Source organism: Manis pentadactyla, chromosome 7, assembly GCF_030020395.1.
Source record: "Manis pentadactyla isolate mManPen7 chromosome 7, mManPen7.hap1, whole genome shotgun sequence".
Taxonomy (NCBI): Eukaryota; Metazoa; Chordata; class Mammalia; order Pholidota; family Manidae; genus Manis; species Manis pentadactyla.
This window is the reverse complement of record NC_080025.1, coordinates 58,736,306-59,576,020: the sequence shown is the minus strand read 5'-3', so window position 1 is coordinate 59,576,020 and position 839,715 is coordinate 58,736,306. Positions and strand designations below refer to the sequence as shown.

Here is an 839,715-nt window from a genome sequence, read left to right as displayed (position 1 = left end):
TTAAAAAGCCTTAACTTAGCCAAATTCTCTATCATTTATACAGGTAGTGTTAAATATCACGTTTTCTAGTAAAATGTGAGGCAAGGTATTTGTAACAAGAGCAATGCTGTAGCTTTAGTGCTAAGATATGTAAATGCATTTGGATCCATAAATAAAAGTACTCAAATCCTGTTGGTCTTGTAAATGATGCAAATGTTGTAACTGTAGCATTGGATTTGGGGATTATAACCAGCTATCTCTATCACTTTGCATGAAGTGATGCAAATGGTGTAACTGTAGCACTGGATTTCGGGATTGTAACCAGCTATCTCTAACAAAACCCCAGTCCTTTCCCATGCCCTGCTAGCCCTCTGTGGTTGTGATTATTTCAGAGGGCTTTGTTTTGTGAGAACCCACAGTCCCAATTCAATAAATCTACTAACTGTAAATTATAGGCTTACTTTTAAGAAATGGTAGTTATGATTATTTTTTAAATGTTATTTTAGTACTTTATGAATTATATATGATAGTTTGGCCAAACTGAAGCCTTTAAAATTATTACATTATTATTATTTTGCATTAGTATGTGAAGCATGAACAGCAAATGTGTGCAACCACATCTTAACAGTGACAAGTTTTATAACTTCAGAATTGGATTTCTTGATTATAATACAGATTTTGTTATTGGCTTTTCTCTTATTAAACTCTTTTTAACAAAAATCACAAAATTATTTATGACATTGCTCCTCCTTTCCAGTAAAACTCCTAGTTTAGTTCACCAAACTACTGCCAGTGAGGTGGGTTAGCAATTTTTTAAATCTACTTAGCTATTATCTGAAGAGTTCTTGAAATATGGATGATCAAAAAATCTCCTTCTGTTTTCTTACAGTTTGTAACTTAATTTAAGGTACACAAATAATATAAATACTAGTTGTTTGCCTTTTCAGTAAGGGTAGAATTTAAGTCAAATGTATTAAGCAATTTATGATTGTGTTCTCTGGTATGATTAATTTTATATCTTCGGGACATCATAGGCTTAGAAAGCTAGCAAAAAAGATTACCTTTCATCTTCTTATAACTCATGGCTCTCAGAAAATGCACTGAAATACTTCCAGAGTTAAAATATCCATTTGATTGGGATTGACAATCAAATGTGTTACATATAACATAAGGGATGATTTCCTCACTTTCCTATACTTTCATGAGAATGCAATCTAGCCACCCTGCTTTATTTTGCAGAAGCCCCTCTAGTGGGTGAGCCTTGGTTCTTCCAAGAATCAGTTAAAGTGCCTGAGAGAGGAGTCTCTCCAATAATGAGCAGTTCAGAGGCTCCATATGAGAGGAGGTCAGAAATGCTTCCCCATCAGAGGGCCCAGGGCCCAGGTGCCCCACGGTGAGGATGACGTGCCCGTTTCCAAGGGCCCTCTGGTCCATACACAGGGAACGAGAGCCAGTGATTTATTGGGATCAGGCAGCTTTGCTTGCTGATACTAAGCCCTAAACTTTGCATGTCAACAAGCAGTGCTTTCTGGGCACTCAGTACTGGTCTTCCCGTACAAACCTTCTCCCTGCTTCTGTTAATCATTGAGCTCCCTTTTACTGAATTTGAGAATGAGTCATGGCCTTAACTCTAGGGCAGCCTGAGAAAGGTCCAGTATCAATGGCCTGCCCTGGGATTTCCAGGTCAAAGGAAAAGAAAAAAAGGGGAAAATGAAACAACTGTCAAGTTAAGAGAGGCCTGTGACAAGTATCATGTTGAAAAATAATGTTAACCTCAAAATGACCCTCACTACAACAGCTCTCCCTGCTCGCGGATAAACTGAGCCTAGACTAAGACATGACATCTAAAAGTGGGATGGAGCTTTTATCTATCACATTTTGAGTTTTGCTAATATTTGGTGTAAATGGCTAATCTTGACTGGGACAACTATGGTCTTGATTGAAATATAAAGCAACTGGTTCACTGAGGTTTAAAGTGAGCACGTATGACTGATTGTTTAAAAGAAAATCATATGTAAACCCACAAAGATTTTGAAGGTCCTAGCTTAGTGACTGCATCACCCAATAATTACTGTTGATGAAACTGGGCATGATTTTGTTATCTTGGAGGCATTAATTTTTGTCACAGTCATTTTAGGCATCCAATTGCTAGTATTCTTTGGATATCTTGAAGCCAAAATGATGGGAGCTTTTACTCAGTCAAATTAAATACAAACAAGGAAATGTGAGCTCAGGGAAGAAGGAAATCACATTTCAAAGATTCAATATTCAGGATAATTTTCTAATTATCCTGCCAGATGAAATTTTAAGAGCTCAAATGAGGGCAGTTTATGTTAAATTAGGCCAAGGTGTGGTTTTATGATCAAATATACTGTTTGATCTAATTACTAAATTTAAGAAATATATACAAGAAGAAGTTCAGGGATTGAGGAAACCCTGAGGTCACATCTTAATGTATGCCAGGCAAACCCTATATGTTGCCCCAAATTCCAATGAGCAGTCTATTGCTGGTGGAATTTATTTTCCAAATTGCTTATTATTGAACTATAAACTATTACACAAGGCTCAGGGGAATAAAGTTACAATAAGTGTTCCACAGTGACTTAGTCATGCAAGAGTCTAATTTTGGTAGAGTTTCAGACTAAATTTTATATTTTCATAGTATTCTATAATTGAGAAAACACTTGCATGCACAAGCACGCATTTTATGTAATCCTCAAAATAAACCCATGAAGTTAGTATTACCATTCCATTCTATAGATGCAAATGGTGAGGCTCAGTGAGTCTAAGAGCCCTCGGTAGAGATTCATTCATCCAAACAATTATTGGCTGAGTGCCTACAATGTGCCGAGCACAGCTAACATATAAACTTGGACCCAAATCAAATAACTAAAGCTATTGTCAAAAACATGGTTTTAGTATCTTCCTTAGCACAGAGAAGCAGGCAGCAGCTTCCCATCTATTCAAGTTGCCACACCGGTTGAAATCTCTTTGCCATCCCAGCACTATGCCAAGCTACCTCTGAAAAATCTGCTAGCTCAAAAGCAATGGCTTTATCTAACCCCTGCAGTACTACTTACAGGCAAAATTGTGAGACAGAGCTGAGAGCCAGCTATCCCCTTCATCACAGGGCCTTCCTCTGGGCCTGCCCTCCACTCTGCCTCTGTTCTATCTTTTTCATTTAATTAACTCTTATTTGAAAAGCAATCTGAAAAAAAGTGGGTTCTTTAAGGAAAAAAAAGAGAGAGGCCTGATTAAGAAAAAAGAAAGAAAGCAAAACATGTATGGTTTAAAAAGAAAGATTTAACCACAGATATGGAAGAGATTATACAAATTGTTGGAAAAATATGTACAACTCTATAGCAATAAAACTGAAAATCTAGGGGGAAGTGGTTATATTCCAGCAAAATACAAATTACCAAAATTAGCCTAAGAATGAAAACTTAAACAGATCAATAATCAATAAGATAACTAAAGATATGCCTTCAAGAAAATCTACAAGCCCAGGTAGTTTTACAGTTATATTTAGTTTAAAAAAAAAATGATGATTCATGTCATTTAATGTACTCTACTTCACAGAAAAATGCGTTAACCTCCATTTTATGCAGCTAGCAACACCTTATTAACAAACCCAATGGGTAGTACAAACAAGAAACTTTTAAATCAGTTTTGCTTATGAACATATATGCAAAATTCTAAGTATTGTCGATCTAAATTATCAGTAAGTGAAGAGCAACAATTTGAGTTTATTCTAGATATGCAAGGACAATTCACTATTAAACAATCTTTTAAGATACTTTGTTATGCTAGCAAATTGAGTGTGAAAATGAATATTGTTATGAATATAAACAATAGCATACTAAAACAAGATTTATCAAAATTAATCACCTATTCCTAATTTTTAAAACCTCCAAATAAAAAAAGAAGAGACAAAATATTAAAGGGACTGCTTGCCACAAACCAAGAGCCAACATCAAACTAAACAGTAAAATGCTAAAGCCATTTCTATTAAAATCAGGAACAATGTGGAATGTCCACATCAACATTACATTTAATATCGTTTTAGAGCTAGTACACCAGACAAGAAAAAGCCTATATAAATATTAGAAAATAAAAAACTGTTCTTTTTCCCAGGTGTGAGTATAGACAAAGAAACTCTAAGAAACTAGTTTAATGAGTTAATAGCATAAAAAAGGAATGAATTTGAGCTAATATACAAAAATATTTAGTTTCTCTTTACACTAGCAATAACTAATAGAATAGCTGACCATATTAATAACAGATAAAAATAGAAATACCATTATGACAGCATTAATTATAATAAAATATACATAAGAAAAATATAAAATTGTATTAGAGAACATAAATCAAGACCCATAATCAACAAATTGAATGATATACCCTGGCCCTGAGAAAGGAGCTTTAACATCACAAAATGTTACCTTTCCAAAATTAATATGTAAATTTAATTTAATTGAAATATACATATTTTGAGGCTGAGTAACATTTTAAAGGTCAAATGAAGGTACCTAAGAATAGCCAAGAAGACTCTGAAAAAAAGAATTTTGATATGGGACTTGCTTTGTCAGATATTACATGTAATATAATGCTGCCATAATAAAAATAGTAGAGATAAGCAATAAAATATAGAGTGAAGGAAAAACCACCAAGTATACATGAATGATATATGGCAAAGGTAGCATTCCATTCATAGGAGAAAACAGAATTTATTTAATATATGGTACAAATGTAGTAGGCTAGTCATCTAGAAAAAAAGCCAAAAGTCATTCCCTATCTCACTACATATGGAAATAACTTATAAGATGGATTTAGGTTTAAATTAAGACAAATAAAGCTATTAATTTGCATAATTGTGGGGCAGAGGAAATCTTTATAAGCAAAACCAGAAAGTCAGGAACCATTAAGCAAACTAATAAACACAGAACCTATGGAACATTTAAAAAGCTCTCAGGGCAAAACATATTATAAAAATAATACTAGCAAACAAAAAATTTTGGCACACTGTACATCAGGTGCTATTGTATACATATTATATTTATTAATTCATTTCATCCTCATCCCATCCTATGAATTGGGTGTTATTATCTTTCCCATACTTCAGATACTGACTTGATAGCCCCAGATCATATAAACAATAAATAATAAACCTAGAATTTGAATTCACACAGTCTGGCTTCAGAAACCAGGCACTACACTAAATTGTCTCTCATACCATTGATGAAGAAAATATATTTGCAACACTTATTACCACCAATATTAAATTAAAATAATAAAAATAGACAAGAAACTCAATAGAAACATTGCCAAAGGATATGAATCATTAGTTCACACAAAAAAAGTACATTCAATTGGCTGATAATCATAAAAAATGTTCACCATACTAGGTAAATACAAGTAAAAGCAGTATGCAAATTACAAAAAATGATAAAATCCAGTGCTGTCAAGGGTGTGGGAAAAGTCACACTCAGTTATTGCTGGTGGGTGTTTGAGGATAAATTGCCACACTTTTGAAATCTGGCCATATAACTAAATATATAATACATATATACAAATATCCTTTTACCCATAGACTTCACTTTTGGGAATCTATCTTACTAAAGTAAAAACATGAGAAGACCACTATATAATGAAATTTATTATAACATTTTTACAGTGCAATTAGTTATGCTATATCCATTCTATGGACTATTTTGTAGCTATCAAAAAGAAAAAAGTAAGATTTATATCTTCTACTCTTTAGGGATGCCCATATATTGTTAAGTGAGAAACCAATCCAAATAATGTGTAGTATTTTGTCCCATTTAAAAAAAATCATACATTATAAGATATTATTTGCTTTTATATGAGAAAGGCTGTTAATACTAATTTCCCATGGAAGTCAAATAAAATAGGTGGGTATAAGACTACTATCTTTTAAATATATGGATTGTCCCACCTGAAAAAATTTAATCTGAAACTAAATACCTGCATATGAAGAGAAAATTTCTAGCAGATATCCAAGAATGGAGTGGAATTTGAGTACAGGGTAAAGAAACTTTTTCTCTTTATACCCTTGGCACTGTTTGAATTTGTTTTTTGAACAAGGAATGTGCTCATTTAAAAAATTTGATAAATTCCAGTGATTGAGAGTAGCTTAATGTTACCTTTTAAGGAATATTTAATTTTTAATGGGTGACTCAGAACTTTTTATATGGGAAGAATAAGTCTATTTCAAATAGATCATCAGGGCCGACAGGACAGAAATTCCTCAAAACATACCATAGAGACCCATTAACTTGGTCTACTTACTCAGAACTCTTCAAATTATCTCCTTTCCGACGTATAGAACCTTAGTTCCTGAACTTAAAAGCTTTGCTGTCAGCATTTCAAAGAACTGGGAGAGGCACATTAACCATTGGGATAACAATCCATGAAACGCTTGAGAGGAAGGGGTTGGTAAACATATCATATACATCTGTTAACACTTTGATTTCACCCCACCGCATGTTTTTCTATCAAGCTGATTCAGAGATCAGAAAAAAACAGAAACCTGTATGTATCAAAGTTATTTTCTCTTTACATGTCTCAAGGAAGCCAAAAGTCGGTGATTGCATTTCACAAGGACGTCGTGAAAAGCCATTCATACCCATCCAACTTCATGTTACCAGCAGAGAGTAGACACTGATCACATAAAGAACAGATGGCAATACTGAGAGAATAATTAATCTGCTGTTATTCCCGGGCAAGTCCAGCAGACAGAAATCACAATCATTAATAAAAGAAGAAATCAATTTTTACCTAAGTCATACTGTAATATATGAATTGATTGATGTGGGAAAGCATAAAAAAACACTTAACTGTTATTTATTATTTGGAAGTCCTGGAGTACAGTTTTTCTCTTTACATTATCTTAATAAATCACACATCTAATAAATAGTGTTGAAGGAAAAAAATTAAATGAAATGAGAGTTGAATGGCAGGTGAGTAGGAAATTTTAATTGGAGAATAATGGCCTTTGTAGATATGGATGACACTTTTAAGTGAAGTTATCACTTCCTTTCTCTCTCCCATCTCAGCCCCTAACACAAAGTGATAATTGCTTTAAAAGCAAAATTATTCTGGATACACTGATAGGTATTTTTTTCCCAAGGACTATAAGGAGCAAATTTCAACACCTGATGAATCATGTTATTTCTCATCTCACTTAACAAATTCTAATAGGCAGCTAAAAAATCTCTTACAGAGTAGTCATTTATCTCAGTGCAAAATGTTTGAGGTTGAAATTGGCCCAGAAAATGGAGCAGAAAGATCAGGAAAAGGAAATTTTATAACTGTCATCACAAATAATATTCTGTTCTTCTGGACTGAGCCACAGCATTTTTACCATGAATACCTATATTTCCTTCTCAAGAAAAATATCAAAATTTCAAAATCTAAATAAAATATGGACAAACTTCAAGCCTCCTAAATGAACTCATTGTGGAAGAGTTAAAAGAAAATTTTAAGAAATACAGTACATAAGGGTTTTTATAGAAGTGGAATAAACACTACAACATTCATAGAACAGACAGAAGATAATTGTGGTCAATTATATTATAGTCCTACTCCTGAGAAAATATCTCACAGTCTAGGAAATGAGTTCTGAGATCCTTCCTGTATTTGGTAATATGTCCCAGTGAGCCTTATTGTCTGTCTATTAAATACCCTACTTTCACACAGTCTAAGAGTAGATATGCCTTTCTATTCATTTTTATGTACCATATGGTCTGTTCCAAAACAGACTTAAGGTAGTTTAGAAAGACATATAAAGTGCAAGAAGATATCATAAATTATGGGCAAAGAAGAGAAGAAAATGTGGGTGGTAGCATAAATAGAGCCCAAAAAAGACCAAAGAAGACATATTATAGTAACCTCACTCCTGCCATGGGAGGACCACAGGTTTGGTGCTAAGCTCTCCAGCAGTGACTGAGAAAAGGAAGACATCACACTCTGGTATATCCTTATAAAAGAAAAAATATCCTGATGAACCTTCAGCATTTTTATTTTTAATGGTAGTAAAAATATAGTAGTAGTTAAAAGTAGAGCTAACTCATAGAGTGCTTACTATAATTTCAGGTACTCCTCTGAATACATTACATTTATTTATTAAATCATTTAATCCTTGCAGAATCTAATAAAGTAAAAAGTATCATGACTGCTTTTTTTATAGATCAGGAAACCAAAGAACAAAAAAGTTATGTATCTTGCTTGAGATCATGTGCCTAGGAAGTAATAAAGTGAGGAGCTACTCAATGTGTCCCTACATAAACCAGGTATACACTGTGTGCTTATGACTTTTACATATTCACTTATATGAAACAAATTTGATTAAATATAAACAAAGTCACAAAAACAAGCCAGTTGACAACTTTAATTCTACATGATAAATGGGGTTGTTTGAAACTGAATCCTGCTTGCAGCACTGACATGGAATTGAGTGCTGAGAGGAAAGCTCATTTTAGGCTGGCATGCTACCATCTGACGACTCTGTTCTCCCTCTGAGTTTGTCTAATGAGACTCCTGAGAAACCTAGCTGCTGCAGCCTGTTGTGGGGCTGGTTGGCCTTCCCTGGGTGAGGCTTTCCTTTGGACATCAATGAATTAAGCAAACCAGTGTTCTTTTCTCATTAGCTGACAGCAATTCAAGAAGTACTGCTCGGCATCAATTCTATTGGAAGCACAAACAGGAACCCAGGAGGGTGAAACTGTGGAGTAGTTTTCAATTATAAGATACAAATGATCTGAAATAATGCTTATATTAATTTGTTTTCTAGAATGTCATTTAAATAAAAATACAAAGTTTAAGTATTCTTGTGACTAAGCCTCAAGTCCCCTCTGTTGGGAAACACTTTTTTGGAGAAACATACTTGACTTTTAAAAATAAATAGATTGCTCAGGTATCACTAATCTTCATACTAAAAGACAGTTATTTCTCATGGGAGGGGGACAATATAAAGAGGACAGAGTAGAATCAAATTAATAATGGTTTTGGCACTTCTGCAATAAAAAAGGATCTTGAAAATACAGTGGTGACATCACACCAATGAGCAACTCAGTAACTATGAGGATCTGGTGTGATTTGAGGGTTTATTTTTAAGTAGTGGGAAGCCAAACTTTGGGGAAACAAGTTTGCAGCAAAGAACTCAGAGGCGTCAAGTACCTGAATTCAACAATCATGTCTTGCTGGTTGTTCTTGTACAGAAAGCTAAAGGGTCCAATAAGGGCCCAGTAAGAAACTGAACCTCAATAGACACTTTCCACTTTTATTCACAGAAGAGAATATTCTCAGAATATTCCTTGAAAGTCTGCCATCCAAACATATATATATTTATATAATGTCCTTAAGCTTGGAAATAAACAAGACCTTAAAAATTCATTATTATTTCATTTGTTTCCATTTTCAGTACTGTCAAGAGTTAGGATGCTTTCAAACTGACTTAAAGAATAATAAAATGTATGCTCTCATATAATAAAAAGTCCAGGGTAGGAGAGGCTTCAGGGAGACTGATTTAGCAGCTCAAAGAAGTCCAGGCCCCGTGTTCTCTCCATCTCACTGCTTTGCCTTCCACAGTGTGGACTTCTTTCTACAACAGTAATCGGAGCATGGTTACCCATAGTAAAAGGGTACACAACTCCTCATGTATATCTAACAGAGAGCAAATGAGCAGTTCCCCATCAACGACACAATAAAATCCCTTCCTTTCAGTCTAATTGGCCCAACATAGGTCCCATGGCCAAGAGAATGCCAGGAACTGACTGCTTAAACCAGGTTACTTAACCAACCCATGTAAGAGACATGAGATAACTACGATTGCTTTAGACTAATCAGAGTCCATTCAGGGGCTGGGGCTGGAATCATCTTTCCCTGAGTCACACGGGCTGCATTTTGTAGATGCCTGCATAAAATCAGAGTTCCTCTCTGAAAGGGAAAGTGAATGCTGGGTGGACAATCAACAAATCTTTTGGCAATAAAATCTTTTCCTGAGTATATCAAGGCAAAAAATTTTGTACCGAACCCTGACTTATCTTGGATAGGCTCTAGGGGGCAATAGTAGCTCAGTACTCAGTGAATTTCTGCAGTGCTGTAGTGAGGGACACTTCTCGTTTGCTTTAAGGTCAAACATCAGTTGCTATCACTAAATCACAAGTGGTATTTTCACCAATTAAATCACAGCTGCTTAGAGTTGAACCCATAGAAACAATAATGACTTGTTCCTTTTATCAGTATCTCTAATTATAGGGCCTTTATGAACCTTTAACTCAGAATGATTTGAGTTAGCAAGAACAGATTATGCATTTGATTAACCTATTTTCCCTACCAACCATGTATTTGCCTGCTATGTGCTATAGAATGGGTGCTATACAGAATGAGTGAACAGGCAAAAGACACTTCTATGTATTTATTCTTTACAAAGCAGTATGGTTAACACGAAACTCAAATGTTAAAAATGTTCAGAAGACAAGATAGAAGCCATGCTAACTTTTGATTAGGAAGACCTCCTGGACAAGTTAGACTCTGAGCTGAGATGAGTGAGAAGGCAAGACAGAGGGAAGGTATTCCAGACAAATAAATCCAAGGGACAAAGAAAGAAGGCTAGGGAGGGTGGTAACTGTCTGGAAAGACAGTAGTGGATGGAGGATGGAAGAAAGGGTCACAGCACTAGGTCACTCAGATCGGATTTGAATGGGTAATGAGAAACCTAATGAAGGAGACAGGAATAAAGCTAACCTTCGTTGGTCATCTAAAATGTGCCAGACACTGTGTTGGGTGCTTAACATGTTTATTTTATTTGATCCTCAGAAGAAATAAACAAAGGAAGCTTTATCATTATCACCTTCTTTCTTTGGATGAGAAAAGAGAATCAAAGATGTTAAGTAAATTGTCCAAAATCACAGCTAGTGAATTTCTGGAGAATGTTAATCCAAAATTGTTTACTCCAAATCCTGAGCTTTTCCTGCTGTCTAAAATCTTCTCCAGTTGGAGGAGAGAATGATGTAACAATAATCTTAGCACTCAGAACTGACCATGGCTACTGGAGGAAGACCTGAGAGAGGGCACTCCAATAATCGAAAAAGGGGGTAGGGGGCTTGCAGACAGGGCTTGTGTGAAATGTTTGATTATGGAGATTTAGATGACATAATATGATATGTAAGGTAATGACAAATAGATACGTAAGGTAAAAGATTCTAAATTAATACCAGGTTCTATTCTTGGTTAATTGGCCAAATGACTCTGCTTCCAACCAAAATACAGAAAACGAAATATCAGACATTGACTGTCATTGCTATCAAGGATAGTAATTGGGCCAAGTAACACGTGGAAGATATTTTTATATGTAGCCCCATGGGTAATATCCCACATACCTCTCAGGAACAGAGCTAGGTTTCAAATTTTCTTAAAAGGTACTTAGTACCCAACCCAGTTGGAATTTTTTCTAATTTAGAAAAGGATTAAGTTAGATTTCTCTTTTTTTTTATACATTAATGATATAAGAAATATATTATAAAATCTAAATTTTTAGGGCTTAGAGTCTAATCAAACTGAGTATTGTTTAAGGTCAATTGACAAAGAAAACAAACTAGAGATTGAATATTCACATTACAGTATAATTCATGGTAGTACTCCATGAAACAGCAAGTTCTATTTGAAGTTTTCTATGACAAAGTTCTCTTCGTCAACTGTAGATACTCAGCTCACACTCTATAAAGTCCCATCTTCTTTTGATTGCATATATTACAACTGAGGTTGGCTTACAGGTCTGTTCTCCTCAGTAGGAAATTTTAGGGCAGAGATCACAATTTAAGAAAACTTCTTCAGAGATTTAAGAGGTGTATGGTAGATGTTGTTGAATGACAGCATGTTCATTAAATGCAAATTCAACATTTTATATTAATACTGTTGGAAAGGGAAGAGTTCCTGGCTCCTCTGACTTTTTGCTGCATGATTTCAAAGAAAATCTTTAACATTCTGAGTGCTACCAGTGTTGCCTTCTGAACAGCACTGCTGTGAAGACAAACATAGCAAAGTACACAAAGACACCATATAGATATCATTTATTTTATTAAGTAAATTGTCACAACTGTGCAAATATTTTAGACAGCATGCTGTTGAGCACCTCAGCCATCTACAAGGAAAACCTTGATAATTTACTCTGAGGACTTGACAGTAAATGAAAGACCTTCTAACATAGTCTATAATCCAACTGTCTTATAAATTCAGCCTCAAAAGATTCCTCCTTTCCAGTGAAATGAAGTTTAATAATAATAAAAGATGAAAAAAAAGACCCAAGAAACTAATACATGCTTCCTAGAATATGAGTTGTTTTTTCCCCCTTCCCCTTCTCTGTGGACATTCCCTTGAGCAAAGAAGCTATTTCTTTAGATTTTTGCAGTACATCTACTCTGTACAACTCAAGTCAATGATGATATAACTCCCAAATGACTCAAGTAAGTTTTGAACTAAAAACAAATGTCAATGCTAAGAGTATAAGATATAAAAAAGGACTCCTTTGGGGGAAGAACAGGAAGACAGAGAAATAGAATGATGGGCGTAGCTAAAAACTATGGTTTCAGTCTTGGCTTCGAGGTTAAAGGAAGGGAAAAGGAAAATCAGAAAGGCCATAATTCTAGAGCAGCCAGCAACAATCCCTATGATGAATTCTAAAAAGTTGATCCCCTCAGGCACAGATGCTTCTTCCAACCTCCATTCCTTTAAGGTGCAGTACAAGCAAGTATTTTTTAGACATTGCCTACAAGAGCCACTGTGGTGCTGGGGAACAAAGAATAAATATAGATTTAGCTCAAAGGTCGACACTGTTTGCATATAGGTCTAGGCCATACTACAAAATCCATACCCGTAACTTTACCCTTAATCCTGACCTGGGCGACAGAAAATAGGAGGGAGGGGGAAGCAGAATCATCTGGCCGCCATGGTGCTGAAACGGGCAGCTTTTTCTCCATTCACAAATGAAGTGGGTGACAAATTAAGCTAGAAATTAAAACAATCACATTTAATGCAGGTGAGATTTTTAAATAAAATCTAAAAATGTTATTAAAAAATTAGAATAGTTCCTGAAGACTTAGGCTTTTTTACTGAGAGGCTCCCTTCCCTCTCTCTCCACTGCCCTGAGGGTGGTTGTTCTGTCCTCGGGTTTTTGGGTAAGAAAAGATACTGGGCAAGCTATGCAGAGGTCAAGCCCTGGAGTCTTAATAATCATAGGATTGAACTGATGCAATTACTAGCTGGCTGGGTGGTGGTCAGGGAGTTATTCAGCCTCTCCAAGCCTCATTTTCCTCGTATATAAGTAGATACTATAATAACAGTACCTGCCTCATAGAATTGTTAGAGTGTTGCCAAGCTCAGTACCTGACATGCAAAGATTCAATAAATGTGACCCATTCATATTAAACATAGGCCCTGTTAACATAGAGCAGGAAATCAGCGGCTGCTCGTTTAGGAAAGGATGCCTTGCCTTGAAATGAAGCAGCAGCATGTAGAGCACCGAGGAAAGCTCCCTCACCGCCCCCAGCTACTGGGTGGCCTGGACCTGCTACAGGAAGCGGACGCAGGAAGAGGCAGCTCAGCCAGTCCCCAGGAAGGGCAGAGAGGACGCAGTCTGCCTTTAGCTGCACCTCCTTCAATGGAGATTTGTGTGAGCAACAGATTAAGTTAAAGTTTTTGCTTTTAACTTTTAAAGCTCTTGAGGACTGCTTCCAAGTGAGCTTTATGAACTCTGGGCCAACCCTTGCCTTGAGGGGGTTTGAAGGAATGGAGCTTTGGACTTTGGGGCTTAGAAGAACATTAAAGGGATTGTACATCTTTCCTTATGCAGCCCCTGGGCAGAGAGGATCATCTCTCATTTTAAAAAGCTTTCACTTTTCAGGGCCTCTAGGCACCTCAGGTTCATTTTATATCTGAGTTTTTTAGCTGTTATTTATTTATTTATTGGTAGCCTACATTTATCTTTTTTATGCTTTCCTCATGCTCTCTCTTTTTGGATATCGTTTTTGGGAATGCACTTTGGATTAGAACACAGCTAATGGGCGCTAATGACAAGAATATCCAAGGTGAGTTTTTGAAAGATGGATAATCAGCAGAGTATTTTTAAAAGCCTTGTAAAAGACTACTTTAAAAGCTCTTTTTAAAAGTCAAGGATACTGCTTTGTAATATAAATAAATATATATATATGTGTGTGTGTGTGTGTGTATACGTTAGTCATTTATTTTAACACATGTCATTTAAGAAATGACAACATGTGGGATGTTTTTAAAGCCTTTTATCTGAGTCTCTCTGAATAAGCTTTTATTGTGGTGGGCCCATGGGTCCAACTTAATATGTCACACACAGTTTCCAAAAAGCTAAAAAGAATTACCCAAGATCATTAAATAAATTGTAACCAATCCAAACATGTAGTCCAGGGCCCTTGACCAGTGCTGGGTCCTGTATGTGCATCAGAACAACTGAAAAGCTTTTCAGACATGAAGGTTTTCCCACCTCCATGATGAGAGTCCATGTCAGGGATGTGGGAAAGGGCCCAGGAATATTCATTTTTATACATATTACTTTTAATGATCTTAAGGTTGATGGACGGCTTTTGAAAACCACATCTTTAAATCCAGTTCAGAGCTCTGACAGTGAGTCTCAACTTTTGGTTTCAGGAACCATTTAAACTTTTATAAAGCACTGAGAATCCCAAAAGGCTTTTGTTTTTATAAGTTATATCTATTAATATGTATTATATGTATATGTATATAATATGTATATGTATTAAATAATGATTTAAAATTCTTATAGATTCATTTAAAAATAACAAATCCATTACATGTTAATGTAAACATTTTAGTTATGAAAAATATATTTTCCAAGACAAAAAAATATTAGGAGTAAGAGTAGTAAAATACTTTCACATTTTTGAAAACCTCTTAATGGCTAATTTAATAAAGACAGCTGGATTCTCCTTATCTGCTTCTACATTCACACTAATACAATATGTTGCTTTGGGTTGAAGTATATGAAGAAAATCTGGCCTCACATGATGCTTAGTTGGAAAAGGGGTCTATTTTAATAACCTTTTTGTGTAATTGTGGACATTCTTTTTTGATACAACTGTGAAACTCAACAGGTGGAAATTTCCTAAGGGTTGGTTGCAGTGAGGAAACTAAGACTGTATCGATGAACTTTTCACACCCTGTCACATTAAAATCCACTGGCCTCGCCTGTACTTTGAATATTCTTTTTACCTATTGCTGATTTTGTAACCCCACGTATTAGTCATTTGGAAAATATTGTTTCAGTGAGTTTACTCAGATCTTCTAAATTTTGACTTACTTCACTATACAATATAAAACAAACAGATCTATTAACATCCCCACTAATATTGTCAGAAAAGTCATAAAGCTTTGACATGCTATCAAGCTCCTGGCAGCAGATATGAACTTTCCAAATCCTGATTTTCACTTGAAAGTTCACTTTTCACTGTTAGCAATAAATATCAAAGGTAGAAGCAGGGTTTACTTGGTTTATGTTTGCAAAGTCTAAAAAGCCATATTTTATATGTCAGTTGTCCTTTTGAATTAAAATAGTGTTCCATGAAAAAAGTGGCTTAGGAGTCAGATGCCTGCCTTGTTGCCTTCCCTTGGGGTAACCGCTGGACCCTGCTGCTCTGTGAGCGCTTCCCATTTTGCCACACAAAGTAAAGAGACATGTTCTCCAAGATCAAGACTTCATAAAATTAATGATTTTATTGCTTCATCAGGGACCTTCTTAACTGAAACTAGGGTTTGTTTGTTTAACTGCAAGTGCAAAATGGGGAAGAATAACTACTAGTTCAGTTTGGTATCATTGCCTTGATTTGGGCTGAGGTGCCACCAGCTTGCACTAGCAAGGCCGTCAACACTGCAAAAAAGGCAAGTAACTTAGCGTTTTTACGAAGCTAGTTCTGACTTTGCAGACCCTCTGAAAAGCTCTCCAGGCCTCCCAGCATCTGTGGACCACACTTTGAGAACCACTGCTCTAAAAAAAACCCAGTGTACTATTATTTTAACATAATCCATCCTGGAAGATAAAAACACAAATTGAGCAGGATGGCCTCATTTTTATTGGTTCCTCTTCCCCGCAGAAGTGACACATTGAGTACAATTAACCCATCATTTCCTTTAAACCAACTAAAAACATGTGATCTTGAAAAGCTAGCAATCTGGGAAGAATGCAACATGAGATAAAAACTCATCATCATTGACAGAATGGATGATAACCCAAGTGTCAAATGATTGTTACAATCTATGGAGTGTCCAAGTTCTATTGTTTTACTCTTGACCCAATACAAATTGAGGGATTGGAAAGAGTTTGGGGAAGTTTGGCTCTGGAGGCTATTTCATCACAAAGTAAAACATATTCCTTAGCTATGCATTGTATACTATACATATTCCTTAGCTATGCATTGTATACTATAAGCAATACAGAAAAAAACTTTACCCACAGGCATAAGTGTTCTGAATGCTGGGGGTTGAAGAAATTGCTACTGAAAAGATGATAACGTGATAGGAGAGATACAAATAAATTTGTCATTGCCCCATAGGTGTTCATCTGGCAAAGACTGGATGTTACCCTTGTATGCCTTTCTTTTTCAGGCACAAAGATGGAAAGGTGCTTCAAACTCAGAGAAAAAAAAGGCTAGACATCTGCCTTTAGCTATAACTTTCTACAACACAGTTAAAATCGCTAACCACGGTGGAGTTCCTTCCATCTGATACAATTTACCATAACCAGGGAACTGGAAGGTGCATTTTAGAAACTGAGAGATGTTTAATGACTCTAAAATTAGTTTTCAGTGTCAGGCATACCTCAGAGATATTGCAAGTTCAGCTGTAGACCACTGCAATAAAGTGAGTATCATGATAAAGTGGTCAGATGAATTTTTTGGTTGCTGAGTGCATATAAAAGTTTTGCTTACACCATGCTATAGTCTATTTAGTGTGCAATAGCATTATGTCTAAAAAATGTATGTGCCTTACTTTAAAAATGCTTCATTGCTAAAAAATGCTACCCATCATCTGAGCTTTCACCAAGTCATTATCACTTATCACAACAAATATAATAATGAAAAAGTTTGAAACATTGAGAGAATTACCAAAAAGTGACATAGAGACACAAAGTGAGCAAATTCTTTTGGAAAAATGGCGCAATGAACTTGCTTGATGCAGGGTTGCCACAAGCCAATTTGAGAGAAATGCAATATCTACAAAGAGCAATGAAGCAAAGTACAGTAAAACGAGGTGTGCCTATATTGCCTGTGATGTCTGTGGATCACTGGTTTGGAGAGAAAGTAAGAGCCTTGGATACCAATGCTTTCTCATCTCCTTGTTAACTAGTAGTTATGACCTTGAGCAGGCCTCAAATTTCCTATCTTACATGTGTAATGAGTGCTAGAACGCACAAAACCCTGCAGTTGGAGGGTCTTCGGAGAATATTAGCCATTTCAATCATCTTTCTATCAGAGCAAAAATAGCCACTGCTAACTGACCACTTACCACAGCCATGTGGCATGTAAAGTCTTTTGTACATATTAAGCCTCTTAATTGTTAGCCTTGTGAAGGAGATGGTTATTGATACTATCGGCAGTTCTGCTATAACATGATTTATACATTCCTAAAAATCACCACTCTATACAAAATCCTGCAATAAAACACAGGTCTTATGGGAAAGTGAGTTTGGGGCATAATACTCAAACACTTGCCAGCAGCACACTTTTAAAAAGATAGAAACCTTACAAAAATGGTAGCGCAGTTTCATAGGTGTGAAATAGGCAAGTAATACATAATTACTACAATAAATTCAGCACTTGAAGAAAGACTCACACCTAGTTTGTGTCTGCTCGCCATGGCCCCCCACCTGCTCCCATCCATGTGTGCAAATAAATACAGGAAATGAGTGAGAGGGAAGAAAAAGAGAGAGAAAGAACAGAATGGAAAGGAAAAATACAAAATAGGCTGGGAAGAATGAAGGAAAGTTAATGAGAGAGGAACCAGTCCCGCGCATGCAGCGCTGCAGGAAGGGAGCTCAGAGCGGGCGGGAAGGTGCGTGGGCGTGGCTCCTGGTTCCAGCCAGGTGTGTGTATACTCCCCGGGGCCTCAGCTCAGCTGCCTGCGGTTTCTGTGTTCATGATGTGTTTCTTGCTATCAGACACAGACAGCACTGTGCTCAACTTCTTTGAACAAATTCACATTTTCGTAAAAGGCATTACAGCAGAACTGAATATATCTCTCTCTTACAAATGAGGAATCAAATCAGCAGAAATGAGGACTCAAAAAAGCAGAAAGGCAGCTAAAAAGAAATAAAAATAATACTTGAACTTGGGCAATCCACAACAAAGGCCATGATTTTTCTCACTGTGCTACAACACCCTCCTGAACTTAGGTTGGAAATGACTGCACCTAAAGCCTATGCAATTCAGTCCCCAAACCTAGAGATCTAAAAGCAGGAAAGGAAACAAAATAAAACAAAAAGGTGGCAGCTGATAAGTGGTTCAGAGAAAGAGAGTGACCACATAACCTTGGTAGCTATTCATCTACTATACGGTAACTATATTTATTCCCACTATTCTACTCAGAAACCAACCCGCAATGCTAAGGTCTCCATGTTTCACATTCCCAAAGGCATTTTCCAAGACATTCTGGTTGTCCTTTATTCCACAACTACAAAATTATACTGCTGTGTTCCTTAAAATCTTGGAAGAACATAAGGACAAACATTTTCTGTATCAGTACAGAGTATTTTCCTAACATGGATGAGGGAGAGGCACAGACATTTCTCCATGAGCTGGGGCCTTGATGTACTGAGGAGTTGTGGATAGCCCTGATTTGTGGCATCTGACCATTTTGTGGAGTAAATTTTCCCATTGTGGCCAATTTCAAGCTATTAAGGTTTACAAACAACTTGCAAAAGTTCTGAATATTTAGCATTCAACTCCTCCAAGTTAGAAAGAGCTGCCTCCAGCAGTAAGAGCCTGGAAACTCACTGACTCCTAATGTTAACGAACACTAAAAACAAGGATGGACTTCAAAACAATCACTAGACCAACAGCTACAGTTATAGTTAAGCCATAAAAACAAGAGGATGGATCCCAACTCTACTTTACAGATGAGTACACTGAGGCCCAGTGAAGTTACTTGACTTCCTGTGACCACAGAGTCTGATGATAAGATTTCTGGTGTTTGCACTCCTATTTCATTTAATAGTCTAAAGTGGTAGTTCTCAAATGTTCACCTACAGTAATATCACCTGAGGACTTTTTAAACCACTCCTACACCAAAATGCAACTCCCTCTATACCTATTGTTCTTGAATGTTTTTATTTCCCAGATTCCCCTGAACCTTCATACTTTCTGTCCTTTGTTCAATATATTCTCTCTGCCCTGTGAGCCCTTTGTTAGAGACTTCCCTCACCTTGAAGGCCCAGACCAAATTTCTCCTCCAGGAAAACCTCCCAGTTCTCCTTGGAGAAAGACATTTCCCTTCTTTCCAGTCCTCTGTCTTCTGATGGGCTCACTGATTAAGATCAAGCCCACCCAGAATTTCTTTTTATTAACTCAAAGTCAACTGATTAGGGCATTTAATTACATCAGCAATATTCCTTCATTTTTGCCTTGCAACATAATTACAGGAGTGAAATACCATTATGTAGTTAGTTCCAGCCATACTTAGAGGGAGATTATACAAAGTGTGCACCTACTCAGCAGTAGAGAGATGAATATCAGAGAGAGCTCTGCAGAACCCATAGTTGAGATGACTAAGTAAGAGAAGAAAAGAGCCAGAGAAGAACCTAGAAGAACCACATTAAAAGCCCAAAGCAGTTTTTTCTTAGATGTAGATAAAAAATAGCATCAAACCAACAATTAATGAATCACTACAAAAACAGTATAAATTGCATACTGATTTATTGAAAGGAAAGAAAAACGTAGGCATATCTCCTAACTATGGTGGGCTTTTTCCATTTCTAAATATTCAATGTATTAAAAATTAAACTGGAGTGTTTATAAGGTTGTATTATAACAGTGATCCCTGGACAAGGAGCATGAGTATCACCTGGAAAATCTTAGAAGTGAAAGTTCTTGGGCTCCACTCTAGACCTAAAGCTTGCCAGTAATCTGTTTTAACAAACCCTCCAGGAAATTCTGTATCACCCTAAAGCTTGAGGAAGAGGGTGGTCATAATCACTAGGCAGAGACTCTCAGTACTGATTGCAAAGGGTAAAAGAAAGATTGTCTGATCTAGGGAATGTTGGCTATCAGAGTATCAGAAAAAAATCTGTTCAGATATAAGACGGAACACAGATCATCCTGATAAAATGTCCTCAGAACAGAGCCAGATTACTTGCCTAAAAATGTATTGGTTACATTTGATGGTTATATATACCACCAAAGTCCATCTTTATATTAACATTAGAAAACAACTGATGAAAAAAAACTAAGAGGGTGATTGAAAACCCTTAGTTGATCATTACTCTGTAGAGTTCTGTAAGTAAACAATCCCTTTATTGTAAAATGGCAAGATTAGACATAAGCCACATCTCATAATATTTTCCCACTCATATTCCAGTACATCCAGCTGAAATACAAAGCTCAAGGAATTCTGAAAACCAAAGCTAATAATATGGCACCTTAAATTGGTGATAATGACTGGTTTGTCACCATTGTGAACTGGATTAAATAATTCATTTGCAAAACTTCTGTGAAAGTTTATTATAGAGAAATATAAAGCCTCATCAGTCTTTCTCATATGTTGCTGCTGATGATTATTATTATCAATATTTGTTATCAGAGAGTGTTTTTGCTGTGAGAGAAAACCTCAACCCAGAATGGCTTAAGCAGTAAGAAAACGTTAACTGGGAGCTCAGAGGCAGGACCACTCCATGCTCAGCACTCAGGGTTCTACCTCCCAAACCTGCCCTCCTCTGAGTATTGGCTTCACCCACAGGCTGACAGCAACTTGGCTCCAGCTGTTCCCATTATCACACGCAGGCATGACAATCTCCGAAGAAGAAGAGGGGCCAGCTCTTTTATGCAGCATTTTTTTTAACAGCAAGAAAACCTTTCCCAGAAACTCCCCAGCAGACTTTCCCTCCTGTCTTATTGTCTAGAATTGAGTGACATGCCAACCGTGGGGCTTACTGACACAATACCCATTAGATGACCACAGCAAATCACTGGAGATCGATCCTGTTAAGGGGAGTGGACCAGGCCAGACTCACAAACCCCTGGCTCTCTAGGTTCTCTGGGGATGTTCATTAAGAGAGTTGGCATTTAGGCATTTTTATAAAATTATAGAACATTTATCCTTTTTCTGTTGGTAAAGATACAGTCCCAGTAAGTGTATAACCATGACTAGCTCAGACTAACACTATGGGGTGGAATAGATGCTGGAAAGTAATCACTATGATCACCGCTAGTACTGCCGTCCACTGACATTCTCTCTGGGTACTGCCTATTGTGCTGGGGACTACGCTAAACCCTTCACATGCAGCATGTCATTTAAAAATAAATACAGAAGAAACATAATTTTATTAATTTCATGTTATATGTGAGGCAACTTAGGCTGAGATGGGTGAGTCACTTCAAATTACACATGCAGTAAATGCTGAGCCAGAGCACAAGCCTACAGATGACTCCAAAGATACTCTGCTATATGGAAAGAGCACATGTAAAATTGCTGTTCAAATATCAGGACTTCTATCAAGGTAAGCATGGCATGAACGTCAGCAAGACAGGAATGGAAAGACTGGAGAGAGAAGAGATACCAATTAAGAATGTATTTTGTGGCTCTGAAGGCATCCAACCTTTCAAGCTCTAAAACTTTTATACTAAAACATGGAAAGAATCTGACTTTTGTGATGTCATGAAGAAGGAAAAAACAAACATGAAAAAACTGAAGAAAGGCAAATGCCTGAATTTTCAAGGAGTGAAAAAGAGTAACTTGTTAACTGAATAATAATGGCTAACATTTAGAGTGTTTCCTCTGTGCTTGGGATTGTTCCAACAATTTTGTGATTTAGAGTTATTATTCTCGGCATGTTATAGATGATATACTGAACTCATGGGGTTTCTGAAAGGATTAAATAAGTCATTAAATAAGTAAAGTATTTAGAATAATTCCTGGCACAATAGTAAAACCCTCCATAAATATCGGCTATTATTGTTATGGAGAAACCAAAGTTCTCCTCTTTGTGCCTGCAGTGTGCCATCTTTATTTATTTCATTTATATTTATTTAATTTATAGCTGCAATTTGCTTTTCTAATTATTTTTATTAGCAATACTTTATAGCAATATTATGTATCAAAGGACAGCATAATGTTAGTAGATTCATTTTGCAGGTAAAGAAACAGGCAAGCAAATGAAGTGATTAAGATGAGAGTCTGTGACTGGGTTAGTATTGAAGCAGGGTTAGTACGCTAACGGCCAGACTCAGAGCAGGTAGGTCCTCTCTGACTCGCCAATGTCCACTGCTCCTGAATCCAGCCTCTTCAGCAATCTGGAGCCTGGGAGCGGATTCCTCTGCTGTGCTTAAATTGCTGATCTGTTATTTACTGAGCTACTCTCTTTTCCTTCCTTTTGTGTTTCTGGCCTTTGTCTGCAAATAGTCATAAAAGTTTCATATAATGACAGGTAAGGGACTTGGAAAAGATACAGGCATAGGAAATCTGACACTTGAAAGATACATTTGTCCTTCAACATGCTTCAAACAAAGCGTTTTTCTGGGCATTAAAACAATAACAATGGAAGAACCCGAGCCCCTGTCGAAGCTGAATTATTTTGGCACGAGAGCCATTTTGCCTCACCTCGTAAAAATAAGTGTGTTTGGTTCTTAGACAGACTTGAATCGTTGGAATGTCTAAGCAGTTCAAGACTGAAAATTTTTGCAAATTCTGTTTTTGAGAGCAATGGTTCTGTCTAATTATTTATTTGGGACAGGAATTTAGACCTCTACCATTGTGGGTCTTATTAGCACATGATTCCCACTAGATAGCTGGAGACTTATTCTATTAGGAGGAGTGGACCATGCCAGATTCACGAACCCCTAGCTTTTGTAGGTTTTCCTGTTATGTTTGCCAAGTAGAGGCATTTTTATAAAATTACTGAGTACTTTTCTTTTTCCTAGCAGTTAAAATATTAATTCTGAGATCAATTCCTTTCTTGTCCCCTAATTTGACATTGCTCTGTCACCCCAAGTGTATTTACTGCTGTGATCAAGGATCACCTAGTGAAGTAACCACGCAGTGATTCCCCAATACATGGAAACTGTTGGTGTGACCACGATCCAGATAACAAAACTGAAAGAAGAGGGTTCGACTTTCAGTCCTGATGTGAATTTACATTACTGAAACCAAAAAAGCAGGCCCTTGGTCAGGGAAATGAAGGCTGGTTGGTCCCACTAGTGGCTCTCTCCACCTCTCCACCCTCAGACTAGAGGAATCAGAGAGCTTGCTGGCCATCTGGGAGTGCTGGTAAGGGTGTCCTAGCCACTCTATCAACCGATCAGATACAGGACAGAATCCCACCACATGTACTGTGACATGACAGCTAAATTATACAGTATCCCAGCCCACTCAATGCCCTTGGGGTGGCAAAGATCTGTGACTGATTTTCTAGACCTATTTGGGTCAGCTTTGATCTCCACGTTTAGACATAGGACTTTATTCCTAGACTCTTGGGTGGGCCTGCTGACCCCAATTATCAGAGAGTATTCCTTTGGGTCCTTTCTCTGTATCTTCTCATATTTCTCTTAGAAATACCTCAGGCTCTATAACCACCTTTCTACCCATCCCCAAGGGTCAGACCCCATCTTGTGTCCTGTTTCTGCGGATGGTTGCAGTCACTCTGCACCATTCAGTTCATATAACACACCAGGGGAGAAAGGGTGCTTCAGATCCCATAAGAGAATAGGAAAAAGGAAGAGATATCCCATAAGAGAATAGGAAAAAGGAAGACATATCAAAGAGAACTAGCCTAAGAGTGGAAAAGTCTAGCAACCATTCAGATGGGTCACATCACAAGGTAGGTCCCTTAGGATCCCCACTGCATCCAGCCTGATATTTCAGTGTCTGTCTCCTTCCCTTCAGTTACATTAGAAACAGCTCCCCCTCTTCCCTGTCCTAACGTTGGGAAGGACCAGGTTCCATGATGGGTGCAGGACGGATAGAGGAATGGAGAAAGGGGAGAGATAGATAATTCTTCCCATAATATTGTTATCACTTTAGGGATCTCTACCTGAACACGCATCATTGACTATAAAACAAGAGTGCTTTATTACAACATTAAATGTATGTGATACCATAGTTCTGCATATACACAGATGGGACAGAGGTGTTGTGTGGGGGTGTGTGCAGATTTCCAACTTCCCCCAGTATACAGAAATATCCTGCAACTTCCAGTCTATTCCCTGTCCCCTTCAGTCTTGTGAAGAGGGAGAGTTCTTGCCTTGCTCTGAGAGATGCTGTTTACTTACACAATGAAGGGATTAGAGAGAAGTGAAGTGGTATGGGAAAGGAAGAACAAATAATTGTTGCAAAGTTCAAAGAAAAAGATGGCAGGATGGAAGTGGAGAGAAAGGGCAATGGATAGAGCAATATATTTGGATTCCTTTCAGCTTTCTTTGGAAGAGGCAGGTAAGGAATGGAATTCCTTTTAAAATATTTTCGGCTATTAAAATGTGCTTCTTTGTTCACATTTTTAAAAACAGCTCTTTTGAAATGTAATTCACACATCATTCATTTTGCCATATTAAAGTATACAGTTCAGTGGTTTTTAGTGTATTCACAAAGTTCTGCAATTGCCATTATTTAATTTCTGAATATTTTCATCACCCAACAGGAACCCAATACCCACTAACAGTAACTCCCCATTATTCCCTCCCCCAGCCCTGGCAGCCATAATATGCTTTCTATTTCTATGGATTTGTCTATTCTGGACATTTTATATAATGGAATCATACAGTATGTGTCCTTTTTTACTGGCTTTTTCCCTTTAGCAAAATTATTTCAAAATTCATCCATGTGGTAGCATGGATCAGTATTTCACTCCTTTTTATGAATGAATACTATTTCATTGTATGGATATACCACATTGTTTATCCATTCACCCACCAACAGGTATTTGTTTCTGCTTTTTGGTTGTTGAAATACTGCTGCAATGAACATCTGCACACAGGACATACATTTTCATTTCTGTTGGATACATACCTAGAAGCAGAAATGATGGGTCATGTGTTAATGTTATGATTAACATTTTGAGAAATTGTCAAACTGCTGTACTACTTTACAATCTCACAAGTAATATGTGAGGGTTTCAATTTTATCACATCTTTGCTAAAACTTGTTATTGTCCACCATTTAGACTACAGACATCCTAGCCAGTTTGATGTGTTATCTTACTGTAGTTTCAATATACATTTCCCTATTGTTTAATGATGTTGAGCATCATTTCATTGTATATTTTCTTAGGAAAAATGTCTATTTCCATCTTTTGGCCATTTCTAAATTAAGGTATTTGTCTTCATATATTCTGGATTCAAATCCCTTATCAGATATATGCTTTGTTTATATTGCCTCTCATTCTATGAATTGTGGAAAGCTGTCAGTTTTTCAGCATTAAGTATGATATTAGCTGTGGGCTTCTTTTGTAGATGCCCTTTATCAAGTTGAAGGCCCTCTTCTGTTCTGTGTATGTGTATGTATGTTTATCATGAAAGGGTGCTGGAACTTGTCAAACGTTTTTTCTGCATCTATTGAGATGATTGTGTGGTTTTTGTCCTTTATTTTATAGCATGGTTTCTTATATTAATTGATTTTTGTATATTAAACTAGCTTGCATTCCTGTGATAAATATCACTTGGTCATGTTATGTAATCTTTTTATATTCAGTTTGCTAGTATTTGTTGAGGATTTTTTACATATATATTCGTAAGAGATATTGGTCTGTAGTTTTCTTCTGATGTTTGTTTGGTTTAGCTATCAGAATAATACTGGCCTCATAGATTCAGTTTAGAAGTGTACTCCCTCTTATATTTGTTGGAAGTTTGTGAAGGATTGGTGTTAATTCTTCTTTAAACATTTGGTAGAATTGACTAGTGAAGCCATCTAGACCTCAGATTTTTCTGGTGGGAAGTTTAAAAATTACTAATTCAATTTCTTCACTTGTTATATGTCTCTTCAGATTTTCTATTTCTTCTCGAGTCAGTTGCAATAGTTTCTGTCTGTCTAGGAATTTTTCCATTTCATTTAGGTTATCTAATTTGTTGGCATGTCCTCTACATGCCATGTACATGTTCCAGGCTCCAGGAAAAAGGGGTGAGCAAAAGAGATAATAACTAACCCCTGTGGAGCATACGTTTTCTTATAAGAAATGTGAACAAGAAGTAAATGATAATAGTTATAAAATGTCAGGAAGAGTTTCAATTACTGAGTACAGTTTAATAAATGATACCTTATCAATGCATTGAACATTATAGTCCAATCATAATAAGTTAATAAATGAACATAACATACTGGTAAGATGCCTATCAGGTTAAACAGATTCTCAACAAATTTCATAGATCAAACTCATTGATTGAATAGATTTGCATATGCATTTTGAAGAAAGGGACAAATTAAAACACCTGTCTTCTTTAATGATTAGTTGTTTTGGTGGCACTTAATCCTCCTATCACATAGCTTATGTGAAGCAGTTTGTCAGTGGTCCCACTTGAATTTAGTCAAAATGATGGCCCTACATAGATATAGCCTGACACCATCTACTTGATAAACTGTACATACTGTACAGCTCTGGGCAATCCAATTGTGTTGTTCATACTGTGTCATAGTGGTCTATGATTCAGAGTTCACCTCAGTACCTTGGACAGCACCTGCTTAAGAGCTCTTCTATTAGCACATGCAAAAATATTAATTTTAATTACTAGATTATGCTAGATTCTTTATGAACACAATCTCATTAACCATAATGACACGGAAAGGTATATAATATTATTTTCCTTCCTTTAGAGATGAAGAAACTGAGGATCTGACACATAAAGTGACAGAGCTAACAGATAAATGAGATGGAATTTGAACCCAGGATATTTGATTTCAAGCTGATATGTTTTACCACTGTATGATCCTGCCTCCCTTATAAAAGATTATGTATATATATAAAGTCCTATGTCAGTTACATGTGGCTAACCTCATCTCTCTCAAGTTATATTCATTAATGGAGAAATCTGCATATGTGATTTATTTAAAAATTAAGTTGGTGTCCACAAAGCTATTAATTGGTCAAGTGTATTGTGCTTCCATTGTATGTATAATTCACAATTACCATAATAGAAGCACTCAGTTCTCTAGCTGCATGATGATGAACACATCAGGTGAGTTTGTGGGAGAATGGTGATGAGCACAATCAGTCATTGTCCAGAGATCTATGATTCACACATAAGATCAACAGTCTGGTGTGCACTGATTATTTTACTGTTGATCTGGAGCATCTTTCTCCACCCAGTAACCTTAAAGATTTCTTAGATAATATTGCAGGATCATCATTTAAGAGACATTACCAATGGCTCTCCAATCCCTTTTGACTAAAGCAAAATTGATATAAGACCACTTGTCAATGAGTCTCAGAAATTTAAGACTTATTACAAATAAATATCCTATCCATGAAATTAGGCTTTACTAACAAGTTTAGCAAAGGGAAAAAATGCTCCATAATATCTGAAGATCATATTAGACATGCCAATACCTACTCTGCTTGAGTATTTAAGGATATAAAATGTAAGTTTTGAACACAGTAGGTCTGTCTTGCTAAAACAAACCACTACTGATTTAACACATGGCCTAATGACTGTGTTTAGACATAGGGACAGAAACCATGCTTACTAAAGATCCAGGTGCTCTCTCTATGGCAGTGCCTTTTAAAATGATGCAAGATACAGCATTCTGTGAATATTTTTTTCTAAAGATCAGCCTATACTTTCACTATGTGCTTCCCAAACCCCTGAGGCCATATGACTAAATTGACCAGTGGGCTCTGAAATGTGTCCCTTCCAGGTTGGGGCATGTAGGTGGCTTCTTCATTATTCTCTCTCCCAGTGGAGGCAAACTTGGAGAGCATACACATACTTCATGGAAGATGGAGGCTTGTCTGGCCAACACTGGGCTGTGATGAGAGTGAGAAATAAACTTTTATTGTGTTAAACCCTTGAGATTCAAAGTTGTTTCTTGCAATTAATTAGTCTCAGTAATACAGCCACAAATATCAGAAGACATTGAAATTTCTCACCACTAAGAACAAATCTTACTTTCACAACCAAACTGGGTATAAATCAGGAAAGAAGTTTTTCTCTTATCAAAAGAGTTAAGAGCTCTGCTGCTAGTCTAATTCTAAGGAGTGCCTCTAAAAAGCATGCTGATCACAAGGTCCTTTGGGTCTAAAAATCAGCCTACGCCTTAGTTGAGAGGTATGCAAAAAAAATATCTCTGTCCAGTTACTGCTATTCCAATCTTAGAAACAGGCTGGAAGAACAACATGTAATTCCAGTACCCTGGGCTTCCTGTCCCGGTGGCCTCCAGACTGTGATAAGCCATGTTTCCTTCAAGAGCTTTAATGTCAAATACTTCCTTGATCCATCTTTTCAGGCTGATTACATCATAATAATTGGCTGGACTCAAATGCAGTATGGACGGGATAGCCAGAAAAGAAAAGGAGAGGGACCCAAGATCTTAACAAGCTGACATCAGGAGCTATCTGTCCACAAAGAATGGCTTTTATGGAGAAATCTCATTGTTATTCCAGAAGGCATCTGTCACATTATCTTAGCCACAATAGGTGAAACACAACGAAGCAATTGTTTGTGGGAAGTCCTTTGCCATAAGCTACATTTGGTGCCTTGGAACTGATTACAGTATTGTAAGGGCTATAAAAAACCCTGTGGTGTATGTGACAATACTGCCTGTAACTCATCATAGGAAGTTGTCTTCTGTGAGATGTGACTAAGAAGTCTTGTTCAGAAATATATGTCAACTTCCTGTACCGGCATTACATGGAGAAATCTCTATTTTAGAAGATATCTCAAAATGTTTTCCCATTATTCACTGAATTTTGTGTGTCTATTTTTTTCCACAATGGCAGCCTGACTACTTCCTTAGGAGATACTAAAAAGAATCCCTTCCTTTGTGTGCATGGAGAACACAACAAATAGGAAATCAGCAATTTTACAAGGCTCCAGTTGGACTACAAGGGACTAAGTTCTCTCGCCTGCCACAGGTTTCTGTCCTTGTGGAGGGATATCCATTGCCTAACACTCCTGGACTCTCTCACCCCTTCTCCATCCTCAGCAAAGGAGGGATTTCTTAACTGCCTTGTGACTTCAGAAGCAGGGACTGTGACTATGTAGCTCAGTCCTCTCTCCACTTCTTTTCTCTTTGGAATTTGCCTGGCAACAGGGAAAATGTGCCACAGGTAAGCTCTGTGGCAAAGGCTCTGTCTCTGCAGAGGGTAGCCACAGTTTTCTTGTGCTCCCCGAGATGAGTGGGTAGGTTGGTCAAATTCTGGTATTTGGCACTAGGAAATTCTCTTGTCGCACACACCTAAATTACATCCTCCAGTTCAACATTAATCAGCCTAAACTTAATACTTTTATCTTCATTTGCCTGACTCCTCTTTCTTGTGGTTCAGAACTTGGTATGAGGGAAACAGCATGCCAACTCGGGCCAGAAATCCCCCATCCCAACTAGGGAAATTTGTCTATAAGACAGTTTGAAAAGCTCCAAATGAGCCAAAAAGTGTTCAGATTCTCTGTATTAGACAACTGAAACAAACTCAAGTGGGTGGGGGAGGGAATGTAGTTTCATATGAAGTTATAGTGATGGTTCATTGATCCTGGGGCAAAAAGCTCTTGGACCTCAGGAGGGAACTGGAACCAGGCAATGTGAGCCCAGCTGGGTTCTCTTACCACTTGTCTTGACACCCCTGTGTACTTGCTTCATTTTTCTCTTTCTCTGCAGACAGGCTTTCTCTGCTTCTCCAGACCACGTGGGGTTTTATGTGTGTGTGTGAGGTTGTGGTGGGGAGCTGTCCACACTGATCACATCAGTTGTTGTCATAACAAGAATCATATAGAACAATGTGTCTACTGTATCAATAAATCAATAATGTAGATTCCCAGCTAAGAGATGGGAATGGAGAAGAACTATATGAGGTTTGGGGACTAAGAAGATACTGTAAAATAGTTGGATGGGAAAAAAGAACTGGAAATCAGGCATCGTAGCATTGGTGGTCTGTGCTGAGGGCACCTGGGAGGTTTGTGGTCCGGTATTTAAAGACCAGTCCTCCCAGAAGCAATTGTTTCACAGACATGAGCAGCTGCTGCTATGAAGACACAGGATAGGCAGAGAGGTGAGTTTGACCTGCATTGCCTTTCCATCAGATGAGAATATCAGAGAAGAGAGATGTTGAAAGTATTTGGTGTGGTCTAGGTAAAGCTACTCTGTTCCCTTTTGGTTTCCACTTAAATACATTCTTATAGGAGCCTCCTGACTTGCTCTTCTAATTTGGGCTAATTGCTTTCCAGGCCTGCTGCAGAATCTTCTCCTGGAATTTCTTTTTAGTGTGCACCTGAGTTAGTGTCACCATATTTTGCATCCTACAATTTCTTTCGTATTACTTATTACCTTATTTTGTCGGTAGAAAATTCTTTAGAAAGAGTATGTTACTTGTAACTTTTCTGAGACTTTGCATATCTAAAAATTGTCTTTATGATACCATTACTGTTGCCTGATAATTTGGGTGTAGAATTCTATCTTGAAAATTATTTTCCTCGGAATTTTGAAGGCATTGCTTCATGACTGTCTGATTCTTAGTCCTTTATGTGGTGACTTCTTTTTCTTCCATGGAAGGATTTGGGATCTTTCCTCTATCCTTGGAGTCCTGAAATTTCATAATAATATGCCTATTTGTCTTTTTCATTTACCCTTCTCATAATTTGGTAAATTCAATCTTAATTTAAAATAATCTAGGTCAGATTAACACTAATATAATTTCAATATTACACAGAAACTTTTCCCCAATATACAATTTCCCTTCCTTCCTCCCTCCTAGGGTCATTACTGTCATACAAATTATATCTTCACATGTTGGAAGTCCATCAGCATAGTTTTATAATTACAGTTGTATGCAGTTACCTTTTAAAGAATTATGAAAAAGGTAATTTCAGTCAATTACATGTGTCTGTAGCTCTGAGAAATTATCTTCTATTATTTCTTTGATAATATTTCTTTTTTCACTTGTTTTCTTTTTTTTGAAGCTCATACTAGTAATATTTGCTGTCTCTTTATTTATTTGCTCTGTTATCCCAACTCTTCTATTATTTTGTCAATAGAGTTTATACTTTCCAAGATCTACTTCTTGTTCTCTCATTGTTCCTTTTCTATAGTTCTTGACTTATGGATATATTTTATAGATTTATTGATTGTAATACTTATACATGCTCCTGGGACAAAACTCAATAGGTTAAAAAAATTACAGTGACAAGTAAGCTCTCTCTCACCCAGTTTCCAGTTCTAGAGACAATCTTGTTATTAATTTCTTAGGAATCCTCCAGAGACATTTCATGATTTTTTAAAACATACATACACTTCAAAATATATTCTTGAATCTCTGAAAATATAATTTCAGTTTTGCTTTTGTTTTTCTACTCATCTCTTTTTCCTAAATTATCTTGTATTATTGGGGGACAGATTTTCTCTTTATCTTGGACTTTTGATTTCATGATTCTGGTTCTCTTCACATAATTCATTGTCCATTCACATGTAAACATGGACTAGATTATTCTCTCTAGGTAGCAGATATGGATTTTCTCCTGTTGCAAATGTTAGTCTGTTTTCTTGATCATTCTTACCCCTGAGTAGAAAAGCTGCCTAGGGGTTATGTACGTGTGTAGTATGGTAGAGAGGGTGGAGAGAGTCAGTATAAAGGATTCATTTTGGAATAAGTGGCTGAAAGTTGGTCTATACGCTGGTCAAATGAATGAATAGAGAGGCCAGAACCCACCCTGCAGCCTTCTCTCTGGTAGTTTGTTCTATGTGTTTACACACACTTCCAATTAATGCCATGTTTTACATCTCCATTCTCACCCCCACATTCCAACCCTGCCAACTCCAAGTGCAGAATCCCTCTGGGTTTTGCTTGGCAGCTCGGCTCTCTCCACGCTATTGTCCTTTTATTGAAAAAAAAAAAAAAAAGGCAGAACTTTTCAGGGCTATTAGCTTCCACTATTTTGTAGTAGTCAATATCTTCCACCAGATGAAGAATCTCATCTGCTGGTGGTTCCTTCCAGGATGCTGTCCTTGGAAAAAGTTCTGAGCATTGGTAAATAGTGAAGTTAAAATACTCCAGACTAGCCTGTTAGGACATTTGTTTAGTAACTTAAAAGGATAGCCCATGTGAGGGTGGGTACTTCTCTACAGGATATTTTTTAATGTGAAAAGGCTGTCAATCTGTTCTTGGAGACACATTTTTGGAGAGCCCTCCAAGAGGAGGGAAAAGATATGCTATTTTTATTAATTTGTTCATACGTCTTCCCCCGCTCCCCATCTGGAATACTGGTATTTTCCTAAGAGACATCTGGCAGCCCTTTCTGTTTTAGGGTTTCTCATTAGTTTAAACAATACAGAAAATGTGGGGTAGTTATTATTTCTTCCTTACAAATGCCACATCGTGCAATGGGTGCAGCACTTTTGATATTATCATGGCTTCATCTCCCTAATATTTCTCATTTCCTATTTTGAGGTACATTGTTCTTTCTGATAGAAGGAACTTCACTCATCTAGGCTTCTAGCAACACTATAAAATTAGAAGAAAAAACTTCAGAAGTTGCAAAACAGATGATTAACAGTAATGCTGTGGCCTTATTAAGTTAAGGATCTCATGCTGTTTACCCATTCACACATGCTTTTTGACTTAATGTTTTGTAAATTTAGCTCTCTTCAGTCTCAGCTGATGTGTGGGTGCATATACCAACCAGACTGATATGTGTGCCATAAGTGAGAAATAACTTGATAATTTATGAGTGGTGAAACCCAAAGTCAAACAGGTTTTCCCTCAGGAAAGGAAAAAACACTCGCAGCACATTTCAGACAGCACTTGTCTTTGGCTCTTTCATTTTAAGAAGGTCTGCTCTTTCTGGTGGGGTGGTCGGGGGAGAACTATGCAATCCAGCCAGCCCACATTTCCTTCTTTGAATTGTCTCTGGAAGAAATATGCCTGACTGATGGATGTTTTTCCTTCTTTTTCTCTTTGTCTGTGCGGAGGCTGGGCCTGCCCTAATGAGGACATCCTGGAGTTTAGGGGACACATTTGGGATGTCCAGGGGTCAACGCTAAGTGATTGGCCCATGGAGATGCCATGCTGAGGGAATAACTAGTAAAGTAAGTCTTATGCAATGTCTGATATGAGCACCTCTCTTTCTTATATGCCCTGTGTTAGACAAAAGAGCGCTCTGGGTTTTTTTTTTTTCTTTTAAACCAGGGAAAAGGATTTGGTTACAAAGGGGCAAAGGAAGCTCTTCCATTAGAAGGGTACTTACCAGTTTTGGGAGGAGAGATTAGGGGAGAGTTGCTTCAAGTCCTTTTAGAAAGACATCCAGATACACACACACACACACACATGCACACATGAGCACACACGCACATGCATGCATACACACATGCTTGCACACATGTTCATGCTTACCAGCATACTTAGTGGTAACAAGGATGCGGAATGCTGAAGGCAAACCAGGAGAGCCAGCCGGTCAGGTCCTTCCCTCACAACCTTGCTCTCCTTTCATTTGGAGAAGTCTATGGCAGCCCAGGGACACCTGAGCTGGGAAACTGATCTAAAGTACAAAAGCTTTCACCAAAAATCTCTTCCCTCTCAGCTGCATAGCTCTCTCAGAGACCACGGATTTCAGTGCAAGACATAAGCTGCTTCAGCTTAGTTTTTGCCCCTGGCCTGATTCAAAGGGTGATTCAAGGGGGAGGATGGAAATGGGGGGAACACAAGGGGAGGAACGCAGCAGTCAACAGTCTGTCATAGTTCTGGAAAACAGGCGTATGTTGTAGATTTCTTGAAGAAAGCCCAGTACTGCTCCACAGCTCTTGATTTCCAGTTCAAGCTCACAGTACCTCCGCAAGCACAGTTCTCTGAATTACTTTGAGGGTTCTCCATGAACCATATCAGGTTTCAGTCCTTTAAGAAAGTCACAACCTCAAATCTCTTCAAGATCAGCTCTCTTCTACCTTGGAGTCCTTATGCAGCTGCTGTGTGGCAGTCCCTTGAGCCTAAGAGGCTTCATTGTTTAGCAGAGGGTATGTGAGGGACACCTTAAGATCTTTAGAAGGACTTTTGTCTACTTGAAAGGTTCTCTGAGGTAGCATCTTAAATTATTCTGAGGTTTTAAAAAAGGATCTTACAGGTTCATTTTAGATTTGATCTTTCCTTGGAAGCCATTTCTTAATTTGAGGATCATATGTCATCTTAAATGGTTGAGAAAAAACATACTTCTGTTTTCAAGTCTAAAAAGTCCTGGCTCTATATTTCTTCAAATTTTTTCTTGAAAATCAAACAACTGCCATATTAGTTTTTTATTCCTGTGTGACAAATTATCACAAATTTAGTAGCGTAAAGCAACACCAATAAATTATTTCACAATTTCTGTGGATCAGGAGTCTGGCATTCTTTAACTGGGTCCTCTGCCCAGGGTCTCACAGGCTGCAGTTAAGGTGTCAGCCAGCTTTTCTCATCTGGTGGACTGACTGCTGAAGGGCCTGCTTCCAGGTTCTCAGTTGATGGCGGAGTTCACTTCCTTGGGCTGTACAGCCGAAGCCCCCATGTCTTCCTGCTCTCGGCTCTTAGAGGGCGCCCAGGCCCTTGCCGTGTGGCCCTCCCATGGCCCCTCACCCTTCAAATCTCTTCACAGAAAGGGACCAGTCCCTTTTAAGGGCTCAACCTGATTAGGTCAAACCCACCTAAAATCATCTTCTTTTGGGTAACTCTAAGTTAGCTGATCAGGGACTTCAGTTACATTTGTGAAATTCCTTCTGCCACATGTAGCCTTGTCGCGGTGTAATACCAGGGGGAGGAGGCCGTAGGAGTCATCCCTGAATTCTGCCTGCCACTGTTCCTTCTGGTTCATCTCGTTTCTCCCATTTTATTATAGGTAGCCAAAAACACAAGCAGAATCAGAGATGTTCTTCATGGAAAACTTCCGTAGCTACATCATCAAGTTTATTATTATATTGTCTATTCTTCACATTCTGCTACTTATATAACAAGAGCCTCCATTTCTCCAGCTTCAAATAATATTTTCCTCTCTTTTCTTTAGGCCCCTCCTGGCAGTTTCGTAGGGACCTTTTAAACTTCTTCTATCACCTTTCTCAAGGCCATCTGGGTTTTCACTAACATTCTCCTTGTATTCCTAAGTTCCACTAATGTGGTGTCAAAACCAATGACATATTTTAGGCTTTTCTTATAATAGCTGTACAAAATTAGGCACTATTAGCAAAAATTGCATCATCTATCCATGGCAGTATAGCAAGTCATTCTAAAACTTAGTGGCTTAGAACAATAGCAACCAATTTTTAGCTCATGAATCTGCCAGAATTCCAGATGTAGGTCCATGTTTACTGAAGCAATTAACATGTAAGATGAGATGAGATTGCTCTGTTAGATTAAAATTTTCTGGCCTAGGAGTTCTACCTTTTAGCCACTGAAAATTAGTTGTTTGGACTAAACTCCCTACTGAGAACTAGAAAAGCTGAAAGACACACATGCACACACACACACACACACACACACACGCACACATACACCAAGACAGTTAAGATGTGTAGGAAAATATATTAGGGAGAGAAAGGAAACCTAAAGAGTTGAGTTTGGAATTGGTGCCATGTCCTTTCAAGAGAAATGGCATTCTTACAAGCAGTAGATGAGAAGCTGGGCAGAACTTTGAGCAGACAGAAGTCTAGGGGACAAAAACTGAAGTTCAAGGCTTCAGTTTTTGAACATATGCTAGTTCCTAAGTAAAGGAATCTATCTCTAGAGGTGAACTGGGACCCCAAAATGATATACACTAGGAGTAAGAGCAAACTAGAAGTAGACGAGCCCTTCCAGACACTGACATGGAACTTCAGTCATTTAAATTTCTTATTATAAGGTGATCTGGGGTCCCTAGCTCAAGGTCAACTTTCAGAAGTAAAAGAAAATTCTCTCTGAAGGAAGATAAGGTTATCCAGAGCCTCAATTTCCTCTCCAACTTTTATATAAAATGTTTGTTACCCAATTAAAAACATTGGGTATTTAAGAATATGGTCCTTAACTGAAAGCCAAGATAATAAAACATATGATATATGTTTGTTATTTTTTTCTGATGGAGTTAACAGACATGAACTTCAAAATAATATGTTCAGGGAGCTAAAAGAATGAAACAGAGAATTTCAGCAGAGAAGTTGAACTAAAGGAACAAAATAGAAAACTCCAGCTGAGAAATAAAACAGAAGAATGAAAAGCATGGTAAATCCTAATATTAATAATAATTGATATTAAGAACTTTACAATTAATACACTTGACCCTTTATATGTAGAACAGTGCACCCAACAAGTACAGAACCATTTATCAAAACTGAACATATGCTAGTTCATCACTACTCTAACAAATTTCATAAGATTAAAATTATAGAGTATTTTCTCTAGTGCAAATAAGTTAGATATCAATAAAACACAACTGTTGAAAAAAACCACAAAATCCCTGTATGTTTGGAACTTAAACAATATACTTCTAAATAACTCATATGATCCAAAAGAAATAATAATGAAAATTAGAAAATACTTTACCTGAATAATAATGAAAATCAGGTATTATAAAGTTTGTGTGATGAAACTAAAGCAGTGCTTAGGAGGAAGCATGCATATAAGAAAAGCAAAGGGTCTTAAAGTCAGTGACTTAAGTATCTATTTCAGGAAGTTGCAAAAATGAAATGAAATGAAATCCAAAGTAAGTAGAAGCAGGGAAATTATAATTACAAGAGCAGAAATTATTTAAGAAGAAAAACATGAAATAAAGATTAACAAAGCCAAAGATGTATTCTTTGGATAGCCTGAAAATTGATAACACCTTGGCATGACTGCTCAATTCAAAAAAGATAGAAGGCACAAATAACCAACAATATAAATGAAAAAGGAATATTACTACTGGTCCTTCTGGCAATACAATGCAATAACATGAGGCTATTAGGATTATGATGAGAGATTAGACAGTTTAGGTAAAATGGAAAATTTCCCAGAACACACTACAACTGACAACAAAAGGTAGAAATTGATCAACTGACTCTAAAATTTATAAGGAAATAGAAAGGGCTTATAATTGCTGAGATAATGTTGAAAAAAAAAAGAACAAGAGTTGGAGGAGCCAAGCTACTGAATATCAAGATTTGTTATAAAGCTACTACAATTGAGGCTATAATATTGCACAAAGATAACCTAATAGAGACATGGAACACAGTAAAATCCACCAAAAGACCTGGCCACAAACAGATATGTGATTGATGTGAAAGGTGGCACAGCAGAGAAGAAGGGAGACAATGGTCTTACAGTAAATGTTTCTGGGTTAATTGAATATTTATATGAAAAAGAAAACTGAAAATAAAATTCAGCTATTATTTGACTGCTCCCACAGTCATGGTAGGAAGAAAATTCTAGAAAAAATTATGAAGTGAGGTTAGCCAAGGTTTCTTACCTGGAAGACAAAAAGCACTAACCATAAAGGAAAATATTAATAAACAGGAATAAATTTAGGAATTCCTGTTCCTAGGAAAAGACTCCAATAAAAGATTGAAAGGCAAACCACAGTATTTTTAAATATTTGAAATTTGAAAAATATAAAACAAAGGGCTTGTATCCAGAATATGTAAAAATAATTTCTATAACTCTGTAAGAAAAATACATATGATTCTATAGAAAGATATTCAAATGGCTAATAAACAGACAAAAGGATGCTCAATATTATTACTAATCAGGGAAATAAATGAAAACTAGAATGGCTAAAATTAAAAAGACTGATAATATCAAGTGCTGATAAGAACTTCCATGCACTGCTGGTGGGAGTACAAGAATTACATGTACATCTGCCTTATGACCCAACTAGTCCTCTTCTAAGTTTATACTGAAGAAAAATGCTTACATATATGAACCCAAGACATGTATAAAAATATTCATAGCACCATTATTTGTAATAGCTTACAATTTTTTAAATGATAAAAACCAAAGTTCCATTGACCACCAAATGATACTGTGTGATTTAATCATATAATAAAACATGTGGCAATGATGATAAATGTGTCCATGCCACACAACATGGATCAACTTCACAAACATAGTGTTCACCAAGATAAGTCAACTCCTCCCAAATACATATGATTTCATTTATATAAAGTTCAAAAATAGCCAAAAATAATCTTGCATGGTTATCTTTGGGGAGGATGGAGGAAGCAGAGATTAGAGGATGGGTCTTTCTCCAGCTCAAGGAGGTTCAGTTCACACCCGCACAGGCCAGTATGCAGCCAGAGTCTCAGGGAGCCCTCTGCTAAACTCCAGCTTTCTCTGTGCACCTTCCTCCTCTCTCATACTCAGCACCACAAATTCTAGCCACTCTAGCCTCCCAGAAACCCACAGAAACACCCTCAGGCTCTGTTTGGATTCCCCTCTAGCTGAGTCCCAGAAACAGCCTCCAGACAAGATGCTGTAGCAACTGAAGGGCTCACCTCATAGTTTGCCTCCTACCATAGATCACAGTCTTGCACAGCCTGTTATCTGTTATCTGTTATTCAGGGTCTAACAACCATACTTTCATATATTTTCACCAATTTTCTAGTTGTTTATGGCAGGATCACAGTATTAAAAGTGCATATATTTGGATCCCATTCCTGGAAATTCTGATGAAGTCCAAGGTGAGACCCAGGCATCTGCATTTTGAAGAAGTATGTATAAGTGATTCTGTAATGCAGTTCCCCAGTTGTCCAAGAAGAAAAAGAAGCTATTGGCACTAAATGATGGACTATGGTTCCCTGTTTGAAATACTGATGGTCACATTTGCACACACACACATAAACACACACATGCAGACAATGTGTACATTCAATTAGCATATATTATCATTTCAATTAGTATGTGTTTATATACATGTTATTTTAATTATCCTGGGCATTATGGACCTATGAATTTGAATTCTAAAGTGAAAATATATTCACCATTTTAAAATAAAAAGTCAAGTCGGCTTGACATACATGCCTAATGTTTAAAAACCAGGTTAGATATCCCTATACAAATGGCATCTCTGTTCAAAGATTTAAGATTTATTGATCTTTTAACAAAATTGCTGGGCCCACTTACATCTGGATTCTGTAATCTGTGGCAGTTTTTAGATTATGAAAAAACACACACCATAATTTACATACATGTATATGTTTTAAAATCATATAATAGCATTAATAGCTAATATTTATTGAGCATTTATATGTCAGGCATTGAACTAACTTCTTTATATTGATTATATCTTTTGAAGCTCAAAACCACCATAAAATGTAGGTCTTGCTATTATCTCCTTTTGTAGATGTTGAAATCTTGCCCAATTTAGGCAATGAGAAGGTGGAACACAGCAAATCAGCTCAGATTTGTGACTCCAAACTCTGTACTTATAGTAACAGTGCTGCAAAATCCATATAGAGTCAGAATAATTCCTCCAAATATTTTGAAATAAGATAGGGAAACAATACAGAAAACTTGACCAAAGTCCCCTTTCTCAGATTAATAAGATTTTTAAATAAGCCTCTTTTATGGATCGAAGTAGAGTAAAAAATTTGCAAATGCGAATTTTCTAATGATAACCCTTTTACCTCAAGTAAGCAATGACTGTTCAAGTCAATATTTACTGTTATTGATTGAAATCTAAACATATAGTAAGTTCAATTGAAAAAGAAAGTCTTGCCATATCAAGAACTTTGATACAGATAAAGAAGAAAATGATTAATCCTGGGGGACTCAGAACTTTGATCCCTTGTTTACCCTCCGGTGAATGGCAGCAGACACTTTACCAAAGCAGAGTCATTAAAATGAATCAGTGACTTCCGGATTCCCTTGGATCAATATGTAGCCCTTCCTCTGTTTGTAGAGGCCCATCTGCCTCTGTGGAGACTGGATAGGTCTGTTCAGACATCTCACAGTACCACACATTCTCTGTTCATTAAAGCCGTAAAGGCTGAACTCAGGATAGTTCAGCCATCAGGTAAGGTATTGCCCCATTTCCAAAATAAAGGTCTTAGTAACTTTCACTAAAAAGACTAAGGCTGTCTGTGCCTATGTGCTTCAGAGACTACCATAAAAGGGAAGAGAAGGGGCTATTTTCCTATTTCTTCTGTTTTTGCTTTTTTTAAAGATACACCACCTTCCTCTCCTTCATGCTTCCACATCCAGAAGCATTTGGTTGTTTCATAAAACTCAGTTTAAAGAAATTTGGGTTAATGAACTCCACATGAATAGAAATAATGTCCAGGTTTCTGTGGTGAACATTTAGGGTTACTCATCTTCTCTACCTCTTACAGCAATTGCTCAGTGAGAGTTATACCAGCCTGGATGTCTAATGAGCACCTGCTTCATTTACTCCTGATATAACTCAAGCTGCTGCAAAAATTGCTTTTGCAGAAAAGATGAGAATTATAAACAAGCTCCTCTTCCCAGAGGCATAGTAGCTTATCCATAACTGTCACTTCATAAACAGATTCGATCCAGTTCTCATCTTTTGGTGTCTCATTGGAAACAGAGCAGGAGAACATACACTCTGGCTCAAATTCTTGGATTTGGATCCCAGCACAACCACATGTTAGCTGTGTAATCTTAGGCAAGTCACTCAACTATCCTGTGCCTCCCTTGCTTATCTGGAAGATGGAAAGAATAATAGCACCTATCTCACAGCATTAGTAGGCATTTTTTCTTTTTCTTTCTTTTTTTCAGGGGGGATGCTAAAATTCAGCTTTATTTGATTGCTCCCATGGTTACTACAGGAATTTTCCCAAATATATATCAATCTTATTTGAAATTAGACAATAACTGATAGTTAAGAAATCTTTAAACCAACCTTATTTGCAGTATACTCTAGCTAATTTCATCCAGCCTCAAGACCCTTTACAAATGCCTCCTACACAGATAATCTGTGACCAGCCTTGATCAAAGGCCATCATGAATATTCCGGCAAGTTTCCAAATCGCTAAATGCTGCCCGGCTCACCCTTGTGGTCTATCACATACTGTCCTGTATTATCAATTATACTTCTTTTTATTTATGAATTTTCTTCCTACAAGACTCTGAGCTACTCGAAGGTGGGAATCGCAGTATTTCTTTGATTCCACCCCGACACTCAGCGGCGGCATCATCACCATGCTACCTCCTCTTCTCCCTTGAGCTGAGGCAGTCTCCAGAAGGGGCCCAGCTGCTGGGGTCATGAATCCTTCATTCCTGAGGAGAAGCCTGGAGGGCACATCAGAATGCCTGCTATAATACTCAAGACATGAGTATGTGTAATAACCATAGGACATAGAACCACACCTTCCCACACTTGGGCAGAGATTTCCTATCACTCCCTTTGTGATAGTTTTGGGTGCAGGTTTTCCAGGGAGGTAGACAGGACGACCTCTGAAGGTTGACCCTTGTCTATTATCAGCCCATGAGTCAATAGCAGGTGAGAGGCTTCCTGGGACAAACAATTATTGCCCTAGTGAATCGGAATGTGAATTCTAACAAAACATAGGTATCTGTTGGAGTAAGCACATTCAATCACAGGCCCAAGGAATTCCACTGATGATTCCCTTTCCCAAGGTGAATGGAAGAGAAGCTGAAGAAGAGGTCAGAGCAGGCTCCACAACTTATAGAAAACAAAACAAAAATAATGAGAAGCTCTTTGAAAAAATAGAAGGTCATTGGTTCTGAGGTAGGTAGATGCTCTAAAGGCCCAAATGGGGGTAGGCTCCAAGGAATTTTCTAGTTGAGTTCTTTTCTATCCCCAGTATTTCCCTGAGCAGATCATTGCCTTCTGTGCTACCACAGGGCCAGTAAGATAATGCTTTGGAAGCTCTGAAAGTGCAGAGGTAAAGAATAGACACCATAAGTGCAGAAGAACTGGCAAGCACCTAAGCAACTGCTTCTCCTAAAACCACCCTACAGATTAAGCAGTTACAACATCCTTACATAAAAGCAGTTCCTGGGAAGAAGACTGAGCCCATGGGAAGGAGAGAATGACATAGGGATGGCTTAGTCCTGTATTTCAACACCAGGGTCTGTGCATCACAGGCACTCCCCCAGAATCATGTGGCATATTGCTCCCTATCTCCTAATTCATTTGGAAAAATAATAGCCAGGGTCTATTAAGTTTTTTCCCTGAAAATCAAAACCACAGTGAGGTATCACCTCACACTAGTTAGTGTGGATAATATCAACAAGACAAAAACAACAAGTGTTGACAAGGATGTGGAGAAAAATGAACCCTGGTACACAGCTGGTGTGTTTGTAAATTGATGCAGCCACTATAGAAATCAGTATGGAGGTTTCTTTAAAAACTAAAAATAGAAATACCATCTGACCCAAAATTAAAGTCGTGGGAATTTACCCAAAGAAAACAAAATCATTAATTTGAAAAATATATGCACTTCTATATTTATTTCAGCATTATTTACAATAGACAAAATATGGATATCCTATATTTTGCCCATTGATAGACAAATGGTTACAGATATACATATATACAATGGACTATTAATCTGCTATAAAAAAGAATGAAATCTTGCCATTTGTGACAACATGGATAGACCTAGAGGGTATCATGCTAAGTGAAGTAAATCAGAAAAAGAAATATTATATGATTTCATTTATATGTGGAATCTAAAAAACAAACAAGCAAACAAAACAAATAGATTCATAGACACAGAGAATAGACTAGTGGTTGCCATGTGGCGGGGAATGGAGGGATGGGTGAATTAGGTGAGGGGGAACAATTAGTGAGACTGTTATCTTGATCTGTGCAATGGTTACATGAGTGTAACACACATGTCAAAATCCATCAAACTTACACTAAGACTAGTGCATTTTATTGTATGTATCTCAGTAAAAATAAAATAAACTTAAAAAAATAATAAAGTTTTGCCCCTCTCTTTAGGTGGATATCACTAGCTAAATATACTAGTCAGGTTCCCAGCAGGAAATGGTGGCATACTCAAACTGGTAATTTGAAAAGAGTTCAGTTGTAAGAATGTTCACAGTTATGTGGGCAGCATATAGCAGTCCTCAGGTGCAGTGACAGAGCTGCCTGAGAGGGAGAGGAGAGGTAGGAGTTCCCAGACTCACAGGGCGGAAGTCATTTGGAGAGTGTCTGGATGGAAGTTCTGATCTTCAGTCAAGGACACAACCGTCACCGTAGGGCATAAAGTGAGAACATAAATCCTCCTGACGGCACTCTCTTCCCTCCCACCATTCTCTTGCTGGGTCTCCCTGGTAGCTGAACCCGCTGGGAAGCCAGAGGACAAAGGGGCCTGTCAATGTCATTTGTAAAGGTCAGCCTTCAGGAACAGCAGGCAGGGCAGGGGGAAAGTGAACCTGGAGAGGCGCACAAAGACTTTCAGAACACCAATCTCAAGGGACAAATAATGAAATATAGGCACAAACACTGTAAAATGAAAACAAATAATGAAAACCTTGTGCCCAAAAGAGAATTAATGTAAGACAAAATCTTTCTAATAAATAAATAAAATTCAGAGACATTGAGATATTAAGGAGGAATATGAAAATATGAAACAGAGGAAAGCAATTATAAAGAATAGACAGTGTGACATATAGTGATAGTGATGGAGACTAATACAGCAAATGGGTTTATAGCAGAAACAGCTAGTGTCAAAGAACAAATTAGTGAGCTGGAAGAGCAGGTCAAAGAGCTCTTTATTTTATTAAGAATGGTCAAAGAGATGAAGAGAATGAAAGAGAAGTTAAAAGACATGAAAGAAAGGCCAGCATCTGTCTGGTAGTAGCCCCAGACACAGATAAGGATTAAATGAAAACAAGAACATTTTTTAGGAAATAATGACCAAGAATCTGCCATAATTAAAGAACCATCCAAGACTCCAGAATGACAGGATAATTCTGAATAGGACCCAGAAGAAAATACCTTTTCCAAACACATTATAGCGAAATTTTAAAACATTAAAGAAAATTTTTTTCCACATTTCTCAACAGAAAAACAGGATAGAAGAGAGATACATAATCTCTTTGAAGGGAGGTGAATAGTGAAAGGAAAGTAGCTTTCAACCTTGAGCTTTACAATGAACTTATATATGATTTAAATGGAATAATGGATGAATATACTCAGATATACATGTTCCAGAAAGTTTACCGCACCAATACTCTTATTGAAGGACTTTTTTTGGAGTATGTAGTTTGCAAGAAAAAAAATTAATATAGAAGGACAAGATATGAGGAAAAAAAGGATGAATAAAGAATAGAGTAAAGTCTTTTTTATTTATTCAAGCTTTGGCCAGAACAAAGTACAAAAACTATATCCATAATAATCCAGAACTAAAATTTTGGCTACTACCTATTTGGTAGGAAAGGGGCTGGGGGTGGGGGTGTTGGGTTGAGGAGAAGGAAATGATAGTATGCTAAAGTTCCTGTCTTCTTTGCTGGCACACATAGTTTCTGATTATCTTTAGGTACAGAAGAAGAAACAAATAAGCAAAAGCAAGGATTTAATAAATTAGGATTAACTAACATGAGAATAGGAAGAGATGTTCAACTTTCCAATACCAGAAGAAAATTTCAATCTATCGAATTGAAGAAGACAGGAAATAAGTAACAGAAAAGAAGCATTTATGTAAATCAGAGAAATCAGTGTAAATGGAACAAACTAACTGAATAATCTGCCAACATATAGATTGAACATGGGGGTAATAGCAAATAAATAAATTGTTTGCAACAGATACTGAAATTGACCTCACATAGTTAAATGAGAATTATATGATCATTTTAATAAATGGAGAAAAAGCATTTGATAAAGTTTACATTTATTTTCTATTACAGGAGCAGACAAATAAAATAGAATAGTGTTAGGTTCCTAGCAATAGATAGATCATGAATATATAACAACTTGATACATGATGGGGTATTATCACAACCAGTAGAAAAAAGATTAATCAGCTGGCAGATGGGGAAAAACAGGCTCACTATATAGAGAAAAATAAGGTTGGCTCTCTCTACTGTGACAGACAGAATCAAGGGAAGAAGAGGAAAGACTTGCCTCCTCATTTTAAAGAATGTTCTCAGGAGTCTCTCATATACTTTTTTTTATATGTAACTACTGAGAACTAAGTCATATAGTCTCACTTAATTTTAAGTAAGTCTGGGAAATGTAGTCTTCATTATGGGTAGCAGTGTGTCCATCTAAAATCTGATGCTATATGCCTAAGGAACAAGAGGAGAATTAAGAAGTAACTATCTAAAATTGACTGCAATAAAAAGCTCCAAATTCGTTAAAAACCAATGAGAGATATAGAGCCAATTAAATAATATAAAGTTAACAAGATAAAATGTGGAAAAATATCTGTGATATTGGAAATGAGAGGGAGAGTGTGAGTTTCAGAAATCAAATCATATGAGGAAAATGGGTGGATTGTACTATAGCAAAAGTAAATATTCCTGCTTAATGAAGGTCACTAAGATCAAGTTTCCTATAGACAGGGTGATGGAGTGGAAAAAGATATTTGCAAGAAAACAACCAGAATTAATATCTAATATGCTCCTCAAATTACTAAGAAAAAAAATAGGAAAATAGGCATTCATGGATGGGAAAGCCTAAATGGCTATTAAACATATAGGAAGATCCTCAACTTTACAGTAGTCAGAAATATGCTAAATAAAACAGTGGGATCATTTTTTGCCCATGAAGGTGGAAAATACTCGCAAGTGGCATTTGGGGCTGACAGTTATGTTGGGAGGGAAGAATCCTCATCCACAACTTGTCAGATGATTCTGGAAAGCAATCTGGAGGTACTTACTTATATTTAGTTTACTTACTGACTCCGCATTCTAGCAAGCCTCCTTCTGCAAAATAATCCAGAGAATTTCTTGCACAGGCCCACAAGAAGCTATGTGTAAGTATGCTATTTGCATCATTGTTCGTGGTAGTAAAGGATTTCAGGCAAACCATGGGATCCATCTCTTGGAGAATAGATAAGTAAAAGACGGCATATATTCCATATAATGGAACTACCTGTCATAAGTCACAGACTAGATTGCATATGTATCACAAACAGAATGTTGAGAGAAAGAAGAAATAATAAGATATAGAATGTTATGACTGTACTCTGTCCTCCTCAAATTCATTGTTTAAATTCCAATTTCCAACACCTCAGAATGTAACTGTGTTTGAAGATAAGGTCTTTAAGAGGTGATTGAATTAAAACAAGGCCTTTAAGATGGGGATGTAATCCAATCTGACTGATGCCCTTATAAGAAAAGGAAATCACAACATACATGCAAAGAGAGGTCAGGAATGTCCACGCACAGAGGAAAGGCCACGTGAGGACCACAGAAGACGGCCATCTGAGAGCCAAGGGAGAGGCTCAGAGAAACCAAACCAGCTTCCACCTTGATCTTGGACTGTAGCCTCAAACTGTGCAAAAATACACTTCTGTTGTTTAAGCCAACCATTCTGTAGCATTTTTTTATGGCAACCATAGCAAATTAAAACAGAGTACAATGCCACTTACCGCCTTTAAAAACACATGTAGCAACGCTATATATATATCTTTTTTCAATGAAGTACATGTATATAAATGAATTAGGACTAGCTTGGAAGAGTATACATATATACACCCATTAAGGGTGTTAAAAAGAAAGAATGGGAGTGAGGAGAATGGAGGCAGAAAAATGATCAAGCAAAAGAAAGCAAAAAATGGCCTTACGCAGACTGAGGATGCTCGAACACCATGAACTGAGGGGTATAATCAGCTCAGTTCCATACATCTGAGTCTATCCCACTCACCACACCACCAGAGGAGGAAGTAAATTCCACACTGAAAATAGTGAGGAGGAGGAGGGGGAAAATCAGACTGAGCTATAATGAAGCACAAAAGAAGTGGGATGTCAGATTGTCAATCAACTCCATTTATAATACAGGTAACCAGAGCCACAGCCTTAGCCAGGGGTCTTCTATGGATGGTAGAGAGGAGATACTCCTGGGTCAGGAATGAGGTATTACCCAGAAGGAGACCCTGAGAGACTAATTTCTTCATTCACACACATGATGGGACATGTCAGTAAGCCAGGCAGGGGTCATTCCCTGAGACTAGTAATGATGTACAGAGATTGTATTATTAGGCTGGGACTCTGGCTGATGAAAGACTGTGTTACAAGCAGGGACAGAACCAGACCCGAGTAACTCTACCTTGAAAACCACAGTCATGGGCATCTTCTGTATGTTTCCTTTTGTCTCTTTATCCTGAAACACCATAGCACCCACTATCCCAGTTCTCACCAACTCTATCCCAAGTATGGGAGGCCAAAATTATTACCCAAAAACCTACAAAGGAAAGAAAAAGACAAGTCTTTTAGTGGCTAAAAAGCCTAGCAATAATAACCTGAATGCAGAATAACACATAGGTGATAAATCACAACCCTCAACCTGCTTATGAGCTGTTATGTGGAACAAAATTTGAAGTCAGAAACTTGGCTCCAACCACTGAAGAAGATAGATTGTTAGAGCACAAAGGCACCTTACATATTACCTGATTTATAAATCCATTCAGTCACCCATTGATTCAACAACTATTTCCTGAACACCTACAATGTTCGAGTCATAGCGTTAGGCTCTGGGGAGTCACTAATGAGGCAAAACAGATTGGTCTCTTGCCTTCACTACATTTAAGTCTAATGGCAGAGATAGTCAAACTCCTTCCTACCTTTGAGGCTTCACAAATGTCTGTTTCTTCTGTCTAGAAAGAATTTTAAATGAAAGTCTTCTTCTCAAATGTTAGTTTGGAGCTGAAATGTTAGAGGCCTGTCCTAACAACTCTGTCTGAAGTGGACACCCACAACACACACACACACTGGTATGATTCTTCTATCATTGCACCCTGTTCAAATCCCTCAGAGTGCTTACCACTGTTGGCAGTTATATGTTTATTGACTTGCTTTGTTTGAGGCCTAACATCTATAGATGGTAAACTGAGGTCCAGGGAAATAAGTGGACATAGAGCAGATCATTATCAGACTAAGGATTAAATCCAAGCTGCCTATGTACAAGGAAACTTTAAGAAGCAATGTAACTTTCCTGAATCTCAGTTTTCTCATCTGTATAATTGGTCAGTAATGCATCCTACCATTGAAAACAGGAAAGAAAAAAGATATAAAAGGCATCCAGATTGGAAAGGAAGAAGTAAAACTATATTTCACATCATATAGATGACATGATCTTGTATATAGAATATCCTAAGAACTTCACACAAACACAAAAATATATGTATTAGAGCTCATGAATATAAGTTCAGCAAGCTTGCAGATGCAAGATCCATACACAAAAATCAGTTGATTTCCATATACCAGAAATCAATAACCTGAGAAAAGAATTAAGAAAATTCCATTTATAATACCATCATAAGGAATAAATTACTTAGGAATAAGTTTTATCAAGAATCAAGAAGGGACTTGTACACTATAAGCTATAAAATATTATTGACAGAAATTAAACAAGACCTAAGTAAAGAGAAAGGCATCCCATGTTCATGGACTGGAACACTTAATATTGTTAAGTGTTCTACAGATTCAACTGGCCCAGAGATTCAATGCAATTCTTACTTAAATCTCAGCTAGCTTCCAAAACAGTTTTGAAAAAGAAGAGCAAAGTTAGATGACACAAACTTCCCATTTCAAACATTACTACAGAACTACGGTAATAATCAAGACTGTGGTATGACATATATATAGACATACAAATCAACAGAACAGAATTGACAATCCAGAAATAAACCTGTACATTTATGGTCATTTGATTTTATCAGGGATATCAAGGCAGTTCAATGGGGAAGAGAATAATTTTTTCAACAAATAGTTCTGTGACAACTGGGTATTCATATACAAAAGAATGAAATTCAACTCCAACCTCCTACCACATACAAAAATTAACTCAAAATTGATCATGGATCTAAAGGTAGGAGCTGGAACTATGAAACTCCTAAAAGAAAATAGAAGGGTAAATCTTTACATTCTTGGACTAGACAGTTGTTTCTTAGATATGATATGAAAAGAAACAATTGATTCAATGTCCTCAAGTTAAAAAATGTTATACTTTAAAGAACACTATCAAGAAAGTGAAAGACAGTCCACAGACAGAAAATATTGCAAATCATATATTTAATAAAGGCCTAGTATCGAGAGTATATAAAGAACTCTTACAACTCAATAAAAAGACAACTAACCCAATTAAAACATGAACAAAGAATTTAAATAGACAATTCTCCAAAAAATATGTACAAATGGCAATTAAGTACATGAAAAGATGGTCATCATCATTAGTAATTAGGGAAACGGACATTAAAACCACAATGAAAGACTACCTCGCACATTAGGATGGCTATAATAAAAAAAGATGGACAATCTGAAGTGTTAAAGACATGGAGAAACTGAAATCCTACATATTGCTGGTGGGAATGTAATGTGGTTCAGCTGCTTTAGAAAACAGCTTGAAGTTCTTCAAAATATTAAACATAGAGATAGCATATGTCCCAGTAATTAAACTCCTAGTTATAGACTCAAGAGAGTTGAAAACATATAGTCCACAAAATAATTTGTACATTAATGTTCATAGCAACATTATTAATAATATCTCCAAAGTAGAATCAACCCAAATGTTCATCAACTGATGAATGGGTCAACAAAATATAGTATGTCCATTTAAGGGAATATTATTGAGCTACAAAGAGGAATAAAGTACTGCTCTACAACATGGATGAACCTTGAAAACACTATGCTAAGTGAAAGAAGCCTGTCACAGAGGGCTACATGTTTTATGATTCAACTTATATGAACTATTCAGAATAAGCAAATCCATAGAGATATAAAATTGATTAGTGATTGGTAGGGGCTGGAAAAAGGGAGAATGAGGAATGACTGCTAATGGGTAAGGGGTTTCTTTGGGTGTTAAGAAGATGTTCTAGAATTAGATAGCTGTGATGATTGTACAACCTTGTGAATAAACAGAAAACCCCCAATGAATTGTGCACCTAAAAAGAGTGAATTTATGGTATGTGAATTATAACAACATAAATATTTTTTTAATCTTTCCTAGTATAGTGCATATCAACTACTCACTCTCCCCCACCCTAGTGTTCTTGAACTTGCTTCACTCTCCACCTCCCATTCTCCACAATCATCATGAGACATCTAATAGGACAGTCGTGTGTTTATAGAAACATATACTTCCTGGCCTCCATCTACTGCTCCCTATAAATCTCTATAAATCAACATCCTTCTCCAGAATTTCAAACTTGGGAACAGATAAAGAAGCAGTCAATTCTTCATCAGTGTTGGAAGCTGTTAAGAGTTAAATCTAAGTTGAAATCAGAAGCTGTTACATACTATGGAAAGAAAGCCAGTCTGCAGTGAGAGGCAAATTAAGATTATCTTAGAAGGAGGTAGGAATGAAATACAAAGAACATGTTCTGAGGGGCATCCAAGTCCCAGTTCCAGGGACCCTGGACACCAGATACATCTAGGACTTTCCCACAGTTGGGGGTGTCCAATTTCCTTGAGTTCTGTGAATCAGTATGTTGCCTTTCTGTCTAAGCTAGTTCTTTCACTGACTACCACACAGATATACTTTAACACCACAAAGCAAAGTTTATTATGAATAAAAAATGAACATAGGTTATGAAAAAGAAAATAATTCTAAGAGCTTATATTTATGGAGGTCTAGGTCTGTGTCAGACATCTTTTTAACTTCTTTAAGTGTCTTAACACACTTGCTTCTAACAACAATTTTAGGAGGTAGATACTATTCTTATCCCCACTTACAAATGAAGAAGATGAGGCATAGAAAAGCTAAGAAGCTTATCCAAGATCACACAGGTAGTAATTAGCAATGTCAGTATTCTTAATCATTGCACTATGTTGCCTTATATAGAGTAAAACACTATATGTATGTAAAGCATTATTATTATTTGGAATAAATTAAAATAGGAAGTTTCCGTGTTACTGTGATTAAATAACTATACTGAGATGTGGATTTCTTTTAGAAGCAGTATCTCATACAGAAACTTTTAAGAATTATTCATGATATTTGGTACTTCTGACCAATGACTACAGTTCTCTGACTTTAAATACTCATACCTATTACCTGAATTCAAATTAACCTTTATAGTGGCCCTGATTTTTAATGGATGATTGATAATGGTGTTTTGGCTTATATAGCCACAGAGCTACATAGTGTTTACCTCTCTGTTATGCTCCAAAAGAAAGGAATGTTCATATTCTGATGTTTTTGTTATCAGGAGAGTCAGTAAATGTTCTACCCAGAGTTCACACTAGAGCTGCAGTCTTTGATAGAATGTGATCACATCATGTAAAATGCATGCAAGGTCAGCCACTGCAGCTGTAAATCAAAAAGACAACACTTGTTCTGCCTAGTTCTCCTTGCAAGAACATCCCTATATTAATGTTAAATTCATAAACTGCTTTCTCGAGATGATTAGAAAATTGGATTCTGGTGAATCCCAATGCTTTCCCATATTATCCAAAGCAGAGATAAGAAACTTGTATGTTGAACTTTTCCTTTCTTTCCCCCCATCCTGCCTTGCTGAAGATGTGCCAACTTTTTGTTAAAGGAAGCACTCAAGGGAGAGAGGCTTTTTCTTCAGGGCTTTTCAGTCTCATGTGTCTTATTTCCTACAGAGTGATAATTATGGGTAGAAATCTGTTAGATGGAGTTTGTGCTTTGGGCATCTTTGTACAAGGAACCTGAAATGAAATTACCACTTGATTTCACATAAATATCAAGTTGTCACCAAGAAGGTAACAATCAGTGCCAACTTGAGATATGAACTGGTGACCCCCAGGGAGCATGCTGGCTTTAGATGTAAGTTAAGAAGGGTGTTGAAATTGGTGAGGAAACTAAGCTGGCCAGAAGTCATTTCTCCTATTGCAAGATAACACCTGCAAGAGGTTTGAGTTTCACAACTTAGTTTAAGACTTACTAGATTATTGAATTGCAATTAATCAAAGAGAAAGGAGATATTTTCAAACTTATCAATTATTTGTATCTTATTGTGAATGAGTTTCTGATCTAATCCTGTGACTATGTTTTAGGAATGGAAAGGAAGAAAAATAAGAACATGGGCCAGGAGGGAGCGATGAGGAACAGGAGCTTATAAAAACCCAGTGTCTTGTAGTGCCATCTCTAAGTCTCGCTGAGTCAGTTAGTCATTGAAACAAAGGAAAATCGGAGGGTCCTGTACACTGCACAGGAGGAACTGAGAATTCTTTCATAAAGAGGAAATTATGGTAGGCATCAAGAGAAAGGGAGATCCTAAGTGACATTGTGTTGTGGTTGCTAACAACCAGTAAAGTCACAAACCAACATGTTTTATCAGCCATAATGGACTAATTGTTTTAGGTGAAGTTCTGCTTGAAGGTGGTGAAGGAAGAAGAATGAAATTCAGTAGAAATGGAAGAACTACTTGCCCTCATCCTTTGAAAATCCAATGAGAAAATTCATATAGACACACAAAACAAGTAAGAGCAATTCAACACACTAGTACAAATGAGTAAAACAAAGGCAGAGTATGTAAGTGAAAGTTGAATCTGAGCAAAACTGATTAGAGAACACTTACTGCAGAAAAGATCCAACCCCACTAAAAAGTAATGTCAATTTTACTTCTTCATTACAAATTTGGATGCCTTTTCTTTCTTTTGCTGTCTAACTGCTTTGGCTAGGGCTATGTTGAATAAAAGTGGTGAGAGTAAGCATCCTTGTCTAGTTCTTTATCTTGCAGAAAAAGTTTTCAGCTTCTCACACACCGAGTATAATATTAACTGTGGGTTTGTCATACATGACAAATTTTCATTTTTTATGTTGAAGTATGTTCCCTCTATACACACTTTTGTTGAGAGTTTTTATCATAAATGGATGTTGAATTTTTTCCAATGCTTTTTCAGCATCTATTGAGATGATCATGTGGTTTTTATCCTTCCTTTTTTTAATGTGGTGTATCATGTTGATTAATTTGCAGATATTGAACCATCCTTGCATCCCAGGAATAAATCCCACTTGGTTGTGCTGAATGATCCTTCTAATGTATTTTTGAACTTGGTTTTCTAATATTATGTTGAGGTTTTTTTGCATCTATGTTCATGAGGGACATGGCTCTGTAATTTTCTTTCTTTCTTTCTTTTTTCTTTTTTTTGGTACTATCTTTGTTTGGTTTTTACCATCAGGGTGATGCTGGCCTTGTAGATGAATTTGGAACTTTCCTTTCTCTTCAGTTTTTTTTTGGAACAGTTTGAGAAGACTAGGAATTAACTCTTCTTTAAATGTTTGGTGGAATGCTCCTATGTAGCCATTCTAGTATTGGATTTTTGTTTGTTAGAAGTTTTTTGATTACTGATTCATTTTTGTTACTAGTAATTGGTCTGTTCAGATTTTCTATTTCTTCTTGGTACAGTCTTATAAGACTGCATGTTTCTAGAAATTTATCCATTACTTCTATGTTGTCAAATTTGTTAGAATAAAATTTTTCGTAGTAATCTCATAATTGTTTGTATTTCTGTGGTGCTGGTTGTAACTTCTCTTTTGTTTCTGATTTTATTTATTTGGGTCCTCTCTCTTTTTTTTCTTAATGAGTCTAGCTAAAGGTTTATCCATTTTTTAATCTTTTAAAAAGAACCAACTCTTAGTTTTATTGATCTCTATTTGAAGATGACATGATACTATATATAGAAAACCCTAAAGACCCTACCAAAAACCTATTAGAACTAATAAGTGAATTCAGTAAAGTCACAGGATACAAAATCAATATACACAAATCTATTGCGTTTCTTTATACTAATAATGAACTAACAGAAATAGAAATTAAGAAAACAATCCTATTTACAATTGTATCAAAAAGAATAAAGCATCTAGGAATAAATCTAACCAAGGATGTAAAATACCTATACTCTGAAAACTATAAGACATTGATAAAAGAAATTGATAATAACACAAATAATGGGAAGATATTCCATGTTAATGGACAGGAAAAATTAATTATTAAAATGGTCTTACTATTCAAAGCAATCTACAGATTCAGTGCAATCCCTATCAAAATATCAATAGCATTTTTCACAGAACTAGTGCAAATAATCCTAAAATTTGTATGGAACCCCAAAGACCCTGAATAGCCAAAGCAATCTTGGGAAAGGACAAAACTGGAGGTTTCATGCTCTATGAATTCAAATTGTATCACAAAGCTCCCCTAATCAAAATGGTATGGCACTACCACAAAAATACACACATAGCTTAATGGAGCAGAAAAGAGCCCAGAAATAAATCCTGCTTATATGGTCAATCAATATATGACAAAGGAGGCAAGAATATGTAATGGGGAAGACAGCCTCTTCAATAAATGATGCTGGGAAAACTGGACAGCTATATCAAAACACTGAAACTGAATTACTATTTAATGCCATACACAAAAATAAACTTGAAATGGATTAAAGACCTAGACCTAAATATAAGACCTGAAAACTTAAAGTCCTAGACAAAAACAACAAAACCGTTTAACATCAGCATTAGTCATTTTTTTCTAGATATGTCTTTCCAGGCAAGGGAAACAAAGCAAAAAGAAACAATGGGACTGCATCAAACTAAAAAGCTTCTGCACAATGATAAAGGAAACCATCAACAAAATGAAAAGACAATCTAATGAATAGGAAAAGATATTTGTAAATGATATATCTGATAAGGGGTCAATATGCAAAATACATAAAGAACTCATACAACTAACACCAAAATACACATAATCCAACTTAAAAATGGGCAGAGAACCTAAATAGACATTTTTCCAAAAAAGACATACAAATAGTCAACAGACACATTAAAAAATGCTTGACATCATTAATCATCAGGAAAATGCAAACCAAAATCACAGTGAGATAACACCTCACACCAATCAAAATAGCTATTATCAAAAAAAAAACAAAAACAAAAACAAGTGGTGGTAAGGATGTGGAGAAAAGGGAACCCTTGTACACTGTTGGTGGGAATGTACATTGGTACAGCCACCATGGAAAACAGTATGGAAATTTCTCAAAAAAGCTAAAATACAAATACCATATGATACAGTAATTCCACTTCCGAGAATTTACCCAAAGAAAACAAAATCACTAAATTGAAAGGATATATACACTCCTATGTTTATTGCAGCATTTATAATAGACAAGATATTGAAGCAAACTAAGCATCCACTCATAAATAAATGGATAAAGAAGATGTGGTACATATACACAATGGAATATATTCAGTCAAAAAAAGAATGAAATCTTGTCATTTGCAATAACATGGATGGACCTAGAGGGTATTATGCTAAGAAAAAGTCAGACAGAGAAAGACAGATACCATATACTTTCACTTATATGTGGAATTTAAAAATAAAACAAATGAACAAACGAACAAAATACAAATAGGCTCATAGACACAAAGAACAGACTGATGGTTGCCATAAGGGAGAGGGATAGGGGGATGGGTGAAATAGGTGAAACTTAGAGTTATAAAATAAATTAGTCTCAGGATGAAAGTACAGCATAAAAAATATAGTCAATGTAATATCTTTGCATGTTGACAGGGAGTAACTACACTTATTGTGGTGAGCATTTAGTAATGTATGTAATTGTCAAATCACTATGTTGTACACCAGAAATGAATACTGTATATCAACTATACTTTAATTTTTAAAAAAGGCAAGGCCAGACATAAGTGTCAGATATACAGTGACCATCAGGGAAGAGGTCATTCTGTTTTTGGTTTTGTTTTAGTTTTTTAATAACTGCCCAACATACACAAATGAGTGTGGACAATGGTTACATGAGCCTTTATATTTCAATTACACTATGAGAACAAAGGCAATTCTTCAGTAAAACAAGTCACCCCTGCTGTCACTTAAAGTACTAATATAACTATGGACTGCAGCTATGAAAGCTTTCCAAAGTCTACCCACCCTCTGTAACCTCTTAAAACCCAATGTCCATCCCTTCCACTGTACTTGCAATATTATAATAATCTACTTACAGCTGCTTTTCCCAAGAGTTTGAAAGTTCCTCATGTGCTGGGATCATGTCTTACTTATCCTAGTAACCTCAATACCTGACCTAGGATATAGTACACAGTTGACACTTAATATTCATTTATTCAATCAATATTAATTGAGCATCTACTATATGCCAGGTGGCATAGATAGGTGAACAAGATCGAGGGGACTCTTGCTGTCATGGTGCTTACATGCAAAGCCTGTCAGTGAGTGGGTAAATGGAAGGAGTGAATGGATGGATGTTTGCATATTCAGCTGCTGTAGATGTTGCCAGGACATTAGAAGGTCTATAAGGCCCTTCTTATTTCTTGAAAGGGATAAAGAAGTTTGTTTGAAAACTGGTGCTTGTCTTACCCATAAGGGTGTCCACAGATGTCCAAAGTTTCCCCCTGTAGCAGAAAGCTTTGAGGTTGGATGGGTCAGAGGGGGGCTGTCAGGAGCAGACGGCCTGGCAGGGCAACAGGGACCAGGATACCCAGGCCCTGGGCCTGAGCACCAAAAGGGCTGCTTCATTAGCCTTAAATGAAGTTTGTCACACAGTATTTTGCTGAAGTTCTCTCTCTTCTTACTATTTCCTGTTTAGTCAGCTTGTCAATCCTATTTACAAGATACCTAAACTTAATTTATGTGCTGTTCCTCTCAAGAATCTCATGATAAGAGTTTCTAGTTAAATCTAATGTTTCTGTTTTTACTCTCTGAAGAATGGCCTGATACACTCTTTTCCCTAGTAGACTGGAAAATATAGTTAGGCATCAAACTAATTGGTCCTAACTATTCATCACCTAACACTAAGTGGCCCTGAAATTTTTCTAAAAACAATTTGAATAGGAAAGTAAAGCATGTCTTAAATTCATAAAGTTAAGAGAATGGGGGCAGAAAATTGACTCATCACAAAATAATGGTTTTGAATTTGTCATAATTCATTGGTGACAGACACTCCAATCTCTAAAAATGCACTTTTAGAACAAAACCATTAAAATTTGTGCTGTCTTTTATGAATTCTCTCTTAATTCTCCCAACCAACCCATAAAGGAGATAGTAATGGTACTTACTATGTGACAATTGTTGAAACTTTAATTTAAAGGACTTACTTTCTGTTCTCTTTTCACCAACTTTATTTTATGAAGACTTTCAAAAAAAAACTTGAAAGAGTACAATACACACTTAGTTGCCCACTACCCAGATTGAACCATTGTTAATATTTTGCTAACTTTGCTTTATTTATACACATATGAAAATATTCCTCTTTTGCAGAATCATTTGAGGATAAGCTGCCAACATCATAAACTTTATCCCTAAATATTTCAGAATTCATTAAACTAACATCATGTTTAATAGCATTATCATATTCACCTTAAGAAATTAGAAATTATTTCCTAATATTGTCTAATACTTACACTATGTCTACATTTTCTCAGTTGCCCCAAAAAAAGTTCTTTTGCTTTTGTTTTCTATTGAGACATAATTTATATACCATAAAATTAATCTTTGCAACAGGTACAACTTAGTGTTATTTGTATATACGATCATGTTGATCTAATACCAGAATATGTTCATTCCTCAAGGAAATCTCTTACTCAGTAGTAGTCACTCCTCATTCCCTCCTCTTTCAGCCCCTGCCAACTGTTAATTTACTTTCTGTCTCTCTGGATTTGCTTATTTGGGACACTTCATATACATGAAATAATACATGTAGCCTTTATGTCTGGTTTCTTTCAGTTAGCACAATAGTTTCAAGGTTGATCCATGTTGTAGAATGTATCAACACCATTTCTTTTCATAGCTGAATAATACTCATTGTGTGGATATACAACATCTCATTTATCCATTCATCAATTGATGGGCACTTGGATTAATTCTACATTTTGGCTTTTATGAATTATGTTGCTATGAACATTAATATGAAAATTTTTGTGTGGACTGTGTTTTTAATTTATTGAGTCTAAACCTGGTAGTGTAATTGCTGGGACTCTATGTTTAATATTTTGAGGAAATTCCAAACTGTTTTGCAAGGCAGCTGAACCATTTCACACTCTTACGAGCTATATGTGAGGGTTCCAGTTTCTCCACATCTTTACCAACACTTGTGAATGTCCCTTTTTATCATAACCATCATAACATATGTGAAGTGGTATCTCATTGTGATTTAGTATGCATTTGCCTAATGACAATGATGCTGAGAATCTTCTCATGTACTTATTGACCATTTATACATCTTCTTTGGAGAACTGTCTATTCAAATCCTTTGCTCATCTTAAAATTAGGCTATTTGTCTCTTATTGTTGAGTTGTAAGTGTTCTTTATATATTCTGTATATCAAACCTTATCAGATATATGATCTGCAAATATTTTCTCCCATTCTGTGAGTTGCATTTTCACTTTCCTGATGTCATCCTTTGAAACACAGTTTTCAATTTTGATGACATTCAATCTATATTTTCTTTTTTTATTGTTCTTTTGGTGTCATATCTAAGAAACAATCATCTAGTCCAAGGTCACAAAGATTTACCTCTATATTTTCTTCTAAGAGTTTCATAGTTTTTGCTCTTACATTTAGGTCTATGATTAACTTTACATTTTTATATATGGCATAAAGTAGGGAGCCCGACCTTTTGTTGTTGTTGTTAACAGATGGATATCCAGTTGTTCCAGCATCATTTGATGAAAAGACTATTTTTTTCCCATTGAATTATCTTCACACCTTTGTCAAAACTAGGTCGACCATAAATGTATGGGTTTATTCCTAAACTCTCAGTTCCATTCCTTGAGCTATATGTCTAAACTATGCTAATTTTATGCTAGTCTTATTTGTTGTAGCTTTGCAGTAAGTTTTGAAATTGTTAAGTGTGTGTTCTCCAACTTTGCTCTTCTTTTTCCAAGAGTGTTTGGTTATTCTGGAACCCTTGCATTTCCATACGAATTTTAGTATCAGCTTGTCAATTTATGCAAAATGGACAACGAGGGTTTTGATGGAGATTGTGTTTAGTATTTTTTAAATTTACAAGGAGTGATTATTAGGTGATAGCCAAGAAGCTTTTCTAAGCAAAGAGGTTTTTCAAGGACAATCACTTTTAACTATTTTAATTGTTTCAAAGGACTAAATGTGGGATATTCATTCTCATTTTCAAATAACTTCATTCATTTTGAAGAAAAATACATTAAATACATGCAAAACTGAATTTCAAAGGGTGTTCATGAATAAAGATGTGTGCTGCCAAGTAATCTACTGCACTCTTACCAAGAACTAGTGCTCTTTAATCAGCAACTTTTTTAGAAAAGATAATATTGCGAAGGATTTTTTTTCCTTCTGAAGAAATCTGATTGCTAATTATTACAGAAAGTATACATAGCTCCAACAACTAAGTGAGAAACAGCTTGAAACATGAATTCTCAGCAAATGAAAATTCAAAAAGCAACAACCATACTTCAATCTGTTGGTATAAGCTCTTAAAATGCTGTTTTATAGAAGTCTGATTGCCAGGATCTCAGTTAGCAATACTGCCGAAGGAAAAGATTTAAAAATGCTTCCCTGATGGGTTTGGTGCCAAGTCCTTGCAATCGATTTTTTTCACTGCTCTTTCTCTTCCTCAGCTCCAGCTCATCATTCATCCAACCCCCAACTCCTCTTCACTGAGCCCTTTGCTTTTAGGTGGGAATTTCACATATAGATTTTTTTTAAGTATCTTAACATAAAGTGAAATACATTATTACTTAAATAATCAATGTTTTTACATCCAGGCCACTGTTGACCCATTCTATACAAGACTCTTGGGTTACATCCTGAGAAAGTGGTGGGGAAATGTACAGATCAAGTCAGGTGAGAGTGCACATGGATATCAGCATATGATGCTATCCACCATCTCCTAACTCTGACTCTACAATAAGACAAACTTAGGTATAAAACTTCCTAACAAAATTTTTTTGGTACTTCTAAGACAAATTCATCTTCAATAAGACTCAAGATTGATTAGATAAATTATATTTTTCTCTATGACAAATATGATGTAATAGAGGAAATAATAATACTCAAATATATATACACATATATCATAAATGTGAATTTTGCGAGCTACAAAATTTCTTATAAAATTTTGCAAGCAACAAAATTTCTTGTAAAAAACTTTATGAATTATATGAAGCAAATTTTGTGAGCTACACAATTTCTCATAAAAAACTTTATGAATTATATGAAGCAAATTTTAATCCCTAAGTGACAACTTTCAGTCATTCAGTTTGCTCCTCAGTCACCCAACTTCCTCCACTGTCAGAGAGTCTATGTTCAGAAAAGAAAACTGATTTTAGTACAACTATACAGGAAACGTCAACAGTGAGCAAATTTAGTGAGAAAACTCAAGTAGCATATTCCAGAACAAATATGAATTGTGTTTTTCTTAACCAGTTTTGAATTCTCTGATATACCTAGCTTCCCATATATTACCCTAAATTACCAAAAGTTGAAGACATGTAGATTTAACATGTTTGGGCTTCACCAAGTAATGTGTAAGTCACAGATCCACTCACACACAGGTCCACTTGCCCTTCCACATTTTACTGAAAAGTTTAACCTGTTAGGTGCAGTTTCTGAGAACACCCTTGTTCAGTCTGATTTGAAACAACTCAAGCCTGGGCTCTCCTCACTACAAAATCCTGGTGGAAATTTATTATAATAAAATATACTTTTCAAAGAATTGGGATATTTTGGTATTTTTTAACTTGTAATTTAGTACCACTAAAGAATGTTCCCTATGACAGTAGCTTGGAAGCTTTTCACTCTGACCCGTATAACAAATCTATGTACATGCAAGTCAGCACCTACACACTGGAGTGTCTACATGGGTATGTGTGAAACAATGAAAATTCTATAAAACAATATTTACCCTTACAACACACATTGCATTCTGATATTTTCTATTCTATCTCTTTACTTTTTCAAAATGCTGAGTAATCCACCCAACTCATTTCACAACTCAGTAATGGTTCCCCGCAGTTTGATAAACACTGTTCAGAGAGACAGTCTTATCACATCAGAGTAATCCAAGAATCAGACCTCAGTTTGTTACCTGATAACCCCAGCTTTGACTCAGCTGCTACTCCATTTTGAGTGATAGAGAAGGCTTATATTCTTTCCTGTTCTCTTTCTTCTGTAATAATCTCAGATGCCACAGACTGCAGGTAAATACAAACATGCAAAGAGATAAGAGTGAGCAATCCCACAGCATCAGTCACAAGCTTTTTTAAAATCCCTCATCTTGAACATAATAATCTATAAAATTGGTGATTATGTAATCAGCAATCAAGAGAAGGGCAAATATTGATGGAGAAATAGTCCCACAAAAGTAAAATACAGTCTTAATGTTCTGCAATCTGCCTCTCTCTAGACTCATTTTTTATCCACTGTTCTGCCTAATGACAAATTTTCTGCTCACTAGGTAGAATACGGTTGCCTTCTTTGCCCTAATGTCCGCTTTCTTTCCCAGAAAGTTGCTTTTCTCTCAGACTCATGGCAGCCTTCCATGCGCCCTCTCCACATCTTTCTCTAGCACTCTCTGAATAATGGCAGCTCTTTTATTCAATCCAGGGCACTAGCTCTCACTTGACTCCTTACCCACTAATCAATCACTCGTAGCCCAAGGATTCCCAATAAACTCTGGCTCCCCTTCCTCCCCTGCCAGAATGTCTTTTCAGCTTTAATCAAAGGCACATGATTATACAACCAACCTAGATAAGAATAACCAAAACCAAAAGAGGGGTTTAAAAAATGTTTTTATTTCATTCAGACAACATTGCAGTCTATTGGGTAGATATTATCTGCCCCGCATAAGATAAAGATTTTATTTGATTTACCCAGGGATGAGGTGAAATTAATTCAGCCATAGGGAATTCCCTGCCTGGCGCTGGCTAGGGGAAAATTCCCTTTAGTAATCTTGGCCTTTCTGTTTAACTGCACATATCACCTTGCTAGTGAGGCTGTGTCACTTTTTAATCTTCCATCTCATCATCTGTGGTTTTTGTTAATTACTTTTACTTTTCCTATGTCTCCTCCTTTTCTTGTTACTCATATGGCCAAAGTAAATACAAATTAAACTTGTAACCCAGAGAGGAGCAGAACTAGACCCTCAGCTTTCTGCTTAAAAAAAGTATTTCAGTATCTCCCATATCATCTCTTTGGAAATCTTATTTTATTATATCATTCAATCTAGAAAAGATGAGCTAGGTAACATTTCATGTCAGGTGACAAAGCTTAACAGAGAAATAACTGCTTGACTCTACTTGACTGCTTTTCCCTGATTTTTAACTAAAAGCTATCCACATACAACTGTTTCCAATGTTATATAAAGGTGTAAAGATAAAGCTGAAAATCAACCATCACTCCACCACCTAGAAATAATCACTGACAACACTTAGGTACATATCTGTGGAGATATTTTTCTCATACATATGTATTACCCACCCACCAATACACAACACACTCTTTCATACAATATTTTAGACAATTTCAAAAGCAGTTGCTTTTGTTTGATTGAACTAGAGATAATTTTTCTCCTACTTCTTAATAGTTTTCTCTGCTTTCCATATTCTTTATATTGTCCAGGCATTGGTTGCAAGTCACAATGAAAGAAAGTCAAAATCAAAAAAGACTAACCGAGGAGCCAGGGTGAGGAGTGAGGTCACACGTCAGGCAGGCGGAAGGCCCGGCGCAAGCACTGCGCAGCCGTGGAGAGGAGCGCAGGTGGGCCTGGCGCGGGGCGGGAGGGCTGCCTAATCCTGCCTAATTCTCAGCTGCCGTTGTTCACTCAGAACTTTCAGACCTGGGCACTTTCACCGTTATTTTCACATATGTTTATGTTTCCTAAGACTTAGCTAAAAGCTGATAAAAAGAAAATTACCTAGATCTTTTACCAATATCAAGAGAGGATAATTTACACATATTTCCTTAACTTCTGCTTCTTGGGTCACTATGAAAAATCCTGCTCATTGATAGGATGTAGCTGGAAGGAAAGATGTGATTATTATCCGTGTTCTCTACATCGGGCTCAGATAGGAAGAAGGCACACATCTCTGCAGGGCTAGCACTGACTCCCCATACGCCACTATTTCAATCCAACTCTGTTAAATTACATTCCTCCGCCAATCCCAGGAAACTCCCCTTTCCCTAATGAAGCATTTATCACCCTTTCCACCCTGAATCTATAGCTTGTTCCCTTTCCTGCATCTTCATATCTTAGCCCCATCCATCTCTTCCCTTTGTTTTACTTTGGGAGGGAGGTTTGTTATATGCTGCTTGTACAATGCTTTAATCATGGATTATGGGTTGTTTTACAGCTCCCTGAATGCCTTGGCAAGGTCTCTATATAAATAAAATTATTATTATTAAAGTCAATTAATCAGAGACACAATTCACTTTTCAGCGTCTGACATCCTAAAAGCTTACTGATGCAGAAAAGTGTTTTTGTTCTCTACTATAATATTTTAGGGAATCAATAATATAGAACATGGTACTATAGAAATCCTTAATTAGATTGTAATTTCTACATCCATATGGATGCATTTCTTGTTAACCTGTTAAGGATCAGTGATTGGTCAGGAGTGAAATAAGATAGGCTACAGCGTAATTATGTTTAGGACGTGCTAGTGAGGCTTGTCATATAATCTGCAAGCTATTTTAATTCACACTCAGCAAAATAAAGAAAGAAGAACTGCCTTATATAATTAGAATCTCTCATCCACCTCAATTTCTTTCTCTGTCTGGAGTAGCTAATTATTTTTCTTTTATTCTTTTAGTAAGCTTTTTATTGAAGCATACATTATAAATATACAGAGAACTACACAAATCAGAAATGTACAGCTCAATAATTTTCACAAAGGAAACACTAAAAGCACTGCCCAGATCAAGCAATAGAACATCACCACGCCACAGCGGCCCCCTCACACCACCTCCTATTTACTACCCTATTCAAAAGTCTTCCTGACTCCTCCCCCAGATTAGTTTTGCTTGTTTTGGAACTTTCTATACAAGCAGTGACGCAGGATGTGTTCCTTTGTGTCTGCCCAGTGATTCAGTTTTCATGGTATTTAGGTTTTTTATTTATCGAGCACCTGTCATAAGGCAGGAATCACACTAAGGGCAAGGACTATACAGACCATCGAAGACAGTCCCCACCTTTAATAGTCCTTTACTTGGTGGGGGTGGGGGACAGGCATGCACACAGATAGTGTGAGGCAGCTGTTAGTGGCTCTGAAGGAAGGCAGTGGGACTCCCAGCAGACGGGTTCGCTCCCGCCGGGCTCTGTACGTAGGTTAAAAAGACTCCAGACATCTATCTTGATACTTACAACAAATTGTAAAATTCTCTAAGGACTCGAAGAGTAGGAAGGCATAATAGTGTGTTTGGACAAATGATTTTGGAGGCCTTTCTTCCCTTTCCGCTCATTCCATCCCTCCTCCCCTTGCTAGCTCTCCCAGCCTGTCCTCCTCTAAGTTCCCTTCTTCTCCCTTCTTCCTCCCCGTCTCCCTTCTTGTTGTCCCCCACCCACCAGGGCCCCGGCTGCTCTGGAGTCCTCTCTCCTGGCTGGCCCCTGCTCCCAGCGAGAGGAGACAACGCCTCTGCGCTCTCCATGGCCACGTGCCTGCCCCTTCACCTTCCCACGGGGGCTTCCTTAGGGTGAGTGGGCTCACAGCGCTCCTGGCGGCTGAGGACGAGGTGGAAAGCGTAGAGAGAAGGACAGACGTGGGTGGAGGATGAACAGAGGGATGAGCACAACCATTTCAATCAAATCTTTGTGGTTTCTCACTTTGAGTCCTACGGAAAATCGAATTAAGTTTGGCTTATTTGGTATTCACTGTGCTCCTTGTATCATCGCCAAGCACTGTTCAATGGCAGGTGTTGAGGTGGAATGGATAGAGTTTCGTTTTGTTTTTGCTCCAGCAAATCCACCCTTCTCTCCGAAAACCCAAAAGATGGTTTGTGGTGATTGCTCCCCCACTGAGGGGAGGCTGCTCTTATGTCTCCGGCCGGGGGACGCTCCCTGCTCAGTGCCAGTGTGAGACCACTTAATACACCAGCAAGGGACCTGGACCTCCTGCTTCATCATTATGCCAAGAATCCCCAGCCTGTATTTCTTTTTTATCTGATTCCGACAGGGTGGTTTTTGTATTTTACCCACTGGCTGCCTAAATTGGAGACTTGGCTGAAAATGAACTGGCTGAAGTTCAGTCCAGAAAGATGAATGCCCAAGGTTGGTAAACCATAGAAACTGGAAGAGATAGCCTGGTACCTCTTTACATGGGATTTTTCACAAGGAGATGTTAGAGTTTTAGAGGACAGAATGTGACTGTCATTTGGCAAGTGTTAGGTGATGTTAAGAGGCAGAGTATTGAGGTGGTAAACATTAAACGGTTTTGAATCAAACCATTTGAGTTTAAATCCTGGCTGAATCAACTAGTTGGGTGACCTTACGCAAGTTGCTTAAACTCAAAGCCTGTTCACCCACCACCGGGGATGGTAACACAGACCTCAGAAGTGGGGGGCTGGAGTCAGGGAGATTGTGCTGACGGCTTTATCTCTTCTGGATGGATTGTTTGTACTTTCTTCTTAATCTTTTTTCATATTACTTTTTTATCAAAGTATAATTGATTTACAACACTTTATTAGTTTCAGGTGTACAACATGACTCAGTATTTGTATATATTGGGAGATGATCACTATAGTAAGTCTAGTTAACATCAGTCACCGTACAGAATTACAGATTTTTTTCTTATGATGAGAGCTTTTAAGATGTATTCTCTCAGTAACTATCAATATGCAATATAGTATTTATCAACAATAGGTGCCATGCTGTACTTTACATCCCCATGACTTATTTTATAACTGGAAGTCTGTATCTTGATTCCCTTCTCTGATTTTTCCTATGTCCCATTCCCTGTTCTCTGTAACTATTTGTTTTTCTTCCTTTTTTTAAGATTCTACTTATAAGTGAGATCATGTAGTATTTGTCTTTGTTGTATTTTACTTAACATAATACACTCAAGCTCCATCAAGTTGTCACAAATGGCAAGAGTTCATTCCTTTTCATGGCTGAATAACAGTCCATTGAATATATTTCACATTTTTTTAATCCATTTATCCATCAATGGACACTTAAGTTGTTTCCATATCTTGCTTTTGTAAGTAATGCTACAATGAACATGGGCTGTGCATATCTTTTTGAGTTATTGGTTTTGTTTTCTTTGGATAAATACCCAGAAGTGGGATTGCTGGATGATAATGGTAGTTCTTTTTTTAATTTTGTGAGGAACCTCCATACTGTTTTCCATAGTGGTTGCACCAATTGCATACCCACCAACAGTGCACAAGTGTTTTTTTCTCCACATCCTTACCAGAATTTGCTATCTCTTATCTTTTTGGTTGTGAGATGATGCTTCCTTGTGGTCTTGATTTGCATTTCCCTGATAATAGTGATAATGAGCATCTTTTCATGTGGCTATTGGCCATCTGTATGTCTTCTTTGGAAAAATGTCTATTTAGATCCTCTGATCATTTTTTAATTGGACTGTTTATTGTTTTGCTATTGAGTTGTGTGAGTTCCTTGTGCATGTTAGATATTTACCCCTTATCAGATATATGAATTGCAAATATTCCCTCCCATTCAGTGGATTGCCTTTTCATTTTGTTGCTGATCTATTTCACTGTGCCGAAGCTCTTTTTAAATTTTTTTATGTAGCCCACTCATTCACTTATTTTTGCCTTTGCTTTTGGTGTCAAATCCAAAAAATCATCACCAAGACCAATGTCAGGGAGCACACCGCTTATGTTTTCTTCTGTATTTTATGGTTTCAGGTCTTACATTCAAGTCTGTAGTCCATTTTGAGTTAATTTTTGTGAATGGCAATAAGATAGTAATCTACTTTCATTCTTTTGCATGGAGCTGCCCAGTTTTCCCAACACCATTTATGAAGAGACTACACTTTACTCATTGTATAGAATTCTGTTTTTAAAACTAAAGGCTGCTCTGAGGCTAAATGCATAAGCTTGCTGATGTCAGGGCCCTATGATAAAAGGCAGATTTTACAAGGGGTGAGATTTCAGGTGTGACTGGAGGTTAGATTTCAGAAGAGATATGGCTGAAACAAAAATGTAGCTCTCTGATTGCATGTCTCATGAACAGATCTTATAGAATGCCAAAAGCCTACCGGGCCCATCATCTCTACAACAGACAGCATGTGGGTGAAGATCTGGTCTCACTGTGCCGCCACCAAGGTCCAGTCCTCAAATGACAGAGAAGTGTTTCTAAAAAGGTAAGTCCTTGTGCTTCTTTGAGCTGGGAATTCCAATAAAAATCAGAAAATATAATTTACCAATATAGAGGCTTAAACGGCCTAAACTCCCACTGGGAGGTAAAACCCATTTGAGTAAGAATCAATATAATATAGATACCAATATAGATATTTAATAGAAGATAAGTGATAATAGGGTGCTGGGGTTATTTACTGTTTATTGTCTCAAAGGATGTGTGCGATAATCACATGCAGGTTATCTTGTGTGTAAGTGAAAGTATATTAGCCTTTTAATGCTATAAAACATTTATTTAGAGCCTGTACTGTGCCTGGCATTGTGTTTTATGCTGGAGGTAGAGATGGCCTCTGTTTCAAAGGAGGCCACAATCCAGTGTTTGAGTTCAGGGATGTTTCTCTGAGGAAGCAAAGCTCTGAAGTCATAATGGTAGAAAAAACGATGTGAGACCAAAACAATTTATTTCTTTTTCTCTTATGTGCGACATCCCCATTGATCAGGAAATCCTGTTAGCTCTACCATAGAAACATACCTAGAATCTACCCACTTCTCACCACCTGAACCAAGCCCTCATCATCTCTCACTTGGAATAACCTAACCAGTCTCCCATCATATTCTATTCTAAACACAGCAGCCTGAGAGACCCTTTTAAAATGTGCCACCCCTGTACTGTGGTTTTCTATTTCACTCAGAGTACAAGCCAAAGTCCTTACAGTGACCTGGACCCCCATCCCCTCTCTGATCTCTCCTACCACCTCCCTGGGACTCCCTGCTCTACTGCACTAGTTCCTTGCTGCTCCCCGACCCACCCTCCCAGCTGCCTGACCCACGGTCTTTGCAGTGACTCTTCCCTCGGCCTGGATCACCCTTCCACCATTAAGCCACATGTCTAATCCCTCATGATCTTCAAACTTCTATTCAAGCATCACCTCTTTGAGGAGGCTTACCACAGTATTTTAAAACTTCACACACACACACACTCATGCACACACACACACCTCAACGTTGGCATTCTGGACACCAAACTTTTGCATTTCTATCATTAACTTATTGTTCTAAATTTGTGTAATTTACCTGCTTATTATAGTTCCTGTTTATTCTTTATCTCTTTCCACTAGCATGTAAACTCCATTTTTGCTATTTTATTCACTGGTGTATTCTAAGCATCACCTGGAACACTCAAAAATATGTATTTACTTATATTTTTTATATTTTATTTATATCATCAAAAAGGTGATACTGGGTTAAAAGCTTGAAATGAATGAATTAATTACACAAGTAGGGTAAGAAGATACCCTAGAAAAAACCTGACCACCCACCTGATACCTCAGACTTCTCAGGATGCATTTAATATACAAACAGAGAACAATCTGTATACTTGTACACTCTAAATTCAGTTCTGCTAAGAGTAAACTCCTTGGCAGTAGAATTGTTTACATAGTTCAATTTGATTTTGACCAATGCTTCTAAAATTATCTGCAGTGAAGAAACTTCTTTTTAAAAATATGCCATCTATGGTGAGCCAATACTTTTAAAGATTACAGTAAAAATTACTAAAAATAAAATTTAAAAATAGACATATAATAATAAAATTAATGATAAAACATAACATATTCTTATTAGATTCAATGAAATATAATTTATCAAATCGCTATAAAAATTCTGAGTAATATCTACCCCTCTGTCTTGAAGGGCAATGACAGTTGGAGAAACCAGCTTTGAGGAGCACCCATCCGGACTCGGCCTCAGCGTTCACCCCGCTTCCCTGCCCTTCCCGGAATCTCAGCAGGCCCTCCCCCCCATGTGCTCAGGGGAATAGGTCAGCCTATGTGTTCTGCTAACTCTGTCCACAATTTCCTTCTGGGGAAGGCCTCCTATGGATTTCTTGCAAATTCTAGTTTAACAGAAGTGCAGTGGGTTGACCTTTGGAACATGGGGATAAAAACTTATCTTTTCAAAGCTTTTTATTCTTCACCTGGGGAACAGCATAGCCACTGTTTTTTTTTTAGTTTATTTTATATTCCATTATGCTCACTGTTATTAAAAAACATATTTCTTAAAATGCAACATGCTCAGTACACTTTGTATGTATAGTACCTGGGAACATCTAGAAATAAATCTAACATTTTATCCATATGTATGAATGTAGTGGACCATATATTTCTCTTTTTTCGTAGCAGTTAATAGTCTATTGCCTGGATACAGTAAGAATAAGGATTGTATCCATAAAAAAAGATGTGACTATTTTTAAATTTCTCAATGATTTTGGCGAGGAAGTTGAAATGTAATTTGGAAAATAGAAAAGGTAGTAAACTCATATTTCTCTAGATGTTTATAAAATATAATACATGCAACAAACAGAGTTCAAATTTCAGTGTGCTGCAAATTTGTCCTTTAACAATACCCTGAATTGAGCTACTGTAAAGTTACCAGGCATTTGTTTTCAGTTTATGTACAGGATTTCTCCATGGAGATACGTTCATAACATGAAGGCATCCAATATAGAAAATGACATGCAATGCCTTTATTCTTCCAGTTTAATTAATGCTGTGACAACCACTTGGCAGAGACTGCAGTGGAAAGGAGGCCTCTGTAGGGAACTGCAGGTTATAAGCAGTAAGGAAACTGTCAAACTGTTCCTGGGATCCAACCTATCAAAACCTGAAGCTTTCTTTGCAGCATCACTGGAGAGCAATTCCAAGGAGATCAAGTGACTTGAAAAATTGGGTTGTTAAGTCTAACAAAGAAGAATGTCGGTAAAGGTAGAAGTCAAAATCTTTCATGCACCTCAAATTTCTAGAAAATGGCTTCCCACCTTTAAAAACATAATCCTAATACCTGTCCAAACTAGAAAAGCTTTCAATGTCCTGAGTATTTTAAGGAATTTAAGTTTCCTTCCTTCAATGGTGATTTATTGGGCCCCAACATCATGCTGGGGTCAGTGGCGAATGAGGCACAGTTCGCGCTGCCCTGCGCCGTCCAGCGGGTGAGCAGCTCGTCAGACACCGGGCTGGTGGGTGCGGGAAGCGGGTGCCAGAACAGGCGGGGCGGCAGGGAAGGCCTCTCTGATGTCCGAGCGGGGACCCTCGTGAAGGGAGTGACCGAGACCACCGAGTAAGAGGGCTCCAGCCAAGGCCTGCAGCAGGAGCCCGTTTGCAGGGCTTGAGAAAGAGCCAGAAGCCAGTGCGATGCAAGCAGAGAGTGCAGGCTGGAGTGGCTGGAGGTGAAGGGAGAGTCGGTTGGGGGCTGTCACATGGCACCTCAGGAAGGCTCTCAAGTCTAAGAAACCAAGGCCCCTTTTATTTAACGAATGCTTTTCATGGTCCCTTTACTCTCCTGTAATAACGTTGGTGCATAACATAACCTTCACTCATGATTTTTAAAAATTAATATAATGCCCTAACTCCAGGAAGAAGTAGAAGGCCTAAGTAAAATAAGTATTTCCCAGCCATACCAGAAACCTAATGAATCAGTAAGATCCTTGCACCTGTATTAACATCACTGCGAATGTGATGGCAGACTGATACCAGCGTGCTGGCCACTCAACAGCATGTGCCGCTGTCTGTATCAAGATTTTCTGGAATGGTGACTAGCTCTTGAAAAGTTCTAAACAAAATGAAGTACAGGGGTCCCTGAGGTATGCATATGTATATATGCATACTTTTGCATTCTTGGATAATTTGGTGTGTGGTAAAACCCAGAAAAAATTAGTTTGTATTTATTTATAAAATGGAGTTAAGATCTAGGCTCAGGTCATAATGAATAGGTTTTAGGAGGACTTTCAGAAGTCCTGCTGGCCACAGGACAATTCTGCATTGTGTGAAACTATTCTGCACGTTGCAGGTCTGGCATTCCTGGTCCTCATCAGTAGCACTCCACATAGCTTCCCATATGCCTCCCCGCAGACAGTACCATCTCCTTGGAGACCTCCGTGATAGGCCATGACAGAGACTTTGGGTTTTATGAGTTGTTGGCGGTTTTGAGCATTGCTACAGACCAGTGCTGTCCCACAGAACTTTACATGAGGAGGAAGATGTTCTGGGTTTGCCCTGTCCAATAATGTAGCCACTAGTCACAGGGAGCTACTGAGCACTTGTAACATGGCTAATGCAACTGCAGAACTGAATTTTTTATTTTATTTAACTTTATTTAAATTTAAATAGGCACATGTGGCTAATGACTACCATGTTGGACAGAACAGCTATGGACCATAAAAACAGAATTCTAACACCCAGTTTCTTCTTCTGTAGTTGCCCCTCCCCCACCTTATTTTCATGATCATTTCTTTTTTATTTTATGGATTTATCCCCATTTGAAAAACTAATTGGGAAAGTTAGCCTTGGACTACTGCACCATTACTTACTTAAGGGCCAACCACGTGAAGGACGGCACCCCCCCTGCATTCCCGGGGTCGGGCTAGAGCTGTGAGGGAGCCCCTCTCCCGCCCTGGTACCCAGGGCCTCTTATTAAATAGGGACGGGAGGAATGCAGGAGTGCATCTCCCTGTTAGCAGGATCACCCGAGGGACCAAAGTGTTCCAGGAATTTGAGGTTTAGAAGACAAAGTTGTAGCACAGTGAGGACTGAGAATGGGAGGAGAAATAATAGGGGAAATGAAGACAGAGTTTAAAGGACCGAGGGAGCAAGGACACAAGAGAACAGCCTAACCTGGGGCAGAGTGGGGCAGCCTTTAAGAAATGGCCCAGTGTGGTCACACCAGGGGACAAAGGTGTCCCGCCACGGCTGCCGGGAACCAAAGAGGCCATCCCTGTTGGGCAAGACCCCTGCCCACCAGACCCTCCCTCACCCTTCCTCCTGAAGACGAAAGCATTCCTTGCCTCCAGGCTTTGCTCACCCAGGTTCCTCCACTTTGAAACCTTGGCAGTTCATCCATGCCCAGGCCACTGCCACTGTCTCCCCCAGAAGCTGTCCCCACACAGCGAACGGTCTCTATTTCATCCAGTTGAATGAAGCATCTTCCCACTCCTCTGCCCTGTGTGCCTCTATCACAGCACATAGTCAACCAGGGAAAAGGAGGCCTCCCCTGACCCCCAAGTGGACGTGACCTTGCCCTCTCCTGAGCCCCTTGGCACTGTCCTTGGTCACAGTGTAAAGTGGTGTGTGATCCTGGCCCCATTGCCCTTACAGATGGCGCTCCATGCAGGCAAGGATGGCTTCTTGCTCACCTGTGTATCCCCTGCATAGTTCCTAGCCGAGGTGGGTGCTTGATAAACATCAGTGTATGGTAATCCAGCTATATTTTTCCTTTACAAAGATGAGAATCCTCTGTGTTAGGCATAGTAACAGCTCCCCCAAAAGGTCCATATCCTAGTCACCAGAACCTGTGAATATGCTGCTTTACATGGCAAAAGGGACTTTGCAGATATGACTGAGTTCAGAATCGTGAAATGGGGAGATTATCCTGGATTATCTGCGTGGGCCCAATGAAAGCACAAAGCTCTCATAGGGAAAGAGGTGTCAGGAGAGGCAAAGGAGACAGATGACAGAAGAGTGGGTCAGAGTCAGAGAGGGATCTCAACATGCTTGGCTGCCGTCTCTGGATATGAAGAAGGTGCCAAAGCAAAGTGAGGCAGGCAGGTGTGGCTTCTGGAACCTGGAAAAGGCAAAGGAGACTTTCCTCCAGGGTCTCCAGGAGCTCAGGGCCGCCAGCAGGTGGTTTTTAGTCCAGTGAAAACCATTTGAGACTTCTTACCTCCAGGACTACAAGATAATAGACTTGCATTGGTTAAGGCCATAAAATTTGTGGTTGTTACAGAAGCAATGGGAAAATAATACACCCTATCTGCTCTTCAGCTGTCAGGGGCCTCTCCCTCCATGGCAGGTGAAACTCCAGGCAGCCTGAAAGAATTCTACTCTGACCTCCTTTAATGCCTTTCCAGCAACAAGGTGTGTCTACCGTTTGCACAGCCTTCCAGGTCTTTTAAAATGTCTCCACTGGGGCAGAGACCACATCCCACCCTAAAACCACTGAGACTGGGATTTGCTCAGGCAGAAAGGCCCTGCTTAAGGAAAGCGTATACTTGAAAGTGAAAGATTTTCTCTAATATGTTGATAAACCCAGAAATGTTTCCACCCTGTGCATCCTGAGTCTGGGCAGAGACGAGATCTCCCAAGCTAGCCTGTGGAGGTGCCAGGGAGCAGGCAGCTTCCTGCAGAGGAAATGGGACCCCCTCAACATTGCCTGCAGGCCAAGAAGGCTCTCACAGACTTGATATGCTCCCGACATTCCCTGAGCACCCCCATCAGCTTACCGGTATTTCCTCTGCAGCAGCCCTCTTTACTGCTGGAGGGCATAGGTGTGGGCACAGAGTCTGAGTCTCTTACTTGCTGTTGCATGTCCAGGCCCAGCACAACGCCTGACCCACAGTGGGCAGCGTACACCTGTGTGGGATGAATGAAGCCATTACCAGATGTATTGCCTAAAAAGAAAGCTATCCAGAAGCAGCATTCCTGGGCAGCTCAGGAAGGCACATCAGTGGGGTTCCTTATCTGGGATGCACCCTTTGAGTCACTGCAATCTGCCTTTTACCCCTCTTCAATCTTTGTGGTTTGACAGTTTATACTCTTTGCAGCTGACATTCTCTTCACTGGCGTCCATGACCCAAATTTCTCTGGTGTCTACCTTGGCGCTCCTTTCTTTTCACTGTTCCTTTCTACAGGATTTGATCCACAGTCAGCACTTCAGCTGCTACCCATGAACTAATGATTCCTGAATCTACCTCTAGTCTGGAGTTTTTCTAGAGATGCTCACTATCTTAAAGATGCCTTACTGTAGGGACAAGCTAACATAGACAGAATAATCTTGAACAATATAAAGTAATAGATGATGAGGCCCTAAATAATTTGAAAATGCCAAATGGTTTTCTGGCTTCATCACCTAAAGAGGACAAAGATACCCTGATTTATCAAACTCATTCTTACTTAAAAGTGGTTGCTTCAAGGAGGAGAAAGACAAGTACCAAATGATATCACTCACTTGTGGAGTATAATAATAAAGCAAAATTGAAATGAATAAAACAGCAGCAGACTCAGACTCCAAGACGGGACAAGCAGTTACTGTCGGGGAGGGTGGGTGGGGAGAGAGGGAGAAGGGGATAAAGGGGCATTATGATTATGTAGGTATATAATTATATAGTAGGTCATGGGGAAGGCAGTACAGAACAGAGAAGACAAATAGTGACTCTGTGGCATCTTACTCTGCTAATGGACAGTGACTGCAATGGGGTGTGGGGGGGACTTGATAATATGGGTGAATGTTAGAGCCACAATGTTGTTCATGTGAAACCTGAACAGAGTGTATATCAATGATACCTTAATTTTTTTTTAAGTGGTTGCTTTAATTTTATACCTCATTTAGACTTCCACGGATATAAAAACTATCTGTGGGGAGGCGGAGCCAACATGGCGGGGTGAGTAGGACAGTGGGAATCTCCTCCCAAAAACATATATACTTTTGAAAATACAACAAACACAACTAGCCCTAAAAGAGAGACCAGAAGACGCAGGACAGTGGCCAGACTGCAGCTACACCAGCGAGAACCCAGCGACTGGTGAAAGGGGTAAGATACAAGCCCCGGCCCGGCGGGACCCGAGCGCCCCTCCCCCCAGCTCCCGGCGGGAGAACAATAGGCAGAGCGGGAGGGAGACGGAGCCCAGGACTGCTGAACACCCAGCCCCAGCCATCCGGGCCAGAGCGCAGACACAGTGCGTGCCCAGGGGGCCCTGGATACTGGGGGAACAGGGAGTAAGACCTCTGAGCGGGTGCCGAAGCTGATGCCCCTGTGACAAAGAAAAGCGGGGGCTTTTTGAAAGTCTTAAAGGGACAGGGACTTAACAGCTTGACGGAAACAACCCAGGTCACAGTACAGCAGCTGGAAATTACAGGGAAAACCGGGTGCACTAACCCCCTGGGCAACAGCTCTGAGACCCCTCACGGAGGCAAACAGTCAAGCAGCCCCCCCATCCATTACCCCACCGGGCGCTGCGAAAGCAGAGAAGCAGCCTGAGTCAAATTCCGCCCACAGAAAGGGAAATTTCTCCCTTCCGGCCGGGCAAGACACAAAGACCCACTCTACACGCAATTACCCAACACAAGCCACTAGGGGTCGCAGTTGTCCCAGTAAAGAAAGGCCAGTAGCAAGTGAAAATTTTGGCCCTCCCAGCTGACAGTCAATAGCACCTGTCAACATGAAAAGGCAAAAAAATATGATCCAGACAAGACTAACCCAGACAGCTTCGGCATCTGCTACATCTTCCCCTGAGAAGGAACCTGGGGAGATAGATTTAGCCAGTCTTCCTGAAAAAGAATTCAAAACAAAAGTCATAACCATGCTGATGGACTTGCAGAGAAATATGCAAGAACTAAGGAAGGAGAATTCAGAAATAAAACAAGCTCTAGAAGGACTTCAAAACAGAATGGACGAGATGCAAGAGACCATTAATGGGCTAGAAAACAGAGAACAGGAACGCAGAGAAGCTGATGCAGAGAGAGATAAAATGATCTCCAGGAACGAAAGAATTTTAAGAGAGCTGAGTGACCAAATGAAAAGGAACAATATAAGAATTATAGGTATTCCAGAAGAAGTAGAGAGAGAAAAGGGGATAGAAAATGTCTTTGAAGAAATAATTGCTGAAAACTTCCCCAAACTAGGGGAAGAAATGGCCCCTCAGACCACAGAGGTACACAGAACTCCCATGACAAGGGATCCAAGGAGGGCAACACCAAGACACATAATAATTAAAATGGCAGAGATCAAAGACAAGGACAAAGTATTACAGGCAGCCAGAGAGAAAAAAAAGGTTACCTACAAAGGAAAACCCATCAGGCTATCATCAGACTTCTCAACAGAAACGCTACAGGCCAGAAGAGAATGGCATGATATACTTAATGCAATGAAACAGAAGGGCCTCGAACCAAGACTACTGTATCCAGCACGAATATCATTTAAATATGAAGGAGGGATTAAACAATTCCCAGACAAGCAAAAGTTGAGGGAATTTGCCTCCCACAAACCACCTCTACAGGGCATCCTACAGGGACTGCTCTAGATGGGAGCACTCCTAAAAAGAGCACAGAAAAAAACACCCAACATATGAAGAAGGGAGGAGGAGGAATAAGAAGGGAGAGAAATAAAGAATCATCAGACTGTGTTTATAATAGCTCAACAAGTGAGTTAAGTTAGACAGTAAGACAGTAAAGAAGCTAACCCTAAACCTTTGGTAACCACAAACTTAAAGCCTGCAATGGCAATAAATTCATACCTTTCAATAATCACCCTAAATGTAAATGGACTGAATGCACCAATCAAAAGACACAGAGTAATAGAATGGATAAAAAAGCAAGATCCATCCATATGCTGCTTACAAGAGACTCACCTCAAACCCAAAGATGCGCACAGACTTAAAGTCAAGGGATGGAAAAAGATATTTCAAGCAAACAACAGAGAGAAGAAAGCAGGTGTTGCAATTCTGGTATCAGAAAAAACAGACTTCAAAATAAAGAAAGTAACAAAAGACAAAGAAGGACATTACATAATGATAAAGGGCTCAGTCCATCAAGAGGATATAACCATTATAAATATATATGCACCCAATACAGGAGCACCAACATACCTGAAACAAATATTAATAGAACTAAAGGAGGAAATAGAATGCAATGCATTCATTCTAGGAGACTTCAACACACCATTCACTCCAAAGGACAGATCCACCAGACAGAAAATAAGTAAGGACACAGAGGCACTGAACAACACACTAGAACAGATGGACCTAATAGACATCTACAGAACTCTACATCCAAAAGCAACAGGATACACATTCTTCTCAAGTGCACATGGAACATTCTCCAGAATAGACCATATACTAGGACACAAAAAGAGCCTCAGTAAATTCCAAAAGATTGAAACCCTACCAACCAACTTTTCAGACCACAAAGGCATAAAACTAGAAATAAACTGTTCAAAGAAAGCAAAAAGGCTCACAAACACATGGAGGCTAAACAACACACTCCTAAATAATCAATGGATCAATGACCAAATCAAAATGGAGATCCAGCAATATATGGAAACAAATGACAACAACAACACTAAGCCCCAACTTCTGTGGGACACAGCAAAAGCAGTCTTAAGAGGAAAGTATATAGCAATCCAAGCATATTTAAAAAAGGAAGAGCAATCCCAAATGAATGGTCTAATGTCACAACTATCGAAATTGGAAAAAGAAGAACAAATGAGGCCTAAGGTCAGCAGAAGGAGGGACATAATAAAGATCAGAGAAGAAATAAATAAAATTGAGAAGAATAAAACAATAGCAAAAATCAATGAAACCAAGAGCTGGTTCTTCGAGAAAATAAACAAAATAGATAAGCCTCTAGCCAGACTTATTAAGAGGAAAAGAGAGTCAACACACATCAACAGAATCAGAAACGAGAAAGGAAAAATCACAACAGACCCCACAGAAATACAAAGAATTATTAGAGACTACTATGAAAACCTATATGCTAACAAGCTGGGAAACCTAGGAGAAATGGACAACTTCCTAGAAAAATACAACCTTCCAAGACTGACCCAAAAAGAAACAGAAAATCTAAACAGACCAATTACCAGCAACGAAATTGAAGCGGTAATCAAAAAACTACCAAAGAACAAAACCCCCGGGCCAGATGGATTTACCTCGGAATTTTATCAGACATACAGGGAAGACATAATACCCATTCTCCTTAAAGTTTTCCAAGAAATAGAAGAGGAGGGGATACTCCCAAACTCATTCTATGAAGCGAACATCACCCTAATACCAAAACCAGGCAAAGACACCACCAAAAAAGAAAACTACAGACCAATATCCCTGATGAACGTAGACGCAAAAATACTCAACAAAATTTTAGCAAACCGAATTCAAAAATACATCAAAACCATCGTACACCATGACCAAGTGGGATTCATCCCAGGGATGCAAGGATGGCACAACATTCGAAAGTCCATCAATATCATCCACCACATCAACAAAAAGAAAGACAAAAACCACATGATCATCTCCATAGATGCTGAAAAAGCATTTGACAAAGTTCAACATCCATTCATGATAAAAACTCTCAGCAAAATGGGAATAGAGGGCAAGTACCTCAACATAATAAAGGCCATCTATGAAAAACCCACAGCCAACATTATATTGAATAGCGAGAAGCTGAAAGCATTTCCACTGAGATCGGGAACTAGACAGGGATGCCCACTCTCCCCACTGTTATTTAACATAGTACTGGAGGTCCTAGCCACGGCAATCAGACAAAACAAAAAAATACAAGGAATCCAGATTGGCAAAGAAGAAGTTAAACTGTCACTATTTGCAGATGACATGATACTGTACATAAAAAACCCTGAAGACTCCACCCCAGAACTACTAGAACTGATATCGGAATACAGCAAAGTTGCAGGATACAAAATCAACACACAGAAATCTGTGGCTTTCCTATATACCAACAATGAACCAACAGAAAGAGAAATCAGGAAAACAACTCCATTCACAATTGCATCAAAAAAAATAAAATACCTAGGAATAAACCTAACCAAAGAAGTGAAAGACTTATATTCTGAAAACTACAAGTCACTCTTAAAAGAAATTAAAGGGGACACTAACAGATGGAAACGCATCCCATGCTCATGGCTAGGAAGAATTAATATCGTCAAAATGGCCATCCTGCCCAAAGCAATATACAGATTTGATGCAATCCCTATGAAACTACCAGCAACATTCTTCAATGAACTGGAACAAATAATTCAAAAATTCATATGGAAACACCAAAGACCCTGAATAGCCAAAGCAATCCTGAGAAAGAAGAATAAAGTAGGGGGGATCTCACTCCCCAACTTCAAGCTCTATTATAAAGCCATAGTAATCAAGACAATTTGGTACTGGCACAAGAACAGAGCCACAGACCAATGGAACAGACTAGACAATCCAGACATTAACCCAGACATATATGGTCAATTAATATTTGATAAAGGAGCCATGGACATACAATGGCGAAATGACAGTCTCTTCAACAGATGGTGCTGGCAAAAACTGGACAGCTACATGTAGGAGAATGAAACTGGACCATTGTCTAACCCCATATACAAAAGTAAACTCAAAATGGATCAAAGACCTGAATGTAAGTCACGAAACCATTAAACTCTTGGAAGAAAACATAGGCAAAAACCTCTTAGACATAAACATGAGTGACCTCTTCTTGAACATATCTCCCCGGGCAATGAAAACAACAGCAAAAATGAACAAGTGGGACTATATTAAACTGAAAAGCTTCTGTACAGCAAAAGACACCATCAATAGAACAAAAAGGAACCCTACAGTATGGGAGAATATATTTGAAAATGACACATCCAATAAAGGCTTGACGTCCAGAATATATAAAGAGCTCACACACCTCAACAAACAAAAAACAAATAACCCAATTAAAAAATGGGCAAAGGAACTGAACAGACGGTTCTCCAAAAAAGAAATACAGATGGCCAACAGACACATGAAAAGATGCTCCACATCGCTAATTATCAGAGAAATGCAAATTAAAACTACAATGAGGTATCACCTCACACCAGTAAGGATGGCTGCCATCCAAAAGACAAACAACAACAAATGTTGGCGAGGCTGTGGAGAAAGGGGAACCCTCCTACACTGCTGGTGGGAATGTAAACTTGTTCAACCATTGTGGAAAGCAGTATGGAGGTACATCAAAATGCTCAAAACAGACATACCATTTGACCCAGGAATTGCACTCCTAGGAATTTACCCTAAGAATGCAGCAATCAAGTATGAGAAAGACCAATGTACCCCTATGTTTATCGCAGCACTATTTACAATAGCCAAGAATTGGAAGCAACCTAAATGTCCATTGATAGATGAATGGATAAAGATGTGGTACATATACACAATGGAATACTACTCAGCCATAAGAAAAGGGCAAATCCAACCATTTGCAGCAACATGGATGGAGCTGGAGGGTATTATGCTCAGTGAAACAAGCCAAGCAGAGAAAGAGAAATACCAAATGATTTCACTCATCTGTGGAATATAAGAACAAAGGAAAAACTGAAGGAACAAAATAGCAACAGAGTCACAGAACTCAAGAATGGACTAACAGGTTCCAAAGGGAAAGGGACTGGGGAGGATGGGTGGGTAGGGAGGGATAAGTGGGGGCAGAAAAAGAGGGGTATTAAGATTAGCATCCATAGCGGGGTGGGAGAAAGGGGAGGGCTGTACAACACAGAGAAGACAAGTAGTGATTCTACAACAGTTTGCTATGCTGATGGACAGTGACTGTAAAGGAGTATATAGGGGGGACCTGGTATAGGGGAGAGCCTAGTAAAGTATTCGTCATGTAAGTGTAGATTAATGATAAAAAAAAAAAAAAAAAAGCAGTTCCTGTGTGGTGACCTCCAATGAGTTCTACACAATGATATAAAGGGCATATAAAAGTGTAGGCAAAGGGTCTGTTTGTGTTTATACAGAGGATCAAAGCCTAATTGGGCTACCCCGAAAATGAACTAAGATACGATATGAAAAAGAACTTCCAACATCAGCACTCGCGGGAAGACTCATGACAGAAGATGATCAGCAAAAAAAAAACTCCAACAAAGATCCACGCACTGCCACAGGTGTAGATGCACTCATCCCACCAGTTCCTGGACTTGCCATGGGAATGATGAAGGAGATATCTAAGCTGGCCTGTGCATACAGTAAAACAAAAAATTGGACTGGATCTATACTGTTGGAACTCAACCAAGAATTAGGAGAAGTGCAAATTGTAGCGCTCCAAAATCTTACAACCACAGACTATTTATTGTTAAAAGAACATATGGGATATGAACAGTCCCCAGGAATGGGTTGTTCTAGTTTATCTGAATTCTCTCAGACTGTTTAAGTTCAGTCGGACAATATCCACCATATCATAGATAAGTTTTCACAAATGCCTAAGGTGCCTAACTGGTTTTCTTGGTTTCACTGGAGATGGCTGGTAATTACAGGTATGCTTTGGTTAGGTAACTATATTCCTATTATGTTAATGTGTGTGCACAATTTAATTAGTCGTTTAAAACCTATCCATGCTGAAGTTACTCTACAAGAAGATATGTCAAAGAAATAATCAATCTTCCCAGGTTTTCTTCTGCCTGCTACTTCTATAGCTTTTCTTCTTCCTACCTAATCACAACCTTTAAATAGAACTCGTGCCACATGTCGAATTTGCCAAGTGTCATAATTCTTCCAAGTGGTAAAGACGCCTCAAGACAAATGCTGAGCATAGAAGCCACAGGGCATAAATATGCAAAGAAGTAAAAAGCTAACCTTTTCAAACAATAAGGTTTCTCTCTCACTTACCAACTTAACATTTCCCTGTATGGCCCCGGAAGATGACTGGTTAGCCAGAGACGGGTAAGATTCCTCAAGGGAGGAACAACCTAAGACAGGCACAGTCGCAGGGGGCCATCTGGTGAGAAAATGGGGAGCAGCAGAGGTGAGTCTTAGAACCTCCCCCCTCATGTTCTGAGAGAAATCTTCTGCATACATGGATGTTTATTGCCCTCGTCTAGCTCGGATTAACACATAGTCTACAGGCACACACCTGATCATCTACATTTGCTCTTACAACACTAAACTCTGTTTTCTACCTTTATCTCGTATCTTCCTACCACTTCAGCATTTTATTAAAAATAATAATAATAGAGAAATGTGGTATCCACATATAAATCAAGTTTAAAAATCAAATGAATATTCATATTTGAACTGTGTATAGTTCATAATGCATGAACAAAACCGAAAGCTTCTGTGATGACTGCCCTTGCACTGTTCACCATGTAACTTGATGAAAATTAGGCTTGGGGTGGATTAATGATTGTGCATTGAGTATTGACCCCCCTATACAGAAATTTATTGTTGTTAACAACTATATGATCAATAAATATGAGAGATGCCCTCACAATATATAAACACACTTCCAATTGTAAAATAAATAAGTAACCGGGATGTAATGTATAGCATAAGGAATATAGTCAAAATATTGTAACAACTTGGTATGGTGATAGCTGGTTCCTAGAATTATCATGTATATAAATGTTGAATCACTGTGTTGTACACCTGAAACTAATGTAATGTAATACTGTTGTCAACTACCCTTCAATAAAAAAAACAAAAAAACAAAAACAAAAAAACAAAAACAAAAAAAAAGAAGAAAAACTATCTGTAAGTAAGCATCCTATTTCAAATATCCTCCACCAAACAATAAGTCAGAAATACAGTGATCTCTTCAGTGGATATGAAACCAGGTAAAGGAAAATTCTGAAGGAATGGAATCAATAGGAATAATTACATGTCCTCCATAAAGTCCATACCCTTGCCTAAGCTACCTTCTTGGCAGGCTACTGTGCCACTGTAAGATGATAAGACCAATTACCTGCGCCCTGTCACCCACCATCTATTTTGGCAATACAGTTTCCTGGAGCTTCTTGCATTCAACAAATACATATTCAGTAGAACTTTTGTTATAAAGATACTGTCTACTAGGGACATCCCTGAATTCACCAAGGACATGGCTGGATGATCCTTAGAGTGAGTGACTGTCAGAGAAACACTCTGTGATTGGTGGCCCCCCTCTTTTTTTTAATGCTCATCATGTTGGCTGTTATTTATTTATATTGGATATTTTCCTTTTATATATATTCTTCTCTCTTGTCCATTTATAATTTTATGGCTGCTGACACTGACTGATTCACAACCAGAACAATTATGAAGCATTACCAATGCATGGTGTATCCCACAAAGCACCTATACAAACTTAGTTCACACACAGGTTCTAACCTAAGCCCCGGCCCTAACTGAGGACCCCTCACCTTTCAGTATGTTGCTACTGAATTGTCTTTTTATGGGCTTAACATTTTAATCAATACACTTTTAGATGTATTAATTTACAAGAACTAGTTTGGGGAAGGCTTTTTTCAGATGATTTTATTTTAGTATAGACAGATTAAATTTGTGAATCTACAGATATAAGGCTAGGATGTTCAGAAAATAATTTTCAAACCCTTGCTGTTTTCCTAATAAGTCCATCACATTGACTCAGTATCACAAGTCAGATTTTTAATGTAGCATGTTATGCTTGATGCATTTTCTTCCTCTCACTGTCAGCATTTAAAACAGTCGAATTCCCATGACAACTGAACCCCATGGGGTCCCCACTGGCTGCTGCTCATGACTTAGTGGAAGACTGAAAACCTGGCCAAGATTGATGGCAGGGTCACAGGCTTCAGTGGCAGCCCCTCACCATTACCCCAGAGCATTTCTAGTGAGGAAGGAGACACGCCTGGCTTAAACCTGTCAGCAACATGCACCCTTCCCCATATACGAACTTCTTGATCGTACGCCCTCTCTGAGCTAATCAAGGGCAAGGCTTCAAATGAGGAATGGAAGCCTCACCACAAACATTCTGGGTCCCCTTGGAATTCAGTATCATGCAAATATGCTGACTCTGTATTTGGCAAAGGTAAACTAAGAGATACCAACATCCATATTTGTGGTGTCTACATTCCTGTTAACTAGGATTCCAAGGTTTATCTCAAGTACTCAACCTGTGAAGTATGCAGTTTCTAGAGAATAGTTTTGAAAATACACTGATCAACGCAGCCTCACCAAAATTATAGCCGTGATGTAATGCGGCACAGCATAGCTTTGGTTTGAAACCTGGCTCTGCCTTACTCAGCTGTGCCTTGGAAATAACCTAACCCCTCCAAAGCTTTGGTTTAAGCTTGTGCTTTCTTCATGATAAAAAAGAAGAATGGTATTTCCCTTGCATGGTTGTTGAAAGAATAGGAGAATTTTTTTTAATGGAAAATTTGAGCCTATAGTTCTTTTCCCCTTGTTTGTTTTTGCCCTTTGTTTTGCTGGTATGATTAAAATCACTACAAATATTCAAGTACAGTTGTGTTTTTGTTTTGGTGGGTAGAAGCTTTCATTTCTCTTGAACTAGACACTAAGAGTACAATTGCTGGGATGTGCAGCAAGCGTTTTAACGTTTTAAGAAACTGGCACACTGTTCTCCTAAGTGGCTGTACCATCTGGCATTCCCACCAGTGTCAGACATAAAAGCTCTGCTTGCACTGCATCCTTGCCAGCACTTGATATCTTCAGTTTGTTGTTTGTTTGCCACGTTTAGCTAATATAATAGGTGTGCCATGGTATCTCACTGTGGTTTTAATTTGAATTCTCCTACTGATTAATGATGTCATCTTTTTTCCAATGATTTCGAGTTTTCAGCCATCTTTACATGTTTTTTTATAAGGTGTTTGTTGAAATCTTGTCAAATTTTAAATGGGTTAGATTATTGAATTTTGAGTGGGTTCTTTATATATTCTGGATACCAGCCCTGTGTGTTTTGCCAATAGATCTCCCAGTTTGCAGCATGCCTTTTCTTTTTGGTTTTTTTTTTTGGTATCATTAATCTACAATTACATGAGCAACATTATGGTTGCCTTTTCATTTTAATAGTGTCTTTTTAAAAAGAAAATTTTTAATTTTGATGAAGAATCATTTATCATTTTGTCCTTTTATGGTTTGTGATTTTGTGTCCTAATAAATCTGTCTAATCCAAGATCACAAAGATTCTCGTTTCCTTTGGAAGTTTTATAGTTTTAGGTTTTGAATAAAGATTTATAAGACATTTTGAGTTATTTTTTACATATGATCCAAGTTATGTGGTTGAGGTTTTTTGTTTTATATATGGATGTCCAATTGTTCCAGCATCATTAGTTGAAAAAACTATCTTTTCTCCAGTGAATTACCTTGGCACTTCCGTACAACATCAGTTGATACTGTCATCAATTAAAAATATATGTATAAATATTTATATTTGTTTCTGAGGTCTTTATTATGTTTCATTCATCTATGTGTATATACTATGTGTATACTAAGTTTCACTGATATATGTGTATATATATCTACTATAATATACTTTGAATAATACCTCACTATTCAAATGTGGACATGGTACATTGGAGATTTCTATTAGGTATCTAAGTGAAGATGTCAAAGAGGCAGCTACATAAATTTGGGGAGAAGTGACATTTTAACAATGTTGAGTCTTTTAATTCATGAACACAGTATATATCTCCATTTATTTGGTCTTTTTTTTCTTTCTTGTTTTGTAGTTTTTGACATACAAACCTTGTACAAATTTTATCTAAATATTTCATGTTTTTTGGTACTACTGCACTTTTTAAATTTCAATTGCTAATTGTTCATTTCCAATATAAAAAAAATACAGTTGGTTTTTGCAAAATGACCTTGTATTGTGAAGCCTTGTTAAGTTCACTTACAAGATCTAGAATCTTTTTAGTAGATGCTTTCACTTCCTACATAGTAAATCAGGTCTCTGCAAATAGTGAATTTTATTTTTCGTTTTCTAATCTGCATGATTTTTACTTCCTTTTCCTGTTACTTCATGGCCTCCCGTATATTTGATTTAATATATTTATCAGGAGTATACTTCATAGGAGCGGTAAGAGCAGACATTGTTGCTTTATTCCTGATCTTAGGAGGGAAACAGATCTTTCAACATGAAGTTTGATGTTAGCTGTAGCTTTTTCACAGATGCCCTTTATCAAGTAAAAAAAGTTCTCTTTAATTCATTTCCATGGATTTTTAAAAAGATATGAATGGCTGTTGGATTTTGTCAAATGATTTTCTACATCTATTAAGTAATTGTTTGGTTTTTGTTCTTCAGTGTATTGGCAGGATGAGTTATACTGACTGATTTTTAAGTACTAAATCAGCCTTGCATTCCTAGGAAAACTCCACTTGGTCATGATGTATTATTTTTTTTATATATTCCCTGGCTTTGATTCATTAATATTTGCTGAGGATGTTTGTGTCTTTCTTAATGAGGGATATTGGTCTGCAAGTTTTCTTAGTTTTGGTTTTAGTATCAGGGTAAAAAAAAAAAAAGCTGGCCTTAAAAAAATGAGTTGAAAAATGTTCCCATCTCCTCTTTTTCTGGAGGAGTTTGTACAGAATAGGTATGATTTATCCCTTAAATGATTATTAGAATTCTCCAGTGAAGGATATGGCTATACAAGTTATTTATTTCTTCTTGCATAAGTTTTGGTAATCTCTGTATTACAAGGAATTGTAAATAATCTAATTTATGGGCATAGATTTACACTCTTTATGTTCATAACACTCTTATCCTTTCAATGTCTGTGGTTATATCCTTTCTTCCAGTAAATTGTGTCTTCTCTTTTTTCTTGGTTAGTTTGATTAGAAGTTTATCCATTTTGCTGATCACTCCCAGAGGTAGACAGATTTGTTGTTCCATTCCCCTTGCTACAGTGTGCCCCCCAAATCACTGGAGTTTCAGTTTCTGCCTTTCCCCAATGTTTATGGCTTTTTTCGTAGGGAGACAGGAGAGACATGTGGGGGCTTCATGCCTTTCCACAGCAGCTCTACCCCCCAGTCTACATAATAAAGGAGGATATCTTTAGTCTCTTGCCTGCCACCAATCTCTCTTGTGAACACCTGGAAAAGAGCCTGTGAACACATGCAAATTCTCCTTGTGTCTGCATCTCCCAGGAATTCTATATTCTCCTGCCAGCCCATACTCAGTATTTAGCAGTTTGTTAAAAATTTTAGCTGAATTCTTACCAGCTTATATGACACCCAGCATCTGACCCAGGTAAGCAAATCCTCATGTCCTACTTTTTTTCTGATGTCAAGTTATCTATTTTTCCTTAGATTTTAAGCTAGTTGGTTGCCCTGCCTCCACAGCTTTCTGATGGACTCAAGAAAAGTCATGATTATCTTTTTCTTGTTGTAAGGTTGGAGATGCACTTTCTGACTTTCAACATTCTAAAGAGAAGCTACAAGTCCCAATACACAGTCTTGATCTAGCAAATGCATTTTTGCAATACCCATCAGGAGGGAGAATCCCATGCATTTATCATGCCCATACGATGGAGAACTCTAACTCTATATAATCATGGTCTTACCGCAAGCTTATGCAATTCTCTTGCTCTCTGTTACAATATAGTCAAAGGCCTGATTGGATATCCTATTGGATATCATATAACACATTGATCCACTGTGTTGATGACATGGTATTAATATAGACTCTTGAGTAAGAACCTGTAAGGACTCTGGATGCTATGTTGTGACAGCACATGTCCTCCATGTGCTGGGTGGGAAATAAGCCTCATGCAACTTCAGAAGGCTTCTACAGTGGTGAAGTTTTAGGGGTCTGGTGGTCTAGGATACAATATAACATCTCTTTCAAAGTAAAGGTAAAGTTATTGCCCTTGCATCTCCTATTGCTAACAAAGAAACACAATGCTTCATAGGCTTCTTTAGACAACATATACTGTTCCTACCCACTTATCCATGATATGGAGGGCTGCTATTTTTGAGTGGGGAACAGAGCAGGACAGAAGTCTATAGCAGATCTAGCCACCCTACCTTTTGGGCTATACAACCCAGCAGATCCCATGGTAATATAGACCTGTGGCAGAGAAGGATGCCGTGTGTAACCTCTGGCAAGTTCCAATAGCAGATACATCGCAGTTCCCTTCAGGGCCAAAGTAAATAGCTCTTGGCATGCTATAATTCCTTGGTAGAAGCTGAAAATCTTCAGGGATATCAAGTGTCACAAAGCCAAAATGACCCATAATGATGATGAACTGGGCACTCTCAGACCCACCAATTCACGAGCAGCTGTCCATCTTAAAATGGAAGTGATACATCAAGGATCAATCTCCAATAGGTTCAGAGAGCGTAAGTAAGCCACAGGAACAGGTGGCCCAGATCCACCAACGCCTCTCCCTCAGCTCACACCTATGGCTGCCCCGTGATCAACTGATGGAGGAGGGGAATAGGCTGGTTTTGTTTCACAGGTGGGTAAGTTCTCTATGTTGATGCAAGTTGAAAACAGACTGTCGCTGCACTAGAGCCCTTCTCACTGGGAGTGAAAGACAGTGGTGAGTGGCAATCCTCCCACAGAGGTTTGGTGGGTCACCCACTTCACATGGAGAGAGAAGTAGCCAGAGTTGAGGTTACAGTCAGACTCAGGGCCAGTGGTGAATGGCTTGGCTAGTCAGAGCCTACAAAGAACAAAACTGGAAAATCAGGGACAAGATGGTCTGTGGAAGAGGCATGTGTATTAAATCCGCGGGAGCGGCACAGATTCTGAGGAACTTCTGCACCCACCGTAGAGGCTGCACTAAATCACCAAGGGGAAAGAAAACCAGGGTCTGAAGATGTCAGCCAGCTTCAGTCCTCAGCTCTTCCAACGCTTGCACAACAGGCTCAGGAGCAGCAGAGATTCAGGCTACACAGGGGCCTGGCAATATGAGTGGAGGGGGAGGAAAAAAATCTTAGGAAGTCCAGTTTAAACTAGAACAGGGTGAGTTACTCTTGAATTGCCTACTCAGCTGTTACCATCAACAGAAGTGGGGCTTAAAAGCTAAGTAGATTTCAGTCATAAAAAATGAAGCACAAAGATGGTGCTGTGAGAGGTGGGACAGAGGCTTCCTCTTAAAACTGCATATAATATGAAAATATAATTCATACAACTAATCCTGAGAGAGCAACAGGAAAGACTGCGTCAGACTGCACACACCTGGAGAAAAGAGCAGAACTCAGAACTCATGGAATAGGGTAAGTACCAGAGCTGTGGCTCCGCAGGACCCGAGCCCCTCCCCCACCCCAGCTCACCTGCTGGAGGAAGAGAAACTGAGTGGGAAGGGAGTGGAAGGCTTAGGACTGCTGATTACCTAACTCCCGAGATCTGCTCTGGGAGCACAACCCACATTTCATGGTGCTTTCATGATACTCTCATGTTTACGGGGTTGGAAAGCTAAGACAGACAGAATTCCTGGAGAGACTGAGATTCCAGCCACTTCTGAAAAGCAAGGATCCATATCCGGCTGCTCTGAGACAAAAGCTTATACCTGTGTGCTCGGCCCACTGGTTCAGGCAGTGGAGACAGGCAGAGCAGCTGGGAAGCAGGAAACAGCTCTTTCCTCCCCCCAGGCACCAATCCCACTCCCCTGCAACCCCCGACATTGCTTCAGGGGCTGAGCAGCACCAGAGAGTAGAGCTTCTGGACACCAGAGGGCGCCATACACAAATATGAAACGCCAAAGAAACCTGGTCCAGAGTAAAATTAATATAATCCCTGAGAAAGATGATATGGACCTCATGACTCTTCTTGAGAGGGAGTTCAAAATAAAAATCATTGAAATACTCATGGAGGTAAGGAAAGATATTCAAGAACTCAGGAATTAATTCTGGTAGGAGATCCAATCATTGAAGAGCACAATGGAGGGTATTAAAAGCAGTTTGGATATGGGGGAGGGGACGATAAATGAAATAGAAACCAGAAAAGAGGAATACGAAGAAGCTGAGGCACAGAGAGAAAAAAGGATCTCTAAGAATGAAAGAATATTGAGTGAACTGTGTGACCAATCCAAACGAAACAATATTGGCATTATAGGGGTACCAGAAGAAGAAGAAGAGGGAGAGAAAGGGATAGAAAGTGTCTTTGAGGAGGTAATTGCTGAAAACTTCCTCAATCTGGGGAAGGAGATAGTCTCTCAGGCCATGGAGGTGTACAGATCTCTGAACACAAGGGACCCAAGGAAGACAACACCAAGACATATAGTAACTAAAATGGCAAAGATCAAAGATAAGGACAGATGGTTAAAAGCAGCCAGAGAGAGAAATAAGATCACATGCAAAGGAAAGCCCATCAGGCTAACATCAGACTTCTCAGCAGAAATCTTACAGGCCAGAAGGGATTGCCATGATGTATTTAATGCAATGAAGCAGAAGGGCCTCGAACCAAGATTACTGTATCCAGCAAGATTATCATTTAAGTTTGAAGGAGAGATTAAACAATTTCCAGATAAGCAAAAGTTCAGAGAATTTACCTCCCACAAATCATCTCTACAGTCTATTTTAGAGGGACTTCTATAGATGGAAGTTTCTTAAGGTTTAACAGCTGTCACCAGAGGCAATAAAACCACAGTAAAGAAAGTAGAACAGCTAATTACTAATCTAATGCAAAATTAAATTAACTATCCCCAAAGTCAATTAAGGGATAGACAAACAGTACAGAATATGATACATAATATATAAGGAATGGAGGAGGAAGAAAAAGGAAGAGAAAAAGAAAAGAACCTTTAGATTGTGCTTACAATAGCATATTAAGTGAGTTAAGTTAGACTCTTAGATAGTAAGGAAGTTAACCTTGAACCTTTGGTAACCATGAATCTAAAGTCTGCAATGGCAGTAAGTACATACCTATTGATAATCACCCTAAATGTAAATGGACTGAATGCACCAATCAAAAGACATAGAGTCACTGAATGGATAAAAAACAAGACCCGTCTATATGCTGCCTACAAGAGACTCACTTTAAACCCAAAGACATACACACACTAAAAGTAAAGGGATGGAAAAATATATTTCATGCAACTAATAGAGAGAAAAAAGCAGGAGTTGCAGTACTTGTATCAGACAAAATAGACTTCAAAACAAAGAAAGTCACAAGAGACAAAGAAGGACATTATATAATGATAAAGGAGTCAATCCAACAAGAAGAGATAACCTTTATAAATATCTATGCTTCCAACACAGGGAGTACCTACATATGTGAAACAAATACTAACTGAATTAAAAGGGGAAATAGAGTGCAATGCATTCATTCTAGGAGACTTCAACACTCCACTCACTCTGAAGAACAGATCAACCAGACAGAAGATAAGTAAGGAGACAGAGGCACTGAACAACACAATAGAACAGATGGACCTAACAGACATCTACAGAACTCTACACACAAAAGCAGCAGAATACACATTCTTCTCAAGTGCACATGGAACATTTTCAAGAATAGATCATATACCAGGCCACAAAAAGAGCCTCCATAAATTAAAAATGATAAAAATTGTACCAACCAGTTTCTCAGACCACAAAGATATGAAACTAGAAATAAATTATGCAAAGAAAATGAAAAATCCCCAAAACACATGGAGGCTTCACAACATGCTCCTAAATAACCAATGGATCAATGACCAAATAAAAACAGAGATCAAGCAATATATGGAGACAGATGACAACAATAATTCAACACCACAAAATTTGTGGGATGGAGCAAAGGCTGTTCTAAGAGGAAAGTATACTGCAATACAGGCCTAACTCAGGAAAGAACAATCCCATATAAGCAGTCTAAACTTACAATTAATGAAACTAGAAAAAGAAGAACAAATGAGGCCCAAAGTCAGTAGAAGGAGGGACATAATAAAGATTAGAGCAGAAATAAATAAAATTGAGAAGAATAAAATAATAGAAAGAATCAATGAAAGCAAGAGCTGGTTCTTCGAGAAAATAAACAAAATAGATAAACCCCTAGCCAGATTTATCAAGAAAAAAAGAGAGTCTACACATAGAAACAGAATCAGAAATGAGAAAGGAAAAATCACTACGGACACCACAGAAATACAAAGAATTATTAGAGAATACTATGAAAAAATTATATGCTAACAAACTGGATAACCTAGAAGAAATGGACAATTTTCTAGAAAAATACAACCTTCCAAGGCTGACCAAGGAAGAAACAGAAAATCTGAACAGACCAATTACCAGCAATGAAATTGAACTGGTAATAAAAAAAACTACCTAAGAGCAAAATGGCTGTACCAGATGGTTTCACCACTGAATTTTATCAAACATTTAGTGAAGATCTAATACCCATTCTTAAAGTCTTCCAAAGAGTAGAAGAAGAGGGAATACTTCCAAACTCATTCTATGAGGCCAGCATCACTCTAATACAAAAACCAGGCAAAGACACCACAAAAAAAGAAAATTACAGACCAGTATCCCTGATGAACATAGATGCAAAAATACTCAACAAAATATTAGCAAACCAAATTAAAAAATACATCAAAAAGATCATCCATCATCATCAAGTAGGATTTATTCTGAGGATGCAAGGATGGTACAACATTCGAAAATCATCAACATCATCCACCACGTCAACAAAATGACAAAAACCACATGATCATCTCCATAGATGCTGAAAAAGCATTTGACAAAATTCAACATCCAATCATGATAAAAACTCTCAATAAAATGGGTATAGAGGGCAAGTACCTCAACATAATAAAGGCCATATATGACAAACCTACAGACAACATCATACTTAAAGCGAGAAGCTGAAAGCTTTTCCTTTAAGAGTGGGAACAAGACAAGGATGCTCACTCTCCCCACTTCTATTCAACATAGTACTGGAGGTCCTAGCGATGGCAATTAGACAACACTAAGAAATAAAAGGCATCCAGACTGGCAAGGAAAAAGTTAAACAGCCCCTGTTTGCAGATACCATGATATTGTACATAAAAAGCCCTAAAGAATCCACTCCAAAACTACTAGATCTAATATCTGAATTCAGCAAAGTTGCAGGATACAAAATTAATACACAGAAATCTGTGGCATTCCTATACACACTAACAATGCACTAGCAGAGAGAGAAATCAGGAAAACAATTCCATTTGCAGTTGCATCAAAAAGAATAAAATACCTAGGAATAAACCTAACCAAGGAAGTGACAGACCTATACCCTGAAAACTACAAGACACTCATGAGAGAAATTAAAGAAGATACCAATAAATGGAAACACATCCCATGCTCATGGATAGGAAGAATTAATATTGTCAAAATGGCATCCTGCCTACAGATTCAATGCAATTCCTATCAAAATACCAACAGCATTCTTCAAAGAACTAGAGCAAATCATTCTAAAATTCATATGGAACCACAGAAGACCTCGAATAGCCAAAACAATTCTGAGAAGAAAGCTGGAAGCATTACACTCCCCAACTTCAAGCTCTACTACAAAGCCACAGTAATCAAGACAATTTGGTACTGGCACAAGAACTGACACATAGACAAATGGAACAGACTAGAGAGCCCTGATATAAACCCAACTATATATGGTCAATTAATATATGATAAAGGAGCCATGGATATACAATGGGGAAATGACAGCCTCTTCAACAGCTGGTGTTGGCAAAACTGGACAGCTACATGCAAGAGAATGAAACTGTATTATTGTTTAAACCCCACACATAAAAGTATTTAAGACTTGAATGTAAGTCATGAAACCATAAAACTCTTAGAAGACAACATAGGCAAAATCTCCTGACTATAAGCATGAGTAACTTCTTCCTGAGCACATCTCTTCAAACAAGGGAAACAAAAGCTAAAATGAACTCATGGGACTACATCAAACTAAAAAGTTTCTGTACGGCAAAGGACACCATCAACAGAACAAAAAGGCATCTTACAGTATGGGAGAATATATTTGTAAATGACATATCCAACAAGGGGTTAATATCCAAAAATATATAAAGAAGTTATATGCCTCAACACCCAAAAAGCAAATAACCCGATTAAAAAATGGGCAGAGGATATGAAGAGACAGCTCTCCAAAGAAGAAATTCAGATGGCCAACAGACACATGAAAAGATGCTCCACATCACTAATCATCAGGGAAATGCAAATTAAAACCACAATGAGATATCACCTCACACCAGTAAGGATGGCCAGCATCGAAAAGACTAAAAACAACAAATGCTGCCGAGGATGTGGAGAAAGGGGAACCCTCCTACACTGCTGGTGGGAATGTAAGCTAGTTCAACCATTGTGGAAAGCAATATGGAGGTTCCTCAAAAAACTCAAAATAGAAATACCATTTGACCCCGGAATCCCACTCTTTGGAATTTACTCAAAGAATACAACTTCTCAGATTCAAAAAGATATATGCACCCCTATGTTTATCGCAGCACTTTTTACAATAGCCAAAATGTGGAAGCAACCTGAGTGTCTTTCAGTAAATGAATGGATAAAGATGACGTGGTACATATACACAATGGAATACTATTCAGCCATAAGAAAGAAACAAATCCTACCATTTGCAACAACATGGATGGAGCTGGAGGACATTATGCTCAGTGAAATAAGCCAGGTGGGGAAAGACAAATGTCAAATGATTTTCCTTATTTGTGGAGTATAACAATGAAGCAAAACTGAAGGAACAAAACAGCAGCAGACTTAAGAGACTCCAAGAAGGGACTAGTGGTTACCAAAGGGGAAGGGTGTGGGAGGGTGGGTGGGGAGGAAGGAAGAAGGGGATTGAGGGGTATTCTTAGTACACATGGTGTGGGGTATAACGGGGAGAACAGTGTAGCTCAGAGAAAGCACATAGTGGATCTGTGGCATCTTACTACACTGATGGACAGTGACTGCACTGGGGTATGGGTGGGGACTTCATAATATGGGTAAATGTTGTAACCACATTGTTTTTTCATGTGAAACCTTCATAAGAGTGTATATCAATCATACATTAATATAAATAAATAAAATGAAACACACGATACTTTTTGCTTGAGTCACAACCAAACATGTCTGAACTCCTTGTTTGGAGGGATGGGGTTTGAATCTTACATTCTCATGGTGACATCTAACCAACTTCTCACTTATGCTAACTTCTCACTTAAGGTTTCTACCTGGTATGTTGTAGACTTTAAAATAAATTCACTGTAGTACAAACCCACACATAGGAAATAGCCTCTTCCTGATGATGTTTCACAAAACATGGCTGTTGCATGTAGCAGACTGTTACAGAAAATTTAAGGGTTCCAAAAAATGGTCAAATCGTAGAGCAAGAACTTAAGATTTCTCTGGCTGCCTCACCCTTACAGGGGCCCAGCCTACCAACTTTTTTTGTGCTCTTCTTCTGATCCTCAGGAGCACAAACTATTTTTTTTATGAAGAAGTTAGAATTTAAGAATCTATCTTTCGGATGCCTTAGCCTCTTCCAAGGAACTCTCAGGGTCTCATCTCCTGCCCTTTCTGTATCTCCTTTCTCATCTGCTCCTAGTCACTCACTGAGGTATTTTCTTCCCTAAGGGGCATGCTGATGTCTGCTGCGGAGTGAATACATTTTCTCATCCAAACTATAAAAGCATTAGAAATACTGAATGTGAATTTTCTATTACAGTGCCAGGCACATATACATCCAATTGGTAGTTATCATTATTACAATCACATCATTTTAACAGTGAAAAGTGAAAGACGAAGAGAAAAATCGATTTCTATCTCAAGGGACAATGTGTCGAGTAATCCCCTTAACTTTGTCCTCATCTTCCTTGTTCGTAGCTCTTACTTATTGTATGATAATGATAGAACCATATTTACAACCATTACACAGTGCTGTCAGTTTTGCTCTGTTCGGTCTTCAACTGTCTTGCTAATGAGTGCCACAGGTCACGATGGAGATCAAGAAAGTATCTGTGCAAACCAGGCCAACACCTGGAGCCTCTACTGAATGTGACCCAATAGTGGATTTATTATTAGGATGAAAAAAATAACAAAAGATAGTTGGACATTTCCAGGAAAACAAAAAGTTAGGTACTAATAAAAATATTCTACACTTAGATCCATTTAGAAGGAACTTTTATACCTAATGGAGAAATTCAGCATATAATCTTACTTATTTCTGAAATGGAAAGTAAATGCATAGTAATAGGAATAGCTTTCAAACAATGGGCTTTTGGAATTTAGCATACTTGATCTGTGAGCTCAGTATTTAGAGGACACTTTGACTGGATTGAGCATTTAACATTGCTTTATCTAAAACTATGTCCCACTAACCCCTTTCCTGTCATTTTTCTTTTTAATATTGCAAGGATCATTTGGTACTAAATATTATTATTTGGAATTTCAGTATTTAAACAAAAGCTACTGCAATTGTATCATGAATCCTATCTTCCCCTAGAAGAGATTAGCCAAAGTTTCCTTACAAGATAGCAGCAACTAAGGGTTGGGAGGGTCACCTTCTATTGGGGCTCTGAATGCTCCTGGGCAGCTAAGCCAGTGAATAGGAGGAGAACCAGAAGAACTGACCCCGTTTCCTTTACAGACACATTTCCCTTACCTATTTCCATTTGGGTACTGACTACACCCACATTTGTATCTCCAGCCTGGGCTTCTACCCTGAACTCCAGACTGGTCTATGTATCTGCCTCCTTGACATCTCCATGTGGATACCTCATAGAAATCTCCAATTCACTGGTCCACACACAAACCCCTGATCTTTTTTCTCTTCTCTACCCTTTCAGGTGTTCAGGTCAAAAACCCTGGAGCCATCCTTGGCTCTTCACAATTGGTATCTAATCAGTTATCAATACCAGTAGACATTTCTTTCTAATTATTTCCTGAATCACAACTTCTCACCACCTCCACTGGTAACACCCTTATCTGAGCCACCATTCTCTCTCACTTGTATTATTTTAATAGCCTTCTAACTGCTCTTCCTGCTTCCACCCTCATCTCCCTACAGACTATTATCAATGTAGCACCCAGTGATTCTTTTAAGAAATCTAAGTGACATCATGCGACTCCCTTGCTCAGAACTTTCCCTTTCTCACACAGAGTAAGAACTAAGTCCTTCAATGGCCTGCACGGTCATACACGACCTGGCCCCCATCAGCTCTCTGATCCCATCTCCTACCAGTTGCCTTTGCTTCCTATGCGCCATCCACACTGGCTTTCTTGCATCCAGGGCTCCTGTGCTTTGGCAGAAGGGAGAAAAGATACTGGTAGGGATGGGGGAACAGCCACCAGTCTTGGCTATACCAATTCAAATTTTGAAATGACTTAAAATATACTCCATCTGCACATCACTGATATTATTTTCAGCCTATTATGTTCTGTGTGGTGACTTAAAGCATGTTTGCGAATTCTTTGACACCCCTTTTAATAGTTGGATCTAATTTCCTTTCCTTTAAATATAAACAGGCCTTAATTATGCCTTAATCACAATGCTGCAAAAGTGATGCTATGTAATTTCTGAGGCTAGACTAGAAAAGCCTGGGCAGTATCTGCTGGTTTCTCTTGGATGCTGGCTTTCGGAACCTCATTTCCGTGTCAGGGGCAAGTGGGGAGCACCTGGAGACACCACACGGAGGCGCTGCAGGTGAGAGTCACCGGCCAGCACCAGCCTGCAGACAGGAGTGAGGCCAGGCTCCTGTGATCCCAGCTCGGGTCCAGTTGCCTGCCTCAGCGGACACCGCATGCAGCCGAGCCCAAACTGCAGATGCAAGATCAAAACAGATGACTTCTGTTTTTAAGCCATTAAGCATGGGGTGGTTTGTTATCCAGCAAAAGGTAATTGCAACATCCTGTTTCCGTGCTTTTTATTCATATTTCTACAAGTGGGTATCTATTTCACTGCCCTCCTCCTTCCATAGCTCAATTTTTTTTTTTTTGGCTTTCTCCCCTCACTTTTTGCTTTTGTTATTTCTCCTTGTTCGTTGTCATGATAAGCATTTTTAAGCAATTCTACTGAAAGAAACATACAAGTCACACATATTTGAGAGTTAGTTTTTTATGTTGTCTTTGAGATACTGCTTTTCCTGATGATAATGTGGTTCTACATTTCAACTACCTCTATATAAATGAAAAGACTTGTCACTCTAAACATTTTTGGTGAAACTCCAATCTTAATCCTAACAATCATATTTCCCACGCCATTAAAAGCACCGTTAGTCTCCATCTGACCTGTCCTTTTCTTTCTCAATATGAAAGGCACAATCACACTTTTTTCTTTAGATTACAAGAACACTATAGTTACTAGAAGTAAATATACCAAGACTTTCACTTACAGGGGTTATCTCTTACTAACTGGTGATTTTTCTTTCTTCTTCATGACTGTACCATTTCTACAGTAAACATGTATCCATTTTATAATAAATAATTAAAGACAGCCCTTTTCATTATGTGAAATAGCACTAGGAAAAACAAAGTATTCTTTCTTTGGGGTGGGAGTCTTTTCACATTCTCTCCTTTTCAGTTTAACCCAGATTATCATAACAAGCCCATGCTGCAGGGAGCAGTGAACATGTAATAAAACAGTTCAATTCAACAGTTCCAAAGTTTTATTCCATTCAACAGTTCCAAAGTTTTATTCCTACTAAACTGGGAGTTGTCATAGCCCTCCTAATCCAGCAATCTAAGAAAATTTGTTTTAGTGGTACATGTTTTATTTATCCTACTTTTAGATATAATATCACAATTTTTAAAAAACCAATTACTTATACCTATTTAATTCCTTTCTCTGAGGGTCACTTCAGCCTAATTTGTGTTTTTACACTCAGAGGCATTTGTAGCAGCCGCTGGTTTTATCCCCCTTTGAGTCGTTCCTTCTCATGTCTTTCCATCCACTCAATGAACTACCAGGCTCTGGTCAGTCAACAGTTTTCAATGAACAAAGGAAAGGCGGATGCAGAAAACCACAGGGTGCCGGGTGCAGCGCCCTTCCTCCTGGATGTCGACAGGGTTAGGGCACCTCAGTTTCTCTGAGGCTCTCTCCTCACTGCCAGCTGTATGAGTCCCACGAACTAGAGATGGCTGAACGTTCCTCCCAAGAGGAACTGAACCTAAAAAGGGTTCAGAAATTCCAGGGCACACCTGCGCCAGAGCAGCACCTCTTATTATTAGGAGGGTCGGCCCGAAGTGACAAAGTACGTGTTTGCATCTAACACTGGGAACTCAGTGGGCTTGACTTTTTCCTCTGGGGACCAGATACTAAATGAGACTTAGCTCATGTTTCTTACTAGTGGCTGCCTCATATACTGATGGGTACAGGGTTTATATGAATAGTGGAGAACTGTTACTTCAAAAAAATAAAATTAACTTGCAGTAGGTGAGTTGAAGAGCAACAGTTAGGACCACCTTCTCTATACATTAACTCATTTCAAGATGCTTCTCCCTCCCCATAAGCACTAAGACCTCTAACTCACTAAATAAACACCTCTATTCTGATGATCCCTACATTTATACTTGGCAGCAACTCTGACCTTTAACCTATATCCAACTACCTATTTCACATGGCCACCTGGATAAGCACTTTAATGGCAACATGTTCAAAACTGAACTCATGATCTTCTTCACACCATAGACCTAATCCTTCCTCCAGGATTTCCTGTCTCAAGGACTAGCTTGCCAATGCTGAAAGCAACTGCTGTCCAGGCCAGAAATCTGTCTCCTTTGTCCACGGCCATTCTCCTACACCTAACACAGTTCCTGGCACATAGCAGGTACTGAGTATTTTTTGGATGAATACTGAATACTTTTATGGAAACTGCCATTAAGCCAGACTCTGAATCCTTCAAAGACCAATGGAATGGATTATGTATATCCCAAACTCAAGCAAATCTTTACTGCCTCTAAAATCCAGCCTCTTTCCTCATGCCAAAGTTAGCACTATTTACTCAAACAGTTGAATGCCTTCTAAAATTCCCATCATTACTGTGCATCAACATGCAGTTAAATGAATGAATTGATTATAATTTTCTCTGCTCTACCAAATTTCTACTTCTCATACTGTGCTTCATGAATGTGTCACTGCTGGAAAATGAACACTAACTGTGTATTCAGGGCATTTAACAGCAAATTTGAGTGAAATGTTGATATCTTGATAGGAAAGATTTCCTTGAGCTCTACTACTAAGCATTTTTAAGAGCAAATTGTGTCAGCAGTCTGAAATTACATGCAAAATTATCTAAACTATTTACATGATAGACAGGCACACTTTGAAACAGATAAAGCTTTCAAACTGTAGGAGATGAAGCTGAATAATTACCTCCAATCCAAGTTTTGTTTCCGGCTAAAGGCGTAAAAAGCAAACAGTTATGGTACACAATAGTGTGAGACTTCAGGTAGCAACAGATACAATTATAGCCCTGATGCACACATGGGGCAGCTGCTGCATTTCATCTACTATTTTAGAGACTTACTGAACACGTAATGCAATAAGAGATGAATTACTCCTGGACTTGGTCCATTACTTTACTTTTTTTTGCATTGTACAAGCAGAGTGGTGCATACCTTGGAGGGACTAAGGAGGCTTCTTCTTATGTCTAAGCTTTCTAGGCTCTAGACCATCTTAATTACATTAAACAGTTGTTGGTTAACTAAAACTGTTGGAGGTATACCACTAATTGTTCAGCCATCACATCTTGAGGGAAAATGATGTAAGTCCCCTGCTCTCTGATTTGATCTTTCTCAGCTCATGCTTTTGACTATTCAACAAGATCCTGAAAAACAAGTGTGAAATCTGTGGATTAGAAGCCAGTAGATAACCTTCAATCTTAAAAATCAAAATTCAAGATATTATGTCCACTTGAATCATTCCAAGATTTTAAAGAAGAAATAATCTTCTCTTTTTAGTTGGAATGTTTCCATATTCTTTCTTATCTCCTTTCTAGGCCACAAATACTTCAGGGTAACAAGTTAATATTTAACTGAGCACTTAGTATGTCCAAGTACCTTACTTAGAAAACGATTTCTCAACCTTGGTACTTTTGACATTTTTGGACCAGATAATTCTGTTTTGGGATATTGAGCAGCATCCTATGCCTGTACCCTCCCCACCCCACACCTAGCTGTGACAATCAAAATGTCTCCAGAAATTGCTAAATATTCCCTGGTGTACACAATTGCCCCTAGTTGAGTACTGCCTTATCTATCAGTTAACTTGACCCTCTGAACAATTTCATGAGGTTACGTTCTATTCTCCACTGTAACGGTGAGAAACAGGCACAGATTCAATAACCGGCCTGTGGTCACCCAGCTCTTGGTGATATGGCCGGTATTCGAGCCAAGGTAGTCTGACTCCAGATCCCCACTCTTAACTGCTGCCCTAAAGACTTAACTCCTTTCTAACTATAGGGCTTAATGAGAAGAGGCTCATTGGATCAGAATCCCTTCCAGTTATTGAAAAGGAATCGCTGACCCAGCAATGACGACTGATTCTGAAATCGACTTAAAAGTAAAAGGGAAGGCGGAGTAAAATCTCCATCTAACTATGTATATCTGAGACAGAGTAATTGAAAAACATTTCTTAAACAGAGGGTCTAAAAACCCACAGCATGGTATCTTCTTCTATCACCTAAATCATTTTTATATTTAAGTAGAAAAGATACTAAGGATAATTTAGGCACTTTTGTTTTTTTACAAATGGTACAGTAGAACATATTTTTAATTACATAAATTATTTGCTGATAAGTTTCAACATATTTTATATATTTCATCATGTTTGGTGTTAGAAATTGAAATTATATTAAAATTTGGGTTGAAACAAGTTATTTTTTTTTCTTGTGAACTTTTAAGATATACTCTCCTAGCAACGTTCAAATATGCAGTATTATTCACTATATTCACCATGCTCTACATTGCATTCCACGACGTTTATTTTGTAACTGGAAGTTTGTAGCTCTTAATCCCCTCTACCCATTTTATTACCCCCTGCCCCTGTTTCCTCTGGCAACCATCAGTCTGCTCTCTGTATGAATTTTATTTTTTTTTAGATTCCACAAATAACTGAAATTACACAGTATTTATCTGAGTTATTTCACTCAGCATAATGCCCTCAGTCCTCCATGTTGTCATACATGACAAGATTTCTATGGCAAACTAGTATTTCTTTGTATACATATATATATATATATATATATATATAAATGCACCACATCTTCTTTATCTATCCATTCATCTATTGACAGACATTTAGGTTATTTCCATATTTTGCTATTGTAAATACTGCTGCAATGAACATGGGGCTGCATATATCTTTTTGACTTCATTTTCTCCGGATAACTACCCAGAAGTGGAATTGTTGGATCACGTGGTATTTTAGTTTTTTGAGAAACCACCATACTGTTTTTCCATAGTGGCTGCATTCTTAAAGCACCTCCTCTCTTAACAGAAATATTGACTCACCAGCTAGTATAATTCTCATCATTAGATACTATTCAGTGATATCTTCCACTTACAGAATTCATTTGCAGATGACCCTTGTTAAAATGCTAATATTCATATTAAGTCCTGTTAGTCTTCATTTAAATAAATTAATTAAATTAGTGAGTCATTTAGCAAGCTATTAGAAAGTGTATTATAAAACGAAAGTTCTGATAACCCAGTCAGGAGTAGGGAAAATCTGGTTACAAAGTATTGTGCAGGAAAGCCACACACGGAGCCGGTTGCAGAGTGTGGGGCAGTGTAGGACAGGCAAGGAGCCGTGCAGGGGACAGGTGGCCAGAAGTGAGGAGGAGGCATGGAGAGTCACTTACAGGAAACTTTTGCTTCCTTTCCATCCTTCTCCCAGCTCCTTATTTGACAATCTCTTCCTGTGGTGATATTCTGGAGTTCTTCTCTCAAAATGAAGATCGGCCCCAGCCTGTCCAAGAAGGCTACACAGCACACCTGCCACTTTATGGCAAATTACTTGGGGCTGAAAACTCCCCCAAGTGTCATTGCTCTTCTATGAATCAGCTATCCAAGCTGCTTTTTACGTTAATGAACATGGATTTCTACATGTAGGAAGCCTAAGCCTGGATTCACTATGCACATGGCTTTTCCTTGGTCCTGGCTTCTCCAAACACCTTGTGGAACACAAAATTTCACCATCTTCTATAGAACAAGAGATATAGGGGGAGGGAACTCTATCATTCCTTGTGGATATCATCCTGTTGGCAGGAGTCTTCTTTTACTGTCTTATGTAGGGAGGAAAAAGGATTCCATTCCTTCTCCCCCTATTCATTACTTCTAGATAAATGTTAATAGACAACTACTTGTTTTCTTTAATCCAGAGAGTGTCAGTCACTATGTTAAGGGGTTTCCTATCTGGGAGTGCCTATTGTGAGAATCTCTTTTCAAAAAAGGAAGGAAATAATAAAATGCCACTGAAATTCAAACTAGGTTCTGTAACTAAGCACTTTAAATATGTTCAAAGCAATTTTCAAATATTCAAATGCTATCAGAAAGCTTCTCTAAAAATATGGACAAGAAAATCAGACTCAAAGTCCACAGGTGATATAACAGGCAAAAATTTTATTGTGGAACTCTTAGAGGCCAATGATGAAGAGAAGAAAACCATCACATGGATTGAAAAGCTAGTTTGGGTGGTTAATTGCAAGAGTGAGCAGATAAAGCCTCACATAGAGTAGCTATCAAGTAGGCTTCAAGATGTAAAGTTGGCCTATATCTAAACTGTCTTTTGAGAAAACCAGGGAGAAGGATTAGCATATAGAAGCTTGAATTTTTTTAAAAAATCCTCTATTTATTATATTTTGCAACTATGGTCTTTTAAAACAGGGGCCTTAGGAAAATCTGCCTTGGCAACCAACTGCAGAGGCTCCTGTGGAGAGGAAGTGAAAAGGTGAGGCCTATATACAAGGGCTGCTGGCACGTCCAAAGCGCAGGGGATAGTTCACAGAGCAAAATGTAGTCCTAAGTAAATGGGTTTCAGGCAATTTCAGTGTTAAGATAACATCATTAAGAGTAGAACAGATTGTGCTCAAACCCTGCTGTTTATAATTAACACGTTGCTTCCAAATACTCCAGGGTCCCTGATAAATAGTCTTCTGCTCACATCCACCCAGGCCAATCAGAGTATTTTCATCAGATTCCATGCTGAGCCAGCACCTGTCTGGACAAATCCAATAGAGCCGAAGAACTCCTCTCCTTGGCCAGCTAAGGAGCTAGATGAACACAGCTTGGCTTAGTCATTGTCACAGTGTCCATATGGCTTTGACGCTTGTTCTCACAAGAAATCATACAAGTATTTTATTATGTCAAAGTTCACCGTCCTATAAACAAAAACAGATAATATGTTAGCATGCTTACCTCCTAGACTGCTCAGCTTTGTATATATGCTTCTGGAAAGCACATGCAAAATAACTCACAACTAAGGCTAACCAAACCTTACAGCACTACCAAAAACTCCATGATGAGATGAACATGAACTTCTGAAAAGGTCATTAGGAACAGTTTCTTTTAACAGTTTCTTCCTCCCACCTCCCACCCCACCCCATGCAGAAAGTTTGCTTTTCTAAAAAAAGGAAACAAAGTTAGAACTACTCAACATTCTGTATTTCAATTATGCTACAGAAAGTTTAGATTTCATTTGAAAGCAATTTGCTTTTTGTCTAACAGAATAAAGTAATTAGCAATGCAAAAGTATTTAAATCTTTGCTTCTGAACATTGTTTATCTTTCAAAGCCCCTGTTTTGTCATTACATAATGCACAGCTCATCTGTCCTCATTTGTAGTTTTCCTTCTTTCAGTCTTTTAACACTGGCTGACCTGTATGTGTATTGTAACTAAATCTGTATGATCAAAGAATACGATACAACAGACATGTGAATGTATATTTTTGTACTCTGATGGCAGGCAGAATAAAATAGCTGGGAGACAGAGACATATAATTATTTTCCTTTCTCCAAACTCATTCTTCACTATAAATATTCAGACTTGGAGGTTTATTATTTGAATAAATGGTCAAAATAATTAGATATAATGATCAAGCAATAAGTATAAAATTAAAGCCTTAAAATATTCAATTCTGCAAAAATAATCATCCATGTGAGAATAGCCTTTTTAAAGATTCACTAATTGCATGCTCTTATTTATTAAACCATATCAATTAATGTTTTTGCCTACCATTTTGTAATACACTTTCTAAAAAAGTTTCTAAGCAAATAACTGACATAAAACATTTTTAACAATTTGGGATGGGGAGCTATAGATACTGCTTATGAAAACACATTTAAAAATAACTCAAATGAGATGCTCCAGCTTTTGTGATACCTAATGTTGGACTGAAGAATACCTTAACTGTCTCATTACAACAGTGCCTCTCTAAAGAATACTAAGCCTTTCCAAATCGTATAAAAACACTGCCAAAACAATCCTGTTATCATTAGCAGTAATAAAAAAAATAGTTACTGAAATTTAAAAAACATCCTATCTTACGCATAAAGACACAAAAGGTATAGTTATATCATGTTATATTATGTTCAACTTAGAACCCCACTCCCCACCCCCAAATTTACTTACTGGTAACAAGGTGTACCACTAACAAATCAATTTTTTTAAAAATCATGATATTAGGTGAAAAGATACTTTTAGAGGATCTTAGAAGAAAACAGATACAAATAGGCTATTTTTAACAACAGGCAAAATGGGAAGTGGTCTTTGTACATCTATCCAGGCACATTTCCCCCCTATGACTTTGGGTCTTAGATTATAAGCCTAAACTGACCAGGTAAAGTGGACTTAATGTTGTTTTATTGTTTTTTGGTGGTTTTTTTTTTTGACATTGGGTAAAAAACTTCAGAAGAAGCTAAGGTTAAAACAATTTAAATTCCTACACTATCGGATTAAAAGGCATTATTTGATAGAATAGCCATAAAAAATGACTGATGGAGACATACCTACAATATTAAAAGGTAAAAGAGAACGGAGAATTGTGACTACATTGTGATAGTTTAGGAGGTATGTTTGTATAATGGCCTAACACTGTAGGAAAATACAAACAAGTGGAAACGGTGTGATTTCTTAGCAGTAGGACTCCTTTATTTTATTCAGCGATCTGTTTGTGTAACTAAGTGTTGTTAAGGGAATAACATTTTATTTAATAGAATAAATTGACTTAAAAACACTAAGCAATTTAAATGTACTCATTAACAAAAGCTTAACTACATTCCATTTCTCTGATTTGCCTTTGGGAAGTACTCAAACAAGTTGAATCATAGTTAAGATCTTAGGACTTCTCAAAAAACTGATCAGGAATTGAGTATGTAAGATTATTCCTTTAAGGAACATTTACTGCCCAAGATGTATGACTGTATCTTTCCACCATCCCTCCATTGCCCAATATAAACATGTGACTGCCAACTAATGCCCACATATATATCCTAAGACGTGGAAGAATTTGATAGAATCACCACAAGGGCAACATCAAAATTGTGTCAAACATCCCAAAGATAACTTTATGCTTTAAAGGACTTGGAGACAAAACAATTCACTTTACAGAAAGTTTTAACTTACAAAGAGAGTTATATTCTTTGCATGTATTTTCTCTGGCTTTTCATGGCTTCAGATGCATTCTAGACTCGTATAAATACAACTTTTAAGATTTTGGATAGTTTAGTACAGAAGATTCTCTCTCTCAGAGAACCCAAGTGAATTATTTCCTAAAGAAGCATCTAGAAAGAAAGAGGACAAACACAAAAAAATACTGGTGGCAATCTGCCTAGGAATATTCTTAACTCAGAATCTAGAATACTGTAATGCAAGTTAATTACATAGCATGTTCCTAAGGATTTAACTCTGCCTTTATCCTTTGATTTCACTTTGTTGATGTTTTTTACTACACCAAAATACTTTTTTCTCATAGGATGCTATTTTCTTTTCTTTTACTTTTGTCGGTAAGTTTGAGGTCCTTTTTAGTTTTGTTCTTCTGATGACTTGCAACCATACAACTTTATGTTGCAAGCTTAAGTTATCTTATAGGTCTTCTCACTGACAATGGAAGGAAAAAATTGGAAACTTATAACCACCACTTACATCAGGAACAACACAAGGACATTATTTAATAAGCTTCTCATCATCTATCATCTCTCTTTGTCCATACTCTACCTCTATATCGTGTGCTCCCTTTCCAGAACCAGCCTCTCACTGCTTCTCTGTCCAAACCTTCACAAGGTTCCTTGGTCAATAAAATTCTCTACATCCCTACCTCTTCCATGAAAGGTTTTTCCTTTTCTGGGCTTAACTAAAGTTGGCTCCCCTGAAGAGCCTAGCCTCCTCGTCAGCTCTTTCCAACGAGGCTGGATTCTCACTGCACCCAGGCAGTCCTGTTGTCCTGTCAGGAGTTAATGTCTCTGTGTGAGAAGCTCTGCTCCTTTGAGACTCAGACCATTCCACTGACAACCCTTTATCCCCATCACCGTTCTCGGTCACTGAATAATGCAGCACCCAGTTCAATCATCCTCTCCATCCCAAATTCTGCATAAGCCTTAGTGACTACACTTGTCTTCCTTAACTCCAATGGCTTTATTTCCTACAATCAAGATCATATTCAGAAATGTACTGCCTCTGAAAACATAATCAGACATTCTACCTCAGATACCCAATCTCTTCCCATAAGCTCTCTGGAACACCTTGAGACAAATAGTTGACAAACCCCTTCATTTTCTCCTGATCTACACACACTGAGTATTATGTGCCAAACACTAATATTAGCCCTCTCCTGGCTTTACTGCGTTCCTTCCTTTCTAGCTTAAACTCCATGGTTCACCACCTCAAGCGCTTGTTTGCTAGCATCCATTGAACTCATCTGGCAAAACCCCAATCCTATGTGACTCCAATTATATCTATCCCTTTGCTATCCCAGTACCTAGCATATGGAATGCTGTTGGAGAAGATCAGAAGTTTCACAGATTGGTGCCACTGTAAACTCAAGGTCAGAAGCCTCAACTGGGCCCTGCAACACTCCCAGCAAGTTGCTTTCTTTGTCAGCACTTTCCTGCTTCCGCATGGCACTATTTCAAATATCCATATCACTCTCAAACTGCTATGATTTCTGCCCTTACTCACTTCTGCCTCCTCGTTGAAAAGGAAAAAGACATCAGAACTCCCTCAACTTCTTGTCACCAAACCTTAAACTCAGCCTTACCTGAATTCATCTTTTCTTCTTGTTATAATGCAAACAGATTCCTTCTCTCATCAGAGCTATTTTTTTCAACTAGTGTTTCTAAATCTCACATTTATATACCATTTCTAGGACTTCACTGCTTTCAATTTAGTATCTCTCTCCCTTGTATCATTAACTCTTCTTCTCTATCAGCCTTTCATATTAGCATTTAAATATTTTCAAATCTTTAAAAAATATTACCCCTTTCACCCCTTTAGGTAATAATCTTCTCTTCCTCTTTATGACAAAAAAATTCCAGAATATAGGCTCATGAAGAGATGATATATATCTGTTATGCTTGTTGGTATATCCCAATATATATCCCCACTCAATATAACACAGTGATTATAATGGTAACACAATAAATGATTAATGAATTAATAAAAAGCATTCTCTTCAACTGCTACATCTTCTTATAAATACTATTTACATGCACTATAATGTGATTTCTACCCCACTGTATCCCTAAAGTGTTCCTAATAATGTTGTAAGTAACTTTTTCATCATTATATCAATGGACTCTACTTGATTTCCTGGCAACTGACAATTTTGATCACTACTCCCTTCTCTTAGGTTTTCCTACTTAAATATACAATCACTGTATATAGAAAACCACTTCATCTGCTTAGGCTCATACCATGGGTATTTTCCCTTTTCCAGCCTTCAAAAGTATAATTTTTAATAACTTCATAGTGGCTTTATAAGAATATACAATAAATTACTTCTCCATTCCTTTATTAAAATATCATTTCCCTTATTTAGGTTGTGTACTGTGACCTAATAGTTCATTCTCTGCTACAGGTGTCTGGAACTAAGCCTATCTCCCTCTTCCTTGGTAAATGCTCCTGGGATCACCTATCTCCACCAAGCGTCAATCTGGAAAATGAAACTGTCTCCTTAGCTTCCTTCTTGTTGCTGCCCCAAAAGACAAGCCCACATTGTTTCATGTGAAGCTTTACTGCTCATCACTACAGGAAAACATGTATTTTTTAAATATATACATATATATAAATATATATGTATATATTTAGCATATACTAAGTTTAAAGCATAATGAAGTGACTGACAGAATCATAGTCTCTGCTTTCAGCTTCATCGACTTTCAGTGTAAAAAAAAGATGAGAACTCTAATTAATTGAAAGTATGACAAGTATCAGAAGATAATCTGTATAATTGTGTCTGTGAGTTGGGGGAAGGTAATGATGGTATATTTGAGAAGGTTTCCTCAAGAAACAAACATTTAAATTGAAATCCAAAGGTGCTGCAGCAGTCAGCTAGATAAAGGAGAGGAGTAATTGGTAAGTGCTGCCTATGTAAAGGTGAGAAGCAGAATTGTGAATATGAGGAACTGAAAAGAGCCAGAGTGGTTAAAGCGCAGGTACCTGGGGGGGCTACTTAGCGGGGAAGCTGTGTGTACCTGATGTGGCTGGACACAAAAGTAGGGGCCGATCACTGGGGTCTTGTAGGCTATTTTGAAGATTCTGTTTTCTATCCCAAGGTATGGAAACTATTAAAGACTTTTCAGTAAGAGAGTGACATTACATTTTTATAAGATCATTGCAGCTATAGTATGGGCAACAAATTATAAGGGGTCAGAGTAGATAAAAGACCAATTAGGAGGCTACTAGAGAAGAGAGATAGTGGCTTGGTCCAGAAGGGTAACAGTACAAAGGATAAAAGTGAGTGAATTCTAGATACATAGGAGGGATTTAGTAGGGTCAGTAGCACCACTACTTGGCCACTGGGAGTGTGAAGAAAGCAGTGACAAGAGTGATTCCCAGGTTTCAGGCCTGTGTAACCACAATGGACTACAGTGCAAATTGCTGACACAGGGAACACTGGAGGAGGGCTGGATCTTTCCTTTTTTGTTGGCAGGCAAAAGCGGAGATCAGAAATCCTGAGTTCAGTTTTGGAAATGTATTGATGTTGCTGGGAAACATCCAATAAAGGTTAAGAATATCAGAAAAAATACCTGGCCTTTAAAAATTGGGAAATTATTAATATAGAGATGGTTGCTTAAGTCATGGGTTTAACTAAAACTGTCTAGGAAAAAAGCATATGTAAAGAGAAAAGAACCAGGTCTCAAGGACCAGCTATATTTAAAGGTCAGATGGAAAGGATAAGCTGGCAAATGAGCCTTAGGAAAAAAACAGCCAAAGAATAAAGAGAAAAACCAGAGGACTGGAATCATGGGGTATAAGCAAAAGAGCTTTAAGAAAGAGCACAGTCAACAGTGTCAAGAGTCATTCAGAAGGCAAATAGCCTGAGGACTAAACAGGTTCTGGGAAACTGAATTCAGAGCACAGATGGGAGAAGCCACCTCAGACAGGGAGAGGGGCCTGATGCTACTGAAAAAGACAGGAGATGAGCACGAAAGTAGGTAGTTGACAGTGTCCCAACTGCTGATTTCAATTTCATTTAGTGAAACACAGTAAGTACTCAACAGTGAATATAGATGTTAGGATTTGTGGTTTGAATAAAGTCAAGAATCTAGGTTGAAAACAAGCCTGTGAAAGATGTGCTCTGTTCTTCAATAGATGATGTGCAATTGCTGGGAGGATGGGAGAAGATAATCCATCATAAGGACAACAGGAGAAAAAGAGCCAGATTGCATGAGTCTCAAAGAAAGCCACAAGAAGCTGGGGACAGTAACAATCTGAAAGCAGCAGCAAGAAGAAAGGATGGCACTTAAAAAGAGCATTTAACCCTGAGAGACTGGGATCTAGGAAAACAAGTAGCTACCAAGAGCACAACTCCAGGGGTAGTAGCATGCCCAGGTAAGAATCAGGTTTTGATTAGGCAATGAGGAAGGATACCAGGAAAAGATGGAAGGATGTGGGAAGGAAGGAAGGAAAGAATGGAAAGGTAAATAAGCAGAAAGGAAGTACAAGTCATCATGGGGATGAGAGAGTGGAAGAGGGCAGATGAGGGAAGAAGGAGGTGGTTATCCTCTGGATACTGCCCAGGGAAGGCAAGGAAGAGAGAAAACAAATTAATGAAGCAGGTTACAGAGTTCCAAGTTCTATAGCCAACTTCCAGGTCTATAATTCCTGTTCCTTTCGGACATGGGAAATGGAAGTGTAGTTCTCTGGGTGTGTTTAATACCACTGATGCTGAGGATTAAGTAACACCCAGTTCTGTTGGGTTCACTGTATATTCATCATATTGGGCATTCAAAAACCTTTGTCCCATGTAGATTATGTGGGGGCGCAACCCAACACATTCCAAGTGATGACAAAATCCTTGAAATGAATGTTTCATTCAAAAAGTTACGTCTTTGATAGACAGAGGCTCCTAGATATAAAGCAAAAATACAACTGTTTAGAAAAAGAAGTTATTTCCTTATGGTCATACTGAATACATTAAAAAAAAGTTTCTGCTCAGTTTCCTCTATGTAAAAGATTCTCCAGTTGTAGCAAAACAACACATTTCAAAATCGTCATTTAATGTTTTAGAGTCTACACACAATCAAAATGTCTCAAATACCTGCCTCATATTATCACAGAACTTTAATTCAGAAGAGACTTCAGGGCAGAGGATGCCTACCTATGGACTTTGGAATTTCAAGAAGCTGTAAGATTTGTTAGAGGAGATCTGTAAACCCATCCCCACGTCAAGCACTGTTTTAGGCTAAATAATGTCTCATGCCTATATGCTATTAATTTTGAAATATATGTAAATACTTTTGTGATTAATTTTAAAAGGATATTAAAATGAAATCTTCATATCAAAAAGGCTGGAAAAGCATTGTCCTATGGATTGTCGTCTTCCACCTACCAGTCTTCACATACATTACCTCTTCAACAAGTCCTGACAGACTGTTATCCAGCTGCACACATGAGATTAAGACATCTTTTCGTATAAATGACTGGAACATTTTTCATAACAATTAAGTACACCTCTTTGTAGGAAACTGGTAACATTTTTAGACAGCTCTTATTCTGACAGACATTATTTTTTTCTGTAGAATTTCTAACACTCTAGAATTACTCAGAATTAGTCTCATCCATTTTGCACATGACAACCCCTGAAATATACTGAGACAGTGACCTTATCTTTCCTAAGGCTTTTCTCCCACACCCTGTCCCTCAGTCAGGGATGTGACATGGTCTCTCAATCTACCACTCTCCTCCTGTCCTTTCAGCATGTATCCATTTGTCAACGCCCTTATTAAAATTCCAAGCACAGCACAACACACCAGATTTGATCTGCCTATGGCAACATACAGTAGACCTATTATATTCCTTGAATCAGACACCTGGATTTTTTAAAACCATGTACTCAGCTAAAATACTTAGGACTTAAGCCAGGTCCCTCCCATTTTGTTTTAGGACACAGGAGTGTTTGATGGTCAAGTGTCCATTAGATCCTACCTTGCTACTATGGGACCATTACTGCAGTCTGTTAAGGTCTTCCAGAATCTACATTTTTGCCATCTAACATATAAGCTAATTCTCCCAATTTTATGTCATTTGTAAATTTGATGAAAGGGTTCATTCTACAGTGAAAGTTATTCATTCTTGGCACTTAAATCATCTTTTCTTGCTTAAATGACTAATGACATTACATTAGGAAGAACATTACTTTTTATATTTAGTATATCATTTACATAATTCAAGACATTTTACATTAACAATTATTCTATGCTTACCTAGCAACAGCTCTGATGAAGTCAAGAGATACTGTGCATTTGTATTTTGGTCCATCAAGCTGATCATCATGGCCAACCAGGGTTAATAGCTGAAGGGTCACTAGAGAGGTGATCTAAAAATAAGAAAGCATTTTTATGAGAAGTTGGTTTAATGAGATTACATGATACCCTTATTTATGAAACATTGTATAGTTCCTTTAATAAAAATATGTAAGTGAATTCACAAGAATATCTGCAAAAAATGACTTTGAAATTTGTACACACAAATTTGTACATATGCTTAAAGTCCTAGTAAATCAAACTAACAATTAGTCTTTAAGGATACACAGAGACAGCTTTGTTTCATTAATGACACACACATGACTGTTAACTTTTTAGACACTACAAATAAAGAATGTAAGAACTCTCTACATCAGAATTTTCTTCTACACTTCCTTGAAAATTGGGCAGTTAAACTGAGAATGTGGGTCTTTTTCAGTAGATGGTTAGACAAAAGATAAATACATCCTTCACACCTGGACTTAGAATTGCTTTAAAACTGTTCACCAACTAGGTAGTCAGGAAAACATCAGAAGAATTAATCTTGGCAAAATTGTATTCTGACAGGTCAAAGTCAAAATACAAAATAACTTCATATTCGTAAGACTAAAAAAAGTATTAAGTGATCTGAAATCTGAGAAATAAAGCTGATCAGAGATGAAATTATTTGAGCACTTCTCTTCTCCCAATTTCTCATCCTCATCTCCATGAGACTGACAGAAAAAGAGGCCAGCAATGGGAAGAAGGAATGATTTGGAGACTTGGTGATCTGTAACTGCTCTGTGACAACAGAAGCAACAAGTTATAATATCTGTAATAACTAAACATATGTGTTAGGAATCAAAAGTGCTCACTTAATTTGAGTCTATACTTGGCAGATGCTCAGAGCCTTGGGGATAGGAAGTAACTGCAGATCCAGGTGGTGTGCCAAGAATTCACAGCTACAGTCCACGCTCATCCTACTACACTACCCAGACTCCCATTACAACTCTTAAGGGGAAACTTCAGGTAATGTTCAGTCAACTGTGATGACTCTATTTACAAATTAAAATATGAACAGATGGTAGATATCACAGGACTTTGTATACAGAAAATAGTGTATTTAGCAAATATGAAGCATTTTTTTCAATTAGAAAAACATTCTGTATTAATACATCAAAATATGAAGCTCAAAAGGCTAAGACTAATTCAAAAGGCTAATTCAATTACAAATTACAAATTAGGTTATGCCTTGAAACATTTTTTACAGATATTCTGTATGTTGAAAAGAGCATTCTGCAGCTGTTGTATGTTCTCTTCTATATACATCTATTAGATCAAGCATATTTGTGTTGCCAAAATCTTACATACACCATTTTTTATGTACCTACCAGTATATAAAATGGACTTTATCCACTTGACCTACCAAAACTAAGCAGTACTGAAATTCCCACATTATGTCAAGGAGTTTGTCCTTTTTCTAATTGTAGTTTCTGTTTTCGACCCTATGTTATATTTTCGACCCTATGTTAAGAGCATACACTTAAAATTACTGTGTTTTGCTGGCAAATTAAACATTTCATTATCTAATGGTCCTTTCCTTCACTAAGGCTTTTTTGCCCCGCAGTATATTTTTTCTAATGTTAATATACGTATGTCAGCATTCTTTCAGGTGCTAATCGTTTCCCTTATGTTACTTTGCATCATTTTACTTTCAAGTTTTATATTTTCTTAATTTCAGACAGTTCTCATGTAAACATGTAGTGGGGTTTTCTTTTTATAGGCAGTCTGACAACTTTTACCTTTCAGTTGGACTATATACTCCATTTGCTTTTATTGTAGTTATATTCTGAAATTTTATTTCTACCATTAACTTTTCTATTTGTCCTTCTATGCATCTTTTTCCTTTCTTACCTCTTATCAAACTGAATTATAATATTTTCTATTCTCTTACTCTACCTTGGAAGTAGCTGTATACTCCAATTTAATTCTCATTTCCATTTTTATTTCTTCTTTGGCCCCAAGCTATTTTAGAATTCTTTAATTTCCAACTTACGGCATTTTTCTAGTATTTTTTGTTTTGTTTTGGTGGAGGCAGGGGTGGGTGGGAATCACAGAATGCGATCTATGTACCAGCAATCCTTTGAAATGTGTTGGGACAGCTGGCTTCTCCAGAATGAAAGCAGAGTATACAGGGGCCTGAATGTCACTGTGATGAAGAGTGAAATATACTGTGATGGCTGCCCTCCCTGTCCTGCATGCCAGGGCCCTTCATCTCTGTCCCAAGAATGTCTCCAGCCAATCTGCAGCTGAGTGCAAAACAGGCCCACAGAACGGAATGATCCATGCCAGGCAAACAAGGTGGAATGAGATGAGTTTTCTCTCTTACTTATATAAGTACCTACATAATATCCTCCATTTTGCCTCCTGCCTGCAAAACCTAAACTATTTACTAGGTGTCCCTTTAGTGAAAAAGTTTACCAACCCCTGCATTAGAGAATTACTAGATACAGATATTAATTCAACCAATGTGGAAATTAAGATGTTCAGTGACTTGCTCTGAGTGATGACTGTATGGTTGCAGAAACTCACTTGACTAGGATTGGGGTCTCATAACTATAACTCTAAAATTTTTGAAAAGCATGATGAAACTGTCATCAGAGCTGAGAGAGTTAACATCTAATAAGCTGTATCATACTCTTGCCTGAAAAAAGAATGTGTTAAAGAAAAATAGGGATAATCTGTAAAAAGTGGAATGTTCAAGAGAATACACCTGGTAGTATGCCTCTAGCATATTGGGGCTCCTCGCCCATTAACCTGGAAATCTGGTACATGCTACAAGTATGTATGTGCTCACCACAGAGGTGTTTGTCTAGCTGTCACTCAGGGTATTAAGATCATCTAATTATCTCCTTCCCACAACCCAGAGCCCCGGGTCCATTCTGATTCCACACTTAATCTTCTGATTTCAGAAAAGAGAAAGAACATTCAAAGTTAAGAAGACCTCCTTCAGGCTTACCAGCAAAACTCAGATGTCACTTAAACAATCTATATCTCAGTTTTCAAAACTAAAAACCAGAATAATAAGACATTAACCATATAGGTATGTTTTGAGTACTTGTGAGAAAACTATAAAAATGCATATAAGTCAAGGTCTTTAATGCCTGGCACAGAGCAATTGCTCAATAAACTATACCTATTATGGTTAACAGGTATAAATTTATACCTGCTTAAGAAATCAAGATTTTGAGCTTATTGAACTCATCAGCAAATTTAAATATCCCATTTGCTTAATAATTTTTTCAATATCTAGTCTGCTTAACAATATTATCAGTAAACTAGCATTCTGGCTTAAACATCTGTGTCTTGAGATTTGACTGGTATCATTAATTCTAACCATATGCCTAAGATACTGGCCACCTCCAGGAAAACCTACAAAAGCCTGAAGAGCTAAGGGCCAGTTCCTGAGCTAAAGCTGCCCACCCAAACAAGTGCTTTAGAGAATTCTGACTCTCCAAGCGATACAATCCTACCTCACCAGTGGTGCCCTCTAGTCTCTCTATTAACTGCCTCTAACTTTCAATTTTCCAAACTGTAACATGAAAATTTTTCAACTTATATTTAGTACCTGCAAATAAGAAAATACAAGATGTGACACTGGTATGTTTGAGTCCATGAGGTTAGACTCTATCTAAAGTGAAATCAAGTCCTTTATCCAAATAATTACACAAATGATTGTAGGTGATCGGAAAGATTTGAAAAATAGCGAAAATAAATAAACTGGTAACACTTGCTACCTATCTGGAAATTCAGTCATTAGACATAAGTGTTCTGTGGGGATAAAAATCCTTAAAAAGCAATTTTATGTTTGTCAACAGATTTGTTTATATCTTACAAAGCCTTTGTTAAAGGACAGAAGAAAAGACCAAACTTAAAGGTATCTTCTATGATTACTAAAAGAATAAACCATCAAAGAATGAAGTGAAATAAATGAAAGCTCCTTATAATAAGCAGTACAGAATTAAATGCTTCTTTATACTACCATCATTTTTAAAACCTTTGCAAGATTCACTGACCTCAACCACAGAAGCATTTTATTACTTACCTAGTTTCCTATGCCATACTTCAGAAAAGAGATTTCCATTTAGGCATCAAAGGGCCCTGCTACTGTTCATATGATGAAAGTAACTAGACTTTTACTAGAAACTAATCCTGTATTTCCAAAAATGAGTAATTATTAAATAATCTACTATATATAACACTTTTCAATTCATTAGGCAAATATTTACTGAATTTACTATGGCTCCACCATTTTGGTATACATATGTGTTATTCCATTCCATAAAATTAGAAAAGATGCACTCACTTCTTTGGTAGGGCTTACCCCCACATAATATGTGTCCACAAATATCAAACTGATATATATTACAATAGAGATGAAAAAGATATGTTTAGTCATTACCTTTAACTTTTATTTTACCTGACAAGTTTAAAAATAACTACTAATAGCTGAAAAGTGAAAGGTCTTTTTTTTAAAATTTTGAATTAGGGATTAAAATGATAAGAGCTGGTCAAAGAGGTGATTAAACTATTTCAATCCTGTAAGATCTCTTCACACTTTAATTGGAAGTGTGAAGAGGGTAACAAAGTGATAGGGAGGGAAATCCAGGTGAAATAAAGTCAAGGAGAATCCAGAGTAACCTACACCTGGCACAGATTACTGTATTTTCTAAGTGAAATTATTTCTATTGCTAGTATTTACATCTAATGAAGATATAAGGAAAAGTAAAACTGGTTCAAGGCAAAAATGATTTCGTAAGCTAGTAAATGCTTTTCTTAGTAACATTTTATATGCACATATGAGTAAAGTTAATGAAAAGGTTAAAAAAAGTCAGGTTACTCAACATTTTTATAAAAATTAAGAGTTTCCATTTACTAAGGAGTTAAGTTAAATGAAACACAATTGTTAAAAGTTGGTTGTTAAGAATGTGTGAAACAGGGATGAACCCATTAAATTAGGCGATCTGTAGAGCACTTAGCACAGTGCCTGGAACACAGTATTCACTAGGATGAGATATTGTTTATATTATTACCACCTGTTAGCATTATTTTTTATTTTCAAGTTTAATGAGTAGGTTTCTTTTCTAAAAGCTCTTAGTTTACTTAAAACTATTATTTTATTGGAAAGCATTGTTGAATTTTGTGTAGCTTTCTGAATATACCATGCTTAATCTGCTTAAGTAATGTAAGAGAAAACTACAGATTAAAAATATCTGTATAAAAATAAGCAAAAATTACATGGCAGATTGGATACAGACATAGCAAAAATTAAGGACTATGAGACTAGTCTGAAGAATGCAGACTAAAAAGATAAAAAGAAGGCAAATGTAAGAGGCTGAAAACAGAAAAAACAAAATGAGATCTAACATACTTCTATTCAAAGATTTAGGAAGAAAACAGAAATGGAAAGAAAGGGGCAAAAGCAGTATTTGAAGATATAATGAATGAAAATTCATTTGAGGAGATGAAAAACACCAACCCACAGAATTAGAGCCAAACAACTCAAAAGAAGGAAAAAAAGAAATCCACACCTAGACACTTCATAATGAAAGTGCAGAATACCAAAGATAAAGAGAAGCTCTTAAAAGTACCTAAAGAACAAAAAAAATTACCTTCAAAGAGTGACAATTAGACTGAATGATAAAAGCCATAAAATAGTGGAAAGATAGTTTCAATATATCAAAGAAAATAACTGTTAACTCAGAACTGTAAACCCAGAAAAAACAATCCTTTTAGATTGAGGATGAAATAAACACATTTCCAAACTAAGAACTACCAAAAAAGTGCTACCACAAGATCCCTACTCAGGGCAATTCCTAAAATGTACCTGCAGGTCAAAGTAATGTGATCTATTAGAAGGTCTGAAATACAAGAAGGAGTAAAGAACGAAGAAAGTGGGAAATAGGGTGGTAAATCTAAGGGAATTTGCCTGTAAAGATGATAATAACATATTACAGGTTTAAAAACAGGATTAAGGTACACAAGTAATATATAAATTAGGGGTGGAGAAAATGAACTTAAAATGTTCTAAGGTATGTGAGAGAAAAGTGAAAGCACTCATTAAATTCTTAATTTGATAATTATGAAAGTATGAATATTATAATTTTTAAAGTAACAACTTTAAGAGAACAGAAATAATGAGTATGTACTTCTCAATTAGTAGAGGGTAAAAACTGAATTATAAAAACAATCAATCCAAAAGAAAATAAGAAAAAGAAACAAACACAGGTAAGCCCAATAGAAAGTATAAAACATAATAATATAAACAAAATTATATTGGTAATTATACTAAAGGTAAATTAAATGCTGCAAATAAAAGAAAATAATTGACTAAAAAAAAATCTACATACTGTTGACAAAAAACACCTCTAAAACAGAAGAATATGGGAAGGTTAAAAGTCAAAGGACAGAATGAGATATATCATTTGCTAACTAAAAAGAAAAATGAAGATATATTAACAGACAAAACAGATTTTAAGAGATTTAAAGATAGGTTCACTTAATAATGATAACTTGCAGTCCTGAGCTCCTCTCTCTTACAAGATGAATTAATTGCTTGAGGCCTTTAATATGAAGGAAGGAGACACAGAACAGGGTGGGCAGCCAAGGAATAATGGGGCCTTTGGGGAAATGTAAGTATTGCTTAAAGTCAAGACAAAGTTGTTATCCTTCCCAGTTTGGAAACAGCTAGCAATCAGGATGAGAAAGTAGGCCTGAAATTTTAATGAAGGGGAGGATATATATATAAGAGTTAACATAATCTCCTATGGCAACATATATTTACTAACTTCAATCTTTTCTATTTTTCTGCAAAGGATTCATTGCTTAAGTAGGTTAGTAATAGTCATTTGAAACTCATATATTAATCTTCCTTTATTACTAAAGGTAGGTTTCTTCAGTAGTTCTTTTGCTTTTGATATAGAAGAAAACATTAATTACCTTTTACCTTGCCAGTGGCATTGCCATATAATAGTTCTTATAACTTTACTTTCTTGTGATTCAAATACTCTCATATATTTAATTCTGTGACTCAAACTATATGTCAAACTACTCTTTCATATTTTTCAGAGAAACACAAGAATCTGTCTTCCATAGAATTTAGAATTTCAAGTTTTATTGCTTTATCACATTAATTACAACAAATTTCCACAGGCTTCCCTGGATAAATTAACCATGTAAATTGTACAAAGAATATAGTATCACTTCAAGATGTAACATTCAAAAAGTCTTTCTAAAATATAAGATGTTGCTCAATAATTTTTTTGGGGGGTGGGGTTCTGATTTAGGAAAAGCTAATCCACAAAAAATCTAAACCAAAATGAAGCAATTAAATTAGGATGTGGTCTTTCACATTAAAAAAATACTAATTTTAGAGATCATTTACTCCTTGACCTTACCATATGAACAAAAACAAGATACAGAGTTTAGGAGAACATTACATAGAGCAGTGAACAAATGTACCAAGTATATATAATTACTTTGCCAGTTTATTATACGATTGCTAGAGTATAATAGGAAAAAAAATCAAGTACAAGGATTAATTTATAGGGTCAACATTCAGAGTCTCAAACACATTGATTTATAACTTAATGAGAACTTCTGGGAAAAAATATGAAACACCTGGAAAATTACTTCTAAACATGCCTAAGTACAAGAATATTCTTCTGCCTCTCTAGTATCCAATCCTTAAAATTACCTAATTTCTATTTCCAAGTGTTTATCCATGAAACTCCTGAGACTTCCCTTAGGTACTGTGCATTCAAAGATGAACGGGATCATGGAAAATACTGACTTACTTCCTTGCCCAACTTTAAATGTTCATGACAATATTGATGAAGTCACATTTTCAGGCTGGCATTAAAACATCAAATTCCAGGCTGGCATTTGATACAGTGGGAATATGGCATAAGTCTCTAAGACAATGAAGGTGCTCTGGACCAGATTCGTAATGGTGTCTCAGCTTCATATGCATGCATGTGCACGCTAAAGCAGAGGCGGGACCAGTCTTCCCCTCTGCTACAGCAGCCATTCCATTCCTGCTGTTAAGACCCCCAATGCAGGAAGTGATTTAGAGTAAGGCTCTAGTTCCAACAAAGAAAAATAAACTGGACTATTTTACAGCAATAAATTTTGCAATAAAATTAATGTCTTAGAAGGGTTTAATCATTGTTGGGGAAAAGCTCTCTAAATAATGGTAAAATATACTTGAATATTCTGAAATCTTTTTTCTCATTGTCTAATTTACAGAAGGCTTCTCATGCACTTGATAACATATGGAACAAATTTCATAAACAAATACTGACAATGAGGCTAGACAGAAGGGTTAAAGAGGAAAAAAATACAGGTGTTCTCCTGGTTCAGATAAGATGGCATAGACTTATATTTACTGTTCTCCCTGTCAAGTACAACTACAAACCCTGGAAATAACATAAAAGGCAACCAAAGGAGGACTCTGAAAGTTGGGAAAAGGTAGATTTCTTAGGGACCCAAGACTGGAGGAACAATACAGAAACAGAGCCTGTGAGTCCTCACCCAACAGCACAAGGTGACCCACACCTGTATCCCCCAATCTTCAATCCAGAGCAAAAAGCTCCCCACATAGGCTTATTCCTCCCCTGGACTGAACAGGAATCCTGCCAAAAAGAACCAGCAATTGTGAATTCATATCTCAAAGAGCTATCCTTTGTGAATGAAGTGGAAATCTTAAATTCTTCACTATTTGTCACTAGCAGACCTACCTGTTAACACCTGGTTAGAGGAAGTTTCTCAAAAAAAAAAAAAAAAAAAGGAAATGATAAGAGAAGGAACCCTGAGCACCAAGAAAGAATGATGGAAAGAACAGAAATATGGACCAATCAAGTAGACTATCTCCTCATGAGTTTTCTAAATCATATTTGATTAAAAATTATACCTGCTTTTCCACATGATACTCAAGACAAGGATATTTAAAAAGTGGGAAGGCAAAGGGACCTAAACAGAAGTAAGGTTACCATACTTCACTGGAAATAGAACATTGATACCATTTATAAAACTAAACATGTAATTACCATATTACCCAGCAACTGCACCTTCGGGCATTTATTCCAGAGAACTGCATGTTCACACAAAAATCTATTCATGAATGTTCATAGAAGCTTTAATAGTAACAGCCAAAAAACTGGGAAGAACCCAGATGTCCTTCAATGGGTGAATGGTTAAAAAAACTGGAATGTCCTTATCATGTAGAAAATATTCAGCAATAAAAAAATGAAGGAACTATTGATACATGCAACAATTGGAATGAATCTCAGAGGAATTAATTAGCTGAGTGAAAAAATAAGAAATCTCAAAATGTTACATACTGGATGATTATGCTTATATAAATCCTTGAAAGGACAGAATTTTGGAGGTAAAGATCAGTGGGTTGCCAGGGACTGAGAGGGGGCAGGAGATGGGTGGGTGCAGTTATAAAGGAGGAAGTTCTTATGATAATGCATGGGTCTGTATCTGGACTATGGCGGTGGGTGCACAAACCTACACATGGGAAAAAAGTTCACACACACAAAAGCGAATGTATGTACAGGTAGGAAACTTGAGTAAGACCAGTGGTTTACATCAATGTTGATTTCCTGGTTGTGAGACTTTTTTTGGTTGCAGGATGTTTCCTTTGGGGGAAAAATGAGAAAAGGGCACACAGTGAGAACCCCCATACCATTTCTTAGAATTTTTGATATGTGAATCTACAAATACCTCCCCCACAAAACTCTAAGCAACACATGAAAAAAAAATTTTGTAACTATGTATGATGACCGATGTTACCTTACCTAGACTTAATGGTGATCATTTTACAATACATACAAACATCAAATTATTATGTTGTGCATTTGAAACAATGTTATTTATCAATTATACCTCAACAAAAATATAAATAGACTGACAGAATACCCAAAATATAGAAGACTTTGAGAAAACCCTTATAAGCCACTAGTATAAATTTTATCTCAATGTGTTTAAGAATCTATGAAGTTACAAAGATCTACTTGTAGAAATGAAAACATTTTTGGCCCTTATTTATGGGGATTTTAAAGAAACTACCTGATAAAATATTGCTTAAAGCTGGCAAATGAGAGAATGTTAATAATTTCACTATTGATATTACTGGGGTGAGGCTATATGGGTTTTGAAAAGTTTACAGATTGCAGTTTCTTATTGAAGGCTATACGATCAGTAATGACTGTGGTTCCGCTACTGGCTTCATGCTGTGAGCCCATGAAGGTCTCACAAAGTTACCACAAACCTGTGGCTTGACAACTTATTATCTCCTCTACAGCATAGGAGGATTATAGCAAAACTGTCATGATAAAAATACCAACCTGAGTGGTTCTATATTTCACCAAATTCTATTTTTTAATTTTGTTTTTGAAACTGGTGAAATTTTTGTTTTTGTTTGGGGGTGGGGGAGGCTATAAAAACCAAATGCACTTAAAAATTACTAAAAACTAAAATGTTCCAATGTAAAAATTATTACAAAATAAAATTCTCAGCTAGCCCATCAGGACTGAAAGCCTTGGGAATCAATGCCTCATTTTACGGATGAGAAAACAGACATCATAAAAGGATGAATGGCATTATCACCTAGTCAGTCACCCTAAACAAATACGTTAAGGCACTGTAGCAGATGTTTCAAAATTATTTAATCCAAAAGTCCCAATGAAAAAGGATGCAGTATATATATAGACCATGCTGAGGCTTACTAAAAAACATGCTAGAATTTTGACAACATATTTTAAATAAGGCACTATTTTAAGGATAATTAACATACTAAAAATGTTTAGCCAAAATAATGCCTTGGTTTGGGTGTTGATATGAGAAGGTGGTTTGCCAAGACTACTAACTACTATAGTAAAGGCCCCAGTCAGTGCTTTTATGTTCTCTTCTGGCCTTCAAAATTCCTGAGAATGACACATATGAAGCCTGACATTCCCTCCTTCCCTCAGGATGATATGAACAAAGAAAGGTAGAAACTGGTTAATATTAGTGATTGTGGGTAATTAGTGGTGTAGGGATTGGAACTTACTACTGAGTAGAGGCTCTGAAGATCAGACATTGATAGATCTATACCTATAGATTATACAGATATAGTTGAATAAGTTAGGATAAATACTAAAATTTTTAAAAGCAAAGGGAATAAAAAGGTCTCTTTGGATCAGTGGAATCATTTTCAAGAAATGTCATTTTAATTATTTAATTTAAATATTTGTGGGAAAATCATTACTCCCTTTCTTGGTTTCTATTACCTATGTGGACACATTCTTTTGCTAACAATTTTTAGATTTTAGAGAGGCATATACTGTTTTCCACAGCTTTTCTTTTCTATTGTGTCAAGCTCAAGTTCAAATGAATGAAATTCAAATGAATAAATAGGTAGCCTAGGCAGTGGATTTTCTTTTCAAAGTCAGGATTTAGATTTTGTTCTAGGAAATACAAAATAAAGTGTTGTTTTTTTTTTAATGTTGTACTAAAAGTCAGTGATTTAACCTCTAAGTTTTAGTCATATGTTTCCATCAACATTTTTCCTCAAAGTAAAAATTCTGGTTTTTTAGTTCTTTAAAAGTAAACACACAAAACTAAAAATCTAAAGCAAGTTGCTGTCAAAGAGAATGGCACTTCCCTTGTTTTCATGTATTAGCAGCACACTGACACTAAAGGATTTTATTTTATCTTAAAATAATCAATCTACCTAATTCAAAAGCCAAAGTATATATTTTTTCCCCTCTGAATAGCTCCTGTGTCATGAATGAGGCATTCACAAAAAACAAAACACTCCTTATACATAGGATATTCTCAAATTTACATCTTAAATGGGGTCATGCAATATTTGCTTAATCTTTGCTCTGTGTACTATTCTTTGTTCTTACCCACATAGGGCATGAGCTGATTACTTAAGTCTTAACAATAGGAGTTCATGTACCACAGTGAGGATTTTTTTTTTTCTTAATCTGAGAGGCAGTCACTAACAAGCTTCAGCTGGAAGTGCTTGATGTTAAAACAGTGTGAACCTGTTCCTGGGCTAATAAACTACATTCTTTCTGCCAACAAAAGAAAATCAATTTACAACTGTAATTAACTGTTAACATGTTCATTATTTTTATATTTTTCATAAAAGGTGGTATATATATATGTCAATTGATTTGTGAAATAACCTATCTTGCTTGTCCTAGAGAAGCTTTACAATCTGAAACATTAAATTTAAGAACTTAACATGTGACATGTCAGTGTATCAGGTTGACACAATTCAACAAGCACCACAATTGGTCTGATTTTAGAGCACCACAATTGGTCTGATTTTAGGTTATGTGATAGTTCATAAGCATGTGGCATACACAAAGAGAGTTCAACTGACAGTTTTACACACACAAGGTAGAGATGATGAGTACAGCAATGGAAATGATAGGCAAATACTTTCAAAGCTGTTCAACTTAAAATTATCACCTTTGGAAATTCATCTTTGGAATTTTTATTCCCAAAAAAGAAAAAAAGGGCGTGGATTGTTGGTCTTCAAATGTGTTCAGATAAACAAAAAGTGGCATGTATATTTATATAAAGAGGAACTAAAGATAGCAACTCTAATCTCTGGGATTTACTAGCACACAAATGACTGCAAATCTTTACTATCCAGGAATACCATAAATGCATGCTCGGAGAGTGGGAGGTCATTCATTCAATGAGTGAACCCAATGTTCAAGATGAGACAGAGTGAAAAAGCTTGGCATCTCTGCTTTTCTATTCTATCTGTCTCTTTTGCTGCCTTAACCTTGAGTCAAAAAGGTTCTGCTCAGTCCTGCAGCCCTGCACATAGGCTTGTAAATCATCAAAAGGAATTTTGCTAGTGACTTAAGATTGATGCAACCAGCCCCTTACCCAAAACTCACCTCCCCCAAGGAGACAAAGAAGTATGAACAGAAATGATGACCGTATTGTCAAGGACTTATAGGAACATCATGGCCAGACCCATGTCAACAAAATGACTGGAGTCAACTAATGAAGGACAAGGATTTCACCGCCCTCCTCAGACCCTTGGTAATGTCCAGATGTGTGCACCTACTGACCTCAGCCTCATCCTGGCTCCCCTCTTCCCTAATATAAAACAAGCTTGAAATCAACCCTAAGTTAAGATGGTTCTTTAAGACATCAGCCTACAATCTTCTCAGTCTGTAGGTTTTCTGAATAAAGTCACTTTCCTTGCCCCAATGCCTTATCTCTCAAATGGCATGTTGTGTGGCAAGTGTCACGAGCTTGGACTTGTTAACAAAGATACTTTGCAGAGTCACAAAAATGAAAAGACAAAGGTTTTTTCCCTCAAAGAGTTCTAGATATCAGGGGAGACAAACATAATAAAATGGTAATGATACAATATGAGAGCTATGCTAGTGATATGTATAAAGGCAATTATCTAAGAGTACAGAGAAGGGAAAGAGGAGGGAGGCATTTGAAGGATGGACCACGAAACACAGAAAGAGCTCCAAGGCAGCAGGCAGACGGCACATGTACCAATGAGAGAAAACTGCTGTGCTTTCAGAGAGCAGTAGCTTATTTTGAACAGTGTAGAGGGTGAATGAAGGAAGTGGCAGAAAATGGGGCCAGGCAGAAGGGCCTCAGAAGAAATGCTACAGAAAGTAGACTTGGGTTCTGTAGACTCCTTAACTCATGAAAAAAGTGCAAGCAGAAAAACAAGATCAAATTTACTTTTTATAAACCGTCCTACACTGCTGGTGGGAATGTAAACTAGTTCAACCATTGTGGAAAGCAGTATGGAGGTTCCTCAAAAAGCTCAAAATAGAAATACCATTTGACCCAGGAATTCCACTCCTAGGAATTTACCCTAAGAACGCAGCAGCCCAGTTTGAAAAAGACAGATGCACCCCTATGTTTATCACAGCACTCTTTACAATAGCCAAGAAATGGGAGCAACCTAAGTGTCCATCAGTAGATGAATGGGTAAAGAAGATGTGGTACATATACACAATGGAATATTATTCAGCCATAAGAAGAAAACAAATCCTACCATTTGCAACAACATGGATGGAACTAGAGGGTATTATGCTCAGTGAAATAAGCCAGGCAGAGAAAGACAAGTACCAAATGATTTCACTCATCTGTGGAGTATAAGTACAAAGAAAAAACTGAAGGAGCAAAATAGCAGCAGAATCACAGAACCCAAGAATGGACTAAGTTACCAAAGGGAAAGGGACTGGGGACGATGGGTGGGAAGGGAGGGATAAGGGGGTGGAAAAAGAAAGGGGGCCTTACGATTAGCATGTATAATGTTGGGGGGAGGGCATGGGGAAGGCTGTACAGCAAGGAGAGGACAGGTAGTGATTCTACACCATCTTACTACGCTGATGGACAGTGACTGCAATGGAGTATGTGGGTGGAACTTGGTGATGGGGGGAGTCTAGTAAACATAATGTTCCTCATGTAATTGTAAATTGATACCAAAATAAAAAAATTAAAAATAAATTAAAAATTTACTTTTTATAATTTATGCTGGTGACTGTATGGAAGATGAATTTTAAAGTATCGTGACAAGGGGACTGGTTAAGACACTGGGGCAATAGTCTAAGAAATAATGAAACTGATTTTAAGGCAGAGGCAGAGGGGTGGGAAGGGAGGAATAAGTTCAAGAGACATTTGTATTTAGGAGGAAAAAAATATTGGATCAGTAACCAACTAAATGGAGTAGAGATGAAAGAGGATTCAGAAGACAACTTCTCCATTTAACTAAAAACTGGACACTGTATATTATCTGTCTGTGTTTTTCTAGCATCTAACATTGTGCATGCCACTAAGTATGTGCTTTATAAAGAATAAATGAATAAATGACTAGTTTTGAAACCTTGATAAGGCTGAAAAAACACAGGAAAAGATGTAGGGAATAATTTGGTTTTAGATAGATCAGTGGGTGATGGGTATGGCGCATCCAAGTATGACTGCTCAGTTGACAATCTGGGTCCTGAGCTAGAAATCAGAGAATTCAAAAGATATCACATACACATAGCATTGGAAGCCAGGGGAATAGGTAAGACAGTTCTGGCAAACCTAGCTTCCTATTTTCATTCCTAACTACAAGGGCATGATGACTTTCTATCCTAAGAATTCAACTGAGTGTCCAAGGTGAGGGAGAAATTAAGTTCTACAGGTGACTTGGGACAAAGGACCCTAATTTCTCATCTACAGGAAAGGACAAGGACTTTTGTATAACATCAGCTAAACCTGAAATATGTCTATGTATAGGCAGGTGAGGTCAATCTCCTCCAAAGGACTCCAGTTAGTTGTGAGCTGATAGAGAATCAAGACAATTTCTCATTGAAACCCCCATTAAGCATCAACTCTTCTTTTAAGCTTTTTATAGACATATTTTTAAATGTAGCACACATTTTCATAATGTAGATTTTTCCAAATCATTTCTCTCCTGACCTGTTCTTATTAAAATTACTTTTTTCATTAAAACAATATAGTCACAAAGCTTTACCTAAGGGATGCATATGCCTATATGGTTACTATATTAATAGTATACTTTTCTTAAATAGGAAGCACATATCCACACAAGCTTTGAGTGCTTTCATTGAAAATCTGTCCAGCCAAATAAAATATACTGGCATTGAATACATTTCCCCAAAAAAATGTGAACAAAAGGTATAAAATTGGTATATTTATTAGAAGCAATATGAAGTTTCAAGAAAGGTAGTTATAAAATGCTGCCTACAAAAATAAGGTACCAATGTGTTAGTCTACTCAAAAGTTAAAAGCATAATTTATGCAATTTTTTTATCCCTTAGGCAGTATTTTACATGTCACCCTTAAGCAATGGTTCCATTTTTTTAGAATGCAGGAAAAATGCCTTCTACTGGGCTGATATATTCACAAAAGCAAAGTGGTTACACTAAAGAAATTTATCACCAGGTTTAAGGAAGACAAGGGAAAAGTGGGGGTAAACAGTGATCTTTCACAAATGGAAACAAAAAAACCCCTTACCCCTGGGCAAATAGAGTAAAATATACTGTGCCTTTTATTACCCTTGGTAATGATTAGTATTAGTATTCCTTACAACAAAAGAGCAGTTAGTGAAAATCATAGACCAACTTTACTTTTCTCAGATATGGAGCATCCCAAACAGTTTTTAAAAATCTCCTGGAAAAGGCTCTACTGTAGAGTGGTCTGGTGGCAGAACAGTAATACATCCACCCCAGGGATGGGAGATTGGAGAATCTAATTCACTGCACTAGCAGAGGCTGAGTATCAAGGCAGTAGGGCTCTGGTGCTGCTAGAGAGGGCCTGCCTCTGCCAAACAGCACTCCTGCTGACGAATTCATCAGCAAAGTAGGCATTAAGTAAGGCTCCTTTACCATCTTTGGAACCAACTGCGTCACAATCTCAGTTGTGGTTAAGAAAAAAATGGTAAAATTGGGAGAAAATGTCAGCATTTAAGATATTTTCTATTATTTACATAATTTACCTTAATAGCATCAGGTTTTTAAGTTGGATATTTTAGAGACACTGGAATGCTGGTAGAAGTCAAATGAAGCCCAGAGAAATTGCAGAATACCTTTTCACATTTCCTAATACTCTAGTAGCCAGGGAATTTCTTTTTAGGAAAACTGTCCCTTTTGTTCACCAACTTTAATATCTACAGAAATTATTCTCATACTTAAATAACTTTATATGAATACCCTATAGCTAGATTTTAGGATGTTACACTTTTTGTTTACGAGGTTCAAAGTCTTATCTAATCAGTATTGGATAGTGTTTCATCAACTACGGCTTCCAATGTAATGACTAGCATTTGATAGATTTTATTACTTTTTTGTAGAAATATAACTCAAACAACCATAATATGCAAGATAAAAACTGATTAAAGTAAAGAGGTTTTATAATTAGAAGTCTATATAATCAGTTTATTTGGTTAAAGTACTTTTGGTTAAAAAAATCTATAAAAGTAGTTTGAAATAATATATATAAAATGGTAACTTAATGGAGCTTTTAATCATAAAGTATTAGAAATATAGCTATGTAATTTTTTAACAGCCACTTATAATAGGCCACATACAATACACTACTGATTTGTCCATGACTTAACCAGTTTCAACTCTTAACTGACATTGTTTGATACAAATAAACATAACTAAATCTAATAATTTAGTCAGTTGTAACTAAAGGTAATGTGTGTAAGCAAAATTTAGTTATGAAAGGGGTAACAAATGATCATGCTGCACCACACTAAGTTCAAGGCATGTCAGAAGGAAACATTCAACAGGTTTGTTATTTCAGTTGAAATAAAACACGTTAAATACCTGTCACCAAGTAACAGGTGCTACTGAAGTGAAAAATCCTATTTTTATTCATTCACTTTAAATATTAGCTTTCACTTTAAGTATTTAAGCATTAGTTCCTTCAACATGTATGCCCTCCCAGTATATACATACACATATCAACTCCAGTACAAGCTAGAATCCGGGAACTGCACCAAGTACAAATGAAGGGCAATGGAAGCCACAGACTAGACTAAGTTCCTTGAGGGCAGGAACTGCATTTTCTCCACTTTTTTATTCTCTTTATCCAACATAGTGTCTGAAACATAGCAGACCTTCACTAAGGAACTGTTAAATGAAATTTTAAGTGGAGAAAGAAAAATGTAATTCCAATGAGGGAAAAAAGATAGATACTAACTTTAAAGCTTCAATTAGATTGAAATAGTTCAATTTTTAAATGCTTTTGAATTAAATAAGATTAATAAATCCCTTAATTTAAAAGACATAAAAGTATATAAATTTACTATACATCTACCTATATATATTTGAGAAAAACTCCAAAAATTCTGTTTTGGGGTCAATAAAGTGTTAGCCTCCCTAACAAGTATAGCAAAAACATCTTCCTACAGCAATAGTAAACTAGAGATGAAGCATCTGCTTCAAAAAAATCCCACAGATAAAATAACTAAACTATCATTGTTTTTTAATGATAAATTCATTTGGAAAACATCAAAATAATCAGTTTATACCCTGTATAGTTCATAAAACATCTAAATAAGTAGAAGGCATAAGGTCATCTAAATGCTACTACAATTAATTCAAGTTTTATGAGAAAAGATCAAGTTGATTTAGGACTAAAAAATTAAACTGATGTAACAAATACAGTCTAAATATATTCCATATATAGATAGCATCATGATGAGACTTCAAGGTTCGAGAAAGGAGAAATAGAAATGTGTAATTTTGAAAAAATATACTTTATACTTTGTTCCAAACTGGGTATTTTAATGTTTTCCTTATTAAGTTATATATCACAAAATATGAAGCCATTCAGAAATTAGTTATTAATGAAAAAATAGTTTTTAATGAAAAAATTGCAACGTATCAGTATGGCATATATAACTATTTTTTAAAGAAACTATGCTACTTTATCTTTCAACTATTTCTTGATACTAATTCACTGTAGTTTCTTATAGTAATATAGTTATATTATTTTAAACCTTCTAAATTGTAGAATTACAGTAAACTACCTTCAGAAATTTTTCAAGATACTAACTGATCAAATAAGATCAATGACAATATATGATAGGAAAACAGTCATTTTAGAAAGTTGAATCAATATTTTAGAAATAAACTCCTAAGCAATTTTATCATCTAGGAAAAGAAAAAGCAATATGGCTTAAATTGTTCAAATAAGTTTTATACCTGAGAACAGTATTAAAGTACTGTTCTCTTACTGCTTTCAGCTAACTACAAGACCATGGAGGGACTGGGAGGGATGAGTAAGAGAAGATACGGAAATATCAAAAGGATGAAATAGATCATTCAAAAATTCCCAAATCACCTTTTTTTTCTTCAGGAAAGGAACAAAAAACAAAATAAGAAAGTACAACCTGGTTTTAATATACTTCTGAAAAAAAGACAATTCAATAGTATTTCTTTTAAAGATGATAAATGGTTTTCAATAACACATATGATCAAATTAAATTTTGAAAGTAAAACCTATGAACTTTTAACATTTCTTGCATAAAAATGGTAGTTTATTCATTCTATTGATGCTGAGGGGAAGAAAGAATGAAAACACCAGAATCAATGCTTTGTCATTCACAAGGTTCAGATATATAATTTAAGAACCACATTTATTTTATTTGAATGGAAATTTTAAAATGATCCATGATCATGACTGCAAAATTGTACTAACTTTGGACAAGGCTAAAATTATGTTAACAGCTTAAGAATAATTTAAAAGCCATATTTCAATTCAATAAATCTGAACATTAATTTAATTCAGGTTAAATGTGCTAATATTCTTTTACTTCTTTGAGACTAAAAAGTTAAAGAGAATTTTTATTTAAAATTTAATAAAGAACAAAGAAATTCAGAAGAATACCAGCTAGAGAATACTACTACTACAACTACAAATTTAATTATTCTCAATTATAATTTTATTAACTTTAAAGATTCTTTAAGTTACTATTTTTATAACTATATTACAGAAGATATTTAAATAGATTTAAATGAAATGTGATGGAAATAAACTTTTGCTTGAAGAGAAATTTTAACATATATACCACATTTTATCAATTTATCACATGTAAAAAATAATAAATAACTATGTAACTGGTATATCAAACTATAAAAACAGCACATTACTATAAAATAAATCCTTAAAACAGTTGCATGTAGAATTAGTGAATAGAAAAATAACAGATTAATAATCTCATATAATTCATTACATTACAGTCAATGAAAAGTAATTTATTTCCAGGTGGAAATACTCAAGCAACACAACTTTTTTTTACCAGTCATATTTATATTTTCATGGAAGTGTATACATGCATATGCAGACACATAAATCATTAGACATCTTCAGGCAATTTTACCTTTATTCAAATAAACCAATATTTTTAATTAACAGCTCTCTTCAAATATCAAGGACAATATTAAAAAAGATGTTTTCCGAGTTCATCTTAAAGCTAGAATGCAACAATATTGCCATCTAGTGTTCCTATCATTAAACACTTCCAATCCAAGTGTTGTCATACTTTTATTTTTCACTTGAAAAATTAAGTGAGAGTAGGTTAAACACGTAGTCATTCCTATGCACAAGGGCGTAATTTTGATGGATGAATACAAGGAGAAAAACTGAAAAGGTCACTTGGGAATCAATAGGAAGAAAAAAAAACAAGGCATGTGAGAGAATATCCTCCTTCTGGATGTGATTTTTGCCACATTTTGTTCTTAAAGTAGATATGGTACTTGATTTTCTTGGCTACTTTATTGACCAAGCAAAAGTAAAGGTCAACTCTCTGATTGGCTGCATCTATCCCTTTCTACCTGCCTCATACTCTTTGTGTCTTAAATGGGAATCGCTGAGATCAAGTCCTAATTGATCTGTCATCAATTGAACATAAATTCACTTAAAGCCATGCAATATTTATCATTTTGATTACTACTAATTAAAGAGATAAAAAATAAAATATTGTTCTGGGTTGTTAAGGTTGAAAAAAATTTAGCTTCATTAAAAAATAAAGATACATTTTAGGCCACAATGTTTTTAATTATGATATTACAGGCATTGCTGAAAGCATAAAAAGACTGGTAACATTATTCATCCATAGTGAAAAACCTCAGAGCAGCTAATAAATCTCTAAATAAGCAACATCTCATTGGTTCTGATCATCTATCCTTATAAACCTAGTCCTGCAGTCAGGAAAGTCTTCATTCAAGTCTAGAGACTACCAGTGATTTACTGTGTAGCTTTGGACAGATGTCTTAGGCTTTCTGAGCTTCAGTTCCCTCCCTTTAAAGATTAACTTAGTATGTTACTAGACAAGACTATAAAATGCGAAGAGGTCTACCAATGTAAGGCACAATATACATAAAGTCCCAACAGCAGGTATGCTGTGTCAATGGTGCTTACCACTACAATACAACCCCATCCGCTTTTGACTAATTTGCAAATGGGTCCTGCTTGTTCCTAGTCCCATACCTTTGCTCATATTATTCCCCAATTCTTAAATCTCTAGTCTAACTAAACTCTATCCATTGGAAATAAGACATCAGCTAATTTTATGAATTATTTTTCCTTTCTTTTTACTTACCCACTTTCTCATTTTTGTACAATAAACATATATAACTTAAGTAAATTACAAATACTTGAAAAAAAAAACCTACTCATTCTCCATAGCGCAGCTCCACTTTTTACCTTTTCTGTAAAGTCAACTTTCATTCATATCCTGTCCAACCCAGAAGTCCTCTCTCTGCTCTACACACAGTAGCACTATCTAGAATTCATTTACAGCCTTCTATTATTTAAAGTACATGCTTTATCCCCCCAAAATAAATTATGAGCACTCTGAAAGAAAAAAATATTTACCCTGGTGTCCTCCATAAAGGTAATGTTGGGGTACCTGAGGAGTACAATCATATGTGGTATCAACACTGTACTTTTCTGTTTGGAAGCCCTACCCACCTCACTTCCCCAAGCTTTAATTCTCAAAGACTTACTCGTTGTGTCATATCAGGGATATCACTTCACCTGAGGTTACTGTATTTCTTACAATAAAAAAACCCATTAATATCTGCTATCTATTTCATAGCTACCCCAATAACAAAAACAAAAATCATGTATTGTATGTAGAAAGCTACTAATAAAACATAGTTTGATTAAAAACTACTTTAAATTTCAGACAAAGCATTTTTTGAAAATGTATGGAAAAAAAAATCTTGTAATACAGATTAAAACTGAATTAGATTTTTTAAATTATCAGTATTAGGGCTACCAATCTACCTATGTACCTGTTATTTACATAGACTAATATCTGACTAGACTACCTTTCTTCAAGAACACAATAAATGTGGATAGAATTTTCTATAATGCTGACTTACACAAAAATTATCTCACTTCAATAATGAGAACATATCTGTTTTTAGTTATCAAAGATTTCTTTAAATGAAGAATTAAAAGTTAACACCACACATTAGATTATAAAATCTAACATTAGGGATCCAATTTATCTGCAGTAAATTAAAATATAAATGCCTATTAATGATGCATTTCTCAACCTAAAAACATATTCATAAAACAAAATGTTCACTGCAACTTCTGGGGTGACTTTGCTTTTCAACAAATACTTGTCACATCATTTGCTTTTTGTGTATCTATCCATACCATGTCCTAAGTGTTGTTTTTCTGAATCATTTAAGAAATCTACTGGGGCCATATTTTTAAGAAATCGTTTTTTCTTAAAATGTCAAAAACAGAAAACAAAACCTTAACTATTTTACTTAAAAAAAAAAAAAAGATTTACAATTTTTATGCTACTGCTGCCATCTAGTGAAATTTTGAGAACTTAATCATTCTGGAAAATAAGATGTTTTTTTTTAAAATGCATACTGCCAACCTGCAAGGTATATAAATATGAGGAATAAAGATAAAATACTTTTTCTTACAAATATATTCTTTAAAATTTTGCTTTTTTCATTAAATTATATTATATATTGTAATTCACCACTTGATCATGAAGCCACTTGTTTATTTAATCAGCAGGATAAGTATGATCATTTAAAAATCCCTTTACAGGGTAAAGTAAAAAACCCAGTAACATCAAGCCATTTTTGTCATCAAGTTATACCTGTAAATACATACAAAGTCAGTGACACCTTCAAAGATTCTATATTTGGAATTTTCAATTACTTACCAAAAATACTGTTCATTGTATAGTTAAAATAGTAACATATGATGACCAAAAATCTAAATGCCTGGAACTCTACCAACTAAATAAAATAAGAATCTAATCTACCTGCACAATTCCATAAAGATAAAAATGGTAGTTAATAACCTATCATCAAGCTTACCTGGGAAAAGATATTTGCTGTTGGAGCAACTCTGCTGTCCACAATACTATACAGTATTGCTAATAATCTGTCTAGCGGAAATGGTTTTGGTCCAAGGAGATGATTGCTTGTCTGTAAGAAAAAACAACATGGATTTTCTCCTTATAACACGGCACTAACTTTCTGTACTATGAATTCCAATAATGTATTTATACTATATATAGTTCCCAAAAGATGCTAACAAATCTAGTTTGCAGTCTGTTAAAACTTTACTTAATACAATCATGATTTATCCCTTAACATTTTCTTCACTATTTTCTTAGCATCAACAAAGTCACTTTTTAAAGAAAACATTTTTAGAGGAAAAAACTCACAAGTCCTTCATTCTAGTCCTGAACATCGCTCCTATTTTGCTGTCATAACCACACGTTAAGTGAGTTAGCCAAGTCACTGCTCAAGACAGCACTAGTCAAAAGCAGGGTTCAAGTCCCAACTCCTAGACTAAAACTTACTTTCTCACCATTCCTCTTTTTGCCACCACCTGGAAAATGTACTTATTCAACATTAGTTCTAAAAAGAACAGTTATAGTAAATACTAGCTTAAAAAAGTAATGTTTTATAATTTGTGAATAAACTGTCAGCCTGAAACAATGTAAAATTAAAAGTTTTAGAGAATGTAAAAACGTTTATGCTTGTATACAAAGTCATATGGTACAATTACTTGTCATTAGCAAACTAGTGCTCAACATCCACCCTATTGAATAATTTTAGTAGCAATATAAGAATATAAGTACTCTGTAATAGCAAAGGCATATAAAATAAGAATCTAAATTTACATGCATAGGAATAACTACTTCTTTAAAGAAGAGTGACTATAAAGAAAAATACCTACTCAGAATTATAAAATGAAGTATTTACCTCAGCTATTTATATCTAAAAGCTAGTTCAGAAATCATTTTCCAGGTCTTAAATTTTATATGCTTTTCTCATTAAATACTTCAAACATTTAGGAAAGTACAGAGTTTAAGATAATCAACACCAATGTATCCACCTCCCAATTTTATCTAACTTTATCACTACAAAATAAGTACAAAGAAATAAAATATTAGATCACATTACAGATAGGATGAAGCTCTCTTGGACACCTCTCTCATCCCTTTCCCTCCCTAGAAGGAACCACCATCCAGAATTTGGTGTTTTTAATCCCTTTCAGGCAGTTTTTAACACTACTACTACATACGTATCCATAAACAATATACAGCATTGTTTGCATGATTTAATCTCACAGAAATAATACACTTTTGGACATATCATTCTACCAAGTTACTTTTTTCCTTCAACATTGTTTTTGAGATTTAACCATGTCAATTCATGTAGCTCTACTCCATTTTTAAACTATGCTACAGAATTCCATTTTATGACAAATCACTGTCTTAAAAATTCATCACTATAATGCATCACATAGAAGACAGTAATGGACAATCCTGGACATTTTTCCTTGTGCACATGTGCGAGGCTAAGTGGAATTGCTAAATTAAAGTACAGGGTAGAGACAATGCTGTATGCTTACCAAGTCTATTCTTGGGCACACAGGAAGACTACATTTCTCAGTCTCTACTGCAGTTAGATGGAGGCCACCTATTTTGAGTTCTAGCCAATGGAATATGGATGAAAGTGACATAAGCTACTTCCAGGCCCGGCCTTCCAAACCACTGGCTCCCTTAGTTTTCTTCCCATTGGTGGCAACTCTGGAGGCCACTGTTTCCCCTGACATCACTATAAGATGAAAGAGGGCCCCCAACTCACATTCAATTGTGTTGTAAGCAATATATAAACCTTTGGTATGTTAAGGCACTGAGAGTTCAGGGTTTTAGTTTTTACCACAACACAGCTCAGCCTATCTTGACCAACATAACATTTTACATATTAACTTTGTTAGATATCACCAACCTACAGAATATGCAAGCTCTTATTCCTCTACATTATCACCAACACTAGGAATCATCAGACTTTTTTTGGTTTTGCCCATCTGAGAGAATGAAATAAAATGTTTTTTAAAGTTGCATTTCTCTCATTAGAGAATGAGGTCGATAGTCAGGTCATGTTTGTTAGACATTTAAGTTCCTTTCTGTATCATTTACCCACTTATCTACTGGATTTTTGCCTTTTTCTTATTGTTTTGTATAGTCTTTAAAAATTCTAGATACTAGTGATTTGTCAGTTATATGAACTCAAGAACAGTGGTTCCCATTGTGGTGTGCTTTGGAGTCAGAAAGACTTGGAACTGGATGTTGGTTCTACCACATGAACTATGTAACTTTGGGCAAGTTACTCAATTTCCACTCAGTTTCCTATCTAGAAAACAAGGATATTGATAATCACCACATTCATGATGTTATTGTGAGAATTAAGTAAGATCACACACAGAGCTTAACAGTGTTTGGCTCATAGGTGAGGTGCTCAATACTATTATCTTCATGATACACTTTTATGTTTATTTTTTCTTTTCTAGACAAATGCCTTGAAAACAGGAAATGCTTTATTCACTTTTTTACCCCCAGCACAGGATTATTAGATAAATGAATAGATGAATGGATAATGAATGAATGAATGGTGTTAGAGAAAAGAAAGAAAAAAATAAATGTTGAGCTATCTAAATGGAATTGGTGTCCCTGTTCTCATTAACACTTAGAAGAGACTTGAGGTTAGTAAAAATTACCTAAATCCCTGAAGTGTTGGGAATAATGTGGGAGGCAATTCAACTTGAGAATCACATTGTGAAAGCTGCTGATACTTTTTCTGATTTTCACTTTTTAAAATTTTGTGAATAAAGAACACATTTCCAATTTAAAATTAGAATGTAGGACATAGGAAATTTATCTTCTTCACTGAACTGATTTTGTGTGCTACACATGCAAACTGGCTTCCCATCTAGAAAGGAAGGCAAAGTCTGTATTAGCAATGGCAAATAAAAGAAGAATCTATATTTACATGCATGGGAATAAGCTCACTTGAATGCACCTTCAATCACTGTATTCAACATAACAAAATATTACTATAATGTAATTATGATGCATATCAATACAACTTCTCATGTCCAAGTGACTAATAATAAAGCATGCTATGTCCACTTCCAACAGTATACTAAATTCCTGAGATTTTCCCATTAGAGAAATTAAAATGTAAATACCTTCTCATGTTTCTTTAGAAAGTTGGTTTTCTTGATTTTCCCATGATGCTGCAATTAAAGAAAATAGTTTCCAAGATTAAAAAAAAGTATTCTACAAAAACAGAAAATATAATTTGTTTAAAACATGGCACACATGATGCTAATTTATGTATTTTAGGGCTGTTTATTTTATTTGCCTTAGAACCTAAAATATCACCTTAAAATACCAATATATTTTAGGGTAATTTCACTTAGATTTTCAACATATACAAGATTACCTGTCCACGATAATAAAGAGGTTTTTAAGTAAAAGTGATACTTCATTAAAAAAAACTTATCTTGATTTACTACAGCTTTATTTCTTTAAAAACAAAAATTACTAAGATAAATGAGCTTTTAATCATCCCTTAAGCAGGATGTCAATTCACATAAAAAACATTGATTGAGAGCATTTAGCTGAGCACTTGGGATTCAACACGGGCGAAAATAGATATGGTCCTTGCCCTCATGAAACTAAAGACTAGTGGTAGAGAGAAGCAAAAAAAAAATTGATTACAAATACATTTAATAATAAAGCAAACTGCATATTATGTTTCAGAAAGAAAATAATTCTAAAATAGGACTTCTTCAACTAATGTACATGCAGAAGCTCCTGAATGTTCTGGATAATGATGTATAGAGTACATGACATTACTTTAAGAGCTTTAGAATAAAGGAGTTAGCACCCTTAAAATTATCCCCATCTCTCATACAAGTGAAAAGATGTAATTATTACCTTAAGGAAGAACCTCTTATCAGTTCTTGCTGGATTGTATGAAGCAAGGTATGCAGCAATTAGAATAAACTTAGAATAATATGGAAGTTCCACATGAGTATGTGCTGAGAGACCTACATGGCAAAAAACTTTTATGAAGGTTTTTAATAAGTTACCATTAGATTTTAAGTATCTCTTATCTTTCCTCACTTATCTTTTGACTTCCATTATGGTATTTTTTAGTCAAAAAGACCTACACCCTGAGTTTAAAGTGCCAGAAAGAGGTCGGTGGTGGTGGACACTACTGATATGCTTTGCTTATTCTATTCTTATTGACTTCTCCAATTCTGAAGTCTAAATCCTATTGAACCAGCCCTTCAAAGCCACACTATACATTAAACCTTCCCTGTCCCAAAATTTAAAAATCTGCTTTTACTATGAATTCCTTTGTGTATTTCACTATGGCCCACATTACTTTATACCTTACATTAACAGTTAATTATCCATAAATTATATTTCTTACCAAGCTATACTGTTCACTGAAGAAGCATCTGATTTTTTTTATCTCTACACTGCCTTGCACAAAGGAAATAATTGAATGGATAAATAAAACAATAGAGCCAATCAAGCAGCACTGGTACTTATGGGAAGGGAGGAAGGAATCTGCTATTTATTGGATATCTAATATGTGTCAGACACTGTGCTTTACTTAAGCATTTCTGATTCTTTGCAGTAACTTACAGCTAGATTATTTTTCCCATTTTAAATGAAGACACTGAGTTGGTTTAAGTTCACACCATTAGGGAGTAGCACAGACCAATTATTGCAAATTTTCTAACTTTAGCATCTATTTCTTTCCATTATAACACAAAACTGAAAATCACTTGTATAGCATCTTAAGCATTTAGAAACCAAAACAAAATGTCAACCACTTCATTTTACATCATGTCCCCTAACTGCTAGCTACTGATTTTTTTAAATAAGAATATTTTAGATACTCATTTTTTTTAAGTAAAAATTGTTCTAGCAGAATAAATCCAAAGTAACAGTTTCTTTAAAGAAAGCAAAAAGTACAAAGCTTTTAAAACATAACCAGCTGAAATGCATCCCCCAAACTGGGTTAATATAAATGGGATTTTATTCCATGTAACTCAAGAAACACACATACTGAGATAAAATTGTGTCATATACTTGATTGTTTTGATTGTTTTAACTAAAGCATTTAAAGAACTACAAATTGTTTTATTCTCACATGATAAATCCAACATTAGGAAGTAGAAAACTGAGCTTCGCTTAGTAAATTGTCTTTTGTAACACATTTATAGACTAATCCTACCCTACCTTAAGTATTAACTTTATAGCATCTTGATTATTAGTAATCAGTTAAAGAAGTGTCTCTGGCAACTGTCTCAGTACTTCTTTGTTACCTTTCAGCTGTCCTGGATCTGTGTCATCTTTCTGTAGCTTTTCCCACTGTGAACTGAAAGAAAAGAGAAGAGCAATAATTAACTAAAAATACATGAAATCAGTATACTGTACTTAAAACAGTCCTAGAGAAACTAAAATTTTGATTTAATGATAAAATAGTCAATAATACAAGTATTATATACATGAAGTATACATGTTTGTACATCTACAAAATCAGTGTATACTAGAACATAAATTTATATATCAATAACCAATGGTAATTTAAAAAAATCTTTTTCTGATCGTAATTGTAACACTTTCAAAAAGTAGTATTATCTACCATAATAAAACTCCCAATGTTCCAGTTACCATATTAAGATACCATCATCACACACTATTTCTAAACTCTATAACAACCTCTTAAAATAAGTATTACTAAATCGGAAAACTGAGGCCCACAGGTGTAGTTGCCTAAAAACACCCAATCAGTAGTGCAGCTCAGAGCTGAATTTCTGTAGAATGCCTACTGAGTTCATACTATTTACACTACCCCACTCTGATCTTACCTGCAATTAAAACTATTAAAGAGCCTCAAATATTATTATGAATATGATATGACAAATCAAATTCATAAGGAAAAACACTATAGTCCAGTACAAAGACTGCCCTGGGAGACAGATGTCTTAGCTATACGATCTTGAATAAATCAACCTTCTCATAAAAAAATAAGGCAGTTTGATGCTGAAACTCTCTTAATACAGATCTTAAAATACTAATTTAAAAATAAACGCCAGAGTAAAACAATTAACCACCCAAAATAAAATGGTATATGTATTTTATATCTATAAGCAAAGCTGAAAATTCTCGAAATACAAGCATACCTTGTTTACTGTGCTTCACAGATACTGCCATTTTTTTTTTTCTAATGAAAGGTCTATGGCAACCCCACACTCAGCAAGTCTCTATCAGTACCATTTTTCCAACAGCATTTGATTACTTCATTTTGTTAATTCTTACAACGCTTTAAACTTTTTATTATTGTATTTCTTATGGTGATCTGTGATCAGTTATCTTCAATGTTTCTACTGTAATTGTTTTGGGGTGCCATGAACTGGGCCCATGTGAAGTGTTGAACTTAAATGTGTGTTATGACTGTTCCTCCATCTCTCTCTGTCTCCTCAGGCCTCCCTATTCCCTGAGGCACAACAATATTCAAATTAGGTCAATTAAAAACCCCACATTGGTCTCTAAGTGTTCAAGTAAAAGGAAGCCACACATCTCTCAATTTAAATCAAACACTAGAAATGATTAAGGTTAGTGAGGAAGGCATGCCAAAAGCCGAGAGAGGCCAAAAGATAGGCCCCTTGCACGAATTAGCCAAGCTGAAAATGCAAGGAAAAAGTTATTTAAAGAAATTAAAAGTGCTACTCCAGGGAAGAAGTGGACAGTAAGAAATCAAAACAGCCTTATTACTGATGTGGAGTAAGTTTTAGTGGTCTGGATAGAAGATCAAACCAGCCACAACATTCCCTTAAGCAAAGCCTAATCCAGAGCAAGACCCTAACTCTTCAATTCTATGAAGGCTGAGAGAAGTGGGGAAGCTGCAGAAGAAAACCTAAAGGCTGGCAGAAGTTGGCTCATGAGTTGAAGGATAAAAGCTGTCTCCAGAACATAAAAATGCAAGGTGAACCAGCAAGTGCTGATGTAGAAGCTGCAGCAAATTATACAAGTTAATTAAACAAGGTGGCTACATACAGAACAGATTTTCAATGTAGATGAAACAGCCTTCTAGTGGAAGCAGCAGCTATCTAGGACTTTCATAGCTAGAGATGAGAAGTCAATGCCTGGCTTCAAAGCTTCAAAAGACAGACCGATTTTCTTGTTAGGCGCTAATGTAGCAGCTGACTTTAAGTTGAAGCCAATGCTCACTTACCATTCTGAATATCTGAGGGCCCTTAAGAATTATGCTAAATGTATTCTGTCTGGCTCTATAAATGGGACAACAAAGCCTGGATAACAGCACATCTGTTTACAACATGGTTGTAATTTTTAAGCCCACTGAATACAGTTTAAGCTCACTGTTGAGACCTACTTATAAGGAAAAAAAGTTCCTTTCAAAATATGATTGCTAAACAATGCACCTGGTCAATCAAGAACTCTTACAGAGATGTACAATGAGATGAATGCTGTTTTCATGTTTCCTAACACAACCATTTTGCAGCCCATATATCTAGGAGTCACTTTGACTTTCAAGTTTTATTATTTAAGAAATACATTTTGTAAGGCTATAGCTGCTATAAATAGTGATTCCTTTGATGGATCTGGGCAAAGGAAATTGAAAACCTTCTGGAAAGGATTCACCAATCTAGATGCTATTAGGAATATGCGTGATTCACAGGAAGAGGTCAAATATAAACAGTAGCAGGAATTCGTAGGAAATTGATTCCAGCCTACATGGATGACTTGGAGGGGTTCAAGACTTCAGTGAAGTACCTACAGAAGTGATGAAAACAGGAAGAGAACTAGAAGTGGAGTCTGAAGATGTGACTGAATTGCTGCAATCTCACAGTAAAAACTTCACGGAGGAGTTGCTTCTCATGGATGAGTAAAGAAAGAAGTTTCTTGAGATAGAATCTATTCCTGGTGAAGATGCTGTGAAGATTGCTGAAATGATGTCAACTAAGTGAAGTAAATGAAAGCAACCAAGTTTATGTTAATAAAGTGGTGGCATAGTTTGAGAACACTGACTCCAATTTTGAAAAAAGTTTTACTGCAGGTAAAATGCTATTGAACAGCATCACATGCTACAGAGAAATTATTCATGAAAGGAAGAGAGTCAAATGATGTGGCAAACTTTGTTGTCTTATTTTAAGAAATTGCCAGTTACCCCGCCTTCAGTCACCAGTACTCTGATCAGTTAGTAGCTTTCAACATCAAGGCAAGACCCTACACTGGTTAAAAGATCACTTGCTGAAAGCTGAGATGATGCTTAATATTTTTAACAATAAAGTATTTTTAAATTAAAGTATATACATTGATTTTTAGACATAATGCTATTGCATACTTAACAGACCACAATAAAATATAAACATACTTTTATACACACTGGCAAATCAAAAATTCATTTGATTTGCTTTGTTGAGAGATTCACTTAATTGACGTGGTCTGGAACTAAACCTTTAGTTTCAGGCAGGTATGCTTAAAAACAGTAATATGGGAAATTGTGATAGGCTACTGGCAGCCTAAGCGGAGAGCAGACCTAGTCCAATAAGATGACTTTCAAAATAGATAATTTCCTCCATCTTATAGTTGAATAGTGGTTCTCAGATTATAAGGTATTTTTACATTCATTATTTCTTATGAAAGCAAATAAAAATTTTATCAGTTACAATGTTATTACTACACTTCATGAGTTTAAATTGGTAAAATTTTCTTATACAGCAATTACCTATTTAATATTGTTAAATTCGCAAAGGATAACAAAGGGAAAATTGACCGTCTTTAAAGGGAAGAGAGGAAACTAACACTTATTAATGTTTTGTAAACCCAGCCCTTAACATATCCCATTCAATCCTCATGAATTTATAGATAGCATCATTTTTCTTTTTTTACAAAAGACAAAACTGAGAGTCAGAGAATTTAACTAATTTGACTAAGGCTGCAAATATCCTAAATGGTGGAACCAGAGTTTCAACTGAGAACTGACTAAAAAGTCTGTCCATGTTCTAAATAAATATATATAAACTAACAAGGCCCAGAGGTGATTCAGAGTCATAATAGTTATATTAATTGATGTTGAATAGGCTAGAATTTTAAGATAAATCAGGGAGCAGGTTGGAGTCTTTTTCATAATTCGTCCAAACTGCTCATTAAAGCTATAAAAACAACATGTATTCCAAACAGCTTGCTGAGTCAGGATCCAGCCATCTAGGACTTCTATTTTCTTTCTTCTGCTTATCTCAATTATTAAATCTCAGGAAATAAGAAATATATGACTATTATTTTCTGACTTAGTAAATTTTATTATATGTGGGTGAATGGGATTCAGGGGGACTGTGGAAACAAAACAGATGAGTCATTTACTTTGATGTGATTTGAACACTTTCAAATGGACTGGATTATCACCAGGCTTACAATGTCATTTCTCCATTACACTATTGTAAAGTCTCACTAATCCTTCATGAGACATTGCAAGAAAAAATGCATCTATGGGCATTATAAATTTCATGACTATAAAGGTAACTAACTAGTTGGGACAAAAATGTAAACTGCCTTAACTATCAAAAATTTTTATTCAAAAAAGAAAATAAACACATACAGAAATTTAGCAATTCACTCATTAGAAACAAAGGTTTTCAGAATGCCTCAGCAACGCATCAGATTAGCAATGTTCATTTCTTTGTTCTATACCTTTTATGAAATAAACATGTTACAGATTATATATTAATTGCAAAAGGAAGATATCTTCACATATACAAAAATATATGAAAAATTTTTTTAAAAGATACAAGAGGACAAGCCAAAAATTATATAATTTTAGGGAGGTGAAAGGGCTAAGAAAGGATATGAGACATATACTTAAAAAAAAAGTTTTAGCTTCTAAATTATTGACACCCATCTTTTAACTGTATAATCACTGAGTTTGTTCTACTTTCCTCTCTCCTCTTAAAATGTATTAACAACTGTGTTATTCCTACCATGTCTGAACATGCAATATTTACACAATATTTTTCTACCCTTTTCCCATTTTCATTTTTGTTCTGAGCTCAAATTAATTAAATTCAGTGCTTATCATCAATCCTTTTGCCAAAATTTCCCTAGTCATCTCTATTGCACCAACGTTGTCACTAGAAGACTCTTCGGAAATGTTCTGTGAATGTAGTGTTCCCTGAGTTCTCACATGTTTAAAGCTGTTCCTAGAGACCTGATACTTGATATAAAATCTTTTGCTTTACACTTCCTTTCTCCTTGAGTTTCTTGAAAGCGGTATCCACTCGTCTTTTTTATTACAGATTCACTTTTCCTTTGTAAGTGATTTATCTTTTTGCCTGGAAACTCAGAGATTTTTTAAAATTTAATTTTTAAAGCTAAAGTACAAGAAACTCTGCAGTAAACTGAGTGACAGTCCCCTAAAGATACCTATGCCTGAAGCACTGGAAGCTATGACTGTAACTTAATGTGGCATGAGACTTTGCAGATGTGACTGAATTAAGGATCTTGAGATGGGGAGCTTATTCTGGATAATGTGGGTAGGATCAATCTAATCAGAAGGATTCTTCTAAGAACAAGACAGGTGGTCAGAGAAAAGAGAAAATGATACATTGTTGGCTTTAAAGGTGGAGGAAGAAACACAAAGCCAAGGAATGCAGGTAGCCTCTAGATGTCAGAAAAGGCAAAGAAACAGATCCTCCCCAAAAGCCTCCAGATGGAATCCAGCCCTGTGCACCCATATTAGATTTCTGACATCTGTAAATGTAAGATAAGTGTGTATTGTGTTAACTACTAATTTGTTACAAAGCATAGACTAGGAGAGTCTCAGAATCAACCATTCTGGGTCAAAGAAAAGATGAACCCTTTAACAGGTAAAGCCAGATCTTTTACTTCTGGGAAGTTTTTCTTGGTTTATAGTTTTAGATCTTGATTCAAACCCAGTTTTCTATTTGTTCTTTGGGAACTCCAATTATACATATATTCAATCTTCTTTGCCTGTCACATTTATTACATTCTTCTAGATTATTTTTATCTATTTAGTTTGGACCTCTTACTTGTTTTAGTCTTCTTCTTGATATCCTTTACTATATTCTGTTGAATTTACTCCCCCTTGGCTATTTTTAAATTTCATTGTCATTATTGAGATGATTACTTTTGCCTAAATTCCGCTCCTAAGTTTGGTCAATTTTTGTTTCACGTCCTCCTGCTCTTTGTCCATTTATTCTGAGTTGGATTTCTTTTTAAAGGTATTTTTCATATCTGAAAATGTTTGTTTAAAATGTAAATCAGGTTGGAGAACTGTGTTAATCTTCGTCTTCTTTATTTTGGGTGGGAAGGAGTAATTTTCTTTAGCTAAAGTGCTTTTATTCACATTTTCTGTTTCTCCTTAGAATACCTTTTTATGGCTTTTCTATATTGTTTTGTCTTCATTTTGAAATGCCCAATGTTCACCTGGATCAAAAAATAAATATGATTCTGTGAATGCAGGAATAAAGGTTTGGGTCAACTTGTTAGACTTAATACTAAAATGCTTTCTTCTGTAATAATCAAGTGCAGTTCCTTTAATATATACTGCCATTGTGATGGGGAGGGATTGGCTGATTTTCTGCTTTTGCCATTCTCTTTTTGTTTGATGGTGGTGGGATATTATTTTTAATTTCCACCCCTTGCTTCTGTCTTCACTACAACCTCCAGGAGATGCCATGTCCTTCCAAATTCCCTCCCTATATCCAGTCAGGAATTGTACTTTCCCAAGACTACCATGCTAAATCTTGTCCTATATATTCTTACAACATTTACTTTGGATTCTCCAGTATCCAGAGCTCTAATCCTTCAGTTCTCTTTTTTTCTCAATATTTTCCCACTCAGGGTTGGACTTTCTCTTTCTGGAGATGATTTCAGATGTATATTACCCCTACTAGTCAACCCTACCTCCTGCCCTCACTGTCGTCTTGTTTCCTTGCAGTCTTTGCTTAACTTTTCATTTCAGCATGAGCTCCAGAGCTGGCTCTGCTGGCTTTGGTTGTTTACTTCACTATTTACATATAACTTGAAGTGTGTAGTCAACTTTATAGACTTTATCTGTATGGCATGCAAGGGTTATGAGTGATTTTATTTGCTCTCATTGTTCTTGTGGAGAGAAGATTTAGCTGGTCATCATTATCTTACGGGGAACTATAAGTCCTTTATTTTTGAAGAGTCATATTAACAAGCATCCAAATTTATCTTTAAAAGGACAGATTACAAGTTTTTCTATTCTGTGATGTCCAAAAATCCTCTTCAAATGCCTTTTATGACTGGAAAGAGGAATAATAGTACCTTTGCAATGTTTCTACTTATTCAGAACCTATTAAATTTTTACCTGAATTAATAGTTTCATGAGCTAATGAAACTAAAAGCAAAGTTAGTAAAGAACAGTAACTACTTAAAGTATTTATGAGAGAAAAATAACAAAAGTGATTACAAAGTGAGAAAAGCAGATAGCACTGATGTTCTGATTTCCTGTATTACTTTGTAAAATAGGCTTAACCACTTTATAATTCAAAATCATTTTCACATATATTATTTAAATCTTCTAAGGTTTGTTAGGAGGAGGAAGCCAAGGGCTAGAAGTTTTAGGTGACTTGCTAAGACTACAGAGTGAAGAAAATGGCAGAGCTAGAAATAAAAACCCTGTTCTTCCCACTACACTTTGTGCCACTATGTCTCCAGAGAAGTTTCATTACTATGAAATTCTAGTAATAGACAAATGTAGGTAATGACTTAGTTTATACATTTAATAATCAAATTTTCATTATATCATTCAAATACCTATCATAAATATAAAATCAAAGCTGTAACTGATTTTTAAAAATTAGCAATTGTTAAATATATGCCGTGTTTCAAATTGTGTAAAACACTAGTTAAAAATTATTTGTCCTCCCCCAAAATAATAAATGATTCAACTTCAAAAGTTTTTCCATGTGAAGGTATACATGTATCCTTTCATAAATATCCCAAGTAAAGATAAAAACACACATACTAAACAGAAAATTACCTTGATATTTCCCTTAGATAAACAGTCTGCATGGCTTTCTTCAAATGAGGTTCAATATTTCTCCAGAGTTTGCGAGTATCACGTTCACTGGCTACCCCAACGGGGAGAAAATACCAGTAATTTAGATTTTACAGAAATTTTTTCAAAAGAAGTATTAATAAGTAAAATAACATAGTTACCTTCTCCTTTTACCACAGGTTCACAATACTTAGGAAAATTAAGTACTGCCTGTAAATAAATGGGGGAAGAGGAGAGAAAAAATTTACCACAATTAGGAATTATTTTTCAAATAAAATTTTTGTTAGAATTCAGGCCATTTTATTTCAATAGAACTACTCAAGCAAAATATTATTAGAGTTTATTATTATAATAATAAAACAGCAAATATGAATAATGACAGTAAGGCAATATATAAAATATTTCTTAATTTGCCAAATCCTGCCTTATGTATTAACCTCTGGATATAAAGTAATTTAACAAAGTATAATTTGTAATTTTAGGTCACTAATTAGGTCATAAAGGACAATAAAACATTCAGTTAAATAACCTGCTATTTGCCAAGGTTTGAATGTTCTCACACATAATCTAGTTCTCTACACTCAAATGTGATTGACAGCACTAGCTGAGACTGTAATTCCAATATCTTGGCACTATCACAGGCAAACTAGATCAGCTCTGAGGATGAGGTCCAGGAATCTGTCTTAACAATCTCCCTAGGAATTCTATGCATGCTAATGTCTGAGAAGCACTAACTAATCATAATTACTTTATAGTTGTCCATGATTCAACACTGGATTCTACTGAAAGAAAGTTTAAGCAAATTCTTAAAAACATGCTGCTGTCATTTATTCATCTGGTCTCAAGTGTTTCATATTGAATAATGTACAACTATACAGAGAACTTATGAACCAAAACCTTAAAAATTTTTCCTATTAAATTTCATAAAAAGCAACTGTTTAGAGCAGAAAAATCTTGGAAACTCTGCTAATGTTAAGTAGAGAGAAGCCAAGTTTCTTAACTGTTTCAGATTTTCAGATCTAAGCATTAGTTAATAACGCTAAGGTGTCATAATGTTAGTAGTGACTAGTAAACAACTTGATAAATAAAAGTATACTTTTTTTTTTGGTTCAAACATTAACATATATCATTGATTATTTACAAAATAGTAAAAAGGCAGTGAGATAATATTAGGAGACAATTTTTCCAGCTTAATAAATTAGTGTTTTCCCCATGTCATCCACAAGAACTTACTGAGTGTATAAAAACTACACGATTATGAGTATTTTAATTGTTCAAATACAATCTCTATATTAAAGTAAATCTATAAAACCTAGTCTTACTAACAAATAGAATTTTACAAACAGAACCTCTGTCTTAATACAAAAAATTTTTCACAAGTTTGGTTATTAACATCGAAATATGCTCTCCAATACTATGCCCATTTCACCTATACTACTCCCCAAACATAAGCAAATTCTCACTTTTGTGTATTGTGTTTATTTATAGCAAAATCCAAATTTAAGCCCACTGGTATTTTAAATTGTCCTGCCAACTACCCAGAGGATGAACATAAAAAGGGCGCTAACAAAATTACAAGAATAATTCCAAGGCCCAACAAATAATTTTAGATGATTTTCTTTTATGAACTTTCTCTACCACTATACAGTCCTTCATTTATCTCCCCATTACTCCTTAATTTTCAAGCATACCGTTTACTCATCACTAGTTGTATTAACGAAACGGGAAGAAGGGAAAAGAGGCATAACTTCATTAAGAAACTACTATGCACACAGGAAATATTCATGCTCATAATAGTAACAGAAGCATAATTATCAAGAGGTAATTATGGCCACCTGTTATGGCTTTTTTTCCTGACAACTTCACTTTTATTATATGCCCATTTGTAAGCTGAGGGAACAGAAGCAAAATATAATTGTCTACAGACACACAGAGATACCACTGCTTGAATTTACAACCATGGATTTGTGATATATTCTGAGCATTCACTTCTAAACCAATAGGGACACCATGTTATCAAAACCTGATTCTGGTGAAACAGAGAGACTTCCTTTACATTGCAAAGAAAAATTTGGATTACTTTAAGAGGACAACAATCTATTATGAATAGCAACTAGCTCGCCACAAGATAGGACAGGCAATTTTGGAAGCTTTTCTAACTCTTCCTCACTGAGATTTTCAGCAAGGCTTCCTTACTGTATTTGAAATTATTTGTTAGAAAACTACCTGATACATATATATTATAGTAGGGAGAATTCTGAGATAGGCCTCAAGATTCCCAGTCCATGGTATACACATACCTCCTCCAAATTATTCAACCAAAAAGTAATTCAGGTACTACTCTGAAAGGATTTTATAGATGCAATTAGCACCCCAATGATTATACTATTTATGCGAAAATAAAAGTAAAGAGATAATTAGACATGTCTGACCTGATCAAAAGAGCACTTTAAAAGCAGAAAGTGTTCTCTGGCTGGTCACAGAAGTCAGAGAGAGGCGTTTCAGAAGGATTTCACATGACTGTGCTGGCTTGCAGATGGAGAAGACCACGTGGCAAAGACTGTCAGTGGTGTCCAGCAGGCCTGAGGCTCTCAGCTGAACACCAGTAAGACAGCTTCAGACCTCATTCTTATAACCACAAGGAACTGAATTTTGCCAGCAATCTGAATGAAGTTGGAAGCGGTTTTCCCCAGAACCTCAAGATGAGAATATAGTTCAGCCAAAACTTTTAATTTTAACCTACGATATCCCAAAGAGAAGTCATCGACACAGTGCCTAGAATTCTGACCTACAGAACTGTGAGCTGATAAATGAGTGTTGTTTTAAGCAATTAAACTTATGCTAATTTGTTATGGAGCAATAGAAAGCTAACACACATTTTGAAGTATAAATATAAAAACATATTCCAAGGTCAAGTAGAAATAATTTCTGAACTGTTCTTCCTTTTTAAGAATACAAATATTTATTTCTGAAATATTAGAGGAACAAAAATCAGAACTGAGAACATTTGCATTAATGTTAATTTACAAGAATTTCACCAAGTAGTGAGGCCTTCCTGTGTGCCAGGTCTTAACTATTCTAAGTGCTCTATATGTATTAACTCATTTGACCCTCTAAATAATCCTACGAGATAGACATTATCATCCCTATTTTACAGAAAAGTTAAATTATGCTTCAAATCCCTGGCTTCTTTGATCAGTCACAAAAAAACTCTCCACTTTTAAAGGGCACATGTGAGTAGGTAAGACTCACCCTGGTAATCACCCTATCTTAAAACAGGTTATCTGAACCAGACATATATGAAAAAATGACTCTGGGATTCTAATGAGGAGGAAAATATTTACAAGGTTTCACACTACCTCCTACAAATACATATTACAAAGGGAAAAAAATACCACCTTAATCAAATGAATAAAGTGGACATTATCAGCAGTGGGATAAAATGAAATCCTATAGCTAGAGACAAAAGATGGCAGTGTGAGAGGTGAGACAGAGGCTTCCTCCTAAAACCGCATATAATACGAAAATATAATTAATACAACTAATCCTGAAAGAGCAACAGGAAAGAGGGCTGTGCCACACTGCATACACCTGGAGGAAAGAATAAACCTCATGGGAACAGGGTAATGTAACAAAGCCATGACTCGGTAACACCCAAGCCCTTCCCGCACCCCAGCTCACCGGCAAGAGGAAGAGAAATGGAGCAGGGAAGGACTGGGGGCCTGGGACTGCTGAACACCTAGCTCTGGAGATGTGCTCTGGGAGCACAAAACTGTATTTCATGGTGCTTTCATGGTGCTCTCCTGATTAGGGGGGTTGGAAAGCTAAGACAGGCAGAATACCTGGAGAGAATGAGATTCCAGCCACTTGTGGAAAGCAGGGATCAATATCTGGCTGCTCTGGGACAAAAGAAAGGCAGGGAGTCTGAGAGACGTCCTAACAGCGAGAGGGCTGCTAAACAGGCAAGGATTGCACAGAACTTACTGCTCAGGAGAAAGGATGGGTAGACAAAATTGTCTGGGTCCCCTCTGCCCAACAGGTTGGGAACTTTCACAATCTTCAGGCACTCCACCCCCTGGCTGGCTATGGAGTTCCAAGAACCCCCTCTGTGATACACAGCCGGCTGTGCCTTCCTCCCGGACAGCCTGCACCTGGCAAACCCTGCCCTGGCATTAGGCCAGCTAGAGGGAAACCCCGCCTACAGCAGCTACAAACACAAAGCATAGAGGCTTATACCTGTGTGCTCGGCCCACTGGTTCTGTCAGTGGAAACAGGCATAGCAGCTGGAAAGCAGCAAACAGCTCTTTCCTCCCCCAAGGCACCAAAACCGCTACCCTGCGAACCCTGCCATTGCTCCAGGGGCTGAGGAGCTCCAAAGAGTAGAGCTTCTGGGCACTAGAGGGTGCCACATACAAATATGAAAAGTCAAAGGAACCTGGTTCAAAGCAAAATTATAAATACACCAGAGAAAGAGTCAAATGAAATCAACCTCATGAATCTTCCTGAAAAATATTTCAAAATAAAAATCATAAACATACTCTGGGAGGTATAGAAAAATATTCAAGAACTCAGAAATAAATTCTGGTCAGAGATCCAATCACTACAGAACACAGTATCAGAAATGAAACATACAATGGAAGGTATTAAAAGCAGATTAGAGACAGTGGAGGAGACGATAAATGAAACAGAAATTAGAGAAGACTAGTACAAAGAAGCTGAGGCACAGAGAGAAAAAAGGATCTCTAAGAATGAAAGAATATTGAGAGAACTGTGTGACCAATCCAAACGGAACAATACTCATATTATAGGGATACCAGAAGAAGAGAGAGAAAAAGGGACAGAAAATGCCTTTGAGGAGGTAATTGCTGAAAACTTCCCCAATCTGGGGAAGGAGATACTCTCTCAGGCCATGGAGGTGCACATTATCTCCCAACACAAGAGACCCAAAGAAGACAATATCAAGACATATAATAATTAAAATGGCAAAGATCAAGGATAAGGACAGACTATTGAAAGCAGTCAGAGAGAGATAATAACACATACAAAGAAAAACCCATCAAGCTATCATCAGATTTCTCAGCAGAAACCTTACATGCCAGAAGGGAGTGGCATGATACATTTAATGAAATGAAGCAGAAGGGCCTCAAACCAAGCACACTTCATCCAGCAAAATAATCATTTAAATTTGAAGGAGGGATTAAACAATTTCCAGATAAGCAAAAGCTGAGAAAATTTACCTCCTACAAACCATCTCTACAGTGTCTTTAGGAGGAACTGCTATATAAATGGAAGTGTTCCTAAGGTTTAATAGCTGTCACCAGAGGTAATAAAACCACAGTAAAGAAAGTAGAACAGTTAATTACTCAAATGCAAAATTAAATCAACTGCCCCAAAATCAATCAAGGGATAGACAAAGAGCACAGAATATGATACCTAATATATAAAAAATAGAGGAAGAAGAAAAAGGAAGAGAAAAAAAGAAACTTTAGATTGTGTTAGTAATAGCATGCTAAGTGAAGTAAGTTAGACTCTTAGACAGTAAGGAAGTTAACCTTGAACCTTTGGTAACAACGAATCTAAAGCCTACAATGGCAATAAGTACATACCTATTGATAATCATCCTAAATGTAAATGCACCAATCAAAACACACAGAGTCAATGAATAGATAAAAAACGAGACCCATCCATTTGCTGCTTACAAGAGACTCACTTTAAACCCAAAGACATACACACACTAAAAGTGAAGGGATGAAAAAAGATATTTCATGCAACTAATAGGGAGAAAAAGGCAGGATATGCAGTATTTGTATCAGACAAAATAGACTTCAAAACAATGAAAGTCACAAGAGACAAAGAAGGACATAACATAATGATAAAGGGGTCAGTCCAACAAGAAGATATAACCATTATAAATATCTATGTACCCAACACAGGAGCACCTACATATGTGAACCAAATACTAACAGAATTATAAGGGGAAATAGAATGCAATGCATTCATTCTAGGAGACTCCAACACTCCATGCACTCCAAAGGACAGATCAATCAGACATAATAAAGAGACAGAGGCGCTGAACAACACATTAGAACAGATGCACCTAACAGACATCTACAGAACTCTACACCCAAAAGCAGCAGAATACACATTCTTCTCAAGTGCACATGGAACATTTTCAAGAATAGATCATATACTAGGCCACAAAAAGAGCCATGGTAAGTTCAAAAAGATTGAAATTGTACCAACCAGTTTCTCACACCACAAAGGTATGAAACTAGAAATAAATTTCGCAAAGAAAATGAAAAAGCCCACAAACACATGGATGCTTCACAACATGCTCTTAAATAACCAATGGATCAATGACAAATAAAAACAGAGATCAAGCAATTTACGGAGACAAACGACAACAATAATTCAACACTGCAAAATCTGTGGGATGCAGTGAAGGCAATGCTAAGAGGAAAGTACATTGCAATACAGGCCTACCTCAGGAAAGAATAATAATCCTATATGAACAGTCTAAACTCACAATTAACGAAACTAGAAAAAGAAGAACAAATGATGCCCAAAGTCAGTAGAAGGAAGGACATAATAAAGATTTGACAGAAATAAATAAATTCGAGAAGAATAAAACAATAGAAAGAATCAATGAAAGCAAGAGTTGGTTCTTCGAGAAAATAAACAAAATAGATAAACCCCTAGCCAGACTTACCAAGAAAAAGAGAGTCTATGCACATAAACAGAATCAGAAATGAGAAAGTAAAAATCACTACAGACACCACAGAAATACAAAGAATTATTAGAGAATACTATGAAAAAATTATATGCTAACAAACTGGATAACCTAGAAGAAATGGACAACTTTCTAGAAAAATACAACCTTCCAAGGCTGACCCAGAAACAGAATATCTGAACAGATCAATTACCAGCAATGAAATTGAATTGGTAATCAAGAAACTACCTAAGAACAAAAGCCCTGCACCAGATGGTTCCACCACTGAATTTTATCAAACATAATATAGTGAAGACAGAATGCCCATTCTCCTTAAAGTTAGCCAAAACATAGAAGAGGAAGGAATACTTCCAAACTCAGTCTAAGAGGTCAGCATCACTCTAATACCAAAACCAGGCAAAGACAACACAAAAAAAGAAAATTACAGACCAATATCCCTGATGAACATAGATGCAAAAATACTCAACAAAATATTAGCAAACCGAATTCAAAAATATATTAAAAAAATCATCCACCATGATCAAGTAGGATTTATTCCAGGGATGCAAAGATGGTACAATATTAGAAAATCCATCAACATCATCCACCACATCAACAAAAGGAAGGACAAAAACCACTTGATGATCATATCCATAGATGCTGAAAAAGCATTTGACAAAATTCAACATCCATTCATGATAAAAACTCTCAATAAAATGGGTATAGAGAGCAAGTACCTCAACATAATAAAGGCCATATATGATAAACCCACAGCCTTCATCATACTTAACAGTGAGAAGCTGAGAGCATTTCCTTTAAGATCGGGAACAAGACAGGGATGCCCACTCTCCCCACTGTTATTTAACATAGTTCTGTAGGTCCTCCCCACAGCAATTAGCAACACAAAGAAATAAAGTGAATCCAGATTGGTAAGCAAGAAGTTAAACTGTCACTCTTTGCATATGACATGATACTGTACATAAATAACCCTAAAGAATCCACTCCAAAACTGCTAGATCTAATATCTGAATTCAGCAGTTGTAGGATACAAAATTAATACACAGAAATCTGTTTCATTCCTATACACTTACAATGAACTGGCAGAAGGAAAAATGAGAAAAACAATCCCATTCACAATTGCATCAAAAAGAATAAAATACCTAGGAATAAACCTAACCAAGGAAGTGAAAGACCTATACCCTGAAAACTACAAGACACCCATGAGAGAAATTAAAGAAGATATCAATAAATGGAAACACATCCTGTGCTCATGGATAGGAAGAATTAATATTGTTAAAATGGCCATCCTGACTAAAGCAATCTACAGATTCAATGCAATTACTATCAAATCATCAACAGCATTCTTCAATGAACTAGAGCAAATCATTAAAAATTCATATGGAACCACAAAAGACGCCAAATAGCCAAAGCAATCCTGAGAAGGAAGAATAAAGCTGGGGGGATTACACTCCCCAGCTTCAAGCTCTACTACAAAGCCTCAATAATCAAGACAATTTGGTACTGGCACAAGAACAGAGACCAATGGAACAGACTAGAGAGCCCGGATATATATGGTCAATTAATATACAATAAAGGAGCCATAGACATATAATGGGGAAATGACAGCCTCTTCAACAACTGATGTTGGCAAAACTGCACAGCTACATGCAAGAGAATGAAACTGGATTATTGTTTAACCCCATACACAAAAGTAAACTCGAACTGCATCAAAGACCTGAATGTAAGTCATGAAACCATAAAACTCTTAGAAGATAACATAGGCAAAAATCTCCTGAATATAGGCATGAGCAACTTCTTCCTGAACGGATCTCTTCAAGCAAGGAAAACAAAAGCAAAAATTAACACATGGGACTACATCAAACTAAAAAGCTCTGTACGGCAAAGGACACCATCAACAGAATAAAAAGGCATCCTACAGTATGGAAGAATACATTTGTAAATGACATATCCGACAAGGGATAAATCCGAAGTATATAAAGGGTTGACATCCAAAGTATATAAAGAACTCACATGCCTCAACATCCAAAAAGCAAATAAACCAATTAAAAAATGGGAAGTGGATATGAAGAGATAATTCTCCAAAGAAGAAATTCAGATGGCCAACAGGCACATGAAGAGATGCTCCACATCACTAATCATCAGGGAAATGCAAATTAAAACCACAATGAGATATCACCTCACATCAGTAAGGATGGCCAACATTGAAAAGACTAAGAAGAACAAATGCTGGTGAGGATGCAGAGAGAGGGGAACCCTCCTACACTGCTGGTGGGAATGTAAGCTAGTTCAACCATTGTGAAAAGCAGTATGGAGGGTCTTCAAAAAACTAAAAATAGAAATACCATTTGACCTGGGAATCCCACTCCTTGGAATTTACCCAAAGAATACAACTCTCAAATTCAAAAAGACATATGCACCCCTATGTTTATTGCAGCACTATTTACAATAGCCAAACTATGGAAGCAACCTGTGTCCATCAGTAGATGAATGGATAAAGAAGGTGTGGTACATATACACAATGGAATACTATTCAGCCATAAGAAAGAAACAAATCCTACCATTTGCAGCAATATGGATGGAGCTGGAGGATATTATGCTCAGTGAAATAAGCCAGGCAGAGAAAGACAAGTGCCAAATGATTTCCCTCATTTGTGGAGTGTAACAATGAAGCAAAACTGAAGGAACAAAACAGCAGCAGACTCACAGATTCCAAGAAGGGACTAACTGTTACCAAAGGGGAGGGGTCTGGGAGGGCGGGTGGGGAGGGAGGAACAGAGAAGGGGATTGAGGGGTATTATGCTTAGTACACATGGTGTGGGGGGTCATGGGGAAGACAGTATAGCACAGAGAAGGCAAATAGAGAATCTGTGGCATCTTACTACACTGAATGACAGTGACTGCATTGGGGTATGGGTAGGGACTTGATAATATGGGTGAATGTAGTAACCACATTGTTTTTCATATGAAACATTCATAAGAGTGTGTATCAATAATACCTTAATTAAAAAATTAAAATTTAAATAAAATTAAAAAAAAAAAGAATTGGGTTAATACTGATGAAAGGTTTAGAACAGGGCCCAGCATACAATAAGTACTCAGTGAAGTTGGCTATTATTTAAGAGGCAGTGTAGTACAGTGCTTATGAGCATATGCTCTGGAACCAGACCCCAAGATTCTTTATTCACAAAATTTTATAATCTAATCATTTAAGTTCTCAAGGACCATTTTTCCCTAGCATACAATCATTTTGTAAATAAGGAAAAATAACTAACATGTGTAGAAACACATTAGTGTATACTGTTTTCGTGAGTCCACTGACAGCTAAAAAACAGATCTGCAAACATTTCAGAATTCTGACAATCTCTTCCTCATCAAAACAAAAATTGTTTAAAAAATACATCACAAAATTGAGATGTGAGAACATCATGACCCTTTGAAATAAAAATTACCTTGGGCATGCGAGACAGCTGAATTATGTGGGGGACAGCAGGAGAATACCTGTACTTTAGCAGCATCTCTGTGCCGCCCCCTTCACTATCCTGCTGCCCAGTACCTACTCCTCCCTCTCCTCAAATATACATAGCCCCATTCTCAGAAATAAGTGCAAAAATTCTATTCCCGAGGAGTTGCTGGGTCCTGGCCAAAGGAAAAACAGCAATATTATTTAAGTAAAATAACTCAGAAAAAGTAAATGATACTCCCAGGAATTATCTGTATTTTAAAGGGAAGATATTTATTCAAATGACAATGTTATCAGTAACATCACCTAACATCTTTTAGATATTTATTATTTGTGAGCCTTTAATACAGTATTTCATTTTATACTCATAAAAATAATCTGAGTTATGTATTCTTGGAAATCTTGGTCTCCCTGTAGAAATGAGGAAACTGAAGTACAGAAAATTAAGTATCATACTCCACATGACACACATGGTAAGTAATAGAGCTAAGGTCTTTTAATATTAAGCCCTTTGCTCATTCTACCATATGTACTTCAATTATTTGACAACCTTTTCTTAGTCATTATGTCACTAGCCACAAAGCCAAATAAAACAAAACAACAGAAATAGGCATCAGAAACTTAGAATTGCACTCTAAAAGATTAATAAGCTCTGGTTAAGCAATTCATTTACCTGAGTAATTTCTAAGATAATTATGATATCGAGAGGGAAAGGGTTTGAAATGCAATAAATTTGATGTGTGCACATACAGAGAAACATGCCTGAATGAATCTTCTGTGGGTGATTTATTAAACTTTAAAGAAATATGCAACTTACGAACTTTGAAACAGATAACAGTATCCATTTGAAGAAAAAAGGGAAATTATCTTTATTATCCTATGTTCTAAATACAGAGAAAAATAACAATATGCTGTTTTCTTCTCCAGTGCTTAAAGATCATTTCTTATACTGATTAGTATTACTGGTAGCAGTAAATGCTTAAACCATACTTCAAGCTTCAAGTTTATGAACATGACGCAATAATAAAAAAAAAAAAACCTGCAACCCCATCCCTAAATAAAACTATTTCTCATTTAAACTCAAAGGACTTTGTAAAATACCATATTTAAATATATTATTTCTCCTTTTACATTTCTTTCCTAGAAACAGTTTCCCTAAATAGTTCTTCCTTCTTGTACTTTATTAATCTACTTTGAAATGGCTGTCAGTAAAGATTCTCACAAGATTCAAGGACATTAGCGCTAAGGAGTGGTAACTGCAGGTCATTTCCTAGGAAAGAGAGTTTGTTCCCGACAAACAAAGATGAGTATTTGTTCCCAACTCTATTTCACCCAAGGACGGTCACTGACCACCCCTCTCTCTCTCCCTGCTTTGTAAGCCCGTCTATTGTCATTTCCCTTTGGTGCCAGGAACCCAAGGCAGTTGACTTCTGGAGAGATGTTAGTGATGAACTTGAACTAGAACAGCTTGTCCTCTGGGTTCTTTCTCCTACTCAGAAGATACTTGAAATCTATATTGAAATCAGAAGAGGCCTAAAATCTAAAGCCTCTAAAAACATACTAAATAGAACACAATTTTAAATGACATTCAAACACAGTGAATCCCTCTAAGTAACACTTCTCAAAGCAAAGAAAATGTGTTAGAATCTCTTCCTTTGAAAATAACTGCTTTGCAGCCTTTAATATATTACTTTTTTCTGTTACATTGAGATAAGATCTTAAGTATTAACTGAGGTCTTCTAAAAGAGAAACCAGATATTTTTGCCTCCTCCTCTCACATCCCCACAATTAAGGTAGAAAGATCAAAGAAAAATTAAAGTAAATATGATCATTTTCCAAACTACCTGTGAAATATTAAAAAAGCTCTTCTATTGTTATAAAAGAAATTTTTAAGTGATCTTTTATATAAATATTAGAAGTGATGCTTTAGATAAAGATTACTAACTCAAGGTCAGTGGCTAGGAAAAAACCTGTAATTAGGACTTCTGACAATATTCAAGTTCATCAAGTTCATCTAATGCCAGAACACTATTAGTACATACATAAAACCTGAAAAAAAAATGTTATAAGAAAATTAACAGAGATGCAAAATTGCTCAAGTTCTTACACCTCCTTTCTATTACTCTTTATTTTGATTTTAATGGAGTTCTACATTTTCTTCAATTAGAGAAAACAGCAAAATCACTCCTAAGGAAGAGTAAAAGGAAGTAACTAAAATGAATGAAAGTTTTCTGATCAAATTTATACTTACCCACAGGCTCTACCTTCTTACTGTATACTAGCCTCTAAAGGCCATATCCAAGTTTCCAGAATAAATGTTCAGCTTCTACCTATCTCACACCATTTCTACATGGAAAAATATTACGAGATGTACATTTTTTTAAAGCAGAATGCTTACTCACCAGATGTCTGAGCTCATTCAAATCCCGGCAGACGGTATAGAAAACTCCCAGGAGAATATTAATGTAGGCAGCATAGAAATCGGCAGAATACTCTGGAGGATGATCATGCGACAGGATCTTTTGAAGGTTCCCTGTTCACAAGACACAAATGAACTTACAATGATTAACATGGCATAGTATTTTATAACAAACATTTAAAACAGTAAACACACAGGCCTAGCAATTAAGGAATATAACTATTATGAAATTAGAATAGAAAAGTAATGCAAATTTTTAACCTGAGGTGTAAGAATTATGCATCTAATGTTCTCAAAGTTACTAAATGTTGCTTAAGACAATATTAAACAATGACATTTAAATAAAATTTCAAGAAACTACGGGCAAAAATCAACAAAAAGGGTGAAAAATAATACATATTCTAGTTTATCTTTCTGCCTCTTAAAATTAATGAGAAAAAAACAAAGGGGTATTATGTAAACTACCACCAAACTGGAAAATGCTCATTTTTTGTAAAATGAAAAGAGTTCATGAATTTTTAAAAATGAAAATCTTTACTTTGTCATTACCCTTTTATAAAACATGTTTTCTTCCTAGAATTTCTCTTCTTTTATCTTAAACCCTTTATACAGTACCATACATTCAGAGTACTAAACTTGTATTTCACCCTGCTAGAAATATACCATAGAGGCACAGTTAAAATTAAAGAGAAACAACTACTTATTATTCAAAATCTCCCAGTTACAGTACATGAATCAATTAGTCATTCACTTCTTATTGCAATTCCCTCTGACTTCTTGAGGCAATGGTCTCTTTAGGCTCCTCAGTTAAGAGCTCTTTGAATATGACTAGTAATTTAAACCTAGTTCAACAAGGTTGAGGACTTTTACAATACTTTCAAGTAAAAACTCTTATAAGATGTTCTGATCATGTCAATTTCCTTTTGTTTAAGGACCTCACTAAGTTAGCATTTTTACCATGGATACTACACCATTTACCACCATCCCTGACTTTAACTACTCTCTTCTTCCTCACAACCAGTTAGATGTAGGTGCAAGATCAGACAAGATATATGACCTATCATGAATATTCATAAACAGAAATTTAGAAATAGCTACCTTAAAGAGATCTTTTAAACATGGCAGTTGAACAAAAACAAACAAAAAATTTTTTAAAAATTTCAAAGCCCAGTTTCATGCTTAGAATATTATCCTGAAGGAATTCCAGATGGGAGACTATCTGCATTTTTATATCACAACCACTGAAACAAATACACAAAGTCCAAAACTTGACTTGAGTCTATTTATTTTTACATTCTAATAACATATGTAAATTTAATGTTACTAAGCTTTTTAAAACTATGCCTAAGTATTAGATAAACTGAAAACTTCTAAAAGATGGCTTAAAACTTTTTTATAAAGATTTGTGTATATAAAAGCTGTCAAATAACTAGATAGATGGGAGAAAGGAATGAGGAAGGAAAATAGGAAAGGAATGGATGCTCACACAGATGTACATAACACAGGCAAAAAAAGTTCATCTATAAATGCACAGATGAGGAAATACGGAAGACAGTTAAGTCTCCAGTTCCGGCTGTACTGCTAAGCTGCTCCTGAATCTCTCTCTAGATATCCCTTCCAGGTGACCCTCAGTGCCTTCAACTGACCTGAAAGTTGATCAGATGTTACCACCAGCCCATTTCAGTTCTGGTGAAAGTCTTAGAAGAATTAGGACATTCATTATGTTGCTATATAAATAAACCAGCTGCTTAGTTACAGAGTACAGACAAAATCTCAGGGTATAACTCCACATTAAGAAAGCCACTCCAATAGTCTAGGACTATTCAAATTTACAAAATATCCCGTTGCTAACAGAAAGCTGAAGACACTGCACCAACAGAGTAGTAAATGAAAGGAAGGAGCAACCACTTGTTGATCTCCTGTTGTCTTAAAATTTTGCTATCCAAGTATGGTCTAACATAGAAAGAACAACCATTTCTAACTTGGAGACGGACTTCTGCTTCTAGTCATGAGGAAGGAGCAAGAGGTTCCAAAAATGCTCTCCTGTAATAAACTAAAAAATGGACAATATATTAGAAAATTATTTTCAGACATCAAATAATAGGCAACAAAAGACTGTGATACCTCAAAAAGGGGTAACAAATGAGGTAAGTCCTACCACCAGCCAGGTTTTCTAACTAGTGGTAGTTTTAGAACTGTAGAACAGCAGAGTTGCAAAAAGAGCCCAGTAATCTCAATGAATTGAGGAAACTGAGATCAGAGTAGAGGGAGCTAAGTCAACCAGAATTTGCAGGGCAGCATACATGAGAGAAGGGAGCTATGGAAAGAAAGACTCCAGAAATCTGCACAGGGGTTCCCCTTGAATCTTGTCTGAATACCTATCTGTGTATGAACAGAATAAAATCTCACAGGCCATACAAGAACAGCTTCTGGGGAAAAATAATTAGCGGAGAGCTGTAAGTCAAACAATTACTAGGGCTTTGAATTGTTCATTTTGCCACCAGTTGTCATGAAGAAACTATGCTGAATACATGGGGTATTCAGCAGAGATCCAAGAAGGGCTATACCTTAGAGATGAAACTAAAATTAGCCCTGGCTACTCAAGATCCTCTCTCTAGAAAAGTTTAAAAATAGCCTTAAAGGGGTGAGCTATACCTTCAAGTACCTTACATGCTTAGCAAAAAAAGTCCAACATTAACAACAAAAAAATACTATCACTTGACAAAAATTACTAAACACATGAAGAAGCATAATGAATACCCACAGTAGAGAAAAACTGTCCAGAAACAAACCCAAAATGAAATAGGGAGCAGAATTAGTAGACAAGGCCATTAAAACAACTATTATAAATATGCTCATATACTCACAGAGACAAAGAAAACAGCATGAGATTTGCAATGAAATGTTCCACTGGATGAGATTAACTGCAGATTAGGCTCTTGTAAAAAAAGGTCAGTGAACTTTTAAGACACAGAAATACAAATTATCCCAAATAAAACACAGAAAAAAATTAAATATTTAAGATTTAAATAAGTGAACAGAAATTCGGTGGGGCAATATTAAGTGGTCTAACACATACTCAGTCCTCCAAGTTCAACAGATCTCAAGCAGAATAAACAATAAAAAAGACTTTCTTTCTTGTCTTTTTCTTTTAAGCCCAAACAATAATAATGTATTATGAAGTTTATAATAACTGTATAAGGCAAATTGTAGGCCAACAGTAACACAAAGGTTGTGAGGTATGAAACTCCAAGTCAGTGAGATTTTCAGACTATTTATTAGAGCATAACTTATCCTGACTAATTCACTAACTAAACCAAAACATTATAATGTCATGCATATCAACTTATGATTGGATGACAGCCACTAATATTACCTCTTCACTCTGGTTCCATGCTTACTTCTCTGACTATAATTTGGCTTATCAATTGTTTCTTTTTTGAATGCCTTTTATGTGATTATAGTGTTTTGCTTTAAAGAAAAAAGAAGTCTGATATGTAAAAGGCCCTAAAATTTAATAATTAGATTAAACTTGGCTCCATTATTACATACTTTTTAAAAATCTACTAGCTTACACTCTCTAAAATTGTCAAGGTCACTTTAATTATTTATGTCTTCAAATTCTCTCCATCTATGCTGCTTTGTATCTTTACTTTTAAAATTTAATCAAATTCTACAATTCGTTATACCATACTTTAATCCAACTTCACTAAGATGTAGAAAATCAGCATTTTCTATTAATTTTCTTAAATTATTAATTTTTCAGTACTTAAGCCTAAAATAGGTCATGAGAAACATTTCAAATAGTGATGACATAGGTACAAAGTTACATGGGAAAAACATCAAACAGTAATGACGTAGGTACAAATGAATTTTTTTAATGAAATACTTTGAATTATTCCTTTTCTTTCTACCCTTTTCTCCTTACTTTATCATATCCATGGAAGAGATGCTACTGAAAAGAAGGGCTCCCTTCACCTATTTTGGTTAATTTTTCCTATCTCAGTTAATTAGCAAAAGCCGATAGTGTTACTTGATTGCTGTTCTTGTGAAAACAGACAAAAATGTGTTGATCTTAACAATAAATGTTACAGTTGATTAGTTCATAAGAATAGTGTTAATGAGGCCAAGGTCAAGGAATGCTATTTTTTCATAGCCTGCTAACCACCTTATGATTCAGTTATAAATTTTGCATCAGAAGTTTCACACTTGTACAGTGACAATACAGTATTAATCTACAAAGCTATTCAGCAACACAAAAGCTACTGTTCTTCCAAAGATAAAAATAATCAAGATTTAAGAAATTTAAGATTAAATACAAACCAAAAAGAAATAAATACAAGGGTTAGCAGCTGGTACTACAATAAGTGCAGTAATGAAAAATAAGATTTACAAAATCAAAAAATACTTTCCTCTTTGTACTTAACCCAACCACATGGTAAATAAAGATTTCCATACAATTTAAATGTGCTCTGTCAACCTAGTCTTGATTCTTACCTGTATGAATGTTATAATCTCAATATATACATCTTAATTTACCAACCAAAAAGTGTGAAAATATACCATGAGCACATGTCAGACTGCTCTTTCAAAAAATTTTAGTAATTATGTGAGAATAATTCTCATAGTTCAAAAATCAAACCTCTGAAAGCAAAGACACATTTGCAACATTTTGAGATTGAAAGCAAACCTGAACAGAGTAAGACACCAAAGTATTCCCGTTTGAACATACTAATTATTCAAACACCAAAAACAACTGTATGAATATCATTTCTCAAAACAATGTTTTAAAATTTACCTATGCTATAATCAGGAAAATACAAGACAAATGGCTCAAAGCACCCAGTATTTGGACGGAACTTTTCCCAGACAATTTCACTGAGAAAGATGACAGTCACATTTCTGTCGGTCTGTAAAAGAAATAAAAGTAACTCTGCATTTAAAAAATCTTAATCAGAGCGGTAATTCCATTTGAATTTTCTTTCAAATAAATCCAGCAAACTTCCAATACATAACAAATTATTTGCATATTAATAAGCCATATTTAGAAAACTTAATCACAGAGCTCATCCACTTACAAATATTCATACATAATTACTTGGTATTTCCATAAAACGTATAGGTTAATCGACACTTCAGTTACCCCATGAATGCTAGTCACACAAGGACTTATTTTATCGAAATTTTAAAAAACACACATTTGCTTGAATAATTAACACATGAACTTTTTATGGGAATTTTTAAAGAAATCATATGCTTTCAATCAAAAAACAAAAATAGACAAAAGTTAACATCTCTCATTAAAATAGGTATAGCAACCCAGAGAAAAGGAAATATGAGTTCAAAAAAATCATATATGCTATACTATATAACCACATAAGGAAAATGTAAGGTTTTTCTTTAAAAAAGGTTACTTTTACACAAATTATTGAGTAAAATTGATGCTGAATATATACTAAAAATACAAACAAGTTTACAATGTTAAGTAAACAGACATCTTCTGAAGAGTATTTAGAAATAATAATTATATACCAAAAAAGAGTATTAAGAAAACAGGCTCAACATACATGTTATCCTTCTACAGAGTGGCCACAAATTTCCCATGCATGCTAATTAGAGTTTATATGTAGACACCTCCACGTTCTCAACATAAATTTCAATTTTTCCCATATTCTTTTTACTATCTCCTAACTTGACAATGCAGACAATAGCTGTTTTATTCTCTAACTATTCTTACATCCATAAATGACATCTATATCACAACCATAAATGAAACTATACTTTGATGATTATTTACTATGTATTGATTACTAACATGTGTAATCTTATATTCTAATTCCCATTATTTAGAAAAATGTTCTTAAGGTATTTAGGAAAAAAACAGCTGAGTTCAATAAATTAATTCCACAAAAATCTAGCACCTTTATGAAAGAGAGGAAAAGGCTTTAATTTTCAAATGCCCTTTTGTCTTAAAAACTCATTAATTTTTAAGAATCCTTGAATTTATTTCTATAGAGATAAAAAAGCATGCTCTAAATACAATTTTGATTACAAACATTGGGTTGTTTTGCTTTAAAATGTGATTATCTAAAAACATCTTATAAAGTCATTTCATAAAAAAAATTGGTAAGTCTAAAAAACTGAAGATATTAATCAGTCTGAAAGGATTTTAAGTTGGTAATGTTCTCATCTGTTCATCTGAAAGTACTTCTAATATGCAATGTATCACAATTTAAACTTTTAATATAAAAAATGATAAATGTTTTTGCTATATTTCTCTTAAATGAAACACACTTTTTAAATAAACACAAGCATGTTTTCAGAAATGTGAATACAATTTTCTGGTAGAATCAAGATTACTATGAATCTTCTAATTTTCTTCAGTTTCCATAATTAAAACTAAAAAAAAGTGAAAGCCTAACTACTTCAAAGGGACTCAGCGGTACCATTACGGGGCATGAGGGAAAAAAGTAGGGTAAGCTATACTGAAAAGGCTAAATGCCAGCGAATGCACTCTGGATACCAAAGAGGGAGTCCTAGAGCAAAGGAGTGGGAAAGAACAGATGAAGGTATGAAAAAAAACCACAAACACAACACAACAATAAAAAGAAAGAGGAGGAGACACCTACTCAAAGATAATGGGTCCCTGGTCTCAGTAGTAAAATGCCAAAAGTTAATTGAAACATGGAAAAGCTGGACCATGAGAGGAAACTTCCATGAAAGGCTACCAAGAGCCGCTCCTGTCCAATCCATAACTTCCCCCACAAGACTATTACTAAAAGTAAATTTCAGGAGTTGGCAATAGGCACACAATGATTTCAGTGGCATTTGGAAAGCCTCTCTGAACTTCCAGCGGTTTCTCAAATTTGAGAATGGTGTTAATTTCCACTGGTGGAAATTGAGCAGTTTCAATAATTTCCAAATGGTGTAGATCCCTATATTCCCAAATATTTACTTAATTTTTATTATAATATTACTTAATACTTAAAAACAGACATAAAACTATTTATGTCTAAAGCACTTATAAAGTCTTAAGTCCAAGATAAACTTGTAAGTTAAAAATAAAACTACAAAACCAATAAAATTTAAATTAACATTAACTGAATATGATGTATAGTACTGTTTAACTCAAACTAAATCTTTGCTTCCTTTGTGAGTATAGTACCAATAAGAAAAAGCCACAGTTCTTCTGAGTTTAACATTCCTGTACCAACTGGTATTAGTGAACACTGAATTTTCTCATTCTCTCACCAATTTCCTTTTATTTAAATTTAAACTACTGCAAAACCGTTTTTGCCATTTTATTATTTGGCTTTCACCTGACACATGTGTATTAAGTCCACCCCTGTTCTCATGAGACCACGGCAATTAGAGTAGTATTACTACCATTTGGTGCCAACACAGCTGTAAATTGAAATACAATGCTGGTTCTGATGCTGAGTGGCCATGAAATAGAACTCAGATGATGCAGAACAGACATACCACTCTTTATTTAAAATTACTGAAATAAAAAGAAAATTTTAAATACTTGCAGAAAGTTCAAAGTCTAGCCCCCCACCACTTAACCTAGCAAACACCTAAAATCTTTTAATAAAAAAGCAGTGTTAATCACCTCACAATGAAAAATAAAAACCTAAAATAATTGAGGAATAAATGTTATCAAGTCACAAATTGCTTTAACTTTTAAAAAAAGCTAAACTTCACTCAGACTAGAGATACACAAATTGGAATTATATTAAAATATCATTTCTCACCTAGCAGATTGGCAAAATGAAAAAAATTTGACCAGACCACAGGGGGAAAAAGACTACCATGTATTACTTACCAATTCTTGTAACCTAAGAAACCCAGGCAAAAGATTTGCTTCCATATCTCGTAGATACTCTGCTTTATCTAGAACCTTATAAAAAAATGAAGTGTCAAAATCAATTTACAAAGCCCTTTACAAAACATTTAATAATATGCTACATAATTGAAGACTTAGAACTTTACATGTTAAAAAGTTGCAACCTATGAATTAATTTTTAAGTGCTATTTACATTGTAGAAGACATCTCAAGGAGGTCCAAATAAGTTAAAAAATGAACTACTTATAACATATTTTAACCCACATTTCTAAATAAAGAATGAGTCATAGCTACATTAAAAAGGTTTATTTTATAGGTATACTACCAAAAAGACGATATAAGATGCTCTAAGGACACACAAGAAATACAACTGTATTTTTATTCCATTTGATAAAAGATAAATGTCCACTGTGAACCAAAAATTAGAGATCTTTCTGACTGGAGAGAAGAAAATTCTGAATTTCATCATATAAAACTATTCTTGAACTTTGTAACTGCATGTTAAACCTTATTTTAACTGGATAACATGTTAAGAATGGTTAAATTTTTGTTCAGTATTATAATGCTCTGCGATTATGTTACTTTAAAAGGTACTTATCTTTTAGAAATATATAGTGTACATATATACCATGTATAAAATATATAGTGTGTGTATATATATATATATTTATGGATAACATGATATACAGGGAATGATGAATGGAGTGTAAATGATACAAGTCTGGCCAATTGTTAATAATTATTGAAGCTGAGTGATGGGCTCATTAAGATACATCACACTATTCACTTTAAATGTTTGAAACGTCTATAAAAATGTTAAAGTAAAAAAACCTCTGCTTCAAGAGATCACCCATTCATGAAAAATCAAGGTACTAAAAGCATTGTCTAAACTATCTAGTCTGATACTTTTTGTTACACAGGTTTTAAAATACATACAAAAGAAGAGAGATTAATACCATGAACTTCCGTATATATTTTGCTAGAGTAGGAAGTCAGACAGGAGCAGAAGGGGAGAAAGGAGGGTGGCAGGCCACCCAGTCTCTCCCCAGAAACCCTGACTCCCTTAGACCAACCCCTTTTGCAGTTCAACACAAACTGATAAACAAAAGATAAGGACACTAGGACCTTCCCGATTTTAGAACACTTAAAGATTTTTGTCACTAATGACCCTCAGGCCATCATATTATTATCACGTCATTTACATTACATTTTGGCCCCACCAGGGGTTTCCCTAGATACTCGAGAAAATCACAACACAAACTTGTGCTAAGAGGCTAAAAGGAAGGAAGCAAGACAAATCCAAAGGATGATGTAAGAATGACAAAATGGGAAGAGGAAACCAAACAAGACCCCATTAAAAGATACAATGTAAAACCCAGTGAGCAGCTACCCACCCTCAGGTCAGCCTTTCCTCTATTGCTGGAGCTTACTTTCCTTTTGCTTTGATCCCCTGCAAGTCTCTCAATTGAATTTTTTCCTTCAAGAAGACAAGAACAAGGAATTCCACAATCCACCATCCTGCAGCAATTTCACCTAACCCAGCAAACATAACATATGGCCAGTATTTTTCTTCTAACCACCCTCCACTTCTCCCCTCCATCATTTAGCTGGACTATTTAAAAGCAAATCCCTGATACATCATTCCAACCACAAAATATGTCAGTATGTAATTCTAAAAGGTGAGGACTATTTTTTTTTAAACATAACCACAGTATTACTATCATGCCTTAAAAACTTTTCAATATTCCACAATATCACCTAATAACCAGTATTCAAATATCTCTACTTGTCCTACAAATATCCCCTTAGAGAGTTTGCTTATTTCATTTAGGATCCAAAAGGTCCATAAATTGCAGCTTACTAGATTTGGTTACTTGTCTTCTAAGCCCATTTTAAATTATACAGTTCCCCTGACCTTTCTTTTTTTTTCCCTGTTATTTATTTGTTAAAGAAACCAAGTCATCTGTCATGCAGAATTTTCCATTACGGATTGACTGATTGTATCTCTATAGTGTGATTTAACATGTTCCTATAGCCCCTATATTTCCTGTAACAGTCAGTAGATCCAGAAGTTTGGTCAGATTCAAGTTCAAGTTTTAGACAGGAGTACTTCACAAGTAGTACAGTAGATTTCTTATTACTGAATTACATCAGCAGGCATACAATACCTGGCTGTCTCTTTTTTGTGATGTTACACTGATTGACAGGTTCAGGTGTTGTCAGCCTGACCCATTCATTATAAAATTCCCCAGCAGCCTTTCACTTAGTGACTTCAGCATCCATTGACGATCATTGCCTATATCCATTATTTCACCAGGGTTTGCAAAACTATGATCTTCTATGATTCTGTCTGCATTTATAGACATTTTTCTGGAAAGAACCTTCATTCATCTACCATTTGGCTATTCAGAAATAAAGTTCACACAGGATAAGAAGGATAAATACTTGATTGCTTCTCTTTATTACCAATTTTCAGAGTGAGATTGTGCTTGTATTAGATTTCAGTGGTTGTTATAATACATTACAAAATTGGTGGCTTAAAGCAGACTAAAAATTTATTCTTTCACAGTTCTGGAAGTCAGAGGTCTGAAATCAGTTTTGCCTGGCCAAAATCAACATATCAGCAGGGCCACAATCCCTCCAGCAGCTCTAGGGTAGAATCCATCCCTCCAGTATTCCAGTGTTGGTGGCTGCATTGCTCTAATCTACATCTTCTCACTTACGCTGCTTGCCCTGCTTCTGTTACCTGGTGTGTGGTGTAGTCAAACCTCATTCTGCCTCTCTCCTATAGATAGTTGTGATTGCATTTTGGGCCTACCCAGATAATCCTGGTAAATCTCAAAATCCTTAACCACACCTGCAAAAACCCTTTTCCCAAATGAGGTAACATTTACAGATTCAAGGATTAGGACCTGATACATGCAGGGGGCATTACTAAGCCTACTGCAATGCCCTAAGTAAATTACACTCCCATGGTAACCAATGAGTTGACGTTTTGTGTTTTTATGTATTTGTTCAGTATCATTATAAATGCATAGATTTTAACATATATAATGTGCTTCTATCCATTGAATTCATTATTCTTAGGAAGGTCAACTGTCCCATCTTTGGCCCGTGCAGGCCTCTTCAAATTGACTTTTATGTTTTCCCCACCCCCTCACTCCGCCACCAGCTTTATTGAGCCATAACTGACATATAACACTGGGCAAATTTAAGGTATACATAGTACATATACATTTACATATAATACATAATTATACTAGCATGTATGTTTCGGGTATATTACATATAGTATATGTGCAAGCATGTATATGTGTATATATACATTTATACTATCTGTAATATACACTTAAGTATTACAATTATTACCATCATACCACCAGCTAACACCTCCATCACTTCACATAATTATCAGTTCCTTTTTGTGGTGAGAATACTTAAGAGCTACTCTGTACACTTACAACTTTCAAGTATATTAATACAGTACAGCATTATTAACTATAATTTCAGTACCTTAGATTCCCTAGAACTTACTCACAACTGGAAGCTTGTATTCTTTTGACCAACATCTCCCTATTGCCCCTACTCCCCAGCCCCTAGTAACCACTAGTGGACTCTGTTTCTATGAGTTTGGCTTTTTTAGATTCCACATAAAAGTGAAATCATATAGCTTTTGACTTTCTGTATCTCACTTATTTCACTTAGCATAATGCCCTCAAGGTCTATCTATGTTGTCACAAACAGGATTTCCTTATTTTCTCATGGCTTAGTAATATTCCATTGTGTATGTGTGTAGTTGACCTTATTACACAAGGGTTTATTCTGTTCCATTCATCTATGTGTCTATTTTAATGCCAACAGCATATTGTTTTGATTACTACAGCTTTGTAGTATAGTTTGAAATCAGAAAGTATGATGCTTCCAGCTTTGTTCTTTCTCAGGATTGCTTTGGCTATTCAGACTTTTGTGATTCCATGCAAATTCTGAATTGTTTTTTCTACTTCTGTGAAAAATAGCATTGGAGTTTTAATAGGAACTGCACTGATAGGGACTATGCCCTTGGGTAGTAAGGATACTTTAACATTAATAGCTCTGATACATGAGCTTCTGTGTCATTTTTAAATGACCCTAGTAGTAGTTGCTAGTTTCCTAGCTTGCCTTTATGGGAAGATGTTCTAGGTTCATTTAGTACATTTTCTTCCCAGAATTGAAGAAAGCTGGCTTGTTTTCTTAAACATTTACACTTTATTAATGAATCTTCTTATAAATTATAATCATTTAAATTGGGAACAGAATTAAAATGCAAGGAATGCAATATTATTTCCCTGAGTCTAAATTGTTTTGTATCTGTTTTATTAATTGACAGCTTGAAACAATCTATGAGAGTAATCAACTTTAGATATTTCACTCCTAATTAGTTTGGACAAAATAAAGCTAAAATTTACTGCTAAAAAGATAAAAATTAGTTTCTCTATGCATTCTCATTATGCAATCTTCCCATCAATCTCCATTTAAATAACTCTCTCATCCAGGACACAGATTAATTCAAATACATTGGTCCATTTGTAGGCCCATTTTAATGCAGAATACAAAGCTAAGCTATGAAGTAACAGTTTATTCTTATGATTTGATATAGCTAACCCATTGTAATTAATGATTTGATGGTATTCTAGTAAATGATCCTTCTTCAAAAGCAATTACCAGATAACTAACTATAAAAAATAAAAAATTTAATTCACATCCAAATGTTTTTCTTAATAATATACACAAAGGCATTCCAAAAGACTCTTGATTTGAAAGCTTAGTTTGTGGACTAGAAGGCACTCTCAGTCATCTTTCTGGAATACCTCCTAAATTTGAAGCTTACTAATTCATATCCTAGATAGCTGAATAATCTATAGATTTGCTCCAAAAAAAGTTCTACATTAAATACCTGCACGCTTTCCCACCCTTAACATTAAGTTAACTAACAAGCTCTTACTGAAATCCTGCTTTGGTCCACTGAAAAATGAGTAGGGCCCTACTTACTCCTCATGGCTGTTTCCAGAATACTCATTTCCCCTCCTCCCTAAAGATATTCAGCACTAAAGCGCTACTTACTGCAGTCATCAACATGTCCTAGGGCCACTCCTCCTCATTCTTTAAATATCAGAGTTTCTGACTATGGCTTCTCTAATATAACTCATATTTTTTGGATATTTCAATGCCCACATCTTCTGATATGGCCGACTGTGAGTTCCTTAAATTCATTTCCACCAGTGATCTTGTCTCCTACATCACCTCAGGGAAAAGCTGACTTATGTCTTATGGTTTTTTAAGTGTGGCCTGTGGAGAGGTTGGGAGGAAGTGGTCCTCCTTTCAGGAGGTCGGTATGGTCAAAACAATTTTCGTAATGAAACTAAAATATGATTTGCCTTTTTCACCATGTTGACTTTTGGACTGATGGTGCAAAACCAACAACAGGTTAAAGTGAAATCACCTTAGCACAAATCAAAATAATGGTGTGAAACTGTACTAGTAGCAATTGCATTCTTCACTAGGTACTTGCATTAAAAAAAAACTGGACTTCCACTTCTGAGAAGATGGAGTAGATGTACTTTTTCCTATTCCCTCTGAGTAAAACTAAGAATCTTGAATATTATATATAAAACAAACAGGGCTCAGAAAGGTGGAAAGGAGAAAAGAAGAAAGCAGACCAGGTAGGGACCTCAGGGCCAGAACAACTCACCTCAGAGGGTGAATTACCAGAGTTGTCTTTTTGCCTCACGTATCCCATAGTGGCGCTGAAGAAGCCAACAACACAGAAAGGCTAACAAGCACAGACCAAACAAGCCCCCCAAAAGCCTGTTCTCCTTAGCCAAAGGACCACAAACAGGCCACCTAACAGGACTTCCAGAACACTTCCAGTACTCTCCAAGTTTTCTTTGTACATAATTGATTTCTTCTCTCTCCTCATCTCTTCTTCCTCACCCCATAAACACTGGACTGCCACAGGACTCAGCACTGGAGTCATCATTTTTCTAACTCACTTACTCTCTTGGTGACCTAATCCAGTCTCACAGCTCTAAGCTCACAACTCCAAAACAGTGTCTCCACGTCGGACCTCTCTGACCTCAGACTTTAGTCCAAGTGCCAACTCATCATCTCTACTTGAACTTCTCATGTCCCAAACCAAACTCCTGATCACTCCTTCCCCAGCAGCAGGACCCCACCTGCTGAGTTTTCTCCATCAGATAATAACAACTCCACCCTCTCAACTGCACAAAAACTTCTGAGTCATCCCTGACTTCTTTCTTTCTTTCCTTTTCCATTACCAATCTATCAGAAAATTCTGTCAGCCCTAACTTCAAATATAGCCAGACCAGTTAGTTCTTAACACATCCACTGCTACCCAGGTTAAGCCAATATGATGTTTTGTGTAAATGATTACAAATGCCTCATAAATAGTTGTATTAGTTTCCTAAGGCTGCCATGCCAAAGCACCACAAATGGGTGGCTTAAACAACAGAAATGCATGTCTCACAGTTCTGGAAGCTAGAAATCCAAGATCAAGGTGTTGCCAGGCCCATGCTTCCTCCAAAGGTACTAGAGAAGACTGTATTTTGCTCCCTGTTCTATGTCCAGTATTTAGAACAGTGCCTGGCATATAGAAAGTGCTCAACTAATATCTGCTGAACAAATGAATGCATGAAACTAAAATATGCTTTTAAAAACCACTACTGTAAAGCACACTACATATCTTCGTTTGTCCGCCAGTCATTTTCACACTGATCTAAAAACTACCAAACTTAGCCAACCAAAAATCAAATGATTCATCTTTCCCCACAAACCTACCCATATACAACTGAAGAATCTGATCTTTGCTTTCTCTTCCATTTATTCCTTCCTGCATCTTCTGCCTGAAGTCTAGCCCAGGACCAAATTTCCTCTAACGCAGCTATAAGAGCCTCAAAATCATTCTTTTGCTTTCAGTCTTTACCCCTCTCCAATCCTCCTATTCAACATGCCTTCAGAATAACCTTCCTTAAGCATATTTTTTGCTCTACAATCTTCAGTATCTCCTCACTGCCTAGTACCTGAAATAAAGTACTTTAGTACACTTCTCAAGACACTCCATCATCTGCCCCAACTATCTCTCTAATCTTCTTTTTCTCCCTTTATATTTTATTTCCCACTAGACTTTTTGGCATCCATGGCCTTCAATCGCCTCTGCATGCCTCTGCTTACACAATTCTTACCATCCGAAATTCCTCGTCTTCAGTTTCTTCCTATAATAGCCTAATTATTCTTTTAGGCCTCTCTCAATGCTATCATCCCATGAAGCTGTACCAGATGTGCCTAAAATCACTATTTGGCATCTCACAGTCATCACTTACCACATTCTGCAGGCAGTCATACACAGTATGTACAAAAACTTGCCTATGAAGTTGAAGCTCCCTTTGTATAAGTGATACATCTAAAACACTTTTTCTATTGCTAAAACACTTTGGACAGTGCACTGTATATAATTAGACTCAAAACAAATGGGAATTGAGCTGACAAACAGATCAGTTTTCAAATAAGAGATATAATGAAATTAAATTACTTACAATATATACAGTTTGATCCTTGAGATTTTCAGTTTCAGTTACTTGTTTAAACAAGCGAACAAAGTCATTAAATGTTTCACAGGTTATTTGAGTAGAGCGTCCATCCTCTAAAGAACTAAGAGGATTCAACTTGTTTAAAATTGGTTCCAAAAGCAGACTCAAGGTAAAGCATTCAACACAATTCACAAAGACATGTGGGAGCTGAAAACAAAAACCAAAAAAATATATAAATAGAATAGAAAACACACATATACAATAATTCCACATTGTCCTACTTAAACCTATACCTGACTTATGTGCTCTGTGCCCCAGAAGTCTGACCACCACAGACTACATCGCCCAGACTCTATTTTCTGGCCCTGGTTTGAGTCAACCAATGAGAAAAACCAGGAGCCTGAAGGAGACTGAAAAGAGAGAGATGATGAATATTTATTCCTGTAACTCCCACCCCATCCCTCAGTGACCCGCAGTTCCACTGTGGCTATAGTCTTCTACCAAAGGCCACAGCTCCAGCTGGGCAGCCCCTCGTCTAAGGTTACAGCTCTTGCTAGAAACTGGTAACAGCTCCTTCCTGTGGCCTATTTAGGTCTAAGGGAGGAAAAGGCTCTCGGTGTTTCACCATCTCAGTAGTTCCCTTAACATTTCTTCAACCTGTGTGCAATGGCTCTTTCATTAAACTCACTTCAGTTATTTCAGTTTGCCATTTCTTTCCTCCAGGAATTCAAAGTAAACTTGTATTTTCCTCTAAAGAATTCTATAAAGAAACCCAAGTACATTTGAATGTTAAAATTTTTACTGGGCATTTTATACTTATAATGTTAAGATAATACTCTCAATGATGAACAAACGTAGATCAAAGAAAGAATTTTAAGGGTTAGACACCACAGTTTTCCTCCTGGGAGGATTAAAAATTACCTCTTCATTTAGAGAACAAAATGGAGGTAATTCCAGAATAATTACAGTAATAAGGAAATGAAAGACTTGCTCACAAATACAGTCTGTTCTCAAAATTATCCCAAAAGCAGTACTTCAGAGGAAGATAACTTACAGCATCTGCCACAGATAATGGAACCTTCTATTAATCGCACACAGAAGGCGGCTTTTTTTTCTTAGAGTAACAGTGTACTTAAGGCTACATTATACTTACTTGGCACAGTTTTACGAGTGTTTGCTGACCTCCTTTACCCCCATTCCTTTATAACTAGAGTCCACAATACTACTAAGAATAAATGTCCTGCCTGCTGCTATCCATGATCTTTAACGGCAGCACATTCTAAGTGTCTCTGGGTACCTCTACGAAAAGCAGTGATACTCATCATCTATTACATGATTAAGTAACAGCAAAAATTATGTTATAAAAAGTGAAATATTATCCCTTAAGTATGGAACTTCTTTATTCAGTTTTTCATGCTTTTATTCAATACAGATATTTTTGGACACTTCATACAGGGAATTCTCAAATACAAGTACCTGAGCCAAGACCTTATACATTCACATTCTGGAGTCTGGTAAGATGCCCAGGCACCTGTATTTTTAAAAACACATAGGTAATCATCAGGATCAAAGGCTAAAATCTTCAAGTCAGTATGTGCTGGGGATAATCTCAAGAAACTCATAGTCTTGAGCCAGGGAAACATATCACAGCTGAAAAGTTAAATATTACGACAGATTTAAGCAGAGGAGTACTGAGGTAGCACAAAGGGGCATCTAACAGCCCAGGGAGTCAAGACAGAGTGTTAAGTAGAAGAAAACATCACAAAATAAGCAGGCATTGCCAAGGAATAGATAGGAAAGGTAGAGCAAGTGAGACAGGTAAACCATTCTAAGCAGAGGGAGCAGTATGTGCCAAGCTTGAAAGTAAGAGAGAGCAGGAACTCTAAGTAGTTCAGTATGCATGTAACATAAAGTTGTATTAGAACACAGCCACGCCCATTCAGATTGATACTGTCAATGGCTACTTTCACAGTAGAGTTGAGTGAACAAGAGAAACTTTATGGCGTGCAAGCCTAAAATATTTACTGTCTGGCCCTTGAGAAAAAGCTTGTCCATTCCTAGCTAAGGATATGAAAGAGGGTATGGCAATAATGATTAATAATAGCAGCTAACTTTTACTGAGTGCTTACTATGTACTAAGCACTATAGAAAGCACTTTTCAATTATTCACTCATTTTATTATCACACAATCCCAAATGTTATCACTATTATCCCAACTTTTCTAATGGGGAAAACACTAAGTGGTGGATGAAGAACATGTGTCTACCAGACTCCACAGCTCAAACTCTTAGCCACTATATTATGGAAGATAAACTGAACTCAGCTCATGAAGGGTTTTATATATCAAGCAAAGCACTTGAATGTTTTCCTGAAGATCTTAAATAAGATTTTCATGGACTAGCTGATGGATTGCACTTAGGCAGAAATAGATGGAAACATCCGAAACTGAGATCGCAGCAGTGGCAATCAATAAAGGTAGATGGAATCAAGATTTTCAATGATGTAGGCTCAACAGAACATGTTTACTAGTTTAATTTACTGAACAAGTGAGAATGAGGAAGGAGAAAATAGCAAGTTTAGACAACTGTGTGAACTATACGACCATTCACTGTGATAGGCAATGTGGAAAGAAAGGCCAGGCAAAGGTGGAGATTACAGTAACAGGAAAGAAACAGATTTTAATATTTTTTAAAGAATTTATCATGATGTGTGTTTTCCCCTAAATAGTATCAGCCAATGAAAGAGAAAGGAAAAGTGGCTCAACTTAAAAAATAACTTTCTCAAATCAAGGCTCAAGTTACTTAACAATGTTTTCTGAAGTTTATAGTCTTTGGATTATTCAAACAAAAGGTAGTCAGAGATGTTTTATGTGGAAGACACTCCTTCAGAGAAATGTAAACTGGACTAAATAATCTCCCAGTTTCCTTCCATTTCTAGGAGTCTATGTGTAAAAAAAAATCAACTAGCAATGACTTACAGGTTATTCTTACCTCTAAAGTTTTCAACAAAGTTTGTGTTACATAGGTCTTTCCACTGGCAGTATGTCCATAAATAAAAATCGATGGAAAGCTGAAATGATGTCTCTAGGGGAGAAAAGACAAGTATCAGTATGTACATACAAAACAGAAAAAAAACAATGAACAACTCATGAGATAGTTTTATGGGATAAAATAAAATACTCAAACCAAATTATTTCAACAAATTATGATTAATAATAGCAGCTAACTTTTACTGAGTGCTTACTATGTACTAAGCACTATAGAAAGCACTTTTCATTTATTGACTCATTTTATTATCACACAATCCCAAATGTTACCACTATTATCCCAACTTTTCTGATGGGGAAAACACTAAGTGGTGGATGAAGAAGAACATGTGTCTACCAGACTCCACAGCATACAGTGGATTCATCATCACGCACTGAAGTTACCTGAATTCAACTCTAAGCACTTTCTCTGTTAAGAAATTTAAATTTCTGAAAAATTCTATTTGGCATTTTTATTATACATTAAATATAGTGTATATATGTATTTATACTTTTCATTATTGCACAGGTTTATATATACATACTGTGTTTTCAAATTTATAGGGGATTTCAGAGATTCTTCAAGGACAGTTTGACCATTCTGTATTTTTAACTCTTCTTTAAAGAATCTAATCCCACAGACTCAATGTCACTGTACATTCTAAAGCTTTGAAACTAAGCATAATCACAGGGTTAGGAGGAATTTCAAGAGTCCTCTGTTCTTAGGAAAACTTACAGAATACTTTTGAATTATATATACTGCATTTACCCAGGTCTACATGTATACATCTCATCCAACAAAACAATGATAAAATCTACATAGCTTATATTTCAAAGTACATATTCCCAAGATCCTCCTAAGAGTATATTAATAGTCTGCTGCCCAGCAAAAAGTAAAAATCATCAAATACCCCTATCTTGATCTAATCAATACTACAAATATGTTTCATTCATTCAATGAACATTTCTTAGACACCTACCAAACACTGAAAACCATGATGTACTGAAGAGTACAAATATCAGTTAAGGACAAAATCTGCTTTGGAGAAGTTCACAGTCTAGTGAGAAGACATACACTTTAAAAACAATTACAAGAAAATTGGATGATGCAATAATTTCCATGGGAAAGTAGAGTCTCTGATCATCAACGAGTACTACAATATTAGCCACAAACATTTATTCCATTCAAGCCACTAAGTTACACCTTTCCTTTCGCAAGACAAATAGGAACTGAACTTGGACTTACATAGGAAAAAACTTTCTAATGGTATATGCCTATTGCAAAAGTAGTCCAAATGCTACAAATAGACTAAAAATGAATGTTTTGACACATGTACCTTTTTTTTAAGTTTATATGTAACAATTCTGTAAGTTAACTGGCTGAAAAATTTTGTCCCCAAAATTAAACACATGCTGTCTGAACATCTCTGCTATGCAAATACTGTATTTCACCTTTAAGGAGAAACTCAAGACATCCTTAGGAAATTTTTCCAAGCCACACTGAAACTCCTCTTCTGGAATCCAGCCACATTTGTCTGCATCCACTACTTGGTGCTTAGTAATAATATTCCACCTTATAACATCTTTTCTATTGTCACCTAGAATCAGAATTGTATTGAACTCTAGCACTGTTATTTAACCTTTCACCTCCATAAACCTCCATCATGTAAACTGCATAAGCCAGGATCTGGCACAGTGCCTGACAAAGAGAAGGTGCTCAGTTAGTATTTGTTTAACAAATAAATGAATCTGCTTAGAAATATGAACAAGTTTTTTACAGTTTTTTGCATCTCCTACATGCACAGCACTTTGTAGAAAAGTGTTATCATTAAACATGGTTTGCTGTAAGAGCAAAGGTCAAACCCCTTCTGTGATCCACACCAAGTCAATACTAAATATCTCTATTTGCCAATATTCTTTTTCAGGAGCACCGCATCTGCTTGAAATGATCTAGGTTTGCCAACTCCAGAGAAGGAATACATAAAGCACAACCAAGAGAATGTTTCAGTCATAACAGGATAACTCTAATTAAAAGCATTATTATATCTAGAATACTAGATTGCAGACATGGACCTCTTATTTCCCTTACTAATGTGCCTCTTTAGAAGGCTGGTACTTTCCCACTAATACTTCAGGCTGACATCCAGTATTTTTCATTAGATAGAAATACTTCAAGCACTTAAGAAAGCAAACAAGACGATGGTGGGGGGGGATGCACACACAGATAATAAGTATGACCTTAAACTCTCATTTACTCTCCTGACAGATTCAAGTCTGATAATTCCATGTCTAACTAATTAATCTTAAGCAAAGGGCTCGCCAAAGGCCACCAGAATAAAAAAAACAGATGGAAGTTTTGAACTGGTGAATGCTCCCTCCTGCCTATGGAAAGGACGGCCTAGTGGTGTTCATCCACTTAAACCTCTCCTCTTAGGCATCACCTGAACAGCCCAGTCAAGAAGTCTAGACAAGCCCTCTTCGGGGTTTTTACAATTCTAGAAAAGACGCTTAAGTTTTAAACCTGAAGCCTGCTTTGACCCTCACTGGTCTTGAAAATCACCACCTGTAACCTCACTTGACTTACACCAACTACCTCACTGAAACATGCTAAATTACATTTGACTAAATAACACTGTGCAAGTGATGCCGGGATTCTTGTTTGCACAGTTGGAGAATGAATTTAGCAAACTGTCAAGGTAGAAGAGCCAGGGAGAGGTCTTTTATTTAGAGATACAGTGAGAGGATTGAGCTCCTGGCTCATGCCAGGAGAGGACAAGAGAGCCCCCAGTAGAGCATTGTCTAGAGGTTTTATAGGCAGTTGAGGATTTTTGGGAATGTGAAAAAAGACTTAGGGGTGTGGACTTGTTAAGTGGTCTCTGAATATTTAGAATTAACTTAACATAAGGAATTTCCTGCTTTGATTTCTCCTTGGGATACTGGCATCTCCGTCTGGGAGCATATCAAAAGGCCACCTGCCCAGCCCCCAAGGTGAGCTGAGGTTATTGTCTGTTTGCTAAAGTGTAAGTTAAGAATCTTACATTTTTAACTTCCAGGATATTTAAAATACAATCTTAATAAAGATGGAATCCTTCCTGCCTTTCACTATGTTGTTTACAGCTGGGTCTGCATGCTAAATTAGTTGCCCAGTTGGCAAATCACTTCATCAGATCTGAAGGAGAAAAGACAACACATAGGCCTGGGCCTTTTAGCATGCTAAAGTGAATCTTACACATGATTACAAATGATTAGCATAATAAGTGCAACTCCTCTTTATCCGGGGAATATTAACTGATCTCACTGAAGAATGACTTTAGAGCTTAATGTTTAACACGGAGTTTTGGTAGGGGGTTTCCTTGCACGTAGTTACATTGCTCTGACTGCAAATATCCTGCCTTGCTTTCTCCGGAGACCCTCACTCTACTCTGACGACACCCACGGTCCCTGTCTCACAAGCACACCTGCTATATAAAATCCTGTTCAGCTGGGGTCGGGTAATAAGCAACTCCCAGTGACCACTGGGCCAGCAACACCTCAGAAGTGTGGCCTGTGTAAGACATGTACTGGGTCAACATCTTGCAGAGCTGGCCGGTCCTTCCTGGGAAGTTTTCTTTTAAAGGGACTACTCAGAAGTTACTTTGGCGTAAGAGTCGGGGAGACCTACGACATTCCCTTCTCAAAGCAAAAGACGGTTTAGTGGCCCTCAAATCAAACACGAGAAAAATACTGGAACCCGTTGCAAGACCTCGGAAATGTTTGCCTCCAGGATTTCGAAGAGAAAATAATTTAACCACAAACCTCTCCAAATAGGGACTGCAAAGTAGACACTTGAGACTCGCGACAAAGCACCACGTTTTCCATGTGAGGCATTCTGGCGGATACCGGAGGACAGCGCAGGTTCCCAGGCCGGCGGTCAGTGCTCCCGCCGGAAACCGGACTCGCGCGGGTGTGGGCAGGGCCGGCGTGGTCGTGCGCCGGCGTGACGTCAGCGCGCGCGCGGCGCGACGCCCCGCCCCAGACTCCCGGGCCTGGGGCCGCCGGCTCAGTTCTACCCCGGGGTACCTTTGCCATCGAAAGGCCGAGGGGACGATGCGGGAAGGGCGAAAAGGCTGGAAGAAGCTAAGGGGAACCTGCGAGCCTGTGGCCTTTGGTGTTCCCGCCTGCGGGCCCCAAATGTAGAAACCTTGAGTAACAGGGAGCTTTCGGCCTGCTACTCCGCCGGGGTCCGCCCCCGTTCAGGAACGTGGGGACGGAGGACTCAAATGAGCGGCAGTCACAAAAAGTGGGGGGTTTTCCCTGACAAGAGTGTGGGAAATTAGCGGTATCTGGTGCAAAAAAATGAGTGTGATGGGAATGAACAGATAACTTGGAGTTACTAGGCTTTGTGCAAATCTGAAGCCAGATCTGGAAATGCCATTTCCTCTTAAAGGGAGGAAATCCTAGTGTACGTTGTTGAAGGTGACAGGTATAAAAGTAATGCTGCCTTTAACATAAGGCTTTCACGTGTACTTACTCATGCAACACCTACTAGGAGCCAGATGCTAGAAGATACTGGAAATGAAAAAATAAAGAAGTAGACAAATGTGTGGTAAAAGAAACCCCTGAGTTGGGGCCAACTCAACTATTTCCAAACAGATTTTGGAAGAATCATTGACCATTTTAAACCTCCATTCCTCATCTATAAATTGAGGATAATAATAGCTGGGTTATTGCTAGGAGTAAAAGATTATGTACTTAGTGCCTGGTGCACAGATTTAAATTGTGGACATCATGACCAGAATCTTGTATTTGTGATGGCTAAAAGGATCTATTAATAATCATGATCCCCTATAACTTCTAGCTGATCAAAATCATATTTAAACAATTCAAATGCAGTTGACTGTGTACTTTAAAAGGGAATTAAGAAGGGTACAATGAAACTATCAAATCATTCAATGTCTCTTCCTAAGGGAAGTTAGCTCTTACCACCCTTCCAAGATTGGGCTATTCATCCTCATGACAGTACATCTTTATAGCATTCAACAAAATTATAACTGAATAATTATCTAAATGTGAGTCTCCATCTCTAGATGCTTTAGAAGGACAGAAAACCTGTCTTCCTCACAACTCCATTTTCAGCATATACTATAGTGTCTGGTACATACATAATAAGGAGTCAATAAATTTTAAAAAGTTGTCGACCTGAGAGGAAGTGCCTTACTGCTGGGACAGATTTAGGAAAGGTTTTCAGAGTTGGAAACCAGGAAGCTGAGTCTTCAGAATAAATGATCACCTCTGAGACCAACAAAGAAATTCTAAGCAAAAGAACAAGGACAAAGACAAAAAACGGGCAAATAGGTGATCCTATGCCAGAAACTAAGTCAGCGTTTTTTAAGAATAAACCTAGAGTGTGGCAGGAAGGTCAGGCTGGGGATGAGTGTATGTTATGCTAACAGTATTGGACCTTATGTAGAGCACAGGGAGCTAATGAAGAATTTTAGGCCAAGAAGCAAATGATGAGACTTAACATTTAGGATGTTCCCTTTGGCTATGGCATGGAAAATAGATTCAATTGGACTTATTAAAAAGACTATTGCAATGTTCCAAATAATAAATGATAATGGCCTAAACTAAAGCAATGGGAATAAAGTTGAGAGGGAATGGCAGTTAAGGTTTATTAAAAATAAAGTGGCAGACACTGGGATAAATACATTATCTTATTTAAACTTTAACAATGTAATAGAGAATTATTTTTGTTCTGTAAATGGAAAAACTAGCTGAGGTTAATTAATTTATCTCATAATTAGTATATGCTTGATCCTAGATGGGGTTGACTCCAACATCATTAATCTTTCCACTACACCATACGGAAGGGGCTGAATCTGAGAGAGATTTAGAAGTACATTTCATAGAACTCAGTGGCCATTTTAAAGAGACGGAGGGTTAGCCTTTGAGAAAATCATTTAGGTTTCTGACTCAGGTGATTTTAGGTTTTGCCAGTAATGAACTAAAAAAGAAACAGCAGGTTTATTGATTTCACTTTATCTTTATGGGATAATTTTAGTTTTATCTTTTATGAAAAAGTGAGTTTGTCATATTAAATTTGAAGTATCTGCAGAATGACCAGGTAAAGAAGCCCAGTAGAAACAGGATCTGCAGCTCCGGTAAGAGTGGCCCAGAGAGAGAAGAAGTTACCACCATGTAGGCAGTTGGGCCAGTCCTCTGGATGAGATCACCCATGGAGAATATGTCTGTTACACATTAAGCCTGAAAAAAATCTTTTTTAAAAAAATGTAATAGGAGTAGATGAAAGTTTTGATGCTCAAGTACTGTAAATTGTTTTCCCACAGAAAGAATGTGTCTTCAAGAAACATCCCAATAGTAAGACCCTCACTGAAATCCTCTACAGCATATTTGATAGCATATTAATTGGCCAAGACGGCCTGCTGTATTAAAACAAATTTTAGTGAAAAGAAGAGTCAGGAGGACTTAGGGTCACAAGCAGAGAAGCAGAGATCTGAAAATTGCCAAATCTATCCATATAAACATAAGGAGCAAATAAGTACATTATTTATGGGTTAAAACGTTTGTTAACCATTTTAATCTTTTAAAGCTAAAACACTGAAACAACAGGAAAATTTTTTTGAAACAAAGCTCAAATTTCTTATAATACTGTTTCGGAGTCAATAAAGGAAATAAGGAGAACAAATGTTACTATCTTCAATAAAGAATTCACCTTCCTAAGCACACGCAAGCACATTTAAGTTGACCACCATGCACCAGGGCATAAAGCAGATCTGTCACGCTGGAGTGCCAGGGATGCAGTGTGACCAAGAGAGATATCGTACCCATCCTCTTGAAATGTACAATCTAGCGGGGAAGACGGACAATGAAGATGTAATTAGAAGCTTATTGAGTGTTAAAAATGCCAAGTTTCAGGAAGTAGTAATAATTAATATATAAACAGAATGAACGAGGGGTTGAATAAATCTGTGAATAGTAATCCCTTTTCCACAATTTTTTCCCTCTTATTTATATTACATTTAGCCTAAAATAAAATGTTTCTTATGGTCACTATCACATTATTTGAGAATTTCACTGTATATAGCCCCAGAAAATATTTTTCACAAAACCTTTCCTATGACAAATGATCCAAAAGTAGCTCTTTGTAAGCATTGGGTTTTCATTACAGGACCATAATTTTCAGTGCTTCATATGCTCTGAGAGCTGGAACGTCTATTAGAAGGCTTTTTAATATTTCATTAAATAGGACAAATAGTTTGAAGTTCCCCTCAACTCAAATTTATTTCAATGAGATAATCTTAACAGTTATAGCACAAAAGAAAAAGAGTAATAAAGATATGTAATGAAACTATTTTCCAAGTAATTTATGTGCTGAAATATAAGAAAATCCAATAGCAGAATGATATTAAATCAATATTAAGTTGAAAAAGCAGTTAACTTTGCTGCTGCAACAGCCAGACCTATTATTTTTAGGTTACTTCTTTTTAAACTTTCAGTCTTGCATTTCTAAGGAAAATTTATGGACGGGCTAATTTAATGCTTCTTAAAAGACATTATATTGAATATTCATGATACATTCTTATTCAAAAGATAAATAATAAAGCGTAGGCTCTAGATTAAACAGACTTGAGTCAGAATCTTGGCTCCAACACTCGTTAAATGTGACCTCAGGCATATTATTTATGCAAGTCTTTGTTTCCTCATCTTTAAAGTGGGGAGAAATAAAAATAAAACCTACCTCACAAGGTTGAAATCTCCTTTCAAGGAGATGACTCCCCACCCCCTCACACTGAACTTCCTCAGCAGCCTGACCATCCCTCATTAGAGCACAAGCCGCACAATGAAGACCAGCTCCTAGAAGAGTGACTAGCATGTATAAGGTGCTCAGGGAGTATTTGCCGAGTATGTATGTGGTGGGCTTATCACCATGCTCAGCACATAGCAAAAACCCAATAAATGTCATTATGTTGTAATCATTCTGCTGATTAATTAGTCTGACCAAAACCAAACTTCTAAATCTTGCCTGGCTGCTCTCACAGTGGTTCCATCTCAGCAAACTGACACTGCATTTTTCCAGTTACAATTTTGAAGTCATTTATTTCCCTTTTTTCTTAATACCTCACAAATCAATCATCAATCCTGGCCCTGTCTTCAAAATCTTGTTGTGAGACACTTCTCCCTGAGTCTCTCACATTTCTGCATGTCTTGTGAGCAAGACACACTACCCTTTTTTCAGGACCATTTCTTCCAGGAGGTTTATCTAGCAGACAGCTTTAGAAGAGATAGCGTGTCTCTTGGAGCAAGCAGGCAGGCAAACTCTCTGTCCACTATAATAAAGATAGTATCTCCCTCAGAAGCAAAGAGCAGACATGTTTACCGTCTATTATAAAAGACTTAGGTTTCCCCAAGCTCAGGGTTCCCTCTCAGCAACAAACCCACTGCATGCACAGTTGTTATCTGGTCTTTCTTGTGCTGCCGTGTCAGAATTGGGGATTGAGCAACTCACACAAAAATGATGATCCTGGACATAAAATAAAAAGCGCACATGGTAGACTTTCTGAAGAAAATTATGTCTGATTTGACTACTGAAATATAAGTAGGAGTTAGCCAGGTGAATAAGAAGAATGTGTTAAGGTCCAATGCTAGAAAGAGCATGAAAACATTTTCTGTTTTCTAAGCTGCAGATGTTTCAGCAGAGCCAGAGTGATGGGTATAAGGTTGAGAGAAGGAAATGGAGGAAGAAAGTTGAGGGAGAATGTCAAAAAAATTTGGAGAGGTAAGAGTGCACTGGGCATTAAAGGTCATATATACCATAACATGGCATTTAGAGATGATCTTAGAGATTATGGGGAGCCCTTGAAGGATTGTAAGCATGGATATTTGCATCTTAGAAAGGACACAGCGGCAGCACGATTGAGAATGTTGAAACACGCAGGATTGGAAACAGAGACCTTTCAAATCTCTGATTCAGTAAACCCATTTTGAATTTTTAAGGAATTCAAATAGCAAATGGCAAAGGGAGGATCAGATTAAGGACTCAAATCTTGCAAAGATTATGTTTTCAAGTCTCCCCCAACCATGTATATTTCTAATAAAAACTATATTTAGGTATAAAATATTTATAAGGAAACTCAACGGTTCTGAATTATGTTGAATATAATTTTTTGATATATCAAATATTCCTTCCATTTTTTTTCTTCTTTTTATTTATTTTTGATTTTGTTCTTGTTTTTGATTCTTAGGTTTTCATAAAAATCACTGGTCAAAGATAGGGGACTTCCTCCTACCTGTTAGGGTATAAGCTAATTACCTACTTTGAAAGACTTAGAACATAAACAACAAAAATCAGTCAAACAGTTTTTAAACCAAGTCTTTTCCATTTGCTTTTATTAAGCAATAATCAGATATCATCTAGACCCTGGTTTCTCAGTTCTCAAGTGGTGAGGTTTCTTTCTCAAACCTGTCCCATAATTCTAATAATGAATGCCTCTCCTGTCACAGGGATAACTGATAAAATGATGTCTATTTATAGTTAAACTCTGTGGACATGATCTGGTCCCTGCTGCTGCGGGGGAGGAGGTGTGCAAATTAAGTGCCTCTCTCTTTTATATGAGATGAGTGACAATGAGAATGTCTAAGTACAACTTTTCCTTTCTATTTGGGGTACTTAGAGTTGGGCTTTCTATACTGTTTCTTAAAAATACTGCAAAATAACAAGTATGTAAAAATTCCTATGACCCAGCAAGATAAGATTTTGAAGAACATCTAATATTTTAATGTCTTCCCACTGCAATAGTGTCAATTATTTCTTGAACAGGACGGAGCAGATCTTAGTGTTCTGGTGCCCATTTATCAAGTTCATCTTTTTTTTATCAGATGAGGGTAGAATTCTTACATGATAAATAGCCATGAGTCTTGGTCAGTAAAGGGGGCGTTTCTGAGGGCTCCCTGTGACCCCATATTCTGCTAGTGTCCTAATCATGCAATGAAGCTATCTATTAGATAACTCAAAGCAGGAAAAGGGAATAAAGAAAAATAAACAGGTTTGAGAGCTCTTCAGATGGTAGAATTGACAGAGCTGTTCGGTTACAGAGAGGGAGACGACAATGATACTGAGTGAGATAATGGCCATCACGGAGGTAAGGATTCGTGGGCAGAGTGGTTTTGGGAGGAGGGGAAGATGAGTTTTGTTTTGGGCAGGTGGAGTTTGAGGAGCCTGGAAGACAACCAAATGGTGATGCCTAGTTAGCTAAATGACTCCGGGGTTTAGGAAAACCATTTGAGCTAACCACTCAGATTTGAGAGTCATTAATATTTAAATAGTTAAATTCATGGTATAAGTGAAGTCACTAAAGAATGGATAGAATGAGATGATAAAAGAAGGGGAATACAGAAATCTGAAAAAAACATCAACATTCAGAAGTGGGCAAGAGAATAGTTGAACAGATTTTAACAGATTGAGAAGACAGCCAGACAGAGTGCAGCAAAATTAAGAGTGAGCAAAGAGGTGTCGTTTAACTGAGAAAGGTTCAAGAAAGAGGGAATGGTCAGCAGTGTCAATTGCTGCAGAGGTCAAGTGTACCATATATTGGGATTATATTATAAATGCTGTTCTCTAGACTGCTTTTTTTCTTACAGGATATTGCAAACATTTTTTTTTCAATAATTATAGATTTGCCTTGTAATCTTAATAGCTACAGTGTACCTGCTTATAACTCCAGGGGAAAAATGTGTTCCCACCTTGGGAAAATAACCTTTGAAGCCAAAATCAAAGGGAGAAATAAAGTGAGAGAAACCCATTTCTTGCTTACAAGCAGTCTTCTATTTCTGCTCACCGGTGCCTCTCATACCCGGCTGCAAAAAGGGACCCCACCAAACCTCTCCAGTTAGATAGGTCCTTGTTCCCCTCACCTTGTAATCACCTATTGATATAGACATGGGCTACTTCTCTCCACACCTTGGAAACACCTATTAATATGGAGTTGTACTAAGGCCAGACAAGAGATTCTGAAAATATTGCAGTTTTACCCACACTGCTACATAGAATTTAATTGTATGGATGCATTATAATTTATTCAACTAATCACCAACTAAACTTTAACATTATTCTCAATTTTTGCTTTTACAAAAATTTCTATGACTATCTTTGTATATAGACCTTGACATGTATTCAAATATTTCCTTAGGTAAAAATACTAGAATTAGAGTTATTAGGTAAAAATGTCTACAGATTTTTGAGGACTTTTGGTATATTTACCAAAATGCCTTCCAGTAATTTGCTTTGATTAGCTAACCCTAGTGTTACTGGCAGAGATGTTGTTTTTCCCAGGATCATGTCTTGCAGGCAACAAAGAATAAAGCCAACAGACAAGAGTATGGAGCAACCAGTAAAGTTTTTAAAAAGGGAAAGAATAGAAGACTCCCTCTAAATGGGAGGGGCTCCAAGAGTGGAGCTATTAGAGCTTCAGTTTATAAGCCAAAAAAGAAGGAAGTCCACAGGATTAACACGGGCTAGTTGCTAGGAAGACCCCTTTGTTTTTCAGGCTGAAGTCTCCAGATGTTCAGGATGTGGCCCCTTGTTTCTCATGCTGAATTCTCTAGATGCCCAGGATATGGCCCCTTATTTACTGCAAGGCCTTGATCCTACTTCCCTCCTGCCTTCTCCTTACCAGGGCCACGAATTCTATGGCTGCCTCTGTCTCACTAATTCCTGCCTCGCTAGAACTTCTGGATTAAACCAGGGAGACTGGATGAAAGGTGGGTGGTCACAAGCCAGTAATGCCACCAGATTCTGGACATCCTCTATTGAGAAAAGCATTTGTGGAGAGGCTCTCCATAGATTAAGATCTACCAATCCCAGTGTCTGCTACTGCAAAATAAATTGCTGGACTGACCGAAGAGGAGGGGTCAGGCATGTCCTCCGCATTCTTGAACAGTATGGGCAGAAGCAGAGAAGCGTTTTTTGAGCCCTAGGCTGCACCATCTGGAAAGAGCATGCCAAATTAGGAAAAACCCTCAATTGAGCGGCAGGATTTGTCAAATAGAATGATATGTTTCTGACTCTGGGCCAGATTCTTTGGGTTTTGCTGGCAGCTGCAGCTCTAGTGTAGAGAAAGAGAAAGCCAGAGGACTTGTAGGAAAACCCTAACTGGATCCACTAAAGTTGCAGAGACTGGGTAGATGGGAAAGAGAAAGCTAGAGCGGTATTTAGAGAAAGAAAACCTGGTCAGCAAGAAGGGAAGAAAGAGGAAGACAATAGGGGAGGAGGCTCTGGGAAATTCAGTTCCCTTTAGGGATCACAGCCTTTGGCCTTGCCCTCCATACCCACAGCCTCCCAGTCCCAGAAGATGGGGGTGACCCTCTCATGCCCCTCCCCACCAACCCAGGCTGGTGCCTTCTTGCAAACCTGGCCATTGGGGAGCCACACAACTGCTACCCTTGTTGGCTCTGCTGAGACTACAGAGGCCGAGGGTGGGCTTGGTCTTGCATGCTCTCCCGCCCAACCCCTGCGATGGCTGATAATTGCAGCAGGAAAATTCCACCTACCCATTTAGTTTTGGACCTAATCTTTGAGAGCTGGAGCTCACATATCTCCCTGCTGATGGCTTTCAAAATGGAGACTCAAGTCTAACTGGAATTCAGTCCAAACTGGGCAGCATTCTGAGCTCTCCGCCGCTCTATCCTGGCCGGAGCCCTTGTCCCTGGGGAAAGAGGGCCTCAGGTAGAGAGAGGGCTTGGAAAGAAGAGTAAGATAGTTTCAGTTAACTCTGCAGCTACTTCTCTCTGCCTCTAGATGTCGCCCTTGGAGTCAGAATAACCACTCCTAGCTCCCTGCGCACACAACGCTCCAAGAAAAGGATTCAGAAGGAACGACAAATCCAAACTGGTTGAACTTAGACACGTCCGAGCCCAAAACTGAAGGGCTTCGGGAGTGGAAGTCGGGGCAAATAACAGCTCTATATTTCCCTATTGCCTGATATCTGAGGCTGGAATTATGGTATAATAATTGAATTGTCTGAAAGAGACTCAGTCTGTTGCCTGGGCGATCACCTAGTTTGGGCTGGTAGCTACCCATGACTTCTTACTGGCCCCAAGATCTCCAAGGTGCTGGTCAGTTGGGTTTCCCAGAAAGCTCCTTGTAAATAGCTGACATTGGAATCAACATGGCCTGGAAACCAAGTGATCTGTTGTCCCACTGAGAACATTATTCTTATGCTTGCCTACTAAAAAAAGGGGAGGGGAGGAGGTGTTTCTTCACTGCAGTGGGGTTGTATGGCCCCCAAAGGCATTGAACTCTATGGGGTAGAGGAAGAATTGGGACGCCCGGGTCCTTGCTTAGTGCCTTTGGCTTGTGAGTGTCCCCCAGTAAAGCCCATGCCTCCCCCATGCCATGTGCTACTGCAGTAGAATCTGCCTTCTCCACCTCACCACACTGCACAGAAGCAAAAAGAAACGAGATCACAAAAACAACCCAAAATGTTCGATGTTTAGCAAGAAATCACAAATAGACTGATAGGCTTCCTATTCAACAGCAAAGACCAGGAGAGGAATAATATCTATAAAGAGCCTAGAGGAAATATCTATCTCAAATTGTGTGGCCACAGAATCTTTTCAAGAATGACAGCCAAGTAAATACATACATTTATTTTAATAGAAACTTAGAGAGCTTGTCACCAACTGACCTGTACTTCAGTTATGTGTGAATGTTATACTTCAAAATGAAGGAAAACTATACCAAAAGGAAGGTCTGAGAGTGCAAGAAGCAATGGTGAGGGGGAAAAAGTGGTAAACATAGACGAATCTAAAACATTGCAATACAATGATACTGATAATAATAATAATAATAATAATAATAATAATAATGTCTAATTTAGGGAGCTTGAGAAAGGACAGAACTAAAACCTGGAGCAACAATGGCAAGCAAAGTGGCAGGGAGTAAGTAGGAGTCTAAGTGTCCCAAAGCATTTTTTAGATGGGAGTAAAGTTAAGATATTAATTTTAGGCTTTGATATACATTTTTCTTTACATATCTTGCTTTGTATAAATAATGACTTAACAAAACTTCTTTGAAAGGGGAAAAATAAAATGTACATCTGGAAATTTCAGAAGTGTATAAAGTGAAAATCTCTCCTTAATTCTGTCATTTATACTCTCAGATAGAATTTTTTTGTTTACTCCTGCACATAAACACATGCACACAAGTGTAATCAATTTTTTTAGAACTCTTCAATCTGCTTTCTCACTTGGAAATAATCATGGATATTGTTGCAATTCAGTATATATGTAACTATCTCATTCTGTTTAGTAACTGCAAAATATTTTATTGTCTGAAGTACCACATTTTTAGAAAATTCCTTTGATTTATAGTTAGGTGGTTTTGGGTTACTACTACTATTTCAAACAATGTTGCAATAGATATTCTTATACACATCTCTGATAGTGTTTTTTTATAGTGTTTTCAATTAGATTATTTCTATGGGATAGATTCCTAGAAATGGATTAAAGGCTACATGGAACATTAATTTTGATAGAGTCAAATTACCCGCCAATCCATAGCCCAACAATGTATGAGAATGTATGTTTCCTTGCACCTTCCTCAACACTGGAAATTAATCCGTTTTTTATTTCTCCAATCTGATAAGCAAAAATTATTTTTAAAATGTATTGTTTAAATTGCATTACTTTGATTTTTAATGAAAGTATTTTCTTAACACATTCTTGGCTATTTGCTTCTTTTGTGAATTAGCTATATATTTCCTGTTTCTACTAACTTTTAGTCTTGTTCAAGTTGATTTGTAGCTTAGGGGGTGCGTATAATCAACATACAATAAACTGCATATATTAAGGTGATTTAAACATACATTTTGATAAACTTCAGCATAATATGTATTTGTAAAACCATCACCACCATCAAAATAATAATAAATAAGAGATTTCCAACACCCCAAAAAGTTTTATTTTTTAAAAATAATTCTGCTCTCCTGATCTTCCACCCCACAGCAGCCCCAGGCAATCAATCATCTACTTTCTGTCACTATAGATTCATTTTCTAGAATTTTATATAAATGGAATCATACAGTATGTCGTCTCTATTTTGTCTGGCTTTTTTCATTTAGCGTAAGTATTTTGAGATTTATACAAACTGGTGCTTATAAGGGCTCTTTCAATATTATAAATACTAGTCCTTTTTATATGTAATGCAAAAGATGTTCTAAAGTTCTGTCTAAACTTTATTGTGGATTTCATAGTCTTTTCTCATTGTAAAAATTAAAAAATATTTTACAGTAATCTCTATTAGCACTCTGCTTATGACCTGATTCTTAGGTTTGGATTCAAAATTAAAAGGCCCTCCCCATTCCAAAATTACAAAAACATTTTAGAATTTTCTAGTATTTTTTAAATTAAAGTTACATTAAATTTATAGATGAACTTAGGAAATAACTCTTATTATCCAGGAACATATGTTTCTCCATTTATCCATATCGTCTTTTACATCTTTCAATTAGGTTTTAAAGTTTTTAAATATAAATTTGCCCATTCCTTTTTGACTGTATTCATAAGGATTATAATTTGAGAGTAGTTATAGTGAATATTTTTCTTTTTATTTCTTACCAGCTCCCCTATCAGATTAAAATATATATTCTGATTGTTGCTTTGAATTTTATAGGATTAAGTGATTTTATATTGATACAATATAGTCTCGCTTGTGTGGTTATAATATGCATAAGTTTCAGTTACCATGATTTCCTTAAATAGGGTCAGTCTTCAAACAACATGATTGAAGTCTCAGTTACCATAGTATATTAGCTGTGAGTAATTGCATAAAGAACACAGTCTACAAATCAGTGCAGACAGAACAGATGAGCAGCATGACCAGTGACCAGTCACATCACTTCTTTCAAAGTCTGTCTGTGATTGGTCGCTGTGCATTTGCTAATAAGTTCAAACACAGACTACAAAGCATGTAGTTTTGCTGCCTCCTTGTGTCCCAGTGATAAACTTATATGAGGACTCAAAAGAGGGAATTGGTCACCAAAGATGAAAGTGCAGCAAAGAAATGAAAAGTGATAGCACTGGAAGAGAAATTTGAACCACTCAAGAATGGAGTTATAGAAGCAATAGCAGATGTGAGTGTGTTGACAATGGCACCATTCAAGAAACTTTAGACAAACAGTCAGAGGAACTTTGTGAAGGTGAATTTATCAACATAAATAAGGAAAGTGGTTGCAATGAAAAGGATGAAGATGTCCCAGAGGAATGACATAGCAAAAATCTTCTCCTTAAAGGAATGCCCAGAAATATTTCACAACACTGATGAAAGTCAATAACATTTATATATACCAGTAATAAACACTATAAAAATGTAATTTAAAAAGTATTTGCCAAAACAACAATAAAATAAATTCCTAACAATAAATCTAAAAAATAAGCAAGGCTTTTAAGAAATCATGAATTTATCACTCTAAAAATGTATACATATATATAAACTTTGAGCTATTTGGTCTCACCTGCACTCACTTGGGAGCAACATCTGGAAAACCCTCAGGGCCCTTGCAGGAACACTCTTGAGGGATGGAGAGGCAGGCTGAGAGGGCCTAATACCAAACTACTTACAGTCTTTATTTGCCTCACTTGGTGTGAGTCATCATACATTTTTCTGGAGAGATATTAATGTGCTTGATTATAGAGTGTTATCTCAGACTTGCTGAGAATGTTAAAAAATATATGGCCCATGTACCATGTTTTCTTCATAAAATCAGAAAATGTCTGAAATTCAAAAGATTAAACCACAAGGGTTTTAGAAAAAAAGAAAACGTACTTTGACCTTATGGGCTCATAGTCAGAACTGTTCCAAGACAGACCCGTCAAGTTGGTTCTGACCACAGGAAATATTACATCTGAGCAGATAGGCAGGGTAATCACTCTTGAGGTTGATTAACCTGAAGGCCTGGTCTCTCCCGAGGGCAGGCAGGGAACGATAAACAGTGAGGAGAGGTAACGTGTGGCCAGGGCTCCCTGTCCCTCTCTGTGGTGTGTGAGTTGGCCAGCCAAGGAAGCAATAAATCCAGGATAGTAGTAACTCTCTCCTGTTGGCTGGGCTTTATTTGCACCTTGGGAGCTAACAAGGAAGCGGAGGCTATGTTCAGTGTCCTTGAGATGGAGGTGAAGGGTGGGAGGAGACGGGAGTGGGCAGTTGCTGTTACCCAGCCTGAAGCTTATTAAGAGAAAGGGATCTTTTGGGGAACATAAATTCAGGTCTTGCAACTTACCAAGGGTTCTTGCCAGATAGGGACCCCATGCTTATTAGATCTGAGTTTTCTGTGAAAAAGAAGATGCAGTTGGGGAAAACAAAGCAGTAAGGAAAATGAAATACGAAGGCACTTCAATAGGAAATGGTTTATTTCTTTATATGAGAAGACCAGAGCTAATACACAAAGAGGAAATTAAGAGGTAAGGATGCAGACAAGAATTCAAGAAAATCAGGAGGAAAGGTTCTAACATACGTGGGCCTCTTTGCTGCTATTTCACAGCCTGAAAAGACATCTGGGGGTTATTTTCACAGGTTGAGGAAGCATCCATAATGTGAAAATTTTATTATATAAGAAGGCATAAACATGAGCTGGTTTAAATGCTTCTACAATCAAGAGAGGTGTGAATAAGTAAATAAACAAGTATGATTTTCTACCACGCATATAAGAAATATACGCATCCTGGAGCTGTGCAGTTTGTTCCTTACACAATACCGTTACTGTGAGCTCTAAGGAGCTCAACATAGGATTCGACTGGCTTAAACTCTTTCCGTCCCCATTAAAACTTGGCAATCTACTTGTCCTGGAGATATCCTTGTTAACCATATGTGTTAGAGTAATGTTTGCTCAGTAATGCACATTTTCATGAAGGAGCTGAGGCGGGGGTGTAATTCTCACAGGTCGATTTGATCAACAGATCAGGGTTAGATTTAAGCAATGGTCCCATTTTCCTATGTAGGCTGTGGGTGTGGCGGGGGGGTCTTCTGACCCTCTGGCTCCCTAGGGGTCCACTGGCACAAGCTGTAGAAAAGGCCTTTGACCTACTTTTACACGCTGTCGGTTCTCTTCTGACGTTATCTCCAGCACCTTTCTAATTGCCTGTACTCTTAGTTTCTGACTGTTTTCTCACCTTTTTCTGGGCTGCCTCCTGAGATTACCTTCTCTTCACCCTTGGTTTGTGTCTTGTTTCCTGGCTTTGGAATGTCATCTGTCCTGCTTGCTCGCCTGGTTCTCATCAGTTTTCTGGCTAAATTCAGTATCCCCCATCCCCTCAGCCCTCTTCCTGAGAGATGCTGCATTATCTTTCCCTTTGATTAGCCTCCTCCTTCCCTGCCACACTCCTAATCAGCGTTCCCCTGATTATTTACACATTTAGAGACCAGAGACTGCCATGTATGTCAATTAAATGCTGCATGATGCCTATCAGTATTGCTGGACAGTATTAATTGCTCACTGAATATTTGTCAAACTGAGTATCAATCATACTAGTTTTCAAACTACTCACAATCAATCACAAGCATGAAAACATTTTGGTAAATCAGGACTAGGATTTTTTTTTTGTAATGAAGTAGGGTGTGATAGAATGGAAAACATCTGAGTGCCTTGCAAAACAGAGTATTCTTTTGTGAAATTTGTGTTTTCCAGAAGTTGGGAATCTTAGACTCATGTTAATTTTTCATCACAATAGGTCATGGTTTTAGAAGTTTGAAAGTTGTGAATTAGATTGTAGAATGGGTTGGATAAAAGAACTAGAATTTGTGAGTTTTGTCTGTCTCACATCCTCTCTGGCCATATTCAGTCAACAGAACCTCTCCCATTCCATGCTTCCTGGTCAGGGCTTATCCACCCACGCAGCCTTGTCCTTAGAGAATTCCATCCCCTGGCCATGGTGATGGCTGAGGAAGAAGCAAGTGACACAAGCCAGTCTAATCAGAATGCCCCCTGGGATCTTATTTTTCTCTGGAGCTATCAGGAAAATCTTCTTTCCACTGGAGTTGTCAAATTAGTAGAATACGATTTTAAGGCCAGCAGTGGACATGTAGGAGAGACCTGGAGAGAAGGACACTGCCCCTGGTCCCAGTGTTATTCCTGGTCTTTCCCAATACATAATAAACCAGTGCACTTCCTTTTTGGCTTAAGGTAGTTTTAATTGGATTTTTACCATTTGCAACTGAAAGAATCCTGGGCAATATAAAAAAGCATGTAACACTGTCACATACTAGGCATGTGACCTTTGGAAAGGCTCAAAAGCTGGATAGGTCAGATGCCTGCCCTCCTTACAGATTTAGGTTTTGTGAATCAAAATCTATCAAGTGTGGCCCAGGCAGGCATTTGTAATTCCAAAATGACCTCATGTATTCTGATGCCCAGCCAATGTGGGTAAGTACTAAACTAGGTAATCTCTAAGGGATTTTCTACACTCGTACTCAGCACTCTTGTGATTCCTCTGAAAACCCAGTCTGAATTTTCAGCAGTTGACATAGTGGCAAATGCAGAATCTGGATTCACACTATTTTTGTTGATCAGCCTGAGATGAATGATGCAAAGTGAATGGTAATAATGTCTAATAAAGATGTCCTATTGTTATTCTTAATTTGCCTTATAGAGAAGTAACATTCACCAACGCATCAGATTTTCTTAGTAGAGGTGCCAACAGTGCTCTGCCATCAGAATAAATTCCTTATTTTCCCTGAGAAGTACAGGAATTTGCTTTGTGTCATTACAAATATTCCTGGTGTCCGGAAGTGTCACATTTCAGTTCTTTCCTGTGTCAGAGCACAAATGTAAATTAGAGATGTTAGACAAGTGATAATGTAATGGCCCTGGTGATCTTTCTAAAGCAATTTTTTCTTGTCTAAAGATTGCATTCTGTGAAGAAAGACATATTTCTCTCATTAACAAAAAATCCACAGAGATAAGTCTCATTACCCCTACAGCTTTGTGTCTATTTTCCTCTTTAGTATGCTTCAAGATAATTCATTAGTCTGTTCATTGTTTTTCACAGCAACACTAACAAGACTAGCAGACTTGAAGTCCTTTGTCTAGGAGACTGATGTCTTGGTAAATTATGCTCCTCTCCCACCCACTGTTTGGTGGAAAATGCCATGAGTGAGGGGCTAGCTGCAGAGATGTATACCAGGCCTTCAAATGCACATACTCAATTCAGTGTTCTGGGCCTCCAGGAGGTAGTCACAGAGGAGAGAGAGATGTGCCGGATCTGCTCATGAGTGAAGACCTTTGCGGAGGAAGAATGGCGATGCGTGGGAACAACCAACCAGGCAGGATGGGGGAGGCAAAATAGACAATTTTGAACCTAAGGAAATAACTATTTTTGAAATGTTAGAGTAGCGTGTCAGCCTTGACAATTTTTTTTTTTCCAGATTCTGAGGAAACCAGGGTGAGTAATTATAGGCAGTGACTGTCATTGTCAAGATAGTTTTGTAATTAGAGAAACACAAAATATGTCTCATTTAGAAGTACCTCAAATAGAACCATGGGGCAGCCATCACTTAGAAAAGGTTAATACAGTCAGAACAGTCAGATGATGGTGCCGAAGCTGACGACTACAGCAATGTGCAGGACAGGACAGGACAGGACATGCTGCCATCCTTAACACTCGGACTTTGCTTTAAAGCAAATCTGGACAGAGCAGTCTGGAAGGGGAAATGGCTCCTGAAATTGCAATAAAACTGAAGGGAGGACACAGAGAAAAAGTCTACTAAATTCCTGTGCATTAACCAGCAGATTTTTAAAAGGTCTATTTGCTCTCTCAGGTTTAATGGAATGAAAAATACTTTGGAAGGAGGAGGAAGCTTCTTTCTTTAGACTGGTACAATTGGAATACATTTTTGTTCATGCGTAAATCCAATGAAATGGTTTAAGTGAGTCAGCTCACTGTCTCAGCCATCAGTGTTTTAGTAAGCATCAAGTTGCAATCTTAACCACCTCACAATTTGGGAAAACAAGGAACCTTCACCCAAGAAAGCATGCAGGAAGCAAATATGTATAAATTAAGGAGGCAGTTGAAAGAACATAATCTCCATTATTTATTTCATAAACAGTAGAAGCAGTTGAATGCAGCTGCCTTTGGACATCTGGTCAGATTTATGGGTGCCCCGACAGACATCCTGAATTCTAATAAAGGCATGTGGTCAGAATAACTAATTGCACACACAATCTTGTTATGTGGGGTTTTTGTTTCATTTTTTAATTCAGAACTGTCTCTCTTATTATTACCACACCAGTAAAAAGAGCTTAAGAGAAAAACATACCTTTAGTTTTTATGTAAACACATGCTTAAAATGATTTCAAAATATAAGAAAAGCCCAAGAAAGTTTGTTTCCTCTAAAGTCAAGTAACATAGTCTCTCTTCCTCCTTCTCCTCATCCTTTTCTCCTCTCTCCTTTACTTTGCATTTTATATTTAGGATATGAAATCTCTGTAAGCAAAATGTGAGAACTATGTGAAAATTAGGCTAAAATGGAGATCTTTATTTATTTTGTTTAGGAAAGCTTTATTCATCAGCCACAAATAGATATGATCTTTAAATACTAACACCATATCTTAGTCTGGATGTAAGAATAATTTTAAAAGTCATGTTTAAAAAGGAAAACAAAAGTATTTCAATTTCAATTGACTACACCAGACTGAAAATATTTGCCCACATATGTAAATTTTTTCCTTCTCATTTAATATTCTATGTAATGGAGTCCGGTTTTAATCTTGTGTTTGAGTCAATGATATCATAATCAGTACTGAGTTCTGCCAAGGATAGTGTTACCTGCTGGTAGGTCCAGGGGAAGCAGTTGGACACTACTGACGGTAGGCCAGTTATAGTTACAGTTTTAAAAAAGAAGTAGTTAGAGTTTAAACTGTTGTGGCCTCATGAGTTGATTAAAAATTTAACATTGCTGGTTCAAATAGAAATGTTAATTACTTGTAAAGAAGAGAAATGAAAAAATGGTGTTCTGTATAATCCCAATCTTCTACCTGAGAGGCTCATAGCACAAAGTCTTCAATACTTCCATTTCTGTTGAACTGATCTTCTGTCCAGAAGCTGGGACATCATCTCCCTAGATAGCTCCATATCATTAATTGCAAGGCTCTCCCACCTGCAAATGTGTTGGAACTATTCTTTCACTCCTCAAATATTGATTAAGACTGGGTAGAGATGCTGAGGAAATAAAGATGACAGGGGAGAGAGATGGTTTCACCACCAAGAAACCCAAAATTTAGTCAAGAGAAAGACATTTACAAATACATGTTGTATTAAGTTCAGACATGGGAGCATGTCTGAATGCTAGGAGAGTCTAACACTGCCAGGGAGAGTCAAGAGAAAGCTTCAGAGAGTGATGTCTGAGTTGGGTTGTGAGGGATGATTAGAAGTCTCATAGACAGACATGAGTGTTCCAGAAAAGTGAAGCACATGTGCGAAGGCATGGAGTCATATATGAATAGTTGAAAGCAGCAATTAGTTTAACTGGGTTAAACAGAGATTGAAAATTTGGAGGTTAACTGAAGATAAGGAGACAAAAAAGATAAGTCTGAGGCCAGATGGAGTTTGTCCAATTGGCCAGTGATTCTTGGCCTAAGGAAATGCACACATACCATGCTGCAAAAAAAATTCAACCCAACTCATAGACTTCCTTTTCCCATTTCCTGCCTTCTACCAAAGTCTTCAGGTTATGAACCCCTGCTAAGGGCAGTAGGGACCACTGAATGACATAATAAAATTTATGGTTTAGAAAGAGTACTTTACAGCAGTGTGGAAAATGTTACTTAATCACTTCTCATATGCCAGGTTTGAAGAAGGACAGACTAGAGGACAAGAGATCCATTAGCATCTCACTCAGCAAAATTTCTTCAAAACCTGGCTCTCATTTCTATATGTAATGAAAACACACTCAAGGAGAACATTTCAGGGTACAAATGGTATGTGTATCTCTGGTTTCCTGTGTAGTCTCTCTCACCTGTCACACTGGTTGACTTGCTTCTTGGCTCATGGTTTTTTGACCTGCTGTCTGGATTCTGATTGAGATCTCTCATTTTGCAGGACATCTCACAGAATAATAACTGGTTACAAACCCCCTTTTGGAACACCCTCAAGGCTTCCCACATCAATGTATGTTTCTCAAAAGCTGCTCATACCAGATTTCCTTTAGTCCCATGAGCTGGCCCCAGACAATAAGGAGGCTAATGTCACGTCTAGGTGAAAAGGGACACAAGACTAAACAACGATAGGGGTCTTGGGAATGAAGATGTGTCACAGAAAGAATTTTAGGACTTAGCCACCAGTTGGATGCAGAAGATGAGGGTAAGGGTGAACCATTCATGACTTTCAGGTCTCCAGCCTGAGGGAATGGGATGCCTGATGAAAGGATATACAAAGAAAAGGAAAAAATATGAAATGCTTTTGAGCCTTCTTCAATTCATCCAGGTTCAGTAGGTCATGTTCTGCTTGACTGCTACACGCTGATGAATCCTAAGATTCGATTCTTGCTTCCCTCGTCTTACCCCTGCACACAGACTGTGCATGATCTCATCCATCTTCATGGCTTCAACTACCAACTGTCTGAATGCTGTTCTCTCTGTTTCCAATTTCTCCCTTTTCTAAGTGGCTACTGGGAACTCAATAAATATTCATTGAATAAATGAATGTATGGTTGACTGAACCCATCTTCCGTAATGCCTCAGGAGTTCTCTTTCTAAAACATAAATATGAGTCTAAAGTTAAGGATCGTGGTCACTCCAGAGCCAAGATCCATTAGTGTAGAATCAATTAGTGAAAGCTTGGCAATGGATGAGTTCACCCAGGGATAATTTGTGACAAGAGAAGAAAAGATAATAGAGGAGAGAGCTTGGGGTGTCAACAGTATTTAAGAGTTAAGCAGAGGAAAACAGATCAGGGGAAGTGACTAAGAAGGGGTGAACAGGGAGGTGGCAGAAAGACAAGGAGATTTTTTGTATCTTAGAAGTTAAGCAAGAAAAATTTTGTGGACAGGAGGGCACACAAGTGAAGCAGCCCTCGTGGCAGGAATGGAGGATACAAATGGGCCCAGAGTATGGACTCCCACTTACCAAGACTTACCTAGTTATTGCCAGTGTCAAACATCCACCCTGTTATCAGTAGAAACCAGCGCACAGCTCCCATCACGTTGCTGTCTGTCAAGGAGTTCACCAGCCACTCGGTGGCTCTTCTACTCTGGAGGAGCCAGCAATTCAAGCTGACAAGCAGAGACATGTATTCTGGCATGGGCTTTCCTTTTCTGCTTGTGAGGCCTCGGCCAGCACCATTATTCAAGGGCTTAAAGAATTTTTGATTCACAGACATAGAATCCCACATAACATCATTTCAGATCAGGGCACTTTCTTATAGGAGAGGAGGAGAGGGATAGGCCTTTGAACTTGGGATCTGTCGTTTTTATCATACCGCATTACCCAGAACCCAGTGGCCTCAGAGCATTGGAGCATCCTGTTAAGGGAATAGCTGACAGGTAAGCTTGGAGACAATACTTTACAGGGATAGAATGGTGTGATATACACTCTGAATCAAAGAACTTAATAGGTGCTGTGTCCCCAGGAGGGAGATAGATGGGTCCAGCAATCAAGAGGTGAAAGAACTAGAGGCCCTGCTTGCCATCACACCCGAGTAACTGCCATTGCTTTCCATGGGGGGCAGTGGTCCTTCCCATCCCTGCAGCTCTGACCTCTGAAGTTTTAGAGGTTCAAAAGAGGGAATACTTTCACCAAGGGACAAAGCAGAAACCCCACTGAGTTATAAACGATCACTGCTGTAGCACTTCATGGTCCTTGAGCCAAGGGACCAGCAGGGAAGAGGGGGAGTCACCATCCTGGCAGTAGTAACTGACCCTGATCATCAAGAAGAGGCAGAGCTACATGATGGAAGCTGGGAAGAATATGTGTGATACTTAGGTGACCCACAGGGGCATCAGTCGGTACTTCCATGCCTAATTGTTACAGTAGATGGAAAAGTGCAGCCACCTTGTCCTGAGAAAATCACGGTGACCAGGGTCTGACCCCTCAGAGATATGTCACACCACAAGTGTGACTCTGAGACCAGCAGAGGTGTTAGCTGAGGATAAGGAGAATCTAGAATGGACAGTGGGGGAGGGAGATGATGAGTATCAGTTGTAGCCTTGAGACCACTTAGAGGGTCAGGGGAATAATTCACCCCACTAACCTCTGCTAGGAGGAACCTAGCAATCAGCTAGAATCCCAGAAGAGCTGCTTCCAGAATGTATATAAAGAACTGGATCCAAGTGGCACAGATCATTCACTGTGGCAGACACTATGGTGCATGACCCAGGTCCCTCTTCAGGGAAGAACTGGTTACCCAAGTTGTTGGGAGTGCTATCTAGACAGCCTTCAGCAGTCAGCCCTTTCAGGGATTCCTGCAACTGAAGAAAGTGGCTTTGCCCAAGGTCTCACCCCTTCTCAGGGTGACTCACATCTGATGACTGATTAATGTGGGAGTATAACAGGCTGGCCATCTTGGCCCAACTTGGGCTAACTTGAAGTTCCAGTCTAAGGCTGCCGTTGGGCTGTGCTGTGGTCCCACTTCCCCCTCCTCCCAATCCTGCGTCATTCCTCTACCTTCCACAGGCACCGATCTCAAGACTTCCAGTCCCCATCTGCACGCTGGACCCAGATTCTGCTCCCCAGGGAGCCCAGCTTGTGACACTCCCCTGATGACAATCGCGTCCTTAGTCCTGGATGAGGGTTCTCTTCACAGCACTGTTTCATCTGGGATCGGTCCTCCTCAGGGATCTCGAGGCTTTGGTTTCAGCTCCTGGGGTCCTTTGGTCATGGGCTCTCTTCCAGGTGGAAGTCCATCTGGCCTGGCATCTTCTTCCAGCCATTTTCTTTATTTTTATTATTAAGGTATTATTGATATACACTCCTATGAAGGTTTCACATGAAAAACATTGTGGTTACTACATTCACCCATATTATTAAGTCCCCCCTACCCCACTGTAGTCACTGTCCATCAGTGTAGTAAGATGCCACAGAGTCACTATTTGTCTTCTCTGTGCTACACTGTCTTCCCCATGATCCCCCCCTCACCATGTGCACCAATCATAATACCCCTCAATCCCCTTCTCCCTCCCTCCCCACCCACCCTCCCCACCCCTCCGTTTGGTACCCGCTAGTCCCTTTTTGGAGTCTGTGTGTCTGCTGCTGTTTCATTCCTTCAGTTTTGCTTCATTGTTATATTCCACAAATGAGGGAAATCATTTGGTACTTGTCTTTCTCCGCCTGGCTTATTTCACTGAGCATAATACCCTCCAGCTCCATCCATGTTGTTGCAAATGGAAGGATTTATTTTCTCCTTAAGGCTGAATAGTATTCCATTGTGTATATGTACCACATCTTCTTTATCCATTCAGCAACACTTAGGTTGCTTCCATATCCTGGCTATTGTAAATGGTACTTGAAGCCCTTTACAATCACCCACACTTTCCCTGGCATGACTGCTATTAGGATGTGGAGCCTTGGAATACCGTGCTATTATGGCCAGAACTTACAGCTTTTCAGTAGATCACACATTAAAGGAAATCTAATCCAACTAATGTTTATTGAACACGTACTGCAGCAGAAATACCAGCTGCCACATGGGAGTTTTATAGAGATGTATTAAGTCTTTTTCTCAAAGAACTTACTTGTGCCGGACTCACAATTTCGTCCTTTGGAGATTAACCCAGGAGCAGCAAAACTTTTAGTTTTTCACACATTGCATACTTCATTTCAAGTGCAGCTATTGGCACAAGCTTCAAAAACAATGTTCAGAAAACTTTCAAAAGCAACATTCAACATACAGGCTGAACTCATCCTAGCCTATTTGCCCTTCCATTTCCCCAACCACAGGATCAGGCATCCAGTTCTTTCTGATGTGCTTCATACCTGAGTCCCACACCACAAATGAGGGTCTCCTGCCTTATCTTTACCGGGTGGTGGATGAGAATGATTATTTCAAGTAGTGTACTCAGGGAAAAGCACGTCATGGATGTCATTCTGCACACCAAGTAATTCATTAAGGATGGGTGGACCTAAGAGGCTGTTTCCAGTGACCTATATTTAAGTGTAGTAATTAAGGAGGTCAGGGCTCAGAATCCTGGCTCTAGACAAACAAGGTCACATTCAGCATTGTACACTGTTACACACATGCTGTTCTAAAAGGCCAGATTCCACAGGGAGTTTCCTCAGAGACCAGTTGCTATCCTAATAATATCTTAGATTATTTTATTAGAATATAGGTTCAACTTCTCCCACACACATAGGAAGGGGCTATAACCTCAGTTTCCTTGTTTATAAAATAAGCATAATAATGCCTATCCAGCCTGTCTTACAGTTTGTCATGCTGATCAAGTGAAAATATAGGAGTTCATGTCCCAAAAACTAAAACACTGAACCAATGATCTCAATTGCATAGCCCAGAGACATGCTTGGTTTTGATAGAATAATATTTGTTTTTAATTTTGGGTACCTTCCCATGAATGGCAGTCCCCAACAGGTTTAACACCTGGTAGGCTTCATTAATTTATATAAACTGCCTGGCCCTGAAGGCTTGTGAGCTTGTAATTCTGCTTATGCAAATATAAGATATTATCAATGCATTGAAAGAAATTCCTTCCATTACAGTGGTGCATACAACATTAACACTCTAATAAATTATAGATAAATCTCTATATTAACTGCAAATACACCCCATTTGACTGTGAGCTCATAGTCTCATGCATTATGATATCACCAAAGCCTAAGATGGTTCCTGGGCCTTGCAAATGTCCAGTATAACTTGTTGGTCCTAATTGAACCAGATGGTGGGGAAAGTGAGTCATTGTAATAGGATAGATGTTAATGAGAGCAGGACACAGAAATAAACAAAAAAAACCTAGAAGCATACAAAGTGTGCAAATAAGTGGTCTAGTAGATATTGGGCTTCACTCTTTAAAGAGAAAAGAAAAATACAAAAACAAATATTGAGCACCAGGTGTACACGGGGACACATCAAGGACAGTTTAGACTCCAAGGGATAAGGTTCAGTGAAGGGGAAATGGAGTGGGTCTTTTAAAGGTAAAACACTGGGGACGGTGTCTGTGCTGGTTAGGAGAGCAGAGCTTCTGTGCCGCTGACTGGCAGGCAGTGTCTGGGCCTGCTGGACTGACACACCCTGGGCTGGCAGGAGGTGGTCTGCTGCACGTGTGCTGGTGCCCGTTTAGGATTATGACACCAGCTGCCTCTGCTGCTTACCTAAGATGTCTGCCTAAGCTTATGGCATCAGCTCACCTCTGTTCTGTCTGTGAAGTACCCAAATCGGGGTCATGTCACCCAGCCCCATCCGCACAGGTGCCAGGTCATGGCTTATTGGCCTCCAGTCTTCCTCTTTCTGTAACTTGACGTCGCCATTCACCAAGGCCTTTCTCCCTCAGTAGGAAGTGAGCCCCAGCCTGGGTTGGAGAGCAGACTTTATGCACTTTGTGCCACATCTAGACACCTTTTGGCTTCCAGATGCCAACCTCTTGCTCAACTCTTAATACATCGGATTTGTAGCTCCCTTACATGGCCCCCACTTGTGTTTCAAGTTGAATTTAAAGTCCAGTTGCAGGGATTCATCCTTATGCTCCCATGAAAACCTCCAGCTGCATCCATTCCTGCCAGCGACACCCTTTCTTCCCTCAGGCCCTTCCTCTTACCCTCACACTCTCCTAAGTCTGGGTGTACTCCATTTACTCGTTTGCAGTGGTCTCCCTACTTTTCTTCACCAATCATTCATCATTCTAATTTCAATTTAATATTTTAGTTTTGAAATACAGACTTTTTGAAAGTTCTAGCAAAGGAATGCATTGACTCAAGAAGTCCTAAGCATGGCTTATCTATCTGGGTAAATGGCCTTGTCATTTTGGGAAGGACACACACACCATGGTGACGAAGGAAGGGGATTCCCAACCACACCACCACACTGCACACCCACAGAAGAGTAAAGAGAGCAAAACTACCTCGACCTGAAGCAGGAATCAGCAACTAGGGTCTATTGGTCAAATCCAGCCAGCTGCCTATTTTCTTGTAAATGAGACATTATTTGAACCACTGTCTTGCCAGTGGATTTCAGCCCCGAGCAAGTTCACTCTTGATTTGGTGAGACCAAAAAATGACAATGGAATGTTCTTGGGGTGAAAGGGTTTATACCCAACTTTATTCTCACGGTGGCAGGTCAAGCGCTAAAATCCCATCCGCCTCAGAGTGAGTCTGCATGCCACAAACCGATCTCCACCTCTGGGCCCTCTGCCCCTGCAGCCGTCTCAGTCTCTGTCCTGGGCACTGCCACCACTCCAGTCTCTGCTCTCCTGCAGTGTTGCAGCCATGCAGCCCAGAGCACTGGGCGGAGCTCTTTATATAGAATCAATAACAACATATTGCCCACACATGTGCAGTGAGCAAGCCAACCAGGGTCAGGTAAGAATCCTGGCCTAAGGAACTGTCCTGTTCTCCGCACACACCCACACTCGTTCATTGACACATTGTTTACGTTTCTTGCAGGTCACAGTGGCTGAGTTTAGCAGTTGCAATAGAAACCCTATGGCCTGAAAAACCAAAAATTAAAATTCAGCATCTAGCTCTTTATAGAATGTTTGCTGACACCTGACCTACAGTTTTCTTGTTTATTTTAGCCTGTTTGGTCTCCTCCATTAGACCAAAGCCTACTTAAGAACATGTGTATTATTTCCCCCATTGCCACTGTAATATACTCCAAACAATGAAAAAGTTGGATCTGTGATTGAATGACAGGTATTTATCCAAGAAACGTTTTTAAGTGCACCAGATAGCAGAAAAATCTAAGATTATTTATAAGTTTTATGTGGTGGAAGAGCTATTTCCTTGCCTTGTCTCCTCAATACATTGAATTTTTAAAATTTTACTCCACAGGGGCATCATAATAAAAACATCTCAAAGTTTGTTGCAGAGGTTTTCAGGAGACACAATCTCTCTGAGGAAGGGAACTAACTGCTTTACCGCTGCAGCCCCTGTCCTGTTACAGTGCTTGGCCACAGAGGGGCTGCTGGACAGATACTAGTCAAATGAATGATGAATAAATGAGCTGCTTCTTCAAGTTGCAAATAACTTTATTTAAAATACGTTGTTTGAAAACATATGCAAACTTGAATTTCACAATGTTCATAACTCCACGGTTAATTAAATAACACCCAGGCATATGTTTGTTTGGAGAATGCCAACATATTTGCAGAGAGATCATTTAAAAAACAAGCACTGCTCTAAGCCCATCAGGCCAATTCTTACTTTTATGAAGAATGTTTTCCCCACCCCAGAACAATAACAGCATTGAGATCAACATGAATATCCATTTAAAACACAGATTGTGCTTCAGAATGTTACTGTAAGTCAAGATGTTGACCTACATTTCCTCATAGAAACAGTCATATAAGGAATGGCTAGATTCCAGTCCAAAGAAACCACGGTGGTGAGGAGGGCTTTGTTCAGAGGAAAACAAATCTGGGTTCAATCAGTCCTGACTATGCCACTAATCAGCTGATTTGGGCAAGTCTATTCTCTATTGCTGAGCTGTTTTTCAATCTGTAAAATGTGGAAAAATTACACAAGAACTGTTGAGAGAATTAAATGTGATGATATACATGAATTGACTTTCACAATTCCTGGCACATATTAGATATTTTAAAAATTGTTTTCCTTTTCCTAGGCAATGGTGAAGTTTATATTCGAAACCTCTCTTTCCTTCCTGCACACCTCCCGCTCCTCTAGCACACTGACCTCCCTGGAGAGCCCTGATCCAAATCTTTTTCCAGGTCTGTCTCATTTCTCAGAGTACTGCATGCACCAGAAAATGGAAACTCTCATTCCTCCAACACATCTATTCTTGCCCGGGTGTTAGAACGAAAGCAGGGCGATTGAATTTCTTTACGTTGCCATGTTAATATCTCATCACCGCTTTACTCTCCCAAAATCCATAACTTTTTTAGAATAGAGCTACTAGATCACCCAAATGAATCTCTAGCAGGCAAATTAAAGTGCAGGTAGAGGACAAGAAGTACCATTTCATTTCCCCTCCTGAAATGATCTCCCCCATCTTTACCCCAGAGGTGAGGTGGTCCTGTCTGGGTGGCTGCTACTGGGGTCACTTCTGGGCCTGTGGATAAAGGGGTCTGGAAATACTCTGAAATCATACATGACTAAATGAGGGTGAGTTTTTCTGGGGAGAGGTCTTCAGCTTTCATTAGATCCTAGAAGTGATATCTCATGACTCTAGAATGATTAAGAACTTCTGCTGTAAGCTGTACCTGATTCCCCAGCTTCTTGTACTTCATAAAAAACTACCTGCCTGTACCTCATAAAATCTCAAGATACCCTTCACTACTCTAGGTGCCCAAGTTCTGACTGTCTTCACTCCAGGCACCTGAGTACTCTTAGTAGGTGAGAGAAAGGGGAAGGCAGACAGTGAAGGAAGAGTACCAGTTAATTTTTCTACAGGACTTTTGCAAACATAATTTTTCCTTTTAAAAGTGAATTCTCACTAAAGGCAATTTAAAATGAAGGAAAAATAGAAAGAGGGGGCAGGAGAAAAGAACTCTTGTAAGTATGTGTGGATAAAATGAAAGTTCCTGTGGCCAGAATTCTCACCTGGCCCTAGTTGGCTAGCTCACTACACATGTGGGGGCTATATGTTGCTACTGACTCTATATAAAGAGCTCTGCCCAGTGCTCTGGGCTGCATGGCTGCAGGAGAGCAGAGCAAAGCAGAGGCTGGAGTGGTGGTTGCCCTGAGGACAGAGGCCCAGAGGTAGAGACCAGCTTGCTGCATGCAGACTCACTCTGAGTGAATGAGATTTTAGTGATTGACCTGCCACCATGGAAATAAAGTTGGGTATAACCCTTTCACCCTAAGAACATTCTAATGTCATCTGTTTGGTCATATTGAATCCATAGTGAACTTGCCCGGGGCTGAAACCCATTGGCAAGACAGCATGTGTGCCAGTTTAGTAGCTGTATGATCATTGTTCCTTAGTTTCTTCACTTTTTAAGTTATTTTTAATCTTTAAAAATTTTTTTCAGAATTCATACAGCATTTATTCACTGAACTCAGAAGAATGGCACATTAGTAAAACATGGCGTAGTGAAGATTTCACACCCTAATCAGAATTAAAGTGTATTTTTTCCTATACCTCCTTATTGAGGTATAATTGACAAAATGTGTATGTTTAAGGTGTGGATTAGTTGTCAAATTCTAGTAAACATGTATAGCAATCTCTGAATTGTTAATCTGTTCTCTGTGACAAACAACCTTATAGACTACAGCACATTACTTATGTGCAGTTCCTTTTGCCTTTCACCTTCCTTGCATTTCCAAGGTTCTTTAGGTCAGTATCTTTCCCCTTACCGCCCTCAGTGAGGCTGGTTCAGACATGTGTAACACAATTAGATTCTCTTATCCCAGTCTGCATTTTTCCTAGGATCTTCCAACCTCCTAAGTGATTTTTTAAAAATTTATCTACATCAAATGCTACTCTTTGTGTTGTAGAATTCTATGGGTTTTGACACAGGCATAATATCATACATCTATCATTACAGTACAATATAAAATAGTTCTAGCACTCTAAGAATCCCTTCTGCTTCACCTCCCCATTCCTTCTGATGTTCCCTGAACCTCTGGTCACCACTGATCTTTCTCATTGTCTTTATATTTTACCTTACCCAGAATATCATTTGGTTGGCATATAACTCCAGAATCTCACATCATTGGAATCACAGTCTACTCAACTGATATCTTTCATTAACGATATGCATTTAAGGTTCCTCCATGTCCTTCTGTGGCTTGATAGTGCATTTCTTTTTATTGCTGAATAGTAATATTCCATTGACTGGATATACCAACCTTTGTTTATTCATTACCTGTTGAAAAACATGATTGCTTCCAGGCTTTGACGATTATGAATAAAGCTGCTATAAACATTCCTATGCAGGTTTTTGTGTGGACATACATTTTCCTCTCAATTGGGTAAACACCTAGGAGCAAAACTGCTGAATTATATACTAAGACTATGTTCAGCTTTGTAAGAAACTGCCATATTGTATCAATTTGCATTCCTACCAATGATGAATAACTATTCATATTGCTTCACATCTTTGCCAGGTTAGTGTTGCTTAGTGTTGTCAGGGTTTTTTGTTTTTGTTTTTGAATTTTAGATGTGCAGAAGTATGTCATTATTGTTTTAATGTGCAATTTCCTAGTGACAAATGATGTTGATCATCTTTCCCTATATTTATGTGCCATGTGTATATATTCTTAGTTGAAGTGTCTGTTCATCTCTTTTGCCCAATTTTTATTGGGGTTTTAGTTTTTTATCATTGAGTTTTAAGAGTTCTTAGTGTATTTTTTGGCAAAAGTTTTGCCATAAAGGGTACAAAGTTGGGATGTATTCTTCTTATATACAGTAGTACTGGATGGAATTGTCACTAGGTACTGTTGAGTAGGTCTTATTCAAGTAGACAATACACAGTTATTGACTTTACATAATTATTTTATTCTGAAATTTATCTAATTAGCTAGACTCTTCAGACTCATTTTGTCCACTACATGTCTTTTGGTTTTTGTTTTCTGCTCTACTCTTTATTATGTCCCTCCTTCTACTGACTTTGGGCCTGATTTGTTCTTCTTTTTCTAGTTTCGTTAATTGTGAGTTTAGACTGTTCATATGGGATTGTTCGTCTTTCCTGAGGTAGGCCTGTCCACTAAGTTTTAAAAATAATTTTTCTTCCTTTAGAAGAACTAGAAAATAATACATTTTATATGTATGGGTAAAGACTGGCTGAAAAATTGTATGAATAATAGGAGGGTAAAATCAAACTGCCAACTCTAAAATAACTTATTTCTTCAATATTCATTCATTAAAAATAGGAAGATAGAGTAATCCAAAAGATTAAGAAAAGGCATTTAAAAAAATTGCTTTGCACAGATAATAATAAGTAGATTTCACAGTATAGAGCCTTCATTGTAAAGCCAAAGAAATAGAGAATAAATGGTGGCAGTCCAAGAACAGTTGATAGTGGCAATTAATATTCATAACAACCATCATATAGCTATAAAATATTACTGATTGTTATAGCTAGTATATAAAATCCAATTGACTTCCTCAGGATTAGCACAGTAATGTCATTATAGTCTGAAATTATGTTATAAAACTGTAATCATGCTGCCCTAAATAAAATGAGAATTTGTACCAGAAAAAATTAATCCATTTACTTATATTTTGCATTTGACTTAACCCAAACGCCTCCTATCTACATTGTACATCACATAGTCCTATCAGAATTTTACAACCTTGGTAGAAAATGGAAGTACCAACTAAGGTGCCATGTATGGGGTATTATAGAAAATGCAAAGGTTATCTACTGTAGGAATATCTCATTAATAAGAAACAAACCTATACACTACCTTCAGGGATGGAGGACAGGCAGGAGCAAGGTCTCAAAAGGCAAAGCAAAGTACAGGACCAAACAATTCTTTAACTACTATAAACTACTATTTTGAGTTGATTGGATAGAGAAACCTCATAGTTTAAGTAATGAGCTACCATCCTCATTTGTATATGATTTCATAATTTCTATGCACCAAATAGATGACAAAAAATTTTTGCAATATCTCCTTCTGAATGTTTAAATTATCTAGGAGGCATTTTGAAGAAAAAGAATCTCAAAAAAAAGAGTTGAGAGATCTAGGTTCAAATCCAACTGCCATTTACTAGTTGTATAATCTTAGATTACAATGTTTAAAAAGTGTGGGTCCTGGAGGTTGGTTCCCAGACTTGAATATTCTTCCTTTCTTCTTCCCTCAGTTCTTTTCCCTTCCTTCAAGATCTCCTCCCTTCCTTCTAGCTTCTTTCCTACGAACATATCCTCTAATGTCTTTCCTCTCCTTCCTACTTCTGTCTTCTTTTGCTGGCCTCTGTTCCTTTCTTTCCCCTCATCGCTATTCTCCTAATTCATGGATTTCTGAAAGACATTCACAAAACTTGTTCTTTTTAACCATCCACCATATGTTAATAAAATAGCTAAGCATATTGTTCTTTCACTGATGTTTTATTTTCATTATTGTGAATTGTCATGTTTTCTGATTGCCCAATGTATTTTTTTAACACTCTTGCTATATTTGAGGAATTTGCAGCTTTGACTCCACTGCCTCCTCCACAGCCTTCTTTGCAGCCAAAGCACAGACATATGACCTGGTTAAATTCCATGTATAGGACTCAACCACATGAGACCCAAGATTTGGAAGAAGGTAATTCAGAGCACGACACTCTGCATGCTGGCCAAAGTGACAAACGTGTGGCAACCATGAGGATCCATGTGAGACCTCCAACTATGGGGAACGTAGTTGACCACAGGCCCTGGCGTCTGCCCCCTGAGAGCTATGGCAACATTTGTACTGAGGTCATCCTTCCCACACAGCTGCTTAATGAGTGACACAGCAATATTCAGGCAGGCCCATTCCTGACTTCTGATGTCTAGCTTCAGTTGGAGGAACCCTGAAGCACCTTCCAGAAACTTCTTAGACTGCAGCAGTCTAGCACACCTCTATTCATTTTCTCTCCCTTGCCTTTTACTCAGGGTCAGACTTGGTTGGAGGTCTGATACCACTCCCTATTACAGCACCTTCCCATTTTCTCCCACATGGTTATTTCCCCTAATAAAATCCTTGAATGTTTTATTCTTTCTTGGTGTCTGCTTCTGGGAGGACCCAGAGTAACATGAGAGGCACTCAGCTTTGAGGGAAAGAAGAGCCTGCAAGTCTGAGTCCCTAGCACTGAAGTAGCAATGGTTGCAGAAAAGTTGAAGTCCTGGTGTCACCGCTTGGTAAGGGCTGTGGTGGTTGCTTCCTTATCAGGGCAGTTCTATAGTATGTTTTGGGCAATTTTCCCTAGCAGATTAGCCTCGAACCTCATTATCTGTCTATATCTACAATTTCACAAGCTTCTTGATAGCCAAATATAAAGGATAATTTATGCTTACTCAGCCAAAGTAACTTTTTCTTCCTTACAACTAAGAACTCATGATACAGAAATCATTTACAGAAGTGGCTACAGAAAATAGAACCTCAGAGAAATGGAAAAAATCTGGAATGCATTATCTGATGTAGTTGGGGCTGGTGGTTCCTAGAATTCAGTTAACAATAAGAGATAGATTCTGGCATTACATGGTGCATGCACACATTGGCATAAGAGCTCTTTAAATTTAGTAATACGATTAACATCTACAGCCACATGAAATAAAGTGTCCACTGAAGGCAAGATTTTGAATGACCAAGTGGCTGCTATCATAGAAAAAATGGGAAGGTTGTGAAGAATGTAAAGGCTGTAAGATAAGCTGGTTGCTTCCAATTGTACAGGGAAGCTTAAAGAAAGAGGATGCAAGTCTCAACCTATTAAATTCTCAGCTCATAGAAAACCATGGGGTATCTATGATTAAGATATAAGAATCTTTTATCAAAAGTAGTTGCCAGGTAACATGCCAGAAAATAAAACTCAAAATTTCATTCTCTGGATTGCCTCGTTAGGTCACCTGAATTCAAGACCAACCCTGTTCACGTATAAGAAAGTTAAGGGAAAGAATGAGACTCCAAGAATTGGATGGGAACTTGTGGGAAGATTTGACTGACTCAGAGCACTCCAAATCCATAAATGCCTCTGAGCCTCTCTCCAGGAGAAGCATCACCTGCCCCTTTGTCTGAAGAGGCTCCTGCCTTGGGTAAAGACCCTGTGACTATCTTGCCTCAGTTTCCTCTGCCAATCCAAGGCTTACTTAAAGGGCCCATGGAAGACATAACTAACTCAGTCAGAGTCAGATTCTGTTACTTGAAACTGAAGACTCTAATGTAACATGTATCTGTAATTTCAAAAATTAAACACAGGTATATTAGGATTCTCCAGGAAAACAGAACCATTAGGATATTATATACATAGAAAGATATTTATTTTAAGAAATTGGTTAATACTATTATGGAGGATGACAAGCCCCAAATCAACAGAATGGGCTGAGAGGCTGGAGACCCGGGAACACTGATGTTACAGTTCCAGTTGGAGAGCTATCCCTGCCGAATTTCCTCATGCTGTGGGGAGGTCAGTTTTTGTTCTATTCAGCCCTTCAACTGACTGGATGAGCCCTATCCCATGGAGGCCATTCTGCTTTACTCAAAGTCTACCTACTTAAATGTTAATCTCACTCAAAGCATTTTTACAAAAACATCCAGAATAACGTTTAACCACATACCTGGGCACCATGGCCCAGCTAAACTGTCACATAAAATCAACTACCACACTAGATAAATAAAGCTCTTTATCAGAAGAATAAAGAGGATCTGCATTATAAATTGAGAATTATTTCCATAGATAGCTGTATTCCATCTTTTTTTGTAAATAATCCAAAAAATGAATGACTAGGACAATGGAACTTGAGCCCAGTTTAAAATGTTGTATTTAAATGCTACAGACCCTACTCTACACTTTTAAAAATTGTTTGTTCTCATCATTAATGGTTAGACTAGGAAGGAAGCAGTCTATCATGCTCGCTCTCAATTCTTTCTTCGCAGTCAATACACTTTATTCAGAGATCCCAAGCAGATAAGCTTGGTATTCATGGCACAGAGCTAAACAGAAGCCTGTGAAAGATAATGGGTAAACATTAAGACTCCAAAGTTCTGATCTATGGGGTCATCAGACTATTGATCTTGCTTGTTTATATTTGTCCTGCCAATGGAAATCCTAAGATATGTCACCTTACTGTGTATTACTGGACAATAACAGCAAAATCACAGAATAGATCATACACTTCAGTGACAGACAAACATATAAAAGTGATTGAGCTTTAGAGACATTTTTCCCCCTGGACAAATGGAGACTTAACAATGAAAGCATAGTTTTTTAATGAATTCAGTCAAGGTTACTTTTTCATGATGTTAGGGTGATAGAGGCCCTGCAGATAATATTCTTATAAAAATTTATCTGCCAAATATATACACTTAAAAGAGATATAAAAAGAATCAGTGAATTATTCTGTTGAAGGCAACTTTTTTTGTAATAAAATATGCAGAAAAAGATGAATTAACTTTGTGCATTATGATATAATTATTTGACCTCCCTTGAACTGAGAATTTCAAGGACTCTGAGAGCCAGACAAAAGCTATGTCATTTCACTGAAGCCTTTATAAGCTTCCCCTTTAAACCAAGCTTGATTTCAGTGTTCAAAGTAATTGTTACTTAGTGATTTACAGCAGGAGTTTCTTGGTCACTAAAAGAAATAGTTTACTAAACACACTAGTTTCACACCATGTCAGAACCCACAAGTGTTCCCCAAACCAAACTGCCTTTGAATAAGCCTGACTCTTCTAGGAAGTGTCACAGGAGTGCATATATAAGTTTACCTTTCTCAATATGACATTTAAGAAGAACAGTAACTTAATTATTATTTCAAATCATCTTCAACAGTATAATGATACAGCTAGCTGTGGCATGGTAAAATATTCTCTCTTCTGTCCACTTTCAGTTCACAAAATGCTTATGCAATCTGTGGCTGTTGCAGTAGATGGCAGTGTTTTAAAACTTCCTCCATTTGCAAATCAGGAGGATTGGACGATCATCTTTAATCAGGCTATTTATATTATATAGAGATGAGTCTATACAAAACACTCATGCTTTGATTCTCACATTTATACTTCCTGGGCAAATGCGAAAAGGCAGTGAAACTTGAATTAACAAACATTATCCATGTACTTAGAGGTGCCAGGTGTTTCCTAGGGAGTACACAGAATTCCCTGAACCAAGGGAACAGGAAAAGTCAGGGTTAAATTGGGCTAATAACGGTCATCAGCAGAGACTAATAAAAACCAGAGAACATTAAGTGTATTTTTAAAAGAACCCAGTACTGAAAAGAGGATTTTAACCCCAGGAGAGGTAGAATATTTTCTCCATTGAAAAATACTCTGACACTCAAATTTGCATTGGAAATCTTTAGAAAATGCTTTTGACTGGGTATTGTGCAGCATCAGTAATATGTTATTTGTTTTCACTGACTAGTATAAACATATATGTCCCTGACTTCTACCAACTCCACTGAGAAGCAGTTACTTAAGCTTTGCTTTTTTTTTTTCTTCTTAGTCATTGTCTTTTCACCGTTTATCTACAGTGAAAATAAAATCTTCTCTATTATCCCTGACAACAGGTGGAGGTTCTCATACTGGGAGGAAAATAATTTCTGAAAGGCCTGTGGTAAACCAATATAGCTCCTGATTAAGCATTTTGTGGCATCCATTCTTCTCCATCCTGGCACTTTATTTTCCTCTGACACTTCCTGAAAGCAGAATATTAAACACTTCAGCAACCAATTATGAGTAATGATCCTGGAAACTCTGCTTCCTACACACTCAGTATGTGTTTTTCCTATTTTAGATCAGTCCCTGTGTCATGATGCTCTTGGTCCTGCTTCCTTCTGCTTCTTTGGGAGCTTCACGCCACTAATTATCCACTCTGCATTTTGTTTCCTAAACTTTTCCTTTTTCGTGAGCTTCCTCCTCTTACTCTAGAAATATGCTCAATCTTGTCCATCCAAAAAAAAATTAGATTAAACATCTTCCCCTTGATCCAGAACCTTATTCTGGTTATTGCCTTTCTTAGCTCAGGCTGCCAAAACAAAATGCCATAGCACGAGTGGCTTAAGCAACAGAAATTAATTTTCGTGCAGTTTTAGAGGCTGGCAGTCTAAGATCAGGGTGCCAGCAGGGTCCTGTTTTGGTGCGAGCTCTCTTTCTGATGCGTGGATGGCCGGCCGCCTTCTCACTGTGTCCTCACAGGACAGACAGAGAGAGAGAGGGCGCTCTTTCTCTTCTTATGAGGCAACTAATTGCGTTTGAGGGCTTACTCTTGTGACCTAATCTAACCCTAATTACCTCCCAGAGACTCCGTCTCCAAATATCATCACATTTGAGGTTAGAGCTTCTACCTATGAATTTGGATAGGGGAGGGTGGGTCAGAGCACACCAACATTCAATCCGAAACATTGCCCCATTTTCCTTCCTCTAGAACTTTTCAGATAACATTTTGGAGAGAATAACCTTCACTCCCTGTGCCTTTCCGTACTTCTCATTTTCCCACACCTCCACAATTTGGCTCCTGGTCTCCTAATGTGATTGCAATCACTAAGATGACCATTGGCCTTATGTTTGTTAAGTTCAAAGACTGCTTTTCAGTTCTTGCTTCACTTGATCTCTCTTAGGTGCCCAATGCTGTTGACCATTTTATTTTCTTGGCTTCCTCACTTGGCTGCCACTAAATGATACTGTTTTCTGCTTCCTAACTCCTTCTCCTCCTCAGTCTCCTTTGGACTGTAGTCCTCAGGGACTCCAATGTCTGGGGTCCACCTTGGTGCTCTTCTCTTTGTAATCTGTATCCTCACCTTCTACTTGTGCCCAAGTCTTAATTACCGCCTCTGTGTGGTGGTAGATCGTTCATGGACCTCTGTCCATAGGTAAGGGCTGCTAATCTGTATCACCGTATCACTGTCCTAGTTATTTAAATAAGTATTTCTCAGACGCAATTGAGAAATTTTACTGATACTGTATTTTTCCTTTGTGGCAATATAAAACAAATGTATCTTCTCACTTCTCTAGGAAAACTCTTAAGATATATATTTTAAAATATTTATTATTGACTTCTTTTGTTGCCTTTTTGGTTTTCTGTTTTCTCTTATCAACACTAAGTAGCATGTTATCTTCCATTGCTCCTTGATAGGGATGGTCTGTAGGCTGCTCCAATCACTCTAGGGTATTTCACTATTTGTCAATGTTTTTCTTAAAATGTGCCACTAAGAAAATCAAATACAATACTCCAGAAGTGAAAAATATATTAGTCTCATGATCTGGACACTATTCTTTTTTTTTGGACACTATTCTTTTTAAGAGAATGATGTTGTAGGAGATGTTTCCATGAAAAACAATCTGTTTCCAAACCATGCTTTGAAAATACATGGGGTTTTTCTAATGAAAAAATGCATAAGTTAATCATTTATTTGTATTACATTTCACTTCACAGATATTTAATCTGGTATTCTAGCTCAGAGAAATAATAAATTATAATTATGTAATATATTGTGCAGTTTCTTTCTATTGAATAAATCAGCATTCCTAATTTACCTTCTGAAATTTGGATAAACTTGCTCTCTAGGACTTTATCCACATCACTGGTATTATTGAACAGGATGAAGCCAAGGAAGAGCCTCAGACACCTTATTGAAGATGCTGCCTCATTGGCAGTGTTGTGCTTTACCGAGGATTTGCTCTGGATGTGGGCTGACCCAAAGTGTCATTCATAAGCATCAGCTGTGGTTATGCAAGCTGCTGTAACTCACCAGCGATGCTGTCAACAATCCATTCTTGAGGCTATCATGGAAATTTTCATCTGAATATTTATTAAAAATAAAAAATGTAAAATGTCTATGATGTTTCCATGTTCCACCAAACATAAGTCTTGCCCCAAAAGGAAAAGATTAGCTGATACAATCTTAGCAACCTTGTTTTTGTAGCCGGTGAGTACTACACTTTCCATTAAATGCTCTGCTTTATCACAAGTCCAAGACTTGTCACTTTACCTTGATTTTTATTTCAACTTTCAACTTGTAATTTGTCTTTCTCTCTCCTTTCTCATTTGCTTTTCTCAAGGCAAAATAGTTAGGGCAGGTCACTGGTCAGAGAGAATTCCTTTGTTAGGAACTGTTTCATTGTTCTAGGGTATTTTGCTGACATGTATTTGCATCACGATTTGTTATGGTGACTAGAAACTCTTCATAACCTGAAATATATGGATTTCTCTTCTTGAGTAAGTCTTACCACAGTGTCACACAGGAGTCACTCAAAATATAAAACTATGCTTTTATTGTCCCTTGCATATCACAGTCTCCCAAGTACGTTAGTGAGATTAAGAGTGCTATTTTCCTTCAGTATTTTAACCCCAGACACATGAATGTAAACATATTTCAGTAAACTCTGGTCGGCGATATCATGGGTTTGTTTCACACTCCTTTATAAACATTCCAGACACCTTGGAGTATAAATGCTTAGCTTCAAGATTCTTCCACATCCTAAAATATTGACGCAAAATCGACAATTGATGATCCTTTCTTCCCAATTTTTTCAGCTTTCCAGAAACATTTCAGCCAAGTAAATACACACATATAAATTCTACGACCTTTCGTGCTAAAAACTAGCAGTTTTGCCTCTGCTAGACTTTCTCTGACCTACTTGCCGGTAGGGTGTTACCCAAAGGACAAAACCTCTCTAGCACCTCTCTCAGCCTTCTGACCACCTACCTCCAGGCCACATTTCCCCTGGAACTGTTCTTGTATTGTCTCTTGCTCATCACTGTCAGCCTTCATCCTCACTCTTGCTGGTCCATCTTTAATCTTTCCAATCTACACAATGAACCCCCACAAGCAGCATTTGCAGTTAGTTTGAATCTCATCTACACTGAAGTTTAAATCTTCTAGGTATTTGCCTTTGATTTCTAGCTGTGCAATAAGACACTTTGATTCCTAAGAAAAGAATTTCAGGCCCTAATCAGCAGATAGAATGAAGTTTTGCTTTTGGTTGGGGATTTATTTTCTTCTTGCTCCTGAACCAAGTTATGCCTAAAGCTGGCCCTGAAAGTGAGGTACAGCAGCTTGCATAACCACAGCTGATGCTTATGAATGACACTGTGGGTCAGCCCACATCCAGTTATTTAGGGTGCCTGAGATAAAGAGGAGCTTTCTCAGAGTGGGCAGTGGAGAGTCCAAGCCAGTTCCTTAAGACAAGAAAATTATTTCAAGAAAATTCAGGACAGCATTTGGGAAAGAAAAATGTTTTCTTTCCTGCCCCCCTCCCAAAATTTGGTCATGTGTAGCAATTAATTTGACCAATTATGGAATTCTTTGATAGTTACTTTAATCTACATATGTTCAACACAAGGAATCATAAAAAATCTTAGAGCAGAGTAAAAACCAAAGTAACCGTTCAAGCTCTAGAATAACCAAAAGGGAATTGAATAACAGACACCTCTTCCTTGATTTTCAGGACTGGAACTAAGACCTTTAAGGACTCTAGAACTGCACCGAAATGTATTTTTGTTTCACAAACCTCGTGGGTTATAATAAATTGTTGAATAGCGTGGTGAGCAGCACTTGGCTAAAGTTGATTCTATTTGCTTGATACCAGAAATTATAATTTCTGATAAAAATGATTAAGTCATGGCTGTCAGTGAGACTGACTGAAACAAAAACATATTGGGCCCTCTAACAAGTAGTGTAGCCACACTAGAGAGCAAAAGATGACCCTTCCGACCCAAAGCTAGCATTTTACTATAGCAGTCTGCATAATGACAAACCATGGGCAGTTCTCCATACATAACCAATCTTGCTCAGGAAAAAAAAAAAGTCAGAGAAAGTAATCTTTATTTTATTAAAAAAAAACAGTCTACTCCACAAGTTGATTCAAGTCATGAAAAATGTAGTATTTCCCCTGGAAAAATCAAATTTGAACTTTCCGCATTCAATATTTTGAAGAGGTGGCATATCAGTAAGGGTGATATTACTGGAAGCAGAATTAGTTGGTTGCTCAGATGTAAAACCAAAGGAAAGAAAGCCATATAAAATACTAGTATAGATTTTCGCAGGCACAGTTGAGGATCCATGGTTATTATATATAATGTAGGAAGATGGCTAGTAATTGGAAGTATACTATAATTTTATGATATGGGGCTGTGAACTTCATATTTGGTTGATTCACGTTTGGAAAATGAAATAAAACCTAGATTGATGGAATTTCTGTGTATCTCACAAAATATTTCTGCTCAGACATTTTGAGAACATCTTTTTAGAAATAGTCTTCCTTAGAATGATATGGAGGAGCTGTATACATTGATATATTTATGTTCATTCATTTACATTGGCATATTTCCAAGACCATTGCAGCTGGAAGAGGATGTGAAATCCATTGTATAAACACACAAGTCCAGTGTCAGTGAAGTTGGTATTCTGTCAAAAGTTAGGAAATTGCTTAGTGACCAAACGCAAATGAATGAATGACTTGTTGGCATATACAATTCCACTGACATAAACAGAAGGCCTTCTCAGACCCCTTACCTCAGTCATCCTTCTCCCTAACTAGGATTAACATTAATAGATTTAAAAAGATGGTGGCCTTCTTAAACTGTATCTGTTGATATGGTATTAACTTTTGCACTCCCTTTTTCTCTTTTTTTATGTATCTCATAGAAACCAGTCAGAAATCAGACTTCAGGAATGGGTTATCTATTCCCATACAGGTAAACAGGCCCAGCTAAATAGAGATTCACATGTGTCTTATCCAACATTAAGGAACTCTATACCAGCAAAAGCAAGTGGTCAAAGAGTTGGAATCGGGAAGTTCTTTAGTTCTAAATAAACCTCATGGGAACTTCTGGGTGACTAGCTTCATGTCTGTTACCTCTCACACACTGGTCAGACACTGCCAGCCTTGCTTACAAATTTGCATTGCACTGCCTTCACACCAAAGCTTTGGCTTGCTGGGAAATAGCTGCAGCAGGGACCACAAATTGATTGGCCATCAGAAGACTGCTGACTGTTTTTAGTAAAGGTAGACCACGAGGCAAGGAGCAAAGATTTTATAAGATTTGACTCAAGAAATAGCAGGCTTCCCTACGGAGCACCTGTGTCCTGTGGGGAAAGAAGAGCTAATCACCAAAGGACATTTTTCAGCCTCAGATGGGCTAATGCACTGCACTCAGGAAGTAGCAGTGGCCACAGCAATCATATGAATGTGTAGATTTGTATGCTGCTGCATATGTGGTATGTTACTTAAACTTACCGAAGAGAGCCATCTCAAATTGTGTGTGAAGCTTATTCATTTAAGAAAGTGGCATTGCAGAAATATTTTATCATTCAATAATCTGTGATCTCCTCTGATTTAAAAATCATCTAGTGTTCCCAGTGAAGACTTATACTTGCATGGGAAAAAGCCAAATTTACATGGCGAGAGTATTAAAGCATGGACTAGCATGGCAGGGGATCTGCAGAAGAATAGACTGGATTGATCAGTAACTCCCAAAGGCATGGAAATCAACATTTTCACCTCCTGAAAGGATAAAAGGAAAAAGAAAAATATATATTCAGCAATGTCCTGGCATTTGCCATTAATTGTAACTTAACCCAGTTTCATATTGAAGAGCAGTTACAGTCCTTCAAGATTTATGTAACACTTACAGCTGTATGATTTATTTACAAAGAGCTCCTTTGATGTGCTCTTTGAACTGCCTGGTAGTCATATCTCTCCCATCCAAATAACTTTTGATTTGAATTCCAAATTCAGTCCTGGAAAGGAATGCAGGCAGTCAAGTGCATATGCTTTGGACATGAGCCATGTGAGGATCCCAGGCCTCTCAGAACTGATGTCAGCTGTTCTGTCCCCGCTGGGCTCAGAAAGGCCTCCTGAGGAGGCCTTCTTTACCAGCACAGCGCCCTGAAGGCAGAGGTGGTGGGCACCGTGGTTTCCCCCTGTCCAGTGTCCCATTTGTTGCCCAGTTGCGCTCTGAAGAATTAACACTCCCTCTTTCACTGGATACAGACTTGATGGGCATAGCAATCAAAATGTTCTGCCATCCCCTCATTGAGGGGTAGGACTGTGACCCACATTAGGTCATTAGAGACTTTCTTCTGGGAATCTGACTCTTGAACTGAGACTGATACAAGAAGCTGGCCCATCCAGGTGATGGTGCTTTAAGAGACTGACCACTGGTTCTTGTTATTGAGGTCCCCAGACTAGTCTGCATGTGTCCTTACTGCGTATTTTGCTGATTTGAATTTGCAAGTCACCTCATCTTTCTTTCTTTCTTTTTTTGCTTAAATTAGCTATTTATTGCTTGCAAACAAAGAAGCCTAACCACTGAACTATGCCTCTCAGCCTGCAAACATTTCTCTCTGGAATATCTATCCCTGAGTCCAGTCTCCTCCATTACTCCAGTCTCCTCATAATCTCTAGTTCACTCTTGCTGAGTGGCCTGAGGACTGCTAAGGGGAGATTCTTCAGAGAAGAACATGAAATGAAGTGAATAAGGACAGGAAAAGAGGAGAATAAGGGTTTTAGTAGCAAATATTTAGTATTTTAGATATCAAATCTCTTTTTGCCTAGGATTGGAGGTACTTCCTTACACATCTAAACCCTTGATATACCAAATTTGGATCCTTCTTCATCAGCAATTCAAATAAAGATGTTCATCATCGACCATTAGCCATTCAAATGAGCACCTGGCACGCTGCCAGAGACCTCTGCATATCCTACTATTCAAGAATGCCCCTGCTTATTTCTCTCTAGCAAATTGTGTACCAGACAGGCTTAGAGGGGAGATTCCCCCACACACACCCTGGGATTTCCTGGAAATCACCTTGTTGAGAACCAACTGTGCCCTCATGGCTTTCTCTTTTCTCACTTTTTCTGCTATACCTTCTTGTCCTTCAAAGCCTTCCAGCTCCAATTCCATATTCACTTCTCTTAACATCCAGATTTCTGGTTTGGGGTACAGAGGGCTGGTATGATCACTGAATGCCCACGAATGTGCCAGGTATTGTGTTATCCAATTCCTCTTCCAGTACTCCTAGAAATTAGCTGTTTTTTTTCCATTTTGAAAATGAGAAAAAAAGAAAATCCTTAGAAAAATATTAAAACCTTGCTCAAATTCACAGAATGATTATGGGCTAGGACCAGGATCCAAACTCTAGTCTTCTTGATTCCAAAGCACCAGCTCTTTTCAGTAAATCGGGCTGTGCTCTGGAACTCATCCTCTCCTTGTCCTTCAAGACCCCGTCTACAGTACTTCCTCCTCCGTGAGGATGTCTCTGACCTCCAAGGCAGAGTCAGTCAGTCTCTCCTCCTGGTGCTGGTGCCACGGTGTACACAGTGAACTACCGCGGTATGCTCGTCACATTATGTTGTAGTTGTGTACGTGTCTGCCTTCCCCTCAGCCTGGGGGACAAGGGCCACAGCCAGCTCATCAACAAAGAGGCTAGCTGGGAGGTGGAAAGAGCGACAACTTGTCAAGAGTTGAATCCCATTTCTAGTATTTATTAACTGCTCAACCTTGACCAATTTACTCTGCCTCACAGTATTTCTTCACCAACCCAATAGTGATGATAATGCTGTAGGCAAGACTTCTAGTACTTAGAAGGCTCTCAGTAAATGCTGAAAAGAAAACTTGTAAGAATATATGACAGTTTGGTAGTCCTTTCAAGAGAAACTAGCATTTCAGGGATAACTCTAATCATGGGACTTTTGGTATTTGTGGGAGGCTGGAGGGAGAGGTGGTTCAGGAAAGGCAAGGCATCCAGTATTCCCCTAATGCCCCAGATTTTGGTACCCCCGATGCTTGCCCTACTGGGATGGCCCAACCTCTAGTGGAAACAACTTATTCTTAGATCTGTTTAGCACCAGAGCCCAGCCCTGTGCTAAGCAGGTGTTGAGAATGTACTCACTGATTGATTGTTTTGCTAATTGAAACTCTTAGCTTTATAAGGAAAAAATAATGTGCATTTTATTGTACATTCATGAAAACCACTCAGTAATAGACTTTGTTTCACAAAATATCTTTAAAGAAAAATGTATTCCCAAAAGATCTTTCATAAAGCTAATTATTCCATTTTAATATTTATGTGAATCTTTCTATCTAAATAGACATGAAAGCATTTTGCAAACAGATTTATTACCCATGTAGTGTTCAAGTCAATTAAAGTAAAATTCAATTAAAATGCAACCACCTCTAAAGTAGGGCACAGCAGATGTTTAACAGCTCACAGCGACACCTCACAGTAGTGCAACTTAAGCAGCGGTTGACGAATGAAAATAAAGAAGTCCATTTTCTATTTAAGCTACGGGAGCAACAGAGAGAAGCAGAATGTAATTATTCAAATTAGAAATTTTCTGTGACACTGAGGTCACCGTGTCTGCTGTTCACAGAAGGGCCAAGAACACTGCTTTATGTCCACGCTCATAGGCAGCCCCCTCGGGCACGTGGCCAAGTTCTCCAGTGAGGAACACTCATGACCAAGCTAGGGGTGCTCTTCAGGGCTTCCAAAAGGCATTCCTTATTTTCCTATGGCTGGGGTCAAAACTGGGCTTGACCGTGAGACTGCCTACTGAGTGACACAGTAGAATATGACGTAGGACATACAGCCAGACTGTATCATTTCATCCAGGGCAGAAGGAATATTACTGATATCCAGCTTGATCCTGGATGGAGCAGAAACCATTCTGACCACTTCATTCTGTGATTTTTACATTCACTGCTTCTGAAGACTAAGAGACAGTAAGGTGGGTCAGGGTTTCTTCCACAGATACAATTTGAAGATAGTGACTACCTGATATCAAAGCAACCATACAGAGTAAAAAATCCACTGTACTGAAAAATGCCTGGGTGGAGAGCTGAGTATGTCTCCCTTTCTTCTAGACATGACCTTGTTCTGCAGCCACAAAATAGCTTGGTCACTTTGTATGTACCAATCTTATGCCTATTATAATGCATTGAACTTAAATGCTGGATAGAATAAGTTCTCAGTTAGAAATTAAAAAGAATAACCTATCGTTTTCAGTTTGACTGGATGATAATTTGACTCAGTTTTGCCTTAATCTGATAGAATTCTAAAATTAGAAACAAAAACATGTTAATAGATTTGTCTCTGGGTCAGATTTCTATATCAACTGGCCATCATAATGCTAGTATTTAATTCATTCATTTTGGTAATGGCCCCTTAAAAACAACGTACTGATACATACAATTAACGTACTGTTATATATAATTAACAATTACTCTGTCCCTATGTGCTGAGGAAAATACACCTGCCTCTGAAGGACAGGGGAGCCAGCAGTTCTGGTAGAAGCACTGTTTATCTTTAAATCACAGTGTGTTTAGATGTTATAGCAGTCTAACCTAGTAAGAAATACTACAAATGCTGCTTGGATATTATTGCGTGACCTCACTTCTAGACTATGGATTGCAGGAATTAAATACTGAGATAGTTCCCTGTATGGCCCCGGAAGATGACTGGTTAGCCAGAGACGGGTAAGATTCCTCAAGGGAGGAACAACCTAAGACAGGCACAGTCGCAGGGGGGCCATCAGGTGAGAAATTGGGGATCAACAGAGGTGAGGCTTAGAACCTCACCCCCCCGTTCTGAGAGAAATCTTCTGCATACGTGGATGTTTTATTGCCCTGGTCTAGCTTGGATTAACACATAGTCTACAGGCACACACCTGATCATCTACATGTGCTCTCTTACAACACTAAACTATGTTTTCTACCTTTATCTTGTATCTACCTACCACTTCAGCATTTTATTAAAAATAATAATAATAAAGAGAGAAATGTGGTATCCACATATAAATCAAGTATAAAAACCAAATGAGTATTCATATTTGAACTGACTGTTTATAGTTCATAATGCATGAGCAAAACCGAAAGTTTCTGTGATGACTGCCCTTGTACTGTTCACTATGTAACTTATTCATTATGTAAGAATTTGTTCTACATGTAAAAACTTGTTTGTTATGCCTCAGAAGATTGGAGACTGACAAAAATTAGGCTTGGGGTGGAATAATGATTGTGCATTGAGCATTGACTCCCCTATACAGAATTTTATTGTCGTTAACAACCATTTGATCAATAAATATGAGAGATGCCCTCACAAAAAAAAAAAAAAAGGACAGACTTCCAATGGTAAAATAAATTAGTAACCGGGATGTAAGGTATAGCATAAGGAATATAGTCAAGATATTGTAACAGCCTGGTAGGGTGATAGCTGGAACCTAGAATTATGTATATAAATGTTCTACCACTGTGTTGTACACTTGAAACTCATGTAATGTAATACTGTGTGTCAACTACCCTTCAATAAAAAATAATTATTAAAAAAAAAAAAAATACTGAGATAGGTATTTTCCTCCTGTGTAAGAAAAATGGAAGTCTTCTTTAGATTCATATAGACTTGATTTTCTCTGGATCAGGCAGATTCCAATCAACCCATTTAATACACACCACTATGTACACAAAACTATGCTGAGCACTAGGCAGATATAAAGATGAACACAATAATCTCTTGAATCCTTACAGTATTTCAGGGATCTAAGAAGCTAACATGGAGCAAAAACTAAGAAACAGGGTCACATAGAACGCTTATGGTAGGGCCAGAAATCACATTAGAACTTCTTTTCGTAGTCTGGTGCCACTCTTTAAAAGCAGGGTTTGGAATTCACCTTGGAGATTGCAAATTATTCTCAAGAACATACATAAAGAGTAATGGAGCCAAGTAGGTCACCTTGAAGACAGCAGAGGAAGAATTGTTCCTAGACACATGGAAAGGAGACTAAATTTGAAGACCGATGTGGAGGCTGTCATCTTTCTCCAGATTAAGATTTCTCCTGTCACCTGACAAACTTCAGTCCATCATTAATCTCCCTCTCCCGTATCTACCAAGCCTCTCCCTGACCGCTGGGTCCTTCTCAGCACAGAATTTGATCACAGAATCAGACCTTTAAGTCTAAACTGATCATATACACAAGCACGATCTTACCTGAAGCCTGGTACGCTCTGCATTACCCCTCAGTCTTTCTCCTCTTTCCAGCCAGACTTGGATCAGGAGTAGCCTGCACTTACTGCCCCTGCTTATTTATCTAAGCCTTTCCCAAGGCACCAGCAATCTGGCACCATGCCATAGAGATTGCTCTCCTAAGATCACCAGTGACCATTTTACTGTGGCTTGCCTCAGTACAGCAATGATCCCTCACGATGGGTTCCCTCCTCTCAGAAGCTCTCTCCTTACTGCTGCCTCTGTGACACCAGGCCTTCCCATCTTTCCCTCCTCGCAGACCACCCATTCATGGTCTGACCCACAGACTCCTCTTCCTCCACTCGCCTTGTTAATTCTTGGTCCTCTCACTTTGCCAGCTTCCCAGAGCACCATGGAGAGTGGAAATAACATGAGCTTCTGATAGTAGTGCTTGGAATGTCGATTCTTCCACCTAAGCTATGTGATCTTGAACAAGTTATTTGATCTCTCTTGACCTCAGTTTCCTTGTCCTCAGTAAGATGGGGTGAATTACACATAACCCACCAAGTCCTTGTAGAGAAATAAATGCAAAAATAAGAGATGATCTCAGATCTTCCATATGGTACATGCTCATTAAATGTTCATTCTTCTTCCCCTACCACCTCTGCACTGATAATGCCTTGATTTTTCTCTCCAGTGCACACCTTATCCTCTCTTAGTAAAGGCATAACATCTCACCAGGGCCACCATATGTCCTGTCCTCCACCTCACTCCCACATGGAATCCCATTGCCTTTAAAGATTTTGAATCAATTACCCTCTCATTTTTCTACTATGACCCCAATCTCACTTTGGGTACCTTCATCCTTTATCTGGACTATTACAGTAGTATTTTAGTTGGTCTCCCTCTCTCATTCCCACTACCCTCCCCACTCCTCCTCCTTCCATAGCTCCCATCTAATGTAGGTTCCCTACTGGAAAGCCTGCACTGGCTCCCTATGTCTAGAGAGCATAGTTCACATCCTTGGCAGCATACACAAAACCTCTCAGAATGTTCCTCTTACTGTATCTTTCCACCTTTATCTCCAGCTCCTTCCCATAAACTTCTTACAAACCTTACTAATAAGTTTCCTAACTCACATATCCTTATGTTCTCTCTGCCTTTTATATTCTTATTTCTCTGTGGGGTATATGCCATCCCCTCTTGTTCATCCTTACACCCTGATCTCAGGTATCACCTTCTCTATGGAGCCTTCCTTAGTGTTTCCCTTTCTTTCATCTTTATGCACTTTTAAATTCAACAAATGTTTATTTCTTCATTCATATATATATATGTATATATTTTGGACATTGAAGTATCTATCACTCCATAACAAATGACCCCCAAATTTAGTGGCCTAAACAACACTTACTAGATAATAGTTCCGGTGGGTCCGGAATTTGTGCACAGCTTAGCTGGGTTCCCTGGCTCAGGCAGTCTCTCACAAGGCTCCGATTAAGGTGTTGTCTAGTGCTGCAGGCATCTGCACATTTGCCTGGTGAAGGGTTAGCCTTCCAGCTCACTCACGAGAGCAGCATTCAGTTCCTGGAGAGCTCCTACACTGAGGCCCTGAGCTTTTTGCTGGCTGTTGGTCGCCGTTACCCTTACTTCCTTGCCTCTCCACAAGTAATGTCACAACATGGAAGCCTACTCCAGAGAAAGGATTTTTGAGATGCAAAGACTGTGCTGGAGTATCAGTAGACCCAATGGAAAAAAAGGGACCCTATAACTAAGAAAGGGAAGCTGAAGAGGCAGAGGAGAAGATGGGAAGGAGATGGGAAGACAGAAGCAAATGTTCTGACCTTCAGAACTAATAAATTTGTGTTGTTTTAAGCCACAAGGTTTGTGGTCATTTGCTACAGCAACCATAGGAAACTAATCCAGGACAGCAAGGTGGAAACTGGGCACTGCCCCTTTCTCTTTTCCACTTGAATCCTGGCTCACTTTCATCACAGCACTATCACATTCCTCTCATGGACCACAGAGTCTTTGAGAGCAAGAATGGTCTTATTTCCTTTTGTGTCCTCAAGGCCAAACACATTTTGTGACACATAGTAACAGACACTACATTGTTTTCCAACAAATAAATGGATGAATTATTAAAGAAGTCTCTTATCCAGTAACAGTTAAGTATTTCAACAAAGGAGGTAAATGAAAATCAATTTCTAAACATTCAGTGAAAATAACTGGATCCATAACAATACAGAATTTATGGGACAGGATTTTAGGAAGTCAAAAAGGGAATTATGGAGTGTCCTAACACTCTACAGTGTGGAGTGTGAGTTTTTTTAAGTGTAAACTATCGTGGTATAAAATAACCAGAGAAGAGAAAGTGAGAGAGAGACAGCACAAAAGGTAAGAAGGAGAGGGAAAATAGACTCATAGGATCCTGAATAATGTTTATCTTGACAATGGGTTTCAGCCCCAGGAGAGTTCGATATGGATTCGGTGTGACCAAAGAAATTAACAGCAAAACGTTCTTTGGGGTGAAAGGGTTTATTACCCAGCTTGTTCTCCCAGTGGTAGGTCGAGCACCAGCGTCTCTGCTTCCACACCTCTCTGTCTGCACAGCCGTCCTGCGGGCCTCTGTCCTCGGCTCTGCTCTACTGCAGCCTTGCAGCCCTGCCACCGTGTCATGCCCAGAGCACTGGGCGGAGCTCTTTATATAGAGTCAACAGCCATGTATTGCCCACAGGTGTGCAGTGAGCTAGTCAACCAGGGCCAGGTGAGAATCCTGGCCATGGGAACTCTCATTTCATCCACAATGTTTTACCAGAATAATTAATTTCCAGTCTAGATCAAGTAGGTAAGTTTCCCCAAATGGAACTCACATGTGAGAATTTAAGCTATTAGATGTTGGAAGTATTGCTACGGGGTTAAAATACAGGTGGTTTTTATGAGTTGCTCTCTTAGTATTTTAATGGCTCCCAATTTTAAAGGCCATTTCTTTTCTGGAAATCACAAAAATAGGAAGTTTATTCACTTCAATCACCAGGCTGCCTAAAAACTACTGGTTTTCTTAAGGTGTTATTGATGATAATTTTAGGCAAGAACTGCAACACTTTCAGTTACCAAACCTGGAATATCAAAGTAACTTCCCATCTGTTGTGCATTTAATTTATTTATTTAACACAAGCCACTTTTAATGCAGTGGAAAAGCAGGAATAATGACACTTAGTTAAAGGAAAAAAAATACCTCTAATTATTTATAAAGGATATGATCATAGGCTCATATTCCTTCTTGCACTTTTCTTTCTCTGATTTTTTTTGCTCAAGTGAGGAAGCATTTGATAAACAATTTAAACAGTTGGTGATGGTATTGGGGAGAAGATTTTATGAAAGCTAGAAAACCTTACTATTTATGACAAAACTAAATTGGTCTCTGAGCACACTGGAGGAATCAGCTTGGTAATTTTCCTACTTTCCTATTGGAATGCATCCCAACTCTGGGTACAGATTACAGGCTTATCACCCTAAAGGAAGATTCCTTCTCATTTCACAAGGAAATGCTTTCTGTAGGAGGTGAGATTTCTGAATAATGGGAAGAAGAATAGTCAGTACATTTAAATCACAAGATGTAAAGTCTGGGAATGAAACCTGACTGCCTGGCTGCAAGTCTAGATTCATCATTTACTAACTGATTATCCACACTGCATCTCAGTTTCCTTCTCTGTAAAGCTGTGGTAATGATAATAGAACATGTGTCATAGGTCACTGAGGATTTTAAACTCACTGATTAATGTAAAGTGCTTAGAACAGGCCCTGACTTGCAGTAGGCTTGTAATAAATGCTAGCCTTTTTTATAATCTCTGGCTGTTCTGAATGACCTAGTGATTGCTAACTTCAAATCATGGAATTTTTATAATAGAAAAAGTAATCTTAAGAATCACCTGGTCCAATCCTTTCAAGAGCCCTCTCTCCATCCAATTTCTTCATACAGTGGTCAGAGTGATCTTTCTAAAATGCAGATGTAATCAATAACTGCCTGTCCCCAAGATAAAGACCAAACTGTTTCATCTGGTTTAACACCTGAGCCCCTCCCCTCCCCCATCATGTATCAACAGTTAATCTATTTTGCCGAGATGTCCCCTACTTTGGTTCTTCTCAGGAGCTGTTGCTTCTGTCTCAAACACCCTACTGGACATTCTTACCATCCTAACTCCTGTCTTGCCAATGGGTTTCAGCCCTGGGCAAGTTCGCTATGGATTCAATGTGACCAAAGAAATTGACAGCAGAACGTTCTTGGGGTGAAAGGGTTATACTGAACTTTATTTCCACGATGGCCGGTCAGTTACTAGAATCCCATTCACTCAGAGCAAGTCTGCATGCAGCAAGCCAGTCTCTGCCTCTGGGCCCCTCTGTCTGCACAGCCGTCCTCTGGGCCTCTGTCCTTGGCGCTGCCACCACTGCAGCCTCTGCTCTGCTCTCCTGCAGCCTTGCAGCCGTGCCACAGTGCCACGCCCAGAGCACTGGGTGGAGCTCTTTATATACAGTCAACAGCCATGTAGTGCCCACAGGTGTGCAGTGAGTTAGTCAACCAGGGCCAGGTAAGAATCCTGGCCACAGGAACTCTCATTTTATCCACACTCCTCCTTACCTTAAGGTAGGTCCCCTCCTCTGAGTGTCCAGAGTACTCCCGTACTTTCTCCACCAGCACTTAGCACACTGTACTGCAGTCACTCTGTGAGGGGAAGGCTAGTCTCCATCTTCTCCATAGCTTTATCTTTAAGACTAAGTTCAGTGCCTGGATCATAGTTGGTATGAAACAAATAGTTGTTTCATGAATGTATCAATCAATCAGTTATTCTCACCCCCATCCCCAGGTTACTCAGGGCAAAGATGGGCTTAGAATTAAGGTCTTTCCTCCCTAGGTATTCAATCAGTTCTTTGGACAAAATGGAAAGGCTTTGTTCACAGCACTGAAGTTATCAGAAGAAATGTTTTCCAAGTACCAAACATAGATACTCTTATAGAAAAAAGCACCAGGATTATATTTTAAATTCACTTCTTATTTTTTTCCTATGTCTATTCCTCATTTCAGCTTCTTATAAACATGAACATATTTTTATTTCTAGATGATTTTATTCTTTTAACTTGGCAGATAATCATTTTCTTTTGCTTTATGTGTGTATGTTTAATGCAACTGAGATCAACATGGATATTTTTGCTTGACAACTTCAATTTCTGAAGCTTCTTATTATAACCAAACATCTTTAATTTGATGCTATATCAGCAATTAGAAAGGGAAAATTTTTATGATAGGGAGTGTACATCTCATAGTTACTGATTATTATGATTGTGAGAAAGAAAATGAAATCATTCACCTGATCACATAAATGTGCTGGAAGTTTTAAATTAAGCAAAGACTGCTTCTCCCTTGTGTAGAACTGAAGACAGAGGCTCAGAGTGTCTGAAGCTCCATGGAAGCCACTCCATCCCAGCCTTCCTATCAACTCTGATGGGAGGAAACTAGACTCCAGCACTCTGCATTCCTGGCAGTGCCCTCACCTGTCTCCCCACCTTCAGGCACAGACTCTGCAGCCTGCTTTGCTTTGACAACCCAGGACTAATTTCATTATGTTCTTTATCTCTGCTCACTTTTGTTGCTGGTAGATGCTCCAGATGCCAGGTCTTCTCTTTTCTGGCCCACTCTAATCCCCAGGGAATTCTGCATGTCCTCCCTTTAGACTACCTCATGCCTTCCCTTTCAGCAGTTCTCTGAAACTCATGAGACATCATCAGAAAACATCCTTAATCTTCTCTGAACATTCCCCAACTCTGGGATATTTGCCTGCAGGAGGTTTATTGGGGCACATCAGGAAACAACACTTGTAAGATGGTAAAGGAAGTAAGGTTAGACTGGGGGAAAACTGATCCCTGATGTAGCTGCAAGAGAATCTCATCTCCCTCCATGGGGAGCACCAGAGTTGGAATGTTCCTTCAGAGACATCCCCAACTGATGGAAGGCAGACAGGACTCTGCATTCATCATCAAACTCTTACTCTTTGGAGTGTGTTTGTCTTACCATGGCCTCCAATATACTTAATCATTTCTTGCTCAACCAGTCTGATTGACATGACCTCACTGATCTAGTAAACCAATCTGATACTCTGCAGAATGTTCTAGGTCGTTCAGAGTAGGATGAAGGTTTTAGATTTAATAGCCCTGGATCAAGACCTAACCGTGTACTATTGTCTATGCTACATTAATATAAACTACTCCTGAACTTTAGCTTTCGGAGATATTAATCACTAATTCATACTCTCCTCACCCCCAGCACTTTCCTGTTCATTTCCTTCCATGAATTCAGTAGTGGACTCTGTGCTTCATTGACACAAAAGAGAAAGGGACAAGCAGACAGTCCAAAAGTCATCTATAGGACTTAGTATCTCTAAAAGTGTAAGCCACTGGAAAAGGTTGAAGCAAGTAAGAGTGGACTGAAAGAAGCAGAAGGGAGAGGTAGGCTCACATTAAAAGAAGGCCTTCTTGGCATAAGAGAGAGGCCTACAGGTTCCTGAGACAGTAAGAACTGTGCTTTATCTCTTGATAGCACATAGGGACTGCTGGGCCCCACAGAGAAATCATAGCATGCGTTGTCAAGGCAGTGGTGCTCAATCACGGTTGCCCATCAGGTGATCTGAGAGAATTTTTTTGTTTTTATTTTTCTATACCAATACCCAAGTCCACTTCTAAAGATTCTGATTTAAATGGTCTGGCTTGGGGCCTGGAATAAGTTGTTGTTTTTTTTTCAAAAGCTTTCTAGGTGAGTTTTATGGGTAGTCATATTCACTAGTCCAGGGCAGAATTCACAGTCTCATCACTGTTAACAGTGTACGTGGATGATTATTTGGTGGTGGGGAGGGCAAGGGGGCTGTCTTTGCAGTGTGTTCAGCAACACCCCAGGCCTCTACTCACTAGATTCTAGCAGCATCCATCCATTCCAAGCTGGAGCAATAAAAAATGTTTCCAGATACTGCTAAATGTTCCTGGGGGCTAAAATTGCCCCAGTTGAGAACCACTGGTCTAGGAAAACCATAAGACTTCAGGTTCCTGGCCTCACCCATGAGTGACATGAAAGCCGCAGAAAGCTTGTGGCCGTGGAGGAAGCACTGGACAACTCAGAGGAGAGGTCTGAAGACCATGACTTCTATAAAGTGATGACTGGCAATAGGAGTACCTCCTCCCCACCGCTCAAATCTAGTGTTGGTCACTGAAAGCTTCTGAGCTCTTGGTAAAACCTGAGGATGGGGGTGAAGGATGGGAGCTTGAGAGGAGAGCTCTGATGTAGCTATAGAGGAATTTCCTGCCACCCAGGTGGTATGGGTGCTTAACTGTTTAAAATGAAACATTAAAAGAGAGAGAAAGAAGCATGACATTTCTTGAATACCTGAGAGTGTGGCCTGATTTTCATGCATTATATAAAGTTCATGTCATATTGTCCTATTTGTTATCAAAAACATATCATGCAATCCTGTGGTAGGCTGGAAGGTCAAAAAAGATTGACTACAATGGAAGGAGAGCTGCCAGGGGAGGCTTCTAAGCTTATCCAGGAGGTAAGTGAAATGTCATTGCAGAACTAGTGCTGGAAAACAAAGTCCTTTGGGAGGTCTCTGCAGCAGCCAGAACAACCAATCACATGTCACTCAGCCCTCCAGACTCTCCCACTACCTGGAAGCTCAGTGATCTCTGGTGAACAGATTTTAATTCAGGTAGACAACTGATAAGGCATTCTCTTCCCTGAAGGGGGCAGACATCTGCGCTCTATGGGCTTCACAGCACCAGACTAAAATGCCCACCCCATGTGGCAATCACCCATTCACTCATCTCTTTCACTTATAAGTGGGTTTGTCATCCTAATTACATTTAGAACCAACACACGCTTAACACCATCCCTTTGAAGCCCATTATTTAAGAAACAGGAAACCTGAAGTCCAGAGTGTTACTAATAAGTAACAGCACCAAGACTTGGGTCCAATGCCCATGAGACTGCTAAATTTTTCACTCATCAGGATGTCTCAAAACACAGATTTTCAAGACTTGTCCATTTACATTAGAAGTAAACAGAAAGGAAAGGCAATGTAATGTAAGTATACAGAAATTATCAATCGGGATTATTTCAGGCAGTGGCCTACATTCCAATAAGTTTTGAGCAATAGGGACAAGGAAACTGCCTATATATTTCAGCAAGTTGGCAACTCCTAGAAGTTTTGCCTGAGCCAGGCTTGGCTTGCAATAGATTGTGAAAGGAGTTTGTCTTTGCTCCCAGCATAGTCAAGGCGCATGTGCAAAAGATGGCTTTCAGATTTATGCATATTCTCCACAAAATGTTGCTTTTACATCTTGTACCCATCTCTGCCTCTACAGTGCCATTTTCCTTTAAAGTTCATAGGAAGGACCTCCAGAAAGGGCTTAGACTGATGGTCTGGTTCCTCACTTTTAGAGATAAACACTCTTAAAAGGAAGTGGTGATGGGGCTACAAGGGAACTTCTGGGGAAGGACGAGGCCTTGATTACATAAGAAATTCATCTGACCAGACAGCCTGTGCTGCCTTCAAAGTACAGAATGGTTGCTGCAGTGGTCTACCATATCCGTGGTACCGTGTAATGACTCACCTGAATCCCTTCAAGGACCCATTTTTTTGAAGTGATATCAAAGGCTGAATGCCTTCTTGGTTTCAGAGACTAATGAACTGTGACGCACTGTAAATTAAAGGTGTACAAGAGATGGGAACTGAGCTGGTTAGTGGTGTTGGAACCAGAGCAGAAGTGGAGCCAGAAGTGGGATCAGCAGGTGGCATCAGAGGCTAAAGTTATATTGGCATCAGAACTGAAACAGTGATGTACATGGGTCAGTCAACAGTGGCAATACCGTACTACTTCCAGTAGAAGTTGGAGCTGGTGTGGCATGAGAGTTATGCGTCATTTCCATGGCTTGTCTTCCTTATGAGGACCGCAGCCTGGTACCTTCACTTTTCCCCATCAGTCCGACAAAACTCAGTTCCTGGAACATACCAGGAGCACAGTGAACTCAAATGAATTGATCAGGTATTCAAAGAGTTTGCTTTCCCAAGAATGTCTGCACTTTATAGAGGATGCTCTATGAAATTAACCCTTAGTTCAGACACACCTTCCTCAGACTTGAAAACAAGTAAAAATGCTGACTTGAAAACAAACAAATTTATAAATATTACAAATTTACCTTTCAATATTGAAGAGTTGATGAAATAGTGGGGAACTATCAGACAAATTCTGAGAGAAAGCCTAATTTTGAAGAGACAAGGAAGGTCACCAGGCACCAATGCTGTCTGTGGGCATTTGCCAATGTTAGGGGAGATACCAAGAAACTTGAGCTTTGATTCATCAGTCTGAAGGGCAGGAGGAAAGAAATCAAGTCCTTTACCAGAAAATTCTACCAAACATTCAATAATGGAATATTTCAAAGATGGAATCAATCCTGCATGAACTCTTCCAGAGAATAGAAACAGGGAACATGTCTGCACTCCTTTTGGGAGGTTAACATGTCCTTGATTCCAAAAGTCAGTAAGGAGAGGACACAAAAGGAAGAACAGAGGCTAATCTCACTGTATAAAAATACTTGCAAAACCCAGGAATGTGATGTTGGGTTAACATTACAATCAATCAATACATCTCATCACAATAAAAAACTGAAGTAGAAAATCATATGATCAACTCAAAAGATGAAGAAAATAAAGCCCAAATGTCCATCATCAGTGGGATACAGTGGAATGCTATACACCAATGGCAGTGAGTGACATAGCTAAAGGCCACAAATAAATAAATCTTACATATACTGTTAGCAAAAGAATTGTGATGTTAAAGAATACCTATAGTATGATTCCATTCATATAAAGTTTTTAAAAACAGGCAAAATGCAATTATGTTGTTTAGGAATGCATACATAGGTAACACTATAAAGAAAAGAAATTGTTACTATAAATACAAGAACGCTGTCCATCTGGGAAAGAGGAAAAGGGCTGTGAATTGATGGGATACAGAGAGGGTTTGGAGGAGTGCTGTCAATGTTTTATTTCTTGATTTAAGTGCTGGTTACTCAGTTGTTCATTTAATAATTACTGTAATTGTTAAACTTTATGGTTTGTGCATTTCTAAATATGTATCTTATATTGCAACCAAAAAGAATTGTAAAGAAAATCTTTCAAGAATCACAGATATAAAGCTCTAATGGTGGCATTTCAGGCGCCAAGTGTGACAGGCAATAGGAAAGGTCTTTTTGGGTAAGGTGGGCAGACCCATAGTCCCTTCAGCCATATTACAGACCCAACTCTTTGCTACACACGGACAACCTTTCCCTCCACAAGCTACCTCACTAGACTGGAAAGCCTGGTCCTGGTCATTTATACAGCAGGCTATCTTTTTGCCATAACCTTTCAGAACCAACCATACCAACATTACAATTTGTTCAACCATAACACATCTTGTATTTAAATTGAAAACACAGCAATTATTTTCATGACTTTAAAAAATTTTGAATTACACAAACCAGTGAACATAATCCCAAAGCAACTAAGATAAATATCTATGCCTTATAGTTTGTCTGTTCATGGGTCATAAGAAATAAGAAACATGAAACAAAACATCCTGAAAAAGTAATGGTAGAAAATAAAAAAGCAAAACTTAATTTTTTTTTGAATGATTGCAACAGCTCATCAGAGAAGAGCCTAGGTGTTGTCATGGCAACAGTAAAACAAGAAAGTAAGCCCCTAGCCTCCAAGTCTCCTTTTCCTCTCTTTCCTAATACCAGCACTAAATAGTAAAGAAAGGCCCCAGATGATGTGTAAAACCCATAATGTTGATAAATTAATCTCAGTTTAGCTCATACAACAACCTTGGGTTTCTAAACAAATAACATGCTGATGAATGTTAAGAGAGTAGAGACATCTTTGATGAATGTACAATATATCCAGGTCCCATAAAATAAAATAATAATGGCATATGGTTGGGTTTATGTCATCTCTCCATATCAAACCTGATTAGTATCACGTGTAGTATCAAGTTCTAAATTTTGCTCCATCTTTATGATACTTTATTGTGATACATCTCATTCCAGTTCTAAATATAGACTCTTATCCTTCATCTCCAATCAGGATACCCTTATTTATTGTATAATAAGTAGGTAGGAGCATACACTGGTTTAAAGAGTAGAGCTTAGGGCCAGATAGGCTCAAATTAAATTTCCAATACTGCTACTCATTTGCTGGACAATCTTTGGTGAGTTACTTAATATTTCCAATTTCAAATTCTTCATCTGTAAAATGGAGATAAGTGTAATTATAAGACTTCTCATGGGTGGGTTGTGACGGTTAAATGAGATCATGTGTATAAAAGCACTTAGCATAGCACCTAACACATATTAAACACTCTTAATATAATTTATTATTATTATGCATAAAATACTGTCCAAGGCCTCTCAGCATAGATTTTTCTAGCCATTTTTGAAAGCCACAAAAATATTAGAATTGTAATGTGCAGCCTCTTTATTCTACTTCTGTTTCTATTCTTGATTTGGTGTGTTTTATTTCTCAGTTACTTGGAAACACTATTCAAAGACTACTCTGCTAGCCCTCCTCTGTAGCTCTAACTGCTTTATTATGCTCCTGCTTAGGTCCCAATCTCAGTCACAAAGAGTGTCAAGTTCTGAGAGACAATGCTAAGTTTATTTCCTACTTTAGCTATCATTTGGTAGTGAAATAAATAAAGGATATAAGTATGTCATGTTTACTAGTATTAAAAAAATGGCACATTGGATAACTGGCAAAAAGCTCAAACCAATAAAAATAATGTGGAACGACGATCTCACAACAAGAATTAGTCAAAAATGAGCAGAAAAGGTTTGGTAAGTTCTAATGAGTAGAAATAAGATTATGGTAAAATGCACTGGGTCCACTCATTCTAGAAGGCAAAGAAAGGTCATAACCAACCAACTGAGATCCCATTCATTTGATCCCAGGAATTCTGGGAGTAAAACAGAGATGGATTAAAAGAACAAAGAGTGAACTTCTTGACCCTGAAATAAAAACCTTCACCATCAACTAATAGCTGTGGATTAGGAGCACAGACTTGAACCAGGCTGCTTGCTTTTTTTAATTGAAATATATATGTACAGAAATATAAATATTTTGTGTATAGCTTGATGAATTCTCAGAAAATGAACACACTCATGTACCCACTACCCAGATAAAGAGATAGGCCATTATCAACACAGCAGAAGCCTTGGGAGACCCTTCCCAGCCATTACTGCCTTCAATGGTAACCATTTTCCTATCATTGTCAATTAGTTCTGCCTACCTTTTAACACTGTAGATAGGATCACACAATGAATACCTGTGTTTGTTTTCTTTTCATCAATAATATTCTTGGGAGACTGTGATATTGTGCTTTATAATAACAAAAAACGTATTTTGTTTTTGGCTCCATTCCTGTCACAGAGCTCTTGAAACTCTTGAAATTTCCCAAGTGACAGAAGAGCCAGCCTTGTGTCTTTTGTTATGTTAATGAGGTGACTTTGGAAAGGTCTTAGGCCACCTAAGGATGGGGACTGGTTGCCAGGGGAATCAACCCTGTGATTAGAGGGTTGGAACTTTCAATCTCCCCGCTACAACCTGTGCAGAGGGAATGGAGGTTGAATCCATCGCCAATGGCCTATGATTTGGTCAATCACCGCTACGCAATGAAGCCTCCCTAAGAACCCAAAAGGATAAGATTTGGAGCACACATGGAGGTGCGGAGAACAACTTGCCTGGGGAAGGCATGGAAGTTCTGCACACTTTCCCCACACCTTGCTCTATGCATCTCTTCATCTCTTCCATCCTGCTGTTCCTGAGTTATATCCTTTTATAATAAGCCAGTGATCTAGTGCGGAAAATGTCTGTCTGGGTTCTGTGAACAGCTTTTGTAAATTAGTTGAACCCAAGGACATGGTCTTTGGAGCTTGCACAAACTATGGCCAGTCAGTCAGAAGTCCAGGTGAAACCCTGGATTTGTGACTGGCAGCTCAAGAGGCAGGGGTGAGGATTGGGAAGGGGGAGTAGCTTTGTAGGACTGACCCCTAAACCTGAGGGATCTGACATTATCTCTGGGTAGACAGTGTCAGAACTGAGTAAATTATAGGCCACCCAGCTGGTGTCAGAGAATTGCTTGTGGTGTGGATGAAACAACCTTACCGCTGCACACACACATTGGAACTGGTGACCAGAACATTTAGAGATTCACCCATGTTTGTGCAATTGTAGTTTGTTTATTCTTATTCTTAGTATACCATTGTGAATATATTACATTTTTTTCCCACTTACTGTTGATGGACATTTGACTTGTTTCCATTTTGTGAGTTTTACAAATGGCAGTGCAATAAGCCTTGCTGTACCTGTTTTTGGCACACACTTATGCAGAATACCCTGAATTTCTGTTAGGCTATGCATCTAAGAGTGAAAATGCTGGATCATAGAGTATGCAGATGTTTAGTAGATACTGACAAGCCAGTATCTCCACTTCACCAAAGTAGTTTCACCCAGCTGCACTCTTACCAGCAGTATATGAACTTCCAGGTGCTGCTTATCCTCACTAACATGCAGTATGTGTCTCTTTTTAATTTTAGCCTGACTGATGAGTGTGCAGAGGTGTCTCACTATGGTTTTGATTTTCATTTTCTTGACGAATTAGGTTGAGCATGTTTTCATGTGTCTATTGACCTTTTGCTTATCCTCCTTTGTAAAGTGCCTTGCCAAACCTTTTGCATAATTTTCTATTATATGGTTTGTTTTTTCTTATTGATTGGCAAGAATTTATATTAATATATAAAAGTTATTCTGAATATAATACACTGGATATGATTCCTTTGATATAGAAATTGCAAATATCTGCCCTCAAACATTGCTTTTTATTTCTTTTTTACTTTCTTAACACTGCCTTTTGAAGAATACAAGTTCTTAATTTCAATGCAGTCCAACTTATCAACAGCATAGTGTTGAAATAGTAGGCTCTGCAGTTGGACAGATACATGTTAAAAATCAGTTCTGAGTCTTACTAACCCTATGTGATGTGCTTTACCTTTCTAAGCTTGAATTTCTTCATCTATAAAATGGGACTAATAATCTCATCTCTCACATAGTGCTTCTGTGAGGATTAAATAGGACTGCGGGTGGAGCAATTTAGAACACTAATAGGTATGCAAACTGATACTATTATCTTTCACATCATTATCAACATAATTCTCATTATTTCATTCCCATGCTAAAATATACATGTGATATAACCATAATTTGAATAGGTTCACATCATGGGGTAAACAGAATTAATTTGTTCATATTAACTTTAATACAGAAACGTAATTTTCTGACACTGTTTCACATTGTATTGCAGGCCTGGATCAGGCAGTGGAGTTGAAGAGAATTTCCTCATTGTCTAGAATCTATGTGACTAGAAAGGAGTTGCTCTGCCAGCACAGTTGATTTTGAGTCTTCAGTTGTCTCAATCCATTTTTATATTTAATCACATCAGTTATGCCTTGATATAGTGAGATTCCATTGCACTATGTAGAGAAAGCTTTTAAAAAAGGAAACATATTGCATTATTCCCCCTTTAACCCCACTGGGAAAACATTCTTACAATCATATAATCAGTTGTTCACTGAGATTTACCCAAAACTTTATTAAGCAATTCCCTGAAAGTAAGGTAGCTATTTCTGGGCATTTGCTAAAGACACTATGGTATCATTCAGCATACTGTGGTCTTTATTTTCTAAATGATGTTTGGTTCCCTAAGTTACTAGTGCAAATTGAGAATTAAGGTTGTGCTTCACCTGGGGAACTTGTCATAAAACTGCAGCAAACATGAAAACAACAGACATGGGAATGGAGTGATTTGATATGGTGAGAGGTAGTCTTAAAAATTATAAACGGACTCATTTCTTTCAAGATTGCTTCACATGAACCATCTTTCTATAAAGGTCATGCAGAGATTGGCAATCTAGAATGAAACTGGAAGCAATGACTCATGATGAATACAGAGTAAGAGATGGGATTTACTGAGCGCTTTCAGTTGCAGAGCACCTCCTTGATGTTTCATGCAGATTATCTCGTTTAACCTTCCAACAATCCTCCAGACGGGGTCCCATTATATACCTATCATATACCTAAAGAAACCTTGCCTTGGAAAGAATAAGTAATTTGTCCAGTGACACAATTAGTAAATGACAAGTCAGGATTCAAAGCCCAGTGGTCAGACTCAAGATCAAGCACTCTTTTTTCACAATATATTATGCTGTATTTGCATCCTGTCAGTAGACACTTAACTTTTTGGTGAAGAGCTTCTGAGGTATACCTGAGATAGCAATTGGTTATATATACCCCCACCACAACCATGATCTTGTATCAGCTTAATCAGCAGCCATATTGCAACGAATCCACAAAGTCCCTCAGTTTATCCACACCCAGGAAGACACATGCCACAGAGCAATGCAAAAGTAACAGCAGGAACCTAAACCATTCTAGACACTTTTGTTCAGAAGAGATGTCGCTGGGAATTCCTTTGATCAGGTGTTTCCATTTTCTTCGTAATAGTCTTTCAAACTGCTTCTCTTCCATTCATCCAAAATTATCATTGGCTTGAACCCTGTACCACAAAAATTACACTGAGTGAATTCACTGGATTGAAATAGCACAATAATGGGAAAGAAAAGACTGAAGAATAATGGAGTGGGCAGAAATAAAGCATAGAGTTGGGATCTAGACTGTGTGAAAAGTCATAAATCCATATTAATATGGTTTCTTTGTGACTCTCTGATGTGTTCTTTTAATGGCTGCTTCTGCTCTGTTCAATCATTTATTTATTTATTTATTTTTATTTTGGTATCATTAATCTACAATTACATGAAAGACATTATGTTTACTAGGCTCCCCCCTTCACCAAGTCCCCCCCACATATCCCTTCACAGTCACTGTCCATCAGCATAGTAAGATGCTGGAGAATCACTACTTGTCTTCTCTGTATTGCACATCCCTCCCCGTGCCCCCCCCACACTGTACATGCTAATCTTAATGCCCCCTTTCTTTTTCCCCGCCCTTATCCCTCCCTTCCCACCCATCCTCCCCAGTCCCTTTCCCTTTGGTAACTGTTAGACCATTCTAGGGTTGTGTGATTCTGCTGCTGTTTTGTTCCTTCAGTTTTCCTTTTTTCTTATACTCCACATATGAGTGAAATCATTTTGTATTTGTCTTTCTCCACCTGGCTTATTTCACTGAGCATAATACCCTCTAGCTCCATCCATGTTGTTGCAAATGGTAGGATCTCTTTTTTTCTTATGGTTGAGTAATATTCCATTGTGTATATGTACCACATCTTCTTTATCCAATCATCTACTGATGGACATTTAGGTTGCTTCCATATCTTGGCTATTGTAAATAGTGCAGCGATAAACATAGGGGTGCATCTGTCTTTTTCAAACTGGAGTGCTGCATTCTTAGGGTAAATTCCTAGAAGTGGAATTCCTGGGTCAAATGGTATTTCTATTTTGAGCATTTTGTGGAACCTTCATACTGCTTTCCATAATGGTTGAACTAATTTACATTCCCACCAGCAGTGTAGGAGGGTTCCTGCTCTGTTCAATTATTAAAATGGTTGATTGAAAAGCACTTTGTAAGGTGACCAAAAATTCAGTCTGATGTAGTGATCTTGACAACCTAATTTGGATATTTTGTCTGTTACATATGAATCTCTTCTACTATGTGCTCCAGTTACTTCTTGCTGCATAACAGACCACCCCAACACTTCATGGTTTAAAGCACCAGCAGTCATTTCTTTGGAGGCAGGGCTTTGCAGGGATGGCTCATCGCTGCTCCACACAATACTAGCTGGGGTGGCTCAGCTGGGGGCTGTCGGATACATTATCAGGGTGGATCACACACACACACTGTTAGACTGTGTTGGCTGACAGCTGGGGGCTCAGCCAGGGCTGTGGAATAGGGGCCTCAGGTCCTCATTTTACAGGTTTTTCCCCAGGCTGCTTGAACTTCCTCATGTCTTAGTGGCTGACTTGTAAAAACCAAAGTCTCAAAAGAACTAGGCACAAGCTGTTGCCTTTCATGGCCTAGCCTCAGAGGTCCCACAGCATCACTTCTGCTATAATCACAAGCTTGCCTAGATTCTAGAGGGGGATACAGAGTCCCTACCTATCAACAGGAGGAACATTAAAGCCACACAGTAAGAAAAGCATGCAGGATGGGAGATATTGTCATAGTCATTCTAGGGAAGTGCAACCAGCCATGCCACATTCATTCATTCATTCGTTCATCCAATAGATATTTATTGAGCACTGAATTAGGAGTTAAGTTTACAGCAGTGAGTAAAAATAAACACTTACTGTCTGGTAAGGGCAATAGGCATTATTTAAACAGTCCAACAAATAGTTATGTAGTTAGAATGGTGATAAATGTGCAGAGATGGATCATGAGGGAGTGTGAAGAGGAGGTCTAAGAGGTCAGCAAAGGCTTTTTTCCAGAAAAACAAATAAGTTAAACTGAGATTTTAAGGATGAAGAAAGGTAAATTTCTCAAAGAGTATTCCATGCACAGGGACAGCATGTAAATCCCTTGGCAGAAGGAAGAAACATGGTGAGGACAAGGAAGGCTTGTGTGGCTGGAGAAGTGAGGGAGAAAGAGGGGCAGGAAGAGTTGAGGCTGGCAAGGCTGGTGGAGGTGTCCAGACCAGGCAGGGCATTTGGCCTCTAGTCTCAGAGCAGTGAGAAGCTGTAGAAGAGAAAGCAGAGGCAATGGCCTAATTAGATCTGCATTTTAAAAAGTCTACCATTCTCAGTGTGAAGGATCAGTAGGAGAGGGCGAAGCAAGGAGAGCAATGCTGTGGCTATTGTAGCGATTCAAGCAAGAGGGGATTAATAATTTAGACCAGCCTGGTGGTCAGGATGGAGAGAACTGAACAGATTCAAGAAACAGGAGGTCCTGCAGTTATTCAGGTTTCTTCTGAATCCCTGGACTCCTACTCACTGGAGCAATAGGGGTCAAATTTTTATAACCTTTGAATCTACATTCTTCAGCCAGCATCTAGAATTTAGGAGATAGTGATGAACAGATGGATGGATGAAAGAATGAATAAGAAAATAGACATCTTTCCTTCAAATCTGGATTCCCTAGCTCTCTCCTGCCCTGGCGCCTTCCCTTGTATTGCTGTCTCTTCTTGCAACATCCTCCCTGTTCATTCTCCCTTCCCTTTATCCCCATCAGTCTGTCTAACCCTCATCAAGGGAGCTTTCTTAGATCTCAGGCTGGTTAGATGTTTCCCCTCTGTGCCTCCAGAGAGCTTCTCTATGAGATGTTAGAACCTACTGCCTTGCATTGCAATACCCAACTTGTCTCTCTTTAACCTGATTGTGTGAGCTCCTTCAGGTAGGGACTGTGTCTTGTTCATGTCTGGAACCCCAGCAACCAGCACAGTGTACTGCCTGTAGTAGGCACTAGTTGGTGTTTGTTTACATCACTGAATGGATTCTATGTGTGTAGGACCCCCAATTACAAAGGTGTCAGAGCTGACATTCTGGGGTAGGGAGGAATTAGAAGTGCAACCAGTCTTATTTCCCAAAGGGTTGCCATTGTCTCTGCAATGGGAATTGGGCCCAAAACTGGCTGGTGAGCCATCTTTACTTCCTTCTCCCTCCTCAGATCTGCCCTTCCACCCCTGAGAATCTGCTTCAGCATTTGGAGAAATACTCAGCTGAGATTTCAGAATTCTCCATCATCAAATATAGTAAGAATGAATTGGGGCCAGAAAAATACTTAAAAGCAGGTGTTCTCAATAAAAAATTTAGTAGGTAGAATACACCTCCTTAGTTGAAGCATGATTTCATGCTTTAGTGAAGACACAATGAAATAGAAAAATACTCATGAACCTGAGAAACAGCAGTGGGTGGATGCCTAATGATTTAGGCTAGTCTTCTTCAGCTGCTTCAGGTTCACATGAACCTCAGCTGAAGTTGTCTGGGAGAACTTTTAGTTTGTTAGATGCTAATTTAAAATTTTAAATAAGCTTATTTCAAGTTATGTGATACTCTTACTATCTGGTGGGGAAACAGGTTGAAACAGTACTGACAAACAGTTTGAGGACAGAGGAGGGCTCCATATTTATGACAGCACTGACGCCAAGTGATCACCCGAGTGTAGTTTGAAATGTTTTGGTAAGCGTGTCCAGCTCCACTATACATCCTAATGGCAGGATAACTCATCCCACAACTACTTTTATACAACTCTTACTAGTTTCAAAGACAAGGAAAAACAAAACAAAAACCTCTTCTTTTTTGCAGTGAGAATTTGTAATCGAAAACCATTTTCACAGAATAAGATGTTAATTTCTTATTTAGTGACTATGATACTATCATTCAATACAGTGCATCAAGGCAATATTGTGAAGTCATAACATGTAATAGAGGTGGTCTTTATGTGGAAATTGGTTCATTCATTCCTTTGATGTCTGCAATATGCCTTGTACTGTTCTATGTTTTGGGGAAACAGTAGTTAAGAAGAAGAATTTCCCGGCTCTATGGAGCTTATATTCTAGGGAATGACATCTAGACACCAAGTAAAGCCAAAGCACTCTATGATCCATCTCTGCTAAGGCAAGTGTTACAGGAGTTTGGAGAGAGAAAAATGTTGAGAGAAGTGAGTTGCCACAGAGCACATTGTAGTCCAGACATTGCAGCATTAAAAAAAGCCTATGCCAGATCAATTATGGCCAAATTCACAGTTAGAAAGAACTTTTGAGTTGCTCTTGTCTTTATGTAAGCTTTCTTGCAGCATTAGTATAAGTGAATAAATAATACTTAAGAAAAATAATTTTATTAGGTGGTTTCTTCAAACTTTTTTTTTATTTTGGAAATAAACTGAACTTTATTTGGTGATTTGATTTTAATTTGTAAATGGCTTTTGTGTTAATAATTACATGACTAGATTTTAAAGGAATTGTAAGCATTGGGAGTTTAAATTTAATTTTACAAACAGATTTATTGAACTATAATTTACATGCCATAAAAGTCAACCATTGTTAAGTATGCTGTTCAATGATTTTTTAGTAAATCTCTACAGTTGTGCAACCATCACCATAACCCAGTATTAGAACATGTACATTTTCTCAAAAAGTTCTCTTGTGCCTATTTGAAGTCAAGACCTCCTTCCACCTTGAGCTTTAGATCCTCACTAATCTACTGTCTTGTTGGTTCGCAGGCGCCTCAGGAACTTCCCATGTGTAATCTGGAACAAAGACCCCATGAGCAGAGGGCAGGCCACTTCAGATTGCTGGGCGCCAAGTTTAATAATAATAAGGAAGGGAACATATATACAAAGCTTGTCTGGGTGGCCGCAAGATGAGTAGATCTCCACATCCACCTGCCCGCCAAATCTGAAAAGGTTTGTAGAACATTTAACTGGGTTCTGTCATCCATATGTTCTCAACACATCACTCTCTCAGGCTACGTCCTTGAGGCAGCCTCTGGGAGTGGGCAAGGCAGGCAGAACCCATGGTCCAAGGATGGAGCATCCCAGAGGTCAACTGGCAGTCACATCTTCTCAAGGATGTTCCCCACCATATATCTAGGCACTTTCCATTTCTGGAAATTTCTTATAAAGGGATCTTTCACGTCTGGCTTTTTTCATTTAGCATAACACTTTTGAGTCCATCCAGTTTGTAGCATGTATGAGTAGTTTTTCATGTCTGTTGCTAGATAAATTATGTTGTATTGTTTATTCATTACCAGTTCATAGACATCTGGACTGTTTTCTAGCCAGTCTGACAGCCTCTTTCTTTTGATTGGAGGGTTGTATTCACTTTTTAAGGTTTAAAATATGTAGATGTTTATTTTTACATATAAATTTTAAATTAAACTTTTTATTTTGAAATAATTGTAGATTCCCATGCATTTATGAGCAATAATACAGAAAGATTTTTGTGTACCCTTTACCCAGTTTTCCCCAATTGGTAACATTTTGCAAAACTATAGAATTGATACAGTCAACATACAGAACATTTTCATCAATACAAAGATGCCCACCTCACTTCCCAAGTCCCATACCCACTTCTCCACTCCAAGCAGCTATTAATACGTTTTCCATTTCTATTATGTTTTTGTTTTAACAATGTTATATAAATAGAACCATACAATACATAAGCCTCTGCGATTGGCTTCTTTTTTTCACTCAGCATAATTTACTGGAGATACACCCAGGTCATTGCATGTATCAGTAGTTTGTTCCTTTTTAAAAATTGCTGAGTAATACTCAGTTTTGAAGGACGGTCTTCCTGGATATAGGATTCTTAGTTTATGGTTCTTTTTCTTTCAGAATTTTGAATTTGTCATCCCAATGCCACTGGCCTCCATTGTTTTTGAGAAGGTAGCCATACATTGTATTATTGTTCCACTGTTCCTATGAATTGTTTTTCTCTTGCTGTTTAAAAAATTTTCTCTTGTCCTTAGCTTCAGCTGTTTATGACATGTCTAGATATTGATCTTTTTGTGTTTATCATACTTGGAATCTGTTCACCTTCTTGGATCTGTAAATCCTTTTTTATCTAATTTTATCTGTAAAATATGTTATCACATTTTATCTGTATATTTTTTCTGTAATAAATTTTTATCTGTAAATTTTTTTTTCTCCTGCTTTATGGGACTCTCAGTACACATTTTTTGGTATATTTGATATTGTCCCACAGATATCTGAAACTCTGCTTATTTTTTTAAATCTTTTTTTCTCTGTGTTCTTCAGATGGGATAATTTCTCTTCAAGTTAACTGATGTATCATTTTTCTTGTATTATGTTAAATCTGTCATTATTGTTGAATCTATTGGGCTTTTCATTTTGATTATTTTACTTTTCAACTCTAAAGCAACCAATTGCATTTTTTTGTTGTTTCTATTTCTCTATTGAGATTCTCTATTTGTTGAGTAGCAGTAATTACACTTTTACTAAATTCTTAGAACATAATTTCCTTCATTTTAAAAACATGTTTTAAATGGCTACTTTGAAGATTTTGTCTGCTAAAACCTCTAGCTAGTACCACTCAAAGTCAGTTTCTATTGACTGATTTTTCTCTTGAGTAAGGATTACGCTTTCACATTTCTTCACATATCTCTACATTTTTTGTTGAAAACTGAACAGTTTAGATAATAAATTATAGCAATTCCAGATTCTGATTTTTCCCTCCTGAGGGATTTTTTTTTTTTTCATAACTTGGCTGGACTAATAGAATCTGTCTCCTTTATGGTATATGGTTCCTAATATCTCTGCTCAGATTAAAAAAAAATTATTGTTATATTTATTGTTTCGTTTGGTTTTCTAGAGGTTTCCCCTGAGTGTCAACAGCTTAGTAGTCAGGCAGTGATTTGGGTAGAGCTTATGCTCAAATACTCAAACCTGTAAAGCTTCCATCCTCTGACAATGGATTCAGGCATTTTTCAAGTCTTCCTCAGCTTTTACTTTCCACCAAATCCTTTTTTACCTCCTTTAAATGTCCATAGCATTCTTTGGTTGGCCAAAGGATGTGTGGAGAGCTTATATAGCTTTTCCGTGGCTCTCTCATTTCCAGGGTATCCCCATTAAATTCTGACTAGTCCGCTGCTTGCCCAAAGTGGGACCTCAGGCTAGCAGAGCCATAGATTTTCCACCCTCATTTCCTACTGAGTTTGCTAATTTCAGTATTAAGGTTGTTTGACATGGACTTTTGTCCTCCACTCCACATGAAGACTTCCCCTTCTAGCAGAAGCTGATGATATTCACTGCCAGCTCTGCACTGCAAAATGAATAATGCAGATGGAGCTGAGCCTAAGTAGGAAGGGAGCCACCTTGGTCAAGAAGCCCACAGACTCCCACTTTTCTTATCCAAATGCCAGCAGTTCTCTATGAATAAAAAAACCTCTCAATTTGTTGTCTTTGGTCAACCTTCAATGCCTTAAAATGGTTGTTTTGACCATTTCATTCAGTTTTACATTTGTTTTGGAGGAGAGGATACACTGACTTCTTCATACTCCCATGACTGAAAATTGATTAAATTAAGTTTCATACTTCTAATATTTACTTTGTACATTTAAGTAACATTACAGTAATAATTTTATAAGTCACTACTGTGGGTACACTGGGGTTTTTTTTTTTAAAGAATCATACTTAAGTTTGGAAAACACTGTAGGCTTGTAAGAATTCACAAGGCAATGTGTATTTTCTCCATTTTGAAACTAAATACCATTTTTGATCAAATACCCCTTAATAGACAGAATTATGTATCTTGTCTGAATATTGTATAGTGAAGAAATTCATTATGAATTTAGCTTCTCATGGACCATTTCTCAGTTTAGTTTTTCCATGAGAAAAAAAAATTGGAGGCATATTCTTCAATAAAAAAGTGAGTGAGATGAAGTGTGTATTCCAAGTGAATTGGCCTATAGCCTTTAAACAAAAATCATATATACATACAGTCTTTCTATTTTCTATTTGAAAAATGAGTTAGTGTTAAAGTTTTATCAGAGATGGATGTGGTAGATTTTAGTAAAGTTCTCGATTTTTTATTTGCTTCCTGTAAGATTTTCTATCCGTAGCACATTGACTTTTGGCTTCTTCCTAGCATATGCTTTGGTCAATGGAATATGAGATGACATATTTGAACTGAAGTTTTAGATATAGTTTTATAATTTGCCTCAGCCTTTTATAGTTCTGTCCTTAGGTCAACAAGGTGTCTCAGATAGGGGCTGCTTCTTCAACTGGGATCTCAGAAGGAGAAGAGAAGCACACCTGCAATCAGGTCTATTGCCTGGAGCAGGATTTTAGCCAACAATCAACCGGCGTGTGGTGCAGGGATAAAAGTAAATGTCTACAACAAAAGCTGACTAAGGCATAAAAATGTGCCTCTTCAACAAAAGCATTGAATTATCAAAATTAATATTATTGTGTCACTATAACAGTAAAAGAAAGCATCTGGAGGGGTTTCCTTCACATTCAGAGGGGTACTTGAGGTTATAAGACTTCAAATATATGTCTTGTGTCTAGGGGAGATTCTCAAAAAGGCTGAACCTGAGTTTGAGAGACTCAAGCAATTTATAGATAGAGGTATCTTTAGCACAGAATCCAAGCAGTGGTTTCATATATGAGCCCCAAATTGAAGGTACAAAGGTAGATGTTTGAAATGAAGGTGTTGATTTTTAATCAAGGGCCCCTTGAGTGGGAAACCCATGAAACATATTCAGAATAAATAGCAGATAGAATTCATTTTTTTAAAGATCAGGAAGACCAACTATTTGAAAGAGAACAGAACCTACATGTGAACTTAAAACTTTAATGTAATATTGCTCCTTTACAGATTATTAAAAAAATCATACCTCAAGTGATGGTCATGTTTCTGTAGCATTTTATTCAGTAGAGGTCACTATTTACCTTTACACAGAATAGTTCTGAAAACTTCAAGGGCTTAAAAAGGTCAACAGAGAGATGGTTCTTTGGCATAGGCTGTATAGATGTTCAGTTTTGTGAGAAAACAACTTACGTTCTTAGCTGGGTTCTGGAAAAGTAAAAAGAATATACAAAAGTGTTACTTTTAGAAACCAGTTCAAAATAGAAGAAAAAGGGAAAGGAGAATGACTGATATTCCCATTTCTCTCCACATGTGAATCTCCCATTTGTTTGTGAAGTGCTACAGACTGAGGTGCAATGAAATTGGAACCTGGTGATCAATTAGATCTTGATTTGCAGGGGGTGCTGAAACACTCAGTCCATCTGATTGCCACCGCTAACCTACTGAGTGATTAACCAAGAAGTGTTTCTTGATTTCTGAAAAGCCCTAAAAGCAAGCCAAGTGGGGGTGGTGTGGGGTGGGGGAGGGAGGAGCCGAGGGTAACCGTTAGTGAATGAGAAAAGGTTTCAGTATTAGAACCTTTATCTTCTGGAATGGGATCTGATACTGACTTTGGTAATAGCCAAGGTAACAGATATTAGAAATCGTCTCTTTCTCCATTTTCCAAGATCACAGCAATGACTTACCTGAAAGTGCTAAGTACCCATTACCTGAAAAATTATAACTGGATTTCAGAAGGGATTTTCAATTTTAAATAAAATGTCTACACCACCAGAGTCTTATACCTCTTGTTAAATCTTGCCTCATTTTTCTCCCCCCAAGTACTGGGTTTTACTTTTTTTTTTTTGCAAAGTCATCCTGGAATAGTCTTTGTAGAACAGACTAGAACTTTACTGCAGAAAGGGACCTTAGAATTAATCTGATGTCCCCTCTCCCTCTCCATAATTCTAGAGATGAGAAAACAGATTCAGGAGCCTTAGGCTCTCAAGGTTAGGCAGCAACCGAGTCGGGTCTGGATCACAAGTCTCTTGCCTTCCAAGTCTTTCACACTCTCCGAAGCCATCACAGATTAGTTTGTGATCAACACTTTTAGTCCTTTAATTCACTCACAATCTTTTGAGCAGTGTTACAGCCAAACTATTCTGTTGTTTTCTCTTTTATAGTCCCAACATTAAGACAGTTTGGGAAAAGAGTGCATCTCACTACTGACCCTTTGTGGCAGTTAGAGGAAAACATTTTTAACAGTTAAGTTTGAGATTTGAGTGTTCAGTGTGTCTATTTCGATATTGTCAATGACACTGACTTCTACTAGTTATTTAGCACATATGAATCATGTTATAGTTTCAAAATACTCTTCTATCAATAGTAACTTCTTAGCATGATTCAGGCTAGTTTTATTATTTCCTCCTCCTCCAAACAGCTTTCCTGGTCACACCATATTTGATTAACGTGATGAGTTGCCCAGATGCTTAGCTGTCTGAACTCCTAAAGAGTGCATGGTGTCAGACAAAAGCTTTAGACTAAAGGTAGGGACTGTCTTACCTCTGGGGTGTCTGGATGCCAAGGGCAAGGTTGGGGATGGGCAACAGAGGATTTAGAAGAAATAGGACAATCTGCATTCCCTGATGGCAACTGAAAAGTTCACAGGTATTCTAGTTCATCCTTAGTTCCAAGAGTCTTGGGAGACCCTACTCATTCTGGAAATGTAGTGCTGTGGTGCAGGGCAGGATAAAGGCGATGAGAAGGGTCACTGGCAGAGTTCAGTTCATCCTGACTGACCCCTTACCTCAATAGACAACTCACATTCTCAGGGGACTCTGGGAACATATACCAACACCGGTCTGTTCCTACTTGCTGTTGACAAGAGTGGGACACCTTGAGTGTGCCTCTTGGCATAGTGATTCTGAGCACAAACCTAGAGGCAATTCCAAACCTGGGATCAGAATAAGGCTCTCCATGGGCGTGACTCAAATAAAAGCTCTTTGAATCACGTTTGAATCTGAGTCACTTGCCAGTCTTTTCTTTGTCCTGTAAAGACAATTTAAGCACTGAGGCCTAAGCCAGGCTTTTTGATTCCCAGGTTTTTCCCTCTCAGCAGCATTTCATCTCAGCTCTGCCATGGGAACAGTAAGATCTCTTTCAGGCATTGATTTTAAAGACCACGTCATACAAGCAGGTTTGGGGGTATTTGAGGGCTTGGGAGAGTCGCTTGAAATTACTGTCAGTTCATGCTGTAAAGCTCTCTCTGCCCTTGGGACACATGGCCTGCCAGATGGCCCCATAAATCCGATTATCCTCACCTTTCGTCTTCCTCCTTCCATATGAAAACTTCTCTGATTTTCCAGCAACTTCAGGGGAGTTGAACAAACAGAGCCTACCAGAAGTTCTGACCCTCCATTGCCACCAATACACTGATGATGCATCATCATGAGTTATATTTTTAGAGGCTTGCAAGTGTTATATCGGGCTGGCTCGTATTTAGGTCACCTCCTCACCTCCCCCAAATCCCTCTGACTTTTAAAGACCTGAGAGTCTACAAACCATACTTGCGAAAAATTCTGAGTCACCTAAACTTCCATGTCTCATGCTACTGTTTAATTCTGTCCTCTTGATTTCCAAAGACCTGCCCAGTGGACCTTGAATTGTACCTGAATTTCATGTCAATAAGAGAAGCTGAATATTCCAACACACACCCTTTTAAATTCTTTCCCAGTTTCAGGAACTTCATTATCTTGTGTGTTTCACATACCTATTTCTACCTTCTTTCCTGTACAATCTCAAATCTTGAGACTATCAGATGAGGGGCATGGTTAGTCTTCATCACTTGGGGTATCACCCCTCTTGCAGTCAAGAACATTATGTAGCCAAATACATTTTGAAAGTTTCTCTCAACCCCCCACCAAAAAATAAACAAACAAACAGAACCACTATAAAGCTTTCTTACCCACCTCTGGTAGTACTGCACCTGGTAGCCCATGTGTCTCACTGCTCTAGTAAGAAGGTGGGCAGTTTGAGCATACTGGCAAAGAGCTCACTATATATTTTTTACATCATAATAAAGTGTGCAATTAAGTGTAGACTTAGGAGTCACATTCTAACAGAATTCTCTCCTTTCTGCTCAGAGAATTCAGTGGTCCTATGGTTCAAAATGGTCTGTTATCAAAATCTGTCGCTGCTATTGGGCATTCTGGTTTCGATGCTTTCAGTGGGGTTTAGATGCTTCCTTATATCAGAATCAGAGGGAACTAGAAAAGTAAAGACATGGAGTTGGAAAGACAGGGACTGTTAAAGGAGCAATAGAAAGACTGGAAAGGGAAAGCAGTAAGCTAAGGAAAAGTGCAAACACAGCTGTAGGACAGCAGTGCTACATGAAAATGCAAGGAGTGATACATGGATACTCCAGGGGAAATCATACTCTGAAAACAACTCGCTGGTTAGCTGGAGCTGTGGGTTGGGGGTTGGGGTGGGGAGGTACCTGTAACAGGACAAGGAACATCTGCTGTCCGCCTCGCTGTACCCTTAGCACGCAGCATGGTGCCTGCCCAGAGAGTAGCTGCCAGTGAGTGTGTGTAAGAAACGTAATCCTGACCAAACCACCCAATGTTTTTAGAAAAACTATACATTTCTGTGACAGTCACTTTCAGTGCCCCACAAGCCCCATTTATGTCAGGATTTGTGGGAAAAAAATGACCTGACTTACAGGAAAGTATAGGGCCTCGATTGGCTACAGTTAATCTAGCTGTACAGAGGGCGGAAACGCGAAATGGAGACAAGCTCAGTTGTTTGCTTCCCCCCACCGTGGGCGTCTTCTACATTATTGTCTTCCAGGCTCCTGCCCAGCTTCTCCTGTCTGCACCTCGTGGAGCACCTGGCAACCCACGAGTTGGCCAAGGCCAGTTCGGTGGTTAACAGGGAAGTCTCCTGGGGACAGTCCTCTCCTCTCCCCTGGTGGCTCCCACCTGCACCGGCAGCGCTGCTTCTCGCGCCTCTACAAAGATGCAGAGGTCAAAGCACGTTTCTGTGCGGTGCAGCAAGCCTCCCCGAATCAGCCTCCCGCAAGGCCCCTACACCAACGGGGTCCTCGGATCGCCTCGGGGATCCCTGAGGGTGCTCCCCGCCCCACGCCCCACGCCCCACGCCCCGATTACATTCTCCCTCCCCAACTCCAGGCCGGCTTCTCCGGCCCACGCCGCAGCTTGAGGGGCGTCCCCGGGACGCCCGGCGGCGCGGGTTGGGCTGGGGGTGGGGAGCAGGCGGATGGCGGGAAGCGGAGTGGGGGGCGCCCGCGCTCGCGCGCCTCGCTGCCCCGCGCGGGATTTGCCGCCCTCAGCTGCAGCAGCTGCGGCGGTGGGAAGAAGGGTGGAGGGCGGTGAGGAGGGCTGGGGCCCGGGCCAGCAGGGAGGGGGGCCGGGAGGCAGTGCCAGGCGAGTCGGAGGGGTGCTCGGCGCTCCCCCGCCCTCCTTCCGGGGGCCAGGATGCAGACTCTGAAACTGGCGCTGCTGGGCTGAGGCGGAGGCAGGGGAGTTGCAGCGCGCGCGTCTCGGTGAGTGTGTCTCCTGAGCGCGGAGGGGCGGGGGAGGCGGAGGCCGAGGAGGAGGCGGAGGAGGGGGAGAATGCCCGGAGCCGCCGTCGCTGCCGCCGCCGCCGCCGCGATGCTCCCGGCTCAGGAGGCTGCCAAGCTGTACCACACCAACTATGTGCGGAACTCGCGGGCCATCGGCGTGCTGTGGGCCATCTTCACCATCTGCTTTGCCATCGTCAACGTGGTGTGCTTCATCCAGCCCTACTGGATCGGCGACGGCGTGGACACCCCGCAAGCCGGCTATTTCGGGCTCTTCCACTACTGCATCGGCAACGGCTTCTCCCGGGAGCTGACTTGCAGGGGCAGCTTCACGGACTTCTCCACGCTGCCCTCGGGCGCCTTCAAAGCCGCCTCCTTCTTCATCGGCCTCTCCATGATGCTCATCATCGCCTGCATCATTTGCTTTACCCTCTTCTTCTTCTGCAACACGGCTACCGTGTACAAGATCTGTGCCTGGATGCAGCTCACCTCCGGTGAGTGCGCGCTCACCTCCGCGGAGGCGGGGGACCTCGGGGCGCGAGCGGGAGGACGGGGGCTGTGCGCGCCGCCGGGCGCCCGCAACTTAATCGGCTCGGGCGCGGGGCGTGGGGACGGGAGCCTTGGGAGGCCGGGAGCTCCGGGGTTCCACAGCTCCGGGCTTTCGAGAACCTCCCAAGCGCGGGGACGCCCCCCAAAGGGGTGCGCCGCAGGCAGGGCGGCTGCTGGGCCGAGTCCGCTCCCAACTAAGGAGGAGGGAAAGCCGGGCCCCTCGGAGCGCGTGTGGAGGGGCTGCGGAGAGACTGATTCGTGTGGCGAAGAGCGGATTTGGAGAGGCTGTTGTGGAAGGAGAAGTCAGCCTGCCTGGCTGTCTCTAGGACTGTTTGTGCCATTGCTGCGTGAGGGTGGTTGGCGGAGAGGACTGGAGTGAAATTGTTTCTTTTTGTCCCGGGCAGTTGTAATAATTTTATCACCCAACTGGAAATGAATAAATCCTAATTCTGTTTTGGGTTTCAACCTTTTAAGAAAAATGTAGTTTAGAATGTTCCTTAGCAATTCCCCAATGTCAAGGCTTCAGTTTACTTCCTTGTTAGAGCAAAGGTCCTTCCATTCCTTCTTTAAACAGAGAGAGCTCTCCAGGGGATCAAGATCTCTCAAGATCTCATTTTTGGGAAGTGGCTTTAGGGAGATAGGCAGAGAGGAAAACCTGTTTCATTAGCATCTATGATCATTCTTTGACTGGTTGAGATTGTTGGTAGCTGGAGAATATGAAAGCACTTTTTCGAGAGTTACTTTAACCCAGAAAAGATGGGGATGAGACTCCTTCCTCCACCTCCCATGAGGCCAGTGCCCTCTCTGCTAGCCACCTTGAGTGCCCTGCCCTCTAAAGGCAAACCCTCTTCCAACATTGTTGGGGGTCCTTGTGAGTTTATGAATGATCTGGTTGTGGAGGAATATGGAATGTCTCAGACAGCCAAATTTTCTGATTTGTGTTTTGTTTTGTTTTATTCTCATTCTTTAGAGATGTTACCTTCAAGATTTTGTTTCCTAAGCCTGGGATTTGATCCCTGAGGCCACTAGGGATGATTAAGTGTTGTAGGATGATTAATTCCTTAAACATCCTGGACATGCACATTAAGGTACATGAACTTATATTGCTAGATTGATATGAGAGAAGCTTGTGGAAGACTGAACTTGTATGGAAGTATTTGCTTTGTATTGAATGTGTCTCAGCTGATTTTGATTTGCCACATACTGTAAACGTGTCCACATGGAGGGTAAGAAAGGAGCACCAGCAGACCCACCCCCACATGTCATCCTCCTCCTAAAATGTCAGAGTTTTCTGCTTTTTCTTCAGTCCTGCCACCCCCAACTTCTTGAAGCACCCGCCACACACTCTGTTTTTAAATGTAATGCTAACTTTTATGTCCATTTCAAGAGCAGACAAACTTTGAGATTTGGAATAAATTGATGCATTATAGTCGTTCTTGACACTTGGTTCTGGTGTGACTAGGAAGACAGTAGGACATTGAGGATGCAGATGTTTTAGAAAAAGAATTGACCCTGCACAGCTAATTTTAATTTTTCCTAAGTTAAATGACCTATTTAGACAGGTGATTCAAATTAGATTGTTTTTTAAAGGTCTAAAAGCAATATGCAGGAGATTTCTCAACATTTTTCTAGATATTTGTTAAATGAGATTCTGTAGTTTGTTTTTTTTTAAAGAAAAAAACCATCTTTGGGACAAAACTACCAGTTCTGAAGTTACTACAACCTGCAACTATTACAATGTTTTTTCCTCTTTCTGGAATAGAGCACACAAAAGTAATTTTCTGGAGTAGTGAAGTATAATGTTGTGGTTTCAGAAACTTGACACATATATACTTTCCTGTTTCCCCTATGTCAGTGTAAAATGTGGTGATAGCCTTTGTACTAATAAAGATTTTTTTACTTCATTTTTAGAGAAGTGTAAATCCTTAAGTTCCAGGTGTATTTTTTGAAACCTTTATTTGCAATTATTTGGTATTTTATCTCCAGATAAACCACAGAAGGGCATAATTTTATTAATGACATATTAATGAGAAATTTACTATGATGACGGCATTTAAGAAAAAGTTATATTCATGGAGTTTTAAGGAATGGGATATAGAAGGTATTTCTGAAGAATGTCACACTTCAGTGTGGTTTTTCTGCATTGTTTTTTAAAGACTCATGATACTAACAAGAAATCTAACATAATGCTTTGTAAGTTTTAAAGTTTGGTATTCCTTTTCAAATTAAGCCTTTTTCATAATTTAACTGTACTTCAGCTAATCTCAAGTGTAAATTTGCTAACTATGAAAGATGAGTCTTAATGTGCCATTTGCTTATTAGACTGTTTAACCCTCACTGGAAGTGAAATGATTAATTTGTGTATTTTATTATTCAAACATTTTCACCTAGTAACATTGGAAAGCAGAGCCAGGTAGAATATGAAATGCCATATGAAATAATGCAATAAGATGACGAAGTAGGAGACTTTCTTGTGGCAGTACAAAATTTATGATTCTGAACAATGAACTAGAAAAAGGATTTAACTTATTGGACCCGAAAATGATGTTGCTCTTCTACATAGATGTGTGAAGTGCATATAATTAGTGGTGCTATAAGGAACACCTTGCTCTCTCTTTATCGCTCTCCCCTCTAAATCATTATTAGCCTCAGTAGAGTGAAACTACACAATTAGGAGCTAATATGTCACACTACTTCTGGATGTAATCCTATACTTAAGGACCGTGCCTAATATAAAGATTGAAGACATAAAAATAATACATAAGATAAATAATAACAAAGATGCAAAATTTCCAAAATCTACAGAGACTTTTCTTCTTTCTGCATGATTTCTGTTAATACTAAAGAGAAAGAGATAGATTTGCAATTGGTCAAGCAGGGTAATCAATCCCAGATTTTTTAAAAATCAGAATGGAAAGGGAATTTTGTTGCTCTGGGAACTTGATTCTCTGCTTCCACATTCTTGTTCTTTAAATCAGTGTTTCATTCTGCTTCCAAGTCTATTAATAGCATAGTCTCAAAAAGGTGTTATTTTGTTTGTTTTACTGACTATAAGCCATGTCTTGAATTGCTTCCAGAAGCCCAAGTGCTAACCATTATAGGCCAAATCTTTTCTATTTTTTAATAAGCAAAAGCATTAGGATAGAATTTAAGGATTTTTTTGACATCCACCATGGTCTTGGTCAAAGGCACAGATGAGGAGGTAATTGCTTTTATCTGTGAGGAAGGGGTGTCTGAACCTTATTCAGGAGGGATAAGGATAGGAGAATGGGGTTGCATTCACCAGATCCTTTATCTCTTGTCATTCTGAGCATACCAACAAAAAAAGAAGGGCCATCAAGATGGCCCTGCTCTATGGCAAGGGTTAAGAGCTGAATTATTTAGTCACTTTCCCAACCTTAGTTTTCCCTGGCTCCTTTTGGCCAACTTGCTTTCCTAAATTTTATAACTTAAATTTAGGTGAGATGAGAGTTATCAGAGGTAATCACTGTGTTTCTTAGCCAGCAAGAAGTCCCTTTGCAATGTTATATCATCCTATCTCAAGGCACTTTGTTCTTTTCTATGTATTTTATCAGCCTTGGAGATTACAAATCTGTTTGTATGTTTATTTGTTTAATATCCGTATTCTCCAGTACACTGAAAGTTCCATAAAGCCATATCTGTTTTTCTTCATATAATGTAGTGACCAAGATCACAGACACTGGAGTAAAAGGATGTGGGTTTGAACCCTGGCTCCAGCACTCACTAACTGTATGACCCAGAGAATTAATCTCTCTGTTGTTCAGTTGTTCATCTACAAAGTGGGCATATAATTATACTTCTCTCAGGAGACTGGTGCATTAAGTGAGCTAATGTGTGTCTGAGAACAGGGCCTGGTGCACAGTAAACAAGCACTAGATGAGTGTCAGGTATGGTTAATGTGCTTGTGTTATTATTGCTGTATCTTGGCACACAGTAGTATGTGTATGTCTAACACATAGTAGGTGTTCAATACATTTTTGTTAATGAACGTTTTGCCTGAAGGTTTCAGCCCCCCAGCAAGTTTATTATGGATTTAGTGAAGCCGAGAAATGACAGTGGAACATTCTTGGTGTAAAAGGGTTTATACCTGCCTTTATTCACTCGGCAATAGGTTGAGCACTAGAATCACATGTATCCAGCAGTCTCCTCCATCTCTGCCTTTGTCCAGAGCACTGGGCAGAGGTGTTTACATGGTGACTCAGTCAATAATAGCTTATTGCCATTGGGTATGGAGTACTATCCTAGCAGTAGGCCAATTACATCATCAAGTAGTTTAGGGTCAGATGAGGATCCTGCCCATAGGAACTTCCATTTTTCCCCATACTCCACACCTCCAGGATTCTTGCCTCACAATCTACATACCCTCAATCTTCCATGATGGTCCCTGTGTGAGAAAACTGGAGCATAGTAATAGATTCCACAACAGTAACAGAGGATAATAACGACATACAGATAATAACAAAAATTATGATACAATAAAAATTTTGATATAGGTAACAAAAATTATAATCATTCTCAAGCCTGAGGAGGTTATCCCAGCTCAATTCAAAACTGTCCCAGTTCATAATTATCACTTTCCACAGGAGGCCAGTAGCAGTACTGATAGGGAACTCCATGCACCCCAGGGAGTAGCAGTTTTTTGTTAGGGTACACATGTTTTAATGACAGCAACATAGGCAAATCTTGCCCACCAGGTAAATGCATGCAAGAGTCCTGTGATAGGACTGTGGCAGGAAGGGCATCCTGTCCAGGTCTAGTATACCATACTTTTACCCCTCTCTTTGTAGGGGTTACTGAGGAGTCTATGTATAGTGCTACTGGAGGTGCATGCACTGGCCATCATGATAAAAACAAAACTCCCTGGTAAGATGCTCCTACCTTCCAGCTGTTTAGGGTACACTACTGTGATCTTTGGGGGCCACTCTGCTGTTACTCCAGGAATACCCAGGAGGCTGGCATTCAGCCCTTGTCCCCAAGGTACCAGGAGGGCCGGCCATCGCTGGTCCATGTTTCTAAATATTCAAGACCACATCCCCTAAATGGTGTCTCCAGGGTTTATTGAAGTTGGTACTGACAGCAGGATATTATTGCTTGGCTTCAAAATCAACCTTGGCTTCAATGATTCCTCCTTGGTTTGTACTGGCAGTTGTACAGGGGAGGCAGTAGTGTGTGGTAGCATGTCTATGGGGCTCAAGGCCCTCTTCTGGGGCTTCTCATTCAAGTCTGTCCATGAGCAGACTGACCATCCCTGAAGACTATTGGTATCTGACTTCAGTCTAGATTATAGCAAACCATTGTACCTCTCTATCATGCCTACCACAGTAGTACTGTATGGCACATGAAACTTCCATTTCATCCCTAATAGTTGCACCCATTCTTGTAGTGTGTGTCTGGTAAAGTGGGTGCATTGATCACTCTCAGTTACCTGCAGTTGGCCATAGGCTGCAAAGAGATGCTCTACGCCTCTTTTCATTGTCTACTGGTCTGCACAATGTGTAGGAAAAGCAACCAGAAGTCTGGTAGCTGTTTCCACACAAGTCAAGGCATATTGGTACCCTTCTAACAAGAGCAGAGGTCCAATGTAGTCTATCTGCCACTTGATGAGGGGTATTAACCCCTTAGCTATTGTCCCACGTTGCTGTGGGACTCTGTGTAAGTCCCTTTTAGAGCATACAATGCACTCCTGTCAGGCTCCGCTGACTTTTTCAAAGGTCAAAGGCAAGCCCCACTGACAGGCTACAGCCAACATTGTCTTTTGCCCCATGTGCAACAAATGTTGATGTAACCACTGGGCCACATCAGAGGCAGGCTTTCTTTCTAGCTGGTGTGCCTGAGCCAATTCATCTGCTTCATCGTTTCCTGGGGATGCCAGTGGCTAAGGGCCTGTCACATGATATACTGTAACTGTTTTAGTCTGACCACAGGCCCATTAAGACTTGCCACAACTCTTGCCCTCAGTCCTGGAGTGTGGCCCAGTCCTTTAGGAGGCAAGCCACCTCAGACCACATGCCCACTGGGGGACACTTAAATGTCTCTCCATCTATAGGGGCAGCCAGCTGAAGCACCCTTCCCATGAGGGCAGCCTGTTCCCTTCTTCAGTCTACAATGAATCCTGCTGACTACACCAGTTGTCTTGCCTGAGGCAAGCTGAATTTGTTCAGCCCTGGGCAAATTCCCTATGGATTCAGTGAGACCAAGAAATGACAATAGAATGTTCTTGAGGTAAAAGGGTTTAATTACCTGGCATTATTCTTCCAGAGGTAGGTCAAACACTAGAATTATGTCTGCATCCAGCAGCCTGCAGGTCCATGATCCACCTCTGTCTCTGCCTCCACCCAGAGCACTGGGCAGAGCTGTTCATATAGTGACTCAGTCAATAATAGCTTATTGCCTATGGGTGTGGAAGCATTAACCTAGCAGTAGGCTAATTACATCATCCAGTAGTTTAGGGTCAGGTGAGGATCCTGACCAAAGGAACTTCCATTTTCATCACAATGAATAAATAAAGAAGGAATGATTAGTGGGGTGAAGAATCAAAGGAGAGAAGAGTAAAATTAAAATGCCCCACATGCCATGTTGAGAAGTGGCTATCACATTCTTTGAAAGCCATGATGCTCACCTATCTCACTGGTTTGTGGCATCAGCAGTAATTGCACTAGAGGAACTCTTCCAAAATTCTTAGATGAGAATGCTTATAACTTGATAGCCTCATTTGTGATGAGCTTTCTCCCAAATGGAGGCTTCTCTGGATGCAGAGGCAATGATCTTTATTGCAGAATTGGGATATGATCGAAGTATACCTTAGGATTCAGAAAATTTCCCCTTGCCATTTTGTTTCTCATGAAAAAAAAATCACATTATTCAAAATGGAGATTTTATGCAAGAATCAAATGATTCTTTCTAAGAGTGGGGACATTGTTCTAGGTTGGGTTTCTTATGTACCTTCAGAAAGAGTCCAGACAGAAGAGAATGTGTCTTTCCCTTCTCCTCTCTGGGCATCAGTGCAGATGTGCTTTTCCTAGACCTATGGGGAGCCTGCCAGACCTGCTCGGTATGGGTGGTGCTGTGAGTGCAGAGCTCTGCTGCAGGTTTAACGAGGAGGGGACAAGGTTGCAATTTGCTGGCATCAGAACCATCATCAGTTCTTACCATTTGTCTGGTGCTGAGCATGAGAAAGCAGGGTCTTGCCTCAAAAGCTGCTGATTCATCCTAAATTCAGATTATGGAATGACCCTAAAGAGGGGTTTTTTCTCTGCCAGAGCATTTTGAACTCTCCCCCAGAGGGAAGAATGTGTACTCCTGGTGAGAGCAGTTTTCATTTTCTAACATGTTCCACTTATAAGAATTTTCTGTTTACCAAGCCAAACTTACAAGAAAGTGATTTAGAAAGAAATGAAAATTTAGAAACATTTTTTGCTCTTATATAATGTGACAAGGAATGTGACAGTTGAAGAGATGTTGGAAAATATATTAATATAAATGTCAAAGCATGGTTTTTATAACAGTGAGGCTTTAAATGAACATACGTGGAAAATAACAGGTCCCATATAACCCATAAGGCATATTGTTTGTTTGTTTGTTTTTCTTCGTGCAAGGTTGCACATGTAACAGCTTTTTTCCATGGTAAAAATGTTGGTAAGGTGCTTACGTACTTCTATAAGTAATAAATAAATACGTGCATACATACTTAACCAGAATGTGGTATTAGTTACTTAACATGAAAACAATTAATTAGGAATTGGTGCTTATGTCTGGTGTGATGCTTTGTCCCAGTAAAGAGAATCCAGATGGCCAGGCCAGTATATTGCATTTTATATATATCCCTTAGAAATCTTTAAAAATGAAAATTTTTAAATAAAAAAAAGCAGAGCATATAGTTATAGTTGCATATATGGCTCAGTGCACTTCTGCATGTGGTGTGAGGAGATAAACTATAGGGGGAGAAATAGGGAGAACTTCAAATCACAATGGCGTGAAGCAAATAGCATCCAGAATTCTAATTTGGGGGCTTAATAGCATGGTAACTGAAAAAGTTTTGCAGTGTAATTTTCATAATATATTTGAACTTTGGGGGTCAGCACCAGCTTTAATTAATGTGAGTTTTTTCCTTATAATGAGTCAACTGGAATTTTTATTTGATATGAGGAAAGACCAAGGAGATGACCTTTATTCTTGATAATAACAAGAAGATATTAATAATGACAGAAAAAGACTGGTTCATACAGCAAATAGTAAGTAAATTACTTGATGATTTAAACATAAAGCTCATTGGGTTATTTTGAAAAAGGAATTAAACTAAAACAACCTCTCCCAGCATCCTAAATGTCCATATAGTTAATACCATGCAGCTCTCAAACTGTGACTATGATCTTATGATGTTCCTACTGCACAGAGTCATGGTACCATCCCTAGTTTAAATTGTCCTAACTGTAATCAGGAGCACATTTCTTGACTCTTCTGTTAAAATAGAACAGAAAAATAAGTGGCTTGCAAGAGAAAGATAAATAATTTTTTGACCAATAGAGATATGAACCATGTCTAATTGCTATTGAGCAGAATAAAAAAAGAAAGCAAACCTTTCTAAAATAGAATTGCTGGCATAATTGCCACAGTGGGTCTCTCATATCTGCACTCTGACTTCTTTCCCAGACTAGCGAAACCAGGTGTAAAGCAGGGTAGGGATTATCTATGTGTGCCTAATAGGAGAAAAGACCTCAATGATAGACTGAATAAAGTTAGTCTAATTGCATGAAAATTTGAGATTATGACTTATCAAAGGAAAAGCTAGTGGAAAAGTAGTGAAAGGTGGTAAAATAAATGGTAAATAGTTGTAGATCAGAAAAGAGGCCTTAGCTCAGAAACAGATGTGCATAACTTATCAAGGAGCTCACATTCTTTGCTGTTAGAAAACAGTGGGAGACAGGAGTTTGAGGGGAACTCAATTTTAGTTTACTCTGAAATAGTCTGTGGGGAGGTGGTGTTCTGCACTGCTCTCTTTTGGTTTCAATAAAGATCAAGAGTGAGGTTGCAGAAATCAAAATGGAAAATGTATCTATCATCAAAGACATCTCAGCATTTGAAAAACAGGCAAATAGATCCAGGTGTGAAGAATGACAGGGACATCGAAGAGTGACACCACAAATAAATGAAGTATGAATAGAAAAAGCATGAAGAAATTCAAGGTTGAAAAGCCTGTGGCATTTGATAATATCAAAAGCCTGTTGAATTTGATATCATCAATGGCTTAAAAAGCAGAGAGCTTTCCAGTGCAAAGCTGTGTGCAAATCGCAATTACTAAGAAAGAAAAATGCTCTGCCCTCCGAACTCCCTGTGCCCAAGGTATGATAATAGATTCTAGGATCAAGCTATCCAACCAGAGAGATGATCAAACTTACTGTGTGGCAGATGGAAATATGGAGAAGGATTAAAATAAGTCAACCTAAGAAAGAAAAGATCATTGTAAAGTTTGATAAATATATTCCTATAGTTTCTCTTTGAAATATAGTTACAGGTTGTGAAGCTAAATTGATTCTTCTATAATACCTTTAGTGGGGAAAGGGAACTTACAGTGAATATTTAGGATAAATATAAGAGCATTTTAAGGACATATGTAGTTACAAACTAGATGAACTTAATTTATCTAAGATTGAGTTGATTAATAACCAGTAATACTGTGGATCTGTGTAATGCCAAATATTAGTTAACTGAATATCCACATTTAACCAGTTGACTGGACAGGGTATAGTACAGACTAGTTAGCATTTGAAAAAAAAACCTTCATAGGGAAGGGAATGCTCTACCACAGTGTTTCACAAACTATGGCCAGTGACCCTGTGATAGGTTATAATATCAATCTAGTGATCATCAGCATTGAAATTTTGATTAAAACAGAATAGAAAATATGAATGCAATTCATTTATGAAACCTTTATTTTCTAAAATGTTTACATGTGTTTGTGTGAACTAGATTGCAGTGTATAATGTATTGCTTACTGTAGGCTGCAGTCAAAAAGTTTGAAAGATACTATTCCAGAGCAAAGATGATATAGAGCAATTATTTAGAAAAATAATTGTCTCATTTTTGAAAAATTGTTAAAGTTTTGTACGAGTTCATAGGTAATTTTGTATCAGAGGGTGGTTAGGTTAAATATACTTAACCTAAACAATCTGAGACATTTTAATTTTCTTGCTTCCATTAACAACTTCTGTTGCTTTTGTACCCTAATTAGATTATGGGTTGATTGAAAATAAGAATTATTTTTCCAGATGTAATTTGATTGGCCACTCATGCTATTAAAAAATGGCATGGTCCACCACTGAGCAACAATCAGTCTAAGCAAACATTTCAACAAGGGTAATTAACCTAGTTCTGAATAGATATAGATACATAGGCTTTCAGAAGTTGGGGGGATATTAAAAGTTATTTAAACAGTCTTCTCATTTTCTAGATAAATAATAATGGTTAAGCAACTAACACTTGTAAAAACCTTCTTTTGCATACTTAACCTTTACAACTCCACAAGATCAGTATTATTATACCCATTTTGCCTATGAAGAAATTGAGGCTTAAATAATTGTTCAAGGTTACAGAGCCAGCAAGTGGTTTAAGCCAAACTCAGATTTCCCTGCTCCCCTACAAAATCCTGCCTCTGAGTTTGAGAGAAATTGAAAGTTTTACCAGAATTTCACCTTGGTAGAGTTGAGACTAACACATCTGATTCCCAGGGCAGTGCTATTTCTACCACTTTCTTTTGCCTCCCAATTTAATGTGCATTTACTTAGTATAAATCTTCTGTATGCATTTTCACCATTCTCTACCAACATGAAGGGAAGGAGCTGGTATTACCAGGAAAAATAATTATCTACCAGTTTACGAGACTTCCTCTTCAAGCATGTTAGGTGTGACAAGGTACTTTTCATCCCATCCTTATCATTTTCCTAACTTAGAGCCTGGGAGGTTTGCTTGCAAAGAACTGGGTTACACCTCTGACCCCATTGCTGTTATTCTTAGACTGTCAGTTCCTATAGGGCAAGGGCAAATGTCAGCATTATTGGCTCTGTGTCATCCATTTCTGCCCTGCATTAAATGCAGAAATGTTCTTATTAGACTTGCTTATTGAAGGCGGTGGTGAAGGTGGCAATGGTGGACAGGATTGCCAGGGTCCAAAGAGGTAACAATAGACTTGGGCAGCTGGAGGAGGCAATGGGGTGGGGAAGGGACCCTGGGTCTGTGGTTAGAACACTTCCATCTTGGTCACTTATTGGCTGAATAACTTTGGGCAAGTTATCTAACTACTCTTGACGTTTCATTTTCTTGATGTTGTATTTCTAAGGTTAATATAATTGTATTCTAGATACAGAAAAAGATATTGTGAATTATGAATGTTAAAAATATATCATCTGCTAACCAAATGTTGCATTTACCAACACAGTAAGTGTTAGGGAAACCATCAAAAATAGGGTGAAACTAAGAAAGCAAATAGGGAACAATCCTAGACACGCAGGTAGGTCTCCAGTGTTAGGTTTCCTCAATATAGTGAGACTTTAAAATTAAAACACCTATCTACTATGTTTATGGGAATATTGAATTAATGCATGCAAAACACTTAAAACTGGACCTAGTAACAGCGAGCACTCAATAAATGTTATCGATGATTGCTGTTGTCATTCCTGCTCCTGCTGCTAAAGACAGCAGGGCTGGAGGAGTGGTTAGTATTCAGAAAATTTAGTAGACAGAAAAGTTGAACTCAAGTCATTTAAAGGACAGTTTTATTTCACAACCTGTGCATGCCGGACCCAACTTGTTATGAGGATCAAGAAAGATAATGGCTGTGAGCCTTTTAGAAACTGTAGTGTTACAGAAATGCCATTGTGATTCCAAAATGGATTTGTACCTTACTAACAAAACACCCTGTTCAGTTAGAAGTTTACTTTTGTATTAACATGGTCTAGCTCTCCCATTTTGTTTGTCTAGAGTAGTAACTCAAAGGAACAAGAATGTATTTTGGAGATAATTGTGAACTGTTTGCTAACTTCAACTGAATACAGTTGAATAAAGAAGCCATTTTGAGAGCAGTGTGGACCAGACAATATTTTGATCAAGTTAAAACCTAAGCACTTAGACATTCAAATAATAGAGAAATATTTCTAGGTATTACCCAAATTATCACAAAAGCAAAATAATGTATTTTTGCTCTCTAATAACATCATTTAACAGAAACAAATCAGAAATAACATTTTTTCTATGCTATTTTAAATGTAGCTACTGTTTTACAAATAAAGTATCACAATATTGTATCTGAATCTTTATTTTTGTCCTAAGCAAAGCAAGTAGTGATTTAAGATTGTCAGATATGCTCAAATGAAGATTATGTTGCTGTGTTTTTCATTAACTTGTTAGTTCCTTGTATTTGTTTAGCTTTTCTAAAAAAAGGCCAGAAAGCCCAAAACCTAACATTTCTTCTTATTAATATTTTCATTTCAGGTTTAAAGTCATCAGTTTATTGTAAAATGAGAATATCAGTCATCTATGACTATGACCCAAACCACTGGATTGAATAATGAACAAATGAACATTCTCTGCCCTACATAGCATCAAGATCCCTTTTGCGGTGAATATCCAGGGTTGATGTTGACAAGTGAATTTATTATATAAGCATGCTCTATCAGAGTCTGCTTCTAGGGATGATGCTGAGCTCTGCTGGGCAGTCTCCCAACTGCAACCTGTAGATGGTAGTGAATAGATCTGCTCTCTGGACCTCACCATCAGCTGGAAAGGGCTGTCCAGCAAGATGAGCTAGGATGGGGAAATGGGCCAGGATCCACCCAGCCCTAGTTTTTTTTACTGAAGACCCTCCATTGATTGCAGGATGGGCTCTAGAGGGAGCTCCAGCCCTGTCATCTCATAGGTCTCAGAACTTTCCCTTTTATAGGGTCAGGTCCAGAGTCATTTTACCCCTGACACTAATAATAAAACAATATTTTAGAGGATAGAGGGTGGAAGATAGAGAAAGAATAAGAAAAGAGAGTCATCCAGAATACATGCAGTAGAAGGGAATGCTCCTTTACCTGCAAAGAAATAGCCAGCTCCTGATGGATTTTTCTATGGCCTCTTACTTTAATATAAATGCCTTGAAATTACTCTCTATAACTTACCTGACCTTCTAAGAAGCTGTTGTGACTTTCCATTGGTCTGCTTTTTAGAGGACTCATTGGGATGGTCTCCCACAACAGAAAGAACATTTTCGCTATTATTTCTTAGCCTGGAGATGGACACTTTGGAATAACCTGGACATCACTGGAGAATTAGTAGCTCACTGGAGACCTGCCAATATAGTAGGTTACTGGAGAATTCAAAAGAAGTTTGAGGAATTCAAAACTTAAGGATTCTAAATAGCCATTTGATCTTGGTGGTCATGAACTATGCATTTTGGTTAAATAAAAAAAGTTGAATTGGAAATTCCATTTCTTGGGAAACTTTAGAGAGTTTTCACAACTTAAAAATAATGTTTACAGTAACTCAAAACGTGGACAGCCATAGGCAGATAATGCTTCCCATGATCAGAACGAAAAACCGGGCATCTAATTTCATCCAGCTCCTGCTTTCACTTTCCAGTCTCTGTTTCGTTAGGCACAAGGCAAAAAGAGAAAGAATGAGTGCCTGCTATACTCACCCGTAGCTTTCTCCACTGGAAGCCCCTTGAAGAACATACACATTGTGTTCTTCTTTTTTTTTGTCAATGGTACTGAACTCAATCTGGTTTCCACTTTATTTCTTTTGGAACCTGAAGTGCAGAAAGTTCTTCAGAGGAAAATTTTCAAAAAGCACACTTCCTGCCTTAACATCAAACCTTTTCTTTCAATCTCATACTCAAAACACATTTTTTGAATTCTCACCAGAATTCTCCCCAGTAGCCTCAATGCCCCCACTTTGGCCTCAGTGCCCACCAAAGTGTCTGTACCTGAACAGGCCAAGCAAAATAATCTGGAACTGGACTGACATTGCAGTTCAATACCACACACCAGCATCGCTGTGCTACTTCTTAGAATTCAGGGGCTGAATTTAACGTGCATAGAACGCAGGGGAAACATCCTGCAATCAGCGTGAGTTCATTTGAGAAGGACTGTTCCCTACCTTTTGGACTATCCAAGAATTGGGTATTTTACAAAATGTTTCTTAAACATCATCCTAATGATTGAGAGAGGTGGTCCCTCAATCACTACGTTTTAATTGTGACAGATTTATTCAGGAAATTGAATGAGTTTCACATGCAATGTGAAACTTCCTCTCTAAGTGTCATGGTGACACTTCCTGTCTTAGTGTCATGGTGACATACGCAGTTCATTTGGAATTTTTCCCCAAATGTGTTACAGTATGATTTAAGTTTAGTGTAGAAATATGACTTACATGTGAACTTACATAGTGAAAAAGAAGGTGATTTAAATTTCTGTGGTCATTCTTATGCTATTTAGCTTAACCATCATTCTGATTTTAACGTTTGCAGAATGAATCACTGTTTTAGTTCATCTGCATACATGTTATGAACAATATATTTTACATTTGTGTGTAAGTACCTGCATGTGTTTGTGTTACAGTTTAAAGAAGAAGAATTAAATGACCATTTGTGTATCTGCACCATTTGTGTATCTGCTATCCCCCTTCCCAGATTATATCTATCCACGGGTAGCTACCTCCCTGAGTCTTCTGTTTTTACCCTACATTCCTTGTATTTTATCATGAATGAACATATTCCTTAGTAACATGTTGTTTAATTTTTGTGTTTTTCTGTTCTTAAAGGAAACGTTTTTTAATCTTTCACTGTTTAGTATGACTTATGCTACAGATTTTTTTTCTTGTAAATACCATTTGTTAGGCTAAGGAAATTCTTATATCCTAACATCAATAAATTTTTGGATTGTAAATATATGTTGAATTTTATTGAATGCATTTTCTGCACCTATTGAGATGATCAGGTGACTTCTGAATTAATATATATTGTTGAGATGAATTATAATACTATATTTTCTGAAGTTGAAATGATGCATTTTAAAAACAGCCAATTTTCACATACATCTGAAACTCCACCTCTGTTTTTTGAAAGTATTTTCATGAGTAAGGTTTGCCCTTTTTTTTTCTGCCTAGGTATCAGGGTTATGCAAGATTTATAAAAGTTGTTGAGAAGTCTCTTTCTGTTCTTTGAAAAAATTTGTGTACAATTGGAATTATCTATTCCTTAAATGTTTAATATAATTCTCTTATAAAACTGTTTGAGACTGATATTTCATTGTAGGAAGATTTTTAGACTACTGATTACATTTCTTTAGTTGTATAGAATCATCCAGGTTTTTAATTTCACCTTTTGCTTGTACAGATATATTTTTCTAACAATTTGTTCATTTCATCTACATTGTCAAATTTATGGGCATAAAGCTGTTCATACAAGACTCTTATAATCATTATGAGTTGTTTTTTTAGGTAAATTTTACCAAAAGTTTGTCAGATTTTTAAATCTTTTTAAAAGAACAGCAACTTTGTTTCTTGTTCTTTTCCATTACATCCCTCTGTTATGTAGGATTAATTTTTGCTTTTATTTTTTATTTCCTTTCTTCTGTTTTCTTTGGGTTTGTTCCCTTCTTTTATTTCTGACTTCCTTTTCTAACTTCCTAAATGGTTACCAAGCTCATTAATTTTTAGCTGCTGTGAACTTATGGAAAAACTGTTTATAGTGAGATTTTTGAAGAGATCATCATTAAAAGTTTTGATCAGGAATTGCATGCAAATTCTCAAGCATGACATAAAATGAAAAAAAAATATGTTCATGAAAGAAAGCTCAAATTACTTGCTAAAATATTTATAAATATTCTAATGGCATGGTTGATACAAATGCAGTATTTTTAATATTGAATATATGTTCAATATATTTAATACTTTATGCCCTATTTTTCTTATATTAAGTAAACATAATGAATGTTTTTGTTAAGTTACATATAGATGCTCCCAATACCCTCCCATATTCTTGCAATTATTATTGTTATAATGTCATTTTCTGTGTGTATCATGATATGAAAATGATACTCTTGGTAACTAATGATCATTTGATGCTACCAAGATGGAAGCTTTAGGGCTCAGTTGCTTCTGGGAATTTTTGTGTTGTCTTTTTTCTTACCTCTAAGGATTTCTCTTACTTTCTTATTGCCCAGCCATGAATGTTAAGAAAATGTTTTGAATTTCTATCTGCATTTTTAGGTATTGTATTTGGGAGGGTTTTTGGGTTATCTCATCTGCCATGGTGCCCAAATATAAATCCCATGGATAATATTCAGTTGACTTTGTTCAGTTCTGTGGCCACATGGGTTCTAACCTTCAAAGGCCACGTCACCAATTTATGCCATTGCTAAAAGGGGGACAGGATCAGAGAAGTGTGGATTGATGCATGCAAACTGATTACAATTTCTGAACCTACTACTCAAAACTCATGAATCTCCCATAGTGAGTTAGCATCATATTTTTCTAAGAGGAAATATATATTAGGAGCAAGGAAGTGAAGTTCTCCACTTCCAATGACATGTGCATGTAATCTTGATTTCTCTTAGTTTTAATATAAAAATACCAAGTTAAATCACAGAAATACTGTAATTGGGTTTTCGGTCTTTCTTTTATGCTTTCATTCATTCATTCATCTTTCCATATTGCATGCCTTTAAGCATATTGGGGAAAATATGAAGACTAAAACACTTTTTAATATTAAGGATCTCTTTGCCATTGTTTTTTTCTTAGGGTTGGAAAGGATTTTGCATTATTAAGCAGAAGCAGCTATATCATACTAGATAAGTGCATAAACTTCTGAAACCAGAGCATCTGAGTTTATGCGGTGGCTGTTTCATTTACAAGGTCATTGTATGACCTTAGAGCAGTTCCTTAGCCTATGTATGCTTCATTTTCCTCATCTGTAAAATGAGGATAACTACAGAATCTGTCTCACGTCTGGAACACAGGAGACACCATTTATGTGAGGTATTAGCATCACCATCATCATTGTCGTCATCACCATCACTCAGGAGAGGCAGTTCTGGAAGGGACTAAAAGAAGTGTAAAGGACATAGTAGGTTGCTGTTCTGTAAAAACCCCACATGACCTTAATGTTCTATTTCCCTTTTAATCTAGAAAAGGAATCATACATTTTGAAGCTGTCAATTCATTGCTACTCCATTTTTTGTTGGATGAGGTTAGCCCTTTGCATTCTAGAACTTTGTAGAAAGTGAGAGGAGAACAGAGGAGTAGTAGAACCCCCATAAAGTGGGTGCCCTTTTGGCCTTCTTTTTGGGTTGGAGACTGGGGATCTGTAGAATGATATCCTTGAAGCTCAGACAGGAACTATAGTAGTCAGCGACTGCATCTCTGGTGCCTTTGTCTCTGGAAGCTTCCTGAGGGCATGGAATGTGGGCATTTTATTCACTCTTGTGCATTTGGTGCCTGGAATGCTTTTATTGTAAGTTTGCCTCATCTTCCAACATGTTCAGCTGATGCCACAACTCAAATCTTTATCCTAGGAATTGATACAAGATAATTTCTCAGCTCTTTTTTAGAGAAAAGGTCAACCCTGTGTGTGGTCTCCCCACAGAGTCAGTACAACTAGAAATCTTACCAACTCTGTATGATTTAAGCTCTGCTTAAGAAAACAGGGCCTATTTTTATAATTTCAAGTTTCAAAATGATGAACTATAAACCAAACTTGATTTTGCTTTAATATCTTGTGCATATGAATATGTAATGACACATTCTAAATAGCTCACCTTGGCCCGAGAAATTTGGCACTCAAAAACAGATGTTTTGGTAAGATCAGATATGTAGGTATTATGGTTTGTAATTTTTTACCTGAATACAGAGAATAAAAATGTTGCAGAAGTAAGACTGACATATTTGAGCATAAAACCTTGTTTTTAAGCAGATTATTTTACAAAAATTCTTTTAGTTCTCAGCCTTTAAGGTAACAGCCATAAGATCTGAGAATCTGAGCAAAGTGGAGAAGATCTAGAGGACAGAGGAGAAAGACAAAGGACAGAGTAGTTTAGTCAAGGTGTTAGCAGATGGGACTGGCATGTGACAAAAGCGGCAGTAATCTTGGGCAGTTCCTACCATGCTTGTTCCATTGACAGACGTTTATATAGTGGTTGCAAGAGCAGAACTGATCAGCTAAAGTCTAATCAGGGAGCCAAATAACCTTTTTATTCCTCCTCTCTTCCCCTTCTTTGCACTCTTGGGTTGGCATTCAAATTCTCTGAGATTGAAAAAAAAGTATGAACGTTTATAAAGGGGAAAAAACCCCATATAGTTGGGGAAAGAACATTTCATTTGGATGCTAACAAAAAGACAATAGAAAATAATAAAAAATTAATTCAAGGCTCCTTCAAAATACCACATCAGTGTGCTGCTTTCCAGGGCAATAATAAAGTGGTGTCATAAGATATATTTTGTAATTATTTTCTCTTATAAAATAATTGTTTTCCTTTTGTCACTGTTGTGAGCTTTTAGAAAACACATAGACCCTCAGAAATAAGGAAAGTGTGTAGAATCTTGGGTGCAGTAAAGGATATTGAAAGCTGGGGAAAAGTGTTGGGAAATAAATTATTCTGTATGGTAATGCCAGATATATAAAGGAACCCTTCATGATATTGCTCAGTTACATTGTTTACAAGGATTTTTTAAGAAGATGCTGGTGGACTTTGATTTTGAAATTACTTTGTGATATCTGGCTGCTATGGTAACTGCTATTTTATTAAAGAGAAACATTTATAGTCAACTAAAATTGTCAACTAGTTGGCATGCTATTCTCGATTTCCATTACATTTATCTGTTTTCTGGCTTTTCACATTATTGAGTTCATCTTACTTTTTGGAAATGCCTCTATTGCCTTATATTTATTTATATGTTAGATTAATGTTTTTATGGTTGAATAAGGGTCCAGTGTTATTGCAAAGCCAGCTTCTTTTGCCCACAGTACCATTATTTCCTGAGAGCTCACTGGGTCCTGGGTACTGTTCTAATGCTCTGTGTATTGCCTGATCTGGTCCTCACAAAATCCTGTGGGCTTCTGCTCTTGTTATAACCACTTCACTAATGAGGAAGTGGAGGCACAGAGAGACGAAAATATATTGCCCAGGATCACACTGCTAGAACTGTGTTTTCCAGTACAGTTAACTTCTAGCCACATGTGGCTACTTAAATTTAAATTTAAGTTAAACTAAAAATTCAGATCCTCAGACTAGCCATACTTCAAGTGCTCCATAGGTCCATGTGGTTTGTGGCTACTGTACTGGACAGTGTAGAACAGAACATTTCTATTGTTGCAGAAAGTTCTAATGGACAGTGCTGTTGATGAAGCAGTGAAGCCAGGCTTGAACCCAGGCAGGGTCCACACTCATAACTACTGAACTGATCTGTCTTATTTTCCCCCTCCCATTAACAATAAGGGATTGGCACTGTGAGTCTTTGTGGCAATGTTAACCTGAAGGCTGAATGGCAAGACAAATGACTTAAGACTACATGGGAGATCCATTCATTCATTCTACAGATGTTTATGGAGCCCCACAGAGTGATAGATACTACTGTTCGAGATGCTAAACCAGCAGCGAACCAAACAGATGGATTCTCTGACCTCACAGAGCTTACTTTCCACTAGGAGCATACAGACACAAATAATTAAATACATATAATATATCGGTGGAGATAAGTGCTGTGCAGGAAGCAAAGCAAGGAAACAATGATGATGGGGAGTGCTGATGAGACACCATTTAAGAACAGTCCTGTGAGAGGGAAGACTTGCAGAGAGGTGGGAGGAGTGGCAGGGTGGTGGGAACAGCAGTGTAGAGGCCCTGAAGCAGGGATCCGTGAGTGCAGTTAGCACAGTCGGTGCCACATGGCGCAGCAGGCATCTGCAGAAATTCCTCCTGTTCCCGATTGTCACGCCTCATCGATTCAGCCTCCCATCTCCTTGGTGTGATGTCACCCCTCCTTCCTCTGCATCTTCCTTGGAGACATCAGAGCCTGTTTCATTTCTCTAACAAATAATATTGATTTTGTAGTTCACAGAGGTCAGAACATAAAGCCAATCTTAGCACCTTTGTATGATTACCCTTGTCTTAATGAGATCACAGGGCCATATTTGTTTGAAAACCTTTTTGTTTTTCAAGGCCTCCTTCCCCCAATAAACAGAAACTAACCTACCAGATCAGAAGTTTTATATGTAAAGCCAGGCTGATACAATTATTTTTAGAAGAAAATTAAGTTGAAAAAGAAAGTAAATCATAGTCTAAAATTTTAATTCTAGACTCAAGAACCAGTCTTATGAATTAATTTAATTTAATTATGAATTTAATCTAATTGTCAGTAGTTTGACCAAATCTAGAAAATGAATCCCAAGTCTTTGAGTAAATTTAAATTTTTCAAGATGGCAACTACTTTGACATCCATAAGGATATATTCAACCTCTCATTTGCCAAGTATTAGGAAGCTTTGATTCGTAAGGCAATACCTAGTAATTTCCATGCACCTTCCCTTCCTGACTATGCATTTTCCTCCCTTGGTCTCCTGTAAATCCAAGTCTGTACTTTCTTTTTTTTCATTAAGATCTAGTACAACTAGATCACTACTCCCTTCTCCTCTTAACTGTGAGGACAGAATGAATGAATGAAAGTAAAGCTTTACTTTTATATTTTATTATAAATATTTTACATATAAAGTACTTTTACATGTAGAAGTCTTAGAATAGTACAAAGTTCCTAAGAACTCCAGAAAGATTAGCTGTTATCATCATTCCCAGTACTCTAATCCCTTTCACTGCTTTATTTAAGTAGGTCTTGCCTCAAGGCATCCTCCTCTCCCTTGCTGCAGCCCTCCTGCATCTTCCAGTCCCCCTGGTAATCCTGGGCAGTTCATCCACTGTGCATGTCTCCTATGGTGAGCACGGCCTCCTCTCCTAATCTTCCTACTTTATTCTGCAAGTGGGTGTTCCTGTACCTTGGAGACCCTTTAAAATCCCACAGGAGGCACTACTGAGCTTTCACCTGTTCACCTCAAGCATTTTGTAACCTTCAAGGCAGAAGACAATAAGCCCGTTTCTCCAGGGCAGGAGCTTCCTCCATCCTTTTCCCTCAGTGTAGGGCAGATCGTGGGGGCCCTACACATCTCAGGCAAGAGTCTGGGTCCCGTGGGCCAGCATCCAAGTAGAACCAGCCAGATGCTCCTGGCTAATCTTCTAGTAACAGTTGGGACTCCCCAGCCCCGTTTAAAAACAGCCTAGGAAAGCTTGAAAGTTGGCAGCTGAGAGGGAGTGAGTCTCCAACTGCACTGGGCAGGTGCTGGATTTCAGGGGGGAGCCTGCAAGGGCCACACAGAAGGGCTGTTTTCCCTCAGTGGTTCTGGAAGCCTCACTGAGGCCCTAGAAGGGTCAAAGTTTGCTGATTTCCATATGCAATGTATTTGAGAGGAAGCACTAAGAACTCTGACACGTGCATGAAACGCAGCATTGTGTCCATTTTACATTACAAAACAACAGTCCATATATAGCACACTATAGGCCACTCTGTGAGGAAGGGTAAGATACTCAGCAGTAATCAGTGCTGTAGGAATTCACATTTTAAAACTACCTGAGCTTGTAGGCAACTGTCCTGCAGAGGAGATGAGGATGTGCGGTGCAGCAGTGATGTTAGCTGAAAGTGAGGGAGGAACGCAGTGCATGGGAGGGATCACAGTGTCCCCAAAGCTTCATAATAGTCTGTCATTGAATCACATTACTCCTTTTTATTTGTGTTTCCTCAGGCCTCAGTTTGGGTCTGCACTCCTGATAGCTACAGTGATAAATTATTCATTTGTATACAAATAAAGATTGATCCTGGATAGAAGTATTTGCAGAGTGAAGAGTAATTCCTGTAAAATAAAGGGCAATCCTCTAGAACTATCTAAAATCTGAACTTTGGCATGTGATTTTCTTCCCTGATGCCTGATTTGCCTGGGGTTGAATAAGCTATGAGCATCAGTGCCTAATAGAGCGGGAAGGACGTGCTTCAAAGGGTGAGCAGAACCCGCATAAGCTCCAGTGATATTAGCTGTTTTCCATTAAGGAACCCTGCAATATACTAGCTCTGTGCTAGGTTGCTTTTTATACGGCTCATTTACTTTTCATAACATGACTTCAAGGTAGATTTTGTTATTTGTTGATGATGTAACCAAAGCTCAGAGAGGCTCTGTGGCCTGTGCAGGGCCACCATGGAAAGAGAAGAGCAAGGCTCAGTCCTGTGCCTCTCTCTTCCTTGTGTATTTCTTCTGAGTAGGCCCCTCTTCCCTAATTCCCTAGGCCCGTTGCCTTCCTCACCCAATGACAAACCATTATCATGACTCTGATGTGAATCCTTTGGCTTGTATGGATTCTTATAAAAAAACAAAACTCTCTTTTGGGCTCCTGTATTTTTAATTTCAGTAAATGCTATTCTGCTATAGATTTCTTTCTTTCTCTTTTTTGTTAGTCACTGATTTGTTTAAAACACTTTTCCCTGCAACGCTAGGTTTTGAAGATCCATCTGTGTGGCTGCATGTGTTTGTGTTCCATTGTTGCTACTGGCTGCATGGTACTCTAGAGAATCCCTTACATTTCATGTGGTGACAGGCATCCAGACTCCCCTAGTGCTCCTCCACACTGAATAACCTTGATGAACCTGTGTGGGGTTGTTTGGGATTAGCTGGACCACAGGACACACAGCTACCTCTGACTGTATTGGGTCAGTATCCTGCCTGGCCTGGCTGCTCAGGCCCGATGTCCACCCCCTTTGCAGGAGGGTGCCTGTATCCTCTCATCCCCACTGGCACTTTCAATTTTCTCACTTTTCTAATTTTTCAATTTTGATCAGACTATGTAATCTAATCTCATTGTTTTACTTTGCATTTCTCTAAATTTTTTGTTTTTTAAAAGTTCACCTCTTTATATGCCTGTTAGCTGAACTTTTCCCACTGCTGCAATGGGCTCCAGTTCAGGGGATGAAGGTCATGGTCAGCATCCTGCCCATCTCTCTAGACCAGTGCTATCCATTCAAAATATAATGCAAGCCATGTATGTAATTTCAAATTTTGAGCAGCCATATTAAAAAAGGTAAAAATAGGTAAAATTAGTTTCAATACTATATGTTTTCAAATCAGGAGATATAAATTATCATTTCCACATGTAATTAATACAGCAGTTACTAATGAGATGTTTTATATTCTTTTTTTCCAAACTCAGTCTTCAAAATCACATGTGTGTTTAACAAGAAAGCACATATCAATTTGGATGCTAAACTTCCAGTGATTGAAGTGAAATGTCACTTTATACAAGTAAAGTTTTATTCAACAGAAAAATATTTTACATTGTTTATAAAACATTGGATATGTTTGATTATTAGAAAGCCCTTCTTATATTGAGCCAAAATCTGCTTCTCTCTCATTTTTTACTCATTTGTATTAGTATGTCTAGAAAAGTATAGATCAGATGTGACTTCCTACTGGCAACAGTTTCTAAGCAAAGGGAATCAAACTTATAAAAATTATATTTATTTAAATAAAATAGTAAGTTCCCCTCCATTGTAACTCTTCCCCAAAAGCCTTCCAAAGGCCCACTGTCACAAGTAACTGTAGCATGCCTTAGATGACTGGAGAAATTTCCTGGGCCTGAAATCAGTAGAAAGCCTCTTTCCCCACCAGCATCTATCTCTCATGAATTGTTTGAGTCTTTGAATCCATTGTTGATCTGACATAAGATTAGTTGGTGTATTTTACTGTAAAGGCAAAGCCAGCACACAACCTCATTAATTAATTAGAAAAACATGATATAGAAAGACAAGTGCTCATTATGATATTTTTGATATAGTTCATTTCATAGATGTACCAAATTAAGAGATAGTGATATGCAATGTGGTAACATTAATAATAAAGAACATGTGAAAGATTGTAGGGCAAATGTAGTATCAGTAAAATGATTGTATTAGGATCTAGCTTTTATTACGGAAGGAAACATGCTGTAACAAAGGAATGAAAATGTGGTTGCTTGCAACTCACAGTCACATATTCAGACTTGGTCCCCGCTCAGGCCAGGGGGTGAAGAGAAAGGTACAGAATCCAGACTCAAGGCAGTAATATAGCAGGTAAATGATCCTTCTTTGTTTTCTCTACTCCTTCATGTTGACCACAGACTACCCCTGACCATATAACCAGGGAAAGGGGTAACAACTTTAAACCCTAAATTAGGCAAGGACCTCTGTAAAAAACACAATGGAAAGGAATAATCAAGGGGTTGGGATGACACGAGCCTGGAATCATCCTTACCTGACCCTTATGAATCCCCTCATTTTTTGTCATTTCCAGGAAGAGTTTCATTTGGACCAATGAGAAAGGATGTTCCTTTAGCTTTGGTAGAGAAGGGGGACAGGGAGAGCAGGTGGTGATTGGGGAAGCAGTACGCAGTATTGGCCAGACACCTGGTCAGAATGAAGAAAAGAAAAACCTAGTGCTGACCCACAAGGATTTAAAGATGGACTCTGTGCCTCCCATTTTTGCCTGGACTCCTAGGACTTAATTCACTTGAGCAAACAGTCTCCTAATAGACACTGGGCTATTCTTTATAGGATCATAAAGATGAGTGATGCACCACTCCCACAATCTGATGGGGAAGAGATGGTACCAAAACCCAGACAGTGAAAGTCAAGGGCAGAGTGTGCTAAGTGATCTAAGAGAGATACAGAGTGTTGTAGGAGTTCAAAGGAAAGCCTTCATATTTAATTTAATTTGGGGACTTAGGCTAAACTATGTAGTAGTCTTTGAGGTGAACTTTAAAGGATGAGAAGGTTTTTCGCAGACAGAGATGAGCTGGAAACAGCATGCTGGGCTATTCCTTCAGTGGGAGGTCCTAAGGGCTATAATTCAGGCAGAATTCCTTGCTTGCTGTACTTGAGTAAAGGGCTAAAAAGTAAACACATCCATGTCCATGCTAAACAGGTCACACAGCGCCATGAAGATGGCCCAGAGCAGTCTCAGATATGTGCGATAAGGGCCTCCTTGACGATTCATATGCAGTATTGGCCAGACACCTAGTCAGCAGTTATGAGTCTGAACCCACGAAATAGATATAGTCAGGCCGTTTTCCTCCTCTTGATGACAGCTACTAGGTTTTGACTGAGGCAACTGGGCAAATGACTATCCAAAAACAACCATTTAAGACAAGATATGTTTAAAGCACTGACTTCTAGGAAGTCAACTTCAGTGAACTAGAAAGACCAGAATACTAGATAAGCCCCTCTTTTTCCTTCTCTATGAGTCAGGGTTCAACCAGAGAAACAAAACCAATAGGCGATATATTGACAGATTTATTCCCAAGTATTGGCTTATGATTGTGGGGACCAGCTGAGCAAGTCTGAAATCTGCAGAGCAGGATGGCAGGCTGGCAGGCTGAACTCCTGGGCATGAGCTGAAGCTGCCATCCAAGGTGGCATTTCTTCATCTTAGGGGAAGCCTCCGTTCTGCTATTAAGGCCTTCTGGCTGATTGTGGACTTTGATCACATTTACAAAACAGCTACAAGGCAACATCTAGGTTAATGTTTGACTGAATAACTGGGGCCTGTAGCCTGGACAAATTGACATGACAGATAGACCATCACACCTCCCATAGACCAGCCCTGATCCATGGTGAGGGCAGGTAATAGTAACAGTGGGATCAGGAATCCATCAAAGGGACAAAACACTATCATATGAATCTGTGAATATCCATAATAGACAAATGCACAGAGACAGAAGCAGATCTGTGGTAGTCAAGGGCGGGGGGGAGGTGGGAAGTGAGGGGTGACAGGATTGTGAATACAGGGTTTCCATTTAGGGATGGTGTCAAAGTCCTGGGGCTGGATAATGGTGATGACTGCACAACATTATGAATGTACTTAATGCCTTCAGACTGTACACTTTAAAATGATACATTTTACATTATGTGTACTGTTACAATAAAAAAATAGCCAAATGCAACTGTCATTAAATGGTGCTCTGCCTGACTGACTGCAGCAGCCTGAAATTGGAATACTCCTCTCATGTGGGTCTGAAGGGTGTAATGTAAAAGTGCCAGCTCAGTGTGTGTAGTTTTGCTTTAGCAAGGGATTCATGTCCTTGGTAAGTGTCAGCCTTATTTCTTTCACACACTTGAGATGGATATTGTTCAAGCCTATTGTTCTGAGTCCCCAGATTATGACTTATATATATGTTATATATATATATAAGCAGGCTTTGCTTAGACAACTTGAACGTGTATAGAGGAACGTGTATTGAAACATGGGTTTCACAGAGCCAGTGATGGAGATCTTCAGATACAGGGAGCTTTTGTTTAGGGTTCTGATTGGGAAGATGGTTGGGAATCTGGCCTGTCAGAAACCTGAGAGTTAGCCTGGCTTTGTACTTGGGTTCCTGGGAATATTTTACAGCCACGACTCTTTTCTTCTTGATAAATGCCTTTCAGACTTGCTCTTTATTGGGAACTGTGATGTGTGGGTCTTTTCCTCTGTGTACAGCATGAGCTCTCGCTCAGTGTACGGTGGATGTCAGCATAATGATCCTTTTGCAGTGGTGACAGTTCAGAGAAATGTTTTTCAAATCTGTTGCTACTGACGGACATAGATGAATTTCCAACTAGAGTTATGGATCACCAAGAAAATGGGCTCTGACAGTGCCCTGGAGCCAGGGAGTGAAGTGGACCTTCCCTGGAAAAGACTGTATGAAGTGCATTTTCCCAGCTGAGGTGCTGAGCTGTGCAGAGAGGGCGGCTCAAATGTCTTCTGTTTATGTCCATGCTTCTTTCTCAACTGGAAAAAATGCATTGTATTTTTAATGCCCTCAGTAAAGAGGTTTCTCCTTGGAAGTATTTTCAGCTCTTCTAGAAGCAGCATTAAGTATTTGAAGTCACTAAAGAAAAATTCATGTACTGGCATAAGTGGAACTTTAGACAACTGAAAGAATCTCTGGGAGGTCCTGTGTTGGGCTTTGTTCTTATCATTTTTACAAGTTAAAAATGAAAAAAATGAAGTTTAAACTATTATTCATGATCTATGCTGATTTCAGCCTTTAGAAAGAAGATTTTAGACAAAATTAATTTTTTGAAGTGTGAATGTTTCTATCCTTACTGCCTGGACGAATATGTGAAAAAGCTAAGTACAATTTGGTGTGGTCTTTTCCACAAAACTGAATCAGCCAACTTATATATATCAGGCATCCTGCGACCCATTCATGTCCCCGAGTCCTGCACATGGGGATCTATGAGCAGCTTTATATTTATAGAAGGAACAAATCTACCCAAGTCTATACCCACCATGGCCCAGCACAGTGTTCAAACAGCTACTGTTGGGGCCCCTCCTTCAGACTGTCCTATCCCTAGGGAATACCTATTGGGAGATTATTATTTTGAGTGTGATGGGGTATGTTTGATATCTTAAGTTGTGTAGGCATACCATACACATGATTTTATTTTTTCTAACAATTTTCTGCCGTATGTGCCATATAAAACTGACACTCAGATGAGTAACTTGCCCGAGGTCACACAGTAAAAGACAGAGTTAACTTCAAACCCAGGACAGTCTGATCCTAGAACCCTGCCACTTTCCACTGCACCATGCCAACAAGGATTTTCAGCCACTGAGCTGATGTCTGAGTTTGTTCGGGCTGCTGTAATAAGATACCACAGGCTGGGTAGCTTATATACAACAAAAATCTATTGCGCACAGTTCCGGAGGCTAGAAGTCCAAGATCAGGGGCCAACGTGGTTGGGTGAGAGCTCTTTCTGGGGGTCACAGACTTCTCCTTATATCCTCAGATGGGGGAAGAGGCAAGCAAGCTCTGTGGGCCTCTTTCATAAGGGCACTGATCCCATATAAGAGGGCTCCACCCTCATGACTTAAGTGCCTTCCAGAGGTCCCACCTCCCCATACCATCATCTCTGGGGGTTAGGATTTCAACATATGAATTTTAGGGGGACATAAACATTCAAACTATAGCAGCTAGTCACCAGAGAACAGGGCACCTATACGTTTCAAAGGTGACAGTGCGATTCAGGGAATCTTCTGGATAAGAAGACCTGGGCAACAGCAAGTAATTCACTTGAAGAGCTTCTGTTCTTTTAGAAAACACAGTTTGTATGACCTCCTCTTTAAAACCTTGCATTCCCGAGAATCAGGTTCCATCATTAACCATGCCCTCCTCTGTGCTCGCTATACACCTGATCATAAGTCTCTAGTCATGCTTCTCATACTGGCACAGGGCCTGGCATAGAGTGAGACATTAGTGAGTGCTTATTAATCAGATAAAGGCATCCAGGTACATCCTGGCAAATAGGCGGACCAGGGGGAGGCTGGGCGGGTGCAACAGGAGACCGGGGTTTAGCTAACTGGACTTGAAGACAAGCCATCTATTTCTACATTTGCCTGAGATGGATCAGCCGGCTCCTGAAGTATAAATGCAGTGACAAACATGATGATAAAATCAGGCTTTCTATTCATTGTATTTTCAGCTGTAGGACAATTAATTTCCACAGTGGGTATATTTTTTTAAGTAAGTGCTTTCTCGTGTGTGTGTGTGTGTGTGTGTATACATTTATATGCACTCTTGCCCAAGATGAAAACAAAGGAAAAATGGAGAAAAAGTTTATGGAGAGTGAAAATGGGAGGCCATCTGTTCTGACGACGCAGAAATCTCCATTTTGGCCTCCAATCAAAGGATCAGGCCAAATATAAAAATATATATATATATATTTATTGATATAGTCTGCTGGCCAAATCCCTCTTGCTGTCTGGTTTTGTATAGTCCTACAAAAACTGAGTTAAGTATGCCTTGCATTTTTTTAGTGGTTGAAAAAATAAAAAAACACTGTTCATGATATGTGAAAATTTTCTGAAATTCAGATATCGGTGTCCATAAAGTTTTATTGGAACCCAACCATGAACACTCATTTGTATATTATTTATGGCTGATTTTATGCTATAGGAGCTAGGCTGAATAGCCCACAAAGCCTAAAATATTAACTATCTGGTCCTTTGAGGAAAACATTTGCCAACCTCTGCTCTAAGCCCTAGTAGTATCCGATCCTTTTAAGGCTGGTGGGAAAAAACAGGACAGCATTGTTTCCATTGTTTGAGGAGGCTTCTAATGCAGCATATTGATTTATGTATAGATTCCTATTGATTTTTGGTGTTACTTTAATCTGTGTTGGCGTGAAGGGCCTGGAATAATTGTTGTACATTGTAAAGGTACATTCTAAATAGCATCTGGAAAACCTCTCATGATTGATTTGGGGTAAAGAAGCTTTAATTTTTAAATTGCTTTTGAACTTTTCTGTCTAAGAGTGAGCACTGAAGGGAAAGGGTGGAATGGGTAATAGCAGCCCTCAGCCCCACGCCACCTCCCATGTTGCCATGAGGACTAATGAGATAATGTACAGGCAGAGTTTTATGCTTCTCGAGGAAAGGAGCTCCATAACACATTATTATTAATGACACACAGAAAGCCTTGAGGTAATGATCTTCATCTCTGACTCACAAAAGAATAAGTTTCTACTTAAATCAATTTATATTTGGTGATTGAATGCATGTTTGTAAGGGACCAAAGTAGCAAGGAATCTTAGAACTATGAGAAAGACCACTGTGATTTTGAGACATATAGATCTGTCTTGATTTTTAAAAAGACAATTTTGGGGAGGTGCTCCTGAGAAATAAAAGTGAGGAATCGGAGAGAGTAGGAGAGGGAAGAGGAAAAGCCAGTAGAGGGCCTAATTCTGGGATGGTTAACTTGTGAACAGCTGGGGACGCTCCAAGGCCTCAGACTGTACCTCCTAAGGAAGCTGGGATTAGTCAACTCATATAATAAACATGACCCTTGTGAGGTTTTGAAGTCATACATTGTGCCAGGAGCCTTGCCTAAGTCATTTTATTTAAGTCTGAAAAAAAGCTGAGAAGGTATCTTAATCACATTTTGCAATGAGAAATTGAGGAGTTGGTACAAATCATGTAAAATCACTTAGCTAGTAAGTGCTGGGCCCAGGATACAGATCCAGGTCCGCCTAACTGCCGGCTCATGCTCTTTCCTCTATGCTATGTAGTGATGTCATTGCCTCCTACTAAAATTTTAAGTTCTTTCTAATTTGCTAGAGGATGAGTATATCTTGGGAGGTTTTCCTACAGTAACAGATAACCCCCAAATCTTAGTAATTCAACCACAACTTACTTCTGTTGCTCTGTGTCCAGGTTGGTGGCAGGGTGTCTCATGTTGATATCACCCTTGTTTAGGGAGCTGACTGATGGGGCTGCCACTGTGTGGCAGGTGAGGCAAGGGGGGCACTGCCGGGGTCCGGGGGTTGCTTTTGAGGTTTTGGGGCAACACGAAGAGCAAAGAAGGCAGCAGGAGTCATCATGGAGGGTGTTCAAACAGGCCACTTTATTCTGCACAAAGCTGTACTTCTTATACTGCTATACTACTAATTTATGGTTACGTAAGTGTTGAAGACACGCATGTGTGTGGCCTTCATGGTCAGGTGTCTGGCCTTCAAGGCCCTTATCTAGCTCCTTTCCCATGGGTACAACACGGTGTGTTTTCAGGTTTCTCAAGGCCAGAAATATCTGGCTCCATACAAGGTCAGACATATTCGGGGTGAAGCAGCAGGCAGCTGTCCTCATAGAACAGTAAGGAAACTGGGGGTGGGAGGGGAGGCTTCCCTACAGGCGCCTCTGGCCCTCACACTCAGGGTCATACAAGTGCCGACCCCGCACTGACATGTCCTGGGGAGTGAGTGCCTCCTAATGTTTGTACCGTGGTGCCTTATTTCCTTTGCCTGAGTCCAGCCCATGTGGCTGAGGAAGAGAGCTGGTGAAGCACATGTGTAGCCTCTTAAAGCTTCACCCAGGGTGACATGCTATTTCTGTTCACATTTCATTGAAAAAGCAGGACAGACACAGATATAGATGAACAATAAAGAGTCTTCCAGAGTAGGTTCAACTTAATTCATTTTTACAGTTCTCTTCCTTTTCTTGTTAATAGGTTAACAAGTGGAAGCTATTAGGGAAATCACCATGGCTTGGAATATATTTAATGTAGATGTTAACTTTCCTATGTGGTCTCATGAAAATTCAGAGTAACCAAATGCTGTGGCTGAAAGTTACTGTATTTGAGTATTAGAAAGTAGAGTAACCAGGATGGTGGTCTGTAAGAGTTCCTACCCCTAAATCTGCAATGCAAAGCTAATCTTGGGATTTAGCCAATTCCAAGATGGCCTGGGAGACAGAGGAGACAGGCAATTATTACCCAAAGATTTCATCTTGAACATGTTATAAGAGCCTTTGGTAATAGGCACAGTTTGATAATATTACAGCGTGATGGTGGGGGGGTGCTTATTTATGAGTAGTTGCCATTTTCAGCATGTAGTCCACTGACTTATTTCATTGTGGGCTGCATTTTCTCTGTGAGCTGGAAATACAACCAGAGCAAATGTAAAAGGAACATTAACCACACACATATAAATACATATACATGCAATTCAAAGAGCTATTGCAAGAAGAAAAATGGCTTTGAATAAATAACCACAGAGCTGCTATAGGTACTTGATTTTTATGTCTGTTTAGCCCTGTTCAGAAGTCCAAAGAATCCAGATCTTCTACCAAAATTCTTCTCCTGTTCCAGGGGCAAGTTCTAGGGGTGAAAAATGGTGTGGTACAGTCACGATTAGAATTTAGGTGTCAGGGGCATGGGCTGGGTGTCAAGAGGAAGAGAATCATGCCATGAGGAAAAACTGTCGCATCCTTGCTCTTTTGCCCATTCTAACATGAACAGATCATGTGTCCACAAACAAATCAGTTAATCTTGTTTTTTTTCATTTGTCAGGTGAAACTGGAGGAGAAGATTGTAGCTCTAAATTTGGTGATGAAAGTAAAGAGATTGTCAGTTCAGAGGGAGAGCAAGGCTGAGTGATTTCTTTTGTAGGCTAGAAAAGACTTTAGAATATTTGTACTTAGGCTGAGAGAAGGAGTTGGTTGAGTTACTGAAGGTACAGGAGGAAGAAACACTTCTGCCGTAACAAGGTTGGGATGGAGGTGGGAGAGAGGGACATCAGGAGACAGGTGTGGATGGTTGGGTCCTGAAAGGTGGGGCCTCCTCCCTCTCAGACAGGCTCCACAGCGGCTGGAGATGTGGTTAGGAGGGTGAGGCAGTGTCAAGAAGATACAAAGCCTGTGCTGGCTTGGCTGGCTGCCTAGAATGTGTGGGCAGGGAGGGGAGATGGATATATTCCAGAGTAGAGAAGAAGTTCACAACAACTGTATGGGGAATGACCAAGGAAGTTACCAAGAGGGGAATAGAAACATTTTAGAACACAGAAAGGACTCAAATGAAGTTGAGGAATGTGTGACCCAGTCACTGTATTTTTCATGATTTGACACCAGGAGAAGGGGTCGTGTAAGACAGGATGACCTTGACATGATTGTCTTTGGCAGCTTGGCTTGGGAGGAAAACAGGAATTTGAGGTTTCCTTTGGTCTCCCTGTGGGAGTAGAGAAGGTTCTGTAGGCACAAAAGTGTGGGAAAGATGGAAGGAAAGGAGTTTGGATGTGCAGGGAACACCAGATGCAAAACAGTACTCAGCAAGGGTTTACTAAGACCTGTGAGTGACGGCAGTGGAGTGAGGAAGGTTGTGAAAGAGGGGGCCAAGTGCTAGACAGTGAGCCCAGCAAGGCCAGGACCAGGGGCTCCTTTATTTTGATATCCAGCCCTTAGTATGTTGTCGGGTGCATGGTGATGCACAGTCAATCTTTATGGAGGTAAATTAAGTTGAATATTATCCAGGATGATGGCAAAAGATAGAGTCAGGAAGAAAATTCTGCAATGACTGGGCCGTAGACAAGGTTGGCACACACAGGTCTTGTCTCATTCAGAGGAGATGACCTAGTTTCTCTTGCCAAACTCCCCATTGAGGGCTTTCCTTTCCTGTGTTTACGACCGACTCCACACACAAGGAGTAATTTCCTTAACTATACCAGGTGTGCTTCCCATTTCTGTAGAAAGGGGTTCTGTTCTCATCCTAATATAAAATTATATCCTCTTGCTTGCCTCTGTGAGTACATTTTACGGTCATGGCTTTGACTACATTCTTGATAAAAAGGCATTCCTAGAGATTCAGTGGGTTACTAAATTTTAAAAAAATAGCCAGGAAAGATAAAACAAAGAAATCAAACAGCTAGCACTGCTGAATGTAGGTTTTTATTTCCATTTATTTTGCCAAGTGTGGATGGTCGTTAATTACTATTTATGATAATACTTCATAGCTTAGTTGTGAATGTCCTGAAGCATGTTTCCTAAATGTAATGAAGTCTGGACCGCATGAGGCCCTCTTGTTCCATTATTCTGCGATTAAATTTTGTCTGGGAAGTAGTTTAACTTTGCTATGGAGTTGGTAGGTTAATTATATTGGGGTGGATTTAGCTGGGTCTGATGATCAAACTATACTACCAGAGAGACATTACTAATTTTTGAGAGGTTCTATAAAGTGTCCCTTTTTTGTCTACAAATAATGCATTTGATCATCAGAGAGAACTATTTCAATACTGAGTTCTGAGGGCATATGGGCTATAAATGTCAGGGCAACCCTTTAATTTCCAGCTTGGGCATTGGACGCCCTCTGTTTGACTTACAACCTGAGTGAACATCCTTCTTATTCTCTTCTTTCCAATTGGTTTGCTGTTTTACTCAAGATTCTGTGTCTTAAGATGAAATTCAACTTTAACCCCTATCTAGTATGTTGGGTCAGTTAAAATGGTTGTTAATGGCTTTGGGATATAGATTATTGGATTTTAAGCAGGCAGAAGGAGACTGCTGGCTTATTGATGACCACAGCTAAAAATAAAGGGCTTGGAAACAATCATCAGAATGGATGTGTGTTTTTCAACTTGAGAACTCCAGAGCTATTCACATAGTATTAGAAAAAAGTGTGTGTGTGTTTTAGTTTATTTGTTTTTGTTTTTGGCTGTCCAGACAATGTTTAGTTGTTGTGAGTTGCAGATGAAAGTGGCTGTTGCAGAGGGATGCTGGGACTTAAGGAGGGCGGGTATCCTACAGTAAAAAAAATTTTTTTAAATTTTATCTACAGACACAGGGAAAAAAATGCATCTCTGTAACGGCCCATTTACTAGAAGTAGCTATATTCCCAAGGCTTACTTTCTTCTTAGACTTCTGAACTTTAAGCCTTTAGCCCAGCAGCACTTAGGAATTTGTCACTGTAATTCTTTGGCTATCATTTCTTGCCTGTGAACTCCACTTCCTCTCACTGGGCATTCAGTGCCCTTGCTAGGTTGTTTATCCATGGAGAACAGTGTTGAGTGAGACTGCCAGCTCATTAGCAGCAGACCTGTGATTTAGGTGTTCTGTGGAAATAAGGAGGATGCCTTGCCAGGCAGCCTTGGATGTGGGTCCTTTACTTTATTGTCCCCAGCAGGACAGTTTGGGTTTGAATAACATTTTCCTTGTGGTTGAAACTTCTGTTCAGCTTCTTTTGAAGAGGTGTGAAGGAGAAAGGAAGGAAGGGACCAGAATGCTTGTGTTTGGGACTTTTAAGACTCTGATTTCAGCTTAGCAAAGAGCTGCAGGACCTTGACCAGGAGAGGCAAGATGCTTGTAGACACCCAATGGCCTGATTGGTCAGGGAGGTGCGGACCCACCTCTCTGACTTGCAATCTCTCCCTTTATGCCCACCTGCTCTTTCTTTTCATTTGTTTCTTTGTTCCCACCTCTGCCTGCCTTTTCCTTTGTTCCCAGCTCTGCCTGTCTGCCCCTGACTCCCAGTCCCAGCATCTTTGTCCTGTTTCCAGAGAGCATTTCCATCATCCCCCAAATACCCATAAGCCTGTGTGCAGTCAGTACTTGCTTACATTCCCAGCCTCATGCAACAACTGCTTCACTTTATATCTCTGTTAACTGATCTTTTCTGGACATCTCATATAAATGGAATTATAGAAGTGTTATTTCATATCTGGTGTCTTCCACCTGCATAATGCTTGTGAATATCTTGCTGTTTCGTGAATCAGAGTTACGTTCCTTTTCATTGGTAAATAGGATTTATTGTATGGATAACTGCATTATGTTTATGAATTCCCCAATTGATGGACATGTACATTGTTTCCAGTTTTTACTATTGTGAATAATGGCTGGGCATATGTTTCATTTCCTTTGGATCAACTCGTAGAATTCAATTACTTGGTTATATGGTAAGTTATGTGTAATTGTTTTCCAGAGTGAATGTATCATTTTGCACTCCCACAAGCAATGTGTGAGAATCCCATTTTCTTCATATCCTTGCACATGCTTGGTATTGTCTGTCCTATTTTTATAGTCATGTTAGTAGGTATGTAATGGTATCTGATTGTAGTTTTAATTTGCATTTCTCAAATTTGTAATGATTTTGAGTACTTTTTTCATGTGTTTGTTAGCCATTCATATATCTCATTTGGTAAATTGTTCAAGTTTTTACTGATTGTTTACCTTCTTATTTTTGAGTTGTAAGACTTCTTTATATATTCTGGATATAAGTCCTTTATCATATATATATGTTACATCACACATACACATACTATATATATATGTATGTATGTATGTGTATATATACACACACAATTTGCAAATGTTTTCTCCCAACCTGTGGCTGGTCTCTTCACACATTATTTTAATAGAGATAATTTAATATGAACAATTATCAGCCATGTTACATATATGTCAGCCGTGTACTGAGGAACTAAAAAGGCAAAATGAGAACACACAAATTTCATAGAGACAAGTAGCTAACGCTTCTAAGGCTGGAAGAACAAAGGGAGGAGGCTGAAATTACAGGGCTTAAATGCTTGAGGAAGGAGCTAAAACTTAGTCCTCTTAGGGAAGAAGACTGCCCAGTTGGAGCTGGTGTCTCAGGGCTACAGTGAGGCTGGTTCTTAGAGTGTTGAAAAAATGCAAACTGGAATCAACTGCTGCTTCTGGAACTAACTGCCACTAATGGGAAGAAGGAAAGAGGTGAAGCTGGCGAAAGATCCAGAGGCCCCATTTTCCTCCTCCAGCCTTTCAGTCTCCTGTGGCCTCCCACACTGGCAGGTCCCAACAAGGAACAAGAAGGCAGGAGCAGAAGCGTGGCTTGCCTCAAAGAACGGAGGACAGAAGGATGGGTTTGAAGCTGGTAGGCAATAGCTTAATCATGAGAATGGGCAGGTGCTACTACTGTTATTCCCAGTTTACAGATAAGGAAACTGAGGAATAAAGAGTTTACATAACCTTCTCCAGATTTTCAAGCTGACAAGTAACAGAGCTGGTATCTGAACCCACAGGTCTGGCTCCAGGGCCCATTTTCTTAGTCTGTCTCTCTGACCCAACCATATGTTGTAATGAAATAGTTTGCAAACAGTGTGCATTTCTATTGTGAACTCTTGGATCTTCTGTGGGCCTGTGGTCTTGCTAGTTGAAATAAAACTACCACAGTTCTTCTGAATTCTTGAAAGCATTAGAGAATCTTAGTGTTCTAGACCCCAGACAGTGAGCTTTGGCTAGTCTCCAGAAGAAGCCAATTTGTCTGGTTTATGCCATGTTTCTTTTCTTATAACTCTGTCTCTCACTTGCAACTCTCCACTTCCTACGATATTCAAGTGTTTACTAACAAGAGCACATTGTTTTTCTCCCCCAGTGTTACCTGCAGGGAGTGGGGCATTTGGTATTAGAGGAAAATCATTTGGCTGTGGTTCTCTCTCAGGGCGACAGTCTGAGTCACTTGATTTCATGTTTTCCAGTTGTTTATGTCTTTCTTGACTATTTTTTAGTTGCTTTCTCAGTCTCTGAGTTTCAGAATATAGTTCACTGTTTTCACTTTGGGCTTGAATTTTATGCTTTCATTGCTTAGCTTGTAAATTCTAGAGTGGTGATATTACCATGACTTTCCCCTTGGTAGGAAATTAAGAAAAGTAAGCACTTAGGGGAACAGTGAGCTAGCGAAAAATGATGGCAATCTGTTTAATACAGAAGATGGGGGGAGGCAGCTCTGAAAACGGTAACACGGTGTAGGATGCTAGAGAACTCTAATGATGCATTCTCCAGAAAATAAAGTGAGAGAAATACTAGCCCATGCGGGTTTGCCTCCAGAAACCTATCGCTGAAGTGGAAGATCCAAAATAGTGTCTGTGAGGTTTCCTTTGCACTCATGAAATAAAGCAAATTATCTTCTTTTCCAGATGAGTCACAGTATGGATCTTAGTTACACATACATAATCTGTTCAGTAGACTGTGTGGTACTCTTATACTTAGAATTTGCAAGGACATTTTAGAATATTGTAAGCGTATAGGCACATATTTTGCACAGAAAAATAGTGTTGCAACACAATAAATTAAGCTATCTGGGATATGCACAGAGCATATGAGGGTTTCCCCATTCTATGAATATACATATAGGAGATATATATTTTCTCTGATAGATTTATCTAGACTAAAAGCCTGGACCCAGAATTATCTCACTGCACATTGAGAACATCAGAGAGGATACATTATTTGGTGGGTGGATTGTTAATGGCCAGTTAATACGTTTTTCTTTTCAGTGACAGTTACAGTTCATTTCAGAATAACCTAGCCCTATCAGAACCATTGCCTCTTTGGTGATCATTTGTTACTGTTCCAAACAGCCATTAAAAACACCATGAATTCAGTTAGAATGGGCAGGACCTGAACACAACTACTGTCTCGTAGCTGGAAGTACTCGCATGTCCACCCACGACATAAAGAGCCAGCCTCTAATGGCTTGGGTGGTGGTGGGGAAGCTGCTTTCTCACATATAACTTCCACTTTCAGGCTTTTGTCCTGTTCTGGTCAAGGAGCCTGTGAAATAGGAATTCAAGGTTGCAGTTCTGAATACATGATGTTGATGTGGGACCAACAGGAACAGGAAATCTGATACTTGCAGCTAAGTGTTGGTACTGTTCTTGATTTTTCATGCCTTCAATGTTTCTGAGATGTTGTTCATATCCTATGATTTCTAGGATGAACTGGATGTGATTTCATTATATATTATCCAGTGAATGGTGGAAAAATGAATTACTCCAAATAAAACACTCTGTGCCTGTCATTGATGGTGCTTCTGAGTAAAGGAAAATATCTATGGCTTAAGCATTCATTTCCCTAAGTATTTCTGAGATACTTTAAAAAATAAGTTCCTTGGGCAAATAAGTTTGTGAAACGCTGCATGCTCTAGTCTTCTGCCAAAGATTTACAAAGCACACTAACATATTAGAGGTTCTGAGCACTCCCACAATTGTTAATGTTGGTGACTTTGCTAATCCAACATGTTCTGCTTATTGACCTTCCCCCCATGTAACATCTAAAGGAATAGCATATCCATTTGGTATATTCTGCTTTAAACACATTTTTCAAGATAACAGGGTGCTTGAAATTTTACTTAAAAATATCGAAGAAAGTAGCTTTACTTATTTGCACAGTAGCACTCACATTTCAGGAAAAATTGTAAAATAAATGAAATAAGCTTTTGGTTGGATGAACCTAGGCAAGACTTTACTCCAAAGTATTGTAAATCTGTTTCCCAAATATATATGTTCTTAATATTTGTGAAGTTATTTTTGCTCACTATTTACTGATAGTGTATTATAACCTGCCATTCCTTCAAGTGCCAAACTGGGAATAAACATGTCTTGAATATTTGTTGAGTTGGAGGATATTTCTATTATCTACGAAAATGTACTAAAGTTTATTTGCAGACTAGGGATAAAGATGGGGTGGGAGACATATGAAAAATGGAAATTAGGACACAGGAAGTACAATGTGATAGTAGCCTGGGGTTTTAGAAACATACAGAGCCCCACTTTTATCTAATGGGATATTTTTGGTAACAAACACCTATGAATGGCATCAAAGGAACTCACATTATTGAAAATGATTGTGGAGCCCACTGGAAGTGTGGATTCCTCCACCAGACTGTGAGCATCTTAGGCTGGATGTGTTCTTGTTGCATCAGTTCCTAGTACAGTGATAGGCACATGATAAACATGAAATTATTTCTTTGAATCTTCAATTAACTAGTCAAATTGGGAACAATGTTTTGACCCCACCTGTCATTCAGATAATATTTCTTTGCCTTACTAATGCTATTTCCTTCAAGAAATAAATATAACCTATTAGTTTGTTTTTAATTCAATTCATAATGAATTTCATCTATAGAAATAATAATGCAAAGTCAAAAGGAAAATGATAAACACTGCACGGTAAAAGTTGGTATGTTTGGCAAACTAGTTGTAAATCTGTTTACCAAATATGTTTGGTAAAGTAGAAATCTATAAAGATTGACCTGGGAAAAATTGGACTTGATGAAAAGCAATCAAAATAATAATATAAGACTATTAAGACCCAAAATTGCACATGGTTTAAATTTCTTACTAAGAGTTCACACAAGAAGGAAATCTTGACATTTAGATTTGCGAGATTTCACACACACACACACCCGCAAAACAATGAATTTGGTAGAAACCATGGGTGCAAAGGAAACCTCACAGACACTATTCTGGATCTTCCACTTCAACAATGGCTTCCACTTCAACAATGGCTTTCTGGAGGCAAACCCGCATGGGCTAGTATTCTCTCACTTTATTTTCTGGAGAATGCATCATTAGAGTTCTCTAGCATCCTACACTGTCTTACCATTATCATAGCTGCCTCCCCTCATCTTCTGTATTAAACCGATTGCCATCATTTTTCTCTAGCTCACTGTTCCCTGAAGTACCTAAGCATCATCTGAAATACTTGCTAAAAATCCATATTCTTGGGTTCTCCCCCTAGACTGCTGAGTCTGAATCTACAATGTTTGGTCTAGGAATCTGCACCTTTACAGCATACTGGGTGATCCTTATGCAGATTCAAGTTTGGGAACTACTAGTTAATATGTAGGATCCATGATATTGGATGTGGGAAAGGACATAGACAATACTGTTGGTGGCAGGATGTTAGGACTGCACAATGTCATCCATTCATTAATTTATTACTTCAGTCAACACACAGTTTGTGGACACTTTTATGTCCTGGTGTTCTGTCCTCGGTGCTGGGGATATGGGAGGTGTTCAACAAGATCAAGACTCTATCCTCACTAAGTTTACATTTTGGTGTGAAAGACTGGCCACACATAAGAAGAAAGTATGTATTTTTAGGTAGTGAAGATTGCAGTGAATAAAGTGTAGTAAGTTTTCATGGAGAACTTTTCAGTATATAATCTAATGCCAGGAGCCCACAGGCAGGGAGGTGCTTGGTGAGATCTGAAGGCAGTCATCTTCCCAGTAGGGGAAAGGGTAATATTGCATATTTTTCCCTTTCCATTCTTTTGATCATTTCCCTGTTACTTCTCTTGGAATGTAGGTTGTCATGGTGATCAGATGGGACTGAACTGGCAGGGGTTGTGAAAAGTGGCATCATGAGAAGGAATTTTTGCTCTATAAGCATTTTTCAAAGTACACTTCTTGGGTGGACATCAAGAAGGTAATACAGTTGCTGGAGTGTCTGCAGGCCAGTCTCTGTGTCCCTGGGCTGCCAGGGAAACCGGCTGTCCTCTTCCACATCACTGCAAGAATATACTGGTGAATTATATTATTTTAGTCATTTTTTTTCCAATAATATTTGTACATCTACAGTTCAGGATATAGAATTTTCCTTGAAAACTCTTGGAGTCCTGTAAAGAAAATAGCGTAATTGTTTATGTGCAGTATTTTTGGATTATGACTTTAACATTTTGATATATGATGTTGAATAAAGCTTAATTTTCTTGTTAGAAATTTTGCTTGGTCAGGACAAAGAGGAAACATCACAAATTGGCTATATTCTCCCAAATATCTGGATGGTTTCCAGTTCCCAACTAACCCCATTAGGACAGTAGGAAGGTCGAAAATAGCCCCGTTATTGTGGGTGGCAGGGAACTGGATGCCTTGTGACATCTTGTAAAGTTCCATGCCTTGTTTAGTCACAGGATAGAAGGAAAGAATTTGCTGAGTCACCTGCTCTCCTTGTAGGTGCCTGATTTAAACCATCCCTATGAAAGTGACCGAGAGAGAGATCATGGAGTGCTGTAAACACCGAATACTCTTGCAAAGCACAGCTAATTGTTAAAGTGTCTTTTTATTTCCTTGCTTATTTGTTACTTGGAGGGAGACATAGCTCCATTCTTTGCAGGAAAAGGAGGAAAATCAGGTTTTGATGTATCACAAAGACATAAAGACGTAAGAGGAAAAGGAAGAGTTTACAGAAGGGAATTTCAGACTACTTGAAAAGGTATCTCTTCATCATATCTTTTTGTTCTTTGGATTTAATTTTGAAAGAAATAACAGAAGCCTCATTATTTGGCATGCTTAAAAACATCTTTGGACTTTTCTGAAGAATAAGTTTGTGCCTGTGAGGAACTGGGTCGGTTAACTTATGTTAGAAACAATGTTTTGGCCCCACATGTCATTCACCATTTTCTGCAGTGGCTGGTGAAGCTGTGGCTGCTCCACCTCCCCCACGACCCCCGCTCCAAGCTGTGGCAGGGTCTTCTCAGTGTTACATAACCCCTGAGAAGGACAAGTCTGCATATCGAGAACACTAATAATGCTTCCTAAATTTCCTTGTGTCTTTTCAATGATAATAGCTACGTTTTTATTTGCCTTTAATTTAGAGAACTAGAGTTCACTCACCTGTGGCTTCTTCAATTCTTGTAAAAGTTCCACCTTATGAAAATAAAATGGATGCAGCACTGCACTAGAATTCTGAATTTTCCCAAATGAAATTTACTTTGGGCCCCGTCTTCTTAAAATGTCAACTCTTTTAGGGTATAATTTTCATATAGTAAAATGCACTCATTTCAAGTGTACGGTTGAGAAGTTTGACAAACTGTATCCATAAGTAACACTGTCACAATCTAAAGGTAGACTATTTCTGTCACCCCCCTACTTTGCTTCTGCCCCTTTGTAGTCACTCCCTCACCCAGGCAACCGCCGATCTACTTTGTCATTATAGGTTAGTTGACATTTTCTTGAATTTCAGAGAATTGGAAAGTGCAGTGTGAAGTGTTATGCCTCTTTTGCATAGCAGTCTTTTCAGATTTATCAAAATTATTTTTATCGGTGTTTATCAGTTCATTTCTTTTCATTGCTGTATAGTATATCCTGTCTACAGAAGTACTACATTTGTTCACCCGTTGGTGAGCATTTACGTTTTTTCCAGGCTTTAGCTCTTACACATGAAGCTACTGTGAGCATTCATGTACAAGTCTTTGTGTTGGCACATGTTTTGTAAATACCTAGGAATGGCATTTCGTGGACATAGAGTCAATGTATGTTTAATTTTTCTAAGGAATCACAAACTGTTTTCCAAAGTGGTGACATCATTCTACATTTCTACCAGTGATGTCTGAGAGTTCCACTTACTCCACATCTTCATTCATATTTAATATCACCCGTCCTTCAATTAAACCCACTCAGTGCGTTTCTGGAGGTATCTCATTGTTTTAATTTGCATTTCTCTGATTATGATGTTCAGTATCTTTTCATGGGCTCATTGGCCACTAGTGTATCTTCTTCAGTGAAGTGTCTTTTCAAATCCTTTGTAAGAGTTTGGTCTGAGAACACTTCATATATCCTTGATACTAGTCCTTTGATATATATGTAGATCTTGTATATTTTCTTCCAGTCTGTGATTTGCCTTTTCAGTTTTCTTAATGGAGTCATTCAAAGAGTTCAGTTCATCAATGTTTTTCTTTTATGCTTTGGCTCAACTTACTCTTAAATCTCTCAGTGTCCCTGCATTCTGAAATCAGAAACCAATCATACCAGGTGAGAGTGCTGACTTTTATTTCACAACTTAGCACAGAAGTGTTTAAAGAGATAGTCTTAGATGGCCTGGAGATATAGACCTTACTGTTTCCTGCCAACTTCAGTCCAGCCAGGCCCACTTCTAGGGCAAGCTTGGAAATCTAGATTGATTGGCAGATCACTGGTGCTGCTCCAGGACTGAACCAGGTCTCCAAATTGGTCTCTTAGGGAATTAGAGATAATTTGGGGGAACAGCCCATCCTACCTGGGTGTCCCTCAGTGCACACCAGCTTAAACAAGACCAGACTAACTGCTGATGTTGGTGAATTCCCTGTAAGTTTGTAAGTGTTCCTGTGCATTAGTGATTATTTCTTGTACATAACAGTGGAGTCCCTCCCTTATTCCAGGAGGCTAGTAACGGGGATTAAGGCTCATGAGGCATCTGAGGAAAGTACTAAATCTGAAATAATGAACTGCTTCTTTTTTAAAAAAACCTTGGACAAGTCAACTATTTTAATTGTCCCAGCTGGCAGTAAGGAAGCAGATATCTGGTGAGGAGGGTGGTATAATGGACACATTGGCTAATGGAATTTCCTGTAGGTGCACCAGTTAATGCTTCTAGAACAAGACCAAATAGAGCAGAAAGCCACCCAGCTACCAAGGAGGAAGTCACGAAGTTTCATGTATATGTGTAGATTTGAACTTCAGGGGAAATATAGGTGGAGAAAGGGCTTCTCACCATAGTCACTGCTCTGCTGTGTAGAGGAAGATGTGGGTTGATCCACAGTCTGGGAACCCTCAGTCCCAGCACTATCCCAGGTTTTACTAAATCTCATGCTTATCATGATTGGAAACACCATATTTGACTATTTATTGGGCTGGTTTTATGAAAATCCTCTAAGTAGAGCAGAAACAATGAATACTACCCATGGCATAGATTTAATGGAAAAAATATACTTTGTATTTGCTGGTATTATAAAGTCTTATCTGTCGTATTATGATATATACTCTCATTAGTAAGCCTAGTGGTAAAGAGCATAACCTGGAACATCAGAATAATTGTCTTCCCATCATAATTTCATCATTTACCAGTTGTGTGATCTTGAACATGTAATCGTGTTTTCTCTAAGCTTCAAGTTTCTCAACTGCAAAATGGGGTTGAACCCCATCTCATAGAATAACAGAACCCATCTCATAGAATTTCCTTATAAAGATTCATTAATATGATCCATGTGCCTGGCATATGGTGACTCCTTAATAAATATTAACTATTATTTCACTTAAAATAATACACTTGTATAGATATGTATGTATTTATATATATTGAGAGGTGAAATTAAGAGATGTTAGAGGTAGAGATGGGAAACAATAAACCAGAGTGTGGTAATTGGTGTTTCCAACAGAAGATTTAAGAAGAAATGGAACCTAAGCAGAATTTAGAGATATAAATACAAGAAAATGTTTCAGGCCTCTAGGAACACCTAAATCTGCAGATTCAAAGAGTTTACCATGTTTCAGGAAAGATTAATGAAAATAGCTATAATCTAAACATAACTGTGTGATATTTTTGAATTTCAAGAGTAAAGAAAAATTCTGGCAAGCATTCAGTAAGGGAAAAAAGTTCCCTACAATGGAATGAAAAGTCAAGTTAGTCTTTGACACCTCCACAATATGAAGACCATGTGTCAACAGAATTTTAGGAGAAATATTTATAACAGAGGAATTCTAAACTTTATATTCTTGAAGGAATCAGAAAGACATTCTCATATTTGGAAGGGCTTAAAAATGTCATTTATTAACAATCCTGAAAAATATACTTACAGGAATTCTCTAGCCAAAAGAGAAATAAATAAATACAAAGAAAGCGAGAAAAGGGATTTCATGTCATAAAAGGAATTATTGTGAACACTGGAATCAGTGGTGTAGATTTAATTCTTAATTGTTGAAAATTTGTTTATTGAGTAGAATATAATTGTAATAGATAATTCTTAAGACAGAAAATAAATACTAATTTAGTACTTAAAAGCTTGATAGAAAAATCCTAAATCACTTTTAAAAATAGTAAGTGTGAGGAGTAGTAAAGAGAAAAATAGTAAACATGTTAATTTTTTAACCTCAAGAAAGGGAGTTAATAAGTACTGTTTCACTCTCTTGCTGATAATTAGTGTCATAGGCTCAATGTGCTTTTTAAAGCTGAAAGGCACTTATAAGTAGAATTAGAAATAGAGCTATACCTTCTAAAAAGCATAAAGACTGCAAATGGTGAATGCACTGGGTGAATTTTAAGGCATATAAATGATAGCTCAGTAAAGCGGTTTTTAAGAAGTATAGAAAAATAAAATATAATCTATGTTCCAAAGAAAGACTGCAAAGGAAAGATCAAGGTACTATACACAGTGAAAAGTATAAAGCATGATGACAAGGTTAAAACCTGGCATTCACTTATGACTTTTTACAGTTATGCCTGTAAGTTAAAGTGGGTACTACTCCTCTGTGACTGACCAAGATTGACAGATGAAGTCGATGAACAAGACAGTTCAACAGAATGCTGTGTATAAGAGCAGATGTTTAAAATATCTAAGGTGACTCAAAAGGTCTATCTACTGTAGGACTTCTGCCTTATGTGTGTAAAAGTTTTTCTCTTCCATCTTTCCATGTTATGCTGTTCACACATCAAGATCGTGACTGTTGGAGAGTGGATCATACCTTCATCCCTTTTGCCTCATTTATTGTTCTATGTTATTTCTTCCTTCCTTGCCCTTCTTCCTAATCCCCTGCTTTCTTCTTCCCTTCCTTTATTAAATGTGCAGTTATTGAATATTTACTATGGGTTAAGCACTACACTTATTCTGGATATGAAGTTGTAAGTAAAACAGGGTCTTTGCTTCATGGAGCTTCAAACATAATGACAAATTAAAATTGTGACTCCTGCTTTCATTATTTGCCTAATGAATCTCTGCTCATTCATTTACTATAAAATATCTTTGTAAATCAATAAAAGTTGATTTTGACTTTTAACAAATCCAGTCTGTTTCATTGAAAGCTTCATGTTAGGTGAAACATTACTGCTTCCACTGAAACAGATCCACTGAAATAATGAGAGACACTAATGTGATTAAAAATGAAAGACACTAATTTGATTTAAAAATGTGATTGAAGGTTAACATAAAAATGCACATCCCTGTCCATCATTTGAGTTAGCCTTAGGAAAGAAATTGTGAGGTGGGCAGGTGTGTGTTTTTTCCATATGGTGTGTCCCTAGACTCCATTCTGGGACACTTAACCTCCCTTTTAGCTCCCTATACATTCACCCTCCTATTACATTTTGGCTCCTCAGATTAATCCAGGCACATGGATACAGAGGGAATTTCTGATGGTGTAGAGCAGTGGTTCTCAGAGCATTTTTCCTGGACCAGCAGCATCGGCATCATCAGGGAATTTTGTTAGAGATGCAAATGCTCAGGCCCTGTCCACTCTACTGAAACCCAGAGGTTTGTGTTTAACAGGTTCTCTGGATGATTCTGATTGGGCAGTCCTCAAGCTTGCACATGCTGGAATCACCTGGGGAGCTTTGCTGACTCCTGATAATTGGGTCCTACCACCAATGACACTGGTTTAATTTTCTTGGATGTGGCCTGAGCATTAAGAACTTTGAACTTGTACAGCCAAGTTGAGTACCACTGGCCTTTGTAGACTCATTCTCTTCATACCTCATTTCTGATCACAGCTGACACATCCTATGTCCCATTTACACAAAGAAATCTGAAAAAAAAAAAAACAGCCAGCTTCGTTAAGATCTTACGTTGGCATGCAACTTGCACACCTGCAGATGGTTCTGACTCCTGTTTGGGGCTGTGGCACTTACCTGCACTGTAGTTGTCAGCAGGTTACCTCATTGCCTTATGGACCAGTGTTCTCATCTGAAAAATAATAATCAAAATATCTGTTACATACTTACTGTGTGCCAGCCACTCTTAAAGGCAGCTTATCTACAATAACCCATCTACTATTCACAGCAGTCCTGTAAGATCAGCACATTAATTGCTCCCTTTCATAGATGAGAAGACAGAGACACAGTAAGGCACTTGGTACATGACAGAGCCAGGCTTCAAGTCCTGTTAGTCTACTACCACCGCTCTCCTGGCCGCCAAACCATAACACCTCATCACCATGACAGTAGCAGTGAGCAGCTTATATAGTAACAGGATCATGTATAGTAACAAATGTGACAAACCTGGTAGTACTTTATATCTGTGCTTTTCCTCCCCTTTCCTCCTCCTGTGGATTGAGCCTGTTTTAGCGTCAGTGGTTATGGATGCTCCTGCCTGAAACACAGTGACGATGTGGAGGTTTCAGGTGCCAACACAAAGTATGCATGGGGTCTTGGGCAAAGGACTGTCAGTGCCTCTCACAAATAAGCAGCTTCCTAATCTGTTTAGGCATAGGCTGGCCTTGTCTATCACCATTAAAGTTAATTTGTTAAAATGTACATGCTAATTGGCCTCTGTGAGCGAACTTCCTTAACCAAATAATCAGATGAACCAGCACTTCAAGAACTCCAGTTGAAATTTTTGCCCTGAGATCTTAGCATTTCATTAGCATTTGCTGATTAAATACACAGCACCTGGCTTCTCTTTCAAAGTGTTGTTATGAAGTAAATCATCTTTTCTTCTAAGGAACAACATTTTAAATTCATTTGATTTCTAGATGGAAAAATGTTGCTCTCAGTAAGTTTGGACCTTGTTATGAGTTTGATGCTCTTTTTAACAATATTTAAAGTCTGGAGGTAAGATTGCTGGAATTGCTTGTTCTGTTATTTTTTTTAAACTGTAAATATGCAAGAAAGCAGTGGCACTTTTTTCTTTCTTTGTCTGGTTGTTAGGGGGAGTGGAGGAGATCTCATGGACCCTCATTAAAGGTCATTTTTGAATCTTAAATGCTGCAAGAGCTCTTTTCTATGTGCCTTGTGGAATTGTTTTTAAGCATGTCTTCAGTTGTCTGACCCTAGCAATGCCTTTCAGCTCTCAAGAGTGCATCTTGTGAATCCTGGAAGCTTGGTGGACGTGAGTGTTACCTGGCTTTATCATTGCACCTGTAGTCTATATGGGTGAGAGGAATGGAAATGAGAGAATTTTTAAATAATTAGAGCAGGGTGTGAGGGGAGAACAAGTTAGGTAGTGGATCGTAATGATGACAAAACTAAATTAAATAAACCACTGAGGGCATTGAGGATGGGAGAAATGGCAGGCCTAGTGAGTAAGCATGTGAGAAAATGTTATTGACTCCAGAAATTGAGGGAGATGAAATCAAAGATTTAAGAATTAAATGAAGATAGAAGGCTAGATGAGTTGGGAGGGGAAAAGAAGATCAGGAGCCTTTTTAGACAGCTATCTGGACACAGAAAGGTACAACACCCGTTTGATGCAGACCCCCAAAATACAAAACTGGGTGGTAGCAAAACTGAGATGCCTCCCAGTTGGAAGGGACTTGAATGAAGCCAAAGTAAGTCTAAAGAATGAACATATCAAAAGAGCAAAAGAAAAGTTGTTTGGCAATGGCTCACACTAAAAGAGGAATCAGCAAAGAGGATCTTGGCAAGAACCATTCAAACTTTGCCCAGGAGAGGGAAGTCTTTGGCACCAGAAGAGTAAGGAGCAGTTGGGAAATTAGATGTTAGTCATGCTTTGCATGAGGAGTTCTCTGGGTTACCTAGACTAGAGAAGCTGGGCCTCTAGTTTGCCTTCGCTCTGCTAACTGGAGTGGCCCATTGAAAACCTGGGGCTTCTGAGCAGATAGCTACTGAATGTCCAATTTTTTTAAAGGTGACTATAGGCCTCTGCCACTGTGGCACCACTGTTCCAAATCCTGTCCCCTTCTCACCCTTCCTAATCCCAGGGAAACCACATGCTCCCCAGGTCAAGTCACTCCTCCTCTTATTTAATCATCAGTCTCTCTCTCCTTCCCAGTTGGAGCCTTGCCAGCTAAGTCTTTCTGGGCTCAACCTTCCAAAAAGTGGGGATGGTCCAAAAAGCACAAAGAATGTGCTCATTCCCTCCCTGTCCTCTACTTCCCCACCAACCCACTCCTCCAGGTAAAAAGAGTTTTAGACCTTACATGGTAAGATGACCTTTTCATTATCTCCAGACTTCTAAAGCAACTGGAACAAGGTGGAACTTCAGATTTTAATTGATTCTCAGGCCTCGGTAGCCCAATGTCATTAAACATTTGACTTTTATAACAATTCTCATTGTCTTGTTTCTTCGCTTACCTGGCAGACTTCTCAGAAGTATTTGTCTTTCATGTAGACAGGGAGAAAATGCTCCAGACCTGCTGATATAATTATTGTGGTCCTCATGGCACTTGTAGTTCTTACTGTAAATTAGTAAGTTGGCATTCTGATCTCTCTGAGCTGGGTTAACAAGAAGCTGTCTGAGAGATGTGGCCCACTTATGTGCTGACAGATTGGCTTTAAGCTGAGTCTGCAAAGCTAAAGGCTAAACTTGGCACCAGGGTAAAATCATCAAAATAATGATTACCTTTCTAGAAGGCATCTTGGTAAGTAGCCACCCTGCCTTTCCTGGTGACACGAGCTCCCAGGGATGATGGATATTCATCATTTATGCATGCATCACTCACTTATTCATTCACCCTCTCATGTACCAATTCACCAATTTATTCATTAAGAAATAGAATGAGTTTTATTTTAATGTTAGGATGAGTTAAGGTAACTGCACTTTGTTACCTACATTATAATACTGTGAACTATAAGTAGTTCTAAATTAAAGATGAATGCATCAAGTGTCACACTATGTTCTTTTGTTCTTTCAGTATAGAATAAGTTTCAAAATACTTATTTTTAAAAGTTTGAAAGGAGGAAGCACTTCTGGAGAAGACCTGCAAAAGTTATCCTTCCATAAAGGCAATAAGAACACTGGCAAAAGTTAACAAAATCAAAATTTTCAGGGCTCTGGAAATTAATCAAAGGCTTGCAAAAATCTAAGCATCTATTCAAGAAAAACAGCTGAATCTGAGTTACCTAGACTAGAGAAGCTGGGCCTCTAGTTTCAGTGAGCTTAATGACATTTTTACCTCCTATCCCCTCACTCTCTCCTCAGCTCTGTTGTGGTCTTGAATACTAGTAGTCTCACAACCATGGTAGTTGTGAAAAACATCAGCCTAGAAGCCACTGGAGGACATAAGAGGCTTGGAACTCTTCAAAAAGCCCCATCCTCAAAGCATGGTTGTTATTTGACCTGTCTCACAGGTCCCTGGAAGAGCACTATTCACAGGGCATTGTCATTATTTGACCTGATTCAGAGCTGACTCTGCAGGAAAACCACTATTCCTGAGGAATACTTAAAAAAAAAAATCATGGGCAATGTTTAACATCATAGCTGCCTGAGGCTGCATTGTCAATTGGGCCAAACAAGGGTCAAAAAAAAAGTTAAGAAGAAGATGTAAGAAACAAGATGTCCATAGGAATTTGAAAAATTTTGCCATACTCCTGGGGATTTAGAAGACCACATATATGTGCAAGGCTGTGATCATGTCAGAAAAGACCAGATATTGTCCTAATTTTTCATGTCTGGCTGACTTTCAGACTCTGTAAAACAGGATATGAAAACACTAAGGCAGAGTTATAAAATTCCAGAGCACTACAGGTGTGCCCCATTACACACATATAGCCCCTCAGCAAAGGCTGGGAGACTGTTGGTTCAAGGCAATTAAGAAAATCCTGGCCAATCACAAGCTGAGCATTAAGCTAACTGAGAATATGCTTCTATAACTACACATAACTTAGAGTATAGATTTTACGGAATAGTTCAGGAAAGACATTGAAAAAATGACAACAAACCCTGGGGTGACAGTAGGATCTGATTTCCAAAGTTGTCACATTATATTATTTAAAATGTCTCCTTTTCAACAAAAAATTATAAGACACACAAAGGAACAGATATGGTCCCTATAGAAGAAAAAAAGCAGTTAATGGAAACCAACCCCAAGGAAGCCAAGATGTTAGACTTACTAGACAAATACTTCAAAGCAGTTTTCTAAATATGTTCAAAGAACTAAAGGAAACCATGCCTAAATAAATAAAGGAATATATAAGAATGGTGTCTCACCATATAGGGAATATCAATAAAGAGACAGATTGTAAAGCACTGAATAGAAATTTGGAATTGAACAGTACAATAATTACAATGAAAAATTGGAAGTTGCTTAAGCAGATTTAACCTGTCAGAAAAACAAACCAGCAAAACTGAAGCAAGCTCAGTTGAGATTATCCCGTCTAAGGAACAGAAAGAAAAAGAATGAACACATTCTCTGAGTCTCATAGATCCATGACATTATCAATCATGTCAATATATAAGTAATAGGAGTCCCAGAAGGCGAAGCAGGAGGGAAGAGAGACAGGGAAAAGGACAGGAAGAATATTTGAATAAATATTGACAAACTGAAATATTAGCAATTAACACATTGATCCTAAAATTCTTGTGGAAGTGTAAAGAACTCAAAATAGCAAAATAATCCTGAAAAAAAATGAACAGAGTTGGAGGACTGACATTTCCCAATTTCAGAACATGCTACCAAGCTACATTATTCAAGGTAATGTGGTACTGGGATAAGAATTGACAATATAGATCAGGAAATAGGATCAGAAATATACCTATACATCTATGGTCAATTGATTTTCTTTAAACAAGGATGCTAAAACCATTCAGTGGGGAAAGACTAGTCTTTTCAACAAATGATAGTGAAACAATTGGATATCCACATACAGAAGATTGAAGTTAGGCCTCCAACTTAACACAATATACAAAAAATAACTCCCAACAGATCACAGACCTAAATGTTAGAACTGAAACTAAAACCAAACTCTTAGAAGGAAATATATTTGTTAATCTTTCTGATCTGGGGTAATGGTTTCTTTGCTATGATACCAAAATCACAAATAGCAAGGGAACAAATAGATAAATTGGATTTCATCAAAGTTAAAGTTAAAGCCTTTTGTGCTTTCAAAGTACATCAGCAAGAAAGTGAAAATACAAACCACAGAATGAGAACAAATATATATCTGTGAAGGGCCTAGTGCTCAAGATATATAAAGAACTCTTATAATTTAGTAATAAAAAGATAACCCAATTTAAAAATGGTCAAAGATCTGAACAGTTATCTACCCAAGATATACAAATGGCCAAGGAACACATGAAAAGATACTCAACATCATTAGTCATCAGTGAAATGTACATCAAAACCATAAGGAGATACCACTTCACACCTACTAGGACAGTGAAAATCAAAAAGTCAGATAATAGCAAATGTTATCAAAACTCTAATACAATGCTGGTAGCAATGTGAGATGGCAGAGCCACTTTGGAAAATAGTCTGACAGGTCCTCAAACAATTAAACATAGAGTTACAATATGACCTAGCAATTCCACTCCTAGGTATGAACCAAAGAGAAATGAAAATGTGTGTCCACATAAAACCTTGTATAAGAATGTCCAGAATAGCCAAAAAGGGGAAAAAAACAATGTTAATCAACTGATGAATTGATAAACAATATATAGCCATGCAATGGAATATTACTTAGCAATAAAAGAGTACGGGCATATGCTACAACATGATGAATATTGAAAACATTATGCTAAGTGAAAGAAGCCAATCACAAAAGATGATGTATTATATGACTCTATTTCCAAAATTGGCAAATCCTTAAGAGATAGACGATAGATTAATGGTTGCTGGGGATTTGGAGGAAGGAGGAGTGGGAGTGACTGCTAATGGGTGTGGGTTTTTTGGGAAGATAGTGACAATGTTCCAAAATCAGGTAGTAGTAATGCCTGTACAACTCTCTGAATGGAGTAAAAACTAATTTGTATGCCTTAGAAAGGTGAATTGTATAGCATGTGAATTATATCTCAATAAAACTGTTATAAAAGAAATTCTGGCTCAACACTTTGGCCAAACAAACTAAAAAGTCTACCTGGTATAGTAGTTCTCAATTTTAGTATATATTTAGTGTATCACCTGGAGAACCTTATTGAAATGCATATTCTGATTCAGTAAGTCTGGAGTGGGACCTGAGATTCATCATTTCTAACAAGGTCCCAGGTAATGTTGATGCTTCTGGTCCTCAAACTAATAGACTTGCAAGAGAAAAAAGAAGTCTGGAAAGATAACTTAAGAAAATTATCAATTAATGGGCCTAGTGATGTGATTTAGGTCATTTAAATTTTCCTTTTTATACCTGTCTTAGTTTTCTGCTTCTTTGAAATTTCTTGATTTTTTTTTAAATAATTGGAAGAAGTAAATAACCATTTCTAAAAAAGAAAAATCCTCTGCATTTATGTTATATTTGTTTTGGGCTAGTGTTAGTTTTCTATCCTACATTACTGTCAGATTTAATTCTGTAATGAAATTATGGATGAAAATCTAAATATATACCTTCATATTATTATTGATTTTATATTTCCTTTTTTAAACATTCTGGTTAGCCTTAATAAAGCAATTGAGATGAATTATTTATAATTACTAGCCATCATTTTCTAAGGATCAACACTGCCATATGCTATGATTGGTTCTTGCCCAGAGAGCTAATTTTAATGTCAATTAATCAATATCTACTATATGTCTCATTGTCATGAAAGACACCAAGGAGGATGAAATTCTAAAGATCTTATTTTAAGAAGCTTACAATTTTTAAATAATTAAGTACTGGATAACCTACTAAATAACAAAACTCATCTTAATATGATCAACAAACATGGAGATTTTAAAATTAAATCTAAATTTTCCTGAAATTTAAAGAAGCTGACCTGTGGTTTGTCACTTTGAAGCAGTTCAGTTATCATTGCAATAGCTGGATCCTATCATCTGTTCACATGCTGTCCATGTTCTTTGGGTACATTCAGTGGCTTCACTGCGTGCTCCAGCCAGCCTGCCACTTAGTGTCATTAGAGGCAATAATTTCTTTCTGGAACTAACCAGTTTCTTTGCCACCTATTTGCAGACTTTCTCCTCCACTTTTAGCCCAGAGACACTCTCCATAGTTTTTATCTACTTAGTTATCAGAAGGGCTCTCTGACAGAAGTTGTAGTTAGGAAATGTGGGAGTAATCCTAGTAACAGGTGGAAGAAACAAACTGCCTGCCACTGAGATACTTTCTTCCACATTTGCTGTCTCAATTTCTGCTCTGTCCCAAATATACTTCATGAGAATAAATTTCAATATTTTGAGAATAAATTCCCTCAGTCTGGATTCTTCTAGGGCACCAGGTGATTTCCCATATTGGATTAAGTCATAAATGACATTTATTCTTTATTTTCTAATGTTTATGGTGTTCAGCTAGCTTTAGATATTACAACATCCTAGAAACAAAACTTTGCTTTTTATGAATGTGCATTGACTAATAAAGGCTCTTTCTTGCAAAAAGTGATAGAAATAGGCAGGTAAGCCTAATTCCCACACGGGAAATTCAGGGTTGTCTCACTGGCCTCAAGGATAAGAAGGCAAGTGGGCTGAAGGAAGGAAATTGGAAGACTACCAAGACGCCTCTCTTCATTCCTCTCTCTCTGTAGAGCATCTTTCCCTGCCCTTGGGGCCACATGATCCACAACATGGCCACTCTGTCACCTCTGGATTTATGTGTTCCTAAGCCTGTATGTGCAGCTGCACTAAGAGGAACCAGCTTTCTCTTGGACCTGTTCCAGATCCTTAGGAAAGGGAATTAGCCCTGCTTTTTAAAAAAATTGTCCACCTTATGTTAAGTCTGTACAAAATGGTTCCCAGAGACCCATAGCTACAGGGTGACATGGGGGAGGTCAAATGAGGGGAAGTGGAGATGGCACAAAATGACACAAAATAGCATTAACAAAAGAGAAGTAAGAGTGAAATGAAGGTCTCCAGAGCACTGGTTAAGGTGCGGTATCTGAGAAAGTTGGTAAGGGACTGACTGACTATAAGCAGAGGGTGCAGCCAGCAAGAGTAGAGTTCCATCATGATAGCCTGATGCTGTACCTCCCCTCAGGGGAGCAGAGGACAAGGCTGTGGTGTCCCTCCAATCTCCGGCTAGGGGAATCAGAGGCATCCTCTTTTTTCCAACCTGTACTCTTCATTAGGTCCACTTTGTCTTTACTGTGAAATATGGTTCATAGCATAGTAATGAAGAGTTAAGAAAACAAAAAGAAAGCTGGAAAATGTACAGAGATTTTCTTCTGTTTTTAGTTGTAGTATAGTACCGAGAATAGAGAATCTTACTGTGTTTGGGGTTTTATTACCCAACAAACCATTGCACCATGTTCCTCTTAACTTAAACAAAGTTTATTTCATTACACATTCTTTTTATGAACTGGATTAAGTTGTACTTAACTTTGACCTTTCACCACACCACCTAAAATTCCTGAGACCCTTGTGACATTCCTGGAATCCCTGGGAAGTCATGGCCATTCTTGCAGTGACACTGCAAGCAGAGAAATGTAGCTCATAGTGGAGAAGTCTTCAGCCACTTCATCACATTACCCCCTTGTTTTCCCCATGGGACAACATTTTCCTTTCCCTTCTCTGAGAGCAGTCTGCCCTTCTCCCACTGCATAAGCCTACTGATATCAGAAGAAGGTGCATTTCTTACCCTCCAATGGCCCACTTACTCAGCAAACACTCACAGAGCATCTCCTCCTTGAAAGGCAGAGGAGGGGTGTGAACAACCGGAAAAGCAGCGGTGCACAATGGGAGCCAACCAAAGAATGTTTAGTTCAGAAAGGAGGTAATGGTAGGCTTGGGCCTCGCCGGGAGGGTGAGAATTTGTCAGCGAACAGGGGAAGGGCCTTCCACGTTGAGCAAACAGCTCCAGTGAACGCGCCTGTGGGTAAATGTGGGTTTGTCACAGAGAACAAAAACAGAACCACTTCAACATGCAGTTTTCCCTGACAGACAGACAGGGTGAGCCCTTTTAAAAAATGTATTTATTTCAAGACAACAAATCAACCCCGTTTAATTTTTTAGCATGAATATTATTTTTGGTTCATTTAACTCTTTTTAGGTAAGTCTCTTGCTTCTCCTCACTTTTCTTTTAACATAAATATTGCAACTATACAAAATGCTTCTAGGAAGGTTTTACCAGGCATGAAGTGAACAGCGGAAGTAAAGGAGTCCTTGTCCGTTTGTGAGAAGTTCACAGTATTCTTTCCACTTGTTCAGAGTTAGGTCCCTTCCCACGGGAAGCAACTCTGTATTATCTTCCATGTGAAAAGCGTCAGGGAAGACAGAGCTTCGGGGATCAATTCCTGTTTTCAAATATCATTTCCTGAAGAGAGGAAACACCAATATTGCACGTGCAAAGGTAATTCCAGAGAGTTAGGAACCTATTGCTGTTCCATCTGGATCGTTTTCTTCACGTTGTTTGTGGATCTCCTTTTTCTCACTTGGTGGGGAAACTGGGACAGAGTGCGGAGGCAGGTGAAAAACTGTCCCCGTACAGGGAGTAACTAACATTCTTAATGCTTTACAGTTTACAAAGCATTTCCATGTGTATTGCCTCATTTAATTCTCACATACATTCTGTGTTTGGTATCCCATTTTACAGACAAGAGAGCCATACAGAGAGAGGGTATCTTCTCAGCACCTTCCAGCCACTAGCAAGGAGCTGGAGCCCAAGCCTTCCTGCCTTCCATGTTAGTATACATAATCCAGCAGTTCTGAGCCGCCTAAGCAGCCGCCCTGCCCCATTCCTCGCCCTTACTCTTCTGTTCCTCACTTGCAAACCTCTGTTTTCCCTTTCTCAGGGAATTTTCCCTGATGAAAGGAGTGTCCCCTGAGCACTCTCATAGAAGCAGCATGTCCCTGGGTCAGAGCTCTTGTCACACTCACTGTGGTTTGTTTGCCTGGTTTGCTCTCTCGCTGGCATTAGTGTCATGGGAGCTTGGATGGAGTCTCATTTGCTTGGATGTCCTCAGTGCCTACCATAGGGTCTGACATACTGTTGGTGCTTTAAAATGATCAGTTCCCTTTCTATTGGTTGGGGGTTATAGTCACAGTTGGACTAAAAACACCAGGTGCCAGGAGCATTTGTGTGCTGCTGAACAGGCGGCAAGGCATTGAGGGGCAGAGGTCATATTCTGTCGAGTTTTCTGAGGGGTAGAGGGTTTCTGTGAGCCAGCCCAGAAGCTGCTGCCCCTGATGGTCTCTCACTTCCCTGGATGTCCTAGATTCTTAGGTGGGCAAGAACCTGGTCTAGCTCTAGGATGCAGGGGTAAGCATCTGGGCACTAACATGTTTGAAATTAGAGTGAATGTTGGTGTTTTGTGCAATTTTAATTTTGCTGGCTAATTAAGATTTCTGTTATTATTGCTCTGATGATTTTCTCACATCTCTTCTATAACTGGGTGAGAGCAGAGCACATAGTCTGAAAGTTCCTTTATGTTCTTCTGTTCTTAATTATGTTACCCTGGAGTGGCTACCCAAGATCTTCAAGGGGTTATATAAAAAGTCAATGAGAGAATTGAAATTGACCTACCATGTATTTTTGCAGATTAATATCTTTGAGCATCACCTAGGGTTGTGTTAGTTATTGAAGTCTGAAGAAGATGACGTGCATTCTCAGCTGTGATGATGGACACAAAAACTGTCTGAACCTGCCAATTAGCTAATCATTAAAAGAACAGTTTGGCATAAATTATACGGCAACTAAAGTTGAATTTGGCAGATTTTGTCCAACATTTAATGGGAGAATATAATTAACCCTATATGGTAGGTCAATTACTTCAGCTCTCTAGGTACATAATCTTAAGGTTATTCATTATAAGCCAGCCATCTGGTTGCTATTATATTAAAGAAAATCAAATATTCTACATAAACCATACTGAGGCTTTTCAGTTGAGTATTGTTTGCCTAACATTCTAGACCCCAAAGATAATATTCTTTCCACTCAGCCTAATCAACTCAAATACTCTTAAACACTATCTGAATTGGCCCAGCCTCTATAATTTCTGTGAAAACCCTAGACATTTCAAAATTTTTCTCAATGTTTTCACTTCAAAAATTTCAAGCTCCTCCTTCTCTAAACCATTCATAAAAAACTTTCTGATTTGTCCATCATACATCATTTGGAAATATTTTTAGAAATATTCCCCAATGGTGAGGACAGTCACCATCTTAAAGGTTCACTAAACCATTATATCGTTGTAAGTAATTAAGAGCCATGAATTTTATAGTGTCTTGCCAATGGGTTTCAGCCCCAGGCAAGTTTGCTATGGATTCAGTGTGACCAAAGAAATCGACAGCAAAACGTTCTTGGGGTGAAAGTTTATACCCAACTTTATTTCCAGGTGGCAGGTCAGTCACTAAAATCCCATTCACTCAGAGCAAGTCTGCATGCAGCAAGCAGGTATCTGGCTCTGGGCCCCTCTGTCTGCACAGCTGTCCTCTGGTCCTCTGTCCTCGGCGCTGCCACTACTCCAGCCTCTGCTCTGCTCTCCTGCAGCCTTGCAGCCCTGCCACCATGTCGTGCCCAGAGCACCTGGTGGAGCTCTTTTTGTAGAGTGAACAGCTGTGTATTGCCCACAGGGGTGCAGTGAGCTAGTCAACCACCAGGTGAGAATCCTGGCCACAGGAACTCTCATTTTATCCACACATAGTAACATCTATACTGGAGTCCTATTGCAGTAACAGAATGTCTGTAATTTTGTTGTTTGTTGGGTGGAGCGGAAACCCTAGGATGGTTTCTAGTCTGGGGCTGGGCCCTGGCCCTGGGCTTGGCTGTTGAGTCACTTCATTTCTCCCTCATCAGTTTCAAACACCCTCAATCCCCATGTTGTGATCAAAAGCAGCATATGTAATGAATTATGGGTAGAGAACAATCAAGATTCTCAGCTGTAAACTCTAAACTCCATTGGACATGGCTATTTTAGGCCCATTTGTCCCAAATTTATAAAGATCTTTGAGAATCTTGAAGGAAAAGAAAATCTGAGAGAAGATATTATTTTCTTCTCAAATACATACAGAAAATACGTGTATTTTTTGAAGGATGTAGGATGGAATTTTTAAATATGTATTTGGCATAACATTTAAGCTAACATTTTCATTAAATAAAAACAGCCAAATCAATTTCAGCAGTGTTCAGAAGACCAGAAAATAATTTGTATTTACCAAATAAAAAAGGACAGAGACCAATGGAGAAAAAAAAAGAAAAAGCATAACCTTTTGGATGACCTAGAATTCGAAAAACAAAGCTCAAGTAAGTTTTATTTAAGGAAGAAGAAGAAACCCAGTGCCAGATATTTTTCAGAAATTCAATTTGGGAAAGAAAATATTTATAAATTACAAGTCCAGACAAACTGGATTTGTAAGAATAACAGCCATAAATAAACTAACACATTCTCTGTTTTTGCTCTTGGTATTTGAGTGGCTCAGCTGTGGACCTTTCACTAAGAGAAAGATTCAGAAAATTGAAGAAAGAATTTAGTAAGGAGGAAACAAATAATAGAAATTATTAAGGGAACAATGGAATTAATTTATGAGCAAAGATTAAAGTAGCAAAGAATGTCTAGCTTTGCTTAGCAGTGACTCAGGGGAGTGATAATAACAGTCTACAAACATTTAAAAGGTGTAAAACACTGAGAAGAAAGAGGAATTATTAGCACAGTGCCATGTGGGTATAATAAAAATAACAGGATAAACTCAAAAAAGTTCTCAAAAACAGGTTCCAACCAATGAATACTTATGGATGGCTGAATATTTACTCCCACTGGAAGTGCTGTAAGGTTTAAACCATTGAGCTTTCTGAGCAAAGAAAACATGAAAGGTCTTATTTGTTATTATTTACTAGTCTCCTCACTTAATCCCCTAACATTCCTAGGATCCAAATTCCAGGGAGGTGGGGGAGATCCCATAGTCTAATTAAAGTAAATTTATACAAAAGTTTAAATTAGGAAATTGTGTCTGGCTTACTTAGCCAAGGTATTTTGCCGATAGACTTTGTTTATGCTGTTCTCCTTCACCTTACCTACAAACTCTGCCTTTCTTGGAGACTCAGATCAGAGAGCTCACTGGAGAAACCTTTGCCACAGGTGAGGGCTGGGCATTTGACCTAGGTCCTCCAAAGATGGAGTGAGGATGCGTGCACCCCTAGCACAGCACAAGGTAATGGAATCCCAGCTTGTCTCTCTCTCCTGCCAGACCATGGCTGCCTTTAGGGCACAGTATCTCACTCATCTCTGCATGGCCAGCACTTCTCAAGGCACTGTACACAGAGTAGGCACTCTTCAAAATTCTGTTATGTGAATGAATAAGAAAAAGACCCAATGAGTGATGGAGTTATTCCACTCTTCTTCTTTTGAATGCATTATTTTGGTCTTTGGGTAAGTTTTCGTTTCTCAGATTCTTCATACCTTTTTAAAAAGTGTGGTTAAATGTATCTTTGGAGGGAAGAAAAAGGAGAGAGAAAGACTATACTGCAAACCTCCAGTATCTTGCTAGAATGAGTTGTGAATTTGGTGGCGCTGGGGATCAAAGCATGTTCTCAGTAAGCGTAGATGCTCTCTTTCTCTTTACACTCAAAAAGCCTCTAACATAGTTGCTGTTCCTATGCCATAGCTAGAGCAGGGATTGACAAACTACAAGTTCCAGGCCAAATCTGGTTGCCACCTGTTTTTGTATGATTCATTGTCTAAGAATGATTTCTGCATTTTTAAATGGTTGGAAAAAAATCAAAAGAAGAATAATATTTTGTGATATGTGAAAACTTTATGAAATTCTAATTTCAGTGCCCATAAATAAACTTTTATTGGAACACAGCTATGCTAATTTATTTATATATTCTTTGGCCCCTTTTGAGCTACAACAGTATAATTTGTGGATCATATGGTCCATAAGCCTGAAATGTCTATCTGGCCCTTTAAAAAAAGAGCTTGCTCACCCTTACTGTAGAGAATAGAGTTCTACTATACTGAAAAGAATGGTATCATGTATCTTGATCAATAAGATAAGTCTTTAAACATCTATTTTACTGAGATCACTTAGTTAATTATTTTCTGATTTTCCTGCTTTCTGTAATAGATATCAGTGAAATAGCCACTGTTTAAATATTTGAAACTAAATGTTTTTTCATTTTCAAAATTTAATTACATTTAATTAAACATCTTTAGAGTTAGACTGTCAGCCAAATGAAGCAAAGGTGTTTTTTTTTGAAAAATGCTATATGATTCATTAGAGATCAATAATGATGTGAGTATGGGTCCATAGTTACTGGTGTAAAATTGTTTGAAAAATGCATTTTATGCTTTAGAGGAAGGATTTTGAGAGGTAAAGTCTGGTTTGAGAATCAAGGTTACTGGCTTTTGACTTTGGTTGGTTGAAGTAGTAGATCACAGTCGTCACCTTACCAGCCATAAAAGGAATCAGAATTGAGCCATAGAAGTGTAAGACTAACTGCTCTTGTTCAGACTCGTGGTTCTGTTGCCTTGGTTTTCTACCTCTGTGTCTGAGAAGAGCCTTTTTAGGCAGAGTAGCTGAACTCCATGATTCAGACCTGAAAACCTCAGGTGAATAGGTGGTCCCTCCGTGCTGGTGACCAGCTACTAGCTAAGTATTCCTTGAACCGTTTTGTCTTTTCATCCTATCCTACCTTATAGGGACTGTAAGTGCCTTGATTTTATAGCTTATTATTCATATAGTTTAAACAAAAATATGCAAACTTCTGTAGAAGTACCTCTATAAAGGAGGTAAATATAAGGTTCTTCTCAAATTTGTTGTTTCACCCTGGTCCATTGCTGTTATTTGACAATTAACTGATCAGGTCCATAAAAGTCAACAAGTTGTTATATTTACCTTAGTTACTTAGGTTTTTAAAGAAAGGTGTGTGGACTGAGTGTGTATATGTGCACATGTGTTTTTGTAAGTATACATTTGTGATTTGTTTGTAATAAATTCAAACAGTTTTTCAAATAGTATTGATTCTATTTGTGAGATACTACTTTTTAAGGTAAAACCATGAAAGGATTTCTCAGTCTGTTTTTTTAATGATTAGATTTTTGAACATAACAAAACAGTTTCAGCACTACAGAATTTTAGAATGAAGAAAAAAATAACATTTGAGATGTTATTGTCTCCTAATTAATATTTTATGGTATAAGACTATTATTTCTCCTCCCTGCACTATTACTTATTAATAATGTAGAATAAAATGCTTTTCATTGCTGACTTCAGTAGGACATTTAATCCTTAATTTATCAGATGACTGGAAATGTAAAAATAAAATTCAGATAATGATAGTCAGCATTTACTAGAGGATTATTATGTCCCTGGCATTCTCCTTAAAGCTTTACATAAAATTTATCTCATGAAGTAGGTGCTATGATTATCATTTTAGAACCTGGAGCAAAGAGAGGGCAAGTAGTCTAAAGTCACATAGTAACAACAGATTCAGGATTCAAATTCATACTGTTTATATCAAAAGTCCTAGATTTTAACCACTACACTGTACTCATTATTTTTCTGGCATCTTTTTAATTACATTTTTTTGTATTCAGAACTTTGGGACTAAACAGAATGTTTCAAGCATGGCTATGTTTAAGAAGATTTGGATTCTGTGTATATTAATTGAGTGTTATTATATGTTAGACCCTAGGCCAGTGGCATTGATTTCCTATAATTGCCTTTAACCCTCACAGGAGTGTTGATTATTCTTGTTTTAGGTAAAAGAAGCTTAAAGAGGTTAGCAAGTTCCCCTGAGTTGAACAGGTAAAATGAGAGCTAGAATTCTAACACAGATGAACTCATTTCTGAATGTATCTGGCTAGGAGTTTCTTTTTTCTTTCTTCTAGATAAGGATTCATAACTTAGGTATGCTGTCAGGTCATACTCACTAATTAAAAGCTTTCCCTTTTAATTCAACCACCCTCCACCCAGATCCTTGCCAGTTGGGAGCTTCCCAGTGATCAGGGACCAGACCAGTGGAGATGTAATTGTGCTGCAGATGGATTCCTGTTTGTCCAGAGAAGACCATGAGTCCATACACTGTAGATTTGGACCAGCAAAACCTCCTTGCAGGCAGGAGACAGAGGGATTATTTTACCTGCCGAAGGCCAGGTTGAACATAAAACAGTATTTTTTGTGCCAACACTAGCCATGATTGTCCAACAAAGGGTCAAAGAGATAACCTATACATACTGCCACAAAAGACTGAATGTTTATGTCTCCCTACCATCTATATGTTCAAGAAGATAGCCTTCTGTGAGCTAGGAGTGGGGCCCTTACCAGATACCAGCCTGCCAGTGCTTTGATCTAGGACTTCCAGTCTCCAGAACTGAGAAATGAATTTCTGTCACTTATAAATCACCCAGTTTATGGTATTCTGTTACAGTAGCCTGAACTGACTAATACAACTGCCTAAGACTGTGTGCCAGGAGATTCATATACATGCTGTCATTGATTCCTCAAAATCACTCTAAGAAAATATATTTTTTCTCATTTCTGTTATTTCAGGTTCTCTTTATTACTCAGTTTCAGCCAATGGCAAGGGTCAATTTTTGAGCTACCTGGTTCTTGTGGGAATAATTTTTCCTCAGACTGGATTTACCTTTCACATGTGAGTTTTCAGTGTTTATATACAACCCGCTGGTAATTTGCTCACCATATCTTCAGATATCTAGAATAAATTGGATAGCCTTCTGCATCCCCAAAATATTAGGCAATAGTTGCCTAGGTGTTGTACTGTGGTGTCATGTGTACTGAGCAGACTGTCTCTATGGGGCCCTGTCTTTGGATATAAGTCCTTGAACCAGAGGAAACTATCTGGCCACATTAATTTTATCACCACAACATAATAATGGTGATCAATAGAAGCTATCTCAGAAATAGTAAACAGGTTACCCTCCATATGCTAATTCTGATCATACACATGGAAAGGTCTATCCTTTGGGGAGAGACTGTCTGGACACTCGAGGCGAACTCTGAGACATGTTTCTGCTCATTGGAATGAGCAGTCGCGGGTGAGGGGGCAATACTAATGGAGTAATTGTCTCCCAAAAGGAAGATAGCTCTCAATACTTGCTGCTTGTTCAGAAAACCAGAAAAGTGGCCCTCCTACATCTTCATCTGATATAATCTATCAAAAAATTTAAAACCTATATATCTGTCTGTGTCTGTGTCTGAAAGTTATCAAGTCTTACAAATATGAAAGAATGTTGGGTGAACCCTTGGTGTTGCTCTCATTGTCAGAGACCTGTTTCTGTTAAAGAATAGACTTTAAAAAACCATTTTGAAAATACTGAAAAGTTAAGAAAAATTTAAGAATCTCCCATAATTTCACTACTCAGTGATAAGTACTGTTAGCAGATGTTATCCTATGAGTACGTTATAAACATCTTCCTGTTGTTCAATAATCTTCAAAGTAAAATGAATGCGTACTATTTCATTATACTTAAGTGATTAAAACATTTATTCCTTCTTTTTGAATATCTGGGTGATTTTCAATTACTTGCTATACAAATAATACAAATACAAAGACAAATGTCTGTACCTAAATCTGTGTTCATGTCTGACAATTTCTCTGGACTCCTAGAAATGGATTAGTGGGGATATTGTAAGTGAACATGCTCTTGTCACAGATCAACAGATTATTTTAAAAAGAGGTTGTATCAATTAGCTCACCAGTGTCCTTAGGACTTAAACCTCTCAGAATGCAGTGCACTACTGGTATACTGCCTTTTCTCATACCCACATCCCCAACCCTTCCTGGTTCCTGTAGTTTTCTGGGTGTAAGAATTTCAGAATGAATGTAGAGTGAGGTACCCAAAGAGGCTGGAACCAGCATTTAGCAACAATACACAACAAATACCCCACGGAGAGATGGCACAAAAATTTTGGATTGGTGCAGGTGCTGGATTATTGAGGCCAGGAGCCAGGGGGAGTGGGGGCAGGGGGTTGGTGGGTAGGAGGACAGCTCTGTCTTCTCAAAGTTGTTGGTATTATTTCAGTGGGAAGGATATGGCAGACTCCAGTTCACATTCTCAGTTCAGTTCCCCTGGCTTTATAGTTTATTACAAATTCCATGGTAGTTAGTTCCCCCATTTATTTTTTTGTTTGTGTTTTAATAATTTAGCCGTGTGTGTGTGTGTGTGTGTGTGTGCGCACGCATTGGTGTGTATATGTATGTGTATATGTCTTAGAAGAACACTGAAAGAGGCTGAGTCAGAAATTAATAGCCAGATGCCTTCAGACAAAATCTTGGTACATGTCTTACTTCCTTCCTTCTTTTCTTTTTTATTAGAGTGTTGAGGGGAACATTTATTCCCTACCCCAGCTTTTCCATGTGGATGGACCTCTCTTTATTCAGTATCTATTTTCTTTAGTGAGTATTCATTAAGTCAATCTCTGTCTCCCCAACTTTGTTACGATAGAATTGACAATATTGTGTAAGTCTAAGGTGTACAACATGGTGATTTTAATGCATACATATTGTGTACTGATGACCTCAATAAGGTTAGTTAACATATATGTCACCTCATATAATTACCATTTTGTTGTGGCAAGAACATGTAAGAGCTACTCTCTTAGCAAATTCCAAATATTTGGTGCAGTAGTAGTAACTATAATCACCATGCTGTTTATTACATCCACAGAACTTATTCATCTTATAACTGGAAATTTGTACCCTTTGGCCAACTTCTCTCCATTTACTCTACCCAGCCCCCCCACCCAGGTCCTGGAAACCACCATTCTATTCTCTGTTTCTATGAGTTTGGATTTTTTAGATTTCATATTTGAGTGAGATCATGCAGTATCTGTCTTTCTCTGTCTCATTTATTTTACTTACCATTGTGCCCTCAAGATCCATTCATGTTGCTATAAAAGGCAGAATTTCCTTCTTCTTTATGGCTGAATAATATTCCTTTGTGTATATTTGCCACAACTTCTTTATCCATTCATCTATTGATGGGCACAGGTTGTTTCCATGCCTTGGCTATTGTGAATAAAGCTGCAGTGAACGTGGAGGTGCAGATCCCTCTTTGAGATGCTGATTTCATTTCCTTTGGTTGAATATCCAGAAATGGAATTGCTGGATCTTATGGTAATTGAATTTTTAATTTTTTGCAGAACCTCCATACTGTTTTCCATAGGGGTTTCATCAATTTAATTCCCACCAGTGTGGACAAGGGTTCCCTTTTCTCCATATCCACGCCAACATTTGTTATCTCTTGTCTTTTGGGTTACAGCTATTCTAACAGTTGTGAGGTGCTCCCTCCTGATTATTAGGAAGAGTCCTTGAACTCAGACTAGGAAACCGGGTCCAGATTCCTTCGCTAACCAGCTACATGACTTGAGCAAATTATTTAACCTCTCTGTGGATCCATATTATCCACTGAAGAACTTGTCTTACCTGTCCACAGGGTTGCTGTAAGAATTGACTGGGTAAGGTAAATTAGTGTGAAAACAAGTTAAAAGTTAACATAAATATATGTCTGTTAGTGACTAAGGGGACTAGTTAACCACGAATTAAAGTATTTCACCATTAAACCTATCCACTAAATAATTTGTGAGTTATAACACATTTTAAAGATATAATACATATTTAAAGTTATAACATATTAAAGATTCTAATAAGGCCATGCAAAGGACATAAACAGTGCAGCAGTGAAGAAAATATGTGTAACAATGTACATATTGTGTTGATTAATATGAATCATACAAAGATAATCATCAAATGATCTTAATGACTCAGCAAAGAGGCAGCTAAAAAGGTTATTAGTAAACATGTATATTAAAACAATTGAAGGATGGATTGGCAAAGCAAAATGTCTAATGCTGCTGTATCTTGAGTGTCTCAATGTGGTTCTGAGTGATTTCAGAACTGTGATTTAATTCCTAAATTATGCAAGAAAACAAGAGTATCAGGGGACCCAACCAGAAATTATTTTAATGGAAAAGAGCTCCTCCTGTGATGTAAACACTGCAGAATAGTGAAGATATATTGACTATGCTGTCATAAAAGTTGATTCTTTCTAACTGGATTAATTTCAGTGAGGATATTTTAAATAAAAGATCATATAAACTTAGTTGCGTGTAACATGTTATAACTCTGTTCTCATGCTTCCTGGTGATCAGTGGGTTTTAAATGTGTTAACCTCTTGATTTATGACTTACAAGTTCAGTTCTAGGTTTCAGTAGTTTTTTAAATTGATAAAAGCTTGATTACCTTTATTGTAAAAGGATTAACAAAATGATTGCTCTTAGTGCCATTGATTATGTTATGAATATGTTTAAGTCATTTCTTCAGAATGGCAGGTTATTTTGGTTAGATATGTCTTTTTGCAGTAGAACAATCAGACAGATTTATTAGTATAACTTTTGGACTAATGATATGGTAAGAGGGGATAGATAGTTCATACAGTTTTTGTATGCTTTCCCAATGCAGTAGTTCTAATTCATTGAAACATACAGGTAACATGTATGTTCTTCAAGGACCCTTCCATCTTCCTCCTAAAGTCATCCATCGTACACCTAATTGGGTCTTAGAAGTCACAGGTTCAGAGCAATGGAAACAGGCTGCCCAGAAGCAGCCCTCAGAAAATAAAATTTGTTCTTTTCAATTCCTTTAATGGCTGTGGGTTTGTTCTAATTTCATTTGAGGCTATCAGAATATCAGCAGGACAAATAGCACATATATGAAAAAAAGTTCAGGCAAAGGCAGTGTTGAAAATAAACCAAAGAAATATTTTCCTTTTAGAAGTAGCACTGCAATACTGCAAGTCAGCTGTTAAAAAATAAAAGAACATTTATTTGAATTGGTGGCATTCTGTAGAACTGGATTTGCAAACTCCAGAAAACACATTCAAAGCCTGGACCAATATTTTAAATTGTTTTTAAAAGTCTGTTTCAGAAGATGTGGCTAAAGTTCTATGTGCAAATTTCCTTTTTCATTGTTCAGATAGGAACAAAGAGAACAATGCCATGAAATTAAGGTGAAAGAACAAGATCTTTCTCATTTTACTTTCTCTCCCTTCTCTTACCTGCCAGCAAGAGGCACTGATCTAACATCCAGTAAGATCTCCCCTTGATTTTAACAAGGGCTATGATTTAGAAGTGTTTACCATACTTTTAAGCACTGTTAAATCCTTCATATGTATACTATATTGCTCATTTAATCCTCACAGTAATCCCTGAGGGAGCATGGCTCTCTCCATTGGACAGATAAGACTAAAATGAAGGCAGATTAAAAACTTGCCCACAGCTTTGCACTCAGTGAATGATGGAGTCGTACCCAAAGCCCCTGCTCTTCACCAGTCTACTTCGCTCACCTGCCTCCCTGGCTGCTGTGTGAAGATTGTGACAGAAATGGAGCAAATGACACTGAAATTGTTCATCATTATTCAGAATAAGCCTAGACAATACAAAGCAACAGATAGTGAAATCATACGCACACATTACAACATCTATCTAGTGTTAAGTGTCACTAATAATTTCAAGGATGCAAGTAATCACAGGGCACAGCAGAGCAGGGAGTGGTCCAGCGCCTCCAGCATGGCACCCCAGGTCCTTTCTTGCTGCATCAGGATACACTCTGGGTCAAGTTGAACACCGGAGACATGTAGGTGATGTGTACAGTTCACACTGCTCACACAGGAGGAGACTCTCCATTTTATACTAGAGAGTTCCATAGCTTCTGTGACATTTTCTATTTTATGTCCCATTAATCTATAAATTCCAGGAATGTTTACCATAAGCAATTCTAGTTGACCAGATACATTCTACTGAAAGCATTCTAGATATGGACCTTTTTCCTAGTGAATACCACTAGCTTGTTTGCCAAGGGTCTGTCATTATTTTTACAGGAGACTGGAACTGGATACTTGCCTTCTTTCTTTCCAAAGTTCTTCATCCCCTCCCAGTCCACCCAACTCTTATCCACAATAAAGGGAGAGAATGGATTGCAAACCTGATCTTGACCCATTTTCTTCATGTATACTTAGAGGAAGACATGGTAGCTGCTAGTCACTTCAAAATCAACTACTGGCTTAGAAATATATCAGGCAAAGGGAAGGAAAGAGAGATGCTCTAACTTAGTGCTCCCTGCAAAGTCCTTCCCCATCTGACTAGTCGGGCTGGTGGCCAGCACCAGTCAGCAAAGCTAGACCCCTGGTGGTGATGACTTGATTCTTCCCTCAGATGAATCTGATGTCATTAAACCAATGCTGACATAAAAGCCGTGATGTAGGTTTCACATCCCCACCTGGTTTGTCTCTGCCCAGGACATGCCTGTTTCCCCAGGGGGACTTCGCCCTTTAGTTCTGCTTTTCTGAACCCTCAGCATCCACAAACAGTTACACTGGCCTGAGCACTTTCTTGTCAGACCTCGTCCAAGCTCCTTTTATATTAGCTTACTTACTCCTCAGAAGAACCCTGTTATACCTATGTTGTAGGCAAGGAAACTAAGACACAGAGCACTGTGGTAACTTGTTCAAGGTCACAGGGTCTATCAGAGGTAGAGTGGGAATGGAAACCCAGGTGTGTGGCTCGAGTCCATGCTCTTGACCACTACACTCTGTTTTCTTAAAGAGAACTCAGCTCCGTGTCCCTCAGCCCTCGTGAACCCTCTTTGGGATGCTCCGAATGGCAGTGAGTTCTGTTCTACAGACTTCAGTGTGTACTCATGGTAATGCCATCTCACATTGTTTTTCATATCCTAGGTCATTGTTTATGGCCCCTCTATATTTCCATCATAGTTAAATGCCATATGAAGCTTCCAACATAGGGACTTACCTATTTTTGACCAGGAGCTCTATTTTTATTTTCCATTTGACTCACTGGCCAGATTAATTCCTTTTCTGAGGAAAGGGTGATTTAAAATATAAGAATCTCTCACTTGTTAGGGAAGACAGATTTTTTTAAAGTATAATATTATAGTGGAGATGGAATATCTAAATGAATCCCTTTGTCCTTCTAAATGTGGCACTGTATATTTCTCCATTATTTCAGTGAAAGAGAACTGTATCAGATAAAAGTTTGTTTTTTCTTTAAAACCTGATTGTTGGCATTTAGTAGGAATAGTAGGTGGAGAATCCAAGTTATACTGAAAATGATGAACCATCAGTCACAGTGGCTTTCATATTTTATCCATGTAAAAAATACACTTTTATTTAGGATTTCCCTCTTACTTTTTAAGAAACATTCAGAGCTTAGGAATAAGAAGAGGAAATTGCAGCAGATGAGTATTTCAGGACCCCTAGCAGAAGAATTTCTGTATGGATGTTTAAAAGAATCCTACAAAGGAGAACACTGTTAGGCATTTCATAGAGTTTCTCGGGAGCCTCTATATTCTGAGAAACACATGATTGTGCCCAGATCTGAGGACAGGGAACTCTGAAATGAAACACAGCTGTCCTGATATTTTTAAGAAAATTGTAAGGGAGACACTGTGCAATCAATTAAATTGTTCTTTCCTCCCCTTTCAAAAGACAGAAACAATTTGTAAATTCAGAGTTGCTGTTGAGAATATAAATTGGCTGGAGTATCTGTTTATGCTGTTAGATTTATGCATAAACTGTAGATGGCATAAACAAGGTCTTATTGACCTTAGCAGCTAAGCAGTGATCCAAAACAGGCTCATCGCATTCAATTTCATGCTGCCAAGCAGCAGTTTTAACTTTTCAGTTTTGAGGGCTGAATTCTCTTCCTGATTTAAACAGAACTTTAGAAAATTCAGAACGTTGCCATCTGAAATTCATACACCATTCCAAATGAGTGTGGTTCCATTATTTAATAATGATATTGTTTCAGATGTGTTTGGATTTAATGGTAGTTAACATTTATTCATGGGTCAGCCTGAGAAGAAAACAAATTGCCGCCGGCGTCATACCACCAATAAATGTTAACTCCGATTAGCATGTAATTGAGATCATGTTGAAAAACAATGGGTACAGAAATTGATTTAAAAGCAGAACTTTTTCTTTCATTTTTTAAAAAATCATCGACGGGTGTCAGTTGAGCAGAACCAAGAAACTGGAAATAGAAACAGAAAAGTGAGAGAATAAATTCTTAAACCTACATCCAGGGCACTTGCTTACTCATGCAATTACTAATAATTTAACCATTCAGCAACAAATATTTGTTGAGCACATTCTGTTTGTGATGTCTGTGCTACGTGCTTACAATGAAATAGTTCAGATGCAGTTTCTGGCTTGAGAACTTGGTTGAGTGGCTGTCACTCTTAACTATTCTGGGAGTGATGCCTAATGTTTTTTTCCTTCAATATCAAAGTGTTAGATGGATTTCCTATGTCCGAACACTTCCAAAATTCCTACTAAAAAAACAAAAAATTATAATACCAGCTTGGAGGCAGACTCTGTCATTGTTTCTTTTCTTTCTACCTCTTCTGGAATTTTTGAAAATTAAGAAAATTCTATAATAATATGAAAGACAAATGTGAAAACTTTATATACATACATATAATTTTTTAAAAGAAACCATTGTGTTGAAAGCTTTCAGCAGATGGCAGCAAGGTTGCTGCCCTTCTACATACGAAATTCTGACCCAAACACAGGTCATTTATGAATAATTTGGCACCAATTTAAATATATTTATTAATTAGCAGATTTTTTGGAACAGTTTTAAGTTACAGAAGAATTGAGAGGAATTTCCATATTGCTCCCCCAACCCTGAACAGTTTTCTCTGTTAACATCTTGACATTAGTGGAGCACATTTGTTACAGTTGATGAGCTAATATTGATCTTTGTTGTTAACTGAAATCCACAGTGTACTTGGTGATTCATTCTTTATTGTTGCACATTTGTTCTTCCATAGATGAATGGATAAACTGTGGTATATCCAGACAATAGAATATTGTTCAATGATAGAAAGAAATGAACCATCAAGCCAAGAAAAGACATGGATGAACTTTAAATGCATATTGCTTACTGAAAGAAGTGAATTCGAAAAGGCTGTGTATTGCATGATTCCAACTATATGACATTCTGGGAAAGGCAAAGCTATAGAGACAAAAATGATCAGTGATTGCCAGGGATTGGGGGGTAGGGAGAGATGCACAGAAGGAGCACAGGGATTTTTAAGGCAGTGAAATTACTCTGTATGAAACTGTAAGGGTGGATACATGCCATTATACATTTGTCAAAACCCATAGATACAAAACTATAACTATTCTTATACTTCTAAGTGGTTATATAGCACTCTTGGTTAAAAGCAACAGAAATACAGCAAATTTAAGTAGGAAAAGAATTACTCAAGGAGTTTCTAGAGTTTCCAGGAGGGCTATAGTTGGCTAGAGACTCCAGTACAATGTCACAGTCAGATCATGAGCATGAGAAGTAAGGATTCTGCACCACTGCCACCAAGCCTTAGACATTGCAGCTTAGACTGAAGACATATTGGACCGGTCAGTAGATACTACCTGTTATGGGTTTTATTGTGTCACCCCAAAAAGATAGGTTAAAGTCCTAACCTCCAGCACCTCCAGTTGTGACCTCATTTGGAAATAGCTGGAGATGTAATGAGTTAAGATGAGGTCATACTGGAGTAGGACAAGCCCTAAGTCCAACATAACTAGTATCCTTATAAGAGGAGAGAAACACACAAGAAGGAGATGATAATCTGATGACAAAGGCAGAGATTGGAGTGATGCAGCTACAAGCCAAGGAGTGCCAGGGATTGCCAGCAAATCTCAGAAGCTGGAAGAGGCAAGAAGTAAGTGACCCTCCCCTACTGGTTCAGAGGGAGTATGTCTCTGTGAACACTTTGATTTTGGACTTCTAGTCTCCAGAAGGATGAGACAATACATTTCACTTATTCTCAGCCACCTAGCTTGTGGTGCTTTGTTACAGCAGTCCTAGTAAACCAATGCACCACCTGCCACCATATCACCTAGCCAGTGCCTGTCACCCCTGCTCTCTCCAGAGGGAGACCTTTCCTGGCCCCTCTTTGTGGATCACCAGCTCTCCTTTACAGCATGGCAGTGAATGCTTGAGCACAAGCCTGTGCCATAGCTGCAGGAAGCCTGGGAAAATGAGGAACAGTGGTTTCTGATTCTGTTGCCTCTCACTGAAACTCATAATGTATGGAATTGCTCCAGCATTGGAAGGGGCTAAGATGCCAGGCAACCAAAAAGAGTGACAAATGTCCAATGTAACTGACTTTGTAATTGTGAATTTTAAGAGCGCTTCCATTATGTTGATGCCATTATTCAAAAGCTTCTTCTATTTTTATTGGGGAGTTAGTGATTTTCAGATTGCTGTTATTTTGCATGTGATATATGTGTGCCCATATGTTTTTGCTTCTGTTGAGCCATGTCTGAAGTAGAATATAACAGCCTTCTTAACTCCAACTACACATTCGTAGATTTCGTTTCAAAAGCATTCTGTTTACAACTTCAAGCATACACATGCCTATTTCATCACACTCGAGTATTAAGTGATTTTTAAAGTTTCTTTTTATTTAATTGGTAAAATAGGTATGAAATGGCACCTTAAGGTTGATTGGATTTGTATTTACTTGATCTTTAGAAAGAATAAATATTTTATACTTTGCATTTCTGCCTAGCAGACCATGTGTTAACTGTGCACTACACCTGCATTATAAAGCAAGCCTACAAGGCAAACACCATTATTGTTTCCATTTTATGGATGAGAACATTATAACTCACAGAGGTTATATGATTTACACAAGGTTACACAGCTTCAGTGGTAGAGTTCATAGCTTAAGTTCTTGTTTGTCTAACCCTTGAGCCAGGCTCTTTGCCGATTGGAGGAAATTATCTCACACAATAAAAGTAGCAGATCCAATTTGGTTGCAGTTTAGGAGGCATCTTAGATATTCCACCAATATTTAACTTCCATCAAGATAAACCAGGTTTATCTTCTATCAAGGTAAAACAAGATTTATATTGATGAAAAATGATGGAGGTGCTTAAATGTCAGGTGAAGAGGTTGGAACTACGTTTAGTAGGGACTGGAGGGCCTCAGTATTCCGAGCAGCAGAGTGAGCATTGTTTTGGAAGGGCGATCTGGTGACATTGTATAGGATTTATTGGAAAGAGGGATACTGAAGTTAAGGAGGTCAGTTAAAGAGATAAATTGCCATTGATAAGGTAACAGGAGCTTGAAACATAGTTGAGAGATTGATATAGAACAGCTGTAATTTTGAAGGACATTTCTAAGATGAGTGAGCAGAATTTAGGGACTCATGAAACTTGGAGAAAAAGAAATAAAAAGAGGAAGTCAAAGATTTATCTGTGTTTCATATTTGAGTGACTGAGGGTTATGATACCACTGAAACATATATAGACTTTAGAAAGAGAGTGGATTTTTAAGGGAAAGATTATAAACGACTTCAGACATGTTGATTTTTGAGTCAGATATCTTCATCAAAATTTGAAGAATTCAGAACTAGAACTAAGAAGAAGGATGAAGCTAATGCTATGGATTTGGTGTCTTCTGAGTAGAGATATCAGCTGAAGGCTTAGGCCATATGGGCTGGCTGAAGGAACAGTGGAAAAGAATGAAATGGATGCTGGAAGCTGAGGAATATCCCACAGAAGAGAAGGGAGGGAGGAAGAAAAAGGGGCAGAGAGGACACCAAGGAGGAACATTCTTCTCTGTGTTATGATGGGGTGCAAATATCCAGCCAGACTAGGGTGCCCAGAAGTACCCTAGACATACCCTTGACCAGTTTACTCTTATCCTCAGATTCCAAGTGAAACAAATAGTTCAGAGAAGGCAAAGGAGCACTAAAATAGTAGAGTTTTGGCTCCAGCCCCAGGAATAACTCCAGTGGCCCAGACTCAGCCATGCAGAGAACCTATCTGTCAAGACTGGTTAAGTCTTAGGAGCCCAGGAGCAATGTAGGATGGAAAGCACTTTCTGGACCTTTTTCCAGGAGTTATAGCCAGAAAAGGGGGAGAACCAGAGGGCCACACTAGTACTGGGGCCCACCCCCCTGGCATGGTGGTCGAGAAAAAGTCCATAGCAGCCTTCATGCCTCTCGTAGATGGAGCGGAGGAACCGGGACATAGAACAGCTATGACTGCCCTCTGCCTTATTTTTAATAAAGAGAAGAGACAGGTAGGGAAAAGACAGTTGTCATAGAAGAAAAGAGGAGCTGAGAGGTAGAGAGGTGGTGATGTGTTAAATTCCATATAAGGACGGAGGAAGGTGAAAATTGAAGAGAGGTTGCATTTAAGTTTTAGGTGGATCCTGGTGGTCTTCCCAAGTATGGATTTAGTAGAATAGCAGATTTAAACCAAATTGACAGGATGAAGAATAAGCAGGTGGTAAGCATGGAAAAAAATTAATATGGACTATAGTTTGGGGTAATTTGAGTTGAAAGGAATGGGAGATAGGGGCCAACAACTCAATGGCATAGCCAGATTGTAATGTTTGTAGTTGTTATTGTATATCGGTTGAAAAATAAGGGAGACTGGCAGAGAGAGGAAACAGCAAATACAGTAAGTTCATGTAAAAGAGAAATACATTCTAATGAAGTAAGATCCTGGAGAACATGAGGAAGGATAGAATTAGAAAAGGACTTATCATTGAAATTTTCCATAAATGCTCTGAGTTTTAAATATAACTGTATTTCTAAGGACTGGTGAGAAAGGATGGTTTTGTTTCTGTGAATTTAAGAAAGAAAGATAAGATGTAGGCAGATTTGAGTGAGGGTCAGGAAGAGAATAGGTAGAAGTGAGTCCTGACCAGATGAAAGGCTTTGTGGCAGGAAATAACTTGGCATGTTGCAGACGGCCACCTGTTAGGAGCTGATTTTTCTTGGAATGATATCACAGAGTTAGAGGTCAGAAAGAAAGACCCAAAGGAGAATATTGGGGAGAAGTAAATGGACTAAAAATGTGACATGTGGTAGAGGAACATCACACATGATGGGGGAAAGTCACTTGAAGTCTTCTTGGGAAGAGGCCATGAAGATTTTTTTCTGCAGTGTCTTGAACTAGAGGAAATGAAGTCTTCACTGAGTGTTGGAGAGACTCTACCAGGGAGGCCAGAGAGAACACAATGGCTGTCAACACTGCAGATTACTTAAAGCACTGCAAGAAAAAAGCTCTGCAGAGAAATAAGAGAAAGAATAAGATAAGTTGCCAAGACCTAGAGGAGGAAGAAATGGATTCAAAAATTGTTGAGACAGGGAAAGCAGAGATTACTGTGGTCCTCCTGATGCTGGTCTCTCCAACTCCCTCCTTCTCCAGAACTAATTATGCCAGGCTATTTGGCTTAAGCAGATTCATTCATCTTCAACTAACTTTTACTGCAAAATAGTGAAGCAAGAGTTCTAGAGTTAAACTGCCTAAGCATGAATCCCAACTCCACTGTATACTGTCTGTGTGACTTGGGCACTTTACTCTCCAAGCCTCAGTTTCCTCACCTGTACAAGGGGGGTAATAATATTATACATACCTCATGGTGAAGATTAAATATGGTATTGCACCAAAAAAGGGTCACAGAACTAGCAACAAGGACACATTCACTAATATTCCCTATTACCATGATGATGGGGATGCAAATACATTGTGAGTTTAGAGACGAGTAAGATAGAGTCCCTGTCCTCAAGGACTCAGTGGCTATTGGGAAATATATTAATACCTTCAAGTGAATCCATAATTATAGTAAAATTAATTGATTCATTGAACAAACAGTTATTGAGGCCTTTACAGTATTCCAGGTTCTGAGGATCCATTGGTTAATGAAATATACCAAGATTCCCTCTTTTCACAGAATATTATATTCTAGTGAGGGGAGAGAAAAAATAAGTAAGTACAGTCTATCAGAAGGGGAGAGAAAAAATAAGTAAGTACAGTCTATCAGAAGAGGAAAAGAGAACAAGCTAATGAATGGAAGTCAGGGTGGTGGAGATGTAACAGGAATGCCAGTAAATAGAGTGGTTAAGGCAGACATCACTGAGCAAGATACTTAGGGGTTGTGATGGACATTTATAATGAAGTCATCAAATGGCTGCTGCTTATGGAAGTATAGAGGTAGGCCACCCAACTTGGCCTGGCCCTGGGAGAAAGGAAAGGCTTCCCAGTCCAGGGGATGCTTGAACTAGAAGGGGCCATCAGCAATCAGAAGGACTGGCAGAACTACGGGGAACAGTACAGAGGTTCCTCAAAAAATTAAAAATAGAAGTACCATATGATTCTGGGATATACCAATGGAAATGCAATATTTTGAAGAGATATCTGCACCCCTATGTTCATTGCAGCATTATTTACAATAGCCAAGACATGGAAACAGCCTACGTGTCCACTGACAGGTGAATTAATAAAGAGAATGTGATAAATGTGTAATGGAATATTATTCAGCCATAGAAAAGAAAGAAATCCTGTGTCATTTGCAACATCATGGATGAATCTTGAGGGCATTTTGCTAAATGAAATAAGGATAGAGGAAGACAAATACCGTGTGATCTCACTTATATGTAGAATCTGAAAAAGGAAAAAAAACAACTCATAGAAACAGAATAAGATTGGTGGCTGCCAGAGGGGAAAAAGGGGAATGGTTGGTCAAAGGGTTCAAATGCGAATAAAAAAAATGAATGTGATGTACAGCATGGTGACTATAGTGAAGTATATTGTATTGTTTGTTTGAAAGTTGCTAAGAGTAGATTTTAGAAGTTCACACCCCACACACACGTTGTAACTTTGGGAGGTGATGGATGTGTTCTAACTAACCTTATTGTGATAATCAATTTGCAGTATATGCATACATAAAATCACTACATTGTACACCTTAAACTTACACAATGTTTATATCAATTATATCTCAATACACCTGGTTGTAGAGTAGGGGCGGCATGTGGAAAAAGAAAGAAGCTGGCAGTGAATCAGCCTGTGGAGAGGGAATGGCCTGGGAGGGCTTCAGCTTTGTTATTAAAGGAGGCATTATGATAGACGCTAATGGCTCTCCTGAAACAACAGGGTAAAAAAAAAAAAAAAATCACTCAACTAGTGCTTTAGATAAGAAATTATCCTTTAAATACTTCTCTCTCTTAAGAAAAGAAGGGACTGTGGTTTATAGTGTTTTTCATATTAAGTTTCTTAAAACTATGTTTACTCTACCGAGTGTGTGATTCACTGGTATTATTGTAGAGAAATTGGTTTTCTGATTTAGCTGTCTCTTAACAGACATTCGCTGTGCAAGAGGCAGCAGAGCTCCCACTTGGCTCGAGGTACTTTTGCTGGGGAATCAGAGAACTGTCTGTTGTAATTCACAGAAGTGCTGCTATACTGAAGGTACAGAAAGAAGAAAGGCCTTCCTCTGAAGCACAGAGGAGCTCTTAGAGCATCTGCACCAGAACTAGACAGCCTTTCAGTTCATTTCAGAATGCTCACAGCTTTTCATTATAGAGAAGGCTATGTAAGACCAAAGAAAGATAATAAAAGTGTAGACTAACTGAATAAATACACTGTAGGTCCCCTAACAATAAATCCAAATATTGCTTAATCTAAAAGGTCAGCCAGGTCTGGTGATGTTTTTGGTTATCACAGCTGGCTGGGAGAGGAGCTCCTGACATCTGGTAATCCTGGTGGGTCGGGGTCTGGGATGCTGTTGAGCTGCTTCTAATGCACAGGACAGTCCCCCACCACAAAGAACTACCCAGCCCAAAATGTCAGTAGTGCCAAGATTGAGAAATCCTGTGACACAGCATGGACTTTAAGCTTGGAAAGGGGTGACAAAGACATGAAGTGGGTGAGGAGCAGTAAAAGTACAATGTCTAGAGTGTAAGGTCCAGGAAGTCTAGGAGGAAAGTCCAAGAGGAAAGTCATGTTGGAGTTAGGGGGGTGGACGAAATGAGGCAGAAAGCAGGCTTGCGGTTGGAGGGAGGGATGATTGAAATGGAGATTTTTGGAGCGTGCTGTTCCCGTTATTTTTTCCATATTTTCTTTGAAATATAGTTGATATATAATTTTATATCAGTTTCAGATGTACAACATAGTAATTCGACAATTATATTCATTACTAACTGCTCGCCATGGTAAGTGTGGTATATTTCACTTGTATGTGGAATTTAAAAACCAAAACAAACAAAACAGACTCCAGTTACAAATATTGACTAAGGATGTTTATATGTCACATACACATAAATGTGAACTTGCGTGTCATTTCCAACATGTAGTATGTGATCTGTTCACTTCTCTGTGCACGTTTTATCTTCCAAAAACAGGCACTTTCCTCATTTGCCTGTTAGAGATACGGAATGAGATAGTTATATAAGCTATTTATTTATTTATTTATTTATTTATTTATTTATTTTGACTAGATGCTGATTGTTTTTTAGGTGCCATTTTGAAAATGACGGTCAGTGGACAAGAAAAAGCACAGCATCTTTTAGAGCCTGTGATGAATTCTGGCTCAGAGGTTTCCACTTGTGGATCTCTGGGGACTCCTCTGTGGAGCTCCAGGTCACTCACCTACACATCTTAGATCCAATCATGTTTATGAGTACAAGAGCTGATGGCCATAAATGCACAAGGAAAAAACCTTTTAAACTGGCTGGCAGACCAGGGTAACTGTTTCTGCCAAACAAGTAGCATGCAAGCTGGGTTGATTTCATTTTACCACCTATATTCTGTCTAAAGTAGGGACAATATAGTGTTCATTTCTTATATTAAAATTGCTTATTGCATGAGGACTTATACTCTTTGATAAAGAAAGTATATATTGTATGATACCATATACTAGCAGTTCACTTTTTTCCTTTTAAACATGATTAATGACCATACTGCATTTTTTAAACTGAAGTATAATTAACATAATATTCTATTCATTTCATGAGTGTAGCATTTGTGTACACTACTAACTAATCGACACAGTAAGTCTAGTTACCATCTGGTCCCATACAAATTTAATAAAATTTTATTGACCGTAGTCTCCATTTTATATATTTCACTCCCATGACTTATTTACTCTATAACTGGAAGTTTGTGCCTCTTGATCTGCTTCACCCATTTCACTCACCCCACCCCAGCCCTCTTGCCCTCTGGCAGCCACCACTCTGTTCTCTCTCTCTGTGAGTCTGGGTTTTGTTTTGTTTTGTTTGTTTGTTTATTCCACTTATAAGTGAAATTGTGCAGTATTTGTCTTTCTGTGTCTGACTTATTTCACAGCATAATGCCCTCATGGCCATCTGTGTTGTTGCAAATGGCAAGAATTCATTCTTTTCTATGGCTGAATGATTGTTCATTTTATATATGCACCACCTCTTTTTTTATCCATTCATCTACCAATGAACACTTAGGTTCCTTCCATAGCTTGACTATTGTAAATGATGCTACAATGAACGGATGGGTGCATGTATTTTTTTGAATTAGTGTTTTCATTTTCTTTGGATAAATACCCAGAAGCAGAATTGCTGGATCATATGGTAGTTCTATTTTCAATTTTTTGAGGAACCTCCATAGTATTTTCCTTAGTGGTTGCACAAATTTACATTCCCGCCAACAGTGCATAATCATTTTTTCTCCACATCTTCACCAGTACTTGTTATTTTTTCTCTTTTTGGTAATAGCCAATCTAACAGATGTAAGGTGATATCTCATTGTGGTTTTGATGTGCATTTCCCTGATGATTAGTGATGTTGAGCATCTTTTCATGAGCCTGTTGGCCACCCGTAGGTCTTCTTTGGAAAAATCTATTCAGATCCTCTGCCCAGTTTTTAATTGGATTGCTTGTTTTTTTGTTAATGAGTTATGTGAATTCTTTGTATCTTAGATACTAACTCCTTATTGTACGTATGATTTACAAATATCTTTTCCCATTCAGTTGTTTGCCTTTTTGTTTTGTTGATGGTATCCTTCACTGTGCAGAAGCCTTTTAGTTTGATGCAGTCCCACTTGTTTATATTTGCTTTTGTTGCCCTTGCCTTTGGAGTCACATTCATAAAAATCATCCCTAAAACTGATGTTGAGGAGCTTACCATCTAGTTTTCTTCTAGGAGTTTTATGGCTGCAGGTTTTACATTTAAGCCTTTAAACGATTTTGAGTTAATTTTTATATGTGGTGTAAGATAGTGGTCCAGTTTCATTCCTTTGCTTATAGCTGTCCAGTTTTCCCAACACCATTTATTGAAGAGACTATATTTTCCTCCATTGTATATTCTTGCTTCCTTTGTTTAAATTAATTGAGCATTTATGCTTGGGTTCATTTCTAGACTCTATTCTGTTCCATTGATCCATGTCTTTTTTTATACCAATACCATATTGTTTTGATTACAATAGCTTTGTATTATAGTTTGAAATCAGGAATCATAATATCTCCATCTTTGTTCTTCTTAAAATTGCTTTAGCCCCTCAGGATCTTTTGTGGTTCCATATACCAAATAATTATTTGTTTTCTTTCTGTGAAAAATGCCATTGGATTTTTGATAGGGAATGCATTGAATCTATAGGTTGCCTTGGGTAGTATGGACCTTTTAACAATACTTATTCTTCCAATCCACAGGTATGAAATATCTTCATTTATTTGTGTCCTCTTCAATTTTTTCATCAATGTCTTATTGTTCTAAGTGTATAGATTTTTCAACTCCCTGGTTAAATTTATTTCTAAATATTTTATTATTTTTGATGCGATTGTAAATGGGATTATTTTCTTGATTTTTCTTTTTGATAGTTATTAATGTACAGAAATGCAACAGATTTTTGTATGGTAATTTTGTATCCTGTACCTTTACTGAATTCATTTATTACTTCTAACAATTTTTTGGTGGAGTCTTCCAGGTTTTCTACATATAGTATTGCATCATCTGCAAACTGAGAGTTTCACTCTTCTTTTCCAATTTGGATGCCTGTTATTTCTTTCTCTTGCCTAATTGTTTTGTCTAGGACTTCCAATACTATGTTTAATAAAAGTGGTAAGAGTGGGCATCTTTGTCCTATTCCATTAATTAGTGTCATTTTTTTTCAGTTTAATGAAGTCCCTTTAACATTTCTTAAAAAGTTGGTTTAGTGGTAACAAACCTCTTTAGCTTTTGCTTTCTTGGGAAACTTCTTATCACTCCTATTCTGAATTATAGCCTTGCTAGATAGCGTATTCTTTGTTGGAGATATTTTCCTTTCAGTACTTTGAATATGTCATGCCACTCCCTTCTGACCTGCAAAGTTTCTGGTCAACAATCTGCGGGTAGCCTTATGGAGTTTCCCTTATATATAACAGTTGTTTTTCTCTTGCTGTTTTTAAGATTCTCTCTTTATCTTTAACTTTGACATTTTACTTATAATGTGTCTTGGTGTGGATCTTCTTGAGTTCATCTCATCTGAATATGTGGGCTTCCTGGACCTGGGTTTCTGTTTCATTCCTTGATGAGGGACGTTTTCAGCCATTATTTCTTCAGATAAGTTTTCTGCCCCTTTATCTCTCTCTTCTCCTTCTAGAACCCCTGTAATGCTGATGTTACTCTATTTCATGTTTACTCAGAGGTCCCTTAAACTATTTTCACTTTTTTAAAACTTTTCTCTTCTTCTGCTCTGTCTGGGTAAGTCCCATTGTTTGTCTTTCAGCTTGCGCATCTGTACTTCTGCTGCATCCAGTCTGTTGTTGCATCCCTCTGGTGTATCTGTCGCTTCAGTTTTTGTATTCTTCAGCTCAGTGACTTCTGTTTGGTACTTTCTTATATTTTCTATTTCTTTGTTGAAGTTCTTACTGTGTTCCTCCTTTCTTCTCCCAAGTTCAGTGAGCGTCTTTGTGACCATTACTTTGAACTCTTTATCAGGTAGGTTACTCATCTCCAGTTCCTTAATATTTTCTGAAATTTTTGTCTTGTTTTGTTTGAGATATACTATGCTGCATCCTCATTTGCTTGATTTTCTGTGTTTGTTTCTACATATTAGGTGAAACATACCTACCTCTCACAGTCTTGAAGGAGTGGCCTCTATAAGAGATGATCTGTGAGGCCCAGAAGCACAAGGAACACTGGCCACCAGAGCTAGGTACTCAAGGGACGTGTCCCCTCTGTGTGCAAAGCCCACCCACCAGCTATGGCAGGTCCATGGCTATGGTGCTGGGGGGATGCTTGTGTAGCTGGTTTTGGTGTGGCTGTGGTGCAGGGAAGTGGTGGGTGCTCAGCAGTACTAGCAGGTTAGAGAGAGATTGCCAAAATAGCACTTGCCAATACTGGCATTGGCAAGGTAGAAGGAGATTATAAAATGGTGCCCACCATTACCTCTGTCTCCAGAGAGAATCCAGAAAGGTTCTGCCTCTCTGGCAGTTTCTTTAAGAGTAGTAAGTCAGTTTCCTTCACATATGGTGCAGGTGCATTTTAAACTACTGCTTTTGTGCTAAAGAGAGTCTGCATGTGACCCCTTTTAGAGTGGTTTCTCTATTCTCTCCAGTTCTAAGGTTCTCCTGGATGAATTCTCTGTTGGTTTTCAAAGCAAAACCTTTTGGGAACTTGTCTCTCCAGTGCAGGACCCAAGGGTTGTGTGTCTGATCTGAGTGTCAAATCCCTCACTCCTCAGAGAAAAGTCCAGTATTTCTGCGATTCACAACGGTGGGTTGCGGTGCCTTGAGTGGGGTTTATGGTGAGAGCTTGTCCCTGCCTCTCCTCATTTTTATGGCCCATTTATCCTTGTGTTGTAGGTGTTAATCTAGTTTTCAGAACCTTTTCAGAGAAAATTATTCCATATGTTGCTGGGATGATGTGACTCAGATCTTATGCCATCATCTTGAACCATCTCCTATGTAAGCTCTTAATATAATGCTGCCTGGAATTTGTTAGGTGATAAGAAAATGTTAGATCTTATTATCACTATTATGATGATTAGAAGGGCAAACTAGTTATTTGCTATATTGTCACCAAAGGGGGAAAAAGATGGACAAAAAATGAAACAAGGAAAAGAGTTTAGCTTAAATGCTTTTGTTGAAGACTTAGCTTTCCTTTTAGCTGTAATATCACATCTGTAGGTACTTAGTCATATCATTAAATTATATTTTTAGTGATGAAAATTTATTTATATTTTTGCAGTTAGGAATGCCTGAGGGATTCTCTTAACTCTGAGAGGAGATGTTTGGTGAAATTATTTCCTAGAAGGCTTTTCTGAAACTTTTATATAAAGAGGAATAAATTAAGTATTTCTTTCATCTTCTCATCTTTAGCCTTTTATTTATAAAATAAATCTTATCCTTTCCCATCTTTCCCTTATATCAGGCTAAATACTCTTAAACTATTATACAGAGAGGATAAATTTCAGGGAAGCTTCTGTGTCATTTAAACTCTTGTTCTATTAACACAACCTATTAATTCTGTTCTGAATGACAAAACTGAAGCTGAACACTCATAAAGTAATTTAAAATGTTACATTGCCCCACTGATGTTGTGTGGCATTAGGTTATCTTCAGTGCCATTATTGACAGGCATTTTCTACACTGTCCATTTAAGCATTGTATTCTTGTCCAGGTTGGGATTTTAATTTGCTTTTTTGTTTTTCTTGTTAAAGATTGAAATTTCTTAAGTTGACTTACATACGATATTTTTATTGTGTTCTGCACTATGTTCCAAAGCATAGTAAAGTTCTCAAAAAAAATGAAGTTAGTGTTTATGAAAGGAACCAAATTAAGAAGAGATCAGAGAATTTTTAATGGCATGCCAAGACTAACATAGTCCTCTTAGTTCCTACCTCAAACTAGTTATTTGCTATATTGTCACCTGAGGGGGAAAAAGATGGACAAAAAAATGAAACAAGAAGGAAAAGAGTTTAGCTTAAATGCTTTTGTTGAAGACTCAGCTTTCCTTTTAGCTACATTTTGTGTATACACAAAATATACATTTTGTGAAGAATTTTCTTTCCCAAAGACCTCCTTTATTCTTGGACCAACTTCATGCATTCATTTAAAAATGAATGTTTGCTGAATGTTTTAGCATTGAACTTTCACACTGCCTTATAGTTATCTGCTGTGGGCTTTCTCCTTTACTAGATATAGTTCATTTAAAGAGGAAGAATTGTGTATTATTCATTACTCTCACAGCCAACCCAGCCACCCCCAGGCCCAATGCCTGACACATAATAAACATTCAAGAATGCTCATGGAATAAAATTAAATTAATGAGTGATTACTAAACATTTATAGAGTATGTACTATGTTCTAGGTACTGTGCTAAGTTCTAGGGCTTCAAAGACATTGTATGTCAAGGTGTTCAGAGTCTATCTAGTCAAATCCAGCAGAGACTTGTCCATTGTCAACACTCAGTGATGCTTGTGGAGGAATGGAAGGTGAGGAGGAAGAAAGGAGGAAAGAAAACATACAATGTCCTTGACTACCTTTAAGACCAGTCCAGTTCTCCACTGAAACCTCTGTAAGCTTGAGAAGCTAGCTTTGCGGATGAGTGAAATATCATTATTCCTATCTAGTCCAGCCTACACTAAACTATCTGAGTAGAAGGGTCTAAGAAATCAACAGATGAAGTAATCATAGAACTTCCCTCCTATACTCTGAAGGAAGCAAATTATTCTTTTTAATCTGTTAATTGCTTACAGAAAAATGGATGATGTCATATCATTCTTTAAAGCATAACTGGCAGGGTCTTTGCTTGAGAATATTTTGTTAACATGTAGTTTGGGTTACTGTGTAAGTTTGAGAGAACCAGACCACAGATCTGAAAAATAATTCTACCCTGAGGCTTTATATGATGCAGCCTGATTTGGCTAATTTGATCCACATTAGGGCTCTACTCTGCTCTAAGTTGAAAGCATTTGTGCTCTGTCAATATGAGGTTATAAGCATACCAGTGGTTTTTGTAGAATCAGAATTCCTGCACCCTGTTTCAAATTCAAATTTTCTAGTTTTTAAAGTACTTGACATTTTTACACACAGGGTCATGAACAAAGTAGCTTGGATTGTTCAAGTAATCACAACTTGAAACACCTCATGTATCGGTTTTTGCTGTGATGAGCATAAAAAATGAGAACTGTCACCAGCAGTCCCAACTGCTTCTTCAGAACATGAAAGCTGTCTAATTAAAATGGATGGAGAGTGCTATCCCAATAAGGCAGATAATACCTCAGTGTCACAATGCATCAGGTGGGTGATAGGAACATTTCACTTTGCTCACTTAGTTTTTAAATGGTCATTTAGCCACTTAGAACTACAGTCATATTGTGTAGCCTTTGCCTAATAGCATCCTAAATGATGGCCATCTTGTAGATGTCTGTCCACAGTTATGTTAAAATCTACATATATAACCTGGCAGTGTGGTCCCATAATGCCAAGTCTTCTTCACTTAGGAAGAGACTATGAAACAATTTACGTATGAAAACAGGAACCTAAAAGAATCATTAATTAAATTGTTTCACCATACCTGAGAAAGCTTTTACTGCCTAGGTAAATTTCCTTACAGTTAATATTCTTTATTTAGAAGTGAGAATAATTGAGTCTTCTTGACGACTTTAGGAAGTATCAAAAGTAGGCATTTTCTTTTGAGGTTTGACAATTTAGCACCTTCTCTCTCCAATATCTACCTATGTGCACTTGACACATTAACAATCACGGTCCTGATTATATTGTCTGATTAATGTTGAATCTAGATGTTTACTTAATCAGATCTTTACAGAGCTTCATGTAGCATAAAAATGTCTGCCCTCAAGCCCAAGTCATGGCTTCTAGCTTGTCACTTATGACCTGTCTTTGTGGAACTATTAGAATCACCACTTAGGACTCATAAAATATCTTTGTAACTCAAGAAACTTTTATTTTGTTTCATATTTCCATTTTTTTTCATTGTTTTGAAATGAATGACAAAAATGTGTTTCCCCCATCCAAAAGCTACATTTTATTATGATATCAATATAGTTTTCTCTGGCAGACTAATGAATTGTTACTTTAAATAACTCAATTGGTAGGAAAGTATCTTTGGAAGCTTTCCTTGGGTCCCCATACCAGCCTCCTGGCATTAAACACAGGTGTCAGGGCTGGGTTCGGAATTTAACCAGAAATAACAAACAAAACCACCCTGACTTCCAAGTGCTTGCACAAAAAGAAAACTCCCTCTGAGAAACTGGAAAACATAATAAAATCAGTAGCCACCAGTGAGTTCTGTTGTTCTTCTCAGTCATGAGTATTTCTCATTTTATTCAGAGATGTACATTTTTTTGATGAAATTGCTGGTGTGAAAGCATTTAAAAATTAACCCTAAAAAGGTAAGTGGACTCACATCTGCTCTATTTAAAACCAGCAGCATAGTTTTTTTTTAATAGAAGGACTGTGTATTAAAGTAATTCATGTTCCATCTTGCTCAAGAGTGGGACAAGGTTTCACTCTTTCCTATGGAAATAATTGTCTGCACCTATTCATGTGCTCTTAGAATCTTCCCTTGGCTTTCTGGGGCAAACAAGAAGTCCCCTCTGAAACAGCCAAGGGATGGAGCTTTTCCCTTTATATTCCTACTAGGTACTCTGAAATAAATTTGCTTTCCCAGCTGGAGTTTATGTGTTAACCATCCCTGATATTATTTAAACCAACAAAACAAAACAAACAAAATACCATAGAAAATACTGGAGCAGAGAAATAACCATTAAAGATCCAGGGAAAGATCCAGGGACACACACTTTGGAATCTGTGTTATTCCTTAATTATTTCTTATAAAAAGGTTGGGACTCAGCAACACCGCTTGGGCAAAAGCAGTGTAACTTGGGCAAGTGCTCTAGTTTTATTTCTCCTTATCTGTAAGGGTAGGGTAGTAATACATCACAGGGTTATTTTGAAACTTATATGAAATTATGTGTGTGTATGAATTTGAAATATAATTAGGGAAAATAAACGGAGAATAATGCAGGTAGACTTGAAAATCCAAGCCAGGAAAAAAGGGTAAGAGCTGCTGAGGTAGACATGCAGTTCATGACCTACAGTGTGCCTGCTGATGTTGAACTGTTTGTTAAAGGCAAGTCTTTAGTTCTGCTCGAGATACCGAAGGACAGAACCAAGGAGAGATGGCTCAGTGGCTCCTCAGCTCTGGTGCTTAGTTCCTGGCAGGACTTCAGTATGAACTGAATGGGATTGTCATGTTCATTTAGGAAACATGAAGGAATAAACAACACAATGGAAACAAGATGGAAAAGACACTCAATTTAAGGCATTCTTTAAAAAATTTGGTTTGCAGAAAACATCCTTTCAGTCTTTATCCTGTCTGCTTTCGAGTTGGAGGAATTGATCCCGTAAACAGGAGACATCTGTTCTCTGGAAGATAATGAGGACATTAGAGTAGAAAATGATGGACCAGGACAAGGACTTAGTGAGCTCTTCTGGAGTCTGTTGCAGCATCCTGTAAATGCAGATTGGTGTTCTAATCAAAATTCATGTTTATGTAGGTTTATTTTTAATCAAAGTGCTCTTTATCTTCGAACTGGCTGTTAGGCACCCAGCACCCTTCTCCATCCTATCTTTGCGAGTAAGGTATGAGTTTTGTACATCCAATAACTTAATTTTTCCCTCATTCACTTCCCCATTATCCTGATTTGCTCATTGGTTTGTATGTATTTCAAAACTGCTTCAAATCTGTTTTATGATGATAAATAAACAGAAATGCTTGGTTCCTTCTCATCTGAGATACCCTCCCATAGACCAGTCACCTATATGTGGCTTTCTCTCTCATTTCCTTTACAGACAGTTTTTAAAGAGTTTTCTATAGTTGCATCTGTGTTTCTTTATCTCTCACTCACTCCTAAAACCACCATTATCTGGCTTTAGTCCCCCAGTACCTTTCTTAAATTGATCATCACAACAGTCAAGAACAACTTCCTTCCATGGAACATGTCTCACTTGGCCTCTCTGCCATAACTGTGCCTTCTTGTTTTATCCATGATTTTCAAATCCTTAATTTAGCATTGTCTGCATGTTTCCCCAATGAGTCTCCCTCATACTTTTAGCCCTTGCAGCCCCATACCATCTTGACATCTCTTGGGATTTAGAACTGGATTGTCTTGGGTCATGTGTTTTTGTTTCTTCAGTCCTTGCTTTTTTTTAGAGGATAGTACATTTTTCTGATTTATTTGATCATTCTTATCTCCTGTATCTCTTGCAAGATTATCCTCAATTCATTTCTCATCTTTTCAAAGCACTTCCTCTGACAATGTTTCTAAAGTGGACCTTTGTGTGACAAATGTTCAGAGACCTTGTAAATCTGAGAATATGTTTATTTCGCCATCACATGTGTATAATAATTTATTGGACATACAACTATAGGTTCAAAATATTTCCCTTAAGTATTTGACAATATTACTTCATTATCTTTCTGCATCTAGCTTTTCTACCGAGGGAGATGATTTCATTTCAGATTTTTATCCCTCTGGAGATGATGAGCTCTTTCTGCAAGGCTTTGAAGTTTTCTCTTGTCTTGCATTTCATTATCATGCTAATCTCCTTGGTCTGTGGTCTTGTCCTGGAGGCTTGAAGGTGACAAGAGGTGGAGGAAGACGTGTTTCAGGAGTCAGTCAGCCTCTCTGGTGCGCTCCAGCTCCCTGCCCGCTGTGCTTTGAGCTGACATTGTACCACGGAAACAGGCTACTGTGGCTCGTTTCTGTGATCTTCTGTGGCAGTGCCAGGTGGAGATAAGAACAGAATTTAAAATTCCCTCAGCCTGTTCTCCCATTGCACCAGACTGCACTTAACCTTGCTGGTTCATGACTGCCTTCCCAGGAGTCACCTAGTTTTTATGTTGGTACTTTCTGTCCATATATCCCGGAGCTTCTGTACTTTCTCCAATGTTGATTTTGGGGAAGGAAGTCAGCAACTGGGTCTGGATGGCCACCTTGTCAGGAACTGGAAAACCCCCTTTTGACAGTGTTTTACACAGCTGACTTCTTCCTAACACCGGCACCATACCTTCCTGATAGTGTGTTTATGTACTGCTTCTTTTCCTTCTCCTTGAATGAATCCTCCTCTTCTGAGCACTCACTTTCTCTTCCAACTCCTGCTTGCTTGTCATGCTCCACATTCTCTCTCCTTTAAAGACCTAATTACCACCTACATGCTGAGGGTACCTCTCTCTTTCCAGCTCCAAACTGTACTGTTCTCTAGACTTACAGAGCCAGCTCACCACTGAGCACCACCAAGGGGATGTAAAACACATCCACAACTAAACTCATCCCACTCCCGCTGGATCCTTTTGGGTTGCCTCTGCTGTGAGGCCTTTGCTTAAATTTCGAAGCCAGAATTTGAGCATCCTTCTTGACCTCCTCCTTATATCCCACATCTAATTAATTCTCAAATTCTGTTATTCTACCTCCTTAGCATATCTTATTAGATTCATGCCCTTTCTCTATTCCTAGTTTAAGCTTTAACCCAGGCCACTAGCATCAATCGCCTGCAATGCAAATGACCCTCTTAACTGTTCCAACATTGCCCTCTCCTTCCCTCCCTGTTCCTTTCAGGGCAGCTGGAGTGAAACCTTGAATTCAGCAGTTCTCAAAACTTTTTGTGTCAGGCTACCTTTGCATTCTCAAAGTCTGCTGGAGAACCCAAAGAGCTTCATTGTGTGAGATAGGTAGATAGTAGATAGGTAGGTAGATAGATAGATAGATAGATAGATAGATAGATAGATAGATAGATAGATAGATAGATAGAAAGATAGATAGATAGATAGGTAGATAGATAGACAGACAGACAGACAGACAGACATAGATACTGACCCTATTAAAACTGAAACTGAGAAAAAAATCTAAAATACAAGAATAACATAAGCACATATTCTAAGAGCCATCAGACCATCCACACTGGAGAAGCCATCATTACGTACGACGCAGCCTCTGAAAAACTCCCCAACTCCCCTGTACACTCCTCGAGAATGAGAATGAGAAAGGTAAACAATGCCTTAAATATCACTGTGAAAATATTTTTGACTTAACAGACTCCCCAAAGGTTTTGGGAGCCACTCACATCTCTGTGACCACACTGTGGGAACCACTGCCTAACTTGTCTACCTGATCCCTTTGCTTCCCAATTTAAATCACTTTAATGCTGTTCTGGAGATGTCCCCAAGCTGAACTCTGCTTCAGGACTTGCCTTTTCCTCTCTCTTCTCCATGTTGTTGCTCCTGCTTTTCTCTTGGGCTGGGATGCCTGTGCCTCCACTCCTCCTTCTGGACTAAGGTTTATCTGCAACTTAGCCTAAACCGTCTCTGACAACAGTTCCCTCCTTCAGCTTCCTTGAACTTACCATCCGAGCATTTATCCTCTTCCTTTGCAACTGTTGTTTACTTGTATCTCTCTCACTGGACTCAAACACCCTTGAGTCTTTTTTTTTTTTCTTATTAAGGTAGCATTGATATACACTCTTTCAAAGGTTTCACATGAAAAACATTATGGTTACTACATTCACCCATATTATCAAGTCCCCTCCATAACTCATTGAAGTCACTGTCCATCAGTGTAGTAAGATGCCACAGAGTCACTACTTGTCTTCTCTGTGCCATACTGCCCTCCCCATGACCCCCCACACATACCATGTGCACCAGTCATAATACCCCCTCAATCCCCTTCTCCCTCCCTCCCCACCCGTTCTCCCCCACCCCTACCCTTTGGAAACTGCTACTCCCTTCTTGGAGTCTGTGAGTCTGCTGCTGTTTTGTTCCTTCAATTTTGCTTTGTTGTTAAACTCCACAAATGAGGGAAATCATTTGGTACTTATCTTTCTCCTCCTTGCTTATTACACTGAGCATAATACTCTGGAGCATAATAATCTAGCTCTATCCATGTTGTTGCAACTGGTAGAATTTGTTTCTTTCTTATGGCTGAATAGCATTCCATTGTGTATATGTACCACATCTTCTTTACCCATTCATCTACGTCAACTGATAGACATTTAGGTTGCTTCCATATCTTGGCTGTTGTACATAGTGCTGTGATAAACATAGGGGTGCATCTGTCTTTTTGAATCTGAGAAGTTGTATTCTTTGGGTAAATTCCAAGAAGTGGGATTCCCGGGTCAAATGGTATTTCTATTTTTAGTTTATTGAGGAACCTCCATATTGCTTTCCACAATGGTTTAACTAGTTTACATTCCCATCAGCAGTATAGGAGGGTTCCCCTTTCTCTGCATCCTCACCAGCATTTGTTTTTCCTAGTCTTTTAGATGTTGGCCATCCTAACTGGTGTGAAGTGATATCTCTCATTGTGGTTTCAATTTGCATTTCCCTGATAATTAGCAATGTGGAGCATCCTTTCATGTGTCTGTTGGCCATCTGAATTTCTTTAGAGAAATGTCTGTTCATATTCTCCGCCCATGTTTTGATAGGGTTATTTGCTTTTTGGGTGTTGAGGCATGTGAGTTCTTTATATATTTTGGATGATAACCCCTTATCGGATATGTCGTTCACAAATATATTCTCCCATACTGTAGAATGCTTTTTGTTCTGCTGATGGTGTCCTTTGATGTACAGAAGCTTTTCAGTTTGATGTTGTCCCCCATCTTTTCATTCTTGCTTTTGTTTGCATTGCCTGAGGAGATGCGTTCAGGAAAAAGTTGCTCATGTTTATATTCAAGAGATTTTTGCCTATGTTTTCTTCTAAGATTTTTATGGTTTCATGACCTATATTCAGGTCTTTGATCCATTTTTAGTTTACTTTTCTGTGTGGAGTTAGACAATAATAATCCAGTTTCTCTTACATGTAGCTGTCCAGTTTTGCCAACACCAGTTGTAGAGGCTATCAATTCCCCATTGTATATCCATGGCTCCTTTATTGTACATTAATTTACCATATATGCTTGGGTTTATTTCTGGGCTCTCTAGTCTGTTTCACTGATCTATGGGTCTGTCCTTGTGCCAGTACCGAATTGTCTTGATTACTGTGGCTTTGTAGTAGAGCTTGAAGTCTGAGAGCGTAATCCACCACTGCTTTATTCTTCCTTCTCAGGATTACTTTGGCTATTTGGGGTCTTTTGTGGTACCACGTGAATTTTAGAACTATTTACTCTAGTTCACTGAAGAATGCTGTTGGTATTTTGATAGGGATTGCATTGAATCTGTAGATTGCTTTAGGCAGGATGGCCATTTTGACAATACTGATTCTTCCTATCCATGAGCATGGGCTGTGTTTCCATTTATTGGTATCTTCTTTAATTTCTCTCATGAGTGTCTTGTAGTTTTCAGGGTATAGGTCTTTCACTTCCTTGGTTAGGCTTATTCCTAGGTATTTTATTCCTTTTGATGCAATTGTAAATTGAATTGTTTTCCTGATTTCTCTTTCTGCTGGTTCATCATTAGTGTATAGGAATGCCACAGATTTCTGTGTATTAATTTTGTATCCTGCAACTTTGCTGAATTCCGATATTAGTTCTAGTGATTTTTGAGTGGATTCTTTAGGGATTTTATGTGCAATATCACGTCCTCTGCAAACAGGGACAGTTTAACTTATTCCTTACCAATCTGGATGCCTTTTATTTCTTTGTGTTGTCTGATTGCCATGACTAGGACCTCCAGAACTATGTTGAATAAAAGTGGGGAAAGTGGGCATCCTTGTCTTGTTCCTAATCTTAAAGGAAAAGCTTTCAGCTTCTCACTGTTAAGTATGATGTTGGCTGTGAGTTTGTAAAATATGGCCTTTATTATGTTGAGGTACTTGCCCTCTATCCCCATTTTGTTGAGAGTTTTTATTGTGAATGGATGTTGAATTTTGTTGAATGCTTTTTCACCGTCTATGGAGATGATCATGTGGTGGATGTGGTGGATGATGTTGATGGATTTTCTAATATTGTACCATCTTTGAGTCCCTGGAATAAATCCTACTTGATCATGATGGATGATCTTTTTGATGTATTTTTTAATTCAGTTTGCTAATATTTTGTTGAGTATTTTTGCATCTGTGTTCATCAGGCATATCAGTCTGTAATTTTCTTTTTTGTGGTGTGTTTGTCTTGTTTTGGTATTAGAGTGATGCTGGCCTCATAGAACGAGTTGGAAGTATTCCCTCCTCTTCTACTTTTGGAAAACTTTAAGGCGGATGAATATTAGGTCTTCACTAAATATTTGATAAAAATAGCGGTGATGCCATCTGGTCCAGGCATTTTGTTCTTACATAGTTTTTTGATTACCAATTCAATTTTGTTGCTGGTAATTGGTCTGTTCAGATTTTCCATTTCATCCTTGGTCAACCTTGGAATGTTGCATTTTTCTAGAAAGTTGTCCATTTCTTCTAGTTTATCCAGTTTGTCAGCATATAATTTTTCATAGTATTGTCTAATAATTCTTTGTATTTCTGTGGTGTCTATAATGATATTTCCTTTCTCATTTCTGATTCTGTTTATGTGTGTAGATTCTCTTTTTTTTATTTTGATAAGTCTGGCTAGGAGTTTATCTATTTAGTTTATTTTCTCAAAGAACTAGCTCCTGCTTTCATTGATTCTTTCTAGTGTTTTATTTTTCTAGATTTTATTTATTTCTGCTCTAATCTTTATTATGTCCCTCCTCCTACTGACTTTGGGTCTTATTTGTTCTTTTTTTTCTAGTTTCATTAAATGTGAGTTTAGACTGTTCATATGAGGTTGTTTTCTTTCCTGAGGTAGGCCTGTATTGCAATATACTTTCATCTTAGCACTGCCTTCGTTGTGTCTCACAGATTTTTGTGGTATTGCGTTACTCTTTTCATTTGTCTCCACATATTGCTTGCTCTCTCTTTTTATTTGGTCATTGATCCATTGATTGTTTAGGAGCATGTTGTTAAACATCCATATGTTTGTGGGATTTTTTGTTTTCTTTGCATAATTTATTTCTAGTTTCATGTGGTCTGAGAAGCTGGTTATGGTCTTGTGGTCTGAGAAGTTGGTTGGTACAATTTCAATCTTTTTTAATTTACTGAGGCTCTTTTTGTGGCCTAGTGTGTGATCTATTCTTGAAAATGTTCCATGTGCACTTAAGAAGAATGTGTATCCTGCTGCTTCTGGATAGAGTGTTCTGTAGATGTCTGTTAGGTCCATCTGTTCTAATGTGTTGTTCAGTGCATCTGTCTCCTTACTTATTTTCTGTCTGGTTGATCTGTCCTTTGGATTCAGTGGTGTGTTGAACCCTCCTAAAATGAATGCATTGCATCTATTTCCCCCTTTAATTCTCTTAGTGTTTGTTTCACATATATAGGTGGTCCTATGTTGGGTACATAGGCATTTATAATGGTTATATCCTCTTGTTGGATTGACCCCTTTATCATTATGTAATCTCCTTCTTTTCTCTTCTGACTTTGTTTTGAAGTCTATTTTGTTTGATACAAGTACTGCAACTCCTGTTTATTCTCCCTGTTAGTTGCATGAAGTATCTTTTTCCATTCTTTCACTTTTATTCTGTGTATGTCTTTGGGTTTGAAGTGAGTCTCTTGCAGGCAGCATATAGATGGGTGTTGTTTTTTTATCCCTTCAGTAACTCTTTGTCTTTTGATTGGTGCATTCATACCATGTACATTTAATGTGATTATTGATAGGAGGTACATATTGCCCACTGCAGGCTTTAGATTTGTGATTTTGAAAGTTTCAAGGGTAACTTCCTTACTATCTAACACACAGTCTAACTTAACTCACTTAGTATTCCTTTACAAACACTATCTAAACATTCTTTTTTTTTCCTCCTCCATTCTTTATATATTAGGCATCATATTCTGTACTCTTCATGTATCCCTTGACTGACTTTGGGTGTAGTTGGTTTGATTTTGCATCTTGTTTGTATTCTTTCTGTGCTGTGGTTATATTTCCTCTCATAACAGCTGTTTAGCCTTAGGAACACTTCCACCTGTAGCAGTCTCTCCAAAATACACTGTAGAGATTATTTGTGGGAGGTAAATTCTCTCAGCTTTTGCTTATATGAAAATTATTTAATCCTTCCTTCAAATTTAAATGATAATCTTGCTGGGTAGTATGGGATTAATATAGAAATCAAGTATAGAAATCAAATGTATAATCATATATGACTTGTTTATTTTTCCTGTAATTCCTGGATAGTGATCAAGAACAGAACAAACAAGACTAAAACAGTTTCTGTGACCTAATTGCCCTTGCTATTGTTTCAATACCATGTAAGACATCATGCCCCAGGGGACTGGAGACTGCTGAGGATTAAGTTTAGAGTTAGTTAATAATCGTGTATTAAGTCCACCACACAGAATTCTACTGTTATTAACATGTATTTGCTCAATAAATATGAAGGGTGCCCTCTCAGCACCACTCTTGCGCTGTTAAGCCTCGAGTACCCTGGCTGTTCCTTTCAGGTCTTCGATATCTCGTCATGTCTCCTCCCTTATCTGCAGGTCAGAAGCAGGGAGGGACCAACAGGTAGAGTATTCTGGTTCAAGGCCCTTCTGCTTCATTGCTTTAAATATCATGCCACTCCCTTCTATCCTGTAAGGTTTCTGTTGAGAACTCCTGATAGCCTGATGGGTTTTCCTTTGTATGTGATCCTTTTTCTTTCTGGCTGCTTTTAATACTCTGTTCTTATCCTTGACCATTTTTATTATTATTTGTCTTGGTGGTGTCTTCCTTGGGACATCTGTTAGGAGATCTGTGCACCTCCATGGCTGAGAGTATCTCCTTTTCCAGATTGGGAAAGTTTTCAGCAATTACTTCCTCAAAGACACTTCTATCCCTTTTTCTCTCTCTTCTTCTTTGTTACCGCTATAATGCGAATTTTTTCCCATTTTGATTGGTCACACAGTTCTCTTGATATTCTTTCATTCATAGAGATCCTTTTTTCTCTCTGTGCCTCAACCTCTTTGTATTCCTGTTCTCCAATTTCTATTTCATTTACCATCTCCTATACTTCACCTAATCTGCTGTTAAATCCCTCCATTGTATGTTTCATTTCAGATTCTATATTTTTCAAAATTTCTATCTCATTCTTGAATTCCTCCCTGAGTTCTTGAATATTTTTCTGTAGCTCCGGTAATATGTTTGTAATTTTTATTTTGAAATCAAATATGATTTTATTTGAAATATAATGAGTTCAGTTATGCTTGGCCCTCCTTCTGGTGTTTATGGGATTTGGGTTTGAACTAGGTTCCTTTGACATTTCATATTTGTAGGTGGTGCCCTCTAGTGCCCAGAAGCTCTACTCTATGAATCCACTCAGCCCCTGGAGTGATGTTAGGGGTCGTAGGTGACCTGTGCATGAAGTATCTTTTTCCATCCCTTCACTTTTATTCACTTTTATATTGAACCTTTTATATTTATTCTTGGGAGATAAAGCTCCTTCCTGCTTCCTGGCTGCAATGTGTGCCTCCACTGCCAGGGCCAATAGGCTGAGCACACAGGGAGAATCCTCTGTGTTTTGCATTTGTAGCTGCCAGAGGCAGGGCTGCCCTCTCGCCTCACACAATGGTGGCAGCAGCTGATTTGTGAGCAGGTGCTGGCCAGGAGGAAGGCACTGCAGGCTGCATATCACTGTGGGAGTTCTCATAGCTGCTTTCCAGCCAGGGGGATGGAGCACCTGAAGCTCCTGAAAGTTCCCAACCTTCTGAGAAGAGTGCACCCATACAATTTTGTTCTCCTGTCCTTTCTCCTGAACAACAAGCTCTGTGTAGTCCTTGCCCTTTTAGCAGCCTTCTCACTGTTAGGAAGTCTCTCAGACTCCCCACCTTCCTTTTGTCCCAGAGTGGCCAGTTGTGGATACTTGTTTTTCACAATTGGCTAGAATCTCAGTGTCTCCAAGTATTCTGCCTCTCTTAGCTTTCCAACCCCAGTAATCTCCAGAGCACAATGTAATGTAGGTTCATGCTCCCAGAGCAGATCTCCAGGGATTTGTGTTCAGCAGTCCTAGGCCTCCACTCACTCCCTGCTCTATTTCTTTTCCTCCCACTTGGGTCCTTCTGGATCATGGCTTTGGTACTTTACCCTTTTCCTTGAGGTCTGCTGTTTTCCCCAGGTGTAGGCAGTCTGCTACAGCCTTCTTTCCTGTTGCTCTTTCATGATTAGATGTATTTGGTATATTTTCATATTATATGTGGTTTGGGGAGGAGTTTTTTGTGTCATCTCTCACACCACCATCTTTAAGCCTTTCCCCCAGAAGTCTCTTGGGTCTTAATCATGGGTTTCCAGCACAGTGCCAGGTATATCATAGATGTTCAATAGCTTTGTTGAATCAATGGATGAAAACACATATGTATAGTAATAAAAGGTGTTTATAACTGACTTACATATTTGTCCTTCAGTTCCTTAGTAAATGGGGTTATGATTTTCTATAATGTATATTTATTCCCTGCTTTTGTTAAAAAATTCCATTTTAAAACAGTTATGAGATATTATCTGTGGATGCTGTTGGGTATATGGCTGTGGACCAACTTATTTGGTGGTAACAGAAGATTAACTGCCCCGGATTGGGTCCCCCTTTACCTTACCAACAGGAAATGGGTACTGTGGGACTAGGTCATAAGAAGGTGAAGCAGTTCCATGTGTGTGGCTACCTGCTTAACCACCAGGACTATGGGATATTTACCTATGGGGTATCTTTCTATACCAGCACTAGATTAACTTAGAGAACCAGAGAGGACACTATGGAAATTGTATGTAAAAGCTTTTCTATATATGAATTTGTCTATGAAGGGGATGTATCACTTTCACCTTTGAAAGGGGTCAAGGGTTTAGAAAAGTATAAAAGTCACTTTGCGAAAATGAATTGGTTTCTGTATATTAGAGTGCAAGATTGATAGGTATCCAGGTCCATTTTATCATGGCATATTTATACCTACCATGACTGAAAATTCTTTATTGAAATTGTAGAGCTCCATACTGTATGCAATGTGAACTGAGGATGTGAATCATTCTAAATTAGACAAATAGACTTGGAAACTGATTAAAGGCAAATTCATACCTTAATTTTTAGGTTAATGTTAACAAATTACATTCAAGATAGACATGTTCGCAAAGCTATTTTGGAAGATCAGATTTCAGTTGCTGGTCAATTTTGTAGAAAATTTTTAAATCAGCAATATTTTTCATATAGATACTCATTAAAATATGATTTATTGTATTAGCTTTTTACTTAACAAATAATTTATTAATATAGTATCTGTTAGGTATGTTAGTGTTTCTTAAGTCTTTTGTTTACATTGGGGTTGTATCTTTGTTGCCAAAAATGTGATTCGCTTATTTGGTGGCACAACATTAAAGTAAAATAAAACACTTAAAATGAAAATGAATGGAAAAATGGGATTAAATGCTCTCCATAATATTCTCTTTAATACTCATTTATTGAAAGGCATTAGACTTTGATACTTTTCCTTCCAGATTAAATTTCTTTTCTTATTTTGATCATCCCTTCTACCCAAGATATACCAAAGATATTCTCCTAAACTCTTTTTCATAGGACATATTCTAGATTTATTAGGGCATAAAAGACCTCTCAATCAGTGGCCCCTTGCTTGGATTGTTGAACATCATTTTTTCTTTCTGTATTTTGAAATTTCACCTCAATAAAGTCTGTTTCTTATTGAATTCCTACTTAAATGTACAATTCCTCCTACATTCATTTCATGTTTTGGGTAACTATAAAATGACTTATTCTTTACAGAATGGTCCCATGACCTGTGATTCAGTCTAATAAGGTGAACTGGTTTCTTGAACTTTCAAACAACAAAAATAAGGGCATTTCCAAGATTCTAGGGGAGGAATGGCCAAGATAATACTATTATATTCAATCTAGGAATAAGTCTTGGATTTGAATTTGATTGTAAGGATGTATAGTGTTTGGAGAACTATATAGGTAATAATAATAATAAAACTATTTCAAATAATAGCTGTTATACATATTCATTATATTCTAGACCTACACTAGCCAATATGGTAGCCACAAGTCACATACAGCTATTGATCACTTGGAATGTGGCCAGCACCATTGAAAGGATTATATTTTAGAGATAAAAGGTTAAATAAAAATATTATTAAAATTGGTTTCACCTGTTTCTTCTTGTTTTTAATCAGTCTACTAGAATATTTTTAAGTTACATAATGGCTTGTGGTACATTATTTATTGTATGAAGTTATATTGATTATAAAAACTCATTACAAAGTAATTGTTACAAAAATTATTAACATAATACAGTGCAAAATTATTATTCAATATTATTGCATTCTATTATTAATTATATAGTGTTACAGAAGTTGCTGGCACTGGACTAGATACTTTATTATGTATTTTAATTTCATTTAATCCTTCCTTAAATGGAATCATATAATCCCATGAGGCATACATCTTTATTATTCTAATTTTTCATAGAAATAAACTGATAATCAGAAGATTGAATAGCTATCCCAAGATTATCCATGGTAGAGCCAATACTCAAACCCAGTTCCTGCTCTTAACCAGTAACCACTAGCCTTTTTGACAACAGACCCCTGATAGTTCTTGTTTTGCCAACAGAGATAGCAGTATGTCTGTATATGCTTTTTTACTTTTCAACTCTTGGTTCCCTACTTTGCAATACAGCATTCTGAAGTTCTCATTCATTTTTTAAATGCATGCATTTAATGGATCTGGTGGCTGAAATATGTACCAAACAACAGTATGTACACCATGGGGGAGGAATATCATTAATGGTACTTACTAAATCACGATGCTCAACCTTTTTCTCCACTCATTAATTATACAAAGGCTTTTTATTGAAATTTAGGTAGCAAATTTCTGTCTCTCCTCATGTCATTGTTATTCTTGAAACTAATTGGATGATGTTGTAATTTCACATTATCAAGTGGTTCCTCCTAAACTTCTTTGAAAGATTTTTAAACAGGTTTAAAATGATACAAGACTTCTTAGAGGTGACATATAGTTTTTATGAAGAGGAAAATGGAAACATCTCCATATGTTTATCTTTTTGTATTTGATCTAAGATCATTTTAGCTCTCATTGCTAAACATGACACCTTTACTTTTAAAGGACAGATTAAGTGTGATTATATATATTTTAAAATATCTGCTGTGCAACATACTACTGTTAACTACTTATCACCATAGAGAAGTCCAGCAAATTTATAACACTTGTCCTTCGTCAAAAATTTGCAACATCTCTAAGTTTAACAGCTTTCTTAGTTTTCTACTTTGTCACAAGATACCAGAGATAAAACAATTTTTATAGTTAGTAACAATCTTATTTAAAAGTATTATAAAGATTCTACCAGATTCTACTTTTTAAAAAATGTTGATACAAAATGAACTACATTGATGACACTCTGTGAACACTGTGCACTTTTGGCTTCCCTTGTTGGTGGCATCAGCTTATCTGTGCAGGGAATGAACTGTACCTGTGGTGCTTTTACTGTAACCTTACTTTAGAAATACCTTTTAAAAATACTAATTTAAAATTACTCTACCACTGGTTACACTTGCATAGGTTTTCTATAAAACATGCTTCTCATCAATTAATGTACAGTAAGGCTATGGATTCTTTGGTACATCTTTTGAGGCTTATGAAAATTTTTCATGACTTTGTTACTGAGTTATAATTTGTGTATAATGGGAATTAGGAAGTATTTAAACCTTAATGATAATGAAAATACAACATATCTAAATTTGGGATACACTTAAAGCAGTGCTTAAGAGAACTTTATAGTATCAAATACTTATATTAAGAAGGAGGAAAGGCTTAATCAGTGATGTAAGTTTCCCTGTTAAGAAGGTAGAAAAGATGAGTAACTTAACCCAAAAGCAAGTAGAAGGAATAAAATAGTAAATAAAAAACAGAAATCAATGAAAATGAATACAAACAACAGAAAATTAGCAAAACCGAAAGTTGATTTCTGAAAACATCAACAAAATTATTAAATATAACAAGGCTATTCAAGAAAAGAGAGAGAGGAAATGCAGAATACCAGTATCAGGCAGGAGAAGGGCTATCACTACAGTCTACAAACTAAATGAAAGTACAATAAAATAATATGAACAAGTTTATGCCAATAAACTCAACAACTCAGATGAAACAGACAACTTATTGAAACATACAATTTATCAAAACTGATACAAGATGAAATAGAGAATATGAATAGGCTTATAGCTATAAACTGAAATTTATTAACAAAATGTCCTCCCAAAGGAAACTTAAGCTCTAGATAGTTTCATTGGTGAATTCTATGAAAGAATTAAGGAAGAAATAATAATCTCATACAAACTCTTTTAGAAAACAGAGGAAGAAGAAACAATTCCTGACTAATTTTGAGTCCAGAATAACCCTGGATACCAAAGCCAGGCAGACACTAGAGAAAACTACAAATGAGTATGCCTTATAAACATAGCCACAAAATCCTTTTAAAATTAGCAATACATGAAACACAAATATAGCAACACATGAAATACTTTTTATATGTGATATATATAAACATATATATATGACCCACTGAGGTTTATTCCAGGAATAAAAAGTTGAATTAACATTGAAAGATCAAACAATGTAATTTACTATATTAACAGAATAAAAATAAAATATATCATATGATTATCTCAAATGATGGAGAAAGAGCATTTGACAAAATTTAATATCCATTCATGATTCAAAAAAAAACAACCATCAGTAAATGAAGAATAGAATAAACTTTTTCATCTAGTAAAAGGCATTTACAAAAAGCCTACAGCTAAAATAATAGTGAAAGGTTAAATGTTTTTCCCCTTAGATCAGGAACAAAGAAAATACATCTATTGTCACCATTTTTATTCAACATAGTAGTAGAGATCTTAGCAGTGAAATAAAGCAAGGAAAAAAGGTAAAACAAAAATGGTAAGAAAGAAAGAAAATTGTCCCTCTTTATGAACAACGTAATTGCACAAAAATTCTGAGGAAGAAACCACAACCTCAACTGCCACAACAAAACATACTGGAACTAACAAGTGCGTTTCAGAATACAAGGTCAGTTTAAAATTCAAAGCCATGAATTTGTCATCCATAGAGTATGGTCTTAAATGAAACAAAGTATTAGTTTGGCCATATAAAATCTTGTTCTACTTGAGTTGTAGTGATATGGAACAGCTTAATAATAAGGGGATGAAAATGTGAGTAATTTTGATTTCCATATAGCTAATCCTCACATATGTGCACATATACACAAATAAATGATAATCAACCTACACTTTTTACGTCCTGTCTTTGGACATTCATAAAATTGAAGAGAATAAATCATTGGCTTATTCTCTCTGTCTCAGCTTTTCTCAGATTAGCACTAATTGGTACAGAAATAATTAGAGGAGAAAAGAAAAAGGAGAAGGTGAATCTTTTTAGCTGCATAAACTGTGATTGCATGTTGACTGAATTAGAATGTTAGAGAGCTCAGGCTAGATCATCACTACAGAGATGATGATGGTTGGTTTAAGGCAACCATCTGGTTGGTTTAAGACATATGGACTTGGGACTCTATTTCTAAGGACTTGTGTGATTATGTAGATTAACCATCCATCCCAAGGAAGATAGGGCATCTACTTGTAGGATATTTACATACACTAATATCTGATTTGTGACTTAAGTTATATAAGTTACTCATTTCAATTCTTTTTTTTGCTTCATTTTTTAAACAGTTTTATTGAGGTATAATTAATATATAAAAAACTGTACATATTTAATGTACATAGCTTGATGATTTTAGATACATGTATACATCTGTAAAACCACCACCACAATCAAGGTAATAAACATATCTGTTACATCCAAAAATTGCCCTGTGCCTCTTTTCTTTCTTCCTTCCTTCTTCTTTCCTTTTTTCCTTCCTTTCTCTATGATAACACTTAACATGACATCTTCCCTCCACAAAATTTTTACGGGCACAATACAGTATTGTTAACTATAGGTACTATGTTGTATAGCAAGTATGTTCAAGTTACTCATGTTGTGTAAGTGAAACTTTATACCCATTGAACAACACCCCTCCATTTCCCCCTCCCCTCCCCCCACCTCTGGAAGCCACCATTCCACCCTTTGACTCTATGAATTTAACTCTTTTATATACCTCATATAAGTGGAATCATGCAATATTTGTCCTCCTGTGACTGGCTTACTTCCCTTGTCATAATGTCCTCCAGGTTTGTCTGTGTTGTCACGTGTGGTGGGATTTCCTTTTTAAGGCTGAGTAATATTTCATTGTATGTATATACCACATTTTCTTTATCCATTCATCCATTAATGGACAGTTAGGTTGTGTTTCTAAATTTTGCTAATGTGAATAATACTGCAGGGAATGCAGCTATTTTTTTAAGATCCCAATTTCAGTTCCTTTGGGTAAATACCCAGAAATAGTATTGCTGGACCACACGTTAGTTCCATTTTAAATTTTTTGAGGAACCTCCATACTGTTTTCTATAGTGGCTGTACCATTTTACATTCCTACCAACAGTGTAATAGTTTTTCTACATTCTTGCCGACACTTAATCTTTTGTTCTTTTGATACTAGCTGTTTTAACAGGTGTGAGATAATATATCACTGTGGCTTTGATTTGCATTTTCCTGATGATTAGTGATGTTAAATGTTGAGCATTTTTTCATATTGGCCATTTGTATGTCTTCTTTGGAGAAATGTCTGTTCAAGTCTGTAGCCCATTTTTAAATTGGGTTATTTGTATTTTCTGCTGTTGAGTTGTAGGAGTTCCTTATATGCTTTTGATATTAACCTCTTATCTGTTTCAAACCTTTTAAGAAAATCCTAGCCTTACTGTAGTTCTTCTCCATTTCAGCCTGTGTATATAGACATTGCCATGAAGCTTTGATACAAGGATTCTCACTTTTAGAAAGATAAAATGAATGACTCATTATATGTTGAACTGAACTGAATGAGAAATGTGTGGAGGCTGAGGAAAAAGCATACAAAACCTGAAACAAATATCCAAAAGTATAGATGGCTAAGGTTTTGTGGGCCATTTTATTTTCATGAAGCAATTTATATCTAGGAACCTAGATTTGTGGCCTGCTGGATAGAATCTGGGTTTTTAGGTTGATGATTCTCTGAGTATTTCTTCAGCCAGATGGTTCTGCAGGCTGGGTGCCATCTGACCAGGCAATGTTTAGTTAGATTATTTAATTGTGTGTTTATTAATGCTTGCTCTTTCTGGCAATACATAGTACCTTTTAAAGTGTCTCCTTGGAAAACTGCTGAGTTTGGGGCAGTGATTGTTTTTTAAAATATATCCCTGGGGCTGCCAGAGATCACTAGTTACTCCCCTGTGCTTTAGAATGCTAAAGAATAGGGCTTCCTTACCTCTGGACCTCACTGTACTACCACGGCTACTTTTCATTTTTAAGCCTGATCCTTAACTTTTGTTAATATCTGGAGTTGGCCTTGAAGTGGTTGTCATAGGTGGTCTGGTGACTGAAGATTGAGACTTAAACCCCTTGTTGACTTGGGTTATTTGGGAGAATCCCAATAGTTTATACCTGACAGTTGGTAACCATGTCACAACCCCATTTTCAGAAATTGTGGTTAGGGTAACTTAAGAAGACAATGATGGATGTGGCTGGTAGAAACTTGGGAGATTTTATGTCCTGTATTACCACTGAAGGGGATGGAAGACAGGCAAGATGTAGCCCTAAGCCTGTCCCCAAAGTGAACAGCACAGCATCATACAATACTACCACATCCCAACCCTGCTCACATGCCAGGTTAACACCCACCCTGGATGGCACAGGTTGGGGTGAATGAGTTGTTAGAGGACACAGGGAGAATCCATGACCATTATTTCTACTGCATGGTGCTTGGTTTCTGGGGTCTGTGCTCTCCTATGAACTTGATTATTTTGTGACTGCCAGTTAGCACTGAAGGATATAAGCACCATTATATATCTTGGCACAGTACCCATTAGCCCTCAGGTCCACCACTCAGATTAGGCAAATGTCTCAGAAATGCTAGAATTTAAAGAGACCCTCCTTATCAGCCAGGAGAAAATTCAGAAGCATTCCAGATAAAAGGAATCAAAGATGACCACAAGTGCTTCTGTTTGACCAACAAGGACATGAAATTATAGAATTCCTTAATTCTGAGCCGCTCCAACACCTGGCCTCTGGTAAGTGGTCTAAGTGACAGGCTGGAACCCCACCCCTGTTTCAGACAAAGGTGGCCCTAACAGTATTCTGTAGACACTGGTGGCCTATGCTTCTACAGGTTGTTCATGAATGTTATCACAGAGATGTCCTTCAGTGATAAGAAAAAGCAGAATGGGTGTAATTCTTGTGGGACCTGAAAGTGATGGAGAAGTATACAGAGAGCACGAGAGAAATTATAATGATAAAGAGATGATTTTTCAAGATCTAGCATCTTGATGAATTTATTGAACTGAAATGTAGATCAGTGCAGTATTTATCCCTCAGAGGTCAACCAATCATTACCACCTAATATGGGTTGTGTGCAAATTAGCACAACCTTTGGGAATTTTATAGAGGGTAGGAAAACTATTACTACACATGCAGTTACATAGTTACTCTGAATCTGGATTCCTTTGGTGAGTTTCTCTTCTCAGGCATGGTTCAGGGCAGGAGTGGAGAGACAGGTAACAGCCAGGGGCCATTTGTACTCAGTAGCAGCTCTAACATGCTTGCAGAGTGACTTTACCAATTACTAAAAGAAATCTGTGCATGGTGACTCTGCCCAGGCGTAGGAAGCAAACAATAGCATTGGGTTTTTGGTGTTGTCATGACAATAGTATGTGTATCAGTTAAGCAAGTGCTAGGTTGTGATTGCTTCGAAATCCCTTAAACTGAGTATTGGTTTAATTGACACCTAGTTTGCACATGTGTTAGAAGCCTCTCCTCAGTATTTTCAGACATTTTATGTATATGGATTATGTTTAAAGGAATTTTAGAACACTCCATTGAAGGTTCTGGGTACCTCCAGTGTGTTGGTTGTAAAATACCTTTTATCAACCTGACATTGTTCTTTCCCAGTGATTCTTAATCATGATTTCTAAGTTGTACTCACCTTGTTTATCAAATCATAAATATGGGCTGGCACGATCTAACTGCAAGGAACCCGATTTGGGCAGCTTGATAATTTTCTACAGAATATCATAGATGTGGAAACCTTTCTGTTATTTGTTCATTTGAATGTGCTTTACAGTTGATCATAAGTTCTGGGTTGTGGGGGCAGTTTTCAGTTTGTGTGTTTATGGTAGTTGTTGTTTCTGTTTTTAATACTTTATTTGTCATCTGGCCAAGATGTGGTACCTTGGGTGTCTGCTTGCTGTTAGCAACTCTTTAAGTGCCTTATGTTATTAAAACACAGGTTGGTGTTTTATGCTGAAAAATCAGTTTCACAAGCTTTAGTGTATAGGGAAATGGTATAAATGATGAATAAGAACACTGGTTCTGGAACCAGAGTTCTTGAGTACAACTCCTTTCCTTCTTGCTAGGTGTGTCCTTGGGCAAGCTACACAATCTTTCTAAATTTTTGCTTCATTTTTAATGGGGATATGAAGAATATTTACCTTCTGGGGATGCTGTAAAGATTAAATGAAGTAATTCACTTAATACAGGGCCTGACACACAGTAAATGTTCAATAAACTTATGTTATCTCCCCTATTAACTTTCTCATACACGCTTGAGAAACGGTGCCTGTCCCTGGAGTTAATTGTCTCTGTGTGGTTACTACATTTATTTTAAGGAAGTGACACAAAATGGTCAGACTTTTAGCCTAGTGCTTCCTTTATTATATAAATACTTCTTTAATTTATAACCATCAAAATGCATATCTTGGCAAAGCTGAAGACACAAGACTTAGAACAGTTAATTTCATGCTTTTACATGTCTTTTAAACAGGGTTTGTGCACATTGTAGTAACTTCATCAATTTTTCAGATCCCTCGTCTCTTAATATCTCTCCTGTAGGTTTACAGCAGCAAAGTGAGGACGGAACCAAGACCATTTTCTGTCCTTTGATTTAATCTGAGTCTCTTAACCCTGATCCATAAAACAGGATATTTCATCTTCTGCAGGAGCTGCTAATGAAAGTCAAGTGTTATAAGACAGTGTTCTTATCACCAGGAAGGTTTATTAGGTAGTGCCTTCTAAGAGGGACACAGGGTAATTGGGCAAAGCTGGATATTTATTTGATAAAATGCCTTATAGGTCAGTTTCTATGAATTTTTTTCTCAAGAGGCCTGGGAGTTATCCCAAAAGTGAAAAAAAAAAGTTATTTGAGCTTGAGAAGTAATTTTCAGTAGAAATTGACTTAAGAGAAATCAGTCTGTTGGTGTTTTCTGCTCTCTGATCATTTGGAATGGCCTTTCGCTTTACAGCAAGAAGTTGGCAAATGGAAAAACATAATCGCTGAAGATGCAGTCACCCGGAGATCATGCAGAGCTGTTTATGTTCTTTATCTATAAACCCTTTGGGTCAGAAGATTCTTCATCAGAGCTATTAGTAGATAACAGTTTTATTGGCATTCGTGCCACATCTAGATCTGAGCACCTTTAGAGTCTTTTTATTTTTATTAATGTATTATTGATATACACTCTTATGAAGGTTTCACATGAAAAAACGTGTTTACTACATTCACCCATATTATTGACTCCCCCCCATACCCCATTGAAGTCACTGTCCATCAGTGTAGTAAGGATGCCACAGAGTCCCTATTTGCCTTCTCTGTACTACACTGTCTCCCCCACACACACCATGTAGCACCTTTAGAGTCTTAAAAAATTTTCCCCGCAGATTTTGTCACCTGTGTTTTTAAAATTATCAGTTACAAAATAACATGCTTGCTCTGATTAACTCATACAATTAGGCAAGTAAATTCTTAACTTCAGGAGAGTTTTAGTTTCCAGAAGCACAGATAGGAAAACTCACACTAGGGACAGTAGTGAAATCTATAGTTGTTATATTGAATTTGGGGGTCTTGACTGCAACTTTCTAATACATTTTGTCCTTTACTATGACTCTTTTTCTAACATATTATATAGTTGAATATCAAACTGTATTGAGCTTTGGTCTTTGACAGCAGAGTCTGGGGGCTTGTGCATTTTGTTGGGGTAAATGCTAGGATGAAGCTGGCGCAACCTCTAATGCTAAACTTACTTTAACCTGCAGCAAAAGAAAGATTGTAAGTTTCCATTCCCCATGGTCTTTAGGATTCACTTTCTAAATACTGAATTTAAAAAGACAATACTTTCTCTAACTGGTCAGTCAAAACACGGATACAAGCTATTGAACCAATTGAGCGACTCAGAGAATTACAAGTTTCTTACCTTCAAGAAATTTTTCATCTAATTGGTGATACAAGTCAAGAAGCCATTCAGGCTCTTAATAAATCAAGGCCACCAATAGTCTCCAGATCTTTAAGTCAAATGGCATTTTCTTTGTATGGTTTTCTTTAGCTCTCAGTAGTGTTGAGCCAATGCCTGCCCCTCATTCTGGGAATTGTTAGGCTAGTACTCCTTTTACCTTTTGATCTCTGTGTTCCCTAAATAGTGATTTCATCAAGGTTCATATCTTGGCCATTTTCTATTCTCTCTGATGGATTTGATTTTTATAAAAATGCTTTTAAGATGTCACTTTATATTTTTACATCTTTCTCTTAGTCAACTGAAGTAAGCAAAAATATCCACTTATATGAAAACAAATGTTCAGGACACATGTATGATTTTAAATTGGACCATATGATTATGATTTTTATAGGTCAAAAAATAGTCAGATATTGGCAATTTCCTCTTTTTCTCTTACATTTTATTTGCTTTCTCTACTACCCTTTAGAAAATCCATCTTCTGCTCTATAAATTGAGAAATGATTTACCTTTAGACTTTCCAATACATTTTAATGAAAAAATCTTATTTTCAACTAAATTGATATATTTTGATGTTACGTTTTCCTCCTCAAGTCATGTGGGTAACTTCCATTATCATAAGCATGGTACAAACTCCGCAAAGGAGGATGGCTTCCTTGAGTTCTTTTTTAGTAAAATATTGGAATCACAGATTTCACTGGTAGACTCTTTTGTCTTATTTTTTCTTTTCTTCAGTATAGTTTATTCATTCCTGTCTGCAGTGCTAGAGTTAGAAGTAACTGTAGCCAGATCTCAAGGTCTCACCCTGAGCAGGTTCATTGCGTTCCTTGGCAGGCACAGACAGCGCTTTATACGATGGCTCTATAATTACTTGGTTTTGGTAAACACACATTATTTAGCCAATACAGCAAAATGGCTCCTTCAGAGCCATTACATTGCATCAAGTAAATAGTGATTTAACCATTTTCATGAAAAATGTGTGTTATTTTGTTGATAGCTTGTCAATCCTCAGCATTCAGCTAATTCTCGATCACCCTTTATGAGTATTTTGGAAACTCTTTTTGAAAACCATTGCTGTACTGTATGAAAACTGTAGTATTTCAATATAACAATCACTTAGTGTTTGTTTTTATAGATATTTCTATTATGAACAAAATCTTAGTGCTAGAGATTCCAGGACCCAGTGCCCAGGCTATGAATGTGAATTGCTTTGATAGGAATGAAAATGGCTTGATTGCTTTTAAAAAATGAGAGAAATCATTTTATAATGTTTCAGTCCTGGCAAAATGCTTACTTGATCATTTAAGTCTGGAAAAATTTAATGACAGAACTCTAAAATCCATTTAAAAAGGTACTCAGAGGTGTCTATTGCTACTGTCTGAAAGCACAGGTGGGAATGAGCTTCAACACCAAGAGTCAGTTTCACAAAGATGCCTTTCAGATTAAAATTAAGGTGATGTCTTTTCCCTGAGAATAAAATGACAGCATGGGATTTTGGTATATTTTCCTGAGGGGCAAGCGCCAAGGAGTGGACTTCAGAACCCTTAGATAGAATTCCATGGGCACAGCGGTGAGGAATCTGCAGTCAATTTTTTTTGCAGTTGTGCGTCATGCAAGGATTTCTAACAAAGCCATGTATTAGGATGTAGATGGAGTTCCTATCCACTGTAATGATTCTTTTCCCCTGAAAGGCAAAAATAGCTGCCTTGCCCCACTGTGCTGCTGGGCCTTGATGGAAAATGTCATGCTGCTTCTTGCTTCTTCCCTGATGGCATGATACATACATATATTGAGTACAGGTGTGACAATCTAAGTCTATTTAGCAAATCTCTGCACGGCACAGAAGTGGGAAATTAGAATGGAATCATGTAAGGACTTTGAAACGGAGTCCCACAAACCGCATCAGGCCTTGCTGCATTCAATAACTCTATGAGGACAGGGCAAAGAATAAAATCCTGATTGCACCTCACATGTGAATTAGCAGTGACTCATATTTCAATGTGTCTTTATAGGCCCCAGTGCAGAGGTTTGCTTTAATCCATTTATGTTCCCAAGAAAATTCTTTTAGTCCACCTTGTTCATCCATGTGTGATTTGATCAGAACAGAAAACTGAGTTTGATGGCAAAGGACATTTCTCCATGGCGATTTCCCATCATTCCTTGCAGCGATAATGGCCTCAAACGCTGCTTTCTCTCTCCAGCAACTCTGGGCTATCTCCCGTAAGATTGGTGAAATGTTAGTAATAGTTTCTGTCTTGAAGGACCTCTTGTTTGATAGTCTAGGATGTCTGCCTGCATTCTCTTGGTTGGTGACACAGGAGGAGGTCAGTTGCTTCACATTTCAGCTGCTTCTCTCAGCTCATACAACTTTCTGGGTTTGTTTTCACATTTTCCTTCTTCATTTGAATAGAACTATTATGGAAAAGGGCCAAAAGAAAGCCCCCTCATGATGGATACTGTATGGCAATTTGTTTTCTGTGCTTTATTTTTCTCAGAAACATTTATGTCTTCTGAGTTTTCCTGAGGAATCTCAGGGAAAAGAATCTCCTGAACCTATCAGAGAAATCTAGAGAGAAATCTACAGAGTAGGGAGAGGCAGAAGGAAAAAGGAAAAAAAAAAGCTGTATCGCTTATGGAGCTTGATATCTGAAGTGCCATATTCAGCATTAAAAGGCCCTTCCTGACTTCTAGATTTTAAATAATGCCTTTTCAAAAGTAGTTATAGGAAATGAAAGTGCCCTCTAGATAGGAACAAAAAGAAAAGGATGTCAGTCTGTGCTCTGGGTTTGCCCTCACGACTTAGTCTATGAATGTCCTTTCCCCTTCCTACAGGGAGCTCTTTGTCACTCTCTCTCTCTGAGAAACCTTCACCAAAGAGACAAAGCAGAATGGAGATGAATGGATGAGGCTCCTAAAACCCTGTTCTACTTCTTGCCTTTGTCCCCCTATCCATGTGGGTCCTCGGAGGTGGGAGGTTTATCGGTGGACCAGAACCCTGAGCAAGGAGCCCACAGCTCCTCCTAAGAATCCAGTGAGATTGGACCAGAGAGAACTGAAAATGGACTTGGAACTATAGATCTAGATCTCACTTTTCTGGATATGATAAGCATGGAATGGTTAATTAGCTTTTTCATGGAGGGTGTGAGGGAGAGTGTAGACAGATGAAAGGGGACTCCACTCAGATCACTGCTTTAAAAAGGTCTTTCTGGTGATACACTGGCGAGGCTGGAAAGTGAACTTGGCTGTCATGATCCAAGTTTAGATAACTAGAGGAACTGGGATCAGTAAGCATGCCAATCAATTACAAATTGATTAAGCATATCTAATCTGTAAAGTGGTAGGGTGTTAGGGGAGAAGGAATGCCTTGATGCTGGCAATGAAGAGTTTTGGTTTTTTGTTTTCTAGTGCAATAGTTTTTTCTGATTTTAAAAGTAATATATATGAAAACAAACAATACAGAAACATTATGAAGAAAGTAAAAATTGGTAATCACCTTAATATACATAGTTAACAACTGTTGACATTTTGGAAAAAATATCTTTTCTTCCATGCTTAAATATAGATGATAAAATTGGTTTTAGTGTATATATTTTATGTTTAAAATATTTTTATTGTTTTGGTAAAAAAACATGTGTTCATTGCTTAATGTTTTCAAATAATATAGCCAAACACAAAGAAAAAAGAAAGTAAAAATGGCCAAAATTATCACGCAGAAATAGCCTCTGTTAACATTTTGATGCTTTCTCTTTAGAGTCATATCTTTGCATTCATAGGTATGGATCGATTTATGCAGCTTTTACATGAATGGGATCTGCTTATTTACTCAAAGTATGGTATGACTTCTTCTCATATCAGACATCAGTTTTAAGGGCTACATGTACCTTGATCTGTGGATGCATTTTATTTTGCCATTGCTTTATCAATGGACATTTATTTAAGTTTACAGTTTTCACTCAGTGGTGCAGTAAGCATCCTTGTGCCTTGAGCCTTTGTTCATTTACTCAGATCATTTTCGTGGATACATTCTTAAAAGTGCAGTTTATGGGTCAAAGAGTATGCCTGTTATAAAGGCCGGTTATACCAAATGTTAAACTGGTATTTTATAGTTTTAGTGTACATTCCTTTGTTTGCTAGATAGACTTAACCTTTTCATATGTTAATTAGCCATTTATATCTTTTTCTTTTAATGCTATTTCTTTTACCCTTTTATTTGTATCTTTTTTGTGCATTGCCTGTTTTGCACTTTTTCTTTTTGATTTGTAAAAGTTCTTTATATAGGAGATACTAACCCTGTGTCTGTTATATGTATTCCAAATCCTTTTCCAGTTTGTAATTTGTCTTAAAAACTTACTTAATAGTGCCTTTACAGTTGGCTGGTTCCTGAACTGAGACTTGCTTATGTAAAAGAAAAATTCCTTGTATCAACAGGCAAGGAAGACTTTATTCAAGACTATTGCAGTAGGGCAGAGATTAAATTCACTGAAACAAAAAATGATGTTTTTAAGCACTAGAGTGAGCTAGTGGAAAAGCATAGGAGGACTTGGGGATGAGGAGAGGTCAGTCAATGTAATTAGGCCATCTGTGTTTACTAATTGGTACTTTTGAAGTTAAACTCCTACCCTTATGAGAGACTGGGAGATAGGGGTGTTGTTTTACCTTTTGAAGGGACAGTTTCCAGGTCCTTGAGAAGGATATTCCTGGATCATAGAAGACTTAACATCTCAAAGGGGCAGAAAAAGAATTGACCATTGAAGGTTTCTAAAGTAAATGCTCTAAGAAAAGGGAGGTTTAAGGGCCTACAGTCAGGAAGAAACCTGTGTAATGTGCAGTCAAGCCACGGGGGACATTAAGACCCTCTTGCTCACTTGGAGAATGGTAAAATGCTTTTCAGGAATTGGAAAGGTAATCAAAGGAAGCGCTGAGGAGATGAATAGTTCTGACTTTTCCATACACCGGTTGAAGTACTTCTCAGGCAGATGCTAGGACTGGAATTCATGTCATGTATGTGCAAATGTTTGGAATGATAGAAACATGGGGGAGAGACATCAGTCAGACCGTAGACAGACCTATCACTTGTCTCCCTGAAACCGTCCACCAAGGTCAGGCTGTGGTAAATAAAGCAGGCAATCAAAATATATTATTGTGAGACTGGTTCTCTCCTGTGAGAAATGAGAATTATTATTACCCCTGGTTCCTCAGAACTTGGATTCTGCTCGTTCCTACTTGAGTTACTGCATCCTCACCTGCCACAAACTGTAGCTGTCAAGAGCATCAAGAGGTGGTACCCATAGCATAAGACTGGGCAAGAACATTGAGACATACAGACCTGGGTTCTAATCATAGATCTATTTTTATTAGTACCCTATAGACAAGTAATTTAACCTCTGTGAATCTCAGTGCCTTACCTGTAAAATGGGGATAATAACTCTATTCAAGATTATTGGGTTAATTCAATGAGATCATTTTTGTTTCCTTCCCTACCATATTGCCTCCCCAACCCATAGATGCCACTCCCCTACTTTGATTAAAAGACATGAAGGGCATAATTACCTACCTGTTCAGTTCTTTAATCTCTATATTACTGATCTATAGAGGCATAAATTACTCGGAAATCCCATCCTTTGGTTTCATGGTCTGTGCTATGAGGAATGAATACTGAATAGAAAGGAAACGAAGTTTGTAACCCATTTCTTCCATCTTGTCTTATTAGCTGTGATCAGTTAGCCAGCTGCCTTATTGTGTCTCTGTCATTTTGCCTCTTCAGTGTTGTTCCTTCATAGCTTCATTTAATGTTCATGCACAAACTAGGAGTGGATTGCAACTTTTCACTTCATCACCAATATCAACATTGACTTATAGGCAGCCTATTCACTAAAATTGGATCTTGTGATTTAAAAATGCACATGAATTAGCATTTTGCCTTTAATGAATTATTGGTGATGAGGCAAATTAATGGAGTCATAAAATACTTATCTTAGGTCTATAACGCGCAAATCAGTTGACTCACAACTAGTTGAAAGGTTTCTGATCTTAAGATTTGGACAATGTATGGCAAGCCCTTCAAAAAACAGAATCTAAAACCTGAGTCATAAAAAGGGGGACTTAGACTTTGAATACTGTATCTTAATAGTTATTTCTCTCAGACTGCTAAGAATTAGCAGCTCAAGACAATGACAAAGTATACTCCTTATATGATTGCACACATATTTAGATTATTTGCCAGAAAAAATACTCAGAAAAGTCAGAGCAATCTCTAATTTCATAAACCATTGCATGTAATTATTCAGTAGTAATTATTTTATATCTTAAGTGTTCATGATCAGAATTTAGTGAGCTGATTATGGAGGCTTCGTTTCTGCTTTTGGTTTTCTGATATCCAGTGCAGCATGGAGCACCTAGGGACAGGAATGCTCTTGTTGTCTGAATTTGTCAGCGTGATCATAGCATCAATTTTCAGTGAGTTGACTATTGCAGTTACACATAGCTAAATGAAAAGTGTCTTTTGTCATTGTATATACTCTATGACTCAAGAAAGAATATAAATGTTCATATACATTTAATTTGTAAAGTTGTATTTATACAATGTGATGCTTTATGTTTTTATAAGCTCAAAAATAATGATGAAATAGTTAATTCCAGGAAGAGCTATTAACAAGTTGTCAGAACTTTAGGTTTACCTGTACAATTGAAAGGTAGAGGACTAATGGTATACACCTTAAAAAATTTAGAAATTGAAAACAATAAAGAGCTACATTACTCAAGTGTGTTCAGACTGTAGTTTCAAAAAAATGTCCCTATATGTAAAAATTAAGTTAGGGAATGTTGCCAAAGACCTGATAAGAAATGTACAGTGGCTTTACTTTTTAGCTTTAATTACTTTAAGATTGTTTTCAGCTCTTATCCCCAACTCACTTTTAAAGGGTCTCTCTTTCTTCTTCTATTGTTTTTAGCACTGTGTGTGGCCACGGACCTATTTGCTCTCAGCTGCCCTGTGCTCAGCTAGGTCCTGGCACCCTTGGACTATATTTGTCAAATCCCGTTGTCAGCTGGCTTTCCATTAGGTGTGCTAATGAAAGGCACTGTTAGAGGTGAGGAGATGGGAGTCGTCCTGTTTCTGGAAGATTTCTAACAGTGCAATAGAGGAAACAGCATTGTTGGCCTCGGCCATGGCAGTGTGGCTGGGGACATGTGTCTGGGCTGCAGAGCTTTTGGCAGCAGGATCCTTGTGGCTGAGGCTGCTCCTGGGCTCCTGGGCTCCTGTGCTTCTGTGCAACAGACAGTCAGAAACCTGCAGCCCAGAGCGAGGGTCTCTGCTCCTCTAGCCGGAGGTAGCAGTGGCTTCCTACTGCTGGTAGGCAGGTAGACTGAGTAACTTTACCTTTGTTTGCTTTGGCTTTTTAAATGCTTCCAACACCTGTGTAACTAATTTCTCTATTAAATTTCTTCTTTTTGAAATATCTAGAGTGGTTCCTGTTTTCCCATCAGTACTTAGTGCACTGTATTCAACCCCATATTAAGTACTACTTATTACCTGTTCATGTGTCTAAGTTGGAGGTGGAAGCAGCCCAAGTCACCCCCAGCAGACTGACACCTCTTCCTAAACTGTAAGAGATTTACAAAGATCCCTCTCCAGGTAAGCCAGATGGCGGTTAGGATTTCAACAGAGGAATTTTGGGGGGACACAAACATTTATTCTATAGCTGTACACTGATGCTACTGTGAAAAATATCTAGGTAATGTGAGAGTAATCCACTCTTCCACTGCTAAAAAGTGACCATTGTTTTTTCCAATGCTGCAGCATCTGGTTAAGTCCCAGGCTGTCGTTGGTGTTTGTTCACCTATGGCTCTGCCAGTTTTTCCATCATTTCTACCCAACTGAGCAAACTGAGCTTTTATGCTGGTTTTTTTTTTTTTTTCCTGTTGGGCCAAAACTTTATGGATAAGTGGAACTGGGTGTTTGACCTGGCTCTAATCCTTGCCTGTGGATTAAAAGGGATGTTAGCTGGAATTAAAACCTTCTGATGAGAATCAAAGGGAAACCATGTTATAGGGCTCCACATGTTCCAACAGCTTAGCATTTGCTCAGAATCATCATGAGTTTTGGTTCCTAGTTCCATTTTTTTCTTTCTCTCCATTTTTAAAATTCTCTCCCTCTCCCATTAAAGACTGACCACTGCTAGGGATAAACTTATCCTAATGCTTCTCCAGTGGTCATCTCCTTTATTAGCATCAGTTTCCTCTTTAGCTTTGCATTGGTACCCCTCTCTCCCAACATTCTCCCAAGAACAATACATTTTTTTATTTTTGTACTTGTGTCTGTGAAGTCCAACAGTGTCTAAAGTTGTTTGTAAACCAGATAAGGGCAGTGACTTTGAGTTTATTGTTCTTTGATGGTGTCAGTAAGATTCACTGTAAAAATGGGATGAGAGTTGTCCCTTGTCCTGCCTGTCTCACATGGTTGGTGTGACAGTCAAATGAGTAAGTAGGATGCAGTAAGGGGTAATGGGGAGGACCCAGGACTGGGGGAGGGGCAGAAAATGATCTTAACTCATACTTCTGCAACTCAGTAAGATGGGGGGGGGTCTCCTTAAGGGTCAGTTTCTTCTGCTGTAAAATAATAATAATAATTCCTGCTTATCCGTTTCACAAGAGTGTATTGGAACAAGTGAAGTACAGTAGTTGAATATAGTTTGCACAATATAAAGTGCTATAAAATATAGGTTATATAGGCTTATCTCTGTTCAGGAAAAAGTAGCAAATTTGCCATGGGGGATTAATCCATTTCATTGTCCCTGTTTTAGATTGTATTGCATGACCAATAGGCTATTTTCTGTGTACAGATGCATATCCAATTTAATAACATTTCTTGGGTTGGTTTCTCCTCACCCAATCAGGAAATTAGATATATTTGGACCAGAATGTATTTAAGAATAGGCAGATTGAGCACATGCATTGGCAATAACTGAGAATTTGCATTGAGCAAATTATATCAATTTGGATGTGAAGTCATTTGGTTTCTTTCTTCATTCTTCCCCACCATTCTGCTCCTCCTCCTCCTCCTTTTCCTCCACCCCAGGCTGGTTCTGTCTCTCTCTTCTCCATATTGTTTACCATGTCTTTCACTTGTAGGCTGACCCATGAATTTCTGTACTGTCCAGTGTTTTTGCCTTCTCGTGTCATTAGCCAGAGGGGGCAGGCATTTCTCCAACTTTCACCAAGGAGATAATGTCAGTTTTCAGTGCACTTGAGATATTTTAAACAGAAAGATTTAATACATAATTAGTTGTTTACAGAATAACTGAAAGGACTGAAGGAGCAGAAATCATCCAGACTATTGATTTCAAGGTAAATTATCAGAGCTGCAACCAGAGATCAGGAAGCTGCACCTGCCTTCCCACCCGTCCCACCTTAATGGCTTCCACCCTTGAACCTGGTGACAGGACAGTGGAGTATGGAATTCAGTTTCTGAGGTCATAACTACCCATGTTGCCAACCAAAACTCACATGAGCGCATCTCACTGGCAGAATGTATTGCATCCAGAACCCAGGCCACTAGGGAATCTAGACATGCAGTTCCTAACTTCCCATCCTCTGCAAGAATGGGGTGAGAATGGAAGCTATTGCCAAGAGCTTCAGCCTGGAAGTCTGGCTGGCTTACATTGCCAGATCATCCTGAAGTTTTTAGAAACAAAGGTGGGAGGGAAATGACTTTGGGTTATAGAAAACCAATAAAATGGATGCATCACAAAATGTAGTTGTGAGTGAGAGCAAAGATATGGAGATCTGCTCTCAGACTGAGAGCGGTAGAGGCATGTTTCAGCATGGAGCAGTTTCCATGGAGAATGACAAATTCCCCCAAGTAGCAAGGACTTGGGAAAACATTTCCTACCTTTAACCATTGTAGTGCTTCCCAGGGAAGCAAGCTTTGATTCACTCAGCTCTCGTGTCATTCATTCCATAGGAGACTCCAATTTAACAAGCTCATATCAAACCTTTGCCCTGTGGACATGTGAATAGTCTGATCCAGCTTCTGGTCACTGGAGTAAATAAAGTGAGTGCCAACAGCTTCAGAGCTGACAGATATATTTCTGAAATGGCCGCTATAGATCATTGCAAATGCTTTGTAGAAACAGAGAAGCATTGCCCTGCAGGGGCTAAAAGCAGACCTTGATTCTGTTCCCAGCTCTTCAGCAGTGTGTTCTGTGTAAGTAAAAAAAAAGGACAGGGTCTCTTTAGCCCCCTGCCACCTTTTGTGTCATAACCTGTGAAATCAGCATATCTGATGGTACCAATGTGAACACATTTTGAAAATGTACATTCTCTTATCAGTTTTCCTGCTTAGCCTACTTGAATTTAGCTCTTGGAGATCTCCAGGATTCATGATGGTTCTCCCTTCTAAATTACCTTTAACTGGTAGAACTCGGTTCCCTATTAGTAAACTTGAAGTTTTATTTCTTGTTTTCTAGAAGTCCACGAAAAATTAAAGAAGAACTTTAATCAATTTAAATGAATGTAGCATTGTTTTGTTGTTATTGGTTAGATAAAGGTGACATACGTTTCTTAACTTAGAGGGATGAATGAAGTACAATTACCATTCTGAACATGAGACAAATTATGTGTTAATGTCTATCCCTGAGCTAACATGCCCTCTGAGCACAGTTACAGCAGTTATGGAAAAGTGTAGGGAAGCAGGCCAGGGACAGTACCAGCAAGCCCCTGACACTTCCAGGGCTTGCTTCATGCAGCCACAAACAGCTCTACAAATATTAACTCACTGAACTCTGATAATAATCTTACTGTTGTACAGATTGGGAAGTTGAGGGACAAGAGAATAAGGAACTTGAGCAAAGTCACACAGACAGTGAGCCCCAAAGTGAAATCTGATCCCAGGTACACTTGCCCTGGAGTCATGTTCCTTAACCACCTGGCCCCCAGCACAACCAACTACACGCACAAAGCTTGTAATAGTCTCTTCATCGATGCTTTCCCTTCACAGCAATATTCCTGGCTTTTCCTTCTCTTCCCTTTCATTCCAAATCTCATTTCCATAATCTGATTTCTATTAGGACCTTGTATGTGCAGCCTACACATCATAGCCAGGACACTGCCTTCCCACCAGTTCCCAGCCCAGCTCACAGCATGCTTATTCTACCCTCTGCCTTGCTGAATCTTTCTCAGGTCCAGTGAGTGCAAGAAATCTCAGCTTCTCTACAAAGACATCCCTAACCAATAAGAAAGCAATTTCTCTTTTTAAATATGCAGCCCCCATCTTTTTCTCATTTGCTGTATTCCTGATGCATGATCATTATGCTATACACAGTAAGACAAATATTCCTTTCCACAGGGCATACCCATTTACTTTGGTATATTTTTTGTGTGTTTGTGTTAATGGTCTCTTAGACTCTGAAAATCAGGAGCAGTACTTGTAATTTGGTTCTAAGTAGCCCATGGAATGTCCTTAATATCCTCGATGGCAATGATAGTAGTGCTTGACAGTGACAATGTAGGATGGGAATGTGGTGTTCTGCTCACTGTTGAAACAAAGCAAAGTGGCTTCCTCATCGTTACCTTCTTCTCTTGCTCCCCTTCCCTCCATCATTGTGACTGTGTGCCTATAGTGTTTACAGTGCACCAGCCACAGTTCTGGCATTTCTTGTGGTCTTGACAATTATTGTCCTTAGCTTATGGAAACCTTGATGAACCCCAGATAAAAAGTTCTCTCTCTGCTGTGTGACCTTGGGCAAGTTACATAATCACTCTGCCTCATTTTTCCCGTCTATGTTTTATTTTAATTAATAGAATCAGAAACAATTCTCAATTTCACTGCCTCTAGTTCCACTAAGAATATATGCAATGGGACATTGCATCATGCAATTTCACATTTTGCTCTTTCCATTTGGATTCATACCTTGAAATTGAATTATATTAACAAATATATATAAATATTATGAGAAATTACACTGAAGTGGGATTACTAATGCTTTGATCAAATATTTTACTTAGTGTAAAAATTTCAAGGTTAATAAACAGATACTACTTCAGTCACTTTGATTGAGCAAAACAATACTGGTCAACCTTATGCCACTGATGAATTGAATCTTGTATGCTCTTAAGAAGTAAAGTGAGAGGTGAGAGAAGCTGCACTTTTAGCAATTCAGTCTCACTTCTCATCAAATGGGTAGTATGAAATATTGTCCTCAAAAGCTATTTCCTTCTATTTTTAGAAAATTTTAAATACTGTATGTGCTTTGTAGAATATTAAAAAATATAAGCAAGCAAAAATAAAATAAAATAAACAACAAATCATCAAATTCCTACTCAGAGATCATCACTATAGCCCTCTTCTACATCTTTCTGGATCCCTTTATATGCACATAGGTGTATGAGTATTTGTAGATATTCATCTTTAATTAATGAAAATGTAATCCTATTATACCCATTATTATGTAATATGAGCTTTGTTTTTTTTTCAACCAAAGATTTCCTTTCCATTTAGGTAAAATTTCATTTCATCTCAATCAAGCCCACATTCATATTTCCCTAAATGACCTAGTAGTATTTTTCTGTACATTTGGTTTGTTCAGACCAGTATCATTATATATTATCATTATCCCTTAAGTCTCTTTTAATTTAACACAGTCCTTTTTTTTATGACACTGGCTTGTTAAAAAAATGCAATTTCATTGTAAAATGTCACAATCCAATCCTTGATTGAAAAATCTCAAACCTGATCAAAATAAAATTTGATATGGCATAGGAACCTCCTTATTAGACCCTCCAAGAGATTGATAACAAATATAAATGATACTAATAAAAGATATTCCTAATTTAAAACAGCTGTTATTTTAATGAAATTAAGATTTTATTCTTAGTGGAACTAGAGGCAGTGAGATGGAGGATTGTTTTCAAACGAATGGCTCAGAATTATACTGACATATTTACATTTATGAAATGTGTAATTATGAAATAGAAATCCTACCAACATATTGTCCATGGTGAGATCAACTACCAGAACCCTATAGGGAATAAATGCTTCTTTCAAACATAAGTTTTACAACCTGTTAAAGTGTTCCTGTGCAATTTACGGTTGGCCCTTCTAAAGTTTTCTCTTATTGTGATATTTTCTTTATGCAGATTCTTTCCAGTTGTACTTCTCAGTAGGACAGCTATATATACAATTTTTTACTTATATCTACTATAGAATGAATAACAAATGGCAGGCAAGTCAACATTATAAGAACTTTCATACAATTATGCTTGGTTCCTATAATCTTCTTGTCTTAGCAATTGCTTCCATTCTTTGCCAGGAAAACAGATATTTATTCACTGCTGACTTTGTGCCCATACATGCATTGTGGTGGAGAATTTGAGCTCTGGAGTCAGAACAGCCTGGTTTGAAATCCCTACTCATTGTGTGATCTTGGGCAAATCACATAACTACTCTGTGCCTCATTTTTCCTGGTTGTAAAATTAGAATAAAAGTCTCTGTCTCATAGGGTCATTGTGGATATTAGGTGAAATACCCATGTCAAGCATTTAAAATAGTGCCTGGCACATAATAGGCACTAAGAAATCTTAGAGTAAATTTGCTTTAAAAATTGAATTTGACAAATCGCATAAGATGGCAATGCTCGGAAAAATGTTTCTTGATGTCCACCCTTCACCAAAAGAAACAGGTAAAACATTTATTTGAGGAAAAGTATTTACAAAGATGTGTGACATACATATGCTCCTTTCTGCACCTGAACACACACCCTCATACGTATACATGCTGTGATTACTTACCCACAAGCTCACCATTCTGCCCTCTAACCTGACACTATCAGGGAGCAGGTAAATGTTCAAAGCCAGGAGGCACATGTGATCTACTCAGCAGAGAGTCATGTAAAATAAATCCTAAGACCTCTTGCTTTTTCCCAAATTCATGGTAGTACTAGAAAAACATTGCAGCCCAGGTTAGTTCATCCCCCACTTTCTGTAAGATGCAGATATAAGTCATCCCTGAACAATTAGAATCCAATGTGCTCCTAAAGACCTTCAAAGAAGTCTACTTTAAGACTCAGTTCAATTCAGCTGGATAAATATTTGAATGTTTATTATAAAAAGGCACTGTGCTAGGACTAAGATGAATGAAATGATTAAGAAATTATTCTTGACCTCAAAGACCCTGAGGCTGTAGAATAGGGGATGTAGATAGCAGAGTGAAATATATGCTGAAAAGACATAAGCAAGGTGTTACAGAGAGGCTTTGTTTTCTGTTGCAGAGAAAGTGGGTTTTTCTTAGTGGAAAAACTGACTTCTTCTGAAACCCTAAAAAGACTCCTTAGCCTCTTTCTTATTATTATTATTGCTAAATGAAAGAGAGAAAAAGAAAGGAAATATTTTGGAGAAATTATTTTCACTAAAATCTTATTATTAGATAAGTTAGAAATAAATACACTCCATAGGAGTACACATCTGGAGTAACAACTACCTAAGGCAAGAAAGGGACCTATCAATAAATTACTGTCGATCTGGGTTGATGGTTTTGCTGCAATCCTGGTCTCCATAGAATATAATTCCTTAGAGATAGTTTCATTTGTTTTTTTATTCATTCAGTAAATTTTTATCAAATGTGGGCTACATGCCAGCACCATCCTAGGCAATAGGCACAAAGTAGTGAGCAATTCCAGTATAGTCTCCGCTCTCGTGCAGCCTACCAATAAGAGGAGAGGATGAACATTAAATAATCACACAAATGAGTGGATAATCATAACATGGTGATGTGGTTTAAAGAAAGGAACACTGTCCTGAAGAGCACTGACAGCACTTAAGAGGTCAAGGACAACTTCCTTCACCGAGGAAGTGATGCTTAACTGAGATCTAAAGGATGACCAAGGATCAGCCAGGTGAGGAGCAGGAAGGACAAGCTTTCCAGACATGTGAACGACTGACCAGAAGGAGCAGGGACTGGTCCGTGTTGAACCCCACCTCGGGGAATAATTACTGGAATCTATAAAAAGCTTATTCTCTATTTTGCATTGAGGAAGGATTAGAAGAAGAAGCATGAGAATGTTAAATGTGGGTGCTTTGTATATATTTTTTTGCGTTTTTATCCTTTTTTAAAAAAAATGAAGATACAATATTTTTAAAGTTACAAAGTTATTTGAAATTGCCATGAATCAATAAGAAATTTTATTTGATTGATAGTTTTATAGGAACCCTTTTATGAGGCTCCATTATCTTAATAAAACTCCTGATTGGCTGAGAATTTTTTCAACTTTCACAAAATGACCTGTCCCGGGAAGACGGGTGGTCTGCTGGCTTCTCCAGCCGCCAGGGATCCCCGGAAGTCCTGGCTCCTGGATGAGTAAGACCCAGGGTCATGGACGTCGGCGGGCTCTTGGGGCAGTTTTGGGGTTTGCTTTTTTGGTCCTTGCTGCCTTCTCTACGCTGCTCCACTCCTCTGGACCCAGAAGGTCTGACCGTGGCATAGAGGCTTCCAGAGGGAAAATGGCCCCAGAGTGGGGATGTAGGAATACACATGTAGGAATACAACCATGGTGCGCCAGTTCTTGCCGGTCCAGCGCTGGCCAGTGTTTTATCCTTCCACTTGCTCTTGTATCTTCCGTGTCCCTGGCGTGAGGATGCCGAGGAGCAGGGGTATGTTGTTCTCTGAGTGCCGCTTCCAAGTGCGCTCTATGCATTCTGTGCTTGCATCTTTAATCTCTCAGGAAAAGCCAGATAAATACTTAAAGGTTACTAATAAAAGAGCCTTACCAAGTTTCAGCCACTCTTGGGTCTGTGGCTGCAAAGTTCACTCTTAACTATTAGTCTTAACACTAATGCACAACGAATACAGTGCCTCTGGGCGTAGCCCCAATGCCCTGTGGAGACAGCAAGCCCTGACTGAGGGTGGTGGGGAAGAACAGGACAACATGCCCAGAGCCAAATTAGCGGAGGACAATTTGGTTAAAATAGTCTTCAGAGAGTGGTACAAAATGGCTCTTGAAACCATGCATTTGTGCTGTAGCGGAAGATTTCTGTCCACTGTGGAGTAGACCCACTCCCAGGAAAACCTGCCTTGACTGGAGTCTGCGGTGGACTGGGGTTGGCTCTGGCTCACATGGGGAAAGGCCTTCGCACAGGGAGAAATCCCCAAGAGCCCATAGGACCCTTATCTGAAAGGGGAGAACAGAGGGGGCTTAGTTTACCTAAGTCTAGGCACCGAGAGCGGGGACCGGTAAGCGTTGACAATTTGCTTTAGGGGATGACTATTTTCCTCAGGCACTTCACTCTCTAACGCCAGTCTGAGGGATTCTGTAGGGTTCTTAGGTCTGATACCACCCCCAGACCAGCAGGTGGTCAAGGGGACACACCCGGTGCTGTTCCTGGGTCTGCTAACATTAAACAGCCCCAGAGGGGAAACGTCTTCAATTCCCAGACTTACAGTGTCCACCAAACCTACAAGGTTATGGGATCCCCCTTCCCCCAGCGTCTGTCTTCTACCCCCAAACTCCCCAGTTGTGCCTATTATGTACTACACATGTAGGAATACTTCCCGTTTGTGTAACAGTTCATTACTTTTTAGAAACTTCTTGTTGATTATCTCATTTGTTCCTCACAATCCGTAAGGTTGGGAAAATAGGTTTCATTATCTTCATATGCAGAACAGAAAATGGAGACTTTAGGGTGAAGGTTATGTTTAAATGGTATTTACCCATCACAGTTTTCACAGCCACATTTTGAAACATTCCATCATGGATTTAAATATGGAGAGGAGAAAGCATTGCATATAGGTAAATCTGGCCTTGGAGGAAGACAGACCCCAATGTGAATCCTGCTATAGAACCTTGATTAATCATTTAACCTCTCTGTGGCCCTCTCTTTAACTGTAAAATAGGAGTAATGATTCTACACCCAAGAGACTTGTGAAGATGAAATGAGATTACATATGCCAGTCATCTAGTTCAGAGCATAGCAGGTGCTCAACAAATGACACCCAGTGATTTCCAAAAGGCATACAGTGGGGCAATACTCACATTAACACCTAGTTGTGAGTAGCCAGTTGAGACAGCCCTTTCCAACTGCAGGTGAAAAGTCATGGAGAAAATGGCATTTTGTGAAATGGAAAATATATTTGGAATAGAAAAGAAAATAAACAACAACTTTACTTGGACAAATGGAGTGGACTATTCTCAGAATATTTCTAGGACACGTGATTATGAGCTTGAACATTAGTTATTTAAGCCCAGTTGCCAAGTCGAGAGTTGCCTCTGTACAGCTTTCCATTGTAACCTGTTTTGAATCACTTCATTAAAAAACTAAGTGTCTGAAAAAAATAACAAATTATGGAACATATCCTACTGTTGTTCTATTCATAGAGTGTCCCAGAGCTAAAATTATAGCCAGAACAGGGCCATGCATAAAACAGGTATTCAATATGCAAAGAAGCTAACAGTAATGAAATCTTGAATAACCCGTGGGCAAAATCAGGAATTTTTATAGGTGGATGTTTGCAGCTGGCATTTCAACTAGACTGGCTGGGGGTGGGGGAGTGGGAATTCTGATTTATTTATAAAAGTGTAAGACTTACCTGTTCATGAAATAAAGCTTTAAAGAGCTGGCCTTTTAAGGAACTAGTTGTTGGGGAACTCTTGGATAAAGCAAGGAGACCAACATTCTAGTCTCACTGATGCCACAGGTCAGTCATGTCACTTAGCCTTGCTGGGTAACATGATTCTTATCTCTTAAATGCTAGGCTGCTCTAACACAGACATTCTACACTTCTATGAACAAGGCCCCTGAATTAAAACATAGAAGGCCCTCCATGATTAGGCTCTCTATGTGCCATTCCGGCCTTTTCTCTCACGTTGCCTCACCCTAGCCTCCAGCAATGCAGTTACTTCAGGTTTGCAACACACCCGGATACATGTAAATGGTGATTCAGAACCCAGAGGTCAAGCTCAGTTAGTTTTGTGGAGATCATTGGCACGGAAAGAAGACTCATGTTCTCTCAGGGAAATGTCCTGGCCTCTTGTCACTTGAACTTCCTTCTCTAAAAGGTAGATGCCATCAGTGAGGAACAGTGGGGACAGGGCATGGAAGTCTCATGGGTATGGAAGGAGATGGAGAAGGAAACATGGTTGGAGACTGGGAATCAGAAAAGAGGATAAGGACATGGGAGCTGGTGCTCATGAAATTATTTGAAAGAGTATTGCTGTGCATAATGGAAAGTTTTTAAATATCTCCTTAATACAAGATACATGGTAGCCCACTTCAAGCATTTTTGAGTAGAAATAAGATCCATTGCTTGTGAAGATAGCTCTTTTAGGAAGGATATAGGCTCATGCACTAAGTAGCTGACCTTGCAGGCTAGAATATGCCACCATGTGGTGGCTGCTGTTGGGGCCCTGCCCACATCTGCAGTGGTGCACCCACCTACCCCCCTTTTCCATAAATGTTGGCTGCTATGGGTTCATACTTGCACCTTTCACTGGAGAATTGCCCTTATTGGAGGGTAATTGCCCTACATGAATGCTTCCACCCTTCCCTCCGCTCATGGGTGACTTGCAACTGATACTGATTAATACAGGGGACCAAAGCCCAGATCCTTTTCTGTCAAGTGAAAGAACTCTAGTACTTGCTCTTTTTCCTCTAGAGCTCCCTAGGGGATCACACTGAGGTTAGAGTTCAGTAGAACCACATCCTTGCTTTATCTCTTCCCCTGTCAACCCCTTTTCCCTCACTCACAAGTTTATCTCCTGAGCCCACTCCCTCATAAATCACTTGAAAGATTACTTGGCTCAGGCTCTGCTTCTAGGGACCCAATCTAAGCCACACCGATCTGGAAGCTCTCTCCTGGAGCCAGACCTTCCTGATGAAGGGGTTCCAGAGGGCCACTGCCAATCGTGTATTTGTCCAGATGGAGCCTATTTCAAGCCACTCTTCTCACCCTGATTTACATGTCATATCAGTGGGAGAGTTAGCAAAGCTCTTTTTTAAATTGGGTCTATCCTTTTAGACTTTCCTGTGTTTATACACATGCAACTCTGTCCCCTGCTCTGCTCTACATAGTAGGCAGAGTGAGTCAGTCATTTGTCACAAATGGGGCTAAAATAAGATACTGCCTTTCTGAGGCTTGCTTTTCTTGTTGTTCCTTCTCACTGCCACCTCCTTGAACCTTAAAACAGCAGTTGTTTGCATCCCAGGAACCTTGAACAGATTGAGAACCCAAAAGGCAGCTGGCAGGTTGCCCAATGTGCCATATGCCTCCTTCTCCCACTCCAGGTGTCCTCCCTCTTGACTGGCAGCTCACAGGCTGGCCGTGGTCCAGGCTGAAGAAAAGAGAAGATCTGGGAAGATGCACTCAGCATACATCTTCATAAAGCCAAGTCTCCACGTGGGTTTTAGTTTGTCAGACAATGTTTATTATCCACCCATATGAAAATGTACACAGGATCACAGGAAGGAGGTTGGATGCATTTTGTGCACTGATGATCCAGACACATGTGGAACCACAGGTAGACTCTCAACCTTGGTTGTGCAGAGTTGGGGAGCACTCCACCAACTTATCAAAGAACAGGAGCTGTCACTTGTTCTCACTCTTATTCCTGATTTGCTTTTGCAAGATTGATTCTATTCTCTTAGGTGCTTTCTTGTCTTAAAGGAGGATGGAAAACAATCTCCAGCAAGTGATAATGCTCAATTAATTGTTGATAAACTGGCTGCAGGTACTGAGATTAAACAGAGGCAAGGTATAAATCACTGTGACTGCCACTGTAATTCATTACTTTATAAATTTTATGTTCAGTTGCCATTTCCTTTCCTTTATTCACCAAAGAGCAAGGCTTTTGAGTTGATTCTTTACAGACTTCCTCAAACTACACGGTAATTTTTGCTGTTTGTCTCAAGAAAAAAAGGTAAATCATGTAAAGGGAATGTATAAGTAAATATGTGGGCGAAATACTCTTGACACATTTTGAAATATTTGTAGTTCTTCCAAGTAACTTAGTAAAAATTCTTAAACTTGTATTTTAGACATGTCATCATTTTATATAAGTTGTTGATTCAAGTAAATGAGCAGAGTCGGCTTATGTGGCAACTTTACTGATATGTCTCTACACAGTATCCTTGAGATTTTCAAGTTGTCTTAATTATAATAGGCCTGAAGATGAGAAGTTTTCATTCCTTTCCCCTTCTTTTCCTTCATTGATTTGGGGCTCTTTGTTTTATTTCCTTTCTCTATTAGGAAAACTCATCTAGCTGTGGGGTGACTGAATTCCACTTCCTCCATCAGATTTTGAATGGGGCCTCTGGCTCTGAAAAGATAAAGGGAAGCAGAGAAATTGAGCAGACAGGTACTAGTGACATCCCCAACCCACAGGGGGCCTCAGAGCTCCCCACCATATCCTGCCCTTACATATAGACATCTTCCGTCTCCTTCCCTCCGTCCCTCAGAGCATGGACGTTCCTGGGCCAAAGTGCTGGAGATAACGTGATGGAGAGGAGAGCGAGGGAGATGGAAGGGCCCAAAACCCACAGGGAATGTGCTCCTGCTGATCTCTTTGGCTTCTGGGTTCCTTTTGGGTTTATTTTTTTTGAAGTGTCTCTCAGGGCAGGTGAGGCAAAGGATTTAGAGAGTTCATACATAACAAGAGGGGTTCCCCACAGGTGAAAATGGGGTGGCAGGTAGGGGAAGGAAGTCCTGAGAAGGTCTTTTCTTTTTTAACAAATTATTCATACAGTTTTTTTTTGTATCATTAGTCTACAATTATATAAGGAACATTATGTTTACTAGACTCCCCCCATCACCAAGTTCCCCCCGCATACCCCATTGCAGTCACTGTCCATCAGCATAGTAAGATGCTGTAGAATCACTACCTGTCCTCTCCATGCTGTATTCCTACAGTTTTTAATAGATGATTCATTCATGTGATTTAAATATCATGAAGTCTATTAAAAAATACCATGAAAACTCTGTCTACCTATGTCTTATTCCCTTCCTGTCAGTTCCTAGGTGTGATGTTGACTTTTCCATGAAGAGAAGTGTATTTTATCATGCAAAGGGAGTATCCTTAATTCTCATTTAATGGAGTGTTTTTTTTTTTTAATTTTTAAATAGTGGTGATCATATGTTTTTATCTGCTTGGAATTACTGGTGTGGTGAATTACATTACTGTAATTCCAAGTATTAGATCAGCCTTCGGTCACCGTGTACTGTTGGATTTCACTTACTGGTATTTTATGTGAGATTTTTATATTGACATTTATAAGTGATATTGACCTGTGGTTTGGGAATTTTTTTGCCCACTCTTTATCAGCTTTTGGTGTTAACATTATACTTACTACATAAAAAGAATTTGGAAATGTTTCTTTTGTTGTTTTTCCCTGGAACAGTTTAAATAGCATGATCATCATATTCCTTTTAAAGGTTCGGTAAAATTTTCTCATTCAAGTATCTTGGCCTGACACCTTTGAGGGGTTGGGGGAGAGCCCTTTGATAGCTTTCTGTGTTTCATACATGGAAATTAGACACTTTAGATTTTCTATTTCTTTTTCTTTTTAATTGAAAAAAGAAGGGGCAAGGGTAATACTGCACACAAACTAAGATTCATGAACCAGAAGCTCTCTTCTTGGCTGTCAGCAAGACAGGCTGCTTCCTGCAACTATGGCATGTCTCCATGATTTGTCATACAGTCCTCTCTCCTTTGCTTCTCTGAAATAAACCTGCTCAGCACACTCATCCCTATGCCCCTCCTTCCCCCCACCGCTGCTGCAGGCAAGGTCCCCTTGGAGTAAGCCTCTTCACTTTGGGCAGTATGTTTTGTCCTTGCTTTAAGAGCCCTCCCACAGCCAAGTTCCTGCCATGGACATCTCTGCTAGGTTCCTCTCCAGCGTCCTCCACACAGCTCCTGAGTGAACTTGGTTGCTTTTCGCAACCCCTGCAAGTATTTAGAGTTTCTTCTTTTCATTTCACCAAAAACTAAGTGAGCTGTTAGATGATTTTCCAGAGGAGAAAGGGAACATGCTGAATTACATGTACATACCAGAATTCCTTCTTGAATTTTGAATTCTTTAGGGAGCAATCCTGTTCTCTGGTTCACAGTTCCTTGGAGAGTGCGAAGATCTTCAGTATACAAGGCAGGCACCCTGCTCCTGCTGTGGCCCACCACTTGAGTTTGGCCTCCTGACCCTTTGCTTTTCACATAAGGGTATGACTGCCCAATCTCTCTCTCACCTCCAGAGCCTAAGGTCCAGGACCTGAATTATACCTACTTTCTCCCTCTCGGACGGGTGTCAGATGGTCAAAGGATGTGAGAAAGTCCAGCTGACTGTGAGAGGAGGTCCAACCAATCAGGCAGCACAGGGCATCTAGACACATGGCAGCAGACTGCAGGTGCAGCTCAGGGGCAGTGTGGCCTTAGGGAAAACAGGTAATGACGCAGCAGAGTGGGAGGTGGCAAAGTCCATGGGCACTTAGGATCCAGCCTCTGCCCCTGAGAATGAACTGAAAGTGATAGAAGGCAGGTTCTGAGTTCTTGGGAGACTAGGGTTTCGGGCAAAGAGAGCAAGGCTGTATGGCCAGGGCCGGCTTCCCAGGCCTGTGTCCTGTGCCCTCACAGGGGCCCATGCTCAGAAGGGCCCCCATGTGATTCACTGCTCTCCCGTGAAATTCTTGAAATTCTTAATGGTTTTTGAACAAGGAACCTGGATTTTTCATTTTGCACTGAGCCCTGTAAATTCTACAGCAGGACCTGTGTGCAACTCAGGATACAGCCCAGGGAATTCCTATCCATTCTTTACATTTTAGTTCACACCCCCAATGTGTCCTCTTACCTTTGTGTCCTCATCCTCTCATCTGCTTCAGTAAATACTTACTCAGTACATGAGCATGGTGGTCACCAGAAGAGGGGTGCAAGCTCCAAATAATTGGCTCTTCTAGCTCTCCCTTGTCAGGAGTAAGACGGCGGGAGGAACAAGACCACACATTATACAACTTGAGCCATTGAGCAGTGTGAGGGCAGGGGTGAGCCCATTAGTGAGCGTAGGTGGTGATGCAGTGTCACACCATGTGTGGGGTGTATGTGGTACCATCCAACCATGACTGATAGCCCATCCCCAATCCCAGTCGATATGACCTTCCAGTTGATGGGAGTAATTTGGAGGCAAGGACTTTTTGTGGGGAGTCAGCTGTCTCTCTCATTTGCAAGGTGGCTGAGCGCAGTTTACAGCCTCCTAACATCTGACACCCTAAGCCTTTTCACTTCCTAACCCCGCTCAAGGGGACCTACTGCAGGCTTACTATGCACTAATCGGAGACTGTATGCATGCCAGCCATCCTGCAGGCTAGTGTGCTGGCCAGGAGGGACTGGCTCTCAGAGTGTCCACCTCATCATCAAGTCCTTGTTAGGCAGTTTGTAGCTATTTTTCAGATAGTTGTTGTTGTTTTATTATCAGTCCCACTTGTTGGCTTCCTAGCAGTCCACATTTTTTTTTTCTTCAGAAACCAGACATTCTTGCCTCAACCTCTTTTCCTAATTATTTCACTAAATAAGATAAAAAAAAAAATCCCAGCTGAGTGGCCAACATTCCCTCATCCTTTTATGCCCTTCCCAGTTTGCTCCTACTCTCCCAAGTGACTTTTAGATGGAAGCAGCTCTAATCACCCCCAGTATGATGATCTCTCTTCCCAAGTTATAAGAGACTTACAAACAAACAGTGATCCCTCTCCAGGGAAACCGGAGGGTGTAGCAAATGCATGGGGACAGTAGTTCTTCTTTTCTTGACCTATGGCAGAATATCTGAAAATCAATCCCTGAGTACTCAGATCTAAGAATTACCCCTGGTCATAATAGGCAGCCTTAAAAAAAATTTTTTTTGAGTTCTCCACTCTCCAAAAAACCCACAAAAAAAGCCCAAAGACCTAAGGCTACTCATATAAAAAATTAAATCGCCATGTGTTTAAAATGTAATAATAATAACCAGAAAAGTAAGTAGGAAAAGAAATCAATTTAACTGTTTTGCCAAAAAACCTGATAGAATAACATATAATATAAAAACTGAGCCTTCTCTATCTAAATATTACTCTCTAGAATTCACTCTTTCCTCTTCTTACATGTTTCTTTTTGGGGTGCCACTCCCTATTTTTAAGGCCTACTTACGGAGCTGCAGTTAAAATAGCCTCAGCCACCCAGGCTTGGTCCTCTTTCTGCCTTGTCCTCTGTCTAGTTGCTGGCGACCCCTCCAGGGTCCCTGTGAAATTTGCATAAGAATTCATTTACATACTGAGTTCATTTATTGCTCAGTGAAAGTTCCTGTGAGGATTGGTATCTAGTTCCTAGGTCCCCAGGATTTACCCTTAGGGGTGTTCAGATCCAAAAGAGCAGACCCCCAGAGGAGGAGCTGTGGGTCTCACTCCAGTTGTGGCTCTGGGAGATAACCTAGGGTTTAGATTGGACCAGAGACTCAGATCTGCAACACTGGTGTTTCATTTCTGTCCTGACTCCATAGATTGACCTTTTGCATCAGCAATCAATTAACTAGGAATTCTGGCAGTACTTCCCCATGGAATATACAAATGGGGGAAATGAAATGGAAAATGATTACTTTCAGCCAAGCTTTAGGGACTTTTCAATGTGTGCATAGGTGTCTATCTCACCTGATTATAATATACTCCAGCTGAAGTTCCAGATTTGTATTCCTTCCTAGGTATTTTCTTTAAGCATTACAAGTAATGAGTTGACCCTATAGGCTTGGCAAAATAGCAAGAACTTCTCCGTGTAAAAAAAAACAAATTATAGATGGAAGTGAAAGATAGATATAAAAACAGCAGCCCACACATTATCTCAGGATGGACGCTACCAGATGCCTCCTGGTGAGTAAATCGGGTCACAGTAGGTGAGGGTTGGTTGACCCTCAGGGTTTGCCCACCAGCCCCTGCACCCTGAGAGTGCTAAGCCAATGTGGTAGTGGGAGCATAGAGTCATGAAATAAACAAACATATAGAATTATAGTCCTTTTACCCTTAAAAGTGATTTCTATTGTCTGTGTTTATATCATCCAAATTACACATTCTGAAATGTGCAAAATAATCAATAAAAAGTTTTCCCATCCAAATTAAAATGACCAGCACAGAAATACAAATTTTCCAATTAAAATTTTTTTGTACTTACTAATATACAATCATCAGTTTTAGTCCCATCACATTTTTAATGCAAATATTCTCATTCAAAAGTCACACAAAAATAAAGTCTGTGTTCTAAGGGAACATATGTGTGTGTGTGTGTGTGTGTTTACCAGTTGGACTGTTTGTGTGGAAAAAGTTAAATGGGTTTGAATGTTTCTTTCTTTTAGTATGTGCTGATTCACCAGGAGTTTATTTTAAAACTATTCAAGATGTTTTCGCTTTTCTAGCATAAATTCCCAACAGTAGGTAAGAGCTATAAGAGCATTTAAATAACTGCTATTATGAATTAGATTTTATTTTAAAACGTTGGGTTTGCATTTAATGTTTCATTAAATGATTCTTTCCAACATCAAATTCCTGTAAGAGAAATAGGATTGGCCCTCACTTGATGCACTGGACCTTCAGGGCAAAGAGGAGAGACCTTTTGCCTTCTGACTCATTTTAGGGAGAATGTTTGGGTTCCAAACTGTTGTCTCTGAAATGGATCCCTTCAGAGCATGCAGGAACCTACGGTTTGACCCAAGACCATATTGAATTCACCATAGAAATGGTACTTTGTGAGGCATATTAGGCAGTAGCTCTGCCTGGCACGTGGCTGTTTTGTTGGCTGCATTTTCCATTTGGAACTTCATACAGTTAGCACGGAGGAGCTTAATAAATATTGTATAATAATAAATATTCAAGACATATGGTTCTTGTTCTTATGTAAATTCTCTGAAAATCTGCTTTCACATTCATTTATAACTACCATGTCCACTAATTCAGGGAATATTTGTTTTATGAGAGCCTCCAATTCCTTGCTTTCTAATTTTCAGTGTCTGTTTTCTAGCCTACCCTGTCTCCTTTCCTTTATGTCTTAGAGGGGTGGAGATGTTTACCTTGTTCTCCCATTTGCATCTGATCCCAGGCCCTCCTGACTCTCCGAGGGCCTTTATCCCTCCATCATCTCTCCCTCCTTCCATCCCTCCTTTCCCACCAGATCCTTCTCCTGAGTCCATAAACAGGGACTAGTCCCAGTGATCCTAAAAGACAAAGCATCAAAAACTTCACTTGCTTCTTCCAGCAGTTCTCCTTTATTCCTTGTTTATTCTTCAAATTTATTAAAACAGGGATATATATATGTCCTGTTCCACTTCATTTTCCACATGCTCTTTAACTCCATGTAATTAGCTATTGCTCCTGCTATGCCCTAGAACCCGAAAGGTTATCAATGACCTTGTTAAAACCCCTTTCAGATCTAGGTGCTCATCCTCCTTATCCTCTGCAGAATCTGACCCTCTCCTTTCTCGAAATGCAGGACTTTCCCAATCCTCTGACTTCTTTGATTGCTCAGTCTCTATCTCCTCCCGCTCCCCAACCCCACCTCCAAGTGCTTGCTTAAAGAAGCACTTCTTTAAAGTTCCCTACCGCTGGAATGTCACCCAGTATCTGAGTTGCAATGTCTCCTCTGTGCGATAACCTCCCGATCTAACTTCAGTAGCCATCCTCTCTCTCCAGAGCTCTTGCATCTGGAGAGCCTGCTCACCTTGTTCATCATGATGTCCTTCAGACACCTTCAAAACTGAACCCACCAGCCAGCTCATCTCCCAAGTCAGCTGCCCCGGCTGTGTTCCCAGGCCAGCTGCTTCCTCCCCAACCCCCAGTCTCGGAGTCACTAGAATCAGTGTTGGCTCCTCCCTCCTCTTTACCCCATCATCAAGTTAATCTTCAGTTGCTGTTGATTTTACTTCTGCAATAATTTTTACAACTGTCTTCTTTCTTTGTTCTCACCACCTCTATCTAAATTCAAGCCCTCATCACTTCTCTCCTGAGCTAGTACAGTCGTCTCCTGACTAACCTCCTCTCCTGGTCTCTTACTTTCCTACACCATCCTGGGCATCTATGCTACCCAGTAGGGTGCTTTTGGTCACAAGTGACTGTTGAGCACTTGAAATGTGCCTAGTCCAACTGAGATAGGCAGCAAGTGTAAAATACATACCTGCTACCGAGTACATAGTACTAAAAGAATAATGTCAAATATCTCATCAATAATGTTTATATTGATTACATGTTGAAATGATAATATACATATCTTGCAATTAATTTCACCTTTTTGTAGTGACTAGAAAATTTAAAATTACTTGTATGGTTTGAAATATATTTCAATTAGGTAGTGCTGTTGTAGAGCAAAGTGAGAATTTGTTACTTTTCTCCTTAATTACTTTACTAGCTTCTCATGACCATGAAATGAGATGGACAATGGAAGCAGTAACTAACATGTATTGTTTTACAAAGTGCTTTCACTCAACTGTCTCCTTTAGCATCCAATCCAAATCTTTTAGCTCACCATTCCATGTTCTGAACCATCTGGTCCTACACTATATTTCCCATTAATTAATTAATTCAAGCAACAGATATACATTATACCCCTCTCTTCCTTGTTCATATCTTCCATGCCTCAAAACTGTGTCTGCCATGTATTACCCAGTCATACACTGCATTCCCACCCCTTTGTTTATGTCCTTTCTGCATAAAACTCTTCTCATTTTCACATGTCCATACCCTCCCATCCTTCACTAGCTTTATTTAATAATATCTCCCCTACTTCTTCCCTCCAGAAAAATACTCCCCACCCCCCAGGCCCCTTAACGTTCTGTGTGATGTATGCAAGTTGCTCCATGATCCTCAGAAAGATCATGCTTGCTTGATTCCCTTCCTCTTTCAAAATCCATAGCAAAAGGCAGAAGCCAAGATTACAGTTGGTTTCCACTGTGTCACCCTGTTGGCTCTGTCCTTCCATCCTAAGGCGTTTCTGTGGTTCAAACATCTCCTCCTCAGGGAAGGCTCATTCCCTTCCCTCCCATCCCGCCACCCAGAAAGTGGCTAGCGTCTTTGGATTTTCACAGCACCCTTATTTGAGCAGTGCTCCATTTCACTTTGCTCTCAGTACACTCAGGATACATTATCTCATTTAATCTTTGCTTATTACTTCCCTTTAAGATGAGTAAGTTAATTGTCTGAAATCATACAGCTAGGAAATAGAGGAACCCTGATTCTAAAGTCTTGCTGGTTCCAAAGTCTGTGTTTAGCTATTAACCTGTATTACTTTAGCTTAAATGTAATTAAATACATGCCCTTGAATATGTGTCTCATCATCACTTCTAGATGCTGAAGCCACTGAGGACAGGCGCTCTGTGCCCAGTGTGGAGCAATACACCCAGGACGTGCATGCGAAGCATTCCTGGAAAGAGAGGAAGGGAAAACCTAGACAAATTTTGGTCTAGTTCTTAGAAACTTTCCAGTTCTTATGAACTCTCCCAAAGTATTTTCAGATGTTCTTTCTGCTTCTTTATGATGTAAAATAAAAGTCCTAAGTGAAGAACAAGATCGCTTTTGCTCACCCCGTCATTCCTGCCCTAAACATGTCCCAGTCTCCTTAGAACCAGGGGAAATCACCCTGCACACCTTTCCGTGGTTTGAGACCTTGGTTGTGACAGGCGCCTTGCTGGGTAGCTGAGCTGCTGCGCGTGTGAGAAGGGAAGAGGGATTATCTGATTACCGTGATCGGGGTGTCAGTGTGACTGACAAGGCAAAAAACAAAGCATTCTTCCTGGAGCAGGTTTTTTGCATTTACACGGTTTTACTTGTATGACAGAACAAAGCATCGCTAATTCACGTGATAAAGATGACTCTTAGGTTTCAGTCTCCAAAAACAAAATTTCCTTGTGAACATTACTAATTAAAAAAATACGCACATATATCATGTGAAGATACATATGTTAAAGGTAGAACAACAATAAAGCCAAGTGGAAGCCACACTGGCAGCCTTTGTCCTCCTCCGTGAGAGATGGCAGAGCTGCCACTTTTAGTGAACAGCCAATGATAGGCATTTTGGGGGTGAAATCTCACATCTCTTATTCTTTTGTTACTATGGTTACCATCCTACAGAATCCCTGCACACACCAATAAAAATAGGAGAGGAGAGCACAAACATAAATCTCAATACAAACATCCTTCCCTGAGTGTGCAAAGCTGAGACAGGATATGCTGGGGTGTGGAGAGTGCCGGCAGTCCCTCCGCCCAGAAGGGCGCGCCCCAGGAGCCTGCCTGGAGGCTGGTACCCCAGTGTTGCCCACTAGTCCTGTCTCCAGCACCGCTGTGGAGGTCAGCAGAGACCCGGAGGGCTGGAGAGACCCAACCAGAGCCCTGCATGGCTCGTGTTGGTAACTGTCTGGACTCCTGAGTCCTGAGTCACAGAGTCCGAACACGTCATACTGGCACAAGCGACATGTGAGAAGCCAGGATCCAAAGGCCCAGATTTAGGGAAGCCAGAAAAACCAAGCATGTGGGACGCAGGCCCAGGTGCCCAGGGCCAGAATGACCTTGGTCAGGTTTCCTTTCCTAAGGCGGATTTATCTTTGATCTCAGTTTCCTAATCTCTAACATGATGACAAAACAATATGTTGTTGTGAGGATTAAATAAAATAATCACTGTGGATGTACTTTTTAACTCACAGGACTGTACAATGCTATTTTTAATCACTGTGGTTATGGTTATTACAATGACCACCATGGCTGGGAAAATCCCCACGTGTTCTATCGCACCGTCAGCCCCTGTGGCTTCCCTTGTCACCTGCTTCCACCTTCTGCTCTGGACATCTTATCTTTGCACTGGAAGATAATTGGGCCAGGAACTTTTAATCTGAAATGGATTTTAGCCCTCATTTATTGCATTCACTTATGCTTCACTCTCTGCACATGGAAAAAGTTTTTATTAAAATTCCCCTCTCCCTTAGAAATAAGAAGGCTTAAATATGCCAGCTGTTAGGGTGAAATGGCTCCATAGTTCTTTCGCAGCTAAAAATAGAACGTTTAGGTAAATTTTTAAGTGGAAAGATGTATTCTTCTATTTATCCTTTGAGGACCAATTCCAAAAATGCTCAATGAATTTCCTTCCCTGATGATAGTGGGTCTAAGATTTGGGCACAAACATTTCCAGGTACAACAACTTCTAGGAGCTCAAATTAAGTGAAACATGATTCAAAGTCAGTTTTCCTCCGAAAGTGATGGCATGGAACATGGCTAGTAAGACTTTTTATTGCCTTAATCTTATTTCTGAGTGAAGTGATATCATCTTAGCCACTTTATGAAGAAAAGGAAAATACAGGGAGAAGAGTCAGGAAACCTGGAGTCCAGTCCCCACTTTGCCATCACCTTGATGGGTGATCTAGGAAAACGGCTTAGCTTTGCTTTACCTTGTGTCCAAGGTAAACTTGTACTTGTTTGCAAAATGAGTCGCACTTTCCCTACTCATCTTAGCAGAGTTCTTGCTGTGAAACGAAGTGATGGATGTCAATGGGCTTTGAGAAAAAGAAGCTTTAATGCTCTCCCAAACCCGCACTGTTTACATTTTTGTTAGTATTTGCTTATAAAGGAAAGAAACCTATTAAGGTTACAATGAAGCATGAACCAGCTCTTGTCCTTCAAGTATCTCCCTTAGTATCACCCTGGGTAGGCCCTGTTGGAAAGTTGTACAGTCCTCTTGGACTGTAGGCAGTCCTGCTAGTCTCAGTGGCTCCAGGCCTTTGGAGAAAGGCCTTCAGGAGAGTGAGGGAATTCTCTGTGTTTGCGTTAGCTCTCAGTGCACCAATATTTTCTCATTAATTACAGTGTTTCCCTCCCCAAAGAGTGACTAGTAATAAGATGAATTCACTCAATCTGATATGTTAATTTATTTTTATTGGGAAGTTTAAATCATTAAATTAATGATCTCATCCATATTTTGAAGCAAGATAATAAAACACATGCAGTTATAATCATATTTAACCCAAAAGCTTTATAGAACTTGGTAAATTGCTTTAAAAGATACCATTAGATTTTAATAGTGCTTTCTTAATAGTAGAAGAAAAAAGAAAATACTACTAGAAATAATGAAAATAGTAAAATGAACCAACAGATTCAAAGATGTTTTACAGCTTTTATTTTTCCAGATGCAGTAAATGCATTATCCTGTTAAAGAATTCTTTATATGACCATATTATTTCACTTATTGTAGAATATAGAAACAAAGCAAAACAGAATGAACAAAGCAGCAGTAGACTCATAGACACTGAGAAGTGGCTGGTGATTACCAAGGGGGAGGGGTTGGTGTGGGTGAGTGGGGAGGATGAGAAGGATAAAGGTGCACAATAATTCCCAATCACAATGTAAGTTGGTAACAGGGACAGTAGTACAGTATGGAGAATATAGTCAATGATTGTGTAACATCTTCCTATGTTGACAGATAGTAACCACACTAGAAGGGGTGAAGATTTAATAATATAGGTAACTGTTCAACTACTGTGTTGTACATTTGAAGTCAGTATGATTGTATATCAACCATACCTCAATAAAAAATTTTTAAAAATTGAACACACAAGTAAAAAGAATTCTCTACATGTATAAACACACACATATATGGATATGTATATATGTGTATGTATGTATGTATGTATTAGATATATGTATATATATGAAGCCACAATTTCATTACTGAGCATTTTGTATGTCAATGAGGGATGAGGTCCCTGTGACTTTTGTGCTGTCTCTTAGACCCACCCACCTGCTCTCTTTCCTCCTTACTTCTGGGCATTTCAGGCTTTCATCCTCTCACCTGGACCATTGTAATTAGGCCCCTTTGGTTCCTCTGCCTTACCTCTTTCTCTCTTCCATGCCTTTCCCTCCCAACAGAAGACTGAGTGAATTTTCTCAACATAGATTAGATGACTCATGAGCCTGAAATTCTTGAGCAAATACCTGCCTATAGAATAAACCCTCTATTCCATTCATACATGACTTAGCAGCTCTCCGAACACTCCAAAGTCCTTCAAGTCTCCCCACCTCCTCTCCCAGGAGTATCCCTAGTGACCTTTCAAATGCCTGTCATCCTTCAAGTATCACATGCCCCTGAGCTGCCCTCTCATGCCTGCCCCATCTTCCCTATGCTTCTAGGCAGTCTTACCCTGGTATGTAGTTATCTTGGTTTGTCTTCTTATCATTTTATATTGCAATTTTGTATTTACCTCTTGCTTCTTCATCTTTATCATTAATATATTCCCAGGGTTTATCACAGTGCCTGATAAAATGTGCTCAAAAAGTGTTTATTGATTGGAGGAAGAGTAAAGGAAAGAACAAACTATTTGGTTTGTTCCTTTTGAATTTCAGATATCATTCCTTGGTTAATCATAAGTATATTTTCACAGACTCCTTATATAATATAAATATAAAAGCCAGTATCACTTTAATGCTGCCTTTTTTCCAACAACATCCGTTCTACTAATTTAAATGCTATTAAGTACAAAGAAGCCTTCAAAACCAGTCAACTAAACTTCTCCAGTCACTTGGGAGCAGTTAGTGCTTTGTACAATTGCTAATATGATTTAAACTGAAGGCAAACGTCTTTAGAGTTAAGTTAAGAGCAAATAAAATGCCAATAAAATGTGGAGCTCCATCTAAATGGAATTTTTTTGCACATGGTTGCATTGTTGTGAACTATAGACTTGAAAACGTTCCCTATTCCCTAATGTACTGGTGAGTCATACTGACAACTCACTCCTCCTCTTCTGGGTGCTTGGGAGCTATATTTCCCAGCCCTGTTCTTCTCTGACATCCCTCATAAAATAACCTGAGTTCAGAAGTTCTGGGCCAGTTGATCTGATAGTGCCTTGGGATTATGTATGTTAACAGAAATGAAAGAGAGTGCTAGAAATGGTATGTTCCCCTTTTATTGAAATAGATGGAGAAGAAAAGTTGTAACTCAAGGAAAATCTCTCAAAGAAAACCAAATATACTCTGGGATACTCTGAATTAGCTGTAGCATAGTTAATTTGATGGGTTGTCCTTTTTCTTTTTCTGGCTAGAATAATGGGATTTGTGAACAATAATTTAGATCAATTGTATTGTGCTGGGAGTCAAATTAACCAAAAGGAATTTCAAAATAAACAGATTGTGGTCTGCTTATTGTAAATGTGTTTGGTTAAAGAGGTGAAAATTATATTCTTAAAGATAGCTATAAGGAAAATGTTTTGGTTAAAATAGACATGAATCATCAAACCCTCACATATCATTGAGATTTTATGGATGTTGAAACAGTTCAGAATTGTTTGTGTCCACAAGGATGGTAGATCTGGTATCCTAAATCTCTAGCACATTACTTCCTATGTTATCTATGAAATAAAGTAGTGTAAAAACACAATTGATTTGCTAGCACCTGAATAAAATTTGTTGTCTTTGTCCCTTAGTTTGGAATTGGGGAATAAATTCCACTTTTACTTCAAGAGCAGGGAAGAAGTCAGTGTTTAATACTTCAGTTCTTAAAAGATATAATGCTTACCACCAAATTAAAGAAAAAAGTGGTCTTATATTCTTCTTATTTGAAGTTAAAAGAAAAGTGAGAAAAGACCATAGAAACAGGGTCCATATGTTGGCTAAGCCATCTGGCCAATAGGTACTTAAAGAGCACTTGACTCTGATGGCATGAATTATTAGTGCTCCACATTAAGATTACAGAAAATTGTATCTGTTTTCCAGGATGGATCTAGATCTAGCTGTATTTCACCTGCCTCCATTACACACATCACATCCTGAGGTATTTAGGGATGCTCCTTGCGAGGAAGGTGAAATACACTTGCGTAGTGTAACTTGTCTAAAGTACTTTTCCAACTCTTACAACTCAAAGGGTTTCTAATAACATTTATTCTTCCATTGTCAGTATTGTTAGAGTATAAATAATATTTCTTATTGTTCAACTCTATTCCATACTCATTGGGTTATAGGATGGTTCTGATAGATTTAGTTTTCAGGGCATTATGTGTTAAAATGATAATAGCTACATCAAGTTTTTACAATGAGTATTCTTTCACACTCTTAGTGATAGCATAAATCATTTCAGATTTTCTGGAAGATAATTAAGAAATAGTCATTAAGAGTCTTAGAATCCTGCAAACCCTTGATCAGCAATTTGCTTCTAGAAATATATACTAAAAAATGGAATTGCATGTATTTACAAAATATCATATAAATGCTCATTACATGTTTGTAAAAAGAAAAACTAGAAACAACTTATCCCATATAAGGGATTGGTTAGATAAATTAAGCTTTATAGGAGAGTGGAATATTGTGAAGCTCTGAAAAGATGTCCACATATAATTTTAAGTGGAAATAGCAGGTTAAAAAATAAAATGAACAAAACTATCCATTTGGGGAAAAACAAACACATGTATGCACATACACACACATACACACATATACACACATATAAAGAAAACACTGGAAGGATTTAGCCCTCTCTGGCTTGTGGAATTGTTGGGAAGGAATTTGGTTCAGAGATGCAGGGAAATCAGAATGAAAACAAAGTCAAGAAAGCAAAGGAAACTTTATTACACTCTGTAACTGAGTAACAGAGTGGGCCTGATTAAGATTAGACCATCAGGCTACTAAGAGCACAATTGTACAGCTGCAGTCCTGCCCAGGTCACCCAGGCAATGGGAACTTGCAAGCCCAAATCAGAGCGCTCGTTAGCCCCTCCATATTTATCTGGAGTAGAACAGAAGCAGAGTGAAGACTTGTGCTGCAGTCTGGAAAATAGACTGAAATAGCGAAGTAACAAAGATACTTCCCACTGGAAGGTTGCAGAGACAAAACACAGTAAGCTGAGCAGTGAGAAGGCTTTATTTAAGGCAAAAAGTACGCACTCGAAGAAAGGGGAGTGCGGGCAACTCAGAGAGGAGGTGTACTTAAGGGTTTAGGGTTTGGGGGTTTTATAGGGCCTTTTGGGTAGGGGTCAGCATGAGGCATGATATATACAGATAATTCATAATTTCTTTGAAGTTTTATCTTAAGAATAGGTTATTTAGGTGACTGTGTTGGTCCAGATCTTGGCATTCTTTATCCACATAAGTTCATTTACACTTTGGAGGTCTATCTCCTGTACTGGTTACAAAGTTACTTAATTGATTAAGTGGCTGGAAGAAGAGGAAGAAGAGCATATAGATTAAATTAAAGAACAAGATGGGCCTTTTTCCCAGGCTAAGTAAATTTTCCAGTGGCATGACTCTTATCCCATTTCCCGGCCCTACCTCATGGAGTAGCACAGAGAAGTCCTTGATTGACAATCTTTGGCCTTGAAGGCCAGATCTAATTGGTACAATGAAGATGTGCTCAGATGTTTTTCTTTATCTGGGAGTTGTTTTTCATCTGGGGAATATCCCGACATTCCATGTCACTCCTAGCCTTTGAAACTTCAACTAATATTAACTCTGTGAGTCCTTTCTGGCTCTCTGGTTTTATCTGGTTAACTCTTTGAGTCCCTTTTAGTGGGCTTTACTGGCTTTATTCTCTCTCCACTCCACTCATGTCTGTCTTTCTGCCTAACAGAATTATAGATGCTTTTTATATCCATCACTTTACTCCTCAACTTTTTCTGGATCTTCTATAATGAATGTTTATTTTATAAAAAACAGAAAAACATTTTTATGTTCTCAAAGCAATGATTTCCCAAATGTTCTCAGGTACTCTGTTTCATAGTTCAATCATTTCCATATTTATGAAAAAATTTTAAATCCCACTAACATTTCTTTAGCATTTGTGTAAGCCCATTTCTTTTCATTAGGCCCTTGTTTTGTTTTTATTTGGTTGATAATGGGAAATAACTGTTTGGCACACTTGCAATGTCCATCCTATACTTGAAGATAGTCAGTCACCTGTTACTTATTTTTCTCTCTAAGCCTAGAAATACCCCATTCCTTTCATCATTCTAAGTGAACTGATTTTCTATTCCTTTAATCTTCATTTTTTCTTCATCTCTGAACTTTCTCTACTTTCTTCATATAGAATTTAAAATGCAGTGAGAAAACTAGTGACAATCCACAGAGGGATGTAGCTGAGAAGGAAGGACTTGCTCTTAACCCTTAGCTATTCAAGAACACAACTTATTTCCATAGTCATAGTTAATTGTGTATTCAGTTTACATATATAAACAGTTAATATTTCCCAGGGCTTTCTATTTGTTTGCTCCATTTTTATCTCACTACATTTATTCCAGTTTTTAATGTCTGCTGCTAGCTTTTTGTCCTAAAGCTTTTCTCATTTATGTGCTTACACTGATGGCATTAAATGGCATTCTTTTGATTCTAAAATATCTCAAAAATGTCAAGGTCATTTTGAATGCAGTCAATAGTGTTAAGAGTAGTAACAACCCTTCTGATAGAGAATTCTCCACAGATCTGGTAAGTGCATTCCTGATTCTGGGTCATGAATGTTGAATGCAAATAAAGTAGCCTCTGGGCAGATTCCAATACACACCACATCACCCCATCCTCCAGGTTGCATTCTTGATTCAACTATCTGCACACATTTCAAGAGGGGCAATAAACACTTTACTTCCTACCTTATTGGTGATACATGCTATATAATGGCATTAAAACTTTTGCCATATTTCATGGTAAATTAGTTGAATCATTATCCCTTTGTTTTTGCTGTGTGACAATATCATAAAGAGAAATACAGTTGGTTCAGTGTGCTTGTTTTTCAGAGTTATTTTGGCAGTTTTTTATTGGCTAATCATCATCAATGGGACAGTTAGCCTGATGAGATTTTCCTTGTCTTCAAGGATTGCAAAATTATACTGCTTATATGTAGGAGGAAGTGCCTCAGAGCTAAACTTTTCAACATTTACAGTTGTGTCAGAGTGTCATTGGCGCCCAAAACCAACATTCAGTAAGATGAGCATTAAAGAGGATAACGTATTACTTTTCTGTCCACTGGGATATATATCATAGAACCAGTGGAATTTTTGTCTTTTAACTCCATGATTACATTCAATCACGAACAGGAGAAAACATTTTACCTGGGCTGTGTTTATTTTTAAAGTCATCACATTGAAATGAGGTATGGAAATAAAAAGCTTTCACACTGCTGATGTTGAAGATCAAATTAGAAGCAAATGATGATAATTACAAAGCACAACCTTGTGTTCTTTGGTATATGCCTAAAGGTAATGAGAAAGCAGAGGGCAAAAAGTTGGAGTTGGAAAAGATGGAAAATGGTGAGTTGTCAGTGAGTTCAGATGAAAAAGGCATAACAACATGGATGGTGCTGGGTGTCATGGGGAAAATTGTCTGAGCATACTTGAATTGTTTTGTTTGAAAGGAAAAAAATTAAAACTCCTGGGGAATATTGCAGTTGGTTAATTATCATACATATATTTATACACCCAAGAAAAGATAAGCACAAGGTAAAAAATGAATGACTATATTAGAAAAACCCAATCAAGTATTCAAATATGAATAAATGCAATTAATTGAATTAGTCACTATAACAATTAGCAGAGCATATCATTGTAATATAAAAAGTTAATCTTAAGTATATTAATGACAAGTCTTTAAAAAGTTACTCTTTTTTTCAAAGATCTTAGTTATAGGCCAGAAGTTGTATGATGAAAAGACATCTTGTATGTATCTCTTCCTCCAAAGCCAAAAATGGACTTGATTATGCATAATATATACACATTTCTTTGAACTTGAACATCACTTTCGATTCACTGGAATAGCATTAAAATTGACTTTATAAGAAAAATATTTTTTATTCTAATACCTCAAGAGTATGCAGAGCACATCTCATACATACTGCTAAATAACCAGCCCTAGTAATCCACACCGGGAGTGCAGACACACATTGCATGGTGTGCTGGATATTAGGGAAATGGAAAAGCAATATCTGTGAGCAGGTCCCCACAGCCAGCTCCCCTGGGATATAGTCTCATGATATAACATGAAAATGCCTAGATTTCAGTCAAAAATCACTTGTCACATCAAGAACCAGGAAGATCTAAAACCAAAGGAGAGAAGAGTCAATGCTGACACCAAGATGACAGAGATGTTAGAATTATCTGACAAACATTTTAAAACAACTATGATAAAATACTGCAACACAAATAAGCTTAAACAGATAAAAATAAATAGAAAGTCTCAGGAATGAAGTAGAAAGTCCTGGCAAATAGAGAATATAAAAGAAAAGACTAAATGGAAATTATAGTACTGAAAACACATTAACTGAAGTTAAAAACTCAATGGATGGGATCAACAGCAAAATGTAGGGGTCAGGGCAATCAGTAAACTGAAAGATAGAACAATAGAAATGACTGAATCTAAGAAACAGAAAAAAAGAGATAGAAAAAATGAAAAGAGCCTCAGGGACCTGTAGCATTATAAGAAGAAATCTAATATTCACATTGTCAGAATCTCAGAAGAGGAGAAAGAGAATGAAGCTAAAAAAAAATGCTTGAAAGAACATTGGCTGTAAACTTCCCAAATGGAGGGAGATATAAACCTACTGATTCAGGAAGTTGATCAGTATAATAGGATAAATCCATAGATATCCAGACCAAGACTCTTCATAATTAAATTTCTGAAAACTGCAGCCAGAGTAAAATGACACCTTACTATAGGGAAAAAAATTCAAATTACAATGGATTTCTAATTAGAAACTGGAGGAAAGAAGGAATTGGAACATCAGTTTTCAAGGGCTGAAATAAAAGAACTGTGAGTCCCAAATCCTGTACCCTGCAAAAATATCCTTCAGGAATTAAAAGGAAATCAAGACAATCTCAGATAATGGGAAACTAAGGAATCTGCCTCCAGTAGACCCATCCTAAAAGGAAATTCTCAGAACAGGAAAGAAGCAATAAGGGAGGAAGGAACCTTGGAACATTAAGAAGGAAGAGAGAACATCATAAGCAAAAATATGAGTAAATACAATAGGTTTTCTTTTTCCTCTTTAGTTCTCTAAATTATGTTTGGCAGTGAAAGCAAAAATTATAACACTGATGTGGTTCTAAACGAATGTGGAGGAAATATTTAAGACAATTTTATAAATGAGGTAGAGTAAAGGTATGTAAAAGGAGGTAAAGTTTCTGTATCACAATCGAACTGGTGAAAAGATGATACTGGTAGACTGTTCTAAGTTATGTATAATATAATGAGATACATAGAGCAACCACTCACTATAGATAAATTAAAAATGGAATTCTCAAAGGATGTTTATGTAACCACAGTATGGCAGAAAAAAGAAAACCAGAGGCCCAAAAACTAGACAAAACAAACAAAATAAAAAATTAAAATGACAGACTTAAGCCCTAACATATCAATAACTGCTTTAAATATAAATGTATATCAATATTACTTTAAATGCTAAGCACAGCAAAGAAATGATAGAGTGACAGAGTGGTATTAGCAGAAGGAGAGATGCATAGATCAATGGAACAAAATAAAGAACCCCAAAATGAACAAAGGTACAAAAACATTTCAGTGAAGTAAATGGTGGTAGAGCAATTGAACATCCATAGATATAAAAATGAATCATGGCCCTAAGTCTCACACCTTATACAAAAATTATTTCAAAACGGTTATGGTTTAAATGTAAAACTATAAACCTTTAGAAAAAATCACAGAAAGTCTTTGTTAACTAGGGCCTAAGCACAAAGTTCTTAGATTTGACATCCAAAATGCAAGAAATATTGAAAATTGAGTTTCATTACAATGGAAAACTCTTGCTCTGTGGAAGACCTCGTTAAGTGAATGAAAATACAAACTACAGAGTGGGAGGTTGCATTTTACAAACCATTTGACAAAGGTTTGGTATCTAGAACATATAAAAAACTTTCAAAACTCAGCAGCAAACATGCCAACAACACAATTAGAAAATGGACAGAAGACATGAAAAGACATTTCATTGTAAAGGATATACAAATGTAAAATAAATATGAGAAGATATTCAATATCATTTGCCATTAATGATATGTAAATTAAAACTGTAATGAGACATCACTAGACACCCATCAAAATGGCCAAAATAGAAAAAACAGTGATACCACCAAATTCTGACAAGGCTGTAGAGAAAATTGATTACTCATACATTGCTGGTAGGAACATAAAGTGGTACAGCCACTCTGAAAAACAGTTTGGCAGTTTTTAAAAAAAACTGTTTAACTACCATAAGACCCAGCACTTTCATTCTTGGACATTATCACAGAAAAAAGGAAAATATGTTCACACAAAAATGTGTACACAGGTATTCATAGCAGCTTCGTTGATAATACCCAATAACTGGAAACAACTCAGGTGTCTTTCAATAGGTGACCTGCTAAACAAACAATGGTACATTAATACCAGGGAATACTGCTCAGCAGTTAAAAGGAACAAACTATTGATACATATAACAACCTGGGTGAACATCCAGAGAATTATGCTGAGTGAAAAATGCCAGTCCTAGAAGGTTATATGCTGTAAGATTTTATTTACATAATGTTTTTTAAGTGACAAATAGAAATAGAGAACAGATTAGTGGTTGCTGGTGACCGAGGAGGTGGTGGTGCAGGGGAGGGGCTGTGGCTTTAAAGGACCACATGAGGGATCCTTGCTGAGATGGAAATATTCTGTGTCTTGAATGTATCAATGTCAATATCCTGGTTGCATATTGTACAAATGATGTTATCTTTGGGGGAAATTGAGTGAAGGGTATAAGGGGTCTCTGCATTATTTCTTATAACTGCATGTAAATCTACAATGAGCTCAAAAACTTAATTTTTCTGAACAAAATGCATAGAATCGCTAGAAAGGAAAAGATTGAAGATGAGAGAAGGTAAAGGAGCAACAGGAGCAGGGAGTTTTCCTTTTCATTTAGGAGCTCTCCCCGGTGTCCCTGCAGTTTTAATTCCAATCCAGCTGTTTATTAAGAAGTCATAACAGAGAGGAGATCTCCATTACATGGTGAGTCCTAATGCATCAAGTGAAGGCAATAATTAAAGACGGAGAGTGGCAAATACAAACACAATTTATTTCTTCCCTCCTTGTATTCTCTGTGATCAAATCCTCAACCTAGACAGTGATTCTCAATCTTGGCTATACGTAGTGATCATCTATGGCTATGCGTAGATTCCCAGACCCCCAAAGATTCTGATTAAATTGATCTAAGGTATCTCTTGAGCATTAGCATTTTTAAGGGTCTGCAAGTGATTACAAAGTGTAGCTGGTGTCAAACACCTTGGCCAAGTGGAGGTCCATGCTTGCTTGAATCTTATTTGTGGGTACAGTCATACATGTTTATTTCAAATTGTACATAAAGGGACAAGGTGTACTGCCTGTAAATCATTTCATTGTGCCCCAGTGATGAGATTAAGTACATGTTTTAAGGCAGAGTTACATTTATAAGTGAAATTAACACCATTGGTTGTCAGCTCCCCAACGCTTCTCTGCTGGCTTCTCTGCCCTTCTTTCACAGCTCCTGGAACCTGCCATGTTTTCTTTTGCCTCATAGCTTTCTAACATACACCGTTCTCCTACACAGACCGAGTCTCCCTCCTTGTGAACTCCTCCCGCCTGTTGTCTCTCTCACAACCTCGCTCCTCTTTTCCTCCTTGGTCTAATTAATCTTCAGATCTCATTCAGTCTTCAGATTCCCAGAAAAGTCAGCCTTTGGGCTATCATGAACCTCTCCTTCCCAGTACTTAACTACAGTTACGATTTTACAATTATTTTGCCTCTCCTTCCCAGTACTTACCACAATTATAATTTTACAATTATTTTATCACTATCCCATTAATGTCTATCTCTCCCACTAGACCATAAACTCTGTGAGGGTGGAAATCTCATCTGTTTTTGCTATTTGAGCACCAGCCACCAGCTCAGTGCCTGACATATTATGGGTGATCTATACATAATTTGTTGCCTGAATGAATCAATCAGTCTCAACTTAGAAACCTGGGGAGTGTTCACCAGAGATAGGGGACATCATTAAAGCAGTTGGCTAGGAATGGTTCATCTGAAACTAGTTAAGGTGACCTTGGGCAGGTCACTAAGTCCCCCGCAGCTCAGCGTATACATCTGTGATGTAGGGGTAGTTCTCAAGCTTGGCTGTACTTTAGAACCACTAGGGCGATTTTAAAAATACCAGTGTCTGGGCCTCAACATAGGTGTTATTTATTCAACTGGTTTGAGGTGGACCCCAAGTATTAGGTGTTTTTAAATGCTCCAGGATAGTTGAATATCTAATCAAAGTTGAGACCCACTGGATGAGGCTTACTGGTGTCTAAAATCTGACACTATTATAAATTTATAGGTCATATATAGCAACCACTTCCCTTTGAAATGACCTTCCCTTTATGTTAGGATAATCTGGACTCAAAGGAAACCAAGCTTGTGATAATTTGAGGACAAATACAGAGTGAAAGGTGTTTGTGACCCACCACATGAATTTTTTCCTGCTGCTTTTGCTGTCAGTAGTGGTATTGTTTGCACTGCCATCTCTCCACAGACTTGGTCTGCTGACACCCTACAAAGTGGGATAGTACAAATAACTTGGGAATTAATTATTGACATAAAAGCAGAGCAAATAAAAATTTGCTCTTTTGATTGTTAACTTTCTGGTTTTCAAAACAGCAGTTTAAAAACACATCTTTCCATCCAAATGCCCAAAGGGATTAATCTGTACTGAAGATTAATTCCCTAAGATGTTTCATTCTTTAGCAGTCTGCTGGCTTGGTTTTTAATATTTGGCACTAAAAATAAAGTCTGGTGCTAAATTTCATTTATTGTCACTTTTCAGCTGTAATTTAGCTGTAATTATAACTGTGGTTAAGTAATGGGAAGGAGAGGTTTATGATAGCCCACAGGCTGACTTTCCTGAGAATATAAAAGATCTGGACGAACTCATCAGGTTCCGTGATTCTCATCCCTCACAGAGCAGTGCCCCTGTTCAAAGAGCCAGGATCGCAAAATGCAAATAAGCAGAGAGCTTGTTACCCAAGCACAGAAGAGGCTGCTCTAGAAATAAAACGCCAGGGCTGTATCCTGTCGCTTCTGCCAAACTGTACTATTTTTTCTGTTGTTGACTGAGGTTGTGACATAAACCTCAGCTGATGAGTAGAATGACTGGGATTACAAAGAAATGGTGCTTTGAAGTAGTATGATTTCATCCTAATTAGAAAAGTTCATTGGCATAAGAAACAAAGGCAAATGAGGAGTTTTTGACATATCATTGCAGCCATTGAGATCAAGTTCTCTTCCACAGTGGTCAGTTCACAGACGTGAGAGCTGTGTGTGGAAGACACCAGGACAGGTTAAGGGTGGCAATCAGGAAGCCCTCCCCCTCTGTTCTTGAGCAGGGTGAGCAAACATGTTTCCTCCTCTACCGGAGTCACTCTGTACTCAGGTGAATGCCTGGGAGGCCTGTTTGCTTCTTGAAGAGGGAAGGGTTTTATTTGAGCCCATTCTTCAGTGGTTCAGTTACTTACATGCTGGCTCCCTGAGTGCTTAACGTACTCCTAGAAGATAGATGCCTGCATGCACTTGCAGTGAATTAGGCATAGAGAAACCTTTTATTTGGGAGCAGAAGGAGGCAGGCATATATATGGCTAACTTTCTGTTTTTCTGTACTGGGGGAGAGTAAAAAGGGAAACTCTTCTTTGTTAACTTCTACCCCTCAAAACAAAATAACCCTGGTCATAATCCACCAATGACTTCTCTTTTAGAATAGAGGCAACCTCAGAGAGATTTAAACCTTTTGACCATTCACACTTTAGTATGAATTATGTAAATTAGAAAATCAGGTCACTTTCTTCCTCAGGGAAATCAGCCATAAAGAGAGGCTGAGAGTCTGCTGGAATGGGAGAGAGATGAGGAGTGAGGTTAATTTCAGAACATAAGGAAAGAAGGTTTGAAAGGGGTCTCAGGGTGGGGGATTTCAAATGGTTGGAAGCAGTCTGAGAGCTGTGGAGTAAGGCATAGGAGTAAGGCCCAGGAACAGGGAGTGAGATAAGGAAGACTAGAGGTATTTTAAATCAGGTTTTCTACTTGTACATTTGCCTAAATTTCGCCACTGAACTACGCGGCAGTGAAGCATACACTTCCTGAGCTCTATTGGATGTGTACATTGCTGGAGGCAAATAAGAGATTTTGTTCTCATAACCTAAAAATTAGGAAGTATGACTTCCTTAGGAAAACTTGTGCGATGCCAGCGTGCAGCCCACTGTACTCACACTCTGCCCGTCTGAAGATCCACGCCCTGACTGTAGCACTGCCTTCCTTCCTTCCCTCAGTTCCCTGAGGCCAGAGAATTCCACGCTGGGACTCCAAGGGAGTCTGCGCTGCAGGCGCACAGACAGCATAGGGAGTGGGTTTCCAGACCCTCAATGTGCACACGTGGTCTCCTAAGGCTGATCTACCAGGGAGGGAGGGCCTTGCAGGCAACGTGGTGAGGCTCTTCCTTCCCACCTCCTTTGCATAGTCCCCTTCTTCCTGCTTTACAAATTCTCTCACCTTCCCATATTTCACCGTGGTAACACCGGGAGGTCAAACAAAGGGACAACTGAATATACTGGAGCTGGTAAGTCTCCCTTAATCAAAGCACCTGGGCAGGGCAGGTGTCCTCCCTGCCTTGGACGCATTTCTGTTACAGGCCAAGCATGGTGCTAGGAAGCAGGCATGTTGGTCCTTTATGAACCGTTCTGAATTCCCAGAGCAGTGGCAGTTTTTCTTTAAAGACCTCACTTTCCCTCCCCCCACCCCCAAATATTATTAAAGAATGTATTGCTTCTGAGGGAGAGTTATTTGAGAGCAAAACAAACAAAACATTAAAAAAAAAGAAAGAAGAAGATGGCAGTGCTTTATTTCATTCTTTCAACAACTCTTGGCAGAGCTCCACACCCTATCTACCTCTCTATCTGAGAATTAAAAATCTGAAATGAAGTGGCTGTCATGAAGATGCCAAACTGTTTCTTACAAAAGCCAATTGTTTGACAATAAGACTGCTTTGCCAATTACATAACAAAGATATCTTTCCTTCATTGAATGGACTAGATCTGCAGCTGCAATGTTTCTGACAAAAATTTGTCATGTTATAAGAAAACCTGTATTGGCAAATAAGTATTGAAATTAATAATATTTTTATTTCTTCAACCATCTCTTAGTACACTAAGTTAAATAAGATGCCTTTACACTGAGTTAAATAAGATGCCTTTAAGTGAAAGAGAAACAGGTATACTGAATAGTCATTTGGAAAATCTTATAAAATCTTTTTGGTACATTTCCCAAAACCTGATAAAGTTAATGACTCTAATAAATGAGTATCAAATGTTCTTGCAAGACAGGTTTCTGTTTTCCAAAATGAATTAAACATTGCCGGAGGCAGGGGGTGGAGGGGTGGGCCAAATGGGTGAAAGGGATCAAAAAGTACAAACTACCAGATATAAATAAGTCATTGGATGTAAGGTACAATATTGTGGCTATAGTTAATAATACTGTATTACATATTTGAAAGTTGCTGAGAGTAGATAATAAAAATTCTTATCCCAAGAAAAAAAATATTGTGACTATGTATGGTGATATCTGTTAACAAAAATTGTGGTGATCATTTCACAATATATTGCAAATATCAAAGCACTATGTTATATACCAGAAACTAATAAAATGTTATATGTCAATTATTCTTCAGTTTAAAAAATAAATTAAAAGATCTAGAAAGAACTAATTATTCATATTAAATTAATTAACTAAATTCATTTGACAAAATAATTTTAAATAAATTTTGTTATTTAAATTAAGAAATTTAGTAATAGATCACCCTGTGATTTTTGACATATATCTCGAAATTTGTTGAAATAAGTGGTTGACATTATTATAACACAATCCCAACTACTTATTTATGTAACAACATTTCCCAGTATATCTCTATAAAAATGAAAAACCAGAATAAAATTGATGATGAGCCCTGTTTCATCTGAGTAATAATTAATCTAGGACATCTGAGCTAGGTCAACAATAGGAATAACAGCAAACCATTTAGAGCTTCATCTCCAGTAACATTTTACTTGGATAATTTATCAAAATTAATAATCTATGTATATTTTTGATCACTTGTATACTAATAATATTTATATGTTACTACTAATAATTACAGTTTCTCATTCAAGAGAAACACTTTCAATTTTTTCAGCCTTATGGTAACAGGACACTTTTCAAAAATTCTAGTTTGTATACTTTTTTGTTTATTTCAAAGAACTATGATAAGGTAATCAATAAACGTTCTCAAGGATAAAAATACATCATGTTTGAAAAATAATTAGTGGGGAAAATGGAAGACAAATACAAGTAATGGAGGAAAGGAATGGTATAACATCCCACAAGAAAAGCTTGGGCCTGTCTTTTTTAAATGAATGGTAATGGGCTTCCAAGCTCTCTGATATTTAAATTCTATTGGATATGATTAAGAGTGATGTAAGAGGTTTTTTTTTAGAATATTGATATACTTCCTTTATAATTGTTTTAATTTTATAATAAAGAATTTTAGATGTTAACTTGAAAAATGTGTGAAGGGGTACATAGTTTTCAAAATTTGGGGGACTGGAATATATGAGCAAAATGTTAGAGATCCTTATCTCAGAGTGGTCCTTTTACTTCCAAGAAAACTCTCCTCCTGTTCCCTCAGCACCTGCAGTGCTCCCTGGCAACCTGATGTGCTCATGATGCTCTCTTTAAGTGTAAGTGACTGATATTCACTTACTTTCCCTATAAGGCATTTATGCTGTACAAGGGTTTCCAGGAAATAATAGCATAACCTAAAAGAATGAAGTTAGAGTAGAAATTTTCAGCCAGGGACATAGGCATTTAAGGGGACATGGAAGGTTCCCAGAATGGACCATGGGTGTTTTGCGATTTGCTGGGCTTCTGTAACTGCAGGTTAAACAGAGAGTCAGAAGAGCCCAACCCAGGACGAGGCATTGGTAACTTCACTGGTCAAACTGAATTTCCATTAAACTCGAGACTGACAAAATTAAGCTTATTAGATATGTGCTGCTTTTTATATTTTGACAAAGATATCTCTAGTATTTTGAAGAAGTTGACCATTTGCATTCTTGGATTTGTTTGGTTTTTTTGTTTTTTTTTTGAGAGGGCATCTCTCATATTTATTGATCAAATGGTTGTTAACAACAATAAAATTCTATATAGGGGAGTCAATGCTCAATGCACAATCACTAATCCACCCCAAGCCTAACTCTCGTCAGTCTTCAACCTTCTGAAGCATAACAAACAAGTTCTTATATGGTGAACAAATTCTTACATAGTGAATAAGTTCTTATATGGTGAACAGTACAAGGGCAGTCATATCACAGAAACTTTCGGTTTTGATCACACATTATGAACTATAAACAATCAGGTCAAATATGAATATTTGTTTGATTTTTATACTTGATTTATATGTGGATCCCACATTTCTCCCTTTATTATTATTTTTAATAAAATGCTGAAGTGGTAGGTAGATGCAAGATAAAGGTAGAAAACATAGTTTAGTGTTGTAAGAGAGCAAAGGTAGATGATCAGGTGTGTGCCTGTAGACTATGTGTTAATCCAAGCTAGACAAGGGCAATAAAACATCCACGGAAGCAGAAGATTTCTCTAAGAACAGGGGGGGTGAGGTTCTAAGCCTCACCTCTGTTGATCCTCACCTGATGACCCCCCTGCGACTGTGCCTATCTTAGGTTGTTCCTCCCTTGAGGAATCTTACCTGTCTCTGGCTAACCAGTCATCTTCCAGGGCCATACAGGGAAATGTAAAGTTGGTAAGTGAGAGAGAAGACTTATTGTTTGAAAAGGTTAGCTTTTTACTTCTTTGCAGATTTATGCCCTGTGGCTTCTATGCCCGGCATTTGTTTTGAGGTATCTTTACCACTTGGAGGAATTATGATACTCGGTAAATTCGATATGAGGCACGAATTCTATTTAAGGGTTGTAATTAGGAAGGAAGAAGAAAAGCTATAGAAGTAGCAGACGGAAGAAAACATGGGAAGATTTCTTTGACATATCTTCTTGTAGAGTAACTTAAGCATGTATAGGTTTTAAACTACTAATTAAGTTGCGCACACACATTAACATAATAGGAATACAGTTACATAACCAAGGCAGATCTATAATTACCAGCCATCTCCAGTAAAACCAAGAAAACCAGTTAGGCACCCTAGGCATTTGTGAAAATTTATCTATATGATGGATATTGTCCAACTGTACTTGAACAGTCTGAGAGAAATCAGACAAATTAAAACAACCCATTCCTGGGAACTGTTCACATCCCATATGTTCTTTTAACTGTAGATAGTCTGTAGTTGTAAGATTTTGGAGCACTACAACTTGCACTTCTAATTCTTGGTTGAGTTCCAACAGTATAGATCCAGTCAAATTTGTTGTTTTACTGTATGCACAGGCCAGCTTAGATATCTCCTTTTTCATTCCCATGGCAAGTCCAGGAAATGGTGGGATGAATGCAGCTACAGCTGTAGCAGTGCGTGGATCTTTGTTGGGGTTTTTGATGATCGTCTTCTGGTATGAGTCTTCCAGAGAGTGCTGATGTTGGAAGTTCTTCTTCATATCATATCTTAGTTCATTTTCTGGGTAGCCAAATTAGGCTTTGATCCTCTGTATAAACACAAACAGACCCTTTGCCCACACTTTGATATGCCCTTTATACCATTGTCTAGAACTCATTGGAGGTCACCACACAGGAACTGCTTTTTTTTTTAAGAGAAAGGAATATTATCAGAAAAATGTACCTCCATAGGTGATCATCTGACACCCTTTAAGTGATCAAAATTAAGGATATTTAAAGCATGCATTAATCGTTGATTCACAGTTAGTTTTATCCTATCAGGGAGTAATCCCCCTTTTCTTTCTTTTTTTTTTTTTTGTTATCATTAATCTACACTTACATGAAGAATATTATTTTTACTAGGCTCTCCCCTATACCAGGTCCCCCCTATAAACCCCTTTACAGTCACTGTCCATTAGCATAGCAAAATATTGTAGATTCACTACTTGTCTTCTCTGTGTTGTACAGCCCTCCCCTTTCTCCCACCCCCCCCATTGTGCATGTTAATCTTAATACCCCCTTCTTCTCCCCCCCTTATCCCTCCCTACCCACCCATCCTCCCCAGTCCCTTTCCCTTTGGTACCTGTTAGTCCATTCTTGGGTTCTGTGATTCCGCTGCTGTTTTATTCCTTCAGTTTTTCCTTTGTTCTTATACTCCACAGATGAGTGAAATCATTTGGTATTTCTCTTTCTCCGCTTGGCTTGTTTCACTGAGCATAATACCCTCCAGCTCCATCCATGTTGCTGCAAATGGTTGGATTTGCCCTTTTATTATGGCTGAGTAGTATTCCATTGTGTATATGTACCACTTCTTCTTTATCCATTCATCTACTGATGGATATTTCGGTTGCTTCCAATTCTTGACTATTGTAAGTAGTGCTGCGATAAACATAGGGGTGCATCTGTCTTTCTCAAACTTGATTGCTGCATTCTTAGGGTAAATTCCTAGGAGTGGAATTCCTGGGTCAAATGGTAAGTCTGTTTTGAGCATTTTGATGAACCTCCATACTGCTTTCCACAATGGTTGAACTAATTTACATTCCCACCAGCAGTGTAGGAGGGTTCCCCTTTCTCCACAACCTCGCCAACATTTGTTGTTGTTTGTCTTTTGGACGGCAGCCATCCTTACTGGTATGAGGTGATACCTCATTGTAGTTTTAATTTGCATTTCTCTGATAATTAGTGATGTGGAGCATCTTTTCATGTGTCTGTTGGCCATCTGTATTTCTTTTTTGGAGAACCATCTGTTCAGTTCCTCTGCCCATTTTTTAATTGGGTTATTTGTTTTTTGTTTGTTGAGGCGTGTGAGCTCTTTATGTATTTTGGATGTCAAGCCTTTATCGGATCTGTCATTTACAATTATATTCTCCCATACTGTAGGGTTCCTTTTTGTTCTATTGATGGTGTCTTTTGCTGTACAGAAGCTTCTCAGCTTAATATAGTCCCACTTATTCATTTTTGCTGTTGTTTTCCTTGCCTGGGAGAAATGTTCAAGAAGAGGTCACTCATGTTTATGTCTAAGAGGTTTTTGCCTATGTTTTTTTCCACGAGTTTAATGGTTTCATGGCTTACTTTCAGGTCTTTGATCCATTTCGAATTTACTTTTGTGTATGGGGTTAGACAGTGATCCAGTTTCATTCTCGTACATGTTGCTGCCCAGTTTTGCCAGCACCATCTGTTGAAGAGACTGTCATTTCCCCATTGTATGTCCATGGCTCCTTTATCGTATATTAATTCACCATATATGTTTGGGTTAATGTCTGGAGTCTCTATTCTGTTCCACTGGTCTGTGGCTCTGTTCTTGTGCCAGTACCAAATTGTCTTGATTACTATGACTTTGTAGTAGAGCTTGAAGTTGGGGAGTGAGATCCCCCCCTACTTTATTCTTCTTTCTCAGGATTGCTTTGGCTATTCGAGGTCTGTGGTGTTTCCATATGAATTTTTGAATTATTTGTTCCAGTTCATTGAAGAATGTTGCTGGTAGTTTCATAGGGATTGCATCAAATCTGTATATTGCTTTGGGCAGGATGGCCATTTTGATGATATCAATTCTTCCTAGCCATGAGCATGCGATGCGTTTCCATTTGTTAGTGTCCCATTTAATTTCTCTTAAGAGTGACTTGTAGTTTTCAGCATATAGGTCTTTCACTTTTTGGTTCGGTTTATTCCTAGGTATTTTCTTCTTTTTGATGCAATTGTGAATGGAGTTGTTTTTCTGATTTCTCTTTCTGTTGGTTCATTGTTAGTGTATAGGAAAGCCACAGATATCTGTGTGTTAATTTTGTATCCTGCAAATTTGCTGTATTCTGATATCAGTTCTAGTAGTTTTGGGGTGGAGTCTTTAGGGTTTTTTATGTACAATATCATGTCATCTGCAAATAGTGACAGTTTAACTTCTTCTTTACCAATCTGGATTCCTTTTATTTCTTTGTTTTTTCTGATTGCCGTGGCTAGGACCTCCAGTACTATGTTAAATAACAGTGGGGAGAGTGGGCATCCCTGTCTAGTTCCTGATCTCAGAGGAAAAGCTTTCAGCTTCTCGCTGTTCAGTGTAATGTTGGCTGTGGGTTTATCATATATGGGCTTTATTATGTTGAGGTACTTGCCCTCTATTCCCATTTTGCTAAGAGTTTTTCTCATGAGTGGATGTTGAATTTTGTCAAATGCTTTTTCAGCATCTATGGAGATGATCATGTGGTTTTTGTCTTTCTTTTTGTTGATGTGGTGCATGATGTTGATGGATTTTCGAATGTTGTACCATCCTTGCATCCCTGGGATGAATCCCACTTGGTCATGGTGTATGATCCTTTTGATGTATTTTTGAATTCGCTTTGCTAATATTTTGTTGAGTATTTTTGCATCTACGTTCATCAGGGATATTGGTCTGTAGTTTTCTCTTTTCGTGGGGTCTTTGCCTGGTTTTGGTATTAGGGTGATGTTATCTTCATAGAATGAGTTTGGGAGTATTCCCTCCTATTTTTTGGAAAACTTTAAGGAGAATGGGTATTATGTGTTCCCTGCATGTCTGATAAAATTCTGAGGCAAATCCATCTGGGCTGGGGATTTTGTTCTTTGGTAGTTTTTTGATTACCGCTTCAATTTCGTTGCTGGTAATTGGTCTGTTTAGATTTTCTGTTTCTTTCTGGGTCAGTCTTGGAAGGTTGTATTTTTCTAGGAAGTTGTCCATTTCTCCTAGGTTTCCCAGCTTGTTAGCATATAGGTTTTCATAGTATTCTCTAATAATTCTTTGTATTTCTTTGGGGTCTGTCGTAATTTTTCCTTTCTCATTTCTGATTCTGTTGATTTGTGTTGACTCTCTTTTCCTCTTAATAAGTCTGACTAGAGGCTTATCTATTTTGTTTATTTTCTCGAAGAACCAGCTCTTGGTTTCATTGATTTTTGCTATTGTTTTATTCTTCTCAATTTTATTTATTTCTTCTCTGATCTTTATTATGTCCCTCCTTCTGCTAACCTTAGGCCTCATTTGTTCTTCTTTTTCCAATTTCGATAATTGTGACATTAGACCATTCATTTGGGATTGTTCTTCCTTCTTTAAATATGCCTGGATTGCTATATACTTTCCTCTTAAGCCTGCTTTTGCTGTATCCCACAGTAGTTGGGGGTTTGTGTTGTTGTTGTCATTTGTTTCCATATATTGCTGGATCTCCATTTTGATTTGGTCATTGATCCATTGATTATTTAGGAGCGTGTTGTTAAGCCTCCATGTGTTTGTGAGCCTTTTTGCTTTGTTTGTACAGTTTATTTCTAGTTTTATGCCTTTGTGGTCTGAAAAGTTGGTTGGTAGGATTTCAATCTTTTTGAATTTACTGAGGCTCTTTTTGTGGCCTAATATGTGGTCTATTCTGGAGAATGTTCCATGTGCACTTGAGAAGAATGTGTATCCTGTTGCTTTTGGATGTAGAGTTCTGTAGCTATCTATTAGGTCCATCTTTTCTAGTGTGTTGTTCAGTGCCTCTGTGTCCTTACTTATTTTCTGCCTGGTGGATCTGTCCTTTGGAGTGAGTGGTGTGTTGAAGTCTCCCAGAATGAATGCATTGCATTCTGTTTCCTCCTTTAGTCCTGTTAGTATTTGTTTCAGATATGTTGGTGCTCCTGTATTGGGTGCATATATATTTATAATGGTTATATCCTCTTGTTGGACTGAGCCCTTTATCATTATGTAATGTCCTTCTTTATCTTTTGTTGCTTTCTTTATTTTGAAGTCTGTTTTGTCTGATACCAGTGTTGCAACACCTGCTATTTTCTCTCTGTTGTTTGCCTGAAATATCTTTTTCCATCCCTTGACTTTAAGTCTGTGCATGTCTTTGGTTTTGAGGTGAGTCTCTTGTAAGCAGCATATGGATGGATCTTGCTTATTTTATCCATTCTATTACTCTGTGTCTTTTGATTGGTGCATTCAGTCCATTTACATTTATGGTGATTATTGAAAGGTGTGTACTTATTGCCATTGCAGGCTTTAAGGTTTTGGTTACCAAAGGTTCAGGGTTAGCTTCTTTACTATCTTACTGTCTAACTTAACTTGCTTGTTGAGCTATTGTAAACATGGTCTGATGATTCCTTATTTCTCTCCCTTCTTATTCCTCCTCCTCCCTTCTTCATATGTTGGGTGTTTTGTTCTGTGCTGTTTTTAGGAGTGCTCCCATCTAGAGCAGTCCCTGTAAGATGCCCTGTAGAGGTGGTTTGTGGGAGGCAAATTCCCTCAACTTTTGCTTGTCTGGGAATTGTTTAATCCATCCTTCATATTTAAATGATATTCGTGCTGGATACAGTAGTCTTGGTTCGAGGCCCTTCTGTTTCATTGCATTAAGTATATCATGCCATTCTCTTCTGGCCTGTAGGGTTTCTGTTGAGAAGTCTGATGATAGCCTGATGGGTTTTCCTTTGTAGGTGACCTTTTTTTTCTCTCTGGCTGCCTTTAGTACTTTGTCCTTGTCTTTGATCTTTGCCATTTTAATTATTATGTGTCTTGGTGTTGCCCTCCTTGGATCCCTTGTCATGGGAGTTCTGTGTACCTCTGTGGTCTGAGAGGCCATTTCCTCCCCTAGTTTGGGGAAGTTTTCAGCAATTATTTCTTCAAAGACACTTTCTATCCGTTTTTATCTCTCTTCTTCTTCTGGTACCCCTATAATGTGGATATTGTTCCCTTTTGATTGGTCACTCAGCTCTCTTAGAATTCTTTCATTCCTGGAGATCCTTTTATCTCTCTCTGCATCATCTTCTCTGCATTCCTGTTCTCTGTTTTCTAGTCCATTAATGGTCTCTTGCATCTCGTCCATTCTGTTTTGAAGTCCTTCCAGAGCTTGTTTTATTTCTGTATTCTCCTTCCTTAGTTCTTGCATATTTCTCTGCAAGTCCATCAGGATGGTTATGACTTTTGTTTTGAATTCTTTTTCAGGAAGACTGGTTAAATCTTTCTCCCCCGGTTCCTTCTCAGGGGAAGATGTAGCAGATGCCGAAGCTGTCAGGGTTAGTCTTGTCTGGATCAAATTTTTTTGCCTTTTCATGTTGACAGGTGCTATTGACTGTCAGCTTGGAGGGCCAAACTTTCCACTTGCTACTGGCCTTTCTTTACTGGGACAACTGCGACCCCTAGTGGCTTGTGTTGGGAAATTGCGTGTACACTGGGTCTTTGTGTCTTGCCCAGTCGGTATGGACGAAGCACCCTTGCTGAGGGTGTTGCCAGCCTTAGGCTGCTTCTCTGCTATTGCCACGCCCCGGAGGGGTAATGGACGGGGGGCTGTTTGGCTGTTTACCTCCGTGAGGGGTCTCAGAGCTGTTTCCCAGGGGGTTAGTGCGCTCGGGTTTCCCTGGAGTTTCCAGCTTCTGGACTGTGACCTGTGTTGTTTCCATCCAGCTGTTGCGTCCCTGTCCCTTTAAGACTTCCAAAAAGCACTCACTTTTCTTTATCACAGGGGCATCAGCTTCAGAAACTGCTTAGAGGTCTTGCTGCCCTGTTTCCCTAGTTTCCAGCCCTCCACGCATGCACTGTGTCTGCGCTCTGGTGCGGATGGCTAGGGCTGGGTGTTTAGCAGTCCTGGGCTCCCTCTCCCTCCCTAGTCCGACTCCTCTCCTCCTGCCAGGTGCTGAGGTGAGGGGCCTTGGGTCCCACCGGGCCGGGGCTTGTATCTTACCCCTTTCACCAGGCACTGGGCTCTCGCATGTGTGGATGTAGTCTGGCTGTTGTCCTGTGTCTTCTGGTCTCTCTTTTAGGATTAGTTGTATTTGTTGTTTTTTCAAAAATATATATGTTTTTGGGAGGAGATTCCCACTGTCTTACTCACGCTGCCATGTTGGCTCTGCCTCTTGGGTTTTTTTTAATGTAACATTGACTCTGTCCTCCCCCAACAGAGCTCTGTGCCAAGAAAACACTTTTAATATTTTTTTTCTATTATAAAAAGTCTGCTAAGCAGGCTAGGGTCATGGCTTTGATGACTGTGTTAACTATTAATTTTATGTTGTCTGGGAGTCAGAGACAGTAATTGATACAAGGGGGCAAAGTCAGCTGTGTACAGGTGCCTCCACATGCTTCTGGGAAAATAACTGTACATGTTGTATAAAGGGGTGGTCAGGAGCATCATTTTTATAAATGAAGAATTGCAATTTATAAATGGGGTTTTCCTTGGTACTCATACAATTGATCCTTCCTATTTCTCTGGACTTCTGCCATTGTCAAGGTCTTGTGAGTGTTAAGATCTCAGCTCACTGAAAAAAAAAAAAATTGTAAGTGCCTGGTATATTCCAAATTAAGGAATTTTATGGCATAAGATATGGTTCCAAGCATCAAGAAACCTAAAATTCAACTGAATAGACAGGATTTGTTCTTAAAGAAATGAAAGGCAATGCAAACAAGTCTTTACTGTGATTTGTCCTGTGCTATGGTTCATGTGTAGAAGATTTCACTTGGAGCTAAGCCCACAGAGGAAGGTTCACTGCATGGTACAGGATTTGACTGCGGCCTTGAAACCATGGTAAGACTGAAATGTGGAGTGAAGTCAACAGGACATTCTAAGCAACAGGGAAATGCTCACAGGGTGTTCCGGTAGTAAATAGTTGGCAGGCTTAGAGCTGTGAGTTTGAGGGACAAGGGTCAAGACAAGGTTGTATATATGTATGCACACACACATATGACATTACATTCTAATTATTTATTCACAATTCCATATAAATATGCTTCTCAAAATGATCCTGGTTAATGGCACCTTCCTAATAATAATCCACAAAGTGGTAATCCTTTAGCATGGCTGCCCTGCCAGGGCGAGCTTAAGACATTCAGATCCATGGTACTCATCCTGACCCTTATTTAGAAAGCGTCTCCAGGATCCATCCCAGGACTCCATGACTTTAAAATTTTTCTTCAAATGATTCTGATGAGGTCAGTTAACTAACAAACAGCTATTTAGAAACCATTTCTATCAATGAATATAACAGAATCTTAATGAATTTAACAGGCCTTTTCTCCTTGGTCCTACACTTTAGCAGTATCATATTTCTGTTGAGTTATATAACAGTTTCAGAGCATCTTCCCATGTGCTTGTTGGCCATCTGTATTTCCTCTTTGGAAAAGTGTTCAGGTCCTCTGCCCATTTTTTAATTTGTTATTTGTTTTTGTTTTCAGTGTTGAGGTATATGAGTTCTTTATATATTTTGGATGTTAACCCTTTATTAGATAAATCATTCATGAATATATTCTCCCATACTGTAGGGTGCCTGTTTGTTCTGCTGATGGTGTCCTTTGCTGTGTACAGAAGCTTTTTGGTTTGATGTAGCCCCACTTGTTCATTTTTGCTTTTGTTTCCCTTCCCTGGGAAGACATGTCCAGAAAAAAATTGCTCATGTTTATGTTCAAGAAATTTCTGCCTTTGTTTTCTTCTAAGAGTTTTATGGTTTCATGTCTTATATTTAGGTCTTTAATCCATTTTGCATTTATTTTTATATGGAGTTAGACAGTAATCCAGTTTTATTCTCACAGATACGTAGTTATAGAATCTATTCACAGACTATAGCACAGAGGTTGATGACAAAATAAGGACAAGAGTTGGGTAAGGCAAGTAGGATGGCAGGCCAAAAGGCAGGATTTATAGTAAAGAAAGCATCAGGGAGATATAACAGACACAGTCCTTGGAGCTGAGGCATGAGCCACACTGACACAGGAGTCAGATCCATAGGAAGACAGGGGAGGAAGGCCAGGCAAATGACCCAGCATCAAAGAGGTCTCAACCTCAAGAACCTGAGGCTGAACGGAACTCACTCATAGGAAGCAATTCATTTCCTGCTTTTTTGCGGGACCAGTAAGTGGTCCTTCTGGTTCTAACATCAGTGGAATCTGCTTATGGATCTATGTCTTCCACCAGCTTGGAGTATCTAGAAGGCAAACCTGGTGTCCATGACTCCCTGTATATCCTCAAGCCTAGTCCAGGGCTTGTCAGTGTTTGCTGAACTGAACTGAACTAAATCAGTGACCCCTGATGGGCTCTAGTCCACTGTATTGCTCAAAAGCCATAAAATCTTATCCACAAGAAAAGGGTATGCTTTGATTTTGGAACACTAACTACAGTGCTACTTTGAATAAAGACCAAGAATTATGGGAACACTTTAATGCTGAGTTGTGTTTGGCCTACATTTCTTCAGCTTTCTTCCAAAATTTATAGATTCTATGCCTTCCCTAAAGTATTTGTTCTTTTTTACTCTCAGCAGTTTGCTAAAAAATAAAATAAAATAAGGTTTTCATTCATTTTTTTCTGGTTTGGCTTCTTCAGTGCTTCAAACAACTGACAAATTATATACACCTAGTTTTTCCACTGTAATGTTGGCTTCCTAAAGAAGCAGAATGTGCTGTGGCCATATGCATCGTCGTGGAAATACGAGATGGTGCTGATTTAACAGTTCCTTCGGCTTGTGTTGGAGTAACAGTTCCCCTTAAAGTAGTAGTGGGTGTGTTTGTTTCCCACTCAAGAGCTGAGCTCCTCAGTGTGTATTACACATTTAAATCTCAATATGCTGCTCACTGTTTCAGCTCCAGCATCCACAAAATTCAGTCATCCCAAGAGAAGCAATTCCTCCCCTTTTCAAACTGCTCATGTTACCACTTCTATGTGTACTTATTCCATTCATAACGGAACACACCCACTTCAGGCATTAAAGTATGAAGGCTAATGGCATCAGTATAAACACGTATGATAAATATTCCAGGTGCCTTCTGGAGCCTCCAGAGTTTATTATTTTCATGGGCTTTATTTTGCTCGAGGGCAGTGAGGACACCTTTGGAAGTGACAGAAACCCAAGCCGACAAGTTTAAAGCAGAAGCAGGAAGTGTGGGCTCCCGCAGCAGAGCAGGCCACCGAGGCGACTCTCGAGGCTGGAAACAGAACTTGAGGGATCAGGCTTCAGGGCCTGATCCAGAGGGACTGTCTCCATATCTCTGTCCTTATCTTCTCTGACTCCTTGTCTCTCCTTGGCTTTACCCTGCAGGCAGGGAGGCCCTCCCCATGTGTGGGAAAGAGGGCTGCTGGGAAGACCCAGATTGGCAACCCCAGTACAAAAATCATCTTTTTCTCAGAGTACACCTATCAATCCAAAAAGATATCTTGATTTGCCCTATTCATACCCCTTTAATCAGAATTCCTCAGCTTTTACTGTGCGTAAGAATGACCGCAGGTGTTTTAGAAAATTCAGACTCCCAGATACTACCAGCAGAAATTCCAATTCCGTAATTAGGAAAACCACATGAAATGGGGAAGAGGTAGTTTTCCAAACAAAGAGACACTAGCCAAACAAACAAACAAATACATCAATTAAAAAGCTTCATTTAATATTTGTGATTCCATGAAAATGTCCACAAGTATCTATGTGACACAGCAATGATACACAGGGATGGTAGTACAGCATGGAGAAAATACAGTAAATGATTCTATAACATTTTCTTCTGTTGACAGATAGTAACTGCTCTAGAGGGGGTGAGGATAATATGGGTAACTGTTGAACCACTGTGTTGTATATTTGAAACCAATATAAGATTGTATGTCAATGATACTTCAATAAAAAGAATTTTTTAAGATGCCATAAAAGCATAAGGATGGACAGAAAAGATGGAGTCTTTTGTATAAAACTATCTCAGCAGTCCCAATTTTTCTAATAACAAATGGCAAATTAACTACTTAAGTTCCCTATGCCTTGTCTAAGCAACTAATGGCCAGTGTCAACTTGAAAATGTGACACACCCTTCATGATGTTTTTGAAACATTTCTTTAAAATGCTTATCACTGTGTATGCATTGTGGGGAGACACAAACATTCAGAACACAGATCTGGGGGAAGAACACAAAGGTAAAGGCCTTCAGGTGTCCACAAGCTTGGTGTCTTCCCATCAGTGTGGCTGCAGCAGCCAGCCGTGGGTGATGGAGCAGGAGGGGTGGCTGGGCCTTGTAGTCCATGCCAAGGAATCAGTCTGCATTCTAAAGAGGGTATGGAGCCGCTGGAGGGTTTGGAGGTGGCAGTCGTGAGATCCAGTTGTAAAGTTTTAAAATCTCTCTGGTTTTGGAGGGCGGGGTGGGTACATAGACTGAATGGCCCAAGTAGAAGCTAAATGATTAGGTAGGAGTTTGGGAAAACTTGTCCTTGGATGGTAGCAGTGGAGGTGGCGTGACACGTAGAAAGATTTGGAATAGTACTGGATTGGAGGCCAGGGGGAAGAGAGTTTCAATGAGAAGAGGGCAGGAAGTAATGCTAAGAATATCCAAAAATAGGGAGAGTGAAGACTGAGCAAGTGGCTTTAAATTGAACAATAGGTCTGTTTTTAAGTAGAAATCTTTGAGAGAGTGCCAAGTAGAGTGTTAGGGAGAAACTGGACAGAAGAGGAGGAAGGGAGAGATGGGTGACAAGGAGGATCAGGCAAAAGACCCAGGGCGGCCCCTTAGGAAGCCTCGGCCTCGTTCCTGCCATCAGCTCGCTCTGCCCTCAGTCACGGATCTGAACACAAAGTTCATTTCTCATCTCCTAAACTCTTTAGGGAACATCCATTTACCTCTGCCTCCCTTCCTTATAGTAGATAGCCAGGGATTCCAAAAACTGTAAGCAGATGGAAACTGTACTTTTAATATTCAAGGAGGATGACCTTATTTATTTAAATGGAAATCACAAATCAAAGTTTATGCATGGTTATCTTCAGGGATATTGATCTTTATCCTTTTCCATCTCTTGGAAACGCTGTTCTAAATTAATTAAACATTCAAGAGAGCAGAGGATTCATACAAAAGACTAATAATTAAATTAATAGCTCCTTAGACCTTGTGATACATTTTTTCACAAAGGAAACCAAAATAAGATGCTTTTACATCAGGAATTCTGTGGTTTGATTATTTCAAAGGGATTGGTGTTTTCCTTTTGGGTTCAGCAGCCACCAGGGGATTCATCAACATATTTCAAAGCAGTTGGGTGAGTTGGCATGATTGGTAAAAGCATATAGAGGAACAGGAAGGCTTTGAAGTTATGTAAATGAATCAGTTTCCTCTTGAAGAATAAGCAGTGTTGTAATAAGGAGTTTGTAGCTGAATTTGATGATAAGGATTCACAGTCTCCAGTAAAAGATACTGCCTTCCTTTGTTCATCCTTTTTACCCCAGGCAGATAGGCCATTAAAAAACACCACTGTATGCTCTGGATGGTATTGTGTATACAGACTCTGGGTATCATCAAGGGTGGAGCTGGTTGAGTGGACAAGATGAGCACATGAGAATCAGTGATAAACAATCTAAGGTAATATGTTATGGAGGGCCAAACCATGTGCAGCAGAGTATCTTAAGAATGTTCTAACCATGTGGAATTATTTTTATTCCCTGAGAACACGAGAACTTTTTCAGGATTATGATCAGTCAATTACAACTTTCATATTAATGAAGATAGTCATAACTATGTAGATTCCATGCCTTCACACTCCTTCTTTTTATTTTCTAGAGAATTAAGCCCAAACACCATCATGTGGCATCCAAAATGCACGGATACAGACTTTTAGGTTGAAAGTAGTGGTTGGGTGGTTCCCAGATCCTGTCTGTGGGTGACCATCCCTCTTTCTCTACAGAAGGCAGAGAATCCTCTTGAAAGATCTAAGATCCAGACTAATTGAGAAGGTGACAGGAGAGGAGACAGGTGGGTTCTTCAGCTGGCCTAGAGAATGGCATTTGGAGTCAGGACAAGGCATCTGTGTAGGGCTGTTCCAGAAAAGGATGAATCAGCACAGAGGATGAGGGATACTGCGTGGGAGCCTCGTGTCAGACAAGTCAGGCTGGGATGAACTAACAAGGGCAAATCTGAGACTGAGACCCAGGTCTTTGAAGGGAGTGTATGTAGATGTGACCGAAACGACGAGGATGTGCAGGTACCGAGGCCCAGACCCAGCTGGGCTCTGCAAGGGTATTGTTCCAACAACTTTCCACCCGAGGACGTGCCTTCACTGTGCTTGTATCCTCCTAGTCTCGGTGGTCTGTACAGCTCCTGTTGGAGTGCTGAAAGCAGTGTAACATCTGAGATAGTTGGAAAGAAAAGATACGATTGAATAGTCATTATTATGATTGCAACTCAGTGTTTGGGACTTGGGCCCTTTGTTCTACATCTAAGTGATTTTACATCCCACAGAAATAAAAACAAGTTAATCCCCATAGACTCGCAGAAGTTGAGATACTGGTTTTATTTTCCAGTGACTCAAATATAGCCCAAATCACTTGCACTGGAGGCTGTATGGCCCTTTAGGGGCACAAACAGCAAGCATATGTCCTAGAGAGTGTGTTCCTGCCAGCAGTTACATTTCCAGCACACCTAGGGCCCCGTGCAGCCGCCGGTGTGCTGGCATACAGCTAGGATGGCTGCTGGTTTCCTTGTCCTTGTAAAATTGGGCATGACAAGCCAATAAGGGGTGGAGCCATGCCTGTTGCAAACACATTTAGAATTCAAGAAAAGCGAAGTGTAGATTTGAGAATTTGATTTGTGAAGCTCATAGCTATTCATTCATTTCTTAACCATAGTTCGTTAAATTTAACAGTTGTGTGACTCCAAATTCACAGATGACAACTGCGACATATTTTGGGCAATAAATTACTAGCTGCTTTAAAAAATGGGACTGATTTAACAGCATATTGTGGAGCAGTAATAGAAGCACTAAAATCTGTCTTTCTACCTCCAAGGGGTTTGTTTTAAAGGTTTAGATTGTAATAATAAACATTCTTTCACTCCTTCACCATGCAAGCAAGTCCACTTTCAGAGGCAGTCATTTACTTGTCTTGTAATAAAAAGTGATTTATGATTCGCCATATCGACTTACATTTGTGCTTTCTCTCTGTGGCAGGGGCATAATGCTCTTTGGTTGTTGTAGTGGAAAGTGTTTTACAATTATCTAATGTCTGAAACAAAAATACTGCCTGTATTTAAAAAATAAAAATTCTGAAAGTCGGAGCAGGGCCTGGAATGGGTCCGAGTGACAACCCAGATCAGCACAGACATGCCCACATGGCGCTTGCTTCTTGGGCTAACCCACTGGTGTGTGCTTTATGACAATTGTTTCATCTCTTCTCATTTGGTTTTATTTCTGTCAGCATCGAATATTCTTTTCTTTCCCTCCACTGCCTTTTCCTCTCCCTGCAGTGTCCAGACAGATCAGGTCACTTTGCCAGCTAAGAACTTCAGGGAGCAGAAGGACTCCTGTGAAGATAAAAGCAGTATCACAAGCTAACAGCCATAACATCTGTTAACTACTAGATAAAATAAGAGTTGGCAAGGGCCATTGGGTCTGAACTGATTATTTTCCTAGTGGGAGGGTTAAACTTCTGCTGATTAACACACTCAGGATGTTTTCTTAACCATAGTTCGTTAAGAAAACTTTCATGTTTTCTGACAACCCGATTAACTCGATGGCACAGTGCTTGCTTTATTACGTCTTTGGCCTTGTAATGAGAATGTTACTTTCAGAGATGCATCAGATGCAATTGTTTTACCTGTAACCCAAGACCCTCACAAAGACAACCTGGTCCACCTATTGCCTGCAGATCTGTCTTGGATTTCCCCAAAGGATCACATCCACATGTATAATGAAGGGATCCATGTGAGAAATCCTTTATGTTGTGAGTATGAATAGAGGGCCACAAACTCAAGAGTACAGGAAATACGATATTTCTTTATTTTTCAGTTAAAAATTTAATTCTAACTTTGCAATACACCACATTTTGCTGAGAAATAACCCTAGCTATCCATGGGGCTCTACCCACCATGGTTTTGCTAAAGTTGTAGGAGTCAGGATGGGCCCCCAGCCATGAAACATCTGTCCCTACATCATCAGAGCCCAGGTCATCAGTCATTGGTGGGTGGCTTTGGTTTGACACTGGGCACATGAGAAACTATGTCAACACTGGGAGACCTTGGGCCTTGATTTCTCCTGGGTTCTTTCAGCTCTGGTACTACCAGGGACTAACTCAGATTCTAACACCCAAGGAGCCACACCCCTCTCTCCTTCCAGCCTGGATAATCTGTTCATAGCTTTGGAAAACCTTTCCCTTTCTCCCTCTTTCTATCAGAAGCATGCACATAGACTTTCTTTTCTCCTTCCTCTGATCCTGGGTAATCTCTTTATATTTGGGGAAATACTTCTCTCCTTTCATGTTTTCTGACAAGTAACCCCATCTCCTTACACCCCATTTTGCTCAATGGGCTTTTGCTTCTGAAAACATTAAGTCAGGAAGGGAAATTTCCATAGGCAATATTTGTTTCTTTCCCTGGAGGGGAAGAGAAAATAGAAAATACAGGGTGAAAATTATAAATTACTATCACAAATAATTGTCCCATCATAAACACACACATACATTCTCAAAGGCAGAAGCCTGATTGATTCACTTTTACACTTGGCTAAAAAGAAAAAAACTCACTAGACAAAAGGACCTGTAAATCTTATGTACTGAGTAATTTATGGGTTTGTCAGCAACCAAGGTAGAAGAGAAACTGAGCTCTGTTTAATTGAGGAGAAAGTAAAGAGAAAGTAAAGAGAAGGACTCTTCCAAGGAACCTAAAATTGTCATGCTTCTACTTCCAAATTTTATCTATTTATTTATTTATTTTACATATATGTAATATGTTGGTATATATTGACATATATATGACATATGTGTGTGTCTATATATATGTATATATATAGACACACATACATATATATATATATATAAAATTCAATGATTTGGGTATCCATCTTTTATCTATTAGCATTAGCCAAATCCTCTACATTATAATGGTTTTTTATAGAAGTCCATGTTTATAAATGAAAGAACAGGACTAATGGACTTTCTCATGACCTCTGTCTGCATTGAACATGCCTGAGTGCTCTTTTTTGAAACTCTCTTCTCCCTTGGATGTCACAGAAGCATGCTTTCATGGTTTTCCCCCTGCCTTTCTGATCTTCCCCCCTTGAAGTCCTTCATGAGGCTTCTTCCTTTACCCACATCTGAATACTTACCTGTGTACAATTCCAGGCTTCCATTCTTGGGCCTCTGTTCCTCTCAGGTAACCTCACTCACTCTCAGGTTTTGACTACCAGCCACCTGCTGATGACTCATCATTGTTCAGCCCTTGAACTCTGGACCCTCACCTCCAAATGCATGCTGAATACCCCTGTGGAATGCTCCACAGCACCCCCAACTCAACATTCCCACTGCAGAACGCCTCAAGTTCCATCCCACTAACTGTATCTCTTCATGGTTCCTTTCCTCATCCATGCAGTGGTAATTCCCATCCCTGCTCCTTGATCTTCACCAGCCAGCCCCGGCTCATGAATCAACACCCCCTCTAAGTAGTTGCTCCTGCTCCTCCAGCCTTTCTCCTAGTCTCCTTGTTTGTACTCTTGTGCAGCTGGTCTGGATTCCAGGTTTGACCGCACTCTGCCACTGACCCTGCCAGTCTGGAAATTGCTGCCCTCTTATTTGGCTTCTTGGACTTCAACTTCCCTTTTAATACTTGACTCCATTCTATCTCCTTGATTTCCTTGCAATCTTAGACGAAAACTCTTTTGACCATTGGCTAACTTTCTAGGCTGCCCTCTACTGGTGAACGATGAGCCAGATTCCTGACTTCTAGGCTTGGCTTGACTCAGTTTCCTTCACCTGCTCATGTTGAGTTCACCACTAAGCCAGTCGCTGAACCAGTTCTGGACTTTCCTTTACACCCCTGCTGGCACTGTCTGAATTTAAACCTTCATCCAGCTTTTCTCTGAATCATTCAAACAGCTACTACATGGCCTTGTTTCCTAGTTTTCTCCCCATATGGCAGCCAGAATAATTGTTCTAAAATGCAGTGGTACTCATTCCTTTGCTTAAAATTCAACCCTAATATCTTATCAGAAAAAAAAATCCATGAAACGTTTCAAATATGTTGATTTGGGCTTCATTTCCAGAGATAGTAACACAGTTTACCCGAGATAGAGAGGGCTATGGCAGCAGCATGCTGCAAGAGCTCCTGGGGTAACTGATGTGGAGCCCCTGGTGTGGTCCCCCAAGTCCACCCTGGCCAGCAGAGCTGGAGGGTGCCTCTTAGCTTTCTCTCTCCTGGGGTCTGTTACAATTATGATGTTCATTGACATTGACTGGACTGCTGCAGAATGACAGCAAGTATTATCAAACAGCCAGGGCTTTTTTTGAGGTCATTAAGGACCCTGGAGCTACAGTTTAAAGAATTCCTTTGTAATTGTTCATACTGTAATTCAATGTATTCCTTTTCTTAATTCCATGTTCAGTGCTATTTCTGTAGAGTTCCTAGACAAAATAATTCCTCACCCTTCTTGGTATTTACACCTTGGAAGTATTTATAGACTGCCTTTATATCCTCACTTAGTCATCACTTAACTAAGCAGTATGCATTTTACTTCCAAACTATTAATTTAGAAATCCATTCCTTTGTAGGTGATAACTTTTCCTGAATTATCTATTCTTTTATGTAGTTCTTAAATTGTGGGTTTTCTGCTTTGAATAAGGAGACTGTAAGCCTGCTGAGGATAATCATGACCTATAATGATGAGTTCACTTTCACTGCTTCCTCTCCCATGCTTGACACAGACATGGGCATAGAATATAGGCAGTGGGGAGAGAAGAGGGGATTTACCAAGACTGTCTAGAGTCAGTAAGTCTGACTCCTCTCTCTGTCATTTCTTTAGTCCTGTTAGCCTATGTTTAAGATGCTCATTACTCCTGCCACTGGGTGTTTTAGGCATCAATATTTCTCTGATTGAATAGCAAATAAGCTTATTCAAAATGCATTATTCTTTTGTTGTAAAGAAACCCTAGGAGGAAATGGAATACTTTGTATTATTTTAAAGCTGTGGAAAAGGATTGATCACATCATATTACTTGATGAGAATTTTCCCCAAATCAAAATGATGCTTCTATCAGGCAATGAAAATTGTCATTCTGGATCTGTATTACAATAATTTGTATTTGGATACATCCAGTGAAATACACCAAAATGCAATTTCTAAGGCGTTCATAACCATAGCCTTCATTTGATTCTGTGCATGCCCCTGTAGTAGCTGGGAAATATTCATTAAGTTTCTATTACTGAGTGAAATAATTCAGGACCCACTTCAATAAATCCTTGATAGTTCATAGACACCCTCCCCACTGACAGCCCCCTCAAGCATCCAGTTCTGTTCCAAACTCAGGTACAAGTGGAAGAAGGTCTTTAGCAGCAGTGGAGTAACCCTTGAGCCCAGCAACACTGCAAGCCTCCGAACACCTAAGTTTCACAGAGAACACTGTGGCTAGTTGTGAGGTGTATTATAAAGAGAAAATGCAGTGGAGGAATGCAGCAAGGCTGGGCTGGCCTTTGAGAGCCAAGGAACATGGCAGAGGTGTGGGCATCCAAAGAAATAAGAAAGAGGAATATTAAAGCAACAGGGATAACAAACTGTGGAGATCATAAGCTTGTTATTACAGATGTTGAGATGGAAAGACACAGAAAGACAGAAAAGAGAATAGTTACATCATGGGAAAGTGGGAAGCAATTGGCATCAACACACACCTTAGCGACCCCAAGCACCAGCCATGTGTGCTTCTGAGCATGGTTAGTGTAGCTCTGCCATCTGGAGGGGCCATCACCATCATGGTGCCTATAGGACTGCCTTAACAAGCCACATCATGTCCTGTGGTCCATACTATCTATACGTCCCTCTGCAGCCATAGCTGCATGGAGAGCACAGCAAATAAATGGTAATCGTAAAGAGAACCCAAACTCAAATCAAGGTAAAATGGCACTTAGTTTTCTCTGTTTAGGAAGGCACAGATGTGTATAGTGCATTTTGAAAGATTTCCAGCTTTAGTATAGACCCTCCAAGAAGGAAAACAAAGTAGCCTTGTACAAAACCTCTAATGAAACTGGGAGACACCTGCATCCCCACGCTGCGGTAAATGGGGAAAAAGAAGTTGGGCAGCAGCAGGAGATGAGGGGACAGTGAAGTCAAATTCTGATTAATTCACTTATCTTTTTTTTCTGTGTATTTTTTTTCTCTTTTATTTATTTTTATTAAGGTATCATTGATATACACTCTTATGAAGGTTTCACAATAAAAACAATGTGGTTACTACATTCACCCATTTTATCAAGTCCACTCCCCCCATGCCCCATTGCAGTCACTGTCTATCAGTGTAGTAAGATGCCACAGATAATTCACTTATCTTTTAATGGTTGACCCAGCCCACCTGCCTGGGAATACTGGTGATGTCACCACCAGGCTACTCTGACATTTTTTTTCCCCAAGTACGATTTCCCAGACCATTACCTCAAGTCTTCCCCTAAAGTAGGAATAAATAGTTGGCCCTTTCTCAATATCAGTTAGCTTGTGCTGTCAGAGGAAGCTATTGATCCAATCTTCTGTGACCTGATCTTGCTCAGGCAACATGAAACACCACTTTTGACCTCTGGCTCCTCACATGATTCTTCTGAGTGCCATCCTCAAGTTTTCTATTTAATTTAATCCTTTTACACTAATAACATGCCCTTATCATTCACATCCCCTATACCGCCTATACTGTTTACTTGCTTCAAAGAGATAGCAGATTAATCTTGCATTTATGCAAAACTCTCCTACTAATTCCTTTCAAATCAATACCTTTATAAGAAAACACACCAAAAAGTGCTAAAGAATCTCAATAATGGGCACCAGCGTAGCATTAATGGCTTAAAAAGTGGTTAATTTCATCCTTCCTGTATTCCTTCCTGTAGTCCTTGATATCAGTATTGTGGATTGTTTGATCCCCCAACTCAGGCCAACCTTTTTTTAGGTGGCAAAAGATGCTTCTGTCACTCAGGATATAAGGCAAAAAGGAATCCTAACTGTTGAACCCTTACAGCTTCTTTAATGAGCCTGGCTGACCTTTAACCCAAGAAATTGGTGGCCCATCTGCTCAAGACGAGCTTGACTACGGCAGTTGCTTGGCTTGCGTCACGGAAGGCATTTGAGCACACAGCCTCCATCTGGTCACTGTTGCTTGCTGATCTAAAAAGAGACTTGAGGATGTGGGGGAGAGTGACATTTCCAGTTAAGAGTTATTTCTAAAAGCTCTCAGCTTCTTTTCACATTTCCTCTTCCTCCTCACACATCCCTTTCCCATGGAGGACTTTTAGAAAATGAGGTTATCAGTCGAATCTTTAGACTCTTTATAAGAAAGAAATTCTCATGCCAAAATTCCCTCAGGCAACCTTGGTCTGGCGTCTTGGTTGTTGGTGTGTTGCCCTCTTCCCCCTGCCCCACCCCCACCCCCACCGCCTACTCAGTTGTAGGTTCCAGCCCCAGTTTGACTTTCCTGGGTACACTGCACATAGCTGGAGCACGTGTGGTGAAACAGGGCGATCTCACTACGCCTGCAGCTGAACCATCATCCAGCCTCTCTCGCTGTTTTATCTGTCTTGATGGGTGGTAAAGGTTGTGCATGTAAACCCATGATATCTCTGTCAGCTTTGGCTAACCTGGATGAAATTGTTGGATTCCCTACTTCATGGATGTGAACATTTCAAAGCTCAGATAATCAAATATAGATGATGGACTATCATCAATGATACACCTTTTGCTAATCTAAATCAAGACGGCACTTTCAAAATGTTATATCTATTTACAGTGGCCTTGAAGAAGGACATCCATCCTGGAGGGCTTTATGCTAGGTGAAATAAGCCAGACACAAAAAGACAAATACTGTATCATCTCATTTATATGTGGGCTCTTAAATAGTCAGACTGAGAGAGTAGAATGGTGGTTGGCAGTGGCTGAGGAGTGGGAGGCAATGGAGAAATATTAGTCAAAAAGTATAAAATTTCATTTATGCAAGAATAAGCTGTGGAGATCTAATGTACAGCAGGAACATACTGTATTATAGATTTGAAATTTGCTAAGAGGAGGTATCGTGTTATCACCATAAAAAAAATGAGAAGAAAATGGTAGTGACATGAGTGATAGATATATTTAATTTGAGCTGATCATGTCACGGTGTATATGTAAACCAAACATCAAGTTGTACAACTTAAATACATACAATTTCCATTGGTCAATTACCTCAATACAACTAGAGGAAAAAAACAGCACTCTTTCCCTAGCGGTCTCTAATGCAAATAGAAGTGGGAGAGGTTTGTCTGGAGTAACTTAAAAACAGTCCTGCCTGTAAACAGATGATTCCACACGATTCTTAGCCACCAAGGCCCTTGTCATATAGGTAAAGGCTGTTCTGAAGCCAGCGGCAGTTTTGCACATTGTCTGACCACCTCAACAGACTGTAGGTTATAGTGAATGGAAGTCAAGGCAAGGTTTCTTCTGCAAGGAATAGTCTCTCCTGAGCCCTAATAGAGAAAATAAAACTCTGAACTCCAGGTTTCAGTTCAATGACAGTTAGTGATGAATTCTGCCACAAAGACCTTACTTAACATGCACTATTATATTAATTAAGTCTTGAAGGGCCCAAGCCATGAATCACCACTGCATAATCAATGCTAAATTTTTAAACAAAAATAGTCCTTTCTACTACACACAGGCTTTGCAAAATCTCAACACTGACAGCTAAAAGGGAGCTTGTGAGCAGTGTGTTCTTAGATCAAAGCTCAGGAAGCCTAACTGTAAGGTTCCAAGATGCTAAAAATACACCAATACCTAGGGACATGTATTGCCTGATTGTGCAGAGCTGAGTTGCAAAAGCTGGAGGCTAGTTTAGAAGATTGTCTTTCAGATGTCTTGTGTGGCCAAGAACGTTTTGTCTTTGAACACAGAACCACACATACCCTGTGTTGGGGGAAAGCATCAGTGCATTTTCAAATGCCCTCTAAAAGATATCGCAGAATAAAACACTTTCTCTGCCTCTTCATCCACTCCATGTGGCAGCCGTCCATCAGGCTTTCTTTACCACTATAGTATTGGAAGGAGCTTTCTGTCTACCTAGACCTGGGTTCAAATCCTGATTCTGTTATTTATTATTTCTGTGATCTTGAGCAAGTTTCAGATCATGTATAAAGAGTGATGAATGTGGATTGATAAACAACAGTGAGGGTGGGTGTGGTAGGCAAAGTAGTGGCCCCCAAAGGTGTCCACAGCCTAATCATTAGAACCTGTGAATATGTTACTTTATATGGTAAAAGTAATTTTGCAGAGTGATTAGATTAAGGACTATGGGATGGAAAGTATCCTAGATTATCCAAGAGGGCTCAGTCTAATCACATGGGTCTGTAGAATCAGAGAACCTATTCTGGCTTCAGTCAGGGAGAGGTGTGGCTATGGAAGAATGATCATAAAGCTGCAACTTTGCTGTCTTTGAAGGTGGAGGAAATGAGCTAAGAACAAAGAAATGTAGGTGGCCTCTACAAGCTAGAAAAAAACGCAAGGAAACAGAATTTCCCTGAGAGCCTCCAAAAAAGTATGCAGCCATGCCAACACCTTGATTTGAGTCCAGTGAGCCTATGTCAGCCTTCTGACCTAAAAAACTGTAAGATTAAAAATTTGTGTTTTTTCAAACTGCTGAGTTTGTGGTGATTTGTTTAGGCAACAGTAGAAATCTAACAGAGTTGTTGTTATTCCTGGTGGAGGGAATGGAGTGTCCAAAGCTGGAGTCAATTTGGTCACTTCAGCATGCATTTAACGGATGCCCACTACTTACCTGCAAGGCCCTTTGCTACAGAAGTGAAGAAATACTGCTGGCTGTGACTCATAAACAAACAACTCCAATAGGTAGAATATGGGAAGTTCTGCAGCAGGTAAACTAAGTGAGGAGAAAGCTTGTCTCTGGTTGGGACACAATTTTTAAATGTTGTCTTTGAAGGAGTAGAAGGTTTCCAAGCAGGGGTGGGTGGGAAGAATGCACTGGGGTGGGACACACAGAGGCCCAGAGGCCAAGAGGTTCAGGTCCAGGAAGAAAACAACCCAGTCAGATCTGGTTGACCTAGAAATGAGATTAGTGGTCCCATCACTTCAGAAATGAGGAAAACAAGAACAATGTGAGCCCTTTCATAACACTAAATTCATTCCATTTAAATTCCTTTCTTTTATCCTGGGATTAGGTTCCTTTCTTTTTTTTTTTTTCTTTTGGTATTAAAATTCCCTTTAACAAAATGATGGGGGAATGTGGTTGCCACTATTCTTGTCTTTGTTGAAATGTTCTTAACTGGAAAGATTAAAAAGCTGGCAAACCTATGTTAGTTGTCATTGTGTGGGTGTGCTGACGTAGAGAGGGTTCCCTGGTCCACAAAATGCAGAAGTCTGGAAGGCAGAGGGTTATGGCTAAAGGTGAATTGGAGGGAACAATAGGAGATGAGAGCCAATTGGCAAGTTAGAGGGATAGATTCATGCAATGTTGACCGCCATACTAGGAGTTTGGGCTCTAGTCTCTTGATAAGAGAGTTGATGAATGTATTGTTCAGTGACATTCAATGCTGTGTTCTAGGCATTGTGTAAGGTGTGGGGAAATTATGTGATGTGAGATGCAAATGAGATTGTAAAAATCTTTCATCTGGATAGAGTGGGAGAAGGTCCATGGAGAAAGAAACCTGTATTTTTGAGGATGAGATATGGTATTAAAAGTGTGGTCGGCAGAGGAACAGAAAATTCTAGAGCAATGGTTATAAACCACAGCTGATTCTCCCCCCATCCCCATCCCCTGGTTACAGGGATGTTGACAATGTCTGGAGACACTTCTGATTGTCATCACTGGGCTGGGGGTACAGCTGGCATCTAGTGGGTAGAGGCCATTCCACAACACACAGGACAGGCTCCCACAATGAAGACTTATCAAGCCCCCAATGTCAATATTGCCAAGGGTGAGAAACTCTGCTCTGCAGGAAGTTAGTTTCAATATAATAAAATAACAGGGAACTGCTATGCATTCTGGGTGGGGTATTGCAAGATCAACACAGTGTTCAGGAAGGAAAGAAATGAAATTTTATTGACGACTTTCTATACATCAGGCATTCTCATGTGCATAGGGAAGGTTGTGATTGGCTTGCAGTCAGTAAATGACTACAATCAGTGGTGTTCACTTTAATCACTCACCAAGGCAAATCAGTTATTAATTATTCCATCGCTATGCATCCCACTGCCACAATCTTCAAGGCAGGCCACTATTTCCTGGGTTACTGATGGTGGCAACCTCCAAAGGCTTTCCTCTCCTGCCTTCTCCTGACTACAGTCAGAGGGAGCTTTCTAAAGAGTCCTTGTGACATTCTCACTTTCCTGCTTAAACCCTCTAGCGAGGAGGCACTGGCAGTTTCTCTACTTCACTATGCTGGTGCTTGTTTTCCTCATGTCCACATCCTCCCCACAACACACACACACACACATGCAGGTTAATTCTTGTTCCAGTGCCTTTAGAACTCACTTTCAGGGGGAGCTTCTCTGATCCCAAAGGCTGAGGTAGGTGCCCTTCCCAGGTGCTCCCATGTCACCTGTACATACACCATCCTTGTCTTTATCTTTTGCATTAGTGGTTCACTTGCTTGTCTGTCTCTTCCACTAAAGTGTAAACAACTCAAGAGCAAGGACAGTGTGATTCCACTATGTACCCAGGTAGTAGGCACATAGTAGGCACCAAGTGATCTAGGCACGTAGTAGGTGCCGAATGATCTATGTTGACTGAACGATCACCATCATCATCTGTATGAACATGGAGTTGAGTTCCATATTCACACAGGAGGGTTAGATAAAAGGCTGGCTTCTCCTCCTAGGCACAAGGTGACAAGGATCATGAGTAAGTCTTTGATCATGGGACAGGAAAGGGAAGATGTGAAACACACAAAAAAACAAGTCTATAAGACCTGCTGACATTGGCAGTGGAGGAGGTTGGAGAGGGATTACTGAAAAGGATTCTTAAGTGACCATATATATGGGGCCAGGATGCTGAGGTTGTCATAGTAAATGCCTCTCTATTGCAAATTCTTCATAAATGTTGAATGAATCAACCTGAGCCTAAGACTAAGCCCAGGGAACACCAACAATTACAGGTCTTTAAAGGAGGAGCCAGGGATGGGGATGAGAAAACAGATGTCAAAGGTAAGAGAAAACCAGAAGAGTGAGAACGTGGTATGAAAACCAGCAAAAGAAAGTGTCTGAAGGAAGAAGTGGTCATCTCAACACAGTGCTGCTGAGACTGAGTAGTATAAGGGACCGACGGACAGAGCATTCCTTCCTGGTACCAGAAGCACTACAGACACTGAGAGCAGCAGAGATGGCTGCCCACGGCAAAGATGGCTTGGCTTTTTGCGGTCCCAGTTCCAGGAGCTCCTCATGGAGACCTGGCCTTAAAAGTGTTTTCATTCCTTATATCATTTTGACTTTGTTTCCCTAAGCAAGATAAGGCAACTCAACTGATAAAGATTAAAGCTCTCCACATGTCTGAAGTGGTCTTAAGGAGCCGGCAAATGGCTTATCAAACAAGCTAATGGGTGAGCCAGTGAGGAGGGCCCCATCTTCTGAGGAACAGAAGCAAGTGGGGTATTTGCCATAAGAAAACCTGAGACCTGATCACAGACCTCAGCCCCTCTTTGGGACTTCCCAAATTAGTCCTGTACAGAACATGCTCTGATTCCCATCTTCCCCCAGTGGAACCTTGTGTAGGACGCCCTGCCGGGATGGAACATGGTTCTCACTAAGACACTGACTGCTCTTGCCTCTTCCACAAAGGTGGCCGCCCCAGGTAGGAGGCTGCTCGCCCTGCCCATTGCCTGGGACAGTCAGGAGATAACCGATGTACTTCCTCTTCCTTCTACTCTTCTCAGAGTCAGAGCTCTTTCAAAAATACCTACTGTTAAGAGTTTTCAATTCATTTAGCCCACAAAAGTGGGTGAGGAAACAGAGAATTGTCTGATTTTAATTCTTCTAGTGAACCCAGGTGCCATTCAAAGCAAATGGATCTAATCAGTATAATTCAAATGGTGATGGTACTAACACATCACTAATAAATAGAATTTCAGTCCCTCCCAATGAATGTTTAGATCCCATTTTAGAGAGTAAAAGTAACTCCAGGAATAAACTCAACCCACATTTATAGGTGTTGGGCCAATGTTTGTGGCTCCAAGGCTGTAAGGATATAAGCTGACCATGTACACAAGCCACTTTGTGTACCAGCCATGATTAGGCAGGCATTCACAGGGTTATAATTTTCCTTCCTTTACAAAGACAGAAATTTGGAACATTATAGGGTCAGATGCATTTTGCTGGGACATCTGTTGTCCTCTCCCTCAGAAATAGAACATTTTCTTTTCCCATTAACCCCAAGCCCTGAAGTCATTTCGCTCTCAGTTCTTCCTAGGGCCACTGGGAACTTTAGCTGAGAAATGGTAGGGAGAGCAGGTCAGCATCAGTGATGGGGGCTCTTAACAAAGACAAAAATAGTCCGCCCCATAGGTCTGTTCCTGCTCCACTCCATCCTTCATCTTGCATCTCTATTTATCTGCAAAGACAATTTCTGTATGTTTTTATGTGATAAGTAGAGAACTATTGGGGGAAAGGAGTGTGCATTTGTGGAATTCTTCAAAATGACAGGTCCTCTACCTGTCCCTCTCCAGAAGTGGAACTGTTGCTATAAAGCAGGCTCTGGAAATGTCTTTTAGCCATTTGAACAGGTATTTGGCTTAATTGAAGACAGCATCATTTAAACCTCAAATTTAGGGTTTCTAGGTTAGGTGCATTAGATAAAACCTGACAGTTTGTCCATTGGGATTTATATACCAAAATGGATGCTGCCTCATCTCATCTTGAATTCAAGTCTCTGTGTCTTTTTTGTCCCTAATAAGCTCTCAAGTCGTTGATACCTTTGAAAGTTATCCAGTTCCTTCTTTGGTATGATTAGTGCCAGCTCAATAATATGAAAAGCACTCCCATTTATACCATGCCTATAAAAATACATGATTCTCCAGTTACTACCTTTTTATCCTCATATTTTTCTGGCTTTGTTATTTGTCACTGAAGATAAAGATCATAAGCCTCCCCAAATGGGATCAGCCCCTCTCAGCTCTAGGCATTTTACCCCTGAATGGTCTGTTCTGGGCCACCTCTCTAACGCTCATCCCTGCCAAGTACCATCACCCCCTGGATTCCTGTGTTCTTCTGGGTGCTGGCCTCCAGGGAATATCCAAATCTGATTACCAGTCAACTCATCTGCATCTTTGCCTGCTTGCTCTGAGTAGAGTGTGAAGAGGGGTCCTAATCTTCCAAGGGCTTTCCTCCAGGTAATTTTATCTGGTTGGCTCTGGCAGAATACTGTGCCAGCTGCTCCCTCCCTCCCCACCAATTATAGGACAGCCCTTAGAGATGTTCCCCTTGCCCAGGGCTTAGTTTAGCCATTTGCATCCTTCCAACCTGCAGTTCTTTCCTGTCATCCTCCAGAAAGTCCCATAATTGGAGCTTGCTGCTTCAGCAAATCTATTTGAAAAGTCTGGGAGAAAGAGAAGTACTCTGTCAGTTGTTCTGGGTTTGCCCCTATTCCATCAGACCCACTTCTAATGAGGCTTTGCAAACTGCAAAGTACACAGCAGCTACACACTATCTTCTACATCAGTAGGCAGGCATTTTCTTTTCCTTCTCAACTTGTGGGAAAATCTTCAGAAACTAAAATTTAAAGGATTGTTGGCTGCCTATGAGCCAGCTGCAAACTACAAATCTTAGAAAGGACAGTTGACACACACACACAAATTACAAAGGAGGAAAATTTGGCCCTGGTATTTGCAAACTAAATTTTCACTTCAGAGGCTGGTTCTGAGCTATGGAGGCATGTTTCATTATGACATAAATGTTTTAACTAACTTTCTGAACCAGAGTGTACTTAATGAGTCTTTAGTGGATACATGCTGTTTGCAGCCTGACTCAGAAAGAAAAATCCTAGGAAAAGAACCATGGAACTTGATGTAACACCTCATTTGTAGTTTGAATTTATTGTATATTTCTAGTGGAAATACATGAATCCATAACAAAATATTTAATCTGGCATCTTTGGATCAGTAAACCAATTTATCTTTGAAATTCCCTCAATATGTATTCAAGATTCATTGCCAGCTATTATTATCCACACACTGTACATTGAAGGTTTATAAGGCACCAGATAGCAAATAGATTTCTTTCATTGTAGTACAAATTTTTACTATTGCTAATGTTCTTAATAACACATTGAACTAAAGATTCACTGTAGCTATAGAGGATCATAGAGAGAGCTCATTACACAATAAATTGTGTCCTCCAGAGGCTTCACAACTGAGTTATGAACATTCTTGCTCTGGATTTGGGGACTTGGGTTCAGATCTTCACTTCTTGGGCTGCTCAGAAAGCTCTGTGACATTGGTCATTACTCTGAGCCTTAGTTTTCTCTCCTATAAAATGAGGGTAATAGTCTGTACCTACCATGCAGGGTTATTGAGAGGATTAAATGAGAAAATGTAAGGTGTGTTAATAAGAACTCAACAGATGGTGGTTTCAAGTACGTATGATCTGTGCCAGTTACTGCCCCTGCTTCCAGGTGGAACTAATCATTCACCTGCCAGTGTAGACAGTTACATTGGTTACTTCAAAATACTTGAGGGATGTAGTGCAGTTCTTTTCTAATAGTGTATTCCAGGGGCTGGAATTTAGACTTGGGAGCATGAGAGTTATAATGGGTGTGAATAATCAACAGTGATGTGGTTCTGGGGTGATCCTTCAAGGTTGCATCTTGAATATAAAAGCAGTTTGTGTGCATTTGTATTCTGTATAAATCAGTCATGACTTCTGAAGATGGTGAGAGCAGACAGGATTCTCCAGCTGTCCAGAGAGTCATGTTTCTACTGCACACTGTTTCCATGCTTAAAAGACTTGTAGACAGCACATTGACTTGCCAGTTCATTGGCCTTCCTCATAGCAAAGGACATGAGGAGAAATAGGGGAATGAAACAGAGATTTATAACCTTGCGAGTTTCAGGGACTAGAAAAGCCTATGGAAGGAATATTTAGGCCATTACCTCTTAAATTTTCATTTATATTAAATGTATCTAATGAAAAGTAATATGACAACCAGCTAGGCTTTCAAAACTTTAGAAAAAAAAATCTTTTCATTTGTTGTCACAGTAAATATCAACATATATAAATACAATCCTAGCTATTCCAACTTCAGGAAAATGGCATACTGCAACATTATTTTTCAGAAATATAACACACATCTAGACAACTAACATATATGATTAATTATTACTTAAAGATGAAAAGCTCACTACATTTTTTAGAGTATTATTTTTATCCTGAGTAGTTTCATCCTAGGTTTAAACTAAATTAGAACTTAAATGTCTGAAACCAATATTATTTTAACCATAAAATTCTTTTTCCAATAATTAATAAGTTTTCCTCTCTGTCAGTCTTGATTTCTTATTTTATTTTAAGCATTTGTTCTCCAGTTGCATGTGTATGTAACACATGAATACTTCTGTGTTTCAAAAAATGAAAGAGAAGAAAAGGAGCAAATGGAGAGTTCAAGTAAATAGAAGTATGTAAATCTACATACATTCCTAAACAGTTAAAAAAAAACACTGGGGATTTAAAATTAAGGATTCTATTTGTAACTGTCACTTTGAGAACCCTGCCAAGAAGAGAGAGCTCAGCCAAGCTTGTACTGGCTAGCCAGCTCAGGTGAGTGGCAGGAAGAAAGAGGTGTCCACGCCCATTTCTGTGACTTCCTGTAATAGAGGCACAAAGCAGCGGCTTTCTGTGGATCAGCTCACAATCCTACCAGTAGACTTGGCACCAGCCCTGGGAGGAAATGAGGCAGCAGCCATTGTTCTTGCCTTCTAGGACCCTGCAATCTGGCTGCCTATATGAAACAGCGGGGCGATATCTCAGTACATTTGTTTTAAATGCAGTCCTCAAGGGATTCTTAGAATAGAATTTTAGAGTCAAGAAGTATTTGGGAGAACTGGACCTTACCTCAACTTTGAAGAATCCGGTAGTCAGTCAGACTCATGGAGAAATGAGACCTCTGTAGGTTGAGATGGGTATTATAAGATCTCTTCAGGGAGTAGTTGGGGAACCTGGTGAATTGGTGGAAAAAGGAGTAAATAACAAATATGATTTGAAAAGTAACTTGAAAGTCCACACTTGATGCGATAATCAAGGTGAACTGCTAAAGACTCTGATACTTTCTAGTCATTATTATATTGCAGACACTGTTCTGTGCAATATATACACACATACATATATTCATGTATGTATATATGTAAAATCATTTGCCCTCATTACAACCCTATGAAGTGGATATTGTTAATCCCCATTGTACAGATAAAGACATTGAAGTACAGAGAGGTTAATTAAGATTTCCTAAGTTGTATAGCTAACCTGTGATAGAGTTAGGATTTGAACTCAGTCAGTTCCAGACAGTACTTTCAAACACTACCTTTTAGTGCTCTTGAAGGAAAGTGCTAGAAAGAATAATAAGTGTGATTTTTCTGGCTTTGAACTCATCTTAGTATAAGGAAATGAGTAGGAAATTGGACCTGAGGAGGCCTGAGGAGTCTTGATAAAGGTAACCCTGTGGAAGTAAAGTCTCAGTCTCCAGCCATGTGAAATGGTATAAATGAAGGTGAAACTCTTTTTGACATTCTTCAATGGTAGGCAGATGACAACTGCTATTGCTTGGTACAATGGTTAAAACTGATTAAAACAGGGATAGAGGAGTCACTAACCTAGTATTTTTTTTCAGGGTACATGCTTTTCAGCATACACATACCCCCGACATACATGCTTACATATATGATACGTACTTCCTCTACCCAAATACATGTTGGGGTGGTGGAAACCCATAAGGGACATTGCTGAGGGTTTTGCTTTTATAATTGGCAGAAATCAGAAGTAACAGATGGGATTAGAAAATTCTAACAGCTTTGAATAATCTGAGGACTTCTTTACATAATGAGGAAATTTTTGCTTATCATCTGTATTTCTCTATCTATCTGGAGACGTGGATTATTTTTAGTTCATCTAACTAGGTACCAGGCATTGTGCTGGGTGGGCACTGGCCTCTTGGGGAAGGCTGAGGTAAACACAGAGATGTTAAAATATAAAGATGATGGGCATCCTGGATGTTTTATCATAGGCCCATAAAAGATACAGTGGAGGCCAAAGGGAAGAGGCTATGATTTTTGCCTTGGGAAGAGGAATAGAGGGTGGGGCAGGGCTGTCGGTTGATGGTATGATTGGCAAAATATCAACTCAAGGGTGAGGAAGTGTCTGCAGACAATGTGGGAAAGGGCATTCTTTCCAAAGGCGCACAGTTACATCATGGGTCATTTGAAGGACCAGAGGATGAGTGGAAGGAAAACTGTATAAGAGGAAGCTGGAAACGTAATGATTGGCCAGAAAGCCAAAAGCCTTTATTGCATGGCAAAGGGTATTTGGACTTTCTCCCAGAGGCCATGAGAAGTCACTGGGGTTTTAAACAGAAAAGTGTATCAATCAGCTACATGTCTTAGGAAGGTCACACTGACCTCTGCTCTCACAAAAGCAGCAAGATTACTAGTTCTATTTAAACCTGTGAAAATGATTTGAATTTCTTAGAGAGAAGATAGACAGAAGAACATAACATTATTTTTATGATTTTTTAAATAGTGAGAAATTATTCTAGATTTCTCTTTAAAGCTACTTGTGTAAGAAGTTACAGTTATCCTTGATACCTCTTTTTTTCAAACACATACTTTATAGAAAAGAATGAAATCTCTTCAAAAAATGTTCTTATCTTCCGAACAGTATGAAAGCCTCTCAAAATTTTCCAGAGTTCTCCCAGCTCTCTCGCACCAGGTTATATTTAGCTCAGCTGTAGACCTTGACCTTTTCAATAGACTGCACAACACGCACTAATCGGAACATTTCTTAATAGACTTGAATGAGGTTAGTGGCCCCAACATGGCCCTTGTCCACACACCCACATGCACACATACACACACATGGACACACAGTCATTCATGTTTTGAAGTATGTTGGAAAACAGCTATTATGTTGGTCCAGGAGAAGACAGATGTTTTGTAATTTTGCTAACAAATAGGTTTTAAATAGGCTTTATTTCCTTGATCTTAGGGAAAACATAGATTTGCATTTCTTCCTTTCTTAGGAGATTTTTTTTTCTGTTTGAATAATGTTGGCATGTTTCCCGTTGCTATAAATCTTACCTTGAATAGCTCTCCCTTGGGTTCTATTCCTTAGATATGGTTTGGTTTGCAGGCAAAACCTGTATGCAAAGATGGCCCGGCAGGCAGGGGTGCGGTGTTCTTCTTAGGAACATGAGTCCCCATGTTTCTGTCACCACCCCCAAACTTGGCTGCTCCTGCTTCTGAGGATTGATTTTGCTCAGGGAGACCTCTGTCATGTTGCCAAGGTTCTTTTAATGCAGATTCAAGTTTGTTATCAAATGCCTCCTTACATTATTTATAATGTAGTATTAATAGTAATACTAGTTAACAGTGTTGCTGGCAAAGTCAGAAACCATGTATACTCCCCTGGATCTTGGCAACCTAAAATTAACCTGAATTTGGCAATCCTATTAAGATGAAGGTATTGGTGATTCTCAGAAGTAAAAATAATAAAAACCTAAATAATCAGGGGATAATGCCAGATATTTCTTCTACGGAGGAGTGTGAAAACAGGAACAAGACTCCTTTTTGAAGCGTATCAGTTTCCAAGAGATTCTTAATAGCAATTTGTCCAGCTGGCCATTTGCTCATTTCATACTGGGCTTTGCTTGTCAGCCACTTTCTCTCCACAACTCTCAGTTTCATGGCCTGGATTCTGCTTGCTTCTGTGGAGTAGGACCTTAAGCCCTGTTGACCTTTATTCAGAGAAGTGGTTGTTTGTAGAGGTTAGGGGTGTGGTCTCTGCCACTGGTCTGACTGGGTTTGACTCCTAACTTCACTATTTACTAGCTATATGCTTTAGGTAAGGTACTTAACCTTCTTGTACCTCAAGTCACTAATCAGTAAAACCCTGCCTAGACAGGCCACAGGGCTTAGCGTGTCCCACAGTGACATTAGAGAGGTATCAGGCAGTAATCAGATGAGCAAGACATGAACCAAGTAATCAAGATGATGGGAATTAAGCACTATCAAGACTAGGGTTGAGCAGCCGGGCTTAGACAGGGATCAGCACCATGGACAGCTCCAGGGACGCCAAGCCCTGCCCTTTCCAATAAGGAATAGTTCACTTCTGACTTACTAACATAGCAGTTTCCTCCTGATTGATTAGGGCTCACTTGATTTTAAACGTGCTGAGAGTGTTACCTTGTCCATGGATAGGCTGTTTAAGATCTTCTAACCTGACTGAGATATTACTGAGCATTCTGTGGGGAAGATCTAGGTTTCCTAGGGGTGGAGTAGGAATGGGAAGGTTATCTCTTTCTTCCTTAGAAAAATTATCTTTGGGACACACTATCACTTGGAGTTAAGCAATAGGTGTCTGAATCAGGATTAGAGTCTTAAAAAGAACAAATTCAGTTCTCAGCCATTTCTAAGAAAGTTCCTATACTACTTGTAATTGATCTACGTCATGAAATTTATATATATGTAGATTTTATCATCGAACTGTTTTTTAAGCGTAGCAGGTTGTTAAGTTTGCTGATTGTAATCCAATGAGTCCAAAGAAGAAAATTGCTATCTACAGATTTCCTGTTGTTTTAATCTAGACTTTAATAGTCTGGAAATAAGAAGTAGGAATTAAGGTCATGGGCTCAGATCCTGGTTCTACCTTTTATTAGCTTCATGACCTGGGCATGCTACTGAACTTGTCTATGTTTTGGTTTTCCCTCTTTAAATGAGAATATGGGTAGTACATATTTTGTGTGTTATCTTGAAGATTGGATGGGTTAATATTCATAAAGCACTTAGACTGCTGTCTCATTACCTGTTAATCTGTTTTATGATTATGGGTATTTATATATTAGATTTATTTACTGTAAGGTGCACCTCCACATCTCCAGCTCAGTGTGAAGCTTTCTACCATGTATATTTCCATCCTGAAACTAAAATAAGAACCCAGGTCTTGTTTTATAGAGATTTTGCAATATCCTTGCCCAAGAAAAACAACATTTCACCTTCTTAGAGTTCACACCTTTTGAACTGAAGCTGGAGTTTGGCCTTCAGCTAATAACTCAGAGCAGAAGGCAGCCCACAGAAACTGTGCTGTAAGACACAAAAATATGCTCTCCTTTGCTGCTCTGCCACCTTTCTGTTTTGATAAGTCATAAAGGACCCAACATCTTCAACCTAGATAAGGTTATGTCCTTCTTTTGTTGCCTAACAGGGGAGTGCAGGGGAGGAATGACTTGAGACAACTTGCTACTTCCCTAATCTCTGAGCACCTTCCTGAAAATTTTTAACCATAACCCTCCAGACTGAATATGAAACTGCCTGTAGGCCCAATGAATTTAGGAATATGAATCTAAAATGCAAGTGGTTTAAAGTCACCCTGTTCCCATCTCTCTTTTCAGTTTAACTTTTCTTGTGCTGTGCCTTAACTGATCTATACCACACTACTCACAAGCCTTAAGGCTGTTTACAAATTAAAACTACAGAATATTAAGATCACTTCATACGCTACAAATAAGCAAGGCTTCTCTGTTGCCATACTAACATCCCAGCTGTTATTGACATTTTATGCTGAGAAATAAACACTGGAATTAGCCCTAGAGGAATCTTCCTCTCCTAATAACTAGTGTCTGGCCAGACTAGCTTAGGTGTTGACTGTGTGAATGTGAATTATTGTGGACTGTGGAATTATTCTGATTTATTCTGTGTCCCAGTATTTGCCCATGATATCTCTGTTCCAAAGTACTTTCCATATACTACCCAAGATTATTCATGATGTGACTGTTCCTGGCTGTTCACAACTCATCATGTAATAATCTCTGATGGGGGAATCTAACATGTCAGTGTATGGAGTCCCCGAACTTATCTCCCCCCATGGACACAACCAAGTCTACAACTACATATGGAACAATTCCCTCTGATAAAGAATGGAAAACTAACTGAATATATCCTCCTCCACAACAAAGGATAAAAAGACCACATCAAGAATTGGTAGGAGAGGCAGAGACATGGTCTCAACAAAGATTGTACCCCTGGCCAGCAACCCACAACCAGGAGGGATCTCACAGGTCTGGAGTTTCTCCTGGAGGAGCAAGGAGTTTGTGTCCCACATCATGCTCTCCAACCCTGGACCTGCTCTGGAAAGATAAGACCTCAAGACATCTGTCTTAGAAAACCAAAGGTCATATGTCCTAGGGCCCAAAGGGCTATAGGGAACTGAGATACTCCTTTAAAGGACTTACATGTGACCTCATTCTCCTGGGACCCAGCACAGAAGCACCAGTTGAAAAATGCCTAGACCATATGTAAAGGAAATACATTTGCTAATCTTAAAGCATCTGCCAGAAGGGTGAGGGACAGAGGTGCTGTTGAGCACCATGTTTGAACTCTTTCTCTACCCTTTTAGTGCAGGCAAGTGCATGGATGCACTCTCACACTGCTTTGATGAGGCTGGTGGGGGTGAGCAGTTGTAGCACTCTCTCATTGCCTTGCTGAAGTGGGCAGGCATGTGTGGTTGTACCAAACTCCTGCCTTGCAGCATCTGGGACATATAAACGGTCATGGAATTCTCCTACTGTCTTCCTGGGGCCAGAGGGTACCAGCAGTCATGACTTTCTTCTGATGTCTTGTTGAAGCTGGAAGATGTGCCCTATCTCCTGTGCTCTCTAGCTTCATTGCTAAAGCCAGTGCATGCACACAGCCAAGGTGTTCTCCCACTGCCCTGTTAAAGCTGGCAGGTATGCCCTGTCTCCTGCATACTCCAGTCACATCACTACAGCGAGAAAGTGTGCACAATCCACATAGGGGATGCCCTTTGATTACCTGGTCCTGGTGTTCAAGGGGTCTTGCATTCCTGGGCTTCACGGGACTGTAACAATCAGAAAGACAGTTTATGACTGTGAAAGGCTACCACTTGCAGGGTACTGCAAAGATATTAGACTGAAACACACATCCCGGTCTTCTAGTGAAAAAGGCCTATACTTGTACTGAAGTGTCAGCTTGAAGGATAGGCTTCAAGTTGGCCACTCATCTGGAGACTGTGGAGTAGCTCTCAGGGAATGTAGGCATGGAGGCACCATCCTTATGTTTTTCCTTGGTCTCACCACAGTTTGCCAGTATCCCCCAGAATGGTGCTTGTACACCCTTCTGGAGCCTTGACCTATGCTACTGTCACCTAAGGGATACCTTCAGATCTCCTGGTCTAGAGGCTAGCGGGGTTTATGATTACAACCCCACAGGACTGTATACATTTGTATACTTAAAAGCTGCTGCCCGAGGGTCTAGCTAGTAATCAGTCTGAAACTTGGTGCTGAGATTCCCTCCCCTTGGAACACTGACAGGTATTGACACACCCTCAACAATAGGGACCTATTAAGAATAAATCAGGCTGCTCAGACAATCACAAAAGTCCAAGAGACAACCAGACAATCATAGGTCAAGGTTGAACAATAAGGTCCATTACCAACACTAGGCCACTCCTTCAAGACTGGGAGAGGTAACTGTTTTGCCTAATACATAGGAATAAACACAGGGAGTTAAGAAAAATGAGGAAATAAGAATAGGTTCTGAACAGAAGAAAAAAATAAAACCTCAGGAAAAAAACTCATCAAAATGGAGATAAGTTATCTACCTGATAAAGAATTGAAAGTAATGGTCATAAAGATGTTTACCAAACTCGGAAGAAGAATGATGAACACAGAATTTCAACAAAGAGAAAACATAAGATAATACCAAACTGAAGTTACAGAGCTGAAGAATACAATAACAGAAATGAAAAATACACTAGAGGGTGAGGGGTTCAATAGCAGAGTAGATGAAGCAGAAAAACAGATCAGTGATCTAGAATGCAAGGGAGTGGAACTCACCCAAACAGAACAGCAAAAAGAAGAGAATTGTGAAAAGCAAAGATACTGTAAGGGACCTCTAGGACAACATCAGACAGAGTAACATTCATACTATAAGGGTCCCAGAAGGAGAAGAGAGAAGGAAAGGGACAGAAAACATATTTGAAAAAATAGTTGTTGAGAACTTCCCTAACCTGGAAAAGGAAGCAGACATCCAGGTCCAGAAAGCACGCAGAGTTCTAAAAACAATGAAACCAAAGAGATCCACACCAACACACATAATAATAAAAATGTCAAAATTTAAAGATAAAAAGAGAATCTTAAAAACAGTAAGGGAAAACTTAAGTACAAGGGAAACCCTATAAGTCTGTCATCAGATTTTTCAGCAGAAACCTTGCAGACTAGAAGGGAGTAACATGATGCATTAAAAGTGCTGAAAAGGAAAAAAACTTCCAACCAATAATACTCTACCTAGCAAGGTTTGTCATTCAAAATAGGAGAGAGAGTTTTTAAGACAAGCAAGAGCTAAGGGAATTCATCACCATTAAACCAGACTTATAAGAAATATTAAAGGTATTCCTTTAAGCTGAAAAGCCACCAGTTAGTAACAATATGTATGAAAGTACTAATCTCAACAGTAATGGTTTATAGTAAAGGTAGTGGATTAATATCTTATAAAGCTAGTATGATGGTAAAAAGACAAAAGTAGTAAAATTAACTATAATTACAATAATTAGTTATGGATAGAGCAAATAAAAAGATGTAAAATGAAACATCATAAACAATGTTGGGAGGGGGAGTAAAAGCATTTTAGAATGCATTCAAACTTCAGTTGCTATCAACTTAAAAGACTGTTCTTTATATGTGATGTTTTGTGTGTGTGTGTGTGTGTACATACATATGTGATTTTTTTTATGTATCTAATGGTACCCACAAAACAATAACTGATAATACAGGAATAATAAGATAACAAGAAAGGAGTCTGACAGTAACACTAAAGAAAGTCATCAAACCATCTAGGAAGAGAGCAAGAAAAGAAAGGAACAAAGAAGAACTACAAAATCAGTCAGAAGACAATTAACTAAATGGCAATAAGTAGGCACCTGTCAATAATCACTTTAAATGTAAATGAACTATATTATCCAATCAAAAGATAAAGTGGCTGAATGGATAAGGAAATATGAGTTATCCATGTGCTGCTTACAGGAGATTCACTTCAGACATAAGGAGACACAGAGACTGAAAGTAAAGGGATGGAAAAAGATGTTCTATGCAAGTGGAAATGAAAAAAAGCTGGTGTAGCTGTTCCATATAAGACAAAATAGACTTTAAAACAAAGACAAAATAGGCTATTTTAAATGAAAAAAAAAGGGAATTACATAATGGTAAAGGAAATAATGATAAAGAGAATTGCATAATGATATCCAACAAGAACATAAACATTTAAAAATATCCATGCACCTAACATAGAAGCACCTAAGTACATAAAGCAAATATCAACAGATGTAAAGGGAGAAGTTGACAGCAGTCAAATAATAGTAAGGGACTTTAATACCACAGTTACATCAATGGATAGATCATCCAGACAGAAAATCAATAATGAAACAGCAGCCTTAAAGAACACATTAAACCAGATGGATAGGTCTATACAGAGCATTCCATCCAAAAGCATCAGAATACACACACTCCTCAAGTGCACATGGAACATTCCCCAGGATAGAACACATGTTCAGCCACAAAATGCATCTCAATTAATTTAAGAAGACTGAAATCATATCAACTGTCTTTTTCAATAACAATAATAGGAAACTAGAAATCAATTATATGATGAAAACTGAAAAATTCACAATATTAAACAATATGCTACTGAATGGTTTTGGGATGGAAGAAGAAATAAAACAATACCTTAAGACAAATGAAAATGGAAATACAACATTCAAAAATCAATGGGATACAGCAAAAGCATTTGTAACAGGGAAGTTCATAGCAATACAGGTCTCCCTCAAAAAACAAAAACAAGAAAAATCTCAGATAAGCAATCTAACTTTATACCTAAGGGAACTAGATAAAGAAGAATAAATAAAGCCCAAAGTTAGTGGAAGGAAGGAAATAATAAAGATCGAGTAGAAATAAATTAAATAGAGACTAAAAGACAGTAAAAAGATCAATTAAACTAAGAGCTGGTTCTTTGAGAAGATAAACAAAATTGACAATCCGTTAGCTAGTTATACCAAGAAAAAAATGAGAGAGGACTCAAATAAACAAAATCAGAACTTAAAGAGAAGTTAGAATTGATACCACAGAAATACAAAGGATCATAAGTGACTACTATGGTCTATTAAATGCCAACAAATTGTGGACAAAGTAAGAGAAATGGAAAAATTCCTAGAAACATACAATTTTCTAGCAATGAATTGTGAAGAAATAGAAAATCTGAATAGACCAGTGACTAGTAGGAGATTTAATTAGTAATAAAAATAAAAACTCCCAACAAACACAAGCCCAGGAATAAAGGCTTCCCTGGTGAATTCTACCAAATGTTCAAAGAATATTTAATGCTTTACTGATCTTTCTCAAACTCATCCAAAAAATTAAAGAGGAAGGAAAACTTACAAGCTCATTTATGAGGCCAGCATTACCCTAATACCAAAACCAGACAAGGACATCACAAAAAGAGAAAATTACCAATATCACTGATGAACATAGATGCAAAAATCCTCAACAAAATATTAGCATACTGAATTCAAGAATATATGAAAAGGATCATACACCATGATCGGGTAAGATTTATTCTAGGGATGTAATGACGGTTCAACATCTACAAATCAATCAACATGATACACCAGGTTAACAAAATGAAGGATAAAAATCATATGGTCATCTCAATAGATACAGAAAAGCATTTGATAAAATTCAATATCTATTCATGATAAAAACTCTCAGCAAACTGCGTAGAGAGGGAATGTACTTCACCATCATAAAGGCCTTAGATAACAAACCTTCATACTCAATGGTGAAAAGCTGAAAGCTTTCTTTCTAAGATAAGACACAGGACAAGGATTCCCACTCTCACCATTTCTATTCAATATAGTATTGGAAGTCCTAGCCAGAACAATTATGCAAAAGAAGGAAATAAAAGGCATCCAAATTAGAAAGGAAAAAGTGAAACTCTCACTATTTGTGGATGAAATGATTTTATACATATAAAAAATAACCTAAAGACTCCACCATAAAACTGTTACAACTAACAAATGAATTCGGTAATCTTGCAGGGTACAAAGTCAATATACAAAAATCAGTTGCATTTCTACATATTAACAAAGAACTATCAGAAAGAGAAGTTAAGAAAACAACCCAATTTATAATTGCACCAAACGAATAAAATACCTAGTAATAAATTTCACCATGGAGATGAAAGAACTCTGAAAACTATAAGACATTGATGAAAGAAATTGAAGAGACACAAATAAAGGGAAAGATATTCCATGCACATGGATTGGAAGAATTAATATTGTTAAAATGTATTACCCAAAGCAATCTATAGATTTGATGCAATCTCTATTGAAATTCCAATGGTATTTTTCACAGAAATAGAACAAATAATTCTAAAATTTGTATGGAAGATATATGCTGAATTCAAACTATATTAGTAAGCTATAGTACTCAAAAAAAGTATGGTATTGGCATAGATGGAACAGCATAGAGAACCCAGGAATAAACCCATGCATATATGGTTAATTAATTTACAATAAAGAAGGCAGGAAAATACAATGTAAAAAGGATGGGCTCTTAAATAAATGGTGTTGGAAAACTGGACAGCCACATAGGACAGAATAAAACTACACCACTCACTATCTTATACCATACACAAGAATTAACCCAAAATGGATTAAAGACTTGAATGTAAGATCTGAAACCAAAAAACTCCTAGAAGAAAACATAGATCGTATCCTACTTTACATCAGTCTTGGCAGTGAATTTTTGGATCTGACTCCAAAAGCAGAGGAAATTAAAACAAAAATAAACACTTTTTTTGTGAGACTACATCAGACTAAAGCTTCTACACAGTGAAGGAAACTATCAACAAATGAAAAGGCAACCTATTGAATGGGAAAGATATTTGCAAATCATAATCTGATGAAGACTTAATATCCAAAGTATATAAAGAACTCATACAACTCAATAGCAAAGAAACAAACAATCCAATTAAAATATGGGCAAAGGACCTGATTAGACATTTTTCCAAAGAAGACCTACAGATGGCCAACAGGCACATGAAAAGATGCTTAACATAACTAATCATTAAAGAGATGCAAATCAGAACCACAAGGCGATATCACCTCACACCTGTTGGGTTGACTATTATCAAAAAGACAAGAAATAACAAGTGTTGGTGAGGATGTGGCAAAAAGGGAACCTTTGTGCACTGTTGGTAGTAGTGTAAGTTGGTGCAGCCACTATGGAAAATAGTATGGAGATTCCTCACAAAATTAAAAGTAGAACTACTTTTAATAGTTTAAAGATGATTCAGCAATTCTACTCTTCGGTGTTTATCTGAAGAAAATGGATACACTAATTTGTAAAGATATATGCAGCCCTGTGTTCACTGCAGCAGTATTTACATAGAAGCAACCTTAGTATCCTATGATGGATGAATGGCTAAAGCAAATGTGGCATATATACACAATGGGATATTATTCAACCATAAAAAAGAATGAAATCTTGCCATTTGCGACAATATGGATGGACCTTTAGAGAATTATGCTGAGAAAATAAGGCAGACAGAGAAAGACAGATCCAATATGATTTCACTTGTATGTAGACTCTTATAAATAAAACAAAATTTATAGATACAGAGAAGAGAGGTGGGTTAGAAGGGAGCAGGCTTGAGGAGGTACAGAAAAAGGGTGAAGGGAATCAAGAAGTACAAACTCCTAATTATGAAATAAATAAGTCATGAGGATGTAATGTTCAGTGGTAACTACAGTTAATAATATTGTAGGGCATACTTGAAAGTTGTCAGGACAATAAATCCTAGAAGTTAACTTAGGGGATCGATGGTAACTAAATTTGGGGTGGTGATCACTTCACAGTGTATTCAAATAGGAAATCATGTTGTACACCTGAAATTAATATAATTTTATATGTTAATTATATCTCAATAAAAATTTTTTAAAGAAAATAAACTTTAAAATAAAAAAGAATCATTGAGAATTTGTACCACGCTTTACATGGTTCACATGGTTCATTGATCCTACAATGGGTCATTCTAGGAAAAGGATTGTAATAATATTATAATTATTTTCATTAATATTTACTTTTCTTATCATGCATTCTAGATGATTTATAAATCTTGTCATCAAATTCCACATCTTGCAAGACAATTAGCCAGATTGCAACTAACCAGTCAACAAGCTGATTGGATGATCCTTGGGATATGTTTTATCCCCTTCTAGTGTAGCATTTTATGTATGACTTATTGAATGTAAATTAAGAAATCAGCAGGCTAAGCAGAAATATTAAAATTGGCATTCAGCCAAGGACTTAAAGATTGAGTATTAAGCAAATAGAGTTATGATAACTGATCTTCCTGACATAGGGAATTCCCAATAATGATAGTAATAGCTATTATTTATAAGCTATAATTTACCATTAATAAGCATTGTGTGCTTATTATATGCCAGGCATTATGGTAAATAATTCACACACAATATCTCAACTGATCCTCTCAACAGTCCTATGGAGTAGCTACTGTTATTTAATACAAGAAAGAATAGAAAAATCAAGTAATCTGGCCAAAGTTACACACCAGAGTGAATTAGGATTTACACCTCCATTTGTCTGACTTGAAACTTGCGTCCAAAACCTCTAAGTTATGGGCTCTGTTGCCTTGACTTTTACTGACTCATGTACAGAGTCCTAAATTACAGTCACAGCTCTGCTTGTCATATCCAAGACTCAGGAATGCTGGATGTGGTGATACCTCTTTTAGAAAAATCTTTCCCTGCATTAAAAACTATACCACTAAGCTAGGTGAGACAGCCAGCCATATAAACTGATGATACTCAGTTCTACGTCATTCAACTCAACATATATTTACTGAGGGCCTGTAGTGTGTAAGATATAAATCTGGTTATTGAAAGGATATAAAGATATTTGAATAATATAAAGAACTCATCCAGATACCTCATACCTGATCATCTAAGTAAAATTATGTTTTTTTATATTGAAAAAGAAACAAAACAGGCGAAAACGGATATAGAGAAATGTGTTCTCCTGAATGTCTTTCTGCAGGCTGGTAATGCCTTACAGTCGAGGCCATCAGTGAGGATGCACCCAGTCTCTTTCAGAAGGCAATGAGAAGGAGCTGAGAATTGGAAGGTTGCCCTCAGAATAACAGACTATTGCTTGGCTCTCTGGTTCTGAAGCCTGGGAGGACCACACCCCATGACATGCACCTTGTCTCTGTGTAGGAGAAAAGTGTGCCCAGATTGCCATGGGTGTAGAAGACTAGGAAGGAGAGCGCCTGCTGGACTAGAGGCTCATTTGGTGATTGTGTGAATGTGAATTACCCATGTTCATTGTTCCTATTAGCAACAACTCTGCACTAGTGATAATGAGATAGAAGTTAAAGGAAGTCAGAAATATAAGCTGATAGAATCTTGTGAAACTGGAAAATTAAATTACAACATGTGGACTGCTGATTTCCAAATGCCTTAATTTATCAATAGAAAATGTTATTAATGAGTTAAAATTATAGTTGACAGTAGACTCTAGAAAAGTACAAATAAGTCTTTGAAATCACCAAGACATTCAAACATATGCAACAGATTTATTGAAAAATGTCAAGTCCTGTGGAGATAACCTTACTCAGTATCATGGCTCATAGATATTTTGAAAGAAACTAAAGCCCTCCAGAAAATCACAAATTTAAGTCTACTTCTTGTTCAGAAAGCTCTGTGCTTTAAATAATACATTTAAGAGACTAATGCATAAGATGAAATGCTGCTATTTCCTTGAACACCCTTAAAAGCTGTATTTAAGGACCAAGACTAAACTGGCCCATTAGTTAAATTGGTCCAAATTGCCCAAAACAGATTTGTTCACTAGATATGAGGGGAAGTTGAGTTAAGAGTGGAGAGAAGAGAAGAAGCTGACAGGAAATGGAGGACAAGAAATTAAAGCTTCCTAAAAGTTTATATCCTGGGAAAATACTAATTTAAAATACAGATTACTTATTGCTTGGCATTTGAATGAAAGCCATTCAGCAAATGCTTGTATTTCATCTGGTTGGATAATAGTTATCCTCCTTTTGTTTCTCAAGTTTCCCTACATTTGCTTAATGGGCACCACACTTTATCTTACTGACTGTCTCTATATAATCACCCCAAATCCTGCCATATGACCCATCATTGCAAAGGATCAATGCTGGACCAAGTATAGTCATGCATGTGTCTCAGGTTGTATCTTGATTCATCACAAAATATGCTAATAGTGGCTTTTATGCAAAAAGTGGGTCTGTACAACTATAAAAGACAAATATAAAAGTATATTTGAAAACTTACCCTTTTAGTAGCATTTATATTATTAGTCAACAGGTACTCTGGGCTCCCAATCTGGGGTGACCACTGATGAGTGGTGACCGTTTGTGACCATATGTGACAGGGCCAACAAGCATAGTGTCTTGTGAAGGCCCAAGGCCATCAGGGGAGAGTGCATTTCAACCAGTAGAGGCAAACAGAGGTGGGCAGTGGGAGGTAAGCCCTGATCACTTTTTGACTTAGAATCCACCTTCTCCCTACATTTATCACCTACCCTCAGCGTCCACATCTGGAAATGAAAATACCCTGATGCTACTGACAAGTCATTTTATTCACATTTAGAAACCGAGTGGTGAATACACAAGGTCTCTTAGGATCTCTTTTTAATATTGAGGAAAAGTGATGGATTTTTGAGTGAGATCCAAAGATTGCTCATCTTAAAACTGAGAGATGTGGAGAGTAAAAGGAAAAGAAGGATACAAACTCCACAGTTGAAGCAGGTTTATTGCTAAACCTGAGAGAACCCCTCTGTCTGGCAAGCAGAACAAAAAAGGCATCTCTTACAGGCTAAAAGACTTTTTATGGCCAGGTTTTTGGTGGGCGTGGGTCGGGAAAAAGGTGGACTTGTGGCTTGCTGATATGTCCTCCAGAAAATGCTTGTAGTCTAAGTAAGATGAAACCCAGGTCACACTGAGATGGCGGGTGGGCTTATTCAAAAAGGCGGTCCTGCTGCCTAAGCTCTCACAGAGAGGGCCACAACATGGGCCTGAAGGTTTGTTCTAATCTCTTTCCAGCCAGTCAACTGATGGCCCTGGAATTCTTGTCTTTCTTCCCCAGTGATGACACTGGGACAGTTGTGCACCCCTATTTAATGAGAATTAATTAGTATTTTTGAAGATGTGAAGTTTTGAGCAAATAGTACATCTGATTGAGCCAACTCCCCTCTGTGCAATTTATTCTTCATTTATTTAAGTGCCAAGGGAAAAGATTGTCTCTTAAATGCAATTTTCCATTTCATAGCTATGTTGCATAAGGTACTTCATAAGGAGAAAATGTCATCACCTTTCAAATGAAACTAAAAGTGCTCCTTGACCTTCTGTTAGGGTTTCTCTTTTCCAAGAAATGTGCCTGGGGCTCATCACTCCCACTCTTTGTACCAGTCTTCCCCAGTGACTACTGCAATTCTTGAAAAACTTGGTTTTATTTGCAAAGTTTTTCCCAGAAGCTATATACTTTCTGTATTCAGTACACAAAATGGGGAAGCTTTATATCAAACTAAGTTTTTAGATAGTACAACCTGTCACTTAACTTTTGTGAAAGTGGAGTTCCCAACATGGTATCTAGTGACTGAGAGTCCGTGCATGTTTTAGAGGATTATGTTTCCTTTACCATTGAGGTCAATGACTTCTTCACAATAAGCACATCCAAAGGAACATATGAGCAATAGAGCACTATTTAATTTTAGCACTGCTTTAGGCCTTGTAAGTGAATCAGTCCTTGTCAGGAGAGCCACCGATTTATGAACCTTCTTCAGGAGGTGCCAAGGTGGTTTTCATGCACCTCAGTCACACCCCTTGTGTCAGGGGCTGCGAGCGTGTTTATGTTTTTCTCTTTGAGTGTACTGACATTCCCAGAGCTGGTGTGCTGGCCCACCTGTGGCATCAAATGAGGACCTGGACCAGCTTCAGGGCCAAAAACAACTAGGACAAAGCATTCCTCTAGTTACAAACCCATTGTGGATAAAGTGAAGGTTCCTGTGGCCAGGATGCTCACCTGGCCCTGGCTGGCTAGCTCACTACACATGTGTGGGCAATTTGTCATTATTGACTCTATATAAAGAGCCCTGCCCAGTGCTCTGGGTGACACAGTGGTATGGCTGTAAGGCTGCAGGAGAGCAGAGCAAGAGGACAGAGGATGGTAGTGTGGGCAGACAGGCCCAGAGGACGGCTGTGCATGCAGAGAGGCCCAGAGGCAGAGACCAGCTTGCTTCATGCAAACTTGCTCTGAGTGAACGGGATTCTAGTGATTGACCTGCTGCTGTGGAAATAAAGTTGGGTGTATGCTTTCACCCCAAGAACATTCTACTGTCACTTCTTCACTTCTTTGGTCACATTGAATCCGTAGTGAACTCGCCTGGAGCTGAAACCCATTGGCAAGGTACCTATGTTTATCCCTTCCTCTTTCTGTGAGGTTCTAAAATCCCTATAGACAGTATAAGAAAGTTATCCTGTTAGAGACCAGCCCACAGTGAAGAACGTGACTGGGGCTAGTGGTGAGGGGAGGGGGCTTCTTTCCTTTTCATCTGAGCCATGGTGGTGTCCCCGAGGATGCAGTGTGGCCTTCCACATGCTCTGTGGATACCTGCATCATTCTGCACAGGACAAACCTGCAGTGCAAACAGACAAGCGCCACTGCTGAGCTAATGGTCATGCTAGCTGCATTGTCCTGTGGACCCTCCCACCTCTTCCAGTCCTGAGATAAAACTTTTCTTCCATCTTTCTGAGCCCAGGACCTTGGCACATGTCTGCTGCCCTCTCAATCAGGTACAAGGGCTTCCCCAGGAGCTGCATGCACTTTGCTGTTTCTGTGCGTTCAAAGATGCCAGTATAGAAGGGGCCCTCAAGGAAACCTAGAGACAAAGAGCCTCTAATACAATCCTTAATAAGTATGTATCTGAGATTCACCTGGGGAGAGTTTTCAAATTCAGGCTCTATAGAGAGCAACTGACTTGGTAGACAGGAGGTGGAACTCCCAGTGACTTTGCTTCGCAGTCCCAGTTCAGCGACCTGACACCATGTAGCAGTCTTCCTCTTGTGCTCAGGGTACCTTGCTCATCTCCCTCACCGAACTGTGAGCTCCTTGAAGGCAGGAATCGTGTCTTATTCTTCTTTGAATCTTATTATTTGTCTTAGTAGCTGTAGTAACTCGGCATCTGTAAAATAGATGAGTTCTTCAGCTGAGAAAGCCACGCTGGTGAATGTAAATGGTTCAGCCGAGGCTGCAGAATGAATGCGTTACACAGTTAACATTAGGGCTCGGATCTTCTCACTCCCAGTCCACTGCTCTTTCCATTATTCCAGCATTGACCTCTAGTTTAGCCTCTAACCTTGTAGTATCTACACAGCCTCTCTCTGGTGGGAACTACCCCCTGATTACAGCCTACATGACATGCTAAAAATCCTACTGCCCACCTGGCAACTTTCCTGTTCCCTTCTGGTTTTCTCTGCCTTCTTACTACCCATGACATGGTGCAGATTCTTATTTCCCAAAATATACCAGTGATGCCCTCCCAGAGGGCAGAAAAAAAACAGAATTCATCTCCTAAAGCAAAATAAATCAATAATTAAACTTTTTAGCCACTTCCACATATTGCTGTTAAATTTCCCATGACTCTGTTCCTTGGGATTTAAACAACAAAATGTTACTAAAAATCTGGTCGGCTCCTTCTGAGTTATGCAAGTTAATGGGGGAAAGAAGCTTTGTATTGACTGAATATTGAGGTATATGTAGGACTTATGTGAACATGACAGGCTAAGACAAATATATTTTAACAACAAAAAGATCTCCCTAAGAATTAATAAATGGGTGATTAGTCTTCATTAGAGGATTCAAAACCTCTAATGTCCTATATATATATATATGTATATTTTTTTTAGGAGAGCAAGGCAGAGGCTTTTATTTAGAGAGAAAGCAAGAGGACAGAGCTCCTGGCTCAGGCCAGGAGGGGACAAGAGAGCCCCTAATGTCCTATATTTTTTTAATAATGTTTTTCAACTCATCTTTTATGTTGCAACTCTGGATAGATGGCCAACTATAGACAATATTGTAATCAAAATATAGAGAATCTGAGAAAGACGTCTACCTGTGTCCTTACCTTCCTTCCTTGGGCCATGGTATCTCTTACATTTCTCTTCAGTGTAGCACCTATGACACTGTATTACAAGTATTTGTGTTTATGACTGTGTCCTCTGCCAGACTCCAGATACCATAAGGGCAGACAGATGTCCTATCCATCATATCACCGCTATCTAACTGATACTCAATAAATACATTTAAATGAATGAATGACATTTGACCAATAACTAAAGATAAATTTACTTCCATGGCAAAGGTAGAATTGCACATTACTGTCTATCCATACCTTCTCTTACAATGATCTCTTAAATAACAACAACTGTAAATACAATATTCATAATTATGGCTAACATTTATTGAGAGTTGCTTAGTTTGGGGTATTATGTCATTTAATTTTGATAGCAAACCTTATAAGGTACATGCTATTGTTTCCACTGTATGTGATACAAAACAGGCTTAGTAAAGTTGAGTAACTTGTCCCAAGTCACATAGCCTATAAATAATGGAAATAACATTTGAACACAACTCTGTGTTGACACTAGAGACTATTCTCAACCATTATGCTATATGTATGCCCTTCCTCCCCTGCTACCACCCAATTTTCCTGATTATCTTCATGGATAATCATAAGACAAGCTCATGAGAATCTAACTATTTGCTTTTATAAGATGTGATTCATTGTGTTTTAGGCCACCAGATCTTATGTGAAAATGCTAATTTCTCCAAAATATGTTTGGTCTTATGTGTTTAAAGTGCTGGCTTAAATTAAATTAGACTGTTTCATTTTATGAAAGCCATACTTTCCATCAGTCATTGAAAAACTGTGGGATGGGTGAAATAAATACCCAGTTTTGATTGATTGAAGCCTTCCCATTTCTACTGTTTGCCTGCTCTTGTCAGTTCTGCCATGTGCACAGCATACATCAGCATTACTTTCACCTCTCATGATGGTACCATACTTTGGCTAAAGACAGCTTGTGAGTCAGCCTTTCCTTGTGACTTAACATATACAAGAATGCTACCCCCAAAAGAATGACTTTCTACAGTGGAATTTCAGGAGCTCATTGGGCTATGTCCTCACTGACACCTCTGTCTACTCAGCCAGTGTGTTAGGTAGACCTGCGTTCAAATAAGTATTTGCACCTGATGATTTGATTTGCCTTTTTTATTATGACACAAGCCAAAAAATGGAGCAATTTTCTTGCACTGCAGTCTCCTTAATACATGGACAGATGCTCTATCTGAAGCAAATTTATTTCACAGTACCTGTCCATGTTTATCTTAGGATGAATGCCTCACAGCTGTGTTGTCTCTGTTATCATCAGTTTCCACCAATAGGAGTGTTTCTAATAAGCTCTGTGCTGCTTTCTTGTGAACTCATATACATAAACATGAAGCCTTCCTAAACAAGCCTGCCTTTCCTTCTAATAATCATTCTGGAATATTCACTGTTCTTATCATGTAAATAATCAGATATTTTCATATCACTCAGACAGCCTGCCCTTAGTAATCACCTGGTATAAAGAACTCTTTGGAGAACCCAGCAAATGTAAGAGTAGCATCTGTATTAAAATGTTAATTCAATTACCTTTCACACTCTGCTTAAATTCTTCTTGCCTCAGTGTTAAAAATCTCATGTGAACTCTTTCAGTGACTTCATCCTAAATGGTTTATGATGTCAGTAATTCATACTTCTCATTTTTACATGATGCCCTAAAGTGTCTACTTTAGACTGTATAATGAAAAGCCATGAAAAAGTTAATAATTTGTCATTTTATCCACTCAACAGGCCATAAATGGTTTTCCATTCAACCAGACTCTTTCCTCCATTTTTCCAATCTTTGGTCAATGGCAAAAGATGAGTTATGGAATGAAGTTCTGTGTTTCAGCACAAATCAGAGAATCCTTGATTTGGAAGGAACCTGGAAGCTCCTCCATTCCACATCCTTTGCTTCCTCACAGTACAATCATCTTATCTCTAAAGTCCCTGGCAGGTGGTCCCCAAGCCTTTTCTTGAGGTCATAAAGAAAAACAGAGCCCACTCCTCTGAAGGAAGCCAGATCCACAGAAGGGAGGCTCAGCTCATAAGAAAAGTGCTCCTTGAATAGAAACAAATACCTGCTTCCTCATTATTTCCACCAGTCAACCTGAATTCTCTTCAGAAGAAACCCTGCATATATCTCGTTAATTTTTCTCCCTGGCAACTCTAGGTATTTGCAGACGACCAAGTCCTCTCATGGCTAAACATTCTCACTTACTCTCAGAGGAATGGTGTTCAGTGTATTTACCACCCTGATGATTCACTCTGTTTTGGTAAAAATCTTTGTTTTTTTAATTATACTTTTTCTTATTTAAAAAAACCTAACAATATGCAATGTATAGAGTAGAATACAAAAACCTTCTAAAATCTTAATATCAACCCCCACCTGAGAAATAACCACTCTGAACCTTTGGTGGATGTTCTTCTGGCTGTCAGCCTTTCTTAAAATGCAGATTTTACATGAGTAATGTGTTCCCTTTTGTGAGATATACCACTAGAGTTTTGAAAAAACGAATTTGCCAGATTAAAAGTGTGATGGTATTTTTAAGTATATTCCTCAGATTTGAATTGAAAATAATAAATAGCTATAATTTTAGGATCATCTATGGTCCATCTTTTAGAGATGTGTTTTTGAAGCATGAAAGAAATAGGAATTTTGGGTTTGGCAAATGAACAAGTCTCTTTATACAAATGATACATCCTATGAGGGGTTACTATCCAAAATATATAAAGAACTTACACAACTTAATATCAAAAAACAAACAACCCAAGTAAAAAATGGGCAGAGGATTTCAATAGACAGTTTCCATAAAATGTCTAAGACATAAAAATGGTCAACAGGTACATGGAAAGCTGCTCAACATCTTAATCATGAGGGAAATGCAAATCGAAGCACAAGGACCTATCACCTCACACTGGTCAGAATTGGCTGTTAACAAAAAAACAAAAAGTAACAAGTGTTAGGTTGCCGAGAGAAGGGAGCCCTCATGCACTATTGGTGGGAATGTAAATTGTTGCAGCTACTATGGAAAACAGTATGGAAGTTCTTCAAAAAATTACAGAACTACCATACAGTCCAGCAATTCCACTTCTGGGTATTCATCCAAAGAAAATGAAAACATAATTTGAAGAGAAAGATGCACCTGTATGTTTATTGCAGCACTGTTTACAATAACCAAGATATGAAATCAATCTAAGTGTCATTGGTAGATGAATGGATAAGGAAGATGTGGTACATATCTATGTGGAATATTACTTGTCCATAAAAATAATGAAATCTTGCCATTTGAGACAATATGGACGACCCTTAAGGGTACTGTGCTAAATGAAATGAGTCTGAAAGAGAAAGACAGATACCACATGATTCCACTTATATGTGGAATCTAAGAAACCAATGAACAAACAAAACAAAACAAACAAACTCATTTATGTAGGAAACAAACTATTGATTACTGGAGTGGGGAGGGGTTAGGGGATGGGCAAAATAGGTGAAAGGAATTAAGAGGACAAACCTCCACTTATAAAATACATGTCATGGGGACATAATATACAGCATGTGGAATATAGCCAATAATACTGTAGTAACTGTGTGGTGACAGATGGTACCTAGACTTATCCTGGGGATCATTTTGTAATGTATAAAAATATCAAATCACCATGATGTACACCTGAAACAAGATATTATGTCAATTATACCTCAATTTTAAAAGACAACATCCTCTTGAGAAGAGGGAGAATCTTATAGCTTCACAGACTTAATTGGGGGTACTAAAATCTAGCCTTCTGGGGAGAACTTCCTCTTCTTCAAACACTGGTTATATTCATAATAATGTTGTTGAGCACTTTTTATATAACCCAATATCACAAAACTACCTTTTCTATCTCTCTCTGAAAAATGTGACCTACTGTGTTGTATTTCTGCTTGATAAGTTTGTAACAGACAAAAAAGGTTCTTACTACTCTACCAGTTATTTACCTCATAATAGCATAGATTTTCTAGTAGTGCTCTGCTCCTAAGGGATAATCTTGTACAGAGATTAAGGTAGACCAAAGTTTTCCTAAATCTGGAACTTCACCACTTGTACCACTTGTACCCCAGCAGATAAGTTCAGGCATCTTAGGGGCCACATTGAATACATTGGATCATAGGTAGGAAAGCTATTTCTTCTTTAGGTATATTTTAGTTCTTTTAATTAAAAGAACAATATCATATTGGTCTCTAACATTAATCAGTTTCTTTTTAAATAGAAAGTACAAGTCTTCCTAGGCGCAGCTTTTGGCATAAGATTTAGCTAAAATTAAAAGGAATTGTTTTTGTTTTCATTGTATTTACATTAACAGTTACATTTATGGCAATTGATATTCACTTTCCATTAAAGGTAGTATAGGATGATTCCTTTAAATCAATTCATCTCGGGAAGAAAAATGAGTCGATTTAAAGAAAAATATTAAATAAATAATGTGCAAGTGGTGTTTGGCTATTAAATGGTGGATGAGTGAATTTAGGAAACTGGGATGCAAGTGAAATACCTCCTAGTAGGAAATCATTTTCCGATTTAGGCATTTCCTCCATTTGGAATTTTTTTTGTCTCTTCTGCTTTCAGCTACAGTCCTGCATCAGCCACTGAATGTCCCTTTCTTCCTAACATTATGAATGCTGGGTACAGGCTGGTCTTTCTTCAGTAAGCTCATCTCGGTGGCCCTTCCTGACAAAAAGATGATTAGTGGGTGACATTCCCCTTCTCTCCAATACCATCATTCATTCTGGTCAGTGTTTTGTATTGCACACCACCTGCCATGTGGCATGTTCCTCTTCTCTTTGAGGGTTGCCCATCTAAGCTTTCTCCTTTGTCTTTGTGAAAAAATAATAGAATTGTACTTTAATTTTGGTGTCGGTGATGACATCCATCCACAAAAGAGCATGAATTTGAAGATGCAGAGAATGGACTAGCCAACACTGGGAATTAAAAGGTCCTGTGTCACAGCTTAAAAATATTGACTGCTAATTCTGATCACTTGATTGTGTCCAAGGCTGTACAAGTGGACTTACAAATAGGTAACTATGAAAAACCCTGAAAAATTAAAAACTGTAATGGTTCCCAATAATCTAAGTGTCATATCAAGTGAGTTTTCCAATTATATTCACCACTCATGATTGTCAACCAAAAAAGATGGTTTAATTGTCTATTCAGAACATTATTGCTTCAGTTGAAAAGAAACCTGTTATGTCAGTTCCTCAGCACACGTTCTCATGTACTAAGTTTCATTAAAGGGCAAGAAGAGAGACAGGAACAAGCTGTGCTGGATAAGGAACATGAAAGTCCTACAATATCATCAATGGGTTATTAATTTTCAGAGAATTAGAGTAAAATACACTTAACATGAAAAAGTATGCTGAAAATCAGCTATCATATTATTATTCCTAAAATCCCTTAGGGGATCTTACATTTTTAAATTAAGAATTTTGGCAAATGCCGAATCTGTGAAAGACCGCTTAAAGCAAATAGCAGCTTTAAGAGTTCCCAATCCTATTGGAGTCTTTTCAAAAATTTTTAAGAGGGGAAAGGAGAAGAACTATCAAGATGCCTTCTAAAAAGTAAAATGAAAAAGTGCTATAAGAATTTTAGGTGGTAAACATAGATATTTTTAAAAATCCATCTATATTTTATGTTTCCTGGATAAATAGAAACCTAGCTACCTACTTTGAAATGATACGTGGTAAGGAATCTTTTTGACTTTGTAAAGTTTACTTTAATAATTTATTTATTTGTTTATTTAGGATTTTTTCCCAGCTTTGTATGTTCTTAGGGCTTTGCTACTGGGACTACCTTGTATATTCTGCTCTTCTAGAAAAAGATGAGGTAGTATTGGAGTCCAAAAAGAGTAGCAATAGGAGGCCAGATGGAAAATATGACACTCTCTGTGTCTGGGTCCTGGAAAAAGAGGATAAGAGGTACTCTGTTCATTTTAACCACAATATAATATAATCTATTAGAGTTTCACTAGAAAATGGTCACTGCTTTTGATGAATAAATAAGAACTCTTTCATCATTATTAATGTCTAATAGAAGTAATAAATTACTTACACTTTTGTTTCTGAGAGAATGAAAGTGGAATACTTACAACAGAAAACTTCTTTTAAAAAGAAGCTAAGAATATTTTGCATATTATTAGTTCTTTAAATTTCAGAGTTGGAAGCAGCCATAGAGGAAATCCAGTTTCCCCAGTTTGGCAATTCAGAAAACTAAAGCCCAGAAAACTTGTGTCTGACTCAGTTAACCAGACTTAGATTTCAAGACCCCTGCCTCTCCAACTACTCTTCTTTCCTCTCCATCATTATCCTCCTCTCTTGCTTTTAAGAATTCTCTTTAAGGTTTTGCTTAAAGTTATGATATGTCCCTAATAACTTTTAAAAAAATAGACCTTGAAATGAAACTTGGAGATTATTTAAAGAATATAATAATAGAAATTGAGTGTGATTAGCTAGATGATTCTGATCATAAAATTCACTTAAAGTGTTATGTGCTGTTTGTATATATTATTGACAAATAAGCCTATTTTTAACATTTGGGATGATGAAATAGCAGACAGCACTACAAGAGCTTCACAGAACAGAAGCAAACAACCTACCCAAAAAGTCCCCATGGTAGGCTTCTTCACTTTACCTTTAAAAATGAAAAGGGACCCTGCTTCCCCTAACCAAGAATGATGTTTTGGAAAGCAGTGTCTCCAGAATTTCCATATAGAAGGGGCTTAAGGGTGGCAATCTTTTTTGGATGGGTGGTTAAGCAATTTGTCTTGTAGCCAAGATTGCAAACACACTATTCATAGACTGTGTGTTCATTTTAAGTAGTTTGGGGAAGGGAACTGATGAAGATTATAAGTAGGCTCAAGTACACCCCTGATATTGCCCCCACCCCCACTAGGCATTGCTGTTAGCTCTTAATCTTCTGGACTGCCTTCCTGTCTAAACAAAGGATAGATTTGCCTACTCCACTGGTATAGTGAACATAGGTCTTCCTTCCAGGCCTTCCTCCTGATCCTCTGTCCTGTTGGAGAGAGTTGCTGTATTTTTTGCCATGATTTACATTGTTTCATGGAACATTTATCCCCCAGTGCCCTCCAGTCAGCAACCTTAACCTTGACCTCCAGGTCCTTGAGAACCAAACAAGTATGGCTATAACCACATCATGGCTAAGGCTTAAAAAGGAGAGCAAGTAGTGCCAAATTTCCAAAAGCCATCAGTCTTATATGCCATCACTTCTTGAAGGTCTTTACTAAAGTAAAAACATATTTACATATGTTCAATATGTACATATTAATCTCTCTGACACTCTCATGGGGTCCTTGTCCATAATGAATCTGTCCCCAAAGGCTCTCTTCTTACTCTTCTTGGCCCCTGGGTTCTAGCTCAAACCTGTTTTAAATGGCTACCTTCTGATGACTCTTATCCCTACAAAGCACTTTAAAATTAATGGAATCCATACAGTGTCTGCTTTCCTGTATTGCATGAAAAGGATCCAGCATCTCCTTGATTCATTCAATATGCGTTTACTGAACATCAAACATGAATTTAGGTACTGCAGTTTTAAGGATATAAAAACTCAGTTGTTGACCTCAGGAGAGGGACATAGTATGCAGATGGGAGAGCATTCATATTACATAGATAACCAAAAACAATGTGCTCTAAGAGAGGCCATGGGAGTGTGTGGAGAAGCAGGTAGGAGCATGGGGATGTCAAAGGGGGCTTCTCAGAGGAAGTCATTCCTAACCTGAATCTTAAGGGATAAGCAGGCATGAAATAATGATTAGAGAGAGAAAGTTGTCCAGGCAGAAGGGGCAGCACAAACAAAGGCCTGGATGTAAGGATCAGCACAGAAAATATGGAGAATTTCAAACAGTTGAATGTTTGGGAACATAAAGTGTTAAGAGGAAGTGAGTGGCTAGGCAGTCACTGGAGAGTTTTAATGTCAAACTTCTAGTCTAGAAAGATCACTCTCACTGAAGAATAGAGAAGGAACTGAGATGTGCAAAGCTGGAAGCAGAGAATAAGTGAGGCAGTAGCTATCATCTAAGAAAACAAAATTATAAGGGTCTGACCTAGGAGAAGACAAATGTGAGAGTTATATAAGAACCAAAATAAGCAAGACTTTTGTGATTAATTGGCCTTGGAGAATCTGAGAAAGAAGCAGGAGTCAAATTAGGACTCAGTTTCCAGCCTAAGGATTGGGTAGATGGTGATACCTCCTGCTGGGGTAGAAAATAAAGGGGGAGTGCTGGTTTAGAGGAGGAATAATGAGTTTGGTTTTTGTGGTGTGAGTTTGAGGGGACCATCAGGCATTCAAATGTGAAAGTATAGAGTACAATTAGAAATATGGAAAAGCCAAGTACTAGTTAAAAACATTTGAGTGGATGAAATCACCCAGGGAGATTTTATAGATAAGAAGAGAAAGGTGAGGATGAAACCCTGGGGAAAATCTACATTTGAAGAGCAAGCAGAAGAAGAAAATGAGAAAAAAATTTATAGAAAAGTTGGTTAGAAAGGAGTGAGGAGACCCAGAAGCCCATGGTGTCATAAAAGCCAAGGAAGTAGAGAATTTCAGGAAGGAAATTGTTCAGCAGGAGGTTCAGTATTTTAAGGACGAAAGGGTGCCCATTAGATTTTGCAAGCCAATGCAGGAGGATTCTTAGTTGGTTCAGGAGGTGGGTGATGGAAGCCAGATTGGAATGGGCATATCTATGCATGGTGGAAGGAAGAAACAAGGGTATATTTGAGAGCTTGGAGGAAAAGAGAAAAGGAAGATGAGTCATCACTGCAGGAAAATCACCAATGGAAGCAAAAGCACAAAAGAGTGGCAACAATTGAAGGTAAGGAGAAGGGAAAGGGAATGACAGAAAAAATACAGTTCTAGGGTCTATGGAGAAAGGTGAGGTCAAGGGCCCAGATAGAGTAGTGGACCTGACCCACTTCATCCTCTGAAACTTGAGCATGCAAATGAAGATAGACAGGTTGAATGTAGGTAAATCTGAGGGAAATGTAGGGAGCCTGAAACAGGAAGTTGCATGAGGCCACGCCCAGCAGTCCCTCGGGAGGTGAGCCTGAGAGCCCAGCTGGGCAGGCGCAGAAAGGAGCTGAATGAGAACACGTGCAGAGATTGCTCTGGCATGTCTGGGCACTTGGGAGGCAGGGGCGGTGATGCTGGGCCCAGTGAGCAGATAAAGGGCCAAGGGTTGTCCTAGTTTCAAACCCATCCTGGTAGGTGGTGGCAGCAGAGAAGCTGTGACTGGGTGGGTGGATGCTGGAATGAAGAAGGAAAGAGAGTCTCGCTCTCCCTTGTCTGCGGAAGTGCTGCTGCCCCAGGGCAGGATAATTCCGTTAGCTAGGGGCAGTGGGCAAACTAGACCTCAGTGGTCAGAGGTCAGTGGTGTGTGTGTGTCAGGGAAGAGCCATGGGTTGAGTTTAATGTTGCAGCCTTCTTGTTCTCTTCTCTTTACTGACCCCTTCTCTGTCCTGGATAAAAGTTTGCTTGGTGATTCTTAATTCCCAACAATGGGGAAGTAACAGCTTAAGCCTTTTTTGTTCTAATACCAACTGTATTTTAACTGGTGTCAAAGAAAAGTATTTGATGTCCAAGAAAGTGTTTGAACTCTGCCAGTTAAAATCCAGGCATCAGTCTTCAGACAGCTGCTCAATTGGAGCAACAGCACAGGATTTTTGTCTTTTGTATGGACTGGTCTGTCCTTTACAGCGGAATGTCCATGTCAGAGGCACTTTTTACTTAGTGAGTTAGGATCCGTCATGGATGGAACAAGCAAGACTGTTTGGCTCAAAGAGGTCTCCCTTCTGAGAGTATCTGAAAAATCTGGAATCATCAGTCCTGCCAATTTTGTAGTTTATGCATCAGACAGGATCAAGGATAACCATCATCATAGCCAAAGTGTCTTCAAGTCCAGTTCAAATATTTGCTCAGCCATCTTGGCTCATATTTAGAACCTCTGGAAATGAAAGAATTGGAGTTCCACCAAAGTCCTTTGAGAGAATTTCACCTTTAGAGCTCATGATGTAGTAACTTTCCACACATTTAGACTGTATTTTCTTTAGTTGGCATCTAAGCTCCTCCATAAAATATCCTCTTTGAAAAATCTTTTGGTTGTATCATTCAACAAACATTTATGAACCCCTAGTGTGTGCCAGCCTATGTGTTGGGTGCAAGGGATGCAAAGGTGAGCAAGACTTTGTTTGCCTCCAAGGAGGCAAAGCTGTGCCTCATCTCTGTCACTGTGTGGTGACAGCTGGGAGAGCAGGATGCTTTGGGGGTACAAGGGAGGTAACAATGGCACATCATATTTCTTATTTAAAAAATTCATTCTTGCTTAGGGATTTAAATGGTCCAGAGCTAAGACTAATAAGCACTTGGCCGATATCCAGAACAGTTAGTACCATCCTCATTCCAGAAGCAGAGCAATGGGGAAACATTCAATATTCCAGGATTCCCTTGCAATTCAGTGAGAGAACTGCTTGTATGAACTGGATTTTCTCTGAGCATCTCTCTTGATGGGATACACACACAACTGGAAATGAGAGCTCAGTCTTTAACGTCAGCACACCAATGACTGAAGCTCTTAGGTCAGTCATATAATCGTCCCCCGTTGCCTCAGTTTCTCTACCATGTAAACATCAAGTGGAGGAGAACTACTGCTGTCAGGTCTCAGATAAAACCCTCTCCTTGCCTCTTTCTTCCATGCCTTGGGGTCACACGTGGCCAGCCTCACATGATAAATTTCTTTCATCTTGTCTCATAATTCAGTTGCCTCGTGTCAGATACCTGCCGCTACTGCTCTTTGAATTCATGCCAAGTTTTTTTTTAACCTCCTTTGACATTGAGAGCTCCATACTCTGTGTTATCATATCCTTCTACTGTGTACTGGAACCTTTGTGCTTAGAGTCTTAACTTTTAGCCACTGAATTTGTCATAGGCCCACATGTAGTTTATGTTCTGTCAATGCTCTTAAATATTTTAATCTTTTCTTAAAGATTTGCTTTCTGTTCAGGGTCTGAAAATGAAATTATCTAGTCCCTCTGACTTTATAAGCTCCTACTTTCCAAGTGTCACAAAGCTCCTTTTGGATGATAAACAAAACGAAGTGTTTTTTTTCCTTTTGGCTGTGTCGGAGAATTTACTTTTGCATTCCTAAACTATATTATTAGTGAAAATCTACTCTCCATTCTTAATAGATTATGCCTAGTAATAGGCAATTAAGGTGTTTCCCATGGGAATGTATCCTTACAAAGTGCTTGAAAGATTGGAAGAACAAGCTGTCATATCACAGAAACAACAGACTTCCTTACCAGCAAACTACCTGAGGGCCTCACTGGGGAGGGATTTGGTGGTCAGAGAGGTGGTTATGTACACTGCCAGTTAGATTACATTGTTCTGGTTTAAATTCAGTCCTTATTATTAGCCAAATAGTATTCACTCACCTAAAATCATCACTGCTGGTTTTTTAGTTGATGCATCCATTTTCAAGGAAAATATGATTATCAAAGTAGAATATTTAATAAAAGGCTGTTCCATGAATGTGAATGAGAAAAGGCCTCCTTAAAGGATTAAAGGATGTGAAGATCTGTCCTTGGAGTTTCATCCAAGTGTAGAGAGATCAGTATTGCATGGCATTCAGTAATGGACCTCCTCCTGACTTCATTTATATTAATTTTAAGGAATCAACAGTAGGAGCTGAAAGGGGAGGAGCTCACTTCATTCAGTTCCTCCCTTTTGTGGATGAGGAGCTGGAGCAGCAGCTCGCAGCCCAGGTCACAAGGCTGTGTAGCTCTCAGCCCAGACCAGAACCTGTCCTGAATTCCTTGCATTATTGGCTGGTCTTACCATTTCTATTTCTATTTCATGATGACTTTAGAAAGATCTAGTTAATTTTGTTTACTTATTCTGCACGTGTTCATTGAAGTCCTGCTCTGGGTCAGGCATTGTGTGCTTTTTTATACTCATTCAATAATATCAAAACATACTTTAAATTTAATCAGTTTGACTTGGCATCTTATACAAAAGTAGTCGTAGTTTTCATAAAGCCTTTCTTCTGTAAATGTGTCATTTCAAATACTTGGAGGTTAATTCCACAAATCTTTATTAAGTGCATATCATTTGCAAGGTCTTTAATTGCTGTGAGATTTAAGGATACAGATGTAAGAGGAGAAAGCTTTTTACTATATATCTAGAGAATCACCAGTCTATGATTGTGTTCCTTATAGGACCAGGACACCAACATGCATGCCAGACGAGTAGTGTGCCTGCACTTCTTGTCAGTAGCTCACCCGGCCAAATGGGAAGCTCAGTGCACTGTGGCGGCTCCTGTACTCATTTATTATAAACATTACACCTACCTCCAAACAGGATTTGAGGAGCAAACAAAACAAGACAGATATCATATTTTATCAATTCAATAAAAATGCACATCTTTCTTATTTTTCTCTCTCGGATATCAGTACACATCTTAAAATGAACAGCACTGTTTCATAGGTTAATTGGCAGTGTTTTTTTCTTTCTTAGTTCTTCATAGAATAATGTTATATAATCTTAGAGTGGATGAGATTAAGTATATTAGGATAATTATAATAAGGATTCTCCAAAAAACAAATGCAAATAATTAAAAGTGGGGAAAAAAACCTAGACTCAAGCTCGCTGCTACAGTGGAGTGATAAACTTAACTCTAACTCTGGGTTTTCTAAAAACACGGTAAGGATGCTATTAAACACGGCAGTCTCTCCTGAAACCCCAATGCAATGACAGTGCAGGGATAAAATAGTACAACTCCCACCTACCCACCCCACCCCAGAAACTAGAAAGACTATTTCAATAAACTAAAGATTTTAAGCTATTTTCACAAGATAGAAAGGCAGAACAGGTGCTGGAATGGTGACACGGCAGAGCCCAGGTAGCAATAATCTGTCTACAGAAGGGATGCTAGTGACATTAAACAGTAACTCTGTAAAGCTATTTCTAGGGGCAGTGAGAATTACATAGCCTAGGTGGATGGGGTTTTCTTAAGTACTTAAAGGATCTTTCTAACTGTCCCCTGGGAAAAGTTCTGCAGGCCGGGGGTGGCAGCAGTGGAAGTAGGACCCACGCAGAGTAGCTGCGCGCCTCCTCCCGGGTCCAAACAGGTTTCAGTTCAGTATAAGTCCAATTTGTACTATCTTCCCTTTAAACAAGCTTTCAAAACTTGATCAATATTTTATCTAAGTTGAGATCATTTTTAAAATCTAGTCAATTATCTTTCTGTTTTAAAACAGATTGTTCTACCCTTGAGAGGATAGGCTAGACGGATTCAATTCCAGAAGCGTATAAATATAAATATGAATATGAATTATATAGTTTGTGGATTTATAAGTGTATATGTATATGTGTGTGCATGTGTATTTCCCTTGTACAAAACTAATTCATATTTCATATAAAAGCTTTTAAACTTGCAGATGCTTTCCCCTAGTGTCCCTCTGATAGTCACTGTTTCGCTAGAAAGTCTTTTCTGGTTTCATATACTCTGCCGTCTATAAATGCTAATGGCTAAGCAGGGGATGCATTTATTCTCCATAATGTGAGGCATATTGAGCTGTGGTTTCTGTGAGTGGACACTTTCATTATCACCTTGTATTTTCTAGAAAACCAACACAGTGCCCATTCTGCCCCAATGCTCCTAATGCATTCTGACATCTTTAATAAATGCTTAAAGCATTTCCACAGTAACACAGTCTTTTTCCCCTAAATCATGGGGAACTGAGAAAAATATATTTGGGTCTTTTTTCTCTGGAAGAACAAAAAGAAATTCTGGGAGGAACTTCTGGTATATCATCTTTTATTATAGCATATATAGGAATCCCCTCTTTTTGAACATTCATGGTACAACAGCTCTGCTTTTACAAAAGACCTACTTTGGTACCTAAATGAAATCTTAGGAGGATTTTTGCTTTTACAAAAAAAGGTGAAAAGTGAAAATAGTATTCAGTGTATGCTCTGCAGCGAGCCATTATAGGGCAGCCTGCACCCCAGGCAGAGAGTGGCCTCCAAACTCCTTCCCCAGGAACCACACTCAGCATCTCAGATCAAGCCACCATAGCTTTGAGCTGTGTCTGTGAGCAACTGTGCTTTATCTTGAAGTATTTTGTGCTTCTGTTAGCAACATGTGTCCTAAGGTATCAGACAAGCCTAAGAGAGGTTACTTTTTGAGTTTGGGAATGCTCACAAAATTTTACGCATAAATTAATGGTAATTGCCTCTTTCCTTTATGCCGGTTTGTCTCAGGAAAGGTTTCACAGGAATGCTCTACTTACAGATAGCAGGGAAAATCTAGAATATCGGAGAATGATACGTCAGATAAAGGAATGCAGTAGAGGACAATAATTTAAGGCGTTTTTCTAAGTCACTTAATACTGCTTGTGTTCTGAGTGTTAAGAAAAAGTTATAGGCAGTTAGCTTTTCCAAAAAAGAGGTTTCAGAAAGGAGTCATTGTGATTTTATGTTTTAAGACTCACAGTTTTCTAGACTTGTTCTAAAAAGGTTTCCTCCCAGCATGGGTAACTCCTACTAAGCCCCCTGCCAAGAAGCCTCAGGGCTGCCTGTGATGAGTCTGTTTCAGTTATAATGCTTGTCATTTTCCATCCCACTTCATGAGACCCTTGAACACTGGGATTCCCATCCATGACAGACAGATTCTGTCTCCTACACTCTCCCTCTCCAGCTGAGGATACCCCCTGCCTCCCCTGTGGGTTCTAGGCCTCAAGGCAGCCAAGCAAGAATGTTCTGAGGATCAAATAAAGCATCTGAAAACATTTTAAAGCCTTAAAATATTTGATATTATATTGTATTATATCACATGTCATATCAAATCATATTATATCATAATCTATTTTGCACTATTCTTGCTTCAACTTTCCTCCTGATAACTCATTAGCATAAATCCTTGGGCCCTGCCCACATGTGCTCCCACTGTAAGCATGATGGATGCTACTTGACAATATTCACCCACCAGCAGAAACCACTGTACACCTTATTCTTCTCACTCAATATTTAGGTATGGCCCTGAAAAGAGAACTGACAGAGGGACAGATCAGCAGGTAAAGTCAAAATCAACTGTGACACAGTTTAAGAGAGGTGACCATGCTTGGCAACTCCTGAGCTTGAAGTAGAATTACATTTTAAGTCTCCTAATGTACTTTTAAGGCTCTGCCCACCAGTCTCCTGTAGGGTCCTCATTATTTAGCTGAGTGTTTGAGGATTTTAATAATGTATTTTGGAAGCATCTGAGAGGTCTGCTGGGCTGAACTACATTGCCTGATCTTAGCTTATGCTTATCTCATCCCCATTTTCTAAAGTCAGATTAATCAGCCAGTGGGTCAACATTGGCCATTATTATTGTCATGAGTGGTCAGCACTTACTTTGTATTTTATAAATATCTAAATTATCCCATCCAGAAGTAAGCTACACAAACCAGATTAGAACTCTAGTGAGAAAACTGAGCCCAGCCCATAATATTACTTTGCCATTCAAAACAATAAATACTTACTAAGCATCTGCCATGTGCAGGGAACTATGCTAGCACTGGGGACACAGAAATAAGTTAAAACAGAGTTTCCACCCTTCTAGAGTTGACTTTGTAGCTATCTTAGACCTAGAGCTTGATTACAGGGCATTGGGGGTTGAGTGTTAATTCTCTTTACTAGTTGATTGCAAGATTTACAACCCAAAATTCAGCTTTTTGTAATGAGGTGCTTATTTAAATTGTTATCTGTTAAGGGTAGATTCTGTGCTATTAGAAGACCATTTAATTTGTAGTCCTTAATTGAAAAGGTGAGATACCTAGCAATGTACTGGTAAAGACCCTTAGGAGATTTATAGAAATTTAAACACTCACTCATCTTTAGTAAAAATAAGTTCTGAGAATGTTTTCATGCCTAATAAACTCTTTTCCGCTGACCAGTCAAGTTCCCTTTGAAGTGCTGATATGTGCAAACTATTGGTGACTATTTGTGAAGGCCCAGGAATATGGTCTATCACAGATGACACCTGTAGTCCTTGCTAGTTTTCCTTTTCCCAATAATTTTATTATGAAATTTTCAAATATAAGAAAAGTTAAAAGAATTGTGCAGTGATCAGGTACCTACCACCTAGATTCTATATTGTTAACAAGTTTGTGCCTTATCATATATCTTTCTATCTATCCATCTATTAATACATTTTGCTTTTTATATATTTCAGAGTGAATTACAAGCATCAGTGTCCTTAACACATAAGCACATCAGCATGCACATCATTAACTGGAGTTCAACATTTCATTATAGTGTAAAGTACAAATCTTAAGCATACCATTAAGTGAATTTTGACAAACATACCTACTTCTGTAACTCAAACCCCTATAAAGATATAGAACATTTGCAACACCCCAGAAAGTTCACCTGTACTCATCCCAGTCAATCCCTAATCCTATCCTCAGAGTCTCCCCCTGTTCTGGTTTTTTCCACCACAGATAAGTTTTGCCTGTTCTAAAACTTCATATAAATCGAAGGAACTCTTTTGTGTAAGGCTTCTTTCACTCAGCATATTTTTGAGATCCATTCATGTTGTATGTATCCTCATTCTTTTTACCACTGAGTAGTATTCCAGTGTATAAATGTGCCCAGTTTGTTTATCCACTCTCCTGCTGATGGACACTTAGGTTATTTCCAGTTAATGAATATTATGAAAAAAGCTACAATGAGCATTCTTGTACATGTCTTTGTATATGTTTGATTTCCCATGGGTAAAAAGCTAAGAATAGAATTGCTGGTTTACTGGATAGGTGTATGTTTAATTTTATGAGAAACTGCCAGAACATTTTCCAATACTTTCCATCATCAAAATATGAGAGCTCCATTTGCTCCACATCTTCACCAACATTTCATGATGTCACTCATTTTTAGTTTTAGCCATTCTATCTGATGTGCAGTAGTATCCTACTGTGGTTTACTTTCCAAATCTCCAAAGACTTATTATTTATTGGCCATTTATATATCTTCCTTTGTGAGGTGTTTGTTCAAATATTTTCCCATTTATATTGATTTGTTTGCCATTTATTATTGAGTTGCAGATTTTTAAAAATATTCTTGATCTAAGTTCTTTGTCAGGTATGTTTTACAAGTATTTTCTCCTGCTGTGTGGCTGACTTCTTCATTCTCTTGACAGTGTCTTTGATAAACAGAAGCTTTTAATTTTGATGAAGGCTAATTTATCAGTTTTTTATTTTATGCATATTTTCTGTGTTCATCTTTTTCAGATGGTTTTGGATGTTCTAGATACTTTTCATTTCCATATAAAATTTGAAATCATCTTGTTCTCTTTTACCAAAGAAAGCTTTGATGTGATTATTATAGAACTACAATAAATCTATGACCAATTTCAGGAAAATTGGTATCTTAACTACACTGAGTCTTTCTATCCAAAGACATGGTATATCTCCCCCTTTATTTAGCCTTCTTTTGTTTCTTTTAGTAATATCTTGTAGTTTTCAGTGGAGAGGTTTGTAAATCTTTTAAAATTTTACTCTTTTGAAATCCATATTAAAATTTATTTTGTTTTTGACACTATTATTAATGGAAGTGTAATTTCATCTTTCTTTGCTAATATATGGAAATGTTACTAATTTTTTTGGTATGTTGGTCCTGTATCCTGTCAACATATTGTATTCTAATGATTAATTACAATAATTATTTTGTAAATTATTATTTAATGTTTTCTTCTTAAATAATCAAGCCACTTGTTTACAGAAGCAGTTTTCCCCCTTTCTTTTCAATCTGTGTGCCTCTTATTTTTCTTACCTTATTGCACTGACTAGGATCTCTAGAACAATATTAAATATAAATGGTGAGAATGGACATCCTTGCTTTCTTCCTGATCATAAAGGGAAGTATTCAACATTTCATAATTAAATATGAGGCTAGCAGTAATTTTTCATAGATATTCTTTATTGGATGAGGAAATTCCCTTCTATTCCTACTTTGCTAGTTTTTATTATGAATGGGTGTTGAATTTTGTCAAATGCTTTTTCTATAACTATTGAAATTATCATATATTTAGATTTTAGTCTTTTAATAAAATAAGTTACATTGCTTGATTATTTTGCTAAGGATTTTTGGATTTAGTATATATTATTTTTTAATAAAACCAGGTAAAAAACTTAAATCATTGAGTAGCTGGTCTGGCACATCTGGATCCATTTCAGAAAGTATCTGAATCAGTAAGGTTTTAAAGTACTGCCAAAATAGGCTTGTTTCAACCAAAATATTGAAAACATCCATTCTCCCCATCTTGAGTCAAGCAGTAAAATAGAAAATAGAGATCATTTACTTCATCTTTGTTAATAAAGTTTTGACATGATTTCATTCCATTCCCTAACAATTAAGTAAAATACCATCTAAATGTAAACAAACTAGTAAGTCATTGTCCAATAACAGAAATCTGTCATATATTGAATTAGAACACTAACCAATGTAAGAAAATCTCACTGAGTTCTTAGTATGTAATCTTGAATATTTAGAAAGAATACATTTCCTTAAGGAAATATGCTCATATTACCCCTGCAAAGAAATAGTAAAATTCAGAAGTCATCAAAATAGGAAAGAATCACTAGATAGTAGTCTTTAAGGGAAATAACTCCCTGGTCATTAGCAGTCTGTATAAATAAACAGAAGTAAGCACAGTTGTTCAGTGAACTCAACTAACCTAAATCAACTAAGAAGTACTGAGTAGGTTTACCAACATAGATGGCATCTGTGGGATTTTTTGTTTTATGTTTTCTTTTGTTTCATGTTTGCACTAAAGCCTTATATATGTACATGAAGGATGGCCATTTTATGATACTGCCATCCCTCAGTGGCACCTAAGCCTCACAGCTATCTGCCATGATTGCTATCTTACCTCTCCTTCTCCCTACTTCCAACAGTCTGTGTAGTCTTCTGCCTGTCCTCCCTGTCCTCCTTTTACTGTCTTCCCTCTGTCACCCCTGTGCAGGGGCCTGTCACTGCTTCTTGCAGCACCTGGTGAGTCCCACAGAGGCTGCTCTGCCTGGTGGAATGCCTAAGACTAAAAGGATTCTACCCAAGGAAACCTTTTAACCAACTCTTTGTTCCTCCAAAGGAAGATGCTGACATTTACTATGAACAAGTATTACTTTTGTCAAGATCTGCATGGAGATCTTCAGCATTCTCCATCATACCCCTCATCATTTTAAACCACAACAACTTTGTTGGACTATGATTCAGCTAACTGTGGAAGTGGAATACAGCACTGGGAAAACACACACACACACACACACACACACACACACACACATTAACATGGCTTTGTCCCTAATAAGTACTGAAGAGAGCAGAAGCCTTTGTATAGTGAGGGTTTTGGCAGTCTACATTGTTCTACAATTTATCAGTTGATAACTTTTGCTGTCCCCAAGTCATTGTGTTTTCCCAAGCGAAGAACCTTTCACTGAGCTCTGGAAGTACACATGCTCTACAGAAATGAAAAGTTATTAAACCAAGACTGCAGGGCAATGTAGAGGAATGCTCCATTTGTCATTCTGGAGAAACAATTTAGAGCACACTTTTTAAAGCTTAACAAAATTACCTAAAATCTTACAGGGAAACAACTAGCCTTGTTTTTATCTGGTCCCCAAAGATTTCATTTATCCTTTACATCTACATGCTGCAAAATACTGATAATGAACAAATTCTGTGAGGTGTTATATCTGTATCTAATAGTGGCTTGCCAAATTAATCAAATTACCTTAAAGTTAATGCAGTTGGTGAGAATAGTTTAAAGGTATTCAAAACCTTTATGGTAATAATTACAGATGAAAAGGGTTAATCAGTTGAGAATTAATATGAAAAGTGAATAGAATGAAAGCCTGAATTAGGATATCAGAACATGCATAAATTGTGGGAAAGGTGAATCATGAAAATAAAATTTGTTTATGTTCATTCAGAAAGAGGAACTAGAAGAAGATGTGTTGGAATTTGAGCCATGGGAAATTGTAAGGATTGGACAGTTCTAATGAAGAAAGAGAAAGAGGAGTTAAGGATGACTGGGAAAACAAATTAAAAGATCAATATTATATCTTTTTATACGTGCTTCCATTTCTAAGTTCTAAGAATGCTTTTGAAAACAGCTATTGTAATTCCCTACCAATTCCATTTACAAGTTTCTTCTCCCTTAAGTCATCTGTACACACACCTTTTATTTCTCCTCTGTATTTTTGAAAGAAGAGATAACATAGTATATAAATTCTTCCTCTGCTCAAAAAACTACTTTATTGTATAAAGCATTACAAAGTATAAAGTTGAGATGACTTAAAGTAAAATACATTTTCTTCTAATTTATCTTACCTTAGCCAGATTCTCTTTCTTAAAAGTTGAAAAGGTATAGTTTCTAAAAAGGAACTTACTCTCAATATTCTTTAAAGATATCCAATGGGTAAAAACATATTATGTATTTTAGAATTAGTATTGTCTGCCTACTGCATGTTTATAGAAGGCAGTCAATAATAGCTGGTGTAGTGACTTTTAAAAAGTGATTGTCTCAATAGACAGATATGGGTCTCCTGTGTGATGTATCAAATAAAGGTTTTATAAAATTTCTCCTAGCAGAGCATATTAACCCAAAAGAGAAGTCTGTAGGCATTTCTGGAAGCATGTGAAATGTTGAAAAGGCCCTTTTCCCAGATGCACCCTATTGAAATATTATATACCATGCTCTTCTCCATTTTGGAGACTTAAGTTAGGAGGCTAGTGTGTATGAGCATGAAAAAAAGTGACAAAGAGAAATTGTCCTTTCTATGATGCCAAAAATAATAAAGAGGGAAGTGCTTATTGAGTTATTCATTCATTCATTTAGTCTGTTTTTATTGAGCATTTACCATGTAACAGGCATTGTGGTATGTGCTTGAGGTACAGAAATGACTGTGAAGGTGTGGTGCCCTTGCATCACGGAGGCCCCCGTCCAGAATGCAGAGATATCTGTGTAAACCAACAGATGCAATGACACAACATGCGTACCGTGATAGAAGGGTGTATGAATGACAGCATACAGAAAGATGAGGTCAGAGATGTTTTCAGAGTTGAGTCTTACAAGAAAAGTGGCTGTTCAACTACTTGACAAAAGGAAGAAAGCAGAGGAGACAGGTATGAATGCAGCCTAGGGCTAGAACTGTAGAAGTTACAGGTAGCTAAATTTAGCCAGAGTTGGGTCACTGGGGGATGACAACTTGGGAAAATGGGTAGGTTCCAAATTATGAAAGCCCTCTTAAACTCTGTCAAGGGTGTTGGCCTTTATTGAGTAGGCAACATACTGATGGTTTTAAGGGAGGAGTAATAAAATCAAATTTGATAGTTATGTACATTACCCTGGTAGTAGAAAAAAGGACTTAAAATATAAGAAAAATGTTTTTAAAAACTTTCTTTTTGCTGGAAATCAAACATGCAGCAATTATCACCGTGAAAGTTATCTGGTTGGCCTGGAGAATGGGTCACAGCGACACCACGGACCACAGAAGCCATTTTTCCTGCTGGTTCAGTCAACTCGCAGCCCAAAGGCTGCCTCAGCTCCTGTTGTCTCTCCACCACCCTGCTCGGCAAATGATCCACTTATGTGAGTGCTCATGTGCCAAGCTCTAGGATGGGTCCTAGAAATAGTAGACAAAAATCACTCATGGTCCCCACCCCTGAGGTGTTCACTGGAGCCATCCCCAAATGCCTCTCTGGAACTGGACTTGACCCTTGAAGGACTGTAATCATATTCCTTCTCACACAGCCACATCTGACCTTTCCTTCCCCCTTCCCAAAGTCCAGCTCATTTGTTGCTCTCATAATCACTGGCCAACAGGAGAGTGAGAAGATGCACTAGGAATAGCAATTTTGTTCCATTTTAAGAATTGCCATGAAGGGAAGGGTGAGGGGTTGAATACGAGAGCTCCTAATAGATGGCACCAGTTTAAATAGTTAAAAAAAAATTCTGTTTTTCACAAGGTTGCTATATATGAAGTTTCAAAAAGTTCTATGTATTACTCAAGGAATCAAATCCTTCAGGTTCTCATGATGGACTTTCAGATTAACATATTAATTATGTTATGTTTAGATAGCTAGAAAAACTACTCCCTCAAGTAAATCTCAGAGCACAGACTTTATTACACAAGCCACTGGCTCACTTAGTATTCAGGGCGAATAAAACTCATAAAATGTAGTATGAGGGCAAGAGGAGTCATTAAACCCAAAGAAATATTATTTTATAATGTTTTTCTATTGCAAAACTCATTACATGGAAAAAGCTAGAATAGAAAGGCCACTTGAGTAAGAGTGTGTCTTTGATTTGAGTGTGATGAATCTTTCAAAATTGGTTTGGTAAATTAAACTATAAAGAAAGACGTGCTATACATGGAGGGAAGGAGTCATAATTTAGGCTACATTGAGTATGGATAGATTCCCACAATTTTAGACTATTGTTGGACCTGTTATCTGTACTATTTATGACTGAATTCACACTCAGTGGTGAACTTCCCCTCATACACTCTCAGTTTATGGAGAATACCTGCAGAAATCTCTTGCCAACTTCCTGGGGTTGAGTCATTCTTGTGGCATGAGTTTCTTAGAAACTGATTCTTAGAAGTGTAAAAAAATTCCCAAAAGGTTTCCATGCCATCTCTCATAATAAATGGAAATTTCTCTTTGAAGATGTTGTAGAACTCACAGGCATAGCTTCCAGCAACAAAAAGTTTGTAATCATGGCCTTGAAGTCTTCATGGCAACCTCGTCAATTTTGGGAAAGGCCTACACAGCATAGGCTGTTCCATTGTTAATTAAACAAGCACTTATTGAGAGCCTACAGTATGACGGGAACGGTTCACATGCTGTTTCTGTGCCTGGACACCCCAACCACTCTCCCACCTCATTATTCCTCAGATCTCTGCCTACAGATGCTCCCAGAGACCTCTGCACCTGTCCTTAAAAACATTGAGCACAATTAAAATTTTGTGATTATTTCTGCAGTTTGAAGGGGGGAAGAAAAGCCCATCTTTCTCACCAGGCTATGAACTCCATATTGATGGGAATCATATCTTTTTTTTACAGTCACTAGTACAGGGCTGGTTCAGAAATAAGGAGGAATAAGCTTGAAGAGTAAAAGAACACTTTATTTTGTAATTAAATAATATTTGTAGTATTTCAATTATAATATCCCAACTAGTAATATTGTAATAAGTAGCAGAGAGGCCTGAAGCCTGTCATTCTACCTCTACCATGTAAACATGCAGTATTGCTGGAAGCTGGATGGTATGAGCTGTCCTGATGGAACCTGGTGTTAGGCTTCTCTGCTACAGCAGCAAGATTCTCCACCCATTGGCTGTAAAAGTGTCCATATTTTAAATCACTCCTTTAATTTTCATCACATGGGGTGCAGTCTCCCCACCTGGGCTCATAAAGTTGTTTAGTCAGGAGGTGCCAACGAAGAGCCACAATGTGAACTCCAGTTCCAAGATGAACCTGTGACACATTAAAGGACATAGAACAGATTTGTTGAGACAAGTCACACAGGCCTCCTCAAAAGCAGCAGCATCTTTGTGAAGTAGTTTCCTCCATGTGTGATTTAAATCTCAATGTGATTTATAGATAGTTATAGGTCTAAATGAGCATTACTGTCTGTCCAACATGATGTAGAGATTACAATAGTAATCCTGCATCTTTGTAGCTCTTATCAAAGGTTAGGAAATTAAAGTCACTGTTCAGATCCGTTTGTTTGTTTAAATATAGATCAAAGGCACATGAATAGCAAGATGCAGCTATTGACAGGTAACTCCTCAGTATACTTCAGACCCGCCTTGGCAAGCATAGGATCTACAGCTGTCACATCACATATCCAGTAATACCACTCAAGATTTATACTAGTAGACTTGGCCAGCTTTTTTCCTTATAGCAGCCCATGTTCATTGCCCGAAGATATGGGGCTAGGCCTTTGCACTCTTTACTGGAGTGACTAATGAGCTCTAAATCATCATTTTTTAACATATCCACCCTCCCCAAGTGACTATGAGCTCATTGAGTGATCCTGTCTTGTTTATTCGTTTTGTCCCCAGCGTCGATCCCTGTGTCTGACCCTTATCTGATCGCTGAATAAGTGTTCAGCTATAGGATCTCACAAACACTCTCTCTTCTGTTCTTTTCCTCTGATAGCAGCTGTAATCATCTGTCCTCCAGATAAATTTATGCGTATCTGTTTCTAATCACACAACCATAGCAGGATAAATGGATGTATAAGATGTCACAACAATAATACTGCCTAATGGGACTAACATCCTTTTGTTAATGTGTCTATCTATCACATATTTGGGCAGTTCTCTCCATTTAAAGTTCTTTTTGGATAGCTGTTCTTTCTTTTTGTATTTTGAATATGCTTAATTCATTTCCACCATTCTTTTTTGTGAATACTCATTAAAGCTGCCTTTAGAGTTAACTACAAGATAAAGTTTCTGTTTCCACTCTACATTTCAAGCTTCCATACAACTGAATCATTAAACACTTCAGTTAAGACTTGCAGATGCATCTTTAAATTGATCCCCCCTTGATTAAAGGTGGTTTGCAGGTACTGATAACTCATGCCAGAAGGAATTGAATGCTTATTATTTTCATTAAATTATTCAAGTCTGCTTTACCTCACTATATAAATAGACAAATAGAGCCTGCCTCTATTGAGATATGTGGGGGGTGGGGGGGAGTGGTTATTTAACTTGCATTAATTCAGAGGAAATACATTCTTAAAGTCTGAAATAGGCTATAGTTTGAAGGAACTAGAATTATCTTTGCCAAATTTCTAACTAGAATAGTCTTCTTTCCATTAATATATAAAATGCTTTGTGTAATGATAATACTGGCTTCTGCTAGCATTGAAATTGCCCCTTAGCATGTGTATGGATGCTTCTAAAGGACTTGAAGCTATGCTTTTCTTGTGTGTGTGTGTAGATTAGATTCCACGCTCTGTGCGGTTTTCTTTATTTAAACAATTTATTTAAACTAAAAAAAAAAATCTTACATAGGTAAATATTCTCCAAACTGTGTCTACTTATTATTTTTACAGATAATAGAAGAGAAAACTTTACTCTGGCTCCCATCTGAATGATCACAAGTTGAGAATTAGTGACCCAATAAATGAAAGTTATTCCTGTAGGTTTCTACAGTAGTTTATGTGTTTTTTAAACCCATACATGTAGAATAATAATTATCACCATTGAAAATCCGTTCCTGTGACAGAAGTGTTTTATATTTACTCTCTTTCCATTTTCATGGGAATTAAACTTGGCTTTCAAGTTCCATTTTGGAAATAATTTTTTCTTGTATGTCTAATTGAGGTTGTGGATGGGCTGTAATGGAGGCAGAAGTTATAGGATAGAGTAATGGTGTCAGATGGTCCCTGATGGGTCAGTGAACCCTCTGTCCTCCCTTCATAGGAGGAGCAGCCTTGGGCCTTGAGAACGAGGGAACCCATCACACGTTTTATCCATTCCCTTCCTTGTCCATTCAACCAGCACAGCACTTTCTCTATACCAGAGACTGTGTAGCACTGGGCGTATGAAGCTGAACCAAGCACATATCATGTCTAACGAGGGAGACATCAGAAATTTAACACTAAACTCAAAGAGGAAAGTCCAGGATGCCATGTGCACCAGGCGTTAAGAGAACATCACAAAGGGACCCAACAAATGACAGGAGACAGGCTTCTCTTCATGGCAGCATTGGTGAGGAGGGGGCCAGGTGGTGCCGGGGTTCTTGTTCACAAAGCTGAAGAATGAGCTTCACAAACAGTCAAGGTAGGAGAAGAGCAAGGTACAGGCTTTTATTTAGAGATAAAGTGAGAGAATAGAGCTCCTGGCTCACGCCTGGAGGGGACAAAAGAGCCCGTAGTGGTGTGTTGTCTAGGGGATTTTATAGGCAGTTGAGGATTTTTCGAGAGCATGAAAAAACTTAGGGGTGTGGACTTGTTAAGTGGTCCCTGAATATTAAAAATCAACGTAAGAAATTTCCTGCCTTCATTTCTCTCTGGGACACCGGTGCCTTGGTCCGGGAGCACATCAAAAGGCTTCCTGCCCAGCCCTCAAGGTGGGCTGAGGTATTGTCTATTTGCTAAAGAATCTTGCCTCTTGAGCCTCCTGGGTGTTAAAATGCAATCTTATCTTTAAGATGGAATTCTTCCTGCCTTTTACTATGCCGTCTATGGCTGGGTCTGCATGCTAAGTTAGTTGCTCAGTTTGCAAAATCACCTCGTCAGATCTGAAGAAGGAAAGACTGCACATAGGCCTGGGCCTTTTAGTATGCTAAAGTGAATCTTACACATGGCTACAAATGATGAGCGTAACTAAACATGTGCCACTCTTCCCCATCTGGGGAACATTAACTGATCTCACTGAAGAATGACTCTAGAGCTTACTGTTTAACATAGAGTTTCAATAGGGGGGTTTCCTTGCATGTAGTAATACTGCTCTGACTGCAAATATCCCGCCCTGCCCCCTCCAGAGGCCCTCACCCTACTCTGACTACATCCACGGTCCCTGTCTCACAGGGACCTGCTTTCTCTCATTTTCCCATCCAGTCAGCCCAAGTGCCTCTACCAGCCAAACATCAGCAATGATTGATTTGAGACCGGCTAAGCAGGCCATCCTGAGTTGTGCTGACTTAAAACTTTGTAAGAGCCCTAGATCTCTTAAACCCAGACCCCATTCACAGCTTCTCACCTGGCCCTACAACCGCAGGCCCCAGGGAGCGCTGTGACATTGACCCTTCAGCTCTGGCCCCAGCCCTGCCTACAGACTTCCCACCCTGCACTGACTAGAAGCCTCAGAGAAGGGCTCGTGCTTCTTTGTTTGTGGCCTGATATCTGTGAATGGTCATATAGCTGGCCTTCCTCATCGCTCTTTTACTGTGGGTTTCACCCTTTGAACTGTAACCCAGGGCCCTCCTGGCCCACTGATTCATGGGTCAGGTTGGGGAGGGAAGGTATCTGAACTCCTAGTATTAGTATTGTCCAGTAGATTTTATCATCATAACATTACTTCATTATTGAATACTTCTGAGGTGGCTACTTTTGAGAACTAATCCCTCATTCTTTCCATTCAGCAAATATTTGTTGAGATACTGAGCCCTGTTCTGTGGAGAATACAAACCCTCAGGAGCCTAAGGAACTGCCATTAATTCCATATACTTTCCATATCACCAAGCTGATCTATGACTAAGATTATTGCCAGGCAGGTTCTATTAGGATCTTTACTGTTCAGTTGAGTAGGCAGCCACTGGAGCCATCATTTACATGTTGATGATGGTGATGACAAAAAGCTCATTTTTCATAATGCTTTTGACTTTCACAAAACATTTTCCAAACTATTATCCCATTCTATCCTCACAGTGAAGTAGATAATGCAGATAAAATCCTCTTTGTACTAATAAAGATTTAGAAGCACCAAAGACTGATTTAGTTACTTAGCTCATGGTGCAGCCAGGAATAGAGAGCCTCAGGCTTGAACGGTACTCTGTAGTTCATAAGTGCCTGTAGTATGTTATTTCATTCATTCTTCACAGTGTCCTATGAGGTGGAGTTACCACTTCTGCAGAAGAGGAAACTGAGGTGCACTGAGGTGATATAGCTGCCCAAGGTCATGCGTATTCACATCCAGAGAAGTGGCACCAAGCAGCTACTTTGGACCAGGCACTGTGCTGAGTGCATTCGTATGTAATGTCTCATCTAATCTCATAACAGTCTATGGGTTGGGTACCATCATTCATATTTGACAGAAGAGTAAACCAATGATTACCTAGGTCTCCATTTCCAACATCAGAGTCACTTCTTAAACTTTTTTAATGTTCTTTCTGTTAAGCCAGAGCTTCTCAGCCTTTTCCCGTCCCAGTGCATTTGTAAGCAGAGCACATGCTCATTGATAATATCTCCTCTTGCCACAGAGATTTTTCATAAATGGTTTGGCCCCTTAGTAGATAGATCAGAATCTGCTGGACAGGAAAGAAGTGGGGAAAGGGGCATTCAGGAGCCAGGGTCACTTAAATTGGCACTCTTCCCCTCCCCTATTAGTGACAAAACTGTATTTCTCGATCCTTTTAATAGTCTTTTTTTTTTAAGAGCCAACTTTATTTTATCCTTTCAACAAAAATTTATGTAGTACTTACTTGTGCCAAGTGTGTTCTAGGTACTGAATAATATACAGCAGTGAACAAAATCTATGAGGCCCCTACGCTCATGAAGCATATATTCCAGCCAGTGACAGGTTCTCGGAAAGAGATCAAACAGGAAGATGAGGTAGACATAGGGGAGAGTGACTGCGAGACAGGGTGGTCAGGAAGACCTCTCTTGAGGAGTAGCATTCAGGCTAAGACCTGACAGGCAAAAAGCAGCCAGCCATGCAAAGAGCTGTGGTAAGGTCTTGGGCATTTTCTTGCCCGCAGTGGGCCCTGGCATTACTCTCCCTCACCCCACAAAGGCACCAAAATGGACTCAGCCATCTCAACTGCTAGCTGGGGCCAGAATGCCAAAAGAACAACCAGGCCTACTCCTCACAAGCCTTACTGTGCCAAAGCCTGCCACTGGCTCTGGTCCACACGCTCTGGAATCACAGACGCCCTGCACATTGTTCCACAGCTCCCCAAATCCATAGGCACACTCAACCCATCCTCAGCAAAGGTGAGGACCTGCACAGAGAGACCTGACTCACGTGATCATTGACTTCCAAAATGCCAGTTCTTTCAAGACAGAAAAACAGAAAAACACTTAATGTCAGCAGTTAAAATCTCTATAAACAGTTTGTCTTTATGAAGGATTCAGATTCTTTTCTTCCTCTGTCTTCTGAATGGACCCTAACATACAAGTAGGAGACAGGGAAACTAGAGGACAGATGGGAACTCGAAGATTCTGGAAGGCAGCTTGGCTTATGATTCCTTGTTTGACATGTCTGTATTCCATGTCCTCTAACTTTTACATTTAGGGTGACTGGCCAAGCTTTCTTTTCACTATTGATTACAGAGGGAGGCAATGTGGTGAATCTCCCCGTAAGTAAACCTCAAGGACACAGAATCAATTTGGTGTCTGAAGCATTATGGCAGTAGAAGTGTTTCATACAAACCAATCACTGAAGTAGATCAATCTAGGACTTACAGTGAGTGGGAACCAAGTTCATATTTGTACAAAAGTGAAAAACAAACTTAAAACCTAAAACCCTAACCTAAAAGATCAGTGACGGGGGTACAGAAGACATATGATCCCCAGGAGAGAGATTTTTCAAATTAACATTCCTTTCTCTCATTGTAAAAAATTTTGATACGTACCCAGGGGATGTGACGCCTTTAACAATAGTAATCAGCTGCTACTTATGGTCTATTTGGAGCAGAAAGAAAATTCTGGAGCCTACTGGAGGAAAGTTTTTCACAAAGCCAAACCTTTAAATAAATTATAGCCTGCAGAAGCTATGTGGTTAGGATCAGGATTTGCTCAGACTTTGCCGATGACCCCAAGTTAGAATGAATGTGTTCCCAGCCCTCCACAATACTTGGTGTGTCTATAATGTCCCCTCTGTGTTATTTTATACTTATCTATAACTTGGTTTGTCTCTCCCACCTCAATGTGAAGACAGACAGACATCTTTCATCCTCACAGCCTCAAGGTGCCTTGTATATAGAAGCTGAAAATTTCTGTAATAAAACTTATTGTATTCAGACCCTTAGATATTTCCTATTTTTTTGCATTACTACATTTGGACAAAATCCTGAATTTCTAAGATAAACTTCTCAAGTAGGACTTGGACTGTAAATAAGTATGTTCATTCCTTCAGCAAGTATTCATTAGTATTTACTATGTTGATCAGAAGCCTTTAAAACCTTTGATAGATTAAAAAATACATATACTTAAAAATAACTGTTACCCTGTGTATAAGCCCTGATGATTTAATTTTGAGGTTTCTATAACTTAAAGTGCTTAAATATATAATTTGAATCCACCTAGGTTGGCAGAAACTCTGAAATAAGTTCCCTCCAGGATAACAGAGTAAACTGTCTGTCACTATGATAAGATTATTTTTTAACTTTTGGGGGAAGCAAATAGGAAGATCAAATTCCTCCAATAATGGATTTTTTCACTCAATTATTCAGTTGTTGCAGCTGCTGAGCCATGCAGAACTGGTTTCAAGACTGCTCTAATGGCACATGAGGCTATTAGGATCATCAGTCTCTAAGGAGCCTGGAAATTACTTCAAAATGGTCACAAAGGATCGTCAGAATTAAATATACTTTATTTCGGGGAAAGTAGTTATTTTCCTACTAGGATTTACCAGCCATCTCTTTCATCCTTCAAGGTCTGAAATGTCCCTCAATAAACACAATTCTTTTATTCTCAGCTGTCCATACAAGGTGTCTATAGCTAAATATTCAAATAATTTAGGTTTGGCAAAACAACACTTTAACACTTTGGCTTAAAAAGACACAGCGACTGGGAGGGGCGGAAGATGGCGGCGTGAGTAGAGCAGCGGAAATCTCCTCCCAAAACCACATATATCTATGAAAATATAACAAAGACAACTCTTCCTAGAATAAAGACCAGAGGACACAGGACAATATCCAGACCACATCCGCACCTGAGAGAACCCAGCGCCTCGCGAAGGGGGTAAGATACAAGCCCGGGCCCCGCAGGACCTGAGCGCCCATCCCCCCAGCTCCCGGCGGAAGAAGAGTAGGCAGAGCGGGAGGGAGACGGAGCCCAGGGCTGCCGAACACCCAGCCCCAGCCATCCGGGCCAGAGCGCAGACACAGTACATGCACAGGGGGCCCTGGATGCTAGGGAAACAGGGCAGCAAGAACAGTAAGCGGGCACCGGTGGCCTGGTGCCGGAGGACACCAGAAAAGCACGCGACCATTTTTTTTTTTTTTTTTTTTGCTGTTTTGTTCTGGCTAGCGCTTTTTGGAAGTCTTAAAGGGATAGGGACCCCAATACTAGGGAAACAGGGCAGAAAGACTGGTGAGCAGATGCCTGAGGCTGGCGCCGGAGAATAAAGAAAAACGAGAGTCCACTTTTTTTTTTCTTTTTAATTAAAAAAAAAATTTTTTTTTTTAATTAAATTTTTTTTTTTTTTTTTTGTGGTCGTTGTTTTGTTTTGGCGGGTGCTTTTTGGAAGTCTTAAAGGGGCAGGGTGGGACACTTAATCAAGAGGTAGGGAATCTGGGGATTTCTGGGCACCCTAACCCCTGGGCTGCAGGGAGCAGGGAGGCCCCTTACAGAGATAAATAGCCTCCCTGCCACTCCCCCTCCAACGCGACTCCACCATTTTGGAGTAGCTGCCCGAGCCAGGCCACGCCCACAGCAACAGCGGAGATAAACTCCATAGCAGCCGGGCAGGAAGCAGAAACCCTGTCTGCGCGCAGCTGCGCAGCACAAGCCACTAGAGGCCGCTGTTCTCCCAGGAGAGGAGGGCCACAAACCAACAAGAAGGGAAGTTCTTCCAGCCATCACTCGTCCCAGCTCTGCAAACTATTCCTATCACCATGAAAAGGCAAAGCTACAGGCAGACAAAGATCACAGAGACAACACCAGAGAAGGAGACAGACCTAACCAGTCTTCCTGAAAAAGAATTCAAAATAAGAATCATAAACATGCTGACAGAGATGCAGAGAAATATGCAAGAGAAATGGGATGAAGTCCGGAGGGAGATCACAGATGCCAGAAAGGAGATCGCAGAAATGAAACAAACTCTGGAAGGGTTTATAAGCAGAATGGATAGAATGCAAGAGGCCATTGATGGAATTGAAACCAGAGAACAGGAACGCATAGAAGCTGACATAGAGAGAGATAAAAGGATCTCCAGGAATGAAACAATGTTAAGAGAACTGTGTGACCAATCCAAAAGGAACAATATCCGTATTATAGGGGTTCCAGAAGAAGAAGAGAGAGGAAAAGAGATGGAAAGTATCTTAGAAGAAATAATTGCTGAAAACTTCCCCAAACTGGGGGAGGAAATAATCGAACAGACCACGGAAATACACAGAACCCCCAACAGAAAGGATCCAAGGAGGACAACACCAAGACACATAATAATTAAAATGGCAAAGATCAAGGACAAGGAAAGAGTTTTAAAGGCAGCTAGAGAGAAAAAGGTCACCAATAAAGGAAAACCCATCAGGCTAACATCAGACTTCTCGACAGAAACCCTACAGGCCAGAAGAGAATGGCATGATATATTTAATACAATGAAACAGAAGGGCCTTGAACCAAGGATACTGTATCCAGCACGACTATCATTCAAATATGACGGTGGGATTAAACAATTCCCAGACAAACAAAAGCTGAGGGAATTTGCTTCCCACAAACCACCTCTACAGAACATCTTACAGGGACTGCTCTAGATGGGAGCACTCCTAGAAAGAGCACAGCACAAAACACCCAACATATGAAGAATCGAGGAGGAGGAACAAGAAGGGAGAGAAGAAAAGAATCTCCAGACAGTGTATATAACAGCTCAATAAGCGAGCTAAGTTAGGCAGTAAAATACTAAAGAGGCTAACTTTGAACCTTTGGTAACCACAAATTTAAAGCCTGCAATGGCAATAAGTACATATCTTTCAATAGTCACCCTAAATGTTAATGGGCTGAATGCACCAATCAAAAGACACAGAGTAACAGAATGGATAAAAAAGCAAGACCCATCTATATGCTGCTTACAAGAAACTCACCTCAAACCCAAAGACATGTACAGACTAAAAGTCAAGGGATGGAAAAACATATTTCAAGCAAACAACAGTGAGAAGAAAGCAGGGATTGCAGTACTAATATCAGACAAAATAGACTTTAAAACAAAGGAGGTAACAAGAGATAATGAAGGACACTACATAATGATAAAGGGCTCAGTCAAACAAGAGGATATAACCATTCTAAATATATATGCACCCAACACAGGAGCACCAGCATATGTGAAACAAATACTAACAGAACTAAAGGGGGATATAGACTGCAATGCATTCATTCTAGGAGACTTCAAAACACCACTCACTCCAAAGGATAGATCCACTGGGCAGAAAATAAGTAAGGACATGGAAGCACTGAACAACACAGTAGAGCAGATGGACCTAATAGACATCTATAGAACTCTACATCCGAAAGCAACAGGATATACATTCTTCTCAAGTGCACATGGAACATTCTCCAGAATAGACCACATACTGGCCACAAAAAGAGCCTCAGAAAATTCCAAAAGATTGAAATCCTACCAAACAACTTTTCAGACCACAAAGGCATAAAACTAGAAATAAACTGTACAAAGAAAGCAAAGAGGCTCACAAACACATGGAGGCTTAACAACACACTCCTAAATAATCAATGGATCAATGACCAAATCGAAATGGAGATCCAGCAATATATGGAAACAAATGACAACAACAACACTAAGCCCCAACTTCTGTGGGACGCAGCAAAAGCAGTCTTAAGAGGAAAGTATATAGCAATCCAAGCATATTTAAAAAAGGAAGAACAATCTCAAATGAATGATCTAATGTCACAATTACCGAAATTGGAAAAAGAAGAACAAATGAGGCCTAAGGTCAGCAGAAGGAGGGACATAATAAACATCAGAGAAGAAATAAATAAAATTGAGAAGAATAAAACAATAGAAAAATCAATGAAACCAAGAGGTGGTTCTTCGAGAAAGTAAACAAAATAGATAAGCCTCTAGCCAGACTTATTAAGAAGAAAAGAGAGTCAACACAAATCAACAGTATCAGAAACGAGAAAGGAAAAATCAAGACGGACCCTACAGAAATACAAAGAATTATTAGAGAATACTATGAAAACCTATATGCTAACAAGCTGGAAAACCTAGGAGAAATGGACAACTTCCTAGAAAAATACAACCTTCCACGATTGACCCAGAAAGAAACAGAAAATCTAAACGGACCAATTACCAGCAACGAAATTGAAGCGGTAATCAAAAAACTACCAAAGAACAAAACCCCCGGGCCAGATGGATTTACCTCGGAATTTTATCAGACATACAGGGAAGACATAATACCCATTCTCCTTAGAGTTTTCCAAATAATAGAGGAGGAGGGGATACTCCCAAACTCATTCTATGAAGCTAACATCACCCTAATACCAAAACCAGGCAAAGACCCCACCAAAAAAGAAAACTACAGACCAATATCCCTGATGAACGTAGATGCAAAAATACTCAACAAAATATTAGCAAAGCGAATTCAAAAATACATCTAAAGGATCATACACCATGACCAAGTGGGATTCATCCCAGGGATGCAAGGATGGTACAACATTCGAAAGTCCATCAACATCATCCACCACATCAACAAAAAGAAAGACAAAAACCACATGATCATCTCCATAGATGCTGAAAAAGCATTTGACAAAGTTCAACATCCATTCATGCTAAAAACTCTCAGCAAAATGGGAATAGAGGGCAAGTACCTCAACATAATAAAGGCCATATATGATAAACCCACAGCCAACATTATATTGAACAGCAAGAAGCTGAAAGCATTTCCTCTGAGATCGGGAACTAGACAGGGATGCCCACTCTCCCCACTGTTATTTAACATAGTACTGGAGGTCCTAGCCACGGCAATCAGAAAAAACAAAGAAATACAAGGAATCCAGATTGGTAAATAAGAAGTTAAACTGTCACTATTTGCAGATGACATGATATTATACATAAAAAACCCTAAAGACTCCACCCCAAAACTACTAGAACTGATATCGGAATATAACAAAGTTGCAGGATACAAAATCAACACACAGAAATCTGTGGCTTTCCTATAAACTAACAATGAACCAACAGAAAGAGAAATCAGGAAAACAACTCCATTCACAATTGCATCAAAAAAAAATAAAATACCTAGGAATAAACCTAACCAAGGAAGTGAAAGACTTATACTCTGAAAACTACAAGTCACTCTTAAGAGAAATTAAAGGGGACATTAACAGATGGAAACTCATCCCATGCTCGTGGCTAGGAAGAATTAATATCGTCAAAATGGCCATCCTGCCCAAAGTAATATACAGATTTGATGCAATCCCTATAAGACTACCAGCAACATTCTTCAATGAACTGGAACAAATAATTCAAAAATTCATATGGAAGCACCAAAGACCCCGAATAGCCAAAGCAATCCTGAGAAAGAAGAATAAAGTAGGGGGGATCTCACTCCCCAACTTCAAACTCTACTATAAAGCCATAGTAATCAAGACAATTTGGTACTGGCACAAGAGCAGAGCCACAGACCAATGGAACAGACTAGAGAATCCAGACATTAACCCAGACATATATGGTCAATTAATATTTGATAAATGAGCCATGGACATACAATGGGGAAATGACAGTCTCTTCAACAGATGGTGCTGGCAAAACTGGACAGCTACATGTAGGAGAATGAAACTGGACCATCGTCTAACCCCATATACAAAAGTAAACTCAAAATGGATCAAAGACCTGAATGTAAGTCATGAAACCATTAAACTCTTGGAAGAAAACATAGGCAAAAACCTCTTAGACATAAACATGAGTGACCTCTTCTTGAACATATCTCCCCGGGCAAGGAAATCAACAGCAAAAATGAATAAGTGAGACTATATTAAGCTGAAAAGCTTCTGTACAGCAAAAGACACCATCAATAGAACAAAAGGAACCCTACAGTATGGGAGAATATATTTGAAAATGACACATCCGATAAAGGCTTGACGTCCAGAATATATAAAGAGCTCACACACCTCAACAAACAAAAAACAAATAACCCAATTAAAAAATGGGCAGAGGAACTGAACAGACAGTTCTCCAAAAGAAATACAGATGGCCAACAGACACATGAAAAGATGCTCCACATCACTAATTATCAGAGAAATGCAAATTAAAACTACAATGAGGTATCACCTCACACCAGTAAGGATGGCTGCCATCCAAAAGACAAACAACAACAAATGTTGGCGAGGCTGTGGAGAAAGGGGTACCCTCCTACCCTGCTGGTGGGAATGTAAGTTAGTTCAACCATTGTGGAAAGCAGTATGGAGGTACATCAAAATGCTCAAAACAGACCTACCATTTGACCCAGGAATTGCACTCCTAGGAATTTACCCTAAGAATGCAGCAATCAAGTATGAGAAAGATCAGTGCACCCCTATGTTTATCGCAGCACTATTTACAATAGCCAAGAATTGGAAGCAACCTAAATGTCCATCGATAGATGAATGGATAAAGAAGATGTGGTACATATACACAATGGAATACTACTCAGCCATAATAAAAGGGCAAATCCAACCATTTGCAGCAACATGGATGGAGCTGGAGGGTATTATGCTCAGTGAAACAAGCCAAGCGGAGAAAGAGAAATACCAAATGATTTCACTTATCTGTGGAATATAAGAACAAAGGAAAAACTGAAGGAACAAAACAGCAGCAGAATCACAGAACTCAAGAATGGACTAACAGGTACCAAAGGGAAAGGGATTGGGGAGGATGGGTGGGTAGGGAGGGATAAGGGGGGGAGAAGTAGGGAGGTATTAAGATTAGCATGCATGGGGGGGTAGGAGAAAAGTGAGGGCTGTGCAACACAGAGAAGGCAAGTAGGGATTGTACAACATTTCGCTGTGCTGATGGACAGTGACTGTAAAGGGGTTTATAGGGGGAACCTGGTATAGGGGAGAGCCTAGTAAACATAATATTCGTCATGTAAGTGTAGATTAGTGATACCAAGAAACAAACAAAAAAAAGGGCAGTTCCTGTGTGGTAACCTCCAATGAGTTCTACACAAGAGTATAAAGGGCATATAAAAGTGTAGGCAAAGGGTCTGTTTTTGTTTATACAGAGGATCAAAGCCTAATTGGGCTACCCCGAAAATGAACTAAGATACGATATGAGAAAGAACTTCCCACATCAGCACTCTCTGGAAGACTCATGCCAGAAGATGATTATCGAAAAACCCCAACAAAGATCCATGCACTGCTACAGCTGTAGATGCACTCATCCCACCAGTTCCTGGACTTGCCATGGGAATGAGGAAGGAGATATCTAAGCTGGCCTGTGCATACAGTAAAACAACAAATTTGGCTGGATCTATACTGTTGGAACTCAATCAAGAATTAGGAGAAGTGCAAATTGTAGCGCTCCAAAATCTTACAACTACAGACTATTTACTGTTAAAGAACATAAAGGATGTGAACATTCCCCAGGAATGGGTTGTTTTAATTTGTCTGATTTCTCTCAGACTGTTCAAGTTCAGTTGGACAATATCCACCATATCATAGATAAGTTTTCACAAATTCCTAAGGTGCCTAACTGGTTTTCTTAGTTTCACTGGAGATGGCTGGTAATTACAGGTATGCTTTGGTTATGTAACTATACTCCTATTATGTTAATGTGTGTGCGCAATTTAAGTAGTAGCTTAAAACCTATACATGCTGAAGTTACTCTACAAGAAGATATGTCAAAGAAATAATCAATCTTCCCAGCTTTTCTGCCACCTGCTACTTCCATAGCTTTTCTTCTTCCTTCCTAATTACAACCCTTAAATAGAATTCGTGCCTCATATCAAATTTACCGAGTATCATAATTCTTCCAAGTGGCAAAGATACCTCAAGACAAATGCTGGGCATAGAAGCTACAGGGCATAAATATGCAAAGAAATAAAAAGCTCACCATTTCAAACAATAAGGCTTCTCTCTCACTTACCAACTTTACATTTCCCTTTATGGCCCCGGAAGATGACTGGTTAGCCAGAGACGGGTAAGATTCCTCAAGGGAGGAACAACCTAAGACAGGCACAGTCGCAGGGGGGCCATCAGGTGAGAAATTGGGGATCAACAGAGGTGAGGCTTAGAACCTCCCCCCCCTGTTCTGAGAGAAATCTTCTGCATACGTGGATGTTTTATTGCCCTTGTCTAGCTTGGATTAACACATAGTCTACAGGCACACACCTGATCATCTACATTTGCTCTCTTACAACACTAAACTATGTTTTCTACCTTTATCTTGTATCTACCTACCACTTCAGCATTTTATTACAAATAATAATAATAAAGAGAGAAATGTGGTATCCACATATAAATCAAGTATAAAAATCAAATGAGTATTCATATTTGAACTGACTGTTTATAGTTCATAATGCATGAGCAAAACCGAAGGTTTCTGTGATGGCTGCCCTTGTACTGTTCACCATGTAAGAACTTATTCACTATGTAAGAATTTGTTCTCCATGTAAGAACTTCTTTGTTATGCCTCAGAAGATTGGAGACTGACGAAAATTAGGCTTGGCGTGGATTAATGATTGTGCATTGAGCATTGACTCCCCTATACAGAATTTTATTGTTGTTAACAACCATTTGATCAATAAATATGAGAGATGCCCTCACAAAAAAAAAAAAAAAAAAAGACACAGCGACTGTTTTTTAAACCACAAGAAAATTTCTACACTGTCACATAATGTTTTTAAACCTTTGCCTGACACTTCTCGGTCAAAATAATGGCTTTCACTTTGTTTCATAAGAACAATGCATTTACTTCCTCTTCTTTCTAATAATGTGTCTTCCCAAAGAATTATCTTCTTACTAACGGAATAAAAAGAATTGAAGAATTTTCTCCTATTAAAGCAAGTGAAAAAAAATGGTCAATTCCTCTGATTTCCAGGGATGTATATTAATTCTCTTAATGACTACCTTAGCTGTCTTTAGTTAAGTCTTTCAAAATCATGCACATTCAAATTATAATTGTCTCAGTAGTATAAACTTATAACTTAAGAATGCTGGCCCACAGAGTAATGTGAGTGAAAAATATTTTATCAATATATACTTAGAAATTACACATACGCATGCTCATATACACACAAAAATTCCAAGCTGTACTCTGATTTGATACAGATGACTGTGAAATTATAAACTCACAAACATCAGTGATAGTTTTTATAAAAGCAAACCTCTCTTTTTTTTTAAGAGCTTTGAATAACATTTTTGGCAATTGAACTTACAGATAACTATCAAGAACAGCCCTGTTGCATAAAGTAATGTTTATCTGAAAAATACTTAGATTTACCCTCAGATTAAGAAAACAAAATTCAAGTCCTTTTTGAAGCTGGTCAGAATCAAAAAGACAGTTTCTCAAAAAGAAACATCATTAAAAAATATTGAAAAGCCATAGATTTTGACAGGTTCTTATCTTTACATATAAAGATGTTGGCTTGAGCCCACTAGGAAGATACATTTAGAGGGCAGACCTTGGGAGCTGATGGGGACCAGAAACTTACTTCACCCGTACACCTGTCATCATCACCCACTTTTATTGATTGGGTCACTTCAGTAGGCTTGGCTCTTGGCCAGACAGTAGTGAGTGAGATGCCGAAGTGGAAAGATGGAGGTTTCAGAAGGCACATTGCTGTTGTCAGTTTTTGTTTGTTTGCTTGCAAATGCATCATTTGGCCAAATTTAGAGACAGCCACTAGCTTTGTTGTTTTAAACAGGCTGATAGGTGTCCAGGCCTCATTTGCTTAGACTGTATTTGAAATGCTCCATCTTTTGGAAGCTCTGCAAATTCCTTACCTTCTTTAAACCTCAGGCTTCTGTGAAAAATGCAGAAAGTGGAGATAATGATAAATCACTTCTGCTGCCTCAAAGGGCTGGGAGGAAATTCACATGAGATCCTATATGAAAAGGGGCTGTGCAAATGTACCGTTTCATTCCGACGGTCTCAGAGTAGTTGTCTGCCTGAAACATGCCAAACAATCCTGAAACCGTAGCTCCACATGGAACTGCGTGTTCAGAGTCAACCATGTGTCTGCCAAAGGCTCTGCAGAATCCATGTGTGATGTTCCATCTATAAACCATGACCCTGGCATGGTCTAGCGAGACTGAAGATTCAGTACTCATTGCAGAGGGTCAGCACCCATAGGGTGCCAAGTGCTAGACCAAAGACACCATGTCTGGCATTTAGGAACCCACCCACACTTTCTGCAAGTGAGCATGAGGAGTAAAAAGTACTGGCACTGTTGTAGATATTGTGCCAGTCCATAGGAAGAGTTAGAACAACTCTGGTAAACGCATTCTAATCTGGGGATGGTGATTAAGTCAGAACTGCACAGGGTTTAAAAAGTGAATTCTTCTTGATCCACCTAACTCTGTGAACAAGTTACAAAACCCTGGTCTTACCATCTGTAAAATGAAGATAGTAATAATGCATATCTACCATAGTCATTAAAAGGATTAAGTGAGATAACAAAGAACTTAGAACAGTGCCTGCAGCATAGTGAGACCTCAATAAATGTTAGCTACAATTAGTTTTATTTTTTAATTTTTTTTATATAGGATTTGAACTTCTGTATCTCTATTTGTCTACCTATAATATAAATGTAAGCAACTACCTATCTCCTAGAAGTAGAGGATTTTTCTCAGTAATTGAGAAATGATTTGAAATACATAGGGAATTTCTATTTTATTTTAAAGTAAATAGTGTTCAAAAGAAATATTCTTTTTGGTATTAGAGATTGGATGAGATAAAGGGTCTCAGCTTAAATGAGCAAGAAGAAGCCTCAGTAATGGAAATTGTGCAGAGAATGTAAAAACCCAGGAGAACATTAAAGTACATTTAAAATGACAATATTGGTATTACACAGTGCCCATAACACAGTGAAACATGCAGTTCCTGCCAGACTTGTTTGCCATCACTTCCTAAATTTGGCTGGTAAGCAAGGAAGACAGCTGGAAAAATAGTTAAAACAAAACAGTGTCTAATTAATTTTAAAATATTTTAGTTAAAAAGCACAGTAATTAAATAATGCAATTCTGAGGAGATAAAATGAAGAGACTGTGCTGGGAAGACACAGTATTGCATTCTCAGACATTGCCAGTGGAGACACTGGAGGCTTGTAAGGGGAGCGTAATTATTCCTTCTTTAAATTTTCTTAATGAAACTATTCAAACTAACAAAGTACCAAAAATAATATAAGACACCTTTTTCCCACCACCAAGACTAAATAGATAGCAACATGTTGCCTTAGTTCCTTCACAGAGCTATTGCTAAAACCAAAATTATATCCAATTATTGTGCTAGCTGATCCCCATTCTCATCTTCATTCCAGTTGGCTGTATAAGCTCTCTATGACTAGAGATCCAACACCATAAATTAGAACTGGGGAGTAAATGTTAGATTTTGCGTTGCAAGTAAAAAATTCAATGCTATGTCCTGAATCTTCTAAGAGACTCACTCAGTATCTGGGCATATTTGATTGAATCAGTCCATTTGTTTTGTTTAAATTGATTAAAGCAAGCCCTCCCTCTATGTTAAGTGGTATGATTTCAAGCACCTTAAAGATCCTACTTACTTAATAATACTTTTACATTAACTTTCTACTTCCTCTAGTGGTCAATTAGAATCCTAATCACAACTCACCCCTGTGGGATCTGTATTAGGTTGGGTTCTCCAGAGAAAAAGCACCAACTGGAGACAGAGAAAGAAAGAGAGACACATGCACACATATCAAGAGATTCACCACTGTCCTCCAGGGATGCCCCAGACAGGGGCTCTAGTCCCGCAGCTGCTCACTTTCAGATGAGCCTGCGTATCATGCAGGGTCGTCTTTAAGCCAGGCCCAGTCTTCTCTTTCCTCTGCCAGTTGATCAGAGGAACTCCCCACAAGGCCATGAGTGCAGGCGGGCGAGAGAGGGCAGTGTAGCGTGTGTGGGAACCTTGGGCATTCGGGCCAGTTCTCTGTCTTGCTTGTGTCTTCAGGGCCTGTTCAGGCCCAATCACATACACTCCACTTCCATCTGACGATGGAATGTTGCCGCGCTCACCCAACTTTATGGCTTGGTGTGTCAGGCAACACCCAATCCACCATGGGCAGCTCAAGTCACTTGGCAACTTGGTAGTTCAGCCTCTACTAAGGGGTAGCCAGCCAAGAGTTGTTTCTCAAAAGGAGAGTAGTTTCTTTGCCCCGAAATCCTAAGGGTCTGCCCATGCAGTTCTCCCACAGGGGCCTGCTGAACCTCCAAACAGCGTCCGTCTCTGCCGCAGCCATTTCAGGCACCACTGGATCTGCTAGCTAGTCTGGGCCAAACAGGAGAGCAGCTTGTTACACAGCTTAGGCCTGTTGTACTCCACACCACTTAAAACTAACAGCTTTTTGGGTTACTCAGTAAGTGGCCCAGAGTAACACACCCAAATAAGAAATACGTTGTCTTGGTTGTAGAAGGTCCCAGATGCAACAATTTATCCTGCTCCTTAAAAGGTGAAGGGACATCCCAACATCCTCACCACTGGACCCCTAGAAATTTCAATAAGGCAGAAGACCACTGAAGTTTTGTCAGATTTATTTCTCACCCTCTGATACACGAATATCTTTATAATAAGTCCAAAGTGATTTCTATTTGCTCACTATGTCCAAGCAGCATGATTTCATCAGTGTAATGGACTGATGTGATATCCTGTGAAAGGAATAGGCAATCTAGATCCCTAACCTAAATTAGGACATAGGGCTGAGGAGCTGATATACTCCTGGAGGTAGGACAGTGGAGGCATGTTGCTAGCCTTGCCGGCTGAAGGCGAACTGCTTCTCGTGGTCTTTACAGCACACCACAGGAAAACACTTACCAGATCACTAGCTGCATACCAGGTCCCGGGGGATGTGTTAATTTATTCAAGCAGTAGAAACACATCTGGTAAAGCAGCTGTGGTTGGAGTCACCATTTCACATAATTCAATGTCCTTCTCCAGGATCTGTTTGTCTTCTGCACAGGCTACATAGGAGAGCTGCATGGGATGTGATGGGAATCACCGCCCCTGCATCCTTCAAGTCCTTGGTGGCAGCACTAATCTGTAGTCCCTCCAGGGATGAAGTATTGCTTTCGTTTACACTTTTCCCAGGTAAAGGCAGTACTAGTGGCATCCACTTGGCCTTTTCCATGATTATATCCCTCATTCCACAGGTCAGGAAATCAACATAAGGATTCTGCATTCTGCTGAGCATGTCTATTCCAATTGTGCATTCTGGAACTGGGAAAACTACCACAAGATGGGTCTGGGGACCCAATGGGTTCACTAAGACAAACCTAAACTAGAACTCCATGGACCACCTGACCTCCATAAGCCTGTACTCTGAGGGGTGGACCACATGACAGTTGGATCTAGAATTAGTGTCAATTCAGAGCCAGTGTCCAGTAGTCCCTGAAAAGTCTGATCATTTCCTTTTTCCCAGTGCACAGTTATCCTAGTAAAAGGCCATAAGTCTTTCTAGGGAAGGCTAGAAGAAAGATTAATACTACGAATTTTTGGCAATGTACTAGAGTCCTTCCTCAAGGGGTCCCAGCCTCCCCTTCATTCAAGGAATTCTGGGTCTTGAACTGGGTCAGATATGGTAATTGATTGAGGTGCCATGATTCTGTTTCTGTGATTCAGGTTGGACTTTTGTTCACTTGACTTACAACTTTTCTGCATATACAGATCAAGAACTTAGTAGGCTTTCTATCTTTTTCACTTCTATGAACACTGTGAACAACTGGCCACACCACAGGTTTATGGAAAGCAGACTGTTTTGAATTCTGCTTTGACTCTTGTCCATTTTGGTCTGCACACTTACCTTGCCTTTGGCAGTTAAATGCTGCCACTTGGCCTCTGCCACCGTGGCATCTAATTACTCCCGTTACAATTAGGTTACCAAATTCAGTGACTACCGTCCCCACTATAAGGTCTGGCCTACATAGAAGAGCAATCACAGAACTCCTCAAGGATACAGGGGCTCCCCTCACAAATGTATTTCTCAGAGTCCTTTGGACCTCCCAGGGTAGGTCAGTAGGTATTAAATGACAAATCCACTCTAACGTTCTGATCTCTCTAAGTTTTTGAATCTCTTCCTCTGCATTAAGCCAAGGCATATCTGGCATTTACAGTTTTCTCACTGTGGATCACCTTTCGGTCCATGTTTCCGCCAACTAACCAAACGAACAGTTGCAGCCGGTTCTAACTACCTAAGCTGCAACATTAAATGTAAAATCTCTGCTTAGTGAGCTCATATCAATGAATGCTGCCTAATCCAACCTAACATTCCTTCCACCATTATCTTACACCCTCATATTCATTCCCACACATGTTCCCTGGATTTCCATCTTTACAAATTACAAGACATAACTGGTTCTTCTGGAATGTAACGCACTTCTCATGACCCATCCTTTGTACTTCACCTTTAGGTGCCTGCAGAAACTTGAGTCTAGTTATAGGTCTACAATCAAAGAGTGGTGGGGGTGCATCCTAAAGAGAATTATCTTGTATGACAGTTGCTTCAGGGGAGGTCAGTATAGTTCCCTCAGGTGATTTAGAGTTAATCCCCTCAGACAGGGATGGAAAGGCTGCTACCCTGGGGTTGGGGAGTCTGATCCCACCATGGATAGAGAGGCCTCTTCCACTGGCAAAGAAGACACATCAGACGTTAGGGGCTCAGTGTCCCCAGCTTCATCAGGGTCTTCCCACATGTCCCCATTCCAACTTACAAGATCCCATTCTTTTCCCAGTCAGTGCCCTCACTTTACAAGTAGGCTGGAAGTTCAACTTGTATTCTAATTTAGCCAATTGCAGAATGAGATTTCTGCACTTGTTTGAGCAGTCTCAGCCATGGGGCTACAGTAGATAAGGGTCTCCTTCAAGGGACACATAGAAGCTTTCCATCACTTACGTGCTACTTGAACCAGGAATTTGAATTCCTGAGGTCATCCTTTTCTTTCACTACTTTGTCAAGAGGCATTAGGAGCAACCAGCCAACCTCATGCTCATTAGATTTCCAAAAATGTTCAGAAATATTATATACAGAGTCACTTAGTTTCTTACTTCTTATAAGTGTTTTGATTAGCTATACCCAATGGGGATATTTTTGTGTACCTCTGTTTTCAGATCATTCAATGGACTATTAGTACCCTCCTTACCATTGGAAATCATCATTAGCATCTTTAAATCTAATCAGATTGGAGAACCAATTTCAGAAACCCCAGAACAAACTTAGAAAACTCATCCTTAAAATTATGTTCCTCTAGAACCACTTTCAGTACCAAAATCGGTATTAGTCTGGGTTCTCCAGAGAAACAGAAAAATATATGTATATATATATATATATATATATATATAAAATTTATTATAAGGAATTATTTCACAAAATTATGGAGACCCAGAAGTACAAGATCTGCATTGGCAAACTGGAGACCCAGAAGAGTATAGTTCCTGTCCAAGGCCAAGGGAAGTCAGTGTAAGTTCCAGTGCTAGTCTGAGTTCCAAGGCAGGAGAAGGCCAGTGTCCCAGCTTGAAGACACTCAGACATTGAGAGAGAGCAAGAGAGAATTCTTTCTTGCTCAGCCTTTTATTTTATATAGGCCTTCAGTGGATTGAATGAAACACATTCACTGGAGAGGACAATATGCTTTATCCAGTCTACCAATTCAAAAGTTAATCTCATTCAGAAACACCATCACAAACACACCCAGAAATAATGTTTAACCAAATATCTGGGCACCATATGACCCAGTCAAGTTAACACAAAAAATTTACCATCAGAGGGTATAAGACAAAAAGTAGAGGAGTTATCTCAAAACATATACTTGGTTTAAATATCCTGCTTCTGGCCATCTGGAACGACCTTCTGTCTTTTCATTTGCACAGTGGTATAAATCAGTTGAGTCCTTTGAAGCAATGAATTTTAACATGCAGTGAGACAGAAAGGGCGAGAAAACAGAGCAGCTCTGAAATGTCTGGACCAGGAAAGGGGGATGTAAACAGATAAGGAAGTTAAAGTAAACCCTAGGTTGGTGGCAGAAGTCCTGGTGGTGGTCATGGGTGGTGGTGATGATAGAAGATAAAGTTAAAATGTATTAAATGATCATAATGAGTTAGGCAGGTACCATAATAGTACTAACTTTATTTAATCATCACCACAACCATATAAAGCATGTACTATTATTGTTTTGCTTATGAATAAGAAAACCAAGACTTCTTCTGGAGGTTAGATCCAAAGCCACAGGATATTGGTCAGTTCTATAGAGCTGGAATTCCAATGCATTATATGGTTCCATAGGAAGGGGACATCAATATCAAGCAATACAGGCTGCACAGGGAGGGATCTAGGTGGGAATATCTCATGGCACACATCAGGCACTGCAGAATTCTGCCTTAGCTAGGTAGAGGAAAGATGCATTTGTAGAACACTTGCAAATGTCTGAATCAAAGGGCAAACAAAGGAGATGAGTCTCTGATGTTTAGCTCAGTTCAGAAAAGTTGGCATTAAGAATGGTTGATACAGCAAATGAAGAAAAGAGAGCGTTGAAAAGAAATGGAATCATCTTTGCCTAATCTTCCCATTCCCAAGGTTAAAATTAATTATAGAGGAGAAAAAAGAAACATGGGGTCAAAAATAAGATAGTTGATTAAAAGGCAGAAATTAACAGAAGAGAAATTCAGATGGGTATCTGTGTAGTGATGAAAATAGAATAAGGGTAGTTACAAGTACATAAATTAAATCCCAATTTAGATCATCTGAAAGAAAAGTTAGTACAGAGGTACTGTGCTTTGTGTAATAGACAAGCAGTTCTGGGCTGCCTTGTGAACTTCAGGCTGGCACACAGGCTCTTCAGGAGCATGTCATCCATTTTTGACATCCAGTTTCTGACACAGCAATTTGCCTACAGTAAGTACTGAACAAAATATTGTCTTTCTCTAATGTTGCAATGAATGATTACCACAACAACAACTTTCCATTATTAAGCGACAGTCTAACTTTTTTTCTTCTTTTGGAGTTACATGGCATGTGAAACATTGGAGGACTTAATTACTTATATGTGTTTGGAAATTTAAGACCAGAGATTAAGAATACAGAGTTTGTAGTCAAACCAGATTTTAAATCCCAGCCCCTCCACCTCTTAGATCTAGGATTGTAAATATGTTATTTCAGCCTTCAGAGCCTCAATTTCCACATCTGTAAATTACTGCTGATTATAGCCACTTCCTAGGTTGTTAAAAATGGAATAAAATCTGTCAAGTATTATCCTGATGCCTCCATAGTGACAATGGAAGGATGGATGGATGGATGGATGGATGGATGGATGGATGGATGATGGATGGGCAAAAAGCAAAACAAAACAGTGAATGCTCAAAAAGAAATGAATGGACTTAACGAAAACCCAAAGTTTGGAATAAAGAGAAGTCCCACACGTTTTTAGTACTACCCACCCACCCCAACCTGCCCCATAGCCGCTAGTAGTTTTAGAAGTGTTGGAGTGCCCACATGATTGTTTGGACCTCTAAAACTTGACTGCATTAAAAAGCTTAAAAAGAGCTCTATAGGAAAGCTCCATGGGCACCTGTGCTGAGATCTAAATCTTCACATCTCTCAACTGATGAATAGTATAATTGTGGGCCAATACAGGGAGGTAGAGTGCTATGAGGGAGGATGACACCATTCTACTTAGAGAGATTAACATTTCATTTTTCTAATGTCTTGCCAAATGATTCTCTTTCTCCTCCTCCATAAACTGTCTTTGAGAATCCAAATGTGAATTAACCTAGGACATTAATCATAGCTTCCTTGTTCCAGAATTTTTCTTATCAGTGCTTTCCCTTACTATACTCTACTCTCATATTTATCATTGAGAGGTAGATTTGACTAATTCATCCAGAAACCAGTATTCAAGAAAATGTATTTAACAGTCATTTAATAGCATTTGTAATGATATTTCCTCACTTATATATGGAATCTAAAAAAGTCAAATACGTAAGAAATTAAAATGGTTGCTAGGCACTAGGGATCGGGGGATGTGGAGAGATGTTGATTAAAGAATACAAACTTTTAGTTCTAAGATGAATAAGACCTGGAGACCTAATATACAGCATGGTGACTATAGTTAATAATAACGTATTGTATACTTAAATTTTGCAAATGTTCTCACCACAAAAAAGTTAAAAAGCAACAATGTGATGTGGTAGATATGTTAATTCTTGATTGTGATAACCACTGCACAATGTATATGTATATCAAAACATCATCCTTCACACCTTAAATATATACAACTTTTATTTGTCAATCATACCTGAATAAAGCTGGGAGGGTAAAAAGATAGTCAATACTAAAGGATAACAGAGCCCCAGAACTTTTTAAAAGCACAATGCCCAGATTGAAACTCCACAGAGCAAGTTGAGGCAGATCTGGTTTAAAAGCAAGGTGAGCTAGCTATTTAAGAAGAATTTTGAGAACAGGAACACCATTGCCTTGAATTCTAGAATTCCTTTCCTGTATAATTGCAAATGACCCTCAATGCCTTTTAATTGCTTCTGTCAAAGAAAGAGATCCAGAACTCAAAAAATGATGATGCTTTTGAAATTACCTCTTCAGAACCAGGAAGAAGGCTAAAAGTGTCCAGTGGTTGATGAAAGGTAGTAACAAAGAATAGTTTGTACCTTCTTGCCTTGCATACCCACCCCCTGCATCCTCAACACCAAACCCTCCATTCATCCCCAATCATCACTTACCTAGATAAGTCCAACTTTCAGACCTTGGCTTAATTATCACTTTCTTTGTGAAATGTCCCCAGCTACTGAGCCACTCGAACTACATTAGGGTTGTCAAAAAAAAATTGCACCTGACATATTAAACATTAGACAAGGAAGACTTTATTCAAGACTACTGCAGTAGGGGAGAGAGACTGAACTCACTCTCGTGGAAGAAAGGGCAGGAGAGTTTTTAAGCATTGGGTGAGCTAGTGGAAAAGTACCAGAGGACATTAGAAGCAAGTTTGGTCAGTATGATTAGGCTGTCTGTATTTGCTGACTGGCACTTAAATTAGGCTCCTACACTATCTCGACACACCCCCACCCCCACCCCCAGATGGGGAGGTAGTGGTGCTATCTCTCTTGATGATTACACTTCAAAGGGATGGCTTCCTGATCTTTGAGAAAGACATTCCTAGGTTGTAAAACTGGCAAGAAGCTGGGAGATTTACATCTCAAAGGGGCAGAGAAAGAATTTACAATTACATGTTTTCAAAAGTAAATGCTCTAGGAAAAGGGAGGTCAGGGGGCCTGGAGTCAGGAAGCAACCTGTCTAAAGTTTGGTCAAGCTGAGGGCAACATTAAGGACACTAAGGTCAAGATCCTCCTATCTGTTATATACTTGCATGACAGTTTCACTTTCATAATACTTGTTCCAATTACAATTATTTGTTCAGGCATTAAAGGTTTGTGAGTTTACAAGCTTAAGAAGAGCACTTGATGAGAGTCCCAAAGATGCTGAATGTAACTGATTTGTTTAGTATCTATCCATTGGGAAAGGGACAATATCTCTATTTTGTTTATCACTTTGTCCTTAGTACAGAATAACTGACACATAGTAGACTCTCATTAACTATTTGTGTAAAAAGATGAAAATTTTGAAAGAACCCAGGCTCCTCAGAATTTCTACCTGTTTTCTTTGATATTACAGGGCTAACCACTTGTTAGGATATTGGGTAAATGGAGGACTTCATTCTTAATATATAAATATTTATTACCACTACTATAGCACTGTCCTATCAAATAGCATGTCTTTTATGTGATTTTTTTTCCCTTGATAAGTAAATGTAATATACCAAAAGGTTACACACAGGATGCACAAAATATTTTTTCATGTGTATGAGCTGGCTCAAATTCATGGATTACCTCTAATAAATGTGAATGAATCTATTTTATATACCCTCTTCAAATTTATGAAGATGCTTTAATGAAAATAAATAGCATTTGTCTCTTTAAAAAGTTATTTGGAAACATTTATACTAATGTCGTATTTTTTCTCTCAAAAATACTTACCCATGGCAAGTAAAAGCATTTAAAAGCACACCATTGATCGTTCATTTTTAGAAATAGTCATTGTAGTTTTATAAACATTTAAAATCGTCCCTCATGTCTAGCCTTGGGATAGAAGAATAAATTCTAATAGAAGAGTAAGAGTATTTACAGAATCTAGAACACATCCTCTTCTGTAGGGAATGGTTCCCTGAATTCAGTGATTCAACTGCCTTTTGCATAAAATAAAGATGACTGTTAACTGATGTGAAGTCCCATGAAATAGACTTTATTAACAATGAAACTAGAAATTTTAAAACTTTTTCTAACCACCAAGAATAACTCAGGGTTTTTCATGCATGGAATAGCATTCTTATATCATAACACAAAAGCTTTCATTTCTGTCAGTGATGCCGGGGTTCTTGTTTGCGGAGTTAAAGAATGAACTTAAGCAAACACCCAAGGTAGGAGAGCCAGGGAGAGGCTTTTATTGAGAGATACAGTGAGAGGACTGAGCTCCTAGGGAGGGGACAAGAGAGCCCGTGGTGGTACATTGTCTAGGGAATTTATAGGTGGTTGAGAGACAAAGGGCTAGGGATGCAGACCCACTAAATGGTCCCCAAATGTTTATCTTTGAAGAGACACTAAATTTCTTATCAGTCTTTTGGATTATTTTGCAGAGTTAACACAAGAAATTTACTGCTCTCATTCTTTCCCAGAATAGCAGCTTCTTGGTTTGGGAGCGTATCAATCAAAACCACCTGTCCTGGTCCCAAGGTGGGCTGGGTTATTGTCTGTTATGTTAAGAAACCTATTTTTTCTTTTTGGGTTTTAAAAATGCAGTCTTATCTTCAAGATGGAATCATTCCTGTTTCCACTATGTTGTTTGTGATTGGGCCTGCCTGCTGTATTAATTGACCAGGTTATATATTCCTTGATAGGGGCTGGAGGAGGAAAAGCAGCATCCGGGCAAAGTTAAAGGAGATAAGCCGGGCCTTTCAGCAGGCTAAAGTACATTTTACAATAGCCTCATTTAATTGACACAATGAAGACGTGGGCTATGCTGAGGTATTTTCTTCTCTGGGAATATTCAAACATTCCAGACCAAGTTACTCCTGGCTTTTTACTTTTAACTAATCTCACTAAAGAATGCTTATACACATAGTTTGATATTTAACTTTAGAGAATTAATATGACTCTGACTTTCCTGAATTGTTTAATATGGAGTTTTGGTAGAGATCTTTTTCTGGAGGCCCTCATCCTACTCTGACTATACCCACGGTCCGGGTCTCATAAGGAGCATCCTGTGGTTACACTGTAAAGTCAACAGAAGCTAATCCATTCCTGTACATGTTTAATTGGTCCCTTCCAAAGTTTCAGAGTTGGAAGAGTTTTAATAATGTCATCTTACACTTCTTTTGTTTTTCCTAGATGTAATTCATGTTTACATAATGCCGGAACATATGGATACAAAGCAAAAATCTAATTAACAGCCTTTTGTTTCTTTCTAGATATGTCCAGATGCCTGAATCACAGAGACACATAGTTATCAACTACTAAATAAAAACAGAGACCAGTCTTGAAAATTCCCTGAGCAGACAAAACTACTTTAGTCATACAAACAAAGCTTAAAGTAGCTCATTTTTTATAAGACTAATTTGAGCTGGGTCATTTGTTGTTTATGCCTCTAGAAATCATAAGCAAATGAATCTTGAATTGTTTCTCAAGGTTGATATAAGGTAGCCACTGACCAGTTCCCTATCATTTATGAAAATTCTAATTTTATAAACAACTATTAGGCAGGAAAATAGATTTGAGCAGGGTGGAGAGAGAATTAAGACCAGTAAAGCCCACTACAAGGGACTCAGAATTAACCAGTTAAAACTAGAAACCCAGAAACGACCCAGAATTAATGAATTAATGAATTGATTAATGAGTTAAATCATTAATTAATCAGTTAAAGCTCAAAAGGCCAAGAGCAACTTGGCTGGAATGTTTGAATATTCCCCAGATAAGGAAAAGTATCTGAGCACAGCCTGTATCTTCACTGTGTCAATTAGATCATGCCATTGTAAGATTTACTTTGGCCTGCTAAAAGGCCCAGTTATGAACAGCATAATAAAGACAGGAAAGATTCCACTTTAGAGCTAAAATTGCATTTTAAAACCGAAGAAGTTAAGAAGTAACTTAACATACCCTTTACCAAATAGACAATGACTCAGCCCACTTTGGAGGAAGGGTAGGCAGTCTTGACTGAAATGCTCCCAGACCAGAAAGCTGCCGTCCTGGGAGGGAACCAGAGAAGTAAACTTCTTGTGTTAAGCTAATTTTGCAGAATTACCTGGAAGACTGATAAGAAACTTAATGTCTCATCAAACACAAACATCTTGAGACAGCTTAACAAGTCCACACCCTAGCTCTTTGTCACATTCTTGAAAAAAATCCTTAAAAGGGGGAACCCCCAACCTTTCAGTGCATACCTCTTTCTGAGGTCGCCCACACTTTGTAAGTGTGTAACTTTAAATTTTCTTTCTCCAACCTTTCGGGGCACTTCCCCTCCCTGAGGTTCCCTGTACTCCTTCTCTCTTTAAGTAACTTTTAATAAAACTTTTACTCTGCTTCACTACTGTCTCTGCCCTTCAGTTCTTTGTTGTGGTGGGGACAAGAACCAAGGAAAATACACAATGCTCCCCTAAGACAACTGGTAGGAAGAACAAATGGTCTCTGCTCTTTCGCGATACAGTCTGCTGTGCAACACCTTATTCTGTTTTGACTTGAGTGTTTCTGGCTTGCAAACTGTCTCTTTGGAGTGTGCACAATAAATTTGTACTAATTACTTCTGTGATTCACTGGTTTTACTTCATTATTCCTGAACTTTTGACACAGTAAATAATTAGATGAATGGTTTGCTTTTCATCCAAATACTCTTAACTTCAAGTAGCTCCAAAGCCCACTATTCTGTGGCTTCAGTAATGACTTACTTCAAGTTGAGACTTTAGATGTTTAGGGTTTCCTTTAACATATTCATAACAATGGTAATTCCATAGTTTGTTGAAGACAAAATCTGAGCCAATGTCTGAAGAGGAAATTTGCAATCTGTGCATGCATATCAATTGAAATACTTGTGGCTGCCAAGTAACAGAAAACAAACTCAAAATACCTTAGCCTTAAGCATCAACAGTAAGGCACTGGATTATCTCACTGATCAAGAACTCATTGGTGAGGCAGACACAGACTAGATGAATCTGCAGTTTAACAATATCATCACTGTCCATTGTTTCTATTCTGCAGTCTTCCAGGCATCTTCCTTGTCCTCAGGATCAGAGGTAACTGCCCCAGCTCCAGATATTTCAAGTTGAAGAGAAGGGACACCCTTTCTTCCACGTACCTTTTTATCAGTCAAAGCTTTCTCAGCAATATTCTGCTTTGCACCATATTATTCAAGCATATACCTAGGCCTAAACCAGTTGCTTGCAAGAAGAAGCACGAGACCACCATGAAAAACAGCATCATCAGGATTTTCCCTAATTGGATGCCCAAATAAAACCAGATTTTGCCAGCAGGGAAGGAGGGAATAGTTTGGGGGTAGGTAACCCCAGGGTGTTCTGAAATCTGTACAGCTGATCCAGCCATGTTGGCATATACAACTATTTTCTGAGGGCCTACTTTACACCCTCAGGATAGGACTGTGAGCAAAACAGACTCAGCCCCGCCCATAGTAACTGTATGGTGTAAAGGCAGGAGATGTTTAAAATAAAAATTCCTCGGTAAGCACCATGCCCAGAAATGTGTATAGGTAAAAATCATGTCTGTCCTGCCACATACTTGATGTGTACAGGAACCAATAGCACATTCTGAGATTGGCACTGCAGGCTCGCACCACCACTGTTCAGGGGTTCAGTGGTGACAGTGGTTGTCATTTTAGCTCCTGATTCTTTTTCCCCAACATCATGAACAATTCAGGAAGTCATCATTTTCTTACATGTGACCCATTTTCTTCGTCATTGTATCCCAGCACCTAACAGAGCGCCTGGCACTAAGTAGGGCCTGATATGTATTGGTGATGAATACATGCTTATTTCACAACAAGACTCCGGATATAACTAAAGAGAAGGATGATGTTCCATCCTCGGTTGCTGATTTTTCCCCCATAATCTCTCTTCATGCTAGTTCCATAAAACAGTTGTTCCCTTTTTTTTAAATAGCCAGAGGCTGCAATATGCAATTCCCATTACTATGCTTTAAATACTCTGTTTTTTAGAGTTCATAACCATGAAGAAAAGTAAAAATAAGGAAATTCAATAATGAAGAAAATACTATCATCAGTGCTTTAGTGAACAGATGCTTCATTAACAACCACCACCACCTTACACAGTGCTTACTCTGGACATTGCAATACCTACTCATACAATCCTCATCACAACCCCATGGGGAAGGTACCATTATTGTTGCCCCCACTTCACAGATTAGAATATTGAGGCATAAAGAAGCTAAGTGTCTAGCCACAAGTTTCATGCCTGGTAAGCGTCAGAACCAGGACTCCCACCCAGGCAGTCTGGCTCAGTAGTCCATGTTCTTAGCACCATACTCTGCTGCCTCTATTTACCTCATTTTTAGGACCCTATCACTTCCCATGCATTGTGCTTTGTTTGATCATCTGAGCTTCACATGTCTTCCCATTGCTTAATGAAAAACAGACGTGAGCTATGTCATTGACTTAAACAACCTAAAGGAACATACTAGTTCTTTAAAAAATGGTTCTGTTTTCAAGGAAAGAAGCTCTATGCTAGGATTCTGAAAAGGAAGAGTAATGTAAATATCACTAGACTTAAATTATTTTGTCCAGATTGAAAGCTGTAAGACCCAGAAAGTTTGCCTGACTTAGCCCAAGTCCCTCAGCCCCTCAATGGTAGTGCTGGGACTAGTGTACATGTATCTCGACAGCTACTTAGCTGAGTTTGAGAATAGTGTGTTAATACATTCAAAATGACATGTAATACTGTTTGCACTAACAGAGTCAATCACTAGAATGCAGGGAAGCTGGAAAATACAGCCCCTTAGTAGCTTCTCAATTCATCTCCAACCTATTAATTTTTCACTCAGTAATCAAATAAAACCTTTAGTTGTGATCGTATCAGGAGCGTCACTCAGACTTAACATTGTCCCTTTGGGCTCCAGGAGACATGAGGCAGCATGCCGTGTATACTGTGGAAAGACCTTTTAAGACTGTACAAATTGATTTTTTAGATATAAATGACTTTAGAAAGAATAATATATAGCTTCTCATGTCCACATATTTACATAGAGTCACAACTTATAGTTTCCTTTGTCACTAATAATGTTTATCTGTGATACTATTTTTAGGCCACAGTGTGAAAAATATCCTATCATTAATTCGTTGCCTTTCTATATCCCTTCTGTGACTTCTGTTATTTTTCATATACTCCTTTTACCATGAGCTATTTTAAGATCTCTGGTATAATGCCACTGGTATTTTAATGTTATACATCAGCTTGCTGTTATAGTCCCTTTCTCTTGTTTCAGAATTGTCTTTGTTAGTGTTCATCACATTTCTTTTATATAATTTAATTAAAGTTTTTATTAATTCAGAACATTTAGACAAGAGATATTCTGGTTAATAGAATAATATGTATTCTAGTTAGTAGAATACTACATATTTATTAAACCAGTGTGTTGAAGAATCAATTTCTAATAACAAATTAAATATACTTAGCCACTTAATGCTCATTGATTTATTCTTTAAATCAGAAAACATTTATTACCTAGATCAAGCAGTGTTCTAGATACCGGGAAAGGAACAGTGTCCCGACTTTGCTCCTCAAGGAGTTCAGGGTCCGCTCAGGGAGCTAGACGAGGGCCACACAGCATGGCCAGTGCCACATGACGAGGGGCAGGACAGAGCACGTGGGGGCCTCCGGACAAGCCATGATCAGCCGTGGGAAACCAGAGGAGCAGGCGAATCTCGCTAAATATAATTCGATCTCAGAAAACTTGGAGGGCACTCTAGGGTCTAATAGTGCTTAGAAACAGGTTTTGCTCTGCTATAGGTTTACGAAGGTGTTGTTTTAGATGGAACAATGATAAAGAAACCCATTGTCTATATAGATTATTACATATTTTTTGCTTCTACCTCACCTTTGGCGTCATTGTCAAATTGTGCAACTTTTGCTTGGATAAGTGGTTAACCGTTTATCACTGCATGACAGTCCCTGCTTTCTTCCCTCAAGTTGGTGGTTCTGTGAATACTTTCATAGATCGACATCCATTTCTACAGGTACCCCTATCAGTTTAACCCGTTGTCTAAGTCTCCAGCCTGGCCCTTTGTTGATATGTAGCAACTCTAGCCAAACGGAAATACTTTTTATCTTTAGTGTAGCACTTTTTTGTGATTTTCCATTTCCGGGTACATAAGGGTCCCAAGCTTTCTAGCTCATCATTGAGGATCTGGAAATGACAATCATTCCTGTGTGTAGGAGCCCAGTTTGGGGGGTTTATGGTTGACAAAAGGCTAACTGAAGTACTCAGCTACTTTTTTGGTAGCCAGAGTGTTAATGCAGATAAAGATGTCAGGAGGTCGTGACAGAGGCTGGCCTTCAGTGTCACGAAGCTGTGGAACCTATCTCATTTCCTTCCTCACAGAGAAAATGCTTTCCTGAACCCTTTACATCATAAATCTCTACCCTCTTTGGAAACACCCCCGTCCCCTGCCCAGAGAAGTTGGCTCTGTTCAGGTATTTGTCCTGTACATCTCTTCTTACACAGGTGATCCATGGGGCAAAATGAGGGCTTAGATATTCAAGTTTCTTTATCTTCCAAATCTATGGACCCATCCCTAGATGTCCAACTATCAGTGTCTAACCCATAATTCCATGACACCTCTACTGCCCATCGAAAAGTCAAATGAGATCTGGCCCTGAAAATTAATGCTGTGGCTCTTGAGGTTTACCTGAATTGGTTTTTTTCCCCTGTTAAGGGATGCATAGGTTTCCGAATACTCCATTAGAGAAGTTGCACTGAAGGAGTTTGCCGCTCCAGAAGCAAGCATGCTATTGTGTTTTGGTGTGGCCTTTCCTAAAAGAACAACGCTAATAGTGGCTTCGCAGTGTTAACATATTTGCAAACTGAGATACTGACCACTCCAACAGACTCACACTGAGAGAAGCAGACACTACTGGAATGAATGACAGACCACTGAAGAGTGAGCTGGGCACTAAGGGGCCCCAGAACTCCAGAACGGAAGTATGACATTGCCACCTTTCCCTTTGTGGAACTAGATCATGCAATCTTACTGCCATCTGTGAAGATAATGACATACTAGGGAATTGTTCTCTCTCACACAGGGGGGCTATAACTGGCTTTTTAGTTATATCTGTATTTAGGAAAAGAGATGGCAGCATACAGTCAACTTCAGTCCTCTCATTTTAATCATAGAATTGTTAAAAGAAGAGAGGCCCCCTCCACTGATAAATAGAGGTTACAAAACCTTAGCAACTTTGAGCTCTAGGTCCCCAAAGAATTTTTTAAAATATAGGCCTCTTATGCTAGGTCTTCTGGTCTTTTAATAATCCATATGAACACGAAAAAACACCATCTTTCACCCACCAAAAAATAATCTACCCACCCCAGAAGATAAAGCATATGCCTTTATAATTAATTAAACCCCTTTGATTTCTACTTATCATGGCATAAACAGTGAATACTTCCGAGCTTGGTAGATTGTGTTTCCAGAGATGGCTGCAACAATATCTCTCATCCCACTAACAGCTTTACTGAGATATAATTCACATACTGTAAAATTCACCTATGTAAAGTGTATGATCCAGTGGTTTTTAGTATATTCACAAATTGTGCAACCATCAGCCGCAACTGACTGTCCCTGAAACCTTATACCCATGCAATCAATCTGCCTTCCCTCCACCCTTTCGTCCTCACAGCCCTCCGCAACCACCAGTCTGCATCTGTCTCCAGATTTCCCAGTTCTGCACATTTTATATAAATGGAATTGTGCAATATGTGTTCTTCAGTGACTGAGTTCTTTCATTAAACATAACATTTTAAAGGGTCATTCATGTTGTTACATACATCAATATTTCATTCCTTTTTATTGCCGAGTATGTATAAATATTTCATTGCATGGATATACTACATTTTATATATCCATTCAACAGTTAATGGACACTTGGGTTGTTTTCACTTCTTTCTTGCTATTATGAATAATGCTACTCTGAACATTCATGTACAAGTTTTCACATGGACATATGTTCTCATTTCTCTTTGGTATACACGTTGGAGTGGAATCACTGGATTATATGATAATGCTTAAATTCAACCTTTGGAGGAACTACCAGACTGTGTTCAAAAGTAGCTGAACCATTTTACATCCCCACTAGCAGTGAATGTGGGTTCCAGTTTCTCCTTATCCTCACCCATACTTTTTATTATCTGACTTTTATTATAGCCATTTCAGTGGGTGTAAGCTGTTCTCTCATTGTGGTTTTTATTTGACTATCCTTGATGGATAAACGAAGCTGAGCTTCTTTTCATGTGTTTATTGACCATTTATATATCTTCCTTAAGTCTTCTGTCCATTTTTTAAAATTGGCTTATTTGGGTTTTATTGTTGAGTTGTAAGAGTTCTTTATATAACAGATATGAAAAATATTTTCTCCCCCTGCATACTCTTTTGCAATGTGGTTTTGACATTTCTTCTTTCAATCTAGGCTGACTTTTTGGCCTATTTGACCAAGAATATGTGGCAGAAGTGACTCTGAGCCACTTCTGAGTCTGTATCTTAAGAGATCTTCAGATTATGTCTTCAAATTTAGAAAAACTTCTTGGGACCCAGCTGCCATCTTGTGGGAAAGCCCAGTCAGCCATGTAGTGAGTTCCGCATGAAGGAAAACTAAGGCGCCCAGCCAACAGCTCTAACTGAGCTCCCAGCCAAAGCTAACACAACCTGCCAGCCATGTAAGTGAGGCTGTTCTGGACCTTCTGGGTATTCTGGCACCCAGTGAATGCCATGTGAAGCAGAATGACACAGAGGAGGAGGAGCCCTGTCCAAATTTCTGATGAATAATGAGAGAATAAAATGGGCTTTTAAGCCGCTAAGTTTCGAGGTAATTTGTATCACAAAAGTAGATAACTGAAACCCTGGGTAAGTGACTATTTGTGTCTAGTTGAGAAATAAAAGGTATATTCACTGAAGAAACTTAGTATAGAAGAGATGATGCTCTTTGGTGTCATTATTGGGATCTTAAGTCTTGAATGTTGTGGATATTAGGTTTCCCAGGCATTTAGACAGTGGTGGCCTCTCAACTGCTACGTCCCTTCAGATTTAAATCAAATCTCTTGAGACTTTTACATACATCTGAAAGTGGAGCAACCATCTCCAAAAAGAAACCACTCCACACAGCAGTTTGTGGAGCTATAGCTGTGCTCAGCAACCCAGCTACTAGCTAAGTAGCCCATATCAAGAATCAAAGGTTTCTGCTTGCTGACTCTTGTGGTCTGTAGATAAAGGGATCCTGCTGAAAATCAGGAACTCCTGTGGAATTTCAATTCCTCTAATAGTCACTCAGGGACAAATCACTTCACCTATAGAACTTATCTTCCATCTGAAGCTCAGAAAGTCCCTTAGGGTATGCGGCGGTGCTTCAGCTATAGTCCCGGGGAGTGGGGGGAAGAAGGGTGAGGAAGGAGGACTCCCAGTCACTGGGCCTCCTCATCACCATCTCTTCAGTCAAAGAAGCTCTGCTTGGTTATGACTTAAATGTTGAAATAAAGGAAGGAGTCATTATTTTTATTTTAAAGAAAGAGAAAAATGGATGAATTTATAAGTAGATAGATGGATAGAAGGAGGAAGAATATTCTTTGAGGGGCCATTCACTGGTATCCCTTCAACTTAGAAAAACTGAGCATTACAAAAAGTGGCAGGTTGAGAATTATAAAGAGTGTATTTTTCTTCTTTCTTTCCCTCATGGGAAAAGCTGGATGAGTCTTTGGCTTATCATATAAGGAGATGTTAATCCTTATAGAATTCATTAAAGAGCAAAAGGAGAATAAATCTGGGTTCAGATATAAAAAGAACTTTCTGGTCATGTGGAATATTAATCATTGAGATGGTTTGTAGATAATAAACACTGTGTTTTAACCTTCTTAAAGATTATGAAGAATTAAATATTCATCTTCTTGCAGTGCTTTATATGATACCTGCCTGAGGCTTATATGTAGAGGGGCCCTTCATGCTTCTAACATATTAAAACATATCTGAAAATCAAATACAGTCAGATGAATTCTTCTCTAAAATGTCCCTTCTCTAAAAAGTCACCATCTGGGTAGTTTTAGCATCATACAATTACTTTAAAAGCACTCATTGAATATGTTGTCCTCCTTCACCAAACAAAACATATGAAAAGAAGGTAACCATTCTGAATTAATTATGACATTTATTTGAAAACAACAACTGTAATTACATTTGGCATTTTGGGGCCTATCACAGAAAACAGCCAGCATAAACAGCAAATTTACAATTTTGCTTTTTTGTTCTGTGAGCAAAAAACTGCCTGTCTCCATTCCACAGTGCTGGAGGCCAAAATCCTACCAATCATGAGCAAAAGCCCAGCAAGAGTGATAAGCATGGCATTCCAGCAGAAAGAGAAGAACACTTTGCACTGTATATCCACAAAGTGTCTACCACCCTCTCTTAATGCTGTACCTCTACATCTTATCCATAAAGGAACATAGGGCCATGCTATCCTTTTTATCATCAGTCTTTCTGTTGAGACTAACGTCACCAGTCCTTTGTGATGTGAACACCAGCCTCCCTTGTTCATTGGCTATCCTCCACCTCCAAATTACAAACAACTTTTAGTCATTTAGTGGTCAATGGCCCACTTGAACTCAGAACTCTGAGAGAAAATTTGTACCCATTTTGTGAACTCTTCCCAGGGTCTCTCATGCACTGGATGTGACTTTACTAACCGAATACAATCAAGGTTGCCCACATAAAGATGGCAGTGTTTAAAATGTTCTTATGGTACTGGCATCATGAAACTCCTTCAAAGTTTCCAAAATAACACCCCAGCCAGCCAGCTGACCTCTTCCCTCCCAGGGCCCTGCCAGAGCCAATTTGCCTGACAGGACTTAATAAGCTCCACACTCACACTTGGCTTATGCTCAGTAAGAATAAACAACACAACGTACTGTAGTCATTCCTTTCCTACAAATAAGACAGTAATGTTATGAGGAAAACATCCGCCAAGCCCTTGTAATTTTTTTCACTTTAATCAAAATATGCACTAGCTCCAGGACCTAATGTTTTAGGTATGAGTGCCTGCTTCTTACAAGATTGCTTTCCAGAGAGTGTGGTGTATGTGACTCATCATCACCCTGAAGACACTTAGAGGCAGGGCTCAGAGCATCAGACTCCCTGCCTCTAGAGTCCAACTGTTCACAGTTATGAGTGTTAATGTCAGGCACAGAAAGCTTCAAACTTGCATTCTATTTTTTTAGTTTCCCAAATAAGAATCTACAATAAACAGAATCGCTCTGGTTTGCATGATATCCTTTTTTTGTTCTCTCATTTAAACACTTAGGGATACTAACACCTCCTGCATCCCTCACTGTGATGGCCCTCTTTATAGTGGCCAGGGTCCCCAATCTAGTGTACACATCTACATAATTCAGGATTTTTGACATATGAATGCTAGACTTTGAGAAGATACAAGAGGATTTTAGATATTATGAAGTACTAGGATGTCTTGGGGACATACAAAAAACAAACTATATAATTGCTGGAGCATCCTTCCTGCTGCTTTTGTAACAAAATTATGTGGTGTAGGTTGTTAGAGTGATGGCAGGGACATCTTCAGGAGGAACTAGAAGATACTGTAATATTGCACAGAGTAACCCACAAAATAACATCTCCTACTGGGTTGGTCTGCCAAAGCAAAGACCCTCCTACTTTACTATGCCATCACAAAGTTACTTTCCCTTTCATTTGTACTAAATGATCCTCTCAATGACAAACTAGGAAGGCTTCAGCACCGAGGACAGCTCCTTGCATTCTGCAGCAGCTCTGTGTTCAGAATTTGAGATTAAAATTCTGAACTCTGAATTCCTAAAATCTGATCCATGATCAAACATCCAGGCTCTACTGTCTCTGAGGCCAAACCCAAAGAAAGCACTTTTGCCTCATTATGGTGTTGTAGGGAGAAAGTTATGGAAAAATCAAACATTTTCACTGTGCGGTTGACTGCTACTCTTGTAATAAAGGAAATCAGGAAATACCATAATCACGAACTATCCAAACAAGATGTCTATAATTCACGGGAGGTAGTAAACTTATGACCCTTTCATCCTGGATCATCAGAGTGGGCATGGTTTCTGACATTCCTCCGGGGTCAGGGAAGATGAATCCACAGGTAATTCTCAAATGCCTTGGATGGAAGGGCTTGGAGAACAGGCAGAGAGAAGCACAAGCCTGAAATGTACGACAGAGATAGCTGTTCTCTCGTCCACTGAGTATCAGACGCACACGGCCCACTCATGTTTCACACCAATGCTAGTAATTGTGCATGGATCTGGAATCACATTGCAGGTAATGTTGTATTAGGTACATTAGCAAGCAAGCCTTAAGTAGAACTGCACTTTATGGCTACAACTACCACCCTGGACTAAACCTTCCCTAAATTATTGCCGTATTCAGCTAAGATAAAGCATCAGAAATCAAAATATAGCACTGTCCTAACTTACATAATCCTCATATACTGGCAAATCAAGCTGTAGAAGTTGACAAGCAACAAAAATCAAATGCTCAATGATTTTTTTATTCCAATGATGATATTTTATATGTACAAAATATCTCTTGGAGAGATAATCAGCAATGACATAAATAATCTTTACTTTGAGCCTGTGTTGTAGGAATACTAACTTTGGTTGATAAATCTTCCCTTGTGGTCCCACCAAGTGAAAATTAAGGATTGCACTGCATGTACAAAAATGCTATATTATGTCATCCAGTACTAGTGTTTGCTGATCATTGGAAATAAGTGGGAATATTGTGTGTGTGTGTGTGTGTGTGTGTGTGTGTGTGTGTGTGTAGAAAGAAAGAGATTGATTCATATTTCTGAGGTTCCCTAGAGCTAAATTTACACTTTTCTGGTTAAAATTAAATGTGCCATTTTATAGGATTTTTCTGTGTAATTATAAGTAAAGGTTATTCTTTTTAAAGAAATTATGACCTGAACCCATTCTGCTCTCATTGATTAATAATGAAGGCTTTGGACAGTTAGTCCATAATTTGGGGAGGCTACACCTTAAATAGGAATGTTTCTTGGTATCAGATATGAAGCAAGCATCTTGAATCCAGGGATCAATGACTATCCTCAGCACTGGTCATATCAACATTAACTTAAGGTATCATGGAAATATTATTTGCCTGAGTGTCTGGGAATATTGCTAAATAAAATACCATGTTGCCTTCTGTCAAATAAATTTTGTTTGGGTTTTATTCCTTTTGTGGTATTGTAACACTAACATTTAAACAACTAAAAATATATGTGTTACCAGCTGATGACCAGAGAAACCCTCCTCTTTTACAGTATCAATGTTCTCCTTTATTTCTCCTGACATATTAGACCTACTTCACTCACTACCCTTTGCATTCCTAGAAAGACACTGTCCTGTGTGCTTCCACGTAGATATAAAGACTGGTGAGGGGTCAGCAGCTCTCAGTTCACTGCATCTCTGCACATCTTCTAGAAAGTTAGCTTCTGGCTTGGTCACTGGCACAATTCTACTCCTTCACTCTCCAGAATTTGTGGTCCCACAGTTCAAAATCATTTACTTTGTCCCTGAGGGCCATAGCCATGTTGGTTAGCTTGCCACTTCTGCTGTATTATAGTGTAGGTAACTGCACCTTAGGTCTTCCTCAAGGAATCTTCACCACTTTACTTCTGCCTGCCCTTCCCATCCCCATATGGGAGCTGGTTAGCACATCTTCTATTGTCTGCCATTTGTGCATTTCCAACCCTGCAGAGCTAATACTCCCCCAAGCCTAGCTTCAGTGCTGATGGAGCGGCTGGGGTCCAGCTCACCACTCATGACTCAGACTTGCCAGTTGATACATAAAAGGTATTGAGAAAAGTACTTAAAAAGCTGCTTACCGTAGCCAAAGCCAGTTTGTATCCCAGCCATATTGGCCCTTAAACATGGCCTCTGCTCTGTAACCTTCAGCTGACTCTTCAGTATAACACAATGCTGATGCCGCTCACTTCTGACTGCTACTCTTAAGTAGAAAATATATAAACTGGATGATATACATTTTTTAATGTCACATACGCCTCAAGGGTATGGATTCATCTTTGTGCATTTTCCTTCTTGGCTGTGGCAGTTGCCAGCACATAATTTGTCAAAGAACTGAAGGGTCTGGCTGTCCCTAGTCACTCAGTTAGCTCTGGCTAAGTAAGAAGCCTCCAGTGAGCATAGTACCAGCTCCCTTGAAAAAGACATATAGGAGAAATAAAAGATGAAGTCCCTGCTTTTGAGGAGTTTGCCATTTACTGTCAAAGTCTCAATAGGCTTATAAAAGAGATTTCAAACATTTAAATGCATATTTTACATTGCACATATACACCAAGGCCACAGAAGTGCCAAGGGCATATGTAGGACAAATGAGCAAATAGGATGTGATAAGGTTCATCTGGAAAGAATGAACTTTTTAGAGAAATGGGATGGCTAGGCCAGTTTAGAAGGAGATACAGGACTGGTTCAGAGGAGGAAAACAAGCATTCAGGAAGGAGGTAATCACATGCAGGACAATTAGCACATAGTATGTAATAAGGTTAATTGGGAAAGACTTTTTTATAAGCTTTTTAGTTTTCAAGTCTCTGTTTTTATAGGCAAAACAATGGATCTGTCCCCTGCCTTGAATCATCTTAAAAATTTTTTCAAAAATTAAAGATCTTCTAGAAAACTTAAAATTTTCTAATGCCAATAACAGAATTAGGGTGAAACAAAATGTCTAAGGAGGAGCCTCTCCCACTGCCCCACCTCAGGATTAAAATCTAGACCTTGTTGGCAAGGGAAGAGCTGGGGCGTAGTGGGTGGCGCCCACTTTCTGGTGATGGTGGGACTCATCACCATCTGACATGTAACCTGGTGACCTGTGTATCACTCAGATTTAATTTAAGAAGGTTTTTCTGTATGGAAAACTAGAGGGACTGAGTCCAGTTTCTTAGAAAACATTTATAAAATCATTTCCCTTTTAAAATGTAATCAGGTTATTTCCTAATAGTTATATGTTAGCAATTGCTTCACATTATAGGACTGTAATAATCTTTAGGCTAAGAATTCACACAACAGTTTAAAGTGAACCATCAGATCCTTTTCTTTTATTCTAATAGTAATGTCTACATCCTGAAAGTGGAGAATCAGTGGTCTAAAGTAACATGCTTATGTTCTTTAGGACTAGTGATCCGCTCTCCATGCAAAGGATGGAGGAAGAATGGTGGGGGGGTCTTTGAAAAAGACCTGGGGCTGGGGGTGGGGGTGGTCACTGTGAGCACACTAAGGACCTACAATTTGATATGATCCCTGAAAAAACAAAGTCAATTTTAGGGTCCATTAACGGGGCTCAGGACAAGAGATATATTGGCCTAGTTTTTATCTGCAAAAGATTTTGTTATGGCCTAAATATTGTATGTAATACTAAGACCCTCCTTCTAAAGAAAGGCAGCGAAGAGCAACAGCACTTCTAAAGAGTCTGATGAAGAGGCTGAAAGGGGGAGGTCCTGGGATATTAGCCTGGGGAAAACAAGGCATAGGCAAGGCATGGCTACAGCCTTTCCAAGCACCTTTATATTGCAAGTTAATTGTAACTTACTCATTATCATCCCAGAAGGCAGAAGAGCAAACCATCAGGAATAAGTTATGGGAAGGAGATTGAGCACAATCAAAGAAGTACTTCTCAACACCAGCAGTACTGAGGAAGGTCAGACATTGCTTTGGGAGGTAATGAGTCACCTCCCTTTGGGTAGGGATGGCCAGATTTCTTTGGGTTTCCTTCCCTCTCTCTGGTCCTTTATGAGATTCTAGGAGAGGCCAAAGGAGCCTTGCTTATCCTTATATCCCTTCAAAGAGACAAAGCTCAAACCTCATGTTAACTATCCTCTCAGTTATTTGTGCCTGATGAGGTCACCTGTTTTAGGGAGAAAATGAAAAGACCTCTGAAATCTCTTTGCATATATAGGCAGCAATAAGACTTGCAATCATGCCAGTCCTAGAGAAATAATTAATTCCTGCACATAATTAAGTTGCATAGGACCATTACTAATACCGTTATCTGAATGTGCTCTTCAGGACATAGACATTATTATTGTAATAAAAGGAAAGGATTTGATGTTTCATTTTAAACTGTTGTATGAATTCTTAGCCTAAAGATTATTACAGTCCTAGTGAAGGAAATTACCTGATTACATTTTAAAAGGGAAACAATGGCTATTTTATAAATGTTTTCTAAGAACTTGACTTAGTGCCTCGAGTTTTCCATACAGACAATCCTTTTAAACTAAGACACAGTTATATACAATTCAGGTCACCAGGTTACATGTTAAATGATATGGGAATAGATACGGAAACTCTGGATATTATGCAAGTAAGTGTATAGTCTCCATAATGCTTTGAGCACCTCAGAATAAGTGGTTTTTCATTAAGGACAAAGGATGATGGTGATATGACAATGCTGATGATGAAATTAAGAGACAATTTTTAGTGCTGTGAGAGATTTCCCAACCCTGGCTAAGGTTTCTGTTTTGGTCATCTGCAAGCCACTCAATTTCTCAATGTCAGATACTCTGTGGAAAACATCAGTCAATCCTGAATGCTTGCTAAACATTTTGAAGCATAATTTAGTGATTTGTCTTCCATTCTGAATTCCTCAATTACATTCAACAATTATAAATTTCTAGGGAAAGAACATTCATTCATTCCACAACAGGTAGCTGAGCATCTACCTTGTGACAGGCACTTTGTTTCTATTCAAGTGGCTGGGAAAACCCCTGGGAAACTACACATAACCATGACTTAGGACTGAACAAGTCTACTTGTGTCCTTCCCATAGGATGATGACAGTAAGTGACCGGCAGTACCTCCATTGCCATCAGATGGACTGAATGTTACAGCCATAATGAACTGGGAATAATCTTGTTGCTGTGAGGATAGAAACCACCTAAGATCACCATCTTTTAGAGCTTCTTTCTGAAAATTTGGTATTAGATGGAATGGCCATTTGTTCATTATAATATGGCAGTGAGGGATCATTTTTCCAATATGTACAATTTTCTATTATGTTACATAATTACATATTTATCTTTTTAATCTGCCCTAAATAAAAAGGTTCTCTCTTGGGAAGAATTTGCCATCTGTGTATTTTCACCTTTCTTACAGGAACTACTAAAGCTTCCACATTAGGCTGATTTATTTAGATATGGAGTAGCCATTTTTTCCCCCCAATCGTCCTCCACCCACTTTTCTGTCACCTATCTTCTGGAAGCATCCCACTTGTGACACCCAGCAACTGGTACTGGATAGAAAGACGGCTTCGGTGGGGTCTGCCATCCCTCTCTATTCACCTGCACTGTTCAGTGATTCTAACACAGCACTGGTTAAGTGCCACAATCATCCAACACTTTTATAAGAATATCTACTAAATTTAAATTTCTTTTTTCTCTGATGTTTTCTTTATATTCTGCAGGAAATATGTAAAGTCCAATAGCTAATCAACATTTTTTCATAAAACATATGGTCACTATGTGTAATAGTCAACTAGAGCTGCCATAACAAATACCATGGGCTGGCTCGGTGGATTTTCTCAGCTCTGGAGCCTGGGAGTCTGAGATAAGGATGTCATTTTGGCTCCTTGTGAGGGCTTTCTTCCTGGCTTATAGATAGCCACTTCCACTGTGTCCTTACCTAGTGGACGGAGAGTTCCACGTCTTTTCCTTTCTGGTACTGGCACCAGCCCTGCTGGATCAGGGCCCCACTCTTATGATTTCCTTTAACTTTTATTATCTCTCACAAATATTATCTGGCTCCAAATACAGTCGCACTATGAGTTATGACCTCAACGCAGGAATCTGAGAGGGACACACATCAGTCCATAGCACTATGTCTTCAGGATTCCTAAACTATTAGCTGAAAAGTGCACCAGGCACTATGCTAAAAACTTTACACACATCCACTTAATCCTTATTCCACCTCTGAATTTAGTAATACCATAGAGAACTTAAGGTCAAAAAGGTTAAGTTGTCTTAAATTAGAAAGCTAGAGAAATTCAGATCTTAGATTTAAGCCCAGATCCTTCCAACCCAAAGTCCCTGTTCTTTCCAGTTATATAATATTGCCTTGAAAAATATGTTGTTGGTCCATGTATGATGAGCAAACAGTTAGTTAGACTAACATTCAGTGAGTTGAATGGCTATATTAACACATGGATATGGACTATTTGAGGAAGTGTATGCTCTTGACTTTTTATCCTATAACTTATGACCCTTCTCTCTGAAAGAAAAACAATTCTAAGACGACAGAGAGAACAAAAGCAAAGCACAAACTCCTTCTTGAATTAAACAAAGAGATACATACCACCCTGAATTACAATACATGAAAAGAAAAAGCAAATAGAAGAATGGTAAATGGCCTATCCAAGAAGAATAAAGTTGATGTGACATACAACACAGGTAAGAGGAGGAAGAGAGACCACAGCAAGCCAGCATTATCTTCTGTGGGATTCTTAAATGTCTTAGGAGACTTAGGAATTGGAGACACTGAGCACCATGGGAGAAGGAAGGCTGTGGCTGAAAAGAGGGAAGGGTATTTGAAAGTGTGTATAAGGAGTAGATAGAACCCCTCAGAATTTTACCTCCACCTCATGTGATGAAGAGACAGGTATTTCCTCACCTCTGTAGAAAACAGAGGTGTATACTCTGAAAAAAAAAATGAATCAGGTAGTTCTGGATAAAGGACATCAGGCACCAAGGAGAGAAAAGAGTGTTAGACTTAAGATGGGGGATTAAGTCACAGTCAGCAGAGTGAACAATTAGACTCTCACAGTCTTCTCCATCCCCGAGTTCTAGTATGCTAGCACCCAGGGTCATATCTCCTAAGCAGAAGACGATAGGATCCTTCTCTAAAGAAACTGAACCACATCAAAGAACCACAGAAACTGAAATTTGGATATTCTTCCCAAAATGCCAGCCAGCCATCCAGTTGCCCTATAGTAAAAGGCTTGCCTGGTATGCCCAGAGAACTTCAAATCCTCTTTGGGGGCCTCACTCTTAAACATAAATGGACAGAAAAGGATTGTGTGACATTTGAAAAAAACATATCCAACATGAAATACAAAAGCTAAGACAAAGAAACAGAAAAACAGAGCCCAGGGGAAACAGAGATACTACAGAACAGAACAGAATCAAGTGTCAAAGGAACTATAAACTGTGCAGAAAGCTAAGAGAAGAAACACAGAACAAGAAGGGAAAAAAAGGAACGGTTAAAGACTAAGAAAAAACACCTGGAGATTTAAAATGGTGTGACCACGTAATTCTTTTCAATGGAAGGATCTCCACTGAAATATAAAACAAAAAAGAACAGGAAATATAGGGGGAAAAGAAAACATAAGAAAATAGAGTAGCAATCTAGAATGCCCAATATCCAACTAATAGGAGTTAGAGAAAGAGAGAACTTAAAAGAGGGGAAGAAATTTTTTTTTTTTTTTTATTGAAGGGTAGTTGACAACAGCATTGCATTACATTAGTTTCAGGTGTACAACACAGCGACTCAACATTTATATACATGATATTTCTAGGTACCAGGTATCACCATACCAAGTTGTTACAATATTTTGACTATATTCCTTATGCTATACATTACATCCCGGTTACTTATTTATTTTACAATTGGAAGTGTGTTTATATATATATATATATATATATATATATATATATATATATATATATATATATTGTGAGGGCATCTCTCATATTTATTGATCAAATAGTTGTTAACCACAACAAATCTCTGTTTAGGGGGGTCAATACTCAATGCACAATCATTAATCCACCCCAAGCCCAATTTTCGTCAGTCTCCAATCTTCTGATGCATAACGAACAAATTCTTACATGGAGTACAAATTCTTACATAGTGAATAAGTTACATGGTGAACAGTGCAAGGGCAGTCATCACAGAAGCTTTCGGTTTTGTTAATGCATTATGAACTATAAACAGTTCAAATGTGAATACTCATTTGATTTTTAAACCTGATTTATATGTGGATACCACATTTCTCTATTATTATTATTTTTAATAAAATGCTGAAGTGGTAGGTAGATACGAGATAAAGGTAGGAAACAGAGTTTAGTGTTGTAAGAGAGCAAATGTAGATGATCAGGTGTGTGCCTGTAGACTATGTGTTAATCCGCGCTAGACGAGGGCAATAAACATCCATGTATGCAGAAGATTTCTCTCAGAACATGAGGGGGGAGGTTCTAAGCCTCACCTCTGCTGCTCCCCATTTTCTCACCAGATGGCCCCCTGCGACTGTGCCTGTCTTAGGTTGTTCCTCCCTTGAGGAATCTTACCCGTCTCTGGCTAACCAGTCATCTTCCGGGGCCATACAGGGAAATGTGAAGTTGGTAAGTGAGAGTGAAGCCTTATCGTTTGAAAAGGTTAGCTTTTTACTTCTTTGCATATTTATGCCCTGTGGCTTCTATGCCCAGCATTTGTCTTGAGGTGTCTTTACCACTTGGAAGAATTATGATACTCGGTAAATTTGACATGTGGCACGAGTTCTATTTAAAGGTTGTGATTAGGTAGGAAGAAGAAAAGCTACAGAAGTAGCAGGCAGAAGAAAACCTGGGAAGATTGATTATTTCTTTGACATATCTTCTTGTAGAGTAACTTCAGCATGGATAGGTTTTAAACGACTAATTAAATTGTGCACACACATTAACATAATAGGAGTATAGTTACATAACCAAAGCATACCTGTAATTACCAGCCATCTCCAGTGAAACCAAGAAAACCAGTTAGGCACCTTAGGCATTTGTGAAAACTTATCTATGATATGGTGGATATTGTCCGACTGAGCTTAAACAGTCTGAGAGAATTCAGATAAACTAGAACAACCCATTCCTGGGGACTGTTCATATCCCATATGTTCTTTTAACGATAAATAGTCTGTGGTTGTAAGATTTTGGAGTGCTACAATTTGCACTTCTCCTAATTCTTGTTTGAGTTCCAACAGTATAGATCCAGTCCAATTTTTGTTTTACTGCATGCACAGGCCAGCTTAGATATCTCCTTCATCTTTCCCATGGCAAGTCCAGGAACTGGTGGGATGAGTGCATCTACACCTGTGACAGTGTGTGGATCTTTGTTGAAGTTTTTTTTTTTTTTTTTTTTTCTGATCATCTTCTGTCATGAGTCTTCCCGAGAGTGCTGATGTTGGAAGTTCTTTTTCATATCGTATCTTAGTTCATTTTCGGGGTAGCCAAATTAGGCTTTGATCCTCTGTATAAACACAAACAGACCCTTTGCCTACACTTTTATATGTCCTTTATATCATTGTGTAGAACTCATTAGAGGTCACCACATAGGAACTGCATTTTTTTTTTTTAATCATTAATCTACACTTACATGACGAATACTTACGAATACTTTGTTTACTAGGCTCTCCCCTATACCAGGTCCCCCCTATATACTCCTTTACAGTCACTGTCCATCAGCGTAGCAACCTGTTGTAGAATCACTACTTGTCTTCTCTGTGTTGTACAGCCCTCCCCTTTCTCCCACCCCGCTATGGATGCTAATCTTAATACCCCCCTACTTCTCCCCCCCTTATCCCTCCCTACCCACCCATCCTCCCCAGTCCCTTTCCCTTTGGTACCTGTTAGTCCATTCTTGAGTTCTGTGATTCTGCTGCTGTTTTGTTCCTTCAGTTTTTCCTTTGTTCTTATATTCCACAGATGAGTGAAATCATTTGGTATTTCTCTTTCTCTGCTTGGCTTGTTTCACTGAGCAAAATACCCTCCAGCTCCATCCATGTTGCTGCAAATGGTTGGATTTGCCCTTTTCTTATGGCTGAGTAGTATTCCATTGTGTATATGTACCACATCTTCTTTATCCATTCATCTATCGATGGACATTTAGGTTGCTTCCAATTCTTGGCTATTGTAAATAGTGCTGCGATAAACATAGGGGTGCACTGATCTTTCTCATACTTGATTGCTGCATTCTTAGGGTAAATTCCTAGGAGTGCAATTCCTGGGTCAAATGGTAAGTCTGTTTTGAGCATTTTGATGTACCTCCATACTGCTTTCCACAATGGTTGAACAAGTTTACATTCCCACCAGCAGTGTAGGAGGGTTCCCCTTTCTCCACAGCCTCGCCAACATTTGTTGTTGTTTGTCTTTTGGATGGCAGCCATCCTTACTGGTGTGAGGTGATACCTCATTGTAGTTTCAATTTGCATTTCTCTGATAATTAGCGATGTGGAGCATCTTTTCATGTGTCTGTTGGCCATCTGTATTTCTTTTTTGGAGAACCGTCTGTTCAGTTCCTTTGCCCATTTTTTAATTGGGTTATTTGATTTTGTTTGTTGAGGCGTGTGAGCTCTTTATATATTCTGGATGTCAAGCCTTTATCGGATGTGTCATTTTCAAAGATATTCTCCCATACTGTAGGGTTCCTTTTTGTTCTATTGATGGTGTCTTTTGCTGTACAGAAGCTTTTCAGCTTAATATAGTCCCACTTGTTCATTTTTGCTGTTGTTTTCCTTGCCTGGGGAGATATGTTCAAGAAGAGGTCACTCATGTTTATGTCTAAGAGGTTTGTGCCTATGTTTTCTTTTTTTTTTTTTTTTTTTTTTATTGAAGGGTAGTTGACACACAGTATTACATTACATTAGTTTCAGGTGTACAACACAGTGATTCAACATTTATATACATGATAATTCTAAGTACCAGCTATCACCATACCAAGTTGTTACAATATTTTGACTATATTCCTTATGCTATACATTACATCCCGGTTGCTTATTTATTTTACAATTGGAAGTGTGTACTTTTTCTTGGTTGTTGTTGTTAGGGCATCTCTCATTTTTATTGATCAAATGGTTGTTAACAACAATAAAATTCTGTATAGGGGAGTCAATGCTCAATGCACAATCATTAATCCACCCCAAGCCTAATTTTCGTCAGTCTCCAATCTTCTGAAGCATAACGAACAAGTTCTTACATGGAGAACAAATTCTTACATAGTGAATAAGTTACATGGTGAACACTACAAGGGCAGTCATCACAGAAACTTTTGGTTTTGCTCATGCATTATGAACTATAAACAGTCAGTTCAAATATGAATACACATTTGATTTTTATACTTGATTTATATGTGGATACCACATTTCTCTCTTTATTATTTTTAATAGGATGCTGAAGTGGTAGGTAGATACAACATAAAGGTAGAAAACATAGTTTAGTGTTGTAAGAGAGCAAATGTAGATGATCAGGTGTGTGCCTGTAGACTATGTGTTAATCCAAGATAGACAAGGGCAATAAAACATCCACATATGCAGAAGATTTCTCTCAGAACAGGGGGGGTGAGGTTCTAAGCCTCACCTCTGTTGATCCCCAATTTCTCACCTGATGACCCCCCAGCGACTGTGCCTGTCTTAGGTTGTTCCTCCCTTGAGGAATCTTACCCGTCTCTGGCTAACCAGTCATCTTCCGGGGCCACACAGGGAAATGTTAAGTTGGTAAGTGAGAGAGAAGCCTTATTGTTTGAAATGGTTAGCTTTTTATTTCTTTGCATATTTATGCCCTGTGGCTTCTATGCCCAGCATTTGTCTTGAGGTATCTTTACCACTTGGAGGAGTTATGATACTCGGTAAATTTGATATGAGGCACGAATTCTATTTAAGAATTCTTTGTAATTAGGAAGGAAGAAGAAAAGCTATAGAAGTAGCAGGCGGGAGAAAACATGGGAAGATTGATTATTTCTTTGACATATCTTCTTGTAGAGTAACTTCAGCATGTATATATTTTAAGCTACTACTTAAATTGCGCACACACATTAACATAATAGGAGTATAGTTACATAACCAAAGCATACCTGTAATTACCAGCCATCTCCAGTGAAACCAAGAAAACCAGTTAGGCACCCTAGGCATTTGTGAAAACTTATCAGTGATGTGATGGTTATTATCTAACTGAATTTGAATAGTTTGAGAAAAATCAGACAAATTAAAACAACCCATTCCTGGGCACTGTTCACATCCCATATGTTCTTTTAACAGTAAATAGTCTGTAGTTGTAAGATTTTGGAGCGCTACAATTTGCACTTCTCCTAATTCTTGGTTGAGTTCCAACAGTATAGATCCAGTCAAATTTGTTGTTTTACTGTATGCACAGGCCAGCTTAGATATCTCCTTCATTCCCATGGCAAGTCCAGGAGCTGGTGGGATGAGTGCATCTACAGCTGTAGCAGTGCGTGGATCTTTGTTGGGGTTTTTTGATGATCATCTTCTGGCATGAGTCTTCCCGAGAGTGCTGATGTTGGAAGTTCTCTTTCATATCGTTTCTTAGTTCATTTTCGGGGTAGCCAAATTAGGCTTTGATCCTCTGTATAAACACAAACAGACCCTTTGCCTACACTTTTATATGTCCTTTATATCATTGTGTAGAACTCATTAGAGGTCACCACATAGGAACTGCATTTTTTTTTTTTAATCATTAATCTACACTTACATGACGAATACTTACGAATACTTTGTTTACTAGGCTCTCCCCTATACCAGGTCCCCCCTATATACTCCTTTACAGTCACTGTCCATCAGCGTAGCAACCTGTTGTAGAATCACTACTTGTCTTCTCTGTGTTGTACAGCCCTCCCCTTTCTCCCACCCCGCTATGGATGCTAATCTTAATACCCCCCTACTTCTCCCCCCCTTATCCCTCCCTACCCACCCATCCTCCCCAGTCCCTTTCCCTTTGGTACCTGTTAGTCCATTCTTGAGTTCTGTGATTCTGCTGCTGTTTTGTTCCTTCAGTTTTTCCTTTGTTCTTATATTCCACAGATGAGTGAAATCATTTGGTATTTCTCTTTCTCTGCTTGGCTTGTTTCACTGAGCAAAATACCCTCCAGCTCCATCCATGTTGCTGCAAATGGTTGGATTTGCCCTTTTCTTATGGCTGAGTAGTATTCCATTGTGTATATGTACCACATCTTCTTTATCCATTCATCTATCGATGGACATTTAGGTTGCTTCCAATTCTTGGCTATTGTAAATAGTGCTGCGATAAACATAGGGGTGCACTGATCTTTCTCATACTTGATTGCTGCATTCTTAGGGTAAATTCCTAGGAGTGCAATTCCTGGGTCAAATGGTAAGTCTGTTTTGAGCATTTTGATGTACCTCCATACTGCTTTCCACAATGGTTGAACAAGTTTACATTCCCACCAGCAGTGTAGGAGGGTTCCCCTTTCTCCACAGCCTCGCCAACATTTGTTGTTGTTTGTCTTTTGGATGGCAGCCATCCTTACTGGTGTGAGGTGATACCTCATTGTAGTTTTAATTTGCATTTCTCTGATAATTAGCGATGTGGAGCATCTTTTCATGTGTCTGTTGGCCATCTGTATTTCTTTTTTGGAGAACCGTCTGTTCAGTTCCTTTGCCCATTTTTTAATTGGGTTATTTGTTTTTTGTTTGTTGAGGCGTGTGAGCTCTTTATATATTCTGGACGTCAAGCCTTTATCGGATGTGTCATTTTCAAAGATATTCTCCCATACTGTAGGGTTCCTTTTTGTTCTATTGATGGTGTCTTTTGCTGTACAGAAGCTTTTCAGCTTAATATAGTCCCACTTGTTCATTTTTGCTGTTGTTTTCCTTGCCTGGGGAGATATGTTCAAGAAGAGGTCACTCATGTTTATGTCTAAGAGGTTTGTGCCTATGTTTTCTTCCAAGAGTTTAATGGTTTCATGACTTACATTCAGGTCTTTGATCCATTTTGAGTTTACTTTTGTATATGGGGTTAGACGATGGTCCAGTTTCCTTCTCCTACATGTAGCTGTCCAGTTTTGCCAGCACCATCTGTTGAAGAGACTGTCATTTCGCCATTGTATGTCCATGGCTCCTTTATCAAATATTAATTGACCATATATGTCTGAGTTAATGTCTGGATTGTCTAGTCTGTTCCATTGGTCTGTGGCTCTGTTCTTGTGCCAGTACCAAATTGTCTTGATTACTATGGCTTTATAATAGAGCTTGAAGTTGGGGAGTGAGATCCCCCCTACTTTATTCTTCTTTCTCAGGATTGCTTTGGCTATTCGGGGTCTTTGGTGGTTCCATATGAATTTTTGAATTATTTGTTCCAGTTCATTGAAGAATGTTGCTGGTAGTTTCATAGGGATTGCATCAAATCTGTATATTGCTTTGGGCAGGATGGCCATTTTGACGATATTAATTCTTCCTAGCCATGAGCATGGGATGCGTTTCCATCTGTTAGTGTCCCCTTTAATTTCTTTTAAGAGTGACTTGTAGTTTTCAGAATATAAGTCTTTCACTTCTTTGGTTAGGTTTATTCCTAGGTATTTTATTTTTTTTGATGCAATTGTGAATGGAGTTGTTTTCCTGATTTCTCTTTCTGTTGGTTCATTGTTGGTGTATAGGAAAGCCACAGATTTCTGTGTGTTGATTTTGTATCCTGCAACTTTGCTGTATTCTGATATCAGTTCTAGTAGTTCTGGGGTGGAGTCTTTAGGGTTTTTTTATGTACAGTATCATGTCATCTGCAAATAGTGACAGTTTGACTTCTTCTTTGCCAATCTGGATTCCTTGTATTTTTTTGTTTTGTCTGATTGCCGTGGCTAGGACCTCTAGTACAATGTTAAATAACAGTGGGGAGAGTGGGCATCCCTGTCTAGTTCCCAATCTCAGCGGAAATGCTTTCAGCTTCTCGCTATTCAATATAATGTTGGCTGTGGGTTTTTCATAGATGGCCTTTATTATGTTGAGGTACTTGCCCTCTATTCCCATTTTGCTGAGAGTTTTTATCATGAATGGATGTTGAACTTTGTCAAATGCTTTTTCAGCATCTATGGAGATGATCATGTGGTTTTTGTCTTTCTTTTTGTTGATGTGGTGGATGATGTTGATGGACTTTCGAATGTTGTGCCATCCTTGCATCCCTGGGATGAATCCCACTTGGTCATGGTGTACGATGGTTTTGATGTATTTTTGAATTCGGTTTGCTAAAATTTTGTTGAGTATTTTTGCGTCTACGTTCATCAGGGATATTGGTCTGTAGTTTTCTTTTTTGGTGGTGTCTTTGCCTGGTTTTGGTATTAGGGTGATGTTCGCTTCATAGAATGAGTTTGGGAGTATCCCCTCCTCTTCTATTTCTTGGAAAACTTTAAGGAGAATGGGTATTATGTCTTCCCTGTATGTCTGATAAAATTCCGAGGTAAATCCATCTGGCCCGGGGGTTTTGTTCTTTGGTAGTTTTTTGATTACCGCTTCAATTTCGTTGCTGGTAATTGGTCTGTTTAGATTTTCTGTTTCTTTTTGGGTCAGTCTTGGAAGGTTGTATTTTTCTAGGAAGTTGTCCATTTCTCCTAGGTTTTCCAGCTTGTTAGCATATAGGTTTTCATAGTAGTCTCTAATAATTCTTTGTATTTCTGCGGGATCTGTTGTGATTTTTCCTTTCTCATTTCTGATACTGTTGATTTGTGTTGACTCTCTTTTCCTCTTAATAAGTCTGGCTAGAGGCTTATCTATTTTGTTTATTTTCTCGAAGAACCAGCTCTTGGTTTCATTGATTTTTGCTATTGTTTTATTCTTCTCAATTTTATTTATTTCTTCTCTGATCTTTATTATGTCCCTCCTTCTGCTGACCTTAGGCCTCATTTGTTCTTCTTTTTCCAATTTTGATAGTTGTGACATTAGACCGTTCATTTGGGATTGCTCTTCCTTTTTTAAATAGGCTTGGAGTGCTATATACTTTCCTCTTAAGACTGCTTTTGCTGCGTCCCACAGAAGTTGGGGCTTAGTGTTGTTGTTGTCATTTGTTTCCAAATATTGCTGGATCTCCATTTTGATTTGGTCATTGATCCATTGATTATTTAGGAGCGTGTTGTTTAGCCTCCATGTGTTTGTGAGCCTTTTTGCTTTCTTTGAACAGTTTATTTCTAGTTTAATGCCTTTGTGGTCTGAAAAGTTGGTTGGTAGGATTTCAATCTTTTGGAATTTACTGAGGCTCTTTTTGTGTCCTAGTATGTGGTCTATTCTGGAGAATGTTCCATGTGCACTTGAGAAGAACGTGTATCCTGTTGCTTTTGGATGTAGAGTTCTGTAGATGTCTATTAGGTCCATCTGTTCTACTGTGTTGTTCAGTGCCTCTGTGTCCTTACTTATTTTCTGTCTGGTGGATCTGTCCTTTGGAGTGAGTGGTGTGTTGAAGTCTCCTAGAATGAATGCATTGCATTCTATTTCCTCCTTTAGTTCTGTTAATATTTGTTTCAGGTATGTTGGTGCTCCTGTATTGGGTGCATATATATTTATAATGGTTATATCCTCTTGATGGACTGAGCCCTTTATCATTATGTAATGTCCTTCTTTGTCTTTTCTTACTTTCTTTATTTTGAAGTCTGTTTTGTCTGATACCAGAATTGCAACACCTGCTTTCTTCTCTCTGTTGTTTGCTTGAAATATCTTTTTCCATCCCTTGACTTTAAGTCTGTGCGCGTCTTTGGGTTTGAGGTGAGTCTCTTGTAAGCAGCATATGGATGGATCTTGCTTTTTTATCCATTCTATTACTCTGTGTCTTTTGATTGGTGCATTCAGTCCATTTACATTTAGGGTGATTATTGAAAGGTATGAATTTATTGCCATTGCAGGCTTTAAGTTTGTGGTTACCAAAGGTTTAGGTTTAGCTTCTTTACTATCTTACTGTCTAACTTAACTCGCTTGTTGAGCTATTATAAACACAGTCTGATGATTCTTTATTTCTCTCCCTTCTTATTCCTCCTCCTCCCTTCTTCATATGTTGGGTGTTTTGTTGTGTGCTCTTTTTAGGAGTGCTCCCATCTAGAGCAGTCCCTGTAGGATGCCCTGTAGAGGTGGTTTGTGGGAGGCAAATTCCCTCAACTTTTGCTTGTCTGGGAATTGTTTAATCCCTCCTTCATATTTAAATGATATTTGTGCTGGATACAGTAGTCTTGGTTCGAGGCCCTTCTGTTTCATTGCATTAAGTATATCATGCCATTCTCTTCTGGCCTGTAGGGTTTCTGTTGAGAAGTCTGATGATAGCCTGATGGGTTTTCCTTTGTAGGTAACCTTTTTTTCTCTCTGGCTGCCTGTAATACTTTGTCCTTGTCTTTGATCTTTGCCATTTTAATCATTATGTGTCTTGGTGTTGCCCTCCTTGGATCCCTTGTCATGGGAGTTCTGTGTACCTCTGTGGTCTGAGAGGCCATTTCTTCCCCTAGTTTGGGGAAATTTTCAGCAATTATTTCTTCAAAGACATTTTCTATCCCCTTTTCTCTCTCTACTTCTTCTGGAATGCCTATGATTCTTATATTATTCCTTTTAGATTGATCACTCAGCTCTCTTAAAATTCTTTCATTCCTGGAGATCCTTTTATCTCTCTCTGCATCAGCTTCTCTGCGTTCCTGTTCTCTGTTTTCTAGTCCATTAATGGTCTCTTGCATCTCGTCCATTCTGTTTTGAAGTCCTTCCAGAGCTTGTTTTATTTCTGAATTCTCCTTCCTTAGTTCTTGCATATTTCTCTGCAAGTCCATCAGCATGGTTATGACTTTTGTTTTGAATTCTTTTTCAGGTAGAACTGGCTAAATCTATCTCCCCAGATTCCTTCTCAGGGGAAGATGTAGCAGATGCTGAAGCTGTCTGGGTTAGTCTTGTCTGGATCATATTTTTTTGCCTTTTCATGTTGACAGGTGCTATTGACTGTCAGCTGGGAGGGCCAAAATTTTCACTTGCTACTGGCCTTTCTTTACTGGGGCAACTACGACCCCTAGTGGCTTGTGTTGGGTAATTGCGTGTAGAGTGGGTCTTGTGTCTTGCCTGGCCGGAAGGGAGAAATTTCCCTTTCTGTGGGCGGAATTTGTCTCAGGCTGCTTCTCTGCTTTCGCAGCGCCCGGTGGGTTAATGGATGGGGGGGCTGCTTGACTGTTTGCCTCCGTGAGGGGTCTCAGAGCTGTTGCCCAGGGGGTTAGTGCACCCGGTTTTCCCTGTAATTTCCAGCTGCTGTACTGTGACCTGGGTTGTTTCCGTCAAGCTGTTAAGTCCCTGTCCCTTTAAGACTTTCAAAAAGCCCCCGCTTTTCTTTGTCTCAGGGGCATCAGCTTCAGCACCCGCTTAGAGGTCTTACTCCCTGTTCCCCCAGTATACAGGGCCCCCTGGGCACGTACTGTGTCTGCGCTCTGGCCAGGATGGCTGGGGCTGGGTGTTCGGCAATCCTGGGCTCCGTCTCCCTCCCGCTCTGCCTACTCTTCTCCCGCCGGGAGCTGGGGGAGGGGCGCTCGGGTCCCGCCGGCCCGGGGCTTGTATCTTACCCCTTTCACCAGTCGCTGGGTTCTCGCTGGTGTAGCTGCAGTCTGGCCACTGTCCTGCGTCTTCTGGTCTCTCTTTTAGGGCTAGTTGTGTTTGTTGTATTTTCAAAAGTATATTTGTTTTTGGGAGGAGATTCCCACTGTCCTACTCACGCCGCCATGTTGGCTCCGCCTCCAAGAAATTTTTAAAGAAATAAAACAATTTCCTAAGACAGGATGATGTTAATTTCTAGTTTGAAAAGGCTACCAAGTACTCAGACAATGAATGAAGAAAAGTATACTCCAAAGTACATCCTATGAAACTGCAGAACATCAGGGAGGAAGAGGATGTTAAGAAGCTTCTGGAGAGAATAAGTGGACAAAATTCAAAGGAAAAGGAATAAAATCACATCGGACTTCTCAACAGAAACATTGGAAGCTGGAGGACAAAAGAGCGATGCTTTCACGATAATGAAAGAAAATTATCTCCTACCAAAAATTCTATATCAAGCCAGACTGTCATGTAAACAGAAAGGTAGGAAAAAAAAACATTTTCAGACATGCAAACACATAAAGAAAATGTATCTCCCTACACACAAGAATATGTTCTACAAACCAAAGGGCAACCAAGAAAGAGGAAGACAAGTGGAATCCAGTACAGGGAAAAGAAGAAGGAAACCACTGGTATAAGAGTGAGATTGAGTCCCAACATGACCAGAGCACAGGATTGGAGCAGAAAACTAGAGGACGCTAGGAGGTATGTCTCCAGAAATGAACTAATAAATTATATGACAAATTTGACCACGCAGAAAATCAGACTGAGAGGCATTTCATAGAACTGTAGGAGGTTGTGGGAAAGATTTAATTAGATGTCCCCCCAAAAAATGAGTAAATTAAAAAGAATTAGTAACTCCAGAAACCACAAAATATAATTTGAGACAGGAAATGGAGTCATACTACCTTTTCTGATTCAGCGGTGAGCAATCCTATATAGTCATTATAATGAAAACACTAAATATGTATGGACCTGACCCAAGTTGACGGATAATTATGTTGGGAAGAAAGGTAGACAATCCACCTATCATAAAGGAAATTAAGCCTTTTTCGATAGTATCTAAAGCAGATGCATTAAGAGGTAACAGTATATGTATGTTACTTAGAAATATGGAAGTTAATGACAGGAGAAACAGCTCAAAGAGTTGAAGGGGTTACCTCGGAGGGGTGGGGAAGAGAGAAGAAAGAACACAAGAGATTTCTATTTTTTATTGAACTTGTAGCACTGTTTGACTTTTTAAACTATGTGTATGTGTAATATTTTTATTAAAGTAATATTTTATTTTTTTGAAAAGTGAATAAAAATCCTCATTGCATATACAGGGCAGTATTTTGGGGGTGAGAGGGAATGTTTTAAAAGCAATGCAATGGAAACTATCATTTAGGTCTTGGAAGGAAACCAAAAGCCCCACATATAAGTGATTAATACTTATCTGTAGCCAGGTTCATGTGGGTCGATTATTTGGACTAACATCTGTAAAAACACTGACATCAAATAATTACTTGAAACTGTACATTTGGAAACGTAATTGAATTTTCCATGTGTCTGAACTCCTTAATTATTCTATGATATTTTACAGTTTTAAGGCATTGGGGAAAATATTTTAGATTATAAACAGACTGCAGGCCAAATGAGTCTCATTCAGAGTATCCAGAACCAACATGTATTAAGCAGTCGCTCCTCTCTCCTCTCCAGCATACCTAGAAAACCCGCCATTCAAAAATGACCCAGGGCTTTCTATAGAGCCAGAGTTCTCAAGAATTGTGCCTTTGTAAGAGCAGTATTCGTGAATTCCAAATAAAAGTGTATCCTTCTCTAAATAAGGAAAATCAAAGTAATTGTCTTAGAATTAGCTCTTGGTTGATTCTGCTAATGGAGGGAATTGCACAGCTAATCTAAAATATTAAATGAAAAATATTTATGTTTGGTTATGGGTCATATTACATGGTTTTGGAAGCATATTTACCTTACATGATGCTTCTTTAGGTTAACTCATATTAAAGACAGGTTTGCATTTCCCAAGGGAACATACCCTGTGGATGGGGGAGCAAGAATAAGGCAAGCTAGGTTGAAAGTAGGACAGGGAATGTGGTTGTTGACTGTGTTTTGGTACCACATTATTTCTTAGACAGTCTATCTTATTTCCAAGTAGGATGCCAAATAACTTGACAAGAATGTCAAAATAAACCAAGTGTTACTCTTGACTGCCAGCAATGCCCAAGGTAGAGAAAGCTGGCAGTGTCGGACTTGAGATCATCAACCAGTGAGTTTCATTAGAATCATGAATAGCTTCACTTTAATGGGACTGTGCTCTTCCCTCCCTTAAAGCACAATGAAGAACATAATGTGGTCAGTAAATTATATAGAGAGGATACATGAGTAATCTGATTTTGTTATGAAAGAGGATCTGGCCAGTGCTTATGGAATAATTCTCTCTCAGTAAGTAGCCTTCATTTGCATCATTTTCGTTTGGAGGTAAACTTGAGAATCAGAACTAATGTATTCTGGAGAGAGGTTAGTACCCAGATAGCTATTTCTCTTTCATGGTGGCTTCCTTTCAGTAAAATATGAGAGAGTTACTCTGGTGGCTAATTATTCTTTTTTTGCTTATGTTCTCTGGGCTATGGTTTCAGTGACAAATTCCTTTATAAGTTGAGTGGGGAAAACTATATGAAAGGAGAAATAAATGGAAGAGATTATAAAATCCCATATTAAAATGTTCAGAAGGCTCCTCATTCACATCCTCAGAAGACTGGGTTCTCTCAGGACTTTCTTTTCTCTTTAATGTTGCATTTGTTTTTTAAAATTGGGATATAACTAACATAGACCATTGTGTACATCAGAGCTGTCATTATTTACAGAAATAGAAAAAAGACCTCATGAAAGGGATGGGTATCTGTTCTCTGTACTTCCTTATATTAGCCTCTGTTTTTGAAGTTAGTACATAAATGATGAAAAATACCCAAGTTGTATAACCAGACAAGTTGTATAAGAAAATAGACACTAAGAATAATAAATCTTTTGGTTTTTGCTCTTAAAGATTCCTTGGTAGCAATATTTAAATTGCTTCATACTGAGACTTTTTTACTGGCCCCTAATTTCCCAGTTTCACAAATTGGTTCATTTTCTATTCCTCCCCCCAGAGTAACATGGTTGTTCTGGAATAAACAGAGAATAAATGTAAGAATGTTTCCAACTGAAAATTTTTGTGTTACTCCATACTTCAGAACCCAGTACATCTCATGCTTAAAAAATGTAGCCTATCTCCTTGTGAAATTTCTCTCTTCTCTCCTTGTTGCTAGTCATAAGTTGAGGACATTTTTTCCCCTCCATGTGGAAATAAAAGCCACTTTTTAACCCCCTCCCACATTATTCCTCCTAACCTGGGCCCCCGTTCTCCCACACAGGGCATGATGCAGGATTGGAGACCATCTTGCCTCCATCTGCGGCCGATCTGATTACAAGACTCAGCTCTGGTGGCGTCTCAGCTCTGGAGGTTCCCCTTTACCAGTTGGCCCCTGCAGTGCTAAAAGATTATCAAACTCTAACTGAACACCTGCCTCTTGAGCTGTGGTTGTTTTGCAATCTTGTAACAACACACAGTCGTGTTTCTCCTTAGTTTTCTCCAGTTTTCTGAAGTTAAAAGCTACCCCCTTTTTAGTCTAACTTCAGTGATATTTGGCTAAGGAATTTTTGAGTTTATTTACTTACTAGCTCTGCCGTGTTAGATATTTTTCATGTAAATTCACCTTGGTCTCTGTTCTTCAGAGGGGGCATGAATACCTGTAAGAACCTGAAGTTTAAACTTCAGATAAAATTGGCTCATTAAGGAAGCATTTACCCACCGAATCTCTGCTGTTGGTGGAGCCTTGACTTCCTCATCCATCTGGCCCCTCCTCTGCCAAGTCCCCACATGCAGGAAATTAAGAAGGGAGATGGGAAATAAAAATTTCTCTGAGCCTTCCTGTAGACTCCTGCAGCCTCTATAAGCCTCGGTAGTTTTATTTTTTTTAATGGAGGTAATAAAATTACCTACTTCACATAGTTGTTACTCTTAACTACTTCTACTCCTACAGCAGGGTCTGTTATACATAATCATGTGCATTCTGTGTCCATCATATACATTATGATTCTTTGTATGGACTTCCTTGAAAAAGGTCCTAGAAATTTTACGTTTACCCTGTACTCTCCAGGATAAAGCTAGGGCAGTAGGAGAACTCGAGTGCCCCTGTGAGAGCTCCAAGTTAGGGGTGCTTAGCCCTGCTCACACCCTGGAATTGCCTGTACAGCTTTACAAACTATTGATGCCTGGACTCCACCCCCAGGGCTATTAAACTATTTGGTCTGGGATACAGCCTGGGTATTTTAAAAGCTCCCTGGATGATTCCAGGGAGCAACCAAGGCAGAAAACTACTGTGTTTGTTTAAAATTAGATTAAAGCCATCTGAGCAAAATCCAGCACCAGGCTCTATCTTCAGTGTACAGCTTCTAAAAATGCCAGTGTGTAGCCCATTCCCAAAGGAATGCTCCACCCTCTGTGGTAAGAAGTGAAAGATTTTCCTGGGTGACTACTGAATCATGATCTTATCCCTCAGAAACCTATTACTGAGCTCTTCAGTGCTGACGTAGTTCAAATCAAGCATCACTAGCGGATGCCAACTGTTAGTTCTTTGCCAAGTGTTACCTGTACCAGGAGACTGTAGCCACTGATAAAACATTTCCCATTTTTGAGTTGACAGTAGTCAAAATAACCTGTCACTGAATTCACAGATTAGTCAAAACACTAATTATCAAGTTTCTCCTTCATCATCAGATGAATATTTCACTGATGCAGTCATAAATTACATTTGCAATTTCTGAGTCTTTATAATAGCCTGGGAGACCTGTGTCTGTGGGGTAGTCAATCCCATGCCTATCAGACTTTATGTGCCCTCCACCTTCTGTCTCCCAGAATGCTTCCATAAACTCTAACCCAGCACAATCTGCCAGTACTGAGAGTTCTTTACTTTCTTTAACCCAGCAGTTTCCAAGAAACTTCTTTTTCACACACTGCCTATAACACAGCCACAGAAATAGTATTTGGTGATAGCAAGAAAGCTGACCCATAAAAATGCATGGATTAATTAGCAGCATCCTTGCTCACTCTTTGGAAGAGAACATCTAGAATCAGTCTTAATAAAACAGGGTTAGTAAAATTTCTTTGGTTGCAAGTAACAAAAATCAACTCCAGATTGTTTAAGCAGCTTGAATTATACTACAAGCATACAAAGATGTTTACTAGAATTCAAGGATAGGAATGCAGCCTGGGAAAGTTGAGAGCCAGGAACTGCTCTGTGATTCTGATCTGTCCTCATCTCAATCCCTGGGCATCTGCTTCCTCCTTACCTTGCTAGACCAGCTTTGCCTCCTCCTAGGTCACATTGCAGAACGTGGCTGTCAACAGGTTAACAGACACCAAAAGAGATGAAATTGGTCTCTCCCAATCCCTATCCTAAGTCTTCTCCTAGGCCTCAGTTTTTCTCAAGTCCAATCACTGAAGCCAGGGCAAAGCAATGTTTTAAAAGATGGCTGGTGATGGCCTTCCACTGTACATGGGCCTAGGAGAAGTGGAAGGTCATAAAGAAAGAGTTGAGCATCATTAAGTAACTTGGAAGACACAGCTAATGTGCAATTTAAATGGTCATGGTTCGTGTTATGAACCAACTATATTTTAAGGACAAAATATTTTCCATTTTAAATAAGTACAGCCCATTAAAACTTGAACTTCTCCAAAGAAGATTTGCCTATCACCAAAGATGATCTAAAATTCTGACTAGCAAGAATCTCTCTGGAATCACAATTTCACTAAATGATTGGAGATGGGAAAGAATTTTATGTAATGCACTGCTCAGCTTCACTTGTGATAAAGGAAATGCAAATTCAAATTGCACTGAGATAATACTTTTCACCTATCAAATTAGCAAAACTTCAAAAAATTGGTAACCCATTGTGTTGGTGAGGCCATGGAACAATAGACTTTCATATGTAGCTCATGAAGAATAAATTGGCTCAGTTCTAGTAATGAAATAATGGCAGTATCTATTAGATTGACCCAAGTAAACTAGAAATTGATCTTACAGATATACTTGGAAGTGTACAAAATATAGGTACAAGATTATTTATCACAGCAAGCAATTTAGAAACTAAACGCCCATCAAATGGGGATCAGGTAAATAAATGATGTTATACATATACACACACACACACACACAATAGAATACAAAGCAACTGTGGGGAAAAAAAAAGGCAGGTCCAGAATAAAGAGTATAGTGTCCTTATATGTATTTTAAAGGGGGTTAAAGCATACGTGTATTTGTGTACATGCACTTGTATACTTACTTATGTATGCTCTTATCATCTCTGAAAGGATAGACAAGTGACTAAAACTTACTGTGATCTCTTTAGCAGGACGAGAGCGAGTGGAGAGGTGAGAGTGGTGGCACAGAGATTTCATGCTAACCTGCTTAGACTTTTTATTTCTGAGCTCTATGCATATATAACAATCTAATCAAAACTTTCAATAAATACTTCTTTTCTTTTTTAAAGGAAAGAGACTTACATTGGCATAATATACACAACTTGCCTAAGTTTTAAAATAAAAACAAGAGTCCTTTGTTTGGATTTGCCTCGTCCCCTGTAGGCAGTGTAAACCCTTCCCAACCTCAGAAATCTTTCAAAATAGATTCTTCCTTCACTTGATCATATTTATAAATGAATTAGACTGAATGACCTCTGGCCTTTATCATATGAAATATAATCACCCAGTAAAGAGAATTTTTTTAAAGTTCCTTGGTGAATGCCATGTTCCCTCAGAATATCTCACAATAATTGTGTTCTTAACAAAAAGAGAATGTGAAGCCATTCTGCGAAAGAAATCACTGATAAATACAGAAAAGTGTTTCTAAAGAAACATGTCTTTCTCCTCTTGTGACAGGAGAGAGCTCTCCTGGCCGTTCTGCTCTGGAGGGGTAGGTTTTCCGTACTGCTGCTCTTCAGGACAGGATCTCACCCTCAGAGGTCACCCCCTGGAGCAGCTCCCCAACAGCCCTCCAGCTTTGCCCTCAGACAGGCCTGGGTTTGACTCCAAGTACCACCTCTTATTAACCTGGTAACCAAAAATAAGGTACTTAATCTCTCTGAGCCTCTTTTTCCCTGGTGACATAAGACAGGGGTAATGATGCTGTTGAGGAGTGAAAAACTTTTCCTCTACCCTCTTAGGCTCAGTGCATAGGGGCCTGTAAATTTAATCAACAAAATACAGATTAACAGGAGAAAAGGAATATAAATTAATTAATATCTTCACATGTACAGGGGTTCACAGGAAAAAGTGAAATGCAAAGACAGGGTTAGACTCAGGAGCTTTTATGTGTCCTTTTTAATAACGGAAATGGGTTTGGGCTTCAAGAGATGATAAATTGCACAGAAGTGATTAGGGGAATTAATGAAAGATAAAATACGTTTATGCAGATTTATCTTCATGCCAGCTCTCCATCTCCAGTGATAAGGGTCACTTTCCTCATCCTAGTACAGGATCAAGCGTAGGGAATTTATACCATTGTAGGCAGGTAAGGAGAGAGCAGAGAACTCTTCTCATGTCTGTTGATTCTTAATTGCCTTCAATTTCAAAATGATCCTCATGTCAAAGAGCACATTTTGGGGTGGCATATCCCAATATAAGGCTTAGATAAATAACATACAGTAACAGCCCCAATGCCAGGTGTATCGTAAGTGGTCGATAAGTTAGTTGTTCAATTTGTAAATGTGTATTTTGAAAGAATTGATTCACTTGGATTGCTAGTTGATCACCCAAGACTCCAAGTTTTATTTTCTGTACCACACTGTATATGCTATTATATTCTTTAAATGATCATCAGCATCATTGTAAGTGAAAAGCAGTGCTATATATGTGTACAATGAGGATTATGATTCAGAGTTTTATTTCTGTGAAATATAATATAAAAATTGGCAAACGGAGAGGAGATCTGAAAACTTTTTGGCTGCATTATCTGGTTTCCATTGGGAAAATAGTTTCTAAAACTCTGGAAGAAAATTGTTTTATCTGGAAAGGCTCTCCAAGTTTACTTCTAGTGTACATTATCCTGAAACAAATTAAATGGGCAGGAACAAATTGTAGTTGTCCTAATCAAACATAAAACATAATTATAGGGGACTATGCTATTGAATGTTTATATAACCTAAATCATTAGTCACTAAGTTGATTTTCTGCAAGTATAATTCACTTAGAGTACAACAACGAGGTGAATTATCAACTCACTGTTAATAGAAACTGTTCTAGTATTTAGCAGACTTGTGTTGAGTACCAGATCTGTGCTAAGTACTAACATATAAAGATGAATAACCACAATGCCTGCCCCAAAACCCACCTCCAGGAGCTCCCTTGGAGCCGTGAACATGAGGGTCTTGGTTCAGTCTACTGAACACTATGGTGGCCGTTAGAAACAGGCATTGATTATCCTGGAGTCAGGATCCCATCCTACACACAGTGAAGAGTATCAGAAATACCCTTGGGACACCCCAGATCTGGAAGTCTCAGGGGAAGTCTTAGTTATTTAATTCTTTTTATTCAGCTTAGTGGAAGCACAGTCTCCTTAGGATTTACAATTTGTAATAGAGTTGTGTAAGTTGTGAACCTGAGTTTTTTAGGAAAAGGGAATTCCTCTGTCTAGACCAACTCTAGAAAGCTTCCTTCTTAGTTCATAAAGGCTCATGTCACATAATACCCCAAGTTAAATGGTCCAAACTAAGTCAGGCCAGCATATTTCCAACTCAGAGTAGCTCTGGACTTCTGGTAGCTGAATTTGGCTGAAGCTAGTGATTCCTGCCTAGGGAAAGTATTCATCCAGACTCCAAAGAAATATAATGAACTGGAGCTGGTTATGAATTTGAGTTCTACAGGCATCTAGAAAGAGTCTTGAATAATTTGTCAGTTTGTTTTTGTTGTTGCATTGGTTCTTAGCAAACGTTTGTAGGGTTTTGTCACATCAAATATTCATTTTAAAAATGCCGTGTTTATTAACTAGAAGTGCTTTCAGCTGCAAGTAACAGCACACTCAACCAGAGAGGCTTAAACAGAATTTTTTTTTCTCATGTAAAATTATTGGTATTTGTTTCAACAAATCCACAAGGCCAGGGCAGAAATTGCCTTGGTTCCCTTGTCCTTTCTTCACAGTCATTGGATGGTTGCTGCAGTTCCTGCCATCTTTTTTATGTTTCTTTAGGAAGAAGGAGGAAGCAGATGGGGCAGTATGTGTATCAGGAAAGCAAACGTTTCCCAGGAAAGGTACAGCAGGCCTCTGCTGGCAAGTCATTGAGCCAGGAAGGAAAAACAGTTGGGAAGGGGAATGAGTTAGCCAACCACCAGAGTCTGCTGGGCATCCCTCTCACTGGTGCAGTGGATGCTATTGAAATAAGTATCATCTACCTTGCATGTCTGCTAATTAAACATATTGCCTCATATCAGCAGTGATAACTGATTTTTAGGAAGGCTTCTAATGAACTGATTGTAGAGTAAAATACCTACTATTTCTATTAGATATTCAGGTGTGTATTCTCTGCTTTCTTTACTCAGTAGGCTGGATCATTTCTATCTGACAGATCAAAGCATCCATGGAATTACCACTGGAGGACCTCTCCTATGTAGGGAGCCAGGGGCAAGGACACAAGTCCCAAAGCCCAGTTCATAGGCTAGTTGTGTTCATTAGAGTGATAATACCAGATCTGTGAACAGAGTGCTCACCCACCGCCAAGCCCTGTCGGTAGTGAGCCACCGAGGACGAAGTCTCTGTGCTCTCCAATCAGCCGTATTTCCTCAATTCTAAGACAAGGCATCAGATGTGTCTACCATTAATAGTTTTTTTCTCCAGATCCTTGCCAAAAGGAAAGCTATCACTAATCAGTGAAGGATCTTTCCATTGGTGAAATGGTGGTGTCACAGAATCAAGGACCTATGTATGGTGTTATTCCCATTTGAGGACACAAAAGCTGGTGAAGGTAACTCACCTGGTGTCACCCAGCTGGAGCCCAAGCTGATCTGATGCTAGCGCCACACCATTTTATTATGCCTCCCTCACTGTGGTGCCATGTAACCTAGTAAAGAGTGTTTACCTCATGCCAGGCACTGGAGGGCTGGTCCTGGATAAGCCCCTTCTATCAACAGCTGCCCAGTCAGTGTCCACTGGCACTAGTCCTCTCAGGAAAACAGGCTCTGAAAGTACATTGCTTTCTCAGATTAAACCCAGGTTGTCTGATCCCAGAGGCCATGCTCTTTGCCACAGTGCAGTACTGGCTGTCAGAGTGACATGTGGGAATATTTCATTCTCAGATATTCGACATGACTTGCCCACTCTCCAACCCAAGCCCTCGGGAGCTCTGGACACAGCCTGGCCCTCAGTCCTTTGAAATGCTGTCCTCAGTCCTTGTGTTCTGGCGTTGCAGATGAGTGGACAGCATCCCTGAGATGCTGCTCACATAACCTCACGATCTAGCTGTTGAGACAGGGTTTGACTGTTCTGCAGAGCAAATAGATTAGTTGGTGGAATTCACTTATTGCACTAACTTGAAGAGCAGGGAAAGGGAGAGGCAGTGTGATGTATAGGAATGACAAACCACTTTGCAGGCCCATAAAGAATTCATAATCTGGAGGGTGCCTTTGGGGGACAGAGACAGGCAAATGAACAAAATAAAGCAGATGGGCCCTGGAAGCTGTGGAAACAGAGAAGCATGCAAAGCGCGCTGCCTGGGGGCATCCAGAAGGACTTCCCAGAGGAGGGAGTGTGGACCTCTTACACTCAACAGCAAGGGAGGGGGCTGTGTGTGCAAGAGCCCTGAGGAACAAAAAAAGAGTTTGCAGAGTCTATAGGGTCTAAGGGCAGAGCCTGGCTCATAGTACCCTCTCAGCCAGTATGAGTTACTTGGAAGGACTGGACGACTGGGGGGAGGCCACCAGCCTGGAAAGACAAGTGAGGGGCCAGACCAGAATGTTTACTGGATGTGGGATTTTGATAAACTGAATACAAGCCCTTGTTGAGAGGGCACAAGTCTGCCAGAGGCACTGAAGTCCACACAGAAGGATGTATTTGGGTGGGATTAGCCAGAGGTATGGGGTAAAGGGAGTGACTGGGGCAAGCAAAGTGCCAGGACTTCCGAATTGCAACATGGCCCTGTGGGAGGGAGTCCCATAGATGCTGTCATCCTGTCACTGAATCTAGTGTCTTATTAGATACGCAGAATCTCAAGCCCCACCTAAGATCTGCTGACTCAGTCTGCATTTGTAATAAGCTCCTTAGGTGACTCATGTCCGTGGAAGTCGGAGAAGCACAGCTCCAGCACACAGGAGCGCGAGAGGGAACTTAGCGAGGGGGCTGTCTTAAATCCCAGCCAATCAGTGAGTGCCAGTAGGAGAACTTCATTTGAGAGAAGACATCGACTAAGAAGAAACATCTGCCATTTCCTGCATAAGAGAGAAAAGGGGTTCTAGGACACCAAGGTCAGATGGCCCATGTGCTCTGACACTGTGAACTGGAGAAGTTACATGAGGTAAGAGGCTGCCACTGAGCCACCTGATGTAAAGATGTGGTGCATCCAAGGTCTGAATGAACCAGCTTCTAGAGGTGGATGCACACATCTCCAGCAGCCTCAGAAGATGCTGGAGAACCCATAGTGGGGCAGGGGTGGCATTTAACAGACAGCTGCCTGATAATAAGAGTGACAGTAGAAACCGCTGTCATCACCTCTTCTTTCTTGGCAAACAAGCTCCTTGCAGTGAGAGTTAGCTAGCTAAAGGTCTTCAAGACTTACTGAATCTGGAGTATTACAAGAACATTTTATCCAAGGCTAACAAGGACAATGTAAACTTATACACAGGCAAGAGTAAATTATTCCATGCAAATTGGTGAATTCCATTTTTATTACACCTGAGTGCTCTAGAGCTTGTAACTATCAGAAAGCTTTTGCACCCTGGAGAAAGGGAGCGCTTCCAGGCCACAAACTGCTGATTACCTTTCCCTTTGTCAACACAAACATCTTTTGGGGGATAGAAAACTCACAATGTAGAGGGAGGGCTGTCCTTGACTTTGTGGAGAGATGCAAAAGGAAAAAGGGACAAGATTGTAAAAGCAAAGGACATCATCAACAGAACAAAAAGGCATTCTACAGTATGGGAGAATGTATTTGTAAACAACATATTCAACAAGGGGTTAACATCCAAAATATATAAAGAATTTACATGCCTCAACACCCAAAAAGCAAATAACCCAATTAACAAATGGGGAGAGGATATGAAGAGACAGTTCTCCAAAGAAGAAATTCAGGTGGCCAATAGACACATGAAAAGGTGCTCCACGTCACTAATCATCAGGGAAATGCAAATTAAAACCACAATGAGAAATCACTTCACACCAGTAAGGATGGCCAGCATCAAAAAGACTACAAACAACAAATGCTGGCGAGGATGTGGAGAAAGGGGAACCCTCCTACACTGCTGGTGGGAATGTAAGCTAGTTCAACCATTGTGGAAAGCAATATGGAGGCTCCTCAAAAAACTCAAAATAGAAATACCATTTGACCCCAGAATCCCACTTCTTGGAATTTATCCAAAGAATACAACTTCTCAGATTCAAAAAGACATATGCACCCCTATGTTTATTGCAGCACTTTTTACAATAGCCAAGATATGGAAGCAACCTAAGTGTCTATCAGTAGATGAATGGATAAAGTAGAGGTAGTACATATACACAATGGAATACTATTCAGCCATAAGAAAGAAACAAATCCTACCATTTGCAACAATATGGATGGAGCTGGAGGATATTATGCTCAGTGAAATAAGCCAGGCAGAGAAAGACAAATGCCAAATGATTTCCCTCATTTGTGGAGTATAACAACGAAGCAAAACTGAAGGAACAAAATAGCAGCAGACTCAGAGACTCCAAGAAGAGACTAGTGGTTACCAAAGGGGAGGGGTGTGGGAGGGTGGGTGGGGAGGGAGGGAGAAGGGGATTGAGGGGTATTATGTTTAGTACACATGGTGTGGGGGATCACAGGGAGAACAGTGTAGCTCAGAGAAGGCACATAGTGAATCTGTGGCATCTTGCTGCACTGATGGACAGTGACTGCATTGGGGTATGGGTGGGGACTTGATAATATGGGTAAATGTAGTAACCACATTGTTTTTTCATGTGAAACCTTCATAAGAGTGTATATCAATCATACGTTAATAAAAAATTAAAAATTTTTAAAAAAAGATTATAAAAGCAAAGCAAACAATCACTTAAGGTGACTCAGAATTTCTTTGGGGCATCACAGTGGAACTTCTAAAATGATTTGTGTTGTCAAAGAGAGTCTGATAAAAAAAAATCAGACTCAACAGTGACTTGCTTCAGTAAGAGTCCGTCTTCATCTCAAAGGACTTTCAAGAATATGTGTTCATGTGACAGGGTCGCCTGTGAGCGCAGTAGCAAGGTGAGGAAGCAGCCTCCCTAAGAACAAGTCAGACCACACACCACTGCATGGAGTACCAAACAAGGGCGAGTTTGAGCCAAGCCACTGAGGGAAGTTGGTCAGATTGTTGAGTAAGTGAGAGAAAGGCTGCCATTTACTGGACCACACTGAGAAGCACTTTCCCTCTGATGCATTTCTCTTCCAGGAGCTAAAAAGCCAAACCTCCTCAAGCTCGAACACTGGTAAAAATTTGAACAGAGGCTTGAATGTCTAGGCTGCTGGTTGCCGGTGTTCTGAAATAGAGATTCTAAACCCTAGGCTGGCTGTCTGGAATGCACTGTGAGCTGTGTGAACCCAAGGTGCTGGAAGGATCCAGGGTCTCTAGGGAAACACGTCTGTGTGCAGCCCTGAGCCCCGCGGCCTTGGCACCTGCTCCACATGCCTTCGTGCCTGGCAGTGGACCCACTGCTCAGCCTTGAACATGCCTTCAGCAGTGTGTTCTGTAAAGAGAAGGCAAGCATGAGGCCTGTCCTTGTTTTCCATACAGGCAGGGCTGAGTTGGATACAAGGGATCCAGCATCATGATTTTTTCATAGAAGCATATAAAAGAAATAAAAGGTATTCTTCCTTCTGTCGCCAAGCCTGTGAACAGTGATACATTCTGGTTTCACCATCTACGCCTCCGTGTACAGCACTGCTTTGATCTTGCCCACAAAGCACATCCAGACATGCTCTCTGGAATCACTCTGTGTCTTACTAGCAGTGAGATATGAGGAAAAGTAGTAACTGTTCTGAGCCTTAATTTCATGATTTTTTTTTAGAATTAATGTACATACAATAAAATGCACAAATCTTAGTGTACAGCTTGACGAATTCAGACGTTTGTAAACACTCATGCTCCCATCACCCACATCAAGATATCAGACATTGTCACTAATTTTTTTCCTTTCACCTATATTCACCCATCTTACACCACTCCCCACCCTGTTTTAGTAACCCCAAGTCTGCTCTCTGTGTCTGGAAGTCTATCTCTATTTTGTTGTTTGTTCATTTGTTTTGCTTTTTAGATTCCACAGACAAGGGAATCACATGGGGTTTGTCTTTGGCTGACTTACTTCACTGAGCATAATACCCTTGAGGGCCATCCATGTTCTTGCAAATGGCAAGATTCCATTCTTTTTCGTGGCTGAATAACATTCTAGATATGCACCACATCTTTTTATTCTGATTTGCTTCCTGATTTGCAAATAGTGGTAATAGTTGCAGGCTGACGGGTGGTTGTGAAGATTAAGTGGAATCACACATGTGGGGTGTCTAGCATGGGCTTCTGACCCACAATAGATGCTCAGTAATGCCAGTTACCTTATCTCTGTTTGCCATATGAGGTAGAGGTTTTGTGATAAGATGTGGAGAAGGAGCAGGAGAGAGGTGTCCAAGTTTCTAAGCTTGGCAATTAGGTGAAGGAGTTGCTTGTAACTGAGAAAGGAAATATGAGAGGTGGGCGTATGGGTGACATGCCTGGTTCGGCACATGCTGAGTTTGAGAGGAAGAGATATCCAAAGACACTTGAAAAGATGAATTGATAGCCTGGGACAGTAAATGGTGTTGGTGAAAGGAGTTAACAAGGGTGTGCAGAGAGTGGAGAAAGGGCCAAGGAAAAGCCCCAGGGAGTAGCAGCATGGCCTGGAGGGAGAGAGCCAGCTTTGCAGAGACTAGGATGGAAGCAGCTGAGGGCAGTGCCCTAGGCTCTCTGGAGGGTTCAGAAGGAAGGACTTAGGATAGAATCAGATGCTGCAAAGGCCCAGGGGAATAAGGATGGCAGGAGGCCGCTATGTCACGGGGATTTTACAGACATAGCACCCTGATTACAGGGGAGTGGGACGTAGGAGCTCAGAGATGGTGAATGAAGGCCACTCTAATGAGGAACCAAAGTTGTAGGAGGTGTCAAAGAGAGAGCGAGGGAACTGACACTAGTTAAACAGACAGGGAAAACCCACTTCACTCAATAACCACTAGAGTAGGAAATAGAGTCAGTCCAGTGTAACCAAGCTCAGTCTGTAGTGATCCATGCTGGAGTGAGAAGAGGTTCTGAAGGGAGAATGAGGGGTAGGTAGGGGGAAAGACTGGGGCCTCGAATAGTGTCAGGACAGTGGAAAATTACAAAATGCCGGTAAAAGGGTTGGTCAGTGTGATAAGACATCTGGGTGTGCTAACTGATGCTTATCAAACTTGGGCTCCTACCCTCCCACAGAGACTGGGAGATGGGGTCTGATCTTCATGTGTTGGCTGTGGCAAACAGTAGATTCTTTCGGCAGCCTTGAGCTTTCCCAGGCATGCACTAAGGGGGTGCTGGGTTGACCGAGGGCCATGGTCTTGAGCTGTTAAAAAGCATGCTCGAGTGTTCTTAAGTCTCCTAGTGGAAGGGGGCCGGCCGGATCACATGGGCTGAGAGTCTGCAGTCCTGATAGGCCACCACTGAGGCCTAGTCAAGAAGACAGCTCAGAAGAGCCTGCATTTGGTCGAAGGGAGGGTCTGACAGAGGAGGAAGCATCATGGAAACACAATTTTGAACTGAGAGGAAGGACCCAAGAGAGAAGAAATCGAGCACAGGGTAAAGAGCACCGCGAGGCATGGAAGGGCCCTGAAGTCTCTCTGCGGCAGTGTTCAAACCAAGGATCAGCATGTTGCCTCTGGAAAATGCCACATGGAAAATATTTTAGGCTCTGCAAGCCATACATATATGGTCCCTGTTGAATCTTCTCCTTTTTTTAACCCTTTAAAAATGCAAAAATCATTCTGGCCATACAATTCAGGCTGCAAGCTGGATTCAACCAGCCATCCCTGGCTCACCCCTTCTCTAAGCTCTGCTCTGATCCCACGTTTGCACGTAAGCTGCCCTTTTCACTCATCAAATTTGCACAGAGCTCTTCGATGTTCCACCTGCCCACAGGGACTTTCTCAGAACGTTCACCTGCAAAAACTCATCCCCTTCTCCTGGCCAAGAAAAAGAAATTACAATCTCATCTAGTAGATGCAGAACTAATTTGTTGCTTGGCATCCCCCCAGATCTCCGTCCCAATTCATTCCATCAAGCTGCGCGCCAGCAGCCTCCATTCAGAGCCAGGTGATGTTACCTCCATGGAGACGGCACTTTTTTTTGCCCACTACTTAAGCTTGATTGAGAGCAACTTCCTGCCTGACAATGCTCACAATAAAAAATATCTTAGGATGGCAGTGAAGGTCTGCCCATTCACTCTGTGCCAAAAAATTCCTGACTTGCTTCCAAAGAGAAACTACAAGCGGGCAGTTTCAGGTCCCCTCAGACTGCAGCTCTACGTGCAATTTAATAAATAGGTTTCTTAGCCAGTTGTACTATCGAAGAATGGAAACAGGAAAGCAGATGTCATATCTGTCCCAGCATCGTGCTGGTACTTCTGCCCTGTGTCATTGGCAGGAAAATCTAAGGGTGGACCAAGGTGATTTGTTCTCTGCAGCTCATGATAATGTCTGAGAATTTTTTGTTTGTTCTAAATATTCTGCTGTTTTTCTAGGACCAGAGGTTTTAGGTGGGCTGCTGTGAGTAAATACTTCCTGCATCTTGTACCCTCTGTGGAGCCCCTCTGAGAATAGCAACATGTTATAGTGGGGATGTTTCAATTTGGGGGGCAAACTTGGATCTGAATCCCTGATTCAACTATCTGTGTGACCTTGAACAAGTTACCTTACTTCTCTGAATAACAGACTTATCATCTGTGAAATGAGGGTAATCATGCATGCCTTACAGAATTATCATGAAGATCAGACATAATACTCATAACTTTCTGATTAAGGCATCTGGCACCCAGAAATCACTCCGTAAATGGTTGTAATAATAACATTTGTAAGGTCATAGAGTCTCAGAAAACATAAAAAGAAACAAGGTGTTATATATGCCTACAGTTTGGATCTTCATCTACCTGAAGATGAGCAGCTGAGCAGTGTGATTTATTTTTGAAAGGCTCTTTCAGTTCTAAGTCTTACAGTGCAGTTGTACTCCATGTACATGCTAAGCAAACCTTTACACACTCACATGCATATGCACTCATCTCCTTGCACCGACTGCAAATTGTTCTCTCCTTACTTGGAGTGTTCGCACCTGACACATTCCCTGCCTCGGGAGCCTCCTGTGTCCCTCCCTCTCTGCCGCCTGCCCTACCTTCTGCAGCTAGTCCAGGCAGCCCGGAGTCAGGACAGCCCTGGGTCCACCTGCTCCATCTCTCCCGCACAGACATACAGCGCTGAGACGCTAGCTTTAGCAAAGAGCAGTTCCTGGGTTTCCTCTTGCTATTTTTCCAGTTGTATGTCTTCTATTTTTTTCACTCCATATATTTGTTCTAACATGTGATACCTTAGACAGGTATCTGGGTATGCATTACGAATAGGGGCAATTGACAATGTTATTTCCCCAGAACGATAACTTGGCAGCCACAATAGCAAATAAATATTTTCACAGGAAATGAGGTTTGGCATGCACTTTGATGAGACAGCCCTTGAAGGCAAAACTGGGGATACCTAAAGGGCCACTGGTAAAATGAAACATTAAATGGGTTTATTCTAAAACACAATGCTTCTGTGGACTAAGGCCATAAGTAGTCATTCCTTGTGTTGAATTGTTTGTAGCAGGGAATTTTGTTACAAGAAATCAGCAAAATGCAAGTAGAGATGGTATTTACATGATACTTCTGCCCAGTGCCCCTTTTATTACAGTGGGATTTAACCTATGCTGCATTATCTTTCTCCTGCCCCTTCTTATCCTTCCTTTGAAAGAGTTCCAGCGACACCCAGCCATTCATCGCTAGTTACCTTGGTTACCAATGACTTTCAGTTTTTCACTTGTGGGTTTCTGGTGTTAAACAAAATCTGTCTGCTTTTGTGCTGCATTGACAAAGGTTAGAACCAGTGATTGTGCTTTTGTCTCCAGAAAGCATTGCATTTTGTTTTCTCAATAAAATCACTACAGTAACAAAAAAGCAGAAAATGACTTGTAGGGGTTTTCTCTACTGGAGAGGTTTGATTTCTCTTATTGCAGATTTCAGAATTTTGACATTTGATTTAAAGCTCTATGTAATCAATCTGATTGTACAAAAAATAATTTGAGTTTCTCCACCTAAATAACATAGACAAAGATTCCTGCTGCTAATACTTTTTTCTTCCTTCCAACATCCCTGAATTGGCTAGATATGTGTTATATGATTCCAGGGGAAGGTAGGTGAGATGGGAATTAGGGAGTACGCAGTCAAAAAGCCTGTTCTAAAAACTAAAAGTAGCTTTTGCATGATTACTAAGTATTCTCCTACGTACCAGTGAGCCCAGATGAGCTTACCCCAAGCGAATCCATTGGTCTGCTAAGGCTTGGTGTGGGTAGGCCACAGGGGAAGGAGGCATGCCCTCCAGGGGGTCTTGGTGGAAAGTAGATGTCTGTGAAGAAACCTCACAAGGACGGCTTTCAGGGGTGTGATACTGCTGGCTCCCTACTTCTCAGTTTCCCTCCATGCTGCCTGCAGCCTGGTAACCAGACCCCTGGCAGAGGCTGGCACAAGATCCTGAGTCTGAGAAGGACTCCTGTAGGCATTCTCCCTCTTCATGCTTTCTGAAAAGGGTGACCCTTTGGACACTGCTCAGCCTGAGAAGGGCCTGCCCAGAGGAGATCCACAAATCACTCTGACCACCATCCTCACAGCATTCTCCCCACATTTCTCTGGGACTCCCTGAGCCAAGAGGCTGTGGACCTGCTGAATATAAGGCCATTCGCAGTCATGTTTTATTTTCCCTTTAAAATACCTCATGGATATTCTAATTCCCCAAACATCTCCATATCTACTGCCTGTTTAAAGAAAGGTCTTGGGCATCTACCACTTACCATCAGAGCCCATGTTATTTACATTTTCTGAACTTGCAATTGTCCACAAGTCCGCACCTGAGGAAAACATGCCTGGCTGGAAACAAAGCCCCAGCCACCCTTTTATCTTTTCCAAAGGGTGTGACTAGGAGCCTGGCTGATTGTGATGACTCCATTTCTGCACATACCCCTTTTTGGTATTTTCATCCAGGCATAATCTAACAGAAGATAATATGTGCTGAACAGTCTCGTGTGCATACTAAGTGATGTCATGCATCCCTCTCTGAGTGGTTCTTAAACACCAAAATATTCTAGCACCAACATGTTTTCCGACTCTGTATATTTAAAATCAGTAGCTGTTGGTACAACCTCATCTTTGAAGAATCCATACTAAATGAAATGCTGCCAGAAGGAACCCTGCTCTCAAAGGCATGCTCTGATAAGCCTGCCTATCAATAGTTCCAACTGTTCTAAGCCATGTGTAGCTAATGACATTGGGAAGGCAAGGTTGAAGTTTGATTCTTCAGGCAGCAAATCATTGATTGAAATTCATTGTGAGGATTAGAAATACAATCTATGGGTGTTTTGTTTTTTTTTCAAAGTTTCTGTTGGATATACCAGCATCTAGTTTTAATAGTTTCCACTTACTTAATATCCAGTATTCGCAGAGATGGAATCTACATAGCAGCCCTGCCACATAGACATAATATTCCCACTTCACTGAAGAAACTGAGGATTATATGACCAATTACTTCGCCAAACACAAAAAGGTGCCTGGATGTGACACACACACGCCCTTTCCAGTACAATCAATGCTTTCTCTGTGCATTTCATTTCCACCCGTCCCTCTGGCCTGCCATCTTCCTTCTCGGGAGCTTCCTTCCTGGCTGACTCCAGACTTCCCTGTCCAGAGCTCAGAAGTTATGGCTTTCATGCTCTCTTCCCCATTGTCACATACATTCAACTTGAGCTGCTCTAATGGTAGTACATCCACAGTATTGACAGTTGAATAATATCCCATTTTACTTGGCTACTAACTTGCCAGTAGAAAGCAATTACAGTGATATGTGGACCCACTTAATCAAGTATTTTTCTATAGATACTAGTACAATTATTTTCAATGCTAGACCTTTGGCAGAAAAAAAATAGGGCCATAACATTAAATGATAAAGTGCTCATTGAAAGAAAATAATACATGATTTCAAGTAAAATTGTGGAGAGCTTTCAAATTTCTTGCTGCCTTGCAGTTAGAATTACTCAGTATTTAATGCTGACTTGGTCAAATAATATGCATAAAGCACTTTATGCACCATTAAATATATCTGTATATATATTCTTGCAAGGTCTCAGTTCTGTCTTAAATATCAAATGCATTTCTAGATAGATGAAGAAAAAAGTCTCAGGGGAAATACCTTTTCACAATATGTGTACACATATATCTTTCTGTATTCTTTTTCACTCCAGTCCAACTTTGAAAACATGCTGACCTAGTCCTTCAGATACATGGTGGGTTTGTGAAATCACTTTAGTTCATCTCTGAACTGCTCAGAATCCCTATAGGTGACATCCATGTTTCTTCATCTTTAGCACCTGGAGTACTTATTAAAAGGTCATCTCCTTGCACTGAACCCCCCAGATTCAAATTCAGGATCTCTGGGTTAGAGCCCAGGAATCTGGGTTTTTGACAGGTAACCCAGATGATTCTAACACAGGCGATCCCCAAGCCCTACTTAGAGAAAAACTGGAAGAGGTAAAGGAGCCAACATAACAAACATTTACATTGTTCTTGGATTCTCAAGACAGGCCTGGGAGATAGAAATGTACCAGTTGAAACTGTGAGGCCGCACCATCTGGTTCCCTGAGCACACCGTGTGCCTCTGTCCATGACCTTCCCCTGCTGGAGCCCCTTTACTTCCTCTCTCTGCCTGGTTATGGAGGCCCAGCTCTGGTGGCCAGAGCCCACCTTCCTCTCCTTCCTCACAGAGCCCTTGGCTTGCTCTGATGATCTGATATCCACCACGTTGAAGATGGCTGGTTCTCACCTGTCTCTGTCCCCACAGAAGGTCACCTCCTCCGTGGCAGGCTCCATCTCAGGTATATCCTAAGAACATGCCCGGGTTGCAGAGCCCGGGTCCGGACCGCAGTCTTGTCAGCCACTCAGTGCTCTTTGCTTCTCACCAGGGAATTCCAGACAGCCCCCGCAGGTTGTGAGCTTTTGACTGCCTTCCAGGAGTACTCATGGCACACAGTATAGTCACATGCTTTTTCTGGGTGCTTCTGGTGACCAGAATCCAAAGTGGCAGGGGAACTCCTAGAAGGATTGGAAGAATGATTTGAGGCCCCAAAAGAAACCAAAAAGACTACTTTGCAGCACAAAAATTGAACCCATTAACCTGGGCACCTTAGTGCAATGTTCTAAATAAACAACTGAGCTGAAGGAACGCCTTCCTTCACATTTCCTGCTTCTTGAAACATCAGACAGTGAGATCAGAAGAAGCCGGGCTGGTACTACGGGAAGCTGTCTTGCTTTGGTCTGGCTTAGCCACAGACCCTATTCCTAAGCCGACTAGCATGGATATTAGAGAGAAAGGACAAGTTAGAAGTGGTCCCCTGGTGAGCCCTGCAGGCCCAGTGTCCCCAGAGAAGGACCTCGTTGTGACTGTTTTCCTAAAATTGTTATGAGATGTTTCAAATTGATTCCTTCTGGTTTTCACGTTTCCTGCAGCTACCCTTTTTGTTTAACTGAACCTGATATGCAGCCCGTGACCAGTTTTCCATCTGTGTTGTCAGCACAGCCAGCTCAGCTTTGTCCATCTCCAATTCCAGACTGAGATCTCTTTCCAGTCAATTGTGGCTTGGACAAAATGTGGATTTTTCCCTCAGTCAGTGTTTGGGGGAGAATATTAGTCATATCATGCTGCCTGCTTGCACCAAGCCAAGTTATCTATTTCTATCAACTAGATGCAGATTTAGCAGAAGGTACGTGACTCGTGACTCGTGTGTCAGAGTAGGTTAGAAAGTTGCTACGTAAACAACCCAGTGTGAACTTCCTGGTCACCTTCTGTTGTCTGTGGAGGTGTAAAGAAACAGATTACTGTTTAGTTAATGTCAATTAAATCATCCTTGAAGACGTTCATCTTTGCCTTGAAGGTTATTTTAATAGCCGTATTTGCATAGCTCCTTCCTTTTTTAAAAACTGCCACATTTGGCTGCACAACAGCCCTTGGGGCATCCAATTTTCATCTCATCTTGCATAACACATGGAAGTCACATGGTTTTCCTAAAGGTCATGTACTCCATTGTACTCCATTGTGTCTGGTGTTCTTGCCATTACCCTAGAGCACTTACCCTAAAACTACAGGCCACACACCTTCAGATTACACCTTGAATGTAAAATTGGATGGGCTCACATCTTAAAACTGGTGCTGCTGCTCTGGCCATGAGTCATGGAGACATCACATTTCTATTAATAGTACAACTAACTTTCTTAATGAGACGAATGCCTCTGTACTGAGATCATGTGACCACTGATATAAGGTAGGCTTAGGGATGGTGCAGTAATGGTCCATGAGGTTGCTGCACCTAGGGCATAGTGAGCTTAAGAAGTTGTCAAAGGAAATTCAAGTTCCCATGAGGTGGTGATGGCAGCTGGATATATAGATTTAACTACACACAGAAGTCTTGTGTACACTCTGGAAGTATCTCTCTGCTGGCTGAGGAGTAGGAAGGTGGCTGCCCTACCCATTCCACCCATGTACCCTTTTCCCTGGAATCATTGCCCTAAATAGTTACAGCATCCATGGCCATATTACCAACTGAGCTGACTCATTTTAGACCACCATTTGAGAAAGCAGGCCACCTGAAGTGCCATTCTCTGAACTACAGGCAATGAAATCAGGAAGCAAAAATACCTATGTCCTGACTCTTTTGTCATAGTTTACTTGGTTGAGAGGAGAAGATATTTTGGGATAAAGACAAGGGGAAGTATTTGGTAAATCCAAAATGTGTCTCCCTCATAAAACATAGACACTAGTGACCTTGGCAGCAGGACACAGCTTGTAATATTTTATGGTTCAGTTCTGTTGTTATGTTTGAACTGAACCATCTTACAGATAATTGCTATAGCAGAAGTCTATTATTATTTTATTATTACTTACTATTTGCCTTCACTGCTCCAGGAATTTTTCATAGATTATCTCATTTAATCCTCCCAAAGATGTAATGATGTAGGTATTGTTATTAATTTCCATTTTGCAAATGTAGTGACTGGTCATTTTGCAATGACCTTTAATCAATCTAATCAATGGAGGTACCCAGAGCCAAATTCAGACGGCTTGGCTCCAGAGCCAACCCTTCCTATAGCTGTGCATCCCAGCTCCCAGAGCGATACGGATGACTTACAGGCACTTGATGAATGTATGTGGGACAAATGATACAAACAAATTAGTGAACAAGCAAATGAATGAATATTCAACCAGCACAAAGAAGAAAAAGGAAAGTTTAGGATGGAACCTATTTTGGAAACTATTTTCAAAGATTGGATCAAAACAATTTAGTAGAAGTGAATGCTCTGTTTGATTAAAAGTTTTAAATCAATATGTATGATTTTCCAGAAACACTAGACATTTGAACTGATTATCTCATAAGTTATCTCAAATAGGTCATGTCCATCTGTGTTTAAAACTACTTTCCTCTTCACCACAGTTTAAGTCCCAATTCCTCATGTAGCCTTTCTTCTCAAATTCAACCATGCTCGGCACTCTTAAAAACATGTTTATTTGAAAGCCTTTTCTGCCAATGTTAACCTCAGTATGTAATATAAAATAATAACCTTGATGGCAAACTCAAGAACTTGAAAAAATCTTGAAGGTTTTCTAGTTCAGTCTTTTGAGTTTGTAGTCAAGCTTTTTTACAGTGCATGTGAACTTGAATCTGAAATGCTTTACAGATTTGTAAAACAAATTATTTTAACTACTTCCTAGAAGACCAACTCATACACTCAGGGAAAGAACACACCAGAAGTAACAGATAGCCAACATATTAAGGGAATCTGTGTGGATTTCTCCTTTTTCCTCAACATCTTTGGGCAGCCAGTGTTAGCATTTCAATCCAGGAATTGTTGAATTTATTCATCTGGAGGGAGTCAGCTACAGAACAACCATATGCATCAGTTCAGTCTGGAACTCCCCGTCTGTGAGAGGAGCTATTGGTTACAGACAAAACAGGGCTATACCATCTGGTTGGTGAATTTATATGTGACATGTAGAGTTGTAAAGAGTCATATGTCCTGCTAGCAGCCTTACTGTCATGGGTAAACCAAGGAGAGTTAGCTCAGAGGCCAAAATTTTCCAGGTTACTGTGCTGGAGAGCAAGTTTGATAAACTACATATTTTATACTAAAAGAGAATAGCCAGAAAACTAAGAGATCTGGGACTTCATGGTGTATTCCAAAGATAAATTTACTTTCACAAAAATAGTAATATGTATTATATTATATAATTAATATATGTATCACAATATTTATTATCATAGAATCCTATGACTCTAGAACTGAATCCATGTAAACAAGAGGTCTTTGGAGTTGGGTGCCCAACTCTTCAGTCACACAGACCACGTTCATTTACCTTGCCTTTAAGACCACCAAAATTTTGAAATAGTCAGTTCATATTTTTTTTAGTGTTAGGTAACATACTGCCTGGCAGATCTGTCTGGGAATTACCTGATTTTCTAGTGGCGTGTTCCTTTGTTTGACTTGCATTTACTGTCGATTAGTAGATAGATAATGACTTCCAGAAAACTGATAGTAATGAAAATGATTCACGTCTGATAGCAATCCAACGAATTTTGTCCAGTAAGTAGAAATAATTTCTGTCCCATAGAAAAGATAAATTAAAAATTACATTTTTACTGTCCTGGGACATTAGACAGCTTTGTATCAAATTAGCAATTTTATTCAAGCATTCTTTCTTTCAGCCATGTAAAACCTTGACCTTTCAATTCTCTTTGAACACATGCCAAAACAATACAAAAAATATTTTTTTAACATAAGGTGCCTCAAATGCATAAGTTTATTTCTGTCTCACTCCTCCATACAAATGGGTGTTCCTGATCAGGCTCTGTTCCTCATCATGATGATCAAGAACCCAGGCTCTTTCCATACTCAATCTCCAGTAACCCTTATGGCAGGTCTTGGCAAACTGCTTCTTTAAAGGGCTGGCTAGTAAATATTTTAGGCTTTGCAGACCACGTGGTGCCTTGCACTTCTTCACCTCCTTTGTTGTAGTTCAGAAAGCAGCCATAGACAACCAAGCATAGCTGTATTCCAATAAAACTTTATTTACAAAAACAATTGGCAGGCTAGATTTGACCCACAGGCTATATTTCGTTTACCACTGCCCTTGAGTCTTGGAATCTTCTCAGAAAAGGTAGAGAATACACACAGTTTACTGCATCACCTTGCCCTGAAAGTGTGACTTATCCCTTCCATTGGTGAGAGCTAGTCTCACAGATAGAGCTGGATGCAGGGGTGCCTGGGAAATGTAGTCCCTGGCCAGGAGCCACTTCCTACCAACACCTTACATCTCATAAGAGAAATGAGTCCTTGGTAGACATTTAGGAAGTTCAGCCATAGTCATATCACGACCATAGCAACTATTCTGCTGGGCCTATAAAAAGAATGCATATTGCATTCTAGATTTCATAAAAGCAATACTAATCATGGAAATGAACTTTAGCACTTAGTTCCTAATTTACTGATTATATATTTCTTGGCCTAGACCACAATGTGTTTGAAAACTAGTTTTCAAAAGAGGTGTTCATTGTATATTGCAAGTAATAGGTCATGTTTTTATTGAAATGTTGGGTTGTTACCCACAAATGTAGCACCTAATGGAAAGTGGTGGTTTGTGTACCTATAATTATTTGTTGGCTTTTCTGTGTAGTTTTCATCAGAAAATTGGACATTGCATTGTTTTTGTACTTGAAGTGCTTTTCTCAGAAGGTGAGGTAAACATGGTTCAGAGATTAAAAACCCAGGTTCTAATTATTAATTCAGTTAAGAAATACAACCATATTGACATGATTTGATTTTTTTTTAATTGCAAAAAATGTTCCAGGAATTTCTAAGTTGTAGTGGCCACAGTATTATTGCCTCGTCTGTATACATAAACTCTGCTTTGTGTATCCACCAAGCGATCATATCAAGTTGTATCCAAGGCAGCAAGAGCTGTGAGTATAGATGCCCTAGTTCACATAACTGGTCTACAAGAAAATATGATTTTTTTTAGGAAGGTTTACATGTTTTATCTCTGCCCAAAGGTGAGTTACTTCAGACCATAAGGAAAGAATGACCTATCACTAATGGACTTGTGGATGAAGAAAGAATTGATCATCTGCTTTGTTTTTAACTTTTCCTAGTCCTTGCATTGACAGGTGTCTTCATAACCTAAACTATCAGAGAAAACTGCCTGACTTGGACAGTGTGAGGTGGCAAGTTCCCAGGCAGCCCCTTTCTTCTCAACATGTACTTGGAGTTTCCTCTCTGAGCATAAAACTACAAAGTCCAAACTCAGTACAGGTGTACCTTGCTTTACCTTTACAAATCCTATTTAAAATATTCCATTATGGCTTCAAAATGATTTTTGGTGAAACTTTTCTAAAGGTGCAAACACCCGATGCAAATATCCCCTCTTACAATTATCCATTTTTTGTGGGAAAAAATCCTTAATTGGCTTATGCAGCCCCTGCTACAAATGAGCCCATAAAGGTGTTTTATGGTGGCTGTGCTCACATCCTTGTACTCACAAATCACTTTCACGCTCCCTGCCTGTAATAAACATCCATGCTATGGGCCATTGCTGTCACTTTATAGATTTGACTTTTAAAGGCTCGCAACCCAGAGACTGCTTCCATTCTCCTGAGTGCTTATGCCTGTAATTTAAATTAGCTGCCCCAGCAGGATCGATGTCATCTGGGTGATAAACTATCAGCTTAGCCAGTCTTCCTGTAAAGCCTTATAATTGGGTCAAATATCAGCATATCTAATATCAGTTATCCATTTACTGTACAACATTGAGCTTGTCACACAGCTAAGGGTAAATAGTAACTAAGGTTAACACACCTTTAGATTAGCAACTTACAACTTAGAGAAGTAATTAATGAAATACAAGAATATATTATAGACTTTTCTACTATATGGCCATGTAGTGGTATCAAATTCTGTCTTCAACACTAACTAGTTATTCAAACTTGAATGAATTACTTAACCTCTTTCAATCTCAGTTTCCTCATCTGTAAAAAAAGACAATAGTCCCCATTTATTCAGGATCCTCTAGGTATAAAGCTCTGAAAATAGCAGCTCTACATCTGTTATTTAGTTTATTCCTAGTAACAACCCAGCAAGGTGTTACTACATCCATTTTATGATTTAGTTGGAAAATTGTTGTTTGGGTTTCTTTTTCTCACCTATCGTCAACATCCCTGTTTCTTTGGAAAGAATTATTCTTTCCTTCCATTACTTTTATAGACCATGATGATAGTACTGAAGAGCTGTGGATACAAGCAAGTGGGGAAATGTTCCATTTTTTTCTAATATCTTTTCCTTTCTTAGAAAATTCACTTTAATTTCCAGGTGCATCTTTCCCTGTCGTTGCAGCTGCTGCAATAGGTGCTGGTGTAAACTTGCTATGTGGTGGGAAATGCAAGGCTGCTGCTGTTCAGCCAGTGGGCCCAGGGAGGCTCACACTGCTGCCTCATTGGGTTGGACTTTTATGGCTGCATCCCTTTTGACTCAGCAGCACCACATTAACAAGATGTTAAGGACTGAATATCATCCCAGGACAAAGGATCTGGGTTCGCAGATCAAAGCCCTCTCTCCTGGCTGCACTAATCATCTTGCTCTGTAATCTGTCTGCTAGGTTTGTGTCTCCCTCTTCTAGACTGAGGACTTCTTGGGGCCAGAGTCCATACCCTAACTCATCTTTGTGTTCTTGGCTACAGCACAGTGGTTGACATAGTGAATGTGATGAATAAATGTTTGGGTGAATGAGTAAGTGACTGAAGACTGATGTAAAACCAAGTCTCAGAGAAATGAGTAATCCCTGTGAGATCAACTGCTAGGAAGTGGCCGCACCAGCTGACTTGTCTCCTGAATCTTAGTGGCTGATGAGGGAATTAGCATCATAAAATCGGGGACGTGCCTAGCACTTAGGGGGAACTCAAATGTTTGTCTCCTCCACTTGTCTACCAAAGTACTGTTAAGTGTCTCAGTCCTGAATCTTTATTTGGAATCACAACTTAATCTAGTCGTGACATTTGTGAACTCCAGCAAAGCACACCTTTGCATTCCACCCTTAACCCTCGTGAAGCTCTCAGGTTTTCCTTCTCCTGCTTCCACCCCCATCCTTTTGGTTGATCCCAGGAATGGCTTCATATTCTGTCCTCCTTTTTAGAGCAAATGAGCCCTCAGGATTCCTGCATCTACCCAATAAATAAAGGAAAAAATACAATCACTACTCTGAATGACTTTCCCAAGACTGTTCTTTATTTCTGCTCTGAATAAGATAATGCCCCCACTTTCAGTTAACTTTAAATTGGCATCCTTTGCAGCTATAGATCTTCCTGATTAATTTACATTTATGTGCAAATCCATCATGACATTCAGCAGAAGCCCCTGCAAACCTGTCCTCTGTGTCGGCTCTGTATACTTAAAAGGCTGAGAATGACTTGAAATCTGAACTAAGGCAGAATTTAATTTTTTTTAAACACTCAAGCAAAATATAAAAAGAATTTATGCACAGAAAGGTGACTTAGCCACACATAATATATGAAGTTCTTGAGAAACACGTATCAGCATTATTTTGTTGGTTTGCCTTGAGAAGTTCCAAAATAGAATATTAAGTATAAAATTTTTTGCTTTTATCTATGCTATGTGTGCTCACCTAACACTTTTTGGACAGTAACTGATTTTATGTAATTTTACGATTAAAATGGCTGATGCATGATCAGAGATCTTAGTAATCAAAGGCAACATGCAGGGAAGCTTCTAGCTGGTAGTTACTACCCATCTGTGCACCTTTGCCACATTCACTGCGTGAAATCATAGCTCAAATCGAGCCAGATGTGATGCTTTCTGATGTTTTCCAAAAGCAGTGTGCATTCGACTGGAAAAAGAAAAACTTTATTTCTCTTTGGGGAAATATGACATGTAGGTATGGAACAATGAAACAAGAGTACAGAAGACTATGATGGAAGGAAAATTGCCTGCTGGAGACTGCGAATGTCATGTGAGTTTAGAGACATTGCCCACAGTAAGCTGTGGGCCTGATGGGCTGGAGCCAGGGAATCCTCAGATAGTGGCAGGAGCTCAGACCTGAACGAGAACAATGAAGACAGATATTTCTTTGTTTTGACATTAAAGCCTCAATTAGACCTGGAAATGAAATGGAAGCCCAGCCCCTTACACCTTCTGTGTTGGGAGTGTATCTATGTGATTCTTGTTGCCTTTCCATATATTCCATCAAACAATACTGCTCAACCCAGTTAGAAAGGGAAGAGACCAGGATGCTAAGGAGAACTTTGGCAGGCCTATTCAGATTCCTGGTGAGAAGAGGTCAACAGGATGTGCTCCGTTCTTCAGCGGCCTCCTTGACCACACTGAAGCCTTTCTAGGATTGCTTAGAGGGAGTCCCAGTAGAAGGACCCAATGTCCATGACTAGGAAAAGCTCATGACGCACGCATTTGTCATTTCAGAACCAATCCTGTGTTCTAGAAGCTCTGACTTCTTCATCCTGCTCTGGTCAGTTCTCACATACCTCACTCTTATTTCAGTCACACCATACAACAAAGGAGATCCCAGACAGATTGAAAAGTTGAAAATTTTAAAAGACACTCTACAAGGAATTATGTGTGATTAAAAATTTTAAATGGGAAAGGACTTAGTATGGCATAAAAGCCACAGAGTAAACTATGGGGAGAAAAGATTGGTACTCATGACAATATGTAATTTTAGTATTTCCGTACTTCAAAGAACATCATAAATAAAGTTTTAGTGCAGATCAAAATGAGGAGAAAATGTTTCCAACAAAAGGTAAATGAGTGTATCCAAAATGGAAATCATTCTTCTAAACCAGTAAGAGAAATACTAAAAAGTTGAAAGGAAAACAAATCAAAGTTCTGAGTAATTCACAAGAGAAGAAATTCAAATGTTTTCATTAAACAAACACCAACTATGTTGCCAGGTTCTATTGTAGACGATTGAATATAGCAGTAAAGAAAAGATCAATTTCCTGCCTTCATGGAAGAAATATTTTGAGGTGGGAATTCAGGCAATACGCACATTTTAAAAGTAAGTAAATAAAAAGTATGTCTGATGGAGGTAAGTATTTGGGTGAGAAATAAAGCAGAGTAGAGCAATAGGGAATCCCAGGGGCTGGGAGGCCTGTGTACCTCCCTAAGGAGGTGACATTTGAGCACAGAGAAGAGAGGAGATTCACCAATTAGATATCTAAGAAAAGAGCTTTCTAGGAGAGGGAATAGCAGATGCAAATGGCCCGAGGCAGAGTATTTAGTGTCTTCAAAATAAGAGCCACCAGTGTGTTTGAGCAGAGTGGCCAGAAAGGAGAGCAAAGAGCAATGAGGTCAGAAAGGTAACAGATAGGACCAGGTCATGCAGGGCCTTCCCTGCTACTCCCTGCCTTAGCTGAGTGAGGGGTGAAGCTATTAGACGTTGGGAGCAGAACAAGTGACATGATGTGGCTTAAGATTTACAAGGACCATGGTTCTGCTGCTCTTTGGGAAAAGGGTGGAGAGGGCCAATATTAAGGCAAGAAAGCAGGTAAGAGGCAATTGCAACAGTCCAGGCAGGACATGAAGGCAGCCTTGACTAGGGTGATAGCAAAGAGTTGTGAGAAACAATCCAATTTTGGATATATTTTGAAAGTTGAGTCAACGGGTATTTCTGAAGGATCCAATGTGGGGAATGAGAGACTGGAGTCTCAACTGACACCTGGGTTTTTTGACCTGAACAGCTAGGAATAGGGAGGCTGGGGCAGGGGGAGGGGGTGCTACAGGAGCAACTGGCCTGGGAGGAAAAACTCCAGAGTTCCCTTTTAGATATATTGTTTTTGAGGTGTCACTCCAAAACTATTGGACGTAGGTTTCTGGAGTTCAGCAGAAAGGATGGGAACAGATAGACATTGGGCGTCCACAGCACATGGATGTTTTTTAAGCCTGAAACCAGATGAGATGATCTTTGGCTAGTGCTGAAGAGGTAGAGAAAAGTCGTTTGAGACTGAGCCTGGGGCATTCCAACATTTAGAGCCAAGTCAATGAGGAGGAACCAGCAGAGAAATCTGAGAAATGTAGAAGAGGAAAAATTTGATGTAGCCAGATATATCAAATCCTTGCCTCATGATTTGCTCTGTTGCTTTTATGTTCACCTAGTCATTTTATATTTATAAAGTGTTCTCCACTTCTAAAAACATCCCACATTAAGTCTAATGGCAAAAGCCAAGATCAGGAGAAATTTTTGAACAAAGGGTTAATATCCTTAGTATATAGAACTCAACAGTCTCTAAGAGACACAAACACTTCAGTGAGGATAAGATTTCACATATGAACAACTGTGAAGGCAGGAAGTCATAAGCTTTATGTTTATCATCTTTTTTACTTAAAAAAAATCACCTTTGGCTTCCAAAGAAGTAAAAAACATATTCTAAGTATCTAATCTAATATAATGTAAAAGCAAAGAGATAATAAAAAAATCTCATCAAGAAACTTCCCATACCATGTATTTATGATGCACATATCCTTTTCTGGTAGACAACATTTTATCAAGCATATCTGGTATTTTAAAAAATTGTCTGGCAACCACATTGGATAAAACAAACCATCTTAGAAATACTGTTGGAGATGTTTAGCCTCAGTAATAAATACATACATATGAGTGAAATACAATCTTTCCCTTACCAAAATGGCAAAGAACACAAAGGAAAAAAAATTCCCGATTTGGCTAGGACAGAGAAATGGTCATTGTGAAAGGATGCTGGGGCAGGGTGGGGAGTGGGGTGGGTGGCTGGGGGGTGTTGTAAATTGGTATACATCTTCTGAAGGACAGTGTGTCAATTTGTATCAAAAACTGAAAACTTGATATCCCCTTTTGGTATATTCTGACTCAGCAGTCCCAGCCTCAGAAACTCTGATTCTCATAATGTATCCAAAGGAAACAGTAACTGATAAGGGCAAAAATTTAACTGCAAAAATGTTCATAGGATCCATAACTGAGATGGTGAAAATTTAGGAATAACATAAACAATACAGAAATGTCTGTATGATAAAATACTACAGAGCAATTAAAATTATGTCATAGAAAGATGTTTCTTAATATAGTGAAACCGTATGACCTATTTCTGTTAACATATGCCTAAAGAATAGATGGGAAGAAAATAAACCAAAATATTGTGTTCATCTCTGGGTAGTATGAGATAAATGATTTTAATTTTATTAGATCTGCCTGTTTCAAATTGTCTACCATATATTAATAAGGTACATTGGCATATGGAGCAACTACAGAAGAAAAGGCTAGGAATTTTCCACAAAAACAACACAGAAGCAACATTCTAGGGTAACACATTCATTAGAACTTTATACAATGATAAAAATGCTCTCTATCTGTTCTTTCTAATGCAGTAGCTACATGTGGCTGTTGAGAACTTGAAATGTAGCTAGTTCAACTGAGGAACTTTTTTTCATTTTAATTCAGCTCATTTTACAGAGCCACATGCAAATAATGGCTACTGTTGAACAGTGGAGTTCTAGGGAAGATTGGCATGGGGCATGGAGGGGTTCAGCAGTCCTTGTTCAACCCAAGAAGAGCTCTGGATCAGACAAAATCTGAGACTGTCAGCTGATGGGGATCAGAGTTAGGATCCCCATCAGTCTCCTAGGAAAACTTGGAAGTTTACTCACAACCCAAGTATAGAATTCATAGCTGCATCCAATTTGGGTGTAATTTATTTACACCTAAATTCATTGTTGCATATAATTTAACTGTAAGGAAAACCATGTAGAGTTCTCATTCTATAATGTATTTTTTTAAATTTATTTATGTGGTTATCATAAGGTTTATAATTAAAGAACTCTTCCATGTCCTGGTAAAGATAAATTCTAGACAAGATGAATGTTATCCTACTATTTTAGGCAAGATTCTGATGTCCAGGGGAGGTAAGCAGCAACCCTTATCAGGTGTGGCTTTTAAAAAAGGCTCATTACTGTCTAATGTGTTTCATGTTAAAGTTACATATGAAGAACTATCCTACAGTGACCTCTTAAAAAGAAACAAGGAAAAAATCCTGTATTTTTTTGTGTGTATTGTTTTGTGGCTGATGTTTTAAAAGCTGTTTTCTTCTGGTTAATGTTTTAAAGCTTCCAGAAAAAACCACTGTCTGTTTTTAACCAGAATAAAAAGATACAATTTTTAATTCTTCTTAATTAGGATTATTAAACTTTACAAGAGTTAAAGTAATATAACTGTTATACTCTGATGGGAGAATAATGTTTTAAAAATAATGAAATTATGGCAGAAGCATTTAGATTTAATTATACAGCCATAATAAAAATTTCAATTAGGCTTTGGTTACATTATAATTAACTCTGCATTTGAACACTCACATCAGTGTGGCCAAAGGTTTCGCTTGTTCCTTGCTTTTTAAAAACAACATATGAAAAAAATTTTTGTTTTTATACATTAGTGTGAGAAGGCTGCTGGAAATAAGGTGGAGAAGGCTGGAAAATTTAGATCTAAATACATTTTCTAAATAACAAACAAAAAGTAATAGAAGATATATTTCACATTATTATAATTCAGAATTGTACATTGTATTAGATATCTATTGCTGTGTGACAGATTAACCCAAAACTTCACAGCTTAAACCATGTATTAGTCACATAGTTTCTGAAGGTAGGGAATCTCAGAGCAGCTCAGCCAGGCGGTTCTGGCTCAGGAGCTCGCGTGAGGCTGCAGGCAAGCTGGGGGCCAGGGCTGCTGTCATCTGAAGCATGAACCTGAGCCTCCAAGTAGATCCATTTCCAGTGCAGCTGCTGGCAAGAAGCCTCAGTTCCTTACTGGGGGAGAAATAAGAGCCTCAACACATGGATCTTGCCACATGGCTGCTGAGTGGCCTCCGTTCATGGCAGTTGACTTTCCCCAGAGTTAGTATTCCAAAAAAGAAAGGCTGAAGCCTCAATGTCTTTGATGGCCCAACCTTGAAGTCACATAGCCCTACTTGGTTTTTTGTTGTTGGTGGTGTTGTTTATAGAAGTATCATTGATATACAATCTTATATTGGTTTCAAGTATGCAACACAGTGGTTCAATAGTTACCCACATTATAAAATCCTCATCCCAACTGGTGTGATCACTATCTGTCAACATAGGAAGATGTTACAGAATCATTGGCTATGTTCTCCCTGCACATAGCCCTACTTCGTTAGAAGAGTCGCTAAATCAAGCCCATATTTAAGACATAGGAAATGAGTTCCACCTCTTGAAGGCTATAAGGTGGTATCAAGGAATATGGGTACTTACTCTAAACCACAACAAACATGGAATACTTTAGCTGTTTACTAGCTTGATTGGTTTATGTTTATTTTATTATACTGGAGTCAGACGGGAGAAGGCAAAGCCATTCTTAGAACCTGAGTAGAACTCCCATGCAGAGGTCCACAGCCAAATGTGAGATTTGCAATATACTTGTTCTCCCCTTGTTTCTTGGAGTTCTCTTACTCAGTAATTATAATTTTGTGCTGGTACTTTTATCTCACTAAGAATGTACCTTTGTGAGATCAAAAGTCAAAAAATGCATGCTTTCTTTTGTTATCCAAGATTTCTACTAGGCTCATTGTGAAAGAACAGCTCAAGGAAAACTCAGGCCGTCTCTCAGCTCTGAAGGAAAAGGGGTAGAAAAGTAGACTAGTGGGTGCTTTGCCTCTTAGTTTTCACAGCTAGAGACGTGCTATTTGAAATACCCCCTTGCCTTCTGGGTGAGCTCATGCAGTTCAGCAAGCTTCAGATTTTTATCTCCAGCGCAGAGCTCTCCCTGATCCTCAGACTTGTCTGTCCAGCTGCTTTCTCAGCCTGTCTGCTGAGATGATGAATTGGCTTCTCAGACCTACCATGGCCAAAGCAGAGTCACAAGGAAGAAGAAAAGTAGGGAGATAAGCATGCAGAACACTGAGCGCTATTTGCTCCCCATGAAAATGGGCTGTTTCTTCCCATGTGAAAACGTGGCCACTCAGTCTGCCTGCTTCTGCTGCCATTCCTTGTGCAGAGGGCCCCAGAGGAGGTGTCCCCACCTCCTTGGACAGCAAGAGTGATTTCCTGCTTGGGCTCCAGGCTGCAAACAGTTCTCCCCTCTGCGTAGGTCATGCGCTTCCTCTTTGTCAGCACTCATCACCCCTCCTTGTTGCAAGAATATTTGCCAGCACAGGGGATTACTGATCCCTCATCTGTGCCCAGGATTGTGTGGGTGACATTAGCAAGTGTGCTGATGGTGTGGCTTGAGGGTACTTGAAGTACTGCCCAAAATACCTTCTTATCAAGCCCTACCGTTTTCTGGTTCTCACCATATCACTCCTATCTCAAGGGCCTTTAAAAGTCACTCCCCTTCCAGGGAAGCTGGTCCCAAATGCTTTTTGTAGGTTTGGTTCCATGGTTGTATAGGAAAGAGTATTTACATTACAAAAGTTACACAGTCGCAGGGATAATTTAAGATGAGGTGCTTACTGTCATCTCTAAGAGATCATCACGTGGCAAAACGAGGACAAAAAAAAAAAAAAACAGATAAACTTGATGGAGGTGAAAGAAGAAGAAAAGAAGGGAAAGTTGGGGGCTAAGGGGGTGCGTAGAGGGTGTGAATTCTACTTGAGAGCCAAACACAGGAAGGGACACAGCTAAAAGAGGAAAAATCAGCCTGGTTCTAAATGTTTACTGAATGAGTTACTGGATGAATGCATGGAACCTAGTATCCATCAAACCTAAACCAAGCCTAAGCTTTTAAAATACTGCGATTTCATATAGAAAAGCAAATATATAGTTGAACAGATTGTGTTATATGAGATATAGCCTCGTTCCCAGTGTATTAATAACAGTATCTTAATTGATTAAGCAGTTCCTAAAGGAAAGGCACTGTTCTGCATACTTAACGTATCTTACTGGTTTTGTTTCTTGGGTTTTTTTTGTCTTTCTATTTCTTTTTTTCTGTGCTCAGTTTATTGCCTGTCTCCCCCATTACAATGTAAGGCCCATGAAGATAAGGGCCAGAGTTTTCGTCTGTCTTATTTGCTGTTGCATCCTTAAGCAACATCCAGAATAGTCATCCAGAATGGCATGAAGTATGTGTACAGAAATTATTTACTGAAAGAAGAAGGAAGGAGGTCAAGGGGTATAAACTTCCACTTGTAAGATGAATAGGTTCCAGGGATCTAATGTACAGCATGGTGATGATAGTTAACAATACCCGTTGTACACTTGAAAGTTGCCAATGGTGGGTAAAACTGCAGTATTTCCAGAATCTTTCACCTGGCCTTAGTGCATCTCCCCATCAATAGGTCTTTCCAAGGGGTGGTGAGAATAGTCCATTTTCATATCAGTAGGTGATTACATGGGGGAGCAGGGTATATCTGAACCAGAGAGGTTTGGTGGGGTCCCTTTTTGCAGCTGGGGCACAAGAAACACAGGCCAGCAGAAGTGGATGACTGTTTGTAAGCAATAAACAGGTTTCTCCCCACTTTATTTCTGCTTTTGACTGATTTGGCTTCAAAGGTACTTTGCCCCAGACTGGGAACTTCTCCCCTCACCCACTGCCAGAGTTACACCAAAGTAGTAGATCTTTTTATTAGAGTATCATTAACATACAGTCTTACGATGGTTTCACATAAACAAAACTGTGGATTCAACATTCACCCATATTTTCAAGTCCTCATCCTCTTATAACTCTGGGGGAGAAAATAAGTTCCCAGTCAGGGGCAAATTACTTTTGAAGCTGAAATCAGTCAAAGGGAGAAATAAAGTGAGAGAAACCCATTTATTGCTTACAAGCAGTCATCCATTTCTGCTCACCTGCAACCCAGCTGCAAAAAGATGTCCCACCCAGCCTCTCTGGTCCAGATATACCCTGCTCCCCCATGTAATCACCTACTGATATGGAAATGCAGTACTTCTCTCCACCCTTTTGAAAGACCTATTGATATGGAGATGCACTAAGGCCAGGCAAGAGATTCTGGAAATAACTGCGATTTTATCCACATCCCTTTATTGCAGTCACTGCCTATCAGCGTAGTAAGATGTTACAGAGTCATTACTTCTCTTCTCCGTGCTGTACTTCCTTCCCTATGACTAGAGTAGATCTTAAATGATCTCATCACAGCAACAATGAGATGGTAATTATGTGAGGTGAAGGAGGTGTTACTTAATCTTACTGTGTTCATCATGTCTCAATATATTCGTATATCAAATCATCACATTGTATACCTTAAGCTTACACAATGTTATCTGTGAACTATATCTTAGCAAAGCTAGGAAAAAAAGATGAAGGAAAGAAGGTTGGGAGGAAGGGAAAAAGCAAGGGAGGGAGGAAACATTATCACATTTAATCCCCCTGGGTCTTTTTATCCTTATTTTACAAATAAGACCATTGAGGTCAAACCACACAGCTAACAAAGGACTTGATTCCCTTATGTATTCATTCAACAAACAGCATTTTCCTAATCTTAAAAAGACAACACTAGAGCACCTACAGGCCAGATCCCACATGCATGATCCTGGTTTAGAATCTCCAACGTGTCCATGTGATTTATGCATGTTGCTTAAATAGCTCAAGTTAAATCCAGATTCTGCCATCAGCCTACTTTAAAAGATTTGGAGATACCATGTACAATTACCTGGGTCATAGTACACAAAAGACAATAGCTACCTCTCTTCGAGATAAATTGGTGATTAGCAAATTAATAGTTAACAAAAACGCCTTGAAAACACAACAAACTATGTAATTGTCAAGCATTGTTATTAGCAGCCTCTAACTAGTTACAGAAAATAATTCACATAAGCATCCTGGAAAAGCTAATGTTTCCATGTCCCTTTTTGAAACTCATTTCACTTTACTTAAAAACAGGCAGAGAAGTAGAAAGCTACACCCATGCCCATTTTTTACCAGCTGTGTGACTTTGGACAGAGACCTCCCTCTGCAAACTCTTGCTCCTCAAAGTGTCAGCTGAGGACAGCAGCACAGGTCTCACCTGGGAGCTAGTTAGAAATGCAGAATCTCAGACCCTCCCCAGACCCACTGAATTTGAACCTGCATTTTCAGAACCCCAGGGGACTCAAAGACCCATGGAATTTTGGGAAGCACAGCCTCAATGACCTCATTTGGTAAAATGTGTGAAATTCAAGGCCCAACCTAGTACCTGACAGTGCTCAACAGAATTTTGTTCCCTTATGCCCCAACCTCCTGTATTAACAGTAACTTGGAAACCTCTGGGAAAACCTTAAGTGTTCTGGCAGTATGGCATCAAGGTGAAGGTCTGGCTGTAGAGGGTCCTAGAAATGGGGAAAAACAATTTTTTGGATAAATATGCCCCCTCCTCTACTCTAATATGTATTTGCAAAGTTGATTTTTATCCTCCCGTCTGCTGAGCCATTGTCACGATTCGATTGTGTCATGTGTTTTGACATTAATTTTAATATGCAACAGTTTGAATTCAAGCTCGTATTTAGTTCAGGTGGAATTTCTTTGTTCTTAACAGTGTTTATTTTATCCTGACTATAAAAGCAATACACTCTATTGTAGACAAGCTAAAAATCACGAGCCACTGCTGCTACTGTGTGTGTTTCTTATCAGCTTTATTTCAAGCAAAAGAGGGACTTTACTTGTAAATTTTGTGACCTGATTTTTTTACTTGTCCTAAACACTTTCCCACATTATATAATTTGAAGATAATTAGATAGATCTCTACTACTCTGTTTTGTGACTTTCAAAATTTAACCACCACTAATTGAAAAGATAGTTTCTAATTTTGTTTACCATTTTAATTATATTAAGATGAACATTCTTCTTTATAAAGTTTTGTCCATGACTGATTTACTAGTATTGAGTATAAAACACAAAATTTACTGAGTCAAAGGGTATTGATATCTTTACTTTGATACATAATGTCAGCTTCCAGAAAGATTCTGCCAAGTCACAGTTCCAATCATAGTCTAAATTCTAATCTAAATACAAAGCCAGCTAACTGTGGAGTTAGCGTATGTCCTTAAGTTTCTACTAGTTGAGGGCAATGTAATGATGAATGCTTATTTCGATTTGCATTCTTTGTTTCATGGTAAACTTTAGTATTATCACCAAGCTACAAAAATAAAAACAACAATTAAATTCCACATCCCTTTACTTCGATTTGGGAAGAACTGACATTCATGCAATATTTAGTCTTAATAGCCAGGACCTTGACATGCCTCTCTATTTATTCAAATGGAACACTCCATCAGTTTTTTGTGGGTTTTTTTGGTTGGTTGGCTTTAATTTATACTGCTATAATTGATAGAGAATCAATTCTCTCTCTAATGATTGTGAAAAGGCATATCTACATTTGCGGGTAGAATTTAACCCTCTTTTTCCTTTAATAAAGAAAATTCCAGGATTACTTTTACAACTTCAGTTTCTGCAACATACATTAGTGCCAGGCTTGTTAATTCATGACTCTGGATTTCAATTTTGTATCCTATCAATTTCCTTTCATTTTCCATATTATGGTAGTACTAAAGAAGTCAATTATTTTAAAGAATTCTTTCCTACTTAAGTGAGATTCAGGCTGAATCACCCAATCCTCATATAAATAAGGAAGTTACATTAGTTCAGTTTCTCAAAATCAGGTCCTTAAAACCCTTTCTCCCAGGGACCTTCTTAGGGAAAGATGAGGAGGAGGTGGGATTCTGGATGCCCCTTCTCCTGACCCAACCTCCAGTCACCCACCAACTAGCTCAGCTTTTTATGTTTTTCATGCCATGCTTCTGCTACAGATTTCCCTTGAATAAAAGGAAAACAGATAAATAAAAAAGTAGAATGGGATGGGATGAAATAGAATTTTTCCTGTCCTTCCAGTTAGAAGAATCTTTTTCTTGCTCTTTGAAACATCTTTAATATTCCTCTAAGGGGTAGGTTTGATAGAGGCATATTTTCAATTAAATTTTTTATCTATCTTATAGCCAAGCACTAAAAGATCTTCCACCTTACAACTAGACAGTATAACATGGGTGGGGTCATTTTTGTTTTTAGGACTTGCAGCTCTGCTAGTTGGCTGAGATTATATCTTATAATGCTCTTTCCTACTCAGAGATGGCATTTGTCTGCACGAAGACAAAGAATAACTTTCAGGCAAATTCCCAATTCAGTAGAACATCTAAAAAATTCTTTTCTGCAAACATTAATAATAACAGGTAGGGGTCCTGTTCTGCCACACTGGTATAATAAGCATCACATTTGTTTTCTCTAAATCAAATGAACCCCAAATGGTGGGAAATTTTGCATCAGTCATTATAGGGCTTTGGTCACTGTTGACAGGCAGCTGTGTCTGGGGAGGTCTCTCACTAGGTGAAACTTCAACCCAAATGGGGCAAGGCTTTTGACTCTGATTGGTAAAGAATTTGTGATTAGGTGGAACAAGTGCCTGCAAAAAAGGAATTCATTAATGTGAGAGTCGGAGCAAATGGCAGCAGCCAAGCAGGCAGTAGAGAGCAAAGAAGAAGAGAGCAAGAAAAAGAAGGTGCATTGAACTCCTGCTCAACATATGGCAACTCCCTTGTCAACTCCTGAAGCCAGAGTCACCTGGCATCCAGTGTCCGCTTGACTGAACAGCCAGCCCAGGAACTATGTTCCTCCCATCCTGGGATTTGGGGGAGCCTCAGAGCACTGGATGGAGTGAGATTATGTTCTCAGAACTTCCGCTTCCCTGCTGATCTGAAATAAAACAAAGAAAGAGAAAAAGGATTGCTTTAAGACTAGAAAGCGAATGAAGTAGCAAAGTGACAAAGACATTTACCATCAGAGTAGAGGTCAGTAAGCTCTTTGTCTCGAATAAGAGTTCAGAGAGGAAGTGCAATAGGCTTATGCAGGAAGAAAGTTAATTTGATAAGACTACACACTCAGGAGTGAGGGCAACCTCAGAGAGGAGGTGTGCCTAAAGGTTTAGGGTTTGGGGTTTTATAAGGCCTTTTGGGTAATGGTTGGTATAAGGGATGATGTATACAAGTAATTAATAATTCCTTTAAAGTTTTGTCTTAAGAATAGAGTTATTTAGATGACTGTGTTGATCCAATCTGTGTTCTTTACCCAGTTAGTTTCATTCAGGAGGCCTGTCTCTTGTCCTGGTTATAATGTTACTTAATTGATCAAGGGGCTGGAAAAGGAGGAAGAACAGCATATAGACTAAAGAATAAGCTAGGCCTTTTTCTCAACCTAAGCAGGACCCTTGTCCCATTGCCCTGCTCTGTCTCATCACCTGGGATAAATCCCCAAAGGTTCTTATAGGGGCCAGAACTTTTTCCAAGGGCTCTCTAGTCAAAACTTTTTCTGTAGAGGACCAGATTATAAATATCTCAGGCTTTACAGGCCATGCTGCTCACTATTGCAACTGCTCAACTTTGACATTTTCGAATCCAGCCATAGACATACATACATAAACAAATGATTGTAGGTGTGTTCCAACAAAACTTCATTTATGGACACTGAAATTTGGACTTCATATAATTTTCACTTGTCATTGTGTAGGAAAAACTTTAGTTCTTCTCCTGTGTTTCTCCTTTGCCCTCACACCACTACTGTACTCAGAATACTTCTCACAGCAGATGTGTGTTGGGGTGAGGGTTCCCCCACACCAAGCAATTCTGTTTGACACCAGCTGGGTGTCCTACAATTTAACTCAATTCTGATGTTCCACCTGGAGATAGCATGAGATTCCACAGATAAATCCCTCAAGATGACCAACCCGTCAACCCTGCACACTTCAGAAGCCAATTGGAAGTCCAAGTTGTCACGTGTGCTTCTGACTAAATGGATATAAATGAGAGGTTCCCACGACCCCCTCCTCAGGTTCAGTTAATTTGCTAGAGGCTCACAGATCTCAGTAAAACAATTTACTATTTACCAGTTTATTATAAAAGGATATGTTAAAGGATACAGGATATAGATGAACATCCAGATGGAAGATATGGGTAGGGGAAGGTCTCCTCTCTCCTTACATACCACTCTCCCAACATTTCCATATGCTCACCAACCTGGAAGCTCTCTGAATCCTGTACTTTTGGGATTTCTATGGAAACTTCATCATGTAGGTATGATTGATCATTAACTCCATTTCCAGCCCCTCTCCCATCTCTGGAAAATAGGTGAGGGTGCTGGAAATTCCAAGCTGCTAATCATGTCTTGGTCTTTCCCATGAGCAGCAGCCCTAGATGCTTCAGCCTGCTATTCCCCGCCAGGCCTGCAGGGAGAGCAACCCAGCTCGGACCTCTGTGGCTCCTGCTTAGACGATCTTCATCCTTTCCTGAGAACTTGGGAGTTAAGGGTACTCCTGACATCCAGCACTCAGGACTCTGTTTGCCCTCTTTGGGGTGACTACTAAGGAAAATCATACATTCTGTTTCTTTGAAATCAGTAAAAACAAAATATGAATTGATCATCTCAACTTATCCTGCCTCTGTGGGTACTTTCACAAGAGAAATAGGTTGTCCTTCTCAAAAAGAAACTCTTATTTATTCTTATGACCACTGAGTAAAGAAACAGAGATTCTTAGACTACGCAGTTGTAATTCTGTTCCTCTTTTCATATAAAGCCTAACCCAAAAAGTTTCAGTAACTTACAAAACACCCAGGGGCAGTAGCCTGACCCAAACCCATACACTCTTTGCCTTCTTCCATTGTGCTCTGTCCTTGCCATACACAACTAACTAGATTTTTTTAAGTCCAAGTAGAAGAGTCCCCAGGAGGTTTGCCTACAGCTGCTCATCATAGGAAGCATCCAGAAGGTGTGACCAAGTACATGTAGCCACAAGAGATCAACCACGTATTAGAACTGTAGGACCCTCTGCTTCTAAGATTCTGTTCATTCAACAAGAGACATTACATAGTGTTAAGTCCACAAAGTCCATGATATGCACATTATGCATAGTCCCTTCTCAGACCGGCCCAGTAATATTCTACATGTTCTCAATGGGAAGGCAAGTTGCTCCTTAAGGCTAGTGGTTTAGATGTCTCCAAAGACTTGGATGTGGAAGAATCGAGAAAATGGATAGCAAATCCAAGCAAGACCTGAGGCAACATTACAGCCAGATGATTCCATTTTTTAGCTTGATGAATAGAAATACCAGTTAAGTAACCATGGTGTACAGAGGGAAATGGAGGCCTGATGTGTGCTTTAGTCAAAGGGGAAAGGAAGAGGAAGAGAATAGGAGCTGATCATGCCCTTATTTAAAATTAGAGGGGTACTGAAATTTCTGGTTAAGGGAATAAATTCCAACTTGAACTCCTTGCACTGTGTACATTTTAGTGTCTTGTCCCTCCTTGGAGAAGAACTGTAAAAGCAAGATTCCATGAGGGAAAGTGTATAAGAAGTTCTATTTAATCTTCAAAGCCAAGTGCAGAATAGGTTTCTGCATGTAACTGACACAGCCAGAATTAGCCAAGCTCTAAATATGAATGGCTGTCATTATGCTCTTAGCCTCAGTCTTGACACTCCAATCTCCCCAACTGCTTGCCCCACAGAATGTTTGTTCTTCCTGGGTTTCCCTTCCCAAATGTTTCTAGGAATGACCAGGTGCAAATTGGACCAAGTTGGTCCTTTACCAGCATCCTAGGTCCTAGTTTCTCTCAGACTGGGTTAGGCTCTGCTTTGAAGGCCTAGATTCTAAATATAAAAGTCCAAGTAACAGCAGATCCTCAGAGGCAAGGATTCGCAGGTGGCTTATGCATTTAAGATATTCTTGACCAAAAAGAGACAAAGCTGTAAAACAATTGTTGCATTTATTTGGGGTCTTAGGGTTTGCAACCTGGGAACATAGACTCGGGAGGACACCCAAATGTATGTTATGAAGAGGGGAAGGGGCTTAGGGTTTTAAAGTCAAAAAAGAGAAACTCCACAGTGCTTACATGAGCTGTTTTGAAAAAACTGCGATTGGCTAAAACTATGGTAACCTACATTTAGCTATACATAATTGGTTGCTAAGGCTGCTCACTAGGAAGAAAGTCCATTTTGTTGCAGGCAGCAGATATTTGTCCATGTTGTTTATGTTTTGACAGAAAATAAAGCTCAACATTCTTCCAAGAACAGTTTGGCCCCTGCTCTTTACATATTTGGGACAGCTGGGCAAAACTCTGCCTTCATTCCCCAGATGAAAGATAATGCAGCAGGACACAGATAACAGGTGACAAATTCTTGGCTTTTGAGTTTCAAAAGTCTAAGCCCTGGCATAAAACAAAATAGAGGGAAGAACTGAGAATAACGAGAGCCAAGCACCCTCCGAGAGTGAGGAGGATTGAGGAGAATAAAGGTGGTGCCTGAAGAGTAGTCCTGGTCCTCATCCCACACCAGGGCCATGTCTCAGGCAGGGCTGTGCACAAAACCTCCAAGTGCACAGGATCAGCAGGAGCTCAGCTCCACATCCAAGAAGAAAAAGCTGGGTGTCTCAGCATACAGACCCCAGACGGCTTCCAGGGTTCCCTACACCACCCATGGGGAGTCTGGGTGAGTTTGGTGCCTGAGCAGAGAAGTAGAACTCACTGCAGCACAGGGATGCGGGAGCAGTCATGTGATTCCCATGCACTGGGAGTGGGACAGCCAAGGGTAGAGAACTGGTCGACCTGAAGGCCTGTGTGGTTGGATATAACGTGAATGCAACAGTGCCCCACCTGGAGCAGCAGCTGAAAGCTGGGGCATCTGAACAGACACCAGCATTGATAGGAACCTCAGGACCTGAGCTCTGCAAGTGTGCCTGGAGTTGAAGCAAAACCCGAGAACAGAGAAATGAGAACCTTGAATTGCCTGATACTAAATTTCTACCATCCAGCAAAATGGGAGATTAGAATTAAATTCCACTGTAGAAATATACAACAAGTTGGGTTTCTTGTACACCTGAATGTGTGAGCTGAGATTCTTAAAAACCATACACACAATTAGGAATTAGTTCATGGTCTGCAATAACTAAGATGTAGCTAGGTCTACTGGTAGAGTCTTGAAGTTGGAAGGAGTGTGCCTCTCCTTTCCTATTCAGAAACAGTAAGGACCATAAAAAATGTTCTAGCATTTTTTAACATCTAACTGGAGTGTCATAGAATTTCCCTTGGTGATCTATGCATGCATTCTCAATGGGGGGCAATATCAATTTACAATGGTCTGTGACCCCATCCCAAAGGGCTACAGTACATAAATAAATATACATTTTGATATTAACATTTCTTAGTGGGGGGCCAAACAGGAAAAAAAATGTCTAAAAGTGCTCCTTAGAGAACAATGAAAAAAACAAAGTTTGAGAAACACTGGTCTATTGCTATGTGGAAGCCTTGGAAACCAGATGTAATAGTCTTAGCCTAAGTACATCCATAAAATAAGACTTATTAAAGGCACTGTGGCAATCACATTGAATTAACATAGTTAATTCACTTATTCATTTAAAAACCTAAAACTCCCCCCTTTTTTTTTCCTGAAAGTAGAAGTGGTGGTGATAGAAATCTATAAAGGTTTGTGGACATGATAGAAAAATAGAGGGAAAAATTCAGAGTCCTATGGATATCTACCACCCCCACCCCTCCAAAAGAGAAAAAGGATGTCATTTGTCAAGTTTTTAATCAAATAAGTGAATGAATTAATTAACTATGTTGATTCAAAATAATTGCCATAGATGAGCCAACCCTGTTTAACCAGAACTGAGAAAGTTACAATAAAAAATATGAAGCAAGAAGACATTAAGACCTTTATTGAAAGGATATAACTGTATCTTGGGTCTCTTAGCTTTTTGAATCCTCCGTATTGTGGCAAGAACCATTAGTTGGCAAGAAATGACAGATGAACAGGAGCAGATAACATAATTTGTGAACAAGGCCAAAGAAGCTGCTGAGACTAGGAAAATCAAGGGCTTTGTGTGTGGGTGTTTCAGATCTGGAAGATTTACACATTGGTTCTGCTGGGTGAGGTCAGTAATGATGAAGTAAGGTGATAGAAGAAAGGGAAAGTGTCCAGAGGAAACTTGTCACTTTCCCCATGACTCTTCAAGCACTACAAATACATTTACCAAACCTAGCATGTATTTAGCTTACATAGATAAGGGCAACAAGCAAAAAGCAGGAGGTCTGGCAATGGTGCAGAAAACCAACTATGAAACAGTAGGCTACAATAGGAAGGGAAAACACATGTGGGCTTACACCCTTGTTCCCCCACTTTCTAAATATGTGTGGTCTTTGCCACGATAATTTCCATTCTGAAAAAACCTCTCATTTGTAAACACAGAATAATCCTTACTTGCAAGATTGTTTTAAGAATAAAATAAGACTATGTGAACGGCATAGAGTCACTGTCCAATAAGTGTGCTCAGCAAAAGGAAGTTTAAGTGAACAGGTATATGAAAGCTTCAAAGGATGAAATAGAAAAAGATAAAGTGTCACTAAGTTGTGTGTGCATGTGTTTACTTTGTAAAATTCATCAAAGTTCACCACATAAAGGGTATTGAAAATATGGGTTAACTAAGCTAAGGTGATGGGGATGAAAAGTCTTAGACAAAAGGGAAGATGCCGGCAAGTGTAAGTTTCTGCCTCACCAACACTAAAGAAGAAGACTATTTGCAACAAGAACTGAAAACCTCAAGGTTGTGCCACAAAAGATGAAATGAATGATGGCTCTGATGATTTTTTAGCACCTGGTAAAATGGGTGGGCCTGCAGAGTTTTAAACCAGGAATTTGTTTTGGAAGTTTACATTTGAGCTGTTTCATTAAAAAACAAACAAAATGCATAACAGCACACAGACTCATTGGAGAGGGGTTCCCTAGCTCAGGAATAAACTGGCAAAATGGCACAAGTTAGGAAATGGTGAATAGGAACTGTAAGGAAAGATAAGGGCATCTTAAGCTTATTAGGTGGTGAGGCTAAAATGAAATCACAGGAGAAGGATTAAAGATGGCAGTGTTAGAGGTGAGACAGAGGCCTCCTCCTAAAACTACATATAATACAAAAATATAATTAATACAACTAATCCTGAAAGAGCAACAGGAAAGAAAGCTATGCCAGACTGCATACATCTGGAGAAAAGAATAGACATTATGAAACAGGGTAATGTACCAAAGCCATGACCCACCGGGACCCAGCCCTTCCCCCACCCCAGCTCACAGGTGGGATGGAGAGAAATGGAGTGGGCAAGGAGTGGAGGCCTGGGACTGCTGAACACCTAGCCCTGGAGATTTGCTCTGTGCATGAACCTACATAGCATGGTGCTCTGGTGATTAGTGGGGTTGGAAAGCAAAGACAGGCAGAATACCTGGAGAGACTGATATTCCAGGCACTTGTGGAAAACAAGGATCCATATCTGGCTACTCTGGGTGGGCAGTCTAAGAGACTTCCTAAATGCAAGAGGGCTGCTAAAGGGACAAGGATTGCACAGAGCTTACTGCTCAAGAGAAAGGACAGGTAAACAAAAGCGTCCAGGTGCACTCTGCCCAGCAGGTTGGGAACTTTCACCATCTTCAGGCGCTCCATCCCCCTGGCTGGCTATGCAGCTCCGAGGACCCCACCGTGTTACCAAGCCTGCTGTGCCTTCCTCCTGGCCAGCCCACACCTGGCTCCCAAACTGGCAAACCATGCCCTGACCTCAGGAGAGCCTGAGGGAGGCCCTGCCTATAGCAGCTACAAATACAGAGCATAGAGGCTAACACCTGTGTGTTCAGCGCACTGGTTCTAGTAGGGGAGACAGGATTAGCGGCCAGGAAGCAGGAAACAGCTCTTTCCTCCCCCCAGGCACCAGCACTGCTCCCCTGTGACTCCCAACATTGCTCCAGGGGCTGAGCAGCTCCAGAGAGTAGAGCTGGGCACTAGAGGTTGCCACATACAAATATGAAATGTCAAAGGAACCTGGTTCAAAGCAAAATCTTGCAAACAGCAGAAAAAGGAATGAGTGAGACTGAGCTAATCAATCTTTGTGAATGAGATTTCAAAATGAAAATCATAAACATTCTCCTGGAGATACAGAAAAATATTCAAGAACTCAGGAAAGAATTTAGGATGGAGATCCAATGGTTGAGTAACACAGTGGAGGGTTTTAAAAGCAGATTAGTTATGGTGGAGAAGACAATAAATTAAATGGAAATTAGAGAAGACGAATACAAAGAAGCTTAGGCATGGAGAAGAAAAAGGATCTCTATGAATGAAAAAATACTGAGAGAACTGTGTGACCAATCCAAACAGAACACTATTTGCATTATAGGGGTACCAGAAGAAGAAGAGAGAAAAAAGGGGATAGAAAGTGTCTTTGAGGAGGTAATTGCTGAAAACTTCCCCAATCTGGGGAAGGAGATAGTCTCTCAGGCCATGGAGGTGCAAAGCCCAAGGAAGACAACACCAAGACATATAATCATTAAAATGGCAAAGATCAAGGATAAGGACAGACTATTAAAAGTGAGAAAAAAGGTCACATATAAAGAAAAACTCATCAGGCTATCATCAGACTTTTCAGCAGAAACCTTAAAGACCAGAATGGTATGGCATGATATATTTAATGCAATGAAGCAGAAGGGCCTCAAACCAAGAATACTTTATCTGGTAAGGTTATCATTTAAATTTGAAGGAGGGATTAAACAATTTCCAGATAAGCAAAAGCTGAGAGAATTTACCTCCCACAAACCATCTCTACAGTATATTTTGGACGGACTGATATAGATGGAAGTATTCATAAGAATATGATACCTAATATATAAAGAATAGAAGAGGAAGAAAAAGGAGGAGGGGGAAAGAAAATAACCTTTAGATTGTGTTTGTAATAGCATACTGAGTTAAGTTAGACTCCTAGATAGTAAGGAAGTTACCCTAGAACCTTTGGTAACCATGAACCTAAAGCCTGCCGTGTTAATAAGTACATACCTATTGATAGTCACCCTAAATGTAAATGGTTTGAATGCACTAATCAAAAGACATAGAGTCACTGAATGGATAAAAAAAACAAAACCCAACTATATGTTGCCTACAAGAGACTCACTTCAAACCCAAAGACATACACAGACTAAAAGTGAAGGGATGGAAAAAGATATTTCATGCAACTAATAGGGAGAAAAAAGCAGGAGTTGCAGTACTTGTATCTGGCAAAATAGACTTCAAAACAAAGAAAGTCACAAGAGACAAAGAAGGACATTACATAATGATAAAGGGGTCAATACAACAAGAGGATATAACCATTATAAATATCTATGCACCTAACACAGGAGCACCTACATATGTGAAACAAATACTAACAGAATTAAAAGGGGAAATAGAATGCAATGCATTCATTCTAGGAGACTTCAACACTCCACTCATTCCAAAGGACAGATCCACCAGACAGAAAATAAGTAAGGAGACAGAGGCACTGAACAACACATTAGAACAGATGGACCTAACAGACATCTACAGAACTCTTCACACAAAAGCAACAGGATACACATTCTTCTCAAGTGCACATGGAACATTTTCAAGAATAGATCATATACTTGAGGCCACAAAAAGAGCCTCAGTAAATTCAAAAAGATTGAAATTGTACCAACAAGCTTCTCAGACCACAAAGGTATGAAACTAGAAATAAATTACACAAAGAAAATGAAAAATCCCACAAACACATGGAGGCTTCACAACATGCTCCTAAATAACCAACAGATCAATGACCAAATAAAAACAGAGATCAAGCAATATATGGAGACAAATGACAACAATAATTCAACACTGCAAAATCTGTGGGACACGGCAAAGGCTGTGCTAAGAGGAAAGTATATTGCAAATACAGGCCTACCTCAAGAAAGAACAACAATCCCGTATAAGCAGTCTAAACTCACAATTAATGATACTAGAAAAAGAACAACAAATGAGGCCCAAAGACAGTAGAAGGAGGGACATAATAAAGATAAGAGCAGAAATAAATAAAATTGAGAAGAATAAAACAATAGAAAGAATCAATGAAAGCAGGAGCTGGTTCTTCAAGAAAATAAACAAAATAGATAAACCCCCAGCCAGACTTATCAAGAAAAAAGAGACACATAAACAGAATCAAAAATGAGAAAGGAAAAATCACTACAGACACCATAGAAATACAAAGAATTATTAGAGAATACTATGAAAAATTATATGCTAACAAACTGGATAAACTGGAAGAAATGGACAACTTCCTAGAAAAATACAACCTTCCAATGCTGACCCTGAAGAGACAGAAAATCTAAACAGACCAATTACCAGCAATGAAATTGAATTGGTATTCAAAAAGTTACCTAATAACAAAACCATTGGACCAGATGTCTTCACCGCTGAATTTTATCAAACATTTAGTGAAGACCTAATACCCATTCTCCTTAAAGTTTCCCAAAAATCCAAAGAGGAGGGAATATGTCAAAACTCATTCTATAAGGCCAGCATCACCCTAATACCAAAACCAGACAAAGACACCACAAAAAAAGAAAATTACAGACCAATATCCCTGACGAACATAGATGCAAAAATACTCAACAAAATATTAGCAAACTGCATTCAGAAATACATCAAAAAGATCATCCATCATCATCAAGTAGGATTTATTCCAGGGATGCAAGGATGGTACAGTATTAGAAAATCCATCAACATCATTCCCCACACCAACAAAAAGAAGGACAAAAACCACATGATCATCTCCATAGATACCAAAAAAGCATTTAACAAAATTCAACATCCATTCATGATAAAAACTCTCAACAAAATGGGTATAAAGGGAAAGTACCTCAACATAATAAAGGCCATATGTGACAAACCCACAGCCAACATCATACTTAACAGCAAGAAGCTGAAAGCCTTTCCTTTAAGATTGGGAACAAGACAAGTATGCCCACTCTCTCCACTTTTACTCAACATAGTTCTGGAGGTCCTTGCCACGGCAATCAGACAACACAAAGAAATAAAAGGCATTCAGATTAGTGAAGAAGTTGAACTATCACTGTTTGCTGATGACATGATACTGTACATTAAAAACCCTAAAGAATCCACTCCAAAACTACTAGGTCTAATATCTGAATTCAGCAAAGTAGCAGGATACAAAATTAATACAAAGAAATCTATTGCCTTCCTATACATTAATGATGAACTAGCAGAGGGAGAAATGAGGAAAACAATTCCATTCACAATTGCATCAAAAATAATAAAATACCTAGGAATAAACTTAATCAAGAAAGTGAAAGACCTATACTCTGAAAACTACAAGACACCCATGAGAGAAATTAAGGAAGATACCAATAAATGGAAACACATTCTGTGCTCATGGATAGGAAGAATTAATATTGTCAAAATGGCCATCCTGCCTAAAGCAATCTACAGATTCAATGCATTCCCTATCAAAATACCAACAGCATTCTTCAATAAAGAATAGTCCTAAAATTCATATGGAACCACCAAAGACCCTGAATAGCCAAAGCAATCCTGAGAAGGAAGAATAAAACTGGGGGGCTTATGCTCCCAACTTCAAGCTATAGTACAGAGCCACAGTAATCAAAACAATTTGGTACTGGCGCAAGAAAAGACCCATAGACCAATGGAACAGAATAGAGACTCCAGATATAAACCAAAGCATATATGGTCAATTAATATATGATAAAGGAGCCATGGATATACAATGGGGAAATGACAGCCTCTTCAACAACTGGTGTTGGCAAAACTGGATAGCAACATGCAAAAGAATGAAACTGGATTATTGTATATCCCCATACACAAAAGTAAATTTGAAATGGATCAAAGACCTGAATGTAAGCCATGAAACCATAAAACTCTTAGAAGGCAACATAGGCAAAAATCTCCTGAATATAAACATGAGCAACTTTGTCCTGAACGCACCTCCTTGAGCAAGGGAAATAAAAGCAAAAATGAACACATGGGACTACATCAAACTAAAAAGCTTCTGTACAGTAAAAGACACCATCAATAGAACAAAAAGACATCATACAGTATGGGAGAATATATTTGTAAATGACATATCTGACAAAGGGTTAACATCCAAAATATATTAAGAACTCACACGCCTCAACAACCAAAAAGCAAATAACCCAATTAAAAAGGGGGCAGAAGATATGAACAAACAATTCTCCAAGGAAGAAATTCAGATGGCCAACAGACACATGAAAAGATGCTCCACATCACTAATTATCAGGGAAATGCAAATTAAAACCACAATGAGGTATCAGCTTACACCAGTTAGGATGGCCAGTATCGAAAAGACTAAGAACAACAAATGCTGGCAAAGATGCAGAGAAAGGGGAACCCTCCTACACTGCTGGTGGGAATGTAAATTAGTTCAACCACTGTGGAAAGCAATATGGAGGTTCTTAGAAAAACTAAAAATAGAAATACCATTTGACCCAGGAACTCCACTTCTAGGAATTTACCCAAAGAAAACAACTTCTCAGATTCAAAAAGACATATGCACCCCTATGTTTATTGCAGCACTATTTATAATAGCCAAGATACGGAAGCAACCTAAGTGTCTATCAGTAGATGAATGAATGAAGAAGTGGTGGTACATATACACAGTAGAATACTATTCAGCCATAAGAAAGAAACAAATCCTACCATTTGCAACAACATGGATGGAGGTGGAGCATATTATACTCAGTGAAATAAGCCAGGCAGAGAAAGACAAGTACCAAATAATTTCCCTTATTTGTGGAGTATAACAATGAAGCAAAACTGAAGGAACAAAACAGCAGGAGACTCAGAGACTCCGAGAAGGAAGTAGTGGTTACCAAAGGGGAGGGGTGAGGTAGAATGAGTGGGGAAGGAGAGAAAAGTGAACTGAGGGGTATTATGATTGGCAAACATGGTATGGGAGGAATCCTGGGGAAGACAGTGTAGCACAGAGAAGGGAAATAGTGACTCTGTGGCATCTTACTGCACTGATGGACAGTGACTGCAATGGGGTATGGAGGGAACATGATAATATGGGTAAATGTAGTAACCACATTGTTTTCATGTGACACCATCATAAGAGTGTATATCAATAATACCTTTATAATAAAAAAATTGAAATCACCCATCATTTTATCCTTTGTTAGAAAGCATTTCAATAGGCCTTGGAAGGGAATGGAATCAAGTCACTGTGGGTAGGATTTCTCTCTTCTGTATCAAGCAGACCTTTGACAACAAAGAAATAGTTGTAGAGTGAGGAAGAAGTGGGCAGTGATACAAAAGGAAAATACCACCTCCAAAAATAAAGGCAAGCATTAATGACTAAAAAGGGTAAGCTCTGAGCAAAGACTTGTCAAACAGTTCAAGTCCTTTCACAATCTATGTGAGAACCTGTAATTTATTTCAGATTGGCTGATATATGAGGAGAGTCACATAACTTATATATTGCAAGAGTCCATAAACAAGGATTGAGCAAATATACTGCCTTAGAGTACTAATTGCACATGATTAAAAAATAAACAAAACATAGAGTGATGTTTTCTGCCAAAAGGAGATTTTATAGCCTTCTTAGAAGCACCAATAGAACAGAAATCATATTCTGTATATTAGGTCAGAGAACATAAGAATAGTAATTCATTTGCTTCTTCGAGAATATTAAGTAGTATTCTTTGGACACTAGAAGTTTCTGTATATTCAATTTCGGAAGTACAACAAACTGTAGAGTAAATATTTTATGTTCAACTTTTCATCTAACTTCTCTTTATAATTAAATTTTACCCTAGTACTGAGGCAATATTTGTGCTCTTAAATATTAAGGGAAAAAAAAACAGTTAAAAACAGTTGGTCATTTCTTTAAACTTGGACTCATGGAACACCAGCAACAGAGAGAACACCCAGGTGTGAATTTGTGTCCTAAGGATCTAGTGGGAAGGCAACAATGCGACAGCATGTTGATTCCTTCTGAAATTCTGCTTTGCCTTTTATGACTTTTAATTTAAATTCCTATCTTTACCATGGTTGTATTATGGGTTTCTTATGCCCTGGGTGATATTTTTGTATTCTTAAGAAGGAAAAAAAACTGACCTAAATAAGTTCCAAATCCTTATCCAATATCATAAGGCCTTTGTGCCAAATAATGAGCTTGCTGGCCAGGCCTTGTTCCAGGCAGGTTCTTAGGGTAGAACACTAGTAGGAAAGTTTTCAGGGGCTTTTGTTACATTTTGCATCTGAATTTTCTGCCATCCTTTTGAGTAAGAACCAAATATATATATATATATATATATATACTAAAATTCAGATGTGCAAGAACTAAAATGTAATTTTTGTATTATATAACTGATCATATCTTGCATTAGAGCTCCTACCCACTTAGTAGCAAAATAATAAAAAACAGTAAAAGCCATAAACTTACAAATTAAAGTTAGCCATACATCTTTCTGTTTATTAAGCTTTGGAAAGGTTGACTTAGGTTCTTTTTGGTCTCAAGTCAGTTCCAAGTCTAAAACCCTCTGTGAACCAAAAGCACAAACAACAAAAGAAAAAACAGGTACATTGTACTTAATAAAAACTAAAAACTTTTATGCACCGAGGAATATTATCAGCAGAGTGAAAAGGCAGCTCATGAAACAGGAGAAAATATTTTTTGCAAATCATACAGCTGATAAGGGATTGCTATCCAGAATATATGAAGAATTCCATAACAAAACAACTCAACAACAAAACAACAAACAATCCAATTTTTAAAATGGACAAAGGACTTGATTAGACATTTCTCCAAAGAAGTTATTCAAATGGCCACTAAGTACACGAAAATATGCTCAACATCACTAGTCATGAGGGAAAACTACCATGTCACCATGCACCTATGAGGATGGCTACTCTCAAATAAAATCAGGGAGTGTCAAATATTGGTGAGGATGTGGAGAAATTAGGACCATTTGCATAACTGGTAGGAATGGAAATTTGCAGCTGCTGTGAAAATAGCAGCACTTTCCACAAAAAATTAAACATAGAAAATTAAACAAATTAACTATATGATCCAGCAATTCCACTTCTGGGTATATACCAAAAAAAAAAAGGAAAATAGAGACTTAAACAGGCATCTGTACACTGGTGTTCATAGCAGCATTATTCACAATAGCCAAAAGATAAAAGCAACTCAACTGTCCACTGATAGATGAATGTATAAACAGAATATGGTACACATACAATGGAATACTGTTCAGCCTTAAAAAGGAAAGAAATGTTGACACAAGCTCGAGCAAGGATGAACCTTGAAGGCTTTATGCTAAGTGAAATAAACCAGGCCCAAAGAACAAGGTAATGTGTAATGTCTAAAATCTTTAGGAATCTCATATTCCCAGAGTAGTCAAATTCAGAGACAGAAAGTGGTCATTGCCAGGGGCTGGGAAGATTGGGGAATAGGGAGATAGTGTTTACTGGATACAGAATTTCATTTGGGGAAAATGAAAAGGTTCTGGAGATGGATGGTGGTGATGGTTGCACCACTCTGAACATACTTAGAACTGTACACTTAAAAAGCTTAAAATAGTAAATTTTACGTTATGTGTATACCACAGTTGTTTCAAAACCTGCAAGCACAGTTTTACTCACTTTTCAAACTCCTCCTGGCTGCATCATCCTTCCCAAAACTTAGGTATCCTCATAACATTGGTGCAAGGCCCTTGATCTGCTTGTCAACATCAGCTGGGTGTCTTGACCCATGGAGGCCATACTGCCTCCAGCACTATTACTCTTTGGTCTGTTCTTCCAGGGACTTGGCTATATTTCTCTGATGAGTAGGCCCCCACCTCAGACATCAGGCCTCACAGATGCCATAGAGTCAGCTGCAGTCTCTGTTCATTCCCCAGGGTGGGGGGCTACCTTTCAGTCCTTGGCTGTAAGGTCATTTCACCCCTTGTGCATTGTCATGTCCCAGAAGACCAGCACTCGGCATCTTTAGGCATCTTCCACATCCCACACACATGAAGACCCTGGAGGATCCGTGGACCCCGAGGAAACCTGTAAGAGCTTCCTACAGACCTCTCTTGGAATCAACAGGCCATGGCACCGTTCCATTTTTTCCTGTCACTTCCCAATATCTCCTCAAAGATGAACCACAAAGAAAGTACTGGTCCCCTCTGCTTTTGGCTGTCCTCTCAGCCTACCTGAGTGTCCCTAAATTCTCTACCCACTCCATCTCCTCCACCAAGGCCCAGATTGCTGGAGTCACTGGGGACTCCAGTCAGGGTCTTCACTCTACGCATTGCCCATAAATCTCTCCCTCTCCTGATTCCACCACCAAGCCATTCTCTAGGGTGTGGGAAGTGTACTGGCTTCCTGTATGACATATCCCTCAAGTACTATTAATTCATCTGTACTTTGCCCATTGGTTGACTCTAAAAGTTGAAAATGTCTGAGCTGCCTTCACAATATGATGTGCAAATGTGCTTTGACATGGGATACGTGGTGTGTTCGATTATATTTCCTTTCTCTATGGGTGATCCAAAGGAGAGTATTTTCAGCTTTGAAGTTAATGAATTCACTTTTCTTATATTATTTCAGTTGTTTAAATTCATTCCATGGTTTAGTTTATAATTTTGATTTTGCTAGTTTTAACTGACCTTCTCTCTCTTGCATTATTTGACTTTATTGTGTTCTCCATTTTTTTTTCCCAAGCATCCATCATATTTTCTATTCTGTCAAGTCCCTTTTTTTCTAGATCCCTCCAACTCCCTATCCAATCTGTACCAGTTTGTCTCCAGGCCTGTTGCATATTCAGTAACCAAGAATCTCTCTTTATTTTTCTCTTGGTTTAGATCTACTGTTTCAGGATCCTGTGCTTTCCTCTTTCTTGTATATTCTCTCATTTTGCTGGGGAATGTCCTCAAGTAACTCCTAAGAATAGATCAATGGGTGGTAAATTTGGAGTCTTTGTATGCCTGTAAGTGTCTTTATTCTCTTCTCCCACTTGGTGAATAATGTCTGGGTACAGAATTCTGGGATGATAATCCTTTTTCCTTAGAATTTTTAAGGAAATGCTGTACTGTTTTAAGCATCCAGTATTGCTGATAAGCCTGATGTCAGTCTGATTTTTCTTTTTTATAGGTGACCTTTTTCTCTCTAGAAGCTGTTTACATTACTTTCTTATCTTTGCCATTCTACAATTTTGCAATGACATGTGTCATCTATTTTCATTCATTCTGCTCAACATTTAGTGAGGGTTTTTTTGATCCAAAATTTCACATCTTTCAGCTTTGGGGAATTCTGTATTTCTAAGAACCCTTTTTGATCAGACTCTTTTTATGCCATTCCATTCTTACTCTTTAGAGGATATTAATCAGAAATTTCTGGATGTATCGGGGGAACAACAGGATTGTTTTCTTTTCTTTTCTAATTCTGTTCTTTTCCGTACATTATCTATTATTCTTCAGTGTGTCATTTTTTGTTTATTTTTCTTATTCTTAATCATCTCACAGACTTTTCTCAAATGTCTACTAATTATTAATTTTCCATTCAGAATTCAAATTGAGGCAAAACACAAAAAGCATTAATTTGAAAAGACATATGTACCCCTATGTTCATTGCAGCATTATTTACAATAGCCAAGATATGGAAGCAACCCAAGTATCCATCAATAGCTCAATGGATAAAGTTGTACATACACACAATGGAATATTATTCAGTCATAAGAAAGAGTGAAATCTTGCCATTTGCAAAAACAAGGACTGACCTAGAGGGCATTAGGCCCAGTGAAATAAACCAGGCAGAGATAAACAAATACCATATGGTTTCACTTATATGTAGAATCTAAAATTCAAAACAAATGAACAAACAAAACAAACAGATTCATAAATACAGCTGGGCAGGTGGGGAGTGGTGAAAGGAAGGTAGGGGGATGAGCAAAATAGTTGAAGGGATTAAGAGGTACAAAGTTCCAGTTATAAAATAAATAAGTCACCTGGGATGTAATGTACAGCATAGGGAATATTATCAATAACACTGTAACAACTTTGTATGGTGACCCATGGCAACTAGACTCATCAAGGTGACTACTTTGTAATATACATAATTGTCAGATACTATGTTCCACACCTGAAGCTAATATAATATTGTATGTCAACTATACTTCACTTAAAAAAAGAAATAAAAATACCAAAACAGGAAGCCTTTTTCTCTTAAAAGCCATTTCCCATACTGGTTGCCTTAGTTTTTTGCAAGCAATTAGTTCAATTTCTTTAGAGGAAACTCTCCAATTATTTTGCCTGGGACATAAACTCCTGACTGATGGGCATTATGCAGCTAGGAAGGAAATAGGGCCAACTGTTCCATAAGACACCTTTAATTAACCCATATTGTCTACTTCATATAGCATCCCCAATTCTCTTTCTAGTGTCATGAGATAGGATATCCCTCAGGTCCCTTCATCTCATATTCTAAGCTGTGGCCTATTCCAACTGTTTACTCTTTTGCTACTCCTCCATCTGCTTCCATGTTTCAGTATAATTCTGGAAGGTCTCGGCTGCCCATAACAACCCTCCCCACCCATCTACTGTCTTGTTTGTTGTAGGATTATCCTTTTTTTTTTTCCTGTATCATCAATATAATCAGAGTCTCAGAGCAGTGAAATAAACATGTGTCACCAGTCTGCTATCTTGAAAGGAAAAACTGTCCTGTAGGTTTTGATAGAAAGACCTCTCCTCTCCATCTCTCCTAGATCTTTCTTTTTTTCAACTTCTAGTTTCTATTTAATTCCCAACTAGTTTTCCTGATGTTGTTTTCTGCTCTTTTCAAATCAAGATGTAGCTTTTAAGATCCCCACTTTGATGAATTTATTTAGGCTCTTTATTAGCAAATTGATGTTTGTAAGTGTTCTATAGACTCAGATTATCTATTCTGTTTGTAGAGGAAAGTTCTATAAATGTCAATTTACTTGACCTTACTGATCACATTATTTAAATCCTTTAGTTTGCTTCTTTTTACAAAATTTTATCCATCAAATTCTGAAAGAAGTTCATTAAAATCTGCCACTGTGGTCTTATTATTTTCTCCTCAAATTTTTAGCAAATTTCCTATATGTATTTGTCCGCTATAGTACATGACCTGCTGCATAAAGGTTTATGGCTCATTTTCCTCATGGATATCATCTTTGGCAGTGTATGAATGTCTTTGTCCCATTAAATGCTTTTGACTTTGAATTCCTCTAGTCCTGCTTCCTTAGTTTGCATTAACTAGGTTTATCTTTGTCCATATCCCTATGTTTTATCTTTCTTTGTCACTTTAACTGTGAGTCTTGTTTAACGTATAATTGCACTGTATATGTGTTATAACTGAACGTGATAGCATGTTTTGATAAGGAAATTCAAAGTTTCACATTTATTGTGCTGATATTCTTTGTGTTATTCCTTCCACTTACTTTAGGTTTAATATTTAACATACTTTTCTTTGGCCCCCTATTTACTTTTCTTCACAAGTGCTCCTCAGTTTTTCCCACCTTAGGTGGAACAGAATGGCTGGGGGGCTGTGGTTGGGTGTTTCCCTTCTCCCAGGGTGATTAGACTCTGTAAAAGAGCTTCCCTTGAGGCAGCCTTGTGGAGAACAGGACACCCTGGTGTGTTTCAGAATGGTTCCTTTTCCCTCCCTGTGCTGGAGCATGAGAGGATTTTTCTCCCATCTTCACTGTGAGGACCTCTCAGAGCTCTAGGAGGTAAAACTTACAAAAATGTGGGGGTCCCTTTAGTTTTTTTATGATATATGAAGTATATAATATGGGTTAATTGAAGGTGTCTTATGGAACAGTTGGCCCCATTCCCTTCCTAGGTGCATAATGCCCATCAGTCAGGAGTTTATGCCCCTCTAGTGGGGGTCCCCTGTAGTTCTTAATTCTCTGACTTGCGCATACCAAGCCTCCATCAGCTATGGTTCAACGACTCCTACCCCAGAACTCATTCCTCCCAGGTTTCTGCTCCAGTAAGACGTGATTCTCTGCCTCCACCTGCCTTCTCTCCAGTTTGGTGGGCTGCAGTTCACCCTGTACCCGATGGACCTAAGAAGAGCTGTTGATTTTCTTAGTTTGTTCAGCATTTTACTTAGAGTTAGGATGGACTGGTGACTACCAAGCTCCTTCCATGACAGACAAGGAACCTGAAGTCCCTCTCCTTGTTTGTCTGGTTTGGTCAATTCTTTCTTTATTGCAATTTTTGCCCTCTTAGTTTGAAATGCTAATTAATTGTTTTCAATTCTCCCAAGCTTACCTTCTCCCCACAACAGCTGCAATCACAATTATATTTCTCTATTAACATAGCAAAATTAAAAGTGTCCTCCCCACCAAGGTATTTTCCAGAGATAGAATTTTTAGGCTGTAATATCGTCTCCTGTCTACATTACCCCTGTCTACACTGATGTCCTAGAGCTGGGTCATACTAACCATGTTCAGAGACATCACCTTGATAGTTTGAAATTGGCCATGAAGGGAGTATTTATACTATGAAACTTGGCAGGCACTACACAGCAGGGCTTTATTTTTTGTTTATCATGTTTCCATAGAGTCAGTTTGCTAATCACTTCCCAGTACACACCCATGCATTTCTGCTTCCACTAAATTTTGTGGGATTGTCTGGGATTGTCTAGCCTGCTTCCAAATCTTAGTTCCGGGATATTATTTTCCCTTTGGATATATGTTTTCTTCAAAACTCTGTAGCACACAGTAACTATTGTTTTACCTAATCTGTTTAGCTGTTGTTGTCATAATTTTCTGTGTGGGAATTTTTTTTTTTTTTTTAATAATTATTTTTTATTGAAGGGTAGTTGACACACAGTATTACATTACATGAGTTTCAAGTGTACAACACAGTGGTAGAACATTTATATACATAATTCTAGGTTCCAGCTATCACCCTACCAGGCTGTTACAATATCTTGACTATATTCCTTATGCTATACATTACATCCCGGTTACTAATTTATTTTACCATTGGAAGTCTGTCCTTTTTTTTTTTTTTTTTTTTTTTTGTGAGGGCATCTCTCATATTTATTGATCAAATGGTTGTTAACGACAATAAAATTCTGTATAGGGGAGTCAATGCTCAATGCACAATCATTATTCCACCCCAAGCCTAATTTTTGTCAGTCTCCAATCTTCTGAGGCATAACAAACAAGTTTTTACATGTAGAACAAATTCTTACATAATGAATAAGTTACATAGTGAACAGTACAAGGGCAGTCATCACAGAAACTTTCGGTTTTGCTCATGCATTATGAACTATAAACAGTCAGTTCAAATATGAATACTGATTTGGTTTTTATACTTGATTTATATGTGGATACCACATTTCTCTCTTTATTATTATTATTTTTAATAAAATGCTGAAGTGGTAGGTAGATACAAGATAAAGGTAGAAAACATAGTTTAGTGTTGTAAGAGAGCACATGTAGATGATCAGGTGTGTGCCTGTAGACTATGTGTTAATCCAAGCTAGACAAGGGCAATAAAACATCCACGTATGCAGAAGATTTCTCTCAGAACGGGGGGGTGAGGTTCTAAGCCTCACCTCTGTTGATCCCCAATTTCTCACCTGATGGCCCCCCTGCGACTGTGCCTGTCTTAGGTTGTTCCTCCCTTGAGGAATCTTACCTGTCTCTGGCTAACCAGTCATCTTCCGGGGCCATACAGGGAAATGTGAAGTTGGTAAGTGAGAGAGAAGCCTTATTGTTTGAAAAAGTTAGCTTTTTACTTCTTTGCATATTTATGCCCTGTGGCTTCTATGCCCAGCATTTGTCTTGAGGTATCTTTACCACTTGGAAGAATTATGATACTCGGTAAATTTGATATGAGGCACGAATTCTATTTAAGGGTTGTAATTAGGAAGGAAGGAGAAAAGCTATAGAAGTAGCAGGCGGAAGAAAACATGGGAAGATTGATTATTTCTTTGATATATCTTCTTGTAGAGTAACTTCAGCATGTATAGGTTTTAAGCTACTACTTAAATTGCACACACACATTAACATAATAGGAGTATAGTTACATAACCAAAGCATATCTGTAATTACCAGCCATCTCCAGTGAAACCAAGAAAACCAGTTAGGCACCTTAGGCATTTGTGAAAACTTATCTATGATATGGTGGATATTGTCCAAATGAACTTGAACAGTCTGAGAGAAATCAGACAAATTAAAACAACCCATTCCTGGGGACTGTTCACATGCCATATGTTCTTTTAACAATAAATAGTTTGTAGTTGTAAGACTTTGGAGCGCTACAATTTGCACTTCTCCAAATTCTTGGTTGAGTTCCAACAGTATAGATCCAGTCCAATTTTGTTGTTTTACTGTATGCACAGGCCAGCTTAGATATCTCCTTCCTCATTCCCATGGCAGGTCCAGGAACTGGTGGGATGAGTGCATCTACAGCTGTAGCAGTGCGTGGATCTTTGTTGGGGTTTTTTGATGATCATCTTCTGGCATGAGTCTTCCAGAGGGTGCAGATGTTGGAAGTTCTTTTTCATATCGTATCTTAGTTCATTTTCGGGGTAGCCCAATTAGGCTTTGATCCTCTGTATAAACACAAACAGACCCTTTGCCTACACTTTTATATGCTCTTTATACCCTTGTGTAGAACTCGTTGGAGGTTACCTCTGTGTGGGAATTTATAAGATTTTTTTTAAATCTGGAGAATTTGTAAACTTCTCCAAAACATAGTTAAGTACATAATTTTTTCCCATTAATCCCATCTGAGTCTTGGGAATCTTAATTCATCTAAAAGCACATCTTTCTCCAGAGAAATTTTCTTCTTTTAAAAAAAATGTATTTTTCCATATATTCCTTTTTCTTTTCCCAGAACTCTCCATGTTTGCATTTTAAGTCTTTAACCTCCAAATCTGTTGTCTTTTCCTTCATATCCTTGGAATCTTGTTCTCTTGTGCCATTTGTTCTACCAGGTCTTCCAAACCTCGCTTTCAATTCTCATCAGGAACCATCTTCTTCAGCCTTTTTCTCTCTCTAGCTGGGGAAGGCTTGTGCGGTGTGGCTGTGTCCCCTCAAGGAACCTCGGTACTGGGGTTCTCTCTGAGATCTTCTGTCAGCTCTGTGGCAGGAGGAGCCCCGGTCCAGTCTGACGTTACCCTCCACCCTTGGGTCTCTGATACCCCTGAAAGGAATTGTCATTTCTCTGCCTCCTCACAGTTTATTGACCTTCAGCACCAGATTGGTCAGGACTTTGAGGTTCCTCAGGCCATGACGTTGGGCATGAAAACTTCTGCCTATGTCAGTTGATAACCAGTTTAGCTGGCAGTTCCTACACAGAGGCAGGAAGGAGGCCTGTCTGGGAACAAGAGGCTGACCTCTCCCACTACAGGAACTAGAAGCAGCTCAGCTACCACAGTGGCCCTCCTCTAGGCCGTGGGGCCTGGCAGCTCCTCCCAGGACACATGCAGCCTGTGCAAATGGGCCTCTGCTCTCCTGGCCCCGTCAAGGAGCGGGAAATGTGGCGTCTTCACCCCACAGTCTTTTCCACTCTTCCTCAGCACCACAGGGAGCAAAGGCCCTAACTCTCAGGTTGGCACACAACCCTCCAGGCTCTCCCAGCCCCTCATTCTGTTCACTGTTTACAGAAGAGGAATGAGTCAGGGATGTGTTCTTAGGCCTGCATCTTCCAGTGCATTTTGTGGTGGCAATGCAGTTGACTATATCATAGGCCTATTGTCTGACCCTATTTCACGGCTATAGTAGCCACTAAATATCATCAGACCGGAGCAGTGACAAGTGTGGTACTTGTTATTACTTTGAAAATTCCAGGACATCTATCGCTGCCTGTAGGTGAGCCAGATGGGAGCATGCTGACAGGCCTGGACAGGGACATGGCTACACAGTGTCTAGCTCTGGCCTGTGACTTGGCTTCCCAAGGCACCCCTCGATACGACAGTTGCCCACATCTCTGTATGTTGTCAGAGCTGGACAAGTCGGGCCAGGTGGGCAGTATTCTCAACTTCCTGACCAACAGTCTCATGTGCAAGACAGTCAGCACCCATGGGTAGTTCTTACTCCAGGTTAAGGCAAAGGCAAAATTTAGGTTCAGTAAAGCTTGCATCCCAGAAGCACATTGTTTGAGGATGTATGAACAGACTGTGTTAGGTGGTAAAAGTTGTAAGTATTAAGTTCCCCAGAAATCCATTTTAAGTTTGGTGCATCATATCTTACGAAATATCCCATGACGGCCTCCTCTTTTATTAACCTTCAAATGGGAGGAAAGTCACCATTGGCCAATTGTATGAGTGATGTTTGTCACTGTGATGAAATTTCAATAGTCAGCACAGATGTTAATATTCCAGATTAAGAGGACCAGCCATGATTCTCATTCTTGGCAACATCTTGAGAAAAAAGAACAACTGGTAAACATGAGTAGCTGCAGTTGCGACTCTGAGGGTGGGGTCCAGGGGCAGAGGAGAGTGGGTATAGACAAGCTCGGATGCCCAGCGAGAATAGCACGCGATGCTGACCAGTGCCCTGGTCCCTCAGTGCACAATGATGAGGAAATGAAAAGAAGCCTTCGATCTTCATTTTTAATGTGACACCAAACATCCAACATCCTGACTGTGCCAGGAGAGCAGTTACATCATCACTCAACCATATCTAAAGCATCACTTCCAGTCAAACCCAATATCTGGATGTGCCTGACAGCAGATGGATGGAGACCTAGGTTCATGCTCCATTAGGTTTAATTCACTCTAGATAGAGCTCACCATTTCCCAGGGTCCATGAGGCTCGGTCAGGGAAGAGACAGTTTTCTAACCAGCCAGTTCACTGAAAAACATATCCTGTCAAATTTAGGATTGTATCAGCCTGACATAAATAAAATAAAGGCTCCCCAGCACCCGCAGGTGTGGAAACTTCCTGGCCAAATTTCACCTGCAGAAGTGGGACCCTGTAGGACCACGGGGATGCACTACACCGACTGGATGAGAATAATCTGTGATATTGCAGCAGCTGATATCCTGGAAAGAGCAATGGCCACACATTAACAGGAGCTTCAGTTATTTTAAAGAATTTAATCATCCCTGATGGAGGTCCTGCTGCGGCCACAAAGAGGAGGCTCTTCTTCAGACACTCTCCTCCCAAGTACTGTCAGTTACAGAGCTGTGCCTATTCCATCTTTTCTAGTACTTTTTTTCCCCCTATATACTGGCTGCACTCTGGCTTATAAAGGCCATGCTGAGTTCTCCACCCATTTCATCAGCATGACTGAGAACACCTCCTGTAGAATTTAAGGAACCAGGGCAATCCCCCATCCAATGTAGAAAAGAGGAGGCATAAAAGGAGAGGAGGTAAAGTTTGGGTGGACATAAAACCATCAGCCAAGCCAAGGCAAGCAAGAGTGATTGGAAACCACGAAATGGTGCCTAATTCCAAAAAGTACTAAGGGGAGAGTCCAGAGGAACCTCAGACAGGCCTGGAATATGTCAGACATAAAGAAAAGGCAAGAGGAGATGCGGAGTGTGAATGCTGAGAATGCTTTTCCCTCATTTTCAAGGGCCCATTTGCAGAGCTCGTACAAACAAGCAAACACTCATCACCATATAGATAAGCCCAAGGGCAAGGTTCTCGTCAGCTTCTGCAGGCCATAGGTCACTCCATGTTTGTAGGCAGCATTTCAGGATCTGCCATTGAAAAAATATGGGAAATACTTTCATCCAAAGTAGGGGAATGCTAAGTCATTTTTCCTCTTATCTGGACTCTTTGAAGGAAACAGAGCTTTCTTTCACTCTGGAAATATCCAGTACTGATATTTACTATCCTTCCAGTAGAAGAGATGAACAACATACCACACACCTACTGATGCTACAGAGAGCTTGAGTTAGAACCTTACTGTCATATGACAGATCACAGACCTCCTCAGCTTGAGATCACAGCAAGTTCACATTTCTTTTGCTTGGATTATTAGCTTTTGAAAAATCTCTTCTGTTCTCCCTGATAATTATAAGTTCTACATATTTTTATTTTGATAGGGGTTACCTTCCTGTTCTTAACAGTTATACTTATAACTATATTTTAGTAGTTACATACTGTAATTAAATAACCATGCTCCCCACACATACACACATAGTGTTTTACTCCCCTCTTCCAACTGTCAGTTCGGTGCCCCAGTCCTCTTCCAAATCTTAAATCTGGTTGAAAGAACGGTGGTCTGCAACTAAAAATATTAAGTTTTCCTTTTCAGTAAAATTTGAGATTCCAGAGCATAGGCTGTAAGCTTATTATGTGTTCAATCACACTCAGAAACCGATGCCTCCCTTTTGTCCTTACTTGGTGACTCATTACAGCAGTTAAACTGGTTACCTTTTAGATTACAAATCCCTTGATTGGATTAAAGACGGCGGCGTGAGAAGAGAGACAGAGGCTTCCTCCTAAAACTGGATACAATTAGAAAATATAGTTGCCGCAACTAATCCTGAGAGAGCAACAGGAAAGGACAGCGTCAGACTGCACACACCTGGAGAAAAGAGCAGACCTCCTGGAACAGGGCAACGTACCAGAGCTGTGGCTCTGTGGGACCCGAGCCCCTCCCCTACCCCAGCTCACTGGCAGGAGGAAGAGAAACTGAGCAGGGAGGGAGTGGAAGGCTTGGGACTGCTGAACACCTAGCTCTGGAGATCTGCGCTGGGAGCACAAACCTACATTTCATGGTGCTTTCATGATACTCGTGTGATTATGGGATTAGAAAGCTAAGACAAGCAGAATTCCTGGAGAGACTGAGATTCCAGCTGCTTGTGGAAAGCAGGGATCCGTATCCAGCTGCTCTGGGACAAAAGCTTATACCTGTGTGCTCGGCCCACTGATTCAGGCAGTGGAGAAAGGCCAGAAAGCAGGGAATAGCTCTTTCCTCCCCCCAGGCACCAATACCGCTCCCCTGTGACCCCCAACATTGCTTCAGGGGCTGAGCAGCTCCAGAATAGAGCTTCCAGACACTAGAGGGCGCCACACACAAACATGAAACGCTAAAGAAACCTGGTCCAGAGTAAAATTATTAATACAACTCCCGAGAAAGATTTAAATTATATGGACCTTGTGACTCTTCCTGAAAGTGAGTTCAAAATAAAAATTATCAACATGCTAATGGAGGTACGGAAAGACATCCAAGAACTCAGGAATGAATTCAGGTCAGAGATCCAATTGTTGAAGAGCACCATGGAGGGTATTAAAAGCAGGTTGGATACGGTGGAGGAGAAGATAAATGAAATAGAAACTACAGAAGAGGAATACAAAGAAGCCGAGGCACAGAGAGAAAAAAGGATCTCTAAGAATGAAAGAATATTGAGAGAACTGTGTGACCAATCCAAACAGAATGATATTCGCATTATAGGGATACCAGAAGAAGAAGAGAAAGAGAAAGGGATAGAAAGTGTCTTTGAGGAGGTAGTTGCTGAAAAGTTCCCCAGTGTGGGGAAGGAAATAGTCTCTGAGGCCATGGAGATCCACAGATCTCCCAACACAAGGGTCCCAAGGAAGACAACACCAAGACATATAGTAATAAAACTGGCAAAGATCAAAGATAAGGACAGACTATTAAAAGCAGCCAGAGAAAGAAATAAGATCACATACAAAGGAAAGCCCATCAGGCTAACATTAGACTTCTCAGCAGAAACTTTGCAGGTCAGAAGGGAGTGGCATGGTGTACTTAATGCAATGAAGCAGAAGGGCCTGGAACCAAGATTACTTTATCTGGCAAGATTATCATTTAAATATGAAGGAGGAATTAAACAAATTTCCAGATAAGTAAAAGCTGAGAGAATTTACCTCCTACAAACCATCTCTACAGTCTATTTTGGAGGGACTGCTATAGATGGAAGTGTTCCTAAGGTTTAATAGCTGTCACCAGAGGAAATAAAACCACAGTAAAGAAAGTAGAACAGCTAATTACTAAGCAAATGCAAAATTAAATCAACTATCCCCAAAGTCAATCAAGGGATAGACAAAGAATACAGAATATGACACCTAATATAAAGAATGGAGGAGGAAGAAAAAGGAGAAGGAGAAAATAACCTTTAGATTGTGTTTGTAACAGCATATTAAGTGAATTAAGTTAGACTCTTAGATAGTAAGGAAATTAACCTTGAACCTTTGGTAACCACGAATCTAAAGCCTGCAATGGCAATAAGTACATACTTATCAATAATCACCCTAAATGTAAATGGACTGAATATACCAATCAAAAGACATAGATTATAAATCCCTTGGAAGAAGAAATTAGATTTGTCTTAATCATCAACATCCCCAGACCTGGGACATAAATGATAGTCTCTGTTGAGACTTTTACATATCACCAAGGATATTTAAAATTGCCTTATGTCTGGCTATACAAAAAAATGGCACCTCTGAAGACTCTCATCAGCTGCTGACAAGAACTCCCTTAGCTGGGAATACATTGCTCCAAAGTTCAACAACAATGAAAATCAGTGCAGTTCCTACACTTAGTTTACTGAGATTTGACTGGCAGTTATTTCCAGGAATGTCATTTTGACAACTCAGAATGCCAGTACTTTGAGAGAAGTTGGTCCCCTTCTTGAAGTTCATGGGAACTCCAGTATTATTCCACCATGAGACCATTTCTCTTGCCATGTACTGCTATACAAATATTTGTTGGTGATTTCAATTTTTGCATCATTTTATTCCAACCTGCTTTGACCTTAATTATCAACTGTATTTCATTAGGTCACAGGCGGTTCTTCTGAGTAGCTGCATCAGGCTCACCAGTTCTTAGGTGCCTTTTTGTATTTGAACTTTACCTTCAGAGAAAAGCACTACATTTTCCAGGAACAGGAAAAATTGGACTCTATAACTTTTTTAGGTTATAGGATGGTTAAGAGATGGAACAGCAGTCAGACTACCCAAGGTGTCAATCCTGGCACCTCTCTTTCTGTGACATTTTTCAAGTTACTTAAGCTCTCTGTTCTTATGCCATCTTCTATAAAATGTGGTAACAATAGTACCTACTTCACAGGGTTGTAATGAGGTTTAAGTGAGGTGATTCATGTAAGAGAGTGCCTGGCACAAGTGCTGAACAATGGCAGCTATTACCTTTACATTATCAAAATGTTTTAGGAGAAAGAAGGCACTAGTAGTTTTTATTCCAATTTCTGTGACAAGCCTTTTATGTTCTCCAACACTTGTTCAAACTACTCGTTTCACTGGGGATTCTGGACTCTCAAAAACCTAAATGATGACTGACTTTATATAAAAATAATAATCCCATTAGCATCCAGAGATGAGCACAGGTAACATGGGAATAGGGTAAGGACTAGGTGTTGAGCTCATCCTACACACTAGACCCATGACAAGGGCCATGCAGCTACATCCAGACCTCTCAACGTGTTGCCTGGCTTCATGAAGATCAATTTAGAGGTGTGAAGGTTGAGCCCACAGGTTGAGTGCAGAAGTACCTCGACAGAAGGGACCCACGTGCCCTCTTATTCAAACTTGTAAATGTGTCAAATGACAGAAGTGTCAAGAAGCTTTCATTTAGCTCTGTGACTGCAGACATCAGAGGTATTTATACTGATCACCCAATTGTAACTCTAAGAAAGAATAGAGACAGTATAGTCTTTGGTGATAGCCTCTACTGGACTAGAGCTGGTGAGATGGCCCTGTTTGCTGCAGATTAGAAGGGTTCAGCTGAATCGCAGGCTATAACCCCTCAGGGGGCCAGTGCTGAAAGGGATAAAGTTGGGACTAGCATGACTGGGCTTACACAGAATCACTAATGGAAATAGGCAGCACCCCAAAGGATTCCAAAGTTAGGCTCAAATCAGGCTGCACGTAATAATATCCAAGGCAAAGAGGTGGGCAAGCAGTGCATTAGGGCCTGCAGCAAGAAGGCCCCCAACTCATGGCCTTTCTGGACATCAATTGCTTCGGTCAAGGTGATCCACCCTCTTGGGGGAGTAGATAGTGTTGAAGGGCGGAGAATATGCGTTCATCTTGTTTTTAATCCCTAGAGCTGAACTCAAGTAAAGGTAGGGACCAGGACCCAAGTCCAGATCATGGCTGCTCTAAACTATTCTCCATTTCCTTTCAGAAATTTTAAGCTCATGGTCATATATTGGTCTCCAACAAGAATTAATATCCCCTCCTCTGTCCGGGCAAACAGGTGACTGGCATTCTGGATTCAGATAGTGGTAGAAAAAGTGAAAGAGGAGCAAAGCAATTCTTTTTTGGAACAAGTGTACTCCCCAATGTAAGTCCGGGGAGAGGAAATCCTGGGGCAAAATACCTCTAAAAACCGAAATCAGTCAAAGGGAGAAATAAAGTTTAAAACCTGTTTAATGCTTAGAAACTGCAGTCCAGGGCCATCTTCCTCCTCTGCTCCGGACAAAGCAAGCAAGCAAGCCAGCCCCTCCCTTTAAACTCTCAGGTTCAGGCACACCCTCAGTTGCCCAGGTAATTACCCATTGATATGGAGATGAACTTCTCTCCACCCCTGAGGATATGCAAATACACTAAAGCCAGGCGAGATATTCTGGAAATGTTACAATTCTACCCACACCTATCACTTCATTAAATGTTTCAGACTAGCAGAGTTTATCCATGATTCACATGGCCATCATCCCAGAACTTAAAATGCTTTCGATCATCAGAGTACTATAATTCCATCAACATACCCCAGCTTCAGTTAAGAGAGTGGCAAATGAATTAAATTAAATAGATTTTGTTTTTAATGCCAAGGAGGACCCTGTGGCCTCTGGGTAAAGGGCACAAAAAGTACAGAGCCCTGAGGGGAGGGGAGATCCCCAAAGGCCCAAGCTCCCTGCTCAAGTTCCTGAACTGACCCTCTGCCCTGCCTGGACACATGCTCTAGCACCTGAGTTTAAAATAAAACCACCTTCTGGGCATTTTCCTGGATAGTAAAGACTGGGTTAAATTTCATTTTTGTCACGGGAAGGCTTTGTTCTGATTTAGGCATTGTTCTTCAAATGTCATGCTGGTCAAGGTTTTTTCTGTAAACTTTTGGCTGCTGCTTTGAGAATTTGAAGTTGAAAGATATGTGAAATCTTTTGACAGAACATTTAGTGTGCTGACTTTTCTCTCTCCACTTTGACCTGGTTGTTGTCCTACACTTTTTCTGATACCTACTGCCAATTCCAACTCGGTTTCTCTAGGGAAGGTTTCTTGTTCAGAAGCAGCAGCATTTTCAATAAATGTATAAATTATTGGCAGATCTTACTGTAAGATAAATTCTAGCCAGAATAAGCAGGCAAAGAGAAGCAACAAAGGGCCAGGTAATTCTTTTAAATACCCCTGGGTGAGGTTCTGTGGCCTACTTGTCACAGGCCAGAGAAGTCATACCCAGTTAGGAAGGTGAGGGGCTTATAAGGGATTAGGAGGGGGAGGTGTGGGCAAGCTATCCTAGGGGGTGTGGAGAGGTATGATTGGCTAAAGGCGACATAATAGACAACTAGAAACTTTTTTCCTTCCAAGAGGGAGGAGGCTGACATCCGGGTCTTAGTTGGCACATCAGGATGGAATTCAGGGAGAGCTGTTCCCTTTCCATATATGGCACGGACTTTGGGGTCTGGTCTGTTCTCCCCCTATGGCATCTCTCTGTTCTGTTTGCATGTCCTCATTTTTCCTTTCTCCAGCCTAACACTTACCATAGATTGGTCCAAGCCTAACATATCTCACATTTTCCAAAGTCTGAATAAATTGTTTTGAAGGAGCAGCAAAAAGAATTGAAGCCTAGAAAAACATTTGAAGGAACATCCAGTGGAGAAAGGAGCAAGAAATAAAGAGAAAAAAAGGAGCTCAATTTGCCATAGTTGTCTTTTTCTTTAGCAGTTTTGTTTTAATGTAATAAATCAGTCCCTCTAAGTCTAAATAACCTTGATCTTAAACATATAAGCAGCGAGGGGGTGGGAGGGATGAAGTAGTACTAAAGAACAGAATAGACATAAGGAAGAGTCAGCTGGAAGTTCTTGTTACCCAGAGCCCCCTCGTGCTGCTGTTCTGCCCTTCATTGCAGTAGAAAAACAATTCAGTGCCTAGCCTAGGTCAAGCCTGTCCTGAATGCTTTACAAGTCCTCTCTGCAGAGACTGACAGCACTCCATAGTTTATGCAACTGTTCTTAAACTGTATAAGGACCAGGACTGGAGCAAAGGGATATATAGATAAAAATGACAGATAGATAGATAGATAGACTGATTGATTGATTGATTGATTGACTATAGATGATCAGCTAAATAGTGAAAAGCATAACCCGGGTGCCTACTAAAAACATAGAATGTACACATATTATGCCCCTTTAAAAGAAAGATCCTTCCTTACAAAGGATGGTCGGAGAAGCATTCATCTTTCTTGAGCTTGGCTCCACTTGACATTTTTTAGTATGCAATATTTACTTTTTCCACAAGTTTTCTTTAAACAATTCATTTTTGCCATTTGAAATTTCCATTTGCCATTTGGAAGCATTAAAATGTTACTTCAACAGAATGAAATAAGAAGACAGCATGCTGCATATAAGAAAAGCTCACAGCCACAAAGCTGTATTGGTGCCAAATTCTGTTTCAGGCACATGTCTAGAAATGGGCACTCTGTTTCCAGGGGGTCTAGCAGGCTTGGGAGAGCTCTTCCTCACTGAGAAGGAATCTAGTTGTTCCTAAGCTTGTACTGAGAAGTTGAAATGATGGTAGCCAGATTTCCATGGGAGTCCTGACCTTGTCTAATTCCAGCCTACAGGGACTTTCCCTGCGTTCCCTGGTCAATCAGGGTGGAGGGCAAGGGTGCCATCCTCTTTTCACCTGCTATGCAGGAAGACATTAAGTCAGCCCATGAATTATTTCTACAAGCTCAATTATCTCCCATAATATGTGTATATATGGAGCATAAGTGAACACAAATTTATTTCTAAAATACAAGGGAAATAGTAGGTAACCATTCAGTAATGTAAACCTGTGCTCCCTGTTTTACAAATTAAATAGCCAGGGCACAAAGAGCCACATGGAAAGCTGATGGCAGGGTGATTATTGGTCTGTGTTGCCTTACGCTGGTGTTATCCCGGCTAAAGCAGATTTTGCTGGGAGAATGGAGATAACTATACTACATTGGCTTCCTATTTATATGGCATGGAGAAAGATGATTTCTCTTCAGACCCTGTGTCTGAAATGCAATATAGATTTTAGCATGCGTTGCCTGAATCAAGGACAATCCTGCAAAAAAAACATATTTCAGACATGTTTATGACTGTGGGGAAGTTGGGGTTCCTATGGTCAGGATCCTCACTGAACTTAAACCTCTTGATAATGTAACTGGCCTGTTGCTAGCCTACTGCTTCCACACCCATAAGCAATAAGCTATTCTTATGCTATATAGAGAGCTGGCCCAGTGCTCTGGGTGGAGGCAGAGACGCTTGTGCTCAACCTACTGCCGGAAGAACAAGCCAGGTAATAAAACCTTTCACCCCAAAGGAACATTCTACTGTCATTTTCTTTGGTCACCCTGAATCCATAGCAAACTTGCCAGGGGCTGAATCCATTGGCAAGACAATGATCTGTCAGCATGTTTAGTTTTGTGTCCATTAAAATGTTCATTAAAACAATATGTCTACTCAAATCCAAAGAAGTTACTTTAAAATTTTTTTCAAAGATTTAAATAAAACCTAATTGATTCATGCCTTTATTTTTAACCAAAGCAGAAATTATTCTTCAAACAAGTAACCACATATAAATTAATAAGGTACACATATATTCAGTCATCTATCTATCTATCTATCTAGCTATCTATCTATCTATATATATATCTTGAAAGGAATATATACCTATTAAGAACATACAAAAATGTTTGGCTAACATATAGCCAACTTAAAATATAAAACCAAAAAATAAGGATGGATTTTCTTGCAAAATGTACATAAAACCAAATATAAATATATTTATGCAATAAAACCTCATTAATTTCCATTCCACACACTTAGAATTTATAATTACTCCAGTGTTCTTGGCATTACATATAAGATGAAATTCTGATTAGGTGAAATATTAGTGTAAAAAAAAAGAAATATTTATAGATGTAAAGCTAACAGTTTCCAAGCATCATTTTAGTAGTAGCTCTCATATTCAAAAGAATAAATGTCTAATTATAAACAACATGTTAAGCACTGCCAAGATTCTGTAAGTGTTCTGAGTACTAAAACCAACATTTTAAAGTGATTTCATACATCATGATTATTGTCGATAAGTAAAGAATAATAGCATAGATGGTGTTAAATGCAGTTTCCAAGGCTGGACTGCCTGAAATCAAATCCTGTTGCTACTGCCATGGGCTTTGTGTGACCTTGAGCAAGCTATGTTAAACTTCGGTGCCTCAGCTTCCTCAAATGTAAAAAAGAAAATAATGTTCGGGTCAGTGGAGAAGCAATGAACGATGACTCTCTGTTCCCCCACTGCAATGAATCAAATGTTAATGTTCCCGCAAGATTTCTAGGTTGAAATGCCATGCCCAGTGTCATGGCGTTAAGAGGCGGGGCTTTGGGAAGGTAATTGGGTAATGAGCGTGGAGCCCTTATGCATGGAATTAGTGCCTTTATGAGAAGAGGCTGAAGCGTTAAGTGAGAATACAAGAGGTCAGCCATCTGCCACCCAGAAGAGGGTGCTCGCCCGACCTGACGGGGCTGGCGTGCTGCTATCAGGCTTGTGGCCTCCGGAACCATGAGAGGCTCCCAGACTCTGAACCAACTGCAAGAAGAGCTGGCAGATAGAGACCAAAACACCTCTTAATCATCAGAAAGGCTAGGTTGAAGAAATGGCTCAGGGTCTCTTAGCCAAAAGGACTTCCTAATCTGCACGCCCAGGATTAGGCGTGCTTAGCTTCCTACTCCCCCAGCAGCTCTGGAAAATCCGGCCTGCCCCCAGTTAACGTCTACAGCCAGGGGAGGAACGAAGGCTTCCTGTGGGCCACCAGCACCTCAGGTAAGGAGAGGAAGGCACCGAGCTGGTAGGCCCAGTTCCTCTCCCCCCGATATTCCAGGGGATTTCTCTCCATGCCCATGGAGAGGATAAGGGGTACGATAAGAGGCCAGGGGTATGTGAAGGAAAATCCCTCTTTGTGGAAACTAGAGGCACCCAGAAGAAGTGCTTGCAGGTTCCGCTTAGCTTTGAGAATTAAATGAGCAGGTGCATGTGCAGAGCGGCCCACTCACGGTGAGCGGTCCCAAATATTAGCTATTATTATGCCATGTACTATTATTAACTAGGTCACTATCAAGATTTCAAGGAATTTGATTGGATCCAAGATATATATCAAAAGCCGTCTAGTAGGCTTCTAGAGAGCAGAACCACATTGTATTTTTAAGTTCTAAATTCCGATTTAAATTATATTTGGCTATTAACCTTCAAATTTGGGGCAAATTAAGAAGTTACATTGTACAATTAATGTCCTCATGCCTCATCCTATACAGGCTATTTTCCCCCTAGGTAGCTGCTGTGCACAGGTGTGGGTGGGCTCCTGCTTGTCTGCTTTCAGCTGGGGTCAGGGCTTCATTGCTGATTCGGCACAGGTGCAGAAAGGGGTTGGGGGTGGCTTCCTTCACACAGGCAAATAGGGCTGAGCGTCTGGGCAGAGTAAAGAAGCTTTTTCATCGTCACACGTAACTTTCTAACTCTCTTCTTTTGAGAGCCCAATGTTTATTAATACTTTCTCTCTCTGGCCCCGCTTTCTAAAGGTTGTTATAACTTCTGTGTTATGACCTCAAGTTAAATGCCCGTAATATTATACAGAATTTAAAAACCCAGATTTATCAGGAGGTAATTTGCCATGTCCACAGGACTCTAAACCACAGTATTTCATGTCCTGGATTGTCTAGCAACTCAGTTGTTCAAAGGTAAACTGATGTATAAATATACTACCTTTTCCAGACATATAAATACTATAGCTCAAGTTTATTGGTCATATGCTAATGAGAAGCTGTAGGAATGCTTGGTGGCTGTCCGCCCGGTGTTTAGAATGACAATCCCCATGTGAAAGTTCCCCCTCCCTAGCCCGCAGCTCTGCTGGCATCAGTTTCTTCAATTACTGTGTGCCTGAATAATTGATGGAGCTAAGTGAATGCAGGCTCATTTTTTTTCCCCACCAGGTTCGTTCCTCTTGAGTGCCTCAGCAACATGAGGCAATTTATCATGCTTTCTGTGCAAGAGCGCATAGACTCTTCAAAGAATACATTTAGACTTTCTTTTCCTGTCCAAGAAATAAGCAGTTCTCAGGTTTGCAACATTAAAAGTCCTGGTCAGGAGAGTGGGAACAGCAATAACAGCAGGCCCAAGTGACCCAACTGTAAGCCCCCTGTTGCTTTTTTCATCTCGCTTCATTTTCCTTTGGAGAAAGATCCAATTAAAATCATTTGTGGGTTTTTCTAAGGATGTTTCCCTCACAGAGATTACATTCAGCTCTTTGGCAAGAAAAATGCTGGAGCACTTAGTGACTCTGGGGAACCCCTAGCTGTTTGTGTACTATTTCAGAAGAACCCATTGTGGGTATCTGTGGCCTCTACACAGAGGCTGCTTTCAGAATGTGAATGCTTCCTAACCATTTGGAATGTACTTAAAATTAAAATCAAGAGTTATGCCCTCACAGGGATGCCTTTATAATATATTCTCGGTTAGAAGATGTCATGATGGCATACAATAAGGACACAGGTTTCTTTTCATCATTCTTTGCCCACCTCCAGCTTGTGAGCTCTCACTTCTCTTTAACATTCAAGAATGTTCTCTGGTACACTTCCATAAAACCTGCCGAAATGAAGGAATTTATAGTGTAAGTTAGTCATTTCCTAGGTGACATTCTAATAAGAAACCCATTTTTGGATAGCAGCCCAATTGGAACTAATGCTCCACTATTCTTCTGGTCAGGAAGCAGCACGTCCACATTCATCAGATGTTTTGGCACCTGTGTACTCTAATGTTTAGGGTAGTGATGATGCAGCATCTTACAGGATGACCAATTTGTAAAGAATTAGAAATAATTATAAAGCCAAGAGGAATATTATTCAGTCTTTCACTTTCTGAGAAATTAGCTTCAGATCTTGGAGGTCCTTTTTAGTCAGGATTAGGAACAGCTGTTAGCTTCCCGTGGCTATACTGATCATGCAGGTTAATAAGGTTCTGGTTAATAGAATGCCAAAGAACAGAATTTATTACAGCACTCAGGCATCAATGTGGAACATACTTATGCCTTCCCAAAGAAACCAACAACCTAAACTATTTTAATGGATAAAATTAATCTTAAATACACTGTAACTTTTGGGAGCCTGTCTTTCAAAAATAAAAAAAAATAACAGCCAGTTAGGGCAAGTTTGGACAGGAGAAGGACGAAAAGCTATATTTTGATAATACATTGTCAGAAAGTGAAATTTTAGTTATGCAGTGACCAGTTAGAGGCACAGCATTCCAAAGCAGAGGGTTTATTTTGAAACTGGATTTTAATCACAGGTTTCATTTAAAAAGTTTTAAAACTTTTTAAATGCAATTGAGTTTCATTTTTTATGACCCTATTAGATGGTCATTCAGATTTGCAGAACAGATGAGTTAGAAAAACAGCAGATCTTTCCTTTTAAGAGAAGGCCAACAAGAAGTAAGTGGAGAATCCAGCACACATTCCAGTGCCTTGTGGCCTGAGGGACACCTGAGTAAGCACACTTGCTAGGGAACACCTAAACATCTTCCCCAGGAGGCCAAAGCCCAGCCTGGTTAGCCCCAGTTTTATCTTAAGATTTCTCTGAACAGCCAGCTCCTTTAGACTCCAGAAAATAAGAATTTCATTTCAGAAATTCTATTTTTGGAACCTTGAGCAAAATGCCCATTGTATAAAATGAAGCACAATCATGTATGATATCATCTGTCTTCTCAGATTCTTCACTTAAAATTTGATACGGAGACTGTATACTTTGAAGATAGGAAACAATGAGTTGCCATTCATATTCTCCTGTGGTTTTTGCTTCAGTGTTGATTCTGCCTCTGCTCTTTTTATCCCAATTTGTAATATGGAGTTTTAAGAAATGGAAACTTTTAAGATAGTAAGTCTACCCTCAATGCAGACAGACCTTGAGAAAAGAAGTCTGTTGTTGTCACTGTTCCACAATCATCCTGTTCCAGTGAAGTTGTCCTATAATGTCCAGCAACCTGCCCGAAATTGTGTCACTTGGTGATTTCTGTTAAGTTAAGCTAAAACTATAAGTCATTCTCCAAGTGATCCTCATTCAGAAAGGAAAAATATTTGATTATCCTTTTTTCTTTATAAAACAGTTTTCTCACAGATAAAAATTATTTAATATGAAAAAAAAATTAGAACATTTCAGAACTATTCCAAGTAACATGGCATCCTTCCAGATCATTTTTTTGAACAATGGTTTGTATTCAAAGATCTGTGCTTTCTCAAATAAAAATATTTGCTCATGGCAACAGCATGTTTTTCAAGGCCATAGACCATTATTGCTAGAAATGCCTTAGCATTTGGCACTGAGTGCTAAGAGATAGAAGGAATGGGGATTTGAAATATTTTCAAATCAACCTCACACTTGTCTAATGATTCTCCCAAGTATTTATAATCTGTTGTCCCATCATAACAAAATTGTGTTAACTGTTACCTATTTAAAATGAATCCATCTTTAACTAGATCTCTGACCTTGGGTAGTTGTGATATTGACTTCTGTGAACTGTATTTTTGAGTATACCATCTAGGTGTTACGGTTCATTTATTCATTCATTCACTTTCCCATTCAAAAGTATTTTAGTGCCAACTATCTACAAGGCAGTTTTAGGTGCTATGAATATGAGAACCGACCAAAGATTCTTTCCCCTGAAAACCTATAGTCTGCTGAGATAATACTTGTAAATAAATAACTGTAACAAATGTGAAAAGCAATAAGGACTCTAAAATAGCTATGGGAGTTCAGAGAAGGGCAATAAGTCAAGAAGAATTTGAGATGGCTTTGCTGAGAATGTCACATTGGACTTGAATCTGGAAAGCTATTTAAGAGTAGAACGTCTAGGGACAATATTTGTGAATACTCCTGGCAGAAGAGAAAAGAGAAAGATCCCAAAACAGGGTGTATGGACAGGGGGTCATGTGTAGTTCAGCTGAAGTGAAGCTGAGCATATGAAGGGGAAGATCTAGAAAAGTAAGTGGGGGCTGGATTATGGAACCTTTGAATACCTAAGATGACTGAGTGTTCATCTGTGCCAATGAGGAACCAGCAAAAGGTTTTGAGTGTGATCGTTTAGCAGTAATACATAATCTAGTAATACAATACTAGAGAAAGGGCGAGATGAAGGCAGAGGGAAGTTAGGGTCCCTTTTGCAACATACTGAAGGCTTAAAGTAGGGAAGTGTCAGTGACACCTACCTATATCTACACAGGTAGGTGAAAAAAGCATGGCAATATTCAGGATGGAGGACAAAGAAAGGAATTAAGTATGACCCAAAGTTGAAGTACATTGTTCTATAAAATCATAGGGAATCCTAAATCAGAGTTCTCCCAGTCTTCCTACTTGTCCCCCTCTTGGTCTCTGCCTCCTCCAGACCTGCCTTACTGAGCCATACTCCTGTTAGAGAATAGGAAAGTAGGTGTTCACTTTTGGCTTGTTCAGTAAGTAGCAGTGAGGCAAGAGTTACATGGCAATGCTTCTTGTCAGTTTCAGAAATTGTTTGGCCCTGATAGTCACAGAACTCTAATTCAGGTGTGCCAATTTAGTCTTCCTAAGTTACATGCCCTGGAAACAATAACCTGCCTTGGTGCACAGCCCCTGCCTCTCTTGCAGCCTCAGTGTGATCACTTTCTTCATCCTGGTCACTGATTTCCTTGTAGCTCCTCAAGCACACCAAGCCTCTTCCCAACCTCAGGGCCTTTGCACAAGCTGTTTCCTGGAACATCTTTCCCATCAATTTCACATGTCTAGCCCCTTGTCTATTGTTGGCATTAGCTTACATGTTACCCCCTCAAGAGGGCTTGCCTGACCACCTTCTCTAAATAAGGTCCCAACCATTATTCTCTGAGTCCTTTCTTTTCTACCTAGTTATTACAACTATGGCTATTTTATTTGCATGCTAACTCATTTTTTTCCTCTTTTCCTGATAAAACATAGATTCCATGATAGCATAAACCAGATCTCTTTTTCTGATTGCTATATCCCTAGCACCAAGAATTGTGCCTGGCACCCTATAGAAGGTACTCAGTAAGTAGTTGTTGAATTAAAGGTGAATGACTTAGTGAATTAACACACCTGTTCAGAAAGCTCTACATAACCTGAAACTGTCATCACTTACCCTTAAATAATTAAATAAAAGAGACTGGTAACAGTAATCACTTACCTTTACTCTTCTGAGTGACATTCTATAAGAAGTTCATAAGATTTACAGTGAATTTTAGGAGATAACATGTAAGTATTCTTAAATTTCTAAATTTTCATAAAAGCTCTCTGGTACTATATCATGTTGCAGTGTTCTTCAACCTTTTAAAAAATGAGAAAGAATACAATAGAAAATATCAGTGCAATGCATATAGTAAGTGTAATTTCAAGAAACTTTTCAGTGTTGGGAGGCACAGGGAAGGTCACAAAAAAATTATTTTTCACTGTGACTCAGAGCCATTGTACACTCTGGTATTTCCCATGCTATCCGAATCCCATATCTGGCTGCTGTCACAGCACTTCAAAACCAGCATTGAATTGTCATTCTTCAGTGTTATGATTCTTTATGGTCTGTTTTTCAGTGCAAGACTTCCCACAAATGCACACCAAAATTCATTGTTTTTAGTACTTTCTTGTAAATCAATGTACCTTAACCTCTCCACCTGCACAGGCTTGCTGTACAGAATGTTCCTGAAGCTCCTTTCACTGCAGAGTGCTGGGCTGCTCTGAAGGAAACAAAACAAAATATTCAGGGAAGGACTGCTACTATGAGATTTGCCGTTCTTTGAGTCAAGAATTTGAAACAATGATTTGACACACTAGCAACAGTTGTTAAAATTAATATTGACTCTTTCCCCCCCTCTCTCTCAGCTGCCTGCCTTGTGCTTGGCTGTATGATTTTCCCTGATGGCTGGGATTCAGATGAAGTAAAACGGATGTGTGGAGAAAAGACAGACAAGTACACTCTTGGGGCCTGTTCAGTCCGCTGGGCGTACATCCTGGCTATTATTGGGATTTTGGATGCCCTGATCCTCTCCTTTCTGGCATTTGTGCTTGGTAACCGACAAGACAGCTTGATGGCAGAGGAACTGAAGGCAGAAAACAAAGGTAAGATGGCTTTGGGGAGCTCTTCCCTGGATGCCTCAAGCACAAAATGGTAACTTTCTATGCTTTCCCACCAAGTACCAGTGCTTCACCTGGGGGCCTAACTTGCTGCATCAGGTAATGCCATCTAGGTTACAGACTTTCCCCTAGACTCAACTCAGGAAGTTCACACAGTTAAAATATACCCTTTTCGTACTTACCTTTCTGAGACTCTTTGAGTTCATTATTATTTAGATACATTTTTCCAGTTTCTTTTTCCCTCCATAAGGTAACAGCTATGATACAAAAAAAAATTTTTTTTTGTCTACTTGGCTAAATAGAGACTGTATCCTCTCCATGTATTCAGCTATTTTCCAGGCTGAAATAAATGTCTGGGAATCCCACAAAATCATCTACAAATGTCTTTAGTAAACTGGTCAGCTATTTTAATTCAGACTCCTCAGACAGCAATAGTGATACTGGCCCTAAATGGTTACAGTTAAAGATTTCAACAGTTACCTAAGTAGCTGAATTTTAAATATGTTATCTGGCTACCTAAAAGTCCTCAGATTTCTTTTCAAAAAAGAAACACCTTCTGAAACAAAGAAACTAGGATCTAAAATAGGATTGACTAATGATACATAAATGTTAGAAGTGTGCCAATGAGAGTACAAGTCATTATTTCAGATAAATCTTTTCATTTTCTTTCCATATGTTTTACACTAATTTCCTGGGGTAGAATTTTACTATCTCTGTTGTGTTACTTGATGATTTTTATCTTTATGTTACCTTTACCTTTAATGTTTGGGATTTATATCAGCACCTTCAACTGAATGGCTTCTGGCTTTTATACATAATTGGAAACTCAATCTGCCATTGAATTATAAAATTTAGTTTATAGTCTTAAGTAGTTGCTACCTTCAAAAACTTTTTACTGCTTCAATGGGCCTCAAATATAAGTGTGTCCTAGTAGCTATGTGAATGCCACATATAATGATGGTGTAGCAGGTTTCTATTTAGACCATCCCTGTTGATGCTTGTAAACTAGGAACTATAGAGAAAAAATGAACAAATGCAGGAGAACCGCCATCATCCATGAGCCCTGCATTTCCCTGATTCACGGAACATGTATTAGCTTACTTGATTCTATCAATAATATTTCAAACACACAAATAATCTTTTCAGAAGGGAGTAGTGCTGACATTTCCTAAAAACTACAATTACTTCCATCTCAGAGTTGTCCTTCCTAGATAAAAAGAATGATGTGGAGATGGTAATTACACCTTATAAAGCATGTTACAAATGTAAAGTGCTTTCACATGCTTTCATGAAGTTGGAGCCCTTTTCGGTTGTCTTGTGACTTGTCAGATGTACACAGGACTCCATCTCCTTAACTTCACTTCAAAGTTAATAACAAGGGTAGCTCATTATTAGAATAAGTTACCTTAAAGAATGAATTAAAGAAAATATCACTTTGTTCTGCGAATGCTTGTTGATTTCTAGCATCACCTAACAATGGACCAGATTATTGTTTATTTACTGTATCAAGGTTATACTTAGAACCCTTAACTTTCTAGTCATCCTTTGGCCACAAAGAAGGAAAAGAAAATTCAGAAAGAGTAAAAACAACTTTGAATTCATGCTTCAGAAAAGAATAGCTAGGCTTATACAATAACACTCAACAGTTTTCAAAATGGGTCTTCTGGTTGACTCAGTTAAATGTGGATGTTTGCGCCCTTCTGCCTGGGTTTTCATTAAAAAAAAAGCATCATTTGCCACACCATGATATATTGGAAACACCTTGGTAAAAGTGTTGATAGCAAAGAAAGAGGCCAATATAAGGTTTAGAGACTGTATGATTTTTCTGGGTTCATCATCTCCAATTACGTGTATCACATTTGCATATATTCACAGTTTCTTCTGTCTGGTTTAGGGGGACTAAAATCAGTAGTGGTTCATCTGTATCAAAGCAGAAAACATCAGGCCCTTTGACTGAACATTTCAGTTGCACCACATTTTTGTTTCACAGCTGAAATTCCTTTAACTCTGAGAAGGTATCAACAGCTCTACTGTGCAGGCACTTCAGATACTCCTGCAATAGGGTCTGTATAAAATCAGACCAGGATTTCTAAGCCTTGTAAAAAAATGTAATCAAACCTGCATGTTCCTGAGAAATGGTGCAAGATTTACAGTTGCTGTACAAAGTAGCTTTTGTTATTTGGTATTATTTAAACATGTGTTCAATGTTGAAACTCCCAAAGTTAGATTGTTGAGGGAAGACTGATCGGTGGTTTTGTATATTTGTGTATGAACATAGTTTAACTAAACAGTAGTTCAAGAGCTTTCAAGTGCATGCAATAAACAAAACTAAATACCATCAACATCACCTTCTATAGCTCATCAGGGAAGAGAGACCTGATAAGAATAATTTGTAAATATGAAATTATAAAAGCACCCATTTATATCTAATCAATTGGCATGGATACATTAATAAAAATTCTCACTTATTTAAAACATTCTTTTTCACTATTAAGTCTTTTTCTGATAAAAATACCAACATGTCCCTTGTAGCCAAGGCCTCCTTTGGGTTCCAGGGCAATGCAGTGATACAGAGGCCAATCTAGCTCATAGAATTTTAGAAGAATTTATTAACCCCATGATGCTTTCTGGTACCATAGAAGCAGAGACAATACTATATCTCAAACCTTGGCTTAAAAGAGTAGACCATTTATACATTCTGATATCAAATTATATATAATGTGATATGTATATCCTGTATAATCTTCCAGTCTTACAGTCCACCAATCACCCTAACAACTTACGTCCTATAATAAGTAGCAGGAGCAGTACAGGAAGAATAAACCTGCAGACGTAGCTTTTGCCCCTCAGTTGGAAGAAATTTTTCCTAAGCAGTCTCATGTTATGATCATATCTTCTTTTTGTGGCTTTTCTAATTAATCTAGCAACACGCTTCCCCATTTTTCTGGAAAAGCCACCAAATGGATTCAGGTTTTCCATGTATCATTACAGTAAAGATATTGCTTAGATCCATGCGTCCTTCCCAGCACCCACCCCAAGGGATAAAATAAGAATCTCTGTCATGTGAATTCTAGAATATATCAAAGAAGGGCAGGGAACTCAATTCTGATCATTGAACTGTACCCACTCACAGAGTCTTGAGAAGAAAGGGGATATAGAATGCTACTGAGCCATAAATCAGCCATCACACAGGTGCTATTCAAGGGGAAAATGATGAAGTACAGAGAGGAGCTCTCCACCTCTACACACCACTGCCTCCTAGGATAAACTTCCAGTGAACTCCCCTCAATCCCATTTCAGTGTCCCCCTTCAACACCACCCACAACATTTAAGCCCCTCCTTTTCCAAGGGTGCAGATAATTTGAAGTAGATCCCAGCTAAAATTTGTCACAAATTGTGAAATGGAAAAATTAGAATAAAAGAATTTTAACATGCTTTCAATGAACAGAAGGCACCACCTTTGAAGATACAAGTGTTTTCTTGGAACTTCTGTATGGGATAAAATTAATCATCTACATTGCACCATCTAAGTCTCAGAATATTTTTTCATGCCAAAGGAAAAACCCCACTGAAAAACAGAAGTGAAAACTCTTTAAATATCCAGCTAACTTTAAACAGTATTTAGCACATTCAAGAAAACTCAACTGCCTGCCTCTACAGGCTGTGTGCCTTCCCTGGCACGGGGGATAATAGCAGACAGGCAGGTGTTCATTCTTGTTGGGAGTTCAGCAGCATGATTTCTAAACGAGCCAACAACAGTAGGCAGTTCACCTTGATAGGCTGCTTAATTGCATATTTTAACACACTGAACTGTGAAGTCAATTTAATTATGTAAAATTAAAGTTTCATCCAGATAAAAAGGATGTGAAATGAAAACTTCATTTTCAATTTCTTTGATTAATTGTGAAAGGATAAATAATTACATTTTCCAGAGCTCCTGTGCCGCAAATATCTCTTTCCTTGTCAGACACCATTCATAAAGAAGTCTGTTTCTGCATTTGTGTATATGGTCTTTGGAATTGCTTATCAGATAATTGGGTCCTCTCATGAGCAGTTTTAAAGTCACTTTGTCTTCAAGCACTTAAACTGCAAATGAGAAAATGTGATCATCCATTAAGAGGTGAATCCAGCTACCATCTATTTATTAAGTGGTTTAAGCTCTTTTTAATGCTATAATAGGGGGAGTTAAAATAAATTCATTATACCTGAATAACTAACCATGCAACCCTTCAGAATTTTGATTGAATGTAGCATGCCACGCCATGGCCACAGCAGCGTGATGCAGCGGAAAGAGTGTGCACCGCCCAGAGCTAGTGCTCTCTTTGACACTACCTGAGGAGACTTTCACCCATATCCTAATCGTTCAGAATTCAGCTTCTTCATCCACAGGGGTGCAAGCTTGTCTAAATGGCGCTTGAGGTTTCTTCCAGCTCTAAAACATTCCAATTCTGGGGACTCCTTCAGAGATGTCCTTTAAAGATGCTCTGATGGGGGCAGGAAGAGTGCCTGTCATCAGTGGTAAACACGCTCAGACGCTCTTTTGGGGACTTGTTAGCCATGCAGGGGTGCCTAGGAGAAGGGAAAGGTCAAGGTCAAGGAGCTCTAGGTTGCCTCTGGTGTCTCTCCCTCATCATATGCCTACATACTGAACAGTGCTGTCCCAGCCCCACTCACTCACACCACCAAGAATGAAGTGAGTCAGGCTTGGAAACTGGGCCTCTCTAGATTCCCATACTGTGTGGTGTCTATGTGGACAGAGCCCCAGGTCAGAGATAAAAACTTTTGTTTCTGGTCTCAGATGCAGCACGTATTAGTCAAATGCCTTTGAGTGGGTCCCTTAATAACTCACAGCCTCAGTTGCACCTTCTTTAAAATGTAAGTGATAATACCCACCTCTGGAGGTCTGCCACCTCCACAAGGTCAGGAGGTTCTAATAAAAGCACATGTGTGGAAGCAATTTAAAATCAATATATAAGCCTTATTAATTAATCATTTTCCCCATATAACATTTTATTTGATCTTTGCAATAATCCTCTGAGATGGTTATCATCATCCTAGTTTTACACATCAGAAACTAAGTCTCAGAAAAGTTAAATATTTTGCCTGAATTTTCATAGCTAGGAAGGAATGTCTCCAGGGAGCACACACACATCATTTTCCTTGTAACTTCAAGTTCTTTCTATTACATGGCATGATGTGATCAGTTCTTCACAGATGCTGATATTGTTACTTTCATCTTGATCAGTCAGCCCTGTACAAGGAAGAGTTTAGCCCTCATTTGGTAGCTTTTAGATAATATTAATCAAAGTTTCATACACTAGAGAATGGACTGTTCTCATAAATTTTGGTCTGTTGTATTTCCATTTTCATTTGTCTCAAGGTATTTTTTCATTTCTTTCTTGATTTCTTCCACCCATTGGTTGTTCAGTAGCATGTTTAATCTCAAGAATGGGAAATACCCTTTAAAACCGATTCTCTTACTTATCTGTGTAACTTCATGAAAACTTAGGTAAGATCAGGAAACCCAGGCAAAAAGTATCTTCAAGAGCTTTGCATTAGAATTTTAATAAGGCCATAGTGAACTGCTTTTTCCATAGTGAACTGTTGAACAAAGTCCTCATGGTTATTAAAGCATTTCAGAATATGCCTCTAAAAAACACTATCTATCCTGACACTTTTTCAGAAGGGCTCCTGTTACTTGGAGGTGGAGCAAACCTCAGCAGTCCTCATAGAGTTGTTTACGTACTTGCTTTTAATTCCTCTCCTCCCACTCTTATAAACTCACTCCGTTCAGGTCTTCAGTCCCAGCATTTTACTATCTTATGAAGGTCATTCCCACCTGATAGATTCATAGTCAATTGTCAATTCTTATATTGACCTATCAGCAGCCTTCTCACAGTTGACTGCTTTCTCCCCACAAAAAACCTCCACAAGGCAGGGATTTTTGCATCCCTGGTGTGAAAAATAATGCCTGGTGTGTGGAGGCACTCAGTAATTATGTATTGAATGAGTGAATTATTGAATGAACTGAAGAGTCTAATCCCTAGCTCATGAGAAGGTCATTCCACAGATCTTGACCTTAGAAAGCTTTTGGTTAATTTGAACTGTACCTTCTTATGTCCCTATTGCTACTCCCTTTTCTACTCTAAGCTATGGACTTATACAGAAGCAGTTGCCATGTCTATAATGGTTAAAGTTACACATTTGCCAAGCAGCATGGTTCCCTATGACTTACTGGGTCTCTGGAGACACTTGTGTTGTCAGTGGTGTCCACCACCTACCCAGGGTACCCGCAGAGCATCCCCCCTGGTGGGGAGGAGAAAGAGCAGGGAGAGGACATCCAGAAGTGTGGTAGAAGGATGAGAACTTTCCAGGAGTCATTCGGGGATGTGCTGCTAGAGGTCTCCTTCAGTTTACCCTCTGTGTCTAGAGGGAACTTGGAGAACATCTGAACCAATCCACTCAAAATACACACGGAGACCATGAGCATACCATGGTATGCTCAGAGAGGGAGCCCTCTCTTTGACCAGTAACCAAACTCTAATGATGCCTTAAAGTTGGTAATTCCTCTCAGCCTTCCCAGTTAGCAGACTTTCAGGCAGATGTGGTGCTGACTTTGAATGGCTATCTCATGCTCCGTCATTATCCACTCACCTCCAGTAGCCAAAATAATTTTGACATTTCAATGACCTTTTCATTCCCTGAAAGGATCTCTGGGTAAGTATCAAATCGCCTAGAAGAAAAGGAGGAAGGAGTAAAAAGAAAACCTTATCCATCAAAGTCATGGTGTCCAAGGTTTAGCCCTACCAGTACATTTTCAATCAACATTCCAGCCTAACTTTAAGTGAAGACTGGTAGATAGGTTAAAACTTACCATCTTCACCCCGCACCCCTTGCCTTCTTGCTATCAGCAATGAGTAGTATGACACTCAGGGACACAGCCCAGGCGTACGGAGGGTATTTCTTATTTATAAATTAATGATCTGCAGACAATTCCCTTTTCTTTAAAGAATGAGTCTAACCTCAGATCTGTACACTCTGGACAGCTTTGGGCACCTCAGTAGTTGAAGTTAACTTGTGATCAATTATCTCTGTCTAAATTTGCTGTCTTTATTTGAACATGTAATATAGGCATGACAGTAAACTGCTTTTATTTCAGGAAAAATCAATTATTTATAATCCTTTCATCTGTATGTTTAACCATCTAAACCACGAATATGCCTCAGAAAACTTTTTCTTCTCCATAAATATACCAAAAGTACTTTATTTTCTTCCTCTTTATCTAGTTAGGTCCCCAGCAGTGAACCCTCCTTGCTTCTCTCTTATCCCTCCTAGAGGCTCTCGTTCTTTCCCAAGTGCCCTATCAGAGAAGAATGATGCTAAGTGAAACATGAGTGTTCTTGATTTTAATTCTAGTTAGATCTCCTTGGGCCTCAGCTTCCCTACTCAGATTCGTTTTTTAAGTACACAAAACCTTTTTGGCAGAGCAGATGTTTACATTCTTGCTACGCTTGGTGATTCCATTGTGAGGTCAGAGAACACAGTGAAAATGTAACCTGTCACCTCACTTGCCTCTTGCAAAGGAGAAACATGCTTGTTCTTAGCACCTGGCAGTGTGGGTAAGAATGCAGTGCCAAGAAAAATTCCGCAGAGATAAATAAACGTTGAGAACATCTGCAGAAATATGTGTGCTATCTCTGGGGTTCTTCACAAAATATGACCCTCCCCAAAAAACCTGCAAATTTTATGTTTTACTCGAAGTCTTGAGAACAAGAACTATGTCTTATTTATCTGCTATCTCCAGTGTTAAAATTCCTGGGACATAGTAAGTGCTTAATAAGTTTGAGCACTTATTGTCTTTATTGAATCAATTTCATGGAAAAATGTAAATATTTAAATTCCCACTTAACATGTCTTCTGTATTTGAAGCAATTTGTCCCCTAATTGATTGCAAAGGAAATAAATCTGTACATTATATATAGATACATATTTTTAAAGAATCAAGGAATAACAGGATAGAACAATATACTATAACTGCAAATCACTGCATCTCTTTAGGGCTTATTTGTGACAAACAGCCACAAAACTGTACTGTACTTTAATATGTGCCAAGCAGTGGGCTAAATTATAGCACTCAACTGGCCAAACATTTCTTTCATGCCACATGCATGCAAAGCCTAGTGATGAGCACTAGGAATCAAAAAATGAGTGGGACAGGGTTTGTCCTAAGTCTCGTTGGGGAGGACATTTAGTATTATAGGCACTAGTTTATATTTCTGAGGTCCAATCCTGTTCTGATAACCACAGCTTCACGAGGGCACTTTGTTAGTGCCACCTCTGTATAAAATGAGTGACTGTCACTTCCTGACAGTGACTTACTCCACCAGTGACAGATGATGTTATAACAAGCAGAGACTGCTTCCCCAAGGACAATTTGACATTGAAGCTTTCCTCTGCTGAGAGACTTCAAAAAAATCAACCTATGCAAGAACATCATGTGAATCTTTAGTAATAAATAAAGGAGAACACAACTATGAAGAAACAAAAAATACGATAGATGTGTTTGGAGAAGGGATAAGTGAGAATGACAGGGTGAGTGGGGAGTTTTCTGTTATTGCTAAAGCATTCATTTTAGAACAGCCCATTTAAAATCTAACCTGCAGAAACTGCTTTGGGGAAAAGTCACTTGTAACTGCCAACATTATCACTCTTGAACCATGTCTTCATAGGAAGTTGGCCAGCCAATACTACAAAGTGTTATATTTATTCATTTCACTGACTCTTTCTTCCTGCTTTACTGCACATATAACCTGGGCCTTGAATTTGTGGGGGGGAGGAAAATCAGTTTGGTCTGAGTAGATCTCATCTCCCTAACTTAACTGACCATGTTACCCTTGATGACGTGCCTGGAATAATCAGGAGGTGAAACATGAATTCTGGCAACTACCACACACTGCTGTCTTGTCAAGACCCACAAAAGCAAGTGCGACCATGTTTGTCGAGACATCTGGTGGGCCAAACTCAGCCAGGGAGAGAAGCAGCCACCCCAGCTCTGACAGCATCTGGACAGGCTGGTCACAGGTGAGAACCCGGGGCAGGGGACTGGGCACAGCCCATCCCAGTGGCGGGGGAGGCTGCCTTACTTGCCGGAAGGGGGGCTCTGACCCAACTCCCCTCATGACTGGGTAGCTTCTCCAAAGAAAATCTGCAATATCTGTCCCTTATCCCAGAGACGGGGACAAGCCCAGAAGTCACATGAGCAAACTTCATCCACCAGCCTTACAACTCCTCACCAAAGGCTAGCCTTTCGATGCCAATGTACAAAATGAACCAGATCTCCTGAGGTCCAGGCAGGAGAGACACAATTGTCTGGTCTCTGGGAGCTTTGTTCCCAGTTCACCCACTTGAAAAGGGAAGAACACCTTTCCTGACCTTGGCAAGTAGGACCCAAAGATGCCATGCAGATGGATGAAACTGTCCTGAAGTCTCTTTTTCAGGAAAATCTAAGAGCATGAGCAACTGTTTGGGGGATATGTTTTATTTTTAGTCATCTTAGTGGTGGGCTTCACAGCTCTTCAGATGTGGGGTGATAATGACCAACTGTCTCCTCCCGTCTCTGTCGGGGATCAAGCTAAAGGACTGTTGAAATACGATTAAGAGTGAGGACATTTACAGCCAGAGATCACTTGGTTCTTCACAATCACCTAGGAAGTTTTGAAAATGTTCTAGTGCTTAGGTTCCACCCCAAAGATGCTGATTCGGTTGGCATGAGGTGGATCCAGGTAGGAAAACTACCCCCAGGAGGTTCTAATGTGCAGCTAGCATTGTGGACCAATGGCTTCACCTAATTCCCTCATTTTATAGGTGAGGAAACTGAGGTTCAGAGAGTAAAGAGCATCTCATCATCTTGAATTATTACAATTAGAAACCAGGAGGTAACCCATGGCGGTAGTTAAGTTTCATCCTAAACAGGTTAAATAATCATCTCTCTGATACAGTTCCACTGCGGTCTTGTTTAGAAACAAAGCTCTCTGCCCACCCTGGGAAACTGATCTGGGCCACCTGCTAGCTCTCAACTGGGGCAAACCTCCCCATGCCTCAGTGTCCCCAGTATCAGGACATTTAAAAACCTGCCTCATAGAGAGTTTGTGAAAATTAACAAGATAATGCATGTGAACTGTCACAATTTCTGACACATATCACTGTTGTTATTTTTAGAGCTTTGACTTAACTTGAACATGTATAAGGTGCTTATTATACGTCAGCATTCATGTGGGGCAGAGCACATGGCCTAACCACCTGGCCCTGCTGTCTCCCTTGGATCCTGCAACTCTGTGTTGTAATGGAGGCCTCATTAAGATCTAGATTTTGCTTCCTCCATGATTTTTTTCATCTGGTAGCTTTCAAATATTTTTAATAAGACTAGTGTGAGTTAGTTTGTTGGTTGTTTGGTAATTTTGTTTTGTTTTGTTTCTATATACACCCACACCTTGGGATGAGTAGGGAGTGGGGGAAGGCTTTTTCCTTTACATTTGCCATACAGAAAACTCAGACTATACAGCTGGCTCTGTGACTTGAGTGACAGTCATCAAGAAGAGCTCCTGAGTCCCTGATGGAAATGTTACTCATTCCCTACCATGTTACCCATTTTCAACCCAGCTAAGAATTCCGTCACTGTATTGCTGGACAAATGAGAGGCAAACCCTCAAAATATCTATGAAAGTGTCCTTGGGAGGTGATCGGGGGAAGGGACTTTACCAGGCAGAAGCAGCAATGAAGGCAAGAACTCCTTGAAGGTAGAATATGATCACTTCAGTTCTCCCACAGAATGGCAAAAACTCAGTGCCACGAGGCTAGTAGGTTCCTGTGTTTTGGTCAAAACACATCTTTATCTCCCTCACCATTAACATGGTAAATAAAATCCATGTGTCAAACAAACATAAGTATAAAATTTCAATTAGAAGTTAAATGAACCATGGGGGATTCTCCCCCTCATTATTAAAAAACCTGTTTCTCCCCAGCTGTCTCTCCTGATGCACTGTGAAGTGATCCCTTCCCTCACCAGCTAATTCACACCCACTAGGGGACACCAATAGCAAGCCTTTTCATTACTGTGCATATTATTCAAGAGATAATTTTCAGGTCATAGCTATCAAACTTCTATGTGCCCAATATTTACCTGGGATGCTTATTTTAAATGGAATGAAGTTACTTGGGATGCTTATTTTAAATGAAATGAAATGAAATTCTGGCCTCAGCTCTGGAATCTTCTTTTTAAATTAATTAACTTTATTTTTTAGAGCAGTTTTAGGTTAACAGCAAAACTGAGCAGAAAATACAGAGTTCCCACATACTCCCTTCCCAGCATCAAAACCCCCATCAGTGTGGTCCACTTGTTATAACTGATGACCCAACATTGACATTATTATCAACTGAAGCCCAAAGTTACCAGAGGGTTTATTCTTTGTGCTATGTACATTCTATGGGCTTTGACAAATGGAATCCTTATTTTTAATAAGCACATTCATGTAAATATAATGCAATTGATTTGAGGGCCACACTTTAAGCAACATTGCTCTAGGTCATTTATAATCAGACTAATACTACAATTATAATGTAATGATACAGAGGCCAACTACCATAATCATACTGGTGTTATAACTTTAGAATTCCTATTCATAAATATACTGGCAACCTTCAAGGTGTAAATAGGCTCTATTCCAAAGGTTTACTTCTAGATTGGTGTTTTGGAGCCCATATCACATATTTTTCATAGAAACAACTGACATACACAACAATGAAGCTCTTGGACATGCCCTCCAAAGTTTATTTTACTCATAGTGGTATTTTATAAGGTTTTTTTAGCAATCATATTTCAAAAGGAAGCAATAGAAATATAAGCCCATCAAGTTAGTAGACAAAAAAAATTTTTTTTTAATCTTTGAGAACTGAAGGTGTGGTAGGATTTTTAAACAACACTTTAAAGGCATAAACTATAATGCAAAAGAATATATTGAGCTACATCAAAATATGACTTCTGTTCATGATGGACAACGAGGAAAAAGATGAGGTGACAGATTGAAGAAATTATCTGATGTTTCAAACCAACAACTATCTAGAATAAGCAAGGAATTCCTCCAAATTAACAAGAAAAAAATCAATTACAAAATGAGCAAACAATTAGGCAATTTGAAGAAGAGGAAATTCAAAAACAGAACCAGCATATGAAGATATGTCCCCAATCATGGGTAATTAGTGAAATGTAAATTAAAACAGCAATACATTATCAATTTGCACCTTTTAGGCTGGTGGAATTGAGACAAAGTAATAGGCAGGCGTTTGTTTCCATGCAGTAGTGGAGGAGCAATCCAGTCATTCATTAAATATACCCTGTGACCTAACATTTCTCCTGGATTTATATCCAGGAATTTCTCATTATGGCATAATGGACTGTGTATGAGGATATTCACTGAAGTATCATTTGTGATGGGAAGTTGGAGGAAATCTGGATGTTCTTTATGGAACGGGTGAATAAGTAATTTGGGGTGAGTGGAAACCATAGGCTATGAAGTAGCAGGTCAGAGACAACAGAGTAAATAAATACATAGCAACATGGATGGATGCTAAAAACAGGATGCTTAGTGGAAAAAAGGAAACAGAGTAAGACAGGTAACAAAACATCACTTATATAAATTAAAAGTAATGCATACCAAGCAACTATCCACATTGAGCAAAAATGTATCCAAATAAAACTACATATATTAATGGTCACCTGTGAAGTGGGAGAAGGAAGATAGCAGGAAATAGGCAGAAGGGGCTTGAACAAGAACAGGTAGTGTGATGCAGGAGTAAAGAGCACCGGCTGTGGCATCACACTGCCCAGGTTAGAACCTCGGCAGCACCACTTAACCAGCTATGGATCCTGGCAAATCATTTGATTCTCGTAAGCTTCTTCCTGCGTAAAACATAGATCTTACTATCAATCTTACAGCATCACAGCCAGGTTTAAAAGATATAATCCAAGTAATGCACTTAGCTCAAAATTTAGAATTTAACAGTTATATAGTTAATATTCAATGAATGTTAGCAATAATTGTAATAGAACCCCAGTCTTATTGGGAACATTGATTTGGGGAGCATAAAGAATTAAGGGTAGATTTGCAACAACATGGATGGAGCTAGAGGGTTATGCTCAGTGAAATAAGCCAGGCAAAGAAAGACAAGTACCAAATGATTTCACTCATATGTGGAGTATAAGAACAAAGCAAAACTGAAGGAACAAAGCAGACTTACAGACTCCAAGAAGGGACTAATGATTACCTAAGGGAAGGGGCTGGGGAGGTTTGGTGGGGAGGGAGGGAGAAGGGGATTAAGGGGCATTATAATTAGCACACACAGTATAAGTAGGTCACAGGGAAGGCCGTACAGCGCGGAGAAGACAAGTAATGACTCTATAGCTTCTTACTACACTGCTGGACAGTGACTGCAGTGGGGTGTGTGCGGGGGACTTGATAATATGGGTGAATGTTGTAACCACAGTGTTGCTCATGTGAACCTTCATAAGATTGCATATCAGTGATACCTTAATAATAAAAAAATGGGGGTAGCAAATAAGGGCCGGGACAAGAAAGGAGATGGGAGATTTGGGGCAGCAGCAGGATGAGCAGTGACATTTCAGTTTTCCATCTTTTCCATGGGAATCTCACCATGAGCGTCAGTCTTCTCTCCATTGCCCGTATTTCTTCCCCTTATTTTCTCCTCCACTTCCCCAGTGAGGTTAGGTGGGAAAGAAACCTGAAATCTGGGATCTGTGGTGTTGAGAGAGCAGGGAGCATGTCCATTGTTTTTTGCTGTGTACAAACCATCCCAACCCTCGGTGGCTTGAGAAGACCATCATTACTCCTTGTAAGTCTGTGCATTGCCTGGTGGTTGGAGCTTCTGGGTTAGATTTGTCTGGGGTGTTTCTGCTTCCTGTGTCTCTCATTGTCTTCCTGGAACTACAAGGCTAGAATGTCCATCCCATGATGATGATGACAGCAGGGGTGCAGGGAAACCAGGCTCAACAGCACAAGTACTTTCAAAGCCTCTGCTGTGTCACATCTGCTAACATCCCACTGGTTCATAGTAAGTCATATGGCCGTCCTGGGTTCGGGAGGATATCCCACCCACAGGAGGAAGGCACTGCAAAATTACATGTCAAGTAGCAAGGAATGGTAAAGAATGGGGACCATTTGTACAGTCAACACAAGGAGTCACATACTTCTTATAAGTGACAGGAGCGAGAGAACACAGCTTAGCTGGAAAAGCAGGAAAACTCTCTGAACATCATATGATGCAAAAGGCAGGCCCAAGCAAGTGTGTCACATACAAATACTGGCACACACTGTGTCATAAGCCCCAGGGGCTAGTGTAGTATTACCTTTACTACAGTCTGTTGGTAACTAAGATGGGGTGCGGAGATGGCAAGTGCAGAGAGGTGGAGATCTATCCATAAAGAAGTAGACAACTGGATAGACACTGCTGTTTTAGGATATTTAAAAATTTTTTTAATAAACCTTTCTTGAATCCAGAGAAAAAGCATAGATGTTAACCAAGGACTGAGATGAAATTACAAGTTTCTAGTAAATTTGTTCCTAACCTTGAAGTAATGACATGTTGCCCTGAACCTTTGAGAGACTTTGATCATAGCCTAATGTAGATGTTCATACTAATACCAACAGCTACAGTCAGGCATATATAAAATGTAAATACAAAATTGTCAGTTTCTAATGAAATAGTTGAGTGCCCACAAGTCTTGTTGAAAAAAATAATAAATTCTTTGTCGCACAGTAGAGAAAGACCTACTTAAGCAGCCTGAAATGTGTATTCATGTTACATGATAAACACAACAGTTTTACCTTTCAAAGAATTCATTCATTCAAAAAGCCATTCTTGGTTTGAATACCAAATACAGATTCTAAAGACTTTTTACTACTGACTAAAATACCATTTTATCTGCTAATAAATTAAATTTAAATATGCCTTTTATATTTTTTAACTGTGATGCTGTTGTACCAAGGGCTTGGTACCTAGAATGGTGCCCCAAAAGCAAGAAAAAAAGAAAGCAATGAGCCCTATACATGAAAATCAATAAGACAATAATCATGGATATGTAGGGAGATTGTCATTTATTTTTATTTAGTCAAAGCTGGAACTAGGACTGTGCCTCTCTCAGTTCTGCCCCTCAGTGCCTGGCATAGTACCTGGCATCAGCAGGTGCACAGTATTTATTTGAATATTTATATGAATTGGGAACTTTCTGCACCCCATCAAAACAAAAACCTGAAATGAGAGAGTGATCAGATATTACACTTATTACACATGCAGTTTTACAGATAAAGAGTCGCTGTCTTTACCACCTGGCTCATCCCTCATTTTTAGTTGCTTTTCACAGGGAAATATCATCCAAAAGAGCTATAACATAGATGAGCGTGATCCTTCCTAGGTACTCACACGGAGGGGCTTCTTTCTACTATTAGAATGTTGAGTCTCCTGTAAGGGTTGGGTTCTTCAAATAAAACTAAATATTTCAAACACAGAATGCGAAGTTTCCTTAATCCCAAAATCTTTTTAAATATTAGAGCAGGTGTGCATTGACTTGAATAATTTAAGACATACAAATACGAAATTGTCATCTGGAACATCTCAAACCAAGCACTTCCAAGAATTTTTCCTTCTGTAACACACTTGATTGATAAATGATTTCCTGAGCTGATTTTTAAGTCAAACCAAGAATAAGTAGACATCTGAGGGAACTGCTTTATGCTGTCTTTTGTTAAGCAAGAGAAAATAGTGAGCTGATGCTTAAGGAACTCTCATTTTCTGAAAACTGACTTTTTTCCCTTTTTTTATTAAGATATCATGGATATAATATCTTATGAAGTTTTCACATTATGGTTATTACATTCACCCATATTATCAAGTCACCCCACCACACCCCATTGAAATACCTGTCCATCAGTATAGTAAGATGCTATAGAGTCCCTACTTTTCTTCTCTGTGCTATACTGCCTTCTCCTTGACCCCCCTACATTGTGTGTTAATCATAAAGCCCTTAATCCCCTTCTGCCTCCCTCCCTAGCCACCCTCACACACCCGTAACCCTTTGGTAACTGCTTGTCCCTTCTTGGAGTCTGTGAGTCTGCTGCTGTTTTGTTCCTTCAGTTTTCCTTTATTGTTATACTCCACAAATAAGTGAAATTGTTCGACACTTGTCTTTCTCCACATGGCTTATTTATAATACCCTCTAGCTCCATCCATGTTGTTGCAAATGGTAGAATCTGTTTTCTTCTTATGGCTGAATAATATTCCATTGTGTATATGTACCACATCTTCTATATCCATTCATTTATTAATGGACACTTAGGTTCCTTCCATTTCTTGGCTATTGTAAACAATGCTGCGATATACACAGGGGTGCATATATCTTTGAATCTACGATCTTGTTTTCTTTGGGTAAATTCCAAGAAGTGGGGTTCCTGAGTCAAATGGTATTTCTATTTTTAGTTTCTTAGGAACCTCCATATTGCTTTCCACAATGGTTGAACCAATTTATATTCCCACCAACCATTTAGGAGGGTTCCCCTTTCTCCACATCCTTGCCAGCATTTGTTTTTCCCTGTCTTTTGGATGTTGGCCATCTTAACTGTTATGAGGTGATATCTCATTGTGCTTTTAATTTGTATTTCCCTGATGATTAGCGATGTGGAGCATCTTTTCATGTGCCTGTTGGCCATCTGAATTTCTTCTTTGGAGAACTATCTGTTCATATTCTCTGCTCATTTTTTAATCTGGTTATTTACTTTTAGAGTGTTGAGGCATGTGAGTTCTTTATATACTTTGGATGTTAATTCCTTATCAGATAGGTCATTTACAAATTCTTCCATACCATAGGATGCCTTTTTGTTCTACTGATGGTGTCCTTTGCTGTACAGAAGCTTTTCAATTTGGTGTAGGCCCATTTGTTCATTTTTGTTTTTGTTTCCCTTGCCCAAGATGCGTTCAGGAAAAAAGTTGTTCATGTTTATATTCAAGAGAGTTTTGCCTATGTTTTCTTCTAAGACTTGAATGGTTTCATGACATACATTCAGGTCTTTGATCTATTTCGAGTTTACTTATGTGTATGGGGTTAGACAATAATCCAATTTCATTCTCTTGCATGTAGCTGTCCAGTTTTGCCAACACCTGTTATTGAAGAGGCTTGTCATTTCCCCATTGTCTGTCCATTGCTCCTTTATTATATATTAATTAGCCATATATGTGTAGGTTTATATCTGGACTCCCTATTCTGTGCCATTAATCTATGGCTCTGTTCTTGTGCCAGTACCAAATTGTTTTGATTACTGTGGCTTTGTAGTAGAGCTTGAAGTTGGGGAACATAATCCCCTGAGTTTTATTCTTCCTTCTCAGGATTGCTTTGGCCATTTGGGGTCTTTTGTGATTTCATATAAATTTTAGAACTATTTCTTCTGGTTTGTTGAAGAATGCAATTGGTATTTTGATAGGGGTTGCATTGAATCTGTAGATTATTTTAGGCTGGATGGCCATTTTGACAATATTAATTCTTCCTATCCATTTTCCACAGGATGTATTTCCATTTATTGGTGTCTTCTTTAATTTCTCTCATGAGTGTCTTGTAGTTTTCAGGGTATAGATCTTTCACCTCCTTGGTTAGGCTTATTCATAGGTGTTTTTATTCTTTTTGATGCATGTAAATGGAATTATTTTTCTGATTTCTTCTTCTACCTGTTCATTGTTAGTATATAGGAATGCCACAGATTTCTGTGTATTAATTTTGTATCCTGAAACTTTGCTGAATTCAGTTATTAGTTCTGGTAGTTTTGAGGTGGATTCTTTAGGGTTTTTTATGTACAATATCATGTCATCTGCAAACAGTGACTGTTTAACTTCTTCCTTACCAATCTGGATGCCTTTGATTTCTTTGTATTGTCTGATTCCTGTGGCTAGGACCTCCAGTACTATGCCTTGTCTTGTTCCCAGTCTTACAGGAAAAGTTTTGAGATTTTCACTGTTAAGTATGATGTTGGCTGTGGGTTTGTCATATATGGCCTTTATTATGTTGAGGTACGTGCCCTGTATACCCATTTTGTTGAGAGTTTTTATCATGGATGGATGTTGAATTTTGTCAAGTGCTTTTTCAGTATCTATTGGGATGATCATGTCATTTTTGTCCTTTTTGTTGATGCCGTGTATGATGTTGATGGATTTTTTAATATTGTACCATCCTTGCATCACTGGAATGAATCCTACTTGATCATGATGGATGATCTTTTGATGTATTTTTTAATTCAATTTGCTAATATTTTGTTAAGTATTTTTGCATCTATGTTCATCAGGGATATTGGTCTGTAATTTTCTTTTTTGTGTGTGTGGTGTCTTTGCCTGGTTTTGGTGTTAGAGTGATGCTGGCCTCATAGAATGAGTTTGGAAGTATTCCCGCCTATACTACTTTTTGGAAAACTTTAAGGAGGGTGGGTATAAGGTCTTCTCTAAATGGTAAAATTCAGCAGTGAAGTCATATGGTCCAAGAGTTTTGTTCTTAGGTAGTTTTTTGATTGCCAATTCAATTTTGTTGCTGGTAATTGGTCCGTTCAGATTTTCTATTTCTTCCTGGGTCAGTCTTGGAAGGTTGTATTCTAGAAAGCTGTCCATTTCTCCTAGGTTATCCAATTTGTTAGCATATAATTTTTCATAGTATTCTTGAATAATTCTTTGTATTTATGTGGTGTCTGTAGCGATTTTCCCATTCTCATTTCTGATTCTGTTTATGTGTGTAGACTCTCTTTTTCTCTTGATAAGTCTGGCTAGGTGTTTATCTATTTTGTTTATTTTCTCGAAGAACCAGCTCCTAGTTTCACTGAATATTGTTTTACTTTTTCCATTTTAATTATTTCTTCTCTGATCTTTATTATGTCCCTCCTTCTACTGACTGTGGGCCTCATTTCTTCTTCTTTTTCTGGTGTCATTAATTGTGAGTTTAGACTCCTCATTTGGGATTGTTCTTCTTTCTTGAGGTAAGCCTGTATTGCAACATATTTCAGTCCATTTACATTTAGGGTGATTATCAATAGATATGTACTTATTGCCATTGCAGGCTTTAGATTCATGGTTACCAAAGGTTCAAGGGCAGCTTTTTCACTATATAATAGTCTAATTTAACTCACTATATTAAACTATTCAAACATAGTCTAAAGGTTACTTTTTTCCATTCTTTTTCTTCCTCCTCAAGTCTATATATAGTAGGTATCATATTCCCTATTCTGTGTATCCCTTGACTCACTGTGTTGGTGTACATTTAATTTCACATTTGCTTAGTAATTAATTTGTCTACATCCTTTACTGTGATTTTATTTTCTCTGGTGACAGCAATTTAGTCTTAGGAGCACTTCCATCTGTAGCTGTCCCTTTAAAATTTACTGTATAGATGGTTTGTGGGAGGTAAATTGCCTCAACTTATGCTTATCTGTAAATTGTTTAATCCCTCCTTCAAATTTAAATGATAATCTTGTCTGGTAGAGTATTCTTGATTCGAGACCCTTCTGTTTCATTGCATTAAATATATCATGCCACTCACTTCTGGCCTGTAAGGTTTCTGTTGAGAAGTCTGATGGTAGTCTGATGAGTTTTCCTTTGTATGTGATCTTTTTTCTCTCTCTTTTAATACTCTATCCTTATCCTTGATGTTTGCCTTTTAATTATTATATATCTTGGTTTTGTCTTCCTAGGGTCCCTTGTTTTGGGAGATCTGTCCACTTCCATGGCCTGCAAGACTATCTCCTTACCCAAATTAGGGAAGTTTTCAGCAATTATTTCCTCAAAGAGACTTTCTATCCCATTTTCTCTCTTCTTTTGGTACCCCTATAATGCAAATATTGTTCCATTTAGATTGGTCACACAGTTCTCTTAATATTCTTTCATCCCTAGAGATCTTTTTCTCTCTGTGCCTCAGCTTCTTGTATTCTTGTTCACTAATTTTTATTTCATTTACTGTCTTCTCTTATCTCATCTAATCTGCTTTTCAATCCTTCCATTGTATGTTTAATTTCAGATACTGTATTTTTCAAAGTTTTTCTCTTTCTTGAAGTCCTCCCTGAGATCTTGAATGTTTTTCTGTAGCTATGTAAGCATGTTTATGATTTTTGTTTTGAAATCTTTATCAGGAAGATTGGGGATTTCAGTTTCTCTTAGCCCTCTTTCTGGTGTTTGAGGGATTTTGGTTTGTACAAGATTCTTTTGCTGTTTCATATTTCTAATGATTACTATGGAATAATAACTTTGTGTAGGCAGCACCCTGTAGTGCCCAGAAGCTCTACTTCCTGGAGCTGCCCAGCACCTGACATGATAGCAGGGTTTGCAGGCAGGTGGCTCTGGTACCTGCTGGGAGGAAACAGCTCTTTCCTGCTTTCTGAGTGCAGTGCCGGCCTCCACTGCCAAAGCCAGTAGGCCAAGCAAGGAGGATCTTGTATGCTATGCCTCTGTAGCTGCTATAGGTGGGGCTGCCTTCTGGCTGGCCTGGTGCAATGGGAGTGTAGGCAGCAGGTGAGCATGACTGGTGTCAGCCAGGAGGAAAGAGTGGCAGGCTGCATATTGCAGTGGGGTGCCTTGGGGCTGTGTTGCCAGCCAGGAGGATGAAGCACATGAAGCTCCTGCAAGTTCCAACCTGCTGGGCTGAGTGTGCCAGGACAATTTTGTCCCCTGTCCTTTGTCCTGAGCAGCAAGCACCCCTCTCTCTGTTGGGAAGTCTTTCAAAGTTCCCACCTTTCTCTTATCCCAGAGAAGCTGGTTGTGGGTACCTGTTCTCCACAAGCTGCTGGAATCCCAGTCTCTCCAAGTATTCCACCTGTCTTTGCTCTCCAAGCCCTCTAATCTCCAGAGCACTGTGTAATGTGGATTTGTGCTCCCAGAGCAGATCTCCAGGAGTGGGTGTTTAGCATTCCTGGGCTTCTACTCCTGCCCTGCTCCATTTCTCTTCCTCCTGCCTGTGAACTAGGGTTGGGGGAGGGCTTGGGTCCTGCCGGTACATGGCTTTACTACTTTACCCTTTTCTGTGAGGTTTTCCCCAGAGGTAGGCAGTCCGTTGCAGTCTTCTTTCGAGTTGCTCTTTCAGGATTAGCTGTATTTGCTGTATTTTCCTGTTATCTGTGGTTTTGGGAGGAGGTTTCTGCCTCACTTCTCATGCTGCCATCTTTTTCCACCTGAAAACTGACTTCTAAATGTCTAAAGGGTTAATCAAGTTTCTGGATTCTGCCTGTAAAACAACGTTGGTGAGGTAAGGGCAAGGTGATGCTAGATGAAATGGAAAACCACTCAGTAGATTTTCCTTAGGAATTGGCATTATTAACAAGCCAAATAACTCTGAGTTAGCCCACGTTTGCCTTTGCTCCACATACCAGCCTCAGCTTTGTAGAGCCTTCCACTGGCCTTCGAATAATGAAGATCTCTTTAATGTCTCATAATTTGGCAGTGACCTCTGCCTCACAGACTGTGTTATGAGGATTAACCAATAAAAAGATTGTAGAGTCCTTTGCATCTACAAAACGCTACAAAGATGGTAATAGGGAATGATTCCATAGAGACCATAAATTTTGTAGCCAAGAAGCTAACAAGCAATATTTATCTGGAAGCTCTTCCCTTGCCCCCTGGATCTGGCATGAGGACAATGTGGCAACCATAAGGATGCCTTGACCAAAGCCATCCAAGAGAAACATCACATAAGCCACACATGTACTTTTACATTTCCCTGTAGCCACATTATTTAAAGTTTAAAAAAAGGTGAAATTAATTTTAAGAATATATTTAAACCAATATATCCAATTTTTCTATGCAACATGTATAAAATGTATATATAAAATATTTAAAATGAAATGTATAAAAATGTATATATTAAATATTTAACTTTTTTATTATACTGTCTTAAAAACCCAGTGTGTGTTGTATACTTGGATATCAGTTCAGATGAACCACATTTCAAGTGCTCAGTGGCCACACATGGCCAGTGGCTCCGTTATAGGAGAGCAAAGGGCTAGGTAGCAGACAAACTCCTTATTACAGGATGTCTGACTTTCATTGAGTAATGTCCATGAGTATGTGAAAATGCTCTTAATTTTCCAAAAATATCAGTGCACCTGGGAAATCCAGCAGGAACCCAACTTCAGGGAAGGGATGGGGGAGAGCACCAAATGTTTTCTGAGCCACTGTATGAATGAGAACTTGGGTTGTCTCATTTGCCCCACAACTGATATGTGAGGAGAGAAAATGGTCCTCATTTTGTCAAAGAGAAAAATCAAGACTCAGAAGTCCAAGGGCTTGCCAAGTCACACAGCCAGTGCTGGCCAGGCAGCAAAGGTAACTCGAGCTTTACTCCAGAGCCACAGCTTTCCACTGTCTCATGTTTCCTCCTCATTGGGAAGCAGCAGTTCTCAAACTGGTAAGCATCTAAATAACCAAGAGGTCTTGTTAAAACACTGGTTTCTGGGCCCCACCTCCAGAGTTTTTTATTTAGCTGGTCAAGGTGGGACCTCAAAATATGCATTTTTAACAATTTCCCAGGGGATGCTGTCGCTGCTGGGCCAGGGGCCACACTTGGAGAACCTCTGCTGTATAGACTGGGTTTGATGCCTTAAACAGGTGTCTGTCTGTCTGAAATGATAATGATGCTCCCTTATGCTGCTAGAAATTGGACTTTGATTTGTTCTCTTAGCTAACAGTAGCTACCTAGCAGTATGGGCTAGGATAGGTCTACTTGTTGTGAACCTTTTTTAAAATTCATTTATAATTAACCATTGAGCATAAGTACTTTATTGCAAGTAGGGAAGCACCGCCCCTTCCTGCAGAAATGAGGAAATGATACATGTGAATGTCATACCATGTAAACAGTGGGTGGCCTTTCTGAAAGCACACACTCTTAGGTCATTTCTACTTCCTTTTGAAAAATTCATGCAGTATCATTTATTGAAGATGTGACCCCATCATCAAGTATTTTCCTGGTGGCATTTTTTAAAGGCTAGTGTTATCACAGTGCATTCATTACAGCTTAGAGAAATCCATCTGAGTCTGAAATTTAACTGTATTTTAACCATCACTGCTACCTACACTCACAAAACCAGAAATTGTCTTTCTACCTACCCACAAGTCCTGCCACCTCCTGATTTATTAAGTGGCTTGGGGGCACTTTCAGTCTTTCTAGCCATTGACCTCTAGCCCTTTCCTTTCTTTCAAGGACGGATCCTTTCCATTCCTCTTATTTCTTTTTAATGACTTTTAAGCCCTCTCTTCTTCCCCAATTCCCAAACTCTGTCACATCTGAAAAGGAAACAACAGATTACCTTATGCATATCATGGAGCCCATCATTTTCACAAGATGACAGCAGACCCAGGTGTGCTTATTGTCTAGGACCAGTTCAAACTGATATTGGCACCAATGAAAGGGTTGTCTTCACTAGGTATTTCATCAGAAATATGAGTAGCATCTGTGTGTTCAATACCAAAAAGACGGCTGTGTTATTTTCTCAGCCATCTAATGACAATATAAATGAAAGTGAGGTGATGGGGGCAATTAGGCTGGAGAGACCATGAGGTGTCTTTGCTTCACTCAAAGCCTATACCTTCCAGTAACATGCTTTAAGCCTGTTTCCTTATCTGAATATGGATTTGGGGATTTTATTTTTTTTATTTTTTTTTAAGAATATTTCATCCTTGTTGCACTTAAAGCTTTTAAGAAGCAGATGGGTAGGGCTTTGGTGTATCTGAACAAATGAAAAAGAATGAAAATTGTAATACCTCAATATCACAAAGACATTTTTTGAACAAAAACATTAAGAGGAAAGGCCTCCTGTTCAGTCATGTCACCAAAAATCTCTGCCCTTTCTCAAAGATTTCCCCACCATCTTCCCCATGCCCACTGCATTCTGCTTTGTGTTGAGTACTGGCTAAAGGAACTGGTAAAAGGAAGGTTTGAGAAAACCTAGACTCAGAGGAGGGAAGAGCCATAAGATAAAAAATGAACTTCAAGAGTTCTTTCTTCTTACAGTACAGTTCATAAATGCAGAATCTCTTCATTCGATTTGATTCAGAAGCAAATAGAATGGCCTTGGGCCAAATTTCCTCAAATATAGAACCTACCAGAATTTTCATTTAACTGCATCTTGACCCTAACTTGGACTTCATTCTTAAAACACAAAGCCTGTGCTCTAGATGAGAAGACACAGAATACCATACTGTAGTCCTTTTGACAGAAGTGCCAGCAGGCCATATGGGAAACAGCAGCAGATATCCAGCCATAGACCTAAATACAGAAGAGGAGACAAAGGGTGGAGGGAGAGGAGGGAAAGTGAGATATGGGAATCAGCAAGAGCAAGAGGATGGTGGGGAACCGAGACACAGACTCAAACCAAGGATGGCACAAGTATCTATTTACTAAAAGTGAAGCCTCAGAAACATGGCGGAGCCCATAGATACGGAAGCTCAGTCCTAAAGAAGCTAGTACTTAGTATGCATAGTCTGTGTGCCAAGCACTGTTGAAAAGGGCTTTGTATTTACTATCTTGTGTAATATCTCACAAACATCTATGGCAAGCAGTATTACTCCATTCTGTACAAGCACCTGAGGTTCAGAGGGATTCCTCAGGCAGGATGCCTTGGTGAAGGTGTCACTAATCAGGGGCAAAGCAAATGACTCATTCTGTGCTCTCTCCATGACCCCATGCAGGCCTAGAAGCACACTGATGGGGTAACAAATTGCTGACCCGGGTCTCCTGCAGTCTGTCCCAGATCCAAGGTAGGGGGTGGGCCTTCAGTGCAGCAAGTGGCCTGAGCTGAAGATGGAAGCAGGAGGGAAGGGTAAGATGCCAGGCACTGCGTGATATAGTAAAGACCTGCTGTTTACTAAGACTACAATCCAGAATTGTGATTATGTCAAAAATAATCATCTCTTTCTTAATACTTCCACAGTTATTTCATATAGGAAGTACCCATATCTTAAGCTCTGGGCTTGTCGACAATAATTCAGTACAAAAGGTGTTGAAAGAGGACAGGAGAGACGTTGTAAAGGTCACAACATCCCAACTTTAGCCCGGCCTTGTCCTTATTTTTCTCTCTTGGTCTCTGAGGTGACCTTTCCTGAATATCTCATTGAAAGAAACCTAATGGCTCCACTGCAGCCAATGCACAAGCCTGTCAGTCACATGAATGCATGGATGAGCACTCTTCAGTTGAAAAGAAATTGACAGGACCTAGTTTGAGAAGTAGGCAAAGGAGAACTGGCGGGGATATGCAGATCTGCTCACCTAACCCCATTGTATCCCATGATGCTTGCTGCATGCCATGGCTGGGCAGGACAGAACGCAATGCTCGGACTCCTTAGGGTACGGTTCTGCACAGCACTCAGCTTCTACAGAGTAGAGGTTACCTTGAAAGCTGGAGGCTGTGCTCCACAGTTAGTGAAGGGATGTGTGGGCGGGGAGGGGTGGAGGGTAGCAGATAGCTCCATGGCTAGTTCTTGGCTTTAGGAATCAAGAATTCCCGATGTAGATCCTGACAGTGTGGTTCTAAAGCTGGTGACTGGGAGCAGCTCCTTGCTTCCCCAGCTTTCTGAAGGGACAGTACCTCCCTCAGAGGGCTGTTTCTGGGCAGTTATTTAGGGAGTCGTCTTGAAAGCTTAGCCTAGCACCTGCTCCTACTCCTACCAGCCACTTTGTAAGTAGCCAATTCCTGCCTGAAATGCCTTCCTGCTTAAACTAGCTAGACTAGATTCTTTATCTGCAGCTGAACCTTGGCTAATCCAAGGAATTTATAGTAAGGATATTTGGAGATGTCACCTAGAAATGGAACAGTAAAGAAATCAGGGCCTACTCTTTCACTCTTAAGTGTGTGGGTATCTCTCTAGCCTACTTCATTCTTCCTTCTCAGTAAATCAATCTCTTCTGATCAGCCCTTTATAACAAAGCACTTTTAGTTCTCTCCTGATATGCTTGCTTTGAAATGATGGGTGAGTGGTCCTTTAATCCTAATCCCAAATTCCCAAGACAGAGAAACTGAGACATAGTTTAGGCCAGACATTTACCCTGGGTTCAATTGGCTGTTATTTCACTTACAAAACCCTGAGAAGTTCCTTGGTAGTTTAATAATTCACATTTACAATTAAGGAAACTGGGTCTTATATGATTTTCCTCAAATCACACACTATTAAGCAGAAGATTCAGGACTTACACCCATGTCAGCTGACCTCAAATTTGATGCTCATGCCACTATACTATCACAGCCTCTTTGGTACTTATATCTGTGGGGTGCTTTACAATTTACAATGTGTTTTTATATCCCCAACCTCATTTGATCTTTCCTACAGTCCCATTTTTATTGTTATCCCCATTTTATAGCCAAGAAAACTGATGCTCCTGGAAGTTAAGTAACTTGTTAAAAATCATAAGTTTCATAAAAGCTGGTGCCAAGATTCACACCTCCATCTCTGGTTCTGAGAGGAATTAATGTTGAGATGGGGATGGGGGAAGCCAAAATGTAAATGGAGCTCTCTCTCATCAGATACCAGGTCTGATCCTTCAAAGCTCTTTCTTATAATGGATTCTAAGAGAAGCAACCATAAGATGACATTTTATTTTTTGTTTGTTTTGTTTTTGATGATGTGTTTGGGGAACATTCTCCTAGAGACTAAAATTCTGATAAATCTAAGTAGCAATTTTAAAGGAAAGGACTCCAGCTTACCTACAAGGAAATAGTCTCCTCCACTCCTTCCTCAGCATACTAGGAAAGGTTAATGCACTAGTGAGTTGAAAGGAGCTGATAAAACACATCTGAGATAGGAATTACATGATTTTCTTCAGAGTTTAAAGACCAGCATGGACTGCAGAATGCTGTTGAGCTCAGTATTTGTCTAAAAGATGTTGCATTCATGTTTTCTACACTTCAAAGAGATACCTAGGTGATCTTCCAATTTTAATACACCTTGGAAATCATTTCTACTGGGGAGGGACAGCATTAGCATGAAGGACTCATCCTTGCATCTTGTCACTTTTAGAAGTAGTTACACATTCCTTTCAAACTAACTTTTGCAAAGAAAGAGATTTCCCAAGAGAAATTACAAAGGCATTTTCTGTACTATCTTGAATAATTATTGAGCTGCTGTCATGTACAAAGTGCAATACAGGGCATGTAAAGGACCAAATACTTCTAGGTTTTTTGAAAACTTCTCCATTATTTCTCCCATGATGACCTTGTGGCAGTAGGACAGACCTCATGATGGAAGGCTCAGTTATGGTATTCTCTCTCAGCAGAGCTTTCACAGGCATTTCCGCTCCCTACTGTTTATGTGCAATGCAGATGTCTGATTACTTTGTGATACAATGATAGAAGTCGGTCTCGGATCTCAGTGCAGAGGTCCTGCCTTTCTTCTGGGAAAGTTGTGGCAGCTCCTTCATGGTGCCCATCAGGCTCAATCCAACCCTCTGCACTTCTGACCACTACTTGGGAACTGTTTTAAAACTCCAGTATGTTCTTCCCTATTTTATAATCAGCTCCCATAGTTCCCTAAGCCCTGCTTCCTGGCTTGTGCCAATGTCTTTTCTGCTCTGTCAGCATTGTTTAACAAAATTCTTTGTTCCTGAGTTGGCATAGACATCCATAATGATCATCTGGGATGACCCTGAAATAATTTCTGTGAATGGTGGTGCTGAGTTTTGTTGTTTCCTTGGCTTTCTAGAAAACAAAAGAAACTTAGAAAATGTGGGAGGCAATCTGAAGAGCAAAGAGTGGGATGATCCAAAGCTAAATCCTATCTTCCTGGGAGGCTGAGTACCACAGGACCCAGGCTGTGGCAGCGGCCAGTGTGAGGAGCACCTTCTCTGCCACGGCCCTGAGCTTGGGAAGCCCGGCTGTGAGGGGCGTGAACCAGGATCTCTCACGTGCATCATTTCTTATCTTTGCTGATTTTCTCCACCTTGTTCATTCTATGATCCTAATTTTAAAACCAAAATATTAAATGGGTTAAATTTCTCCTAGAAAACTTGAACTGCCTCTCTTAACCATTCCATTTTGCTGTTAAGCCATGAATAGTCTGTGAAAAGAGGAAGGAGCCTTTCTCTCCTTCCCCATCTATGAGGCAGTCCCTGAAAAGAACCTCTGGGGTTCCTTGGTGCACAGTTTGAAAACCACTGCCGTATGTCTAGCCTTATGAATGATTCTCCAATGCTGGGCTCCTCAGATGAGTGGTGAAGTTTGACATCAAAAGATAAGAAAGAAGGCAGACATGCTTTCTTCTTTCATTCCCCCCACCGCCCACACCAACCTCCTGCCCTCATGTTTTTTCTAATTTCCTTCTCACCTGTTTTTCTCCTGTATCACTCAACCAAACTATGACCAAGTTTGAACTGGGTTTGGAGAACTATGCCAGATGTTCGAGAGAAGTCATACTGAAAACACATAAAATGTTGCTTTGGGAAGGAGCAGCCACCTCAAGGGTTTTTAGTCAGTATCTCTGATTGGCTCCAAATCCAAAGTAATTAGTGTTCATTTACATATCAAGTTCATATATGTTATTATTGGCATTTAACAGAGCTTAATCATGGAGAGCATTGTAATTGCTTGTCTTTACCTTTAAAAAACCTGGATTTTCTTTTTAAAAAGTGAAAAACAAAAATAACTGAATGTCTCCAGATTTTGAATGATGAAGTTATAATCCAAACCAAAAAAAAAGCATTGAAGTTCTGATCAAATGACATCAGCTGGAACTTTCTGAAGATATTTATCAAGGAAACCATCATGTGCACGCTCTATAGTCTTCTTCTACAGTTTAGCGCCCTCAGTGAGGAGACAATAGTGATCAGACAGAAACGGTCAGGATAGAGCAGCTGGGGATCAGATGCAGCCGAGAGAGGGTGTTTGTTCCTGCGGGCAGGGAATGCACTCTGAAGGAAGAAGTGTGAAAGCTGAAGGTGTGAGGCCCAGAGGGGCCTCCAGCCGATTGCTTCTGTCTTGGAGGGCACCTACATAAGAGCTCTAAAAGTTCACGTTATACCCAGAGGGACAAGATGAATAGAATCACCCTGTCTCCGATATTCTGAGGCCCACGGAAGCTGACCTGATTCTCTCCAGCTGCTATTTGTGTAGTCTCTAGGTTAAGTTTGTAGTTAGGCCCTTCCAAAATGAGTTTTAGGCATCTTGTGTTTATTTTTCATCTCTTTTATGAGGTGTCCTCAGCTTACTTTGTTAAACTTCTTTGTATTTCTAAGCACCTTTCATTAAGCCTCTCAAAGTATGAACCCTAATTAAGCCAACCCTGCAACTTCAACATAAGGCAGAGAGTGATTTAAAAAAAAAAAAAGAAGAAGTTAAATGGATTGACCAGTTTATTATCAAATCCCCAGGTTGGCTTGAGAATAAAAACCCAGAGTTCATTGACTCCTGACTCCCTCTCCTCACAATCATACCTCTAGATCCGCATTTTTCTCCCCAATTTCTAAGCTAATTTTTACTTACCTTATCTCCATGTGACATAACTTTTAAGAAAATGGCAGAACAAAGTAGAGAAATAAGACGTGATTTCATCTTTGCCTACAAGTAAATACTCCCAGATTCTGTTTCTATCCAGTCATCCCTACCACGCGGCATCTGCAGTTTTCTAATCCCTACATCTCTAAGATAATGGCTTCTGCAGTAAAGGGAAAGAAGGTACCGACTTCTGCATCAGCCTCCCAGAAAGATGCACACAAAACATGAAGTAGACATCCAAACACCCTTGTGATTCTTCTGTTGAGAGAAAAAAAAAAAAAGGCAGGAACCTTGTCTCTCTCTTCCTTTCTCCCTCTTACTAGAAATATCTCAGATCTCTAGTTTTCATCTTCATGTTCTGTATTGTTTTTAAGTACAGTGACCTGGTCAGTTGGCTGCGGGAGTCTGAGAAGTTGCTGAAAACACTTTTCTTGGCTCACTGAGAAAAAGTTGACACCAGAGGGCAACGTCTCACTGGCCTTTGATGAACTGACTTCACACTCATATCTCTGTGGAGGGTAAACCACTCTCGGAGTTGCCATTTTTATTCATGAAGTCCGCAGAGTTGGGCTTGGGCCTGCTCCTTTGCCCACATAGCTAGAGGTTGTGTGTGACTAAATGGTGTGAGAGGACAAGGCAGGGAGCTGAGGTCTCTTGGCATCTCCAGCTGCTCCTCTTCCCTGCAGCAGAATCTCCGCTTAATTAGCCAACTGGTTGTATTATTTTTGTAACTGACAGTTTTCAATGAGGAATAGATCCAGTGAGCAAAGCCCCTGGCACAAAGACATTAGTTTGACTTTTATTTCCAGGAGAAACAAAAACTAGAAATAAAAAATAGAACACTACTCCCAGCATCCTTTAGAAAATGGGTTTACTGCTTCTGTCAAACTGAAACGGCCCTCCGTCCATCTAGCCTGTTCTGTTGCCCTCTTTAGTTGCACTGTAATCTTTCATGCAAATGTTAATCAGAACACTCAGGGCCTTCCATACCCACATTCAACACACAGCCATTGGACTGCAGGAGTGAAATGAAAAGCAATGTTCGGACAGAACTTCTCTGAACAGCAGCCTTGTCTTCCTGGAAGGTTCCAGCAGCTATTATATACAGATGCTATTTAATAGTTAATCCAGAAACCAATTTGCCCTCTGTCATTTGGGAAACAAATAGAGGTATGGATATCATTTCAAATGGATAGATTTCATTAACTGCTTCCTTTTTCCCTCCAACCAGAGAGTACTAGAGGGGACAAGCTGCCTTCTGGCTTTGTGACCTATGAAAGCTGAGTTTAAGGGTATCTAACTTTTCAAGCTTGAAAAGAAACTTTGAATAGTTTTCTTGCTGTCATTAAGGAGGGAATGAGAAAAATGGGCTTTGAAGGCAGAAACATGTTTTAACAAAATATTAATGTTCATATCTCTTTTGCCTCTCTAAGTATAAGACATTCTCTCTAAATAGCCTAAGTCCCAGATCCTCAAGATTAGGATTGTTAAAAGTATACCAATATTAGGTTAAGCCATAAGAAATTGCTGAGAGCCAACCTTTCTGACCTAAAATATTGCAATTTCCTGTGGTTTAATCTAATAGGAAAAAGATAAAATAGATTTTGACATACAAAATAAATTTGGCACTAAGATGATGTCTTAAAAGCAATACAATCTCAACAGAAAGGATTTTCTAAATGTATTTAGTTGACAGATCAAAAGCTAAGTAATAGGTAATAGGGTTTCCTTCCATCTATCTTGAAGGCCCAGCCAGAAAACAGGAGCCATCCTAGTCTGAGATATTCTGGAACCTCAATACACTGTAAGAAATATGAGGCAAAGATGATGTGTCAACAAGGAGGGCTGTATGGTTTCCTCAAAAGACTTAGAGGGAAGCAGTGGATCACTCTCTAAAATGCTATGAGTGGGATGAATTAGAAGACTCCAAACAGAAGACAAGATTAGCAAATAAGCAACTCAAAATTCTGAGAATCTAAGAGGCTGAAGCTCACTTTGACTTGGGGTCCAAGGAGCCAAGAAGTGCAACCATGAGCAGAAACAGGTTCAGTGAAACAGAGCTGAGTTACGTGACTACCTGTGGTCTCAATGTGAAGGAGATAAAAGATTGGAGAAGTAGATCAGTAACACTTCCATTTATGTAGTAGAGCCTTTCTCTGAGAATATCCAAATAATTTTTCATATACACATAAATGCTGGACTTAATAAGCCTGCTTATTGAGCTATTTCATAACATTCTTAGGAGACTGGAGTTGCATGGACCATAATGGCACAGGTGTAAGCCAGCCACGTGGGACCTCTCTAGGAATGGCAAATATCTGGCACACATGCTTCAGTTCTCCTTTCCAACACCCGCTGTAGACATCATTAATCAATACTGGCATTCTTCCCCCTGAACGAGAAGGAAGCCTCAGAATCCTCCTTAACATGAATTAGGTTGCCACTACCATGTAATCTGAAGTAATACCAAAATGAAGCTTATTTTTCCTGTGTTCCCTTTGTATGTCTTTGTTAACACTGCCATCTCTTCCTAGATTATTTCTCCTCACCCTTACAACTTGCATTTCTGCCTCACCTGGCTTCCACCTGAATGTAAATTCCTGTTCACTGATGAACAACAGTGCTTGGCACAGGGGTAGAGCTCAACAGATATTAATGGAATAAATTAATGCATCTTTGCTTATTCCTACCTTTCAGGGACAGCTCACGCATCACCTTTGTAATGCACCCTTCTCAGCCCTTCCAGCCTGAAGTCACCTCCTTCTCTTCTCACTTCACGTAGTCACACCGAAGGAGATACTTCTTTACCAAATTTACCGTACTTGGTCTGTAGACAAGCAATGTTTGTTGAATTCAGTTGGAGTAAGAACAGAGACCTGACCAAATAATGAACATAATGGTACTTCAAGGGTGTATAGGGCTTTCACTTTTTCAGATTTAGTAGTTTATTTCATTCAACCCTATGAGCTGAACAGGACAAGAATTACCCCTCCGTTTTATAGGTGTGGGAACAAAGGCACAGAGGTTTTCTCATGATTTGTTCATGTCAGAGGTAGTATCTCTCTGCTCAGTGTCCTTTTCACTAGTAATGCTGCCATTTGATATGTCATTTGCTTCACTTGGGAATAAATCCATTATTTTCCAGTTCTACAGATGTGGTAATATATACTAGTTATATAGTTATTATATAGTTACATATTTTTTTAGCATTTCACTAGATTTCTGAAAAGAGAACTCGTTTCTAGCCAAATGAATATTTATATTTTGGCTCTATTTTGTAGTTACTAATTAATATTGCTCATTCTTCTCATAAGCCTCATCCAGAGCTATTTGTTTACACTACTACTTTGCTTACTCTCTGAAGAAAATAAGAGACTGGATTTTGCCCCCCAAGCCCAAAAGTTATCTTGAGTTTTACTTTTTTTTGAGGTATAATTTTTTGAGCTATAATATATAGCATATATTATTTACAGGTGTACAGTGTAGTAATTTGATATTTGTGTATATTGCAAAATGATTGCCATATTTAGTCTAGTTAACATAGCACCATAGTTATAAAATTGTTTTCCTGTGATGAGAACGTTGAAGGTTTATTCTCTTACCAATTTTCAAGTATGATGCAGTATTATTAACTATAGTCACCATATTATACTTTACATTACTGATTTTATAATGGCAATGTTGTACTTTTTGACCCTCTTCACCCATTTCCCCCTTCCACCGCTACTCTCCGCCTCTAGCAACCACCAGTCTCTTCTCTGTATCTATGAGCTCATCTGTGGTTTGTTTGGGTTTTTTTAGATTCCACATATAAGTAAGGTCATACAATATTTGTTTTCTCTGACTTAGTTCACTAATACCCTTAAAGGTTCATCCGTGTTGCTGCAAATAGCAAAATTTTTTTAATTTTATGGCTGAATAATATTCTGGTGTCTATGTACCACATCTTCTTTCTCCAGTGATCAGTCAGTAGATACTTAGATTGTTTTCCATGGCTTGGGCTATTGAATAGTGCTGCAGTGAACATGGGGGTGCATATATCCTTTGAATTAGTGTTTTCTTTTTCTTTAGATAAATAACCAGAAGTGGAATTGCTGGATCATATGGTAGTTCAGTTTTTGTAATGTTTCATGGAAACTCCATGCTGTTTACCATAGCAGCTGCACCAATTTACATTCCCACCATCAGAACACATGGGTTCTTTTTTTTTCCACATCCTCACCAACATTTATTATTTTTTGTCTTTTGATAATAAGTATTCTAACAGACATGAGGTGATATCTCACTGTGCTTTGGTTTGCATTTCCCTGATAATTAGTGATACTGAGCAACTTCTCATGTACCTGTTGGCCATCTTATGTCTTCTTTGGAAAAATGGCTGTTCAAGTCCTCTGCCTATTCTTTTTTTTTTTTTTTTTTTGCTTTATTTTATTTTGTTTTTAAAAGATATTTAGGTGTCCATTTTTTTTTTCCTGGCTTCTCTTTTTTGTTCTGTTTTGTTTTGTTATCATTAATCTACAATTACATGAAGAACATTTGTTTACTAGGCTCTCCCCTACTCCAAGTCCCCCCAACAAACCCCATTACAGTCACTGTCCATCAGCATAGTAAGATGCTATAGAATCACTACTTGTCTTCTCTGTGTTGCACAGCCCTCCCCATTTCCCCCCCCTATGTTATACATGCTAATCATAATACCCCCTTTCTTCTTCCCTGCCCTTATCCCTCCCTACCCTCCCATTCTCCCCAGTCTCTTTCCCTTTGATAACTATTAGTCCATTCTTGGGTTCTGTGATTCTGCTGCTGTTTTGTTCCTTCAGTTTTTCCTTTGTTCTTATACTCCACAGATGAGTGAAATCATTTGGTATTTGTCTTTCTCCACTTGGCTTATTTCACTGAGTATAATACTCTCTAGCTCCATCTATGTTGTTGCAAATGGTAGGATTTGTGGCTGAATGATATTCCATTGTGTATATGTACCACATCTTCTTTATCCATTCATCTGCTGATGGACACTTAGGTTGCTTCCATTTTTGGCTATTGTAAATAGTGCTGTGATAAACATAGGGGTGCATCTGTCTTTTTCAAACTGGAGTGCTGCGTTCTTAGGGTAAATTCCTAGGAGTGGAATTCCTGGGTCAAATGGTAAGTTTATTTTGAGCATTTTGAGGAACCTCCATACTGCTTTCCACAATGGTTGAACTAATTTACATTCCCACCAGCAGTGTAGGAGGGTTCCCCTTTCTCCACAACCTCTCCAACATTTGTTGTTGTTTGTCTTTTGGATGGTAGCCATCCTTACTGGTGTGAGGTGATATCTCATTGTGGTTTTAATTTGCATTTCTCTGATAACCAGCGATGTGGAGCATCTTTTCATGTGTCTGTTGGCCATCGGAATTTCTTCTTTGGAGAACTGCCTGTTCAGCTCCTCTGCCCACTTTTTAATTGGTTTATTTGCTTTTTGTTTGTTGAGGTGCATGAGCTCTTTATATATTTTGGATGTCAAGCCTTTATCAGATCTGTCATTTACGAGTATATTCTCCCATACTGTAGGGTACCTTTTTGTTCTATTGATGGTGTCCTTTGCTGTACAGAAGCTTTTCAGCTTGATATAGTCCCACTTGTTCATGTTTGCTTTTGTTTTCCTTGCCCAGGGAGATATGTTCCTGCCTCTGCCTATTCTTTAATTGGATTGTTTGGTTTTTCTTTCTATCAAGGTGTATGAGATGAGTTCTTTATAATTTTTTATATTAGCATCTTATCAGATATATGTTTTGCAAATACTTTCCTTTCATCTTGTTGATGGTGTCCTTTGCTGTGCAGAAGCTTTTTAGCTTGATGTAGTCCCACTTGTTTATTTTTACTGTACAATTAAATCTGAGGCAAACCCAAAAAATCACCACCAAGACATTTTACTTGTGTTGCATTTACTTCTGGTATCAGTTCCAAAATCCATTACCAAGACCAGCGTCTCCAGAGCTTACTGTCTGTCTTTCCTTTTAGGAGTTTTATTGTTTCAGGTCTTATGTTAGGCCTTCAATCCATTTTGAGTGTATTTTTGTGTATTGTGTAAGGTAATAGTCCAGTTTCATTCATTTGCAAATAGCTCTCCATTTTCCCAACACCATTTATTGAAGAGACTGTCCTTTCCCCATTGTATAATTTTTGGCTCCTTTGTCATAAATTAATTGACCATAAAGGCATGGGTGTATTTCTAGACTCTGTATTCTGTTCCACTGACATATGTATCTGTTTTTGTGCCAGTACCATACTGTTTTACTACAGTTTTGTGTATAGTTTGAAATCAGGGAATGTGATACCTCAAGCTTGGTACCTCCTCAACATTGCTTTGGCTGTTTGGGGACTTTGTGGTTCTCTACAAATCTTAGGTTTGTTATACTTTTGTGAAAAATACCACTGGAAATTTGATAGGGATCACATTGAGCCTGTAGATTGCTTTGGACAATTTTTGGACATTTTAACAATACTAATTCTTCTGATTTATGAGCATGGACTATTTTTCCATTTATTTGTGTCATCTTTAGTTTCTTTTATTAATGTCTCATAGTTTTCACGGTACATTTATTTCACCTCCTTGGGTAATGTATTCCTAGATATTTTATTCTTTTTGATGCAAGTATAAATAGGATTGTTTTCTTAATTTCTCTTTCTACGAGCTCATTATTAGTATGTTGAAATGTAACAGATTTTATATATTGATTTTGTGTCCTACCACTTTACTGCATCATTTATTCTAACATTTTTTTAGTGGAGTCTTTAAGGTTTACTAAATAATATCATGTCATCTGAAAATAGTGAGTTTGCTTCTTTCTTTCCAATTTGTATGCCTTTTATTTCTTTCTCTTGCCTAATTGCTCTGGCTAGGCCTTCTAATACCATTTGAATAAAAGTGGTGAGAGTGGCATCCTTGTCTTGTTTCTGATCTTGGAGGGAAAAGCTTTTTACCATTGAGTATATTAGCTGTGGGCTTATCATATATGGCTTTCATTATATTGAGCTACATTTCCTCTATATCCACTTTATTGAAAGTTTTTATCATAAATTGACTTCAGATTTTATCAAATCCTTTTTTTGCATTTATTGAGATGATCATATGATTTTTAATCCTTCATTTTGTTAAAGTATTTATCACATTGATTGTTTTGTGGATTTGTATAAATCCTTGGAATAAATCCCACTTGTTCATGGTGTATGATCCTTTTATCTATTGTTGAATTCAGTTTGCTAACATTTTGTTGAGGATTTTTTAATCTATGTTCATCACAGATATTTGCCTATAATTTTCTTTTCTTGTGGCATCCATGTCTGATTTTGGTATCAAGATAAGCTGGCCTTGTAAAATAAGTTTGCAAGTGTTCTCTTTTGTTTTTTAGAATAATTTGAGATTAGTAATAATTCTTTGTATGTTTGGTAGAATTCACCAGTGATGCCATCCCATCCTAGATTTATGTTTATCAAGAGGTTCATTGGTTTTATTTTTTATTTTTATTAGTTTTTGTTTTGTCCTTTTTTTTTAATGTCCTAAAATGACAACTTCCCTACTGGCCGATCATTTAAGGCTAACTACTTACATGTATTCTTTTTTATTCTCTCACCCCAGAGTGATAAAGTGAAATATTTTTACCTCCATTTGGTGGATGAGAAAAATGAGGCATACAGAAGGGAACTGACTTGTCAAAATGCATTCAATTCATTAATGACACAATGACTATTACAACCCAGTTCTTTTGACCCCAGACTCTACACTCTTCCTGCTCAAACTTAGTGGCCTTTGTGAGAGCTGTGTCCTAGCCATGCCGTCTCAGAGAATGCAGATGGGAGCACTCAGGCCCTGGCTGACACTGCCTCTTTGTACCATCCTTACAAGGACGCTGGAGCCCCCACAGCAGTGCCTTTTCCTGATGCCCCCTCAGCTCACTCTTCATGGGAAACGGTGGGCTGTGTTAAACTGCACCATTGCCCTGCAAGGTGAACAGAATCATCATGCAGAGATAAAGCAGAAAGCAAAAATCTCATTCCCTTGCTGCCTTGAGGTAGAGAAGAAAACATCCTCGGGGGTCCTCCTTCTGGGTGGGGGTCACCTCAGAATGTAAATGGCAGCCTCCTGCCCGTGACTCTTCCTGCTCTCAAAGCATGCAAACTGTATGTTCCATGGGCAAGACACATGACACAGCCTTCAATCCTGCAATCAGGTATACTTTCAATTCAAGTTCTGTGCAATGTGGCTAACATTAACTTTATTGAGTAATTACGTTATTCAGAGTGCCATTAGCAGTCCTGTCACAAGAACGGAAGCCTGCTAGAAGAGATATGCTGGCTGACAGCAACACAAAGAGCTGAGGCAGGTTTTTCTTTTAACCTAATATTTATTAAATTTTCTGAGTAAGTCATTTGCTCCCTTGTGGGCTCTCCCTCCCAGTCTGTAGGGGACCACAGCAGCTTGGATGTAAATGCAGCTGCTCAGTCTCCCCGTCATCCGCACCAGCTGCCTCTGAGCCAGAGACGCCCCCTGGGAGTGTCTCACCCACCCAGGAACTGAACAGGCTGGGACAGGCTGCTGGTGTGGCTTCCCCCATCCTCCCAGCAGGGTAGCCAAGGACAAGCAGGGTGCTACCGGGAGAGAGCCAGGGTGGGCTCTGCCCTGAGGTGGGGGGAGGGCTCCTCTGCCTGGTTACAGTCGTCACTGATTGTCCGTGTTCTTGACAGAGAGGTATGTCCATCACCATTGCCCAAAAGCCATCATGATTACGCAAGGCTGTCATGATTCTCACAGCAGAACACACTGCTCTCCAATTAGACAAGCTTTGAGGAATAACCACACATACTTTATGGCCCTCTCAGAGAATCGCATGGCACAGCTACATCCAGGAGGCTCTAAAAACTGTTCCCAGGTGTTATGGGCTGAACTGTGTCCCTCCCTCAAAAAAATTCCTATGTTGAAGTCCTAACCCTCAGTACCTTATCTGGAAATAGAGTAATTACAGTATAATTTGTTAAGAAGAGGTCACACTGGAATAGGGCATACCCCCAACCTAGTCCTTGGACACAAACACCCATACAGGCTGCACGCCATGTGACCACGAAGGCAGAGAGCAGAATGATGCTTCTACAAGCCAAGGAATATCAAAGATCGCCAGCCTCCTGGCCTTTAGAACAGTGCTGTGTCTACCACATAACACTAACCTGCTCAAAGGTCATTCCTCAGCTTCAGATCCATGTGAAGTGCCTTGGAATGTGGCAAAGAAGTAAATGGGAAGAGAGAAAGGTGACAGAGGAAAGAAGGAGAAAACACTGGAAGCCAGTGGCGCTTCCTCTTCTCTTCCTCTTATGGGGCTCTAATTAAAACTTAAAATAATATTGGTAGTAACAGCTAGATTTGTTGAGCGCTTGCTGTGTGCCAGGCATAGTTCTAAGCAGTTTACATGTATTACCTAACCCTAACAATGGGTTAGCTACTGCTGTAATCCCAGTGTAGAGCTGAAGAAACCAAAGCCGAGATTTTCAGACAACTTGTCCGATGCCACTCAGCTAATATGCCGCAGAGCCAGGCTTCAGCCCCAGGCAGCCGGTCTCCAGAACCCATTCCAGCCACTTTGCTGTTTGCGTCTCTACCTGCACTCAGATAATGTAGAGAGAAAGGGTCTTGGCAACCTGTGGTCAAACAAAGCCTTTAGCTTTTCTAGTGCTTAAACCCCAGAAAAGCATCTAAACAAACACTTATCACTGTGCCCCAGTGTTTTTCCAGAATGTGGGCTTCATAGAAAAAGAGTGCTTTGATTACTTATATTCCGTGCATTGAGATAGATGTGGCCCATTTTATTCAGCTACTTTCATATATTCCATTCTTTCTGATCGTGTCCCTCTTATGCTTGTGCACTGAGAATCACTCGTTGCAGTACAAAGAGCATGCTGGATCAAAGGCCTCATTCAGAAGGAAAAATACATGAGTCTCACCGTCTTTATACATTAGAGCAGAACCCACTGTAGAATTTCCACTTGCCCTGCCTCTTTAATGTAAGACAAATGCTAAGCCATCAGCACTGATATTACAGTTACAACAAATCGCTTCCTTTTCCGGGGCAGGGTTGATTTCAAGGGGCCTGCCTGCTTCAACACAGTCAAAGGTTAAAAATACATCAAAGTCTCCAACATAGGATAACCATAATGTGATGTAGTTCCGGCAATTAAACACAGCTACTAATTTTTTTTAGGTTGCTAACAAAGGATATTTTCAAGGAAGCCTCAGCTCTCTTAATATTCTCCTGTGTGTCCAAACGTCAACAATTTTTGTACAAAACAATTTTTTTTCATTTTCCTGCCAGATGCGTGAGAATTAGGGGCCAGGTAGAGAAAAGTTACAAAGATTAAAGAAACATTTTGCAAGAATTTAAAACACCCTCCCCTGCCAAACTGTAGAATGTGATTTAAAACCTCAAAGGTTTTCTGCTTGCCCTGAAGCAATCAGCCACCATAATAATTTAACTGGAATCTTTTATTACATAAGTCATTAGTTTTAAAAATGCAAATCTTCTGAATATAGCCAACAACTAACAATCTTTCTTCTGGGCTAAAAAGCTTATTTTGGGGGGTTTGTTCTTCTAGATTCTGTGAACTTTCTCTTCTACCTTTTTTTCTCAGCTTATCAGAGTATTAAAAATGTATGCTCACTTTCTGCTTAAATCTTGATTTTCCACGTGGACCCTAAAATGCATCCGATTTGTATCAGAAACTTCAGATGCACTGTTTAGAAGAAAAGGAGAAAATTGTTCCAAAAATAGCCTGTGTCCATATTTTCTAGTTTGGGCTCAAGGTATAAACCGGGTAGTACCAGACCAAAGCCCAAGAGGGGTATAGATCAGTGGGTACAAATCTAAATGTGCTCCTGAGAACATCACAGCCTCATTGTGGCAGACACTGTAGATACAAAGCAGCAGGAAGTAAGTAACCTCTGTGAGTCAGTCACTTCAGGCTGCTGCTGAAATGATATGCCGGCACTGATGAGAAACATTTATTTGGAAATATGACACTTTATCTATTGCAATGATTATAATGCCAAATAGAGTAAGTTTTCAAATCATGCTACTAAGGTGCCTATAGGTCTCCCTGCACCCACGCCAGTACCGTCCTCCTCCTGAGCCTTCCTTGCAAGCTCACGCAAAGACATCTTGTATCTGAAATACCCTGAAGTCCTAGTCTGGGCACAAGAGCCTGATGATGGCTCCCTCTTTTCCTCAGGTCACTGTAAGCCACCCAGCAGTGCCCATCAGAACCACCATCCAAGCCTCACCTCCTTGGGGCCTGAGGGTCTGGGGTGTGCCCAAGAATCTGCTTTCCTAACAAGCTCCCTGGTTATGTGATTCTGCTGGTCCCAGGAGCACACTTGGAGACTCTTTGGTCTTAAGCTAATGAGGAAGTGCTGTTTTAATGTCCCAAATATTCATACTGACATTTAGATGTATTTTTGGTCTGTATTTCCCCTGTTTGGCTTCCTATCTTACAGCACGGAGATCTGTGAGGAGCAGACTGGATGTCTGGGCTGGTAGACTGCAGGGTAATTAATCCCACATTGTAAAAAGCTGTGACAGACTTTACAACAAGGGGCTCAAGCAAACCTACTTACAGCTGAACACCCCTCATCTCTGAGTCAACTGGGAAGAGCCCCACTTCAGAAATAAAATGAAGCCCCATTTAGTGAGCTCTGTCCTGGGACCATCTCACCGGAAAGGAGAGCTATGGTCCAGCATCATCCAGGCGGCACCATGCTCTCTGGTTCTTAGTGTTGTGGCCTCTAGGAGTCTCAGGTTTTCTTGGCCACAGGGAAGAGATGCAGGGAGCTAAACCTCAGCCCCATAGCTTGTGGTGTGGCCTTAGGAGTCGGGCTGCCTCTCATCTTCATTTTCTTCCCTGAAGGACAGTGTTCTGACTGGTTTTAATGACTCCTTGTACTTTCTTTGATGTGTTTGGAGGTGAGCACTTGGTATTTTCCTTTCTGGGCCCCTAGGAAACAGGGCTCAGGGGGTTAGCAGGGAATGGCACTCCGGGAAGCCCTGAAGCCCTCTGGTGGATGACCCTCTGTAGCCGACAGCCCTGTTCTATTGCTACCATTGTGCCAAGTCAGGGAATGTGCAGGCCTAGAATCTGGTGGGAACAAGGGGCCTCTGGGCTTTCCCTGATGATACCAGCTGCTTGCTAGGTCTGCAGTTTCTCATTTTCCTTTGCAGCCGATCATACCCTTGGCAAGCCCCCAAAGGTAACCTTCCCAGAAATCCCCAGAGCCTGATCACCAGCACTTCATAGAAAATCACATGTCTTCCTTAATTACTCTGCAGAGAACTGGAGAGGACATTTTGCAGTCCTCTCTGGCTGGCTGATACTGGCTCGGCGGCTGTAGATTAACTGCTTGTGTTCTCTCCTCCCCGTCCACCTGATGCACCAGGAAGCAGAGTTGGAAGGGAGACACAGCAGAAATCAGAGTCTTTTGAGAAATTCCTCCAAGTGAAAGGAAAGGGGAGGGTGGAGATGACTGTGATTTGTAAATCATTTCAGCAGCCTTACTTCACCAGCTGCTTGTCAGCCTGGGCAGGATTTGATGTCTACGAGAGAATCCGGGATGTATTTAATCTCTTCTTCCACAAACAGCGATTACACAGAATCCTCCCATGAGAGCCCGGCCTCAGCTTCCTGGGCCTGGGGCCCAGCCTCAGGCGGGACAGGGGCTGAGAAGGAAGCTGGCCCATGTCCAGCCAGGGCCCTGGAGCCAGGGATGCCGTGGCTGGAGAGATCCTGAGCCCCACATACCCCTCCCCTGCTTTTGGACTGAGAGGACTGAGTGGACATTTGTCATCACCATGCCCAGCCCCAGTATGGTCCCCACCTCCCTGTCTCATTTAAGGCCCAGTCCTACTGTGAGTCATCTGGTTCTCCCTCAGCCTTGAACAGAGGTGGCAACCCTCCTGTCCAGCTTGAGAGCCTGGCTCAGTGTTGCCTCACTATGTCTGGATCACTGCTGCCAAAATGGCCGAGCACCTGGCTTGTGGGATGGATGCCTGGTGTGGGAGAGAGTGGGTGAGAACACACCAGCCACAGGCTTCACACCACAATTTCACTCCAGAGGCACCTGACGTCTACATACTCACATGGAAGGGAAGTTATCCTGCCTCCCACATGCTATGAAAACCCCTCACTCTGGGTTTCCTCAGTTGTCCAGTGATCGTGTGCACCCCGCAGGAGCTCCCTGAGCCTGCTAACAGGCACTTGGCCAGCACACCCTCCACCCTGGCCACCACCCCTCAGCCTGCACCCCCAGTGCCACCCCTGGAGCCCCTGGCTGAGGGCCCTCCAGTGCAGTGGCCCCACTCCAGCACCAGACTGCATCAGTGCAAGTCCAGGCTCTGGCACTTTTAGCAAGTGCTAACCCACTCCATGCTTCAGTGTCCTCTTCTCTAAATGGGGATGATGATAACCCAGCCCACCACAGAGGGATGCAGGAGGTGCAGTTCAACGGAATCATGTTACATAGAGTACTTGCTGTGATACCTGGCTAAGTAAATATGAGCTATTACTGTTCTTCAGGACCCAATGCAAATGCCACGTGTCCTCTAGGAACTAGTCCTTCCCTCTCTTGTCCCCTGTGCATGAGCCTTCCATAGTGATGTCACAGGTATTGTAATTACAGGCAGCTTCCCACTGTGGAGCACAAACTCTTCAGCCTGACTACCTGTGCTCAAGGCCTGTCCTTGCCGCTTAGTCGCCGTGCGGTCTCCATGCCTGGTTCCTGCTTCTGTGGAATGGGGATGATAATGGGGCTCACTGCAGAGGCGGGTTGTGAGGATGGAGTCACCTGTGTCAGCATTTCCATGGAGCCCAGCACACAGCAAGCCCCACATAAGCAGGGCCTTTAATCTGTGTGTGTTCACTTTGTCTCTCTTGCTAAACTTTGAGTCTCTTGTTTATTTTTGTATCTTCTGTACCTAAAATATACTTTGGCAGGTTATAGTCCAGAATTCCTGATCTTTGGTTTTCTTTTCCTTCTTCCCTCCCTCCCTGAACATGGATTCAACACAAACTTGACAGGTGCGTGCAGCAGGTCCAACTTGCCAGCAGCGTCAACTTCTTAGTACCGTTGTGCTCCAGCTCTAAGTATCCATTCCCAGAGCACAGCCTCATGGCTAAAGCCCCTTTGTGGAATGCCTCTAAATAGTATAAATTTGGTTGTTATTTTTTAAAGTAATCTTTAACCTATTTCGTAGCTTGTAATCATGCCTATAAGAGATGGAAGGAAAGTTGAACTTATTATTTTACAGGCCTAGTGACCCTAGTTCTTATGCAAATCTGTATAGGGGTTGCTCCATCTCTGAGCAGAGGGAGTCCGTGTCTACAAGGGTGGGCACCCACCCCACATGCAGCAAAGGCCACTTTCTACTAGAGTGAGTTCTGCTGCTGAACTTCATTTTCCTTCATGGGAATGGAGAACCCCTGGAAGGGAGAGAGCCAGAGCAGGGACCCAGGTGGGGTCCCACTCCCACTGTTGGCAACTCCCTGGCACCCACTTTCCATGGTTAGAAAAAAAAAAAAACTCCCTCAACCTCTTCCCTGAATTTTCTCTCCACCTCTTTTCCTCAAGCAAAACCCAGCCCTGCAGACCCCATTTCTGCAGCCCTGTCTGGAAGAAGTGGCTCATTGTCCCATGGCTTTTAAGGTAGAGAAGACAGTGTCCTCCATAATTTCCAGTGCTGCTTCCAGAGCATATTCTGGCACCCTCAGATTAAAAACAAACCAGAAAATAGAAGGCTCCTTGAGATTCATGTCACTCGGCTGCCTCTCTCCCAGCATCTCATTGCTGTAATTTCTAGCCTCCAGGCTTGTGTGCTTTTTGAACATGCTGGCCACTGCTCCCAGTCTTCCTTCACCCTCAAGTCCAGCCCCCTTTGCAGAGCTGAGATCAGGGACCATCCTCACAAATGTGAACTCTCAGGCCTCTGATTTCCTCTATATCAGTGCACTTCAGTTTCTCTCCACTCTAGCCTCCTGCTCAGACCCTGGACTCTGCCCTTACCTACTACCTCTGGAAAACCAGAATCATGCATCTGTTCTTTGTCATTCAAGCTGATCAAGACCTTGATCCCTCAAACCTGCCTTTCTTTCTCTGTCTTCACTTGCTTTCTTGCCAGCACACCCTCACTTCAGTCCTTTCTTTGCCAAATCCTCAAATCCTTTGCCATCTGCCTTTTATAAGTCCACTGAGACTCCAACCCTAGATTCATCCAACCATCTGCCTTCTTTGATTCTACATGGACTGTTAAGTAGGACCAAAGGGAAAAGAAAATCACACAACCACAGAAATAGGTACCATTACCAAGGATGCAATCCTTCTGTTTCTCTGTTTGACCTCCTGCCATCCCCCAGGTGGCTATTTCAAGTCTTCTCCATTCTCCTAAAAGTCTCACCTCACCAACCCCCCCACCAGTTTAAGCACACAGCCCTGTCTCCTACCTCACAGGAGAATTAGGTACCATGAGATGAAGTGTCCCCTCATCTTATAGCCACTACACATCAGTCTTCCTCTATATCATTTTCCTGTTCTCTCCAGTCTCAGCAGAAGAGGGGTCCCCCCTTCCATCTCAAGCAAATCCCTCTGCTCGTATGATGCAAAACATCCTCTCTGGCTTCTGCAGAATCTACCATGTCCATTTGCCCCCAGGACCTTTCTTCACCCTCTCCCTGCATTTTGTGTTCTTCCCATCAGCACTGAAGTATGCCCAAGTCCAATAACTTAAAAACATTTTCTCAACCCTGCACACCTTCAGACCTATCCCTCTCTTCATCATGAAGCTTCTGGACAAAGTGCTTCCACCTCCTGCCTCCTGCCTCCTTGCCTCACTGAAACTGTCTCCTGGACCTACAAAACTTTCACCAATGTTACCAGTCACCTCTGTGCTGTTAAATCCAAAAGACACTGTTCAGTCCTTACCTTTTGCTACTTCTCTGCAGCATTTGACTCTAATACCAGCTTCCTCCTGCCTGATGTACTCTTTTCCGGCTTCCATAATGCCACATTCTCCTTGTTTTTCTCCTTTCTTACATTTATTCTGCTTTGGGGGTCTCTCTTCCCCTACCTACCCCTTAAAAACTAATGTTCTTTGTGACTCAGATATTGAAACTGTTCCAGTCATCTATTATTGCAAAACAAACTACCCCAAAACTTGGTGGTGTAAAGCAATAACCATTCTATTATGTTCATAATATTGTGGGTCAGAAATTTGGGCAGGGCTCTGCATGGCAGTTCTTCTGCTCCACATGGCATTAGCTCGGGTCACTCCATGATATTCAGCTAGTGGCCAGGCTGGGCTGGAAGTTCCAAAATGTCTTCACTGGCATGTCTGGCACTTTGACAGGGATAACCAGAGAGCCAGGACCCTGTCCCTCTCCATGTAGTCTCAAGACTTCTTCACGCTCTTTCTCTAACAGTTGTTAGTCATTTCATAAGACAGGTCAGAGTCAAGATCAAGTGCTCCAAGAGACAGGAAGAGAAAGCTGCCAGTCTCAGAGTCTGAGCCTAGGATCTGGCATTACTTCTGCCTTATTCTTTTGGTCAACTGTTCACACCCAGATTTGTGGGGAGGACACATAGACCCCCATCTCTTGGTGAGGTGCACATCCCAGTCTTCTATAAAGTGGACTGCAAACACCAAAGAATTTGTGGCCATCTTGAATCCACCACAACTTTCTCCTCAACAAAAAACAGTGTCTGCACAGCTACCATCATCTTTGCCCTGGATTATTGTAACGCCTTCCTAACTGGTCTCCCTGCTCCCATGTTGCCCCTTCCATCCCACTATCCACAGTGAAGCCAGAGCAACCTTTCCAGAATACAAGTCACATCCCGTCACTCTCCTAACTAAACCACCTTAGCAGCTTCCCATTGCCCTGATAAACTCCTTACTGCTCCAGCTAGGTCCTCTGTGGTTTGTCACTGCTGATGGCGACACCTTCACCCCTCAACACTACTTATATACTACACTTTACAACATTGATGTCCCGAGCATGTCCTGCCTTCTTTCAGTCTGTGCACATTTTGTTCCCTTTGGAATACTTTCCTGCCCAGCACTCCCCATGCTTCCTGGATGAACACAGGCATGCACTCGTGTGCATGCACACACATCCCGCATTCTCTACTTTCACCCTTCTTCACATCTTGGCTTAGATAATTGATTTTCAAAATGTGATCCCAGAGCAGGCAGCATCAGCCTCAACAGGGAACTTGTTAGAAATCAGCTTCTCAGGCCTCACCCCAGACCTCGGAAATTCTAGTGGTGGGGCCCAGAAATCTCTGTTTTATCAATCCCCTCAGGTGATTCTGGCTCATGGTAAAATCTGAGAAACACTGGCTTAGACACTACTTCCTCCCAACAGCTTTCCCTGACCTAATCCTCCACCCAGCTACTGGGACAGGGAGCTCTCCTGTGTGTTTCCACAGGCCCCAGCCTTCCCCTAATCATATCCTGCATAGCTAGTGTAATCACTTACTTCTTTAACCCCAGAGGGCTCTCTGTGAGCTCCCACAGGCAGAGACTCTATCTTGTGTATTGCTGTATCCCCAGCACCTACAGAACCCTGTCACAGTAGTAGCTCAATAAGAACTGGTGGAGTCAAGATTCAAACCCAGGTGCGCATCCCAGTCTTCTATAAAGTGGACTGCAAACACCAAAACCAAGACATTTAATGAACTGAGGATGCTGGTGATCAGCAGCTGTGACCAGGCTTCCAGTAAATGCTTTGAAACTTGCATAATAGATAGAAGACAGTGAATGAATCCAGTACCTATAAAATATTTTAATAAAACCCAATAGGGGAAAGATATGCACTGCTGAATCAACCTAAAACCCTGAAATTGGACCATCTGACTAGCTCTGAAGTCAGATAAACCAATATCATCATCTTCCCGTTTCTGCATGGCCAGTTCCTCCACTGCTTGCATTTTAATACATAGTCTGTGTTTACTGCAGTTTCTAAAATGCCACTGAATTTTTGGAAATTTGGCAGAAAAGAAGAATCTGGGTCATGTAACTGTGAAACCTAAATAAGTTATAATTAACATGTCCATCAACTTTCACAGAAGTGATGCTAGTTTGCAAACTATTCATTAATTCTGCACAATAACAACAACTGGGTACAATGCAGACACAAAGCTAGAAAGGCTCAGTGTGGTGCTAACGGGAGAGCTGTAGGTGATGTGTAGGAATGAACTGCTGCTGTTTTCTGCATGGAAAGATATGACTATTTAAGAATTCAGGGCTGGAGTTATCAAAGAGTGACAGTATAATTACTGACTCTCAATCCTTTTAAATGTAAACTTGTGATTCACAAAATACTCTCTGAATTATAAAAAACATTCCATGAATCACTAGAGAACTTGGGAAAACGAGCCCTTCTCATTAGAAATAAAACACCAAAATGGCTACATGTGGAAAATCAGGAGACCTGAATTCAAGTTCCAAGTCTCAACTAACGCTGGCCTACTTCACGTTTCTGTACCTCACCTGCAAAATGTATTAATAATACCTCTTCAAGCATTGTTTTGAGGATTAAATAAGATGATGCACATATTCTGCTCAACATACAGCTAATATGCAAAATAGCTATCATTTCTATTCTTCCCAATTGGAATTAGACAGTGATATCAAAACCCAAGTAGATTATAGAAAACAGTATGGTGGTTCCTCAGAAAATTGAAATAAAACCATGTGATCCAGCAACTCTACTTCGGGGGTCAGGGTGTGTGTGTGTGTATGTATGCCAAGTGGGGAATTATTGTTCAAGGGGTATAGAGGTTCAGTTTTACAAAATGAAAAAGCTCTGAAAATCCATTGCACAACAATGTGAATATACTTAACATTATTTTTTTTTGGTATCATTAATATACAATTACATAAGCAACACTGTGGTTACTAGATACCCCCTATTACCAAGTCCCCACCATATACCCCATTACAGTCACTGTCCATCAACGTAGTAAGATGCTATAGAGTCACTACTTGTCTTCTCTGTGCTATCCTGCCTTCCCAGTGCCACCACCACCACCCACCGGCATTATGTGTGCTATTTCGTAAATGCTTAACATTATTAAAGTGTACACTTAAATTTAGTTAAGATGGTAAACCTTAGGTTATGTGTTTTTTCAGCACATTAACATTTTTTAATTAAAAAATAATGGACCTGGTTCCTCCTTTTGTTGCCTGTAACCCTGAGTACTCCCGCCCCTCTAACCACTCGTCTGGCCCACTGTACTCCTTCCTCCCGCCCTCCCATTTGCCCTTTGATCTGTAGCCCCAACCCAACATGAAGCCCCAGAACTGTATTTTCCATCTACTCTCTGAACAGCTCCCATAGATCTCTCAAATCCAGCATATCCAAAATTTATTTAACTTTTTCTTGGAGGACATAAAAAGCTTTGTCATCTTGGTTAATAACATCCTCTTTGTCATCTTGGTTAATAATGTCCTTGATTCTCCCAATCTGCTTTCACTGAATATCCAAGCCCTGTTGAGCTTAAACTAGAAAAGTCTTTTCCTCTCTCCTTCCCTAAGGCCTCATCTTCTCTCAACTGGACTATTGCAACAGCTTTCTCCCTCTCTCCCTTGCTCCTCCAAGGTCATTCTCCACACTAGTACTGGAATTTTCTCTCTTAATGGCAGCTTTCATTATGTAGCAATGATGCTTAACCTTGAACCCACTAGCAGGTCCATGAGCCCCACCTTCCACAGAGTTAATTCCACCAGCAATGGTTGGCCCAGCGATGCCTCTGTGTTCTGTCCCCGACTGTTCTGTTAGCCCTTCTCCGCTGACCCTACATCCCCACATCACAGACACCTTTCCCCTTATGAACCAGGTCCTTCTATGACTGTGTGTCTGTGTCCATGCCCAACCCTCTATGTGGACAGACAGTCCACCACCACCAACTTCTCTTCCTGGAAATAACCCGTGCTTTGTGGGTATTAAGTGAAATTCAAGGAGCAATATAGCTGTAATGGAAACAATTTCACCTTGGAAATACTCCTACCTCAGCTTAGTGGTCCAGCCAGGCCAGCTACTGACTACACACTGAAATGTTCACACAAAATTCAGCTGTCTGTGAGGGAAGACACAAGGTAGGGGCTGGAGGCTTTGACTGGCAGTATTTAGAACTAAAATAGTCCATTTATCAAAGTCTAAGTAGCATAATGGTTAGGAGCCAAGCTTTGGAATGATCTGTCTTCAGGTTGCTATTTGCTCAGTCTCCTCATCTATCAAATAAGGATAACACCTGCCTCATAAAGCTGTCAAATTTTGGATGATATGATATGTAAAACTATTACCCCAATACTGGAATAGTGTAATGCTTAATAAATGGCAGCTATTGTTATTATCATGAAATCAACTTTCTCAGTCTGCTACTTAGGCACAGGTTCTTGCAAACAGACCTCATTACACCTCTAGCACCACTAATATAAGTCCTCGTAGGCAGAGGGTCAGAGAGATTGAAAAAATAGGTGCCATTCTGAACAACGTAAGATGATGGTTCATGGCCCTGCTGGGTCAAACCGCTGTGTGTGTGTGTGTGTGTGTGTGTGTGTGTGTGTGTGTGTGTGTGTGTGTGTGTGTGTGTGTGTGTGTGTGTGTGTGTGCCATATAAAACTTAAAGAAAAGATTCATATACTTAATGGTGTTACAATGGTTAGTGCAATGTAATTCTGCTCATTTTTTTCGAGTTACACAATTAAGTTTAATTACCCAGATCATATGAATGCCTTTGTGCTATTAGAAAAAATAGCTTTTAAAGAAATAATGTGTTATATTTACCTAACCCCAGCATTGTTCAGAACCAGCAAGAAAGTTCTAGAAACTTCTCCTGTGTCCTGCGTATGACTGGGCCTATTGCAATTGTAATTATTATGCTACGTCTTTGCTCTTATGGGCCACTTACCTATTCTTTGTTTTGTGGTCTTTTACCTGTTTCCATCACTGGGCATTGTGGCAGATATTCGTCCACTTCTAAGATGGGCTTGTTCTCACACCTGCATTGGGAACCACTCAGAAACACTCTCCTCCTCATCTCAGAAGCCTCCTGTTATTCAGCTTATGCTCTCTGTCCTTCAAGTATGGGAAAGTCTTGCAACTGTTTTCAGTATAGTTTGGGTGACTTGTTGAAACACAGCACCTGTGAGGCCAAAAATTAATGTTGCCTCATTCGCAGGATAGTCATATAACCTAAAACAATTGAAAGCATAAGGACAATGGATTTGGGATAGTTATCTTCCTTGCATTCTTTCTCATTGAATTTTAAAACCCTATGCCATGCTGCCTATCCCTAGCATGATTCTTTTACAAATTGTGTGTAGTAGCACCATATTCAGGGTAGAAATCATTTCTTTCTGTTCACATACAGGAGAAAAAGTAATTCCATTAAGAAAAGTATTCTCCGCAGATTTCCAGGTCCTGTTCTTATAATCTCTGATACATGATGCAGGTCAACTAATTTATAGTCTGATAAGCAGAACAGAATCACCTACAGCCTATTTGGGAGCTCAGCCTGTGTGTATCAAGAGGCCTGAATGGGCTGTTCCAGGCCGTGTTCCCCAGAAGGCATCCGCGATGCTCCATCTCAGATCCTGTCATCACAGCTTCTGCAGCTGACTTCTCCGTTAACTGAGCTCATTCTCTTCACACACCATTTCACACTTCCCAATCTTTGTAGGGCTTCATCCAATGGGACTATAAAACCTTTCCTGTTACTTTTGCACTCTTGCTGTTGAGAAAGCATGTAGAGCCCTATTGGGTGGTTAAATTAGACACGTGAGAAGGTAAACTGGATGAATCTAATGCTTCCTCACAGACTAAGGCTGGTCAGCGCCATGACTTCCTCGCTCTTTCCATAAGGACGTGGCCATCTCTGCCCTGCCTTCCTCATGTGAAGGCTGTGAGAATCGCGGAAGCCTGAGAGGAAGATGCTGCATCAGGGACTGGGCCCGTGTCCGTCCGTGGCAAGGGTGCATAACCCTGAGGTGGCGGGGCGAGTCCTGCATGCCACACGACCCCCTTCCTCAGCCTCTCTTCACCCGCACTCATTCTCTCTCCGCAACAAGGCCACATGTGCAGAGGAGCTGTGGTTAGAGTCAGTGGCAGGGCACAAATTATAATACAGATCACCTGAATTACCCTTGAAAATCCCTTTGGAAAAGCACCAACATTTCTCTAAGCCCAATACATCAAACTTTTCTTTCCACAAGTATAGGAAACAATTGTTGCTTCTTGGTTGAGCACGATTCTTGCATTTATGGAGTATGGTTTTTTAAAAAAAATCTTTAAATTCCAAAACACACACATGGCAAGATGCTCACAGAAGGGAAAGCACAGGAACTGAGAAGGGCTGTGAAGAATGGAGTTCACAGCTCCTGTCATGCTTGTTGATGGCTCACCTTCCGTACCTGTGATGGAAGGCCAGGAAGCAGCCTCCACTGTTTAAACTCTCTCTCTCTCTCTCTCTCTCTCTCTCTCTCTCTCTCTCTCTCTCTCTCACACACACACACACACACACACACACACACACACACACACACACACACACACTCTCATACTATAACTGATAAGTACATGGTTTTCTTGGTGAATATATACAGAGAACCTAACTCAGTTCTGGACAGAGGTCAGGGAATAAGTGAGTTTTAAAGACTGCTAACTCCAACAGACTCCTGGAGTTGAGAGAAATGCCAAGGGACCATCTTTAACCGGGTTGAGTTTCTGGGCTTTCATGTTCCATGTTCAGCTACCTGCATTGGAAGCTGCCATAAGGGAAACAAAATTAGCTTATCAACCTAGATTCCCGCTTCCTGTCCCACTACCTCCACTACCAGGAATAAGAAACTTTGGCTCCTATTTTCAGGCATCCATCACTTCTTCCCCACCATTTTCTGCTAAATCCATATGCACCTTAAAATGGGTTTAGAGAACTTAAAAGAATAGTAGGGAAGAAAAGTTACCTAATGCAGCCATCCATTCATAAACTATGATTTTCCTTCCATTATTAGTTTTCAAAATTGATTATTACCAGCCCTGGGTTCAGGTGGCTGTGGCTGACTTAGATGTTCTCCAAAGAATTCCTCTCCACATACATCTCAATAGTCGGGTGAAACCTTTAACGAGATTCTTTGTTAGCATTCAGATTGACTGTAGGCCCTAATGTTTTCTAAGATATTTTTCCTTCTCTACTATATAATGAAAGCAGTAAATTAATGTTACATGTTGTAGAATTTGCCAGCCAATCAGGTCTGCCTCTGAGTTTCTGAATTTCCTGATTTATCCTATAAGGTTTTTATATTCACAACTGCCTTGCAAGATGAGAAGAGAACTGGTGAGGGCCTTTGGCTGAGTAATGTGGACCAGATGGACCCGGTGTGTTCAGGACTCTATGCCCCAGCCTGGCTACCCAGTTGCTTCCAAATGCAATTCCAAGTCTTGAGAGCTTATTCTCAGGTTTAAATGATTTGGGTCCTCATAGCCTGACCTATTCATCACCCAAGGAAGTTCTCCCCACAAATCCCCAAATATCCTTTATGTAACCAAAATCAAGATGTCTCCTGAATTACCTCTTTGCTTCCCGGACAGATTCACACACCCCACAGCACTCCCGTAGGTGCAGCCTGCTTGTCTCCAAGGCTTAGTTCACCTGCATCCTGCCTCCCGTTATCTGAAGACCTTCCCAGCATTTCCTGGCTAGATTAATGCCTCCTTTCTGGAATTTGGTTGCACTTTTTTTTTTTTAACCTGCCACTTTTGTAGTGTTGTGTTTATTTCTTATTTCAGGACCACTCTCCCCAACCAAATTGTAAACCATCTGTGAGGAATATCACATCCTGTTTTCTTTTTAAACCTCATGGTGCCAAAAATAAACTATAGTAATCTTAGTAATATTTGATTTATGTTAGGATGCTAAGCCCATCTTCTAGAATTTACCCTCTCAAAATATATTAAACAGGACATTCTAGTGCACTGGAATTTATACCTGGCAGTTGCTAGATGACCAGATTCCTAGTCATTTGTGACTCTAAACAAGTCACATAACCTTTTTGAGCTTCATTTTCCTTGTATATAAAATGAATATATGCCTTTTTACTTCACAGGTTCGAATAAGGATCAAATAAGACAAGATAAGCAAAAGCAATTTGTATCTGTGAAACACTATTCAAATATGTGGTTTTGTGATTAAGTCATTTGGTCTTCTGTACATTGTTGACATAAATGAAAAGCATAGCTAGAGCATCTTGAACTTGCTGGAAGATCTTAAATAAATTTTAGACCTTGTCACTGTTTTTAATCATTGTGATTAATATTATCATTTCCATAATTGGCCCCCTTTTTCTTCCTACATCTTGTCCGAGTAATTGGAACTATCTTTCTGAACTGATTCCTCTCCAGTCACCAAGCTCGCACCATTGTGATCTGATCTGAGGAGGGGAGGAAGGTGTCACCAGCTGGGACTTACTCAGCTTCAGGGAGACTTTCTGATTGCTCACAGAAGTACAAAGGAAATTTCAAAAGGCTGGGAACTGAGTCTGTGGACAACATTCCTATTGACAGGGATAATTCTGGAATGATTAAAAAGAGTTTAATTAAGTCAGAGATAGTATTCCCATCAGTGTCATCCCTGCCCTTGTCCCCACCTCCCTGTCCCTTTCCCTCACCCAACAAAGACAAGGCCTGCTGCCTACAACCGTCCAGATAAGGAGACTCTCAGATAGATGTCTGGGGAAGAAGAAGGGATAAAAGTATGTGCATCCAGCTTTCTCATTGGCTAGAATGCTGGTAGCCTGTAGAAAATTTTTTTTCTTTTACATCTGAGAGAAGATCTCTTTATGGCCAGCTTCTTCTCTGGAAGCCACACATGTCTCTCTCCCATTTGGGTCCAAAAACTGCTGGAATTCTCCGTGAGTCCACTCTATACTATTGATGAGTTAATCACCTCTGTCACAGCTCCCTATTTCTGTTCACTGTGACGTGGTACTATCCATGACTAAATAGCTCTTCACATCTCAATGTCAAAAGAATCCTGCTGTCTCTGGGGAAGAAGGCACATGGCTATATAAAATGCCCTCTGGAGAGCAAGCCCAAGCACTTTGTTCCTGTACCTTGTTTTCACTACTGTAATTTTACTCCTTCATTTAATAGACAAAGAGGATCTGGTCTGGTTTTCCCATATTCAGTAACTTAAAGAGCAGAAAAATAAGGTGATCCACAGATACACTGAAAGACTTTGGACAGCTGGCAGACCTGATTCTGTAGCCACTTATATTTCAGTAGATAAAAAACTGCTTTGGAAAGTATCTGACTGTGCAAAGAGGGATGTGTGACCAGAAGATGCAAATCTCACTGGTATCCTGTAAGCTGACCATTAGTCTGTATCAGATCCTGCTATTTGCTAGCATTTATAAGATGCAGTCAGCATGGTAAATGAAACATGTAGATTTCCATTACCTCTTGGAGAAGAGGGAGATAACAGGAGAGATGGGAAATGTCTGTCATAGAAAACTAAGTATTTAAATCAAAATGAAAACAAGCAGACATAATCGCATTATAGGAAATGAGATGTAGAGAGCTGGTTATTCATCGTGGAGAAACTTAGAAAGTACTCCAGTGATATTTCTGTCTCTGGATCTACTAAGATGTCAGTGATGAAAAAGCAGTATTGTCAAGGCTAGTAATATGTCTGGATGAAAATCAATAGCAGCCACAAAAAGGTAATAAATTTTTCTAAAAAATGATTGGAACTCATGCTTATAGAATTACAACTGGTGCCAAGCAGCAGCTGGGTGGCCCTGCACTCACTGCTGACCAGACAGGAGCTGGGTTTGGCTGGTTTGTGCTTTTTAACAACTTGGCTCTAACAAAGTGGCCTTGTCCCTGACTGTGAGAGATTAGGGAGCTGCCAATTGGAATATGATGGAAATCTGACTTCAAATAGAGTTTGGTCCTCCTTCCAGTCTCATTTTTGAAACTGCTATGCTCTTTGATGTTATCACCTTTAGAAGAATGTGATGTCCAAAGAAACTGTGGTGGTGAAGGAGCGCTGAGTTACAGGCTTTTGGATCCATTCATATAAAGTCTGGGTGCAGGCAAATTAGTCTAAGGTATAGAGGTCAAGATGGGGTCACTCTGAGAGGGGATGCTACTGCTGAGAAGGGAGCATAAAGGCCCTGATTCTGGTTGCCATCTAGACAGGTATTCCTGCTATGTGAGTTCACTGAGATCACACACATGATATGCTTATATTTTCCATACCTACTACAGAATACATTTTATACTTCAATAAAACATTTACATTAAAAAGACTTTGCATTCTCTTGCCTAATGTGCTCTAAAGAGCCAACAGATCTGGGGGAGGTCAACTTGAGCCCTAGGTTCTTCTACAGAACAAAAAGCTTGACCAGATAATCCAGGCCCTGAAGCTTCTCTGTGTTGTCATCATTGGCAATATTGTCAAGGGCAGTAATAGGTCATGTTACTATGATGAATACAAAGCATTGATATTCCTGCTATTAGTGACTCAAATAATAATCAGAACATGGGCAAAGTTGCCACAAGCCTTCCCAGAAAGCGCAATAAACTGAAGGCTGTGTAAATTTGCCATGTGGGGAATGATGTACAATAATTGGAACTACAGGGCTCATGTTGATAGCAAAGAAGTAGAATTAGAGTGGCAGTCAGTGTGGGCCCCTATTTTAAAAGCAGATGTTCATCACACAGCTAGTGATGTGTGTGAGCACATTAAATTATAGAGCCAATGTTCTCTAATAGTTTCTTCTCAACAGTAGCTGCTAGAAATTATGATTCTGTTAACTATACTGCAGGAACTTCCAACCAATCCTGCAGTCTGATGTTTAATATAAAGTGAATTTAAAGGTGACCTGTACAGGGACTGATTGGCAGCTAGTGAGAATCAGCATCTTTATCAGCAGTGAGGAGTTGCCAATCACATTTCACAATGGATGAGACAAGTCGAGGGCCAGGGCTAGAGGGCATTTGCTGGGCTGATTGGAGAAATTACTGCTACCTCCACTTGATAAGGAAAGAACTACCCCTAACTCCCTGTGGGCTTTTCCTACAACCTGAGTCTCTCAGAAGGCAAAATATGTTTAGTAGAATGCAGATGGGAAAAATAAATGATAATCCACTGCACAAACTAGGTAGTCAGCACCTGAATAAAGAGCCACAGGGAAATTCTTAAAATCTTATGATCCTCTTCTAAAGTCTCTACCGTCCCCTAGAGATGGGTCACCTGATTCTACTAAGCCACCTGCCTTCATCCCCCTGGAAAACCAGGCCAGACGTGTTCTCTGATGGCCTCTCGCTTCTGAATCGCAAGAATTATCCTTTAGTACAAACACAGAAGTGTATTATTTAGCCTTCCCGGCAAACATGAAGGGAAACAATGAAATGAAGGAAATGAAAATCATGAGCTGCCACATAAGATGCTAATTACCATAATTTGACCCGTCCTCCTTCCCACTGCCAGAAAGTCAGCCCTCTGGATGAAGGGGAGCCAGACTAGCTTGATAACAGCCTTCTGTTCTCTCTCCCCGGCCCTTGCCTCCTTTCTTCCTTCCGCACTTCCTTAAATGATGTTCATCAAGACAGTGATTCTTCTAACAGTTTGTAAGCCTCAACTGTATTAGTGAAAGCTTTGCATGACTTGATAAAATGAGCTAAAGAAAAGGAACGGGAGGGGAAAAAAAAGAAAAAAAAAAAAACAGACACATGCTGTCTCTTTATTCCCCCAAGCAACTGTCAGTCTCAGAATAGTTTCCTAGAACCTGCCAGAAATCTCTCTGGAGCCATCCCTATGAGATGTAAAGACAGTAAATCTAAAAGATTCAGGGCTTCCATACTGTGATTTTAGAAGGTATTAATTATTCAGAAAAGGGCCAATTCAGACTCCTTATGCCCAGTCACATTAGAGACACCATGCCTTCTACCTCCAGAGAGCTCCCAGAATATTTCTATTTCTTAGATTACTCACAGCTTTGCCTCATCCCTGACTTCTCCCAAACTGCTTTTGGTGGGCTGTTTTGGCATAGGGTCTCATATTTACAGTGGTAAGCGAGCCAGGCTGGGAGTCGTACAAAATGTGTTAACTTCATGCTATTAGAATTCACCCAAAATATGCCCATTGAAACCTGAATCTGAAAAGCACACTCCTGCCCACCTTAGGGCTGAGTCTTCTGCCTTTTGCTGTGACATGTGCCATAGAAATAGGCTGTGCTGTCACTGTCACTCTTCAGCTCATGTATGGGATGTGATGGGGTGTTTTGATGGCAGATATCAATGAGCTTGCTGAGGCTTCGGTAATGCAGCCCCACTTCAGCCCTCAGCAAGCAAGCTCCTGTGTTGCAATAGTATGTGCAGCTGACAGAGTGGAGGGACAACTGCCCTGACCTTTTGTATTTTACAGCATTTGTCCATATGGGATGCTTTGGTTTCAACCCGTGTGGAGACAAGATAAAATTTAATGATACACAGGACATATTTTAAACAAGCATATATGTCCTTGAGAAGCTGGTCTCCTTCTTAGCATTGGAGTGGGAGCTGCTCATCAAGGTAGGTCAAGAATTCCAAGTGGTTGGAAGCAGAAAGTGAGAGATCAGCAGACCACAGATGAAGGTCATGAAGTCAGTAAGAAGGAAAGCATTCATATGATACCAGGAGCTGGGGGCAAACGTATATTCCACATCCAAGCAAACTGTGATAAGAGGGATGGGCAGCAAGTAGGTATGAATAAGGAGGCCATGTGGAAGTCAAGAGCCACAAATCAAGCATGAAAGACATGACAGGAAATCTAGTGAAGCAGGTATGTCCTTTTTGGATGCTTTTGGCTGCAGGTAACAGAAAATCCAACTCAAAGGGGCTTAAACAATAAAGACGTTTTTTGGCAGGAACAAGTGGAAGACCAAAGGTAAGACAGGCTTTAGGTTTGGCTGACCCAACAGCTGATCATTTCATCAGGGACCCAGGTCTTCCCCATCTCTCTGCTTTCCCATCTCTGGGGTCAGCCCCACCCTGAGACTGGTTCTCCTCTTGCTCTCAGAATGGCTGCAAGTAGCACCTGTTCTTCCATGCTCTCTCCCACACATCCAGGGAAAGCAAGGGAGTTCCTCCTAGAAACTGTCCTCAGAGAGTAAGAGACCTTCCCCAAAGCCCCCACAAGCCTCTCCCAGCATCTCATTGTCCTGAATAATGTCTCGTGTTCCTTCCTGAACCAATTACAACCAGGTTAAGATTGTTTTGATGGGCAAAAATGCATCAAGATCCTTTCCTGGAACAGGAAATAGAGTCAAATTTACCTAACGTAATGGGCAGCATTGGGGAGAGATGGGTAACTAATCAAGTCAGCATTCTTCTGGGAAGGAGAAGGAGATGGTATACTGGGTAGGTGGCTGTCATACCCATTAATGCTCTTCACAGGTATTTCTGGCTTCTCACCCTCTGGGCACATGATGGGATTGTACTTTGTGGTTCCAACAGGTTGAGTGTGGAGACCTGTTACAGTCATTGAGTAGTAAGGAGAAGTGACGAGTGTCATTGTCGGGCCAGAAACTTTAATGGCCAGTGTGAGGTCTCCGGACCCATCTTCAGTTCTGCTTGGGAGCCAGGCAAATGCTCTAGATGGTGGCTTCAGTGCCCCTGATGAGGAGATCTCACTCCCCACATCTTAGTCTATCCTTGCTACCACTACGAACAACATCATGGCAGCAGCTGATATTAGCACTTGACTCTCATCCTAGGTGGGCAGGCCATGTGAGGGGGACACCAGCATCACATACCAGTTAGGTATGGACAGGCCAGTGTGAGCAAGTATGTACTAGAGCCAGAAGAAAGCAGAGTTTTCCTGAGAATTCCCTCCTGTAGACAGAACTGTCACTTACGGTTCTTGTCCTCAAGAGAAACAAAAGAGAAAGATTACTCCTAATTTGTCTCTTTTAAATAATCTAATACCCCAAAGGACATAAGCAAATACCTGGCATATGATAAAAAGGAATCTACTTTCTTGCATATTTTTTGTTAAAGAAATTACTCAATAAATGTGGAAAACATAATCATCCAGACCAAGAAAATTTGAGTTTATGTAAACAATTATTTAATATCAGAAGTATGTTCATGGAAAAACAACCTACAAAGTAGAAAACAAAAGTTCTAAGTCTCATATTTATTAAAATAAAGTTTACTTTTTGAAATGCCTATGAAATATGAAGGCCATAACTAATTGGTATGTATACATAACTATGAATATGCAATGTTTGTTGCTCTGATATATAGTATACCAAAAAAAATTATAAGATGATACCATTTCATCTTATAAGTGGCTTTTTTATTGAGACATAACTGACATAACATTGTGTAGTTTCAGATGTACAGCATGTTTGATACATTTACATAGTGCAGTATGACTTACCACCGCAGTGTTGGCTAACACCTCCGGCATGTCACATAATGGTCATTTGTGTGTGTGTGGTGGGAACAGTTAAGATCAGTCTCCTAGCAACTTTGATGATTATAATACAGTATTATTGCCTATAATTATTAACTGCACTGGCTCTCTAGGACTTATTTATCTACTGGTTCCAAGTTTATACCCTTAAAATCTCCCCAATTCCCCACACCCCAGCCCCTGGTAACCACCATTCTCCTCTTAATTGCCTTTTCTTCTAAAATGACAGCACTTTGTAAACTATAAATGAATAGATATAGAATATAGATTATCTTAGTACTAAGAAAGATAAGTGCTGTAAAGTTTCTGGATATTCTGATTTTTGAAACCTGGTTCTTAAAAGAAAATAAGAGAAAAAGTCTCCAGTTTCTTAGTGATTAACAGCTAAAATAATCTTCCGTATGTTCATCCATATTTTCTTTCTTAAAAAGAAACCTTTACAAATGAACTCCCATCTTTGCTGCATCTGTGTTTGGATTGACTCTGACCTGTGTGTACTGTAAAATTTTTCTAACCACCCCACCAAAAATGAAGTGTGGATTCTTTGCTATAATCTGAGAGTGATTTGGAGGTTTTGCCCCAGAGAGTAGTGTTCCAAACTCAGTGGATTTTTTTCTTTTACAGATAATTTTTATTACTGCATTTGAAAACATCCTGTCTGCCAGTTGAGGGCTTCCAGAGCAGAATACCTGGGTAATTTTGATTAGGTAGTAACATTCAAAAGCTGTTATGATTGCATAGTGACAGGATGCTCATTTTCAGATTTTTTTCCCTGTTCTAAAATACAGTCATAATTCCCTACTTGAGAGCTATTTTTACTATCCTCCTTTCAGAGAGGAAAATTTGAAGGCACAGAAATTGTTATTTGGTTGTTTGCTGGCTTGTGAAAGGGCAGTGGCCTAGGAGCCAGAAGTTCTGGGCTCTGGTCCTGGCTGACCAATGCTCAAGCCAGCAAGTCTGGGTGGGGGGAAGTCTCAGACATTTGCTGATGGGAAAGGTGTGCGGCACATTTAAAGGCAGCCACATCAGCCTCACTTCAAGAAGAGAGTCCCTTTTCTTTGACAGATGACGCTCATGTTCAGCCATGTCAACATGGAACAGTGAAGCACCAACATCCCACATGTTGTCCCTCCCCATCCTAAAGGTCAGTCCAGGGAGAAAAGCATACGAAAGCTACCCCTGTCCCTCTATTTCATGATACAGGAGGGGACGGGCAGAATCTTCCAGCACCGCCCTTGGGCATGGATAATCCTGACATCTGGACTCTCTGCCCCCACCCTTGGAGCTGTAATACAGCAGATACTCTGCTGAAAAAGAGCCTGCTGGGTGAGGAAGTCATGGGCGTCTCTCCTAATGATTTCCATCACGCGGTTGCTTCCCACACACTGTGCCCTGAAGCACCTCATTTTCTTTTGCTTGTACCTTGATTAATGCCCTTCATAAGTTTGCCTTCCCACGACTCACTGGCAGCCGCTGCCCAGGCATACGCTCTGCTGCGTATCTCCCGGAGTTGTTTCCCAGCTTCCCTCTGGGTCCCCGCCTTCTTCCTCTCGACCCAAGGCCGGTGGCTGCTGGAAACCCTTGCTCTGTTCTTTGGGGGACCTTCCTCCTTGCAAGTACAGGATGACGGGGCTAGGCTGTGTCCTCTGTTGCTGTTATGTATGTGAGCTGGAATTTTTAAAAGCTGCAAAGGCAGGTAGGTCATGAAGGGGCTGCTGTTGCTAAACCAGAGATACCCTTAAACGCAAGCCTCACGGTGCCTTCTCTTTGAAAATCTATGTCATAGATAATTGAGTTTACATCTCAGCTTGCCTAATGTCCTTTTTTCTTATTTGAAAGGCAAAATAAACAAGTATTATTTAAGTGAGTTTTTGTGAGCTTTCCAAGAGGCCGCAAGCTCTCGGGTTCTGTATGAGGCAGACTCAGGCCTCGTTCCCCAGAGGGAGCGAGAACTCTCCCCCAGCCGCTCCGACCGCGCCTTCCCAGGGTCCTCCCACTCCCTCCTCACGCCTCTCTCCCCTCTTCTCTTCCGTGTGCTCTCAAACTTATCTGTTCCCACTGTTTCAACCACCCATGACCACTCAGTCTCCAAACCCTCTTTCCAACTGCCAAATGCGGGATGTCTTGGAATAGCTTGGACACCTCAAATCCCACCTGTCTAAACTTAACTAATTGTCCCTTTATCTCCCTACCCAAAGCTTTACCTTCTCCCACCATCATCAAGCCACCTGCCCAAACCTTTCTGAGTATTTTCCTCAGTGATCTAGTTCTTTCCTTGCTAGCCAAAGAGACAGTGGGAAGGAGGAACGGAAGAAAGGTGTAGGAGCTGAGATGCTAGAGTTTCTATGCACACCCCCAGCTCTGGGACCAAAACTAAGGAAGTGAGGAGGCAGAGTATAGTAGGAGCTCCAGATAAGTCCTGGAGGTCCTAGAGCAGGTCAGACCTTGTGCTGGCCTCCCTTCTGTGAGACTACCAGCCTCACACAGAAACCCACATCATCTGGCACCTCAGCCACAGATTACAGATAGCTGAGGGCGGTGACCAGGCCGATGGGCCTAGGAATACGTTTACAGTTTCCCAAGGGCTTCTCAAGGCCTGTAGGGGTCTCAAGTTCCTGCTTGTCCCAGAGGGTGTCAGACTGGTTCTGAGGACACCAGGGGTCTAGCAGAGGCTTGGAATCTGTACAAGAGGCCATAGAGTGGGGGGCTTTGAGTTGGAGGGATACAGCTGAAAGGGTGAATGTAAGCAGCAGGTGACCCCAAGCACCTAGCTGTTGATGGGGACACTGGTGGGACACAAGTGCAAGGCACCCAGGCCCCAGGGCCAGTCCAGCCCAGGGAAGGCCTGCACAGGGGGGACCAGCCGAGACCCAGAAAGGCTCCCCCCACCCCCAAGAGGACACATGAGATTTCCTGTGAACCCATTCCAGAGGAGGGTGGAGGGCAGGGAAGAGAGAAGAGATCCTGAAGTCTGAGTGTAACCAGAAGAGCTGGAGTTAACCTGAAAGGAATGATTTTAACTTGGAAGAATAAGATTTCTTTAGTTGGCACTAAGGTTTTTATTTTAATATGTTTTTCTTCCTTTACCATTGGTTGAGAGCTATAAAAAATGATTAAGTTGTAGACAATAAAAGAAGCTGTGATTTTTTTTTCACAATTTGAATTGTAATAGTACATTTTTGACACTGCATACAAAAATCATCACCCCCCCAACCCCTCTCTTTACCACTTCCTAATAATACACTAGAGACTGTAGACTGTACCTCTGAACTCTCTCACGTGGATGTTCCATTCCTTCCACGCCAATGCCGATGCTAAGATTCACCTTGGTCATCTCTTACCTGTATGATGTCACCCTACGGGGTGCACCATCCTCCAGCTTCCCTCCTTCTAACCCATCTCATTCATATGGCTAGAACTTCCTAAAACATGTTGCTCCCCAGCTTTAAAATTTGGGATGACTCCCCATGACTATGACTGCAGGGTGATGCTCAAATCCCACAGCCTGTCCCAGAGGCCCCTCCCAGTCAAGTCCCGCCCCAGCCTGTCCTGCCTCCACCCCACCCTCTCCCACACATCACAAGGTCAAGCCATAGCAACTGCTTACCCTTCCTAGAATAAACCAAGTGCTTTCTCTCCACCAGACTTTGGACTTGCTACCTCCCCTGCTTGGGGTGCCCCTTCTTCTCCTTTTCCCAATTTCCAGTTCAGCCTCCAAGACTGAGATCAAACATACCAGTGCCTTGACATCTTCTCTACCTTTCTTTTTTTTAAATTAACGTATCATTGATATACAGTCTTAAGAAGGTTTCACATGAAAAAACAATGTGGTTACTACATTTATCCTTATTATCAAGTCCCCACCCACACCCTAATGCAGTCACTGTCCATCAGTGTAGTAAGATGCCACAGATCCACTATGTGCCTTCTCTGTGCTGCACTGTTCTCCCCGTGATCCCCCACACGATGTGTACTAAACATAATACCCCTCAATCCCGTTCTCCCTCCCTCCCCACCCTCCCTCCCCCACCCCTCCCCTTTGGTAACCACTAGTCCCTTCTTGGAGTCTCTGAGTCTGCTGCTATTTTGTTCCTTCAGTTTTGCTTCATTGTTATACTCCACAAATGAGAGAAATCATTTCGCACTTGTCTTTCTCTGCCTGGCTTATTTCACTGAGCATAATGTCCTCCAGCTCCATCCATGTTGTTGCAAATGGTAGGATTTATTTATTTCTTATGACTGAATAGTATTCCATTGTGTATATGTACCACATGTTCTTTATCCATTTATCTACTGATGGATACTTAGGTTGCTTCCATATTTTGGCTATTGTAAAAAGTGCTGCAATAAACATAGGGGTGCATATGTCTTTTTGAATCTGAGAAGTTGTATTTGGGGGGTAAATTTCAAGGAGTAGGATTGCTGGGTCAAATGATATTTCTATTTTTAGTTTTTTGAGGAACCTCCTATTCAGCTTAACAGAGGGACAACTGATGTATCAGCAAATTTCCATAATGTTTAAACTAGTTTACATTCTCACCAGCAGTGAAGGAGCGTTCCCCTTTCTCCGCATCCTCACCAGCATTTGTTGTTCTTACTCTTTTCAATGCTGGCCATCCTTACTGGTGTGAGGTGATATCTCATTGTGGTTTTAATTTGCATTTCCCTGATGATCAGTGATGTGGAGCATCTTTTCATGTGTCTGTTGGCCATCTGAATTTCTTCTTTGGGGAACTGTCTCTTCATACCCTCTGCCCATTTTTTAATTGCGTTATTTGCTTTTTGGGTGTTGAGGTGTGTAAGTTCTTTATGTATTTTGGATGTTAACCCCTTGTTGGATATGTCATTTACAAATATATTCTCCCATACTGTAGGATGCCTTTTTGTTCTGTTGATGGTGTCCTTTGCCGTACAGAAACTTTTTAGTTTGCTGTAGTCCCATGAGTTCATTTTTCCTTTGGTTTCCCTTTCTCAAGGAGATGCATCCAGGAAGAAGTTGCTCATCCTTATATTCAGATTTCTGCCTATATTGTCTTCTAAGAATTTTATGGTTTCATGACTTACATTCAAGTCTTTGATCCATTTTGAGTTAACTTTTGTGTGTGGGGTTAAACAGTAATCCAGTTTCATTCTCTTGCATGCAGCTGTCCAGTTTTGCCTCACTTCCAATGCTGCTATCTTTAATCCTCATTCTCTGCCTTTCTTCATTCCCCAACTCAAATTCATCACCGATCCCTTTGTTCTCTTTACACCATATACAAGCCTATGACGAGCACAAAGCCACAAGTACCAGTTTCAAATATTCTGTCCCATTCATTAATTAGAAGGGAAAACATTTGTGGACCACATTACTCAACTTACTGTTACAAGGCCATGGCCATATATTCCAACATCATTATTAGTCTTTATTACATGGTATCATGGTCTTCCATTTGCATATCTAACTGCATACTTGAATCAAGTGCCAAGAACCACACATGGACACATCTTTGTAGCCACTCCTTTTTACCACACTCCCTTCTTCCCTCCTATTCAGCTTAACAGAGGGACAACTGACATATCAGCAAATTAGAACTCCCCCTCCACCCATGGTGGATCCCCTTCCACACCAGGGCAAAGGATTGGCAAATAGAAGAAGGACTGGTTTCAGTTCCCACTTATCCCCTTAGCTAGGCTCCTTTGTGTAGTACACAAACTGCCCAGCTGTATGCAACAGCCATGGGCTCTAACATGTAATAAGAGCAAAATATTGTGGATAGATGAACTTGTCTAAGAAACGTCCCCTACCCTTATCCTTCTTATATTATAAAATGTGTGCCCATCATTTACATAGTTTTGGGATCACACTATATCTGATAAAGAAATATTCTTTGGTGTGCCATTGATAAACTAGTGTCAGGCTTAGCCATAGAAACTTACTATACTATGATACTTGCAGCATCATTGAAAAATTAATCATTTATCAACATTTTGTAGAGTACTCAGCTCAAGTACTCAATACATACTTGTTAAATAAAACTGACATTAATATTTGAAATTTTATTGTAATTCCTTTAATATAACCTTTAGTCCCATCTTATCTCTGAAAATAAGTGAACTGTTTTCAGAAATTAGATTTTAGGTGCAAATTGTATCATAAAAATGATGACAACCTGAATGTTGGTTGGCTTATTAAACTACAGGTCAGTTTGTTTCTGACTAATGAACAACCAGTTGGTGCATGACTGCCACACTCCACTCTGCCTATTCACATATTCAGCCTCTAAGCTAACTCAGAACCCAGGCAAAGTCATCTAAGAATTCTGGTGCAAGTTCAAGTGAATTGAAATGTTAAAACTCCTTCATTTCCATAGTGAGAGTAGAAAAAGAATAAGAGTATTTTAGATGCTACAGAGGACACAATATATGTCAATAAAGGCATGGTGTTGTAGCATATCTTGATATTTTTAAGTGTATTAGCCATAAATCTCCAGAAGAATCTATAAATTCCTGTGTAGGATATATATGTATCTTGGGACCCTTATGTCTTTCTAGGCTGCTAAAAAATACAACAACCAAAGATGGAAGGAAAATGGTATTTATGGAAGTGACACAACCCCCTTTTTCTCAAACCTTGTGTACCTCATGTTAGGACAATCCACTATGGGCTAAATATTCTAGGTAAAATATTTATCACTATAGGTAAAATAATTTGTCAACTCTAAATAAAACTGGAGGGTTCAGAAGTTACCTTCAGATGAGATATGGGATAGTCGTGACCCTAAAAGGTGTCAAATGAATGTTGGTTTCTCCCTCTGTATCATTTAGGACACTTTTAGTTGCAGATCACAGAAAACTTGATCCACACTGGATAAAGTAAATCAGGAATAATTCACTTACAGCACAGCTGGATTCAAGGCTTGTTCAACAATAGCATCAGGACTCAGTGTCTCTTTTTGGCTTTCCTTGAGCTGTGTTTCCTTTGGTCTTGGGCTTCACATTGCAACAAAGGGAGCCAGGAGCTCCAGGGCCCAGGTCCTCTCTAGGTTTAAGTTGGTCTGGAAAATAGGGCCTATCTCTCCAAGATTCCTGTGAAATTTTCATTCTTTTTCATTGGCTCTTGTTGAGTCATGTGTCCAACTCTAAACCAATCACTACCACCAAACATGTGATATTCTGATTGACCAGGTCTGAGTCAGACATCCACCTCTGCAGCTGGGACTGTCAGAACACTTTGGGAATACTGGAGAGGGCTGCCCCTCAGAGGAAAATCTAGGTATAATTAATAGGAGAAAGGTGAATGAATGGATAGCATGGAAAAAAACAATAGATGTCTCCCTTTCTTTCGTGTGGTGGTCAGCCTCTAAGTGGCCCCCAGGGACCCCCAGCTCCTGGTATTCCACTGTTTTGTAATGCCCTCTCCTCGAGTGTGGGTGGAGCTGATGGCTTGTTTCTAATCAGTAGAATATGGCAGTGGTGATGGGATGTCACTTCGATGATTAAGGTATAATCATGGTGACTTCCCTCTTGCTAGCTGACCCTGGCTACAGCCTCCTTGGCTCGCGTGCTTTGATGAAGCAAGCTGTCATGCTGGGGAGACCCACGGGACAAGGAACTGAAAGTGGTCTCTGGGTAGGAGCAGAGGCCCTCAGTCCAATAGTCCTCAAAGTACTGACTTTTGCTGACAAGCCCGTGAGGTCAGATATACAGTCTTCCCTAGTTAAGCTTTTGGACAAGACTTCAGCTCTGGCCAGCACCTTGACTGCAGTTTCATGAGAGATATTGGGATGGAGGACACAAAAGCTAGATGACAGATGTGTGCTGTCTTAAGCCTGTAGGTTTGTGGTACTATATGCAGCAGTGACCACTGTACTTCTTTCTCCCTCCTTTCTCCCTTTCAGAATCACCCAGAACTGCCTTGGTACCCACCATCCATCACCCAGCACCAATCTTGAACAGCCCGAAGGCATATGTGCCCTGGGCAAGCACTCCCTGCCCTTCACTTCTGTTTACTAACCTCAGTTTACTGTTCAGAGAATACATCTGACTGGGCCAATTATCACAGATTCCTCAGGTCTTAACCCAAAAGAAAGGCCTTAGGATAACATTTTTCATTGATGATATCTGGGGCCCTTCCGGCATCCCTCAAGTTCAGCTCCACATATAATGAGGCAGTGCAGAGCTGAAGGGTCAGGAAGCATTTGGGACCCCAAAATAACTGCATCTGCAGAGAGAAACTGCTCAAATTAAAATGTTATCCTTGTTAATGGCAGGCCATGACTGCCTGTGATGTTATGGGTAATTGTCGCCTGTTACTGTTTTAAAGTCCTCTCCTATAGGGAGTCACCATGAATGGCCAGAGTTGACCTATGTGGTCACACACCGGCCTTTTCTGTTTTGAGTTCCTTCCTCTTGCCCCCTTTTACACTTTCCATGACACACAGCTGCAGCCACATAGAGCCCAGATGGCGCCAGCCCTGGAGGAGGGCTCAGCGCTGCACAAGAGCTTCCCGCCTTTCCTTCAGTTGGGCTCTAGGGTCACCCAGCCCTTTGGAGAGCCATAATCCTATGTGGAAAGTCTTATTTCTCTTCTGTGGGGCTTTTTAGGCTGATCCCAAGCCCCCTTTCTGCACTCACCCATCTCCTCTCTGCCCGATCCAGTTTTTAGACAGGATCCCTCACCCCTCAGGGAATAGGCTGCACCAGTTTTACCTAAAAACCTGAGCTTTATTCTTCCGTGGGTCCTCTGGTTCTGAAACTCAGTATAGTATTTCAATCTCACTGCACGGTAAACCATGATATGTTTCGTGATTAAACACTGAAAGGGCGACAGGTGGTGTGTTTATGGGTAATTAAAGCCTGCTGCAGGCCGTGTTACAATGCATAAGACTGACAGGACAGGAATTACAGCAGTCTTGGGTGAAGAAATAGCTCTGCATGTCATATGGCTGTTGCTACATGCAAGCTTTCAGACAAAGAACAGAACTGGGGGGAAGCTCACTAATTTTTTTCTAATTGCCAATTAGGTCATTTGGGTCATAACCACTTGAAGGTTCTGGGTATTTGTTTTGCTTCCTCAGTTTTTTTCTTTTCAGGGTTCTAATGCTAAATGCTACAAAGCATAATGACTTCCCCTTCAGTTTCTTCAGGCCTGAGTTATTCATAGACTGTTTAGAGATGCATTACATCTTTTGAATTATTAATTCAAGATAAAACTCATTCAGTTAGGGGAAATTTTTCTATGACGGTTTATCCCAAGAATCCTCAAATAGTTCTTGATCTCTGAAGATTTCCAAACCAAAACAGGGATTGCATGAACCCCAAAATTTGGTTTTTGATACAAATACAAGTTCTGGACTCTGGGAACCAAACTATCAAAACTCTCTCTCCAGTAATGATAGAAGCTCTCTAAGTGACTGTAAACATTTTCTCTGGAGCGTCTACTAAAATGAAGAGCACATAGGATCTTTTTAGATGTTTGTCCATTGTGTTCTTTGATCTGAACATCATCTGAATGTTTTTAACATGAAAAAAAAATCAAAATGATTAAGTTATGCGAACACTCCTAGAATGAAGATTAACTATTGGTTAGTGCAAGGAGGTCCTTGTGCCTCCATTCGGTTGTGAACACAGTATTTACCAAGCACCTGCAGGAAGGGCTGGGCCCTGGAATGAGGACAGGACACCCAACAGAGTCCTGCTCTGGGCTGTGCCCGAGCTCAGGCACCTGCCTGCCGTTTCCCTCCTTGACCACCACAGCCAATGGCCTCATTTTACTCATGCTTCTTGGGCATTAACACTGCTTTTGGAAATTCTCTCCTTCTTTTCTCAGTCCTCTACTTCTCCTCCTACATGTTCTTCCTAGTAACTTCGTTTATTCCTATGACCCTGTTGTGGGGTGAATTGTTCCCCCCAAAAAAGATGTGTTTGAGTCCTAACTCCCAGGGCCTTAGAATGTGACCTTATTTGGAAATAAGGCCTTTACAGAGGTAGTAAGTTGAAAATGCAGTCATCAAGTGGGCCCTAACCCAATATGACTGGGTCCTTAAAAGGGGACCTTTGGACACACTGACAGACACACACACACAAGGAGAACGCCACATGAAGACGAAGGCAGAGATCGGGGTGATGGTTCTGTAAGCCCAGGGAGGTCAGATATTGCCTGCAAACCACCAGAAGAGAAGCTGCTACAGGTTCTTCCTCACAGCCCCCAGAAGGAATCGACTCTGCCACCTTGCTCCCAGACTTCTAGCCTCCAGAATTCTCAGGCAGTAAACGTGTTATGGAAACCACTCAGTCTGTGGCACTTCATTAGGGAAGCCCTAAAACACGAATGCAGATCCCAACTCCCAACTTATTACTTCCAGCTCAAAACCTTCTTCTGAACTGCATGATGGACAAAGGATTCACAGGTTTCTCAAAGTCCTGTAAGGGTTTAGTTAGCCCACTGTCTGAACCATGCCAATTTTTTAATACATAGTAATGTGCTGCTGCTGCTGAAGTGACAGAAGAAGGGAGGAGAAGCAGCAGCAAAAAAATGCAGCAGGAGGAAGAAGAGAATGAATTAACTAATCCAGGCTCCCCTCTGTGAATTACAATGTAAACAGTCTCAGCAAGATACCTATCTTTTCTGTATTTGTACTTTCCCCACCCCCACTAACAGAGTATAAAGCAGACTCATTATTGAATTTTCTGAATGTTTGTTCTTACTGAAAATATTGGTGGGCACTAGTATTAAATCACAAATGGACACCCTTAAAGGAAATCATAGTGCCTGGTCCTTTTGTGCATCCAACCCAAGGATTTGTGGTCAGATAGTTGGGAATTCAGCCTCATTAGCTGGCACTATACTTGGTCCAAGTAGAAGAGGAAAAGGTGGTAATATGTTCACACAAGGGCTATGCCTGTAATTTAGATGAAAAGGAGCTCTGTCAACCCACTGGCTCCACCTCCAACCACACTATTCCTCCGATAGAGACGAGGACGCATAAGATGGCAAACTGCCCGCCTCCTGCAGGGATCAGAGTACCCAGGTTATTGTAAATGGTACCATTTATCAAGCACCTGCTAGATATTTGAAACCCTGTTAGACACTTGGTATTCATTACTCCAGCTGATCCCACCAACCCGTGCTTCAGCATGGAATTATTATTCCCATATCACCCAAAGGTGCCTGGATTGCCCAAGGTCATCCAGCTAAGAAGTGGCAGAGCTGGGATCTGAACCTATGCTTCTGTGACTGCCCTGCTTAGGACCACCCCCCTGCAATGGTACCTGGTACCTATTAGGTGCATAATAAGTTTTTCGTGGTCTAAATTATTCTAAACGTGTATTCTTCCTGCAACACAGTGGAAATTCTCTGAAATAGGGAAGAGAAGGGTGGAAGAAGACAGAAACTCAAGGCCAACGCCCTGGGCCACGGGGGTCAGCATGTCAAGAGAGGGTGCTCTTCCTTCTTGCTCCACCAATGGCCAACTCCGCCGACTTATAGTAACTTCATACTGCAAGGCTGTATTTAGTAGATACCTTAAGGCTAGAGTGTCATAAAAACAGGTAAATAAAAAAACCTATCACTAGGAGTACCTATTGATTTTAGGACACTCCCCCCACAAAACACTTATTAATCACCGTTTCGTCATGTGCTTCACTTTCACACAAACCCCAGGGATCTCAGGTCATCTCGCCAAGAGCCTAGGACTAGGTCTCAGAGGAAAACCAAACACTGACGATGCCATATATACACGGGATCTGAAAAAGCCAAAGTCATGGAAAGAGAGTGTAGTGGCGGTTAACAGGAAAGGAAGGTGGGGAAAATGGGGACAGGCTGGCCAAAGGGTGCAGACTTTAAGTTATACGACAAGTAAATTCTGGGGATCCAATGAACAACATGATTATAGTTAATGGTACTAAAGTATATACTTAAAAGTTGCCAAGACAGTTGATCTCAAATGTTTCACCACAAAAAAGAAATGGTAATTATGTGACAGAAGGAAGTGTTAGCTTTTATGGCAATCATTTCCCAATATATACATGTATCCAATCAATATGTTGTACATCTTAAACTTACACAATATTTTATGTCAATTATATCTCAGTAAAGCTGTGCTTAAAAGATTAAGAATACAGTGCAGGTCTTTCAGCCTGGTTGAGAACTTTATAAATCATTTTAACATCTTTTTCCAAAATGTCAGGTTCCCAAAAGGCAGAGAAAATACACATGCCTTCAGATTCTTTTCTTAGTATGTATGCTGAAGAGAGTGAGCAAAATGTGAAGCGTTCTTTCCACTTTCCACTCAGAGAGCAAATTGGTGAATATTGCAGTGGGTACTAGAACTGTCCACATCTGCCTTTGAGGGGCTGAGCCTGGTCACAAGGGCAGGTCTTAGAAAAAGCCCTGAAGCCCTTGAACCAAGGTCAGCTGTGTTCACTAGTTCTTGATAGTTTTTCTTTCTTAAAAATCTATTACCAGCCAGAGACAGGTAAGATTCCTCAAGGGAGGAACAACCTAAGACAGGCACAGTTGCAGGAGGGTCATAGGTGAGAAATTGGGGATCAACAGAGGTGAGGCTTAGAACCTCACTCCCCTGTTCTGAGAGAAATCTTCTGCATACGTGGATGTTTTATTGCCCTTGTCTAGCTTGGATTAACACATAGTCTACAGGCACACACCTGATCATCTACATTTGCTCTCTTACAACACTAAACTATGTTTTCTACCTTTATCTTGTATCTACCTACCACTTCAGCATTTTATTAAAAATCATAATAATAAAGAGAGAAATGTGGTATCCACATATAAATCAAGTATAAAAATCAAATGAGTATTCATATTTGAACTGACTGTTTATAGTTCATAATGCATGAGCAAAACCGAAGGTTTCTGTGATGGCTGCCCTTGTACTGTTCACCATGTAAGAACTTATTCACTATGTAAGAATTTGTTCTCCACGTAAGAACTTGTTTGTTATGCCTCAGAAGATTGGAGACTGATGAAAATTAGGCTTGGGGTGGATTAATGATTGTGCATTGAGCATTGACTCCCCTATACAGAATTTTATTGTTGTTAACAACCATTCGATCAATAAATATGAGAGATGCCCTCACAAACAAACAAACAAAAAAAAGTACACACTTCCAATGGTAAAATAATAAGTAACTGGGATGTAATTAATATAGTCAAGATATTGTAACAGCTTGGTATGGTGATAGCTGGTACCTAGAATTGTCATGTATATAAATGTTGAATCACTATGTTGTACACCTGAAACTAATGTAATATAATACTGTGTGTCAACTACCCTTCAATAAAAAATAATTATCTACAAAAAAAAAATCTATTACCAAAACTCTCAAAATAACAACACTTTTAATTTTGAATTATTGCTAAATACTATTTTCTACAAATAATCGTGTGTCATATGACATACAAGTCTTTTATACACACTGAATGAATAGCTTAAGAGCTTATTATGGAAGGCTGGAGGAGTCTGACCCAAACAGCTCAAAGGAACTTCACTCTGCCATGGCTCAGATACCCTGGGCTTGAATGTTTGTCATTTCATTGATGAATCTTGCCTGAGCACCAATGATGTGTTATGCACTGAGCTAGGTGTGAGAGATGCAATGATGAGCAAGATGAACATAGTTCCTAGCCACTTGGAGCATATAGTCCATAAGAAAGCACTTAGACAGAAATTCAGATGGCCAACAAGCACATGAAAAGATGTTCCACATCACTAATCATCAGAGAAATGCAAATTAAAACCACAATGAGATATCACCTCACACCAGTTAGGATAGCCAACATCCAAAAGACAAACAACAACAAATGTTGGCGAGGATGTGGAGAAAGGGGAACCCTGCTACACTGCTGGTGGGAATGTAAACTAGTTCAACCATTGTGGAAAGCAGTATGGAGGTTCCCAAAAAAAACTCAAAATAGAAATACCATTTGACCCAGGAATTCCACTCCTAGGAATTTACCCTAAGAATGCAGGAGCCCAGTTTGAAAAAGACATATGCACCCCTATGTTTATCACAACACTATTTACAATAGCCAAGAAAAGGAAGCAACCTAAGAGTCCATCAGTAGATGAATGGATAAAGAAGATGTGGTACATATACACAATGGAATATTATTCAGCCATAAGAAGAAAACAAATCTTACCATTTGCAACGACATGGATGGAGCTAGAGGGTATTATGCTCAGTGAAATAAGCCAGGTGAGAAAGACAAGTACCAAATGATTTCACTCATCTGTGGAGTATAAGAACAAAGCAAAAACTGAGGGAACAAAACAGCAGCAGACTCACAAAACCCAAGAATGGACTAACAGTTACCAAAGGGAAAGGGACTGGGGAGGGTGGGTGGGAAGGGAGGGAGAAGGGGAATAAGGGGCGTTACGATTGGCACACATATGTGGGGGTGGCACGGGGAAGACAGTGTAGCACAGAGAAGACAAGTAGTGACTCTATAGCATCTTACTACACTGATGGACAGTGACTGTAATGGGGATGTGGTGAGGACTTGATAATGGGGGGAATCTAGTAACCACAATGTTGCTCATGTGATTGTATATTAATGATACCAAAATAAAAATAAATTAATAACTTCTGCTGAACATAAATAAAAGCACTTGTCATACATGTTTACAAAATAAATAAATAAATAAATCACTTAGAATAAGTTTTGGGAAGTGCTCCAGGAAGAAAGATACAGTCTATACCTGGCAGGAACACTGGATCTAGTCTAGAAGGGCCACAGAAGGCTTCCTGGAGGAAGCAAAACTACGCTGAAACCTGAAGGAGGAGGCCAGGTGGGGGGACTAGAAAAGTGTTCATGCAGGCACTCAGGGAGTGGGCACAGTACTTCCTAACATCTGAGGTTCTGAATCCTAGGAAGTAGCAGATAACATGAGGGGAACCAAAGGAGCAACCAGAGGGCTAGCGTGATGGGCTCTGGGAACCATGGACTTCAACCAAGGCAATGAGAAGCCACTGCAGGAGTTTAAGCAGGAGCTACATAATCAGACTCATGGTTCAAAGGGTGGGAATCAAGTTGCAGAGGAAGATTAGAAGCAAGGGGACTGGTGAGGAGGCTTCATGGACTAGCTCAGGCAGGAGATGGTAGTAAACAGGGAAGTCCAGTGGCAGGGAGATGGGCAAGGGAGAGAGCATGCAGAGGCAAGATCTGTAAGGCTTGGTGAGAGAGGGACATTCTTCTGCTCTGCTGTGAGACATAGGAAGGGAGATGGTGTTGGTAACTGAGAAAGGGAGCTCACTGGGGCAGCAAGTTGGAGACCTGGAGGGAGGTTGGTGGAGAAAGAACATGAGTTCCTTATGGGCTGGGTGACCATATCGTCTAGATCGGCATACATTTGAAAATAAAAGGAGGCACTATTGGTGCAGTTGGGACAGCAACTGAGCCCGTACCTGGCAAACTGGACATATGGTTGTTCTAGTTGGGAGACATATTGAGATTGGAGGTACCAATAAGATATTCAAGGGAAGACATCGAGTAGGCAGCAAATATATGCATCTGAGCTTGAGGAGAAACTCTTGTCAAAGGGTTTTCCACTAGGAAAACAAGGAAGTTGCTTTTTCCAACTGCTTTATGGTGTTTAATTAAGACACATTATATTACTGCTGTCACTATAGATGCCAAAATAAACTGGCAGCTAAGGATTATTGCTCGGTCCTTCCTTTATAACACATATCAGGTGGTCCAGGAACACTGTGGGTGTTGCCAGGAGAACTGTCTCCAGCTTGAAGTCAGAATCAGGATGAAATATGATCAAAGGCAACTGCCCTGTAGTCAGACATTGAAGGAGGGGTCAGTTAAGAGCAAAGAGGGATGAGTACACATATATCCCCAATCCTGGAGGGAAAAATAAAGCTCGGAAAAGATGGTCTACTGACTCTGGATTAGTGGCATCATTTTATATCTGGATGACAGCATGTTTTTGCTGTGGTTGTTATAATCATTAGCAATTATCATTATTGTTGTGACAGATGCCATGCTGATGTTAAGCATGAGTCTTTATCAGTGCTCACATAAAATGCATATATTAAAGTTCCTTCCCTTTTAGTTCATTCTCATTTTGAAGGCTAAACCTGAAACATGAGGAAATTTATTGCTGTCACCTACTAGCTGATTAATCATCAAAGGAGAAAGCTATTTTAGAGAATGCACACGACAATGAAGGATTTGGATAGTAAGCCTGAAGAATTAATACATTGCACAAACAATAAAGGTTTAAATTATTATTTGATCATTTGATAACCTGAATGCAATAACAGAGAGAATTTTTTCTCCAGTGCTGGCAAAATTGCAGCAAGTGAAAATTCAAGAATTGCCAGTATGGTGAGTCAGGGTCCTCTCAGTGTCCAAGCACCACAAACCCTTCTGTTTGTTACATGTGATGCCTTTCTTGGAAAGTGATCAGAAACATTTTCTCAGTGACTGATCTTCATGACAATTTAGAAATTCTCCATCATAATTTCAATTAATTCTTTTTTGGGCATGACCACAACTGATGGAGCCAGCAGTTGCTGAGAAAGCGCTGATCTCAAAAAGGAAAGGAAAATGACCCAGATGGCCATCACTTTTGGAATGGGTGAATAAGTTGATAAATGGTCATGCAGGGAAATACTATACAGCAATGGAAATTGGAAAACCACACCCACCCACATCATCGTGGATGAAAGCACGATGTTGAGTGAAAGGAGAACATAACATATATAATATTATTCGAGGATCAAAAATGAGAACATTGTTGAGATGTGTATGTTGCAGACAACCCCACAGAGAAAAGCAAGGAGGTAACTGTCGTGGAAGTCAGGAGAATGTTATCCCCAGGGGCCAGAGAAGAGCATGTGATGAGAGAGGGGCACATGGCATTTCCAGGAAGATGGCAACATCCTATTTTTTTACCTGACTGGTGGTTACATGGGCGCTCACTCTGTAATTGCTCAGTAGACAGTGCATTTGTGTTTTATACATGTTTTGGAATGTGTGCTCTACTTCACACAAGGAAAATTTTTTAAGGAATAGACTACTTCAGTGGTAGTATGGGGGGGAATCCTAATTGTAAATTTATTAATTCTAATTACAGTGATTTATCCAAAGGGAAAAAGAATTCTTCCAGTTCTACCTTTTCCTTCTCCTGTTTAGAGACCTTCCCCAATGCTGCCTCCCTCTCAATTAGCCCTTTCCTTTAATTCCACTCAACTCTCCCTGCCCCTCCCCACCCTCAGTGGGGTCTCACGCCCTGGACCTCTTGGTTTCTGACACAAGGAGGGGTCCCCTCTTAGCACGCAGCAGGGGTGGTATTGGGGAGCATAGGAAAGCTGCCACACTGCCTCCTGGCAGTACTGGGAGAAAGAAGCTCAATGGTGAGAATGGCCTCATGCACCTTTCGGTATTGGTGACGTACCCCACTGCCCCACTCTTTGAAGAATGAGGGATTTACACATGGAACAGCTTTGCTCATTCAGAATGGAGAGGCCAAACTCCTCCTTGTAGCTCAACATCCCCTACTGGCCAGGTGCCCCCTTTAACAAGGAGACCCCAGCCCCATGTGTACTTCCTGTCACCTGTTCTAGGACATTCTCCAATAGTCTTGATCTGCATTGAACATGAGATAGAGAGCCTACCTGAAAGAACAACTTGAAAAACTGAGCCCTATAGGAAAACATTCATTCTTAACTCCCCTGAGAAAATATTTGCAGCAACCACCATTGCTAGTAGACTCCAAGCTTTTCCCCAGTGAGGCCACCAGGGGCAACAGGAATCAGCAGGGTAGGTGAGAATTGTGTCTAAAAGTCTCAGACTGTTAGAAACCTCATTTCCTTTCAGCCTAGCAGGATTCCATCCTGCCATCCAGGATCTGGGGTCTGTACTAAGGTTCAGGGCCACATGAACCTCTACGGTATCTCCTGAGGTTGCTTCATAAAAGGATGCATTTGCCAAAGATAATCAGATAGTCTATACAAAGCATAAATGTGAGCTCTATTTTGTTTCCTTGGATTTGAAATCATCACCTTTGATCTTAATTTTAGTCCTCTCTGGTAACCATGGTTTCAGAATCCTTTCAATTACTATGAGCGGTTGCATAAAGGAGCTGTTAGGTTTAATCTCTTAAGCCCCCTCTGAAATTCCTGTACTGGTCTGGGTGGCAACTCACTTATAAAATGAACTTCAGACCCTGCTTTCAAAGGCAGACAGAGGCTGTCAGAGTGGAGCCATTTTTTTTTGCAGGCCACTTCTTGGCAGAGGGCTCAGGCCTAAACAATCTTTGCCCAGGAGTGGAAACCTCCCATCCTGCTCCTGTTACCACCTCCCTGAGGGCCTCTGAGCCCCAGGCTGTTTTAAGGCAGTGTTTTGCCTGCCTCATTAACCCTCTGTTGTCTGGCTTTCCAGGGTCCTCTAGGTCAAGCACACACTTCTGACCACCACCGCCTGTAGTTCCATGTCTGCCTCTCTGTGCTCTTCTCTGGGGTGTTGCTTTGTATTGCTATTTATCTTTGTTTACATAGGACTGGTTTGCTGCTCTTTGTTATAATTTCCCTGAATATAGAACCCCATCCAGTACTTTGTGTGCATAAATGATGCCTATACTGTGCTGAATGTTCAGTATTGATGTGTTGAGTAAAGGCTCTGATTTTTTAACCTCACCCCATAGTCTCCATTCAGCCCACACTGGCTCCACCTTTCCTCCTCACCTCATTCTGATCCAGTCCAACCCCAAATCAGAAAAGAGCATGGCTTTCTTGTTTTCTGGGAAGATTTCTCATTAAATGCCACCTTTTTTAACAACCTTCCTTTCCGACACAATCTCTGGAATGCATCCTTTTACCAGTCTCCTGCCAATACTTACTTGCCCGTGTTTAGGTCCATAGCATATCCTTTCCTCTTGTACGCCTCTCTCCATAGCCCCAAAGTCTTCACACACTCATAGAAACGCACAGGCTTTTCCTGATCTGCTAATGGACAGGTGTAGGTACAGATTCGCAGAAGCTCCCTCCTTCAGACAGGACTGTGACACTCAGCCTAATCCCGTAGGAACCCCTTAGCCACACCATCACTCTCTCGCCACCCAGTCCCTCCCGGACACCACTGCCACTATCCCTGGAACCCTCCCATGCTGACTCTTCATAAAGTCTTTGGTTAAAACACTACTCTCATACCAAGCCCTAAGATCTGTGCTGGCTATTTTAAATTTATCAAAGCAACCTCAGGAGATACCGTAGAGGTTCATGTGGCCCTGAACCTTAGTACAGACCCCAATTTGATAAATTTATCAAAATTAAATGCAATTCATTTCCTCAGTTGTACTAGCTACATTTCAAATGATGAATTGTGGCTGCCATACTGGACAGCACAGACATAGAACATTTCCACCACCACAGAAAGGTCCATGGGCCATGATGGCTGAGAGCACGCAGAAGTGATGAAAGAACCGAAGGAAGGATTTCTGTAGCCAGCAGGGGTCATCCAGTTCATTTCAGAACACTTAGGGGTGTATGTGTCTAACTCCTCTCAGGAGTGGGATGGTTCATTTTCCTGTTCTATTTTATTTTCCATCGATTTCAAGGAGAGGCTTTTCACCACCCTCTGAGCAATCTATTGTACCTGTCACAATCAACTGAGCCAGGAAGTTCTCCCTCAAGTCTAACCTCGCTGGTGGGATTTCTTGCCTGCCTAAGGCAGCTAACCTGGGCAGCCCAATATATTTGCATCTTTAAATATCTGTCTTCTTGGTTTTTTTTAATGCCAGTCATTGCCGTTCAGTCTTAAGCTGGCTCCGCTGAGATTCTTATGTACTTGACCCTGAGGTGAGCATATCATTATGGACTCAAGCTTATAAAGTAAAATAATCAATAACCTACATTTCAGATGTTTGAAAGTACTCAGGAGAAGCTGGTGCAAAGCCAGAAAAACAAAAAGATGTTTCACTTTTCCTATAATATGGTTGTTTACATGGGGTGGGTTTGGGAATTTCTTGGCTTGTTTTAGCCAAGTCCTTCCTTGTCTCTCTCTTGCTCTCACTCATCTAATGTTTAAAGGTGGGAGGGTGGCAGTTCCTATGCAAACTCAAGATCTTTGAGATTTCTTCTCTAAGTGCTTGTTTTTAGGCTTCTTCCTCTTTTTTAATCTTTGACAATGCCATCACCAACATTATGATTCTTTTCCCTTTTCATACATCTGCTACTGAGAAGAAACTGTCTGTACAATTCATAACTGTATAGAACTTTAAGATGAAATATATCATGGCCCCATTGGTATTCACAATGTTTATTTTACATGCCTTCAAGCATTAGGCAAAGCCCCAAACCATTCCCAGCGTTACTAAATGGATTTAATATGAGCTTAATTTGATCCCTGCAAATGCAACTGAAAATTTTTCATCTTGATCTTGCTAAGAAAGTAGTAAATCACATGAATGATAGTGAATGTGCTTGCGTTTCTAATAATAATTCTAAAACAGATGGCCTCTATTTACAACCATCACAATTAACATATCACCACTAAGAATCCACCATGGCTCACAGCAGTTCAGTTTTATGCAGGTATCTTCTGCTGCCCTTTATCTGTCTCCAAAAGAATATATTCCTTTCGTCCGTTTGGATCTGAAAAAAATAAAATAAAAAACCTGCTCTCTCGACTACTTACATTCAGCCTTGCACAGGATCATCCTATGCGATTACACATAAAAAAACTCTAACCCTTGCTTCAGAATTTCTCAATACCCCAGCAGAAAAACATTTTGCAGTAGGAAGCTTGTGCCTTTTTTCTTCTTCTCTCATAAAAAGCTGCAGTTGTATTACTCCTGTAACATAAAGTATATGTCTGTCCGCTCTAATACTCCATGTCACAGCAGCCAAATTAATCACTTTAAATACTGTTCACAGCGAAACCCTTTGCTAAAAGTAATCATGACCACTCAGAATTTCAGTCGTTTTAAATCAGAGCTCATTGATATCTGCATACTTTAAGAGGAATTCCACACCATCTTTACAAATCCACCATTGCAGCCCGTCATTTTGAAAGCACACAATCAATCTGTCAAGGAACAATTTCAAAAATTACAGAGACAAGCATGGCTATAGAGAAGCTTTAGCCACCATAACAGTCCCTACTGTCACTAGGCCTCTGATGGAAGGGACACCGGGGTCAAAGCAATGCACAAAATGAGCTGATTGTGATTTTTCTAATGAAAGAGAAAACTCTGTTTCTGTTCTATTTCCCTGTGTGTTTAAGAGTTTGGGCTCCCAATTTATATTACCGCAGAATTCTCTCCAGGAAAATTGGGCTCATTGGGATGTTTGCACCTTCTCCCTCATACACATCTGGACATGTTATATCTGAAAATTGGAAAATGCAAGTGCATTCACAGACTATGCAAAAAACGAGAGCGGGAAACGCCAAGCCCATTTATCATTCCCAGTGCAAAAAACTACAAGCGGCTCCCTCTACAAGAGAAGCAAATGAATGAAAAGGGTGAGCAGAGTGCTAATAAGGGACCACACTCCAGATTAAAGTGTCAGTGCTTCTGCTCAGCATCTGAGCAGCTGAAATGCTTCTCTGCGTTTTGATTAGGAAAAGGAAGATACTCAAAGGGATGTGAGCTGCATGCCCAGGATACATTTTCATAAGCCAACCACGACTTATCCAATCAATATCAGAAATGATTTTGGCAGGGGTTCCAGGCCAGGCTGAAGCCCCAGCAAAACATGAGTCAGATAAGCTGGTGTTTCCAAGGATCTTGTCGAGGCTTACAAACAACCCACCTCATGCCCACCATTCTCCTGCTCACATGTGGAGCCTGCAACACCAGTGTCCTCCCAGTTCCTGCAGAGCCCATTTCCCCCTCTGGGAGGTCTGACCTTCCCTGACTCAGTGAGCACAGACTTTGGGGAAACACCTGAGCTCCCCACTAGGCCAAAAAACCAGAGACCTCAGTGCTAGAAGGTCTGGCTACAGCCTCCCCAGAGGAGGAGGACAAATGAGCCCACTGCCAAGGAAAGCGAACGCAGTGAAGTTCTCAGCCAGTTTCTCCTGACACTGACTTGAAGCCTTTTCAGCATCTGATCCCAGACTCCTAGAGAGAGACGCCCCCAGGGTTTCCCCACTTAAACTCCAATGGCATTTCCCCTTCCCTTAGAAATTTTAAACACCTCATAGGCAACTTCTTCCCAACACTAGCCCTTAAGCTGCTAATTTACAAAATGTAACTTTCAGGTGTCTCTGTAATTAGACTAATCTTTTCAAAAAATTTTTTCTTTTCTAGCTTTATTGCAATATAATTGATAGAACATTGTGTAAGTTTAAGAGGTACAACATGGTGATTTGATATACTTATCTATTGTAAAATAACTACCAAAAAGGGATAGTTAACACCTCCATTACCTCACTTAATTATCTTTTTTGGGTTTTTGGTGAGAACATTTAAGATTTCTCTTAGCAACATTCGAGTATCTAATACAATATTGTTAACTATAGTCACCATACTATACATTGGGTCCCTAGAACTTCTTTGTCTTCTACCTACAAGTTTGGACCCTTTGATCAACCCTTCCCCATGTCTCCCCCACCCCCCAGCCTGCTGATAACCACCACTCTACCCTCTATTTCTATGAATTCAGCTTTTTAAGTTCCATATATAAATAAGATCATGCAGTGTTTGTCTTTCTCTGTCTGACTTATTTCACTTAGCAGAATGCCCTCAAGACCCATCTGTATTGTCACAAATTCCAGAATTTCTTTTTTTCTCATAGCTGAATAATACTCCTCTGTGTGTGTGTGTGTGTGTGACATCTACTTTATCCATTCCTTTACATGGACATTTAGGTTGTTTCTGTGTCTTGGTTATTGTGAACAGTGCTTCTATGAACATAGGGCACAGATATCTCTTTGAAATCCATATTTCATTTCCTTTGAATATATACCCAGTGGTATATATTTGAATATATACAAGTGGGATTTGTAAATCATATGGTAGTTATATATATATATATTTTTTAGGGACCTCTGTACTATTTTCCAAAGGGGCTATACCAATTTGCATTCCCACCAACATTGCACAGAAGTTCCCTTTTCTCTGTATCCACACCAACACTTGTAATCTCTTATCCTTTTGAATAGCCATTCTAACAGTTGTGAGGTGATATCTCCTTGTGGTTTTGTTTACATTTGCCTCATGATTAGTGATGTTGCACATCTCTCCATCTACCTGTTGGCCTTCTGTATGTCTTTGGAAAAATGTCTACTCAAGTCTGCCAATTTTTTATTTAGATTGTTTGTTTTTTTATATTGAGCTGTGTGAGTTTCTTACATATTTTGGATATTAACCCCTTATCAGATGATGGTTTGTAAACATTTTATCCCATTCCATAAGTTGACTTTTCATTCTATTAATTATTTTGCTGTGCAAAGAATTTAGTTTGATGTAGTCCCACTTGTTGATTTTTGCTTTTCTTGCTAATGCTTTTGGTGTTATACCCAAAAAATCATTGCCAAGACCAATGTAAAGGGTCTTTTTCCCTGTATTTTCTTTGGGAGTTTTATAGTTTCAATTCTTATGTTTAAGTCTTTAATCCATTTTGAGTTAATTTTGGTGAATAACATAACATAGGGGTACAATTTCATTCTTCTGTATATGATGATCCAGTTTTCCCAGCACAGTTTGTTGAGGAGACTCTCTTTTTCCCATTCAGTATTCTTGGCTCTGCTCTCAAATACTAGGCGACAAAAATGCAAGAGTTTATTTTTGGGCTCTTGATTCTGTGCCATTGGTTTATGTATGTATTTTATGCCAGTACTATATTGTTTTGATTATTATAGCTTGTAAGATAGTTTGAAATGAAGAACTGTGATGCTACCAGCTTTGTTCTTCTTTCTCAGTATTCCTTTGGCTATTTGGGGTCTTTTGCGGTCCAATAAAAATTTTAGGATTGTTCTGTTTCTGTGCAAAATGCCATTGGAATTTTGATAGGGATTACATTGAATCTGTAGATCACTTGGGTAGTATGTACAGTTTAGCAATAATAATTCTTCCAGTCCATGAGCATGGGATATCTTTGTCATCTTCAGTTTCTTTCTTCAATGTTTTATAATTTTCAGTGTAAGATCTTTCACCTCCTTGGTTAAATTTATTCCTAGATACTTTATTCTTTCAATGCTGTTCTATGTGGGATTGCTTTCTTAATTTCTCTTTCTGATAGTTCATTGTTAGTGTATAAAAATGTAACTGATTTCTGATGTCGTATCCTATAACTTTAATGAATTAATGAATTCATTTATTCTAACAGTTTTATGGTGAGTCTTTAGGGTTTTCCATATGAAAGATCATATTATCTGAAGAGACAGTTTTACTGCAGAGACAGTTTTCCTTCTTCCTTTCCAAAGTAGATGCCTTTTATTTGTTTTTCTTGCCTCATTGCTCTGGTTAGAACTTCTAGTACCATGTTGAATAGGAGTGGTAAAAGTGAGCACCCTTGACTTGTTCCTGATCTTAGAGGAAAAGATTGCAACCTTTCATCATTGTTTATCATGTTAGCTGTGGGTTTGTTATTTATGGTCTTTACTATGTTGAGGCATGTTCCTTCTATATCCAATATGTTGATTTTTATCATGAAAATATGTATTTTATCAAATGCTTTCTTGACTCTATTGAGATGATTATATGGTTTTTTATCTTTCATCCTATCAATGTGGTATTGATTTGCATAAGTTGAACCATCTTTGTACGCAGGGACAAATCCCCCTTGATCATGGTGTATGAGCCTTTTGATGTGCTACTGAATTCAGTTTTCTAATATTTTGTAGAGGATATTTACGTCTATATTCCTCAGAGATACTGCCTACAGTTTTTTTATTGTGCCCATATCTGGCTTTGGTATCCAGATAATGCTAGCTTCATAAAATGAGTTTGGAAGGATTCCCTCCTCTTTAATTTTTTGGAAGAGTTTGAGAAAGATTGGTGTTAATTCTTCTTTAAATGTTTGGTAAAATTCAGCAGGAAAACCATCTGGTTCCTGATTTTTGTTTGTTGGGAGTTTTTTATTACTAATTCAGTCCTTATTCATTACTGATCTGTTCAAATTTTCTTTTTCTTCATGATTCAGTCTTGGAAGATTGTGTGTTTCTAGGAATTTTTCCATTCTAGGGTATCCAATTTGTTGGTATATAATTATTCATCGTAGTATCTTGTGATACTTTGTATTTATGTGGTATCAGTTGTAAATGTATCCTTCATCTCTGATTTCAGGTCTTCTCTCTTTCTTCGTCTAAGGTTTTGTCAATTTTGTTTATCTTTTAAAAAAAAACATGTCTTAGTTCCATCTTTTCTAATGTCTTTCTAGTATCTGTTTTTATATTTCTACTCTGATCTTTGTTTTTCCTTCCTTCTATTAACTTGAGTCTAGTTCTTTTCTGTTTCATTAGTGTAAAGTTATGTTATTTATTTGAGATTTCTTTTCTTAATGTAGGCATTTATTGCTATAAACTTCCTTCTTCAACCTGCTTTTGGTGCATCCCTTAAGTTTTGGCATATTTCTATTTTCATTGTCTCAAGGTATTTTTTATTTCCCTTTTGAGTTCTTCTTTGACCCATTGGTTCATTCTTCAGGAGCATATTGTTAAATTTCCATATGTTTGTGAATTTTCTAGTTTTCCTCCTGTTACTGATGTATAGCTGGGAAAAAAATGACATCATTTCCAGCTTCTTAAATTTGCTAAGACCTAACATAGATCTATCCTGGAGGATGTTTTCTGTGTGCTTGAGAAGAATGTGGGTTTTGATGCTATTGGACAGACTCTTCTGTACATGTCAGGTCCATTTGGTCTAAAGTATTGTTCAAGTCCAATTATTTCCTTGTTGATTTTCTGTCTGGATGATCTATCCATCCTTGAAAGTGAGGTATTAAAGTCCTGTACTATTATTGTATTGTTGTCTACTTGTCCCTTCAGATCTATTAGCATTTGCTTAAAATATTTGGATTCTCTGATGTTGGGTGTATGTATATTTGCAACTGTTACATCCTTTTGATGAATTGACTTCTTTATCATTATAAGATGGCCTTCTTTCTGTCTGATACAAGTATAGCTACCTCTGCTCTCATTTGGTTTCCACATATATAGAATATCTTTTTCCATCCCTTCACTTTCAACCTGTATGTGTCCTTGATGCTAAAGTGAGTCTCTTACAGGCAGCATATGGTTGGGTCTTATTTTTTAATCCATTCAGCTACTCTCTGCCTTTTGATTGGAGAGTTTGATCCATTTATATTTAGAGTAATTGTTAATAGTTAAAGCCATCATATTGATTGTTACCTGACTATTTTGTATTTTCCATGTCCCTTTCTTTCTCTTTTGATGTCTGCCTTTGTGAGATGATGATTTTCTGTAGTAGTATGCTTTGATTCCTTTCACCTTATTTTTTGTGTATCTACTGGAAGTTTTGCTGTATGGTTACCATAAAGTTTACATAAAACATCTTACAGCTATAACTGTCTATTTTATATTGATAACAACTTGACATCAATCACACACAAAAACTCTACTGTTAAAGTACCCCCTTTTTGTGTTTTTGATGTCCCAATTTACCTCTTTTCATGTTGTGTATTAATTAACAAATTATTGTAGCTATAGTTTTTTTTTGGTATTTTTGTCCTTTAACATTTATATTAGAGTTAACACACCACCATATTATAATATTAGAGTATTCTGAATCTGCCTATATGCTTACCTTTACCTATACAGTATGCTGTATATTTTCATATGTTTCCCTGTTACTAATTAGCACCCTTTCATTTAAGCTTGAAGAATTTTCAGCATTTCTTGTAAGGTAGGTCCTGTGATGATGAGCTTTTGTTAGTGAATGTCTTTATCCCTTTTTCATTCTTGAAGGACAAGTTTGCAATATAGAGTATTCTTGGTTAGCACTTTTTAAATTTCAGCACTTTTAATGTATCATCCCCCTCTCTCCTGGCCTACAATGTTTCTGCTGAAAAATCCACTGCTAGTCTTATGGGGGTTTCCTTGTAAGTTACATGTTTCTTTTCTCTTCCTATTTTTAAGATTCTCTCTTTGTCTTTGGCTTCTAACACTTCTTTTATTTTGTGTCTTGGAGAATATCTCTTTATTTTGAGTTTCTTTGGGAACTTGGATGCTCAAATCTTTCCCCAGATTTGGGAAGTTCCCAGCCATTATTTCTTTAAATAAGCTTTCTGCCTTCCTTTTTCTCCTTCTGGAACTCAAAAAATTTTCATACTGTTTCTTTTGATGACCCCCAGTGAAGTCTCTGACATGGCTTGTGGGATCCACATCCCCTTAATATGTTCTGGCCCCCTAATCATGCAACTCAGGACTCAAGAGAGAGACGGTCCTCTTAGGCAGTGTCCCATGCAACTGAGGAAGCTGAGCACTCACTCTCACTCTCTCACTTTCCCTCCTGGGAGAAATCACAGCCAAGAGGGGCTCTTTTAGCCCTGAATTGTGCCATCTAGGAGAAAGAATGATGCAAGTAAAGTCAAATTATTCCTCTTACTCTCTCCAAGGCAATGAATCTCAATTTTTTTTGTTGTTGTTGTTCCAACCATGTACCAGAACTTCTCTGCTGGGCTCCTAGACTTCCACAGACTTTGGGTCTCATCCCTGAGTGACTCTCTAAGACAGCATTCTCCAGGGGTTCCTGGACCATGGCTGAGAGTGGCTGGAGCTGGTTCACAAAGCACTTTGGATTCCACAGCTAGGACCAATATCTGTATGCCTACTGTATGATGCATGGGTAGGTGAGACTCCTCCCAGAGCCCTTGGCAATAATGCTGGTGACAAAATCAAAGCTAAATGGGCCAGAAGCCTAGTCCTTTCAGGAACGGAGTTGTTTCTGGGTCTATAGTTGGGACCATGATTGGCAAAACTTACTGGGTGCAGGCTGGTCTCCTAAAACAGCTCTCCTCTTCCTTGGACTGCATCTGGGTTTCACAGAATCCTACCTGTATCCCACAGCTCCCACAAGGGTACTTTTGTCTGTGGCTAAATTCCAAATTGTTGTTGAGAAAGGGATACAAGTGCTGAATATCTTATTCAGCCATCTTGCTAACATCCCTCATTTTGGATACTAGATTAGTCTATTTTGCATGTTTTCTGCCTTAAAAAGAATACTATGAGGTGGTGCCAAATTTTTAAATAAATGTAACAGGGAGTGCCTGCCAGAGAAAAAGTCCATTCTGTGGGCCTTAGCAAGTGTTCATACTGCTGAGAACACAGGAAAGAAGCTGGACAGGATGCCCCACGTCCCCCTCCACCAGGCTCTGGACTACTCCTCAACAGCACAGGCTCCCTGCTAAGTTTATCTGCCCAGTGACATGGCAGGGCTGCCTTTGCATGAGGAGAACAGACAGGGAAGTGAAGATTTCTGATTCAGAAGCACTTGCAGCTGTGAGCAAGAGGAAGTTTAATGCATATTTACTCTGAAATGAGGGTTGAGGTGGGAAATAGTCTCTTGGTTCTGAAATGAAATACTGAATTATCCCCTAAGTATATTTACTTGTCCCTGCTCCTCAGAGAAAGTCAAATCTTCAAGGACTAGGAGGTTTAACCATGTGGACACAAAGTTCTGAAAGACTTTAGCAGAGCTTCTAGAGTTGCAAAAGCAAGAATTCATAGAGAAATGAATAAAATAACCAGTTCTTTCAGCCCCAAGTGAAACCTCATTTAGGTATAATAAACTGCACAAATAAGAATGTAGGTGAAGCACTTTACAAACACAGATTAAGTACTGTAATCAAAGGTTGGTAAATTTACCAAGAGTTTTAGAGAGCTACTTAGCTCCCCTGAATTGTAGGGTGGGGATGATAACAGCCTGCATATATTAAGGAGGCATCAACACTAGGGAGAGAAAGGGCTTATTTAGTGAAGCATGAGAGTCTGTAACTTAGTTTGGTGACAGTATCACTTGGAGGAGGAAGGAGAAGGGTCTTTCAATGGTTCACACACAATGACCATAAATAGAGCTTTATGCCTTTAAGGAGATTTCTGTGAGACTAAGTGATTCGATGGGACTTCCATAGTCCAGGGCTCATACTGTGTTGCAGAATTGCTCTTTGTCTAAGGGTCTTCCTCAAAGGTGAAAAACAGAGACTAAATACAACTCTAACACAGCCATGATGTTTCTAAATGCAAATGACTAAAAATATTCAGTCTTGGTCCAAGTAGATATTTGATGCAGGAAATGTTAAATTCTTAATGCAACACATTTATCAGGTAAAAACAAAGTCCCTGATATTTCATCTCAATCTAACTCTGAAAGTTCAGAAGGAGTTCTGCCACAGGGTTTCAGTGTCACCATGATTACCATCTGGGGCCAGCTAGTCCTTTGTGGGGAAGGAGGTTTTCCTGTGCATTGTACAATATTTAGCGGCCCCTATAAGTCAGTAGCACTCCTCAGTTGTAATAACCCACAGTGTGTCCAATCGTTGCCTAATGTTCCCTAAGATCCAAAATTTCCCCGGGTTTAGAGCCACTGGCCTAGAGGAAGGAGTTACTTTTTCAAATTCACAAAAAGGCACTTTAGGGGTTAGTGGTGGCCTGTTGGCAAACCCCTGTGTCCACCCTTAAGACCATGTAAGCCATATCAGCTTGGGAGATGCTAGATGAAACAGAGGTTCAAAATAGCTGTGATCTTCAACAAAGGTATAACAGAGAGAAAGGAAATGGGTGGGAGGATAAAAGTAAAGACAATTTTAAAGGACAGTGGGCTGATACCAAAAGATTGCTTTGCTTTCATTGTGCATTCCACCAAGAAGTGCTTGTTGAATGTCTACTCCATGACTGGTATGGGGATATCCCCTGTAAGGGATACAAGGTAACACAGAGTCCCAGACCTCCAGAACTGTAAAGTCTGCTTGAAGAGATGAGTATAAACATGTCCAACAATAGAATTATAGGCCATTGTGATATGTGATGCACAAAAATAGTGACACATGGTAGTATATACAGTAAGATATAGGGAAGGTCCCTCAGCACAATGTGTGGAGAATGTTATGGGCAGCTGCTCAGGTTAATCATTTCAAAAAAGGAAGATGAGTTCATTCCAAAAATGCTCTATTGCCATGATGTTTAATTTTGTAAGTATCTTTCATCTGAGTGAAGAGTTAGGAAGGTCCAGATTCTAGGCCTAGTCCTGTCCTAACCAGCTATGTGACCCATGGCAGTCACTTAACTTCTCGAGGCCTCAGTTTTGTCACCTCTAAAATGAGCAGACTGGAACGGGTGATCTCTCAGGCCCTTCCAGCTACAACATTCCCTGACTCTGAGCCCTTTTGGATAGTTGTCTCCAGGTGATTATATCTATTATGCAGTTTTGGGCTTCTCCATTCCAAGCTTCATTTCTCATCCTATGGCATATTTCATCCCAGAATGTTTTATATAAAAAACTGTATTTCTAAGTCAGCAATAGTTTTAGCTTGAAGTATATATTATGCCATGAAAATCACTATAGATCTGTAAAGCAAAACTCAAAAACATTAAATAACCCTTAAGAGCTTTCAAATTAATTTGATCTGAATATGTCTGTGAATGAATGGACTTAATATAAGCCTTTCAATTTTTCGCCCCACTTCAGAGAGCGTGCAAAGTACAAACTGTTAATCAATCTCCGCATTTGTTGATATGGCCACTAAGCTGGAAAAAAATGAGATATGGCTAATAAACTATTTAAACAAGATTTAGGAGCTTAGAAAGGACAGGGCCCCAGCTTGTGACTTGTCTTCTAGACACAGAGTGGATATTGGAAGCACAGGGTCTAGTAACTCAAGACAGAACAACACTTCACCTTGATTATCCATTGCAGGCAGGCATGATGAGTGAGAGAAAGTGAGAGTATGTTTTCGGGTGGGAGGGAGACAGAGGAACTGGGCCTGAGGTTAGAAGGATACAGGTGTTCACTTTTCCATGCATGGGTCAAGCACAGCAACCGCGAGCTGATGGGCTGGCACATACTTAGACAGCAAGAGTAATCCATGCAATGGATTGGTCCAGAATTTGTCATCACACATTAGCTGCTCTGTAAAAAGAGAAGCAACATGGAAATATGGTGGACTTGAAGTCAGACCCACCCAGGATCAAATCTTTAATTTCCCACTTTCTAGTTGTGTGATCTTGGGCAATTTATTTAACCTCTGGCCCCTCCATTTTCCTATCTATAAAATAGATGTAGTAAGACTCATTGCCAGAATTGTGAGGATTAAATGAAATAATATATGCTTAAGAATTAAGTAAATTGCATATAACAGAAAACCCAATGTCAGTGCCATAAACCCAGTAAAAGGTGACTTTCCTTCACATAAGAGTAGCAGTTCATGGCTGGCAAGGAGCTCCATAACATCAACAATTATCTAGTTTTCTTTCTTATTTTGCTGTATTATCTTTACCATATATATATACATTCTATCCTCAAGATTACTTTGTGATCATAAGAAGGTTGCTGCAGCTCCAGCCATCGTATTTGCATTTCAGATAGGAAGTAGGAACTGGAGAACAAAAGCCCACGTCCCCTGCTGAGTCTTTAAAATTCTTCTAAATGCCCCACTCAAAAACTTTTATTTATAACTCATTGGCCATGCTTATCTTCAGGGGACACTGGAAAAGTAAGGATTTTAGCAGGACAACAGGGGATTGAGGCAAACAGGGAGGGTGGATAGTGGATAATTAACTGAGCAGTCTCTCACATGATATGTAAAGCACCTAGTAAATGGAAAATAGTCAGTGAATAATAGCTATTGGCTTTTAATTTGTTCTTTAAGCTGTCTTGGAAATCTTGGCCCATCTCAGCATGCTGGCTTCATCAGAAGGCCTCTCCCATCTTTGAGTCAAGATCCATCTCTCAGAGGCCTTCCCTGCCTTTGGAGGACCTCACAAAGGGGTTAGACCCTCTTCCAGACCACCCCTCTTTGCATACTTGAAAATATGTATCTTTTGTTCGTCAGGCCACCTCAGCCCCAGACTGACTGCCCCCAGGGCCTTCAAGTCAGACAGTATTGTCAGAAGTCCTGAACATTCTTCTTTGAACTAGATCTCTCTTTAGTTGTGGTTCGCACAGAACTTAGTGATCCAGGTATGGACACCCCAGCGGAAACAGAAAAGACCAGTCAGTTCCCTTGTTTCAGACCCTGCCTTTGCAGCTTACTCCTGCCATGCCTGACTCATAAATCAGCACTGGGGATGCAGTAGAGGCTCCGAGACAGCCCCAGGCCTCTTCCTATTAGATGGTCTAAGAAACACAGTCGACCTTCCTGGTCTCTGATGTCCTCGGAGCAGGACCCCTGGGTCTCTGTCCTTACCCACCTCAAGCTCCCCAGATCAGCAAAAAGGTGCTGCCTTCTCACTAAGTTAGCAGGCAAAAGGGCCAAGGGGATAGCCTCACAGGACAGAGAAGAGAGAGCCCCTGCCCTGGCAAGCAGAGAATTCAGGAACTCAAACGGGGCCCCTCCTCTGCCCTCTTGTCTGAAACTAAGAGCTCTAAATGCCCAGATGCATTCCTGCAAAGGAGCAGTGTCCTAGGGGTACAGGAATTGTGCCCAGGGGAGACTGGCCTGACAGCCCTTCCCAGGGGTGAAGCAACCAGGACTCAGGAAAGCACAGCCAGCTGCCCTCCTGTTCTCCAGCCCCAGGGCTGTTGGGTGAAGGCTGCCCAGGCCAGAGCAGCTGAAGAGGTCTCACAGATGGGCTCCTAGGAAGATAGGGGGAGAAAATGGTCCCCAAACATCCTCCCACAGCCCAGACTATGAGGCCCAGGCTGCAGTCCTCTGTCCTCAGTCCCCCGAGACAGAGCGCCCCACCAAGAGCCTCCCTGGAGGTGCCCCTCTCACTGAGTGTCTGCAGCCTGGCTTGCCCACAAAAGCAAGCGGAAATGGGGAAAAATAAGGGGGGAGAGTAGGAAAAAAATTAATGGACCCACTTCTGCAGTAGGGAGTGTTAGCAGTCATGGGTGCCTTTAAGTCAAAGATTGCTGGGCTGCTCATGGACTATATAGAAGAAAAAGTGGCTTCCCTTTGGACAACATCAGTATCTATCCTGGTTTACCTGAGGCAGTCCTGGTTTACACCTACTGACCTGACAGTTATTAATAGCACCCACTTCCACTCTTAAAAATGACCCAATCAGACAACAAATGGCATGGTAATTCCCTTGGAGAGAGATTAGAAAGAATAAAAAAGTATTCTCTTGATAACTCATTTATATTTATAGCTAGAAATTGATTGTCCTACCCTATGGCCATGTTCATCTTAACAAATTAAAAATTATATTCTTATCCAGGCTAAGTTATTTTAAAGTAGGATGTCATCAAGCTGCACTTTCATTGTTAATGGAAAAAAATAGTATCCATGCATAATGGCAAAACTGAAATTAACCAGAGAGAGTTTGTGGGTTAGTGCCATGTACACAGTTTTTGTTCTCCTGATTGCTAGAAAATCCCATTCAGGCAGTTCCAACTGATGTAAAGAGAGCTTTGGAGAGAATGTTGTCGTGCTCTCAAAACTTTCCTGTACTTGAAAGCATTTTTTTTTTCCTTAGGAAAAAATTAATTTGCTCTTTTGAAGGAAAAACAAAAAATTTTGAAAGACTAAGCAAGGAGCAACATTTAGAGCATGGAGCTGTATGTCAACCTATGTGTGTGTAACCATGTCCTGTATCAGAGAGAAAATCAAGGGTATTGCAATGCCACCGTGGGGAGCACCCTCACCCTGCCCCTTCCTCACATGCAGTCCCCACATGTACCCCATATACACCAAACCACCACACCCCCAAAAAGATTTACAGATTCGTGGAGAGCTTCCCTGTACCTCAGTTTCCTCATCTGAAAAATAAAGAGGCAGCAGGGATTTTCCTGCATGACAAAAAGATTGTGAAGATAAATGAGTAATGTCTCATAGAACACACTAATACATCCAAAAAAGATGCTCTGGAATGTTGTACAGTGGTCATGCAGCACTAGATTGAGTGCAGTCCTCAGAGCAGCTGGACCTGAATCAGAATCCCCACTGAACCTATAGTACTGCTCACTAGTTAGGTGATTCTGGCTAACAGCCTGAGCCTTTTGGACTCCCTGTCCTCATCTGTAAAAGAATTAGTGATACCTGCCTCCAAGGATGTCATGGAAATTGACTAAGACAGCATAAGGAAATGCCTGTCATCCAGCAGATGCTCGCAGCCTCTCTGTGATCAGCCCTTCAGGTACCTGGGGACTAATGATCTGCGTACTGTGTAGATTCCTCTGGCCCCCTTGCTTCTCCTATTCTCTTATCTCATAGCAGTTCAGTGTGTATTGGTGAAAGCCAAGCTGGAACAGTCAGAAACCTTTGAAATGGAATGAGACTTACAGACATCAGCATAGTCCTTTGTTATTTTCTGCTCCAGTAACAGAGTTTGGCACAGATGGTAGACTTGACTATTTGAGGGTTTAAATACACCAGATAATTGTCATTGGCCCTTTTTGGTGACAAATTTAAAGTTGGTTGTACTGTCCATCATTCTATCAGGTGATATTAATGCCCATAGCATTGCATCCTCCCCTGAACAGAAGGAAAGCAGGTAACTGTGAAGGGCTAGATTGTGCTCCCAGTGACACACTCAGTGACTTTAATTCACAGGGCTTGAGTCTATATACAAGTGAGGAGAGAATTTTCTTCACAACCAGTGTTCATTCTGTCCAGATGTGTCACAGAGTAATACTCCCATAAAGCATATTTAACCTAGCAAATTGAGTCTTAAAGCATTTCTTTTACTCTGTTATTTCTCATTTACAGTACTCTTTCATCCGCCTCGGAAAGCTCTTTCCCTGTCATGGCTCACCGCCTTGTCTTAGGATCTTTCTGTTTGGTATTTCTACTTGAAGAAAAGGTCGGACTAGATGGTTCGAATAACTAAATCCTCAGGAGGACTTTCCTGTCTCTGAGTTCCATCAGGCCCAGCTCGAGCTCCTTCCGATTCCTCACCTCTCTCTCCTGTGCCTCCCGGATGCCCTTAGCACCACGGCTTTTGCCTCCCGACCTTAAATATTCTATAGCATTGTTTGCTTCCTGAAATAATCTGTTTAAACCTATTAGACACTAGTGGGGCCTGGCAGGGCAAGGGAGACCCAAAGGGCAAGGTCCAGACGCCAGATGAGGTGTGGCAGCCGTCACAGGAGAGACAGGCACTTGCGCATGGGAAGGGGGCAGGAAGGAAGATGTGGGACCAACAGCCAGCTGACAGGCTCCTATCAACTGGTTACCTCACAGGTGCATGCCCATCCATCAGGTCCTGTTGGGGACCTGGGCGCAGAGGAGGCAGCTTCAGTTAGACAATGGTGTGGATGGAGTATGCCCGCCGAATCCCCTTGTTAGATCTCTGTAGTGCCCAGAGGTTTGTTCATTTCAATTGACATTCTCAGGCCACTGGAGGCTATTGTAGCCTTGGAGATGTAGAGATACCTTTTATTTTGAGGCAGGTAGGAGGCAGTTCTCAGACAGATTTACATTCATTAAACAAATAAATATTCGTATTCGCTGGCATTTTCCTTTTGCCATTCATTCCTTCCCTCCCTGCGTGTCTTCACTTGTATGGTCTCTGTTGTGAATTTTCTGTAACAATGAACAGTGTGTCCTCTCAAGTCAGATGCCCTGGGTTCAAATCTTAGCCCTTCAGTTTTACCATCTGTGTGACTGTGGGTGAGATGTTTAACCATTAGGACCTCATTTACAGATCTTCACTACTGGAAATGAGAACAGTGCTTACCCAGTTGATATATTGAGATTCAATGAATTACTCTTCATCAAGACCCTAATATCAGACACAGATAAGCACTCTTTTGATATTGTCCAGTCAACCAATATTTGCCATGTGTTTTGCTAGTAAGGGTGATTTTCAGATTTGTTCTCCGTGGTGTTCCACACTTTGCACCTAGGCAGGCAACGTCCAGAGCCCCAGGGCTTCACTGGAGGCATGAACAGCTCCAGCAAGAAGGGAAGCTTAGACGAACCGGGATCCTCGAGCAGACGTGACTTGTTCATCCATTCATTCCATTCAGGAAATATTGAGCACCTGCTCTGTGCTAAGCATGGTTCTAGGAGGTGGAGACAAAATGCCATTTGATTTCTAATGGGGAGAAATGCGCAATAAATAAGTTTAAAAAGCAAGAAAATATCAGAAAGTGAAAAGTGCTACACAGGAAATCGAAACCAGGTTATCTGGCAGACAGTGACCAATAGCGGCCCCAGAGTGAGTGTTCAGGGAGGACATCTGAGAACGTGATGTCTAAGCTGAAATCTGAGAGACAGACCCACAGCGATCAGCGAGACAGAACTCCAGACAGTGGAAAGAACAGATGCAGGGGTTCAGAGAGGGGAAGGAGGAGCAGAAAGAAGGCCAGGCTGAGTGGATGGCAGTAAGTGGAGGGCGAGTGGTGTGAAATGAAGCTGGCAGGTAGGCAAGGGCCAGATCCTACAGGCTCGATAAGCCAGGGCAAGGAGTTTGGGTCTTATTCCAACTGTGCCAGGGGCTCCTGGATGGCTATGAACAGGGAGCAATACAATCTGACTTAATTTTTAAAGGTGGCTGCCTGGCCCTCTCTTTACGGTCACTGGGCATGGCTGCCCTTGTGTGCTGAGGGATTTATTGTGTTTGGAAGAAGCTGTGCTCTATAACCACACGGGAGGAAGTGCTCAGAAGGCCAGGAGGCTGTCCCATGCTCTGAAAAGCGCTTGGTTCTTTCACCATTTGTGCTTTTAGGGGCTGACAGGATGAAAGCAGTGATGACACCAAGAAGCTGACCGTCTGCCCTGAGAATTGAAGACTGAGAAAGATAGCGTCAGGGCTGCAGTGAACATGAGGATTGGGCCCCCACCTCCTTGCGCAAGTTCACTGTGCTCTCCGAGTCATTCCCATAGTCCAGAAGGAACTGAAGGCTTACCCATGCTGTGCAGTGATGAGTCAAGTTAACTCTGGGAGTGTCCCTCAAACTAGATCCCAAGAACACCTGGCTATTACAGACTGTGAGTCAGCCTAGAGGCCTTTCTGGGAGCTGTGTCTCAGGATATTGATTTACCTTGAAGACAAGTGAGAATTGCACACAGTGGGTATCTGGGTTCTGGAGCCAGTGCAATGTGTTTGGAAATCCCACAGCCTGATGATAGTAAGATAAGCATCTTTCCTAATATAGCAATGAAGATTTCTTTTTCATTAGAAAACTATCATGTGTGTACAACAAACACTTGGCAGGGAATCAGGAACCCCAGGTTCTGGCCTCAGCTCTGGGTTGTGTTTAAAGTTTGGCAAAGTACTTTGACTCTGAATCTTAGTCTGCTAATATCTGAAGGAAGGAACTTGGATGGACTCTGTCTTGGTTCAGCTCTACGTTTGATTGTCCACATACTATCATCCTGATTTCCCAGTGGTCCACGTTTGTGAGATGGCAGGGCTAAAGGCAGGGGCATCCGGTCCACCCCAGAGCTGATTGGCTCACACAGGCATTAAAGCTACACCTTTAATTTCTCTATCCGTTGAGCCAGCATCTCTGCAGTGAGGAGGAGTACAACCTGGGTGAGTTTCTCTTCCTCACTTAACTCTATGCTCTTTAATAATAGTGTAGCCACTAGATTCTACTGGATATTTGCCATGTAACATGTCATTCAGTCCTCATAATAACCCCATGAAGTAAGTGTTAGCATTATGCCCAACGTAATGCAGGAAACTGAACCTTGGAAAACTTTAATCATTTTCCTGAGGACACAGCTGGAATGTAACAGATTTAAACTCAGGCTGACTCCAAATCCCATACAGGAATTCACCTGGCACACTCTATCCAGGGCCATTGCTTGCTGATTGTATAATCTTCCACAATACACATCAAGGTGTTTGACAGATACTACTAGATGCTCAGTAAATGACTGCTAAATGAAAAAATGTTTAATGCTTTGCTAGCGTGCCTTCCATATTTACCCATATGGAAGCTTTGACGAAGCACTACAACCCAGCCAACCAGAAGGCTTGCCCACTCTGCTTAGACTTGTGCAGACTTGCCCATGAGACCAGCCCATGTTAACCTACATGATGGTTCTTATAAATTGACTTCACGGGCTAAGGGATGCCCGGAGAGCTGGTAAGGCATTGTTTTGGGGGATGTCTGTGAGGCAATTCCAGAACAGACTGAGTGAAAGAGATCACCCTCAGCAGTGTGAGTGGGCATTATCCAATCTGTTGAGGGTTGGACTAAAACAAAAAGTCAGAACAAGGGATGATTTGCTCTCTTGCTTGAAGTGGGACACCTGTCTCCTCCTTCCCTTTGGGAACGCCACCAGCACTCCTGGTTTCCAAGCCTTGGGGCTCAGCCTGCAGCTTCACCATCAACTTCCCTGGGTCTCCAGCATCTGGACTCAGACCAAATCACACCACTGGCTTTCTTGATTTCTTGATGGCTTTTCTTGATTGCCAGCTTGCAGACAGCAGATCATGGGACTTCTCAGCCTCCATAATCACATAAGCCAATTCTTAGGGTAAATCTCTCTCTCTCTCTCTCTCTCTCTCTCTCTCTCCTTATGATCTGTAATTAGGCACATGTCCTCAACCGCTTTAGCCATTTTTTGGAGCAGTGATTGCCAACTAGAGGGATGTGGGAGAGAACAACATGAGAACTACTTGAGGCACTTTTTCAAACTACGGAAGTTCCATGTGTAGCACCTCTCCACCTCAACAAATCCTACTCCTGTCTGGGTTGGGAGGAAATGTCTAGTTTGACACAAGTCCCCAGGGTATCTGATGCGTCTCCTCACGCACCCTGCCCCCAGCCCCACACTCACACCTCCGTTTAGTAAAAGTCAGTTTCATCTTTTCATTGAAATAAAGACTGATCTTCTTAGGATCTAAATTAAATGACAAGGCTTTGCGTGGTTGACCTGAACATAAAGACACCCAGACTTTCACCTGTATTGCTTATTAAATAATTATCCTCAGCACTGTAAAGGTGGTTTTGACTGAAGATATCTCTCACATTTATGTTTCATTGTATCTTGTTCAGAATCCAACTCCTAGAGCATAGTGTACAGATCGCATTCAAATCTTAAGAAAGCATAGTAAATGTTACAGAGCAATGCATCCCACAGACTGGTGATGGGAAGGTTCTGTGTCAGCCGTGTCCAGTATAGGGCCCTAAAAACATGCAGCTTCTGAGCACTTGAAATGTGGCGAGTGAGACTGAGGGACTGAATTTTAAATTGCATTTCACTTTAATTTAAATTTAAGCTATATGTGTCCAATGGCACATATTGGAATGTGCAAGCATAGAGAAACATCCTTTCATTTTTTTAACCAAAATAATGTAGAACTAAGAACCATTCCATTTTGTTTTTAAATCACTTTCCATATATTCTAAAACAAAAATAACAACAACACTGTGAGAGCCAAGAAGAAATTCTAACATGCTTACATTTCCTCTGGGGAATAAATTCTTAATGACAAGAAACATTCTGACCCAGGAGTAGATGACAGTAGGTAGGCAGGAAAGAGGCATTCCCGAGGGGAGCTCCCTGGCAAGTTCCTAGTCGACTGCAAGATGTGGAACAGAGAGAGGCTGTCAAGCAGAGAGAAATTCCCCCTCAGAGGAAAACTTAATGTGTTTTTAGCCACCTGTCACCCCAGAGAGAGGACAGGATGGCAATGTTAAATTGGTGAGGTTGTAAAACAGGGAATTTCACTACCATACAAGGCCAGCTGAGGTGTTTGAAGTGCATTTTAACTAAAGGAACTTCTTCCCTGAAATGCAGACACTGGCTGATGCAGATTGGAAACCTCTATCTTATCTCTTTCATTTTAGAAAACTAGCATTGTCATTAAAAGCACTATCCTACTCTGTTTTGTATACTGGAAACCAATATAATATTGCATATCAACTATGTTCAATTTAAATAATACACTTAAAGAAATCTATGTCTGTGCTTTGGTTATGAAAATACTTCTATGTTTCTTTCAAAAGCTTAACGATTTTAACTTTCCATTAACTTCAACGTATGATGGGATATGGTTTTAATATTATCTTATTTATAAATAAATGTTCGTTTTTTCTAAAGAAAAATATATATGCTTCTACAAAGGCAGGATTATGCTGCATTGTCATCTAAAGCAAATATTAGGAAAATCACAAAGTGACCCAGGACTCAGAGCGAGAGGGTGACAAGGTAACAGGAACACAGGGCACAAGGCTTCATCCTAAGACGTAAACTAAAAAAAATCCATTCATTTGAAAGAAAGAGCTGCCAATGGAGCAAAAGTGGAAAGGCAGGTAAACTGAGGAAAGGTGCACTTGTGGGCCCAGAGGAGAGAGCAGAGGCGAATTCTGAGCTAAGACACTGTTCCTCCAGTTGAATTCAAGGGCATGCTCTTCTGGCAAGGTGGGCATCTCAGGGGTTAATTCGGGCATTTAAGTTTTGTGCTTTCATTTACCCAAGTATAAAAATAAACATCATCTTCTTTCTGTGAGAATTCTCAGTTGAAATCCCATGCATAGAGGGAGATGTTAGCTTTCCTAAATAAATGTTTTCAAGTGCTTGTTAAGAAAATGTGTCATAGGTCTTGGAAGATTATTTTCCTTTAAAGGGGTCCATAGTCTATTCAAATTTGGGTAAGTGACCTGGAGACAGACCAGACACAACATTTAATTTTTATCTTATTGGAGGAGTTCAAGCAGTTTCCTAACTTTGCCCTTAGCTCGCTTATGAAGAGATTAAACCTTTCTAAACTCAGGGGGCAGGCTGGGCATATTATTCATATTGTTTCCAGATGGATGTCATTGCTTAGCAAACTGTTGTTCTGTCAGCAGTGGAGAGCCTCATGGAGGGGTAATCCTGGATCACAAGTCAGCTGTCTACCCCTACCCTGACCGTCTCTAACAGGCTGTGACTCTCAGTCTGCCTTTCCTTATGAAGGAGTGGGCTGAGTAATTAACTACCAAAGTCACGTCCAGCCTATATTTCTTTGATTCTAACAATAAATTACCACGCCTTCTTGGCTATCCTCCACCACTGAGCACCAAAGGCCCAGGAGGTGATGCATTTGAGGGAAAAATCAGTCAACACTCAGCATTCCGCCTATTATCTGGTACCACCTAGGAAGTGGGAAATTAAACTATAGAACCAGACTCCCAGGGCTTGGTTCCAATCACCCAGATACAAAAAGAATGCTTACTCAGAGGGACATTTGGGATGGGTTTTATAAAGTTTCAAATGAATGAGACAGCTTTTCACTCAAGTGTGAGTAAATCAATGGAAACATAAAGGCTATGTCCATTTCTATATTTTGAGTATTAGAGATAAAGATAAAATTCTTTAACAAGTGTAAACTCAGCCTATTAGTGAATCTACCACTGTAAGAAGAACTGATGTACTCAGTGAGCCCTCTGAACAGTCACATGTGCCCAGTACAAGCAGTGATGGGAAAGACCTGTCTGTGTCTATAGCAAAGAGAAGAGCATGTGCATGGAAACAACACACCGCAGCTGCCTTCTGGTAGGGGTGATGCCATTCCTTTTCTCTGAGGAATCTTCTCCATCCTACGGGAAAATGTGCATGAAGTATGTCCCATTGCCTCAGCCTCAACTGGGACATGACCCATACGGTTTGTGGGATAATACTCAGGGCTCAGAGGGACCCAGGAGAGGTTTACCTTCAGACCTGACTATGTAGCAAAGACAGCATGGATCATCAAAATACTCCAAAGATTACTCAGGCATCAGCCCTTTGTCTAGGAGCAGAACCCATTCTTTGGGCTTTTTTCCTACACGGGTTACCTGCTGAAACTTAGCCTGACAGCTTACACCTGGGACCTGGGAGAGGCCTGGGCGCTGGGACTCAGAACAGAACCACTCCCCAGGGACTCTTTCCTGAGGCTCACACTGGGTAGGGTGCTGGTGCCATGGCCATCTTCACTGCCATCAAGGTCTCCAGCCCTCCTGCTACTTCCCTGTGACCTGATGGGCATATCAACCCTCCAGGAGATAGGGCATTGCCTGTCCTATCAACAGGAAAAGTGTGACTGCCTTTCTTCTGTTAACGTAAGGACTTTCTGATGGTGTGGAATGAAAGCCCTCCAAAGTGAAAGAATAACTCATTTGTAATGATTCCCTTTGAGATCATCTTGTATTTTCCATCCTAGTTATATTGACTAATTGTTTGGTAATTCTGTTTAAATTTCTCTGTTTATGCAAACCTGATCTCATTAGACCTCCTTTTTCTGGTTGGAAATCCCTTTGCTTCTGCCCCTTTCTCCCATTTGTACTTTGGCCTGAGCAACATTCTGATGACATAAAAAGCATCCCTTCAAAAATGTGTGGAACAGATCAAGGGTTTTCTCTGTGTTCCTGAGTCCAAGCGCTGTAATCTGTGTCCTTGAAACAATACCTGTGATTGGGAAAGATCTAAGCCTATGTCTTTAAACAGCCAGACAAATGAAGACGCCACCACTGGTAGCCCAAACCACTCCTGCAGGAGGGGGCATGTTGTTCTTGGTGTACTTGACATTGTGAGAGGCTTCCTGAGAAAGAAAAACCCAACTCAGCTTTTAGGAGCCTGCAGCCCAACTGGCAGCTGGAGAACTCAATGCAAGGGTGCCTTTACCCCTGTGGATTTCATCCAGGTTAAAACTCAGCTTGAAACAAGCCAAGCAGAGAAAGAGAAATACCAAATAATTTCACTCATCTGTGGAATATAAGAACAAAGGAAAAACTGAAGGAACAAAACAGCAGCAGAATCACAGAACTCAAGAATGGACTAACAGGTACCAAAGGGAAAGGGCCTGGGGAGGATGGGTGGGTAGGGAGGGATAAGGGGAGGAGAAGTAGGGGGGTATTAAGATTAGCATCCATAGGGGGGTGGGAGAAAGGGGAGGGCTGTACAACACAGAGAAGACAAGTAGTGATTCTACAACATTTTGCTACGCTGATGGACAGTGACTGTAAAGGGGTATATAGGGGGACCTGGTATAGGGGAGAGCCTAGTAAACAAAGTATTCATCATGTAAGTGTAGATTAATGATAAAAAAAAAAAAAAAGCAGTTCCTGTGTGGTGACCTCCAATGAGTTCTACACAATGATATAAAGGGCATATAAAAGTGTAGGCAAAGGGTCTGTTTGTGTTTATACAAAGGATCAAAGCCTAATTTGGCTACCCCGAAAATGAACTAAGATACGATATGAAAAAGAACTTCCAACATCAGCACTCTCGGGAAGACTCATGCCAGAAGATGATCAGCAAAAAAAACCCCAACAAAGATCCATGCACTGCCACAGGTGAGATGCACTCATCCCACCAATTCCTGGACTTGCCATGGGAATGATGAAGGAGATATCTAAGCTGGCCTGTGCATACAGAAAAACAACAAATTTGACTGGATCTATACTGTTAGAACTCAACCAAGAATTAGGAGAAGTGCAAATTGTAGCGCTCCAAAATCTTACAACCACAGACTATTTACTGTTAAAATAACATATGGGATGTGAACAGTCCCCAGGAATGGGTTGTTTTAATTTATCTGAATTCTCTCAGACTGTTCAAGTTCAGTTGGACAATATCCACCATATCATAGATAAGTTTTCACAAACGCCTAAGGTGCCTAACTGGTTTTCTTGGTTTCACTGGAGATGACTGGTAATTACAGATATGCTTTGGTTATGTAACTATACTCCTATTATGTTAATGTGTGTGCACAATTTAATTAGTAGTTTAAAACCTATACATGCTGAAGTTACTCTACAAGAAGATATGTCAAAGAAATAATCAATCTTCCCAGGTTTTCTTCCGCCTGCTACTTCTATAGCTTTTCTTCTTCCTACCTAATTACAACCCTTAAATAGAATTCGTGCCACATATTGAATTTAATGAGTATCATAATTCTTCCAAGTGGTAAAGACACCTCAAGACAAATGCTGGGCATAGAAGCCACAGGGCATAAATATGCAAAGAAGGAAAAAGCTAACCTTTTCAAACAATAAGGCTTCTCTCTCACTTACCAACTTAACATTTCCCTGTATAGCCCCGGAAGATGACTGGTTAGCCAGAGACGGGTAAGATTCCTCAAGGGAGGAACAACCTAAGACAGGCACAGTCGCAGGGGGGTCATCAGGTGAGAAATTGGGGATCAACAGAGGTGAGGCTTAGAACCTCCCCCCTCCTGTTCTGAGAGAAATCTTCTGCATACGTGGATGTTTTATTGCCCTTGTCTAGCTTGGATTAACACATAGTCTACAGGCACACACCTGATCATCTACATTTGCTCTCTTACAACACTAAACTATGTTTTCTACCTTTATCTTGTATCTACCTACCACTTCAGCATTTTATTAAAAATAATAATAATAAAGAGAGAAATGTGGTATCCACATATAAATCAAGTATAAAAATCAAATGAATATTCATATTTGAACTGACTGTTTATAGTTCATAATGCATGAACAAAACCAAAAGCTTCTGTGATGACTCCCCTTATAATGTTCACCATGTAACTTATTCACTATGTAAGAATTTGTTCTCCATGTAAGAACTTGTTCGTTATGCATCAGAAGATTGGAGACTGACGAAAATTAGGCTTGGGGTGGATTAATGATTGTGCATTGAGCATTGACCCCCCTATACAGAATTATATTGTTGTTAACAACCATTTGATCAATAAATATGAGAGATGCCCTCACAAAAAATATATATATATATAGACACACTTCCAATTGTAAAATAAATAAGTAACCGGGATGTAATGTATAGCATAAGGAATATAGTCAAAATATTGTAACAACTTGGTATGGTGATAGCGGTACCTAGAATTATCATGTATATAAATGTTGAATCACCGTGTTGTACACCTGAAACTAATGTAATACTGTGTATCAAATACCCTTCAATAAAAAATAATTATCCAGGAAAAAAAAAAAAAACTCAGCTTGGAGCAGAGGCCTTCCCAGCGCACCACACTCTGTGGCTGGGCACCTCAGATGGACACACAAGCACACACCCTGCTTGGCAGGGAAATGCATCTAGCTAGAAACTTACCACCAACATGGTGTCTGTGCTTCGGAGGGCAAGTGTGCTTTGCAGAAGCAGCCTTTGACTCAGAAGAGGTCAGGTAGGCTAGGCTACCAACCAGACTCTGTCAAGTTCTTTGTCCTTCTCTTCTTCTGTCCTCTACCAGCTGAGGACTGCCAGTGTTGCTTTCAGTTTTTCACTGGAAATAATGCTTGTAGTGTGCAGCTTCCCATCTTTAACAATCATATCACTTTACCCAATGCTCACACCCCAAAGAGAGCCACACAATTCTCTGTGCCTTGAGAAAGTGAGAAAGGGCATGAGGAAATAGAGTGACAGAGGAGAGGACTAGCACTTCCATCCTGGGAACACTCTCTGCCACAATGAATAAGTGACAGAGTCCGGTAACAAGCAAAGGAGAGATGCCAGGAGAGGGCCAAGTGCCGTTCTTTCCTGCTTGACCACAATATCCTGCCAGGTGAGGTCAAAGCTGATGGATGGTTCTGGGAAAGAATGGAGAAGAAGTCTGTGCTCCTGCATGACTCAGGAAACTGCTTGGTACTCAAAACCCATCCCTGTCCTTACCCGGCACTTCTAAGCAGTTTTCAGTGTGAGGCACTAAAGGAAGCCAGTTCAAAAATGTAAGATGCCATCCGGCCTGACATATGGGACAGTATATTTGCAAATGATATGTCTAATAAGGGGCTGATATTCCAAAATATATAAAGAACTTGTATAACTCAACACAAACCAATTTTTAAAAATGGACAGAGGACCTGAATAGACATTTTTCCAAAGAAGACATACAGATGGCCAACAGACACATGAAAAGATGCTCAACATCACTAATCATCAGGGAAATGCACATCAAACCCACAATGAACTATAATCTCATACCAAACAGAAGAGATAGTACCATAAAGACAAGAAATAACAAGTGTCAGTGAGGATGTGGAGAAAAGGGGACCCTTATACACTGCTGGTGACATTGCAAATTGGTGCAGCCACTACGGAAAGCAGTATGGAGGCTCCTCAAAACATTAAAAATAGAAATAACATGACCCAGTTAATTCCACTTCCGGAATTAATATAGTCAATATTGATATAATGAATTGATACAATATTAATTGATGTAATCAATGTAGTCAATATTAATAGTATAGTCAATAATATTGTAATACCTTTGTATGGTGACAGTTGGTAACTACACTTATTGTGGTGAGCATTTTGTGATGTATATAACTGTTGAATTACTATGTTATACACGTGAAACCAATATGTTGCATATTAACTACACTTCAATTAAAAAAAGGATTTTTTAACACAAGATGCCATAATTCCAAAAGGTAATAGCTGAAGAAAACAAAATCAGTAATTCAAAAAGACATATGCACCCCTATGTTTATTGCAGCATTATTTACAATAGCCAAGATGTGCAAGCAACTGAAGTATCCATTAATAGATGAATGGAGAAAAAGTGGTACATATATACAATGGGATATTAGCCATAAAAAAGAATGATATCTTACCATTTGTGACAAGATGTATGGACCTAGAGGATATTATGCTAAGTGAAATAAGACAAAGGCAAACACCATATGAGTTCACTATATGTGGAACTAAAAAAAAAATAAAACAAATGGACAAACAAAACAGAAGTAGACTCATAAACATGGAGAACAAACTGGTGGTTGCCATGGGGAAAGGGTATGAGTGAAACAGGTAAAGGAGATAAAGAGGGACAAACATCCAATTATAAAACAAGTCATGAAGATGAAAAGCAATATAGTCAATATTATAATACCTTTGTACAGTGACAGTTGGTAGCCACACATATTATGGTGAGCATCTGATAATGTGTGTTACTGTTGAATCACTATGTTGTACACCTGAAACCAATATAATAATGCATATAAACTATACTTCAATTTAAAAAGGGTTTTTTTGGTAAGACGCCATCAGTCAAAGGGTATACTTGATGATGTGTGCACAGAATTGTCCACCATGAGCCAGGCCTCAGCATTCTAATTGATCATGTATGTGCAATTGATTTTCATTTATCTTTCTTTAAAAGCTACCTGGAATTTCTTTGAAATTTGAAATGATGTCCTCAAAGAATTATAGCAACACACAAAACAATCACTCAATCCAGGCATTTCTAACTATGCCTTTTCTCCTGAATTTTTTGATTTCTTCTATTATTCTTCTTATTGAGCATTTAAAATTCTCTCTGAGTCCTTGGCTTTCTGTAAATTTTTTATCCCTAGTCTGGGTGGTATTGCCTGAGGAAGCCAAAGATAAAAATAACAACAATATCTAATATTTTGATAATGCTTAATGTTGAGTGGGATTATTCCAAGTACTTCACACATATAATTCACCCCATCCTCACCACAATCGTATGAGGTAAGTGCTACCATCAGGCCCATTTCATGGATGAGGAAACTGAGGCAGAGCCCACAGTCACATACCTAGCAAGTGGCAGAACCGAGATCTGAAGCTGCAGTGGTCTCAGAACCGTGTTTTCATCACTGTGGATCAATCATCACGCGTGTCTGTCTGCACAAGAGCCATGAGATGGTCGGGAATGAGACTGTTGTTTTTAACCTTTAAAAATAAAGTGCAACCTCTTCATTTATTTTACCTTTAACCATTCTGTTTTTCCCTCCCAAACTCTCAGATGATGGCAATGCGTAAAGCAAACTAAGGTAGTGTGAGACCACACGGCGTAAGTGTGAGCATGGCTCCCGCGGGTGCGGCTGTGCTTCCCGCTTCTGCCTACCTGCCTGCATGTTTTCGTGGGGGATTCCCGCTTCTGCCGCCTGGCGCTTGGGCCGCATGAACTGTGCCTTTTAAGGCACAGAGCTGGTGTCTCTGCTCCTGATTTTGTCTTTGTGCTCTCCCACAATTGCTGGCACATGCCTAAGGGCCAGAGCCCTTGCTGCTGTCCGCCTGGCAGCTCCCTGGGTAGGAGCGGGACCCCTGGGGAATGCGTTATTGTCTCTGACAGTGAGTCCTCCGGTGATCAGCTGTTAGGACTCCAGGCATGTATCCACGTTCTCACTGCAACATACTACTTCACAGTGTGCGAACGTGTGGGTTTCTTCATGTGGGCTTGGGCACCAAGGGCACGCCTTTGCTATTGCTCTGCAGTGTTCTGGGGCCACCAGCCTGAACAGAGGTTTGCTCTGTGCGTCTCTGTAGAAGTGGGGGCTATGTGAAAAGAAAGACCATGGTGCCGTGGAACAGGACTAAAATGAGTCATGGAGAAAGTGGTAATCTTATTTATCATTTTCTCTCTGTACATATGTATGTGATGGGCACGCATACATATACTGAACAAGCCTGTGCCTATGAAGGAGGATGGATAATGGTTTTTAAGCTAAGTGTGGGTGGTATTGGCCCCCTCATGGTATACACACACACATACACACAATCCCTTTTGATGTTCCTTGAATCTACATAAACTATATTTCCACTTCAAGTAAATCAGTATGTAAGCAATTAGATTTACAGAATAAATAAACTGAGGAGGAGGAATCTGTGCCAAAGAGTGTACCTGGAACATTAACAGAAAGATCCTACCTTGCTGCACAGCCTTCCCCACCTGACTGCCTTTTCGGTGTTGGAACTGCCTCTGGTTCTCATTTGCACTCACGTGTCACGTGTGTATTGAATGGGAATTAGTTAGGAGGCAACGTTCCAAGTTTGTTAGAGATAACAAGATTTTTAAGTGGAAGGGGCTCCCGTGAGATGTGAGTGAGCACTCCTTAGCCCCTCCGAGTTGAGACCCCAACCTGGCATTTAGACACACACAGAATTCTGGAGGGGATGGGTCCCTTGCTCCAAACCTATTAATTCCCAGAAAATGACTGAGGCCTTGAGAGGGAAAGTAACTTGTCCAAGTTGGGGCAAAGCCTGGATTAAAACTCAGTCCCCTTCTTTCTAGCGGAGTGTCTTATCAGTGCATGTTGCAGCTCATTTCTCTCTGAGAAAGAACCTCATACACAACTTTTTTTTTAATACTTCTTAAAAGTGAATTTTATAAAAAAGTGAATGAAAGTGAAGGGGCCTACATCCCAAAAAAGGACCACAGGTCCCAGTCCTGGCTCTGCTGCTAAACATCCAGTTGAGCTTGGGAAAGTTACTGCGGCTCTCTGGACCTCGGGATCCTCCTCTGTAAAACAAGTTTGAGAACAGCTGATTTCATACGTAATGCTAAGTTTGTTCCTACCCTCAGGCTGTTTTTCATGCAGTTTCCTCCCAGCAGTGTTCATTTCCCACTCTAGGATTATGAGTAATGTTACAATCAGGCCGTGCAAACAGAGACAGCCATACAAATAAGAGCCCTATGAGTCTGCATTACTAACTGAAGAACGACAAGGGAGGGAGGGAGAAGGTGCGGATGAGAAGTGAGTAAACTGCCCCCTTTACACGGAACTGTGAAACTGATGTGGACTTGGTGAGCTCCAGGCGTGGTCATCTCAGATAGGCTGAGTTCTCCAGTTTGGGTTTATCTGGTTGGTATCTACTGCTCTCCTTCCCAGAACACCAGACCCAGTATGTGAAAGGTTACACATTTTCTCCTTTCCACGTACTGCTTACTGAGTTTATAGGACCAGGAAAGTCTGAGGCAGTCCAAAAATAAATTGAAAGCCAAAAGGCCAGAGAAAAGACCCACACATGCCAGCTTCCAACAAAGTTTTGAGACACACCCCTTATTTACATAAAATTATAGAAATACCATACCAATATTAACCAAATATACAATGTCATTTTAACAGAGCTTTCTTTTTCTATTGTAAATCTGTGGCATTTTTATGATGAATCTTTTTTATAAAGCAACAAATACCACTTGGTTTAACAGTTTGACCCATTTTGGTTTCCACATAGCAAGTTTGGCTTAACACACAGCTTTTTCCAAAATAGCCCATCTGGTCTGCAGCCCTCTTCCTTGTATCTGATACTGATTCAAAGTTGGGTGGGAAGAGCAGGGCAGGATATGGCGGGGTGGGGCAAATCACAGAGGTGGGTAATTGCCTGTTCACTTTTAGGTTCTAATGCTCTGGATGAAATGTAACACTGCAAAGAAGGCATGACCTTAGAACATATTAGTGGGATAGAATTTCAGTTCCAGAATTTTGGTGGAATAAGGGCTGCGGAAGCAGGAAATTTGACTGGAAGGGTTGGGTGAGAGGACTCTTAAAGCTGCATTAGCATGGCACTTCCCATAAGATTGAAAAATGTCAATCCACCATGTCCTTTGGAGGGAGAAATTGTTGGAAATTGTGGTAACGGCCTGCAGGCCCCTTCTTGGCAGCCATCATTGTCTGTGTGTCCATTCCTTCTCCTGTGGCCACTACATCACTGTTTGAAGAGGAAAGTGGCTTCCTTCAGCAGCCAGGCAGGCCAGTTGTCACGTTGAGGATACTGGACAAGCAGGCAGAAACCGTGGTCTCCTCACCTTACTTTTCCCTTTGCTGGAGGGCCCAGGGGAGGTTGGGGGAGGCACTCCTGGCTGCTTCCAAGTCCTTTGGGCTGCATCCTCGGATAATCATTATCCTGCTGAGACCTCTAGTGGCCATAATGGTAACTGCAGGCGTCTGGGGACCTGAAGGCCCTGTGGGCAGCCCCTGAACCACACCACCACAGCGGTCTGTACAGGCCTCAGCCTGAAACACTTTCTAGGTGGAAGAAAGGGAACGTCTGTGGCCTGAGACCACTGATCTCTCAGCCAGGAGGCCTGGTGGCTTGTTGCCATGTGACCATGCCCACTGTCTGGAATGGTGATGAGAACTCTGCTGCCTTTTGTGTTTCTGGTTATTCCAGCGTAGTTCTGGGCTCTATTGGCTAGATTTGGCCAATCCTTCATGTCTCACCCTAGAACAGACCTACAACCCCATTTCAGCATCACTGAAACCAAACTGAGCTCCTGAGAGTCTGAAGAGCCTGTCCCCCGAGGCCTGCTTATCTGACAAACACACACCAACCCACGTTTGCCCCCGCAGGCCCTGGCTGGGAGGCCAGGTGGCCCTGTGCTGCTCACCCAGACGTTCAGCTCCCAGAGGGACAGAAACAAGTCCTCCGTCACTGCCTGCCATGCTGATCCCCAGGGCCTCCCGAGAGCAGTAAGTAGGTTACACCTGACTGGCACAAAACTAAATTGTTTTAATTGTTCTAACCCAGTGGTTCTCAAAGTGTAGGTCCCCACACCAGCAGCATCTTGTATCACGCGTATTAGAAATGCAGGTTCTCAGGCCCCACCCCAAACCTAATGAATCAGAACCTCTGCAAGCGGGGCCCGGCCATCTGTATTTTACAAGGCTTCCAGGTGATTCTGAGGCTCACTCAAGTTTGAGAACCACTGCCCCAAGCATTGAGTCACAAATGTCAGTTTATATATGATCACAAACTCTCAGCTTATTTAAAATCTAGGTCCTGACCCCTTACCCACAGAGATTTAGTAGTTCTTCAGTGGGGATGCAGAAATCTGATTTTTTAACCATTCCATGTAATTCTAGTGTGGACGACCCACAGACCACCATTTGGGGAAATTCTGCTCTAGGAAGAGAAGGGCTATCTTTGCTAGCACAGTTTGGCTTGCTTGTTGAATTGGAGCTGAAGATTGTTCTCATGTCTCACCAGCCAGGAAAGAGATCTCAATAAATATAACAGTACTCCAGGACTTTGAAAGGGACCATATTGTCTCCCTGGCAAATTAGTTTTTGCTGCCACTGTGAGGAAAATGTCAGTGAAGTCTGTATCATAATCCAAAAGTGGAATCTTCCTCCAGAAAGAGATACTAATTACAAGGGGAACAGAAAGAACAGGAAGACTATGGCTTCTTGTGAGTCTGGACTGTGGCGTGGGTGCACCAGGCTCACCAGGAAACTTCATGTCATCTCGACTGGGAGTTCATATGCAAGTCACCCTTTCTTCTCCCTTCTCCAGCGGTTAGGATTTTAGCAGTGCTCTCTCAAAAGGACCCAAGAGGGTAGTTCATTATGATACTGCTAGGAGGAACGTGTTTTCAGAACTGGAGGTTATGAGTATGCCTGACTGTATGGTCTCTGTATTGATCACCCTAGAAAAGAAGAGTTCATTTTTGTGAAGATTCTTGTACATGAAAAGCCCCAGCTCTTCTCAGCACCACTCTTGAGTCCTGATGGGAGCGCCTGAAGGGACTTGCCATTGTCCTTTTTCTGTTCCGTTCAAACCCCCATCCCCACCCCCCAGCCCAGTGCTCTCCAGAACACCCACCCCTTCTCAGGGCACTAATTCACCTGGAGGTGCTCTGAGAAGACTAACATGCAGAGTCACATGTTCAAGGCTGTGACTGAGCACAGGAGAGACTTGGTGCTGATGCCCCTGCCACCACCCGGGATTCCCAGCCGCGTGCAGACCAGCGTGCACAGAACCCTCTGCGTGGGCCAGAAGCTTCCCTGGGTCAGGCCTCTCTTCCTCCAGCCATGTGCACAGAGCAGGCTCCCTTCCTTCCCTCCAGCTGCCCATCTTCCCCTTACCTGTTCCCATACTCTCTTTCCCATATTTTCTGTGCTTCTGTGACTTTCTCCAGCTTTGTCCCTTCCTCTCTCTCCTTTCTTCTTTTAGGGCCTCCCCCAATCCTGAACAGCAGGCACAGCACCCCCACACCAGGAGCTCAAAGAGCCTCACTGCAGGCATCCTGCCACCTTAATGCACCAGAAAGCATAATTTAAAAAGAGGTCTCCCGTCTTCCCTCCCTCAGGCAGAGGGGGACAGAAGGGAAGCAAAAAGGGGAGGAGCAGCAAAGGAAATCCAAAGAAACCACAACAGTGTTGAGTTTTAACTGAGTCCAGAAGGAGTGCAACCACAGATACCAGCCCCCAGCAGTGGGGTCCAGGCAAAGCGCCAGGACAGCCCCGAGTTGGCAGGAAGGGGAGGAGGGAGAAATGGGGAAAGTAGAGCTGTAGCAGAGAGGGGAGAGGGCCTCTGTCCCGAGAACAGATCCACTCTCCCAGATGTCCCTCTATCAGGAAGAATGTTGTGGGGAGTTGGGAACGGGAGGGAAGCACTGACTTCCTTTCTTCTCCCTTGTCCTTTTCTCCAGTGGAGGTCATGCTTGGGTGCACCTGTCCTGCAGCATCTTGGGGCAGGGCTCAGCAGTGGCCAGCCACCCAGGACTGGCAGTGCTGCAACATGTCTGGTGGACAGTCAGGCAGGAGGCCAGAGCCTGATGAGGGGTGAACCCGTGGCCCATCCCTGATCCAGTTTCCTAGTGCAGAGGGTGCAATACCCTGGGGGCCACCCAACTGCTGTGGGTCACAGATACCAGCCCTCAGGCCTGAGTGGCACCCAGGGTGGGGGCTCCTGAAGTAGCCCCGTGCCAGGGCAATGCTCCCAGCCAGAAACCTTGAGCCCTCTCTGTGACTGAGGACTTCTCTTTCCCTTCCGAACCTTCCTCAATCTGTGTTTGTCTCCTCTGGCCAGCTCACGGCATCCTTCAAGGACAAAATACAAACCATGTGATTTTGATGATTGACCAAATGAGTTAAATGCTCTGGTACTTGCATTTAAATCTGGCATTGCACAGTGTGAAAATGAACCACAAAATTCATGGTAATAATTTTAAATTTTAGCTTTATTTACTTAGAATGACATGAAGCAGCAAATTGAAAAACTATGACTGGTGGTGATCGCACAATGATGTGAATGTATTTCATACCATTGAACTATATACTTAAAAATGCACAAGGTGTACATGTAATATGTAACTGTAAAAAAGGCTAAGGTGGCAAACTGTATGTTATGTGTATTTTATTACAATGAAAAAAAGGAAAATAAGAATAAAACCAATAAATACATGACAAGGTGAGAAAGAGGCCTCAGGAGACAAGGAAAAAGCTTTGTATTTGAATACCTTTAATGACACTTTCTTCTGCTTTATGAATTTTCATCTAGCACTGTGCCTACTAATTATGTAGCTGATTCTGCCTGCACCTCATAGTGTCCCCTGACTTGGAGATGATCAACTCAATTCTTACACAATGTTAGAGGTGAAATTCTAATCCTGGGGTGAGGATGGGGGAGTCCTAGTCTAGAACTGGGGGTAATTTCAACCTAGTAGTCATTCATCGACAGGAGAAAAAAAAGAAACCTAGAAGTTTTTTTTTAATGAGATTCTTGCATTTAGAAGAGCACCCATCACATGTCTAGGTGACCTCGCAGGTATGCACAGGGCAATGTGAGAGGTCTGTGGTGAGGTCAGTTCATGAATTATGACTGACCCTCAATGATGTAGCTTCTCACACTCAACACAGATTGTACTTCCAGTATATTGAAAATGATTTAGGTCACTTATTACCCTCCTGTCTGAAGTCTGGCGCCTCAAAAGATCATTAGTAAGCTTGTAGCTTCTCATAACTTTAGTATGAACAAAGGGTATAAAGCAGATTTAAGCGCAGAATATTATCATTTCTGTAGCACATTTGTCTCAATAATGTTTGTGGGGCTGCATTTTAAAGGAGATTTATAGCAACTTGCCCTTCCAGGTTAAGAAAACTTTATCTAAACTGAGGCTGCAATGGTTTATAAGTTCCTCATAATTACTCTCCATTGACTAGTAACATACCCACCCAAACACACCTTTCTCTGCACTCCTGTGAACCTCAGTAAGCTCTTTAGGCAGGCGTGGGAAGCTTAATGTATTTACTGTGAAATAGTACCATTCTCCTCAATCAGCTTATCCCAGCTTTGCAAATTGAAAGAATTTCATTCCTGGCATCAACAGCCTGTTAAATTGGTTCTGATTAATAATTGAATCTTAAGACCCTTTCAAGGCAACATTTACAACAACAGATTAGTGGAGAAGCAGGGAAAGATGCCACGGAGCACCATGTGTCGTGATGGAGCAGACTGAGGGCCTCAACTGGAGGTAAAATGCTGAGTCTAGGGAGTTTAATTCCTTAGAAAAACCATAGAAAGACACAGAAACATCTCCCCAACAGAATGATGGGCCTAGCAGTTAATTCCCAGGAACATACTTTCAGTGCTGATCTGGACGCATTCTTCTTGGACTTGGAGAATGGCTGCCAGTCATATGCTTGCGGTTCACATTACATTGTCTTGGATTTTGGATTATGTATAATGGCATTTCAGAAAATTTCTTTTCCTACAATCCTGAAGGAGAAAATGCAGTCCTGAAAAATCAGACTGAGAAACAGGTTCCTAGCATAACAATCCCAAGGTATAGCCCTTCGGGATGATTTTCAGGCACATAGTGCATCCAAATAGCTCGAGATCTTCATGCCGAATCCTTTCAGCCTGCCAGTGATTGTCCAGCACCAAGACTTGCATGGGCCCAGATCCTCCCTGCCCAACCAGTGAAGGTAATTTCAATCCTATTATTCTTTTACCCACTGGAGATAAAAGAAGGAACCTGAAAGTAAAAGAACAAAGAGATTTTTTCCTTTAGATGAGCACCTGCCGTATTTTTTTAAGTCACCCATAGAGTTTCTCAGCAGAGGCCCTATGGCCACCCTGGAGTGTTGTCTCAGAGCCACCTGAGGGATTGGTTTCAAATACAAAGGCACTCTTCTTAGATCTGCAGATCCTGACTGTTCGTGAATTTTTGAGTTAACCAGAAGACAATTATCTGGTGAAGTTTGAGAACCAGTGACCTCCAGAAGCTTTCATTAATTTCAGTGATTTATTGTATTTTCAGAATCCAACCATTCTATGGCCCACATGCAAATCTTTAAATCAGTTGCTTAGTAAAACTAACTTGTATGTTTTGTAATCCCAGAGATTGAGAGCAAATTAGGCTGTGTGGTGCCTGAACACTGCACTAGTTTCTGCAGATTACCCAATCCCCACGGCTTCTCTACGAGCAGTGGCACCCTGCATACATGGTACACTTAGAAAAACCTCAGGCTGCAAGAGAGGGTGAGAAGTGAGCCTTTGAGAGGACTCTGGGAAAAGGTAATATTAACAGCTAAGAAACTCCCTTGCATTGTGCTTTTGCTGTATGCCAGGGACCTCACCTGTATTATCTCATTTCATTGTCACAATAATCTATGAAGGAGGTACGAGTATATTGTCCCCATTGTACAGATGAGGACACCACAGTTCAGTGGGTCTATTCAGCAGTGGAACAGGGATTTACTCCCAGCAGGCTGCTTCCGGCACGCAGGCTCTTCTCAAACACTGTTCCAACTGTCATGGCACTTCTCCTTTCCCTAGTAAGGCAGAAACCAGGAGGTGATGCTCTCAAATGTAAATATTTTGTCCTACCATGGGGCCACCTAATTTCTATTCCACTGGTGACTCATTCTATATTAAATCCATGAAGCATGCATATATATGCCAGCCTCGGGATGAAAGATGAATAAATGTGTGCCTTAAGAGGCTTTGAACTACTAAGACATGCAGTCACATAGAAGGTCCAGAAATGGGACTCAGAACCCCTGACTACCTTGGCCAATCTTGAGGCCAGTTAGCGGCCTGGCTTGCCTTTCTGAAACCCTCCCAGGAGCAATAGTTTCCAACTCCCTTATATTGTTGTGCTGTCAGAATAACTGCCAGTTTGGCTCTTCCTAAGCAAAACCATTCCTGGGGGCAGTAAATTTGGAACTGAATCCTTTTGGTCATGCAATCTGGAGATTTATCAATTTTTAACACCTTTCAATGTGTTAAATTCCTCCTTCCCGAATGCTGGTAAAATTTACTGCATTCCCCAATCTGGCCCCCTCAATGTAATCCCTAATAACGAAGAGCAAAACTATGTAGGAGAGCAGCAGGGAGGTTTTTGGCTGAAGGTTTTACAGGAGAGAAATAAGGCATGTGATTTGCAGTCATTCCTACATAACAGCTTCTGTGGCAGTTAAAGTCTAGTTAAAGTAAGTTGGTAAATTCTAACTGTGTCCCAGGCTACTTCCTGCTATGAAGCCTGAATACAAACCATAATATCTCAATTGTCCATATGAAAACTGTGTACAACTATCTTGAAGACCCTTTAGACTTGCCCTGAAAGCTAGTATTGCAGATTTCTTTCATAAGCCAATTAATGTGTAAGAATTTTCCTCTGCACCTGTTTCATTACAGGTATCCCCCCATTGCTGGGGGCTCCCTAGAGGCAGACCAGCCCTACGGGCTCAGTTAGAGTCTGTGGGGCCAGGGCAGGCTCAGATCTTAGAGCAACCTGTAAGTGCCAGGTCTCCCTGCATCCTCACGATTTGCCCCCAAAAGCGACCTCCGGAGACCCTTTCCTGAACAGGCAGAGTGTGTCTTGCCCTGCCCAGCTCCGACTTTGTCAGCACCTCAAGCTGCTTCCTCCTGACCTGAGACACCTCAGTCCAGGATCACCGCCAGCACCATATCTGCTTTCTCTACCTCTGTTCCTCCATAGCCAAGCAGAGCTGGTGAAAGCCCCCCAATGTGGTGCTGCCTCCACTGCACCTCCATGCGACTGACTCTGCTGAGCACTGCTTACCCCTGGCACCGCTTCCTGTTGGCCCCTGACGCCTCCCTTTTGGAACGTGGCTCAAAACCGCCACCTCTCGCCCAGCATGCAGCACACCCCAGCCTGCGGGGGCCCTGCTAGTCCCTCTGCCGGGATGGGGCTCATCCAGCAACAACTTCAGGTTTCTTCTTGCCCACCCCAAACCTTTGCTTTATTTTCATTCACTTCTCTTCTCTCTTCTTTGTCTTTTTTCTGCCCCAGAGTGTAATCTTCATCCTGAGTTTGTTTTTTTTAATAACTCTCCATACACCCCACCCCCAGCCCCTGGGAGTCACCTTTCTACTTTCTGTCTCTATGAGTTGACTTCTGTCAGTAGCTCATACAAGTGGAGCCACACAGTCTTTGTCCTTTTAAGACTGGCTTATTCCACTGAGTGTAATGTCATCAGGCTTCATCCATGTTGTGGCATGTGTCATAATTTCCCCCTTTTTAAGACTGACTAATACTCCACTGTATGTATATATCACATTTTTCTAATCCGTTCAGCTGGCCAGCATTATTGTGATTTTGCTGTATGCCAAGAGCTTTGCCTGTATTATCTCATTTCTTTATCACACATTTTAGCTATTGTGCCTGAGGTCTTACTCCTCTCTCCTTGCACTCCTCCAGAATTTCGAGTCTATCAATTACTTTCTTTCACCCCATAATGAAGCCCTTTCTCTCCACAGGCATCTTCCCCTCATCTTATAAATAGGACCATGACCTCCACCCTGGTACATTGTGAGCTTTTACTCTTTCTCCTGTCTTTTCACCACTACAATTTCATTTTAAAAAAAAGATCTATTCCCCACATTTCCATACTACCCAATCACTCTTTTTGGGAAAAAACTTATTATGAATATTCCCTGCATTCAAAAAAGTATAAATAATTATATGATAAACACCCATTTACTCATCACTTGGCTTTTAAAAAAAAAGCATTACCAACACCACCATAGAGTTGGACTGGGATTTAATCTTGCTTCTAATCCTTCCACCATCCCCCAGACACACACACACACACACACACACACACATACGGCTTTTTCTCAGGCCATCTCTGCAGCCCCACCTGACTCTTCTCCTTACTGATGTCTCCTCTCTTGGCTGCCACAGCCCTGGACTCTCTCGTTCCCATCCTACATCTTTGCTTCCCCCTTCTCTGCTTTCTCTAGCTCCCCTTCCCCTTCCAAATTTCTGGCCTTTGTCTTCTATTATCTCTCTTCTCTAGATTATCCATTTCCATTTTCTGGCTCATTGACTCCCAAATCTAAATCTCCAGTCTATATTTTTCACCCAACCTCCATTTCCAAGTTTCTGTTTGCTTGTCACACATGACTAGGCCATCCTACTAGCACCCACAACTGGCGAGCCTCAGGGCTTTAGCATCAGCCCTGTCCTGTTTGACACTCTCAGTAATGGCTCAGATGAGGATATGAGTTTATCTAATTTATGAAGGGCACAGAGCTGTGTGGGGCATTGTATAGCTGGATAACAGAATATAGATCCTGAAGATTTTAAAAGGTTGAATCTAACATGATGCAGTGTAACAAATGTCTGTGTGAGGATCTGGCCTTTGTTCTAAACACCCAACCACACAGAGAGGTCATAAGCCAGGAGCTGTATTGAGGAAAGGCACAGGGATTTGTTTAAATGGCAAGGTCACTGGGCACTACTACTGTGAAAAAGCTAATGGAATCTTAGGCGTAAAAGATAAAAGATCTACGTTATGGAAAGGACTGTTCTCCTCAATCTAACAGTATTAGATTCAGATCTACAGTGATTTCAGCTCTGGACACCACATTCAAAGCAAGGCTGTTGGCAACTTGGTGGCATTCAGAAAGGAACACCCGGGACCATGATAGTACCAAAAACAGGTCCCCGGCCATGTCCCAAGGGCTATCCAGATTAGACAGACCTTTTTTAACTCCATGTTATACAGTACCAGTTGGAGGCACTACAGGATTCTGATTCAACATAGATTCAGTGAGATCTCTCCACCTCCCTGAGCTACAGAACATGGGAAGGACTTCTGGAGAGATAGTGGGTAACCAGAGGAGGTCTTCAAGTTCAGTGGATATGGAGATGGAAATTCCAGCTTCCTCTCTTCAAATCTCTTCTCCTACAAAGAGCCTTGATTATATGTATCTGCCTAGAAATGAACTTACCAAATAGTACATTCTAGTTGAAAAGCCAGTGTTTGTTCTTAACAGCCACAGAGAAAAGCATTCAATGATTTTTAAAAATTCAAAAATTCAGAAAACTTGGAGTACAGGAGAACTTCCTTAACTTGTTGCAAGCATACCTTGGAGATACTGTGGTTCAGTTTCAGACCACACAATACATCAAATATTGCAAGAAAGCAAATCAAATGAATTTTTTGGCTTCCCAGTGCATATAAAAGTTATGTTTACACTGTACTATAGTCTATTAAAGGTGCAATATCATTCTATCTTAAAAAATAATGTACATTCCTTAATTTAAAAATGCTGCTAAAAAATGATAACTATCATCTGAACTTTCAGCAAGTTCACCTTTCGTCTTTCTGCCGGTGGAGGCTCTTGCCTAGATACTGATGGCTGCTGACTGACCAAGGTGGTAGCTGCCGAAGGCTGGAGTGACTGCCAATTTCTTAAACTACCAATGAAGTTTGCCTCACCGATTGATTCTTCCTTTCATGAATGATTTCTCTGCAGCACGTGCTGCTGTTTGATAGCATCTTGCCCACAACAGAGCTTCTTTCAATCCTCTCAAGCCCTGCCACTGCTTTATCAAGTAAATTCAGTCATATTCTAAATCCTTTGTCATTTCAACAACCTTCACAGCAACTTGACCAAGAATAGATTCCGTATCAAGAATCTATAAAATCTTCTTTGCTCATCCATAGGTAGTAACTCCTCATCCATTAAAGTTTTATCATGAGATGCAGCAATTCAGTCACGTCTTCAGGTTCCACTTCTAAGTCTAGTGCTCTTGCTGTTTCTGCCACATCTGCAATTCTCCCTCCACTGGTCTTGAACCTCCCTCCACCCCCAGTCATCCATAAGGATTGAAATCAACTTCTCCCAAATTCCTGTTAATGTTCATATTTTGACCTCTTCTCATGAATCACAAATGTTCTTTATGGCATCTAGAATGGTATATCCCTCACAGAGGTTTCTCAGTTTACCTTGCCCAAATTCATTAAAGGAATCCATTAGAGTAATCACTATCTATGGTAGCTGCAGCCTTATAAAGTGTATTTCTTAAACAATAAAACTTGAAAGTCAAAATTACTTCTTGATCCATGGGCTACAGAATGGATGTTGCATTAGGAAGCATGAAAACAGCATCCATCTCATGTCCATCTCCATTAGAACTCTTGGGTGACCAGATGTATTGTCAATGAGCAGTAATATTTAGAAAAGAATCTATTTTTCTGAGCAGTAGGTCTTAAGAGTGAGCTTAAAATATTCAGTAAACCATGTTGTAAACAGATGTCACCTAGGTTTTATTGTTCCATTTATGAAGCACAGGAAGAGTAGATTTAGCATAAATCTTAAGGGCCATTGGATTTTCAGAATGTAAGTGAGCATTGGCTTCAACTGAAAGTCACCAGCTATATTAGCCCCTAACAAGAGAGTCAGCCTGTCCTTTGAAGCTTTGAAGCCAGGCATTGACTTCTCTTCTTTAGCTGTGAAAGTCCAAAATGGCATCTTCATCTAATAAAAGGCTGTTTCTTCTATGTTGAAACTCTGTTGTTTAGGGTATCCACCTTTATTAATGATCTTAGAGCTTCTGGATAACTTGCTGCAACTTATATATCAATACTTGCTGCTTCACCTTGTGCTTTTACTTTATCAAGAGAGATTATTTCCTTAAACCTCATGAACCAAATTCTCCTAGCTTCCAGCTTTTCTGCAGCTTCCCCACCTCTCTCAGCCTTCATAGAATTGAAGTGTTAGGGCCTTGCTCTGGATAAGGCTTTGCTTAAGGGAATATTGTGGCTGGTTTGTTCTTCTACTCAGACCACTAAAATTTCCTCCATATCAGCAATATGGCTGTTTTGCTTTCTTATTCATGTGTTCACTAGAGTAGCACTTGTAATTAATTCGCTTCAGGAACTTTTTTCCTTTGCATTCACATCTTGACTGGTTGGTGCAAGAAGCTTACCTTTCAGCCTGTCCCAGCTTGCAACATGCCTTCCTCACTAAGCTTAATCATTTCTAGCTTTTGATTTAAAGTGAGAAACATGTGACTCTTCCTTTCACTTGAATACTTAGAGGCCATTGTAAAGTTATTAATTGGCCTAATTTCAATATTGTTGTGTCTTAGAGAATAGGGAATCCTGAGGAGAGACAGAGAGAGAGACAGGAAACACCTGGTCAGTGGAGCAGTCAGAACACACAAATTCATTGAATAAGTTCACCATCTTATATGGCCATGGTTTGTAGCAACCCAAAACAATTACAGTAATATCAAAGATCACTGATCACAGATTACCATACCAAATGTAATAATAATGAAAAAGTTTGAAATATTGTGAAAATTACCAAAATGCGACACAGAGACACAAAGTGAGCAAATGCTATTGGAAAATGGCATCAGTAGACTTACTTGACACAGGATTGCCCCAAACCTTCAACCTGTAAAAAAAAGCAGTATCTACAAAGCACAATAAATTGAAGCACAATAAAAACAAGGTGTGCCTGTAGAAGTATGCCAGTAAAAAACCCTGTCAAACATCGTTCTTAATTATGGAACACTAGAAGTCTTCTCTTTAAAATAAGAACAAAGAGGAGATGACCCCACCATCACTACCATTAAGCATAATGCTAGAGGTCCTAGCCAGAGTAATAAGGCAAGAAAATAAGTAAGAGATATAAGGGTTACAGAAGAAGTAACAAATTTTCATTATTCACAGAAGTTAAGGTTGTCTTTATATAAAATTTAAGAAAATCTGGCAAACTACTGGAATTAAAAAGATGGTTCAACAATATTTCTTCAACATGGGATCAATATGCATAAACCAATAGTGTGTTTGTCCACCATTGACAATCAAAATGTAAATATCCTAAATATCCTATTCACAATAGCAAAGAAAACTATGAAGTAGCTAATATGCTTCACGTTTTAGAGGTTTTAAAAAAATTACAGAATTTTTCTAAAGGACATAAAAAAAGATCTAAGTAAACATGAATTGAAAGATTGAGAATCTTAAGTATGTCAAGTTTCCCTAAATTATGAGTTTTTTAAATACAATTTCATTCCAATAAAAGTCCCCCTATTGATTTAGGATAAGCTCATCCTAAATCAATAAAAAGGATGAAGGCCCAGGAATAGCCAAAACGTTTTTGCACCTGGGTAGGCAAATAGATTGATAGACCAGAACCCAGAACAGATAGATTTAGACATGCATAGCTGGAATGCAACATAAGTGGCATTACAGATCCAGGTAAAAAGAGTGAACTTTTAAATTATTGATAGTTAACAGTGGCTCTCCAAATGGAGGAGGAAAAGTTAAATTATATGCCTACTTCATACACAGAAAATTTGATTCTATATGAATTAAATACCTATGGAAAAAACCAAAACTTTAAACCTTTTAGAAGAAAATATAAACTATGTTATGTCCAAAATGTAAATATATATATATATATATATGTATATATATGTATGTATGTATACATATATATGTCTGTGTGGAGAAAATGTAAATTTCTAACCAGGATTCCTGCCTGGGCTTAATAGCACCCATTGTATATATATATATATATATATAAAGAGCCTGCTTTGCATACTTATGAGAGTGGCAGGATGTTTACCCAGGACAGAGCACCTGGTCAGTCATGGGAGTACCAGCCCAGGAGAATGGCAGAGAGGAGACACCCATTCTGTCCTCTCCTCAGTTCCTGGTATGTAGTTGGCCAGGTGTCCACCAGTCGCAATAGAGAACCACCCACAGTGTTCCTCCCAGTGCTAGGGGTGGGAAAGTGGAGAACTGAGAGAGCAGGCAGAGAGCAGTGCAAGCAGAGAAGGTGGGAGCCATGAGAACAGGAAGGAGTGGAGAAGGGAAGCCTGGGGGAGAACCAGGAGAGAGGGAGGCTGGCAGAGGAAATCCCCCAGTGCTAGGAGAGAATTAAGCCTGCACTAGGGAACAGGAGACAGCAGCGCTGGAGCTAGGAAAGACTGAGACCTACTGCCATGGGAATAAACGTGATACCCCTTTTAAAACCCCCAATTCCTTGCCCTTGTCTTTATTCAATCTCATCAAATTCATAGGAAACTTGCCCCAGTCAGGGAACCCCCTCCTTCTGGAGCAACAGTGTATGTATATATAGTCTGAGTGTGTATGTGCACATTTTTTTCTTAACAAAACACAAAAACATGAACTATAAAGGAAATGCATGATAGATTTAACCACATTAAAAGTTTTAATTTCTACATAAATAGAAAAATGAATAGGAAATTCACAGAAGAGAAAATCTCATGGCTGATAAAGATACTAAAACTAAGCGTTTTCAGGGCACCTAAGTCTCTTGCATAGAGACTTAGGGAGGGTTGATTATGAAATAATCCACTGCTGAATAATGGACTCTGGGTGGTGTTGCTCACGTCCTTGTATTTGTGATAGTTCTGGGTACTGATTAATGATTTGTGATGTCTTTGTTTATCCAAGGCTAATCAAGCATGTTACCATGAATAAAGGAAGCTCATAACATCCTACATACTCACTGTATGTGCAAAGGACTAAATAGACACTGAGATTTCCCAGGACAGTCCCCCAAAGGCAGTCTTGGGAATGGACCTGAAGAGTCCAGCCCCCTCCTTCCCTTGCCACCCCCATGTTCTCTTCACAAAAGTGTCTAGGTTTTTTCACTACACATTCCCAGGAGGGAACAATAAGGGCTCACTGTAAGTACCTCAAATGACAGCAATATGTAACATATTGAGATGTATAGTTTAGTCCCTAGAATGTAAATTATTGATACAAGAAATTCCAAGCTCTACCATTGAATGCCTCTCTCTTGTCTGGCGTCTCTCTTTGCTCATGCTGACATCTACAAAAATTAAATCAGTTATTTAAATAAATGCATATCTCCTGTCTCCAGACTTGAAAGGACACATAAAATACTAAGAATCCAGCCTGAAGTAGATAGGAAAATTTAATCTTCATTTTGACTTTTTTTATAATAGAATGTTTTTATCAATACAACTACCAGAGGCAATGCAATCTCAGGCTTTCCTTGACAGTCTTATGCTTTTCACTGTCACATGAAATTAGATGCTATTTATAGAAAAAAAAAGCAGAATACAGTATGTAAATTCTCCACCTCAGTGTTGATAAAGGCTATATTTTGAATATTTTAAAATATTTTTAAAATTTTATTAATTGTATTAAATTTTTTATTTTTTATTAATTGTATTAGATTGTGTTTTAGTGTGGAAGAAAGGGTGTGAACAAATGCAGTATGAAAAACACTTTGCCCACCTAAGAACATAAGACAGAAAAGGCAAAAAACAGATCAGGGTTTAATGATTATGTGTATAGCTTACAATTTATATGACCTTGGGAAATGGATTTAACCATACCTTTTTTTCACCTGTAAAATGAGCAATTAATCTTCCTCAAGAGATTTTGCGAGGATTGTGCCTCTGGGCGGCACTGTTACCAGAGACTGTCCTTACTCTCATTGCGATAAAGAATTCAAGAATGGTTACAGAAAAGATGTCGAGCATTAAGAATTTTATTTGGAGATGTAGAGTTGAAAGAAAGGACAGAGTACGCACCTGGAGAGCTGGGGCGCAGGGAGACTCAGAGAAGGTCTTGGGGGGGAGAAACTGGGAGCCTTTTTTTACGTGAAGAGAGATGAATATTCACTAAGTGAGATGAGGTTTCAAAGGCAACTGGTAGACTTCCTGGAGTTCCTCTTTGCTCCACCTTCATGTCCAGCAAAGGGATAGTTTACTATTTTTGGTTCCCATCGAAACTATCCTGGCAAGGAAAGCTGATGCTAATGACGGAGCGTGTGATTTTTATTAAGGTAATAATGGATTTGGGGGTGAATTTTGGGTCAGTTTCTCTTCCATGTTAGAACTAGCCGGTTTCAACCAGCCTGCTATCTATACGCTCACACCACGTCTCGTGGGAAGGCTGACATGGAATGTGTAGAATATAAGCAAGCATCTAACCGACTGTAACACCGGCGGGAGTCTCCCTCCCCTTTCTGCGCATGTCTGGCTATCTTCCTACCATAACAGTACAACCATACCGCGGCAGGAGACAGCTGGCACCCTCAAACAGGGCAATTTAGGAGAGCTCAATGAAGCAACTGTTTACAAAGGCGTGGGCAGGGCAGGACTGGAGAGAACCACGAGGGATAATGAGGCCTTCCCGGGTCAGAACAGAGGGAGCCATTACCTAAGGAAGTAGCTACCAAAAGCGGGGAAAAGCGGAGCTATGGCTCTTCCTGGAGCGGGCTGCGGGAGAGGCCCCTCGGGGCTGTGGCCTTCCACGAGGAGCGTGGCCACCCAGCCTGGGGACAGCAGGAGAGGCAATACCCCCAGCCTCTTTCTTCTTCCCTCGCTCAGTCTCCAGAGGGCAAAAGAGCCCAGTTGTCACAGTCTCTAGGGGTCAGCTGTGTAGATCTGGGTGGAGAAAGGTGGAGAATTGGTCTGGAAGGGCAATCAGAAACGACAAAGCAAAGAGCATAATAAATGTTAGTCTTCTTCCTCAAACACCCTCCCCCACAGTTGCATTTCCCTCATCAAGCAATGCTGAGCTGTAAATATTCTCTTTTTCTGTTTGATCCTCATAGCACTTTGTTAGCCAAACAGGGCAAGTGGTATTATACTGAGGCTTGAGATTACATGACTTCAAAGATCATGAAGGGTCCAAAACCCAATTCATTAGATTTGTGACATGGCCCAGAGAAACTGATGCTGGAAACGTTATTTGAAGACAAACACTTTGAGTAAACGAATGAATCTTAAACGTTATCATCATCCAGCTATTTCCATTGGGCAGAAAGTTGCATCTTCAAAAATGGATTTGGCTCCACTTAAAGTATATATGGGTATAGTATATATGTGTATATATCTATATGTTGCTTATAATAAAGGGTACATCTACAATCAAAGATACATATTTTGTTAATAGAGAAAATCAGAAACCAAGGAATGGAGCACAATTCAAGTATGTTAATCATAAAAGCTACTCTAGTTGCTGTGGCTGAGCATGACATTTGATTCTGAGCTTCTTGACATCACTAAGTTACACTATTCTCATTGCCAGGAAAGAAGTAGCAGGCTATTTCCTGAGTGGGGAAAAAATGAGAAATGTTCCTAGACGTAAACTCTGTAATAAGTTTCTTGTGAAGGGACAAACCTTCCTTTTATGTAAGAAACTGAGTGGCATAATGGACAGTGACCTTGACAGCAGTGTTACAATTAATAAAAAGGAATGTTTTCCATGGCTATTTCTTGAAATCAGGGTATAACATTAAAGCACAGATCAGTAATGGTGATTCTGAAAGAAGCTACAGTAATAGTCCAAACATGAAGCTTCCTGGTCTCCTGACATGGTCCGTGGTGATCTCAGGGAACCTACGGGAGGAGGAGAGTCCTTCCCTTTGAGACCCACTTCCTATCTGGCATTTCCATCAGGCAGGCTTTTGATTGGCACAGATATCTGGAAGATTGTTCTCCCCATCAAGGTTTGCAGTGGGTGCTCGAGCCCAGTGCTACTGACGGAGGGAATTTGTGGGCAGCAGGTGGCAGGGCTGGGCTGACAGCATTGTGACAGCCCTATGACTTCTCATTCGTGGAGTCCTGGGTCCTGACAGGCAGCAAAACTCTCGGGCGAGTGACACACCAGTGCCTCTCTTCCCCATCTTCCAGGGCTTTGTTTTCAACTGTCAAGAAGTAAAAGGAGACAAACTGACTCAGAAGTATAAAATAATCTCCATACTTCACCTTCTTCAGTTTAAGCTTCAAACCCAACTTCCCATAAATGCTCTTCAGTCTACATTGTGGAAGAATCGGCCTGTCACCTTTTGCTGGAAGTTCAACCAGGTCTAGTTAGAATCCTCTAGCCCCTGAATTTTAATGCAGATAAAATGAGATGAAAATGAACTTCAGGGCATCCTTGAAAAGAACTAATGTAGGAGTTTCCACCTATGGCCACCTCCAGGCACCAGGCACTTCACACTGGTATCTCTAATCTTCACTACTTACCTTTCAGGTAGGTGGTATTATCTCCATTTTATTTTTCAGTAAAGAAAATGAGATTCTGAGATGATAACCAATTGCCCAGGGGCACACATTGAGAGAATTACATTTGATCCCAGCTTTTTGGGACCTTGAGCACACTGCCCCTGCCTGTATTTCGGTTAGCCTTTGATGTCCCTGAGACAATTGTTCACTGCCCTTCATATTTGACTTAGTGGGTTTTTCTAATTAGAACCCCTGACCTGCCCCGAAAAGAAATTAAGAATAGAAATGGCTTTGAGTTACTGATTCCAGATCATATTTCTTGTTGTTTTCCTTGATCTCCATTTGAGTTCTCTCTCTCTTCATCTCAAAATCCCATAAAGGGAACAGTGCAAAAATGATGGGTACGGGTTGATCTTCTGATTGGAGACATTTTGGTTTATTCTTATAGGTGTGTTGAATTTTCATTCCAGCCAAAGAAAATTGACTCTCCTGCCACCATTTCAAAAGAGCATCTGCCAAACCCATGGCCACTGCCCAATTACAAAGCAGCACAGCTAAACCTCCAGGTTTGTCTCAGGGACATCAAAGGCTAACCGAAATACAAGCGCTTGCTTTTAGGGTCCTGTCTCTCACCAGCTTCTCCTCAGTTGAGATCTACAGGGCAAAAACCCTGAGCTGCCTCAGGGCAGCCAGTGGTCAGGATGGCCGGGTGTCCCTGAAAAGGTATTTACTGAATACCTCCTGCATGCCAGGTACTTCTCTTCAGTTGTCATCATTCAATTCTCATATAACCCTCCTGGGTAGGAATTATCGTCCCCAGTGGTAGGAATTATCGTCCCCGCTGTAAAGGTGACTGGCTCAGGCTTACACAGTGAGTCACTGGCTGAACCCAGCTCTCCCTGAATATAGAGCCCATTTTCTCTTCCTTCTGCCATGCTCCTCACTCCGTTTCACCCCTGAGAGAGTCAGGCAGTGAATTCCATAAAACTGGAATCAGTCATTCATGATAGGCAAGCAGCCCTGGAGAAGAAGTCTCTTATATTGGCTGAGCAGGTCTCTTCCTGATACAGACAGAGGTATTTCACTAGGGAAAAAAAAATCTCCATATTTTAATTTGGTGATACTGCTAGTCTTAGCCTTACCATTCTTTATCTTTAATTGAGGTATATACAATAAAACACACAAATCTTAGCATACAGCTCAATTAATTTTGACATGTATAAATACTCATGTAACCACTGCCCAGATAAGACATCAAACATTCTAATTTTTTTCCCTTCACCTATTTCACCCATCCCTCTACCTCCCTCCCCTATGGCTACCACCAGTTTTTCTCTGTGTTTCTAAGTCTATTTATGTTTTGTTTGTTTTGTCTTTGAGATTCCACATATAAGTGAAATCATATGTGTCTTTCTCTGACTTCACTTAGCATAATACCGTCTAGGTCCATCCATGTCACAAATGGCATGGGTCTCATTCTTTTTCATGGCTGAATGATATTCCAATTGTATATATGTACCACTTCTTTCAGATTGCTTCCATTTCTTACCTATTATAAATGATGCTGTGATAAACACAAGAGTGCACATATCTTTTCAAATTAGTGGTTTTGTTTTCTTCATGTAAATTCCCAGAAGTAGGATTGCTGGATCATATGGTAGTTCTATTTTTAGTTTTTTGAGAAACCTCCATACTGCTTTCCATGGTGGCTTTTCCATGGTGGCTGCACCAATTTATTTTCCAAACAATGGTTTCCTTTTCTCCACATCCTCACCAACACTTGTCTTGTTGATAGTAGCCATTCTGACTGGTGTGAAGTGATAGCTCATGGTGGTTTTGATCTGTATTTCCCTGGTAATTAGTGATATGGAGCATCTTTTCATGTATCTGTTGACTGTCTGTATGTCTTCTTTGGAAAAATGTCTATTCAGGTCCTCTGCCCATTTTTTAAATTGGATTGTGTTGAGTTGTGTGAGTTCTTAATATATTTTGAATATTAGCCCATTATTGGGCAAATATCCTCTCCCATTCAGTAGGTTGCGTTTTTGTTTTGTTGATGGTGTCCTTTGCTATGCAGAAGCTTTTTAGTTTGCTGTAGTCCCACTTGTTCATTTTTGCTTTTGTTTCCCCTTGCCTGGGAGTTGTGTCCAGAATAAAATTAGCCCTCCTATTCTACTCCCTACAATCCAATCTTCATCTTTCCTCTCAGTCTTTATCATTCATCTCCAAAATCATTTCTCAACCTCCCTTTTTCCTTAGCTGACTTTTTGCCCAGCCAAGAAATGGATGGATGGAGTTGAATATACCTAGTTATTCACTTAACATGTATTGAATGACTACTACATGCCAAGGAGAGATAGACAAGAAAACCAGCCATGTAGGACTGACTGGTTGGTCCCTGAGCAGAGAGAGGGAAGTAGCTAAGCAAGCCTACAGGGGTCAGGAAAGACTCCAAGAATAGTTTCTTTATCCAAGATAACCTACCATTCCACCGACAGAATCTGTACCAACAAACAAAACGGAAGTCACACTGCTGGTCTTCATGCTGACTTGCATTCATTCAAGTGCAGTGTTCAGGATCTCAGACTCTGGAGCTGCCAAACTACCTACAATAAACTCCCAGGTCCTCCACCTATAGGACCTTGGGCAGGTTATATAACCTCTCCACACCTCCTCTTCTCCATCTATAAACTGGGTATAATCATAGTGCCTGTCTCTTGGAATTATTGCCTATCTCTATATCATTGCCTGGCACAAAGTTAGCATGATGTAACTATTAGCTATTCTTCTTCAGTCACCAACATTTGTGGAGCAAGCTCCATATAAAAGCAACATGTGCTGACAGCTAATGGCATGGAACACAGTTTCGCACAGATCAAGCTCAAATCCCAGCTCTGTCACTTACCAACCCTGTCTTACCAGTGGAGACCACAAGCAAGCTTCTTACCCTCCCTAAGCCTACTGCACTTCTATAAAACCGGAATAGTAATATTTTCACAGGGCAAAGATTACAGGTGAAAATATATGAAGGCTCTTAGGGCAGAGCCTGCCTCACTTTGGCAAAAGCCAAATAAACAGCCACCGCTGATGTCCTCGTGGGGCACAGCCCAAGGTCCAGGAACCTGACTTAACGGAGCTTTAGGCTGGGTGCGGAAGCCAAGGTAGGAGACTCTACCAGCCCTACAGTGGGGGTGGGGCGGGGGTCTGTGACAGCAGGCGCTTCACCAAAGACCCAGTTTGTGTATTGAGGAGAGACACTCTGGGCAGTTTTCCTGGGGACTCTGATTTCCTCTGGGGTGCTTACCCAGAGGCAGATGCAAATGAACTGGAATATAGGATCTGGGTGTCTGGAGGACTCGGCCAACCCCAAATCCCACTGTGTGAAATATAAAGTATCCTCAAAACCATTCTAAAAAGAAGGGAAGGATCACAACGGTGGCCTCTTTACCTCATCAAACAGAGCTGAGGAGGCACTGTATAGGGCGGATCCAGTCCTGAGAGATCCCGCTGTCTTGTTCAGTTGGGACTGTGGCATATCACAGCACTCGACTGAGGGTCGGCCTAATTGGCCTGGTTTCCCTTAGCCACACAAAAATGTAAGGGTGTTTTCATCCTTTTAATAACCAGAGCAGATGGAAGCATTGGACTGCTTACAGCTTTTGGAAGAAGACAAAGTAGGTGTGTGTGTATGTGAATATTTCTCAGGCTTCTTTGGTCTTCAGCTCATCTTCCTAAAAGGAATACGTGTCAAGTAAATATGTTGTTAATAATATTGTTTTAAAAGAAAAACAGTGGCAGACAATGCCATTAAGGAAAAAAAACAAACTGGTATATTACTTTTTCAAATTCTTATTTTTAACAATCTAGGAATGTGTGCCTCTACACCCACACACGTTTTATTTATTTTTCTGTACATTTCCAAAGGGATTTCAGGTACTAACAGGAAACTGCCTTTGTGCACCATTTGCCTTCAGACTGGCAATCCTGAAGAATCTCAGATGGGGAGGCAAGGCCCCTGGCCAGACTTTCAGTCACACCCACTTTGTAAAGCCAGCCTTGGTTGCCGTGGCAGGTTAAGATAAGATCTGACAGTGCTTTTGGGTGGAAATAGCAGTGGAGACGGGAGGGGTGAGTCACTAAGCAAGCATTGAAAGATCCCATATGAAAACTGGCCTGTGGGGTCTCCTCTCCCTGACGTGAGCACTGATATTGTGGTGAACAGAGGCTGAGCCCAGAAATGTGATCAAACTCCCAAGAAATGTCATCTGCATTAGCAGCCACCTGCCCTAGTTTCTCTAATTCTTTTCACTGTCAGAATGTTCAAAATATTAACCTCACTCTGGATATTAAATTAATTTGGACAAATCACAATTGATGCCAATTAACTACTGAAGAGTATTTCCTCTTAATACTACAGTTCACAATTGCACTTAATTGCAATCTAATTTATTTGCTTTAATTAATATTTGACTTATATAAAAAGAGATGGGGGAGATTTTTCAAGAGTGTCTTCCTGCTGACAGTGTTGTAGTGCCTAAAAGGAAGCTTTTTACATTCAGGTCATTCTTTCTTACCTTCAAATGAGCTGGGTACCAGGAGGCTCTGAGGGTCACAATACATACATATTAAGTCAGGCTTATTCATCACCCCTAATCCCACATTAAAACTCTGTAGTCTGATGGTTCTTGTAGGGAGTAATTTTACATGAATCCTCTGTTCATAAGGTGAGATGTTTGTTCCCCATAAACAGGGCAGGTCCTGGGCACAGTCAAGATGTGTCTTGATGCTCTTCATTGTGCCTTTCTTTCTTTGACCCTTGTCAGTGCCTCCCTGTACCCACCCCCAGATCCTCACTCATTGGCCACCGTCCCTCCAGCCCACCAGATCTAAGCCAGTTCTGCACTCCCTGGCCTGGGTCCTTCCAAATTGCCTAGTCCTAAATCCTGTCAGGTCATCAGAGCCCATCTGGGTGAGCTAATTCATAGTAAAATGTTACTGGTAGTAGCTCCCAGATAATCCCAGATAAATGAGTTTCATTTTCACCAAGACCTTCAAAGCCTTGGTCAGGTGATGGAAATACTACTTGTTAGTAGCAGATAGACTTTTCAGACCTCAAAAAGCCTTTTAAAATTCCTTAAATTACATGACAAAATATCACAACTCTACACCCACAGTAAAGAAAGGCAGAAGGATCCCCCATTTAGTTGGCTATTGACTCAATCTTTATTCCTAATATTTATCGATCACCACTGTGTGTCCCACATTGCACTGAAGGCTAGAAGTAGATGAACATACACTGTATATTTACAATCTTTTCCCTCCCAACTCTCCCTAAAACCATTTGTTTGCACACTTCTCTCTCCCACCAGACTGTGAGCTCCTCCTGGCTGCCCCTCTTCCTCCTGGAAGCCCAGCACACAGTATAAATTCTGTATTGAATAGATAATTAGAATGAAGAATTCCAGAATCAAATAACATTTGGGTAACTCTGGGTTAAAAAAAGGTTTTTTTAGATAACCCCAAAAATGAAAAAAAATTTGCAAAGTATATACTCCATAAAGAACTTATATCCAGAATAGGTACAGAACTCTTAAAACTCAGAGGCTGAAAAAAGACGGCAGAGTAGGAAGGCAAGGAGGAAACCTCCCCCACATATACCAAGGAAGCAACTAGAGCAAATACAACTGGCCCTGAAAACGACCAGCAGACCACCTGGGGAAGAAGAGAAAAACCACACAGAGAAGGGTAAAGTGGCAGAGCCACGATCAAGCAGGACCCAAGCCCCCCTCAGTCCCAGCCCACAGGCAGGAGGAAGAAGAATGGAGCAAGGAGGGGATAGGTGCTCAGGAACTCTGCACACCTGGCCCTAGAGACCTGCTCTGGGAACACAAGTGCACATTGCACTGGGTTCTGGTGATTAGCAGGGCTGGACACCAGGACAGTTGGAACACTTTGGGAGGCTGACACTCCAGCCACTCATGGAGGACAGCCACACTCTGTCAGTCCTGCTGAGACTCCACAGAGGCAGAAATTTGAAAGATTTACAAGCAGCAGGCAGGGTGCCAGAGGGGCAAGGGTTGGATGGAGCTCTCTCTGCAGGAGAAAGGGCAGATGAATGATGCTTCCCCAGCCCTCCCTCAGCCCAACTGGTCAGGTGCTCACAGGAGCCCCAATTGCTCCAACTCCCTCAGTGGTGGTTCAGCCACAAGGTACTTCCCTGCCTGCCAAGCCGGCTCAGCCCAGCAGCAATCAGACTGTGCTGCCTAGCTGGCAGAGAGAGGCTTTTCCAGCTTTCTCAGCCCTCTCTCAGCCCAACTTGGGAGGCACCTGTGGGAGTGATGCCGGAGTTCTTGTTCACGAAGCCGAAGAATGAACTTCACAAACACTCAAGGTAGGAGAGCAAGGTACAGGCTTTTATTTAGAGATAAAGTGAGAGGACAGAGCTCCCAGCTCACACCAGGAGGGGACAAGAGAGTCCATGGTTGGCTCATTGTCTAGGGGTTTTATGCACGGTTGAGGATTTTCAGGAATGAGGGTAAAGAGTTAGGGGTGCAGACTTGTTGAGTGCTCTCAGAATACTCATTCATGAGTAACAGAAGAAATTTTCTGCCCTGATTCTGTCTCAAGATAGCAGTTTCCCTCTGGGTGCATGTCAGTTAAGACCCCCTACCCTGCCCCCAAGGTGGGCTGGGTTGTTGCCTGTTTGCTGAAGTAAGTTAAGAATCTTACTTCTTAGCTTCTTGGGCTGTTTATAGTTGGGCTTGCTTACTAAATTAGTCTTTTTCCTAGGTTGCAGATTACTTGGTTAGGATCAGAGAAGGAAATATAGCACATAGGTATGGTTAACATAAGCTGGGCCTTTTAGCAGGCTAAGGTAAACAGTGAAGTCATGGGTTATGCTGAGACACTTTTCTTTTTTTTTTTTTTTTGAGAGGGCATATTTTATATTTATTGATCAAATGGTTGTTAACAACAATAAAATTCTGTATAGGGGACTCAATGCACAATCACTAATCAACCCCAAGCCTAATTCTCAACAGTCTCCAATCTTCTAAAGTATAATGAACAAGTTCTTACATGGTGGACAAATTCTTACATAGTGAGTAAGTTCTTATATGGTGAACAGTGCAAGGGCAGTCATCACAGAAACTTTCCGTTTTGATCACGCATTATGAACTATAAACAATCAGGTCAAATATGAATATTTGTTTGATTTTTATACTTGATTTATATGTGGATCCCACATTTCTCCCTTTATTATTATTATTATTTTTAATAAAATGCTGAAGTGGTAGATGTAAGGTAAAGGTAGAAAACTTAGTTTAGTGTTGTAAGAGAGCAAATGTAGATGATCAGGTGTGTGCCTGTAGACTATGTGTTGTTAATCCAAGCTAGACAAGGGCAATAAAACATCCACGGATGCAGATTTCTCTCAAAACAGGGGGGGAGAGGTACTAAGCCTCACCTCTGTTGATCCCCAATTTCTCACCTGATGGCCCCCCTGCTACTGTGCCTGTCTTGGGTTGTTCCTCCCTTGAGGAATCTTACCCATCTCTGGCTAACCAGTCATCTTCTGGGGCCATACAGGGAGATGTAAAGTTGGTAAGTGAGAGAGAAGCCATATTGTTTGAAAAGGTTAACTTTTTACTATTTTGCAGATTTATGCCCTGTGGCTTCTATGCCCAGCATTTGTCTTGAGGTATCTTTAGCACTTGGAGGAATTATGATACTCAGTAAATTCGATATGAGGCACGAATTCTATTTAAGGGTTGTAATTAGGAAGGAAGAAGAAAAGCTATAGAGGTAGCAGATGGAAGAAAACATGGGAAGATTGATTGTTTCTTTGACATATCTTCTTGTACAGTAATTTAAGCATGTATAGGTTTTAAACTACTAATTAAATTGCACACACACATTAACATAATAGGAATACAATTACATAACCAAAGCAGATCTATGATTACCAGCCATCTCCAGTGAGGCCAAGAAAACCAGTTAGGCACCCTGGGCATTTGTGAAAATTTGTCTATGATATGATGGATATTGTCCAACTGTACTTGAACAGTCTGAGAGAAATCAGACAAATTAAAACAGCCCATTCCTGGGAACTGTTCACATCCCATATGTTCTTTTAACAGTAAATAGTCTGTAGTTGTAAGATTTTGGAGCACTACAACTTGCACTTCTCCTAATTCTTGGTTGAGTTCCAACAGTGTAGATCCAGTCAAATTTGTTGTTTTACTGTATGCACAGGCCAGCTTAGATATCTCCTTCTTCATTCCAATGGCAAGTCCAGGAACCAGTGGGATGAATGCAGCTACAACTGCAGCATCGCCTGGATCTTTGTTGAGGTTTTTTGCTGATTATCTTCTGGTGTGACTCTTCCAGAGAGTGCTGATGTTGGAAGTTCTTCTTCATATCATATCTTAGTTCATTTTCCGGGTAGCCAAATTAGGCTTTGATCCTCTGTATAAACACAAACAGACCCTTTGCCCACACTTTGATCTGCCCTTTATACCATTCTGTAGAACTCATTGGAGGTCACCACAAAGGAACTGCTTTTTTTTTTTTTTTAAGAGAAAGGAATATTATCAGAAAAGTGTACCTCCATTGCCGATCATCTGACACCCTTTAAGTGATCAAAATTAAGGATATTTAAAGCATCCATTAATCGTTGATTTACAGTTAGATTTATCCTATCATGGAGTAATCCCCCTTTAATTTCTTTTCCTTCTTTTTTTTTTTCTTTATCTTTAATCTACACTTACATGAAGAATGTTATGTTTACTAGGCTCTCCCCTATACCAGGTCCCCGCTATAAACCCCTTTACAGTCACTGTCCATCAGCATAGCTAAATGTTGTAGAATCACTACTTGTCTTCTCTGTATTGTACAGCCCTACCCTTTCTCCCACCCCCCAATGCACGCTGATCTTAATACCCCCCTTCTTCCTCCCCCCCCCTTATCCCTCCCTACCCACCCATCCTCCCCAGTCCCTTTCCCTTTGGCACCCGTTAGTCCATTCTTGGGTTCTGTGATTCCGCTGCTGTTTTGTTCCTTCAGTTTTTCCTTTGTTCTTATACTCCACAGATGAGTGAAATCCTTTGATATTTCTCTTTCTCCACTTGGCTTATTTCACTGAGCATAATACCCTCCAGCTCCATCCATGTTGCTGCAAATGGTAGGATTTGCCCTCTTCTTATGGCTGAGTAGTATTCCATTGTGTATATGTACCACATCTTTATCCATTCATCTATCGATGGACATTTAGGTTGCTTCCAATTCTTGGCTACTGTAAATAGTGCTGCGATAAACATAGGGGTGCATTGGTCTTTCTCAAACTTGATTGCTGTGTTCTTAGGGTAAATTCCTAGGAGTGCAATTCCTGGGTCAAATGGTAAGTCTGTTTTGAGCATTTTGATGAACCTCCATACTGCATTCCACAATGGTTGAACTAGTTTACATTCCCACCAGCAGTGTAGGAGGGTTCCCCTTTCTCCACAGCCTCGCCAACATTTGTTGTTGTTTGTCTTTTGGATGGCAGCCATCCTTACTGGTGTGAGTTGATACCTCATTGTAGTTTTAATTTGCATTTCTCTGATAATTAGCGATGTGGAGCATCTTTTCATGTGTCTGTTGGCCATCTGTATTTCTTTTTTTTTTTTTTTTTAGATAATTATTTTTTATTGAAGGGTAGTTGACGCACAGTATTACATTACATTAGTTTCAAGTGTACAACACAGTGATAAAACATTTATATACATAATTCTAGGTTCCAGCTATCACCCTACCAAGCTGTTACAATATCTTGACTATATTCCTTATGCTATACATTACATCCCGGTTACTTATTTATTTTAACATTGGAAGTCTGTCCTTTTTTTTTTTTTTTTGTGAGGGCATCTCTCATATTTATTGATCAAATGGTTGTTAACGACAATAAAATTCTGTATAGGGGAGTCAGTGCTCAATGCACAATCATTAATTCACCCCAAGCCTAATTTTCGTCAGTCTCCAGTCTTCTGAAGCATAACAAACAAGTTCTTACATGGAGAACAAGTTCTTACATAATGAATAAGTTACATGGTGAACAGTACAAGGGCAGTCATCACAGAAAGTTTCGGTTTTGCTCATGCATTATGAACTATAAACAGTCAGTTCAAATATGAATACTCACTTGGTTTTTATACTTGATTTATATGTGGATACCACATTTCTCTGTTTATTATTATTATTTTTAATAAAATGCTGAAGTGGTAGGTAGATACAAGATAAAGGTGGAAAACATAGTTTAGTGTTGTAAGGGAGCAAATGTAGATGATCAGGTGTGTGCCTGTAGACTATGTGTTAATCCAAGCTAGACAAGGGCAATAAAACATCCACGTATGCAGAAGATTTCTCTCAGAACGGGGGGTGAGGTTCTAAGCCTCACCTCTGTTGATCCCCAATTTCTCACCTGATGGCCCCCCTGCGACTGTGCCTGTCTTAGGTTGTTCCTCCCTTGAGGAATCTTACCCGTCTCTGGCTAACCAGTCATCTTCTGGGGCCATACAGGGAAATGTGAAGTTGGTAAGTGAGAGAGAAGCCTTATTGTTTGAAAAGGTTAGCTTTTTACTTCTTTGCATATTTATGCTCTGTGGCTTCTATGCCCAGCATTTGTCTTGAGGTATCTTTACCACTTGGAAGAATTATGATACTCGGTAAATTTGATATGAGGCACGAATTCTATTTAAGGGTTGTAATTAGGAAGGAAGAAGAAAAGCTATAGAGGTAGCAGACGGAAGAAAACATGGGAAGATTGATTGTTTCTTTGACATATCTTCTTGTACAGTAATTTAAGCATGTATAGGTTTTAAACTACTAATTAAATTGCACACACACATTAACATAATAGGAATACAATTACATAACCAAAGCAGATCTATGATTACCAGCCATCTCCAGTGAGGCCAAGAAAACCAGTTAGGCACCCTGGGCATTTGTGAAAATTTGTCTATGATATGATGGATATTGTCCAACTGAACTTGAACAGTCTGAGAGAAATCAGACAAATTAAAACAACCCATTCCTGGGGAATGTTCACATTCCTTATGTTCTTTTAACAGTAAATAGTCTGTAGTTGTAAGATTTTGGAGCGCTACAATTTGCACTTCTCCTAATTCTTGGTTGAGTTCCAACAGTATAGATCCAGTCAAATTTGTTGTTTTACTGTATGCACAGACCAGCTTAGATATCTCCTTCATTCCCATGGCAAGTCCAGGAGCTGGTGGGAAGAGTGCATCTACAGCTGTAGCAGTGCGTGGATCTTTGTTGGGGTTTTTTGATGATCATCTTCTGGCATAAGTCTTCCAGAGAGTGCAGATGTTGGAAGTTCTCTTTCATATCGTATCTTAGTTCATTTTCGGGGTAGCCCAATTAGGCTTTGATCTTCTGTATAAACGCAAACAGACCCTTTGCCTGCACTTTTATATGCCCTTTATACCCTTGTGTAGAACTCATTGGAGGTTACCACACAGGAACTGCCCTATTTTTTTTTTTGCTTTGTTTTTGGTATCACTAATCTACACTTACATGACGAATATTATGTTGACTAGGCTCTCCCCTATACCAGGTCTCCCCTATAAACCCCTTTACAGTCACTGTCCATCAGCATAGCAAAATGTTGTAGAATCACTACTTGCCTTCTCTGTGTTGTACAGCCCTCCCTTTTCTCCTACCCCCCCATGTATGTTAATCTTAATACCCCCCTACTTCTCCCCCCCTTATCCCTCCCTACCCACCCATCCTCCCCAGTCCCTTTCCCTTTGGTACCTGTTAGTCCATTCTTGAGTTCTGTGATTCTGGTGCTGTTTTGTTTCTTCAGTTTTTCCTTTGTTCTTATATTCCACAGATAAGTGAAATCATTTGGTATTTCTCTTTCTCTGCTTGGCTTGTTTCACTGAGCATAATACCCTCCAGCTCCATCCATGTTGCTACAAATGATTGGATTTGCCCTTTTCTTATGGCTGAGTAGTATTCCATTGTGTATATGTACCACATCTTTATCCATTCATCTATCGATGGACATTTAGGTTGCTTCCAATTCTTGGCTACTGTAAATAGTGCTGCGATAAACATAGGGGTGCATTGGTCTTTCTCAAACTTGATTGCTGTGTTCTTAGGGTAAATTCCTAGGAGTGCAATTCCTGGGTCAAATGGTAAGTCTGTTTTGAGCATTTTGATGAAACTCCATACTGCATTCCACAATGGTTGAACTAGTTTACATTCCCACCAGCAGTGTAGGAGGGTTCCCCTTTCTCCACAGCCTCGCCAACATTTGCTGTTGTTTGTCTTTTGGATGGCAGCCATCCTTACTGGTGTGAGGTGATACCTCATTGTAGTTTTAATTTGCATTTCTCTGATAATTAGTGATGTGGAGCATCTCTTCATGTGTCTGTTGGCCATCTGTATTTCTTTTTTGGAGAACTGTCTGTTCAGTTCCTCTGCCCATTTTTTAATTGGGTTATTTGTTTTTTGTTTGTTGAGGCATGTGAGCTCTTTATATATTCTGGACGTCAAGCCTTTATCGGATGTGTCATTTTCAAATATATTCTCCCATACTGTAAGGATCCTTTTTGTTCTATTGATGGTGTCTTTTGCTGTACAGAAGCTTTCAGCTTAATATAGTCCCACTCACTCATTTTTGCTGTTGTTTTCCTTGCCCGGTGAGATATGTTCAAGAAGAGGTCACTCATGTTTATGTCTAAGAGGTTTTTGCCTATGTTTTCCTCCAAGAGTTTAATGGTTTCATGGCTTACATTCAGGTCTTTGATCCATTTTGAGTTTACTTTTGTATATGGGGTTAGACAATGGTCCAGTTTCATTCTCCTACGTGTAGCTGTCCAGTTTTGCCAGCACCATCTGTTGAAGAGACTGTCATTTCGCCATTGCATGTCCATGGCTCCTTTATCAAATATTAATTGACCATATATGTCTGGGTTAATGTCTGGAGTCCCTAGTCTGTTCCACTGGTCTGTGGCTCTGTTCTTGTGCCAGTACCAAATTGTCTTGATTACTATGGCTTTATAGTAGAGCTTGAAGTTGGGGAGTGAGATCCCCCCTACTTTATTCTTCTTCCTCAGGATTGCTTTGGCTATTCGGGGTCTTTGGTGTTTCCATATGAATTTTTGAATTATTTGTTCCAGTTCATTGAAGAATGTTGCTGGTAGTTTCATAGGGATTGCATCAAATCTGTATATTGCTTTGGGCAGGATGGCCATTTTGACTATATTAATTCTTCCTAGCCACGAGCATGGGATGAGTTTCCATCTGTTAGTGTCCCTTTTAATTTCTCTTAAGAGTGACTTGTAGTTTTCAGAGTATAAGTCTTTCACTTCTTTGGTTAGGTTTATTCCTAGGTATTTTATTTTTTTTGGTGCAATTGTGAATGGAGTTGTTTTCCTGATTTCTCTTTCTGTTGGTTCATTTTTAGTATATAGGAAAGCCACAGATTTCTGTGTGTTGATTTTGTATCCTGCAACTTTGCTGTATTCCGATATCAGTTCTAGTAGTTATGGGGTGGAGTCTTTAGGGTTTTTTATGTACAGTATCATGTCATCTGCAAATAGTGACAGTTTAACTTCTTATTTACCAATCTGGATTCCTTGTATTTCTTTGTTTTGTCTGATTGCCGTGGCTAGGACCTCCAGTACTATGTTAAATAACAGTGGAGAGAGTGAGCATCCCTGTCTAGTTCCCGATCTCAGAGGAAATGCTTTCAGCTTCTCGCTGTTCAATATAATTTTGGCTGTGGGTTTATCATATATGGCCTTTATTATGTTGAGGTACTAGCCCTCTATTCCCATTTTTCTGAGAGTTTTTAGCATGAATGGATGTTGAACTTTGTCAAATGCTTTTTCAGCATCTATGGAGATGATCATGTGGTTTTTGTCTTTCTTTTTGTTGATGTGGTGGATGATGTTGATGGACTTTCGAATGTTGTACCATCCTTGCATCCCTGGGATGAATCCCACTTGGTCATGGTGTATGATCCTTTTGATGTATTTTTGAATTCGGTTTGCTAATATTTTGTTGAGTATTTTTGCATCTACGTTCATCAGGGATATTGGTCTGTAGTTTTCTTTTTTGGTGGGGTCTTTGCCTGGTTTTGGTATTAGGGTGATGTTAGCTTCATAGAATGAGTTTGGGAGTATCCCCTCCTCCTTTACTTTTTGGAAAACTTTAAGGAGAATGGGTATTATGTCTTCCCTGTATGTCTGATAAAATTCCGAGGTAAATCCATCTGGCCCGGGGGTTTTGTTCTTTGGTAGTTTTTTGATTACAGCTTCAATTTCGTTGCTGGTAATTGGTCTGTTTAGATTTTCTGTTTCTTCGCTGGTCAATCTTGGAAGGTTGTATTTTTCTAGGAAGTTGTCCATTTCTCCTAGGTTTCCCAGCTTGTTAGCATGTAGGATTTCATAGTATTCTCCAATAATTCTTTGCATTTCCGTGGGGTCTGTCGTGATTTTTCCTTTCTCGTTTCTGATACTGTTGATTTGTGTTGACTCTCTTTTCTTCTTAATAAGTCTGGCTAGAGGCTTATCCATTTTGTTTATTTTCTCGAAGAACCAGCTCTTGGTTTCATTGATTTTTGCTATTGTTTTATTCTTCTCAATTTTGTTTATTTCTTCTCTGATCTTTATTATGTCCCTCCTTCTGGTGACCTTAGGCCTTATCTGTTCTTCTTTTTCCAATTTTGATAATTGTGACATTAGACCATTCATTTGGGATAGCTCTTCCTTTTTTAAATATGCTTGGATTGCTATATACTTTCCTCTTAAGACTGCTTTTGCTGTGTCCCACAGAAGTTGGGGCTTAGTGTTGTTGTTGTCATTTGTTTCCATATATTGCTGGATCTCCATTTTGATTTGGTCATTGATCCTTTGATTATTTAGGAGTGTGTTGTTAAGCCTCCATGTGTTTGTGAGCCTCTTTGCTTTCTTTGTACAGTTTATTTCTAGTTTTATGCTTTTGTGGTCTGAAAAGTTGGTTGGTAGGATTTCAATCTTTTGGAATTTTCTGAGGCTCTTTTTGTGGCCTAGTATGTGGTCTATTCTGGAGAATGTTCCATGTGCACTTGAGAAGAATGTATATCCTGTTGCTTTTGGATGTAGAGTTCTATAGATGTCTATTAGGTCCATCTGCTCTACTGTGTTGTTCAGTGCTTCCATGTCCTTACTTATTTTCTGCCCAGTGGATCTATCCTTTGGGGTGAGTGGTGTGTTGAAGTCTCCTAGAATGAATGCATTGCAGTCTATATCCCCCTTTAGTTCTGTTAGTATTTGTTTCACATATGCTGGTGCTCCTGTGTTGGGTGCATATATATTTAGAATGGTTATATCCTCTTGTTTGACTGAGCCCTTTATCATTATGTAGTGTCCTTCTCTATCTCTTGTTACTTTCTTTGTTTTGAAGTCTATTTTGTCTGATATTAGTACTGCAACCCCTGCTTTCTTCTCACTGTTGTTTGCTTGAAATATGTTTTTCCATCCCTTGACTTTTAGTCTGTACATGTCTTTGGGTTTGAGGTGAGTTTCTTGTAAGCAGCATATAGATGGGTCTTGCTTTTTTATCCATTCTGTTACTCTGTGTCTTTTGATTGGTGCATTCAACCCATTAACATTTAGGGTGACTATTGAAAGATACGTACTTATTGCCATTTCAGGCTTTAAATTCGTGGTTACCAAAGGTTCAAGGTTAGCCTCTTTAGTATCTTACTGCCTAACTTAGCTCGCTTATTGAGCTGTTATATACACTGTCTGGAGATTGTTTTCTTCTCTCCCTTCTTTTTCCTCCTCCTCGATTCTTCATATGTTGGGTGTTTTGTGCTGTGCTCTTTCTAGGAGTGCTCCCATCTAGAGCAGTCCAAGTAAGATGTTCCATAGAGGTGGTTTGTGGAAAGCAGATTCCCTCAGCTTTTGTTTGTCTGGGAATTGTTTAATCCCACCATCATATTTGAATGATAGTCGTGCTGGATACAGTATCCTTGGTTCAAGGCCCTTCTGTTTCATTGTATTAAATATATCATGCCATTCTCTTCTGGCCTGTAGGGTTTCTGTTGAGAAATCTGATGTTAGCCTGATGGGTTTCCCTTTATAGGTGACCTTTTTCTCTCTAGCTGCCTTTAACACTCTTTCCTTGTCCTCGATCTTTGCCATTTTAATTATTATGTGTCTTGGTGTTGTCCTTCTTGGATCCTTTCTGTTGTGGGTTCTGTGTATTTCCGTGGTCTGTTGGATTATTTCCTCCCCCAGTGTGGTGAAGTTTTCAGCAATTATTTCTTCTAAGATACTTTCCATCTCTTTGCCTCTCTCTTCTTCTTCTGGGACCCCTATAATACGGATATTGTTCCTTTTGGATTGGTCACACAGTTCTCTTAATATTGTTTCATTCCTGGAGATCCTTTTGTCTCTCTCTCTGTCAGCTTCTATGCGTTCCTGTTCTCTGATTTCAATTCCATCAATGGCCTCTTGCATTCTATCCATTCTGCTTATAAAGCCTTCCAGAGTTTGTTTCATTTCTGCGATCTCCTTTATGGCATCTGTGATCTCCTTCCGGACTTCATCCCATTTCTCTTGCGTATTTCTCTGCATCTCTGTCAGCATGTTTATGATTCTTATTTTGAATTCTTTTTCAGGGAGACTGGTTAGGTCTGTCTCCTTCTCTGGTGTTGTCTCTGTGATCTTTGTCGGCCTGTAGCTTTGCCTTTTCATGGTGATAGGAATAGTTTGCAGAGCTGGGACGAGTGACGGCTGGAAGGACTTCCTTTCTTGTTGGTTTGTGGCCCTCCTCTCCTGGGAGAACAGCGACCTCTAGTGGCTTGTGCTGCGCAGCTGCGTGCAGACAGGGCTTCTGCCTCCTGCCCGGCTGCTATGGAGTTAATCTCTGCTTTTGCTGTGGGCGTGGCCTGGCTCGGGCACCTACTCCAAAATGGTGAAGTCGCGTTGGAGCAGGAGCTGCTGGGAGGCTATTTATCTCCGTAAGGGGCCTCCCTGCTCCCTGCAGCCCAGGGGTTAGGGCGCCCAGAGATCCCCGGATTCCCCACCTCTGGATTAAGTGACCCGCCCTGCCCCTTTAAGACTTCCAAAAAGCACCTGCCAAAACAAAACAACGACCACCAAAAAGAAAAAAATTTTTAAATAAAAAAAAAAAAAAATTAAAAAAAAAAATTTTTTTTGATTAAAAAAAAAAGGTGGTCGCTCGTTTTTCTTTATTCTCCGGTGCCAGCCTCGGGCCTCTGCTCACCGGTCTTGCTGCCCTGTTTCCCTAGTATTGGGGTCCCTATTCCTTTAAGACTTCCAAAAAGCGCTCGCCAAAACAAAACAGCAAAAAAGCAAAAAAAAATGGTCGCGCGCTTTTCTTATGTCCTCCGGCGCCCGGCCTCCAGTGCCCGCTCACTATTCTTGCTGCCCTGTTTCCCTAGCATCCAGGGCCCCCTGGGCACACACTGTGTCTGTGCTCTGGCCCGGATGGCTGGGACTGGGTGTTCGGCAGTCCTGGGCTCCGTCTCCCTCCCGCTCTGCCTACTCTTCTCCCGCTTGGGGCTGGGGGATGGGCGCTCGGCTCCCGCTGGGCCGGGGCTTGTATCTTACCCCCTTTACGAGGCACTGGGTTCTCGCAGGTGTGGATGTGGTATGGATGTTGTCCTGTGTCTTCTGGTCTTTATTCTAGGAAGGGTTGTCTTTGTTATATTTTCATGAATATATGTGGTTTTGGGAGGAGATTTCTGCTGCTCTACTCACGCCGCCATCTTCCGCCCCTCTCTCTGTATTTCTTTTTTGGAGAACTGTCTGTTCAGTTCCTCTGCCCATTTTTTAATTGGATTATTTGATTTTTGTTTGTTGAGGTGTGTGAGGTCTTTATATATTTTGGACGTCAAGCCTTTATCAGATCTGTCATTTTCAAATATATTCTCCCATACTGTAGGGTTCCTTTTTGTTCTATTGATGGTGTCTTTTGCTGTACAGAAGCTTTCAGCTTAATATAGTCCCACTTGTTCATTTTCGCTGTTGTTTTCCTTGCCCGGGGAGATATGTTCAAAAAGAGGTCGCTCATGTTTATGTCTAAGAGGTTTTTGCCTATGTTTTTTTCCACGAGTTTAATGGTTTCATGGCTTACTTTCAGGTCTTTGATCCATTTTGAATTTACTTTTGTATATGGGGTTAGACAATGGTCCAGTTTCATTCTCCTACGTGTAGCTGTCCAGTTTTGCCAGCACCATCTGTTGAAGAGACTGTCATTTCGCCATTGCATGTCCATGGCTCCTTTATCAAATATTAATTGACCATATATGTCTGGGTTAATGTCTGGAGTCCCTAGTCTGTTCCACTGGTCTGTGGCTCTGTTCTTGTGCCAGTACCAAATTGTCTTGATTACTATGGCTTTATAGTAGAGCTTGAAGTTGGGGAGTGAGATCCCCCCTACTTTATTCTTCTTTCTCAGGATTGCTTTGGCTATTCGGGGTCTTTGGTGTTTCCATATGAATTTTTGAATTATTTGTTCCAGTTCATTGAAGAATGTTGCTGGTAGTTTCATAGGGATTGCATCAAATCTGTATATTGCTTTGGGCAGGATGGCCATTTTGACAATATTAATTCTTCCAAGCCACAAGCATGGGATGCGTTTCCATCTGTTAGTGTCCCCTTTAATTTCTCTTAAGAGTGACTTGTAGTTTTCAGAGTATAGGTCTTTCACTTCTTTGGTTAGATTTATTCCTAGGTATTTTATTCTTTTTGATGCAATTGTGAATGGAATTGTTTTCCTGATTTCTCTTTCTATTGGTTCATTGTTAGTGTATAGGAAAGCTACAGGTTTCTGTGTGTTAATTTTGTATCCTGCAACTTTGCTGTATTCCAATATCAGTTCTAGTAGTTATGGAGTGGAGTCTTATGGTTTTTTATGTACAATATCATGTCATCTGCAAATAGTGACAGTTTAACTTTTTCTTTACCAATCTGGATTCCTTGTATTTCTTTGTTTTGTCTGATTGCTGTGGCTAGGACCTCCAGTACTATGTTAAATAGCATTGGGGAGAGTGGGCATCCCTGTCTAGTTCCCGGTCTCAGAGGAAAAGTTTTCAGCTTCTCGCTGTTCAGTATAATGTTGGCTGTGGGTTTATGATATATGGTCTTTATTATGTTGAGGAACTTGCCCTCTATTCCCATTTTGCTGAGAGTTTTTATCATGAATGGATGTTGAATTTTGTCAAATGCCTTTTCAGCATCTATGGAGAAGATCATGTGGTTTTTGTCTTTCTTTTTGTTGATGTGGTGGACGATGTTGATGGATTTTCGAATGTTGTACCATTCTTGCATCCCTGGGATGAATCCCACTTGGTCATGGTGTATGATCCTTTTGATATACGTTTGAATTCGGTTTGCTAATATTTTATTAAGTATTTTTGCATCTACATTCATCAGGGATATTTTTCTGTAATTTTCTTTTTTGGTGGGGTCTTTGCCTGGTTTTGGTGTTAGGGTGATGTTGGCTTCATAGAATGAGTTTGGGAGTATTCCCTCCTCTTCTATTTTTTGGAAAACTTTAAGGAGAATGAATATTATGTCTTCTCTGTGTCTGATAAAATTCCGAGGTAAATCCGTCCGGCCCAGGTGTTTTGTTCTTGGGTAGTTTTTTGATTACCGTTTCAATCTCTTTGCTCGTAATTGGTTTGTTTTACTTTTGTGTTTCTTCCTTGGTCAGTCTTGGAAGGTTGTATTTTTCTAGGAAGTTTTCCATTTCTCCTAGGTTTTTCCAGCTTGTTGGCATATAGGTTTTCATAGTAGTCTTTAATAATTCTTTGTATTTCTGTGGAGTCTGTCATGACTTTTACGTTCTCATTTGTGATTCTGTTGATTTGTGTTGATTCTCTTTTTCTCTTAATAAGTTTGGCTAGAGGCTTATCTATTTTGTTTATTTTCTCAAAGAACCAGCTCTTGGTTTCATTGATTTTTGCTATTGTTTTATTCTTCTCAATTTTATTTATTTCTTCTCTGATCTTTATTATGTCCCTCCTTCTGTTGACTTTAGGCCTCATTTGTTCTTTTTTTTCCAATTTCGATAATTGTGATGTTAGACTATTCATTTGGGATTGTTCTTGCATCTTCAAGTGTGCCTGGATCACTATATACTTTCCTCTTAATACTGCTTTCGCTGCATCCCACAGAAGTTGGGGCTTTGTGTTATTGTTGTCATTTGTTTCTATATATTCCTTGATCTCTATTTTAATTTGTTCATTGATCCATTGATTATTTAGGAGCATGTTGTTAAGCCTCCATATGTTTGTGAGCCTTTTTGTTTTCTTTGTAGAATTTATTTCTAGTTTTATACCTTTGTGGTCTGAAAAGTTGGTTGGTAGAATTTCAATATTTTGGATTTGCTGAGGCTCTTTTTGTGGGCTAGTATGTGGTCTATTCTGGAGAATGTTCCATCTGCATTTGAGAAGAATGTATATCCTGTTGCTTTTGGATGTAGAGTTCTATAGATGTCTATTAGGTCCATCTGCTCTACTGTGTTGTTCAGTGCTTCCATGTCCTTACTTATTTTCTGCCTGGTGAATCTATCCTTTGGGGTGAGTGGTGTGTTGAAGTCTCCTAGAATGAATGCATTGCAGTCTATTTCCCCCTTTAGTTCTGTTAGTATTTGTTTCACATATGCTGGTGCTCCTGTGTTGGGTGCATATCTATTTAGAATGGTTATATCCTCTTGTTTGACTGAGCCCTTTATCATTATGTAGTGTCCTTCTTTAACTCTTGTTACTTTCTTTGTTTTGAAGTCTATTTTGTCTGATATTAGTACTGCAACCCCTGCTTTCTTCTCACTGTTGTTTGCCTGAAACATGTTTTTCCATCCCTTGACTTTTAGTCTGTACATGTCTTTGGGTTTGAGGTGAGTTTCTTGTAAGCAGCATATAGATGGGTCTTGCTTTTTTATCCATTCTATTACTCTGTGTCTTTTGATTGGTGCATTTAGTCCATTTACATTTAGGGTGACTATTGAAAGATATGTATTTATTGCCATTGCAGGCTTTAAATTCGTGGTTACCAAAGGTTCAAGGTTAGCCTCGTTAGTATCTTACTGCCTAACTTAGCTTGCTTATTGAGCTGTTATTTACACTGTCTGGAGATTCTTTTCTTCTCTCCCTTCTTTTTCCTCCTCGTCCATTCTTCATATGTTGGGTGTTTTGTTCTGTGCTCTTTCTAGGAGTGCTCCCATCTAGAGCAGTCCCTGTAAGATGTCCTGTAGAGGTCGTTTGTGGGAAGCAAATTCCCTCAGCTTTTGCTTGTCTGGGAATTGTTTAATCCCGCCATCATATTTAAATGATAGTCTTGCTGGATGCAGTATCCATGGTTCAAGTCCCTTCTGTTTCATTGCATTAAATATACCATGCCATTCTCTTCTGGCCTGTAGGGTTTCTGTCGAGAAGTCTGATGTTAGCCTGATGGGTTTTCCTTTATAGGTGACCTTTTTCTCTAGCTGCCTTTAAAACTCTTTCCTTGTCCTTGATCTTTGCCATTTTAATTATTATGTGTCTTGGTGTTGTCCTCCTTAGTTCCTTTCTGTTGGGGGTTCTGTGTATTTCCGTGGTCTGTTCGATTATTTCCTCCCCCAGTTTGAGGAAGTTTTCAGCAATTATTTCTTCCAAGATACTTTCCATCCCTTTTCCTCTCTCTTCTTCTTCTGGTACCCCTATAATACGGATATTGTTCCTTTTGTATTGGTCACACAGTTCTCTTAACATTGTTTCATTCCTGGAGATCCTTTTATCTCTCTCTATGTCAGCTTCTATGCATTCCTGTTCTCTGGTTTCAATTCCATCAATGGCCTCTTGCATCCTATCCATTTTGCTTATAAACCCTTCCAGAGTTTGTTTCATTTCTGTAATCTCCTTTCTGGCATCTTTGATCTCCCTCCGGACTTCATCCCATTTCTCTTTTGTATTTGTCTGCATCTCTGTCAGCATGTTTATGATTCTTATTTTGAATTCTTTGTCAAGAAGACTGGTTAGGTCTGTCTCCTTCTCTGGTGTCTCTGTGATCTTGGTTTGCCTGTAATTTTGTCTTTTCATGGTGATAGGAATAGTTTGCAGAGCTGGGACGAGTGATGGCTGGAAGAACTTCCTTTCTTGTTGGTTTGTGGCCCTCCTCTCCTGGGAGAATAGCGACCTCTAGTGGCTTGTGCTGCGCAGCTGTGCGCAGACAGGGCTTCTGCTTCCTGCTGCTGCTATGGAGTTTATCTCTGCTGTTGTTGTGGGCGTGGCCTGGCTCGGGCTGCTGCTCCAAAGTGGTGGATTCCCGTTGGGAGGGGAGCTGCTGGGAGGCTATTTATCTCCATAAGGAGCCTCCCTGCTCCCTGCAGCCCAGGGGTTAGGGTGCCCAGAGATCCCTGGATTCCCTACCTCTTGATTAAGTGTCCTGCCCTGCCCCTTTAAGACTTCCAAAAAGCACCCGCCAAAACAAAACGACTACAAAAAAAAAATTTTTTAATTAAAAATAAATAAATAAATAAATAATGGCCACTCGTTTTTCTTTATTCTCTGGTGCCAGCCTCAGGCACCTGCTCACCAGTCTTGCTGCCCTGTTTCCCTAGTATTGGGGTCCCTATCCCTTTAAGACTTCCAAAAAGTGCTCGCCAAAACAGAACAACAACAACAACAACAACAACAAAAATGGCCGCTCACTTTTCTTTTGTTCTCCAGTGCCAGCCTCCGATACCCGCTTGCCGGTCTTGCTGCCCTGTTTCCCTAGAATCAAGGGCCCCGTGCATGCACTGTGTCTGCGCTCTGTTCCGGATGGCTGGGGCTGGGTGTTCAGCAGTCCTGGGCTCCCTCTCCCTCCTGCTCTGCCTGCTTTTCTCCCACCGGGAGCTGGGGGGAGGGGCGCTCGGGTCCCGCCGGGCCAGAGCTTGTATCTTACCCCCTTCGCGAGGTGCTGGGTTCTCGCAATTGTGGATGTTGTCTGGATGTTGTCCTGTGTCCTCTGGTCTTTATTCTTGGAAGAGTTGTCTTTGTTATATTTTCATAGATATATGTGGTTTTGGGAGGAGATTTCCGCTGCTCTACTCATGCCGCCATCTTGGCTCTGCCTCGAGAAGACACTTTTCTTTATCTGCAGAACATTCAAACATTCCAGGCTAAGTTGCTGCTGGCCTTTTGAGTTTTAACTGATCTCACTGAAGATGTCTATATTCCTAGTCTGGTATCTTTACCCTAGAGAATTATTGTGACTCTGACTTTGCATAATGCTTAACACAGAGTTTCAATAGGGACTTTTCTGCACAATGCTACATTGTTCTGACTGTCATTATCTTGCTCTGCTTTTTCTCTGGAGGCCCTCACCCTACTCTGCCTAATCCCATGGTCCCTGTCTCAGGGGCAAGCTCCAAATGCCCCTACCTCCTCGCTGATGGCCCATCCCTGCCCCACACTCCCCTGCACACCTGCCCTGCCCACCCTGTCAGCCCAGCAGAGCCACTATCATTGCAGGGCAGGCAGTGGGCAGTCCTGCTCACGGTGATCCCAGCAGAAATGCCACTCGGCTCACAAAGGTCTGGCTGAGGTAAACTGCCATCTATAGGAGAATGAAATTGACCACTTCTGGCAGACAGATTAAAAGGCATCCCTGCCCATAGCCCATCAGTAGCAACCGGGGTCCACCATGAAGGAGAACCAGGCACCAGTGAGTAAAGAATCTTGAGCTTTGGACACCTCAGGTTGCCTTCTTCATAAAGCCATTACCCTTTAGACCAGGAGGCACAGAGGATCTATCTAATGCAAAGGAAGAAACATCAGAAACCCTGACAAAATGAGGAGCCAGAGGAATGTTTCTAACAAAACTACAGGATAAGACACCAGAAAGAGAGCTAAAAGAAACAGAGATCACCAGTCTTCTTGATAAATATTTTGAAGTAACAGTCATAAATATGCTCACTGGTCTCAGAAAAGTATTGATGATCTCAGGGAGGACTTCAACAAAGAGACAGAAAAGTTGAAAAAGAGCCACTCAAGCTGAAGAATACAGTAACTGAAATGAAAAATACAATGGAATGAATAATAGATTTCTGCAAGCAGAGGAGATAATCAATGAGATGGAAATTAGAGAACAGGAAAATAATGAAGCTAATGAGCAAAGAGAAAAAAAGAATCTCTAGAAACAAGAGGATACTATGAGAACTGTGTGACAACTCCAAATAAACTATATTCACATAATAGGGGTACCAGAAGAAGAGACAAAGGAGTAGAGAGTCTCTTTGAAGAAATAGTTGCTGAAAACTTACCCAGTCTGGGGAAGGAAATCAACACCCAGGTCCTGGAAGCATGGAGACCCCTAACAAAAGGGATGCCAGGAAAACAACACCAAGACATATAATAATTAAAATAACAAAGATTAAGGAGAAAGGGAGGGTATTGAAAGCAGCTAGAGAGAGGTGAAAAATTCTTACAGGGGAAACTCCATCAGGCTATCAGCAGGTTTCTCAGCAGAAACTGTACATGCCAGAAGGGAGTAGCATGAAATATTTAATGTATTGAAACAAAAAGACCTCCAAACAAGAATTTTCTACCCAGCAAGGTTATCATTTAAGATTGAGAGGAGATTAGAAGATTCCCAGATAAACAAAAGCTGAAGTTATTCACCACCACTAAACCAGTCTTATAGGACATCTTAAAGGGACTTCTGTAGAAAGAAATGTTCTTAAACCTAAATATTTTTTACCAGTGAAAATAAACCCACAGTAAAGGTAGTAGAACAATTACTTAACAAGCAAGTGTGAAGTTAAAAAAAAAACTAGTAAAACCAGCAACACACAAAATCAGTCAAGGGGTACACAAAAAAATGCATATTATGACATCTTATACATACAGTATGCAGGAGGAAGAAGAATAAAAAAGAAGTACTTTTAGGTTGTGTTTGAAATAGAGCAACCATCAACTTTATATATATTTAGGAAACTATCCATGAACCTTATGGTAACTACAAACCTAAAGCCTATATAGAAACACAAAACATTTTTATAAAGAAATCCAATCACAACACTAAAGAAAATCATCAAAAGAAAAAAGACCTAGAGAGGAGCATAAGAGAGGAAGAAAGGAACAAAGAGGAACTACAAAAACAACCATAAAACAATTGATAAAATGGTAATAGGTACATACCTATCAATAATCACCTTAAATGTAAATGGACTGAATGCACCAATCAGAAGACATAGGATGGCAGAATGGATAAAGAAACAAGACCCATCTATATGCTGCTTACAAGAGACTCATTTTAGACCTACAGACATGCATAAACTGAAAGTGAAGAGACGGAAAAAGATAGTTCATGCAAATAATAGGGAGAAAAAAGCAGGAGTAGCAGTACTTATATCAGACAAAATAGACTTCAAAACAAAGAAAGTAATGAGACAAAGGACATTATATAATGATAAAAGGGCCAGTCCAACAAGAGGATATAACACTTACATTAAAGGACGGAGCATCTACACAGAAAATAATATTGTCAAAATGGCCATCCTGCCCAAAGCAGTTTACAGATTCAGTGCAATCCCTTTCAAAATACCAATAGTATTTTTCAATGAACTAGAAGAAATAATCCTAAAATTCATATGGTGACCACAAAAGATCCCTAATGGCCAAAGCAATCCTGAGAAAAAAAAACAAAGCTGGGGATTTTATGCTCCCTGACTTCAAGTTATACTACAAAGCTACATTAATCAAAACACTATGGTACTGGCACAAGAACAGACCCATAGATCAATGGAACAGAAGAGAGAACCCAGATATAAACCCACATATATATGGTCAATTAATATACAATAAAGGAGCCATGAATATACAATGGGGAAAACACAGTCTCATCAATAACTGGTGTTGGCAAAGCTGGACAGCTATATGCCAGACAAAGAACTGGAATGCTGTCTAACTCCATACACAAAAGTAAACAAAATGGATCAAAGACCTGAATGTAAGACATGAAACCATAAAACTCTTAGAAGAAAACATAGGCAAAAATCTCTTGAACATAGCATGAGCAATTTTTTACTGGATACATCCTCTTCAAACAAAATAAAAAATGAACAAGTGGGACTACCTCAAAATAAAAATCTTCTGTACAGCAAAGGACACTATCAGAACAAAAAGGCATCCTACAGTATGGGAGAATATATTCATAAACAGTTTATTTGATAAGGGATTAGCATCCAAAATATATAAAGAACTCATACAACTTAACACCAAAAAAAAAATGATTAAACAGAGGACCTGAACAGACATTTCTCCTAAGAAGAAACACAAATGGCCAATAGGCACATGAAAAGATGCTCCACATCACTGATAACCAGGGAAATGCACATCAAAACCACAGTGAGTTATCACCTCACACCAGTTAGAATGGCCACTATCCAAAAGGCAAGAAATAACAGGTGTTGGCAAGGATGTGGAGAAATGGGAACCCTCCTACTACACTGTTGGTGGGAATGTCAATTGGTGCAGACACTGTGGAAAGCAGTATGGAGGTTCCTCAAAACTTAAAGTAGAAATACCATACAACCCAGTAATTCCACTTCTAGGAATTTATCTGAAGAAAAAATAATCCCTTATTTGAAAAGATACATCCATCCCTATGTTTATTACTGCACTATTTACAATAGCCAATATATGGAAGCAACCAGTTCCCATCAGTAGATGAATGGATAAAGAATAAGTGGTACATATACACAGTGGAATATTATTCAGCCATGAAAAAGAAAGTAATCCTGCCACTGGCAACATGGATGGACCTAGAGGGTATTATCTGAAGTGAAATAAGCCAGTGGAGAAAGACACATTCTATATGATTTCACTTATTTTGGGGATCTAAAAACAAAACAAAACAAATGAACAAAATAGCAGTAGACTCATAGAAGTGACTGGTGGTTACCATGTGGGAGGGGTTGGGGTGGATGGATGGGAAAGGTGAGGGTGATAAAAGGACAACAAAATTCTCAATCATAATATAAGTTGGGCATGGGGATAATATTACAGCATGGAGAATATAATCAATGATTCTGTAACATCTTCCTATGTTGACAGATAGTAACTGCACTAGTGGGGTGAGGATTTAATAATATGGGTAACTCTTGAACCACTGTGTTGTATACTTGAAACCAATATAAGATAATTTTTCAATGATACTTCAATTTAAAGAAGTGGAAAAAATAACTCTTAAAACTCAACAATATAAAGACAGTAACTCAAAACCTGGGAAAGAATTTCAGTAGCCATTTCTCCAAATGATATATGCAAGATATAAAGATGGTCAATAAGCATAATGAAAGATACTCAACACTATTAGTGATTAGAGTGATACAAATCAGAACCACAATGAAATACCACTTCCCACCCACTAGGATGGCTATAATAAAAAAAATAGACAATAACAAGTTTTAGTGAAGATAACGAGAAATTGAAATCCTCAAATATTACTAATGGAAATGTAAAATGGTGCAGACACTTTGGAAATCAAATTCCTCAAAAAAAGCTAAAGTACCATATAACCCAGCAGTTCTACTCCTAGGTATATATGTAAGAGAATGAAATCATATGTTCACACAAAACTTTGTACAAGAATGTTTAAAGGAGCAATTATTCATAATAGTCAAAAAGTGAAACCAACCCAAATAACTATCAGCTGAATGTGGTAATACATACAATGCAATACTGTTTAGCAATAGAAAGGAATGAAGTACTGATACATGTTACAACATGGGTGAACCTTGAAAACATTATGCTAAGTGGAAAGAAAGCAGTCACAAAGGGCCACATATTGCATGATTTCAATAATATGAAATGTCCAGAATAGGCAAATCCATAGAGACAGAGATTAGTGTTTCTGGAGGCCACAGGATGGGGATTATGGGGAGGTATGGTGGTTTTGTGGTGATAAAAATGTTCTACAATTAGTTCTGGCTGCACAGCTCTATGAATATACTAAAAATCAATTGTACACTTTCAGGTGTATTTTATGATATGTGAATTAAATCTCAATAAAGGTGCTATTTTTAAAAAAGTTTCCCTCCCCTGGGACTTCTCAGTGGGTAGTAAATTCTCAGTATGGGGGTATGATTTATGTGTATGTAGGGTTCTCATTTGCCTGAAACTGAGAACATTCCTGAACGCACACTTTCAGTGCTAACACCAGGAAAGTCTCAGGCAAACCACACAATACCTGGGACATACTTACGCTAAAAACCCATTAAAATGTTTATCTGAAATTTATCTCAGCACCCCATATTTTAATTTGCTAAATCTGGCAGTTCTACTTTTACAAGATTATCTGACTCACCTAGATCAAGTTGAGGCAGAGATCTCGAATTAAGATTAAAAGGCAAAGCCATAGCAAAGGAGTTTGAAGTTCAAGAAGAGAGCACCCAAAGGATTTCACAACCTTGACCAACACTGACAAAATAGTTTTGGGAAAACCTCTTTTCACAACCTTTTGACTAAACTTCTCTCATTTCCAAGGATTATAGGAAGGGTTTCACAGCAGAGGACTTTAAAAAATATATCAATAAATAGGTCCATAAAATAAAATATTTCATTTTGATTGAAGCTTCAATTAAGCTTCCTCCTGGCAACTGAGTACATGATGAATTGTATTATAAGTAAGTCTACTTTTAGCCCACGAATGCCTTGGCGGACAGACTATTAAAAATAGAAGCAGACCTAGGAAAGTATGGAAGCTGGGGAGCTTTCCCTCACTGATTAATGAAAATGAAGCCAGTTCTCTGAGCCTAAACAGGTGGAAGGAAGGCGTGTGCGGCTGTGATCAGGTTAAAAGGCTGTGGCTTGTAATTTGGAAATTAGTCATGTGTCTCTGCACAGGCAGAAGATGGGGGCATAGTTCCCTGGAAATGTTCAGACACTGGAAGTAAAGTGTTTTCGTGTATGATCAGGTGAGAGGTGTGATATTTTAAGGATCTCTTATATTTCTGTCCTCAGATGACTCAGCTCATCGATGCTTCTTTCCGAAACTTCTCAGCGCACAGGTTAGAGGCCACCACAGGTGGGGCACCAAAGCAGCCCACCCTAGAGTGACCCCTGCAGGGGTTCCTGAATCATTCACACTCCTGAGCACCGGGTGTTGGAGTGATTATCACAGCCTTGCCTTTGAGCTTCTGAACCCAGGTCGCGCATTTCAGCAATGTAGAATGTTCCAGTTCACTGTAGAATTTCAGCAATGCATCACAGTGGTTGCACGCATGGATCTGGGGTCACCCAACGATTCTAGGTTTGGCTCTCCCACTTTAAACCTTTCTGGCCTCTTTAATCCACCAGGAGACATATGGTGCCTCCCTCAGAGGGACGTGGTGAGAACTGAATTAGACAGTGCCTGGAAAGTGTTTAATCCTGAATGCTGTACCTGTGCATGACGAATGCTCAGTGCCTCTGTGCACCCTGGAAGTGGTAGGGTGGGTTCAGGGGCTAACAACATCTCAGAGAAGACATTAGTTTCTTCTGTTCACTTTATCCTGGGATCTCTTCCCCTTTCCTCTCTCCTTTCTCAGGGACACCATGAGACCTACTTCACTCTCTGTCAGTCAAAGTTCTTTCTGGCAGCTTGCCAAGGCATGTTCTACACAGAAATATGCTATGATCCCCCCAATATTTCCCAGGGTGGCTCAGGGGGATATAGTTCAAGTGCATCATAATCTTCTGGACCTTCAAAGCTGGGGTTCCTAGGGTGGAAACTAAGCACCTGCATTGTAAGGAGTCTCCTAATTGAATTTTCTCTTTTGGTATCATTAATATACAGTCACATGTGCAACATTGTGGTTACTAGATTCCCCCCATTATCAAGTCCCCACCACATACTACATTAGAGTCACTGTCCATCCACATAGCAAGATGTTATAGAGTCAATAATTGTCTTCTCTGTGCCATAATACCTTCCCCGTGACCCCCTTCGTTATATGTGCTAATCGTAATCCTAAGTGAATTTTTTTTGGTATCATTAATCTACAATTACATGAGGAACATTATGTTTACTAAACTCCCCCCATCACCAAGTTCCCCCAACATACCCCATTGCAGTCACTGTCCATCAGCGTAGTAAGATGCCGTAGAATCACTACTTGTTTTCTCGGTCTTCTACAGCCCTCCTCGTACCCACCCTGCACATTATGCATGCTAATCGTAATGCCCCCTTTCTTCCCCCCTCCTTATCCCTCCCTTCCCACCCATCCTCCCCAGTCCCTTTCCCTTTGGTAACTGTTAGTCCATTCTTGGGTTCCATGAGTCTGCTGCTGTTTTGCTCCTTCAGTTTTTTCTTTGTTCTTATACTCCACAGATGAGTGAAATCATTGGATACTTGTCTTTCTCCGCCTGGCTTATTTCACTGAGCATAATACCCTCTAGCTCCATCCATGTGGTTGCAAATGGTAGGATTTGTTTTCTTCTTATGGCTGAATAATATTCCATTGTACCACATCTTCTTTATTCATTCATCTACTGATGGACATTAGGTTGCTTCCATTTCTTGGCTATTGTAAATAGTGTTGCGATAAACATAGGGGTACATATGTCTTTTTCAAACTGAGCTGCTGCATTCTTAGGGTAAATTCCTAGGAGTGGAATTCCTGGGTTAAATGGTATTTCTATTTTGAGTTTTTTGAGGAATCTCTATTCTGCTTTCCACAATGTTTGAACTAATTTACATTCCCACCAGTAGTGTAGGAGGATTCCCCTTTCCCTGCATCCTCACCAACATTTGTTGTTGTTTGTCTTTTGGATGGTGGCGATCCTTACTGGTATGAGGTGATATCTCATTGTGGTTTTAATTTGTATTTCTCTGATGACTAGTGGTGTGGAGCATCTTTTCATTTGTCTGTTGGCCATCTGAATTTCTTCTTTGGAGAACTGTCTGTTCAGTTCCTCTGACCATTTTTTGATTGGATTACTTGCTTTTTGTTTGTTGAGGTACATGAGCTCTTTATATATTTTGGATGTCAACCCTTTATCAGATCTGTCATTTATGTATATATTCTCCCATACCGGGGATGCCTTTTTGTTCTATTGGTGGTGTCCTTTGCTGTACAGAAGCATTTCAGTTTGATGTAGTGCCACTTGTTCATTTTTGCTTTCGTTTCCCTTGCCCGGGGAGATATGTTCGTGAAGAAGTCACTCATGTTTATGTCCAAGAGATTTTTGCCTATGTTTTGTTCTAAGAGTTTTATAGTTTCATGGCTTACATTCAGGTCTTTGATCCATTTCGAATTTACTTTTGTGTATGGGGTTAGACAATGACCCAGTTTCATTCTCTTACATGTAGCTATCCAGTTTTGCCAACACCAGTTGTTGAAGAGGCTGTCATTTCCCCATTGTATGTCCATGAATCCTTTATCATATATTAATTGACTGTATATGTTTGGGTTAATATCTGGACTCTATACTCTATTGCACTGGTCTGTGTTTCTGTTCTTGTGCCAGTACCAAATTGTCTTGATTACTGTGGCTTTGTAGTAGAGCTTGAAGTTGGGAAGTAAGATCCCCCCTGCTTTATTCTGCCTCCTCAGGATTGCTTTGGCTATTCAGGGTATTTTTTGGTTCCATATGAATTTTAAAACTGTATGAATTTAAAACTGTAGAATGCTGTTGGTATTTTGATAGGCATTGCATTGAATCTGTAGATTACTTTAGGCAAGATAGCCATTTTGACAATATTGATTCTTCCTAGCCAAGAGCATGGGATGAGTTTCCATTTGTTAGTGTCCTCTTTAATTTCTCTTAAGAGTGTCTTGTAGTTTTTAGGGTATAGGTCTTTCACTTCTTTGGTTAGGTTTATTCCTAGGTATTTTATTCTTTTTGATGCAGTTGTGAATGGAATTGTTTTCCTGATTTCTCTTTCTATTAGTTCATTGTTAGTATATAGGAAAGCCACAGATTTCTGTGTATTAATTTCGTATCCTGTAACTTTGTTGAATTCAGATATTACTTCTACTAGTTTTGGAATGGAGTCTTCAGGGATTTTTATTTACAATATCATGTCATCTGCAAATAGTGACAGTTTGAATTCTTCTTTACCAATCTGGATGCCTTGTATTTCTTTGTTTTGTCTGGTTACCGTGGCTAGGACCTCCAGTACTATGTTGAATAATAGTTGGGAGAGTGGGCATCTGTGTCTTGTTCCTGATCTTAGGTGGAAAGCTTTCAGCTTCTCACTGTTAAGTAAGATGTTGGCTGTGGGTTTGTCGTATATGGCCTTTATTATGTTGAGGTACTTTCCCTCTATACCCATTTTGTTGAGAGTTTTTATCATGAATGGATGTTGAATTTTGTCAAATGCTTTTTCAGCATCTATGGAAATGATGATGTGGTTTTTGTCCTTTTTATTGATGTGGTGGAATATGTTGATGGATTTCTGAATGTTGTACCATCCTTGCATCCCTGAGATGAATCCCACTTGGTCATGGTGTATGATCCTCTTGATGTATTTTTGAATTTGTTTTGCTAATATTTTGTTGAGTATTTTTGCATCTATGTTCATCAAGGATATTGGTCTGTAATTTTCTTTTTTGGTGGGGTCTTTGCCTGGTTTTGGTATTAGAGTGATGCTGGCTCCATAGAATGAGTTTGGGAGTATTCCCTCCTTTTCTATTTTTTGGAAAACTTTAAGGATAATAGGTATTACATCTTCTCTATATGTCTGATAAAATTCAGTGGTGAATCCATCTGGTCCAGGGATTTTGTTCTTGGGTAGTTTTTTGATTACTGATTCAATTTCTTTGCTGGTAATAGATCTGTTTAGATTTTCTTTTTCTTCCTGGGTCAGCCTGGGAAGGTTGTATTTTTCTAGGAAGTTGTCCATTTCTTTTAGGTTTTCCAGCTTGTTAGCATATAGGTTTTCATAGTATTCTCTAATAAATCTTTGTATTTCTGTGGGGTCCATCTTGATTTTTCCTTTCTCATTTCTGATTCTGTTGATGTGTGTAGATTTTCTCTTTCTCTTAATAAGTCTGGCTAGGCGGTTATCTATTTTGTTTATTATTTCAAAGAACCAGCTCTTGGTTTCACTGATTTTTTTTCTATTGTTTTATTCTTCTCAGTATTATTTATTTATTCTCTGATTTTTATTATTTCCCTCCTTCTGCTGACTTTGGACCTCATTTGTTCTTCTTTTTCCAGTTTCAATAATTGTGACTTCAGACTATTCATTTGGGATTGTTCTTCCTTCTTTAAATAGGCCTGGCTTGCTATATACTTTCCTCTTAGAACTTGCTTCGCTGTGTCCCACAGAGGTTGGGGCTTTGTGCTGTTGTTATTTGTCTCCATATATTGCTTGATCTCTGTTTTAATTTGGTCATTGATCCATTGATTACTTTTGAGCATGTTGTTAAGCCTTCATGTGTTTGTGAGCCTTTTTGTTTTCTTTGTACAGTTTATTTCTAGTTTTATGCCTTTGTGGTCTGAAAAGTTGGTTGGTAGAATTTCAGTCTTTTGGAATTTACTGAGGCTCTTTCTGTGGCCTAGTATGTGATCTATTCTGGAAAATGTTCCATGTGCACTTGAGAAGAATGTGTATTCTGTTGCTTTGGGGTGTGAAATTCTGTAGATGTCTGTTAAGTCCATCTGTTCCAGTGTGTTGTTCAGTGCCTCTGTGTCCTTACTTATTTTCTGTCTGATGGATCTGTCCTTTGGATTGAGTGGTGTATTGAAGTCTCCTAGAATGAATGCATTGCATTCTGTTTCCTCCTTTAATTCTGTTAGTATTTGTTTCACATATGTTGGTGCTCCTGTATTGCGTGCATATATATTTATAATGGTTATATCCTCTTGTTTGACTGAGCCCTTTATCATTATGTAGTGTCCTTCTCTATCTCTTGTTACTTTCTTTGTTTTGAAGTCTATTTTGTCTGATATTAGTACTGCAACCCCTGCTTTCTTCTCACTGTTGTTTGCTTGAAATATGTTTTTCCATCCCTTGACTTTTAGTCTGTACATGTCTTTGGGTTTGAGGTGAGTTTCTTGTAAGCAGCATATAGATGGGTCTTGCTTTTTTATCCATTCTGTTACTCTGTGTCTTTTGATTGGTGCATTCAACCCATTAACATTTAGGGTGACTATTGAAAGATACGTACTTATTGCCATTGCAGGCTTTAGATTCATGGTTACCAAAAGTTCAAGGGTAGCTTCTTTACTATCTAACCATCTAACTTAACTCCCTTATTAAGCTATTATAAACACAGTCTGATGATTCTTTATTTCTCTCCCTTCTTATTCCTCCTCCTCCATTCTTTATATGTTAGGTGTTTTACTCTGTACTCTTCTGTGTTTCCTTTGTCTGCTTTTGTGAGTAGTTGGTTTTATTTTTTGCCTTTAGTTAGTATTTGGTTGGTCTGCTTTCTTTGGTGTGACTTTATTTTCTCTGGTAACGTCTATTTAGCCTTAGGAGTGCTTCCATCCAGAGCAGTCCCTCTAAAATACCCTGTAGAGGTGGTTTGTGGGAGGCAAATTCCCTCAACTTTTCCTTGTCTGGGAATTGATCCCTCCTTCATATTTAATTGATAATCATGCTGGATACAGTATTCTTGGTTCAAGGCCCTTCTGTTTCATTGCATTAAATCTATCATCCCATTCTCTTCTGGCCTGTAAGGAAAACCTGATGGGTTTTCCTTTGTAAGAGATAACTCTCTCTGGCTGCCTTTAATACTCTGTCCTTTTCTTTGATCTTTGCCATTTTAATTATTATATCTCTTGATGTTGTCCTCCTTGTGTTGGGAGTTCTGTGGGCTTCCATGGTCTGAGAGACTATTTCCTCCCCCAGTTTTGGGAAGTTTTCAGCAATTATTTCTTCAAAGACACTTTCTATCCCTTTTTCTCTCTTCTTCTTCTTCTGCTACTCCTATAATGCAAATATTGTTATGTTTGCATTGGTCACACAGTTCTCTTAGTATTCTTTCATTCCTGAAGATCCTTTTATCTCCCTCTGCCTCAGCTTCTCTATATTCCTGTTCTCTGATTTATATTCCATTAACAGCCTCTTTCACCTCATGCAGTCTGCTCTTAAGTCCTTCCAGAGATTGTTTTATTTCTATATTCTCCCTCCGTACTTGCTACTTTAGCTCTTGCATATTTCTCTGCAGGTCCATCAGCATGGTTATGACCTTTATTTTGAATTGGTTTTCAGGAAGATTGGTTAAATCTATCTCCCCAGGCCCTCTCTCTGGGGTTGTCTGGGTAATTCTGAACTGGACCAAATTCTTCTGCCTTTTCATGGCTACAGAGGTAGCTGTAGGCAGGTAGCACATGTGTCAGCTGGGAGAACAAAGTCCTTTCCTGTTTGCTAGTTGCCTTGCCCTTCTCTTCTGCCTCTGTGTGTTACCCGCACTCCTGGAGCAGCCTCTGGATTTATCCCCTAAGCTGCCATGGGCGGGGTCACCATCAGGGTTGCCCAGAGCCCTGTGGAGAGTGGCAGGCACATTTGGTGTGCTCTCCTGCGAGAGCAGCACCCCTTTGCACCTTGCCCCGGTTTCCTCTGCCTGTGCTGGGCAACTGCACACCAGCAGCAGCCTTTGGGTCTGGCCCAGGTGGCTGGGTGCTGGGAGGATATTCTGGGTTGCTGCTGGGGTCGCAACCACTCCCCGGCTGCTCCACCACCGCCACGGGCTCTCACGGCATCTCCTGGGCTGCTTTGACACCGCCGCAGGCATGCACGGCCGCTGTCCGGCTACTGGGCTGCTGTATTGGCAGCTGCACCAGCCAGGGGAATGAGTCACAGGCTGCTTATTGCCATGAGGGGCTTCAGGGCTGTGTTACCACCCAGGGGGCTGGGGCACCTAAATTTCATCAGGATTCCCAGCTGCTGGGCTGAGTGTGCCAGGACGCTTCTGTCCAGCTGTGAGGCCCTTGTCCCTTTAAGACTTTCAAAAAGCATTCGTTTTTCTTTTGTCCCAGGGGAGCTTGTTGTGGGGACCTGCTCGCAGATTTTGCTTTTCCGTTTTTCTAATATCTAGCAAACCACACACTGTGTGTCTGCGCTCCTGATGCGGATTCCTAGAGCTGGTTGTTTAGCAGTCCTGGGCTCCCTCTCCCTCCCCGCTCTGACTCCTCTTCTCCTGCCAGGGAGCTGGGGGGAGGGCACTCGGGTCCTGCTGGGCCGTGGCTTGTATCTTATCCCCTTCATGCTATGCTGAGTTCTCGCAGATGTAGATGTAGCCTGGCTGTTGTACTATATCCACTGGTCTCTCTTTTAGGAATAGTTGTATTTTCAAAAATATATATGGTTTTGGGAAAATATTTCTGCTGCCCTACTCACGCCACCATCTTGGCTCCTCCTCATCCTAAGTGAATTTTATCCATGATAAAACTTGACAATCTCTGCCATATTCTTAGATTTTTTTAAAAATAGAGAATATAGTACAAATTGATCTCAACCAACTGTTCAGAGGGAAATTAGCTGATTATCTGATTAAAGTAATTCACACTGAACTGTGAAGAACAAGTAAACTCCCCTTTCAGGAGCATTTGCATTCTGACCTTTTGCAAACCTTAATGAATTTCCAATTAATCAACCATGTGGGATGGACAATTGAAGAAAACCAACCTTGCCTGTGACCAGGCCTCAGGGGAAGCCTTTCTGTGCACCTGGAAAGGAAGGGTGTGTGGTTTAGGAGCCCATTCCTCCTGCCCTAGAACCACCTGAAATTCAGCCCCAGAGTTGCTGGCTGGTGGAGAGGAGGGGAAAGAGGAGGAAGAGAAATGGAAGGCAAAGGATGAAGAATGAGATTGAGTAAAGACTAAGACAGTGGGGGAAGGGAAAAGGGGAGGGAACAGGAAGGGCCCTTCAACTATCCCACTGCCACAGCGTTCAGTGGCAAACTCACCTAAGTGCAGAATGAAGGATGCGAAAAGGACCCCGTTGCTGCCCTTTCCACTGTAACCCAGAGATGGGCACAGCTGAGATGTCTATTTTATTTGCTATTCAGTTTGATTTTTAATGTGAAGCTGCAAGGGGGAAAGAACCCCCTCTTTTCCAACCCCCAAATGAATTCTTCCAATCTCCCAAGTTTAAAACCATCTGTACAACTGATGACTCCCAGCTAGGGACTCAGACACCCAATCCTTATGTCTAACTGCAGGCTCTGTGTCTCCACCTCCATGTCTAACAGGCAGCTCAGACTTTAACACATACAAAACCAAATTGATTTTCCTCCAAAACTATGTTTCTCCCCTAGTGTTCCCCACCCCACTCACCCAAATGGATCAAAAGAAAGAGTCATCCAGACCGTCTGTCTCTCTCTCTCTCTCTCATACACAACACACACACACACACACACACACACACACTTCATCCAATGCGTCACCAAATCCTGCTGGCTCTGCCTTCAGAATGCATCTTGAACCTGACCCCCTCTCAGCACCTCCACCACTCGCAGCCTGACCTGAGCCAGCTCTGCCTCTCACCCACACCACCTCATTGCCTCCCAGTGACCTCCCTGCTTCCACTCTTAGCACTGCAGTCTGTTTCCCCACTACAGCCTTTTCCCTACCTTCCAGTGACTTCCTGTTGCACAAAAATCAAAATCAAAGCACCACTCTTATTTCCAGCTACCTGCACTTCCCTGTGCTTCCTCCTGCCTTTGCTGTCAGCTTCATCTGGAAGGTGGAGACCCCCCAGATATCTTGTTCCCCCACTTCATGCAAATAAACCTTCTCTGACCCCTGATCCCAAAGAGCAACTCTTCTCTTACTCCAATATCTTTTTCTTCTACCTAATACATTATAGTATATATTTATTTGTTTATTGTCTATCCCCCCATTTGACTGTAAGCTCTGTGAGAGTTGGGACTTGTCTCTTTTGCCCACCACTGTAACCCTTGTGCCTACAACAGTGTTTCATGCATCATATAAGCTCAACTAATATTTGTTGAATGAATGAAGCAGAAGTATGAATGTAAGTAGGGATGGCTACTGATAGGTGATTTCAAGGTTCCATCAAAGGCCTTACTTATTAGAAGAGTTAGAGGAAAGAATAAAGGAACCACTTCCTCTCTATTTCCCTCTCTTCTATTATTTTATGTGACTGCTCAAAGATATGGGATGTCACTATTTCACTAAATGCTCATTTCTGGAGTTCTAGACCTCCTCTTTGCATAGAAAATCTCTTTTCTCCACATTCTAAGTGCTCAAAATTTATGTATTCACAATTACCAAATCACAAACTCAGCTTTTACCCATTTACTGTACATAAAACAGAGCTAATGAGATTAGACAATAGGAAGCTTTTCTATTGCAAAATCATATTAATGAATTCTCACAGGGGCTAAGCTGCTTCCTCTCTGGAAGTTAAGCACATTCCAGAAATCACATTAAATCTCTTTTAGGCCTCCCTGGGTCTCAAGGGTCAAGGGAAGGAAAGCCTAAAGTACCTTCACAAAGAAGCATACTATTCTCAACATTTACTATGGAGGGGAGAATCTGCTTTGTGACTTTCTTCTGGTGTCTTAAAGAAATCCATAGTATTTTCTCTTTCCATGCTGGCAGCCATTTCCCCATAAATGATACCCACAAAGATGAGTATCAGCTTCAATTGTGGTGCATCAGCTCCACAGAGCATAGCAAAAAGCAGAAATTATTCCTTTGTAAGAAATAGCTACAGCACCTCACACCAGTTAGGATGGCCAACATCCAAAAGACAAACAACAACAAATGTTGGCAAGGATGTGGAGAAAGGGGAACCCTGCTACACTGCTGGTGGGAATGTAAACTAGTTCAAACATTGTGAAAAGCAGTATGGAGGTTCCTCAAAAAACTCAAAATAGAAATACCATTTGACCCAGATATTCCACTCCTAGGAATTTACCCTAAGAATACAGCAGCCCAGTTTGAAAAAGACATATGCACCCCTATTTTTATCACAGCACTATGTACAATAGCCAAGAAATGGAAGCAACTTAAGTGTCCATCAGTAGATGAATGGATAAATAAGATGTGGTACATATACACAATGGAATATTATTTAGTCATAAGAAGAAAACAAATCCTACCATTTGCATTTGCAACAACATGGATGGAGCTAGAGGGTATTATGCTCAGTGAAATAGGCCAAGGTGGAGAAAGACAAGTATCCAATGATTTCACTCATCTGTGGAGTAAAAGAACAAAAAAAAAACTGAAGGGAACAAAACAGCAGCAGAATCACAGAACCCAAGAATGGACTAACAGTTACCAAAGGGAAAGGGATTGGGGAGGATGGGTAGGAAGGGAGGGGTAAGGGGGGAAAAGGGGCATTATGATTAGTACACATAATGTAGGGGGGGCACAGGGAAGGCAGTATAGCACAGAGAAGACAAGTAATGATTCTATAGGACCTTACTATGCTGATGGACAGTGACTGTAATGGGGTATGTGGGGGAGACTTGATAATAGGGGGGGTCTAGTAACCATAATGTTCATGTAATTGTGCATTAATGATAGCAAAATAAAATTAAAATTAAAAAAATATGCTAATAACTCCATGGGGGCTTTCACCATGTGCAGTTATCATCCCATGCCAGATGCCCTGATGAGAAGGAGTTATTTTGCTCAATAATGACATAGCAATGACAGGTTGTTCTCTGGATGTTTTCACATAGGAAAGAAAGGCAAATCCAGAGCACTCGGTAGGTCCAGGGATGACCGTATTTTCCCTGCAACATGGTGTGGGAAACTCTACTTGTTCCTTTCTAAGTCATCCCCTCTCTGTTTTCTATGTCCTCCTTATATGCAGGGTCTACATCTCAAGTCAGGAGTCCAGACGCAGTCTCCCCAGCAGATACAGCGTTCTTACTAAGGCAGCCTGGATAGGATTCCAGGAAGACACAATCATTGTCTTCAAGTAGCTGAAGGCCTGTCACAAAGAAGAGACATTAGATTTACCCAGCGCGGTGCTTGGGGAGGGAAATGGGGACAACAAAAATAAAAAGAAATAGCTGCAGCAAAGGGAAGGTGACCACCTAACTTACCCTAAGAATATTATCTTAGCTTGAGTTCCCCAAAAGGCAGACCCTGAAACAAGGCATCAAGTGTAAGCAGTCTGTTGAGGAAGTGATCCCAGGAGTTACTGGGAGGGGATGAGAAAGTGAGACAGGAAAGGGAGGGTGGCCAGTAACTTGCTTGTTACCAGGCAAGCCACTACTTGGGTAACTGGAGCTCAGTCTCACCAGAGAACTCTGGAGTCCAGAGGCGAGGGAGGTGATGTGTATACAACAGTTCTCATCAGTCATTGACTGAGACTGCTTGAAGCGAGGGCATTAATTCCCTAGCACTTCGAGTCTGCCCTGTGGGTAAGCTGAGGGGGCTCTGGTGTTCAGAAAAAGTCCTCTGGCACAAAGATCCTGGGGCTGTCAGCTGGGCCTTGGTCCACTGAGCAGTAAAATGGGAAAGCCCAATGGGAAAGTGGCAGAGAATCCACAGCCTCGGCTACAAGTACTGACTTCTCCAAAAAGCACTTCCTAAAAATGGATGTTTTCCCATAAAGTCTTCATGTGTATTCACAAAGCTTAACCAAACTCTGGAAAATTTTCCGTGAGAGCTGAAAACTTGGAAATGTGTCTAGAAGCCAGTCATCTTGGTTCAGATTGAGTGGACTTGATCTATTGGTGGAGCTTACTGGGTTGGATCTGGATTTTGTTTGTGACAACTCTTAACAGCCTGAGAGTCATAACAAGTTACAAAGAAAAGCAGCTCTGGTGCACCTGACTAGGAAAGCAGCTCTGGCTTTCATTCTGGAAGCTGGGTGGCCATCAGAAGGGCAGCCACCCATTGTGGGCTGACCCTCCTTCACAGATTCACTCTGACCACTCTTTCCAAGACCAAGAACCTCAGATCCATGTATATACATACCTGCTCTCTTGGGGGAACACGATGTAGAAATAGAGCATCAATTCATTTTTTCCATATTAGGACATATTTTGAAGACACCTCACCCCTTTGAACAGTAAAGAGTCTAGTTATATAAAACTATATAATAGAGAAGTACATATATTCCACAGCAAACAGACACTGTAGGCCTGCTGTGCACTAGGCTTTCTACTGGGTCAAGAGAACAGAGATGAACTAAATGCCCAGTTATTGTCACTGAGGCTTACACAATGCTAGTGAGGAAGATTCCCTTGCAGGTGGATACATGACACTTGGGTGCAGTCATAGCTAAATGTGTGAACAACACATGAACATCATGTGTAGGCTTGTAGAGGCCCTAAACTACGTGTTTGGAAAGCATTCTCAAAAGATACTTGGTTCTCAAGGATAAGTCTTAAGTTTTTCAGGAGAAGGAAGAGGGTATGTTCCTCTCTGAATTGTTTTCATTAAATAATCTGCTGAAAATTCTCATACTGACTGAAAAGTCACATTCGCATAGGAAAGAGCTAAAGAGGTGGAAAGAAAAGGAACAGTCATGTGTTAAAAACAAAATTCACCTGAATAAATTTTAAAGATCTTAGTGACTTTATTCGATGATTCATGAGTCAGGCGGATGGCATTCCACCTAGGAAATAGAAAGGAGCTCCAAAGAGCTGTTCAAAATGAAAGGAATTTGCAGGCAGAAGGGGACAGGATGAGGAAGTTACTAGCAAAGAGTGGACTGTTTGTGGTGGGGTCAGCCCTTCCTTTAAAGGACAGCAGGAATACATCAGGCAGATTATCTCGCTGCTGCTGACCACGGTGAGTCCAGACTGATTGGGTTAAGATTCCACTCCAGGAGAGGCTGAAACTGTAAGTTAGGTCACTAAGTCTCTTTTGGTGAGGTGGGCTTAGCACATGTGACTCCACCTGGGGCCTGTTGTTTCTTTTTTTTAACATGTAATAGCTTCACCTTGAACAGAGATGACTTCAGTCTGACTAAATTCAGGGAACAAGAAAAAGAAACAAATGTGTACATATATTTTAAATTCAAAAAGGCCAACTAAAAATTAGAGAAAGAAGGTGAGGAATAATGGAGGCAAGTCTGCACTTTTCTAGGAAACTCAATAGATTGTCTAAAATAGATAAATTAATAAATGAGAATTTTAGCATATTGTTTGTACTATTGCAGTAATTATTGTAATGAAACTGAAAACTACTAAAACAGATTGTCTCCAGGGAGTAAGACTGAGTCTGAGAAGGGATGAAGTGAGGTAGATCTTTTTATCACAAGATTACCTATATGGTTTGATTTTTTTTTAACAGTGTGTACATACTACCTTGATAAAATAGAAATTTAAAAATTCAAGCTGCTATACTCTACCTGGTGTATTGTACCCATCCCAAAACTATGTAAGTTCAATCTGTTTTTCTTATTAAGGAGCAATTCTCTCTTTTTTATTGAAGTATAATAGATACACAGTATATTGGTTTCAAGTGAAAAACACAGCAGTTCAACAATTACCCATATTATTAAATCCTCACCCCCACTAATGCAGTCACTATCTGTCAACACAGAAAGATGTTACAGAACCATTGACTATGTTCTCCATCCCTGTAACCAACTTATATTATGATTGATATTTTCATGCATCTTTATCCCCCTTTATAACCCTCCCCACCCACCCCAACCCCTCCCCCATGGTAACCACCAGTCACTTCTCAGTTTCTATGAGTCTACTACTGTTCATTTTGTTTTGTTTTGATTTTAGATTCCACAAATAAGTGAAATCATATGGTATTTCTCTTTCTCCACCTGGCTTATTTTACTTACTGTAGTACTCTCTAAATCCATCCACGTTGTTGCAAATGGCTGCATAATATTTTCTTTTTTATGGCTGCATAATATTTCATTATATGTACCACCCCTTGTATTAATGGACACTTTGGTTGCTTCCATACCTCACCTATTATAAATAATAAAGCAGTAAACCTAGGGGTGCATATATTTTTTCAAATTTTGTTTTCTTTGGGTACATTCCTAGAAAAGTAGTTACTGAGTTGTATGGTATTCCTATTTTAAACTTTTTTAGGAACCTCTGAACTTCTTTTTAAGAAGCACTTCTAAATATATTTCCTAGAAGTGTCATTTCTTTCCCTCTTCTTTCCTTATTCAGTCCTTAGGATCAAGAAACACCTAAAAGGAATATTTTACAGCTCAGCATAACAATGCTGAAAGCATTGCCCTCCCTCACCCTTGCAGAGCAGAAAGGAGACCTAGGTTGTAAGTGGTCACCAGCCAATAGAACTGTTCCTCTTGTTAATCTCTGCTCCATCTGTGCCCTTCCCCACATTACAACTCCCTGAGGAGCTCAGGAAGAAAATGACCACTTGCAGCATCCAGCAGGAGTCCTGCCCCAGAGTACCTGGCTTAGTGTTTACATGCAGAGGTTGAAACTAGCCCCTAAATTAGCTATGTTTGTCCCTTTAACTCTGCGTGGACAGTCAGTCCCTCCCCGCTAGTGGGTTCTGAACATTTGCCTGGTGAAAACTTCAGTGCCTTGAGCTGAGATAAACTGCTTGTAGAAGGGAAAAGATTTCAGGCCAGAGGCTGCAGAAGGAACAGCATGGAAGCCAGGCTCTGCCAAAACCGTCCTCAGCAGCTGACCTAGTTTATAGACAACGTGAATCACCTTTTTGTCTGGTTCCTTTGTTGACCAGAAATAGAGATTGGATGTGGTACCAGGAAGCTCACCAGTAATGCCTGTTTACCTCACATCCTGCTTGTTGCAGACTACAGTAGTGGCCATTGTATGTTTGTTTAATGTTTCTTTAAATGTCCCATGTTAGGCACAATAATTCACAATCACAGAATAGGTTAGTCACTGGGACAGTAGTACAGCACGGAAAATACAGTTAATGGTTCTGTAACATCTTACTACATTGATAGATAGTGACCACACTAGAGGGGGTGAAGATTTAATAATATAAGTAACTGTGAACCACTGTATTGTGTATTTGAAACCAACATAATATTGTATATCAGTGATACTTTAATTTAAAAAAATGTCCCATGGTAGATAATTTCTGTTTCTACCATGGCAACTGAAATTCCTATTGCAGCTGTCAGGACAATCCATGGAGCCTTTCTGCTGACATGGTGCCCCACCTATTTGCACCCCAGCTTTTCTCCCACATCAGAGATATACAATTGCCAGACTGTAGAGTTCTTTTGGTTTTTGGCTTTTTTTGCTTTTTTTTTTATTTTGTTATCATTAATCTACAATTACATGAAGAACATTATGTTTACTAGGCTCTCCCCTACCCCAAGTCCCCCCCCACAAACCCCATTACAGTCACTGTCCATCAGCATAGTAAGATGTTGTAGAATCACTACATGTCTGCTCTGTGTTGCACAGCCCTCCCCTTTCCCCCCACGCCCCACATTGTACATGCTAATCATAATACCCCCTTTCTTCTTCCCCACCCTTATCCCTCCCTACCCTCCCATTCCTCCCAGTCTCTTTCCCTTTGGTAACTGTTAGTTCATTCTTGGGTTCTGTGATTCTGCTGCTGTTTTGTTCCCTTCAGTTTTTCCTTTGTTCTTATACTCCACAGATGAGTGAAATCATTTGGTATTTGTCTTTCTCCACTTGGCTTATTTCACTGAGCATAATACCCTCTAGCTCCATCCATATTGTTGCAAATGGTAGGATTTGTTTTCTTCTTATGGCTGAATAATATTCCATTGTGTATATGTACCACATCTTCTTTATCTATTCATCTACTGATAGACACTTAGGTTGCTTCCATTTCTTGGCTATTGTAAATAGTGCTGTGATAAACATAGGGGTGCATCTGTCTTTTTCAAACTGGAGTGCTGCATTCTTAGGGTAAATTCCTAGAAGTGGAATTCCTGGGTCAAATGGTATTTCCATTTTGAGCATTTTGAGGAACCTCCATACTGCTTTCCACAATGGTTGAACTAATTTACATTCCCACCAGCAGTGTAGGAGGGTTCCCTTTTCTCCACGACCTCGCCAACATTTGTTGTTGTTTGTCTTTTGGATGGTAGCCATCCTTATTGGTGTGAGGTGATATCTCATTGTGGTTTTAATTTGCATTTCTCTGATTGCAAGAGATGTGGAGCATCTTTTCATGTGCCTGTTGGCCATCTGAATTTCTTCTTTGGAGAACTGTTCAGCTCCTCTGCCCATTTTTTAATTGGATTATTTGCTTTTTATTTGTTGAGGTGCATGAGCTCTTTATATATTTTGGATGTCAAGCCTTTATCAGATCTGTCATTTACGAATATATTCTCCCATACTGTAGGGTACCTTTTTGTTCTATTGATGGTATCCTTTGCTGTACAGAAGCTTTTCAGCTTGATATAGTCCCACTTGTTCATGTTTGCCTTTGTTTTCCTTGCCCAGGGAGATATGTTCATGAAGAAGTCGCTAATGTTTATGTCCAAGAGATTTTTGCCTATGTTTTTTTCTAAGAGTTTTATGGTTTCATGACTTACATTCAGCTCTTTGATCCATTTTGAATTTACTTTTGTGTATGGGGTTAAACAGTGATCCAGTTTCATTCTCTTACATGTAGCTGTCCAGTTTTGGGTTTTTGGCTTTTTTTAACAGTCTGTTTTGAATGGTCCCTGAACTGGCATCCTCTTGTGTTAGCCAAGAGCCATTCCCCTGAATCACAAATAAAGTCATCAAAGCCCAGTTGGAGGTTGGGAAGGCTTTCTAATAACCAGAAATCTGTTCCCTATCTGTGGAAGAAGAATGTCCTATTACAGTGAACAAGCAATGGACAAGGGAGAAATGGATTGTGCTGTGGGGAGCATCATTCAGCCTTCCTATCTGTGACAGCCACCACAGGCAACAACAAGGAAAGAGACACAGTGTAGACAGGTGGAGGGGGAACATCTGTTGGGGGCAGTTCTTACAGTGACTTAAACAACTCCCACCTGCTCTGCTTCCATTCTGGGATCTACTAAACTCATTTAATCTCTTTGAACACAAGTTAATCCTGCTACCAGGAATCTAAGAAAAAGTCATTGTTATGACCTCCTCCAGTCCTTATGAGTGTTCATTTTTTACAGCACTTTGCATACCAATCACAGATTTTCTTTTCTGTGCTCATTCGTTTAACAAAAACGTATTGAGTGATATATTGAGGCAAGAGCTGAGTATGTGGAGGGGCTGAAAGACATGCTTGGAAATACTCAAATGGCCATCCCTTTGGTGGGCACAGTCTTCAGACCATCCCATAACCACCCTCTTAAAGAAACAAACACAAATCCATGAAGATTTTGAAGGTGGTAAAATATTAAATTTCCTTTCCAAGGCATTTAATTTGCAAAATGATAACAGCACATTTTTTCTAATTATAAAAGTAATGCATGCTCAGCTCACTGTAAAAAAAGAGAAAAATCAGACAATGCAAGTAAAAAAAATCCTAAACCTTTCAAACCTTTCATTCAGAGCTTAATTAGCATATTACAGAGTTGATCCCTCCATATTTTTTTCTATGCAGAAAGATTTCATTTTCAAAAATGGGATCACACGACACATATGCTATTTAATACCTGCTTTTTTCATTTAATATGTTGTAGATGTCATTCATTTAATATAAAGCTATATTCATTGTATGTGGCTGCATGAAAATAACAGTTTATCCAATCTCTCATTTGTGGTATTGTTACTTTCAATTTTTTGCTATGATAAACAATCTGATGTGTACAACTTTGCTCTATTTTTAGAATAGTATATTCAGAGTATTTTCACAAACATTCATCATTTATTGTACTTCAAGACATTCATTAAAACCTAGTACTAATTGAGATCCCACTCACATCTGCACATGGCAGAGAAAGGAGCAGAGTGACAGGCAAGCTTATGCCAAGACTCAGTCTTCTCTGGCAGGGAAATGTTGAAGTGGAACGCTCAAAAAGACAGCACAGCCGGGTCATGTTCACCTTTCCTCTTTGTTATTCTTGCAATACAACTCAGAGTCATGATCATTGAATTCGCTTTCTCATTGGTAAAATGGAAGTAATGATATTCCTGCCACTTAGGGGTACCTGTGGGGATTGAACAGCATAATGTATGTACAGAACTTAGTACAGTGCCTGGTATACAGTTAGTACTTCAGTAAAGGTAGTATGATCATCACAGAGAAACCTTAAAATGCCTGCCAATATCTTACAGGGAGCAAGGGTCAAAGCTGATTTCTAAGCTTTCTGGGGTGATGTCCTTACTGGGACATAATGTGACCCAGTATATGAGCACATCCATAAAACAGTAAACATCCTTTCCTGGGATTAATCCATTGGCACCTTCCCTCCTCCTTCCAGCCGAAAGCTTTCCCCAAATGGAGCTGTATTTCCAGCACTTGGATGTCATCCTTAGTGCCTGTAAAACTGTCAAGAGTTATTTTAAAGTGCTTAACACCAGTAAGTACTAAAAAACTATATGGGTTTCTTATTTTATTTGTCAAAATAGCAAAATCTTTACAGGGAGTTCTTAGAAACGGATTTTCTCAATTCTACCCCATTTTATCCACTCTCCATCTTTCCCCAGAGAGGATGACTGTTAAATGCTGACCTTAACTCCTCAAGCAACCCTGTAAAATAGGCATTATGTCCATTTTTTAGATATGAAACCAAAGCTACAGCAAGGAAAATGACTTGGCCACAGCCAGGAAGTGGCCAACCCAGGCTTCAGATGTTTTCCTCTGATTCCAAAGCCCAGGTGCTAACAATCAGAAGCTTGAATGTGAACAAGAATCACCTTGGGAGTAAGTACAGCTGGGATCCTTATATGAATCTACATATTCAAAATACCCAGGAGACTGAGATCCAAGAAGATCCATGGGCCACAGCTGGAGAAGCACTGTCCCTGGCCGCACAGCATTTCCAAGCCCAGTTCTGAGGCAGGCTTCCCAGAAGGTCCTAGGATTTTCTTCTCCTGGCCACCACCAAAGTAGTTTCACTGAAACTCCCATACACCTTTCAGTGGAGCCATGCGTATGTATTTTGGGTATTCGCTGATTTATGAAATGGGTCCCAGACCAGGATTGGGACACACCTGGTTTCTGGATGCCTCTACTTCATCTGTTTGTAGTCTTCTTTATCCTTTTCCCAGGATGATCAAATCAATTGTGGTGGCCTTTCCTTCTCTGAAATCCTAACCATCTATCCTCCAAGCCATCCCGTCTTACCCTCTACTGACTCGGTTGGCTTTCCTACTTCACAACAGGTTTCTAATGCTTTACACCAAGTGAGAGAACATGATCAGTTGGGAAGGGTTGTGAGATTGGATGTGAGACTGAGGCAGCGAGAGCCCAACAGTAGTTTTCCAACTAGAGCCCATGACCCCTTAGAGAGCAGCAGAGGCGCCATACAGAGGCGGGGGTGGCGGGGAGAGGAGCGCCTGGGCAGGACGGGCTCAGAGCCCTTGGCTGGAGCAGCTGCACTCAGTTCTGTTTCATGTGTGGAACTGGGATTCCTAAAAGATTCACTTGAAAGTAGTTTTTCACTGGAAAAAAAAAAAGAAAAACTAGTGGAGAAAGAACCCCACTCAAGAATTCTAATCCAAGTCTTCAGCTAATTAGATGGATAACTTTGGGCAAATTTCATCCCTCTGGGCCTCAGAGTGCCTGCCTGTTAAAAAAAAAGAAAAGAAAAGGTTGGTTTGTTGATACCTGTCTTAGTCTGCTAGGGCTGCCGTCACAAAGTACCACAGATGAGGGCTTCAACAGCAGAAATGTATTTTCTCACAGTTTTGGAGGCTGAAAGCCCAAGATCAAGATGTGGGCAGGTTTGATTTCTCCTGAGGCCTCTCTCCTTGGCTTGCAGAGAGCTGTCTTCTTGCTGTCTCCTCACATAGCCTTTTTTCTATGTGTGCACACTCCTGGTGTCACTTTCTCTTCTTATTAGGACACAAGTCCTGCTGGATTAGGTCCCCACCCTTATTTAACTTCATTTGATCCTAATTACCTCCTACAAGGCCCGTCTCCAAATCCGGTCACATTTAGAGGTTGAGGCTTCAACAGAGGAATTTGAGGACACGAGTCAATCCCTAACAGTGCCTACAGGTCCTTTCAAGAAACACTAGTGGTTTGTTGAGCATCTGCTGTGTGCTGGGCCTTGCTTTGGGCGCTTGGGACACAGAGCTCATCAGAAGCCACCTTTGCATTTGCAGAGCTCACTGTCTAGGAGGAGCAGCCTCTGATAAGGGATGACTGGGGCAAAATAGGGACCCAAACAAGAGAACATTTCCCAGGGAAGCAACTTGAGATGAGATTTGAAACCTGAGAGGGTGTTCAGCAGTTTAATGCAGAGGAAGGTATCCCCAGCAGGAAGGCAGAGACCTGGAGGTTTCCTTCCAAGATCCACAGGTCACGTTTAGGGTGCACAGTCTGGAGTGGGGAGCCCATGAGGAGAGGCTGGTGTGGAGAGGGGGAAGGCCTTGTGGACGGTGCTGGGCAACTGGACTTATTTGATAGCAGAGTCACCTCTAAAAAGTTTTAAGCTGGAGAACCATCTATTCACTTCTGCATTTTAGAAAGCCCTAAAATTCTGCAGTTCAGCTGATGTCTGGCTCTCCCTTACCACTTCATCACTTGTGACTAACCACTGTCAGCAGTCAGTGATGGATTACACATTTACTCAGTGTGGAGAGTGGTGTGTGTGTGTGTGTGTGTGTGTGTGTGTGTGTGTTCATTAGGCCTAGATTGTAAATTGCCTTCTGGACTCTATAGTCCACTTCCATTTGGTCTAGAGAGGAAACATACATCACACTTGGGTGTCTTGTTTCATTACAGGAAACACCCATATGGGCAATTAGGGCCAGGACTGTTACATTTGTGGTAATAAAAGCATGTAAAGCCCTGTGATCCTGAACTCTCTGCCTGCTAAAGACTCTCTCAGGTCCTTAGGTCTGTATCCTGAGAAACAAAAGCCATACTGCTTCCTGGAGGACAGAATGAATTTCTGGTTTTAAAGAGCTGTGCCTTACTTGCCATAACTTCACAGAAGCTTGTAGAGTAGTTAGAAAGAAGGAAGGGAAGCATCAGTTGGGTTTTAATAGGTAATTATTAGTAAATCCCTTTTTAATAGCATTGATTTTAGCACTCTCAGAGAAATTTTCAAAAGATAGTCCCTTCCTATTATAAATTCTGTGCTAAAAGAGGACAGGCATTAAATAAAGCAAATAGATGCAGAAATACAGATATATCAGTATACATTGTTCAGATAATATAATTAAAAACAAAATCTTCCCCCAACCCAGAAAACCCCTCCATAAAGGTAGAAGAGAAAAAAAGAGTTTTGTTACTGAATGAGCATTAAACTAGAATGTGACACACATGACAGGCAATCCACTAAGAGACTGCAAAGGCAGAATGAAATTTCACCTTCTTATACATCCAAGCAGATACAAGCCATTCCATCCAAGTTTTCAGGATAACCAATAACTTGTCTTCTAGAGGACTTGACTGCACTATCTATTTTAGGCAGCTCACCCTAGATTTACTGGTTAATTGAGGGTGACCGTCTGTGTTAGTTCATTGGTTTTATGCACAGGAAAAATAAACGTCCCTTATCTTTATGGCAGAGGTTGTTTTGCAACTTGAACAAAGTGCCACTGAAACTGGGTTCCTACCCTCCCACAGACTGGGAGACACGGGTGCTATCTCCCTTGAGGTTTACATTTCAAAGAGATGGCTTCCAAGTCCTTGAGAAAGATATTCCTCAGTCATAAAGCTGACATGAGTCTTATATAGTTTCTTGAAAGATTTATACACATTTCAAAGAAACAGAAAATTTTTAATTAAAAATAAGTGCTCTAAGAGAAGGGAGTGGAGGGGGTGGCGAATTCTCTTGCCTTATTTTAACAGGGAGAATTAAGCCACTTATTTTTACTCTGTATTTGTTGTTACAACATTTACAACAAAAATCCAACTCCAAACAAGAATAATCACACTAACAACAGCAAAAGTAACCCAGTATGTATTAGTTTACTTAATGCTCACAACAGCAGGACTAGTCTACCACCCTTTTACACACAAGGAAACTGGGCCAGGTAATATGCCCAAGATCACAGAGCTCTGAAGTGGCCAAGTTGTAGTTCACACGTACCCAGACAGTCTGTGAAGCTGTGTCCCCATCTGAACCACTGGGCTATTGTGTATCAGGAAAAGGTAAATTCTTACGTGATTTCCTGTTGCTTAGTGTACATGTGTGAAATTTCTGGAAAGACATAGTGTTATTTGTTTTAAACTTATTTGCATTTGTTTTAAAAACTGCCAACTTTTATTGAGTTCTTCCTGTTTGCCAGGTTTTCTCATTAAGTCAGTCATAAACAGCTTATAAGCATCACCCCAATCAGTCTTCAGAACACCTTGGGAAAGGGGTACCCCCAGCTTGCAATGAAGCACAGAGGTGTTTAAAAAGTTCTCTTGAGCTACCTAGCCAGTAAGTTGTGGAATTAGGGTTCAAAATCAGAGAAAGTGGCTCCAGAACAGATTCATTTAACCAGTAAGTTACATGCCTCCAAGAAAATGAGGAATCATATTATCAAGGAAGGCCAGTTAACTCTCAAGATAGTGTCTGGAGAAGAAAGCATGTGAAGCAGACCTTGCCGATTCAGAGAGCGAGCCCCTCAGACTAGAGAGAAGTATGGACGGAAGCACAGAACTGCGAAATGATACAAATTATCATCAGTAGTCTCTCCCGTACAGGAAGGGGAAGCCTAGAGGAAGGAGTGGGAGCTGAATATTCAATGTAAACAGAGGTGAATTTATTTTGAGAAGCCAACACATTTTTGGGTTCCAAGATTTGCAATTTCATGTGAGGTAATACTAAATTTGTTTTTGCTTCTATTTATATTTCTAAAGGGTTGTCATGACCACGTAATGAAGTGTTCGTCATGAGCTAGTTCATGAAATGGAAAGGGAAAACAATTATGCAAAATTTCAGAAGAGCACATAGAAGTTTAAAAGTGGGGATGGCATGTTAAGACAGATAACAGATTTATTAGTTCTTGTGAAATGCACTAAGAATTGAGGGTGCCGTCCTCTCACCCTACCATGGATGTGTTTGGGGGGCTTCATTAATAAAAGCCTTTGTAAAACATGGAATGGCTTCATGTTAAAACTGGGCAGTGATATTATTAGGATGAATAAATCACCAACTTTCTATTGTTAACACAACTGGGTAAAGTCTACCAAGTATTTGTGCCTATGTTTTCTTGCTTATAAGAGATTCTACCATATTCCTTACTGGAGCCAAGAGGAAGAAGAGAAAAGAGATGTTCATGAATTAATCAAAGGGCATCCTCATGAATTACCTTCTAGAAAAGGTCACATGAGAAAGTGTGCCTAATGTCAAGGTCCAATTGTCTGTTGCATGCAGGGCCCAAAATCATCAGGACCTGATTCTTAGGCCATTTTCTGCCCCATCTCAGCCAAGATGCTCGTGAGTGGCCAGAAGAACCGTTTTAGCAATTATTACTCCCCAACTCTCCTGTGTTGAAATTAGTTTGTTAGAGCAAAAGAGAGGTGGGAGGAGACAGAGAGAAAGAAAAGAGAGTGAGAATATAAAGGTTTTTTTAAAAAAAAAAAAGACCCTAGAATAAAAGAGGAAAGAAAATGTACTAGGATGGTCTCAAATCGTGCATTTTTCATTTCCCAGATACCTCTCCACATATTTACACTAAAAAAATATTACCATTAAAATCTCTCTCTAAGGGCTCGGGATGAGAGAAAACCCCCTCCTCCCCGACCTCTGCTCCCTCCTGCCAGCTCCTCAGTGGAGGTGGAAGGAATTGAAAGCCCCCAAAACATCCACACTGAGGTTGCAGGTCACTGAGTACCTCTACCAGTTGCTCAAGATTTGCTTTGCTATGTTTTTCATAGATCCCTGTGCCTGGTTTGGTTTCACTCATTCATTCAACAAACTTTAGGGCACCTGTTATATACCAAGCACCTCATTGAGCTGGGAATACAATGATGAAGTGGACACAGGTTACTCGGGCCAATGCTGTGATTCTCAGAGTGTGGGACCAGAGCAGCTGCGTCACCTGGGAGATTGTTAGAAACGCAGATTCTCAGGCTTCAGCCCAGACCTACTAAATCAAAATCTGCATTTTTAACAAGATCGAAGTTTGAGAAGCACTGACTTCATGGGTTCTCAGCAAGGAGAGGAAGGTCCTCTCCGATTTCTTAACTCCACCATTTTTCAGCGAGTGCTAACTGATCCTGTCCTTTGTCAGGCTCTGAGCCAGTAGCTGGGGGGCACAGGTAAACATGACAAGGAGGTCCTGAGGGCCAGGTCCCGATGGGGCAGAATGGAAAACAAAATAACTGAGATGGTTACAGGTAGCGCTGTGACATAAATGAACTGTCAGGTGACACAAGGAAGCCAGAATAAACTATGAGAGGCAGGGTGGTGGAAGTCTTTGGGAGTAAGTATTTCCATTTTGTATCGTGCCTTCTGTTTTGAAAATATAAACACAGTCATTGGATCTCCTGAAAAGAACCAAAGATCATAATACAGTAGTCTCCCCTTACCCTCAGGGGATATGTTCCAAGATCCCCAGTGGATGCCTGAAACCATGGGTAGTACCAAACCCTATGTATACTATGTTCTTTCTATACGCACATACCTATGATAAAGCTTAATTTATAAATTAGGCACAGTAATAGATTAACTAAAAATATAACAGAATAATTATATCAATATACTGTAATAAAAATTATGTGAATGTACTTGCTCTTTCTCTCTCAAAATATCTTATTGTACTGTACTCACTCCTCCTGTGACAATGTGAGATGTTAACATACCTACAAGAAAGAAATGTGGACGGAGGGGCGGAAGATGGCGGCGTGAGTAGAGCAGCGGAAATCTCCTCCCAAAACAACATATATCTATGAAAATATAACAAAGACAACCCTTCCTAGAATAAAGACCAGAGGACACAGGACAATATCCAGACCACATCCGCACCTGAGAGAACCCAGCAACTCACGAAGGGGGTAAGATACAAGCCCCGGCACGGCGGGAGCCAAGCGCCCATCCCCCCAGCTCCCGGCCGGAGAAGAATAGGCAGAGCCGGAGGGAGACGGAGCCCAGGACTGCCGAACACCCAGCCCCAGCCATCCGGGCCAGAGCGCAGACACAGTACGTGCCCAGGTGGCCCTGGATACTAGGAAAACAGGGCAGCAAGAACAGTGAGCGGGCACTGGAGGCTGGGTGTCGGAGGACATAAGAAAAGCGCGCGACCATTTTCTTTTTTTTTGCTTTTTTGCTGTTTTGTTTTGGCGAGCGCTTTTTGGAAGTCTTAAAGGGATAGAGACCCCAATACTAGGGAAACAGGGCAGCAAGACCGGTGAGCAGAGGCCCGAGGCTGGCACCGGAGAATAAAGAAAAACGAGCGACCACCTTTTTTTTTTAATCAAAAAAAAAATTTTTTTTTTAATTTTTTTTTTTTTTTTAATTTAAAAATTTTTTCTTTTTTTTTTTTGGTGGTCGTTGTTTTGCTTTGGCGGGTGCTTTTTGGAAGTCTTAAAGGGGCAGGGTAGGACACTTAATTCAGAGGTAGGGAATCCGGGGATCTCTGGGCACCCTAACCCCTGGGCTGCAGGGAGTAGGGAGGCCCCTTACGGAGATAAATAGCCTCCCAGCCGCTCCTGCTCCAACGCGACTCCACCACTTTGGAGTAGCTGCCCGAGCCAGGCCACGCCCACAGCAACAGCGGAGATTAACTCCATAGCAGCCGGGCAGGAAGCAGAAGCCCTGTCTGCGCGCAGCTGCGCAGCACAAGCCACTAGAGGTCGCTGTTCTCCCAGGAGAGGAGGGCCACAAACCAACAAGAAAGGAAGTCCTTCCAGCCGTCACTCGTCCCAGCTCTGCAAACTATTCCTATCACCATGAAAAGGCAAAGCTACAGGCAGACAAAGATCACAGAGAAAACACCAGAGGAGACAGACCTAACCAGTCTTCCTGAAAAAGAATTCAAAATAAGAATCATAAACATGCTGACAGAGATGCAGAGAAATACGCAAGAGAAATGGGGGATGAAGTCCAGAGGGAGATCACAGATGCCAGAAAGGAGATCGCAGAAATGAAACAAACTCTGGAAGGGTTTATAAGCAGAAGGGATAGAATGCAAGAGGCCATTGATGGAATTGAAATCAGAGAACAGGAACGCATAGAAGCTGACAGAGAGAGAGACAAAAGGATCTCCAGGAATGAAACAATATTAAGAGAACTGTGTGACCAATCCAAAAGGAACAATATCCGTATTATAGGGGTCCCAGAAGAAGAAGAGAGAGGCAAAGAGATGGAAAGTATCTTAGAAGAAATAATTGCTGAAAACTTCACCACACTGGGGGAGGAAATAATCCAACAGACCACGGAAATACACAGAACCCACAACAGAAAGGATCCAAGAAGGACAACACCAAGACACATAATAATTAAAATGGCAAAGATCGAGGACAAGGAAAGAGTGTTAAAGGCAGCTAGAGAGAAAAAGGTCACCTATAAAGGGAAACCCATCAGGCTAACATCAGATTTCTCAACAGAAACCCTACAGGCCAGAAGAGAATGGCATGATATATTTAATACAATGAAACAGAAGGGCCTTGAACCAAGGATACTGTATCCAGCACGACTATCATTCAAATATGATGGTGGGATTAAACAATTCCCAGACAAACAAAAGCTGAGGGAATCTGCTTTCCACAAACCACCTCTACGGAACATCTTACAGGGACTGCTCTAGATGGGAGCACTCCTAGAAAGAGCACAGCACAAAACACCCAACATATGAAGAATCGAGGAGGAGGAACAAGAAGGGAGAGAAGAAAAGAATCTCCAGACAGTGTATATAACAGCTCAATAAGCGAGCTAAGTTAGGCAGTAAGATACTAAAGAGGCTAACCTTGAACCTTTGGTAACCACGAATTTAAAGCCTGAAATGGCAATAAGTACGTATCTTTCAATAGTCACCCTAAATGTTAATGGGTTGAATGCACCAATCAAAAGACACAGAGTAACAGAATGGATAAAAAAGCAAGACCCATCTATATGCTGCTTACAAGAAACTCACCTCAAACCCAAAGACATGTACAGACTAAAAGTCAAGGGATGGAAAAACATATTTCAAGCAAACAACAGTGAGAAGAAAGCAGGGGTTGCAGTACTAATATCAGACAAAATAGACTTCAAAACAAAGAAAGTAACAAGAGATAGAGAAGGACACTACATAATGATAAAGGGCTCAGTCAAACAAGAGGATATAACCATTCTAAATATATATGCACCCAACACAGGAGCACCAGCATATGTGAAACAAATACTAACAGAACTAAAGGGGGATATAGACTGCAATGCATTCATTCTAGGAGACTTCAACACACCACTGACCCCAAAGGATAGATCCACTGGGCAGAAAATAAGTAAGGACACGGAAGCACTGAACAACACAGTAGAGCAGATGGACCTAATAGACATCTATAGAACTCTACATCCAAAAGCAACAGGATATACATTCTTCTCAAGTGCACATGGAACATTCTCCAGAATAGACCACATACTAGGCCACAAAAAGAGCCTCAGAAAATTCCAAAAGATTGAAATCCTACCAACCAACTTTTCAGACCACAAAGGCATAAAACTAGAAATAAACTGTACAAAGAAAGCAAAGAGGCTCACAAACACATGGAGGCTTAACAACACGCTCCTAAATAATCAATGGATCAATGACCAAATCAAAATGGAGATCCAGCAATATATGGAAACAAATGACAACAACAACACTAAGCCCCAACTTCTGTGGGACACAGCAAAAGCAGTCTTAAGAGGAAAATATATAGCAATCCAAGCATATTTAAAAAAGGAAGAGCAATCCCAAATGAATGGTCTAATGTCACAATTATCAAAATTGGAAAAAGAAGAACAGATGAGGCCTAAGGTCAGCAGAAGGAGGGACATAATAAACATCAGAGAAGAAATAAATAAAATTGAGAAGAATAAAACAATAGCAAAAATCAATGAAACCAAGAACTGGTTCTTCGAGAAAATAAACAAAATAGATAAGCCTCTAGCCAGACTTATTAAGAAGAAAAGAGAGTCAACACAAATCAACAGTATCAGAAACGAGAAAGGAAAAATCACGACGGACCCCACAGAAATACAAAGAATTATTAGAGAATACTATGAAAACCTATATGCTAACAAGCTGGGAAACCTAGGAGAAATGGACAACTTCCTAGAAAAATACAACCTTCCAAGATTGACCAGCGAAGAAACAGAAAGTCTAAACAGACCAATTACTAGCAACGAAATTGAAGCTGTAATCAAAAAACTACCAAAGAACAAAACCCCTGGGCCAGATGGATTTACCTCGGAATTTTATCAGACATACAGGGAAGACATAATACCCATTCTCCTTAAAGTTTTCCAAAAAGTAAAGGAGGAGGGGATACTCCCAAACTCATTCTATGAAGCTAACATCACCCTAATACCAAAACCAGGCAAAGACCCCACCAAAAAAGAAAACTACAGACCAATATCCCTGATGAACGTAGATGCAAAAATACTCAACAAAATATTAGCAAACCGAATTCAAAAATACATCAAAAGGATCATACACCATGACCAAGTGGGATTCATCCCAGGGATGCAAGGATGGTACAACATTCGAAAGTCCATCAACATCATCCACCACATCAACAAAAAGAAAGACAAAAACCACATGATCATCTCCATAGATGCTGAAAAAGCATTTCACAAAGTTCAACATCCATTCATGCTAAAAACTCTCAGCAAAATGGGAATAGAGGGCAAGTACCTCAACATAATAAAGGCCATCTATGATAAACCCACAGCCAACATTATATTGAACAGCGAGAAGCTGAAAGCATTTCCTCTGAGATCGGGAACTAGACAGGGATGCCCACTCTCTCCACTGTTATTTAACATAGTACTGGAGGTTCTAGCCACGGCAATCAGACAAAATAAAGAAATACAAGGAATCCAGATTGGTAAAGAAGAAGTTAAACTGTCACTATTTGCAGATGACATGATACTGTACATAAAAAACCCTAAAGACTCCACCCCAAAACTACTAGAACTGATATCGGAATACAGCAAAGTTGCAGGATACAAAATCAACACACAGAAATCTGTGGCTTTCCTATATACTAACAATGAACCAACAGAAAGAGAAATCAGGAAAACAACTCCATTCACAATTGCATCAAGAAAAATAAAATACCTAGGAATAAAGCTAACCAAAGAAGTGAATGACCTATACTCTGAAAACTACAAGTCACTCTTAAGAGAAATTAAAGGGGACACTAACAGATGGAAACGCATCCCATGCTCATGGCTAGGAAGAATTAATATCATCAAAATGGCCATCCTGCCCAAAGCAATATACAGATTTGATGCAATCCCTATGAAACTACCAGCAACATTCTTCAATGAACTGGAACAAATAATTCAAAAATTCATATGGAACCACCAAAGACCCCGAATAGCCAAAGCAATCCTGAGGAAGAAGAATAAAGTAGGGGGGATCTCACTCCCCAACTTCAGGCTCTACTATAAAGCCATAGTAATCAAGACAATTTGGTACTGGCACAAGAGCAGAGCCACAGACCAATGGAACAGACTAGAGAATCCAGACATTAACCCAGACATATATGGTCAATTAATATTTGATAAAGGAGCCATGGACATACAATGGGGAAATGACAGTCTCTTCAACAGATGGTGCTGGCAAAACTGGACAGCTACATGTAGGAGAATGAAACTGGACCATTTTCTCACCCCGTATACAAAAGTAAACTCAAAATGGATCAAAGACCTGAATGTAAGTCATGAAACCATTAAACTCTTGGAAGAAAACATAGGCAAAAACCTCTTAGACATAAACATGAGTGACCTCTTCTTGAACATATCTCACCGGGCAAGGAAAACAACAGCAAAAATGAACAAGTGGGACTATATTAAGCAGAAAAGCTTCTGTACAGCAAAAGACACCATCAATAGAACAAAAACGATCCCTACAGTATGGGAGAATATATTTGAAAATGACACATCCGATAAAGGCTTGACGTCCAGAATATATAAAGAGCTCACACTCCTCAATAAACAAAAAACAAATAACCCAATTAAAAAATGGGCAGAGGAACTGAACAGACAGTTCTCCAAAAAAGAAATACAGATGGCCAACAGACACATGAAGAGATGCTCCACATCACTAATTATCAGAGAAATGCAAATTAAAACTACAATGAGGTATCACCTCACACCAGTAAGGATGGCTGCCATCCAAAAGACAAACAACAACAAATGTTGGCGAGGCTGTGGAGAAAGGGGAACCCTCCTACACTGCTGGTGGGAATGTAAGTTAGTTCAACCATTGTGGAAAGTAGTATGGAGGTATATCAAAATGCTCAAAACAGACTTACCATTTGACCCAGGAATTGCACTCCTAGGAATTTACCCTAAGAATGCAGCAATCAAGTATGAGAAAGATCAGTGCACCCCTATGTTTATCGCAGCACTATTTACAGTAGCCAAGAATTGGAAGCAACCTAAATGTCCATCGATAGATGAATGGATAAAGATGTGGTACATATACACAATGGAATACTACTCAGCCATAAGAAAAGGGCAAATCCAATCATTTCCAGCAACATGGATGGAGCTGGAGGGTATTATGCTCAGTGAAACAAGCCAAGCAGAGAAAGAGAAATACCAAATGATTTCACTTATCTGTGGAATATAAGAACAAAGGAAAAACTGAAGAAACAAAACAGCACCGGAATCACAGAACTCAAGAATGGACTAACAGGTACCAAAGGGAAAGGGACTGGGGAGGATGGGTGGGTAGGGAGGGATAAGGGGGGGAGAAGTAGGGGGGTATTAAGATTAACATGCATGGGGGGGTAGGAGAAAAGGGAGGGCTGTACAACACAGAGAAGACAAGTAGTGATTCTACAACATTTTGCTATGCTGATGGACAGTGACTGTAAAGGGGTTTATAGGGGAGACCTGGTATAGGGGAGAGCCTAGTCAACATAATATTCGTCATGTAAGTGTAGATTAGTGATACCAAAAACAAAGCAAAAAAAAAAAATAGGGCAGTTCCTGTGTGGTAACCTCCAATGAGTTCTACACAAGGGTATAAAGGGCATATAAAAGTGCAGGCAAAGGGTCTGTTTGCGTTTATACAGAAGATCAAAGCCTAATTGGGCTACCCCGAAAATGAACTAAGATACGATATGAAAGAGAACTTCCAACATCAGCACTCTCTGGTAGACTCATGCCAGAAGATGCTCATCAAAAAACCCCAACAAAGATCCACGCACTGCTACAGCTGTAGATGCACTCATCCCACCAGCTCCTGGACTTGCCATGGGAATGAAGGAGATATCTAAGCTGGCCTGTGCATACAGTAAAACAACAAATTTGACTGGATCTATACTGTTGGAACTCAACCAAGAATTAGGAGAAGTGCAAATTGTAGCGCTCCAAAATCTTACAACTACAGACTATTTACTGTTAATAGAACATAAGGGATGTGAACATTCCCCAGGAATGGGTTGTTTTAATTTGTCTGATTTCTCTCAGACTATTCAAGTTCAGTTGGACAATATCCACCATATCATAGATAAGTTTTCACAAATGCCTAAGGTGCCTAACTGGTTTTCTTGGTTTCACTGGAGATGGCTGGTAATTACAGATATGCTTTGGTTATGTAACTATACTCCTATTATGTTAATGTGTGTGTGCAATTTAAGTAGTAGCTTAAAACCTATACATACTGAAGTTACTCTACAAGAAGATATGTCAAAGAAATAATCAATCTTCCCATGTTTTCTTCCACCTGCTACTTCTATAGCTTTTCTTCTTCCTTCCTAATTACAACCCTTAAATAGAATTCGTGCCTCATATCAAATTTACCGAGTATCATAATTCTTCCAAGTGGTAAAGATACCTCAAGACAAATGCTGGGCATAGAAGCTACAGGGCATAAATATGCAAAGAAATAAAAAGCTAACCATTTCAAACAATAAGGCTTCCCTCTCACTTACCAACTTCACATTTCCCTGTATGGCCCCGGAAGATGACTGGTTAGCCAGAGACGGGTAAGATTCCTCAAGGGAGGAACAACCTAAGACAGGCACAGTCGCAGGGGGTTCATCAGGTGATAAATTGGGGATCAACAGAGGTGAGGCTTAGAACCTCACCCCCCCGTTCTGAGAGAAATCTTCTGCATACGTGGATGTTTTATTGCCCTTGTCTAGCTTGGATTAACACATAGTCTACAGGCACACACCTGATCATCTACATTTGCTCTCTTACAACACTAAACTATGTTTTCTACCTTTATCCTGTATCTACCTACCACTTCAGCATTTTATTAAAAATAATAATAATAAAGAGAGAAATGTGGTATCCACATATAAATCAATTATAAAAACCAAATGAGTATTCATATTTGAACTGACTGTTTATAGTTCATAATGCATGAGCAAAACCGAAGGTTTCTGTGATGACTGCCTTGTGCTGTTCACTATGTAACATTCATTATGTGGGAGTTTGTTCTCCATGTAAGAGCTTGTTTGTTGTGCCTCAGAAGATTGGAGACTGACAAAAATTAGGCTTGGGGTGGATTAATGATTGTGCATTGAGCATTGACTCCCCTATACAGAATTTTATTGTCGTTAACAACCATTTGATCAATAAATATGAGAGATGCCCTCACAAAAAAGAGAAAAAAGGACAGACTTCCAATGGTAAAATAAATAAGTAACCGGGATGTAATGTATAGTATAAGGAATACAGTCAAGATATTGTAACAGCTTGGTAGGTTGATAGCTGGAACCTAGAATTATGTATATAAATGTTTTATCACTGTGTTGTACACTCGAAACTAATGTAATACTGTGCATCAACTACCCTTCAATAAAAAATAATTATCTAAAAAAAATAAAAATAAAATCACAGAACTTGAAACTTAAAAAAAAAAAAACATACCTACAAGATGAGGTGAGATGAATGACGCAAGCGTTGTAACGTAGCATTAGGCTACTGCTGACCTTCTGAAGCTGCGTCAGAGAGATCATCTGCTTTCAGACCTCGATTGAAACAGGGTAAGGGGTCAACTGTACGTTATTCTTTCCTTTCCCCCCTCTCCCAAACACTCTGCTTCAGCAGTTGGTTCTGAAACCAGAGATGCCACCAGACACACAGTCACACGCATTAGCTTAGTCCCAGCTAAGAATGCAGATACAAACTAAACTATAACACCCAGAAAGAAAAGCTGGTATTGCCTTTCTGGTTAGGGTAGGAAGGCATTAGAGAATGTAGACAGGCTGGTAGCTGGGGCGCAGCTTCCTATCTAGCTGTCGTCTTGTGGCTCTGCAATCAGAGTCTGAGGGTGCCCTGACAGGGATTGATAAATAAACTGCCAATACCCTCAAAGCCCAGATTCAAGGGGAGGAGAACATAGACCCTACCTCTCACTGAATCTGCCATCTTTGACCTGCCACACCCACTGCGAGGCATATCACATCTAGCGCAACTGGGGACATAGATGGTGGAACATTTTTTCCATGGGACTGTACCAAACCTCCCAGAGATGAAGGGTGTCAGAAGGCCCTGGTAGAGGTGGGTTCAGTTTGAATGATAGAATAAGAGAAAATTGCAAAGCTTACATAGCCAATGAGAAAAAGTGGCCTGAAATTCCTTCCTTACGCATATTCACAGCAAAGATTCGCCAAGCCATTCTGCTAAACGCCTGACCGCTCCTATCAAGCATTTTCCTTACTCAGACAGGGCCTGCGCCCAGCTATCCTGACCATGGGGGCTCCCAGCCATAATTGAGTAAGTCAGATAGGAACAGTCAGCAGAAGCAGACCACAGGAGACCTTTCAAAGTCTGCAAACACATAGGAAATTCAACACCGCTGCATTTAGGTAGTAGGACAGTGTGGCCATTATAAAGTGCTGCTCTCATGAGCAGTGACTCAAATGACAGCTTCAAAAAGGATTTGCAAAGAGCCCTTTAGAAATGGAACATGGACAGCTCAGAGCCCATGACATGTTACAAGGACAAACCCAACTGAACGAAGATCCATAGCAGCATTGAATGACTTATTCAGTCCTGCTCTGTACAAACCTGGGAGAATACGACATCTTTTAAACTGCCTCCCCTGAGCTATGCAACATCCGTGGTGCATGGGAAATGTTAGCAAAAGTTTTGAAAAAAGAATGTTTTACAGAACGGAGATCACAGTGTAACCACACCACTTCTTCCATGGAATTCTGCAAACTGCCCTGGTGTCCCACAGTTATTAGACAGAAGGAATGATGGCAATGTATAGAGAGGAAAACTCTGCCTTTTATCCTCTTCCACCTCCTGGCTTTGCAGATGTTCGAAGGGCTGGCCCTTTCCAAGCCTTCAGGTGGAAAGTTCTTTGTTGTGCATGCCATTTAAGTAGCATTCTCATTTTACACTCCCCCCCCACCACCCAAAGTGTTTTCCTGAAATTGTATGGGAAGTGTTTGTGTTCTGATCACCGCTGGAACAAATATGCTGGTTATTCTTAGCCTGGCACAGTCTGCATAATTTTTGCATGCCCTGGGGTTGCTATTGCACAGTGGTTTCATGTGCTAGGAATAAAAAATGCACAGTGGTGGCAGTGCCTAAGTAACTCAAACTCAAGCAAACATTCCCAGGAGGCCCCGTGATGAGCAGCCTGTGTTCCCAGGCAACACTAGAACTAGGTAGGCAAATGAGGCGCCTGGTGTGCAAGACGTGAGGCACTCACCCTGCCCCTGCACAACCCCAAAAGTGAGCACCTCCTTGAATCTCATACCCTGGGAACCCCACTCACCTTACCCTCCTCCAGGCCTATCTCTTGGGCTTCACTCTCTCATGTTCCCATTCATTCCTCAGCTCCCTGCCCAGAGCTGACACTGTAGGAGGGTGGATAGCCCCAGTGCTTATAATCAACAAAGAAGAGACCTTTAAGAAGGAAGGCTTGAGTAATCAATGGTGGGTTACAATAAGAAATCCAGTGCAGGATTTGGCCATGTGGAGGATACCTGTGACCCAAGACCAGAGCAGGTCTAGGAATGGTTGCTGATGAATGACCTATCCTGGTCAGACCCTGAGCTGTGGGCCAAACAGGGGGGTGAAAATAGGAGCCTTTGTGAGATTGTCCACAGCTGTTCCCCTCCTACAAGAGGGCTCAGGGTCTTCCGAGGAGATGCCTACCCTGCAGGTAGCTCCCTCTCCTCCATGGGTGTCATGCTCTGGGAGCCATCTAAGCCCTTCCACCCCTGTTTGCTCCTTCCCCACCCCACTGTCATGTCATAAAACCAAATCAGGCAGCTTAGATCTGGGAAAAGAGAAAGTGAGGGACTCTGGTTTCTGGATGCAACGAATAGTTCAATGTAGGTTTTTCTATTGTGCAATCAGGGGCATATTTACTTGAGAACCTCAAGGAAATGGGTACCACCCTCTTGCCTCCCTCCCCACTGCATCACGCACATACATCCCTGGCACTAGTCTCTCTTCCATGTGCACAACCACTTTCAGAACCCATTTCCCTTTCCTCTTTCACATGTTTACAACCCCACTCTCCCCCTCTCCCACCCCAGCGAGCACCTTTCCCAGATCTTACTGGAAAACCCAGACATTCAGCTTTGTGCATTTTAAATAGAAAAAAAATATTCCAACTAAAGAATGCTAGAGTAGTGGAATCATGGACCCACTAACCCAACGTTGGATTCCATGTAACAAGAGCACCTCCACAGCACCAGAGCAGAGCCCACTCAGGGTTCAGGAGTACCTACAGCGTGGTGCAAACACCATGGATTACTTATGTTGCTTTTAATAACATAAGAATGCATTCTCTTCCATAGGGCTTCTGCAGCATTATTCAATCTCAGAGAATCATTACAAATTAATCATTATTGTGACATGATCATATTTCAATTATCCTTTTTATAGTCTGGGTACATTAAAGTAACAGTTCTCTCGCTGAGAGAAGTTCAAATCATAATATGCATAAGATTTTTTAAAGTGTGATGGAAAACAGGATGAAATACTAGAAACAGCGAATTTTTCAGAGGGTTTTCTAGGACTCATTCAGAAACCATAATCTTGTGATGAGGAGCAGGACTATAACTGAATAATGGGCCAGTTGTTCTATTATAATTTGTGTTCCTAAGTGTTCTGTGATGCAAAACCCAACAGGCTGTTTCCTTTGGACCAAAATCTGGCCAGAGAGGTGTACATGTACCCAACTTCACTACATATAAGGTGCCCTTATTTCCTGGTTCACAGTGCCAGAGTCTATGAATATCATTGAGGAATGGCATCGATCATACTACTAATGCAGGCATAGTCTCTAATGATGTGTTAGAGAAAAGGAAAAGCAGCCACCCTGAGAATTTGTCCTAAAGGAAGAATTTTAAAAGAACAAATTGAGCTTTATAGGCAAAGATATTCATTATCAACAATAACAAAATTTGAAACCTACCTGACCACAGTGGAAAAGTTGAGAATGGAATCCTGAGTACAGAATGGAATATTATGCAACCACTAGAAATTGATGCTGACAATGCAGACTTGGAAATGTTGAAAACTGTTTTAAACACAATGTTAAAATGTCGTCTATACTGGGATTCCAACTCTATAAAATAAGTGTACATTTAGATAAGGACTGGAAAGAAACATGGAAGAAAACAGTTGGTGTCTCAAGGTGATTGGACTGTGGTTGGTTCACTTTATAGTCATTTCTTTTGTGGCTGTTACAATGTTGACTGTATGTGAATAAATAAAACTGTGAAGGAAAAGGAAAACACTCAAGTGAGACATTGTGCCAGGCAGAAAAACCGGTGACGCTTGGGGGTGACTTCTCATTCTTCCCTGCTCCTTCAAAGCGGCCTGTAATCTTCACCCAGGTGCAGGGAATTTATGGATCTGGGCTACAGGGGGAGCAGCTGCCCAGAAGGCTGTGTTGTTTGCTCAGTGGAACAGAACAGTCTTCGTTGATAACAAATCTGAAGTGCGTTTGAGCCATTTGCTGGTGTGATGTTTCTGTGACAAATATGCACAAAATCTTGCTGACAGAAAATGATGTGCTTTTTCTTTCTCCCTTTTCTCTTTCTCTTCCCCACTCCGCCACACCCTTACCCCTTTCTGCAGTTCTGCTAAGCCAATATTCTCTAGAATGAGCACAAAACAAATCAAATAACAGCTAAACAAATCGAATAACAGCCTTTGTACATCAACATCAAGGAGGAAGACTCTTGAGAGAGATCAGAGTACAGAGATGGACATGGACAAGAGTGAAACATCCACTTGTCCAGGCACCTTCTGAATCTAGATCGGCAGAGATGGGAGTGATCTCCTGGAAGGACATGTGATCATGGATTGAACACCAGCTCATTGGAACTATCATGGAATAAGATAACACTCATGAGAAATCACATTCAGGAACTATTTTAAGGCAGAAGAATATAAATGTGCTAGAATTAACATATAAAATATATGTACTGAGGTTTGTAAACTGTTCTTTTTTAATCAGACTGAAAACAAAAAGCTTTAATCTTTCAACATAATTTTAAAAAAGGCAGTCGATCCTAAATTATTCCTATCTCAATAGCCGAGAGGCTAATCAAGCATCCTTTGTTGAGGAAACATCTTAGAAAATGCCTCTCAGTAGTTTCGCAGGAGCCAGGACTTTTGGTTCCCCATCTCTGCTGTGCATTTGTTTCACTGTGTAATTAGTTACAACCACTCAGTTAAGAGATGTAACGTTTCAGACTTTGAGTCTGTGTTCAGTTGAATGTCTGTACAAGTTATCACTGAGAAAGTATTTCTGACATAGATTATTAGTCCATCAAGCTGTATATTACAGGAGGCACATCTGTACATCATAGGTTCGCAAGCAACATAGATTTCCCTGTCTTTCAGGAAATAGCATCAAGGAATTCCAAAATGCGTAGAAAGCTCATTTTCACTTTGGATGCTCATACTAATATATAGGCTGCTATCAAATAAACACTTTTTCTAACTCTCCCTAGTATATGCATAGGAATTTAATATACTTTAAAAGTCAGCATCTAAAATATCTCTTTTTTTTTCTATTTCTTTGCCATACATGTCATCAGAAACCCTCACCCTTTCTCTTCCTTACTGACAGACACTCATTTTTGTTAAAAAAAAAAAATCATTCCTTAAACCTATTTCTAAATGATAGTAAGTGGTACTAACAAAATAAATAATAATTTAATAGCCTTAGAAATTAATGAATATATACTTATACAGGTCAAAGAAACTTGGTAGGAGTAAGTTGCCTTTTTGTTTACTAATGTCGGTTTGAAAAATACTCCTTTTTTTTTTCTTTTTTAGTTGACTGGCATTTAAAGTAGTTGTTACAACTGCTCAGTTGTCTTCAGTAATCTTTTGCTCCCAGGCTTCCCCCACCATCACCCTTACATGTGCTGTCAATACAACAGAAAAACATTCAATATTAAAGTAGCCAATTGCTTGAGAATGAAAACACAAACTAGAATGTACATGTAGGGGCAATCATGGTAAGCCAAACCATGTTCCATACCTGAACAGAAAACATGGATGTGTAGGATGCCTTCATTTTTCAGCTAAAATTAAGATCAAATTTGCATATATCATTAGCATATAGAGAACACTAGACAGAGAATAACCCAAGTACAGATCACGGTTGATTCCCTTACCCACTGTCTAGTAGGACCACACTCCTATTTTGCAAGATGTTTCTGATCCTAGCCATCCTTTCACCATGAATGACATTATGTTTCAAATGGCTAAAAGCGTGAAACGCAATTCACAAAATGGGGATTTTCTAGAGAGCCAAATTAAAGAATACTTATTATTTCCAAAGTATTAGCCCTTCTAGGACTTATTTGTTGCTTTAAATATTAGCTCTCCCACTGCATTCAGAACACCCTACTTAACTAAATTTAACTAAAGTTACACACAACTTTTCAAGAATTCATCTTTTATTTAAAGGGAGATACCTCTCTACAACAAAAAATAGAAGGTATTGGCTTTCTCTAATCCATGTAAATTACAGATTCCACTGGGAGTCCCATCACTAACAGTGGTGTTTCTGAAAATGAAAAAGTGCTTCCAATCCCCATGCAAATGTGTTTTAAAAGTTTTTTCCATGAAACCTAAGTGTAATTTAGCATACCACAGTGCTCTGAAGATGGATCATTGATGATGTACCATTTTGTACATAGGTAATACACATGTAAATCACTAAATATTAAGTATAAGAAGTATGTTTTTATCTTTTTTTTTAAAAAATGACTCCCTTTTTCATTCTGTTCTGTTGTATTGTGTCCAAAAGTTGTGTGTAATTTTTTTAAGGTCCAGGAAATGTAAAGAAATTTGTTGGAATACCTAAATTTCTGTAAAAAATAAAAATAAAAATAAGATTTTGTTATTTAAAAGATTTTCTTGGTGGTGTGGAACACACTCGGTGCATCCAGTGTCTGTCTTTATCCAGCGATCCAGTGACAGGTGATGATTTGACTGAAATAACTATCTTCAGAAAATCCCCTAGCTGTCAGATTCCATAATATTTGCCAACAGGAGACACTTATTAGATATGCAGGACTCTCATGTGGAAGTCATGATTAACATCTCCAAACATTCTTCTAGCCAAATATAGACATACCTCATATCCAAAGTGGAATGAAATTGATAAGCAAATAGCCAGGCTGTTCAGGCAAAACTTGACCTGAAATATCTAATTAATTGCTCGGCCTCCACTTCGCAAATTGAAAACAGCCATCGGCTCCTCAGACATGAGCAACCCTTTTGCAATAGTTCATGTGTGGCCTGGGTGGGTTCCAATGCTAGATCCTTCATTTGCTATATGATTCTCAACACCTGAAGGCCTCAATGTTCTCATCTATAAAGGCGACACAAAGAATAGTACCTGGCCCCAGAGTGTTGTTCTGAGGCTATAAAATACAGTGTTGTTATGCTGGACAAGAAGGAAATATTCAATGAATGTTAATTTCATCACCTTCTAGCAAATGCAAAACATAAAACACAGCCTCTGCTCTGATCATGCTAAAGATAGAGTAACATTCATGAGCAAGGATTGGAAATTCAGATGCCTACAGGGGCCAAGCAGATAATTAAATAAACAAAGCAAAGCCAAACAGGGTTGCGGAGGTAACAGGAAGCAGTGGGCACTGTGAGCACCAGAGGGCATAGGTCCTGTCTGAAGAGAGTAAGTGGCCTGTCCTCAGTCCTAGTTACTCAACAAATATGTATTGAGTCCCTGCTGTGTGCCAGGAAATATTCTAAACCCTGAGAAGATAGTGCTAAACCACATAAACAAGGTCCTGCTCTTACAGGTCTCAGGTTCTAGTAGGAAAAAAGACTAAACAGGAAAATGTCAGCTAAGAATAATGCCCTAGATGGAATTAAAACACCATGATAAAATGGAGAAATGGGGAGGCTAATCAAGGGGGGATGCTATGGAAGTGAGCATTTAATGTGAGACCTGAATAACAAGAAAGAGCCATCCAGGTGAAGGGGGAAGAACATGCCACACAGGGGGCCATGAGCATACAGGCCCTAAGGCAGGGATAGGGTTGCAACATCTGAGGAGCACAAGGTGGCAAAAGGTAGGTGGTGTAGGTTGAGCCAGGAACCAGCTTTGTAGAACAAGGATGGTTGGCACATTTTTTGAATAAGAGAAAAAGCCATTTGAGGATCTTGAGAGAGATGAAAACTATTTTACACTTCTAAAAGACTACTCTTGGCTTCTGCTTCTAGCAATCTGAGCTAGATACCCTAAAAAGCCTTCTTTTGAAAAACCTATAGTCTTGGATAAATTACAATGAGCTTGAGGAGAGGCTTAAAGATGGTGGCATGAGAGGTGAGACAGAAACCTCCTCCCAAAACCACATATAATAAGAAAATATAGCAAATACATCTAATCCTGAAACAGTCACAGGAAATAAGGCTGCAGCAGACTTCCTTCACCTGGAGAAAACAGCAGACATCAAGGAAAAGGGTAAAGTACCAAAGCCATGATCCAGAGGGACACAAGCTCTTCCCCCACCCCAGATCAGTGGAGAGAGGAAGATAAACAGATTGGGGAGGGCGTGGAGGCCTAGAACTGCTGAACACCCAGCTCTAGAGATATGTTCTGGGAGCACAAATCTACATTACATGGTGCTCTGAAGACTAGTGGGGTTGGAAAGCTAAGATAGGTGAAATACTTGGAGAGACTATGATTCCAGCTGCTTGTGGAAAACGGATCCACAACCAGCTGCTCTGGGACAAAAGAAAGGCAGGCAGTCTGAGAGACTTCCTAACAGTAAGAGGGCTGCTAAAGGGGCAAGGTTTGCACAGAGCTTGCTATTCAGGAGAAAGGACAGGTGGACAAAATTGTCCAGATGCACTCTGCCCCAGCAGGTTGGGAACTTTCAGGAGCTTCAGGTGCTCCATTCCCCTGGCTGGCTATGCAGCTGTGAGGCCCCCCACTGTGATATGCAGCCTGCAGCACCTTCCTCCCGGCTGGCACCAGCTTGCAAACTGGCTCCCCCCACCATTGCACAAGGCCAGCTAAAGGGTGGCCCAATCTATGGCACCTACAAGTGTGAACCATAGAGGCTTCTCCCTGCCTGCTCACCCCACTGGCCCTGGCAGTGGAGACAGGCACAGCAGCTGGGAAACAGGAAACAGCTCTTTCCTCACCCCAGATAACAGTGCTGCTCCCTGTGACCACAAACATCACTCCAGGGGATGAGCAGCTCCAGAGAGTAGAGCTTCTGGGCACTAGAGGGTGCCACATACAAATATGAAACATCAAATGAACATAGTTCAAACCAAAATCTCACAAATACCAGAAAAAGGGCCAAGTGAAACTGAACTCACCAATCTTCCTGAAAGACAGTTCCAAATAAAAATCATATACATGCTCATGGAGGTACAGAAAAATATTCAAGAACTCAGGGATGAATTTAGGACAGAGATTCAATCATTAAGAAATTCCATATCTGAAATGAAACATACAATGGAAGAATTTAAAAGCAGATTAAATGTAGTAGAAGAGATGGTAAATGGAATAGAAGAGTAATACAGCTAAGGTACAGAGATAAAAAAGGATCTCTAGGAAAGAAAGAATATTGAGAGAACTGTGTGACCAATCCAAATGGAACAATATTCACATTATAGGGGTACCAGAAGAAGACAGAGAAAAAGGGATAGAAAGTCTCTTCGAGGAGGTAATTGGTGAAAACTTCCCCAATCTGGGGAAGGAGATAGTGTCTCAGGCCATGGAGGTGCACAGATCACTCAACAACAAGGGACCCAAGGAACACAACACCAAGACATATAATAATTAAAATGGCAAAGATCAAGGATAAGGACAGAGTACTAAAAGCAGCGAGAGAGAGGAAAAAGAACACATACAAAGGAAAACCCATCAGGCTACAATCAGACTTCTCAACAGAAACCTTACAGGCCAGAAGGGAGTGGCATGATATATTTAATTCAATGAAGCAGAAGGGCCTAGAACCAAGAATACTTTATCTGGCAAGATTATCATTTAAATTTGAAGGAGGGATGTAACAATTTCCAGATAAGCAAAAGCTGAGAGAATTTACCTCCCACAAAAGGTCTCTACAGTGTATTTTGGAGGGACTGGTCGAGATGGAAATGTTCCTAAGGCTAAATAGCTGTCAACAGAGGAAATATAAACACAGTACTGAAAGTAGACCAATTAATTACTAAGCAGATGCAAAAATCAAATCAACCACCCTCAAAGTCAGTAAATGGATAGAAAAAAGGTACAGAATATGATAACTAATATAAAAAGAATGAAGGAGGAAGAAAAAGAGGAAAAAAGGAAAAAAAGAACCTTTAGATTGTGTTTGTAATAGCATACTAAGTGAGTTAAGTTAGACTGTTAGTTAGTAAGGAAGTTAACCATGAACCTTTGGTAACCACAAATCTAAAGCCTGCAATGGCAATAAGTACATACCTATCAATAATCACCCTAAATGTAAATGGTCTGAAAGCACCAATCAAAAGACATAGAGACACTGAATGGATAAAAAAACAACACCCGTCAATATGCTGCCTACAAGAGACTTACTTCAAACCCAAAGACATACACAGACTAAAAGTGAAGGGATGAAAAAAGATATTTCATGCAACTAACAGGGAGAAAAAAGCAGGAGTTGCAGTACTTGTATCAGACAAAATAGACTTCAAAACAAAGAAAGTAACAAGAGACAAAGAAGTACATTACATAATGATAAAGGGGTCAATCCAACAAGAGGATATAACCATTATAAATATCTATGCACCTAACACAGGAGCACCTACATATGTGAAACAAATACTAACAGAATTAAAAGGGGAAATAGAATGCAATGCATTCATTCTAGGAGACTTCAACACTCCACTCATTCCAAAGGACAGATCAAGCAGACAGAAAATAAGTAAGGAGACAGAGGCACTGAACAACACATTAGAACAGATGGACCTAACAGACATCTACAGAACTCTACACCCAAAAGCAACAGAATACACATTCTTCTCAAGTGCACATGGAACATTTTCAAGAATAGATCATATACTAGCCCACAAAAAGAGCCTCAGGAAATTCAAAAGATTGAAATTTTACTAACCAGCTTTCAGACAACAAAGGTATGAAACTAGAAATAAATTATGCAAAGAAAACAAAAAAATCCACAAACTCATGAAGGTTTAACAACCTGCTCCTAAATAATCAATGGATCAATGACCAGATAAAAACAGACATCAAGCAATATATGGAGACAAATGACAAGAATAACTCAACACCACAAAATCTGAGGGACACAGCAAAGGCTGTGCTAAGAGGGAAGTATATTGCAATACAGTCTTACCTCAGGAAAGAAGAACAATACAAACAATTATTAGAGAACACTATGAAAAATTATATGCTAACAAACTGGATAACCTAGAAGAAATGGACAATGTTCTAGAAAAATACAACCTTCCAAGACTGACCAAGGAAGAAACAGAAAATCTGAATAGACCAATTACCAACAATAAAATTGAATTGGTAATCAAAAAACTGCCTAAGAGCAAAATCCCTGGACCAGATGACTTCACTGCTGAATTTATCAAACATTTAGTGAAGACCTAATATACATCCTCCTTAAAGTTTTCCAAAAAGTAGAAGTGTAGGGAATAATTCCAAACTCATTCTATGAGGCCAGCATCATACTAATACTAAAATCAGACAAAGACATCACAAAAAAAGAAAATTACAGACCAATATTCCTGATGAACATAGATGCAAAAATACTCAATAAAATATTAGCAAATCAAATTCAAAAATACATCAAAAAGACCATCCATCATGATCAAGTGGGATTTATTCCAGGGATGCAAGACTGGTAAAATATTAGAAAATCCATCAACATCAACAAAAAGAAGGACAAAAACCATATGATCATCTCCATAAATGCTGAAAAAGTATTCAACAAAATTCAACATCCATTCATGATAAAAACTTTCAACAAAATGGGTATAGAGGGCAAGTACCTCAGCATAAAAAAGGCCATATATGATAAACCCACAGCCAACATCATACTTAACAGTGAGAAGCTGAAAGCTCTTCCTTTAAGATAAGGAACAAGACAAGGATGCCCACTCTCCCCACTTTTATTCAATGTAGTTCTGGATATCCTAGCCACAGCAATCAGACAACACAAATAAATAAAAGGCATCCAGATTGTTAAAGAAGAAGTTAAATTTTCACTGTTTGCAGATGACCTGATATTTTATATAAAAAACGCTAAAGAATCCACTTCAAAACTACTAGAACTAATAAATGAAATCAGCAAAGTTGCAGGATACAAAATCAACACACAGAAATCTGTTGCATTCCTTTATACTAACAATGAGATAGCAGAAAGATAAATCAAGAAAACAAGTCCATTCACAATTACATCAAAAAGAATAAAAAATACCTAGGAATGAACCTAACCAAGGAAGTGAAAGACCCACAGCCTGAAAACTACAAGACACTCATGAGAGAAATTAAAGAAGATACTAGTAAATGGAAATACATCCCATGCTCATGGATAGTAAGAATGAATATTGTGAAAATGGCCATGCTGCCTAAAGCAATCTACACCTTCAATCCTATCCATATCAAAATACCAACAGCATTCTTCAATGAACTAGAGCAAATAGTTCTATAATTCATATGGAACCACAAAAGACCCCGAATAGCCAAAGCAATCCTGAGAAGGAAGAATAAGGCAAGGGGGATTATGCTCCCTGATTTTAAGCTCTACTACAAAGCCACAGTAATCAAGACAATTTGGTACTGGCACAAGAACAGACCCACAGATCAATGAAACAGAATAGAGAGCCCAGATATAAACCCAGACATATATGGTCAATTAACATACAATAAAGGAGTCATGGACATACAATGGGGAATTGACAGCCTCTTCAAGGTGTTGGCAAAACTGGACAGCTACATGTAAGAGAATGAAACTGGATTGTTGTCTCACCCCATATACAAAAGTAAACTCAAAATGGATCAAAGACCTGAATGTAAGTCATTAAACCATAAATCTGTTAGAAGAAAACATAGGCAAAAATCTTTTGAATATAAACATGAGAAACTTTTTCCTGAACACATATCTTTGGGCAAGGGGAAATAAAAGCAAAAATGAACAAGTGGGACTACATCAAACTAAAAAGTTTCTATACAGCAAAGGACACCATCAGTAGAACAAAAAGGCATCCTACAGTATTGGAGAATATATTTCTAAACCACATATCTGACAAGGGGTTAACATCCAAAATATATAAAGAATTCACACTCCTCAACAACCAAAAAGCAAATAACCCTATTAAAAAATGGGTAGAGTATATGAACAGACAATTCTCCAAAGAGGAAATTCAGGTGGCCAATGGACACATGAAAAGATGTTCCACATTGCTAATCATCACGGAAATGCAAATTAAAACCACAATGAGATATCACCTCACACTAGTTAGGATGGTCAACATCTAAAACTCTAGGAACAACAAATGTTGGTGAAGATGCAGAGAAAGGGGAACCCTCCTACACTGCTGGTGGGAATGTAAATTAGTTCAACTAATGTGGAAAGCAATACAGAGGTTCCTCAAAAAATTCAAAATGGAAATACTATTTGACCCGGGAATTCCACTCCTAGGAAATTACCCAAAGAAAACAAGATCCCTGCATCAAAAAGACATATGCACCCCTATGTTAATCATGCACTATTTACAATAGCCAAGAAATGGAAGCAACCTAAGTGTCCATCAGTAGATGAATGGACAAAGAAGATGTGGTACATATACACAATGGAATATTATTCAGCCATATGAAGAAAACAAATCCTACCATTTGCAACAACATGGATGGAGCTAGAGGGTATTACACTCAGTGAAATAAGCCATGTGGAGAAAGACAAGCACCAAATGATTTCCCTCACTTGTGGAGCATAACAACAAAGCAAAACTTAAGGAACAAAACAGCAGTAGACTCACAGACTCCAAGAAGGAAGTAGATGTTTCCAAAGGGGAGAGGTGGGGGAGAGTGGGTGGGATGTGAAGGAGAAGGGGATTAAGGGGCATTATGATTGTTACACACGGTGTGAGGGGTGGTCACAGGGAAGAGAGTGTAGCACAGAGAATACAAGTAGTGACTCTGTGGCATCTTACTACACTGATAGGTAGTGACTTCAGTGGGGTATGGAGGGGACTTGATAGTATGGATAAATGTTATAACCACAATGTTTTTCATGTGAAACCTTCATAAGAGTGTATATCAATTATACCTTAATAAGAAAAAAAAATTTTAAGTACAGTGAGCTTATTTTTAATACACAGTTTAGCTTGCAAGAAAGTAAGCGAAACTCCAAAGGCATAAATAAGAAAAACAAGAGTAAACTGAAAACTGAGGGTGAAGAGTAAGCAAATGCAAAAACTGGGATTGCATGCAGGCAAATCCACTTATCAGAGCAGGGAATGGGAGACTAAGCCTTGGGCCATTGGAAGTGGAAGGGCTAATTTGAGAATCATACTCTAAACTAGGACACTTAGAAAGGAGCACACTTAGCCAGGGTGGCCCAGGAAAAATATTCACCTAGCCAACAGAAAAAGCCTGTCAAAATCTCTTTTCATCTGGCCCTACATGGCAGAAAAAAAGAAAGAAAGAGGAATAGTCACCCCTGAAATGTTTAACCCATGGCCCTAGCCTCCTCCAGTCTAGAATTCAATCTTACACTCTCCATATGGTCAGAGAAACTCCAAACCAAGAAAATTGATGAGCTTTCCAGGGTCCTACTAGCTGAGAAACACAAACATACATCTCATCTGGAGGAAAACATCTTAAACTAGATCTCACTAATTAAACTCAACAAAGCATGTGCTCACAATTTTAAACTTACTAAACATACAAATCAGCAAACTATAAGAGAGAATCAGCAGAAATCATTAAGAACAGATTACAGAATATAAAATGATCATGCTTTCTATGTAAAAGAAATAAAGATGATATCTAAAAAATAAGCAATATAAAGAGTCCGTTAGAGATAGCCAGGTAGATTTAAAGAAATACCCTCCCCAGAAAAATTTCCTAGGATTGAAAAATATAAACACTGAAATTTTAAAAAACAATACGTAAATTAAATATAAATTAAATATAACTAAGGGAATTGTGAACTAGAAGACAGAATTAAAGAAATTACCCAGAATGAAATACAGAAAGCCAAGGGGTCAGAAAATGAAAACAGGTTAAGTAACAGAGAAGGTAGATGTGTCTAATCAGAGTTCTAGTAGGAGAAATAGAAGAAGGGAAAGGCAATATTTGAATAGAAATTGGCTGAAAATTTTCCATAACAGATGAAAGATATTAATCCATATAGTAAGAAGCACAATAGCTCTCAAGCATGATAAATAAAAGGTGAATTCAAATGTGACAACAGTCATGCAAACCAAAAATAGAGGACCTAGCATAAACAAGGAGAAATGGCATATCCCCTACAAAGAAATAGTTTCTAGACTGATCATACATACCCTAGATGAGACATTAACCCAATACATTCAAAGTACTGAAGTAAAATCACTGTCAGCCAAAAATTATATTTCAGCAAAACTCTTTTTTAAGGCCAAAGCTGAAATGGTCATTTTCAAATAAGCAAAACCTAAGGGTTTTACCAGCATTAGACCTACACAGTAGGAATTTCTGAAAATGAGCCAAAAAGTAAGGTTTGAGATGCAAAAAGGAATAGAGGGCAAAGAATGTGGCATGTATGTAAGTGAATCAAAATAAACACTGTACAAAATAATAATAAAACATCTAACTTGTAGGATTAAAAAAAGAGAACTAAACTACTGGATGACAACAGAATATAAATTGCGATGAGATGATTAGAGTTTAAGGAATTTGTGTTAATTGGGAAAAGAGTTAAGAAAATAGATTAATGATAATAATAGCTAGCAAATGACTGTTTATGAGAAGCCAGGCAAATGTAATAACTCATTTAATCCTCACAACCTTATGAGTTAGATACTATTGTTATCCCCAATTTATAGATGAAGAAACTGTGGTACAGATGGTTTAAATTATTTAAGGTCACACAGCTAGGAAACAAAGAGCTGATCATATACACAATACACAATGGAATACTATTCAGCCATAAGAAACAAATCCTACCATTTGCAACAACATGGATGGAGCTGGAGGATATTATGCTCAGTGAAATAAGCCAAGCAGACAAAGACAAGTACCAAATGATTTCCCTCATTTGTGGAGTGTAACAACAAAGCAAAACTGAACAAACAAAACAGCAGTAAACTCACAGACCCCAAAAAGGTACTAATGGTTACCAAAAGGGAGGGGTGGGCAGGGAAGGAGAAGGGAATTGAAGGGCATTATGACTGGCACATATGGTATGGGGAGGATCATGGGGAAGACAGTGTAGCACAGAGAAGGCAAGTAGTGACTCTGTGGCACCTTACTACACTGATGGACAGTGACTTCAATGCACTATGGGAAGACTCGATAATAAGTGTGAATGTAGTGACCATATTGTTTTTCATGTGAAACCTTCATAAGAGTGTATATCAATAATACCTTTAATTAATTAATTAATTAAAAAAGAAAACAGAGCTAACTTCAAACTCAGGTAATATGAGTCTAAAATCACTGCACTTTACTATCTCTTCTATGCTGCTGTTAGGAAGCTAAATATAAATGATAAAATTTTAAGGGAAACAATAGAAGATATAGTTTCAAACAATGAGAAGAAGTAGAATAAGAAAACAAACAAGAAAGCACTAAATCAACATAAAAAGCAGGGAAAAATCATAGAAAAAGCAAAATAAAAAGCACACTGTAAGACAGAAGAAATAAAACCAAATTAGATAACATAATAAAGAGATGCAGACTAAATTTGTCAGTTCACAGAGATTATGAGATTGAGTTTTTAAAAACCTACCAATATGCTGTTTCCAAGAGGCATATAAAACACAGAAAGATCAAAACTAAAAGAATAGAAAAAGATATACTAGGCAAACACTAAGCAAAACAAAGCTATATTAACAGCAGACCAAAAACAATGTAAGTATTTTCAGTAATTAAAACAATCTCTAGGAGAGGCTCAAGATGGCAGCATGAGTAGGGCAGCAGAAATCTCCTCCCAAAACCATATATATTTTTGAAAATACAACAAACACAACCATGCCTAAAAAAGAGACCAAAAGATACAATACAACAGCCAGGCTACATCTACATCTGCAAGAACTCAGCATCTCACGAAAAGGGTAAGATACAAGCCGTGACCCAGTGGGACCCAAGCACTCCCCCCACCCCAGCTCCCCAGTGGGAGGAAAAGGATCAGAGTGGGGAAGGAGTGGAAGCACAGGACTGCTAAGTAACCAGCCCTAGTAATCTGCACTGGGAGCACAGACATACATTGCATGGTGTACTGGATATTAGAGAAATGGAAAAGTAAAATCCGAGACAGAGACTGAGAACTGGTCCCCACAGCCAGCTCCCCTAGGACATAAGAAAAGCGGGTGCTTCTTAAAAGTCTTAAAGGGACAAGGGCTTAACAGCTGGACAAAATCGTCCTGGCACACTCAGCCCAGAAGGCTGGGAATCCTAAGGAACTTCAGGTGCCCCAAACTCCTGGCAGGTAACCCAGCCCCGAAGCCCCTCACAGCGACAAGCAGCCTGCCATTCATTCCCCCCAGCCGGTGCTGCAAGCAAACCGGCTGACCCACCACAGCAGTGGAGCAGCCTCAGAGTGGCCCCGCCCACAGCAGCTCAGGAGATTATCCCAGAGACTGCTCCCTGTCTACAGGTAACAGACACAGCCAGCAGAGAAGGGCAAGGTGAACAGCAAGCAGGAAGGGACTTTGTTCTCCCAGCTGACACACACACCATCTGCTTATGACCACCTCTATCACCATGAGAAGGCAGACGAATCTGGTCCAATAAAGAATCACTCAAGACAACCCCAGAGAGAGGGACTGGGGAGATAGATATAACCAATGTTCCTGAAAAAGAATTCAAAATAAAGGTAAAAACCATGCTGATAGACCTGCAGAGAAATATGCAAGAGGTAAGGGATGAAGTCCAGAGGGAAATAACAGAAATGAAACAATCTCTGGAAGGACTTAAGAGCAGACTGGATGAGGTGCAAGAGACTGTTAATAGAATACAAATCAGAAAACAGGAACACAGAGAAGCTGAGGCAGAGAGAGATAAAAGGATCTCCAGGAATGAAAGAATATTAAGAGAACTGTGTAACAATCCAAATGGGACACTATTTGCATTATAGGGGTACCAGCAGAAGAAGAAGAGAGAAAAATGGATAGAAAGTGTCTTTGAAGAAATAATTGCTGAAAACTTCCCCAAGCTGGGGAAGGAAATAGTCTCTCAGACCATGGAAGCCCACAGATCTCCCAACACATGGAACTCAAGGAGGATAACACCAAGACATATAATAATTAAAATGGCAAAGATCAAACACAAGGAAAGAGTGTTAAAGGCAGCCAAAGAGAGAAAAAAGGTCACCTACAAAGGAAAACCCATCAGGCTATCATCAGACTTCTCAACAGAAAACTAATAGGCCAGAAGAGAATGGCATGATATATTTAATGCAATGAAACAGAAGGGCCTTGAACCAAGAATACTATATCCAGCACGATTATCATTTAAATATGAAGGAGGGATTAAACAATTCCCAGACAAGCAAAAGTTGAGGAAATTTGCTTCCCACAAACCACTTCTACAGAATATTTTCAAGAGAATGATCTAGATGTAAGCACTTCTAAGGCTAAATAGATGTCACAACAGAAAATAAAATCACACCAAAGAAGGCAAACAAAAATCAACTATTCATAAAAGCAGTTAAAGGAAACACAAAAGAGTACAGAATAAAACACCTAACATACAAAGAATGGAGGAGGAAGAATAAGAAGGGAGAGAAATAAAGAAGGGAGAGAAACACAGTGTTTATAATAGCTTAACAAGAGAGTTAAGTTAGACAATTAGATAGTAAAGAAGCTACCCTCGAACCTTTGGTAACCACGAATCCAAAGCCTGCAATGGCAAAAAGTACATATCTTTTGATAATCGCCCTAAATGTAAATGGACTGAATTTACCAAACAAAAGACACTGAGTAACAGAATGGATAAAAAAGCAAGACCCATCTATATGCTCCTCAGAAGAGACGTCAAACACAAAGACATACACAGTCTAAAAGTGAAGGGATGGAAAAAGATATTTCATGCAACTAATAGAAAAAGGCAGGAGTTGCAGTACTTCTATCAGACAAAGTAGACTTCAAAACAAAGAAAGTCACAAGAGACAAAGAAGGACATTACATAATGATAAAGGGCTCAATCCAACAAGAGGATGTAACTATTATAAATATATATACACCCAACACAGGAGCACCGACACATGTGAAACAAATACTAACAGAATTAAAGAAGGAAATAGAATGCAATGCATTCATTTTAGGAGACTTCAACACTCCACTCACCCCAAAGGACAGATCAATCAGACAGTAAATAAGTAAGGACACAGAGGCACTGAACAACACACTGGAACAGATGGACCTAACAGCAATCTACAGAACTCTACACCCAAAAGCAGCAGGATACACATTGTTCCCAAGTATACATGGAACATTTTCCAGAATAGACCACATACTAGGCCACAAAAAGAGCCTCAGTAAATTCCAAAAGATTGAAATTCTACCAACCAACTTCTCAGATCATAAAGGTATAAAACTAGAAATAAGTTGTACAAAGAAAACAAAAAGGCTCACAAACACATGGAGGCTTAACAACATGCTCATAAGTAATCAATGGATCAATGACCAAATTAAAACAGAGATCAAGCAATATGGGGAGACAAATGACAACAACAGCACAAAGCCCCAACTTCTCTGGGATGCAGCAAAGGCAGTTCTAAGAGGAAAGTATATTGCAATCCAGGCCTATTTAAAGAAGGAAGAACAATCCCAAATGAATAGTTTAAAGTCACAATTATTGACATTGGAAAAATAAGTACAAATGAGGCCCAAAGTCAGCAGAAGGAGGGACATAGTAAAGATCAGAGAAGAAATAAATAAAATTAAGAAGAATAAAACAATAGAAAAAAATCAGTGAAACCAAGAGCTGGTTCTTTGAGAAAATAAACAAAATAGATAACCCCCTAGCCAGACTTATTAAGAGAAAAAGAAAATCTACACACATCAACAGAATCAAAAATGAGAAAGGAAAAATCAAGACGGACCCCACAGAAATACAAAGAATTATTAGAGAATACTATGAAAATCTATATGCTAACAAGCTGGAAAACCTTGAAGAAATAGACAACTTCCTAGAAAAATACAACCAGGAAGAAACAGAAAATCTAAACAGACCAATTACCAGCAACGAAATTGATTCAGTAATCAAAAAACTACTCAAGGGCAAAACAGCTGGGCCAGACGGATTCACTGATGAATTTTACCAGACATATAGAGAAGACATAATACCCATTCTCCTTAAAGTTTTCCAAAAAACAGAAGAGGGAATACTTCCAAACTCATTCTATGAAGCCAGCATCACTCTAATACCAAAAACAGGCAAAGACCCCACCAAAAATGAAAATTACAGACCAATATCCCTGATGAACATAGATAAAAAATACTCAACAAAATATTAGCAAACCAAGTTCAAAAATACATCAACAGGATCATACACCATGACCAAGTGGGATTCATCTCAGGGATGCAAGGATGGTACAACACTGGAAAATCCATCAATATCATTCACCACATCAACAAAAAGAAAGACCAAAGCCACATGAACATCTCCATATATGCTGAAAAATCATTCAACGAAATTCAACATCCATTCATAATAAAAACTCTCAATAAAATGGGTATAGAGGGCAAGTACCACAACATAATAAAGGCAATATATAACAAACCCACAGCCAACATCATACTTAACAGTGAAAGCTGAAAGCTTTCCACCTAAGATCGGGAACAAGACAGGGATGCCCACTCTCCCAACTGTTATTCAACATAGTACTGGAGGTCCTAGCCACGGCAATCAGAGAAAACAAAGGAACACAAAGCATCCAGATTGGTAAAGAAGAAGTCAAACTGTCACTATTTGCAGATGACATGATATTGTACATAAAAAACCCTAAAGACTCCACTCCAAAATGACTAGAACTAATATCTGAATTCATCAAAATGGTAGGATACAAAATTACTACACAGAAATCTGTTGCTTTCCTATACACTAATGATGAACTAGCAGAAAGAGAAATCAGGAAAACAATTCCATTCACAATTGCATCAAAAAGAATAAAATACCTAGGAATAAACCTAACCAAGGAAGTGAAAGACTATATCCTGAAAACTACAAGACACTCTTAAGAGAAATTAAAGAGGACACTAACAAATGGAAACTCATCTCATGCTCTTGGCTAGGAAGAATTAATATTGTCAAAATGGCCATCCTGCTTAAAGTAATCTACAGATTTAAAGCAATCCCTATCAAAATACCAACAGCATTCTTCAACAAACTGGACCAAATAGTTCTAAAATTCATATGGAACCACAAAAAACCACAAATAGCCAAAGCAATTCTGAGAAGGAAGAATAAAGCAGGGGGGATCTCACTTCCCAACTTTAAGCTCTACTACAAAAACAAAGTAATTAAGACAATTTGGTACTGGCACAAGAACAGACCCATAGACCAATGGAACAGAATAGAAAGTCCATATATTAACCCAAATATATACAGTCAATTAATATACGATAAAGGAGCCATGAATATACAATGGGGAAATGACAGCCTCTTCAACAGCTGGTGTTGGCAAAGCTGGACAGCTACATGTAAGAGAATGAAACTGGATCACTGTTTAACCCCATACACAAAAGTAAATTCGAAGTGGATCAAAGACTTGAATGTAAACCTTGAAACCATAAAACTCTTAGAAAAAAACATAGGCAAAAATCTCTTGGACATAAACATGAGCGACTTCTTCATGAACAAATCTCCCTGGGCAAGGGAAACAAAAGCAAAAATGAACAAGTGGCACTACATCAAACTGAAAAGCTTCTGTACAGCAAAGGACACCACCAATAGAACAAAAAGGCATCCTACAATATGGGAGAATATATTCATAAATGACAGATCCTATAAAAGGTTGACATCCAAAATATATA

At 39.3% G+C, this 839,715-nt stretch overlaps 2 protein-coding genes across 5 annotated transcripts; one reads left to right on the top strand and one right to left on the bottom strand.

Moving 5' to 3' along the window:
* Positions 1 to 103,702: 103,702 nt before the first annotated feature.
* ORC5 (origin recognition complex subunit 5) lies at positions 103,703 to 184,059 on the bottom strand. 2 transcript variants are annotated; one of them, XM_036892480.2, is made up of 14 exons: positions 183,900 to 184,059; positions 180,070 to 180,162; positions 177,086 to 177,286; positions 169,476 to 169,550; positions 166,449 to 166,560; positions 161,634 to 161,764; positions 149,203 to 149,251; positions 149,024 to 149,114; positions 141,297 to 141,349; positions 139,891 to 140,003; positions 139,137 to 139,184; positions 135,968 to 136,078; positions 113,022 to 113,134; positions 103,703 to 104,480 (listed from the first exon to the last, which is right to left on the bottom strand). In XM_036892480.2, the coding sequence occupies exons 1-14, from the start codon at positions 183,969 to 183,971 to the stop codon at positions 104,435 to 104,437; spliced, it is 1,308 nt and encodes a 435-aa protein (XP_036748375.1). In that variant the 5' UTR covers positions 183,972 to 184,059; the 3' UTR covers positions 103,703 to 104,434. The 2 variants fall into 2 exon arrangements, with proteins under 2 accessions (XP_036748375.1, XP_057360407.1); XM_057504424.1 differs by lacking the exon at positions 169,476 to 169,550.
* Positions 184,060 to 259,479: 75,420 nt separating this feature from the next.
* On the top strand, positions 259,480 to 824,401 carry LHFPL3 (LHFPL tetraspan subfamily member 3). Of its 3 annotated transcripts, none has more exons than XM_036892489.2 (4): positions 259,480 to 260,250; positions 627,943 to 628,179; positions 735,989 to 736,036; positions 822,118 to 824,401. In XM_036892489.2, the coding sequence occupies exons 1-3, from the start codon at positions 259,809 to 259,811 to the stop codon at positions 736,003 to 736,005; spliced, it is 696 nt and encodes a 231-aa protein (XP_036748384.1). In that variant the 5' UTR covers positions 259,480 to 259,808; the 3' UTR covers positions 736,006 to 736,036; positions 822,118 to 824,401. The 3 variants fall into 3 exon arrangements, with proteins under 3 accessions (XP_036748384.1, XP_036748382.1, XP_036748383.1); XM_036892488.2 differs by having other exon boundaries at positions 259,483 to 260,250; positions 735,989 to 736,016; positions 822,118 to 824,400; XM_036892487.2 differs by lacking the exon at positions 735,989 to 736,036 and having other exon boundaries at positions 259,482 to 260,250; positions 822,118 to 824,400.
* The last annotated feature ends 15,314 nt before the right edge of the window (positions 824,402 to 839,715 follow it).

Bases quoted from the DNA above. Each gene is read 5' to 3' on its own strand.
- ORC5 (XM_036892480.2), bottom strand. From the start codon at position 183,971: ATGCCTCACATGGAAAACGTGGTGCTTTGTCGCGAGTCTCAAGTGTCT. The intron at 149,252-161,633 runs GTGAGTAAGCAT...ATTTATTTACAG, and splicing joins TGAATGAGCTCAGACATCTG to GCAGTACTTAATTTTCCTAA. The intron at 149,115-149,202 runs GTAACTATGTTA...CCGTTGGGGTAG, and splicing joins ACCTGTGGTAAAAGGAGAAG to CCAGTGAACGTGATACTCGC.
- LHFPL3 (XM_036892487.2), top strand. From the start codon at position 259,809: ATGCCCGGAGCCGCCGTCGCTGCCGCCGCCGCCGCCGCGATGCTCCCG. The intron at 260,251-627,942 runs GTGAGTGCGCGC...CCTCTCTCTCAG, and splicing joins CTGGATGCAGCTCACCTCCG to CTGCCTGCCTTGTGCTTGGC. The intron at 628,180-822,117 runs GTAAGATGGCTT...CCCTTTCTGCAG, and splicing joins ACTGAAGGCAGAAAACAAAG to TTCTGCTAAGCCAATATTCT.